General features: G+C 45.1%; 1 protein-coding gene and 2 non-coding genes across 4 annotated transcripts; 1 reads left to right on the top strand and 2 right to left on the bottom strand.

Annotated features, from left to right (window-relative positions):
• Positions 1-36,239: 36,239 nt before the first annotated feature.
• On the bottom strand, positions 36,240-849,654 carry TENM4 (teneurin transmembrane protein 4). 2 transcript variants are annotated; one of them, XM_066249328.1, is made up of 34 exons: positions 849,205-849,654; positions 690,226-690,281; positions 602,315-602,394; positions 530,586-530,682; positions 471,485-471,772; positions 467,955-468,224; positions 361,823-362,032; positions 290,230-290,488; positions 279,216-279,314; positions 277,749-277,984; positions 250,320-250,490; positions 242,304-242,518; positions 240,496-240,706; positions 202,738-202,839; positions 200,590-200,784; positions 194,348-194,548; positions 175,008-175,193; positions 166,742-166,768; positions 159,572-159,718; positions 145,882-146,098; positions 126,922-127,041; positions 121,339-121,600; positions 118,618-118,885; positions 114,480-114,623; positions 111,183-111,432; positions 101,405-101,637; positions 97,037-97,191; positions 90,045-90,922; positions 66,405-66,577; positions 59,501-59,736; positions 55,323-55,619; positions 51,661-53,275; positions 44,187-44,329; positions 36,240-41,638 (listed from the first exon to the last, which is right to left on the bottom strand). In XM_066249328.1, exons 5-34 carry the CDS (start codon positions 471,705-471,707, stop codon positions 40,880-40,882), a joined length of 8,502 nt encoding a protein of 2,833 aa, XP_066105425.1. In that variant the 5' UTR covers positions 471,708-471,772; positions 530,586-530,682; positions 602,315-602,394; positions 690,226-690,281; positions 849,205-849,654; the 3' UTR covers positions 36,240-40,879. The 2 variants fall into 2 exon arrangements, with proteins under 2 accessions (XP_066105425.1, XP_066105417.1); XM_066249320.1 differs by lacking the exon at positions 530,586-530,682.
• Positions 67,820-67,922, bottom strand: LOC136321727 (U6 spliceosomal RNA). Its single transcript, XR_010728846.1, has one exon. It is a non-coding gene; the product is annotated as a U6 spliceosomal RNA (small nuclear RNA).
• A 1,942-nt stretch (positions 849,655-851,596) lies between the features above and the next one.
• LOC136321635 (U6 spliceosomal RNA) lies at positions 851,597-851,700 on the top strand. The gene has a single exon (XR_010728781.1). It is a non-coding gene; the product is annotated as a U6 spliceosomal RNA (small nuclear RNA).
• Positions 851,701-984,746: the final 133,046 nt, after the last annotated feature.

Genomic DNA, 984,746 nt, shown 5'->3' with positions numbered 1-984,746 from the left:
TATAGCCTGACCTGTGGTGGCGCAGTGAATAAAGCATCAACCTGGAATGCTGAGGTCGCCAGTTCAATACCCTGCACTTGCCTGGTCAAGGCACATATGGGAGTTGAAGCTTCCTGCTCCTCCCTACTTTCTCTCCCTCTCTCTCTCTCTCTCTCTCTCTCTCTCTCTCTCTCATTCTCTCTCTCCTCTCGAAAATGAATAAATATAAAAAATCATTATGTATAATTAAGTATACTGAAGTTTATTTAGATTGTTTCACTTTCATATTCAATTATAAAAAAATAGCCGGTGACATAACTTCTGCATAAAATTGCTGCTCAACAATGTGTTAACATTCCATTAAAATATGATAGTTATTTGGGCTGTTTTCACTGAAGCGAATGAAAGTTAAGCTCAGAGCCCCTTATTTGCATGTATGTCTTCCCTCACCTCCCTTGCTACCTGTCCCCAACAGGGCTGGGAGTTGTAGAGTGAGAGGAGAAGATGTCGGAAGCATTTCTAAAGGGATTGAGAATAAAGGGTCATGGATTTCTGAGGCTCTAGAAGTTCCTTGTAACTATTTCCCTCATTCTAAATAAACATTTACCTTAATATTTGTAATTTTATATCACTTTCATTAAAGAGAACCTCCCCAGTTATGTAAAGTTTCAAGACCCAAAAAATTGGATCTGCCTTTTATTACAAGAATGCTGCAATAAATATACAAGAGTGTGTCTGGATCATAAAGTGAGCGTATATGCATCTTTAGCTCTACTAGGTACTGCCAGATTTCTCTCCAAAGTGATGGCTCCAAAGTGTACCTCCTCCAGCAGGCTTATAAGCGTTCTCAGAGCTCCATACCTTTAGTGACAACTGATAGAGTCAGACTTTCTAATTTTTATCAATGTTGGATAAGAAAGAGTATCTCAGTGTTTTTTAGAGATTTTATGGTTTTGATTCTTTTTTTTTCTTCAGAATTCCATTTCATCCACAATCCCCACCATTTTCAACAGCAGTGTAAAGCAATGCTGGTCTGGCAATTGCTGTTCAAATCTCATCCGTATGATTTACTGACTGTGGAATCTTCAGGAAATAACACACACTCTAGACTCCCATCACAGGGCTGTTGACAGTATTAACAAGAAGTTCCGTGATTTTTATGATAGAGAAATGCATGATATACCCAAATGAATATTCCCCATCATTTATAAGTTTTGTTTTAAAGTTAGGGTGTCCCCTAAATTTTATCAGTCAACTCTTTTGAAATCCCACAGTAGAAAACTCAAGATTAAGTCCATCTATTTTGTGTACTTTCCTCCCTTTCCTTTCCTTTCCTTTCCTTTCCTTTCCTTTCCTTTCCTTTCCTTTCCTTTCCTTTCCTTTCCTTTCCTTTCCTTTCCTTCCCTTCCCTTCCTTTCCCTTCCCTTCCCTTTTCCTTCTCTTCCTTCTTCCTTCCTTCCTTCCTTCCTTCCTTCCTTTCTTCCTTCCTTCCTTCCTTCCTTCCTTCCTTCCTTCCTTCCTTCCTTCCTTCCTTCTCCCTCCCTCCCTCCCTCTCTCTTTCCCTCTCTCCCTCCCTCTCTCCCTCCTCATACATTTCTTTTAGATAAAAACCCTTCAGTATGTATAAGAATCACCAGCAGAACTTGTTAAAATGCAAATTCCTGGCTTTATGAGTTCAGTTGGAGAAACACTGCTTGCTTCATACTTGGATCTCATCCTTTTCCTGGTTTCTTCCTTTTGCTTTCAGGAGGCCCTGACTTTGAGACTTCAGCTTCCCCTTATATTACTATTACACTGCTCACAAAAATGAGGGGATCAGGGAACATGCAGATACTCCAGTACTTTCAGCCTTTTGTATAGTACATTTTCACCAATGAAATAAAAGTTAGTTTTGCATCTCATTTGCATAATCAAACAACTTTCTTTGACTTGTTGTTTGCTTTTCTAATATTCTTGTTTAATTAAAAAAATAAAAAGTATCTTTTTTTATTGCTTCATATTCATTTTGAAATATCCCCTAATTTTTGTGAGCAGTATGTAATTATTAGTAAACTTTTCATGTATTTTCAAAGAAGTTATAACCTATGAAACAACCTACAGTTCCAGCTGCCTTCCTGGTTTAGAGGGAGGGAGACATCAGTGGGCGCTGGGTGGAGTGTAGCAGGAGCTGCTTCCTCAGCTGGCTCTGCTGGGCTCCAGTGCACTTTGCATACACCGTGCACACAGAACTTGCATATCTGCAGCATGACTTTCTGGAAATAACACCAAAAACTTGTTTTCAAACTACTTTAACGTTGCTTTAAGCGTCCAGTCACTCTTCTCATCACCATTTTGAGATATTAAACTTGTGCCCGTGGTTTTTACTTTCTGGACATTCTGGAAATTTTAGTAAATAGATTCATATAATGTTCTGTGATCACACTGCAGATTAAAGAAAGCATACTCTCAGGAGTGCCTAAGGTTTTATCACCCTTTAAAATGTAAATTTAGCAGAGATTGGACACTGACTGCCACTAGAGAGATTGTTAGAAATTTTGATTTTATACAACTACTCCTGGAGTTTGCTACTTGTTAATTGGCTGGTTCATTGGTAAATGTTTGCATTTCCTAAAATGGGGTTGAAAGTAAATATAATATCCTCTGCAAATAAGTTAATGTGTGAGGCAGACCAATTTTTATGCCTTATTATTTGGGATAATTTGGCATAAGTAATCACCTGGGTTTTCACTGTTGAGGATAAAAGGAGGTTTAAAAATGTTTTTTTAATGATGCAAATAACATAAAAATGCATAAAATATGTCTAAACTGAATACGTGTGTAATCACCATCCAGGTCAAGAAAGAGAGCATTGCCAGCATCTTCCAGCCCCAGCCCCTTCTTCTTCTCAATCCAAACTCCCTACTCTCCTGACCATGGTAATTTTTTCCTTGTTTTTCTTTATTGTTTTACCACCTTGGTATATAGTTCAAACATTATGATTTAGTTTCACCTGTTTTTGAATTTTATGTGAATAGAATCATACAGTATGTGTTATTTTGGGTATGATTTCTTTTTTTTTTTTTAAATAAATTTTTATTAATGGTAATGGGATGACATTAATAAATCAGGGTACATATATTCAAAGAAAACATGTCTAGGTTATTTTGTCATTAAATTATGTTGCGTACCCCTCGCCCAAAGTCAGATTGTCCTCCGCCACCCTCTATCTAGTTCTCTGTGCCCCTCCCCCTCCCCCTAACTCTCTCCCTCCCTGGGTATGATTTCTTTAGTTCAATATACTTCTTGTGTGGCCCTGGCTTGGTAGCTCAGTTGGTTAGAGCATCATCTCAATATGCTAAGGTTGTGGGTTTGATCTCCAGTTAAGGCACATAATATAATCAACTAATAAATGCATAAATAAATGGAACAACAAATTGATGTTCCTCTCTCAAACCAATAAATAAAAAATTTTAAAACACTATATAACTATTCTTCTTCTGAGAATCAACTATGTCCTTGCCTGTAGTTACAGTTTGTTCAGTTTCACTACAGTATAATATCCCATTTTATGACTATAACCCAAATTTATTTACTGATTCTATTGAATTCTGGGTTGTTTCCAGTTTGGGGTTATTATGAGTAACACTGTTGTGAATATTTTTCTATATAACTTATTACATATGTGTATGCATTTAAACTGGGAATAATATCTAGGAGTAAAATTACTGTATCATAGGATAAACTACTAAAGGAAATCCTTTAGTAGTAGGACCAAACATTTTCCAAAGTATCACCAGCCGTGTAGGAAAGGTCCTGTTGCTTCACATTCTCAACACTTGGTCTCATCAGACTTTTAAATTTAGCTATATTGGTGGAGGTGGAGGTGTATCTCATTGCAGTTTTAATTGTCATTTCCCTGAAAATTATTCTTGAGTATCATTCAGTGTTCGTTTTCATCTTTGTGAACTCTTTTTTTTTTCTTTTTTTTTTTTAGTGAGAGAGACAGAGAGGGACAGATAGGGACAGACAGGCAGGAAGGGAGAGATATGAAAAGCATTAATTATTTGTTGCGTCACCTTAGTTGTTCATTGATTGCTTTCTTATATGTGCCTTGACTGGGGGGTTACAGCAGAGTGAGTGACCCCTTGCTCAAGCCAGTGACCTTTGGGTTCAAGCCAGCGACCTTTGGGCTCAAACCAGTAACCATGGAGTCATGTCTATAATCCCACACTCAAGCCAGAAACCCCATACTCAAGCTGGTGAGTCCACACTCAAGTTGGATGAGCCCATGCTCAAGCTGGAGGAGCCTGCTTCAAGCCAGATGAGCCCGCGCTCAAGCTGGATGAGCCCATGCTCAAACTGGTGACCTCGGGGTCTTGAACCTGGGTCTTCCACATCCCAGTACAATGCTCTATCCACTGTGCCACTGCCTGGTCAGGCGGCGAACTAAACCTTTTGCCCATTTTTCTATTCAGAAGTCTTTTCCTAATTGATTTACTAATTAATCTATACAAGTTTTGGTGTATCTGGTTTAGATATGAGCTCTTCTTCATTATTGCATTGCACTGCAAATACCTTCACCCTGTTGGTTGCCTTTACAACGGTTTATGGTGAGACAGTGACTGCATGATAGCAAACCTCAGTATTATTTGGTCCTTTGCTTTAGAAATAGTGTTCAGTTCTTGAGGAAATTAAGACACTAAAAATTACCCTCTGATTTTTTTGGCAATGTAATGTCAACAATTATTTGTCATTTGTCCGGTCACTCTTCTTTACACACAGATTTTTTTCCACTTAAATGTTTATTGTCTAACTTTTCTGAGTTGCATGGTTAATGGTCCTCTGTACAACTTCTATGTGCTGATCTTCAGGGAGCAATCTTACAGCTTGGAATTTTATTGTACATTGTTTGAGGTTGATTCTGGCTACTGGCAAATATTTTTTTGTGTATAATTAACCTCTGTAGTTTCACACCAGTAAGCAAGATAATTCAGAAAAGTAAAATCACATATAACAGGCAATAAAATCTGAGCTGATTGGCCTGCATTCATTTTTTCCTTAAAGATTGAGTTAGCTTTCAAAATATCTTTAATGGGCACACAGTTTCAGAATGAGCATTTCATCTTGTCTGGGAAAGCCTTTTTAGAGCCTACACTTTCATTTACAATTACACCTATATTTTGCAGCATTTTCCATTGCTGAGGTGAGATTGAAAAGAATGGATAATCTCCCTACCCAAATTTCCCCCCAAATTCTACATGTGAAGGAGAAACACTCCAAAATGGTAAAACTCCATAAATGTTCAGATAACTTTTTCTGGGGAGAGTCCTTTATCACGGGCAGAGTTTTAGCTTACAACCAAAAATAAAAAGCAGATTGGCTTTGGTCAACATTGTTATTAAAATTCTCTCCAGTTGTGCACCCTTTGTTGCCCACACCTTGGTCAGACCACACCCACTGCCCTCCCTTGGAATGCCACTGCTTTTAAACATGGTATTTTCTATAGGCTTTTGGAAAATACTTCTTAAACAATTCCATGCTGCTCCTGAGGGTTACTACCTCCCCAAGTATATGGTCAAATACGTACATAATATAGTTAATGAGAGATATTTTTGGAAAGCGTAGCCTCTGATCTAAAAAAAAAAAATACACATTCTAACTGAAGAAAATTTTGTCCTATGATAAAAGAATTTAGAAAAGAGCTTTTCCTCAATCCATATGACAATCAGCATTCAACATTGGTCTAAAACTAACAAACAATTATGTAAACACTAAAAAACACAGAAAGGAGTTGAGTTTGTGCCCTCCATTTTTCAAACAGGGAAAAAATTATTAATGACTCTGTAATCTTTTTTGAACTTCCTATAGAAGTGGCCTGCAAAAGGTATATTAGGACAAGAATGGCAAGTAGGGCCCTGGCCGGTTGGTTCAGTGGTAGAACGTCGGCCTGGCGTGCAGGAGTCCCGGGTTCGATTCCTGGCCAGGGCACACAGGAGAAGTGCCCATTTGCTTCTCCACCCCTCCCCTTCTCCTTCCACTCTGTCTCTCTCTTCCCCTCCCACAGCCAAGGCTCCATTGGAGCAAAGTTGGCCTGGGCACTGAGGATGGCTCTGTGGCCTCTGCCTCAGGTGCTAGAATGGCTCTGGTTGCAACAGAGCGATGCCCCAAATGGGCAGAGCATCACCCTCTGGTGGGCGTGCCGGGTGGATCCTGGTTGGGCGCATGCGGGAGTCTGTCTGACTGCCTCCCCATTTCCAACTTCAGAAAAATACAAAAAAAAAAAAAAAAAAAAAAAAAAAGAATGGCAAGTAGATTCTATCACAGGAGCAGCAATTGAGGAACCTGGATATTTCTTCCAGTGGATTTTTGGCGGAACTTCCTCAAGTGCCACCAGTCCCTATGAACAACAACAAGTAAGGAAGATGGGCTGATAATGTAACTTTTCCTGAAAAATTATTTATTCTCCTCTTTCCAAGCTCTACTTTCAGAATATGTACATTGACAGATATGAAAATTTTAACTTTCAATATATTAGATCAAGCAATCTAATATTATCATTAGACTCTGATATAGGAATGTGATATACATGCATACATCACTATATACATGTATGTATATATGTGTATATATACACACACTAATCATAAATTATACTAAAAAGTTGTTGATTTAATCCTATTTAAAAATATTTTTGTATTTATCAATTTCAGTGGATACCAGCAAAATTATATAGTGTGGTTAACTTTAGTGACTGGCCGTGGGAGCCAGCCTCCAGGATGGCCCCAGTGATCCTTGCTTTCTGGTATTTACAGCTTTGTGTAGTCCTCTCTACACTAGTCACACATAATTAACTCATATAACTGAAAGAAATATAGCAGACATATTGGTGTGCAACTTCTGAGGATAAGTCATAAAAGATATCATTTCTTCTACCTTCCTCTCTTGGATCACTTGCTCTGAGTGCTGCCAGTGACCACGTCATAAAGATACTCAAATAGCCCTATGAAGATGCCCATATGGCAAGGAACTGAGGCATCCTGCCAGTTAGCACCACTAAATCCTATATAGCAGTGGCCCCCAACCCCCGGGCCATGGGCCGGTACCGGTCTGTGGGCCATTTGGTATCGGTCCACAGAGAAAGAATAAATAACTTACATTATTTCCGTTTTATTTATATTTAAGTCTGAACAATGTTTTATTTTTTAAAAATGACCAAATTCCCTCTGTTACATCCATCTAAGACTCACTCTTAATGCTTGTCTCGGTCACGTGATACATTTATCCATCCCACCCTAAAGGCTGGTCTGTGAAAATAATTTCTGACATTAAACTGGTCCGTGGCCCAAAAAAGGTTGGGGACCACTGCTGTATAGAATATGTGTGTATTCTATTTGTTCTGTTTCTCTGGAGACCCCTGAGCAAGTTGGTGATTTAATCATGAGTTATTATTTACTTATTTTAGGTTTTAGTGCATGTGATTGTGGAGCCTGAGAAGTCCCTTGATCTGTCTTCCGCAAGCTGGAGACTCAGGAAGGCCAGTGGTCTAGTTTGAAACCCTAAGAGCCACAGAGCCTCTGCTGTGATTCCAGTCCAAGTCTGAAGACCTGAGAACCAGGACCACTGAGGGTAGGAGAAGGCTGATGTCTCAGCCCATGCAGTCAGGCCAAGGGAGAATTCAACTTTACTCTGCCCTTTTGTTCTATTCAAGCCCGTAGTGAATTGGATGATACCCAAACACATTGTAGAGGGCCATCTGCTTTTCTCAGTTCAACAATTTAAATGCTAATTCCTCTATTATAGGATAATTAGGTCCTGGACATGTAATGGGGACTATAGTTCACAATACTATTCAGTGCATTTAAAAGTTGCTAAGACAGTGGGTCTTCAGAGTTCTCATTACAAGAAAGGAAAACTGTGGCTATGTGTGGTGATGCATGTTAACTAAACTATCTATGTTGTACACCTAAAACTAATACAATACTACATGTCAATTATCTCTCAATAAAAGTGGTTAATTAAAAAAAAACAATTTAACCTATAATATAGCCAGAAGGTAACACTGGAAATAAAAAATACTCTTAAAAACAAAACAAAGTTAAAACTGTCTTGTTGTCTTTAGGTAACCAGGACCTGAAAGAACTGTACCCTGCCCTTCTGTTGGAGAAAGAGGGAAAGAATTGTAGTAAGTGACCTTTTATCCCACTTGGAAACTGACAGCAATGTAATCTGAGTCGGAGGAAAGTCTTGTCAATTTTTACTTATCGAGAATGTAGCTCAATGTAGTAATGACCATCAGATATGTTTAAAAGATTATTTTCTGGACAGTCTTCTATAGAAAAACCAATGCTCTCTGAAATAGCCTATTAGTATCCTCAAATAAACATGTGCCAAAGAGGGTTAAGGCATTCGTAGCTCAATATCTATACCTGCTTAGTAATCTAAGTCCATAGTGACTCTACAGAGAAGGTATTGTCCTATACCAACCCCTTTTCTCTTCTCTGGAGTCACTATGGGCTTAGATTAGTAAGTGGATTCATACAGAGGAAATAAAATGGTTCACAATAACAATATTAATACCAATAGTTACCATTCACTATGCTAAGGGCTTTAGATGTATTATTTCATTTAATCCTCTCAACAATTCTATTCATCCACTTATTTAGAAAATACTTTGTGTCAGGCACTCTTATAGGAGCTAGGGATAAAGCAGTGAACAAACAAAAAGAAAAATCCCTGCTTCAAAGAACCTACCTCCTTGTAGTAGAAATAGACAATAAATATATCAATCAATCAATCAATCATATAGTGTGTTAGAGTGTTTCAATGCTACAGAGAAGAATTAAATCAGGGAAAGGGAATTGGGAGTGTTGGGGAGAATTACATTTTAAATAGGGTGGCAGGAAAGATCTTGTTGAGAAGGTCACATCTGAAGAAGGTAAGGAGTAAGCTATCAGGATATTTGAAGGAAGAGGGTTCTAGGCAGAGAGAAAAGCAAGAGCTAAAGCCCTGACCATGGAGAATGCCTGGTGGTCTCAAAGAACAGCAAAGAGGTTTGTAGCTGGAATGAAGTGAGTGGGAAGAGAGATATAAGGTCAGAGGGTAATCGGGAACCATGAGACACAGGGACTTGTACATTGAAAGAAAGATGAACTCTTTTACTTTGAATAAGATGGGGAGCCACCTTAAGGTTTGTAGCAGGGAAAGTAACAATCTCTGGTTTTTATTTTAATAAAAACATAATGGTGACTGTATTGAGATTAGATCAAAGGGGAGGGGGCAAGGATAGAAGCAGAGAGAACAGTTAGGAGGTCACTGCAATAATCCAGAAGAGAAATAATAGTGGTTTGCACAAGGTTGTAGCAGAGGATGTCTTAAGAAGTGCTCTGATTCTGGATGTATTCTGAAATAGAGCCCGCAGGATTTCCTGAGGTATTTGGATGTGGGGTATGAAAAAGCTATCAAGCATGACATTGTAATTTTGAACTGAGCAAAGGAATGATGAAGTTGTCATTTACCAAGATGAAGACTGTGGAAGAAATAAGTGTTTGCTGGGTGTGGGAATTGGCAAGATTAGGAGCTTGCCTTTACACATGTTAAGTCTGAGATATATTCAGTTTTTAAGTAAAAAAGTTTAGTAGGTAGTTGGACATACAAGTCTGGAATTCAGGGAACCAGTGTAGATTGGAGATGACTTTAGGAGTTATTGGGGTATACCCCAATATCTGAAGGTAAATACCATCTAAAAGTGGTATCTAAAGTAAAAAACTGAGCAGTGGGGAAGCCAATATGGAGAGGTCTGGACGACGAGAAAGAATCGGCCAAGGAGGCTGAGGAGAGGCCCACAAAGCAGGAGGGAAGTCAGGAGCGTGTAATGTTTTTGGAAGCCCGGTAAAGAAAGCATTTCAGGGGGAGGGGTTGATTGGCTACATAGAAAACCACAGACAGGTTAAGTCAGATGAAAAATGATAAAGATTGTTGGATTGAGAAAGAGGAGTGTTTGTTGACACTGACAGGCTGTTTCAGTGGAGTGGTGGTGGCCATAGCCTGACTGGAGCTACCAACGGAACTAGGGCTCCTTGGAGAAACGATCAGTTCCACGTCTGAGACAGGAAAGGTACAAAACGGGACAGCTTGTTGTGCTGAAAAGGGAGGAATCTATCAAATACTAATGAGGTCTTGTCAAAAAGATGCAGAGAACAACTCTAAGGGGCTCCCCAAATTGGGACTCTTTGTGTATCAAAAATATCAGCAATTTTTGGAAACACATTAAATCTGTAAACCTGCAAGAAATCATCAGTACTGTATATACTAAAAAAATAAATAAACCCCAAGAAGCCGAATTGACCACCTATAGAGATTGTTAGAACACTAGTTCATTATTCTGAAAATTGGTAAATAATAAGAAACAAACACTTGTCCTGCCTTTCCTGAACCATGTTTCAGGGTAACCAAGACATTAATGAGAAAAGTTATATTGTATTGAAGAATTCCAACTGAAAAAATGCAACAGGAATTATGGGGTTAGAAAAATCAGTTTTATAATATTGAATAAAATATCTAGGCAACAATCATCAATGGATGCTAAAATAATTAGGAGAAATATTGATGGGAAACTTTATAAAGGATGAATCAGGCTGACACTTCTGAAATTACTGATTAATCCTATCATCACTTAAAATGTGACAATGAGCCTGACCGGGCAGTGATGCAGTGGATAGAGCATTGGCCTGAGATGCAGAGGACTCAGGTTCCAAACCATGAGGTTTCTGGCTTGAATGTGGGCTCATCAGCTTGAACGTGAGGTCTCTGGCTTGAGTGTGAGATCATAAACATGACCCCATGGTCACTAGTTTGAGTCCAAGGTTACTGGCTTGAGCAAGGGGTCTCTGGCTCAGCTGGAGCCCCCTGGTCAAGCCACATATGATAAAGTAATCAATGAACAACTAAGGTACTGCAATAAAGAATCAGTGCTTCTCACCTCTCTCCCTGTCTGTCTGTTCCTGTCTGTCCCCTGCCCCTTTAAAAAAAAAGTGTGACCATGAGACATTCTATGCCTCTGTATGTGATACAATAGAACTACTTAGCATACAGAGAATATGTGAAGCATTATTGCAAATATAAACAAGCCTAAATAAAACTTAAATTTGTCTCTAGATCAGGAGATTCTGTAAAAGGCCAGATAGCAAATATTTTAGGGTATGTGTGCCATGTGTGGTCTCTATCACACATTCTTTTTCTTGTTTGTTTATTTACTTTTGCAATCTTTCAAAAATATAAATGACTAGTCTTAGCTGTTAGGAATTACAGAAGCAACCTGCTGGCTATAGTTTGACAACCCAAGCACTAGATCAAATGTCAGTTTACAGAAAATATAGGAAACAGAGGAAAAACTAAATAATACCATGAGGAAGAAATAAGCCTAATCCTGAATTTAGGAAATTCTATAGGACAACTGAACCAGTTTCTTTAATACTTAAAGCATTAGAAAAGAAGAGGGAACATTATAGATTAAAGGAAAATTAAAAGATGGCATCACCCAAATACAATGTATGGGTCCTTGTTAATACTGATTTTAAGAAGTCAATTGGAAAAAGATATATCTAGGCCCTGGCCGGTTGGCTCAGTGGTAGAGCGTCGGCCTGGCGTGTGGAAGTCCCGGGTTTGATTCCCGGCCAGGGCACACAGGAAAGGCGCCCATCTGCTTCTCCACTCCCCCCCCCCTTCCTCTCTGTCTCTCTCTTCCCCTCCTGTAGCCGAGGCTCTGTTGGAGCAAAAGATAGCCCAGGCGCTGGGGATGGCTCCTTGGCCTCTGCCCCAGGCGCTAGAGTGGCTCTGGTGGCGACAGAGCGACACCCCCCGATGGGCAGAGCATCGCCCCCTGGTGGGCGTGGCAGGTGGATCCCGGTCGGGTGCATGCGGGAGTGTGTCTGACTGCTTCCCCATTTCCAGATTCAGAAACATACAAAAAAAAAAAAAAAAGAAAAAAAGAAAAAGAAAAAGAAAAAGATATATCTATATATCTATATCTATATATAAAAAGAGATGGGGGGAGAGAGAGAGAAGGTGATGGAGAGAGGTAAGGAGGGAGGGAGGGAAGAAGAGAGAAATCCACAGACACAGGCATTCTTTTTTGAAAAAGTTTTGTGAGAATGATATTATTTCTTCCTTCCATGTTTGATAGACCACACTAGTGTAGCTATGTGTGTGACCCTGGCTCTCTTTATGAGGTTTTAAATGACAAATTTGGTATGTTTAGTAAGTATGTTGTACAGATTTTCTATTTCTTTTTGTGTCAATTTTTTAAAATATATTTTAAAATTTTTTTACAGAAACAGAGAGAGAGTCAGAGTGAGGGATAGACAGGGACAGAGAGATGAGAAGCATCAATCATTAGTTTTTCATTATGCATTGCGACACCTTAGTTGTTCATTGATTGCTTTCTCATATGTGCCTTGACCATGGGCCTTCAGCAGACTGAGCAACCCCTTGCTTGAGCCACTGACCTTGGGTCCAAGCTGGTGAATTTTTGCTCAAACCAGATGAGCCTGCACTCAAGCTGGCGACGTCGGGGTCTCAAACCTGGGTCTTCCGCATCCCAGTCCAACGCTCTATCCACTGCGCCACCACCTGGTCAGGCTTTTTGTGTCAATTTTTATAAGCTGTATTAAAATTTTTCATTTACTGATTTTCCTGAGAGAGAGCAGAAGGAAGAAAGATAAACATCAATTTGTTGTCCCACTTATTTATGCATTTATTGTTTTTTTCTTGTATGTGGCCTGACTGAGGATCAAACCCACAACCTTGGTATATCAAAATTATGCTCTAACCAACTGAGCTACCTGGCCAGGGCCTATAAGTTGTATTTTAAAATAAGTTTGTCTCTCCAATTTTTGGGTCAGTGGTTTGCCTTGTGACTTCAATTCTTCGATGTAGATCTAGGAATGTTCATTGATTTTCAGTATATTCAGCTTTTTTTCTTGCTATGAGGACAGGACTGATGACTCCCAAGCTCTTCACATGCTGGATTGGAAAGCAGGAGGGAAAGATTTAGAAGAGAGAAAAAAATCAATGCAGGAAGGAGAGAATCCCTGGAGGGAAGCATTTGAATAGGTTGAGGGTCGGGCTTGGGGGAAGGATCTAGCGTACCAGTGGAGGGCTGGCTTAGCTAGGAACATTCTGAGCAGTTTATGAATAATAACAGGCAACGGCAGAGTATGTTCAGGTTGGTGGATATACGTGGTAATGGGCGCTTGTGGGAATCCTCTTTAATTTGCTTCTATTTTACAATGAAATAGAAGGTAAGGTCTTTTGGAGAGAGAGGGGGATGGAGAGAGATATATAAAGTAAACATTGAAGTTTTGAAAAGAGAGAAAAGACCTAGGAGACTGGGAGAGTAGATGGACTGGAGAAGGAGAGTTAGGGCTCACCTGAAGCTCTCAGTCGTAATTTTGAAGGGAAGCCCCTAGCCTCAGGAAACAAGATAAATCCTTTATACTAAAAACCGCTATTACTTTTCAATGTCCAGTTTTCTCCCTTTAATAACAGAAGCCCAGAATTGTAATTGTGGCGTGGCTCTTCATAAGAAAGACATTTCCTACCTTCACTTGCAGGTAGGCGTGGTCATGTAACTAGGTAACTACAGTTTGGAAATTAGAATATAACGGACTCAGTTGGCACAACTTCTGGGAAGAATCATTAAAGGGAGGGGAGGGTTCACCAGCTAAGCCTAAGGATGGTGGAAGCTGCAGATGAATGAAAGACACATGAAAATTATCTAGGAGAGTGGATCAGTGAAGGCACTGGGGAAATGTGTTACTGTTGCTCTCAGCAGCAATAAAAAATTCTCTTGGAGGTTAGTGGCCATAAGGTAAGTACTACTCAACATCCTATTTTATACAGGAAATGACCAAGATTTAGAGAGAGATTGAGACTTACTTTCCAAATCTCACAGTGACTAAGGGGTAGTAGCTCTAGAATCAGGCCACGTACTTTCTCGGCATGTCCCCCTATATTTTGGTATAAACACTTGAAGCTGTTGCCTGTGTGGGAAGTAGGCTGGATGTCCGCTCATCAGTAAGGAAGGTATGATGCCTGAATGTGCACACGCACACAGCAAGCCACAGTCAGTGCGGCACGCTAGGCCCAGGCTGCAATGGAATTGGCAACCATTTCAGAGCACCTGCCACTCGCTTGGTAAAGGGCTGGGAATTAGAGACACATAGGGAAGGAAGGAAATGAGTGCTCAGAACTGGAGGTGAACAAGGGAGGAAAGGGATCCAATCCTTCTGTGTAGGTTTCTTGTATGCTGGAGCATAAATACACATTAAAAATTATTTTTTAAGGGCTGACCATATGCTGAGAAAGGCATTGTCCTTGGTTTTGAGAAACTCAGCAGTGAACCCTTCTGGAAACGCATTCTGCCAGATCCTATCACACCCCTGTACCGATTCCCTGACCAAATTCTCTCTCCCGGGATGGGGAGTCCTGTGCCGAATGGTCAAAGGAGTAAGAAAGTCATTTTCCCCAATGCTGTCCTCGGTTAGTTGAACAGTCCCAGTCCTGGTTCCTGCCTCGTTTCCAAGCCTGCTTCTCCAGCCCTCTTGTTGATTTTGAAAGTTCCATGACTATTTCAATGAATTTCTTCTTTTTCCTTTAAAATTAATTTCAAAATTATTTCAAAGTCATATAGATTATAAAAAACACTTCAAAAAACTCTCATATTCTTTACTTGGATTTACTAATTGTTACTATGTTACCACATATAGTTAATTGTTTTCTCAATCTTTCTCTCCATATATATGTGTGTGTTATACATATATATTATATACATTGTATATTTTGTCCATATTATATTTGTATAATTTTTTCCTGAGCCATTTGAGAATTTTTGACATGCTCCCTTCCCCCAAAATCCTACATTGTGTAAGAACAAGGATATTCTCATATAACCACAGCATAATGATCAGATTCAGAAAATTTAAGATTAACTAATAGTATTTTATAACATTATGTCCATTTTTCAGATTACAGGAATTTCCCCAATAATGTCATTTATATCAATTTCCCCCTCAACCATGAACCCAGTCTCAGATTACACATTGCATCTGTCATGTTCTTTTTTTCAAGTTAGCCCCACTTTCTCTGTTACTTACAACCAAAGAATCTTAATGATAAGGTTTGTTTCTGTTGTTTCTAACCAAAGAACCTTCATAATATAGTAAATTACATCACTTCATTCTAATTAACTCTTCTAGGTAAGAATTAAAATCCCTGTTTGTTTTTTTTTAAATCCTTGTTTTACAGATGAGTATTATGAGGCTCCAAGAAATTAAGAAAGTTGCTCATGATGATACAGTAAATTCTAGAGCCTGAATTTAAATCTAAATATATTTTTTTCTTCCCTAGCCTCTGCTTATTTCATTGTAGGCCTGGCAGATAGTGGTAACCACAATCCCTTTAATTCAAGATTTTTATAGGCTTGTGTGGGAAAGAGATAGATAACAAATAATTATGATAGATGGCAGTAAATCTCACCACAGGATTATGTCCAAGGCGTAGACAGAACATAGTCAATGAACTTATTTCAAGTATGACAAGAAATATGGTCAAGACTTCATAGCAATAGAAGAAACTAAAATCAGTTTTCCTCCTTGATGCCGACTGGGTATTTATACCGCCCAAAGCATGATTAATATCAGCGCTGATCAGCTCACCTCCAACATATGCTCAGGAGGTTCCATTTTTAGTTGGCTAATATTGTTAACTTTGACATCTGCCAGTGCAATATTACCTTCTGAATGTTAGGGACCCAAGTAGTTCCTACATCATTTCAATTCTTAGCTGGCCATTTTGATTAATGTTGACATTATCCGGCTCTGACATTTAGCTGTTACATATTGCAAAGATCCTAATCTGTAAGCTTGCTTAAAAATCTACCCTGTTTAGTTAGATAGTTTTAAAATATTGACATTATAAAAGGACTTCTGAAGGTAAAGGGTCTGATCCCTTCAAGAAATCTAGAGCTCTTTCCCTTCTCCTCTTATAAAATGTCAAATGAAAAGTAAGTGTCAGGCAGGAAGAAAACCAGAGCTACGAAATCAGAGTAAATAGCATCTCCTGTTTTGTGGCTTCAGTTCAGAACCTGGTGACAAAGAGAAAATATGCAAAGGTCAAGAGCTCAGATGGCATCCAGGTAACTGAGGCTTGGAACAATTATGAGTATTTTCAGAGTAACAGGAAGGTGGTAGCAAACCAATGGGCCCTTGCGCTCAGTCAGGAGGCTGAGCATTTAATGGGGAGGGACCCCCAGAGGAACCTGGGCAGCCCATGAAGGAGAGGAAGAACTAGATAAGCGTGCACTGATAATATCCGTTATTGATGAGATCATTTAATCTGTATTTAGCAGATAGGTTTTATTTTAATACTTCACTCTCATGGTAAATTGTGCATAACTCATGTGAGTTGGTGCTCAAGACGTTCAATTGGAAAGTTGAAAGTGGATAATGAGACTATTTTACACAGACAGATTTATGTTATTGGTACTCATGGGATGCATTCTCACTTCTCTCAGCCTAAGCTTTCTAAGACAGGGACAGCTGGTGACCTGCCACCAGCAACCTAAAGCCCTGTGACAGGGATTGACTGATATATTAAATGTTTATGGAACACTTGTTGGGGACCAAACCTTGTCTTAGGTTCCAGGGACACAAACAAAGACATCTTTGCCTCTACCTTCAAGATTTTTATTGACAAGGGAGCCCACAGTTATGCCTGCTGGCTATCCATTTTGTCACTCCCTACTCTCTCAGTTCATCCATGCAAGTTTCAAAATCTGAGACCACAGAACATCAGCATCGAAATGAACCGCTGAAATAATTTTCTCCATCTCCCTGAATTTGGCAGAATTTCTCCAAATTCAACCCAAATGGAACATATTTTCCTTTTTATGCATTGATTTGAGAGAGGGAGAGAGGGAGAGGGAGGGAGGAAGGGATGAAGGAGGAGGAGGAAGAGAAGAGGGAGAGGAAGAGGAATAGGGAGAGAGAGAAACATCCATTTGTTCTTCCGTATTTATGCATTCACTGGTTGATTCTTGTATGTGCCCTGACTGAGGGTTGAATCTGCAACCCTGGAGTATAGGGATGATGATCTAACCAACTAAGATACCCAGCCAGGGCCTATCCTCCTTTGTAAAGCTCTCCCAAAGTAACAATGAATTAACTATATGATGATTTAGTACAGTGTCTGACAACTTACCGTGTGAAATTCTTTCCACAGAATAATGATATTGGTACAATGATAACAGCAACCAGTAGTTATTGCATATGTGATAGATGCCAGTTTCTGTACAAGACAGTCCACATATTTTATATCATTTAAGACTCCCTCAGGAACAAGACAAGGATGCCCATTATCACCACTTTTATTCAACATAACATTGGAAGTCCTAGCTACACCAATCAGACAAGACAGAGAAATAAAAGATACCTAAATAGGAAAGGAAGAAATAAAACTCTCATTATTTTTAAATGACATGATACTGTATATAGAAAACCCTAAAGACTCTATCATAAAACTATTAGAATAAATGATTTCAGTAAAGTTGCAGGATACAGAATCAATATACAGAAATATGTTGCATTTATGTACTGAACTATCAGGGGAAGAAGTTAAGAAAACAATCCAATTTACAATTGTATCAAAAGTATAAAATATCCAGGAATAAACTTAACCAAAATGGTGAAAGACCTGCACTCTGAAAATTATAAGACGTTGGAAAAAGAAATTGAACAAGATACATAAAATGGAAGGATATGCCTTGCTTCAGTTTGGAAGGATTGATGTTATTAAAACGTCCTTATTACCTAACATATATAGTACAGATTCAGTACAATCTTTACATAAACACCAATGACATTCTTCTCAGAATTAGAACAACTGATCTTAAACTTTATATGGAACTGTCATTCAATCCCAGGGTGTTTGACACTAGAATGCACGTTTCCACCTCCCTACACAGCATACCCTTTCTCCTTATCTGCAGCAGATGGACTCAACTCATCTCCCCACTGTGCTTTCCGATTATAGTATTGAGTGTGTGTGAACTGGAGCTTTGAAGGGGACGCCAGGTGCTGGACAGGGTGGGTGGGCATGGCCTAGGGAAGCTATAGGGAAGAGTACAATTTCAGATCCCAAAGACTCAAATGCGATACACACATAGTGTCCTCATCACATCCCCATTACACACGCAGAGCTGTAAGCTGGTTTCTGTGACGCTGAGATAACTCAGGTCTTTCCTAGAATTTTTCTCTCTGAATTGTTCGAAGGTGTGCCTGTCTTCCAGTGTTATTTCAACAGTAGCAAACACAGGGCAACCCCTCCTGGTCATCTCCACAACTGGCAGTGGAGATCTGAGCCTGGGTTAATTCACTCAGGCAAAGTGTTCAACATCATAGATTCTAGAGTCAAGTTAACCTCAAATCCTGACACAGCTCCTTACTAGCTGTGTGATCTTGGACAAGTTGGTTAACCTCTCTGTATCCCAAGTTTTTTAACTGTGAAAAAAATGGCTTTGAGTCAGAGCAGTATAATGATGGCATACATTTTCAAACAATTTTAAACAGCATTACTGAGTTTTAATTGACATACTGCACATATTTAAAGTGTACATACAATCTGTCAGGTTTTAACATATCTATACAGCCGTGAAACCTTCACCCACATTCGAGTGAAATGTTTATCATCCCAAAAGTTTCCTTGTGACCTTCTATAATCAGTTCCTCTATTGCATTCTTTTTCATCACCATCTGTTCACAACCAGAGAGCCACTGATTTGAAGAGCTAAGATTTCCTGACAATTGATCCCTTTATCACGATGTAATGCCCCCTTACTCCCTGATAGTTTTCCTTGCATTGAAATAAAAATGTACATAGCAACTCCAGCTTTCTGCTGACGAGTATCATCAGTATGGTAAATCTTTTTCCATACTTTCATTTTCAATCTATGTCTTTATATATATTTAAAGTGAATTTCTTGAAAGCAACAGATACTTGGGGCTAGTGTTTTTTACATATACATTCTGATAGTCTGTCTTTTATTTGATGTTTTTGGATCATTCACATTTAAAATGATTATTGATATACTTGGTTTAATATCCACCATATTTATAACTATTTTCTATGTTTCCCTTGTTCTTTGTCTTCCATAAGCTATAATCACTGAATACATTATTGGTATTATTATTTTAAATAAATTATCTGTAAGATCAATTAAGTATAAGAAAAATAAAAAATATTTTACCTTCATTTATTCCTCTATAGCTCTTTCTTACTTTATGTAGATCTGAGTTTCTAACCTGTATCATTCCCTTCTCTCTGAAGAACTTTTAGCTTGACCAGGAGGTGGCGCAGTAGATAGAGAATCGGACTGGTTAAGGCACATATGAGAAAGCAATGACTGAGCAACTAAGGTGCCGCAATGAAGAATTGATACTTTTCATCTCTCTCCCTTCCTGTCTGTCTGTCCGTCTCTGACTCTCTGTCTCTGTCAAAAAAAAAAAAAAAAAAAAAGAGCTTTTAACATTTCTTGCAAGGCAGATCTAGCAGTGACAAATTTCCTCAATTTTCATTTCAGGAAGTCTTTATTTCTCCTTTCCTTTTGATAGAGAAATGTTTACTAGGTACAGAATTCTTGATAGGTGTTTTCTCTTTAAATATTTCACTCTACCCTCTTCTTGTTTGCATGGTTTCTGAAGAGAAATCAGATATAATTTTTATGCTTATTCTTCTTTAGGTAAATATTCTCCCTGTCTCACAGTTTATTTCAAGATTTTTCTCTTTGTGATTTCTCTGTAGTTTCAATGTAACATGGATATGTGTCAATTTTTTTTGGAATTTATCATGCTTAATGTTTTCTAAGCTTCCTAAATCAGCAGTGTGGTGTCTGTCATTACTTTTGAAAAATTCTCAGCCATTAGTTACATACTTCAAATATTTCTTCTATTTTTCTCCATCTTCTCTTTCTGGTATTACACTGCACATATATCTGTTGTAACTGTCCCACAGTTTTTGGCAATTTCATTCCATTTCTCCCACCCCCAATTCTTTTTTCTCTTTGCTTTTCAGTTTGGGAAGTTTCTTTCTTTTCTTTTCTTTTTTTAAGTGAGCAGTGGAGGCAGGAAAACAGAGACAGACTCCTGAATGTACCCTGACTGGGATATACCAGGCAAGCCCCCTACAGGGGGATGCTCTGCCCATCTGAGGCTGCTGCTCTGTTGCTTAGCAACCAAGCTATTTCAGTGCCTGAGGTGAGGCCATGGGGCCATCCTCAGTGCCCAGGGCCAAATTATTCAAACCATATGAGCCATAGCTGCATAGGAGAAGTGAGGAAAGAAGAGGAGAGAGAGGGCGAAAGAGAGAAAGATAGGGAGGGAGGGAGGGAGAGGAAGAAAGGAATGAAAGGAGGGAGGGGGAAAGGGGGAATGAGAGAGAAAGAAGGGAGAGAGGGAGGGGTGGAGAAGCAGATGGTTGCCTCTCCTGTGTGCCCTGACCTGGAATCAAACCCAGGACTTCCATATGCCGGGTGGAGGCTCTACCTTTGAGTCAAGTGGCTAGGGCTTAGTTTGGGAAGTTTCTGTTGCTATATCTTCAAAGTAGCTGATTCTTTCTGCAGCTATGTTTAGTTTGCTGAAGAGTCCTTCTACGATATCTTCATTTCTTTTTTGTTTTTGATTTCTATAATTTCCTTTTTATTCTTTCTTAGAGTTCCCATTTGTCTGCTTACATTACTTTTCTGTTTTACATGTTCACATTTTTGTTAGAGTCCCTAGCACATCAGTCATAGTCATTTTAAATTCCTCATCTAATAGCTTCAAAATTTCTGTCATATATGAGTTTCATTCTGAAGCTTGCTTTGTCTCTTCAGATTATGTTTGTGCCTTTTAGCATGTTATTTTTCTGCATGTGAAAAGCTGGGCTGATGTGTTAGGTAAAAGTAACTGAGTTAAGTAGGCCTTTATTGTGAGGTTTTGTGTTGATCTAAGAGTTAGACTATGTTTACTGTTTGCTGTAGCTATAGGTGTTAGAGGCTAAAATTTCCTCTACTGTCCTTATTTTTGTCTTCTCTGTTGATTTTTGAATTCCCGAGAGATGCTTTCTTAAATAGGGTCTGAGCTTTGCAGTTGTTTCAGAAATGATCCCCTGTTATTATACAAGAGCTTGATTGATGTGGTGGTAAGGTATGGGTGGGGGTGGTGGGGGAGCATTCCATAATTCTCTGATGAGGTCTCAGCCTTCTAGTGAGTCTCTGCCTCCAGGCTATGACCTTCCTAAATAATTCTCAATTTTCTTTTTCTTCTTTAGGTGAGACAAAACATTTAGAAAGGACTGCAGTTAGGTACAGTCATGTATCATGTTAACGGCATTTCAATGACAGACTGTATATACATCAGCAGGCCCATATATTATCTCCCACTGAGGAAGTAGCCACTGTAATGATATGGTGCAACATTATTCACGTGTCTATGACAATCCTAATGTAAACAAACCTACTGAGTTGCCAGTGGTATAAAAGTATAGCACATATAATTATGTACAGTACATAATACTTGATAATTATAATAACTATTTATTAGTTTTTGTATTTATTATACTTTTATCATTATTTTAGAGTATACTCTTTCTACTTATTAAAAATGTTTGCTCTAAGATGGTATACATGTTACTACATTAGTAGCAGCCTCACACATCTTTAAAATATTCAGTATAGTAACATGCTGCATAGGTTTATAGCCTCAGAGCAATAGTCTGTATCAGTGTTTTTCAATTGCTGGTGTGGACTGGTGCTCATCCAGAAATTTCATGCTGGTCCATAAAAGAGTTACATCAGCGTGGTTAACTCTTTTGTAGACCTGCATGAAATTTCTGGTGGACTGGCAAGGGCTTGCAGACTGGTGGTTGAAAACCACTGGTCTATACCATATAGCCTCGGCGTGTAGTATACCATCTTGGTTTGTGTAATTATACACCATGATATTCACATGACAATGAAACTGCCTAAAGATACATTTCTCAGAATGGATCCCTGTTGTTAAGCAGCACATGACTGTATTTCCCTTCTTTCAGCTAGGTTCGGCTCTGGTAATTAATTTCCTTTGAGGGCAGGCTTTTGGTAAGAAAAGTAGAATGTTTTGGATATATTTTATAATGGTTGCTTTTTTTGTCCCCTTGCTGGGGCATGAAGAAATTTTTCTTTGATCTTTACCTTGAAAGTATGGCAGGGCAAAACTCATAAAAGTGTGTGTGTGTGTGTGTGTGGGGGGTCTCCCTAAGTTTGGGCCCTCAGAGTGTTTACCTGTTAAGCTGGTCCACACTGAGCCTTTAGCAATTGGTTAATTATAGTTTAAATGTTCCCACTACTTTACTAACCTGAGTGAAAAAATATTTTACCATGACTCAAAATATAAAAGCAATAAAAGAATATATGGATATATTTGACTGTATTTAATTTTTTTTTATGTAGCAAAACTCATCACAAGAAAAGACAAATGACAACTAGGAGAATATTTACTACTCAAATCACAAATAAAGATCCAAACATCTTTAAAATTGAGGGGGAAAACCCCCAATAATTCTTTAGATAACTGGACAAAAAGATAACATATACTTCACCAAAATGAAAACAATAAAAGTTTTTATATATGTAAAAAGATATCCATTTGCAATAATAAGATATATAAATTAAAAGTATGATGATTTATCAATTCTTATTTAGCAGACTGGCAAACATCCAAAATGTTGACAACATATTCTGTCCAGAAGGCTGTGAGAGAAACAGGCACCCTGATACATTTCTGTATCATTTCATTTGCATGTGACACATTTCTGGTAGAAATCCAACTTTGGAAGGGAATTTGGTGATATATTATCAAAATCATAGATTTATTTACCCTCTGACTCAGCAAACCCACTTCTAGGAATGTGATTCTAATGATACACTAACAAAAGTAAAACATGACCTAAGTGCAACATTGTGGTAAAATTTATGACAACAAATGATTGGTGGTAGCCTCACATGTCTAGCAATAGGGAACTAATTGAAGAAATGATAGTACATCCACACAATGAAGCCCCAAAAAGTGGTGTAAAGATTTACTGATATAGAGCGATTTCTAGGGTATGTTGTTAAGTAGGGGGAAAAAGCAAGGTACAGAATAGGGATCAGCCCTCGCCAGTTAGCCCAGTGGTAGATTGTCGGCCCAGTGAGTGGATGTCACAGGTTCAATTACCCATCAGGGCACACAGGAGAAGTGACCATCTGCTTCTCTACCTCTCCCCTTCCCCCCTCTTTTTCTCTCTCTTCCCTTCCTGTAGCCATGGCTCAACTGGTTAGAGTGCATTGGCCCTGGGCACTGAGAATAGCTCTGTGGAGCCTCTGCCTCAGGTGCTAAAAATGGTGTGGTTGTGAGCATGGCCCCAGGTGGGCAAAGCATCAGTCCCAGACACTGGGATTGCCTGGTTGATCCCAGTCAGGGTGCATGCAGGGGTCTGTCTTTCTATCTCCCCTCCTCTCACTTGAAAAAGTAGAAGAAAAGAAAAGAAAAAAGAACAGCGCTCAGAATGTGCTAATTCTTGCAAATTATATTATAAATACATCAAAAAAAGAAAAAATGAAACAAAGCAAGACCTAATAAATTGTTATTTATGAGGGAGGAGAAGAATAGGATAGAGAAGATAGACATAGAGATGAGATTTCTATAAATTTAGGTCATTATATATTTAGTTTTGACTTTGGAGCCATGTCAATATTTTACATAGTTAAAAAATAAAGTTAAATGAAGAAAGAATAATATCAGTTCTTTTTTAATTTATTTTTTATTTTTTTAATATCAGTTCTTAACAATAAAAAAATATTACAAACAAATGAACCCAACTATATTAAGGTGGTCAGTAACCACTCTGAGAAAAAATTTCTTCAAATGATGTGAAACGCTGCAACAACAAAATCCACAAAATATTGTAAAGAAATCACACTATATTTATTAGTTGTGTTGTTATTGTCAATTTGAAACTGTTGTGGATTTATTGTGGGGTAAGTTGAAAAGTAATTATGTTAATGGCTTTTGAAATCAAGAGTTTCAAGTTATGGGAAAGGAAAACCAAGTATAAAATCAAAGAAGTTCAGTAAAACACATGTAATTTTAGATTACAATAAAAATGTAAGAATTTATGATTTCCCTTCTCATTTAAAAAATACAATTTTCTTGCTTTGTTCACTGAAAAGACCTAAAATCCATGAAAACCCTGTAGCAATTAGCCCTCATATGTTCCAGATTTTGGTATCTAAATAAAATTTCTCAATAAAAAACTAGGCATCCTTTGAGAAATTATTGACTTCAGTTCTGAGTATGAAATGCACAAAGTAAGCTTGGGATATCTTACTCTTTTAGAAAGCAAGGAAGTTATATATGACATTGTATAAGGACAGAGGAACCAATAAGTCTAAAACAGGACAATTTGTACATACAAATATAATTGATTTAAAAAAACATCACCTCATAAAAATTCATGAATTCATTATGATACTTGAAAAAGCCTTATTTTAATATATATATATATATGACAATTGATTTGCAAGTTGTGATAAACAAAGGGCAGAAAGAATCAAGGATGTATCCTGCCTTTCCCATATTAATTGTATTTTAGAGGTAAATAGTTGAAAAAAATATTCTTCTCTCTAGTCCTCTTCCCCCTCTACTTGCTCTTCCTCCTCCTTCTTTTTCTTCTACTCTTCTAAAAATTACGATAATTAAAGGTATTTTATTTTTTTAAAAATCTCAAGTATACCAAATTGGATTGATTATAATTCTTTGTTTATAATATGCTAATATCATTGGTGCTCCCCAGGCCTTCTCTTATTAGTTTATTCATTCAACAATGAACTTCCTTTTACCAAAATGCTTCACTGGTTAAATAAGGTTCTGAACAACAAAAATAACCTTACTGAACTGTCGACTTTGCCATTAGGGGGTGATGCTTTGCCCATCTGGGCATTGCTTTGTTGCTCAGCTTTAGCAGCTGAGGTGGAGGCCATGGAGTCATCCTTAGTGCCCTGGGCCAACTCGCTCCAATTGAGCCATGGCTGCAGGAAAGGGAGGGGGAGGGGGAGGGGGAGGGGAGAAAGAGGAAGAGAGAGAAAGAGAGGGAGAGAGAGAGAAGCGAGGGGAGAGGGGGTGGAGCAGCAGATGGGTGCTTCTCCTGTGTGCCCTGAATGGGAATCAAACCTGGGACATCCACACACTGGGCTGATGCTCTACCACTGAGCCAACCAGACAGGGCCAAAACTGATTGACTTTGACAACTGCAGAATTCTGTCCCTTGTCATCAACAATATATTAATAATATTGTGAATTTGGATTTACAAAAATTCTTGGTTCCTCACTCCCACCTGGCTTGCACGCCCACCTCTTCCTGTGTAGAACTACCTCCATGTTGGTAATGACTCATCAGCCATGGCCCCTGCAGATCCACAAGCAGCCCCCCAAATGCCCACAGCCTTGGAAGGCCCACGTTTATATCTAGGATTTGCAGAGCCTTTTGAATGTATAAGTTTATGCTTTTCTCTGGCTGTGGGAAGTCTTCAGCTTAAGCATGTTTTCTGCACTGCACTGTCTCCCCTTTCTCTGACTTCAGGGACACAAATGTTAGACCTTTCCATTTGGCCTCACAGATTCCTTCAATCTTTTTTCTCCAGGTAGTTCCAAATGGACACTGCTCACCAATCAATCCTCAAGGTCATTGATTCTTTTCCTGACACCTCTGTTCTGCCATGTTGAGCTTATCTAGTGAGTTTTTAAACTTTTTGTTAATGTATCCTTTTTAGTTGTAAAATTTCCATTTGGTTTGTCTTTATATCATTAATTTTTGAGACTTTCTATTTTCCCATTTGCTTCATGAGTGCTCACCCCACTTCATTTTTTTTAAGAGGGGGGAGGCAGAGAGACAGATTCCTGCATGCACCTTGACAGGGATCCACTCAGCTAGCCTTCTATTGGGGTGGGGTGAGGCTCTGCCCATCTGGGGCCACTGCTTCGTTGTTTCTGAGCTATTTTAGCACCTGAGGCAAGGCCATGGAACCATTCTCAGTGCCTGGGGCCAACTTTCCTTGCTCCATTCAAGCCATGGCTGCAGGAGGAGGGAGGGAGAAGAAGGGAGGGAGGGAGGGGAGGGAGGGAGGGAGGAAGGAAGGGAGGAAGAGGGAGAGAGAGAAGAGAAGAGAAGAGAAGAGAAGAGAAGAGAAGAGAAGAGAAGAGAAGAGAAGAGAAGAGAAGAGAAGAGAAGAGAAGAGGAGGTGGAGAAGCAGATGGTCACTTTTCCTGTGTGCCCTGACTGGGAATTGAACCTTCAACTTCTACATGCCAGGCCGACTCTCTACCGCTGAGCCACCCGGCCTGGACCACACCCTCATTTTTGGAGCACTTTTATCCTAGCTGCTGTCTTTATAGCCTTTGTTAGATAATTTCAGCACCTGTGTCATCTCAGTAGTGGCCAAGCTGAGTTTCCACTGGTTCTTCGTATGCCAAGTATCCTGGATATTTTGAATATGATGTTATGAATCTCTAAATTTTATTCCAATTCAAGGAGAGGTAGAAAAATAAAAAACCTTCAAAAGCAAGCATTTGACTAGGTTGGGTTCAGGCCACAAGTTCTGGCCAACCTTCTGTGGACTGTGGTTTCAGTGTTCACTTTTCAAAGGCTTTGTCAGCTATTCAGTTCTGCTCTGCGTGTGTGCCACCCAATGGCCAGTCTGGGACCAGGGCCATGGTCTATTTCTCAGTTTAGTTCTCAAATTACTGGTAGACTGCTGAGAGCCAGGTCTCTGTGTGTGCAGCTGGGAGCTGGCCCAGGGGTTCACTGCCTTGGGCTCCTCCTACTCCACAGTCCCCCTGGTATTTCCTGTTTCTCTGAGGCTCCCTTTTAGGTTCTTGAGCCAGAAATCTGAGGTTTTATTTACCACCCCCTTTCTGACACGCAGTTCTTGTAACTACCGTAACTGTACCTGGGGCCGGCAGGTGGAGGACAGAAGGGAAAAAAGTAGCAGGCGATTCACTCACTCACATGCTTGAGACCATTGCTCTTCTGAGTAGAGAGGCTGTTCCCTCTTCCTTAGAGTTCTGGATAACGGGGGGGGGGTCTCTGCTCTGCTGCCACTCTCAAGACATTCCTTTTCATTCCTCAAGCCTGCAATAGAGGGCTTCTCCTAGAGTTCTGTCTGTGCTGATGCCCACTTCTGGGCTTTTGGCTGCCTTGGGTCAAGGTTTAGGGGGATGCAGAGGGGGGGGGGGGAGAATGGTGAGCTCACTCCAATTCAGAGGCTTTCAAAATTCTGGTCTCTCCTCACCCCCAATCCCTCACCACCTGTCCCAAACCTGCCTGCTGCTGTTTACTCTTCAGGGTCATCTTATCTGGAGCCAGAACCTGTAAGTTCTTGAAAGAAGAATTTTACTTCATAAAGGAAGAATAAACTTAAGAGAGTCAGCATTTTTACACTGCTTTAACATCGTTAAATCTTAGCATCACTAGAAGTAGGATAACCACCCATGTGTGCCTCCTGAGAAGATGCAATAGAAAGTACATATAAATTAGTCTTGGGAAAATTGAACCTGAATTTCACTAAAGCCTTTAGAACTACGTGTGGGTGTGTAGGTGATAGGGAGGCCTAAGAGTGCAACGGCACTCTGAGTCATCACTCCAATCCAGGTCGTGAGACCTTCTGTAGTACAAATGACCTGGCTGTGCCAACAAATAAATGGCATTAAGAAGAAGGTGAAACTATTAGAGATTAAGGGACTTCAGAGACATAACAAGTGAAAGGGGGATAACTCTCATGGGATTTTTTTTTTAAATGAGAGGGGAGAAGATAGACTCCTGCATGTGCCCCTACTGGGATCCACCCAGCAACCCCGTCTGGGGCTGATGTTTGAATCAATTGAGCTATTTTTAGCACCTGAGGATGCAAGCTAGGACCAACTGAGCTATTTTCAGCCCCCTGGCTGATGCTTTAACCAGTAGAGCCATTGGCTGTGGGAGGGGTAGAGGGAGAGAAGGGGGAGAGAAGCAGATGATTGCTTCTCTTTTGTGCCTTGACAGGGGACTGAACCCAGAACATCCATACTCTGGGCAGTGCCCTATCCACTGAGTCAACCTGTCAGGGCCCTCATGGGATTCTTGAGAAGATTCAAGGAAGTAATGAATGAAAAGTGTTTAGCATAGTGCCTGGGAAATGGTAAGTGAATGCTATAACTACTGCTTGTTACCTTTTGGAGCCTCGGTCTCCTCTTCATTTGTAAAACACAGGAGATGACAACCTCTCAGGGATGCTCAAGGACCAAAGGATCCATATCTACCTTAGGCCCCTTTCCTTCAGCTTCTGGTTAGGAAGGTGGGGCCCTGCGATATCCAGCACAGTGTGTGCAGTTGGCCAGTAGGTGGCAGCTCAGGCTAGTCTATCTGCAACCCAGGCAGGGCCAGGGAGCTAAGCTTGTTTTGCTGTGAGAAGCAGGGTCCTGCCTCATCACCACTGTTCCCCTTCTCTTCCTTGGCAAGAGACATAAAGCTGAAGGGATAGACTCAGTGGTGCTTTTTACTCTAGTTATAGTTAGGGTTCTGGTGGCAGTTTTCTGAAGAGTCATTATTTGTGACAATTCCTTCGGCCCAGTTAGACCAGAGTTTGAGCGCTGCCTGGTTAGCTGTGCCTAGACTCTGCTTCTTGTCCTAGTGCCTTCTCCATCCTAAATCACCTGTGTGTGGCTTCTCTTCCCCATCACACGGTGGGTAACGAACATGTACACACCCGCCCACACCTGGGGTAAGCTGTCCTTCAGGAAAAGTTTGTCAAGTAAACGAGTAAATGCGTTCAGGACATTCGATCGCACACTATTCCTCCCCAGCAGACTCCAGGTCAGGGTAGATGCATTTTCTTTTTGCCTCTCACACAGGGAGCCTGGGTAGTGATTAATCACGCATGCCCTGGAACTGGATTGCTTAGGTTCAAGCCTGTTTCTCCACTAGTTAGCTGTACGCCCGTGGAGGAGGGCTTCAGTTTCTCTACCTCCAAAGGGAGGATCACAACAGCACCTTTTTTGTTCTACGACAGTGAGGACTAAACGAGCAAATGCATTTAAGCTGCTTAGAAGAGCATCTGGCACAGAGTAGGCACCCAGTGGCTACTAATCGTCATCGGGACCTTGCCTTGCTCCGGGACACATGTAAGGCATTTGAGAACATGCACTTAAGGAGGATACCTACAGGGCCTAGTGTGGCTGTCTGGCACAGGGGATGGCTCTCAGGAAACAGCAGCTCCCCTCCAGCTCCTCCTCTCTTCCTTCCTCTTCTTTTTTCTGAGGTTATTGTGATTGATAGTTTGAAGAGGCCCAAGGTAAGGCTCCCAGCCCATGAGTCATGAGTACTGTTTGGTCCACCTTCTTCCAACTCCAGGCTCGGCAGGTGCCGCTGCAGTCAGGATGTGGTGCTAGGGACACTATATGCAGGATTGTGGGGCCCTCTTCAGAGTGGCCCAAAACTCAGAAGCCACTGAGGCGGGGGAGGAAGGGACCTCCAGAATTTCTTGTGTGTGTGTGTGTGTGTGTGTGTGTGTGTGTGTGTTGCTTTGGGGAACATCTTCTATGAGTCATAGCTCAACTTTGGGGCTGTTTTTCATGTCAAAAGGATTCATGGGTAAAGGCTGTCTGGATCACACAAAGTGCAGGGGTAAGGACAAGGGATTATTATGGTTTTACATGATCTCACGATGTTTTTCTGCATGTTAGTTTGGGGAGATGGGAATGTGTAACAGGGGACCACTAGGTGGCGCCATCGAGGTGAAGAAATCGTTAGGATCAAAGCGCACCACCTACCCTACACAATAGAGAGGAAGAGCAGATAAGCATCTATCAGGAGAAAATCAAACCCTGTATCTCAGTTAATTCCAGCGACCTGGTGAGATCTGGGTGAGAACGGAGACTGACCCAGGAGAATGTACATGGCACAAGAGCACAAAATCTTGGGGGTGGGGAGGAAAAATTAAACTTATCTGGTTGTCCTGTCCCTGCCTACAGGTCCCGTCCCGACTCCTGAGGCCGCTCCCTGCCTCATCCAGAAGAGCTGCCAAGATACACCTGCAGGAGGCCTTGCTGCCTGCTTCCACCCCACTCCGCCCTCCACCTGCCATACCCTTCCTCATTCCTCTCTCTGAAGTCACTGCGTCACCTCCCTCTGGACGCTGCTCTTCATCCAGATGGAACTGCCTGCTAGCCTCTCTGTGCCCCACTGTCCTTGCACCTCCTCTTTCCCGGGTCTTCGGTGTTTACCACTGAGTGGTGGTTTCCTGGCTCGGGGTTGGTGGTCTGTTCAGTACCGCCGGCCCCCAAAGGCACGTAAGGGATATGACACCCACAGCACCCCTTGGGCTTCTAGGGCTCACCCTTTGCTTCTGAGCCCTGACAATGTCTTAGAAATGCTGAAAGTTTGTGTACCCTGGGGGTAAGCCGTGTGGGGAGCACTGGCTATATATATAACCCCCATAATCCAGTGCAAGCTGAAAAATACAGGACCCCTCGTTCAAAAACTGTCAAGTTTCAAGATGGAGACAGCAGAACATTAAACCTGCTGACTCAGGGCCCTGTGTGACTGGACAGACTGCCGCCCACAAAGGCAGCCCAGAGTTTGTGGTTGAGCAGAGTCTCGGTGGGCCTTATGTCTGTTGAATAGTCATCAGGTGGCCCACTGGGTGCTCAAAAGGCAACTGGCCATCCCCAGAAGCCCTTCACATTAGAATTGTCCTTACTTCCCAATTTTAAGACAGAAGAAAAGTAGACTAGATTTTGAAGCTAGGCAAACCTGGATTCAAGTTCTGATACTATTACTTACCAGCACAAACCACAGACATCTCCAGACCTCATCTACTAAATGGAAGGTCACAACACCTGCCGTGACAGTTGCTGTAGGTTCAGATGAAATTGAATGTAGAGAGCACTGGGTCTACAGCCCACTCCTCCTGTGTCTCACCGAGCCCTCCCCACCCAGCCACACTGCTTACACTCAGAAGCACCTGATCTCTAGCAGCATCTACCGAGTCAGGCAAGCAATGCGAGAGAGGAGTAGGGAGGCCCTGGCGAAGCTCTCAGATCACAAAATCGTCATGGGAGGATCCACTCATTCTTTATCCAACAAATGTGTACGAACACTTCCTGTGCCAGGTGCCAGGGATACAGTAGTGAGCAAAACAGGTGGGGTACTGCCCTCTGTTCATTTAATGAATGGGATTATTGTGTCCTGTTCTCTTGGATGCATTTGTCACTAGCCAACAGTCAGCCAGAGTTTACTAGGTGCCCACCATGAGGCAGGAAATGAGACCACAACAGGTGCTGTGAGACCCCACCACTCTCCTCGGATTGAAATGAATGGAAGCTGTGTGCTTTCATTGCCAACAGCCAGCACCTGCGCCTCTTTGTAGGTGGGCTGTCCTCTGGCTGCTGGAGCTCCCTCTGCCAAGCGCACAGAGAGCCGGAGTGACTGGGAAACGACATCCCCAGGGACAGCCCTTAACCGATGATTGACAGGTACAGAGGTGTAAATACTTCGGTACAGCTGGGGGCAATTCTCAGGTTGAAAAAACACCAACTTAGACCATTGCCACAGCTCTGCCACTGTACCAAGCCAAAGTTTGCTCTCCAGAGACACTGCTTGATGTCAAGCCCTTGATGGTCCTCTTTCCTTGCTTGTCCCTCACCTTCATTTGTCTGCCTGCTTATCTGGGGGCCACTTCCTAATAACTTACTTTCAGACAAATCCTTCCTTGTTCAGCATCTACTAATGGGGAACTCCCCCCACTCAAGACAGATAGAGAAGCAAAAAGGAGGTAGCACTTGTTCCCCACCCTCATGTTACTGTAAACGGTGATGCAATGTGTCAGAAGTCATTATGAATAATCAAGTACAGCTTTGCAAAATGATTCTTTTTGTTACAGAGTGCATTCCAACTTGTCCCGGGGACACGCTCACTCTCTCTCACTTGCATGCTGATAGGCTTTCTGAGTGAGGAAAAAGAGGAGGCCTATTTCTGCCAGCTTGGGTTTGCGGACTCACCTCCACCTTGAGTATACTAAACCTAGATAAGTCCACGGGGGTGGCTCCTGCATGTAAATATCAGTCACCATGTGCTTTGCTGTGTTCAAAAAGTTGAGACGCGCTAGATAGGCTCCCTGGAAATTCTGGGCTTTATGCCTGCCTCGACTAGGTCCACAGGAATAGGGCTTAGAGGCCCCGGCTCCCCCAGGCCCCCGTGAACAGCACACCTTCTTCCCCCCGGAATGTCTTTCGCTCTCATCTAATCCTTTCTCACTAAGCTCACCTCTTCCTGCACATTTTCTCACATACCTTCCTCTCCCCACCCAGCCCACCCTGAGCTCCCCTTTTTTGGTCCTGTGGGAAGCGATTTTTGTGGGAACCACTTTCTCAGCACATGGCCCACTTCCACGCTCCCTTCAAGCTAGCCAGAGACTCTGAGTTTCTAGCTGAAATCTGTGGCTGATCAGGCAAGGAGCACACGAGGAGCTCTAGCCACAGCCGTGGTGGGAGCTGGGGCCGGTCTGCTGTCAGACATGGCTGTGGGCAGAGGGTGGGCGTCAGTCCTCCAGAGCTTGGTTCTTCCTACAACCAGACCTGTGTCAGTAAGTATGGATGAAGGGTATCCGCCCAGCCCAGCCCAGATGCCTGGACCTGACCCTTGGACACTGATGGGAGCACGGCAGGGCCTGGAGCGCCTGGATGCCTTGCTGTGCTTCTCCCTATACCCTAGATTGAGCTCAAACTTATGGTGCCTCTTGATTCCAGAGACTGGGCCGCTGGCCACTTCTCCCAGGGCAAAACCTGCAATATTCCTGCTCATTCACCAGACTTCTGAATTCTAGCACGCTTGGACCGCTGAGGCCCTGGAGCACTGACATAGAGCACCTGCTACTTGGTGTCACTGGGTCTGTTTTCGGAATCTTTCTAGACTCCCTGATTGAGCGCTGACATGTAGAAGCAAGGGGTCCTGTTTCGCATCGTTAGGCCCTCCAAGGCTGCTTGGGTTACAAGCATGAAGTGCTCATTAAATGTTTAATTAACTGCAATTCCTCCTCTAGACCTCCTGTAGGGCCTGGCCATGACATTCATTCGTTTAATCATCCATTTATCTCCCCACCCACTCAGTCATATAATAAGTATCTGTATCTGAAGTCATGACTTCATTTCCTCTGAGCCCATCTCACAGACTAGAAAAGGGATTTTTACCCTAAGGACTTAGTCCCGGGAGAGTGGAGTGGGCATATTTTGAAGGCTACAGAAAGGATGACAAAGAAAAGGCCCTGTATACAATGTCAGTGTCAGGTACTTGACTTCCCAGTGTGCAGGAGTGGGCTTGCGGGTTACAGGGGAAGAAGGAAAATGCTCGTATTCTGCCCCACGCACTGAGGACTTTACTGCTCTTAAGAACTGGTCTTTGTCCTTGCAAGGTGTGTGTGTCTCCACGAATAAGCTTTGGATTATTGAAAGATAAAGCGTGTATCTGCAGCTCTTGCTGCCCCGGAGTCCTTGAAAGGAGACTGGTCTGAGGGTGGTGGCTGAAGCCCACCCTGGGGCTATTTCAGACCAGATGAATTCAGAATTGAGAAATAAATGCTGAATGCCTGCCCACTTCCGGTAGGGATGAGGTATCCTGAGGTAGGGAGAGATTTTCAGCGTGATGTCGGAAGGCGAGACCCGCGCAGACCCGCCAATGCCAGCGTAGGGGCTGGGAACAGGGCAGGGTGGGGGGTGAGCCCAAGTGGAAAGCCTTGTAAGGTTTAACTCTTCAGCACTCCTCCACGGGAAAGACACTCAGGGTCCAGACACTCCTAATATGGAAAAAGCGCATTAGTACTCACTTTTAAAGTCGTTTTTCTCCCATGTTGTAGTGTCCTCCAAGGCTCTAATGCATCAAGAAAGCAAGACTCACGTGTGCAATCATGAGGGCAGGTTACAGAGGGCAGGGAGGGCCAGTGTGCTCCCGGGAGGAGAGTCCACCGTTCTCTACCCCTTCTTCCTTCCTCAAGGCTGGTGGCAGCTGCAACAGATTTCCCAGGACACGCAGAGGAGGGAGGCACAGCACCCGGTTCAGAGGAGAGGTGGCCCGGGTCAGAAGGGGACAGGAGACAGCCACCCTCTTTTTCAAATACACCAGAGAGAGTGAACCCCTACGGTAAAGGGGAAGCTGAATTAGGGTGACCCACAGCTGAGCACCTGCTTTGGGCAGCGACACAGAGAGGACTAGATAGTCATAGAGAGTTCACACGCAAAATGCTCCAATCGTGCAAGGGCAGGCACAGGGCAGGTGCTCAGCGAGCGCTTCGGAGAGAGGGCTTCAGCTGGGCTTGGCGCCACGTGTAATGGCGCACACGTGTGGGCGTCGGTGGCTCCGTGGGGGTGGGGCGCGTTTCCATGCTGCTGATGTAGTGTGGTGGGCAAAGGAGGGGCGGAGGGGCAGGGAACCCCCTACGCCTGCTCTACTGGCCGGAAGTGGTCGGCTTCACTGACTAAGGGCATTAAAATGCTACGCTGCGCTGCGTAGCTTATTCCGCACCTAGTTTAAAGGATCGTGTAGTTAACAGTGTATTTCAAAGCCTGAAGGGGCATCCGTGTCACCTGGAGACATGTTGGAAATGCAAATTACAGGACTCCATCGCAGACGCATTGATTCAGAAACTCTGTGGTGGGGCCCAGCAATCAGTTTGATAAGCCCTCAGGCGAACGGCGGCAGACCCCATTTGAGAACCTCTGGAGTAGTGGAAGGAGCACAGACTTTGGAAGGTGGGTGGGTGGGCTGGGGAGGGAGGTGCGAGGTGGAAACACTTACATGAGTGAACACCTGTTGTGCCCTGAGCAGCATGTGACATTATTTACCCTGTCTTTTAGGGTGATCTGAGCAATAACTGGAGAGGTTATGGACCACTGTATTCTCAACATCGGTGGAAGACACTGGCCTCGGGGGGTTAAATGACTTGCTTGAGATTCCATAGTATCCTGGCCTGTGGTGGCGCAGTGGATAGATCATCGACCTGGAACGCTGAGGTTGCCAGTTCAAAACCCTGGGCTTGTGCAGTCAAGGCACATACGAGAAGCAACCAATGAACAATTAAAGTGAAGCAACTATGAATAGATACTTCTCACTCCCCCTGCCTCCTCTCTAAGATCAATAAATAAAATCTAGAAAAGAAAAAAAAATGATTTGAAATAAAAAAAAACAAAGATCCCACAACACAGTAAGTGCTAGAGCCAAGTTCTGCATCCAAATTGGCCTGACTCCAAAGCTGGCACCGCACAAGACTGACAGTCTGGGCAGCCCAGGGGACTCATGGTTGCCCAGGAAGAAAGGGGCCTGAAGCGTGAAGCTCCTTCCCAGAGGGCCTGGTGGTGGCCCAGAGCTAAGGCTACCGGGAGAGCACGAGCCTTCTGCTCTTACTACTGTCCTCAATAATTTGAATTTTCATAAGGTTTGCCATTCACACCAGGGAGCTGAGCTTAGCAAATGTACTTCCTAAGTGACCAGCTGTCATCTGGGAATTCTAGACATGAGAGGCTAAAGGTGAGGTTAAGGGAGAAAAGCAGAGTGAAAAATTACCTCTATGCTGATTACCTTAGATTTTTTTTTTTTTTAAAGAAAAAGACATTAAGAACACAGGAAAGAATAAAAACAACTGTAAAGAATTTTCTTCCTTTCTTTCCCTCCCAAGTTGTGTCATGTGGTTATGATAACTTGTATGATGATTGTGTATTCATTTAGCTTTAAGAGTCTAACCAATGACAGCCCAGGTGAGCCGCGTGGCACTGTGGCCAACGCTGTGCCCAGGGGCAGAGCACGGGCTGTCTCGCCAGGGCGTGTCCGGCTGTCCCACCACAGGGAGTCTGTCCCTGAGGCCAGTGAGGATGGTAACTGGATGTGGCCTGGGGGAGTGGTGGGACACAGCTGATGTCCAAGGTGCTTTGACATTTGTGAGGTTTTAAGCCCAAGGGTCTCGTGTTCTCTGGAAGTGCCTCTCCATGACAACTGTCACCTGGAGGGACTGACAGGGACTTTGGGGCCAAGGACCAGTCTTGCAGGTCATCCTGAGAAGAGCAACATCTAGAAGGACCGACTCAAGCCACCACCCCTCTTCCAACAAAGGCCACCCAACACCTTTAAACACAAAATAGTCTTTTATTTGTCAACGAAGGCTACACAGGATCACTTCTGGTTTTGTTTTTTATGCCTTTTTTTTTTCTAGAAGGTATCTACATCTGCATTTATTTACAGCCTTGTCGGTATTTACACAGTCAAGAATACAGTGTTAGAAACACAAAAGTGTTGAGAAAAATAACTTCTCAAAATTAGTTCCAGACTTCAGGAAAACTATTTCCACATGGTAAGGCCAGAGTCTCCAGTGTTGGTCATCCAGAGGCAGCTCGGGAGAGTCCTGCTGAAGCTGCAGGTTCGGAAGTCTTCTCGGACAGGCGGGTTTAGAAAAGTGGGGTCCTGGTGCCGGGTGAGTCTGGGCTGCTGGGCCGCGCCGAACATGGCGACCCAGCTTCCCACAGAATAGCTAAGCTGCCTGGGGGTGCGTCTCTGCTGGCAGTTTGCCCTCAGAATCAATCACATTTTCTTGGGGACCCAGGGGTGGCCCAGTATCATACTTTTGGCATTCCAGAGGGGATAAGAAACCCAATGTTGGCCCCATCTCGGCCTCCCCCCCACTCTGAGCTTCCACATTCATGATGAAACCTAAGAGTTCACCGCTGTCTGGGGTGGTCAAGTACACAAGGCTGGTTTTTGAGAATGTAAAGGTTACAAAGGATACAGTTTCTTTCACCTGAGCAAATGAGTCTTTAAAATGAGTTTGCTGTTCTTTTTTTGAAGGTTGAATGAAAGGGCCTTGAGCTCCAGAGTTCTTTCTTTTAATCCCCTCCTTTCCAATAAAATGTAGACAAGTGTATACACCTAGCCGGGAATTGTGAGCCTTAGATGGAGGGTGTGTGGTCCTCATAAGGGCCCCAAGCAGAGACTGGGTCCTTTCCGGGACCCCTCAGGAGGTGGGCCCACCTCAGGACCAGAAGCCGCGGTCCGGGTGGAATGGCTGCTGGGGGGTGGAGAATAGATTTTAGATCAGTTCTAAAATCTATTCTGGGAGCTCAAACCCCAAAGCCAGGGACCCTGGTGAGGCGTGGCAAGCTCCCTCCCGTGCTCAGCATCACTGCCCTCACCCTGTGGCAACCACAAACACAAGGCTGCAGGTGTGAAACGGCACTCAAAGATTTCACATTGAAAGCCTCGTCATTGCATCATGGAAACTCCTGCCATCTATAAAGGTGGTACTTAAAAGCCATAGCTGAAAAGGTCCTTTATTTTACTAAAACAAATCTGATTCCTTATGTGTCTATAAAAACACTGCCTGGTTTTAATCACCTTCCTTGCCTCACCATTGCCTTCTGCTCCCAGCCCTACCCCATCCTGATTATTTAAAAGCACACCTCTGAGCCATTCCCAACCTCGGGTCAGTTTTTTCAAGGGTTGTTTCAAATCCTCCATCCCTAGGTAGAAACCAGCCAACTATTCTCCTAGACAAGCATCAGAGGCTGACAGAGGTGTCATTTACCATGGACTTTCCCCCCTTCTTCCCGTTGTCATGGCTCCAGCCTTCAGAGCTATGCCTGGACGGTGGGTAAAAAGGAAATCTCATCGTATCAAAAACAAAGTCAGGGAATCACTAAAGTTCTATTTTAAGTGATGGCAGAGGGCTGGGGATGAGGGGCCGAGGGCTCCTGTGGAGGGTGGGGGGACTCTTCCAAAATAAATCTTCTTCTAGGGTCAGAAGCTGATATCCCTCAGGATCGTGACACTGGGCCAGTGAAGGAGGGCTGGTTGCTCCAAGGAAGGGACACGTTTTGATTGGTTAGTGCCAAAAGGCAGGTGCCATCAAGAATGGGCTTTAATGCCTGGAGGCCACTACGCAGGCACAGGGAGCTGGCTCAGCCGTCAGAGCCACTCTTGCTGAGACTGGGGCTGCTGGTCTCAGCGGGCGGGCAGACTGGGAGGGGCACAGAGTCATCGCCGGCCCTAATGGAAAGTGACTCCAAACCAGGCAACAAAACCAAGGCCGGAAGCACCGTCTCCAATAGCAACAGCATCAATGTGAAATGGAGGTGCGTACTGCTGCCTACTCCACACCTGAGATCCTTTCTCTAGAGCTTAGAGGTGCTTCAACTTCTCCCTGCACAGAAGCTGGGCCTCTTTGCTGGTATACAACCCAGGGGGGAAAAAAAAATAGAACATCAATCCTTTAAAGAAAAGGAATACTCAGGAATTCTGTGTTTTTGATCTTTAAAAGTCCACACTACTACTTTGGTGGCGGTGGGGGTGGATGGTCGGGGGGGGGGAGGTGCAGGGAGATGCCTTCCTCGGCCCTCATGCTGCCCCTGACCTCCAAGTGGACGTCCCCAGCAGGTCTTGACTGACTTCAGGAATGCAGGATGGAGCAGATCAACTAGACCAGTGGGCAGGAGAGCTTTGCCCAAGGGCCCCTAGGTCAAGAGAACATTTCGAGAGGCACAAGTCTATTTTGGACCAGAAGCCACGTTCTCCAGGCCAAGCTGTTCTCCATCCCTCCAAGAACGATCCTGCCACCAGCTCCTGCCACAGACAGCGGACCCGAGGAGCGCTGTGTCTGACTCAGGGCAGCTCCAGACCCAGAGGCACTTGGCAGCCAGTGGACAAACAGGCCAAGGTGCCCTGTCTTGCACCAATGTGACTTTTCTTTTTGGAAGCGGGAAGAGCACTTAGCAAAACACAGCCTCTGATCCCAGTGGGATGACATAAGGCGAGACCTCCTCTCCCAAGAAGCTTGGCTGCCTCCCTCTGCCAGGCAGAACCCAGGCTGCACGTTGCTCCAATTCTCATGCAGTGAGAGACCTTCTTGGTTTCATTAACTCATGTAATATTCTGAAGACTCTGTGAGTAAGGCTATAAAGGTGCCATGAGCTTATCAGTCCAACAAGGTTGCCACGGGGAAAAGCTCAGACTCAGAATTTATTTTCCACACTTAATGTAAATGCAACCCATAAAGTCCCAATTTCTAAGAAGCCCAGCTCAAAAAGAAGCATGTGGCTTCCCCTCCTAGTCTCCCAGAGCCTCCTGTGAGTGGTGATGATGATGATAACTAGGCAGATGGACCAGGAACAAGAAGCTACTAGCTCTTGCTGCCACTCTTCCTCTCCTCCATGCTTTCTCCGGCCTGGCTGGCTGCTGCCTCTCCTGGGCGTGCCTGGCAGGCATGGGTTGTACCCACTCCTGAGAGGGCTTGAGCCTCTTCCTAATGACCTCAGGCCCAGGTCTTCACAGAGATAACTGGAGCCTGGCCTCCAGGACCCATGGGAACCTGCCTCAGGAACTGCCCGGTGCTGGTCGGGTTGCGTGATGTCACCAGGCTACACCAAAGTAGCTCTTTCCCTTCTTTCTTTTTAATCTTTAAGACCCTGGTTGGGCTCCTCTGGAGGGGAAGCTGTTTTAGAGTAACTTCACGGAAGGCCTTTCCCAAAGGCTCTCCTTCTGCACTCAGCCCTGGGACGAGCCCCCTCTGTGGAAGACAGAGGAGCCTCAGAAGCTGGCTAGCAGGGTGCCCAGCTCATGCCTTCCTCTCTTTGGCTGACTGTTTCTTAAATATCTTTCCAGAATCAAAGGCCACCGAGCACCTCTCTCCACACTCCTCTTTCTCAGTGGTGGCAGCTGAGCGGCGGAGGGAAGATACCCCAAGTCACGGGGAGAGGGCTTCCCCTAGGAAGGCAGGCTGGTGCCATTGCCACCACTGCCATCCTTCTTGCCACGGGTGGCCTTCCCCTCCCGGGACATGGCGCCCACATTGAGGGCTTGCTGTGCAGCGCTGGTTCTCACACCGGACTTTGGGAGAGGAGAGATGAATGAGGAACATCATGGGAGGGTCAACCAACCACAGTCATCCTGGGCGCCTCTGCCTCTTGGAGAGGGTGAGGCTCTTAGTCTCAGGATGTTGTCACCAGACTGGGGGAAAGGACCTGGGAGACACTTTCTCCATCCCAGCATGGAGGTGACTCTGACAACTACACAGGATTTACAAAAGGGGTGTGTGGTGGGGGTTTTCATTTAGCATCAAAATATAAAGCCTGAACAGGAGTTTAGGGCAGCTGGAAAGAGGTGCTGAACGGTATCGTGAAGTTCCTCGGAGAAAGATGGAGTCAGCTGCGGTCCTCTGCAGGCGTGGAACACAGTGAGTAAAAAGCCATCACTCATCTGTGGGAGCTTAGCCGAGGACGCTCAGGTCCTGCAGACCTTCCGGCCAGGCCCCCGTAGAGGCTTGGTACTGGCCTGTTACTCTCCGCACCCCTCACTCCTGCCCGACCCCACTGAGGAAAGGGTTGTACACGAGACAGGTTAGCACAGACACTCGTGTCTCACATCACACTGGGCACCGAGGGACAAAGACTCCAGGAGAGGTGTCTCAGAGAGGAGAAATGTACCCCAAACAACAAGAAAAAGTCCTCAAGGAAAAAGGGAACAAAAGACAATCAAGTTTTCATTGTGATCACACTACAGAAAAAAAAAATACCTTCTGTTCTTTGCAAAAAATGTGTGAAGGCCAATTTGTGTCTTTCTTTTCTTAAAAAAAAGGATGTTGCATGAGTTACAATGCAACCAGTATGTGTTTTTTTTTTTTGTCTATTTCTTTTCTGCACTTGTTAAAAAAGGATTTTTTTTCTTTTTTTAAAAAGTACAACACAGTCAGGTATGCGGCCACAAAAGAATAGCTGTCTTTGGCAAGAAGTCCGGGCCGTGGTCCTCTCTGTCACCTTCGGCCCATCTCGCTCTGTCTCATGAAGTGGATGTTGTTGGCGCTGTCTGACAGTTCTGGGTACTGCTCGACAGAGATCACGAAGAAGCCATCGTAGCCTTGAACCCGCCCTGTGTTCAGCGCCTGCTGCTTCTCCCCCTCGGTCCAGGCCCGCAGGCCCTCCTCCCCTTCCCGAAGTCGCTGCTGCTCGCGGGCCCACGCCTGGCGCACGGCTCTCTGCCGGGCCAGCTCCAGCACCCGCGCCTTCTCCTCGTCCAGCGTCGTCCCGTAGCGGGTGTTCAGGCACAGCGCCCCGTACTGGAGCTGAATGTCTGTGTAGCGTCTAGTCCTGCCATTGAGCATCGTGTTGATCTGGGACACGGTGACGTTGACCCCGTTCTCCAGGGTTCGGCGCCCCCCACTGAGGCCCAGGATGGCCAGGTCACCTTCTGAAGGCCCTGGTTTCACAAAGTAGTGGGTGTCCACCCCATCAACGGTGAAATGCAGGTTTTCCAGGTACTGGGCGTTGTTCAAGATGGCGGCCACCCTCCGCCCATCCTCGTTGGCCACAATGATGATGTCTGTGGTCACTCGGCTGTCCTTCAGGGCGAACTTGACGCCCTTGCCAAAGATGGAGCCACTGGATGCAAACTTCTTTGTCTTTGGGGCCTGTTGGCAGCTGGTGATCGTGGAGCCGTAGAGCTGGTCAAAACGTTCTAGGGTGACGAAGGCCTTGAGCTGCTTTTGCACTTCACACTGTACCCCAAGGATAGACTAATGGGGGGAGAGACAAAGAGAGTGAGACAGAGGAAAACAACTCCAGGGCCTGGAGGATCAGTTTACGTAACTACGTCAAAGCTATACATATTTATTAAGCTGTAGCACGTGTCTCTACTTCTGATCACTAGAATACCCAGCCATCCTCCATCCACTCACCCATCCTTCCATTCAGAAACTGTTCTGCGAGTACCTACCCTGTGCTGGGTCCTTCCCAGGGCACTAGAGATACAACAATGAATCAGTCATTATCTGACCCTTGAAAAACTCACCAGTTGGTAGGGAAAGACTGATGTGATAGATATAACTATAGTTAAACATGGTAACTGGTGGCCTAAGAACAGTAACAGCTTTGCTAACATTTCTTGATCTTTGAGCTAAAAGTTTATACCCATTGTCTCATTCCATCTCCACAGGAAGTTCATATATAACTGGTACGGTTACTGTTCTGATTTTACAGCTAAGAAAACTAAGGCTCAAAGAGGTTGTAACTGGCCCGCCAAGCATTGAGGTCAACCTTAAAAAATCAGTTCTGTCTGATTGTAGAGGCTCAGTTTCAAGGAAGGGTTCCTGAGTAGGGAGAAGCAAACTAAGCTAGGAATATCTTAGCCTGAAGGTGGAGGGTGAGGTGGAGACAGTGGGGTTCAAGGACAAGCTCATGTTTAGGCTGAGACTAGAGGAGGAGGGGTGATGTTAGATAGAGAAATGGCAAGAAATGCATTCTTGGCAAGAAGGCTTAGCAAGATGACAAGTAGTGATTTATATAAACCCTCTCACTCAGCTTTATTGCTCTCGGCTGTGTTTATAAGTGATTTTCAAGGAGGGCCTCTGCCCCGCAGTGCTTCCTGGGGGATCTTCAGGTGCCCCTTCTCTTGGCTGCCTTGAGGGGGACAGACTACCTACCTGTCCCTCCTATGTCTTGGGAAGCTCGGCAGAGCAGTGGGCCCCTGAGCCTTATCGGTAACTCAGGGAAATGGCTTTAGAAACAGGCCCATTGGCTTCTCACTGAAATTAAGTCCTCTTTATAATTAATAGAACCCTGTCTGTGAACAATTATTTCCTAGAGTTTCACGAAAGCTGGAGTGCTCAACAACAAAGATCTCTGATGCCTGCCAAGGGCAGAAATCAATTATTCATCGACAGGCACGGCTGGCGAACAGGCTGTGAGAGCTGGGGCTCTGCACAGGGAGAAGGCAGCCTGGCGGTGGCAGGAGGGCGGAGCCATGGGACCCGCCTTCGGACAGGCCACGCTGTGGGCTGCTGGGCAGCCTGGAGGGGCTGTGGGGACTAGAGAGGGGCAGGAGGCAGGGAGGCGGGGCCCGGGCAGCAGAAAGCAGATGGGTTTGGTGGCCAGACAGACTTGGGTTCTCATCGCCTTCTGCCACTTTTCCAGCTGAATGATCTTGGGCAAATCTGTCTCTGAACCCTAGTCTCCTCATCTATAAAATGAGGGGAAAGGCCTAATTCACGGTGTTGTTTACTTCTTTCAACCATTTGTTCATTCAGCAGATGTTTTCCACGCACCTACTATGGGCTACCAGCACTTGCCTCCTAGAGTCTCGTGGAGATACAGGAAAGAAAGCAGGAATTGAAACTCGGAGTGGTGGGTGCTGTGAGAGAAGGATCCGCGGGGTGCCGCCAGAGCAGGGAGGTGCAGAGCCCCACCCCCCAGAGCCGGGGGCGGGGCAGCTAACCTGAGGCCCAGTGGAGTCAGGAAGGAAGAAGAACACAGATGTCTGTTTCCGTTCACCAGCAGTCTGCCATCTGGCAGCCCTGCTTTCCTCCTCAGCCTGGGCTGGGATCCCCTCAGGCTGGCCTCACCTGCTTCATTCCCGCTTTCCCTGGCTGAAGCGCAGGGCCTGGAAGAGCCAGCGCCTGGTACAGACATTATGGATAACGGTTTGGGGGTGATGAGCAACTGGATGCCTGAAGGGAGGGGTGGGGTGAAACTGTTTCAAAGGACCTTAACAGCTATGTAACTCTAGGAGACTTGGAAACTGAGTCACAAAAGGAAGACAGGAGATAGTTAACATTTTTTGAGCATCTACTAAATAGATCTGGGTTTGAATCCCAGCTCCACCCCTTCCAGGCTGTGTGGCATTGGAAAGCCTCAGGCATAACAATCTGTAAAACGAGAACGATAATACCAGGGAACAACTGTGAGTTAACGTAATGTGGAATTCCTCACACAAGGCCAGGTGCGGTGAGGTGCTCAAAAAATATCATTTGTTTTCAGAATACACCTTCCCTCCTTGCACTTTTGTTCTGGGCAGTGACAAAGGCTCGCTGTTTTAGTGGCACTCCAAAAGTCGTGTATCATACAAAACTCCTTAATGCAGCTCCGAGGGTCTGTGTGCTGTTAGAGCTGGCACCACAGTGGCCCGCCAGTGGTAGTGTCACTAAGTGTTTGCTGAATAGTTTCTGGCAGGCACTGTGGACGCACCACATCTGTTTTCTCAATGGCCCAAACCTTCCTGAAAAGCTGGTAGGACCCATTCCTGGAGTCTGAATGGCCCTAAGGGTGGACAGTTCCTGCACAAATTACCTTGCTGTTGTCCCACTCCTGAGTTTTCATCTGTGTGTGGATGAGCTCATAGGATGGTTCCCTGACATCCATGTCCGGCTTGGGGTAGCCCGGAATCACGTTATGAAGCTGGAATCCAAAGGTGAGTAGCCAGCTGTTGACATCTGGGTGGGAGAGAAGCAGAAACATCCCCATGGAGTAAGTGGACCTCAGCTGTGACATATCCCACCCCAATAAAGCAGCCTAGAGTTGGGCTGCAGGTGGGGGTAAGGATGTGGAGGGTGCTGGGGGGAGGGTCAACTGGTATAAGCACTTCGGAAACTGGTTTCATGGTATTAATGCTAAACATACCTTCGGGACCTAGCATCCCCATCTTAGCTAAAAATCTAAGAGAGATGTAACTTGTAGAGGTTTCCAGACTCCGCTTTCCACTGTCACTCCAACCCCTGGGCCTTCAGCTTCCTACACCCAGAGGGAGCTGTTTGAGTGACGACTCCTCCACATCTACCTCGAACATCCATAGGAAACACTTGCAGAGGACCCTCACTCCCAAAGGAAAGATTTATTTAAATGACTTTCAAAAAGATAATTCACTTTAAAAACATACTCTCCATCTTCCTCCAATCCTCTTTGCAGAAATTAGAGCCTGGGGCCAAAGTGCCACATGGAGATGCCTGTACTCAAGATCAAAGAGAACCCCGCCCCCCATCTCTCCTGTTATTTACTCTGATGGCCTAAGGAAGTCACCTAACCTACTTGTGCCTTCTTTATATTGGGCTAGGGGAATCTAGCCCCATAGACATGGGACTGCTTGATTTATAACATTCCTTGAGGGTTGTTAGTTATAAAATATTAAAATATTAAGTATAGGAGCAGGTAGAATTTTGCCATGAGCATTCAGCCCTTTAAAGAACAGAATCAGAAAGCCAAGACATAAGGACAAGAAAGAGAGGGTGTGTGATCAGCTCCTTGGCCTACCATTGCTGAGTGCCTTTTAGGCCTAGGACTATGTCATACAAATTCTCCATCTGCACATTCGGGACCCTGAAGGAGTAAGGGACATGGGCCTGGATAGCTCTGACACAAGAAACAAGATGAGGAGAGGTGAGAAGTTTTTCATTTGGACAGTCTGACAGGTCTTCATGAAGGTGATATTTAAGCCCAACATTGAAAGCTGGGCAAATTTCATCAGGATTTGATGGAGATGAAGGGGGCACTTCAGGAAGACCCGTGTACCAGGCCAGGCCCAGAGAGGGGAGGCGAGGGCAGGGAGTGTTTCGGTAGCTTGGTAGCACAGAGAGCACCAGCAGGGAAAGTGACAGTCGAGCAGGAAGAGCCTGCGATGACAGGCAGGGGGCAGTTTGGGGCTTACAGGACCGCGTGTTGGAGCCTGGCTTGAGCAGGGGCAGCTGAAGACGACAAAGCAGTTGTTGACCAGAGACTGGGAATTCAAGGACTGGGGAAGGCAGGATGTGGAGCTGAGCCCCAAAGACCGCAACTCTGGGCTGTGGCCACCTAGGATTGCTTTTAGTGTCTCCCAAAGGAGACAGATCCCTGGTCAGGGAGGTCCTGTTTAGGGTGTTGGCTCTGGTAGAATTGTCTTTTTCTACCATCACTGAGTGATGGTCGTGTTCTTCGGGGTCAACAACTGTCCCTCTCACCACTGCATCCCATTTAAGAACCTTATGTTTGCCATTATTAATTGCTTTTTGGATGTCCCCAGAACCCTTCTCTGGGGTGTGAAACCTGGAGGCACTGAGGTGAGGGGTGGTGGAAAGGAAAGTTGGGAAACCCAGGTTCTACTTCTAGAAAGATCATATAAGGGAAAGGACATGGGGAGGCAAGACAAAACCCAGGGGCAAGCTCTGGCTCCTAACTTGCAAACCATGTGAACTTGAACAGTTTCCTTAACCATTCCGAGGCTGAGTTTCCTTATCTACAGACTGACAGCAGAACTGGTTTTCATTAAGTCCTGGAAAAACACTAACAGTGTTATCAGTTTGGGAGCCACCGGGCAACAGGAACCGTTGTAAGTTTGTATGCTAATGAACTATAAAGTGTCCAGTTTCGTTTCTGGTTCACAGGAGGTTTTCTGTGCTGCTCAATCCCATGTCCCCACCCCCCTGGACCTCCATTTTCTCATTTGTAACAGGAGGTACTTGGACCAGCTTTTCTCCAAATTCCCTTTCCTCACTGAATTTCTAAGAATCTCTGATTCTAAGAATCTTGGCAGATGGTTCTTTGGGAAATTAAAACAAACAGAATGAACAGGGGTGGGCTGAGAAACCCTACAAAGCCATTTTGCTTGAGGCTGAGAACTCGCATCTGAATTTGTAGTTGCAAAGAAAAAAATCTATCAGGGATACTGCAAAGTCCCAGGAAACCAGGGGTCTGCAGAGAGGGCTGGGTCTTAATTATAAGTGATGGAAAGCAGGAAACTTTCTCATTACGCTTTTAGGAAAAATGCTTAAAATTGTTTTGTTCATTGGTTTTCTTACAATTGGCTCTCTTGAAGAGTTGAGGATTTCACTCTTCCTTCTTATGGTATCAGACATGGACATGTCCCTCAAGTTAAAACTCTTTTTTTTTTTGTATTTTTCTGAAGCCAGAAACGGGGAGGCATTCAGATAGACTCCCACATGCGCCTGACTGGGATCCACCCGGCACGCCCACCAGGGGGCGATGCTCTGCCCATGGGGGGGGTCGCTCTGTTGCAACCATAGCCATTCTAGTGCCTGAGGCAGAGGCCACAGAGCCATCCTCAGCACCCGGGCCAACTTTGCTCCAATGGAGCCTTGGCTGTGGGAGGGGAAGAGAGAGACAGAGAGGAAAGAGAGGGGGAGGAATGGAGAAGCAGATGGGCGCTTCTCTTGTGTGCCCTGGCTGGGAATTGAACCCGGGACTCCTGCACACCAGGCTGATGCTCTACTACTGAGCCAACCGGCCCAGACTGCAGTATGGCCACTTGGGATGCTGATGAATAATAATAATAATCCTGTTGCTGCTCGTTACAAGGTGACTCTGAATCCAAGAATGAGGATTTTGGAGGCAGACAGAACAGAGGTCTAACCCCAAACTGCCACTTCTTAGTGGGCCAGTGCTGTGGCCTCTCCGACCCTCGCTTTCCTCCTTTGACAGTGGGGTCAGGGATCCCCATCTCACAGGTTTCAAGTTGAGGTGAAGTGCACTAGTGTACATGATATATCTGTGGGGGACAGCGTTTGTCTTTCTAGCACCCCATGCTGCCTGCTTACTCTTTCTTTTTTGGTGTTTTCAGGTAGTTTTTTTTCTCTTTTTTCCATTGATTTGAGAGGGGGAATGGAGAGAGGGAAAGAGAGAGGAAGAGTGAGAAAGAAAGAGAGGAAGGGAAAGAAGGAAGAGAGAGAGAGAGAAAAGAAGGGGGAGAGAGAGACAGAAAAGAAGGGAGAGGGAGAGGGAGGGGGGAAGGGAGAGGGAGAGAGGGAGAAGGGGAGGGAGGAGGAGAGGGAAAGAGAAGGGACAGGGGGAGGGAGAGGGAGAGGGGGAGAGAGAGGGAGAGGGGGAGGGAGGTGAGGGGGAAGGAGAGGGAGAGGGGGAGGGAGGGGGAAAGGGGGAGGGAGGAGAGTGAGAGAGGGGAGGGAGGGGGAGAGGGGGAGGGAGAGAGAGTGGGGGAGGGAGGAGGGGGGAGGGAGAGGGGGAGGGAGGGGAGGGGGAGGGAGAGGGGGGAGGGAGAGGGAGAGGGGGAGGGGGAGGGAGGGAGAGAAGGGGGCAGAGAGGGAAAGGGGGAGGGAGGGGGAGAGAGGAAGAGAAGGGGCAGGGGGAGGGAGAGGGGGAGGGAGGGGGAGAGAGGAAGAGAAGGGACAGGGGGAGGGAGAGGGAGAGGGAGGGGGGAAAGAGGAAGAGAAGGGACAGGGGGAGGGAGAGGGGGAGGGAGGGGGAGAGGGGGAGGAAGAGAGAGAGGGGGAAGGAGAGGGAGGGGGAGGGAGAGGGGAGGGAGAGGGGGAGGGAGGGGGAGAGTGGGAGAGGGAGAGGGAGGGGGAGAGAGGAAGAGAAGAGACAGGGAGGTAGAGGGAAAGGGGGAGGGAGAGAGAGAGGGGGAGGGAGAGCTGGAGGGAGAGGGGGAGGGAGAGGGGGAGGGAGGGGGAGAGTGGGAGAGGGAGAGGGATGGGGAGAGGGAGGGGGGAGAGGGAGGGGGAGAGGGAGAGGGAGAGGAGGAGGGAGGGGGAGAGAGGGAGAGGGAGAGGAGGAGGGAAGGGGAGAGGGAGAGGAGGAGGGAGGGGGAGAGGGGGAGGGAGAGGAGGAGGGAGGGGGGAGAGGGAGAGGGAGAGGAGGAGGGAGGGGGAGAGAGGGAGAGGGAGAGGGAGGGGGGAGAGGGAGGGGGAGAGAGAGAAGGAAAGGAGGAGGGAGGGGGAGAGAGGGAGAGGGAGGGGGAGAGAGGGAGAGGGAGGGGGAGGGAGGGGGAGAGGGAGAGGGAGAGAGGGAGAGAAAGAAGTATCAACTCGTTGTTCCCCTTAGTTGTGCACTGATTGCTTGCTTCCCGTAGGTGCTCTGACAGGGGATTGAACCTGTGGTGGGATTCAAATAATTTAACAACCAATTCTCTGCCCTAATAACCATTTTAAGTATTAAAAACAAAATACTGAAAGGTAGTTTATTACAATTTTTTTTTTTTTGTATTTTTCTGAAGCTGGAAATGGGGAGAGACAGTCAGACAGACTCCCGCATGCGCCCGACTGGGATCCACCTGGCACGCCCACCAGGGGCGACGCTCTGCCCACCAGGGGGCGATGCTCTGCCTCTCCGGGGCGTCGCTCTGTTACGACCAGAGCCACTCTAGCGCCTGGGGCAGAGGCCAAGGAGCCATCCCCAGCGCCCGGGCCATCTTTGCTCCAATGGAGCCTTGGCTGCGGGAGGGGAAGAGAGAGACAGAGAGGAAGGGGGGGGGGGAGAAGCAAATGGGCGCTTCTCCTATGTGCCCTGGCTGGGAATCGAACCCGGGTCCCCTGCACGCCAGTCTGACGCTCTACCACTGAGCCAACCAGCCAGGGCCATTTATTACATATTTCATGCATTTAATACTAAAATAAGGATAATAAAAGAGGCACACAAAACTAGATTATAAGAAATTTTAAAAATATCAATGAAAAATATTAAATAATACCTGACAAAAAACAATAAAATTCTTATTTAGGATATTTCCAAAGACAGCTTGTCACCCCCTGGTTGGCACTTTTTCTCTTTACATCATGTTTGTTTACTGAAGTAACAAACGCGAGGGAGTTAAAATGTAGTATTTCATCAAAGATATAATAAGTTTAATGAAATGAATAAATAAATATTACAAGCATAGTTCTGTCAAATTTTTTTCACCCGTGGATGGAATGAACGTTACTATGGGTGCTTAGAATACACTGTTGCACAGATGAACGCTAAAAAAGAGTAAGGAATGTCAATTTGTGATTTCCACATTTGGCTGGCTGCCCAGGCACCCGTCTTAGAGAGAATCCTGATTACAAGTGCCATTTTAACACCCGGTTCGCCGAACTCAACAAAATATTAGGTATCGTTTCTGCTGAACTGGTGTGAACCGGCTGAATCCCACCACTGGATTGAATTCATAACCTCACTGCACTGGCGATGCTTTACCCACTGAGCACCCGGCCAGGTCCTTTTAGAGAAGCTGACTCCACCTAGGAGCTCAGTAATGGACATCCACAGGAAACTCTCCTGAGAGTGAGGCCGGGGGTGTGATGAATGCGGACAGATGTAGTGGAAATGCCCTTTCAGTCTGTTACACTATTCCAGGGCTGGCAGCCGGTGGGCAGGATGGACGTTGTGAGACCTTGTGGGGATGTCCTTGTGTGTCCACAGGCCCCAAGGACGTTTCCATCATGCCTGCCCACCACTGTGTTCTCTCCTTCCCCACCCTTCGGACTCTCAAAGCAACCACCTGAATTTTCCCCTGAAAGAGGAATCCTCCAGATGCTGTCAGTGGAAACAGGGTCCAGACGGGGCCACCAAACCCGTGTCCCTAAGGGACACTCTCTATGCTTTGTGTGCGCTTCCTCTTCCTAGATTGCCCTTCTCTCTACCCCATGATGTCTACTCAGAAGCGGGCCTCACATATCAGTTGCTCCCTGGGCAGAGCCAGTTGTACCTACTGTGTTTTAATAGCCATCAGTGTGACCCTGCGTCAGGGGCCTCTGACAGTGCACAGCAATCATTTGTCTCCCCTCCTGCAGTACATATTTCTGGAGGGCAGGGGTCATCCTTCTACCCCTTGTGCCTAAAACCGTGGCTGCACAGAGGAGGCACTTGTTGAATGAATGAAAACGGCCTTAATATAGGGGACAAGCAGATTATGTCACAGGACAAAAGGGGTGGAGTCTACTAGGCTTACAAGTTGGGATATGCCACAAACTCTCTTCTATAAAAAGTGCTGGCTTTATCCAGACTGGAATCCCCATAGCCACTCTGACATCCAGGTAGCTGGGGGTGGTGCTTGCAGGGAGGACTGTGGATGCTGGGGACAAGTTTGGCATATGCGGTCTATGGGACACTTTATACTCAAGTTGGTTTCACAGTAGTGGAAAGCAAAGCCCACTTTTAAAATCAGAGGGTAGGGAAAAGGGAACCAGTACAAGCCGTGCACTGAGCTGGAAGGTTCTAAAACGTATCTCATTTCACCCTTGCAACCATCCTACCGGTAAGGTTTCCTTCTATTTGTCTGTCTGTTCTTTGCTCCTTTTGTCCCTCTTTTCCTACTCTCTTTGGATCGAGTATTTTTTTAGTCTTCATTTTCTCTTCACAGATGACTGATTTGCTATACCTTTATGTTTTAGTTGTTGCTCTAGGATTTACAATACACATATGTAACTTATCATAGTCATAGTAGATATTCTGACTTCAACCTACAAATCAGGAATTCAGGGACGGTACGTAATTTTTGTGACTGTGATAGCTTCGAAATGGTAGACCCCCTCACCCAAGTTCTGTCTGTCTTCCAAGTCTGACTATTCCATTGCTTCATCCCCCATAAGAGATTTTTTTTTTAAAGCCATGCCCTCTCCCAACTTCTCAGGGCCTCAGGGCCAGCCTGATATCTGGGTCAGACACTCCCAAAGTGCATTCTACGGGATGCACCCAGTGAGATATTAGGGTTTCATGATGAAAAACAGGATTTTGTGGTCAAGTAAGTTTAAGAAATAGTGGGTAAACATGTTAAACAGTTCTCTTTACCTATAGGTCTTCTCAGAGCCTTCCATAAACTGACACAGGGTAAGAAAATTTAAGAATGGTGGCTGTCCTGTCAAATTTGGTGCCAGAAACAGTGTTTCCGGAGCATTTCTCTGAACTAGTGTTTCTTCCCATCTACTTTGGAAATGCTGCTCTAAGAGAAAGTCACGTTTCCCATTACCCCACAGCAGCTTTCTCCAGGGCAACTGTCTTGTCAACTGACCCCAGCAATAGGAAGGGAGGACCAGATTCTGTCCTCTGACTGGGCCCCAATCCTCACCTGTCATGAAGCACTTGATGTCCTGAGAGTTGCTGATGGGGTTGTTGTTTTTAAACATATAGAGATTAAAAGGCATGATGTTGCTGCTACTGAGGTGCTTCCACAACTCATGGTCCGGGCTAGTCCAGCGACCAGCCAGCACATCGTAATCCCGTCGGCCCAAGTGGATGAGCTTGGTGAGTGGATCGTAGAGGCCGCCATGGTAGCCGATGATGATCTGGAAGTTGGGGTTGGTGTCCATGTAGATCTCCCCATAGGCCGTGTAGAGGACCTGCTTGATCATCAAGCCTGTTCCACTGAAGACAGCGAGAGGGGTCCCGATGTTGTCACAAGCTATGTAAAACTCGTCGCCGCTGCTCAGCTCCATGGCAAAGAGGTGTCCTTGCAGGTCGTAGTAGAGCGACGTGATCTCAGAGCTGGAGTGGTTGTAGAGGTGGGTGACCTTGGTGGGGTTGGTCAGATCTGCATAGAAGAACTGCAGGTGGTGACTGTGGCTGCTCTTGCTGGACACCCGCCGCCCCAGGCCATCGTAGCGGTACCTGACGCTCCAGCCGCCAGCCCGGTTGTAGGCCTTGACGAGCAGGCCGGCTGAGTTGTACTCAAAGACATCACCTCCCCGCTGCCTTAGGAAGCCGTCCTCGTCCATCTTGTATTGCACATCCCCTAGTCTAGTGATGCGGTCACGGAGGTCATACCTTAGTGGGGTGAGCCGTGCACTGTTCCCAGGGCTCAGTAAGTGCAGGTTCCCATTGAGGTCATAGCTGTATCGCCAGAGTGGCTTGTCATTGATGGAGACTGTCTGCAGCTGGCCATCAGCGTCATACTCATAGGAGTAGCGGGTGGTGTTGGCATAGGGCCCCACCTTTAGCTCCTTCTTCACCACTCGCCCCATGTTATCATACTGGACAGTCATCCAGTACATGAGTGAGCGGAAAATCTCATATTGTACTTCCTTCATCCGCCCATAGGCATCAAAGTGCTTGGTGTGGGTCATGACTGCAGTGGTGATGATTTGATTGATGTCATAGTAGATGACACCAAACTTCCCGAACTGCTCTGTCTTGCCTGACACATCATCATAGCGATAGAGATCTATGGGCAGTGGGGTCTCGTTGATCACGGCCTGCATGCTGGTCACCCGGAAACTGTTGTCATAGTTGTAGTCAAAACGAGCATTGACCATGCCTTCCTCTGTGAAGCGGAAGATCTGGCGGTCGATCAGGGGCCCGATCTGACGGTAACGGATGGTGCAGGTGAAGCCCTCGTTCTGTAGGTTGATGGTCTTTAGCATGCCTGCTGTCTCGTCGTAGGTGAAGCTCACCTTGGTGGTGTCGTACAGCATCTCAGCTAGCTTTGACAGCTTGCCATACTTGTATATCACCCTGCGGCCGGTGCCCATGTAGAAGGTGTGGAGGAGGTGCCCATCCTCAGTGAAGTCCTGGATGACGGAGGCATTGCCCTCGGGGGGCTGGTAGATGTTCCTGTAGTAGCCCACCGAGCGAATGGTCTCTAATGTCTGCCGGGCCACGTTGGGCATTGTCACGGAAGAGAGGCGGTCGTTCTTGTCGAACTCAAAGATGTACTGCCTCTGGCTATGGAGCAGTAGCACCATGGACTGGAGGGAAAGGAAAACAAAGAGATAAGAGCAGGCAGTCAGGGAGGGAGGGGAAGTCTGGGTGCCCAAGGCTCAAGGAAGGGAAGGGAAGGCCAAGGAAACTGGTGGTTCTCTAAAGCTATGCCCAAGCCAGGTATTTCCAGCCAATGTTCCCTAAGATTCTGCAATGGGGTACAGATGTGCTCAGATAAGGATTTCTCTCTGCCCGTGGGCTGGCAGGGCCAGGGGCCCCAGAGCACTCATTTCCCTTCTCATGGTGAGCAGCCTTGTCTGTCTGCGCCTTTGTGCGGTACAGCGGCACAGAGGCAATGACTTCAGTGTGGGGTGGGTGTGAGAAAGGCTGGGAGTGCGGGCTGAAGTACCTGCAGAACCCTCTCTCCTGGCTTCCTTGCTCTGGATTCCTTCTAAAATCAATCTTAGTACTCAAGCAAGAATGATTTCCTAAAACAGTGGTCCCCAACCCCCGGGTCACAGACTGGTACCGGTCCGTGGGCCATTTGGTACCGGTCTGCAGAGAAAGAATAAATAACTTACATTATTTCTGTTTTATTTATATTTAAGTCTGAATGATGTTTTATTTTAAAAAAATGACCAGATTCCCTATGTTACATCTGTCTAAGACTCACTCTTGACGCCTGTCTCAGTCACATGATACCATTTATCCGTCCCACCCTAAAGGCCGGTCCGTGAAATTATTTTCTGACATTAAACCGGTCCGTGGCCCCAAAAATGTTGAAGACCACTGTCCTAAAACACAGTCTGACACTGTCTACTGACTGCTAAACAACATTTGTTGACTCCCTGTGGCCTGAAGGATAAAGACCATGTCTGAGAAAGGCATTTAAGGTTTTGCGCAGTTGTTTATACAGTAATGGGTCATGTGGGAATGGAGAAACCTGGCTTCTAATAACAGGCTCACTGTGTGGCCCCGGGCAAGCCCTTTCTCTCCTTGGCCTTGGTTTTCAGTGTGCTGGATGGCCTTCGAGGTCTCTTCTGGCACCACCGCAGAGCACTGCTCCCAGGGATGCTCACCCTTCACAGAGCAGGGCAAACTGACCACAGAGCGAGCAGAGCTGGGGGCTCTGGACAGGTGACCAGGAGTAGGAAACAGAGTAAGGATCTGCGCACCAAAGCTGGGACATGAAATACAGACTCTGTTTTGGGAACAAGTCAGCAGATAACAGCCTAAAACAAGGGTCAGGAACCTTTTTGGCTGAGAGAGCCATGAACGCCACATATTTTAAAATGTAATTCTGGGAGAGCCATATAACGACCTGTGTACATTACACATTATCCCATAAAAATTTGGTGTTGTCCTGGAGGACAGCTGTGATTGGCTCCAGCACCCGCAACCATGAACATGAGCGGTAGGAAATGAATGGATTGTAATACATGAGAATGTTTTATATTTTTAATGTTCTTATTTTTTTTATTAAAGATTTGTCTGTGAGCCAGATGCAGCCATCAAAAGAGCCACATCTGGCTCGTGAGCCATAGGTTCCCAACCCCTGGCCTAGAAGGATCTAGGCAGCAAAGCTACCATTTTCTCCTCTTTGGGACAAACCTTTGATTTCAGGCCCTGATTCCTTACCCCTGGAATGGAATGACCCCTGACCTGAAGCAGATTTACCAAGGCCACACCCAACACTTGATGCTCAGGATTAAGTGCTGTCTGCCCAAGTACTGAGCCTTGGGCTTCTGCTTTGCTCTCAGTGACCAGATCACCCCGTGTGCTCTAAACCTGGGTGCGCCCAGATCTTGCTCTGTAAGTTGAGGTAGTGTTTAATCCTGCTCCTAGCTTCAGATTATCAGGCACAGCTTTCACATTCTTCTGTCTCAGGACCTCCACTTACCATGCCATCACCGTGATCCATCCGGACACCTCTTACCCAACCCCACCCTCTTGCAGATTTTCTTGAACATTTTCTTTTGGAAACCACATGGGTCAGATCTGTCCTACCAAGCTCAGCAGATGGCCTGGCCATGGGATTGACTATGATAGGACTTCTACATGGCAAGGCCGTGATAGAGGGAGACAGACACCTGCCTTCTCTAAGTATGTGTAACTCCATGTCTTCCCATCAGCAAAGATCCTGGATGTGATGCGACCTGCCTGGTCGTATTCCATTCTCTCAGACATGATGCCCCTTTGAATGCCAGCAATGTGGCCCCCTGGGGAGTATGTCACATTGACACCATTCAGCCTGCTGCTGGGTGACCAGAGGCTGGGCCGCCCCGCCTGGTCGTACAGGATCCGCAGGGTGAACTTGCGGTGGTCATCGTAGATCTTCTCTGTGCGTGTCACGCGGTCGAAATCCAGAGATAGGAGGTTCCGATTGTGAACCTGGAAATGGGCAGGAGGGGGGAGAAAGTTATTCTGGATATTGAGAACTTGGGTCTGAGAAGCTCCTGAGTAGAGGAGGCAGCACAAGCCATGGGTACTGACAGGGTTTGGGTCTCTGTCATTTGTCAGCTCTGTGAAGTTTCATCATTTGTGAAATGGAAATAACAATGCCAATCACACAGCTGCCATGAGGATAAAGACAGCAGGTGCTGAGAAATAGTAGTCATCACTGCAGATGATCCACATCACGTCCCAATGGGATCCTTCTAACGAGGGCAAAAGGCAGATCCTTCTTGACTCCCTCCTAAAAAGGTAGAGGCCTACCGGGCCCATAAAATCAACACCTGGCCCACTTATTATGTGCCAGTCATTGTGCTAGTGTTTGACACCAAGGAGACAAAAGCTCAGGGACATTGAAGGGACATGGTCCAGATCTCACGGCTGGTGAGTGACTGAGTCTGGGTTTGAGTGTCACCACTGCAATGCGCCAACAAATGCTCACTGGTCCTCTAAGAGAGTCCAACCCTTCCTGGGACTTGGACTTCCCTTCCCTGCAGGGATCTCTCCTGCCTTCTGTCACCATAGTTAGGGCTTCTTGGTCACACTGGTCAGCTCTCAAGGCTGCTACTTCTTCTTACCGGGAGCCCTGGGGGGCAGCGTATGTTGGAATCTGGGATGGCTTCTCTGGCTGTGGGTCACCTGGGGACACAGTCGTAGCTCTGGGACATTTGCCCCTACTTCCAGGAGCAGGAGCCCCTTCTACGATGGTCTCCACCTGAGCTACTAGGTTAGCACACGATTCCACTTCCTTTCAGCCACAAATAACAGGGCTCCCACAGGGGTAGCAGTAAGCCAGGGCTTTTCCTATATTCATACAGAAATACACCGCAGGGGCCCGTTTCTATCTTTGGTACCTGTTACTCCTGAAACACTGCCAAGTACTCTGAAGCTAAAATGCCGATTTCCTCTAACTGCTGTCTGGGGGACTTGAGTACCTGTTCTCACTCTTCCATCAGTTACTGGTTAAATCTGACAGGAGCAAGGAAGACCCAAGAAAAAAGCAGACAAGGTAGGTCGCATGACGTAAAATAGCACGTGGGGCCCTGTGTGGGGCAATAGGGCTCAGGTCTAGAAATTGAGGTCAGGATTCCAGCCTCAACTCTGTGATTAAGTTTTCTGTGTGACCTTGAGCAAGTGTCTTTCCCTTTCTGAGTTTTAGTTTCTTTCTCTGTAAAACAAAAGGCTGTTAAGAGGATTGAAGAAACCCAAGTGAATTACCTAGTGGAGCATTGGGCACATAGACGGTACTGAATAAGCAACTGTGATGATTTCCATCAAATGACAACAAATGATCATGGTCATTCTCAGGGGAAGTGGAGATGTGTGTGTCTCTGCCTTCTTCCCAAACAAATTCTAAAGCTTAGAAAATAAGGATTTATAATGAAGATGCTGAGACGACTTTCATTGGGAATGGCCTGGTTATAATAAGGTTGCCTTCCCAGGGGTAATCAAACACAATTGAAGAAGCAAAAACAGTGTGGCAGACAATTCCCATGAAAAATCTGAGGCGTTGGAGGCTGAAGCTGTGCTCTTTGCCGACAGCACAAAGGAAGATGCAAGGTCTGCACCACCAATAATGATGGAGCCCTTCTTACAGCATCATTTGGAAGGTCCCCTGTGACTCACCCCAAGGTGCTGCCACCCAGCCAGCTGCCCCCCACCCCCTGGAGGACTTCTAGTGAAGGGGAGCTATACCTCTGTGGCAAAATTAATAAAATTGAATTAAGCAGCTCACAGGGGAACTGCCTAATGTTTCCTGTGCTCAGCGGTGATGGCAATGAGATTATTTTACATCTTTCTTTATTAAAGAAGTTCCCAGTTGTATAAAAAATGAGCTCCATTATGGGGAGGTGCACTCGGCTCACATTCTAATTCCACATGCTGCCACTGTGGGTGGCCATTTATATTGGGAGGGTGAGGAGATGCGGCCACTCACTGGAGCGCTGTTCATCACAGTCTGGGAGAGGGACCAATTCAAGCCTGGGAAACTTTTGGTCCAGTTCACACGGCAGAGAGCAAGTCTGCACTAATTGCTGCCACTTATTGAGCACCTGGGGTCCACCAGCACCAGGTTAGGTATATCAAATATGTTATATGGCTTCTGCAGGAGGGTCTAAGGCTCAGAGGAGTTGCTCAAGGTTACACATGGCCCAGGTCCACACTTTCCACTTAGCACACTGCCTCAAAGTTCATGAGGGGCTGCTGGAGAATTCATTTGGGGGCTCAGTGAGGCTACAGAGAACAAAGACAGAGAGGCCTTCCTTAGGGAACTCCTGGAAGGCTGTTTCCCACATTAGACTATTGCTAGAGTTCTTGGCTGTTGAGAGAAGACAGGAAGCCTGGTTTTCTGGCTCTAGTGGTGTGATGTTGGATAAGTCACTTAATGTTTCTACATCTGTTGTGAGAACTTGACTATGAGACAGGGTGTCTATTCCATAGTCCTCACTATGTGGGTCTTGTAAAATCCCTTTTGCCCCTGTACCTTGGTGCTGCATGTGTAAAACGGGCTTAAATGAACTTCCTTTGCTGAAGAGCAGGGGGCAAGACAGTCCCAGCTGTATTGTATGAGGATGCTTCTGTGGTTTTTGGGAGTCAGAAACATCTGGCTCAGCTCAGCACGTCTCTACAGAGCACCTGTGGTCTCTGAGGTACTGTGCTGAAAGCCGGGGCTGCTTCCTCTGCTTTCACTCTCCCCATCACGTTCCTTCCCAAAGCTGGAGGGAAGAGAAGCTGGGCCAGTGGGCCTGGGGCAGAAGCCACATTCTACAGACACATGGGCGTGAGGCCGGGCAAGGGCTGGTTCAGGGGCACCCCCATACCCCAAAGCACTCTGAAATGCCAGACTACAGATGCCAACCCATTGGCATGACAACTACAGTGGGGATCATGCCTGAACAAGTGAAAACTATGGCTTTGGTTCCAAACAGTTAAATTGAATTTTTGGACATATTAGCAACAGTAATAACAATAATAGAAATAAGAACAGCAATAATACCAGTAGGTATGATTGACCACTTATTATGGGCCAGACTCTGTATGAGGTATTTCATATATTTTTTCTTTTCTTTTATCTTTTAATTTAGTGAGAGGAGGGGAGGCAGAGACAGACTTCTGCATGCGCCCCGACCGGGATCCACCCGGCAAGCCCACTAGGGGGCAATGCTCTGCCCATCTGGGGCCATTGCTCCATTGCAACTGGAGTGATTTTTTAGAGCCTGAGATGGAGGCCATGGAGCCATCCTTAGTGCCTGGGGCCAACTCGCTCCAATGGAGCTGCAGCTGCAGGAGGGAGGAGGAGGAGAGAGAGAAAGAAGCGAGAGGGGGAGGGGTGAAGAAGCAGATGGTTGCTTCTCCTGTGTGCCCTGACTGGGAATCAAACCCAGGACATCCACATCTAGGCTGACATTCTACCACTGAGCCAACCCAAGGTATATTTTTTCTGATCTTTGTAGCAACTTGTAAAATTGGTTTTATCTTCTTCATTTTCCTCATTTTAGAGATAATGAAATTGAGACTTTTAAGAGAAAATGGATTTGCCCCAATTCATTCAGGGAATAACAAAGGCTGAAAATCTGACTCAGGCCTGGCTAACATAAAAGCCAGCAATCTTGCCACATCACAATTGAAAAGATACATAAGACTCTTATTCCACGAGTTTCCTGCTTTCCTCCTTTTGCAAATGAGGAAACTGAGGGCTCATGAGAACATTCTCCCTCAGGGAAGTTTCAAGAACAAAACCCAGTTCTCCAGAATCCTCCTCATTCTCCCCCCCCCAGGACCCGGCCTCCAGAGGCGGAGACCTGCCTGGAGGCCCTGCTCACCCGCAGCCTGCGGCCGAAGACGGTGACCTGGCCCCGAGCCTGCTCCTTGCGCTGCCGCCACTCCACCAGGTTGAGGCCATTGTCGATGGGCAGAGTGACGTTCCTCTTGCCCACGGTGGGGTTGACAGTGCCAGCCAGCAGGTGGGGCTCTGTCTGCAGGGCCACCTCCATGCCGTTGGCCAGCAGCAGCCGCAGGGAGCCATCTGCCCCGATGTAGTAGCTGTTCCGGACCTGGTCTGAGGGAGAGGAGAGGGACAGACTTGGTTCAGAAAGGACAAGGATGGAGCGTGGGTGTGTATGACAGAGACAGTGCTGTAGGTTTTCAAATGAGTTTACTTTTCTGACTACAGAAACAAGCCATTATTATTGAAGAAACTAGGAAAATATATGGAGATCAGCCATCATCTCAATACTCCCCAGAAAACCACTATAAATATGATGGTATATCCCTAGATTTTAGGATATTTTTTAATATAGTCATAGCATAAAAAGTTGCTTGTAGAATTTTTCACTGATGATTGTATTGTTGAATATTTTTCAAGAAAGCTTTTGTTAATGAATGTGTTAGTATTCCATTGTATAGAAATACTATAATTGAACCAACCCTGAAACAGATTTCTGATTGTTGCCAGCTTTCATACTTACACAGAACACTGCAAATAAGTACATTTTAAACATTATGCTAAGTGAAAGAAGTCAGACACAAAAGGCATCATATTCTGTGAGTCCACTTGTATGAAATGTCCAGAACAGGCCAATTTATAGAGACAGAAAGTAGACCAGTGAGGAGACGGGAGAATGGGGAGTGACTGCTAATGGGTAAAGTTTTCCTCCTGGGAGTGCTAAAATTTTTCTAAAATTAGATAGTGGTAATAGTTGCATAACTTTGTATATATACTAAAAACCACAGAACTGTATACTTTCAAAGGTGAATTTTATGGTATGTGAATTTTATCTCAATTAAAAATATATTATTTTGGCTAAGTCAATGTATTCATTTTGGGTTATTTAATCAAAAGAGACTCCTAAAAGTAGGATTAGTAGAATGAAGGATTGAATGTTTTTAAGGCTCTTAATATACACTACGGTAACAAAGTTCTTTATAACAAGGTGAAAAATAACTTCAATACTTAAATCACTCACAGAATGTCAAATACATATGAGATTTAATATGTATATATGTTATGTAAAACATGTGTTTAAATCAAAACATATATATGTTTTAAATCATTGTCATTATATACATACAGATGCTCCCCAACTCACAATGGTTCTACTTAGGATTTTTTGACTTTATGATGGTGTGAAAGCAATATGCATAACAAATTACACAAGCTTTTTAATACTTTATTATACAATAGGCTTTGTGTTTGATAATTTTGCCCCAATGTAGGCTAATGTAAGTGTTCTGAGTACATTTAAAGTAGGCCAAGCTAAGGTATAATGTTTGGTAGGTTAGATGCATAAATGTATTTTCAATTTAGGATATTTTCAACTTACAATGGATTTATTGGGGTATAACCCCATCATAAGTCAAGGAGTATAAACACACACACACACACACAGATACACATATGAATGATGATAATTCAAAAGCACATCTGATTTTGAAATTTTATATCTGGCTAAAACATTTTAATTCAGATCTTTAGCTAAAAGGTGCTTCTGAAGAAAAGGTAAATTTCAGCTGTGAAATGTGTATGCTGAATTCTTTTCTATAAATGGAAATAACATCTCTGATCTTTACACTGCACTCCCCTGCCTTTTGCCCCTTCTTGGCTACTGCCTCTATGTGCACTACCCCTCTCTTCAGTAATGGTAGCGAAGTCCTTCCTTAAAGGCTCTGCTTAAATGCTATCTCTTCTCAGAAGCTTCCCCTGCCCCTCAGGTTAGAATGATTGCCTCCCCCTAGACACAGCTTAACCTCTCCATGGATTTCATCAGTGGTCTTGCAGATGAGGGATGTAGGGTTCGCCACCATTAATGACCAAATTCTCAAATACCTCAGTGCCTACTGTAAGGGGCACTATTGCACTGAGATTAAGAGCATGGGCTTTGGAGCCAGGCTGCCTGAGTTCACGTCCCAGCTCTGGCCCTCTCTTGCTCTAAGACCTTGGGGCTAATTCCTCCACCTCTCATGTCTCTGTTTGTCTATTTGTACACTGGTGGTAATAATTATACCCTTACCTCACAGGATTAAGTGATATTATGGATATGAAGATCTGAGGACACTGCTTGGCATATAGTAAGTGTTACATAAATTTTAGCTATTACTACTTTTATGAGATCGGCACTGTCATGTATCTAGTCATCTCTATCTCCACTACCCCATGCTACACACTCATGACAGTGGTCTTTTCTAGTATGATCATGATCCTTCAATAGCTCCCCATTGCCTTTAGATTAGTGGTAAAGGAAATGGGCTCTAGAGTCCATTTGTTTGGGCCCAAATACCACTGCTAGGTGTGTGACTTTGGACAATCTACTTAACCTCTCAGTGCCTCATGGCCTTCATTTGGAAAATGGGAGATATTAGTAATGCCTACTTCATCAGGTTTCTGTGAGGATTAAATAGCACTATGAATGTAAAACACCATGCTCCAAAATGTGAGTTATTATTGTTTTCATTGCATGTGCTCTCATTACATTTGCTGGACTGAACTAGATTTATTCCAGGCTATGATAAGCGATAAGGATGTAGTTTTGGTAGGAAACCCTCACTGAATCTCTCCTGCTAGAATAGCATCAAATCAGCCCCTCTCTTACCCATTTCCTCCTCCCTCCATTTCTCCCCCTTTCTCTCTCACACACAGAATTCTAAAATCTGCCTCAAATTTGCTCTGCATTATTCACTGACAATCTGTATTTTACTTCCTTTGAACAGTGAAAAAGCCTGTGTCAATTTGTCTTTTAAAGCTGTTTCTTGCTGAATCCACATACGTCCATTAATGGTGACTTTGGATGGAACAGCATCTGCAGAGGCCCATTGCAAACGATCCCCATTTAATGTGAGCTGTGACTTCCTAAGGCTGCTGCTCATTAGTAGCTACTTCTTATTTCTTCCCAGCTTTCAGACACAAGATGAAACCGAAAGAGCTTCTTGCAGAGGCTACTGAGGTGGCTGCAAAACTGAGCATCTGGACCTGGTATGAAGGGAGGAAAGGGAGCTGGGCAGAGGTACCAAAGAGGAAAAACAGGTGCCGTGTCTCTGGGATTCCAGTTTGTACTATTTCCTTCTCACATTTTAATAGTTCCGAAACTTCAATGTATCTTAAGTCCCTTGTGTAAATTTCAGGCAGTGTGTCCCCCACTCCCCTACTCTATCCCCTCTACCTAAAAAGTTGTTATTAAATGGATGGTATGTTTTAAAAACCGTTTTGATGACACTTTTGATGGTATTTTTAAATTCCAAAAAGTTGTCCAAATATAAGAGATGCTGAATTAACTTTATTTATTTAATTCAGTAGGAGAGGAAGGGAGGCAGAGAGACAGACACCCACAAGTGGGTGGACCGGGATTCACCCAGCAAGCCCACTAGGGGGCGATGCTCTGCCTATCTGGGGTGTTGCTTTGTTGTTCAGCATCCAAGTTCTTAGCACCTGAGGCAGAGGCCATGGAAACATCCTCAGTGCCTGGGGCCAGCTCGCTCCAATTAGCTATGGCTGCAGGAGGGGAAGGGAGAGAGAAAGAGAGAGAATGAGAGAGAGAGAGAGAAGAGAAGAGAAGAGAAGAGAAGAGAAGAGAAGAGAAGAGAAGAGAAGAGAAGAGAAGTGAGAGGTGGAGAAGCAGACAGGTGCTTCTTCTGTGTGCCCTGACTGGGAATCCAACCTGGGACATCCACACACTGGGCCGACACTCTACCACTGAACCAACCAGGCAAGGCCACATTACCTTTTGATAAAATTGCTTAAAGCCAGCTTAGAAGTATGGAGTGGGTAAGACAATTCTTAACCACAGGGAAGAAAACAAAATGGTCGAGCCATCAGTGGCCTTGCTGTCCCTCATCAGGCAGAAGCCTGGCTGGCTCAGAATTGGTATCTTCCTTGGGTAATAAACCAGCCAGAGCATAATTACCTGGATGTATTCCAACCCACTGCTACAGGTGCTTGGTGGCGAAGCTAACTCAGGGCTTAGTTTCTCTTTCTTTGACTGGGAACTGCGATTGCTCTTTCAGTTTTATTTGAGTTTATTAGGGTGACATTGGTTCACATAACCACACAGGTTTCAAGAATACAACTCAAATAAACATCATCTGCTCCCTGCATCATGTGTCCATCACCCCAAGCAAAATTTCTTTCCGTCCCCATTTCTACCCCCCTTTGCCACCTACATCTGCCCCCCGACCCCCTTTTGTTCCGTCTGTTTGTTGTCTTTGTCTATACGTTTTATATATATATAAAACATATATATATAATATATATGTTGTTTTTTTTTTCTTAATCCCTTTACCTTCTTTCATCCAGCCCTGAAACTCCCCTTCCCTCTGACAGCTGTGTGTTCTATGATTCTATATATTCATCCCTCTGATTCTATTTTGTTCATCAGTTTATTGTGTTCATTAGATTCCACATATAAGTGAGATCATATGATATTTGTCTTTCTCTGCCTGGCTTATTTCACTTAGCACAATAATCTCCAGATCCATCATGTTGTCATAAAAGGTAAGATTTCTATTTATTTATTTATTTATATTTTACGGTTGAGTAGTATTTCATTGTGTAAACGTACCACAGCTTTTTTACCCACTCATCTAGTGATGGACACTTGGGCTATTTCCAGACCTTCACTATTGTAAATAATGCTGCAGTGAACACAGGGATGCATATATCCTTTCAAATTAATGTTTCTGGTTTTTTTGGATATATTTCCAGAATCTCTGGGTCATAAGGCAGTTCCATTTTTAATTTTTTGAGAAAACTCTATACTGTTTTCCACAGTGACCACAACAGTCTGCATTCCCACTAACAGTGCACAAGGGTTCCCTTTTCTCCACATCCTCACCAGCACTTGTTTGTTGACTTATAGATGACAGCCATTCTGACAGGCCTGAGGCAATATCTCATTGTGGTTTTAATTTGCATTTCTCTGATGATTAGTGATGTTGAACTTTTTTTCATATGTCTATTGGCCATCTGTACATACTCTTTGTAGGAGTGTCTATTCAGGTCCTTTTCCCGTTTTGTAATTGGGCTGTTTGTCTTCTTGATGTTGAGTAGTATAAGTTCTTTATCAGATGTATCATTGGCAAATATGTTCTTCCACTCAGTGAGTTTCTTTTTAATTTTGTTCATGCTTTTTAGTTTGATCTAGTACCATTTGTTTTTTTTCCCTTTATTTCCCTTGCCCAAGGAGATGTATCAGCAAAAATATTGCTGTAAGAAATGTCTGAAATTTTATTGCCTATGTTTTCTTCTAGAGTTTTTATGATTTTGCGACTTACATTTAAGTCTTTAATCCATTTTAAATTTATTCTTGTATATGGTGTAAGTTGGTGGTCTAGTTTCATTTTTTTTTTTTTTTTTGCATGTTCTTTGAGCTTTTAAAGGCATAGGATTACATTAGGATGTAAAAAAGTTGTGAAACTATATAATTATTTTCTTATTGCAAATCAAATCAAACTGCTTGTTAATTGATTAGTTAACTAATCTGACAAGTACTTTCTGAGCAATACTATGTATCTAGCCCATTCTGGTCACTCTTTGTACGTTGTCTAAAGAGATGATCTGAGCAACCCTATGAGGCAAGCATTGTAAATCAGCCTCATTTCCCAGACTCAGAAACTGAGGCCCAGGGAAGAGTGACTCCATCCAATACTTACACAGGTAGGAACTGGTGCAGCAGGCTTGGGGGCCCCAGTCTGCCTATCCTAGAACTCCTGTTCTTTGCACTGCCCCGTACCATCTGACATGGCTTTAAGGTGCTTTCTTTTCCCAGAGAAGACAATTGAGAGCTATGGCAATGTGGCAGAGTCAGGACTAGAATGTGGGTGTCTGATTCTTAGCCCAAGGTTCTTTTACTGCTTTGTGTCAAAGCCTTTGGGAGTACAAAAGCCACGTGGGGGTGGGAGGCAGACCAAGCAATGCCTTTCCTGGTGATGCCTTTCTTTTTTCACGCTTACTGAGTCCAACAAAGCTGTAAGTTCCACTCTTAAGTCAGTACATCACATGCGAAAAATTGAGGCAGACAATTTACAGCAATGTTTTAGTAATGTGATTTAGCTGAAGCTATAAGATGAACTCATACCAGGAATTATGCCATGGATACAGAGAGTGTCTCCTCTATATAGAATCCTCGCAGAGACAGAAACCATTCTCACCTGAGTGCCAGGAAGGTCTTCTCCATGCCCAATTCTTTTCATAATTAGGTGTAATTACTCTGTCCTTGGTCCTCGCCTGCACCAGTGTGAGACTAAGTCTTTAATCTGAGAGCCATTAGAATGGCAGAACAGTGAGGTCACCTCGATTAGGAGCTAATGGATTCTCTACCCTTTGTTCTGATGATAATGGGATGAGACAATGAAATATTACTTTGAAGATTCTGGGAGTGAATTTACAGGGTTCAGGCTAGCGTGTTTTGCAAATTAGGTGGCAATACAGAGGGAAACCAGTTGTAAAGCTTTCCTGTTCTTTGGCAGCTGTATTCTTTTTCTTTCAAATTTATATATTTTTAAAATTTATTGATTTTAGAGAGAGAAGAAGGGAGGGAGGGAGAGAGAGAGAGATAGGAACATAGACCTATTCCTGTTTGTGTCCTGAATGGGGATCAAACCAGCAACCTCTGAACTTTGGGATAATGTTCTCACCAAATGAGCTAGGTGGCCAGGGCACAGCTGTTTTTTTATGTCATTCTTTTCCAAAGGGGTGTCTCTACCCCTCTGTCTCAAAGTCCCCCCCACCTGGCTTACCTTGCAGCAGTGTATAGAAGGCACCTGAGGCAGACAGGTTGGTGGTTATGGTGACATCATCTTTGCTGGAGGTCTCTACCTGGACATGCACTGAGCTGTCTGTATCACTTCGGAAACTGCTCACCTGGCCAGTAGGGAAGGTCACATTTGTCAGGCGGCCAAAGCTGTCGTACCTGAAAACCAAGGGGTGGTTCTGAGTAACAGAAATAAAAGGTGCTAGAGTTGGGATTTGGTATGTTCTACCTCATATCACAGTTTTGCATGTTCTGCTTTTGTTTCTGCTTGGATACATTTCCATGTCTCCTGCATCTCCTTGCACACAGTTTCCAGGGTTAAGGCTCTACTTGCTGATAACCAACTGCAGACAAATAACTTACCTCCCCGAGTTCTTCCTTCCCTAATTCCGTAAAGTAGAGATAATAAGCCCTGTCCTGCCTTTCTCCCAGGATTATTGTGAGGAACATGTGGAAGTGCCCTGTAGCTATAAACTAATACACTGCTCACAAAAATTAGGAAGTATTTCAAAAATGAATATGAAGTGACAATATACCCCCTACTCTTTGTGAGCAACCTATATACCCATGAAGGTTGAGATAATGGTGAGCATATGAGACTGCTGACCCAGGGTCTCAAAGTTGGGAGACTCCCTGAGCTGGTATGGGCAAACCTCATGCTTGAATACCCTCTCAATATCCCCAGGAACTGGTATAGAGATTTTACCTGAACAGCACTAGAGAGAGGGCTTCCCAGGAAGCCATTGATCCTGGGAAAAGGGGGCTCTGAATTCAAACCAGGACTCTGCTGCCACATAAGGAGGCTAAACAGATAGGCTCTTACAACCTCTTCCCCTCTAGATTTCACATCTGGCACTAAGCAGCTCTCACAACTCACAGCTTTGCTCTCGTGATTCATCTGAAGCATTATAATTGAATCATAATTTGTTTCCCCATTCTCCTGACAGTAATAAGAGAAATACCTACCGTTACTGAACACCTCCAGCATACTGGGTATGGTGCTATTCCCTTTACATACATTCTTTCATTGAATCCTCACAACCAGTCTACAAGGTGTACATTATCTCCCTTTTGGAGGAGGCTCAGGAATTGAGGCTCAGAAAAGTGAAGTCACCTGCTCAAGGTCACGCAGATAAGTGCAGTGGAGTAAAAATTTAAACTCAGCTCTCTCTGCTCCTAAGTCACCACTTGCTTCTCTGTCTTCAGTGAGCACTTCCGTACTATCTGCAAGTATCCACTGTGTGTGCTTGCCTAACTGCTGTGCAGTGGTTGGAAGAAATGCAGGGAGTAGGCTATTAACATTTTAGTTATTATTTTTAATTAGGGGAGGTTATCTGTGAAAGGGTAGGTTTAAATAGCCTTTTCGCACTTGTGTATGAATGGTTCTTCATCAGATGTCAACGTATTTCTTTTTGTTTCGTGAATTTGCATGTCGTCCTTCTGCAGGGACGTGCTCATCTCTGTATCATTTCAATGTTAGTGCATGTGCTGCTGAAGCAAGCACTAGAGGCCCATAACTCTGACTTCCATGTACTGAGTCTCCTCCCTGGACCTCTTTTATTTATTTAATTTAACAATTTTTTAAAATTTATTCATTTTAGAGAGGAGAGAGAGCGACAAAGCGAGCGAGAGAGAGAGAGAGAGAGAGAGAGAGAGAGAGAGAGCAGCGACAGAGAGAGAGAAGGGGGGAGGAGCTGGAAGCATCAACTCCCATATGTGCCTTGACCAGGCAAGCCCAGGGAGCGACCTCAGCATTTCCAGGTCGACCCTTTATCCACTGCGCCACCACAGGTCAGGCTCCTCCCTGGACCTCTTTTTCCTGCTTTGCTTTTACTATTGGAGTAAAGCTCGCTCCTGGGCCCCTGCAGGTTCTAAGAATGGTGCAATGAAAGGGCCTGAAGTTCAGGTCCATCCTGGCTCTTCTGTGATTCCTTCAGCTGGGCCTGGCTTCCTGTCTGGACCCCTGAATCCTGCAATGTCTGTGGTTTCAGGTGAGGCTTTGTAATGAGACCAGGTAGGCACCTGCTGAGCAATTTTCTGCCAAAGGTCAGACTTGGGTGCTGCGTGGATCCTGCAACCTGCCAACTCTTTCTGTCCCTGTGCCTGGTACTGATCACAGTGCTATTTACACTGAATGGTGACAGTCCCCGGCACAGTCGGCCACAAAGGAGGTATTGATAAAGGTCTTTTGAATGACTCGCCCCAGTCCTTGACCCAAGACTTACTTTGAGGAAAGGATGATGGGACTCTGGGAAAGTTAAATCTCTCTCTATTGCTAAGGCATGAGGAAGGGGACTGGAAGCCCTTTCCCAGGTGGTGAGCAATGCAGCGGTCTCTCCCACCTATCCCGTGCTGGGTTTGGAGGGGCAAAGCACGGGCTGCTCTCAGACCTTCCGGCTCTCCTACCAGCAGTGCAGGGCCTGGGGAAATCTGCTTCTGTCATCATTTACCATTTTTCCTTCTTAGTACTGACTCAGGTTCTTGTAAGAAATGGCCAGTCTGGCTGAGGGAAGGGTGACGGTGTGGCTTGAAACTGGACTGCAGTGTCAGATGCAGAGTGCCCGTCAGCGCGGGGTGCGGGGGTGGTTCTGAGAGGCTGCCGCTAGGAAGGAGGGTGCGCCCTGGGGCAAAGATCCGGAGTGTTTGTCCTAAGGCCCTTCTCACCTAGAGACCCGCTCAGAGCTCTGCTCCTTTTTACACTAGGAGAGGCTGGTGTTCTCTTTGACCCACCACGGCTGCTGGAAATTTGGACAGAAAGGAATTTCACACAAATGTTTACAGTCATTATCTCTTTGAAGTACAGGTGATTTTAATTGCTTATTTATACATGTTTTCTGTTCCCAAGATTTTCTATAATTAACATGATTACTTTCATCATCAGAATTGTTGTGACAGCACACAGGGAGCTTCTGACCATGGCCATCTTGGAGAAGAGGACCTTGTAAATTACCAGCGTTTATAGAGGGGTCTCATTATAGGACATCTGCCAATATCAACCTCTAGCCTTTTTCAATAAGATATTTCTAGGGTATCCCAAATTTCTAAGCCCAAAATCAAAACTCCCTAAAACTGGCTCTGCCCTTGTCATCTTTTTTATTTATTTATTCATTTTAGAGAGGAGAGAGGGGGGGAGAGAGAGAGAGAGAGAGAGAGAGAGAGAAAGAGAGGGAGAGAGAGAGAGAGAGAGAGAAGGGGGAGGAGCTGAAAGTATCAACTCCCATATGTGCCTTGACCAGGCAAGCCCAGGGTTTTGAACCTGCGACCTCAGCATTTCCAGGTCGACGCTTTATCCACTGCGCCACCACAGGTCAGGCCAGCTCTTGTCATCTTAAGTGCACCTGTGTGCTGTGAGTAAGCTGAGCCCTATCAGACCTTTAGTTGTTTTGTTTGTTTGTTTTTGTTTTTTGTATTTTTCTGAAATTGGAAACTGGGAGGCAGTCAAACAGACTCCTGCATGTGCCTGACTGGGATCCACCTGGCATGCCCACCAGGGGGCGATGCTCCGCCCATCTGGGGCATTGCTCCTCTGCAACCAGAGCCACTCCAGCGCCTGAGGCAGAGGCCACAGAGCCATCAGCGCCCGGGCCAACTTTGCTCCAATGGAGCCTCGGCTGCGGGAGGGGAAGAGAGAGACAGAGAGGAAGGAGAGGGGGAGGGGTGGAGAAGCAAATGGGCGCTTCTCCTGTGTGCCCTGGTCAGGAATCGAACCTGGGACTCCTGCACGCCAGGCCGACGCTCTACCACTGAGCCAACCGGCCAGGGCCAAGCATGCAGGATTCTTAAAAAGGAGGTTTAGAGTCTTATAAATAAGAATTGATAGAGAGATTATGGATGAAAGGTCAGATGTCACTTCAATACTACTTCTCACAAGGCCTTGCTCAAACGCCACCTTGTAAAGTCCTCCCTGGTCTCTCCTGAGAGACGTTGGCACAGCTCTTTCATAGAATGTGTGCCCTGTATTGAAATAGCTGATGTACAAGTTGTCTCCCACTTAGGCCTGGGAGTTCCTGAGTCAGGACAAGGCTGTGAAGTCAGAAAGCCAGGCTGGGAATCTGGATTCTACCACCTTCCAGCAAAGGGACCCTGGAGGACTGCATGCTTGGATCTGGAGAGCCTTCTTCCTGCTCTCCTGGAGAAGGGAGACCGTGATTCATTCATACTACCTTCTGCAGGACTTGACATACAGGAGACACATAATAAACATCTGCTGAATACACAAATACGGAAACAACTGCTTTCACTAAATGGCGCTTTAGCAATCTCTGTAGGCATCTCCCTAGAGTTGTCATCCCCAACACAGAAAGAGGCTTCGCATAAAGGAAGACAATTGTAATTATTATTGAAGGTAGCCTGTAATACATAATTAAATTGAGCCCGAAGATGATACAATGAAAAGGCCCTATGCCTTCAAGATCTGGTTTTCATTTTCTACGAGATGGTTGAAAAACAGTAATTTCCACTCCTCACATTTTCCATTAGAAGGACTGAATGTCTCAATTAAATGAACATCAAATAGAACAGCCAATTTATAGACTTTTCTTGTCTCTTATTCATGCATTGCGGTGCCTTCCAGAGCTTGAGAAATGCCACTGGATCTCTCAGCTGCCTGATAGGCATCTGTGATGATCCCATCCGATCACTGCTGCTTCTGTCTCTGCAGGTAGAACTGGAGCTGCCCATTCTCGAGACCTTCAACACCTTTGCCCTGTGGCCCTCTTTGTGGAGCCATTTCTCTTCCTGCAGCAGAGCAGCCAAGAGCCAGGGGCCAGCGCTGCCCAGCAAGGGGGAGGAGGACAGTTCTGTGTGCTCTCTGGATTCCAAGTGGCTGCTACAGATCCTGGTCCTGTGATAGGGTGACTTCTGGACAACGGTTTAGGTAAGTCTGTGGTGGCTTTACTGAAAGTACTGGCAAACACCCTTCCTCTAACCGAGAGGAGTGAAGGACAGTGTTGGTGGGGGGAGGTCCTTGGAGCCAGACGGTCGAGGCTGTGGATCCTGGCTCTGAACTTGCCAGCAATGCGACTCTAGAGGACGGGCTCTCTGTTCTGTTCTCCTGCTAACCATCAGCTCCCACCACAAATGATATTATCTCAGGCAGGTTTTATAACCTAACCTCTGGGAGCCTCTAGTTGTCCTCTATAAAATGAGGATAATAATACCTGTCTTAGACAGAGACTATCAAGATCAAACAAGGTAACATATTTAAAATAAAATGCAAATGCTTACCAGGGCCCTGCAGGGCCCAGTGGGACTAGACTCTCACCGCCCCCCCCCCCCCCCACACACACACCAGGGAAGGGATTTTGTGTGGTCACTAATGTATCCCCAGAACTTAGAAAAGTGTCTGGCAGGTGCTCAATAATGTAAATAAATGAATCGATGTTGGTTGAAAGACATGTTCCTTCCTGCTTCTCTTTACAATTCCATTTTGAACCCTGCTCTTCCACACCTCCTGCATTCCATTGCATCTGCTTCTGTTCTGCAAACATGCCAAGCTCAAACATGCCAAGCTCAAGAGGCTTGGGGTGCTCTCACACATTGTTCCGCTTGCTGGGAGTGCTCTTACCTCCAATCTTGGTATGGCTGGTCCCTTTCATTATGTATGTATGTATGTATGTATTTATTTTGCATGAGAGCCAGAGAGAGAGCCAGAGAGAAGGACAGATAGGGACAGACAGGAAGGCAGAGAGATGAGAAGCATCAATTTTTCATTGTAGCACCTTAGTTGTTCATTGATTGCTTTCTTATATGTGCCTTGACCAGGGGCAGGGGACACAGCAGAGCAAGTGACCCCTTGCTCAGTCCAGGGACCTTGGGCTCAAGCTAACAACCTTGGGCTTCAAGCCAGTGACCTTTGGGCTCAAGCCAGTGACCATGGGGTCATGTCTATGATCCCACCCTCAGTCCAGCAACCCTGCACTCAAGCTGGTGGCCCCCCTCAAGCTGGTGAGCCCATGCTCAGGCTGGATGAGCCTGCACAAAAGCTGGCGACCTTGGGGTTTTGAACCTGGGTCCTCTACATCCCAATCCGTCATTCTATCCACTCCACCACGGCCTGATGAGGCTGGTTCCTCTCATTATTCATGCTTTAGTTAGAATGTTATCACTTCAGGCCTTCCTGGTCACCCTTTCTGAAATAGATAGGTCCTGCCATCTCTATCACATCATTTTATTTTATTGTCTTCATTATACTTATTATATTGTTCATGTCTTTACTTATGTGTTGTCTGTCTCTTCCTACTAGAATATAAGCTCCATGAGAAGAGGGACCTTATCTGCATTCTCAGTGCCTCGGCGAGTATCCAGCATATAAAAGTTACTCAATATATTTTTCTTGGATGCTGAAATGAATGAATGAATGAATAGTAGATGTTGTTTTTTTCAAGATCTAGATTGAGAATAACAAAGAACTCCACACTTTTAACTCTGAACTTCCATATGAGGAAGGGAATAGAGCAGGGGTCTCCAAACTTTTTACACAGGGGGCCAGTTCACTGTCCCTCAGACTGTTGGAGGGCCGGACTATAAAAAAAACTATGAACAAATCCCTATGCACACTGCACATATCTTATTTTAAAGTAAAAAAACAAAACAGGAACAAATACAATATTTAAAATAAAGAACAAGTAAATTTAAATCAACAAACTGACCAGTATTTCAGTGGGAACTATGCTTCTCTCACTGACCACCAATGAAAGAAGCGCTCCTTCAGGAAGTGCGGCGGGGGCCGGATAAATGGCCTCAGGGGGCCACATTCGGCCCGCGGGCCGTAGTTTGGGGACCCCTGGAATAGAGTATCATTTTGGTACCAAGAACCATACTTATAACCATCTTTGAGGTAGGCATTATTATTGTCATTTTACAATTGGTGAAGCTGAGGCTCAGAAAGGAGAGGTAACTAACTTAAGATCACACAGCTAGCAGAAGAATATAGATTCAAAGTAAGGCTGAGTTCTTTCATCAGGCTTCCCATAAAAATGATGCTGTTTCAAATCAAAACCTTTGTGTTTATCACTATGTTAAAGAAAATACTGTGCTTGGAAATCTCAGTCAAGGTGATTGACAGCTTTCTCTTCCAGATGCTTTGCTTTGATACCACAGTAACTGACTCTTCAGTGATACCAGCCCCCATTCGGGTATATGATGGGGGTGGCCAGATGATTGGCTTTTCATTATTTCCTTCCACTGACTCTTTTTCACTCAATTTTCCCAAAGTATCTTTGGAGCTCAGGGAAAGAAAACACATAAAAAATTGATACGGTTGCTGTGAACTTGGCTCTCAGAAGAGGACCACTAAAGGGTATCTTCACACACGCTGCAAGGCTTTCTTCTTCACACTCAATACTTAATATCTCAAGCCTCTTAACTCTGCACAGCTGTGGAGAAAAAATGCCAAATTGCCTCTCTGATACTAACTTCTGATGATTGGGACTTTTTGGTTGGAAAATAGGATTTAATTTTTTTTTTTTTTTTGTATTTTTCTGAAGCTGGAAACGGGAAGAGACAGTCAGACAGACTCCCGCATGCGCCCGACCGGGATCCATCCGGCACGCCCACCAGGGGCGATGCTCTGCCCACCAGGGGGCGATGCTCTGCCCCTCCGGGGCGTCGCTCTGCTGTGACCAGAGCCACTCTAGCGCCTGGGGCAGAGGCCAAGGAGCCATCCCCAGCGCCAGGGCCATCCTTGCTCCAATGGAGCCCTGGCTGCAGGAGGGGAAGAGAGAGACAGAGAGGAAGGAGGGGAAGCAAATGAGCACCTCTCCCATGTGCCCTGGCCGGGAATCGAACCCGGGTCCCCCGCACGCCAGGCTGACACTCTACCGCTGAGCTAACCAGCCAGGGCTAGGATTTAATTTTAAAGAGTTTCATGTATGATTGTCTCAAACACCACCATCATCAACAAGAATAGCCCATGCACACAATTAGTTCCCTTGGTGTCAGGTCACTATAATAGATGGTGTCACTACATTGTCAGTTCCTCCAAAACTGTATCAGAACCAGGATAGTTTTTGGCTTCTGCAATAGGAACTAATACTTCTTGCCCATTTCCCATAGAATTAAGTCTCAAAAATGAATTTTAGCCTTCAGTATTTCTAAGGTCTGGCTCACTCCACACTATAGGTCTTATTTCTCACTGATGATGTACTTGAGACAGTGACTCTAGTAGAAAGTGCATCTGGTGGAAAGGACTCAGGTAGATTTGGATTGAATCCTGGCTCTGGCACTTATGTATACAATGTTACAGAGCCAGGAGGTGTCTGTGCTGGTTATTCTCTGTTCTCTCCTCAGATCCATTCTGTGTCTTTCACTATGCCCAGAAGAGCTGACCCTCACAGACTACATCGCTGGGGGTCATCTTGCTGGCTTGCTTCTGGTTGGATTCAGTCAATGGTAGTCACTGGTACAAGAGACTGGAGACCGAGAGATGTTTTTCTTTCTCCCATCTTCTTCAGTATCATATATTTTTTTTAAGATTACTTTTTTTTTTAATTAAAAAATTTTTTTTTTATTTATTCATTTTAGAGAGGAGAGGGAGAGACAGAAAAAGAGAGAGAGAGAGAGGAGAGACAGAGAGAGAGAAGGGGGGAGGAGCTGGAAGCATCAACTCCCATATGTGCCTTGACCGGGCAAGCCCAGGGTTTTGAACCGGCAACCTCAGCATTTCCAGGTCGACGCTTTATCCACTGCGCCACCACAGGTCAGGCCAGTATCACATTTCTAATTGTGGCTGCATCTGTCCGTAATCTTCGCTTCTCTCAGATGGCTTTTCCTTCCTAGTTACAGCTCCCACTGAGATTCAGTAACAATATCCTATTCCTTTCCTGCTTTGCCCTTCAGCCTGATGGTTGATCATGGTTGTTCACTGTGTTCAGTGCCTGGGTGCCTCATCATCTTTTCTTGGTTCCCTTTTTCCTGCCTATTCCTCTATAGCATTTCTTTATCTAAAAGAAATTTTTGTTGGGTATAAATTCTGGGTTGACAGGTTTTTTTTTTTTTTTTTTTTAAGTTCAATACTTCTGTATTCTAGCTTGCATGATTTCTAATGAGAAGTTTGCTGTAATTCTTTGTTCTGTGTGAAATGCCTTTTTTCCTTCCTGGCTGACCTCATGATTTTCTATTTTTTCTTTTGTATGCAGCAGTTTGATTATATTCCTAGGTATGTGTGTTGTGTGTGTGTGTCTGTGTGTTTATTTCTGAGCTTTTTGGGATCTGTGGTTTGGTGTTTGTCATTACTTATGGCTAATTCTCAACCATCAAGTCCTTAAATATTTCTTCCACCTATTCTTTCTCTCTTCTCCTATAATTCCAACTACATGTGTAGTAGATGAGCTGATATTGTCCCCAAGCTCTTGGATACCAAGTTCTAAATTTTTTCCACTTGTTTTATTCTTTGTGTTTCAGTCTTACTAATTTCTTTCTTTTCATTTGTTTGTTTGCTTTGGAAGGCTTGTACTTTTATTTTCATAATTTGGTTGCTGTTCCACAATTTCATTTCAACTTGGTAGTGTGCATTTCTTTTTCAGTGTTAGACAAAATGTCTGTCTCAAGGTTTTTTGTAGGACATTTAATAATTTGTCATTTTTCTATTACAACAGTAGCTATAATTTCAGTTTATTTTGAAAACAAGAGTGACGTCAGAGAAATGGCACTGTGAGGAGCACTACCCTTAAATCTCCCCAAAATTTCAACAAGTTCTTCAACCAGAGACAGAAAAATCTATTCTTGGAGCGTCTGGAAGTCTCATACACTGAAAACAAAGGTATGATTGAGTGAAAAATTGGGTAAATATATAATCAACCCTGTAGGAAATAAGATGGAGAAAGGAACACTCTGCCTTCCTCACTAACCTGAGCAAGGGCTGCTTTCACTTGGAACTGAGAGAGAATGGGGGTTAAGGGTGTGGAGGGAGCCAGGCTGCAGCATAGACATCCAAGCCAAGGAAAGAGTGTGCCTGCGGCGACTCAGCCAACCGAGCTAACGCCCGCACCGGACCCCAGCAAAGACGATTGAGCAGAAGCTGCCATTAGCTCTGATATCCTGGTTGGTGAGCGCGGATAGTGTGCAAGAGGTTCCTCCTAGCACCTCGGGAGTGGGTGCCCGTGTTCCCGGACATAGGGGCAGGGTCAGAGGCCTTTGCATGGGCTGTGACCAGAGTTGCGGTGTGGTCCCTGCACCCTGAACAGCGGCGTGCACGGGGAGTGCGAAAGCGAACTTCCCTACGCCTGAACTTCTCTGGGTGGGAGGGGCGCCTCACCCAGCCATTCAAGCTAACATCCCCAAGAAGAAAAAAAAATAAAAGCGTTAGGGGGAGGGGAATGCAAGCAGCTTGCAGTCTGTCTCTGGAGCAGATCTGCGGATCCAATCACTGAAATTAGCTTAACCCACAGTCTGCTCACCTCCCAACTGACCTACATGGCTCTAACTGACAAGATCTCTCTCAGTTCAACAATCTAAGACAAGAGGCGTGATATTTTTTAGTGCCTCTTGCTATACACATAGGGGTGGGGGCAACTTCTGATTGGCAGAGCTTTCATACTCAGGGCTATATGTTAAAAAGAGGGAATTGGCAGTTTTTAAGACCTCCTGTTCTGCAGGCAGCGACTAGGGCATCTTCTTCCCAGCCAAAACATATTACAAAGTGCAAAAAGCCTGAGGAGAGTGGTCCCACAGAGTGCTGAGGCATACTGGACATGCCTGGAGGCTTATAGAAAGGCACCTTGAGAGCAATTGGCTCCCAGCCCCGCCTGATTACGCTGGCGGCTCTGACTGAGAGAGCCTTACCCAGAGCCCTGCGCAGAGTGGGGATAGAGTGGAGATTTGCCAGCTCTTTGAGCCTCTTACTCTCCAGGCAGAGGCAGTGGCAACCTCATAGGTGGATCATCAGGCTGCTAATTCAGGAAGGAGAGACTAGCAGAGAGGCTCCAGGAAAACAAACTCTCTCATTGTCGGAGCCTGCAAATGCTAACAAACCTTGACTACCAACAAGACTGAAGGCTAATATATGACATCACCATAGAGACTTATCAACTGCAAATCTCTACCTAAGCGTGCCACAGGGGCAGAGCCTGAGGTAAAGAGTCACTGACCAGGAAGAGGGAGAGGAAAGAAAAAGCAAAAAGATAACCTCTCAAAATCAAGAAAAATCCACAGACTTTATAACTTTTTCCATATTTTTTTTGTTTCTTTCATCTTCTTGTCTTTATTTTTATTTTTTCTCTTCCATCTTGGTTCATTTATTCTCTGCCCATCTTATTCTTTCCCCTTCTTGAACTACACTACCCATAAGTGTTACATCTCTCATTTTCTTTCTTTTCTTCTTCCTTTCTCTCTATGAGGGTTACACTCAAAAAACCCTTAACTCTCTCTCTCTCTTTTTGTTCTTATTTCTTCTTTCCCTTTTCCCCTTTTTCTTCTTTCTCCCTTTCTATTAGTTTCTTCTTTTCTCCTTTACTTTTCCTCTCATTCAATCCTCAATCACGAACAAATTATTTTATTTGGGACTCAAATTTTTTTTCTTTGTGGCATTTTGGGTGCTTTTGACTTCACTTTTTAACTCATTAGCATTCCTTCCAACCGTGGCTCTCCATTCTATCTAGTTTTTGCTCCACTTAATACAATAGTAATGTTTTTTCCCTTTTCCCTGTTTCCCTCTTATCCCTCTCATTATATCTCTTAGTCAACCATCACTTACAAGCAAATCATTTTATTCTTGATGCAAATATTTTCCTTTTTGCATTTTGTGTGTCCCTACCTCCTTTTTTTTGCCCTTTTATCACTTCTTCCCAACTCAGGCCCTCCATTATAGGTAGTTTTTGTTCCATTTAGCACAATATAATTCACAGTTCATCACAATATTTTCTCAAGGAGGAGGGGAGAGGAGAAGAAAAAAAGAGGAAAATAATAAATTTTCTTTTTTTCTTTCCATTTTTCTTCTTTTTTTACTTTTTATTCTTTATTAATTCTCATTAGTGCTATCAACAAAACCACCCTCAGATGCCATTAAGGAAAAGGAAATCAAATATCATGGATACAAAAGACAGAGATGTAGCACAGATAGATGAGGAAAAATCTATGGAGAAAAAATTTAATATATTGGAAACCTTGGAGCTAAATGACAGAGAATTTAAAATAGAAATACTAAAAAATACTCAGAGATATACAAGAAAACACAGGCAATTTAGGGAGCTCAGAAAACAACTCAACGAACACAAAGAATATATTACCAAGGAAATTGAAACTATAAAAACAAATCAAACAGAGATGAAAACTCAATTCATGAACTGAAAAACGAGGTAACAAGCTTAGCTAATAGAACAGGCCAGATAGAAGGTAGGATTAGTGACATAGAAGACAAGCAACTTGAGGCACAACAGAGAGAAGAAGAGAAAGACTCAAATTTAAAAAAATGAGAAAGCCCTACAGGAACTGTCTGATTCCATCAAAAAGACTAACATAAGAATAATAGGTATATCAGAGGGAGAAGAGAGAGAAAATGGAATGGAGAACATACTCAAACAAATAATAGACGAGAACTTCCCAAGCCTGTGGAAAGAACTAAAGCCTCAAATTCAAGAAGCAAACAGAATTCCAAGTTTTCTTAACCCTAACAAACCTACTCCAAGGCACATCATAATGAAATTGGCACAAACCAACGACAAAGAAAAAATTCTCAAGGCAGCCAGGGAAAAGAAGAATACAACATATAAAGGAAGGCCTATTAGATTATCATTGGATTTCTAAGCAGAAACTCTACAAGCTAGAAGAGAGTGGACCCCAATATTTAAAGTCCTGAAAGAGAGGAACTTTCAGCCAAGAATACTATACCCATCAAAGCTATCCTTCAAATACGAAGGAGAAATAAAAACATTCACAGATACAGAAAAGATGAGGGTATTTATCACCAGAAAACCCCCACTCCAGGAGGTTTTCCAACAAGATACAAAGAACAAAACAAAACAAAAATACAAGTAAAAGCTCCACCAAGAACACAATAAAACCAAATTTAATCTGTGACAACAAAAACAAAAAAAAAGGGGGAGAGGATGGAGATTAACAGTAACAAAGGATGATGGAGTGCAGAAGCATTCATAAGATAGTGTACTACAATGAACATGGTAGGTATCCTTTTCATTACTTAATGGTAACCACCCTTGAAAAAACCACCACAGAAGCACATGACTTAAAAAAGGTAGCAACAGAGGAAAGAAGTATGGAATACAACCAAACAAAAACAAATGATAGAAAAACAAAAGAGAAGAATCAAACAAGATACAAAACTAACAGAAAGCAATTATAAAATGGCAATAGGAAACCCACAAGTGTCAATAATTACACTAAATGTAAACAGATTAAACTCACCAATAAAAAGACACAGAGTAGCAGAATGGATTAAAAAAGAAAATCCAACTCTATGCTGCCTACAAGAAACACATCTAAGCAACAAGGATAAAAACAAATTCAAAGTGAAAGGCTGGAAAACAATATTCCAAGCAAATAACATCCAAAAAAAGCAGGTGTAGCAATACTCATATCTAATAATGCTGACTACAAGACAGCAAAAGTACTCAGAGACAAAAATGGTCATTTCATAATGATTAAGGGGACGCTGAATCAAGAAGACATAACAATTCTTAATATATATGCACCAAACCAAGGAGCACCAAAATATATAAGACAGCTACTTATTGACCTAAAAACAAAAACTGACAAAAATACAATCATACTTGGAGACCTCAATACACCGCTGACGGCTCTAGATCGTTCATCCAAACAGAAAATCAATAAAGATATATGGCCTTAAACGAAACACTAGAGCACCTGGATATGATAGACATCTATAGGACATTTCATCCCAAAATAACAGAGTATACAATTTTCTCTAGTGTACATGGAACATTCTCAAGAATTGACCATATGTTGGGCCACAAAAATAACATCAGCAAATTCAGAAAAATCGAAATTGTACCAAGTATATTTCCTGATCATAAAGTCTTGTAACTAGAATTCAACTGCAAAAAAGAGGAAAAAAACCCCACAAAAATGTGGAAACTAAACAACATACTTTTAAAAAATGAATGGGTCAAAGAAGAAATAAGTGCAGAGATCAAAAGATATATACAGACAAATGAAAATGACAATACGACATATCAGAAGCTCTGGGATGCAGCAAAAGCAGTGATAAGAGGGAAGTTTATATCACTTCAGGCCTATATGAACAAACAAGAGAGAGCCCAAGTAAACCACTTAACTTCACACCTAACGAACTAGAAATAGAAGAACAAAGACAACCCAAAACCAGCCGAAGAAATGAAATAATAAAAATCAGAGCATAAATAAATGAAATAGATAACAGAAAAACTATAGAAAAAATTAATAGAACAAGGAGCTGGTTCTTTGAAAAGATCAACAAAATTGATAAACCCCTGGCAAAACTCACCAAGAAAAAAAGAGAAAGGACTCATATAAACAAAATCCAAAATGAAAGAGGAGAAATCACCACAGACATCATAGATATACAAAGAATTATTGTAGAATACTATAAAAACTATATGCCACCAAATTCAACAATCTAGAAGAAATGGATAAATTCCTAAAAGAATACAACCTTCCTAGACTGGGTCATGAAGAAGTAGAAAGCCTAAACAGACCAATTAGCAGGGAGGAAATAGAAAAAACTATTAAAAACCTCCCCAAAATAAAAGTCCAGGCCCAGATGGTTCTACTAGTGAATTCTATCAAAAATTCAAAGAAGACTTGGTTCCTATTCTACTCAAAGTCTCCCAAAAAATTGAAGAAGCAGTACTACCAAACACATTTTATGAGGCCAACATAACCCTCATACCGAAACCTGGCAAGGATGACACAAAAAAAGAAAACTACAGACCAATATCTCTAATGAATACAGATGCTAAAATACTAAACAAAATATTAGCAAATTGAATACAACAACATATTAAAAAAATAATACATCATGATCAAGTGGGATTCATCCCAGAATCTCAAGGATGGTTCAATATACGTAAAGCAGTTAACATAATACACCATATCAACAAAACAAAGAATAAAACCCACATGATCTTATCAATAGATGCAGAAAAGGCATTTGATAAAATACAACACAACTTTATGTTTAAGACACTCAAAAAAATGGGTATAGAAGAAAATATCTCAACATGATAAGGCTATATATGATAAACCATCAGCTAACATATTAAATGGCATAAAACTCAGGACTTTCCACCTTAAATCAGGAACAAGACAGAGTTGTCCACTCTCTCCACTCTTATTTAACGTGGTGCTAGAAGTTCTAGCCAGAGCAATCAGACAAGACAAAGAAATAAAAGGCATCTATATTGGAAAAGAAGAAGTAAAGGTATCACTTTTTGCAGATGATATGATCCTGTACATCAAAAACCCCAAAGAATCCACAAAAAGATTACTAGAAACAATAAACCAATACAGTAAGGTCACAGGATTCAAAATTAATATACAAAAGTCCATAGCCTTTCTATATGCCAACAATAAAACATTAGAAACCGAACTCAAAAAAATAATCCCCTTCATGATTGCGACAACAACAAAAAATACCTAGGAATAAACATAACAAAGAATGTAAAGAACCTATATAACAAAAACTACAAAGCATTGTTAAGGGAAATCGAAGAAGATACAATGAGATGGAAAAATATTCCTTATTCTTGGATAGGAAGAATAAATATAATCAAAATGGCCATATTACCCAAAGCAATATACAAATTTAATGGAATTTCCATCAAAATTCCAATCACATTTTTTACAGAAATGGAACAAAAAAATCACCAGATTTATATGAAAAAATAAAAAATCCCGAATAGCCAAAGCAATCCTAAGGAAAAAGAATGAAGCTGGGGGCATTACAATACCTGACTTCAAACAATATTATAGGGCCACAACAATCAAAACAGCATGGTATTGGCAGAAAAATAGACACTCAGACCAATGGAACAGAATAGAAAGTCCAGAAATAAAATCACATATATGTGGTCAAATAATTTTCAATAAAGGGGCCAACAACACACAATGGAGAAAAGAAAGCCTCTTCAACAAATAGTGCTGGGAAAACTGGAAAGCCACATGCAAAAGAATGAAACTGGACTACAGTCTCTCCCCCTGTACAAAAATTAACTCAAAATGGATCAAAGATCTAAACATAAGACCTGAAACAATTAAGTGCACAGAAGAGGACATAGGTACTAAACTCATGGACCTGGGTTTTAAAGAGCATTTTATGAATTTGACTCCAAAGGCAAGAGAAGTGAAGGCAAAGATAAATGAATGGGACTACATCAGACTAAGAAGTTTTTGCTCAGCAAGAGAAACTGACAACAAAATAAACAGACAGCCAACTAAATGGGAAATGATATTTTCAAACAACAGCTCAGATAAGGGCCTAATATCCAAAATATACAAAGAACTTATAAAACTCAACAACAAACAAACAAGCAATCCAATAAAAAAATGGGAAGAGGACATGAACAGACACTTCTCCCAGGAAGAAATACAAATGGCCAACAGATATATGAAAAGATGCTCATCTTCATTAGTTATTAGAGAAATGCAAATCAAAACTACAATGAGATACCACCTCACACCTGTTAGATTAGCTATTATCAACAAGACAGGTAATAGCAAATGTTGGAGAGGCTGCGGAGAAAAAGGAACCCTCATTCACTGTTGGTGGGAATGTTAAGTAGTACAACCATTATGGAAGAAAGTATGGTGGTTCCTCAAAAAACTGAAAATAGAACTACCTTATGACCCAGCAATGCCTCTACTGGGTATATACCCCAAAAACTCAGAAACATTGATACATAAAGACACATGTAGCCCCATGTTCATTGCAGCATTGTTCACAGTGACCAGGACATGGAAACAACCAAAAAGCCCTTCAATAGATGACTGGATAAAGATGTGGCAGATATACACTATGGAATACTACTCAGCCATAAGAAATGATGACATCGGATCATTTACAACAAAATGTTTGGATCTTGATAACATTATACGGAGTAAAATAAGTAAATCAGAAAAAACCAAGAACTGCATTATTCCATACATAGGTGAGACATAAAAACAAGACTAAGAAACATGGACAAGAGTATGGTGGTTATTGGGTGGGGGAGGGCAGAGGAGGGAGAAGGGAAGGGGAAGGGGGAAGGGCACAAAGAAAACTAGATAGAAGGTGTCAGAGATCAATCTGACTTTGGGTGATGGGTATGCAGCATAATTGAATGACAAGATAACCTGGACATGTTTTCTTTGAACATTAAAATTAATAAAAATTTATATAAACAAAAAGAAAACAAGTCTAGAGTTTACTTGAATTATACTTATAATTTTGAACATTGCTTAAAAATGGGTGCTTGTTATTATATGTGATGTATATCTCAATAAAGCTGTTATATAACAAAAAATAAGTGCTGTAAGTAGTTGATCTTGACCACTTGGAGCTTATATCACTGCAAGCAGATATCCAAAAAGAAGCCATCATTCAAATGACTTGAATTATATATATATATAAATATGAACTAAAAATATTTCTGTTAGATCTGAAGTTAACCTAAAGCAGTCTTTTTGATAGCTAGTGCAATTTGTTCACTCTTTTGTTTGACATCAGAATTATTGTTTGAGAAATTCGGTAATTTCTAGTGACCCGTCTTTCCTCACCTGTGTCAGGTCTACTGCTAAGCCCATCACAGGCATTCTTCATCTCTGTAACTATGTTTGTTTCTAGCACTTCCATTTTATCTCTTAAGAGTTTCCATTTCTCTGCTGAAATTTTCCATCTGATCTTGTATGTTTTTCATCTTTTCCAGTACAGCCTTTAATATAATTATAGTTCTTTCAAAATTCCTGAAAGAGAGTTTTAACCTCTGCATTATATCTGAATGTGGTTCTGATGATTCCTTTGTCTTCTGGGAATGTGTTGCTTTTTTCTCCCAATTTTGCATGTTCAGTTGAAAGTGTTACATCTTGTACAGCGCAGTAGACACTGAGGTAACAGGTTGTATGCCTGAAGATGCATATGAGTTTTCTTCTGCTAGGATTTTAGTGAGGGTGTATGAGTCACTTTATAGATAGAGTTTGGACTGACTAGGAAGTTTTTGTTCCTATAGCTAACCTTAGTGCATTACAGGCTTTAAATTCTTTTAACTATGTTGTGTTTACGGTGCAAAAAATTATTTTTCTTCAATGTTGACTTCATCCTCAGCTTTAGGTTCCCTTTTTGCGCTGCCCCTTAAGGGGGGGGTCTCTTGTCCCTTTCTTATCTTTCCTAGTTCTGTTTTGCTTTTCACTGTTGTGTTTAGCTCTTTAGCTAGTGGTAGGGGTTGGTGAGCCTGAGAGAGCTCTCAATTGCTCTGATTAAGTCTCATTCTTCTGAGGACTCATGTGTCCTTGAGTCTCAGGAGTGTGGCCTCTTCAGTGCTCCTGCCCCTTTTCAGGCTATAATTCTGGGTCCATTACAGATTACTCCCCTCCCAGAAGAAGTTTTAAAAAATGTTTTCTTCTCTCATTCAGTTATAGAAGGTTTCCACCAGTGCTTAAGGAGGATAGTGTTGCCCTTCTCTCCCCAGATTAAGGCTTTTGGTCCACATGGGAATAAGGTGAGAAGAGTCTGACTGCAGCAGGCAGGTACTTATGCCCTCTCCCAGCAACAGCTGTACCTCCCCCCCTCCCCCAGGCATACAAGGGACACTTTCAGAAATCTTTTTGTACTCTCTTTTGAGAATACCTGGTGAGGTTTGAGGAGAATAGTTCTGAAGAGAATGTGGACTCTCCTAATTTCTGAAGCCTCCAAGGGCTTCATACTCTCTTGCCAATATGTACTTAGCCTTTGTATATTCACCAACAGCCTAGCTGAACTCTTGTTACTGGTAACGAGTGGCATTTACCCAGGTAAGTTAGTGCTCACATCTTGTCTTTCTCTTCAGGAGTCTGTCTCCTGTTGGATTTGGTCAGTTTATTGCCTTGTGAACTCAGAGAAGGAGTTCAAGAAAAACTTATGAATTTACCCTTTGTCTGGTTTATTTTCTTTGTAAGGTTGGGAACAATGCTCTTTCTAGCTCTTATATCCTCAGCAAAACCCAAAAGCCAAGGCTCTTCATCTGAACCTTTTGAGTTGAATTCTATACCCTGCTGGGAGCAATGATAGTACTGAAGCTGGGATTCGAATCTAGTATCCTTCTAACCACAGCCTAGTCTTTCTTCCTTCTATCTCCTTTCCCTCCTGAATTTGTATTTCATTCATAAGATATTTATTGAGCACCTACTAGGTGGCAAGCTCTAAGCTTGCTACAGAGATAAATCAGTCTGGGAGAGTCTCACAATAGTTAATGTGAGAATAACTATGACAGGGGCTCTCATGAGAGGCCAGAGCCACTTCTCCCTATGGAACTTGGAGAAACCGATTGCTCATGCCTACTCCGCAAGCCAATTTTGGAACCTGCCTCACACTCATCAGGCCATTGTCTTAGCTATCGAATGCCATCTGCCCAGGAGCTCAAGTCTGAAGTTAATGAGGCCACACATTGGAGATGAAGGTTGCATTATAGATTCCTTTGAAGTTTTCTACTAGCAGATCCATAGGTTGAGGGAAGGAAACTAACCTTGATTTCCCAGAATTGTGAACTTAAAAAAAGAAATTCCCTTTTTGTTTTCGAGAGAGTGAGAGACAGAGTAAAGAAGAGATGAGAAGCATTAACTCATAGTTGTGGCACTTTAGTTGTTCATTGATTGCTTCACATATGTGCCTTGACTGGGGGGTTCCAGTTGAGCCAGTTACCCCTTACTCAAGCCAGCAACCTTAGGCTTAAGCCAGTGACCATGGGGTCATGTTGATGATTCCGGTGACCCCACGCTCAAGCTGGCAACCTCGGGTTATTGAACTTGGAACCTTAGCATCCCAGGTCGATGCTCTATCCACTGTGCCACCACCAGTCAGGTTGTGAACTCTTTAAGTAAACTTGCTCTGTAGTGTGTGATGTTTATGTTACATGTATTATTTAATCTGTTGAGAGAATCAATAAAGCCAACTTAAAACTTGTTTCAGTAATAGCCCATGTCATAGGCAAGCCTGTACTGATTTTTTTTTAATATTAGAGCAGTTGAGTTGGAATCCACTAAGTTGCCTCATGGAGTCAAAAGTAGAAAATTTACTAAAACAATGGTGCATTGGAAAAATCTGTCCAAATTTATATTAAGAAACATAGTAATGATAATAATATCTCACATCTTTACTTCTTTAGGAGCTTCATAGTTTGCAAAGTACTTTTACTTTCAGTATTTATTTAATTTTTTGATCTGCATAATGACCCTGTGATAGCGTAAAGTAGGTGTTATTTCTGTTGGGTTGAGGCTTGTGTTTGGAAGCCAGCCAGCCTGCCCCTGAGTGACGTGGCTATCACCCAGTGAAAATTGCTATCTGGTACCCTCACTTAGTTCACAATCTGAGCTGAGCCATTTTTCCTTGACCCACTCTGCATGCCTTTCCCCGCCCAGTTTGGATATTTGCAGGGACCTGACCCTTTTCTAGTTCTGAAACCTGAGACTTGACACTTGATCTTGCTCTTCTGGTCTGACCTCAAATTCCCTACCTACTTCAATTACAACTTTTCTCTGCTCCTTTGATTAGTTTATTGGCAGCTACTCTCGGGTAATATCTTCCATGCTCAAACACCATTTCTGCAATTACTGGTACTGCCATTAATACTGCTTGAAATAATAATGATAATATTAATAAGGATAACGACTGCAATTATCATTTGAGTATTTATGATGAGTTAGACATTGAGTTTTCCATATTTTTATCTCTTTGAAATTTTGAACATCAGACTATTCCTATAAAACAGATACTATTTCTATCCGTGTCATACAGATAAATCACCAAGAACTAAAGGTGAACTCAGTCAGTATAGTTGAAAGAACAGACTGGTGTGTGCTCGTGGTGATTTTAGACGAGTTACCTAACTCTCTGTGCCTCACTCTGTTCATTTGTTAAAAAATGTGGATGATAATTTCTACTGTTTGAGGTTGTTGAGAAGACTAAATTGGAAAGAGTCTGGCACACAGTAGGATCTAAAAAAATTGAGGTTCTATTTTTTTTTTTTTTTTTTTTTTTTTTTTTTGGTGACAGAGTCAGACCGAGGAACAGATAGGGACAGATAGGAAGGGAGAGAGATGAGAAGCATCAATTCTTTGTTGTGGCACATTAGTTGTTCATTGATTGTTTTCTATTGTGCCTTGACTGGGGAGCTACAACAGACCAAGTGACTCCTTGCTCGAGCCAGTGACCTTGGGCTCAAGCTGGTGAGCCTTGCTTGAACCAGATGAGCCTGTGCTCAAGCTGGCGACCTCGGGGTCTCAAACCTGGGTCCTCTGCATCCCAGTCCGACGCTCTATTCACTGTGTCACCACCTGGTCAGGCGAGGTTCTATTTTTATTTTAGGGCTTTTATCTTTCACTCCTGGGTAATGCTATTTAGTGGATATTTTGAAATGCCAAATATGATTTTATAAAAAGCGAACTGTACTAACTTTTCCTTCTTAATAAAACATTAACTCTGGCTGTGTATTTCATCAGGAAAGCCAGGGATGGGGAAATGGAATCCTTTCTGGTAGAGTTGTAGGAAATGGTTTTAGATTTCAGGGTTGGTAGAGAGGAACGGTTGCAGTGATGTGTAAGCATTCAGTTTGGGATTAGAGAATGACCTTGAGAACTAATTGAGTGCACTGACTTTCTCTGACAAAGAAACCACTGTTTTGGCTAAATAATATATAAAGAGATTTCCATCAGGCAGTGGGGGAAAATTGAATTATTTAGTGTATTTCCATTTCAATGAGTTAATCAAGATAATTGCTGTTTTCCTGGATCTTTGTCTTTTCTTTATAACTAGCAAGGTCTTGTTTGGAGAAAGGAGTTTAGCCAATGAACTTTGTACAAATTGCTGTGACATGTTTTGATGCGAATTGTATTTAAAAGTCTATTACAGATCCTTTTTCTTGGGATTCTAGGACTGGGAGAAACTGATGCTTGATCAAGCTTAAGGAAACGTTACGGTTCAAAGATTCAAGTTCATTGGGGATTAACAAACAGCAGCGGAAAGCAGGGCGGAGCTGAAAGAGCATGAGCTCTGGCATCAGACAGACCTGGGCTGTGATCCCTGTTCTGCCCTGTTCTCACCGTATAACAGTGGACAAATGAGCCTCTCCGGGCCTCAGCTTCAATTTCTGTAAAGCAGATAATATCACCCATACCGTATTTCCCCATGTATAAGACGCACCTTAATTTTGGGGCCCAAAATTGGAAAAAAATGTATTGTATTAAATAAAGGTATCGAACTCAAGTTTTATTCATCATAAAATTCACTCCTGCGAAAAAGCTGGAAATGCAAGTAAAAAATCTACAACCACTGTATGAGACACACCCAGTTCTTAGACCCCAACATTTTTGGAAAAGCGTATGTCTTATACATGGGGAAATGTGATAAATGCAATATAATGGTTCCTAGTCCCTATCTGATGCGCAGTAAGGCTAGTTCCTTCACCATCTCCTTCCTGCGTAATTAATTATGTGACGGTCACGAGTTCCGCGGTCTCAGTTGTCTGGAACATGGCTAAGACGTGAAGTTTAAAATCTAAATAGAAAAGGAGATGTTACAAAGTCCATTGATTAAAGTAGCTCGTAGAGGAACATCTCAGATATAGTTGAGTTTGAACAGAATTGGAATAAACCGAACTCTGTTTCTCCGAGCACACCACTGAACAAGCCGTATCCCAGGTGAAGAGAAGGAAAGTGAGCTGACTTGAGGGGGACCTACTGTGGAAGCAAACAGTGACACAGCAGTGCTGCTCTAAGGGAGAAAGCAGTAAAACTATGCCAGTGAGACACAGGGCTAAGAAAAGAAAGTTTAGCATCATTTTGGGCAGGGACTAAGGGTTCTGTAGCTTCACTGCCTCACTTTCTTGAAGCTATCTTCATATTACAGCATAATATGCAATTGTGGGTGTTTCTTATTAATAACCTTGAGTCATAGAAAAGAAGATGTCATTACATCTGTATAATATGTTTGAGAAGGGAGGCATGTAAAGCACTTTGTAAATTCCATCCAAAAGGGTTAAAATAAAAAAAAAAATTTTTTTTTTTTAACTTGAAGATGTGAGCTTCGGTTATGTGGACAGTTTGTTCACATGGAACTGTTCCTTTGCTCATTGCCATGTTTCTGGACCATGCTCATATGAAGATGCTAGCACTCTGTCAAGTACTTTTCATCTACATCACCTCCCTGTGGTATGTTTGAAAGGTATTCATTGTTTCCATTTTACAGATGTGGATACTGAGTCCTCAAGAGATTAAGTCCATGGGAGAGCCCAACTCCTGTGACTCCAAAGGTCATATCTTTTCCACTACACCGTGTTCCTTCCTAGGACCAATAGTCTGGAATATGAACAAGCAGAACATATTATAGGTAACGGTTTGCATCGTAAATACTGAACTAAAATGACATACCAAAAATTAACACTCCATCAATTCATCTTTAATCCTACATCTCACAAAACAAAACCATTAAATGGCCTTGCTTGATACTTACTCGTAAAATGTTGTCCATCCATTTTCATTGCTTTTAGTTGCTAGAAGGCCGGAGTTGCCATGGTATGTCATCATGGCCAATTCATGTCCTTGTGTGGTCACACTCCTGAGTGCATTGTTGGTGCCCATAGTAACCCAGTACACCTGGCCATCTGGAACCACCAGCCAGAGGGGCATCCCAGTAGAGTCTCGGCGCACATTCACCATGTTGCCATTGTTGTCTGTGATGAGTGTGATGTCGCCATCCCCAGTGTAGGTGAAGTTGTATAGGTAATCTCCTGTGGGCAGGCTTTGGGTGTATAGATGCTTGCCACTGGTATCAAACAGGTAGAGCTCCTGGTCAATTGGTGAGGACAGCTCATACATGTTCTGGGTGTTGAGGAAAGGCTTGTTCTTCCTGATAAACCGAATTCGGATATTCCCAAGGTCAGCCACGTAGAGTTCCCCATCAGCACATACAGCTAAGGACGATGGGGTATTCAGCTTTGCATCCTTGGCATAACCATCATCTCCAGAGAAGCAATCACAGTTGGCATCATTTTTACAGTCACAGCCACTGGGGGCCCCGGCAACGAGTGAGATCTCACCACTAGTGGTGACCTGCCTGATTCGGTTGATCTTCTTCTCATCGGTCTCGGCAATATACAGGACGCCATTGTGAGAGACAGCCAAGGCAGTGGCTGACTCCAGGGTTGCATGGATGGCCACCTTGCTCAGCAGGAAGTGGTCAATGCCGGGGACCTGGCAGTGCATGGGACGCCCAGCGACAATGCGCACCTGGTGGTTTTCAGAGATTTGCAGGACCACGTTGTTGTCAAGGACATAGAGGGAGTTGTCCATCGGGTTGATGGCTAAGTCTGTGGGCCACTCCAAGCGAACCTGATAAGGGAGACACCAACACTCAAATGCCTGGCAAGGTGCCCACCACTAATCATCCCAACATCCCATATAGTCCATAATAGTGTCCTAACTGCCTTCACAAGCAGTCCTGCCTGATCCTCACAGCAGCCTGTCATCAACAATGGGCATCAAGCCCCTTGATCAGACTGCAACCATCAGGGCTGCCACTGAGACAGAAGGGTCTCCATTAGATTGACAGAACATGAAGAACAAATAAAAAATCAAAGAAACAAAAAAGTATGTAAGAGGCAGACTTTAGAGTCAGGCCTGGCTTTATACCCTAAGCCCACCACTTAGGACCATGGGCAGGTTACTTTGCCTCCTTGAGTCTCAGTATTCACATCTGTAAAACAGGAACGACCATAGTGCAGAGTGCCTGACCCACAGCAATGCTAATCGTGGCTGATGCTATGGAGGTGGGAGGGGAAGGCAGAGGGAGTCTGGAGGCTGAAGTAGGTGTTGCCCAGAGGCTTAGGGGAAACTCTTCATGAACTGTTGATAGATTTTTATATGAAAAATGACTTCTCAATCCTTGAGTTCATGGATTAAGCCATGGCTGGGTTCTGGGGACGTAAAGACAAAATAACCATGGCTCCTATCTGACTTAGTTCCAGATGAGTAATTCTCAAAGTTGGCTACACATTCAAATTACCTGCAGTGATTTTAGAAAGAATTGTCTCAAATCCCACCTGTGGTTAATTAAATCAGCTCCCTGGTTGTGAAGCTAGTCCCTGGCATGATTTTCAAGCTTCGTAGGTGATTCTAATGTGGCTTTAGACATTACAACTCTTTCCAGCAGCACTGGCATCACCTGGGAGCTAGTTGAAAATGTAGAATGACATGCCTCACCCAAACCTACCGAATCCATCATTGCATTGAAACAAAATCCCTGGGTGACTCCTGTACACATTGCAGTTTATGAAGCTATGTTCTAGATAATGGTGTCTAATACCATCGAGAAAAGGTGCTCCTGGAAGGGATTAATGGAGCCAGAATTGGGAAGGAGGGGTTCAGAGGTCCTGGGCCCCACATCTGAGCCTCCTCTGAGCCGGGCTGGGAAGCTGGCAGGGACCATGGTGAGTCTGCAATTGGACACACAGGGATGGTGGTTGGCAGGTGGGGGCGAGGTGAGGAGTGATTTGCTGAGAGGACATGGAGGCTGGGTTGTTGGGTATATCACACTGAGTGGAGCATGCACTAAAGGGAAGCCCTTGCCAAATGTGTCCCCAAGAGGTCCAGCCACACTGCACGTGGGCTGGAAGTGCTGGCAGGTGCTGTTTCCCCTCCCCTAGGGACTCATCACCTTAGACTCCCTACAAATCTGCATTGGCATTGGGTCTCATATAGGCTGATTTAAACAAGTATATACCTTTGGATAAGAAATTTCTCTTCTAGGAATTTAATCTTGTATGCCATTGTCTACAAGGGTGTTTATCAGAGCCATTTTTTTTGTGTGTGTGTGACAGAGACAGAGAGACAGAGAGAGAGAGAGACATACAGGGACAGACAGGCAAGAAAGGAGAGAGAGAAGAAGCATCAATTCTTCATTGTGGCACCTTAGTTGTTCATTGATTACTTTCTCATATGGGCCTTGACTGGGGGGCTACAGCAGAGCAAGTGACCCCTTGCTCAAGCCAGCAACATTGGGTTCAAGCCTGTGACCTTGGGCTTCAAGCCAGCGACCTTTGGGCTCAAGCCAGTGACCATAAGGTCATGTCTATGATCCCATGCTTAAGCCAGTAACTTCAGGTTCAAGCTGATGAGCCAGTGCTCAAGCTGGTTGAGTCTGTGCTCAAGCCGGCAACCTTAGGGTTTTGAACCTGGGTCCTCTGCATCCCAGTCCGATGCTCTATCCATTGCACCACTGCCTGGTCAGGCACAGCCATGTTTAATAACGATGAAAAACTGGAACCAACTCAAATGCCCAACGACAGAGAACTGGCTAAATAACTTAAAATATACTTAGTTGACCCCTAAGTTAGAATACCCTGTATAGCCATTTTAAATGATGTTATAGATGGATGTTTAAGGACATCAGAAACTGCCTGCCATGTATGGCATGGAAGGAACAGGTTGCAGATCCCACTTGGGGGAAAATACAGCACATACGATGGATTATGGCTCGAGAGGAGGTAAAAACTTGAGGGACATACTGATGTATGTCCCTCAAGATGTCCCTCAAGTTTTTACCTCCTCTCGAGCCATAATCCATGCTGAGATAAGAGCTAATTTTAACTTCCTTCTTTGTCATTTTAAACTTTTAATATTTCCTGCCATGTACACATGCCAGTTTATGAACGTGAAAAGAAACCCAGTAAGTGATATTCACGCGAGATGTGGCACCTTCATCTGCCCCCGTAGCTCAGGGCCACTCTCATGACTTCCAAACACGGTCCCCGGGCTCTGCTTCCTGAAGCCTCCTTGTTCCCTCACTCCCAGCTGGGGTCCCTCCGTCCTCACAGAACGCGGAGCCCGCGGCTGGGCAGAGCCCCCGGCCAGGCTCCGCCCCCTCAGGCGCGCGTCCCAGTGCTCTCCGGAGCGCAGAGGCCCCGCAGCCTTCAGCTGCAGCAAGAACACAGTTTACTCTCAAGTGACAGGGGGATTTTCAAGGTCCTAAAACCCATTTCTTGTCAACACTAGCTGCTAAATATTTTATGCCCTCCGGTCCTGCGGCACCTCGGGGACCTGCTTGCCCAGACCTTCTGCCTGTCATTATGATGAAAAGATGGCTCCCTGATGGGTGGGTGAGGAGGGGGGAGAAGGAGCCAGGCGAGGGAGAGGGGGAGGAGAGAGGGGAAGGAGTGGAAGAGCCCAGTGCTTTCTGCTTTCCTGCTCTGTCCTCTACACTCACGTGCACAAAGGATCCCGGGAAAGAAGGGGCAGTGCTCTCAGCGTCGGCCCTCGCTGTCCCAGTGCCTGTGTGATGTTCTAGGCCAGACTGAGTACCCAAGCTTCTCTGAGCTCACCTCCCTATCAGTGATGATCATGCTGAAGCTTAATTTCCCATCACCAAAGTGGAGGGAGGAGGAGCCTCCAGAATCACGGCCCTCTCCCTCCCACACGCTGTGGTCCTGAGGTGGCACGGAGCTCCCTCCCTCTTTCCTGTCCTCCCGAGCGCTCTGTGTCTTAATAAAAGCTTTCTGAGCTCACTGCCTTGTTGCAGAGTTATTTCCTTCAAAAAACGGGCTGTTGAATGAATGAACAAATAAATAACGGTGAAGAGCGAGGGACTGGGGGCCAGGACACCTCACTTCCTATCTCAGTTCCACAATCACTACAGCTGTGATCTTATTCAAGTTACTCACTTTGAACTGCTCTCCCCATATGTAAATGCAGGCAACAAATATTATATAATGCAATTGTGAGAATCAAGCAAGACAATGTACAAGGTCGCTCTTTGCAAATTATAAAGAGAATGAATATTCACAGCCCATTGCTAGCTGGCAGGCACTGTGCTGGACAACTGATGTACATGGTCTGATTAAAAATGAAATTCATTTCCACATCTCTGGTGGAGCCTATCACCAGGCTCTGCATTTATAACTGCATGTTCTGTCACCAAGCCTCAGTGTTCTGATCTATAAAATAGGATAACTAACATCTACCTCTTGGGATGATCGTGACAGTTAAACAAGAAAAGTGAAGTAGTACTCATCTCTGTATCCCTATTTCCAACAGCACCTGGCACATAGTAAGTTCTCAGGAAATCATTTTGGACCCTAAGTATAGAGTTATCCTCTGTGTCTGTGGTGGCCTACAGCCTGCTCAGCTGAGACCAATCTCCTGTTTGGAACAGGTGATATCTTCTGTTCCTTCTGTACTCTATGCCTACTTCTAGTGTCCCGTGGGGACTGTCTGCATCTCTAGCCAGAGGAGCTGGTCCGAGTTCCTTGCTTCTGCCCTTTGTGCTCTCACCTCAGAGCTGTGTTCTCAGCTCTCTGGCTTCCCTCTCTGTTCCCCATGGATGGGAAAGTAGCTGGGTGTTTGTAACAGAGGAGGCCATGTGCACATAAAAATATACGCTGTGCCTACGGAGTTTGGTAAAAAGAATTCCATGCTTACACAAGGGTAGTGAGGACCAGGGACAGAGAGATTTCTTGTCCAGCATTTCTGAATCAAAGTGTGATTTTTTTTCCCCCTCTGTGATCTGCCATTTGTCTTCCAAGCCTTTGATCTGGCTGCTTGGCAGTACCTCTAGCTCAAGTTAAACAATTTTCCAATGTGTGGATTGAAAATTTTCAGCATCCGGAGCTGGCTGGTGCAGAGCCCGTTTTGAGGATTGAAAATACTTGTACGCACATGGTCAGGCCGTGGCAGCTTCCGACTGGGTAATCCAAGCTTGCTCACAGTCGGGAGAGGCAGACTCTCCAGCCAGCAAGGGGAAGCTGCCCAACTGGAAAGGCTGAGAACAGATTCCATTCTGGAGTGTAACAATCACGTTAGCTGGTACAGAGGGAAATCCTACCAGCATCCGAAAGGGAGATGACATGGGTGCAGGGACTGCTAGCGGCAGCTATGGGGCTCTGGGACACACATCAATAACAGAGGTAGGCATGACCACTGAGGCCTCCCAGCCTTGCTGCCTGCTGAGCGCCAGGGAATGGGTCCACAGTCAGTGAAAAAGGGCCTGTATGCAGGCTCCCCTAGAAGTGGGGGGGTTTAAAATGCTAAGTGTGGCTATTGCTGACACCAATTTTATTTACTGATTTTAGAGAGAAAAAGTAAGGGAGGGTACGGGGGAGAGAGAGAGAGAGAGAGAGAGAGAGAGAGAGAGAGAGAGAAAGAGAGACAGACATTGCTTTGTTGTTCCATTTATTTATGCACTGCTTGATTGATTCTTGTATGTGCGTTGACCGGGGATCAAACCTACAGCCTTGGTGTACTGGGACGACACTCTAACCAACTGAGCTACCTGGCCATGGCTACCAATTTGCAGCTTAATGTAACTCAAGCCTCCTATTTCTCTGGTTTTGCCAATGTTGGAAAGATGGATATTCACTGCTTTGGTACTGGGCATGCCTTGCCAAAGGATCTAGTAATAAAGGACCTAGTCCTTATCAAGTCATTGCAGGACAAATTAAAGATATGCTGAATAGCCAGTCACTAGGATTTTCCTCTGGTCTACACTAGGTCCCTGGCACGTACCTGTTAAGGTCCAAACTCTCTGGTGTGGTGGGGAAGGTCCTTTACAAGCTGACCCTAAATCACACTTCCAGCTTCAACTCCTGCTTTTTCCTTCTAAGAACCCTGTGCTCAGGCATTCAATTTTCTAATGTTCATTGAATGTACTAGGCCCATTAACACCTTTGTATCTTTGCACATGCTGTTCCATTTGTATGTAATGTCTTCATTCTTCCTTGTCACCCAGAAATCTCCTATTCAACCTTCAGGACTTGGCACAGATGTCACCTCCTTTAAGAAAGTGGGCACTAAAATGTCTGTTTATTGATCATCTCTGAAGTGCCAGGCAGAGCTGGGAGCCTCACATGCATTGTTTTATGCATTCTTAAAGCAATCCTTCCAGGCTGATGTCAATGTTTCCATCTTACAGATACAGAAAAGGAGGATCAAAGGACCTCAGAAACTTGTCTAAAGTAACTCAGCTCATGAGTCGCAAAGTCAGGATTCAATCAATCAGTCAATCAATTCATAAATCACCAAATGTTGATTGTGTTCCTATTGGCTACCAGGCACTCGGTTACAGTAGAGGAAAAGATGGGCAGAACTCCTGTCCTCCTGTAGCTTACAGTCTAGAAAGAGAGCAGATAGTGTATAATAGTTGTGTTTTCAAGGACACAAGTCAGATGGCTATGGATTTAAATTGACGCTGTGTGAATCTCTGCTGCCTTCCTGGGGCAGATTTCCCTGGGCAGCTTCCCTCTGACACCACTTGTCACCCCTGATGGTGAACTCCCAGAGCATGAAGCTGCGTCCTACTCATCTTAGTGTCCTGAGCGTTCTTCACAGACCCAGCACCAGAGTGTACTCTTAAAAGGCTTGTGCAGTGTCAAGATGAATGGGCGGTGGCTGGTTGCTAGGTGAGAGGACACGTGTGCAGAGCCAGGGCCCTGGCCGACAAGGCTTTCTCCTTACCTGAGAAATATCCATGACAGAATCACAGCTGAGGGGCCGGGCTGAGGTAAGGTCATTGGAACCCAGGAGGGTAGAGATGACCCCGTTCTGATCAATGCGTCTGATCATGGTGCCATCCACAAAGTAAATCAGCCCAGACTTGTCCACCGTGATGCCTGTGGCAGAGACACAGTGTTAGGAGTGCTGACAACCCACATACTCATGGAGGCTCGCGGGCTGACAGAGAGCCTCCCTCCCCTCCATGATTTATTAGATCATCCGCTCATCATTCCTTCCCCTTCTAAAGACGAGGAGACGCCAGAGGTATGGAGTGACTTGTTCAAAGTAGGGGTTAGAGCCGAAGTCTTCAGATTCTCCAGGGCTCTGGTCTTTCCACCTTGCTGCCTCTGGGGATTTTTACCATAGTCACACATTGAAGCTGGACTCAGAATATCTGGGGGTGTGTTAAGCACTAGAGGTAGTGATAAGGACGATATTTTTCAATATCAAACTGTGAATTATTTAAATTAACCTACTTTTGAAGACCTGTAATTAATCTCTTTTTGGTGACTTTTTCTTTTCTTCAAATATACTCATCCTTCATGTTTTATTACCTTATCACTATTTTAGTTCCATTGGCCATTACAGACGTCTAGAGTCTAGAAAAAGAATTCTTTGGATTTGGGTAGAGAATATTGGTGAAGTTAACTTTTGAAAAAGGTACATTGAAGAGAGAAGTCAAAATTATTATTAAAAATCACCTGCTCCCATTCGCTAGAGGGTCCCACCTCGCTTTCTTCCTGACCAGCTGTGTGGCCTTGGGGAGCCACTGGCCGGCTCTGCATTTGTTTTCTCAGCTGTTACATGAAGGGATTATTCTAAATCTGTATTTCTCACTCTTCGAGGTATGTGCTCATCACCTGGGAGCTTGCTAAAATGCACCTCCCAGGTAGCTGTTCAGAAACTCTCAGTAGAGCCTGAGCATCTACCTGTATTTCTGATAAGCACCTTGGGTGATAATGATATAAATCAAACTTGGAGAACCTCTCTTATAAATCAGTACTTTTCAACCAGTGATGCACATCAAAATTATCTGAAGAGTTCTTTTCAACACATAGCTCCTTGGCCTCACTCCTGGAAACATTAATTCAGGGGGTGGCTGGGACTAGGACCAAGGCTTGTTTCAAAATCACCCACAGGTGATACTGACTTCCACCTCAGGTCCAGAATCACAGGAGTTAGACACACCCCTACCAGACTGAGAACTGCCCGGGGGTGCTGGGCCTGGGCCACAGCTGAGCTGGGACCTTGCGGAGAACAGGTCTAGCTGGGAGGCTCAGGAAGCAGTCACTGTCACGTGGAGTGCCCCTGGGGAATGACAGAAGCCCCAGAGGGTTCATGATGAAATGAAGGAGTTTCTGGTCAGTTTTGTTCTGTTCAGCTTTCTCTGGGGGGAGCAACTGAAAGAAGGGGTCAGGAAAAAGCTTCACAGAGGTGAGGACACTTGAAATAAAAAGCTTTCCAGTTGTATAACCTCGAGTGAGTCACTTTACTTTCAAGTTTCGGTATCTTCATCAATAAAAGGGGGATAGTAACTTCTGACTTGTAATAATAGTTAGCCCTCAATCTTTTTAGTGACTTATAATCATGAGAACATGACGAGCACTTTGTGGGTTTCGAGGCTCTTGCTCGCCAGGCCCACATGTGTATGACAGGTCAGAGGGCGGTTTTAGAGACCAAGGGCCTCTGAGGAACCAACACCCACTGCAGCTGTAGTTCCTTGTGGCCTCCCGCTGTTCAGGGCTGGGGAGCTATTTCACACAGAGGGCCAGGCAGCCTCAAGGAGGGGAAGCCTTTCTTCCCTCCCTGCCTAGAATATAAATTAATTACATTCTTCAAGTACCGAGACAGGAGTTTTCTTATCTGCCTGGCTATGCTGTCTTCCTCTGCCATCTGCTAGGACTGATGAGTACTCCATGAACAATTGGGTTTCTTGTTTACAAAGTTGGCTGCACCGGCTAATAGAAGTGATCTGTCCTCTAATTAATTACTTCATTTTTTTCTTCTTTTGTTGTGCTAAATAGATGAACATCTTTTCTTCTCCCTGCTGCAAAGTGTCTGCATATTGCAGTACGCTTGTCATTTATCTGGGTTAATTACAGGCTTTTGAGCAATTTCACTGCCACTACATCTGTGTGCATGTGTATATGGGTGAGTACGGGCACACGTGCATGCTTGCGTGTGGGGAGGGTGGAGAACACACCTGTGCACAGAGCAGTGATTTTCAACTGGTGTGCCACAAGGATTTTTAAAACAGGCACTATCTGCTTGTTTAGTCAGGGGCACTGACCTCTTTTACCTTAGATTGTCAATTGAAAATGGGATAAGAGCCAACATAACCATAGCCGTCCAGTGTGAATGAATCAAAATTATTCCTATTTGTTTTGTCAGATCAGAAAAAAATACACTTTTTGGTATGCCCTAGAATTATAGTAATTAGTTTCTGTGTGCTGTGAAATGAAAAAGGTTCAAAATCCCTGGTGGAGAGGACCTCAAAGAGTAAAAATTCTCAGAACCCCCCCCCCCAAACCTGGTGGTAATTCATAGAGTAAAAATTTGCAACTGAAGGGGTCTTAGGGATCATTTAGCCCAATCTATTCGCTTATCGATGGGGACACTGAGGCCCAGAGGAGGTCATGGAGCCAGGTAGTGGCAGAGCAAAACCATAATGCAAGTGCAAGCTCTTCCCACTCCAGGCTACAGTGCCAGTGTTAGGAGATCACATTTAGGAGGAAGAGAAACCACAGAAGTCACAATAGTTACCACCTGATTGCTGCAGACATGGGGTAGAGACATACACTATTATATATATCATATGATATATGACATGATAACATATAACACAATATAATAGAGTATAACAATTGTAATAGAAATCACCATTTATGGGATGTTTATTAGGTGACTGATAACATTGCATTAAGCATTTACATTCCTGGTAATATTTAATGTGTACTATATATTTCATGTGAAATATATATATAGTATATATATATAGTATATATTTCACGGATGAGGAAAATGAGGCTCAGAGAGGTTAAGCAACTCACCCAAAGTCACACAGCTAGTAGATGCAATGTCTGAATTTGAATACAGGATTGCTTAATTTCACTAGCATCTAACTGCTTTGATTTGGAAACAGGCCCTGAAATCTGGCACTATTTAATAATGCAATCACTCATGGTAATTTTATAGTTTATGGCCTGAAATATATTCATTTTGACCCACAGTATGATCCAAGGAGGTGGACACAGAAGGTATTATTGCCCCTGTTTAACAGACAAGAACCCTGAGGCTTAGACACTATAGGTCACTAGCTTAAGGTGAATGATAAATATTTGTTGTTATTGATGGCTTCTCACCGAAGATTCTTCCTTGTCTGGTGGGCACAGGGGCCCCTCTTGGCTTTGGACCCCCATGCAGTTCTTTCCCCTTGCATCTCAGGAAGTACTTCTCCCTCTCTCCTAATCCAAGTGATTCATATTCAAGTCTTATTTTTTCTGCTACAATAAACTTATCTCTGCAAACACAGCACACTGCATACTCGGTATGCACATCCAGTCAATACTTGATGAATAAGTGAATGAAAAATTGTGACTGTAGGTATAAAGAGGCCTGACTTTTTGCAGGACTCAAAATTGAAATTTCCTATAGCACATGAGCATGCGCAGAGATGATACCCCACAATGATTTTATAAAATAATAATGTGAGAGAGAGCATAAATATACAACAGTAGGGGATGGATAAATAAATGATGGGACATCCGTTTGATGGACTACCACACAGCCATTAAAATCAGTACAAAGACTAATGATATAAAGATCTGTTTATGACTTATCAGGAAAAAAGTAGGTTATTAAAAGTTTGTTTACTGTAATCTCATTTTATTTTTGGTGAATATTATACACACCTAAACACTTATAAAAAAAAGAGGAGGGCCTGACCTGTGGTGGCGCAGTGGATAAAGCGTCAACCTGGAAATGCTGAGGTTGCCGGTTCAAAACCCTGGGCTTGCCTGGTCAAGGCACATATGGGAGTTGATGCTTTCTGCTCCTCCCCCCTTCTCTCTCTCTTTCTCTCTCTCTCTCCCCTCTCTATAATGAATAAATAAAATCTTTTTAAAAAAAGTAAATAAAAAAAAAGAGGAGGAAAGATTGGAAATGTTAACTGATAATATTTCTGGCAGGTAGAATTATGATAACCTTAACTTTTCTCCACAGAGTTCATGATATTTTCCAAATACTTCGCAATGATAAACATGTATTTCCTTTGAAATAGCTGACACCCCAACAAGTGTTACCAGAAGTGTTTAAAAAGAAAATCCTTACCCCTCGGGTTGGTAAGGGTGGCTTCCGTGGCCTTCCCGCCATCTCCACAGCGTGTGTCATCGAAGGGGAGGCACTGGTCACCTGTCCCCGCGACCACCTCGGAGTTCTTGACAAGGTCCTTCACCACTGTGGTGGACTTGATCTTAAAGACCCGCCGGCTGTTGGTGTCAGAGAGGAAGACAGCCCCGCTCATGGGGTCTGTGGTCAGGTAGTATTTGTGCGCTGGGCTGTGACTGGAAAACAAGGACACACTAGTTGGTGAGACTGTTATTCATTCCTATCAGGTAGCAAGAGATGAACGCCTTAGCAAAAATGTCTTATGTGGACGATGTTCCCATTTTGGGTGATAGTGCCCCAAATATTCTGACCCCAGGGACTGTTCTAACTCTCCCTCCTGCCCAACTCGAAATGCCAAAGATCGCTGAGCCCAGTCCCATGCCATGCCCATACCAGCTGTTCAAGACATGTTTTCTTAATAGGATTATCCATGAGGCTTACCATAGGTGGCCTGTAAATCCCGGTCAGAAACATGAAAGGGCGTGCCTTTAAAAATCCCTTCAAGAGTTTGACACACTAACTGTCCTCCCTCAGAATTTTTACAGCAACCCTAAACCTAGTGGGGCTGACTGATAAGACCCTGGACAGATCTGACTCCCAGCCTGCATCGGCACTGCCTTCATTTGACACTCATATTCCACTTATCGGAAGCCCTGGAGTCTCCCTCTTGCAGTCAGATATAAATGAACTGCAGGATGAGTTTGTAATTTGCAGCAATGTCCAAGGAAAAATAAGTAAAACACAGGAGCAGTGCTGCTGATGGTTCTGCTTCTGGAAGACAGTCAGAAGGCAGGGCTGTGCTAACAGAGGACAGTGAAGCCAGCTCATGAGTGTGTGGAAGCATATGGAGACGGCGCTGCCTCCAGGCACCGGGCGGGACAATGCACAGGCTTCGGAATCAGAGCTGTCTGGCCTCTACGTCTAGCTCTGTTATTTGCACACTCTGAAACTTGAGCACATTACTTGGCCTTCTAAGGCTCATGTTTTCTTCATCTGTAAAACGGGGATGTTACCAGCTAGCTACCTTGCCAGTGTATTGTGAAAATTATATAAAGTCATCTGTGACAAATATTTAGCATCATGCATGGCACCTCATAGGTACTTGGTAATTATACTTGTCATTTTAATTATTAGTCATTATGTTTGTTTTTGCACTTGGAGAGGACTATAGAGTAGGTATCTCCTATGAAGATTGAATTGTGCTATCACGTGGTACTGATTTACAATTTCTTCCAAGTCTAGACCACATTGGAGTTAGACTCACAACTCCTAGGAAGCTGTTTTCAGTTCCTCTGTACGGCCTGGTAATTCCCAAGCTCCCAAACTGCATCTTAAGATTGACAGCTGCCTCCAAGTCTCTGCAAAGTCTTCTAATTCAAAGGAATCTGTCTGTTCAGGCTAGATGGCCTGGTGCTGGCTATTTCCACTGGGCAGTGGCACACAGTGCTAGGGGACTCAGGGGACAGACTGAACAAGGCCTGACCCAGCAGAGCAGGGGGCCTGTGTACCCTTTCCAAATGCAAGTAAGAGAATCAGAAAAGTTTAGAAAGAAGCTATTTTGCATTTTATCAGGCATGTAAGTTTCGGGTCCTTTCAAAAAACAAGTTTTTATAGACTAATGTGTTTAGAATTGCGTATGAAGACTGAGGCACCATAATCTTTTCAGTGTCTATGTCTCTGAAGGTCTTCATCTGGCCCTGACTGTCGTCCTCACAGCCATTCCTTGCTTTGGACTTTTTGGAAAGACACTTCTTCGGGACTGGCTGCTTCTGAGAGGGCCAGGCCTCCAGACCCAAGGCTGTCTTTCCTTTGTTTGTTCTCCCTGAACTGGCCTAAGAGAGCATCATTTTCTACAATTGCCCTGCCTCTCTAGCCCTAGCCCTACTGTCACATCACCTCCTTCTCAGGTAAAGGGGCAGGTCTCTCTGCCTGCAGCCTGGGTCCTCCCCAAGCCCTTCTTCCCTGACCTAATGCAAATACCAACACCTCAGTGCTTTCCCTTCCAGAACGTACAGGCTAAGTTCAGACTCCCTAGCCTGGCAGCACGCAAGGTCCTTCCTGCTCTGTTGGAGCTCCATCTTCCCAACCACCTTCTAGCCACTTCCTTATAGACGACCTGTCCTCTGGCCAGACCGACAACTTGTCCCTCAACAGCCCTTCTGCCTCTTTGTACCTGCTGTACTTGCTCTGTGAGATGTTCCACCCCCTTCCCCTGTCAGCCAATGAACTGCTACTCATTCTTCAGGGGGAGGCTCAATGGTACCTTTTCTGGCCCAACCAGCCCCGACCTTTCTCCTCTGAGATTCCTATCTGGGTTACAGGACACTTCATATAATGCTGTGGCTGTTTAAGTGCCTGTCTCCCAAATCTGACAGTGCTTGAAAGGACGAGATGGGGTTATATTCATTTTTTTTATAATCCAATTCAGATTGGTGCCTCCTAGCCCACAGCAGCCACTTGCTTTAAGTAGACATCTCCAGTTTTAGTTCATAGAATTGTATTTTCAATCAAGTTACTGAGTTTTTCTCTTACTTCTCTTTTGGGGGTGGTGGTAATAGGAGAGATGTCCTGTTTATTGTAAAATGTCCCTGTGACTTACCCTACAATGCAGCATAGAGTTCACCTTTCCAGATGACCCTGACCCTGACTAAATAACATTCAGTGACCTTAGATCCTGCCCTGCAATGCTAGGGCAGCTTTGATCTTTCTGCTTCCACCATGACAGTGAGATGAGGGCGATCATTTCATTCCTTTGTGTACCAATCATGATAAACTATCCACTTTGGCAGAAACGTAGGTCCCTGAGGAAGGATGATGAGGGGCCCTGTCCACTTAGGTGAGCCCCTGAGTCTCTGGCTCATGTCTTCCTCCCCTGTCCCAGAGAGGAGCCACTTGTGTGGAGCTTCTCAGAGCTGTGAACTCCAGGAGGGCTGGCACTGGCAGGATTGCTCCAGAGTCTGTAAAAGCTATGGCCCCATCTTTGGACAAATTTGAGTCTGGCAGTCACTTAAGTGTAAGGGCAAGAGTACTTGCTTTGAACCTATAAGATGGGGGTTCTAATTTGAATAAGTCAACCTATACTGTATTGTTCAAGCTGTAGGTCCCTTAGCTGTCAGATGATTAAGTTCCTGCTTTGCTTTGCTCACAGGTTTGACATTCGGATCAAGTGAAATTATACATTCCAACAGCCCTTTCTGGTCGGCAGAGCCCTTGGACTATCTTCAGCTCACTTCTTCCTCATGCCGCCCACACGGGGAATGGCCCCTGGACTTCTGCTGGGACCACAGTCCCCTGACCACATAGCACAGCTGCAGAGGCAACTGTCAGGGACAAAAGCAGCTGCTACTTTCTCTGAGTGTCTCTTCTGTCCTGGACACTGCTAATGCTTTACACACATACTTTGTATTCCTCACAACTAACATGTAAGGCAGGTGCTTCTTTTCTTTTCTAGCAAAAATATTTCAGAAAACAGGCTGAAGGAGGTGAAATGACTTGATCAGGGCCAGAAACCACTAAGGGATAGGATCAATTTCCAACTTCAATCTGCTTGATCCCAAAGTCTTGTTCTTCCTGCTTTCCCACACTGCTTCTCAGGGTCCAGAAAGCTCCCCTGCCCTTATTCACGGCAGAACCTGTTCATCTGAAGTTCAGCGCAAGCAGCAGCTCATCTGTAATGCCATTCCTGGTTTCCTTACCCCGTGGAGAACCGGCCACTTCCTTTGCTGTGTTCTCACTAGACCTTAAACAGATTATACCTATAGAACCTCTAGCACCTTAAGACACTTTTCTGTTTAGTGGTCTGTCTCCTCAATGACATCTTGAACTCAAGGGCAGGGACTGGCTTGGAGTCCCTGGGCTCAGACCTAGCCTGGCACAGAGGAAGTGCTCCAGAAAGGTCTCCTGCACGTGGGAATCAGTGAGTAACGACCACCTGCCTCCTGGTTGAGTACACAGGAAGTAGTCACTGCTAAGGGTCTTAGAGCAACGGTTCTCAAACAGGGACATATTGAGGGATCTGGGCACCTGTTCCTTTAAGATGTCTCCAGGTAACTGAGCCACAGCTAGATTTGGAAACCATGGGTCTTAGGCCAGTGCTTTTCAAAATTTAATGCGCATATGCATCAATTGGAGATTTTGTTAAAATGCAGATTTCAGTTCAGCAGTTCTGAGGTGCTGCTGCCTTGGGTCTGCATTTCTAACAGGTTCTCAGAGCATGCCAAAGCCACAATTTCAAGGAACAAGGCCTTAGAATACTCCGCCAACCTTGAATGCATGAGATGGCCTACAGCTGAGACCCCAGGCAGAGCCGCGTCTAATCAAGTTCTGATCCTGAGCAGGGACGGGCACAGAGCATGGTCCCGGCTCTGTTTCCAGGGTCTGCCATACAACTCACATTCTTCTCTACTTCCTTAAACATAACCTTGGCACCACTGGAAGCTATGTCCATTCTTCGACTATAAGGCTTTCATTCCTGCAGTTAATGAGTGGAAGTCAGTTCCACTCTGTCCTCGTTCTGGATGGCGCCGGCAATGTCCTGGTAGGAGCTATAAACCCAGGAGTCTCTTGAGAGGAAAGGCAGTCTAGTCCCTACTTCTGAGCAGAAATTCTTTCTTTGTCTCAGAGTAATGTCTGCCTTGTGCAAAGGGGCATCCTGGGAGCATACCTTGTGGCAGCCCTGGCAGAAGTTGAGTCACTGGTTCTTAAAACCATTGGGAAGAGCTTGAGTACTGGAGCCACAGAGACAGAGGTTCAAATGCCAGTTCTACCACCCACTTGGTAGGTGACCTTGAGCAAATCACTTCATTACTCTGTGCCTTGGTTTTCACATCTGAGAAATGGGGTAATCACATCTATTCAAGGGGATATTTGAGGACAAAATTGTATAAAGGATGTAAAATATGACCCATTAAAAATAAAAATGCTCAATAAATGGCAGCTGGTCACCTTGAGAAACCTCTAGAATGTTTATGTTATTGTATAACAGAAACACCAAGTATGGCAGACTTAATATTGTCATGTCCAATCAATTTCCTGGGGCAGTTAAGGACTCTGAGTTAACAGACTATGTATAGCTGGGATTAATAGAGGCTTGAGTTCAAGGGTACTTCTGAACAAGAACAGACTTCAAACATTCCTCCATAACCCTAGGGAAGAGATCTGGGAGGGGACAAGGATCCTTGTTCCTGGGTGGGGTCCACAGAGGAAGACGACCAGAGGGTTAGGGATCCCTGGACTCTGCATGTCCAGCATGGTGGGCTGGCACTGAGGCTGAAAAGGCCAAAGGCAGAGACAAGACCGCCCTGGGGAGCATCCTCGCAGGCTAAGAGCACCAGCCTGAGCCGAAGGCTACTCCTGGGCTCAGCAATGGATAAAGAGGACAAGACTTTGTCATTTCTTTAATCCACTTCTGACATTTACTAATGGGGACATGAAGGCTCGGAGAGAGGAAGAGGTTTGTCAATATTCAGGTGCCAGTTAAAATCAGAGCTGGAACCCATGTCTTTTCGCTCTGGCTTACCTTCCAAAAACCGAAAGGCAGAAAACAATTTCTTTATTTTCGCCCACTGTGGTTCACTTTAAAAATAGTTTTTAGCATATGAGAAAAACAATGAATTGAGAGAGGCCAGGAAACTGGCTTTGTAATCATATATTAAATGGATATATCAAAATATCTCTAAACATCAGAAACAAAAGGCACCAGAACCACACAACCCTGTCAATTTACAGATGATGAGATTAAAACCCAGAAAAGCGAGGTGACCAGCTCAAGGTCACATGTTGAATGCATGCACAGACAGCTGGACTCACGCCCTGGCTTCTTGGCTCTTCCCAGCTAGGCCCTCCTGTACCCCAGCCGTGTCCTAAGGCAGTTCCTACCACTGATGGAAGATTTTCATGTGAAACGGTAGGTTTTCGATGAAGATCTTCATATGAAATGCACTTCTGTGTTTTCTGTGAAACTGCACTTGAGGGCACAGAGCAGTAAGTACATCGTTCAGTATTTTCCATACAAAGCTCACTGAAAATGTTTTATCTTTCAGCGTCAGGACAAAATATTCCTCCTCTGAGAAGTGGGCATATATTCCCATTTCAGATAATGCAAACCATGGAAGTAACTATGTTTCCCTGTTTATTCTGGCGGCCAGAGGATCAGAGTCTAATTTGATATACCATCACATACATGTATTTCCTCCTTTTTTCTTCTGTTCTCACATTCTAGTTAATTTCCTTTAATGCCTGTGTCTTTGGTTGTCAAGAGGACTGAATTCCTTTTGGGAAGTAGGGAGACATCATAATCCTATAATTGTTGCGATGACTGGAAGCTCCTTACTGGGCCTGCCACAGAGCTGGATGCTTTACAAACATCCTCTATAACCCTTATAGCAACCTCCATGGGAGACAAGGTCACCCAAGGGCACTCCAGTTTTGTCACCTGTGAATTATATATATCACGAGTACCTAATTCATAGGGTGTAAGGCTTAGCTGCTATGAGCCATGTAAATCCCTTAGCTCCTCTCTGCTACACACTAGAAAGCTCTAGACATTTAACATATATGATTGTTACACTAATACTATATACATATGAATATCATCACTATTTGATCTTGGGTCTGTCTGCCTCTTTCTACAATCCTAAGATTTTCTTTTATCCCAATTCAGCATCCTCCCCATACTCCACTTTGCTCTGAGCAACACGCGGGTAACTAGGAGTGCCTCTGTAGCAGTGCAAGCCACAGCTCCATCTGCCCATGGTGACACCCAAGTCACCCAAATGTGTGTGAGGCTGGGGGACTCAGAAGGAACTATTACTAAGGAGTCAGATGAGTGCCACAGTGACCGGTGACGACAACAGGCAGACATTTCTTTCAGTTGGTCTGATGAGGCCCAATTCTGTCTGCTGCAGTGTCATCATGAACCTACGTGACAAACATACTCTGTGACAAAGTTCCTATTTGGGGACTGCTCTCTTTGGGTGGTCTGCCAGGTCTGGAAATCCTCTTTTCCTTGCTGGCAAATCTTCTCATAGGGTCACCTGGAATCCCTGCCATCAAAGCCTAGTCATCTGTCATGCCCATAGAATCGTAAATATGAAACCTGTTTCCTTCTGGGTTCTTCACCTGATCGAGATGTTCTCACGACTTGCCATTGTGATGGTCAGAGTCACTCAACACAGTAAGAATGATGTCCTCCTTTAGTCTAAGGATAAGCAGACTGTGGTGTTCAAATGATGATGTCAAGGTTAAAATTTTCCCTATTACTTCAGTCTGTCATGTCTGCAGACTACCAAAGTAACTGCTGCACTTGCTAGAGATTAAAGGAGTTCAGGCTCTCACCACCATTATTAATGACCTCCTCTCATTGTAACTGATTACCCCCAATCACGTCCAACCACACAGGATTCATCTGCCATTGAGCCATCTGAGATTGACACATGCATCTTACCATACAACACGCAACAAGGCAGAGGAGAGACGGGAAATTCTCCACTGGTTGGCTTACCTATGTCTGAAATCTTTATTTCTGACAGAAGACAGGAGAGCAGGGAATAGAAGAAAGAATGAGGTGTTAGCAGCAGGGTTAGAAGCATTATTAGCAGCCTGAAAACTTGACAGCAATGGTATAGTACAATGCTATAATAAATAAAGACTTAGCAGCTATGACATTGATATATTTTATGTTGGATGTTATTTGTCAGTGAGCTCACTTACAAGCAGCTACATATCACAGAAGAAGCATGGTTTCACCTGCACCACAACTGCTGACTTGGGCGAGGAGGGCGAGATTGACACATGCTGCTGCTTTCACGGGGGCTGAGTGAGACAGAGGTTGGGACACGCCCCACGCGCCCTCCCTGCCCTGCCCACCCAGACAGAGACTCATCCCGGATCTATTCACGCTCACTGCCGTGTCTCTGTCTGCTCTGCAGAGAGTTCTGAAAACTTGCAGAGCACGCCATGATTATCTCGATTAGCTTCATAACAGAATACAGAATTGGAAATATACTATAATTAGAAGGGAGATAGTAACACAGAGAAACAGGCCTGTGAAAAAAGACTTGATGAAAAATATATCAAGAGGATAACATAGTGATAAATTTATTTTCCTTTCCAAATTTCATTTCCTCCTTCCTTCCTTACTCACTGTCTTCCATGATTTCCCCCAAACAGTGGGAGGGAGACAGGGAAATGGGATCGCTTATTTGGAAGACTGGAAATGGAGGCCCAGGAAGGGTGTCTTTTCCAAAGGGTGCAGCTTCTCTGCCTAGGTGAGCTGACCCCCAGTCTAGGGCTCTTTCCATTACAGCACAGGAGATGGAAAGACAATATGAGCAGTTGACCGAACTCAATACAAACACTCAAGGGTTCCTTCTTCCTTGACAGATGCCTATGCCGATCAAACTCACAAAAGAGAGAAGCAAGGCAGAGAATATTCCTTCAGTGGCCTGGTTCTCATTCAGCCTGATACCTGATTTCCTATGAGTCCACAGAATGTGAGCTCCTCATTCTTTTTGTGGCCAAAGATCCTCGCCTTCATTGTCCTTGTACTAACGCTCCCCTGCTGGGGGCTGTCATGGCTGTTGGTCAGCCAGCCTGCCTTCCCCTCTTTTTGCACGTGCACTGCACAATGAGAGTCTCCGCAGGCACGTACTCCAGGGAATGCCTTAGCAAGGCAGTCAGCCAGAGTGGCCTTCCCTAGTCCAGGTGACAATTCTTTTGGGCGGCAGAGCGGCATGATGGCATTTTGGATCCGCCATTGTAGAAAATGAACCTCTGACCGGTTTTTAAAAAAATCCTTGACTGTCCTTTTTTTATGGGGGTGGGTCTGTCAAGAGCAATAGTAATAACTCTCTTGCAGAACTCCTATCCTGGATAAATGGTAGGGGCTTCACAAATGTGTTTCCTCCCCCCCCCCCCCACCACTTTAGGAGAGGGCCTGTTCTGTTCACCTGGATGGCAGCCCAGGGGAAAGCAGTCACGAAGAACTTGGTGTAATTTGTCCTGAAAGGTTAACTGGGGCTCCCCTAACTCTAAACAAGACATGTAACCCAAGAGCCCATCTCAGGGCAGTGCTGTGGTTCTAAAGGGATCTGGGCGAGGGTAACACAGAGAAATCCAGCAGGCGAGGCCCTCCCCGTGCCCGCCGCAGGTGCGGCTGTGCGCCATCACTCACAGCCAGGCTGGGGAAACAGAAGAATGCCCCGGCCGTTTCTGCAGCACCTGGAGCAGAGAGGTGCTGCTTGACTTGAGCCTGTGGGTCTTACCTCAGTACCAGGCAGCTGAAGAGAACTGCTCCTAACTCTGAGTGTTAAGTAACAGGGCCCAACTCAACACTGGCATGGCCCTCTGTCATTATGCCATTCCTTGTCCTTACAAAAAGACTCATGTGATTAAGTCCGATTCGATTAGCTTGGTGCTAGGAAGCAGAGAGAAGATCCAGGGGCTTCCAGGGAGGCTAAGTCTTGGCTGCTAGAGGCCTTCTACACCATCTGTCCCAAGAGAAGTTTGTCTCCGTTGCAGCGCCCTGTGGAGTTCAGCACCTGCTTCCCCATGGCCCTCCGCTTCTAGCTTAGCCTCTGAGCAGGGCAGTAGAAAGTCCTCGGAATCTGACAGGTGAGGCGCTGCCCTGCCCCTTAGCTGGGCCCGGTGGGTAATGCCAGGGGGGCTCAGAGGCGGCAAAGGGATGTTATTAGGACTGTGAGAATGGCAGTGCCCGACATACCTCAGCTCCAGGATGTTGGTGACGTTCCCAGAGGGGAGGATCCTGCGGATGTAGTTGAAGTCTCCCACGTAGAGGCTCCCGTCGGAGCCGCACGTCAGGGCCACGGGGGCCAGCAGCTTGTTGCCGTCGGCCAGGCCATTGCAGCTGGGGCAGGAGATGCTTCTCCGGCGCCCGTTGCCCATGATGCTGCCAATGACCGGGGGCTGCTGAGACACAAACTGGTTCTCCCCATTCCCTTTGTGCAGGATGCCTGTGACGAGGACAGAGGACAGAGTCAGCTGTGGGACAGGAAGAGGCTCTCTCCTGCGGCTGGCCACAGAGGCGCCTTGGTTTTGTAAGGAATGCGAGATCTCTGCCTATCATTTCCAGACTCATCTCCCAAGGCTGCCAGAGTGAAACCCTGAATAGGCCACACTGCTTAACTGATTAGATCCTTGCAACAGCCCTGCAGGACAACAGGGGCACAGGCAAAAGGGGCTCACTGGGGGCCGCACACAAGACAGCAGAAGCACTGCCAAGTCTGGGCTCCCACTCGTGCAGCTCCACGGCCTCTCATGGGGCTGTACAGCTCTCTTGGACCCAGCGCAGGTCTCTGTGCAGCCTGGGTTCTTTACTGCACTTGCCTGACCGCTGTAAGTTACAGGGACTGTCTTTCCCTTTCCATATCCCCAGTGCCCGGCACAGACCCTGACACGGAGGAGGTGCCAGTGAATGCTGACAGAACTGCAGGGGGAAACTAACTCCCAGTTTCTTCTCACTGAGGTAGAGTCAGGACAACTGGGTTTTTACCTGATTTTGCTACTAATGGGCCGAGTCCAGATATTGCCGGTCTCTTTAATTGTCCTTAGGCCTCAGTTTCCCCAGCAGAGAAATGAAGGGGTGGAACTCAGTGGCCTGTAAGCTCCACCCCATGTCCATGCTGTTTCTTTTCAGGACTGGATCGCCCTTTATCTCCTGGGTTACCTCCACAGCCACCCAACGGGGCTCTGCCTCCAGTCCCACCCCTTCCACACCGACGCCTGAGTGCGTTTGTCTTTCCTGGCCCGAAGAACCTTTTCCCCAGGCTGTCACCTGTTAGCTTTGTCCTTGGTTGTACAGATTTAATTTTTATGAATACAATCAGTCATTTTTCTACTCGAATGTTTTTGCTACTTTAGGTTTTAGGGAGGATAGTCTCCTGTATTTTCTTCTACTAAAGTGTTATCTTTCAAAATTAGATCTTTAATCAAACTTTATTTACTCTGTATAAAGTATGAACTGAATTTTATTTTTTTCCACATATTGAGCCAATTTTCCAAATACCAATTTCTGAAACACCTACCTATCCTCCACTATTAAGCGATACTTCCTCTACCGTATGCCAAGTCCTAATGTACCCGTGATGTGTGGCAGAAACTGCAGTTATCCACAGATATACATACTAGCCAGCCCCTCCACCCCATCCTTATTTCTGTAGTTATAGACCCCTGCTGTTCAGCTGGGCACAGGGCCATCTGGAACTGACCATAATCCCCAGCCCAGTGTGCAGCTACACCCACCAGGTGACTGAGCTCTGGCCAATGGTGTAGCAGTAAAAGTGGTAATGGCAATTGCCATAAGGTGTCCTTAACAATGGAAGGGGCTTGCTCTTAGTTCTTTCTTTCCTCCGTCTTGCTGGCTGCAAAGAGGAAGTCAGGTTTGGAGCAGAAGCGGTCACCTTGGACCAGGACCTTGGGGATGGAGGCTCGAGTAGAGCGATGAGGGGAAAGGAGGCTGGGCCTCTGGTCCTGCTGAGTGCCAGACCAGCCTTGGGGTATGTGGCTCCAGACTTTCAGGTGAGTAAAAAACAAACTTTTAACTTGTTTGCAATTCTGTTATTTTGGCTTTTTTGTTACTCTGTGACAAACCTACTCGCAGGTCAGTGTCTCGACTCCTTGTTTTGCCCCATGGAATCTACTTATCTGTTCCTATGCCAGCACCACAGGGTTTTAGATAGAACGGTTTTCTTTCTTTCTTTTTTTTTAATCTTTCTGAAGCTGGAAACGGGGAGAGACAGTCAGACAGACTCCCGCAGGAGCCCGACCGGGATCCACCCGGCACGCCCACCATGGGGCGACGCTCTGCCCACCAGGGGGCGATGCTCTGCCCCTCCGGAGGGTTGCTCTGCCGCGACCAGAGCCACTCTAGCGCCTGAGGCAGAGGCCAAGGAGCCATCCCCAGCGCCCGGGCCATCTTTGCTCCAATGGAACCTCTGCTGTGGGAGGGGAAGAGAGAGACAGAGAGGAAGGAGAGAGGGAGGGGTGGAGAAGCAGATGGGCGCTTCTCCTGTGTGCCCTGGCCGGGAATCGAACCCAGGACCCCTGCACACCAGGCCGACGCTCTACCACTGAGCCAACCGGCCAGGGCCTAGAATGGTTTTCTAAGATAGCTTAATATCTAGTGTGTGCCTCTTTTTGTTCTTATTTTAAGGGTTGCCCTAGCTATTTACAAATCTTTATTCTACCATAAATTTTAGAATCAGTTTGACAATTTCCTCCCAAAACATCTGGTGGCTTTGATAGGCATTCATTATGTCTATAGATTAGGAGATATCTGACATCATTACAATATTAAGTGGTCTCCTCCCAGAACACAGAGTGAGCTATCTAAAATACGATCTGATTGTGTCTCTCGCCTGCTTTAAACCTTTCAGAGACCTGACACTTGCCTCTGGATGAAGTTGAAGGTCCTAATCTTCTTACCCTGGGCTCTGGCTGCCCCAGCCCCCAGCTCTGGCTTTCGGGATTCTTTTCATTTCACCCTTCGCTCAAACCTCAGTGAATCGTCTCTCCAATTACCGTTCTTTCAGGCTTCCGTGCTTTGGCACACACTGTGTCCTCTGCCTGGAATGGTCTCCCTTCCAGAGATACAGGTCTGATCCTACAGACCCTTTGAGACTCAGTTCGGAAGTTCTCTCCAAAGAGGCACCATGCTGAGTCAAGGAGCTGAGTGATATGCTCCTCTCTGTGCCCCACAGTGTCCCACAGTACTTCCTCTGTGATGGCACCGTGCCTGGCCCAGCGTGGAAACTGTCTGGGAAGTGTTGGCCTCTGGCCAGAGTAAATTCCTGAGGCCTTTCTATTCTGCATCCCCAGAGCCTAGCAGTGACAGGCACAGAGCAGGTAACCACGGGGCATTTATTGACTAATCCTCCTGACCAAGTGCTCACCTACGAGCCTATGGAATCTGATGTATGTGTTTCTCTGTCTGGCAGGGCAGAGAGCACAGGCAGTGAGGGTATGCCCACGGCCGGCTCTGGGATTGTGTTCATCCACTCACCGCTCTGGATGTTGAGGGCGTGATGCTTGTCCAGGCTCCATCCTCCCAGGCGGGACGCATCGATTTCATAGCCCTGCAGCACTGCTGTTCTCTTTTCCCACAGGATCAGGTCTGGGCACGACTCATACTCATAACCCACGGAAACTAGACACAGCGAGAGGCACAAAATGCACAGGTGAGCAAAGACTTTTCTCTGGCTTTAGATCTGATGCAAGGCCCCTGCTTGTCTTGTGTAGAAAAGGAAAAGAGATCATATTTCTAAGTGGAAGCAGATTTATAGGCAGAAATAACACAGGGATGCTGAGCCTCAATATCCCTTTTTTTGGAGGAGCAATTGTACATTATTAGAAAAAGTTAAACAAATATACTAGCTATTTTTTTTTTGAAAGAGGTAGAGACAGAGTCAGAGAGAGGGATAGATAGGGACAGACAGACAGGAAGGGAAAGAGATGAGAAGCATCAATTTTTTGTTGCGGCACTTTAGTTGTTCATTGATTGCTTTCTCATATGTGCCATGGGGCTACAGCAGACCGAGTGACCCCTTGCTCAAGCCAGTAACCTTGGGTCCAAGCTGGTGAGCTTTGCTCAAATCAGATGAGCCCGTGCTCAAGCTGGCGACCTCAGGGTTTCAAACCTGGGTCTTCCGCGTCCCAGTCCGACGCTCTATCCACCGCTGTGCCACCGCCTGGTCAGGCCTGGCTACCTTTTAAAAGGACACAACTGAACTGATTACAAGGAAATCATCTTTAGTATGGGAAGTATTTTAGGCCTAAAAATCTCCACTGCAGCATTATTTTTTTAATTTTTTTAAAATTTAGAAATTAAATTTAATGGAGTAATATTGGTCCATAGGAACGCATGGGTTTCAGGCATACATCTCCAAAGCATGTGAACTATTCATTGCATTTTGGGCCTATCACCCAAAGGCAGATCACTTTGTCACCATATATAATACTTGGCCCCTTTTACAACCCTACCCCCACCCACCCCTCTGGTAACCACTTCATTTTTGCAGCATTATTTTTAATAGTGGAAAATTGGAAGTAACCTAAAGGTTCAAAAGGGGCTAGAGGTTGAGCAAACCAAAGTGTATCCACTGGAGAAATATTAAGCAGCCACTGGAGATTATGGTTAAAAGGACCATGGGTGACATAGGAATAATGCTAAGTTGAAAAGACTAGTTATAATCCAGTATTACATCTGTGTAAAGAAAAACCACACATGGACAAAATGAAATGTTAACAAGTGGTTATGTTTGCTTATAAGAACTAGTATGACCTCTTTTCTATTTTTGTCCATTTATCCACTTTTTATTCATGAGAATAGCATTACTTTAATAAAGAAAAATTTAAAACCATCTACGATGAATCTGTGGAAAGGAGCTCAGTTAAGGTACTTTGAAAGTTGCAAGTTGGTTTGAGGTGTCAAAGCTTCAAAATACCCAAATCTCACTTCTGTTTCCCAAGCCCTCGCTTCCGTAGGTGCCTGGGGTGCAGGCTATCCACGGCAGGCTCCCTGAAGCTGGGGCTGTGGGAAGCCCTGTGACCACCCTGCGGCGAGGAACTTGCAGAGGCGGGAATGCCATTTCTTCCAAGTCATCTTTTTGTGCAGACACTATTTTTCAGCGGACAGTATCCTACCACACTCTCAAGACAGGAATCAACAATTGGGCATTGGGTACTATAAAAGATTACTGGTCATCTATGGCCGGAGGGGAATATGGCTAGAAAATGTCCCTGTGACCTTCAGTCCCTTAGGCCAGTGGTCCTCAACCTTTTTTTGGGCCACGGACCAGTTTAATGTCAGAAAATATTCTCACGGACCGGCCTTTAGGGTGGGACGGATAAATGTATCACGTGATCGAGACAAGCGTCAAGAGCGAGTCTTAGACGGATGTAACAGAAGGAATCTGGTCATTTTTAAAAAATAAAACATCGTTCAGACTTAAATATAAATAAAACGGAAATAATGTAAGTTATTTATTCTTTCTCTGCGGACTGGTACCAAATGGCCCATGGACTGATACCGGTCCGTGGCCCGGGGGTTGGGGACCACTGCCTTAGGCATTCATGATGCCTCCTACTGGTCACCTGTCATGTCAGGAGAGTGAACCTCAGTCCCTAAAGTCTAGCTATGCGGACACTTCCCTTTTTAACTGGCAGGGGTGAGCACTATGTGTGCTCATTTCATCTGCAGAGGTTGTAAGACTGCACTGTTTCTGAGGAGCCCACAGAGGCTGTTTGGCTCACAGAGGGGCTGGGGACAGTGAGAGATGAGGCTTTGCCCCCAAGGCATTGTTTTGCAGTAGGGTAGGATGCAACACTCCAGGAATGATCTGGGATAAGTCCAGCTCTGTTCCTTCCTTGTACATCTGAGAAAGTTACCTCACCATTTTGGGCTTCAGCTTCCTCATGCAGAATTTGGAGACAATTTCTAACTCACAGGGTGATTGTGAAGCTAACTGAGGTACCAGTGTACAGAGGAGCACAATGCCCAGAGCAGGGGCTCAACAGACATTCTCTCTCTCTTTTTAAAGATTTTATTTATTAATTTTTCTAGAGAGAGAGAGAGTGGGAAGAGAGAGAGAGAGAGAAAGGGATGATTGAGGAGTGGGGAGCATCAACTCATAGCTGCTAGCTGCTACTCGTATGTGCCTTGACTGGGCAAGCCCAGGGTTCGTTCGTTCCTTCCTTCCTTTTTTCCTTCCTTCTTTCTTTTTTTTCCTTCCTTACTTCCTTTTTTCCTTCCTTCCTTCCTTCCTTTTATCCCTCCCTCCCTCCTTCTCCTTCCTTCTTTCCTTCCTTCTTTCCCTCCTTCCTTCCTTCCTTCCTTCCTTCCTTCCTTCCTTCCTTCCTTCCTTCTATCCCTTCCTTCCTTTTATCCCTCCCTCCCTCCTTCGCCTTCCTTCCTTCCTTCCTTCCTTCCTTCCTTCCTTCCTTCCTTCCTTCCTTCCTTCCTTCCTTCCTTCCTTCCTTCCATCCCTTCCTTCCTTTTATCCCTCCCTCCCTCCCTTCTTCGCCTTCCTTCCTTCCTTCCTTCCTTCCTTCCTTCCTTCCTTCCTTCCTTCCCTCCCTCCCTCCCTCTTTCCTTCCCTCCCTCCTTTCTTCTCTGCTGCCTTATTCTGCCTTTACCAAATCTAGAAAGGGAATGAAATTGAAGTAGGGTTCAAGTAGAGAAGGGATTTCCTGGGCTATTACTCTAAGTCGGTGATTTTCAACCTTTTTCATCTTATGGCACACATAAACTAATTACGGAAATTCTGCAGCACACCAAAAAATATATTTTTTTGCTGATCTTTAAAAAGAAAATGTATAATTTTGATTCATTCATACCAGGTGGCTATTGTGCTGGCTGTTGTCATTTTTAAAAATTTGACAATATAAGGGAAAAGGGAAAAGAGGTCAGTGCCCCTGACTAAATAGTTAGGTATTGCCTGTTTTAAAAATTCCTGAGGCATAGCAGTTGAAAAATCACTGCTCCAAGTGCTTGGAGGATGAGCTCTTCGAGGGTTACAACTGCTAACAGTCCAGCTCTGAACCAACCCTGGGACCCTGCTCTAACCCAGAAGTGGAGATGAACACGCCAGCTCCCTAAGTGGGCTGGGCTTCCAGGGGAGGCAAGAGTTACCTTCTGCTTCATCTTTAAAAAGACAGCAATAACAACAAAGAGAACCATTGTGATTGGAAACGAGGTAAAGAGTTCCCCCAAGCCTTTCCGGTAAAGGGAGAATCTTACTCCTGCACCTCAGTAAAACTGGAGAAACCCAGGGGCTCCAGCCACTCACATTTTTAATGGGCAAGTTCAGGCTGATAGCTGTGGGGGCCTGGCAATGTCCACACGGCTCCATCTTGGTGGCGCAAAGCCTTTTTTAGCCCGTTGTATACCACCACGGTGTTTTTGTCAAGGGCCTTTTTGGTTTTGTAACCCCCCCTTTTTTAATGGTCAGGCTTTTTAGCATTAGGTCTTTCAGGTCAGGGAGGGTCACTGAAAGGTCTTTATGGCCTTTGGTACTTCTGAGAAGAGGAAAGGAGTAAGAAGAAACAAGGGAGGTGGAGAAGAAGCCTTGCCCCCCCCCCCCAGCCCCCCAGTCCGTTGTCTCTCTGCAGATGGTGTCGCGTCCTGTGGCTGGGAGACTTACCGAAGGCTTCCGAGAGCCCAAACACCTTCTGGTTGTAGACATCTGTCTTGTCCCAGATGAAGTAGTAGGACAAGTCTGGCCCTGCAGCAAACCATTTCCTGAAGAGGCGGCCCTCAACCGCCACCATGAGGTGGACCTTCATGAGGTTGAAGGGGATGGTAGGGTGAGTAAGGCTGATCCTCAGGACAGATTTGTAACCAGGTGTACGACTGCTCAGGTAACTCAGCCTCATCTTGCAGCCAGAGATAGCAATTTCCTCTTGCAACGCCTAGAGAGACAGATCACAGCCAGTGATGGTCATGGACTCACCGTGGAGGGAAGATGGCCACGGCCCCATGTACTCTGGGTGCTCACGAGCAGAGGAGGAAGCAGAGAGGAAGGATGGGAGAGGAGGAGCAGGAACTAAAGGAGAGAAGAAAGATGGGTGGGAAGCAGAGTATGAAGAGGAGCAGGAAGAAGAGGGGGAATGGGAAGAGAGAGGAGAGGCTGGAGGAGGGAAAGAAGAGTCAGAAGGCCTGGTTTCCAGGGTCGGCTCTTCCACGGTACAGCTCTGCCTCCCTGAGCCTCAGGCTGCTCCTCCATTCACGGAGGATGACCATGCACAGCCCACTGCATACTGAGAGGAACACAGGTAATATGTATAAAATGTTTAGAATAATGTCACTTTCATGGAACCTCTGACTCTCAGTTTCCTCGTGGGATTAGCATGAGGACTGAGAAAGGTCACATATAGAAAGTGCCCAGCATGTAATGGAGACTTGGGAGACGTTATAAGTGGGACGGTGGTGCTGGAGCAGGGGGACTAGGAAGAAGACCTTACCCTCAGGCTAATGCGGACAGCTGCCTTGGCAAACACTGTTTCTCTCAAAAATTTCCTGAAGTAAGATCTGTTTCCAAAGGCTTTTTCCTTCAAGACAGTAAACAGACACTGGGAGGCGTTGACCAGTTACTCAGGGTTGAGAGCACAGCCTGCTAAGGACCTGCAGCTAAAGCCTGCAGCTCGTCCATAGAAAGAGATCGTATTGGTTGCATGGAGTCTCCATGCTCCAAAGCTGTGCTAGATGAACGGAGTGGTCAGCTAGGTGGAAAGGGCCTCACTCCACAAGGGAAAGCTCACATTAATGCCAGGATTTTCTGGAACACGGCAAAAGCAGAGAACTTTTAGCAGCTTGCTACTGTGAGCTCTGTTTCAAGAAGGGGACATTAAATCAATTGAGGCTAACGTATCCATTAAAAGGACAATGATTATTCTACTCTTGCGTTCTCAGAGGAACTGGGCGTTCACAAAGCAATCCTTTCCTTTCTGTCCATTTCCGACATGGGTGTGAACTCCCACCCACTCCATTCTTCCCACTACACAGAACTTGAGGGATTGGGCCTAAATCAAAGCCCAAACTAAACCTAAACGAAATTTTAGCTTACAAATTCTAGGCAAAGCAGGCTCTACACGCCAGTGAATGACAGGCCAGGTTCAAGTGTCATCCGGGCACTCTCATAAATATTTACTTTCTTTAACATATCCTTTAAAATTTATATCTCCCTGTACTTGCAAAGGCTGGATACTGATTGGACTGGGAAGACTCAAGAGTTTGTTTCAATGTGATTATAAGCAAGGTTTGTGACCCAGCTGGGCTCACAGACACCCAGCCCTGGGAGCCTTGTAAAGAGGGTGGGACCTTTAACCTCATTTGTTCCAAAGTCCCTGCTCCTGGGAAATGTTTAGCTAGAGCCGAACCAGGCAGGGATGAGCAACAAATTACTCCTCTCCAGCAAGCTTTGTCTCCACAGACAACCATTTCATAAGAAAGGTCAGCCTGGTAGTTGAGACAGGAGACAAGCGCTGAATCTCTGAAAAGGACTAAGGTTTCAACCTTGGGTGCAATGAGGATTTCAAAAACGGTTGTATTTCCTATTTGGGGGCTGGAGTCTGAATCCTCTCAACAGGGCACACGCAGAGCAATGTGTTTGCTCAACCAGGCATGAAATATACACACAAGAGTGTAACCCCCCCTGCTCAGTCAGCACCAGCAATCCATTAACATGCACACAGCGAGGGCTCTCATTAGGCACCAGGACCCCGGGGCGACTCCCATCCACCCCCTCCCCATCTCCCCTCTTCTCCAGGCCTTTGTTTCTGTCACAGAAACTGGGTAAAGATGGTGGAACAAAATCAACTCTACACAGTTGTGTTGGGCAAAGAATCATTCTTAATTTCTATTAGATTAAAATGCATCTTTCCAAATTACTTCCTTTTAATGATAGTTAAGTAAAGTGCTTGCATATAGAGATTTGAGCCAAAGCAATCCTTAATTGGCATGAAGGCAGAACATGTAAAATAATCTTAATAATAATGATGATGATGGCTAAAATTTATCGAGCACTTAGTAGGTGCCAGACATGCGCCAGGCACCTCACTGACATTTTCTCATTTAATCTTTATTATGATGCTCACTATTTGAGTCCCTCTGTCTCACTTCACTTGGCAGGACCTCCCATCATAAATATTTTTAACAGAAATAATGAGAGCAGGGACACTGGAGCTTGGGGAACAGGAAAGTGGAAGTGAACTGGATGGAGAGGGGGAGGGCAGGAGGAAAGTATTGTGTGCTGGAGAGTGTGTGCCTGGGGGGCTGATGGGGTCTTTCCTTCCCTTGTCTCTGAGATCCTCCTCCACCCCCCCAAACAAAGGCATGGATCAGTGCAGCTTGGAAAGGTGGGTACCTGAATTTCTGGAACAATGGGGCCTTTCTCTGCACAGGAGCTGGCAAAGGATGTCAGCGGGGATGGAGACACGACAGGGTTGGGGCGGGCAAAGTTGCTCAGGTCACAGCTGGGTATCTCGTTCTCCTCATGTCGCATGGTGATGGTTTCCATGACGAAGAAGCGATCCCAAGGCAGCCAGAGGGTGTGTTCCTGTGTGATGAAAGGCGCCCTCTCGAACCGCAGGATAATGGAGATGCCACCGTTTGTGACCAAATCAAAGCTGTTTGGGAGGGGAGGGTTGAGAAAAAGAGAAGAGGGGGGAGCAGGGAGAGCAGGAAACAGGAGATGATGAGGAGAAGGAAGAAGAGCAGGAGGAGATAGATGGAGAAAGGAGAAAAAATTACACCAAAGGATGTGAGTGAGCACTTGTCGAGGAGACTCTGAAACCTAGAAGGCTTCACTGCAGCCACACAGAGAAACGAATATTCCAGAAAGCATTATTATTATTGAAAACGATTCACAATAGAGAATATGCTAAAACCAAATTAAAAAATACTGCAATGGAGAGCACTTTGCCAAGACACAGGGCAGTTGATGAGCCTCCGTTATGGTGCTCCTGGTACTTTGGGCCTCTTGGAACTGAAGCTCATTGAAAAGTCAGCAGAGGCCCTGGCCAGTTGGCTCAGTGGTAGAGCATCAGCTCGGTGTGTGGATGTCCAGGGTGTGATTCCTGGTCAGAGCACATAGGAGAACGACCACTTGCTTTCCCATGCCTCTCCCTTCTCTATCTCTCTCTCTCTTCCCCACCTGTAGCCATGGCTCAATTGGTTCCAGCAAGTTGGCCCTGGGTGTTGAGGATGGCTTGGTGGAGCCTCTGCATCAGGTGCTAAAAATAGCTTGTTTTCCAAGCAATGTCGCCAGATGGGCAGAATATCACAGCCCCATCGGGGGCTTGTTGGATACATCTGGGGTACATGTGAGAGTGTCTCTCTGTCTCCCCTCCCCTCACTTAAAACAAGTAAACAAACAAACAAACAAACATACATACATACATACATATATCAACAGAATAAAATGGAACAAGCCCTGCCCTGGCATTAGGAACCCTAAGCCCAGTTCTGCCTCTGCCATGAACTACTGTGTGATCTTGGGTAGGTCACTTATCTTCTCTAATCCTCAATTCTCTCATTTATACAACATAAAAGTTCAAGTGGACCTTTCTTAAATCACTAAGATTCTATGACTATACCAATTCTAACCCTGATTATGATAAATTACTCAACATAGGTCTTTGGGATTATAAAACAGCTAAGCACTTTAGAGATGGCACTATCAGAATCACAATATATTATAAGTGAAAGGGGAACCATGGACTGAGTCCCAGCCTCCCAGTTGAGATAAGATCTCCAGGCCCTGGCTGGTTGGCTCAGCGGTAGAGTGTCGGCCTGGCATGCGGGGGACCCGGGTTCGATTCCCAGCCAGGGCACATAGGAGAAGCGCCCATTTGCTTCTCCACCCCCCCTTCCTCTCTGTCTCTCTCTTCCCCTCCTGCAGCCAAGGCTCCATTGGAGCAAAGATGGCCCGGGCGCTGCGGATGGCTCCTTGGCCTCTGCCCCAGGCGCTAGAGTGGCTCTGGTCACGGCAGAGCAACGCCCCAGAGGGGCAGAGCATCGCCCCCTGGTGGGCAGAGCGTAGCCCCTGGTGGGCGTGCCGGGTGGATCCCGGTCGAGCGCATGCGGGAGTCTGTCTGACTGTCTCTCCCCGTTTCCAGCTTCAGAAAAATACACACACACACACAAAAGAGAGAGATAAGATCTCCATAACAGCGTCCTCTGAGAGTCTTGGTTCATTGCCTTCTCCCAATATGGTGATGTTTTAGTTTCTTCTACAGACTCACCATCAAAGGGCCATTTGGAGCCTACTTGCACACTTTCAGTGATAAAGAGTTTGTCCAATCTTTCATTATTTTGATGGTTACGTTTTTTTGTTTTGTTTTTTTAATTAAGCCTAGATCCTTCTTCTTATAACTCCTTAGTTCTTGATCCTTGTTCTACCTGCTGAGGTAACTTCAAATTAGTCTGTTTCTTCTGCCTTTGATCATCCTTCAGGACTTGGAAATAGTGACTTTTGGACAAAGTCCTTGCAACTATTATTTTTAGGATGCATTTTCAAGGCCTGTTCTCATTTTGCTTTTTTTAGATGGAGAGCTCCTGCTAACTCCTTCCCCAGTCAGAACTCTGACTCCCGGCCCTGGGCTCCCATGGCACCACATGCACTCTCCTTAGAGCACACATCACATTGCACTGGAATTATAAGCTTTACTCTCTGGCCCAGGGACACTGATTTTTCTTAGATTTTCTAGAGTCTAGCCCAGTGCTTGGGGATTATAGGTTTGAGAATGAATGCATGAATGATACTGTCAGTATCTTCTGAACTGGCTGTCCACTAAACACCCTAAGTTTCTCCTGACTTTGGCTGTTACTGCAAGTCAACTTGACGTTGACCTGTGCAGTGGGTTTTAGAGGCCCCACTGCAGGACCTCTCCTTTATCCCTGGCAAATATACCCTGTGGGATTGGGTTCATTGTTCCAGCTTGCTCTTCCCTCCTCTAGAAGGAGGAAAGGATTTTGCATTGGACTGTTCTTTCCTGGTGCGAAATCTTAACAGATGGCACCCCCAGATTCGGGTCCCCAAGCTCCAATGCCTGACTCTTCTGCCCTTTGTAGAAGCTTTTCACCCAGTTTGTCTCCTTTTCCCTCAGCCTGTTTAGGCTCACACTTGGGCAAAGAAAGTTAGGCACCACCCACTTATTTTGATAAGCACTGAGAGAGAAATACCAGAGCAGGCACTTATTTTGAACCAAGCCTCTGGGTTTGGGCTCTCCAGTAGAATATCTGTGGCTTGGGAAACACCAGACAACAACTCTGTCACAGAACTGAACAGCATCTGTACTTTGACAGAACATTTTTTAAACCATCAGACAGAATCCTGGCCTGATTTACAAGCTCCTTTCATGACAGAGTGATCATGGGGAGGGAGTGAGGACATATTCTCTTGGCTGTGAGCAAGCTGAGGGCAGCTGGCCTTGCCAAGAGCTTGGTGTAATTAGCTCTTGCCAAAAGCCAGGCCTGCTCATCTAGGGGTAAACCTGCTGGGGACGTGGATTTGAACCTGGGGGAGGGGAGGCCTGGATCTCAGGTGAAGCCCAAGTAGCTCCAGGCCAGTCCAAGTTCTGCCTACTCCGCAGGTGAGTTATGCCACCTGTCTGAGCCTCAATCTCTTCATGTAAAATGAAGCTAATGATCATAATCACTTGGCAGTGTTTTTAATTAGCTAGATGGGATAATGGATGGGAAAAGCACAGGGCCCCATTCCCTGGGCATGGTGCTCCGTATAATCCCATTTTTCAATTCAATGAGCTTGAACTGCTTCTCCTCTCTGTGCCTCTTTTAACATTTTTCTTCATGACTTCTATTTTTCATCTTTTTAATGATCTTTTTGGCTAACTTCTCTGCTACTGTTTTGTGTTTATGAATTCTTGTTAGGACGGGAGGCCTGGCATTTCAGTGTGGGCTGTGTGTATGTGTGTGGGGGTTGGGGAAGGACTGGGTGAGGGCCTGCCTGGGATGTGAAGGTTACAAAGATGAGTTATGCCTGGTCTCTGGATTTGCATATGTATACTGTCATCTCCAACTATATCTCTAGCCTTACAGTTTCTCCTGGGGCCTGGGGGGTGGGGTGGGGTTTAAGAAGGAAATGAGGCAGGGAAGAAGGGGAGGGAAATGGGAGGATGCTACCCATTTACATATAATAAATAAGGATCTTTGGGCTCTTAGAAATAAGTAGTGACTTCCCCATACGTTATGCAGTGTGTCTAAGTTGGGAAGAAAATTTAAGTTCCATTATGCACTAGAAAGAATTGTTCTGAAACCCAAGCTATCAGTTGTAGCAACTTGGGCAACTCTGATGTAACTTAGCAGGCTGATAGGGGAAATATGGCTGACTCTTACCTCCCAGGACCCCCATGCTCTCAAGAGACAGTAGAGATTGCAAGGAAGGGCACAAATGGGAGGGATCAAAGCCTGGAATGGAAGTGCTAGAGTGAGCTTTTCCTGAGGCCCACCAAACTTATGTGACTCTGGTGTGTGTTATAGACCCACCCTAGTCATGCACAGCAGGGCAGAGAACTGACAATTTGCCATCTCACATGACTGATGGTCAAATTTCATGGCAGAAGAAGAGCAGTCCCCATGGCTCCTTTTTGATGACGATTTCATAGCAGGTAATAATGTAGTCAGAATAGCTGTTGCCTAGGATGCTCACAACTGCTGTTTCCAGAAAGCAGGCAGCCCTGAGCTGGAAGGTGGCACAGACGGAGCATGAGGAGGGAGATTCCACTGCGCTGTAGTGGAAGTCTGCACTGAGGTCCTTCCCAGGAGGAAACGTGTGCAGGGTAGGGAGCTGCGGCCTGGCCTGGCCGGGCTGCCCCTGGCGACTGGCCGCCAGCCTCTTCCACCTGGCCCTTCCCATCCACAGGGAGTGAGAGGAGGGGGAGAGGGCTCCCTGTGTCCGGGCTGCCAAGCCCTTCTAAGAGGCAAACATATCTACCAACAGATGAGCCTCTACTTCATTATCACCTCGGACGGGACATGTTCACATCTGATACTGGATTAAAGAGGTGCTAAAATCAATCAGGCTGGAGCATAGTTTCCAACACAGAGTGAAAATCAACCTTATGGGCCCACATGTAGCCAGATGGACTGCCACCACCTGATTTTATTAAAAATAGAGGACTTGTCACCATTGACAGCCTAAATATTCCACTTCCCTCCTTCCCCTCTCCTTTTCTCCAAAACATTCTCATTGTTTGTGTACTGTAACCATGACCTTCTCTTTATTTGGTAGCTTGTAAATTTAATAAACAGCTAATACTTATTGCATACGTACCATGTGCCAGACCCTGGGAAGATAGCAATGAGCCAGAGTGGGGCAGGGACCTAAGATTTATCAAAGACCTACTACAGGTACGTTCAGGGTGCTGCCCCATCCATCATAGACTCTAATCCTTACAATCAATTTGTGAGCTACATAGTGTTAGGACCATCTAACAGATGAAGAAGTTGAGGCCCAGACAGGTGAGGCTTGTCTAAGAACACATAGCTAGCAAATGGGGGTGCTAGAGTGATTAAAAAGACTTTAGTTTATTCTGCTGATGGTTCTCACAGGGACCCAAAGGTCAGAGCTCTGTCATTACTCTGTGTTTTCCACAGACCTAGGTGGTTTCAGATGGACCACACAGCAGGAATGCTCAGATTTCTGGAGCTGTCTGGTCTGTAGACAGTGGTCCATGGGGGCGTGTTTTATATCCAAAGTCATGAGGCAGGATAATATGTCTAAGGCACCCGAGGTTTACTGTGGGAATCAAATGAGAGTGAGATACAAGGTCACACAGGAACTGAACTACAGAACTGGGCACCTGAACTCAGGTCCTCTGAACCCAAGTCCCATCGTCTCTCCACATTGTCATTACAGCAGGAGTTAAGGGGCAAGACCACGAAAGCAGAGCTTTCACTGACCCTGGTCCACAAAAAGGTCTCCTACCTTCCATCTTGCCTGCTGATCGTGTAGCCAAAGAGAGGGTTATTGACGAAGCTGATGTTCACACCAACCAGCGGGGTCCCATCTGATGTCATCACTTGACCACGAATGACACATGCATGCCTGTGGGTAGAGAAGAGTAAATACCATGATCTCCTTTTCATGTGCAGAATCCTGACTGGCAGGGAGCCCCAGGAGGTCAGAAGACAGAGGCAGGTCATTTAGTCTTGGGACACTGGGGCTCATGGTGTTTACTTAAGATGAACAATAACCTTTTCTTTTTTTTTCATACTGCCTCAACTTAAGGCATCAAAGTGTCCTCTAAGAATTATTGGGCGATGTTTTCAGATATCTCACTCAGAGGTTATTTTCTAACGATGCTATATTATGCTGTGAGGAGATAAAAGCTGATCTGAGAGAGCTATACAGTGTATTTATGCATGTGAATATGGAGTCCTGTGACTTGGGTACAAATCCCAGCTCTGCCACTTTTTAGCTCTCTAAACCAGTACCAGTATGTGACAGCTCTTTCATTCAATCTCTGTTTTTCACCCTAGTACAGAGCAAGTGCCACAAATGGCAGTGATGAATACTGTCACTAATAGTTTCACTGGAAGGGGACTATAATATAAGAAAGTGAACAGAATAGTGGGTACTTCTTCTCATCTGGCATTGCCAACAGGAGAAGGGCAGGTGCTAGCATCGGCCCCTTGGAGTGGGTTCTGAAACCTGTCACCTCTCCCAGTATCCCCCGTCCCACTTCCCTTCTATATTCCAGACGACTAACCATCTGCTTCCCCCAAGCTCACCAGACAAATTTGCTTCAGCCTCTGTGTCTGTGCGATGTTCCCCCATCTGCCCCACCTGTCCTTCCTCCGCCCCTCCGCCAAGCTTCGCAGCCTTTAAGACCCAGCTGCACGTGACGCCTCTGCCCTGAAGCCTTTCTTGCTGGCCCTGATTAGAACTAGTCACTCTCTTCTAAAACCTGACTCAAACCCCTAATACCCCACCTCCCTGTACATGTTTCTCCCCTCTACTAGGTCACGAGCTCTCTGAGGGCCAGGTTGAGGTCTGTTTCTCTCTGCAGTGCCTGGAAATACCTAACAGTACTTTGTCATTGTTAAAAACAAACAAATAAACAAACAAAACGATGGCTTGAGTAAATAAGTAGGACTATTAGAGATGATCTAAAATGATTCTTTTTGTTCTAATATTTCAGAAACAGAGCCTTTTTAGAGAAGTTGACATTTTATCAGGACCCCCAAATAGAAAACAAAAACAAACAAGATCTGCTCTAAATGAAGCAGAGATGGGGCCCCTTCTCTCTCAGGGTGTTTCTGAGGGCCACTCTACAGAGTCTTAGTCCCTGTGGAGCCAGAGAAAGGCCAGCTGGAAAAGGAGGAAACCGGGGTCCACAGAGGTTATGCTCTTTGCTCCAATCCACACGGGGAGTTGGTGGTAGAGCCAGGCATTGAATCCAGGCCTCGCAACTCTGGACCCAACTCCAGCCCAGTCTGTTTACTGCTGGCAGTGGGTGGAAATGAGGGTGCTCACTGGGGTCACCGTCCTAAAGGATCAGGTCACTGGGGAGACAGACCTCGTTGACAAGACAGATTGGAGGCAAAGATGCAGGTCATGTTTGTTGTACAGATAACTCTCTCCATTCATCTCAGGTCAAAGGCTTTCCTTCAGTCCTGGGGAAGAGCTACTGATGAGGTCTGTGAGCACTCATTAAAAACGGATCTCAAACTCAGCCTCTGCTTTATTAGGTGCTTACATCTCTACCTTCTTAGAGTGATAAACTTTTCTCTGTTTGATGAGAAAAGCAATTAACACCAGGCTTGTAAGCAGCTGGTCTCACTAGTGTCAGCTTGTCCTTTCTGAAGGCAAGAACAGCAAAAACAACTTACCCACAATGCACCAAGCTCTCCACCCCCAACCGCCCCACTACTGCTCACCTCACTACATACGATCTGGTTTAATGCTAATTCAGTCAGTGGTTTCCTTCCGAGGTCCTTGGTCTAAATGCAATTACATGGCAAACAAGTTAAGCAGGCAAGGCTTAACTCAGTCCTGCTCTGAAGATCTCTCGATATATTTACGTAAAATTCTCTCTCTGCTAATGGGAGAGATTTGTTCCATCAATTGTACTCAGCTGGTACTGAGAGATGCTTTTTTTTTTTTAATGGAGGAAAATTGAATATTTTACTGTTGGAACTTTGTCCTTCTAGAGGATTACTAACAGATCTCATCCCCTGGTGCTAGGCACTGTCCAGCCTGCTCCTGGTATGTGTCTTCAGATTCTGCCCGGACAACAACCAGCCCTCTGGGAATGCTTTCTTTCCTTTTGGGGACCTGCCCTGCTCCCTCTCACACACATATGGGCCATCTTCCTCTGAGTTATCTTTCTTTGGGGATTCCCTGATAATTGGAAGATGTTAAATCAGCGCCATTCGGCTATCATGTGGCCTCTACTTCAGCAAGCAAGAGCAGATGTAATTTTAGCCCAGGCTCCTGTGGATTGCTTTGGATTCTGGAGAAGATTAAGTTGACTCCCTGTGCCCCTGTAGGCCACAGGGGCCTCTTGCCAAAACAGGCATTTGGCTCAGGAATTAAGTCCTGGAGAAAAATACTTCCATCTTCCTCCTGTTTGACTATCATTTTCAGTTGTCAAGAAAACTACATTTAACAGAAAGGTTTCCCTGGAACAAAGGAAATGGAGAAATCTGCTCTGCGGAGGCCTCTAAAATGCATCTCCTGCCATCTGTTTTTGCCCAGTGAGGTTTGAAAAGATGTGCTGTTGGATCCAAATGCTTTCTTTCTTCATCCATTTATTTAAAGGATACCACCAGTGGTGTACTGCTAAACATTTCACAATTGACTTTCAAAAAAAAAAAAAACCCCAAAAACCAAAAAGCTTTAATTTGTGGCATTTGCCTATTTCTGTGGTGTAAATACTTCCATCACGACTGATTTCAGCTGCCAATGTGATGTCACTGAACTGAGAGCTGGGAAGAGATGTGCAGCAATTCACCATTATACAGCATTTCCACCATAGAGCTACAGTAGTCCTAAATAAACTCCGGAGCAAAGGTTGTAGTAAAATAACTAGGAATTGATGAGCTTTGATTATTTTTTTACCTTTGTTTTTAATGTAATTTACTTAGTTTTAATTTCATATAATTTCATTTTTATTAATAGTTGTATTTAAAAACTAGCTTGCAGAAATCCTGAGCCAGTATCCTGAGCAGAAATCTTGTGACCCGGTATGAGCTGGCTTCTGTACACTGCTGGAACACCGACCCTACATGAAAGATCAGTGTGGCTAAGAAATAACTGCTTGCAAAAATTAGGGGATATTTCAAAATGAATATGAAGTGATAAAATATCCCCCATTTTTTTGCGAGCAGTATAGTTGCACAATGAAAGACCACCTTGGTGAGACATCAATCACTAACACAGGGTGCAAATCACTGTCACCAACTTGGCATTCCAGCTGGCTCATATGATCTTCTTATTACCTGTCCTATATTTGAAGTGTTTTGATTTCCCTTGGTCACCGTCTCGGCATAATGGAGTTTGGGGTGTTATTTTCTTTTTTTTTTTTTTTTTTTTTTTTTGCATTTTTCCGAAGCTGGAAACAGGGAGAGACAGTCAGACAGACTCCCGCATGCGCCCGACTGGGATCCACCCGGCACGCCCACCAGGGGCGATGCTCTGCCCATCCTGGGGGTCGCCATGTTGCGACCAGAGCCACTCTAGCGCCTGAGGCAGAGGCCACAGAGCCATCCCCAGCGCCCGGGCCATCTTTGCTCCAATGGAGCCTTGGCTGCAGGAGGGGAAGAGAGAGACAGAGAGGAAGGTGCGGCGGAGGGGTGGAGAAGCAAATGGGCGCTTCTCCTGTGTGCCCTGGCCAGGAATCGAACCCGGGTCCTCCGCACACTAGGCCGACGCTCTACCGCTGAGCCAACCGGCCAGGGCCTGGGGTGTTATTTTCTACTCATCCTCAGAGTTCCCTCTGAGCCATCGTCCTCTCAGTGAGGCCGCCACCCGTTTTTTCCTGGCACAATTGATCACCCTCCTCTGGGCTCCTCTAAACCTTCCAAGTCACTCTCCATGACGGGATCATTATATAATTACACCTTTCACATTCACATAGCTATCTTACATACTTATGTGCGAGCTAAGAGGAGGGTTGGGACCACACCTCCAGTCGTAGGGCGAGCGTGGGCTATTGCTCCCTGAGACTCTGTTGGGTAAAAAGTGATCAAGTCACTGAGACTCAAAGAGGAAAGACTTGCTTGAGGTCAGGCAGCAAAGAATCAATTGTCTGAGCTGACACTCAAAGCGAGGCCTTCTTCCTCTTAGGTCCTTACTCCTACTGCGGTGTTATCTATCTGTAGTCACTAAAATTCACCTTAATGTAATAAAAAAACTGGGTACCTCCTAAAGGCTAGGCACTGTGCTAGGTGCTGGGGTTGCAGAAATGCGCAGATCCCAGCCCCCAGTTGCTTGCTGGAACTCACGAAGACAATCTGAATGCCTGAGTGTAGTTGCCTGACACCAGTGAGTCAACACATGGGTTTGGCATATGTCAGGCAGCTGGGATACAAAACAAGCAATTAGGCTGCGTGCTCTCTGCCAGGAAGGAGTGTTTGTGCCAGGCCAAGAGGGGTGTCAAACGTGCTGGCATCAGTCCAGTCATACACTCAGGGCCTGACTGAGGCGCCCTTGCTGACACCAATGAGGGAGATGACTTGCCTGATTGCTTCTTGAGGACAGTGGCCAGGTTTGGGATCAAGACAGGAAATGTGGGAGAGACAAAACTGAATCAAACAAATGAGAAACTAATCTCAACGGTCAGTCAGCGAGAAGTGGTAGGGGCGTGGTGGAAAAAGCCCCGGGCAGGAAGGCACTCCTAGTTCTGACTCTGGTAACAAACTGCAGGACCTGGGAGAGTCTTCTGCCCTCTCTGGACCTCCATTCTCTCATCTGTCCGTGCAGGCTGAGGTTTTGGGAAAACGAATGTAAAATACAACCCAACGCATATTTAAGAATGGATAATGGTTTTAATCTGGTGCTACCCGGTCCAGGTCAAGTGGTTCTACTACATGCTTCAGAATGTTAATGGAGCTCAGACATTTTCTCTGAATTGTTCCCTCTATCTGGAACCTTCCACCCATCCTGTTCACCTGAAAACTGCCTGCTCACCCTCAGCACCTACTTGGAGCCTTCACCAAATGGTACCCCAGCCCTCCTCGCCGGCTGGGCTCCTCTGCAAAGACGCTGAGTGCTGCCACACACCGGGCAGTCCTTTCCCCCAGCAGAGCACGAGCTCCTTGAAGTCGGGGCCACGTCTCCCTCTCCATTGTGACCCTAGCACTGAGCAAGGCTCCTTTCTGAGCAGGCAAAAGAAAGCCTCCACCCAAACAAGGATTTGCCCTGGAATTTGAATACAAGGCACAGAGTAAGTTTTTTTTTTTTTTTTTTTTTACAGAGACAGAGAGAGAGTCAGACAGACAGGAACAAAGAGAGATGAGAAGCATCAATCATCAGTTTTTTGTTGTGACACCTTAATTGTTCATTGATTGCTTTCTCATATGTGCCCGACCGCGGGCCCTAAGCAGATGGAACAACCCCTTGCTCAAGCCAGTGACCTTGGGTCTAAGCTGGTGAGCTTTGCTCAAACCAGATGAGCCCGCGTTCAAGCTGGCGACCCTGGGGTCTTGAACCTGGGTCCTCCGCATCCCAGTCCGACGCTCCATCCACTGCGCCACCACCTGGTCAGGCCATAGTAAGCACTTGATAAATATTTACCGAACAAATAAAGAACTCATGTGTTTGTGTGAAGGTGATGCCAGAGAACTCGGGAGTTGCTTGACCTTGACAGGGTTATGGCTAGGCATTTGAGGGTGGAGGGGCTGGGCCTTTCCAAATGTTCTGTCAAACTGTGTTGCAAAGCTTGTTGCAATGCTCATTGTAAAGCTCTTTTCCTTCCTCTGCCCCACCTCCGCATGCAGACCTCCTACTTTGATTCTATAGGCTCCTCATCCGTACTTCTTTTTTGGGAAAACTTGAAAAAAAAAAAAGAATGCCAGAAATTAAGTTAGATTTGTTACTCAATATATATTAACAAGAAGATGAAGGAAGGAGAAGGGAGAAACAGTGCAGCTTAAACCTTTTTTGTTATTAAATGAAAACTGCAAATGAAACTCCTATTCAGAAGATTGAAACAATTATTTGGGATCTAGGAGGCAAAAAGCAACTTCAGTCTTTCTCTGGTTTAAAGTACTTAGCAAGTATTTTATGCTACTACTCTATGACACTACTGGCTATGCAAATCACTCCTCTGCATTACATATTTTAAAGATATATAGGCCTAACTTGTACCAACCCTTAAACTGTTTTCTGTTAACTCATGCTGACTGACTAGGGATCCTCCCAGCATCTATCATACTTTAACCAGTGTCTTGTAAGTACTTTACTTGGGCCTAAATGAGAAGGCCCACTTCATGGCCTGTCAAACTGCCTCCATCCAGGGGCTTCCCAGTGGAAACCAGACCAGGTCCGCTCCGCAGCCTCCACGACCGTCCTTGCAGCACGGCCACAGGTGGCTCTGCAGCTCTCTCTCTCCAGCTGTCCACTTCAGTGCTCTGCCTCGGGTTCCTTAACCAGCTCTTCCAGCCTGACGTGTTCCACCTCCTTACATATTCATGTTCTTGGGAACCCCCTTACCATGACATGTTAGAAGTGACCTTCCTGATCATCTCTTTCAAACTCTCATCGTAGAGGTGAGACAATACAGTCCACATAGGGAATGGACTTGCCTGTTATCTCAAGAGTTGCTGAGGAGCCAGGATTCAAATGAAAAACTCATCATTTATCATTTGTGAGAACTCGAGAAAGTGCCCCCCCCCCCAACCACTTACTGTCTGACACAGATACACACCTAGGTTTCAATTTGTTTTAGCTGTCTCAGAAGTCAGAGTTCACATCGTCAGAGCTCTTTTTGATTACACACCCTTTCTGTAAACTTTTTTGAGCAGGTTCCTGGGATGTATTTATAGCTACTAATAAATGATACACATGCTACCATAATGAGCTAATACTGGAAAGCATAATACCCATTTGGTGCAAGGGTTAGTAGATAAAAATACACATTTGTAATTGTTTCCTTAATAATTTTGAATCTTTTTTTTTTTAAAGTGAGAGTAGGGGAGATACAAGACATACTCCCGCATGTGTCCTGACTGGGATCCACCTAGCAACCATCTGGGGCTGAAGCTCTGCCCATCTGGGGCCATGCTCGCAACCGAGCCTGAAATGGAGGCTCCATGGAGCCTACATGCCTGAATTAGTCGAGCCATGGCTGCGGGAGGGGAAGAGAGGGGCAGGTGGAGAAGCAGATGTTTGCCTATCCTGTGTGCCCTGACTGGGCATCGAACCCAGGACATCCACATGCCTTGTTGACGCTCTACTGCTGAGCCAACCAGCCAGGGCTGATAATTTTGAGTCTTTTGGTTTACTTTTTCAAGACTCTTGAAACTTTCTGAGTCTCTTGGTTATCTTCTTGTTAGATCTAATCCCTGTTTCTAACTTCCTGGAGCTGAGGAAGACTTGGTTCCACACGTAACGGCTCCGCCATTTTCTTGTTTGCTTGCACTGTGTTATCTTTGATCTGCAGTTACTTTTCAAGAATCTTTTCATGCCACTGGACCTTTTTAAATTATTTTAATTTATTTATTTTAGAGGAGACAGAGAGAGAGAGAAAGAGAGAGAGAGAGAGAGAGAGAGAGAGAGAGAAGGGAGGAGGAGCAGGAAGCATCAACTCCCATATGTGCCTTGATTGGGCAAGCCCAGGGTTTTGAACCGGTGACCTCAGCATTCCAGGTCAACGCTTGATCCACTACGCCACCACAGGTCAGGCGCCACTGGACCTTTTTATACATAAGGTTGGTTAAAACTAGATTTTACACAAACACACACTGCATGCCGTAATACACTAGAATAAGCCAGTAAAGGTCTACTGTCTACTGCTCTGAGGAGTGGATCCCCATCTCCTTCAGAATACCTCGTGGGCTGGTCCAGACTTGTAACCAACAACTAACATCGGGACCAAAGGAGCAAACTAAAAACTCAGCATTTCATATGGGTAAAACATTTTTTTCTTTTCCTTTCTCCTCCCTTTCCCTCTTCCCTGCTCTCCCCTCTCCTCCTCTCCCCTCTCCTCTTCTTCCTTCTTTCCTCCCTTTCCACACAGCCCAAAGTAAAAATAGATATATCTGGGTTGAAGAAAGAGAAATATAGACCAAGGCCTGGTGGATGAGAAGAGAGTTCAGTTACTGAAACTTGACTTGAGTATCTATGATGTGCAATATACAGTGCTGGGTGGTAGGGAAGATACTTATTCATCCTTGTTCTTATTTATTGATGGAGAGTACAGGAAGGCAATGCCTGTAGTCTGCTTTATTTTCCATTGTATTTTAAGCAGTTAAATAACAGTAAATGAGAATCAATCACTATATTTGACAAACTAACATTCTGAAATAAATATAATTTGACTTTTTTCCTCTTGGAGTTTTGTGTATGTGTGAGGAGAAGGAAGAAGAACTCCACAGACCTCTTCAGATGAACAGCAGTTTAATTTTTAAGCCAGAAGGGTCCCTGGGGTGACTGAATCCAAGCCCCACATTTACAGGCAAGCTACAGGTGATCTCTAGAGATGGGTGGGGCTTCCCCTCCATTACCCACAGAGGTTGGGGCACTAATGGGTCTGCTATGGTACCCTGACACCAACCGAACGCACCCAGCGACAGGACGGCCCAGCAAGTACTAGTGTGCTCTGGGCCCTTAGGCTGTGCCTCCTGCAGAGACGGAAAGTCACTGTTCTGTGACCTCCCAGTTTATGCGGCCGTTGAGCTCATTCCGACACTGAGGGAATGTGAGCTCCCAAGCTGCAGCTGTGATCACCCAAGTCTGTGGGCAGCCTGGCTGCTGAATGCTGATGCTCTGAGCTGAGTCCTCTCCCACAGGAACCCACTGAAATACTTCCTGCTGGCTGACAAAGGTACACAGCCCTTTACTGTTCATAACACTGTATTTCCAGAGAAGTGAGCCCACTGGTTGTGGCAAGGCAGAAGAAGAACTGAGAGAGTATGGCTAGTGGAGATCAGTTTGGAGCAGCAGGGCCCTGACCCTGGAAAACAGGGTTGGCTGGGGCTGGGGAACATGGCTGGGAAACACTGTCAGTGTGCTTGGGCCATGGAAGATGTAGCACACGTCTAGATAGCCAGTTCTCTGTGCTACGGTGCCAGAGGCCTGCTTCTAAGAAGACTTCTCAGGAGATGGTTTGTGCTGTTAGAAAAACTCAAGGCAGTTCTGCCCAAATGTGGCTGGCTCCAGACACAGTGTCTCAGTGGACAAGTTCATTTCATAACTCCGTGTCTCGTCTTCATGGCAGAGCACAGGACAGGTCCTACTTCACCCGGAAAGGAGAAACTAGGATGGACCACAGTTAGACCCACTTCCTGGGGCAAGGGCTGTGCTGGGCAGAGATGAAGAAGGGTCCTGATGCAGGTGCAGTCTGTAGGCTGTTTCCGAGGTGTGTAGCAATACACAGGTGGCATTTAAGGGAAACAGTCATTCAAGGGAGGAAAATTGAGATGGGACAGGCACGGTGAGGAAGCTCCCAGGGCAGCTGGAGGTGGACGTCCCACGTGTCTCCAAGTAAACGCCCAGGTTCCTGTGAAGAACAGGGACGGAGCTCCAGACCAGATAGCGCAGGGGTGGAAGCCTGACAGGAGAAGGCAAGGCATGAGTCCTTGGGTGGCAGGGGGACTGTCCACTCACATCAGGAACTTGGGCAGAGAAAATGAGGTGATTCTGGAACAAGACAGAAGTCCATTTGGCAGAGCTGCGAGGCAGAGGAACAGTTGGAGAACTTGAGGCTGAGCAGCTGGGGTTACGCTAAGCCCTTCTCTTCAGATTGGGCTTGGTTCTAGAGGCTGGCAGATTGGACTCCCGGGGGAGGGTCGCGTGGTGGAAAGGGGGCAGAAGCAGGGGTGGCGCATTGGCCCCCTCTGCCAGAATACTGCCCAGAGGCACCACCTCTGCACATCGCAGCCCCTCACTGTGGGTTCACGGGCTGACCCCAGTGAACTTCATGCCTCCAGGATCAGACTGGAGGGCAGTTAGACTCATTGCTGAGGCGTTTGGTAAGTCCTCACCCAACATCCCCAGTGAGGACAATATTAGTAATGTGATGCATGGCTCTCCAATGTTTTAACTTCTTATTGCTTGAAATTTGTCAGTGTTGGATGGAAATGCAGCAAGTTCCTAGCTTACAACCACTGCAATTACTGCTTGAGAGAGCCCTCACTTAGGACTCCGGGTTCTGCTACTACCCTGCTGAGCCAAGAGCGTACTTGGGGTTAAAACATCCTCTTTGGCTATAAAGGGTTGATGACCTCAAAGGTCCATTTGCCTCTGCCTGCCATGGCATAGGACATTTGCATCGATTATATAACTCTGCTAATGCTTCAGGCTAAGATGCTCTTTTTTTTTGTCCCAGTTCTCATGGTGACTCTAAAACCTCGAGGACTATTAATGCCATTGCTAATGCTAACACTGACTCTTGCTGTTAGTGATAATAGCTACTAACACTTATTAAATGCTTACTGCCCTGACACATAATTGTCTGACATCTCATTTAACCCTCTGACATTCTCATGAGGTGTGGATTACTATCCTTCCATGACAGACGAGGAAAGTGAGGCACAGAGTATTTAAGAGACTTGTCCTAGGTCACACAGCAAGCAAAGGGTGGGGATAAGATTCAGTTCCAGGTCACCTTCCTCTGGGGCCAGTGCTCTGAAGCACAAAGACGTACTGCATGTTAGCTTTTGTTTTTGCTGTGCAGAATCAGAGAGAAAGTCAGGGCCTGGGGTAGCAGCATTGTAGCAGCACCAGGCTTTCTAGATTTCCAAACTAAAGATGCTGAAATAGGAATATAAAGGACCTAGCAGAGAAGAACAGAGGCTCAGCACGTGGAATCTGGGGCCAATCGACTTGGCTTCAATGCTGACTCTACCACTAACAAGCCCTATGTCCTTGGCCAGGTTACTCAGTGTCACTGTGGCTCAGTTTCATTTCTGTGAAAGAAAAGTGATAAAGTCCCTATGGCATCTGGCTTGGTGGAGATGTAAAGACGTGAGTTAATACTTATGAAACTTACAAAGCATTTCCGACAATGCTGAACACACAGACCACCCTTGGTAAATGCTAGGTGTTATTACCAAATGTGTGCTATGTGCCAGCCACTGGGTTTTTGAGTATTTTATCTCATTTAAATCTTCCCTTAAATCAACCCGCACGGTGGGAATTAGTAAACCCACATCGCAGATGAGGAAATTGAGCCTCACCCACCCAAGGTCATCTGCTCTAACTTGCCCAAGGACTTGAGCGTGAGCTCTCTGACTCTAAACCCGGAGTGGCTCCAGCTTCAGCAGAGCATCCCCTGCTAATGCTGCTTGTGACGCACAGCTGGGAACAAGCCCAAGCTACAAAGCAAAGAGAGATCATAATTCGGTTTTGAAATCAATAAAGGGATGATCAAGTGGCAGAGGAGGAGTTGTTAGCCGCTCATCAGGATGATGGGAGAAGTTGCAGCCTGCATCCTGAATTAAATTCACCTAGTTGCTTTATCATCATAAACATTCATTTCTATGTGGGGAGGGATTTTTTAAAAAAACCAACATGAATAATATATGATGGTTGACATTTTAGAGGAAGCAGGATCTTTACCTTCTTCCATCTTCCATCAGGGTAATTTATCATTGTCTTTCTCTCTGCCCACCCCCCCAACCCCCTTTAAACTGATGGGGTAGCCTGTCAGCTCAGCTTGTACTGAAAACGCAGGAGTATAATTCAATAATAAATTCGCTCAGAGGCCAGCTGTCAGGAAGCTGGTGTTTATTTGAACTCCATTAGATGATCTTGACTGCTCAGTCTCTCTGAGGGCTGTCTAAGGCCTGGCTGGGGGGGTGGGGGGGTGGAGCGGTGAGCAAATGCTTTTCTGTAACTGCTCTGCCACCGACATTTGTCTATGGCTTTAGATCTGCAGTGGGCTGATAAAAAATTATATTGTATACATTATCTTTTCTCCCTCCTTTCCACTATTTTTTTTTTCCTCTTGTAAACTCTTGCTTTTAAATTTCCTGAAAACTTGGTGCCTTTCAAAGGGTCTGAAAGAAATTCTGAAGACTTATGTGACATCAAGGTTATTTTACTTCTGTTTATAGCCAGTTTTAAGTCCTAAAGGAGAAATGCTCCAGTCTGGTTAGCGAACAAGGGGAGGGCGTATCTTTCTTAGTTCCTGCCCCAGACCACCTTTCCGGCCTCACAGGCTCAGGGCTCTTCCTTCTCCGACATGCTTCCCCCCCAGGGTTACATATTCCAGCTTTCCTAAGATCAGCTTGATTTCAAGTGTAAGAGCATGGCTGCTGACTTCTGAATTGTAAAATGCTATCACCATAATATTGTTCCAACCCCATTAAAATTCTCTCCGTTCTCTGATTATCCTGGAAAGTTATGGTGGTTCGGCACAAAACCAAAACAAGTTTCATGAAATACATATCCTTTTTACAGTGTGGCACTGATTATTTTCCATCTCATTGTACCCAGATCCATTTAAATTTACTTTTATTAAGAAAATAATTTTAACCTACTAAACCAATTTCATGCTGTATTCATGGGCTGTTGCGACCTGAAGTTGGATGAAAAGCCATCTTCTACGAGACAGCAGTCTTCATTCATTAGTTCATTTGTTTGTTTGCTCATTCATTTTCAAAAATAAACATTTACCATGGCCCACCCTGAGGCCGCCCTGTGCCTGGTGTTGCAGAAACAAAGGGGCAGCAGATGCAGCCCCTGTGGTGTGGAGCTCAGGGTCACCAACTTATAGAGCAGGGGTCCCCAAACTTTTTACACAGGAGGCCAGTTCACTGTCCCTCAGACCATTGGAGGGCCAGACTATAAAAAAAACTATGAACAAATCCCTATGCACACTGCACATATCTTATTTTAAAGTAAAAAAACAAAACAGGAACAAATACAATATTTAAAGTAAAGAACAAGTAAATTTAAATCAATAAACTGACCAGTATTTCAATGGGAACTACGGGCCTGCTTTTGGCTAATGAGATGGTCAATGTCCGGTTCCATATTTGTCACTGCTAGCTGTAACAAGTGATGTGATGTGCTTCCGGAGCCGTGAGGCGTGCATCCCACGTCACTGGAAGTAGTACTGTATGTGAGCGATGCCATGCTTTGCGTCTCTCACTGACCACCAGTGAAAGAGGTACCCCTTCCGGAAGTACGGTGGGGGCCGGATAAATGGCCTCAGGGGGCCGCATGTGGCCCGCGGGCCGTAGTTTGGGGACCCCTGTTATAGAGGGTGTGCTGGCCGTGCCTTGAACTCTCAGAAGACTTTGTCTTCACATCTCTTCACTCAGCTGTGTCTGACTGGCTGACTCACTCACTCACTCACTCATCTACCATTCATTGTGGTTTTAGTCTGTGCCAACCCCATGCTAGGCACTAGGAGGTCAATGACTGACAAGGCTTGGGACACAAAGAGGCCGTAGTGTAATGGTACAGATCCTTCTCTTCTTGCAGCTCTTGTGCAGAGTAGGTGCTGATCAGTAATACCAAATAGAGCTTATAGCTTGTGTTCTGTGGGCACCTCTGCCCCCCTCTGAGCCTGCCCAGTCTCTTCTCTCCATGGGATCCCACCTTCTCTAAGCCTCAGATCCTCTGCCTCCTTTGGGATGAATGCTCTGGTCACCCACCCCTCCTTTTTCTAAAGTGCCCCTGACTCCTGAGTCTTTTCTCTTTGGGATCAGGGTGCTCCTGTCAGCTGACTTTTGTAGCGATCTGTTCTCACCCACTTGCCTGTCCTCAACTACTTGCCTGAGTAAGCTGATAGCCTGCCAGGCTTAGGGGAGCCCAGGAAGATTTGACAACATAACATTATTTTTTTCACAAGACAGCGTCCTCAAACACATTCTGAACTGATATTCAAATAACTTGGGGGTGGCTCTTTTGTCAGAACCTCTTCCTGTGACCTGCTAACCTGTCCTTCAGAGGAAAGCCATCACTATTCGCTAAAGTGATATGTCTGTCCTATGTCCAGCCCTTTCAATCCAGTTAGTCCCTTCCAAGAGAAGAGATACAACTAAAGTTGTGTGATAGGGAAATAGCTGTCTTGAGTGTTTTTTGAAGAAAAAAAAAAATCCTATGCTGCCCTCCCATTTCCAGCTGTCTGATCCCAAGCTCCATAGTCTGAGCCCTGTTATCTGTCCCCCTTCTATGGACAATCTAGTTGGGGTCCTTCCCATCACAATCAAGTTTCAAGAGAGGGGACTCTACATTGTACTCTCCCCATGCCTCCAGGTGGGGGACAGGTGTACCACCAGGTAGATGGGCTCCAGGCATCCAAGCCAGGAAAGAAAGATGGTATTCAAACCACCTAATCTGGTGATGGTGTTTCCTATGCCTATTATGGCCACTCCTACTTTAGACCTACTTTCAATCAGCTGAAGTCATTCACACCCCTGTCACTTTGTGTGGCATTGAGGACAGCTATGGCAGAATGTCAGAGCTACTATGTTCATTAAACCTGTACTGAGTACCCGCTCTGGGCCAGGCACAGTCCTGGACTTGGGGACACAGGGGACCCTGACAGCGCTCCCGAGGGAGGCCGTCCTCACGCAAAGTCCATCTGCCATACTTCTTGCTTCAGGTCAGTCAAACTCCATGCTTTCCTCTGAGGGGTTCATCCCAGCCCAGAGCGCATTCTGCTTGGCTGGGGTCGTCACATTCTGGGAGCTGCTGCCCATCTCTCCCGGGGGGCTACCCTTGCCCCTGTACCTCTGGCACCACTGGGCGTGCTGCACAGGGAGCCACTTGCCCTGAGTCAGACACACAGCTGGGTTTCTGGGCGACAGCCTGCTTTCCTGAACCTGTTCAATGGACTCCCGTTCAGAGCATACAAACAGCGGCCCAGCATACGGGGTGCAGAAGGATGTGGGGCTTTCTGTCAGGCGCAGGCCCTGTTATTGTTACATACAGGCGCGGAGTCGAGTCTGCTTGTCCATCAGAAATCCTACTCTCTGGAAGAGTGCCACTGGATTCCTCCTAACAAGGACCCTGGCTGACAGCCTCCTGGCATAGTGCTGTCTCTTCCTTTCCCCACACAAGGACGGGGCCATCTAATCCTGGCTCCTCCCTGAGTGGCTGCTGGACTCTGTCGGAGGGCAGGTTACTCCCAAGTTTCACTTTCAGTTAAGAAGTGGAGTTGTAAGCTCTTTTCAACATCACCACCATCTTCACCAGCAGCAGCACCATTATCATATAAGTGGTAAGCATTTTTTGTGAGTGGCCAGTGCTAGATTGAGATTTAATGTACATTTTATTTTATTTTTTTCATTTAATTCTCATTTGCAACCCTGCAAAACAGACATTATTACCCCACGCTTACAGATGAGGAAATTAGAGCTCAGAGAAGTTAGGGCATTTCCCCAAGGTCACATAGCTAGTAAGTGGATGCATCTGACTTTAAATGCAGGTCTGTCTAATTCCAGAACTCATGCTCTTTTCACGAGGTCGGGCTGCTGCCATAAAAGCCACCACTTCCTGATCACCTGGGTATCAAGCCCTGTGCGAGGGGCTTTATTTGAGTTAACACTTTCAGCGGTGTTTATGAAGAGTTGCTTGTACTGCCAATGTATAATTGGAGGCAGGTGCACAAAGGTTAAATCATTACCCTGATGTCACATACAGCCAGTGGGAAGGAAAGCCAAGACTCACACTCTGGGCACTTCCTGTTATTCCACATCCCTTCTCACGGGAGGAAAGCAAGCAACAACCCGCACCCAGGCACCGATTTTGCTTTCTCCCAACCATGCAAATAAGCACACTCTCTCACTGGCCCAGATCCAGGTCATGGAACGTCAAGGGGGCAAGTCCAAGGAGAAAAGCATCTGCTGGTTCCTGCTTCTAGGTGTTCAGTCACCTGGGCTTGTTTTGCATAACAATCTATTTGGGGATACTTAGTCCTGATGGACAGCTGTTTCCTCTGAATCTAGATCAGGGAGGAGCAGGGATGTAAAACTCAGGAAAGTGGGAGGTAAAAGAAATGTTTATAGTTTCATTTGGAAGCTCCCATTATGCATTCATTTGTAGAGCAAATACTGTAGTCCAGTATTTGAGGTTTGAAGAGTTGAACGGTCTCTTCTTTGGAAGCATCTGTAATTTAACTGGAGGTACAGATATAGAAACAATGATGTTGGAGCTGACTTCTACTCCTGCTCCTGCTACTAATCTGTAATGTGATTTTCAGTAGATGATTTAACCTCTTTGGACTCTGAATCCACAGTATAAAATTAAATAAACTAGATAATGTATCCATCCATCCTCCTTCCTACTGCCCCTTCCTCCATCCGTCCCTCTCTCCTTCCTTCCTTCCTTCCTTCCTTCCTTCCTTCCTTCCTTCCTTCCTTCCTTCCTTCCTTCCTTCCTTCCTTCCTCCATCCCTCCCTCTCCCCTTCCTTCCTTCCTTCCTTCCTTCCTTCCTTCCTTCCTTCCTTCCTTCCTTCCTTCCTTCCTTCCTTCCTTCTTTCCTTCCATTTCTTCATTGTGCAAGGCAATATCTATGCATATTTGTCTTGAGCAACTCAGTGCTAAAATGATTAACATGGTGTAGTCCTGTCCTGGAAGACTCAGTTTAGAGGGCTGACTGACATCTACATATCTGGTATATTAAGCCACTTGCCCAGAGCCGTGCATCCAGCAGGGGCAGAGTCAGGATCTAAGGCACGTGTTGGCCTGATGCTTCCCTTCTGGTGATGGGTCCGTTTCTCCTGGTACAGGTTTCTCAAGCCACCCACTTGACAGGCTCCTTGAGGCAAGCCAGGCCTATGAGAGCCACAACACTGGAATCCCTGCGCAGGCCCCACCGGGACTCAGGCATATAAGCAGCAGGCATGGTGAGCGACCAGAGAACATACAGGGGTGCATGGTCCCCGCTGGCGCGGATATGGCTGGCATGGCAAGGCGACCCTGTGAGCAGAATAGCCACTGGGAGCCAACCAGCCACAGCCCTCATCAGATCCCATAATGAGTCCAGTCAGGAAAGGCCGAGAAAGTAATATTCTTGACTAGCCATTCAATTTGGGAAGGTCACTGAATTTCTGAGGTTTTCACTCTTCTCGGGGTAGGCTGCAGGGTGGGGACTATAAAGTGCCTTCATCTCTACAAAGGTTCTGGTTTGAACACTTTTGTACACTTGTATCCCGCCCCGCTGGCTGGGCTCAGAGCACCTTCCTCACTTCAGTTCCCCGTCTTGTCCTTGCTCCTGCGGGAAAGGGCTGGGTGGGGGAAACCATGGGCCCTGGAGTCTGAAGGCCCTGCTGTGAGTTTGGCTCCACCACGTCCCAGGAGCGAGACCTTCTCCTCGGAGTTCCAGTTATACTCTGGGGATGATAACACCAGGCACTGGGGCTGGGCGGTTCCCTGGATTGCTTCTGAGTTCCCTGCTGTTCTCCCCTCCACCTTCTCCTTGAGCAAACTTATATGTGCTCATGGTGCCAACTCCTGCTTGTTTGTTGATGGCTCCCAAATCACAGCCTCCAGCCCTCACCTCCCTGTGAGCTCCAGATTTGCGTATGAACTATAAACAGAATTTCCCCGTTGGGTGTCCTACTGAGGTATGTCCCTTCCTTGCTCTGCTTGTGCTCAAGTGGAGCTGACCGCCTTGCTCCCGACCCTGCTCTGCTCTCAGCTCCCCAACTTGGGGAGGGTGCAACCATCTACTTAGGCATCTAACTCCAGCATCCCTCAGGCCCAACCCATGCCGAAGCCCTGCTGATTTCCCCCTCTAAACAGAACTCGAGGATATCCTTCGCCGTTCCTACCCCACGCCCCTACACCACTGTCCCTTGGGCAGGGATCACCAGCCGAGAAGTCATGAATGTAGAAGGTATATACCCTGTGACTGCTCAATTAAACTGTGCTGACTTTAGGAGAAACCTCTGCGTACATGACGCATTATTACATTGGAAGACATTCAAGAGAAATTATTATAAATCCCTCCATCTGGGATACCTTTTCCTAGTTCACAGACCCTGATCTGGGCAGCAAGGAACAGGGAGCAGTCTTTTGCTGGCTCCTGCGTCCTTTCATGCTCCTGGGTTTCTGCACCATCTGTTCCCTCTCCCTGGGTCACGCTCTCCTTCCCTTACCTAGCTATTTCTCATCTTTCAGGCTCAGTTCTTAAGTAATGGCCTTCCCCCTACCCAGGAGCACCTCCTCTATGGTCCCAGGGTCCCCTGCGGGCATGTTTCTGGCCTACCACACTGGAACTGTCTTTTTTTTGTTCCCGTAGTGGTGGGCTGTGAGTGCCCACTGAGCAGCGGCTGTGCTCCACTCATCTCTCTGATTCCAGCACAGGGCTTGGCAGAGAATAGACCTCAGAAGAAAAAAACAACATCCAATGAATGAAACTTGTAAAAGAATGCACGGGAATATGGCTTCAGATACCAGCAGGTGTATGCCACCCCCAGTCTAACAAGTCTTCTGGACATCATTTCTGATGGTGAACAGTGTTAAAACCTTTCAGCTCATCTAGAGACCACAGAATCAGTAATAGCTGACTGCAAAGTGGGTATTGATCCAAGATTCCCCCTGGACCCCTAATTTCTCATTCTCCCCATCTATCACCCAGCAGGAACAACAAAACTTTGCTTATAGAAATTCCAAAAGCCTTGGGTAGCATATTTTCCAAATGCTGGTCTCTGAGGCTGCTCTTCTGCCTTGCTTCCATCAAGAGCCTTCCATGCCCACCCTCCTGGTCTTCCCCACCCCCCACACCCCCATGTTGCCCTGGGGGTGATTCAGGGGACTCACCCTCCGTCAAAGGGGTTCTCCCCGGGGATGATGTGTGTGCTGTCCCTGCCCACAAGGAACTTGATGCGGTCATAGAAGGAGTGCAGGTTCTGCTGGGATACAGGGGCTTGTGTCTCCTGGATGATGTCCAGTGGGTCAGGGGAGCCCAGGCACAGTGAGTTGACATGACAGAGGGGCTGGAGGCAGCAGTCAGGGTCCATGCAGTCCACCAAGCCATCTGCAGAGGTGACAGAGCATGAGGTTGATATGACTATGTTCAATCAGTCACGTTTGTCCACAATACCTTCATCCACTTCTGTATTTTCCATTCATGAAAACCTTTATTAAGTGCCTGAGATAAGCCAAGACCTCTGCTGGGAACCAAGGAGAACCAGGTGCTTCAGGTCTGTCCCCAACCCACTAGTCTTACAGGAGAGACAGGTGAGTAAGTGTACAGTGGACATGTGCTATTGTTTTTTCAAAGAGATAGAAGGCATTATAAACATAGATGAAGGCCCAGTGGTAAGAGACGCCATTGGACATGGAAGTGGCTAAGTTCAGGCTGGGCTCCGAAGGTGAGGGTGGGGGATCAAGGCCAGGCTGCAGAGGCTGGCAGGAGCACACTGTTCGGCCTGGGGGTTGGGGCAGGTTAGGGTTTGCATGTTACCCCAGGGACAATGGGAGCTACTGAAAGGTCTTAAGCAGGGAGTGAAAGCTAGGGGCTCCCTGGTGGGTGACAGGGAAAAATAATGGTTGCTGAGACTAGAGTGCTAATTGTAAGGACTGGAAGAAGTGGGTGGTTTTGAGAGACATTTAAGAGGTAAAAACATTAAGACCTGGCAGTTGATTGGCTTTTGGCGGTGAGGAAGAAGCAGTGCCAGGAAGGCACCAGAATCCTGGGCCTCTCCCCAGTGAGGTAAGGACATGCAGGCTGGGATCTGCCTCCTGGCAGGCGGGGTGGGGGTAGGGGGGTTGGTGCTTTCTGAGTTTACGATGGTTTCTACCCTCTGGCCAAGCAATCATTAGCGGGAAATTCTCTTTACCACATGGATGGATTTCTTCAGGGCTGAAAATAATATAATTTCCAGCTTCCCAAAGTTCAAAGATAGAAATTCCACTGGATCACAGATTTTTGCTTGCATCATCCCAAAGTAATTTTACAGGCACACAATACACTTACTTAAAACGGATAACAAACCCAGGGATCAGAGGCTGCCCCGAGTGAGGGGCAGAAAAAGCCCAGGGCTTACAGTCTGTGTGCTCTGCAGGCAGAGAGGAGTCTAAGGACCTGTGTTCCTGGGGCGGCGGGGAGGGGGCGAGGACCAAACTCTGCCTCTCCTGCTTACTAGCTTGTGGCTTCGGGCAAACTCCCCCACCACCCGGGGGCCTAGATCCCGTCCTGGTTATCTCGGCTGGATCCTCAGCACTAAGTACAGGTGTTTAAAATATGAACTATTAAATAAATAAATGAATGCAAATTCAATGAATTAACAAATGAATAAGGAAACAAAACCAAATGGTAGTTCATAAAAGCCAGAAAACCATTATCTTTACTCTGTTTAACAAACATGGTGGAGGACCGATGAGGCTCGGAAGCTGAAGTTCAACTTCCAGGTTGAGTTTCTGTACTTACTCTGAGCCCCAGTCTCATTACTGACATGCCTCCCTCACCTCTGTCTTGGTGGGTTTGCAATATAGATGCTGCCCACCACAGCACTACTGCATATGCTTTGACTAGACAGGAAGTCCCAGCCCCATAAGCAGCACCCCTAAGCCTCCTTATTCACCTCAGGGGTGGGTGGCCTCAGGCAAGTTCCTTGATCTCCCTGAAACCAAGGTGTTTTTCACCCTAATAAATTAGGGACAAATATCCCTTTTATTTCTTGCTTACTTCTGCCTGGTATCTAAGACCTTATACCCTCCCTGAGGGCAACACAGTGTAAAGAGTATGGATTCCAGAGCCACACTGTCTGGGGTCGAATCCTGGCTCTGAAACTTCCTACTCTGTGACCTTGGGCAAGTTAACTTAAAGTCTCTGGTTCAGTTTCTTATATCTCTTCTGAGGGGAAGAATAAGTGTCACATAAGTATTTGTGACCTAAATAAATATGTCCTCACATCTAGCAGAGTACTGGGCACAGGTAAAGGGGTAAGTCTCCTTTACAACCCTTGTTGTAGTAATATAATGTTATCGTGGTTAAATATATAGAAGTGTAGAAAGTGTGGAAGATGTATAAAAGCAATTAAAATATAATATTAAAAATAATTAAGGAAATTAAAGTTATGCCATCTGGACAGGAATTAATATAGTGGGTGCAGATGTGATAAACAGACTCTGGCTTTCGAGCAGGGCCCAGTTAGTGTGTGTGTGAAGTTATACATAGATAAGAAGTGGCTTGGTGTCATAACTTTGTAACGTAAATAAGAACATCTTAAAAAGTGGTTTGATGTAAACATTTCAGTAGATTAACATAAAAGGGGTCCCCTGCAAGGAACTCCCAAAAAGGTGGTTTGAGGTGATAATCCTGTAGATTGACACCTGTTAGAAGGCACTGGCCAGAAAAGGTACTAAAGCCAAGGAGCCCCCTGCTGTGGTAGTTGCCCAGACCCCAAAGTGAACGTGAACTGTCTCTACGGGGGCTCTGAGCTCTGACCAAAGATATCTGAGAGGAGCACGCCGACAGGGCCCCCTTAAACTGCACCCAGGCATGCCAAAAGGATTTGTGAGTAATAAATTGCCCGTGTGATTATTGCAACTAACTCTGTGTTGGTCGTGTCTTTCCTCCGGTGGCGGTTAGTGTCGTCACTTATCAGTAGCATCCTCATAGCCGCCTCAAGAGTAGTCTCAAAGAGGCTGCCAGCCCTGCTGATAAGCAGGAGTGTCCCACTGCGAAGTCAATCAGGGACGCCTGATCGACGTAGAGCTTGGGCTCTGCTGGGACAACCCCGAACCAGGAACAGGCTCACTAAAGTGGAGGGCCATTTTTCTTCTGTCTGTTCACCTGCCAGATTCATCCTGGGAAGTGGAAAGGTCTCTCCTCACTCTAGCAGTCCTGGGTCCTAACTTGTGGCTCCTGTCCTTGTTTTCATGTACACCAGCTAACTGCCTAGCAAGGCACCTGTCTTCTCTGACAATTGGCAGGCTCCGTCATGCTTTCTCATGCTGCCTATCAGACGTTGCATAAACACATAATTACAGCCGAGCTGAGGGTTATTTGCATTCTGCTATTGATGTTAGCCTGACAGATTCAGCTGCTGCATCCATAACTCGGCAGAAATGTTCCATTATTCAATCCCAGTGAGCAGGGACGTTGACCATTAAATCAGCTAGCACAATTGAAGGGCCGTGAAAAGTCATGGCTAATTTGAAATTTTATTAGCTCTCGCCTGCTCTTGTTTACCACCAAAACAGTCCCCAGAAGCCAGGTTTTCTAGTCTTTATAAACACTGCTCCGTGGCACCTTGGAAGGCTAGCCAGGAGTTATTGCCATCAATACTTATTAATGTAAGTATGATGGTGATGACGATGGTGATAATCACAGCTGCCACGTATTCTGAGCGGTCAGCATTGCGCTAAATGCTTTAGAAGGAACGTTTTTAAGGAACGTGTCCTAGAGTCTTCCTACTGTTGTCCTCGCCACCCTCGTATTGGAGAGAAGGAACCAGATGCCCATAGTGGTAAAGTAACTTGGTCAAGGTCTTACAGTCAGCAAAGAAGCTGACTCAGAGATTGGAACTCAGGTTTTTGTGAAGTAGAAAAGGTTCTTGGAGTCCTGAAGAGCCTTTTTAGGAACTATTTCTTAAGTGGAAAACACGAGTTTCTGAGCCTTGCTGAAATACTGCTCGCCTGCATACTCCTGGCACACTGGGCGCCCTCTCCCTCTGCACTCCTCGCCCCTAGGTTGTCATTTTGACCGTCTCTGTGTCCAGGCGAGGGGCTCCTGGAGAGCAGGGCTGTCTGGCTCGTCCCAGTAGCCCGGCGCCTGCTGCTCTGGCTTTCACCCTCATCCTTGCTTCTGGGATAGGGGTTTTCTCACATTTCTTTTTGTTTTTTCTAAAAAACAGATTCAGCAGTGAATTTTAAAAACAAATTATTGTTTCTGGAGGTCCGAGCATCTTTGTGATGATCTAGTTGGCTATCCTGCTGCAAATGAATGTCTCAGCATGGGCTTTGCACTTCAGTGTGCCCATCTGTAAAATGAACAATCAGACCCATCTCAGGGAGGTGCTGGGAGTTTCGGTGAGATCGTGGATGTGAAGCCCTTAGCATGATGGCCAGCACCTAAGTGCTTGAGAAATAATAGTTGGTATTAGGTCCTGGCCAGGTACTTCCTTTGAACAGGTATTCTGATAACAGAGCTGCCATTTGGCCCTGTGGTGACTCCCTCCCTATGCATACATTTCCAGGCAGCTCTTTCTACATGCAGCTTGGCCTTGGAGAACTGAATCAGAGAAGCATGGCCACAGCAACATACTTATAAGTTAGGATAGCAGGGAACTCAGGGGACTTGAAAACTGGGGTTCTCTGAAGTGGAGATAGTACACATTCATTGCTCTTATAAAAGACCCTGGGACTGAGGAGTCATTCACTGCATGCTTCACAGGTTAGTGATTAATGCCAGGCCAAGAATTCTGTCTGTGCACAACTTCCTATGTTGTCTTTTCCTAGTCATTCATTCAGCAAATATTTGCTAAGTAGTAAATTTGGGCTAAACCTCTGCTAATAGAGACAATCATGTCTATTTTTTGTATTTATTGATTTTAGAGAGAGAGAGAGAGAGAAGAAGAAGAAGAAGAAGAAGAAGAAGAAGAAGAAGAAGAAGAAGAGGAGGAGGAGGAGGAGGAGGGGAGAGGCAGGAAAAGGGAGGGGGGGAGAGAAATATCAATTTGTTTCACTTAATTTATGTCTTCATTGCTTAATTCTTGTATGCTCCCTGACTGGGGATTGAACCTGCAATATTGGTACATTGGGACAATGCCACAACCAACTGAGCTACCCAGCCAGGGGCGAGACAGTCATATTTAAATGAGATACGTACATATTTTGAAAATGAGTAGAGCCCATACAACTCTTATCAGAGGCTGAGTTTATAAGACCAGCTTTCAGGCAAACCCCTCTTTATATTTTCAAATGAGGCATATGGCCTCCTGAGACAGGGCATAGGACTGCTCTTGTGGCAGGAAAGAATCTTCCAGTTTAATTTGCTTAGGTCTTGATGACAATTTTAAAAGAGTCATGTTAAAAGGAAAAAGTATGCTTTGGGGACAGAAAAGCAAATCTGGAGGTAGATGAGAAATACATCTGGCCTGACCTGTGGTGGCGCAGTGGATAAAGCGTCGACCTGGAACACTGAGGTTGCTGGTTCAAAACCCTGGGCTTGCCTGGTCAAGGCACATATGGGAGTTGATGCTTCCTGCTCCTGCCCCTGTTCTCTCTCTCTCTCCCTCTCTCTCTCTCTAATAAAAATGAATAAATAAAATCTAAAAAAGTAAATAAATAAAAATACATCAGTATCTAGTTTTTGAGGTTCTCTGGCTTTGGCCAGTTTGGAAACATTTACATCTTCCAAGCACTTTCTATTTTACTTACTTGTATATTACACACAAGTTGGTTGACTTATAAAAAGTCCGTGTTTCATCTATTTGCTATTCCCACTGTGAGACCCTCACTATCACAGCAGAAAACCATAAAACAAAACAAACCTCCCAAAATATCAATGGGAAAAGTTTTCAATGAAACCCTCTTAAACTCTAAACTCTGGCTTTTGGAAAAGAGCATCCCCACAACCCTGAACCTTCCTCTTTCCTCACAGTGTTGAAGGCCTCTCTCCCTGTCCGTACTTGTGAAAGTGATGAGAAGCGGAAGAAGTCAGAGGCCATTTGGGCTCCGTGAGGCTGGGAGGGGTGACACCGTGCCACGTCCAGCAGGGGACTCTGGTGGCAGTGAGGGCAAAGGGAAAGGAAATGGCCAGAAGAAAGGCAGAAAAGAAATTTAAATGAAAGAGAGAAAGGAAGGAAGGAACGAAGGGAGGAAGGGAGGGAGGGAGGGAGGGAGGGAGGGAGGAAAAGGGAAGGGAAGGGAAGGGAAGGGAAGGGAAGGGAGCAAAAAAAGAAAAGAAAAAGGGGCCAGGTCTCTGGGCACTAAATGAACATTCCAAAGTAGTTCATGCAGTTAGTTGTGCCCCTTGAACTTGAAGGGCCCTCCTCCGTGCTGAGCTGCCGCAGGCCGTACTGGTTTCTGCTAACATTTCCACCTCCGTGCTATCAATTTGAGTACGAGGGCCATGCCATTTGCTCTTGCGCCCCTGCTCAGTGTCTACCCTGCTGGTGGGTATCAAATGACCTTGAGAACTAGGGGCAGGAGTACATGAGAGAAAAAAGAATCCAGGCTGGAGGACTGAAGACCCGCTTCTTCTCCTGGGCCTGCCACTCCCTAGCTGTGAGACCTTGGGCCTGTCCCTTCGTGTGTCTGAGACCTAATTTATTCATGTAAAAACTGAGATTAGAAGTTCTGCCATTCTCTCAGTGTTGCTGAAAGATTCGGGTAAGACATTTTGGAGTCCTTCCCATGCCTGTGGCTGTTCCTGGGGCCCCCTCTGCAGACAGGTGCAGGGACACAGGGGTGGCTGCGGTAGTCTGCCATAACTTGCAGTCCTGCCTTAGCAATGGCTTTCTGATCATTCTGTGATCTTAATAGCTGCCAGTGATCTTGCCGGCGGGAGGAGGGGGATCTTGGGTGACTTACCCCCCTCTCTGATGTCAGTGTTCTCACCTGTGAAGGGAAGGTCAGCGGGGCAGCCTCTGCGGCTAACCTGTCTGGCAGCCACGTTCTGGTCCTATGCCCCAGGCCCATCTCCTCTGGTGGCTTCCTGCTATAACTTTCACAGAAAGTGAAATTCTGTGAAAGGTGAGCATGAGAATTCTGTTGAAGGTGGTCAGCTAGCTTCTCATCGGTACAAATGAGGACACATTGGGGCTTAGGCTATGTGATTTATCTATCATCATACTGTCAGTAAAGTGGCAGCTTTGGGAATCTGGTCCCTTATCTTTCTCCCAATCCAGCTGTTAGGTATTCTTCCACAGCTATGTCTATTTCTCTATCCCATCCTTATCTTTCTCCCAATCCAGCTGTTAGGTACTCTTCCACAGCTATGTCTATTTCTCTATCCCGTCCTTATCTTTCTCCCAATCCAGCTGTTAGGTACTCTTCCACAGCTATGTCTATTTCTCTATCCCGTCCCCCTCCGCAGAGAGAAGGAACTGACCTGTTTATTTCTGTATCCCAAATGCACGGCATAGTGCTTTGCACACAAAGCACTGTATTTGTTGAATGAGTAAAAAATGAATGAATGCTTCTGTGAGGATTTCAAATTGATCAGTCTGGCAGGGCCAATTGAGAGCTGTGGGATGTGATGAGGCCCCACTACCCCCAAGAACTTGTTCCTCTCCTTAGAAGGGAGGCACAGGGGACAGGCCTGTTCTGGTTTTTTGTTGTTGTTGTTGTTTGTTTTTTAGCACCTGTCATGTGACTGGCAGGCCCTGTGTTGGGTAACGGGCAGACAAGAGTAAGACAGAGTTGTGCCTCCAAAAGATTATATTTGGTGGGCCAGACAGAGACAACAGAGTGCTAGAAAAGAAGGAAGCAGAGGACTGCAGAAGTCCAAAGGTGGGGACCCCGCTCAGGCTGGGGGCGGGGATATTTCCTGGAAGAGAGAGTGCTTAAACAGAGACTGGAAGGACGATGAGAACAAGCTGAAATGAAAACAGAGCTGGGGGCAAGTTGGTCAAATTTGTGGGCTAGTACACTCTTTGCATCACAGTTGTTTGCATGGTTCCTTAAATCGATAGCCCCGCAGAGTGTATAACAAGTCCATCATCCGTCTCTCTGCAGGCTTAACTTCTCCCCACTCCACAGCTCATCAGCCAACCTCAGCTCGCTCCTGTCTGCCGTCTGGCCACAGAGCCGTTCTGCTGCAGGCTGTGAGCAACACCCGGGAGGCCCTGGGGTGGGGGGTGGAGGGTGGGATGCACCTCTTCTGTACACATCTGGGAGAGGTTTTTGTCATTTGCTATAATAAATTCTGTGCCTTCTTTGAAAAGGCTTGCAAAATCTTTATCTGTCCCTTAGAACACAGGATTTTTAAAGGTCAATTTCTCTCATCTGTTATCACAAGAAACATGGTTTAGAGATAGTGTAAAGGGTGAACAAATTCTATGGCTTTATGTGAACTCTCCCTTCCAGCGAGAGGAGATAGGCAGAAAGGGGGACAGAGAGCTTTGTTCTCAGAATCCCTGAAATTTCTCCTCCAGGTTGCATCTATCAATTATCTGCGTTGCAATCCGTGATTATTTTTCATGGGAGCAACACTGCCTAAAGAGATCATCATACCTTGAAGTTTATGAAAGACTCTTTATCAAAAGGGCTCTGGTTAAATTCCAGTGGATTTTTTTTTATTCTGGCTTCTTTATAAACATCATCCAGTTTTGTTCTCATTCTAGCTCTCCCACTGTGTGACTCTGGGCAAAGCACTTCAGTTCACGGAGCCTCAGTTTCCTCGTGTGTAAATGTCTGCTTTGTAAGTGTGGGGGGAGGGCTGGTGATCACGTGCAGTGTCCAGCACAGTGCCTGGCACCTAGGGATCATCTCTAAATGACGGATCTCTCACCTGTAATCCTCACAGCAACTCTGCAAGGCAGGCATTATTACCCTTAGTTTACAGACACGCGGCATGTTCTGGGCACAGTTTGACCGTTTCTGAAATAGGCATGAAAGGAACAGCCCTACCAGAAGGCCCGTGTGTAACAAATGAGAAGGTGCATATGACAGCACTTCATAAAGGGTTTCATAAAGGGTACAACAGGAGGAGGCCACACCTTCTTTGCCAACTGGGGCGCACTAAGGAATTCACCGTGAGTGCTGAGTCGGCCCCCGGTGCCAGCCAGCCCTGCTGGTCCCTCTCCCCAGCTGTGCCCTGGGTGAAATCTGGAGACATTCAAGATGGACTGGGCAGCCCTGACAGATTGGGAGGCGGGGGATCACTGAATTTCATTCAGGATCCGTTTCTTGTTTTTAAATCTAGACAACAACCATAAATGAAAACAAAAACAAACCAATAAAGCTAAACCCAACTTAGTCATACAGTGTAACTCTGTTTGTTTGTTTGGTTTCCTAGTTTAAAAACACTGCAATTGCATTCTTAATGAAGCTTGAAATTCAAGTTTAATTTGGAAAGGACTGCTTTAACCTTAGCAAATAGGGAAAGAAGAGAAGTTAGGAGTGTTCAGATAACTAGAAGAACCACAGTTGGGTTTACAACATCACCATAAGCCTGAAGTCTGGGCACATTGAAAAGCTCTAATGTGGCCAGACCTCAAACTACAGCAGTTTCTACCCCCTTGCCAGCTATGTGACCTGGGAAAAATACTTCTGCTTGCTAAGCCTTGGTTTCCTCATCATAGGGAAAGAGTAAAAGGATAATACCCATGCCTCCCAGTGATGTTAGGTGGATGCACAATTGCTTTGCAAACTATAAAATGACATATAAGTTAGCATTCTCATATTCCAGCTGGCTTTGGGATACTGTCATAGCCTATTTAAATCCAAGTACTCATACTATATTTCTAGGGGGAGTGTCAATCTATGAGGTTCACACGGCCACATGGGATGTCAAGAGTCTTAGGTCTCAGGCCAGGCTATGTTAATGACTTTCTGTGTGACGTTGAGGTGTATGATGTCACATTCCCTCTCTGGGCGCCCGTTTACCTGTTTGCCACATGCAGGAGAGGGAGCTGAAGTCAATGTTCTCTGTCTCTCCCAGTTATGTTACTCGACACTAAACCCTGCTCATTCCTTGTCCAACGCCCTGAGTCCTATCAGCCAAGAACAATCACTCAGTGACACTCTAACACTTCTTCCCTTCACTTCACCCGGACTTATTTATTTGGGATTATGCTATTATCATACACCTTGGCTGAAATAAAGGCACTTATTTCATTCTGTTTCCATTAGATTTAGTTGTCTGGATAACATTTCTTCCAAGTGACTGTGAGCTTCTTGAGGGAGAAAGACTAGGCCATGTTCACTGGTCTTTGCATCCCCTTAGAAAGGAGCATTCTGACATGTAGACAGCAGAAACCCAACATATGTGCTTGACTGAGCTGAAAACAGCCCAGAGCTAAACTTGGCTCACTCTTGTGTGCCTTTACAGCCTGCCCTGTTCTCTGTCCACTAAAACCATCCTCATTTGGCCACGGCCCAGGGTGATAGAGAGGCCAGTGAGGATGGCCCTGTCTCCGCCGGCACGCGCGGTTCATCTGTGCCATCGTGAAAGGCAGGAACCCCCTGCATCTTTCCCTTGGCTCCCCTAAGTAGTGGAGAGCCCACCGAGCTAAGGGCCCCAGAGGGGACACGTTTCATCATTTCACAGCTGAGAACCCCAAACCAATCTCCCTCACAATCTGGTCTCCCCAGTTAGTTGTCTTTCTAATCATGAGGACCCAGGTTTGTCTTTCCGGTTAGACTGGAAGCCTCCTATCAGGGGTCCCAGTGGGGCATCCACATATCCACACGTGTGGTGGTATCAGCTGAACCAGTGGATGCTCCTTCGTCAGCAGTGGTCCCCCTGTATTGCTGCTGTGTGCTGTCTCTCTTTCCCTCTGGGCTGTGAATTTCACAAGGGCAGGGACTGGTCTTATTTGTCTCTGAAGCCCCAGGTCCCAGGACCGGACCAGAGGCAGAGCAGACATTCAGTTAATGTTTTTCAAGTGGGTGAATGAACTCAGGTTCCAGTGCTATTGTTATGTGGCTTTTCAACAAAATAAAAGCACCTTCCAGTCCATAACATGCTTCATAAATATAAGAGGTATATTCTCCTTAATCAAGAATCTGGGGACTTTTGTATTGTTCTCTCCCAGGTCCTGCTGGTTGATCTCAGAGCAGCTGGAAGAGGCTCTGCTCCTCTGCGTCTGGAGCGGCCCTGGTTCCCATGACAAGAAGCTCCTTTCCCACCAGAGCTGAGCTGTGGGGCTGTAGGCTCTCCCACCGTGAAAACACGGGTGAGCTCTGGCTGGGGGCGGGCTGACTTTGAAGCTCAGTAAACAGAAGATACACTGGCACTGAGTTTCATGCGAGAGAATCAATGAATCTTGTCTTATAGCCTATTTTTGTACATGTGCTGTGGGGGAGATGCCCCTTCTCCCCACAGTTCTCAAGGACATTCAGTTCTCTTGCTACCCCCATGTTCAATAGCTGTTTGAAGGCTTTGGCCAAGACCCTGGACTCTCGAGAAGAGAACAACTTCCTGGTGCTGCTCCTCTGCCCTTCTCTCCTAGTACATGAATTTCCTGTTGGTCACTGGACTTGTTTACACTGTCAAAATGAAGGGGACTGCTGAGGAAATTTTGCAGAGGATTTAGGTTAACATCTCTTTCCTCCAAAGAGCAAATATTGCACTTTATCTAACCTGAAGAACACCATGCAGTGGTTGAAAACCACTGCATTAGCACTTAACTTTGGGTCATTCTTCCTCATTTGAGTCCCTAAAATGCAGGCACAAGACTTATTCATCTCTGAGGCAGGACAGTCAGGAGGTGGCACAGTCAGGAGGTGACAGAATTAGATCTGAGACCTACACCCTCTGCACCTAAAACCCCCTCTTTCAAAAGTGATCAGGACTCTAGAGCAGGAGTCAGTGGACGTAGGCCTGTTGGAATCTGACCAGCGGATCTTTCTGCCTGATCTCTGTTCCCCGTTCACTCATTTTTCCTGCCTTAGGCAGCTGTTTGGAACAAAGAAATCATCTCTTGGTTTACTCCTCACATTCTCTCTGCACCTCTGGGTCTCATTCTAAAGGCTGCGCCTTTTTCTAGCTTTTGTTACTAGGTCAACTGGATCAGACCTGAGCCTTTCATTTGTTTTGTCCTATTTGCTCCTAAACAACTGTCTTTGTTCTGGGGAAGAGTCCTTGGGTCTTCTCCTTCACATCTTATCTGCAGTGCTAAGAAGGGCTCTGCACCCAGAGGAGCAGTGCCTAGGGCCTGGCCCCATCACAGGAACTCCAGGTATTTATGGAGCACAAGAATTAGTGAACTGCATAATTTTCTGATTGATTAAGGGACATTTCAATCCTGTAAGATTTCAGGAAGAGAACTTGGACCCAATGCCTCTACCTGGCAACCAAGACCCATCCCTGTGAACTACTGTTGACAACTTCTCCATGAGCCCAGGCCTGGGTGGGTGGACCTGACTACCTCCTGGACACAGGCAGCAGATAGAAGGGATGAAAGCAGGCTCACATAAAGACTGGTAGTCTGAAACAGACATTTCCAGGTTGTTACCACCAACTCAAAGCAAATAAACTGGACTAATCACAACAGCACAAAACTGGCCATTTAATCCTTACAGTGCTTTGAAATTACAGAATTGAGCTCAAGGTCGCTGGCTTGAGCAAGGGGTGACTGGCTCGGTTGGAGCCCCCCAGTTAAGGTAAATATAAGAAATGAGAAAGCAATCAATAAACAACTAAGGTGCTGCAACTATGAGTTGATGCTTTTCATCTCTGTCCCTTCCTGTTTGTCTCTCTCTCTTGCTAAAAAAGAATAAATAAAGAAAGAAAGAAAGGGAAAGAGGGAAGAAGGGAGGGAGGGAGGGAGGGAGGGAGGGAGGAAGGAAGGAAGGAAGGAAGGAAGGAAGGAAGGAAGGAAGGAAGGAAGGGAAAGAAAGAAATTATAGAATCACTCTAAGTATTCCCAAAGGGTGGGATACAAAGTTACTGGCCTGTTGATTTCCTATTCTGCTATACACTAGAGAGTCTCTTGGTATAAATACGAGGGATCTGCATAAACATATTTGGACTAGGCTGGAAGACCATCAATAGAAAGAAGGGTTAACTGTTTTATTTTATTTTTTTATATTTCTTTTTATTCTCCTTATAACTCTCAAGATTGGTAGGGTCAGAAAGAATCACTCCACCTTCCCAGTGGGAAAGTAGAGCACATGATAGGTGTATTCATCCAAATTACCACGACAGAAAGATGAAGGCTAATTCTAGCACTAACGTAAGGACTGCAATGGCCCTTAGGATCCAACCACTCCATTCCAAAACCAGGAAGCATGGGGCCCAGACGTCAAGAAGCTTGCTTAACGATACACAGGGTTTCAAAAAATTTGAATTAGAACCCTAATCTGTTTACTTTTAGGTAATAAATGTTCCACAAGACTAGGGTTTAGACTCTCTGGCACTTAGGTGGTCCCCACTGTGCTGGGTGAACATCACCACCACAATCAGAGGAGACAGAACCTTGATGATAGGTAACTCAACCTTGGAGAAGCATCCTTTCTGCCACTTCTTATGACACAGAATTGGATGACATCTTCTTTTCCACTTCTAGTGAGGCGGATCTCACAGCTTTGTCAGGCAACTCATTCCACTATTGAATTGTTAGAAAATTCTTCCTCTTGTATACCTTCTCCTCTTCACTTGCTGTCAGATAGCAATTAATTTTATTTACTTATTTTTAATTAATTCAAATGGAACAACTAGTGACGTGCACTCATTCCTTAGACCACATGCCCAGTTCTATGCCTGTCCTGCAGGCCTCCTTGACTGGACAGCTGGTGCCTGGGAGGCCTGTTAAGTCAGTGATGCCCACCCTCCACCTGAGCCTCCCCCGATCCCAGAGATGCGTGGGGCGCCTGGGTGCCACAGCCCTACCTCCATCATTGTCTTTGCTGTCACCACAGGTGGTTTCCATGGCCGTGTCGCAGCCGGCTCCTCTCCAGCCCAGCTGGCAGATGCAGTGCCACCCGTTCAGGTCCAGGGTGCATCTGCCGTTGCCATTGCACAAGCCAGGGCAGCCCTCTGCAAGGCAAAGCGCACAGTATTGAGGTCTGATCGTCCACGGCCCACTGCAGGCACACACACTCACTCTCCACCTGCCAACTTACAAAGTGCTTTCACATCCATCAGGTCGTCGGTGCCCTCGGCACCCAGGGAGGCTGGAATCACTAGAATTGCCCCTGAGTCTGAGGCAAGCCAGACGCAGAGGTGGAGAATCTGCTAAGGACGCACAGTCAGGAGGCAGGACAGTCAGGAGGTGGCACAGTTAGGAGGTGACAGAATTAGATCTGAGACCTACACCCTCTGCACCTAAAACCCCCTCTTTCAAAAGTGATCAGGACTCTAGAGCGGGAGTCAGTGGACATAGGCCTGTTGGAATCTGACCAGCGGATCTTTCTGCCTGATCTCTGTTCCCCGTTCACTCATTTTTCCTGTCCTAGGCAGCTGTTTGGAACAAAGAAATCAACTCTTGGTTTACTCCTCACATTCTCTCTGCACCTCTGGGTCTCATTCTAAAGGCTGCGCCTTTTTCTAGCTTTTGTTACTAGGTCAACCGGATCAGACCTGAGCCTTTCATTTGTTTTGTCCTATTTGCTCCTAAACAACTGTCTTTGCTCTGGGGAAGGGTCCTTGGGTCTTCTCCTTCGCATCTTATCTGTGGTGCTAAGAAGGGCCCTGCACCCAGAGGACTGCTGACTGACTTGAGAGACGGAGCAGGGCCGTCTGTGATTGCAAACGCAAACATGGGCTGGCTGCCCCCCACCCCCCGCCCGGTTCATCTGCGCATCTGTCTGCCTGTCTGTCATTTATTAAGCACCTTCTCTGGGCCAGTGCTGGAGGTACAGAGATGAATAAGAACTAGTTCTTATTCTTGAGAAGCATGTAGCTTATCAAAGGAGACAGATTTGTATAAGCAAAATATTTCACTGCTAAGTGCCCTCAGGGAGATGTACAAAATATGGTGGGAACCGAACACGGGAGCAGCCATCTGTCTGAGGGCCGCAGATGATTTAATCAAGATGGTCAGGCAATGTTCAGGCTCTGCCTGGGTTCTGCTTTGACTAGATCATGGGGCAGGGAGTTTTTTTGTTGTTGTTTTTTTGTTGTTTTTTAAATTATTCGTATTCAAAGAGATTTACAGGTTTATGATTGACCACTTTTCCAAAGCATATGGCTCAGAAATCTACACCTGAGAATCTGAATCACTTCAGTTTCTAGCTGGCCACTCGTTTTCATTCAAGCCCCTATTTTAACTAACCTGTCAGCCCTCTCAGAGGAGCTATCGAAAGCCAGCTTCCGGTGGCACACCTTCCATGTCTTCCCTCTGCCTCTGCCCGGCCTCGGGGAACGGTATGGATGTGAAAGCACTCTGTCATATACAACCTAAATGACTATTACGAGCAGCAAACTGCTACAAGCATGGCTACAAATGGAAGTTTCTGCCATGAAGTAAATGGAAATGGATTCATTATTCTTAATGCGACAAATGTGAATGTTGCTGTCTGGTACGAGACGTAGGCCAAGGTAGGCACTCACTAAATGCCCGATCAGTTAGAATCTAAAACTCCAGTGTTTCAAGGACTTTTGGAAGTTGACTGTGACTATAAAGTAAAAGAAAAGAACATGCTCATTTATATGAGATGTTCAACCCAGCAACCAATCTATCAACCCGGCTGCTGTATTTTCCATTTAAAGGAAGAAACATTACTGAGTACATGTGCCAAGCCTAGCAGTGATTCCTCCAGAAGTTTGGGAGCAAGTTTGGGAGCAAGTGTGGGCTGTGTGCTCTTTGCACAGCAAAAGCCTGTTGGGAAAGGTGAGAAGCCATCAGCATTGCCACCCAGAAGGGATTGAGAAAGCAGTAAGCTGTAAAAGAGCAGGATCAGTGCTACGACATGCAGGTGACTACCCAGGCGCTCTAACTCAGCAGCTAACACCAGCCACCCTTCTTGAGCTAAACAATTACGTCTCCCTTCTTCCCCAATTAGTCCCATTCAAATCTGTGTCCAAGCGGTTTGGACTTCCCCTCAATTAAGCCTCATTTGCACTTGAAATGAGTCTTGGAGGAAAAGAGGTCCAAATGATAATAAAGGCAGTAAACTGCTTTCTCTTGCTCTAAGAGGTAGCCCCTTGCAAGATGCAAAGAACATCCCTTGTGCCAGAGCACAAGCTTGGGAACCGTGTCAAAGGCTGGCTCCGCCATTCAGTCGCTGTAGGACTTAGGCCCTATTTAATTCTTTGAGCCTCAGGCAATTTATAAAATGGGATTCTTGAGAGGAATAAGTAAGATAATGTATGTGTGATAAAGCCTGAGACAGTATTTCTGTCTTTTATTCATCTCTACCTTCTGTTTTGAATAATATCATAAGTTGTACCCATAACCTCAGGTAAGGGCTTATAGAAAGACAACATAGAAAACTGAGGTTATTATCTGGATTAGAGTCAGCAAACTTTTTCTATAAAGCTCCAGATAGTAGTTTAGATTTGTAAGTCATAATATCTCTGTTGCAATTACCCAACTCTACCGTTCTAGCTTGAGAGCAGCCACACACAATGTATAAATGAATGAGCATGGCTGTGTTCCAATAAAATTTTATTTACAAAACCCGGTAATGAGCCAGATTTGATCTGTGGGCTGCAGTTTGCCAACCCCTGATTTAGATGCTTCAGGATGATAATGACAATGACAGTTGCCATACACTGAGGGTCTAAGCTACTACGCTACACACTTCACATGTTATTCCTAAACTAAATTACTTTATATTTTTCAGATCCTGACTTTCTAGGGCAGTTCCAATTTCACAATATGTAAACCTAAAACATTTTTTAAAAATCATGTGGTGTAATAGAGTGTAGATTTTGGAGCTGGACAGACCTCAGTTCAAATCCCAGCACTAATATTTTACTTCCTACATGTGTAAAACAGAGAAAACAACCTAATTCCAAGAGTGGTTGAGAAGATTAGTGAAATAATGCATGTCTACCACTTAGCACTGTGGGTAACAGAGCAGGTATTCAATAAATGATAGCTGCTCTTATTATTACTGGATTTATTTGTTTTAATATTATATAACTTCACAAAGGAATTCACAAACCAGAAAAATAACCTTCTGCCAGTTCAAACTGTGTCAACATTTGAGTCAAAAGCTATGGTCCTCATGAATGAAAACCTTGCCAAAGAGACCTCAGGCAAGTCCAGGGACACGGGGATCCACAGGCAGCTGTGTGGGAGGCACCGAGAGGGGTTCAGGGTTATGTGTCCCAGCCTGGGGCCACTGTTTCATGCTCTCCTAGAACCCTGTCCTTCCTGAGAGCAACTTTGCCAAGTATACTTAAATTATTAATTTTGTAATAGTTTAATGTCTTTCTCCCTTTATTAGAATGTAAACTCCATAAGGGAGACTTTGGGCCTAATTCGTGCTTCAATATATACTTGTTGAAATGAATCAATGAGGGGAACAGGAGGCTGAGCTGCTGGTACCTACTGCTTGACTAACTTTTGTGATCTTGGGAAAGTTCCATTTCCTCTGTTGGCCTCAATTTCCTCATCTATAAAGTGAGATTTTTAGCGAGATGATCTGTTAAGTCCTTCCAGTATAACCAACCCAGTGAGAGGGTCAAAGTAACTTCAAATCTGATGACTTCATTCTGAATTTCAATAAACTTAACTCCACACTTACTGGATGCCAGGACTATGTTAATTCATGGGTCTACAGAGATGAGATATATCCCCTCACCTCAAGAATTTTATATTCTACTTACCCCACTTTGTTCCAGGGAAGATTTAAAGTGGGGCTGACGTTTCAAACCATACTTCTCAGTGTGAATTTTGTGGAATACTAATTCTAGGAGGTCCTCAAAAATAAGCTTCTGCAATCAAGTAAGTTTGAAAAACACTGCCTCCTATAGTCTTATCCTGTAAAGTCACACTCAATATTAATATATTAAAGGCACTGAAAAGTCTTTTTTGTTTATTTTTTGCCTGTTTTTTTTTAATTTTTGTCCCTCTTTACTCCCCTTCCCCCTACCCCTTGCTTATTAGCTTATCAAGACATCTTCCAACTTGACCTCAGAATGCCTCCTCTAAACCCACAACCATTTGTAGAAATATGGAATACTCCATTCCACAAAATCCACTTTGGGAAGCCCTGCCCTCTGAGGTCTTAGCCCTCAGGGCCCAGCATACATATTCTGTGCTACTTTGAGAATGCCTAGAGTAGGTGTTCTCAGTGAGGGGATACTCCCCATGGAAAATCGAGACACTCTGTCCACTGTCAGTTCCTTTAGATGGACTGAATTATGTCCTGAGGGTCTGCACTACCTTATCAGCTTCAGGGTTTCAGAAAGACCTTGAGGAACTGTGCATTGAATGAGGTTTGCTCTTATCCAGCAATTTGCTTCTGGGATAATCACACCCCCATTAGCCAGCAGGAGGAAGCCTCCTCTGGAGTGACTTGCTGACTTTCTTTAAGCAATAGGCCTATCCTTACCCACTACTGAAGCTCATTAATTCCACCAACTCTGAACCTCATCAATAATGCAGACAGCCCAAGTGACATTAACAATTCCCTCTGGAAGGACTCATGCCAGGCATTTGCTAAAGCCAAAATAATGTAATTTTAAGGTTTAGAGAAAGGCTAAGCTTTTCAAACTATGTGATGCCCTTTAAATGACAAGGGACTGCTTTATCTTCAACCTTCTGCTGAAGCCCATGAAAAAAACCCCCTTGATGCTGGCCGCAGGCGTGACTAGAAGACCTTCTGAATCCTTAACGCCATTTATTTTCTAGTTAAGGGGCTATGCAATACACCTACCTGTCATATATCAAAATGTCCCATTTCTTTATGGTTCTCTTTCTGGTCCTCTGGTACTTTTCTCATCACTAAAATTTCTTCCTTAGACAAGGTCACTATAATCTCCTATCTAGTTGATAGCAATACTCTAGATGGCCTCTTTGTAATCCCAAAGTTCTCCCTCAACTCTTCCAAATTACAAAGGTCATCAGGTCATTATCCCGCTTTTAAAAACCTTTAGGAGCTTTCTCATTTGCTTACACAAAAGTTCACAATCTTGGTCCTCAAAGCCCTGCCTGAACTTGGTGGATCTCTCTGCTAAGTGGCCCCTGGACTTCTATCATATCCCTCACCACGCTTTGTTGGAATTGTTTCATTAGTGTCTTCTCTGCTAGACCGTGGGCAAACCTATAGAAGAGACTATTTCTATTGTGTGGTAGCCACATTTCCTGGCACTCAGAAAAAGCTTAATATATTCATTGAATGAATGCTGTTTTCTTTAGTCTCTACCAATGCAATTGGAAAGCACGGAATAGAAGCTGGCTTGGCTTTGAACTACAAAGCACTCTCTTTTGACAAGTCCTGAGCTAGCATTGTACAGGTTTCTGAATTCTTTTTCAAGGATTAGCACAAATCATATAAGAAAGTCAGCCAGATTGGGGTTTGGTCCAGACCTAGATTTTGCCAAGAAACATTTGTCTTTTAAATCAACTTAAGATTCACTGACTCGTGAATGTGAACTACTTCATATAGTAAAGAAAAATTCACCAATTAGATGGTAATGTTATTAAATTTAATCTATTCTGATGATTCCTCTGATGATTATTTGTGAAATTTCTAATGAGGACTCATAGGTACTACTCTTTCTTGCTGAAAGGATTTTATTCTCAGTTGAAGACCAACGTGTGAAATGTGTGGAACTTCGCTTCTCAATGCCAGGCACCCATCTGATGGGCCCCAGTAACACCTTTGCTGTATTTGGCAAAGATGTACCAGTTGAAAAACATTTAGTAATTTGTTTCCTCAAAACCCTTTTCATAAGTTTTTAAACATAAGTTGCACTCCCTTATGAAAAGCCAATTTAGCCTTTTCTTTACAATTTCAAAAATTAGGCTGGTTAACGAAGTCCTTCTCCAAATTAAGGGTGAGAACAGGCACATGATGATAAAATATCACAGCTAACATTTGTTAAGCATCATTTCTGCCCATCTGCTAAGAGCTTTACATTCATTATTTCACCGAATCTGTACACCAAGCCTACGAGGTAGGTCCTGTTACAATCCTCTTCCATAAATACTCTGAAGTGAAGGGAGGTTAAGGAACTGGCCCAAAGTCACCCAGTTCATTAAGGGTTGAACTTAGGATTCAACTCTGGTAGCCTGACTCCAGTGCATGAGTCCTTAGCCCCTGAGATCATATTTTGTGCCCAGTGCTGTGCCAGGACTGGAGGATAAAAGGATGAATAGGGCATGGCACTTCTCCTTGGGGAGCTTGGCTTTTTTTAGGAGCACCCATATCTGATCATCCTGAGACTTATTCTTAGAGTAAAGAGGCCTATTTGGAAAGTGAGGCACTACCTAATGAATGTAAATGTTCAAAAAATAATAATAAGGAATAACTTTGCCTGTAGGGAACACTTTTCAAAAATAAGACTTACCAAAGTCAGGCCTCTGAAAAGGAAAAAAAGAAAACAAACAAAACAAAGGCCCATCCGCTCCCTGAGGTCAGGGACCTATTCTCCCCTTTCTCCAGGGCCTGGCCCAGGATCTGCTATGAGGGCTTCCGCATATATGGTTGTTGGACGAATGAACACAACCGTAATGGAATGCAGCTCCACAGGAGTCTCTGCTTTCTCTGGGGTTTCTTCTTCTCTCAGGCCACCCACTCTGGTTCCTACCACCTTAATTCTAATGGACCAGGGGCTGTAAGGGATGGGTAGGGTGACAGGAGATTGGTAGAGGATGAGGAGTGCCTGTATGCATGGGGAGGGAAGGACAGCAGCACCATGGTAATGTCACAAACAGACTGAGCATCTCCGGGGGAGGAATGCCACTCCAGGTCTATCATTCACCTTGTGACCAAAACCCCGCCCTCTGGGCAGTGGATGCTGTGACAAAGCTGGGGATGTGGCAGTATCTGGACACCATGCTTCTGGGGTGTATATACATTTTTATATGCACATTTCTTCTTTATGCGTATACACAGACACACACACAAAGACAATAGGAAAATAGTGGAAGGAAGACCATACCTTTAACTACCCTATCCAGATAGTGCGCTTGGGAAATAAAAGACAGAACATTTAAGGTAGGATCAAGTGGTGCAACACTGCCTGCCACATAACCATGCCAGGTGCTAGGGAGACAAAGGAGAGACACCCCACTTTGGGGACAGCCCTGCCACGGTGGAGAAATAAAATCAAAGATAGGATAACATGAGAGAGGAGGGAGAGCAAGCACATTCTCCAGGGAGGGTCAAAAGGAACTTCAACTCAAATACAATCATATAAAACAAGAGGACATATGGATAAGGCCAACGGGAGGAAAGGAGATGGGAAGCTGCAAGAGCGGCCACACGCCTGTCCTGTCACATTTGTTCAGCTTTGATGGAAAACTAGAACTTGCCCTTTGTCTAACCAGAACAGCAGCCAACTTCCCTCCTGGGGAAGCAGGGGGTGAGAGCCAGTGCACCCTGTCCGGGCAGAGGGGGCTCCGGAAGCTGGAACTCAGAACTAGGCCATAGTGCAATCATCTTTGATATGAACCGGGGAAGTGGGTTGAGTCTTTGGTCAAATATAGCACTAGATTATATGTTTGTTGGGTTTGACTTTTCCATGAACATACGTGCCCACAGAGATGTGAATGCAGAATGCCTGGTGTTCTGAGTAAGATGCCTCTCTCCTATGTGTATCTTATAGAGACTGTGAAGTGCTGGTCAATGGAAAATAAGAAAAAGAACAGAAAACCTGGCCATGTCCCAGCGCTTATTAACTCAAAAGACAGAATGATGTATGCTTTGTTTCCCAGTGTGGGCGGGGGCATTGCATCCAAGCATTGAATGATTTGGCAGTCTAAGGTTTTCCTTATTTGTGAGGGTGGGAGGCAAATGCTGCTCTGAAATAAACCCTACTGTGCATATATGTGGCTGTGCAGATGTCTGCTTTCCCAGAATAAATTGGTAATACCATTTCATCTTTCCACCTAGGCTGTAGCTGTCATCATTTGAGGAGCTTCTTATTCACCCCCCTCCCATGACTCCCCTATTTGTGGTCCCACAAAGGCCAGACAGATCACTGTCTCCTGAAGGGCCTGCTGCTTTCTGCCAGGCTGACCCCCATACTCAGCTCGATTTCATACGAGAATCAAAGGTCTGTATGTAGGACTAGACTGCAATGGTGGGGCCTTACCTGGAAGCCCTAGGGTTCTACAAACTGTAAGGACATTCTCACTCTCTTCATAGAAAAAAAAAACACATACATTTTATTTTTTCAGTCCTTTGGATAGGATCGACACTGTTGCTATTCATCAACAGATATTTGCCTAGAAGACTGGTGGATAAGAGGCTCTCTGTTCTTAGTGTGGGTATCCATGTGGTCTCTGTTTCAAAATGAAATATGCTCCTGGAGGAACAACCAAGTGGAAAATTGGGAAGAGGAGATTTTAACTGGGCCTGCATGCTTCCCCTTCGTTACTATAGACGCTGTGGCATCTGCGAGGTTGCAGGTTCTAATGGAAAATGAAGGAGAGTGGCTGGTTAAGCAGGAGTGGAGAACGAAGCTGTGGAATGCCAACAATGACAAACAGGGCCAGCCCACGTATAGTACAGCCCAGGAAACAGCCCCGGCCCAGGGGAAGACTTTCTTGATTCTTGGTTCATCTGTCACTTTCATCTTAGTCCAGCTCATTCATCTAATTTTGGAAAGTGATCTAAAATTCTTTAGATATCATCTCCCAGGACATGCCATCAGACAGCAGTAACATGCAGGATCGCCCGGCTTAGCTGTTGTTCTTAGCTTTCAAATCTGCAGAGCTTTATAGAGGGTCATAGTTACACATTCTTGTAAAGACTCTGAACCCAGGTACAGAAAAGATGGAGTGAGTCTAGATTTCATTCACAGGGTTGGGAAGGATGACTAGGCTGAATGAGACACCATCAGTGTGATCCAAATGGCCATACCTCCGTGCAGCATTCGCTTTGAGAGAGTTCTCCAACAAGAAACTCTTTGTCTCCAAATTTAGTGGTGACATGGCTCTGGTGATGAGTAGAGATTATGACTACTCTATAGGCTACTTTCCCCAAGCCCAGGGTCTGCCTTCAGTGAACTGTCTCTCTTCGTGTGTGTGTGTGTGTGTGTGTGTGTGTGTGTGTGAGAGACAGAGAGAGTCAGAGAAAGGGACAGATAGGGACAGACAGACAGGAAGGAGAGAGATGAGAAGCATCAGTTCTTTGTTGTGGTTCCTTAGTTGTTCATTGATTGATTTCTCATATGTGCCTTGACCGGGGGGCTACAGCAGACCGAGTAACCCCTTGCTTGAGCCAGCGACCTTGGGTTCAAGCTGGTGAGCCTTGCTCAAACCAGATGATCCCATGCTCAAGCTGGCGACCTCGGGGTCTTGAGCCTGGGTCCTCCACATCCCAGTCTGACGTTCTATCCACTGCGCCACCACCTGGTCAGGCAAAACTCTCTCTCTTCTAATGCCATTTTCTTTTTGAGATTTTTTTAAAAAAATAACAGGGATCTCTATTAAATGTAAATGATTTTTAAATACCTTTAAAAAATGCTTCCTGATTTTTCCAGATTGCAGGCAGCAACAGCAGCTAGTAGTGGTGACTGAGGTAGACTCAGGTTTCAATCAACATTGTGAGTTTCAGGAGAGCAAAGTAGACATTCAAAACTTCCCATTCTGACTCCACAAATCAAGAGGTCACTTTACATGGTGACCTCAAGCCACACTCTGAGTCCAAAGCTGATAACAGCCAGTCAATACCAACTCTAACAGTTTCCTGGGAATAAAACAGAGCTTCCTTTTCTTTGGCTATTGAAAATGGAAGTGATAACTGGGTCACTGAAGTCCAATACCCTTTATTTATAAAAGGCACATTCAGAAGTCCATACTGTTATTGATTTCATTGTTTGAAAATCTTGGCACATACGCCCTTGAGTAATGGTCACTTGAAAATTCAGCATGATTTTAAAGTACTGATTTTAAGAAAAGATGGCAAAACGTACAACATCCATAAGTTTGCGTTATGAATGATGGATTCAGGACTTCACAAAATTCCTTCATATTTCTCCTCAGAACTCCAGGATGAAGATGATGGCAGCAGAGTCACTCTTCATCTCAGGCCATGCTTAGTCTTTCAGCACTGCACACCCGCTTCCTGAGCTCCTACATTCCTATCACTGCCAGGAGCTGGGGACAGTGGCGGCACACGGCTATTGATGATACAGACTCAGAGCCTCTCGCATGAGCTTGGCCTACGAGGTCTTAGATATCTTTAGCATCTCTATAACCTCCAACATGAAAACTTCTTTCCTTGACCTGCCTGTACCGACAAGAGTTTCTCTTAGGATAATCCCAAGAAGTTTCAGGGTCCCCCAGGAAAAGGTTATGGAGAACACGACAAGAGGCTTTTTATTCTTATTCTCCAGGAGCCTCTGTTGACTTTAATGGTTGTATGATTGAATCACGTTAGGCCAGGTTAAACAAGGATCATTATAGTGTGTGATGCCTGGTGTGGCTGCAATCATCTAAATTCCTTTCAGACGAATGACAAACCATTTAAGAGGTGTTCTTGTTAACATCTTGGAAACATTAATGCTCTTCTCTCTCTGGATGATCAGTGGGTAAGTGGCCAATGGCACTCATCCCGAAAGGGACTCACAAGGCCCACTGACTTTCCTCCAGTTCCCCACTCCTACCACATGTCGGCTAAAATCTCCCAGATTCCTCAACTAATCAAACCCTTGCTCTGATAACTTGGGGTAGACCCCTGTCCATTTTTTTTTTCTCCTTGTCAGCACCTGTCTTGTAAAGTCACAGATCCTATTGTGAGAATGCTTTTGAGGAGGGTAAGCATAAGGCTATCGGGCACTGATACCTCGTGAGTGACTTGTAAGTTCTCTGTTGAGGACTGTCTAATTACCAAAAAATAAAACAAACAAACAAACAAAAAATAACCCAGAAAAAAACAAAACAAAATAAAAAACAAACAAAATAACAAAAACAGTCTGAGAGTTACCACTTAAAAGTAGACAAAGAACTCTAGATTTTGTGGCCTTTCTTTAAAATTTCTCTTCATCTGGCTTTGCTCACTCTAGTAATTGCATCACTGGAGTATTATTTTGATCTTACTCCCAGAGGAGGATTTGTTTAAGAATCAAGATTTATATGATTGGACAGCTCTCCTGAAGCCTAGTAAATAATTCTGTATATCTGGCATCTTGAATAATCACAGCTTTGGGGTCAAGGTTGGAATTTTACAAATGTAATCAGAAGCTGGCATTTCCCACATGTGTTTTGAGACTTTATAGACAAGGGGCACTGAAGTGAATAAAATTACTATCATAGAAGTGATGCAAAATGTTAGTAGTGTTTTCAAAGAAATAGAAAAAAAAATGAACACTTTCTTAAAGTTAAGTATGATTTGCAGCTTTCTCTAAAGAAATTAGAGGTCAAGCTCTAGACTTAAGAAAGCTATAAACTTTCTGGAAAAGGCATCAAAAATATGTTTTTGACGGGTCTATGTTGCCTATATACTTAAGAAATAGATCTACATCAATCCATCTTACCTTAACTTCTAGACTAGAAAAACTGGGTTCCCTATACACCAGCAATTTTCAACCGATGTGCCGAAAGAATTTTTAAAACATGCAATATCTACGTAGTCAGGGGCACTGACTTCTTTTCCTTTAGACTGTTAAATAAAAAAAAATGACAACAGGCAACACAACAATAGCCATCTAGTGTGAATGAATAAAAATTATACCAATTTTTTTTTTTTTGTTAGATGAGCAAAATATATTTTTTGGTGTGCCGCAGAATTTTAGTAATTAGCTTCTGTGTGCCATGAGATGAAAAAGGTTGAAAATTGCTGATATACACAAGTACGAGTATTAAGTGACGCATGAGAAAGAAAAACAAAAAATCCTTTTTTATTTCTGGGTTGTTTTTGTGAGCAGGTAAGTCAGCTTCAGGCTGACAGGCCTGAGGTTCTGTGGCACCAGGAGGCCTCCTCCGGCCACCCCGCTCTGGGACTCACAGAGGAAGCAACAGAAGGCCCGTACACCGTGCGGCCTGACCTTTCTTGAAGATGTAGAGACAGATGATTCTTAACATAAGGAATTAGAATTCAATGGAAAATATTTTTACTTTTTGACAAAAACAACAAAAAACAAACAAAAAACGAAAACAACAACCTCAAAACAAACAAACAAACAAAAAACAAAAAGCCTGCCCAATAAAGAGGATGTCAATGTCCAGTTCCCTTTCATTCTGAAAACCGACCTCTTTTGAGAAAAAGCAAGTAGCTTCCCTAAAAGGAAACATCTACCAAAACCTCCAAAGGGGATAGTTAATTCCTCCTTTAATAATCTGCTCTGGGAAACGTCGTTAGTGTAAAAGGTTCTCCTACTGGGGACTTGACCATGAGGAGTGCAGGCCTGTCTTATTCTTCTGTGCTGGCTGTTAAAAGGAATCAAGTCATTCTTTCCTGTTTATGAAGGGCAGCAGTGTGTGAACAAACAGGCCCTCCCCTCTCCTGCTCCCGTGCGTGGGGATCTCTGAACCAGGGCTATGGACACTGACTCTTTCTCTGGTGTGGGACATATCCATACCGCGGCTCATGAGCTAGTGAAAGTGTAATGACCTACAGTTTAATAATAATCTTGTAATAAGGGCAAATGTAACACTTTGAACTCCAACTTTTCACATCAGCATTTTGTTCTTTTCCTAAATGACCCTCAGGCAGTCAAGTTCTGTGGAAATCTAGGAAAGTGCTATTTGCTACCCTTCAAGTTTCAAGAGGAGTTTCTCCTCATTTCCATTCCAAAGAGAAAAGGAAGGCATCCTCATTGTTTCCCTCCTTTGCAGGGGCCTAGCCCTTGTGTCCCTAAGGTGATGGACGTGTTCCTTCAGCACTGAGGGGTGAGGTTTCTCAGCAGGATGCAGCTGGCCACAGGCAGAGACCCACGGGGGGATTGGGGAGCAGTTGCCATGCGGGGAGATTAGACAGGGACAAGAAAATGCTCATCACACAATGATAGGTAATAGAATTCCCAGCCAGCGTCCTTTCATCTGAGCCACTATGACTAGCTCATTACTTCTTCAATGTCCCGTGACATTTTTCTGGTATTTATGACTGTCAACCTCCCTCTTGAATCAGTGCACATTCACCTTGATGTATTTCTTATCTGGTGGGGAAGAAGCATCAGCAATTCTGCAATCCTGAGGAGGAAGTTCTCTTAAAGAGTGACAATGGGGTGAGCAGGGGAGGAGAGGAGGAGAGGAGGAGAGGGGGAGAGGAGGGGAGGGGGGAGGAGGGGAGGAGGAGAAGGGGAGGAGGGGGGGAGGAGAGGAAGGGGGAGATGGGGAAGTGGGGAGCGTATTCTGACTTCTTGGCATCAAAACAAAAGGGGTATTCCTTAAGGCCAGGCTGATGAACATCCAAAAGGACCCGAGATGGGGCACAGCCTGCTTCCAAGCCCTGTCATCAGTCACCTGTGACCTGACTGAGGGAGACTTTTTCTAAATTCCTTGTTGTCTGACTCAAATGAGATGCTTTTCTGGTATAGAAGTCTCACATCCGTAAACTCTTGGGAACTCAGTAAGGTGAGTTGAGGATTCTGTAAGCAAGATAGAAAAACCAAGAACGTATGCGGTAAGACATGGCGGCACACTCTTCTGTGGAAAAGCAGGGAGGGCCGCCATGGGCTCTGAGTGCCGGCTGGGAGTGGGCCAGCAAATCAGGTGTGGAACTCTGAGCACAGTGTTGTAAGAAGACACCGCCTCTGGGAAGGACAGGAGCTGGAGCCTCTATAGAAAACCTGGGCTTTGTCCTCCAAGGACTGCAGAGCAAGCAGATGTGAACAGCCCCTGTGCCACAGCTCAGAAAACTGAGCCTCATATTCCTGTTTTACTTCTTAAAAGGTAAGTGGCCTTTGGCCTCCGTTCCCTGGAAAGGGGGGAATTATATGTGTGCCTTCACAGGGTGGTTGTTAGGAGTATGAAATAATGCAGTTAAAGCCTTTAGCACAGTGCTTGGCACATTGCAAATGTTCAAAAATTATAAGCCATTATTATTAATAGTAGTAAGTATAAGGTATTCCGCAGCCACTTTTAAACAGAGTGATGCTTTAAGAGCAGGGATGATGGATACAAACTAAATTCGGGCTACGAAATAATAGGAATGGAGCCTAAAAAACCCCCAAAAGACCATGAGATAAGAGGCAGCTAGCTCCATTTTCTCAAAATTCTTTTGTCCCCCAAAGCTTTGGGGCTGTCTCCTAGTTGCTGTAAGACTCAAGAAGTGACTTTCAGAGCTGGAGAAGCACCCAGAATCCTGCATTTTAAAGCCATGTGCTTACCATCTGATCACAGACCCTTCCTCTAAAAAAAATGGAAGGGAAGAAGTTTTAAAACACACATACACAAACCAGTTGATTCAATAAAAAGCTTTTGGTGAGTGTTCATTCCAGATAATAAACCAAGCAAAAATGTCTGGCTGTGTTTAAAATCAACAAAACCAGCAGGAAAGGCAGAGAGAAGGGAACGGAGTGATCGGCTTGTTTTGAAAGCTGCCAGCAGCGCTGCTTTAGCAGGGGTCGGTGGAGCCGAGGAGCCCCCAAGAGAGGGGCAAGGAGACAAATGCAGACAGGACGGAAGCCGAGGACAGGGGTGGGAGGGGTCCGAGACCCTAATGGGATGCAGATGTGGCCTGTGGGAAGCGTTGCCCAGGATTCCAGACCTCTTTGGGAGCTCAGACCTAGCAGACCAGTGGGTATGGAGGATTCAGAACTAGGCCCAAGCCCTCCCTACCAGATTGTGAATATGATAATAATGGCTGTATTTACTGAGCACCCGGCTATGTGCCAGCTTATTCTCAGCTCTTTACATGAATTATTATCCCCATTTTATAGGTGAGAAAACTGAGGCTCAGAGCGGCATTGGGACTTGCCCACAGCTGGTAAGGGAGACTCCTCTGCCTCATTCTTGAACCATAGCTCCTTAACACATATCTAGACTGCATTTGGCCAAGGAAAGGCTAAATAGCAAGGCATGCTAACCTGCTACCTAGTATCTGGGAAACGCAGATTGGGAGGAAGGGAGGTAAAAAGTGTTCACATATGAGTTTAAGCCCAATTGGTGTCTAGGAAATGCCAACCATAGTGTCACCAGATGAAAGGACTTTTTGCCCAGTTCCCACATGCAGTAAGGGTCCAGTCCTGGCTCCGAAGTACCCGAGAGACAAAGGCACCAGGCAGGCCAGAGAAGGTACCCCGAGGCCTGGCCCCATACCGATGGTGCAGTGCTCGCCGTTCCAGCCGGGGCTGCATTCGCACTTGCCGTCGCGGCAGGTCCCGTGCTCAGCGCAGCGCGGGTGGCAGGCCCGCTGGTCACAGGCTGCTCCCATCCAGCCGTCCTCGCAGCGGCAGGTGCCCCCCACGCACACACCGTGTCCCCCACAGTCAGCAGCGCAGATCTCTGTGGGGAGGAGGGGGAGGGGAGAGAAAAAAACAAGCACTGAGCAAGTTGTTGTTGGGAGGAAGGGGCACACGTGGCTGCCTTCCTTGGCTTCTATGAGCAGTCTGGATTCCTGGGGCTTAGGAAGCTGATCTCCATGGACAATGGCCCTCGGACAAGAACAATTGTCTGGGTGGAAGCCTGTTCTTCACCAAAATAGGAGGGCTTAAAGGGCTCTGCTCTGACTGCTTTTTCCCATCACCAGCCTGTCCCCACTTCTGTGCCTGCCACTTCCAAAGGGGACTACACTGCTGAACAGATGTGAGGAAAAGTCAAATTTAATTAAAAACCAGTTATGTGTGAAAACAAAGTGAGGATGAGCCCCCGACTGCCAAGCTTGTGGGTCTGGCTGGGCCGTGAAGGGTCCTGGGCCTGCATGTTGCTCCAGCCTGGACTCAAGTCAGTGTGGGTAAAAGGAAGGCTGGACCCTGCGGCCCCTGGTGTACTCTGGTGCCAGCTGTGGGCCTCTGCTGGGTTTCTGCCCTGTCCTCCTGCTCCGTGCCTCATTCCTGCAACTCCATTTAGAAGCACCAGCTACATGGCCCTTCTTATCCAAAGAAAGCCAATGGGGGTGGGGGTGCTCCACAGCAGCCTGGAGTGGCCCAGCCCTTCACCAACATGCCCACGACCTGATTCACAAGCTCCTTGGGCCTGGGGTCAGCGTAGCTTCACAGTTATTCAGGCAGAGGTTGTGAAGACTCCCAAACACAACTGCTTTTTAGGAAATGGGCAGAGCAACCATGGCCAGGGCCCAATGGAGACCCTGACCCGATTCTGTGCCTCATAGCCCACCCGTCTTCAAGTGAAAATCCCAACGTCTTGAAATTCTTTCAAACTAAATTATTTGGCATCCATGTCAAACTGTATTTGCCCATTTCTACTCCATTCTAAGCAAATAATAGTCCAGGTACTTTTGAAAAAGGAAAGAAAACAAAATTAGATTTTAGAGGCTCAGATCTTTTGTATGAATCTAGAAGGCAATGATTAAAATGTTCAAGAATTAAAAAAACAACAACAGTGAGTTACCCATTCATGGTGTGTTACAATGCCAGACACCTTACCAAGCACACTACCTGAAATGGGGGATGCTACATGCAGCAGCACATTGGGTTCCTCAGCTGCCCAGAGGAGGAGGAGGCTACTGTACAATGGGTTCAAAGAGCCCTGACCTAGAACCAGGGCTCTTTGAAACCCAGTTGCTGAGCTGCATGACCTTGGCCAGGTTCCTTGACTTTGCCAATGTGTTGAGAGTGGGCAGGAGCGATGCTGCCTCACAGCATCTGTGCTGACCGGCAGGGCTGTGCAGGCGCTCAGTGGAATGGATGACAGCAAGGGCATGGCAAAGGTCACCAACTCAAGAAACATTTCTGAGGACAGTGAGCTGCAGACTAGGAATTCAAGGACCAGGTTTGCAAGGTCTGTGTCTACTCAGCCACTAATCTGCTATGTGACCGTGGGAAGGTCACTTCCCCTCTCTGGGTGTCAGTTTCTTCTTCTACTGGGGGGGGACCTGATGGCATCAAAGTTCCCTTTGGCTCTAAGACTGTGGGAGTCTGCAAGTGCCCTCCAGGTTGCCGAGCATCATCTACTGCAGGTTCAGTTCAGGTGTCCCTCTGCCCAAGTAGCCTGCTGCGAGTCCCTCTGTGCTTATTCTCTTGCTCTTGGCTTTCCAGGCTGAATGGTAGAGCGATTTGCTGCTTCTGCGTCTGCCTCACTATCAGATGAGGGATGTCCGAGGCTGGATTGAATCCTTCTGATCAGTTCATTTGTTTGTTTGTTTGTTTGTTTTTTTAATCAAGTGAGAGGCAGGGAAGCAGAGAGGCAGACTTGTATACTCGCCCCAACTGGGATCCACCTGGCAACCCCTGTCTGGGGCTGATGTTCTGCCCATCAGGGGCCACTGCTCCGTTGCTTGGCAACTGATCTATTTTAGTGCTTGAGGCAAGGCCATGGAGCCATCCTTAGTGCCCAGGGCCAACTTGCCCATTCAAGCCATGGCTGCAGGAGGGCAAGAGGGGAGGGGGAGTGTGGAGAAGCAGATGGTCACTTCTCCTGTGTGCCCTGACTGGGAATCGAACCCAGGACTTCCACATGCCGGGCTGACATCCTACCACTGAGCCAACCAGCCAGGGCCTTCTGATCAGTTCTATGCCTGGTACCCAACCCAGATCTTGGCACAGGACAGACCCTTACTTAAGGCTTGTTGGATAACGGATGAACACGCAGGTGCCTGAGAATGTACAAGAGTTCACAAACACCCTGCTCAGTCTGGCTGAAAACTGGTCCAGGACTATCTCTCTGCTTATCTCTAGTGAGCTGCCCTCGTGGAAATGTCTCAGGTGAGGGATATGGAATAACGTCACTCCGTCCAGTAGCCCCCCTGGAGTGGGGCTTTCTCAGGGTGCCCTTCCAGCTTCTTTCCCTTCTTTGCACCCAGATCACAGAGACAGCCTGCAGGCCCCAGTCCTCCACGTGGCCTGTTTCTGAAGTTTGCATCCCTTCTGCACAGCACTGCTCAGTGCAGTGACCCCTGGTGACTCCAGAAGCTGAGCCTGCACTCGAGGCTAGAACTTTCCTGAGAGACTGGGAGGAAGGATTAGCGTTTGTTTGGGTGTACTCAGCACCGTTTGCAGGTGGTAGTTTGTGGGGGACACGGCCTTGGTGATTTAGGCAGCAGGGTATGCGAAGCTCACGGGGTAGGGAGCAGAGCAGGCACGCTTTCCCTATGACTTGACTGACTTCAGGTCTTCGCTAACAGGTAGCTCGTTCCTTCATTAATTAGTCTGAAAGCTGTGGGGATGGAAGAGCATAAGACTTGGAATCAGAAGGGGCTCTAGATACCAGTGCTGCCAGTGATTTGACCTTATGAAACCTATTCAATTGTCCTCAGCTTCATTTTCTTCCTCTGTGAAATGGGGATGATGATAGCACCCACTTTAGTGGATATCGAGTTGCTGACATCCAGTAGTTTATTAGTAAATTCATACTGATTCATTTGTTCCTTCAATATTCCATGCCCACTATGTGCCAGAGACTATGTCTGGTGCTAGGACTCCAGAGGGCAATAAGACATGACCTCCACCCTCCAGGAGATCACACTCCAGACAAAGCTCAAACGAATACTGGCATCCCAAAGCTACCCAGATAATCTATAGCCGTTACTTACTTCTGCACCTTTCTGTGTACATGCAGTGAATTGAGTTTCAGGATCAGACATATTGGGGGTCTGCCCTTGGCTTTGCACTTATTGCCTGGGTAACCTGCAAATTGCAAATGATGAAATTCATCAAACCTTGCTTTCCATTTCTGTAAAACGGGAATAATAACTTCCACTTCACCCATCTCACAGGGCAGGTGTTAAAGCAAATGGGGTAATGTGTGGGAAAGCTGTTTTTTGAATTAATAATTCACACTTACATCAGGTCTTATAGTTTACAAAGCACCCTTCAAGGACCATTTCTCATTTAACTGTCAAAACAATGCCGTGAGAACACCTGGCTATTATCTTTCCTAGAGGTGAGGCTCCTGAGCCAGGGGGCATGAGGGAATTCTACAAGGTCATGTGGTCATCTGGCGCTTCTTCCTCATTGTGACAATCCTCAGAGCAATGCTGTAACACAGACATTTTCCAGATAAGGAAATGAGTAGGCGAAGGGGCGGCCTTTCCTTGGAGGGGAACTTTCGGTTCTTCAAGCACATCTGCCCCCTTTTCTGGCCCGGTTGCTTATCCTTTGTGACATCCACGTCAGACCCTGGAAGGATGCGAGATGAAGTGGGATCCCCTCTGCAGTTTCCCAGACACTCGGCCTCACTGCTCTCGTCTCGAGGTCGCAGAGCTGTCCACTCAAACACTGCATTTCCTCATCAGTTCACTTGGCGCGCCCTCCTGGCCTGGGGCTCCAGCTGCCTGGTGGCCAAGCGCCCCTCCGCCAGGCCAGCCCTTTCCAGGCTGGGCTGTGAGCTCCGACACATTTCATGAGAGGGGCCTGACCTTGACGTTTATGGGGTGCTCACTGATGGGCCGCACCACCCGTCAGGGCCAGGCTCTCCTCTGCCCCGGTGGAAGAGGCCCACTGACACATCTCAGGAGCCCGAGACGCTGCTTTAGCATTTGTCCTCAAGCTGCAGGCACTTCTGTTATTATTCATCTATATACCTCAACATTTTTTTTGACCTTGAAATAAAAGGAATCTCTATGTTTTTCCTTCTCTGTTCTGCTTTGACATCAAAGCAGACTGAACTTCCCAGAGAGATGGGTGGAAACCGGATAGGACGATGCCGAAGAGCGTGCTCTGACAGCTCCTACGCACTGGACGTAATTTTGGGTCATGGCTCCTCTCTAGGTCTCAGGTCTCCTCAGAGGTCAGCAGGGGTGACACCCACCACTGTGGAGAAGCGTAGGAATTGCTGTCATTTAATTTTGTAGTGCTAACTATAGTGGGCCCTGGGGATCCAATGGTGTAGAAGACAGACTCAGTCCTCTCCTGACCTCAGGGAGTTTACATTCTAGTGCGGCAGGCAGACACGATCTCAATCAGTTAAGTGAGTTCACACGAATGGGGGTGAAGCTTCTAGCCCAGTGCCTGGCACACAGTCGGGGGTGTGATAAATTGTGCACACACATTCTTGTAAGAAAGGAAATGAGGTGGAGAGGCAAGCATACCAGACTGAAGTCAGAAGATCAGATTGGTTGTTGATTTATGCAACACACCCAAAACAAGTGAGCATTTGATAAATGCTAGTTGGCTTTCCCGTGATTGATGCCAGAGCTTGCTCACAAAATGCTGGAGAGTCGGGGCCTGGGCGGCCTCTTCTGGAGTACCATGGAATACACAATCCACACAGGAGACTCTGGTTCACATTCTGATACCCCAGTTTCCTTGGGTCCCTGTGCAGTCCTTGAGAGAATTACTCAATTACTCTGAGCCCTACTTTTCACCCCAAAATGGGGAGGGTAATAATGGTCTCCAACAGGGTGGGTGGTGATAACAGAGGTAAGTATACGTGAAAAGCTGTATGAAAACTATGTTATGTATACGACTGAATGATGAGGACCTAGGATGTCCTGGATCAGCACAACTAGTCACCTGGCCGAGAAGCACACTCCTGAAGAGTGAAATATTTGCTTTCCTAGCAGCGGCCCCAAAATTTGTATATTAAGCCATTTTTTCTGATCACCTAGCATGGTACCACCAGCCCAGACCTTCAAAACACAGTTAGAAGCTATATTGGTAGCCTAGGTACCCTCTTACAAATATGTGAAAATCCCCCACTGTTCTAAAATTCCAAGCCTATAAAGTCCTTGACTGTACTGTACAGGTCCTTGGCCATGAACCAGGTGAGGCCCAAGAACACCTTAGCTCTTGGCCTAGACACCTGCTCACCCCTCCTCTGCCCTGCCTCACCTGTGCACATGGCTATCTTCTCTCTAGATTGGAAGCCCACCTGACGGCAGGCTCTAGCTTTTATTGGTCTTGGCTCCCTGGCAGCAGGCCCTAGGCCTGGCACAGCATGAGCTTTCAACAAATATTTGTTAAAAGAGCTGATGAATTAAAAAAAAAAAAAAGAAAGCTTCATGGAAGAGGTGTTATGTCAGTTGGCTCAACTCTATCTCAGTGCCATATTGTACAAAATTTACTTGGTTAAATATACTCACACAAGCTCACTTTCCTCTGTGCCTAACCTTAGAAACTCATATTCTTTAATTTCCAATTGAGAACACTATAATTTTAAAGTGTCTCAGTACTTAAACCCTCACACATATCTTCCTTACACCAATGTCTGTGTCCCACTCCTTTTCTCTGTAACACAGGTGGATACAGAAGGAGGAGGTGAAAAGGAAGAGTAGGGTAAGATATAAGGGGTATCTATTGGTTAATGGTGCCCCAAAGTGTGTGCATACGGCAAATGTTGCCCCAGGCTCTTATAGGTACATGCTGATCTCATAAGAGCCTGGATGAAGCTTGAGACCTATCATGGGGCTATATTTTAATTTGACCTGATTTACTTTACACTCCTGTTTATTATCATAGTTGATAGGGGAAGCTGTGACTTTCCCCTAAAGGGAGAGACTTATATGTGATTTCCCCACAAAATTTCTTTAACTTGGAAAGATGCTCAAAGTTGACATGAGTGAGGGATGGAGGGGACCCCACCCAAGGATTTGTGTACATTCTTTCCTGCTGAGCAGAACAGATATAGGTGAAGCTATTTTTAAAATCCCAGGGATGTTTGGATAGAGCCCTGGTCCATGAAACCTCCTGGGAAGTCCTTTAATAAGTCTGTGCTTACAAAGGATAGGAAATGATTGGAAAATTGTTCTATTTTACATAGGACCTGAGGTTCTCAGAGTGACCTTAAGAAATATTAATAGAGGGTTAAATAATTTAAAATGGTTCCCACTAGGATTTTGTTTCATCTCTAGCTCATCTGAGTTAGTGTCCAGCTTGGGGGATTTCTCTGAAATCTCGGTACATTTTAAGTCTGAGCCACACTACACAGCATTGAAGGCAAAAATAAGGAAAAAATTGTGGACCCACTGTTGGTGGCACACAGGTGTTATCTCATTAAATCCTCACAGCTGTCCTGCAAAGGTATTTTTACTCCTGAATTATAGTTGAGGAAATCACTTGGAGAGATTATGCAACTTGCTCAAAGATACTTAGCTAGAATAAAAGGTGACTATTATTAACACAGGTTTTTGGTCTGCAAATTGTGGGTTTAAGCAACATCTCAGGTTTAAGTAAAATATCAGATGTAATCTGACACATTTCCCTGACTGTAAATTATGTAATAGATCATCACTCCAGCTTAATAGGTTCTCTGAAATCAGAGTTTGAGTCTCCTTCCTCACCCTGACCCAATGTTCATTATATTATTTTTCTCTTGTTTATTTGTCTGTTCATCTTCCATCCATTCATCCACCCATCCATCTGTCTATCCATCCAATTATCTAATCATCTAACCAGCTATCCAGTCACCATCTATCCATGCATCCATCCATGCATCCATCCATGTATCCATCCATGTATCCAACCATCCATCCATCCATCCATCCATCCAATTAACTGTGTGACTTGGGCAACTTACTTCATCTTTCTCTGCCTCAGTTTTCTCTGCTGCAGAATAGGGCATAGACACCAACATCTCAGGTTCATATGAGGCTTAAATGAGCACCATGTCATGTGCGTAGTATTGGGCACTCTTTGAAGTACTTGGGTTTGGAGATACTGGGGAAAGCAAGGGGGTGATGTGAACAACTGAAGTGCCTCTCAACAGCTGGAGGGGACTGGGTCTGGAGCACAAAGAGGGATGGATTTGGTGGGCACCTCATCTTCTGGAGAGAGGCCTGGAGGCAGAGACCTGTGTAAGGGACAGGCCAGGATATTGGGAAAGTACATAACTAATGCTTCAGTGTTCTCAGTGAGGTAGAATTCTCTGCTGAACAGGATGCTGATGAACAGATGTGGATGTTTGAAAGAACCCCTTGGTAATAAGAGCAATAACTTACAAAGTACAAGAACTGCACCTGGAAGTGCCCAGGAGACGCTAAAGATCACGTGCATGATACGACTCGGCTTTTGGCACTCAGAAGTCCAGCCCTAAGATCAGAGGTGGTGAGTGGTTGGGATGATCCTGGGTTTGGCAAGGAAGAAAGACACACAGACACGAGAGCTGTGAGTGATGAAGGAGAAGAGCTGGAGGTGAAGGGCCATGGGAACAGGGGAAAATGAAGAAGAAAGAGGGGAAGCCAGGAGAGCTGACACTGGGCAGGAAGGGGCCTGGTTCTGGCCAGGGTGTGTCCTTTAGGCAGGTTTAGTGGTAAGAGACAAAAATGGGAGGAGAACTCACAGGAGCAGTTTTGTGGTCAGAGCATGAGATGGCACCTCAGAGAATCTCTCACATTCTATAAACAGGAAGACTAGGGCCCTGCGAGAGGAATGCACAGTGACACGCATGTCAGTACCTGAGCCAGAACTTGACAGCTGCCTTAGGAAACAGTTATGTGAAGGCTCAGACAGACAACTGGTTAAGAGTGGGGAGAGCCTCACTGCACCCTTTGGTTCTTCCTCTGTGCCTCTGCACATCTGTTTCCATGGTCTGGGTTCTCCTTTACCCCCATCTTTACATGTTCGATTCTACATGTGTTTGAGTTCTGACTCCAATGCCACCTGCTCCTTGAAGCCTCTTTCCGGTGCCCCAGCTGGAAGGGGTTTTACTTCCTGCGTTCCCAAAGCACTTTATGCGGACTTTTCTTTATCAGGGTTATTAGTGTTGCCTCAAAAGTCCTGCTATCGTCAGATTAAACTCGGCATTCTACAGTGAGTCTCACACAGGAAATGAGTCTTCCTATGAAGAACAGGAAACGGTTTTATGATCTTGCACAGAACAGAGGCTTGGATTTAAGCAAACTGAACAGAGCCTGCTCTGTTCCTTTCCTTCTATGGGAAACAAATACGGCACACCTCTGACTCTTATTTCTGTCATTTATAAAATGGCAATAATAAGACCTACCTACCAGAGTCTTAAAACTGATTTAAAAACATATAGGTGACCTGACCAGTGGTAGCACAGTGGATAAAGCTTTGACACAGAACACTGAGATTGCTGTTTCGGAACCCTGAGGTCGCCAACTTAAGCACAGGCTCATCAGCTTGAGCAAAGGGTTGCTGGCTTGAGTGGAGGATTGTCCCAAAGGTTGCCAGCTTGAGCTGAAAGGTCACTGGAGTGAAAAGACCGAGATCACTGGCTTGAGCCCAAAAGGGGACACTGGCTCGGCTTGATTCCTTCTGATCTCTGGTCAAGGCACGTAGGAGACGCAATCAGTGCACAACAAAAGCGAAGCAACTATGAGTTGATGCTTCTTACACTCTCACCCTCCCTCTCTCTCTTTCTTTGTCTTTTCTTTCTCTTTCTTTATCCTTTCCTGTCTCTCTCACAAAAAAGAAAAATAAAAAATACGGGGTGGGCAAAAGTAGGTTTACAGTTGTGCGTACACGAAACAGTTGATAAAGCTATTGTAATAATTATACCCTGCATGTCTTTTGCCACATGAACAACTGCAAACCTACTTTTGCCCATCCCTGTATTCCACACCTACTATGTGTCAGATACTCCTAGAATGGGGAGTCAGAAATTATATCAAATTATTCCTATCCTCAAGCAACTCAAGTCTACCAATGCATACATGAGCACAAAATTGGCCCCCACTCCTGACATACAGTAAACTAATTAGGAGTTAACTTTCCCTTCCACAGGCCAGATAGCCCCATGTTTTGAACAAATTGGTTGGAATATATAGCACCTACTCTCCCTCCTTTCCTCTCTCACTAAATTGGGCAGATGGCTTTTTACTGTCAGTGCAGGTTTCAGGAAGAAGCCAGAAGGGGAAAGGAGCCTCTGACTTCCTCACAGTAATTAGTCTCCTTTTGACCTTGAGGCCAAACCCCAGCCACTCTCCCATGCTTTGCAACTTCCATCCCTGGCACACGAGAGTCAGAGCTGCTCCCAGCCATGGCTCCGTCCCACAGATCGAGACGGCAGCCAGCTAATGAGCCTTGGAAACCACACGGCCTTTCACCTCTCTCAAGGAGCTTGGGAAGCTTTTAAACCAAGCAGGAAAGTGAATTCCAGAATGTCGCTGTGTGGCCGTCTCCACACCTTTCCCCCGGGACTAGAATTTCAAGCTTTTTGAAGCACCTATCACAAGAGGTAGTAGGCCACTGCTATTCATCTTAATTGGAGGGTATTGGGCTTCTTGATTAGCGGTGTTCAAACCTAGTTTGGAGGAGACCTTCAAACAGGGTCTGACTTTGTTGAAGGGTAACAAGCTAGGAAAAGGCTGGTGAGCAGAGAAACCAAAGAATGTGACTAGGATGTGTACTTTTAGCCAGGGCGGGACCACTCCTCAAACCCTACTGAAAGGACTCAAATGGGTGAGCTGAAAAGACAGCTGATGTTCACAGCTCCTCCTGAAGACTTCCAACCCTGATCTCCCTGCGAAGGGCCACCCTCCACCCAGTCATGTGCTTATCTCTCTCTCCTGGACACCTCCACCCAGATGTCCCCAAGGTACCTCAAACTGCATACTAATGTTAGAGTAAGCTTTCTAAAACCAAATCTGACTGTGTTGCATCTCCGCTTAAATTTTTTCAGTGGCTCCCACTCACAGATAAAACCTAAACTCCTTCAGGACCCTTTATGAACTGACACCTGCCAACCTCTCTCTCCTCTTCCCCTCTCACTATTGCGACAAATACCCTGAGCCACTCCAGACTACTAGTCTTTCCTAGAAAATGCCATGATCGGTCCAATCTTTGTGCAGATCTTTGACTTCCACGTGGGCTGCTGCCAGGTGCTTGCCTCCTCCTCCTGTTTCTGCCAACTCAAATCCAACCTCCAGGACCCTCCTTACATCCCACTTCCCCCCAGAAGCCACCCTGATCAGCCCAGAAAGCAACTGCTCTTTTTCTTGAACCCTGGTGGTAGTGCCCAGCATACTGTTTGTCATGATCCAATTCACACGGTCCCTGGAAGTGGTACTGAATGAAGTGGGACTTGATAAATCTCATACCTGACTCAACAGCATCTGCATAAACCTTGGTAAGAGCTCATGGCAGAGTTCTGCAGGGGATAAGCATGGGCTCCGAAGCCAGAGCAGGCTGGGTTTGAAATCCTTGTTTACCTAGAGTGTCTTTGGGTGAGTCACCTGAGCTCTTCGAACCCCGGTTTCCTGGGAATACTACCACCTGTTTATGGATGTGTTGTTTGAATCAATCAGGGAGCACATACATGAAGGAGCTCTGTAAAATTTTCATTCAAGGAACAGTTATTATTTTTAAATTACACGTCATCAGACCAGCAGGTTGATTCAGGAAGACAACCAGAGATTCTGTGTAAGATACCAGCTCGGGCATCCAAACAGAAACCTGACACGGAAGCCTAGTTTCAGAAGGGCTTATATTTGCATACGGAAGAGCTCGAGTTCCGGTGGGATATGTTCCAGGGCTGTCAGAGGACAGGCTGCTACATTACAAAGCTGCCAGCTCCTGGCTTATCGACCTTTAACACTGGCAGTATCGAGCAGTACGCCTGTCTGGGCCCAATTTCTGTCTTTGATTAAATGTTAGGAACTGACCATCTCATTGTGTTTAAACCTCCACACTACTTCCCAGACAATGGGTGAGCTCGTCTCGGCCCCCTTCCGACACCTCCACGTCTTTCTCTGCCTCTGTGTCAGATCTCACAGATATTTATTATTCTGAACTTTGACTTTTAGACCAGCACTTGCCGTTGGGAAGGGGTAGAGGAAATGTCATGTCTCAGTGGATATTATTCCTCAGGTGAAATTCTAACCTTGAGTTTCCCCTCCCTTACCATACATACCTATACAAAAAGAGTCCCAGTCTGATCATTTCCTTTTGATGTTTAATTGGAAGTCGGGGCTGTGCTTTCTGGGCTGCGAAGCAACGGCTGCTCAGAGCAGGAACAATTCCGGCTACACAAATGAGACTTGTAACAGGGGAAAATGCTCAACGCTGAATCTAATTTTCTCTCCCATCCATGAACGTAAGACAATTTCTCTGGCATTAAAGCATCTCACTCAGTCTTTCTGTCATTAATAAGAATTAAATTCTGTTCCCTCGAATTTAAATGTAATTATATTTTGCCTCGTAAATAAAATTGAATTACCATTTTCAAAATTTAGTACTAATGCAACTGCTATGTTTGGAGCTTTAATTTTTTTTAACCCTGTTGCTACTTTCAGCTCAATTTTTGAAGGCATCAAGCTTATTTTGCGGTCAATTGTGACTTAATTTGATACGAGCTGTTCTGCTCCCTGTACATTTAGTCATTTGTTATTAACTATGCTTTGTGAGTTGCTCTTCTTTTGGTAGGGGAGAAGAGATGAAAGCTATGAGCATGTGAGCTTGAATTCTAGAAGGTGCCCCCCTGAAGTGAAGGTAGAACCCAGGCCAGGTTGAGCTGAGAGAGCTAAAGAAAGGGCCTGGCACGGAGGCTGAAAGGGAAATCTACAACATGTATTGAAACATTTTTATTTTAATTCAAAATTTCCAGCAAGGCATTCAGGACTCCAAGATTTGGACCCTGCTACCTTTCTGACCTAACTTCCTACACCCACTCCCGTGGCTCCTACTCTCCTGCCAATCACGTGGGCATTACCAATAGGTGACATTCTCGCATTGCTCCATGCTTCTGCACACTGTTCCCTCTGCCTGGACTCTTCCCCTCCTTTGTCACCAGGGAGTCCCCTTCAGTCCCCTTCCAAGTCTCCTCCCTGGGGAAGACTTTCCCAGGCTCCTGTCTCCGTCCTCTCTCAGCCAAGCTCACTGCTCATGGCTTTGTGCTCGCAAACCCCACTGGACACACACCAGAGTTCTTATCATGTCTTATACCAGGTGTCGCTCCCTTCATGGACTGTGCTCTCTGATTCTGTGCCTAGAACAGTGCCTACGCCCAGGGAAGCCAGGAAAGTTGATGAGTAAATGAAGTAGGCAATGTGCCTGCCAGGGGTGAGTGCATGGGTGCAGGCGTGCGGCATGGAGCTGGGCTGGGTGCTCTCTCTGCGGGGGCTGTGATGTGTTCTGCCCTTGACTGGAGCTCAGGAAGCTCATTAGCATGAGAGGAGGTCGATGCCAATGCTCTGTGGGTCGCATGCTGTTGTTTGGGCATAAGTGTGCCAGCACATGAGTGACTCTTCATCTAGACTTGGTAACCAGTGCTGGAGGTAGAGTCTCAGAAACTACAAAGAGACAAAGCTGCTGAGAGAGAAAGCAAGTTGTTCAAAGTCAACAGACTCAAATACAGGTCTGGCTCCAAACCTTCACCATATAAACTGCCTTCAAACTTACAATTTGTTAGAGTCTAAGGACTGTTTTTGCTAATTTAGACTTAATCATGCATTCTATGCATTCTAAAAATATATACTAATACTTTATTGAGTGCTTACTGAATGCCAGCCACCATGCCAGGCATTTTATTCATAAATATAAAACTAATGGGAAAAACAATGCAAGGCAAGTATTATTACCCGTATTCTCTGAATAACCTGCATCTTGAAAAGAAAATATATGACTTGGTCCAAATCCAAATCCCATGGATTCTTATTGACTGTATGTGCTACCTGCAACCCTGTACCCCTGAATCTCTAAAAACCTCCACCTGTTATCCCATGAAACTCAGCTGCAATGAAACGGCAAGAATCATAACCCATCAGCATGAGCATTTTACAGGCAGAATCTCTACCAGGTACTGTTTCTATGAGCCAAGAGGAATAAAATGTAGTGAGAGCGGCCTCTCAAATAAAAGTCATTTATGGAACATAAGATTGCAGAGAGCTCACAGAGCAGTGGAAATGAGGTATGAATTTGTGAGGCTGAGGACAGAGGCCACTGGGCTGGGGTGGAGGAGAAGGAAGACCCAAGGGAGAGCCCATGGAGGGCGAACGGTGGGTCTGACATATTGGAAATGGTACCCTGGGCAATGCCACAGAACCTGAAACCTTCAGAAGTCATTAGCATCTGACAAAAAGGTAGGCTGTTCCAATTTGAAGGTCCATCTTAAAGAGGTCAAATTCCTTCCCTTTTCTGAAGTAGCTCCAAACCTAGAAGATGAAAAGCCAAAGGGAGCTCTTGGAGAAGGGATGGAGGATGTCATTCTGCTCAGCAACGCTGCTACACATGCTCATGGTTCACAAAAGCTGATGAGGCATCCAGCCCAGCAGGGCTGCTCCAGGGGAAGATGACTTGAGGGAGGTGCAGTGAGGCCAGCTCTTATCCAGGAGCGGTTCTGACTGGCTGGCAGTATGCACGCACGATGTTAACATGAGTTGGGTTAGGAGAAAGGGATGGAAAAGGAGCCCCAGGGATTTGGTTTTAACCCTGCCAAACCAAATGTTGGGTGGTGGGGAGTCCTGAAAGAAGAGAGAAGACTGTCTATCTGGCAGAGTGCTGGGATCTTTTTGGGTAGAGCCCTAGGCTGTCGTCTCTCCCTCCTCTTTGACCTTCACTGGGTAAGTCATTCACTTAGTGATCACTGAGATCCTAATAAAGTGTAAGTCCCCCTGCTAGTGATATCAACACACCCCATCTGACCTCATGGAGTTCAGAGTTTAGTAAGAGGCAGACACAATCACAACACATTGCTCAGTTTACCACAGAGCTGAGGAGGGTCCTCGGATGTGGGTAAGAAATTTAACTTTTCTGAGCTTCACTTTCATCAGCTGGGAAATGGAACTAGTAATACTTCCTTCACAGGGTTCTTGTGAACCTTGACTAAGATGATGGTTGTAAAGAAGTTAGTTTAGTACCTGATATATGGTAAGCACTAAGAAACAGATGGCTCTTTAGTTAATGTTCTATCCTGTGGCTTATTAGGAAGAAAGACAAGGTTACTGATAAGAAAACCTCTTTGGATAGGAAGGGGGCTTGAGGCAAAGTGAAGACTTGGAAAGAGTGGGCCTGGATTTAATTCAAACTTTGCCAATGATTTGCTGAATGGCCTTTTTCTTTTCTTTTCTTTTTTGTATTTTCTTAAAGTGAGAAGTGGGGAGGCAGAGAGACAGACTCCTGCATATGCCTGACTGGGATCCACCCGGGAAACCCACTGGGGGCGACGCTCTGCCCATCTGGGGCATGGCTCTGGTTCAAGCGCCTGAGGTGGAAGCCATGGAGCCATCCTCAGTGCCCGGGCCAACACTGCTCCAATGGAGCCTTGGTTACAGGAGGGGAAGAGAGGGATAGAGAGAAAGGAGAGGGGGAGGGGTGGAAAAGCAGATGGGCACTTCTCCTGTGTGCCCTGGCAGGAATCGAACCTGGGACTTCCACACACCAGGCCAACGCTTTACTACTGAGCCAACCGGCCAGGGCCTGCTGAATGACTTTTAAGACATTTCTTTCCTCCAACTCCTTCCCATCTGTGAAACAACAGTGGTAGCATCACCTCCACCATCACCACCACCACCACCATCACCATCAGAAGACTGAGAAAGTGCAGTCCCACTGGGCCCAGAGTTGAGGATAGAGGGGTGCTGGGGCAAGGGGATGGGCCATATAGCCTGTGCGCTTCCAGGACACCAGACTCTGTTCAAATAGCTATCTTGTGTGGTTTGTCAGGAAGGAGGGCCACATTAATGAAGCTTGATTGAAGGACGGATTTCTGAGATGAGATTGGAAGGCAAGTTCCTGGGAACCCAGGGGTCTGAGTAAATACTTGTATAAAATCTGACTTTACTGTTTCCACAAACTTAACCAATGTGCTAGGGAACTTGTCTGCTCACATTTCTCTACAGGCTGGTTGTGGAGTACAGGGCATGTTGATTTAAGCGGCTTTCATTAAATCCTGTCCTCCATGCCAAACAGCAAGACACTCGTCCCAGGGAAGAGCCAGGCTTCCTTCCTAGGAGGACAGCCAGACAGTGGGGGCCCATTGTTGCCAATCCCACACCCCACCATCAGTGCTGATGGTGCAAGAATTCCGTTGGACACGTCTGCTGGCCTGCAGCTCCTGATGCGAAGGCCGTGCACCAGCCCTGCCGTGCCACAGCGGGGAACACAGAGAACATGGCTAGAGATAGCGCTTGCTCGTGTCCGAGTTGTGCAGACACTGTGCTAACCCCTTCATCGATATTTCCTCACTGGACTCTCTCCAAAGTCCCACAGGCAGGTCTACCTAGGAGGAAAATGAGGATCAGGGAGCTGAAGCAACTTGCTGAAGCCATTCAAACAGTGGGGAGTAGGTCTTTGAAACCAAATCCAGGGCCTGTTCCAATATCCTAACTCCCTGAACATGAAGAGTCCCTTGACTATCGTCCCTGACATTCAATAATGAGTTTCAGTTCCTCTCGGTAAGGTGTGCCCTTGGGAGAGAGATAGGAGAAAGACATGGTGCTCACTCTGGGCAGGCACTGTTCGACCTGTGGACATGCATTATATAATTATCACATAACCCTCTGACGTAGGCACTACAATTAACTCTGTTTTTCAGATAAGAAAACTGAAGCTAAGAACCGTCAAGTACCTTGCCAAGGTCACACAGCACATGGCAGAACTACAAATGAGCCCAGGCAGGTGCTGACTACACAGTAGTGGATGCGGGAAGAATGCTACCATCCAAGTACTTCTGCTAACCTTTGGGCTGGCTTCAGACTGGCCTCGGGAGGGGTGACCGCTGTGGGAAGCGGTGGCCTGTGGGAGGCAGCACGGAGTGCTGGGACACAGGCTTGGCTGAGGCCCCAGGCTGGACTTGGGCTCCCGGCACGCCAGGCCATGTCGTGCACCAGGACCAGCCTTACTTGTGAAGCTGCTGCAACTCCCTGAGCCTCAATGTGAACGGGGATAATGTCACTCCTGTCATGCTGCCCCAACAGGAGCTGTTGCTGTAGAGTGTGTACGTGTGTGTATGTGTGTGTATGCACCCAAAATATTGTTATAGGCTGTGAGGTGCTCAACAGCTCAAATTGTTTTACTATTTTAAGGGAGACGGTAATTCTGAAGCCATCTTTTAAATCCCTGGCCTTGTGGTAACCAGGACACTGTTTTAGTCAGTTACGGTAAAGATTTAAAAACTATAATCGACATTTCTGAAAGGTCATATCTCATCTTGCCTCTATCAAATGTCTTTGTTAATATCAAGGGCTCTCACCAATGGGTATTTTAATTATACTCATAACAATAGCTAACATTTACTGAGCCTGTACCATGGGCTATGCAGCATGCTAAGTGCTTTGTTAACATCTTAAATAATTCTTCAAATAATAATTCTCCAAAAGATAACTCCAGAAGGCAAGTATTATTATTATCTCCATTTTACAGCTTATAGAGGTGAAGTAACTTGCCCAAAGTTATAACTGGGAAGTAACTGAGCCAGTGTTTGAACCTAGATGTGTGGGACTCAGGGACCCTTCTAAATACATGGAGCTCCTTTGCCTTCGCACTTGAAGCCATACACCTGTTTGATACCGGTTATGGGGAGTGGTGTGCACAGAGTTAAGAAAGATGAGCTCTCACTATTCCATTCAAAGTCCTTGCCAATGGCTCTGTGTCTCCTTTCACAGGGCCAACTAAAGGGTGCTTAGTGACTTCACCCAAAATCATACCTGCCTCCACGGGAGAATGTATGGAGTCTCATCAGGGATTAACAATGTATGGACAGTTATATACCTATCATAAATTAGCTTTGTGGCCACATAATGAACAATACCACCTAGTGTTGGTTTAAGGGAATCATTTATCATATTGCCATAAACAAAGCTATATAAAAATAATTATTGCTAAGACCCTGGGCATCTACGTTTTCAATCATGTCTTTACACAGGCCTTGCAAACAAGGAGAAAAGATCAATTTAGACTGTATTGAGCATCAATTTTCCAGCTGGCGTGGAAAGGTAAGTCAAAGTATTCCAAAGGTACAGATGTCACATAGATCTCATTTTTGCCAAAGGCCTCAAGCCTATTCCCTGACCACAACTGGAATTGTTAATACACACCATAATGAGCTAACTTGAGCTTCACTTTGTTTAATCAATGTGGTGTGTTAGGGAAAGTGATTTAGAGTAAAAAAAAAAAAAAAAAAAAAAAGAGCCAGAAATGCCATCACTTTTTAGCTGTGTGACACTGGGGAAGATTACTTAAAAATTTCTGGGCTTAAGCTTCTTTATCTGTTGACTTCTCTTCATTTGTTTGTTGTCTCCTCTCCCCTCTTCCTGGCTTGTAAGCTCACAAAGGCAGAACCCTTCCTACCTCTTTATCCCTTCCGATCAGGAGAGTATCTAGGTCACAGTAGGTGCTCAGTAAGTACGCACTGAGTAAAGCGTATTAATTGGTAGAGGGGGATGATAATGCTATGCATATAGGCTTATTTTGTGTGTGTGTGTATTTAAGTAGTGCACACTTTAAATGATAAATTAGAACTGAACATACCTACTATATACCAGTACTGTGCTAGGTGATTCACCTGTGTTCTCATTTGATCCTCACCTTGACAAGGTCTATAAATCACAAAGTGCTTACAAACAGAGGGTGCCCCTATAATTATCCTTTGAACTTTGTATGTATAAACTTTGTGATGAACCAAATACTACAATCGTGAGCACATTCAATCATGTGTTTATTCATTCGTTTGCTCATTCATTCATTCATTCATTCATTCATTCATCAGTGTTTACTGAGCAGCTGCTGTGGGCCAGGCCTGAGTGCTGAGAATGGAGAGGCGAATCAGACATGTTTGCTATCCTCGTGGAACTCAGAGTCTCGTGGAGGAGCTCACGAGACAGGCAAGTGGGGGCCAGACCCCCTGAGTTTGGACTTCATCATCAAATGAAGGAGTGAGTGAAACCAAAGCTCTCTCCTGGCAGATCTCGTGTGGGCACACTGCTCCCTGTGGCCTTGCCTCCAGGGATGACTTTGTAATGTGAGAGATGAAATTTTAGTGAAACATCTATTATTATTATTATTATTATTATTATTATTTGAGAAAGAGAGAGACAGGGACAAACAGACAGAAAGGAAGAGAGATGAGAGCATCAATTCTTTGTTGAGGCACCTTAGTTATTCACTGATTGCTTTCTCATATGTGCCTTGATTGGGAGGCCCCAGCCAAGCCAGTGACCCCTTGCTTAAGCCAGCGACCTTTGGGCTCAAGCCAGTGACCATAGGGTCGGGTCTATACTCTCATGTGTAAACCAGTAACCACATGCTCAAGCTGGTGAACCTGCGCTCAAGCCAGCACCTTCGGGGTTTCAAACCTGGGTCCTCAGTGTCCTGGGCCAATGCTCTATATATTGCACCACTGTACCATTGCTTGTTCAGACAAACTTCTATTATTATAATTAACATAGTTAAGGGCAATGTTTGGACTCTCAAGGCCACCACTATGAAAGGAATGGGTGAAGGTATGATCTTTCAGTCCTCTGCCCATCTAAGAGTAGAGGTTGAAGACCTCTAAAGTTCAGGAAAAGAGGAAGAACATTCAGTGACAAGGGGCAGGCGGGCATGTGTCTGAATCAGGGTCAGGGCACCAGTCAGGACTGAATGGTGAATGCATTACAGTGCAAACATCTCCCTCTGTCCATGCTATGCCCTTCTCCCCACTCTTACCGACAGAGCAGTCGTGTCCAGTCCAGCTTGGGTCACAGCTGCAAATCCCGGTGTCTGGGAGGAAGGTTCCGTGGCCTGAACACTGGTCCAAGCATGTGGCCCTGGGCGTCTCACAGTTGGTGCCTCCCCATCCCACAGAGCAGTGGCATTCGCCTCTCACGCAGACACCGCGGCCAGAACACGTGGGGTCCATGCAATCCACTGCGACACGAGGGGAAGAGAACATAGGTAAGCATCTGACCAGCACAGGTGAGGCTTCTTTAAGCAACGTGCTGTACCTTGTAGTTGAGTGGATGGGCTTCATGCACTCTGGTACAAGGACACAGATTTCCTGTGGAGAAGCCATTTGGTGTGGTGAAGAGCAGTAAGTCTAGCAAATGGTAGACCTGAGTTCTGGACTCTACCTGGCGACTGACTGTTTATCTCTCTGCATCTTGATTCCCTTACCTGGAGAAGGTGGATACAAACTCCTACCTCTTGGTTTTAAAGGGGACTGAATAATAAATACTTACCAAGTGTTCACACAGCGCCCCGTGCCTGCTATGTCTGTAATAACTGCAATCATCGAGGTTGATTGCTTTGTGCACTCCTGTGTCTCTACTTCCTAGAACAGTGCCCAGCACAGCAGAGGTATTCAGAATATCATTGTGGGACAAGCTATTATTGTTTACTACTTCATAATGCAGTTTTATATGTGTGACTGTGGTACTAAAATAGATTTCTTAATTTAAATGAGAATTTATTTCGCATTTAAGTTTCATTATATTTTTATCATCTTCCCAAAATTCTTATGATTGATATAAACTTTCAAACCTCACTGTTCAGACAAGCATTTGTTTTGAAATCTTTCCAGGCAAGCATTTCAATGACGGTTCAAAATTAAACATGGGTGCTTTGCACAGCTTATCCCCACGTGGTGGGTGAATGCTATAGCTGTAGCTCATAGACAAGCAACCCCCACAGGGCTCCCAGGGCCAAGGTCAAAGCACTCCAGAGACCACCCAGAAAGAGGGAATGGAACCAACTACTGTAGGTTACCTACTCTCTGCTTGCACTATAGGAAGTACTTTACATATCTCATCAGATTCAGTTTTCTCGATAACTGAAGCAAGTGAGGAATGTGAGGCTCAGAGAGCTGAAGGATTTATGCCAGATCATAGAGCTCAACCCTTCCAGAGAGGAATCTGAGGACAGGCTTGTCTGATTCTGAATCTAATGACAGTTCTGCTACTGGGTGGATTCTCCTGAATCAGAACTCTAGTTATGGGGCTGTACAAAATCGGCGGAGACTGCTAACCCTCCATGAAGCACGGCATAGAAGGGAAGAAGAGTCTAACTCATCACATGGCTCAGGTTCACAGGGGAAGTGCAAACAGGCTGCAGAGAGAAGACAGAACTGACGAAGGGAGTTGGCCCATTTCTCTACTCAACCAAAGTGTTGTTTTCAGGCAGTAGGGGATTCTATTCATCTTGCAATTGTAAGGGGAGAGTGGTGTTCTGGCCGGGGGCTCCAACATGGAGCTGTTGGAAAAACAGTGGTGATGGAGCTGCCATGAGTATAGTCAGTTTTCTCCTTACAGGAACTCATGAGGAAGGCTGATGCTGCAAAGGAAAGAACTTAGCATTTGATCTCTGAGGTCTAAGTTCAAGGGTCACAGGACAAAATGTACTGGTTTTATGACCACGGTCAAGTCACATATCCGCTCTGAGCTTTCATCTATAAAGCAGGTATAATAAAATTACCTAATACTCAGGTTTCTACGAGGACCAAATAACACTGAGGATTTGAAAAAAACTGCATATACTGTAAGTAGTTGGAAATAGTTGGTTTACTGTCCTAAAAGGCCATCCAGTAGCATCACTTAAGCAAACTGTGGTCAGAGCTCATTTATAATTCAGACATGTTTTTTACTTTATTTATCAATTAAATTTTATTACCCAGTATATTTGACTTTTGCACAAAAGACTGAGAAATCCAGCTTGGGTATATTAGAGTCTCAGACACAAATGAGCAGACTTAACAAACAGCACATTCCGGGGAGAACAGTCTGTTTATTCTGAGGGCCAGCTTATTAAGAAAGCTCTTTTACTATTTAGGTTTTTAAAGGACCTTAATAACCTAAATGATAAATAAAAAGACCAGAGGTCAGAAGTAACCACTTGCTAAAAACATAATAATTATAGCACAATAGCAACAACAGCAACTTTAATTTAGTCCTTCTGTGTCATACTTTGCTATAAAACCTTCTATATATATCATCTCACTTAACCACAACAAACCTCTGAGGTAGATACCATTTATCATCCTCACTGTACAGATGAGGGAACTGAAGCACAGAGAGGTTAAATAACTCGCCCAAGATCACAGAGTGGTAATTCAAATTTTTTTTTTTTTTTTACAGAGGAGAGGGAGAGACAGAGAGAGAGAGAAGGGGGGAGGAGCTGGAAGCATCAACTCCCATATGTGCCTTGACCAGGCAAGCCCAGGGTTTCGAACCGGCGACCTCAGCATTCCAGGTCGACACTTTATCCACTGCGCCACCACAGGTCAGGCGGTAATTCAAATTTGAATCACTCTGGCCTGATATAGATCTCTTGCTATTATTTCCTTTATAATCCTACTGGTTCAAACATACATTCATACACATATACAGACATAAACACATAAAATGGTTAAAAAGGTAGGAAAACAAAACAAGGAAAGAAACAGGGCAAAGTGGAGAATTAATCAAGTCAAATGAAGGCAATGAATCTCTTCTTTTATAGTCTCAGGACACTGTTTAACAATGGTTCAGGCATGATCTGTTAGAGTGCCTGGTAATTAAAAAGAATAAAAATCATAACAGTGATAAATTTTCATGACTTGCTTCAGATCTTGGAATCTCAGAAGGATTATTCCAGCCCATTACTATGATAATTCCCTAGATCCAGAGATTTTTTTTCCAATTTGACAGGAAATGAGTCATCAATTCCTACCCCAAGACCTATAAAGGTATTTCTAGCTCCGTGAATACCTGACCCCAGCTCTGGGTGGAAGTTGTCTCTGGGGTGCCCCTAAGGTCGGCTCTATAAATCTGCACTGTTAGCGAGCAAGTCGAAAGGGTGCCAAGTTTAGCCAGAGGCCCGTGGAGTCACAGCCCTGTTCTTCCTCAGAGACATTGAGTCTGTTAGGGACCCAGGAGCCAGCAAAGTGAATTCCACACTTTCAGAAGATGGTTCGGGCAGGGAAGGATCGGAAGAAACTATGAGAGGCTACCTCCAGGCAATTCATCCTCAGTCATCATTTCTGAGGGTCAACTTGGCAAATAGCGTTTACTCTCCAGGGAAATTTTAAAGAGGACTCTCAAGAAAAGGGGGCTTCAGGAAACCTAAGCTGAACTGACTGACACTCCTGCCTAGAGAACATTGTCCCTGCTTATCCTATACTTAGGGTCATTATCAATACCATAGTGATGCTCTACCAAGGAGTTCCTATGTAGACTGGGTCTGTCCTCCCTTTCTGGGGCCTCTGGGGTGACACGAACCCTAGAACAGATTAAAGTGGTCTCTTTCCATGCTGGCTGGATAACTCAGTTGGTTAGAGCATCTTCCTGATACACCAAGGTAGCGGGTTTGATCCCTGGCCAGGGCACATACAAGAATCAACCAATGAATGCATAAATAAGTGGAACAACAAATTGACGTTTCTCTCTCTTTCTCCGCTTGTCTCTCTAAAATCAATAAATAAAAATTAAAAGAATGTAAAGTGGTCTCTTCCCATCACACTGGGATGGCTTCCCACATATTCATGCTGCAGGGAACTGCGTAACACGGGAAGAATGGGCGGCTGGGGCGGGGAGGCGCAGTGCCAGGGGTTCTAGAGAATGTGGCGGGGGGTGGGCTCAACTTCATATAGACAGTCTCACTTAGCTTCCCCTCAGAAGAGGTGCCAAACAGTTATATATTTTCCTCTGAAGAGCCTGCCATTCAAGCCAAAATTTCTGGAAGAAGCTTAGCCCATTAATGAAATGATGAGTCCTGCATGGCCAGACTGTAAACACAACTCTTGCCCCAAAATGTTCCATGCTTCAGTGACCACACAGGCTATTAGATGTTTCTTCAGAATCAAAAACACAGTCTCATTTTTCACTGCAAAAGGCCTAAGTTGTTCTCTTCTGCCCTTCCCCCAACCCCCTCCAAGCATGGTTCAGGCTTTAAAAAAATATAGGGCAATAAACTTCAGAAGAAGGAAGCCAGAGGTGGGGGAGGAGTTAGCTTGTTAGCTGATGTTTTATAAACACAGTGAAACCCCCCTCAGAACAAAGTTGAGGGAAGAGGAGGGGCAGGGTGGGGGAGGGCAAAGGCCCCAAGAAACCCCCATTATAAACACAAGGACTATGCAGTGATGCTTCACCAGGGAGATAAAAATAATAGAAGGAATCAGTACCAGATGGCCCTCCTCAGAAAAGAAAGCAGCAAGAAAGACATTTCTTTTCAAATAGATAATGTAAATCAAAGAGCTAAACAACTTTTCTTCTCTTTGAAAGTACTCTTGTGCTCTGGGGCACCGTCCAGGGCCGGGGGAGCAGGACGACTCCCTCTCCTTGGCCCACACAACATGGTGGGGTGTGGGGGGAACGGCTCCACAGTTCCAAGAGAAACCTTCTCTTTGTTTTCCTCCCCTTCTCAGGGTCTTCACCTCAAGTGACTACACCGAAAAGGGAAAGCAGAGGCAGGTCCCCATTGTCAGGATGAGAAAGCCAAGCTCCTCTGTGCGAGGGGCTGGCACGCCTCCCCTTTCAGACAGCCCACAGTATCCACATGGACATTCAAGGTCTGAACCAGGACCTTCCTCACCCTTGGGGTCCACAGACAGCGTGTCTCAGAGAGGGGATGCTTTTCAGACACTAACTCTTTCCTGTTTCCCACTTCAAAATGGGCCCACTAGAGTCCCTCTTCTCTTTTAGAGAAAAGGATGCCTTGAGAAGGGACTGTCTGTTATACCCCAAATGGGTTTGATGATGAGCCCTCCATGCATGGAGCTTCTTCCACCCAGTGGAGAAGGTGCGAGGGGCCTAGACAGCGGACAGTGGGAGGTAAGGGCGACTAGCATCATCCATCAGTTTCAAAGGCAAGTTCATCCATTTCGAAAGCCCTTGGGTTAAATGAGTGGAGTAAACTAAAGCAGGAAGTGTGCTTGGGTTGTCCTAGAATACTACTGATAATGCAAGGGCTAACATTCACAGAGCAGTGACCGTGTGTCACACACTGAGCTGCGTGCTTCACATGGTCATTTAATTCACTCCTCATAACAGGCCTCTGAGGAAGGCATTCCCATTTTATAGACGAGGGAACTGAGGCTAGTTAATGGCAGAGCCATGACTCAAACCTACATCTGATGCCAGAGCGTGCACTCTTAAAAGCTATTCTGTATTGCTTGTGAATAAGACCCACCTTGCATCTGAAAATTCTATGTAGCCAAGAGGAAAGAGTACTGGATGGGAAGTGAGAAGACTGGGGTTGAATTCCAGCTCTGCTCAGCTCTAGGATCATGGTGATGTCATTGCCCTTCCCTGAGCCTCGGTTTCGTCATTTGTGAAACAACAGATATTTACTTATCTCACCTACTTAGATTTCCTGGGAAAGAACTGATGTCATGGTTATATCAGCAGCTCACTTTCTAGCCTTGATCTACACAGACATATATTTACTTATGAAAGAAAGAGACATGGTTATAAGACCTGAAAACTGCATAGCAAATGCACACACACATGCCACACACACAGCCGGGTATGATGATGGAAGGCAGAGTCTGGAGGTCTAAAATATACTCATACTTCAGAAATGGGGAGCAGATGAGCTTAAAGGGGAGTGGAAAGAACCTGGGCTATGGAGACAGAAAGATCGGGCTCAAACCCAGCCCTGCCAACTACTAGTTGTGTGACCTTGGACAAGTCATTTGACTCTTAGAGTCTCTGATTCTGCAACTATTAAATGAAGACGATTAAGCCTCCCTGCTGGGGTTTGAAGTTAAATAATACAAGGCTTCTAGCACAGAGCCTTCTCTTCCATTCACTGAGTAGGACCAAATTTGTTCTCTTCCTTTAGGATAATTACTGTTGCTGAAGGGTTCTGGCTCAGGAGCTGAGGGGATCACAGGGCAGCTCAGGTGGCTTCCTCTAGTCCATGGATGTCCTCTTGGCCCTGTGTGCTGATCTCTAAGTCAGAGCAGCATGCTGGGGCTGCCTGCATGCCAGTCTTACCTTCCTCGCAGTTCTCGCCCTTGTAGCCAGGGTTGCAGATGCAGGTGCCCATGATGCAGGTGCCGTGGTTGCTGCAGGTCACATCGATACACTGGTTGGTGGGCACATCGCACTCGGCGCCCTTCCAGCCGCTGTGGCACAGACACCGGCCCTTCATGTACTGGCCATTCCCACTACAGAGCACGGGGCAGGAGGCTGGGGAGACAGCAGAGTAAGCCTGGCGCTGGGACGAACCAGAGCGCACTGCCCCCGCCAGCCTCTGTCCCTTTCTCCCCTGGGCCCGCGGGCTTGACGAAGAGCCTCGAGTGCTCTGCCACAATTCCCACGTGTGCCCATCTGTCTGCTCCTCTTGTTTTACTTCATTCTGGCTCAAACACATCTGGAGCTGTAGGCAAAGGGGTGCATTGCAGGCCTGGCGGACTGGACACCCACAGAACGCTGCTCCTTACATCCGCCTCACATCACTGGTGCAGCCCGGCGGGGCGCCTGGACGGAGGCGTCAGTCTGTTCCTCGGCCTGACTGGAAAAGACAGCTGGGCCTCCTGCTTGCTGCATCCCTCCCCCAACGCTCCCCTTCTAGTCGCGCTCCATCCTGCTTCCCCGCGCCTCATCTGCAGGACCACTTCCTGTCGTCTCTAACCTAGTGAATCTCAGTTTTTCTTGCCTTTCAGGCCTCCACTCAAACCCCATATACCACGGCCCCATAAGCAAGTAGCTGAGCCCAACTTAGCTCTGGAAAGGATTATCTTTTCATTCTACCTCTTAGCACAAAGGGCCTTGTGCACATCTGTACAAAGGACATGCTATAAAAATAAATTATATTTCATTGTGCTGTAAGTACCTACCGGCCTTAGTGAGACTCATTAAGGTGGTTTTATACATGACTCTTAACTCTGAGTGCATAATAGATGAGACGGTAATTCCTGTTAGAAGGAGCGACTCACTGCTCCTCTCTGCACCACGGTCCTGTGGCCCTCGCCTGGCATCTTTTCCTTTGAAAGCATTCAGCAGGTGATCGCTGTGCTTTCTCAGGGCTGCTGGCTCTGCAGCCATAACCAAGTCTGTTTCACGATAGAAAGAGTCCGCAGAATCCCCAACACAGTGTCACCTCACTGGATCTGCAGGGCACCATTTCCTCAGCCTGGGACACTATCCCTGGCTTCTACCAATGAACAGTGACTCGAGAATTAGGTGTCAGTTCCAGGGTCACCTCATCTGGGGAGCAGAGATAGCTGCTCCCTTTCACTCTGATAGGAGCTCCCTGCATGTTACCTCCCCATACTGTTTCTCACCTGTTAACCGTTTTGTAATCGTGGGCTCTGTCTGTCTCCCAGGCTGAGAGCCCCTGGGCCTGCCCAGTGTGGCAGCTCAGTGTCCAGCACAGGGCCAAGCCTGGAAGGGCAGGAAGCAAATGCCCGATGAAGGACTGGAGAGGCGGAGAAGCCAAAGGAAGGGGCCATTTGAACTTCCCAAAGGGAGTGCCAGATTCTCAGGACTACAGATCTCCTATGGCATTTTTCTTGTTAATCCTTCCAGGACAGAAATGAAGGCCAAACGCACAGGGTGGATGATGGGAAGCCTTTGAACTATCCCAATAGTGGTTATCAGTAGCACTGTATGTGCCCAAGTCTGAAACAACATCAGGATCCTGTGTGAAGAAGAGCGGTCTTGCCTTCCAAGTCCTTGGTGGTCTCAGCCCCGACCGCCTGTGCTCTGACAAGGCAGTAACTGAGCAATGGGTCACCCCCCTGCCCAGGGCCAGGAAGAAACCACACTGGCTGAACGTGAACTTCAGAGATGCTTGGCAAAGCCTGACCGCTCCTCCAAGGGGAAATCGACTTTTAAAAGGACCCCTCCTCCACTCCTTCTGCCCCCACAATGGGACACAAAGTTCCCGGTGGCTGCCCCTGTAAAGGCCCTTCCTTCCTGCCCTCCCCAGTCATGGACATGTGGGTCACAATGGCTGATGCGGCCACGGCTCTGCCCGCAGAGCCCCTCTCGGGTTGTTCTGAGGAACAGCCCTTGGGGGCCCCTCTCGAGAGAGTCAGGAGGTGGCCTGGGGTTCTGCACTTGCTCCGAGAAGTGGAACCTGAGCTGCCCGAGAGGCCTGGGGAGTGGAGGTCACAGGCCCGCACACAGAGCTCTCACCTCTGCTGCAGTCAGGGCCCAGGAAGCCCAGGAAGCAGTGGCAGGTCCCAGAGACACAGTCGCCATTGCCGTAGCAGTTGCTGGGGCAGTTATCCACCGACTCTGGGGGAGAAAAGAGGAGAGCTGAGAACAGACACTTCTTTCCCCAAACAGAGGGCCCAGGAGTCAAGCCTCAGATTAACCGGGACCCACAGGGTTGAGCTCTACTGGTCCGGTCATTGAAAGCAACCGATCAAGTTAGAAATTATGTTATTTTTACTCTTATTGAGTTAGAAATTACGTTATTTTTACTCTTACTGAGTTAGAAATGATGTTATTTTTACTCTTACTGAGGTTACATCTCAACTGATGTGAAGAGACGTGTTCTGGAAAATGTTTGCCTGAACCAACTTTTTAATCAATCAAATTTGTAATTGTAAATACATTAGAAAATTTTTACTAAACACATTGGGGGAAAAATAGTTTAACCTGTTATCATTGGTTATCTTTGGATGCTGGTTTATCGGGCTATTCTTGTGGTCTTGACACTTCCCTGTGTTTAACCTGATCCTCATAATGGGCTGACTGTCCAGGGTTTTTTTTTTTTTTTTTTTAATTTTTTTACAGGGACAGAGAGTGAGTCAGAGAGAGGGATAGATAGGGACAGACAGGAATGGAGAGAGATGAGAAGCATCAATCATCAGTTTTTCGTTGCGACACCTTAGTTGTTCATTGATTGCTTTCTCATATGTGCCATGACCGACGGCCTTCAGCAGACTGAGTAACCCCTCGCTCGAGCCAGTGACCTTGGGTCCATGCTAGTGAGCTTTTTGCTCAAACCAGATGAGCCCGCGCTCAAGCTGGCTATCCTGGGGTCTCGAACCTGGGTCCTTCCGCTTCCCAGTCTGACACTCTGTCCACTGCGCCACCACCTGGTCAGGCCAGGGGTTTGTTTTTTAAAGCATTTGTGAATCTTTCCTTTCCTACCTATGACTTTTCAACCATCAGTCCGGGTCCCCACCATCTCTCACCAGGCTAACACCACAGCCGCGTGGTTGGCCTCTCAGTCTCCTGTCTTGTGCCCTCCGCACCCTAATTCATCACCACCCAGCAGCCTGAGTGATGTTTTTGAAACAGATCTGATCTTATCGTTCTCCTGCGCTAAACCCTTCAACGGGAGAAAAATGAAAGAAAAAAAAAATCCAAGCCTGTTTAAAAGGCACAGGCATTTCACTGCATCTTCCCTTTGCCCTACCTGCACCCCTAGCACCTGCCCTCACGCCTACCTTTGCCAAGATGATACCGACTCCAGCTTTCCCTCACACTCAGACTGTCTGTGTGTGTGACACGCCAAGGGAATATAGAATTCAGAAAGATTTTAGTAAAAAAAATTGTCAATGTTTTATAGCTCCAGTTAGTAAACTCGTTAGCTAGAAAATCTGTGACATGGAACCGGCTGTGTGGAATTTGTCTATAACCTCGGCTGTGGAACAAAGGGAAAAAGTCGCTGTATTGTGAACGCCTTCTTTGTGCCATGTATTTCCACAAAGTTCCTTTCATTCACTGTCACCAAGTCCAAAGAATGAATTGCTATTCCTATCTTTTTTATTTTTATTTTTAATAAGATGGCTGAGGAATGAGGTGACTTGCTGAAGGCTACACAGATAGTATGTCATGGATCAAGATTCAAGCCTGGTCTTCTTAAATAATAATATGTTGTCTGAGCCTGAAAAAAAACTTCCTTCACAGCAGAAGCCAGGAGAATGAGCGAGGTGACAGATCTGTGGCACAGAAAGGCCAGTCCTGAAGACAGCATTGGACTCTGTTGGAAGGTAGAGAATTCTAGGACTCTTAGAGCTTAAAGCAGGGGTCCTCAAACTTTTTACACAGGGGGCCAGTTCACTGTCCCTCAGACCGCTGGAGGGCCGGACTATAAAAAAACTATGAACAAATCCCTATGCACACTGCACATATCTTATTTTAAAGTAAAGAAACAAAATGGGAAAAAATACAATATTTAAAATAAAGAACAAGTAAATTTAAATCAACAAACTGACCAGTATTACAGTGGGAACTATGGGCCTGCTTTTGGCTAATGAGATGGTCAATGTTGGTTTCATATTTGTCACTGCTAGCTGTAACAAGTGATATGACGTGCTTCCGGACCTGTGATGCATGCGTCTGTGTCACCGGAAGTAGTACTATATGTGAGCAACGCCGTGCTTTGTGGCACTGCCACATACAGTGCTCCTCTCACTGACCACCAATGAAAGAGGTGTCCCTTCTGGAAGTGCGGCGGGGGCCGGATAAATGGCCTCAGGGGGCCGCATGCGGCCTGTGGACCGTAGTTTGGAGACCCCTGGCTTAAAGGGTCCTGAGAGACCCTGTAGCCCAATGCTTTCATCTAATAGAGAAGGAAACAGAAACTACAGGGAAAGCAGTGACTCGCCCAAGGTCTCGGAGTGAGTCTGCAGTCGGAATGGAAAGTAGAGGAACGGGTTAGTAAGGCAGGGCAGCGTTAAGGAATCAGGCACATGTGTTAGCTCACAGCCATAGGTCCTGAAGCCAAGGCCAAGGCCTCTGCTAAATGAGATGCCACCATGTAATAAGGCATTTACAGCCTGATTGGGAGAACGAGTAACACTGTCACCTGGGCAGCAGCACCAGACACGGGAGCAGCTCTGCCTGGAGGTAAGGACACCTGGTTGGGAGGTTCCATTCTTCTGGTACCAGGCTGCGTGACCTAAATCAGTGGTCCCCAACCCTGGGCCGCGGACCGGTACCAGTCTATGGGCCATTTGGTACCGGCCTGCAGAGAATGAATAAATAACTTACATTATTTCCGTTTTATTTATATTTAAGTCTGAACGATGTTTTATTTTTAAAAAAATGACCAGATTCCCTCTGTTACATCCGTCTAAGACTCACTCTTGACGCTTGTCTCGTAAGTTTGACAATTATATTTAAAAATACCACAGTTTTTACATCGGTCGCATAATTTTATTTTGTGCATTTATCCGTCCCACCCTAAAGGCCGGTCTGTGAAAATATTTTCTGACATAAACCAGTCTGTGGCCCAAAAAAGGTTGGGGACCATTGACCTAAAGCAACTTCCCTCCCATCTCTGGGTCTCACCTTCCTCAGCCGTGAGATAAAGGGGATGGCAGAGATGATGCCTAGGATGGCTTCCTGTTCTAAAATTCTATGGGTCTATAGTTAATTAGAGGAGCAACTGTGTAGAAAAGGCATCCAGACAAGGGCATCAGGCCTTAAATGGAGCAAAGCACTTAGGGCCAATGCAATGACAGCTGACGTGGAGGGGGGGGGCTTTTCAGAGCAGGTGGGCTTGAAGAATGGCTTGGGTACGGATAGAGAAGGGAAAAAGTAGGGAAGTAGTGAGGAATTGATAGCATGATGCACTTCCCAGAAAGGTCTGTTCCTAACTGTCTGCCATTACCAACTCGGAAACAACTTTAGAAGTTGGGAACTAGGGTTCAAATGTGTGGTACCTTATGTGAGTGGGTGGAAAATTCCACTTACTCAATGTTGTTTCTTTGCTAACATGAGCAGCGTTTTACACTAACACAGAATCGAGGACAGGAGGGTCTAATCCAGCCTATGGTCTCATTTCAGGATAAAGTGGTCTGGGTCCCTGCACAGCGAGGCTCACAGCCGGGGCCCTGAGTACTTCTGCTCTCCGTTGCTTTTGCCTAGAAGAACCCATGTTCCCGATTGATACCTGTAAGTTAGAAGTGGCTTTTTAAACACTTAAAAAAATGGAGAATGACTTTAAAAGTTTTATATTGATAATTCTTTTAAAAATAAGAATTTTAAGTAATGTTTAAGGCAAGATTCTTTTCATTTTTAGCTACTGGCTACAGGTACAAATGGGGGTGGGTGGGTCCCACCTGCAGTATTGTGAAAGGACAGGACAGAGAGGCAGAGGCCTGGACTCTGGGTCTTGTTCTGCTGCTGAATGGCTGTGGGGCCTTGACCATGTCACTTCACCTTTTGGTGCTTGTTTCCTCATCCTTACACCTGCTCCTCCCATACCTGCCTACTGGGACACACCTATGCCTTCTTTCAAATCCAGCTCAGGTGTCACCTCCTCTGGCAAGCCTTCCTGATTCCTTAAGTAGGCCAAGTCACTCCAGGACATCTCTTTCCTCCACCCCTACTAAAGCCCCCCAAAGTCCCCATTATTGACTGTGAACTTCCAGAAACTGAGTTTATTCACTGTTGGGTTTTTTTGTTTGTTTGTTTATTTTTTAGGTAAGAGGAGGGGAGGTGGTGAGGCAGACTCCTGTATGTGCCCTGGCCAGGATCCACCCAGCAACCCCATCTGGGGCCAATGCTCAAGTACTGAACTATTTTAGAGCCTGAGGCTGATGCTTGGACCAACCTGAGCTATCCTCAGCACTCAGGGCCACACTTGAACAAATTGAGGTACTGGCAGTGGGAGAGGAAGAGGGAGAGAAGGGGGAGAAGGAGGAGGAGAGAAGTAGATGGTCACTTCTCATGTGGGCCCTGACCGTGAATCGACCCTGGGATGTTCACATGTTGGGCCAATGCTCTATCCACTGAGCCACTGGCCAGGGCCCAGAGGGGTCTTAAAAAACGTTCATTGTTATTACTGAAAGACTTCAATTAGATGATCTTAGCAATCTCTCCCAGATCTAAAATCCTATGGGTTAGTCCTCAAAACCATGGTATAAAATAATGAAATTACTATAATTACCAGTTGTATTTTTAACAGGATCAATTGCAGGTAAGTGTTATATACACACATTTTAGATTTTGATTTATGAGCCTGCAAGACACAAACCTGTTAATCATCTGCCAAAGAGCCTTCATTGTGGAAAAGTAGAGAAAGTGACTGAGTCTAGTGTTGGTTGCTAAATCTGACTGCATAGAATGCTGTTTGCTACAAAACTTGCCCGAGGCTGTTGGTTTCAGAGAAGGCAGAAGTTTTAGAAAACATGGAATAATTTTATGATAGTAACAAGGAAGCAGAAGGGAGACATTTGGAGAATATTTCCTTTTGATGAAATGTTTATGCATATAGTCTTTCTTTCATTTGGAAAGATTTCAACTACTTGTGGTCCACCTGGGATTCCACAAATAATGAGACCCCACCGACGAGACAGCTCTGTGCTAAACGCTGGTGCAGAAGTGACACTTGTCGGCTTGGGAGAAGTGTGAACTTTATTGAATAAATATGTTGTTATGTTTCTAATTAGCGTTTGGTGAATTTCTTCCCTTTCTAGTTCCTTCCTGCTTTGCTCATGTCCAAACTGCAGCTGCCTTAATTCTGCCGGACGTGTACCTCTAGATCTGCTCAACTCTAAACGAAAAATTCAGCTGACTGTGAATAACTGGCTTTCATAATTGGGTACAGAGTATATTGGAAAACGGGGGCCTTTCCACCTAGCTTCTGTTTTTCTATCACAGCAGTGGGTCTTGCTGGAAAATTATGATTCTCAGGAACTTATTTTCCCTTCCATTAATATTGGAATGCAGAGTTTAAATGTTTCCTTAGCTCCTCCCCTGGACATGTGTGGTGAGCGGCGTGTATTGCTCGGAATACAAAAGGGCATCTGCAAGAGGGAGAAAGACCCCTGTGCTCTTCCCTGGAGGAGACGCCAGAGACAGGAAAGCACAGAGGCCGCAGGGAAGCCACTGCAGCGCCTCGTTTTGTCTGCTTGCCACACCTTTCTGGAAGCAAATCATTAGCATCACCGTGTCAAGGTGAAGCGATGACAGATGATAAGTATGTCCTCCTGAGTCCAGGGCTAATGCCTGGAAAAGGCTGCCTTTATTTGCCACCTTCTGCTTTTCTGTTTTGAAACCCCAAAGCCTAATTTTGTAGGAAATAAGGAGACCACACAGGAAAGGCCTGCCTGAAGGACTGCTGGTCGCCCCATTGCCTCCTGGGCTCCTGTTTCACGGGGACAGTCACACCCGAAGAGGACAGCAGGCTCTTCTCCATCAGCTCCCGAGCCACAGGCACACCTGGGTGATGCCCTGGTCTGAGCAGGCACCCCTCTCTGGTCATAGGAGCCTGATGATGGATTCTAGCACTAAAGACAGGAACCAGCTGTGGGGTCGGAGCTTACTAACAATCCCTGGTTTCTCCCTCCCTCTCTCTGCTCACCCAGCACTACCCCTCCCTCCCAGCTCCTCCTCTGTCTTGTTCCCCTGCAATGTGCCCCTGATAACAGACGTTTGTGTTTACTGCCTACAACTCCTTCCTCTGCTTCCTTCGTCTCTCCTTAAGCTGCAAAAGCCATACTGGCAATCGTGAGTGCTCAGCTGAGGAGCCCAGGTCTGCCTATTGCCTGACAGAGATCCACTCTGATGCCTCCGTTGGCTTCTCTGAGGATGGATGCTAATGTTTCAGGCGAAAAGGAGAGAGCTTGGACTCTGGGACAGCCACTGGATGACTGGATGTATCACACTGGCTGCAGCTAATGACACTTATACTTCAGGTTACTTCTCTTACATCCTCTCTGACCCTGAAAGGGGACTGGGTTTATACTGGCAACCAAAATAAGAGAAGGAAACAAACTAGGTAGCATAACTGGATTTATTTGTTTTTTTGTTTGTTTGTTTTGTATTTTTCTGAAGCTGGAAACGGGGAGGCAGTCAGACTCCTGCATGCGCCTGACCGGGATCCACCCGGCATGCCCACCAGGGGGCGATGCTCTGCCCATGTAGGGCGTCGCTCTGCCTCAATCAGAGCCATTCTAGTGCCTGAGACAGAGGCCACAGAGCCATCCTCAGCGCCCGGGCAAACTTTGCTCCAATGGAGCCTGGGCTGCAGGAGGGGAAGAGAGACAGAGAGGAAGGAGAGGGGGAGGGGTGGAGAAGCAGATGGGCGCTTCTCCTGTGTGCCCTGGCTGGGAATCGAACCCGGGACTCCTGCACACCAGGCCGACGCTCTACCACTGAGCCAACCGGCCAGGGCCAGCATAGCTGGATTTAATTCTACAGCAGCTCAAGGTTGAGAGAAGACCAACAGATCTTCTCATTCCCTCAAATGGAACTGTAAAAGATATACCATATATCCTAGCTCATGCCTTATAATAATTATGAGAAATTGGAAACTTTGCCGCCACTTTAAAGTCTCAGATGGAGATTGAGATCTGACATCACTTTCTCAAGGTCACAACTATAAGGGCAAATCTGGTGGTGAACCAAGTTCTATTGGAAGCCAAAGTTTGTGGTGTGTGGCTTGGACCAAAGTCTGGGCTCTGGAGCCAGGCTACCTCTTACTAGTGATGTGCCCTTTGGACAGGTCATCTTTATTTTTTTTTATTTTTTGTGGCAGAGACACAGAGATTCAGAGAGACAGGAAGGGAGAAAGATGAGAAATATCAATTCTTCATTGCGGTTCCTTAGTTGTTCATTAATTGCTTTGTTATATGTGCCTTGACTGATGGGGGGGGGTACAGCAGACTGAGTGACTCCTTGCTCGAGCCAGCGACCTTGGGCTCAAGCTGGTGAGCCTTGCTCAAACCCGATGAGCCCAGCTCAAGCTGGCGACCTCAGGGTCTTGAACCTGGGTCCTCCACATCCCAGTCCGATGCTCTATCCCAGGGGTCCCCAAACTACAGCCCACGGGCCACATGTGGCCCCCTGAGGCCATTTATCCGGCCCCCCGCCGCACTTCTGGAAGGGGCACCTCTTTCATTGGTGGTCAGTGAGAGGAGCACATTGACCATCTCATTAGCCAAAAGCAGGCCCATAGTTCCCATTGAAATACTGGTCAGTTTGTTGATTTAAATTTACTTGTTCTTTATTTTTAATATTGTATTTGTTCCCGTTTTGTTTTTTTACTTTAAAATAAGATATGTGCAGTGTGCATAGGGATTTGTTCATAGTTATTTTTTTTTATAGTCCAGCCCTCCAACAGTCTGAGGGACAGTGAACTGGCCCCCTGTGTAAAAAGTTTGGGGACCCCTGCTCTATCCACTGCGCCACCACCTGGTCAGGCTGCAAGTCATCTTTAAACACCAGTTTCCTCACCTATAAAATGGGGTTAACAATAGCACCCACCTCAGAGGGTTACTGCATGCAAAGAGGGTTGGCCAGGACTTGGCAGAGTTGGTATTCTGGTTTGAAGGAAGGGTCAGACATGCATTTTATTTGTGAACCAAAACAACATCCTAACTTGTTCTAATGAATCTGAAGCAGGCAGTGTGGGTTAGTGGGGATAAACACACCCACCCACATGCATATAAAACACATAGGAACTCCCCACGGTTAAAACGGGAAAGGAAGCAAGCACTGTTGTGAATGTGAAGAAGGCAGGGTGTTTGGATAAACTACCTCCTGAGGAAGAGCTCTGTCAGAGTAGATTAAACCTATTGTCTCTCAGAAGCCCAAACACAGGCAGACTTATGCCAACATCTGAAAGAACCTTCCTCCCTCTGTACTCTAGATTGGCACTGGGCAGGTGCCAGGTGCTGGAAAGCTGTTCCATGGCCCGGGAGGTGTCAGTCCCTGTAGATGCCTCAGCTTTCTCAGCAGATGATGGAATTCAAAGGCTTTTCATCTGCAACAGTCTATTAGGTCAATACAATGACAAAAATTTGACAAGGTCCCTGACAGCCCAGCCTTGAAGCCAGTTCTGCATTGGCATTTGAACTGGGAGATCTGTTTTCAATCATACCCAGAAGTCTACCAACCACCATTAAGGGGAACTCTAAGGAGGGGGCTGAAGAAAAAGATTGTTCCCTTGATTATATTCAGTCTTGGTTCTTTGTTAATTATTTATTTGTGGAAAGACCATATTTCAGTAAGATGGTGAACTTGAAGACAAGCATCATGTCTGGTTCTTCAGAGTCTCGTGAGAACTACACACAAAGGAAGTCCTCAGTAATATTAATTGTTGAGAAAGTAATCAGGAATATAAAGGGGAGATGAAATGTAGGACAGAGGTCAGGGCCGTATGCATGGTACAACAGTCACACTTAAAAGGACAGCTGGTGGCCAACGGGCTATTGTTTTCACTCCTGTATTTGTTCTATACAATGCCTAGAATGAAGGGTGTGACAGGAGGTTCAATTCTGCATTGTGCTCTCAGAACATATTTGGAGTTCAACAGTTCACATCTGGGGGCCACATTTAAGAGCCTGATAAGATTAATTGGAACGTGTTCATCAAAGAAGAACCAGAAGGATAAAGAACTTGAAACCACATTTCAAATAAAGAATTCTTGAAGGAATTGGAAATGTGGCTTACTAAAGCATTATGAGCTCTGTTTTAAAATATCTGAAGGGCTGATATGTGAAATAAGGATTAGAATTTTGTTTTGTGGCCCTAAGAGGTTGGCCTAGGTCCAATGAGTAAGGAACTAGAGTCCTTGGGAAATGGACTTGGTTCAAAAGTAGAAAGAACTTTTTAAGAGACAGAACAGAATGCTGCTTACTATGCTGGGTTACAGTCTGGGGTGAGGATGTATGTACCCAAACGTCGTAAACTTCTTAAGGGCAGTAAATGTGTTATTTATCTCTGAGTTTTCAATAAATACTATCACCCTTGACTCAAAGCAGGTGGGGAATGAATGTTTGTTGGATGACTAAATGAATAGACTAGGTAACCTATCAGGTCATACATGTTTAGTCACTGGGTGTATCCAAGAAGACGGCAAATTAATGACAGGTGGGGATACTGTAGGAGGATTCAAGATAAACTGTATGGCATCTTATAAACCTGAAATTGTGTGATCATATGAGTCGTAGTAGAAGGGAATATGCCTGGCCTGTATCAAGAAACTTGGGTTCTAGTCCTGCGTCTGCCACTGGCTTGTTAGGTGACCTTGGCCTTGTCCCTTTCTCTCAGGGACTTTCTTTTCACCTCCAAAATTCATTACATTTATTCAGCAAGTATTTACTGAGCATCTACTCTGGCTCGGGAAGTGTTTCTTTTTTTTTCTTTTCTTTTTTTTTTTTTTTTTGTATTTTTCTGAAGCTGGAAATGGGGAGGCAGTCAGACAGACTCCTGCATGCACCTGACCGGGATCCACCCAGCACGCCCACCAGGGGGCGATGCTCTGTCCATCTGGGGCGTCGCTCTGCCGCAATCAGAGCCATTCTAGCACCTGAGGCAGAGGCCACAGAGCCATCCTCAGCGCCCGGGCCATCTTTTGCTCCAATGGAGCTTCGGCTGTGGGAGGAGAAGAGAGAGACAGAGAGGAAGGAGAGGGGGAGGGGTGGAGAAGCAGATGGGCGTTTCTCTTGTGTGCCCTGGCCGGGAATCGAACACGGGACTTCCGCACACCAGGCCAACGCTCTACCACTGAGCCAACCGGCCAGGGCCTCGGGAAGTGTTTCAAGGGAAGTGGATGACTTGGATGATCTTTCAGGTCTGACATCCTGTGATCTGATGAGTTAAACCAAATTGTCAGTCCTTAGAAAACTACACAAACAGGAAAAAGGAAAAATGCTTACATCATCACCAAGTTTAGGGCCTGATGGAGAAAAAGGAAGTTTGCTGTTTAAGGGCTGACTCCAACTCTTCAAACCTCCCTGCTGTATCCTCAGAGAGCTGGCATCATATTATCATCTAGCCTGGGAGGCGGTCTCCGGTGAGTCACCAAGGCTGGTGAGCAGGGATGGGACTGGAGAGCAAGCGGCTCACTGGCTGCTTCTAGCTAAGAGAGCCTCCATCTTTTCCTGGGAACGTAGGCAGCAGCTTCCACAGATGTCAGAGTCTGCGCCGTGGGCTCTGGTTCTGCTGCCTTTCCCAGAGAATGCTGCACATGCACTGTCTCCTCCCATGCGCCGTCACCATGTGCCCGAGAGGCCAGCGGGACACACACATCAAATGGGAATGAGAGTGGTAGGGGCTATGCTGTTTGAGAGCATAAGGGCCTTCAAAGGAGAGGGGCTGCTCGCATGTTGGGAGACACTCTTCCTTCCTTTATAGATGTATCAGTCCCCCCAACCACCCTGCTCCTTCTGAGGAGCGCTGCTCCACCCACAGTTCCTGCCTACGCAGCAGGCACAGGTGGACCAGATGATGCCACCTCCTCACTGATCTTAGGTGATTGGACCAGGATGACATGTGACTCAAGGATACTCAATCCATTGGTTGACTGGCACTCTATGACATGGTCAGAATCCCAGACCCTCTCGTATGTGAACTAAAATGTACCCAGGGAATGTGGCAGTTGGTGATGAGCACGGAAGCCGAAAGATATTATGGGAAGAAGGGGCTGTGAGGGTGACTCCGGCCAGGTAGGGGCCAAAGTTCAGAGGAAGCAGTGCTGCGTGAGCAGAGGATGGTGGCTTGTCCTCAGGGATTGGTGAATGGAGCTGCAGGTCCGAAGGGCGAGCCCCAAGCAAGAGGCCATGCAGCACAGAAGAAGAAGAGAATGAATGGTGTCCCTGCAGCTGCCTGCGCCTCCAGAGGCTTTTCAGGGCCTCCTTTAGTCTCAAACCATGAGAATCTTTTGGAAACTACTTCATTGCCACACCTACCATTCCTTGAGGTTTCTTGAGTGTGTTTTTGTGCCTTGTGACTGAAAGAACCCTGGCACTTTCATTTACCTTAGACCTTAACAGGCTCTACCTGGTAGTTTGCAGGCTTTGATGATGACTGGTAAGTGTGAGACAATGTTTTTTAGCACTTTTACATACAGTTTTATTTAATGATCCTTACAAGAGCTCTGTATGGAGAGAGGAAGGTGCTATTTATTATTCCCCGTTTTGTAGATGAGAACATGAAGGCACAGAGAACTTGCTGAAGGTCATGTAGCTAGTAGGTGAAGGGGCTACCTAATCCCACCTAATCTGGGGGTTCCTCCATTACACCACCTGCCGGTCCGATAGAAACACATGCTGACCCCACTCCTTCTGCCGTCGGTCTGTCAGTTATAGGGTGGGGACAACACAAAGGATGCTGCCAGGACCAAGAAATCCCAAACAGTACCTATTTTGGTTTTGTGAATTGAAATTCTGGTTTTAAAACATATCTACTAGCATTCAAAAATCAAAATGCAGTTCCAGCCGTTCACAACCGCATCATACTGGACAATCATATTGATCCATTTACTCAATACCCTTCATTCATTCAGACAAATTTCTGTGGACTTCTCTGTGCTGACACCATCAGGAGGATCCAAAGGGAGGTCCTTGTTCTCAAGGAGCAGTTGAAAGGCCTTAGACCTTGTAGTAGGAATAGATCTGTGTCTAAATTTCAACTTTTACTTCTAAGGGTTTGACTTAGAGTAAGTCACTGTATCTGAGATCTCAGTTTACATGCCTACAAAATGAAAAAACCACTGTCTCATACCCTGTTGTGAAGATGAAATAAAACCACTATATGCATACACATGAATGTGTGTGCATACATATATTATATATGTAGACATATGCCTGGTACATAGAAGTTGCTCAGGAAATGTTGCTTTACTCCTATCTCTTGGATAGTGTCAGTGATCATTAAATTTTAGCCTGCGTCAGTCCGCTGAAGGGTTTGTTAAAAACATAGAATTTTAGGCCGACCCCCAGAGTTTCTGATATAACAGGTCTGGGGTAGGGTCCCAGGAGATGCCAACGCCCTTGGTTTGGGCACCACATTAAGAAGCACTGGCCTGGAAGAAAGGCTGAGACTTTACACACAGGTCTATCAAAACAAGCCAGAGGGGACAGAAAGATCCAAACTCAGCAAGAATGCACACAACTCGTGGACTTCCTCCAACGAGGAGGGCCTGGTCTTCCAGGAGGTAGTATTTCAATAACTCTTGAAGAACAGGCATCCTTTCGAAATGCAAAGCAGTTCTAGGCAAGAAGGGGGTCCAGCAAGCCAGATCCAGAGTAACCACCTTTGCCGTGCCCACGCAGTGACCTGCTGATTGTCATGCCAATTGCATGTCAAGTCTGTCTTCAGAGCAAATTATTTAAGAACTCAGTTTTTTTAAAAGCTCAACTCAGTCGCTGGTTGGAGAGTTTTATCTAATGAACATCACTTTGTGTTGAATTTTTCTGTGATATCAGACCATGGGGGAACAGAAACAGGCTCTGAGGAGGTGTGGGGAGGGGGAACTGCTAATTATTATCCAATCATTGGTCAGAGCTTGTCAAGCTCGACACTGCTTACAAACCACAAGCAAACCAAGTTCTGCTTCCCCCCTTTATGTCAGCACGGTCAGGACTGAAGACACACTGAACTATGGAAAGATGACCGAGATACCTGTGGGTTAAAACTCCCACACTAGCCTGGACCTCACTTGGAAGATAGAAACGTCTGGTCAGTGTCACCTGTGGCCTGACCCATTGTGTCCACATTCTAAGTGGACTTCTGCCTGCAGCCTTGTCCCTTTCAGTCAGTCTGTCCCTGTCAGCCGCTGCTGTCCCCTGGGAATTGTGTCTCTCCAGGTCACTGCTCCATAGTGTCTAGTGTAGTTATCACAACCTGGAGGACTGTGGATACTTTTGCTTGCAAAACATTTATAAAATTTGCCTGACCAGGTGGTGGCGCAGTGGATAGAGCGTCGGACTGGGATGCGGAAGGACCCAGGTTCGAGACCCCGAGGTCACCAGCTTGAGCGCGGGCTCATCTGGCTTGAGCAAAAAGCTCACGAGCTTGGACCCAAGGTCGCTGGCCCCAGCAAGGAGTTACTCGGTCTGCTGAAGGCCCACGGTCAAGGCACATATGAGAAAGCAATCAATGAACAACTAAGAAGTCGCAACGCGCAACGAAAAACTAATGATTGATGCTTCTCATCTCTCTCTTCATTCCTATCTGTCTGTCCCTGTCTATCTCTGCCTATGTAAAAAAAAAAAAAAAAAACATTTATAAAATTGGAATTAGTTGCTAGATTTTTTTTTTTTTTGAAGGAGAGTCCATAGGAAACTCATGCTGGTTTGGAAAAGTCCAGCATGACAACACCCCCTCCCATTTGGGAGAGGCCGGAGCCTGAGCCTGCCGTCCTCCTGCTGCAGTGGTCGGCTGCTCTGCGTCCTGTGCCTGGCCCCGAGCACCGCGCATGCGTGGCCCTCGCGGGAGGGGTGTTTTCCCTTATCCCAGTCTTCATGCTGTTGCCATAGTCACATACCATTTGTCCTATTATTCACTTGGGTTTGTTTTGGGGTTTTTTTTGACTCATTTATTTTCTTAAAAAATTTTTTTTAAAACAGACATTCAATATCATTATGAAATAATGATTTGACATACTTAATTATACGTTTTTCCAGTTTACTAAAATAAATTCATAATTTTTGAAATAGAATCTGTCTATATATATGATCTAAAATAATCCCAAGAGCTATACCTTTGGAAACATTGGCAAGGAGAAAGCCCTAATTTCTGAGCCAGGAGTTTAAGGCTCCAATTTCCCTTTCTACACTCCTTTGCCACGAGGGTCCTCCTCATGTCCACTCTGTGCTGCTGCCAAGCTGCTCCCCACCCACTCCCGTTGGCACCCTGATTGGGCCAACAGTGGTGACTTCACCTGCAAAGCCCTCCCTGCACCCCCTGGCACTGTTCACATTCTAACCATCTTTCATGGCACAGTTTAAATGCCACCTCTTCCATGAAGCCTCCCCAGATTCCTTCTAGCAAGAGAGGTTTCTCTTTCTCTCATCTGAATCCTAATAGCACTATACCTTGAATTATAGTTATTTTATCAATATGGCCCCTTTCCCCTAGTAGATTGAAAATGGCTTCAAAGTAAGGGATCCATTTCCAATTCCCTGTCCCATCTGTGTCCTGAGTGACTGGCGCCTGGTCTGGAGCAGCTATTCCCTCAGCACTTGTCAAATAGTAAATGACAGAGGGCAACTTGTGGTTGATTTCTGTCTCAAATCCTGGATGCTGGGCTCCTTCTGTAGGGTCTGGATGGGTCAACTCCTTGCTTTTTTTTTTTTTTTTTGCTTTTCATTTGTTTTTTCTAATTTCATGTCTATAAATTATTTTCCAGACCTGAAATTTCGCTTTCATTTCTCTTCCTCTGGGCCTGTTACATTCAGCTAGACCCTGTATTGGGCTCTCTTCTCCCGAAACAGCACTAACCATGTGTTTGGGGAACATGCAATAAAAATTTTTCAGGGCCCCAAATCTGTTCTCTAGCAAGAGCTGTCAAGATGGCTTCTGTGAATTATATACTTGAATTACTTCTTCCAGGACATAACACAATAAAATGATTAACAAGAAGGATCAATTCTCAGACCTTGGTGAATTTTTCTTTACAATAATTATAATGTGTGTTGGTCTGTCTCACAATGATTTGAACAGTATTTCTTTCTTATTTATCTAGTAGGTAACACTCAACATAATAACTTGGGTGTATATCTTTGGGCCAGAGGCCAAGTTGGACTTCTGTTGGACACCAAATCCTATTAGAGATCATGGTAATGTAATTATATGTTCAAGTTAAATATTTTATAGCTGCTCTAGCCACCTAGACGGATCACTCCCTCAGCCTCTGGGCAGAAACTGCCCATTGACAAAAGTGAAAGCTACATATCTTACAAGGGACTGAGAAATAGTTGCTGCTGTGAAAAGTTTATGAACCTTCTGGCCACCTCTGTGGCTCTGGCAGCAGCAGGACTTTAAGACACCATTAGGGTAGCTTGTAACACAAATGTGAGCTCCCGCCTGGCCCTGAAGGCAAGGGAAGTCTCCCCATTTCCCTCGTCAGGAAGAGGCTGGCCGGCCCATGTGCCAGGGCTGTCTGCTCTCCGCCTAGTGAGAGGTCTGGGAGCAGTCTAAGCTCCTGCCCTCGGCTGTGTGCACGCCTGAACGACCAGAGCCAGCGGGGTCCTTGGAACACTGGACTGCAGCCCTGGGGCTGGCCAGCTTTCTTCCTCGGTCCCTGTTTCCTATACTTGTCCACTGGGCTGGAGGGTGAGCACAAAGCTGGGCACGGTCAGCTGGGCCCTGCCTCCCTGTGCTCAGTTCCTCAGGGCTGGGTCCTGCCTCTGGCATAACGTGACTTGACTTGGCTGAAACTCCCTGACCCATGACTGAGCATGGACTACGCAATCAGACAGTCCTGGGTTTGACTTCCAGTTCTGACTCTCCCTGACTGTACAACTCTGGACAGATTTGGGCAGGCCAGGACAGAAGCCTGGTGAAACAGAAGGAGTACAGGCTTTAGAGTGAGATCCTAGGTGTTCTACCTCCTGTGTGACCTTGAACGAGTCACTTCACCTCTCTGCATACTACTTTCCTTGTCTGTAAAATGGGAGTGACTCTACAGTGTGTGACACACAGTAGGTATTACAGCATTAGCAGCTGAGCGACCAAGGATTCGGGGCCGTGGGCCCTTTCAAGTGGGTTAGTATTTCCTGGCTGTCCTCTGGCTGACCTCGGCTCATTTCTCCTCCCTCAGGGGCTCCCGGCATGCTGTGTGTGTGGGTATGTGCCATTTCTGACAACAGGAGCCGGCTCTAAGCCTGGGAAAGCAGCAACTAACGGTCCAACACCGTCTCCACACAGTACTGGCTTATATTATTAAGACACAACTAAATCCATGTAAAATTATGTTTCTTCCACCGCAGGGCACTATTAACACCTGGGGTGTGCCCATATGGATGTACTGGGGATGCTGAATTCTCTCTTCCTTTCAGCTCATACCTCCAAGGCACGGAGGACCATTCTATAGGCATCACCCCCTCTTTCTGTGACAGAAAAGTTTTAAGGGTTCAGTCTCTTCTAGAACCTCTGGGACATTTCCCACGCACCCCTTCACACCGAAAACTCCTGGCTTCACTTCATCCCTTTGTTACGGCTTACCCTGGGCACGTTGGCTACACCCACGACATGGGAGGCTGGTTCTGCTGACGGGGCCTGATCCATCACTGCAGCTAGGGGGTAGCCCAGCAGCCAAAGGAAGAGCGCACGCGCGCGCGCGCGCACACACACGTACATGCACATGCACACTCGCCTCCATGAGAAGAGAAGCTGCCACCTGCTCATTGTTAAACCAAGGGTAATGGGGACTAATGCTAGGCTTGCTTGGTCTTGAGGCTTCCAAAAAAGGTGGTAGAAAGCTGGAAAAAAAGATCACCACCTTCCCAGGGGACAGACCCCGGGCCCCCCGCTGAGCCTTCTGCCTCCTCCTGGGGCTGGGGTAAAAGGCCCCTTGGTCCTGAGCGCTGCCCCTGTAGAGATGCTGTTTTTGTCTGCCTCAGCCTTAGCAGCTGCAGAGCCTTCTGTCACCCGCTTCCCTTCATGGCAGCTGGGCAGCATTCCAGAGGACACTAGTACATGTCCTTTCCAAAGCAGCCGGGTCTGAGGGTGCTGCTGCTCGGCTCAGCTGATGGTCTGTACGGTTTAGGGAGAGCAGCTTTCAGTCATGATGGCTGAGTGTAACCCCTCTTCCTTCTCAGACGCTGCGGAAATCCCAACCTTCACGCTCAACTGCCAGGACAGTAAATCAAGAGAAAGGCACTGGCCAGAAAACCCAGACATCTGCTGAAAGTCAAAGATGGGTTAGAATATCTGATCTCTCACTCTTGTCCTCTAAGCTTCTTAGATTTCTAGTGCAGATACAAATTTTTAACCAAGAAGTAATAAATTCAGACCTCCAGTAACGTAACAATAAATATAATAATAGCCACCACCACCACCCTTGATTGAGTCCTGCTGTGTGCTAGGCTCTGTGATAATAAGCATACTAATATCCTATATGATTTCATTTAAGTGTCACCCCAACATTAAGAGCTAGGTGTCATTTCCATACCTTTCAGATGAGGAAACAGAGGCTTTGGGAAGTGAGAAGGCTTGCTCTAGCAATTAGTTACCTAAATTCAACTCTGTTCCAGGTACAGGAGATGAACTGATTCAGTTGTGCCTTCTCTGTCTGTCCCCCACCCCTGCCCCCGGACATTGCTTAAGCTTTCATGGCAGCTCAGGTTTGCTTCATTGCAGTTAGGCATCTCCACGCCTGCTTCCTCCAGTGCAATTAGTGCTTCGGAGGGTCTAAGGCCCTCTGTGACCCCAACTCCCAGTTATGACCCTGTGAAGAGCAAATGCTTGGTAAATGACCAGCTGAGCTACACCAGAGGCACGGCCTCTGCCCTCTGACTTCACAGTCTGATACAGGTAACCAGAAGATCGTTCACACTGTGAAAAGTGCCTTCAGTGAACACACGCGTAGAGCTCAGAGGAGGAAGCAACACCTCAGAGGCCTCCGTGAAAGCAGTGCAGCTCAGCATTGGGACTGGAAAAATGGTCTCCGGGCAGAGAAGGGCCCTTGGAGTGTTTAGAAAAAGCGGAACACGGTCAAATACAGGTGTTCTCGGAATCAGAGTGGCAGGGCTGGAGTGTAGGATGAGCAGCAGTATTCAGGCTGTGAAAGGCAGTCAGGTAACAGATGCCAGTAATGAGGGACAAAGGACTTCCCACAGCCTGAGCTGGAGGCCCGAAGGAGCTTTACTTTAGGCAAATCAAAGTGCCTAACGTGGCAGATATCTCTCCTCCTGAACAACCTTTTGAGACAGACAGCCACTACGTTGGCTGGAACTGCAGGTCTGAGAGCCCTCACCAAGAACACATCTTCATTCAGACCTCAGCCCTTCAACATGTCTTTGACTGGGGATTCAGACTCAAGGTACAAATTAAAGAAAATAATACGAGAGCCCACTGTATGTCAGGCAGATGCCGATGCATTATCTCATTAAATCCGTCTGTAGCTCAGGGAAGATAATGACCTTTCTCAAGGTCGCACAACTGGGTGGCTGCAGAACTGGGATGGGAACTTGCTTTTCTCGTTCTTAGAGGCACTCAGCCTTACCCTATGCTCCAAGTAGATTCTCATCCTACATTTTTGTTCTGTGACTCTTCCTTTCCTTTCTTCCTACCCAAATCCTTCTATCCAAATCTTCCTATTTAAATCCTCCTATGCCTTCTTGGTCCACCCTAGGCTATAGTAACCCTCCTTCGTGACCTCCTCAATATTCCCCTAACAATTCACTCTGCTCTACACAGCCCTCTCCACTCACCCCACCCCCATCTGTTGTCTTCAGCGTTATCAGCATCATGCCTCCTCTGGCTGTGCCAGGGACCCCAGACTTGCATGCATTTGTCTCCCCAGGAAGCAGTTCAGTGCTTTGCTTAAAAAAAAAAAGTAAATAAATGTACTATCAATACATATGTTTTAAGATTGATTCACTTTTCATCAGAATTAGCAGAGTTCGGTATACAAAGATAAAAACTAAATTTAGACAATTGTGTGACTTGTGAAGACAATAAATATGAAAGTGGGATTGGGCATAACAATATTAACATCTGTTCCGCTCTGAGCAGGGGGCCTGCTCTGCAGGCTCTGCCCTGCTGCGGTCTGCTCTGCTTTCCAGGCCTGCTCCTCATCCATTATGCTGGGACTTCTGTTCACCACTCCTGCTTATTGGACTCCTCATTTCTCGGACACCCATGCCCCCCGCCACCTTCTTTTACTTTATGGTTTTGGTGGAGTGCATTTTACAGAAACTTCCTGAGAAAAGGTGAATAGCAGGTATGATTTTAGGACTGTGCATGGGTGTAAACATCTTTATTCCACTCTATACTTGATTGATAATTTACTGTCTATGTGAAATGAAGGGGGAACCCTGAGGGTCTAACTGCTGCTGCTTACACATTGTGCAGACCCGAACCCACCCTCGATTCAGCTCCGTGCCTCACGCCAGCCCTCTGTTGGACCTGGAGCCTCGGGCCACAGCTTCTCTGGGCTCTGCTGCTTGTTGACATCTCAGGCAGCAGGGGCTCAGTACTCAGCTTTCTCCACACTGCTAACTCAACCCACTTTCTGTCTTCCTGGCATCTCTTGATGGCTGCTGCCTCTTATTCCTTTTGTCCTTGTGGGTTTGTTCCTCATTTGTTTTAAATCATTGCTGTCATTATGGTGGGGTTCCAGGAGGGAGATAGATATGAGACCCAACCATGAGTTCCTCTGAATAAAATCTAAGGCAGTTTTCCAGGCCCTCTTTCTTGAAGCTCCCTCTTCCCTCAGCCTTAAAATCAACAGGCTTTCTGATATCCACTCATACCACCTGCCTCTTCTGGCTTGTGCTCGACCCATCAAATTCCGGTGGTTCTCAGGTACCTGCCTTAAATCCTTCTCGCTTCCCACCGCTTGCCACTCACCTTGCTCTCCCCATCAACTGTCTGAGGTCTCAGTTCAGGTGTCATATACTCAAAATAAGCCTTCCCAAACCCTATCCCAATTAGGCCCGTCTCCCCTTGTTCAGTGCTCCCCGGGACCCCACCCCTCTCCATCCTAACCCATCACGGTCACATCACTGATTAATGTGTTTGCTGCAGGCTGAGAGAGCCACCAGGGCACGTCCTTGTCTGCCTCGTTCACAGCTGTCCCCAGGGCCATAGCAGAGGGCATGGCGTGGAGAAGGTGTGAAAAAGCACATGCTGCATGATGCATGCTGGCAAAGAGAAATGGATGAACAGATCAATCAAACAGAATTTGATTCAAAGGCCAGGCCGTCCATATACTTGCTGTGTGATTGTGGACCAGGAAAAGAGCCTCCCTTTCTGAAGTTCAGCTGCTGCTTCTGCTAAATAGGGACTATAATCCGAGTACCCCACCCCCCCGCCACTGGGTTGTAAAGAACAAAATAAAGATGAAAGAACTGTCTGCCACTGTGCTGAGTAAGCTAAAAGTCCTGTGCAACATAGGGGATAATTACTGTCCTAGTAAACTCGGCTACAGAGAAAAGTCTTGTCTGATTTGGGTTTGGAAGATGCAGGAAACAGAAATGCAGGCTCAGGTTTCAAATCTCAGGATTCTTTCAAATACGCTTTCTTTCTTAAAGGAAATCCCACTAAGCCTTCTCTGGTACCCTCTAACGCTTGGCATTCGGGATGGAGGGACCGCCTGTGTGTTCTTGTATCTCACCTCAAGCAAAGCTGATTTAGAAAGCATTGTGTGCCTTCTGGTAATAGTTTTAACTTAATGCATTCTTTAAAAAGTAAAAACAATGAAAATGTTTACATACACAGAGGTGTGTAACAGAGCTGAAGAAACACATGTGTGTCCATACACCTGCAGCACTTAAGGAATTATATCAGCAGCCAACTTCGATTCAACTTAGACCCTTTTCCAGTCCTCTAGATTTGCCCATCCTATCATGTGTGCCAACGGGGGGAGAACAGGAACCGTGTGGAAAAGCCCAGGTCTCCTTTGTCTTAGGCTGACCGAGGTCTCCTCTTTCAGAGCCCCCGGCAGTCAGCGCTCTGAAGCCCTGCATTAGGTTCAGTTTGGAAGAGCTCCGGACTCCAAAGGCCAGCCTGACAAACACTCCCTAAATGTCACTGCGGTTTCAGCAGCAGGAAGTGGGCAGGCGGAAGCAGCAGTGGTCTCAGAGTGGAAAGACTTGAATTCAAGTTCAAATTCTGCTTCTAAACTACTGAATTAGGCAAATTACATTCTAATTAATAATAAGTGTTCATATTGCAAACATAACTTTTGGGGCTGAAAATTATAAGCGTTTCCCCATGTTTCATACTCTTTATAATAGTAATTTTTCATGGCTGAATAATATTAAGTGAGTATTCCATAATTTGTATGCTTTCTTATTATTAGAAACTATTGTTTCAAAATTTTTTACAACTGTAATGCTAAGATAAACACGCAGCTTTTTCAAGGTATAGGTTTATTTCTTTAAGAAGGACTCTCAGAAGTTGAAAATACAAACATTTTTATGATTTAATACAAAATGCCAATTTAATTTCCCAAAGGGTGTATCGATTTACAGTGCAGCCAGTGACACGCGTGGGGATGGTCCCACTATATCACTTTGGGATCGGATATTAACTTGGAGGGGGTTTCTAATTTATTGGGTTAAAAAAAAGATGCACAATATTTTAATCTGCACTTCTGAGATTGCTAATGAGGTCAAACATATTCGGGGTATGCTTACTGCGTATGATATATTTTTGGAAACTTTTCTACCATTTTTTTAGCCATTTATCTGAGATCATAAATTTTTCCCACAGGATATGCACTTTAATATAATATAGATAGTAACACTTCCTTAATCTCTCAGAATTACTGCAAGTATTTTCCCAGTGTACTATTTTTCTTCTTATTTTGACAAGACTTATGAGACATATGGAAGTTTTACATTTTTAAGTAAGCATTTGTTAGTCTTCTGCTTTGTGATTTCTTCAATGACTTTTCCAAGCCAGAGATATGCGAATATTGGGTTTTACCCTTTTTAGTTTGGCTTTTAAGTATTTACCTCTTTAATCCATCTGGAATTTATTTTGGCATATGGTATGAGGTGAAGTCTGAATCAGAGGGGAAAAACTCACATTCCTCCAGGGGCCAGGCAGGTAAGTTGAAAGAGTGTGAGGGAGGTCAGGCACAAGAAGAAGGGATGAGGTGGAGACTGCATTGAATTAGAGAGCATTTAAGGGGGCAGAGGCTTGTTCCTGTAGAGACTTTAGTCTTCTGATTTGTAAAGGTAAACCATAAACCCATAGTTTAATGGGAGATTGTCCCATTTTTAAATATTGGACTAACACTCTAGGCTAAAAAGAACTGCTTTGTCTGTCAACCACATCTACCCCTCTGGATGCCACTCTGCAGCCGCCGGAGCAACCTGAGGTTTCCCAAGATAGCCCAACAACATTTATTGACTAAACCATTTCTTCTCCAATGATTTGCAATTCTCCCCTTTCCAAATATTAAACTTTTACACATAAGTGGTAATGTTTCTAGGCAATTTTATTTCATTAGTCTGCTTGACTTCTATTCTCTTTTATTATAGACTTACAGTATGTCAATATCTTTAAAGATGAGTACCCTTTCATTATTCTTTTTAGAATCTTTTCCATACTTTCATCTGTTTATTATTCCAGCTGAGGTCTTAAACCATTCAACCAAATCGCCTGAATTCCCCTTAGGATTCTGCCTGGCATTCCATTAACCTATAAATTGACATATTTAGAGCATTTCACCTTCTCATCTCAGAACATGTTATATTTCCTAATTATTCATGTCCTGTTTTATAGCTTGCAATAAAATTTCACAGTTTTTGTCACGCAGGTCACATATAGTTCTTATTAAAATGATATTTTAATTTCTATTGATTTATTTGACTGAGACATTTTTCATTATATTTCATAACTAGTTATTGTAAGTGTACAGGAAATCTATTGACTTTTGTAAAGCTTCCTTATACCCCAGTTACAAGTTTTAAATTCTTATTAAGTAAAATAGTTTTTCAATTAATGTTTGTGTGTTCTCTAGGAATACAAACACATCTTTCATAAATAGTGATAGTTTTGTCTCAGACTCTTGTCTCTGTTGGGTGTCTTGTATTGGCCCAAACTTCTAAAACAATGCTAACAAAAAATATACCCTGATTTCTTAGTGATTTTAAAGGAAATCTAATATTTAACCAGGAAGCATTAGATTTTGATTAAAAATCAACACTCTTTATTATGCAAAGTATTTTTTTTGTCTTTCATTTCCAATTCTGTTATGACTTATTATTATCATCAAAAGTGTTTTTTATCACTTATTGAACACATGAGACAGATGTCCGCACAGGGCCTTCAAAAGTATGAGAAACTTGCAAAATAAGTTGAACCATAAAATACCTGGGTTTGAATCCTAGCTCTGACTCTGTGTGACATGGAACACAATTGCTGCATCATCTGGAAAAGGGGGGTAATAACTGTGATAGGCAAAGACTGGTTCTGAGAATTAAAAAGAGTTAATTTAAAGAAATCGTGTTTAGTATAGTACTTAGCACCCAAATAAAGCTCAACAGACTTCACGTTCCTCCACTACCATTTAACAGAAAGAGATAATGTTGGCACATTTTCCCAAATAAAAGTATTCCAAAGAACAGTCTCCACTTAGAGACCTGAGAAAACTCAAACTGTATATGTGAAAAATACCATCCCAGCCTTCCTGCTTTAGGACTTTTTCTCACTTTTCTAAAATACACAGTCCATTTCTTGCACTCTTGCATGGAGTCTTTGGCCTATGAAAATAAAAAAAAAAATTAGGCTGATATGTAATAAGAACCAGGAATGAAATAAACTGTGCTTCTATTAGCCCTGAACATGAGCGCTGCTCAGATAAAGGCATGAACAAGCAGCTACTCAAACTAAAACCAGATGTTCTGAGGTTTCTGGCTTACAGTTTTTTACAACCCTTCATATAACACTCAGAGTCCTGTCATTTCAACAGAAGGTCCTCTGCTCTGTTTAAGCAGCAAGAAGCCCGCCCCAAACCTCTGTCAGATTTGCAATCACTAACCCTTTGCTTGATTGTAAATATAAAGGAGCTCTTTCCACAAGTAGAAAGATCCTTTGGTACAAACTCTTTGGCCCAGAATAGTGCCAAGGACTGACGAAGCATACACCCAAACAGAGGAGCTGAAATGTTCACCCGTTGCCCTGGGAAAGGGGGAATGCAGGGTGCCAGGGCAAGGGCTGACTTGGGAGGGGCCCAGGTAAAGGGTACAAAAGCCAGTGCAGAAAGAGCATGGATTCTGGAGTCAGACTGTCCCAGACTCAATTCCTGGCTCTGCCTTTACTCTGTCTAACCGTAGACAAGTTTGTTAATATCTCTGAAACTTGTTTCTTCATCTATACAAAGGAAACAATTGTTCCTGCTTCCCTGAGGCCGTTACAGAATTTAAGGGAGATAATGCATGTATAACACTTACACTCCTGGGACCCTGTAAACACTTGAAAATGATCAGCAACCAATATTGCTAATAACAATAACAAACACTTGTATAGCACTCATCATGTGTCCAGCGTTGTTCTCAGTATTTAACATGCATTAATTCATTTTGTCCTTATAATTATGCCCATGAAATGGGTACTAACTTTTCAGGTAAGGAAACTGAGGCAATGGGTTACCTATCGTGCCCATGGTCAACAAGTGGCAGAGACTGGATTCAGCCCAGGCCATCTAGCTTCAGGTCCACTCTTGAACTACAAAGCCACGGTACCCCCTCTCTCCTGTGGCATTCATTACACAACGCAACTGATGTGATTCAGGGCTGCCTTGAAGCTGCCTTTACATGGGAGGGAATGCACACCTCGGGCCGCGAGGGGCCCGCTCAGTGAGGCAATCCATTTCTCGGAAGCACCGCGTCCTTGAGATCCGTGCAGACCCCATCCTGTGGTCCTGCATCCCACCCCCTCCACCTTCAAACTTAACTTCATCTGTTCACATCTTCATCACCGCCTCGGTCCCGCAGGAGGAGGGTTCTCCTCTTCCCCTGGGTCCAGCCCTCCGGCATCTGCCCTTCATTCTGTCTCCCACCTCCTTTCATTAGTCACCCCCCTCTCTCCTGGGCCTCCCCTCTTCTCCCCTGGCTCTTTTCCCACAGCTGACAACACGTTCCAGGCTCTCCCCACCTTATATAAACCTTTCCTTGAACCTGCCTCCTCCTCAGGTTACTCAGATCTGTCTCCTGCCCTGCTCTGTCCAGAAGGAATTGTTTCTACTCCACACCTCTCACTCACTCTTGAACTTGTGATGACCTCACTTCCACCTGCAACAGGGCGTGGGGCTGCTCCCAGTGAGGCTGCCAAGGACCTCCTAATGACCAAGTCTAGCGGCTGCTTTGTAATCGGCTCCCTGACTTTTCTCCAACCCCCAATCTCTATCTGCTCCCCCCCACTCTCTGAATGTTAGGGTTCCATTCTTCAGTCCCTCCTTCTCCCTCCCACCTGCCCCTCTCATATCCACACTGATGATGCCCCCCTGGGTTTCTGTCTCCAGGTCAGAGCTATTCCGCATGTCAACACCTATTTATCCATCTGCCTATTGGTAACTGCCAACAACTAACATCCACTTGGAAATTCTATTAGCATTTAACATCTAATGTGAACTTAGGGTCTTCCTACTTCCTCCCCCTCAACAAACCCACTTTCTCTCATTTTTTAACTTAATTAATGAGATCACTATACATCCATTCCCCAAGGTCAAAACTTCCTGCTGCTCTCTTACAGCTACAATATAGTGGTCAAGAAACCCAGCTTATAACATCCTGGAACGCACCTCTTCCTTTATATAAGAGCAGTGGCATTTGCCCCAATTCAGGTCCTCTTTTCTCATCTAACCCTGTTGGTTACCAAATAGTTTCGAATTGGTTTCCCTGTTTTACTCTGAGAAACCAGCCCATAGTATGTACCACTGCCAGAGAGGTTTGTCCAAGACCTGAATCGCAGTACACACTTGCTTAAAAGTGACCCTGTGCTCCCCACTGCCTCCAATCCCAGACTTCTAAGCTGGACAACAAAGACCTTCCCAGTTTGGTCCCCTCTCATTTTCTAGGCTCTTCGCTGGGCATCACCACCTTTGTGTACTCCACCCACTCCTGGTGGCCCAACAGGCACTCTCACACACGGGCAGATGAGAATAAAAGTGTGGATATTAGAGTCAGACCTGAATTCAAATTCCAGCTCTTTACTGGCTGGGTGTGAAACTTCTGCCTAGTCAGTTAAATACTCTGAGTTCTACTTTCCTCTGGGGAAAAGGTATCTACTTTAAACCTGCTGTAAGGGTCTGAAACAGTTAATGTAAAACATCTAGGAAAATACTTAGCTGTAGTAGACACTGAATAAACAGTAGCTATTAATATTACAAATTTTCCCAAGTAGTTTTGGAGAGGCAAGGAGGAGTTTGTAAAGAATGACAACACCTGAACCTAGAATGGAGCATCTGAGAAGTTCCTTATGGAATCAGAAAAAAATCTTATTTATAAGGGACAAATGACAGTGTCTTGGAATGTTCTAGAACCCACATTTCCATTTTTGAGCTTTAGCAGTACAGCTATAAAAAGATTTCAGGATTTGAACGAGTTTCAGAGTTGCTCTGCCCTCTGAATCCAGCAGCCTCGGAACTTACAGATTGCCCTGGACCAAAAGAGCATCCCCAGCCGGGCACCTCTGGCAGTACCTGAACTGACAGCTGTGCCCTCCTTCCTTCAAAGCTGCCTACAAGTTCCTGTCCACAGAAGGGGGTTCTAGGTAGCAAGGAGCATCTGTGACCTCTGACCGTTCCACTTGGCGCTCACAGACCCTCTGATGAGGGTCTGCCATGTTCAGAGGCCTGTTCCAGGCACCGGGGCTCCAGGGGAAGCTGCTGGGATTCGATTCCGAAGACCTGGCTTTGGGTCCTTATGTGAGCCACGGGTCATGGACTCTGTTTCCTCACGTCTGAAATGCCAATAACAACCCCTTCCTGACTGGTTCACAGTGACCACACCTGTGGTTGAGCAGAGATGGTTACTATCTTAACTCAATGTCTCCTTTTTTCTTTTGAGTAACTCTTTTTCTATATTCCTTTCTGCTTATTACTTCAGTTTGGCCCCAAGTGAATAATAATTGATATCTGTGCACTGCTTCCCCAGTGCACTGAACAGGTTTCTCACAATAAGTCCTTCATGCCGCCCAGCCTCCCCCTGCACCCCCGGCAGAGGTAGCGCCGTCCTCCCTGCTCCCCGGGGATCTCAGAGACCCCTCTGCTGGAGCAGATCACATTACATGGAAATTAATTATGGGAGGTCAGTGCTCCCGGTTAACTATGGGCTCTTTGAGGGCAGGCTTCTGTTTTATTCACTGATAAATCTCTAGCACTTAGCCACGTAGATGTTCAGCAAATGTTGAATAATTAAAGACATGTTGAGAATTTACCACAACTCACATGTGTTCATGTCACTGTCAGACTCTCTAAAGTGAGGTGTTTCCCCTTAATTATAGGTAAGTTAGGTGAGGCTCAAATGTATTTGAGGTCCCATAGCTTGTGAATAGTGTAGCCAGAATTCAAACCCAGGTCTTCTTGACTCCAAAGTCTTTCCCTGGACCACATAGCCCCTCTGGCCACAGCAACAATCTCAACTATCTACCAGCAATGACAAGTCAGCAGACTTGGGTTACAGAACAGGAGGACAGACACTTAACCCTGTCCCACATATCAGTGGGACTGCACAGGGACAGAAGAAAGACAGTACTGTTGAGAACCCCCCTAAAGATGCTGATTTGCAATAGATAAGCTAGCTGGCAAGATGGTGGTGAGCTGCCCTTACTGAGAGAAAAAAGAGCTATCAGAAAACAAAAATTCAAGCATCACTGATAAAATATCTTCTGCTGGAAACTCCACCTGGATGGGGTGGGAGAAGGGGCTCCTTCAGCGGGAGTCAGAACAGGGCAGGTTGTTCTTTAGAACAGGTGGATGGGTCCCCGGCAGCTGCTGACGGCAGGCATATTGCTGGCATATTGTGAGCTGAGGAGGGTGAATGTCATAATCTCTGAGACCCCACCTATACAACAATTCTCTGACTATGAGAGTGTATGAGGACACACATGGATGTCATCACACACTAGAATCCTGGTCACTAAGATGTGAGAAAAAGATCATGGACTTCAGTTTGCTAAACTAGCTCTGCTATTTCCTACTCGTGACATCTTGGCAAATGATCTCTGAGCCTCAGTTTCCTTACCTATTACGTGGAAACACACATACTCTAACTTCCAAGTTGTTCTGAGAACCAAGTACTAATGCACCTAGTGCAGTGCCTGGCACGGACTCAGTGCTTAGTTAATAAGCTGCTGTAGTTACTACGATCCTGGCTCTGCCACTTGGTAGCTGTGTGACCCTGGACAAGTCATTTGAACTTCTCTAAGCCTCAGTTTTCTTATATTTAAAAGTGAGATTTGAATAAATAAAAGTTGTGTGAAGGCTTGCGGGCATTATGTATTCCAAAGTGGCAAAAACATAAAACCGGAAGGGAAAGGAAGTTCTAGCTGGAGGTTGAGGAGATGGCTAAAATGCTGAGACAGAGGAGCCCTAAGACATTTGGATTCTCTCTACTGCATCTGCACATCCCTCTATCCGCCCTCTTCACAGCCTCTAACTGCAGGCTCCTTTGCCAGCTGCTTGTCTTCACTCACCTCTAAAAGGGACCATCTATCAACCCTTTTCTCTTTCGGCTCTAACCTCTTCCCTTAGGAAACCATCTCAACACCTTACTGGGGTTTGCCAATACTCTCTAAGGGCCAGTACACACCTCAGGTCTGTTCATCTATTTCCCATTCCAAGGCCTCCAGCCGGAGCATCTGCCTAGACTACTACGACAGCCTCCTGTGTCCCAGGCTCCTAAAGCTAAAGAAACTTTCAAATATGGAAATCAGGTCATTCTAGCTCAGTGATTTCCTGTTACCCTTAGGATAAATTAAAAAACAAAACAAAAAAAATTATTTACATGCCATAGGTTCCTGGTACCTCTTCACTCTTATCTGATACTATCTGGCCTTTGATCCCTATATCTTACAATGTGACTATCTGAGAGTTCCTTAAACAACCCCAGCTCTCGCCTGTCCCAGGGCCTTTGCATATGCTCTTTCCTCTGCTTGGTATATTCTTTCTCCAAACCTTCATATAAACAACTCCTATTCCTACCCTTGCCCCAGCTATCTAAATTAGGTTTCCTGTTTGTTTCTCTAGGTACCCTTTTCTTTATTTTTTTTACCACAATAAATATTTACCTTTACCATTATATATTACATATATGTATATGTGTGTGTGTGTGTGTGTATAATATGTATATGGCTGTTTCATATACCAGAGATACTAACACTTGCTTAGAATGTGCCACATGACAGGCAATCGGTCATCACTGGTTGAATGAGAAAATGGACAGAGTGTGCAGGTCTGCCTGCCTGCAACCCCTCTGGACCTTCTGCCCATCTTCCTTAACACATCAGTGAAGGGGCTTTGAGGCTTAAGGAAAAAGGCCCTGTTCCTTGGGCGCTGTAAGGAGACTGAACCGAGCCTTCCTCTCTTCCTCAGTCCTAGGGATCAGCTTCTCCTTTCCCAGCCTCACTTATTAGCCCATGAGAACCCCGTGGGCAAGCACCAGGTCTGCCCAGGCTGGGGGCTGGCTCACAGTAAGGAGCTCTCAGTGGGTACCTGTTGAACCAAACAGACTCAGTGAAGCCTGTGACAAACACTGATGACCATGTATTCACGTTCCCTCTTCCTGAGAGAATGCTAATTTTGTTTGGAGTGCCATTATGGCAAGCTAAAAATAATCACTTTCTCTGATTTCCTTATAGCTCCAAGGGTCCCAGTGACAGCTTTGCTGGAGAAATGCAAGCTGAGTGTTTCGGGGAAAACCTGGCTTCCCTGTCTCTGTCTGCCTTCTCCTCTTGCCTGCCTGGTACGCAGACGTCAGTTCTGAAGGTGGAGCAGCGTCTCAGGACCATGGGGGCCAAGCGTGAGAACAACAGCCGGGGAACAAGGGTGGGAAGAGTCCACACCGCTGGACTGCTGTGCCGGCCCCAAGGGGCACACCCTAGGCTGACAGTGCGCACGAGAACACTAAACCCCACTTACACGCCACTGGTAGGAATCTTGTTATTTGAACACTAAACACATTTCTCACTACTCATTCTCACAGAGTGAACAGCTTTATTACTTGCCCTTTTTTTACTGTGCCCTTGAGGTACCTTTTCTTCTTTCCTGCCCTTGAGGCCCCAGGTCTCAGAGAATTCGGAAAGTTCAGCAGTCCAAGGCCGTTCCCCGGCAGTCACGGCGATGGGGCGCGGGGGGGGGACCCCACCTGCCCCGTCGTCTTCAGTGACAGGGGCAGCTGCGGGCAGGGCTAGCCTCCAGTCTGCAGATGCAGCGCTCTGATACTCCTAGCTCTCCGCCACTGAACAGATTTTTGGCCACAGTTTGTCTCCAGTGTGCTGACTTGAGCTCTCCCTCAGCCTACAATTTCATTCCATGTTTACTAGACTGCTCGGAATAAATCGCTGCTGTCAGGGAGAGGTGAGTTCACAGGGCACTTTCCCAAAGAAATGTTTCCCGGAGAAAGTTCAGAAAGTGCTGCCAATGTCATTTACAAGAAAGTTAATTGATTACCGAGAGACCTTGATTACTCGTTGTTGTATGGTATCTCCTCATTTAGGGAAGGGGATGTGGGGAGCAGTGACGGCAGAGCTTATTAAAAGCTGAAAATCATTCCTAATCACTTTTCTTACTTTCTTCTTTGAAGTAGTGCAGGTTTTCACAGAAATTACAGCATAGAATATCTGGGTTTTTCCTATCCAGCTCCTTGCAAAAGCACCCAGACAGTAACGAACAGTAGTCTTACCTGATCAAAGCAAGGGCCATATGGAAATAGCATGGAACAGTGGTATTTTGGAAAATCATAAAGGACTCAATTTTGACAACGCTTGGAAGATAGGAAGTTATGTGTATCTATTCACAGCGAGGGAAAAGAGGAATGGCTTGCTGGAACAGCAGATAAAAGCAACACTAGAGCCATTAAACCAGTCCTTCCATCCTTCCTGGCTCCCCCTTTCCCTCCTTTTTTCCTTTTCTCATGAAATCACAAAGCTCAATCCCAGTCACTTCTTTCAGTTACATAAATTAATGGGCTCTTGGAAACCCGCTGGCTCTAATTATTTTAGGCCCTTGCTAAAAGCCCACAGAATGAACTTTTTCCTTGGGGTGGCACTCAAGGCTCTCGCTGATGTCTCACTTCTCCCCTTCAGGGCACCCTGCGCTCTCGTCAAGCAGAACTGCTGGCTCCTACAGCCAGCAATTAATTTTCTGCCTACCTGCCTTTTGTTCACGCTATTCCTGCCACCTACAATGAACTCTTCAACAACTCCCCCCTCCCTTTTTACTTCTTTAAAGGTGAAGAATCTACTCACCCTTTAAGGTTCCATCAAATGTTACTTCATTCAGACAGCCCTCCCTGACCCATCCACCTGGACATGCCCCTGCCTTCCTCACATCATCACGGCACCATCACCAGCGACTCTATGAGTGATCTTTCTTTGTCCTTTCCGTGGATTGCAGGTACTTACTGGGTAAATGCTTCTTCTCCTTAATCTAGACCAGGGGTCTCAAACTTGCGGCCCGCAGGCTGCATGCGGCCCGCCGAACAATTTTGTGCAGCCCGCAGACTAATCCACGAAGTTCAAAATATTTTGGATAAAATTAAATAAGCCTAGGGGCCTACCTGTATTTTTCATTTCTCTAGCATCCTAGCTAGATATTAGCTTAGTTAACAGCAGTTGTGATGCGAACTACAGTTTCTGGTCGTTTTGTGACACTGAGTAAACTGCATGTACGATTGTGCTTGTTGTACTGATTTTTTTTTTGTTTTCAACTGCAGTGAGAAAAGTGTTGCGTAACAGTTGCCTTTTGTAGACCTAGTGCGGCCCACCGAACGGCTGTGATCTTGCTCTGCGGCCCACATGCTGAGTTGAGTTTGAGACCCCTGATCTAGACCATGATCTACTTCTGCCAGAAACCACGTCATACGTTCTCTGTATCTCCAGCTTGGGAAAGAGCAGGACTGCAATATGTGTCTAGTCCCTGGGCATAGAATAGGTCAATTTACAGCAGATGCCTGGCCTTGAACAAAAGGTCCCTTCTCTTTAACCATGTAGTATGAATGTCCTTAGACCAGAGCACGTTTCTCATAAAAATTACCAGAGCCTATATTTTCTAACAATGGTGCTCATTTCTTTTCTCTGGGTTTCTAAATCCATTGTGGGGCACCTATTTATTTTCCAACTTGGCTTGCATTGCCACAGTATCAGGTTGATCTGTATTTTTATGCTTCAGCATCAACCAAAATTATAAGATAAGATACTACCTGGAGACCCAACATGCTGCAATGCTGACTTGTTAGGTCTTGGGGGTTGCAAGCAATGCATATGAAGATATTTTTATTTGAAAAGTTTTAGATGCTGTGATATTTTTTCATGGTCTTTTTAATGACTTCTCCAGAAAATTTCCTGGGTTGATGTAAGATGATTGCAAGTTAATAAGGGAGAAATTATATTCGATATAATACAAATGGAAATAAAATATTTAATAGTATCATTGCAAATAGTGAGACACTGGCATAGTGTGGAGAGTAAGGGATTTGGAGACCAAGTTTCCATCCCAGCTCTGCCCTTACTAACTGAGACTTAATTAAATTCTCTGAGCTTCAATTTCTTCATCTATGAAGTTGAGATCAAAATACATACTGTCTAAGGTCTTGTGAGCGTTAAACTACATACAGGAAAGGGCTAGGTGTGGTCCCCAACGCACAGTAGGAGATCTCTAAATGTTTGCTGCCTGAAGGGAACCCTCATGCACTGTTGCTGGGAATGCAGACTGGTGCAGCCATTAGGAGAAACAGTAGAGAGGGTTGTCAAAATATTAAAAGTGGAACTGCCTTAACACTCAGCAATTTCACTTTCGGTAAATACCCAAAACACTAATTTGAAAGAATATATGCACCCCTATCTATATTCATTGCAGCTTTATTTACGACAACCAAGGTACAGAAGCAACAAAGTGCTCATCAAGAGACAAGTGGATAAAAAAATTATGGCACATATACACAAAGGAATATTACTTGGCCATAAAGAAGAATGACATCTTACCATTTGCAACAGCATAGATTGACCTAGAAGGTATTATGCTAAGTGGAAAAAGTCAGACAGAAGAAGACAAATACCACATGATTTCACTTATATATGGAATCTAAAGAACAAAATAAACACACAAAACAGAAACAACCTCATAGATACAAAAACACACTGGGATGGTTGTCAGATAGGGGGCAGTTTGGGGAACTGATGGAAAAGGTGAAGGTATTAAGAACTATAAACTGGTAGTTGTGGAATAGTAACAGAGTTATAAAGTACAACATAGGGAATACAGTCAGTAATATCGTAATTATATATGGGGTTAGATGGACACTGGAAATATTAGGGGGGACATTTTGTAAAGTATATGATCATCTAACCATTATGCTGTATACCTAAAACCAATATGAAATAATATTGAATGTAAACTGTAATTGAAAAATAAAATAAATGTTTGCTGTATGAATGAATAGGTGGAAAAAAGAAGTAAGTGTGACACCGGAAAAAAGGGGTTTGATCCTGGGAAGGAGGTAGATTGCTAAAGAAGGAAGATCACAGCTTTGGAGTCAGACAGATGTAAATTCAAGTCCTGGCTTTTCTCTTAACATCATTAGACCTCAGTTTCCTCATCTGTAATTAGGAGTGATAATAAAAATAAGACAATCACCTCATGGAGTCACTGCAAGGTTTAAAGACTGTATTTAGGCCCTTGGTAAACTGCAATGGTAAATTATATTTTGTCCACTAGTATATATCCTCCTACTTCATTCAATACTGTGGGGTTACCAAAGCTACCCACCCCAATGGAGCCAGGACTGGAAACAACTTCATCTTCAAATGTTGGATCTCCACATGTGGGGAAAAGACTATTTTTTCAAAAAAAAAAAAAAAAGCTGCCAGGTTTCATTCCAAAAGTTGCTTGGTCTCAGTGGGGTGTGTGTCTGTCTGTGTACATACATCTAGTTCACAGGGAGCTCAACATCAGGTCTCGTGTGTATATATTCGTGTATACACTTTGTAAAGTGCTTTTGGATTTTCTTTTTCAAGGCAAAAAAAGATAAACTTATTTAATTTAAAATCATCAGCTGAACTGCATTAAATGGAGGGAAAAGCAAAAATGTACACCATCTAGCTATTTGTTAAATTAAACACAATGATTTCTCCTGTTACTTAATTACAAACAGACATAAGACCTCTGGATTCTGACATCTCAGATCTTCTTTAATTCTAGTCTGCATCTCAACATGTAATGAAGGAAGGGTCATATTCCATTTTCTGTGTTAAGCAAACCAGATAGTTACAGTTGTATATTGAGACTATAATGACTTCACTAAAACAAGACCTAAACTTTCAATTAACCTGCCAAGACAAATTACTACTCATAACTCACAGGTAACAGCCACAGACAGCTGAGACTCAATGCCAGAGACTCTTGGGGAGAAAGAGATTAATAGCAACATCAGAATCGGTTTGTTTTTGTAGTAAACAAAAAATAAGGTATTCATTCAACAATCACCATAGCTTGAAAGAAGACAGAAGAGTCAGAGAGGCAGCCCAAAAAAGGTAGAAGGAGGATGAGATGGGAGAGAATATAGACAGCTTCCAGTTTTCAACTGCTCATAGCACCCAAAGCCTGTGCTAGGCACTTGATATCTGCTCTCTATAATCTTTATGATGGGGACTGCGAAGTAATATTGCTATTTCATTTTTCAGACAAGAAATATGAAGCTCAAATGACTGGCCATGGTCACAGAGCCAACACGGGCAAGTAAGGGAAAGGAGGGACAGAAAGCAGTGCTCACAAGGCATTTGCTTTCAAAGCTTACTGGACAGCCCATCAGGACCAGCTGGGCTCTGCCTCAGGTCTACAGGGGCACAATTTGTGGAGAGAGAGCCCAGGAATTTAAATTTTAAACTAGCTTCCCAGGTGATGCCTTTGTACAACATTTGAGACCACTTGTGAAATACTGTAACCCGTTGCTACTCAAAATGTGGTCCACAGATGAGCCACATGGGTGTCACCAGGTGCTGGTTGGAAATCCAGAATCTAAGGACCCGCCCAGATCTGCCGAAGTGGAATCTGCATTTTAACAAGACACCGGGTGGTCACAATACTCCGTGAAGCACAGAACGGCCTATCTGCCCTAAAAGACATTACAGGGGATGAAAGGTGAAGATAGATTTCATCATTGAGGTGAGAACAGGAGAACTAGAGAGAAAAAGCAACACGGCCTCCTGAATTATGACAAAGCTGGTGAGCAAGCTTTGACAAGCTAAGAGCTGGCAAGGGCACCCAGCAGTGCCCACATTTTATTTCTCTAAGAGGCACATCCTAATTAAAAGTCATTTTCTTTGGGAGTCTGTATTAATATCCTTTCATATTTATGTTGTTATTACAAATAAAGAACTCTGATCGTAAGAGATCTTAGTTCTGGGCATGATGCTCTGTGAGGGCTGGTGAACCATGACTCAGAAATCAGGCTGGGAAACCAGGAAGCTGTAACTCAGGCACTACCAATAACTCAGGAATCATGTCCCTAAATTGAAGCCATTGTGTCCAGAGAGAAAAGAAGAAAGTCTGGATTCTGCCAAACCCACAAGTGACAGACTAGTTGACGGCGAGGACCAGCACTGGCTCTCCAGTGACCGAGAGGGCTGCACCGTTAGCCTCTTGGTCACAGTAACCACGGAGCTGCAGCCTCAAGTTCCAAAAATCTCAAGCCACGAAGAGCTAGAACACCAGTAATTTGTGCAGGGCCAGATACAGGTTAGCGGTAGAGATTCAGAGCTGAGCCTACTCCCTCCGAAGGTGGCATTCAGAAAACTACAGCACTGCCCCTGCCAGGGCTGCAGCAGCTGTCAGTTCTGCCAACGGGGACTGAGCAGAAGAAGGCCACTCTCCACTCATCCCCTTAGTCAAGGAGTGACACTGGGTGCCAGGGAGGCAGAGAAGATTATGTCAAAGTCCCTGCTCTCCAGACACTCGGAGACCAGCAGCTGGGACAGACACGTCCTCCCACACAAGGACAGCGCAAAGTGATGCATCCTACATGGGTGCTGAAGCAGCCGGATGGCCCCTCCTCCATCACGTGGCCGAGAGGGTATAGAATGCTGAGGGCACAGTTACAGCAGACACTTACAAGTCATGAAATCACGCCCATATTGAATGGAAAGGTATTCTTTGCCTCAACATCGAGGGCCAGACTTCAAAGAAGAGAAAGGTGGCCGGAAGAAGAACCCAGGTCTTGTGAGAGTGTTCAGAATGAAGGACATGACTCAGAGGTTTTCATTCGATTCTGTTTTCCGGGTCAGAGGGATTCCGGCCGAGGGCTGTGACGAGCCTTGTGGTGAACTCCGAACCACACAGGGCTGCTCATGAAGCAGAAGCCTCCGTCCCGAGCGTCCCGGCTACTGCTGTTTTGTCTCTAAGTTGTATTTTCTCGTAGGAAATGTTTATCTCCAGCCTGTGTCAGAGTGATTCCTATATAAACTCAGAAAAAACTGTTTTCTGACCGGAAGCACTGACCACTGCACTCTACAGCACACTGTGGCGATGTAGGAGGAGACAGAGTCCACGGAATGTGAGGGGAAAGAGGACACATTCCTTACAGCAGGACACCAGGCTGCCAGACACTGCAGCCTGTGAGGTGGCCACGGGGCTCCCTTGGACTGAGAGCAGGGGCCCTCTTCCCCAGGGAGGGACAGCTAAGGTGTGAAGCATTCATTTAAATCACCAGGGCCTGCTTTCTGTCAGAGATCAAGACATCTATATTCCCAACAAAACCCTCAACTGACCGGTCATGTTGTCATGAGCCCTATGCACTGATATTCTCACTCTCACCAAGCCTTTGTCTCGTTTTCTCATCTGCCAGGGGTTGATGGCTCCCAAAGCAAAGCAAAGCAAAACCAAACCCCACACACCCAAATAACAAATCAATGAGTTGAATCAAGGGAGACTATAAAATAAATAAATAAGTAAAAGTGTTGGGGAAGTTCCGAGATGAAAAATGTTTTCTCCGTGTGGCTGGTCATCCAGGGTTCCATCTCATTGTCAGGTCCCCTTCCGCCCCCATCTTTCAATGTAGCTTCTGGGCCACACCCCGTACCACAGACCACACAGGAAAGGCAGTGGACAACAGCCCTGCGTTCAGGTGCCAGGCCAGAAGAGCCTCCCAGCCTCTCCGGTCACTCCCATCCTCCTTTCCCTACCTCTCACTGCCATCCCTCTTCCGGCAGGCCTGGCCAGTGTGGCCTGGTGCCAGACTGCAGGTGGCATCTACCGCTCTGGGCTAGACCCATTCCCGGCCCAGCTCCAGCCCCCAGCATCCCTACACATCTTCTCACGTGAAGAGACGACATCCCACAGACCCCAGGGAGGTACAGGCTCCTTACCGATGGCGGTGGTGAGAAAAGAAACCACTTCAGACTCCTTCCCGTCATTGTAGAAAGCCAGGTGCCAGATGCCTGAATCCAAATACTGGATGAAGCCGGTCTCATGGCTAGATGGAGGGACGGCTCCCCGAGACTGGCGCTGGGGTCCCTCTAGGCTTCGTGCCTCCTGGGTCAGGAGCCTCCTGCCATCCAGCAGCTCCACAAAGTCAAACTGAAGTACAAAGAGAGCGTAATGAGTCATGGGTCTGCCCCGCCACCATGCTGGATTGTTCTCCGGGCTTTTCCTGGAGCAGACCTGAGGGACCACACCTGAGACAGGCAAAGAGGCTAAAGCCACATGGAGGCGGATTGATCAATTACAAGTTCTTCCCAGACCCCATTTTCTTATGGTAATAGTCTACTTATTCTCTCATGAGTGTAGTAGAATTAGTGGGTTCTTTTTTGGCCTCCTTTCACTTTAATTTTGGTGTATGTGTGGTAAGTCTTCATTGGGCTGAGGCTACACCAGGACAACCGTGTGCTTCCAATGGTGGGCACATGATCACACGCCCAGCCACTTACTCCAGCTCCGTGGAGTCCCAGGGATCTAGGGTTGGGACCGGAGCCCTGGCTGTGCCTTAAATGTCAGTCAAGCGCAAAGGAAAAGCTGATTTATATCTATGGCCCTTTTGTCAATGATCCTTTCTAAGCACTCCAGTTTCAGGGAGCAGTTTTAGGAGAACTTAACTGGATTAACTCAAAACTCTATCAATAATTACATGCTGTGTCAAACACAATTGCCAGTTGATCTGAGCCTGCCAGTATGAGACTCAATAGAAGTCAGACATACAGTGTTAATGACAGGGACCTGGTTAAGTCCTACTGGCCTACCACCAAGCAAATTGAGCTATCTTTCCATCTTTTTTAAAAAAACTTGAGAGAAATACTTATTCTATCTCATGGAAACATGTCTGGAGGCATGAAGTCTAGGATGAGCACTGCAGTTCAACAAAGAAATCAGGGTGTCAGACTCTCTTTATTTATCTGTGACTCCACCCTTAGCAAATGAATCTATCTTTTACCTAAAATCTTAAATAACAACTGCGGCTAGAGACTGCATTTGGCCTGGGAATGTCTGCTGGATACCAACTGATTTATGTTACTCCAATCCCAGAGCTGAGAGGACCTTACAAAAGTCTGTTTTTTTACCCACTATGACTAGTAAGAAGTTAATCATCCTGGATGAGTTTATTCAAGTGTTTCTGGTGTACACGTGTCTGAGTTCATGTGAAACTCTGAAGGAGAGAAAGAATGCAAGTGACTAGGGAAATAACACTTATTCTGAACCAGGTCCTGCACTAGCTGCCTTCTAAATGTTACTCTTTATTCTTCACAACAGCCCTGCAAAGTAGGCATTGTTATCACCACTTGGGAGACTCGGAAACCTGCTCTCGGAGGATAAGTAACAGGCTGGAAGTTTCATAGCTGATAATGAGAGGATTCAAACTCAGGTGTGTCTGACTCCAAAGTGCATGCTTTTTTCTCTAGATTATATATCTCAGGGAATTTAACTTAGGAGTCTGGGTGACAGTAGAAAGACAATTGAGAGAGCCCCTAGAATTCCCTCCTCTTACAAAGCCCCAGTGATGTAACCCTGCTCATCTGAAAGGTATGGTCTGAGAGAGGCCAAACAGATGAATGTGCTATCAAATATCTAAAATCCCCTTCAAGCTGAAGGATGCAGGTTTAAGCGTTAGGCTTCTTGTCTTTGGGTTGAGAGTTGAGGTAGGCAGCCTGGAGATCAGCAGGGCATGTGGGATTCTGATTACCTGTGTATGTGAAGGAGGAAGGCCTTTTCTGCCATAAATGCCAATCAAAGCCGCCTTTCCCAGGGACACATTGAACTTCAGATGCACAGGATGGTCTATGAACACCTGAGATCTCCAGAAAGTGCCAGGAGGAATCTTCTGGGAAGCCCGTCTCCCCACATCGATTTCTCCAGAGTCTATAAAACTGTCCTCTGGAAAGAAACTACTGGGCTTTCCTAGCGAGACACAGGGAAGGGAAGACAAAAACATTACTATTAGACTCAGGCGAATCACACAGTGTACCCCCACGAGCACTCCCCTCTGCCAAGCACTCTTCTCTCCAATGGTCTGCTGCCAGCAACCCCTCCTCCCAAGTCCTCTACTGAGGAGTAAGAATGTCCAGACACTTTTTTTTCCAGTGATACTCAAATTTTTCTGCTAAAAATACTCATTCTTCCAAAGCAGTTTGGGTCCTCCCCAAGGGCCATCTGTTTACTGCATAATTCTACAGCTTGTTAAGATATATTTTGATCCTAAAAATATTCATTTGCAGTCACATGAGAATAACTCTGTGTGTGTGTGTATGTGTGTTTGTGAGAAAGTGTGTATGCTAGAGGGAAAAAGAAAAGAGGTGTTGCTATTAAATTTCCAACTAAGAATGGTTCCCTGGCAGTAGGAAACATGACCTGTGTGGAGTAATTCTGAGGCTGCGATATGTGGATGGGGGTTTTGTGCTGGGCGCAGGGGAGGGCTGGGGAAGACGAGGAAGGGGGTACCTGTGAAGGAGGGAAGGGAGGAAGGGAGGAAAAATGCTTCTCTGTCTAGGATGGAGGTCTCTGAATACCATTTTTGTGCTAAAGAGGGTAAGGTTGAGGCAATATCTCAAGTTCAGGCACAAAGCTTATGACATACTTAGAAATGTGACCTAGGCCCTTAACTCTGTAGATTGCAGGGGGTTGGGGGACGGTTAGGAGGAAGGTCTCTTGACCATTTCTGTCACCAACTGAGAGTGACTGCTTTCTGGGGGCACCCCAAGTGCCAGGAAGGAAGACTGCTTATCAAACTTCCTCTATTTAGTAATTAAACACATTCACATGTGAAAAATAGAAACTTTAACTTCTTGCCAGACATGTGAGGTCTGAGGAGCTCGGAGGGAGCTGGAGGCCGAGGGATGTTGGAAGCCCACCCTTAGGTCTTCCAGCCTAGACAAGCCAAGATCAAGTTGACATCTTTTTTGTCATCAGAAAGCACCCCCTGGGTATCCTGATTCCAAGCCTGCTGTGTGTGTTAGAGATGTTCAAAGGGACGATGTAGCGAACAAGAATCCATTTGTAAAGAAAACACATTTATGAGAACATTTTATAAAAAGCATTTGGGGAATAAGAAATTAAAATGTCTTTTTTTCCCCTAGCTTTGTAAGATTCCTTACAAAGCATATTTGATGCTGAAATGGAGCTTGGCAGGGCATTGTTGTAGTCATAAAATATTTTACTGTTTTAAATAATAAAATTCAATTTAAATGTTAAACTTCTCCATATGTTATCATTCCCTTATAAACTTCCAGGCAGAAACATCAGGTTTTTAGCTTCAAACCGTTAAATGTTATTTTAATTAAAACTATGCCAACAAAAAGAGTTAAAATGCATGCTCTCAATAAAAGTACCACTACTATTCTGTCATTAGCATGGGAAAGAGCTTGCATTCAATTCCTTTGTGGAAGAACTGTGCCCCAGACTTTTACCTTGAAAATGTAGACACACACAAAACTCCACATAGTGGTTCAAAATTCATAGACAGAAACCAAATTCGCAAAGCATTAAGATGGAAGCGAATTACTTTCTCATTCTTCCTTATCTGATTTCTGGGTTCCCAATACCAAAATCCTTTTCTAGTCCAGGTAGAAAACAGTATACCCTTCAGCTCCTAATTCTACTCAGGAAGCAGAACTCTGAGGGAGCACCAAACAAAAGCAGGATGAGCTCGGAGATTTTACTCCCAGAAACTGCATAGAAATCAGCCCATGACTGCTAATTCTAAGGACTCGTTTTCTTTGTGAGTAGGTGGGAATCGGAGCTAGTGAGATTGGAGAATGGCCTGCCTTCCAAGAATTTGTATGTCTGAACATAAATAACAAAAACTTCTCCTGCATTTTGGCACACTGTAGGAAAACCATGCACAGTTCATTTTCCCCTTCAGTGAGCATGTTTTCAGGAGACAGCTATTGTATTAGCTGCGTTCTCTAGCCTCACAGGTCAGGGGCTAAGCCCAGAGACTCTCTCTTGGCGTCTGGGAGCCCCAGAGGCATGAATAAGTTGGCTCTTACCCCAGAGGAGGGAGGGACAGAAGGGGAATGTTCATTTGTAGCTCTCTAGTATTTCACCTAAGGAGGCCCAAATGGGAGGAAAAAAAATGTCTTTGGTGTATATACAATGAAATCAAAATAGTAATTCTGGTGTAGTGCACCCCACCCCCACCCAGGACTTGAACTATTTTGGCTGAGGGCCATTCTGGAGCTTTAGTTCAAAAGTGACCTTGGATCGTAAGTTGTGCTGTCCAGATCTTCGGGGAAGAGGTCACATCCAGTCTAAAGGCAATGTCTGAGAGGGGAAGAGGATCCCCATCTGGGAATTTAACCTCTATTTTTCCTCCCCTTTGGCTCCCTGTGGTCCCCGGGACTAACCACAGGGATGAGATGGGGGCTTTTCAGGAGAAAGAGCTAGAGCCTGCCGAGTGCCTTTGCCTAATGGGAGAGCGGCACGAGATGGGAGACTGGCTGGCTGGGGGCTGTTCTGAGCGAAACCACTCCCATCCTTTCCTTCTTTTAAAAACCTCGGACTGGTGTCCTCTTTCCAGATCCTACAACCCAAGATTCCTTGCTCTTAATTCTGAGCACCAAACTGTGAGCAATAGGACAGACATACCCTACTACAGAGCACAAGCCACCAATAATGGAGGAATGAAAGAGGGTGGAGGGCAGAGGCAACTGGAGAAGAAAGTCCTGTGCACAAAATTCTTTGTATCCCTAAGTACTTCCTGGAATATAAGAGTAGCAGCAGTAGTAGTAATAATGACTAATAATAATAATGTATCATTAGTAGTAGTAATAGTAATAATGACTAATAATAATGTATCATTAGTAGCAGTAATAGTAATAATGACTAGTAATAATAATGTATCATTAGTAGTAGTAATAGTAATGAAGATAGAGGTAGTAGTTTTAGCGATCGTTTATTAACCTCCAACTATATGGTGAGCACCTTCAGTTAGTTCTCCCACTATTAAAATGTATATACTGAGGCTCAGAATGCTTAAGAAACCATTGAGAGATGAAGCCATTTGGGGTTCTCTTTTATTTATTAGACTGTGGCTTCCTAGAGCATTGAATTGATGAATGAACAATTATAATTCTGCAAAGACGGTCTCAATGGTGGCAGAGTGTGCTGAGCCTCTTTAAAAGCAAGGGTCCAGCCCTGGCCGGTTGGCTCAGCGGTAGAGCGTCGGCCTAGCGTGCGGAGGACCCGGGTTTGATTCCCGGCCAGGGCACACAGGAGAAGCGCCCATTTGCTTCTCCACCCCTCCAACGCGCTTTCCTCTCTGTCTCTCTCGTCCCCTCCCGCAGCCAAGGCTCCATTGGAGCAAAGATGGCCCGGGCGCTGGGGATGGCTCTGTGGCCTCTGCCTCAGGCACTAGAGTGGCTCTGGTCGCAACATGGCGACGCTCAGGATGGGCAGAGCATCGCCCCCTGGTAGGCAGAGCGTCACCCCTGGTGGGCATGCCGGGTGGATCCCGGTCGGGCGCATGCGGGAGTCTGTCTGACTGTCTCTCCCTGTTTCCAGCTTCAGAAAAATGAAAAAAAAAAAAAGCAAGGGTCCAGTTTCATGCACAGTCCCAGCAGGCTACACATCAAGGCCAGACCAGATGGATCCAAGGCCCATGGATGGACTTCCTGGCATCCTGAGGTACAAGAAGTTGACAATTTTTATGAAATAGGAACCTTCCAACCAACAGGCCTCAAAGTCAAAGGTGACCGTCAGCATCTCAAACATTGCTAAGAAGGACACTATTCAATCAGTGGGTGTCCCCAGAGGCTTAACAACAGTACAAAGTACTTAACTCAGAATTAGAAACCACTAATAGTACAATTAATTTCACAAGGCAGATTCTACTGATAATCGCCCTTTTCTTTGTAAAAAAAAAAACACAACACAAAAACCAACTCAGGCTTCCTATCGCAATGCTGTGCAAAAACACAATCACGTCTATAAAAGAAACTTTTCTACAAACTTCTGAAATGACTGGATAGCTCAGTAAAACACGAGAGATTTAGAAGAACTGAAATTCCATGCACGGTCCAATCCCAGCCTTTACTTCGCTCAGCTGAGTTCTAGCTACATAGGTTCTAAATTCCTAACTGGCTAATATTCTCTCCCCGCCTTCCACCTCTTTTGGTTCTTTTCAATGCAATAACTTGCACAAAGAATACTTTAGTTTCCTTAGCAACTGTTTGAAATTTATTTGGTTATCAAAATAAGCTGTTTCATTTTGGAGAGCCCAGCTGAGCCTGCGTGGAGCAATTTGCATGGTTTGAACTGATGGGCAATTTTGATTTCATTGCAGAAAGAAGAAAATGCTATCCCTAGCTCACCAATTCAACCATTAGAAATGCTTATTTATTCATCGCTTTCCCCCACCTCCTCCATTAATGCATAACATAAGTTCTTGTGGCTTTACTTGAAAACACTGCTGTATTTGGTTTCTGTCCTATGACAACCCTGAAATGGTTCTAGTCACTTTGAAAATAGAGTACATACTGCAGTTTGATGTTATTCTCAAAGACAAGGCAAACATTTAAGATACTGGTTTGTTGTGTTTCATTTCCATTATTAGACAATATGTATCCTTTAAAACTACTCAGGATCTCTGAGCATGAAATGTTAGTTTGGGTTTCTGAGATTCTAACAACTGATGTGGAATGGCTTTGATGTTTAATTGACAAAAAGAAAGGAACTGATATTTGTTGAGTGCTTTTTCACCACTAGCCTGTGAAAAAAATATATAAGTGTCATCCTTGTTAAACAGATGAGGAAACTAAGGCCAAAGGAGATGGAGTAACTGGCAAGTTAACAGAGCTGATAAATAGCAGGGCCAGGAACAAACAGTGGGCTGGCCCCTAGGCCCATGAATCCTCTCCCGTCATACCCCACTGCTTCCTCCATCATTGTGGAACAGGGTCTCTAATCCCAGCTCTGCAATCAGCTGTCCTCTTTGATACTCTCAGAAGAGACAGGAAATATGCACTCACATCAAGGTTAGCAACTTTCCTCCTCAAGATGTGTCTAAGGAACTAGAGTTTTAACATCACAGAAAAACATAAACTGAATAGACATTGGTTTGACCAGGGCAAAAAGACATTATGAACAATGTGGTCTCACATAAACTATAGAAAACTTTGTCCTCTTTTTTTCAGACTGATGCATTTTTTTTTTTTTTTGGTCTCAGTAATTGTTTTTGATGCTGACCACTCTCCAGCACTGCAGTAGGGGTCTAGACACAGGATTTCCATTTGCATTAGTAATGACAGATAATCTCTTTAAGCAAAAATACTCCAATTAAAGTAAACCAATAAGCTGGTACAATTTTATTTTGTCTCTTATCTGCACCTCCTGCTCCTTTCCTAAACAACCCACAACTTAATTTCATTAGAGTGAGAGATTTCAGATACATCCAATTCCTGTTTAAAGAATTCTTGATAGAGATCATGGAGGGAAGAGAATGCATTCTGCTAAATGAGACTCTTTATCAATAGCTCTAGGGTTAAACATATCGTAAATCTGCATTTGTACGTGCTGATCTAAAGACAGTCTTCATTTTACGGTATTCACCTATGGCATCAGGCACGATAAAGTGGCTTCGGCATCACAAGCCAACAAGCAGAACCATGGACAGGGCCAACTTGAAAAAAAATTCAGAAGAGCCATCTGTTTAGTCATATGATGATTCTATTACTAATCTCATACGTACAGCCTGCAAATTAGAATGGATCTTAGAGATAATCTAGCTCAATAACTTCCCTTTAAAGAGAAGGAAAATGAAGCCCAGAAGGTCTATTCAAGGGATTTGCTTAAGGTGCCATCACAGGTCAGTGGGCAGCAGCTGGACTTGAATTCAGGGCTCCTGACTTCTAACCCAGAGCTCTTTCCATGGCCCTTTGTGTGAGCTCCATATCCTAATAAGTGTAAATTAGGCAAGGTTTTAAGTCTTCAAATCTTTGTAAAGGAGATGGGGCTTTGCCTCTCAAATAGTAGGCAGAGGCTCTTATTTGGCTTTGTGAAAATAACCTCTGTTCAGTTCCCTTAAAGGTGACCACAGGTAAAAAGTTGATTTTGGCTTTCAAGATCATCATTCCAGAGGTCATGAATAGATATGCCAACAAGCATACGCTGCTCTGTTAACCAAACTGATTCTTGAAAGGCAAATTCTTGAAAGGTCAGAGAAGCTCAGAAGCCACAACCTCAATGTTAACTGAGAGGAAAGGGATGATGTAGGCCAGGGGTCCCCAAACTACAGCCTGCAGGCCACATATGACCCCCTGAGGCCATTTATCTGTCCCCCGCCGCACTTCCAGAAGGGGCATCTCTTTCATTGGTGGTCAGTGAGAGGAGCATAGTTCCCACTGAAATACTGGTCAGTTTGTTGATTTAAATTTACTTGTTCTTTATTTTAAATATTGTATTTGTTCCCATTTTGTCTTTTTACTTTAAAATAAGATATGTGCAGTGTGCATAGGGATTTGTTCATAGTTTTTTTTTATAGTCTGGCCCTCCAACGGTCTGAGGGACAGTGAACTGGCCCCCTGTGTAAAAAGTTTGAGGACCCCTGATGTAGGCAGTGAGGGTTGGAGGCAGCTACGACCACTTTGCTGACTGAGGTAAGCCGGAGCGATAAAGCAGCTCATAGCGGTGCAGGAGAACAGATGGCCACACAGCCCAGGATGACTTCCAGACTGGCCCATGGGCTCAGACATCTTTCCTGGTCAACCAATTTTTGTGAATTTGTGTCACTATTAGCTGACAGTAAAAGAATCTGTGTTGATGGCATGTAAGAAAGATCCCTAAGAAATTCAGAACATAGGTCTAATGATGTCCCATTTAAAAATGCCAAACTCCAAATGTCACCACCATTTCCATCAGTGATAGAAAAATACATTTGTGTCTCATTATACAATGGGATTTCTCATCCACATCTCCTTCAGGATCTTGTAACCATAGGGCTAGCAGGAAGGGTAACTTGAGATAGCAAGAGCCCTGGAGTCACAGAGACCTGGGCTCAAACTCCAAACCCCACTATTTACCGGTTGGTGACTCTGGCCAAGTCACTTAATTAATGTGATCTTTAGTTTTTGCATCTACAATGGGTATAAGTAATTATACTTACCTCACAGAATCCCTGTGAGGATTAAATGTGAAATACTCTTGGAAAAATCTTTGAAACATACACATTGTACAAACACTAATGATTGTTGTTATCGTACATAAGGAAACTAGGGATCAGGCAAATGAAGTGACTTGCTTGAGGTCACATGGTTGGTAAGTGCTAGAACACCTGTACTGGTGTTTCCACTGAGCCACAAAGTTCCAGTGATATTTCAATGACAACACACCATCTCCCCACCTCACCAAGCCCCACTCCCAAAGATGCCCATTCACCCCCTGAGGGGACCCCAGAAGAGCTTGTCTGGATGCCACAAAATTGAAGATGGCCACCCCAGCAGTATGCAAGCCCATAATGCTTCCCTCGAGGCATGAAATGGGATACCACAGAGCACTATGAGCCCTGCCCAAGCCCTGTTATGAGCTCAGTGACAAGGATCTAGGATGGAGACAGAGATGGACTGGCAGCCGGCGTGGAGTGCAGAGGGATGGAGGAAGAGCCAGAGCATAGAGCTGTGAGTCAGGCACATGACACGCATCATGGAGGTCTCCTTGGTTCAAAGGCAGACACAGAGGACTCACGACACGGACAACATAGCAACCCTACCTTCTGTGGTTCCTTTGCCTTTCCTGTCAGGGATCTCTAACCCAGTGCCCCCTGAGGGATACAGGGAGACGTCCGTTGGCACAGGCCAACTGCTGGCTGTGTCCTCCGTGATCTCATACATCTGCCCCTCCATCGGCTGCAGGTGCCAGTTTAGGCCAAACAGGTGCATGGCTGTGGTGAGCAATGAGAAAAGTCATCTTTTTCTGCTGGAGGTGGAAATGAAACTCCCGAGCCATAGGGGAGGGCAGGCGGGGTGGGGAACACAGGAATTCAGGTCAGTTCAGGTCAACGAATAGCCCCTGAAGAGAGCTCTTGCAGTGCTGAGCCCTACATAGGGAACAGGGAGGGGGCACAGAGATGGCCAAGGCACGGACCCTGCCCTCGAGGACTCCCAGTCTAGTGGACCTGGGAGGGGGCAGGGCTGGGGAGTTTCAGAAGGTCTAGAACTTGTGTTTTAATTTAGGGAGGAAATTGCAATTTATATCACAAAGGGTTAATTTTCTTAACATAAAAATAACTCCTACAAATAATAGCAAAGTCTAACAACTCAGTAGGAAAATAGGCACAGGGACAGACAATTTACAGAAGAAATACAGCTGGCTCTCAATTATATGAAAAGACTCCTGACATCACTCATAGTGGGAGAAATGTGAATTAAACTTTGAAATACTATTTTTCACATATGGTTTGGCAAAGATGAAAAAAGGTCGAAAATATACAGTATTGGCAGAGAGCAGGAAACAGGCAGTCTCATACTTGGCTTGTGCAAGCAAAAGCTGGCAAAAATCGGAGGGAAGGCAATTTGACAAAAGTTGGCAAATTTAAAATACGCATACCCCTCACCCTGGGACTTAGAGGTTCCAGTTCTAGAAACTTCTCCTCAAGATATATTCTCCAGGCACACACATACTAAATGATGTACTAGACTTAGCATTAAGGTTGTTTACTGCAGCACTGTTTGTAGTAGCAAAATATTAGAAACCAGTCCATCAATAGGGGCTAGAGAAGCTATGGTCACACAACATACCATGCAAGCGTAACAAAGAGTGAGGGAGCTCTTTGTATGTATTTTTCTGAAGGGAAAATTATAACATGCAGAACAGCATATTTGATATACTACCAGATTTGGGTAAAACAAATAAAGAAAAAAGCCAACATTTCTATCTATAGATATAATATTTCTGGAAGGATATGAAAGAGACTGGTAACAGTGGTTGTGACCTATGGAGGAAAGAGACACTAAGGAAAGAACAGAAGAGAGATTTACTCTTTGTTGTATAGCTGTTATACATTTTGGTTTTGTATCATGTGTACATATTTGTTTAAAAAATATTTTTCCAAGGTGTAATTGCTGAATAGTCTTGTGCAACAATCTTGATGGGACCATAAGATGCTGAAGAATGACCACAGTCACTTGAAATACACAATACTGGGTAAGGCTAGGAAGCCTGTTGCCAAAGTCTACTACAAGCATCTATATAAATCCTTTCTGGGGATTCAAGACTTGAGCCTTGGCAATGGTCCACACTCACCCTCTGGGATGGCTACCCTGATTCCCCACATTCAGAGTTAAGTACTCCAGGGCCTGGACTCCCACAACACTTTGTATGTAGTATCACGCCTTTGTTCAGCTGATGAACTTTCTTTCTTTCTTTCTTTCTTTCTTTCTTTCTTTCTTTCTTTCTTTCTTTCTTTCTTTCTTTCTTTCTTTCTTTCTCTCTTTCTCTCTTTCTCTCTTTCTCTCTTTCTCTCTCTCTTTCTTTCTTTCTTCTTTCTTTTTTCTTTTTGTATTTTTCTAAAGTGAGATGCGGGGAGGCAGAGAGACACACTCCCACATGCGTCTGACCAGGATCCACCTGGCAAGCCCACTAGGGGGCGATGCTCTGCCCATCTAGGGCCTTGCTCTGCTGCAATCAGAGCTATTCTAGCGCCTGAGGCAGAGGCTGTAGAACTGTCCTCAGTGCCCGGGCCATCTTTGCTCCAGTGGAGCCTTGGCTGTGGGAGGGGAAGGGAGAGATAGAGAGAAAGGAGAGGGGGAAGGGTGAAGAAGCAGATGGGCGCTTCTCCTGTGTGCCCTGGCTGGGAATCAAACCCAGGACTTCCACACGCTCTACCACTGAGCCAACCGGCCAGGGCCTGAATATTTACTAATAGCCCATTCTATGCTGGAATCTCTGGCTGATTCTGGAGAGCCAGACTGAATCAGACAGCATTGCTTCAGTAAGCTCCCAGTCAAGTATGGAAGACAGGTAATCAACAAAATCTACTCAGAACGACTAGAAGGCCCAAAGGATGGGATGACTGAACTACCCAATGGGCCGTAAGAACACAGGGGAGGATCTACAGAGATATGAAGGCCCATAGTAATTATGTTTACTGAGGACCCACTATGTGCCAGGCAACACACTGGGTAGTTTGTATGCATTCCATCTAATTCTCATGACCGCCCTGAAACTCAATTTACAGATGGGCACATTACGGCACAGAAAGTTAATTAAAATTATAATTATAAAACTATAATCTGTTGAATGCTTATCATATGCCAGGCATAGTGCTAAGTTAAGAGCAGTAAATGTAGTATTTCCTTTAATTCTCATAACAATCTTAAAAGGTGAGTATTAATGATCCTACTTTACAGGAAAAGAAACTAAGACACAATGACATCAATTAATATATGAAAGGTTAAGTGGCTAACAAGTGGCAGAGTCTAGACTGGAATTCAAACTGCTCAAACCTGAGATCATATACCTTCAGTTTCTCTGGCTGAAGGCCCAGGCTCTACCCACTTCACCATACTCTCTGACCAGCTCTATCTAGCAAGGTGTGTGAGGTTACAAAGACATCCCTTTTAACATCAAGCAGCCTCTAAGTCTTTTACGTGCCCTTTTCGGTAGCAACATTGGGTGCTGTGAGTTAGGAAGTTGTGTTACCTGACCCCAGTTTGTGGATGGGTCCATTGATGATCGTCTTGAGAAGCCGTGTGACTGCCTTCAAGACATAAAACACTGTAGAGGAGGCTGGGACCCAGCACATCCTCCTGACTTCTAGTCCAAACACAAGCTACTCAGGGAACAGCCACAAGTCCGTGTGTACTGTGGTAACGGAAACAGAATTGGACCCAATGCTTTCTCTTCAGGGACCGTGGTATCGGAGAAAGTGTGAGGGACCAATGGTGAGAAAACGGATTTAAAATCCAACCTGCCACTTTCCAGCCACAGTAGTCTCACCTGAGAAATGGGGATAAAAATCTTTCAAGGGATTGTTGTATCATATAAAATAAAATACAGCAAAGTGCTTTATAAATGGTGCATATACGGGATTAACTGTTTTATACGCATTAGGCATTAGGATTCTGACACTGATGATAATGATCAAATAGTAGCTCACATTTATTGAGTACTTTTTAGGTACCAGACACTCAAATGCTTTACCCTGCTGTTGACTACCCCTGTGGAGCTGTAGATATTAATAAAAGTTAACTTGCCTGGAAGAAGTAAATACTTGGCTATTTCCAAGTTTACATTTCTGCTTACCTTCTTATGTTTTAGTCTACATATTGGCATCTCCAAGGTGATGGAGAAATTGTGTGAACTGTGGACAACTTAGACATATGCAGTTAAATGTGCAGCGCCTCTTTCTCCGCTAGAATCAATGATCTCATCTAGGTGTGCAGAAGCGCGGTCTTGTTCAAAGGTCATGAGCATGAACTAATCTCAGAATGAACAGAACTCTCACAGGTTTGTGAAGAGAAACATATTTACTGTCAAAGCTTTCTCTTACTTTTAACAAGATGCAAAAGCAACTCCTTGCTTAACATAATACACTGGAGGAGGGGAGGGGGAGAAAACCCAGCAGAAATCATGCTACAGGTGGAAATGATCACAAGAGCTGGTGTCCCTGGGGAGGTAAGGAGGGCAGGAGCTTCCCAGCTGCAGGGGAGGCTGCTGACCAAAGGCTTAGAGGTGCATGTCGGCACTCCCTTTCGGCTCTACCCTGGCAGTGACAAACAGAGGCCCCACGCTGCTGTGAGGCCAGTCAGTCTCTGTGACCTGAAAACCACCTGGGAAAGCGAAGCTCTGGATCCAACTCAGACTGGGACCCTCTGCAAGATGAATCATTCAGAAATAATTTAGGAGGCTGGTGCTGGGGGCTGGTGGAGAGGGTAGAAAGCAGAGTCACCAACACTGGGCTGAGAACAGCTGGAAGGGAGGATTTAGAGGAGCAGGATGGTGTGGAGTCCGAGATGCGAAGCTCTAGTGATGCTATCTTAAAGCCAAAATAAAAGGGACCCTTAATCTGTGATCCAGAGTCTTAAACGGAAGTCATGCTCCAATGTTTTACTGAATAGTTTGGTGGGTGGTTCATTTTATGGTTCTGGGTTCTAGGGGAGGGGAAGAGAGAAGGAAGAGAAATAGATACAACACACTCTCAGCATGCCCACTCTTCTCTGTCCTGGATAATAATCAAAATAAAAAGAGCAACACGAAAGTTGGTATCATTTGAGTGGATTCTCAATACCAAATACTTTATTTACATTATTCAGTTGAATCTTCACATAAGGATAGGTTGAAAAACATTGCTGGAGAATGTATACAATGAAACCGGAATAGAAACCAAGCTATGATTTAGTCAGAGAGGTCAAGTAAGCTACCTAACACCACAGAGCTGGGATAAGACTGAGGCAAGTTTTAGAGTCAGAAGCCTGTGTTCCAAATGATCTAAAAGTTAACAGCCACGGATCCAGAAAAAGCTAAGAAATAGAAACGGTCCCCTCTCCAGCCTATTTTGAGGATGGACCAGACCACGGAAGGAAACAATATAAATTTAATCACCATATCCCCCATTTCCTGAGGAATGCATGGTAACTACCCACCACCAATGTACATCACAGGATTATGTAAATGACACCCTGCAGTTTGTATTTATAACTGTGTGAGACTCCTTGAGTACACTAAAAGTGGTATAAATAAGAAACTTGATACTGGTTTTGCCTTTAAACTAGTTTGTAATTCAATGAAAAGGTGAAAAACACTACAGAGTTCAGGGCAAGGCTGTGGAAAGGCAGGGCTTCACAAGATCACCCACGTTGGAAAGTTGATGATATCTGAAAGCCAAGGCCGGCTGGAGGAACGCTCCTATTCCCTCAGCTCTGGTCAATCTGATCTGAGGGCTGACATTTTCCAGTCGCCTTTTCCTGCCCAGCAAGACAAGAGAGATGGCTGAGAAAGTGCAAGCTCCATCCTGACATTTTAAAGAAAAATGTTCAATAGACATCCAGATATTGAAGGCTCCCCGCAGCACCTGGCCAGCAGGAGGCAATTAACAAAGTCATTATGCAGGAGTCCCCAGTACAAGTACAGGAGACCTCCCCCCACTCGCATCTGTAAATTAGCAGTTCCAGGTACTGACTACAGATGGTTATCACCACAACTCACTCTTTACTCAGCGGCTTTTTTGGTTTCAAAAGGCAATGGGAATCAACTCAGCTGCACAGGTACCCACTTCTCTGTCATCAAATATTAGTGTTTTGTTTTTTTTTTAAAATAGCATCACTTGTTTAAAATGTAAATCACTGAGGCTCTGCCCAGTTGGCTCAGTGGTAGAGCATCGGCCTGGCATGTCGAAATCCTGGGCTGGATTCCTGGCCAGGGCACACAGGAGAAGCGTTTCTCTGCTTCTCCACCCTTCTCCCTCTCCTTTCTCTTTATCTTTCTCTTCCCTTCCTGCAGCCAAGGCTCCATTGGAGCAAAGTTGGCCCGGGTGCTGAAGATGGCTCCATGGCTGCCACCTCAGGCACTAGAATGGCTCCAGTTGCAACAGAGCAATGCCCCAGATGTACAGAGCATTGACCCCTGGCGGGTTTGCCAGGTGGATCCTGGTTGGGTGCATGCGCAAGTCTTTCTGCCTCCCTGCTTATCACTTTAGAAAAATGCCAAAAATAAATAAATAAATAAGTAAGTAAGTAATTAAATAAATATCTATATATATATATATCACTGAATTCTTTGACTTATGGTCCTCTGATGGGAAAAAAACAAAAGACAACACAAAACCAATATCACAGTTTCATCCCCGAGGTTCTATTCCTGCTTTTGCTACAAAGCTACAACATTTGAAAGTTCAAAACCATGAAGTTATATACAGAGATGTATACTGTAGTGTAGCAGTAAAAATAAAAATAAAAAAAAGAATAAAAGAAAAAAAAAGAGGAAGCAACCTAGATGTCTAAAAATAGGAAATGACTTAGCTAAAATATGATATAAGTAATGAATGGAATACAAGGTAATCACATTATAAAAATAACTATGACAACCAGCAATGAGCACAAATGCTTATAATATAATGTTAAGGAAAAAAAGGACACAGAATTGCATGTTTTGCTGACTGCATCTCTATAAAGCCAAATATACATACAAAAAATATAAATAAAAAAGAATCTGAGAAGGCATAGATAAAATGACATCAGGCTTTGAGCAGTGGTAGGGCTATGGATAAATTTCCATTACTAGTTTCCAAACTCACTTTAATGCTGTTTTACATTAAAAAGGAAGTTCTACAACTTGGCCTCGAGCAATCGGTAGAAAAGAAGGATGGTAGAGCAGAGGGCAGAGACTCTAACTTTGCACACAGGCCACACGTCAGACACTCAGGCAAGGGGAACTTGTACATTATTTCATTCAATCCTTACTTACACCTTCAGAAAATTCTAATTCATTTTATACATGAAAAAAACGGAGTCTCAGAGAGGCTGCATGGCTTGCTCAAAGACACTTTGCAGATGGGAAAAGAGAGAGTCACATTTGAACCCAGATCCGACTGGTTACAAAGTCCAGGATCTCGTCCTGGTTTATCACACTGCTGGTGGGTCACAATGCCCGAAATTAAGTTAAAAAAAAAAGGTCAGAGCCTTTGCTGACAGCATAGCCAGGATTGCTCTTTTGAGATGGTTTGTTAAGGGGCTTTCTTCTCAAGGACAAAGCATGAGGCCCCCCCTCCTTCCCCCCAGGCATGGCTGATCCTCACAATCAAAACCACATAAACGCAAGAAGTTGGCAGAGTCAGTCTTCAAGTTCAGCTTTCTCCAAGGCAGAGTTAGGTCATATATTAGTTTCATGACTTTGGGCAAAATTACTTAGCCTCTCTGAGTCTCAGTTTCCTCCTGTGCAAAATGAAGACAGTAATATCCACCTCAAAGGATTAAATGAATTAATGTATGCAATTTGCTTGGAACCATGTCTGACCCATAGTAGAAGCTCAATAAATGGCAGCTGTCATCCCTGTCATTTTGCTAAACTGACAGTCCTAATTCTTGAATTCGCTGTAAGATTTGTTAAAAGCCAGCTCTGTTAGGTCACCTTTTATTTCCTTCCATATATTCCCCTAATCCCCCTTCCTGCCAACTGCAAATTTCTTTAATTTCTCCTATCCTGCTCCTATTAGCTGACAGCCTTATAAATGAGAGATATTTGCCCAATGGATAAAAGAGTTTTTAAAAGCAGAATCACTATAAAACAACCTGACAGGATCCCACTAGTGACTACGTGTGGCTAATTTTAAATCAAGTAAATATATTGCTTTTCTTCCTGTCTCCAGATAAACCTGACTGCAACAATCAGGGTCACTGTCTCTCACCCCCAGATTAAGTGTTTTCTGGAGAATGGAGTCTGGCACAGTTAATCATTTTTCTGTACCACGCAATGCTGTGGGGAAGGGAGGCCTTTTAGCAAGGGTTCGCTGATAGTTAGCTGCTCAATATTTCTGTGAATCCGGGTGGGCTGGGTGGGCATAGTGAGAGCCTCAAGTGCAGTGAGCCACGGGAGTGGAGACAGGCACACCCACCATCAATGCGAAGGAGAAATATCAGTTTAATTGGCAGGCACTGAAAACTGGTGACACGGCAAGTTGTAGGGGAAACCGCAGCCGGAATCTAATTTGTACAGAATAAACTGCTCTTACTACAGTAATAGAACAAGAAAGCTGTCATTTCTGGGCACCTTTCACCCAACAGGCTCTACGAAGACCTCTTCTGTACATAACTAATTTAGAGGTTGGCCACCTCCACCAACTGCTGGAGTGACCTCAGCCCAGTTTTCAGACCTCTCCCCACCCCACTCCCAATACTGTGCTTGTCCCAGAGACAAGGAAACCAAAGGCACAGACAGACATGTAGCGGTTACGAGCAGCACAGCCTTTGACTCCAGAAAGTCCTGAGTTCCTGATTCTCATGCTTATAGTTATGTCACTTGGCTCATGTTATTTAACTCTTGTGAGCCTCAGTTTCCTCCTCTATACAATGGTGACAATAATACCTAAGCCCATGAATTGTTATAAAGATTAAAGAACGTAGTCTATGCCCTGGCCAGGTAGCTCAGTTGGACAGCGCATCTTCCTGATACACCAACATTGTCGGTTCTATCCCCAGTCAGGCACGTACAAGAATCACCCGATGCATAAATAAGTGGAAGAACTTATCTCTCTCTCTCCCTTTCTCATTCTAAAAATTCAATAAATAAATTTTTTAAAAAGGATGTATTTTATGAGTTTATAATGGTGCTTGACATTTACTCAAATATCGGCCAGTGGGGGGCCCTCTTTGTTGGTGTCAGATCACTGGTGTCATTTTTACCGCCTGTGAAGGTTTTCACTGAGAAAGTGAAGGGAGGAAGTTTCCTGGGATAGCTGGCCATGCTGAGATTTTGCTCTGGTGGTGAGGGGACGGGCTACGCCCGCACTCACACATGTGGGGCCCCGCCGTGCCCTCGCGGCACAGCAGAGACAGATGCACTGGTGCCACGGTGGCAGAGGCTGGAGCCACTCTGAGCCTTCTCTAGACTCTGAGTTCGGAGCTCCTAGTAAATGGCCCTGTCATTAAGTCGCAGCAGGATATCCTGAAAGGGCAGTGGAGCCATCTTCCTGTGCATCCTTTCATCAGCACTGCACTCCCAATTAAAGGCCTCGTCTCCTTGAGCCTCAAGTGGAGGGAATAAAACCCACGGACCTGCCATGTTAGGCCACTGGGAGGCCCTCTGTTAAGGGCAGAGATGATGGCTTTCACTTCTGTCCCCAGCACCTGGTACACAGGAGTGAAGAAGAAAGGGAGGGAAGGAAGGAGACAGACATAATTAGGACTCTTATTAAAATAGTAAAAGCTGCCATTTATTCATATCGTTCCATGTGTATGACCTAATGCTGGAGGATTCACATTCATTATGTCATTTAATCTCTGAACATTTTACGGAAGATGTTATTAGTAACCCCATTTTATAGATTAGGCATCTCAGAACATAGCATCACAGTAGGTATTACTAATCTAATTTTGTATCTCTAGAAAACCAAGGCTCCAGAATTGTCTGTAATTGCACCCTTCATCACACAAGATCCATAATCAGGTCCCGGTCACTCCAAATCCCAAACTTTTCTTGGACTTAATGCCAAAACGTACAGGACAGGCTTCCATGGAGTCCTGATTAGAGTAAACATGCAGTTTCTGATCAGATCACTGCCACAAAGCGCACATTCAAGGAAGTGACTGTACACAGAGGAAGTACTTAAGCCTAGTAAGGCCCACTGTTTGCCCTTCATATTCAAGGCTGGGGACCACCAGTCTGTTCAAACTGCTCCACTGGGGTGAGCAGCCAGCACTGTCCTGGCAGAACAACCTCTAGGCTTGGTAAAGTGCCTATCATTCCCAGAGGGGAGGGGAAATGCTGGTGAAAAGATCTGCACAGTTTCTGATTTCCTTTCTTTGCGGCACTTGTATCCACGTGTCAACGTCATTCACAAGGCTCTTTAAAGCAGTTCTATATAAATAAGTGTGCACTTAGCAAAGGGCTAGCTTCTCATGTGTGACACATGATCCCTTCCTTCACCTGTACCAACCATCCAATGAGGCAGGAAAACACACAGGTTGGTTAGCGCTGGGAGCTACAGAGGGAGAAATGCCTGTTGCTAGGTACCATTTCCATAGCTACAAGAAAACACACTGTTACAGGGCTCTGGAGAGCAAGCCTCCCACCTCCTGATTTCCTTTGGCATATCAGTCCTGTAACTAATTTTTTTAATAATCAAAGTCAGTTAGAAGGTGGTCTCCACTGTACTTCTAAATGGAGTTTTAAATCTGTGTATATATTATTAGGGTAGGCTTTTCCCCTCTGGAACATTGACTTTGGTGAGAGAAATGAGGGTGGATAGCTTAATGTGGAGCCTGACACCTGGATTTGTAACTTGGGATAACATTTCTTCATAATGAGAAGCATTTTAAAAGAGCATCTTAGGCCCTGTCTGGTTGGCTCAGTGGTAGAGTGTCAGCCTAGTGTGCGGATTATCTGGGTTTGATTCCTGGTCAGAGCACACAGGAGAAGTGACCATCTGCTTCTCCCTCGCCCTTCTCTCTCTCTATTGCTTTCTTCCCCTCTCACAACCATGGCCCGGATGGAGCAAGTTGGCTATGGGTGCTGAGGATGGCTCCATAGCCTCACCTCAGGTGCTAAAGATAGCTTGGTTGCTGAGCAACGGAGAAACATCCCCAAATGGGCAGAGCATCACCCCATAGTGGGCTTGCCAGATAGATCCCAGTCGGGGCTCATGTAAGAGTCTGTCTCTCTGCTTCCCCTCTTCTCCCTTAAGAAAAATAAATAAATAAATAAAATCAAAGAATATCTTTTTTGTGTGTGTGTGACGGAGACAGAGAGAAGGACAGGTAGGGACAGACAGACAGGAAGGGAGAGACGAGAGGCATCAATTCTTTGTTGTTGCACCTTAGTTGTTCGTTGATTGCTTTCTCATACGTGCCTTGACTGGGGGGGGGGGGCTACAGCAGAATGAGTGAACCCTTGCTCAAGCCAGTGACCTTGGGCTCAAGCTGGTGAGCCTTGCTCAAACCAGATGAACCTGTGCTCAAGCTGGCGACCTCAGGGTCTTGAACCTGGGTTCTCTGCTTCCCAGTCTGATGCTCTATCCACTGTGCCACCACCTGGTCAGGCCAAAGAGCATCTTAAAATCTCATAGAGCAGAGTGTGTGATGTCATAGCTTATCAGTCTTCTGCCCCATGGAGGTTTTCCAGCTCTTCCAGATCACGCTACCTTTTCCTGCTTCCCTGCCCTTGTCCGTGCACAGAGCAAGGCTCTCAGCAAATGTGAGTTCTCCTTCTCTGACAGCCACAGACCCTTGGTTTGGTGTAGTTCCTTCAGTTAGTAAGTTTAAGGCAGCACAGAGTTCCAGGTACCATGATGATGTTGATGATCATGTTAATAATAGCCACTGTAGCCCTGGCCAGGTGGCTTAGTGTATAAAACATCATTCCAGAGTGGCAAGGTCACAGGTTCGATCCCTTAGGGTACGTACAAGGAGCAATCAGTGAGTACACAACTAAATAGAACTAAGTGAAATGGCAAGTTGATACTTCTCTCCTTCTCCCTTGCTCTCTCTATCAAATCAATAAAAAAAAAAAACCCAAATAAACAAAAAAACAACACTGTCATAGATTGAAAGCCATTATTGTGCCAAGCAAGCACTGTGCTATGTGCTTTATAAATGCCTATCAAATCCTCACAAAGTGCAACGAGGTAGGTACTATTATTACCCTCATTAGCAAGATAAGGGAAACTAAGGCTCAAAAAGGCTCAACAACTTGCCCACAAACATACATTTAATAAGAGGCAGAAAGCAAATTCAGGTCTGAGTCCAATCCAGACTGCCCTGATCCTGTCCCTAACCACTATACAAGCTGACTTTCTGCTTAGATGTAAAAGTGTAAAAAAGACAAAAAAAGAGGATGAGGCAAATGCAAATCTTGTTGTTATATGGACCTTCCTTACTGTTCAAATTTTGTTGGCGATATTTTCCTGAAGATCAAAACTTGAGGTAATATCTCTTCATAACAGAAACAGTCTTCAAAGAGTACCCTAAATGCTTGCTGAGCAGAGTCTCTGACATTCCTCATCACTCCTCCCTGCTCAGGAGCCTCAGACTGTGTGTTATTCTCCTGTCCCTTGAATACAGCTGTCTATCCAGCCTCCAGGCTTTTGCTAATGCAACACCTCTTTGTGGAATGGCCATGACCTTTTGTATTTTTAAAAAACATTCTCTCATCCTCAAGGCCTACCAAATTCCACCTCTTCTATGAGGATTTCCACCATTACAACAGCCAAGAATGACCTCAGCTCTCCCTTCCCAGCCCTGGGCTCTGACCATTATTTCAGCACCTCCACCACACACGGCTCAGACGCATGCTTCCTGGCCCTTGCTGGCTCTGTTGTTCATCTCTGTACAGAGCAGAACAGGTCTACAGAGAGAACCAGCTGCTGGCCCTTACTGGCTATACATCAGCAGGGAAGTCACTTAACCACTCTGACCTCCAGCTTTTTCATCTGTAGAAATGAAAATATAATACAAAACCATCTCCCAGGTTCTTATAAAGATTAAACTTAATGAAAGTTCTTTACAAATTATGAAGTATATTGAAAATAGAAGGCAATATTATTACATTTCTTAAAAGTTAATGAATAGAAGAAAGAACACCCAAAGTTTAATACATAGACTAATGCAAAGACTTCTATATGAAATGTCCAACACAGCCCCAAATCTACACAATTAGGTGTATGAACAGTACTATTTAAACAAACTTAATATACTACAAAAAAGTTAGGAGACAAAAAAACCAGTTGCAAAACAAGAGTTTTTAGGTAAAGAAAAAAGAAAAATGCTACTTTTCCTAAAATTCTCATTTAATCTTTGCTACCCTCCACTCCATCTCCCCTCAGATAGCCTTTCTATATGCATAGCATGAATCACGTGTGCTCACATACAAATAGACACACACACGGGAGCCCAAGGAGTGGATCTTGCTACAGAATTCCTCAGAGGACCTGAGTGCTAGAATTTAGGACAACGTGATGAAATGGATGCCACAGTACAATTAATGACACTGGCACTTTTTCTTTCCCCACTGGAGGCTATGAACAAAATCTAACTTCAGGCTCAAAGGCAGGATAAATCTAGCTGCCTGCCATACCACAGCAGGAAGGGCTTTTTCCAAAATGAAATGTTAGACCAGTGACAATCTACTCACGCCAGATGAAGCTGGGGGAACAGAGGATTCAGGTAACACGAGGTGCTGGCGCTCAATCAGCCTTGTGCTTCAAGGTCCCTGATGTCATTTGAGCCTCCTTTCCTCTCTAATCCTGAAGCTTTGTGGGTAAAGACCATGGCCCCACTCAATGCCACAGCTGCCTAGCAATCCCGGCTCAGTGCCCGGCAATCCCGGCACAGTGGCAAGGGCAGCTGGACGTTCATTTCTCTTTCATAAAAAAATAAAATAAAATACACGTTTCCCTCTGCAGTCAGGAGCTCCTTGCGCCCTCAGCAGTTCAGATCAGGTGAACCGGTCCAGCCCCACCCCAGTGATGGGAATCGCAGGGCACAGAGGGAAGAGGGCTGGTGGGGGCAGCATGTCCTGGTTCTTCCAGTCACTAGTGAAGTGGCTTTGGACAAATGACTTCACCTCTTCATGCCTCAGTTTCTCATCTATAAGGGGGAAATACACATGGTATGGTACCTAGCACATGGCTGGTACTTAACAAACATCTGTTGGATGAATAGGACTGTTGAGAAGATTAAATGACAGAATACACAGTAACCTTCAGCATGTGCCTGGCACATGGGAAGCTCTCAGTACACGTGAGCTTCCTTCTCTGTCACATAAGGTTAGGTAGTGGGAGAAGAGCTGGGAGCAGGGGCAGGGCAAAGACCCAAACAGGATGGAAATCAACCTTGTTTGCTGTGAGCTTCACGTATGAAGCACAGCAGTACAAGACAACAGTTGTCAGTTCCGAGAGGCCGCATGGTCCATAAAAGGAACACAGGACTTGGAATCAGAAGATCTGGTTTCTAGGCCCAGCTCTATTACTTCCCACTCCTCCTAGCTGAACAAGGTATTTAACTGCAGTGGGCCTCAGCTTACACATCTGGGGCTGGCAGGACAAGGAAGGGCAGTTAATAATTCTACACAGTGCACAGGAGAGGACTGATGGGTTTGAAAGGCCTCCCACCGAAGGCGAGGTATTTATTATGCATTGGCTTAGTGGAGCCTGTCCTCCAAGGGGGAAGACAGCAGTGTCGTCCTGCAGTCACTGTGGTGTCTGCCGTTTTATTTAAGGGCCTTCAGTAAAATAGACACGGAGGTCTGCAGGCAGGTCAAATGCATAAACGGACATTTTAATGCACAGTCTTCCGACTCAGGGGCCAAAATAAGCCAGCATTTCTATCTAGATCCTCTGCCTTTGTTTAGGTTGTTCTAGCTTACAGACCTGGCTTCTCTTTCAATATCTTACTTGATTTACGAGGATCAATGCCTTGGGGAATGTTATCTGATCTTTCTGGTTAGAATAAATTGTTCTCTCCTTTGGGCTTTTCTTCCCTCACCCCTGAAAAAAAAAAAAAAAAAGAAAGAAAGGAAAAAAGAAACAGGGACAAGATTCAAACTCCAATAACATGTTTTTATCAACTGCCATCAGCAACTCACATCCGGTTCTCCATGAAACCATGGATGACTCAGAGCAGTGATGCCTGCTTACCCAGCTTTGCTGGGGTGCAACGGGCTGATGGCTCAGTCGATGTTCCATGCCATTTCCAACCTGAGCTGGGGAAGCTTCCTATACTTCATCCCTGAAAGCCCTCTGTCTGGGGAGGGCCCTTAGCCCTGGATCTGAAAGGGTTTAAGATCTCTGGGTGATCCAGCAGCCTGAAGGGTGAGAACTGCATTTACTGGCAGCCACCGTGGGCCACCTACAGACTGGATCCTCGGCAGATATACCCTCACTTAATGCTCAGCACCGCTCCTAGATACTGACATTCTACCAGTGAGGAAACTGAGGCTCAGAGCAATGAAAAGAGCGGTGTGAGCTGGGGCTGCAATGTAGGTCTCACTCTGCCCAGTCTGGGCTTCTGTCACCAGACTGCGTGGCCACCTTTAAAGCATGGAGCTGCCGAGTTGTGCTTCTGCTGTTTTATTGTCAGGCGTACAAAAAAATACTGTTTTTTGCAGCCCTCTTTCCTCCTCTCCTGCCTCTTCCTTCCTCCCTTCCTTCCCTCTCTTTTCCGTGCCATGAAGAGCAGTCACTGTGCTTCCCCTCCTCTGCCCCAGGCCTGCAGCCCCGGGCAATGCCCTGCCTGGACCGACCCTCTCTCCACAAGCTAGGGATTTGCAACAGTCACGGGAGAACGTTCTTGCTTTTTTTCTGCACCTACATGCAATTAAATTACTTTTTTCACAGTAATTAGTCTAGAATAAAAACAAGGACTTAGGGACAAATCCTTTCCAAGGATGCTAAAGACCTTTCCAAGGACGTAAAATCAATTCGTTTTCCACAGTTCTTGGGTGAAGGTGTGGAAGGAGCGCCTCAGACCCATGGTTGGGGACTCCTTCCCGACCAACCATGGCTATGCTGCCTCTTCGGGGGCACTGAAACCGCCCGCAAGCCAACGGCCTCTGAGACCCGGAGGGTGTGCTGTCTCTGCAGCTGCTGCTGTTGTATAAAAAATGAGGATACTAGTAAATTTGGGTTCTTTGTTTGTTTGTTTGTTTGTTTCTTTTTGAGACCTTTCCAAACTCGGGAGGGCTTGGCCCTCGAACTCAACACACCTTATTTTCCTGGGGGAGGGGAAAACAGATTTCACTGAGTAGTGGTTCTTACTAGTAAGAAGTAGGTAGGTGCCTGATTGTTATTGCATCCCCCAAACAGCCTATTATCTGCATTCACAGAGGAGGAAACAGGCTCAGAGAGGGAAAGGCTCTTGCTTAAAGTTGCAGTCATGAAGAACAGATAGGGGTCCCAGCCTGGTCTGTGTGCCACACAGACTGTATTTGACAGCCCCCTCTGGCTTTCCCTCATCTGAGTTTCCAGTAGTCATTTTTCCCTCTCACATCATCTCTGCTCCCTGTAAGAACTTGAGCCTCTGTGCTTAACTTTTTATCTCCCTCTATTTCGTGCCTTGCAACGTCTGTTAGGTTCTAGTCCTGACATCCTTCCCTCTTTTCCCTCCTTCAACAAACTTGCTGAACACATGCTACCTGCACGACAGGCCCCGATACACGAAGCTGTGGCTACAACGCTGAGTAAGATGGAAACCGTTTCCGCCCTCGTGGCTCTTACTGCTCCATGACAATCAGTCAGCCAGCTGCATTGTGGGGAGTACTCTGAGTCCTGGTAGAGCGTATAACTGGGTTCCCGGCTGAGTGTGAGGGGTCAGAGAAATTACACTGAGGAAGTGATATGTGAACTAAGCTCTTGAAAAGGAAATGACTGGGAGAAAGGGGAGCAGTGCAGAAACAAAGGTCCTTTAGCTTCTCTGGGTCTCAGGGCCACTTGTAAACTCCTCTGCCCTGCCGCCCACTGAGCCAGTGGACCCAAGGTGACATACGAAGCCCAACACTGGTAGGGCTGTGGGGGAAGCAGACATGTGGCTGGGGGCCCTGTCATTTAGTCCCATCCTTCTGAGGACCCCCTAGTGGTAAGTAACACAAACTTCAACCAGTCTACACCTTGTGATTCAGGAGTACTGCTCTGGGGAACACCCTCCTCAAAATAACTGAAAGAAGAAAACAGGGCAGAAGATACAGATATGTTCATTGAGTACTATTTATAATAGCAAACAGTTGGAAACAGCAGGAATACAATGGGAATAATGGCACAAACATGGTAGAGCTATTAATCTTGTCAAGAATGAGAATTGTGTCAATTCTTGAAACTGTTCGCATGAAAAAATGGTCCATGAGAAAGACAGGACAGAAACCCATGAATTCATGCTGACCACATGTGGGCTTTCGGCTGACCTTCAAGGTCAGGTACACCACAGAGAAAACCCTAGAAAGTTTCAGTTTTTTGCCCTGGCATCTTGAATTCTGAATTCTGTTAGAAAATTTCCTTAATGACACCTTGAAATCTTAGAGTTTGAATGTTATTGTAGGTAACACCTGAGTTTGAATCCAGTAAACAAATCACTTCTTTACCACATCTTTCAAAAATAGTACCTAAAACTCCCGAGACGAGAACAGATGAACGGGCTCCAGAGGCCCAGAAGGAGAACAGAGGACCGACCACAAAGGGGCATCAAGGAGCTTTGTAGGGTAATGCACATGCTCTGTGCTTTGATTGTGGTGATGTTCATGCAGCTCTGTCAGAATTCATTGAAAGGTACACCTAAAAAGTGTTCCTTTCGGCATGTAAGTTGAATCTCAGTAACTCCGACTTAAACACAAGCGGTCAGGACCTGGTGGCTGAGTGGGTGTACAGGTAAGGGAGACATGCCTGAGTATGGGTTTGAGTCTCAATCCCAGTCTTAGGTCCCTAGGATTACAATCAGAGCCCTAACGCTGCTAGGGAAAGGTGTGAGGAAGAGCAGGGTTACTGATGTTCTCCACTTGCTCTCCAGATCCACACTGCCCTGCTCTGCCCTGCTCTATGCCCTGGGAGCTGGGCCTCTGGGGCCTCGATCAATGGGTTCCCTTGGGCTCCGGCTCCTGGCTGGATTCCACCAATGGGAGGAGATCGCAGGATGGGGAAAGAGTAAGGTCCGCAAGAGGGAGATTTATCTTTCCTGCTGAACCAAAACATGTGGAATGATTTAACCATTTGGCTAGTCTTTTGTTTGTTTGTTTATTCTCATTTTATTCAGATGACTAAAGGCATCCTAAGGAGGTTAAGTCTTTGCCCAGGTGGCACAGTTAGTAATGGCAGAAGGACAATACAGACAAGATCCACCCGTCTATAGAGTCTGGACATGTGACCCTTGCTCCTCATTGCAGACACAAGAAGCCCACTCCATGCGGGTGGCTCTCTTGTTAGAGCAGTGCTCTCCCACAGACTCCGAGTCTGCCTTCCTGCCACTTTACCCTGTGGTCCTGGTTCTGCCCTGGGCAGCCCGGCGGAGCAAGTCTGCCCCCTCCTCCACATGGTATTGCAGACAGTTGTGGAGGGCCTTGTTGGTCTCCTCAGGGCCTCCTTTTACGGGTTGGAGGATATTTGTCTGGGGTCTGTTATGAAGAGAACAATCTATATATATCTTGCTATTAGCAATTCCCACAGAGAAGCATGAAGGAATCAATCTTGGAGAGAAGGTTTTAATACAGGATCCTGTATCTTTATCACTTTTTCTTCCTCCTAAAAGATCAAGTTCAATCATCTCCATTTCCCATTCTTTGGGCTATAAAGCTGAATCTATGGCTTCTATCCAAAAGGCATGATGTGAAGTTGAACAGAAAGGAGAGAAAATGAGCTTGTTCCTCACTAATAACACCCAGGCCCAAAGTGCAACAGGCCTGTGCTTACAAAGCCAACGGCATCTGAGATCCTGATACTGCAAGAGCGGAACCAGATGGGGATAACAGGGGTGAGGAGGAGGGTACAGTCCTCCTGGTCTCTATTTCCCATCCTCTCTGGTCATCGCACATCCATTTCATTTGTAACCTGAGCTCTGGGGCCTAAAATGTACGTTTCTGCCGCCCTGTTTCTGTCCATACTGTTCCGTCTAGAAAAGCCTCGGTGGGTTTAACTGTCTTGCAAGGTCGTTCATTCAACCAAGTCTTACCGAACACATCTGGTTTGCGCCAGGCTCTGTATAAGGAACTGAATACGCAGTAGAGAATATGACGTTAGGGCCCTGGCCTGTTGGCTCAGCGGTAGAGCGTCGGCCTGGCGTGCGGGGGACCCGGGTTTGATTCCTGGCCAGGGCACATAGGAGAAGCGCCCATTTGCTTCTTCACCCCCCCTTCCTCTCTGTTTCTCCCCCTCCCGCAGCCAAGGCTCCATTGGAGCAAGGATGGCCTGGGCGCTGGGGATGGCTCCTTGGCCTCTGCCCCAGGCACTAGAGTGGCTCTGGTCGCGGCAGAGCGACGCCCCGGAGGGGCAGAGCATCGCCCCCTGGTGGGCAGAGCGTCGCCCCTGGTGGGCGTGCCGGGTGGATCCCGGTCAGGCGCATGCGGGAGTCTGTCTGACTGTCTCTCCCCGTTTCCAGCTTCAGAAAAATACACACACACAAAAAAAGAATATGACGTTAGGAGAGCAGAGAGGAAGCAACACCACCCTGAAGAGAACGGAGGCCCTAATATCCCTTCTTAACTGGATTGCTGCCATACTGAAGTCCAGTTTGCCTGGTGAAGTGTCAGAGATCTTGAGAGAGCCTGCACAAGTCTATGCAAGTCACACTTACTGCCCAAGTCTACCTCAATCAAACTGGGTGGCCCAGGCTCTTCTAGACCAGAAACTGTAATCATATTCCAACAAGCAACACTCTCTAATAACTGTCTGTTGAAAAGCAGCAATTAGGCTGAGCAACATTTTCAGTTATAAATTAAATGATCACCACTTCAAGCAAGGGTTCTGATTTCATTTTTTTTTTTTTCAATCCACAATCAGCTGCTGGTGGAGGTGAAAAATACAACCTAATTAAAAAAAAAAAAAAAAAAAAAAGAAGTCCTCATTGCTCTTGAGCATGTAGAAATGCTGCACTGTAGTTATGCAGAGTTCGCAGAACTCTACCCGAATGTCCTGGTTCAGTCCGCTACAGGACAGTGTAGGCCAGGAAGGACCGAGCAGGATCCTCTACTCCCACCACACCCTGGGTTGAGATACTGAGCTCCAAGAGGGGTAACAGCCTTCCAAGGCCACCGGCAAGGGACACCTTTTTTGTTAAGTGACCTGTGCTTTTTTTCAACATCACCTCACCTAATCTCTTCATGAGGTACAACAGCCTCATGAAAGTACTACTATTCTTCCCACTTTGCTGACGGGGAAACCGAGACTCAAAGGGCTACACAGCTGGTGAGTGCAGAGCTGAGGCCTCCACCGAACTGCCAGCCTCCGAAGCATGTCTTCTCCGACCAGAGCACTGCGCTGCCTTAGAGAAATCACGGGGAGTGCCACCCTGCCCCGCAGGGTGGACCCGGGCCTGTGGTAGAGGAAACAGCATCAGAGGGTAATCTCATGTCTCCATTTTGTGTGTAAAGCTATTCCTGGTTTTTGTATTATTAATAAGCCTTTTTTTTTGGTCTCCCCATCCAAAGGCCTGTCTGGAAAGACAGGCACATGAAGAGTCCTCAAGACATTAACCCGCAGCTCTTCTGCAGCACGCGGTGGCTGCTTTTTACACAGAGATGCAGAATGCAAGGGGAGCTGTCAGTGTATCTGGGTAGAGGCAACTGTCAGTGAAGCAAAAATCAACTTCTGTCCCAGTTAAAGAAATGACGTGAGGTGCTTTTTGGGTAATGATTCTTCTTGCAGCTGCCTCCCTGGAACAGCGAGACATCCCTACAAATGCTTTCTGACAGATCCCCCTGGTTGTCCTGTCAGCCGCCCTTGTGACTAACGCAGGCTGGCAAGCCCGTGGGCGCTGCAGGGAGACACGACTGGTCCAAGTTCTTGCTCAAGACTTATTCATACTCTTTTCCATGTGATGCTAATAGTACTACTATAACACTATTAATAATAATAATGCTATTAATAATAATTGTATCTAACTTTTATTGAATGCTAACTCTGTGCCAGGCAGTGGGCTAATTACTTAATGCAAAGTATCTTACCGGAATATCTCTGGGAAGTATCCACTCTTACTATCTTCATTTCCCAGATGTGTAAACTGAGGCTGAGGGAGGTTACCTCAACTTGCCTAAGGTCACAGAGCTTGTAAGCAGCTGAGTCTAATCTCAGAACCCAGGCTCTCAACCACGAGGCCACTTTAAGTTTCCTCTCCAGTAAAGTGGGCTGATTATTCCGGTCACGCCCATTATGAGAACCATGGAGAAAGTGGAAACTGAAGTTCAGAGAAGTAATGTGCTCAAATTTACAGTCAGCGAGTGATAGAGCCAGGGCCTGAAGTGTGTCCTTTTGATTATAGTCTGTTCAAGCCCAGAATCTACAGCGTAGCGGCTAAAAGAATGGCTTTTGAAATCCTTCTGTCGTTTATTGGTATGGTGGTCCTGGCAAGTTGTTAACTTCTGTGAAGCCAGCATCCACAGCCACCATCACAGCCGCCTGGCCCATGCAGGTTCGCATTGGATTCGGACAGTCGGTAATGAAACAATGGAGCCAAGAACTGGTGGGCCATCATCTTAAATCCTAGCTTGTACCCGGCGGGCAAGTAAAAACACACACTGGGTTCCAAAACCCACTCATTCAGTGCTCACAAAGCTACTGACTTATCTGAGTTTCCTAGAATCAAAGGTTTCTAGCTCACCAGAGTTATTTACCTCTGTTCCCCATCTCCTTCCTTCTTCCTGCACAAACTCTGCACTAACTGGCTTCTCACTCAGCACTCCACCATCTTGGCTGCTTCTCCTGGCTTCCTCCACATGGCCTTTCTCTGCTCTCCTTTCTAATGCTAATCTCAGGAAGAGAGAGAGAGAGAGAGAGAGAGCAAGTTCCAGGTCTGCCTCACTTTATAGTACAGAAATCAAAACCTTAGCCCTGGCCGGTTGGCTCAGTGGTAGAGCGTCGGCCTGGCGTGCAGAAGTCCTGGGTTCGATTCCCGGCCAGGGCACACAGGAGAAGCGCCTATCTGCTTCTCCACCCCTCCCCCTCTCCTTTCTCTCTGTCTCTCTCTTCCCCTCCCGCAGCGAGGCTCCATTGGAGCAAAGATGGCCCGGGCGCTGGGGATGGCTCCTTGGCCTCTGCCCCAGGCGCTATAGTGGCTCTGGTTGTGACAGAGCAATGCCCCGGAGGGGCAGAGCATCGCCCCCTGGTGGGCAGAGCGTCGCCCCCTGGTGGCCGTGCCGGGTGGATCCCGGTCGGGCGCATGTGGGAGTCTGTCTGACTGTCTCTCCCCGTTTCCAGCTTCAGAAAAATACCCAAAAAAAAAAAAAAAAAAAAAAGAAATCAAAACCTTTAATCCAATATACAAAATAGGGAAGTCTCTAATACAAGGGTCCCCAAACTTTTTACACAGGGGGCCAGTTCACTGTCCCTCAGACTGTTGGAGGGCCGGACTATAAAAAAAAAACTATGAACAAATCCCTATGCACATACACATATCTTATTTTAAAGTAAAAAACAAAACAGGAACAAATACAATATTTAAAATAAAGAACAAGTAAATTTAAATCAACAAACTGACCAGTATTTCAATGGGAACTATGCTCCTCTCACTGACCACCAATGAAAGAGGTGCCCCTTCCGGAAGTGCTGTGAGGGCTGGATAAATGGCCTCAGGGGGCCGCATGTGGCCCGCAGGCCATAGTTTGGGGACCTCTGCTCTAATACAAAGTCACTTATCTGGGGCATGATGGGATTGCACCACCCCACATCAAAAAGGGTGGAAAAGGCTTAGTCCTAAAACCAAGCCCCAGGCTACAAGAATCCTGCCTGCCCACAGCCTGCCCCCAACACACATTAATATCCTTGGGCGATGGGGTTCCATGGGGCAGCGCCATCTTTAACAAAGTGAGCATAATATATTTTATCTGCCCAACAACTTCTCTGAGCTTTAGCTTCCTCTTCTGGAAAATAGAGAAATAATACCTGTGTCACAGAATTCTTATGAGTGTTCAGAGAGATGATATATGTAATGGGTTTGGTCCAATGCTAGGCACATAATAAAAATTCAAAATAATAAATTAAGATAGCATAAAGCTTAAGATTGTGAGTTCAAAACAGGAAATATTTTAAAAGCATTAGCTCAAGAGCCTTAGTTCCTAAAGCTGATTGGATTACAGTCCTGTCATTTACCACATGACAGTAGGGGAGTTATTTAAGCTCACTGGGTCTCCATGTCCTCATCTGTAAATTGGGAATAGTAACTCCTAGAGCTGATGGAAAATTTCAATGAGAAAACACAAGCAAAGTGCTTAGAACAGAGAAGGGCACATGGGTAGCACATAATCAAAGCTAACTGCTCTTCTTAATAATAAAAAATGATCCCTGCTATTTTTACTACTCTATACCACATTGCCTGTTTGTTTTTTTTAAACAAATTATGTAAAATAAAGCGTTATTGCCACGACTGCACAAGCTTCATGGTTTGACTTATGACTAATGCTCCCTGGATATCATTCTCTCTCCATCTTCTCCTGTAAACAGATTTCTTTTCCTTAGAAAAGAAGAGGCAAAGTATTGAAAGGGAGACTAAACAGTACATGGACACCTTCGTTGAGGGAATGGTGCTCACCGTCAGTGGCTGCTTCTCTGAATGGCGTCCTTTAGACAGAGAAACACGCACATCTTCTCCCTGAAGAGGTCCCCCAGGCTCTGGAGGGTCCTGATTCTCCCCAGGCCAGATCAGCCAGCTGGCAAGGTAGGGGAGTGGGCCCCTGGCAAGGCCCCGGGCCCCGTCATCTTTGTGGGTGCTAAGTACTGGCTTCTGCTTCTCTAACTTCCTGGGAGTCTAATTACAAACGTCTCTGCAAATAAAAGGTCATTGTTGACTTGTTTCCCAAGAAACTTCCCCGCTAAGACACTGAAGGTCAAAGGGGCCTGTCAGGTTTCCATCCTGGATATGGCCGCCCTGGGCAGACAGACAGGAAGGTCTTTCCCACCCTGCTTCCTCCTCCCCCTCTGCCGGTGAGGGGGTGCAATTCTTATCTAGAACTTGCTAGGACATAGAAAATAATTACAAATGAAAGGTTATTCATAATTTTTAAATGAGTTAATTAGTAAACCCAGTCAGACTCACTCATTACAGTAATTAATAATTGATTATACTTGAAATTAAACACAATTTTTCATCAAAAATCTAATTAAATATCTGTGCTTTTGCCTGTTGATTAGATTGGTTGGCCTGCTGGAAAAAAGAGTCTTTGTGAAGGATATTTATGCTCAGCTGAGACAATTAATTTGATTTTTAATAATTGATCGTTCCTTACAGGTTAGTCATCGCAGCCTCCGATTGTGGCTAGGCAACAAGCCACCCACCTCCCACCTCCCAGCAGCTGGAGATCAGCCCCAAGGTGGCCCCCAGCCTGGAGCAAAGCTGGGGAACCTTGTACACCCATGATGCATTCGTCTGCATTAGCTCACCCCAGCCTCACAAGCATTTTTCTGGGGTAATGGGTCCTGCCTATTTTCTGGATGAGCATGCGGACATTTCAAGTTTGATTCCCGATCAGGGCACACATGAGAAGTGACCATCTGCTTATCTTTCCTTCCCTCTCCCCCTTCTCTCTCTCTTCCCCTCTTGCAGCCAGTGGTTTGACTGGTTTGAGCATTGGCCCCAGGCACTGAGGATAGCTGGGTTGGTCTGAGTGTCAGCCTCAGGTGCTAAAAATAGCTCAGTAGATTTGAGCATCAGGCCCCAGATAGGGTTGCCAGGTGGATACCTGTCATTCCGGGAGTGTGTGGGAGCCTGTTTCACTATCTTCCCTTCTCTCACTTAAAAAAAAAAAGAAAAGAAAAGAAAGAGAAGCTGCCTAAGGGCAAGAATGTCCAGCTATCAGAGCTGGGAGTGGAGCTCAGGCTGCACTTGTGCTGAGTCTCCTTGTAATGGTGAGAAAACCCCAGCTGTGCCTCTCTGACCTGGTTCTTGGATATGGAATCAAGAGTCCAGTCTTAACCTTTCTACACAGAGTTTTATCAGAAAGATGTATTTATTCCTGTCAAGAATACATTACCATTGGACTGAGCACTCATAATTTGAGATGCAAATTCTAGTAAATTGGCCTCAGATCTACCCATCCTTTCTGCTGACATTGTCCCTGTCTTAGCTGAAGCCCTCAGCTTCTCCTGACTCATTTATTGCAATAGGGCCTGCCCTTCCTTCCTCCACCCTTATTTTTCTAAAACAAAATCTGACTGTCCTGCCACTGCTTAAAATTCTACAATGGTTCCCCACTGCCTGCCCAGTAAGGTCCCCCAGCGTGACCTTCATTATCTGATCAACGTCTCCTGCAGGAACTCCAACACCCCTCAAATGCTTCAAACACAGAAAATGTCTTTGCCATCAATTGTTCTCTTTCAAGTCTGAAATTTCCCTCAGGTTAAAATACCCTCTCTGCATGTCTCTTTATGGCTAACTCTGACATAAAGATTCAGCTAAAATATCACCTTTCCCAGGAAGCCTCCCCAAGTCCTCCTGGAGGTAGGCTAGATATTCCCACAGCCCCTGAGTTGCCTCAATCACTATCAACCTAGCTGTTTCCTTTTCTAAGCTAAGAACACTTCAAGGGTAAGGACCATACCTTCAACCCTAGCACTCAGACTATGCCTTGGCTCAAAGCAGGTACCCTGTATGGTTTGTTGAATGAAAAATAAAAATCACAGAATCACAGAGTCAAAGACTATCAAAGTTGGAAGGAAAAGTAACAACCATCCAGTAAAAACCCTCAGTCAGTTTTTGAATCTGCTCCAGTTGTCATCAAGCTCTATTTGTACTCTTCCTATGACAAGGAGCTCACTACCCCCAATAGTAGTTCCTATCTTTAGATAGCTAATGACTGAATACATATTTTTATTAAATGGGAAAAGAGGAAGCCCATAGGATGGAAACAAGAGAGCTTATTTTCATCATACAAAGATTTATTCTTTCTCCCTGAACGAGGCTGCACAGTATAAACCTTAAGACTTCAATGTAAAACAAGTCTATATGTGGCAAACTACTTGACTTGTTCAGAAGTCTACTCATTGAGGAAACTGACAATGTCAGTCAAAGGTAAGAGTTGTCCTAGTGGTTGGTGAGGACACAGTATTGGTGGGGCCAGGAAGACACTTCCATGCTGGGTGATGGTGCTTGGAACCTCACAGCTCTCACCTGCAACCCATTTAAGACTATCAACCATGTAACCTCTCACACAGCCTGGTTGGGCATTGACCTCTCCCAGCCCGGTTGTTCCCTTTACCCAGTGACCCATAGCAGGGATGGCAAATACCTGGTATGTCTTCACTATATTCTCTACTCCTGTGACCATGACAGATATTATGAATCAATCACAAAGACGCTTTTCCACTGGGTCTGAACATAGCCTCAGGATCCTTCTCAACACAGATTTCTAAGCAGCAATAGCTAATCCATCATACAGAAGAGATGAAACATGCATGCCAACATGTTTCTCTAAGTCATGAAATTCCCTAAGTCAATCTTTACAAGGGGAGAGACCTGGCATACAAAAGGAGGCCTTTTATAGCTCAAGATGTTTAAGGAGACTGCCTTGTTTATAGGACTATCGTCCTCCTGATCGTTATTATGGAATTCAAGAATCTTGAGAGGGAAATGACTTCACAGCTCGTATTAGCCAAATCCCCATCTACCCTCGAACCCCTTCTGCACATCCTGAGCTAGCGGGGCCTGTGATCTATGGGTCATTCCTAGTGACAGCACTTACTACCTCTCCACACAGCCCCTGGTTAACCCCAAGTGCTTCCCCTTGTTACAGAAGCCTTTTTCAAACGGGCGGCACTCTGTCTTCCTCTGGCCAGCTAGTTCATTTCTACACATTGGGCTTCTACTGAACAAATCCCTTTTGCTGACAAAATTATCTCAGAATTCCTTAGCATGGGTTCAAGGCCTTGTTAAACTGGCCTGACCTACCTTAAATCTTGGAATTATCAAATGTGAAGGTTGAAAAAGACACAGGCTGAAGCCAACCCTGTTGGATCTTTTTACTAAGAGACTGATTTACGTAAAGGCAGTAGGCTTTCCACGATGCCCGTGCATCTCTCCAGATTAATATCTTCCCTGGGAGCAGACCAAAGAGAGGGGTCTGGAGCAGGAAGCCAGACTGTGTTGGAAATATATCAAAAGAGCGCATGCTGGGAGGCAGCCTGAGGTAGTAAGGCAATGGGCCAGCAGGAGAGTCTTACATCACAGATGTGCCCTGGGGCCAGGTAGGAGGCCCATCAGTGCTGCTTGGGGTCTCTGCGTGACCCTCAGCCAGTTCTAACGGCTCACTGTTAATCCTGTACCCTGGGAGTTTAATTCTGGGCCACAGTGCCCTCAAACCGCTTTGCCAGATCCTCCCCTTCAGACATGCTTTTCTGGCTTGAGGTCAGGACAGTCTAAACTTTGGGCATTTTCCTCCCATCCAGGGCTCCCCACCTCCTTCCTGCTCTTCACTATAGCTATACGGCACCCACAGGAGAAACCTGCCTGCTGTCCCGGTCTCCACCTTATTTCATTTGTAGTGACACCAGTTTATGACACTTCACAGATCACCACCTTAAACACCAGTCTCAATGAGTGCTGATGCCTAGTGTCAGGTTTCTAACTCATGGAAGAGGAAGTGCTAAGTTCACTTCCTGGGATACGTTCAGAGAGGAAGTGAAGAGGGCCCTGAGGAGCAGACCTTAACATTTTGGGGGTGTAGGCCAGCCCGGAGCACCAGAGCCGCTGGGCCCCCTCGTGTGCTCTGACTGCCATGCTGGCAAGGTGCCTTCTGTGTCCACAGGTGTCTTGGCCACTGCTCTCTGGGCCAATGGGGAGACAAGGGACACTGGGGTGAGGGAGGCACTTACCCACAAAGTACGCCAGCAGGATGACGAGCGTGGCTGAGATGACGATGGCGCTCAGGGCTGCGCACTTCCAGTTACAGTACTTGGAGGGCTTCTTGAGGTTGAAGGCTGGCCGGGCAAAGGTGCTGCGAGGCAGGGGCCGGGGTGGAGGGGAGTACACCGTGCTGGACGTCAGAGGGTACCCTGGCGACGTGGTGCAGAAGAGCGGGGAGGTGCCTCCGGGCTTGAAGAGGAAGTGCCTGGGGAGGAGAGAAGCCAGAGGGCATCAGGGTCTGCCAGCTCCCCGGGGACCCGGATCCACCTGGAGGACAGAGGCAGCAGGAGAAGAGGCATGCAGAGGACCTAGAGAGAGAGTCACCACAGAGAAGACGGAGGGACTGGAAGAAGGAAAATCATGTACCAGACCACAAAACAGAGCACACGAAGACACGCTTCCACGGAACACGGATGGGACAGCCCCTACCCAAGAGGAAAACCACCCAAGCCAAGGCAGACTGTGTTACCTACTCAACAGAAGGCTGGGTGTTGAGATCCTTTTCCTGGGAAGGGATGGGGCTAGAAATGCTGTTTGTTGGGGAATAAACTAATTGTTCTCCAAAATTACTGCAGTAACTTGGAAAGTGTCTAAAATCTTGTTCTGTCCCCTAGAGGTAATGAAATCTATATTTTTTTCTTCTCTCTGCAATACCTATTTTGCTAGTACATCTTGGTGAGAAAATGGAATACCATTCTTTTGAAAGGGGGCTCTGGAAATGTGAGAACCAAGAAACCACCACTAAGTTCTGCTGTTGTCAAGAGTCCCATAGTGGCTGTGACACAGCCAACGGCAGCCAATGCCTTCGAAGCACTCAGCTCAGAAGCCAGCCTGCTGCCTTCCAAGCGCCCGGTAGAAGCTCTGTGGGAGGACAGATGGCCTAGCCACAGTCTCAAGGCAGTGTGGACACGGCCAAAGCACATGGTTGTGGCTAAACTAGGTGCGAGGAACTCCTCCATAGCTTGGCTTTAACCATGGCCGTGAGAGGACTTGTACCCAGCCCAGGCAGCGGGGTGCATTGGTTGCACCGCATCTCCCAAGTCTCAGGGTCAAGGGTAAATAAATCTTTGGGGTAATCTCACACCCCGCTATGCAAGGTGCCTCAGGCTGCAGAATTCATACTCAGGGCCAGAATACAAATAACACAAGGCCTGTGCTGCATAAAATATGCTACTTGAGATGGCTTTCAAAATGGCAGAGGCAGCCAATGAGATGCCGAGAGCTGCATATTAACAAGACTGCTGTTAATATGCTGGGGGACTGGGTATTCCAAGGACAAACTCTTGCAATTTGAACGTGGACTTGGGAATGGGCATGCAACATGGCATCATCACTTCCCCGGGAGATCCCAGGGAAAGGTCTCAGGGTCCGCATGCAAGTGCAGGAGCCGCAGGGAGAGCACACGAGGAGAGTAAGAGCATGGGGATGTCACCTACCCGTCACTGTAAGCCCCATCATGGCGGGAGGCGCTGAGAATGTCCATCTCAATGAGGTTGTCCTGCAATGTCCCTAGGTATGGCTGCTTGCCTAGGTTTCTACGCACACATGGAGACATGAATGAAGCAATGAGTCATGCATCGATGAAGGGGGATAGTAGAGAAACACACACAGCAGCTGTCTGGTGCAGCTGTGCATGAGACCAGCGGGGCAGTTTCCAGGCGATGGGTCTGGGTGCAAGCCACATGTGCAAGGGGTCTGCCTGGCAGAGAGCATCCGGAGGGAGCATTCTCGATACAAACCAGAATACCTGGCCGTTGTGTGAATCCAATCCCAACTCTCGCTGATGAAGACTGCTTCTGTCTCAGGCACTGAGCTAGGCATGTGATATCCATTTATCTCAAATCTCCAAAATAGGCTATGCAAGAAAGGCAGTATTATCCCTATCCTACAGAAGAGGAGACTGAGGAGCGGGGAGGTAACATGACTTGCCAAAGTTACCAGCTAGCAAGGTTCAAGGCAGGGGTTTGAGCTCAGGTTTATCTGGCTGCAAAGCCTGTGCTTTCCCCTCTACTTGGTATCACCTAACTCTGCAGACACAACAGCCACAGACACTCACATGGCCTCTCCAAAGAAAAAAGAAAGACAAGCAGGTTGGGCCATTTTCTTCGATAGCCACGGTTCTCAAACTTGAGCCAATATCAGAAACACCCGGAGAGCTGTGCTTTACTGGGGCCCACCCCCAGAGATTCAGAGACAGTAGGTGGGAGGGGGCCTGAGAATATGCATTTCTTGGAAGCCCCCAAATGGATGCTGACAATAGTCAGAGTGCCATGGTCCTTTAGCAGTGCAGGGACCTCCAGGATGACTGATTGGTGAAGATGGCACCCCACTGAAGACAGAGGAGGGGCTCTTTTGTTCCCCCCAAGTGTACCGAGGACAGCGCAGCGTTCTGTGACTTGACCCATTTCAAACCCGGAAGGTAGACACACTAGCCTGCCCTGGTCTCGACCACGCCTGCCGAGTGGCATCATTCACACTTGAGTGCCCTAGATCCTGTTTACAGACATCGTCAGGATTGCCGCCATCTCATTTGAAAGCCCCAGAGTGAGGCATTTCGAACAAGCCGGTGGTGGCGCCTGCCTGTGGTGTGCACGCGAGGGAAGAAATGAGTCCAGAAAGCTGACTTTTGGGTTCATCCCTGCCAGGGGCCTTCCTTCTAACTTTGACCAGGTCTTGAGAACCAGAAAACCCCAAGTCAAGTCCCTTTTCTGCCACTTTCTTGCTGTGTGACTTTCTGTAAAAATGTCAACTGCTTCTAATTGAGTATGCCCTTCCTCTGTAAGACGGGGATAATGATGACTGAACTTACAAAGTCATTAGAGAACCAAATGAGTAATTGTGAAATAATTTTAAGGGCTGAACCAATATTGTAGAAATATTAAGGTTGACTATAAGAGCTGCTCGCTACCCTACATCTGTCATGTCCGATTCACTGTTCCGGAGCTCTGCAATGATTATCTGATGTAAATCCTATTCCTCACAACAACCCTACAAAGTCAGTACCATCATCTTCAGTTTGTAGGCTGGCAACGCCAGGCTGGGAGAGATGACATTTCTAAGGTCCTATCACAGAGTCAGCAAGCAGCAGAATCGGAATGGAACCTCCATTTGTCTGACCCCAGAGATCAACCTCTTTGCTCATAACCTCGTGGCCCTGCCCAGCCTCTGGCTCTGCCCCCTGGCTGGCTTCACAGACCAGACTGAGCAGGGGCTGTAGGTACGTACTACATGAACACTCCTAGGGACAGTGAGAGCACAAGACAACACTGTCTGGCAGCTGGGGCCACTACTGCCATGGTGGTGAGGACCTCCCCTTCTGGTAAGTCCTGAAGCCTGCCTGGCAGGGTGTTCTAGTGATGTTCAGGGAACCCAGGAGACTAGGAGAATGTGAGGGGTTGGAAGTCAGTCTGCGTGATCTCATGGCACAGTGAGAGGCACACAGTTCCGTGGGGTCAGACAGGTAGATCTCAGCTCCATCCTTCACTGGCGCTCGGGCAGGTGAGTTGATCTCAGATCTCAATGAACAGTAATAAACTGGATAAGCACTCTCCTTACAGAAGCTAAAGTGTCATTTGGATCATGTCACTCTCTGCTCTCAACCCTCTACTGGCTCCACAAGAATAAAACCATAGTCCTCATCAGGACACTGAAGATCTTGCAAGATCTGACTTCATGCCACGTCTCCAACTTTGATTTCTGTGCTACACACACACCAGCCTTCCTGCAGTTACTCCGCAAGCTGAGCCTTTGCTGTCGGCTGCCTGACTTGCCTCCCCCCAGACGTCTGCCTGGATCGTTCCTTCCCCTCTCACCCGGACTATAACAGCTCCACCCTGCTCCTCCCCAGAACCCCTGGCCTCTGGCGCTGCTTCAGCTTCCCTCACGGAACCAGACACACATCATTCATATATTCTTACTCTGTTATTTTTTCCTAACGCAACTTAAGTTCCATGAGGATAGAAATCTTACCTGTCTTGTTCTCGGCCCAAGTGCTCAGAGTCCAGAAGAGCACCTGGAACGTGGCAGTCAGCACTCAATAACTATTTGCTGAAAACTGTGAATGTCAGGGTATAAAAAGGGAAGCCCTTCTGCCACCTTGCAGGCATGCAGTTGGTATGTAATCGAGGGCAGCACAGGTGATGCTGTATTATTATTTTCTCTACTCCCTGCAGTTCAGGGAGGAATGTTCAGTCTTCCTACAGTCCATATGCCAAGTCTCAGCAGGCCCTTATAGCCACAGCCCATGGGACCCGGGGCCCAGTTCCTGCCGCCTCCCTGGGCCTGAGGCTGGCTGCCTGGCACATCCTGGCAAACACCTGGAGTCTGGCCGGCACCACTATGCTAGGACAGTGCTTTCTGTGCGTCAAATCTATACCTTAAAACCCACCGGAAACAAAATAATATATTCAGAGAAAAAAAAAAAGACATAAAGAATAAAGATAAAAATATTAACAGGGGGGATTTTCCAGTGTTTGGATCAAGAGTGATTTTTATTTTTACTTTTATAATTTGCAAAGAAATGGGTATTTAAAAAGAGAGAGAACAGTTATTTGAAAAGTCTGGATCTATCAGGACAGGGTTCAGGCAGTGCGACAGATCGAGGGCTTCCTAGAGCGCTGGAGCACAAGACGGCCGCGCAGGGTCCACACGCATGCCAGTCTGGGGGCCCAGGAGCACCTGCTGGAAAGCTGCCCATTCAGAACGCTACCACTCTTTACCCTTATCCTGTACTTTTAAAACTTAGCCCTGGGCCAAATTATTAGGCCTCATTTGATGGATGATGAAATTGAGGCCCAGAGAGATATATGTCCTGTTCTCATGCACACAGCAAATCAGCTGCAACTAAAACCTGTGTTCCAATATGACTTCTGACTCCCAGTTTAAGGCCCCCACTAAATTTCCTGTCCACCTCCCACTCCCAACACCCTGGGCCTCCCACTCTTCTGGAAAACAAAGGGCAGAAGGATTTCCTGGTAGGGACCCCGAGTTGCTGAGCCCTCCTTGGGCCACAGTCTTGGAGGGTCTCCAGCTCACTGCTGCTGGAAGTCAGGCCTGAATACTGGATTCACTTGATCCTCACACTGGTGAGTGCTGTTACCTCATTCTACAGATATGGAAACCGAGGCCCAGATAGGTTAAGTGACTGTTCAAAATCAGACAACAATGACAACAGTTAGAGAAGGGACTGAAACCCAGATCTCTCTGATCTCAAGCCCCAAGCTGCTTCTCGGGCAGGGCTTACTGAGTACGTGGAGAAGGACCTGCAGCCCAGGGCTGTGCTGCTTTTAACCTTTCCTTAGAGGAGGGAGGCGACACACTCCCCTTTAACCTGAAGGGAGGCCGTGGGCTAGTCCCTAAATTGCCTGAAGGGGGTTTCTAGTTGCATTTCTGTTAACCAGGGCAGGCTGAGCTCACCACCCAGGGGAAGAACAAATTGCTTTTGGAAAGGGACTGGCCAGGAAGTTGCAGTGGACAGTTCTCCGCTACTGCCCTGCTCAACAGCCCACCCCCTCACAATGAGCCTGCTGTCCTGGACTGTGTTTCTGCCCACAGAGCCCTGGGACAGCCACCAGTAGAGCGGGACAGGTTGGGATCACACCACACATTTCTGCAGCTGAGACTCCCCAGGTGTACAGGGTGTCAGAGACTCGGCCAAGACTACACAAAGACATCTGAATAAATGAATGAACAAAGAAACAAGTCATGAAGCAAGTCTTCCAGGCCACAGTGATCCTTTTGAAAGGCCAATCCTGCAACATTACTCCCTTATTTAAAAAGAGGTTGATAACTACTCATCCCGCTTCTACCTTCCTCAGGCTCCATGCCCAGCAGAAAAGTGCAACCTCTTTTTCATGTAACTCGAGGCCCTCCGTTGCTGTCCCTGTTTAACCTCATGTCCACGAGGCCTCCGGTGCTCCTTCATCTCACTCTTAGTCATCTCTTCAAAATACTAAGCTCTCTCTTGGCTCCCTGCCTTTGCACAACTGTCCCTCATCTCAGAATTCCTCCCCCCCTGTAAATTCCTCTGAATGCTAACTTTGAGCACCAGGTGACATTGGACAATGGTCAGGAGCATGCACTCTGGAGCTATCCAGCCTCGTTATGAATCCTGGTCCTGCCACTTACTGGCTGTGCTTCCTTCAGCAAGTTACTTAACTTTTCTGTGCCTCAGATTCTCCATCTCTAAAGTGGATGACAATAAGACTGCCTACCTGTGCAGAAAAGAGTCAAGACAGTGGTCCTGACTGCTATCCTTTCAAAGACCTGCTTATAAGGTTGGCCCTTGGCTGGTATCTAGAAACTTAGGTTTCAGGTAGGTTCCTGCCATTAACTGATAACACTGGCTGATTCACTGTGCCTAAATGAGTTGTACAATCAGTATGACTTCTGCCATGCAGAACACCTGCTTTCCTGCTGGGAGTCTGGAATTTGGGTTCTTGCCAGGCAGAAGGCGCCTATGTGACCAGCCCCAGTAAAAATCCGGGGCACTGAGTCTGTATTCCTCATTTGGAAGCTCATTAGAGCATCCAAAAGGGCTCTGTGAGTGTTCGTTATGATTGTTACTTGATGTCCAAGCAGAGGGAGCTGATCCCACTTTTGACCATGGAGTCCTTCCGGACAGAGCATTATCCCGAATGCCTGTCCCATTCATTCACTTTCGGCTCTGACTCTTTCACTGGACATGAGCTTCTTACATGGTTTATGTGCCTTATGCATGTCTGTGACTAAATCACCAACTGGCAGGGATGACTGTCCATCCCAACTCCTTGCAATGCTCAGGGTTGGCTTGGTCCACCAGAAGTTCTTTTGTGCCATTCGGGGAATCATACCAGGACTGTGTTGAAGACCACGAGGATCTCCTCCCATCCCTGAGGGTGGGCAGAGCTGTTCCTCAAACTGAACATGACCCTAAAGTGGGCCTTCGGCTCCCAAACCAGGCCTGAGGTCTGGCAGCCTCCTGCTCTGGTTTTCCCTTCCCCCAACAGGAGCCTGACGGGTTATTAATCAGATAGTCCCTGGGAAATCAATTAGTGTCTGCTGCTGCAGAGTGTGAAGGAAGTGGGTCAGGGGACAGGGGACCCTGAATGCATGGCTTCCACCAGAATGGACTACAGATGCACCTGCAGGGCTTAGAGACGTCTGACCCCAGCTCTAGGGAGCACTGGTAGGCCCAGCCTCCTCGCTGGGGGCTCAGTTACCCTCAGGGAGTGTCACAGTCAGAGAGCGCAGAGAAAGGAGTGGGTTACCCACATCCTCTCTCTCCTCTGTCCTTCTGCTAGCCTTTGTTTTCCTGCCAGTATAGATCTTAAAATCCCTTCTGGTCATCCAACTGATATTTTCTCAGCTATTTATTTTAGTCTCTCAACAGAGACTCACTTGACCATTAGGAAAAGGCCTGGGACTGTTTCTCTGGTGTCAGGAGGCTCCCTACTCCGGCGGGGCTTGGCGGAGCTGTTTAGGGCAACTACCTCAAATAGACCCTGCTCTCTCGGGCGTCCTGACCTCTGCTCAGACTGTGCCTCTCAGGCCTTCCCCCTCTCCTGCTCCACCTGGGAAGTCCTGCTCACTCTTCAAAACCCAGTCACACAACTCCAGGTCCCCTGGGAAGCCTTCCCTTTGTTCCACTTAAGTCTCAGGTGAGTATATTTATTCATTCCTGTGTTCCATCATTCATGTATTTCACTTATGTATTAATATTTATATTTATCATATCAGGATGCAAGTCCTGTGCTATGTGCTAGAGATCCCAAGGCAATTAAAACATACATTCTCTGCACTTACCTCTATCAGCACCTATCCTACTGCAAAAGTCTGTTCTCTAAAATGTCTCACCTGTTAGGCATACAGTAGGCATTCAGTGAATATTTACTGACTAATAAAGTACTATGTAATAAATAGTTGAGCAGGCCCTGGCCGGTTGGCTCAGTGGTAGAGCATCGGCCTGGCGTGCGGGAGTCCTGAGTTTGATTCCCGGCCAGGGCACACAGGAGAAGCGCCTGTCTGCTTCTCCACCCCTCCCCCTCTCCTTCCTCTCTGTCTCTCTCTTCCCCTCCCACAGCCGGGGCTCCACTGGAGCGGCGTTTGCCTGGGCGCTGAGGATGGCTCTGTAGCCTCTGCCTCAGACGCTAGAATAGCTTTGATTGCGGCAGAGCGATGCTCCAAGATGGGCAGAGCATCGCCCCCTGGTGGGCGTGCCGGGTGGATCCCAGTCGGGCGCATGCGGGAGTCTGTCTGACTGCCTCCCCGTTTCCAACTTCAGAGAAATACAGAAAAGAAAAAAATAGTTGAGCACTTACTGTATGCTAAGACATTTTCAGACATAGGTAACTACCCTTTGTATTTGCTACAAGAGCTTTATGAGGCATGATGGTAGATCGGTGTCTAAAAATTCTCAGGCACATCTCCCTTTGAGGAGTAAGCTCTGTTGTCCCTCCCCTTGAAGTTGGCTGGCCTATGACTACCTTTACCAAGAGAATATGACAGAAGTGACACTATGCCAGTTTCAAACAGGCCAAGCCTTAGAAGGATCAACGACTTCAGTTTCTCAGTGCCATGGAGCCCTGAGCCACTGAGTATGAGGTACAACTCCCTGCTGGGAACACTGTGTGGAGAGGTCCCGAGATTACATCAGAGGGAGAGGGGTCCCACTGAGCTGGCATTCCAGCTGTCTCCCCCAAGGTGTCGTGTCTGGCATGTGAGTGAAGCCATCTTGGATCCCTCAGACTGGCCCGGCCGACTGCTCGGCACCACTGACTGCCCTCAGGTGACACCAGATGATGCAGAAAACTCGCCCAGCGGACCGCTTCCTGAGATCCTGACTCACACTGGGAAGTATAATTAACTGGTGGGTTTTTAAGCCACTAAGTTTTGGACCAGTTTTTTATGTGACAATAGACATTCAGAATAGGAAGCTACTAATATTTTCTTCCTTTTTAAAAGGGAAAAATGGAAGCTTTAGGTTCACAACTAGTGAGCACTGGGGTAGGGTTTGAGTTGAGCTGTGTCTGACCTTAAGCCTGAACTTTGAACAACTTGCTATAGTGAATGAACCATCACTTATGTCCTCACAACATAAGGGCCAAACTCACTTCTCCAAAGTAGAGAAGAGGTATAACCTTCTATTTCCTTTCAACTCCTCTGATGAATAGGGGCTTAATAAATATTTTTTGAGTGACTTTTTTCTTCACAGTGTTGATATGGGAAGTAAATACACGTGGAAAAAAAGCAAATAGCTTTTATAGTATCTCTTCAATGCCAAACACTGTCGTGGGTGCTTCTCACATGATATTCCATTTATTTCCTCTGAACCTGAGAGGCATGCGTTCTTATCCCAATGTACAGGTGAGGAAATCAAGGTTTAGAGATGTTAAAGAACTTGCCCATCTAGTTAAATTTTAAAGCCAAGATAGGGATCCAGGTCCATCTGACTCTAAAGCCCATGTTCTACCTACCTCACCAACCTGGTCAAAATTACTTTTGATTCTATCTGCTAGACTTGACACTGATCTCTCTCTCTCTCTCTCTCTCTCTCTTTTTTTTTTTTTGACACTGATCTCTCTTAAACTACGCCCTGCTGGTTTGTGCCATCAACCAGTGAAAGTCAGTATTAAGATTCAGAATTCTGACTGTGTCTGCCATTATATTAGGCATGTCTCCCAGTTTTAGGCCATCTTTAGAGGTCACAGAAGTCTATCTCAAACATTTCATCTGGGTTTCAAAAATAAGTAGACTGGACTTGGCCAGTTAGCTAAGTTGGTTAGAACTTCGTCTTGATATGCCAAGGTTGCAGGTTTGATCCCTAATCAGGGCACATACAAGAACCAACCAATAAGTGCATAAATAGGTGGAACAATCATCAATGTTTCCCTCTCTCTCTCCCTTCCTTTCTCTCTGTAAAATCAATCAAAAAGAATAAGTAGGATTTTGCTAGACCAAGAAATGAAGAGGAGGGCAACTCTGGCAGAGCACTGTGCAAAGGCACCACAGCGTGAAGGGAATGAGGAACTGGGGGAAAGCTGAGAGACGTATGTGGACACTTACATACACATCGTATGATGAATATGATGTATATAATTATGCTTAGGTATGGATACATATAAAATGGTGTACATGAGTATATGAAAACATGTTAACAGTGGTTATCATTTGGTGGTAGATATGAGTGATTTTCTTTTCTTGCTTATTTCCATTTTCTAACTTGTTTTACAGAACACTTATTACTTGAGTAATAAAAAATAAGGGAAAAAATAAAAGTTCTACATGGTTTGAGCAATGGCTGTGGGAGGACAGAGGGTCAGAAAGGCAGATGAGGATCATCTGTCTGCTAAGGCAGGAGAGATAAGTGGGAACCACCTTCACATCTCAAACTACTCATCAGGAAAACGCCCTTGCTGCTTATCTTCTATCTTCTGTTCCCTTGGAAACCCTAGAACAGGGGTCGGGAACCTATGGCTTGCAAGCCAGATGTAGCTCTTTTGATGGCTGCATCTGGCTCACAGACAAATCTTTAATAAAAAAAAATAATAACGTTAAAAATATAAAACACTCTCATGTATTACAATCAATTCATTTCCTACTGCTCATGTTCATGGTTGCGGGTGGCTGGAGCCAATCACAGCTGTCCTCCGGGACAACACCAAATTTTTTTTGGATAATGCATAACATACACAGGTCATTATATGGCTCTCATGGAATTACATTTTAAAATATGTGGTGTTCATGGCTCTCTCAGCCAAAAAGTTTCCTGACCCCTGCCCTAGAGGATCACCTATTTTCATCCTAACGGGTAAAAATGAACATCGAAGCAAAGGGCGTGGCTACCATGTTCCATGCAGAGAATCAGAACCATCGATTATTCATGGGCTTCTTTCAGCCACGTGCACTCCTTCAGTAAGCACACTGGAAATAATGGAGATCTGATTGAGCTACTCTGGGTGGGATGACATACAATCATCCAGTTCAGTCACTGAGGAGGGCAAAGGAGGCATACAAAGAAAAGTCACACATGATTTTAAAGTATGTCAACAAAAATAATATCAATTAAGAGACTGAAGGTGGGGCAGATTGAGCTTTCTCTCTGAGAAACAGGCTTTTGTAAAAATGATTTTACAGGATTAAAGGGGCACAAAAGGATGTTCATTTTTCCTTCATGGGATCCCACGTGCTCAATGTGCAACCATCAGAGTCATAGACCAGCCAGAGTCAGATGGGCACACTTCCCACATACAGATTAATTTCCCTTCCTGAATGCGGTATGATTTTGTGCCTTCCACAGATAAGGAGCAGGCGTATGAGATAATAACCTCTATGTTTCCCAGTACTTTGAGAACTAGGGTAGAAGATTAAGAGGTTCTAATCATGCCAGTCTGGGATACTTTATCTCCAGTGTAGAGAAAGCAGGGAAAGGCTAGGTCTCCCAAAGTCAACAGTGTTTATCTCAGAGGGGAAGGTGTCTGGGTAAATCTAAGTTTAATTTTTAAATTTTTCTGCATTTTCTCCAGTGAGTTTTTATAACCATAAAAAATTTTTTTTTTCAATTTTGGAAAAATACTGGCTAACCAGAGGGAACGAGGGCAGCTTCAGAACTAAACCTGACTGAAGGGAGCAGGCCACCAGGCTCGAAGGAGGGAGCCGTGGCGGAGACCAGGCCAGGAGACCTGGAGAAAGTGGCGGTAGTGTAGGGAACAGGACTGCACATGGACTCAGAGGACCTGGGTTCAAATCTTCTCTGTACATCAACTGCCTCGGTGGTCTGAGCTAGTCACTGACCCTCTCTGATGCTCATCTTCCGAAACTCAAATGGGATCACGATAATAATACCTCCTTTATAAAAGTTTCGAGGGTTACATCATCTCACAAGCATGGAAGCCCATGTAACCAAAAGCTGATGCATCAATGTTAGGGATCATTAGGACTTGGAGTATAAAGGGGATGGGGCAGCAGGACACAGTCAGGGGCGGGGACAGAACATTCACTGAGTGCCCACCACAGGCCAGGAGGGCCCCATACCGGGCTTAGGGAAGGGAGGAGGCATGGACGGGAGCCTGACCTCTGCCACACACCTGTGCTGGACACCTGCACACCCGTCAGCTGTCAGCTCTCATCTACTTTTACAACCCCCTCTCCAGCAAGCAGTATCTTCATTGTATGAACAAGGAAAGTAGGACACAGGGGGGTTCAGCAACTTGACCAAGGTCATATGTTCAGTAAGTGGCAGGGTAGACCTGGACCTGGGGGCTGTTTGATTCTCAAGTCCACGATCTTTCCGTCCTGCGTCCATCCCATGGCTCTTCTCTCTGGCAGCCAGAGAGCCGCATCCCTAAACTGTGTGCCTGACCCCAGCCTCCTGAGACCCTGGGGGCTCAGCCAGGCCGTCCTCTGTCCTCTGGCCACCACGCCACCCCTCGCGGCCTCAGCCCCGGTTCAGCCCCAGCCATCTGCCGCCCGTACCTGGTCTCCAGGGGGATGTTGCTGTTGAGTAGCCAGTTGTCCTGGGCATGGGCCGGCTCCTGTGCGCTGCCGCCGACAGGGGGCTCTCCAGAAAGCGAGTGGTCCGTAGGGGCTGGGCTGGGGTTGCTCCTCGGAGTGAAGTTGCCCCGGTTCAGGGAGTTGATGGAGGCCGCGTGGTGCTGGTTGGGAGTGTGAGCATGCGAGAGCGGAGGTGGCGGCGTCCGGAGCCGCGAGTGGTTCTGCAGGCCGCCTGGGTGATCTAGGGCACAAACGTGCGCGGTCAGCGGAGAGAACCCAGCTCCGCCGCGGCTGGAGGTCCAAAGGAGGACCGCACAGAAACTGCTGGATGAGAACTGCTAGATGGGAACTGCTGGATGGTCAACAAGCACTGACAAGTCATACATATTAGTAATGTGTTAAATAAATATTCACTCAACGGGTATTTACTGAGCAGACAAAACTCCTGTCCCCATTGAGCTTAAATCCTCGTAAGAGACACACAAAACAAGATTAAAGAAAAGACTAGCTCCCCCTGACACCAGCCTCACACTGTTTCTTTGATACACTTTTGGGGTGGTAGTTTTCAAAGTATGGTCTGGACCCAGCAGCTTCAATATCACCTGAGAATTTGTTAGAAATGAAAATCCTTGGCCCTGGCTGGTTAGCTCAGTCGGTTACAGCAGTGGTCCCCAACTCCTGGGCCGCGGACCGGTACTGGTCCGTGGGCCATTTGGTACTGGTCCGCAGAGAAAGAATAAATAACTTACATTATTTCCGTTTTATTTATATTTGTCTGAATGATGTTTTATTTTTAAAAAATGACCAGATTCCCTCTGTTACATCCGTCTAAGACTTACTCTTAACGCTTGTCTCGTAAGTTCGACAATTATATTTAAAAATACCACAGTTTTAACACCTGTCGCATACTTTTATTTTGTGCATTTATCCATCCCACCCTAAAGGCCAGTCGGTGAAAATATTTTCTGACATTAAACCGGTCCGTGGCCCAAAAAAGGTTGGGGGCCACTGGGTTAGAGCGTCATCCTGAAAAGCCAAGTTCGCAGGTTCCATCCCTGGTCACAGCACATATGGGAGGCAACCAATGAATGCACAATTAAATGCAACAACAAATGAATGTTTCTCTCCCCCCCCTCTCTCTCCATTCCTCTCTATCTCAAATAAATAAATAAATTAAATTAAATTAAATAGAAAATGAAAACGAATTCTTGGGCTCTACCCTAGACTTACTGAATCATGAATCCTTGAGTTGGGCCCAGCAATCTGATTTCACAAATCTGCAGGTGATTTTGATGGATGCTAAAATTTGGGAACCACTAATTATATACAGCAAATGAAACAAACAAGGTAAAATATATAGTTTACTGAGATGGTGATAAGTCTGAGAACACATAAAGCCAGGAAGGGGCCTAAGGCTCGTATATGTGGGGGTAATGGTGAAATTTTAGACAGACTTTTGAAATTTTAGGCTAGGTAGTCAGTGATGGACTCAGGGAGAAGGTGAACTTTGAGTAAAGGGAGTAAGCCTAATAAAAAAAATCACATGGAATATACTGAAAACCACCATTAATATTAACTGAGCATTTACTATATGCCAGGCACTATTTAGAACATTTTACATGTTTAAATTCTAATCCTCACAGCCCAATACAGAGCAGGTACTGTTTTTATCCCCATTTTACAGAGGGAATCAGAATATCTCATTTATTCCCTGCAATTACTCAATAGATATTATCACCAAATTTATAGATGAATAACTTAAGAGCAGGCAAGTAAAGTGTCCAAGAGCACATGGCTAAGTGGATGCTATTGAAAAAGACATGAAGTAAAGTTCTTAATAATGCCACAGAAGAGGCAAGTTTGAGAGGTACTACCCTCTACCTAAGCTCTGCTCACAGACAGCTGAAGATATGGGGTCAGAGGGGGGAAAGAAGTCAGGAAACTTATTTCATCCTAGATTCTGCTACGTATTAACCACATGACCGTTATTATGGACTGCATGTTTGTGTTCCCCCAGTATTCATATGTTGAAGTCCCACCCCTGAATGTGGTGGTATTTAGCAGTGGGGTCTTTAGGAGGTAATTAGGTACAGGTGAGGACCTAAGGGTAGAATCCTCATGATGAATTTAGTGCCTTTATAAGAGACCAGAGACTTAGCTCCCTCTCCTTGCACTATTTGAAAATACAGTATGTCTGCAGACTGGAAGAGGGCCCCATCGGACACCAAATCTACTGGCTACTTGATCTTGGGACTTCTCAGCCTCCAGAACTGTGAGAAATAAATATTTTTTGTTTAAACCACCCAGGCTAAGGTACTATGTCATAGCAGTCCATGCTAAAACAGAAATTGGTGTTGAGAGGTGTGGTGATACTATAACAAATATCTAAAAATGTGGAAGCAGTTTTGGAACTGGGTAATGGGTCAAGTCTGGAAGAATTTTGAGATGCATGCTAGAAAAAGCTTAGATTGCCACAAAGAGACTGTTAAACTAATTCTGGTGAGAGCTCAAAACAAAGTGGCGAGCTATGGAGAAAGCTTCCGTCTTCTTGGAGAATACACAAACATTTATGTACAAAATATTGATAGAAATAAAGACATTAAGGGCAATTCTAATGAGGCCTCAGACAAATGGGGATTGTGTTAGTAGACAATGGAGAAAAGGTGACCCCTATTATAAAGTAACTGAGCCGTGTTTATGTTCTAGTGTTTTGTGGAAGGCAGAAGTTGTAGGCAATGAAACTAGATATTAAACTGAGGAGATTTCTAAGCCAAGCATTGAAGGTGAGGCCTGGTTCTTTTTGACTGCTCATAGTAAAATACAAGAAGAGAGAAATGAATTAAAGAAGGAATTGATATGCAAAACAAAAACATAAAAACATAACATAAAGATCTGAAAAATTCTCAGCCTGTCCACATGAAAAAAAAAAAAAAGAGAGAGAGAGAGAAAGGATGTATGGAAGAAAACACCAAGGAGGTAGTTGATCAGCCATTTGATAAGGTGATTAATATGGGTTTAAATGGACTAAACAGCCACCCCAGAAGGAACAATGCCAGTGTGAAGTGAAGGGGACGGAGATAAAAGGACAGCTGGTGAACTCTTCAGATTCCATAAGACAGGATGATGAAGCGATTAGGCGGCAAACATGCACTATTCTTCAAGAAAAGGAAGGACTAACTTGAAGGTGACTCAGAGATTATCAGGGCTGCTGTCATGGTTTCAACAGGCCTAAGACTAAGACAGTCTTTGTCACTTAAACTCTTTGAGCTTCAGTTTTCTGTAAAATGGGGATGAGCTTATTCAGGGAATCACAGAGCTACAGTGATATCCAGTGAAGCAACTGATGGGAAGGAAATATTTCTAAAGTTCACAGTTTACACAGGATTCCTCTTCAATAGTTCTCCACGAGAATCCTGTATTTCCCGGAGGAGACCGAGAGTCAGTGAGTACAGGATCCAGTATTCCACAGCCTCCACTCTTGCTTGGCTCTGGAGACCACTTTCTGGAGATCATCAAGCTCAGCTAAGAGTGAGACACTATCACTGTTATGGCTATTTTTAGTGGAAGATGTATCACTTTCTGCTTTTGAGGTAAATCTGGTGGGGATGTTAAGAAGGATAGGGACAGGAAAGAAAAAAAGAAATAAAGAAACCAATTTGAGCAATCACTCCCTTCTTCTAAATTGTTACCATCAGGATGAGGCCCACATGGGGTCCACCAAGTCTTCAAAATTTGATCCACACCTCTCATTCCAGCCTCACCTCCCATCAGCTCCCTCCCCATAACCTCTATACCAGCCGCACTTTTCCACAGAGGAGGAGAGATTTGCTGAGGCAGCTCATTGGCTGAAACCTCAAATCCAATGAGGACGGTACTCAGCAACTCCACAGGATGTGATCGGTACTTCCCGAAGATGTGCCGTGCTGTGGTCCTGGTCCAGAAGGGAGCCGGCAGAACGCCCCCTGGTGGGAGGGGAGAGAACCTGGGAGCCCGCAGAGCAGGCAGAGGATCCCACTCAGAGGGCAGTCAGCCTTAGACTCGGCAGGAGGCAGGGATGTGCTGGGTCATTTGTTTTGTCTAGCTATCCTCAGGCAGCACTTTATTGGCCACATTTAGAGCCTGGGACAGAAGCCAGCAGCAGAAGTGGCCTTCTGGGATGAGAGTGTCCCCTGCTACCCGTGGCCCTTCAGTGGCTGGCTGCAGTCCAGGGAGAAGGACTGGACCACTACTACTGTCCAGTGGTTATCAGGAGGCTGCAGACAAGAGTCCCCTCTGGCCCCACACTAGGAGTCAACCTCCTCATGATATTTTAACCAACTGACATTCATAGTTTCTGCCATGAGCCCTTACTATGTGTACTTTCACAGCCTTTAACTCTTCTAATGCTCACAACAACCCCTAGGGGGCAATATTCTTATCATTCCCATTTTACAGATGAGGAAGTTGAGGTTTACAAAACTAGTGAGTGGTCCTTATTAATCCAAAGCCTGAATTCTGTCTACCAAACTATGATGCCTTTGCGTAAGTACAGATATCTGCTTGACTGTCTTAGTCCATGGCCAAAGGAAGGAAAAGATCCTCAGTACAGACAACAAGCGTCTGAGGTCTGGTTCAGGACCGGGTTGGTTCAGGACCAGGTTGCCTGAAAGCCTACAGACATTTGCCTTGTGACTAAAGGGAATGCCAGTCTCTGGCTTGATAGGAGTCCTGAAATATTTTATTTTTATTTTTTATTTTCCTTAAGTGAGAAAGTGGAGAGGCAGAGAGACAGACTCCCGTATGCACCTGACTGGGATCTACCTGGCATGCCCACTAGGTGGCAATGCTCTGCCCATCTGGGGCATTGCTCTGTTGCAGCCAGAGCCATTCTAGCACCCAGAGGCCATGAAGCCATCCTCAGCGCCCAGGGCCAACTTTGCTTCAATGGAGCCTTGGCTGCGGGAGGGGAAGAGAGAGATAGAGAGAAAAAAGAGGGGGAAGGGTGGAGAAGCAGATGGGCGCTTCTCCTGTGTGCTCTGACTGGGAATCAAAACTGGGAATTCCACATGCCAGGTCGACACTCTACCACTGAGCCAACTGGTCAGGGCCTGAAATGATATTTTAACTATAAGACCATTGGTCACAGATCTAAACACCACCCTTCTAAAAGGAAATTCTCCTAGGGGACAAAAAAGTTCCTGGTCCAAATACTCTTTATTTTTTGAAGCTCAGCTCAGTTGCACACCCTTCAGAAAGCCTTCCTTGACTTATGCTCCCTAAAGTTCTTTCTTCCTCCATTGAATACTGACAGCAGGTAGCCTGGTTCGCTCACCTTTTCCTTCTCCCCCAGAGTCTGCATGCTCTGATATGTGTAAAAATTTCCATCCCCTCTGTGCTGGTGGTCACAGGTTCCAGAATTGAGCAGATGTTTCACATAGGTTTACCAAGTGAATGGTTCATGTGAATGGCCTGGGCAGTCTGTCCAGGACGATAGAGTGTAGCTGTGTTTGCAAAATATGATAGCAGGCCACCCTGGACTCTCGAGACCAGGGCACTATGCTGGCCTTGACTTACTTGCCTGGAGTCAGAGTTCCAGATGCTTCAGCTTAGTTCTTTGTTTTCCTTCCCTCACCCCTTTCATTCCGAGAATGCTTGGAAAGGGGCCTTGATGTTTCTAGGTTCCCAGGGGAAAGGCTCTGTGTTTTAGGATTCAACTCAGCAATGGAAACTCACCCAACCCAAGAGAGACATGACTTTCTCATGGAGCAAATGTTTCCTCTGGTCTGAATGGAGTCTCCTTTCTGCTTGTATGGCCAGGAGGGAGGACGAAGGGGAGAGGCTAGAAAGGCCTTCTTTTCTCCCCTTCTTCCTCCCCAGTTTATACTCCCATCTTCACAGGGAAACTCCGAACAACCTGTTCCCCCATTCAGCATGTACTGAAGGCCTATTCTGTGCCAGCTCCTGTGAACCAGTTGCTGGGAATAACAACAGTGAACAAGCTAGAGATAGTCCAAACAAGAAACTCTCTCTGGTTTCTACTCACTAGCTGGGTGGCCTCCAGTAACTCACCTCACCTCCCTGGTCTCTGGTCTGTGTACCTGTGAAAGTGCGTACACATTCCTATGCCACTGCTTTCTGGATGATGAAAAGCGATGTCCTTTGCTCAAGTGCCAAGTACACAGTAGGCTACTGTGCCATGAGGCCCATGTGCCATTCATCTCTATATTCCCAGCAAATATTTGCAGAATGGGGGAGAGAACAGCACATGAGGTACGTAGACTTCTTGCCTGTACAAGCAATGGCTTCTCTCCTGCTACCTGAGAGTAAGCATTGGTATGTTGCAAAGCTGTGCTGTAAATTCCAGTTTGCAGATACAGCCACCAAGTTTATCTCTGAATCAAGCCCAAACATCAGTCATTTTACTGTTATATCGGACACCTCTGTCAGTAAAGGCCTCTTGCTTGTTTGAGTTTTACAAGGCTGCTTTCCCAGGAAGGTTCTTCTACCCCTACAAGTTGTTGAGTATATTTGCAGTTGCTGGTTCCCTCCAACACCTCAGACATTTTTCGTTTTATATGCACAAACATCCTAAAGACTGAATCCTCCAGGCTGCATTTCCCTGAACCAAGATCAGAGTGAGGATTCCTCAGAGCACTGGGCAGAGCAGTAGGTAATAGAAAAAGATGGCGGGAGACCTGGGCACCTGGTTTCAGATAATCCTGGGTTCAGGTTTTGGCTCTGACACTTATAAGCTGTGTGACCTTGATCAAGTTACTTAACTTCTCTGGAGCTCCGATTTTCTTATCACTAAGTGGGAATAGTGCCCACCTTACAGAATTGTTATGAGAAGTAAATGAGAATGTATGCAAGGTGCTTAGCACAGTGCCTGGAATACAGCAATTTTTAAATTATTCCTTCCATGGTTGTGATAAAGTCATGCTGACTGAATAAGTTGTAAAGTGTTAAATCATCACCATGATGGTCACTCTAATGCAGTGGTTCTCAAAATGTGCACCTAGAAGATTTCCAGGTGCACCCTATGGTATTCCAGGAAAAAAAATGTGCCTGTTGGGGACCAAAAAAACCAACAAGGTTTTTGGAGTTTAGATTTTTGGGGGACAGAGGTGTGGGGAATTGGCTGTAAACTGACAGTCTGCCCAACCCTCCACTTCACTTGCCTGGTTAGGTTGCAAAAGGCTGTTAAGCTGTGGTGCTGGATTGTTTACACTACCCCCCATGTTCCCCAGAAAGACTGGAGGCAAGTTTCTTCTATCCTTTATTTGGTGTAAAGTTAAGATGATATGTATGGTGGGGGTTTTGGATTGATGATTAAGCATAAGGAATTGTCTCTTGAAGCCTTTTGGATTTCTATAAAAGAAGAATATGTCGCAATATCTAAAAAAGCTTTGGGTCTGACCTGTGGTGGCGCAGTGGATAAAGCGTCAACCTGGAAACGCTGAGGTTGCTGGTTTAAAACACTGGCTTGCCTGGTCAAGACACATATGGGGAGTTGATGCTTCCTGCTCCTCCTCCCTTCTCTCTCTCTCTCTCTAATGAATAAATAAAAAAGCTTTGAACATTTTACTGCAATTTCCAACATCCTATTTATGTGAATTAGGATTTTCTACCCTCAACACAATTAAGAGTAAAAAGAGAGGAATTCTTCAATGTATTGACGAGAAAATGAGAGTTTGCCTTTCAAATATATGTCCAAACATTGAAGAAATCGCTAGGACACATCAGGCTCATGTTTCTCATAAACACAAGAATAAAAAAACTTAACACATTCACGCCGGGACCTGCTGAATTTACTAAACCTTACTAAGAATGTATCTAGATATATAAAAAGATAACTTTTTTGTCATTTTAAAAAATTTTTAACCCCTCTTTTTTATGTATTCTAAAAAGCATAACAAAAAATATAACATAAAAATGTATTTTAATGTCAGAATAAATTTAATTTTGTCGTATTTATTTTGTTTACCATAAAAGCACGCTTGGACTTTATATTTTTTTCTTTAATATTTGACTTCATTATTATAACATATTTCTCAGAAATTTGTATATATGATAGTGTGTCTACAATTATTTTTAGGATTTTTTTTTTGTATTTTTCTCAAGTTGGAAACGGGGAGAGACAGTCAGACAGACTCCTGCATGCGCCCGACCAGGATCCACCCGGCACGCCCACCAGGGGGCGATGCTCTGCCCACCAGGGGGCAATGCTCTGCCCATCTGGGGCGTCGATCTGTTGCAACCAGAGCCATTCTAGCGCCTGAGGCAGAGGCCACAGAGCCATCCTCAGTGCCCAGGCCAACTTTGCTCCAATGGAGCCTCGGCTGCGGGAGGGGAAGAGAGAGACAGAGAAGAAGGAGAGGGGGAGGGGTGGAGAAGCAGATGGGCGCCTCTCCTGTGTGCCCTGAAGGCCTCTCTCTCAAAAGGCTGGGAATTGAACCCAGGACTCCTGCACGCCAGGCCGACACTCTACCACTGAGCCAACCAGCCAGGTCCTACAATTATTTGTAGGATTTTAAATGCGCCCCGACTTTATAAAGTTTGAGAACCACTGCTCTAATGCCTTGACAACAGGGGTTCCAAAGCAAGAAACCTTGAGAGAGAAACAGCAGGAAAATTTTGAACAGAAATATGGTATCCTTTTATTGCAGTCGAATTCACTCTGGACAACCTGCTGGCTCCCAGGAGCCCTGGTCTCAGGAAGGTGCCTCTCGCTCAACATGCAGATCAGAAGCAAAGTGTATGGCTGCAGCTTGCCACTCAGAACTGAACACGTAGGGTCTCTGTGTCCTCTTCAAATTGAGAGCCCCTTTCTGCATTAGATAACTATGTCAGAACAAACCAAGGTACAGCTCTGTCGTGGGTTCAAGATGCACCCTAAGGAGAAGGCCCATGAGGGGTTCAATCAGTCAGCAATATTAAACAACTCTCTGTTGTGTGCAGGGACTTGAGTTTTCAGATGAAGATGAGTCCTAACCTTGACAAATTACCAGTGTCTGGGGAACAGATGTTAGAGAGAGGTATAAGAGCAGACTTGGGGGATTGCAGACCTAGGCTCAACCTTGGTTCTATCTCTTGACAAGCTACATGATTTCGGGAAAGTCACCAACTTCTCTGAGTCTCTAATTCCTCACCTATAAATTGAGCATATAATAGTGACATAAAAAAGAAAGAGGCAGAAGAGGGGCTATAGAGACCTAGAGATGAGACAAGTAAGGTTCTTGACTTTGAACTGCTCACAGTCTAATAAAGATAGTAGATATTCCAATAAATACCAATGCAAAATGGTAATTATAATGAAGTTATAATAGTTAGCATTTATTGAGGACTGCTATGTGACCAGCTCTACTATTTAATCCTTTAACCTCTTTAAAGAAGGTGCTATTGTTATTTTCCATTTTGTAGATGGGGAAACTGAGGCACAGAAAGGCTAAGCATTTTGCCCAAGATTACAAAACCATTAAGCAATGGAGCCAGAATTTGAACTTAGGCAGTCTGGTTCCAGAGTCCATGCTGTAAATGAACCATTCTTCTTTACACATACGAAGTACATCAACACAGGTAAAGTGCTTATGTTAATGCCTGTCACGGAGAGGGCACTTGACGAGTGTCAGCTACTGTGATCCTTGTTAGCCCACAGAACAGCCCCACGGAGCTCCAGGGAGCACAGAGGTGGCTGCCAGACTGACTGGGGGGTCAGGGCAGGCTGCCTGAGAAGTGACATGTGACTGTCTAAAGGGCATTTTAGACAGAGGAAGATGCGAGGTTGGGTGAGGATCCAGAGAGAGAGAGAGAGAGAGAGAGAGAGAGAGAGAGAGAGAGAGAAGGAAAGGGGGAGAGAGAGGCCTTCAGGGGCACTTCTGTAAGTAGTGTGATGGATATGAGGGGCAGTGGCAGGGGAGGTGGACATGCTGGGGGCAGGCCTGGGTGGTGGGTCCCTGGAGGTACCAAGCAAAAGAACTTTGCCAGGTGGGTGAGCGGGTCCCCTGATGGGCTTTGAGCAAGGGAGCATTTGAGGAGTATTCCTGGTGGACATGCTGAGCATGACCCAGGCAGCGGCAGACTACAAGCAGGCCCCGGACTGACTACAGACGTCTGACTGCTAGAAAGATTCCAGCGGACTATGTTGTTATTCTTTTTTAAGAGTACATTTATGAGAAAAAGGCATAAACTTCCAGAACTTTGGCTCAGGCAAAGAATTCGAATGAGTCAACAGTCCTGCGATCTAAGGCCAGGACTGGCTCCAAAAGGGGGTGCCAGGCTGGGTGCCCCTCACCCAACCCTGAAAAACAGCCAGCAGGCGCCCGAAGGTCTCCTTGCTTTGCAGTTAACAATGACCCCGGCGTGCACTGCAGTCATTAATCGGGCCCTAAAGATGGTCAGATATGAAAGATGACGGTATTTAATTATCATAGAACACAAAACTCCAGCTGCCGGAGAATGCCAAGAGAAAGAGTGATTTGGCTTCCATTAAAATGCCATCGACCACCACTGACTCGGGACGGTGATGCAGCGGTGCTGAGGGCTTAGCTAATGAACCTTGGCCTACACGACCAATTTAGAGAGGCCAGAAGGCTCTTTGTCACCAGTCCACAGCCAGAACCTGATGCTCTGACTTTTCCGTTTCAGTCCTGCCTCCTTTAAGCTGTACCATCTCAGACAATTGATTTCACCTCTGCGTTTTAGCTTCATCACCTGTCAAACGTGTACAAAAGCACCTGGCAAACTGTAGGGTTCTGTCCAGTGCTTCCAGGTAACTATCGCCATCATTATTACTGCTTCAGCCCAGCATGAATAAAAGCAGTGCAGTCCGAAACGGAACCACTGGGTCTGAGCATGAGGCTAGGGGTTGAACGAACTTTCTGTAGTTTTTTCTCTGCCCATTGAGTTCCTCTCTGAACAAATGCTTTCTGTTCACTTTAATGGCTGCTCTGTTCATTCTGTGTCATGGCCAGCATGCAGGGATTCTACATGGTGCTCGTCCTGAAACCTGGGATGGACTCACGGGGAGGGAGGTAGACTGTGGGGCTCCCCAAGGCTCCCTTCTAGTCTTGATGGGGAGTGAAAAAAGAGAGCCTGAGGTCACAGTATGGCTGCGTCCGCTTCCTCCTCCATTTAGTCAGGGCAGACCTTTGGGAGAACACCCAGACTACTAATGTGCTTTGTATTTGAGCAATAGGGGTGAGGAGATAATCGTTTTAATGCAAAGACCTCACTGTAAGGTTACAGAGGTTTTCAAACAAGCGTGTCTGGAAACATGGAAGGGGGTGTTTTCTGGTTGTTACAATGACTGGGAACAGGCATTGACAGGAGGGGCCCGGGACACCAGCCACTTGCGCCACATGGGACCCTATGATGCCCAGGGGCATGCAGTCCAGTTCGCAGTAGATTTTATTGTTTGCCTCCCCCACACCACCCCCAGTTTCAGGTCACTCTCTGCCCTTCTCTGTCCTAGGAGGCTGACCCCTAAGGGGTCACCTGGGCTCCCTTGCTCTAGACCAGTGGTCAGCAAACCCATTAGTCAACAGAGCCAAATATCAACAGTATAATGAGTGAAATTTCTTTTTGAGAGCCAAATTTTTTAAACTTAAACTATATAGGTAGGTACACTCCTTATTGAGATAGTGCCCACATGTGGTATTTTGTGGAAGAGCCACACTCAAGGGGCCAAAGGGCCACCAGGGCTCTAGACCTTCCAGACACAGTTGGCTGCTCGCTGGCACTGCAGGACACTGAGGGGGGAAGGGGAGGCTGACAGGACCCCTGGCCACCCTCTGCAGCCCCACCCCTGCGGTCCTGTTGCGGGCACTAGCTGCATCTCTGAAGGCTGCACCAGCTCAGAGTGGTCTGGGAAGCTCCCAGGAATAGCAAGAACTTGAACTGAGTGCTGAACTAAGGACAGGACGGAGTGTACAAAGGGAGGGGGCGGGGAAGGCATTCTAGGCAGGGCGCTAGGATGAATAAAGGCCCACAGGCTGAGATAAGGGCCTCATAAGGAGCAGGGGTGGACAAGGCTGGAGCCTATCTTCAAGAGCCTGGAGTGCAGGCTTGCGAGCCTGGAGCCAGAGGAGCCAGCTGGGCTCAGCCCAACTTCCAGCCTTTTAAAGCCAAGTGCTGGAGCACTCATTCATGTGAGTGAGCGAGAATCCCCAGGCTTTATTAAAATGCACATAGGATTCCTCATCTAGCAATGAATGTTCTCCTAAGGTGGGCATGGGGGAGAGGGGCACCCTGATGTCTGTGACTGAACAGTGGAGGGAAGAGCAAAGTGTCAGAGTCTCTATCAAAGAAGGGTAATCAACATTGCTCTCTGGTCCCAGGGTCATGGTAATTTACAAAGTAAGCCAAGAGCATCAAAATGTATCTGTCTGAAGCACTGTGCATGAACAACTTGGCCAGGCCACCATCTGAACCTAAAACGACCTCTCAACATATAGTCACCCAAACTTCATTCTTGTTCTTGTCCCTATCACCAAGTGCTGTGTGACATTGGGCAAGGCACTTAACCTATCTGACTCTGTTTTGATAACTGATAGATAGGAAGAAGAGGTGGTGGGAGTCCAATCCTATTCTAAAATCAAGACCTGGAATGTTTATTAATGAACCTCTGCTTGCAAAAGATACACACTGCAAGTTATGTACTGGGTTGTGCTGTGTGACTGGGCACAAAGAAGGCATGGGAGAAAGGCGTTACGGCGGTTCCTCCATCCCTTCCTGCTTCCGTTCCTTTCATAAAGGTCACTATAGTTGGCCTCATGCTTGACACTGGACACAGAGATGGATTAGACAACGTCTCTACCTGTAAAGTCTGAACAGATTGTTTGGAGAAGGCCAGCTGCAGCCACAGGGGTGGGTCTTTGTGGGTACATGGCTTTCCCCCAACTTAAAGCTCTGTCCACCTCAGGGAAGAACTTGTCCTAGAAAAGCTTTTTGGTTGTTATGTAAGTTTTCCTTCTTTCCACTGTTATCTTCTTACCCTTTTCAAAAATGGTCTGACCCATAAACTGCTCGGTCAAGTCCCAGATCAACAAAGAAACAGAGCTGACAGGTGAGGGAGGAGTGTGTGTGTGTGTGTGTGTGCGCGCGCGCACGCGCGCACACGTGGGGGTGGAATTCAGTTCAACAGGAGTGTTGGAGCAGATAAGCAGTTCATGGAAACGCAGTGGCTGCATTCATAGAGGTAAAATACTAAGAACAAGGGAGGTGACGGTCATGCTGGGCTGATTAGCTGGAGTGGGTCCAGAGGAGGGACACCTGAATTGTGGGTTATCCCACCATTGTAGAGGTTGATCCACCCCCGAGGTCTCTGGGGCTAGTTATTGATGTCCCTGGCTTCTGTGGGTGGTGAAGGGTTTAGAAACTGTGTACCTGTAGTGGCAGGCATAGGACCAATGCTGTTAGCCTGGAAACACGTGGAAAGAAGAAGGGATAAGGAAGGGCTTAAAGAAGAGTGTGTGTCTAGGAGTCTAGGTGAATGTTTTATGATTTTATGATTAGCTTTCCAAGTCTTGTTGCTTATGCCACATAATCCATAGCTCGGAAATTAAACATCCAAGTATGTGGTACAGTCGTAGTCTTACATGGCAGAACTGTTCCTAGCTTTCCTGTTAATTCACTCTGCGTCCTTGGGAATATATTCCTCAGGGAATTTCCTGGAAGGAAGATGATAGGCAGACACTACTGTTGCCTTCAAACAGCTAAAGGGAAGGAGAAGGGGCTTAGGGGAAAGAATCAGGACCAAGGCCAGGAAGTTACTTGGAGCTCCCAGCAGTTGAATTTAAGGACTCCTTCCTGTCAAGTCTACAAGGGGCTGCCTCCCCAAACAGTGAGCTCCCTGTCAATGAAGCAGAGGCTTAAATAGCTAGCCTCAACCTCCGCCCTGAACTTCAAGCCTCTGACCTTGTAACGAAATATATACAGAGCTAACCTTAATGCATCTCTGCTCCCAGTCCCCAATTCTGTCCCCTCTCCTCGGCTCCAGATAGCAACATCACTGCCAGAACCACCTACTCAGTCCATCACACCAGACCTCTGGGAGTCACCATGGCCTCCTTCCTCTTTTTCACGTTCAACAACTTAATGATGATTACCATGTACTCTAGATTCCACCTTCCAAGTCTCCGTGGGATCCTCACTGCTCTCACTGTCACTATCTGAGCTCAGGCTCTCATCCATGGACATCTAGGACAGTGTCACAGGCCACAGACTCACCCCCCTCCAATTCATCTGTCATCCATCAGCAGGAGTGAGCTTCCTAAAAGAAAACGATCATGTCACTCCCCTGCAATAAAGCCTTCAGTGGCTCCCCACTGCCCCGCTGGACGAGATCTGGCCTGAGCCCACGGCTCCAGGGCAGCTCCCACAGCTCTCCACTCCTCTCTTTAAAATGGTGCCAAGGTTAACAGGCCAATTATATGCCACTCCTGAAGCTGCTCACTGCTTGTCTCCTATCCATGGGTTTGCATGTGCTGTTTTTCTTCTCTGTGGATGGTTTCTTCACTCCTTTACCTGGTTAGCTCAGATCCAGGAAGCTTTCTCTAAGCCCCACCCACAGTTTTGGTGAGAGGCTCCTCCTTTCAACTCTTCTGGCCCCCCTGCCTCACTCTGAGTTATCCTCATTTGCTGACCTATCTCTCTTCTACCACACTGTGCACTCCAAGGGCAGACATCTTATCTTAACATGTCACCGGCAGTGAGGCTAGAAGCAGGTGACTCTTTTCTTCGGGGTACATGGCAAGCTCTTTTACCCGGTACCATCACTGATTCTTGAGGGGCATGGTGTAATCTGGACATGCTGGGCACCCTGATCTTTCTTTTTAAACTTGACTTGATGATCTCCAAACTGAACAGGTTAGATGGAGGTGGGCATAAACTATATTTTTATCAACAGTTAAAGATGCCATAAAAAAAATCAAGACTATGAATCTCAAGGCTTCCACAAGCAACAGTCTACTTTGTTGAAACAGATATCAGCATTGAAGTTCAGGCCAGTTTATCAGGTCATTTTTCCTAAATCTACCCACCGCCCACCATTGCATGGACCCTGCAGGAGGCTCAGTACCAGCACATGGAAAGGTGACTTCCCATCCATCATGTCCATGTGTCTCCCCTACACGTTATATCCATCAATAATTTTGAAGAAACTGCTTTCTCTCAGAAGAAACACCAACGTCCTGGAATGGAAGTGACAGGTGGCTAGAACCCACATAGCACTATTGCGCGGTGGATAAGTGCCATTACTCAGGCTCAAGCTGCCTTGGGCTCAAATCCTACCTCTTCCACTTACACACTGGCCACACTACAAATCGTTTCTGGTCTCCAGTTTCATGTCATGAACCTCATTCAAACAGCACAGTGGCCAGGAGGGTGAGTGCTGTGTCAGAAGAAACTGTGTTTGAAACCAGGCTCCACCATTTACTAGCTCTGTGGCTCTGGATAAATCTAGACTCTGAAAGCCTTTATTTCTTGATCTGTAAAATGGGGATAATGGTGCCATCTACCTCTTGGTGTTGTTTCAGGAATTTAGTGAGACAATGCATGTAGAATCCTTAACACAGTGACTGGCAAATACATAAGACTCAGATGACATTAAGCATCAATTCATTCTATCGCTTCTTAGAATTATACCTAATTACACTGCCCTAGAGCTGTAGGGTCTCCAAGGGCAGAGATCATACCCGTCCTTTCCCAGTGCTTGGTCTTCCTTGTACCTTCAGTTGTTTTTCCTTAAAGGCTACTAAGCTAATAAAGGCGTATTGAATGAAACTAAATAGAGCCCTGTCCATGCAAGATCTTTAGGTCAGGGAACCAGGAAGTTGTTGGGGGAAAGATAATTAATATTTATTGACATATGACTGTAAGCAGAGCTCTTATAAAGGTTTCCACATTTCGTCTTCAGAGCAACACTGTAAGTAAGGTAGGTCTTAATTTCCCCATTTTACAGAAAAGAAAACTAAGCCTCATAAACCTACTCATGTCTTTGTTTACAACATTTTTTTTCAACGATGGAATATTTGAGGCCCTAGCATTTGGGCCAACTTTATTCAATGTAAACATCTATCAATTTTTTAAAAATTGATTTGAAAACCAAAATACAAAAACAAGAAACCTGGCTCTGGCTGGGTTGCTCTACTGGTTACAGCACAGTCTGGACTCGTCAAGGCTACAGGTTGGATCCCTGGTCAGGGCACTTACAAGAATCCACCAATGAATGCATAAGTAAGGGGAATAACAAATCGAAGTCTCTCTCTCTCTCTCTCTTTCCCTCTCTCACTCTCTTCCTTCTTCTCCCTCTAAAATAAATAAATAAAATTAAAATAAAAAAGAAACCTGCTCATGGCCATATGACTAGGAAATGATAAAAGCAAGGCCCAATACAGATCTCTCTGCTCTTTCTCCTCCTGCTGACTCCTAGAAGCAAAAGAAGAAAACAATAAATTCTGAAGTACTTAAGCTAAGCGGGTATATTCAGCAATTAAATGCAAAAACCTCTTTGTATTTTAATGAGAGAACAACAATCCTATCAATAGTTTTGGGGACCACAAAAAGCTTTGTTTGATAACACACTGTGGTAACACCCCTGAGAAGTAGGTGTCGTTACCTCCTTTTACACAGGAGGAAACTGAGGCTCTGTAAGTCTGGGTGGCTGGCTGAGGTGGCAGAGCCCTTAAGCAGACTCCAAGCCTAGACTCTGCCGAAGGATTTCCACGCAAACGCCGTCTCTCTCACCAAAGAGCACCCATCCGACCCCAGCGAGGCAGCACAGAGGCCTCTGCTCAAGTGTTCTTTACTTTCTTCCTCCAGCCATAAAAGGCCCCTCTTAGGGGTAAAGACAGAAAGCATCCAACTCATTATACAGATCAGAGAGATGCTTTTCATCATTTATGACATGACCACATGTGAGTTTTCCTTCTGATACAAGCTCAGGAGATCTTAGGCAGGTGTTCCATCCATCAGTGTCCGTAAATCAAGTCATACTAGAAACAGATAAAAGGCATTTGTCCTCCTGAAGTCCTCTGCAAAGTGTCCAGCTCAATCCCCAGGTCACAGAAATGTAATCATAGTACTAATAACGGCCTCAAAGTATTGAAGCCTTACTGGGCGGCTAGGTATTCTGCTAAGCAATTTAATGCACTTTGTTGCCATTTCATCTACCTGAGTCCCCTGAGGCAGGTGTAAGAGGAACACAATGCCGTGTATTAGGAGTGCCTCCCCAGCGCCAGGCAGCCTGGGTCTGAATCCTGGCTCTGGTCACTTCCTAGCTGGCTGGCTTGCACTTGCTACTCGGCCCCTCTTGAGCCACACTTTCCCGACTTCAGATATGGAGATGATAGTCATGGGGTGGGGAGGATTAATGTAAAGTGCCTAACAATGCATGACACATAGCAAGTACTCACTAAACGCTATTTTTATCTCCATTTCACAGATGAGGAAACTGGCTCAGAGACACAATTTGCTCATGTTCCATAGCTACTCTGTGCCAAGACTAAAATTCAAGTGTGTCTAACTTCAATTCCCATGCTCTTGCTTGACCTGTGATGGCACAGTGGATAAAGCATTGACCTGGAATGCTGAGGACACTGGTTTGAAATCCTGTACTTGTCTAGTCAAGCCACATATAGGAATTGATGCTTCTTGCTCCTTCCTGCTTCTCTCTCTCTCTCTGCTCTCTAAAGTAAATAAAATCTTTTAAAAATCTTCCGATGATCTTAACGGTGATGACATACTTTCCACCCTTCACCTCGTCCTAGTACACAATAGGTGCTCCATAAATGGTATTATTATTATATTCAGACTTGTCAATGCCTGTTTAAGCGCTGTGCTCCCGAGTCAGTGCTCTGTCAGCTCCTGCCTCTTCTCTCGCCATGGGCGGCGTCCAGAGCAAGTCCCTGCAACAAGGGCACAGGTGGCACTAACTTTATTTCAATGCAAAAAATGTACAGCCTGTGGGCGCCACCTGGGCTCACTCCCCAAGTTAATTCTTTTCTCTCAGCTGTGGAATATTTTATTTTTCCAATTTCAAAATCTACTTATGTTAAAAGAGAGAGAGAGAGAGAGAGAGAGAGAGAGAGAGAGAAAGAAATGCAATCAGCCCAGCTCAGGTTTGCGAAACAAATAATACATCCAGCATAGAACCTTAATCAAACAGTTATATTCATAACCACAGCGATCACTGCTCCGCTTAATTTATACAGCCTGGGGCCTCCTAAAGTAAGTGTCTCCTGACGATATAGGAGGCAAGCACAGGCTCAGCGACACTCCAGAAGGGGTGTAGATCTCCAGGCCTGGCATCTTGATGAATCTGCAGCAAACCTGCCGTTGGAGGCATCTCCCCTAAGAATTCTACCCACACCCGAATGTCATATTACATTTTCTTTTTCTTTTTTTAAAAGAAGGAAAGGGAAGAAGTAAACTTTTGCCTGATGCTTCCTTTGTTTTCTGGAACAAATAAAGTAGAAAGGCCATGCTTCCTTAGTAATGTCCTGGAAAGGACAAGCGCTTCAGAGTCTGGTTGACATGGGTTTGAATCCCGACTCTGCCACTCACTAGCTGTGTGACCCAGACAGAGTACTCGACTTCTCTGAGAGCATCTATAAAATGGAGATGATATCACCTATTCACAGGCTGAAGATGGAGAGAACAGTGAGCTTCCTACAGGACCATGAACTTTGCATTCCCAATGCCTAGTACAAGTGCCACTTTATTGTAAGTCTAATACAAATGTTTATTGACTATGCCTACAATCACCTTGTGCATCATTTACTGAGTGATTACTATGTGTCAGGAACTGTGCTAAACTCTTCTAATGAGTGATTTAAATTTAAAATAAAAAGAAATTGATTCAGAGAGAGGAAGGGAGGGAGAGAGAGAGAAGGGGGAGGGGGGGAGAGAGAGCAAGACATTGATTTGTTCCATTTATTTATTCATTCACTGGTTGATTCTTATATGTGCCCTGACTAGAATGGAACCCACAGTCTTGGCACATTGGGATGACACTCCAACTAACCAAGCTATCCAGCTGCATGATCTTACTTTATCCTAAAAGCAACCATGTAATACACATATTATTAACCCCTTTCCAGCTTTGAGATAACTGAGGCTCTGAGAAGTTAGGAGACTTGTCCAGAAAAACACCACTCCTAAGAGGGAGAGCTATCTGGTGTCCAAGGTCACAGAGGCAGAGCCAGAATTCGCACCTGGGATCCGGTCCCGCCCCTCCTCCCACAGCACCACCCAACTTCCCCGACGGCAGACTGCAGGTTCTCAAGCATAGGCCCCTTTCTTTCTCCTTTTGACCTCTCTCATGTTTTGGGATTCCCTGAAGGCAACTCAGAAATCAGGGTAATACTAAAAAAAAATAGAAATCAGGGTAATACTTTAGGATATTTAGAGGGATTTTATTGTCATTTCCAGCCAACATCTGTTAAACTTTTGCTATGGGCTGTGTTTGTGTTAGTTACTGTGGCTTCCCAGGTTCTAGACTAAATAGATGAAATGAAAGTGAGAAATCTCCTGACTGAGGGAAGGGAAGGTGCCCACCCAGGTGCCCATGTGGGTTTGACTTGGCCTACTTATGCCCTGCCCATTAACCTCAGCTGGCAGGGTGGGAGTTCTGGACCCTGGTTCCAGCCCTTCCAGGATCTGTCACATAGTCCAGTCACCCCCACCTGGCTGGATCTCATTCCCTTCCTGTGTAAAAGGAGAGTGTTAGACCTGATTCGTTTTCTCAGCAAGTATTTATCAGTTATTTTCAAATTCTTCACTCCTAGAATCCTATTAATAATTCTCCTCTAATTACCCTATGTTTTTTGTTTCTCACAAGCTATATGCATTAACTAATCATCCATTGTCTTCCCAGTTGTTGATAAAATACATGTAAAATAAATGATCAGCCTGACCAGGCAGTGACGCAGTGGATAGTGTCAGACTGGGACGCAGAAGACCCAGGTTCAAAACCCCAAGGTCACCGGTTTGAGCGCGGGCTCATCTGGCTTGATCACAGGCTCACCAGCTTGAGCAAGGAGTCACTGGCTTGAGTGTGGGATCATAGACATGACCCCATGGTCACTGGCTTGAGCCCAAAGGTCTCTGGCTTGAAGCCCAAGGTCACTGGCTTGAGCAAAGGGACACTCACTCTGCTGTAGCCCCCCAGTCAAGACACATATGAGAAAGCAATCACTGAATAATTAAGGAGCTGCAATGAAGAATCAATGCCTCTCATCTCTCTCCTTTCCTGTCTGTCCCTATCTGTCCCTCTCTCTGACTCTCTCTGTTTCTGTCAAAAAAAAAGATCAGAATTTCTGATAGGACCAAGAGAATTGAGTGAATGGATCCCTAGCACCTGGCGCACTTCTGACATGAAATAGGCCCTGTATTTACTAAATGCAGTAAATGGATGGTGTTTTAGATTAAGCAGAAGAGCACTAAATGGTGGGAAAATGTGGAGTCAGAAAGACTTGGATCTAAATTCCAGCTTTCCCATTTACAAGCTGTTTGATCTTGGATAGGTCACTTAAATCTCAGCATAACTTTCCCATCTATGAAAGGAAGACAATTAAATGTATCTTGAAGGGTCATTGTAAAGTTGAACAATAATATTAACAATAAAAAATAATGGTAGCTAAGACATATATAGTGCACATTACGTGTCAGGCACTAGTCTAAATACTTCACATATATTAACCCATCTTCATAATAACTTATAAGGTAGTTACTATTATTATTCCTGTTTCATAGATGGGGAGACTGAGGTACAAGAAAGCTATCATATAACTTGCCCAAGGACCAAATTGCACAATGGAGACAAGATCCCAACTGAGGCAGTCTGGCTCCAAAGTCTGTTTTCTTACCCTTGCACTGTATTGCCTGGGCAGGTCATGCAAAGCGCCCAGCACTTGGCAGAGTACCTTCCAAGCTTAGTAAGCGGAAGCTCCAATGGCTGGCTGTGCAGCCTTCCTGCCAGGTGAGAGCATGTATTTTTCGGCTGGGTTTTCACAATATGGTAATTACTCATAGTACCCCTAGATTTACTTGATCTCTAATGGCTCAGAAACCACAGTTAGGATTGATTATGCAGTGTTGTCAGAGATTGGCTCTGCTGGTGACTGTACCCGAGGACCTTAGTGATGGGAGGGAAAATGAGGCAAATGCTGTCCATTCAGTCTCTTTTTCTGAAAGACATGGCAGGATTCCTCTTGCTCAAGGCTGTTTCTTTCCATTATGTCTTTGCTTCCTCTGTAGTGTATGTATGTGGCTTGTGTGTGTGTGGCATTTCTTCTTCTTCTTCTTCTTCTTTTTTATTAAGTGAGAAGTGAGGAGGCGGAGAGACAGACTCCTGCATGTGACCCGACTCATATCCACTTGGCAAGCCCACTGGGTGATGCTCTGCCCATCTAGGGCCGCTGCTCTGTTGCTCAGCAACAGAGCTATTTTAGCAACTGAAGTGAGGCCATGGAGCCATCCTCAGTGCTCAGGGCCAACTTACTTAAACCATTCCATTCTAGCCTGGCTGCAGGGGGGGAAGAGAGAGAGAGAGAGAGAGAGAGAGAGAGAGAGAGAGAGAGAAGAGGGAAGGAGAGGGGTGGAGAAGCATATGGTCATTTCTCCTGTGTGCCCTGCCCAGGAATTGAACCCACTTCACACACCAGGCTGATACTCTACCACTGAGCCAACTGGCCAAGGCACATTTCTTCTGATAATAAGAATTCTCTCTTATTTGGGGGATCCCTATTCTCAACCTATGAATTTGGATGGAACTGGCTTTGGGGTGGCCAATGAGAGTACCCCTTCCTCTCTGGTCAGCATGTTGGATTCAGGCAAGGGACACATGACCCCAGTCAAGTCAGTCAGAATCAATCCCAGGATTTTGCTGGTGGTGTGGGGAAAGAGTCATTCTTCCCCGGGGTTTACAGAGCCAGTAGCCTATAATCCTGGAGGGGCTCCTCTGTGATCAGATGGGAATATCGTATTTTTCGCTCTATAAGACGCACTTGACCATAAGACACACCTAGGGTTTTAAGGGGGAAAATAAGAAAAAAAATATTCTGAACCAAATAGTGTGTTAAAATATTTAATAAAATATTATATATTTTTGCTCCATAAGATGCACTGGCATTTTCCCCTCCATTTTTTTGGGGGGGGAGTGCATTTTATGGAGCAAAAAATACGGTGCCTGCATGAGAATGAGTCGGAAACAAAGAAACAACGTCAAGAGATGGAGAAAGAGGTACATGAAGACTTTATTTCAGTGCCTGGATCTGACTGCAATGATGGGAAAATGCTCTCCTGGATTTTTTAGTTATATCACCCAATTTTCTTTTCTTCAAACAAACAAACAAAAATAAAATAAAACAAACAAACAATAAAAACAGTTATAGCTGGGAGCTGGCTAACCCAGTGGTTTTCAGCCACCAGTTTGTAGACCAGTGCTGGTCTGCAGGAGTTAGCCACCCTGATGTTGTATGAAGATTACACCCACTCCCATGGCTTACTCAGCTTACAGCCCCTTTTGTAGCCCCCTCTTCAATTCATGAGGCTGAAACTCAACTGAGAGACTACAATACCACAACAAAGCTCTTCCACACCCTTCAGCTAGGCCTGGCCATACTCCACTTCGGCCCCGTGAACCTTAAATCACAAGGTATCTGCACTTGCATGCCCAGTACACTAATGTGTGTGCATGCACACACCCTCCACTGACTGTGAGCCCCTTGAGGTAACTTCGTCACCTCCATGTACCTTGTACTCAGTCCAATGCCTGCCAAATGTTTAGGTGCATATGCTCTGACATCACCAACATTTAAGCAAATGCTCACAAACATCCTCTCTAATGAAAAAAGAATGCTCCATTACTAAACAGAATGACCATTTTTACCTCAGAAGAAAATGTCTCGTAATGATCTCTGGATATTAAATAATAAGTGAACGCCCCCTTCCAGGTGGCAAACTGTGACCCGTGTGGAAATGGGAGCAGCAGCAGTGCTGAGCCTGGAGGCAGGAAGCCCACCAGGTCACAGCACCACAGCTCGGTGTCTTGTGTAAGTTCTCCTCCTCCCGCTGCATTACTCATGGACATTGTTACTAATCACACTTACATTGATTCTTTTTCTCCCCGAGGACCGACTACCTCATCCCTTGCTAATCTAATGACTGAAATTAGGTGAAAGCAGCCATCTGATACATGCTAGGCATCACCCCAGAAGGGAAGTCATCAAAGAAGATGTTACCAAAAAAAACAAGAAATCTTTTAAAGTCTCCATGCCCTTAACTGCCCATGCAAATCAGGCAGAATAAGTCCAAATGAAAAGAAATACGCTAGAGGCTGTGGCCATTACTCACGACCCTTCCTGTGGCGGGTCAACCAGAGAGGCATCTTTGTGATGGTCTGTCTTCCCTCATCAGCATATGCTGAGGCTTTTGTGTGACAGGCACTGTGCTAGGCACTGTGAAGTTTTATCATCCTCATCCTCACAAATGAGGAAACTGAGGTTTGGAGAAGGAGGTTACTCAGTTAGTGGTGGATTCAGACCTAGGACTAGCTGGGCTCTACAAGCACAGGCTCTTTCCATGTCTCCCCAGGATCTTCACCTCTCACCCAACCCCAGCCATTGGCATTGTACATTAAATGGATTGAGCAAAGCAGGGGACAGCCAGCCCTGTCAACACTGGCATGTGTGCAGTGTGTTGAATCCCCTCTGCAGCTTGGCATTACTTAGCCTCAGTGAAGAATGGGGGAGATGCCTGGGTCTGTCCTATCCGTACATCACTTGACATTGTGACCCAGCAGCTGAAGTCTACCCAGGGATTGCCATGTCACAGTGACCATGTCCAATGACAAGTAGACTATGCCCAAAGGGCCTTCAGATATACATCTCTGTTTCCTCCTCTCTAGAACTCAAAGTAGCATTTAGGAATACTTCTAAATGTCAAAAGCCTCCATAAAGATAGATAGAGTCTGACTGCTTTCTTCACACACACGGGAGGGCAGAGCTATAATTACAGACACTCCCTCTCTGGTCCTTTGTGTTTGCCTTGTCTGAGCCCATCTGTGCTGTATAGCAGGGCTGTAACCTCCACTGTCAGGCGCTGCAGGCAGGCTCCCAGGGGACCACGGCTCTCCCAGTAGACTGACGGCGAAGGGCTGGAAATGAAAGGCCTGGGGCCACGGCAGAGAGAGAGAGGTGTCAGTCCTGAAAAGCCTGATATTTGATTGGCAGCTCACAGCCATTTTTGTTCTGGGCCCATCACTGGACTGAGATTTCACACTGCCTACTTCACTCGTGGCCTCAGACTTAGTCAGGATCATGAGCACTCCCTGAGGGCCCTCAGCCTACAGACCCTTTCCTTCTCTGACCTCCAACTACAGGCTCAAGTCAACCAAATCTAACTGGTACCTCCTGTGCAGAAGGCCTTGTGACAGACACAGGGCTAGGGAGTGACAGGCATGAATACCTTCCCTGCCATCAAGGCACAGAGCCTCCTGGGGGAGACAGGCTGGGGGACAATCACTATACCCAGAGGAGATATGGAACTGCAGGCATGCAGTGTGTACATGAGCAGCGACGGAGGTGGAAGGGAGGCTCTCTTGAAAAATTGAGAGAAAGCACATAGGAGAAGGCAACGAATGCCTCCCAGATGAGAACAAGCAGCAGGCGCTCTGCAGAACGGGTCCATACCTGGTCTCGGGGGATTTTTGGAGGCCTTGAAGGATGGGTAGAATTCAATGAACATGGATAAAATACGCAGGGACAGCTTAAGTAATGGCAGGCACGCAAGCAGAAAAAGAAGGGAGTGTTGTCTGTACCATACAAAAGCCAATTAATTAAGTCCTGTCCTGATGATACCCTTATGATGCCAGTTCTTGCCACTTAACTCTCCCTGGGTTTCTGCCCAGCATCTCCAGCGAGGCCCACATGTCTACACGCTTCTTTAAATCTCTGTTTCTCCCCAGAGTCCACATAGTGCTCTGCTTGGAACAATAGCTGACTCAACTGTTTCCGACGAAACGAGGACTGCATTCCTCCATGATCAAAGAACTCTGATTGCACTGACTCGAGAGAATACCGTTTCTGAATAGTTTATCCAAAGGCAGGTTTTCATCAAAAAGAAAATCCTTTGCGTGGTGACACAAAGGCTAGACATAAGTGAATAAAACAGTGTGGAAATCCTGGTCAGCTGTGTCAAATGGTTGATCATAGTTCAGCTGGTATCCTAACCCCAAGGGCCTAGAACTTTAGCTATTGGGAAGTTAAACAAAAATGTTCCCTATGTACAAAATATAAACAGCAGCACTAGGAAGGTTCAGGAAGGAGGTAGAAAAGTCTCAGGATCAATGTCAGAGGAAGCAAGGGAGGAGGTGGCACGCAGAGTGACCGAGCGATGCCTGGCACAGAGCCGGCAGCCCGCGTCCTCAGCATCACCACCATCCTTACCGCTGTTCCTCGGACCAGAGGCATCAATCAGCTCAGCTGAGAACTTCTTTCAGTGCCTGGCATATAACAGATGCTTGACCAAAAAAAAAGTTTAAGGAAGGAATTCTCTAAAAAAATGCTAAAGAAAGAAAGGGTTGGTCTTTGCTCTCGAATGGAAGACACAGTAGTAAACACTTAAAAACTAAAGGCCTGGCCTGTGGTTGTGCAGTGGACGGAGCGTCAACCTGGGGTGCTGAGGTCGCCAGTTCAAAACCCTGGGCTTGCCTGGTCAGGGCACTTCCAACGAGGAACAAGCAAGCAATGAACAACTAACTAAAGTGAAGCAACTAGGAGTTGATACCTCTCATCACTCCCCCCCCACTGCTCTCCTCTTTCTGTAAAATCAGTTAGTAAAATTAAAACAAAAACAAAACAAGCAGAAACTAAGGGCAGGCAGCATGATGTGGTCAGGGCTAGCTTCATGGGTGCTGCAGTCACACAGGGTCCCTCACTCAGAGGACCTTCTACTTGATTTGCTGCGCTGCTGCCATCTTAAAATTCTTTAAAAACTCTGGCACTGCATCCCACAAGGTATGTAACCTGTCCTGGATACAGGAAAGAACTTTGCTACCCAACTGCCATTCTCCCTTTTTCCCAACAAGTAGTAAGAGAGTGGTCTGGGGCTGTAGTTGGCAAACTCATTAGTCAACAGAGCCAAATATCAACAGTTCAACGACTGAAATTTCTTTTGAGAGTCGAATTTTTTAAACTTAAACTATTTACATTCCTTATCGAGGTAGTGCCCACATGTGGTATTTTGTGGAAGAGCCACACTCAAGGGGCCAAAGAGCCACAAGTGGCTCGCGAGCCGCGGTTTGCCGACCCGGGGTCTGGGGAACTGATAACCACTCCCAGTGCCTGAGTGATCTGAGGGGGGCATCCCTTGGGCCAAGGAAGAGTTCAGGAATGAGCATGTGACAAAGTTCTGTCCAATGAACCTCGAGGAGAGGTTTGCTGGAAGTTTCTTGAAAAACTCCTCTTTGTTTTAATACCTGGCAATGGCAAGCCAGTCTCTCTCACCCATTAAATTAATAAGAAGTAGTATGTCTACTACACTGCTACCAGCAGCAGCCCTACAGCTACAAGGGGGAACCAGCATACCAATGATAGGGCAGGGACATGGAGTGAAGCTGGGTTTTTGCTTTTTTGGTTTTCTTTTTTTTGTGTGTGGGAGAGACAGAGAGAGTCAGAGAGAGGGACAGACAGGAAGGGAGAGAGATGAGAAACATCAATTCTTCGTTGCAGTTCCTTAGTTGTTCATTGATTGCTTTCTCATATGTGCCTTGACTGGGGGGCTACAGCAGACCGAGTGACCCCTTGCTCAAGCCAGCGACCTTGGGCTCAAGCTGGTGAGCCCTAGCTCAAACCAGATGAGCTTGCGTGCTCCAGCTGGCGACCTCTGGGTCTCAAACCTGGGTACTTCAGCATCCCAGTCCAACGCTCTATCCACTGCACCACCGCCTGGTCAGGCTGAATCTGGGTTCTTGATGATACTGTTGGTCCCTGGAGCAGCCAACCCAAATACCCTACCTTTGAGCTCCCTTTTATGTGACACAATATATGTCCCAATACTTGGCATTTTCTGTAAATTACAGCCTAAAGTATCTTAACTGACATTGAATCGACCAACTTTGTTTTAAATCCCCATTCTGCCACTTACCAACAGTATGCCTTTGGGCAAGCCCCACTTTTTCTCCTCCATTGGAAAATGAGGGCAAGTAATCACCTTTTATAAGACTGTAGTGAAGATCAGAGGAGGTAATGCTTGCGAAGATGCTAGGACAGTGCCTGGCACTTAGCAGGGGCTCGATCAGAGATAGGTATGATGATGATGATAATGTCTGGACCTAATAGATGGCTATATCTACCACTGCATTTCCTGGGGATGAGGTGGTTATGTGTTCCTAAATTTCCCAACTGTAAATAAAAGCAGCAGGAGCCTTTTTAAAAATATATATATATTTTGTATAAATAGCAATGTATAAATATACTAATAAAAAGTAAATAACTTGATAAGCAAATTCAATCACTTTGCACATTAGAGAGGCAGTTGGTGAGTTAGTTGCTCAAAAATCCAGCCATTCCCTGGTAGCTCCTCGCAGCAGGGGTTCTTCTTCACAAATGCCAGTCACAGGGTTCCCCTACACAGGCTAATGATGGCCAACCTGTGGTTTTGCAGAATTAAAAATGATTTCATAACCATTGCCATTGATACAAGCCCAAGTTTCTATTTTTATTTGGGTAACCTTCTGAATCTTAATTCTTACTCTGTGTTCTTTGTTCTTTTCAAAAATTTCAGCCTGTCTCTCTTTCTCCCCCAACAAAACAAAACAAAAAGTACCAACTGAGATGTGTGTGATTTCAGCTTAAGGGCTACACTTTGGGTGTAGCATAAATTCTCACTCATTGGTGATGGGTGATGCACAAATTCTATCCATCAGCATTTTAGCTATTTTTACTTGTTTAAAATGTGGGGGTCAGGGGTTGTGGGAAGGAGTAATTTTCCTGTTGCCCACAACTGAGAGCACTTTGTGGCTGGGCAGTTGCAAGTGAATCTTGGGAAATTCTAATTGCAAGCAGCCAGATAGATGATTTTTATCCTTCCTTAAAATGTATAGATATTTGTGGGGAAGGAAAACGCAGGAGACCTGGGGTCTATTAGCAACCGGACAAACACCTATCCAAGTGAGAGAGCTGCCTAAAGATAGCACCAGCTATGGTGGAAATATGGCAAGGATACGGATGCTTTCAAACACACTTCCATGTCAGTTTGGAAACTGTTTTCAGGAAGTTCTCTCACACTTTCTTAAGAGGAATGTTTCAGAAGGCCATTTCCCTGCCCATAGGCCTTCTATGGCTCCTTGATATCCTCAAGATAAATTCCAAGTTTCTTAGCTCAGCAGTCAAGTGTCTTTAAGATCCAGTCTCTTTACAGACTCATCCATCACCATATCCCTTATAATAAGGATCCTGTACTGGCCATGCTGACCATTTGCAATTTTTCTAAGAAGGCGAAAGGTGATCAACAACAACACCAAGAAAAAAGAAGAGATGTTTAAGAAAAGAGGTATGGTGATAGTGTGCTACTTGGCTCAGGAGCCAAAAAACAAAAACCAATCCCCAAAACCCATGTTTCACATAATCATAATGATATAAAATGACTATGTATTTAACCAAAAATGGTTATAACAATTATGCTAGTGTTGTGGGGATAGGGAAAGCCACAGAAACGATAGAGTGGGAAATTTCTCATTGCCGGAAGTCAAAAGATAATGTCTAAAACTGATAAATGAAGAAATACTAAGATAGGCACGTTAATTAGAAACAGGCAGAGCTGTCTGTTGGGGAGTGGGGCCTGGGAGTGGAGTGGGCTGGACAAGGGACTTTTTATTACAAACATTTTCCTAAAACTTAACTTTAAAAATTTTATGTACATATCTTCATGTAAAAGTAATGACATATAAAAGTTTAAAATTTTTTTGCATTGATTTGAGGCAGAGAGAGAGAGAAGCATCAACTCATTCTACTTAGTTGCTCCATTTAGTTGTACACTCATTGGCTGCTTCTTGCCTGTACCCTGACTGGGGATCGAACCCGAGACCTTGGTGCAATGGGACGAAGCTCAGTCCACTGAGAAGCCCAGCCAGGGCCTGAAAGAGTTTTTTCATAAGCCACAGAGGGATAGCTATAACACTAGGTTTGATGTTAATGTTTCACTTTGAGAAAGGACACAGTACACAGAGCTGCAGGGTGATATTTTACAGATCTCTCGCTCTCTGATGTGGCGAACACCAGTGATTGGGAGAATCACCTGGAATCCATCAATGACATGGACTTCTGCAGGCTTTGGGAATGCTGACTTGCCTGGATTTGCAGATGATGATTTTCTAGGTTTGGAGGATAAAGATTAAAATCTTTAAGATACTGTACATTTTTACTGCTTGTTATCAAGAACCGCTATTCACCAAAACATGTTGTTCCTATAAACCATTCCATTTTTTTGGTTTGTTTACAGTGCAAAATATCCAGTGAAATCTCTGCTTTTAGTCCACGTGTGAGCATGATGTTGGAATTTTTTCACATGGATTATTTTGCTGTATGCTTGGAGCTTGTTTCTGATGAATTATATGTCTGTGTGCATTGTGGCTACTAGCATAGGAATTGATTTAAAGTCAAAATAGTTTGCTAGCTGCTGTGTGCCCTTTTTTTTTTTTTTTTACTGATATACTCACTTTGTCTATGGGGATTGCATAGGAATTTGTTCCAGTTTATTTTCAAAGAAAAGAACCAATGATGTATTACTTTTTAGAAAAAAAAAACTAACAAATTTGTAAGAAAAGTAGCTGGCTCTGACCCACTTCCTTTCCTCCCTCTTCTACTAAAGATAATTAAACAGGTGTCAAGAAATGTTAGAACATCACAGGGTAAGGGATGTAAGTGGAGAGAAAGTTACTACAAATAAAAAATAATGAGAGCAATATCTTGGGGGAACAAATGGAATTTTAACAGGGGCTAATATGGCTCCCAGAAGTACTTCTTGTAGAAGTTTTTACTCAAAATATCGGAGATGGAACTGTCTCCCCAAGTTAACCAGATGCGCACAGCTGACAGGTGAAGGGCTCTGCATTTTTAAGGATTAGCAGGTGTGTGTAAGGTTTTCTGCCCCCTTCTGCTTTCAGTGTCCTTCAAGTCAGAGACCACATCAAAGCACAGAACCTGCTAGACAGTTGGCACGCAATCAGGGCCCACTCTCTCCCTCCCATTCCAGAAAGAAGAAAAAAATTCTATTCTCTCTCTTTTCATCATCCTTAATTCAAAGCAACCCTTAGGGATTGCCAGAACTTTCATTTCCAACTTTCTGACATCCAGAAGGGTGTGTTGAGTCCTAAGTCTGTCTCGCTGGGATCCCTGAAGCCTCCTCCAGGAGAGCCCCAGACCTACGTCTCTCTGCCCATTGGTTGCTGCCTTCTAAAAACAGGGTCCTGTGGTGGGGACACTAACTTCTCTGAAGCTGTCACCATCATCACCACCCACCCCATACTATCTCAGCAAGCGGAGGGCTGGGGCCTCAGGACCGTCTCCCTCCTCCCAGCCCTCCACGCAGTGCAGCCCCTCAGTGTGCTGGCTTTCTAGACCTAGCCTTTTCTACTGCTGAAGCTGCGTACCTTGCATTTCCTAGAAGGAGACTGGGAGGCCCGGGAAGAAATGAGGTCTGCAGTAGAGGCTGTCCCACCCAGCTAGCTGGAAAGTTTCAAGAGGGCAACATTATGTCCTGGCCAGGTAGCTCAGTTGTTTAGAGCATCATCCTATACACCAAAGTTGTGGGTTCAATCCCTGGTCAGAGCACATCCAAGAATCACCCAATGCATACATAAGTAGGTGCCACAACAAATTGATCACTTTCTTTCTCTCTCTTCCCCTTCCTTTCTCTCTAAAAGTCAATACATTAAAAAAAAAAAAAAGAGGGCAACATTATGCTTTAAGGAGCAAAAATGATCCTCCCTCCCCCAGCCTAGGAGGAAAGACACCACTCTGACACAAATTTCTAATGTAACAGCTCTCTCAACTACTTGGATATGTAAATATATGAGAAAGCTAAAACAGTTAAAATGGTGTGCAAATAGTTCAAAAATCTGCAAGGCCTTGACAGAAGAGATTCCATAGTCTTGTAGTCTATCTCAGAATATATGAGAGCTCACGATAAAATAAGAGAGGGAGTCAAGTGTGGAGGTAACGGTGTGGGCTTTGAAGTCAGATCCACGTAGGTTCAAAGTCCAACTCTCCCATTTGCTGGCTGCGTGACTTTGTACACGTTGCATAACTTTTGAATCCTATTTCCCTCATCATTAATGGAAATAATTTAGCCTAGCCTATAATTATGTAATAAGTTACATAATTAGGTAATAAATTACTGCTGTAAGGATTAAATAAGAAAACGTAAGAGAGAGACTTAGCACAATGACGGGCACCCAGGTGTGAGCCCAGACTGGGTGGAGTGGGGCTTTGGTGTGAGGCCAACCAGATTTGAATCCAGTTCTGCCACTTTTGAGTCGGAAAATCTCAGTCTCACTGTCTTCATCTGCAAAATGAAGAGAATAGCTACCTTTATGGATGTAAAGATCTTCCTACATTTATGCGTTTGCAACTTGAAGAATAAAGAATTCACTGTTGGAGACGGAGAGCAGCGTGAATCCGGAAGCTGATGGCTGAAGCCTGGAGCACAAAGCCCACCCCGGTTGGTGCACCTGCAGGTGCTTGCCTACCCCTTTAGCCTGGAAGGTCACCACGCAGAGAAGACCCTCGCTCTCAGAATGCTCATTACCCACATCTTTGGCCCATTTGTCCACAAATCTGGCGCACTTAAAGGCTACCTGTAAATTCAGATCACTCCGCCTGCCAGGATATTCTAGACATTCTCTGAGGGGTACGCTCGGCTGTCAGCTGAGGTTGAAATAGGCGGGACAAAGAAACAGCAATCAAACTGCTTCCGTGTGCGGCAGCTAATTGCAGAATCTGCTAAATTACAGTGATTAGACCTGGCGAAGGAGGAGTCAAAAGAAGTCTCCAGCAACTCTATAAGTGGGAGGGGAAAGTTTAATTAAACAGCTCCTTGAATCTGATTTAATCTCCCCCTCGGAAAAAACAGCAGGTTCAGAAGCAACTGGAGGGAGGAGAGAGGCACAGAAGGGGACCCGCAGAAATCCTCCCACAATGGGGCTGCCTAGGTCTTTAAATGGTCCTTGGGGAGTAAGTGAAGAAATGGAAGATGGTGGCCTTTATTATGGAAATATAAGACTTAAGTTGAGGCTCAGAGCGCCTTGGGGGAGGAGGCAGAGAGGGTACCCTGTTATAATAGTTGGTAATATCCTGCAGGGGTTGGGGCTAATTTGCATAAATGCAGCCACAACAAGCTTCAGGTGGCTGTAGATGTTTTTTCTTGAAGGAATTATTCTCCTTGTGTCAAAAGTTCACCACCCCCAGACCGTCATTTTGGCATGAAATGTGCCAATTTTCTTCGCCACCAAACATTGAAAACAAAGGCTGCTCTGCTGGAAGCCCATCTTACCAGTAAAGGTTTCTTTGAAAACTAATTAAACTTAGATTCTGAACAGAATAGAATCCACTGCAATTGTGGGTTGGGGGGTGGAGTAGCGGAGAGAAGACTGACCACCGTGGATGGGAGCAGCTCTGTGCCTGTGTTCAGGACTAGTTTTCATTTTAGCACAAGAGCCTTACAGACAAGGAGGGCTTCTGCAGGTGAGAGAAGATCAGGCAGAGGTGGTGTTGCCCAGGGGAAAATGGTTCTAGAAGGACTATCAGTGAACCTTTAATGCTTGACCTTGGACAGCTTATATAACTTCTGTAGCCCTCATAATCCATATCAGAACAATGTGTACCCTCTCTCAGAGTGCAGTGGTGGGATTCAGCCAGTTCATACGGGTTTAGCAGAACCAATACCTAATTTTTTGTTGAGTTCGGCAAACCAGTTGTTAAAATGGCACTTTTTATTTATTTATTTATTTATTTTAATAATATATATCATGTTATAATTTGCAAAGGAGATGGACAGAGCATTTGGGGAAGGTTATATTCTGTATCTTCATTTAGTTTTTGATTACACAACTATAGAAACATACAAATACTGCACAAATATACATTTGTCAGGGCTTACAGAACTGCATGCCTAAAATAAGCACATTTTACTATACATAACTATAACCCAATAAACAAGAATTTATATTATCATAAGAAAGGAGCATTACATTTTATAAAGGCTAGCCTCTTCTGCTGACCCCCCCTTCCTGCTCTCTGTCCTCCTATAACCCATTTAGTGTCACAATAACTAACATTACTGAATACTTGTCAAACTGGTCAGGTTTCATGCTAACATTTTTAAGCAGTTAAGATTTTTAAAAATATTTTAATATTGTTCCATTTAATACTTACAACAGCCCCACAAGATAAGTAAAACTCAGAGAATGTATTTATCTTACACTAGGTCATAAAGAAAGGGGCAGAAATGGAATTTGAACCCAGGTAGTTTGAGTCCAGAACCCTGTCTTCTTCTGTCCCCCGGCATTTGCATGAGAGTACAAATGGATGAGGGCAAGCAAACAAATCCACCAGAGGTAAACCAGGAGGCTTGGGAAGAGAGAGAATCTGATCCCCAAAATTAAATGTTGTTCCCTAATTACCTCAATAAAATTCATAATTAGAAAACTTATAAATTTCTAATGTTCAGACTCTCACAATGAATTAGAATCTAAAAGGATAACACAAATCTCAAATCTTGTGCTTGAGACCAACAGTTAACTTCCTTTTAAATCTAACAGAGGCATTATAATGTGCATTTAAAAACTAAAGAATCCCCGAAAGTATTTTATGCTAAATTAGTTCTTTAAGAAAGCCAAACTGGACTTTATATTTTTATGGTTTAAGCCTTAAAATGGCACTTTTAATCACAGTTTCTCAATGTGAAAATCACACACACACAAAAAAATTTACAAATTTACATTCCTTACTCTTTTTTTTTTTTTTTTTTCTTTTTCTGAAGCTGGAAACGGGGAGAGACAGTCAGACAGACTCCCGCATGCGCCCGACCAGGATCCACCCGGGATCCACCGGGCATGCCCACCAGGGGCGATGCTCTGCCCCTCCGGGGCATAGCTCTGCCCTGACCAGAGCCACTCTAGCGCCTGGGGCAGAGGCCAAGGAGCCATCCCCAGTGCCCGGGCCATCTTTGCTCCAATGGAGCCTTGGCTGCGGGAGGGGAAGAGAGAGACAGAGAGGAAGGAGGGGGGAGGGGTGGAGAAGCAAATGGGCGCTTCTCCTGTGTGCCCTGGCCGGGAATCGAACCCGGGTCCCTCGCATGCCAGGCCGACGCTCTACCGCTGAGCCAACCGGCCAGGGCCTCCTTACTCTTTTTTAACATTCATCTGTGCAACAGTGTATTTTAAATGCCCATAGTAATGTTCATTCAAAAAATTGTTAGTGAGGACATCAATAAAGAAGCAATATGAAAATATCTTAAATAACAGTTTCATTGTGTGTTTTGTTAGGAATTATTTAATATTTTTTCATTAATATTTTAAAATTCATAACAATCTAATTTTGTGTACCTCTTTTATTGTTCTTATTTAAGTATTAAATGTATGAAATAATAAACTATCTTTCGGCATATCATTTCTTTATACTTAAAACAATCATTAGGGCTGAGAACTGGTTGTTAAATTATTTGAATCCCACCACTGCTTATATGGTTGTAGTATGATGATTAACATTGATATTATTCAGTGTGATTGACATAGGCAAGAAGAAAGGAGAGCTAACAGATCAAATGAGTATCTTCTCAAAGCTCTGATCCTGCCAATGTCTTCCTCAGAAACTTTCTGTGATTCCCTTTGCCCACTGAATACAGTCCCATTTCCTTCCAATTCGAGAGCTAGCCGTAGTGTAGTGAGAATACGGGACTTGGAGTTAGTCTTCGCATACACAGACAGGCCCCTCTGCCCGAAACACCTTTTCTTCCTTCTCCATAGAGCTAAATGTTTCTTGTCCATTGGCTGTGTGTGATCTTGATAGTAACTTAACCTCTCTGAGTCTCAGTTTGCTCATCTATAAAATAAGAAAAATGCAAAGCCTCAGTGCGAGAGTCCTTGGGACAATTAAATTCACCCACCTATGTGACGTGGCCTGAGACATAGTAGATTCTAAGTGAACGCTTGTTGAATGTGACAACGTTCATATTCTAAAGATTACCAGGAAAAGGACAAGAACCTTATCCCCCTAAAAAATCTTGATTTTTCAACTTGAAGAACATCTCAGATATTCAAAAAAAAAAGAAAAAGAAAGAAAAAGTGAAGAGTGTGGGTATGAGCTCTTTCTTCTGACTGTGGCAATGATTAAAACCAGGCTGTTAGCAAAGGAAAATTCGACACACTCTAACCCTTCAGAGGCAGGAAGCTATCGTTAAAAGGTCATCTTTTCGACCCAGACTTCATAGGGTCCAGGGGAAGGGTTTCAAATGGTTATGCTTTCATTTTGCAGTGTTGCCAAGAGGATTTGAGAATCCACAGGGCCTCATCTGTTGTTCCTTAAGCAAACATCTAATGTAATTTGAAATTTCACTTCATCATTTTGATGGCCGCCAGCAACTCCTGCCCCCCTCCCCTGCGATCCCTCCCTTTTGAGGGAGGGTAGGGCATTTTTTGAGCAGCCCAAAAGGTGCCAGATGCACATGAATTCTTTGTCCACCAGTCATGAAGAAAATTACAAAACAGGTTGTGGAGAAGTGCCCTGCCCATGATTTCCTGATGTGGCTTGTAAGGTTTTTTTCTTCCCTCTTTTCTTTCTCTCATCAGAAGCCAGTATTTTTTTCAAGGCGTGCACCCTCTGAGTCCTAACAGGAGCCCCAAAACATATTACAAAGAATTTTCAGCCTTGGCGAGGTAGCTCAGTTTGTTAGAGCATCAATCCAATAAGCCAAGGTTGCGGGTTCGATCCCTGGTTAATACACATGTAAGAAAGAACCAAGGAAGCAAATCGAAGTTTCTCTCTCTCTCTCTCTCAAATCAGTAAAAAAACTTTTTTATCTTTAATTAAAATAAAAAGGACAGTCACAGCCCTGGAAGGAGGCAATGGTAAGAAGCGAGTCAGCTGGGGCTGGGGGTGGTCTTGATTCTAAAACACACAGCCTAAAGCACTAGCTTTCTCAGTTGTTAGACATAAAAGATGAGCAGTAGAAAGAGGTAGTGGGTGTTACATTTGCATCAAGGCATCTAAAAAATAAAGCAGAAAATATTTACTGGCAACTTATCCCATACAGAAGGAAGGAAGGCACATACAGACATTTATCAGCACCCACTAGCTTTTGGCAAAAGGTTGTCTTAATTAATCTTGACCTCCATCCAGTGAGGTAGGAATTACTGCTCCCACATAGAGTATCTGATTCAGTTCCTGGCCCAGGGTCACCATGCTGCTGAGGGTTAAAGGCACTACGGGAGATGGTAAAGGGTAGGGATGGGTCCTGAAATTAGATCAGGATTCCACCCTCAGCTGAATGTGATTTCCACTCCTTCCAGCTCTTTGACCGTAGGCAGCTTCACAGAACCTCTGTGCCTTGGTTTCTTCATTTACAAGTGACAATGACAATAGTAATATCTAGCTTGACCAGGTGGTGGCACAGTGGATAGAGCATCAGACTGGGACGCAGAGGACTCAGGTGTGAAACCCCGAGGTCGCTGGCTTGAGCATGGATGGGATCATAGACATGACTCCATGGTCGCTGACTTGAGCCCAAAGGTCACTGGCTTGAAGCCCAAGGTTGCTGGCTTGAGCAAGGGGTCACTCACTCTGCTGTAGCCCCTCGGTCAAGGTATATATGAGAAAGTAATCACTGAACAACTAAGGAGCTGCAATGAAGAGTTGATGCTTCTCATTTCTCTCCTTTCCTGTCTGTCCCTTTCTGACTCTCTCTCTCTGTGAAAAAAAAAAAAAGTAATATCTACCTTCATAGGGTTACAGGAGGATTTAGTAGAACAATTCTTGTGAAGCATTTAGTAGGCTTCCCAGTACACAGAAAGTACTCAATAAAAGCTAGCCATTGTCACAGGTAGCAGCGCCTACAAATTAACATATATATATATATATATATTTTTTTTTTTTTACAGATTTTTTTATAAGTGAGCAATTGTATGTTTCTTTTTATTTTATTCTTTTTTTTTTTTTTTGTATTTTTCTGAAGCTGGAAACGGGGAGAGATAGTCAGACAGACTCCCATATGCGCCTGACCGGGATCCATCTGGCACGCCCACCAGGGGCGACGCTCTGCCGCGACCAGAGCCACTCTAGCGCCTGGGGCAGAGGCCAAGGAGCCATCCCCAGCGCCCGGGCCATCTTAGCTCCAATGGAGCCTTGGCTGCGGGAGGGGAAGAGAGAGAGACAGAGAGGAAGGAGGGGGGGTGGAGAAGCAAATGGGCGCTTCTCCTGTGTGCCCTGGCCGGGAATCGAACCCAGGTCCCCCGCACGCCAGGCCGACACTCTACCGCTGAGCCAACCGGCCAGGGCCTTATTCATTTTTTTTTAAGAGAAGAGAGACAGACAGACAGAGAGAGAGAGAGAGAGAGAGAGAGAGACAGAGACAGAGACAGAGAGAAGGGGGAGAGGAGCAGAAAGCATCAACTCTCATATGTGCCTTGACTGGGCAAGCCCAGGGTTTTGAACCAGCGACCTCAGCATTCCAGGTCGACGCTTGATCCACTGCACCACCACAGGCCAGGCAGCAGCGCCTAGAAATTAGAAGCATATACTGATCATGGAATAGGCCTCCTCTCTTGCCTCCCAACTGTGTCTGGGGCAAAAGGCTGCCCAGAGCTGCTCCTCTGGACAAGGGAGATTAGGTTTCTTCATTTGTAGGAAGGGGATAACACTTCCCTTAAAGGAAGAGGAGAGAAGTAAGAGTATATATAAAGGACTTCGCACTGCCCTTGGCCCATCTGGGGCTCTGTAAATGGCAGCAATTATTATTATAATACATGTGAAGGAGTTTAGGAAATTAAAATGCTGCATAGAATTAACATATTACTATTAGTCTTACTGTATCTCCTTCATAGGGCCTCCATTAAAGCATAATTAAAGATTAGCTAAGGTTACAAGGTTGGCTTCCCCCATATTCTTTTTGGTTTGGTCTTCAGTGCTGCTTGTAACTTTTATTCCAGCCCCGGGCAAGACATAAAAATACTCTCAAATACCCAACCACACTAAATGCCAATGAGATTTTGCAACAACTAAACCTGGAGAACATGGCTCTGATTTGTGATGTTTAAACCTCAGAAGCATTAAGAGGCCAAGGAAGTTTGCTCTGGGGCAGCGGTACAGGTAGCTTAGAGGGCAAGCAGACGCGAGCTGGAATCCGAGGGTCTCCCTCAGCCTACCCAGACCCCAGCTGAATGAAGGTAAAATACCTGCTTCTGGAGAAAATATAACATGTTGCTCCTAGCACGTGCTCAATAAATAAGAGCTCAATAAGGAGCTCCTCTCTAGTTCTTTGCTTCTCAAAAAGCTTAGGTCCTTCCGTTTGGCTATTTCTGTTTACCAACTACAGACACCAATTCAACTTACCTTCTTGGATAAAGGGGACAAGACTGGCTCGCTGGTATCCTACTGCAAGGATGCACTGGGAATTAGATCTTCTGTCTCTGTGAGTTACTCTTGGGGATTTAAAAAATACCCATTACTTAGGCAAGAATTCAGGGCAGTATTTTAGCCAGGGAGGACAGCTCCAGGATCGACGAAGTCCTCAACACTATCCATCTGGTACAAATAAAGGCCCTGCTTCTCTGCAGTCAGGGGAGCTGCTACAAAGGGAGAGTCTGCAGAAAGACGAGTCAGGGCTACAGTTGCAGTCATGACATAGGGGCTCTGACCCCGGCTCTGTGCATTCACATATTTACCTCTTCGTCTCCCGCAAACCCACAGAATCTTAAGAGTCTGATGTGCTCATTCACAAAGGGGAAACGAAGTCCTACAACAATGGCACAAAGTTCACACACAAAAACCCCCCAACTATTGTCCCTCCTCGTTTTGCCATGCGATGAGAGGAGGGTTCTCCTGGGATCGGTCCCTGACTGCGTTTTGGGGAAATTTCGGCCCTTCTCCAGGCCTCCGCTCACCTGATCTGCTTTTATATGAGTTCATAAAGTAGGCGGTGGGAGATGTGTTAATAGTTTTCATGAGGTGCTATGGCCCAAGATCTGGAGATGATATGAATTATGCTTTGTGTTAAAGCCTTCTTTATTGTCCTGGGAGGAAGAAATGAGACATAGTATACATGTTTGTTTGGAGTAGAGGAGCTTTTGATTTACTACTCAGGAGGGGGTTGTTTTTCATGGCCAACACTTATTTTGGTTCTATTTCATTATTACTGTGAGCTTTGTGAGTGAGGAAGTGTGCAACTTTTAAGAGTTTCTTGAACACTTGGAGAAAAGGAAGGGGAGGAAGGGAGCTAAGCACCTATTAAGCTCCAGGCCCCCTGTATTCCCTGGATGGCAAGCCCATATTGGTGGTTGTGCTGCATCCATTTTACAGGTAAGGAAATAGGCTCAGAGAAATAAAAAAACTGAACTAAAACTAATCAGCTAAGTAAAAATCAGTCCACCTATAAAGTTCCCATGGTCTGTTCAATTTTATCTGTGTATGTGTATAAAAAGAAAACCAGAGAAATGCTTCTAAGGGTTGGAGACACCTAATGAATTTGAGTCAAGGAACTGCCTGGGGCCATAGCATAAGGAACAAACTATCCCGTACACACGCATCTGAAGGTTCACAGGAATTGCTGTGTTCTAGAATAGTGTTATAATGCTGATTGTAATAATCCCAAACATGCCAAAAGTATAGTTTGGAAGCCACCCATCTGATGCAAATTTCAAAAAATACATCCTCTCTCTCTCTCTCTCTCTCTCTCTCTCTTTTTGAAAAAGGGTTAACATTTTTAAGTCCTAGGCTAGAAATCAAGAGCTTGGTTCCAGTCTGGGTTTTACAATAGTCCTACAGAGCTACCTTGATTGAGCGGGTCACCCAGTGACTTTGAATATTTCTTCCCCTTAAAACAATGGAGTTGTGCAATGAGATCTCTAAAGCCCCTCTGAATTAAAGCCCTGTGATTCCATCTGTAAAATTCACTTAGTACAACAGCTCATTCCCCAGTGAGGGATGAATGAGGTGTTACCGGCTGCCTTGTAAGTTTCATGCACATGTTTCGTCTCCTTCAACTAGAAGGTGAGTTCTTAGAGGGCTGCAATGTGTCTCCTGTCGGCACCCAGCACATGTCAATCCCTGTTGAGCTGACCGCAGAATGAGAGAAAGAGTGGATCTTATCATTCCTGGTGCAGTATTAAAAAACATGGACGTCAGAATCAGGAAGACTTGAGCTTTAATACAGCTTCACTCTGAGCCTCATTTTCCAAGTACATAAAACAGGAGCGATAATACCTACCTCACAGTGTTGTTTCAGCTTATTATCATCACCAAGTAAAGTGTTTTCATTGAAAGGAAAGCAAAAGAGAAAATAAAGATCTCAAAGGCTAAAAGTCAGCTCCTGTATCCATATCTTTATTGGACTAGTGGCAGCCCTGTGTACGTGCCTGTGCCCACTCAACAAGCATCTTTGAGGAATTGATAATTGCTGCAAATGCACCATCAGAGAGGATATTTACCAAGTACCTACAATACCATGCGCTCAGCACCCTTCGGCCCTCGCTATGAAAGGTAGGAATTGCTTTTCTCATATTGAAGATGAGAAAGTGATGCTCTGAGAGGTTAAATAACTTGCTGAAGGTCAAACAGCTGGTAGAGACTATTAGTGTGAGAAGATAGAGGATTGGCCCAGCTACGGCGAAAATGATGAACAATCTGAGTATTTCAGTGATGGCTTTATGCTGTTGCTAACCACGAGGTAGAGAGAGAGAGTGGGAGAAGAAGAAGGAGGAAGGAGAAGAGGCCACCTTAACTGATGACAGCTCACAGGGTTAAAGTCAAGGTGGAGTTCATTTATAACGAGAAGAGGGATGAAAAACTACCATATTTATTCATCCAAATGCCAGAAAAAAAAAAAAGAAAGAGAGGTTAATTAAGGGACTTACTCAATTAGAAAATGAATGACATTTAAAGAATCCTTCAAAATGCTTCCCTTCTTTAAAAAAACATAGACTTCCTTCTCATTGCAATTTAAAAAAATTCAGTTGGAAATGCACCTAGGCATCATGATGTTGTTGTTCTTCTGCTGTTCGTGAACCCACAGAAGAGCCTTCTGGGCAATGGGAAGGGTGCTGGTGAACCCAGGCATACGTGGAAAGTAGGGCATGGCTGGAGGGCAGCCGCTGCCCTAGTGCAAAGGGATTCCGGTATGGTTAGGCTATGGTTTTGGTTTGCAGAATATAGAAGGCAGGGTTATGCTAAAAATACCTGCTCCTCTCCATTTTCAATGCCAGCCAGTATTCCCCGAAGGTTTTTTTATTTTTATTTTTCTGAATACAAGTCCTGTGAGAATTTCCCAAGAGGGTTCCATGGTCAAAAAGCTTTGGGCAATGCTGTATATCATCTCCTCCCTTTAGAGAATCACAGTGCATGTGATCAAGTTAATGACTTTGAGGACTCCTGCAGTAAGCATCCCTTTAACCTTAACACTTCCTAAGTTTATTTGTCTACAGAACCCTTCTTTCAATAGCAGCTATTAACATCCTGCAGAGCTAGTTCTGTCTGGGTCACTTCAAAGACCGTCCGCTCCTACCTGGGTTATTTCAACTGCCTCCAGGCTCACTCACTACCATCAGTCATCCCCTGATTATCAAGTGATCCTTCTAGTAGAGAAATCTGACCATACTTTACCTTAATCAGAAACCTTCCATGGCTCCACACCATCTTTAGAGCCAAGTATGAACTCTTTAGCTAGACATTCACGCTTCTCCCTCATGCAACTGTCCCAGGCTACTCCTACCATCTATCTACCCGCTAGACCCCTGACCACTCACCCTAAGTGCCAGTCTTTTAAAAAGTTTTGTTTTGAAACAAGTTTAGATTAATCTAGAAGTTGCAAAGTTAGCACAAAGTTCCTGTGCACCTTCCACCCAGCATGTTCCAGTAATATCCAGCCTTTGCCAAACAATACTCATTATTTTCTACCTTGGATTACCACTCATGACCAACTGTATCTAAGGGCCATTTCCATGACTGAATCATCTTTGCCTTTCTCCCAGACTTTTGCATTTCATAGTAAAGTTTTTCTTAAGAAGTCAAAAGCAAAAATTATAAAATCTACTACTCATTGCTTCACTGAAAATCGGAACTTTTCAATAGGAAGGGCAATGTTAGAATTAGAGACAATCCTGACAGAACAACTCTGATTGTCTCTTTTGTTGCAAGCAGAACCCCTGTGGACAAGCACAAGAGACCATCAGCTGGTAACCACCATGTTAGCTAAAGACATGTCAAAGGGAGCCAAGCGGGGCCCTTTCCTGCACGTTGTCAGCTCTCTGCTGAGGCGTTTGGGGGTGTCTCTAATAAAGGCAGCTCCAACCAAGCTTGGAATATAATCACTTATAATATCGCCACATAAGACTTTCCCTTGTTTTTATGGCAAAAACAGACGTGCTAATTAAGCACAGAAATTGCATTCAAAACCAAAAGTCCATTTGGAATTCCCAGGTGTCTCTTCCAGCGGTAACACCTTTTCCCACTCTAGGTGGTAGACACATTTCGGTGCTCAAACGTCTCTCATCCTGGGGCTGGATTCCACATGGCTGCTGTGACTTCCTATAAGCAGATAAGGGGAAAGGAAATCACACGTTTCCAGGGCCTCCTGCTGGCTCCTTTCTCCTTCTCTGCTCCTTTGCTGGAACGGAGATAAATTTCCCTGCAACACTCAGTCTCCAGAGGAACACTGCTCTCTCCACATGCAGCTGAGCTTTCACAGGACTTAAGGAGACAGAAAGATCTTTCTCCAGTGCAGAGCTGACCATGTCAGGGTTCCTCAATGGCTCACCACTGCCTAATGGAATTAGACTCAAACTTTTCAGCCTAATCTTCTATCTATACCCTTCACAAAGTGGCCCCAAAGGCCCTTCTCATTCGGAAGCAAGGAGTGTGGGATTAGCCACTGCTCTTTCGTCCCTGGTTGTCTTTGTTCATGGTGTTCTCTGGGCCTGAAAGCCCTTTCTCCACTCTGTCTGCTTGGAGGACTCACATTTATATTGGAAGAGTCGACTCCAGTGCCAACTCTCAACGGCAGCCTCTCCGATCCCCTAGGACAGAATTAATCTCTCTGTTCTCGCTGTTCCTACACCAACCTGTACTAACTATTAGTAAAATGGTTTAATACCTACCTACCTCATGCAGTTGTGAGGTTTAAATGTAAATACACAGAAAGCATTTAGAACATTCCACGGCACTTACATATGTCAGTATAATTGTTGCTGCTGCTATTATTGTTAAAAACAACATTTGAAAAAAAATTCTGCTTGTGTATTTTTATACCCTACTAGGCTATGAACTCATAGAAGGCAGAGGCTAGGTTCTCCTATATCTCTTATCCTCAACGCATAGCACAATGTCTGGAGTATACTAGGAGTGAAATTATTTTTTTTAATTAATTTTTTAAAATTTAATTTAAAACAAATTAATTTTCTTTTGACACTCAAGTAATGTTTTTACTAGAATATAAAGGAGAGAAGTACATAGGAAAATAAAACAAAAGTCTATCATAGCCACAATACCCATTAATAACTACTGTTAACAGTCCCTAGTCTATTTCCTTCTAGTCTTATACATATGTAATCATAGACTTGTCAAAGTAGGTTCATACTGTATAAATAGTTGTCTAACCAACTCCTCCCCCCAATTAACATTATACTGTGAGAGTTTTCTGTATCTTTAAATATGAACACATGATTTTAATGGCTATCTAAAACTTCATCATATGGACAGAGATGGTATCTTGACCAACTTTGTATTAATGAACATCCAAGTCATTTTCAGGTTTTCTGCTTTTGAAAATATTTCTTGAGGTGAACTGCCAGCTCTGCCAAGGGACAGACTGAGTCCCTGATTGAATATACAGAGAAACCCACACCCCTTCAGGAGTGGGGGCGTGGTCTAAGAAAAGCAGGCATATCTCTCTTTCCTGGAGCTGGTGTAAGTGTCTCTTGGAAGGACCAGCAGACTCACATAAATGAGTTCACTCCAGAGAGTGACCTGAGACTGGGCTCAGACTGAAGTCAGTTTCTCCCCCTCCGCTCCCCGCCCCCTCCATTTCTGTCCCATTAACATTCCTCCTGGGAGATGGCAGATCCAAAGGACAAACAGGCATTGTTGGTACTCAAGGGCCCTGAGGATGGGCCCTGTAACCTGAACCCTACCAGCTTGGATACGGTTGGGCAGGTCACCCTGGGGACACCCTGGTGACAGATGACAGTGCATCTCAGAGCTCTGGATTGTGTTTCCAAGGCACAGGTGTAGGGGGATTATCTTTCTGACAAGTCAAGCACTTATCCCAATCTCTACAGCTGCTTTCCCTTCCTTCTCTGGTCCCAGGCCTACCAAAAATAGCATCCTTAAGCCATTCTCTGTTAAAGCCAAGAGCTGTCTTCACCTGAGCCCCTTGGCCTAAGAATAACCAAAAGAGCGTGACAAATTGCCTCACTTTGTCCAGGGAAAGAGTGAACAAACATCCCGCACTTTGAGTGCCTGGACAGGTGTGTCCCCTCAAGCCAGGGGAGCTGCGGGGCCCTCTCTTCCTGGGGGCCTCGGTATGGGGGTGGAGAGACTGCGCCCCGGCAAAAGAGCGCTGTGGGCTTGCTACCTGCTAGCTACCTGACCTCAGGCAACTTGCTTGACCTCTGAGCCTCAGCTGCCTCAGCTATGAAAGGCGAATAATGCTGGTGTCCCAGAATTGTTGTGATAATTAAATAAAACAAGAAATACAAAAGCATGTAGGACCACCTGTGCCTGGCAAAGGTGCTCCTGTAGAAAAGTGCAGAGCTGTGCAAGGGGCCAGGGATATTTGAGAAACACAGACAGTGCCACATGGTGGCTGGCAGGTGGACCTACACGTGAAGGCCTCGTGACCTGCGCTAAGCACTTGGCCAGGCTGCCAGGGGCGGGTGGGAGCAGGAGTGTCCAGCAGGGCAAGGCTGCTGTGCTCAGGTCTGGGCACTACCCATTGGGATGTGACTTCAAAGCCGCCTGGCCTCAGGGCTGGAAGGCAGGAAGGCAAGCCCTGGCAAGGCGCCAGCTGGGGTCCCGCTAGAAGCAGGTGCCGGGGCAGGGCAGACACAGGAACACGGAGCACTTGGCTCTTGGCGCCCACCCCAACGTGTCGTGTCGTACAATCCAGAGCAGGCGCTCTCTGCAGCCTGAGGCTGCCCTGACTCATTCTCACCTCGCAAAGCTGTCCCTGCAGCGGGCAGGGAGCTGGCTGTGACAGAACACAGACTGCATTCTTGGCCTGTCTTTAGCCAGGTTTCTTTTTTCTTTTAAATAAGAGTCAACATTTTCTGAGCATCTACTATGTGCCAGGTGCTGTGCTCGACACTGTTGTGCACATGAGCTCATTGGAGCCCCACGACAATCCGGTGAAGGGGCTACTCCCATCTCTGAGCAGAGGGGAGTCCGGGTGATGAGGTCTTTTTCTTTTTTAATTAAAAATGGTTTACTTTGAACATTTAGTTCTAAAAAGATCATACCTATGTGTGAGGCCTTTTAAACATGGAGATGCATGGTGCTAGCTACACAGGATGGCCCAGGAGTACCATGTGGGCTGAACAGCTGGCCCTACACTAGCTCAAAGGCCGACCCCTCCCTCTCCTCAGGCTCCTCACTGGCTCTGTGGCAGCCGTGCGGGAGTCAGTCCTCTTGGAGCCTGTAGGCGAAAGGCTGACTCTCTGCGTCCACCACATGCCAGGCTCCCCACTCATCTTCTCACAGAAACTCTGTGTCCTGCAAACAGTGCCCTGCCTCCTGACGTACAAATGATTATCCCTAGCTTACAAAAGGCAAAAATAAGACTCAAAAGAGGAGACAGGACTCAGTGGTAGAGCGTTGGCCTGGCGTGCAGGAGTCCCGGGTTCAATTCCCGGCCAGGGCACACAGGAGAGGCACCCATCTGCTTCTCCACTCCTCCCCCTCTCCTTCCTCTCTGTCTCTCTCTTTCCCTCCCGCAGCCAAGGCTACATTGAAGCAAAGTTGACCCGGGCACTGAGGATGGCTCCATGCCCTCTGCCTCAGGTGCTAGAATGGCTCTGGTTGCAACAGAGCATTGCCCCCTGGCGGGCGTGCCGGGTGGATCCCGGTCGGGCGCATGCGGGAGTCTGTCTGACTGCCTCCCCGTTTCCAGCTTCGGAAAAATACAAAAAAAAAAAAAAAAAAAAAAAAAAAAGAGGAGACAGATGGTCCAGTGGCATAAGGCTACACCCTGGCTACTCAGCGATCCTAGGCCATTCTGGCTGACTCCAAAGCCTGTGCCTTTCCAAGTCAATCCCGGTAAGGCTCGGAGTGATCTGGCCTTCGGAGTGCAGTGGGAGTTCTGACAAGGCTCAGCAATCTGATGCCACTTTCTTCTCAGAAGGCGGCACGAGTTTCCGTAAGGGTCTTGAAGACAGACTCTTTTTTCTCATCCCAGAAATGTGCATCTGCTGTCGGCCCTAAACAAGGGGACTTCAGCTAAAGATCCCTACTGAGCGTGGACCTTTCAGAGGACACACATTCAGCTCTTCCTTGTCTGCAGGGGACAGCGCCTCAGCTGGGGCAGGAGGCCCCAATGGAAGGGGATATTATCACCTTCCCACCACTTTGGGGCAATTTTTCAGTCCTGGAAGAGACCTGTATCGAAGGATCTTGACTCTTGAAAAAAGTGAGACAGAACTGGAAAGGAACCCTGGTGTGGGGGTGAGGGGCTGGGAGTGGGTGTGGGCAACAGAGGCTCAGCCCCCAACATGCAGAGATTAGAAATGTTTGAGCCAGCCTGCCAATGAGCAGGAAGCATGCCAGCTCCTTTCCGCTCTCGTCTGCCCCCTTTTACGTATTGCTTCCTTGGCTTCAAGCAGGAGAAACACCTTTGGCGAGTACACATCATTTAATTGCCTCTCACGAATTCTCACCTGTCCAGAAGGATAGCGATTTTTAAAAATCGTATTTGAAAACCATTTCTTCTTCTAGTAAAGAAATATACGGAGATGACGTCAGAGTAATGGCGGGGTAGGAAGCGATACCGATAAATCTCCCCCAAAACTCAACAAGATCTTCAACCAGAAACAGAAAAACCTATACTTGGAGCTTCCAGATGCTTCGCAATACACCCAAAGGTATGATTGAATGAAAAATTGGCTAAATATATAACCAAACCCCGAAGGAAAAAGGGAGTAAGAAATGCTCCGCCTTCCTCACTAACCTAAACAGGGCGGCTTTCTCTGGTAACTGTGAATATAGAAACTGAGGCGGGCAAAGGGGGTGAATAGATCCAGGCCGCCGCGGCACAAACGGCCGAACCAGGCTGTGGCATACAGATCCAAGCCGAGGAAAATCTGATCCTGTGGCAACCCGGGCAATACAAGCTAACACTCGCGCCAAACCCAAACAAAGAAAGACAAGCGGAGCGGCCATTTTACCCGGTCTCCTGGTCGGTGCGCAGTTAGTGGGCGAGAATTTCTTCCTAGGCCCCGAAAGTGGGTGCCCGTGTTGCCCCACGGAGAGGCAGGGTCAGAGGCCTTTCTGTGGGCCGAGGACAGAGTCTCTGGGCAGCCCCAGCGCCCTGGGAAAGCCACGCACGGGAGGGAGTGAGAACTACTTCCAACGGTGGAGATTTTCCGTGCTGGTGAGGGTTTCACTCAGAGGGAACCGCGGCCGGCCTCATATCCTGGTGTGCGCGCGCAGATAAGGAGTGAGCGATTCCTCCGAGTGCCTCCGCAGTGCGCGCCCGTGTTATCGCAGAGAGGGGCAGAGTCAGGGGCCTTTGTGTGGGCCAAAGTGGAATCTCGAGCCGCCCCAGCGCCTTGCAAAAGCCGCGCACGGGGACGGAGCGAGACTCAATTCCAACGCTGCAACTTTTCCCTGCGGTTGGGGGTTTCACTCAGAGCGTGAGACTGCTGGCTGGATATCCTGGTCGCAGACAGTGAGTGAGAGTTTCCTCCAAGCGCCTCCCGGAAGTGGGCGCCCGCCTGTGTTATCGGACAGAGTAGCAGAGCCAGTGGTCTTTGAGTGGGCGGAAAGCCCGCCTGATTATGCTAGCAGCTCTGACTGACTGAGCCTTACCCAGAGCCCTGTGCTGAGTGGAAATAGAGTGGGGAGTTGCCAGCTCTTTGAGCCTCTTACTATCCAGGCAGAGGCAGCAGCAACCCCATAGCTGGATTATCAGGCTACTAATTGAGGAAGGAAAGACTAGGAGAAAGGCTCCAGGAACACGGACTCTCTCACTGTCGGAGCCTATAAATGCTAATGAGCCTCGACTCCCACGAGACTAAAGCACAATACATGACATTGCCATAGAGACTTATCAACTGCAAGCCTCTACCTGAGCGTGCCAAAGGGGCAGAACCCGGGGTACAGAGTCACCGACCAGGAAGAGGGAGAGAAAAGAAAAAGCAAGAAGATAACCTCTCAAAATCAAGAATAATCTGCAGATTTTATAACCTATCACATTTTATTATATTTGTTCGTTTGTTTCTCTTATCTTCATTCTTGATACTTTTTTTCTTCCTCCAATTTGGCCGATTAACTCTCTACTGGTCTTACTCTCTCCTCTCCTTGAACTACACTACCCATAAGTGTTACATCTCCCATTATCTTTTCTCTTCTCTTCCTTTCTCTCTATGAGGGTTGCACTCCAAAACCCTTAACTCTCTCTCTCTCTCCTTTCTTTTTTCTTCTTTTAGTGGTTCCCTCTTTTTTTTTTCTCTCTCTCTTTCTTTTCTCCCTCTATATTAGTTTCTTCCTTTCTCCTTTACATCTCCTCTCATTCAAACCTCAATAACAAACAAATTATCTTATCTGGGACTCAAACCTATGTTTGTGGCATTTTGGGGGGTTTTTACTTCACCTTTTTAACTCACTAGCAGTGCTCCCATCCCTGGCTCTCCATATTATCTAGTTCTTGTTCCACTAAATACAATAGTAAGTTTTTAATTTGTCCCCCCATTTTTCCGTTTTCCTCTTATTCCTCTCATCATAACTCTTAGACAACCAACACCTAAAAGCAAATCATTTTATTCTTGACCCAAATTTTTTCCTTATTTGCTTTTTGTGGGTCCATACGCTCTTTTTTTTTTCTTTTTTTTTTTTCCTTTTTTTTTTTTTTTATTTTTTTATTTTTTGCCCCTTTATTACTTTTCCCCAATTCAGGCCCTCCATCACAGGCATTGTTTGTTATAACTCACAGTCCACCACAAGATTTTCTCAAGAAAGAGGGGAGAGGAGAGGAGAGGAAAAAAGGAGGGGGGGAATAATTTCCTTTTTTTAAAAATTTTTATTTTATTTTATTTTTCTTTATTTCATTATTAATTTAAAAAAAAAAAACTCTTTTCGATTTTTTTTTAACTTTTTATTCTTTATTAAATCTCATTAATACTATCAACAAAACCACCCTCAGATGCCATTAAGGAAGAGAAAATCGAATATCATGGATACAAAAGAAAGAGAGGTAACACAGCTAGATGAGGAAAAATCTATGGAGAAAAAATTTAATATATTGGAAACCTTAGAGCTAAATGACAGAGAATTCAAGATAGAAATCCTAAAAATCCTCCGAGATATACAAGAAAACACAGAAAGGCAATATAGGGAGCTCAGAAAACAACTCAATGAACACAAAGAATATATGTCCAAGGAAATTGAAACTATAAAAACAAATCAAACAGAGATGAAAAACTCAATTCACGAGCTGAAAAACGAAGTAACAAGCTTAGCTAATAGAACAGGTCAGATAGAAGAGAGGATTAGTGAAATAGAAGACAAGCAACTTGAGGCACAACAGAGAGAAGAAGAAAGAGACTCAAAAATTAAAAAAAATGAGATAGCCGTACAAGAATTATCTGACTCCATCAAAAAGAATAACATAAGAATAATAGGTATATCAGAGGGAGAAGAGAGAGAAAATGGAATGGAGAACATACTCAAACAAATAATAGATGAGAACTTCCCAAGCCTGTGGAAAGAACTAAAGCCTCAAGTTCAAGAAGCAAACAGAACTCCAAGTTTTCTTAACCCCAACAAACCTACTCCAAGGCATATCATAATGAAATTGACACAAACCAACAGCAAAGAAAAAATTCTCAAGGCAGCCAGGGAAAAGAAGAATACAACATATAAAGGAAGGCCCATTAGATTATCATCAGATTTCTCAGCAGAAACTCTACAAGCTAGAAGAGAGTGGACCCCAATATTTAAAGTCCTGAAAGAGAGGAACTTTCAGCCACGAATACTATACCCATCAAAGCTATCCTTCAAATACGAAGGAGAAATAAAAACATTCACAGATACAGAAAAGATGAGGGAATTTATCATGAGAAAACCCCCACTCCAGGAATCACTAAAGGGGGTTCTCCAATCAGATATAAAGAACAAAAAAAAAACAGAGCCACAAGTAAAAGCTCCAAGAAGAACACAATAAAACCAAATTTAAACTGTGACAACAACAAAAAGAAAGAGGGGGAGAAGACGGAGATTAACAGTAGCAAAGGACGATGGAGTGCAAAAGTACTCACAAAATAGTTCGCTACAATGAACAGGGTAGGGACCCTTTTCATTACTCAAAGGTAACCACCATTGAAAAAACCACCACAGAAGCACATGAGATAAAAAAGATAGCAACAGAGGAAAGATGTATGGAATACAACCAAATAAAAACAAAAGATAGAAAAACGAAAGAGAAGGATCAAACAAGACACAAAACTAACAGAAAGCAAGATATAAAATGGCAATAGGGAACTCACAAGTATCAATAATTACACTAAATGTAAACGGATTAAACTCACCAATAAAAAGGCACAGAGTAGCAGAATGGATTAAAAAAGAAAATCCAACTGTATGCTGCCTACAGGAAACTCATCTAAGTAACAAGGATAAAAACAAATTCAAAGTGAAAGGCTGGAAAACAATACTCCAAGCAAATAACATCCAAAAAAAAGCAGGTGTAGCAATACTCATATCGGATAATGCTGACTACAAGACAGGAAAAGTACTCAGAGACAAAAATGGCCATTTCATAATGGCTAAGGGGACACTGAATCAAGAAGACATAACAATTCTTAATATATATGCACCAAACCAAGGAGCACCAAAATATATAAGACAGCTACTTATTGATCTTAAAACAAAAACTGACAAAAATACAATCATACTTGGAGACCTCAATACACCGCTGACGGCTCTAGATCGGTCATCCAAACAGAGAATCAACAAAGACATAGTGGCCTTAAACAAAACACTAGAGCACCTGGATATGATAGACATCTACAGGACATTTCATCCCAAAGTGACTGAGTATACATTTTTCTCCAGTGTACATGGATCATTCTCAAGAATTGACCATATGTTGAGCCACAAAAACAACATCAGCAAATTCAGAAAAATTGAAGTTGTACCAAGCATATTTTCTGATCATAAAGCCTTGAAACTAGAATTCAACTGCAAAAAAGAGGAAAAAAATCCCACAAAAATGTGGAAACTAAACAACATACTTTTAAAAAATGAATGGGTCAAAGAAGAAATAAGTGCAGAGATCAAAAGATATATACAGACTAATGAAAATGACAATACGACATATCAGAATCTATGGGATGCAGCAAAAGCAGTGATAAGAGGGAAGTTCATATCGCTTCAGGCATATATGAACAAACAAGAGAGAGCCCAAGTGAACCACTTAACTTCCCACCTTAAGGAACTAGAAAAAGAAGAACAAAGACAACCCAAAAGCAGCCAAAGAAAGGAAATAATAAAAATCAGAGCAGAAATAAATGAATTAGAGAACAGAAAAACTATAGAAAAAATTAATAGAACAAGGAGCTGGTTCTTTGAAAAGATCAACAAAATTGACAAACCCTTGGCAAGACTTACCAAGGAAAAAAGAGAAAGAACTCATATAAACAAAATCCAAAATGAAAGAGGAGAAATCACCACGGACACTGTAGATATACAAAGAATTATTGTAGAATACTATGAAAAACTTTATGCCACTAAATCCAACAACCTAGAAGAAATAGATAAATTCCTAGAAAAATACAACCTTCCTAGACTGAGTCAAGAAGAAGCAGAAAGCCTAAACAGACCTATCAGTAGAGAAGAAATAGAAAAAACCATTAAAAACCTCCCCAAAAATAAAAGTCCAGGCCCTGACGGCTATACCAGCGAATTTTATCAAACATTCAAAGAAGACTTGGTTCCTATTCTACTCAAAGTCTTCCAAAAAATTGAAGAAGAAGCAATACTTCCAAACACATTTTATGAGGCCAACATAACCCTCATCCCAAAACCAGGCAAGGATGGCACAAAAAAAGAAAACTACAGACCAATATCTCTAATGAATACAGATGCTAAAATACTAAACAAAATACTAGCAAATCGAATACAACAACATATTAAAAAAATAATACATCATGATCAAGTGGGATTCATCCCAGAATCTCAAGGATGGTTCAACATACATAAAACGGTTAATGTAATACACCATATCAACAAAACAAAGAACAAAAACCACATGATCTTATCAATAGATGCAGAAAAGGCTTTCGATAAAATACAACACAATTTTATGTTTAAGACTCTCAACAAAATGGGTATAGAAGGAAAATATCTCAACATGATAAAGGCCATATATGATAAACCATCAGCTAATATCATATTAAATGGCACTAAACTGAAGGCTTTCCCCCTTTAATCAGGAACAAGACAGGGTTGTCCACTCTCTCCACTCTTATTTAATGTGGTACTAGAGGTTCTCGCCACAGCAATCAGACAAGACAAAGAAATAAAAGGCATCCATATCGGAAAAGAAGAAGTAAAGGTATCACTTTTTGCAGATGATATGATCCTATACATCGAAAACCCCAAAGAATCCACAAAAAGACTACTAGAAACAATAAGCCAATACAGTAAGGTCGCAGGATACAAAATTAACATACAGAAGTCAATAGCCTTTCTATATGCCAACAATGAAACAACTGAGAAGGAACTCAAAAGAATAATCCCCTTCATGATTGCAACAAAAAAAATAAAATACTTAGGAATAAACATAACAAAGAATGTAAAGGACTTATATAATGAAAACTATAAACCATTGTTAAGGGAAATCGAAAAAGATATAATGAGATGGAAGAATATACCTTGTTCTTGGCTAGGAAGAATAAATATAATCAAGATGGCTATATTACCCAAAGCAATATACAAATTTAATGCAATTCCCATCAAACTTCCAATGACGTTTTTTAAAGAAATAGAGCAAAAAAAATCATCAGATTTATATGGAACTATAAAAAACCCCGAATAGCCAAAGCAATCCTAAAGAAAAAGAATGAAGCTGGGGGCATTACAATACCTGACTTCAAACTCTATTATAGGGCCACGACAATCAAAACAGCATGGTATTGGCAGAAAAATAGACACTCAGACCAATGGAACAGAATAGAAAGTCCAGAAATAAAACCACATATATATAGTCAAATAATTTTTGATAAAGGGGCCAACAACACACAATGGAGAAAAGAAAGCCTCTTCAATAAATGGTGCTGGGAAAACTGGAAAGCCACATGCAAAAGAATGAAACTGGACTACAGTCTCTTTCCCTGTACAAAAATTAACTCAAAATGGATCAAAGATCTAAACATAAGACCTGAAACAATTAAGTACATAGAAGAAGACATAGGTACTCAACTCATGGACCTGGGTTTTAAAGAGCATTTTATGAATTTGACTCCAATGGCAAGAGAAGTGAAGGCAAAAATTAATGAATGGACTACATCAGACTAAGAAGTTTTTGCTCAGCAAGAGAAACTGATAACAAAATAAACAGAAAGCCAACTAAATGGGAAATGATATTTTCAAACAACAGCTCAGATAAGGGCCTAATATCCAAAATATACAAAGAACTCATAAAACTCAACAACAAACAAACAAACAATCCAATAAAAAAATGGGAAGAGGATATGAATAGACACTTCTCCCAGGAAGAAATACAAATGGCCAACAGATATATAAAAAGATGCTCATCTTCTTTAGCTATTAGAGAAATGCAAATCAAAACGGCAATGAGATACCACCTCACACCTGTTCGATTAGCTGTTATTAGCAAGTCAGGTAATAGCAAATGTTGGAGAGGCTGTGGAGAAAAAGGAACCCTCATACACTGTTGGTGGGAATGTAAAGTAGTACAACCATTATGGAAGAAAGTATGGTGGTTCCTCAAAAAACTGCAAATAGAACTACCTTATGACCCAGCAATCCCTCTACTGGGTATATATCCCCAAAACTCAGAAACATTGATACGTAAAGACACATGCAGCCCCATGTTTATTGCAGCATTGTTCACAGTGGCCAGGACATGGAAACAACCAAAAAGCCCATCAATAGATGACTGGATAAAGAAGATGTGGCACATATACACTATGGAATACTACTCAGCCATAAGAAATGATGACATCGGAACATTTACAGCAAAATGGTGGGATCTTGATAACATGATACGAAGCGAAATAAGTAAATCAGAAAAAACCAGGAACTGTATTATTCCATACGTAGGTGGGACATAATACTGGAACTAAGAGACATTGACAAGAGTGTGGTGGTCACGGGGGGGAGGGGGGAATGGGAGAGGGATAGGGGGTGGGGAGGGGCACAAAGAAAACAAGATAGAAGGTGACAGAGGACAATCTGACTTTGGGTGGTGGGTATGCAACATAGTTGAACGACAGGATAACCTGGACTTGTTATCTTTGGATATATGTATCCTGATTTATTGATGTCACCCCATTAAAAAAATAAAATTATAAAAAAAAAAAAAAAAAAAAAAAGAAATATACCTAGATCTCTATTGATACTGTAGATGACCTGCTGCAAAGCCTTGCCGATCCAGGTGTGCTACTTTAATGTGCAAAAATGCACAGTCAGGGACCTCGGGGCCAAAACCAGAATACATTAGAGATAAGAGATGTAAGGAAATACTGCTATTCACCATCTCCTATCCTGTGCTTACAATGTTTCCATTTACTAAATATGCTATTTACCAAGTGTTTTAGTAACAACATCCTCTGTCTGCACAGAGCTTTTTGGGGAAACACCTGGAGCACGCAGGTGGTCAGCCTGACAGGCTAGAGAGCGGAGAGTGTGCTCCAGGGACTGCCTTCCTCTGCCTCCCTTTGTGGGGCTCTTACACCTTCAAGGGTTTTATCTCATAGAAGCCACGTGACAAGAAGAGAGGCCAGCAGAGCAGGTGGTCTTATCCTTCCTTTCGAGATAAGGAAACTAAGGACCAAGGAGGCAGAGTGACTTCCTAGTGTCACAAGGTTATTGGGGGATTGGAAGTGCAAACCTACCAAGGATGAACTGGTGACCCATCACCATGTTCAGATTAAAATGCTGAACCTTCGGTGAAGCAATCTGGGGTGCCTCATCCTGACCCAAGCAGAAGAAGGGAAGGAATCTCATTTGGGCCTACACTTTCCCACCCATCTCTAGCCACGTGTGCCCAAAGAAATAGGCCAGCGGAAGGTGTTTCCTTTGCCTTGCACATGTCTGGGTACTAGGCTCTGCGTAAGCCAGCCTGCCCTGTCTGAAGAAGCTACCTATCTTGCTTTAAATGAGCAAATTCAACTTTCTTCTCATTCTCAGGATCCTCCCGACCCATCAAACCCCTCGCAGCTTGTAAGGCTAGGCTCAGGGACAGCTTCAGAAGGACAGAGCTTCTGATGTCAGCGGGCTGTTCCTCGGCTGTCACTCCAAGAGCCCAAGAACAGCGCTTGAGAGACAGGCCCGGGTGTCAGGAGCCTCTCTCTTCTTGATTCAGTACGAACGGCAGCTCTGTTCATTGAATGCTTCATTTGCTAGATGCTGGGCTAAGAGCTTTTCATAAAGTGTGCTGATTCCTGGCTCACCCTGCTGGGCTGGTTTAAATGACCCTATTATACAGACAAAGCGACCAAGGCTCAGAATGAATTCCTAATCTGCCTGGGTCACTTTGCCAGTAAGTGGCAGAGCTGGGATTTGGACATTAGCCTATGTGACTTCAAATCTTATCCCCTCATATACCAAAAATTCTTAATAGAGAAAAATAAAATTCTTTGCCTGTGACTTTCCATGTAATTACTCTTCCATTAAGAACTATACTTTGGCTACCTTTTAGAAAAAGACCAAGAGTAATTTATGAAAAAATTTTCTGCAGATCAAATAAAACAACTATTCTCTACAGACTTCTATGTATTTGACAGTCTGATATAATCAATAACACAGTATTTACAGAGCACTAGTTTTGTGTACAGGCTCCATGCACTAATGACCACACACCCATTTGGGGGCAGCCCTGTGAGAAATATGCTCTATAAATAACCAAGAAACGCCCTGGCCGGTTGTCTCAGTGGTAGAGCATCAGCCTGGCGTGCAAGGAGTCCCAGGTTCGATTCCCGGCCAGGGCACACAGGAGAAGCACCCATCTGCTTCTCCACCCCTCCCCCTCTCCTTCCTCTCTGTCTCTCTCTTCCCCTTCTGCAGCGAGGCTCCATTGGAGCAAAGATGGCCCGGGTGCTGGGGATGGCTCCTTGGCCTCTGCCCCAGGTGCTAGAGTGGCTCTGGTTGCAACAGAGCAACGCCCCGGAGGGGCAGAGCATCGCCCCCTGGTGGGCGTGCCGGGTGGATCCCGGTCGGGCGCATGCGGGAGTCTGTCTCTCCTCATTTCCAGCGTCGGAAAAATACAAAAAAAAAAAAAAAAATTACCAAGAAACTGAAGCTCAGAGAAGGGAACCAACTTGCCCAAGGCCACACAGCTTCATAGTTCAGCCTCAGAACCCAGCGCTCCCCAGCCACACTATAACCCCCTGAACCACAAAATGCAGAGCTTCTGTGTGTGATTGGATTGTGGTCTGGGTTGGAGGTGGGGAGTAATGTTGGAGTTGGGCTGGAGCATTGGGAGCCTGTCCAAGGGCTGGAAAAGCAGAAGGAGACTGACAAGGTTTTATTCCCAAACACCACCTCCCTGGAAAAGTTTAAACAAAAAGGTTTGTCTTTACAATCCGGAGGAGTTTTTCATGTTTCAACTCATGCTGAATTGTTTTATGCTTTAGCTATAAAACTTCGACAGAGAGGGTGCGGGGGGAGGGGGGGCAAGGCTGGCCCAACCTTAACCACGGCTGCACCGCTGTAAAGCTCAGGTTACGAGGATCACTCCTGGTGCCAAGGCAGTTTAACAAGTATGAGTGTACATAATTTGTTCCAGTTGTCCTGTCTCAGCACAGAGGGCTGTTTCTGGGGTGGGGCTCCGCACACTCTCGCCAATGTGGTTCCCATTACTGGCTCCAGCGCCTCCTTGAAGCTCCCTCCATACCCAGGAAGGGTCTGTTTTATCACAACTCCTCCACTATCAATTCTCTCTAAAGGTTCTGAAGTTTTCTATAGTCTGAGATCTCAAAGAGGGGGAGGGTGGGATCTTGCTAAAAAAAAAAATGTAACTACATCTCACCCGTATCAAGAAATCTTCCAAAAACTGAGTTGCTATTGTCCAACCTCTCTCCAACCTATGTCAAACTTCTCCCACTTTATATTTTGAAAACTTTTAACCCTACAGAAAAGTTGAAAGAATAGTACAAAAAACACCCATATGCTCTTCACCTAAATCTGTCTATTAATAATATGTTGCCAAATTGCCTTATATCTCTCTATAAAAAAAATGTTTTCTGATCATTTGAAAAAAAAATGTTGCGGACATCAAACCGCTTTACATCAGCATGCATCTCCTAAGAATAAGGACATGCTCCCATTTAACCACAATGTCATGTTCACAACTAAGAAAACGAACACTTATTCCATACTATCACCTAGCATACATCATATTTAAAAATCTCTCCAATTCTTCCCCAAATGTATCTTCTTTATAGTCTTTTTAAAAAACCTTGAATCTAATCAAGATTCAAGTGTTGCATTTGGCTGTTAAATGTGTTTAGTATCTTTAAATCTAGAGGAGCCTCCCATCTACAACAAGACTTCCGATTCCTCCCCCCCCCCCCTAGATTTACCTTTTTGGAAAGGTTAGGCCAATTGCCCCACAGACTGTCCTATATTCTGGATATGTCTGATTGTTTTCTCATGATTAGTTTCAGGTTAAACATTTTCGGCAAGCACTTCCTATGTGTAATGGGATGCATTTCTATTTGGCCACTATGTTTGGTTACTTGTGAAGGTGATGAGTGAGTCCTAACCTCACCGTAAAGGGACCTGTACCCACTGTAATTAGCAAGTAACCTGTGACGCGAAGTCCGACCTCATAGAATCGGTTACCTAAACTGTTCTGTCCTCTCACCTTCCATCAGTCCCCCTCTGCGTTTAGCCTCTATACTCTACAAACATCTTTGCCAAAGTCACCAACGGCCATCCAGATGCCAACGTCAGGGGGCACTTTCCACATACACATGCTTGAGCAAGACCCCCTCCTCGAGGGCAGGAACTTTGTCTTATTCAGGTTAGGATTCCACAGCTTGTGTCAGTGTTTGGCAAGCAGGGGGTGCTCAAGAAATCTCTGTGGATGAGTTAACGAATAAATACATACACTGAGAGAAAGTGGGAATTGGGAATCAGAAGGCCTGGCTTCAAATCCTGCTCTGCTACTCTTCATAGAGCGAAAGGGCTGATTTAAATCAGTGGCTTTCAGCCTGAGTGGTGGCGCAGTGGATAAAGCATGGACCTGGAATGCTGAGGTTGCTGGTTTGAAACCCTGGGCTTGCCCGGTCAAGGCACAAACGAGAAGCAACTACGACAAGTTGGAGATTCCCGCTCCTTCCCCACCTTCTGCCTTTCTCTCTCCATCTCCTCTTTCTAAAAAAAAAAAAAGTAAATAAAAATCTTAGAAAAACTAAATCAGTGGCTTTCATACTTTGAAAAAATGTTTAATATGCAAAGTGTTCTTTAAATAGGATCTTACTCAGAAGCAACTGTAGAAAACTGACAAAAGGAAGCTGCTCTGGTTGAAGCAGGTGGTGAAGGCCACAGGATGTGCCGTGCCTCCTTAGAAGTGGGGCTTGAGCAAGGTCAGAGCGGCTCCAGGAGGGAAAGCAGTGCATGCTGGTGGGTCCCGACTGCCAGCCTCGGCCGCTGGAACTATAGTCTGTACGTGGTGTTCGATCTCATTAGGGAAAGGTGCAGTTGGAAAATTGCTCTGGTCTCTGTGGACCTGATGCAGCTGAAAAGGGAAGAAAGCACAGCTAGAAAAGCTCATTGCAGAGTGGGGTGCGGGGTCCTCAGGGGAGTCAGGAATTAGCCCTTGTCCCCCTCTGTCTTAGTTCCCTTCTCTGAAAGTCCTTTGTCATTCTAATCCTCTTTGAGTCTTTCTCCCCCATTATTCCAAGCGTTTCTTCTTGCTAGGAGGGAGCAAAGCATCCCTAGATGAAGAGTAGGGTTATGAGTGGAAGGGGCAGGGGCCTCCTGTGCTCTGAGGGGCTCCGGCCATTTGCTGAGTGATTTGGTGACCTGAGAAGCCTGTCCATTGTCTGAGCTTTAAAGGGCCACTGCCCCTTACTATTAATCCACCTCAGGACAAAGGCCATCACCAGCTCAGACAAATAAGCTCCTTATCCAGGCCTCATGCATCATCTTGTCACCCACACTGGGACCCAACAGGGGCAACTTAAAAGAGCAAAGAGCCAGAGTGCAACTCAGCAGTTTCCATTGGGGGCCCGTGGCCAGGGGTCGAGGATTGCTGCCGAAGTGTGCATGCAGCTTCCTCTCCCATGCAGGAGGCTGGGCCAGGGCGAAAGAAATCTCTGATCTGCTGGGGAGGCTCCCTGAGGATCTTGGCTTCCCCACGGTTATCAAGAAAGGGGGGTGATGGCCGTTGGAGGAGAGAAGGGGACCTGATGGGGTGAGAAGAAATAGGTGCACTTGGGATGCAAAATGCTTCTTATATCTGTGTGACCTTGGCCAAATTATTGCACCTTTCTTATACTCAGTTGCGTAAAACAGTAAACAAAAAAGCAATGATAACAATAAAAGCAGCTTCCACTGAAGACTTTATAATAACCAGGCCCTTTGCTAAGCACCTCTTATACATAATTTCACACCGTACTCTAACAATACCTATGAGGCAGGTATTATTATAACCCCTATTTTACACATGAGGAAAAATGGAAACTTAGAGGTTCAATCATTTGCTTAAGATTTCAGCTAGTAGTGAGGGAGCCAGAATTCAAACCCTCACGCTGAATTCTTCGGCTCCAGAGTCCCCTTCCCCGCCGTACAGACTCAGCGGGAGAGGCGGAGCGCCCAGCACAGCACCGGCACCCTGTGGGTGCCCAGCCATGGACCCTGCTCTTCTGTTCTACAACCCAAACGTGTGCCAGGCCCTCCTCGGTTCCTGAGCCTGTCCCTGCCACTTCGACCCCTCTCAGTAAGCTCTGAAGTGAGTGGGACACAGAGCCGCAAACCTGCCCAGGGGCCCTGCTGCTCTCTCCCTCCCCCACCCCAGACCACAAGGAAAATTGAGACCCCTGGACAAGCTGCACCCTGAGAGTGGGAGGGAAGGGGGGTGGAGACGGGCCCCTGCCATCCCAGCTCTTCCTTCCTGGAGAGGAAGACAGCCTTGCCTCCCAGCCCTGCCCCTGCAGCAGCTCCTGGGTTCCCTATACTCACGGCTACGCGTGGAGGGCACACATGACTGCTGATCAGATGCTACAGCACGAGACCCTGCACAAAGCACATACTTGAAAAAAATCTGCTGAAAGAAAGAATGAATGAATGTTTAGGAAATAAATGCTGCAGGACCTCACATGTAGTCTGGAGAATTTGGTTGCACACAAACAACTGACAGGCAGAGTACGAACATCTATGCTGCTTCCTGTACCAGAGCTCTTGTCTTCCTCCGCTCAGGCCGCCATGACAAAGTCCCACGGATCGAGTGGCTTAAGCAACAGACATTGCTTTCTCATAGTTCTGCAGTCTGGGAAGCCAAGTTCAAGGTTTCAGCAGAGTTTGGCTTCTGGTGCACGCTTTCTTCCTGCCTGGCGCTTTCTCCCTCTGCTGCAGAGGGCCATCTTCTTGCAGTGTCACACGGCAGACAGCATGTGACCTCTGGTGACTCTCCTTAATTTATAAGGACACCAGGTTCTTCAGATTGGGGTTCTACCCTTATGACCTCTTATAACCTTAATCACCTCTGTAAAGGATCTTTCTCCAATACAGCCACATGGCTTTTGGGAGGACATGTTTCAATCCCTGGCAGCCCTACAGATCCTTAAAACTGCAGCTCACTTGCCTGACCAGGCAGTGGTGCAGTGGATATAGCGTCGGACTGGGATGCAGAGGACCCAGGTTCGAGACCCCGAGGCTGCCAGCTTAGGCGCGGGCTCATCTGGTTTGAGCAAAGCTCACCAGCTTGGACCCAAGGTCGCTGGCTCAAGCAAGGGGCTACTCGGTCTGCTGAAGGTCTGCGGTCAAGGCACATATGAGAAAGCAATCAATGAACAACTAAGGTGTCGCAATGAAAAACTGATGATTGATGCTTCTCATCTCTCTCTGCTCCTGTCTGTCTGTCCCTATCTATCCCTCTCTCTGACTCTCGCTCTGCTCTGTAAAAAACAAAACAGAACAAAACTGCAGCTCACTTCTGGGCAGAGCCTGACTATGTAAACTTGCCTGTGCCCCTCGGGGAGTTATTCTCTCTCTCCAGGATGGTCCCCACAACCTCCCATTTTGCATTAAACCTCGCAGCGCCCCATTCCCTGGCGCACTTGCCTACCTTGCTCCCCTCATGGATTCCTGCTTTAGGCAGAGCTGTTTAGGTGTCTGTCTCCCCCACAGTGTACACTGTGCAGGGAACAGACTGCCTTCCGTCCTCCATGGGCCCTGGCACACACAGCAGGTCTGTAATAACAATGTGCTGAATTGGTCCTGAAGGATAAATGAGCTTCATTTCTTCCCGTATCAGTCCGTCAGAAAGATCTTCCCCTGTTCTCATTCCAAATCACTACAATTTTGTTATGTTCGCAAGCCACTGCTCCTAACTATCTTCTGATACTTACCACAGGCCCCGTCTCCGGCATTGGGACTATCCTCTGTCTCCTCAAGAACTGTGTTAGTTTGCCGTGGCCACAGCTCCTAGCAGGAATACCAAAGGAAGCAGCTAGAGCGAGTGGGAGGGGCAGGGCTCTGTGAAGAAGGGCTGTGGCAGCCCTGCGGGGGGTTAGGCCCTGAGCCCCAAGCAGTGGGAAACATCGGGAGTCACCGGCAGGGCTGTGTGACAGGCATCGGGCTGTGGAAGGGTCACCCTGGCATAGTGTCATAGTGTGAGGATGGATTCAAGGAGACGGGAGGCAGGGAGGCCAATAGGAGAAAAGGCAGAGTAGGAAATGTCTTGGTTAAGGAGCACAGAATTTTACAAAACCAGCAAATAGATAAGTACCAGCTCAACTTCCATCTTTGCTCCTTCTAAGGAAGACAGCAGTTGTGATCACAACTTGAATTTTGATTAGATAACCTCCTCGTCAACTGAAAACATATCCCATTCTCTGCCAAAGATGAAAAGGCGAGGCCAGCACACACTGAGCACCCGTTGCAGCCTCCGTGTCTTAGATGTTTTCCCATTGCATCTTTGAAACAACCCCCAGACTGCTCTCTGTATGCCCCTGATACAGAAGGGCAACCCCGGGGAGAGAGCTGAGGTCAGGCCAGGTCAGCTTGCTCCTGGGGAGGGGATCTTGGTTCACATCGGGTATATACTCTCCCAGAACCGCAAGGGCGGCTAAAGAGGGGTTTCTGGAAGTGCAATATATGTATGATTGTTGTTAGCCTGGGCGGCAGCTTCCCAGATTTATTTATAGAAATACGATCCCTTCAGGAGAGAGGGACTGAAGCATAAATGAATTACCAGTCCTTCTCCTCTCCTTTCAACTCTGGGGGCTGGGGGGCTGGGGAGGCCAGCTGGCCAGAAGGAAAAGGCATCACCCTGTTTCATCTGGGGAGTGTGGGGAATGGAAACAAGGCAGGGAACCTGGGCGAGAAGGCAGAGGCCTGGGCTCCAAGACCCCCTGCTGCGTTTGCTTAGCTGCTGCTTTGGGCTTACTCCCCCATCCCAAATCTCTGGAAATCACCAGGGAGGGGGAGAGAGGGGGCTAAAGCTCTGAACTCCAAGACAGAGCTGTTAATTGTTGTATTTTCTCCAAGCATGGAGGTGGGGGGGGTAGGAGGGGCAGGGCAGAGTATAATCTGTCCCCAAATATTTTAGTTCCAGAAGGGGACTAAGGAAACTGACACTCACTGGGCACCTAGTTTGTCACCATCACCATGTTAGAAGTCTTGCCGGTATTTTCTCATTTACACAACAACTTTGTGAAGCACTATTAAAACCAATACCCATTTTACAGAAGAGGCAGCTGAGACCCTGAGAGGTTAAGCAACTTCCTTATGGCCACACAGAACAGCAGAGATGTGCAGACCCCTGTAACCTGTCTTTCTCTCCCAGGACCCCACAGTGTGCCATTTCTGTTTCTCTTCTGACTTCAGTCCTGTCAGGTCCTTTCAAGCTGAGGCAATGTTTTTTGTTTTTGTTTTTTGTTGTTGTTGTTGTTGTTTTAGTTGTTTAATCTCAAACACCTATATAAATAATGGAAGTTCAGAAGGAGAAGGAGGAGGGGAGAGAGGAGTGGCAGGGAAGGGAAAAAGAGAAAGCCACATGGTTTTCTGGTCCAAACTGGGAGCCATTAACCAGTAATGGGGGATCCAGCTGAGCTCAAAGCACCCAGCTCAGACCTGATGACAGGGGCCCAGGGCGGGAGCCTACAACAGGGCAGGTGGGAACAGATATTCAGAAAAGACTACATTTAAGAAGGGAAAGAAAGGGAGGCTCTGGGAGCCGCAAGAGATGTTTATTCTCATGGTGAGCCAGCTGCGGGGTGTAGCATTAAAAGCCTAGACCAAGTGCTAGCAAGGAAGCCGCAGAGCTGTGTATCCTACAGACATGATTTTGAGTGGTGTGAGTGTGAACAGACATGAAGTCACACTGAATCACACACAGGGTAGCTTCCATTTTCTGTCAGCCTTTTGATGATGCGGAGGAGCCGGTCTCAGTTCAGGACTAGTGTGTCCTTAACACCTAACACTTGTCGATGTTCCCATTTAACAAAGAGAAGCGAGCCTCTGGTCAGTGTCCTTGAGCAGACATTATCTCTCCAGAATGTGACAATCTGCGTTCACTGTATTTATTTTTACAGCTACCTTCTATTTATGGCAAGTGAACTGCAGCAGTAATATATAATTTCCTTGGGAAATAAATAAATTTGTTGAGGGGAAAAAAAAAAGTTCAAGAAAGGAGGTCATATTAAGGGAAGTAAAATAAATAGCTGTGTAAGTGGTACAGACTGACGGTGACACACAAAGGAACAAGCTTTAGGAAATGGTGGTCTAATGCCGTTCTCTCACTGTCCAGATGAGAAAGCTAGGGGGGCCGAAGGACAGGGCTCCTGCGAGGTCACACTGCAGGTGAGAGGCAGAGCTGGGCCCAGGAGCCGGGCCTGCTGCGCCCAGGCACCTGCCTTCTCAAGCAGGTCTCCAGGATAACTCGTGCTGGAGAAGGGTGAGGCTTCTCCAGGGCAGGTTTGTGACCAGAACACTGAGCCGAGACACGTGGCAGTGGGCCTTGCAGGTGGGACCGACCTGGTTCTAAGCTGTGCGGCTGAAGCGGCTCCAGGCCAAGCTGCTTCCCTCCCTTCCTCTGCCTGCTTCCTCCAGCACAGGGCGGCACACAGACGCCACACCGGGCCCGCCTCGTGGCACCGTGCTGCAGATCCAGAGGTGGGCCCGCCTCGTGGCACCGTGCTGCGGATCCAGAGGTGGGCCCGCCTCGTGGCACCGTGCTGCGGATCTAGAGGTGGGCCCGCCTCGTGGCACCGTGCTGCGGATCCAGAGGTGGGCCCGCCTCGTGGCGCCGTGCTGCGGATCCAGAGGTGGGCCCGCCTCGTGGCGCCGTGCTGCGGATCCGGAGACAGCCGAGGTAAACGTGCTCTGGGAATGCAAGGGCTGCGCGAATGTCAGCTCTACTCATGTCCCAAACTCTCCCTGGCCTCCTTCCAGATGCCTCTTCTACAGTCCGGGCCCTGAACTGTCAGGAGATGCTTTAAGATGTGGTCTGATGTCCGCAGGGGCACCATGGAGCAGGGCACTAACGTTTCATTGCGGACACAAACCAGGCTTCGTTTCCAAATGGAAAAAGCCTGGACACATGGCTAATGTGCCTTCTTCCTAGGCAGGGTGGTCTAGGAATTCCTAGATCCAATCAAGCCATACACCAAAAATGTTAGTTTTGTACCTTTTAATGCAATGGTATTTAGGGAAATTAAGCAGAAAAGGAGTTGCAAAAAGTCTACAATTGTGTCACGTGAGTGACTAATTAGAAGGCCTTGTTTCTCCCAGGCCATTCAATTACATTAATTTAAAATGTGACCTGTTTATTTTGCAAGGTCAGAAAGAAGCCTTACCTCCTAGAAAGCCAATGTGGCAATTAAATTAGAGCCACCAGAGTTTGCCCGAGGTAACACATGAAACAGGGCTGTGCAAACTGTACAAAACAGACATGAATGAATGCTGTTTGGTTGTCTCCATTGCCCCCAATTATGGGGGCACAATCTCCTGTCCCTGGGGGGCAGCCTCAGGTGAGGGCTTGTCTGGTTGAGGGCGGCACCTGGTAAGATGGAAAGAGCACTTGCTGAGTTCTAGACTTTGGAGAATTAAGCACTTGGCCGTTCCTCTCCTGAATTCACAGGCCTGTGCGTCAGCCAGCCCGTCAGCCTGCTGGCACTGGCCTCCTGAGCACCCACGTCTACAGCAGAGGGTCCCTGGCCTTTCCAAATGGTCGTAATGGATAAACGAGCAATTCTGTACAGCTTCCCAGTCACTGACTTGCAGCTGTATTGTGCCCCCTAGTTATCAAGTTTCCTAGTTATCTCTGTAACCATGGGCAAGTTACTAAACTGTTCCGAGGCCCAATATTCTCCATTTTTAAAAAGCACAATTCAGGATCATTGACCTGAACTGATATGAGACTTGGAGTTGGAGTCTTACAACGATTGTTCATTTCACTACATGAATAGTAACATATCAAGGACCATCCGAGCACTCTAGGGTAGGGATGTTAGGAAAAATACAGTATATGTACTCTATTTTCTTTCTTATACCTGAACATTTCTGACTTCTGAAAAGCTCTCCAAGAGTTTCATCGAGGGGGATTTTGACCCCATAAATTAGATATCTATTTTATAGAGTTTCTTTGCTTAGAATGTTCTTCACCCCTCAATTGTCAAGAAAATACCCACAAATATTTCAAATATCATCATGAATAAATGCATAAAAAACAAGAAATCAAAATTTTCTTTTTGTTACTACGAGTTACCTAACTCCTACATAGCTGGTATAAGAATTTATTGACTATCAGGAGTCTATTGATACAACGAGTTGAAAGAAGTGAACAAAATTGTCTGAAAACTTTACATATCCCAGTTAGGTCCCTGCTCTTGGAAACTGGAAGATTGACAAACCCAAGTCCTTGTAGTTGGCATGCAGCAATGGTTCCACACCATTCACGGTGAAAGGAGACAAATCTCACTGGACTCAACAGTAGGAAAAAGGCCCCACTTTGCCTTCTGATTTCACAAACCGACTTAAAAGGACCCTCGCAGAATCCCCCAGGGGAATCTGGATTGGTTCTAAATTAAGTTGAATTTTTTGTTTTGTTTTAAGAGCACATTTTGGAAGCAGCTTGCATGCATGGCAGTGTTTCTCATTTAGAAAGAAAAATAAACACTCCTCCATTGGCTTGGAAGTCAAAACAATAAGCCCAGCAGCTTAAGACCTGAGAAAGTCAATGAAACTGCCAAACAGCAGTGATGCTGAACAGTGTGACCCGCCTGAGATGTCTGTAGCGCAAGGCAGGAGGGCCCAGAGCTGGGGGGGCGCAGGGAGGCCCTGGGCAGCCCAGCCTCCAGGGCTCGGCTCTCATGAAACAGCACCAAAATACAGTGTCATCTGGTCTGACCTGTAACTCCTACAGTGCTCACAAAAACACAAGGGAACAATTCCACTCCATGGGATCAGACAGATCTGGAGTTCAGCTCTGGCTCTATCACTTAGAGGCTGTGCTATTAAGGGGAATCTACTTAACCTCTCTGGCCCTCTATTGCTTTAATGAGACTCAAATGGCTATGTCAAGGCAAATATGAAGTTTAGGGCTGACCTGTGGTGGCACAGTGGATAAGCATCCACTGGGATGCTGAGGTCACCAGTTTGAAGCCCTGGGCTTGCGTGGTTAAGGCACATATGGGAGTTGATGCTTCCTGCTCCTCCCCCCTTCTCTCTCTATCTCTCTCCTTTCTAAAATGAATAGTCTTAAAAACATGAAGTTTAATGAGATTCAGTGAGCTAGAACACCTCTGACATAAGTGCTTCATAAAGGTTTGTGGGGTGAGTAATAGGAATCTAACAACTTGGAATTCTTTTAAAATCATCCTTTTTTTTTTTTTTTTTTTTTTTTTTTTTTTTTTGTGGGAGAGAGGTGGAATTCCTTTTATCTTCTTCAGCCTCCTACTACGGAGAAGACAGAAATCACAGGATCTGGTACTGAAAACAAATCAAAAAATGGAAAAATAAATAAAAAGAAAATAGGGGTTCTGGAATCAAGCGGGCTTACATGTGAATCTTTGCCATGCCCCTTACAAGCCAGGGGCGTATGAGCAATCACTGGCCCACCAGGAAGTGAAGATAAATGGAAGCTCGAAGAAGATAATGTGTATAAAAAAGATACACACAGAAGGTGCTGATTACAGATAAATTCCCCCACCCAGCCCTGCCTCACCAGGCTTTGAGAAACTGACATTTTTTCTCAGCTATTTGTTCCCTGACCCTCTTCAATATTAACCCGCAAATTTTCAAAGCCCTTTGTTCCCTGACCCTCTTCAATATTAACCCACAAATTTTCAAAGCCCTTTCACTTTGGAATTTAGATTAGAACAATCCACGGAACATTTACTATTTATTCTGAAAGTTTCTAATGCGGAAGGGACAAATACCTACTTAATCCTGACCATTTCCTTAGCTTTTCAACTTTGACTAGTTGATATTTTAGTGAAATCTTTCTGTATATATATATCAGTGTTTTCTAGATGGTTATCCTTGGGGGTGGATTAGGATTTTGATGACAGAGAGAGCTACTTCCCCTGTTTTTTTCCCCCCAGGGACAATGAGCGGTTCTGTAATGCCCCACGTGTTCTCCTTGCACTTTACATGGGGATTTTAGCAGGGCAGTCATGAGGCATCCTAGGCCTGGAATCACAGCCTTAGGCTGTAGTTGACACAGCTGTAGATAGAGGGCCTCTCGGGAGCCACTGGAGAGCACAGCCCGAGCTCCAGGAAGATTGGTTCCTTCTCAAAGGGTCAGCCTTGCGTGCAGGGTGCTGAGTCAGCTCCCACCACAGGAAACCCTTCGTTTTCACCTTTTAGGAGCCAGAGGGGCCGTCTTTGTCATTTAAAGTACATGCTGAATTAAGCCTCAAGGGGAGCAGGCTTCTCAAGAAACTAGAGCAATTGATCCTTTCAGATTGGTCTCTAAAGCCATAAATTAGAAGAGGGTCTGGGTGTGAAGATAGGGAAGGGAGAAAAGGAAGTTTATCACTGTCAGCAACTTTTAACTCGACAGCAACTTTGGACAGTTTTCCCCACTTCACTTATGGAGCAACCAGTGATCAGAGAAATTTGGTACTTTGCCCAGGGTCACATATTTGGGACCCAATTTCAGAACTTTTGACTCTATGGACTTTGCTCTCTTGGCTACCATGTGGTTCTCCCATAGTTTGTACTGCATCCCCATTCATTCATTCATTCATTCATTCATTCATCAGTTCACACTACATAAAAGCATCTGTAAGGCCATACACCAAACTGTTAAAAGTGGTTATTTCTGAGAGGAAGGATTACAAGAGAATTTCACTTTTTACCTTTGTGTATTGTTTGAAAGTTAACAAGCATTGTTACTTTTATAAGTGATAATAACAATAGAGACAATTCCACAAAAGTAATTTCACATTTTTGTTCATGAAAAAAAAATCAAACAAAGGGCTACAAACATTTATTGGACCCACTATGTAGCAGGGCCCACTTATCTTCACTCTCTAGCATTGGGTACATGCCCATCCCAGTAGGTCCTTTAGCTTATAGAAGACCCCTCAGTTTGGGCTGAGAGACAGAAAGGTGGCAGGCAGAGTCCAGATGTGGGGTGAGACTCATAACCTACCAACCCCAGAGCAGCAGACACATTCATTACCAACCTTTAGAGTGGTACACTCAGAGCAAGTCCCCAGGGAAGAAATCCAAAGTGTATCCAGGTCCTCTGGGGAGCAGGAGCACAGAGGAGCGTAATTGAACAGAAAGCTGTAAGCCAAAGCCCTCCCATCTACCCTGCACATCAGTAATGCAATAATGTCATCAATTTGTTGCAGAATTTGCAACAAAGTGCTTGCTCTTGTTCAGTTAATTAGCAAAGGGAGAGATTAAGGATTTTAATCTACCTTCTATTTTACCTGCAAGGGTTATTTAATCAGAAATGAACAAAGAATTTCATTATATATATATTCTCCCCCCTCCACCCATCCCACTCCCACCAAGTAAATTTAAGAGGACTAGAGGACTATTAGCAGGGACACCTCAGTCAGCACAACATGATACTTGTAAAATCAGAGTACTTTAGAGATTCCTCCATCATTAGCAACTAAGGACACTGAGACCTAGAGGGACAGTGATATGCCAGGGAAATTGCCAGTGAGCCCCGGAGTTGGGATTGGAACACAGGTTCCTGCCCTCTCTGTCCAGAGTTCCTCTTCTGTGCATAGTTTTGAAACGCTAGCACCTAAAAGGTATAGAGGAGCAGTGACACCCAACCAGCAAAAGGACAACACCTGCAGGAAGCACCGAGAAGGTGCTTGGAGGTCATGGAGGATGGTCTGGCTTGTGGTCAAAGAGAATGCAGGGCCTAATATCCTTTTAGAAGAGAACTATCAAGGCCAAAGACCGCTCTGATTTTTCTTTCTCTCTCTCTCGCTCTCTTTTTTTATTAAGTGAGAGGCAGGGAGGCAGACAGAGAGACTCCTGCATGCACCGCTGGGACCCACCTAGCAAGCCCCCTACCAGGCAATGCTCTGCTCTGTTGATCAGGCAGCCGTGCCATTTTAGCACCTGAGGCGAGGCCATGGAGCCATCCTCAGTACCCAGGACCAACTTAATTGAACCATTCTAGCCACGGCTCAGGGAAGGGAGAGACAGAGAGAGGGAGGGAGAAGAGAGAGAGAGAGAGAGAGAGAGAGAGAGAGAGAGAGAGAGAGAGAGAAATGAAGGGGAGGGGTGGAGAGGCAGATGGTTGCTTTTCTTGTGTGCCCTGACCAGGAATCTAACCCAGGACTTCCACACAACAGGTGATGCTCCACCACTGAGACAAACGGCCACAGCCCGCTCTGATTTTCAGAGACAAGAGAGGTTGTATATCATCCTCCACTTGGAGGCTTGAATCTCCTACAGGGTATAAGTATAAAGAAGTTGACTGGCCTCTGCTGGACACAGAGAGGGCAAGCACTGGTCCCAGGTCACACAGCAAGCACCTGATTAGGGTCTGCTGGCTCTTGTCTGCCTGGTCTCCTACCCCCTTTCTTTCTTTACTGATTCTCCTTAAGAGAGTCATAGCAGTGCTTAGAAGAGTGCTTATTATGGGCAGATGGAAGTTTAAGCCCAATGGCTCTCTCTGCAGCCAGCATTCCGCCCTGCAGCTGCTTGGAACTTCAGGGCCCCCTGTATCTGGGTAGTGTAAAACTTGAAAACTTTCAAAGACAGCCTTAGAATCCAGGTAGTATCCTTTACCTCAGCTTTCTCATGGCTAACTGGGAAACTATCATACCGGTTTCTTAGGATTGTGAGGAAGACCCAATGAAGCAACAAGTGGCAGGGCAGGCACAGTCCCTGGCACATAGGAGGTAGCCAATTGGTACCGTTTTAGTTTTAACCTTTCTTTTTCTGTGTCCATCTTTGTCTGTATTTTTGCTTGTTTATTTCTCTACCTGATGTTTCTGTCTTGTATCTATCTGTCTGTGAATCTCTGTCCATGCGGCTCTGCCTACCCGATGTCTGTCATGCGGGTAGGGACGGCGGCACCCCAACCCATGCACACCCCAGTGGCAGGCAGCCACGCAGGAGTCCGGCTGCAGTGCCGCGGAGCGGTGCCAGGTCCCCAACAACCCCTAGCGCCCCATGCACCAGGCCCTTCCGCCCCTGCAAGCGGCCCAAGCAGGCACATTAATCAGCATCACCAACGAAAGGGGAACCCCCCTCCCCACAAAAGTTAGGAAGAAAGAGGGACTTACCGTTAGCTGCGACCCCCAGGCTGGCGGAGCCACTTTTAACTAAGAATGAATTAGGGACAAACTCTTCCTCAGAGTCTGAGTCCGGGGCTGGCTGGGCCACACCGTTGCCTAGCAACCGCCTCTGGCTCTCATTGGCCGGAGGGGAGGGGGGCGGGGAGGGGGACTGCTCAATAGGGGTTGATGAAGCGGATGAACAATGCAAAGGAGCACCTGCGAACCACAAAGACAAACACAGACAGAAAAAAAAATAATGAAAATTGGTTTTGAGGCACACGGGGAGGGGGAGGGAGCAAAATAAAACACGCATCAACGGGGGAGGGGGCTTTCAACACTGGGCGATCTACTGCACACGTAGCTCGGGGGCGGGGCTGATGCCGCTGGCTTAGAAAGTTGGTGCGAACTCCTCTGAAGAGCAGAGGCCTCGGTGTAGAAAAGTCAGCAAGGTTTGGGAAAACGGCATCCTTGAAAACACCGGGGAAGCCCTTTCTGCTTTGCCTGTTCTCTAACAGAGACCAGAAAACCTGGGGTTTGGTCCTGGCAGGCCTTGTTATCTATCCAACAAATGCCCCTACTCTGTGCCTCAGTGGCCTTACTGGTAAAACGAGCAGCCACATTGAGTGATCCCAGAGTCCGTGCAAGCTAGCCATTCTGTACTGTCACGGAACCGAAATGATGCTCTTAATTAGTGAGCATTTAACCGGATATGCCTGGAACAGGTTCTGGGCTTTATAAAAGGGAGAGAAATATGGAAGAACTGATCCAGGATCCTCCTCACTGCTAGTACCCTAGGATTTCAACACTGTAATGTTTTACTTTCCTAAAAAACAAACATTTTAAGACTAGTTTTAAAACTAACGTTTTTAATCTTGGCACTCGGTGCAAACTCTTTGAGAGCAACAACTTTAGCAATCTTTTCTGCATTTGTATCCTCAGAATCTAGCATAGTGCCTGGCACATACTGGGTACTAAATATTTGCTAAGTAGATAAATGCCAGGTATCTAACATGCTAAGATCCTTACATTCTAATATTCTCAGATGAAACAATTCTATGATGTTAGGACACTGATATTCAGTGAGTTGCTTTAGGACACTGATACTCAGTGAGTTGCACTAAGTCATTGTGTCTGACTTGAAGTCTCTAACATGTCAGGAGTCTCTGATTCTAAAATCCAAGCTTTCTGTAGCTCTGTGAGCACACTCCCAACTCTTCAGAAGGAGAAGGTGATGGCTTGGGACAAGACCCTTGAGATCAGACAATTTACTGTTCTGTCAGTGGCTGGCCTTTAGACATGTGCAGTACATCGGCTACAAGAGAGGGGACATAAGCACAGACATAGAAAAGTTACAGTACAAGACACTGCGTCCGCACGACAGCAAGGGCTGCTTCTTTATTCCCACCTTGACTGAGAGAAGTTTTAAAACATAATCAGAACCATCCAGTTTTTTAAAAAGAGACTGAATCTTAGAGAACATGCAGCTCAGTCACGTGATCCTAAGATTTGGCATGGCTCTCAGGGGGAGGTGGCACAGAGACCTGCTGATTGCTGAAATTAAAAACAACAACAACAACAAAAACTTTTTGTGGTCAGTTTACCAGGAGGAGCTCACTCAGTCACAGTCATCAAATCCTTCAGGATTCTTCAGGCTCTGTGCTCTTATGTCAACCCCTGAGTCTAACTACATGCGACATTTTATAGAGCTGCTGTGTATACTGTTTGACTGGTTCATATTAGAGATTTAGTAAGAGCAACTGAGGCAGCAGGAATCGGTGATCATGGTACAACTTGTGTGACTTCTTTCTCTCTTTTGGTTTCTTTACCTAAAAATATGAGCTTTGATTGACCTCAAAATTGTCAAAACCAGTGTTTCCAATTCATCTTGAGAGAGCTTTCCCTGACATGTCACCATCAGGGTAATCATTCCTCTCTCTAATCTTGTCTTTAGTTTTGACATCACATGTGCCCTGCTGTACTTGTAGTTATGAGTAGCTGTCTCGCACATAATATGGCACATTCTTGGAGTACAGTGCATTCTTGGAGTTGGCTTTGGAGTTCAACAGAACTGGGTTTGCATCATGACCTACCCTACTAATTAAGCTCTATTATCTTGGGAAAATGACTTCCAGTTCCTCATTTGTGGGTTGAGCACCTTTCCCCTTTTATATAGATGTTGGGAGGACCACAAATACTAAATCTGAGTATATAGTATGCATGAGTAAGCAAGAGTCCAGGGTCAATACTCATCAAATGTTTATTAAATTGAATGAAACCAACCCATAGAGAAACCTAGTCATGATTAGACCCAGTTTTGGAAAGATTTTGTCTATCAAGCTGCATTTATTAAGTAAATATACTTTCCTTTCCTCATCTTTTATTAATGAAAGACATTTTATAATCTCCGATCAGAGCTTCTGATGCGCTTGAGATAACCAGCACCATACCATGCCGAGTTGTTAGTATTTCACACAAAAGTTAAGAAATGTGATAGGTTGTTCCAGGATATTTGTTATGGCCGCTTCCTGAGTAAACCTATCAAATCTTTAAGAAATAAACAGTTCAAGAACTGAGTCAATTCTTCCATCACAAACATCAGAGGCCCAGGGCTGAGGACAGCACAGTGCTCTGCCAGGTCTCATGCCTGTTCCATCTCCCTTCCCCCCGGTCAGCTCAGAATTGTCCAGTCCAGCCTTCCCAGGTCACCTCGAGCCTCCAGGTTGCCCTGAATATTCCTAACCTAACATGCAAAGGTGTCAGGCACTTAGAAGGTACACAATGACTCATGAGGTTTCTGTGAAGTATGATGCTATTAGAAACGTGTTCATTCTCTCTGTCTTATTCATCAGCATCTTTTAAGTGGTCCCAAGGCAGGGTATACAGAACCATGCTCCTGGGGTGCATGAAAATATTATAAATATTTATTTTATTTCACCTTTTTCTGATATTTAATTGCTTCTTTTATAATATATATTATATATTAGTGCTTGAAATATATGTAATAAAATGTACTGCTCTACCAACTCAACATTTACAGAAACAGGGCAGGGTTGTATTAAGAATATTGTTGTATTAGAAGAAACTACATTTGGCTTTTTAAAAAGTTTTTTTTTATTGATTTTAGAGAAAGAGAAGAAGGGAGGGAGAGAGAGAAAGAGAGAGACAGAGGGAGAGAGAAACATCAATTTGTTGTTCCACTTATTTATGCATTCATTGGTTGATTCTTGTATGTGCCCTGCCTGAGGATTGAGCCCACAACCTTGGCATACGGGACGACACTCTAACCAACTGAGCGAACCAATCAGGGCCATTTCTTCTTTTTTTTTTCTTTAATTTATAAAGTTTTATTTTTGCATGTGCTAAATCTCAGGAACTGTGGACATTTGACTTTTAATTGCACGACTTGCTAGCTCAGTATACATGACCTTGGGCAAGTTACTTCACCCTTGTGCCTCAATTTCCTCATCTACATAATGGAGATTTAAAAAAAAGAACACCTACTTCACAGGGTTGCACTGAAGATGAAAGGAGTTAAAACAGGTAACATGTTGAGAACAGTATGGCAGCCAATAAACACCTAATAAATGTTAGATGTCGCAATGCGTAAATAGGTGTATATAAAGTGAGGGGTACTGGCTTTCTTCATCTTTTCTTTTTTATGAGTGCAGTGTATATATGATTACAAAAGTATGGGAAACACTGTTTCATTCCACAGACATTTCCTGAACAGTCACTGATTTGGCTAGAAGGTGAGAGTGATACAAACTGTGAGAGACTCAGCCTCAAAGAAGCTGGTGGGTGGGGAGAGAGAGTCACTCAGAGCTCCGGGAAAGGCAGTGATGGGGCCTTTCAGAACAGAAGACAGCCCAGTGGAGAAGAACTGGAAAGGGTTTCTGGAACCAGAGGATGCCAATGGGAAGAGTAGAAGCGATGGGGGCATAAGCACTCGTGACAGAGGGAGGGATACCTGACTTAAGGCAGTCATCCTTTTCCTGGTATCCAGCATTCCCCCTCCCCCACACCTTTCAAGTATCATGTATTAGTTACCAGTAACTTCTCACCAAACCTACTGAGATATGCCAGCCTGCTCCCACTTCTAGGAACTCACTGCTTTCTCTTTTGCCCAAGTTTGCTGAGCTGCACAACTCCAGGGCACCATACACATGGAGTCTATCTGAATGGCACCCCCTGGAGCACAACCAAAAAGTTTTGCCTGAGATTTTTCACTTGCTGTTCCTTCTCCTTGAGCATTTCTCCTCTTCCCTTTTCTTCATTATTAGCACCCTGAGTGTCTCACTAGCTCCCACTCATCCTTCAGGCTTATCCTCACGGTCACATTCCCCAAGGAGGCTTCCCTGATGTCTAAGTGCTCCACACTCCCTCTACCTTCCCTGTGGCAACACTTGTCCCTCTGTAGTGTTTACTTGCCTGTGTCTGCCCACTAACCTGCCTGGCTTGCCCACTACTGTATTCGCCAGTGCCTAGCATGGTGTTGGTACACAGAAAACACTGGTGAATGCCGGTTAAATGGAGAAAGGGAGGTAGGCAGGAAGGAGAGCACCTGGATTATGGAACAAGAGTTCTATGTAAAGAGGATAGTGAGAAATGAGTCTCTGACAAGTAGGTTTAGACCTTGAAGACAGGAAAGAAATCAGACCTTAAACAAGGGAGTCATAGAAATTTTTAAAGCAGGAAGATGTCGAGACCCAGGGTTGTGCTTTAGAGGGATCTGCTCTTTAAACTTAAAGCATCTGCTCAGCCACCCAGATCTTCTTTCTAATTGGCTCAGCTTATCCAGGATGTTAAAAGTCCACATGATCTGGGCTTTCCTTCTGGGTGGGGCCCAGGTGCATGCTCACTGAGGCAAATAAAGATGCCTGATGCCATGAGAGTATGGAACAGGAGTTTAGGGTTGCCTCCCCATGTATCTTGATCATCAGCTTGAATTTTCCATTGTGTCATGGTAAAAAAAAAATAGAGATAAGACAATTGAAATAAACTTCCTTACACCTCACCCCAATGACCAAGGGGGCCAGTGAAGAGTGGAAGGGAGCCATTCAAGTCTCATGAGAGGGGTCTCAGTGAGCCTAGCTCTAACTTATAGTAGATAAGGATGGAGACAGAAAGCAACAGAGTGACAAGGCAGGAACCCATATGGTTGGGGTGGGGATGGAGTGGGTCGGGAAGAAATATTTGCAGAACTCCTCTTGAAAGCCAGGAACTGGGCCAGGTGATTTACAAGCTCTTCTCCTCACAGCAAGCCTATGGTCAGGACACTTCATCCCCATTTTCTTTTTTTAAAGATTTTATTTATTTTAGAGAGGAAAAAGAGAGAGAGAAGGGGAAGAGGAGCAAGAAACATCAACTCCCATATGTGCCTTGACCAGGGAAGCCCAGGGTTTTGAACCGGCGACCTCAGCACTGCAGGCTGATGCTTTATCCACTGTGCCACCACAGGTCTCATCCCCATTTTCAAGGTCAAATAGAGGAAAGCTTAAAGAAGTCAAGTAATCTGTCACAGGACCCAGGTAAGAACCCATAGCTATAATGCAATTTCCACCGAGTGATGTAAACTAAATTAATTCCACTCTTGGTTTGGAGTGGGGAAAGGGCGATTCCTATCCTTCCACTGAAACGTATGTAAAGTGGAAAGGCCATAGGCTTCCCAGCACATAAACCAGAGATCAAAGCCGAGCTTCACACTTGGTCTATGACCTCGGTTAAGTCACTCTACTTCTAAGTTGTCTCCTTTGAATCAAGAAATGGAGTGCTAATACCTACTGCAAACAGTTGCCAACGGACTGATGCTATTATGCTTGTAAGAACCAGAGCAGTCTCACGGGAAGCGCTCTATTACATTGACTCCTTCTACCATTCCTCCAGCTGTAGGGCTTTCATAGCAAAAACAAGAGGGTTTGGGGACTAAACAATTACAGATCTACAAGCCTGCCACTGAGACCTTTATTAATATGTATTACTTGTTGAAGTCATAAAAAGAAGAAAAGTGTTAGAGATGTTAGAGAAGCAGCCGTGAAATAGGAAAAGGACATATGACCAGGGAATCCTGAGACCTGCCTTTGTGTGAATCTACGGTAGCTCTTAGCATCTGACACCTAACCTGTACCACCGTCAAGCTGGTTCTCAAGGAAGCTACTTCCAGCATTCTGGGTCTGGGGGGGGGTCTTTGGGATATGCCATGAGACGGAAGTGTGAAGGGCTAGCTGATGAACAATTGTATTATTCTATTGAAGAAAGAAAGCCCATTAACAAAATGCACTTTTTAAAAAAACACTTTTCTCAGCAGTCCAAAGAAATCCATTTAAATGCCCAAATGGAACCTTACTGATCTATAAACCCCATCCAGGCTACCGTTCTGAAAACGCTGGCCTGCTCACACAGTGGGGAAGGGCAAGTCCCTATCTGTGAAACGAGAGTGCTAGGGTGGCTGTAAGAAGCGTACTTTCTTCCCAGGCAATTCCCTGGATTATTGCAAGAGCCTCCTAATAACCTTTTACCTGGCAGCCCTGCATTTTAAAAGCCAGCATGTAAACTGCTTCACATAATGCCCAGTAAATAGCAATTATTCAATAAATGACAGCTAGGGGGAAAACCCCCCACAAAAACAAAAATGAAAAATAACCCCCCGAAACAAAACCCTGAGACCCACACAGGCGCTGCATCTTAATGGAACGCTGAGCGGATGGATTCATCCTTCCTGTGATAGCTGGCTGTGTTTCATCTCCTGAGTTTCCTTTCCAGAAATACCCTTGTCCCTCCACTTAAAACCAAATGCATTCCTTCTCTTTTCATGTGCCTACTTCGTATCTATTTATTCTTCATGGGACAGCATGTTGCGTCATTGAATAAGTAAAATCTTAGTTCTGAACGCAGGACAGGCTTGGAGGACTATGGGATCTCCTTCTCGCATGGAGGTTGGGGATGCAGGAAGACCAGGGCCGCCACCTCAGTGGTGCTTTTGAGTCTAGTGAGTGATCACGCTTACCACTTAAACAGCCTCGCATGCCCAACGGGAACCACAGACTGCTCATCTCTGTGCCCTGACCTGGCTCAGAGTCTTGACTCAGAAAGGTTTGCAGGACTGATGCCTATAGTTATTTGAAATGAATTGAAAAACACTGCTGCAAAGCATTTCAAAGTGCTGGAGTTCTGTTGCTTGAGAGCTGGTTTGTCGTCGACTGTTTACATCTGTTATCCTGCGTTACTTAGTAGTACTTAGTTACTTAGTAGTACTGCCCCACCTGTACTCTAAACATGTCCCGATTTGGACCTGAATCATATGGCCACCCTGTTTTGGGGCAGTACAGATTCAGCTCCACATCAGAGGCTGTAGTGTGCTGCAATGGAGTAGGGGTCAGAGGCTCTGGATACATGTCGGCGTACGCTGGGGAATCATGGGGAAGTCTTCTGACCTTTCTGTGCCTCAACTGCCTCATCAGGGAGTTAGACTAGGACACTCTAAGGTTTATTTGTGTTCCAACAGACTGTCAAAAAATACACGATAAAAATGATTTCAGTTACAATGGAAAGTCAGACTCTTTCAGCATTAATGCTCATAGAATATTTATAAAATGAATAAATTTGAATAAACGTAAAGGAGGTAAGATCAGCTGAAAAAACTTGAACAATGGTTATCACTGATATGGGCAGTTTTCTTTTTAAAAATCTGCTTTTATGGCTCTAAATTTTTCTACAATGAGCACAAATAGTTACTTTCATATTTTAAAATTATTTTTTAAAACTTCAGGGGAAAATGAAATAATAAATGTGAACATATCTGGCATTGAGTAGGTACTAAAATGAATGTCGGTTTTAAATGCAAATAAGATTTTATACACTGATATTGGTAGTATAATTTGGTATAAACTGGTTTTTTAAATGTGAAAATCTTTTAACTAAGCAATTCCACTTCCAGGAATTTACCCAATAACATAATCATGACTTCTCAAAAAATTTACTTTTAAAAATATTCATTACATCATTTGTAATAGTAAAAAGCAAAAAAAAAAAATTTATTTTTCATTTTTAATGGTAAAAAGAAAAGAAGTCCTTATGTTAAAAAGTGCCTAATTAGGCCCTGGCCGGTTGGCTCAGCGGTGGAGCGTCGGCCTGGTGTGCGGGGGACCCGGGTTCGATTCCCAGCCAGGGCACATAGGAGAGGCGCCCATTTGCTTCTCCACCCCCCCTCCTTCCTCTCTGTCTCTCTCTTCCCCTCCCGCAGCCGAGGCTCCATTGGAGCGGGGATGGCCCGGGCGCTGGGGATGGCTCCTTGGCCTCTGCCCCAGGCGCTGGAGTGGCTCTGGTCGCGGCAGGGCGGCCCCCCGGAGGGGCGGAGCATCGCCCCCTGGTGGGCAGAGTGTCGCTCCTGGTGGGCGTGCCGGGTGGATCCCGGTCGGGCGCATGCGGGAGTCTGTCTGATTGTCTCTCCCCGTTTCCAGCTTCAGGGAAAAAAAAAAAAAAAAAAAAAAAGTGCCTAATTAGCCCTGGCCGGATAGCTCAGTTGCTTTGAGCATCATCCCGAAGCACAGAGGTTGCCGGTTTGATCCCCAGTCAGGGCAGAGACAGGAGCAGATGTTCCTATCTCTCTCCTGCTCTCTCACTTTCTTTCTCTAAAATCAATAAAATAAAACATTAAAAAAAAAGTGCTAGCCCTGGCCAGTTGGCACAGTGGTAGAGCGTCGTCCGGTGTGTGGAAGTTCCAGGTTTTATTCCTGGCCAGGGCACACAAGAGAAGCGCCCATCTACTTCTCCACCCTTTCCCCCTCTTTTCTCTCTGTCTCTCTCTTCTCCTCCTGCAGCCAAGGATCCATTGGAGCAAATTTGGCCCAGGTGCTGAGGATGGCTCTGATTGCAGCGGAGCAATGTCCCAGAAGGGCCGAGCATCGCCCCCTGGTGGGCATGCCGGGTGGATCCAGGTTGGGTAGGGCGCATGCAGGAGTCTGCTGTCTGCCTCACCCCCCCCCCGCCCCCCACTTTTCAATTTGGAAAAATACAAAAAAATAAAAGTGCCTAATTATGTAAATTAAGATGCATCAGTACATTGTTAATATGCAGGCATTATAAGCCATGCTTGTAAAAAATGTTTAGGGATATGGAAAATAGGATATAAAAAAAGCATGAGGCAAAACTGTAGGAAAGTCATTCTGATGCTGTTTAAATATGTGTGTGTGTGTGTGTGTGCACAAACTGTACGAAATGTTAATAGATATTACCTCAGAGCAGAATTATGAATGAATTTTCTTTTCTTTATATTTTTGTATACTTTCTAATTTTTTCAAGGAACAATTATGAGATTAAAAAAACAATAAAAGTTATTTTAAGGAGGAGAAAACACACACAGAAAGGCAGCAAAGACGACTGTTTGCTTTGTATCCCTAATGGGATGAGTTCGGTAGAGCTGAAGGCTCCCGGGTCCACATTTGCTTCTTCCCAGCCTATTAAATCCTGTGGGTCTCACTCCTCAGGCTGGGCCGCTCCCACTATGCTCTCCTCGACAGTGGTTATTTTCAGGAGCAGGTCTGGGGCCATTTGTCTCTGTGACTTATGTTGGGAAAGTAGTCTCTGGAAAATAGGACACTGTAAGTTTCTCAGGCTTAGCTCATTTGATTGCCAGCTCTCCTCCTCACAGGTTTCTTAGGGTCATTTCTGTTTTTGTTAAGCATCCTACACCTGCCTGCCCAGGAAATTGGAGAGAGCATCTTGGTCTCTCAGATTTTCAAACAGGGATGGCTTACCAGGGAGTCTGCTGCTTGATACAGGATTATTAAATGAGGACATTTATTGATGGTTTTTAATAGCTTTATTAAGATATAATTCACATGTCATACAAGTCACCCATTTAAAGTGTACTATTCAATGGTTTTTAGTGAACAGGGTGGGCAAAAGTAGGTCTTTCGAATATCCCTATGGAAAATAACAGAATAATTAATAAATAATAATACAAGAATAAACTTTTTCCCTGGCTGGTTGGCTCAGTGGTAGAGTGTTGGCCCAGCGTGTGAAATCCCAGGTTCAATTCCTGGTCAGGGCACACAGGAGAAGTGACCATCTGCTTCTCCACCACTCCCCTTCCCCCTTCTCTCTCTATCTCTCTCTTTTTTTCTTTCTCTTCACCTCCCACAGCCATGGCTCAGATGGTTCAAGCAAGTTGGCCTGGGGCACTGAGGATTGCTCGAAGGCCTCACCTCAGGCAGTGAAATAGCTTGGTTGCCTAGCAACAAAGTCATTGCCCCAGATGGGCAGAGCATCACCCTGTAAGGGGCTTGCCAGGTGGATCCCAGTTGGGTGCATGTGGGAGCCTGTCTCTCTGCCTCCCTGCCTCTCAGTTAATAATAATAATAATAACTTTAAAAAAAAGGAATACTTTTATGTACTCACAGCTATAAACCTACTTTACCTCCCCCTGTATTCTCAGAAGAGTGCAACCACCACCACAATCAATTTTAGAATATTTTCATCATCCCAATAAAAAATCCCATACTCATTAGCAGTTAATCCCATTTCCTTCTAAGTCCCTGTAGCTCTGGACGATTGCTCATCTACTACTCCCTGCTTTTATGGATGTGCCCATTCTGAACATTTCATATAAATGGAATCATATAATATATACTTTTTGAACTGGCTTCCTTCACTTAATATAATGTTTTCAAGGTTCATTCATATTGTCACACAGGTCAGTACTTTATTTCATTTTATTGAGAAATAACGTGGCATTGTTTGAATACAACATATTTTTGTTTATTCATTCATAAGTTGATGGCAGTTTGAATTGTTTTACTTTTTTGGCTATTCTGAATAGCTGCTACAAGTATCTGTGTAGATGAATGTTTTCATTTCTCCTTGGTATATACCTAGGAGTGGAACTGCTGGATTGGGTGGAAGCTCTGTGTAACCTTTGGAGTAACAGCCAGATGTTTTCCAGTGGCTGCACCATTTTTCATTCCCACCAGTCGCGTTTGAGTGTTTCAATTTCTCCACATCATTGTCAACACTTTTTATTATCTGACTTTTGATTATAGCCATTCTGGCGGCTATAACGTGGTATCTCACTGTGGTTTTGATTGGCACTGCCTAATAGTGTTGAGCATCTTCTCATGTGCTTATGGGCCATTTGTATATCTTCTCTGAGATATGTCTATTTCAGGTCCTCATTTGAAAATTAAGTCATTTGTCTTTTTTATTCTTTTATCATTTATTTATTTTGTGACTACCTTGTCCCAGGCACTGTTCTAAGACTCAGTGATAGGCAAGATGGACTCTCCATGTGAGGCCTTGCCTGGGTACTGAACGCACAGCACTGACCCTAAAGAAAGCCCGGTCTTGAGGGGTGAAGGAGACAGAAATGCAGTATGTAATATGAGAGAGGCAGGGATGTTGGAGGGGGGATGAGTGGTGAGAGAGGTTGGGGGACCATGGCGGGGCAAAAAAGAGGCTCAAGGAGCTCCAATTGTCAGCTGCAGCCACAGGTTTCCACAGGTTCTTCTACATTTGCAAGTAGATATTGTACCTATGGAGGGGTTTAGGATGGGTTGTTTGGGAAGACAGAGGTCCTAATTAGGCCGGACGAAGAGGCCATTTTCCCCGGGATGTGGGGGAGAAGGAAGGCACAGGCAAGCTGAATTATCTCTGCCTGTCAAAATCTGCTTGCAGTGTGACCAACGTGGAATTGAAATTTATGGCCAGCCTTAAACAGTCTGTGGTCACACAGCACTCTGTTCAACAGGAAGGTTCGAGCTTTGCACTGATATTTGCTTTAGAAAGTGCTTCCAAAGAGCTGTTTTCAAAGTCATTTATTACTTCCTTTTAAATTGTGTGTGTGTGTGTGTGTGTGTGTGTGTGTATCCCTCCTCCTACTCAATCTACACAGCTGTAAAATTCCAGGTCCCAAGACAAAGGAAGAGCACATCCTAATTGTCAAGTTCCTTTTCTGCTCAGATACTGGGGGGATAACGGTGTATTAAGTACAGAGGAATGAGGCAAGAGATAGACCCTATAGAGGAAAAAGGAGGGGAACTGATATTAAATGAGTACCTACCACATGTCTGCCTTGTGGAAGGCCCTTTATGTACATCAATCAAGCCTCATACCCCTGAAAAGGCATTAGGATCTCTCGAACTGACGGATGCCGAATTTGAGGCTCACAGAGAGCCTACTCAGGGTCATCTAGATCAGGGGTCCCCAAACTTTTTACACAGGGGGCCAGTTCACTGTCCCTCAGACCGTTGGAGGGCCAGACTATAAAAAAAGCTATGAACAAATCCCTATGCACACTGCACAGATCTTATTTTAAAGTAAAAAAACAAAACGGGAACAAATACAATATTTAAAATAAAGAACAAGTAAATTTAAATCAACAAACTGACCAGTATTTCAATGGGAACTATGCTCCTCTCACTGACCACCAATGAAAGAGGTGCCTCTTCTGGAAGTGCAGTGGGGGCCGGATGAATGGCCTTAGGGGGCCGCATGTGGCCTGCGGAGCCGTAGTTTGGGGACCACTGATCTAGATGGTGGCTGCAAGGATGGGCCTTGTTCTGTTGGACCCTAAGCCCACCCTCATCTCACTTAAACAATCTGAATGAATAATAGCAATAAATACAGGAATGTACTTTTGTAAATTCAAGGGTTTAACTTCCCTGATCTCTCAACCATGGGAGGGGAACAATAAATAACGTTCAAAAAGTTAAATAACTTGCTCAAAGCCACAGAGCTGGTGACTGTGGAGCTGGGATTCCAACTCAGGCCACCTGAGCCCACAGCTAGAATTCCTTTTAGAAACTCACTCTGTCTTTAATAAAGTCTTAATGGGGAAATCAAAGGTTAGTGTAATCAAAGAACTGGGAGAAAATTAATAATAAAAAAGTAACATACAAAATAAAGCCCAAACTGCAGACATATCGTTCATGCAGTTTTCTGGATATGTTATATTTCAACAAAAGTTTTTTAAAAAAATAACAGAAAGCACTTTGGTGTGAAAGTAAGCACATAATGAGAGGCATTTTCTTTACATTGCTTCCCTCCGTAAATGCTCTGTCCTAGACAGCTTTCCCTGAACTCGCTCACTGTGCCAAGGCCTCTGTTTTCATTAGATTTCTATAAAGCTTTTTGAAACCTTTTTTGAGGAAAAGCACAAAAGTAGTAAGGGCTAAGCTTTCCAGAAATTCCTCTACTCTCACTCCAGGAAATTTTGAAAAATCAAGGAAAGCAATATTAAAAAATCAATGAGGCCCTGGGGGCCAGTGGGCCGGTGCAGAAACAGCTGTGCAAAGCTGCCCCCACGTGACAGGGTCTCCCTCAGACTGTGAATATCCCCAGAGGGCGGTTCCCAAAGCCACGGGCCATTCAGGATGTTTTAGGCAAAAATCAGAAGAAAAACAGGCTTGTTTTCCGGCCAAACTACATTCTGTACAGAAAGGAGCCTTTGAGATGATGAGAGAAAGAAAAGGAATAAACATTTACCAAGCATCTTCTGCATGTCAAGCACTGTGCCAATCATGTTACACATGCTTTTATGCCCTTTACAGCAAGTATCATTCACTCGCTCAACACGTAATTGAGGGGCTCCAACACGCCAGTCTCTCTGTCAGATGCTGGGGACATAATGGGAGGAGAACTATGTAAAGTTCCTGTCTGTGTTACTTTTGTTTTCTAGGGCTTCTGCAACCAAGTACTCCAAAAGGAGTATCTTAAAACAACAGAAACTTATTGTCTCATAGTTCTGGAAGCTGAAAGTCCAAAATCAAGGTGTTGGTAGGGTCCTGCTTCCTCTGAGACCTGTGCAGAAATCCTTTCTTGCCTCTTTCTAACTTCTAGTGGGTTGCTGGCTATCTTCGATGTTGCTTGGCTTGCGGCTGCTTAACTCCCATCTCTGCTTCATTGTCATGTGGCCTTCTCTCTGTACATGAGTCTGTCTTTACATGGCTGTCCTCTTATAAGGACACCGTTCTACTCCAGTGTGAACTTACATTTGCAATGACCTATTTCCAAATTAGCTCACATTCTGAGGTACTCGGGGTTAGGACTTGAAAACCTCTTTCTGTGTGTGTGTGTGTGTGGGGGTACAATTCAATCCATGATACTGTGATGTGGAGCTTACAATATAAGCTCCCTTTTACAGATGAATAACTTGAGGCATAGAGAGGCCAAGTAACTTACTCCAGATCTACAGATAGTAAATCCAACATCCAGGTCTTACTGCAAGCCCATATTCTGTCTATCACACCACCCCATCTTGCAGGTGTGGGGTTTCCCCACACTTATTTTATATAAACGGAGCTTTTGCAAACATCATCACATTTAGCCCTTGTGACACCTCTAGATACTATTGTTTCCATTTTACTGATAAAGAAAATGAGCTTCAGAAAAACTGAGGTCGTTCAGTTCATGAGAGGAGGAACAGGATTGAACCCAAGTGGGTAGACTGTACCCATGCTTGTTCTGCAGCCACGACCACAGGCATGGCGGATGGGGGATCAGGCATCAAAAATGAAGCCAGAGGCCCTGGCCGGTTGGCTCAGCGGTAGAGCGTCGGCCTAGCGTGTGGAGGACCCGGGTTCGATTCCCGGCCAGGGCACACAGGAGAAGCGCCCATTTGCTTCTCCACCCCTCCGCCGCGCTTTCCTCTCTGTCTCTCTCTTCCCCTCCCGCAGCCAAGGCTCCATTGGAGCAAACATGGCCCGGGTGCTGGGGATGGCTCTGTGGCCTCTGCCCCAGGCGCTAGAGTGGCTCTGGTCGCAACATGGCGACGCCCAGGATGGGCAGAGCATCGCCCCCTGGTGGGCAGAGCATCGCCCCATGGTGGGCGTGCCGGGTGGATCCCGGTCGGGCGCATGCGGGAGTCTGTCTGACTGTCTCTCCCTGTTTCCAGCTTCAGAAAAATGAAAAAAAAAAAAAAAAAAAAATGAAGCCCGAAATCAACACAAGTCGCTAAGGTAAAGGCTGCATTGCCTAGGCTGCCTGGGAAGTCTGGTCACCCTGACTGAGGGCACTGAATTGGAAAAGAAATAAAGGTGTTGGCTGTTTTGGTTTCTTTTTACCAAAAAGTCTCATTTGGAGAGGGAAGAGTTTGTATTTTGGAAGCCTAAAGCCATTCAATATCCCAAGCCCAGGCATTCTGACCTAGGCCTGCACCTTGGCTAGCAGAGTTTGGTCCCTGTTGGCAAACGGGACTTTTTGCTTTCCGAAGGAGAGAGCACTGGGTAAAGCCAGAGTACAAAGTATCTTGGGCATTTCTCGGGAAGAGCTTGAGAAGCCTCATCCGTGACTTCACAGTGGGCACATGGACTGCATTTGCCTCGGGTTTCATGTGGTTGGGGAGGTGAGGGGAGGCGAGAGAGAAGTGCTTGCAAGGAAAGACATGCACTGCGGGGATATCCCTACACGCTGAGTTCACAGAGTCCAGCGGTCTGTGCGGCTGAGGCCGGTGGCAGGTTCTGTGGAATTTGTCACAGGTCCCTGGACTAGTCAGAGGAAGGGGATGCCGCCCTCTTGGGGAAGAAGGCCAAGTACCCTTCCGGAGGGTCCTGGCAACAGACCTTGGCTGCTCAGTTCTCAGTGATCCGACAGGAGACTCCAACCAGCACCCCAATGGAGCTATGCAGGAAAATCAGATTGGGTCCTGCCTGCCTCTGCATAGCTACCAGTGTAGTGGATGACAAACCAGACGGTGCTATGAGAGTCGGAAGCACAGAGGGCAGGCCCTGAGTTCATGAACCTGGGGGCTCTGTAGCACCTTTCTGTAGGGAGTAATGTTTAAGCAGAAGCCTGAAGGTGAACCAGGAGTTTCCCAGGGAAAGGAGGCATTGCGGGTGTGTGCATGTGGTGTGTCTGTGTGGTATGTGCTCGTGTGTGTACAGAAGTGGGCTGGTTGCAGTGTCCCAGGCAGTGAGAACTGCATGTGCAGAGGCCCAAGGTGAGCAGCTGTAAGTATGAACAGCTGGGCATGTCTGAAGTCAAGGTAGAGGATGTGTAAAAAAGTGAGTGAGACAGAGGCAGGGCTCAGATCCTAGAAAGGTCTCTGGGAGAACCCAGCGCCTGCCATCCTTCCTGGGCCCTAAGTCCCAGCATCGGGTAGCAACTAGGCTGTGCTATCGAAACCATGCTGCTGAACTTCTCTGGGTCTCTTTAACTGGAAATTAGCAATGATTACATGGGTGGCCTTCTAATAATGACAACTAATAAAACCAATTTATGTTATTTTACTTAATCTTCAGACTAACTCTCTAAGTTTTTTTTTTTTACCACTCCCATTCAGCAGATGTGAGGAGAAAAGTTCCAAGAAGGTTAAATGAGTCCAGTCTATAAATCTGTGCTTTTCTGGAAGAAACTGCCCTTAGGCTTTCTTCCCTAATGACTGAGTATTTTGCTCCCACAGGACTTTTATGCAAGAGAGAGAATGGATGACTTATTAATAACAACAATGACTGTGATAGATACCTCTGATGGGGAACTTTCTCTTTGCAAGACATTGTACCCAACCATGTCTAGACATACATCCATTTTAATTGTCCCAACAATCTTATGAGGTACCAATTGTTATTATTATCCACATTAGAGATGAGAACACAAAAATTTATAGTGGTCAATCAACTTGGCCAAGGTCACATAGCTGACTGGGAAAGGGAGTACCAAGAAGGAGCCCCTGGGAGCTGACTCCAGTCAAAGCTTCAGCTCCTAGTTACTCCTCTGTGAGGCTTAAAGAGAGCAAAGTTCCTCTAACCCTATCTGTAGGTTTACAAAGAGAGACCGAGGCTTGTAGGGGTGACAGAGTGAGCCCAAGGTCCTGAAATAAGGCAGAGATAAATGGTTTTGCAAAACTTATATTAATAATAGTAACAGCAATGAGAGAAGCCTAGCACAATGGTCAAAACACACATCTTTTTAAAAGGTGGACATTTTTCTTTTTAATATTGGTATCTTTTTAATCCTTGCTTATCTGAGAGAATAAGAAAGGAACAGATAAGACTTACAATAACAATTAGAAAAACAATAAATAAAGTGGCAATAACTAAATACTTATCAATAATTCCTTTAAATGTAAATAGACTAAATGCTCAATTAAAAGCCACAGGGTGGCTGAATGGATAAAAAACCCAGAACTATATGTATACTGCATACAAGAGACTCACTTCAGACAGAAAGACACAGGAAGACTAAAAGTATAAAAGTAAAAACAAATATATTATGTAAATGGAAATGAAAAAAAAAGTTGGGAAAGCAATATTTGTATCAGACAAAATAAACTTTAAATCAAAGGCTGTAACAAGGGACAAAGAAGGGCATTTTATGGTAAAGGGATCAATCCAACAAGAGGATATAACTCTTACACATCTACACACCCAATATAGGAGCACATAAATATATAAAGCAAATATTGATAGACATAAAAGGAGAGATCAACAGCAACACAGTAACATTAGGGGGACTTTAACACCACATAGACAACATTGGATAGATCATCCAAAGAGAAAATCAACAGGGGAATGGTAGCCTTATATGACATGTCACAATAACTGGAGTTAATGGATATTTTTAGACATTTCACCTAAAAGCAGCAGAATACTCATTATTTTCAAGTACACATGAAACTTTCTAGAATAGACCACATATTAGGTCAAAACAAGTCTCAATAAATTTAACATTAAAATTCTATCAAACATCTTCTCTGATCACAATTGTATGAAACTAAAAATGAATTATAAGAAAAAAACCTGAAAAGCACAGAAACACATGGAAGCTAAAAAATATGTCAGTAAATAATGAATGGGTTAACAATGAGATCAATAATAAAATCAAAATATACCTTAAGACAAAAGAAAATAAAAACATAGCAACTCAAAAACCTATGGGACACAGCCAAAGCAGTTTTAAGGGGAAAATTCATAATAAGAAGGTCTATCTGAAGAAATAAGAAAAATATCAAATAAACAATCTAATCTTACACCTCAAGGAACTAGAAAAAGAACAACAAACAAAGCTGTAAGTGAGTAAAAAAAGAGGAATAATAAAGATCAGCAGAAAAATAAAATAGAATAAAAAAATAATTCAAAAGATAAATGAAATGAAAAGCTGCATTTAAAAAAAATACATAAACAAAATTGATAAACATTTAGCCAGACTCACCAAGAAAAGAGAACCCAAATAAATAGAATCAGAAACAGAAAAGTGATAACTGACACCACAGATATAGAAAGGATTATAAAAAGATACAATGAACAATTATATGCCAACAAATTGGACAACCTGAAAGAAATGGATAAATGATAAGAAACATATAATCTTCTAAGACTGAATTAGGAAGAAACAGAAAATCTGGATATACCAAGAATTATCAGAGAAATCAAATCACTAATCAAAACACTCCCAAAACAAACAAAAGTCCTAGACCAAATGGCTTCATTGGTGAATTTTATCAAATATTAAAGAAGAATTAATATTACTTACTCTTAACAAATTATTCTAAAATGTTGCAGAGAAAGGAAGGCTCCCAAATTCATTTTAAGAGGCAAGTATTACCCTAATACCAAAACCAGACAAAGACATTACTTCCAAAAAGGAAAATTTAGCCAACACCCCTGATCAACAGAGGTGCAAAAGTCTGGAACAATATATTAGCAAAGCAAGTTCAGAAATATATTATAAAGATCATATATCATAATCATGGGATCTTTTTTGGGGGAAGGATGGAAGGTTGGTTCAACTTCTGCAAATCAATTATGTGATATGCCACATAAACAAAACAGGGGATAAAATCATATGATTGCACTGACATATAAAAAATATTTGACAAAGTATAACATCCACTAATGATAAAGACTCAGCAAAGTGGGGATAGAGGGAATATACTTGAACAAAATTAAGGGCATACATGACAAACCTACAGCTATCATCATATTTAATGGTTAAAAGAAAACATTTTCTTTAAGATCAGGAACAAGACAAGGATGTTCATTTTCACCACTTTTTTAAATTCAATATAGTACTAGAAGACTTAGTCATAGCAATCAGACAAGAAAAATAAGTAAAAGACATTATAATTAGGAAGGAAGAAGTAAAAATGTCATTATTTTCAGATAACATAATACTATATATAGAGAACCCTAAAGATTCTATCAAAAACTAACAGAACTGATAAATAAATTCAGTAAATAGCAGGATACAAAATTAATATTATAAAATAGGTTGCAGTTTTATATACCAATAATGAACTATCAGAAATGGAAACTAATAAACAATTTTATTTAAAATTGTATTTAAAAAACCTAGTAATAGCATTTACCCAGGAGATAAAAGACTTATACTCAGAAAACTATAAGACATTGAAGAGAGAAATTAAAGAAGATACAAATAAATGGAAGAATATATTGTGCTCATGGATAGAAAGAATTAACATTATGGAAATGTTCTTGCTATTCAAAGAATCTACAGATTAAATACAATCTCTATAATATGCCAATGACATTTTTTTTCACAAAACTAGAACAAATAATTTCCAAATTTATATGGAACCACAAAAGATCCTGAATAGCTAAAGCAATCTTGATAAGAAGAACAATGCCAAACATATCATACTACCTGATATCAAAATATACAACAACTTTATAGTAATCAAAACAGCCTGGTACTGGCTTAAAGCAGATACACAGATCAATAAAATAGGACAGCCCAGAAATAAACCTACAAGTATATGGTCAATTAATCTATGATAAAGGAAGAAATCATATACAATGAAGTAAAGATAGTCTCTTCAGTAAATAGTGTTGAAAAAAGTGGATAGGTACATGCAAAAATGAAAGTAGAACACTTTCTTACACCATATACAAAATAAACTCATAATGGATTAGAGAATTAAATGTAAAACCTGAAACACTGAAACTCCTAGAAGAAAATATAGGCAATGCTTGACATTGAACTTAACAATTTATTTTTTTGATATGTCTCCTACATGAACACAACAAAAGGGAAAGTACATAAATGGGACTACATCAAACTGAAGAGCTTCTGTACTGTAAAGGAAACTATCAACAAACAAAAAGGCAACCTACAGAATGGGAGAACATATTTGTAAATGGTATATCTCATAAAGGATAAATACCAAAATAAAGTATTCATATAGCTCTACATCAAAAAAACCCCAATTTGATTTAAAAAATTAGTAGAGGATATGAAAAGACATTTTCCAAAGGTGACATGGAGATCCGACAGACACATGGAAGAGATGCTCCACATCACTAATCATCAGGGAAATGCAAATAAAGACCACAACGAGCTTTTACCTAATACCTATCAGAATGGCTATTTTCAGTAAACCAAAAAACAAGTGTTGGGGAGAATGTAGAGAAAATGTTACTCTTGTCCACTGTTGGTGGGATTGTAAATTGATGCAGCCACTATGGAAAACAGTATGGAGGTTCCTCAAAAAATTAAAACTAGAACTACTATATGACCAGCAATTCCACTTCTGAGTATTTATCCCAAGAAATCCAAAACACTAATTTAAAAAGATATATGCACCCCTATGTTCACTGCAGCATTATTCCCAATAGCAAAAATATAGAAGCAACCTAAGTGTTCAATGAACAAATGCACAAATAAGATGTGGTATATACACACACATGTATACACACACACACATGCACACACACACACATTGGAATGGCACTCAGCCATAAAACAATGAAATCTTGCTATCTGAGACAAGACAATGGATCATGTTATATTAAGAGGGTGTTAGGGGGCAGCAAGAAGGTGATGGAGTAGGTGGATGTTCCAACTTCCACCTCCCAGAACCAAAGTGGATTACAACTTAATTTTAAGAACAAACATCTGGAAAAATCAACTTTTGACTAAACTAAGAGGACTCTTTAACCAAGGATCACTGAAGAAGCCACAATGAGACTGGTAGGAAAAGTATATAGACACACGGAGAGTGCTTCCCAGCTCCCGGGAGTGAACAGCAGCCCGGAGGGACTCGTGCAGTGGGAAGTGAGTTCAATGGAGAGGGGAGGGTCCTGGGCCCCAGGACCAAAGCCCCAGCCTGAAGACCCAGAGACTAGAAGAGGTGTATGGACAGTACTTAGCTGCGAAACAAGTTAGGATACTGTTTGTGAGAAAGAGACAGATTTCTCAGACCCAGGATTCTTCTTAAAGGGACTGCGCAAAAAACCTCTTTCACAATCACTCACCTGGGTCTCTGGGAGATAGGGAGAGATAAGAGGACCAGAGTAGCAGAAAGAGAGTGTAAACTAAGAAGCACAGGGAAAAACACTTTGAGGGACAGCCACCCTAACCTCTGGGCTGAAGCACTCCCCAAATCTAAAGTGAATATTTTTCCTGGAACCAGCAATACCAGCAAAGGAAAGCAGGTCATTAGCCAAACAGAAGCTCTCCTGCTGCACTCAGAGCAGAGATGCTTAGAAGGAGAGAGCCATCAGGGATAGAGTATTGAGTGCTAAGGTCTGAGCTGCATTGCCCCCCCCACACACACACTACTGAGTGCTCGCCAAAGGGTGGGTGGCTGTGGGACGCGGAAGCGCAGTTTCCTCAGTGGGGGCAGAAGCCAGGGGCTGGCTGCGGTGCAGCCCAGGTGTGAGCACAGTCCTGCCCATGGGGGCAGGAGCCAGGGCCAGCCATGACTGAGGCCCAGCGTGAGCACAGTCCCACCCAGTGGGGCAGAGGCTGAGGGCGGCCATGGCAGTGGAAGGGTCGCATGAAAGCGGACCGACCCATGGCTGTGGGCTGGGTGAGCAAGAGGAGTCTTGCCTACAGTCCTGCCTACAGGGGCAAGGTGAAGGCCAGGGAACTGGCTCAGACCAGTGGCTGAGCATGAGTGTGCAGCCTCACCCATGGGATCAAGGCTTTCAGGCCCAGTGCACATGCGCAGCCCTGCCCACAGGGGTGGGACAAAAGCTGGGGAACTGGCTGAGACTTGCAGCTGAACGCAGGTGCACAGCACTGCCCGTGGGGCTGAGGCTTGCAGCCCTGACAGTGGAGGTGGGGAGAAAGCTGAGGCCGGCCAAGGCTTGTATCCTAGGCATGTAAACACAGTCCCACCCGTAGAGGCCAGGCAGAAACCTCAGTGACTGCTGCAGTGGACCAGTGCTCACATGTCTGTACCAAATGCCTGAGGTGGTGGCAGTGGGGGTGGTGAGCCTGCAGACAGACAACACCTAGGGAACACAGAGGCTACACCCATCGGAATCCTGTGGCCATATCCTTCTTATACACAGACAAAATGAGAAGGCATAGAAATGTAACCCAAATGAATCAAGAGAAATTCCCAGAAAAGGACTTGAATGAGTCGGAAATAACCAAATTACCAGATGCAGAGTTTAAAATAATGATTGTTAAGATGTTCAATGATCTTAGAGCAACAAGGATGGACATAAAAAGCACCTAAATAAAGAAATAGCAAGTATAAAAAAGGACATTGAAATAATAAAAAAGAATCAGACAGAAATGACAAATACAATATCAGAAATGAAGACCACAATGGAAGGAATTAAAAGCAGGATGGATGAAGCTGAGGATTGAATCAGCAATTTAGGACAAGATAAATGAAGGCATAGAAGCAGAGCAGCAAAAAGAAAAGAGGCTCAAAAAGTCTGAGGAAACTCTAAGAGAGCTCTGTGACAATATGAAGAGAAATAACATCCACATCATAAGGGTTCCTGAAGAAGAAGAGAAAGAACAAGGGATAGAGACCTTGTTCGGAGAAATCATAGCTGAAAACTTCCCTAAATTGATGCAATAAAAAGTCACACAAGTTCAAGAGCACAGAGAATTCCATTAAAGAGAAACCCAAATAAATCTACACCAAGACACATAATAATTAAAATACCAAAGCTAAGAGATAAATAAAAATTATTAAAAGCTGCTACAGAAAAAAAAGTTGATCACCTACAAAGGTGCCCCCATAAGGATGACATCTGACTTATCTGACTTCTCAACAGAAACACTTGAGGCCAGAAGGAAATGGCAAGAAATATTCAAAGTAATGCAGAGCAAGAGCCTACAACCAAGACTTCTTTATCCAGCAAAGGTATCATTTAAAATTGAAGAAGAAATAAAAAGCTTCCCAGACAAAAAAAAAAAAAGCCTCAAGGAATTCATTGCAACCAAACCAATGCTGCCAGAAATATTAAGGGGCCTGTTGTAAAAAGAACAAAGGGGGAAAAGAATACAGTAAGAGAGGAATGTAGCTTTTTTTTTATAATTTTATTTTTTTAATGGGGTGACATCAATAAATCAGGATACATATATTCAAAGATAACAAGTCCAGGTTATCTTGTCATTCAATTATGTTGCATACCCATCACCCAAAGTCAGATTGTACTCTGTCACCTTCTATCTAGTTTTCTTTGTGCACCCCTCCCCTTCCCCCTTTCCCTCTCCCTCTCCCCCCTCCCCCCATAACTACCACACTCTTATCAATGTCTCTTAGTCTCACTTTTATGTCCCACCTACGTATGGAATAATGCAGTGAGAAATGTAGCTTTAAAGAATAAAATGGCAATAAACAACTATATATCAATAATAACCTTAAATGTAAATGGATTAAATTATCCAATCCAAAGACATAGGGTAGCTATGTGGATAAGAAAACAGGACCCATACATATGCTGTCTATAAGAGACATACCTCAAAAGAAAAGATACACATAGACTAAAAGTAAAAGGTTGGAAAAAATATTTCATACAAATGGAATGAAAACAAAAGTGGGGTAGCAATACTTATATCTGACAAAATAGACTTTAAAACAAAGGTAAGGGATAAAGAAGGTCACTACATAATGATAAAGGGAGCAATCCAACAGGAAGATAGAACCATTATAAATATCTACGCACCTAATATAGGAGCACCTAAATATATAAAGCAGACTTTGATAGATATAAAGGGCAAGATCAACAGCAATACTATAATAGTAGGGGATTTCAATACCCCACTAACATCACTAGATAGATCCTCAAGAAAGAAAATAAAGAAACAGCAGACTTAAAGGACACACTAGATCAACTCGATTTAATAGATATCTTCAGAACTTTTCACCCTAAAGCAGCAGAATATACATTCTTTTCAAGTGTTCATGGTACATTCTCTAGGATAGAACACATGTTAGGGCATAAAAGAGGTCTCAAGAAATTTAAGAAGACTGAAGTCATATCAAGCATCTTCTCTGATCACAATGGCATGAAACTAGAAATCAACCACAACAGAAAAACTGAAAAATACTCAAACACTTGGAAACGAAATAACATGTTGATTAAATAATGAATGGGTTAACAATGAGATCAAAGAAGAAATTAAAAAATTCCTAGAAATGAATGATAATAAGCATACAACAACTCAAATTTTATGGGACACAGCAAAAGCAGTACTGAGAGGGAAGTTCATAGTATTACAGGCATACCTTAAGAAGCTAGAAAAAACTCAAATAAACAACTTAATCCTGCATCTAAAAGAACTAGAAAAAGAACAGCAAGTAAAGCCCAGAGGTAGTAGAAGGAAAGAAATAATAAAGATCAGAGTGAAAATAAATGAAATAGAGGCTAAAAAAAATAATACAGAGGATCAATGAAACCAAGGGCTGGTTCTTTGAAAAGGTCAACAAAATTGATGAACCTTTAACCAGACTCACCAAGGAAAAAAGAGAGAGGACTCCATTAAATAAAATTAGAAATGAGAGTGGAAAAATAACAACCGACACAACAGAAATACAAAGGATTGAAAGAAAATACTATGAAGAACTGTATGCCAAAAAATTAGACAACCTAGGTAAAATGGACAAATTTCTTGAAACATTTAATCTTCCAAAAATTAATCTGGAAGAATCAGAAAACCTAAACAGACCGATTACAACAAATGAGATAGAAACAGTTATCAAAAATCTCCCAACAAACAAAAGCCCTGGGCCAGATGGCTTCACTGGTGAATTCTACCAAATATTCAAAAAGAACTAACTCCTATCTTTCTCAAGTTCTTTTTAAAAATTCAAGAGGAAGGAAGATTTCCAAGCTCCTTTTATGAGGCAAGCATAATTCTGATTCCAAAACCAGGCAAAGACAACACAAAGAAAGAAAATTATAGGCCAATATCCCTGATGAATTTAGATGTTAAAATCCTCAACAAAATATTAGCAAACCAGATCCAGCAATACATTAAAAAAATCATACATCTTGATCAAGTGGGATTTATTTTTGAGAGTCAAGGCTGGTACAATATTTGCAAATCAATTAATGTGATTCATCACATAAACAAAAGGAAGGAGAAAAACCACACGATAATTTTAATAGATGCAGAAAAAGCATTTGATAAAATCCAGCACCCGTTTATGATCAAAACTCTCAGCAAAGTGGGAATACAGAGGACATACCTCAACATGATAAAGGCCATCTATGAGAAACCCACAGCCAACATCATACTCAATGAGCAAAAATTAAAAGCAATCCCCTTAAGATCAGGAACAAGGCAGGGGTGCCCCCTTTCACCACTCTTATTCAACATAGTTCTGAAGTGCTAGTCACAGCAATCAGACAAGAAGAAATAAAAGGCATCCAAATTGGAAAAGAAGTAAAACTATCATTATTTGCAGATGATATGATACTGTATATAGAAAACCTTAAAGTCTCAATCAAAAAACTACTGGAAGCCTGACCTATGGTGGCGCAGTGGATAAAGTGTGGACCTGGAACGCTGAGGTCGCCGGTTCGAAACCCTGCACTCGTCTGGTTAATGCACATGTGGGAGTTGATGCTTCCTGCTCCTCTCTCTCTCTCTCTCTTTCTCTCTCTCTCACTATCTCTCCTCTCTAAAATGAATAAATAAAATATTTAAAACAAACAAACAAACTACTGGACCTGAAAAATGAATTCAGCAAGGTGGCAGGATATAAAACTAATATTCAGAAATTAGAGGCATTTTTATACACCAACAATGAACTGTCAGAAAGAGAAATTAAGAAAACAATCCCCTTCACTACTGCAACAAAAAAAATTAAGTACCTAGGAGTAAATTTAACCAGGGAGATTAAAGACTTGTACTTGGAAAATTATAAAACATGAGAAAAGAAATCAAGGAAGATACAAACAAGTGGAAGCATACACCGTGTTTGTGGATAGGAAAAATAAACATCTTTAGATATCTATATTACTCAAAGCAATTTATAAATTAAATGCAATACCAATTAAAATACCAATGACATACTTCACAGATATAGAACAAATATTCCAAAAATTTATATGGAACCAAAAAAAAAAACATGTATAGCCTTAGCAATCTTGAAAAAGAAGAATAAAGTGGGAGGTATCACACTTCCTGATATCAAGTTAAACTGCAAGGCCATTGTACTCAAAACAGCTTAGTACTGGCATAAGAACAGGCATATACATCAGTGGAAGAGAACAGAGAACCCAGAAATAAACCCACACCTTTATGGACCATTGATATTTGACAAAGGAGGTAAGAGCATACAATGGAGTAAAGACAGCCTCTTTAACAAATGATGTTGGGAAAATTGGACAGCTACCTGCAAAAAAGTGAAACTAGACCACCACCTTACACAGTTCACAAAAATAAACTCAAAATAGATAAGAGACTTAAATATAAGTTGTGAAACCATAAACATATATTTGCTGGGCAAGTGAAATAAAAGACAGGATAAACAAATGGGACCATATCAAACTAAAAAACTTTTGCACAGCTGAAGACAATATGAACAGAATAAAAAGACAAACCACACACGGGAGAACATACTTGACAATATGTCTGATAAGGGGTTAATAACCAAAATTTATAAAGAACTTGTAAAACTCAACACCAGGAAGATAAACAATCCAATCAAAAAATGGGCAAAAGAAATGAATAGACACTTCTCCAAAGAGAACATACAGATGGCTAATAGATAGATGAAAAAATGTTCAACATCACTAATCATTAGAGAAATGCAAATTAAAACCATAATGAGATATCACCTCACACCAGTCAGAATGTCGCCCAAGAACAAAACAACACAGAATAAGTGCTGGTGAGGATGCAGAGAAAAGGGAACCCTCCTGAACTGCTGGTGGGAATGCAGACTGGTGCAGCCACTGTGGCAAACAGTATAGAGATTCCTCAAGAAATTAAAAATGGAACTGTCTTTTGACCCAGCCATCCCACTTTTAGGAATATAGCCCAAGAACACCATATCACTGATTCAAAAAAAGAAATGCACCCCCATGTTTATGGCAGCATTGTTCGCAATAGTGAAGACCTGGAAACAGTTCCAGTGTTCATCAGTGGACAAGTGGATTAAAAAGCAGTAGTACATATATATCATACAATGGAATACTATGGGGCCATGAAAAAGAAGGAAATCTTACCTTTTGCGACAACATGGATGGACCTGGAAACTATTATGTTAAGTGAAATAAGCCAGGCAGAGAAAGAAAAATATCATATGACCTCACTCATTTGAGGAATCCAATGAACAATGTGAACTGAGGAACGGAATTGACACAGAGGAGAGATCAAAGGACCAGAGGAAAACAGGACAGAGGGAAAGGGGATGATAGGATGGGATAAACCTGAAAGGAAGGGGGGAGGGTGCTATGGGGAGGGGGGCAAGGGAGATGTTGAGGGGAATATGGAGGAGGGAGGATGCATTTGGGGCAACACTAGAATCTATGTAAACACAATAAATTAAAATCAATAAAAAAAAGGGTATTATACTAAATGAAATAAGTCAGGGACAGAAAGACAAATACCATACGATTTCACTTATATGTGGAATCTGAAAAACAAATTAAATGAATAAACAAAAGACAAACTCATAGATACAGAGAACAAATTGATGGTCTTCAGATTGGAGGAGTTTTGGGGGATGGGTGAAATAAGTAAAAAAATTAAGTACAAATTTCCAGTTCTAAAAACTGTCACAATGATGTAAAGTATAGCATATGGAATGTAGTCAATAACATTATATTCTTGTATGGTGTCAGCTGGGTATTAGATTTATCAGGGTGATCACTTTATAAGTTATATAACTGTCTAATCACTATGCTGGATGCCTGAAACTAATTGAATAATATATGCCAACTGTAACTGAAAAATAATAACAGAAAAAAAATCCTGCTTATCTGATAGATGAAAAATATCTTAAAGTAATTTCAATATTCATTATTCTATTAGTGTTTGAGCATTTTTCTGTTTATCAGATATTCCTATTCATGTATCTGTGAACTGCTGCACATCTCTGCACATTTTTTCTGATTGGGTTATGTTTCCTGCTTATTAATTGTAAGACTTTGTGTATGTTAAATAAATATATTTTACATAATGCAAATATTCCCCCAGTTTCCTTGGACATTGTTTATGTTATTGCTGTTTCCTAATCCTGCAGAAACATTTAACTGGTATTTCTCAGTCTTTCTCTTTATGGTTTCTGGATTCAGTGAAGATCAGCCAACGTTCTGAATTGTTTTCCTGTTATCAGGCCTCCCCAGGCTTTCGTGGGTCTCGGGGCCAGGTACAGAAGTGCTATAGACAAAATAGGGACAGCACCCATGTGCTCCTGCCACTCAGGAGACCCTCTGCAATGTGATAGATCTTTTTCTTTCTTTCCAAGTCCCTGGTCTCCTTCCAGGGTGTATCAGGAGAATATATCCCTTCAGAACACTGGATTTTCATTTTGGATACAATAAGAGTAATTCCCTCTTTTCCTCTGGGCTCTTTGTCCTCCTGGGGTGGTGACACAGAAATGTTGGGACGGACAGAAGGGGATGAAAATTTGGAGTTTCTCAGGAAATTCTAATTTTGGCCATTTGTTGAAGTAATAAATTAGTTTTTTTTTTAAAGTTTATTAAAACTCAAAGAAACATCTCTAACAGTTAAGATTTTTAATTTTTCAGAAGGAAGAAAACTGATAGTAATCATACACTGTATTCCAGACACTGAACAAAGTGATTTTATATCTTATTCTCATAAGAGCTTTCTCCATCTGTGATCATAAGTAGGGCAGTAGCTTGGGAGATTACATAGGACATTGTCACACTGTAAGTGGATGAGGGGACTTGAGTACAGGTTTCCTGACTCCTGGCTTAGTGGGTGAGTGCTCTGGAGTCAATGGGAAGAGTTTAACTTGGCTTTTTGGGTTACTGTCAATTTGATTAAGCCAGTAACTTAAACTCTCTGAGCTCAGTTTCCTCAACTATCAAATGAAGATAATTATGTTGTATCTTATGGGTTCTAGGAGGGTTAAAAATGAAAAATAAGTAAATCAGAAAAAACCAGGAACTGCATTATTCCATACGTAGGTGGGACATAAAAGTGAAACTAAGAGACATTGATAAGAGTGTGGTGGTTACGGGGGGAGGGGGGAAAGGGAGAGAGAAAGGGGGAGGGGGAGGGGCACAAAGAAAACTAGATAGAAGGTGACAGAGGACAATCTGACTTTGGGTGATGGGTATGCAACATAATTGAACGACAAGATAACCTGGACTTGTTATCTTTGAATATATGTATCCTGATTTATTGATGTCACCCCATTAAAAAAATAAAATTTAAAAAAAAAATGAAAAAAAAATGTAGTCTAATGTTTGGCCCACAAAAAAAGTTTAATACATTTTAGGAATAATAATAACAAGAATAACAGCAACAACTTTTTCGAGTTTCCTCTCCATCTCTCATGTCTCTATCAGCCCTATGGGGTTCCAGCTACTTTCATATTCTCAGTCTGCTCTGTGACTCCGTAGTCAGAGTCTACTCTGCTGTGATGATAGCATGATAACAGCGCTGTGTATAGCAGCTCCACTTATGAGTCTGGAAACAATCCAAATGCCCATTAATAGGTAAACTGATAAATAAGTTGTAGTTTATTAATACAATGAAAAGTTGCATAGCAACTAAAAAAAACTATTGCTAAATGCAGCCATATAAATGAATCTCACTGATTTTTGAGATTCATGTGTAGCAAGTGCAAGAAGCCAGATATAAAAGTATATGAAACTAAAAAGGTTTTGCATAGTGAAGGAAACTTACAACAAAATAAAGACAAGTTACTGAATGAAAAAAGATATCTGCCAATAAAAGATACATCCTAAATGGAAAAAGATATATCCAATAAAGGGTTAATATCCAAAATACATAAGAAACTCATACAAATAACATCAAATAAACCAAACAATCCAAGTAAAAAATGGACAGAGGACCTGAATTGACATTTCTCCTAAAGGGACATACATGTTAGACATATGAACAAATACTCAATATCAGTAACCATCAGAAAAATGAAAATTAAAATCTCACACCTGTCAGAATGGCTATCATCAATAAGTCAATACACATTTAGTGTTTGCAAGGATGTGGAGAAAAGGGAATCCTAGTGCACTGTTGGTGGGAATGCAGATTGGTGCAGTCACTATGGAAAACAGTATGAAGGTTCCTCAAAAAAAAAAATTAAAAATAGAACTACTATATGATCCAACAATTTCACTTCTGGGTCTTTATCTGAAGAAATCCCAAACACCAATTAGAAAAGGTATACGCACCCCTATGTTCACTGCAGCGTTATTACAATAGTCAAGATATGGAAGCACAATCCACGTGCCCATGTGTGGAAAATGGAAAAGATATGGTACATATACAGAACGAAGAATTACTCAGCCATAAAAAGACTGAAATCTACTGTTCGTGACAACATGGATGGATCCAGCATATATTATTTTAAGTGAAATAAATTAGACAGAAAAAGACAAATACCATATAACTGCGCTTTTATGTGGAATCTAAGAAACAAAATAAACAAACAAAACAGAAACAGTTTCACAGGTACAGAGAACAAATTGATGGTGGCCAGATGTAACAGGGGTAAGAGGGATGGGTGAAAAGGTAAAGAGATTAGAAGTACAAATTGCCTATTATGAAAATAGTCATGGGGATTTCAAGTACAGCACAGGGAACGTAGTCAGTAACATCATAATAAGTGTGTATGGTGTCAGATAGGTACTACACTTATCAGGATGATCACTTCATTAGTTATATAAAAGTCTAATCACAATATATATATAATAATTTAACATTGTATGTCAACTATAATTGAAAAATTATTAAAATATAGTATATACTGTATGTTTCTGTAAAATTGAAAAGCAGGCAAAACTAAGCAATATTCATAGAAGCTGCAAGAGTGGTTGTCTCAGGATAGGTAGGTGCATGAGGGTTTGCTAAAACTATTTTATGTATCTTGATCTGGGTTATGGTTACAGGGATAGCTACACTGTAATATGTCACTTAATATACTGAAACATTTTAATGTACGCATATTAGTCCTCAAAAAATTCTCAAGGAGGGTAAATCAAACTGCCATCTGAAAATATGATAAATGTGAAAGTACTCGAAGTAGTAAAAATAGTAGTTACAATCACAGGGCAAGTCTTTACTGCAGGCACTGGGTGAGCACTGCATACACTTTATCTCATCTCATCCACGGAACACCTCTTAGAGGCAGGTACTATATCTATGTGACAGATGAGGAAACTGGTGGTAAGACAGGTTATGTTCTTGCCTCAGGACACTCACCCACACAGGGCCAAGTATGTATGTCTCCAAGGGCTGTACTATTAACTCCTAACCACACAAAGGACTCCCATGGGAAGTGCGGCAGCCAGCCTCCAAGGTGCGCCCTGATGGACTTTCCTTCTGGTATTTGTGCCAGTGGGTGTGTGATTCTCTCCCACACTGTAAAGTTGACCTGGGAACACCAATAGGATATGTGGATATACAGGATGCTACTTCCAGGGCAATGTCCTAAAAGACATTGTGGTTTTCTCCCTGTGTTTGCTTAGGTTGCCTGCTGTAGGGGAGATCAGCTGCCATACTGGGAGAAACAGCAAGAGAGATGTCCTTGTGAGGAGACGCTGAGGTCTCTTGCCAACAGCCAGCATCAGTTTACCCTCTTGGAAGCAGATCCTTCAGCCCCAGGCAAGTCCTCCAGGACTCTCAGCCTTGCTGAGCCACCAAGTTTGACCACTTGGGGAAGCTGCTTGTCAATTCCTGATGCACAATTACTGTGTGAAATAAGGTTGCTGTTTTAAGTGGCTAAATTTTGGGTTAATTTGTTACATAGCAATTGAACACTAGTATGTAAAGTCCTAGAGAAGGGTCATTTGGATTAAATGGTGGGCAGCCCTCACAGATGTACTTCAATCTCGAAGGCATCGCAAAGCCAATAATCTGTCCTGCCTGAAGACCAAAACTGTGGTGTCTGTTTCTCAGCAAACAGCCAGGTGTTTATTTGCTCACTGCCTACACTATTGCCTTTAGCTTTTCATTTTTTTGTGCTTGTATGCAACACAGCTAAGGCCCAGACCTCAGCCATTGCATACTTAAGTTGTATGTTCCCAGACTTAATCCTCTAAACCTGAACAATGTCCAATCTTACAAAGGAAGAAATAAAAATCTGCAACTTATTAATAAATTAGCCCTATGGAACCCCAGAGCACATCAACAATTCAGCTGTATTTAATATCAGCTCTCTCTATTAGAATGTTAATCATTAATGTCAAGATTTGCCTGATTCTGTTCATTTTAACCAGAGGTTAACTTGGCATTTAGAGGCTGGAAGAATCACAGGATGTGAGAAAGGACCTAGAAAAATTTTGGGCACAGTCCTTCTGTCTCCAGGCAGATGTTTTAACTCTGCTTGAATATACCCAGAGTTACAGATGCACACAATATCCTTTGGTAGCCAGCTTCTGCTTTCAACTTTTTGTTTAATTCCAATCATCAAATAAGTCTTTCTCCAACTCACACAAATTGCTGCTGCTTTCATTTCAGCTCCTTCTCTTTGGCTTCATCTTCTGAGGACACGAAGAACAAGCATTCAGAACTCTCTTCAGAGAAGCCCTGCTATACATTCAGAGAGTAATTAAATCGCAGCTCAGCCTTCTCAGCTGCAGGTTAAACAACTTCATTCCTCCTCTCTAACCTCAGAGGGTTTTTCCAGTCCTTTTGTCCCACGTCAGGCCCTCCCTCAATGTTCGCTGTAAACTGTAGTGCTTAATGAATGCAGCCGCCCCGCACGAAGACAAAAACAATGCTTTCGCATTTCCATCACATTTGTTGGATCACAGCATCATCTTAGAACTTATTTTCACAGTTGTAGACTCATCTATATTGGTGATATACAAGTAATTTCGTGCCACCTTCTAATTTTATAGCTGAGTAAATGATGGCCCCAAGAGCCCCCGCTCAAGGTCCCCATGTGACGGAGCAGCTGAGCTGAATCAGGACCCCAGCATTCTGGCTTCCGTCCTGTGCCTTCCCCGTCTCTCCTGCTCAGCTGGGGCTGACTTGAGTGCATCCTCCCGAATCTACTGAATCTCCATCCTCCTATCACTCTGGACACCATGAGGTCCTTGCACCTGGTACAGTAGTTCTCCCCTTGTCTGTGGTTTTGCTTCCTGCTGTTTTGGTTACCCTCGATTTATTGTGGTCTGAAATATTAAATGGAAAATTCCAGAAATAAACAATTCATAAGTTTAAAATTGTGTGCCATTCTGAGTAGCATGATGAAATCTTGTGCCGTCCAGTTCTGACCCACCGGGCTGTGAATCATCCCTTTACTGGGCATCTTCCCGCTACCCGCCCACTTGTCACGCAGGTTATCAGATTGACTGTAGAGGCATCACCGTACTTGTCTTTAAGTCACCCTTACAGTCGCCTAATGCTACGTCACATGCCTGTGTCATCTCATCACGTGGGTATCTTCTCCATCAGCACAGGGTGAGGACAGTTCAATTAAGGTATTTTGAGAGAGAGAGAGAGAGACCACATTCACCTGTTTTTATTACAGGATGTTGTTACATTTTATTACAAGATATTGTTAATCTCTTCCTGAGACTGATATATAAATTAAACTTTATCATAGGTATGTATATATAGAAAAAACCATAGTATATACAGAGGTCAGCAGTCTGTGGTTTCAGGATGGGAAATATCCCCTGTGGAGAGAGGGCACTCCGTACTGTGCTGATGACAGTCTAACTGCAGCACTGTTTGTAAGAGTGAAGACAGAGAAACAACTGGCCCTATATCCATGCAATGTTTGTCAAAAAGAATGAGAAAGATCTAAAAGTGTTGCTGAGGGGTGATCTTGTAAGATGTATTATTTGTGCAAAAACAACCAACAACAACTTGCAGAACAGTAGATAAGAGTGTGAGTCCATTTGTGTTTGAAAAGGCATAGGAACCTATGATTCTACATAGAAATTTCTAGAAAAATACATATAAAATTGTTAATGATAGGATACAGTGGATGCTGAAGACTTTTACTTTTCATTGTATACCCTTTGGCACTGTTTGAATTTTTAACTATGTGGTTTTATAATAAAAAATAGTATAAATGTGTAAAATGTTAATTCTAAAGGCATTCATATTTTTACTTGTCATACTTCTCTACTGATTTACTTTTTCAAGTACCATACATTACATGTATAATTGGAAAAAAGATATTAAAAATAAATAAACACTTAAAATAATGTTCCATGTCTGAAGAATGGTTCTATAGGAATACTTCTAAGACCCAGGGTACAGAGATGATACACTCTGGCCAAATGAGGTGAGGTGTCTTGGGGAGTGGTTTCTCAGACGGGGTATGGTGTGTGACTGTGTTTGTATGTGCTGGGTGTGGCTGGAGCTCTGTGGAGGTGGCTTTGGTTATGGTGTTGGTTATGATGACTAAGGAGGCTGTGCCCAAGAATCAGGGATGCTAACAATGTTCTACCCCAAACGTCAGTGGAACCCTAAGAAATACTGGTAGAATATTTAAATGCAGAGTTTTAAATTGACTCTATTCTCTCATTTAAACTTTACATCTTCTTTGAGATAGAAAAAAAATATATATATATATTCATTGCACTATTACCTACTGTTGACTGAAAGGAAACATATGGAAGGTAGGTTCCCTGAATATCTCAGAAGGAGAGAGTGCCCAGAGGAAGAAAGATGCAGATGGTGACAGGACTGTACCTAGCAACCAAGAGGCCAGGCGATTTGCAGAATGCCTGCTCACATAAGCCTTAACCAGCCTGTTATATCTCTTACCATGGTTAAAAGAGTGGTATATTCCTGTTTTACAGATAAGTAGACTAAAGCCTTGAGGTTAGACACCAGCCCAAGGGCACCCGGCTAGGAAATGGTTCTGCTTAAATACTGGTTTTTAAGCCTCTAAAAGCCCTTGCTCCTTGCACTTCCCAACACGGCCTCCCTCACAGCCACGCAAGGAGGCCAGGTGGCACCTGGAAGCAATTTCTCCTCTGCTTTCCCCCCAGGACTCATGCTGCTTTGGTAGGGAATTCACAGTGGGAAATTAACCTCAGTCTGCAAGAACCAATTACACAGTCTAGAATGAAAAGAGCAATGTGGGCCTGGACCCAGCAAAACACCGGTTCCCCCCACTCAGCCACTGCCTGTGGAGGCAGCTGGGAATTGCACGGGGATGGGGGCAGAGGAAATCCCTTTCTATTTTCAGAAAATAGTTGTGTTTGATTATCCAATAACACCAAGCTATAAAGCTGGGACAACTATGGATTTTCCCTAAATTTGAAAAATTGTGAGCCATTAACTTCTCACTCTTAAAGTATATCCATTTGAAAAGAGTTGAATTCCCAGTGTTGTGTGGTAGGCAGGGATCAGAGTTACAACAGACTTCTCTTAGGAAACAAACAGGAGGCCCTGGCCCGTTGGCTCAGTGGACAGATCATCGGCCTGGCGTATGGATGTCCTGGGTTCAATTCCCAGTCAGGGAACACAAGAGAAGCAACCATCTGCTTCTCTCCCTTCCCCTCGCCCTTCTCTTCCTCTTTTCCTTCGGGAGCCAGTGGCTTGATTGGTTTGAGCATCGGCCCCTGATACTAAGGACAGTTTGGTTGATTCGACACTGGCCCCAGACAGGGGTTGCTGGGTGGATCTGGTTGGGGTGCATGTGAGAGTCTATCTCACTACTTCCCCTCCTCTAAAAAAAACAAAAAAGAAAGGAAGGAAGGAAGGAAGGAAGGAAGGAAGGAAGGAAGGAAGGAAGGAAGGAAGGAAGGGGAAAGAAAAAAAGAAAACAACAGGAACTGAGATCTTCAGAAAAGCCTGCTGGAGAGAGACTGGGGGAAATGAGCAGCTTCTAAGAGAATTTCTCCCCAACATACCAAAGATTCTGGATTCTTTACCATTGCGCCCTTATATGAAGAAACAAAGGATTTTTTCTTACCATAGTATTTTATACTTTGGTCAGTCTTCATATCCTTAAGATTCATCTCAGGAGTCTCATGTCCTTGAGACTCACCTCTTCAGGAAGCCCTCCCTGACACTACTACAGACGGTTTAGGGATCTCCAACTCCCCAGAGCTCCTTCTCCCTGTACTGACCTCACTTGTCACAGGAGTTTTTCTCTGATGTGACTCTGTATTTCTTTAGGACAGAAAGCGTATCTTACTCATCTCAGGATTTCTTTGGCTTAAAACAGTGTGGGCATTTGGTAAGAGCTCTTCCTTGTGGATTCATGGTAGGGTGTGAACTAACTGTTCTTGTTAAAGTCAGTGTCTAATGTGACCTTGAGCACTTTACCAGGTGAATGAGAGAGAGCATTACAGACAGAAGTAATAGCATAAGCAAAAGCATAAAACTATGAAAATCTATTAAGAAATGTGTGATGAGTACAAAGTAGACCAAAGAGGTGAAATTTTTTAAATCAATCTTGAGAGGAAAATCCTAGCAACTTCAGTCACTCTCTATGTGACCAGAGGTGATTTATTCACTGTTGGCCCCTTGGTATTCTCTATAAGACTTTAATTAGGTGTGTATAAAGGACTTAACCACAGTGCCACCGATTCAGTGAATACTTAATAAATTGTAGTTTAAAATATTATTCTGAAAGGGGAGGTATAACTCTCTTATGGGATGACTTAGCCCCTACTGCTTTTCAGAAATTGTTTGGTTAGAGGTGCAGGATTTGACGACCAAGATGTGTCACTCTAATCTTTATTCATTCACGTACTTCATGCATTCATTCTACAGACATTCATCAAGTAACAACTATTGGCAAGCTGTTTCGATATGTTTCATAGCAAGACGAATTCCAAGCCACCAAAAAAGCTCAAAACCCGATGAGGAAGATGAGGCACCGGCACAAATTTATGGTCAGTGCAGAGGAAGAGGGGCACCGAGGGGTCAGTGCTGGGAGGCTGGCAGGAGGAGCGGTCGCAGCAGAGGATGCAGTTCAGAACAGGGAGGACTTGTGTCTTCCCATAGTTGCTTTTAAGACTTTTTTCCTTTATAATTGATCTCCAGAACTTTTACTATAGTTTTCTCTGTGTACATTCCTCTTGGATTTATTTAAGGTTTGGATCTGTAGGTTTAGAGTGTATGTCACATTTGGAAAAAAATCAGTTATTACTTTATCACTTATTTTCTGTCCTCATCTCTCTCTTAAATCTCCTTTATTGATCCTAAGAACCTCTAATTACATGTCAAATGGACTCTAATTATATGTTAAACCATTTGATTTTATCCCACAGGTCACTGAAGTTCCGTTCATTTTTTTCAGCTTTTTGTTTCTTGTCTCCCTTTGTTTCAGTTTGAGTAATTTCTATTATGTACATTTAAGTTCATGGATTTTTTCCTTCTGCAGTGTCTATTCATTCTGCCTTTAAAACCATCAGCAAACTTTTTTTTTTTTTCATTTTTCCGAAGCTGGAAACGGCAAGACAGTCAGACAGACTCCCGCATGCACCCGACTGGGATCCACCCGGCATGCCCACCAGGGGGCGATGCTCTGCCCACCAGGGGGTGATGTTCTGCCCATCTGGGGCATCACTCTGTTGCATCCAGAGCCATCCTAGCGCCCAAGGCAGAGGCCACAGAGCCATCCTCAGCGCCCGGGCCATCTTTGCTCCAATGGAGCCTCGGCTGCCGGAGGGGAAGAGAGAGACAGAGAGGAAGGAGAGGGGGAGGGGTGGAGAAGCAGATGGGTGCTTCTCCTGTGTGCCCTGGCCGGGAATCAAACCCGGGACTCCTGCACGCCAGGCCAATGCTCTACCACTGAGCCAACCAGCCAGGGCCAGCAAACTTTTTATTGCAGATATTATTTCTTTTTCATTTCAAGAATTTCCATTTGGTTCTATTTTTTTATTGAAATTCTCTATTTGCTCACTCCTTATGTTCATATTTTTCTTTAACTCCTTGAACATATTTATAGTAGTTGTTTTAAAGTTCTTGTCTGCTAATTCCATTATCCTATTATTTCTATTTCTTTTTTATTATTATTAATTTTAATGGGGTGACATTGATAAATCAGGGTTACATATGTTCAGAGAAAACATCTCCAGGTTATTTTGACATTTGATTATGTTGCATACCCATCACCCTAAGTCAAACTGTCTTCCGTCACCTTCTATCTGGTTTTCTTTGTGCCCCTCCCCTCCCCCTATTTCTGTTTCTAATGACTTATTTCCTTCCCCCTTAGTAACAGGTCCCATAACCACCTTCTTTACACATATGGTAATTTTTTATTGTACACTGCCTATTATAAATGCTAGAATATTCAAAGTTTGGATTTTGTTTTCTTCATTTAAAAAGGAAAGTGTTGAACTTCTGTTTAGGTAGGCAGTTAATTTACTTGCAGATTAGACAATCCTTTCAAGGATTATTTTGGCTTTATTAGAATAGGCCTGAAAATAGACTTTATTGTTAGAGTAATCCTATTCCTAAAGCATGGCAATTTGGGAGTCTCTAATGAAAGCTTAGGTCTTTCTATCGTGAATGGTTGAAACTTAGACATTTCTGAGCCTGTGTGAGCTTTGGCAGACAACTGCTCAGTGGTTGTTTTATTCCCTGGTAGCTGTTCTTTCCCTAGTAGGTGTTCTTCATCCAGTCTCATGGGGTATTTCCCTGGACATGTACGTGAATTTTGGTATTTGTCTCTTTACTACCCTGTCCCACTGGTCCCAGTCAGTTGCACTAAACTCAGTGAATAAGAAAGCTGTGCTCTGTCCGTCCTTGACTTCCCTGCAGTTTTATAAAATTCATCTAGGCTGAAAGCTGGGGCGACTACCGGCTCATGTTATTTTTTTCCTTTCTCATGGAGACCATAGTTTTGTGCTGCCTTTTGTCCAATATCTGAAAACAATAATTTTATATATAGTCATTTTTACAATTGTTTATGCTAGGATGGTTAGTTCACTTCCAGTTACTCCATCATGGCCAAAATGCAACTGTGGATAATGGAGGAATGGAATCGTTTCTTGAAAAATAGGTATAATTTGGACATAATCTAATGAATGAAGAGGCTCATTTCCAGCAGAAGAAACAGCATGAGTAGCAAATATTTATTGTGCTCCTGCTGTGTGTTATGCACTGGGGATTTTGTGATGAAGAAGACAAATGGAGACTTGCCCTAATGGAGTTTACATCTTGTTCTGATCCGTGTTCATTTCAACCATTCTCTGGATGCCTGCTCTGTGCAAGACACTGAGCTGGTACAGGAAGTTGGTATTATAAAGAAGAAAGAACACAATTTCTGTCTTCAGGGATTTCATCGTATTTGGGGGAGAGAGATAAATAAAGAGTTACTTTCAACATAAAGTAGTGAGTGAGATGACAATGTTATGCCTAGGGCGCTCTGGGAGAAGAGAGGCAGATTTTTAGACCTAGCTTTCCTTATGATCTATATACACTGTGATTTCAAGAATGAATAAGAGTTAACTAGGAGCAAAAGGGTGGAGAGAGGCCTTTAGACAATGGCAACAAAGGCACAGAGACACAAGTTATCTACAGGAAACTGTCAGTGTCTCAGTGTGGCAATATAAGACTGGAGGAGCAGATCAGACCTGGAAGGGCCTGTGTGCCAGGCTGAGAGTTTAGATTTTATCCTGATGGCAGTGAGGGAGCCATGAAATCTTTTTAGCAAGGGAGTGGTAACCTGAAAACTCTGTTCCATGATACCTCGCAGCTCTCAGAAAAAGTACTGAATATTCAAGATGGGTTTATGGGGCCGGGAAGGATGTTCAAAGGATGAATTAACTCTCTCCAAACAGAAATTTGAAGGACCTTTTCATAAGAGCCATTTGGATTTTCATAAAAATAGTACCAGACACACACAGATCCTATGGTGTAAAAATCTTGTCAACAGAGGCTCAGAAAAGCAGCAGGTGAAGACATGTTTCTTCAGGAAGGTGACAGGAAGGGAAGAATGATAAACTTTTAGAGTTGTAATGGTTCTTAAAAATCATTCTGTTCCTCACTCAACTCTGTAATTACACTGGAGGCACCCGAGAGCCGGAGAGATGAGAAGCAGAATGGGGTGGCCAGAAGAGCTTCTGGTCCTTGGAGTTAGGTGGACCTGAGTTTGAATCTTGGTTTGGTCATTGCTAGCTGTGACCTTTGACAAATACTTCCTCTCTCTTGAGTTTCAGTTCCTTCGTTTATCTACAACTTAGAGAATAACACAACCTACCTTGCTGTTTTAAAGTAAGACGCATTTGAGATCATGGTAGAGGTTCCCACTGAGCCTAAACTGAGTTTGTTTCCACAGGGTCATCAACTCCTCAGACGGTCATTTGCTCGGCTGATTCACACGGAGAGAAGAGAGCCCACGAGGACAACATGGCCTTGGGAACACCCTCAAGAACTGGGGCGATGATAGTGCATTAAGGATACCGGCAAATTTTTGGCACTAATCCCATCAGAAGGTGGTTTTTGTTTTCTCTCCCCTTGAATCTTGGTTGGCCCTGTGACTACTGTTAACCATCCAGCTATCATGAGAAGAAATTCAACCTAGCCAATTAGAAAGACCACTTGGATAGACAGAGGCGTCAGACTTCCGAATAATGGCATTAAGCCACCAGACATATGAGTAAAGCTGCCTCATATGTTCTAGCCCTAGCCACCATATGACTGCAGCCTCATGAGAGACCTGGTTCGGGACTCACAGAACTGCTTGGTCAAACCACAGAATTGTGAAAAATAACACACAGTTATTATTTTAAGCAACTGAGTTTTGGGTAGTTTGTTACACAGCAACAGACACCCAGGACAGGTCTGAGCCTTATTGAGAAGCTGGACCCAACCAGTGCTGCTTTGAGACCTAGAGACCAAGGTTTAGCATAGAGTGGGGACTAGAGTCTTTCTCCCTCTTTCTCTAGGGAACAATGTCTATGGTGCACTGTAAACAGTGTGACTATTTGAGGGTTTGCAGCTTTGGGAGTTCTTAGGGTTAGCCCCTTGACCAGAAGTATAGTGGTTGTGTGGGCTGCAGCTCTAAGGGCAGAGACACGGTGTCACTTTCCCAGTGACTTATAGGCACACAGAGTATATTCAAAGAATGTGATGTGAAGGAACCAGAGAAGACTTTTTAATTACAGCATCTTCCAGAAAACACTGGGCAGAACTTTGAGTGAGTGGGAGGTCTTCCACAAGTCATTGATGAAGAAATTCAGGAAATCTGGAATATTATCATCAATGAGACCATAGGCTAATAAGGTCTGAGGACATCCAAGTTTTGTATGTAAAGCTCCTTATATAAGTTGGGTGCATGTTAAATGCTCAATATGTAACAGCCTGAATCAGCAGGGAACTGGCCCTAATATTTATGGTCATACAGCATATTAACAACAGAGCAGTCTCCCCATGAGATCCTGCCCCCTGCTGACTGCTCTGGGGTTATTTCAGAGGCAGTCACCCCAAGAACGTGGAGCTCAGACTACTCCCTGGAGACTCAGGCAAATCCTGTCAAGCTCCAGAGTTTGCATATGGAAGTCTTTGGCATGAAAGACAATACTCTGATTTGGGGAGTGATTATAAATCCCTGGATCTTAAAGCAAATGTTATCCTTCCCTGCTGGACAGTTTCACATAGGAAGCTGGAACAATAAAATGGCAGTTACAACTTTAATGCAGATCAAAATATTGCATCATCATAATTTTGGGGCTACTTACAGACGAAGTGCAGCATCCCTCAGTCAGGCGGCTACAGGAGAAAGGAAGTTCACTATCCGCTCTCGTTGTCATGGCAAGAAGAGGAAAGGCCCTGAGCTGCAGCATCCACAGCTGGAGTTTATTTTTTGTTTTTGTTTTTTCCCTTTGAAGTTTGGCTTTTGATGAATATGAGGACTCAGCAAAACTAGCCAAGCCTCAGGCAGCAAGAGAAAGTTCTGGGGTGGCTCCTACCATGGGCTGAATGTTTGTGTCTCTGTCCCCTCCCCAAATTCTTATATTGAAGCCCTAGCCTCCAATGTGATGTTATTTGGAGGTAGAGTGTTTGGGTGGTAGATTTAGATTAGGTCATGAGGTTAGGACTCTCACAATGAGTGTGCCCTTCTATGAAGAGAAAGACAGAAAGATCTCTCTCTCTCTCTTTGTGAAAATGCACTAAGGAAAGGCTATGTGAGCACCCAGTAAGAAGGTGACTCTCTGTAACCAGGAAGAAGGACTTTACCAAGAAACAAATCTGCTGGGACCTTGATCTTGGGACTCTAGTCTCTGGAATTATGAGTTAAAAAATGTCTAATGTCTAAGCCACGAGTCTATAGTATTTTGTTATAGCAACCAGGGCCAATGAAGACAGCTTCCTTGCTCATTGCTTAATGGAGCCCTACCCAGGCAAGTATAGTCAAAAATATAGAAAGATAGAAGACCAAGCTGGATCTCTGGCTCAGCCAGTTTCAAGCTGGATGACACTGGCAAGTCATTTCACATCTCTGAGCATCCTTTTCTGTATTTTTGGAAGGGGACTAAGAATATGTGTTCTGCTTATCTCACTTAGACATTGTCAGGATCAAATGAGACCATGGATATAAAAAGACATTAGCAATTATGGAAGGTATTTCTGGCTATGGCGGAGAGAGGAGGCTGGCAAATCCTTTCCCCTCAAAATGAACTATAAAATTAGATAAAACTGAAAAAAAACCCAAAAACATTTTAACACTCTGGAAATTGACTAAATGCACACTCTGGAAATTGACTAAAGGCATACAACAAACTCAGAAGGGTTTATGCTGAACTTTAGCTAAGAACAGGGGACTCAGTGTTCTTCTCATCCTCCCTAGCTCAGTCAGCACAGAGATTCCGCCAGGATAAGGTTGCCATGAAGATTAGCAGTTTGGCTGCTCAGGATAAAGGGGTTCAGTTGATCGAGAGCCATGAGTGGTGCCCATGGCCAGTGGCACTGCCAGTGCAAGTGATGATACTTGGCAGCAGGCATAAATGGGAGAGTCATTGGCTCTACTAGCATGAGGTCATGGTTGGGCAAGCATGTTCTTAGCTGACATGTGAATGAATAGTGAAGATCAGAGAGGGTCCCACAGATTAACACACTCTTGATCAACCATGAAGTTGTGAGCAGGTATATAGGAATGCAAAAGGACTCAGTGGAAAGCAGTAGGCGAAACAGACTTAAAATGACCTGAACTTTGAATGTGCTCCCCTCCCCACCCATAGCTCCATTGGCAGAAGACTTGGCTTGATGTGTTTGCACATAATCCTTATCCAATCATTGACTGGCCACTAAACTATGTAGGCAGAATCTTAAAAGAATAAAAAATAACCAAACAGAGATACCAGTGGTCACACTGTGAGAAAGATTTCACAGATTTAACCCAAGCATGCTCTAAACAAAGGTAAAGAAAGAAAGAAAGAAAGAAAAGAAAAGAAAAGAAAAAGAGAAAGATTGATTCATGGGGGCAAATGATAACCCAGAGTCATTACAATATAATAACTAAAATGTCCAGTTTTCAAACAATAACAACAAATTTGCAAGACATAAAAAAGAAAGAGGAAATTATGACCCATAATCAGAAACAATAGCAGTAAACAGAAACTGACTGAGTGCCCTTAAATGTTTTAATTAGAAGATTAATATTACAAAGCAACTAATAAAAACATATTAAAAGAACTAAAGAAAATGATGTCTAAAAAAATTAAAGGGAAGCATGGCAAAAATTAACCTATCAATACAGAATCTCAATAAGGGGACAAATTCTTAAAAAAAGTAAATTCTAGCATTAAAATACAATAATTAAAACAAAAACTCAAAATGAAGTTAAGAGTAGACTTGAGATAGCAAAAGAAAAACTTGTACATTGTAGAGCAATAGACAATATACAATCTGAAGCAGAGGAAACGAAGAAAAATGAACAAAGCCTTAGAGACCTGTGGGATAACATAAGCACATCAACAAACATATAATAAGGGCTCTAGAAGGAGCAGAGAAGCAGAAGAGTCAGAAAAAATGTTGGAGAAATTATAGCTAAAAGTTTCTCAATTAATTTACACATGTAAGAAACTCAATGCACTTCTAATATTTCAAAAAAAGATCTATACATAGATACATCATAGTCAAACCATTAAAACCAAAGACAAAGAGGAAATCCTGTAAACAATAAGAGAAAAATGACTTATTGTTTATAGGAGAGTATCAGTGTAACTAATGCCTGGCTTCTGATCTTAGATAATGGAGGCCAGAAAAGCTAAAAGAAATATGTCAACCAAGAATTTTACATCCAGCAAAACTATCCTTATAAAGTGAAGACAAATTAAGACTTCTTAGATAAACAAAGATGAAGAGAATATGTTGTTAGGAGACCTACCTTATGAAGTCTTTTAAGCTGAAAGGAAATGTACTGAATGTACTGAAATTCACAAGAAGAAATGAAGACCATTGAAAATGGAAAATACGTGAGTTACTAAAAATAAATGCACATATCCATATATATTTTTTCCTTTTTCTCTTAACATCTTTTAGAAACATAAGGTTGTATACAGCAATAATTATAACACTGAATTTACACACACAACAGAATAATGAAGGGAGAAAAAATACAGCTATTTTGTCATTTTGAAACAAAGTTTCTAGGTTTTTTGAAATTAAGATAGTATTGACTGAAAGTAGATTATGATAACTTAAAATGCATATCATAATCCCTATAGCAACCACTGAAAAATCCTTACAATATGGTTAAAAAGTCAACAAAGGAATTAAAATGCTACACTAAAAATATCTATTTAACAGCAAAAAAAGTAGTAGAATAGGAATAATGGAATAAAAAAGACAAAGGACATAGAAAACAAATAGCAAAGTGGAAAATATAATAATATAAAAAGTGATGACACTGTCTAAATCAGTGGTCCCTAACCTCCGGGCCACAGACCGGTACCAGTCCGTGGGCCATTTGGTACTGGTCCACAGAAAAAGAATAAATAACTCACATTATTTCCATTTTATTTATATTTAAGTCTGAACAATGTTTTATTTTTTAAAAATGACCAGATTCCCTCTGTTACATCCATCTAAGACTCACTCTTGACGCTTTTCTCGGTCACGTGATACATTTGGACAACATTCTTTTTTTTTTTTTTTTTTTTTTTTTTTTTACAGAGACAGAGACAGAGAGAGATTCAGAGTGAGAAATAGACAGGGACAGACAGACAGGAATGGAGAGATGAGAAGCATCAATCATTAGTTTTTTGTTGCGCATTGCTAAACCTTAGTTGTACATTGATTGCTTTCTCATATGTGCCTTGACCATGGGCGTTCAGTGGACCGAGTAACCCCTTGCTTGAGCCAGCGACCTTGGGTCCAAGCTGGTGAATTTTTGCTCAAACCAGATGAGCCCACGCTCAAGCTGGAGACCTCAAGGTCTCGAACCTGGGTCTTCTGCATCCCAGTCTGATGCTCTATGCACTGCGGCACCGCCTAGTCAGGCAGTCACGTGATACATTTATCCATCCCACCCTAAAGGCCGGTCTGTGAAAATATTTTCTGACATTAAACCAGTCCGTGGCCCAAAAAAGGTTGGGGAACACTGGTCTAAATGACCAATGATAAGGCAGATATTGTTAGAATAGATAAGCAAGATCGAAATATTATATATGCTGTCCACAGGGATATACTTTGGATTGCAAGACACAAACAGATTGAAAGCAAAAAGAATGAGAAAGATATTCAATAAAAACTGAAAACATAAAAGAGCTAGAGTGGCTACTATAATATCAGATAAAATAGATCTAGGACAAGAAATATTTCTATAAACAAAGAGGGGTATTTTATAAATATAAAAAAGTCAATATTTCAGGAAAATAAAATTATAAATGAGTTTATGTCTGACAACAAAGCCTCAATATCCAGGAATCAAAAACTGACAGAAGTAAAAGAAAACTAGATAACTTGACAATAATTATTATAATTTTCAATATTCCACTCTCAGTAATTGATAGAAAACTAGACAGAAAATCAGTAACAATAAAGAAGACTTGAACCACATAATAAACTCACTAGACCTAACAGACATCTATAGAACACTCTACCCAAGGGCTGCAAAACATGTTCTTTTCAAGCAAACATGGAACATCCTCCAGGACAGACCATATGCTAGGCCATAGGGCAAATATCAATAAAGAGAAAAAGATTAAAATCATAAAAGTTGTGTTTCTTTATTGCATTTTAGAAATCAACAACAAAAGGAAATATGAGGCTTCTTCATCCCTTTCCTGGTTTAGAGAGCATGGTCTTCAGTAACCATGGGGAAGCTGTCCCTCTCCTGGGAAGGGAATACTTGTGGAGGAAGTCAGAATGCAGTCCGCACTGATTCTCTTCCCCTTGCCCTAACCAATCTCTCTCTCTCTCTCTCTCTCTCTCTCTCTCTCTCTCTCTCTCTCTCCATTCAATTAGGAGTTGCAACCCCAAGTTAATGTGTGGCACCACCCTCCTGGGAAACCTTTAAGTGGGCTGACATTCAGTGTCAGAAATCATAAATAGGGAGTATTCATTTATATCTCCCTAAACACGTATAGGACAGCTACAATATACAAATAACTAAATGTGGTGTTCTGAGCAATACTCAGAAGTCTAATTTCATACTCAGGGAGATGCAGGGAAGGGTCACTGACTGAGTTCCTAACCTGTGTCAAGTATTATACAAGGTATTTTAATATATTACCCCCTTGTATCTTTTCCAAAACTCTATGAGGTAGGCATGAGTCTCATTTGATGGATGAGAGAACTGAGACTCAGAGAGGTTAAGCAAGTTATGCAAAGCCACACAGGATATGTAAGGACTGGAATATGAATTTATAAAATTTAGATATGGCATAGGTCTTGAGTCCTCCATTAGAGAGAAACGTTGTTACCTTTTGTTACAGAGAATAGAGTTGCAGATAGCTCCCATACAAAGAAGCATATACAACACTGACATTTTTAAAGAAACTTAAGGTTGAGTTTTTAAGTGATATTTCAAGATTTTACTAGATTGGAACATTGAATATTTTTATGACATTTTAATACAACAGATAGAAAAGATATGTGTGAGAAGTGGCAGGGGGGAAAGATGGGAATTCATCTTCCTCTCTCTACCATTGAGAAAACCAGAGCTGAGAGACAGACTGTGTCAGTGACTTGTCCGCTGTGACAACACAAACTGGGGGGCTAAGCAGGGTCTGGAATCCAGGCCTCTGGGACCCCAGTGAATGTGGCAAGGAATAGCTATCTATGACATCAGTGCCCAGTAACTGGAGAAATGCCAGCTGTGCGTCGGCAATGGGCACCTGACCCAAACTTAGGTCATTCGGCCACTGCTGGAGGGGTGCTGAAACCTCCCCGCATGGTGGCGAGTAAGAGATGTCCTCCCAGAGGGCAGAGGGGCGTTGAGCAGCCTGTGCATTCCTGCTCCCATCTAGGGACCCACCCCAGTGAGCTGAAGTGTGTGTACGGAGGCAGGATGCCTCTGTTGCTCTCTCCTCTACCGTACCCCTCTCACCTTCTTTCCTTCTTAAAGAATGACCATTACCCTAAATCTTCTCCCTTGCTTGGCCAAATCCACTAACCCTGCCTAAAAAAGAGCAGCAAAGAGGTGGCCTTTTGTCATGATTGTACACTGCACACTCTGCACAGGGCCATTTTTCCCTGTTTTTGCTATTTGCTAGCTCCACCCAGATCCAGGCCTGCTTTGCTGTGTGGACTGCTACCAGGCGCCACTTAGCAATGCGCCACAACACTGGGTTTAAAACAGCAGGGAACCGGAGAGCTTTAGACCTGCACTCTTGTTCGGTGAATGGGGTTTTTATGAGGCCGACACAATCAGTCTTGCATACAGGGCGCTAACAATTTTTATGGCTGGCTGGGATTTGTTGGAAGCACCAAGCTGGAACGTGATGGAGTTCCCCATTAGAGAATGTCCCCAGGAAAGAGGGCTTGCATGGTTCCCTGGTACTCGGAGGTGTCAGAGAGCTGGTTTTATGGAAAGCAATTTCCTCAGTAAAGAAAAAATATGCTCCAGAGACAAAGCGATCGGAGCACGGGGGCTCGCCACCCTGGGTTTAACGGGCTTCCTTAGCAGGCGGTCTGGTGATTGCAAAGACAAATGGGTCCTGCTGGTTCTGGCTGCCAGCAAACTTTTCTTTCATCCCATTCTTTAAAGATACACATTTTAAAAATAAAATAATTTTTTTTTTGAAATGAAGAAAGTAAGCTGTAAGCACATCGTCCACTCGATACTATTGTCAACATTTTGTTACATATACGCACACATATATGTCAACATTTTGTTACATATACACACATATATATTTGTGACACAGTCTGGACATACCTGGCATAGAGTTTTGTAACTTTGGTTTAAGCATTTTATGAGAAACATTCTGAAGTCATCTAAATTGCATTGTATACCTCGTTTTAAGTAACTTAATAAAATTCCATTAGGTAGATATACCATAAAGTGGTAGCATTATTTTCCATATTGTTGCGTATGGAAGTGGTTTCAATTTTTTTTTTTTTATTATTATAAATAATGACACCATGAACATCTAGGAACATAAAGCTTTGCTTAAATTGCCAATGAATTCCTTGGAATAGATTGCTAGAAGAATTACTGGACCAAGAGATGTCTGTTTTAAAGTGTCCTGATACATTTGGTCGACTTGCTTTCCACAAAGGTGGGATCAGTTTACAAGTCCATAGACCTTAAATGAGAATGCCTATATTACCACACTCTTGCCAGCACTGAGATCTTTGGTTTTCAACATGCCTACTCATTTGCAAAGTATACAATGCCATCTCATTGTGTTGTAATTTTCATTTTTAGATTAATGGTAAGGTTGAACATGTTGCTCATTTGTGTTTATATTTCTTTTGTTCTACTGGGGCCTTAGTGTTTTCCTGTTTACTACAGAAAAGATTATCTGCCATATAATATATATATATATATATATATATATATATATATGACCAATTTGTTATTCTTGGCAAACTTTTAAGCAAAATCCAAAGCTAGACATACGTGGGCTCCTAGTTACCATATATAGCTGTACAGTAGCCCTCCAAGGATGTTCCAGGGCCCCAACTTTTGACAGTGGGGGTTTGGTTAGGTATGTGAGCTGCCTCGGCTGGGCCCAGACGCAGCTGCAGGCTTCCAAATATGTACTGGATTCTTCCCACAAGCCTGACCATGTATGTCCAGGCCTTGGGGGGCAGAGTGGAGATGAGTAAAACATGGCCTACTTGGTTTTCAGCCTACTTGGAAATAAAACAAGTACAGCCATGACTGGAGTCCAAGGCAGGGGGTAATAAATGCCCTTTATTAGGAGGTATAGCTCTAGCATCTGAGATTCAGGTTCTTGAATTCTACAGAGCAGTCTGGTCAGTCTTTGAATCCAGGGGTCCTGATTCTTAGGCCATAGGACCAGCAGCAATGTTGTTGCTGAGGGGACATTATCAACTATCTATAATATTTTACCTCCCTATTTACAGAAGAGAAAACTGAGGCCCAGATACTTGACTAAGGCCTTGCGGCAAGGTAATGGAAGGGCTGGTCTGGAATTCAAGTCTCCTGCTCCCAACTTCAGTTTCTTTATATACCGTTCTCTCCCGCCCTTCTCGCCTACCTGCCTACCTTTACACAATATCTTGCATTTGCCAAGGACATGGAGTTAAAAATACAGTTCCTGCATATTTTTCTCCCCAGTCAGTGGGGAGAAAAGTATAAGTCATCAGAGGAACTTAAGAGTAAGCACTTTGGGCCACTGGGGCTCAGAAATGGCTTGGGGAGATCAGGGTACAAGTCTTCATTTGACTCTCATGGCTCTAGACAAGTTTCCCGCAGTTAGCCAGGCGACAGCAAAGCACAGAAAGGTCCTCTTTGACACCTTGGCCACAGTGGTTTGAGAAAGAATACAAACTTTAGAGTCAGGCTTTACCCCTGGTTAGCTGTGGAACCTTGGACAATTTATTTCTCTGGGTCTCAGTTTTCTGCTCCCTACAATGGATTACAGAATTACCTGTGAGAAATCAGTAAACCGCATGGTGGAACGTTTGACACACACACAGCAGGTGTGTTCTTTATTAAGCTCATCCTTATTTAGGGCGTGCCCCATCCTTATTGAGCTCAATTAGAATCTTCTCTTGTTAAAACCTTGCCTGAATCTGGAACAGACAAACAGTAGCTACTACCTTATCTTCTAGCTTCTGGCTGGGAGATTTCACCACTGATGGGCCCAACTACAGGCTCCAATCTGCACTGCTACTTAGAAGGAGCTGTCTCTGCCCCCTACTGGCTCCCTTCTGGCTAAGCATTGTACTGATCCTAGGTGCCCATGGGTTGACCACAGGGCCCCTAGGTTATTCCCTGAGTCAGAATCACAGTGCCTCCATGTCCTTCCAAGGGCCTTCCTTCTGCTAACAAAGCTCTTATATGAAAGTTTCGCACCCACGGTTCCCAAACCTGTTTGGCCTTGGTGGCTGGTAATGGTTAATTTTATGTGTCAACTTGTCTGGTTGACATGGGAAGATCAGATATTTAGTTAAGCATTATTTCTGGGTGTGACTGTGAGGATATTTCCAGATGAGATTAATCTGAGTTCAGAGACTGAGTAAGCAGGCTGTACTCGCAGGGTGTGCATCATCCAGTCTATGGAGGGCCTGGACAGAACAAAAAGATAAAGCAAGGGATAACTCACTCCCTCTACCTGACCTTCTGATCTGGGACATTGGTCTTCTCCTGCCCTTGAACTGGGAATGACACCACTGGTTCTCCTGGTTCTCAGGCTTTTGGACTCAGACTGGAATTACACCACCAGCTTTCCTGGGTGTCCAGTTTGCAGACAGCAGATCGTGAGATTTTGCTTCCATTACTGCACGAGCCAATTTCTTACACTAAATCTCTTCGCTTCCATTACTACACGAGCCAATTCCTTACACTAAATCACTTTTCATGTATACAAGGTTGGGCAAAAGTAGGTTTATCAGTTCTGTTTCTTTGGAGAAGCTGACTAATACAGTCCTGTCTCTGGGTGCCTGTTCTGGTCACCTTTCCAAGACCCTCACAGGCCAGTCCCTTGTTTCTTCAAGACCATCTACCAAGACTGACTTCCTTGAGGTTCTGGCCTCTGTGACCAGATTCCCAATTGTGGAATCTGGGGCCATATCTTCTGCTTGCATCCTCCTCCATCCACAGGGGCCAGCTGCTGGTCAGAGCATTGATGGGGTCTGAATCCCCCTCGCTGTGTCCAACCTTAGGGGGTTGACCTAGACCCCTAACAGTTGAAAAAAACCTTGTGGTCAGAAATGAATATAATTGAGAGGACTATCACAACTGAAATCACCAGCCCAGCAGCTGCCCATGAAGTGGAGCAGACAGTTGCCTCGGGAAACATACCCTGACCGTCTCTGTGTACCGCCTTTTCAAAACCCAGTGGCTCCAACTGTCATTCTGATTCACACAACTTAAGTTTGATCAGAGTTTCTCCTTCGGCGTTCTTCCTTGAGAGGAAACCTGTTTCTCCTGGATGGGGGTCCACAGCTCATTTCCCACCTTCATGCGTCGTTGTTTAAAAGTTGGCTGCCAGCAGCCAAGTGGCTTGCTGGAGCCCTCAGGATAGTTAGGAATCCACGCCACCCACCCTTGGAGGAGCACGGAGGCACAAAGGCCCACAGTGTGTGAGTCCACTCTTCTGTCCTGGGAAACATGAAATTGAATTCTACCGGTGGAGTGTCCAGATCTTTCACTCAACTATCTGTTAGGGTTACTTCTATCCTTTAAGCCTTATGCAGTCACCCCTCCCCAGTGGGTCCATCCCTGTAAGCAGATTCTCTGCCCTCTGGTGGGGTGAGGTTTTCAAGCCAGGACCCTAGAGGAGAGGTGGCTGCCAGACCGTCACGCCTGACCCAGGATCCTTCCTGGGAAAGCTCGGAAGAAGGGGGTTAATTCTGGTGCTGACTGTGACCATTCACATGCCAGGCAGGTCTCCATTTAAATCCTTGTAGTGATCCTGACCTGAACAGAGTTTACCCTGTTTCCTGAGAAGGAAACTGAGGCAGAGTCTGACTTAAAGTAGGTGCTTATCAACCTGAACTCATCTCTAAGCTTTTGAGAAATGATAGTTTCCTGAAAACAGGAAGAATATTAACTCTTATCTTGTTGTGCTGAATGAGATAGAGGAGGTATAAGATAGTGTTGACTGAGTTTAGGTCATATTCGTATAGGAGAGATGCTAATGGTCCATCACCCATGTGCTCTCCCATCCAGAGTATGGAATTGGGGCTGAAAAAGGGCTCCTCAGCCAAGAACTACATTTCCCAGCTCCCCCCTGTGTCTAGGAGGAGTCATGGCATTGGATCTGACTCATGGAATTGAACATCTTCTCAGCCCAGATGGTTAGGACGTGGGTCTCCCTTCTGTACCTTTTACCCCCCCTCCTTTTGTAGGTGACTGAAGCTCCAGAAGATGGAAGAGCCACAAGCTAGAAAGAGTCTGAATCATTCTCAGCACGAGGAAATGCTGCGTGCCCATTAGGAACCCTGTATCAGGCTCATGCATGGGCAAGATGGATTTACTTCAGTGTGAAATTGTGGGGCTTTCTACCATAACTGGCATTATCTTAACTAGTATACTTTATGTGGTTTATCTTTTTGTGCCTTTCAAAGTAGACATTCAGGGCATGACCAATGTTCAGGGGACACACAGCTCTGACTAAGTGCTTCCTGGACTCTTTCTCTTATACCTTCAAAAAAAGCAGCCACAGCAGACTGTCCCCCACCCCTTTCTAGTCTCTTGGATTCCTCATGATGCCTCTTCAGGCTCCTATGCTCTCCCCACTAATAATATCCTACCTGTCCTTCATGCTACCCTCAAATGTCACCTCCTTGGGGAAGCTCTCCCAGGGCAGAATTTATCACTCCGTGCTCTATAGTGTTTATCAGACTTGTCCTGTTGTTGTTATTATTATTCCCACCAGCCTCCTCCACTGAACTCTCTGAGACAGATGCCAGGCCCAATGCCCACCTACTTGTCCTGTCAGTGCAGGCCTGGTGCAGACACGATGGGGAGTGATTGGAACCTAGCACTTCCTCTGGAGCACCAGCGTGGAGGGATTGGTGGAGCTCCTGGATGGCTGGGTGAGCAAGATTCCAAGGCCAAAGCAGGCTCACTGTCAAAGGGTTGTGATCAATTAGTGTTATCTGTCCAGGGCATGGGAGCAGGGAGCTGCTATATGCATGCCATGTGTCCTAGCTAAATGTACCCTGGTTAATTACTGGTGAGGAAATACTCCGAAGTCTCCTCACCTCAATCCCAGTCAAAGCCCAAGTCTCAACAGTGGCCCTAAGGCCCCACAATATCCACTGCTCGGTGACTACAGCTCCTCTGGCCTCCTCACCCCTGCTCTCCCTGCGCTGAGACTGCCGGACCTCCTTACTCTCACTCAGACCCACCAGGCATGCTCCTGCCTCGGGGTCTCTATATTGGCACGTCCTCTGCTGGGAAAATTTTTCTCCCATTGTCTCAGCCCACACCACCTCTAATTCTCTGCTCAGCTGTCACTTCTTCTGTTACTTTTCTAACCACTCTATTTAAAATTGCAACCTCCCTTCCTGTTGACCTCCATAGCTTGTATTACCGGTGTCTGCCCTTCCTACTTCATTTTTGGTTGTAGTCTTTGTTATTACCTAACATACTCTTATGGCAATCTTATTTTTCTGTCCATGAGGGTAGCGTGTTCGCTATTTGTAGCCCCAGTGCTTAGCACAGTCCCTGGCACAGGGTAAGCAGTCCCTAAATATTTGTTGAAAGAATTGGTAGCAAAGAAGGAATCTAGAGCTCACACTGTGTGCCATTTTCACCATAATGAAGAGCTTCCCTTCACCTCAGCATCTAACTTAGATGGTATCTACAGGATGCCCAAGCCAAGAGAACTCATGAGCATCGCCCAGCCCCTGCCCTCTCTTCCCCGTGGCTCACAGAGGAGTAAGAGAAGGCCTCTATCTCTGGGCTGCCGTTAGCTGGCAAGGGAGAGGGGGAAGCCACTGGAACTTGGGAATCCATTTATCTATTAATTTATTATCTAATTAAGGCCTACAATGACAGTGCTATTTGTTCCAAAATGCCCTCAAACTAAACCAATACAGCATAATGCGCATTCTAATCAATTAAAATGGTTGTCCTCAATGTCTGCCTTCAGCAGTCAGTAACTGTTGCACTCCCGGGCCCAGGGCAGGGAACTGCCTTTTCACTTCATTAGGTCCCAAACGGTCTGACTGAACAGGGGCCACCAGGGCTCTTCTTAGGGAGTGAGAGGCAGTCTGAACTGGGGTCCCAGTGATGAGTAAACAAGACCCTTTTTAGGGGATAAGAACTGCCTTTTGCTTGTCACTTGTAAATTGAGTTATAAGCACAGAGAGAGTGGCTCTGGGGAATAAGAAGATGGAAAAGAGAGCCCTAATGCAGCCATGGCCAGGGGGCACAACTCCTATGTCTGTGAGGTAGGGGGTGGGGCTGCATGCAGCTCTCCATGGGGTCAGCCGTGGCAGGTGGCACAACTCCTATGTCTGTGAGGGGTCAGCCGTGGCCAGGCGGCACAACTCCTATGTCTGTGAGGGGTCAGCCGTGGCCAGGCGGCACACCTCCTATGTCTGGGAGGGGTCAGCCGTGGCAGGCGGCACAACTCTTATGTCTGGGAGGGGTCAGCCGTGGCCAGGCGGCACAACTCCTATGTCTGGGAAGGGTCAGCCATGGCCAGGCGGCACAACTCCTATGTCTGGGAGGGGTCAGCCGTGGCAGGCGGCACACCTCCTATGTCTGGGAAGTAGGGGGGTGGGGCTGCAGGCAGTTCTCTGTGGGTGTGAACCATACTTTGATGCACTCAGGCAGACTCTGATATGTAAACATACTGACCTTTTTGCACATACTAACATACTTACACATGTTCTGACATATGGACATAGTGACATACTCGCACATGCTCTGACATGTAGACACATGGACATATGTACTCGCACATGTTCTAACACAGAGACATGTTTACATACTTATACATGCTCTGACACATGGACATACTGACGTACATGCTTGCACAAGCTATGATATACAGATATACTGACATACTCACATATGCTGGCATAGAAACATGCTGACATCTCATACATGCTCTGACATCTTTGCACATACTGATATACTTGCACATGCTGACACAGACATACTGACATACTCGCACATGCTCTGACATATGAATATACTGACATATTCTCAATGCTCTGACATGTGGATGTACTGACCTACCTACTTGCTCATGCTTTGACATATGGACATGCTGACATACAATGCTGGCACATTTTACATACTGACATACTTGCACTTGCTGACACACATACTGACATACCTGCACATGCTGTGACATGCAGACATACTGACATACATACAGTATTCGCCTATACTCTGACTTATTCAGTCCCACTCTGACACCACTTATTTCATTGCTTCACTCTACAACAGTTGTGTGGCACTCCCAAAAGTTGGGAGCCCCGTTAGGATTGAGTCGCTCTTGTATCTCCAGGCCCCAGCAGAAGGACACAGGAGATGCCTGTTGAACTGAGCTAAAATAAAAATACCTCATCAGTCTGTTGGGAGAAAACACATGTACGAAGTTTAGCACATGGTAATGATGCTAATGATTGCTAACACATGCTAAACGCTTACTGCCTGCCAGGCACTGTCTAAGTACTTTACACATATTGACATGCGGAGTCCTCACAGCTACCGTAGGAGCTAGGTACTGTTTTTATTACCTCATTGTAGAGATAAAGAATTTAAGCAGAGCTGGGATTTGAACCCCGGAAGTCTGGGTCCAGAGTTTGTGGTCTCAGCAAAGACTTTTGCTGCACGTTTGGTGCCAGGAACCACTGGAATCAGATGATGCGCCACTGCCTCTGGAGGGCCAGGAATGTAGTGGCCGCCCTTTTCCATCTCATGTGCGCGTCACCAGTGCTCGGGGAAACGTCACGCTGCTGATTCCATGAGAAAAAGCCACTTAGAGTGTGGATGTATATTCTAAGAGACATCTTTTATCGTTCAACTCTCCTGCAGTGCAAAAGCCTATTCAATTAAAACAACAGGTAATAAAAGTTATAGTGCAGCTTGGTGGAGTTTGGGGAAGGGGTCTGGGCTGCAGGTAAAATCTGGTTGGTATTTAAGTAGTGATTATAGAGCCTACCTCATAGCTGTCAGACAGGCAAAAGTGGTATTTGCAGGTGCATGTGTGTTTCCAGTGAGAGCACTGGTTACCCCGAAGCTGGATCTACCGAGGTTGTATGACTAAGATGACGGACATCAAGTTCTCTCTGCTCTGAGAAGGGAAGACCACCCCTGGTAGATCAGTTGGCTGACTCTGGGCCACACACACTCAGAAAGCCACAGATGAACAGAGTGGTCCATATCCCACACCCTGTGAGGAAAGGCTGAAGGAACCATCTGGATAAAAGAAGTTAAGGCTGGAAGAGGTGGAGTGGGTGGAGAATGGGTCTCCATGTTCATATCTCTGAAAGGTTTCATTAGGGACAAAGGATTGGCTTTGCTTTGTGATTCTAAAGTGGGGGGTGAGATCAGTGGGGCACCTCAGTGAGGCAAACCACTAGTGGATACCAGGAAGAATGTCCTAACACAAGGCACAGATGACCAGTTTCATATGCCCCCTTTAGATTTTAAGAAAGAGAGAAGGGAAGACTAGATACTTATATTTGCAGAAAGAAATCCTGAGAAGAGACAGAGAAATTAAAAAGTGGTTACCCGTGGGAAGGGGACAGGGATATTGGGAATGGGGTTGGGAAGGAAGGAAAAAGGAATGAAAGTAAAAATGGTATACCATTTTATTTTCTTTTATTTTTGAACCGAGTGAACATATTTTATATTCACAAAGTTAAATTAGAAATACAATTGAAGCAAGCAACCATGCAGGCAGGAAGGACTGTAGGCCCAGAGTCAGAGCTGCTCAGACCAGCGCAGGCTGCCTGGGGGGCAGGGCTGGCTTCAGCGCCTCGGGGCCTGTGCAGTTGGTAGGTCTGATGGGGCCCTGGCCTCAGAAGTTCCTACCTCTGATTTATCACGCCTGGAGCTCTGTCACTCTCCTTCCCCCGCCCACCCATGTTACTTGGATAATTCTGGGGCACTCCCTATCCAGTGGCAGGACTTTGAGGTAACGTATGGGGAAATAAGTCAAGCCCTACTGTTACTGTCTTAAAATTCTTAATAATCTTCGTATGTGGAGCCCTGCAATTTCTTTTTGCACTGGTTCTAAAAATGAAATGGCAGGTCCTGATGGGTGGGAATGGTAGGCCTCATCCTTGGGGAAACTGCCTGGCTGAATTCTGTGGGACAGCTTCCAGCATGGGGTGACAGAGAATGAACTGGTTGAACTTAAATGAAATCTTGTTGCCTGGAAGAACGCTGGCACTGTGTAGAGTTAGGTGTTTCTTACAGTGGAGCTCTGCAGCAAAGATGACCACATGTTCCGGTCAGCCTGGGCTGGTTCTGGTTTGTCCCTGCTGTCCCAGTGGGATTATGAGCAGCAGTCCCATTCACTCTGAGGAGTCTCCCAGTTTGGACACCAACCTGTGTGGCTGCCCTAGCCTAAGGCAGGAGATACCTCCTTCACTTGGGTTGCTTTAAGGATCAAGGCGACTGCCTAGACCTCATCAGCAGCCCCCAGATACCCCAAACACAAGTGGGTGTGCACACACATGCCTGGCCTAGCTCACTGGTAAGCTGGTTATTTATAATGTGGCAGAAGATAGTTTTAAGATAAAAAACTGGAATGTAGCCCTGATTGAAACAATGTGCTCATCCTTGTCTCCAGAGGCAAGAGCAGCCAGAGAGGGACTACTCGGAACAGACTTCCTTGCCTCCTGGAGAACATCTCCCTCCCCTTATTTTCAGAATGGGTTTAGTACGTGAAATATGGTTTGAGCAAGGCAGGGAGTGAGGAATGGGGGAGATCTATGCCAGCCAAGCTAAGCTACATGTTCTCTGTTGACTTTCTCTAGTCAGAGTTTTTTACTATGACAGGGCTGGCAGGAATTTAGAGATGAGATAGTAGTACAACCCCGTTTCACAGAGGGGAAAGCTGAGGCCCAGAAACGGAAGGGGCTTGCCTAGGGTCTTACACTTGGAACTCTAACCCCCACTCCATACCCCCACATTAGTTGGGTATCTTCTGGGGGACTCCCTATTCAGTGGCAGAAGTTTGGAAGTAACTCATTGGGAAACAAAGCACTCTACAAAACAAAAAAAAAATCCAAAAGCATTTTCTGGACCACCTGTTTTCCCTGCATACACCCCTGACTTTGCAAGCACAGCCTCCACCTACAGTGCCACTGCCTGTTTGTCCTAAAGAAAGGAGACACCTCCCAGGAAGGACTCGACCCTTTGCTAAGACCCAGGGCCGGGCCCCAGTCGTCTTCCCTACATGTCAAGTTTCTGTCCGAATGTCACCTCTTCTAGAAAGCCCTTTCTACTTTGTTCTCACTTTACTTTGATCACAGAGCACTTTCTCCATCCTCATTTCTCTAGATTTCAGTGACTACTTATTGGTTACCTACCATCTACTGTGTTCTGTACTATGCACAGGTTCTGTGCTACGAGCCCAGAATTCAAAGACCAATAAAGACACTGTCACTATGCTTAAGTTCCCCGTCTTGGGAGAGGGGAATTGAGGGAGGTGAAAAAATAGAAAACATGTCACTGAAGAAGGTGGCTCAAACTAGCCACAAGGCTCAAAAGAAAATTCTGAGGAGTTGAATCTCGAGCTGCATCTTGAAAGGTGAGTCTGAAGTAGATGTGGGCTGGGGAGTGGGGTGGGTAGAGGGGTTGGGGAGTAGGAAACAAAGGTGAAAGGTAAAGATATGTGCAGGCCACCTGAGCACCTGGTATTCTGTTACCATATACATATTCTACCAGCCTGCCAGGCTTTTAGCTTTGTGGGAATTACATGACTCACTCCTCTGTTCATGCCCTCATATTCCCTACCCTTTTCTCTGAACACATCACATCTTGGTTAAACACAATAGATCAACAATGGCCCACACTTAGGATAAAACAAAGCTCCTTGTCTTCTAGGCACACACAATAACAGGTTATGTCACTGATCCATAAGATTCAAAGAGACCCTCTTGCTGAGAGTGGGACAGCTGGCACCAGTCCCTCACAGAGCCTCAGCCATCAATTGAAGCAACAGTAAGACTGACACTGAACACTAATTTTACAGGCATAAAAAGAGCTATTAGAAATGTCTTTCCAAATGTTGAGCTCATGTTGCTAATTCTGTTTTAATACTGACTATCACATTTGGCAATTATATTTCAATAATGAAAAGGTTATTTCTACTGTAAGATAAATAATGAGGAAGACTCACTGGCTTTGGCTTGATCGGTGGAATTCATGTATCATTGGAGCTGTATTCTCAATTACAACCCAACCAACTGATTTAGTATCAGCCAAGCATGAACAATAGCTTTCAGCTCTGATTCCTCCTCCCCACGCCACTTCTAAATGCTTTTAAAGCTTAGAATAAAATTTGTGATTTTTTTTCCCCCTGGCATAAAAAGGCAGAAAACAAACAAACAAACATACAAAACCCCTTGTGTTTTTGACCCAGTTGTCTACTCTGACTGACAATGTTCAAACCACTTGGGCCTCAAGATTAATGATCGAAGGAGAAAGGTGTTTCTTGGTTGGGCAAAGGAATCATGTGGTCAGACGCCTCTTCCTCTCATAATGAAACAATCAGTTCAATTCAGCCAGTATCAACTGAACAGCTACTTAATGCCAAGCCCTGGCCTGGACCTAAGTCCAAAAAGAAAAACAACTATTGCTAATCACATGCCTTGTTCTTCTGAGGTCCCACACTATCCCCTGCAGCTGAACACTGCCACCAATTATAGACAGCACAATGTTGAAATGACTTTTCCTGCTTCTATCCCCTTCAGGACAAAGGATGCGTCTTACTCATCTTTGCATCTCTGCTGGACCGGCCCAGAGCCTAGCACCCAATAGACACTCAAAGGCTTGCTGAATATTAAAAACTCACTTGGAATTTACATACATTACTGACACCTCACAGTAACCAAGAGCATAGTCCCTCTTTTACCCAGCTCTCATCACACTGCACTTGAGCATTTCCAAGCCTCTTCCCGAGAATGTAAACATCTGACGGCTGAGGCCACTTTGCGATTCACTCATGGATCTCCCAGAAATTTTTGTCAAGTGAATGGGCGTGTCTCCTCTAGTGCTTCCTCCTATATTAAGGTTGTGTTCTACTGTTTAAGTTTCCTTGGAAGCAAACTCTGAAAGACATGGTTTGTGAAACAGGGGAGGGAAAGCCACCGATAACGGGCTCATTCTCTGAATGATCCCACTTGAGGAGTCAGGAAACTAGGGTATTTATACACCAATGCCTGTTAGTCGTTGGTTTGCTTTAGAAGCCAGAAAAACCTCAGGGAAAAAGAAAAAGAGTAAAGTTAGAAGTTGGGGTGACTGCATAGCATGAATAGAGGGCAGAAATGGGGTACCCAATGAAGCTGCTGCAGATAAGGAATTATGATCATGTGATGACATGGGACCCCCAAAGCATCCAAAGGGGAAGTGTGGGATTTGGACATTCATCATATATCTGGAGGTTAGGATTAGAGGGCAGCTGATTATTCTAGAATGTTGTGATTCCATATGTTCCCTTGGCCTATAAAGTACAAACCGTCTTTAGGAGAAAGTCCTTTTGTCTTTGGACTGAGCAAGTAAAAGAGGCACGTATGTGACAGGAGGGTGTATGAGATACCTAGTTGTTTGTTCAATTATTTTTGTACGAAAGCAGATCTACAGAGAAACCTGGGGGCACCGGTGGTGAGATGATGAGATAACCCACAACGCTGGAGAGACGGGGCTGCAGTCCTAACGTGAAATGCTAGCGAGGTCCAGTCACCGTTTTGGCCTCCACCAAATCATCTGACATTTTACCAGTCCCCGGTTTTGTGTTAGGCATTGTGTTGTACTCTCTACACACATTAATTTATAACATTTAATCCTTACAGCAACCCTGAAAGATGTTATAAAAATACCATTTTGCAGCCCTGGTTGCTTAGCTCAGTTGGTTAGAGTGTCCTCCTGATTGATATGTCAACGTTGGGGGTTTGATCTCTAGTCAGGGCACATATAAGAAACAACCAGTGGATGTATAAGTAAGTGAAACAATAAATCCATGTTTCTCTCCCTTTCTTTCGCTCTCCCTACAACTCTCTCTAAAAATCAATCAATAAATTAAAATATAAAAAATACTATAAAAAACCATTTTGCAGGTAAAGAAACCGAGGCTCAGAGAGGCCCAACTGTAAATGCAAAACCAAGGTGGGAATGTGAGTCTGTTTCTCCCTCTGTGACCCCATGGTGCCCTTCTCTACAGCTCTTCACCCAGAGACCTTCAAGGAAGGTGCCACTGGGCTCAGCTATGCAGTAAACAGCCCCAGCAAAGGGTCTTTGTGCTGATTTGTTATTTAAAGGCAAACAAGATAATCAGTCCCAGGACCAGGGAAAGAGCTGTCCCCACTCTCACGCACCCCTCCGCTCATGTGGCCTGGAAACCTCTCAGTGCAGTGGTGGCGGGAGCATTATTCTGCAGACTGCACAATAAAGGGTTCCGTCTGGAAATGCAATTATTTCAAAATAGAAGGTTTCTAAAAGACAGGCAAAAAATTGCCTCTTGTTTTCCTGAAACTGATATTCCCAATAAGGGCAAAGTTTAACTTTGATCAAAGTTCATCAAGCTTTGTGAAAAATGATGAAGATGACAAAGACAATGAAGGGGCTGGCGATGGTGATGATGGATGAAGATTATGGTGATAATGATGATGAATATAATGAGATGGTGATTATAATGAAGATAATGGTGATGATGATGATGATGATGATGATGACAGCAGCAACCACTATTTCCTGAGTGCCTACATGGGTCAGTTACTGTGTTGGGCATTTTATGTACATTATTGCTGATTATCATGATCATCCTGTAAGATGAAGATTAGCATTCCTATTTAACAAATGAGGAATTGAATCTCAGGAGTAACCTGCTGGAGTGAAATTGCTAGACATGGAAAGGGACTGATAGAAATTTTTGCTTGACTATAACTCCAATCCTATACCTATAACCCCTTCTCTATCTACTTAATTCATTTATTCCTCCATTTATTTGATTATTTTTTTAAAAGTTGGCTCTAGCTGGTGGCACAGTGGATAGAGCATTAGCCTGGTGTATGGATGTTCCAAGTTTGATTCCTGGTCAGGGCACACAGGAGAAGTGACCATCTGCTCTCTCCCCCTCCCTCTTCCCCTACTCTCCCTCTTCCTGTCCCACAGCCAGTGGCTTGACTGGTTTGAGCATGGCCCCAGGCACTCAGGATAACTCTGGCATAGAATGACAACCTCAGGTGCTAAAAATAGCTTGCTACTCGAGCATTGGTCCCAGATGGGGTTACCGGGTGGATGGATCCTGGTTGGGGCTCACATGGGAATCTGCCTCACTATCTTCCCTCCTCTCACTTAAAAAAAATCATTCATCTATTCAAAATACTTATATAGTCCCAGGTACACTTAAGAAAGCTGCTAGACTTTCCTAATTCCAATCTGTCAAGAAAATGCCTCTTGCCTTGCATTAGAGATAAATAAAAGTGAGGGTAAATTACACTCAAATCAAGATTTATTATCATAAAACGCTCCCAAAAACTAGTACAAAAAACTCCAAAATTATGATTTTTGAACTTTCATCAGCTACCATCAATGACCTGCTTCATTGCCAATAAATATGGCAGTAAAAAGATTCTCAGGAATTGGTTGATAAGGAAAAGGGTTGTCTTGCTTTTCACTGAAGGCTGTGCTCTAGGCAGAGGACCCAGTGGACCAGGATGAGTGGTTCCAAGGAATAGTTCTTAAAGGCCCATACTGCTAGGCCAATGTTTGGGGGACAAATATGGCTAAAGAACTGAGCAGTACCACTGCACTGCCATTCCCTGGGGTGGCTTGCTGGGCAACGGGGACTCTATTCTCTGGTGTTTACTGAGTGCCACTGCCAGATACTTAACTTGCACTACAGCTCCATGGAAGAAGCATTAAGCATTATTATAACAATTTTACAGATTAGAGAAGTTAAACTACTTCTCTAGGTCATTCAGTTAGTAAGTGGGGAAACTAAGATTGGACTATATCTGTCTGTGAGGTTTGCAGTTTACTTAAGAGTTGTCCTAAATAGAAATACCCTCTATTGTGTACCCTACTTGGAGTATGCCCAGACCAGGTTCTATCACTGACTTGGACTGTGAAGCTGTCTAAAATCCCTCTGCTGTCTGTGCCACAGGATTTTCACCTAAAGGAGAGGTGGTTGGTCTGTGGGATTTCTTGGGTTGCTTTCCAGTCTCCCCAGACTTCTAAGACTGTGCTCTATAGATTGCTCACTTATTCTTTAACTCATCTGATCATAAAAACAATTCCGAGAGAGAGAGAGAAAGAGGCATGGGTGGGAGGTGGGTGCTCTATATAGCTTAAACAGAAAGACTTAGGATACTACAAATTAACTCACATCCAAGACAACACATCTCTGCTGTAAACAGGTAACTCAACGGAAAAGTCAGATACAATATCTAGAAATCTAGTTTATACCCTAAAACCAGATCTATTTCCTTCTATTCTCTTATTTTCCGTCTAGATTGTCTGTGTTCATTCTCTTTCTAATCACAAGGTGAGCAGCTTGAGGGCAGGATTCTGTCATCTGATTCCTTTGCATCCCCCACAGACCCCAGCACAACCCTGGGCATGAAGAGGGATCGATGTATACTGTTGATTGGATTATCATGAGAAGTAATTTCAGCACAGGTTATGGTGCCTTTATGTATTACCACAAAAGTCACCTTGAACAATACTTTGAATACTGTCTGCACTTCCTGCAGATGGATCCAGGGCTCAGAGAAGCCAAACAGCTTGGTAAAGGACTGCACAGCCTGGAAGCAGTGGAGCTGGGCTGGCACCAGGCTTCTTGATACCTAGGTTGAGAATTTAGTCTTCAGCCCTCAAAAGAGGGAGCAAGTTCTCCTTACAAAGAGGGATGAAGACGTTAGGAACTGCCTCTCCTGAAGGCAGAGCACCCCTTGGAAACACTTGCCACAGGCATCATTTAGAGAGTTGCCATAGATCCTTTGGGAACTGTAGGAAGACACCAGAGTAAGAGAAAGTGATAGGTAGGTTCCTTATACTTCCTCCAGTTCAGAGAATTATCACTTCTTATCATAGTGCTTGCTTATTTAAGTGCATCTCTGAGAACTCCCTGGGCCAGAGTCTGGGTCATATTAATGTGTAACCTCTGCCCCCAACCAGTACCCAGAATGATCTGGCATACGGTAATGAATGAATGGATGGATGAGTGAGTGATTCAGTTAATACAGTGGGGGACATGTTGATGCTTTCAAATAGCAGGAATGGTCTCACAGTCTCTGAAAATGGTCTGTACTTTTTAATGGCAATGTCTCCCTACATCTATGAAGTTTTGTAAACATTTCTGCAAGGCAAGGATTATCATTTCAGTTTAAGAGATTTGTTCAAGGTCAGAGAGGCAGTATAAGTCATGGACACTTACTGAGTTTGTGTCAACCCTTGCTGGTAATAGCTCATTTAATCCTTGGCAACAACACTCTTTGAAATATATTATTATTATCCCTTTTTTCAGATAAGAAAACTGAGGCACCAGAAGGTAATATGCCTAAGGTTACATAGGTAGTAACCTTGTTTAAAGCCAAATGATTTGATTTCCAGGACTGAGCATTTTCAACTTAGGGCCAGATTGCCTGGATCCACATTCCCAAAGCTGGGAGTTAAAAGCTCTAATGAGACACTGTTGGGCTGACAGCCCTCTCAGCTGAATAAAGGCTAATTGGAAATTTAACAGAAATAGCAGAAACAAACCCTATCTCTCAATTACAGGGAACATGAGTCTGCAAGTGAGTTTCATGGTTAGCTCTGGGCCATGTACATGCTGCTTATGAGTGTAATTGTATGGGAGTTTGTGTGTCTACCCGTCTTTTCTAAGACAAAAATACAATGGACCCACTCAGATATCTTAAATATTCCCAGAGGCCATAGCCTTCCATTCCCTCTGCACTAACAGCCTAGGTTAATGGTGTTAGTGACCACAGCATGTGTGAACAGAATTCAGGACAGTCCCTGGCCAGGTATGAAATGAAGGGCAACAGTCCTAGTACTGAGAAGAATTACACATAGTGCATTTATTTCATTTTTATGTGAAAATTACCACCAAACCAATATTACAAAAAATGTTAAAGGGTCTTCTTTAACATGAAGAAAGAGAGAAAAAAAAAGAATATAATTATAAGGATAAAATGCAATTAATACGTATTTATCAATAGTCACTTTAAATGTAAATGGATTAAATACTCCAATCAAAAGACATAGGGTATCTGAATGGATTAAAAACCAACAATAACAACAACAAAAACAAGACCTATATATATGCTGTCTACAAAACACTTACCTAAGAATGAAATATATACACAGACTGAATGTCAAATGATGGAAAAAGATATTTCATGCAAATGGAAATGAAAAGAAAGCTGGGACAGCAATACTTACATCAGACAAAATAGACATTAAAAGAAAGACATTAAAAATAAGAGACAAAAAGAACATTACGTAAGAATAAAGGGATCAATCCAACAAGAGGATAAAACCCTTATAAATATTTAAGCACTGACATAGGAGCACCTAAACATAAAAGCAAATTATGATGAACATAAAGGGAGAGATTGACAGGAAGACAGTCATTGTGAGGAATTTTAACACCTCGTTGACATCAATGGATAGATATTCTAGATAGAACATCAATAAGGAAACAGCTACCTTAAATGACACACTAGATCAGATATATTTTCAGAGCATTTTACCACAAAGCAGCAAAATATACATTCTTTTAAAGTGCACATGGAACATTTTCCTGGATAGACCACATGTTAGGACAAAAAACAAGTCTCAATAAATTTAATAGGACTGAAATCATATCAAGCACCTTCTTCCACTACAATGGTATGGAACTTGAAATCAATTATAAGAGGAAAAAAAGAAAAAGAAAAAGAAAAACATGGAGGCTAAATAACATGTTACTAAACAATGACTGGGTTAACCACCATGAGATCAAGGAAAAAATCAAATGTTACCTTGAGGCAAAAGAAAATGAAAATACAATAATATAAAAATCTATGGGACACAGCAAAAGCAGTTCTAAGAGGGAAATTCATAGCTATATAGGATTACCTTAAGAAACAACAAAATTGCAAATAAACAATCTAATCTTACTCTTAAAGGAATTTGAAAAACAACAAACAAAGCCTGAGGTGAGCAGAAGAAAGGAAATAAAAAATATCAGAGTGGAAAAAAATGAAATAGCATAGTAGTTTATCCAAACTGTTTCCTTATTGATGTTCTATCTATCATGGACTGCTGGTCCACAGACTAATGCCAGTCTGCCAGAAATTTGGTGCCAGTCTATGAAAGAGTTAATAACCCTGATGTTATTTAAAGATTATAGAGTCTATAATCATTGGGTCCAGCACAAAATTTCTGGCTGACCAGTATCAGTCTGCAGGCTGGCGGTTGAAAACCACTGAAATAGAGTCCAAATAAACAATGCAGAAGAGGAATAAAACCAAGAGCTGGTTTTATGAAAAGATAAACAAGATTGATAAACTTATTTTTTTTAAATGAGAGGAGGGGAGATAGACAGACTTCCGTATGCACCTCAACCAAGATCCACCCAGCAACCCCTATCTGGGGCAGATGCTCAAATCAGCTGAGCTATCCTCAATGCCTAAAGATGATGCTTGCACCATTTGAACCACTGTCTACAATAGGGTAAGAGAGAGAGAAGGGGAAGAGGGTGGTAAGAGAAGCAGATGGTCACTTCTCCTATGTGCCCTGACCGGACATTGAACCTGGGACATCCACATGCTGGGCTGATGCTTTATCCGTTGAGCCAACCAATCAGGGTCAAAACTGATAAACTTTTAACCAGACTCATAAAGAGAAAAAGAGAGAGGGCCTGAATAAATAGAATCAGAAATGAAAAGGAGTAGTAATTGACATCACAGAAAACAAAGGATTTAAGAAAATACTATAAATAACTATACGCCAACAAATTGGACAGCCTGGGTGAAATGAATAAATTCCCAGAAACATACAACCTTGCAAAACTGAATTATAAAGAATCAGAAAACCTGAATAGACTTATTACAATTAATGAAATTAAAGCAGTAATAAAAAAACTTCCATCAAACCTAAGTTCTGTACTAGATGGCGTCACAGGTGAATTTTAGCACACATTCAAAAAACAAATACCTATTAGTCTCAAAATATTTCCAAAAATTCAAGCATAGGGAAGACTCCCAAGACTATTTTATGAGGCCATCATTGTCCTAATTCCCAAACCTACACAAAAAGACACTACAAAAAAGAGAAAATTGTAGGCCAATATCCCTGATAAATACAGATGCAAAAATCCTTAACAAAATATTGGAAAACCAAATCTAGCAATACATTAAAAAGATCATAAACCATAATCAAGAAGAATTTATTCCTAGAATATAAGGTTTGGATCCACAAATCAATTAATGTGATACCCCATATAAACAAAATAAAGTATAAAAATCATATGATTATATATATAGATGCAGAAAGGGCATTTGACAAAATTTAGCACTCAATTATGATAAAAACTCTCAGCAATGTGATAATGGAAGGAACATACTTGAACATAAAAGGCCATATATGGCAAATACACACCAACATCAGACTCAATGGGGAAAAATTAAAAAGTGTTTCTCTTAATATTAAGAACAGGACAGAGATGTCTGTTTTCACCACTCTTATTCAACATAATACTGGAAGCCCTAGCCATAGCAATCAGACAAGAAGAAGTAAAAGGCATCCAGATTGGAAAGGAAGAAGTAAAACTATCATTATTTGCAGATGATATGATACTGCATATAAAAAACCCTAAAGATTATACCAAACTAATTACTAGAACTGATAAAGTAATTCAGTCAAGTCACAGAATAAAAAATTAATATCCAGAAATTGAGTGCATTTTTATACACCAATAATGAACTGTCAGAATGAGAAAGAAAACAATCCTATTTACAATTGTAGAAAAAAATCCTTGGATTAAATTTAGCCCAGAAAGCAAAAGACTTATACTCAAAAAATTATAAAACACTGAAGAAACTGAAGAAGATACAAATAAATGGAAGCATATACTCTGTTCATGGATAGCAAGAATTAATTATCATTAAAATATTCATACTACCTAAAGCAATGTGTAGATTCAATGCAATTCCTATTAAAATACCAAGGGCTTTATTTCAAAGAACTAGAACAAAAATTCATAAATTTATATGGAATGACAAAAGACCCGGGTAGGCTCACAATCTTAAGAAAGAACAAAGTTGGAGTTATCACACTACTTGATATTAAACTATACTACAAGGCTACAGTAATCAAAACAGTATGGTACTGGCATAAAAGCAGACATATAGACCAAAGGAACAGAATATTGAGCCCAGAAATAAACTCATGCCTATATGGTAAATTAATATTTGACAAAGGAAGCAAGAATATACAATAGGGTTAAAGACAGTTTATTCAATAAGTAGTTCTAGGAAATTGGACATATATATATATATATATATATATATAAAGTAAAAAGTAAAACTCAAAAGACAATCTACTGAATGTAAGAGAATATTCACCAATGATACTTCTAATAAGGGACTAATATCTAAAATTTATAAAGAACTCATGCAGCTCAGCATAAAAAACATCAAATAATTCAATCAAAAAGTGGGCAGAGAATCTGAATAAACACTTCGACAAAGAGGACATACAGATGGCCAATAGATATATGAAAAGAGGCTCAATAAAAATGAAAACTAAAACCACGAGATATCACTTCACACCTGTCAGAATGTCTATCATCAATAAATCCACAAACAACAAGAGTTGATGAAGATGTGAAAATTGAACCCTCATGTACTTTTGCTGGGAATGCAGATTGGTGCAACCAGTATGGAAACAGTAAGGAGGGTCCTCAGAAAATTAAAAATGAAACTGCCATTATGACCCAGCAATTCTACCTCTGGGAGTATAACCAAAGAAACCCAAAACACTAATTCAGAAGAATATATGCACTTCTATGTTCACTGCAGTGTTATTTACAACAGCCAAACTATGGAAGTAACTCAAGTGCTCATCAATACGCAACTGGATAAAAAAGTTGTGGTACATATATACAAGGAAGCATTAGTCATAAAGAAGAATAAAAGCTTATTATTTGTAAAAGCACAGATGGACCTAGTCAGTCAAAAAAAAAAAAAAAAAGACAAATACCATATGATGTCACTTATATCTGGAATCTAAAGAACAAAACAAACAAAAATTGAAACCGATTCCTAGACACAGACAGCAGACTGGTGGTTGCCAGAGGGGAGGGTGATTAGGGAACTGAGTGGAAAAGGTGAAGGGATTAAGAAGCACAAATTGGTAGTTAGAAAATAGTCACAGGCCCTGGCCAGTTGGCTCAGCAGTAGAGCTTTTGCCCCACGTGTGGAAGTCCTGGGTTCAATTTCCAGTCAGGGCACACAGAAGTGACCATCTGTTCTCCACCTTCTCTCTCTCTCTCTCTCTCTCTCTCTCTCTCTCTCTCTCTCTCTCTTTCTGTCTTCCTCCCACAGCCATGGCTTGAATGGTTCGAGCAAGTTGGCCCTGGGCACTGAGGATGGCTCGATGGCCTGTCCTCAGATGCTAAAACAGCTTGGTTGCCAAACAACAGAGCAGCAGCCCAAAATGGGCAGTGTATCACCTGGTAGGGGGCTTGCTGGGTAGATCCTGGTTGAGTTGCATGTGGGAGTCTGTCTCTTTGCCTCCCTGCCTCACCCTCTCACTTAAAGAAATTTGAAAGAAAGAAAGAAAGAAAGGAAAAGGAAAGAAAAGAGTCACAAACATGTAAAGTGCAGCATAGGGAATATAGTTAATAACATTGTAATAACTATGTTTGGTGTCCTGAAGTTACTGGAAATATGGGGTTGGTGGAAATTTTGTAAAGTATATGATTATCTAACCACTATGCACTACACTCGAAACTGATACAAAGTAATAGTAAATGTTAACTGTAATTGAAAAATAAAATCTAAAGTTCTTTGAAAGATAATTCACTCAGAAAAAGAAATCTTCAATCATAGTCTAGTAGTTTTTGGCTGGGATTTCATGATTTGGGTGGCCACAGTGCTTGGGTCCCACCAGAACACCTGGAGTCTTCCTTGTCACTGTTCCTTTAAAGACCTATCAACAAGAATTCTCAGCTGCCTCCTCAGCTTCCTGAGTTGATATCCCCACCTCCTCCATAGTTACAGGTTAGTGTGCTGCTATCGCTTATTCCTCCCTTTCCTCAGTCTTATTCCACATACTCCTCTTCTCTTGAGCCATGCCTTCCAGTTCCTTGACTATTTCTTTTCTGATATTTTTGAGCCTTGACCATCTCAGGGCTTCCAGCAGGAGAGCCCTATTCCTTCGTGTAGGCGCTGGAAAGTACTTCTCGAGTGCCTGTCCAGTCCTGACTAGACCTACCTGCTCACCTGGTACCTGCTGGGCACTCGTCAGCTCCATTACACAGACTGAGCCTCGGTTCCGCCCCATTACGGCCCTGCAATATGCGTTCCACAGACCCTATCTCACAGAGTAGGAAGCTGAAGCTCAGCTGGGCTCACCTGTATGAAGAGCACACAGCTAGCACGTGGAAAAGCCTGGACTTCACTCCCAGAAGTGGTAAAGCCAGACTGTCTGGATTTGAAGTCCAGCGCTGCCCCTTAGTAGCTAGGTGACCCTGACATGTTACCTAACTTTTCTGTGCCTCACTTTCTTCATCTGTGAAATAAAAATAGTAATAGGATTGTTCTAAAGATTTAGGGAAAAAAATAAATATGAGGCACTCAGAACATAGTAACATAATAATTATTGCTGTTGCTATTGTTGTTATTTCATAATAGGTTGTCTGATTCTCAACATTATGCACTTTCTACTATCTAATGTTTCTCAAATTTGCCCGTGTTAGGCAAGTTAGGTCAGGTTCCCCAGGAAACAGACTCTGAGATGGGGTGTGCTGGTGGGAGGGTTCTTGCTCTCAAGATCACCTGCTTTAAAGGAGTGAGGAGCCTGACCAGGTGGGGGTGCACTGGATAGAGCGTCGGACTGGGATGCGGAAAGGAGCGAGGAAAGCAGGATGGGGCAAAGCAAGAACTTGAACCTCAATACAGTTGCAACGCTGGCCTCAGCCAATCTCATCAAGAGCTCTGGAGCTGAGCTGGCCTTTCAGAGTTGTCTCAGACTGATGCAGGTGTCTGGGCCTTTCTATAATCCTCACTACCAACACCCTACACATGGAGGAGTCGGATGCAGGCTGCCTCCAGGTTCATCTGCTCATCTGGGCTGGGCAAGGCGGCTTCCTCAGAGGAAAGCAATTCCCTGAGAAAGAAGGAGCTGTGGACTGTGAGCTGCCGACACCCCCTGGGGAAATGAATGCCTCGTCTTGGGGGCATCTGGGTGGAACCACAGCACCCAGAGTCACCCAGAGGAGCAGAAGGGTAAGTGACTCCCTTCGCCAAGGCAGGATTTGTGTCAGTGTAGTTGAATCAATGTGGCCTGGGCACTAGTTCTTGAGCAGCTTTCGGAGTTCCACTTTAGAACCAGGCTCAATCACAATCTCTGGGTAAGGGCCCCAGGATTCTGCAAGGTTAACAAGCAGCCCAGGCAGTAGGTGTACACTCTAAAGTTTGAGAACCAAAGCCGTAAAGAGTCTTAAGAAATTGGCCTGAAGTGACCACTTGCTTGTGTGATATTTCATTCAATTCTCGTAGTTCATCTTAAGAAAGTCACTCTAATTTGGCATCTTCTTTCATGATGTATTCATGTTTGTTTTAATACAAAAATATCTCTTTGTCGTATCTTCAGAACTATATAGGTCATTAGTACCTTTTCTGATCACCTCCGCCCAGGGCCAAAGATATCCAGACCTCAGTGTGAGAAGCGGGGCCACCTCTCTTTGTATCTTCAGGACCTGTTGTGGATACAGATACGAAGACCCAGCCTCTTCCCTCAAGGAGCTCAGCCCCCAGCAGCGAGGTAACATACAAGGCATCTTCCAGAGCTGCAATCTCTCCCCTGGCTTCCTCTCTGCCTGCTCAATTCCCTTGCTTTCAGATTTGTTTTCTGGGAGCCCATAACCAACGCGCTTATGAAGTTTGCAAACTTGTTTTGCTTGAGACTGCTACCTCCCCCTACCCTTAATCCATTTCTCTCTCTCTCTCTCTGAGGGCAGCAGATGGCTGGTTTCCTTTTTCCTCTGTCCATGTTCTCCACTTTCTGGATCATTAAATTGCTCTTGTTCAAATACAGAAACTATTTCATCTGAGATGTTTGGCTGTCTTGGATGTCCAAGAGCCCTCGTGGGAATAGGAGCGTCCAGAGAACAAGGTGATTTAGAACTCCTTGAAAGCAGGCTTCTACATGTCTCAGTCCCATTCCCAGAGGGGCCTTCCTGGTTGGAATCTTAATTCAGAAAGTGCTTCCCAAGTCTAAGGGCAAAGGAAAGAGGGGGAGGGAATAAAATGGAACAAGACTGCTTTGGTATTTGTGGCCAGTAGCCTTCTCTATCCAGGTGGGCTCTTTCCCAGGAAGTCTTATTAATAACACTATTCTCTTTGGTAATAGCTTTCATTTTGAGAAGTCCCCAGGTCCTTTATGGGGAGAAATCATATCACTGACAATGAACGTGATCTCCTGAACAGAGTCAAGTTAACAGCTGTTAAACAGCTGCATTACTCTAGCGAGAGAAAGGGAGGTTTAGGACCTTGGAAAAATTTATGGAGAGGAAATAGGCAGAGCCACACCTCCTTTACGGGAGGCAATCAGAATGCACTCAGGGTTCAGAGCAAGATTCCTGTCTCCTCCTGCACTCAGCCATCAGGCATGTCACCAGAGGAAGACACAGGGGAGCCCAGAGAGCAACAGGGGGCCAGCGCTGGCCTGGACTGAGCACTTAGGTGCCAGCTACTGTGCTAAGCCATTTACAAGTACTATGTAATAGACTCCTCCTCCCACCAGGTTGTGGCATCTAACATTACTCCCATTCTACGTAAACCTCAAAGAAACAAAGGGGCCTGTGCAGGCTTACCTGGCAAGCATGTAGAGCCCCAGGTTGGGTTCCCAAGTCACTCTGAATGACTCACTCTAAATCAGAAAGTCTCTGAAACTCTCTCTCACCTCGGCCTATGAATGGGAAGGCCGTGCTTCTTTCAAAAACCTAAAGAAGCATTTCAGCTGGACAGGCACCCTTGACAGGCATTCCCCTTCAGGTAGGAAGAGAAGCGGCTCCCACACGGGTATCAGTGGCCTGTCCTTCTTCGAGTGCTGGCCCTCTGTCCCTTTCCATGTCTAGAATGTTCCCTCAGTGGCTCATTGAGCAGAGCAGAGCTGTGTGCTGGGGCCCGGTCTCAGAGAAGATTTATGGGCTTCATATCCCTCTCCCACCCCCAGGAAGGAGTGATTCTTCTTACTTAGAGCCCAGCCTGGCTGACTCCTGTCACACAGCCTCAGCAGACACTCTTAAATGACAGTGACTCCCACAAGGAGGAAGCTGGGGTGGCAGATATGCAAGCGGCTCCAGGACCCCCGAGAGGCCTCTCGGCTGGCCCCAACCAAGGACACTGCTGGCCATGGACAAAGGACAGACACAGCCAGAGGGAGACCGGAGACAGAGGTTAAAGGAAAGAGGCAGGAGAACGTGGGAAGACAGAGGAAGGAGACACCGAGGTGGATGACGGACAGTTATGTGGGTGATTACTTATGTGATGAAAGCCTGCCCCTCCCACCGCGCTTCACAGACCACGTCTGCTTTTGCTCACTCTTGTCTCCTTAGCACCCAGCAGTGCCTGACATACAGGACATGCTCGCAAGTACTTAGTGAAGGAAGTTAAAAATAAAGAGATGTCAGACTACAGAGAACACAAGTCCTGGCACATGAGGGGTGCCAGGGTATCACTGACCAATACACACACACACACACACACACACACACACACACACACACACACACAGTATTTTGGAGGAGAAAGGAGGGGTCCCAGGTTCCAGGACATGTGCCCAGTAAGTCTTCCAAGGGAAGAAAGTGTTGAGACTGAGGGCTAAGGACCAAGAGCTGTGCCCAATCAGAGAGGTCCAGGCTAAGGCCTGGGACTTCAAAGCCAGGGTAGAGAATCAGAGAGGAAAGAAATCCTCTAATAGGCGGCAGGAAGCCAGGAGCAGGCATCCACTCTCTGGGATAGAGCGGGAATGGGAATCACTGGTTGAAAGAGAAGCTCACCACTGCTTTCCCAGAATCTAGCATGAATCCAGGCATGCAAGTTTGCTGAATAAATAAGTGAGAACAGGATTTGGGGATAAGAAGGTCAAGGTGAGGGGTTTAGGACTGCACCCGTGAACCAGCAGTGTGATTTGTGAGGTGGGCTCAGAGGCTTTGTAAAGGGATGTGCTGGGCTGGACACACCCTGTCTTAAGACTTGGCGCTTTTGGGCAAGCACGAGTGAATGTTGTTTCTAACTTCATCTTGAGCAGTGGTTGTCAGCAAGGGCAGGTTTGACCCCCAGTGGACATTTGGCAATGTCTGGAGACACTTTTGGCTATAAGGACTGAGGAGGGCTGCTCCTTGGAAACTGGTGGGTAGAACCAGGGACTCTGGTAAACTTCCTGCAGTGCATAGGACAGACCCCACAATGAAGCATGTGGCCCAAATGTGCTGGGGAGAACCCCTGCTCTGTAGCTACCTAGGAATACCACTGCCCTCAACCTGATCCTGAGTCCAAGGTCTCATTTTGAGGCAGTTTAGTCCCCATCGTTAAGATCATTACCATCAGTAAAGATTTATTGAGCCCTGACAGGAGAAAACATATACCTGTCACATTGATTTTTTTCCCCCTTGAAACAGACAACAGTAGTGTGGGACTCAGAGAAAACCAATGTGAACATAATTCATTGTGCGGACCAGCTAGAGGCCTGAGGATCAAACCAGTCACCAACACTGCACCCACAGGGAGCTCTACGCTGGCTGACTCCCCTTTATCCTCCTGGAATTGAAACATTCAGGCTTTAGGACAGGAAGGGGTCATAGGAACAACTGGTCTCACTGCCTTCCTTTACAAGTGAAGACAATGAGGTCCTAAGAGGGAAATGACAAATGAATTGTTGAGTCACATGGCGAGTGAGTGGCAGAACCAGGCCTGGACCCCCGATCTCTAGATTGCCAGCCTAGGGCTCTTTCCATGAGAAAGAACCTCTTGTGACTCAAGTTTCTAAAAATTGTTTCCAGCAATACTGATAAGTATGTCATACATGTAAGTGACATTTTGAAAGCCTTTCAAATGTTCGGGTCATCAGGTACAGCTCACCTGAGGCTAGAAAAGCAAAAGCCTACTAGAAAGTTCTGATGGGAGCCCATGGCTTTGATGAGTAATTCACCCTCCGCAGGAAGGCAATTGCTTGAAGATGTCCTTAAGCATTTTGTGGCGGGCCCCAAAGACCCAAAGAGCAAGGTGACTTTATAAATAATCAGGATATTTCCACCCTATTGTCTCAAGAAAAGGTGGTATGGGGAAATAAAAAAGATTAGCACCAGAAAGAGGCATTAATATCTCTTCCCCACACCCCAGGCTTTTGAGATGTATTCTGATGACAAAAAGCTGCTATTCATTTGTCCAGGAAGAACATGTCCGTGACTAGCTCATTTGGAGTGAAAATTAAGGTTCAGCCAGGGAGATGGGGTAATTTAACAAGCCACAGAGCAGCAAAGTTCCCTCTGCCCTTTATCTTTCATCCAACCAGTCATCTCTGAAGACTCCATTTTTGTATCACCCACCCCTTAAAGCGTTGCTAATGCTCCTCCTCAAGGATGAACTAACTGCATCACTTGACCCCCTGACCCTTGCACCCCAGAACCCTGATGTATTAATGAACTCATCTATCTCTACCAGTATACTGAGATCTGCCCCAAGTACCTGGCCCAGGGGTAGGCCTATGGCAGAGTCTCAATAAATACTTGTTGACATGTTAAAGTAAAACAGAAGTAGTACTCCAAGGGAGAAGGTGCACATCAAGGGGGAATGGTGTGTGTGTGTGTGTGTGTGTGTGTGTGTGTGTGTGTGTGTGTGTGTGTTGGGGATGGAGAACTAAATACTGTTTTGATGTTCATATTCTATCAAAGAAGGAAAGATGCTACAATAACCTGATCCCCTACTATGCACAGGGCACTATGGATACAGGTTTAGTCCTCTTGACAAGCTAGTAATCAAGGTGTTATTGTCCCCAGTTCACTGATAAGGAAATAAATATTCAGAGAGCCAGGAGGATAGGGCACCAAAGCACAAGCTTTCCTGGTCTACCAAGTCATCTCTCGCCGCATAAACAATATACTGCCTGTGCTTCAATAAAACCCTGATGATGGCTACTTGGATTGGCAGGAATTTGTCACATCATAGTGTCAGCTCATGATGTTTTCATATCTGACACAGACATTCAAAAAAAGCAGCTGTTTTTGCTGTCAGAGCACAGAAGCTTATTCCTAAGTCTAAATCAATAAACAAGTAAATAGTAAATAAACCAATTTGATTTATGGACGTAAGATTTATGAAGCTATTTATTGGGAAAGTCCTACAAAGGTACAAGTAAACTACCTTCTGTTTAAGCACTTAATGAATCAACTTTACTTTTTAAATTCCCTGAAATCAGATCTACTCCAGGAAAGGTAGCGTTTGGCTATAACCATTAACAAAAGGAGGCAAATTAGTATAATGGAAACAACAGGGTGTGGTCACATGCTGCCACTTAGTAGCGGTTTGTCAGTTTTCTTGTCTGTAACACGGGGCAATAACACCCAGCTCTCCTGTTTTAAGGATTCAGGCTTGAGAAACAGTTTTGCAAACTGCAAAGCAACATGGAGGCACTAGCTATTATAGCTGTGGGGGAAATGTTGGCATTTTATGTTCACTTGTGAGCACTTGATTTCAAAGAAGCTTTAATTATGCATATTAAAAAAGTTAAAAATATAAACCGGCATCCAGAATAGAGTTTAATACTAGAACTACTCCCGAGTATCAGCTTTTGAGCTCAGCCTTGTTCCTTTCTCACTCCCTGAGAGCGCTAAGAGGACCCGGTCACTTGTGGCGAGGTGAGTGTAACCCCGGCACTATTCCAGAGCCTCCTGAACGTGGACTCCTCGTTAACCCCGTGCCCTCCGAGGCACACGCTAGAGATCTTGCTCTCGTTGTGAGTGTAAGTAGAAACATTTTTAGCTCTCTAGAAATTTCTTCAAAAAATGAAATGTTCTTGGCCCTGGCCGGTTGGCTCAGTGGTAGAGCGTTGGCCTGGCGTGTGGAAGTCCCGGGTTCCATTCCTGGCCAGGGCACACAGGAGAAGCGCCCATCTGCTTCTCCACCCCTCCCCCTCTCCTTCCTCTCTGCATCTCTCTCTTCCCCTCCCGCAACGAGGCTCCATTGGAGCAAAGATGGCCCGGGCACTGGGGATGGCTCCTTGGCCTCTGCCCCAGGCGCTAGAGTGGCTCTGGTCACGACAGAGCGACGCCCCGGAGGGGCAGAGCATCACCCCCTGGTGGGCAGAGCATCGCCCCCTGGTGGGCGTGCCGGGTGGATCCCGGTCGGGTGCATGCGGGAGTCTGTCTGACTGTCTCTCCCCGTTTCCAGCTTCAGAAAAATACCAAAAAAAAAAGTTCTTAAAAAAAAAATCCTAAATTACTATACAGAAAATAGTGTGGTTAATTTTTAAAAATTAAAAAAAAAATTGTTAGGTCTTCATGGGGCCTAAAAAAACATGTGGTTTTTCTGGAACACTCTTTCCTGGGATGTTAATGGCATCCCCTAAGAAAGTCATGTGTGGTCCAGCAGCCTGCATGGCGAGGCTGCCACATCACTGTGGGGCGTGTCGGCACCTGGGCCCTGCTGGTATGGGCAGCAGGGCTCTGAGAGCAGACCCGGCAGGGAGAACTCCCCAAATGTTATCTTGAAACCTTACTCTCCAGGGCGTCTGGGAGACTGGTTATTCACAGAACAAACTTTCAGAGAACCTCTGCTCGGAACTTGGTTTTCACGTAGTGCTCAGCAAAATCCCAAAGGCTCCTGCAGGATGTCTCAGGAGCTACGGAGGGCTGGAGCTGAGGCCCCTGCTATGGTCTGAACGTTTGTGTCCCCCGAAGTTTAAGTGTTGAAACCCTAAATGTCTAATGTGATGGTATTAGGAGGAGTGGCCTTTGAAAGGTGCTTAGGTCATGAGGGTGAAGCTCTCATGACTGGATTGGTGTTTGTATTAAAGAGACCCCACAGAGCTCCCTTGCCCCTCCCACCACGTGGGGACACAGGGAGAAGGCGCTGGCTGTGAACCACAGAGATGGTTCTCACCAACAACTGGCCATCCTGGTGCCCTGATCTCAGACTTCCAGCCTCAGAATGGTAAACAATGCATTTCTGTGGTTTCTAAACCGCTCAGTTACAGAAATCCAATGGACTAAGACGGTCCTTTCCTCCCTTGCAGAGCAGCTCCCCTAAAACTTGGAAAATCACAAAGACAAGAGGCCTTTGAGATGGCCTCCACCTTATGTGTTAATCTTCAGACTCAACAAAGACTTCACTGTTCTGAACCAAGAGGTCCAGAGCAGAGGGACAAGACGGGGTCTGACTGCCAGTTTGCTCGTGTCTTGACCTTGCACCAGGTACTTGACCTCTCCCAGCCTCCAGCTCCTCCGCTGTACTGTGGCAATGGTGTGTCTCACGGACCACATGTTGGCACACAGCAGAGGCTCAACAAATGACATGCAGGACATCTAACACATTCTTTTGTTGCTTTTATCTTTTATGTTGAGAAGATTTTCAGCTCAGCATCAGTGATAGTTACTTGCCTCCCACCTCTGTCACTCGGCTGTGCCGTGTTGGCTTTGTGTCTCTTTGTCTGGCTTTTATAATTCTTCCTTAAAACATTTTTGGTCGATTTTTCTTATATAGTGATACACATTCAGATGCTGAAGATTAAAAAATTTTTGACGGAAAAAAAAAAGGAAAGAAAACAACAGAAGCAAAACAAAAAGATTCCCACAATTCCACCACATGGAACGATGCTGCGAATGTGTTCCCTTTCCATTTAAGCTCATCTGTGAGAAATGCCAGCGCGACTTCCTGGGGTTATTCTCTGCTGTGTTGTCAAACTTACATTTCCCGAAATCACACCTCCTTCTTCCTTTAGTTGTAACAGTTAATTTGCATACTTTTTATCTTCAAAATAATACTAACATGAATTCATGTATCTGAATTCAAGCAATTCAGAAACAAGCTGAACACAAATACAAGTCTTCCTTCATTCCTTCCCATCCCACTCTGCTCATTTCCTGAGGAAATTACTGTTAAATGTTATATTTACAGACATTTTCCTATTTATTTCCATATGACGTTGAACTTTAAAAACATAAAAAGATGATCCTACCCCTACTGTTTTGTTTCTCAACCCTTTTGAATCATTTTTATCAAAGTGTTTGGCTTTAAAACTAAACCTAGCAGTTTCTCTGAAGCTTTCTAAATCAACTTTGGTAAAGATGTAGGACAGTGCTTCTCAGTTTCAGTGTGTGTAGGAACCGCCTGGGCATCCTGTTAAAACACAGATCCTGATTCAGCAGGTCTGCAGCCGGGCTGAGACTCTGCATTTCTGACCTCCTCACACTGTAGGTCCACCTTGAGGAGCAAGGTGCCAGAGCACATATCTGCCCACGTCCCGCACTCTCCTCTTTGCCTTGTATAAACTGTAATAACCCTCCGCCCCATCTATTCCACAGCGCTGCATCACCGGCTTTCCTTGATTATCCATAATTAAGCCCAATGCACAAGTCTCCCTCAAGACTTGGGGGTAACTGGTGGTGTAGAGTTCCTGGGCATCTAGGGTCTATACTAATAAAAAAAAACAACAATGAAGTATTCAGGCCTTTTTTGCAGGGAAGAAACATCCAGAAGAACAGAAGACATAAAAACCATATGTCAGACTCCCAACAGGTGTGGCATGACTGCTTGACCGAAAGAGATCCAAGGGAAACAGAAGAGGAGGTCTTAACCCCAGAAGGGGAGAGGACCCCAAAGAGGCACAGCAAGATTTAAAAACCCAAATTAAGCCGACCTGGTGAAGTGCATTTCAGCAGCTGAGGAGAGGTGATGGGTGGAGCCTGAGGGAAGGATGGAGAAGCTAGTATCCCCGCTCTCTTCACCTGTTACTCCAGCCTCAGGTGTGGCGCTGTAGGAGGCTCTCCTGCCATCAGCTGCTGCTCACAGGCACTGTCAGCAACACAGCTAATCCCACCCAGAGTGGGTGGGTCTCAGATGACAGCCTCCTGCCACTCACTCCAGCACTGGGTTGTGGAAGAAATGCGGTCCCTTAAGAGGTAATTTGGTCTGGATGATCTAATGAGAATTTCCCTCCAGCTACTCTCTTAAAATCAAAGAGTTGGGGTTTCTGCTTGGTTAGTGACATTACAAGAGCCTGGAAGACAAATTCCTTGCAGTTTCTGCAGTGAAGCACACCTTATTTCACTTTGCCTCATTTTTTTAAAGCTATTGGCAACTAGAGAATAGCTTAACCCAAACCTGAGCAACCCTTCCTTAAGTGACAAACATGTCTCAAACTTTCTTTGCTGATGTGACTCTTCTCCATGACTGTATATAGTATCTACCATCTAATCTATCTATCTATCTATCTATCTATCTATCTATCTATCTATCTATCTCATTCCTCCCCAAAAAACTAAAATCTGTCCAAGAAGGCTAGTGCACACATTTGTAGTTTTCATTCAAATCCATCAGGCCATTAAAAATAGAAAATGCAAGGGAATTAAATATACAGGGATAAGCAAAGTAGGTTTGCAATTGTGAATACATGAAATATAGCTTATTCTTGTATTATTATTTATTAGTTATTGTATCATTTGTATTATAACTATAAACCTACTTCTGCCCACCCCCATATATTTATAATACACCCATCATGAATTTGACCTGTAAGAATCATCAGAAAGATTTTGTTCTTTCCTAATCAGATCAGAACAATTGTACCAGAAAATGACACTAAGCAGAAAAACCAATGTTTGAAATCAGCCTCAACTCTAAGATGTCTTCCTTGGAGGGGCATCTCTAAGGAAAACATAACAGGGATACTTGGCCACACCATCCCAACCAGAGATCCTGCAAGGCCCAAAGCTCCATCTTTTCTATGAAGCTACTGCTTATTTTATGCCAGGGGCTTCTTCTGGGCCAGGCACTGCACTGCACTGCTCACTCTGTCCATGTAACTCATATATTCTTCATAGTGTAACTTTATGAGAGAGAGGGGCATTGTAATCATTTCACAGACGACAAAGGCTTACGGATGTCAGTAACATCTCCATAGTCATAGCAGTAAGTAAATGTCAGAGCCAGAATTTGAATTCAGGTCTGACCAATTCTAAACCCTCTACTTTCTCCATTATACTTTCTCCGTATCATCACAACCAGGGCTACTCCATTCATTCATTTGAATATTATTGAGTCCAACAGTAGCCACTGTGCTATGCACTGTGGAGATGGGTACAAGATATAGTCCTTGACCTCATGGAGCTGAAAAAAGACTCTTGATTCTAGCCCTGTGCTGGCTACATGGTAGCCATATGGTTATTTAAATTTAGATTTAAAATGAAATAAAATTAAAAATTAATCTCTTTAGCTTCACTGCTATATTTAAAGTGCTGGATCATCACATGTGACTAATGGCTACTGTCCAGGACAGTGCAGATTCAGAACATTGCCATCATTGCAAAACAGTCTCTCTCTAAGAATATAGTTCTAGAGGAAATAGTGCCCCTATTCTTTCTTGAGTCTAGCTTAAAAAACTGTACCAGCTTTTTAAATCCTACCTTCTTTGCTCTATTTTCTAGGTAGGCAAATAAACACTATTAAACCCTATCAGGAGCCAAAGTGGTGTTCTGATTCCCAGTGTCTGGTCTAGGTGCACTGCTGAGTCATGCTTACTTGCTTTACAGACCCTGATGGGTTTTGAAGCCATGAGGATGGCAGAGTGAAGGCCACCAAACAGAGGATAAACCCCAGCCCTGCCTTTCCCATACATCAACAGAACTGTCAGCCTGGCTCAGGTATTACAGTCTTTCTTGCTCAGGAAGCTGTGAGAAACAAAAAGAAGCCAGCTTCATTTTTAGGCTCTAGAGGCAAGAAGAGAAAACATCTTTTGGCTTATAAACAAAACAAGCTTGGATGTGGACATCACAGGGATGATGATGCTCCTTCACAGAAAAGAACTCAATTTACCAGCAGATGGGCAGGACTCCCTCAGCCGGGGACCCGGATTTTTGGTTAAGCCATTTCCGTAAAGAGTCCGTAGGCAGGTAGAGCAAATCCCTATTCCTCTTTACTCCCTTCCTTTTCCCTGCTAATCCTGTAAGCCCTTCCTGAGGACCGAATCCAGCATGAGAGGACAGAAAGATAGATAAGACAAAATCCTTCTTCTTCTGGAGTGAAGTCCTGACAGGGCCACTTGGACAAAGCAATCATGTTGTGCTGGACTTCCAGGGCCCCTTCAGAAGGAGGCAGCACGCCCAAGACTTCTGCTGAGGGTCATCCTACATAGTGAAGGATATCTATCAAATGACTCTGCCCTACCTGACCCACCCCTTATATTTTTGGCCTATGGCTTGACATGTGAAGATGGGAACAGCCAATCAGATTCTTTCTCTTAGAATTTGAAACCAGAAGCAGGACATGACCCACCCAGAAGAAAGAAGATGCCAAAACATGCAGAGCCCCTTAGAAGGCAAGAAAGTCAGGTGAAGACTTATTACCTCCAGCCTTGAATCCAGTACCTGCAGCTAGCTCCAGTTCAGACCAAAGTCCAATCCAAAGCACACCGGTTTGGCACCTGTTCTTGATTTCCGGGCCAGCTGCTCTATCATTCCATGTAGAACCCTTCTATAAACTCCACTCCTTGAGCTAGCTTGAATGCCTCCCTGTTCCTTATGTAACCCAGGTGGTTTACCTTTGAAAAAAGTGCCATTCATTCTGCGGCAGGAAATGGTTTAAGTGAGTAATGTGGAGGTAATAGGGGGATAGCTTTCAAGGGCCTGCTTGTGTGCCAGGCAGTGTCTGAAGTGCTCCCACATAATAGATCAGATTCAGAATCGGCCTGATGCCTAAGTAGCAGTCGCCATCCCGTTTCACAGGTGAAGAGCCAGGTTTCTCAGATCAGCTCTCATTGTCCCCAGCTGCCTTTAGAGTTGCTTGCTTGTAAGTTCTTCCTACTCTAGCTGCTCAGAGAAAGAAAAGATTACCATAAGTGAGGAGGAATTAAGGCTTCCTGGAGGAGTGGGAAGTTGGGAAGTGACTTTGTCTTTCTGAGCCACAGTGTCTTTTCCTGTAAAATTGGAACAAAAATACTGATTAAAAAAAAAGTTGTAAAAGAGTTGTGTGGAATTGGTGATAAAGAATGTAAAATAGCTCTGGCTGGTGGCATAGTGAATAGAGTGTCATCTTGGAGCACTAAGGTTGCTGGTTCCATCCCAGGGTCACTGTCTCGATCATGGAATCACCAGCTAGGTTCCAAGGTTGCAAGTTCAAGCTCTAGTCAAGGCTCGACTGCAAGGGCACCAGCTTAACCCTGAAAGCACTAGCTGGATCCCTTGGGTCGCCTGTTTAAGCCCCAGTCAGGGCACATACGGAAAGCAATCAATGACACAACTAAGGGAAACAATTAGTTGATGCTTCTCTCTCTCTTTCCTCCTTCCTCCTTTCCTATCTCAAAAAAGAAGAAGGTGCCTTGGCCAGTTGGCTCAGTGGTAGAGCTTCGGCTCAGCATGTGGAAGTCCCGGGTTCAATTCCTGGTCAGGGCACACAGGCGAAGCAGATGGGTGCTTCTCTACCCTTCTCCCTCTCCTTCTTCTCTATCTCTCTCTTCCCTTCCCACAGTTGAGGCTCCACTGGAGCAAAGTTGGCCTGGATGCTGAGGATGGCTCCATGGCCTCCACCTCAGGTGCTTGAATGGCTTTAGCCACAACAAAGCAATGCCCCAGATGGGTAGAGCCCTGGTGGGCACACCTGGTGGATCCAGGTCAGGTGCATGCGGGAGTCTGACTGCCTCCCTGCTTCTAACTTCGGAAAAATACAAAACAAACAACAACAACAAAGAAGGTAAAACACTGAGCATTACGCTGAACATATTAAAAGGTGCTCAGTCTCAACCAGCTCAAACAGCAGTCCTCTCTCCTTCTTTGTCTATTGTCTTTGTCCAGCCTCCAGCAGCAGCCGGCCCCTGGCCTCCTGCCTCCTCCCGCACCAGCCCAGCACCCTTAGCCATGCTCTGGATCCAGTCCCAGTCTGCTTGGCTGAGGCCTGGTATTCATGGCACTTATTATTCCAGGCACCCTGTGATTTACTTTTCTAGTGAGTTAATTTCAAGATCCATATGGAGTGGAGAGAAAACATCACCCAAGCTTGCCATGAAAAGCAGGGGAATGGAGGAAACTTTCCATCTCAGCCAACACAGCCTGGAAAGGCAGCAGGGGCGTGGGGTGGGGAGATGCCGCCACACTCAGCGTACAGGAAGTTGAATCCGCCACAGCAGTGGACGGCACACAGTGTTTGGGGCCTGGTTATTCCCCCTTTATTTTTTTCTCTCATCCTTTTAGACAGAATGTTCTCTATGTTTTAGGAACCCATAAAGGGTATAAAGTTTAGGCTATCGAATCTCAGCGTGTAGAAGAAGCACAAGGAAGTTTATTTAAAATGCGGAGGCCCACGCATCTCTTTCCAGAGTTTCATCCAGAAAGTCTGGGATGGAGGCCCAGGATTTATATCTGTGTGCTTAGTGATATTAACCTGTAAGCCAAGGTTGAGAAACAATGATGCAAAAGAAAGGTTATTGGTTCTGGAGTTAGAAGAACTTAAAAAATGGTTCCGGTTCACCCTCTTATTGGCTATGTGTCTTTGGGAAAAATCATTCTATCTCCCCAGTCTTAGTTTTCTTATTTCTAAATCAAAATGAGAATACCTACCTTACAGAAATATTGAGAGAAAAAGGGACCGTATTTAAAGCCCTTAACACAATTCTTGGTACATTGAAGGCACTCAAAAAAAAAAAAAAATCAAAGAAACCATTTGTCTTTCTTGAAGAAGGTTTTCTTCAAAACTAGCCTGAGGCACTTTCACCTGTGAATGTTAATATATTTCTGTATCTGTTTACAGTCTACAACTTCCAAAAAGGGGCCTTTGGGGGAAGGTTCTTGTTTTGAAAGCACCTTGAACATGAAAAGGTGTCAAATCCTCCAAAGACTTGGTTGGTGGAAGTTAAAACAAGTGTTTAATTTGGTGACTTATAATTTATTAAAGCCATTTGGAAAATGGAAATACTATTTAGTTCTCACAAGGGACCCAACAATTTTGAATAATTTGTAGTTCATTCATTCATTTTTTTCAAGAAATATGTACTGAGCACTTTGGTGTCTGGCCAGAAGAACAAGTACTAGCCCTCCAGAGACTTGGGTCGAACAATGATAACAGTTTGGTAGGGGCCACCGTGGGGTCTGGGGGAGGCCAGAGAGCCAAAGGAAGCTGGGTCTGAGGAAGCTGATCAGCAGGAAATGTCTCTATTTTGAAAGCACTCAGAGTGAAACACAATTTAAAAAGCAATTCTGGTACCAATAGATGTGTAATTTGAGATCCCTGGAGGAAAGAGCTATTCTCAGCACCAGATAGCCTCACACCTTTAATTTCTTAGATGCTCCAGAGGGGTGCTCAGAGCACCCAAGAACGAAGTTTTGAGAGTACTCAGACTTTTCCCCAACTTTAGGCCCTAATATCCAAGAGTCCCAAGAAAATCCTTATTTGGAGTTTGCACAGGCACCTCAGATTCCATCATGTCTGACACTGGCGTTTTGTCTTTCTCCACACATGCGCTCCAGCGTTTCCTCACTGCATCTACACCGTTACCCCAGTCACACACAAAAGCATGTTGTGTGCATAACACGAGAAACTTAAGTCACCTGAGATATCAGGATTATTTGTTAACACAACATAAATTAACCTATACTGACTACTACAGAAATCTTACTTCTGTCTATAATCACTAAAACAGATCCTGGAAATATCAGATTCTCCATAAACATTTTATGAATGAATGAATTAATGAATGCAGAAATGAATGAATGAACAAAGAGGCCTAGGAAGAAGAACATGAAATCTGGAGCCCAAAGAAAATAGCCTATAGTGAGTACCCCCATACTCTTTCGCCTTCACTAGTGGAATGCTCTTCCTATCTCCATCTGGCTCCAGAGGCAGGATTTAACATTTTTATTCCTCTCTCTGAAGTATCTCTGAATTGATACCAATAAAAATTACATGCAGATCCTGGCTTATGCCTCAATGTTCAGAGAAAGGGTGCCAGTGACATATTTTGGCCAGTTTTCCACCAGTTCAAAATCTGTCTTTGAACTTGATGTTTCCAGGGTTACATCTGGACTTGGCCCCAAAGATGGGGACTCCTAAACTCCCTGTACCAAAGGCTTCTATTCTAATAATCCTTCCCACCAGGTCAAATAATGGCCTCACTAGACCAAATGTCATTTGACACATGGGGGAAATATTCAGGAAGCATTCTTAAGTCTTTCAACACATTTCAGTTAAGCACAAAAGCAGAGGTTGTGAGATTTGGATTGATTTTATATACTTTCAAAAATAAACACCAACATAAAGAATGTCATTCCAAAGTCACAGGTTTTTGAATTTACTGCTTAGCAAGAAGGGTCAGGGCACTAATACAAACATCCAGCAGAGAGCATCTAGCTAATCAGATTAGAAAGATCAGCATGCTGGAAGTGCTGAGGAATGAGGTGGGAGGGGGTGGAGGCTGGATGTCTGGAGCCTGGGAAGGAGAGATGGTAGGGCCCTCAACCAAAGGAGACAGTGGAGAAACTGTCCTTGGCAATGTCTCCTTTGCCATCTGCGTGGTTCCCTGGTCTCTAGCTATGCTATTCTTAAATTAGCTGGTGAAACTTGGAGGAAGCACATGGGAACAGCATGGGCTTGCAGGAGACAGACTCAGAATCATCCTGTTCCCCCACTTAGGAGCTCTGGGCCTTGGGGCAAGGCCTCTGCCTCTGGGATTCTTAGTGTGCTCATGTATAAAGCAGGGGCAAAATGTGCAGCCTGCTAGTGTTTTGAGGATTACACAGACGACTGCATTAAGACAGGAAGCGTCTATCTGCGGCATGTCTGTCTGCATTCCCTCGTCCCGGGCCCTCTGTATCCGGGGCCTGATTCCAGAGATGCACTCGGTACAGGTGTGCTAAAGGAATGGAGGAATAAGGTGCTCTAGGTTGGTTTTTATTTTTTAAGTATTTTATTATAGAAAAATATACACAATACAAAATTTACCATTTTAACCCTTTTAAAGTGTACAGTTCAGTGGTATTTTGTATACTTCCAATGTTCTACAACCATGATGACTATCTATTCTAGAACATTTTTTTATCATCCCCATCCAAAGAAGCCCACCCCGTTTTCATTAAGCAGTCACTCCCTTTCTCACCTCCTTTGGGAAAGTCTAGGGTGGTTTTAGCTAAATTCAACACTCTAAAACATTACTGGTGGGTATTGCTTTCGTGAGAAAGTTGATGGGTCAAGCAAGAATTTATTTCCCGAGTATACAGTGCACGTTCACCTTTGTATGAGGCCCAGGTAGATGCACAGTAATAGCTCTACCAGGCATGTGCAAGGCTGTGAGAGAGGCTATGGTTAGGGAACACTTGATTGGAAGCCTGAATCCATGAAGAATGGTGAGAGATGAGTACAATGAGATCAGAGGGGAAGGATGGGGATGGTCTTGGTGCACAGAAACTTGGAATTGAGTCCACGAATCCGTGAACGGGGCCTCAGTATCTCTTCTGCATAGTGCATGCTGGGAACGCTTTTCAAAGGAGGGAGACTGAGAGATAGATACGCCACGCCCCAGCAGGGTAAGTCTCCAGTGGGTAGGCCCCGGCCTGGCCGCCAAGGCAGCTCCAGCTGCGTAGAAGCCAGGCTTGGAGGGAGGCAGGCAGCCATGGACGGTTAGTGAGTGATTTATTGGTGCTGCCGCAGAAGCAGCTTCCCTGGGACCTGTTCCTAATTAACAACCACTAACTGCATGATGACTACTTTTTTTAAGTTAAAAAAAAGGCCCCCAAAGCTATTGTTTCCCATCTTAATGGAAAGGAAGACTTCACCTTTGCCTGCTGCCTGAGTCTAAAATACAACAGGTATTTGGCAGAAATCCCCACCCACTCCTCACTCATGCACCGACGCACACAAACAGCCTCATGGGCAGTCAAACCCACACACCCTGACTCAGGGTCTCCCCACACCCTGTCCCACGCTCACTCCTCTCTAGTAAAACAATGCCGACTTGCCTTACAGCTGAACTCATATCCCATCAAGTAGATTTTGCACTTGAATCACACACGCACATGCATTCCTAAACCCCCACACACTCAAATCTGTGCTTAGTCCCATGCGTGCACACAGACACACACATATTCTAACACATTACACCCCTGATGTTATAGGCAAGGCCAGAGGGTCACCTACATGGTCTCAGGCAGGAATCTTCTCTGTGGCATCCACCCACATCTCCCATGATGGGGCTCACTCACTAAGAAGGGGTCTATGATTTGGTACACTGACCTGGCTGTGTGAGGTGCTGTGTGCCAGGGAGAGGAAGAGGAGGCTGTAGGCAGGACCCAGGGGCCCTGAGTGCAGCAGGAAGAGTCACAACCGTCATGTCATTCCGACTGAAAGGGCTTCGCCTGTTTATAGTTCCTAGGGCACTAAGAAGCTGCAAAGTCACTTAAGAGCCAGGCTGCTGAGTGGTGGGAGGGGGAAAGGCCTGAGATGGTGGCTGGAACCAAATAGGTATCTGTTATGGATTAAATGACGTCCATCAAAAAATATGTTAAAGTCTGCTATAGGCTGAATGTTTGTGTCCCCCCCAGTTCATATGTTGAAACCCTGCCCCCCCCCACTGTGATGGTATTAGAAGGTGGTGAATTTGGGAGGTGCTGAATGTGGAGCCCTCATGAATGAGATTAGTGCTCTTATAAGAGACCCTAGAGGGGTAATAACTCCTTCTGCCATGTGAGGACAAAGTAAGAAGCAAGGACTAGCCCTCCCCAGACACCGAATCTGCCAGCACCTTGATCTTAGACTTCCAGAATAGTGAAAAATAAATGTTTGTTGTTTAAGGACCAATCTAAAAGAGTTTTGTTACAGCAGCCTGAAGAGAGTAAGACAAGTCCTAAACTGCAGCCCCTCAGAATGTGACCTTAACTGGAAATAGGGTTATCATAGATGTAATTAGTTAAGATGAAGTCAAACTGGAGTAGGATGGTCCCCTAATTCAGTAGGACTGGAATCCTTATAAGAAAACAGCCTTGTGCCCTGGCTGGAGAGCTTGATTGGTTAGAACATTGTCTCGAAGTGCAGAGGTTGCCAGTTCGATCCCCGGTCAGGGCACATACAGGGACAGCTCAATGTTTCTGTCTCTCTCTCTCCCTTGCTATCTTGCAGAAATCACAGCCATGGAAAGACAGGGTCATAGAGGGACAATAATGCCCATGTGACAATGAAGCAGAGATTGGAGTGATGCAGCTACGAGCCAAGGACCACCAATGATTGCCAGCAACCCATCAGCAACTAGGAAGAGGCAAGGGAGGATCCCCTTACAGGTTTCAGAGGGAACAATGAAACTTTGATTTTGGACTTCAAGTCTCTAGAACTGTGAAACAATATTCTGTTGTTAAGGAATCCCATTTATGGTACTTTGTTACAATAGCTCTGGGAACAAGCACAGCATCCAGGAGTGAAGAGTGTTAGTTTCATTCTCTTGCTTGCTCTTTCTGAACCTCATGAATGAGCGTGAACGGGTATGTTCATTCATCAGGATACACTGAACACCCATTCTAAGCGATATGTGTTTATAGAATTTCATATGCCACCTCCTGATTATACAGAGATAGATAAATAAACCACAGTTTTTGCCTAGAGCTACACAGATCTGTGAACATATTTCTAGATAAATACAAAATGGACCATGGAAAGAAAAGAAATGCCTCTAGCCAAGGGACCAACTTAAACAGGTCCTTGAATTCTGCCCCAGCCCTGAACCCAACTCATTAAACCTGCTGAATCTCGGAAGGGGATGGCAAGGTTAACCATCACTGCTACTTAAGAGATTCACCCCAGCTTTTGAGTTATAGATATTGAGTTTCATTAAGACATTGTCGTGGTGAAAGAAAAAGTTAATCAATAACAGGCAGCTCTTTTTCATATTAATTAGTCAACTGCACAGGGAAAAAAAAATCGATTCAGCTCCCCCTCCCTCTCTGGGGATGACAGGATGGGCTCGCTTTGCTGGAGCTAGGAGAGCAGCTCTCGGGAACCACCACATCCGGCCGGGGCCTGGGCTCCTGCGGCCCGTGATGCTGTGGGGCCAGAGGTCTGTGGACACACTTTGGATTTGTCTCAGAGCTGTCATGCTCTCTGGACAGACCAGTCTCAACCACAGCTTGGCAAGCCATCTCTCTCAGTGACCACGTGTACCTACATGTCACAGAGGCCGGGGGCAGCAGGCAAAGAACAACTTTGGGAGTCAGGCGGATCGTGTTCGAATTCAGCCACTAACACTCATTAGATAAGAACCCTTAGGGGTGTTACTTAACCTGAGTTTTTATTTCTTTACTTGAAAAAAAAATAATCAAAAACCTAATCGGCCAGAAATACTAAGAGTATAAAATGAGATTATATTCTGTGAGACTGGTACCTAACCTAAAATAAATATTCAAAAACTTTTATTTATTATTTATCAAGCATATATTATTTTAAAACTAACTATGTAAGAGGACTTAACTAACATAATAGTACTTACTAAGTTATTTTCTCAGGACACTGAGATTTACCATGGGTGCAGGGCAGCGGGGCCTTGGAGGCCAGCTGCCATTGGCACACTGGGTGTGTTCCTTTGACTCTGGCTTGGGATGAGAAAGAGAAAAGCGGTTTCTGACAGCCAGGAGCTGGCCCGGCACTCACAGCAAGGTGGTGGTTTTTCCTGTGGAATATAAGCAATTACACATACCGACTTCGGACAGGCAGGCATCTCTGTACCGTAATGGATTGAGACAAAGGCAAGGCCATTCTGCAGTCATGTCTGAAGATAACAAGGACATTGTCCAAACCACAGAGTGACCAAATATCCCCTATCCTGGCTAATATGAGCGATTGCTCCCTCTTTTCCAATTACAACTTTAACCTCACTTTATTCTTCCTCCTTCTCCATATTTAAGACACCCAAGCACAGAAAAATCCCTGCTTCCTGACAGTGTCCAATCCAGAACAATGCTCCACTTCCTTGAACCCATTCCCAAATCACTTAACACAAAAACAAATTCTGAATGTCTTTTTTTTTTAATTTTCCATTGATTTGATAGTGAGAAAGAGAGAAAGGGAGAAAGAGAGAGAGAGGAGAGCGGGAGGGAAGAAGAGAGAGAAAGAGAAAGAGAGAGGAAGAGAGAGGAAGCGAGAGAGAAGCATCATTATTTCACTTAGTTGTGAACTCATTGATTGCTTCTTGTATGTGCCCTGACCCAGGATTGAACCTGTGACCTTGGTGTGCCAGGACAATGTTCTATCTGCAGACCCAGCTAGCCAGGGCTCTGAATATCTTTTCCAACACCCTTTACTGAGACACCAATGATCTCCCCATGGTGTGCATTCTCCAACCTCACCTTTGGAAGGAGTCAATAAACCCACCTTTGTTCAACTACAGATTGGGAAGTTCCTGGTAATCTCTGGCTGGAGTGCCTTAAAGGATTTTACTGTCATCTTGCCCTAGCAGAGAGGCCAATGTAGGGTACAGGAAGTCTGTGACTTTTCCACACCTGTCCACCACGTAAAGCTTTCTCCCCTGTCTTACTTTCTGTATTAAATAGGTACACTGGACCCACAGCCTCCTCCTTTGCCACAGGAACTCCAAGAAAACTGTGTTTAAGGGTTGAGAGGCTGTTGTGGTAGACATTATTTTTCCCGTGTTCCTGTCCCAGTTCTCCCTGGACGGAGGTCTTGGGAATCCTTTTATTCAGTTGCCTAAGCAGGACTAGATTCCTGCTGCTGATTCTGATCACTGGCTACCCATGGTCCTTCACAGCACTCACATAACGCTGTAGAATACTGCCTAGGTATATGTCTACCTGCTTATATCATGACCCCTGGGGCCAGAGACCAGGCCTGCTTCCCCTCAGCATTCATGCAGCTTCATGAGGCTGAATGTTACTGAACGAATGTGTGCATGTACTCGGCACCTGCTCAGTGCCTTAGCTTCCTTCCTCCAACCAAAGTTATCAACATCACTGTAGACCAGTAGTGTTGCTCCACTCTGACATAATTTAATGTGTTTCTTTTTTCTGCATAAGTCATCATTTCATTTTCTCTTCTTTATTACCAAGCATTAGTGGTGAGCCTTCTTTATCAAGCAATTTCTTATAGGTAAAGTTTATAATCATTTTATAAGAGTTATCACATGAAAGACAAAGAGGAGAAAGAACTCATAGCCGAGAGGTTTAACACTGGGTTGTCTGCTAGGGTTACTCACTAAACAGGAGAACAGTATAAGAGGCTTATGACCCTGGCCAGTTGGCTCAGTGGTAGAGCATCAACCCCATATGTGGATGTCCCAGGTTTGATTCCCAGTCAGGGCACACAGGAGAAGCACACATCTGCTTCTCCCCTTGCCCTCTTCCTTTCTCTTCCTTTCTCTCTCTCTCTCTATCTCTCTCTCTCTCTCTCTTTCCCTCCTGCAGCCATGGCTCGATGCTCGATTGGAATGAGTTGGCCCCAGGTGCTGAGGATGGCTCCATAGCCTTCGCCTCAGGTGCTAAGAAGAGCTTGATTGCTGAGTAACAGAGCTACGCCCAGATGGGCAGAGCATCACTTCCTAGTGGGCTTACAGGGTGGACCATGGTTGGGGTGCATGTGGAGTCTGTCTTTGCATCCTCTCCTCTCACTGAATAAAACAAAAACAATAACAACAAAAAAGAGGCTCATGCAGGAAAGAGTCAACAGAGCAGGCCTTAGTAAAATTGGCTCTTGGCTGGCACCTGGGAATTTGGCTGTCTTTACCTGATATAAAACTTTCCCTGAGTGGTATGAGTGGCTGTGTCTAGACTGTGCGTGCAAATGATGAGGTTTATGTTAAATACCTGCTTTCCCTCTGAGAGTCTGGAATTTTGGCATGTGTTAGACAAAAGGTAGCTCTGTGACTAGTCCCCTGATAAAATCTTTGGGCACGGGGTCTCTCTTGAGCTTCCTTGGAATAGAGTACTTTGCATCCTAACTCTGCTGGAGGCATCCTGTGTGACTTTGCTAGAACAGGAACCTTGGAGCCTGGGGCCTGGTGTCCTCCAAACTCTGCCCTCCGCACCTTTCCCCTTGGCTGGCTTGCTGTTCGCTCGACTAATAAATCTTTCTCCTGTGAGTCCTTGCGGTAACTTGCTGACACTTACACACTCCTGACACACTCTCCAGTGCAAAGAGCCATTCAAAGTCAGGGAGTGGGCCCTGGTGCCCTGGGCCAGGGAGATGATGGGGCCTTTTATGAAATGTTGGGCACTAAAGGACATTGTGAGCTACTACATGTTCCCTAAATGTCTAAATGTGAATAATAATGGCCCAATATCAGAATAGCCAGGGGAAAAAAATGACACACACAATTTTCCTAAATAAAACCACCTTTTAGCACTACTAACTCTAGTGCTGAGACAATAAATTATTGAAAGTTGTGAGTGCAGGTAGAAAGAAGGGTGCATCCTTCAGGTTTTAGCAGTTTCTCCCTTTTCACCATAAAATGAGGCTGCAGGGCAGGAGAGATGCCCGCGGTACCTCACTCCTAATGTGCCAGCTTCTGACTCGGCCCGTTTGGTTCCTGTTTGAAGGGCCTTCCCCTGCATTCTCACAGTCCACTGCACACCGACGAATTCTGAGCTCCCCTCCTTCCCTTCTTAGAAGCAGCTGGAATGGCCAACAGTTCCCCTGGGCTTATACCACACTGTGGACCTGGTTTATTCCATATGATTATTTCCTTCTTGGAGGCATGTTCAAGAAAGTAATTTGTTTTGTAGCTAAGGTCCTACAATGCAGAGCGTGGCACTGAGGAGCCAGGCTGCTGAGCAGACATGGGAAGAAAAGTCCTCTTCAGTGTTTGGAACAGAAAGGGTTTGGGTCTTTATCTGGAGAAGCATCTTCTTGAACAGACAGCCCGGGCTGACATACTTCTCCCAGAGAGACCAGGAGAAACTGGCCTGAAGAACAGCAAGCCTGGTGGAGTCTTCACACTGGGCCCTGCTACCTGGGGGGTCATCTTCGGCAGAAAGAGCCAGGCCGACTGGCTGTCAGATGGAGTTATGAACGGCCGCATGTGGGGTGGGGTCAGAGGGACCCAGACAGAATCCCACCTCCACCACTGTCCAGCTGTGTGATCTCAGAGCACTTCCAAATAACGATGAGACTGATGTCTACGTCAAAAGTTGCCGCAAATGTTAAAAAAAATGTGAAAACACCTTGTGAATCACAAAGTGCCATACAATGAATAATAGCAGCATACGCTTACATACAGCACTTCCTCAGTGCCAGGCACTATTCTAAGTGCTTTAATTCCCCGAGCTCATGTAATTTTAATAACTACACTATGAAGTAGACACTAGAATCAACTCCATCTAATAGGTTAGGAAACTGAGGCATGGACATATTAAGACACAGGACTGTGCAACACCAGGTAACACAGCTCCTAAGTGGAAAAGCTGAGATTAGAACCCAGGCAGGGTGGCACCAAAGTCTGTACTCACAGTGTGAGCTACTAAATGTTTTTTTTTTTTTGAGGGGATGGTCTGGCATATTGGCCCCTTTTTAACCCCAAACCGCACTGGTAGTCATTCACCCAAACTGTTTTGCATGCCTGTTTCCATGAGGCAATCTGACTGGGGTCAGAGCTTTGGATCACAACATCCCTGTGTTAGGTATCAGCTTGGTGGCTTCCTGGCTGGTAAGTTTCTTGTTTCTGGCCTGCCTTAGTCAGTCTGGGCTGCCATGACTAGGTGACTTAACCCACAGAATTCCATTTTTTCCCAGGTCTGGATGGTGCCAGCATGACTGGGGTCTGAGGGCTCTTCCTGGTAGGCTGGTGAGAGACTGCTCTCTCTCTCTTCCTCTTCCTAGAAGGGCACCGATTCCACCTTGAGCCCCTCTCTTCCCTCCCACAGGCCCCCTTCCCAGTTACCGTCATCACATTAGGGGTTAGCGCTGCGGCATGTGACTTCAAGGAGTTACACAACTCTCTCCATAGTAGGGGTCCCAATTTCATCACATAAAATGGGCAAAACAAACTTTTAGAGACTGTTTCCTCATCTGAATCAGGAAAGATGTTTGCCACCTCTGACCTCTCCCTGCTGAAACCTGTTCTATGGACCCTCACGACCTTGAGAGAAAGGCTGAACTCTCGAACCGGCAGGTGAGAAGCATTCTCTGCCATGGCGGAGCCCAGCTTTCGTCTCTGGCCTCGTCTCCTCCTCAGCCCTACAGGCCTCTGCATTTCCTACACCACTGACACAGCTAGGAGCCACAGCCGAGGCCTCCAACTGCTCCCTAACACCCTTTCCTTCACCATCTCTGCTCCCTGCCCTCGGGAGGAGCTGGGCCTGTCACTTTGGGAACAGTTTGGGAGAGGATCTGGTCTTCTCTGAGACCTCTTTCCACAAGAGGCATTTTGGCCCTGGCTGGTTGGCTCAGTGGTAGAGCGTCGGCCTGGCATGCGGAAGTCCCGGGTTCGATTCCCGACCAGGGCACACAGGAGAAGCACCCATCTGCTTCTCCACCCCTCCCCCTCTCCTTCCTCTCTGTCTCTCTCTTCCCCTCCCACAGCCAAAGCTCCATTGGAGCAAAGATGGCCCGGGTGCTGAGGATGGCTCCATGGCCTCTGCCTCAGGCACTAGAATGGCTCTGGTTGCAGCAGAGCAACGTCCCAGATGGGCAGAGCATCGCCCCCTGGTGGGCATGCTGGGTGGATCCTGGTTGGGTGCATGCGGGAGTCTGTCTGACTGTCTCCCCGTTTCCAACTTCAGAAAAAAAAAAAGAGGCATTTTGTGGGGTTTACACTGAGTCTGGTTCCAAAGAGCCTACGGGTAACCCTGGTCACGTTCCCCACACTAGGCTTCCCGTGTCAAACCCACAGCACTCCCAGCAGCCCTTCCTCACACCTTGCTGCACCTGCTTTCCCTCCAGCCTCAAGTCCAAGGAAAGAGTCATTTCTAACTTGTGGTCAGTCTGCTCGGCTTGATGAGAGTGAAATTAGATTTGCGGTGAGGATCCATGGTTTGGGGGCATCCTAGTTGCACGTGGTGCTCGGGTATATTTGTTCTGGATTCCTCTCCGACTGCCTTTGTGCTCAGAGGAGGGTGTCGGTTGGTAATGGAACTGAGGCTAGAGCTCTCCCAGCCCCTCAGCTTCCGAGCTCAGCTCCTCCTGTTTGGGGTGCTTTCCCTGCTGTTCTCACAGCTCTTCACTAACCCTAGGCTTCTCAGTCCCTCCAGTGGCCGTTTATACAGGAGTAACCGGGGGAAGGGAGGGGGAGAAACGGCCAGGTTCTCTGACACAGGGATTCCAGTTCTGCCATTACACAGGCCATGTGACCTGGGCCAAGTCCATTTGACCCAGAGCCCGGATCCTTTCAGCTGAGCCATGGGCGCCTGCCCAGAGATACACTCATTCTCAGCAGGGGCCCTAAAAATACTGTGGCGACAGTTTTGGATAAGACTGTGACATCATGAATCATGACTCACAGAACCCTTAAACTGAGGGGTTCTTGAAGAAAAGGCATTAACATCCACAAGGTCCCGCTATATGCCAGACACCATCTTTTAAACATTTGTTTTTAACTGAACTCCACAGGAAGAAATAGATTGTATGCAGTGACCTAGTACAGGTGCTGTGTGTAAAGTATAATGAAAATAAAAATTCACAAAATAATACTATGGGCTACATACTCCATTCTGTTCTGCTTTGTTCCATTTATTATTTTAAAAGATGGCGCTGAGCCACAGTGCTGGTTTCAGGATCAGTTATGACCCACAGTTAGATAATGTCTTCCTGAATCTTTCATGAGCACCATTGCCTTTCAAGCTCATTACAACTTTAGGATAGGCATCATTTATTCCCATGATGCAGATGGAGAAAGCGAGGCTCAGTGAGATTCAATAATTTGCACAAAACCACCCAAGCCCTGAGTGGCTGAGCTGGAATTCTGAGTTTACAAAGTCCACGCTCCTTCAGAATTATCTTGCTACCTGAGATTCCAGTGACCCTATTAGGCTGGTGGGGAAACTAATGCTCAGAGAAGAGAAATGATTTGCTTCAGGTCACACTGGGACTGATCACAGAGCCCCAAACTGAAACCAGATTCATCCCTAGATTCATTCCACCCAGCACTGGAGTTAGGCTCTGGTAGATAGGAAGCTGCTTTTCCATCATCAGTTATTTTGTTCTTCCCCGAAGTCATCCTGGGTTAGATGAAATTGAAAGACACCCAGGTTTCACTCTCCCTGGACAAAGCTGAGCTCACTGATGGGGAAAAAAATGCCTCACAAATGTCTTGTGGTAGGAAGTTTGACATTGTGCACATCATTGCTTCCACTGGAATTGAAAGTCATGTTGGCTCAAATTAAAAGCAAAACTGGTTTGCTGCACCTCTGTGCACACACAGCAGGTCCTAACCTAGTTTCGAGAATGCAATCTATCCTAATTTAGTGTAGCTTTGACTCTCTCTCCCCGTCTCTCTCTTCCTTCTCCCAGTACAGGAACAGGGTGCTCTTGTACTCGCACGTACTTGCCCACCAGGGGGAGCAACAAAGCTCACCAGTGGGGAGTGGACTTGGGATCCATTTAAACCAGGCCAGGACTTCCAGTCTTCTTCTGAGGAACTACAAGAACAGCAGTGCCGGCGGCTGTCACACACTGGCTGCCCATCATGCCATTCCAGCAGAGGCGGTGCTATGCAGAGTGGGCCACAGGCCAAACCTCACCAAGGCTGTGTGAGGCAGAAGACTTGGATTTACGGCCAAAGGGAAGCCAAGCCTAAAACAAAAAAATAGACGGTGCCAAGTGTCTCATGAGGAGGCACTGCAAGGCTGGGGGTGGGTGTCTGGGAGCAAGGTCAGAAACCGAGGCGATCAGCAGCAGGATGCAGGGCCAGAGGTGTAGTTCATGGCCAAGGCTGTGAACAATGAGAGTGTGCGATGTGGCATGGGACAGACCGGAGCTAAAGACCTCTGACACTGGGTCGAGGGAGCTGTGAGGCCAGGAGAGGAATCAGATGTGCCCCCGCCCCTAAGAGTACCTGGCAGCCCATTTTGGTCACAAGACCTGAGTACTGAGGTCTCGCTCACTGCTAAGGAGGCCCTGTGGTGCAGCAGGAGAGAGTCACCTGGATCCCTCACCAGGTCCTGAGCCCACCTCACTGCCTCCATGTCTCCTCCTGACCCGAGCCCGCGTCCTGTCTCTGGCATTGCTGCAGTAGCCCCCCAATTCAACATAGCCCACTAGAGCTCAACACAGCTTCCAGGAGAAGCCTGGAAGTATTGGTCAGACCCTGTCCTCCTCAGCTCGGAGCCCTCCCCCGGCGCCCTGGGCAATGGCCTGCGTGCGACCCTCCCCACATCACCTTGGACCTCCTCCCCTACTCTAGCCACACTGGCCTCCTGGCCGCTCTTCAAACAAGCCAGGCACGCTCCTGCCGTGAGTCCCGTGAACCTGTCCCTCCTTCTGCCAGGACTGCACTGCCTCCAGGCTCCCTCCGCACTCTCCCTTTGCCTGCCTCACATGTCATCTTGTCAGTGAAGCCATCTCTGGCCACCACATTTAGAACTACAAACCCTCTCCCACACTGATACACCCTGTCCCCTTTTATGTAACACTTAACAGTTTGAAACATCCTATATAATTTAGGTGTTAAATTTATCATCACACTTCCCACTGATGAGAAGGCAGGTTTGTCTGTGTTGATCATGCTGGAACCCGAATACCTAAAACAGTACCTGGCTCACGGCAGGTGCTCAACAAATTGTTGTTAAATGACAAACAATCCACCTAACTCTCTGACCTTCCCTCCCAGCACACCCTGTCCTCATAGTCCCAGTCACACCCGATGTTCCAGCCTCATGAGACACAATTTATGTCTGTCTACCTCCATGCTTTTGTTCACAGAGAATCCCTTTTCTTCCCCCTCTTCACCTATTCAAGTCCTCTCCAACCCTCAAAGCCCAGGGGCCAGCACTTCTTCATGAGACCTTCTCAGGCTGGACTTTCCCCCTCACACCTCTATAACTGCTACTTTAAAAATCTATTCTCTAGCACATCACAATTTGAGAGTGGCCTGGTATGACCTCTAGCTCTTGATCAACTCTAATGGGTTCTGGAACTTTCTCACATTGACAAAAGTTTCTGTTCTGGAAACAGCTAGAATCATCTCTCAGATCATATATATTGTATGTATTGAGCTAATTAAAAAAAAACAAAACCAGGCCCTGGATGGTTGGCTCAGTGGTAGAGCATCGGCCTGGCGTGCAGGAGTCCCGGGTTCAATTCCCGGCCAGGGCACACAGGAGAAGCACCCATCTGCTTCTCCCCCCCTCCCCCCCTCCTTCCTTTCTGTCTCTCTCTTCCCCTCCCGCAGCCAAGGCTCCATTGGAGCAAAGTTGGCCCGGGCGCTGAGGATGGCTCTGTGGCCTCTGCCTCAGGAGCTAGAATGGCTCTGGTTGCAACAGAGCAACGTCCCAGATGGGCAGAGCATCGCCCCCTGGTGGGCTTGCCAGGTGGATCCTGGTCGGGTGCATACGGGAGTCTGTCTGACTGCCTTCCCATTTCCAACTTCAGAAAAATACAAAAAAAAAAACCCAACCCAACAAAAAACAAACCAAAAAAAAAAAAATCACAAAGCCAGTTTCTACAGAACAAACTGTAGAGTGCAGTGGTCTCAATAAAGATAATGGGCACTGGCGTGAGGCTGGTCTAGGTCTCAACCCTAGCTCTGCCATTCACTAGCTGTGCAATCATTGGCAAGTCATCTAATTTCTCTGGATCTCAGTTTTCTTGGCTAGAAAACAGGAAAAAGTTAGGAGTCGATGTCGCTAAGCTCTTTTCTAGTTCCCAGATTCTCAGGCCCCACTAGGCCCTTCCTAGTCCTTTTAGGAACCTGGGGCCTTTCAGTCCTTCCTACATGGATAACACTGTCCAGTGGGAGACTCTAACTCCCTGAAAGTATTGTGCATTCCTGGGGGAGTGTGAGCTGGCTCACCAAGCAAAAGCGTAGTCAAATGTGGGGCTCCAATCCCTGCCTCAGCTGAGGGAGCCCGCTTCCTGTCCTAGATGAAGTACAATGGCTGGGTAGCTGCAGCACTCTGGCCACTTAGGGAATTCATGATAGATCTTCTTATAGATTTTTAAAACCAAGTCTCATGAGCATGGAGCCAGGGACAGTAGAGGATAAATTGCGTTAACTTGGTAATGAGCTTCTTTCTCACTGTGCTCTGGAGATAGATGCTCACCTAATCTTCTGACTCTGCATAAGCAATTTGGCTGCCTAATTAGGTTAACCATAATTTCCCCTTTGACACCAGGCTGCTTGATAATTTTGGGGCAACTGTGATTCTGTTTCATTCTTTCTTTTCTAAGTGAATTCCTCAATTTGCCTCTGGAATTGAAGCACGTAGTAAAATCTCACTATTCCCCAGACCCACCATGCCTCTTCATGTATCTAAGCATAAGCATGCGCAATTGCTTCTACTGGGACTGCCTCTTAGATCCCCTGAGCTCAGTGAAATCCTCCTCAGCCTTCAAGCCCAGGTGCATACCGTGAGTGGAATGAAGGAATGAGCCTTTGCACCCTCAGGGCAAATGAATGGCTCCTTTTACTGTCATCCCACAGCTCTTGAAAAAAAAAAATGAATACTAATAGCTAGCATGAATTAAGGACCAGGACAGACACTTCACAAATGTAGTATGGGCTCATGGCAACACTTCAAGGGAGAAAGATGACGTGCTGATATCTTTGTTGTTATTGTGGCAAACCATACATTACCCTTTTAACCATTTTTAAGTGTATAATTCAGTGGCTTTAAGTACATTCACGTTTTTGTGTAACTTTTTCATCATCCCAAACCGAACCTCTGCACCCCTTAAACACTGGCTCCCCCTTTTGCTTTCTCCCAGCCCTTACTCAGCACTGGCAAGTCATTTTAGGAAACTGGGACTTGAGGAGGGGAGGTCACTCACCCCAGATGTCAGAGCTGGGACATGGCACAGTCAGAATCGAGGGCCAGGTGTCCTCACAAACTCTGGAACCACTGTTCTTTCCACTCTGCGACACTGCCTGCGACCCCTCCAGTGACCCCAATTACAGATTGGGTCACAGGCTGTCTGTCATATCACCACCTCCCGGATGCCCATCTAGATCCTCCTTCCTAGAATAATGCTTGGCACACTCAAGGGGCTTGGCTACAGAATGAACCAACAAGGGCCACTGTGCCCACCTGACCGTGTGGGTGAAAACAGAGCTCTCATCGAAACCTTTGCTCTCTAGGAACGTTTATTAAATGCCACCTGTGTGCCTGGCGAGACGCCAGCTTCTCCTCCCTGCCCCCCCAGCAGGCTGGCCCCTCAGTAGGGGAGGCGGGTGGGGGTGGGGGGTGGCTCTGCCTGGTGGCCCTGAAGAGGAAGATTTGTGTTTACATTACCCAGTCAATTCTGTATTTATTCTGGATATTAAGCAGTGACATAAAAGCTGCTGACATTAACCTTCAGGGGCAGAAATTGGCTTTAATGGACCCCATAAAAGTTATTATTGATGGCAGCTGCATGCAACATCACTGTGACCTCAGCAAAAGCCTCCACCGCTATCAATACTGTTGACAATTACTATTGACTAATGCAAGGCCGGGCGCGGGTGGAGGCGGAGTTGAGCTCCTGCGGCTGGAAGTTGCTGGCGATTATGCTTTGTATTCGTATCTGGAAAGGAGTTCTGAGAACTCGGTCACATATTTTTGGTGGCCTCCGTTGAGAGTCCAACACTCTCATTGGTTCAAATGGAGCTGGGCAAAGGGCTCAGATGACAGAATCAGAGAGATCTGAGTTCAAATGTGAGCTTTGCTGACTTGATGACTCACGGGCTGCACACTCCCTGATGGGTCCGTGGACCTTTTTGGATCTTCTGTTCTCACTTCTGGGAGACAGAAATACCATAGTGTTGTCTAGAGGGTTCAAGGCAATCAGTCGCACATGAGCAGTGGCCTGACACACAGTAGGTCCTCAGTATGTCTTTCCTCTAACCCTGAAAAGTGGCCACACTGTGATAGGTTGCTTTCCATGTTCTGATGTTAACATTTGCATTCTCATCACAGAAAAAGGGGGACTGGGACCAGTAAGATGACTGAGAGAAGACTGAAGTGGGGTGTGGGGCAGGGAGGGAGAGGGAGAGAAAGAACCAGGACTGGAGGAGAACCTGGCTTCTGCTCAACCAGATGAGGCCCCTGTGCCCTTCGCCTCCCTGAGCCCACCTTCAGCTGTGAAGTGAGGAGACAACCATGCGAGCAAGAGCACTGTCAACCTCATCAATGGATAAAAGGGAGCCATTCCAACTGGGGGAAAGTGGACAAGCACAGGGTACCCGTGGGGTGTCTGGCTTCGGGGAGTCCAGGTCTGGAAGGGACACAGAGGCCAGGGCTCTCGGCTAGATCCCCATGCCCACCTCCTCTGCCTGCCCATCTTCCCTGAGCACGGTGGGGCTTAGCGTGTGGGGGCCAGTGCAGCAATGGGTAATCAGGAGAGGGTGGACAGCCAGGGGAAGCAGCCATTTCCTTGTCCCCATTATCAAAGGCTAAGGCTCTTCAGACTCATGGCCGATGTCATTGTCACTCAACAGAGTCTTCATTCAGCAGAAATTCGGCTCTCAGGGAATATACAATAAGGTGGGCAGTGTGGACCTCTTTCTGCCATGACTGTATGGAAAAGGGATCATTTGTCATCATGGCAAGAAGTCTTTAAAAGAACAAACAAACCAAGCCTTTTCCTGCAGCGGAAACTATAACTAGGGCCACCAGAGGAAACATTTTAGAGTCATATAGGTCCAAGTTCCAACCCTATCCTGTTAGCTGTGTGACCTACGCAGTTTGCTTAACCTCTCGGTGCTGCAGTTTCCTTATTTTGCGCGGGGGTGGTGGTGGTGGTGGTGGTGGTAATAAAACCTACTTCAAAAAGATGGCAGGGTTAGTAATCATGTGATCATATAGCTAAAGCATTTAGCACTGTGCCCGGGGTCTGAGAATCAGCAGCAGTTACGAACCATTAATGTCATTACCATCTTCCTCTTTTGCACCCTCATCTTAATGTAAACACTTCAGATCACAGACTCCTAGATAGGAAGGGCCTGCAGATCACTCAAGTCAGTTATTCCCCAAAAGTGTTCATTAGAACACCGACCCCAGCGGATGCTCTAGGAATAAAGGGTTCTATGCTCAGCTCAATGAGGGGAATGTTGTATCTAACTTGCCTTGGTAATTTATTCATTAGCATGCACATTAACATATTTTAAAAGCTCTGAAAAGTCCTGCACAAAGAAACTAATTTAAATTCTTTTCACTGAGTTTTCCTATACTATTTGACCACAGAGTAATTTCCCTCCCTCATCTAAGAACTATTAATATTCTCAGAATACAATCAATTCTGATTTCATTTAAACCACTTGTTTTGTAGATGAGGAAACTGAGGTTGGTCCAGAGAAAGTCTCCAATGTACCCAGTGCCACATCCCAGGGTCAGTGATGGAACAGAAGCATCCTGTCTGCTAATCAGACGCCACCTTCTCTGTACAGGCCTCACACATCATGGCAGTGCTCTGGTTCGGTGCGTGGTGACGCTAATCAGACACCACCTTCTCTGTACAGGCCTCACACATCATGGCAGTGCTCTGGTTCGGTGCGTGGTGACGCTAATCAGACACCACCTTCTCTGTACAGGCCTCACACATCATGGCAGTGCTCTGGTTCGGTGCGTGGTGACGCTAATCAGACACCACCTTCTCTGTACAGGCCTCACACATCGTGGCAGTGCTCCGGTTCGGTGCGTGGTGACGACAGGGAGAGGAGGGGCTGCTGGCTTGGCGTGGGCCTTGGTGAGAGGGTGGGTGAGGGCGTGTGGATAGCTCCCGATTGCAGGGTGGGGCATTGCCTTCAGGCGCTGAGCTCATTGGCCCTCTCGGGGGGCTGGTTTGGGGTCAGGGGAGAGTAACACTGCCAAGCCAGTATCCCAGACCTGCTGGTCCCCCACCCCGCGGACAGGTCTTACAGGCCACCTGGGAAATCCTCCAAGCTATCTAGGAGGGGCGGCAAAGTGGAGGTGGAACTCTGCTGCACCTGACTCTTTAAGGATATAAGCTTCCCGCCTGACCAGGACTTCACCTGGTCTTCTGCCCGACCCCCAGTCTGGAATCGTATCCTGTGGAGCCCAGCTGGAATGACATCCTCTTCAGAGATTAATCGGCCTAAACTTTCAACTCTGAAGCAGGAGATAGAAGCCAGTGGGGCCGGTCCCTGGCGTGGCTCCCGCAGTTCTCATCAGACCGCCCACCCCACATCCCCTTTCCGCCTTTGAGGTGGATGCACCAGCAGGCTCCCTCTTTGGACTTCTGAGAAGCAAAAGCCTCCTGCAGGCAGAGGGGCTGTCCCTGGCTTCTGCCACCCTCCCTAAATCTTCACTGCTAGACTCCAGTGGGACCTCCTCAGGCAGACTGGGGTCCACAAAGCTGCCCAGGACTGGCGGGGCACAGAGGCCGAGAGGGAGGGAGACTCCCCCCCCGCCCCCCGCCCCCAGCAGTGAACTGCAGGGCTGCAGCTAACTCAGCCCCTCCGGTCTGACAGCAAGGAGGAACATTCTGAAACCAGACGCCCTTTTCCTCTAGCTCAGGAAGGCGGCCCTGGAAGAAGGGGCTGCAGAGATGAGAGTAGAAGAAGAGTCTAGAACTGCTAGCACTTTCCCAAATCTATGTATATGGGAAAGTTAAAGCAAAACCTCAAGTCTTAAGTTACCCCAACATGACCGTTCTTGTTTCAAAGTCATCCTCTGTTCAACATAGGATACTGGGGTGAAGCAGTCTCCACGGCGATTGCCCAGGACTGCTGAGCATCTGGAGGCTGCAGTCCAGACAAGCTGTGGGGGATGGGCTAGCAGTGTCCCCTGGGCCCTCTGCTCCCTTATACACAGGCCCCTTGGGAGCAATAACCCCACATTATAGGCACCTCCCTCATCCGAAAAGAGCAGAGACCCCATCTCTGTCATGCCACCAACTGGTAGTTATTTCATGTGACTATGCAAGAGGCTCTGACTTTTGACCACTGACGGCAAAGCAATTCTTACCAGCTTCACCAGAGCCCTAAGCAATGAAGCATAAAATCAATGTTGCAATTAAAACCCAGATCGTATAACCCAGGTGCCCGGCACAGGCCAAGCAGACCACTCACCGGTCTCGGTGTTCTCATGTTCGGTGTCGGTGAGCGTGAGGTTGGAGTTGGCCCGGCTGGACAGGCAGGAGCTGCGGCCCGACCGCGTGCTCCGGCCCCACAGCCGCACCGGGTGCTCAGGGGACAGCACGGCGTCAGCCTCCATGTCGGCGTCGGAGCTGGCCCCCACGGAGTAGCCGCAGTGCGGGAGGCCGATGTCTGTGCGGTATAGGGTCCCATGAGGCGGTGTCACCTCCCCCAGCCCCAGCTCACGGAGGCTGAAGTTGGCTCCTGGGAGGAAACGAAGGAGAGCTTGGTTAGGGTGCAGAGGAGGGGTCTCCCTACCGGAAGCGGAGTCCCCCACCCCAGGACTCGCTACTGTCCTATGACCTCGCTGTGCCTTCAGTGGCCATGTCTTTCCTCCATGGGACGGCTCCTTCTTTCCTTTCCCCACCAGCCCCAATCCTTCTACATCTTTTAAAGAAGGGCCAACTCAGATAGCACCTCCTCTGTGAAGTCTCCCCTACTCCTACACCGCGGGTAGAAGTCACTGCTGCTTCCTCTGAGCTGCCTCTGAGAGTCTGTGGTCCCAGACATCTGGCACTCCAATGACAGGGACCTCAGTGGGGCCAGGGACCATGCCTTGCTCCTTCCTAAATGTCTGTGCCTAGAACAAAATCTGGGACTTAGAAGAGCCCAATAAATGTCTGCAAAACTGAATAGAGGGCCTTGGGTCTCCTCTTCCAGTAGGGGTGGGGGCATGGTGCTCGTTAGCAAGGAGGTTAACGTCGTGCAATAATTCCATACTGCCAGATAAGGACCTGATGCCCAAGCCTCCTCATACGCCAGTGCCCACAGCCTCTTCCTTGCCTACTCCAGACCTTTCCCGACAAGCCCCGCCCCCCCAACACAAACACCATGACGAGATAACTTCCCATTTCCTCCCTGTAGCAGTTACTAAAAGGTTAAAGTCAGCAGCCTCAGCACAGCAGGGGCCTCTGGGCTGTTCAGTGGCCAGTAATACATTCTTTCTGGCCAGGGTCTGGGCCAGACCAGATGTTAAATGTTTTGAATATCACTCCTCTGTGTCACAGTCCAGTCTGCTCTCCTCTTTTGCTCTCCTAAGTAGAAGAAAATTCCAAATCGAAGCCTAAATCCTCTCTGTCTGCTTCCCACCCTCACTGCCCAGCACTCTTCCTGCATGCCTGGTCTGCTCCCTCTGATCTCCTGCCCCTGCCCCTGTCCTATCTACCCCGCCCCCACCTTCACCACCCCCATCCCGTATTCCTGCTCCGCTGAGCCAACCCTCTCAAGGGAGGCCAGCCACACATTATGAAGAATGACTGCTACATTAAGTGAAAAATCAAATTTATTTGCAATAAACAGCCCTGGCTGCATTGATTTCCATATGGCTTGCCCTGCGTACCCTCTTAAGCAGCCAGATTCAGTGTCAATACAAGTGAGCTGAGATATCCCAGGCCTGGAGAAACGCACGGTGAGGGCCGACGGTAAGGGCTCAGCCAGCCTGTTCAGCCAGCCCAGCCCAGCCCCTCTCATGTGTTTGTTCAGAAGATTTAGTTCACCAAACACGAGACATCCTCCTGTCTGCTTTAAGTCCTTTTGGCCTCGTTCCTGAGTAGCCCAGGATACAGGTTGACATTCCACCTCACTCAACATTTAGCTGGTCAATCTTGGACTGGTGACATCACCTGGGCCTGTGTTCTTGTTTATAAAATGGGGTGATAATCTTTTTGAGGATCCAGGAAGGTAATGGGAGGGAGAGTACTTCATACATTACAATGCCCATGCCTGCCTATGAGATGGGAATGTTTCTTGTCTGTTATTTACAAAGACAAAAAGGGGCTCTTTCTGCAGCCTCATGTGCTCGGATGGCATCCGGGCCAAGCTGGACCTGGCAGGGCTTACTGCGCTCTCTCAACTACGGACAGGATGGAGCTGGGGAACAACTCTGATACCATTTTGTCCCTTCCCCTTATGGAGACCGGAGATGACAGTTGGTAGTAGGCAGTATTTTATGAAGCATCTGCTCTGAGCCAGTACTGTGTCAAATACTTTATTGAGAATCATTCATTCTGACCACCCTCGTGTTAGGAGGCGTCATACTATCCCATTGCCCAGGGGAAGACACTGAGAGAAGGAACAGTGGCAGAACCAGAATTCAAATCCAGGTCTGTCTGATGCCGGAGTTTGAGCTCTAACCCACAAGCTGGGAGAGAGCAGAAGACCCCTCCTCTTTTAAGCCTGAGGGGCAGCCTTCCTGTGGATCCAGGCCTACTGTGGGCTGTCAGGCTTTTATGGTGTGTGTGTGTGTGTGTGTGTGTGTGTGTGTGTGTGTGTGTGTGAATATGCACATCTCTTTTTACCTCTATGATCTTGGGCAAATGAGTCAGCTTGGTGTTGTAAGGATTAAATAACAATGTCGAGGTGTATATAAACTACACAGCATTGTGTCTGGCTAGCCCTACCTGTAGAAGGGGAGTGGGCAGGGCATACCATGGAGGACTGCTTGAACACTCAGGGACTGGGAGGGGCTCGCCAGGCATCAACGAAGGCTCAAGGCTCTGCAGGCTGAAGAGAGGAATCACAGAGGCACTGGGACACAAGCATTTTCCATGGCAGGTATGGAAACAACGAGCAGTCCATTGGGTCTGCAGCACGGGTGGTGAGATGGAGAGTCAGGGGATAAAACAGTGCAAAAAGACAAACGAATATCGAAAAGCCCTAGTAAGCCAGGTTAGGGAGCTCAGGCTAAGAGCAATGGGGAGTCCTTTTCAACTTCACTTCAGCTGCTGTGCAGAATATAGTCCATCGGGGGGCAGCACTGGGCAAAGAGGAGTTGGGGTGAACCTTCCCAGAGAGATGACAATGGCCTGGACTGGACCAGTGGCAGAGGGGATGAAGAAGAGAGACAGATTTTAAGGTATTCTGGAGTAGGAAGGATAGACTCTAGTGACTGCTATGTGTAGGAAATGAAGGAGTGGGAGTCAGCTGCCAGGAAAGTCCCCAAATTACTAAGTTTTCAGGTCTGTCTCAGCTTCCTCTCAAGATCAGGGCAGTGCTTGACAGAAAAAGCTGTTCAGGTGTGTCCCTAGAATGAATAAATATATAAAAAAATAAGAAAACTAGTAAATAAGACTCACTCAATTCTTTGGTGTTATCAAACTTATCACTTAAACATGTCATCTCATTAGTCCTCATAGTGATTCCGAGCAGTAGGGAGAGACTACTCATGCCCATAGGACAGGTGAGGGCTGAGGCTTAGCGGAGAGTCTGGGCTCTGAGCTCAATGCCAGGCAGTCTGACAGGACAGGCACCCAGCTTGTCATCACCTCATGATGCCTACGAAGCGGGTGAGCATGAAAATGAATGAACTAAGAATGAACTACAGGGCAGGTGCCAAAATAGCAGGCTTGGTGTTGCCGTTGCACCCTCGCTTGCCTTTCTGGTCCCAGGGCCCACGCCCGGGGGCACACCTGTTCACACACCTGCGCACACACCTGCCCCAGCTCTGTGCCCAGGCCCACCCTCACCTGCGCGGCTGAACTCCTCCACCTCCTGCGGCACCATGTCCTTGATGCGGCTGCCGTAAGCTAGGCGGGCATCCTGGTCGTAGGCCTTCAGGGTCTCGCTGGAGCTGTAGGACTTCTGTGGGGCCTTGCCCTCCTCGCTGTCCGCGGACGAGCTGGTGTAGCGGCGTTCGGCGTCGCGGCGCCGGGTCAGCGAGCGGTATGGCTTCCTCTCCTTCACGTCCATGGCCTCGGGCCTGCACTCCTCCACATCCACGAACAGGGTCCTGGCTGCACTTAGGGCTGAGCGGTCTGGAGCCAGGAAACCAAAGAACAGGCAGCGTGAGCATGGGCCCAGGAGACAAAGACAATAGCCTGGTCCGTCCTGGACCTCGGTTCACCCTGCAATGTTGTGAAGAGCCTGGAGCTTGGAGAGGTGGGGTCATGGCTCCAAGGCCACACAGCCAAAAGTACCAGGAGCTTTGCCCCCAGAGTCTCTAATGATGAATCCTGTCTCTTTCTGCTCTTCCGCCTTTCCACCATGAAGATGCCTCAGCCTGTCCTCCAGCAGTCTGGGTCAAGAGGGCTAAGGAAGGCCAGAGGGCACTGGTTTTCCCAATCCCCCTAAAATAGGAATGACTTGTTTGTACTATCACTTACGCAGCTGCTACGGGGCCTGACACAGAACAGTGGTTTGTTAAGAATTTGTAAAATGAATGACTATACTCAGACACTGGGGTAAAGCACTTTGCATATATTATCTCATTAAATAAAATAAGCCAAGGTATAAACAATCAATCCACACTATCACCACCAGATAATTACTTGCTTATTATTTGTCTTCTTCCACTAATACAAAAGCTTCTGAGAGCAAGGGCTTGACCTGTTGTTTTGCTCACTCCTGATCTAGCATGAATCCTGGCACACCTAATACACATTTGTTTAAGTAACTGGCCATTCAATCCCCATCTTACAGTTGAGAAAACAGTAAGTAACAAAGGCAGAACCTGAACCCAGGTCTGCTTGGCTCTGACGCTTAAGATTTTCCTGTTCTGTTATGTCCCTTTGAGTCCCCTTCCTCTCACTCTTACCACACAAAAGTGTCCTTCTAGCTGGGCTATCTCTGACTGCCACGCAGACCAGAGAGAAGACTTCCTCACCTTCAGACTCGCCACCTTATCAGTGGCACCATCAGCACCTGGGGAGGTGACAGTACCTGCTCCATATGTCTGGCTGTTGCCAGGATGTCTGATTGGTGGAAAAGCTCCTAATCTTGCAGTCTCCTTTTTTCCCCATTTTGACCTTTTTGCTGACACCCCAGGATTTTTTAAAGTACCCTCTTTCTTCTTCCAAATGTTTTCTTTTTATTTATTTATTTATTTATTATTCATTTTTAGAGAGGGAGAGGGAGAGACAGAGAGAGAGGAGAGACAGAGGGAGAGAAGGGGGGAGGAGCTGGAAGCATCAACTCCCATATGTGCCTTGACCAGGCAAGCCCAGGGTTTCGAACCGGCGACCTCAGCATTTCCAGGTTGACGCTTTATCCACTGCGCCACCACAGGTCAGGCTCCAAATGTTTTCTTTTGGCTCTGGAGTAGCAAACATAGCCAGAAGGTCAGCACAGAAAGAAAATAGAATACCCTGCACAAAGTATAATGAGAACGTTTAGGTTTTTTGACACATACAACCTTCTCAGTTCTCTCTTTCATTGTTCCACTTCTCAGAGCAACATGGGAATACAAAACATTCCACTGTGTAACTGTTCTGTTAGGGAAACCACAGAGTGCGAGCTGTGATCTGCAGTGCTGCCATGGGATCTGTGTGGGGGCCAGGCTTCTGACAGGGGGGGGGGAGGGCCCATCCAAGAGGGCAGTGGCCTCCCAGCGCCTGTCAATGCTGTGATGCAGGAGTGCAGAGTATCTTGTGAAATTTTTGTGTGTGTGACAGAGACAGAGAGAGAGAGAGAGACAGACAGACAGACAGGAAGGGAGATAAGAAGCATCAATTCTTCACTGCGGCACCTTAGTTGTTCATTGATTGCTTTCTCATATGTGCCTTGACCGGGGGCTACAACAGACCAAGTGACCCCTTGCTCAAGCCAGCAACCTTGGGTTCAAGCTGGTGAGCCTTGCTCAAACCAGATGAGCTCGTGCTCAAGCAGGCAACCTTGGATCCTCTGCATCCCAGTCTGACACTCTATCCACTGTGCCACTGCCTGGTCAGGCTGTTTTATGAATTTTTAAGATATGCTGAAAATTTGGACTTGGATATAAAACGTATGATTTTTAAATGCTATCCATTATTGTTTTTTTTGAAATTTCAAAATACTTTGCGGCTAATCATTGCAAAGGCCAATAACGGAGGGTTAGTGATTTCTAAGTTCTGCTTTTAATCATGGACATCTGAGCCAGCCCTTTGGCCTGAAGACACTCTCTTCCCTCCCAAGACCCCAAAGGCTGTCTCCTAGGCAGGTCTTACCTTGGCTCTGATGCAAACTCTGTCCTTGTTAAAGAGCTGGCTAGATCCACTAGGGGATGTCTGAGGTTACTGCTCGGTGTTTTGAGATGTATCATAGGTCCCAAGTGTCTACTATAGAATTTCTTCTACATGTTCTCCATGATTTTAGAAGAAGGCAAACATATATGATTTTATTGGTGCCTCATAATAACCATGAAGCATATGAGGCAATGATTCTCACCCCCATTTTATACATGGGGCAACAGTGACCCAGAGCCATAGAGTCTCCTGCCCAATGCCACATGGTGAGTTAATGGCAAAGTCAGAATTACTAAACAGACCACAGTGCCTTAGGGTTGTAACTAGAGCCAGTCAACATGGGAAGGTCACACTTTTGGGACCCAATACTTAAAGTACCCCTGGAAACTAGTGCTGAGACAGGAGTATGACCTAGGATACACAGAAATCACATCATCTTACTGGGGCCCGAAGACAGAGCTCTGAGCTCTTGACTTGGACTAACCAGACGATGGTCCTCTGAGGGCCTGAGGGGAGGGCACAGGGAAGGCGGGGATCATACCTTCTGCTCCAGCGCCTATAAAACCTTTCTGATTGCAATCTCTAATTTGAAAAGTATCCCACATTGTGACCTGAAATACACACTTATGTATGTAAGTGTGTGGGTTTAAATATATAAAATGGAAATAAGATTCACAACACCAAAGTTACTGAAGGATGAGCAATGAATGCACTCTGATATTTCCTATTTCATTCTCTTTCACTTTAAAAAAACATGCTGATTATAAATCCCAGCATTGATATCATGACCCAATAATAGCTTTTGACCCAAAGCACTGCTCTGGTCTTATTTGGATGAAAATTTATGGTGTCTGCTGTTTAGTTCCTGCGACCTCTGACCCTTTACCTTCAACCCATCCTCCTGAGCGACAATGAGGGTGATAATAATAATGACTAAGCACTCAAGTCATGTTAGTCATTATTAATAGGAGTCACTAATTATTAATATTAATAATGGTATTAATAACCAATATAATAATAGTAGTAGCTGTTACTTATTGAGTACTTACTTTTACTAATACTATGTGGTAACAGTTTAATCCTCACTTCAATCCAGTGACATAGGTACTATGATTGCAAATCACAGATGAGGAATTGCGAGGTGAAGTGTCCTGCCCAAGGTGACACAGCTTGTGAGTGGTGGAGCCACAGTTCTGGCCCCGGTGGTTGAACTTGGCACATGGATATAGCCGCTGGGATGCATTGCCTTTACGTGCTGTGCCAGATGAACCTCCTGAGCCCAGGTCATGAAACTGCCCTGCTGATGCGCACTAACAGCCCTGCAGAGCCTTCAGGGTGAGTTCCAGTTTCATGATCAGAAAGCTGTTTGATTTCTGGCCTGGCTTACTTCTACCTCACTGAGCCACTTTCTGGACATTCATTCTGTGATCTCTCCACCTTTCTGCATGCTGCTGCATCACAGAATATCCCCTTAACTAGACGTCTGCCTCTCCCGTTGACAGCAGTCCTTGACGGCAGTCCTGGCATCCACAGGACTCAGGAAGTGTCTGCTGGGTAAGTAAACACGTGAACTTCTTTTCTTCTTAACAATGTTAAGTAATATGAAATTTTCAATTTTCAGTAAATACGTATCAGATACATCTAAGATGAAATGAAATGCATTGCTTAGATATTTTTCTTTATTTTAATTTAAAAGGCAGCCTGGGTTTGAAGTATATGCCCCCCACTTAGCAGCTGTGTGACCTAGGACAAATTATTTAACCACTCTGTGCTTTGGTTTCCTCCTCTGTAAAGTAGTACCAACCTGTTGGGGTTTTTCTGAGGATTAAATGAATTAACACATGCCCTGGGACATATGGTGTCTGATACATACTGGGGCTGATTACATGCTAGCTGTTATTATCATCAGGAAAAGACCCCACATTTTATTTTTCAAAGGCATACTTGGTCACTTTTTAAATTTGGTTTTTAAATTGAACTGATTGGGGTACAGGTTTTAGGTGTGTAACTCAACAAACCAGCATCGGCACACTGCACTGTGTGCCCATCACCCCGAGCAAACTCTCTCACATCCCTATTGTCCTCCCTTTTGCCCACCTTCACCTGCCCCTCACCACCTGGCCTCTGGCTAGTACCACACTGTTGTCTATGTCTATGTGTTAATGCACACGTGTATACAAATCTACATATACATGTATGTGCACACACATGTGCACACATATATAGGTATGCATGCACACATACACATGCATGTATGTGTACACATACATATGTACATATACATGTATGTGTGTATTTATATGTATATACATATGCACGCACGCACACACACACACTTTTTTTTCCTTAATCCTAAAAGGCACACTTTATAAGTCTCCAGCTAGGTGTCAGCTATAATTGGAAAAGGAACATCCCCTCAGAAACATATGTTAATAAGCTGAGACACGTTTTAGGCTGTTTAATTGGTGAATGACTGTCTTCTTATCAGTGTGTGCCTGTTGACCGAAGACATTGGCTTCCAGGCACAGACTCAGTAACTACAAATGGTTACTCACAAAGCAGAGGCAGGGAGCACCTTTGCCTCGCTTCCGTTCCCTTTTATTTTTCCTCACTTTAGACTTAATAAAGTAATTCAGTAAATATTCACTTTTTTGGAACAGATGGGAAGTTGGTCATGGTTCACACTCAGCCTGGCCTCTATTAGAGATAAAGAAGCGGTTGGGGTGTGAGACCTGACGGTGGAGAAAGCTCCCGGAGCGAGGTCTGCAGTGCAGTGATGCTGAGACCGGGCAGGAGGTGGGGAGGGGAGGGCTCTGGGGAAGGGTGCCTCGCTCAGACCCTGGGGCTTCACCACCACCACCACCCGCCCTGCCCATGGCTGGGGACAGAGCTCGAGCTCACATTTGTTTACACATGTCAGTCCCTCCCTACCCTGCTGAGCAGCGACTGCCTACTGGCCCTAAATCCATTAGTCCGACCCTCCCTAATTCCCCCTCCACTTCCTCTCACAGCCCACAGAACAACCTACTATCCGAAACTGCCTTTCTCCCAGACCCACACTCTATTTCTGTCACGCAGAGCTGCCTGCCAGTTCTCAGACAGCCCGACCTGAGCCTCTGCCTGTGCTGTTGACTGGGTTCACCCAAGGGAGGCACCTGGGGGCGGGAGGGTGTGGGAGAGAGCGCAGGGTGATGCTTCCCTGCTCTCTGCCTGCTTTGTAGTCAGTGGCCCTCTCCATCTCCCCCCGGGTGGCCCCTCTTCCAGGCCTCCAGCTCTTACTGGGCTCTGCGAACATCCTTTCCTGTCCTCCCCTGTCCAGGCCCAGGAATATCCCAGTTTCCTGCTGCCGAAAGACCCTGGGAGTCTCACCATCCTGATCGGCTACCTTCACCTGCCCACACCTGTGTCTCTTTATTAAAGTCTGTTCATTTAAACCATCTGGGCTGAGTTCTGTATCCTGCGGGGGTCCTGACCTATGGTGCAGCTTCACCTCTCGCTCTCCGGTTCACTATCAGTAATTATTGTTATCATCACCATGAAACTAATAACACCAACAGCTATCATTTACTCAGTGTGTGCCATAGGCCAGGTGCTTGGCAGAATGCTTTTTGGATAGTCTGTGTATTGGTCCCATGTTACAGATGAAGAACCTAAAGCGTAAAGAAGTTAAATAACTGTCTTAAAACCACACAGGCAGAGACTGAGTCAAAAGCTGGATCCAAGCGCTGGCTGTGTAGCTGGGTCAGAGCATCGTCCTGATCCTCTGACCAAAGTTGTGGGTTTGATCCCTAGTCACACACAAGAATCAACCAACAATTGCATAAATAAATGGACCAACAAATTGATGTCTGTCTCTCTCTCTCTAAAATCAGTCAGTAAATTAAAAGAGCTGTATCCATCCATTGCCACATCTTTTTTCCTAAAACCCTCTGCCATGCACAGCAATAGTCAAAATGAGCTCAGGTTAGGAGATGGTCTGCTCCAGATGCTTTCTGGCTGTGTGACTCCGGGCAAGCCCCTTATCCCAGGACGCCGGGTTTGTAGGATGCTTTGTGAATCGTAATATACCTGATCCCTGTAGGCATACGGGATAGGAGAATTATTACTATCAATGCCATCATCACCATCTTTATTACTTTGCTGTTGTTTTTAACTAACAAATCATGTAACTGCTTTAAACACAGAGTAACTCAAGCGATCGAGTATGTTCTGAGAAACTGGGTACAAACACACAGCAGAAGGACATGACCAGCAGCTCAGTCACTGCAGGCCTCAGGCTGAGTGAGCATGAAGGGTCGGACAGGGGTCTAGCTGAGGTTTACAACCAAGACAAAGGGCATGTGGCCCTGTGGGATGGTGCTGGCCGAGGCTACATGTGCATGATGTGTAGGACTCAGGCCTGCTCTCAGGGGTGGCTTGCTGAAACCCTTCTCCGGGTAAAGCCCGAGTGCCACAAAGGAGCCTGCAGAGAGGAGTTTGTTTCCACAACCTGTTACAGACCAGTCTCATGCTGGGCACTGGGCTGGACACCAGCCTTTTAGGGACAGCTCACCTTCTCTTTGGGTGTCTGCCACAGGGAACAAGGACGAGAGCTTTGATCAAGCATGAACTGCATGCAGTTTGACGTGCTTTCCAAACCTGACGTGGGGCTCAGCTTGGTCTGTCTACGGGGAAGGAGCGTGGCCCCGGGATGAGAGAAAGGAAGAAACATATACGCCCTGAGCTCTGTTTTTCACGTGACCTCACCTCCCCACGAGAACCTAAGTTATTTCTCATGTTGACTGATTAGGGTCACACCACCAGTAAGAGACAGCACTGGGACCTGAACCCAGTGACTCTAAAATCCACATTTTGGGTTTTATTTTTTTTCACTGGAGCTAGGCTTGAATGGATCTGGAAGGCTCGAACAGGCGTGTGAGTGTGGGGTGGCCTGAGAGAAAGAGTAGTGACATGGTCAGGGCATCATCTCAGAAAGCAAAGGAGGCAACACAATAAAGGAACAGAGCGTCAAATACCTATCCTGTGCCGGGTACTTTGTACGGATTATTCCTAATCCCTCCAACAACTGTGCAGATAGAGAGTGTCCTCTTATTTTATATATTCTCTTATTTACTCTTACATTACAAATGAAATAACAAGCTCAAGGAGACGGTGACTTATTCTAGATCACATGTCAGGGTCTGGATGGAACCAGAGAAAATGTTTAAACCTGAAGAAAAGTATTCCACACCTAGCACCGTAGGTTAATTCATTTGGTAAATAATTGCCAGAAACCTTTTCTGTCCTAAGCGTTGAGAAAGATGGATGGAGGTGACACCCTAAGGCTCTCTTGTTCCCCCTCCTCCCTTTCTTCTGCCTCCCCTCCTCCCCACAAGAGAGCCACCTTCCCTGGTGCTCCCAGTCTGTGTGAGGCCTCAGGGGACAAGACCAACGAGCTGGCTACTCCTTGGAGGAGGACAGTGGGTGAGTCAAACAGGGAGAGAGGCGGGAGAAGGTCACCACAGGTCTCTGAGGCAGGCCCGGTGGGCCAGAGGTGAGGAGACAAGCAGGGGCCACTGCCCAGAGAAACCATGACCAAAAGGTGTCAGATTAAGGTGATCTAGGCTAGGCAGTTTTGAGGTAAGAAGAGAAAAGAAGTCTAACTCTATGGCCCTTCCAACTTCTCGGACCTACAGTAAAAAGACATTTAGTTCACAATCGAGTACACACAGAAATCTACAAATTTCTAACTAAAACACAAATTTCAAAAACCGTGCCTAACATTTCCTCAAGAGTGAAATCTGATATTTTCTATTTTACTCTATTCTACTAAAATGGGATTATGGATGGGTTGCCAACCTACAGTTTGGAAACACTTCAGTGGGTGACAGCAGGGATGAAATTTGGAGGTGTGAGAGAACGTGGCAACAGACAGGCCCAGTTATTCCTGAAGTCCAGCCTCCACGGAGGGCAAGGGGTTCAAGATCAAGCTGGAGAGGTGAGGAGTGAGCAGCCTAGTACAATAGAAAGAAAGGAATTTCCATGAATGATTAGAATATAAGTGGACAAAAACATGCAAACGTGCATGTGGCAGAAAGCCTTGATCTTGAGACCCCTGGGGGGAGTGTCGTCCAGCTGTTTCTCAGGGTGCTGGTGGGCGGGGGCGGCACTGCTGGGGTGGGCAGGATCTGGCCTAGAGGAACGGTAATGGTGTGGGACTGATGGAGAGGAGGGGAGATGCGGAAACAAAGCTTTTCATGTGTGGGGAGAAACTCAAGGAGTTAATGTGGGCCCTATGCTTGGGCTCCAGCAATATTTGAGGGGCAGCGGCCTAGAACATTCTCAGGGAGACTTTGTCAGATGCACAGCACTGCTGAGGCACCTCGGCCCCTGCCAAAGCCCTCCCGGAAAACGGGGGCTGTTACCACCCTGGGTTTTCTGGAAATCTTAGAAACAGAAGTTTTCCTTAACATAAGCAGACAGTGATATTTTTAGTTCTTTGTGTGTCAGAAAGGGCCCATAAATATTTCAGAGCATATATAGAACACACATGCTCTGTATGTGTTCTATATAAGCCCTGGGAAGTGTGTGTGTGTGTGTGTGTGTGTAAAATTGTAATACATTTTTTCTTGCCTTAGACCTTCAAAGTATAGTCTTGCTTGCAAGTCTTCTATCAATATTTTAGACTCCTGTGTGATATGACGGTGGATGCCAGGGGGGAGGGGGCACCTGTTCTATGTCAGGTACTGTGTTGGGCATGCACACCAGAAAAAGTAGGCATCGTTATACCCACTTTACAGACTTGGAAACTGAGCTTCAGAGTAACAAAGTGATGCTCAAGGTCATACAATATGCCGACACTGGGATCTGGAAGATCTGGCTTCCGAGTCTGTACCCCCTGTTATACACATCTCTGTCCCTGTCACTGTAGGGAAATCCTTGCCCTTTTAAACAGTGAGACAGTAGTTATACTAATGGTGGCTTGTGGCAAAGTCTTTACACGCATCACCTCATTTAATCCTCACCACACCCCTAAACCATCTGCATTTTATAGACGATGAAGCCCAGGAGCTAAAGAGGTTAAGTACCTTGCCCACACGGCCACAGCAAGGCAGTGGCAGGGCCTGGGTCTGCACGACCCCAGGCTCATGCTCTTCACCAGAACCTAAATGCTTCCCACCCAGGTCATTCCTTATTCTAATTTGCTTAAATGTTCAATGTGTTCTTTCACTTTGTTTTGTTAGCAGCATTAATTCCTCTGACAGAGCGTGTTAGCACCTGGCCGGCCTTCTGGGAGGAGGGTCTTCCCCGCTGCTTCTCCACAGGAGCCCTGCTCAGAGAGGTCTCACTGGGGCCAGGCAAGGGCTTTCTCGGGATCGTGGCAAAGTGTGGCTGTGTGCCCAGGCTGGCTGTGGGGACCTCCGTAATCAGCGGCTGGCAGGCAGGTGACAGATGGTGCTACTGCCCACAGGAGCCATCTTGCCCTTCTGCTGGAGGGCTTGTCACAAGCCAGGTTTCGAAGGGCAGGCGGTTGCTTGTATGGTCTCGCTCCTCTGATTCCAAGCCAGGGAGCCCTCGCCAGAGCTGCCCTGACCCCTCACAGGGCTGAGCACGCATGGGACCAGGGACACAGCAGGCCCTCAGCCAACAGGAGGTACACGAGGTCTGTGGTTTCCTGCGTCTATATGCTTTCCCTCTCAAAGCGACCTATCCGCCATTGATGCCCCTTTACAAATGGTAGCAGCTTAATGTCAGAAAATGTTTTTATTGGCCCTGGCCAGTTGGCTCAGTGGTAGAGTGTCAGCCCAGTGTGTGGAAGTCCCGGGTTCGATTCCCAGCCAGGGCACACAGGAGAAGTGCCCATCTGCTTCTCCACCCTTCCCCCTCTCCTTCCTCTCTGTCTCTCTCTTCCCCTCCCACAGTCAAGGCTCCATGGGATCAAAATTGTCCCGGGCACTGAGGATGGCTCCATGGCTACCGCCTCAGGAGCTAGAATGTTTCCAGTTGCAGCAGAGCAATGCCCCAGAGGGACCAAGTGTCGCCCCCTGGTGGGCATGCTGGGTGGATCCCAGTCGGGTACATGTAGGCACGGAGGGAAAAAAAAAATAAAGAAAGTGTGTTTATTATTGTATGACTGAAAGTACCATCAAAGGTCAGCTGGTTCATACATCATGATATTTGAACCCCCTTGGTCCCATTCATACTGTTGGTCACACCATAGCTAAAGCTGGGGACTTTACTACCTCCAGGGACAGCTCTGACTGTACTTCCTGGCATGGAAACCTGCCTCCTTCTAGCTCCCTCTGTAGGGTCAGCTGTACTGCTTGGGGTCTCAGAAGATAAGTCCAATGGCTGTGCCCTGGCAATAGCTCTTCAAGACTAAAGATGGGCCAGTCTGTGTGTCCCTGAGTCTCCTCATCAGACTGACCATCACTCCTCCAGTGTTCCAGTCTCACCTTTCCACTGACCCTCCCATGGCCCCTCTTGCTCCCTCTTTCCTGTCTAATAAGGCTCTGTAGGATCCTGAGGTTTGAGGACAATGGGGCTGGACCAGATGCAATCAGAGGGACAGACACATCTACAGGTGACTGCAGCACAGTGTACACAAAGGAGCAACGGACAGTCTGGGAACAGAGAGGGTAGACCGGCTTGGGTGGGCAGCAGAGGCTCCCTGAAGGAGGTGACACCTGAGCTGAGGCTGAAAGGCTGAGCGGGAGTTAGCCAGGGGACAGGGAGAGAGGGGTGTTCACACACATCCACATGCCTCTCTCCTGGGGTTGGCTGGAACCACTGGGAACCTCCTGGTGCAGTAGAAATATCCTCCATGCACTTCTCTTCGGCACCCAACACAGTGTTCCCACAGGGCAGCCCAGCCCCACGTGGCTGTCTGGGAAGCATACCTATGCAGGCTTCTGGGTGATCTAGCTCTCTGCTGGGGCTGAGTTTCTCCATGAACACAACCTTGAGCAGTGGTGTTCTGCTCCAGTCCCCAGTGAAAGGGACCCCCTTTCTTCTCCCTAGAAAACCCATTCCAGGGTCAAGCCCAAAGCCCAGGCTGTAAGAGTGCCTATTCTTTGTAAAAAGTGTACAAAGGCCCCACACAGATTTCTGATTTTCTATGGGCTTATTCTGGGACTATATTATGAGATAATCAGAGGGAGAGGAGAGATAGTTGGGCTGATTAATCGCACATTCCCTACTGTGTCCAAGGCTTAATCTGCAATTACTGGGGCTCCTGCATTAAAGCCTCTACACTGCGAGGGGTGAAGGGTGAGAAGGGAGCACCCGCGGGCACAGCCAGGGCCAAAGAGAGCTAGGCCTTACTTTGGAGGCTCTGTAAATGGTGAGGCTCCTAATTGTAACACTAACTCCCTCGAGCCACATGAGCCCCCCAGATTTGTGAAGGTAGCAGCTGCTTTGTGCCCTTGCAGAACAGCACAGGGTTGTATTTGTAGGGAGGCAGGAGCTGAGGCTTGGGAGGCTGTGAGGCTTGGAGCTGAGGCTTGGGAGGCTGTGACTGTGATGGCCACATGGCAAGGGCAGCCCCCAGAGCCAGCAGCCTCATGGTGCTTCTTTCACGGCCTCTGTTTTCTCTCCTGCAATATGGGGTGGCATGGGGTCAGGGGGTCGTGTGTAATCTATGCCTGGGGACTGCCTTGATATCCCCAACACACACACACACACACACACACACACACACACACACGATTAAAAGTACTGTCAGGAAGCATTTCTGTAAGATGCAATGACTCCTAAGCACCTCGGGAGGTGCAGAGGGGTCCTGACAGCAGACAAAGCTGGTTCACCAAGGTGTCCCCAAAAAGGTGTCCAGGAGGAAGACCAGGGAAGGCGCAGAGACTCTGGCAGACTTTCACTTAGACTGCTGTGTACTCAAGCCTCAAAGAAGTAGAGAAAAGGACTCATAATGATGGGAAAACCCTAATTGCCTGAAACTGCCACCATTTCCAATAATTAAAGGCAGACTTAATAGATATTAGGGCCCTCTTTCCAGCAGCTGGGTGGTCAGGCGATTTTTATTTCAATAACGAGCTGCTATAAGTTGCAGAGAACTGGAGACAGATAAAGGCAGGGCCGCTCTCTCACGGAGCTAATTGTGCCCAGGGTTCTACATGCCTAATCAAGCCTTGCTCTGCTCCCAACTCTTTCATCCAAGGCCTCAAAGGACTTCGCCATCGGTAATTAAGTCTCCTAAGTGCCGTAAAGAAAGTGATTCTCCTTGGCAGTCTGATAAAAGGAGAGGCTGCTGGGGTGGAGGTGGGGCCAGCAGCCACGTGACTGGCCGCCAAGATGGGAACAGAGAGTGAGGAGCTGGCCCAGCCGCTGAGACTGAGCCCTCTCAGGCCTTTGGCCTCTGTGCCTCATCCCTCTAGCAGGACAGCTGTGGGTCTTGTGACTTTTCTGGCCACCTCCTGTTGAGTCTGGTTCAACCTGCCCCAAACTGGAAACAGTTGGATGACAAAGTCTTTCTAAACTTCTCAACCTAGACAGTTCCTGGGGGACATAATCGTTAGACACACCAATACAGACAGAGGTAATTCACATACCACTCTCCAGATTCTAAGAGTTAGCTGGGAACGTAAAGGACATCGTCACTCAAGCCTCACCTGACAATGGGATTCCCTTGTGAGTCTGCACAGGTGCCAGCCGGCCTTGGCTCGATCTCCATCTACTCCTAACATACTTCATCCTCTAAGCCTGGCCTTAGACAGTTCGCCCTGCCCATGGGCTTGACTTGGCTTCCTTCAAAAGCCTTCCCACTAGCCCTAACTCTGCTTTCAAACCTCACAAACACACCTCCTTTCTCCTCCCCAGAACAAAATCTTTGCTCCCCTGGCTCTAGGAAATGGTGAGGTTAGCGGTAAACACAAGCTTGGCATTAAAAGCACAACCCCAAAAGGAGAATAATCTATAGAACGGACCTCACCAAAGTTCACACTTGCACTCTGTGAAAGAACCTGAAGAAGATGAAAAGACAAGCGACAGAGTGGGAGAAAATATTTGCAAACCCAGAGGTTTTCAACCAGGGTGTTGCAAGAATATTTAAAACATGCAAAACTTGACTATTTAGTCAGAGGCACTGACCTCTTTTCCATTCCCTTAAACTGTCAAATAAAAAAATGACAACAGCCAACACAACAATAGCCATCCTGTGTGAATGAATCAAAATTATACCTACTTTTTTTGTCAGATTGTCAACAAATGCATTTTTTAGTGTGCTGCGGAACTTTAGTAATTAGTTTATGTGTGCCATAAGATAAAAAAGGTTGAAATCACTGATCCAAAGTATATAAAGAGCTCTCAAAACTCAACAGTAAAAAAAAAAAAAAAAAAAAAAGCCCAGACAATCCGATTAGAAAATGGCCAAGAGATACAAGCAGACATTTCGCTCCTGAGGATGTACAGATGGCAAATAAGCACATGAAAAACATCACTGATCATTGGGGAAATGCAAATGAAAGCCAGAATGGGGTGGGGGGGGTACCAATGGAAACCACAATATCACCACACACTTATCCCAACGGCTGAAATAAAGAATAGCGGTAACTCCACATGCTTGCAAGGATGCAGAGAAACGGAATCACCCGTACACTTCTGATAGGAATATAAAATAGCTCGGCCTCTCTGGAAAGCTGTGGCAGTTTCCTATAAATTTAAACATGCAATTACTGTACAGCCTAGCAATTGCATTCTTGGCATTTATCCCTCAGAAATGAAAATTTATGTTTGCACAAAAACCTGTACAATGTTCATAGAAGCTTTATTGCTAATAGCTGAGAACTGGAAACAGACCAGCTGTCCTTCAGCAGGTGAATGGTTAAGTAAATGGTGGAATGCCATGGAATACTATTCAATAATAAAAAGAAATGAATTAATAATACAAATGACTCTCCGGGGAATTGTACCGAGTCAAAAAAAGCCAATTGCAAAAGGTCACATACTCTATGAATCCATTTATATACCAGTTTTGAAATGACAAAGTTTCAGAAAAGGAGAACAGATTAGTCATTGCTAATGGGACAGAGGTGAGAAGGAGGGGGCGTGCCAATGAAAGGGCAGGGGGGGCACTCATGGTGAAGGAGAGAGTTACTATCTTCACTGGATACACTAAGCTGCAGGTGATAAAATAGTATAGAGGTAAACACACCCACATTAAGTACGAGTAAAACCGGGGAAATGGGAATCAAAGGACTGGTGTTTATCAATGCTCCTATCTTGATTGTAACTGCTCCTTTACTGTGGTTTTTCAAAACGCTACTAATGGGGAAAGAGGGGCAAAGGCAGCCAGGAGAGCTCTGTATTATTTTTTTACAACTGCATGGGAACTATGATGATCTCAATAAAAGTGTCAATTGAGAAAACAGGTTTTTGAGTTAGGCAGATTTGGGTTTGAACCTTGAACATAGCATGTATATTCAGTGTGACTTTGGACAAATAAACTCTTCGAACCTCGACCTCATCTCCTCCTGTAAAATGGGGATCCTACCTACCCCATTTTTCAGGGTTGTTGAGGTTTAAATGAGACAGCTGATGGAAATGTTTAACTCTATGCCCGATACATAAATAAACAATAAACAGTAGAGGTAAATGTTATGCTGTTATCTAGAATAAGTATTTCTCTGCCTCCCTCTGACTCGGTCCCCACCACCTAGCTTCCATCCAGTCATCATTCTCTGGAAAAGTTTCTTTTGGTCAATGTCAGTCTTTCAAACACCTGGGTTGAAAACCAGAGTCTAGTAACAGTCTCATTATCAGAAACTGCTGTGGCATCTTGTGATTTCTAGCTAGGATGTCACACTTTATATGCTGTTTTTGGCCCATGGCTTATCACTTATTTCCTATGTAATGTCTTTATTTCCCTAAATAAGGTAGCATGCTGCTGAGATTCATATTCACCTACCAATGATTATGCATCTACTATGTACAGGCACTGCTCTTGATATAAACACCACCAGGGGAGTGTCACGTGTCTATACAAAATCCTTGGGACAACTCTGGAAGCTAGGGATGGTGGTAGATTGCTACAGTGATAGCACCTCCCTGTACTCACACTGTTGTGTAGTCTCCCAAACTGACTCCAAGGTCGGCTCTGTGCCCTGCATTGGCCAAGGGGCAAAGGGAACATTAGCAAACACGGATCAGAACATGAAAAACCCTTGCGTGTTTGGGCTTGCCTTCTCTTGTTATTTTTGGAAAAAAAGCCATCAAATGAAGGCTGGCCAGCTTGTTGCTGCAGACGTAGGCCTGAGCCCACCAACCCCCAGAGACATGAGCGAGTCCAGAGGACAATAACTGAACTGCCTGCTCTGCCCAGCCCAAATTACTGACAAAGGAACCAATAAACGGTCATTTTAAGCCACTGTGTTTTACAGGAATATGTTATATAGAAAGGCTAACCGATATAGGCATTATTATAATTTCTATGTCATAGATGAGGAAACTGAGACTCAGATCATTCAAGTACCTTAAAAAATAAGAGGAAATGTTATGAGGATAATAAGGGTAATGCCTAATGTTTAAACAGTACTTCAGAGCTTATACATTTCTTCCACATCATTGTGCAACTTGGTCCACCATCCTGCACCTCTCTTTTGGAGAACTTATCAACATTATATTTATATTATATTTATATTTAGTTGCTTAATGATATGCTCCAAGATCTGTGAAGATGGGGGTCGTGTTCATCTTGTTTCAGCTTCGAATCTCAAACTTCAAGCCTTGCAAATAGTAGGCACTTACTAAATAATGACTAGGTGACTAAATGAACAAACACCCCTGAGTAGCAAAGTCAGGATCCTATATTAGGTAGAGTGATGTCCAGAGAGGTAGAGTGCCTTGTTTCAAAGTCACATCGCTACAAGCGACGGGCTTCGATGCAGTCCAGGTCTTTTGACTCTAAGTGCAAAGGTCTGCCTTAAATTCTCTGTGCATCCCAAGGGGAGACAGACAAGGAAATGAATAACTACCCCACAGTTAGGAGGGAATGTTGTTGGATGAATTCCACATGTGCACGGAATGCCAATCCCCATGCTAGGAGAATTCCAATCGAACCCAAGCTCCCAGCTGGAGCAGAAATGTGCAGCAGTGTGAACCTCAGTGCTTGGGATCAGAGGTGCCTGTTACCACAAATCCCACGAGGACCATCCAGCCCCGAGTCCCCGTGGGAGCACCCCCAACCAAACACAAAACCACCGAGCAAACACAGGAACACTGACAGCTCTCACGTCCCAGGGCCAGGCCTCGGGTTCCTCAGTTCCTTAGCGAGGGACCAGTGGAGGTCAGCGCCAAGCTCTGCATCCTCCTGTTCCAGGTGCTCCCTTCCCTCTACCGGGCCTTCCCTGCGGCTCCTCACACAGAGGTGACATTCTCAGAATGCCCGTGAGCACTCTGTGCCCCAGAACCCCTGACTCCAGCTGGGAAGGCTCTGTTTGCCCTCCGGCAGCCACCAGAAACGGAGAGACCCTGTTCTCCTCTATAACCGCCAGGCTGCCCAAGCACCGGGCTGGACTCATCTGAAGGCTCAGTGGCCGCAGCTGCCACTCAGACTCAGAGGGGCCTGAGTCTGTCTTCTCCATGGGGAAGCTCTGGCCCTTGGCCCTCTGCAGGATAAGGTTACACCTGGGTCACTGCCGTATGACTTCCCGGCCAGACCCTTACTTTGTTCTCTTGACTGTAGTCCTAAATCTGTTTTCATTAAAAACTCTGCCTGTCACTCCATTAATTCTGCTTTTTTTGGGGTCGTTAACTATACCCGTCTTTGAGGCTACTCCAGCCAAGAGAGGAAGTGGGGCGGGCAGCCTGTTCCTTTCCAGGGCTGGACCCCAGAGGGGTTACAGCATCCAGGCCCCCACCTGGCCTCTGCCAGCCGGCAACCGCCCAGATTTGTCTAGTATGGCGTTTCTAATGTAAAGCCCTTTTACATGTCCAAAGTCACCGAGACCCCGAAATGCTGTGAGAGAGGCAGAGAGTAGATCACCACCCTGCCCAGCTTACAGATGAGGGCGTCCCCGCTAGCGAGAGAGGAGTGCGCCGACTCCTCAGCCAGATAGCTACGGTTCAAATCCCAGCTCTGCCATGGCCCAGCTTGTGCCCCGTTCACCCCTCCTGTCTCAAGTGGGGATAATAATGATACCTAACATTAGGGTTGTTAGGAGGTTTGAATGAGTTAATACGTGCAAAGTACTTAGAATAGGATTAACACTTGGCCATTTACTATTATTATTATTATTATTATTATTATTACTACTACTACTACAGGTACATTTGATTCAGGCCCAGATGGAGTCTGGGTTTCTGTATCCCAATCATACCATTGCATTAAAACATGAACGTTCCTGCTTAGCATTATTTATTCATTCATTTAGTCACTGAACAAATATGTAGTAGGAGCCTACTATGTGCTTAGATCTGTGCTGGGATACAGGTTGAGAAGGGTTAGGTTCTTGTCCCAGAAAAACAGAAAATACATTGGTTTTGAACAGGTTTGATCCACTTGGAATCTCAGCCCTGCACTTACTAGGGAAGGGCCGCGGGCAAGGCATTCCGGCCTCACTTCCCTCATCTGCAGGACCGGGTGTTTGTTGTTTATGTCCCTGTCGTCCTGCTTCTCCAGGAGACCCACATGGTTGTCTGGGGGTCTGGACAGGGAACACGTGATGCAGCCTTCTCAGACCAGAGCCTTGGCCCCCTCTAGCTCTGGCCAGTGGGGAAGGAGAGGTGATCAGTCCCTGAAGTAATGACCTATGCAATGGTCAGTCATTGTGCAGGCCCCTGCTTTCTGAGAAACCTGAACCCTTTTCAAAGGGAGCATTTTAATTGGCTTAGGCTCTGTGCCTGCTCCAAGGGAGCATCTTAAAGCAGGGGTTAGCCCCCAGGAGGGCCAGGCCCCACAGACAGGCCAGGAGGCTGGAAACCCTCCATCTGCCTGACCTTCCAGAATTGCGAGCCCTTCAGCATGACAGCGGTGGGTTGGGGGAAGCCTGCTGCCTCTTCCTCCTCTTCCCAGCCAAAGGGTGCAAGAGAAGGGTGTTGAAATCAGAGCCTTGAGCTAAGAAGCACATGGAAAGGGCCCGCAGAATAATTTTCAGCACAATCTAGAGAAAGTCCAGGCTTAAAAATCACAATCTATGATAAGCAACTGAATTTCCCTTCCTGGACAAGAGGCCCTGGGGTTGCGTCGAGAAAATGTAACGCTTGGGCCTTCCCTGCACCTGGGCTCCGGGGCTGACACAGGACTGTTGGCCATGCTACCCTGTCCCTCTCCTGCCCCGAGGAGCAGGCTCTATGTCCTCAACACCGCAGGGCAGCCGGCAGGCAGGCAGGCAGGAGCATGGGGTTCTGGCTCAGGAGAGCTGACTTTGAGACCTGGCTTTGTGACCCTAAGCAAATGACAACGATATACAAATGGAGAACACAAGGAGTGGCTCTTATTTTTCTGGGTACCTGATATGTGCCTGATGGGACTTCATTTGTCAAATTGTTACCATTTTATGTAAACTGCAGCTCAAATGGGGTAAGAATTTGCCCTAAGTCACACAGTTTTTTAAAGGAACTGGGATGCTTAGCTCCACAAGGAGAGTCTCAGTTTCTTGAACGATATTATGGAGGTGACGAAGGTCAGCTATAGTCAGAGGCTGGCATGCCGCAGGGGCAGGTGGATGTGGCTTTGCCACTGGGAAGCACTATGCAAATACTTCTTATTCTTGTTGAGGAAATTAAGGCTCCAACAAGTAAAACGAGGTGTCCAAGGTCACCCAGCTGGCAGAGAGCAGAGCTGGAACTTGATCCCAATGTTCTGAAGCCTCATGTCCCTTCCAGGAGGCCACAGCTGCCGTCCGTAGCACCTGCATGTGCAGGACGAGGGCTACAGATCTGCAGGAGCGTCCAGGTTAATAATATTTCAATACTCGGCTATGTGAAAAATATAACAAGCAGTTGAGAAGAAATGCCAAACCTAACTGGTTAGGAACACCACCTCGGGGCACAGAGATTTGTCAGCGTGACTGATGTTTCCTGCTTACACACAATGTACAGACACTCGTGCAGAAGCAGGGCGAGCTGGGAGCTGGCAGTGGCAGCAGCAGCGTGAAGAGGGCTGCACAGGTCAGAAAGCAACGCTCGCATTCCGTAACTCTCTCCTTCTGCACCGCGTCCCTTTCAAGGGGGGACTGGTTGTTCCTATTTCATTGATAAGAAGCCAAGGCCTAGAGAAGCTCAGGACTCATCTAAATTTGCAGTCAGTAAGTGTCTGCGCTGGGATCTGAACCCAGAATTGTTTTGCTCGAAGATCTCAATTCCACCCCCTTGCACATTTCTGCTGCACAATTGCCTGTATTTCTAGAAAAGGAATGTGTACCTGGGGTTCTGGGAATACAAGCCATTCCCTTGGGACTTGCTGGTTCCCCGTTCACCTCTGCCCATGCCCCTTCCCTGAGCCCCTTGTTTGACCATATCCCTGGGCTGAGCATGAGGAGTCTGAGATGGTCTTCTTTCACCATTCAGGGCGCTACCCGGAAGGACTGCTCTGCCTCCTAAGCCCCAAACAGATAACGCTTATCGAAGGTCCCGTGGACCTGTCGCTTCACCTAGCCTGGCAGCAGGGGAGGAGTTAGGCTGGCTTCTGGGGGCACCTGATGCTTTGGAGAGTCTGGAGGAGGCAGTGGGAATGTGCTCGTCATGGGAGAGGAGGGGGGGGAGGAGGAGGGTGTTGAGTACCAGGCCCCCAACCCCTGCATTAACCAGGCATGGAATTGTTTTTATCTGACTCACATACTGAATCTTCACTTAGGATTTCATTTAAGGAATCATATCCTTGGCCAAAAACAAGTTAAAAGACCACAGCCTTAAGACATATTCTCAATTTGTTGGCCCGAAGTAGTGTTTTATGTATTATTGGCTTAGCCTGGGATAACTTGACTCATCCATTCTTCCTGCCTTTTTTTTTTTTTAACTTAAGAAGTCTATCATAAATGACTAATTTATTTCTATACATATATCTACTGATTATCTGTTCTGAGCCAGATGCCATCCTAGGTGCTGTAGATATAGCACAAATAAACCTCTCACCCTGTCTGCAGCTGACATTTCTTCACAGCTTTTGGCGTGATTTTTTTAAAGAAGCAAATTAAACTATAACCATGTCCCTGCTCAAAACATTTCAATGGTTCCTTATTCCCTAAAGCCTTGCTACTCAAACTGTGGCTTTGAACCATAGACTAGTGGTATCAGTGTTATCTGGAGCTTATTAAAAATCTGAATCCCAGGCTCCACCCCAGCCCCGTTCAATCGGCACCTTCCATTAGACCCCAGGCGATTGCGATGACACTGATCTGAGACACACAGGACTGCAGGATGTCAAATGGCCCTTCACGCCCTGAGACCTGCTGTTACTCGTCCTGTCTCATCTCCAGGCCAGTCTGCCCTGCCCCTCTGTCCTCTCCTGACTCCAAGCCTTTTTATACATGAAGCCCTTCACCTAGAATATCCTTTCTCTCTGGCTTCAGCTATAACTCCTTCCCTTCTTGGAAGCCAGACTCAATCCTTCAGGAGCTTTCTTAGATCCTTCTTCTCTTCCTATCTGCCACCTAACGCCATTGTCCCATCACCCCATCCCTTCTTCAGCCAGCCCAGTAACTGCATGTCTCTTAAAGAGCTCAGAGCTCTAGAATTGGTGTCTGTCATTGAGGTGGGTGTCTGTTGCTTTCAAAAGATGATGAGCCCTGTATCAAGGGACAGCCCTTTTCCTTCCTTACATCCATTCATCCACCCCAACCCCTGTGCTACCAGTCACTGGGGATACAGACAGAATTCAGAGTCTGTTTCAAGGAGCACCTTATCTGGTGGAATGGAATGGCTTTCAAAGTAATGAATGCAAGTACATATTCTGGATACAGGTCAGTGGCAACAAATGGGATACTTACTGAGCTGAATTTTTCAAGGCCAATGGAACCAGGTGGCTCTGCTCTTTAGGAAAATGGTCCCTGCTTCCCCTCCTTCATCTCTCTTTCCCAACAGACCTCCTCATTGCCTCCCTGAGGGAGCACTCCTGGCTTCTGGACGAGTTCTCAGCAGACTGAGTCATGTGTGTGAACCAGCTCCACTCACCACTTCCTGGCCAGAGGATTTCCTCGTGGCTTGGCCTCTGCTTCTCCCATGGCTAGTGTGAGTGCCTGGAAATGACATGCTCAGGCCAGCCAGGCCTGGAAAGAATGAGGCTTCCTCATTTTGAAAGAAGAGGGAATAGTAGTGGTTAGCCAACTCCAATTACTCCATGGGTGAAGTTCATAAATTAATTACAGTTCTCGGTGATTGGCATGCGGAATAATTAATTAATTAAAATAATGCATTAATTACTATGTCCATGTAACATTTATTGAACACCTACTTTATGCCAGGTTGTGGAGCTAGATGTTTGGGATATAAAGATAAATGACTCTTCTCCCTTCCCCTAGCTGAAGTTATTTTTCCAACTCACAGAGCCAGTTCAAGAATTCAGAGAACTGTGATCTATTGCTTACTAGCCGACTACGTCACTGTACCTTTAGAGTCCCATTTTTCATATCTGTATTATGGGGATGACAATCCCTGCACTGTCTTACCAACTTGAGAGGCTCAAACAGAATGATAAATCAAAAGTGCGTGGTAAACTGCAGAGCGCTACACTGACTCTGCTATGGTTACCCAGGCAGGCACTAGCAGTGGTCAACCAAAGACATATTCTGCCCATTCCAGTCTAATGAAAACCCAACTTTGTTTGGAAAAATCAATGTGCTCAGCTCTGGGGAATGAATCTTGATAAGGCAATCACACACAGCTATCTTCTCTTTGCCAGATACTACATTTCCCAGCCTTCCTTGCAGCTGGGTTACAATGGTGACCATGTGACCCAGTTCTGGCCAATAAAATGAACAGGGAGCTTTTGGGAAGAATTTGAAGGTGACTCCACTTATTTTCTTATTCTCATCTACAATGTGATGGTAACATGTGAGTTCTGGTGGCTGTCTTGGGACCATGAAGTGACAGGTATAAAAACTAAAAATCACCTTGTAAGGATGGTAGAGTGAATTCACTCTCGTTTCCCACTCCCCCACTCCCGAGGCACCTGTGCCACTCAAGGCCCCATCCCTTTTCCCACATGGTGGCTGCAAGCTTCTAACCAGATGCTGTCTAATAATAAGCTTTGAGGTTAAGCTGCTAAGATGGGAAAATGGGGGGAGATGCTGATTCTGAAAACAGTTAGTTATGGTCCCATATAGAAAGTCTTTGGAGCAAAGAAGAGGGGAGGCCCAAGCAGGAATATCTTAGAGGTGAGAAAAAGGTAGGGGAGGGGTTGGCACTGTACCCCTGTGTCTCTGTTTCTTCGGTGCAAATCTCAGCTGCACAGTTGTACTAAAGCCAAGGTCATACTTTCTCCTTTTAGATCTCCATTTTCTCAACTCAATAATCACATTAAATATGTGTGTGTCCACTGAATCAGGTATATTTCTTGCCTCCTTTAGTTCTACCAACTCCCCTTAATTTAGATAACTGAAAGTGCAGAGAGGTGACACGACTTGCCCAAGGTCATATATTTGAGTCAATGCCATGCTAAATCAGGCCCATGCTGTCCAACATCGTAGCCACTAGCCACATGCAGCTAAATTTAAACTTATCATTAAAATTAAATACAGTTCAATCCCTCAGCCACACTAGACACATTTAAAAAGTACAAAAGCCACAAGTGAATAGTGGCCACTGTACTGGGCAGTGCAGACATAGAACATTCTCATCACAGCAGAAAATTCTAATGGACAGTGCTGGCCCAGCAGCTTGGGAAGATCAGAGAATGAGTCGCAGATCTCTGCCTGCAGAGCACGAGCCTGTGCAGTGACCTGAGCACGGGGTCTGGAGCCAGACAGCCTGGCTGCTTGAATTGAGGGAGGAGAAAGAAGGCAGACAACACTCTCTGAGTGCCCACACTGTGCTGGCCACAGTGCCTTCCATCCGCCAGCTCATTTATTCCTCACACTCACTCTATATCAGTGCCAGCCGATTAATCCCACGTGACAGACAAAGTAGCTGAAGCTGCTCGGGCATGTGAAAGGACTTGTCCAAAGCCACACCTGGGAAACGGCTGGGCTAGGGACTGAGGCCTGACTCCAAACCCAGATCCGTCTGCCATGCTGCTTTCCTTAGGGGACCAGGTTGGGAGGCACTTCCTCTCCTGACTATTTTCTGAAGGGACTCTGAAGGGAAGAGACCAGCATTTTCAGCAAGGAGGTTCAAATTCCAGCGGGGGTGGGGACGGTTGCCTGCACAGGCCCAGAGGAAGGTGGCCCCCTCTGCAGGGTAACTCTGACGGTCTGCCCAGCCTGGGAGGCCAGGACATAGGGCATACTCATTCTTCCCCGGGCCTCCCCTCCCTGGCTGGGCTGCTGCTGGCAGAGGCCTCTGTAAATTAGGCTGTCACTCGTCGTGGCTCCAGACCAGGGGGAGGTGCTCCTGCTGTGGGAAGGTCAGGCTGTTCCCTCCCAGGGAGCTGCCGAAGCTTCAAAGGCCAGGCGGGCCTGACTCACAGAGCTGCTGGCGGCTCCAGGCTGTCCCAGCTCAGTGCCCACACCAGTTCCATGCTGTCCATTCATCTAACGATGGCTCAAAGGATGTGAGGCCAGACCCAGCTTGGGGCCAAATCTGTTCCTTCTCTGCCGCGAGTATGGAGTCAGCCGTGCCTGGCAGATGTGTCCATCTCTAAGCTCTTGGATCAGCCTAGGCATTTTTGGTCCTGCCTGATAGGAGATGGGGCGAGGAGGTTAAGAAAAAAGGCCAAGCCACTCTTGGAAATGGGGTCTGGAGTCAAAGAAACGTGGGGTTTGAATGGAGGGAGGACAAAAGGGGGAGAGAACATTCTGAGTGCCCACAGTGTGTAGTCAGAAAACTGCCTGCAGAAGCAGCCCTATAGCAGTCTTCAGGCCCCGTGGCAACCCTTCCAGGGAGCTAGGGCCCGCCCCTTTTCATAGGGAGAAGTAGAAGCTCAGAGAGGGCACATGTTGTGCCCAGGGGGTGAGCAGCTGGACAGGGTTCAAAACCAGGTGTGACACCAAAACCGCCTCTGTACTCTGCTTCCTTGGACAGAAGCGCACACTCAGCAAGCGCTCCTTGACCAAGAAAGATGAAACTTACAACTTCTATCTTTACTAGAAAGCAGACACGCCTTTACGTTCTTCCCGATGCTCAAATGAGTGCCAGAGGAGACTGTAGCACTCTTCCCTGGAAAGTCCGTAAACCAGGATGGGCTCCCGTGCCACGGCTGACCTCGGGCGTGCAGCCTAAGAGAGCCTTGCGCCCAGGGGCCTCCAGAGGCCTCTTCCAGCTTGAGGCTCTACAATGACTAGCATGGCTTCCCAATGGGAGGGGAGGAAACCCCCACTATTCACCAAATTCTCATAGTTATCAGCAATCATAATACTAGTGCCATTTAAATACACCAACCTTGGAGGTACCAGGACATCCAGTTATCACAACTTCTCTCAGTAGCTTGGCCAAATAAGTATTTACATTTTACTTGCAGAAGCCCAGAGGCTAATGCTCTCACGATAATAGTAGGACGCAAGCTGGCGGTATTCACTTCTAACCCCCTACGCTCCCACTGCAGCATCCAACCTCTAACTGGGGTCAGCCTGGGCCACCCAGTGAGAGTCTATGATGTGCAGTATGATTGACATCTCTGTTTCTCTGCCAGATGGTGACTCACTTCAAGGCAACAATAACACATGGTAGGGTTACAAGTGTGGCTTATAGAGTCACAGCATGTGTCTGGATCCCAGTGCTGCTTCTTACCAGCTGTGTGACTTTCCACAAGTAACTTAACTTCTCTGGTTCTGTTTCCTATTTCACAAAATGGGGATACTGCCTACCTACCTCAGAGACCTACTGTGACACGTTTCACCCTCAAGAAGCACCTAGCACCACACTGGCTCATGGGAAGCAATCAGCAAATATTCCCTATCATGACTGCCCTGTTCCTTTGGTGGTGTGCAACATGGGGCTAACGCTGAGTCCGCGGTCAATGAAGAGAGAGAAGGAGATGGATCAACAAGAAGATGGATCGGCGAGGAGATGGAGCGGGATGACGTCTTGCGAAAGTGTTGAGGAAAACTGTTGGTGCTGCTGTTATAGGGGGGAAGATTTCCAGATGGAACTCATCAGCCCGGACAGTCAGTCCAATAGCTCAGACCCTAGGGGATCCCCCCTACCCACTGCAGTTTTGGTTTCCATTGCCTTCCAGGCCCACCCAAATCAGGAAAGCGCCAAGTCTCCCCTTCTCCTGGTATGCTCAGACCTCCCCTGTGCCGTTTCTTCAGGACAGCAAAGCAGCTGCCTGGAAGGTACCCAGGGCAGCCTTTCCAAGGCTGGGATGCCAGAAGGATAAACCCCGCCCAACATCTGGACCCACGGCCCAGTGGAGTCAACAGCTGGATCACTGGCTAACTTCTCCTCTGTTCCTTGGATAATTCTGGCAAGAAGACCATCTCAACAACTTATGGATATTTTCCCAGGATATCCCAGTCTCTGAGGGAACAACTTGTTCCTTTCTCACACACTTAAATCCCTTTTCTTGGAAGACCAATCCTTGCGTGGGCACATGTGAGCACAGATGCACATACAAATTTTTAATTTTTTCCTGTGTATGGTTAAATACATATGCAGTGACAAGTCCAATGCCAGCAATAACTAATATTGATACTTGTTTAGTGCGTGCTAAGTAAGAAGTAGCTATTATAGCCATTATCTCATTAGTCCAACAGCCCTTGAGACAGGGACTCCACTGTCCCCATTTTACAGAGGAGGTAGCAGAGGTAGGCTGACTTGTGAAGGTCAGGCTGCAGTCAGTTGATCTAAAGGCCTCGGGGTCTGGGAGCCCCCTTTCCTTCCTGGGCCGCCTCCCGCAACTGTGCTGAAGGGTCACCAGCTGAGGTTTCCTCCACGCGGGCACATTTTCTTTCCTTCAGGAATATAAGGTTGACAAAGACAGGTTCCTTTTCACTGATGGAGTCCATGACCCCGGAGGCCTCGGGAAGGGCCAGAAACCGCTCTGGCGCTTCCCGACGTGACTCAGTCCCTGACTCTCCAGGGCTGCCCCGCACTGCCCGGCATCCCCCCTTTGGGCCCAGAACCCGGTTGCCATGCTTCACAGTTCAGCTTGCTTCCTCCAGCACAGATATTTGGAAACTCAAATTCCCCATAGTTTCATCATACAAAAACTAGGTGGTATTTTTGTCCTCTTCAAAATATGCCAAAGGAATTTCTCTTCCCCCTGAACGTTCTCCAAAAATAAATAAAAAAAAGTGAAAAACGTTTTGCCCTGTAAGCTGAGAATAGAAAAATCAACACTCAGGGTGGCATTTCCAAAACGTTATGAAATAGTGAACGTGCATATCTGTCTCAACACCCTTTGGCAACCTCGGGGATACAGTAGGCGGCATTTCCCACCCCAAAGCTCCTCATTGAGCTTACATGCACATGTTTCTTCTTTAAAACCAGGCTCTGAAACAGGTAAGAGGCCTTGATAAGTCAACACCACCTGGACTGGAATTCCAAGCTAACAAACCACCATGGGCCAATAAAACATGAAAATATACAGGCAATTCAATGAAAAAAAGAAGACAGTGGCCCAAGATGAACTAAAATGGTCACATAAAGGTTTAACCCAGGGAGAAGGAGGGAAGGGTTTATCCTGTAACTGGTGAAGTCTACCAAGAACTAAGCAAAACTGTCAAGATGCAGAGAATAGTCTCAACTCATGGAATTATCTGGCCCCAGGACTGTCTGCTGCCCCAGTCTGAGCTGCCCAGACCCCTGTGTCTGCACCTTCAGAAGCCTCCATCTGCACAACATGGCTAACAAGTCCTATCTCACAGCCATCGACAACATCATGAACATCACCCTCATCATTTTTGGGCAATTTCAGTATGAAAAGAACAAAGTGGTGTAGCCAGAAATACCTGTATTCCAATCCCAGCTCCAGAATGTGGGGAAATAAGTGAACTTCTCTGGACTTCACTTTCCTCATCTGTAAAATGGGTATAAAAACACCCTCAAAGGGTGACTGAATGAGATGATATGTATAAAAGTGGCTTTATAAACTGCTTAGTTGGTACAAATACAAACATTTAGTTTGCTCAGCTAACACCTGGCACTGCTCACCCTGTGGCCACAGGTTCCTGAGACATCACACAGAGATGTTCTAGTCTAGCCAGCAGGACTTCTGGGCCTTCCCTCCTTCTGTTGAAGCAGCCGCATCCCTTAGCTATTATGGAGGGTGAGGAAGTCTTAGGTTGGCTTCTAGTACCACCTTGGTTCCTCTCTTGGGAGGGGCTGCATTTGAGGGAATGATGCTGGGATTTTCTTCATTGGAAATCTAGCCTCAGTGCCTTTGCACCAGCCCTTTTCTTCTTTGCAAGGCAATCTTTTGTAAAGCGCCCCATCCCACAGGTCATGGTTTTAGCCTTGTCATGCCCTATGGCATGAATTCAAAACCTGTGAACTTTGGTTAGAGACTCAGTCTTTTTTGTCTCTGTGATCTTGATCCAGTCATTTCCCCTCCCATGGGCACTTGTTCTGCTGGAAGTAAAACTAATGCAGATTTTTTACCAAATAAATTTGACCGTGAACCCTTCCCCACTTTCTCCTTTAACTTTTCAGCACAGCTTTTCAGAAATTAATTTTTTTTTTAAATTTATTGACTCCAGAGAGTGAGAGGAAGGGAAGGGGTCGGGGAGAAACATCAATTTGCCATTCCACTTATTTATTCACTCATTGGTTGATTCATGCATGTGCTCTTACCGGTGATCGAGTCTGCAACCTTGGCCCATCAGGATGACCCTCTAACCAAATGAGCCACCTTGCTAGGGTCTCAGGGATTATTTTAAAAGGGCCCGGACTAGAGCCCTTCATAGCTGACACCCTGTGCATCTATGTGCTCCTTAGGGCGTAGAAACCATTTTGTAATTCTCCTGTGGAGCCCAAGTTGGCAATAGTCATTGTTGTTTCCACCATACCTGACAGAGAGCACAGCCAGTCCTTCTACTGCCGTTCGTCTGAACCACTGTGTCTACCTAATGAACACCTGCACCGCAACCTCATGGGCATTCCTAGGGGTTTTACTGACTGCAGAACTTTCGGGGTTCCTTGCACTTGTGCAGCCATTTGCTGCCCCAGGAGGAAGATGCTGTTCATAGCAGTTCAGTAGCAGTAAAGCGCCTTCTAGTTGAATGTTCTTTTATACCAGGGCTGTTTTAATCTCCTTAGCAACCCTTGCCTGCTTCAGATGGAGAGGGGTAGATGGCCAATGAGATCCCTCCCCTTCCCGAGCACCAGTTTCCTCATCTGTAAAATAAGGAGGAGGGTTTTGTTTGCAATGCTAAAATCATAGTGTTTCTGTGAGCATTGAAGGACAAACACATATATTTAGGTTGACATCTAGCACACAGTAAGCCCTTATTTTGCACTTTTCACAACTTTGTCATAAAGCTCACACCCTTAGCTCTCTGCCCCCTCCTGTACATCACTGACATCTAGTGGCAGGCCAGGATAACTACAGGTGTGAGTACCCAAAGCTCCAGACTCACGCGCTTAGCAAACCTCATTTCAGGTTTAGTGTGTGTCATATAAGAAATGTCAGCCAGGATCTGCCTCAGCTTTTCCAAGTACTTCCATATTATCATCTGATTTTACCCCTGTGCCAACCTTTAAAGGTGAATAGGTTCTTAATAGTGAGGAGGTAAAGCAGGGATAAGATGTCCCCTTGATAGTACCACAACCCTCGGGGTCAGAAAATATCCCACATGATATCCTCTGTACCTATGGACACTGCTTGGAACATAATTAAGTGCTGAGCAAATAACTGTAGAATAAATTGCGATTTAAGGAAGCCCCAGTCTATGCAAGTCCCACTTCATTTCAGCAGTCCCCACGGTGAAGGAGCTGGCTCCAACTGGCACACTGACAACACTGCACTGGGAATAAGTTTAAAAGGACACCCTCCCCAGTTCCTCCTGATGTGTGTACACGAGTGTCCCTGACCTTCCACTCCCCTTTCTTCCTGGGTCCTCAATCCTTCTCCTCCAGGCCCCTCCCTACTCCCTAGACATGGTCACACCAGACCAGCATTGGGCGAAGAGCTAGGACTGACCCACAAGAAGCAGGTGGGCTGTGGCTGGGGAGACTATTTTTCTGGGAGAGAATTGAAAAGTAGCCCAGGATTAGGTCATGGACTGAATATTTATGACCCTTGGTATTCATATATTGCAAGCTAATCCCCAGTGTGGTGGCGCTAAGGAGGTGAGGACTCAGGGAAGTGATTGGGCCATGAGGGTGCAGCCTTCATGAATGGGAATTGTGCCCCTATAAAAGAGAGCCCAGCCTGACCAGGCAGTGGTGCAGTGGATAGAGCATCGGACTGGGATGTGGAGGACCCAGGTTTGAGACCCCAAGGTCGCCAGCTTGAGTGCGGGCTCATCGGGTTTGAGCAAGGCTCACCAGCTTGAGCCCAAGGTTGCTGGCTCGAGCAAGTTGTCACTCGGTCTGCTGTAACCCCCCCATCAAGGCACATATGAGAAAGCAATCAATGAACAACTAAGGAACCGCAATGAGGAATTGATGTTTCTTATCTCTCTCCCTTTCTGTCTGTCTGTCCATATCTGTCTCTCTCTCTGACTCTCTCTGTCTCTGCCACAAAAAACAAACAAACAACAACAACAACAAAAAAAACACCAGTAAAAACAAGGCTACCCATGAATCAGGCAGCCAGCTCTCACCAGACACTGGATCTGCCAGCGCTTTAGCTGGGACCTCAGCTCCAGAGCTGAGAGAAATAAACTTCTGTTCTGTACAGCCACGCAGTCAGTACTGTTCTGTTTCAACACCCCGAGCTGAAGGAGCTGGACCAGAGCAGTTTCCTGGGATGGGGGTGGCGCTGGGGTCCCACAGGCTTCAAAGGCAGGATCATGTTCTTTTTCTTAAGCTAGCTGGTAGGGACATTAGTTTCTAAACTGCACATATTCGTTATAAATGATCTTCACCATGAAAAATTATTATTATGAAAAATATTTTATTATAAATATTTTAAAAGATATTTAGAAGTTGATTCTATAAGTGCAGCAGAGGGAACACAGAAAAAAAGCAGATTTCAAGAATTTGGCTATGGGTTTGGTGCCTCTTGTAACACCTGAGGAATGTTAAGTGGAAATCTCGGGTTACTCTGAACTGATTTCTGTTTATTGGGCTGTGTTTTGACCTTGGCACACTCCAGCGCTGGCACACAGGGTCACGGCTTTATAACCTTTACCTTGGCTTGACTTTGCAACCCAATGACAAGGCCGAGAGGCTTTTGATCAATGGAAGCAGAATTCAAGAAACAGCTGCATCCCAGAGGGGCTGAGTAATCCTGAACAGGTGCCTTCATTTCTCTGGGCTCCTTGTGTTACGTGAATAAACTACGCTTTCTGCCTCACCTTCCTCTCGGGGGCCGTGTGAGGATTCAATGAAAACATGTAAATGAAGGTGCTTTGTAAACCAGAAAACATGGTGTAACTGTAGCATGACTATTACTGTAACTACTCCTGGCAGAAAAGTACTCTTAAAATGATATAAAGTGTCCCCCAAATGGGAGGCATTTGTGTTATGACTGGGCATAACTTTCAGCCAAGGTTTTCTGGAACGGAATCAAGTTCTCATACCACTCCAGCCAAAACAGGTGGAAAGTACACTTAGCAGCTGTCTTCTTGTTCCACAAGATTTATGATGAGAGTCTGTATAGTGCCATGGTTATGAACCGAACATTGGGGCCAAATAGCATGTGTTCGAATCCTAGCACCACTGCTTGCAAGCTTGGAGCAAGTATTACCTTGGTGCAAGTTGAGTCAACTCTCCAAGACTCAGACAGTTCTCTTATGTGGAAGTAGTAGCTATGCCATAGAGCTCCTATGAGGAATAAATGAATTAGTATGTAAAGTGCTTGAATAGTACCTAGTATGGGAAGAGTTAAACAGAAGAAACTATTGCAGTCATCGGTTGGAAAGCTGGATTAGACATTTAGGAAAAATTCGGTGCAAGGTTGCATATGGTTCATGGTGGAATTTGGAGGATTCCGCATTATGCCTTCTTGGCCAACGATGGGCTGGTAAGAGGACAACCTTTTCAGCAAAGCTGAAGCTCTAACACTTCCTATATCCCCCTTTCAAAATTACCTAGCGAAAGAATCCCTGGTCCAGACGCCAGAATCTGAGCTAGATTAAGGCCTGGCAAATGCTGACAAATGGCTCGCAGTCTTGTCCCCGCAGTGGACCTGTTTGTGAACCTGTGGGGTATCACAAAGGTTCAAGGAATAACATGTGGAGCACTCAGATGGCGCCTGTCACACAGTAAGCACTCTAGCCCTTGCTATTCCTTCGTCTGTCCATCACCCGTCCTCTAAATGATCTTTCTAAAGCAGCACTGTCCAAAAGAAATGTGTCATGACACACATGTTCTGTGTCTACCCTGTCCATGGGTGGGGCTGGCCACCTGTGGCTTTCGCACACGGCAAGTGTGACTCATAGAAAATGACTTTTTAATTTAACTATTTTTCCTTAAATTTCTTTTTCAATTACAGTTGACATCAGTACATTACTTCAGGTGCACAGCATAGTGGTTAGACATTTGTATAATTTACAAAGTGATCTCCCCAAGTAATTTAACTTGTTTTTCATGTGTTTTTATGGCTTTTAAAAACGTTATTTAATTTCAATTAATTTAAATAGCGGCCTGGGACTAGTGACTAGTGACTACCATATTGAATAACACAGTGAGTCAGGCACGTCATTTCCTGGCTTAACACGTTTCCAGGTTTGCAATCCCTCTGACGCACACCCAGGGCCCAGCACACTCCCGGAGGAGGGCGTCGTCTGTGCACAGCCCGCCCTGCAGCCCTCGCTCCGGAACCTGCACACACTGGCTCGTGCCTCTAGCCCTCTGTTTCCCATGCTCTTTTTGCCTTGTCTGCCTGGAAATCTCTTCAGGAAGCTTTCTCAGGCTTCTTCTCATCCAAGCAGGGGTACAGGAACCACCTCGTCTCCCGCCTCCAGAGCTTTTCCTCACTCTGGTATTTACCTAGCAGGTTGTACCTGACTGATCACTGGCCTGGCCCCCTTTCTAATAGCTCCCCGAGGGCCAACCAGGGCCATGTCGTCAGCGGTTCTGTACGCCAGTGGCCCGCGCCGGGCTGGCCCTGGCTGGTGCCTGGGAGTGCACGGAGGTCTGTTGGTCCACCCTGGTGACCCCACGCTGCTCCCTTTCAGGAGGAGGCGCTGACTGCCACCAAGGCCCCTCTACTTCCCGAGGCTACCCCTTAGCCTCACTGGCATACACACTGGATTTTATCAGCCTGAAGATGCCAGCGATCGGAAGATGCATCATTGATTCAGTAAGAGCCTTTTTGAGAAAAGAAACAAAGCACAATGTGTTAATGACACATTGATTGCAAGACGCTTTCTGCTTTCAGAAATGTCAAAATGTAAAGGGAAAAAACTGCTTAAAACAGTGAGGCGAACCATGAGCTGGTCTCTTGGGAGCTGCCTCTCAAGAGAATCTTCTAGTGGTGGCTCACGCAGGGCACCTCCTCAACACCACGCCCCTCTCTCCTCTCTCTCTCTCTCTCTCTCTCTCTCTCTCTCTCTCTCTCTCTCATTCCAACTGCTCTGTTATTGGCCCTAAGAACAATGGGGTACAAATGTGTCCCATCCTTTTTGAATAAAGTGGATATTTGAATAAAATGTTTTTCTGATTATAGAAACAATACATGGTAATCGTACAAAATTCTTTTTCATCTCAGGGCCTTTGCATTAGCTGTTCCTTCTTCCTAGAACTTGCCTCTCCCAGATTTCATCTGGGTGCATGGCCCCTCTATAGAACAGCAGAAGGCGAACCCACCCTCTCCCCAATGGTTCCTCTCAAATTAACTACCTCATTTTCTTCCCAGTACTTATTAGCATTTGGAGTTACGGTAATTGTGTTATTTCTTTATTCTCTGTCTCTTCCCAACAAGACTCTAAGCTTCTCAAAAGCAAGGATTTTATCGAGTAGGTACTCAAGAAACTTTTGTAACTCAGTACAGCAAAGCATAAAGAAAACAGTGCAGACTCCCTGTGTCCCCACCCCTCAGAGAACCACAATTAACATCTTTGTGCCCAGCTACCCTTCCAGACATTTTCTGCATATATGCTCAGTCACTTTAAAAAAAAAAATGTAAAATAAAAGCTGCAACCTCTCTATTTCTTTTGCTTTGTAATCTGTTTTATCTTCTCCGCTTATTACATCATCTGTATCTCTCACATCCATATATATAGCTGGCTGGCCCTGTTTTAAAGAGGGATATGTTAGTTCCTTGAAGTAACCCTGGTTGATTTAAGCAGTCCCAGCAAGAGGCATTTAGGCTGTTCCAGGTCTCTGTGGTCCCAAGCGGTGCTGCAAAAGTGCACCTTTGCACAAATACCTTTGCATGATTATCTACTTGTGTCCATCAAAGGACTTATTATGGGACTTTGGGTAAATAGTGAGAATGGGGCTACTTTTCAGGTGAGAAACCCTCCTAGCAAGGTTCATAGGGGGCTGAGGGAGAGACAGGAGATAGGACCATCTCTGTCCATTGGGCAACTGCTGCCTTGTTGGAGAGATTCACAAAGTCCCCCGAGCCCAGCACTCTGGCCCAGCACCCTGCGCGGCTCGATGCCCTATCTAAATAACTGCCCGGAGCTAGTGGCTACCATTATAGGCTTAGTCGTAGAGTCTTATGGAAGACATTATTTAAAAAAATGAACCTATCTGGAAAGGTTGAATGATCTTGAAAGGTTGTATCTTAAAATATATAGATACACGCATGCACAGCCAGTAAAGTGCAATTTATCATTAAATTCTGTAATTTACCTGACTGAACCCACACTCATAGCACAAGTATGAGCCACTAATCCACTCCAATTTCAGTTCAAAAGGTTGAAATCACTATTTTTTCCTTTTCAACTATTTAATAGCTAGTATAAAACCAATGAATATTATTTGGCTCATCTGGAGCTCTCTGTCATTGCTTCCTGGCAATTCATGTTACCCATGTCCCAAAACAAGTCCAGTCTGACATTGGGTAAAAGCCTCCAATATGGAAACCTGGGAAAAAATAATGTGTGAAAATATGGACTTAACCATCCTCTAGGGTTCATACCAGAGAAATATAATTTTTTTTTTTATGAGAGAAAGAAAGATAGAGAGACAGACTCCCACATGTGCCCCGACTGGGATCCACCTGGCAACCCTCATCTGGGGCCGATGCTTAAATCAACTGAGCTATTCTCAGCACCTGAGGCTGAGGCTCTGACAAACCAAACCAGTCTCAGTGCCTGGGGCTGATGCTTGAAGCAACAGAGTTACTGGCTACAGAAGGAGAAGAGGGAGAGAAGAGGGAGAGAGGGAGAGAGAAGCTGATGGTCATTTCTCTTGTGTGCCCTGACTAGGGATAAAACCTGGGACATCTACACACAGAGCTGACAGTCTGTCCACTGAGCAAATTGGCCAGGGCATGAAATACGATCCTCTCTCCTCCTCTCAGCTCTGGTCTCAACTACCTTCATCACAGTCAGCTATCACAATGGTGCTGATCCTTCATATGTAAATAGCATATCACCATCCATCCCTTACCATACCTAATCCTTAAAATAGCCTCCAGAGATTGGCTGGGCAGGGTCATCAGGCTTATTTTACAGATGAGTCAGTTGAGGCTTAGGACAAGGAAAGAACTCATCCAAGGTCACACAGCAAATAGGTGGTAGAGTGAAGGCCAAGTCTACATGCTTTGACTTTTAGAGCAGAGACCTTTTCGTGGTATTAGGGTAGAGCTGGTGAGTGCCAATATCCCTCCCTCTTTCCCTGGCCATTTTCACCCCCATGGTAGTGACCTAACTTCACCTTGGCAAGCATTGATTTAATCAGATAGGTAAAGAAAGAGCTGACTCTGGGAAGCAGTGAGTGAGGTAATAGTACACCTGGGTGGGTGAGAAAACCAGTTCAATGCTGGGAAGATTCTAGTTACTATTATGAATGAATGGTGGTGAGGAGACATTACTTGTGTACTTTAATAGGCTCAGTTTGCAAAATACATGGCTGGTAACTTTTATTTGAAATTTTACTTTCTCATGAAATCTTAAAATTTGAAAATCACTGACTTATATGACCATGACAAGAATTTATATAATTTTTTTAAAATCACCTAGATTCTAGTTACTACTCTAATATATATTTCACATGTACTCTTTCTTCAAGCCTCAAGGCAATTGTATGAAGTAGGAATTATCCTTTTCTTCCACCAGGAAACTGAGGTAGGATTCTCCCCCAAGTCTGTCCAGCTGTAGCCACCTGGAGGAGCAGGAAGAATTTCCCAAGCATAACTAAGCAAGAATGCTTTCATCCACTCACTCACTCACTCACTCACTCACTCTTGCATTATATCTTCGCTGCATCGCTGCAGGGAGGAAGCCTAGCCTGATGGGAAGATGAGTAGTCTAGAGTACTACCTTTGATCCTCATCATCTGAGTGACCAGCTGGCCACCTAACCTCTCAGAGCCGTGACATCTCCAATAGTAATGTGAGAATGTAACATTTTTCTTTTTTTTTTTTCTTTTTTGTATTTTTTTTCTGAAGCTGGAAACGGGGAGAGACAGTCAGACTCCCGCATGCGCCCGACCGGGATCCACCCGGCACGCCCACCAGGGGCGACGCTCTGCCCACCAGGGGGCGATGCTCTGCCCCTCCGGGGCATTGCTCTGCCGCGACCAGAGCCACTCTAGCGCCTGGGGCAGAGGCCAAGGAGCCATTCCCAGCGCCCGGGCCATCTTTGCTCCAATGGAGCCTTGGCTGCGGGAGGGGAAGAGAGAGACAGAGAGGAAGGAGAGGGGGAGGGGTGGAGAAGCAAATGGGCACTTCTCCTATGTGCCCTGGCCGGGAATCGAACCTGGGTCCCCCACACGCCAGGCCGACGCTCTACCGCTGAGCCAACCGGCCAGGGCCAACATTTTTCTGAAGTGGTTGCTGGGAGGACTAGCGGCATTTGCATGCACAGAGAGTGCCCAGCAGTGCCTGGCATGTAGTAAGTGCTTGATGGACGGCAGTTTCTTCCCTGCCTGTCCCTGAAATAAAAGCCAGCGTGCAGGTCAACAACCTCAGGGACTGGAGATGGAGGTGCTCTTTGGTGTCGGAGGTGCTCTTTGGTGTCATTTGACTCAACTCTCCTGTTGGTCAAATAAGTTTGTAAATATGATATAGGTTAGCTTGCTTATAGTTTGCATTGGTGTGGGGGACAGACTGTAAGCAGGCAGGGTGGTTATAGCCTAAGGCTTAGTTTTAAGACTAAGCTTTTCCCTACACCCTTGACTAATTGCATGATGTGGGGTGGTGCACTCTCATGAGGAATCCCATTATGGCTCAGGTAAGTGACTTTGTATCAGAGACTTCCTTGTCTGTATATTGGACTAAAGGTTTTGATTTCTATACTATAAAATGGGGCAGACGGGGAGCTTGCTCTCTCGGTTCCTGAGATTAGCATTAGAGGAGAGGGCAGAGAAAGGAGAGCAGAGAAAGGCCACATGGAGGAGGCCAGGAGAAGTACCCATGATGGCGGAATGCTGAAAGAAAAGCCAGTTAGTGCAGAGTTTGTGCAGAGAGAAGGAGATGGGGAACAAAGGAGAATGAGGCTGGTGAGGTAGATACCTTTGATTCTAGGAAACTCAGATAAGTCAGTTTCCTAGGGAGCCCTGAATGGAAAGGGAAGTGTTTTCCCACTGTGTGTATTGCTTGCCCGCCGGGTGCAAGCTAGGATTAAAGGTAATGGCCCACCAGTTATTGGCTCTGTTGTTTCATTACCGTCTGTCCGAATCTAATGTGAACCTGCATGGGCCAGGCAGCTGTGATGTGGCCGTGCCTACTAGCCTTACACATCCCAAGTTACAGATAAGCAAATCAAGGCTCAGACAAAGGTGGGGCCAGAACTCATATCACCTGACTTCTCAGGTTAATGACTACCTCTTCAGAGCAGCAAGCAAGTAAATGGTAATGTAAGTAGAATGAAAATAAATGAGAACATTAATAATATGTTGTTTGGGAGATTAAAGGAAAGCAATACATTTTTGACCAACGAGTAACTGTCTAAAATATATTTTTGTATTTATAAAGTCAGTATCCACCACTTACTCTGTGCCTGCCAAGTCATAACTAAGGCCTTACGAAACATAAACTCATTTAATCATTACTACAATCCCGTGATGAAGTCACTACTGCTATCATCCCCATTTTATAGCTGGAGAAGCCAAGATACTGAAAGGTTAATGAACTTGCTCAGGGTCCTACAACGAGCCAATTGGCAGAGCCAGGATGTGAACCTAAGAAGTTTGGTTCCAGAGTCCATATCATAACCACCGTGACACGCCGCATCTCACTCAGGATAATGAACTGCTCTCTGCCATGTACCTATCCATCACTTGAGAACAGTAATGATACTCCTAATCATAATAGTAGTTACAGGAAAAGTTAAAAACAATACAAATAGTTCCCTTTGTGATTCTTTTTGAGAAACTTAATAGTATCTACCCATGTTTCCAAAAAGCCATTCTTCTCCCTCATCTCCATTACCGGGGTCGCTCTCTTCACCTGGAATACTTTTCCTCTCTTGTCTGACTTCAAGCCTCATCCTTTAGGACTCAGCTTGAGTGGCACCAGCTCTGGGGACACTTCTCAGATGATGTCTCCTGTCACAGCTGGTCAGTGTTCCCTGGGTCAATGTGAATAGTGGGGTCTGACACTGCCTCCCACAATGAGGAGAAGATGACAATTTTGTTGAAGGAACTTTCTCAGTGGTCGTATTGCTCTGCTAATCCATGGTGCACAGGAATAAGGTCAGCTACTACTCCACTGAGACGTGGACGTGTCTTTAAGGCCCTCAAGGCTGCAGCCATTTATGGAGTGTCTTCTTGGTACCTGGTCACTGCATTTACTAAGCATCCCATGCCACTGGGTAAACACTGTCACCCTTATTTGAGCAAGAAGTACCCTGGCCTGAGAAAGTTGGGTAACCTGTGTGAGGCCACATGGCCTACTAAGTGGTAGAGCTGAGGTTTGAAACAAAGATCCCAAATCCCTTGTTTGAGGGAAAGCTCTTTACATAACTGTCATAGTAAAAACTGACTCCATACATCAAGGAGACGTAATACTTTTCAATATATATTCAACCAAGCTGGCAGCACCAACATATATAAATAAATTATTGGCCTGATATGTGGTGGTTCAGTGGATAAAGCGTTGACCTGGAACTCTGGGGTTGCCAGTTCGAAACCCTGGGCTTGCCTGATCAAGGCACATATGGGAGTTGATGCTTCCTACTCCTCCCCCCTTTTCTCTTTCTATCTCTTTCTCCTCTCTAAAATGTATAAAGTCTTAAAAAATTAAAGAAAAAAATAAATAAAATGAAGCCTTAAAAAAAAAAGCAGTTATTGACAAACCTAAAAAGAGAAATTGACAAAATACAATTATTGTAGGGGATTTAACTACCCCATTGAAAGCAATAGATAGGTCATTCAAACAGATAATCAATTAGAAAATATCAGCCTTAAATGACACATTAGACCAGGTGGACATAATCAATATTTATAGAGCTTTTCATCCCCCAACACCAGACTATACATTCTTCTCTAGCACACATGGGACATTCTCAAGGATTGAGCATATGTTGGGGCACAAAACTAGTCTCAACAACTATAAGATTGGAATTATACCAAGCATATTATTTGAACACAATGGATGAAACTGAAAATCAACTGCAAAAAAGAAAACTAAAAAAGAAAAAGAAAAGAAAATAAACTGATTTCAGCAAGAATCAGTAATAGATGCTAAATTGAGGGAGGAAAAAATTTGTTGAGGAACAGGATATTTACACAGTCTTGAAGTATCTCCCTACAAAACACTTGTTACAGAGGGGAACATGGCAATGGAAGCAACTGGACAGCATCTACAATGGTTAGTTTTGTGTGTGAACTCGGCAACACTACAGTTCCCAGTCATTTAATCAAGCTCTAGCTGCTGATGCTGTGAAAGTGTTTTGTGGGTGTGGTTAGTATCCACGATCAGGTGGTTTTAAGGAAAGCAGGTTGTCATTAATAGGATGAGCCTCATCCAGTTAGTGGAAAGACCTTATGAGCTAAAACAGATTTCCCAGAAAAAGAAATTCTACTGCAAGATTGCAGCATCCACTCCTGCCCGAGGTTCTTGCCTGCTAACTGCCCTGCAGATTTCAGACTTGCCAGCTCCATAACCATCTGAGCCAATTCCTTTATATGAACCTGTACCTATATCTCTATATATTTTCGCATTCCATTTGCTCTGCTTCTCTGGACAACCCTGACTGATACACCACCTTAAACCAGTGGTCACAATAAATATCACCATTAAGAAGTAAAAGGGTTGCTTGTACCCTCAAATATTACACCCTCAGAAGTACACAGAATTATTTAGGTGGTACCATTTTTGCAGTTGGAAAGAGGGGAAAATATTAATCGAATAATAAAAAAAGATCTCTCCTCTTCCCTGAGGTGCTTCTGGGCCGATGATGTCACTGGGCACGGGACCTGGTAACCATCATGCACCTGACCCAGAAACGGACTCATGTCAGGTGAATGTGTTCAGATGAGGATCTGCTTTGTCTGTCCTCTTTTCTCTGTACCCCTCTCCCTACCCCCCTCCCTGTCCCCTCGGTGATCACACACAGAGTTGCAAACATCCATAGTTGACCATTTCCTCTCTACCACCCAGCAGGCCCTGGATAATTCCATTGCCTCAATCTGATGAAGCCAGAGTAGCAGCGAGCCCCTTTGCATACATCTGTGGTTGCCTGTTGGAGCTGGTTATCTGTCTAAGGAGGGATGTTAACATTTACGGCAGAGAGCAGGGACGTGTGACCGTTCGAGAAAGTAAGGTGCCAGCTGCCTTCTGAGCTGCAGGTGGTTTTCATGGAAGCAGAACATGGCCACTTATTATTTATTTCACTTTTTTATTTTTAAAATGTGATTAATATAGCTTGCCAATAAATTCGGCCAACCACACGTTACTTATGAAGCAGTCTTGGCAGGTTTGGCGCAACAGCCTGGTTGCTTTGAGGGCCGAGGCGGCCATGGGAAGTGAGCTTCCTCCAGCCTGGCTGTGAACCAGCCTCATCTAGGGGCTTTTCAGGCACTGGGTGTCCTGTGAGGTGCCCGGGGCCTGAGCCCAGGGCGCCCTCTCCAGGGAGCAAGAGGTGCAAGAGACTGAAGGAACCTGAGGGGCTGGCTGTGCGGTGGGATGGAGAGGCCGAGGGTCACCACCCCACCCAGCCCAGTAAGCTGGACAAGCTTCCATTTCCCCACAACGTCCAATGGCATGAGGGCTTCAAAGGGTCCATGAGAGGGTTTAATAAAGTACACATTTGGGAAATGCTGCTCAGAGCCTTGCAAATAATAGGCACTCAGCTATCTGCAGTTTAATGTTTATAAGAGGTTGGCTTCTTGGTGGAACAAAGCCTGGTTCTGAATGTTAGCTCTGTGACTTACTACCCATGTGACTCTGGGCAATCACTGCACCTCTGTGCCTCAGTTCCCTCAGCTGTGAAATGGGGATCCTCACAGGGTTGCAGCCAGGACTGCAAGAGAAAATTCATGGGTGGCCAATATAGCTGTGATTATTGTTCTTGTTGTCATTTCTTCCCTTATATTCTGCTCACTTCCTTCCAGAGTCTGGCCCCAAAGACATTTCCTGCTGGTCCTAAATCTTTCCTCTTCTGCAAAGTCTTCCCTGATCTCTTGAGTAGAAATAATAACTCCCCCACCCCTGCAGCTGAGATCTGGGTATATCTCCGTCATGATCACTCTCACGGTCTAATGGCCACCCTCGTTCTAGGAGACCCTCTCACCTCTGTCCCCTTCAAGATGGGATAAAGTTTTACCCATCACGGCAAACCTGCCACATAGCTAGCTGCACAGCCCACAGAGAAGATGCTAAGAGTGGTCTGGCACAGCAGCCCCTCCATACCAGCTGGGAGCGGAGGGTCGACGCCTGTGCTCCCCCCTGACTCATGCGCAGCACACTGAGCACCCCACCCGGTGCCAAGAGTCCTTTGGCCGAATACTCAGGAAAGTGAACGTGAGCTGCTGTGAGAGAGATGGATCATGGGGATTTTCTTAGCAGCTGCCCCCTCTCCCTGCCAACAGTCTGAGCAGGACCAGCAGACCGTGCTGGGTTAGGACAGAAAAGGACTGTCTATTCTGGGCTTCTGGATCCATAAGCAGAAGAGACTACAGACCCAGCCAGGTCCACAGGGTGTGCACTTCAGGTGAGTTCCAAAAAAAGAGGTTGTCCTGCTCCAACCACAGGCTGTCTGGGAAGATGGTTGAGATCTATCTTAGAGAGTGACACTGGAACTGGGGACAGTGTATCTGAGGGACATGCCCTTTGTCAATAAAGCACTTAACACCACTCTCACAGGAGATTAGGCCATGATCTTTCCCCACCCAGCCTGTGCTGAGAAGGAGCCCCCTTTCTCTTCAGGGCTAAGTCATTCACTAAAAGGGTGTCAGCTCCACTCAACAACAGCATTCTCAGGGCCTTCTCAGGGGGCAGAGAGATGGGCAGGCCAGGAGCCTGCTCCAGCAGCCCACTCTCCAGTACGGAAACTGTCATAGAAACCCACACACAATATGGTACCACACAGGAGACAGATGCCTTCTGCACAGGGACGCGGGCCATAGAGAGAAAGGAGGGGTGGGGGGTGGGGAGGTGGGTCAAGGGGTCAAAGAGGACCTCGGACAAATGTGGCCGAAGCACGGCTTTGAAGAACTTTGTGTGATGGAATCCGTGGGAGAAAAGCACTCCAGGCAGAAGGATCAGCATAAACAGATACAGAATGATGAAAAATACTGTCTATGTGGGACTTTAGGTTCCCAGCAGGAGAGCAAGTGTGAGCAGAGAGAGGCAGGGTGGACGATGAGCTGCGGAACTGAGCTCCAACCTGCCTCATTGCTGTGTGGGGTGCAGAGAGGTGGTCTTTTCTGTCCAACCGTGAACATGTTCTGCCATCAGCAGTGCCGTCTTTGAATGCTTCAGGGAGACACACACGCGTGACTATACCTGTGTCTGCTTCTATATAAAGAATATGACCAGTCCAAGAATGTGGGTGGTAGAGCTCCAAGATATAAGGAAACTCTCAGAAACTCAGGCACAGTTTAGTAGGATGGGGTTACGGTAGGGTTGAGGGTATAGCAGAGGGCCAAGGGAGAGTGGTGAATGGAGGAAAAGAGACCTGGTGCCGGTCCCTGATCTGGTGATGCTGCATATGGTTGGGCAGGCTGTTCACTGCACAAGGACCTACAGCTGGTGGGGGGTTACAGGGCTGGCAAAGGGGCTGCCTGGGACTCTGCTGGGACTGGCCAGCTGTGGTCAGCAAAGACTCTTTTAAATGGGGGAACTGGCTTAAGTGATGTCCCAGGGCCCCTCCAGCATTACCACTCCACATATGTGCACACGTAGGTACGCTCCTCATTGGTCAAGGGGCAGCATTCCTAGGCAAGAGCATCTGGTTCATGCACACTGGACTCCTCACCATTCTGCTTGCCTTTCCTAGGTCCCCGCCAGGTCCTCCTGTGCCTTCAGGGCAGTGCCTCACATTCATCAGGAGACCTTCCAGCCACCCTGGCCCCTACCCCGTCCCACTCCGGGCACCGGCCAGCTGTCCCCAATGCCGAGTAAGCTCAAGAGCAGATCTTGCTTCCATCAAACACCAACTTGTCTTAGGAGGGCACGACTCCAGAAATGGAACTCTTACACCACCACTCGATTCAGCCATTTTCAGGCCGCTATTCAAACCGAATGACCCTCTCAGATGGGAGTGTGGGCTGACCAAAGGTCAATGAAACACACTAACTGGTAGTACACAAGCAAAGATGAAAATCTAGTCTTTGCTTTAGTGCCTGTGGAGTGATGAAGCAGCCAGCCTCAGGAGCCAGAGCCGGCTGGGGTCAGGGATACAGCTGGACCTCACTCAGGAAAGCAAGGAGGAGGAGGAGGAGGGGTGGGCAGAGGAAGAAAAGGGGGAGGGCTGCCTTGGAGTTGGTCCAAGACCCAAAGAGGAAAAACATGGAGAAGAAAATTCCTGTCCTTTATATCCTGATTTTCTGAACCCTGTGGGACTCTGTCTGAGTTGCTCCCCCACCTAGTAGACTGGTGGTAGTGGTGTGCACGTGCGTGCATGCGTGAGTGCGTGTGTGTGTGTGTGTGTGTGCGTGTGCGTGAGTGCATGCATGAGTGCGTGTGTGTGTGCGCGTGCGTGCGCGTGTATGCGTGTGTGTGTGTGAGAAGGGGGCTGCTTCAGATTTCATGAAATCCATTTTAATCACTCTCTGCAATCCACAACACTCTGTAATTACAAGGCTCTTATGCTCAAGTACAAAAAAATAACTCACTGAGAAAGCAACACTAAGTTTGCAAGCGGAAACATGAAAATTCATGAAACGCATAATTAAGGATCCAATGACAATGTTAACTCTCCCCTTTGCTGGCCCAGGCACTGGGGATCACCAATAAAATGGGCCAGCCTAAACCCTGAGGCCTCTGTCCTGACCCTGAGAACCCTGACCCCCTCCAGGCCTGCTCTCTCCTATCCTCAAAGGTTGTCTATCCCTCCATCCCAGCCAGCTTTCAGAGACTGAGCCCTAGGGGAGGGGGGGAGGGAGAGAGGGAGGGAGGGCTGGTCTAGCCTGAGAGAGGAGGAGCCAAAGAACTGTGTTTGAGAAATGACTCCAGTGCTTGTCACCCACAGAATCCCTGAAAGCCGTGGCCAGACCTTACCCTTCTCTCAGGACACCTCCCATCAGGGTGCCTCGAGCTCCCTAACTGTTCCTCCACTCTTATGCCTCAAGCTCCCTAACTGTTCCTCCACTCTTAACCTGTAGTCCCGGCCTCATTGGTTCTCTCTTCCTGGAACCTAGTCTGTCTGCCTCCATCTTAATCCTTGCTGCCAACCCTGTACCCATCCACTCTAAACCGGCCTCCTGGCCAATCTGCCTAAGCATGCATTAATGCTCTCCTCCTCTTTCAATGTCAGGAAAAATAAAGCAGGGCTCCAAGTTGTAGCTGAAGTATGATCTTAACTATACTACATAAAAAAAACACACCTCAGAACAGGAGAAGAAAATTAACTATGTGTTCACCGGTCACTTTTAGATTTGGGACCCACGGGACATGAGGAAGGAGGAGGAGGAGGAGATTTACAAGGTTTTATACCTTTTTTATTTGTGCAAAGTTTCACTATAGGTTAACTTACAGTCAGGAAAAAATAAACTTTTCATTGTCACCTCTGTTCCAAATTTGTCTGTAGTTCCTTAAATTCTACACAAAATAGAAACCTGAAGCCTGGTATTTACAACCTTCTATGATCTGGTCCCTAGCAAAGGGTCAACTTCATGGATTTGTGACCTGTGTTGTGACACAAGACTCTGTACTCAGAGGGCCCATGCTTGCTTGAATGCTATGCTATGGCCATCTTAAAATTCTGAGTAATTTTTCAACAAGGGGCTCCATATTTTAATTTTGCATTGGCCTCCACAATTTATGTATCTGGTCCTGTTCATCAGAGTGTCTTCATCAAGAGAAACAACAGTCCAATTATTCAGAAGAGAACAATGCTGCCAGCAACCATTGGCATTGCTGTGTCAGGTGAGGGTCTTCAAGGCTGTGGTCTGGATGGTTAGGGAACCACACTATGAGAATTAGATGTGTTTAGCCTGCAGATATGGATAGTCAGGGGATACTTAGCAAATGTTCACTGAACACCTTGAGTACCCTTCTAGCTCTAGGAATACAGCTGTGAAAAAAGCAGGCCAAGGTCCTGGCTGGTTGGCTCAGTGGTAGAGCATCGGCCTGGTGTGCGGAAGTCCCGGGTTCGATTCCCAGCCAGGGCACATAGGAGAAGCGCCCATCTGCTTCTCCACCCCTCCCCCTCTCCTTCCTCTCTGTCTCTCTCTTCCCCTCCCGCAGCCGAGGCTCCATTGGAGCAAAAAGATGGCCCAGGCGCTGGGGATGGCTCCTTGGCCTCTGCCCCAGGCGCTAGAGTGGCTCTGGTAACGACAGAGCGACGCCCCGGAGGGGCAGAGCATCGCCCCCTGGTGGGCGTGCCGGGTGGATCCCGGTCGGGCGCATGCGGGAGTCTGTCTGACTGCCTCCCTGTTTCCAGCTTCAGAAAAATACAAAAAAAAAAAAAAAAAAAAAAGGCAGGCCAAATCCCTTCTCTACTGAGCTGTAGTTTTGGGGGAGACTCACAATCAACCAATAATTATCTATCTACATTGGGTAGTGCTATGAAGAAAAAAATAAGGGAGTCAGTGAGGGTGGAAGAGGGAGCCCCATTATTAGATTTAGGACCTGAGGGGAAGTGGACAAGCACTTGGGTAATGGAAATGTGGAAGAGCAAACACAGACACAATTACAATACAGAGTGAGGTTTGCCACAGAGGCCTGGGGTAGACGGAGGAAGGGGTTGGGAGAGGCTAGCGTTTAGTCAACTTTGAATTATCTCTTTATCTTTTTCTCTAACCCTCGAACATTATATTGACTCTACCTTAGTAATTTTTCTTCCGTTTCCACTACAATGGACTATCTTGGGTTTTCATTTCCCATGAATCATTTCAATAAACTTGATTTGGTCTTTTCGTACTTGAAATCTCAATTGCAATACCCAGCTGTCTTTGGTCCTGAAGATTTCTAGCATCAGATGGAGGGTTTTGCCAACTTTCTAGCTGGCCTCAAATGCTCTTTCTATTAGGGTATTCCAAGGTACCTGCTCAGGACACCAAAACCCCGTGATCAAGGTGAGGATACTGAGAGACAGACGAGTGGAGAACACAAGAGCTTCACATGCATTGTGTATAAATCCCCAATTATGATGACTACTTTACAAATGAAGAAACTGAGACTCAGAGAGGTTAAGTCTCACACAGCTTACACAGCTAGTTAGTGGTAAAGCTGGGATTCAAATTCACACCAAAGCCTGTTTGTTTAACTGACAGATACCTAAGAGAAGGTATTGTCAAAGAGAAAAGAATGGCAAGCTTATGTCTAAGTCAAGTTGGTATTTAACATAATACCTGTGACCAGGCTCTGAAATAACAGTATAGCCACATGGATGGGAAGGATTATTGTTAAAAACAATCTGCCTCACTTGCATCTTTATCATCAGGGTTTGATGCTAAATGCACCATGTGAGAGTTGCTTTTCAAAGAGCTCTTGCTGTAGAGCAAGTAAATGATTCTGTTTCTGAAAACAAATAATCAACCCTTATTTAGCTCCGAGATAGTAAATTTGCTGGAGTCAGAAAATACATTGTCTGGGAGCAGGTAGAACTCAGGTTCCAATTCCAGATCAGTATCAGCTGCGTTGCCTTGGATGTGTGGGTCCTCTGGCCTGTCTCTTTACCTGTAAAACTGAGATGATTATATCTCATGGACTTGGGGGGAAACAGAGGAAATTTGTGTAAAATGCTTAGCATTGATCTACATGTCAGTATAATTTTTATTTTTTAGGTGATGCAATTTTATTCTCCAGGTCAGCTACTAGAGTTACCTTTACCATTTTCATCACCACCATTTTACTCAGCTATCCAATGGAGCTACTTATTTTGCTACAATGCTGATATTGATAGTGCAGCTGTTTGATTTACTATCAAATTCAACTCACACATTTGTAAGGGGACCCTCACCTTAATGTTGTCTTTGGCAGTAACTACACCCCTGGCATCCTGATCACACTGTATCCACATGGGTTTCTCCTTCATCAGCTTGGTCTTTATCTCTGAGCCTGGCACATGTTAGATGTGCTGTGAGGGCAATCTGCATCCCTTTGTACATGAGTGGTATAAATCTTCCCTGCTTGGGCCCAGTGGGCAACTGGGGAAGTTGCGAGGCTGATGTGTAGTCCTGGTATGTGCAAGAAGCCCAGTCTCTAGCAGAGGTTGTCATTTAGGCTGTGAGCCTCAGTGGGTGTTGCCTGACAGTGACTCAGATGAGAAGGGCTCTCAGGGGGTTGGCTCTGAGTGCCAGGTGCGGATCAATCACACCCTTGGCTTAGTCAAGGCTCTGCTTCCTTGGAGGATTCTGGAGAAGATGCTCAATCAAACTTTCCACTGCCTCAAATGACATGAAAGTCAATCAGTAAATGTAGCTTTTAGTTCTTTCTCCCTGGAGAGCAGTGGCCACCCTCACCTGTCATCTCTCAGTCAAAAGCCATTTACAAGGATGTGGTAAGTCTCACTCTGCCTTACTGAGTTTTATGGTCTGACATGAGTCATCTGACCTTTCTAAGCCTCAGTTTCTTCATTTGTACAATGGGAATACTCAACTCCCAAGGGTAAGTGAGGGTCAAATGAGATCATTCATAATTAGGTCTCAACAAACATTAATTCCCTTTCCACTTTCCCTTCAGACATAGCTTTGCAAGGAACATAGATGACAAGCCCCAGGAGAAGAAGGAGATTATAAAAGGAGTTGGTAAATGACAAAGGGGATAGAATCATTGATGGTGTATGTCAGGCATTGTGCTGGGCCCTTTTGCAGACACTACATAATGAATTCTTGGAATGACTCTGAAGGGAAGATGTCACCTAATCCCTTTTTTAATTGTGCTAAAATACACATGACATAAAATCTACCATTCTTAACCATTTTTAAGTGTACAAATAAGTGGCATTAAGCATTCACATTGTTGGGCAACCATCACCACCATCCCTCTCCAGAACTCGTTACACCATGCAAAACTGAAACTCTCTATCTATTAAACAGTAACTCCATTTCCCCCTCTTCCCAGCCTTGGCAACCGCCATTCTACTTTCTATCTCTATGAATTTGATTACTCTAGGTACCTCATATAAGTGGAATTATAGAGGATTTTTCCTTTGGTGACTGGCTTATTTCAGTTAACATAATGTCCTCAAGCTTCATCTATGTTGCAGCATGTATCAGAATTCCTTTTTAAATGCTAACTATCATCCCAAGGTATATATAGACCACATCCGTTTATCCATTCATTAGTTGATGAACACTTGGGTTTCTTCCACCTCTTGGTTATTGTGAATCATGGTGCTGTGAGCCTGGCTGTGTAAATATTTCTTTAAGTCTATGCTTTCAATTCTTACGATAGATATTCAGAAGTGAAATTGCTGGGTTACATGGTAATAGTATTTTAAATTTTTTGAGGAATCATTATACTATTTACCATCGTGGCTGACCATTTTACCTAACCCCCCTCCTTTTTTCTTTCTTTAAGATTTTATTTATTGATTTCAGAGAGAGGGTAGAGAGAGAGAAAGTCAGGGTGTTGCTTCTCATGTGTGCCTTGACTGGGTAAGCCTCGGGTTTCAAACAGGTAACCTCAGCATCCCAGGTTGGTGTTTTATCCACTGTCCCAACCAATCCCCTTTTTAAAAAAGTTATACCTGATATTGCAAGGCTAAGCAAGAGGCATGAGGCCCCACAGTTTAGGAAGTGACAGATGTCAATTGGGTCCAACATGCCCTCACCCTTCAGAGTAGCGGTTCCCAAAGCATGAGTTCAGCCAGGAATTTGAGAATAATCCAGCATATTTGTTAAGCATATAGGTTCCTGGTCCTCCATCTAAGTCTAGAGAAATGAAACCAGTAGGGCCCAGGGGCCTGTATTTTCAAAATAACAACAAAACATCCCCAAAGAAACCCAGAGGTGTGTCTGGTGGGCAGCCAGGTGTGATAGCGGTTGTTTATTATTGCAGTAAACGTCATTGTTGTTCTTGCCTCCAATTAAAATCACCCTCGGAAGCACTCTTTACCCATGTAGGCTTACTGATCTCTAAACATGTGGGGATAGTGGGAATGTAAGGGTTACCAGGAAGTCTCCATTGTGGGTTTGCTCTCTAGCAATGCTGGCTTTCAAAGGGTGACACATTCAGTATTCTAATCAACGAGGCATCCACCAGGCGCCTGCCTGGGCCTTTCTTAGGTCCCTAACTCATTAAGCAGCTCAAGCCTTGTGTTCTTAAGTAAGTGTGTACAGAGGCAGGCCTTTGGCATTTTAATCTCATTAGCAGATTGGAGCCTTGAGACACAGTAGCCACAGCAGCCCTTTGCCCCTGTGGGGCGAAATTCTCCACACCAGGAGATAAGCCACCCATCCTCTGCCATCTCCCACCCACCCTCTCCCAGGCCCTGAGGGGAAAGGTCTGGGGTATCAGAGCTTGATGATTTCCAGGGCACTGGCTGCAGATAGCTGGATAAACCAGCTCAGGTAATCAGCCTGCCTATATCCCAGGACAGATATTGAATTATCTCCCCTAGCCTGCCTTGTTGAGTTGGCACCAGGCCATAGGCACTGCTCCCTGAATTCAACTGTCTGCGTCCCATCCCCCGTCAATCCTTTTGATGGAAGCCAGACAAGGCAGTGGGGCCTTGGGAGAGAGGCATCCATAGCAATCTTCCCAGCACAAAGCCCTCATTGTTGGAGGTAGAAGGCATGGGAGAGGCAGAAGGAATGCTTATCTTTTGTCAACTGCAGACAGCTGAAAGGAATCCAGTGAAAATGACTTTGTAAACTAAAACATGGGGGAATATGCAAACTATGTAACTATGACCATCTTCTTCCCTGGGGCAGAAAGAGCTGGGGCTTTCTTTGCAAATGTTCATAGATACACACACATTAACACAGATGCACAGTTATTATTCTGCTCAAATAATGAGGCAAATGTAAAGCAGACACCTCCGTTCATCCAGGGGCTTGTTTATTCAAACATGGACTTGGTGCCTATCACGGGTCATGACCATGCTGAAGGAAACAGCGATAATCCAGATCAGAGGTTTCCAACTGGGGGACATACTGTTACCTGCAGAACCTGGAACCTGTATGTTGGCTCACCACGCATTGTCTATAACTGAATCAATGTCTCACACACCATACATAGCAACTGTTCTGATGAATACACACTGAGTTCAAACATTACTGAATCCACAGGAACTTTGTCATTATATGATATATTTTCTCAGCCAATGAAAGCTGAAAGGATAAATACTAATCATTGGGACATTTGGAGATGCTCTAGAAAAAAAGAAGTGTAGAGTCATCATACATGGTTTCATGAGTGGAGATGATAATGACCATAACCACTGTAAGTAACTAAATAACTAACTATGCATTGGGCATTATTCTAAGTGTTTTATTTGTTAACCTCCACAACAAATCTATGAGATCACCTTCACTATTCTCCCATTTTGCAGACGATAAAACTGACCACAATTTGTTCAAGGTCACATAGCAGTAGGGGTGAAGCTGAGTTTACTCAGAAAGTAATGCTGCAAATTAAAACACTGCAGAGTCAGCATTTTAGTTACCTTTGTCATGGTGGGCAGGCTCATCTGGTCCAAACACTCTAATTTTAAAGATGAGGAGACTGAACTGTATACCCCATGTGAAGTGCCCGGAGTCATATGGTGAGTTCTTGAGGGAGTTGGGATAAGAACTCAGCTTTCCTGTTTCCATTCTAGTCTTGGCGAGGTTTAAATAAGCCAGACTTCACCCTAAAGTTAATGTCAAAATAATCTGGGCTTGGGGACAAAGGAAAGACAAGAATCACCCTGAGGCTCAATATAAAACAAACACTGTCTTCTTGTACAATCTATTCTAGAGCATACTTTTCTTTTCCTGGGTTGTTACTCTGTCTTGGATTCCTTGGGAGAAATTCTTGACACACGGGAAAGAAAACCCACGTTGTGTTAAAGGTATTGGGGACCCACAGCCCCTAGCCCGGATAGCATTATTTTAGGCATAAAGCACCACAGCTCTTTCTCTGGCTTCAAGGAACATTGTTTCTCTCTAATTAGCATCTCACAGCCAGCAAACCCTAGGCATGAAGCCCTGTCCCTCTGAGCAAGTGGTGCCCAATTAAATCCCAACAATCTGTCTCTGGTTGCTGGGCCAGACTGAGAGGCTGGCTCGGGAAGCCACTGTTTGTTGGAGGCCAGGTTTTGGGGAGGCAGCAGGTGACTGTGGAAAGAGTGTGGAGTCTGACAATCTTGGATGAGGATTCTGGACACACTGGCTGTGTGACCATGGACAAGTTTCCTCACTTCTCTGGCCATCAGTTTCTGAATCTATAAATTAAGGATTATATCTTCTTTATGATTAAATATACGCAGAACACTTGGCACTGACAAACGAGAATACGAGATCAGATCAGACACACAATATGGTGTACAGAGATGTGTTGTAGAACTGGGCAGCTGAAACCTTTATAATTATGTTAACCAGTGTAACTCCAATAAATTCAACTTAAATTAACAAAAAAAAGATAATAGATCTGTATTTTCCAAACCTTCTATTATAGAAGAACCACTTTTCTTTATCCCTCACAAAAATTTAAAGTAAAATCCTAATGTCTCAGGGAAATAAGTTAGCCTCTGGGTTGGTGAGGGGCCAGGGACTCAGGGTCCTGGTATTTTGCTTCCTTTCCTCCCACAGTGACAATGAGGTTCCTCTAGAGAACACAACTTGACTAGGTAATCATCTAGTCCCCTTTCAACTGTAATTAAGAAAGAGAAAGAAAGGAGGGGGAAAACGGGAGAAAGGAAGGAAGGGAGAAAAGAAAAGAACACTCTTGTCTGTCCTCACCTGGGAGGAGGTGTTTACTTGTCAAGCACCATTACCCAGACGAACTTGGTTTCTACCCTCACGGGAATACAGAGCAGAGAAGTCAGACCAGAAAAGGTAAATTAAAGATTCAAAGTGATTCAAAAGGGGAGCCGGCTCTACAGGAACCCAAAGCAGCGGTTCTGATTTAGTTTAGTGACCAGGGAAGTTGGGACTGGGAAGACGGCCCAGCTGAACGGTGGCAGTACAAGAGAGAAGGGATTGCATCTGGGGGGTCTCGGTGATGACATCACTAGGACTTGGTGACTGATTGGATATGGGGACATGACAGAGAAGGTGCTCTTAAAGATGGCACCCGGTTTCTGGCCCATAATCCAGGTGTGAAGCTAAAAAAGTAGCAGGTGCAAAGAACAAGATTTCTCCAGCTCCATTATCAGCATCCCACAGGTTCCAACGTGCACCCTTGCCTGCTGCTCACCCAGCTGCCCGTCTTCCCCAGGGTGACCAAGGCAGGGGGGACCAACTGCCACCACACCCCAGGAAAAGCATTAAGGTCAGGAGAACTCTGCATGTCCTACAAGATCATCTGCTGGCAGAAGCGATTCTGGAAAGTACAGCAACTGTTTGCAGTACATTCATAATAGATGTGCTGAACTCCCTCAGAAACATTTACCCAGCCAGAGTGGATGAGCTCCAATAACCGGGAATGGAACCTGAGCCTTACCTCGCACAGCCCTGATGCTTGTAAATGAGGAAGCATCACCACCCTGACCCTTCCCAATACTGATGGGGAAAACAAATGTGCAGGTACCCTCGCTCTGGAATATGAGAATTGCAGACTGCTGGGAACACTGGGAAAGGGAACTCGGACAAAGGCCCTGGGAGGTAACCACTCGAAGACAACGGCAAATGCTGGTGCTTAGCACCTGCAGAGCCCTAAGGATCATGCCTATATTAACACTGAATCCTGGTGCTATTAAGCCGGGCACTGTTTTTAGGCCATTTTATAGATGATGGTGCTGAGACACAGAAATGTTAAGTTGTCCAAGGAACTAGTTAGGATGTGATGGAGCTGGGATTCATGCCCAGGCAGTGTGGCTCCAATGTGTGTGACTGGAAACCACTCTGCCTTTCCCAAAAACAAAGTCAAGAGAGGGGCAAGTAGGAGAAAAGAGACCCTACACTGAACTGCCAAAGGCACACTACATGGTGTACCCTCTGTTTCCAGGCTCTGCTGAGAACGCTGGACTCTCCTCGCCAGCAAATACAGCAGCTGTTCCTTCAATTATTTACGGAGCACTTGCTAGGGGCCAGACCCTGTGCTAGGCTCAGCCTGGCCTCCTATAACGCACACAGGAGTCTCCCTTCGCCATGAAGCTCTCCCTGTGCTGTCACAGGACAGCCCATTTGTCCTCCCTCAGAACTCCCAACCAACCTCAGGCTGTTCTCTAGGACGGAAGTTTTCAAATTCTGAAAAACAGAGGGATTGAATAGGCATGCAAATAAATTTGCAACATGTCAGCCCCCCCCTCCCCCCACTGCAGGACTTCTCAGAGCCTTCAGAGCACAGTGGCAGCGATGTCTACCAGAAATCACTCAGTGCACAGCACTCGGATCACTCAACAGGAGACCCTGCTCCTTAAAAAAAAACCAAAAAAACTTGTTGTAGGCTGGTGTATCCTAGAACAAGGTTTGGGGCATTTTACCCTAAAATAACAACTACTATGTCAATTTTTTTACAAATTTGATTTCAAATTCTTTATTTAAAAGAAAACCTTACCTTGTCACTTGATGTTTAGAAATTAGAAGCCAAAGAAGCAGTGAAAATGTATGTCAAATCTGTGCTCGGTTTTGACCTGTCAGGCCACTGGCAGGGACTTCGAGGCTGGGCTCTTTCGTCTCACTCACACACTCCAGATCAGAGTGGTTCTCGGAAAGTTTGTTTGCTTGTTTGTTTGTTTGTTTATTTGGAAGGGCACCAGTGCATGCTGCAAACAAAATTCTGGCACCGCACCAACATGCGGAGCTGTGTCTGAATCTCAGCCTGTCTCCAAGGCTACGGCCACTTCCTGACTGTCTGAATCTTAGGGTCGGTTTCTCTTCACCAGGACACTCCCTGTCAGGGCACCGATGCGGCCCTTCACCTCCTGGCCCCTGTCCACCTCTTCTGGATCCACCCCTCCCCTCCCTACACATTCCTTTAACTTTAACTCTACAGCCACAGAAATGTTAAGTTGTCCAAGGAACTAGCTAGGATGTGACGGAGCTCCTGCAGTTTCCAGAATGCAACAACTTCTTTCAAAGGTGGGTCCTCACTGCTGAGTTCCCAGCAATCTTGCCTCTGTGGTCTCCCTTTCTTTAATCCTTAGCTCAAATCTCTTGGCTTCTATGAACCTTCTCTGAGGCTGCCCCTGGCTCCCCACTCCCAAGGTTGGGCTAGGTGCCCATCCTGGCGGCCTGGGCTGTTACATCCTAACTGTACCTGCCTCCCTGTGTGGTGTGCATGCGTCCTGCGTGAAGACACCCCATGTATTTTGTGCCGTGGGCTACAGTCGAAAGAGTGGAAAGTCATTGATGTTATATAACCCGCCTATTTAAATTAGTTCCAGGTCCTGTGTGAGGTTCACACTCGACCTTTTAAAACCCACACAGCTGTCTCCTCCACTGCGATATTCTGCCCGGCGGGGACAGGGCTGCTGCCTGCTTCTGTCGCACCCTCAGAGACCGGCAGCCCCTTCCTCCTGCAGGAAAGGTCTGCTAGGTGGACTCACATTTTTACAACAAAATAAAAGCACAAAGCTAGAAGCGAAGTATGCATTGTCAGATTGTATTTTCCCAATGCACTTGCCTCACAGTTTTCTAACTTCTCAACCATAAAACAGCTTTGTCATGACAGTCATTTCGCACAGACGAAAACACGATTGAGTGAAATGGTGCTTCCGGAGGTCTGAGGGAAGCAGGTCAGGCAGAAGAGGCAGGAAGGAGGAGGGAGGGGATGGGGAGCTGGAGCCGGGCCCCTGCAGAGGTGTCTGGGCCTCCGGCAGGAACCGTCTGTGAGTGGAAAAACAATCGCTCCCCTTGGACCAAAAGCACGGGCTGCCTCCCAGAGACTTAAGGTGCCAGACTGAGCCTCACTCAACTGAATGCCCATTCTACCCGGGGGGAGGGGGTGGCAACAGGGAGACACAGAGCCAGCAGGAGGCCTTGAGTCTTCTTCCCAGCTCTGCTCTGAACCCCCTTCGCTGGGTCTCAGATTCCTCAGCCTCAAGCAAGAGGGCTAGATCAAATCAGTGGCTTTCAGTGATTTTGGACTGTGACTCACATAGAGCAGCACACACATGCAGCTCAGGCTGCCCCTTGATACCAGCTATATATTTCTGGTTTTTTGAAATTCATTTTATAAACTTTTATGAAAGCATGACATTGGTAGATTGTACGTGTCAGAAATGAAGAGTTTGATATATTCTGACAAATTGAAAACCAGCCCTTAGATAAAAAAAGACAGCATGTTGCCAGTACCTTAAAGCCTCCTCCTGTTTGCCCCCATGTACCAACTCCTCCCCAAGGGCAATCGCTGTTCTGACTGGACAGCAAGATAAATTAGTTTTGTCTGTTTTTGTGTTTTACATAAATAGAGTCAAAAAGTTTCTTCATGCCTGGCCTTTTCTTTTGGCAATATGTTGGTGAGGATCACTGATATTGCAGTATTCAATATTTCACTGTGTCGATATACCATATTTTTCTTTTCCCCTGTCGATGACCATGTGTCTTGGAAGACAAGTGCGTGCCTGGGTCATGGGTGTGTCTCTAGAAATGACTTGCTGGTAGGGATGTGCTGAGCTTTAGTTGATACTGCCAGACAGTTTTCCGAAGTCATGATACCAAATTACACTTCAACCCATGGTGTCTGTTGCTTCCCATCTTTGCCAAAACTAGGTATTGTCATCGTTTTCATTTTAGCCATTCTTAGAGGTGTGTAGTGGCATTTCATTGTAGGTTTCATTTGCAATTCTTTGATAACTAATGTTTTCACGGGTTTATTGTATATTTAGAATCCTCGTTTGTAAAGTAACTGTTTGAGCATTTTGCCCATTTTTCTATTAGGTTGTCTTTTTCTTACTGATTTGTAGAAGTTTCCTTTCTTTCTTTTATTTTCATACTACATATATTTTGGATATGAGATCTTTGTTGACTATAGATAATGTAAATATCTTCACCCACTCTATGGATTATTGGGTTACTCTGTTTCACTTAAATACATGATGATTTTGAACCACTAAATTAATTTAATGACCCACTGATGGATAACAAGACACAGTTTGAAAAACACTTCAGACATGATTATGCATTCTTGCAGGGGTCTGGATACCCCCGAAAGGGTACCCTCTAGCCAGTGGCATCCACAGCAGCATGAGCCTGGAGCAGCACCCCTCTATGTGTAGTCAGCAACTGTCCAGAGAACAAAGGCCACTCTATTCGCTATATTTAATTTTCAAATTAAAAAATAATCCTGTTCCACACCTTAAATAACAACATAGTTCCCTGTTCTCCGGAATGTACACTTTGCAGCCGCAGCCCAGACCGAGGGAGGGGACACAGAAGTATAGCTGAGTTGTGGGGACACCGCTGGAATTGGGCCTTTGAGCCGGGCTAGAGTGTGTGTTCCCTCATGAAGGCTGCATTCCCTCAGGGAGATGGTCCTGTGGAGTCAGAGATACCTCCGGAGGTTCCTTTTAGCTAACAGGCCAAGATGACCTTCCCCGAACTCCACCCAATCCATTAACCACAGGAGAAGTGCACACACACGTCTGGGCGCTATCTCAGTGGGAGGTATTTTTTCTGTGGTACCCTCCGTACTCCTTAGAGGGTCCACAGACTTCAAATTCCATGAAGAAAGGGGCTGTAGAAACTATAAAAAGTGTGGCCAAGGTCAGTTACAGAGTGAGGGTCAGTGACCCCATGGCCTGTGTTTTCATTGTCATGTTATACTCTTTCCAGGTAACCAGTCACTGTGTAAAGAGTGGTGACCACATCCAAAGGGCTGAAGTCCTCTCTCTCTCTCTCTCTTTTTTTTTCTCTCTCTCTCACTGTCTCTGTCAATCTTTGTGTTCCTCCCCCCCCACACACACACACGTGCACAGAGAAATACCCCCCAGGCACACAGGCATGTCCATGCGTGCACACACACATGCTGCTTTACTCATGTGGACTCTACCAGTTTATTACACACTCAGCTCATCCGAGCTTTATCCTATCTCCTGATTTCCAAAGGATTGAAACAACCCGTAATACACAAACAATATAAACATACATGTATGTGCAGGGCACTTCACAGTTTATAAGTCCCTTTCATCCTCCGTCTCTCATCTGACCCTCACAACCAACCTTCTGAGCATTTATAAATATTTGATGACTCTCAAGGTCCCCCAGGGCCAGCGGGGTTCTAAGGCCTTGCTTTCTGGAGACACCAATCCTCCTGCTCAAGACTGTAGCTGTGGCAACAGCCGGAGGTTGGCAGAATTTGTGTCGGTCCTCAGATTCACCCTAAAGGTTTCCCCTTTAATTGTATATTTCATAGCAACCACGCCTTCCTTACCTGATTCTGAGCAGAGTTTTTAATTTCATGAACTTTCCAGAGTTGGGCTTGTGTTTGCATGAGAGTTTATGGGAGGGTAACACTTCTCCCCTGTCCCTAATAGTCATGCCCACATCTTCTCTTTTCTCCACTTATTAGAGTCTTCTCCATCCCTTCCCTTCTCCGCTTGCTAAAGGAAAGACACCCTGTCATGATTAAGGACTGGCATTCACTGAACACCTCCAGCAAGGTAGCTACCACGTGTTTCGCACACATCACGGCCGCACTTCTACCACCAATCCTTCACCATGTGTCTTAATATCCTTATTTCACAAATGAGGAAAGAGACACTCAGAGAGGAGAAGTGACAGCCCTATGGCTCCAGAGTCAGCGCATGATAGGTCTGGGATGGGACTCAGGTCCCACGGATCCTCAAGGCCTGGCCCCCTCCAGTGCCTGGGACAGTGAGAAGCAGTAATATCATTACTCCGAGTCAGCACACTGTCCCTCTGGACGTGGGTGGCATCTGAGGGACCATCTTGTCCCATCCTCCCTGTTTTCTCCGAGCTCAGAGCTGAAGGGACTGTCTTGACAGCACAGCGAGAGCAGAGTGGGGACCGGAACCCAGGTCTGGTTGCTGGGCTTCCCTTCCTGGGACTCTCCCGGATCTCAGGGGGCCCAGGACACCGGGAGAATTTTGTCTGTGCTCCAGGCTGAGACCTCTTTTTTTTAAGGACACATTTACAATATTAGAAATAAGATGAATTTGGCAGGAGCTGCTCTTGAAACCAAATTATGAGAAGTAATTGGAGCAATAAAGGATAAGGAAAGGTCTCAGAAAGAGACTTGGTCTTTGTCTACAACCATTTTCGGGACTGTCTAGTAAGAAGAAAGAGGCTTGGCAAGATGTGAGGAGGAGTGGATTTCAAATTCAGAACAGGGGACAACTCTACCAAAATCCTAAATGTGGGGAAAGACCACGTTTTTAATCAGTCCCTGGATGTTGTCAAGCACAGGCCAAATATCTACAATCTGCATTTATCCCTCTGCACATCCATCTATCCATCCATCAAATGGTCCATGCCTCTAAGTTCCTGAAAGATCAAAGATTCCACAAGCTTTGAAATATACTGAAATCTTATAGGAAAGACAAGCAGTAATTTTGTACTCCCCACTCATTGTTCTTAGGGGGAAAATATTATAAAATAAGTAGAGATAAAGTCTCCCTACTAATGCATATTGAAGAAAAAGACAGAGAAAAAAGCACCCATAACATTAACTTAAATCATGAATACTTTCTGAGTGTAAAAAAAAAAAAAATCAACTCACTTTTATTTAAATCTTCTTAAAAGGGTCTAAGAATAGTCCTTCAAATAATCCTTGAAGTATGCAATTTTAATTTGGACACATGGTAATTTCAGTCTACCTGTTGAAAGAGACAAGAGAGAAATCAGTCATTTTTGATGAGATGCTGTTCTGACAAGCAGCAGATAAGAAGACTCAGGCAGCTGGAGGGGTGGGGGTAAGGGTGGGTAGCAGCAGCAGCTTTGGCCCCAGGCCGAAGACTGGATTTGGAACTTCAGAGAAAAGGCACCTAAAGTAGCGATCACAGCACCTGGCACATAGCAAATGCTCAATACATATTTAATGAACGAATAAGAAAGGGTGGATGAATAAATGAATGAGATTACTCCTCAACCTTTGATCCAGGGAGTTACCCTATAGGCTCATTTCTTTGACTCTTACAGAGAAACAGAATTTCTAGGCACTGGGCATATTATGGAAAATGGCACAGAGAAATGTTCATGATGTAGTGGAGAGAGTGAGGGTTTGGAGCCAGCCATATCTATGTTCAAATCCGAGATCTACCGCTGATAACTGCACAACCCTGGGGTAGCTTATTTATTTATGTTTACTGTTGTTCTTCAGCTGGATAGTCTGCCCATTCGTTAATTAACAGCCCCTGTTCTTTTCTAATACATGCATTTAGGGTCATGAATTTCCCTTAAGTACTATCTTGGCTATGTTCCACAACTTTAATACTTACTATTGTTATTATTATATTTTAAGTGTTTTATAATTTCTATCACTATTTCTTTTTTTGAACCATGAATTAAAGTGTTTTTGCAAAATATAGATAGAAATATACATATATACACTGCTCACAAAAATTAGGGGACAAATTTCAAAACAAATATGTAGCGATAAGATGTCCCTTAATTTTTGTGAGCAGTGTATTTTAAAAACTCATCTTTCTCTTACTGAGTTCTACCTCAACTGGACAGCAATGTGAGAACGTCATCTGTTCGATACTGATCCCTTCAAACTTATTAAGACATTTGATAGTCTAGGATGCAGGCAATTGTTGTGAATGTTCCATTTGTGTTCTGAAAGAACGTGTATTCTCCAATTGTTGGGTGTAAGCTTGGATTAGTTTTTTTTTCTGTAAACGCCCCTTCCTGAACATCCTTCCTTATCTGTTAAAGATTACATGAGCAATACATACTAGCTCCCTCCTGCCATTTAGAATGACAGTGACACAGTGGCTGTGCAGACAAAAACAGAGGGAGGTGCGCAAGAAAGAAAGCCAGATGTGCTATTTCTTACTTATAACAATATTAATAATAATAATACTCTACATTTATAAAGCATTTGAATTTCCAAACTATGATCATGTGTGCCATTTGGTTTCTAACTCTCAGCAAACCATGAGGTGTCACCCAGCCAGGTGGAGGTGAGGACCCACATTGAGAAGCAATGCGCACCAGTTGGTGTGGTCACTCATTCGGCGCTCTGAGCCAGAACCCCACAGTCCTCCTTGACTACTTCTTCATCCCCTTCACGTCCACTCAGCTCCGTCTACTTACTGTCTTACAAATCCATCCTTGTTATCATTCTCAATCACCTTACACCATTTATTACCTGCTTTATTCCAACATATTATTAAATTTCTACTCTTTTAAAAATACAATTATAGGAGTAAATCCAGAGCAGATCTGCTTGGCAGGGCAATTCCCAAATTTGAGCGAAGGCTAAGGGCTGGGTTGTGGGTTGAAGAGTATCAGAATCTTGAAGAAAGAGAGATTTTTCCGCCTACCAACTGGAGGCAGGTGTGTAGGAAGGCAGAGAAACTCTATGCTGCTTTAGTTCAAGTAGTCCCCCTCTCACAACACTCCTCCTGTGCCCTTGATCTCAAGGCACCCTAAGTCCTTTCCTCCTTCTCAGAAAGAATTACCCTTGCTTCCTCCAATCCCAAGCCCCCAGCCCCCAAATCACTGCAGGGTGGCTTCCAGAATGTTCTTTTAAAGATCATAATGATGTTGTCACTGCAAATTCCAGAGACTTCTCAATCCTCTGTGGCTTCTTTGGGTCACCTGCCAGCAGGGTGCCTGCCTCCTCTGGAAGCTCTCCTGCCTCAGCAGCTATAACAGCACCTCGCCTGGTTCACCCTGTTTTCCTCCAAGGGCTTTCTGTCTCTTTTGCTAGTTCCTTTTTCTCTGCCTCCTCCTTAAATGTGAAAGAGTAAAGAGCCCCCTCTCCTCTCCCTCTTTAAATTCTGTGATTTTTCAAATGGCATTTTCATAAGTTAATTAAAATTGCTTCAATGAAATAGGAATCATAAACTACACTGCTCACAAAAATTAGGGGACCAATCCTGACCTGTGGTGGTGCAGTGGATAAAGCGTCGACCTGGAAATGCTGAGGTCGCCGGTTCGAAACCCTGGGCTTGCCTGGTCAAGGCATATATGGGAGTTGATGCTTCCAGCTCCTCCCCCCCTTCTCTCTCTCTGTCTCTCTCTCCTCTCTAAAATGAATAAATAAAATAAAATTAAAAAAAAAATTAGGGGACCAGGGAACGTGAAGATACTCCAGTACTTTCAGCCTTTTGTATAGTACATTTTCACCAATAAAATAAAAGTTGGTTTTGTATCTCATTTGCATTATCAAACAAATTTCTTGGACTTGTCGTTTGCTTTTCTGATGTTCTTGTTTAATAAAAAAAAATCAAATGCTTCTTTTTTTATTGCTTCATATTCATTTTGAAATATCAAAGAAGACTTGGTTCCTATTCTACTCAAAGTCTTCCAAAAAATTGAAGAAGAAGCAATACTTCCAAACACATTTTATGAGGCCAACATAACCCTCATACCAAAACCAGGCAAGGATGGCACAAAAAAAGAAAACTACAGACCAATATCTCTAATGAATACAGATGCTAAAATACTAAACAAAATACTAGCAAATCGAATACAACAACATATTAAAAAAATAATACATCATGATCAAGTGGGATTCATCCCAGAATCTCAAGGATGGTTCAACATACGTAAAACGGTTACGTAATACACCATATCAACAAAACAATGAACAAAAACCACATGATCTTATCAATAGATGCAGAAAAGGCTTTCGATAAAATACAACACAATTTTATGTTTAAGACTCTCAACAAAATGGGTATAGAAGGAAAATATCTCAACATGATAAAGGCCATATATGATAAACCATCAGCTAACATCATATTAAATGGCACTAAACTGAAGGTTTTCCCCCTTAAATCAGGAACAAGACAGGGTTGTCCACTCTCTCCACTCTAATTTAATGTGGTACTAGAGGTTCTAGCCAGAGCAATCAGACAAGACAAAGAAATAAAAGGCATCCATATCGGAAAAGAAGAAGTAAAGGTATCACTTTTTGCAGATGATATGATCCTATACATCGAAAACCCCAAAGAATCCACAAAAAGACTACTAGAAACAATAAGCCAATACAGTAAGGTCGCAGGATACAAAATTAACATACAGAAGTCAATAGCCTTTCTATATGCCAACAATGAAACAACTGAGAAGGAACTCAAAAGAATAATCCCCTTCACGATTGCAACAAAAAAAAATAAAATACTTAGGAATAAACATAACAAAGAATGTAAAGGATTTATATAATGAAAACTATAAACCATTGTTAAGGGAAATTGAAAAAGATATAATGAGATGGAAGAATATACCTTGTTCTTGGTTAGGAAGAATAAATATAATCAAGATGGCTATATTACCCAAAGCAATATATAAATTTAATGCAATTCCCATCAAACTTCCAATGACGTTTTTTTAAAGAAATAGAGCAAAAAATCATCAGATTTATATGGAACTATAAAAAACCCTGAATAGCCAAAGCAATCCTAAAGAAAAAGAATGAAGCTGGGGCATTACAGTACCTGACTTCAAACTCTATTATAGGGCCACGACAATCAAAACAGCATGGTATTGGCAGAAAAATAGACACTCAGACCAATGGAACAGAATAGAAAGTCCAGAAATAAAACCACATATATATAGTCAAATAATTTTTGATAAAGGGGCCAACAACACACAATGGAGAAAAGAAAGCCTCTTCAATAAATGGTGCTGGGAAAACTGGAAAGCCACATGCAAAAGAATGAAACTGAACTACAGTCTCTCCCCCTGTACAAAAATTAACTCAAAATGGATCAAAGATCTAAACATAAGACTTGAAACAATTAAGTACATAGAAGAAGGCATAGGTACTCAACTCATGGACCTGGGTTTTAAAGAGCATTTTATGAATTTGACTCCACAGGCAAGAGAAGTGAAGGCAAAAATTAATGAATGGGACTACATCAGACTAAGAAGTTTTTTCTCAGCAAGAGAAACTGATAACAAAATAAACAGAAAGCCAACTAAATGGGAAATGATATTTTCAAACAACAGCTCAGATAAGGGCCTAATATCCAAAATATACAAAGAACTCATAAAACTCAACAACAAACAAACAAACAATCCAATAAAAAAATGGGAAGAGGATATGATGAATAGACACTGCTCTCAGGAAGAAATACAAATGGCCAACAGATATATGAAAAGATGCTCATCTTCTTTAGCTATTAGAGAAATGCAAATCAAAACGGCAATGAGATACCACCTCACACCTGTTCGATTAGCTGTTATTAGCAAGACAGGTAATAGCAAATGTTGGAGAGGCTGTGGAGAAAAAGGAACCCTCATCCACTGTTGGTGGGAATGTAAAGTAGTACAACCATTATGGAAGAAAGTATGGTGGTTCCTCAAAAAACTGAAAATAGAACTACCTTATGACCCAGCAGTCCCTCTACTGGGTATATATCCCAAAAACTCAGAAACATTGATTCGTAAAGACACATGCAGCCCCATGTTTATTGCAGCATTGTTCACAGTGGCCAGGACATGGAAACAACCAAAAAGCCCATCAATAAATGACTGGATAAAGAAGATGTGGCACATATACACTATGGAATACTACTCAGCCATAAGAAATGATGACATCGGAACATTTACAGCAAAATGGTGGGATCTTGATAACATGATACGAAGCGAAATAAGTAAATCAGAAAAAACCAGGAACTGTATTATTCCATACGTAGGTGGGACATAATAGTGAGACTAAGAGACATTGATAAGAGTGTGGTGGTTACGGGGGGGAGGGGGGAATGGGAGAGGGAAAGAGGGTGGGGAGGGGCACAAAGAAAACAAGATAGAAGGTGACAGAGGACAATCTGACTTTGGGTGGTGGGTATGCAACATAATTGAACGACAAGATAACCTGGACTTGTTATCTTTGAATATATGTATCCTGATTTATTGATGTCACCCCATTAAAAAAATAAAATTATTTAAAAAAAAAATCAAATGCTTCTTTTTTTATTGCTTCATATTCATTTGAAATATCCCCTAATTTTTGGAGCAGTATACCATTTATTAAGTGTATATTAATCCCTGTGCTAAATACTCCTTTATTTCACTTAGTCTTCACTATAGCCACTGAGGTAGGTATTATTATTATTATTATTATTATTTTGTATTTTTCTGAAGCTGGAAACGGGGAGAGACAGTCAGACAGACTCCTGCATACGCCTGACCAGGATCCACCGGGCATGCCCACCAGGGGTGACGCTCTGCCCACCAGGGGGCGATGCTCTGCCCCTCCAGGGTGTAGCTATGCCACGATCAGAGCCACTCTAGCGCCTGGGGCAGAGGCCAAGGAGCCATCCCCAGTGCCCAGGCCATCTTTTGCTCCAATGGAGCCTTGGCTGCGGGAGGGGAAGAGAGAGACAGAGAGGAAGGAGGGGGGGGAGTGGAGAAGCAAATGGGCGCTTCTCCTATGTGCCCTGGCCAGGAATCGAACCTGGGTCCCCCTCACGCCAGGCTGACGCTCTACCACTGAGCCAACAGGCCAGGGCTGAGGTAGGTATTATTAATATTCTTATTTTTGCAGATAGAAAGGAAAAGCTAAGAAAAAGAATGTAATTTGCCCAAGATCACTCAGCTACCATGAGGCAGAGCTGGGACTCAACCCACTATCTATTTAATTTGATCAAAGCCTGTGCTCTCAGCCACCCATTGACTTATTTTACCCTCCTAAACCCTGACGTCTGTGACTCTCCATCTCCCACAAGGTCATGGGTTTCATGCTTCCATTTTGCTTTCCTCTGAATGAAAGGTCTTTATCCGCACAGTGTGCTGAGAAAATTCTATTCATTGTTCAAGGTCCAGCTCCAATGTCCCTCTTCCCCTAAGTGACCCGCCATCCCATCCCGCTGAACTGTTTTCATCTCCTTGCAGCTCTACAAAGATACCAAATCATCCATTCATCCTTCTGACCACACATCCATCTGTCCACCTAAGAAATATACAGTAGAATGTTAATCCAGAAGTCTACGTATAAGCATTATCCAAACAAAGGAATTGTTTCAAAGACTTTTTTAATGCTCTCCTTTTGAAAAAATACCTCATACTTTTTTTTTCTTTTTTTTTTTTTTTTTATTTTTTAAATGGGGTGACATCAATAAATCAGGATACATATATTCAAAGATAACAAGTCCAGGTTATCTTGTCTTTCAATTATGTTGCATACCCACCACCCAAAGTCAGATTGTCCTCTGTCACCTTCTATCTTGTTTTCTTTGTGCCCCTCCCACCCCCTATCCCTCTCCCATTCCCCCTCCCCCCCGTAACCACCACACTCTTATCAATGTCTCTTAGTTTCACTATTATGTCCCACCTACATACCTCATACTTTTGTCAAAATAAAGACAATTTGCTATCGGTCAGGATGTACGGGAAGGAAGGTGCTCTGCTAGGCACTGTGGATGCTGACTGGCCAGGGACAGCCATCACTGTGATCTGGTGAGGGAGGTTTCCAAGGTTACCAAACCAGGTCTGTCTGATTTTCCCTAACCAATCCCCACATTTCTAAATCTTATTTACACATCAAGCCAGCTCAAATACCTCTTTATTCCTCATGCTTTTCCTAATTCTCTCCCCCACCCCAACCAGGCCTGAATGAACTGGGACCCCCACTATAATGTATCTGTTATATATCTCTGATGACTTTCAGAATTTTCATCATCTATGCATCATACCACATTTCAAAAAGCACTTCAACATATCCATTTCATGCTCTCCCTCCCTCTCTGGCCTCCTTCATGCTGGGAGTTGCACCCACTTCACTTTCATGGGATTTTCAGAACCATACCCAGTGTCTGGCACACAAATACCCATGACTGATTGACCTACTGAAGCTGGATGGCGCTGGCCTTGAAGGGAGGAGGCTACCAGAAGTCACTCAAACACAAATACCCAGCAGTATGTATGTATGTGATGTACATAGCAGGTGCTAAATGGAAAATATGAAATTCTTCTACCTCTCCCTCCCTGCAAAAAAGAAAACAGAATCAGAAAAAGGGAACCATGAATCCACTGAGGCTGAGGTTGCCAAAGGCCTGTGTTCCACAGTTTACACGTTGGCGAGGTAGCTTTTGACATTCTGCAGGATGAACCTGGCAGCAGGAAAGGACCATGTTTGGACACATTTTGGTTTCCATAGTCAGGAAATGAGAGTTAGCGCTTCGATGATAGCCAGGGCTTCAAACCAGCCCCTCCCACCACCGGCTTTCACAGTGGAGGACCGCAGAGGGTAAATGGCTCCGTCCCAGTCACAGGGCAAGGAGTAAGCAGATGCAGTTTCCTTGTCCCCTTCTAGACTTGCAAATGAAGCCTCTAGGAAACAGAGTGCTCTCTGAATGGCTAAAAATAAACTCCCAGAAACTTCATGTAGATATATCATGGCTGCAATTTACAGCGTCTAGAACTTTAGCCTGGTATAATTAGCATATGGATTATAATAATTTATTTTTGGTGTAAATGCTCAAATGAACACAACTTTCCAGTAGAATAGGAAACCAAGGGGCTGAGAGCCAGCCGCATTCCTCTGGCCCCTTCCAGTGCCACGATTTTCATGCTGGCTGGCGTCCAACTGCTGATGTCTGGTGTGTGCGCCACAGAGCTTCCTGGGAAGTGTGGCTTCTGGGAATCATGGCTCTGAAAAGGCCCATCTTATCCTTCCGGTGACCAGGAATACATCTGAACTCACCCTTCTGAGGAGCAAGAAATCCCAAAGGCAGACAAAAAGTCTGTTGTGATGCCTGTGAGCAGCCAATACCAACGGCTGGAACCAAGAGAGGCTGTCATGCAACTAGAAGAAGACTGGACTGGGGTCAGAGAGAATCTCTTTGTGGGTTTTGTTTTATGTTGTGCCATGAAAACAACCACCTCAACTCCCTTTTACAAAGTTTTGATAGCCTGACTGGTGGTGGTACAGTGGATAAAGTGTCAACCTGGAACACTAAGATTGCCAGTTTGAAAGCCTGAGGTTACTAGCTCTGAGCGCTGGCTCATCAGGGTGGGGTTGCCAGCTCGAATGAAGAAATTGTCTACAGGGACCCCAAAAGCTTCCAGCTTGAGCCCAAAGGTCACTTGCATGAAATGCCCAAGGTCACTGGCTTGAGCAAGGAGACCCTGGTACGGCCTTGGTGAAGGCACCTATGAGAAGCAATTGATGCACAACTAAAGTGAAAGCAATTTCGAGTTGATGCTTTGTACCTCTCTCTCCCTTCTGTCTTTCTCTCTCTTGTTCTCTCTCTCAAAAAAGAAAAAAAAATAGAAGTGTTGATAAATAAGTAGCTACCTCACAAGATTAAATGAGGAATTACAAGAGAAAAGGTTTGTAAATGAATGTTAGTGATTCTTCTTTTTTTTTTTAAGATTTTATTTTTTATTTCAGAGAGAAGAGGGGGAGTGAGAGAATGGCAGGGGAGGGAGGGAGGAGGAGTGGGAAGCATCAGCTTGTAGTTGTTCCTCATATGTGCCTTGTCCAGGCAAACCTGGGGTTTCAAAGGTTTGTCCTCAGCATCCCAGGCTGACGGTTTATCCACTGCACCATCACAGATCAGGCTAAATATTAGTGATTCTTATTGAGTGAATAAGTTTCCAAAGTAGCTCTTTCTGATGAAGAAACCTTCTGACCAAAGCACTATGTGGAATATTGCATTAGGGAGCGAGGAGTGGGGCAGGGAGGACCTGAGAAGTTGTCCCCCACCCCCGAGTTTCTATCCACAGAGCTCAGGCGGAGGCAAACCCACTCACTTTTTACAAAATCTCTCTGCAGAGCATTCATTCTGGAGCTACAGAGCAGGGATACTGACATGGGCAAGGAGCTCGCCTCCTCTCTCACACACGGCACCAAAACCAGCCAAACGTCCACCAGAATACCCTCTGACGTAGAAGTTGGAGATGGTGGCCAGCTACGTGCAAAACCAAAGCAACGCCTCCTCCAGTTGAAGGAAGGGGAATGGACATTTACTGAGCATCACCATGAGTCAGGCACAATGCTGGACACTTTCTCATCAGAGCTCCTCTCCAAAGCCCGAGAGGTGAGCCTGCCACATTGCCACATCTGCTGTCACGCACAGTATGGGCAGGCCTGTGAAGCCTCTGTGCTCCCCCCGCCCCTCCGGTCAGCGTCTCAGCAGGAAGACCTGGGCTCTGATCATTTTGGAGGAGCTCAGTGTCCTGATCTATCAGGTTGGGACAAGAACCCCAACCTTGCCAGCTTCACCAGCCTGGTTTCAGACAAAAAGGGTAGATGTGAAGAACTCTAGGGACAGGGCCAACAACAGAGACTATGTCACTCTGGTTCAAATGCCTCAAGCACTTCCTCTTGCCCTTCACTAAACATCAAGTTTCTACTGTTCTCAACCTGCTCAGACCCATTATCTTCCTGTCGGTCCCCTGTTCCTGAGCTCCGTGCACACCAGTGATCTCTCAGGCCATTACGCTCAAGGAGCAATGCTGTCTCCTCTTCCTGAACTCCTGTTCCCAGTTCAGGTCACGGCACAGACGCAGAGTCACTTCCCGGGAAGTGCTTCCTCGTTCCTCAGTCCAGGCTGCTCCCTCTACTGCACATTCTCCAGGGCACTTGTAATCACCAGCCAAGTGAAGGGCTATTTCATTACTCCCCATTCCCCCAGACAGAATGGGGCAGGGCCCACTTTTGTCTTATTTATCAGTTCACCAGGATGTCCTCAGGGGATGTTGTGGGGTGCGGGACTTGGCACACAATGGTCACTTAATTTATCTGTGTCTGCCTCATTCACCGATGTATCCCTAGCATCTAGACACTGGCACAGAGTAAGTGCTCAGTAAATACTTGTGGGATGAAATCCCACTAAAAGATCTGCTGGGGGGGGGATGTACAGCAGAGGGTTACAATCCGCACGCTAGAGCCAGACTACCCAGTCTGAGCCTGGTCGCTGTACTCCCCAGCTGTGTTACTCTGGGCAAGTGACTTTCCTTCTCTGTGCCTCAGTTTCTTCACTGATTCAAAAAGAGATAATAATTGTGTCTACTAGAGTTGTGAGGATTAAATAAGATATTTAAAGTTCTTTGTACAGGCCAGGCATGTGGTTGGTACTATGGACTCTTCTTATTAGGTTCACTCTTCATCATCTTCCCCAACCCCATTCACCTCCCTCCTCTCCTCTGAAGCTGTCTATCTGGGTCCTCTGCTGCTGGGGTTTGGCTCTCACAGACTCTCCGCTGTGTCACATGTGTCCTTTGCCACTTTGGCTGAACTATTGTCATTCAAGGGAGTGACTTGTCTCTCCTGCAAGACCACAGCAGCCCAGGGGAAGGCCTGGAGAGGCAAATCAGATAAAGATGCGGAATGAGAGAGAACTGGGTGATCCGGGTAAATGGAGCTGGCATGCAGCCCACTTAGAGCCCACTTGGAGCTTCTGCCCTAACACCTGCTTCTGGGGGCAAAGTGTCAGGCCTTGACTACCCGCTTCATGGGCTACAACATGCCTTTCGGGAGACGGTGTGAAATAAATGGTTAGCCATTAAGATGTGAAATGCAGCTAGCACAGTCCATACATAGAACAGCAGACAGGTTAAGATGGGTACTTAAGAACGCTATTTTCTCCTATTAACCCCAGGCAACAGCGACCTATCCAGATAGACTCTTCAGTGCTCGGGAAATGGGCTGGGTTTTTTTTTTTGTTTGTTTGTTTTCCTTTTTTTTTTTTGATAATATTTGATCTTTAAATAATAGTTGATGTTTGTTTCCAAGTAGAGTTCACTAACTTCTCTCCTTCCTTAACTCCCTTCCTCCTCTTCTTCCTCCTTCTTACACTAAGAGTACCTTGTCCTTGATTTTCTTCTTGAAATATGGGGAATAAGCATGCAGGTATGCACCTGGGAGGCATATCTGAGCTGCTGAACTTGCCTCCTGATGGGGCTCCTGACTCCCATGGCTCCTCTCCGTCCTCCTCTGGCCCACACCTCTCCACTAGCCCATCCTACCTACAGGTAGCCTGGTAGGGGACTAATATAGCTTCAAAAATATTTAAATTTTTAAATGGTTTTAAGTTATTCCCTACAAGAAGAGAGCTTTAGTTACATGAAAAGTATAGGCAACTATGCCGGCAGAAAGAAGGGCTATCTCAAGGTTCTCCCCTGGCCAAGAAACAGGCCAGGTGGTGTTCAATGCACAGGCTCCAGGGGTGAAGCCCGGGCTTGAGCTCTGGCTCCACTCCATTGGCTGCTCAGGAAGTGAGTTTAGAGTCTGCCCTGCAGGTTTGGAATATTGGAACCATGGACTAGCATGGCTGACCCTGATCTTGAGCCTTCAGTCCAGTCCGGCCCTACAGTTCCAGTCTTGCTGCCAATCCTCTCTGCCCAGAAGAGTAATTCAGCTGCTGGCTTGCTCATCCATTGATTCAATCACTGATTCCACTTACAGTTATTCACTTATGCATTCACATGCATTTCCTCAAATTTCTACTTATTTATTTATTCAAAATCACACTCTCATTCATTCATTCATTCATTCACTGATTAACTTCTTCATTTATTTACTCACTTATTGTTTATTTATTTCACTTACTCACCAGTAACTCACTCCTTCATTCACTCACTTGTGCATTCACGCACTCCCTTCATACACTGGCTCCCTCAGCCCCTCCCCTCCACCTGCACGTGTTCCTCCCTATCCCCCAGCACAGCCCCCTGCCAGGAAGAAGAGCCAGCATCATGGCTGGGTCCATTAGTCCTCACTCCCAGAACATTCTCTTCCACTTGAACTTGCAGCCTGCTGAACTGTGCAGGCATGTGTCCTGGTGTGCGGAGGGTATGCTCTCCACTCAGGAACAGATGTTCTTGTAATTACTGTTTTGACTTTCACCCTCTAATGCCAGAAAATTCTTTCCACAAACTCCTCCTGCACACAGAGAGGCAGCCGCTCAGCCTGAGCAGGGCGTGTAGTGCCTGGGGGTTCAGATTCCAGAACACTGGCAGGTTCCTTGCAGTCAGAGCTGGAGGGGACTGGGACAGCCTCCCTCCTGCAGGGCTTTGTAACCTGGGGTCCAGGGATGAGTGGACGAGGAAGGCAGGCCGGGAGAGCGGGAGACTGTGAGCCAGGCTCAGGAGTGTGAAAAGGAGTGGAGTGGCTCCTCTCAGGATTATGGAGTCATAATCCATCTGGATTTAGGTTACTGCAATGACAGGTAACAGGGTCAATGGCAAATGCAGAGGTTTACTGAAAGTTGTTAGTAATGTCATGATAGAAGATCAAAATCATAATTTACTGACCACCTACCATGTGCTAGGTACTTCCCATACTTTAGGGTAGTTGTCCCTTAATGATCACTCTCTCATTCTTTCTTTCAGAAATAGAATCCCCTGAGTTTTAGCTGGTCACATGACCTCTCATCAAAAGACTAAATTTCCCAGATTTTCTTGCAGCAAGGGGTGACCAGCCAGTTCTAACCAATAGGTGTGAGCAGAATTGTTATATGCAGCTTCTTGGTTGTGCCCTTAGAAGAAGGCTGGATGAATACTGGAGCTATGAGCTAGCATGGCTGACCCTAGTCTTGAGCCTTCAGGCCAATCCAGTCCTACAACTCTAATCTTGGTGCCAATCCTATCTGCTCAGAACAGTAATTCAGCTGCTGGCTTGCTCATCCATTGATTCAATCACTGATTCCATTACTCACTCATTTACAGTTTTTCACTCATGCATTCACATGGATTTCCTCAAATTTCCACTTGTTCATTTATTGAACATTACACACTTTCATTCATTCATTCACTGGTTAACTATTTCACTCATTTACTCAGTTTTCTACCACTTTCTCTACTTTCAGGCTAAATTACAGTGCACTCTAGGGAGCTATCTCTGCCTCTAGGGTTGAGGGGGCAGCCACACAACAATCCAGAAGAAGCTTCTGTTCCTGCAGAACTTTATGAGGCAAGACTTCTCTATTCCCCCATCTGAAACTTTATGTGCAAGAGAAACGAACATCTGCTATGCATTGGTCACCGTTGTTCTAGTCTCTATGAAGTCAGCCAAGCCCATGCCTACTAACACTGGAGGGATCTTCTGCATTCTGATTCCTATAGAATCAGATTAGGATTCTAGAGATTCCTGTAGAGAAACACTCTTGGCTTCTCTTGTTCCCTTACCTAATCTTCTCTGTTGTGGTTGAACGGTATCCCCTCAAAATTCATTCTGCTGGGACCATCAGAATGTGACCTTATTAGGAACTAGAGCAAGGGTCCCCAAACTTTTTACACAGAGGGCCAGTTCACTGTCCCTCAGACCATTGGAGGGCCAGACTATAAAAAAAGCTATGAACAAATTCCTATGCACACTGCACATATCTTATTTTAAAGTAAAAAAACAAAACGGGAACAAATTCAATATTTAAAATAAAGAACAAGTAAATTTAAATCAACAAACTGACCAGTATTTCAGTGGGAACTATGGGCCTGCTTTTGGCTAATGGGATGGTCAATGTGCTCCTCTTACTGACCACCAATGAAAGAGGTGCCCCTTCCAGAAGTGCGGTGGGGGCCGGATAAATGGCCTCAGGGGGCCTCATGCGGCCCGCAGGCCGTAGTTTGGGGACCCCTGAACTAGAGTTTTTGCAGACACAATTAAGGTAGAAGTTTAGATGAGAGCATATGGGAGTAGGGTGGGCCCTAAATCCAATGAGAACATCCTTATAAAAGAAGGAAGAAAACAAATTGAGACTCAGAGAAGAACAAGACATGGAGACAGAGCCAGAGGTTGGAGTGACGCATGGACAAGCCAAGGAACCGTGAGGAAGCTAGACGACTTGCAGCGGGCTCTCCCTCAGAGCCTCCGGAAGGGATCAACCCTGCCGACAATTCAATTTTGTTCTTCTAATCTCTAGAACTGCGGGAGAATAAATTTCTGGTGTTTAAGTCGCCAGCTTTAGTTTGTTGCCCCAGCCCTGGAAAATGAACGCGTGTTCTGAAAGGAGTGACAGTGATGGGAGCAGTGGGCTGGGAAGACGGAACTGGACCTGCCTCACCTGGAACTGTTCTCCAACACCCGGGCCTCCCAGACAGCTTACAGAAAGCCAACCTTTCTCTTCCTTCACGGAATGGATAAGGCTAATTCTAGGGTGAAGTGTTAGCAAACCCCTTTGGCTACAGATCTTTTCATGGTCATTGAAGCAGTCAGTGGAGTGGTCAAGATCATGGCTTCTGAAGCCGGGACAGCAGCACTGAATCCTGGACTGCCGTGTACTAGTTGTGTGATTTGGGACAAATTAAACTTTCAGTGCCCTGGTGTGTTCAGCTGTGAAATGGGGATAAAAATAGCACCTACGGTATCAAATTGTGTGAGTTTAAAATTAGTTATATTATGAAGTGCTCAGACAGAGGTTGACAAAAAATAAATGCTAAATAAATGTTAGGTCTTGTGGGTTTGATCCCCAGTCGGGACACATACAAGAATCAACCAATGAATGTATAAATATAGAACAACAAATGGATGTTTCCCTCTCTCCCCCCCCTTCCTTCTTCTCTAAAATCAATAAATTAAAAAAATTAAATGTGTTAGGTCCTCAAATTGTTTCTTTTTTTATTTTATGTTTTATCTTTTTTTTTTTTTTTTTTTTGTATTTTTCTGAAGCTGGAAACGGGAAGAGACAGTCAGACAGACTCCCGCATGCGCCCAACCGGGATCCTCCCGGCGCGCCCACCAGGGGCAACGCTGTGCCCACCAGGGGGCGATGTTCTGCCCCTCCAGGGCGTCGCTCTGCCGCGACCAGAGCCACTCTAGCGCCTGGGGCAGAGGCCAAGGAGCCATCCCCAGCGCCCGGGCCATCTTTGCTCCAATGGAGCCTCCACTGCGGGAGGGGAAGAGAGAGACAGAGAGGAAGGAGGGGGGGGGTGGAGAAGCAAATGAGCACTTCTCCTATGTGCCCTGGCCGGGAATCGAACCTGGGTCCCCCGCACGCCAGGCCGACGCTCCACCGCTGAGCCAACCGGCCAGGGCCAACATTGTTTCTTTTAAAGTCATTTTGTTGTAACATTGATGAGATTCTGTAAGAGCTTAACTCTTGTTTATATCAATTAGTCTATGGTAAAACTGGTTTTATTATATACTGTTTCACTTAAAGTTACAGACCAATCCACAGACCTTAAGTGAGAACTTAACTCTATAACTATTCACTATTATCTGTCTGACTCCCCTGTGCTTCAATTAATTTTGAATTTAGACCAGGAATAGGGGTATTGCTCTGGCAATCCCAGTACTTCTTTCATTTAATCTGTCCATTAGCCATGTTTGCAGAAGAGGAAAAGAAGACCCAGGGAGATAAAATGGTGAGTCCATGGGCACCCCTTGAGTCTTTCGGCTCTACCTGCCCTGGCTGCTCAGTCAACCCACCTGGTCTGCTGCGGGGCTTCCAGGATCTGGCAAGAGGCTCTGGCAAGTCTCCCTCCCGGCTTTGAGACAGGAGGCCAGGAGTGGCGGAAGCTGGGTGGTCTGGCTCCTGAGTCTTGCTCTTAACCTGAATTTTAGGAAGAGTACTCTGCCTGCAAGGTGGATGTGTGAGCATGAAGGCAGGGAGGTCAGGTCAGTGGATGTCCGAATCCTGCAGATGAGGCCCCTGTAAGGTGGGTAGCCGTGGTGGAAGAAGAAGACGTGGTCAGAGCCTAGCCTCAGTGGGGTCTGGGGTGAGGAATGAGTGGAGGAAAATCTAGGACTTTCCCCCTCCCTAAACCGAGCTCCTGTGTTCACAAAGCCTGCATGACTGTGGCTAGAGTGCCAATGCTGGGTACTTGCAGGAACGCTGAAAAAAGAGTCAGATCACTGTGTAGCCAGAGGCTGACGCAGGTCTGACCTGCACAGTGACACATCATTATTGTCCTTCTATGAGCAGACTCTCACCTTATGCAATGCCAAGGCCCCAAAAAGCATGAACTGGTTTGCAGAGCTGGGGCCGTAGTTAGACCACTGTCTTTGCCTGGCAGACGGGAACCGGGTGATGCTGATGTCTGCTGCTGGCAGGGGCTGAGTGGAGGGGGCAGAGCAATGACTTTAGGGCTCAGAAAGACCTGGGCTTTCATTCCAGTTGGACCTTTAATAAGCAGTGACCTTGAGCTACCTTTTCAGGAAACATTTCCTGAGCAATTACTATGTGCTATGCCCTCAGTGACAGCTGGGGTGCAGAGACGAATCCAACCACCCCTGACACCAAGGAGCTCCCAGTCTCCAAGGTGCCATGCCAGCAAGCAGTGCTGTGCTACAGGGAAGCAGAGGGTTGTAGGAACATGGCGTGGTGGTCCTGGACAGTGAGGTGATGCTAAACCAGCCTGGGAGGTGAGGGCAGGCTTCCTGGAGGAAGTGACTACCAACGTGCATTCCAAAAGAGAAGAGATGGCCAAGCAAAGAGGAAGGTAGGGTGTTCCACGTGGGCGGAGAGTGGGAGACAAAGAGGACTCAGCCCTGCTCTGTTTCACTGTCACACTCACAGCACCTGGAATCCTGAAGAATGGCAGACACGGTATCGGACTGCTACAGAAAGCAGAGCTCTTAGTGTTCGCAGTAGATTGATTAGAAAATTAATATAATTATTTCCCTCCTTAAATCCACCTTCCTTTGCAAAGGGACCATAACTTTTGTCATCAAGAGGTGACAACCATTACACCAGCTGTTAAGTCTGGGCTGACCTGTGACTTGCTTTAACCAGCAGAAGGAGGTGACACGTGTCAATGTGCATGTTCTGAGTCTAGGACTCCAGAGGCTTTCCTCGTGCCTTCCTGCTCTCCTGGAATTTTGCTCAGCAGCTGGGTGATCAAGCCCAGGCTAGTCTACTGGATGACAAAGGGCATGCCATGTACCCCTACCCTACCCCAAACTTCTACTGCCCCACATGACAGTCAGCCCTTAGCCCATCCACCAGCTGACCTAGAGTGACCAACTCATCCCCTTTAGCATGGGACTTTCTGAGTTTTAAAACTGACCACCCCATACCCCAGGAACCCTTTCAGTCTCAGGAAAATGAGGATAGACAATCACCCCAAGCTGATCTCAGATGTATGAGTGAGCTCAGCCAAGCTGCAGGTAGATCAGCAGAACTGCCCCACTGCCCCACAGATTATGGAGCAAGAATAGATAGTGGTTGTTTTAAAGCACATGTTGGGTAGTTTGTTACACAGCAATAGGTACCAGGTACACTGGTACATTTGGGAACGAAGCCTAGGTTCTTGGCCTCGATAGTAGTTGGGGACCAACTAGATTCCTCTCCTTGAGTGTGGTGTTGAGTGGGTCATGAGAGGGAAGGCGCGGAAGCTCAGAGAGGTGAAGTAACTGCTCGGGATCATAGAGCCAGCGCGCACTGGCAACAGAATGCAGACCAGGCCTCCCGATCCTGCCCCTCCCACCAAGCTGATTCTTTCGTCGGCACATTTGTGCTGCAGTAACCGAAGCTCCCCCAGGGACTGTTAATTTAACAAATCTCTGGTCATGCTCTGGCTTTCTGAGACGGTTTTCTTTACAAGATCTAGTGTCGGACCATGTGACGTGCTCCCTCCCAGCTGAGGGATGATGAGACCAACACTTAACCACAAGCCACAGCCAGTCCCACCATGGTCAAAGGCAGCGCTTGTCAAGCAAGAGACATGTTCAGAGCTTCCCGACACAAGGTGGAAAGCGACACAGACTTTGAGCACGAACGGGGAGCTAAGCTAATAGACCTCAAACTTAATTCTAATTCTGATACGTACCAGCTGCACAAATTTGGGCAAGTTACTGACCTTCTCTGACAGACTGAAGGTCAACTGATTATTTAAAACATGGACTGTAAATTGAGAGCAGAGCCATGGGGTGTCCGACTTTGAATCCAGCGAATATAGTGTATTATAACTTCTCAATACACATTTACTGGCTGTATACATTGCAACAGGATGTCTCATGGGGAACTTAACTTGTAGTCCTGTTTATTGATAGAACAAGAAAGCATCCTGAGTCGGCAGGGGTCCCTTACATTAATTTGGAAGAAATGTTAAGTTTTTTCCCCTTATTCCAAGGAAGAATGGAACAGGATTTTGTTTCTGATGTCTAAGTACCCTTGCTACTAAAGAGAGTTGACTGGCTTCATTTCATCCCCACACGCTCTTCCGGTCCAGCTGTTCTGAACACCTCTGAGATGGTGTGAACTCGGCAGTGTTGGGAGGAGAATGGTATTAAGGAGCCTAGTGGTCTCTGAAGTCTAGTGAGGGGACATTAAGGGAAATATTTAGCACCAACAAGGTCCCTCTCTCCTTCCAAGGGTCATGTCAGCTCGGTGGGAGGCTGGTCAGGTGAGACTCCGCTGCATGAGACCAGCACTGGAGAGATGGCCATGGGTCAGGGTTTGTCCACGAGCAAAATGGTGGTGACTACAGCAGTGGGTGGAAGAAAACAGTTTCCCATACTTGAGAGTTATTATGGGTTGAATTATGTCCCCAAAATTCATTTGTTGAAGTTGTTACCCCCAGAACTTCAGAATGTGACCTTATATGTAAATATGGTCATTGTAAATTTAACTAGTTAAGATGAGGTCCTGCTGGAGCAAGGTGGGCCCCTAATCTAAGATGACTGGTGTCTTTATAAAAAGGGGAAGTTTAGAGACAGACACTCACATGGGTAGGTATGGAGATAAAGACAGAGACTAGGGTGATGCTTTTACATGCCAACAAATGCCAAAGACTGCCAGCACAGTGTAGCCAGAGCTGGGGAGAGGCACAGAACAGCTTCTCCCTCACAGCCCTCAGAAGGATCCAATCCTACTGACACCTTGATCTTGGACTTTCAGCCCCTACATGGTAACTTTCTGTTATTTAAGCCCCCAGCCTGTGGTACTGTGTTATAGCAGCACTAGGAAACTAATACAGGAGATGGAGTCTGAGAGACCTTCTGTGAGTGTCAGGGGTGTGGGGGTATTGTGCAAATGTCCTTGGTTTTAGGGTAAAGTTGGGGAAGGGAGCAAAACAGGGAAACTATAAGAGAACAATCAGAACATGCATCAATCTGTGTGCAAAGGCTCAAGTCAGTTTAAAGTTGACCTGAGATGTAAGGACTATGATATAATTCTCCCTGGCTCCACAAGTATCAGGATTCACTCATTTTTTCCCTCATTACATAATGAAAATAAGCAATGAGTTGGTAGCAATTCTAAACATCAGAGAGACCCCTTCTCCTATTTTACAGGTGAGGGGAAGTAGTTTTGCTGGTGTCCCACTAAGAGGTGGAGCTGGGACCTGAACCTGGGCATCTACAAATGTCTTCCTCCACATCTCCGCATGCCTCATCCAGCACACACACGGAGCTGTGGCATTTGGGTGAAGTGTGAAAGACCATGTGAGCACAACCGTATATTTAGAAAGTGGGCACTGGAAAGTGGGTATTTTCAGTTTCACAAAGTAATCTGGGATCCAAGGTACTGGATTGTCTGAGCATTGCTTTTCAAGACTGAGTCTTTCTTACGGCAAGCTGAGAGCAGGGCTCCACTGTTCAGCACCTAACAAAGCACTTGACTACAGAAACATTAACCACTGGGTTCCTGTGGTGTTTTATAAATTGCTAGGAATTAGGGAAAAGACCGAAAGCAGGAGGAGGAGGGGAGGAGGAGGAGTAAGAGGCGGAGGTTATGGGAACAGAGTCTCATTTTAGGTTTGGGAGCCACATGGCAGGGAAAGCAAATGAAACTTAAAATAATTGTGTAAATTAACAAGCAAAGAAGATTCAGCTTTTGGACAAATCTTCATGGATACTGCTAATACTGCTTGATATGTTACATTTATATAGTGTTCTCACATGTCAAAGAATGTTTCCAATAATTCTCTACTAGCAAAAAATTCTCTCTAAGCTAGGAGAACCAGCTCCTTGGTCATGTAGAGCAGTGGTCCCCAACCCCTGGGCCGCGAACCAGTACCGGTCCATGGGCCATTTGGTACCGGTCCACAGAGAAAGAATAAATAACTTACATTATTTCCATTTTATTTATATTTAAGTCTGAACGATGTTTTATTTTTAAAAAATGACCAGATTCCCTCTGTTACAGCCGTCTAAGACTCACTCTTGACGCTTGTCTTGGTCACGTGATACATTTATCCGTCCCACCCTAAAGGCCGGTCCATGAAAATATTTTCTAATGTTAAACCAGTCCATGGCCCAAAAAAGGTTGGGGACCACTGATGTAAAGCAGGTCACTTTGAAGGTGAAAAGAAACATTCTGAATAGTTATACTGGTACGCAGGTATAAAGCAGCTCTACAAGCCTCCAAAACAAGGATGTATGATCAGCCTACTACAAGCCTCCAAGGAGGCTTCATTCATTTACACCAAATCTGCCCCTCCCTGTTTACTTTAGCTCTACTCATTCAGCTGCTCAAATAAAAACACAGATCACTCTCAATTCTTCTTTTGCCTTTACTGACACCCTTCCCCCACTTCAATCCATCCACACACCCTGCTAGTCTATCTGCACATTACACGCCCTGCTCCTTGTATGTTTGCATCGCTCTCTGATTTCAGCCTAGTCTTAGGCATGATCACACCTCACCTGGACAACAAGAGTCTTCTAATCCATCTCCCCACTTCCACACTTGGCCCTTATAATCCATTATCTAAAAGGCAACCAGAGTAATTTTTCAAAAATGTAAATGAGATCGCATTTCTTCCTTGCTCAGAATCTTCTAGCAGCTCTCCACACTGAGAATAAAAAAGCTCAACTCTTTACCTTAGCTCTATGTCTTTGCACAATAAACATTTGTTAAAAGAAAGAACACACAAAGTCAGCAAGTATTTGCCGAGTATTTTTTTTATTTTTTATGTACCAGGCTCATGCGAGGCACGTCTTCTAGCTTCTGTGTGACCCATGTCACTGTTGGTAGTCATCCTAAATCCTGAAATTTATTTCCATGTACAGGGAGCCCCATGAGGGTCCCTCCTGGTCTCTCTACCTCTTTACTTACAGGTAGTAGAGTGAGTTACATGGGTAGTAAAATAAGGAAGAATAAACCAGGCATACTCAGTTAAACCATATTCTTCTTCCTTTTGTCAGCTGGTAACATTATTTGCTAACTTCTCTGAGGGCTGGGTCTTCTGCCCCCATCCTGCGCTGCCCGTGACCAAGTGGGGCAGTCTGCCTAATCCTGGATCCAATTATCAAGTTGATTTGGCTCTCATGCCAAGCCAAGTTATTCATTATCAGTAATAAACATGGTATTTGGCTTCCATCTGCCACCCTTTATTTCTCAATTTGTTCAGAACGCAGGTGGAAATAGAAGTGCTATTTATTGGGTTCCCTCAAAGCCCCCAAACATCCCTTGAAAAATAAAATAAATCGAATGCATAAAGCCTGGTACGGAGCCACCAGCAACCCGAGGGGATAACAATCTGGGACTGGAGAAATGAAAGCTGCAACAGTGCAGATGCTGGCTGAGCGAGGATCATGTGGGACTCAGTGAAAACTGAAGGACAAATTTAGCAGCAGCATTTAGCCCAGAAGAATGTCTTCAGGAATGAATCACGAAGGGAATATTGTCATTTGTGCCAAGAGACAGAGGGTTATAAGGGAAAAGGTGGCTAGAGATTCTCATTTATGTTTATGAAAACAGATGGCCTTTTTGATGAACAGAAAGCCAAAACAAAAGCATCATTTATTCCAGGAGCGAAGAGATTGACATCGCATAAAAACAAAACAAAACAAAACATCTTTTATGCTTTTAACCCTCTGGAGAACTCATAAATAGCACTTCTAAAACCAAAAGGAGTTTTCATAAGAAGAATGTAAATTACATAAGAACATTGTGTTTCCTTCTCCTTCCCACCTCATCCTGCCTTTGTCTTGTTCTTTGCCTAGGGACTACTGAAAACCTTCCGAAAGCTGCTGGGCGTGGCTCGTAAGAGATGGCAAGGTGAAACCTAGTGCACGGTGCTCTGGGAGAGATTTACTGACTCATACCTCCCTATCTCTTGGATACTCCAATAGCAGGCAAAAGACTAGGTTGGAATTTCAAATTTGTTTTCTCATTATCTTTTATTTCTTTTACATTAATACATGCTTCTTTTGGTCTTTAGACACTGATTTGAAAAGCAAAGATTGATGTCCACGCCTATGTCCAGGGCTGTGCCAGCGGGGTATTTCTGTGTGCCTGTCCAGACACCTCCTGCCATTCTCCAGCCTGCTCGATGCCCTGGGGGCCACTCTTTAACCCGGATCAATGGGCTCCCTCTGATGATCTGCTGGGTTTGGTCAGTGGGGGCACTGGCAGGAAGTCAAGGTTGGAAGGAGAGTGAGGTTGGGGTGTTTGTTTATTCCCCAGGCAGTCTCCCTGCTTGGCTCTGGGTGGCTGGTGGCTGCGTTCTTGTGTGGGAGGGCACAACTCTTTCTGGGCAGCCTTTTGTGAGAGCTATAATATAGTTCAAGGCCCCTCCAGCTTCCCGTACCTGCTCCCTCCCTCTGCTCCATCAGGCCTATGAGTGGTAACAGCCAAAGCCAAGGCCAGGGTGCTTCTCCAACCTTTGTCCTCACCCCTAATCTTGCCACACATTGAGAGTAGTCCACTCACCACAGTCTCCTTAATTTCCCCATCTGAAATGCAATTGTTTCTGGTGAGGACCCCGTTTAATACCTCGTGGCTCTATGTCAATCTCTGTGTCTATCTTATTTGACTCCAAGTTGATCTCGCTTTCCTTTCCTCGTGACACGCGAACTAAGGCTGCTGAAGGTTTGAGCTGAGAAGGGCTTCCTGGACTGTACAAGTAGGTGTTACCTCGCCCTTATTCTCTGGGGGTCTGTTTGTCAAAATATAGCAAAAATCTGTAAAAATGCTGAATTCTAATAACCCAGAAATTCTAACAGTTCTAAAAAATATCTCAAGGAATCCATTGATTTATATAAAGATGTTTCCTAGGGTAATATTAAAAATATTTAATGACCATGACAAGTACCCACTAGTTGACACAGGGCAGGCGGCATCAGCACCAATGGGCTGGATGCCAGCATGGGGGACTTATTGTAACATCAGGCAGAAAAATGAAGAAAAAGTATGACATGACCTAAATATCTAGAAGCAGGAGATATGTAAATAAACTCCACCATTTCATGTGATAGAATATTATTATGCAGCCTTACAAAATGATGCTTTCTACTGACAAATATCTAATGACACGAAGTAGTATACAGGTATTGATCGACTTACAACCTATGCAACTTACGACCATTTGACTTTACGACCACAATCACTAGCCACAACTGCTCCGCATCTGGCAGTGCAAGTGTTGCCCAGCTGAGTATATGACAGTGCTGGCCAATAAAATGTTTCGTACATGTTTATATATTTTGATATGTTTTGCAATTGGGAAAATGTTTCCTATGGTATTTTTTACACCTGTATTTTGTAATTTTGTATGTTTTGCAAATATTAAACCAGTGTTTTACTTAAACTTGACGAATGTAAAAATAAGAAACAAAATGGTGTAGAGATGATGCAAATGGCATAAAATGAACAAAGAAAATTATGATATATAACAATAATAAAAGAAAATTATGATAAAATATGACTTAAAGATTTTTATAACATCATTTCACAGTACTGTACATATAGCCTACTTAACTTACAACCAAATTGTGTTTCGACCAGTCTTTCGGAACCAATTGTGGTCGTAAGTTGAGCATTAGCTGTATTATATATTGTTAAATAAAAAAAGCAGATCATCAAACTCGCTATGGTGTATAGGCCTACTTTTAGAAATGAAAACAAAAGGATGAGGTGTGTATGTGTGTGTGCGTGCACATGTGTATGTGTGTTTACAGATCAGGGAGAGCAATAATATTTATTTTTAAAAAGTAGGGTAATAGATACTTTTTATTTCCTTCCATTTGCTTATCTGTAGTTTCTAAATTTCTCAGAATAAATAAGTGTAATTTTTAAATGAGCAAACATGACATAAGTGTTAAATTTTTTTTTTTTTTTCCCGAAGCTGGAAATGGGGAGAGACAGACAGACTCCCGCATGCGCCCTACCGGGATCCACCCGGCACGCCCACCAGGGGGCAACGCTCTGCCCACCAGGGGGCAATGCTCTGCCCCTCCGGGGCGTCGCTCTGTCGCGACCAGAGCCACTCTAGCGCCTGGGGCAGAGGCCAAGGAGCCATCCCCAGCGCCCGGGCCATCCTTGCTCCAAAGGAGCCTCACTGTGGGAGGGGAAGAGAGAGACAGAGAGGAAGGAGAGGGGGAGGGGTGGAGAAGCAGATGGGCGCTTCTCCTGTGTGCCCTGGCTGGCAATCGAACCCGGGACTTCTGCACGCCAGGCCGACGCTCTACCACTGAGCCAACCAGCCAGGGCCAGTATTAAATTTTTTTAAGTCACCCTACCCAGTTTTAGAGATGTGGTATTCCTAAGATTTTGGTTAGGAGTCTCTGACTACAGACTGTTTGCTGAATGCACTGCCCACGTGTAGGACCAATCATTTATGATGGCTTCTGGTCTCACTCAGTGTGGCTGACCTTTCACAATGAGCTGCAGAAGCGTGGGCCTCAGGGGATCTTGTTCTCCACACCACCAACGCCAGCTCTGTGCAGTGGCCACTGACGCTCCACCGAGAAAAACCACGTGGCCCAGACCGAGACTGTCGCCCAGATCCTTGGCAGCCATCTTCAGAGGTTCTCTCTCCTGAACACTTAATACATTCCTAGCAGATTGACTGCATGTTATTAATAACTATATAGTCTGTCAATCAACACCATCTTCTGAGAGTTACCTTCAAAGTCAGTCAGATTAAAAACCCAATTAAAAATATTTAAAAGGCATTCTTTCTCACCAGTACTTTCAATTATTTGACATCTAAGTATTTACTCCTTCATTTTAACTCTACCTCCTTCTCCAAAGGACTCAGAGAAACCAGTTAGCCAAGGTGAGGCTGCATGTGTGTGTGACAACAACTTCCTGTACTTGCATGAGGCCATGGGATTGAGTACACAACAATGCATGCTCTGCAGTATACACTTGGTAATAATAACCTAGGATTTAGTACATGTAAATACAATCCCATTCATCTGATTCACCCAGGCAGAGAAGGCATAGGTTGAAGGATGCTACTATCATCAGTCTACCAGAATGAAGAAGAAAGCTGGAATTTGCTGTGGTTCCTTTGGTTCCATGCTTGAGAGGTTCATACTGTCCTCAGCTTTAGCCTTGACCCAGCTATGGCCTCTGCCTTTGTTTGTATTCTCTGCTCTGCTTCTCACTCCTTTTTGACTAACACCCATACCCCAGCCGAACTCATCATCATACTATGCAGACATAAGCCACCCATCGCTCAGAGGTTGCCCACTGCCTAGAACAGTTGTTCTTAAATAACCATTTAACTACTAACCTATACATACGTATGTATGTGTGTATGTATGTGTATATGCACTCAGTATATAAACAGATTAAAGAAGAACCGCTCTAATTAAAGCAAGGGTGAGAGGTTGCAGCCCACTTGGGCTCCAACAGATTCCAGACCTAGCGTACACATCATCTCAAACATAATTACTTCAGGGTTGAGCTCTTCCTCCAGACCTCTTCTTACTCCTCCCCTCTCTTCAAAGGTTCACTGAGACCCTGTGAGTATTGCTGTAAGCTCAGGGCATTGAACTGCATCAGAGTGTTAGAATATAATGTGGAAGTCAGGCAACAAACAAACACATGCCACGTTAGGTGATGATAAGTGTTATGGAGAAAAACAGAGGGAAATAAGGAGGAAAGAGAGCGATGGGAGTGGTCCATCTCATACAGTTAGGTTGCAGAAGGGCTCTCTGATAAAGTGACATCGGGCACAGACCTGCAGGAAGCAAGGCAACCAAACCTACAGGTATCTGGGAAGATGGAAGCTTCAGCCAGGCCAGGGGGCTCTGGTAGAAGAGGGCCTGGCATGTTTGCAGGGCTGCAAGGAGGCCGGTGTGGCTGATCTGGGACGAGCGTATCAGATGCGTGGAGCTCCGTGGGACATTACTGGACATTATAAAGACTTTGTCTTCTCTGAGATGCAGAGGATTTTGAGCAAAGAAGTGACATGAACAGGAAGGGGGACAAAGAGGAAGCAGGAAGATCAGGGAGGAGACTAGGGCAATAATCCAGGTAAGACATGAGCAGGGAGATAGTGTGGAGGTGATGGAAAGTTGTCTGATTCATCACACAGCCTTGAAGGTAGAACTGACAATATTTGCTGATGGATTGGATGTGGGCTGTGAGATGTGTGAGAAAGAGAGAAAAACAAAGAAATTCTCAGGTGTTCAGCCTGAGCAAAACAAGGAATGGAGCCGCTGCAGGAAAAGCAGGTTGGTGAGAGGGATAGAGGAATCAGGAATGGGTTTGGGTATGTTAGGCTTGAGAAACTCAGTAAATTGCCTGTTTGGGTGGAGGTCTGAGCTGGAGATCTAAACCTGGGAGTCCTCCACATACAGATGGATTTAAACCATGAGCCTGGAGGACATCTCCCAGCGAGTGTAGAGCAGGAAGAAGAGGTCCACAGACTGAAGTCCCGGGGCACCCAGAGCTTGGAGGTTAGCCGTGGGAGGAGGAGTAAAAGGGACAAAGCAGTGGGCTGTGAGCTAACAGAACCAGGAGAGCACGGCTCCCTGTGCACAAGTGAAGGAAGTGCTCAGGAAGGAGTGTGCAATCCACCCTGTAAAATGGCTCAGTCACATGAGGAATGGCAATGGCCCATGGATACAGCAACATGGAGATTGTTGGGGACCTTGACAAGGGCAATGTTGTTAGAGTGTTGGGGGAGAAAGTCTGACTGGAGTTCCTCATGGGCAGAGACCACCTCTAATTCACATCTGTATCCCTCGTGCCACCTCGATGTCTAGCACAGTGTCTGGCACACAGCAGGCAATAAGGAAGAGATTTTAATGGATTAGCCACTTCCCCCATGTAGCCACAGTGTTTTATATGTCCCTGTTCATGGACCACAACACTGTCATAAAAAAGATGTGTATGCATCTGGATGAGGTGAAGGGGTTAGAAAAAGGTAGGAGAGGAAATCAAATTAAATAATATACCTTATTTCTAAAGTATTATCTAGGGCTGCCCTTGTTTACACAAGACTCCATGCCATTCCTGCATAAGCCCAGCATAAGGAAGTCAGGCCTTTGCTCACCTGTGTCTGGGAAAATGTTTTAATAACAATGATATAATATATGCTGTAGATTTCAGAAGGAGTTATCATATGTATCACTTTCCTTTTCTTCTTTGCCAGCTAGCTCATGACCTTTGTAAGTATTGCTGGCCTTAGTCTTTTAAGGAAAACTTGTATTAAATAGCAGGTCAAAAGACTGGAAACCATAAAACTCCTAGAAGAGACCATAGGCAGTAAAATCTTAGACGTTTCTCATAGCAATATTTTTTTCTGATATATCTCCTTGGGCAAGGGAAACAAAAGAAAAAATAAACAATTGGCACTACATCGAACTAAAAAGTTTTTGCACAGCCAAGGAAACCATCTACAAAATGAAAAAAAAATACATTGAATGGGTAAAGATAGTCATGATATATCCAATAAGGGGTTACTATCCAAAATTTATAAAAAAATCCCAACCATACACCTCAACACCAAAGAAACCAAACCAAAACAAAACAATAAAACAAACAAACAATCTAATTTAAAAATGGGCAGAGGACCTGAATAGACAATTCTTCAAAGAGGACATACAGATGGCCAATAGACATATGAAAAGATGCTCAATGTTCCTAATTGTCAGATAAATGCAAACAAAAACCACAATGAGATATCACATCACACCTGTCAGAATGGCTCTCATTAATAAATCAACAAACAACAAATGAGGGTGTGGAGAAAAGAGAACCCTCATGCACGGTTGGTGGGAATACATATTGGTGCAGCCACTATAGAAAACAGTATAGAGGTTCACAAAAAATTAAAAATGAAACAGCCTATGATCCAGTGATTCTACTTCTGGGTGTATATCCAAAGGAACCCAAAACACTAATCTGAAAGAATATATGTACTCCTCTGTTATTGCAGCAGTATTTACAATAGCCAAGATACGGAAGCAGCCCAAGTGCCCATTAGTAAATGAGTGAATAAAAAAAAGCTGTACTACGTCTGACCAGGCGGCAGAGCAGTGGATAGAACATTGAACTGGGATGCAGAGAACCCAGGTTTGAAACTCCGAGGTCGCCAGCTTGAGCGCGGGCTCATCTGGTTTGAGCAAGGCTTACCAGCTTGAGCCCAAGGTTGCTGGCTTGAGTAAGGGGTCACTCGGCCTGCCATAGCCCCCTGGTCAAGGCACATATGAGAAAGCAATCAATGAGAAACGAAGGTGCCACAACGAAGAATTGATGCTTCTCATCTCTCTCCCTTCCTGTCTGTCCCTATCTGTTCCTCTCTCTGTCTCTGTCACAAAAAATAAAAAGAAAAGAAAAAAAAGCTGTAATACATATATACAATGGAATATTATTTGGCCATAAAACGAATAAAATCTTACTATTTGCAACAGCATTAGTAGACCTAGAGGGTATTGTACTAAGTGATATAAGTCAGACAGAGAAATAAAGATACTATATAATTTCACTTCTATGTGGAAACTAAAGAATAAAATAAACAAGCAAACAAAATTGAAACAGACTCATAAACACAGAGAACTGACTGTGATAGTTACAGGATGAGAGGGAGATTTAAGAGATGGATGAAAAAAGTGAAGGGCTTAAGTACAAATTGGTAGTTACAAAATAATCTTGGGGACCTAAAGTACAGCCTAGGGAATATAGTCAATAATATAAACTGAAACTAAAACAAAATTATACTGAATGTAACTGTAATTGAAAAATAAAACTAAATAGTAGGTCAAGTTGTCTTAGATCAGAGGTCCGCATCTGTGGTCAACACCTGTTTTTATAAATAAAGTATTATTGGCTCATGCCCAAGGGTTTGCATATCAGCTCTGGCTGCTTTTGTGCTACATAGCAAAATTGAGTAATTGCAGCAGCGACTGGGCAAAGTAAAAATCTTTACTATCTAGACCTTTCCAGAAAACATTTGGCAACCTTTGTTTAGACAAGCAAAACCAGATACCTCCCAAACAATGGGCTTAGGACAGCCTACTGGAGTTTGGGAAGAAAATATCTGAACCTCTCTCTTTCTCTCTCTCACTCTCTCTAATTGTAAGAAAGGAAGCAGTAACTGTCCACATGTGTAAACGTGGATTGAGAGCGAATTATGGATATAATTTATAAATAAAAATGAAAATGCTGAGAATGCGTAGTCAGAACCATTTACTGTTAGGGAGAGATAATGAGGAAAGCTTGAAGATCAAGCAGGTGATGCAATAGAAGGGCTGACATATAGTAAGTGCTCAAAATGGTTTGAACTAGTATGTTAACATTTACTGAATTGCTAGCCTGTTTCAAGAGCAGTGCTAAGGGCTTTATATGCATTATCTTATTTAATTCACAGATCCCTCCAATGAGTTCAGTATGCTAATCCTGGCCCCTTTTACCAAAGAAGAAATAGAGACTTAGAGAGATTAAGTGTCTCCCCCATGGGCACCCAGGGAGCAAATGGTAGCTTTGGAGCTGACTCATGATCACTCTGACTTGAGAGACTAAGATCTGAGCTTGTGACTTGCTGTGTCAGTTCAATGGTGCCATATTGTGTGAATAGGTTTAGGTACAGGCTTATCATTAACTGAGAAAACAAGGAAAGGGAAAACACTGATTTTGCTTTTAAAAGTGCCATTATCATGGTACTAAAAATGCATTTTGGCCAAAAAACAAATAGGGGGGACAACCAGAACTTCCCTCATATTCACGATTGACCCCTAGACTCGTGTGTGTCTGACTACGGAGCTTCTGAAGTTACCATGAGAGGAATGTGGCCTTGAGATAGACAATTGATGCCTGGAATCAGACATGAGTTTCCTTACAGGAATCTTGTGACACATACAAACTACCCTAAGGATCGAAAAAGCCTAATAGTGCAGTATCTGGGAACTGGCCGAGCAATGAGGCAGAACTGGATCTGGCTTTGATATGAACTAGCAGTGTTGCTTTGGGAAAGTCCTTAAACTTTTCCAACCATCAGATTTCCCATCTCTCGAGTGAGAATAATATTTCATGCTTCACAACTTCACAGACCTGTAGGAGCACTTAAAACACACAGTAGTTGTGATGGTTAGACATGGCCATGCTTCATTTTGTTTTCTATAATTTGTGCCACCCTGATGTTTTTGTAACAATGCATTTAAAAATAAATAAGACTAATGGACAATCTGAATAGGTCTATATCGATTAAACAAACTGAATCAATAGGTAATAATTTTCCAGAACAGAAAGCATCAGGTCCAGATGGATTCACTGGTAAAATCTACTAAACATTTAAGGAAGAAATTAAAACAATTCTCTACAATCTCTGCCAGAAGATAGAAGCATAAGGGAAACTTCCTGATTATTTTTGCTCTGAGGCCAGAATACCACAAACCAACAGATGTGATAAGAAAATTAGAGTTGGTTATCTCTAATATAAACAGATGTAAAAATCCTCAACAAAATATTAACAAATCAAATCTAACAATGTATAAAAAATTTTATACTGCAACTAAGTTGGATTTATTCCAGGTATGCAAGGCTGATTAAGCATTTGAAAATCAATTAAATAAGTCCATCACATCAACAGGCTAGAGAAGAAAAAAATCACATGATCAAATTAATAGACGCAGAAAAACATTTGACAAACTCCAACACCCATTCATGATAAAAACTTTCAGCAAACTAGAAATAGAGGGGAACTTGAAAAAAAATCCAGGCACACATTTTATATCCTTCACAAAAGTCAACTCAAAATAGACAACAGACCTAAATGCAAAACTATACAACTCATGGAAGGTAATATAGGAGGAAACCCAAGTAACCTGGTATGGTGATGCCTTTTTTAATACAACACCAAAGGCAGGATCCGTGAAAGAAATCATTGATAAACTAGACTTCTTTAAAATGGAAACTTCTTCTCTGTGAAGACAATGTCAGTAGAATGAGAAAGGCAAGACACATGGTGGGAGACAGTATCTGTAAAAGACAGAGATGATAAAGAACTGTAATCCAAAAAAATATACATACAATTCTTAAAATTCACAGAAAATAAGCAATCCAATTAAAAAATGGAAAAGACCAGAACAGACATCTCACCAAAGAAGATACACAGATGACAAGTCAACATATGAAAGGATGCTCAACATCATATGTCATGAGAAAACTGCAAGTTAAAACAACAATGAGATCCCACTACACGCCTATTAGAACAGCCAATATCGGGAACACTGACAACACCAAATGATGCTGAGGATGCATAGCAACAAGCATTCTCATTCACTGCTGATGGGAGCACAAAGTGCAGCCACTTCGGAAGACAGTTTGGCAGTTCCTAATAAGACATGTCCTTACCATATGATCCAGTACTTGTACTCCTTGCTATTTACCAGATGAATTGAAAAGTTACATGCCCACAAAAGCCTGCACAGGGATATTTATAGCAGGTTTATTCGTAATTGCCAAAACCTGGGAGCAGCGGAGATGCTTCAGTAGGTGAATGGATAAATAAACCGTGATACATACAGACAATGAAATACTACTCAGCGCTAAAAAGAAATGAGCTATCAAGAGATGAAAAGACATGAAGGAAACTTAAATGCCTATTGCTAAGTGAAGAAAGGTAATCTGAAAAGGCTATATACTTTATGATTCTCACTATGTGATGTTCTGGAAAAGGCGAAATTGTGGAGACAGTGCAAAATTTCAGTGACTGCCAGGGCACTTATTCAGGGCACTTAGAAGCAGAGCACAGAGTACCTTTAAGACAGTGAGACTACGCCCTATGATGCTATAACAGTGGATACACGTCATATACATTTGTCCAAACCTGTAGAATGTACAACACCAGGAGTAAACCCTCATGTAAACTATGGACTTGTGGGGGATAATGATGTGTTATGCAGGTTCCTGGATTGTGACAAACATGAGGGACTTCGACAGGAGGGAGTCTGTGCCCGGGTGGGGGCAGGGAGTGTACGGGAACTCTCTATACTTTCCACTCAGTTTTGCTGTGCACCTAAAATGGCCCTAAAATAGTTTATTCTTTAAAAAAAGAGAGAGAAAATAAATAAATACATACATACATAAATAAGACTTCATACCTCACATTCATTAGGATGGTGTCCAGAAAATAATAAATGGTTGGCAAAATGTGGAGAAATTGGAACCCCTTGTGCATTGCTGGTAGAAATGTAAAATGATGAAGCTGCCGTGGAAAACAGTGTGGCAATTACTCAAAAAATTAAAAATAGAATTACCATCTGATCCAGCAAGCCTGCTTCAGGGTATACACCTAAAAGAACTAAAAGCTGGGACTTAAACAGTACCTGGAGACCCACATTCACAGTTGCATTATTCACTACAGCCAACATGTGGAAACAACCCAAATTCTATCAACAGATGAATGAAGAAAAAAAATATAGTATACTCACACAATGGATTTTTTAAAATTAAGTGAGAAGTGGGGAGGCAGAGACAGATTCCCGCATGTGCCCCAACTGGGATCCTCCCCCGGTAAGTCCCTTAATGGGAGATACTCTGCCCATGTGGCGCCGCTGCTCCATTGCTGGGCAACTGGACTGTTTTAGCACTTGAGGTGAGGCCATGCAGCCATCCTCAGTGCCTGGGTCCAACTTGCTCAAACCAAGCATGGCTGTGGGAGGAGAAGAGGGAGAGAAGGGGGGAGGAGAGGGAAGCAGATGGTCACTTCTCTTGTGTGCCCTGACCAGGGATCGAACCCGGGACTTCCACATGCTGGGCGTGATGCTCTAACGCTGAACCAACCAACCAGGGCCATGCAATGGAATTTTATACAGCCTTAAGAAACAAGGGAATTCTGACACACTACAACACGGATAAAACTTGAGATTTTATTGATGCTAAGTAATGATACTAAGTGATATGAGTTTGTCAGAAAAGGACAAATACCATATGATTCTACTTATATGAGGTACCCAGACGAGTCAATGTCAACAGAAAGTAGAACAGTGGTGGCAAGCGGCTGGGGGGAGGGTGGAAGTGGACCTACTATTTAATGGGTACAGCTGCAGTTTGGAACGTGGAAAGAGTTCTGGAGATGGATGGTGGTAACGGCTGCACAACAAGGTGACTGCACTCAACACCACCGTACTGTACACTTACAAATGGTTAAGATGGTGAAATTGATCGTATGTCTATTTTGCCACAATTTAAATTTTTAAAAAATAAACAAGACCTTTAATATTCCCTTCTAAGGTATAAATCACAGATACAGATTATGTCCTACATACAGGGTGTGACAAAAGTAGGTTTACAGTTGTGAGTATGTGAAACACAAAGCTTATTCTTGTATTATTATTTATTAGTTATTGTAGTGTTTTCCATACAAACAACTGTAAACATACTTTGCCTCACCTTATATATTCTGGCCACACCAATCTACAAGATTCATTGAAATTTAAAAAAATCTTTTAAAATACATGAAAAAAAATTATAGAGTCCTTTACTCTTTGGCCCATGATTTGAAAAGTGTCAGATGAGAAATTTCTGGCCTCGTATCTGAGGCAGTGCCTATGAGGTTGACTTGATCCAGTTAAATGGCCAGTCAATTTTCATAATGCATCACCAGCAACTGGCTTGGTACCAGTGACTCTTGGTGCCAGAAGGAGACAATCAGTGTGGAACTTCCCACAGAATGTCTATTCACCATTAGTTGGATACGCCATTTGATTGTCACATGTCTGGACCACGTGAAGGTAAAGGGTGATATATTATTGTCCAAGGTTTGGGGTGCAACTGTTCATGCCCATCACCAAATTATTTTTTTCATCACCAAATTTTTTATTCTGCTGAAATAATAAACCTTAGAAGTCCTTAGAAAACCTGTCTTGGCTTAGGGGAAAACAAAGCAGAACATAAACACTGCAGAGAACCCTTCCTTTATCAAAATTCCTCCCGAGAGAGTCTCACAAAACCCCCAGAAAGAGCTGCCAGTGAGATAATATTCATAACCATGATGATGATGGGGATGACAGTGCAGTCACCGGCTTTGAGTGGGCTTGTCCGTGCCGGGAACCAAAGGTGGTGAAGATGATTTCATTTCATTGTCCCGATAATCTTCTCAAGCAAATATTTTTATCTTACTATTAAAGATCAAGAAACTGAGGGTAAGAGAAATTAGGTAATGGGCCCAAGGTAAAGTGACAAAGCTAGGAATTGAACCCAGATTTCTTTAACTGTAAAAACTATCTTTTTTTTTTCTTTACCACATTGCCTTTACTAATAGTTCCATGTCTTGGATGCATACTATTATCCTGCCAAGCTTCATTCTGGTAATTGGCTAAGCTAGTAATAGCCTCAGTTTCTAGGCTAGAAGACGTTGTTCAAAGTGGAAGTGACCTGGGTAACAGAAAAGAGACAGGAGTCCAGGGTACTGCCTGTCCTGAGCACCCCTTGCATCCCTCAAAGCCATCGATGGAAACTTGTAATAACATTCGCATCTATTTTTCAAGCAGCTGTTACACCAGCAACTATGAGATGATTTCACATGCTTTGTCTCTAATCCTCATAGCAATTCCTTAAAGCAGGTATATTATCCTCATTTTACAATGAGCTCAGAAAGGTAATGGAGTGCCAAAGCAAAACAGCTAGTCAGTGGCACACTTTCCTCTTCCTATTGTAGTGTCTCAGGGCAGGAACCAGAGCCAATCTACCTAACAGAGAAAAGCAGAGGGTGCTGAGATTATAAATGAGGTTACTATCCAGGCAACAGGCGCTCTGGCAAAATTAAATACTGGAGAATGGGGAGGGACGATGAGGGAAGAGATATGCGCTGCTTCAAATTTTCTTTAAAAATTGCCTAAGGTCATAGAGCTATGCAAATAAATAGCATGGGTTATTTATTGTTCCTGAAATAAACTACTTTGGATCTATACTTGAATGCACTGAGATTATTGATTCACCTGCATCCAATGTATGTTATTAAGCACACAACTATAATTGATTGCATCTGGACTAGCCCTTCGGAGCCTGACTCTCCGGCCAGTGGTTTTGGAAAAAGATGCTCTTTGACCATGTATTTTTATTGCAGGTGATATTATAACAAGGATTTTGTTAACCAAACGCTCACAGTGGAGTGGCATATTGACATGTAAACACATTTCTTAGCTCCGTGCCCCCTACCTTCCCATCCTTCCCTCCACTTCTTGTTCTAAAGTTAAAGTTTTACGCACGCAGCTCTAACGATCTGATAATGCATTTGGGTTAACAGACCTTGGCTCTTGAACTCCAGGTCAATGACCTGAACCTCATCTATTAATTTGACTACAAGAGGGGTTCAGGATAGTTAGAAATAATCTCTTCCACTGGGGATTAAAGGAAAAGTACAAGGCTAAGAATAGCTGCCCATATAAATAAAACACAGCGTCTTCCCATCTGTCAGGAAGAGGCGGCAACCACGTGGGTCTGCTGCTTACTCAGGTGGTGTCCACAACTCCTGCCCAGGCTGGGAATGGGTCCTTAATAATTAATGGTGGACCTGCTCAGCCAGAAAGTGCTTCCTAAATAACCTTCTGTCAATAGTGGTTTGAATTAAGACCAAGTTCTAAATGCAATCGTTTTTCAATTGATTGGCTTTGAGCATTTCTCCCCGCCCTATGCCCGCCTCCTTACACAGTGCACTTGTGAGGGAAGGGATTCCACCCAATGCTTCACGGCCCAAACTGTACCATCCCCAAATTCACATGTCGAAGTCTTAACTCCCAGTACCTTGGGGCGTAACTTTATTTGGAGATAAGGTCTTTAAAGAGGTAATAAGGTAAAATGAGGTCATATGAGTGGGCCCTAGTACAATATGACCGGTGTCTTTTGAAGAAGAGGTGGGACACAGACACACACAGAAGGAAGACACTGGAAAAAGGTAACCATTCTACAAGCCAAAGAGAGAAGTGCTGAGAGGAAGCCAACCCTGCCGGCACCTTGAGCTCAGCCTTCCAGCCTCCAGAACTGGGAGGAAATGATATTCCTGTTGTTCAAGCCACACAGTCCGTGGTGCTTTCTGTCAGCCCCAGCAAACTGGAAACAATTTTATTCATCTACAAAGAATAGTGTTTTCCTATGGATTGGGAGGGATGGGAACACTAATTTAGCAACGCTTACATGCTGAACACTCACCTGTGCGATCTCATTTAACCCCCACCACTGCTGGGGACACTCGTGAATCCCTAACAGTGAGCTCTCTTTTTTAATGTGCACTTGCATTTTCAATAGCATATCCTTGAATCTGTTTGAAGTAAACTGTGAGTCTCACTTGCTGTGGGAAGTTAGGGAAATAATAAACTGGAGACTAAGAATTGAAAGAAGAAGCATCTCATTGAAATTGTGAAGGAACTTAAAGAGTTCCTTGGGCTCATGAAAATGATTAGTGTGAAATCCACAGATATTAAAATAAATGTAATTGGCATAGTTCCTTAATGGGATTTCTTTTTATTGTTAAATTTTAGGGAATGTAAAATTACATTTAAGGGCTTTTGTATATTTTCTCCTGGTATATATAAAAGGAATAAATTAGATGTATTATTGCTTTTAGCAAGAAGAAGGGAGAGAAAGAGACAGGAACATCAGTCTGTCCCTGTACATGCCCTGACCGGGGATGGAGCTGGCGACCCTGCCCTTGGGGACAGTGCTCCCGCCAACCGAGCTCTCCAGCCAGACTCCTGATCTTGTGCTATTGAACCCTCCTGCTTCTTTCTCAAACTGAGTATAAGCAGTGAATACATATGGTGAATCTCAATGCAGTATAAATTTTATTCATTAGCAAGTCATTTAAAACATTGCTTTGCATGACTATGACTAGGAATATACTATGGAATAGAATGTGAAATTTTATACACTCATAATTTATTTTCTTGAGCAAGTTACTTTAACTCTATTGAGTCTCGATTTTCAAATCTATACAAAGAATTCCATTCAGAACAACAGAGAAGTAATGTAACACCTGTAAACCACTAGCACTTAGCAGGTACTTGACAAACAGGAGGTCTCTTCACTTCCATTAGCAGCTAACCCTCCTCCAAGTTCCCATGCTTCTCTCTTCTCCACTGACTCACAAATACCTTCTCAAAAATCTATGTTGATTTTTCTAAATTTTGGGAAGCAGGGTGTGTCCTTCCTAGGAATAGGGACTCTATTCTTTTCCTGTGTGGCTCCCAGGCCCTAGCGCCATGCTGGAACAGAGCTGGTGCTCATTAAACAAGGGCAAATAAACCCATCAAACATTTCTTTTTCAAACTTTTGCAGTGCCAGGACAGCTCTCGCCATATTAATTAGCTCTCTTCTCTCTCCCAGAACGAGTCTCTCAAAGTCCAAAATTAGGTCTTACCCATCTTTTTATACCCTGGGTAAGCAGTGCCTGTATGAAAAGTTGTAGGGCCTCAATAAATATTAGCAAAATGGATTTTACTTTGATTTGCAATAGAACCAAAACTGACATTGACTGGGTTCCACAGCTGGCATGAATAATAGAAGAGAGAGGCCTGAGCACAGTGTTAGAAATTGCTCAGTTCTGATGGCTCTGCCAAGACCAGACTGCTCTAGGCAGACTCAACTGATGGTCCTGATGTCAGATCACAGAGGGTTGTGGGATCTCCACTGTGAGTCAGAAGAAATGCTTCAGTAGGCAGTTGCTCACTTAATGTAATGGAGGCTAGCGTCCCCACCTAGCAGGACTTACATAAGAGGTGATTTCTAGTCTACTGACCATGCTATCCCCTTTTGAGCAGTTTTCTGGACCCTTCAGTCCAGGCAACACCGACCTCTCCCTTCTCTGTGCTTCTTCTACAGCTGAGAGAAAAAAGAAATCTGAGAGCTTCAACCCCATTACAGGGTAGTTCTCTGTTTGCACGTTTGTCTTACTTGGTAGACACCACTAGGGTATTTAAAAAGACGAGCATGTTTTCCAGTTACACAAGCACAAGCTCTCGTTTCTGCTTCTTGCCAGCTCCCAGTTAAAATTCCCATGGCACTGACTACCTTTCTGGTCCCAGATTCCATGTGTAAATGGGCATAAGAATGCCTGCCACACAGTTGGCAAGAGGCTCCTCTGGAATCGAGTGTGTTCAGTGGGTAGCACCGGGCCTTGTGTAAAGTGGGCACCCCGGACACGGCAAGCCTTTCCTTTCCTTTCCACTCCTCCTTTGAAAGCCAGTGCCAGTCTCACTCAAGGAACGTGTACAGAGCCTGGCTAAGGCTAAATGCTCGGTATTGAATTTTAGAATGAATGAATGTCCGACTTCATACAGCATTACCCCCAATCCTTCCCACCAAATATTCTGAAGACCCTAATACAGCCTGCCCCTCCAAACAGAGTCTGTGGGAGAATAAACGTTCAAGGAATCACATAAAAATGTAAATAATTGGAACAGGTGGTGCAATTTTAGGAGAATTTTTTTTCATGTTGCAAAGCAGGTTTAATTATAATTACAGTTTTAAAAAAAGATTTCAGTACAGAGTCTGCATCCGAGTGTCTCAGGCATAAAAGAAAAAGTTTTGGAGAATCATCCAGAGGAGATGTTTTTTTTTTTTGTTGTTTTTTTTTACAGGGATGCAGTGGCCACAGCCTTTCTTAGCGATCAGCTCCCAGTACCTAGGGAGTGCCTCTTTCCGAGCAAGGCCGGGGATACTGCAGAAGGGAGCAGGAGCCACACAGGCTCCTCAGACCCGCTCTCTCCCCTCACACCTCCCGGCTCCCGGGACCTCACCTGAGCAGTGAGAGAGCTGGATGCCAGGGACAGGGAGCTTTCCCACCTGCTTCCCACAGCAATTGCCACCAGTTCCTTTTGGGATGTGTGGAGCGAGAAAAAGACCTCGGGATGATGGGGAGAAGCCCTCCCTTCTCCTTACTTTATAGACTTGAACCCTGGCCCGGACGGTGGGCCAGGTGGGGCTCAGGTGTCTGATGGCGAACCTGATGTTCCTTCTCACTGAAATGCAGCTGCCCCTCAGGAGCATGTAGATTTTAGGGGTTCAAGGTGGTGGGATCTTTGTGGGATTTAGTCCCTCATCTCTCCTCTCCCCTAGGTCCTCAGGGGCTGTCTGGTGTGGCACATGGAGCAGGGGACTGAGAATCAGGACACAGGGTTTGAGAGCTGGCTGGCCCTGCCCCGCCTTGCTATGTGACACAGGTCAAGTCACTGTCTCCTTTCATCTGCAGTTTCTGCCTCTGTGAGGAAAAGGCTGGGCTGGGTGACTCCTGTGTGAATTTCCACACAGGTTAATGTATTTGATCCAGCAAGCATCTATCCACGCCAGCAGAGGTCCCTGTGCGAGGGATAGGACCTGGACAGTCACCTCAACGGTTCTTACAGTAGTCCTGGGCGACAGGCTCTTCTTGCCCTACCTTGCAGGAAAAAGGACGCTCAAAGAGGTCAGGGTGTAATTAACCTGTTCAAGCTCTCACATGTAGAAAAGATCAACTGAGGTGGGTTTCAGGAGGGGTATAAAGGATGGGAGTGTTGGGAGCATGGGGCAGCCCGGCAGGTGAGGCGTTCAGAGGTTCAGAGGGGGGCGTGACTGGTGGCCAGCAGGAAGCACGCTGCAGGCCCGGGTTAAGGAAAGGGAGGCCCGATCTGAGCCCAACAGGCCTGGCCTTGCGTCTAGATCCTGTTGCCCCTTAGGTGTGTCACGCTTGGAGAAATCACTGTGTGTCTCTGAGCCATGGTTTACCTTATATAAATAAAGCAACCCCCTCCAAACATCATAGGCATAGACAATGGTATGGCGATTACTATAGGGAAAGGAGGTGGGAAAGTAGAAAAGAAGAAACAGTTATAAAAGGAGACTTGGCTTGGAGCGGTGAACACATCATATAATAAATATACAATGCTATATTACAGAATTGTACCCCTAAAACCTATATAATTTTATTAACCAGTCACTCCAAAAATTCAATTAAAAATTAAATACATATATAAATATATACATAAATATATATATGCATATAAATAAAATAGAAACAACTTCTCCTTCACCCATCTCATTGGCCTCTTGAAAAGATCAAATGAGAAAACAGGTCTGGAAGTTGTAGCTTATAATTTCCAAAAGTCTGAGCCTCATCACTGACTAGTTCTGTGTCCCGGGAGCCCCACTTTCTCTGCCTGTGGAGTCAGGATCCTCACCCCTGTCTCCGAAGGTGGTGTGTGTATCGTGGTGGTGATGGTGATTGTGGTGATGGTGATGGTGGTGGTAAGGCTGATGGTGGTGGTGGTGGTGGTGATGGTGGTGATGGTGGTGGTGGGGATGATGATGGTGGTGAGGGTGATGGTGGTGTTGATGGTGGTGGTGATGATGGTGGTGGTGATGATGATGGTGGTGGTGTTGATAGTGGTGGTGATGATGGTGGTGGTGAGGGTGATGGTGGTGGTGGTGGTGGTGATGGTGGTGGTGAGGGTGATGGTGGTGTTGATGGTGGTGGTGATGATGGTGGTGGTGAGGGTGATGGTGGTGGTGGTGGTGATGATGATGATGGTGGTGAGGGTGATGGTGGTGTTGATGGTGGTGGTGATGGTGGTGATGGTGGTGGTGAGTGTGATCGTGGTGTTGATGGTGGTGGTGATGATGGTGGTGGTGAGGGTGATGGTGGTGGTGGTGTTGATGGTGGTGGTGAGGGTGATGGTGGTGGTGGTGGTGATGGTGGTGGTGATGATGGTGGTGGTGAGGGTGATGGTGGTGGTGATGGTGATGGTGGTGGTGGTGATGATGATGGTGGTGAGGGTGATGGTGGTGTTGATGGTGGTGGTGATGGTGGTGATGGTGGTGGTGAGGGTGAGGGTGGTGTTGATGGTGGTGGTGATGATGATGGTGGTGAGGGTGATGGTGGTGGTGGTGATGTTGATGGTGGTGGTGAGGGTGATGGTGGTGGGGGTGGTGGTGATGGTGGTGGTGAGGGTGATGGTGGTGTTGATGGTGGTGGTGATGATGGTGGTGGTGAGGGTGATGGTGGTGGTGGTGGTGATGGTGGTGGTGGTGATGATGATGGTGGTGAGGGTAATGGTGGTGTTGATGGGTGGTGATGGTGGTGATGGTGGTGGTGAGGGTGATTGTGGTGTTGATGGTGGTGGTGATGATGGTGGTGGTGAGGGTGATGGTGGTGGTGGTGTTGATGGTGGTGGTGTTGATGGTGGTGGTGAGGGTGATGGTGGTGGTGGTGGTGATGGTGGTGGTGATGGTGGTGAGGGTGATGGTGGTGGTGGTGTTGATGGTGGTGGTGAGGGTGATGGTGGTGGTGGTGGTGATGGTGGTGGTGATGGTGGTGGTGATGATGGTGGTGGTGAGGGTGATGGTGGTGTTGATGGTGGTGGTGATGATGGTGGTGGTGATGATGATGGTGGTGGTGATGATGATGGTGGTGGTGTTGATAGTGGTGGTGATGATGGTGGTGGTGAGGGTGATGGTGGTGGTGGTGATGGTGGTGGTGAGGGTGATGGTGGTGTTGATGGTGATGATGGTGATGGTGGTGCTGAGGGTGATGGTGGTGGTGATGGTGATGGTGGTGGTGGTGATGATGATGGTGGTGTTGATGGTGGTGGTGATGGTGATGGTGGTGGTGAGGGTGGTGTTGATGGTGGTGGTGATGATGATGGTGGTGAGGGTGATGGTGGTGGTGTTGATGGTGGTGGTGAGGGTGATGGTGGTGGTGGTGGTGGTGATGATGATGGTGGTGAGGGTGATGGTGGTGGTGGTGGTGTTGATGGTGGTGGTGAGGGTGATGGTGGTGGTGAGGGTGATGGTGGTGGTGATGATGGTGGTGGTGGTGGTGAGGGTGATGGTGGTGGTGAGGGTGATGGTGGTGGTGATGGTGATGGTGGTGGTGATGATGGTGATGGTGGTGGTGAGGGTGATGGTGGTGGTGAGGGTGATGGTGATGGTGATGGTGATGGTGGTGGTGATGGTGGTGTTGATGGTGGTGGTGAGGGTGGTGTTGATGGTGGTGGTGATGATGATGGTGGTGAGGGTGATGGTGGTGGTGTTGATGGTGGTGGTGAGGGTGATGGTGGTGGTGGTGGTGGTGATGATGATGGTGGTGAGGGTGATGGTGGTGGTGGTGGTGTTGGTGGTGGTGAGGGTGATGGTGGTGGTGAGGGTGATGGTGGTGGTGAGGGTGATGGTGGTGGTGATGGTGATGGTGGTGGTGATGGTGGTGATGGTGGTGGTGAGGGTGGTGTTGATGGTGGTGGTGATGATGATGGTGGTGAGGGTGATGGTGGTGGTGTTGATGGTGGTGGTGAGAGTGATGGTGGTGGTGGTGGTGGTGATGATGATGGTGGTGAGGGTGATGGTGGTGGTGGTGGTGTTGATGGTGGTGGTGAGGGTGATGGTGGTGGTGAGGGTGATGGTGGTGGTGATGATGGTGGTGGTGGTGGTGAGGGTGATGGTGGTGGTGAGGGTGATGGTGGTGGTGATGGTGATGGTGGTGGTGATGATGGTGATGGTGGTGGTGAGGGTGGTGGTGAGGGTGATGGTGGTGGTGAGGGTGATGGTGGTGGTGATGGTGATGGTGGTGGTGATGGTGGTGTTGATGGTGGTGGTGAGGGTGATGGTGGTGTTGATGGTGGTGGTGATGGTGGTGGTGGTGGCAGCAGCTGTGACAGCAGGGTGGGAGTGTAATGGTGACAATGTCTGATGAGTCCATCCCTGGCTGGTGCTCCGCTAATGACAGCCTAGACATTGCTATCATGAGCACACACTGCAAAGCTCAGAAATTGTTCCCCATGTTTCCTGTAGGCTGTTTCTAAGAGATGTGTTCTCTTTCTTCTAAAATGGCCCCAGTCACACCTGTTCTCAGGCTTCCCATCCTACCATGTTGTTCAGCAAATAGGAAGCTGGAAACTTACTTTTCTTGTTCCTTAAGGCCTGGGAAATTATCTCTGTTGTGACACACATGCCACACCAGCAGGCTACCTTACCTTTCTAGAACCTTTTAACCAGCCTCATGGAGACAGCCTGTGTCAGGAGCCTCAGTCCTGGAAGGAACGCCCTGGCCCTCCCAACAAGGCCAGGTCATGTGTGTACGTGGCGTGTTCAACAGATGCCATGCAGGTGGATGGAGGTTTTCGGCAAATGGCAGCAAGGCTCTGAGTCCTCAGTGTCCCGTGCCAGCCGCAGGCCCCTCCCCAGGGATCCCCTGTGCTGACTAGCAAACGGGGCTGGCTCCTCCCAGAGGAGAAGGCGTGGCTGAAAATGGGTCTGTTTCCAACAACTCACCCTAGTCCACTGACAGCAGTTTTGTGTCATACCCCCAGTTCTGGGGATTGTCTCCTCACAACACATCGCAACCGTGTGCGAGGGCAGGAAACTGGGTTGCAAGGGGACAGGAGGATTCAGGGAGGGGAAAGGTGGAGTGAGGCAGAGGTTATCAGCCCCGGTTGGTCACTAGAGTCACCTGTAACAGCCACCTCCACTTGGGCCAACCCCAGCATGTTCCAAAATGCCACACAGAACCCTCTGCCTAAGAGGTGCCTTTTACATACACTCAATCCCCATGGGCACCTCACCACGGGAGAACCAGTCCTAGGCTGGTGTATGAACCAGGTCCATCTGACCCAGAGCCCAGGATCAAAACCATCCATAGCCTCCCAGGGGGCCACTCAGAACCCAGGCTTGACACTCTCCCTACACCTCAGCAGTGAACTATTCCCATGTAATCCCCGTCACTTCTCACAACCTCCTGTGATTGCATTTTCCCACTTGGCATTTTGTTTTGATGTTCAGGGCAGAAAGGGCCAACAGCTTCCCCCAAGCTATTTCTCCTCTGCAGCAGCGAAATAGCTCAGCAATTTGGGAGCCATTTAAAATGCATTGTTTTGCTGGGGGACACTGTCAGGGAAACTGCCTTTCTCTCTTCTAAATCCTAGCAAACAATGTATCAGGCTTCCAATCAGGATTTTTTCCCCCAGTCTTGTTAGTCATTAGGCCAGAAGCCGTTGCACTTGCACTGTGTTCCTTGTGCTGAGATAGAGACTGACAACGCCATAGGCTGTGCAGGTCACCAGGAGCACAGGCTAGGGGCTCTGCCATGCCCCTGCCATGTGGCCTCAGCTAAACACTGAACCTGGGCTCTTCCTCTAGAAAACACCAGCACCCTCAAACCCCCCAGTTTATAAGCATGTGAGGACTAGGTCAGAGAAAGGCTGCAAAAGGCCCCACACATTGTTTACTCAAAAACAAAACAAAACAAAACCTAGTAGCTGTTACTACTAAATGCTGAGGATGACCATTACTCAACAGCCACTCTGATCTTTGGCTTTTGCACGGCCAGGCTCTTCCATTGGGCTGCGATGTGCCAGGGAGCCATTGAACAGTGAGGACTAGACTGGGTCCTCTAAGAAACTCTTCTCCCTAGATGGCTTGGCCTCCAACACAAAATCTAGATCAGGCTCAGGAAACAGAAAATGTCAAAGTGCTGATGCCCAGGCCCTTTCCTCAGTAGTTCTGGCTCCACTGGCCCTGGTCGGCCCAGGCCAGGGTGGTTACTAAGGCTCCCTGGTGAGTCCAGTGACCAGCCAGCACTGACAGCCTCTGCTTCATCCTTCCCTTCACTTTTCCCTTCTCGGAGTCCCCCTCTCAAACGGGTGAGGTTCTGTGAGGAGACAATCCCCAGGAGTTCAGACACAAGCATGCTCGCGCTAAAGTGTGGTGAGTTGATGGGAAGAGACCCAGCGTGCCGCCAGCCACACCCCTGCCTCCTGGAGGAGCTGGTGCTGCCCCGGGTTCTAGCTTCCACGCGCTTAGTAAATAAGTGTTTATGAGGCCCCTGCTCTGTGTCAGGCACCGAGCGGATGCTGGGGAAGCAGCGAGCTGAGGGTGGCACTGTCCTGCCCTCATGGAGCTGCCGTCCTGAGTGGACAGGGAGGGTGCAGCCTGGAAGAAGGAGCACAGGAACTGTGAGAAAGGCCAACAGGGGACCGACCTGGTCTGCGAAGTCGGAGCATCCCTCGGGGCAGTGACAGTAAAATTATAACCTGAAGGGGGATGACCAGGCGGAGGAAGCCAGGAGGAGAAGGGACAGTCTGGAGGAGTCCCTGACATCAGAGCAGGCTTGGTTGTTAGAAGAACCAGAAGATGGCCGATATGTGTGGAATGAAGAGAGAGGGTGAAGAGTTAATAGGCAGGTCAGGATGAGAGTTAATAGGCAGGCAGCAGGCAGGGATTCTTGACACAAATGTTCATGAGGCGACAGAAAGAATGATGTGGCCTTGGCAGTTAGAAGAGTGGCCACTGGAACTGGAATGACAGGGTTCAAATCCTGACTCCACCACATAGAAGCTCTGTGACTTGAGGTTACATACTTAATCTCTCTGTACTTCAGTGTCCCTATCTGCAAATCAGAGATGATGATGATAATACTATCTACCGCCAAGAGTTTTGTTAAAATGAAATTAGTTAATCATGTAAACCACTTAGAAGAGTGCCCGGAACACATTAAGTACTATACAAACATTTGCTGTCTTTTTTATTATGTACTAGACATTGGTTCAGCCTCCTTCTCTGCAAAATAGGAATAATTATGCATCTAACTCAGGATGCTATTGTGAAGATTAAATGAGAACGCCCAGGTGGAATACTCCCAGCATTTCCTGATAACGTGGTAAGGAGGCAATCCAAGTTCGTCATCTCCATTATTGATCTTGAATCATTATGTGTGCTGGGCAGAGGATATGACATTTCTGGGAATAAATCTGCAAACAACCAACTCTCCAGAAGTGGGAGGGGCTCTCTCACGGAGAGTGCGAGCACAGTGCTGGTCAGGGCACTCAAGCAGGGCAGCTGGATGAGGTGCCCTTGCGCTCAGAACCCATGATGCTACTTGCCTCTAATCTCCAACAATTTCTGCCCATCTCTAAAAATTTCACAAACACATCCTGGAAGCTTTGCTCCGGACCGCAGTCCTCTCCTGCCTGCTTTCCTGCCATCGCAAAGGGATATCAAGTCTAGACACCTCCTATGCCCCAGGAGCTGACAACACTTGTAAAGAGCACATGGGTCAAGAGTGAAGTGGTCACCTCAGACTGACACCCCAGCCTTCTCTGCTCTCACGGCAGAAGGACGCTAGCAGCCCTGCTGCACTGACTAGGGCTCAGAGGGGCTGATGAGGAACTTCTTAGGGAGGCACCTTTGAAGAAAAAGACTGAGATCTAGCCCAGGATCCACAGGGTCTTCAGAGCCTCCAGTCACTCTTCTCCCCCTCTTTTTTTGGGTGCAGTTCTTGCTGACCGCTAAAAACAGCAGTGGCTATTCAGGGAACTACACTGTGCTCTGTCTCTGGGGGATGCAGTGCAGGTCTTCTTCAATAACGGAACCCAAATCAGGGGTGCTGCCTCACGCCTTGTCTGTGCCCACCAGTCCCCGATTCCTCAGAGGGCCGAGAGGCAGGGCAGGCGCCTCAGAAGGGCTCAGAGACAGGGCAGCGCTCCAGACGCTGGGGGCAGCCAGAGTCAGGTTTCTCACCCATGCATGTCTCCTTCCAAATCCTTTGCTCTGTTTCTACTTTTGAAAAAATCCACTCTCCCTTGACTTTAAATGTTACATATATTTGTTCTAGGTATTATGAAAAACATTGAAAGGTAATCTCACAGTCCAGAAGTAACCACTGATTTTAGTCTCTTCTTCCTCTAACTTCCCTCTCTATATAACACACACACACACACACACACACACACACACACACACACACACACACACACATCTCAGCTACAGAATGGGGATAGTATATTTTACAGCTTTTTTTGGTTTCATGAATATCTCATCAAAGGTATTTTCCTATGTCACGCAGTATTCTTCTACAATGCAGTGTTGTAATGTGAGTATAGCATAGAGGTTAAGCACAAAAGCTTCACTTCAGAAAGATCTGGGTTCAAGTCCTGCCTTCTTCTTCCACATTTGGATCCTTTCATTGGGCCTAGAATTGCTATAAGCCAGGCTCTGAAGAAGAAAGCAAGGCTCAGAAAGGTTAGGTGACTGCTCTGCAGTCACGCATACGGTCATGAATCAGGCTCCAATGAGAAGCTTGTTATAAACTAAATTGTGTCCTCCCCTACCCCATTTCTGTGTTGAAGCTCCACCTTCCTTCCCAATACCTCAGGATGTGACTGTATTTGGAGATACGGACTTTCAAAGCAGTGATTGTGGTAAAATAAGGTAATGTTGGTGGGCCTTAATATACTATGACTGGTGTCCTTGTAAGAAGGAGAGAGATTAAGACAACACAAACACAGTGATGACCAAATGAGGACACAGTGAGAAGGCAGCCATCTGGAAGCCAAACAGAGAGAGAACCCAGAAGAAACCCAACTGGCACCCTGATCTTGGACTTCTACATTCAGAATTATGAAAAAAAACCCAACCAAATTCCAGTTGTTTAAGCCATCCAGTCTGTGGGATTGTGTTACAGCAGCCCAAACTAATAGGAGCTTTTAAAACAAAACTCTGCACAGTGTATACAGTTGCAAAGTTATTTCCTGTCTGTTGACTCTTTTGATTTTTACAAGTCAGCGACTTGGTGAAGTGGGGAGAATGTTTCTATTCCCGGATGGCTGGGGGAATCAAGGAGATGCTGTATGTCAAGTGCTCAGCCCCATGACTGTCAAGAGGAGGCCTCCGCTATCCTCACCTTCAAGTGTCCGTAGCTGCCATGGATTCTAAGGGGAAGACTTATGAAGAGTGGGTGGAAGCCACAGGGAAGACGGGCTTCAAACTCCTCCTGAGGAGGACTGCCTGAGGGTAGAAGGGCTGCCTCAGGTCGCAAGAGAGCAGAGGTAGGTGGCTGATGCACCCCGCACTGGAGAGCAGCGGTTCTCCCAGGGAGGCAGAGGGGCAGCGTTAGCACCGCCTTGCGAACCTGCTGGAAATGCACGCTCGGGTGCTTCTCGCCAGCCCTACCCAGTCAGAAACTGCACCCTGTGTTCACAAGCCCTCCACGGGACTCTGGTGCACAGAGAAGCCTGAGGGCCCCTGGGCTTGAGGAGACAGGAACAGACAGGCAGACTGGAAAGGACAAGGTGGCCTTTAACAGCCCTTCAAAACCAGAGGCACTGATTAAAAAACAAACGAACAAAAAAACCAAACCACTGACCTTTCCCCTTTCCTTTTAGAGGCCACAACTATGCAATTTCAGCTGAAACAGCTCGGGTTGACTGGCGTCCTGTGGTATCAGCTTACTGCCCATCGTGAAGTTGGGAGAAAGCCAGCCAGACTCCCATTGTAGCCAGGGTCCCATAGAACATGGCATAGGTGCCACATCAGTGCTGGAAGGGGACATGATTTAGCACCAGAGCAGATCTTATCCAGAGAGGGCAAGGGTCATCCAAGTTCACACATCTGAGTGATGCAGGCCAGGCCTTCTAGGCTTACCCCTCAGCACTGTGTGACCATGCTTGGTACCCTTGAGCAACATGAGCATCCCACAAAACCACTGGGGGCAATTTCTATTTGCATTCCACCTCTCTGCTCAGTTGGCACCTTTCAATTCAAGGCTGATCGTTCCTGACAGAATGTTTCAAAGTCAAGGCAGGGGCAGGAGAGGATAAAGCTGTTCCTCCAGGCACAAGCACTGCCTCTGAATTTTGTGCCTGCCAATAGTAGTTTCTGTCCAAACTGGGAGATTATCATGCCTTGGAAATAATTCTACCTGGGGCATTGCAAGTGAGTAATTCTCTGGTTGCCCCAGCACCTAGACTTGTCCAGGAGACATGCTTGTCAGGCCTTGTTTAATCAGTCCTGGCAGGAAGTATGCCTGAAGGAGGGGCACTATTATGCCCCACAAAGCTTTCTGACCTTATGGGGAAAAGCCATGCTGCAAATGGCCTGTAGGAAGGAGAGCTGTCATTCTATTTGGTGCAGCAGAGCACATCACTAGGATTCAAGGGCATGAGGAAATCCAGAAGCGGGACATTGGAAAACACAGAATATAATCTTGGCTGGAAGATGGCTGGAAAGTTTAGGCTTGGCTACTTGCTATTTTATCATCTTGTAGGTGGGGCCAAATTTTTGCATTTCTAACAGTGATATTGATGCTGGTGGCCAAGGAACCACAATTTGAGAACCATGGGCAAGCATAACCTGCCTTGTCTTCCTCATGGGATTCTGGTGATGGCTTCTGTGGTAACCTTGTGTGCCTGTAGGGCTCTGCCATTTTCCCTGCTGTGTCCCCATCAGTTATCACTTGAGTCTGGGGTTTCCTATCCGTAAAGGGGAAATAACAACTACTGTTTGTACCTCAGAGTGGTGAGGGTGAAAGACTATTGTAAAGCAAAAGAGTTGGAGAAATTTTAAAGACTACTCAAGTGTAAGGGGCAGCAAACATTTACTGGGCACCTACGATGAGTCAGAAGCTCTGACGTCAGGATACTGCCATAAACAAAACAGATTTGCTGACCTCAGAGGACCTTGGAGGTAAACGGAGAAGACAGGTGAATGAACCACTCAGTCAGTGTGGGGATCACAGTAAACTGTAGAAGAATGGAGAAGAGGAGGGGCCAAGGGAAGCCACTTGAAGGGTTTTCAGGGGGAAAGTGACTGGGGTCTTAGGTTGTTTTATGAAAAGATGGTTATGGGCTGGCGAATGGATCATTGGGAGGGGCACAGCTAGAGGCAGGGAGGCGGTGAGGAGGCTGCTGCAGTGACTCAGCAGGGACAGCGTGTAGAAAAGTGGGTGCACTTCAGAGATTAGACACGCAGGTCAAAGGAGGTGCCAAATCAAGGTGGAGACCAGGTTTCTGGTCACTAACCTAGACAGGCAGAATGGAGAAAGGGGATGGAGTAGAGATGACGAGGCTGTGCCTTGTGTACACACCAACAGTGACACTGCCGTGAACAGATACCTCGTCCTGGGAGCCACTTTCAGTCTCACTGCCTGGGAGCCACTTTCAGTCCGCCTGTGGGGGTCTCTGGCCCTGTCCAGCCTCCCCACGCCGAGGCCCGGCTGAGCTCTGCCATTCTCTGCCCCTGACACGCAGCCGCCTCCCTCCCATCCAGGGAGTCACCTCCAAAACGAGTGACAGCAACCAGCAGGAAATCATCCTATTTTTCTTCTTATACAGGGCTGGGCTGTACAGATCATGTTTGTGACGTTTGCAAAAAATGATGGCATGAAAAACAGAGGGGAACAAAACCTATTTAAATAAGCTCAAATGGTTCAAACCCAATTTAAGCCTTCCTAAACTGAAGTCTAATCAGGAGCTCTGCCCTGCTGACCTCTGGAGGATGGGAAGGTGCCTTGTAAGACCCTGCCAAGGTGGGACAGCCCACAGGAGTGGCCCCTGGCGGCTTTGGGAATCGCCATTGCAATGGAACTATTCTGGCATGCACATGAGTACTGGATACCAAGGAAAGGCTGCTGTCTGGGCCTTTCACTCAAATATTTAGTGCCCAGCCTGCTTGGAGGAGGTGTGCACAGAAGTTCTGGGTGATTTAGAGAGCAATGCAGGCAGAAAGGCCACAGACTAGAGGATGCTCATGATGAGATGCTATCACTGTCACTTTGTTCCAAGGAGAAGTGTCTACACCCCGCACTGTGCCAAAGGTTATATGAAGCCAATTGTTTTCGTTAATCCATCCTCACAACTATCCTAAAGAGTAAGTATTATAATCTCATTTTATTGAGGAAGAAAATGGAGGGAAAAGTTATCATCTCACAGCTCAAAAACAGCAAAACTGGGATTCTAGCCTATTTTGCTTAATTCCAAAGCCCAGGATAGAGCTATGTAAAATGCTGCAGCCACTTTGGAAACAGTGTGGCAGTTGCTCAGATGGTTAAACTCAGAGCCACCATATGATCCAGCGATTCCTAGCCCAAGTGCATGTCCAAGAGAAATAAAAACATGTATACACAGACATACACACACATACAGAAATCTGAATGTTTACCGTAGCATTATTCACAATAGTGAAAACAACCCAAAGCACCCTCAACTGATGAATGGATGAATAAAAGTAGTATATCCATACAATGGAATATTATTTGGCAATAAAAAGTAGTGAAGTATTCATCTATACTAAGACATGGAAGAGCATTGAAAACATTAGGTTTACTGAAAGAAGCTGTCACAAAAGGCCATGTATTGTATGATTCTGTTTACATGACGTGTACAGAGTAGGAAAATTTATAGAGACAGAAAATAGTGGTTGCCTTGGGCTGCAGGGTTAGGGAGAAATAGGGACTGACTCTAAAGGGTAAGGTGTTTTGGAAAATACTGAAATCAATTGTGGTAAATACACCGAAAATCAGTGAATTATATACTTCAACTGTGAGTTGTATGATACATGAATTATATCTCAAAAAAGTTATTTTTCAAAAGACCATAGATGAATATTAAATAAAGAAACAAAGGAGAAAACAACCATGATCCTCCCAAGTGGAAGCATCTAGATTATTATTTTCATTCCTTCAATAAATCTTGAGCCCCTCGTATGTGCTAGGCACATATATCTGGGAAGCTGTAACTAGGAGCTCCTAGTCTGGATGGAAGAGCTAGGATGATTATTTGTTCATGACAAAGAAGCCAAGGGGATGTAAACAGCAGGATGCTACTTCACATCACCTGGTTGGCGAAGGTTTTAAAGTTTGGCATTACTCCCTTGACAAAGATGCACATTCCCAGGTATTTTGATATACTGCTTGAGGGAGAAGAAGTACATAGAAATAATTTGGAAAGATTTTGTCAGTGTCTAGTAGAACTGAAGATACCCAGCTACTTTACATAACCCAGGGCGTCACTTAAACTCTTGCACACGGCACAGGGGACATGAGCAAGAAGGTTCATGGCAACAACAGCTCACACCAGAAGGCTGGAAATAACCAAGTCCGTCAACAAGAGAAAGACTAAATAAACTCTGCTACAGTGATTGAATGGATTATACAAAGTGTGTACATTACAACAAAATACAGTGAATACAAAATTCAAAAACAACTCCCTCAAATACTATCTATTACTTATGCATATGTAGTAAAAGTATGAAAACAGGCATGGGAATGATCAATACCAAATTCCGCATACTGGTTGCTTCTGAGGAAGGAGAAGAATGAGATTGGGGGCACTGGAGTCTTCAATTATATCAATAATGTTTCTTTTCTTTTTCTTTTTTTTTTTAATGTTTACTTGATTGATTTTAGAGAGAGAGGAAGGAAAAGAGAGAGAGAGAGAGAGAGAGAGAGAGACATCAATCTGTTCTTGTATGTGTGCCCTGACCAGGAATTGAACTGGCAACCTCTGCACTTCGGGACAATGTTTTAACCAATAGAGCTATCCAGCCAGGGCTCTTTTTTCTTTTTCTTAGCAAGAGAGCATGCAACAGAGAGAGAGACAGGAAGAGAGATATATGAGAAGGATCAACTCTTAGTTGCGGCACTTTAGTTGGTCACTGATTGCTTCTCATATGTGCCTTGATGAGGAGGGGGGCCTCTAGCCTAGCCAGTGACCCCTTACTCAAACCAGTGACCTTGGGCTCAAGCCAGCAACCTTGGGCCTCAAGTCAGAGACCCTGTGCTCAAGTTGGTAAGCCCACACTTAAGCTGGTGTCCTCAGGGTTTTGAACCTAGATCCTCAGCATCCCAGGTTGACGCTCTGTCCAATGCACCACCACTGGTCAGGCTATAATGTTTCTTTTTAGAAGTTACTTGCATTATCTATATACTTTTTAATTTATTGATTCCAGAGAGAGAGAGGAAGGGGAATAGAGGAGAGACAGAAAAAAATATCAATTTGTTATTCCACCTATTTGTACATTCATTGGTTGATTCTTGTATGTGCCCCAACTAGGGATCAAACCTGCAGCCTTGGCATATTGGGGGTGATGCTCTAACCAACTGAGCTACCCAAACAGGGTGCTTTTATTTTTTTTTTAATTAAAATTCTTGTTGAGATAATTGTAGATTCACATGCAGTCATAAGAAATAATAGAGAGAGCTCTTATACACTTTGCCCAGTGTTCCACAAAGGTAACATCTTGCAAAGATGTAATATACTATCACAACCAGGATATTGATAGATACAATCCACTATTCTTATTCAGGTTTTCCTAGTTTTACTTGTATCTGGGTGTGCATGTGTTAAATTCTATGCAATTTTATCATCTGTATAGGCTTGACACCATTAGAGTCAAGATACTGAACAAGCTTGACCAGGTGGTGGTGCAGTGGATAGAGCGTCAGACTGGGATGCAGAAGGACCCAGGTTCGAGACCTCGAGGTCGCCAGCTTGGGCGCGGGCTCATCTGGCTTGAGCAAAGAGCTCACCAGCTTGGACCCAGGGTTGCTGGCTCCAGCAGGGGGTTACTCGGTCTGCTGAAGGCCCACGGTCAAGGCACATGTGAGAGGGCAGTCAATGAACAACTAAGAAGCCACAACGTGCAACGAGAAACTGATGATTGATGCTTCTCATCTCTCTCCGTTCCTGTCTGTCTGTCCCTGTCTATCTCTGCCTCTGTAAAAAAAAAAAAAAAAAAAGATACTGAACAAACAGTTCCTTCTCTGCAAGTATTCCTTTCTTTGCCCATTTATAATCTAACACTCAGGGCTCCTTCTATGCCATGCCCTGTCCATAAACCCTCTTAACTACTAACTCGACTTTCCACTTTTAAAATTATGTAATTTTCCCTGGCTGGTTGGCTCAGTGGTAGAGCGTTGGCCCAGCGTGTGAATGTCCAGGTTCAATTCTCAGTAAGGGCACACAGGAGAAGCGACCATCTCCTTCTGCACCCTTCCCCCTTCTCTCTCTCGCTCTTCTCCTCCTGGAGCCATTTTTTGATTGGTTCAAGTGCATCAGCCTCAGGCACTGAGGATGGCTCCATGGAGCCTCTACCTCAGGCACTAAAAATAGCTCTGTTGCGAGCATGGTCCCAGACGGGCAGAGCATCAACTTCAGAGGTTGCTGGGTGGATTCTAGTCAGAATGCATACAGCAGTCTGTCTCTCTATTTCCCCTCCTCTCATTTGGAAAAGAAGAAAAAAAAATAAATTATATCATTTTAAAAATGTTATGTCAATGGACTCATACAGATCTAATCTTTTGTGATTAGCTTTTTTTGCACAGCATAATTCCCTGGATATTTATTCAAGTCATTGCAGGGGTCATAGGTCACTCCCTTTTATGGCTGAATAGTATTCCACGGTATGCACATATCACAGTTTGTCTCACCATTCACTTTTTGAAAGGCTTGACTAATTCCAGTTTTGGGCAATACCTACGATGTTTTAATTCTTCAATTGTGTACTTGGATTCCCAATGTATTCTTTATCCTACTCTGATGCAAAGAATATTTTATCACTGAAATAAAGAAAGGAAGGAGGAAAGAAGTACCACTTCGGCTGGTCCCGCCTTGTGCAGCCACTGTGCCTGAAAAGAGGACAGCCCAGAATGCAGGGCTCAGGGTGCAGGGCTCAGAGTGACAGCTGAGGCCAAGGTTCTGGGCCCCTGCAGCTCTGCTGCTTGGGACGTGGGGCCTGGGCATCGACTTGGATGCCGTAAGCCTCACGTGGATGCAAGAAGCCTGCCCAAGTCCTTCAGCCTGTGGAGCAAATGTTTAGGAGAATCCACCCATTTGATTGCAGAGCCCTTTCCAAAGTCCGGGTGTAGGGGTATGCTGCCCCCTCAAAAAAAAATAAATAAAAATAAAAAAGCACAAAGAAGGCAGAGGAAAACGGGGTAGTGAATAAGAGAGACAGAACGAAATTCAAAATTTCAGCCAGTTGGCTGCCTGAATCACGCTGGAACACAGACTGCCAGGGAAGGCAACAGGAAAGTAACATTCTTACTTGAGGTTAATTCTGTTTGGGAATGCTGTTGCCAATAGGTGGATAATGAGGCCCTGATACTACCTGTTGCTGCCAGGTGCAGGACAGACAGGTGTTTCCCGGGTTTCCTGTGTGCCTCCTACACCCCTGCCCATACAGTTTAACCTTCTTTGCCCAAATCCCTGTAAACAGCAATTATGAATTTCTTAGTTCTGGGCAGAGCATGGGGCAGTAACAGACTTGTGCTACGAGCCCGGGGGTGCCGCCTGTCACTCAGACACCTTGCCCTCAGTAGGTCTCAGACGGAACATTCAGAAGCAGCCACTATGTGCCCAGAGAGCTACAACGTGTGCTGGGAAGCCAGTGGGGGCTCTGTGACTCCTCCCCATGGGAGAGAAACAGGGACAAGGCCAGGGCCTGGGGTGGAGCAAGTTGCTGCAGAGCTCTGGGAGAGTGGCAAAGATTCTGACAGGCTCAACACATCCAAAGGCCTCTCACCTTTGGAAAAGCTCTTCGGAAAAGCCCAGAGGTCAGGAAGAACTATAATTACAGCTACTATCACTGCTGCCGCAACTTGGCTGAGAGCACTAAGTATGGGCCAGGCACTGTGCCAAGAGCTTTATGTGCACTATCTCACTGCAGCCTAACAGCACCAAGCCCTCATGTCAGTATTACACATCAAGTTACAGGGCACAGGGTGGTCAAGACATGTGCTGCAGGTGACCTTTCTCAGAAATCAGGAGAGGCAGGATTTGAACCCAGAAACATGTCTGTGCTGTTAATGATGAACTCTTTTGAGAAAAGGATAACACAGGGCCTTTGATGATAGAATGAGAAGTTTGGGCTTCCTCTGGAGGACAAAGGGAAGCCACAGAAAATATCACTAAGAATGCTGGGTCACAGCAGCCTTCTGTTTGAGGGATGCTATCCAGGAGGCACCCCGAGCACCCTCCGCAACATCTCTGAAGGCCCAGCTGCTTGGTTTTATTGCTTTCTTCTGAGCCTCTTCCTTATTGTGTATATTACCGTTTGGATGGGCCAATATTAAGCTTGATTTGGAGGATCAGACAATGCCCTTTTCCATGATTACAGGCACCTGGTGAGGTCTCTAAACCAGCCCAGGAATCACCATCTTTCCAGAATGTCCCAGACCCACTAGGCTCCACATTGCCCACTTGTGCTGTATCTTGCCATTCCAACCCTCCACTGGGCACAGCTAGATCTGAACCAACCAATGGCCTCCAAGACCACAAGCAAGCACCAGGAATCCTAATGGCTAGTATTTCCCCAAACAAGGATGCTGCTTTCCCTGAGGCTCTCAGATTAGGCCAATGCTCTGGGCCCAGAGGCGGTCCAGGGCCTCTGCCTCTCTCAGACATCCCCACACAATGGAGAAGAACTTGGCCTTTTGTTGTTGGGGGGCTCTGGGTTAAGCTCTGGCTTGTACTTGTTACCAGTGTGAGCTGCAGAAAGCTCTGTGTCTCCTGGAGTCTAGGTTGGGAGGGGTTTGGATGAAAAGATATCAAAGGTCCCTCCAGTCCTGAGACTCCTCCTGGGTAACCCACAGAACCCAGGCAGAGCCACCCTTATCTCTCCAGCGGGGATGGCAACAGCCACCTTCATGCCTGCAACCATTTCAGAACATACAGGAAAATACTGGCCAACCTTACAAATTGGGAAATTATCTTACCATGTGTGTGTGTGTGACTGAGACAGAGAGAGGAACAGACAGACAGGAAGGGAGAGAGATGAGAAGCATCAATTCTTCATCACGGTACCTTAGTTGTTCATTGATTGCTTTCTCATATGTGCCTTGACTGGGAAGCTACTGGAGAGCAAGTGACCCCTTGCTCAAGCCAGCAACACTAAGCTCAAGCCAGTCACCTTGGGCTTCAAGCCAGTGACCTTTGGACTCAAGTCAGCGACCATGGGGTCGCGTCTATGATCCCACACTCAAACTGGTGAGCCTACGCTCAGGCTGGATGAGCCCACGCTCAAGCTGTAACCTCAGGGTTTGAAACCTGAGTCCTCTGCATCCCAGTTCAATGCTCTATCCACTGCACCACCGCCTGGTCAGGCAAACTATCTTACCATTTTTAACTTAGTTGATCTCCAATGCTTCCCAACAACCTGTAGTGTGTGTGTGTGTGTGTGTGTGTGTGTGTGTGTGTGTGTGTTCCCTTTGGTGGCCTGGCAGGTGCATAGCATTTCTCTAGACCACGTATGGCTTTGCTGGGCCTCTACCCCAACATGTTCTGAGCAGATAATGGACTCGCTCAGACACCGTTCCTTGCTACACGAGGCAGGCCATGTGAGGACACAAAGTGGGCGTCAGAGACAAGGCCCCTCCATCTGGCTCTGCAGAACACAGCAGTGCTTTCTGGTTCACAGGGTTGGGCGCGGCCATCCATGTGTCAGTGATACGAAGATGGTGACACGCAAGTCACGCCTGACTTGGATAGGCCCAGACAAGACTTGGGGCAGCAGTGGTGTTGGAAGAATGGTGGGAGGATGGTGGGAGGAGGGAGACAGTTGTGCCCACTGCTGGAAAGCAGGGCTCTTCCCCTCTCCCTGTGCCAGGCACTGGGATTCAGAATTGAACCAGACTCTGACCTTGGCCTCAGGAAGATTCAGTAATGGCAGAGTGGGTATGAGCCCAGGGTCAGAAGTGAAGACAGATGAGCTGCTGGGGCAACATCCTAACTTCTCTCAGCCTCAGTTCCCTCATCTATAAAATGGGGATGATAATGAAGAAAATATTTGTGAGGGTTAAGTGCAATAATTTAGTAAAATACGTAACACATTTAACAATGGTGTTAGTTATAATTACTGGAGAGGGGAGTAAATTAATCATTTCACATCATTGTCTCCAAACAAGTAGGTGCACATGAGGGTCTGTCACATGCCAGGCATTATTCTAATCCATGCAGGCCCTCACAGGGGCACAGGGAGGACTGTGACAAAGGGAAGCATGGAGTCTCAGGGTAGAAAAGCAGAGCCACCTGACCCTCCTTCCCCGACTCTCCTCGCTGTCCTGCACCCTTCTGTCCCCAGGTGACTCCCCTCTACAACTGGCTGGCCCTGCGCCAACAGTTTCTTTCCTAAATGGTGGTGCAGGCCCTTCAGAGGCACTTGAGTTGAGGCCCCCAAATTAACTTGCAAGCCTCGGGAAAATCTCACTCTCTCCCTTTAAAAGACAATCAATAATAAGATTTAACTCCACCTGGATGTCTCAGCTTCCCTAACATTAATTGCTCCAAACAGGTTGAATATTAACTGTGTCCCTGAAGGAAGCACCAGAAAATGTGCTCTTTGATAACTCAAATGGATCGAGCACCTGATCTCTCTCTTAGATAATTCCAAGAGCTCCTGGGACATTACACATTCAGGCGGTCCTAGAGAGGAGAAGCCTCCTACAGATGCTGTTCATGGCAATGACTGCCTGAAAACAACCCCTTTCGCGAATGTCATCAGCTCTGGACCCCCTTCTGAACAGGTGTGTCTTGGGCTAAATTGGGGTAGGGAATTCACACCTATTAACATTTATTTAGTATCTACTAAGTGCCAGTGTATAGTTACATGTATGATTTTATTTAATCCTCTGAAAAACTTTGTGAGGGAAAGTGTCATTGTCCCATTTTACAGAAAAGAAAAATAGTCCTGGCCGGTTGGCTCAGTGGTAGAGCATCGGCCTGCTGTGTGGTTGTCTCAGGTTCAATTCCTAGTCAGGGCACACAGGAGAAAGGCCACATGCTTCTCCATCCTTCCTCTCTTGCTTCTCTTTCTCTCTCTCTCTTCTCCTGCTCCAGCCATGGCTCGACTGGAGCGAGTTGGCCTTGGGGGCTGAGGATGGCTCCATGGCCTCCACCTCAGGTGCTAAGAAGAGCTTGGTGGCTGAGCAATGAAGCAACACTCCAGATGGGCAGAGGAGTGGATCCCGGTGGGCTTGTCGGGTGGATCCCGGTTGGGGCGCATGTGGGAGTCTCTCTGTCTCACCTTCTCTCAATGAATAAAAAAACAAAGAAATAAAACAAACAAACAAAAGAAAACTGAGGCACAGAGAGATTAATATGTCCAAAATTATACAGACTGTTAAACGAAGGAGGCAGCTTTGAATTTAGGTCTATCTGGATCTGATGCTACTGTTCATTCAGTTACATCAGTGATTCTCAACCTTTCTTTTCATTACAACTGCACTCATCTCCCCTCTGCTGAAAAGCCTTTATAGACATTTTTTGTCCGACTCTTTCCCTTCCTATGAAATTTTAATACTGAAAGTATACAGTATATCCATTTAGGTACCGTGGCCCTTTGGAGGACCACAAACCATTATAGTAAGTAAGATTTTTTACCTCCAACCCCCCAAGAACCAATCTTTCACCCTTGAGATACAGTGTCCTTGTTGAAAATGCAGACAGTACACCACTGGTTCTCAAAGTGTTGTCCCCGGAGTGAAAGAGGACAATGCTTGTCACAGACCAAGACCAGGACAGGAAAATCAGCTGGACCATTTCATCTCAAGTGGTATGTTCATGCTTTCTTTGGAGGGTCTGGTGATTTGTGATCTTTTTGTTTCCAGATTTGCTCTCTGTTCCTTATACTTTAGATTCACTTGCCACTTCCTATGGGAAGCCTGCCTAGATACTCCCACCTGAGGTTGGCTTAGCCTCTTTTTCCTCCAGTTCTGTTCTGCAAAAGCAATGCTTACTGTCTATAATGAATATCCTGGTACACAAGAATAAAGGGCTGTGGCTTATCCATCTCTGTATCCCTTAGCCTAACAGGCCTAGCATGTAATAGGTGCTCAGTAAATGCTTGTGGAACGAGTGAACTAACAGACACATGAAGGTAAGGACTGCGCCTCGGGTGGCTGAAACGCAGCAAGCGCATGCTGGTAAGCCTTCAGAATGTGGCGTCTTCGGGCACATTTTACATACCAGGGTTTTCATCTGGCAACAAAACCAGGTGAGGTGCTTGGTCAGCGTCTCTGTGAGGCTGAGACAAGCACAAGTTGAGAACTTGGAAGGATGATGGTGGGGACACAGAGAGACAGGAACTTGGCCTATCACATGAAAACTTCCCCTCAGCTCTCCAGACATACTGGGTAGACCTTGAAGCAAAAATAAGACAAACTGCCAAAGAGTAATAACCAGGAAAACCCTAGCAAATGAAACCCCAATGTTCATGCCAAGGAAGGTCAGTAGTGGTCACTTTGGTTCTTATTTCCAGGATTATGGCTGCCACTTACCCTAAGGAATTCCCCTAATTCAGGGCATGGAAAAAATACCACATTAAAAACAACAAAATGAACATAGGCCTTGGCCAGGTGTCTCAATTGGTTAGAGCATCAACCCAATATGTGAAGGTTGTGGGTGTGATCTTGGCCAGGGCACATATAGGAATCAACCAATGAATGCATAAATAAGTGGAACAACAAATTGATGTTACTCTCTCTCTCTCTCTCTCTCTCAAATTAATCAATAATAAATTTTAAAAAAACCTTAATTTTAATATAGAGCTGAGCTGTCAAGAACAGAAGGAAATCCTCAGAGGTCACAATAAGCACTAGGGAGCATGAATCCATACAGGTTTCCAAGCACTGAGTGGGCGGCAGTCCTGGGGCCAGCCTCAGTGTTCTGGGGCTTTTAATGTAAAAGGGCCAACAGAAGGAGCAAAGTCAAAGTCCTTCAAAAGGTGGAATTCAACCCGAGACCCTCCCTCCCTCCCTCCCTCCCTCCCTCCCTCCCTCCCTCCCTCCCTCCCTCCCTCTTAGGACTCTGAAAGGATACATTTCTATCTCCTTGAAAGGGTGAATTAAAAGAAAATTCCCAGCCCTGGCTGGTTGGCTCAGTGACAGAGTGTCAGCCTGGCATGTGGAAGTCTCTGGTTCAATTCTCGGCCAGGGCACACAGGAGAAGCACCCATTTGCTCTCCACCCTTCCCCCTCTCCTTTCTCTCTATCTCTCTCTTCTCTTCCCACAGCCATGGCTCCATTGGAGCAAAGTTGGCAGGGGCACTGAGGATGGCTTCATGGCCTCCGCTTCAGACATTAGAATGGCTCCGATTGCAGTGGAGCAACACTCCAGAGGGGCAGAGCATCACCCCCCTACTGGGCATGCCGGGTGGCTCCTGGTCAGGCGCATGCAGGAGTCTATCTGCCTGTCTCCCCCTTGCCCTCCATACCCTCCACTTCTCACTTCAGAAAAAAAAAATCCAATTCCACAGAAGGAAACAGTAAGAAAACTTGACCCTAGGGCTGGGTGGAGAGGAATTCCTAATCACAAATTGGCTCTCATGTGGGTCTCCAAATTTAATACATATTGCCAGGAAAAAAAAAATCAAGTCCAAGCTGAGCATTTAATTTAAAGTGACCCCAAGTTGGTGGTCCTCCAGCCACCTGGCAGAAGCTAATGAAAATCCTGCCTGGAACAATGCATTTTCAACTCCTCAGAGAAGTCCCACAGTTTTAACAATCACAAACCCACAATTTAAAATAATCACGGAACACGTGGAGAAACAAGCCACCATGCATAAGAGACAGGAGAAACAATGAACAAATAAATAATATTTATGAATACTACAGGTACTGAAATGATCAGATTCAGAAAATTAAATAAAATGTGTTCTCTCTCTCTCTCTCTCTCTCTCTCTCTATATATATATATATATATATATATATATATATATATATATATATATATATATATATATATATAAAATATGGCCAGCAGTATCAGAATGAACCTTGGCATTGGAATCAAAGAACTAAAATGCTGTGTGATCTGGGCCAATCACTGCTTGTCTCTGGGTTGTTTCCTCATTTCCAAATGAGAGAGTAGAACTAGATCACCACATAAGTTCAACTCTATAAACCAGTATTGTATAATACAACAGATTACATCAACTGGGTGCCTTTCTCTGTGTGTGCGCTAAGCCTGATTATAAGCATTTCATATGATTTTTTAATCCTTGCAATTAGCATACTGAGCTATGGGCCCTTATACCCATTTTACATATTAGAAAACTGAAGCACAGAGAGGTTAAATAACTTGCCCAGAGTCCAGAGCTGGTATGGCAGGCTTGGACTACATCAGTCTGACTGCAAAGCTGGCTCTGTCCCACTGCACCATATTTCCTCTAACGGGCTTGACCCCTAACATCTGGGATTCCAGCTCTAGGATTCGGACCTATCAGAAGTCTCCCATAGCAAGGGCTACTCCACGGCTAGCATAAACTGTTAATAGCAACCAGAATACTCATTCCAGGGGCGTTGGCAAGAATACCATGAAGTTAACTATCAATAGCAAACATAATTAAGTACCTCCTCTGAGCAAGGGCTGTGCTTATTTTAGGCAAGAGCTATTTATGACAGAATAGGACACAGTGACAGATTGCTGGGGCTGACTTTCTGAACACCCATTTCTTTGGAAAATTTTTCATTCTGAGAGCACTTCTTTATGCCTTGGTTTCCTCATGTGTAAAATGGAGATAACAGTACTAAGCATCATTGGGTTGCTGTCAGGATTAAATGTGCTAATACAAATCAGGCATGTGGTCTTTGTGGCTGTTGTTTCTGTGATTATTTTCCACTCCGTGGGAAGAAGTTGCACGTTGCAGTGGATGACCTGGATTCAATTCCAGGCTCCCCTACTTCCCAGCTGCATGGCTTTAAGTCACTGACCCTCTCTGAGTCTCCACGGCTCCGTCTGTGAATCAGAAACAACAGCGCTTACCTCACTGGTAGATGTGAGAGTTAAATGGACTGTGAAATGCCTAGCGCAGTGGTTGACATGTAATAGGTACTCAACAAATGTCTGTTCTCACCTATGTGAAGTGTTTTCTGCACACTCAGCTTTTCCACCATAGGTAGAATCCATAGAGGCCCAGGATTCTGTGCTTATTGATGTTGACTCGCTGTTGTTCTTTTTTTTCCCCCACCAAGGGAGCATTCACCAAGCAGTGGCGGATGGAAAATATCTAAGTACATCCATTTCACAGCAGGTAAGACAAGGCAAATAGAGGGAAAGAGGTCCACAGACTCAGAAAAAGGCCTTCAGGCCATGAACTTGACTATTTTGCCAAACAAAATAGTTTGGCAAAACTGGCCACCAAGATGTGCAGCTGAAGATGCAGTTAGTGACAGGAAGCAAGCCTGACCATTATGAGGATCTGGTCACTGAATCCACCAAGGGTAATGGCACTGACATCCCCATTTGGAAATTAACCAGGCATTTGGCCTTTAAATGGCTCTGATTCAGATTGTGTCCCCAAGGCTACACAGCAGTACCACCCTAAGGACAGGAAACAGGTAAATAAGGGTCAGAAGGGAAGTGACATTCACAGCAGTGGCCATGTCATTCTGCTAACCTCAAGCGTGCCGGTCTTGGGAAAGGACCAAGTTCTACACCTGTCTCCCAAGCATTGGAGGCTGGGACCAGATGTGCTTCCCTTGCCGGGATCCTTTTTTGAGAAAATAGGAAACTCTTGAGTTTCGAGCTTAATCTTTGGCACTTTTGGATCTATCTGAGATCACCTGCTCTTTCTTCTTCCTCCCTAAGACCATCGTATGTTCACCAGCCCAGGAACGTTGATGAAGCAGAAACTGGGTGGTGGAATTCCAGGAAGGTGGTGGGGATTCTAGGTGCTCTAAGTGAAGAGTGAAGCTGCTAACTCAGGGAGGGAAATGAAGCCTTGGAGAACAGACAAATGGTCTGAGAAGGAAAGAGCCTGAAACCAGCACAAGAGTATCAGTGGCCACAAAAACAGTGCTCAGCTGCTGCACCTCACCAGTCAGAACACGGTGCGTCGCCGGGACTGACCCGGTGTTTTCTCTCAGGGAAGGACAGTGTGGTGCTTCCAAACAGACCTGGCTCCACGTCGCAGCTTCACCTTCTACTAGGACACCTCTGTCCCTGAGCAAGGCACCTGTCTGATCACTGGGAAATCGGGGGGATTCCTATCTCATAGAGTCAAAAACACACAGGTTTTCAAGTGTGGGTAAAACATGCAATATACCTATAACAGATACTAATCCACATTATGAGCTCAATAAATGTTCATTTATCCTTAACTCACATAATAGGCAGCATACTTAATAATACAGTCTTAGTCTCAGCCTCATAAGTCTTGTTTGCCTTACTCAATATTTATGTAAGAACTAAGGTGTCCCATTTAAGATCATTTCTTCAACCTGATTCAGACAAAAACAATGTCTTCCCAGAGCCCTTTGACCTCCAGGTTCCCATCATCAATGAGGATGGATAGTCCTGTTGGGGCCTGAGCACTCAATAATCTCTATGTCAGTCAATAATAACTCTAGTTAATAGTAACTCGGGGTTAATACGTTGATTGTGGCCATGTCTTCTTGAAAAGTAAGCAATACAGAAGTGGAGATTATTGATTGTCTTCTGTGTGCGGAGAGGCTGCCATGGTAGACTCCAGGAGGGCGGAACAAATGAGCATAATTGGTGTTCCTGTCCAAGTTTCCAAGAGCTAAAATGTGTATTTGGAAAGACATGATAGAAACATATTTTAAAAAGAGTAGTATGTAGTAGTGAACACTATAGGTCAAATAAATGGTGCAAAGGTCGTGTAGAGTTATTAGAAAAAGAATCAAGACTTTAGAAGCAGAATGGCTTGCTCTTGAATCCCAGCCCTGATACTTACTAGCAAGATATCCTTGGGTGGGTGGGGGAAATGACTCAGTTTATTCATCTGTAACCTGGAGAAAACATCACCTAACTGCTGTGATGGTTAGAAAACATGGTGAATCCCTGGCACATAGTTAGTGCTCAATTAGCTGTTACTTTCTTTCTTCCTTTTCTTCATTCCCCCTTCTTTACTGGATAACTAATAATATCTGCTAGCAGTGGTCGGCAAACTCATTAGTCAACAGAGCCAAATATCAACAGTACAACGATTGAAATTTCTTTTGAGAGCCAAATTTTTTAAACTTAAATTATATAGGTAGGTACATTCCTTATTGAGGTAGCACCCACATGTGGTATTTTGTGGAAGAGCCACACTCAAGGGGCCAAAGAGCTGCATGTGGCTCGCGAGCCGCAGTTTGCTGACCAGGGTGCTAGTGAATTAGAATTAGTAGTGGATGACTTTTATCTGCATGGTGACCACAGTCCTCTGTACATACTAATTTGATACCATCAATCAGGTGCTTGTGCAAAAGCCTTCAATATCTTTCTTCTCACTTTTTAAATTTTTTCATTACCTTTTAATTTTTATGTATTGATTTTAGAGAGAGGAAGGGAGAGAGGGTGAAAGGGGGGAGGGAGAAAAGGGGGAGAGAGAAAGGGGAGAAGGAGAGAGAGGGGGAAAGGGAGGGAGACAGGGAGAGAGGAAGAAAGAGAAGGAGAGAGAAAGAGAGAGAGAGAGAAAGAGAGAGAGAGAGAAAGAGAGAGATTTCTTCCACTTATTTATGCATTCATTGGGTGATTCTTGTGTGTACCCTGACGGGGGATCAAAACCACAACCTTAGCTTACTGGGATGATGCTCTAACCAACTGAGCAACCTGGTCGGGGCTTTCTTCTCATTTTTTAAACAAGAACAACAAAAAGTCTCAGCTCCTCTGCCTGGAATCCCACGCCTCCCACCAGTAGGCCTCAACCTGCCAACCACTCTTCTGTTGCAATACTCATGCTAATGAGACGCACAAGGGTGCCGGCGTGGAGGAGGGCTTCACCCAGACTTGGGGATGTTAAGGATGGCAAGAAAAGCTTTCCAGAGGCAGCTACACCTAAATATACCTTAAAGCATGAGGAGGATTTTGACAAGTAAGCCAAGATGGCAGGCAGCCTTTTGGGTCAAAAGAATCTCATGGGCACTCTCCCCAGGGCAGCAGGCCCCGTTCCAGGAGAAGCCCGTCCCCTCCCCACCGAGACGTGCCTCACTCCCACCCCTCGTCCCTCTCTTCTAGGCTCACTGTGACTTCTCCCCCACTCCCTGCTGATCTCTGTAGCAAGGATCTCATCTCTTGTACCCACAGATTACAGAGTGTGGCCCAGGGATCACTGCACATCCCAGAGCTCCTCTCAGAACATCTGTGGTCATAGATACTGATAATAATCTAGGCCGGTATCTGCCCTCCTCACCCTTGTTCTCTCTGAGTATGTAGTGAAGTCTTCCAGATTGAAGGTACAAGCAGATCTTGCTTCTATTGAGCCAGAAGTGAAAGAAATTTGCCAAAATGTAAAACGATATCAACCCATTCATTTCTGTTTCGGGAAATTCAATTTTTATAAAAATGTGTTATTTATGGTAATATATAGATTTATTGTCATTATTTTATATAAGCTATTAGTAGCAATTTTTGCGTTTTTGTCAGTGCTAATTACTAGTATCACACTTTTGATAGATAAAATTCCACATAAACAAAATACCCCCGGGGTCTACGGTAATTTTGAAGAGTAAAACAGGGCTCTGAGAGGAAGTGAGAACCGCAGCTCTAGGACACACCGAGGACGAGGACTGGGCGGAGGCGGCAGAGTGCACAGCTGGCCCTGCCCAGGCGGCAGTCTCCGCCCACTGCTGGAAGAAGACCCCCGGGCAGTCTGTGCCCGCCTGGACCTTCCTGTACTGCCCACTATTCCCTACTCCTCCCCTTCCTGGCGAAAACCCTCAGCCGCAGCCCAGGCCCTTTTCTCTCCAAGCTGTGTCCTCCTCCCCAGGCTCAGGGAGGCTATGGTCCGGAGGCTCTGGGCGCAGAAAGGCAGGGCCCAGATAAATGACTCAAAGCGTCTGATTCGCATTTCCCTGATGGCTAAAAATGTTGGGTGTCTTTTTATGTGCTTATTGAACTCTTCTGGATTTGCTTTGGAGAAATGTCTATTCAAACTCTTTGCCCATTTTTAAATTAGGCTATGTGCCCTTTTATTGATGAGTTGTGAAGGTTCCTTCTATATTCTGAATACAAGTCCCTTATAAGATGGATGATTTCAAACATTTCCCCTCATTCTGTGGTTGTCTTTTCACTTCCTTTATGCTGTTCTCTGAAAAACAAGTTTTTAAAATTTTGACAACGTCTAATTTATGTGTTTTATCTCCCCCACCCTGTGTAGGTATAAAACCATTGCTTAAGGTCATGAACATTTAGGCCCAGTTTTCTTCTAAGGGTTTAGAGTTTTAGCTCTTAAATTTAGGTCAGTGATCCATTCTGAGTTAATTTTTTTATATGGTGTGAGGAAGGGGCCCAACTGTATGCTTTTGCATGTGCATGTCCAGCTGACCCAGTGCCATTTGCTAAAGCGATGGCTCAGTGCCTCTGAGCCTCAGTCACCTCATCTCTATAATGAGCTTTAAACCACCACCTTGGAGGGTATTGTGAACATTCAATGAGATAGAAAAAAGTACCCCATGGGCTTACTCTAGCATGCAGCACGCGGTCAATGCCTATAACTGAAGGAATGGACAACAGATCTGAAAGTTCTCTGAACACTGAGCATCGTTTCTACCGTCTGACCAGCACTTTCCCATCCCTAAAGGGCTTTAACATTCATGGTCCCACCTGCTGTCACAGAGCCCTCAGCCACTTCTCAGGAATCCCTTTCTGGGTGGCTCTGATTATCTTGTTCTTCTCCCCTCCCCCCCTTACTTTTTACCTTAATTTTGCATTAAATGTTCTTGGTCTTAACTATTTAATCAATTTATAATTGTTTGTTTGTTTTTTAATTTTTTATTTATTTATTTATTCATTTTAGAGGAGAGAGAGAGAGAAAGAGAGAGAGAGAGAGAAAGAGGGGAGGAGCAGGAAGCATCAACTCCCATATGTGCCTTGACCAGGCAAGCCCAGGGTTTTGAACCGGTGACCTCAGTGTTCCAGGTCGACGCTTTATCCACTGCGCCACCACAGGTCAGGCCAATTTATAATTGTTAACCCACTCAAATCTTTTTGGCAAGTTGGCGGGAAGGCATAAATGAATGAATGAGTCAATAAATGGAAAGGTCTCTGATTTAAAGTGATAACAGTGAAGCCCCTGAAGTGACCACACAGGCCACCCGCCACATAGGTGTCAGAGTGGGGGCCTGGGCGATGCCTCCTCAGCACCATCTCCACTCTCCCCCCACCCCCGGACGGATCCTTCTCTATCGCAACTCCCTCCTCCACAGTGTTCGCTACACCTCCCAATTTAGTTTTCTCTCTGAATTTCATTAGTGTCCCATTTGCCTCGTCTTCCTGCTCTCTGAGGCAGCCACACAAGCAGGAGGAGACTGATTTGGCAAGAGGGCTCCTGATTCCCGGCTGAATTGGGGGGACACGCAGCGGAAGAAAACTGGGCCCCTAGGCTGCAATTCCAGATGGTGCTCTGGTTCATTAGGCTCAGGACAACGCTCAGTAACTGGACCGTAGCTGTGCACCAGGTCCTGGGGGCTCAGGAATGATGAGCTGGGCTAGCCCTTGAAGCCCCCAGCCTCACAGGGAAGGGGGGATAACGCCTGGGCTGAGTGCTGCAGGGACTCCCCCCATCCCACCCCCAGGCAGGCAGAGTGAGTGAGAAAGAATGAGAGAGCTAGTGCAGAGAGAAAGGCTATGGGGACATTCAGGGAAAGGGAACAGCATCTGTGAAGGGAGGCTGGTATGAACAATGGAGTATAAGCGAGCAACAATTAGGAATCTGTTCTGCAATCATTTGCTCATCTGTTTACTCATTCAATGCATATTTACTGAGTGGCAGGCAGAGTTCCAGGCATAAGAACACTTCAGGGAACAACACAAAGTAAGTCCCTGCCTTTGTGGAGCGTACGTTCCAAAAGTGAAAGACAAAATAGACAGTCAAGTTACGGTGTGATATATAATGCACCAGTTGGCGATGAGTGTGCCGTAGGAAAGATCAGATGGGAGAGGGCACAGCGCAGCGAGAGTTGGGCTGGGAAGACTGCTCATTGTTCAGGGTGGTCAGGGCGGTCTGTTCTCACCTCCACTATGTCCCCCTTGCTCACATCCCTGGCCTCCTGATGCTTTGTGAGCAGAAAACTCACTCCTGGTCAGGCCCTTTGGGCCCCATGAGTGCTCTGCTCACTGTGGTAGAGACTCAGAGGTCTCACTGCAGTCCCTCTGCCTGAAGAGCCTTCTCAGACTCCTATGCCTTATGCCCTGAGCTGGGGGGGAGTCCGTGGTTCGAGGAACAGCAAAGAGGCCATCGTCCATGGCGTGTCACCGCAGGCATGTGGCTTTTCCTCTGTGTGAGATGCGAGCCACAGGAGTGTTGGGAACAGAGGGTCATGTGATCTGACTAGTGTATTAATAGATACTTTGGTGCCAGACCTGGGAGGAGGGGTGGTAGAGGGCCTCATGAGGGCGCCACTGCGATTATCCCGGTCAGAGAAGGTAGCTTGGAAGAGTGTGAGGACAGAGGAAGTGGTCCCAGGTGCTGAGGTGGGGAGAGAAGGGACGGGACCAGTGTAAATATAGCCCAGAGTGTAAGGGGCAGGATGGGAGGACATGAGGCCAGACAGAGAAGGGACCACATTCTAGACAGAAGAATCCAGCTTCGCCAAGGCTCAGACTCAACCTCATCCTGTTGGACTCGGATATGGATACCTACCCTTCCACAATGTTCTCCCTCTCTCCTTGAGTTCAGCAAGCCTTCCTCTGGGCCCAGCTACACGGGGAGCACAAAATGGGGATGAGGAAGCCTGTGTCTGGGCTCCAAGAAGCTCCCACTACCAGTGAAGGTTGTGTTCACATGTGTGACACCCACGGGACGTTAGGGGGACCAGAGGAAGGAAGTCCTGAGGTGGGTGACTTAGAGCAGGAAGAGGAGACCACTTTTCTTAGGTTTAGATGGAGTGTGAGTGTGAGTGTGAGTGTGTGTGTGTGGGTGGGGGGGGTGAGATTCATTTCATGTCATCACAAGTGAGCATGGATGGGGTTGAAGATTCACCTGCAGCTTAGTTATCTCCCTGCAATGAGTGAACCTCACTTTTCTTATCTTAAAAATGGAACTTGCGGAAGTTATACATGAACCAAGTACTTGGTATGATGCTGCAATAAACATGAGTCCATTTACCTGTCCCTCAATATGAAAAGTTAAAAATCTTAACAGATCTCTTCAGAGAACCATGTGCCTCTACTGCCGAGCACACGTCCCAGTTTGTAGTTACATATTCTTGGACTCAGAGCAAAGCCTACCTGTTTTTGTTCCCTGTTAAATCCCCAGAGCCTAGCATAGTGTTGAATCTATTGTTTTTCTTCAATGTCTTTGCTGAACAAGCTAAATAAATGATTAAATCAGATCATGCAATATGTAGGCTTCAGTGCTTTTGGGCTGGGAGACCTCGGATAAGATGGTTCATTTCTCTGAACCTCAGTTTCCTCACCTGTAAAATGGAACCAATAGCTACTGTGGCGGAGGCAGTTACTGCTCGTCAGATAGCCATGGCTTTCCCACACTTCCCAGAGCCCCAGAAATCAGGCAGGTGCGTGGGACTGTTCCTAGCCCACGGGCAGTGTGTCACTTCTGGAACTGAAGCATTTAAGAGCCAGTGCTCAGTCTTCCAGCCGTCTCTCCCGAGCTGCAGAGGCCCAAGGCGGCCACATGTGCCAGGTGGTTCTCCTAAAATGTGGCTGAGCCTGCTCCTGAGTCACCAGGTAGAGCAGAGCCCTCCACTCATGTCAGTTAGACAGCCAGCACGGGCAAGAAAGACACCTTTGCTATGTGAAGCCACTAAGATTATGGAGTGAATTTATTACTGCCACATAACTGAGCCTAGCAAGACTCAGGCTTTTCCCTTGCCAGACTGCTTGGAGGATAAGAAAAAGTGCTTGGTTCACAGCAGGCTTTCAACAGAGGGCTCCTCCTGGGTCCTGAGTCCTACTCCTTCAGTCCTTTCCCTCTGACCCAGCCTCTGTTTCCACTTCCACTCTTCTAGGTACCACGTTCCTTCTCTAGCTGGGAACGTCCTTTCACTTTTCCACTCAACCGAGGTGCTTTCTACTGTGTGTGTCACTGCTCTTTCCATGGCAATATAAAGAAAAGCCTCCAGAGCTATATTCTGGCCAGCTGGACCTGACCCCCAGACCACCTGTCCTTTGGGCAGCCAGTCACTCACCTCCTCCTGCTCCACTCTCAACTATGTTTCTGATCCACTCCAGCTCAGCTTGAAATGTAACCACTGAACTCTGGACCCTGCTCCTGGTCTCTGGACTCTATAACGACTCTGATCGCCACAGCGGCCTCTGTGGTCCTGAGTCTGCAAGGTGACTCCTGGCTGCCAGTTCCCCTATCACATCCCAGCTGGGTGTCTTTCCATGCCTGCTCTGTTCTCCAAGCATGCTGGCTGCTGGCTGGCGGTGGGGTTCTAGCACCCACGAGTCCTCCTACTGCAACTGCTCTCCAAACAGGCCACCTGAACTCTGGCCTGACCTTTTTCACCCCCCATGCAAAAGCCTTCAACCAAAAAGCAATCATGGTTTCAAATTCCAACATGGGCTTTCTCATCAAGACCATAGGTTTGCAGCTGAGAATGCAGAAAATCAGAGTGAACAAGGGGACTGACCTGGCTCCATGTCAGCACGTTCTGAAGAGTCCGCAGTGTCCTTGGGCCATGAGATCCTGCAGGATGGGGTGGGGTCCTTTCTGTTGAAGCAGAGAACACAGGCCCAACTGAGTGAGGTTGTAAGATGACCCTGACCCCTTCTTACAGATCCCACCTCAGCCGTCATCGCAGACAGAGCACTGGGGAGTTGGGGCTTCTTCCTAGTCCCCCAGCCATGCAGAAAACGGGGTCCCAAATACCCTGCATACCCCACACAAACCTCTACGCAGCCTTCCTGGGAGGCTCTGGTGAGTCTGCCTGTTCTCCTTTCTCATCTGAGTGGGGGAATAAGGGGCTTATCTGAGAGCCATTGTTCACATGACTTTCCTCAAGCTGATCAAACCTCTCTCTATGGCAGGGACTGCAAGTCAGGCTTCTTTATAGCCCAGGTGCTCAGCAAGGGCTTGGGGCAGAACAGAAACGGAGTGTTTTGGGAATAAGGATCGACCCTCTGCTGTGATTGAATTTTGAGGAGGAGAGTGAGGGGATGGAGCTTATGGCCGATGCACTGGCCCCTGCAATGAGAGTTCTGTCACCGATTCAGGAAAACAAACACATCCCTGAATCTCGCTGAGCCTTCATGTCCTGCCCTCTAACATGGGCTGAGCATCCCTGCGATAGGCCTGCGGGAGTGCTGGGAGTCCTCTAGACATAGTTCCTCACATAAAAGAGTTCTGGCTCTGACCCTCTTGCTGACTGCATCGCAGCCCCTGGCAGATCAGCTCCCTTCTTTGAGCCCCTGTGTCCTCATCTGGAAGAGGAACACTCTGACCCAGGGGATGGCTGAGTCCTCTCTGCTCATAGAATTTTATGACATTGAATTTGATTCATCTCTGATCTCCAGTGCCTAAGGAGATAGCTGTACATGATCAAGGTTGGTGAAATGAACATATGAAAAATAATCCAAAACCACTCAAAGAAGGGTGAGGGGAGGCTCAAAGGTGTTAAGGCATTTGCTTTGGTCACTGAGAGAGGGAGAACTGGGATTGGAACAGAAGTCCTCAGGGATTGTTCTGCACCAAGGACCACACCTGCCCACTGAAAACACCACCAAATGTCTTTGTACATAAAAGGCCCACTGGGCTAAATAACAAGACATGACAAATGCATTCAGGCATCCAAGGCAAAAAGTCATTATTTGGGAAATTCCCTGAATACATGTTTGCCAAATAAACCAAGGATCCTAGCTAAGAGACGTTATTATGTCTTATAAGGTGAGGAATTACGGGTGATTTCCATTAAAAATGAATTTCTCCAAAGTGTGAAATGTTTCCAGCTTCATCCGCATTTCATATGTTTATTGTAAATTCTCGTTATTCTCAACCAAGAGTAACTGAATGAGGCAGGAGCAGTCACCAGGCTGTGCTCAAGTGCAGTGTATCCCTTACACAGAGGAGTTCTGGTTCTGGCTCTCCTGCTGAGTGCATTGCAACCCCTAGCTGGTTAGCTCCCCTCTTCGAGTTTCTGTTTCCTCATTGGAAGAGGAAAACTCTGAACCAGCGTTCAGAGGTGTTAGGTCCTCTTTTTTGGATGCCAGGAATCTGTTTTCTCACTGACATTCTAGTGTTCCTATGCTCTGGGCTCACTTCACCCTTTGGGAGGATTCTCTGGAGGACTCAATACAGTCAGACTGGATGGTCACACCTGCAGCCCAGAGATAATAATCATGACTGACTTCCGTCAAGATATCTGCTTTAAAACTTGGTTTCTTCAAGGGGAAAAACAATTCCTATTCTAAACACAAGTTGTGATGATAGCTGCACTAGACACCTAACAAGAGTGGGGAAGGTTTTCTTAGGGGCACCCTGGTGAAAGCACAGCTTCGGAAGCAGACCGAATGGACCTGAATCCGCTTTGTCCAGTGACCGGCCTGTGCATCCTTGGGCAAACCACTTAACTCTTTAAATTTCTTCATTATTGCCCTGGCCGGTTGGCTCGGCAGTAGAGTGTCGGCCTGGCGTGCGGGGGACCTGGGTTCGATTCCCGGCCAGGGCACATAGGAGAAGCGCCCATTTGCTTCTCCACCCCCTAACCCCCTCTCCTTCCTCTCTGTCTCTCTCTTCCCCTCCCGCAGCCAAGGCTCCATTGGAGCAAAGATGGCCCGGGCGCTGGGGATGGCTCCTTGGCCTCTGCCCCAGGCACTAGAGTGGCTCTGGTCGCGGGAGAGCGACACCCGGGAGGGGCAGAGCATCGCCCCTGGTGGGCGTGCCGGGTGGATCCCGGTCGGGCGCATGCGGGAGTCTGTCTGTCTCTCCCCGTTTCCAGCTTCAGAAAAATACAAAAAAAAAAAAAAATTTCTTCATTATTAAATGCGAATGATAAGGGATTAGAAAAAGTGCCAGACCCTTATATATCTATAAGAACCTATAATAATTTTTTTCTTATCTTTTTATTTTCAACAGTCTGGGCATTGCTCCCACAGTGTGGTTACTCCCCTCACTACAATTATCAATTGAATGAATGAGTTTTGGGAGGAAGAATGCTGAAATAATAGTAAGCGCGTACAACTGGTGTCTCACAATTATTTGTCGGCGTGTCTTTGTCTCCCAGCAGACTGGGAGCCCCTGGAGACCGTGGCCGCAGTATCCTCAGCTCTCGGCTCGTAGTTGTCCCTTGCTCCCTTAGTCCCCTTGTTCTGAGAGCCACACAAAACCACAGCCTGCACTTCTTCTGGAATTTCATTTTCCCAGCCCGGTTTAAAGAGTGACTTTTGAGCAACACCTTCAAGAGCACATCCAATCATCTGAAAAACCTTCTCATTATCATGTAATCATTAGAACAGAATACTTAACCTTGTTAGTCCGTTAAAAGCTTTGGTTTCTAATCCAAGCCAATTATAAGTGCCAACCTATCCAATAACATCTTAATAACGCCAAACCTCCCAGGTCTCCGGACAGAATCAGACCACGCTGAGCGATCCGGGCTCTAACAGGATAAAAGGGCACATGACAGAGGGCACAAAAATGAAGCCTCAAAACTGGATTTGAATCCTAGCTGGTGCAGGTGGGACAACCGTGCATAGTGCCTCGGGCTGGGGTCCCTGCTCAGCTCAGGTTAACTCCCTTCTCTTCCTAGGGCTCCAGAGAAAAGCAAAGCCATAACACTTGTTGCAAGTGAAGGGGGAGAGGAGAGAAGGAAGATTCACCACATTCCTGAGTCCATTTAGAATATGGATTTTTTAAAAGCTTTTCTCCCGATAGACTGAAGGAAGCAGGTTATTTCATTTTAATTATAGCAGCTGCAGCTGCTGCTTGTGAACTTGAAGACCAATTTTCCGATTAAAAAGAAAAAAAAAGCACAGACACACACACACACACAAACTCACTGAAAGAATAAACTGCACACATAGACTGACACCTCCTTGAGTGTCATTGGGTGGAAAAACCTGGATCGTCCTGCTGGAGACACTCAGATCCGGGGGGGAAATCGGGCGTGCTCACCCCACTTCTCCCCACACTTCGCCTCCTCTCTCCCCAACATCTGAGACTAGCCCACGAGCCACACAGTGTAATGAAACATTTCCTGTGGAGCAGCTGCACATTTTTAATGCACACCGGGGGAAATAAAGGCAGCAGATGGTTTTATGTAATCTTCCTATGAACTTTTAACTAGGCATCCTCATTCATGAAAGCCTAAAAGAGTTTTTTTTTACAGGTCCTCCGCGGGTCCGGCCGGCCAGCCCCAGCCAGACCTGTCGCACAGGGCCGATGGAGCTCCTTTGCCAGTTTCTGGCCCACAGGCTGTCTGCAGGCTTCCACTCAGTGTTCTCTCTTGTGGCTCCTCCTGTGTGTACTCACAAGTGGTTCTCAGGGCTAGCATGGCAAGCGTGGCTCGTGAATGCTTCCCAGGAGAGCTGCCCAAACCTGCACCGTGTGGAGAGCTGTCTTTGAAAGGACTGAGGGCCACTGCTATTGCAGGGCTGTTTGACATCAGCAGCCAAGGGACCTGGAGTGAGATGGGAGATACTGGGCTCTCACCAGAGGAAGAGTACGTGCTTGTGAGAATGTGCAGGAACTCGGCCGGTAAGATATGGCACGAAGGGAAACATGGACGGGGAGTAAGTGGTTCTCCAAAAGCCACTAGTGCTCGAAAGCAACATGATCAGGTTTGTGGTTCAGTGCGGGAGGGGTTTTCAATTTTCTGAAGCTTCACCAGTGTTCATCTTTAAGCACTTCAAGCAAATCCATCAAAAATTCCTGGATTTGAATGTGCAGCACAAACACAAATTCTTGTTCTCAGCCACCTGAGTGCTTCCAGATCTCCTGGTTTCTGCTCAGCTGCACTGCCAACCCGCAAAGCCTCCCCTCCTCCCTCACCCGCCAGCTCCTCCTCTTTCAGGAGACAGTGCAGATGCCAGCGTTTCCGTAAAGCTACTTCTGTCGTACTGATCGCAACTGCCTCCGTGCCCGTCACCACGTCCAGTGGCTGCTACCACTAAGTCCTGGGAATAGCTGATCTCCGCACAGGTCTAGCGCTCTTCCATTCCTTCCTTCAAATGACCACACCATCAGTGCTATTCCTAAAATGCAAATCTGACTCTGTTCTTCCTGGCTTGAATACCTTGTTGGTCCCCATTGTCTGAGACAAAATCCAAACCTCTCCCTAGAGCAAGCAGCTCTCTTGCCGCCCAGCCTGGCCATTTCTCCAGCCCAGGCCCCTGCCACTCTCCCCTCGGGCCCTCCCTCGATGCTCCAGCCTGACCCAGGTGTTTTTAACACCTCACCGTTTCCCTGCCGCCTTTTCCGTGGCTGGGAGGCCCCGCAAGTGCTTATCCACCAGTTTGCCGTGCAACAGCCCATTCTATTCTGGGGAAGCAGCTCCCTGATTCTGGGAACCACTCTTTCCACTGCTCCCATCATGTGGGTTGTAAGAGTCATCAGTGCTATTTAGCAACTATTTCTAGCTTTCTGCCTTCCAGGCACAGGTGGGATGGCACACCCTAACAAGGGCTTTGCCACTAATTAGATGGAGCCTGTGGGTCATGAGCGGAAATGTACCACTTCCAGGTAGAAGATTTAATTACTGACGCAGGACCCTAGAGCTCTCAGTCACACCAGCAGGGTGACTGACATTTGGGATAGTTTGTCAGCCTGGATTCTGGGGGCCATGAGAAACCCCACCCCTCTCCCACCCCACTGCCCAGAGAGGGCCTGGACTATGAGAGAACAAACCCTTTGTTGCTACGAGCCACTATGATTTGGAAGTGATTCATACCCAACATTAATTAGCTGATCTGACAGATACATGGGTCCTATGAGAATTGTCACATCCTTAAAGGACCCTGCCTTCTTGGCCATCACTGATTGGTTCTGGGATGGGCACCCTAATGAAGCCAGGCTAATCATAGTTCTGGGTCCCCTGGCTGCCTGTGTGGAGGGTAGAACCTGTTCAAAAGTGGACCAGTTTTAATTCTCCTCTGGGATATTTGAAAACAGGAAGCGAAATAGAACGTAATCTCCAATAGTGAAGACTGCAGATGCAAAAACTTGAGAGCTATTAGTGGCCCTGGAGGTGTTAGGAGCTGAATTGTGTTCTCAAAAAAAAAAAAAAAAAAAAAAAAAAAAAAAAGGTATGTTGGAGTTCTAAACCCCTGTCCCTCAGAATGGGACCTTATTTGGAGATAGGTAACTGAGTTAAAATGAGGTCACTGGGGTAAGCCCTAACCTAATAAAAGTCCTTTGAAAAGGGGCCATTTGGGCATAGAGATGCACATGCACATGGGGAGAACACCATGTGAAGATCAGCTATGCTTCCAGCAGCCAAGGAGCCACCAAGCCTGGAGAGAGGCCTGCGCTAGTGCCTTCCCTCGGCGGGAGCACGGTTCAGCCCACACCTGGACCCTGGACGTGGAGCTTCCAGAACTGTGAGACAATACATGTCTGCTTTTTTCCATTTGTCCCAGCAGTCCTGGCCAACAAAAACGGGGTAGGGGTGCGGGGGTGGGAGTAGCTGGTCTTTGGTGAGAGGACAAGGAGCTCACAAGTGGAAGGGAAGCAGATAAGAGCCATTGACACAGACAGAAGGAAAGCCCCGATCTCAGTCCTCTACCTCTGCATCCGCTCTGGCCGGAAAGTTCCACGGTTTAGATTTTACGAGGCAGCAGTAAAAGTCCCTCTATACTGAGTCAGTGAACGCTGCGGTCGCTGCCCCGTTGAACCAACAGTCCTAACTGTGTTATTAATATTTAATAATTATCACTAAGGTTAAGAAAAGGTAATCAAGGTGAGTGGCTCCAACTGATGTTGAATTTACCAGATCGGAGATGGACAGATCGGAGATGGACAGATCAGCAAGCACTGCTTCCAAATTCTGTCCAGACACATCCTAGGAGGAGACAGAGTCCCCTTCTGTCTGGGTGCAACAGCTTCGTACATTCACGCAGCTTAATCCTCCTAGTGTTTTCCTTAATCCAGTAACAGCCCGAATAAAATCGGAAAAGGATTTTCTCCTGCTCAGTTATGCCTTTCTTCCCAATCCAAACACAACTGCATGCCTGGTCCCTTGAAATGCTCCAAAACAAAACACGTCCAGCCCAAATCCTTCATTTCGTTTCATGTTGTTTTCTTGGCTGCACACACTTAGGGGCCTTTGTTTCTTCTGTTGTGCCCTTGGACTCTTCCTCTCCACATTCCCCCCTGTCTGAGCTCCCACGCCAAAGACAAGCTAGCAGAGGAGGAGAGGGGCAGTCTGAGGGAAGCCAGGCTGGAAAGGATTAACTGTCTCAGACAGGAGCTGGAGGTCCCGGGAAGCAACTCACCAGCTCTGGGGAATAACCACAGACACAGGCCCTCCTGGGCATAATGACGTGGGATAGGGGAATAACCACAGACACAGGCCCTCCTGGGCATAATGAGGTGGGATAGGGGAATAACCACAGACACAGGCCCTCATGGGCATCATGTAGCAGGATAGCGGGCCTATGAGCTTGGTCCTACAGAGGAGATAATTGTTCAATGTGTAGTTGAGTCTCTGGGGCTGTCACCATTGTGAGAATGAGCAGAACCACTCCACCTTGAAGACCTAACAAAAGGACAGAGACCCCACCCTCCTCCCAAGGACTAGGAACAGCGATTGCCCACATGATCAGGATTGGATGTCTGCCCCAAGTACAGTATAGGATGACCCTGACTGCCCCTTATTTGTCCTATCTAGGGGATCATATATGATATAACCACGATGCCTACAAAAAGCTGCCAGTTGTCTTGAGCAGAAACATTAGAGAAGAGCAGGAGTTTTCTGGAATGGGTGGGGACCAACTCAGTCTGAACAAACAGGGTGGTGAGAGGTAAGAGGGCCGGCTGGCTGCCCACCCCCACACTTGCTGTTCATTTCACAGGGAACTGCGATGCTCAGAGGCTCCCTCGTTTGGCAAATGGAGGTGAGAAGGGGAGAGGAGTTGGGGTATCTATCTCTCCTTTGTCTGTCTTAGGCAGCATCCCTGGCAGTAGCCACATAAACTCTGTTGCTTCAGGTTCTGACAGGCACCGTACGTAAGGGTTCTAGCTTCTGCGGGACTGTCCAGCTTCTGGGCTCTGGAAACATCACCTTCTCCCATTCCCCCTCCTCTCTAGGAGTGATAGCGCTTCCCTGTTGTTGCTGATCTCCAGCTGCCCCAGAGGTCTCAGCTACTTCCTCGACCGCATGACTTGCTCCCCACACTCAGTTCCCTCTGTGGGACGACATGAACTAGTTTCTGTTTTCCTGCCTAGACTGACGGGCAGAGGGGCCCGGAGAGACCCTGCAGTGGAAGGCCGCTCTGCAGCCCCTGGTACAACAGCCACACAAAGGCTGGCAGCGCTTGGGCTGGTGTAGGCGGCCGGTGAAGAACTGACCACTGCAGGCAAGTTCAAGAGGGACTAAGTAACAGGTGAGGCACCGGTGAGGGTGGGGTGGCAGCCATCGAGGGAAGGGTAGGGACACACAGTCAGGTCTCTGCTTTCTTTTATGAGCCTGTCCAGCTTGAATATGACTTCTTATGTCAGTTGGAAAACTAATGACTGGGAATAGCCGATCATGAATGCAGCAGATGCCAAGGAGCTCAGCTGGAAAACTTCAAAATCCTTAGCCCATTAGGATGTCTTGTGTCCTGGTAGGGAAGCTAGGAGTTTAGTGAGACTGGGACAGGCCAAAGAAGACATCTCTCAGTATTTAGTGAGACGTTTAAGTCCTATGTGATGTGGCTTGTTTGGATGTTGTCTGGGTGGACACAACTGTAAAGGGTTAGCATCGACCCTTCCAAACTCAGAGGGTAGGGGAAAGCCATCCTTTGTAGAGAGAGGGTGGGGGCAGGGATAAAACTCGAGAATGCTGAGAGACAGAGCACCGTTGGTTACTGAGGAAGACTTTGGAGGTGAAAGAGTATAAACAGACACACCTGCTGGGACCAAGAAAGAGACAAAGGAGAAGAGAGTCCACCAGAAACTGAGGGAAAATGGCTTGCCAGCTGTCCATGAGAGCCAGCCCCCAGCGTGGCGGGCAAGTCTCCTGGTAGAGGTCAGCCTCCCGCAGTCAGGACAGGGGGCTCTGGGGTCCGTGATGCATTTGCTTTCTGCTTCTGCTCAGGCCCTTGTCACAGGTGGCCTTTTACTGACTGACTCTAGTGTCCCAGGCCCATGGCCCCCACAGGACCTAGCAAGTCTGCCAGGTGTGGAACAGCGGGGCTGTTAATGAACTGCCACATGCCTTACATGCTGGAAACTGCTATTGGTCCCACAGACAAAACCAGTGCTGAGGCTTCTGTATGGACAGGATCCCAGCCTCAGCGTCCCTGCCGCCTTTTCTAACCTCATGTGCCCACCTACACAGAAAACGCGTGCTTATTTCTAACCTGGTGAAGCTGAAAATATTTGTGGGTGGAGAAACCAAGTTGGAAAAAAAAGAGTCCCTTCCAGAGATGGGAAAACCAAGGAAATCATTAGCCACTATTCCTTCTTTCAGGATGTCACCCGCACTCTCCAGAGTAGCCCTGCCACGTGGCCGGAAGGGGCAGACAAGGGTATCACGCAAGCTCTTCTCCAGAAGTTCAGCTCTAAGAGCTGCTAGGCAGGGTAAGGCCCTTTCTTTCTAGAGCGGGGTTTCTCAGCCTGGCCTCTGCTCCTGCTCCGTTCCTGGAAGGGCAGGACCATCCCCAGGAACGAACTTGAGCTGGCAGAAGCAACAGCAGCCCTGACACTGGAGGAGAAGGCTCCAGCCTCCCGGCGGCTGGCTTGGAAACATGGACAGCCTGTCCGAGCCTCAGGTCCCTCAGCAGGTGATGGAAGTAATATTACGACCTACTCCACTACTAGAGGTCGTTGCGAGGACCAACTGGAAAATGACAGAAAGGTGCTTATCTCATCTGTAAAGCCCAATCTAAAGCACTGTTGTCCGCATCACCACCAACGACCCCAGGCCTCACGTTCTCTAAGCCCGAGGACACAGCTCCAGGAGCCATAAATAGGAGAGCTGCTGAGAAGCAGAGCAGTCTTCGTTGCTAAGAGAGAACTTGGGTGGAAGAAAAAAAAAGGCATAAACAGGCCTCGGCTGGGCCCGAGAAAGAGACAAAGGAGAAAAGAGCCAGAAACTGAGGAATGGTGGCTTGAGAGCTCGCCATGCAGGCCAGGCCCTTCCAGCGCTCATCGTAAACATGGGCGGCAGCAGGTGGGGGCACGGGCGCTGGCTTCCAGGTAAAACCTTAAAAACAAGTTGCTGGGCTTTTGGACTAACATCAAAATCAAGTGTTTACAGTAAAACACACATATAAGCCAATCATATGTTTATGGTACAAAAGATTTGCCCTCTGGCTGAGACGAGCAAGGGCCCTTTGGCTGAGGGCTGCACTTCTGTACCTGTCTTTACCTTCCAGTCTGCCTTTGATGCCTGTTGCAACCCACCAGGACGCACTGGGGTCGGGAAAAGGTATGTGTTGCCTGGGGAAACCGGCTCCCAAACCTTGCCTGGGGTTTTAGAATGTTGATTATACAACTGCACATGAATGGAAGTTAATCTTACTTAAGAATTCTGTGCAAGAAGAAAGAAAACAAAGTAAAAAAGAAATCAAGCTGGCAACATATTTGTAGCACAGAAGATAGAAGAGGGTTAATATCCATTCACTAAAGACCTGGTGCAAATTGATGTGGGAAAAATTTAGGATCCCAGTAACTAAATTGGGAATAGACACGGCATGTTATAGCAGTCCATTAAGTGAATATACTCAGATGAGTAATGTTTAGTTTCTCTAGTAATCAAAGAAATACAAATTACAGCAAAAAGAAAAAAAAAATAGGACTATACCTAAAGTAGTAACTTTTTTGTTTTTTACAATGCTTTGGAGACATTCATCTGAAAGTACTTATTTGGTACCTACTATGTTCCAGCTACAGTGTCAGGCATGCTGGGTGATCAAAATGGACAGGATCCCCAGCTGTGGGGATCCCAGGAATCTTCAGGGAATCCACTTTCTAGTTGTGTGACCTTGAGCAAGTTATTTAACAGCTCTGAGCTTTGTTGTGACAATTCAAAAGTCTTTTCACCCAAGGTAACACCGTGTTTCACCCTGCTCTGAAGCTTCAGCAAGGCAGGGGGCATCAGGCCTGACCTTTAAGGGGAAACCCAAAACTCAGAGAGGTAAAATAACTGGCCCAAGGTCACAGAGCCAAAAGCTCCAACCTGTTTCTTCAGGGTTCTAGATCCTGCAGGAATGTGTAAGGAGCCCTGAAAAGAGACTGCTGTGGGGACCGTTTCAGGTGGTACAGATGCTGGTCAGAGGGAAGTGGAGAGGGCCAGATGGGGCCAAGATGACCAGCAGGGCAGATTCCTCAGGCAGAGACGTCACACCCTGAGCCTTTCCTCTTACTTGCTCCTAAACCGAACATACGCTTGCTGACCCCATCTGCATTCAGCAACGACAGAGAATGGATTTTCCATTGCTTTGATAGATAAGAAAAGCAGGAGGTGGCAGCTGCCCTGTTTATTACCTGCTCCTCCCAAGCACCCCAGAGTGATGGGCAGATGTAGTGAGGTAGGATACGCTGAGTGCATCCCCAAACAATTCACCGTCCACACACTCAACACCACGGGCCCAGAGAACTGCACTAACATTCACAACGCACAGTGTCCAGAACAGAGCGAGAATAAGAAGGAATTGCTTTGAGTGTGATTCAGAACTCTTAGGGGAGAGCAGTGTCTGGGAGAACACCAGTGCTGTTCAGCCAGAACCTGAACCAGCTGGAAAGATGCCTCATCAGTGATGTGCGTGGAGGACGGCACCTGGACAAAAGCTCCCAGAAGGCCCCGCCGGGGGTGGCGGGTGGCCTGTTAACAGCTCTCTGCCCAGGTTGCTCCCGTATGAAAACCATCCATGGTGATGCGCTGCCGACAGGGTGAAATCCAGACTCTCGGAACAAGGGACTTCAAGGCTTGGTTTCCACCTCCCCAGCAACCACCCTTCTCTCGAGCCTTGCCGGGTATTCGTGGTTCCTCAAAAGTGCGATGCAGGGCCAGTCATGCCTTCGTAGGTGCACAGTCGTTGTGCCTGCATGTCTCACCTTTCCCAGCCCTCGCCTTAAAAATCCTGATCCCACACCAGCCCCTGAAGGCTCCAGTGAGGCTGCTGAGGGAGCCAGACTGCCTCTTTGGAGTCCCTTCCCTGCCCTGTCATTGACTTCTCTTTCCCCCCCACCACTCCAGACTGCTTCCCGAGTCTGGTGTGAGGCCTGATGTATGCCCAACACTTCTATCTCTCACAAATAATGTTTGGATGGATGGAAGGTCGGCTGGGTAAAATAAGTGTTTTACAAAGCTCACCTGTAACATAGGGAAGGCAGGCGTAGAAAGAGAGATATGGAGGAGACCACTGGAGAGGCTGGTGCAATAGTATAGATTACGTATAGATGTATAGAAGAGTATAGATTTTGGCACAGGCGGGGCAAGGGAAAGATGCACAAGGTTCAAGCTATGGGTCAGATGGACTGGGCAGACCCTGGTAAGCTGATGGAGATGAATGGGTGAGAGAAACGGTGCAGGGTGACTGACCTCAGTTTTCAGATGGAGCAGAGTGTGATGCATTTAGGCAAGATAGGGACACAGGTTATCTTCATACTGGGTGACAAGTGGGAAGAATATATGGTGAGTCTGGTTTCATCAGCAAGAAAGCAGGCTATGGACTGGCGGGGCGCCAGCACAGGCAGACCTCGTTTTATTATGCTTTGCTTTCACTGGGCTTTCTGGGTGTTGCATGGACAGCCAGACCTGCCACCAGCAAAAGGACTACGACTCACTTTATTGCAATACATGTTTTATCGCGTTGGTCTGGAAATGAACCGACATCATCTCGAGGTATGCCTGTGCATATTCTCTCCCTGCCTCCAGGTGGCCCCAGGGGAACCTCCAGTGGGCAGGCCTGTTTAAGATGACCCCAAGACAGGATTTGCATGATAAGAGCAAACAAAAGGCCCTTCTAATTCAGCACAGAGTCTGGGGTCCTTCCAATGAGGAAGGGGTTCTGTCAATATGGCTGCACTGAAGAGTGTGATGGCCCTGAATTCAATACCCACACAGCACTGCCCAAGGGGAGCATGCAGTTACCTCTGCGACATGAGGGACCCCAAAGAAGGCTGCTCAGTGCAGACTTTGAGTCCAGCAGACCCAGGTTGGAATCCTGGGCTTGCTACTTATGGGGAAAACAGCTGTGTTAGGCTTGCTCACTGGTTTCCTGCTGCAAGCACTTTGCACGATTTGTGCATGAGCATGTGGCAAAAGGCCACATGTGTGTCTATGAAAACCTCTGAGTGCTTTCCCTTGGGGGCAATTCTCCCAGGTCATTCTCCCACCACTGCGAGGAGCGGTTCCCTGATTCCCTCAGCCGCCACCGTGAGGGGCAGTGTTCCTGACCCCTTGCCCTCCACTGTGAAAAGTGGTTTTCCTTTGTTTATTCGCTCACTTGTCTCTGAGATCCTACAATAAACGGGTATGGCCCAATGCTCCCCAGCTCCATAGTTCCTCTACCATCTGCCTGAATTCAGTGTGAACCTGTCTGGCCTCAGTCACTGGCATCACACTACTAATTAGCCAAGTAACCTCGCCAAGTCCCTTCCCTTCTCTCAGCCTCTGTTTCTTCATCTAAAAACTGAGGATGATACTTCCCAATTTCAACTGTGAACGTCAATTTAGAGAAGCTGGCACGCACCTGGCATTTTCTTCCCTCTGATCTTCTTCCCCTCTGGACACCTCATTCATCCTGAGCAATGGGGAGAAAATCAGCCAGTAAGGAGCCCAGCAGGTGCCCACTAAGCAACTGCTTTCTGTGGGCACTGAGAGCTAGGAAGAATTCTAAGCTAAGCTTTGGCCCTTTATGCCCTTAATGAAGCATGGATGCTGTGGATACGCTATTCCCTGTAGAAGCGTGTGCACCTTGTCAGCTTACCCTCCCTGGCTGAGTGACATTGGCAGGTCCCTGTAGGGCTCCAAGCTCAGTTTCTGCACCCATTCAGACAGGGCCTGGTAACCTCTGCACGAGGACTGTCCTTGGGCTGGAGCTCACTCACTCAGGGGAAAGCGAGCGGCCAGTGCTCAGGAACCAGTCCCTTGTACACATCCCTCACCTCTCTGCCAAGAGAGGCTTTCCCAGGCCTTCTCACAGGCGCCTCCTCTCTTTCTCATTTGAATGCTTAATGGATTTCACTCCCATAAGTGACACCTGCTGGAAATGTAATTGTGCACATAATTGCTACGTGGGAATGGAGGCAGCTTTGTTTCCCAGTGTCGGTGCCTCCCCGAGGAATGGACGCAGAGCACACATGAAGCCTCTCTGTGTCCTTGCTCTGTGGGGGCCATTCCCCTGGATGCAGGCACCAAGCTCGGGAGGACGGGCAAGGCAGACACTCTTTGTTTTTACAGAGACAGAGTCAGAGACAGGGATAGACAGGGACAGACAGACAGGAACGGAGAGATGAGAAGCATCAATCATAAGTTTTTTGTTGCGTGTTGCAACACCTTAGTTGTTCATTGATTGCTTTCTCATATGTGCCTTGACTGCAGACCTTCAGCAGACCGAGTAACCCCTTGCTCAAGCCTGGGACCTTGGGTCCAAGCTGGTGAGCTTTGCTCAAACCAGATGAGCCTGTGCTCAAGCTGGTGACCTCGGGGTCTCGAACCTGGGTCCTTGGCATCCCAGTCCAATGCTCTATCCACTGCGCCACCTCCTGGTCAGGCCAGGCAGACACTCTTTTTTTTTTTTTTTTTTTTTTTTTCATTTTTCTGAAGCTGGAAACAGGGAGAGACAGTCAGACAGACTCCCGCATGCGCCCGACCGTGATCCACCCGGCCTGCCTACCAGGGGCGGTGCTCTGCCCCCCAGGGGGCGATGCTCTGCCCATCCTGGGCGTCGCCATATTGCGACCAGAGCCACTCTAGCACCTGAGGCAGAGGCCACAGAGCCATGCCCAGCGCCCGGGCCATCTCTGCTCCAATGGAGCCTTGGCTGAGGGAGGGGAAGAGAGAGACAGAGAGGAAAGCGCGGCGGAGGGGTGGAGAAGCAAATGGGCACTTCTCCTGTGTGCCCTGGCCGGGAATCGAACCCGGGTCCTCCGCACGCTAGGAAGGCAGACACTCTTGATGAAGCATTTTTATTTCCAGAACCAACTATCTGGCACTGGGCTCAGGGATGCCATGCAGCCTTATCACGACACTAAGAGAAGACTCAAAATCCCAGCAAAGTCTCCCTGATACACATCCTAATTAAATCCCAAAGGCAGGGTGGGCGTGCTGGAGAGCAGGAAGTGAGAGGTGTGGGGCGGAGACCCGAGAGGGAGCCCTGCTCGCCCCTCTTGTCCCAGGGCCTGACACGGTAAACACTCAAGAAAGGGAAGCGGCGATGTTAATAATAACACAACGATGAGGTAGCATTATTGCTAATGCTCTTGTTAATGAAGGACCAAGTTAGGAGTTAGCAAGACTATTGCTAACAACCCTATTAATGGTGGACTAAGTGGAACTCAGGGCAGGCATGTTTGGAAAGACCGAGACTTCGTCAGAACAGAAAACTGGGACAGGAGATGGGGGAAACAGCCCTTAGTGCCAACAAATACACACACACACACACACACACACACACGAATATAAATATGTATATAAATGAAGCAATATACATTAGGCTTGTCATATTCAAAACCTGATCACTGGCTTATGGTGCTGTGGCAACTACAGGCCTACGGTGGAGCTATTGCGGGTTTGATTCGGGGCTTATCATAATGAAATGTTGTGATCACTATGCCGGAGGTGGGACTTGCCCTCAATTGTGGAAAAAGCAATGCCTGTGAAGTGTAGTAACGTGGATGCAATAAAAGGGGGCGTGCCTGAACTCTTTCCTCTGATGAACATCCCTCCCTCAACCCCTCCCCACTTCCCCCTCTAGCTTTTGGAGGTTGAGCTGCAGCTTCTGGATAAGAATGAGGACATCAATCTGATTTTTGTTCTTTAGCTGAACTGTTAGCCCGTTGAGACCAATTCCTTTGCCCACCCCCCACCCACCCAGTGCCTAAGGTCGAAACCCTTCCCTTCTCTACATTCACGTCAGACGGAGGGTGCTGCTGCCCTGTCAGCCACAGGCTAGTCTTCCGAAAGTGCCTGCACTTCTGTCTTGGGGTGACTTTCCTCCAGTAAGGACACTTGGGGTTCATGGTCTGGCCTCACACAGCATTCTTTGTGGGGACGAAAGTCAGGGCTCTGAAGCTGCCACAATACCTGTGGCACCTGATACAGTTTGGAACAAAAGTTATGTGACAAATAATAACACAGAAAACACGGAGCTCATGATTTCTACTCCTCAGTCCTGTAGCACAGATACTAAGGAGGAGATGCACACCTTTACTGGTAGAAACCCTTCAGAAACCTTCCTGTTCTCTACCCAGTCTCCTGGGCACAATCTACATTTTCCTTAAGGCTAAGGATCACGCACAGCTGTTCTTTTACTCAGCTCTGACACTGATGCACTCATGACCCCCGCCACTGGAGGACCCCTGCCCCTGCTGCTGAGCGAAACAGCCCGGTGTGTCGTGCCTCTGAAGTTCCCATGTTCCTTCTTCCTCATGCTGCGTGTCCTCCCTGACTGTCCACACTCACATGTCATTTTGTGTTCACCATGTCATGCTTGTCATTCCCCTTGCCGGATAGTGAGTGAGATCTTGGAACACAATTCTACAACAGGGCATTGCTCGCTAGACTGTAATTATCTGGCCACAGCTCTAGCAGACACAGCAGACTGGCTCTCTCCACACCCACGTCCACCCCCTTCCAGCGTGCCTTTCTGTTCACAAGGCTGAACAGCTAGAAACAACACACAGACTCCCTTGAGGCTAGCTCCAGATTCTACTGAGCAAACGCACCCACAGGATCATGGAGGGCAATGTTGTCATGGCAGGTGGTGGCTGTGCTCAGGTGAGTCAGGGCTCCTCTAACACACGGTGGCCAGAGAGTTTATCTGGATGGTGCTGGTGTAGGTTCTACTGTCTGGAGTTTTGAGTCCTGACATGTAGGGATGTAGGGGATTTCATTATAAGCCTGTGCAGTGTTGGGCACTTCTCTGGTTCTGTGCCATCGAAGCTTAGGTCCCTGGCATTCCTGGGAAGTTTGCAAGCCACCTAATATCTCATTGTAAATCCTTTTCTGTTTGAGCTAGCCAGAGTAGATTCTGTTGTGTGAAGCTAAGAAGCTTGACTGAGACAATTATCTCTCCACCCAAAAACTATAAGCTCCTTAAGAGCAGAGATTCTCACGTGTCTTCATCTCCCCTTGGGCCAAATCATACTTTGCGTCTTTAAGACCTCCACTGCCTGGTGACTAAGATAAGGGGGGTGAACAGACGGGCACCTCCCGTGGCCCCGCCCACCTCTGCTAGGATGCACCGCTGCTATTTTGCTAATGCTTGGGAAATCAGATCACCTAGCTTATTAAGATCTTGTATAAAGTGAGAATAAACAAATAGCTGGTGATATGGGTTCAAAGGATTTCTTATCAGAAAAACGAGAAGACTGCAGTGCACAAATTAAAATGTGTTTTATCTCCACAGAGGCTTTTTTCGTTTCCTGCCGGGCTGGCTCTCTGTCGGGTTCCAACTAGCTGAGGGACCTCCAGATCATCAAAGTTCTCTAACCATACACAGTTAGTAACTCCTTTCAGACCCCTTCCTGTCCAGATGTACAAAGAAAATAGCAAAGGGAAATAAATCCAACACTTCCTTGCTACACCCACTAAACCGCTAAATCTCAGCAGCTCTGAATCATCAAACCTTGCCTTTCTCATTCACTGCCCCTCATATGCAACATTCTCAATTAAGCTGGGAGCACTGTTATACTAATTATGTTATGATATTAGTCCCTGCAGACTAATAGGCAGCCAACAGTTTGGGAGTGATGTCTGGTTTGTATCCTTCTATCTACTGGAAAATAAACATTTCCTTGAAAGTTGTCCTTGAGGTGAGGATGCAAAGGGATGGGACCCTAAAATTAGGTGCTCCCCAGTGAATACTCTGTAGAGACAGCTCTGGTTGCACCAGAGCTGGATCCCATTAAAACCACAGGAAAACATCACAGGAACCTCGGGGTGGGGGGCACATTTTATACTTTCTCTGTATCCCCACAAAGCCCTGTGCTCACCGTAGGTGCTCAGTTAACATTTTCTCATCAGACCAGACTTGAAATGTCCTACTAGAAAAACCACAACAGACACTCTGCCATGTGTCCGGTTTCTGTCAAAAATATGGCTCTGTTCCATGACAAATACAATCAACGAAGGGAAAGGAAGTTAGATTTGTTGCTGAATATTATGAGTCAGACATCATTAAACCTCCCAACTACCCTGTGAGGAAGAGGTTATCGTCCTCATTTTACAGATGAGAAAACTGAGCTTCAGTCAATCATAGAATGTGGGACCAGCTGGAGGGGGGCAGAGATCTAGGTACCTTGAATGTAGGATCCATGTTCTGTCCTGTACACATGTCATTCACTAACTCTGGCATGACAGCGCACTGATAAGGACTGGATAAGACAGAACAAAATAAGATACATGCCTCTGTGCTCAAGAAGGGCAAAGGGAGTAATAGTCCTTTAATAACAATAACCACAGTAATGATACCTAATCATTGACATTCACTCACCACTTACTACATGTGGGGTACTCTGCTGGGTGCTTTGCATAGTTCACCCTCACCCTAGCCCTGTGGGCTGGGCACCATTATCCTCATCCCAGGAAAGAGGAAAGTGAGGCATGGGTGAGGAATGAGGAGGAGGCAAGCCCAGACAGAGATAAGATACCGTTCCACATATTCTGACTCCAGGATGATGGTTTAAGCATGGCAGTGTTGCTATCCCTATCTCAAATGACACTTAAAATCATTGCCAGAAATATACACTTATGTCGACCTGACCTGAATGAATGCAAAACAAGTTAAGACCTGACATGCAAATGAAAATAACAAAGGGTGCTGAGGAGGAACATCAGGGTGCTAAGGAGCATCAGGGCTACAGGACAACAGAGGTGAGACCTCCCCGCGGGATGCAGAGGTTGGGAAGCCTTCTGGAACATGGTAGACTTGATGGGTGCAGAAAAAGGGCCTGGACCATCTTTCTGGGGACAGGTAATGGTGCAATTGTTGCCACATTAGCTGTGCTCATGTGCTGTGTGTTTCGTAGGTAGACAGAGAGTTACTTAAGGAGGGGGGTGTCTTGCCATGCATCTGTGTTTAGTAGTGTGACCTAGGGTAAGGCACTCTCTCTGACTGTCTTGTTTGCCTCATCTTTAAATGTGGGGTGATAGTAGCATCTACTTCCAGGTTTTTTTTTCTTTTTAGGATTAAGGGGCCTACTGAGAGTAGCAGTTAGCATCCTTTCTGGGCAAGGGAAATGCTTCATTTGGGTTTCATTAGCAGCATTGGAAGTACTGCTTTAGATGTCCAAGAAATAGAAATATGATAATAACAGGTTTTGTGGATATTTAGCACATCCATAACATAGACTTTACCATAACTTTGGCAAGGCAACTCACAAGTCCATCCCTACACTTAAGGGGTTTGTGAAAGGCTATTGGTAAGCACAGCTGGTAAATTAAATCCCTCACAGGCCAGGTCCTCCCAAAAGCCCACCTAGACCCTTCTGTCTTACCACAACCACCTCCTCGGCTGAATTCCTATGGAAACCGACATTCAGAGAGATGAAGTAACTCATCCTTGGTCATGCAATTACTCAATGATAAATCAGGATTTAAACACAGACCCTCTGGTGTCAGAGCTTGTCCACTATGCAAACATGGCAATCCTCTGCGCTTTGAAACTTGGAAAATTTCAGCAATTAGTCATCTTAATGTAGATAGGGTCTTTTAAAAATGAAGCATTCCATTAAAATCTTTTTTGATGTTCACTTTGCATATGATCTTTTTAAAGCTTTTCTACTTTTCTGAATCAGTTTGGGTAATTTACATTTTCCCAGAGAAGAGCCTAGCCTATGGGGATTTTCAAATGGGTTAAGAGTACAACAGTGCATTGTATTGTCACCATTTCAAATCACACCCCTTGCCTTATTTCCCTTCTCATATATCAGCTCTCCTCATGTGCATATTAGGTGTCCTCCAGTGATATATCTGTGTTACAGCAATCACAAGTGTGTGCACGCACACACACACACGTTATTTTCAAATGCTGGCCACAGTTGAATCTGCTTGGCTTGAAAATAAGTCAGAATGCATCTTTGAGAGAGAACTCTTTCGGCAAGGAAGAGTGCCATAATGGGCCTGTTTGGATCTGAAACGGAGGCCTCCTGGGTTTAAACAGGGAAGAGTTCTATTGTTCTATGTAAGAAAGCACTGAATGACGAGGACAGCGGACTCCTGGGAGAGGGGTCCTGGAGGGCCGAGACCCAACGGGGAGGACAGGGCGAGCGGTCCCATCACCAAGGTGGCAAGCAGGGAGATGTTGGCCAAGAGAGCCCTGGGCATCCTGCACTTGTGGGGCAGGCCCTGGGCTGTTTGCTTGAACATGAAGACAATTGGTCACTCGGAGCTGGGGGGAAATCCCAGTGAGAAAGCAAGGCTCTGAAATCAGACAAGCTTCACAGAGGAAAGAATGTTTAGTTTTTCACTCTCAAATGAGGCTTGGTAATAATTCACAGGGTCATTGTGGGGATTACAGAGCTGATGCCTGCTGGACAGGGTACCTGCTCACTGCAGACAGTGGTAAGTGCTATACACCTAGGGAGCGATGTGTGTGCACATGTGTGAGTGTGTGCGGTTGGGAAGGAGAATGTTGGGACAATCGAGGATGAAATGTTAAACCACAAGGCTTCTAAAAATCTTTGCAGGCCCAAGGAGTCTAAGAATCAACCTGTATTCAGTTTTGAGCTAGTAAACCAAAAACAAACAAACAGAACAACAACAACTACAGAAAACCAGCTAATGGGTGGCTGGACCCTGGAGTCATCCGTGAAAGGCAGTGAGTGGAGCCTAAAACTGTGGAACACCCCCGAGTGGACTCATCAGTGACCGCGGATTTGCAGGGCCCCACCAACAGCCTGGTCCATGGGGAAGCCCTCCTGAATTTCATTTCTGAGCCTTACATTTGGGCCCCGTCTCAATTAAGATCAGTTAGAAGTCAATTTCACAGTGGTTGGTTTTATAAGATCACCGAAAAATGATAAACCAGAAACAGACAATTGCTTCATGGGGAAGAGCAGAGAGAGGCCTTCCTCAACAGGGTCTCACATGCTTTATTTATTTATTTGGATGTGATTTTAATTAGGTAAATAATGTTTATTTAATTTTTCTCTGATTCCAAAAACAATATATGTGCAGAAGGAATAAACAGCTGTCAGAGCCCTCACCAGACCTCACACTAATGGTGATTTTCCCCTCCATCAACTGTGAGGCTTAAATAAATACATTTCCCAAAGTTGATGAGCAATTATTTCCAAATGTAGAAACAAACAAACAAACCCAGAAAGGTGGAATGAAAAGAAGAAAAATCATCCACAGCCCCACCACCTAGAGACAATCGCTGCTAACAGTTTTTGTGTGTGGGTTTTTTCTTCTGCGAGTTTTCTCTAATTGTTTTTCCATGGCTGAGATCTCATGGCGTGTATGAGTTTTACAATCCTGCCTTTTGCATTTAATGGTATGCCATAAGCATTTCTGTACAGGATTAAAAGCTTAGCAAGACATCATTTTTAACGGCTACAAAATATTCCATTCTATGAATGAACCATAATTTACCTAACCAACTGCCTAAAGTGGAGCCTTCAGTGGTTTCCAATTTTTCACTCTTATAAATAAAGCTGCAGAGAACAACCATGTGTATACATTTGTGTCTGAGTTTCTGATTGTTTGCTTGGGACAGATTCCCAGAAGTAGCATTACTAGGTCAAAGGGTATAGAACTGTTTGGAGGTTCTTGAATCTTATTGCCAAACTGCTTTTCTGGCCAGCAGTCCCATGAGGGCCCCTCAGTGTATGCGGGCAGCCCTGTCTGCTGCATTTTTAAAGCCCTACATACACCTCAGGAAGGGAGATTACCACTTGCCTGAGGCCTGGGGTCTAGGGAGGTCTTTGATTATTCTGTCTCCCTGGTGGTCAGCCCAGGATGGGTCAGTGGACTTCCATTCCCCCCTTGTCCCCTCCCCTTGTGTCTGGCTTCACTGCTTTTCATCAGGCGACACTGAGAGGGCTCTGTGTGCTCCTCATTTCCATCCAGGATCCTTGACACAGTAGAAGGCAGGGTATGGGGGAGGTATCTGGGATTCTGAGGTCATTTTTGGTACTTCTCAGCAATTTATCAGGCTCAATGTATCCTGTTTTGTTCTTTTTTTTTAAAAGGACCTCATGTGCATGATCAGGCTTTGCTATACAGGTCTAATTGCTGCGCTCAGATGCACCCTCACACACTGGGTTTTGGGGTCTGTTTTGGATAACACTGGAGAAGCTCTCTGTCTGATCTGTGTTACAGAGGTCACTGGACGTGCCCTGATCAGAGGGTAGTGCTAAATCTGAAGAAGAAAACAAAGCACTTCAAAGGGGAAACCACGTGAACTTTTCCACAGGCGGAATCAGAGAGCTCTAACCGAACGCTGTGGGGGATGTTTAATCATAAGAGCAACAGAAATACAAGAGGAGGCAGGGATGCAAGAACAGAGCTGCTGGCGCCCAGGGAGGGCGAGTGTCAGCGGGCAGGAGGTCATGTGCTCCCAGGGAGAGGCAGGAAGAAGGTTCTGAGCGCCTCTTGGGGAGCTGGGCCTCTGGGCGGCATTCTCATAACTGTGGGAGCCACAAAGTCTTGGAGAGGTCACGTACCCGGCCATGATCACACAACTAGTGAGAGGCAGAGTGAGAGTTCAGTCAGGACCAGCTTGGGTTAGCTTCAATGGTGTCCTACCTACAGTAGTGTTTCTCCAACCTTAGTGTAGATGAGATTCAACTGAAGCTCTTGTTAAACTGCAGCTTCTGACTCAGCAGGTCTGCAGAGGGGGCCTGAGATTCTGCATTTCCAACAGATGTCCAAGTGATGGGGATGCGGATGGTCCAGGGACCACATCTGGAGTAACAAGGCCACATCACTGTGGTTCTCCAACGTTAGTGAGCATCAGATCACCTGGAGATTTCCATAAAGGATAAGTTGCTGGGCCCCACCTCTAGAGTTTGTGACTTAGCAGGAGTAGGATGGGGCCTGAGAATTTGCATTTTATATAAATACCAGGTGATGCTACTGCAGCTGGTCTGGGTTCCACTCTCTGAGCGTCCTGCCCTGGAGCATAAGTCCCTTGGGGTGGGCAGGAGCACTTCTCAGGCTGCTAACATGCTGCTCTGGGGCCTTTCTGTGTTCTGGAGGACGCAGTCGCCTTTGTTCTTGGGGAGGTCTGGAAGTGAACTGCAAAGAGGCGCTGCTTCTGTCCCGAGACCCTGAGCTTTCGGCTACGGCATTAGGAGGAGTGTGTGTGTGTGTGTGTGTGTGTGTCTGTGTGTGTGTCTGTGTGTCTGTGTGTCTGTGTGTGTGTGTGTGTGTGTGTTGGGAGTCATATGACAAGTCTCTAAAGCCCTTGTAATTTTCCTCCAGAACAAGGCAGTGCTAAGAAAGGCCAGAGGGTTTCTGGGGCAGCTTGAGGACTCGACCATAAAAAAGCCTGCTATGCAGTACATCAGTTATATTATGTTGTCGAACAGAGCTTCCTGCTTGTTGGGTTTTGGAGTTTAATAAAAAAATATATTATGACTCAGCCCAAACTTTATAAAAGTCCTTGGGGAATCTGAAGTGAATCATGTTAAGCTCCTGTTATAAAACAAACAGTTTCTTTTTCACAAGCCTGTATCAGCAGCAGCCTAGTGGCGGGAGTGAGGGGAAGGGAGGACAGGGAAGGAGACTCAGCGAGGGGTAAAGTCTTTGCCCAAAACCTTCATTAAACAAGAGACTTTCTAGGCTGAAGGAAGACAGACAGTTTGCCTAGGGAAAAGTACTTCTTTATAGGTGGCCTGACTAGCTAAGAGCAGAAGACAGCTTGAGGAAACAAGCCCTTGGAGGTCACCTCCCCTAGAAAGCTTTCCTTGATTTCTTCCTGGGAGAAGTACCCTCAAATACATGGTCCTTTATCTTTGCCTCTGAGCATAAAAAACCATCTTCTTATATGTCAGAGCCCTCTACATTTATGGCCATGACTGTTCTCCTGTGGCAATGAAACTTCTGGGCTGGCAGAACACAGGCACGCTCATTTCCAGAGCTTTCCCCCTGTGTGCTGTAGTCCCTACAGTACATCAGGAGCCCTGTGACCACTGAATGCTCAGCTAGCTGACTGACTGACTTTATGAAGTTTCTCAGTCTCCATGTCTGTCTGTATGAACTGAAGGAGGAGATGTCACAGAGCCCAGGCTGAACTAACAAAACCCAAACTAGGAAGCAGGCCAGTGGGTTAAAGTCAGTAGGGTAGGAACTAGTACCAAGTATATCCCTTCATGATGAGTCCCAGCTGTGTGCCCTTCCTGGAGGCAGAAGGCTGGCATGGGAACCCTGGCTCCACTTACTGACTGGAGGACCTTGGGTAAGTCACTTCACCTCTCTGTACCCCAGTTCTTTCATGTGGAAAGCAGAGATAGTTACAGAACTGACAACATGACATGGTTGAAAAAGGTTATCAGGTGGCACAATGAAAGTATATAGCATAGGCCTTAAAGAAAGAACAGATAGAAAGAGGAAGGAGGAAGGAAGGAAGGAAGGATGGAAAGAAGGAAGAAAGGAAAGAAAAAATAAAAGAATCAAGTCAGTAGAATAGGATACCCAAAATTAGAGAAAGAGAGATTGAGAGAGAAGGGCAAGAGGTGAAGTTCTTACATAATTTCACCCCTGAATTCACAGATAAATGCATGGAAAGAGTAAATGAGGGTCCAAATAAACAGACCCTCATTTACAGAGCGCTCAATAGATGTTAGCTATAATTAAGGAATTGTTAAGCACATAAATGCCAGTTCATTCTATCTTTATAATTACCTTGTGAGATGATTTTTATTTCTCAGACTTTACATGTGAGGAAACTTCACTCACTTTATATGGGACCAGCAGGGCTGTCTCCCTATAGCTTAAGTTAATGAAAAGGCAAGTGAGAAAACTTTGGAAAATAATTTTGCAGTACCTAGTAAAATTGAAGATATGATACTTATGATCTAGCAGTTTCACAACCAACAGATATGCACACCCAAAAGGTGTGTAACAAAAATGTCCTCAGTAGCATTGTTAGGGACTCTGAGAAGTCAAATATTAGAAACAACTCAAATCCTCCTCAATAGTACAAAGGACAATTTTTGGATAGTTGCACAACAGAATATCATACACCAACAAAAATGAACAAACTTGAACACTACACAATTTGAATGAATCACAAAAACATAATGTTGAGCCTGACCAGGTGGTGGCGCAGTGGATAGAGTGTCAGACAGGAATGCAGAGGACCCAGGTTTGAAACCCCAAGGTCGCTGGCTTGAGCACGGGCTCATCTGGTTTAAGCACAGCTCACCAGCTTGAGCCCAAGGTCGCTGTCTCGAGCAAGGGGTCACTCATTCTGCTGTAGCCCCACGGTCAAGGCACATATGAGAAAGCAATCAATGAACAACTAAGGTGCTGCAACGAAGAATTGATGCTTTTCATCTCTCTCCCTTCCTGTCTGTCTGTCCCTATCTGTCCCTCTCTCTGTCTCTGTCACACACACACACACAAAACAAACAAACAAACAACATGCTGAGTAGAGGGCCAGACACAAAAGAACACTTCTTACATGATGCCATTTATAGGAAATACAAAACAGACAAAACTAAGTAATATTGCCAATACAATAAAGAAAAGGAAGCTTGAGATTCTCACCAAAGACAGGGTAGTGATGGGGAGAGGGACAGGGTAGTGTCTGGGGAGGGGCCTGGGAAGGCTTTGGGAGTATTGTTAGGTTTGGTGGTGACATGGGTGTTCACTTCATGATTATTTGTTGGACGGTACATATGTGTGGTATACTTTTCAGAATGAGTGCTGTATTTTACAATAAAATATTTGAAAATTCCAAACCAAAGAAAACAAGGCTTATCTTATAGTAGAACCCCAGAATATCCTCCACAGTCTACAGGTGAGGCATTTAAGACCAGAACAGAATGGGATTCAGCAGAGCAGTGTGCCGATTCCAGGCCTTGAGCAGGGACCGATGGCAGAAAGCGTCACCACAAGTACCGCCCACTTGAGGCCGCAATGGCTACGAGTCGCCAGCTGGGTGGTTATACTTATTATCCCTAATCCTTATGATGGCTCCCAATGTAACTGTCAATAACTTTCTATAGCTATGAAATATGTGAGTTTCGCTGTCTCCTGGCCAGGAGGGGAAAAGCCAGGATTCACCCTCAGTCTGGCCCCCACCAAGGCTTGGTGTCATTTGCATTATACACACGGCCTCCTCCTTCCACACTGGACTCCCACTCTTTAAACACACTGATTGGTAAACTAAAAGACAGAACTAAAACCAGGGATTTTCTAGTCTTCCAGAGCATTTGAATGTTGAAGGACCTGCCTTAAGATTACATGATTCTTCTTCCTCTGTTTTATAGGTAAGAAAAACTGAGGAAAAGGTTGGTGAGATGCTGAGAGGCCTGAGCCTTCGGCTGGGTCTTCATAGAGGGCACAGGGGCCTGTTTACCTTGATGGCTTAAACTCTACCCAACCACCTGTCTTGTTGAAATAGAAGAGCTTAAAGTAACATGGCTCTTCTGGTGCTTTGAGGTGACCTTGTGGGACTCCACTGAGCTTCTTTGAGGCCCAGACCCTCCAAAGTGAGATACTATCATGCTCACTCAGCATTTGGTGAGATACCTGGGCAAAGCTTCCAACAAGGTACCTGGCACACACTAGGTGTTTTAATAAATACTTGTTGACTGAGTTTTCACTGAGTGGTCTAGACAATTCAGGGGTTAAAGCAGGGATCCTGCAAACCTCCCCCACCCGAGAGTTCACACAATTCTGGGAATCCGAACAAGGGGACCCTCCCTTTGTGGCCAGGGTTCCAGGGCGGGAGAGGAGGCACGCTGCTGGCTGTTCCAAGGTACGGAGATTCTTTCAGAAATGTCTACCACATCTCGGGGAGTGCCTGTTTTGGGCGTCTCAATTCTATCTATAATTCTATCCCTAAAGTCATTTTGTACATCTTTCCAATGGTTTAAAAATAAAACTCCTGCCCAATAGAGGCAGTAAAAAAGATTTTCAGAGAAAAAAAGTCTTCAAATACTATTTTTATAAAACCACACATACCTTTCTCCCTTCTCCTTCTCCATCTCCACTAGAGACCTCTGAGTTATGAAGTGCACTTAACACCATTAATTGCCATGGAAACTACAGCATCTTGTGCAGAACATGGTCAACTTTTTCTGCACAGGTTTTTTTTTTTCCACTTTCAACAAAGACTTTGAATAATGGATTGTTTTGTTCCTTTTGCGAGAAGACAAGTCCCCCCCCCCCCCCGCCCCGAAGTATTACTTCCCTTGGTCAGGGCTCTGATAGCAGAAGCTGGTAACCATCCCTTGGTCAGGGCTCTGATAGCAGAAGCTGGTAACCATCCCTTGGTCAGGGCTCTGATAGCAGATGCTGGTAACCAGTGTTCTAGGAGGCGAGAACAGAGGAGGAATGTCCTTGGAATTCCACCATTCTGATGAGGCTGCCTACCTGTGGGATCCAAGTGTTCTCACGTGTTCTTCAGCAACGCTCTGCTCTTCACCAATTTTATTCAGCACCATTAATAACAACCCTAGTAGCATACAGTAACCTGTTAATAATAATTCCCACTTGCTTGAGGTTTTACAATAAAAATTATAGTATTTACCTTCTGCAGGGAGTATTCTAAGTGTACTACATGTGCACTTATTTCATTCTCATAGGAACCATGCAGATATTAAGATTATCTCCATTTTACAGATGAGAAAACTGAGTCACAGAGCGATGAATCCACCTGCCTGCAAGCACAGAACTAATAAGCATGCAAGCCAAGATCTGAGTATGAGTTCTTTTGATTCCATACCTAGTTCATGCATTTTCTACCATGCACCTAGCGTACCTTTCAAAAGAAATGACAGTATAACCCTCAGCCAGTAGCTAAATCATTAATGGAATGATTGAATCATTAAACATTTATTAAGCCCCTACTATATGCTTAGCACAATACTGGGTCTTATTTCAAATATATCTACCCAGCAATCTCAGCTATCTGAAACTTCTGAGAAACAAGAAAAACAAAAAGAAGTCCAAGAGCCACCCAGACGTAAAACATTCACACACTATTTATTTGAAAAATACTCCCTCAACAACTTTACTTTCTCTATATACAATGTTAATAAACTGTTCACCTAAAATCGGAGATCTGGGTTTGAATTCCAGATCTGTCCCTCCCTAGCTGTGGGGTGGTTTATCTAACTTCTCCAAGATGGTTTTCCACTTGCAGTTAAAATAGAGGTAATCTCAGGAAGTGGTTTTAAAGGTTAAATAAAAAAAAATGTATGTAAGGTGACTATTTCAGTAACTGACACCTAGTAGGAGCTGAATGTCAAGTTATTAGCAATAGTTGTGGCATTATTCATTCATTACATAAACACTGTGCATCCATGATTCCCAGCACGTTGTCTGTTTGTGCTCTGTACTAATTTCCGTCTAAGAGAATGCCTGGGAAGTCATTTGTAAAACTGATAAGACAGTCTAAGGACAGGGATTAGCAGAATGCCAGGCTCAGGGCTGCCACATAATTGGTGCTGGTCCTGCCCCTTGAAGGCTTTTTTTGGCTACAAGGCCATGGTTTTTATTGGGGCTGAGGCCACCTGCCAAGAATACCATGTAGCAAGTGGCAGAGCTAGAATTTGAATACACATTTGAGGACTTCCAATCCTGTACCTGGGAGTAATTAGATTGGAGACTAACCTATTCCCAAGTGGGGAGTAGAACCACACGTTCCCAAGTCACTGAGGGCCAGCGCCACTGCCATACATGCCTTTTTGCATTTTTCCAAAGTTCTGCAGTAACTAATGTCCTTCTAATTGAGACTGTCTGGTTTCCTGGCATAAAAGAAAGGAGTGGTCCCAGGAAATATTGCCCTCAATCAATCCAACATTAGACACAATTCAATTTCTTAATGACATTTGTGATCATTATGCCATGCTTCTAATTGAAAATGAATAATTGAAATTCTAATTATTACAGGAGTCAATAGAAGGCGACTCTAGATAGCAACTTGCTAGGCAAAAGCTTTAATTCTAATCGCTTTTTAACTCCAATAAGCTTCTGGTTATTCAATTATTTAATGAACATGCATTTCTTTAGGCTATATCCTGAGAAGAAGTTTAAAATAAAAGGACCCATTAGTGGGTTATTATTATTATTTTTTGAGGAGCTTTAAGCATTGGATTTCTGGTTCTGGCAATACAACAGGCTGAATTTAAGGGCTCTTCCTTCCTATAAAACCATATAGCTATGTGGGGCCAAATAAAATGGAAAAAAATAAGAAACATTTAACTAAAGCAATGAGGGAAAGAGCTGAAGCTGTAGTGGCTCAGAAGTCCATGAGACACAGACATAGAGCTCAACAGTTAAGAGCCAGAGTTTTAACATCTGTGTGGGGGAAGAAGACATCGATCCCGGCCCCCAAAACCCCTGCCCAAGGTCAGGACCTAAGAAGGGTCTCTTCCCTTTACCACTGAGATCTCTGCCTATCAAGTTATAGAGGAGGCCAGGGAGCTTATTTCTGCTCAGGGCTTTAGATAAAAAACAAAACAAAACAAACAACCCCCCCAAACCCCCCCCCCCCAAAATGATTGTCATGCTATCATATGAGGACCAAGTCCAAATTTATACCACCTGTGTGTTTCAGGAATCCTAAATCAAGAAATTAATGTAAAAAGTCACCCAAGGCCAGTGAAACCTCTGTGTTGCTTGGTTGAAATAGGCACAAAATAACTCCCTAGATTCAGTAAGGGCCCCTCCATAGCCTTGACTGCAGGGAAGTCCCACTGGGAAAAATACATCAATAACAACAACAGAACCCATATTACCTGAAGAATAGCATACAAAAAATTACAAATTACCCAAGAGAACGCTTCACCAGCAGGCAATAAGCACGCCTAACAAACACCCTTGAAATACTACTGACAGATTGTAACGTATTTAAATGACTGAAAAGATAAACGAAGAGATAAAAAACCGTATCAACAGACACTATGAAAAAATAAAGGCAAATTTGGAAGAGAACCAAATAAAACCCAAGGAATGAAAAAAAACAAAACAACAACAAAAAAACCCGCAGTCATTAAAAGTAACATTCAGAGACTAAAGGAAACAGCCGGTTAAGTGCAGCTGAAGAGAGAGATAGTGAAGCCCACGGTAGGCTTGAGGAAAGTTCTCAGGATGCAGCCCAGGGACAGTGATCAAACAAGAGGATAGATCTGTTAAAACAAAGGAGGGTAGAATCAGAAGATCCAACATACATCTAATAGAAATGTCAAAAGGAGAGGATGAGGAAGGGGGAATATTTGAAGAAATAATAGCTGAGAATATTCCAAAAGTGATGACTAACACGAAACTGTGGAATAGTAAAGGCAAAAACAAACAAACTAAAACCAACCAACCAAACAAACAACTGTAAAAGCTCTGAGTATTGGTTTCCTTTAGTTTTCTTAAGGAGATCAATTGCTGGGAAGCTGAAGAATTAAGAAATAAGACGGGTCAATGGATTAAAAGAAGTGGAAGACCCGGCAGTCATTCATGGGGAGGATGGTGCTCTGTCAAGCAGTTCTACTCGGTTGTATTGTGTCAGCCAGGAAACCAGGCCGACTACTGCGGACCGTAAACTATACGGAGTGGAAGAGTGCACTATTGCTCCTGCTTCTTCATCCCTCACCTCGTGCCACTTTCCCTGAACTGTTCCACTACAATACTGCTTTAGAACTTCCTACTGAAGGCAGAATTAAGACTGTGAAAGCTACCTACTCATCGGGAATGAGAGACCCATGGAGCCAACCTACAGAGTGGAGCCAAACCCAGGTGAGTGCAGTTTAAATCAACTGACACCTAGCTGGTGCCCAGGTGCATGAGTCGGAATAAATTATTGTTTTAAGCCACTGAATTTTTGAGTGGCTTATTAATGCAGTACGATTGTGGCAAAGGTTGCCATATTATCTCAATGGACTTCACAGTTCTGATGTAGCATTGTTTCCCCATTTTACAGTTAAGGAACTCAGAGGCACAAGAAGCAAGAAGTAATGCAACTTGCCCGGTGTCACATAACAGAAGGTTCCAGCACTGAGGCTTATTCTCTGTGTAAAGCCCACACTTTCAAATTCTATACCAAACTGCTTTCAATAAATGTTTCTGGGGTCAATAAATGGATGAATGGACAGATGAATAAGAACCCATCTACTGGGGCCAAAATCATTAATTGCACTTAGCCAAACTCACACTCAGGGCCTGACCACCTTCAGGCCAGGACAATCTCATCAACGGACCCAAAGAGGCTATTTTTTCTTTTATGAGATGTCCGCTGCACAAAGACCTTGCCCAGAAAATGAATCCCCTTTCATGCCAGGGGGAAGAAAAACCTGCACTGGAGTGGAAAATAATCACAGTCTGGCAGTTCCAGGCATGCTGATAATCTTCATGGTCTAGCAGACGGTGTCAAGGATGTGACCTCTGGACATTCACAATAGGCAGTCAGTGAAGGCTTCATCTACATGGATGACACGGAGTCCCACAGCTGATCCGTGTCTTAGAGCATGGTACTTAGCAGCTGCTTGAGCAGGTCTGACGGGTGTAGCTTCCCCTCCAGACCACTGGGATGCTAAATAATGAATTGCCTTGTTCTACTTGGAGCAGGAATAAGCAGACCCTTCTGAGCAGTGAGAGAGGGTTCCCTGTCCAAGTAGCAGAGGATAAAGATGTTCAGATCCTCACTCCTTCCTGAGATTTATCATCTCAAAATAAAATTGATGATAAAGTTAAAATACTCGAGATTTGGATCCTGCTTTTAATTTCACAAAACCTTTAAAAATATACTTCTGGTTCAGTAGAAAAACATAGACAAAGGCTATGCACAGTCTCTCCAGGAAAGAACAAATGCAAATAGCTAATAAACATAGGAAAAGACGTTTGTCCACACTGATAATTAAAGAAATATAGATATGTATAACAATGAAAAACCATTTTTCCCCATTAGCTAACAAAAATGGAAAAGTCTGATAAGTTCTGGTGTCACTACTAGGAAAGGGGCACATCTATATACTGATGATAGGAGCATACGTACAATGTTTTGCAGGACAATTTGGCAATAGCCCCCAAAATTTAATTATATATATATATATTTTGCTATTGTCCTATTTTTAGGACTTTACTCTCTAGTTATACTCATCCCAAAATATACTAAGATTGGTATATAAGGAATTCACTAAAGAGTTATTTGTAATAGCAAAAAATTAGAAAATAGATAAGTGTCTATGGACAGAGGACAAGCTTAACCTACAGTCCATTCAAACAGTGGAAGAATATGCAGCAATGAACAAGAATGAGTTCTGCAGGGACTGAGAGCTAAACGTCTCCTCAATATGTTGTCAAGGGCAAACCACAGGTGCAGGAGGTAGAGAAAAACGACCTCTTTGGTGTACATAAAAAATGGATCTACATTTTGTTTTCTTCAAGAATAAAAAGAAACTTTTACAGAGGTCACCCCTGCAGCAAGGCAGATAGGATACTAAGATGACCTCTGGGTTTTGTTGTGTCCTCCTCTACTGTGCACTTCTGATGGTGCACATCTATTTGTTGTTGTTGTTAACAGGAGTTTATCTGGGTAGTGACATTGAAGACCATTTTTGTTTTCCTTACATGCATTAAAAATCTAGTAAATGTTACAACTTATTATATTATGTGTTGATTCTAATGCATTCAAGGGCCAGGCAAATGAGGTGAGACTGACACAGCCAAGACTGGGAGAGTTGCTCACACGAGTGGAAGCAGCCCTGTGTCGAGAAAGGGACATGGCATGGGAGATGAAATCCTTTGCCTGAGTTTCTTTAGAAAGTGGGAGTTGGCTCAGTAGATAGAGCGTTGGCCTGGTGTATGAATGTCCCATGTTCAATTCCTGGTCAGGGCACACAGGATAAGCAACCATCTGCTTCTCTCTCTCTTCCCCTCCCGAAGCCAGTGGCTCGATTGGTTCGAGCATTGGCGCAGGTGCTCTTGGTTGGTCTGAGCCCGTCAGCCTCAAGCGCTAAAAAATAGCTTGCTTGATGAAAGCATTGGCCGCAGACAGGGGTTGCCGGTGGATCCCAATCGGGGTGCAGGCGGAAGTTTTTCTATCTCTCTCCTCTTACTTAAAAAAAAAGTGGGAGTTGTTTTTTCCTGGGAACAATCAGAAAAGAAGAAACTGGGGCTTAGGAGGTGGAAAGGAGACAGTGGATGTCAGAGTAGGATAGATTTTTGTTTTATCTGCAGCCTTGAGAGCCATGCAGGAGACAGAAGCAAAGTCTCAGAGTATAGGAAGGACATAGTGCGCTTCCTAGGTGACAGGGAGACAGAAGCAGGAAGGAGCCCATGAGAGGGTCCCCCTGGTGTGGGGAGCAGGGGCAGCAGCCCCATTGGTGACAGGACAGCTTTAGCCACTGAGGAGAGGCTGGCATGGTGCAAATTCTCCTGCACTGTGGCAGGTGGAGGAAGAAAAATGAAGATGCCTGCCATTTTTCTGTCTTAGGTGTCCAAATCTATTTTCCCACTAAATTCCAAGCTGAGAAGCACAGGCAACCCCTCTGTCTCTCTTACCACTCAGCGTCCCAGTACAGTGCTGGCACTCAGTAGGACCTGTTTGGGGAACAAATTGAATGCTGACACCATCTGCTCAGTCTGGCTTCTCATTCTCCTGATGCCTGGTTAGCATCTCATACAGATCTCTGCAAGATTGTAGCCAGGTATTCTTTAGGCCAGGGTCTGCAGGTAGAAGTTCCTCATGTATGATGTATGCAAAGAAGTTCAAAGAAGTTCTCTGGAAAGGCTGACCTACTTCACCAGTCAGGCGACAGCTGAGCAACCAACATTCATTTGCCTCTATTAGATCACGTGTAAAAATAAAATTAAAATTAATTAAAAACCACAGCATACAGCTCCTTACAAAAACAGCTTTGATGTGCATTCAGCACCTTGAACAGCTGCAGTTAGGAAAGAGCAATGAGGTTTCAATTATCCCAGCTACTGGTGGAGAGAGATAAGGTGGATAAAAGAAATCCACAGATAATCAAAATTTAAAATCCTTTATTCTTTCTTTCCATTTCAACTTTATCCTAACTCATTCTTGTGAGGACCTATGAGGAACGCTCAGATTTGTTTAATCTTCTCTTCTGTCCTTTTTCGTTAGAGGTTGAGGTGTTAATAAGGGGAAGGACATGGCCTTCACTGAGAACCTACTGTGTGTCAGGACAGGGCTAGACAAGGTATTCCCTGTTTGCCCTTCCACCTCCTTTCTCTACAGTTTTGTGCCCCAGGAGGCTGACCTTTTGGGGATATTTTTAATAATATTCCTTTCCCTAGGACTTCTGGTTGGATTTAGCCAACAGTAGGCACCAGCTTCAGAGGAAGGGAAAGAAGAGAGGCTGGTATTCATTCCCCCACATCTCCTGCTAGGCTGTGAGTCCGTGGTGCCTTCTTTCTTCTTCCAAAGCCATGGCTCCTGTCCAGTGGCTTCTCCTACAAACACAACAGCTCGCTCTCATTAATTACTCCCAGCCCTTTCCTTCTAGGCCCATAGGTGCTGATGCTTCCTTGCTGGTGTTAGTTCTGAGGAGCTCTACTATCCTCTGTTAGTTTTCTGACAGCTGACCTTGATAAAACTTTTCTTAATTACCACATTTGTGTGTGCTATCAGTTCCCTGAACTCACCAATCCCTGTCCCAGTTAGTGTTCTCATTACTCAGAAGAGTAGAGACCCTCAGAGAATAACTGATTTACCTACAACCACAACTCTAGGCATTGGAAGAACCAGACTCTCAAGCCAGGACTGCCCGGCCCTAAAGCTTGGAGAGCCGACAACTTGATTATATTGCTGAGAAATAAGTACTCAGTGAGCATATGCACACTGATGCCAACTGCAAAGGAATCATTTGAAGGTTTTAACTTAGAGTTGAAAGAATTAGAAGGTTGTTAAGACAGTTTTTAAGACTATCCATGAAAGATGGAACTAGTAGAAATCTTGTCTTTTATCCATTACTTTGCCTCATGAATTCCAACTCCTAAAGGTCTTGCTCCTAGACTCTGAGCCTCACATGGGCCACCTTCAGATTGCATGACTTCTATTGGGCTATCGGACTTACTAGGGATGGGGTTTGGGAATGAGAAGGAAGCACAGTTAGGTAACTAATCAACCCATCCATGTGCTCACACCAGTTACCAGGGGATTGTTCTCTTCCAGGCCGTATGTGCCAAAGTGAGTGAGACATGGTAAGGTAGCCAGACACACCCACAGTTGATCGTCATGCACTGTAAAATGAGATCTGGCCTGACCTGTGGTGGTGCAGTGGATAAAGCGTTGACCTGGAAATGCTTAGGTCGCCAGTTCAAAACCCTGGGCTTGCCTGGTCAAGGCACATATGGGAGTTGATGCTTACAGCTCCCCCCCTTCTCTCTCTCTGTCTCTCCTCTCTCTCTCTCCCTCTATCTCTCCCTCTCGTCTCTAAAAAAAAAATGAATAAATAAAAATTAAAAAAAATAAAAAAATAAAATGAGATCTGCACAGGGTGTAGTGAGCACAGCAGAGATCCCCTCACCTAGCCAGATCAGTGGCAAAGTCTTCCTGGAGAAAGCAATCCCTGAGTTGCATTTTAAAGAATAAGTAGGAGTTAGTGTAGTAGGGGTATGGGAGGCAGGGCAGTGAGGGAGGTAGGGACAGTCCAGGCAGAGAAGGTAGTCTGAGCAATGGCTAATGTGCAGAGAATGCCAAAATTTCTGTGCATTTCTGAGCACAGAGTATATCCAAATGGTAGGAGGTGGGCTGGACAAGCACACAGAAACAGTCATGGTGGACCTTGTTCAGTGTAGTAAGGAACTAGGTCTAAGTTATAAAGCTAGGGCCTAGGTCTAAGCAACCTAAAAGCAGTCTCAAGAACTGATACTATTCCCCAAAGAGCTGTTGTGCCTTCTTAAAGAGCTTATTTTAAATGTTTTTGGCCCTAGCCAGGTAGCTAAGTTGGTTATAATGTCGCCCCAATATGCCAAGGTTGCAGGTTTGATCCCTAGTCAGGGTGCACACAAGTATCAACCAATGAATGCATGAATAAGTGGAACAGTGGATTGATATCTCTCTCTCTTTCTCTCCCTTTCTTCTCGCTCTCTCTCAAATCAATCAATAAAAAAATAAACAAAACACTTTCAAACCTATTCAGAAGTAAATAGTTCAATGACTCCTTATAAACCTATCACTCAGGATGCTGTTCCTTAATCTCCACCCGTTTCAGGTTGGGATTGGACCGAGGGCCTGAGCTCACCAAGTCTGCAGGTATAAAGGTCCTCAGTAGGAACTGGGAGGGGTCAAGGGCCTGACAGCAGCCATGGCTAAGCAAATCCTGATCTATTTGCTTCTGTTCACCAGCCCCTTTGAAGGGTAGTGGGTGAGGATCACACAGCTGATACAATAAAAGTAATTCACAAGGAAAGTTGACACATGGCTTTGGCAAATGGGCTGCCAGACCATCTGCCAGGCAGGCTGAGCCTCCCTACATAGAGGAGTAAATTCTGGAATAAAAGAGAATACACAGGCTACCTTTCACAGCAGGTCAGGCAGCATCTCCACCTGATCACTACACTGCACATGCTGTTCAGGAGGGAAAACTTCAAACAAACTCCAGACTAAAGAGTATCCCGACTCCACAAATGCTGTCTTTAAGAATCATCACAGATAATGTGCTTTTAATTAGAAGGGTTGAGATATTGGCAAATGTTCAAAAGGCTTGCCATCTGAGACTGCCAGTACCGTGGGTGCAAATAGCATGCACAATGAGCACCCGCTCAGGTGGCAGACTTCAAGTCTTCTTCCTGAAAACACCTGGGAGGTGGTGGGTCACTCGATTTGTGGCACAGGCTAAGTGGAGCGGAAAATTTGGTATTATCCCCCTTGCATTAATGAGGAGGAACAGGGGCTTGGTGGTTTGTCATCTGCCAAGGTAGAAGGGGTTTTGGAATCAAACAGGTCTCTCTATCATGTACCAATAGTGACACCTTGGTCATGATGCATAACCTTTCTGAGTCTTGGTTTCCTCGTGTGTCCAATGTAGATGACTACACACCCCGCAGAGCTATGAAATGACTTAATGCACCTCCACACCAGTAAGAGTGGCCTGGTACAAACTGAGTGCTCAGAAAACATTTACATCCTTCCCTTTTTCTGCATCCCCAGGCTAGCAGGCAGCAGGGTCCACATCAGAACCCAAGCCTTTGCAAAGCCAAAGGTTAACCCCCTTCCACAGTTTTACACAACCTCTCATCTTAGGCTGCTAAGGACCAGGACAGGGCTTTACTTCACAATGGTCAAGTTTGTAGTAAGCAAAAATGGTCTTGGCTTGTCAGACACCAGTCCTCAAATGTGAGACGCTTCCTGCCTGTATCTCTAAATCCTATCAGCCTCTCGCACCAGTGAATCTTTACTGGCAGCGACTCCATTAAATACCAATAGGTGGCCGGGCTTTGGAGCACATCACATAATCCTTGTCTGTTCATGGAGCCAGGGGCTTAGGCAGATGCAGTTATTTCAAACAGACAGCCCCAGGGAAAGCTGCTTGTCATTTTAAAGCAAGTGTCCCCCATCGGATTCCCAGCTCCTAGAATGATGGGGCTGTCACTTATTCATGTGAGCTTCCTGCTTCCCCAGGTGGCCGAATCATCTTCATGCTCCTGACCTGAAACATGCCCGAGATGAGCCATCTGAAGCCACGTCTCAGCTCTGGCTCCACCACTCCCAGGATCTGTGGCCAGGGACGGTATCACTCTTTCTCTGGCCCATTCCAAATGGCTATGATCTAACTTATTTGGTTTATACATATAGATTATCTAGGGAAGGGGTCTCAAACTCAACTCAGCATGTGGGCCGCAGAGCAAGATCACAGCCATTCGGCGGGCCGCACTAGGTCTACAAAAGGCAACTGTTACGCAACACTTTTCTCACTGCAGTTGAAAACAAAAAAAAAATCAGTACAACAAGCACAATCGTACATGCAGTTTACTCAGTGTCACAAAACGACCAGAAACTGTAGTTCGCATCACAACTGCTGTTAACTAAGCTAATATCTAGCTAGGATGCTAGAGAAATGAAAAATACAAGTAGGCCCCTAGGCTTACTTAATTTTATCCAAAATATTTTGAACTTCGTGGATTAGTCTGCGGGCCACACAAAATTGTTCGGAGGGCCGCATGCGGTCCGTGGGCCGTGAGTTTGAGACCCTTGATCTAGGGTGTAAGGCCTTGTGCTCAGTATTGCCAATATGAGTTAAGATTTATTCCCCAGCTTGGGTGGGCTCACAGTTCTAAAAGGAGTTGGACAGTGTCCCTGGGACAGAAATAGATATGTGAGGATACTGCTTGGCCCAAAGGAGAGTTTGGTAAGTTATGCACCTGCCCAGACAACATTGCACAGACTGGCTGAAGACTGATCAAATAAAGGATAAACTGTAGAGTACTATTCAAAGGTAAGCTTGTATCCATCCACTGTCTATTCTTATACCCATTAATTCAATTATTAAGTTTCCATCAAAACCCCACTCTGTACTCATCACTGCCCTAGCCACTAGGAAGAAATTAAAGGAGAAAACAAACAAGAACTGTCCTTAGTCGCCATGCACTGTAGTTACCCAGGCAAGATCCATGGTCTGTGCCATCTCTTAGAGCTACTTCCTGTAGCCATAAGGAATGTGGTACAGGAAAGGGGTGAGAGTCAGATTACTGAGACAGGCTGAGCACTACCAATTGGAGGACTGTAGGTGGCCAGAAGGCAGGGGCTTTATGTGGAGGGTTGTGAATTTTCTGTAGACTAAACAAATATTATGCCTCATATAGTGTACAACTGTTTCTTGAGAGAGTAGATATTGCGACAACTAAAAATATAATTTCATTAAGGCATCACTGAACTGAGAGTAACTTTCAATCACTACATAACATCAAGGTTGGAACATGGGTAAGGTGAGTGAGGCACCAAGGGTGAAAAATTTAAAGAGGCATTCACTCTCAAGTGCCTACTCTGTACCGGCACAACTCTGACGGTAAGTGCCACTTTAAATTTTACTCCTGGTGCCTCACTTACATCTCAACATCATGGGCAGTATAATAGGAGCAGCCCTTTAATAAACACCCACATTTCTGGCAATGTGCTTAGCTTTTACAATACCTGGCAATTATCTTACTTAGCTAACCTTACAAAAACAGATATGATTAGCCCCATATTACAGAAGAGTAAACCAAGGTTACAGAAAGTATATGATTTACTTGACATCATAACATCATAAAATCCACGGAATCCAGACCTGCTTGTTTCTGACCAGAGATCCCCTCAGGGTGGGCCAGGTGACTTGTCCTCCTTGTGACCCAGTGTGCAGTGAGTGCCCTAGGTAGCAGACAAGTGATTGTAGAATCAGTGAACCACCATTTGCTTTCATTTAGCCCCCTTCTTCCTCCCCAGATAACTCGCCTCCAGGTGCTGGCTCAAGGCTCGCTGAGGCTGCCCCCTTTATCACCAGAGGGTCCTCACTCCCTCCCTGGACCCCCTGCTGCTACACAGAGGGGCCTGAGGCTCTTCTCCGGACCCAAACTCAGATACCGCCCAGTCCTCTACTGAGCTGTTTTATTCCTTTCCCCAGAAGCTTCTTGATCAGAGGGACAACTGGGCTATGAAAATGATGTTTTCTGACTCTGGCATTTCTGTTTCTTCAAAGGAAAAAAGAGAAGGGAGGAATGGAGCCACTTTTAGAGAGCAGCCAAGTCAGCCTGGAAGGTGTCCATAACTGGATGACAATGGGGAATTCCCTGGTCAATCCCTCTCCCTCTGCTGAACCCTGTGCCCAACACCTTCCCACTGAGCATAATGGTATATTTGGTGATGGACCTCCACAAGGGAGCTTTGCTTTGCTGCGCTTCTGTGAGGTGAGCTAACAGAGCTTCCTTCCTGTTTCTGGGGTGGGGGGCTGTATCGTTCTACCCCACACCTGCGCCAAGTCTTGTGTCAGGGTCTGTGCCACAGACATCAAGTAGGCACCACCTGTGTTCCTGACCCCACACTAAGGCCTGTTCCCATGTATTCCTTCGTTTAATGATCATCCCACAGTCCCATGAAGTGCTAGGGAAAATAGGTCTGGCTTTCTTTATGGAGTGATGAAAATGTCCTAAACTTGATGGTGGTGATGGTCTCATAACACTGTGAATCTACTAAAAGCCACTAAATGATACATGGTATGCTTTGTGAATCATATTTCAATAAAGATATATATATATATATATATATATGTGTGTGTGTGTGTGTGTGTGTGTATGTGTGTGTGTGTGTGTGTGTATATATATATATATATATAGAGAGAGAGAGAGAGAGAGAGAGAGAGAAAAGATATATCATCACTAAGAGGGAATTATTTGAATCCATATTTTCTAACTCAAGGTCTGAGACAGTTACTAAGTAAAATGTAGTTTACCCTAATTTATTTTCTAATAGGGAAGAGAAGCCAAATACTCAATTATTTAAACTGTAGGAAGAACCAGGGTAAGTGCACTATGGGAAACTGAAGCCGCAGCCCTGAGTTTGTCAGAAGTGCCTCGTGCAGATCATGAATTCGAGGTTGTCTAAGTTGCTCTGTGAATGCCAATATTCTGCCCCAGTCTCCCCATAGTACACATGTCAGAGCACATGCCCAGGTCTGGACAGGGAGGAAATCATAATAATCCAACCCTAACACAGTTACAGTGCTTATAATATACCAGACATTCTACTAAAGGCTTCAGATATCATTTATTTCGTACCTCAACCCTAGGAGATAGGTACTATTATCCCATGTAGCCTCTAAGGTCAGAGAAATGAAGTTAACTCCCCCAAAGTCATACAATAAGCAAGTGGCAGAGTCAGGATCCCAGCCCTGGTTTCCTCACAAACGCTACCCTCTGTGTCGAATGGGTTCCCTTGAATCCTGTCTCACTGCCACTGCCTCTGCCCTGCACCTTCCGGCCCTGGGGCCTGAATGCTGTAAGGCAGCTGGGGTGAGAGCTACCCCGTGGTGAGTGCCCAAGTCACAGAATAGGAAGGAGTGCAGACTAAGAATAAAACACAGGGGATGAAGGGGCCTTGGTCTGGGAGCTGCGGGCCCGGGTTCTGGATGGCCACGGAGTCCCAGTGTTTCTCGTTTGTCTTAGGGTGTCAGGTTCACCATCTGTAGATGAAAGGGTTGAAGGGGTGACCTTGAAACTGCCTTTCACTCTAACACCCTATGATTCTCCATCTAAGGCAGTAGTAGTCAACCTGCTCCCTACCGCCCACTAGTGGGCATTCCAGCTTTCATGGTGGGTGGTAGTGGAACTACCCAAGTATAAATAAAAAGATAGATTTAACTATAGTAAGTTGTTTTATAAAAATTTATTTTGCCAAACAGCGAAAATCCGACATAAAGTACTTGGTAAGTAATTATTATTATATGCTTTAACTTGCTGTAATTCTGCTTTATAAATTTTATAAAATAAAGTTACTTCCTTACTTTATAAATCACCATTACTGTGGATGATTAGAAAATTTTACTACTAACAGAGATACAAAAGTGGGCGGTAGGTATAAAAAGGTTGACTACCTCTGGTCTAAGGCCTGGCGCAGCACTCTGTTCACTGTCTCAGGACCGTGCTCTGGCCTTGAATGTTGGATGCATGCTGGTCCTGCTTGTGACCTTCATGATTCTCAGCATCCAAGAAAACACCCCTGACCACACAGAGTTGAGAGCATGTGCCGCAGGAACCTTGCTCATGCCTGACTCCATCTCTGCTTTCACCCTGGGGGAGGGGCAAGGTTTGTTCACACACCCTCCGGGTCAGGCCTTGGCTGGGGCTCAAGACACTGAGGTGATTTAAACCATTCGCCTTCTTGTCTGGCTGGATCTGAAACTCTCTAGGCCAGCACTGTCCAAAAAACTTTCTGCGGTGACAGAACGATCAATAAACCCGTGCTGTCCAATACGAAACTAGTCACATGTAAAATTAAACACTTGAACTGTGGCGCATGTAAAATTTAGAGTAATAGTTTATTTTAACTAAGTTTAAATAGCCTGTGGTCACCGCATTGGTCAGCACAGGTCTAGACCTGTGACACATACAGCGTGTCTGAATAAATCCAACCTTCCTTCTAGATCACATGTCCCGCACGCCACAGCATGGACCAGGCTGGGCACATGAGGACTGCCTGCTGCTCCGTCAGCCAGCTTGGCTCCCTCCTCACCCTGTCTCCAGCTCTGGCCTTAGAAACCTGGCCTCTGCTCTCAGTTCTGCCTCTGACAAGCTGTGGACCAGGGACACGTTACTGGGCTCTGAGCCTCAACTTCTTCTTGCAACTTCATCGGGTAGCTGGGGAAAACATGTATGGAGATTACCTGGCACATAATGGGCACTCACCAAGCACTAGTGCGCCCTTCCTCCACCCAGCTCCTCACCCCATGCCCTGTATTCTGATAGGTCCCCTCATCTGTAGGAATTCACATACTCCCAGCCATGTGATGGTCCTTCCAGAGTCCCACCCGCCTTTCCCTCTTGGTGTGGCTCGTGTCTGAGCTCCTAGCCCATCCTCAGCTCCCCTGAGCTCCACACCAGTAATCCTGGGGAACAGGTCTTCCCGCTCTCCACTGGGTCTGGGGACAGGTTGAAAATACATAAATTGAGAGCTGTGGGCACCATGCCACATGGTGGCTTACACATTTGTTAGGACTTTTATTTCTTAAGGAGGAAGGATGCTACAGGTTTGGGGGTGAAACTTGAAAAAATACAGATCTTGACCAAAAAAATTACAAAGCAAGCCCCTTCTTCCTCTATAGCCTCTCAAATTTCTTTCCTGACTCCCAGAGACAAATACTGGGTCAGGCCTCCGAGCTCCTCCAGAGAAAGGTGTCATGCTGCCAACATTCGGTTTCTTGTAGCCTCTGGATGGATGAAAGCCAGTCATGTGGCGGTCCGTGGAGACGCCGTGGCGGCCTGTGGAGGAACATGAAATCACAGCCCAGCAAGAGTTTTCTTATATTTTGAGAAAAATAGCCTTCAGGATAGATGAGTTTTTCTCGAGGCAGAGATGGTGTGATGAAAGGAAAAAGTCTCTGAGTTAGGAATCTGCTTTGTGAGCACCCATTTGTGCCAGGCATCAGGCTGGCACCCTCGTCCACATGCTGGGCCCCAGCTCTGCACTGGACAAGGGAAAGTCCTGGGGGCTCAGTTTTCTCACCCATGAAATGGGGCCAGTCTCAATGCCTGCCTCATGGCGCTGCTGAGAGAGCGCACGGAGAGGCAGTGGAGTCGGAAAGTGCTGCGTAGCCCAGTTTATGGGCGGTTTCCCGTGTCCTTCCATGAGCTCTGTTCACGAAGCCCAGCTGTTGATCTGACACTCCAATCTGGACCTTTCTTTGAAAATTACCAGATTCAACAAAAAACATCTGGCTCGGGGCAGGGAGCCCCCAAGGAAGTGGATGCCAGCCCTAACGATTAAATTACTACTACCCCTGGCTAGAACTGAAAACAAATTTTTATAAGTGTAAACTTTGTGTTTCATCCATTTCCCTCAAGGCTTTGAAGAACAGTCTCTTTCCCACCCCCACTTCCTCGCGACAGCAAAAAGAGATGCGTCGGAAATGAGACCTCAAGATGTAACTCTGAAAACAATTTAAAAAGGAATGTGAAACGCAGAGAGTGGTTGAACTGCTTGGAGAAGCAGCTGGATGTATTAGGTAGAAAGAGAGATAGATTTAAGATTAAAATCCCAGCTAAGATTTAGGCTGGCTGTGTGATCTTGGCCAAGTTACTTGATATCTCTGAGTCTTTTAAGTAGTTTAGCCATAAAATAGAAATAATGATAACTACAGGGAAGGGTATTTTTGAAGGAAATGTAGGGTGGTACACAAAATGAGTAATATAGAAAGTGCTTAATAAATACTCCCTGAATTGAATGGAAGTGCATACTATTAACTTGCCCCCCTATACCTTTCGTGAAAGCTCAGTGTAGCTAACTCTCCCCAACCTGCCCGCTCAGTGCAGCACTCTTTTCCAGTGGGCTCAGTGATGAGAGGAAGATGGGAATCATTTGGCCAGAAGGCCGACCACATTAACTCCCACATCTCTCCATCTGCTATCTATCAGCAGACCATTGCAAGAAGGCAGGTGACCAATAAAAGTCCTCCTGTTTCCCTTTGTCTCTAGGCCAGTGAGTGTCAGTGCAAAGCCGTCCACACTGTGGGCCCCCATCAGGGTTTGGATCCAGCGTTGTGATTTGAAGCTAGAGCAGGTTTTTGTTTGTTTGTTTTTCTGGTCTGGGCTCAGGAGAAGAAAGCTGAAGTTCACAGCCAAGTGGGAGGCAGCAGCCAGGTCCAGCTGTCCTCCTCTGTAGGTCAAGAGAGTCTGGTAAACAGCAAATGACACCAAAAACACAGTGCAGTCAGGAGGTTGTTGGTCAAATAAGTCTGTAAAATATGATTTTTATGTTTGCTGGCTTGTAGTTGGGGGCTGGGCAGTGCCAGGTATATGTGATCTGTGAATTTGCAAATTACCTCCTGCTTGGGAAGGGCCATTGTTTTGCTAATGTTTGCTGGAGGAGAGGTTTTCTGGCCAGAAAGTTTTGAAGAGACAGAAGGAGGAGGAGAAGAAAGAAGCCATGCTGGCAGGGAAGGAGAAGGTGTGCAGATGGGGAACCAGAGCTGAGGGGCTTTGGGAGCCCTACTGAGAGTGGTGGGGCCTTTGATTCTAGGAGAAACCGGAGAAAATTCTCCTAGTTGTGTCAGGGCTTTGTGAGCTCTGAATGAATGACGAGGGAAGTGTTTTCCCTGCGTGTTTGCTCATCGGTTGGTGCGAGACTTTAATACATGGAATGGCCCACCATTTTTTGGCTCCACTGTTTCTTTACCATCTGCCCGAATTCAGTGGGAACCTGCATGTGAACAGCCATGATGGCGGCGACGACTGGCCTTACATCAGGTGTAGTTTGTGGCAGAATTTGGATCAGATCAGTATGGAGCCGCCGCCACCCTTGAGGGGTGAGGTAGAGGACTGGTTGTTGTTATGGTTCCTCATGGCTGTCCTTTTGGGGACCAGGAGCTGGCTGACTTTTACAGCCCTGAGAGAGGAAACCGAGAGGGCTATGGAAGAGGCTGCAGAGGCCTGCAAACCGAGCAGCAGCAGTTGGAGTGGCCACGGGAGAAAGAGATACAGATCCTGGAACTGGAGCGAGCCCTGGAGAAGGAGGCTGCATGGGTTTTTAAGTTGCAGTTTTCCCTGGAAGTTGAACATTGGCAGAAGCAGTTGTTGTTGAAACAACTGTGGGTTCAGCTTCATGAAAGCTAGCAGCCGCAGGAGCCTTAGATGCAGCCATGCCAGCAGAGTGGCTCTGAGTTGGTGGGGACAGGCGTTTCGGAAGTTGCCATCCACAGACTCCAGAAGTTAAAAGCCCAGCAGCAAAGAGTACCTACTAAGCCCCTGGTAGGTTTGCTGTGACTGTGGGACATAGGGGTGGATAGGAGCATGCTCTCTCGAGCAGAGGTGGAAATGTTGGCCACCACTGTCACATGTTCCTCCTTGGGGCAGCATCTTAAGAGCTGCCAAGATGGCAGGGATGAGGGAGGAGGATTGAGGGTCCATATGCGTAGACTGACTCTTGGACTGAGACCAGAGGGGGTATCAGTTCCCTTGTTGGATGGACACACGGCTTTTGGATGATATAACAGACCCTGATGGGGAGGGTGCCTCTGGTGGAGGCCCTCCTGCACTGGAATGCACCAAGGAGACTTGTAAGGTTTCCATGAACACAGCCCTGAGGCCCTCCAACCTACCATGGAGTAGGGGGCTGGAGAGGGGCCTCCAGTTTATGCCGTGGGCAGAGTGCTAAGGGAGACTTGTGAAGGGCACCTTTGTAATTGTTGAAATTGTATGACTTGTACTGTTACTATAATTTGTTTGTATAATGTACCTCATTCCTTGCACAGAAATGCCTGTGGTATGGATTGCAAAGCAAGCAAAAGGGATGGAATGTTGGTCAAATAAGTTTGTAAAATATGATTTTTATGTTTGCTCGCTTGTACTTTGCATTGGGGGCTGGGCAGTGCCAGGTATATGTGGGTCTGTGAAATTGCAAATTACCTTCCTGCTTGGGAAGGGCCATTGTTTTGCTAATGTTTTCTGGAGGAGAGGAAACAGGCTAGAAAGTTTTAAAGAGACAGAAGGAGGAGGAGAAGAAAGAAGCCATGCTGGCAGGGAAGGAGAAGGTGTGCAGATGGGGAACCAGAGCTGAGGGGCTTTGGCAGCCCTAGTGAGAGTGGTGAGGCCTTTGATTCTAGGAGAAACTGGAGAAAATTCTCCTGGTTGTGGAACTGGAAAATGTGTCAGTGGCTTTGGGGCTCTGAATGAGTGAAAGGGAAGTGTTTTCCCTGTGTGTTTGCTCATCGGTTGGTGCGAGACTTTAATAAATGGAATGGCCCACCATTTTTTGGCTCCACTATTTCTTTACCATCTGCTTGAATCTGATGAGAACCTGTATGTGAATGCCCATGACGGCGGTGACTCCTGGCCTTATAGAGGTCATTATTTGCACAGAGAACTCTGATTTAAATGAGTTCCCTTATTGCCCAAGAGTATTAAAAACATTACTTGATTTGGAAAAGGGATCTGCAGGAACATGCAGTTTGCAGAAAGTAAGGTACAAGGATTCCATGTAGATGGTGAATGCTCAACAAACGTGAACTGCTGTTATTATACCAGTTGTATGCTGAGAACTTTAGGCTTGTTGGTAGGGCACATTTGGCTCTCAGTTTCTTAGCAGCCAATGGGAAGCAGCAAGCATAGTCCATCTCACCATTCCCAGTGTCTACAGGTGTATGCACAATACTAACCGAGTGCAACCATTACTGGTACTGAAACCGGAGAGAAATATCTCCCATGAGTCCTCAAAGGATGGGCATGCTGGAATGTGAGGAAAAGGGTGTTTAGGAATACCCCTGTAGGAAAACGCAGGCCCTGCTTCCTCCAGTTGAGTATTGTCTTTACTTATCAGTATCTGACTGCAGAGAAGCCTTCTTCTCCCTGAGATACCAGGGCAACAGCTAAACAGTGGCTGGGATGGCTACTTACCATCCATCATTCACCCTTCCTGTTTTGTCAGGAAAGGAATTAGAATATTATGAATCAACCAATCAGTCACATAAGCCTCATTACCATTAAAGAAGAGAAAGTAAGCTTTTTTTTTTTCCAATTATAAGGCATTAAAAAAAAAACAAAGACATGATTATTAATACTTGAGCCTGGCAATCTTCCCAGAGACAAGGGCTTTGTTCTTGAAATGGCAACACAGCACTTACAGATTCTTGCCCCCTGCTCCAAGCAGAATGCCTCCTGAATATTCAGGAAGGCTCAAGGGCCCCTCTGCCCTCAGTGTTGTTTGGGGGAAACCGCAGTGGGTTGGTAGTTAGAAGGCTGCATACTCTGTGACACTGGCCAAAACAAACAGCCTCCCTGGCTGCCGGTTCTCAGCCATAGGATGGAAGAAACTTAACTAAAATCACCGTGAGAGCTTTTAAAAAATACTTGGTCACCATCCCCATGGCAGACCAAGTGAGTCAAAATCTCTGAGGGTGGGGCTCAAGAAATGGTATATTTAAAAAGTGTTCTGGATTCTAGAACATAAGCAGGAATTGCCAGCCATAACCTAGTCTTTCTCTAGATCCATTCTACTTTTGGTCTTATCCACACATGGGATTTCTTAGAGATATCTAACCCAGTGTTCTCAAACACAAACGTCTGCAGCGGACCCACAGGTAACCTAAGGGGGGACGTGGACCATCTATGGGGTAAAGATGCTAAACTGTCTTAAGACTGAGCATAATACCTGCTGGGTTATATTGTTTTTAAGAGACTATGCAGGAAAAATCAAATGGCCAAATCCAAAGTATCTGCTAGCCATATACAGCCTGCAGGCCCCAGTCTGAGACACCTAGTAAGTGATGCCAGTTCCCTGTAGGTGCCTAGCTCACTGGCCTGTGATGCAGGAAACTGCACACTGGCCTGTGACATATGCTGTTTCTTGTTTGACTTCACATCAGAAGCCCCAGGCACAGAGTGGGCATCCAATACACACTCTATGGGTGAATGAATGGGTGGATGAATAAGTATGAATAAGGGAGGGTCAAACCCCAGACAGTGGTCAAGGCACATATGGGAGTTGATGCTTTCTGCTCCTCCCCCCTTCTCTCTCTCTCTCTCTCTCTCTCTCTCTCTCTCTCCCCTCTCTATAATGAATAAATAAAATCTTAAAAAAAAAAAGAAAACCCCAAAGACTTCACAGAAAGGCTATTAGAAACAATAAACCAATATAGTAAGGTCGCAGGATACAAAATTAATATACAGAAGTCTATTGCTTTCTTATATGACAACAATGAAACTTCAGAAAAAGAACTCAAAAATATAATCCCTTTTACAGTTACAACAACCCCCCCCAAATACCTAGGAATAAACATATCAAAAATGCAAAGGACCTATATACTGAAAAGTACAAAACATTATTAAAGAAAATTGAAAAAGATGCAATGAAATGGAAAAATATTTCTTGATTGTGGTTAGGAAGAATAAATATAGTTAAAATGGCCATATTACCCAAAGCAATATACAAATTTAATGGAATTCTCATCAAAATTCCAATGCTATTTTTTAATAAAATGGAACAAAAAATCATCAGGTTTATATGGAACCATAAAAGACTCCAAATAATCAAAGTAATCCTAATGAAAAAAACCCACAAAGCTGGAGGCATTACAATACATGACTTCAAACTATACTACAGAGCCACGATACTCAAAGCAGCATGGTACTGGCAGAAAAATAGACACACAGACCAATGGAACAGAATAGAGAGCCCAGAAATAAAAACACTTATATATGGTCAAATCATCTTTGATAAAGGAGCCAAAAACACACAATGGAAAAAAGAAAGCCTCTTCAATAAATGGTGCTGCAAAAATTAGAAAGCTACATGCAAAGAAATGAAACTTGACTACAGTTTGTCTCCTTGCACAAAAAAATAATTCAAAATGGATCAAAGACTTAAATATAAGATCTGAAACAATAAATTGCATAGAAGAAAACATAGGTACTAAACTCATGGACTTTGGCAGTAGAGAACATTTTATGAATTTGACTCCAAAGGCAAGGGAAGTGAAGGCAAAGATAAATGAATGGGACTACATCAGACTAAGAAGCTTCTGCACAGCAAAAGAAAGTATCAACAAAAAAATTAGACAGCCAACTAAACAGGAGACGGTATTTTCAAACAACAGCTCAGATAAGGGGCTAATATCCAAAATATATAAAGAACTCACAAAACTCAGCAAAACACAAGCAAACAATCCAATAAAAAAATGGGAAAAGGACATGAACAGACACTTCTCCCAAGAAGAAATTCAAACAGCCAACAGATATATGAAAAAATTATCATCTTCACTAGCTATTAGAGAAATGCAAATCAAAACTACAATGAGATACAACCACATACCTGTTAGATTAGCTATTATCAACAAGACAGGTAACAAGTGCTAGAGAGACTGTGGAGAAAACAAAACCCTCACTCACTGTTGGTGGGAATGTAAATTAGTAAAACCATTGTGGAAGAATGTATGGTAGTTTCTCAAAAAATTAAGAATAGAACTACTGGCCCTGGCCAGTTGGCTCAGTGGTAGAGCATCGGCCTGGCGTGCGGGAGTCCCGGGTTTGATTCCCGGCCAGGGCACACAGGAGAAGCACCCATCTGCTTCTCCACCCCTCCCGCTCTCCTTCCTCTCTGTCTCTCTCTTCCCCTCCCGCAGCCAAGGCTCCATTGGAGCAGTGTTTGCCCGGGTGCTGAGGATAGCTCTGTGGCCTCTGCCTCTGGCGCTAGAATGGCTCTGATTGTGGCAGAGCGACGCCCCAAGATGGGCAGAGTATCGCCCCTGGTGGGTGTGCCGGGTGGATCCTGGTCGGGCACATGTGGGAGTCTGTCTGACTGCCTCCCCGTTTCCAACTTCAGAGAAATACAAAAAAGAAAAAAAAAAGAATAGAACTACCATATGACCCAGCAATCCCTCTACTGGGTATATACTCCCAAAACTTGAAAACTTGGGTACATAAAGACACATGCACCCCCATGTTCATTGCAGCATTATTCACAGTGGCCGAGACATGGAAACAGCTGAAATGCCCTTCAATAGAGGATTGGATAAAAAAGAAGTGGTACATATATACAATGGAATACTATTCAGCCATAAGAAATAATGACATAGTATCATTTACGACAACATGGATGGACCTTGATAACATTATAATGAGTGAAATAAGTAAATCAGAAAAAGCTAAGAACTGTATGATTCCATACATAGGTGGGACACAAAAATAGAGGCTCATGGACTTAGATAAAAGTGCAGCAGTTACCAGGGGGAGGGGAAGGGAGAAGGGAGAGGATCATGGGGAGAAGGGGTGGGGCTGAAAGAGAAACAAAATAGAAGGTGACAGAGGATGATTTGACTGTGGGTGGTGGGTATACAGCATATTCAACTGTCTCAATGATGTGGAGATGATTTCTCTAAGTCTATGTACTCCGGTTGATCAATGCCACCCTGTTAAATTTAATCGTCTAAATAACTAAATAAATAAATAAAAGAAATATACTTGGTCTAAACTGGAATGTGCTGGCTGGGTAAAGCACATAACACATTTCAAACAATAGGTTTGAAAATAAAAATTTAAAATTTTCATTAATACATTTCTATATCAACTTAATGCCAAAATTCTATATTTTAATATTTAAATAAAATATTCTCAAAACTAATTTCACATGTATCATTTCATTTTTTAAAGTGACTACCAGAAAATCGTGTTACGTTTCCGTGGGAAGGTGCTGGCTGGAGCGCCGAGACACTATGCTTTCCTTTTTCCCTCTCACGTACGTATCCAGGTCTTCATTTTGATTTTTTTTCAACACTTTTCTCCAATAAAATCTATTTTCTTCCCTTTTCTCCTCCTCATCTTCTAGTAGAATGATCATATGAGAGATGGAGAGGGAGGAAGGATTGAATAAAGGAAACCCTAGTCCAGGGGTCCCCAAACTATGGCCCGCGGGCCGTATGCGGCTCCCTGAGGCCATTTATCCGGCCCCTGCCACACTTCTGGAAGGGACACCTCTTTCATTGGTGGTCAGTGAGAGGAGCATAGTTCCCATTGAAATACTGGTCAGCCTGACCTGTGGTGGCGCAGTGGATAAAGCGTTGACCTGGAATGCTGAGGTTGTCGGTTCAAAACCCTGGGCTTGCCAGTCAAGGCACATATGGGAGTTGATGCTTCCTGCTCCTCCCCCCTTCTCTCTATCTCTCTCTCTCTCTCTCTCTCCTCTAAAATGAATAAATAAATAAAAATAATTTTTAAAAAAAGAAATACTGGTCAGTTTGTTGATTTAAATTTACTTGTTCTTTATTTTAAATATTGTATTTGTTCCCGTTTTGTTTTTTTTACTTTAAAATAAGATATGTGCAGTGTGTATAGGGATTTGCTCATAGTATTTTTATAGTCCAGCCCTCCAACAGTCTGAGGGACAGTGAACTGGCCCCCTGTGTAAAAAGTTTGGGGACCCTTGCCCTAGTCTTTCTCTAGGGCTTGGAAGATACACTGTCTATCCCCGTCTCCTACCCGCTGCCTCGGGTGTTCCTTGCACACGACCACAGCAACTGTCTCAGCTCCCTCGCCTCAAATTTCCTCTGTCTGCGCTGTCTGGATGCTCTTCTCATCTCCCACTCAGGGAACTCTTACTCATCCCTCAAGTTCCAGGTTAAACTCTGCCTCCTCTGGGAAGCCCTCCCTGTGATTTCCCAGCTCGAGTTAGAAGCACCCTGTTTTCCTCTCCCAGAGCTCAGCTCATACTGCTATTGTAATGCTTCTTCAAGGAATGTTTGTGACCTTTTAACCAGTCGGGGTCTCTTTCACAATTTTGTTGAGCACAGGGCTGGTCTACTCTTCTCTGTGTTGCCAAGGCCCGACAGGATCCGACAATGTGCTCAGTAAATGGATGGATTGATTTTCTTCACCAAAGGGAAGTGTCTTTATTCACTCCTTTATCACCTCAACAAATACTTTTCTGAGCATCTACTACATATCAAGCATACCAAGCACAGTCTGGGCACAGGGAATACAGCAGCTAGCAATGCAGACAAATCTGTCTGCTCTCACGGGTTGCTAGGCTAGTGCTGGAAGGTACCTGGCCACCTCCTGATGCCCAGATGTTCAATAAATATTCACAAACACTGTAGCTGGAGAGGAGAAACGATGGGGGAGGGACAGGAAGGCAGATAAGCTCCTGTGCCCCAAGAGCCCATGCAAACCCTCCCCTTTGCTACTGGTCTCACTAGGGAGTTCCTTAACAGAGTCTTTATAATCCTTGTGTAGGTTGTATACTAAAGGGTTTAGGAGGTGCAATAACATTGTGACAGCAGGTATTTATTCGTTCTGATAGAGACAGAGGAGGCTCTGAATTAACCAGAGCATGGCTTTCGCTTTTCTTATTGGCACAGCAGAAGTGACCAAGGAGATTGGTAAGACGTCCAGAATCTTCTAGAAAGAGTTACCATTAAAAAAAATAGTTGACATCATTGCATTCATTAAACAAAGGCTCTCTGCCCTTCAGTAGCCCTGAAGTTTGTGGGAGAGACATACATTAAGATATGAAACAGGACTGGACAAGGGCGGCCACCATGCCTTGCGGGAGGGACAAGCTCAGCCCATGCAGAACCAGCTCTGCTCTCCAATCTCCGAGAATGAGCCCACTATGTACACAGTCACCCCAGCCAGAAAGTGGGAGGCAACCTTGTTGCTTTCTCACCATCCACATGTGGGCAGGCATTGTATCTTGCCAGTTCTACTTCCTATACATGTCTCTCCATCCACACTGCCAGCCCCAGTGTCCAATCCACCTCCATAACGCACCTGGGCTATTGTGAAGCCTCGCTGGTCTCTATGTGTAAGATGTTGCCATGGTTTCCATCTTCACCCCAGCCCAATGTTCTGCAGAGGCCCCCTACCCTGTTCAAATCCAAAGATAAATGTCCTAACGTGAGAAGAATGTCAGAAATGCCTCACTGTGCAGCCCACAGTCCTAATTCTGCGAGTTGGAAGGATGAAGGTTGATGCTGGGTAAGCTATCTAGAATGATGAAGTGGAGTGTGGGGAATAAGTCTGCGAGTCAGACACACCTGGCTTCAAATCTCAAATCTGTCATTTCCTTGCTTTATGACCAATGACAAATCAGTTAACATCTTCAGTTTAAATTAGGTAACACCTGTCAAAAGAGATAATCGTACTTAGCTCTGTGGAATAGACTCTCTATCTGCCCACTATATACCACAGAATATGTGTTTTTCAACCACTGCTCTATAGCCTGGTGCTGGTCTGCCAGAAATTTTGTGCTGGTCTGTGAAAGTTAGTCATCCTGATGTATGAAGATAATAGGCCCAATGATTATAGATTATATAAAAACACTGCCATAGAGAATACATAAGATAAGGCATAGCACTCAGCTCAATTCAGCCTCGGTTCTCAAATGGTGGTTAGCTGAAAAGACTATTTGCAAATAGTAGGTTTTTGTCTCCTAACAGAACTGAAAAGATTATTAGCAGAGAGTAGGTCTTTGTCTCCTAAGGGAAGACCACCATTCATACAGAATCCCTGTCCTGCTCCAGATGAAATATTTCATTACTAGAAAGTTCCAGATGCCTTTATAACCATCCCAAAATCGAACTGTGACTGTGCTGAGATAATCAAACTCCTTCTAGTGTAACCGAGATGGAAGATGCCTTCTGTTCCTAATGTGTGAGCACCAGGAAGCTCCACCTTATTTAGGCCTTGAGCTTCTTAACATCAGTGTAAAGAAAGAAACACAATCTGGTATACAATTCCTGGTATTCAAGAGAGAAAACAGAGTGTTTAGGAAAAGCAAAAACTATTCTGATATTAGGATCAGGAAGAACTTTGAACTCAAAGAGAGAACTTGGGAAAACAGAGGAGTTGGCAAAGTTTTCGCTACAGGGCTGGGTTATAAATATTTCAGGCTCTGTGGGCTATATGATGTCTGTGGACTTCTCAGCTCTGCCACTGCAGCACAAAAGCAGCTACACAGCCAGTATGCAAACAGATGTGTGTGACTGTGTTTCAATAAAACTTTATTTACAAAGACAGGTAGCTGGCCCATGACTGTCCTCATCTGACCCCTAGTGTCATGTAATCAACCACGTTCCAGCTGTCTGACTCTGAACAGTCTCCTCATCTCTTTGAAACTTGGTTTTCCGTACCGAAAGATGGGGGTTACTGGCTTAAGTAAGAACTAAATGAAAAAAGTATAGTCAATCCTCACTTGTGGAACATATATTTGCAAATTTGATGACTCACTAAAATGTATTTGTAACCTCCAAATCAATACTCAGTGCACTCACAACGTCTCTCGTGGACACGCCGGGCACGCGAGATGAGTTTGCCGACGCACGGCATTCGCAGCTAGGTCGCACAAGGCGATGATCTGTGTTCCTTTTCCAGCTGCCATGCTGTAAGCACAATTCTTTTCGCGAACTATTTAGTGTCACATTTCACATTTTTGTTGGTGATTTTGCTGTTTAAAATGGTCCCAAGCACAGTGCTGAAGTGCTGGCTAGTGTTCCTAAGCGAGGAAGCTATCATGTGCCTTAGGAGAAAATATGTGGGTTAGGTAAGCTTTCTTCAGCATGAGTTATACCAACTGTTGGCTGTGAGTTCAATGTTAATGTATCAACAACATATATTTTAAAAAGTGCCTTAAAACATAAACACACCTGAAAAAAAGATTTTGTATTGCTCAGCTGATGAAAATGTTGTGACCAGAGGCGCTCAGAACCCTAACTCTGTATTTTCTTAGGAGCGGTAGTTCTGTCTTCACAAAATCGGTGTTCACAGCTAATTTATACAACATTACTACTGGGAATAATGAGAGTCACCTGTATATGAACACGCTGTCCAAAGCTGTTGCTAACAATAATGCTATAATAAAACTCTCAGTGCTGTGACTGTGCTATTATTGCTGGTTAAATCACAAGAGTCTTATCTCCTCCTGCTGCAGTAATGCTATTACTAATTAACCATGTTAGTTTAATTCTATATATTTAACAAGAATGCTGTTTTGCTGTGATTGAGTAGTTGTACCCAAAATCAGCCAGAGAATGTATCCTATCTTTTCTCCTTGACTTCCTGAGGACAAAATATCAAAAATAAAGCCCTCCTCCTGCCTGTCTCCCGGGGGCTTCTGCAGACAGAAAGCAGAATTCAGCGCTCTCTGGAGCTGCGGTCTTGAGCAAAGATGAGAGCAGCTCCTCTCCGGGAGGGCGACAGGAAGCTGCACCTGCTGGCGCCTCGCCACCGAGCCCCTCCTGGCAAGGACAGGCCGACTCAGGACCCTCACCCGTCCTGATGGCTCAGCAGACTCTGAAAAGCAGTGCCCCCATTCCTTGTTGCCCTAGTTAAATTGCCAACTTGGTATTTATTTGTTTTGTCCCAGACAGATGCCAATTATGGGGGGGGGGGGTGAAGGGTGGGAAAGAGACAATGGCCCAGATCTGATTGACAACGGCTGCTGAAGAAGGGGCCTCTGTGGCATGTTTAATGAAAAGGCTACCGTGTTTTTATTACATCTATTTGATTTTAGAGTGTCATTTATAAAAACAATTCAACCAGAGGATTAACTGCTTCTGGGCTTTCTCTTCTCCCTGCGGTTCTGTGGATGTCCTCTCTCCTCACTCTCTCCCCCTTTCTCCCCCCCCCCCCCCCGGCAGGTTCCAGTCCAGACTTTCTTGGGCCTCACAGAAAAGCAAAGGCCTGCCCAGCCGGGCCAGCCATGGCAATGCAGTGGTTCCTGGGTTTGCCCACACAGCCCCCTGTCCCCAGCACTCAGCAGTGCTACCCTACATGCCGGCATCCCCTCTTGCCTGGCCACATGCAAGGTCTCCAATATTGCTTTCCTCAGTTGTTCACAACTTGGACGATCCCCCACCCCCACCCCAAGAGGCTTTTGGAAGCATGTAGGGCAGATCTGGGCTGTGGGTTGTTAGCAATGAGCCAGGAAGCATAACTGGTGCTTAGTGCCTGGACAAGTGTACAGCGTAGACTGGACCCACTGAGTCTATGCCCTTTGCCACTTTGTGCCCACTGTGACTTAGTTTCTAATCCCATATTCTGATTACCAAATTGTTTGGTATGTGACTTACTGCCAAATAAATCTGCTATGGGGTGGCCAAAAGTCGGTTTACAGTTATGAGTACACGAAACACGGAGGTAATAAAGCTCTTATAATGATCATAACCTGCATGTCTTTTTCCATATGAATAGCTGTATACTGACTTTTCCCACCTCTGTATTTTGAAAATCTAATTACCATACTTTCTTACTCAAAACTCCAAAGTGACGTGGCATCATCCGCATAAGATCAAAGGCAAACTTCAAGTTCTAGGCCCTTCTGTTTCCCTAGTTCATCTTTTTTCATTGCTTCCCACTGACTACAGTTCCCATATATATCGCAACACTCTCTTCACTTAGAGTCTAAGCTCTGCTTGCTCTTCATATCCTTTCTATCTAGAGCACCTTCCCTCTTACCTCCTTCCTTAACAAGTGCTTACTCAGCTTTCAAGGCTATTTAGGCACCACCTCCTCCAGGAAGCCTGCCAAGATTCTTCTCAGCCTCACAAGGCTTTTCTACGCTTCCCTTATATAATCTGTATAATTTTCAGGGCAGTTTTCCTACTAGACAGCTCCAGGCAGGAAGCAGGCCAGATTCCGTGCCCAGTGGAGAGCATGTTTGCAGAAGCAGTGGATCGGGAGAGAGAACAGCTCCCATCCTCTGAACCGGAAGCACCTCTTACTCGTCCTGTTTTATGTATTAGAGTGTCATGAGAATATTTGTTTAAAGACAGTTTCCACTGTCACAGAGGGTTTGGAAATGCTATTCCTAGTCACTGTGTTTGTCGGATGGGGAAACTGAGACTCCTTCATGATAGAGTTAGGTCGGTCCAAGAAAAAAAAGTCCTGCAGGTAATTGTACACCTGTCTGGCCAATGAGAATGTTGAAATCTTGAGTGAGAGAAGCTGGAAGGGGGATGTCCGAACTGAAGACAGCCAGTCATTCTGACCTGGCTGACAAAGCTCCTTCCCAGGAGGAGCCGCCTTGGGAGAGGCCGCAGGATGTTAACTAGAAGACAGGTGTATATGTACAGAATGCTTCTCTTGCCTTTCTTAAGGACCTTTGAGATAGTAAAGACACTTCCTTCTCTGGGTTCTTGTTTCTGTGCATTTATTTGCATATTTCACACCATTCTAGAATGTTCTATGTACAGCCCCTTCTATTTCCATGGCCTCTCTCGGGAAGAAGGGGTGAACTGTGCTCACATTTGAACCCCCAGTGACACAGTGGGTAGACAGCCTATGTTTGCCGAGCACACATCCTTATTTTGCAAAGGGGGATTCCAGGTCCAGCCTGTTCTGCAGGCCCTGCCCAAGGGACCCAGCTGCTTAGTGGTACAGCCAGGTGGAACCCCAGTTTTCAGGCTTCCACTGCTCCTCCCACTCCTGAATGTGCCAGAGTGGCACCAACGCGGGCTCCTCAGCACACAAGCTGCCCACAGCTTCCCACCTGGACTGGGAGCAGAGGTGGTGTGTGGCCGGGTGTCACCTCCTGGGAGACCACCTTATAACAAACCTTTCTAGTTCTTTAAGTACCTAACTTCTGCAACCCCAGGAGAGGGAGAATAGGAAGCACATAGACCCGCATCACAGACCTCGTCTCACACACACACACACACACACACACACACACACACACACACACGAAGAACTCATTGTCAAGGAACACAGTAACATGGGTTAACTCATTTGGTTTCCATAACTACCCCAGGAAGTAATAGTTTTTGCCCCCATTTCTCAGATGACAAAATCAAGGCCAAAGAGTAAATAGCAAAATAGGGATTTTCAGACTCAAGACTCCAGAGCCAGGGTGCTTTTTCCACCACCTATGTCGCCTGGTCTCCAGAACTGACTCATTCCACTCTGAGTCTACTTGTCACAAGGCCCAGCCAATGCAAGTTTTATTCCATTCACTAGTCCCTTCCTGAGAGCCAACTCTATGTGGACCCAGGTCCATGGGGTCAGAGATAATTAAGGCATAGCCCTGTTCTCCCAAAGTCACAGGCCTCTCAGGGGACAGGTGGAAGCCTTAATTTTAGCAGAAAGTGGTACACACTAAGAAGAAAGGCAAAGATTTCTTTTAAAGCAGCTAGCATCTATTGAGTGCTTATTGTATGCCAGACATATTCTGAAGGCTTTATATTTAATACTCATAGCAACTCTTTAGATATATTCTATTGCTCGTATTCTTCATATTTCAGACAGAAAGGTTTGAGACTCAAAGTGATGATGTCACTTGTCCATGGTCATTCCACTCTTAGAACAAGGGTTTGGCCAGGTTAACCTAAAGGTGAAGGCTTTGCTAGACACACTATTGCATTATTCTTGAGGTTCAGGAAAGGTTTGGTTTTGGGATTAAGCCTTTCCCACCCTTTTTGATGTGGGGTGGTACAATCCAATCATGCCTCAGAGAAGTGACTTTGTATTAGAGACTTCCCTATTTTGTATATTGGATTAAGGGTTTGGATTTCTACACTATAAAATGGGGACAGAGCGGGAGCTTGGGCTCTTGGTTCCTGGGATGATTAGCATGAGAGAGCAGAGGGAGCAGAGCAGAGAGCAGAAAGAGGCCATGTGGCCAGGAGAAGCAGCCAAGATGGCGGAGTGCTGAGTGAGATGCCAGTTTGTGTAGTGTTTGTATCTGAGATAAGGAAGGAGATGGGGAACAGAGGTGAATAAGTCTGGTGAGCTAGAAACCTTTGATTCTAGGAAACTCGGATAAGTCAGTGGCTTTGTGAGCACTGAATGTGAGTGGGTTTTGGAGCCCAGTGTGTGTTTTTACTTGCCCGCCGGGTGCAAGCTAGAATTAAAGACTATGGCCCACCAGTTTGTGGCTCCGTTGTTTCTTTACCGACTGTCCGAATCCAATGCGAACCTGCGTGAGCCGGGCTGCTGTAATAGTGGCCCTGGCTCCTGGCTTTACATAGGGTTATCACTATATCCTCTGAGCCCTTGTGGCAGTTGGCATGTAGACATTGTTTACTAAAATTTTATCAAATATGTGAATATTTTAAATATTCACAGTGTCTCCTCAGTGTTCAGCAGAGTGTTCTATATATTGTAGGAAATTAAATGAAGAATTTTTTTCCCTAAAAATTAAGACAAATACTTTAACAGCTAATAGCATTAATGATTCTGCACCCCTCCACATATACACAAAGTACAAGGCAATACTGTTCTTGCTAATATTTTGTTGCTGTTTTCATGGAATTAGTATAACCCTGGTTAACTCCAGGCCTAGGCAGAAAGTTCACTTCAACCGACTGAGTGCCACCCTTAGCCCCTTCTGTGGCACGTAGATGTCCCTGGAGTTCCAGGTACAGGAGCAAGGCAATGGGATGGAAATGTGACACTTCTGGACCATGTCTGGCAGACCTAAGCTTCTAAGCCCTGTGCTCTAAGTAGCTAATTAACGTGATCACAACTAGTTAATCTCCCTATACCTTGGTTCTTCAAAAGAAAAGTACTACTCTCAGGTTACAACTAAAGCTCTGATGTGCTGTGAATCAGGTCAGAGGACCTCTAAGGTTCTGGTGAAGAATTTATTTACTTATTTTTTAAATGAGGGAGATGAGTAAGCTGTTGGAACCACAACCCCAAACTTGGTAAGATATGGTCTAGTGCTATCCAACAGCCCTGCAGTCACCACTGTCTTGATAGTAGCATCAGGAGTGAGGCTCTCCCGGTAAGGTAGTCATGCAAATTGTGATTCCCATGCAAAGTATGATAAAAAATGAATGACAGCAACTCACCTCCAAATATGAAGAGCAAGTACCTGTCAGATGCTATGTAACAATTACTTCTATAAAGGAACATTTCTGCAGAAAGGTCTCTCATGGCTGGAAGGGGAGCTTTGGAGAGCTGCATCAAGGGGAAGGGCTGGCCCTGCAACGCCAGTCTCATACAAGTGTGTTATTTAGTTATAAAGGTGACCAGCAGAAGAACTGTGAACGTGATCCGTAGTGACTCCTAACTGCATGTGCACCCTGGGAGGAGTAGGAGAGGTGGGGTGTCAGTGAGCTAAGCTTTCACTTAACCCAGCAGGAAAGCAATAGATACCGTGCAAAGCTGATACATTACTTTGGAGCAGTTTAAGCAAATACATTTAATGATATGGAGCAACCACAAGAAGAACTACAAACAAAAGTAGTTAAATGTGGGTTGTCTTAGAAGATGGGGGCTGAGATTGGGGAAGGGCTTTTCTTTTCACGAACCACCGTCTGTGCTATTTTATTTTGTAATCGTTTGTGAGGATATCTTTGGTTTTAGAAAATGAAAATAAAATTCTGCTCCCCAGAAAACTGTCCATTGGGGAGTTTGGAACCGTTCCTGAGTTTCTGCTCAGCTACCTCTCAGTCCGGCAGGTTTTGGTGAACAGGACGTGGTGCTAATGGTGATGGGCTGTGTTATATGTTCGTGCTAAGGGGGTGGGTGCTGTGCACAGAACAGTCTTTCTACAAGTGGTGATGAATGTTCAGGGTGCTCCATGTTCTTTCAAAATGTACATTTTCTTAAAACAGTTATGATCTAAACCAGTGGTTTTCAACCTTTTTACACTTAGGGACTAGTGAAAATGGGAGATTTATTTCGGGGATGGCTAAGGCAGAAATCACCCTGAGCACAAGCAAATTCAGCTAAGGTCATTGGGCCTATAATCTTCATATAACATCAGGGTGGTTAACTCTTTCGCAGATGAGCAGGAAATTTCTGGTGGACAGGTCTGCGGACCAAGGATTGAAAAACGCTGATCTAAACAATCCATAGTAAAGCTGGGAAATAGCCAGGCTTCCTAGTTCATTTACAGGGCTGTGATTGCCAGGTATCACATCTTGGCTAATTGATTGGAGTAAGGGACCAGGGAAAGCAACTGTAAAGAAAACCCAATCCGGCCTGACCTGTGGTGGCGCAGAAGATAAAGCATCGACCTGGAAATGCTGAGGTCACCGGTTCGAAACCCTGGGCTTGCCTGGTCAAGGCACATATGGGAGTTGATGCTTCCTGCTCCTCCCCCTTCTCTCTCTCTGTCTCTCTCTTCTCTCCCTCTCTCTCTCCTTTCTAAAATGAATAAATAAAAAATTAAAAAAATAAAAAATAAAAATAAATAAAAAAGAAAACCCAATCCTACGGATGGTGTGAAAAGATTAGATCCAGGTTATCTAGGTGTCAGTGTCCTGAGCTGCATGGTCATCCCTGGGCTGACAGGCAGAGGTGGGATATAGAGAGTGGGAAAGGTTGCTGGGGGGGGCTCAGAAGACGTGGGTTCCCACAGTGACCCTGGCAATGTCAGGCTGTGGTCTCGGAACTGCTTAGGAATGGCCAGGCACAGGGCAGGGCCGTGTGGGGTCCCCCTGGTTAAGCCCCTCTCCTCTCTCTCAGCTTCAGTCTTTCTAGCTGTACACCTGAATTTAAAAGTCTCTCTCTTGCATCGTTTTCAGGATTAAATGAGTTAATGCAGCAGGTGTACTGGAATTCTGCAACCTCCTGATTATTTCCTTGCCCTCCCCTCCCCAGGTCACAACTGTCCAATGGCTTCTCACTTCCTAATGCGTTAGGTCCTGATGTGATGTGAGCCACAAATGTGGCCATAGATGTGATTTTAAATTTCTAGTACTTGGTACTTTAAATGTACTTATTACTTTAAAAAGTAATCAGAAACAAGTGTCCTTAATTTTAACAATATATTACACTTATTTAATTTATAAGTATATTTCTTTATCAGAAACATAACAGATAAATCAGTCTAAGAAATTCATTAATGGGTTATTTAACATTATTTTTTCATACTGAGTCTCTGAGAGCCAGTGAGTATTTTACACTTACCATACGTACCAATTCAGATTAGCCGCAGTCAAGCGCTGGGCAGTCACATGGGGCTGTTGGCTATCACAGGGGATGGTGCAGATTTAGATCTCCCTTCAGTTCTCCCAGCTGACCACACACCCTTCACCTTCTTCTCACATGCTCTTGCCTCTGCCTGGAGCATGGCCAAACCACTTTGCTGGGCTAACTTCCTTTTTTTTGTTTAAGTTATTAGGGTGATATTGGTTAACAAACCATAAGGCTTCACAACCCACCATCGTTCTAGCACATCATGCACCCGTGGCCCAAGTCTCTTTCCATCCCCATCCCCCCACTTTGCCCAACTCCACCTACCCCCCATTCCCCTGTCCTTCTGGCTATCACCAAACTGTTGTCTGTGTCTGTGTGTTTTATATATCTATATATGTTTTCTGTTGCTTAATCTCTTCACATTCTTTCATCCAGCCCCCTAATTCGTCTCCTCTCTGACAGTTGTAGCCTGTTCCACGTATCCAATGCCTCTGTTTCCATTTTGTTTGTTAGATTCCACATATAAGCGAGATATAATGACTGGCTTATTTCACTTAGCATAATAATTTTCAGATCCATCTATATGTCACAAAGGTAAGATTTCCATTTTTTAAAATAACTGAATAGTATTCTTCTGTATATGAAGCACAGTTTGTTTATCCATTCATCTACTTATGGGCATTTGGCCTGTTTCCAGACCTTGGCTATTGTAAATAATAATGTAATAAAAATTGGGGTGAATATATTATTTCAAATTATTGTTTTAAATTTCTTTTGATATATTGTCCATACTACCCAAAGCAATCTAGATTCAATGCCATTCCTATTAAAATACCAGTGGTGCCCCGGAGGGGCAGAGCATCACCCCCTGGTGGGTAGAGCATCGCCCCTGGTGGGCGTGCAAGGTGGATCCCAGTTGGGCGCATGTGGGAGTCTGTCTGACTATCTCTCCCCATTTCCAGCTTCAGAAAAATACAAAAAAAAAAAATACCAGTGGTATCCACACAGATCTAGAACAATTATTCAAAAAATGTATATGGAATCACACAAGACCCTGAATAGCCTTAGTAACCTTGAGAAAGCAAAACAAATTTAGAAGTATCATGCTACCTGATATCAAACTATACAATGAGGCCATAGTAATCAAAACAGTATGATATGGGCACAATAACAGGCATATAGATCAATGGAACAGAATATAGAACCCAGAAATCAACCCATACTTTTGTGGTCAATCAAAATTTCACATAGGAGGCAAGAACATACAATGGGATAAAGATAGTTTTTTCAATAAGTACTGTTGGGAAAATTGGACAGACATATGCAAAATAATAAAAGTAGGCCACCAATTTATACCATACATAAGAATAAACTCTTTTTAATTGATCTAATAAATAATATTTGTTCCAAATAAAAAAAAAAGAATAAACTTAAAATGGATTAAAGAACTAAGTGTAAATCATAATATCATAAAAATCCTGGAAGAAAACACAGGCAGTATAACCTCAGATACCTCTCATAGCAATATTTTTGAAGATATATCTCTTCAGGCAAGGGAAACAAAGAAAAAAATTAACAAATGGGACTACATCAAACTAAAAAGCTTTTGCACAGCAAAAGAAACCACCAACAAAATGAAAAGGGAACCCAGTGAATGAGAAAACATATTTGCCATTGATATATCTGAGAAAAGATTAATATCCAAAATTTGTAAGGAACTTACTCAATACCAAGAAGACAACCAACCCAACTAAAAAATGGGCAAAGGAACTAAATAGACACTTCTTCAAAGAAGACATACAGATGGCCAAGAGACATATGCAAAGATGCTCAATGTCACTAATCATCAGGAAAATGCTAATTAAAACCACAATGAGTTACTACCTCAAACCTGTCAGAATGGCCTTTGGTCTTGCTGGGCTAACTTTCGAATCAGGTTACTTTCTCCTGGTAATTCACTCTGGCCCTTTTAGCCCAGGATAAGTGCCCCTCCTATGCATTCTCATAGGATTCTGTAGAATCCTATTAAAACCATATTAAATGGGTTGTAACTTCTTGGGTTCCTTGCATATCATGCTCCATATATATCCTTTTTTATATATATTTTTCTTAAATGAGAATCGGGGAAGCAGCGAGACAGACTCCTGCATGCACCAGACCGGGATCCACCTGGCACACCCACTAGGGGGCGATGCTCTGCCCATCTGGGGTGTTGCTCCGTTGCAACCAGAGCCATTCTAGCACCTGAGACAGAGGCCATGGAGCCATCCTCAGCATCTGGGACAACTTTGCTACAATGGAGCCTTGGCTGCGGGAGGAGAAGAGAGAGATAGAGAGAAAGGAGAGGGGGAAGGACAGAGAAGCATATGGGTGCTTCTCCTGTGTGCCCTGGCCAGAAATCGAATCTGGGACTTCCACATGCCGGGCCGACTCTCTACCACTGAACCAACTGGCCAGGGCTCCTTATATATCTTGTTTCTCATGGAACCTCCAATGCCTAGGATGCAGCCAGTACTGGCAGATGTCCTGCAAATGTATGTGAGTTTCTTCGCTAGAATGAAGCACCCTCAGGCTATGGACATGGATCCTCTCAAGGTTGGTCCCAGACAGCAAAGGGAAACCAGCTTCCCTTCTCTGCACACCTACCCAAAAGAGTACAGACCTTGGAGTCAGGTGGACCTCAGTTCAAATCCTGACTTTATCACTTAGTACATTTGTGTCCTGGTCAGATCCCTTGATCTCTCAGAACCTCATTTTTACCATCTATAAAATAGGACTATTAATCCCTACCTTGCATAGTAGTTGCACAAATTGAACAACTGATGTGAAGTGATCTAGAACAGCACCTAGGACATGGTGAGTGCTTAACACACAATGTCATCAAATTGAAGGTGTCATCAATTACAACTGCATCAGTCCCCAGAAACATCATGACTTTATGAAAAAGGGGAAAGAGCTCCAACAACAATGCTGTTTGACATGTAAGATGCAGCCCGATTTCAGAGATGTTTAAATGTTGGGATATTTATGTCTTTAAGTCAAGAGCATGTGGTAAATGCTCTCCCTTGCCCCTTGGTGAGTGACCAACCAGAACTCTCAGGTAAGTGATGCTGAACAGTGATTTGTATTGAATACCCGGCTTCACAAGACGCAGGCTTCCCTGGAAGGTGAGTAGTGACTGTTTATTGAGTCCCCACTATGGCCTAGCCACTTTCCTCACATTATTCTAATTACTCCTCAAAACAATCTTATTTACTATACTCCTCATTTTTAAGAGGAAGAAATGGCAGTGTGGAGAGGTTAAGTTGCCCAGCTAGCACAGGGCAGAGCCTGGACTGGCCAGGGAGCCATGCAAAGCCCCTGCCGCCTCCAGCAGCCCCGGCGTTGCTGAAGGCCTGGGCTCCCGCTGCTGGAGGAGGCTCCCAAAGCCTTGTCAGCAGTAGCTTGTTAATGCTCTGTAAAGGCCCTAAGCTCCTCAAAGAAGCTCAGGATCAAACCAGCAGGCATGAACTTATTAAATTTAATGCCAGGAACAAACCATGCAAACAACAGGTTAAGGAGACCCCTGCAAAGATCTGAAGGAGGAGCAGAGCCTCCCTCTCCAGGGGCAGCAGGCTGGCGGAGCCAGGGGTTTGCACAGCTCTGCTCATGCCAATATCCTGTCGAAGGGAAGAAAGCACTTCAGCCTCCTCCCTCCACAGCATCAGGGAGCTTCACATCCCTCAAGCACACCCAGCTGTGAGGAGGAGATGCAGGAGGGTCTGTGGACCTGTACTGGCCGGGGGATGGCAAATGGGGATGAGGGGTTATTAGAAAGGATGCTGAAAGTGTGGAGAAGCCACCTGAGGTCATCAATGCCTGAAACTGACAGGTCAAATGTAAACACCTAGCTGGTGACAGGAATGAAAGACAAAAGGCTAAAGGCAGTAGGTCCCTCATTAGCCATGGGGACCCAACCTTTCCCCCAAATTGGTGTGAGGGTCCTTTGCGGGAGGCATTGGGACCCTTGCTCTGCCAGGCTCGCTGAGGCTGAGATGACAAATGCTGGCACTGCAGATTTCAGATACAGAGGTCTGCTCCTGTAATTCTGCTTCCTTAGAAAGTTCAGCCTCTTTCCATGGAGTCAACTAAATCAGGTCACTGATTTTCTCATCTGAGAAAGCCTGTGCTTAATGAGAGGTTCTCAGGACTTTTCCCTCCCTATTTTTCCAGCTGAAATTTTTGGAAAACGGATAAGAGAGGAGCTAGTCTGATGAAGTGAAGGGCAGAGAACTAGGCCACCCACTGCCCGAGACCCCTCCCCGCCCATCCTCTGCCAAAACCCCAGCACAGGGCAGGGGAGACACTGAAAACCACTGAGCAGGCGTTTCCAGCTGTGGCATTTGATGATTCTGCTATAAATTAGGGGAAAAAAGAGAACATGATGTAGTACAAACGTGGCTGGTTCTGGACCACTGAGGAAAGCAGTATTTCCATCCCAGTTCAGCTGTGAAATGACCCCTGCCTGGTCTGGCTTGGGTTCCGTTATAGGTCCCACCATTCATTGCCATGCGACTGTGGCCAGGATACTTCACTCTGGGCCTCGGCTTCCTTGAGGGAGCTGGGAGGGCCCAGTGGCTTTTACACTGTGTTTCAGGGGATTGTAAGATCTCCCCTCCCCTTCTTTCAGAGCAGTTCTTTCCTCTGGACATTGCGGGTCCCTGTAAAATCTCCTTTGAAGACAAGCTTTTGTGGCCAATAAAAGTTTGAAATTGCCAGACTAAATAATCTCCTATATTCCTTCCAGTCCTGAGGTTCTCTGATTCTAAAAATTGCCAAATTGCAATCTATTTGCAAGAACAAATAGTACCAAAAGAAATCTCAAGGTGCTGAGTTTGTGTGAGTGTGCACGTGTGTGTGTGTGTTTTAATCCTTCAACATTCTTTTTTCCTTTTTCAACATTTTTTTTATGCTTCTGCTCTCAGACACAAACCACACACAAACATTTCACCTGGAAAGTTGGCTGCTCTCAAGTTATTTATGAGCACAAAAGGCCTGCAGGCAGAGCAGGGCCAGCGTGCATCTGTGCTCAGCGTCTGTGGCGTGCTCTGCGCTCTGCAGGCGGGGAAGACACCGCTGTCCCGCAGCTTGCAAACAAGCAAACCAATTGAGAGAAACACAGCTCCACGAGGCAAGTACCCACAACCTGGGCTTCCTAATTCTCCTGCTGGCCCTGCCTCCATCCCCCAGGCCTTCCTTGATTCTTGCCTGTCTCTGCAACATGGAAAAAGGAAAATAGAAAATGCAGCCCAGTAACCATTTCAAGACGGTGATGTGATGCAGGAAACGCTGTGTTGAAGGGGCTGGAGACTTGTACAATTTCCAAAGTCTCACTGGGTGAAACTTCCAGACAGAGGCCCATCTGAGGCCACAGCTGTATACCCATCCTGAGGGCAAATAAGACGGGAGGCTGGTTCTGCATGGGTGATGGGTAATCTTTAGCATCCTGCATAGACAGGCCTTCTGGTCCAGCCTCGGACTCCAGCAGAGGGGAACAAACGAGAGGAAAGGCAGATGGTGAATAAATACAAAATAATCTCTATTTCTCTTGGGATCACGTGGGTTTTATTTGGAGAGAGAGTAGCGGGTTCACGTGCTTTTCTAATTATAGCTTCACTATGCCACCAGAAACTGAGCAGATGGATAGACTGGAAAGCTGAAAGAGGCCCTAGAGATCATTGAGTTTATCTGACCCATTTTAAGGATGGGAAAACTGAGACCCAGTGTGGAAAGGCTTCTTGCTGGGAATCATCCCACTATGGGAAAGTAATTGAGGCCTCAAGCCACTGGCCATTTCCTTCGGCATCCAAAGTTGGAGCTTGCTGTTGTCACCTGCCTTTGGTCATAGCACACTGAGCTAAAAGAGGATGTGTGGGGATACTGCCTTCTTGCAGGAGGAAGATCAGGGCTGTCACATGTGATTTGTTCAGGATGTGTCCTGCACAAAGGCTGCCACCATGGAGTGACTGGGACCTCAACACTGGCTCTTCCTCTGCTCGCCCAGTTGTGTGCCCTGGTGCAGAGCTGGTGCCTGCCTGGAGGAGGAGCATCTTAGTCTAATTCTCACCGAAGTGCTGCCAAGGCTAGCAGGACTTCCAGGGAATAGGACATGTGCACAGGGGAAGGACTGGAGCCAAGCCCCAGGATGAGTATTTCAGGCAGAGAAAAAGGGAACAGGTACTCTGAGGAGGGAGGATGCACCGAGAGCCACTGTTAGGGATGGATCAGAATTGGAGTGTTACACCTCTCTGCTGGCCTCGGCCCAGTGCTTCGGGACACCTGAGCCTCGACCTGAGGCACCTCCAGGAGCATCAGGCCAGGAAAATCCTTGGGCTGACACCATCTTAGAGTGAGCTACAGACCCTGCCTCTCTGGGCCACCCCACTGCCCTGTTCTATTCACTCTGGAGGGGGATGGGAACCCTTGGAGACCTCTGTCACTATCATACTCCTTGCAACTTGTGGGGTCTCCCTCCTTCCCCATGGGCCTTCTTTACTGCTCCCTGACTTCCTGAGGAGGGAGGAAGCCAGTCAATGTGAGGAGGGGAGAACCAGCCCAGCTGCTCTGCCACCTGGAAGGGTCAGCTGGCAGCAACCACACCTCCCCTCCACTCCCCTGCCTTCTGCTGCTTCAGGAAAGGCCCGAAGACACTGATTCTAAATATAGGCACAGCCCCCATCCTCCTGCCCAGCTAATATTAGCCCTTTCGTGGAATCCACTGACAGCATCATCCCCCTTTTTTTGGCTGTGCTGGTGGGAATTCTTCTGCTTACAGCGAGGCAGGCTGAGCCAGCAGAAGACGGGGGACCACAATGAGCCAAGTACACTGAGAGCTCTGCTAACTAGGGGCTGAGCCAGATGATTAATGGAGCTCCTTTCCAATGCAAGATTTATGATTCTGTGAACGGGGAGGCTTGGGAATGAGGGTGGGGTGGTTCTGGTTAATTGAATGTGTCAGCTTCCAGATGGAGGGGACACTAACATTTGTTGATCATTTACTCTGAGCGAGGGCCACTACTAAAGATTCCAAATGTGTGATTTCATTGAACCTTTACAACAGCCCCATGAGAAGGGTAGGACTGTTATCTTCTTTCTACAGATGAGGGCACTGAGGCTCAAAGCACTGAAGGGAACCGGCCTTCAACAAACAGCTGGTCAATATAAAGATGAGGTTTGGACTCAGGTCTTGGTGACACCAAGTCCTTGGCTTTTTATCATGCTGTCAGATCTATTTACTTCAATAAAGGCAGAAAATCTTTTTACATTCCTCTTAAGGCAACTTGGAATAAAGCTGGTTAAGCAACTCTAAGCTTTGGTTTTTCCACCTGGAAAATAGGAGTATGAATGAAGAAACCCCAAAGGCACTTTAACCTTGACTCTTGGAATCTGTGTTGCATTTCTTGCCTGGGTTCCAGTTTTGACCAGCCCAGCCTAGAAACACAACCCAGAAAGAGCATGGTGGGGCATGAGGTGGGGGTAGAAAAAAACTGAATGTGTTCCTGACCAGGAGCTCCCCAAATGCGTTCCAGCTGAGGTTTCAGCTCAGTTGTCTTGCATCTCCTTTCTACGAAAGAAAAAGGGCAAGGAAAGCTAATTCTTCTGGAAACAGTATCTTGTGGAAAGATCCTCTTGGTTTTGCAAATGGACCCCGAGAAGAGAAAAAGGGAAAGCAAATCTGAGAGACAGTGTGAGTGACCAGGTCATAACACAGGGTGAACAGTGAGTAATGATGCCATTCAATTGTTCATTTCCCATTTTGTTCCATCAAGAACTTCCAGCAGGGGGCGTAGGAGCTGGTGATACCCAATAGGATAGCCACCTTGCTCATCAGGAACTAAGTGAAGTGGCGTCAGTGAAGACAGCTGATTTAGTCTCAGTTATAAGCAACTCGTCTCCACCTGGAAATGAGACTGGCCAAAGTGACCCAGGACTGTCCACTGCATTATTCTCCAGTGACCCTTTAAGGCCACTAGCCTTATTGTCAGAGTTTTGATGAAAAGCTCAGGACCAAAGACCACAGCCTAATCAAAAGTTCCCAAGAACCTCACGGAAAGAATCTCTTCCCAGGCTCCAGACACTGAAGGAACTTTCCCGCCAAAAGGAGTCAGAAGTCCTCAAATCCTTGCCACTTCATCTTTGTTGTATTTTACTGAAGTTAAACTGATACTGAAATTTCATTTCCAGAAATGGTTCCTGGACCACTTCCCTGAGGAAGAAAGCCAGCCCAGGGAGACACTGCAGTGGCCTGTGGAAGTCTCTCAAGAATTCCTAGAAAACTGGCCTGACCTGTGGTGGCGCAGTGGATAAAGCGTCGACCTGGAAATGCTGAGGTCGCCGGTTCGAAACCCTGGGCTTGCCTGGTCAAGGCACATATGGGAGTTGATGCTTCCAGCTCCTCCCCCCTTCTCTCTCTCTCTGTCTCTCTCTCCTCTCTCTCCCTCTCTGTCTCTTGCTCTCTCCTCTTTAAAAATGATTAAATAAAATAATAAAAAAAAAAAATTCCCAGAGCCAGTGGCTCCCGCACTGAGCTGGGGATGTGTGTGCATATGTACCAGTGACAGGCAGGCGTGGTGACACTGTCACCATCAGGAAATCACAAACAGCAGGATTGTTTTCAAGGTGAAACAGGGGTTCCACATCCATCTAAAAGCAAACAGAGCCTAAAGGGAAATCGCACATGAGTGCCAACATGCACAGACCTATACGAGCGCATGAGGCCCGGAAACACAGATGCATACAACATGGACACACAGGGCCCAGATGCACATGCCTGCAGAGTGGACATATTCACATGCTTCTACACCTGCACAGTCCCCCAGACACACACCGTGGCTCAACCCTTTAAGTGCCCTTAGACTTTGGTATTAGGGACAGAGAGTGTGGACCCTTCAAGTTAAAAGTCCCCCATGTTAGGGACTCCCTTGCTAGGCACCCCTGCAGGAGGATTTCCCTTTGATGGTCTCAGAACTAATAGGTTCATTTCCACAGCTGTTTCTTAATCACTTTCTACCCAGAAGCTCTTAGATGGAGTGCTCCAGGCAGAAGATGAAGAATATAGACCTTAGAGAGTGCAACATCTCTGAGAGACAGCAGATGAGATGGCGCTAAGAGACACACAGGCAAAGAGATGAAGTATAAGCTTCCTGGGGGTCAAGTCTGCTTCTGAACTGTTGGATCCCCAGAGCCCAGCTAGGTGGGAGCACGCGGCTGTGCTCCATACATGCTTACTCGGTGAATTAATGCAGCGCTACTTCAGGCCGACCTTACATGGTCTCTGTCTTGCCTCCCTACTGCCCAGAGTATCAAGCCCATGTTCCTTACAGTCCCGTCTACAACGCCCTTCCTAACCCAGCCAGAACCCGTCTTCCCACCTCATGTCCCTCCTACCTCCTGCATGCTTGCCCCTCACTCACTGACCTCCTTCCCATTCCTCCTGGTCTCCAGGCCCTTCCGGGTTTCAGAGGCTTGGTGCCAACTCTCCCTCTGCCAGAATACCCACTGCTTTCTCCTCTGTCTGTGGGACTCTTTCTTACCCCTCTAGATGTACACCAAATATCCCCTCCCTTTCTGCAGCTTTTGTCCATCTTCCTCTCCCCACCACACCCCTCCCAGGCAGAGTCCCTACAGCCTCCAAAGGGCCTTTCCTTCTTCCCTGCCTGGCTGTCTCCCAGGGTGAGCAGCTCCGGCGGGAATCCCCGTCTCACTTGTCCCAAAGCTTGGTACCCAGTAAGTGACACTAGTAAGAGATTCAGCAAGGTGGGTACCATTGCTCCAGGGCTTGGATCCTTGGCTTTATTGAGTCCCTTAGCTTGTCCCCACCCCTTCTGGATAGGAACATAAGAAGCAGTGATGTCAAGTATAAAAACCAGACTGGAGATAGAAGCAAATTTGGGCCCAGATTATACCACACCTGTGCCAAGGACTGCTGCAATCATGTGTGCCCTCCCCCAGGACCCTCTGAGTATGTAATTCCCTTCTCTCCACGCCCTTGCCCCGGGCATGTGGCTCCTATGGTCTCCTGTCCCCCTTAACCTTCCCAAAGCTCTCTTCTTAGGAGGCCCCTGGTTATAAAACATTGTTAAAGACACATCTCTCCCGGGTTAGACATTCTGACTCCCCGACACACAAGATGCTGCTCTGCCGCTGAGCTGGAGAAGCGGGAGCAGCTGTGCAGGGCCAGCGGAGGCGGGAGCTGTGGGCCCGGCCTGCTCCCTGGGTGGGGGGCCCACATTGATTAATCCTGCTTGTCCTACTCAGCAAAATAAACATATAAAATGAGATGATTTAAAATATTTTTTCTTTATTGATTGATCTATATTTCTAAAAGGTCAGAGTCAATTCTTTTCGCCCTGGTCAGAAATCTGGAATGAGTGAAGGACTTGAAAGGCGGAAGTGAATTCAGCTGTAGAAACACCTGAGTACCTTTTCCTGCCGGGCGTGGTGGTAGGCTCTGCCCAGAGGCGGGTGGGGGAGCGTGGTGGTAGGCTCTGCCCAGAGGCGGGTGGGGGAGCGTGGTGGTAGGCTCTGCCCAGAGGCGGGTGGGGGAGCGTGGTGGTAGGCTCTGCCCAGAGGCGGGTGGGGGAGCGTGGTGGTAGGCTCTGCCCAGAGGTGGGTGGGGGAGCGTGGTGGTAGGCTCTGCACGGAGGCGGGTGGGGGAGCGTGGTGGTAGGCTCTGCCCGGAGGTGGGTGGGGGAGCGTGGTGGTAGGCTCTGCACAGAGGTGGGTGGGGGAGCGTGGTGGTAGGCTCTGCCCAGAGGTGGGTGGGGGAGCGTGGTGGTAGGCTCTGCCCAGAGGTGGGTGGGGGAGCATGGTGGTAGGCTCTGCACGGAGGCGGGTGAGGGATGCCTGCCGGCCCTCCAGGAGCTCCCCTGGGCGTGGAAAAGCAGAGCTCAGTTGTTCCCACTCAGATTCAACAGCCTTCAAAATGCCTGGGGATGTCACAGAAATCATCCCACTTCCTTATCAAAGTCACCCCGAACAGGTATTTACTTGCTGTTTCACAGATGAGAAAGCTGAGGCTCAAACAGTTAAATGATTTGTCCAGGGTTAAGCAGCCTTGGGTAGACTGGGATTTGAACTCAGGTCTATGTAGCTCCCAACATTGATGGTCTTGCTGCCATAGCAAACTGAATCCAACAAATATAAAAAAGGTTATACACCACAATCAAATGGGGTTTTCCCCAGGAAAACAGGTGGGTTTAACATATTAAAACCAATTAATGTAACGCTCCATATTGACAGGATAAAGGAGAAAAACCTCACAATCCTGTCAATAGACACAGAAAAGCATTTGATAAAATCCAACACCCTTTCGTGACAAAAACACTCAACAAACTATGAGTGCAGGAAATCCTAAACCTGATAAAGGGCATCTTTGAAAAACCCGCAGCTAACATTGCAGTTCACAGTGAAAGACTAAAGGCTTTCCCCCTAAGATTAGAAGTACAGTGATGCCTCAGTTTTCGCCGATAATCAGTCTGAAAACAACCAGTGAAATCCGAAACTGATGAAAACTGAGGCAATTATTTCCATTCGAATCAATGTAAATCCAATTAATTTGTTCTAAACACTCCAAAAGACATACCAAAAACACATTTTATAGAGAATAATGTAGTGTTTAATACTAAAAACAATAAAAAATTAATATAAGATGAACATAAAAGACTAATGTAAAGAATAAATGGAAACTTTCTTTGGCCCCATGATGGAGCTTAAAGGAAAGGGTTAACTTATTAGCAAGGAAAATATTTAACAGGGACAATGAGACTTGAGCACATGTGATTTTTATCTTACGTGCATTACGTACATTTTGAAACTGAAAAACGCAAAATAAACACATTATACCAAATACTGTATACACCGTATTCACTTGCATGTAAGCGTAGTATTAGCACTTGCAATCAATAAAGAAAGCACAAAAACACTGGAAAGTAATGGAATTGTTTGGCTGGATGTGTGGGGCGATGCTCACACAACAAGAAACAACGCCACACTGAGCAGGAGAACACGTGGGTTGCCCTTTGTTGTCACAGAATTAGCAGCGAGGTCACATGGGCACACCAATGAAATCCAAGGCAACTGATGAAAACTGAGACAAAATTTTCGCAGAAAAAAGTGATGAAAACTGAAACCGACAATAACCAAAGTCAATGAAACCCGAGGTATTACTGTAATCTGCTTTCACCACATCTATTTGATGTTGTACTGGAGGTTCTACCCAGGGAAATTAGAGAAGAAAAAGGGGGGAGGAAGGAGCATCCAGATTACAAAAGAGTAAAAACTAAAACTATCTCTACTCATAGATGACAAGATCTTGTCTATAGAAAAATCCTAATGAATCCACCAAAAACTACTAAAATAAGCCAGTTGAGCAAAGGTTGCAGAATACTATATCAACATACAAAAAGTAAGTTGTTTTCCATGTACTAGCAAGGAGTAATCCAAAAATGAAATTATGAAAACAATTCTACTGACAATAGCATAAAAAAGAATAAAATATTTAGAAATAAATTAGAAAAAGAAGTAGCAAACTTATTTACATGTGCAAGACTTCTTTATATGTTATATGCATTATATTGACTATTATAAAACACTATATAAAGAGAAAGACATCCCTTGTTTATGAATTGGAAGACAATATTGTTTGGATGGCAATACTCCCAAATTGATTTACAGATTCAATGCATTCTCAATAAAAAAAATCCCAACTGGAGTTTTTTATTCAGAAATTGATAAGTGGATTCTAAAATTCATATACAAATATAATAGACTCGGAATATCCAAAACAATCTCAAAAAAAAAAAAAAGAACAAAGTTGGAAGACCCATACTTCCCAATTTTAAAACTTACTATGAAGCTACAGTAATAAAGACAGTGTGATACTGGCATCAGGAGAGACATAGAGATGAATAGGATAGAAACAAAGAGTACCAGGACTATTTAGTGGGGAAAGAATAGCCTTTTCAACAAATAGTGTAGAGACAACTGGATATACACATGCAAAGGAATGATGTTGGCCCTTTCCTCAAACAAGATACAAAGATTAATTTAAACTGAATCATAAATTTGCATGTAACAACTGATACTATAAAACTCTTAGAAGAAAACATAGGAATAAGTCTTCATGACTTTGAATTCAGCAATGGTCTCTTAGATGTGATACCTAAAGCACAAATAACAAAAGAAATGAGTAGATAAATTGGACTTTATTAAAATAAAAAGCTTTTATGCTTCAAAGAACATTATCATGACATGAAAAGACTTCATAGAATGGGAGAAAATATTTGCAAATTATATATCAATCAAGTGACTTGTGTCATAGATGATACTATATATCATATATGTCTCTCATATATATACACACACCTACACACACACACACATATATATATATATATGGAAAGAGGGAGAGAGAGAGAGAGAGAGAAAGAGAGAGGTAGAGAGGGAGAGAACTCATAACTTAAAAACAACAAAAAACCCAATTAAGAATGGGCAAAGGCCTGACCAGGCAGTGGCGCAGTGGCTAGACAGTCGGACTGGGACATGGAGGACCCGGGTTCAAAACCCCGAGGTCGCCAGCTTGAGCACAGGCTCATCTGGTTTGAGCAAAGCTCACCAGCTTGAGCCCAAGGTTGCTGGCTTGAGTAAGGGTCTGCTCTGTAGCCCCCGGTCGAGACACATATGAGAAATCAATCAATGAACAAGTAGGGTGCTGCAATGAAGAATTGATGCTTCTCATCTCTCTCCCTTCCTGTCTGTCTGTCCCTATCTGTTCCTCTCTCACACAAAAAACAAACAAATAAAACCAAAAAAAAAAAAACCAGACAAAAAGAAATGGGCAAAGGATTTGAACAGATATTTCTTCATAGGAAAAATAACAATAGGCAATAAGCACATGTAACGATGCTAGAGGTCATTAGTCATTAGGGAAATGCAAATAAAACCACCTCAATGCCACAAAGATGGTTAAAATAAGAGACAATAAAATATGTTGGAAATGTGAAAAAATTTAGAAACTTCATGTATTGGTGGCGGGACTGTAAAATGGTGCAGCCACTTTTGAAATCAGATGGGGCGGTTCCTGAAAATGTTAATCATAGTGTTATCATATGACCTAGCAATATCACTCCTAGGTATATACTCAAAGACGCCAAATATATCCCACAAATGTTCATAGCAGCATTATTCATATTTGCCAAAAAGTATAAGTAACCCTAATATCTATCAACTGATAAACAAAATGTGTTGTGTGTGTGTGTATGAGTCAGACATAAAAAGGACTGAAGTATTTGTACATACCACATCATGAATAAATCTTGATAACATTATGCTAAGTGCAAGAAATCAGACAGAGAGGCAACATAGGATATGATTCTATTTATATAAAATGTCCAGAAGAGACAAATCTGTAGAGAGAGAAGGGAGATGAGCGGCTGCTAGGGGCCGGGGAGTGTCGGGAGTGAGGAGTGACTGCTAATGAGTATAGGGTTCCATTCTGGGGTAACAAAGTGCTCTAAACTTAGATAGTGGCGATGGTGGCACAACTCTGTGCACATATGAAAAATACACTGAATTGTATAATTTTACAAAGGGTGAATTTTATGACATGTGAATTCTATCTCAACAATGCTGTTACGAAAAACACGCAAGAAAGAGACCATAGGGAACGTGGAAAAATGGAAACAGCTGACGTGCTACAAGTGGTGCAATGGAAGTTGATTTTATTTTTTCCCGTTCCTGTCTGTGAAATAAAACCTGAAAAGAAGAGAAGGAGAGCATGGAAGATGATCCACAGCTTTGGAGTCCGGGGCTCTGGGGTGGTCATGCCTTCCTCAGCCAGTGAATCACTGTGCTCTGGAGTAGGCGACTTCACCACTCTGGGCCTTGATTTCCTTTTTTCAGGAGTGGGAATACCATCAACCTCAGAGGGCAGCAGGGGGGCAGCATGAGGCCTTACATACACAGATCCCCATAGTGCTGGCTTCCTCTTGTCCTCTATTTATTCAAATAATGATGGAGCATCTGTGACATACTCGGGATATAGAGGAATCAAGATTGGACGTTGTTCTTAAAAATCTTGGAGTTCAATGAAAAAGACAGACACATAAATTACTAAAACAAGTTCATTAGGAAGGCTCAGAGTAAAGACATCCACAAACAGCTTGTTGAACAAGCCACTGTACTTGTTTTGAGAGTTATTGGCGTTTTGGGGAACTTGCATTGAGAACTATTGGGGAAGGGGCCAGGCCAAGAAGTGAAAACTCACAGAAGAAAGAATCCATCGCCCCAGATCCCATGTGTGTTCTACGGCATGCGCTGAAGTGTATGACCACAGGCTGTCCTTGGGGAGTGCCAGCAAGGAAGGGACTATCACCTTACTCTGTAGGTGAGAGAACTGAGTCGTAGAGGGTTAAGAGAGAGTTCTGTTTCCATTAAAGCCAGCTCATGGGACAGGACCCTTCTCACTCTGTCAGCTGCCTCCCACAAGGAAGGAAAATGGGGTGAAGGGTAAAGAATTAGAAAAGGAGCAGGAGTTTTCTCCAAGTCGGGGCTGCTTGGAGGTCCTGAGTAGATAACCTCTCCCCCCATGGGCTCCAGAGAGAAAGCATGCCAAACGAAGAACCTAGAACTTACTCAGCCCTGGATGGTCCAATGGAGGGTTTAATGCATTACTTGGTACATGTTCTGGAGGACATTCATGTCTCCACTGATCTCATTAAGTAATGTTTTGGGGGTGGGGATGCAAAATAGGGTATCATTTATATAGTGCCTACTGCGTACAGGGCATTATACAAGGCACTTCCCCACCAGCAGGCACTTGCTGCATCACAGTGGCCATTTTCTACACTAAAACTGAGGTAACACTGAGGACCAGAGAGGTCAAGTGCTCTGACAAGGTCACACAGAAAATCTGTATTAGAGAGAGGAGTGAGGACTGAAATCAGCCTCTCTTTCATCTTACCACGGGGATTCTAAATTAGTCTCTGTGCAAAGAGGTCACAGTCTCAAGGGCAGAGGATGGATTCAATCAATTGATTAAAAAGAACTCAGAAGCCTCTCAGCATCAAAAAGGCTGTGGATCTGTCTTCTATTTACACAACACTAAAAAAAATCACCAGCTCCCTTCTCAAGGGTGAGAGGGTGGGACGCTAGTATTATTGTTCCACCCCTAAATCACAGAATAGGAGCCTCAGCAGGTGTCTTTAACAACAACCAAACTGACCGTTGGTTTGGATGCAATTGACTTCCAGCTAAAAGCAAACCTTCCTTTACCAAATGCATCTTCCTTGAAGAACATGGAGACAGAACAGAGCACAAGCATTTGGCACAGAGGCCCAGGTGGGTCCGCCAAAGATGTTGCCAAACTTATGGCAGCTGGCCAGGTAGTCTGACTGAAGCCTCATTCATCAAGAGGCATAAAAAAATCCATTAGCTGGCTCCAGTGTCAGCCCTTTCCCCCAGACTCTAATAGTACGTTTGTGTCCCCAAAGGCTCTTCACCATTGGAACATCTCTAGAATCAAATGAATTGGGAAGCTTGTAGGCCCAAGGGCCAGGCTGCACCCAGCACTCGGCCATCATCCTGTCCAAGGACAAAAGAAGGGTTTCCATCCCGCCCAGTGGGGTAGGGGGCTTCCCAACACTCTGCAGTAATTCATAATGACCTATGGGACTAACAACTGAAGTTTGTAGAGTTCTCAGCCAGGGAAGACTGAATAAGTAGAATGTGGAGTCTTTAAGAAATCACCCCAATAAGTATCTCGAAAGTATAGAAGAAATAACATAGACTTTGGGAGTTATAGGACCTAAGATAAAGCCAGGACCTATCTCTTGAAAGATAGCTCATCTTCAGAAAGCATCATAAGCTACCCAAGCTCCCAAGTCTTCCCTGGCTAACCATGGATGTCATTTATTATTGTTATGAAAGCCAGAGGCTAATCAGATGGACAGCTGTGGCAGGTGATGGGTGATGTGAAACTGGGTGAAGAGGGGCTGTCGGAGAGGGGCTGATGTTGAAATGATAAGAATGGATGAGATGGTTAAAAGCAGGGGAAGGCAAAGAATCACAGGGAAAACTGTGTTTAGTAGGGTAAAGGGAAAACAATTCTGAGCCCAAATGGACTGTAGTCAGAGGGGATAATAAGAAAAAATATAAGAAAATCACATTTTCCACTAGACAGGGAAATTGTCTAAGATTTGCCAACTGCTCAGTCTTGAAAGAGCAATCACAACACTGGAGACTTGTTCTTACACCACCGATCGTGTCTCCTGCAGATGTAGAGACCAAACGGAGCACCTGGCTTCCTTCTCACGTGCCAATTCCAGCTGACTGAGAATGGTTATCTGGAGCACTGCATTGGAAAAATAATTCTGAGACCTCACCAGAACCCAGTGCTAATGGGGCTTGTTTCACTCAGTGATGTCTGCAGGGAGGTGTAAGAGCAGACAGGCAGCCTGCTTTCCATGTGCCGTGGGTGCTGGGATGTGCTGTCCAAAGAAGCCCTCTGGCACCCATGCACCCATTTCTTCATCTGCGGGGACTGTTGGCATTGCTACTGACAGTTCTCAGTTGAGTCCTCCTCCAGGAATGGCCCTCAGCCCAAGAGAGCTGCCTTCCCCGGGGGCAGTCCACAGTTGTTGCTGCACAGGGCCGAGAGGTCAGCTGCCTTTCACTCGAGGCGGGATTATCGGAAGGGCCATCCCAACTCCAGAGCTCCCTTTGAGACGAACTGATGCCTTGGTTGTGACTGCATTGCAGCCCAAGTCCTCCACTGATCTGATTTTACTTCCCTTACTCCTTTATAGGTGTCGATTCTGAGCGCAAGCCCAGTGAACTATCTGCACAGAGATCCCTGTCCTGGAGTCTGGCCTCCATAACATAACCTAATACATCATATATTTGCCAGTCCTGCACAAGCTATACTGCTCTATGCCTGGCGATAGCTCCTCATCTGTTTATTTACTCCTCAATAAAGACTTGACCTTAGCCCTTAAGAACAACATATGATCCATTAGCTTTCCCTTTTTCCCTTGTTTGCTAGGAAACTCAAGTTCTCAATCCTTTCTTCTCTTGTCTATGTAGAGGCAAATTTCTGCTTAAGGGTTGGAGGTTCTCTAATATAAAAAAAAAAAGATGGATTGACTCTATTCTTCTCATTTTCAGTCATTCCTCCTAACCTCTAGTCCCAGAAGAGATAGCACTTGTTCCTAACTCACTTTTTGAAGTTGTTAAGGATGGAAGCTGTCACCAGGAGACGGAACAATGCTGATGCTTTGTTATGTGTCTATAAAATAATACATTTTATTATTATTTTATAGACACAGCAACTCTTTAAAGTTATTCATTTTGAAAAAAGGTACAAAGAGGCTAAATGAGTTTCCAACTACTTGCAGAACCTAGACCAGAATCTGAGGTTCTTGACTCCTAATCCTATAGATTCTGGCCACACATGCAGACTACTTAGTTGTTGTCTGCCGCTCACTTGGGGTCAATGTACATTTTCTAGAGAACACTGAAACACTGGAATTAGCTTAGGAGACACACCCCCTTACATTTCACTGTTTCACTTTGGTGAATCCTGGGAACTGTTCACATCCCAAACCAAGCATTGAAGAGCATCATGGAATCTACTAGATGATCTAACATTCTAATGCCAGAATCCCACTACAGCCCTGACAAGTGGCCATCCTGTCCCTGTTTGAGCCACTTCCTGATGCGGAGTTCACTGCCTCGCAAGGGCTGCTCATTCTTTTGTCTCTTCATCTGTACAATCGGCACAATATTGAAAAGGGAGAGCTGCAACGTTTAAATTAGATAATGCATGCAAAGTACACAATGAAACACCCAGTGAAAGTACTCAGAGAACACAAAGAATTTTTCTATTTCTGTTAGACACAGAACAAGAGGAGAAGAGAATTAGCTTGTAGGAAGAAACCCCTCAGCCCAAGATACATTACTTGGAAATTAGTCCCGATGCAGCCTCGAGAAAGAGCTAGAGAAGTACTGAGGTGTGGAGTGTGGATTCTGTAGCCAGACCACCTGTATTTGAGTCCAGCCTCTGCCATTGAGCTGTGTGACCTTGGAAAAGTCACTCTGGGCCTCAATTTCCTCAGCGTAAGATGAGGAGAAAATAATTACCTACCTAGGGCTTGTAATATAAATGCTTAAAATTCTTGCAGGCACATGGTACAAGTTAGTTGTCATTTTTGTCATCATTCCCATCTTATGAACAAGAAAACTGAGGCCAGAAAATTGAGCAATTTTCCCAAGGTCCAACAGCGCATGAGAAGCAGAGCCTGCCTATTAATCCTGGTCTGCATGAGTTCCAAGTGCATACACTTTCCTTTGTATGACTTCTGCCATTGCTTTTGCCTTTTTTTTTTTTTTTTAAGAAAGAGGGAAGAAAAAAAGAAAAACCCATAGGAATTCTGCCAAAGAAGCTGGTACCTCCTGCTCATTTGAGAGCAGTTTGCTCACAAAGGCACAGCTTGGTGAATCTGGGAGTCATGTCTACAGGAAGGCAATGAAGCATGCTACCTGCCTGGGAAGGAGACATGCCAGGGGATGCGACAGAAAACACCAGCTTTGCTCCCAGGTCTGCCACCGCAGCAAAACCAGGGCTTCTGTTCTGGTGACAGTGAGAAGACTAGACAAATCACCAAGCCCCATTCAGCCACGTGGGCTGGTGACATTCGGGTGCCTCTGCAGCCCTAGGCTGGGTGACGAAGCTCAGCCAGCACTTCTCAAAGCAGCAGAACTGCTGTAGTTCGGTGCAGCAGCCTGTGCAGGCTGCTCACTGGGTGGTGGGCCTGAGCTTACCTGCAGGTGGCCTGGGCCTGTGGCTTCTGGCTCTGCACAAAAAAAGGCCTGCAAGCAGTAGTAAAATTCAAAAAAATTTTTTTTGTATTTTTCTGAAGCTGGAAACAGGGAGGCAGTCAGACAGACTCCTGCATGCGCCCGACTGGGATCCACCCGGCATGCCCACCAGGGGGTGATGCTCTGCCCATCTGGGGCATCGCTCTGCTGCAATGAGAGCCATTCTAGTGCCTGAGGCAGAGGCCACAGAGCCATCCTCAGCGCCCAGGCAAACTTTGCTCCGGTGGAGCCTTGCCTGCGGGAGGGGAAGAGAGAGACAGAGAGGAAGGAGAGGGGGAGGGGTGGAGAAGCAGATGGGCACTTCTCCTGTGTGCCCTGGCCGGGAATCGAATCTGGGACTCCTGCACGCCAGGCCGACGCTCTAACACTGAGCCAACCGGTCAGGGCCAATTCAAAATATTTAACACTTGATATGGCACAGGTCACAACCAATCAGAACAGACACATGGCCAAAGAGAACCGATGTTGGCTTACAGCACAAGCAAGGGAGTTATGCCCCAGCCAAACATCAGTCTCGGCAACAAGGAAGCCCAATGTGTAAACAAGAAGGAGAGCAGCAAGGTGGGGACCCAAGAGCCAAGAGAGAACTGTCTGCCGGTTGCCAAAAGAAGTCCCAGAGGGAATTCCACTAAACCTCCAGGGCTCCATAGAGCATAGTTTAAAAACCATTGCTGATTGGATAAAGAAGATGTGGTATATATATACAATAGATTACTATTCAGCCATAAGAAATGATGACACATTGCCATTTATGACAACATGGATGGACCTTGAGAACATTATACTGAGTGAAATAAGTAAATCAGAAGAAGCTAAGAACTGTATGATTTCACACATAGGTGGGAGATAAAACTGAGACTCATGGACATAGATAAAAGTGAAGTGGTTACAGGGGGAGGGGGTTAGGGAGTAGAGTAAAGAGAGACAAAGATACGACGAGAAAAAATGATTTGATTTTGGGTAATGGGCACAGAACGCAATCAACAGTTCATATGCTATAGAAATGTTTACCTGAAACCTATGTACTCTTATTGATCAATGTTACCCATTAAATTTAATTTATAATGAAAAAATCTTCAAAAAAAAACCTTCATTGCTGTGAGGGAAAGTATAAGTGCTTTCAAGGTCTGGCTTTGAGGCTGTGGACTGCTGTGCCCTTCAGGGTGTACAGCACCAGCCTCTAGAAGAGCAAAGCCCCAAAGTCATGCTCAGGAATGTTCGAACTGGTATGTCATCAGCTGTCATTCTGCGTACTTTTCCATTGGGTAAGGAGTGTTCACTGGTGGTCTGCTAAAGCAGTAGTTTCTGTTCCAGCATTGAGGTGAAGGCACCAGCACTCCCCACTGGAGTCCCCGAGACGTGGAACCAAGCCTGGATCCCTGTAGAGTGAGCCCCACCCAGCTCATTCGGAAGGCAGTTGTCAGAATCCTAGTCCTGCTCTGGCAGCCCCCAGAGCCATTGTAAGACCCTCTCTTTCCCTGTTCAAATCTGCCTCCCTGTTGCTTTACTTTCACTACAAGTACATGCTCCTGCTACCCTTCAGACAGAGTCACAAGGAGTTGGTGATTTTGTGGCAATGAAGCTGGAGTACCGTTTCCTCGTCTTGCATGAGATGAAGCACCGCATGATGCAACAAGTCACTGGACCATGGGTCTTGTGGGAGGTGCTGAAAGGAAAGGCCTTCCCCTGCCTGGCTCACTCACCCATGAGTCTGTGGGAGCATACTTGCCATGTCCGGGGAGTTCTCCCAGAAAACACACTTTAGCGCTACCCCACCGTTATCATGGAGCTCAAAAAGCTGTCCCTCCTGATGTTGACTTTGCTCCCTCTTATGTCATACAAATCAGGTCTCCTCTCGGGGAAGGATTCCCTTTTTGTTCATTCTATTGGTGACTCCTCATACTGTCTTTCATGCATCATTATGGCCTCCTAGCCTTCTCCAGCTACTCTTTCTAGATGGAAACCTCATACAGTCCTGGATAAGTAGGCACTGGGTTTGAACAACAGCTTCACAGGAAGCCACTGGAGGAGCGTGGGCATTGGTGTTGCTATTGACATCGGGGTGGCCATGTCTCTGGGCGAGGCAGGACACTGCAGTTGAATACCAAACTCTCGTATCAGACATCTAGGATTCGATTCCCAGTCTGTCACCAGCTGGGCAACCTGGAAAATTACTCAGAACTCTCTGAGCTTCTATTTTGGTTAGAGTAAAATGGTTACAATAGCATCTATGTTTCAGAATTTTAAAAATAATTAAAATAATACATATAAAGCACTTAGTGTTTTACCTGGTACATAGTCAGTGATCAGTAGTTAGCCATTATTAATATAGTGGTGGGCAAAAGTAGATTTACAGTTGTGAGTAGGTGAAACAGAGTTTATTCTTTGTGTGTGTGTGTGTGTGTGTGTGTGTGTGTGTGTGTGACAGAAACAGAGAGGGGGCAGATAGTGACAAACAGGCAGGAAGGGAGAGAGATGAGAAGCATCAATTCTTTGTTGGGGTACCTCAGTTGTTCATTGATTGCTTTATCATATGTGTCTTGACAGGGGGGATGCAGCAGAGTGAGTGACCCCTTGCTCAAGCCAGTGACCTTTGGCTTCAAGCCAGCAAACTTTGGGCTCAAGCCAGCGACCATGGGGTCATGTCTATGATCCCATGCTCAAGCCAATGACCCCACACTCAAGCTGGTGAGCCTGCACTCAAGCTGGATGAGCTGGTCCTCAAGCCAGTGACCTTGGGGTTTTTAACCTGGGTCCTCTGCATCCCAGTCCGATGCTCTATCCACTGTGCCACCACCTAGTCAGGCTAGTCTTATATCATTTATTTAATAATTACTGTATTATTTTTCACACAAACACCTGTAGACCTACTTTTGCCCACCCCTATGATGTTAATCATTCAAACATATATTGATCAGTTGCTATGAACTCTGTACCCTGCTGCTGACTGGGGCTTCCAGTTCCTGCCCTTAAGAACCTCACTGTCCAGTGGGAGAGGACCACAGGAGAACCAACAATTAGGATGCCAAACGGTAACTGTTTTAATAATGATTACCTTTAAAAGAACTGTTGCAAATAGTAAGAATCTTTTTTTTTTTTTTTTTTTTGGTAGCCATAGTGTATTACATGCTTTACAGAGGTAAAGAGAATAAGCTTTCTAGTCCAAACAGATGCAAATCCAGGCATTTTCACTGAATATTTACATACTCTGGGGCATAAACTATTTGAAACTTAGCTATCTTACCTGGAAAATGGATATGAAAAGTAGAAAAAATATATTCCTAAAATGTTAGATCCATGGTGCTTTGAATTAAAAATGTCTTTTAATGCAGTGACTAAGGTTGTTCGGAGAACTGATGCTGGTGGCTATTGTCCCCAGCCCTCTGTCTGAGGGTCTCAGGGTCAAGGCAGCATGACCACCTGAGATGTGCAGCAGGAATGTAATGTTTACTGACTTATCTGGTTTGTCGTCAGTTCTGAGCCAATAACTGGAGCCACGGGGACTAGAGGCTGGCCACTCCACTGGAGTGGCCAGATCCAGGGAGAATGTTCCAAATAGGACAGGTACTCCAGAACCAAGGCACAGAGAAAGTGAGTTGGTTGGTGCAGTAAGAGGCCCAGCTAGGACTTAAACGCAGACCTTAATAGACAAGCTATGAGAATCACACCTGGGCAATCTGCTGCCTAGAGCCAGCAGCTTCTATGTAGACCACAAACGCTGGCTGTCCCCTCCTGCACACTCAGCCCTTGCCGGGGACCCCTGTGCTGGGATGAATAGGGATGATGGAGGCAGAACTGCACACCTCACAGAGTGCATTACCTCTGAGAAGGAGCCATGCAAATCACAACACACCAGCCCCAGAACTGAGCCAGTGCACAGAGAAGAACAGAACTGTACAGACCCAGACCTGTTTACATGAGTGAACATCTGTGTAGCACGGCCCAATTGCTAAGCCTGTTGCTAAGCCTGCCTGGCTTCCTGTCACAGAGCACCTCGTGCTCGGCTCGAGAAAGATAATCGCTCTGGGAACCGGCTTCCTTAGGAGGCCTGGCAGAACGCTTTCAGTCTCGAGTGAGCCTACCTTTCAGCAGAGCTTCTCCTCCTCCTGCGTCAAACAAGGGGAAACCCAATCCATAAAGGAAAGGGTTTGCACACACACAGTCCTGCTGGGCGTCAGTAGCTGTAAGTGACCCTCAGGGAAAGGAAGGAGCCCCGGATCTCTCAGCTCTGAACAAAGACCCTAAAGTTTCCTGCTGGGACAACCAGAGACACAGGACACTTGGATTCCAGCACACTCGCAGCTATCATCTGTCAGGCCTGACACCAGCCCTGTCTGCGGCCAGGTCCAAGCAGGGAGATCAGACGAGCACCGCGTCGGGCAGGGGCCGGGGCCGGGGCCGGGGCAGGGCGGGGAGGGCGGAAAGGGGGAGAGCTGTGGAGAGGCCCATGCAAATAGGGGGAGTTTTTTATCTGACCCCAAAGAGCAGGGCAAGGGAGAGCCGTGTGATCCAAGCCGGGATGAAAGAATGGCTGGCTTCCCTTTATAATCAAAGAGTTTAATGATGCTTATTAAAAGCCCATTTCTGGGTCCTGTTGAAAAATTACACCAGTAAGTGTTTTCTTTTTTCATAAGAATTGCTTCCTAGAGATTAAACGTACACACACACACCCCACACACACACATTCCCCACAAATCCCACACATCCCATACATCAGACACGGAGGTACATCTTCATCATCATGGATGGCCGCAATTCAGGACATACACACAGACTGCAAAACAGAAAAACCAGGCCCCGTCCGTCCCTGAGGTGGTTCAGCACCCTTTGAAGTTCCAGACTGTGAGAGAGCCCCAGAGCTTCCTGCTCAAGCAGTTATCATCCCTGCAAACAAACAGCACAGCCTCTAATCCAAATCACTCTCCACGTCTCGCCTGAGGCCAGGCAACTCCACACCAGCAGAAGCTCCCAGGGTCATTAAGCTTTGGTGGAACACAACAGTTCAGTAGGGTCACTGCAAAATGGCAGATTCTCTCTGATATGCTGAATCCCAGCCCCTGAGGTGGTGGCGCTGGGTTGGGCCCCGGCCTGGACCCGGGGTGTTTTTCCTCTGATTATCAGCTTACCAGGTGCCCAAGGCTGCCTTCACTCTCAGTCAGAGAAGGCACTGCTTTCTGGAATAATTCACCAGACACAGGAAAGTACCCCTTGCAGAAAAGAATTCCTTCACTAGCAAAGAGGCTGCACTGGTGCTGATCGCCCCAACATTTACTCAACTGCTACGGGGCAGAGTACGGAAATGCCTGCTTAAATGCTCAAGCCATCAGGTGAAACAGTTGCTGTTATCGGAAGCAAATGCTTTGGAGCCAGTAAATCTGGATTTTCAAGGTCAACTCAAATCCTTATTTGCTATGTGGCCTTGGCCAACTCTCTAAGCCATAATTTTTTCCTCTGCAAAATGGCAATAACTTCCTTTCATCCTACGGAGGTTCGGGGAAGATCACAAAATGTCCTACAGATTCTAAACGCCAAAGCAGATGTTAGCAATTCTTATGATGAGACAATAATGAAATGGAAGAGCTCATCAACTGGGCTATGAGTGCCTCAAGGGCGAAGCTTGGGTTGTATTTATCTTGGTATCCCCCATGCCTGGTACAGAGTCTGGCACCAAATAGGTTGAAAGAAAAAATGAAAAATGAGTGGCTCCATGCGTTAAGTGGCTTGCTCAAGGTCATAGAGCCGCTTACAATGGGACTAGAACACAGATCTTCTGACCCCTTAGTCCAAGGCTCTCTGTTCTAGACACACAAAACAGTTGGGTCTATTGAAGGTTCAGTGACATCACACTAAGCACAGCGTGAGCCAGGTGTGAATAAGCTCTACCATTCTTATGGGAAGATCCGGTCTGGGCCAGGTAATGCCTAAGAGGCCTTCACAAACTCACCCGTTAATCGTTCCACCTTGACAGTGGGAACAAACAGAAACTGCAGTGTAAATAATACCAAAATGCCTCAAAAAAACTCATCTTACTTCCGACTTGAATTGCACAAATCAGAAAAGTCACCAGATTGAAACAATGTGCCTGCAGAGATTTGGAGACTAGACATATATCTCGTTTCAGGCTCACTTTCAGAATTATCACTTACCTACTGACCAAGTGTGGAAGAGATCACTAGCCCTCTCTGATTCTCAGTTTTCCCATCTGCAAAACAAGAAGACAATTACAATTAATCCCTGGAGACCACCGAACTGAAATACATCATAGGTTTTATACCTAATATTGGTTACCAGCTACTTATGATCACAGGTAAATGGGACAATTGCTAATAGGGACTGGTAGGGAATTATTTAAAAAATAAAGTGGGATAATCAAAAAGGAAGTGTGATGATTAATAGTGATGTGACAAACAGGGCACTAATGGTGCTCGACTCTCAATACAGAAAATTCAGCCTCCCAATCATGTTAGCACTTATTTTTATTTTTCATAGATGTCAAAATGCAAAACACCATTAACTACTTGGAGAAAGAGAGCAAAGAAAAATGCCACTAACTCTACATACTCACTTCTAACATTTTGGTGTATTATTCCATTTTTTTCTTCCATACGCAGAGTTTACCGTTTTGCAGAGCAGGGGTGATGATCATGCACAATACTGAACAGCGCCATGCTGACCATGAGGCTGCTCACTGCCCCCATGACTACCCCGTGGGCTGCCTGCCCTATTAACGCATTCTCACCCCTATGCCTTTGCAGTTTCCCTAAGACTTTCCAGGCTTGTTGGTCAGGTCTCTGGCAGGCCCTGTGCACACCTGAGCCCAGTGAGGAACATGCTACTTCAGGAGCCTTTGCCCAATGGTGGGATTCAGATAATTTAACAACTGGTGCTCTGCCCTAATAACCATTTTAAGTATAAAAAAAAATGAGGTACTTAAAGGTAGTTTATTATTTCATGCATTTAATACTTAAATAAGAACAATAAAAGAGGTACATAAAACTAGGTTATGTTATAAGAAAGAATTTTAAAATATTAATGAAATAATATTAAATAGTATCTGACAAAATTAAAACTGTTAAGATATTTCCATATTGTTTCTTGATGGACGTCCTCACTTGCAATTTTTTTTACCTATGGATGGAATGAACATTACTATGGGCATTTAGAATACGCTATTGCGCAGATGAACGTTAAAAAAGAGTAAGAAATGTAAACTTGTGATTTCCACATTGGGTGGCTACCCAGGCGCCCATCTTAGAGCGAACTCTGATACAATTGCCATTTTAACAACTGGTTTGCTGAACTCAGCAAAAAATTAGGTATGGGTTCTGCCAAACCAGTGCGAACCGGCTGAATCCCACCACTGCCCTCGCCTGGGCTTTCCCCAGCAGGGGTTCAGTTATTTCCTCTGGAAAATAAGGAAACCAGACTGGCCAATCTGAGAGATCATTTTTAACTTTAAAAAAGAGGGCTAAGAGAAAGGGAAGGAAATTCATACATCTTGAATCCCTACTATGTGACAGCTACTGAGCTGATAATATCTGCAGACATTATCTCAGGATCTGCATAAACACCCTGGGAGACAGTACTATGAGAAGCCTGACACTCATGAGTTCCAGAGACCCACCCAACGCCTGCTGAGAGGTCATTGTGGAAGCATTTTTACAACCTTTTTTTTTTTTACAGAGACAGAGAGAGAGTCAGAGAGAGGGACAGATAAGGACAAACAGGAATGGAGAGAGATGAGAAGCATCAATCATTAGTTTTTCGTTGTGACACCTTAGTTGTTCATTGATTGCTTTCTCATATGTGCCTTGACTGTGAGGCTACAGCAGACCGAGTAACCCCTTACTTGAGCCAGCGACCTTGGATCCAAGCTGGTGAGCTTTGCTCAAATCAGATGAGCCCACACTCAAACTGGCGACCTCGGGGTCTCTCGAACCTGGGTCCTTCGCATCCCAGCCCAATGCGCCATCCACTGCGCCACCTCCTGGTTAGGCCATTTTCACAACTTTTGCTATATTGATGCCTTACCTCTACTATCATTTAATTTTCCAAATCAATTCACGTTTTTTTTCTTAACTTTACTTTTAACAGGTTTTTAAAAGAGTTTCTGCTATTTTTTTATTTCTTTTCTACTTCTCTCTATTGTTCAATTAAAGGCAACCTTTCAACTAAGATTGATTCTGTAATTTCAAAATTGTGGCTAACAAATTTAAAATAATTTTTAATCATGACTGTTCTAGAAACTATCCATGAAGTCATAGGTTTGGATGCTGATTATACACACATACATACATACATACATACATATGTATTTATATTTAATATTCACTAAAATAAATAACTTGAAATTTAAATGCTCATCCCTGTACACCCTGCTCCCAGTGGTGCCCTACTTTAACTTGGAAAGAGTGGTTTCAGGGCCCTCATTATGTGACAGCTGGACCTTAGAATTTAAATCTGTTCTATTTCAAAGTCAAGACAGCAAAATCACCTAACACTTACTATATATCAAGGAAGTCACCTGAGGTCGCACAGCTAATAACTGAAGGAACTGGGATGTGGCCCCATTTGCTCACTTCTGACCCTGTGCTCTGGGCGTGTGTATTCAGATTCCCTCTGACCTTCATCAGACCCCAAATTTGCAATTCTGTGGCATCAGGCCACCAATCAAGTTCTGTCTCCCAATCAAGGCAGGGTCATTTTGTTCTGTCAGGTCACCAGGTTTTCCATGAAGTAAGTAGATGGCATTAGCACCTATGTAAGTTCCCAAAAGGACACTTGGGTAAGAAGCCGCATAACTGCTAAAATCAAGTTTAGAAAATGTGAAGTGAATGTGATTCTTTATTCAAAGATCCAAGATAGTAACCAAGAAAATAGCAAGGGCTGATAACATAATATCCAGGAATGCATTGCCACTGCAAAGGAATACAGAATTCCAACTGAGCCAGGGGCTGTGGGAGAAGTGACTGCACCACACGCTGATCGATGCTGTTGTTGAGTGTCTTTCTAGAGCTCTAAGCTTCCATTTTCTGTCATCCGGTTTAAAATTAATTGGCATGCATTTTTTATGACCAGAAAACAAATACACAGAAAGGCCTGCAAAATTGGCTCAGGCTTCCCTGTGTCTTGCTGAATGTGAGCTACAAAACAGGGCAGAAACAAAAACCAAACATAACCCTGATCATTCATACTCTGTCCAGGGCCACCTCTTCTATGAAGGCTTCTTCACCAACATGAATCAGCATTTATCACTACCACCATTGGAAGCCATACAATCACACTTTAATTACAGGTTCTGTTATATTGCAGTTCTTGTCTTCTCTTCTTTTATAATATTATGTTTTAAACTTACTGAAGTATGTTAAATACAATAAAAATTCACCTACACTAACAGTATGATTTTTAGATATATTTCCTTCTATACCTTCTTGTATAAATAGCCCCCCCACACACACACAGATATTCACAAACATGAACATTCCAGATACTTTACAAAATGGAATCATGCTATACATACCAATGTTAGTATATTTTTAAATGGTTACATAGATGCACAATTAATCCCCTACTGACGGCTATATAGGTTGTTTCTAATTTTTCACTATTGCTAAAGATAACCTAGTATTTTTGTACATATATCTTTCTGTGGTTATTTGTCTATGTACTAGGACTACACAGCTTACCATTTTGAAAAATTATAACTACCTCTCACAAAAGACTGTATCACTTTCAATTTCTACCAGCCATATACGGACATGCCAATTCCTCATGCTCTCATTAATATGAGGCATGAGCAGGCTTCTTTTTTTTTTCTTCAACCTTTGCTGATGTGACAGGTAAATAAAGCCTAGATATTTGAACCTCCATGTTTTGAATATCAGTTGGACATCTTTTTCTATGTTCTGTAGCCATCTGCACTACTTCTTTGGAAACCTCAAGTTCACTGTCCTTTCTCCATTTCTTGGTTAGGAGTTAGTCTCTTTTTTGCTTGGTACACACAGTTTGCCATTTGTCTTTTGCCTTGATTACTACCTTCAGCTTTTTTCTAGCATGTTTAATCACAGTAAATGGCACCTCCAGATGTCAAATGTCTTGACATCTCCTGACATGTCAATACCCCTGGCTAATGAGTCACCATGTCCTACCCATCCCACTTCCTAAGTAGACCTTAATTCCGTTCATTCTGACCCCTCTCCACGGCCACAGCCACCACCATCTCTCTCCTGGACTGCTGCACACCCTATCTGGCCTCCCCATACCCTCCTTCTCCAATTTTCTCACCATCCAGAAGCCAGAGGAATTTTTAAAAAATGCACATTGGATTATCTCCCCAGTCTAAAATCCTGTAACAGCTTCAGATTCCATGGAAGATCAGCATCAAAGTCCAAAATGTGCCCCTGTGCCTTACAGGCTGTGTCTAGGACCCCGTTTTTGCACTACGTAGGTCTCTGAATCCATCTATGTCCGTTCAGACTCTGCACTGAGCCACATCAGCTTTCTTTCAGGTCCTCAGAAGAGTCACACTTCTTCCTAACCCCAGGTCCTAGGCAGTGTCATACCCTCTCCATGGAAAACTCTTTGCCCTCCTCTCTGCTGGCTAATCCAGCGTAATCAGCATCTCCTCAGAAGAGCCCAAGAGCCCCAGACTAAGTGAGCTGCACTCGTGGTTTGCTGGCATTTTTCTCCGTGGCGCTCCTCGCTACTGTGCCTACGCGCTGCTTGGCACAGTCTGCTTAGGAGCAGCATGCTGCAAACTGCATGCGGGCGGAACTGAGACTTTTCCAGCACTGCCCACTCAGAACTCAGCCTGGGACCCAGCACATAGTAGGTACTCAACAAAGATTCAATTAATTTCTTTCTTAAATTAAACCAATTTAAATAACCCAGCTATTTCAAGCTCCAAGCACTTAACTCTAGGTTTTATGAATAAATTAGTGAGTCATCACACAGAAAGCAGATAAGGGGAAAGACCAGGCCTGGCTCTAGGGGCACAGCCTCTAGTGTAATTAACCTGATCGTGCAGGATTAGCACATATCTTTCCATCTAAAAAATTCAAAGCTTCCTTTTCTTTGGACCTCCCTCTGTCTGGAATGTTCTTCTCCATCTAAACATTCAAGGAAGAGTGTTTGGGATACCTATTCAGGCTTGATAAGTCCTTGTTCTATGTGGTTAAGAAGCAACAGCTTTGGAATAAAAGGGTCTGGCCTTGACCCCCGGTTCTACTTCATCCCGGCGGGGTGGCCTTGCGCAGCACACTTAACCTCCCTCCGCCTCCATGTGGCCGCTGACACGTGGGGATAGTAAAAGCACCTACATCTGTGTTGCTGCAGTGCTTATGTGACTATCACCCAGCAAAGGCTTGATTAATGTGGGCAAATATTATTATCGCTGCTACTATTATAATTTCAGTTAATGTAGTACTTATAGTATGCTAGGTTCTGTCCTAATACTTTACAAATATTAACTCATTTAACTCTCATGAGCAATTCTGTAAAGTAGGGACTATTATTTTTCTCATATTATAGATGGAAACTGAGGCATAGAGAGGCTAATAAAATTGCCCAAAGTCACACAATAGATGGCAGAGACAGGATTTTGAACCAAGGCAGTCTACTCTAAACCACTAGATTATTAATCATAATAATTACTATCTAATGAATTACCATAATTCTCAGTTATTAATATTATTGAAACTATTAATATCATCAACATTAGTTATTATTAATAGTATTAATATTTATTAATAATAATACCCCTTTTTGTTAATGATGAGTCCCTGCTCAGTCATATAAGAGCCCAGGCAGCTAGGGTGATTGAACAGGGTTTGGGCCAGCAGGATGTTAGGAGCCAGCCTAGCCCACTGAGGTTCAAAAGAGTCATCTAGTTCAAGAACGAAGGCTTTCAGTAGGAAGTGGGACTGAGGCCCAGTGCTATGATCTGGGCTAATATGGTAGAAATGTAAGTGGGTAATGGGATGTCCTTGGTCAGCCCTGGTTCCTCTGTGGCTGACAAAGGGGATCTGAACCTTCAGGCTCCACCGTCGAGGAGAGTAGAGGTTCTGCTGGGCTTCCCACTCTCCCCAGAGGGATTCTAGGCCTGGGTGGTCAGCATCTGCCCGGGAAGGGTGCCAGAGCAGGGGTGGAGAAGGTCAGCACAGGGTCATACACTTTCAGGAAGTCTCTCCTGCCCTGCTCACGAGGTCCCAGGAGCTCTGGGCTCAGAGATGCTTCTTGAGCTGTAAGTATGTCTTTCTGATGTGGACACTGTTGATCCAAGCTGTCTGGTCATATTGGCACCAGATGTCTAAATGAGGGGGAGCTCTCCCTGGGCACCATGGTCTATAATTCCCAGCTTGTTCGTTGTCAGCGGGTAGATTTTTTTTTTCTTCCTGGAATTCTGCAGCTGATTAAGTCCTCAAAACTTGCTCACTTTACCTTTCTTCCAGGTATTTCAGAATCAAAGATTTTTCCCTTCTTATTCATTCCTTCTTGGTCAGATTTACAGCTAGTGCTCGACTTACGATCACGACTGGTTCCAACAGACCAGTCATAACACGATTTGGTCATAAGTTGAGTAGGCTATATGTACAGTACTGTGAAATGATGTTATAAAAATCTTTGTCATATTTTATCATAATTTTCTTTCATTATTGTTATATATCATAATTTTCTTTGTTCATTTTATGCCATTTGTATCATCTCTACACCATTTTGTTTCTTATTTTACATTCATCAGGTTTAAGTAAAACACTGCATTACCAGTACAACTGGTTTAATATTTGTAAAGACAATTTCCTCTTGGTAGACATCTTGGGAGGGGTTTGAATGAAAAATACCCAAGACACAAAACACGAATTGCTGTACTGAGTCTGGGATAACAGTTGAAATGGTGCACGCGGAGATGGTAGGGCTGCCGGAAGCTGGTCCACACTGTGGTCCGCCCAGCTGGGCAACGCTTGTGCTGCCAGACGCAGAGCAGTCGTGGCTAGAGATTGTGGTTGTAAAGTCGAATGGTCGTAAGTTGCATAGGTCATAAATTGATCAATATTTGTATGTGTGTGAGATTAGAGTGGCAAGAAGCAATTTAGGAGGAGGAAATTATCCTCCAGCCCTCAGGGCCTTGGCCTAGTCAATCCAACAACCCACCCTGGCTTGGCATAAGAAGAGTGAAATCCCAATGCCTTAACTCCCAATGCCTAAAGGCGACCCCTGTGTTTTGGTCGTTGGACCCCCGCTGGGGTCGCGACCCACAGGTTGAGAACCGCTGCCTTAACTGGACTTCAAAAGACTGGCCTTGTCCTCCTCTAAGTTCCTGAACCCAAGGGACACTCAAGTTGCTTTCAGAGAGACGTTGTTTTTGTGTGCGTGGAGATAATGATGGGTTTTATTATTTACCTAAAACATAGAAAGTCCAATAATGATCCAAGTTGCATGATACCTTCATTTCTTTTCAACCAAGACCCATGGAATGGTGGGAGAGAATCTGTTTAATTTTTAAAAATCAAGCAAGTCAGCTCTCCTTGAAACAACAACTTTTCCAACCAGCAGCTTCAGGCTTTTCCATCAACAAGCAATTGCTGGCTGCCTATTCTGTGGTCAAAGCCAGACCGGAATTGGTGCAAGAAGATGGAAGTTGCATGGGCCTGACCCAGGTTCAAATCCCAACTCTGACTCAGCTGAGCTGTGTGACACAGAGAAAGCAACATAACCTCTCTGAGTCTCTGCTTCCTCATCTTCAAGTGGATGTCCTTACTCCTAGCTTCTAGGACTATTGTGAGAATTCTATGGGAAAGCATTTCTCAAGACTAGTTGGGCCTGCAAGTCAGTCAAGGACAGTATGCACTGCTTTTATAATTTCTACTACTAATGATGATGAATAAGACATGGTCCCGACACTAAAGGGTGCCACGTGTTACAGGTGGCATGGTGGGAGTGGGGCACTGTGATCTTCAGTGGGATCCTGCTAGGAAGGGGTCAATTCTACCAAGATGGCACTGGATAACACAAGCTCCCAACAGGACTCATGAACACAGTGCTTGCAAAACATAAAGATCCACAGTAGGAGGTAGGAAATGGGGACTCACTCTGAGAAGAGTGAGCAGGAGCTGAGAAGTGGAACCTCTGAGAGCACAGGCACTAGGAGGGTAGCAGGGCAGGAGCCTGGAAGGCCTCTGCCAGGCTTCAGTAATGGGCTCATCCATCACAGGGTTTTAAGCTGGGCAATGATAGGGTCAGCTGTGCTCTTCAGATCAGTCACTCTGGCTGCAGTGAGAAGTGACTGGAGGGGTGAGGCTGCTGCAGGGAGAGCCATGGAGCCAAGGCTGATCCAGGCCCAATGGGAGGGTCCCTACCTTTTTTCATGAGGCTGCTAGTTGCCCGTGGCCAGCTCCCTTTAGCAGCATGACTCCAGTGGCCCCGCTACCAGAGGTTGTGGGCGTGGCTCCTGGGAAGCTGCCCTGACAAGGGTCCTTTCAGGCATCAAGTACAAAATCACCCACCCCAAAACCTGGTCCTTCCTGACTCAGCTGGGCCAGGGCATTCTTGGCTGGAAGCCTCTCAATCCCTGTGCTGTCTCACAGCCCTTGTCTGGAGCCTTTACCTGACATGCTGCCCCAGCCTCAATCTGTCAGATTAATTCAGTTCTATTCAGTTAAAGTATTTTTGTGGGTGAACGCGGGCTCAGGTTTGAGGGTCAGTATGAGATTGTAACACACACAAGGGTGTGGCTCCATGAGGTTCAGAGTCAACGACAGAGGTCTGCACTGTCACCTGAGTGTTGCCTGTGCTTGAAGGACAGCCAGGTGACAGTGCTGTAGGGACAAAAGACAGAGCTTTGGAATCTCCTCGGCAGAATCAGAAAGGGTTCATGACAGAGGTGGCACTTGCCTGGGCCCTGGAGACTAAATAGGCATTTGATCAAAACAGAAAATTCCAGGCTGGGGGAGGGCATGTGTAGGGGAAGGTGTTGCCTTCCGTGGCTGGACCACAGGGATAGAGAGGAGCTGAGAGTGGGCAAAGGCAGAAGTGGGGCTGAGGTCCCCCAGCAAGCACCCTGGTGCCACTTCCTACTCCCCTTGGGCACAAGAACTACGGCCACATGAGAAAGAGCAAAGCAGTAACTTTTAAGCACCACTGTGCATCTGGCAATGGGCATTACATTAATTCCACACAAAGCCAGTTAGTTTGAATTTTATAAGCATCCTGGGAAGTACATGGCATCACCTCCCCCCCCATTTTACAATCAAAGAAACTAAGACTCAGAGAGATGACACGAGCTGCCCAAGGTTACAGAGGCGGGAATGGAGTGTATTTGAATCTGAGCCCCATGACCCTTCCCCTACAGAACACCTGCTCAGAAATGATGGAGGCAGATGCTTGATGTGCTTCCAGCAGCAGGGGAAACAGAATCATCATCCCCACCATCATCTTCACCATCATCACCACCATCATCTTCACCATAATCATCAACACCGCCATTGTCATGGACTCAGAATTTACTTTGTAGAGGAGAAAGTGTACCTTATGCCTTATTATCACAGGATCTTGGAACATTCCCAAGCAGATATGTTTCATTAAAATCAGCCTCTGCCAGTGACTGCCTATGGTCACTGTCTGCTTACGATGTGCGAGGAGCTTCCACCCTGTGCTCATAACAACTTGTACTACAACCCTATAAAGCAGCAGTTACTTCCACATTTTACAGCAGAGGATAAGCAGGCTCAGATAGGCAAGCTCACTTGCCCTCGTTACTCAGACCAAGAACTAGAATAACATGTCTAGGCACTCTGACTGGCCTGTCAACCTCAAACGCAGCATGTCAACAGCGCAGTCTTGACCTCCAGAGGGCTCTCTCCTGATGGTCCCCATCTCAGTGAGTGGCACCACTTTCCACCCGCAGCACAGACTAGAAACCTAGGCCACCCTTTGACACTCCACCCCTTCACATCACCCCCATATTACCCCATCATCAAATTCGGCTGTTCTAACTTTCCCGATCCTGTCCACTTTTCACCATCACTGCCTGCACTACACTAGTCTAAGCTACAGTTGTCTCTCACCCGAGCTTCTGCAGTGGCCGCCCAATGGGTCCCCTAAATTCTGTGCTGTGGGAAATGTGACCCCTCCTCTGGCTCCAGCGCCCAGAGAGCCTGGCTTCTACTGGTAGCTCTGCCTCCTTTCACCATATGCCCCGCCCCCTTCATTTCCTCAAACATCCTACTGTCTATCCTATTTCAGAGGATTTAAACAAGCTCATTTTTCTATCAGCTTAGCAGGCCCTTCCTTCATATCTCAGCTCAGATGTCACCTCCTCCATGAAGCCTTCCCAGACTCCCAGACTAGATCACTAGGTACACACCAGAGAGTTGTGACTGTGGTTAAAATATGGAAACACTTCCACACCAGTCGCTATGTCATCGCTGCCCAAGCTCCTGGATGCCTCCAAACACGCCCAGAGCTCTGCTCTGAGACCCTGCACCCCCCCACCCCCCACAATCCAGAGGCTATGGCGTGGCAATGGAAAGCCCTCCGACTCCTCCTGAGGCATTAGACAGAGGCCTGGCCACGGGCAGTCAGTCCAGGTTGTTAAATATTTCGCATGCCACTGCTGCTCTTGATCTTGTGTGTCTCACAGTTCATTGTTACATATTTATTTAGGTAAATATGAACTTAGTCATGAACTCTGGGAGGGTAGGGAGCATCAAGTTCGGTTTACTATGTCAAGTCTCAATAAAGAAGTCCTTAATAAAGAATGAAATGAATGGGACAGGGCTGCTTCCTCGACCTGTCTGTCTGTATCTGCTCAGATTTTCCAACAACTTCAGGTGCCGAGCCAGTGAAGACACAGGGCTGATGCAACTGAGCATCAAGGGGCACGTGGCAGCTGCAGAGGGGCTGCCTGTCCCACCAGGATAGCTCACAGTCTCAGCTACCGACAGACACTAGGGAGACAGGAAGAAGGCAGAGCTCTCAAACCCTTCCCTCGTCCTTACCAATCAGATGACACGATAGTCCAAAGACCATCTTCTTTCATGGCTGCTACGGCAAGACTCTCTGAGCAAGTTTCCCTACTTCCCCTCAACCTCGAGTCTTCTACTGCACTGAGCCGGGTCTTAAAAGTTGCTATTGGATCATGTCTTTCTTCTGTTAAAAAATTCTTTGTCTTCCCATTGTCCTCAAGATGCATTCAAACCCTCAACTAGTTTATACAGTTCTCATCTTTGGGCCCTCTACATTCCTCTAACCTCACTGCATCTCTCCTTATTCTCTTTTCTTTCCTGTATCAATATACACACTTCCTAAGGGCCTTTGCACATGCTGTCCCAATGTCTAGACCTTCCCCAGCTCATTTCAATTTACTTTCTGGGTTTTAGCTTAAAAGGCATATACTTTGAAAAGGCTTTTGCTGAATGTGCCTAGGCAGTCAGCTCCTCATATGGTCCATTGTTCTTTTGTTCCAATGAGCATCCCTGAACTACCTGTTTAATGTCTGTCTTGAATAGAAGTCCCATGTGGGCAGGGACCATGTCACCTTGTTATCCTCATTGCTCAGTCTGCTCCTTGACAGAAAGACTCAATCAATATTTGGTGAAAGAGTAATCAATATTATGAGGCTGGAAGCTTGGACCTTGCCCCTGTCTCTAGGGTCAAAGCTGAAATGTAGATTCCAATGATTACTACAGAGATTTTAGGAAGCAGCCAATTAATTCACATCCCTTCTTTGGAAGTGTGGAAGGGGTCTAAAAACTCAGCAGTGAAGCTCCGTAAGGGACCAGACTGAAATCTTAGGAGAGAATTTATACTGTTAAAATAAATAAATGAATAAAAATCCTAAAGAAAAAAGAAGAAGAAAAGAAGAGAAGAAAAGAGAAGTTCTCTGAAGAAAAATGCTGAGTAGGCATGTGCAAGACCAATGGAAGAGTCACCTTCACAGGAAACGGCAAACCACCCCCCCCGGGAAAGCTGACAACTGGGTCAAGTGTTCCAGGAAACGGGCATCAGCCTGGAGGGGCTCTGATCCCTTCTCTGACCCTGACGAACTGTGTGACCCTCGGCAGCCATTGCCCTTCCTACAACCTGGCTTCCTTCTCTGCAAAGCAACAAGAACTGCCCAAGCCCCCTAGGTCTGGGGTTCTTGCACAACGACCTTCAAGGGTGGGTGAATGGATGCTGTGAGGATCTGCAGACTTAGAGAGCTAAGCACTCAGCACTCCCTAGTGCGGGAGGCCTTGGGGGGCAGGGGTGCCAATGCTCAGATGGGGGTACCATCCCTGCTCCTCAGGCCCTGTCCCAGCCTTCTTGGGCCTCTTTAGTCACCAACACATTGGGAGATATTAGTCTGATGTAACTGAACGCCAAGCAGGCAGCACAGGGTGCAGGGAATTGCCCCTGAAGCCACTACAGTGGTGGAGGCAGTGCAGGCTGGGCTGGTAAGTGAGTGCCCCCGGGCCTGAGACCCGTGGCTCCTGGAGTCCCAGGCATTCAAGTAACCTGGGAAATAGCTGGGACATTGGTCTTCATCATTTTGACTCATGGTAGATTCTCAGAACTTATAGATCCTTTTCCAGAAAAATGTTTCTAAATGCATAAAACCAAATCCCTAGGATTACAGTGGAAACTAATCATATTGAAATGGTTCTCAAACTGTTAAACTGATAACTTTGTGATACAGTAATATTTTTATTCTATTATAATTCAAGATTTATAACAAGATCTAGAGGCAGGTTTAATAACTTTCATAACCTTAAAGTAGTAATTAGTGTTAATGCTATTTTAAGGTATCTTCAACAACTATAAAGGGATACAAAAATACCTGATTCCTCTTGGTAACAAAGTCCAAGAGACTTCTAATGCTATTGTGGTTTATTGCTTATATTGACAATGAAAGAAAATGCTAACTTTTTTCCCCAGCCACATGTGCACATTCAGTACCTCTGATTTAGAGCAGTGACCTGACTTTACAGAGCAGGCTACCACAAACCCTGTAGAGGCAGAGACTTGCACATAGCTACCCAGAGAGAGTTAAAACCGGGTTCCAGCACAGGCCTCCAGTGGCCTCCTGGTCATGCTCTGCCCACTTTGCAGACCTAAGTCCTTGATTCTTCAAACCCACTCCACAGGACCATTGTTTTACTTCCCTGAGCCTCGCTTTCCTCATTTGTAAAATGGGAACAACCGCACCCACCTCTGCAGGCTGCTGCGGGAACAGGATGGGAAAAGGAACAGGAAAAGGCCTTGTACCAGTCAGCAACTTGTGAGTAATTATTAGATACTGCCTCGTGTGAAACCTAAGGATATGAACTTAGGATTTCAATGAAGGGGAAGGTCCAGGGTGCTAAACCCAAATGCCTTTAGGAGTAAGACAATAAGGAGAGGTGGGGACTGTGGCAAACTCAAGAACTCATGGCCCTTTTAAAGGAGCAGCTGCCATTCAGGACCTGTGGAGAACACTGCACAGAAAGGCGTGAAACCAAGGCTCAGGGAAGTGAGCTGACTGACGGTCCGTTGTAGTGGATTTGGAGAATCATGCACTTGGGAAGTGGCTTTCCAAAGTGGGCAGAGCAGGGCCTAGTGTTGCCAAATTTCACTTTCTAAGAGGTGATGAAAATCCATATTTTTTGCAAAGTGTCCTAGTTTTAAATATCTCAATATTTAAAACAGGATGTGAGCCCCCAAACATGTCTGCAGGCTGTTGGTTTGCAGCCCCGGAAGTGTATAGATAGGGAAGGAGATGAAACATGTCAGCGCTTCCTGTACGGCCAAAGAGGGTCCTCACCCCATCCCTCAGGGCCGGCCCTAGAGGTCATAATGCCTGTACAGGGTAGGCATTCTCAGTAGGGCACCCAATGTCCCCCAACACAGACAGCCAGTCATAAAATCGCTGCTGCAAGGCTGCCTCGTTTCATTAATAACCCTGAATTGTGCTCAAAGCACATCAAGGTAAACAGAGATGCTTCCAGAATGCAGGCAATTCTAACAGTTGAAGAAACAGGCTTCCAAATATAAATTGGAAGATAAACAGACGGAGATCCAAGTCTGATTCATGCTGATTTGCAGGCTCTGAGCCACACGCTTGGAGAATCTTGGATTATTCGGGCTGGAACGGACCTTTGTTCGGAAGATGGGAAAAGACTTGCCAAGGTGGCATTTGCTACGTGAATACTTCGATTTCTCATGGCATCAGTTTCCTCATCTGAAAACACCAACAGTGCCATGCAGTTGCTTGAATGTGTCATATTCTCTGCAGCCCAATGCTCTACAGCTCATGCTGTCCCCTCCTTCATCCGGCCATCTCTGACTTGACCTTCAAAAGCAGCTCTAGTCTGCCTTTGGGAATCTGCCCTGCTTCCTTCCTCTGACTCCATCAAACAGAGCATGTGCCACACAGGAGCGGAGGGCTCCAGCTCTGTCTACTCAGGGCCCAGCACAGGGACTGGCCCATGGGCGATACTCCACGGACCTCTACGGAATGAAGCCACGGACAATGCACAGTGTAAGTCCATCTTGAGTGACAGAAGGATGTAGCACACAGAGACTCTAAGGCAGCGGTTCTCAACCTGTGGGTCGTGACCCCGGCAGGGGTCGAATGACCAAAACACAGGGGTCGCCTAAAGCCATCACCCACAGGTTGAGAACCACTGCTCTAAGGGGAGAGTTCGCCAAACACCATCTTGGTATCAAGTTAACATGTAAAATGGTCCCAAGTCTAGGATCAAATACAGACTTTGGTCCGTAACATCAAAGAGCAGCCAAAACACAGGTAAGGATGGTACCTGGTTACTTTGATCATCCCTATTGTGAACAAATGAGGGAGCAATTAGAGTTGTTCTTGAGGATTTATATGTGCCAGGTTCCACCTGGGACACTTTCACACGCTGCCTCACCTAATTCCCAGGAGCTTCTGAAGTAGGTTCTATACCTGATTCATAGTTTATAGGTGTGGAACAAGAAGAGCAAGGTTCATCCATGGCAGGAAGGCAGCACTAAAGCCAAGTCACCCAGGAAGGCAGGACTAAGGTCAATCTACCCATCTTCAGAGTTCTGTCAATCCTATCCACATCCTCACCATCACATGGACCTCCTTGATCCTGCCTGGCCCAACCATTGCTTATACAAGACAGGAGCAGCAAGGGCTGCAGCTTTGAATAAATTATTTCCCCACTCCTATCTCCAGCCCTGACATTCCAGACCTGCCATCGCTGCAGGTCTGGGGCTTTGCAGGGTCTCTCTGGGGAAATGAATGAGATCCACAAGATGGAAGAGAATTCCAAAGCTCCTTCCCACCTCCCAGTCACTTCAGCCATGGAATGGGGAGTGGGGAGGGGTTTCTGTTCTGTTTTCTTTTGGCTTTACTTTTAAAATATTATTTACATCTACATGTTACCCATTGAAATCTTTGGTTTAGAGAGTGCCTACTTAGGGACAGAAGTCCTCAGGTTTGCAATTCATTCATCTATCTGCCTTCTAATAACAACTCAAGCTTCAGTAAGAGGGGACATAGAAGGGGGTTTGTCAATGGCACAACCAGACCCAGAAATTGTTCTGATTATTATTCTCACTGCAGACACTGAGCATTTCCAGCTTCTAACTGAACAAGATGCTGAATCTGACCATCAAAGTTACATGGAATTCCCTTGTATCCTCAATGAACAAGGTAGAGGCTTGCAGTCACAGAGATGACTCAAGTCCCAGGCTCACGCAACCTCTCTGGCTGGGTTTCTATCCCCAGATCTCACAGGGCTTCTGTGGTGACGATTAAGTGCAGAGGCGCAGGGCAAGCAGCCAGCTCAGCATCCCGCACATTGCATGCTGGTCTCCATGTTCCCTGCCACTGTCACTTCAAAGCTGTTGGGGACTGAGTGCTGGAGGCGGCCGAGACTTGAAGGGGACCAATCCAGCGGAAGCTATTTATTTCCTTGGGCTTGGCTTCCATTGGACCTTTCTAATCCTACTTTGTTGATTGGTCTAATATTTTACAAGCCCACAATATACAGGGTTTTTTTTTTATGAGCCCATAAAACTCTTCAGAGTGAAATCAAATTCATCTGCTACTATCTTTCCTGAAGACTAAAGCCCAGCACTTGAGCTTAATCTCCCAGGCTCTTCATAATCAGAGTGGCCAGCCTCCCCTCCTGGCATGCACTAAGTGGCCTCCACTCTGGTCCCCTGACCCTTCTCTAGATGTGTTCTGCCCATTCCTGCCTCTGAACTTTTCCTGCTGTTCCTCTTCTGGAACTATCCACACAGTTCCAGCAGCTGCTCCCCCACTTACGTGAGAAGCATTTTCCTATGATTCAACCCGCTGTCTCTCCCTCCTCAGACTCCATGATGCTCAGCGTAGCAGCCCATTAGTGTCCTCTTCTCTTCATCCCTGGGACTGTTGTAGTGGCTGAAGGGCCCTGAGTGAGTTTCTGACCCTGTCAGGTCTCCATGTACTCTCATCTGAAGGACAGCTCCTCCAAAGCAGGGACAGTTCAGACCCTCACCCTGTTAGCTCCACCTGAGAAATTCCTCCCCATTGTTCAATACCCATGATGAGTGCTTCCTCCTCCAGGAAGCTCTCCTTGGTCCATCAGGCTGGCCTTCATCCCTCCCATCTAAAACTCCTCACAGCACTCCGTTTGACTCTTTCTCAGAAGACATACCTCTTCCTTCCATGTAATCTCTTATGTAGCTGTGAGTACATGAGTGTAGGGACCTTGTCCTGTTCACTGCCACCTCCCTGGCACATAGATTGACATAGAGTGTATTGCAGTAAATATGTCAAAGAAAGATAATAAGAATAACAATAACAGCAGAAAGCATGGCATCGCATTATTGCTATGTGTTATTGTAAATGCTGTATACCCATTAGCTTCCCAAATGCTCACAGCCTCCTGTAGGTACTCCCATTTTTTCTGAAGAAGAACCCAAGTCACAGAGAGGTCAGGTAATATGCCCAAGGTAAAGCAACCGGCAGAGCTCTTGCTTGAATCCTAGCCATGTGACTCTAGTAAACATGATCTTAATCTCTGCGCAATTCCACCTCTGAATTCATTCATCTTTATATCCTCAGTGCCTAGCACAAAGCCAGATAGTCAGCAAGGACTCGATTAGCAAGTGCTCCCAACACTCCTCCCCTGGAAGGCTGTCACCAGGCATGGCAGGACCCACGAAGGGAAGAGGACCTTGCAGAGTGAATGCTGTCCCTGCCACGCCTGCCCGCCTGCGACCAGTATGTTCTGAAGTGGGTTGTGGGTTGCTCTCCTCTTAGTGAGATGCGCCAGCCCGAGCCCTGCGCGGCTTCCCCTGCCAGGGCAAGCACATTCATTCTGAGCAGCGAGCCTAGACTTCAAGGCTGTGTACGCTGCGACCATTGAGACAGGCTGCCCGCCTATTTCCACGTTCATTAAGGTTCCTACACACTAGTTGTGTCTTCCAGAAGACCCCCATCCTTAGGCACTGTCAGAGATAATCCGTTTGTATGGCAGATGCTTCTGGACCCGAAACTAGAAGGCAAGAAAGTAGACTGTATACCACTCTTTCCTGAGCTCAGTTGTTTTTGTAACCGTACGCCCCCTTTTGTACATGCAATACCTCTTCCACAGATGACAAAATGGAGGGTGGGGTCCTAGTCCATTAGAATATGATTTCAAAGCCAAGTGAAATTAATCCTTTGGCTTATTTATTCCCAGACCTGTGCAAAGGGACAGGGATCCAGAGAAAGTAAACCCCGGTTGATGATTATGAAGTTATGGGTCCAGGTGTCCCCACTTCAGTGCTTCCCCAGAAAGCACAATAAATTACATGCACCAGACCCTCTCTCCCTATCAAAATATACCCATGTAATGCTCTCTAAAAAGATAATCCTCTGCTAAATCCTATACAATCATTTCCAGTGTTTGCTGGTAATGGACACCAGAAAGCCAGCGAACTTGCCTCAGCAAAAGTTATTACATTTGCTAATAACTCTTGCACAGAAAGGGCTTCATTCCTGCTGATTTTAAGGCTCTAAAAATCAGACTCCTAACAAATTTCCTTTGGCTTTGTTTCACATAATCCTGCTTCTGTCTGCTTCATGCTCTTCCCCAAATATGTTGGGTCCCAGTGGGCCATTGTCCTCCATGAATGATGGCTTCTGGCTCATTCGACAAATGGCCCTCCACGTATCATTGCGGAGCTCCAACTGCAACAACAGAGGGGCCTCTGTTTCCCTCTGCGAGCAGGCAGAGTCATAGCCCTGCCCGGGACTTGCCTCCCCCGCGGGGAGCTCGGGGCGGCGACTGGAGGCTGAGCCCCTTCCAGTCTCAATGCGAAGCCCTCCTGGTCTGTGGAGATCCCAGGTATGTTCCCTTCTTCCGGGCGGCCAGTCTGTAGGATCCCTCACACTCCACTCTGCAGCCCCTGCCTTTCTGCCAATCATGTCAACAACCCATTTCTCTATTGAGCTCTGAGGATCTGATGAGATAATCATGCTGGGAGTGTTCTGCAGATACAGAATGGGCAGAGCCTTTAACGGGGGACTGTCTTCACAGTCAGGAAAACTGAGGGTCAAATCTGAGTTACCACTTTGGCCCTGGCCTGTTGGCTCAGCGGTAGAGCGATAGCCCAGCATGTTAAAGTCTCAGGTTTGATTCCCAGTCAGGGCACACAGGAGAAGCGCCCATCTGCTTCTCCACCCCTCCCCCTCTCCTTTCTCTCTGTCTCTCTCTTCCCTCCCGCAGCCAAGGCTCCATTGGAGCAAAGTTGGCTCGGGTGCTGAGGATGGTTCCATGGCCTCTGCCTCAGGCACTAGAATGGCTCTGGTTGCAATGGAGCGATGCCCCAGATGGGCAGAGCATCACCCCCTGGTGGGTATGCCGGGTGGATCCTGGTTGGCTGTATGCGGGAGTCTGTCTGACTGTCTCCCCACTTCTCACTTCAAGAAAATATAAAAAAGAAAAAAAAATCTGAGTTACTACTTCAGACTGTGTTATCTTGCAAGGGTCACTTAATCTCTCTAAGCCCCAACATTCTTATGTGCAAAGTAGAAATAATAATGCCTGCCTCACAGTGTCACCATGAAGCTCAAATGGACAATGGAGGTGATGGATATCACCTTGGCAAACAGAAGGCATTAATAGGGGGTCTTATTATTTTAAAAAATAAGCCTGACTTATGGTGGTGCAGTGGATAAAACCTCGACCTGGAATGCTAAGGGCTAAGGTCACCAGTTCAAAACCCTGGACTTGCCTGGTCAAGGGAGTTGATGCTTCCTGCTCCTCCCCCTTTCTCTCTCTCTCTCTCTCTCTCTCTACTCTCTGTCTCAAAATAAATAAATAAAATCTTTAAAAAATAATATTGTAATAACATGAATAAGACTGCTATATTTCCATAAAACTAGAAAAACTGATGGTGGAGAGAAATGAATTCAGTTTACATGTGGCTTTATGTCCCCTTTAACAAAAGGTGGTGGAGGTGGAGCTGGAGCACCCTGGGGTGCCAACTCCAAACAGTACAGCCTATCCCTGGGTTCAGGTCAGGCTCTGGCTGCCCTCTTGCTGTGGGACCTTGACTAAGTGACTTAACAGAAATTTTCTAAGCCTCAGTTTCTTTCTCTGCAAACTACCATAAGATCTACCTATAGGTCCATGGTGAGCACTGGTGAGGTAATGCAGGGAGAAGACTAGCCTTTAGTTCCTGACACATAGTAGGTGCTAAGGAAGTTTTAGCTAGTTATGGTACTTATTCATCAGATGCCTAATAGGAATCTAGGACATCGTGCTACGTGATGGAAGAGGTAAAATGAAGATGGAGCAGGAGGAGGAGAGAGCGTTGAGGGGTGAGAAGAAGAATGGGTGACTACGACATGATCTGGATCCTCACGGAGCTCACAGACTAGTAAACTAATTCTCAGCCCTGCCAAAATCACTGCTGCCCATGCTCCACCCCCAGAGCCTCTGATTTCATTGGTCTGGAGTGAGGCCTGGACATCAGTATTTTGCAGAAGCTCCCCAGGTCATTCTAATGTGACCATGGCCATGAAAGACTGGCCGATTGGGGGGAGGATATGAACACAGAGACGTTTTAAATAATATATGCTTAGGTCTCCAGCAGAGTTATGTACAAAGGGTGAGAGGAGCAAGCACAAAGGGAGAGGTATGGCCTTGTCATTCAAGCTGAGTAGTAGTGTCTGCACTCACCAGGAGGAGGATGGGCAGGAAGGGCATTCCGAGCCTTCCCTGGAAGACCTCAAAGAAAGGCAGAGCTGAGCTGCAATGAGTCAGCAGGTAGGACCCACAGCAAAGCAGGGCCACTAAGAGGGAAGTGAGAAACGCTGGCTTATATCTTATGAGCAGAGCTCCTCAAGGCCCCCCAGCCCTCAACTCCATGCCCCCCCCCCAGTACTTGGCCTGGGCACTGCTCTTCGAGTTCCACCACTGAGGGCATGGGCGGGGGCAGAAAGAGAGAGGCTGAATAAACATGGTGACTCAGGTTTGCTGGTTGGTGGGGGACGGCCTCCTGTCCATGGTGCTGAACACTCCCCGTGTGGGAGAACAGGCTGTTCTATGTGAGGTCAGCAGACAAGCAGTGCCCATGTCACCTGGGAGTTAGTTAGAAACTGAGGGGCGTGGGCCCCACTCCAGGCCTATAGAATCAGGTTCTGCCACATATCTGGTCCCCAGTGGTCTGCGTGCACAATGAATTCTGAGGTGCACTGTGCAAGGCCAGTGTTTTCAGACTATAGGTTACATCCCATTTGGAAGTCAAAAAATTAAATTAGCTCATTGGAAACAGCATTTTTAAAGAAAAGAATAGGCTGGATCAGAAGAGAATTCAAACTGTCAGATTCTTTACCACCTAAGAGCAAGTTCTGTTATTACGTATAGGGGTATACTGAACAGGATCTAAGAAGTAGTTATCCCTATGAGTTGCATTTTAAACAAAGTCTGAAAGGCACTGCTAGTTTCTTCAAATCCTGGGACACGGGAGATTCTCGTCCAGTATCACCCGGCATTCTGAGCCAGGTGAGAAAACAGAGTGTTGGAGAAAAGGGGGTTATACATCAACAGAGAAAGAAAATAAGAGATTGAGACTGGGCCTGTGAAGAGATAGATGCTGAGAGATCACGGGAGAAGGTAAAATAAGTAACTATACACACACACACACACACACACACACACATCGCAAAGGGGACTGGATTTGAGTGTTATTGTCTGTAGACTTACTTTAAAGTGCTTTTGGTTTCCCTTTTTATTTCAATAAAATTTTGTAAAATGGTACACTGCCCTCGGAACAAACGTCACAGTGAGTTTATGCTTCTCAGTGGGCAGAGCTGGCTTTTTGTCCTCAGGCACTCCCTCACCTTTCTGATGGTTTGCTGCCATCATTTCCATGGAAGCTGGGAAGGGCGAGAAGAGGGCCGCAGCCATCACTGAGAAGCAGGGGCTCCTCACCAGGGCCTGCTTTCCCACTGCTCACCATCAACCCAATGGTTTCAAGGCACAAGTCGAACAAACTTTAGAAAGAAAGAAAAGAGGCCTTAATAAAATGCACAGACATTTTGTTTGCTTCATGAGGTGATATAGAACAGAATGTCAACAGTGGAAGCGACACCGTGATTTTTCTTTCAGAACAGGGCAATGGAGTTATTAATCTCTTGCCATATGTCTTTTTCTTCATTTATGCAACAGTGTCCTACATTCCGTTTTGCCTAGGAAATTGGTGTCTAATGGAAGATGACAAAAATGACTTTTAAAATAATTTTCTCCCAGGCTAGTGGAGTTTATAAAAACTGAGCTTAATATTCCTACTTTGGAAAATCCCACATGAAGGTCATGGTGTGAGACAAAATGTTTATTAACACCCACAGATGGTTTTGACTTCTAGGAAGACACAATTCCCTATGAGGGCCAATGATTTGTGATTAGGAATTCCTCTCCACCCAGCTCCAGGGTCAAGTTTTCCTACTGTCTCCTTCTGTGGGGTGGGATTTTTTTTTTTTGTATTTTTCCTAAGTCATAAGCATGGGGGAGGCAGACAGATTCCCACATGCACCTGAACGGGATCCACCTGGCATGCCCACCAGGGGGCGATGCTCAGCCCTTCTGGGGCATTGATCTGCTGCAATCGGGGCTATTCTAATGCCTGAGGAAGAGGCCATGGAGCCATCCTCAGCGCCCGGGCCAACTTTGCTCCCATGGAGCCTTGGCTGCAGGAGGGGAAGAGAGAGACAGAGAAAAATGAGGGGGTGGGGAAGGATGGAGAAGCAGATGGGCACTTCTCCTGTGTGCCCTGACCGAGAATCAGACCCGGGACTTCCACATGCTGGGCTGGCACTCTACCACTGAGCCAACTGGCCAGGGCAAGACCGGTTGTTTTTGATGCGGACAAGGTACCCGATATAGCAGGGGCATTTTAGGTCCCTCAGACCCTAAGTTAGTTGGCATGCCTCTTGACATGAAAAGCGAATGCTCTTAGGCCTTCATATCTTTATCTTATTTAATTCACTTGACAAACAAGAGGATGAGTATTATGATTTCTTTTTTCAGAAATAGTAAAATGAAAGCTCAGATATGTCTGGTAACCTGCCCAAAATCACAGAGCAACATACCTCGTCCGAGCAGCACAACCAGAATCTGAACTCCCAACAAGTCTGACTTCAAAGCTCCCATCACGTTGACCAAGTAGGAACCTGTTCAGCTGCCTCTCTGCCTCCATTTCAGAAACCCCGGGGTTTCGCAATAACCCTCTTTCCCCCAGGCTTCTGGTTATTTCCCCAAATTGCTGATTTCAGCTCTCAGGTCCTCTAAGCAGGCTGACATCACTCCCAGTTTCTGTCTGGCACTGAACAAACCGTCCTGTACGGGGAGTGGGTCACCTACAGAGAGGGATCTCTGGGAAGGGCTGGCTTTCCACAGTGGTCCCAAGTGAGACCTGCTTCCCCTCTATTCAGTCAGTGATTTCTAAAAAGGGTCAAACAGCATATACTTTTCAAAGTGGGGAAATTTAAGTACATTTCAATTTTGAGGCTGGATTTCTTCAATATCACAATTTAAACATTTTTGAAACTGGTTAAAGCTTGGAAGGAAAAAGCTCCATATGAGAAATAACAATTTTAAAAATCCTGATCTGACTACAAAACCAGTTGATTTAACCTAACAATAATTTCTCCAAGGCTTCCCATGTTCCCCGCACTATGAAGAGGGTGGGTAGGGTGAATACAAGGTACCAAGACATGGCCTTGGTCCAGGCTATTTATTTATGGCATGTTTTACCAGTTACAAAAAAAAAAAAGAAAAGAAAAAAGAAAAACACTGAAAATTCTGAGTAAAATTCAAGCTAGACGGAACACATTTCAATGTGATAAAAAAAAAAAAAATCCTGACCATCAGCACTTGTCTAACAATGAAACAGCCAACCTCGTTAGTAAGTTTGACCCAGAGGAGTGCTGGCAAATATTTAACAACTGGCTCTCCAGGAAAATAAAACAAAACAAAAAAGCCCGGATGTGCAGTGTTTTCTGATTTCTGTGAGGCAAATTCTCCTACCAGGGCTGATTTCAAGCTCTCAGAGCGGAGCCCTTGAAAGTGCAGCTGGGAATATTTCCACCCACAGATCAAATGAATGAAAGTAACCTCAGGAGCAACACATAATGTAGTAAAATCATCAGGAAGTGGTGAGTGTCAAGTATTCACCTTTAATATATGTAATTTATTTAAGCCTAAGTTTATATAATTTAATTTTTAAAAATAGCGTGCTTATCAACTGTCTTACAAAATCCCTGAAAAATTAACAATCAGTTCTCCTAAACCAGTAAAAGGGATTCCACAACTCCAAGGACCTTTACCACAGAGAAGGGGTCAGCAATCGGAGCCTGGGGAGCCATTGTCATGGATAGCATTACCCAAGTTTTTAAGCTCCAGCCATTCAGGCAGCAGCCACTGCAGCAGCTACAGAGTCATTGCTGGTGGCACTTCAGTACCCACCATGTGCCAGTGACAGTGCCCAGAGCTTTGTGTGCACTGTCCTATTTATCTTGACTAAAGCCCCATAAGGTAGATTGGAACTAATATCACCCCCATTTTAGAGATCAGGCAACTGAGGCTTAGAAATATTAAGTAACTTGCTTAGAGTCACAGAATACTAAGGGGCAGTGCTGAAGCAGTTGACTCCCAAATCTCTTTTTCTTAAACCAGGACATTACACTGATATTGTGAGAAATGCATGACACTACTGGTCCATGAACCTCCATCATCCCTCAGGGCAAAATGATTTGTGAAGTATGAGAGAAAAGGAGACAGACCGCTCCCAGCTGCGGATCTCAGAAGGGCTGGCTCACCCTCTGGACCCAGAGACCTAAAGTTCACCAAGTACATACAAAGGAATGTTTAAATGAACAGCATCTTATTTTTGTAGCAATAAACAAACAACTTAAATCTGAAATTAAGGACATCCATATAAAATCACCATCTTCATAAGTAAAAAAATAAAAGTCAAATATCTATAAGTTAAATCTTTTCCACTGAATAACAATTTAGACATACTGAAGGAACCACTAGCAACACACAGCCTGAAGTTTTGTGTCTCTGTGCTAACTAATGACATACTCTTTTTCTGTTAATCAGGGGATCGTGAAGGGGAAACAATGCAATCAAACTAGACATCTACTATGAGCAGGACACCATATTTCTGTATCATAAAGATGCAGGTGAGTGCAGACATCTTGCCTGATACCGACCACCACATTCTGTATTGTTCAGTAAAACAGTAGATGATCCCATACTGAACCAATAGCCTTCCAACCTGTCCAGTTCTGAAGCTCCATCCCTAGTCCGTGAGCCCACACTAGATGAGCACCCCCACAGGGTGTACAGTGGCTGATAAGAAGTCCCTGCTGGGTAGAGGAGGCTCCCCCAGTGATAAATGGGCCTGCTAGCTCACTCCCTCTACACATTGTCCACCTACCTTCCACTGCGATGGAAGGTCCCAGCAGAGCAGGGAGAACGCAGCCCACCTTCGGTGGGGCAGGTAAGACTCAGAGTCCACCAGCAGAGGCACAGCCCACTGGCTCCTCTCCTCTCCTCTCCTCTCCTCTCCTCTCCTCTCCTCTCCTCTCCTCTCCTCTCCTCTCCTCTCCTCTCCTCTCCTCTCCTCACCAGCAGAGGCACAGCCCACTGGCTCCTCTCCTCTCTCCTCTCCTCTCCTCTCCTCTCCTCTCCTCTCCTCTCCTCTCCTCTCCTCTCCTCTCCTCTCCTCTCCTCTCCTCTCCTCTCCTCTCCTCTCCTCTCCTCTCCTCTCCTCTCCTACTGGCTCCTCTCCTCTCCTCTCCTCTCCTCTCCTCTCCTCTCCTCTCCTCTCCTCTCCTCTCCTCTCCTCTCCTCTCCTCTCCTCTCCGCAGTCTTCTACCTCTGATAAAATCCAAGGATTGCAACTGAACGCAAGAATTTGCACTCAGTGTTTACCTGCAGAGGTTTTGGTCACCTGCTAAGCCCAGATCCCCGGGCTGTGCGTCTTAGTTGCTTTTTCGTCATGCCTCCATGGCACAGAGTACTGAGGCCCAGCTGCATGATGCAAACTGCCTAAACTGTGGGCAACAGCTCCCATAGCAACAGGCCAGAATGCGGGGAGGGCTACCTGGCTCTTGACCTGGAAAAATTTCACTTTGAAATCAATCAAAATTGCAGTTGAGAAAGAAATAATAACCACAATAAATTTCTTAGTACAACCGATGTGACAGGTGCGTTGTGCCCAGTACTCACAAGCAGCTCTTCAAGGGGACTGCTGCTATCCCTGGTCCTGGATGAGGAAATGAAGGCGCAGAAAAGCAGAGAAGCGTGTCCAGGGTCACACTGTAAAAAGAGTGGCAGGACTAGCTTCTAAACTCCTGTTTGTCTCTGTCCAGAGCCCTTATTCTAAGCACACTGCAACTCAGCCTACCCAAAAGGGGAAACATTAGTTACAAAGGGCTTGCTTATTCCATTATGATAATGAGGATAATGATAATAATGAAAAGAGGCTAGCATTGACATAGTGCTAAGAATGCTCCAGGCACTGTTGTAATTCAGGTTTTTAAATCCTCCCAACAGCCTTTATGTTCCAGATGGAAACTAAGGCTCAGAGAAGTTGTAGAACCTGCCCAAGGTCATACTGCTGAGGGCTGGCTAAGGGCTATGCTGGGTGCTTCTGCATAAATGCTTCCCTTCGCATTCTCTCATCACTCTGGGAAGAATGGTCGTGGCATCCCTCATTCATAGATGAGGAGAGTGAAGTTAAGAGATTGGCTCAGGGACACATAGCAAAGAAGCTGGAAGAATTTATCCTAGCAATGATTACATCTCAGGAGTAGAAGGAGACCTGGTGTGGAGATCGGCTTGCTACTTGCTAGATAGACATCCTTAGACAAGTGGCTTGACCTCACTGGGGCTCAGTTTACCCATGCGGACAGTGAGGGGCTTTAACCAGGGTCCTCCTTTCCATCCCTCCAGCCTGGATGCACCAGGGCCCCTGGTTCTGGAATGCCATAGGTGAGATGATCTCTCAACTGAGAAAAGTGACCCCTTCAGACTCAACACATGTGTCACCCCACCACCCTGGCTGTTACATTTTAAGGCAAATAAAGAGCCTCAAACACTTCCCAAATCACTGCTTATTGCTTCTCCTCAGAGCAGGATCTTGTTTATAGACCCATAGGAAGGGTTTACAGCAATGCTGTTGACAGCCAGTGTCCCTAATGATTTATCAGAGAAGGTGATGTAAAAGGGCAGTAAGATGTCACAGGGAAAGGGAGGGGTCACTGCCGGGTGGCTCTGCTGGGAAGGAGAAGGCAGGCACCTCCAGGTGGGAGAGGCAATCTGGCTGAGCTCAAACCACTTGTCATAGGGCCGCCTCTGATGGCTTTCTGGACTGGCAGGGAGCAGCACAAAATAGACGATTTGGGAGATGCTGAATGAGCTGGCAGAAATTCACAGGGCCTGTTCATGCCTCAAAGTCACACAAAGACCGGGACATTGAGTGAAAAATGTGTCTCAGTGCTTTCCCCTTCTTAAGCCGCTATTCTGGGGCAACCAGGAGCTTGAGGTATTAAGAGGCTGGAGTATGAATTTCACATTAACAAGGATCATTGGTTTGTCCCAGTGCATGGTGGGAATATCAGGCTGCTTGGGAGGGAAGGGTGAAGGGCAGATAAGGATGTCCTGGGTATTTTCCAAATGTGACTGTAGATCCTAGCAATCAATGGAGAATTAGTTTCAATATAGACCCTCTGGGGTTGAGTTTGATTAAATTACAGGTAACTGGTACAGCTCTTGATGATTTAGAAAATCATGCCGGCCTCACCTCTTTTTACCTTCCCTGCATCTCCTTCTGCCATATCCCCTCTCATGACTTAACTCCCACATCTCTGTGTCTCAGCACCAGCTACTCCCTCTGACCGATGGGCTCCCTCCCTGTGTCTGGCTGGCAAAGTCTATCCATCCCTCTTCTTCAAGGGTCACCTTCTTGGGCAGCCTCCTGCCCCTAACCAGGGTTGGATTCACGGGCTTGCAAGCTGTGCCTAGCACAGGGCCTGTGCTTAGAAGAGCCACGTGCTTGGTGTAAAGTTCTCCTGTTGCTGTCTAAATTCTCAATCATTTTTTTAAAAAGGGGCTCAGCATTGCTCGTTTGCGCAGGGTCCCACAGATATGAGGCTGGCCCTGCTCCCAGCCCTCAAGGCTGAGTCAGGTGCTCGCCCCTCTGCGGTCTCGCTGCACCTTGCACACTCATCGACGGCAGTCCTCTTCACTGTTCTCAGCTGTGTGTATCTTTGCACCCGCCTTATTGCTCAAAATACGGTATTTAAACAGTTAAGAGGGATGCAAAAAAAGAAAAAGAAATCCAAAACCACAACAAATAGCAATTGGCATAAGCTGGTAGTAGATGAGAAAAAAGAAAAAAGAAATATAGGTAACCAAAAGCGAATTCGGAACGAGGTTAATTTTCTTAACTGTGCCTCCTCAGATTTGGCCCTATGTTCCCTAGCAATCTATAGGGAAAATGAGACATTATGGTTCACACATTCCCACATTTATAAGATAAAAGCATTTTTTTCTCAACATTGAGAAGAGATGAAGCTTCTCTGAGGGGCTCTAGCCTGGCACCTGCACTTCCTTAAATAGTCACAACATTTGAGACAGCACTATTTGTGGGAGAAGGTTGCACAGCTTGTACTGGACTTTCAAATGGGTCCCGGACTCACAAAGGATTAAGACTCAAGGCCTTGCTGGGTAGCTTAGTTGGATAGAACGTTGTCCCAATATGCCAAGTGTGAGGGTTTGATTCCCTGTCAGGGCACATACAAGAATCAACCAGTGAATGTATGGATGGGTAGAACAACAAATCAATGTTTCTCTCTCTCTCTCTCTCTCTCTCTCTCTCTCTCTCTCTCTCTCTCCCCCCTTCCTCGTTCCTCTCTAAAATTCAATAAACAGATTTAAGAGAAATGATTCAATGGGCTGTAATCATGGGCATCTCACAATGGATGCTCTCTCAAAACGACCCTCAATTTAGGCTGTTGGAACACCCACAAAGCACAGTCTACACAACAAGTCTGAACAATTTGGTACTGAGAACTCACTATAATGGAATTTTTTGTGTATGGGTCCATCTCCTTAAGGCCTGGGCCTTTTCCTTCTTACTTCTGGTCCCAGAGGGCCTAACCGAAGGCTCAACATACAATCAGCATCTAGTAAAAGTGACCAAGTAGCTGGATGGACAGCTGGATGGCTGGATGGCTGGATGAATAAATAAACAAATAAGTGAACTGAACTTCTAACAATCCAGCTGGAACTCTTTCCACTCCAGTATGGAACTCTTGCTCAGAAACGTCGACCGACTCTCTGGCTGCATGTCTGGTGGTAATTTCCTGGGTCTGAGGACTGGGCAGCAAAGTGAGCCCTTCGTCAGGCCCTTGAGCTTCCTGAGAAGCATACCTTACCCTCTAGGGCAAGGCTTCTCAGGGACTGCAATGGTTCCTTTTATGGGTCAACTTGGCTAGGCTAGTGTGCCCAGGTATTTGGTCAAACACTAGTCTAGATGATGCTGTGAAGGTTATTTTTTTTTTAAATATGATTAGTGTTTATAATCAGTTGACTGTAAGGAAAGCAGATCACCCTCCATAACGTGGGTGGGCCTCACCTAATCAGCTGAAGGCCTCCACAGCAAAGATTGAGGTTTTCCAAGGAAGAAGCAATTCTGCCCCAAGAGTCAACTAGAAATTCTGCCTGGGTTTCAAGTATGACCTGTGGATTTTGGACTCAAGACTCTAATTTCAACTCTTATTTAATCTTCAGCCTGTTGGCCTGGCCAACAGATTTGCCAGCTTCCAAGACTGTGCAAGCCAATTCCTTAAAAGAAATTCTCTCTCTCTTTTCTCTCTCTCTCTCTCTCTCTCTCTCTCTCTCGATATATATATATATATATATATATATATATATATACATATTCACACACATTTATGTAAATATGTAGACATATATAGATGTGTATGTAGATATAGCTATATAGATGTGGATATAGAACCCATATACATCCTATTGGTTCTAGTCCTGTGGCAAACCCTGTAGAGATTAAGAACTCTTGATTATTCTAAGTAGTGACACTGTCCCCTTCCCCCAAGGCCATCGCCATGAAGATCGCATAAAGGGAATAGAGACTTGGGGACGGGAGTTGGCAGAACCATGAGTATGATGAACCAGCTGTTGGGCCTTAAGGGCCACTCTCAGGGAATGTCCTAGAAAATGTTAATTGCCACATGTCCAGTGACAGGTTTTCTGAGAAGAACCCTAATTTGTTTTAATGCCCTTCCCCCACCTGTCAATGTCTGAATAAACTGTTGAGATGTTCCAAAGTTGGCATGTGATGGGGGGAGGTGGGGGTTACAGGCAAAAGTGGATAGGGACGCCTTCAAGCTGGCTCTGTCTTGTTCCAGAAAACCACATGGTGTTGTAGGCAGGGGGTGTGGGGTCCAGCCTCCCAATGTATAGTGACTCTCCAAGAAAAGCTCACATCCGTGGATGCCTGATGTGGTCCAGACACAGCTGACTGAATCTTGTCAAGTATACCAACAAGGAGCAATGACCACACCCATCTGATAGACAAGGAAACTCAGAGAAGCAAACTGGCCAAGATGGAACTAGAACTCCCAGCTGAATTCAAAGACTATGACAATTTCCCTCTGCTTTATCCTTTTTGCTTGTGTCATGGTCATGGTTGGTGTAATCCTGGCTCCACCTGTTATAGCAGTGTAAGTATGAACAAATGACACACTACTCCAAACAGCAGTCTCCTCCGTCCAATGCCTGCCTTCCAAAACATTAGGCATCTGAATCAAGATTATGCTACCTAGTACTTGGTAGGCACTCAGTCAACAGAGGTTATTGTCACTATCTTATAATTCACTGGGTCAAAGATATGGATGGTTGGATGAACTGCTTGCCTGTCCCACAACCTCAAGGGAAGAAGTTATCCCACCACATCTTGCAGCTCCCACCATCTTCATGGAAGCATGAGACACCAGCTCCATCAGGGAGTTTTTGCACCAGGATGGGAGGGGGGTGGGGAAGAGAAGGGGTGATATGTGAAAATCAGGAAACAAAATGACTTTGCAAACTCATTAAACACGTGCCTGCTCGCCTCTCTGTGTGCTTCTCCTGTTCTCACTCTGGGTCATGTGCCTATTATTAACCACCACCTTCGGACAGGAAAAGTGTGCCTTACCCCAGGAACATACTGTGGGAGAAAGAGATTTCTTAATATAGTGTGACCAAGAAGTTTTTTAAAAAGTCCCACCTCTTGACCGGGTGGTGGTGCAGTGGATAGAGCGTCGGACTGGGATGCAGAAGGACCCAAGTTCAAGACCTCGAGGTCACCAGCTTGAGTGTGGGCTCATCTGGTTTGAGCAAAAAGTCCCACCTCTTTGAAGTAGAACCTGGCTCAAAACCCATCTTGGGTTCCTCGCAGCCTAAACAATGCAGTACAAACTCCTAGACACATAGGCAAGTCCTTTATGACTCAGGCCCACAGTCCCCTTTCCACTTCGCTTCCACTTCTCCTGGCATACAGAACCTGGCCCAGCCAGGCCACCCGAGGCGAACCTCACGACCTTTACCACACCTTTACTGTGCCTTTGCTGTGCTCACTGCTGCCTGAGTGCCATCCCCGTCCACATCCTTGTCCATCTGTGCTGATCCCGTCCTCAAAGGCTGCCTTTCTGGCCAAGCCACTCTGGAGTCTCCAATCCATTGCAACACTATTCATCTGAAGTCCCACAGCCCTTAACTCAGGGGTCCCCAAACTTTTTACACACGGGACCAGTTCACTGTCCCTCAGACTGTTGGAGGGCTGAACTATAAAAAAAACTATGAACAAATCCCTATGCACACTGCTCATATCTTATTTTAAAGTAAAAAAACAAAACGGGAACAAATACAATATTTAAATTAAAGAACAAGTAAATTTAAATCAACAAACTGACCAGTATTTTAATAGGAACTATGGGCCTGCTTTTGGCTAATGAGATGGTCAATGTCCGGTTCCATATTTGTCACTGCTAGCCGTAACAAGTGATATGATGCGCTGCCAGAGCTGTGACGTGTGTCTTCCGTGTCACCGGAAGTAGTACTGTACGTGAGCAATGCCGTGCTTTGCGGCACCACCACATACAGTACCCCAGGAGCACAGGATGCACTCACTGACCACCGATGAAAGAGGTGCCCCTTCTGGAAGTGCAGCGGGGGCCGGATAAGTGGCCTTAGGGGGCCGCATGCGGCCCACGGGCCATAGTTTGGGGACCCCTGCCTTAATTCATTTGCCATTTTTTGCATTATTTGACAAACTCTCGATTTCTTATCTATTTCTCATTTCTTCTTTCTGCCCCACTCACTACCCCATTCAGGTCAGATTCTCCAGTAGCAACCACATACCAAGCATGGGATTCATAAGCAACCCCTCTCCTGTCAGAATCCCAGAGTTCTGACTGGGTGCCCGAGGCCTGTCGTCTCACACTCAGTTCCCTCGCTTCCCGTTCCAGCGCCAGAAGCTTTGTCATGTTCCTGGCTGTCTCCTTAACCAGGCAGATACCTCGTTTGGGGAAGTAGCCAGGTCTTATTCATCTCTGGCCCTATAAACCAGTGCTACATATATATTAGGTTTTTGAAAATAGATATTAGCCATGGAAGAAAGGGGGGGGGCTAATAAATTTTAAAAAATAAAAGAAAACAGGATCATAAACTTCTAAGGGCAGGGGTTTCATCATATTGTAGTTTTCTCTCTTTCCTTTAATACTGTGGCTACAGCAGATGCTCGATAAAAGATATGGGTTGCCCTAAACTGAGCTCTGCTCAGATCTGGATACTGAGAACATTAATCTTCACAAGCACTCAGACATCCCCCCTCCCCAGCCTTAGCAAAATGAGATTATATAAGTCAGCCAGAAGGTGAAGCAAAAAAGACTATGTTGACAATGTTAAGTGCCACAGAAATAGATCATTTTAATGGATACAGTATTTCTACAGAAATAAAATACTATGATTGAGATGGAAGCCAAGGGTTTCACCACTGAATGATAGTAAAGTTTAATTTGCATGAGTGAGGAAGGTTCACAAGTCAATTACCTTTCATTTCACTCCTATGCAGTCAATGAAAGTTTAGGGGCAATAGCAAAAGTACTCCGGGAAGGAGTATTCATAATCTATCAATTTACATATCATCACGACAACAATAAACATTCTATATAAAATACTTTCACACAGATTAGTTCACTAGGTTTAAGTCAACCTCAATTTGAAGTTCACAGTGAGTTAAGCAAAACATTATCATTCCCATTTCACAGTTGAGAAAACTGAATCTTAGTCAATCTGTGCACCTTGCCCAAAGTCACTCATATAGCTGGTAAAGGCAGAGTCAGAACTTGAATTGAGACTTTTGCCACCCCCCTCTCAACCCATCATGGTCTTTGCACAAAACCAGACCTCCTTAAGCAACCAACCGAAGAAAGAATGGTGGTAAGCAGCAGCGTGGGGGAGGAGCCTAAGCCTAGCTGTCTTCATCCGGGAACCTCAGAGGACCCTGTGTATCTCCAAAGAGACAATTCTACCACTGCCCTTTACATGCCACTGAAACAGGAAAGTGCCTGAGAACTAAAGGTTTCAGACTTTCCCCATGAACTCTGAAGGGAAACGTTTCCAGGGCACAATTTAGGAAGTGGATGTTTCAATGCACTTAATGACAGCCACACAACCTGATCAAGCTCCCTCTCACCTCGAGGGACCCAAAGGGACGTAAGCATGCGGACATTATTTGAAAAGCTCTCTTTGCAAGACTTCTCTTTCACCTTGTTGTCTGGAAACCAAACACTTGTCTTCCAGATGCATCCCAGCATGCAGCCAGAACTTCTGTTGCAGTACCCCAGCTCAGCAGGGAGAGGAGAGAACTTTTGTGGAGTGCCTTCCCTTAGAAGACTGAGACTTTGATTCTTTCATCATATATTTGCTAAGCACTTCTGATATCCCAACCTCAGTAACAGGCGATGTAAAGCTTCTTTTTTGGTGGATGGGAGCATTTGTCTAGGTTTGGGGGTGGGGAGTGAACAAGGAAGACTTCTCAGAGGAGGTGGCTCTTTAATGAAGACCTGGGTAGCTAGAAGATCCTAGCCATGCAAACATTTGGAGGCGGGGCACTTGCAATATCAGAAGAGCAAAGCCTCGAGGCAAGGAGATGTTGGCTTTTTCCAATTATAGTCAGAAGGCAGTGTGTCCGAGGTGGGGTGCGCAGGGGAGGCAGGGAGATGAGATCATAAATTGGCAGGACAGGTAGTGTTGCCGTGAGGGCCTCAGCAAGGGGTTTGTTTGGTTTATTCTGAGAAGCCATGGGAAGGTGTGACAGGAGCTGATTTAGAATTTTTAAAGGTCTTCCCGACAGCCTTGTAGGGAATGAATAGCCAAAGGGCAAGTAGAGTGGAACCTGCTGAGTAAGAGAGGAATGTGGCTTAGACTAAATGGTAGAAATGGAAATAAAGAAACATGGAGTTGGATAATGGTGTGTTGGTAAATGTCTAATGAGAGGCACTGGGGGAGGGGAGGGGAGAAAAGCTCTGTTCGCCAATTTCCCTGGTGCAAATACTCCCACCCTGGCTGATTTCAACATGTCGCTAATAAAGGCAGAAGTAGAAAGAATTGTGCACATTCAGCTCTCATAAACTGGCAGGAGGCGACTGACTCCAGCACACATTAGTTTCTGGCGTAGACTTGACAGGACTTGCTAATAGGCTGGCATGGGCTAAGGAAAACGGAGGAATGAGGGGTGGCTTCTGGAATTTGAACTCCAGTGACCAAAATAATGAAGAAGGCGCTTGCTTCATCACTGGCCTCTGTCCAGTCCCTGGCCTCCTGAGTTACTGAAAAGCAGGAGGCTATAGGGCAAGAGGCTACCCACTGGGCTCCAGGCTTCCTGAGAGCTGACCCCAGGCCTAGTCCTCCCTGTCTCCTTGGCACCCCACACTCAGCCTGGTGCACAGACAGAACTTAAAAAAGGACAAATGCAAGAATGAGTGACCTCAACTTCCTCATCTGCAAAACGGAATGGTAACCCTCTCCAACAATAGCTGTGAGAATCACATGGGAGGTAATATCACAGTCACCAGAATCAAGACCTGAGGATCCCACAGGCATTACAGCATGACCCTCACATCAACCCTGTGACATTTTACTATCTCATTTAACAGAAGAGAAAATGAAGCTTGGAGCCAGTAAGCCATGTGTCCAAATCCAAAACCAAGATGGGGCAGAGCCAGGGTTCAAGCAGCCCGAGGCGGTCAGGCTGACATTCTCAGCTGCTGGGGCCACCCCGGCCAAGGACACCTTCAGCTTTCTCACCAGGGGCAGCAGAGGCCACACAGGGTGCGGGGGACCTGTCATCCACCCCTGCTTTGCCAAGTTCTGCAGGCAAAACATGAAGAGAGTAAAACTTGGGCAAGAGTTGGGAAGCAGAGCTCTCCCTCTCCTGCCCAGGAAAGGGGAGGAGAGAGGCCCACCCAGAGCATAAAAGCACTTCCTTGCACTGTTTAGGATGAATGATTCAGAGTGAGAGAAAGAGCAGGGACGGAGGCATGGCTGCCCTGTGGGAAAAAGCCCTGATTGTGTTCAGCACAATGGCGAGTGTGTTTCCCTGGTGGAGATGGACTGACCTGTCCCTTACTGATAAGTGGATTTACTTTTACCCCTTGCATGGTCAACATTTTTTTCCCAGGCTGATAGAGATCTAAAAGCCCAAGCCTTGGGGCCAGTGTCCCAAGCAGCCAGACCCCACTCTTAGTACTCACAGACTGTGAGAAAGTAGCTCGTGTAAGCTCCCTGTACCTCCACTTTTTCATCTGTAAAATGGGACCACACCAGAGTCTTACCTCAGAGGGCTATGGTGAAGATGGAGGGGCCCACAGGGTGGGGAGGGAGGAGAGCTGAGGTGTAAACCGCATCTGGAGGCATTCCCGTGGGCCCACTGTCTAGGACACACAGTACAAGTAGGCTGGGCAGGCGGGAAAAAGTCCCATCAAATCCCGTCTAAGTGTTATCCAAATGTAAGTGACACAGTAGTTCTCTCTCATCCAAGAAGGCTATAAACTGTGGATGCCAAAGGAAGCTAATGGCCCTGGTAAATCACAGTGCTTCCTGCTACCAGGAGGGTGAGCCTCCCAGCCAACGCTCCCTGCCCCCAGGGTTCAACCAGCTGCAGGTGGGGCTCCAGGCAGAATCCCCACTTTGTCACACAATGGTTTCAGCCCCAGCAGCCTCTGCTGCACAGGCAGAAAAGACAGCTGTTCTGAAATCACTTCCTGTTGCATCAGGTTTGGGTGCTCACTGCACCATAGCAAAATCCCATCAGGCTGAGGGAGATTTGCATTATATCAGAATGCTTTGCTTTAACAAGAACAGATACCATTTGCTAAGGGCTTACTCAGGTCTAGGCACAAATCTGATCCTTACACATCCTGTAAAGTAGGTTTAGTATCCTTGTTTTATAGCTGAAGAAAAGAGATCAGAGAAGTTAAGTTACTCACCAGGATCAACACAGCAAATGAGCAGCAGAGCAGGGACGTGACCTGAGGCAGCCCAACACCAGAAGCCCAAGCCTCAGCCATCACTCCAGGCCGTCCCCTCTGGTGCATGAGTGGCTTCTGCACAGCTGACAGGTTAGACTGCAAGGCTAGAAGCCCAGCATTTAACCCAGAGAACTGAGGACACAAGCCAAATGTCTTCAGAGGCCATAGAGCAGGCCTGGCCTCAGTTTCAAAGAGACGGCGTGAAGTGGCAGGGAGTGTGGCCAACCAGAAGAACGCCACATCTCAGCTCTGTGTGGCCAGGTGAAGATGAAGGCCCAGTCGACACACCTTCATCTTTTTTACAAAATGAGTTGAACAATCTGAACTTTCATGTGAAAGCTCTCTTTAAAAAACAAACAAACAGCAGAAACAATAGGCCAACATTAGGCAGGCCCACCAAAATCCAGCTGGGGGCCAACTGTGGCCATGGTGTAGCAGTTTGCAACCTCTGTTGTTGCTTTACAATTTACAAATATTCTTTGCACCTATTGCCACATTTTGCTTAGATAGCCAATGTTGCTGTCCCCCCATTTCATGGATGGATAAACTGAGACTAATAGCTCAGAAATTTTTGAACATTAGCGATCCCCGAAGACACAGCCTGTCGCTATGTCATCCCCCTCTAGCATCCTACATTCTCAACTTGCACACCTCCTCCAGGGCCAGGAAGATGGCTCTCATGACAGCAACCTGAGGCACTCTGAAACGGTTCTAACCATGAGAAAGCCACCTGAACCTGCCAGTCCTGCTCTGGAAGTCTGGAGATATGCTCAATTCCCCTTCCCTGTGATAGTCTCAATAGTGAGCATGGAACAGAAATAAAGCAAAATTTTCACTGAACACTTCCAGGGCAGTAAGCTCGGCGTTTAGTACTTAATACACATTTCCATGGAATCCCTAAGAGCATAGCATAGCACACTTCCTATCGCCATGCGTAACTAAGGCTGAATTCTGTCCCCATGGTCACAGTTGGTATATAACACGAAAGGGATTCAAAGTGAAGTCTGTCTGATTCCATGGCCATCTTCTCGTCCGTCCATCCATCCATCTATCCATCCATCCAACCAATATTTTTTGAGAGCTCCCTAGACATCAGGCTCTGTGCTGATACAGAAGGATACAACTTTCCACACTACCATACCATTTCCCATTACCATTTTTTTCACACTAAGACACCTGAGCTCTTTGATCTGATTTTTATGAGGTCACTTCTGATTTTACATGCCCCTTCCCTAACTTGTTGGTGTGAACATGTGTCAACACCCTTATTACAGTTATTGCCCCAAATGGAAGTCAATCTTTGAACAGAGACAGACGGGCATGTGGCTGGGAGCGTCCCCTCCATGACTTGAGCTCTCTCTCTCCCCCTTTTTATTGATGGAGCCTTTGCTCATATCAGCTTTTCTGGCGGCTCTCCCACAAGCGATGTTTCAGCTAAAACCATGAAAATTGTTTTCACAGCTACTGCTACTAAACCATGCCTGGTCTTGAGATATTGAGTTTCAAGACCCAAGAAAACTGGAACTATACCTAACATCTATTGAGCCAATTTTATGTGCTTAACATCTTATAAACATTCTAAAATCCGTATTTCTATTTCCACTTTCCTGCAAGAAAAGTGAGGCTAGATTGGTAAAGTGATTTGCCTTCAATTATCCAGTCATAAGCCATGGAGCTGGGAGATGAGCCCACGGCTGACTGGCTCCAGAGCTTCTGTTTCACCAGAGTTTCACATTCACACCTGTTCAATTTCTTCTCCTTTGAACAGGACTATTGCTTTAGACTATTGTCTTTGATCCAATATCCTGGTGACTCTTTCCACCTTTCATAGCATGAAAAATTGTCGTCTAGTCAGCTATAGTTTCCGAGTACATCAATGCTGAGCACAGTAAACACCATTGACCACCTAACGGGGCTTGTGGCAGAAGGTAAACAGAATGATTGCCCTAACAAAAACAAGCACCAGAAGCAGCAAGCACATGCCAGCTGCCCTCCAAGTAGCGAACTGCTGCTACCCAGGAGAATGCCTTATGTCACATACAGTCTGGCAGGAAATGAGCTGGACCTCCATGTGGTCCTGTGTGAGGTCATCAACAATGTCTCTGAACATGACTGTCCTAGGTTGGGACTGACTCCGCTGACCTAGGCCAGTACCATGGGATGTCTACACATCCACAGTGCGAGACACCAAAGAGTAACTATCACAGCAGTGTCCTGGCTCCCCTTCCTGGCTCGTTCCTCCTCTGTGTTCTTTCTAACACAGGGTCCTGCTGAAAATCTTTCTCCTGCCCATCACCTTTAGGGTAGAATTCCATCCTTCCTTTATGCTCATCAGAGGCCCCTAAGGAGTTGGCTCTGCATGTCTCCCACCGTTACCAGGAAACAGCTCTTCTCTGTAGTTTAGCACTTTCTAGGGTAGGTTCTAAACCTACTCCTAAAAGATGGTCTAAGTGTCTTGAGAAGTCATGTCTAGGAAATACTGCAAACTATATTTTTAAAAAATCATAATAAACATTAGCATGTTGCATATGACTGAAAAGTCCTATTATGAAAAGACCTATTTAACTTTAAGCCTGGATTTCTTATTTGGTGACAAAACCTCTTATCTGAATAACATCCATTAAAGTCCCAAGGGAAAGATTTTTTTGATTAGTTGGTGATGTCACCAACTTTCTACTGTGTCTTTTATGCCTTTAGGGTATGGCATTATGCTGAACCCTCTGACAAATACCTTATTCTTCTTTCACCACCTACAAAGCTCTTATTCATTCTTCAAAGCTTGGTTCAATTTACAACTCCTCTGAAAATATTCCTGTACACTCCAGCCTTGATTTTGTTCTTGCCTTGATAATAGCACTTATCATAGGACTTGTCACAAGTCTGGCTCTCCCCAGCGACAGGAACCAGACCTAACTCTTCTAGCATAGTTCCTGAACAGTGGTCCACAGTCATTCGGTGATGGGATACAAGTTCACAAATGAAAGAGAACATTAATAAGTCCATATTCTAGATGGGGACATGGTCAGCCTGGGCCAGCTGGAGAACCTTGCCAGGAATCCAGCCGCTATGACTGGGGGAGTCCCCTCTCCTTGGCAAAGCAACATGGTCTCAAGGCAATGGCTGCCACTCTCAGACAAAGTCAACAGGTCACTTCAGGAAGATTTAAAATAGATGCCATCCTGCTACATCACTGGTGTTGCTAGGAAACAGCTAGTTTGCTATAAGCCAGGTTGATTAGCATTGTGGGGAAGACACAAACTAAGAAATGGCTGTGTCTTCTCACTCTGCCCAAAGCAGCCATCAGCACACTTGTATCAATTTCTTATTCAGCTTAGGTGGAAAGGCACAGTTGAAAGGATTAAAGACCTGCAAATGCTTCTCCCCAGGACTCTGAGAAGCGCTTCTGCAGCATAGCTGTGACTCTGTAAATACTGAGGCCACACAGATATGAGCTTAATTCCACCTTAGTCTTTCACTTCGGGACTTTGTGCATTTAGCCTGGGAGTAGCCTGAAGGTGATACAGTCTGGGAAAAATCCATGTTCAATGAGGAGGAGAGAGCTCTAGGTGCCTGCTACTCCATCCCCCGCCTCTCAATGGTAGAAACCCAGGCATTGGAGCCACTCATTCTACCTGAAAGACTGGGAATGGCTTCCTAAACCTTTGAAAGAGTAAGTGGGAATCACAGGTTTCACAGCAGGCTCCTTGCTCCCTTTCAAGGGGGCTGTCTTGGGAGCCACTTCCTCCAAGAAGCCCTCTTTGCTGACTGCCTGTCTAAACTCCCAGCAGTGTGCTAGGTTCCATCATGATTGGTGATTATCACTGGTTTAGAGAAGAGGAAACGCAAGATCAGAGTGATCATACTAAAAGAATTGGCAGGCCAGGACTTGAACCCAAATCTGACTAATATACGTGCTAGGATATTTGCTCAGTCTCAACTAAAGAGGAAACAAACACATGTAAGTTTTAATCTTTGGATATTTCCCCCTCTTATGTGGAAGAGTGTCTTGAGAGGTGGGAGGGAAGCATGGTTTGGTCCACAGAGCTCCGCAGTGTAGTCATGGGATCTGGTTCCAGATCCTGCTCTGCCACTAACGGGCTATGTTGTTTTGAGCAAATCTCTATCCTTCTCTGTGCCTCCAGCTTCTGGCCTGTTAAATAAGGATGATAAGAGCCATCCTGTCTACTTACTTCCCTGGGCATTGGATGATAAGTGGGAAAAGAGCTTTAAAATGCATAACACACTATGTAATACTCAGTACACAGTATGTGCTCAGACAGAATTGGTTGTTTGAATGCTTGTAAGCTATTACTGCAATGCACTGAGGAGCCCAGAGAGCCAGGATTGGGCTCCCACTTGGTTTTTACCACTTTGAGCAAATTACTTAATCTCAGTAAGCCTTATTACTTCCATCTGTAAAATGGGGATTATAATGGCCCTTGAGAACATCCAGGCCCAATAGGGATGCAACGTATCTGAGTTTCTCTCCACCCTTCTGCCCTTTCTCTAAAACCACTGGGAGGCAGAAGCAGCCTGCCCGCTGCCTGTCACTCCTGCAGGCCAGCTGCCTGGGAGGCCCCAGCTCCTGGGACTGGCCAGTGTACATGGTGGCACTTAATCACTTGCAGCAGGATGAGACAAACTGTGATTTCCACGGCTGAGGCCTAGCCCCACTCAGGGACACAGTGTGGAGCCGCTTGGAGAAATCCATGTTCAAGACACAGCCTCTCCAGGCCCCAGGAAAACACAACAGCTAAGGGAACAAGGAGGCTACCAAGCTAACTGTTCCCCGATTAAAGCAAATAGCCTAAAGCCAGTCAAGACAGCCTTTGCAACTTTAAGTGCTATCAATAGTCTACAGTGATTCTCACATCTCTCATCTGCACAGCACCTTACAATTTCCCAAAGGCCTTTGCAAACAGTATCTGTTCAATAAATCCTTGCAGTGTACAGGGAGTATATGCTAGGCATTTTTTTAAAAAAAAAAAATCTCAGTTAATTGGTCAGGGCAGCCTGAGAGGAGCAAGTCTGTGCCAGGTGTGTTATGATAGCTGCACACTACTGCCACCATCCATGGCCAGTCATGCTGTGCACCATATGACCTGAGCAGCCATGTTTTACGTCATGTGATCATGTCCCATTGCAATCACAGCTGATTGGACGGAGTAGGTGCCTGTCCAACTGCTCGCTGTCCAAAACCCGCAGTTTGTCTCACTCTGATTCCTCCTTTGAGGACTGGGAACTAGATTTGGGGAATAGACTGGGTAGTAAGCAGAAGGGAGAAAAATCAAAAGAAGTTACCAAATATTGTCAAGTTATTGAAAAGGGTGGGGTGGCCAGTACGGGCCTTTGCAAGTCAAAGCTTTGTGGACTACAATCTATGAAAAAGCAAAGGAGCCCATGTGCACAGAGTAAAGCAGCAGACATGCGGAGAGAAATAGAGCCACTAAGGGAGAGACCTCACGGACTCCTAGCACCTGACAACTTCCAATTTTTGGTTTCTATGAGACCTTGCTGCATTGGGGTTCTTGTCTTTGGGCTCCCCAAAAAAGCCCACCTACCTTATAAGAAGCGACCCTTTCCCTGAGTTGGCTTGAGTGGGTTTCTCTTTCTTACAATCAATGACCCTGAGCAGGACAGTACAAAGTGGGTACCGTTATCTACTGCAGACCAAGAACCTGAGACACAGAGAGGTACTGACAATAGTTGACTTCTCCCAGCTAGATCAGTAGGTATCCCAACTCAAGGCCAGCCAGGTTCTCAGAACGCAAGCTCTATTCTCTCTCCACAGGACATGTGCTTTCTCTCCTGTGCTTTCCAGGCTGTAGGAAGCTGTATAACTACCCACTGAGTCTCAGAGGAAAGAAAAGACATGATACTAGACAGACAGCTATTGTGACAATCTGTTTATCATCTGTCTCTTCCACTAGAATGTAAGTGCTGAGAGGCTGGGGACAGTGTTATCTTATTTATTGCTGTCTCCCCACAGTCTACAAGAGGGCTCACTGCAGAATTAAAGCTTTAAATTGCCAAATGAATGGCTGGATCAATTAATCAGTCCCAGGACTTTCCGGCCACGATGAGAACTAGGGAGGTTTGCGTATCCTCACCCACAGACAGCAATAAGTGCTGCTTCACTCGGGATTCCAGATTCTTCTGGGGAAGTTTTTCCACTTCCTTCTCCCTTGGGAATTGTTTGTGAAAAGCAGCTGCCGCCAGCCTGGGTTCAACTCCCGGTCAGCTCTAGGAGTAAGGGATAGCTTAGGACCCCCGAATCCATGGAACAGGCTGGCCCGACTGCCCCCCAGACCGCAGATGCAGGAATTCTTACCATAGCATCTCCAACAAGTGACCCCTGCCCTTGCCCAAACTGCCGCATCAGGGACAGGGAGTGAAGGGTCGAGTAGTCCTTTCACCCTCAGGCCACCATGGCGGGGATGTTGACTGTAAACTAACTGTACCTTCTTTCCCCTTGGCTCTGGCTCCAGGCCTCAGGCTCTCAGACAAGCACTCTACACTATAAGTGGGGTGTGAAATGAAAAATGTTCTGGAACGGGTCTAGGGAGGCATGAATTCCAAATATGCTGGATGACCTGGAACCAGTTGATGTCCCTTAAACCAAATTGTCAGAAGTCTGATCAGACCTGGGTTCTCGTCTCACATTTAAAGCGTGGGCAAGTAGCTTTAGCTGAGCCTCGGTTTCTTCAAATCCGGAAGAAAAATACCATCTAGCAGAGCAGCGTCTGCCTGCTCAGAGCCTTCGAATGAGTGTTGATCAAAGGCTGGCCCAGAAGTCAGTCTGCTTTGGGGCGACAGGTTCTGGGCTGAGCACTGAAGTGGGAGATGATGGAGCCCGCCTTGGAACCCTTTACACATTTCACACAGTAGCAGAGCTGGGCCTTGCTGTGCTCGGAAGATCCAGACCTCCAGCCTGGTTTTCCCGACTCCACCTCCAGGGGCAGGAGAAAGACAGAAGGCCAAGCAGGAGAGAGTTTAACTGGGCCGTTCTTGCCACCCCACTCCATGACCCGGTGGAGGAAAGCACACAACCCTCAATGGGCACGTGGTGTGCATGTCCACTCACCAGTTGGATAACATGGGCCAAATCAGTTCATGTTCTGAGCTTCAGTTTCCTCCTCTACAGACCAGGCTAGGATGCCTGCTCTATCTCCAGCAAAGCATCGCTGTAAAGATCAACGATGGTGACAGGTCAGAAAAGTCTTGCTCAACTGAAACGTTCTATTCCCTTGAAAAGTATCATCCTATCACAAAGTTTGGAAGCAGCTCTGCGCACTCCTCACCCGGCGCCGAGTTCAGGGGCTCCTGTGTGGAGCTACATGGCAGGTGCCTGCTCCGTTCCCCTCTGCATATCCCTCTCTCACTGGGGGCTGCTGAGCACCTGACTACGGAATCCTTCTCACAACACTGCTGTGAAATGTGCATTGTCACCCCCCGTTTTACAGATGAAGAAGCTGAGATCCAGGGAGACTGAGTAAACTGCTGGCTCACACAGTTGTGGAGCGTTGCTCTACCCCTTGGGACAGAGTGTGTGTGGGGGGGGCAGAAATAAAAGAGCAAGAGAAGAACAAGAATGAAAGAAAGACAGTATTTTTTTTAAAGAAAGATTGAAGAGAAAAGGAAGCAGGGAGAGAGGGAGGAAGACAGATGGGGAAGAAAGAGCAAAGAACAAGACTACGTCGCCCTCCATGTTTGAGGACCATGGGACACACAGGGGAAGCTGGCAGTTGCTCCCTAAGCCTGGGTGTAGGATTTGAGGTGCCCCATGCCCACTCTTGGGCATGAGGAAGTGGCAGGTCAGCAGAGCCAGTCAGCTGAGCTACAAAAGCCTCCCGCCAGGGTGGTAAAAAAAAAAAAACATGAAAGGAGATTTCCTCAGGCTTTAGAAATTGCTGAAATACAGAGGCCGCGATGGAAGATGAAGTGTCTTACAAAGGAAGCTCCGAATGGAATCAATTTCCCCGGGCCGACTTTTATGTCCTATTATAAGAAATTGAAAAATTATTTCTGTGCAAATGTCGCTTTGCCAGTCCACCTCTCTAGACAACATTGAGAAGGAAAATGGCTTCCAATAAAGGGGCGCTGGGTCTTGTCCTCCATCACCAGAGTTGATCCTCTGCTCTGTGGCTCGGGAGCTGGAGAGGTGGGGCCAGGGAGAGTTGAGGGTCTGTTCTGTTAAGAGTTTGGGGGCTGAAGGGGCCAGCAGTGACAAGGAGACAAATGCGACAGCCCCAGGGACCACCACTCCTGATGGCCAGACACAAACGCCACTGGGCTGCAACATGATACCCTTGAGGCTGGCTAGACTGGGCCAGAGCGGAATGTCACCACTCCCCGGACAGAACGTCACAGTGCAGAGGAAACACCAGCAGCTGGTGCCATACCACACATATTTGCTTCTAGGGTCATAGCGTATAAGTTCTGCCTCCCTCCCCCCCAACCATTGTTCTTTTCCTCACACCCACGTCTCTGTTGCCATGAACTTCTCACCTCTTTCTAAACCTGGCAGGCTTTTCTCCCATGCCTTGGTGGCTTTTCTCAGCACTTCTCTCCATCTGGAATGTCCTTTCCTGCCTCTCAGGCTGGCAGCTTCTACTCATCTCTCAGGAACCAGTGGAAATGTGCCTCCTGACCTCCCTACCCTGGGCAGGGTTCAGTCTCTCCCCTGGAATGTAGCCTGAATGAGCTGCCCCTGAAAAAAATATGTGTGTGTCTATGTGTAATCCCCAGGACTAGGAGTATGTCAAAATATGGCAAAAGGGATTTTCAGGTGGGAGTAAGTTAAGGATCTTAAGTTTATCCCAGGTGATCCCAGAGGGTACAGTGCAATGATGAGAGTCCTTATAAGAGGGAGGTAGGAAGATCCGAGTTAGTAGTAGGAGATGTGAGGTAATAGGCTGGATCTACACGAAGAAGGGGCTAAAGATCAAGGAATGCAGGCAGTCTCTAGAAGATGCCGAAGGCGAGGAAACGGATTCTCTTTGCAGAGCCTCCAGAGGGAACCAGCTCGGCCAACACCTTGACTTTAGCCCAGTGAGACGAATTTTCGATTCCTGACCTCCAGAACTCTAAGAGAATAAGTCTGTGTTGTTTTAAGCCAGCAACAAGAAACAAAGACCCCCGGGCAGGGTTCGCTCTTCCTCCCCAGAGTTCCCCCAGAACACCACGCTGTTCACAGATAAGGTAAACGGAGAGCTTCCGATGGGCCAGACCTATTTTAAGAGCTATAGGTATCCTCGTCTTAGAGATGTGGCAACTAAAGCCCAAGGAGATGAGGCAACTTGCTATAAAAAAAACAACAACCATACAGGTGGCATGTGACAGAGTTGGAACTGAACCCAGGACACACTGTCTGGTAATTGTATCTTTAAGTGTCAGTCCCTCCCACTAGAAAGTAGGGTCACAGGGTAGGTACTGGATTGGCCCTGGGTCCCCATTGCGTGGACCAGGCTTGGTTTAGTCTCCAACAACTATGGATGAATAAACATCTAAATTAGGGCTTCCTAATCCTATCCAAGAGCTATTTTTTTTGTCCATTAAACCCTGTTGTGTGAAGAATGTAGAAGATGGGATGTCTGCCCATGGAAACTGAACAGTCTAATCAAGCTAGACACTGGGTAGCAATGACATAAGACACTTTTTATTACTGTGCACTCTCTCTGTGCTTTCCTTTTGGGTGGCACGGTCAAGGGGAGAGAGTCTAGGATTCAGAGTTAAGAAACCTCTATAGGAGTTGCCACAAGTGTATTCCCTACGCATCAGTTTCCTCATCTATAAAATGGACAGGACAATGCCAGTGCCGGAAGACGCATTGGTGAGTGTAAGTGAGGATGTGCGTGGAGAACACTGGGTGCCAGTGAACACTGCTGCCGTCTTCTAGGCCCCGAGACAACGCTGTGCAGCACACTGGTCTTACTGAGACCCCACAGCTGATCCAGCAGTGCACCACAACGGGTAAGGTTGTCTGAGCTAAGTACCATGGGGGCTGTCCAAGTCAGGTGCCGCTGGAAGGCAGATGACAAAGGTCACCTTGGGCTGAGATGATAGGACAGTTTCCCAAAGAGCCGTACTGTGGCTGTCAAAGCCAGGTGTGCCTTTGATGGAGCCCAGAGAGAGGAGGACACTGAGGGGTGCATGTGGCTGAGCGAAGGCACGGAGGGAGAAGGCCCAGGCGGAAGGGGAGGTTCTGGGAGCGTGAAAGCGCGTGGTGTTTGGGGCAACGTCCACAGGGTCCTGTAAGGCCTGGGAGCTGTATTTGAGTGGTCAAGAGGAGTGGCAAGATGGGGAGAGAGGGAGGGAACGGTGTGGGTGTCTGAGAGAACAGGGGGCCACATGGAAATAGGAGCTTCCAGGGCTTCCCAAGTTCTCTTGTCAGACTGGGAGCGACAAGTTTGAGGTGCTCTCACCCCTGGCTGCACAGAAGAATCATTGGTGGAGTTTTCAAAAGCCCAGTGCTCAGGCTACACTATGGTCCACTGAACTCAAAGTCCACAGAGGTAGGTCTCAGGCATCTGTCAAAGTACCCAGGTACTTCCAAAATAAGAACAAGGCTCAAAGCTCTGCTCTCAGCCTTGGAGGGCCAGGGCCAGGGCCAGGGTGCGACCCTGCAGTCATCTGGACTCCAATTTGGCCAATCACCTTTGGCCATTCCCAGTGCTGTTTAAATGATTCCCTTCCCCCCGCCTGTGCCCTCCAGCCCTACAGTTCCGCCTGAACATGATACTTCACTTCCTGTCCTTGGCCTGAACTAGGACTGTGGGGGTGTCTGTGCAGTTGTTTGAGGACAAGTCCCACCAGCCTCATTCCTTGTGCTGGCTACACACAGTCTCAATGGATTGGTGGCCATGTCCCCAGACCCTCCAGCACTTGATGGGGGGGTGGGGAGGAGTGGGCTCCTGAGGCCTCAGCACTCCCAGCTCACCTTCCCCATCACTGAGGCCTCTCTGTGCCCAACCCCTAGCACAAGTGGCCTGGGGACAAGGGAATAGGAATGGGGAGCTTCTTCCTGCTGGCCCCTAGAGAAAGAAGTAGCATTTACTTAGCACTTGGTTTGAGCCCAGCGCTACACTAGGTGCTTCATATGCATGGTAGTGAATTAACCCTTATCACACCGTATGCAGCAGATGTTTGAAATCATCCCTTTCTGCAAATGAGAACACAGGGACTCAGGGAGGCGAAGTCATTTAGCCCAAGGTTTCATAAATGGAGATAATAGCGTTGGATCCCAACCCCAGGTCTGCTGACTCCAGAGCCTGAGCTCTGATGCTCAGGGTCTGCTTCCCATCTGTAAAACGGGACAGCACGATTTCCCTCTTCATAAAGTTAACTGTGAGCATTTTAAAAGTAGCATGTGAACCGATGTATAAAGTAGTAAATAGGGTATTTAGAATTCAGCAGATGCTTGATAAAAATGACCCTTGTTTGTTTAAAAAAAATAAAATGGCTCCATGCTCATGTGTAGGGGGTGTGAAGAGATAATGCAGCCAAGTCTGAAAGAAAAAAAAGTGGTTTGAGAGCAGTGTATTTTTTTTTTTTTTCTCATCTCCACTTTGATTATTTTTTCTCTGTGCTTTCTGAAAAAAGTAATGAGCTGGTTGCTACTACTAATTAGCTTTTGTCCTGGCATCCAATCAGTAAGGAGATGTCTAAGTTTGGCCGCCCGGGTCCTGGTGGTGGGAGCTGAGAGGCAGGGCTGCTGCCCGGGCCCGCGCCGAGGCCACGCGGGCCCGCCTCCTCTCAGACGGTACGTGGAAGCCGAGAGGCAGGGCTGCTGCCCGGGCCAGGCCGGCACCGAGTCCACGCGGGCCCGCCTCCTCTCAGACGGCACAGGGAACACAGGTGCGGTTTGGGGCATCGCAGACACTGCCCAGCAGCATTCACAGAGGCGCTGTTGTTATGGCTTCTCCCTTTTGATAGTCAACGTTTTCTTCCTATTTTAATCCTGTGTCCCATCAGTAGGGCATCCCAGATCCCACCATCAGCATATGTGTTACAAATGTTCTCAAGAGCCTGGCACAAAGTAAATATTTGTTGAGTAAACATTACAGTGCCAACATCTCCCAATTTACAGACTTTGTACCCATGAGTTTTGTTTGAAAAATTTTTTTTTTGTTTTTTGTATTTTTCTGAAGCTGGAAACAGGGAGAGACAGACAGACTCCCACATGCGCCCAACTGGGATCCACCCGGCACGCCCACCAGGGGCGATGCTCTGCCCACCAGGGGGCGATGTTCTGACCCTCCGGGACGTCGCTCTGCCGCGACCAGAGCCACTCTAGCGCCTGGGGCAGAGGCCAAGGAGCCATCCCCAGCGCCCGGGCCATCTTTGCTCCAATGGAGCCTTGGCTGCGGGAGGGGAAGAGAGAGACAGAGAGGAAGGAGAGGGGGAGGGGTGGAGAAGCAGATGGGCGCCTCTCCTGTGTGCCCTGGCCGGGGATTGAACCCGGGACTTCTGCACGCCAGGCCGACACTCTACCACTGAGCCAACCGGCCAGGGCTGTACCCATGAGTTTTGCAGTTATTACTCACATGAGTGTCAATGGGGACTACTCAGAGCATGAGGCTTGCATAAAGCTGAATCCCGGAAGAGAGATCTCTTCCCCAGGGCTGGGGAAGGCCAGGTCAGGAGGCAAGGGAAGAGAGTCTGAGCTGGGCCTGCACGCAGCACCCAGGCAGAGGGAAAGGGGCTGATGTCGAGCCAGGAACTTGTGAGAAGGTCTCAGAGGCCTGCTGCTGCCCAAGCTGAGCTGGCTGGCACAAGGGAGCTATCTGGAAGAGATGACATGGGAGGACTCTAGTTAGACACCCACAGAAGGGGCCTGCTAGCACCTGGCATCTGTGGACTGGCACTGAAGTCTTTGAAGATGGAACTTTTCTTTGACCAATGTTCAAGAGTGCAGACCACTCAGAGAGTCTCAGCACCTTCCACCTCCTCCCATTCCACCATGGCCCTTCCTTTTGACCCTTCCATAATGGCAATATTTCATTTTTCTAAGAAAAACCATCAGCCCAAGGCCGGAAGCGGAACAGCCAGGCCACCTTCCCAATTCTACCTAAATTTTCTACCTAAATTACCAAGACAGATATTTCAGGAAACTGCTCTTGGCTGGAATGCTTGGCTAATTCATTTTATTTACCATCTAAACACACTTGAGAGCTGAGATAGATTCATTCAAGTTGCCACTTCTTCGTTGGATGCAATTCACAGTAGAAATCACTGCCATCCGAAGCTTTCATAACTTGCAAAGGGTAATGGATTTTTTTCAGCCCATCTTTCTTCCCTGCTCATAGTTGCTTGAGGATTGCAAATGGATTGTATTTACTGTAATTACTATTCTAACTGCAGCTCACTTGCAATGCATCAGGTTAATGTTAACAAGATACCCAGCTGATGCTGGTAATGTGTATGCATTGTTCAAACTCTTTACCCCCTCTCCCCCTTGGTGTTGTCTCAATTCTATTTTCTGAACCCAAAAAGGAGGGAGCAAAGCCAAGCAACACAGGTGTTTTTTTTCTCAGTTTCATTCTTCTCTAACGCCATGGGCATTTTTCTCAATGGACAGTCATTGCTCTTTGGTGTTCCTCTTCTATTTTCATGGCATTATTACAAATGCTATGTTTTGTTTAAATACTGATTTACATGCTTCTTTCAAAATTTTTTTTATGTCATTGGTGTCACTAAATTCCATATTATTGTTATTTGATTGTTAATAAGAATTAACATCAACAAAGGTCCTGACAATTTGCAAGACACATCTCTCCTATGTATCTTTATAACAAGAGAAATAATGGCCCAGAGTGTCAAGAGTCTTCATTTTCAATTATTGGGTAGTTTTATATTCATAATTTGGATCTATGGGGGAAAGCACGCACCTTAGAGTGGAGAAAATAGGCTTCAAATTCTAGTTTCATCACTAACAATGAGTGTAGATGCGTTTATCTCTCTGCAGTTTCCTCGTCTGTAAACATACAAAACTAATCAAATGTTGTCGGAAAGCCACTTACACAAAGTAGGTGCTTAAAAATTATCTGTTATTATACCTTATCAATAATTCCAATCATGCAGACAGATTTTGGACCACAGCACACACAAGTATGACTGAATTTTAATGTATTCAATTCGGGACTTCCAAATGGACTTACTGAGCTGAAAAGACCTTAGAGGTGAAAACCTTGCTACTCAGCCTGACCAGGTGGTGGCGCAGTGGATAGAGTGTTGGACTGGGATGCGGAGGACCCAGGTTTGAGACCCAAGGTCACTGGCTTGGGCAAGGGGTTACTTGGTCTGCCGAAGGCCCACGGTCAAGGCACATATGAGAAAGCAATCAATGAACAACTAAGGTGTCCCAACGAAAAACTGATGATTGATGCTTCTCATCTCTCTCCATTCCTGTCTGTCTGTCCCTATCAATCCCTCTCTCTGACTCTCTCTCTGTCTCTGTAAAAAAAAAAAAAAAAAAAAAAAGAAAGAAAAAAGAAGAAACCCTTACTACTCAAAGTGTTATTCACAAATCACAACATCAGCATTATCAGAGAACTTTCTGAAATGTAAAATCTTAGGTCATTCTCCAAACAACAACAATAAAATTTAATTATAACAATCCATGGAGTTAATATAAAAAGAGACACACACCCCCTCTAAAGTGTCCTGACCACTTAATTTCAATCAGAGGGACATAAAAGAAGCCAAGAGGAGACATTTTCAAATACGACCTCAAAGTCCATTCTGACTAATTCCGTTATGCAAACATCTGTAATCCTCCAGAGAGCATCTTACCCTCCTCCCAATAGTGATGACTGTTAAGTATGATGAAAACTATGCCATTTGTTGATTCAGGTAGGTGACAGTCTGAGACACACTGCTTTGATGTAAACCAGGCGTTTGAGAACTCTGGGCAAGTCTCTTCCCCTTTCTACCTAGGTTACCTCACGTGTAAAGGGGATAATAATTCCTCACTCCCAGGCTCTCTGAGAATTAATGAAGACAGATGATGAGTGCTGAGTGTGATGTCTGGCACACTGTGGGCACTCAATCATAGCTGTGGCAGCGGCAGCCCTAGTAATAGTAATAATGTATGTGTGTGGAGCGGAGGCGGGGGCTGGAGCTGTTGTCACCTTTGCAGAAGGAGCTACCAGTCCCTGTTCCCAAAGCCAAGTTCTTAGACACAGGAGAGAAAGGAGAACCAGAGTTGGGATAAAAATATTCAACTTCCGGTCTCCTAGTAACTTTCTTGGGAAAGCCACTTAACCACTGACAATATCAATTTTCTCATCTATAAAATGGACATAATACTATTTCCTTTAACTGCCTGGGGACCTAAGTGAAGCGCTCAAAAATAATGCATCTGAAAGCGATTTGCAACCCCAGGGCCACGCAATGCCAGTTGAACAAATGTAAGCCTCCTGTGATCCCAGCTTCCCCCTAGGGCCCATCTCAGGATTGTTCTCATCTGTTTTCTCCCAGTCTTCTCTTTTCCTCCCTTTCCCACCAAACCACCTGCTTGTGCAGAGGCCTCCACCACCTCACAGGTCCCCTGCAAGCTCCAGCCTGGGTTTTACTCTCTCCCCCTTCAAACCAATTTGTTCATTACTGGGAATAAAACCTTCTTAGAAGTTGCCCTAGCCTGACCTGTGGTGGCGCAGTGGATAAAGCGTCAACCTGGAAATGCTGAGGTTGCCGGTTCAAAACCCTGGGCTTGCCTGGTCAAGGCACATATGGGAGTTGGTGCTTCCAGCTCCTCCCCCCTTCTCTCTCTCTGTCTCTCTCTCCCTCTCTGTCTCTCTCTCTCTCCTCTCTAAAAATGAATACAAAAAAAAACAAAGAGAAGCTGCCCTGTTTCTTCCAAAATATGAGGCGGCATCATCAAGGGATGGTGCTGGGAGGTGGTGCTTTAACCTCCAAAGACTTCCACTCATCCCCACTCCAGCCTGCTGTGCACATGAAACTTCCAGACAGTTCCTCCAGCCCTTTTCCCCACCCTCTCCCACCCCCGCCCACCACAATGCCTCTCCACTGGTCCCGTGGAGAGATTCTAGAGCTGGTCTGTATCAAACCCTCATGGCTTCCTCTCCATCTTCTAAACAACCATGCCAGGAACCCCTAAGATGCCTAGATCTGAGGGCAAGGATATAGGTGGATGTTGATGCATCCATTTGCCCTGATGAACTCAAAGATAATGAAAGAGACTAAAGTGGTCGATTTCATGTTCTTGTCCCCACTAAACGAGGTGCAGGGGATTGGGAGCTGGCCTCTCACCTCCCCCCAGGAGGACCTTGTGCTCATGACACTAGGGCATGTCCTGTTTCCAGGTGAGGCCTGCAGACTGCCACACTCTCCAGATAGCTGGGTGACTTGGGCAAGTTGCTTCTCTGCTCCTCAGCTCCTGGGACCTGGTACTTCCCTCAGCCTTGATTTCCCTGACTGTACAAGGAACTTTCCTCATGGTTGATATGAGAGTCAGGGAGGTAAAATCTGTAAGGAGCAGCTGGAAGAATGCAGCATGTACCAGAGGCTCCATTACTGCCATTCCCCTCACCTCCCTTGAGCTGACACCAAGGGCCCTATCTTTCCAAAATACCTGAGCAAAACCATTTTCTGAGCTTTCTGTACTCAGCTGTCATCATCAGTCATTACTTTATGTGATAACTATTTATTGAATATCTCTCATGCTCTGGTATGAGGCCACATGCTAAGGATACAGGGATGAGCGATATTACCATGCCCTCCAATCTACTGGAGCTCTAAGAGCAAGTACTCACTGTCTCCCAAAGGACCCTTCCAACACTGCAGTCTGCTTAATGATGTTCAGGATCAAAGCAGACGGATCATGCAAGATGCCTTTGAATCAGAATGAGGGGCCAGCCAATGACTGCGTTAAATTCTGGCTCGATCACTTGCTAGACTATTATGGACTCAATACACCAAATTCATATGTTAAAGTTCTAACCCCTAATGTGATGGTATTTGAGGGGCAGTTAGGCTTAGATGAGGTCATAAGAGTGAGGACCTCAAAACGGGATTAAAAATCTTATAAGAGGAGGATGAGCGAGAGATTCTCTCTAAATATACACACTCACAGAGGAAATGTCATGTGAGGATACAGTGATGAGGTGGCCATCTGCAAGCCAGGAAGACAGCCCTCACCAGAAACCAAACTTGATGTTTGACTTCCCACATTGAATTTTGTTATGGCAGCCCTAGCTGATGAATACAATGGCTTCAGTTACTTACTTTCTATAAGCCTCAGTTTCCTCATCTGGAAAATGGGGACAATTAAAACCCTCTCACACAGAGTTGAAGATAGATAAAACAATAATATAAAGTGATTAGCCTAGGGACTTGCTCAAGATGTGGGAGTTATTTCCCTCACTGTGCCCAACTGGAAATAAAAATCATAGAATGAAAAAGGGACCTTGTCAGCCTCTCCTATGGAGGAAATGAGGCCCAAAGGGGAACAGCTGGCCCAGTTTACTCACTGAGGGAGAATCTACACTGGAGTCTCTTACTCCTGTTCCAGGGATATTCCCCTCCACCACCCAGGGAAAGTCCGTCCACTGCAGCATTGCTCTTGTTCCTGACTCTTAGCACACACACTTGAAATTGTCACCTCTCACATGCGGTGAGTGGCTCCTGTGTGAGGTTGCTAGGAGATGGGAAGCCATTACTGAATTCTGCACCTGGAAATTCTCTTAAATTAAGTTGTCGGCATTCCTCTCTTTGAAGAAAAAACAAAGGGGGAACAAAATTCTCACCATGTTTGTCTTGAAAAATGCTATGGGAAGGAGTCAGAGCTCTGCTAGAGTGTGAAGCACATTTATAACAATAATCTAACACCTTTCATTGGCTTTGCCCTTTGTATCAATAATTTGCAAAGCATGTTTCCATAGACTGTTGAGTTGAGCATCTACATTCATTCACTTATTCATTCATTCATTCATTCATAAATATATCTACTGCTCACAAAAATTAGGGGATATTTTATTGCTTCATACTCATTTTGAAATATCCCCTAATATTTGTGAGCAGTATACTTAGCACCTTCCATGTACCAATACTATTCCAGATACAAGGAGGTTAGCAGAGGAAAAGACACACCAGAACCTCTGCCTTCATGGGGGTTATGCTTTAGCTGGGGAAAAGGCAATATATAACTAATAACTGACATGTTTTCAGGTACTGGCAAGGGTGTTGAACAAATAATAAAGCTACAGAAGGGGTGAGAGTGTTAGGGGAACTGTTTTAAGTAGCCAGAAAATTTCCTCTGAGATGCAGACTGGGACACGGAGGACCCAGGTTCAAGACCCCGAGGTCACCAGCTTAAGCATGGGCTCATCTGGTTTGAGCAAAGCTCACCAGCTTGAGCCCAAGGTAGCTGGCTTGAGCAAGGGGTCATTCGGTCTGCTGTAGCCTCCTGGTCAAGGCACATATGAGAAAGCAATCAATGAACAATTAAGGTGCCTCAACAAAGAATTGATGCTGCTCATCTCTCTCTTCCTGTCTGTCTGTCCCTATCTGTCCCTCTCTCTGTCTCTGTCACACACACACACACACACACACACACACACACAGCCCCCACATGTCTACCCAGGCCCTCCAGAATGGGGCTGCCTCTCCATCACACACTAAGAAAAAGCTCTCCGATCTCCTGCTCTTCTTCTCTATAACTAACAACCATGTATTAGATGCTGACTCCACGTTGACGACTGCTAGGGATGACGTGTGTATCTCTACCGCCCAGGCATGTCTACTACTAACGCTCAACTCCATGCCACCATCTCTTGCTTGGAATATGTTAACAGCCTCCCTCTAAACTTCTGCCTCTGCCCTTGCCCCTCACCATTGCACCCCTTCTGTATGTTCTCAGCTTAGTGGGCAGAGGAATACTCTTAAAACATTGATCAATCTGGAAATTCTCTGCTCAGGACCCTCCCATGGTCCCCAACTTATTCTGAGTAAAAAAAGCTACATCTTTACATTGGCCTATAAGACTGTACATGGTCTGCCTCTTCTTACATCTGGGCCTTTCTTACTGTTCACATCTGTGCTGCTTCTCGTCAGCCACCCTCACCTCCTCGCTGCTTCTCGTCAGCCACCCTCACCTCCTCGCTGCTTCTCGTCAGCCACCCTCACCTCCGCGCTGCTTCTCGTCAGCCACCCTCACCTCCTCGCTGCTTCTCGTCAGCCACCCTCACCTCCTCGCTGCTTCTCGTCAGCCACCCTCACCTCCTCGCTGCTTCTCGTCAGCCACCCTCACCTCCGCGCTGCTTCTCCTCAGCCACCCTCACCTCCTGGCTGCTTCTCATCAGCCACCCTCACCTCCGCGCTGCTTCTCCTCAGCCACCCTCACCTCCGCGCTGCTTCTCATCAGCCACCCTCACCTCCTCGCTGCTTCTCGTCAGCCACCCTCACCTCCTCGCTGCTTCTCATCACCCACCCTCACCTCCGCGCTGCTTCTCCTCAGCCACCCTCACCTCCTGGCTGCTTCTCATCACCCACCCTCACCTCCGCGCTGCTTCTCCTCAGCCACCCTCACCTCCTGGCTGCTTCTCATCACCCACCCTCACCTCCGCGCTGCTTCTCATCAGCCACCCTCACCTCCGCGCTGCTTCTCATCAGCCACCCTCACCTCCTGGCTGCTTCTCATCAGCCACCCTCACCTCCGCGCTGCTTCTCCTCAGCCACCCTCACCTCCTCGCTGCTTCTCATCAGCCACCCTCACCTCCGCGCTGCTTCTCATCAGCCACCCTCACCTCCTGGCTGCTTCTCATCACCCACCCTCACCTCCGCGCTGCTTCTCAACAGCCACCCTCACCTCCGCGCTGCTTCTCCTCAGCCACCCTCACCTCCTCGCTGCTTCTCATCACCCACCCTCACCTCCGCGCTGCTTCTCATCAGCCACCCTCACCTCCGCGCTGCTTCTCATCAGCCACCCTCACCTCCTGGCTGCTTCTCAACACCCACCCTCACCTCCGCGCTGCTTCTCCTCAGCCACCCTCACCTCCTCGCTGCTTCTCATCAGCCACCCTCACCTCCGCGCTGCTTCTCCTCAGCCACCCTCACCTCCGCGCTGCTTCTCCTCAGCCACCCTCACCTCCTGGCTGCTTCTCATCAGCCACCCTCACCTCCTGGCTGCTTCTCCTCAGCCACCCTCACCTCCGCGCTGCTTCTCATCACCCACCCTCACCTCCTCGCTGCTTCTCATCACCCACCCTCACCTCCTCGCTGCTTCTCATCAGCCACCCTCACCTCCTCGCTGCTTCTCGTCAGCCACCCTCACCTCCTCGCTGCTTCTCGTCAGCCACCCTCACCTCCTCGCTGCTTCTCGTCAGCCACCCTCACCTCCGCGCTGCTTCTCGTCAGCCACCCTCACCTCCGCGCTGCTTCTCGTCACCCACCCTCACCTCCTCGCTGCTTCTCATCAGCCACCCTCACCTCCGCGCTGCTTCTCGTCACCCACCCTCACCTCCTCGCTGCTTCTCGTCACCCACCCTCACCTCCTCGCTGCTTCTCGTCAGCCACCCTCACCTCCTCGCTGCTTCTCATCAGCCACCCTCACCTCCTCGCTGCTTCTCGTCAGCCACCCTCACCTCCTCGCTGCTTCTCGTCAGCCACCCTCACCTCCTCGCTGCTTCTCGTCACCCACCCTCACCTCCGCGCTGCTTCTCGTCAGCCACCCTCACCTCCGCGCTGCTTCTCGTCACCCACCCTCACCTCCTCGCTGCTTCTCATCAGCCACCCTCACCTCCGCGCTGCTTCTCGTCACCCACCCTCACCTCCTCGCTGCTTCTCGTCAGCCACCCTCACCTCCTCGCTGCTTCTCGTCAGCCACCCTCACCTCCTGGCTGCTTCTCATCACCCACCCTCACCTCCTCGCTGCTTCTCATCAGCCACCCTCACCTCCGCGCTGCTTCTCATCAGCCACCCTCACCTCCTCGCTGCTTCTCCTCAGCCACCCTCACCTCCTCGCTGCTTCTCATCACCCACCCTCACCTCCGCGCTGCTTCTCCTCAGCCACCCTCACCTCCTCGCTGCTTCTCATCAGCCACCCTCACCTCCGCGCTGCTTCTCGTCAGCCACCCTCACCTCCGCGCTGCTTCTCATCAGCCACCCTCACTTCCTGGCTGCCTCTCATCACCCACCCTCACCTCCGCGCTGCTTCTCCTCAGCCACCCTCACCTCCTCGCTGCTTCTCATCAGCCACCCTCACCTCCGCGCTGCTTCTCATCAGCCACCCTCACCTCCTGGCTGCTTCTCATCACCCACCCTCACCTCCGCGCTGCTTCTCATCAGCCACCCTCACCTCCTGACTGCTTCTCATCACCCACCCTCACCTCCGCGCTGCTTCTCATCAGCCACCCTCACCTCCGCGCTGCTTCTCATCAGCCACCCTCACCTCCTGGCTGCTTCTCATCACCCACCCTCACCTCCGCGCTGCTTCTCCTCAGCCACCCTCACCTCCTCGCTGCTTCTCATCAGCCACCCTCACCTCCGCGCTGCTTCTCATCAGCCACCCTCACCTCCTGGCTGCTTCTCCTCAGCCACCCTCACCTCCTGGCTGCTTCTCGTCAGCCACCCTCACCTCCTCGCTGCTTCTCGTCAGCCACCCTCACCTCCTCGCTGCTTCTCCGCACCCACCCTCACCTCCGCGCTGCTTCTCGTCAGCCACCCTCACCTCCGCGCTGCTTCTCGTCACCCACCCTCACCTCCTCGCTGCTTCTCGTCAGCCACCCTCACCTCCTGGCTGCTTCTCATCACCCACCCTCACCTCCTCGCTGCTTCTCATCAGCCACCCTCACCTCCGCGCTGCTTCTCATCAGCCACCCTCACCTCCTCGCTGCTTCTCGTCAGCCACCCTCACCTCCTCGCTGCTTCTCGTCACCCACCCTCACCTCCGCGCTGCTTCTCGTCAGCCACCCTCACCTCCGCGCTGCTTCTCGTCACCCACCCTCACCTCCTCGCTGCTTCTCGTCAGCCACCCTCACCTCCTCGCTGCTTCTCGTCACCCACCCTCACCTCCGCGCTGCTTCTCGTCACCCACCCTCACCTCCTCGCTGCTTCTCGTCAGCCACCCTCACCTCCTCGCTGCTTCTCGTCAGCCACCCTCACCTCCTCGCTGCTTCTCGTCACCCACCCTCACCTCCGCGCTGCTTCTCGTCACCCACCCTCACCTCGGCGCTGCTTCTCGTCAGCCACCCTCACCTCCTCGCTGCTTCTCGTCAGCCACCCTCACCTCCTGGCTGCTTCTCATCACCCACCCTCACCTCCTCGCTGCTTCTCATCAGCCACCCTCACCTCCTCGCTGCTTCTCGTCAGCCACCCTCACCTCCGCGCTGCTTCTCGTCAGCCACCCTCACCTCCGCGCTGCTTCTCGTCAGCCACCCTCACCTCCGCGCTGCTTCTCGTCAGCCACCCTCACCTCGGCGCTGCTTCTCGTCACGCACCCTCACCTCCTCGCTGCTTCTCGTCACCCACCCTCACCTCCTCGCTGCTTCTCGTCACCCACCCTCACCTCCGCGCTGCTTCTCGTCACCCACCCTCACCTCGGCGCTGCTTCTCGTCACGCACCCTCACCTCCTCGCTGCTTCTCGTCACCCACCCTCACCTCCTCGCTGCTTCTCGTCACCCACCCTCACCTCCGCGCTGCTTCTCGTCAGCCACCCTCACCTCCTCGCTGCTTCTCGTCACCCACCCTCACCTCCGCGCTGCTTCTCGTCACCCACCCTCACCTCCTCGCTGCTTCTCGTCAGCCACCCTCACCTCCTCGCTGCTTCTCCTCAGCCACCCTCACCTCCGCGCTGCTTCTCATCACCCACCCTCACCTCCGCGCTGCTTCTCGTCAGCCACCCTCACCTCCGCGCTGCTTCTCCTCACCCACCCTCTCCTCCTCGCTCCTCTTCTCACACCCCAGGCATGGGCCCACCTCAGCCCTGGCACTTGCTGTTCCCTCTGCCTGGAATGTTCTTCCTACAGGGGTTCACATGACCTGCTTGCTGACCTTCTTTAAATCGTTGTTCAAATCTCACTCTGTTTGATTCTGTACCCTCCACCTCATACCGATCCCAACATTCCAAGTCCCCTGCTTTTTTCCCTGTCATCCATCACCTTCTAATAGATAGTGTAAGTAACTCACTTACTTTGCTTGCTGTCTGTCTTCTGTTACTAGAACACAAAGCTCCATGAGAACAGATTTTTATCCGATTTGTTTATATCCCAATGGCCTGGGCAGTGCCAGGCATATAGAAAGTGCTTGACAAATATCTGTTGACTAAACATATAGACAAATAGTGTTTCTCACCCCAAACCTGCTGCTCCTTTGACATCATTTTATTTATTTTTTTCTCTCTCTCTGTTAATGGCATGATCACCACCGGGCTCCGTTCAACAGGCCTGATTGGAGCCAAGGAGGCGACAACCCTGTACTGGTGCTATGGGAACGAAGTAAAACCTGGAAGTCACTTCCAGTTCCTCTTTTGTCTTCATATCCAAATTAAACCTTAGTTTAATTCCTAGTCACAAAGTCAAGGTAATACCTGTTTTATATAATGAAATAACATGTATATAAAGGTTCCAGAAAAATATGTGCCACATAGCAGATGCCTAATAAAAAATAATTCACCTGACGCTGAATTCTGGAGACGATCTCTCAAATATGCCAATTTCTCACCCTCTTTTCCAGGCCTGCTGCTGCCGGGTAAAGCAGGAGGCTAGAAGGGGCGGTGCTGGGGAGCAGAGAGCGCTGAAGGGCACAGCAGAGAGGCGTGTGGCTAGGGCGACCCTGACTGCCGGCACACATTTGGTTTTCAAACACTATCACAAGTTGTGTGCCAAAGGGGCAAGACCACAAGTCTCTAGGGCCACAAGCAGGTGAGCACCCACAGAACCAAGAGCACCCTCCCCGCCCTGTCTGTGCTGCTCTCATCCGGTCCAGCCCCTACCCAACCGGCCTCCTCTCTCCAAATGGGCTCCTCACACCATTGCCTGGGTGACACCAGTCGGAACAGAGAGAGCCACAGAGCATCACTGCCTGCAGCTAACTGATCTGTGCAAGTGTCTGACAGAAGGATGTGCACAGTCCCCATGGAAGATTCCAAGTGGGGCATTCCAGGCCTAGAAGGCTGGGTGAGTCAGAGAGGCGGGCAGGGAAAGTCGGCCCCTTGTTCTCCTGGCTGCCCTGCTGGGTCGGCTGCCCTGCTGGGTCGGCCGCCCTGCTCTGGGAGTTCATTCCAAGGGGAAGAAAGAGAGAATGAAGGGATGGAGCAAGTATTAGGCAGACAGCAGGGGACAGAGACATAGCAACAGGCATACAAGGAATTACGGTTTTTGAGTATTCACTATGCACCAGGCCCAAGTTCTCTGTGGAGAAGTAGGAAAGAAAAGGGCAATGTGAGGGAAAGAGGAGTGGACAAGAGAATTAGGTGGAAACAGCCCAGGTGGATGGCTACTCCTCTGGCCAGGCTGGCAATGTCTGGACAAGATCAGCTCCGAAATATTGGGATAAACCTATCTCTGCATCAGGGGATCAGTGAGAAGAAAGGGGTATGGGGCAGTCTGGGTCTTCATACTCCCACCTCATGGGAATGGGAAACAATGAGGAGCTGGCTGGAGACAGGAAGGGGCTACGCCAGCCGAGGGTGGGAGGAAACCTTGAGGAGTACATCCCCGTCTCTGGACTAGAGCGTCCCCCACACTCCATGACCTTCTGTTTTGGTTTAGTTTGGTTTACTCTAAATTTGTTTTCTTTGGGGGTTTTCCTTCTCTTCACATTGAACAGGGAGGGTTTCTGGTGGATGATTTGTAGAGATAGAGAGTCTCCATTCTGATGGTCAAGCCCGGGAAGGTTTTCTGACCTAAGCAATCTCGTTGGATGGGCTTTTAATGTGGTTATCGAGGGGGAAAAATAGTCTTTGCCTTGAACCTGAACACCAGACTCTGTGAATTGCTTATACTTCCTAAGCCTCATCTTTCACTCCACAAATGTGCCATCCTGGAGCTGTGATGCTCTCTAATGCATCACGGTTTATAAATGAGTCTGACATACTGCCTTGGTACATGAAAAACACTTATAATCAATCAGGTAAATCAGAAACACTGTAAAAATAGCTTATAGGTTATATACCTACTGCCAAGAAAAGTTGCAAAGGAAATACTCAGGATCTACAGGTGAGAAATATGCATTTAAAATAAAAGATGAATGTACATAGGAAGAACAAAGGAAGAAAGAAAAGAGAGGACAGTGTTCGAAGGGGCTGGCAATCTCTGGCAGGTCCAGCTAGCCGGTTTGTCTGGATAAAATTTTATTGGCACACGCCCAGAGCAGCTTTCCTCTATAAGGCAGCATTGAATGTTGTGGCATAACCAGTGTGATCTGCAAAACCTAAAATATTTACCATCTTAGGTCTTCACAGAAGTCGACCCACCTCTGAAACCAACCTAGACTCACTACTTTTTGTTGGCAGAGGCTAAATCCAACACCTGTTGTTTGTTTTCTGGGTGACCTTAGTTTTTCCACTCACAAAATGGGTTTATGAAAACTATTTCCCAGACTGAAAATTAATTTAAAAAAAAATGGTGCCGTCAAAGAACCTGACACCCTGTCTGGCACCAAGAAGCTCTCAACAAATATTATCTTTGTGTTATCAACATTATTTTAGCAAGTGCTGTTTCCCGGAGATAGAGGTGGCCAGGGAGGGCCGAGCTGGTTGATGAACTGTACTCGGGGTCCTGATAAATGAATTCTGGGGCATCTCAAAGGAAGGTGAGGGAAAAGAACATTTAGTGAGTGGTACTCTCTAGCCAAATTCATATTACTTTAACTGTAATCCATATAAGAACTTGGTGCCATTTAACAAGGAAGGATGCCTGGGCTCAGTGAGGTCACACAAACTTATACAAAGTCAAAGAATATAAGCCTAGCTAGCTCTGACAGCTTCAAAGCTTAAATCCATTGTTCTGTGTGGTTGAAGGAGTTGGTGCTATGTTATAGTAGCCCCACACCCTTATCCACGAGAGATACATTGCAAAACCCCCAGTGAGCGCTTGAAATCCCAGATACTACTGGACCCTCTATATACAGTAAATGCTCACCTGACATGGTAGATAGGGGCTGCCAGTTTAAGTGAAAAGAGATATAAGAAGCCTGACCAGGCGGTGGCGCAGTGGATAGAGCGTTGGACTGGGATGCGGAGGATCCAGGTTCGAGACCCTGAGGCTGCCAGCATGAGCGCGGGCTCATCTGGTTTGAGCAAAAGCTCACCAGCTTGGACCCAAGGTCACTGGCTTGAGCAAGGGGTCCCTCAGTCTGGTAAGTCGGGGCACATATGAGAAAGCAGTCAATGAACAACTAAGGTGTCGCAACAAAAAACTGATGATTGATGCTTCTCGTCTCTCTCCGTTCCTGTCTGTCTGTCCCTATCTATCCCTCTCTCTGACTTTGTAAAAAAATAAATAAATAAGTAAATAAAAGAGGTATAAGGAAACCAATTTTACCATCAGTTAATTTATATAAACACGAGTTAATTTCCTGCAGTATCTCATCAACACTACAATGAAAGGAATTTGAATGAATCTATGTTGAAGGATATGATGTTATTTGAGGACCTGCTGTACTATGGTTTTTCTTATATCATACATACAAACATACCTATGGTAACATTTAATTTATAAATAAAACATACTAAGAGAGTAGTAATACCTAATAATAAAATATGCAACTATTAATACAACAATAGACTGTAATAAGTGTTATGTGAATGTGGTCTTTCTCTCCCAAAATATCTTACTGTCCCATCTTTACCCTTCTTCCTGAGATGATAAGAGATGACAAAATGCCTAAGTTGAGAGCTTCTACCTTTTCACTTAAAGGAAGCACTTCACAGCTTCTCTTTGACATATATGAATTGCCAACTTCATTCTTCTAGTGCTTTAGGGCCATTTTTAAGTAAAAATAAGTGTTCCTTGAACACAAATACTGCGATACCTCAACAGATGATCTGATAATCAAGAGGGTGGCTATTAAAATACTATGTGACCAAGGGGCATTCAGGAAGTGTCTGCACTGTGGCCACACTGGATAATGGGACAAGTTATATCCAAGATGGGCTGGATTAGGATGGCACGAGATTGCACCACACTACTCAGAATAATTATGAATTGTTCATTTCTGAAATTTTCCATTAAATATGTTTTGGACCATGGTTGACCATGGGCAATTGAAACCATGGAAAGCACAAATGCCAATAAGAGAGACTACGTACTTAGAAAAAGAGTTAGTGGTAAAACAGTAGCCAGTCTCCCAATACTTATGTCTTCCTATATACAAAAGGGTCCTAATTTACAGTAGCTTTGGAGGACAAAAATAGGACCGTGGATTTGTTTTCTGATTGCATGCTGCTGAAATGAAAGTTTCAAGGATACATAATAATTCTCAATGTAGAATGAGCAAAAAACAACAAAGCAAAATCAATCTGTAATCCAAAAGGTTTACATTTGTCCTAAAGGTAAATTGACATGAAGAAAATAATGTGCTATGTGTGCAGAGCATCGATGAGTTATAAAGGATTTTCTATGTTTTTATTTAATTTTCACAAAAAAACACATGAGGTAATGATAGCTAACAACACTGCATTATACTTGTAATTTGATAAGAGGTATGAACCTAGGCCCTGGCCAGTTGGCTCAGCGGTAGAGCATCGGCCTGGTGTGTAGAAGTCCCAGGTTCGATTCCCAGTCAGGGCACACAAGAGAAGCACCCATCTGCTTCTTCAACCTTCCCCCTCTCCTTTCTCTCTGTCTCTCTCTTCCCCTCCCACAGCCAAGGCTCCATTGGAGCAAAGTTGGCCCAGGCGCTGAGGATGGCTCCACCTCAGGCGCTAGCATGGCTCTGGCCACAATAGAGCAACACCACAGATGGGCAGAGCATTGCCCCCTGGTGGGCATGCTGGGTGGATCCCGGTTGGACACATGTAGGAGTCTGTCTGACTGTCTCCCTGCTTCTAACTTTGGAAAAAAATACAAAAAAAAAAAATAAATAAAAAAAGAGGTATGAACCTAGAGGGAAAAAAGACACCTAATAAGAAGGGCTCCTGGTGGCTAAGCACAAATTGGGAGAAAAAAGAAGGCAGGCTGACCTGTGGTGGTGCAGTGGATAAAGCAACAACCTGGAACTCTAAGGTCGCCAGTTCAAATCTCTGGCTTGCCTGGTCAAGGCACATACAGGAAGCAACTACCAGGAGATACTTCCCACTCTCTCTCCCCTCTGTCTCCGAAAATCAATCAATCAAAAAAAATTTAAAAATAAAAAGGCAGAGCCATTTCTGCCCAGGAGCATCTCATGCAAACTGCACTTTACCTAGAAGCCTACTCTGAACTGGCTACCTGCACTGTTTCTCCTACCAGAGCCAGCCTTTATAAAGGAGTTGCTGGAATCCCATTTCAACCAATAGGACAGAGGCTCCTATAATCAATCAGAGCTGTACAACTCTAACCAATCAGAGTTGCTCTGTTCTGACCAATCAGGACAGTGCCTTTTGCACCAATTAAACTGCAAGGAATTGAGAGTTCTAATGAGGACAGACTAATCAGAGAGGAGAGGCGAGGACTTCTGTCCATATAAGCCAGCTCCCTTACTCAGAAAATGCACATTGCCTTTCCACCAAAGACCTGTCATTACAGCAGACCAGCAATGAGTAGAGCAGAGCAAACCATAGGGGAGCGATGCAACCTCACAGCTCTGCTGTATCACAATAGAGCTGTTTGCACAGAATAATTTCCTTCTTCATCACACCCTAAATTGGGGATTCCTGCTGGACTTGAGTTGGAGCTATAGGTTGACAGAGGATAAACCTTAAAATAAATCTTCTTATGCCCACCCCCCCACACACAAATGGTAATTATATAGAGGTAATGAATATGTTAGCTTTATTGTGGTGATCATTTCACAAGGTGCATATATATCGAAACATCAAGTTTTATACCTTACATATATAATTTTAATGTCCATATATCCCCATAAAGCTATTAAAATAATTTGATGCAAATGTATAATAATATAAATGAGATTTAAAATAAAAAAGTAAAGCCCACAGAAAAGTAATACAAAATTTCATAGAAGTGTAAAGAGAGTCATATGAGGATGATGAGACACATGTCATATCCTCCCATTTTACAGAGAAGGAAAATACAAACTTAGAAAAGTGCCTTAGCCAAAGTCACATGGCTAGCCGGCTGTGATCAGACCTTTGGCTCAAACCTGAGTTATCTGAGACAAGACGATAAAATCCAGGGCCTCAGCAGAAAAAATTTACACAATTGAGTGTTTGTCAAGTTGAGAAATGAAAATTACTCTGATCCTTTTAGCATCCAGACTCGAAAACTTGCAGGGAAAAAAATAAAACAGCATTTTCTATCCAGGGGGATCTGAAGGGTTCATGTCTGACAGAACCTCTTTCATTTTCCTTAGATGGACAGCGTTGGACACCACAGAGTGCAGCCAGGCGGGGGCACTGTGAGCCACCTGCATGATGGGTCTCACTGGAGGTCAGCATCCTCTGGGCAAGACACGTGCAAGGGGTGGTGTCGGTCAGGAAAGAGAACTTTTCTTACTGTGTTTAAACTTGTTCAGCAAAGTGTCATTTGGTAGTTCTAAGGGGGCTCTGGAGTTCTAGATTCAAGTCTCCTAACTAGCTGGGTAACAACCTTCTCCATCCTCAAGTTCTTTATCTACTGAAGAGAATAATAAATGTTCTTACATGTTGGGTCACTATCTAGACCAAATAAGCGAATATATATGAAATACTGTCGCAGTGCTTGGTGCAGAGTCAGTACCAATACATGGTAGTTATTGCCACCACCATTGCCATTGCCACTACAACACAGTGCTACACTGATGTACATGTAAGGGAAAGACCCTCTCTGGGGCTGTGCAGGTTCACGCTCTGACTCGACTCACTATATCACCTGAGTTAAGCCACGTAAACCCTCTAAGCTTTATTTTTCTCCTCTGTCAAATGGAAATACTAATCCCTGTAAGATCTGTTTAGTGGGGTCAAGTAAAATAATAGATATGTAAGGGCTTTGTAAACAGTAAAGTGGCATTCACAAATGAATGGAAGTCATTACCATCATCCATCATCACTATTGTCAGTCCTGAATGATGGAAGTGTTATTGTATTGGGTAAGGAAATAATCTGCAGAACCATTCCTATTCTTTTTTACATATGATAGGACAATATCCTTTGGTCTTTTTTTGTATCATTTGTTTCATGACCTGCTGCTTGTTCTCAGCAATCATTTCGACACTATATATCCATAATAGGTATTATGATGAGAGCTATCTTTTTTTTAAACCTACTGTATCCCAGGAAGAGACTTGTCTTCTGTGACATCTGAATGCTGCTGCAGGAAGGTGTTATCCCCATTTTACAGACCAAAACTAAAAACAAAGAAGCAAGCATAAGCTACCCCAGGCAGAGATCCTCTCTCCCCACTCTCCCCTGCCCCCCCCCAAATCCAGAAGACCTAGTAGGTGAAGTGCTGGTTCCACACGATGGGCAGCCTCCTTTCAAACATTCTACTAAACAAGGGAGTAGCAAACACATGCTTTGGCTGAGGACTGCAGCCCTTTACCTAGGAGTTCCCAAAGAAATGGCATGCATTCAAATGCTACACACCCTTTTAAGTCTCCTCAAAGATGCATATGTTGCAGATTTGCTTCAGGATATTCTCCCTCTGTTCTGAGGCTACTTTCATCACCAGCTCTGACATCAGCCTGACTTTAGAGATGGCTCTGTTGATAAAGATGCAGAGAAGAAGCAACACGAGCCTGGTGGGAACTAGGAATGGGCAAGCCTAAGCCAGGTCCCAGGGAATAACTTGAGGCCATTTTCAATATCATAGAGATATGCCCCTATTCCAACCAAGCACCCTGGCTCAACCCAACTATGAGGGCCGGGGGTTTTGCTTACATATCTTTATCAAGTGTTGAGTCTGTCATTCTTTCCCTTGACCGCCCTGACTATAATCCACTGCCTCGGCAGTTTGGGAAGCATGTCTAAAGGGGGAATTTTAAACAGCCAAATGACTACAGACACGGGAGAATCACCAAGTACTATCTGCAGTACAGCAGGTGCTAAATCATTCTAGAAACAATCACTTTACACCAAATTCTCCCATCATTCCAAAAGAAAAAGGGGAGAAATAAAAGTAACTGGTGACTTTTGGGGGGGGGTCAGATTTATGCCCCCAAATTCTCTTGCCTACTTATACCAACAAGTACCAGAGCTTAACGTGTCCAAGTGTGGTGTATGTTCACAGCACTGTAAGGTACACCACAAAAGCACTCAGTTCCCGGAACATCAAAATAGCTCTTCTATCAGATGCATTAGGTGAACTGAGAGAGAGAAATAGACTAAATGGAATGGAAATGTTTCTACTTTGACATGTTAACACAGTAATTACCATGCCCAGAGCCTAATTTACCATGATGGGAGGTGGAGCTACCCCCAGAAATATCACCCTTCACAGCACTCCCATTCTAAAGGCTCTGGGCTGCCGTAAATCAGGCCTGTCATCAGCAGTCCTGCTAGATGAAGAATCCTCCAACATGCTTTAGAATTCTTAGCTCTTCATCCACTTAGCAAACTGCCCCCCCCAACATGGGCTTGACACTTTCAGAAAATTAAACGATAAATATTTTAAAAATGACCTTTAGCACAGTGCCAGCTGTGTAAATGCCAGTATTACATCGTGTTGCTCAGAGGCCTGGAAAGCTATGATTACAGCCCAGCCTGTGAGGTGAAGGTGTCTCCCTAGGGAGCTCAGGCCAGATGGGAAAGAGGCTATGGTCATGACTGGGGACTCTCGGGATAGAAAGCAGAGGCAGGAAGTTGCCAGGTTTCTGATAGGTTTCTGTCAATCACCCATGGACCCAGTGAAAAAGGCTTGTATCATCACAGAAAGCAGGATACATAATTGTATATACAGTATGACCACACGAGTACCAAATTATGCATTTATACAAAGCTGCATTCAAAAAATTGATGTGATGGCTCTGGCCAGTTGGCTCAACAGTAGAGCACTGACCCAGTGTGTGGAAGTCCTGGGTTTGATTCATGGCCAGGGCACACAGGAGAAGCGCCCATCTGCTTCTCCACCCTTCCCCCTCTCCTTTCTCTCTACCTCTCTCTTTCCCTCCTGCAGCCAAGGCTCCATTGGAGCAAAGCTGGACCAGGTGCTGAGGATGGCTCCATGGTCACCACCTCAGGCACTAGAATGGCTCCAATTGCAGCAGAGCAATGCCCCAGATGGGCAGAGCATTACCCCCTGGTGGGCATGCCAGGTGAATTCCAGTCTGGCGTATGCAGGAGTTTGTCTGCCTCCCTCACGCTTTTCACTTCAAAAAAAAAATTGATGTGGTGTATTATAAAATTGTACACTTAAAAATCTATATAAAATCTATTATATTAACCAATATCATCCCAATAAAATTCAATTTAAAAAATTGATGTGAGTGGTGAAGCTAGAGGTTCATATCTTCCTTCCCTCCCTTCTTTCCTTCCTCCCTTCCTTCCTTCCTTCCTTCCTTCCTTCCTTCCTTCCTTCCTTCCTTCTTTCCTTCCTTTCCTTCCTTCTTTCCTTCCTCTCTCTTTTTTCCTTTCCTTCCTTCCTTCTTTCCTTCCTTCCTTCCTTCCTTCCTTCCTTCCTTCCTTCCTTCCTTCCTTCCCTCCCTCTCTCCTTCCTTCCTTCCTTTTATCCTTCCTTCCTTCTTTCTATCCTAACTTTCTAACTTCCTTTCCTTCTCCTTCTCTCTCTTCACTTAATAAATACTACCTGAACATACATTATGGGACACATACTGTGCTCAATACTGAGGACAATGTAGTAAAAACAACAAAAAAAACCCACAAAATACCCTTTATCTTTTATTGTGCTTCGATGTATTTTTGCAAACTATCTTTTTTAAAATAAAAAGCATATTTTTCTTTTATGGCATAAAAGTAAAATATACTATTAAAAAGAGCTTTGTTGTGAAATTCTTCAAGACAACTGGGAAAATAGGCATATTGTCTGGATAGCTGATGAGCTGATGCTATTAAGGACTTACTGGAGCCTGACCAGCAGTGGATAAAGCTGAGGACCCAGGTTCAAAACACTGAGGTAGCCAGCTTGACCGTGGGCTAGCCAACTTGAGCGTGGGGTCACTGGCTTGAGTGTGGGATCATAGACATGACCCCGTGGTCGCTGCCTTGAGCACAAATTTGCTGGCTTGAAGCCCAAGGTCACTGGCTTGAAGCCCAAAGCTGCTGGCTTGAACCCAAGGTCACTGGTTTGGCTGAAGCCCCTGGTCAAAGGCATAACAAACAATCAATAAACAACTAAAGTGATGCAACTACAAGTTGATGTTTCTCATCTCTTTCCCTTCCTCCTTCTCTCTCTCTCTCTCTGGAAAAAAAAATAGATAAGCCTTACCAGTAATAAATTATATCTGATCACAGTTTGGGTTTTTTTTTCTTAATGCGTGGAAGTCTTCATTCTCCTGAGACATGTATTTACAGACAAAATAATATGATGTCTTGGATTTTGGCTCAAAGTTACCCAGAGTCTAGATATTGATGATTGTTGAAGCTGGGTAGTGAGTACATGGGGGTTATTATATTAACCTCTAGGTTTTGCATCAGTTTGAAATTTTCCAAAATGAGTACAAATCAAAACAAAAACATCATACAAAAGTAAATGAGATAAATCTGCTGGGAAGTGCTGAGGCCCTCAAATTGGGGGTGCAGCTGAAGAAAAACAGGGTGGTACCTAGAGAGAAGGGAGGGAAGACTACAGACTGGACTTAAGTTCTTTTAACCTACCTTTACTTCCTCATTTACATAAAAATGATCCTCATCATCTGAATTTCTTTGAGCACACACATACACACACAAAACCCCTCCTTTCATGAAGTTCTTCCTCCGGAACCCCGCCTCTGCCTCACTGGGTCCACACTATACTCTGTACGGTTTGCTGGTGGCATTTATCCCACCCACCGCATCATAGTTCCTTTATGCATTTCACTTCTCTGTTAACTCCAGCAGGGCAGAAATGACAAGAAATGACATCTTGCCATTCCTGAGTCCCAGTTCCTCACACTGGGCTGGACATACAGTGAATGCTTTGTTAAACTGATTTCAAAAAATCCTGGTGCAATTCGTAAGTTTTAAAATGTTTCCTCTTAAATGTTAATAACAACTAATAGGTAAAAAAAAAAGGATATCTACATGAAATATGAAAGTAGTCACATTTCTACATTTCTTTCCACTTTGGTTTAGCATGTTGCTTCTGCCTACACAAAGAACCTCTCCCTTCTCAGCTGGAGTAGAAATTTGTCTGTGGCCAACTCTGTAGGCAATGGAATTACCAACAAACATGCAGGACAGTGCCATACCATGCACCTACCTTCGGAATCAAGGAAATAAAATAAGGTTTAAAGCAGGGGTCCCCAAACTTTTTACACAGGGGGCCAGTTCACTGTCCCTCAGACTGTTGGATGGCCAGGCTATAAAAAAAACTATGAACAAATCCCTGTGCACACTGCACATATCTTATTTTAAAGTAAAAAAAAAAAAAAAAAAAAAAAAGGGAACAAATACAATATTTAAAATAAAGAACAAGTACATTTAAATGAACAAACTGACCAGTATTTCAATGGGAACTATGGGCCTGATTTTGGCTAATGAGATGGTCAATGTGCTCCTCTCACTGACCACCAATGAAAGAGGTGCCCCTTCAGAAAGTGCAGCGGGGGGCAGATAAATGGCTTCAGGGGGCCACATGTGGCCCGCGGGCTATAGTTTGGGGACCCCTGGTTTAAAGTTAGCATTCAATTACAGAAGCAAGTCTCACAATGATCAAGCTGAATGTCTCTGGGATTTGAGAGGCTAGATGGACTGTCAGAAGTTTAGCCATGTGAAGGCCCAATGCTTTTGAGATTTTGAAGGGGTATCTTTTATGAAAGAAAGGCCTTTAAACGAGGCCTTCTCATGATCTAGGAGATATCATCTTAAAGTAAGTAGGGTAGTTTCTTAAATTTAACCCTCCATTGCTTACATTGCAGGATGTACTTCAGGAATCTCAAACTCATCATGTCTTGAATGAGCTAAAAGCTGTCCCCAAGTGATCTCTTCATTCCGTAACCCTTACTGAAGAGCAGCCACTAGCCCTGTTGGGTTGTGGTCCTCACCAAGGCTGTCCTTCCCAGTAACCCCACCCCCCACCCCGGGCTCCTGCAGCAGCACTCCAAACTGCCATGCACGCCGCAGCCTGGGCACAGTACACGGCTGCTAATGACTATCTGCGTACGATGCCTGGTGATTCGCATGCAACCTGTGGCAGGATGGCTCTCAAAGCATCGATCTCAGATCCAGATGATGTTGAAGGCAATGATGCTGGACTTTGGAGTATTATGGGTGGAAGATAAGATCCGAGAGGCACAATCTCGCACTGTGAGGAATTTGGGGAAGCTTGAGAAGCTGATCTCAGTGATCATGTTCCATACTCATCTGGTATCTTTAGGTTAAAATGGATCCTATGTATTTATTGCAGTAAAACTGAACTTTTGTCAGATTTCTGAGTTTAGAGTGCCTATTTTCACCAAGCCTCAAACCCAGTCCTCTGCTGGACTTGTTCCCATCCTCACCACAATGTCAGAATGCTACCTTTAAGTATGAACCAAACTATGCCATCCTCAGCTTCAAACCTTTTAATATGTCCTTATCCACTGAGTGACTCCTTCTGTGTTCCAGGACCTCTATCCACCCTTCACCCCCTAGTCCCAGGGCGGTAACAGCTCACCACTATTGCCGCTTGCTGGGAACTTCGCTATATGATGGGATCCTGTCCTTGCCCACAGCCCTGGGAGGAGTCCATTCATTAAACTCTCTTAGTCACCCCTTTTGAAGGTGCCATTTTCTTCCTGCTGAGACCCCGAGTGGCACAAATCAACTACTCTGAAAAAGAAGAGCCAAGAAGGGGCAGTTGCTCTTCCAGATGTCAAGCGACACGACTTAAATAGTGTGTTCTAAATGGAGAGATAAACAAGATATCAACAGAAGAGGATCTGGTGATGCCTTGCATGTGTGGGATTTGATTTTTGTCCAAAGCGGCAATTCAAATAAATAGAAGGAAAGAACACACTAGTCAATAACTGGTGTCAGGACCAGTGGCTAGCCATGTAGAAAGTAAAACCTATACCATACACTGTGGACGTATGCTTACTTCCAAGGCAGGTCTAAATACTGGGCCCTGCATTACTCAATACTTAGCACATATTCATCAACGTAAAGAATCACCGAAGTTGGAACAAAAACAGATGTGTCTCAAGAGATCATTTGAACCAGATCCCTGTATTTAGTTAAGGAAGAAGATCATTCCTACTTAACAGATAAAGAGATTGAGGCCCAGACTGTTTAAATGGTCTGTCTAGTTTCATTTAATAAATAGCAAAGGGGACACAATCAGTAGGACCTGGTCTTGCCCATCATTGAACTTGAAAGCAAGGCCTGTGACTACCGAGTCTGGCACCGCTTCCCCTGGCATCTCAGTTTCAGGTGCAGAATCCTGAACATGAGCATAGACAGTTGCTGCATGTCAGCAAGGGGAAAACAATACCTGTTCACCAGGGAGCTAATCCTACAGAGTGTACCCTCTAATCGGTATTGTACACACGTAAATAGGATGCTCTAATTAGGGGAAAGCGTGAACTGCAATCTATCCCTCATGGGCCTGAAATACAATGGAGCAAAACGGAAGGCGTGACAATGCACAAAGCACTTTACATGGAAGACTGATGCTTTTTCCAAGCAAGGTGCTCATTTCCAGAACAAGTTCCCACACTTTCTGACATCTGAACCTGGCGGACAATGGGCACCAAACAAAGAAATGCCTGGAACAGCTCTTCAATATTAATAGAATCTGCAGGAGACAGTATAGTGCAGAGGTTGAGAGCACAGATTTAGAAGCCGGGCCAACCTGGGTTCAAGTCCTGCTCTGCTAATTCATAGCTCTGTAACTGGCAAAGCCTCTCGTAACCTCTCCACGTCTGTTCTCTAAACAGTAAGAGACGTATCATAATACCCCGTAGGAGTGTTCGAACACTACGTGAAATAATGTAGCTTGTGCCAGCACACTTAGCACTCAATAAGCTTCAACCATTACTATCAGACTGATTTTCTTGTATGGCCCGTTGTCTTGTTCCAAACAACGTTCCCAGGGGAGGGTTCTCAAATGTTAGCAAGGGCAGCACCGCTGGAATGAGCACACTGGCTCTCAAAATATGAATTTTCAGTTCCTTTAGGGCAAGAAAAGGTGCGGTGACAAACTAGCTGCCCTCTCTTTGGGTCACAGTGAGCTGCAGTTGAATGGCAGCAACCCTCTTTAGAAGGGGCCCCACCAAGGAGTCTCCATTGTCACCATCCTCCACCCAGACCACTCCATCCACCCGGCCCCTGAAGGCATTTGAGTTTGGTTGGGACTCTTCTGATGTGAAGCATTCTTCTCCCAACCTGCAGGTAGAAAAATGTGGATTTGGGAAATGTAAGACTTTATCAGAAAGTAACTTGTGGTGTAATGAATATGAATTTTGGAATCTGACCTGATTTTGACTTATGGTTCTGATACTTTTCAGCTGTGTGGTCTTTGTACGGTGTGTCTCTGAGACTCAGTTGTCTCTAAAAATGTCCCTGAAATTCACGTTTCTTTATCTGAAAAATGGAAATTAAATACTTATCTCTCAGGGTTGGTATGAGGATTGAGACTGTGTCTGGCATGTGGCCGCCTCTCAGTAAGATGTAATTATTATAATAATTATTTTGGAAAAAATAGAGCTGGGGCACCAAGGTCATGAGTAAACTTATGAAATCTCTTCATATTGTTTCACTAAACTAAACTAGAAATAATAGGTGACACTTATTTTTTAAAAGCTGTTTTGTGCCTGTTATTTTTACTTGCCCTACATACTTCCTTTTCATACACCAGTCTCTGCTAACTGGGAACACTTCAGGATCTGCCTCGCTCACTGTTTCAACAAGACCCACGTGACTTTGCTTAGTTGCAAATACCACATAAGTAAAAAAAAATTTTTTCTGGCTCTGGTCCTTTATCTTAATGATTTTGATGTTTTCACCTGGAGCCATTGGTGCCTACCTCCCACATTCCATTGTGTTCTCTGAGATGAAAGTTTCCTTTGCTGATTGAGAATGAACAGTGCTTTGGGGACCCGTATTTTACCTAAGTGATATTGCTGAGGAATGTATTTTTCCACCCATGCAACTGAAGGCTGTGTCTTCTTGACTCTGGCCTCTGAAACTCTACTCCCTAAACACACACACGTTCCAGATCTAGACATACCAGGCTGTGCACTCACTGGAGACAGCAAAGAGTGAATGGGACTGACGTGGCTCCTGTGCTCAGGAACAACATGCACTTGCCTGAGCCCATCAGAATCTGGCTACTGTTATTATATTCATTGTCTCCTGCCTGTCCCATGGGCCTGCCATGGATGACAGGGCCTTGGAGGTGTGGGAGAGAGCTCCCTTCTCCATCTCTCTTCACTTCTCCCTTCTTCAATTGTACCCTTGTTTTCTCTGTCCAAGTCTTTCTCTTTTTCTAGTTATCTCCATCAAGAGTGGTATCACATTTCATACATACTTCACTAAAGTCCTCACAGATATTGAAAAGGAATAGTAAAAATATGCACGAGGCAAATTTACTAGTGGGCAATAAATTACATTCTGTAGGATAATATAATAAAAATGACAAAAATAATGAGCCCTTATTAAACTTCTGCTCCTTAGCAGGCAGTATATACTATCTCGTTTAATCCAGCAAGAACTCTTCTGAGTTGAATAATTCAATCCCAGTTTTATAACTAAGGGAACAAGGGCTCCGATCACACACAGGCCCCAAGTCCCACAGCTGTAAATGCCAGGCTGGGGGTGTAACCCCAGGCCGGTTTGACTCTCATGGTAATGGTTCTATCTCCTATACTAGTTGTCCTATCTCTGCCTTAAAAATTCACGCTCTGTGATTTACCGACCACCTTGTAAAATCTCTTCTTTCAAGTGGACTTTGTAGGAATACTCGAAATTACTCAGCTAGATTCATTTGCAATACAATAGATACATTGTGTTTTCTTTAAAATTTAGTTGTTTTTAAGAGGAAAACAAAAACCTTTGGGAGACAGTTTCAAAATCTTTATAATGAGGTATTTAGCTGATAATCCACAATGGCTTTGATTGCGGGATAAATATGGGATTGTCACTCAGGCTTTTGGGAAAATATATGTAATTACAAAGATTTAACAAAGTATGAATAACAAATTGTTTTTCAGCTCCTGGCACTGCAAATTGCAGCATCAAGTGGCTTTGGACTGAGATGTTAAGCACCATTATCTGACCCAAAATACACATTAGAAGACTTTAGGTAAGTGCCCTTCTGTTATGCCAACTTTCTTTCCAAAGAACTGGGCTAAGGTGCTTGCACGGGCTTTGATTAAGTCACATGCCAGCCCACTGACCTTGCCTCCTTCTTAGGTCTATCCCAGCCCCTAATGAGTTAGTTCGCCAGCCTCAGAAGTTCCCAGCAGCAATTATACATGTATTATTAATGATTTCAGGTTCTTTTTATTGCGATGGTTTTGAAATCATGACATTTTAAAGCAAACAAGACCCTGGGTACTGAATTCCTGACAAATGAGAGAAAACTTCTGGAGGTGATGGTTAAGTTTATGGCATTGATACTGAGGATGATTTCATAGGTGTGTACTTATCAGCAAACACATAAAGTTGTATACATTAAATATCTACAGCTTTTTGTATGTCAAGCACATCTCGATAAAGTATTTATAATGTTATCATCGCTTATTTACTGGATGTGTAACAGCTTACCAAATGCGCTTCACCGTGTGTTCTCTGTGCTGCCTTCCAACGTGGCTTCTCTCAATTCTATCATCTGTTCCAGGACACACTTTTGTCAAGCTCTGTGCCAGGTGCTGAGGACTGTGATAAACCACCACAGTGTGGTGGTTTGTGATCCACCACAATAGTGGACATAAGAGAAGTAGGAGGAGCTTTGAAAGCATAAGAACAAGGGCAACTCCACCAGATCTCCCAGGCTTTGGGAAGGTCTGTGGAGAAAGGAACACTGGAGGGCACGGCATATTTGGGATGTCCAGTTTATTAGGATAAGGTGGGTGAGGCAGTGGGGGCTGGATCATACAAGTTAAGGACTTTGAATTTTACTTTGAGATCAATGGGAAGCCAATGCTGGGCTCTATGCGAGGAATTCCATTGTGAAAAGTTACCACAGCAGTAAGTGGATAGTGAGTTGGAGATAGTGATGTGCAGAGAAGTAGGCTTGCACCGCTTGAGAGAGCCATTATGTGCATCTCTCCTAACTCCACCGTTAAGTATCATCAGGTTGTGGCATGAAACCAGTCATGTGGGAGTGTTTACACCACAGGAATTGGCAAACACTACAAATCAGGGCTCCCCCAGGACCACCCACACCTCAAAGAACAAGTTGCTAAGTGTTTATCAGCATACCACTGGCTGGGGAGGACGAGATGGTGGTGAGAACCTCAATTTGGAACAGTAAATGAGGTAGAAAAGAAGGGTGGCTGAGACCAGGATCGTGGCAGTAACAATGAAGAAAAGGAAGGGAATGTATGTTTGTCACTTGTGTTTGAGAAAAGGGAGAGACTGACTCAAATGTGTCACAAATATTTCCTAAGCCCCTCCCAAGTGCAGGCTGAGGATACAGAAGGAGAAGGATGTTAAGAAGATGTTCTGCATGTTCTCAAAGAGAACAAAGCCATGTTAAAATTATTCTAGGTCATGGTTGGATATGCAACTTTCAGATAAGATACTTTCAGATAAGATACTTTCAAGCAATAAGAGCAAGAACAGCAGTAACAGTTACACTACCTAATGACTGCTCTCTGTGATAGGCACTGTATGTTACTTAATCCCTATTATTACTCACTGGAGTAGGCATTATCATCCCTGTTTTACAGGTGAGAAAGTTGAGGCTTTAAAAGGTTGAGTAACTTTCCCCAAGCACCCATTAGTTTTGGGAGTACAGAAGAGGAAAGTACCATTTCCCAAGGAAGGTGGCATTGAGCTCTGTTTTAAAGGACCAGGAGAATTGGGATGTGAGGAGCCTGCAGAGAGAGGGAACAGAGTGAGCAAAGGTTAAGGAGATGGGGAAGGCATACACGTGAGGTCTCTGTAGCTGCAGCATACAGGCTCTGTCACAACTACTCAACTCTACCCCAGAAGCATGGGGACAGCCCCAGACATTATGTAAACAAATGAGCAGAACTGTACCCAACAGAACTTGATGGAAACTAAAATTTGACCTTCATATTATTTTCACTTGTCACAAGTATTCTTCTTCTCTTCATTTTTTGCCGACCACTTAAAATATAAAAACTGTCCTTAGTATACAGACTATATAAGGTCCTGGCCAGTTGGCTCAGTTGTAGAACGTTGGCCTGGGGTATGGAAATCCCCGGTTCAATTCCCAGTCAGGGCACACAGGAGAAGCGACCATCTGCTTCCCCACCGCTTCCCCTCTCCCTTCTCTCTCTCTCTCTCTCTTTCTCTCCTGCAGCCATGGCTACATTGGTTTGAGCACATCACCCTGGGCTCTGCCTCAGGTGATAAAAGTAGCTCAGTTGCAAACATGGCCCCAGATGGGCAGAGCATCAGCCTCAGACAGGGCTTGCCGGATAGATCCCGGTCAGGGCACATGCGGGAGTCTGTCTCTCTGCCTCCCTGCTACTCACTTAAGGGAAAAAAACAAAACAAAATAGGTAACAGGTGGTGGGCCAAATTTGGCCCTTGAGCTATACTTTACAGAACCTGGCCTAGATCAGCATGGTCCAAGAGAAATATAACATGGGCTACGTGAGGAATTTAAAATCTGTTACTAGTTGTGTTTTAAAAAGTAATAAGAAACAGACAAAATTAATAAGAGATTTTATTTAACCCAGTACGTCTAAAATTTTATTATTTCAATATGTAATCAATATAAGAATATTACTGGGATATATTATATTTTTTTTAATCGGTATTAAGTTTTTGAAGTTGGATGTGTATTCTACACTTACAGAACATCCCAATTTGAATTGTCCACAACCCAAGAGCTCAAGAGCCATACAATGAGTGATGATCCTGTTAGACAGCACAGGGCTGGACCCTCTAAATTAACTTGTTTAATTCTTAAAACAGCATGCACAAGAGGCATTTGTGTACCCATTTTATAGACCACGCTCTTCCCACTGGACCGTCCCACAACTGCTCTGCCCCCAGTTCCGACACCGTGGAAGGATCTCCACTGAGGCCCCATGGCAGCATCTGTACAGGTGCAGAGCTTTCTGGTTATCTCCAAAACCCTTCTCCAGAACTCCCTCTCTGGGTCAGCTCTGGGTGGTGGGCCCGGCTGCTCAGGAGTCCCCCAGCCGCTCAGAGCAAGTGACCATGGCATTTGCCACCCTACATGGCGGAAGTGTGTGGTAGGAAAACGGTGGCCTATGCAGCTTCAACTCTACAGTTTGTAAGGGGCTGGGAAAGTGAGAGCCTGGGACAGTGGAAGAATCCGCCAGCCTCTGGAACTCATGCACAGACCTTGAAAATGTAAGTTCACTGTTCCCTCAAGCTTCTCATGTGCAATCATCTCTCTGCTTCCAGGGAGATTTCAGGGGTTTCGAGGGTAACAGAACCTAAAGGCAATTTTTACCTAGCCCCGACTTTAGACATTAATTCCCACCCCTATTATTCCACTATATTGTGCCTGGCAGTCAACTTCCCCACCTACCCCTCCCCCACCCACTGCTGGCTCCGTGAGGGACAGGAGATGTGTTCTATGTCCCCTGGGCATCTCTAGGCCCAGTAAGAGTAGCCAGTAGCTGTGATATATCAAACACAGGAGAAATTGCAATACAATAAACAGTTGATGAATGAATGAGTGAATGCTTTAGATAGCTACAGAAAAACTCTTATCATTTATTCCACAGGTCTGCCAGAGGCACAGGAAAATGCATCAGTCAATGAACAGTTACCTAGCCACAGCTCTCATCTAAGACATCAGTATTTCTTTCTCCCTTGGAGCAAAAACTAATAATGATAGGTACATTTACATAGCCTGGGCTAGCAACACTTGGGACTTATGGAAACCTGGGTTCACATCCTGATTCTGAGACAGACTGGTTGTATCACCTTAGACAAAGGCCTTTCCTTAGGCCTTGGGTCTTCATTTCCTTATCTGGAAAATGAGGGAATCAAGGCCTAACTAGCTTGGCAAAACTGGGAAGATTAAAGGAGCAAATCTTTGTGTGAACATCTGCAAAGAAATCACTGCTCAATAAATGTTTTTTCTTTCTTCCCTTCTGACCTTAATATATGCAGGCTGGCTAGAGCCCTAACGCTCTCATTGGATGGTTTCTCTCCCAGCAGCTACTTCCCAGGAGTCAGCCAGAAAGAGGACATGTGCACAGTGTGGTGCAAGATTATGTTCATTCGTCTCTCTCCCTGCCTCCCTCCCTCCCTCCTGGGCTCCAGGAGCGTCGAAGAAAACGGTTCCTTTAAATATCTACTCCTCCTGCCAGGAGTTAATACGTATCACACCTTCCCTGATGCACATCTGTTATTGATTAGGTACAATGGAAAAATTACTATCATTATGTCAATAACTACTTGTGAAAAAATATATACATATAATTATTTGCTTATAATTTTCTTGGCTATCTGAATTAAGGCTTTGGAAATAACCCATTTATGCTAATCCAATGTGTCAACGGCATGCTGAAATCACCTAAAAATGGAGCAATTTCATCAGCATTTTGATCCAAATTATTAGGAGAAAAGAACAAGGAGACAGAACAAATGTAACATTCAAATGGCCTGCTTTGAGACAAAAAAAAAAAGAACCCAACAACTTCTTTGAAGCCTGCAGAAAGCGACAATTTGGATGATTATTGATCTTTCTTTTTGGGGGGGTTCGTCTTTCATTTCTCAGGATCAAGAGTTTCAACCCTCCTTTGTGTCAGATTAATGGCAATAATAATAGAGATAGTCTCTGGCTGTAACTGGATCTGACCAGTGCAGGTGGAGGCTGCAAGAGCCAGCATGGTGTTGAGAGAAAAAAACGTCCTGCCATTTCTAGTCTGCTGTGTCCTGTGTGGGGCGGGAGGGGACCCTCCACCTCAAAGCCAGGGCCCCTCTAGGACCGACTGCTAGGCAGGCCTCACCCAGAGCAGCCAAGAGAAGCCACTCACTGCTTGTGGGACCACTGTTTCTTCAACAGATCAAGGTTACAGGCATGATTTTATAAATGCAATGAAGTGACCCAGCAAGTGACACCATCTAGAAAGTGTCCCAGAGCCACAGTTGGCAGTGTGACCTTGGGCAGGTCACTTGACCTCTCTGAGCTTCAGTCTCCAGGCAATATTATTAGTGACAGTAATATTCTCATCCAGGAGCAGGGCAGCAGGGTGTGGTTGGAAGGGCAAGGATTTTTAGAGTATGTCAGACCTGCTCTCCAACCTCCACTTTGGTGAAGCTACACACACGGGCAGTACAGCCCACCTGCCTGTTGTAATCCCAGCTCTGCCATTTCCTAGTTAAGGGCAAGATGCTTCACCTTTCAATGTCTTACCTTCCTCACCTGAAAAAAAAATGCAGATCATATTAGCAACTACTCTGTAGGGTTATCGCAAGGATTAAATGAGTTAATACATGGGAAGGACTTAGAATCAGGTCTGTCTCATAAATGTTAACTGCTATCATCATCCTCGTTATCATTGTATTGGACAGGTTAATTAGCCTAATTTCCTGCCTGCAAAATGGAAATGACAACAGCTGTCTCACAGAGCGGTGAGGAGTCAATAAATTCCAAGATGACAAGGGCCTAGTACACAGTAAATGCCAAGTCCACATTAGTTTTTGTCCTTTCTTTTTGGATTCCAGTAACAAGCTCTGTTGGGTCTACAGCCTTCCTAGCGCATACAAGGCCCATTCTTGCCTGCTTTGATTTCTTTGCAGAATCTCTTCCCCACTCTATTTTCTCTTAACAGTCCCTAGGCAACAAAATAACAGGCCACATCCTAGCCGGGAATGAAATCTTTTCTAGACCGGGAATTGTCCCTGCGGCTGGCAGGGCCAGGAGGCACTTGAAACGCCACCACCAAATTACCAGCCGGTCTCGGAGGTTTCCCAGAGAGGCTTAAGAACCTGGGCAGAGGTTTACAGCACTTAACCCGCCGAAGCCTCTTCAACTGCAGGTTGTCACCCCTCCATTAAGTAGTGGATGAAATCAGCATGTATAATCTCTCATCTTTGGAGGTTCAGAGAGGAGAACCACATTTCAGCATGATTAACATTGCATTCACTCTCTTTTATTTTCTTTTGCATTTTCCCTTCCTGAGGACCAGGGGTAGGGTTCAAAGAAGCTGGCTGGGACAGAGGGGAGTGCGTCAATAGCATAGGTATTCAGCTTTAAGTGAAATACTGAAAGGACTGATAGGGAAAGAGATGGCCCTTTCCTCACACTGTCAGATTTAGTCATCTCTGAGACTAAATCTCTGAGAGAGAATGAGAAAGAACAGGATGAGAAAACAACCCACCTCTTAAACCCAGGCTCTCAGTCATCTATTCTCCATCATCCATCTATCCTCCATCATCCATCCATCACCCATCCATCCATCATCCATCCGTCACCCATCCATCCACCCACCCACCCAATGAGCTACCCCCCTCCCTACAACTGAAGTTGGACGCATCTGCAGACTCAGCCCATTTATTTTATTATTATTTTTGTTTGTATTTTTCTGAAGCTAAAAACGGGGAGAGATAGACTCCCGTATGCGCCCAACCAGGATCCACCCAGCACGCCCACCAGGGGGCGTCAGTCTGTCACGACCAGAGCCACTCTAGCGCCTGGGGCAGAGGCCAAGGAGCCATCCCCAGCGCTGGGGCCATCTTTGCTCCAATGGAGCCTTGGCTGCGGGAGGGGAAGAGAGAGACAGAGAGGAAGGAGGGGCGGGGTGGAGAAGCAAATGGGCGCTTCTCTTATGCGCCCTGGCCAGGAATCGAACCCGGGTCCCCTTCACGCCAGGTTGACGCTCTACCGCTGAGCCAACCGGCCAGGGCCAGCCCATTTATTTTTATCAACTTCTCTGATCTGAAACCAGGTCAAATTCCTCCAAGCTCTCACAGCTCTGAGTATATTTTATTTACAGCTCTGACCACAATGGCAAATGCACTTATTTAAGTAATTATCAAATTAACAGGTGTTAGGGTTAGGTTCAAACCCAGGACTGTCTGTCTCCAAAGCCTGGGGTATTTCCAAGTGCCGTAGTCAAAGCTGTGGCTTGGGGTTAGGAAGCCCGAGTACTAGCCTTGAGTCACCAACTCACAAGCAGTGTGATATCCATTAATGTATGACCTCTCTGTTTCCCCAGCAGTAAGGTAAGGAGGCCAAAGTGGCATTCAAACTCCCCCTGTACTGCTTTGATATCCTAGAATTTGCCTTCATATAGAACTACTGTGAATGTGGACTGGGCCCAAAGAGCAAACCCCACAAATGACAGGGGCCCCATGGTTCTCTGAGCCAGACTCCTGCTCCCATCCCACTGTGGCCCTTCCGTGCAGACATGGACCCACTGAAATGGAGGTCTGGGCCCACCATACTGCTCTCAGGATGGCACAGCCCGGTCTCCTCCCACGTTTGCAATGACTCTGAATTTCACAGGCGCCTCTATGCCCAATATCAGGGGTTATCAGACTGGAGTGGGGGGGGGGCACAGGCCTCCTCATCTCAAAATGTTATAGCAGCCAATCTCCGGAGGGACACCTCCGCTCATTAGCCATTGCCTTTGTGATCCAAGGCATGAGCACCCCTGAAGTTCAGAAAAATTAAAAAATGAAAAATTTAATTAAAGCCTCTCTGCTTAATTGCCTTTCTGTTGGCTTGTGGGGTCCTTTGAAGAAAAGGAAACAAAACTCTCTACCCTCCATGTCACCCTGGGATTCATAAACAAGCCTTCTGCTAGCAGGAGCACAAGGCTGATGCTTCCTTTGCCTCCATGGGCTATTTGAAGAAAATGAAGATTATTTTAGTGACCTGCTGATGAAAAGGGGCGTCTCAAAACACCCAAATGCACAAATTCTAAGGTGAAAAAGTGATGCATGTGATAATCCCATAATTAAAATGTTTGATTCAATCAATTGATGAAGATATTTTGGGAGAAGATACTTGTCTAAAAGTAACAAGTTATCAATATTTAGAATACACTAGAAACTCCTTCTGGGGAACAAGAACATGTCAGGAACCCTAAATATCAAATGGACAGAGGCCGTAAAGAAGCAATTCAATGATGAGAAACCCAAAAGCAAACCTACTGTGTAGACGCTCAAACCTCTTTATAGTCAAATAAATAAAAATAAATTAAAAAAATAAAACTATGCCTGCACCCATCAGATTGTCCAAAATAAACATATCCGCCCTACGTGTCAGAGGCTGTGAGGAGATACAGGAAGTAGGAAGCGACATGACGAGGTAAGTAGAGTTTGAGGAGAGCAATTTGGAACTAAGTCAAGTGCACATGTGCTCTCTGGACCTGGAATACAACCTGGCACAGCTGAACAATTCTCACACCAGTCTATTCGGGACATGTAGGAGGATGTCCACTGCATTGTTGTCTATACGGGTAGGAAGCTGGAATCTCTCCTGGCGCCCTCGCTGTGTGTGTGGGGGGGAGTGAGCACATAAAGTGTGGTGAATGCACACAGGACTATTTTGCAGTGGTGAGGAGCAATGGGCGGAATGATATACACAGCAACACAGAGGGATCTTAAAGAACAAAGGGCTAACAGCAAAAAGGAGAAAGGGAGTGAGGTCAATAGCAGTGTCATCAATGTAAATTAAAAATATTTGAACAAAAAACAATGTCTGTTTTAAAAGGACACACATAAACAAAAGGCTTAAGTTCAAACATATGGGAGAGGAACAAGAGAATGGGGAACTGAGATAAAAGGGGATCAATAGTTCAAAAAAGTGGGCTTTGCATAGCCCACTGATATTTCATAACAGGAAAAGGAGGAATTAACTCAAGCTTCAGCACCTGATGTCTAAAAACAGCCAGAGCACTGACATGCCCCAGTGACGGTGGCTGTTGCCCTGACCTTTTCACCCACGAGAGGCAGACTTATGGTGAGATAGCAGCGCAGCCAGACTCCCAGAAGCCAACGGCCTCCATGGCATGTGCCGAAGAAGTTCCCGGGACCAGGGATTGTGATGGGTCTAGAAATCAGACTGACCTGGTATCAAACTGTCCAGCTGTGGGATTTCTCTAAGGCTCAGTTTCCTCCCTGTGAGATGGGGTACTGACCCCATCCCCTTTGGGTGATTGTAAGATTTCAATTTACATATGGGGCACCTGATATTCTGTCACCTCTAAGGTGTTCCATGTCCTCATGGTATCCTCCCCATCCCCCATCCCTAGCCAACTCTCCTCTCAAGAAAGCTCTCAACTCCATTTGAACCACCATCCTGGTTTAAGTGACATAAAGACATGGTAATGCTGGCAGTTTCATCTTCGCTCTGTAGATAAGGAAACAGGGGCTCAGAGTATTGAGCTTACAGACTTATACGAACTTTACCGCCAATTTACCACTTAGGTCAAGTTGGTTCAAGAGCAAGGTTGGGGGTGAGAAGAGCTTTCCCTGGACCGTGTGCTCCAACTCGCACCACACGTCTGCAGCTCATGCGGTCAGTAAACTTTCCAGGGTAAGCCTCTCTCTGCCAGGCTCTGCCCTGTCGGCTAGTGGGTCATTTCCCACTCAGAGCAAGGCTTCTTGGGGGTGTGTGTAAAACAATGATGCAGACATTCTTTCAGTCCACAAGTGAGCACCTACTGTATACCAGTCAGTCCATTTCCAGGATTGGGGCTGTAGCAATAAGCAGATGGGACATTTACCTGTGATGTCATGGAGCTTAGTTCTAATGAGGGAAAGCACATCACAGATGAACAATAAAGAGGTTAAAACACAATGCCAGGGAAGAATGACTGCTATGGAGAAAAATAAAACAGGAATAGAGAAACTATTTGAAAAGTTAGGACTGAACCCTGACCAATTAAAGACAACAAGGGCAGAGTATGTGGAGATGAAGGGGTGTGTATGACTAGATTTTCCTGCCTGCTCTTTCTGTAATATCTTTAGAAAAGGAAATATTAAAAAGAAAGAAAGAAAGAAAGAAAGAAAGAAAGAAAGAAAGAAAGAAAGAAGAAATGAAGGAATGAAGGATGAAGGGAGGAAGGGAGGAAGGGAGGGAGGAAGGAAGGAAAGGGAGGAAGGAAGGAAGGAAGGAAGGAAGGAAGGAAGGAAGGAAGGAAGGAAGGAAGGAAGGAAGGAAAGAAGGAAGGAAGGAAGGAAGGAAGGAAGGAAGGAAGGAAGGAAGGAAGGAGAAAAAAAAGAAAAGAGAAAAAAAAGAAAAGAGAAGAGAAGAAAAGAAAATGACCTGCCCAGGATCACCCAGAGACAGTCCTTAGAGCCCAACCCCAGGAGCCCAGGACCCGGGTCCAGCGCCCATTTCCCCCAGATCACACTGCCAGACTTGATCAAGAAAACAAGGGTGGTTTGCTGGCCACTTGGCACCGAGACCATGAAGGTTAATAGTAAACACGCTGCATGGGAACCTTGAAGTTTGAAGGTCCTTTCATGTCACAAGTTCATTGACTACTTCCAAGAAACTGGGGCCACAGAAGAGCCGAGCTTGTTCTTGGTCACGGGGTTAGACACACTCTGGTCTCAGTTCTGACACTCTGAGGTGTAGAAAATATCACTGTTGCCAGCTTGGCAGAGTCCTTGCTATCAAGACTAGACCATAACATGCTCGTAAACTTAGGGCTCACAGTTGGATTCTGGTTCTGCTAAGACTCACTCACAGCCCCACCTGGGCTTTCTTACCTCCTGTCTAGGAGGAGGAAATCCGCATGAAGGGTCCACCTTTGCCAGCGGCCCAGACCTCTGCACCTGCTCTTAGCAGAGCCCTTTCCTGAGGTGTGCTCTCTGGCAAGCTAGGGAACCAACCGTGGTCCCCCAGTTTGCTGCATTCCTTGAGAAAACGCACAAAGGAAAGAGGAGCCGTTAATAGGATTATTACGAGTGAATGCAGAAGCCTCTGGTGAATGCATATATGCATATAGCACGTTTGATCACCCAGGTCCCCAGCCCCCTGTAATTCAGAAGAAAAGAGATTTTATTTTACCTCCTGAGCTCAGAGCTACACGTCTGTGCTAATGACTGGGACAAATGGATCCAAGCAGCATTTAGAAAGTGTGCAGGGATGAGAGGTGGCTGTGAATGATAGCTGCCACTGATGGAGGGAGAGCCCCGAGATTTCAGGGGTAGAACTTCAATCTGGACAGGGCACTGGATCCTTGCAGCCGGAGCAGTGGGGCTCCTGCTCTGCCACCACTCCCTTGTGTGCAGATGAACTTCCCGGACTTTCCCAGGGTCACAGAGCTTGGCATAGAAGGGCTGACTTGGCATAGAAGGGCATCATTATCCCAGGTTATAAATTATGTTTTGAGTGGTGACTTGATTTTTATTTTTTCCCATTTCAGTTTCGAAAGGTCAATCCAATACTTAATAGATGAACGTCCCAGGGTCTATAATAAAGTCAGGACCCGTATGATGGGATTTGGATGACAGGACCATTTTCTTTGGTAGTAAAATGTAATAAGAGAATCTGCAAGAAAGGGAGGTTAAAATTATATCCTGAGTGTAGTGGTCGCTGCTGTATCAGGAGCACCCAGCCCCTGCTTTTTTGGTAGAACCAGGTCTCTCTTTTCCAAGGTTCCTATAGATCAGCTAAGGTGTCAGGGAAAGAGGTGAGGTCACTCCCTCTGCTGCTAATTATTCATATGTGAAATCAGAAACCGATTTTTTTCTCAGGGCTGATAATGTAAGCAGAGAGGACTGTCACAGACAAGTCATTTGACTTCTTGAAGCCTGTTTCCTCTGCTATAAAACAGGAACAAAATGCTTGTATGGCAAGATACATAGCTCAGGAAAATATGGGTTTGGGGATACAGTACATTTTCTATATCAGGTTTCACATTAGTCTCTTTCTTTTGACAAATTAAGTCACTGCATTATAGCTGAGGGAGATGGATGGTGAGCCTGGCATCATGGCAACAAGCTGACTTGGGCAGGGGTCCTGCTTCCACAGCCTGGTGGCAACTACTCAGCCACGGAGCCAACTGAGTACATCCACGTAGGCCTGACCTGTGGTGGCGCAGTGGATAGAGCGTTGACCTAGAATGCTGAGGTTGCCGGTTCGAAACCCTGGGCTTGCCTGGTCAAGGCATATATGGGACTTGATGCTTCCTGCTCCTCCCCTCTTCTCTCTCTCTCTCTCTCTCTCTCTCTCTCTCTCTCTCTCTTATGCCTCTCTAAAATGAATAAAAATTTTTAAAAATTTACAAAAAGAGTATATTCATGGAGGCATTTTCAAAACACAGAGGAGAGATCCCTGGATATTTAGTACAAGAAGTTTGTGCTTTTTATTCATTAGGGCAGTTTTTAAAATTTATTTAAAAATATAAGTATAACAAAAGACATTTATATATTATATATATATATATATATATGAAGATGTTTTGTTCACTGCTATATTGGTAGTGGTTAGAATAGTACATGATATATAACAGACGCTCAATAAGCCCCTACTGGAATGATGGATGGATGGATGGATGATGAGAGAACTTTCCAGAAAGGTGAGGAAGAAATCAGCAGGTCGACACAGCGAAGGAGGAGGCAAGGAGAGCAATGAGATGACCAAATTTCTACACTTTCTCCAGCAATAAAATAAAAACCATTTTGTGAATCTGAAATGTAAAATTTGTTGAGGTAGATGATTCCTAAAATAGTAGTTTCATATTAAGGCCCAGAGCACCATGGAGTTCAAAGCAATCTCAAAGGAACCCAGTAAGTTAAAGGCAAAGATCTTGATTTCAAGGCAAAAGTGCCTGATTAGTAGAGATTACTTTCAATTTCATCAATTCCCAGGCAGAGAAAAGCAAGTATGCCAGGACATTCTGGGTGGAGGGCTGCCCAAGGCTGGAGCATGGGGGCAGGTGGAGAGGGGACATGCAGACAGGCCAGGGATGGTGAGTCAGCAACAATCATATGAATGGAGTGAGAGATGGCAATTTCCATGAAGTCAATCAAGCCAGAGCCAAGGGTCATCTGATGATTTACCCAGATAAAATTCAAGAAAATGATGGGAACTCCTTGAGGGCTGAAATCTTCAAAGAGTAATTCTTCCAACTCTGTGACACAGTGACCCCTCTAAATCACCTCCAACACATGTAGTCATTAATGCCTAATTAAGAACGATACCAGCTGAAAGGTCCCCTGTTCACTTTTGTGAGGATTAGGGTAGGTGTGGTGAAGACATCTGTGTCTTTATGTGACTAAGTCACTTGTCACGTAAATCTTTATACATAAATTTACATACACTCAGGCACTAATGTAGAAACTGAATCTGAGGTGATAAACATTTTACATACTGTTCCCTGTTAAGTAAAACCATCATTTCAAATGACTGCATTTAACCCCCTGAGTGAAAACAATGACAGTTGTCCCTCTGCATTCGTGGGGGATTGGTTCCAGGACCCCAACCCACTACCATGGTGAGCAAAATCAGAGGAGACTCAAGTCCCTTATATAAAATGGCAATGCATTGGTATATAACCTCCACACATCTTCCCATATGCTTTAAATCAGTGGTCCCCAACTTTTTTTGGGCCATGGACCGGTTTAATGTCAGAAAATATTTTCACGGACAGGCCTTTAGGGTGGGACGGATAAATGTATCACGTGACTGAGACAAGCGTCAAGAGTGACTCTTAGACGGATGTAACAGAGGGAATCTGGTCATTTTAAAAAAATAAAACATTGTTCAGACTTAAATATAAATAAAACAGAAATAATGTAAGTTATTTATTCTTTCTCTGCGGACTGGTACCAAATGGCCCATGGACCGGTACCGCTCCACGGCCCGGGGTTTGGGGACCACTGCTTTAAATCATCTCCAGGTTACTACCTAATACAATGTGAATACTATAAATAGTTGTTATACTGTATTGTTTGGGGAATAATGACAAGAAAGAAAGTCTATATATATTCAATACAGATGCAATCATCATAGGCCTAACTACACAGTCCAACATAACATTTAAAAAACAGTGTTTTCAATCTGGGCTGGTTAAATCCACAGATGCAGAGTCCATAGACATAGAGAGCCCACGGTACTGAAAACCCCACTGCCTACTGTCGGACACTTATTTCACCTTGTTTCCAACTGTATTATAGTTGACACTGTAATACTACATTTAGGTACACACTTTTCTTATTTTTATCTTAGATGATATCCTCAGGGTAAGAGTTCAAAATGGCATCACTGAGTCAAAGATATTAACTTTGTCTACAAGTTTTCCAAAAGGATTGGGATGCTTTGTTCTTACATGAGGATGCTAGTTTTGCCACAGACTCATTAATAGAAATTAATACTAAAATTCTCTTTTGGTTGTTTCATGGAAAAATAACAATGACAAGTTAATTTCGAAAACAGCTGTAGTATACAGAAAGACATAACGTTACAATAAAGTTTTAACAGACTTTAAGAGTGCATTACAAAGAAGATAAATGCAGTTCAAGGTCTGGGATAATTAGTAAACACATACACACACTTCACAGGAATTCCGCTCTGGCTGTGACTACAAGCACAAGTTGAACTCCTTCTTTCAAAGCCTCTTTGCCCTCTTTCTCTGGGCTTTAGTCCCTGTGGGAATCCCATGAGAAAGGCTGGGAAGGAATGAGGGAGAGAGATTTCAAATATTTCCTTTGTCCAGTCCATAATAAGGATTATTCCAAATCTTTTGTCCAGCATATATAAGATGCCATGGAAGTTAATGAATAAGTTAATTGGTTAAATCAGTCTAGTGGAGACCTCTGATTCATTCCCAGTAAGCCTGCAATGTGTAAGTAAAAGACTGGGTCTTCATACAAGAAATAGCCAAGGCACCAGGTGGCTCAAAGGAGTCTCACCGATATATACATATATTTTACAAAAGCTGTACATTCTCATTAAATAAAACCTTGGAAAAAAAATTAAAAGACAAACAATTATCATATTATTCACAATCCATAGCCATTATTTTCATATATTTTCAACATGTATGAATAAAACTGATTAGACTATACATAGATTTTTATCTTGCTTCTTCCAGTCAACACTATAAGCTTAAAAAAAAAATCTTTCCAAAACATATTTAAGGCTAAAGATTTTTACCTAGCATGGATGTATTATCAACGTTAAATCATTCTCTTCATTAACTACTTCTGATGGGTTTTTAATTTTTTTTTATTATGCTTTCATTTACCAACAGGAGTTTAGTGTATACTTGCTGTGCGGCATGGGCTTGGTCAACAAAACAGTCTTAGACCTCGTCCTCAGATAGAAAAATATTAAACAATTAACACACACAATTAATCAAAGCTGTGTAAATGTAAATAGGGCAGTGCCCTTTACGCTGAGGCGGGAAGAATGAGGGGACGGCAGAGCCAGAACTGGGGTGAGTCCCAGCAGAGGGGACACCTGGAAGGCGGAGTGGCTGGAGGAAGGACGGTCTGGCTCCTGGGAGCATGGAGAAAGGGCCAGAAAGTGCACTACTGGACATTCTATACCAGGGGTCCCCAAACTATGGCCCGCGGGCCGCATGTGGCCCCCTGAGGCCATTTATCCGGCCCCCACCGCACTTCCGATAGGGGCACCTCTTTCATTGGTGGTCGGAGAGAGGAGTATAGTTCCCATTGAAATACTGGTCAGTTTGTTGATTTAAATTTACTTGTTCTTTATTTTAAATATTGTATTTGTTCCCATTTTGTTTTCTTACTTTAAAATAAGATATGTGCAGTGTGCATAGGGATTTGTTCATAGTTTTTTTTATAGTCTGGCCCTCCAACGGTCTGAGGGACAGTGAACTGGCCCCTGTGTAAAAAGTTTGGGGACCCCTGCTCTATATGCAGCGCATTGAAAAACCATTCACCCTGTGAGAAACACAGGATGTGCTTTTATATATATTTTATAAGAAAAGGTATGTTAACACCGAGGACACCATGGGACAGATTACTTAGACCTGACAAGTCTCTAATTAGCAGCCAGTTTGCGTTCAGATTTCACGGCTGGCCAGTCTGCCTGTCCTGCCACCACAGGCCACCTGTCGAAGGCAGCAGGACAACCATCCAACAGGAGACAAGCTCCATCACCCGGCAGAGACTCTCAGAACCTGTTCTTTCTCCTGGGGTGGGTTTCACCCATCAGGAGGGGCTGTAAGAGGGAAAGATACCAGGCACATTGAACTATAAGGTACACTTAAAACAACAAGATGAAATTCTGGCTGTAGGTGTCACAATTTAACTCAGACCTAAGATGATTATCGGACAACGTTGGCAAGTCAAAGGCAAGTTCAGTCTTGATCACATAGCTTCATAAATGCTGTTATGCTGAAGCCCCATCCCTGACCTGGGTCTACTTGGCTAACTCCTGCTTATCTTACACATTCAGGTATAGCCTCCTCCTAGAAGTCTTCTCAGGCAGGGCTGAAATACCCTTGTCAATGCATTCCTCTGTTCCAGCACTTATGACAGTGCATACAATAGTCTCTTGACTAGTTTCACTGTCTGAAATATGAACTCCAGAGAGCTGAGTATAAAATATCTGCTCAAAAATTTTTTGAGCCTGACCAGGCGGTGGTGCAGTGGATGGAGCGTCGAACTGGGATGCCGAGGACCCAGGTTCAAGAACCTGAGGTCGCCAGCTTGAACGTGGGCTCATCTGGTTTGAGCAAAAGCTCACCAACTTGGACCCAAGGTTGCTGGTTTGAGCAAGGGGTTACTCGGTCTGCTGAAGGCCCACAGTCAAGGCACATATGAGAAAGCAATCAATGAACAACTATGTGTCGCAATGTGCAACAAAAAACTAATGATTGATGCTTCTCATCTCTCCATTCCTGTCTGTCTGTCCCTGTCTATCCCTCTCTCTGACTCTCTCTCTGTCTCTGTTAAAAAAAAATTTTTTTTGATAAATAAATTAATGAATTGTGGTCCCAATATCTCACATTTAATGCTTCTTAGAAGCTAGCCAAAGCGTACCTTCCTCCCACAGAAGAGAATGATCCTCTGCTAATTTTTTGCTCTGCTTTTGCTGGAGCAGTGTGTCTCATCTGAGTGGCTCAAATTCACCCCTGCCTCCTGCCCATCCAATCAGCTCTTAGAAGAGGATCTGCGCAGACCACAGAGCTAGGCAGTGGGCTCACTAATGACCTACAAAGACATCAGGTCCTAATTCCTGGAACCTATAAATGTTCCCCTATTTCGAAAAAGGATCTTTGCCGATGTGAATAAGAATCTTAAGGTTAGGTAAATGCGATATCTGCCTACTCCCACAATCACATCAAAACTACAACTAAACTACAGAACAACCATCATTCAGAACCACCTAAAATGTGGCTGAATGGAAGTCCTACAACTAGGGAATTAAAGAAGCCACATGGAGATGGGTAAGAGGGGCGGAGACATGGACCAGACTGGTCCCATACCCACATGTAGCAGATAAATATCAGTAGAGATATCTCGGCTGCAGAGGTCCCCGCTAAGGAGAGAGGGGTCCCAGCCCACACCATGGTCCTGAGCCCAGGGATCCAGTGCCAGGAAGAGAAGTCCCCACAACTTATGGATTCTCAGACAGCTCCTTTTCAGACTCACTCCCTCTGAGCTCCAGCACTGGGCAATGAGCTTGAAAGGCACCAGAGACATACAGGGAGAAACTGAATTGTCCAGCATCAGAGAAGAGCTGTAGGGGACAACTTTCTCCCAGACAGAAGTGCTGGCAGAGGCCATTATTCCTTTGATGAGCCCTGCCTTCACAGAGCCTGCAGGCTGATGCCACATCTGAGTCTCCATTAACCTGGCTCACACTGTTTGCCATGCCCTGGTGATTCTCTGAGGCCTGACCACACCCAACTTTCTGGCCCACCCAAGCTGTTTCCAGTGGCTTTCCCATAGGAATGACCTGTCTTGGCTCATACTTCAAATTTTCCTAAAGTCTCTCAAACAAGCAGCATCTGGCCTCAGCTTGCCCCATACCTCTCACCAACTGGCCTCAGGCCTGGCTCCAGAGCAGCAAGTCTTGGTTCACAGCTTAGACTCTCCTGGGTACATCCAAGCTCAGCACAAGTAGCAGCCATCTGCAGATCACTTTGTAGCTCATGCCCAGTGGCCCCAGGCAGACCACAGGTGGTGGCTGACCTTGGGCTGAACCTCCTAGTAGGCCCCAGAGCCAGCACACAGCACACCCAGAGGACAGCTTCAGAACTCATCAAAGCAGCACCACCCAACCACCTCCACGAGTGACATACTAAAGGGGCAGAGTCAGCGGGCACCAGCCCCACTCAAGTAAGTCCTGCTCTGTGGAGTTAGCCCCAGCACAGCTGATCCTCTACAGTGGTCAGTGGTGGCAGCCAGTTCTTACAGCTGATCAGCCTGGGGATAAATCTCTCTCATTGACATGCCAACAGCAATCAAGGCTCAACCACAAGAGGAAGGTGCACACAGCCCACACAGGGGGTGCACCTCAAGTGCCCAGTTTAGTGATCAGGGAGGCTGTGCCACTGGACCCTCCAGAATACCTACTACATAAGGCCACTCTGCCAAGCCTAGGAGGTATAGCTTTCCTACCTAACACTTAGAAGCAAACAGAGGGAGGCTGACAAAACGAGGAGACAAAGAAACATGTCCCAAGTAAAAACCAAAACAGAAAAACCTCTGACAAAAGAACTAAACAAAATGGATACAAGCAGCCTATTAGATGCAGAGTTCAAAACACTGGTTATAAAGATGCTCAATGAAGTTAGGGAAAACTCAATGGGATCAAAAAGGACCTGTCAGAAATGAAGGATGCACTAACTGAAATGAAAAATAATTTACAGAAAATCAACAGTAGAGTAGATAAAACCAAGAATCAAATCAGTTTTTTGGACTATAAGGAAGCAAAAAGCACTCAAATGAAACAGCAAAAAAAAAAAAAAAAAAGAATTCAAAAAATGAGGACAGAGTAAGGAGCCTCTGTGACGACTTCAAGCGTACCAACATTCACATCATGGGGACACTGGAAGGAGAAGAGAGGGAGCAAGAAACTGAAAACCTATTTGAAAAAATGGCGGAAAACTTCTCTAACTTGGTGAAGGAAATAGATATACAAGTCCAGGAAGCACAGAGTCCTAAACAAGACATGTGGGGCCCACACCAAGACACATTATAATTAAAATGCAAAAGATTGAAGACAAAGAGAGAATCTTAAAAGCACTTAGAGAAAATCAGTTACCTACAAGGGAGCTCCCATAGGACTGTCAGATGATTTCTCAACAGAAACATTTCAGGCCAGAAAAAATTGGCAAGAAATGTTCAAAGTGATGGACCTACAACTAAGACTACTCTACCCAGCATTCTATCTATCATTTAGAATGGAAGGACACTGAAAGAGCTTCCCAGACAATAAAAAGCTAAAGGAGTTCATCACCATCAAACCAGTATTATATGAATTATTAAAGGGTCTTCTCTAAGAAAAAAAGGAAAAAAAATGTGAACAATAAATACATATCTATAAACAATTGAATCTATAAAACAAAATAAACAAACAAGCAAAACAGAAACGCTCAAAGATACAGAGAACATTTTGATGGTTGCCAGATGGGAGGTAAAGCACAGCACAGGGAACATAGTCAATAATAGTCTAATAACTACGTTTGGTGTCAGATGAGTGTGAGATTTATTGGGATGATCACTTAGTAAGTTATGTAATGTCTAATCACTGGGGTGTATACCTGAATCTAATATAATGATGTACATCAACTGAAATTGAAAAATAAAAATGATTTTTAAATGAAAGGAATAACAAATCTTAAAACAGGAAGATTAGCCTGATTTATCTGGGTAGGCACTAAATACCATCTCAAATGTCCTTATAAGAGAAAGGTAAAAGGAGATTTGACATACACATGAGAAGGTGATATGAAGATGAAGGCAAAGACTGGAGCAATGTGGCCATAAGCCAAGGAATGCTGGCAGCCACCAGGACCTGGAAGAGACAAGGAATGGATTCTCCCCTAGACCCTCCAGAGCAGGGGTCAGGAACCTATGGTTCATGAGTCAGATGTGGCTCTTTAATGGCTGCATCTGGCTCACAGACAAATCTTTAATAAAAAAAAATAATAACGTTAAAAATATAAAACATTCTCATGTTTTACAACTCATTCATTTCCTACCGCTCATGTTCATGGTTGTGGGTGGCTGAAGCCAATCACAGCTGTCCTCCGGGACAACACCAAACTTTTATTGGATAATGCTTAGCGTACACGGGTCATTGTATGGCTCTCATGGAATTATATTTTAAAATATGTGGTGTTCATGGCTCTCTCAGCCAAAAAGTTTCCCGACCCCTGCTCCAGAGGGTGCACAGTGCTACTAAAATCTTAATTTCAGCCCAGTGGTGCTGATTTTAGACTTCTGGCCTCCAGAATTGTGAGAAAATAATTTTCTGTTGTTTTAAACCACCAAGTTTACTTCTGTTCTGAAAATAATAGCACTGGCCAAGCAGTGACTATGTCAGATAACTGAGCTAAGCCTTCACTTGAGAAGGAGGTACTAGGCAGCATTTCTTTTTTTTTTTTTTTTTTTATTATTATTATTTTTTTAAATTTTTTTTATTTTTTTATTTTTTATTTATTCATTTTAGACAGGAGAGGGAGAGACAGAGAGAGAGGAGAGACAGAGAGAGAGAAGGGGGGAGGAGCTGGAAGCATCAACTCCCATATGTGCCTTGACCAGGCAAGCCCAGGGTTTCGAACCGGCAACCTCAGCATTTCCAGGTCAACGCTTTACCCACTGCGCCACCACAGGTCAGGCTAGGCAGCATTTCCAAGAGGGGAGTCGGAAGGCTTAAATGTGCCCCTAAAAGAGATGATTTATGCTTCTTAGAAACTGGAGTGATAGAATGGAATTTACTGAAAAAGTACAATGTCCCATAAAGAAACATAGGTAAAAAAAAAAATAAAAAAAAAAACACCACCAAAACATAAATAAAGACTAGCCACAAAATATACAGTAGTCCTCCATTATCCTCAGTCTTACTTACTCAAGGTCAATCATGGTCCAAAAATACTAAATAGAAATTTAGAGAAATAAACAACACATAAGGTTTAGGTTGCATGCCATTCTAAGTAGAGTGATAAACTTTTGTATTGTCCTCATTGTCCCACCTGGGACATGAATCAACTCTTTGTCCAGCATATCCACACTGGATATGCGACCTGCCTATTAGTCACTTAGTAGCCTTCTTGATGATCAGATCCACTGATGTGGCATCTCTGTGCTTGTGTTCAAGTAACCCTTATTTTACTTAATAATGGCCCCAAAGTATAAGAATAGTGATGCTGGCAATTCAAATGCCAAAGAGAAGCTGTGAGGTGCTTCCTTTAAGTGAAAAGGAATGTTATGTATAGGAAAAAGTATAGTACATATAGGATTTGGTACTGGCTTTGGTTTCCAGCATCAACTGGGGGTCCTAAAACACACCTCCTGCAGAGAAGGGGCGACCTCTGTTAATTCTCTCCGCCAGTGTTTCCTTTCCCCACCCTTTTAAAACCTGCCCAGGATGTTTCCCCAGTAAGTATGCCTTTCCCACAACACAGCGGGCAGATTCCAACACTGAACACATCTGAACATCTTTCCATTTTGTCATCTCTATTCTCCATGCCGTCCTTGAGAACTGAGTTTTTCTAGACTCATGGGTCTAAAGTAAAATAAAAAGTAAATAAAAATAGAAAGCTGTTGGTATTGCCTACAAATTTGGGGGCTAAAGGGACTACTGTTTCTCCCAAAGTACTAATACTTTGCTCTCATGTGGGAATTTTCACCAATGCCCTTGACTGTGAAGAAAACCTATGAAATCCCTAAATCTGTCCCACATCTTCTGGAGCCAACTGCAGGCTGAAGGCGGAGCCCTGGGCCAGGAGGCCCTGTCTGGTTCTTTCCCCTGGTTTCCATCCAAGCCCTCGCATGGTGTGCATGGAGAGGAACAAAAGTAAATGAACGAGAACAAGTAAGACTAATAGAAAAGGCAGGTTTCACAGCGGCCCAGCTAAGTGACCGGGATGGGAGGAAGAATTCAGTTCTTTCTTCTGGATTTCCAGTCCAGACTCTCACACTGGGCCCCTCACCTTAGGCGTAGATTCAGTGTCCACTTCTAAAGGAGGCATACAAGCTTGTTTACGGGGTGGGTTCAGACTCCGGCCTGCCTGGACTTGAATCCTAGCCCTCCCCTGGATGAACTAGGAGACCTTTGGATTGGAACTCAACTTTTCCATCTCTAAAATGGGGATAATAATAGGAAAATGGGGCAAGTCTGGCTCAGCCTAGCTATGGTTTATTTCTACTTTATCCGTCCTGCATTCATTCTGAGAACAACATGGTAAACCAAAAACCCCTGTCCTCACAGGCTCGTAAGGGTGCCTCACAATAAGTGAGAAAAAAAGATAATTACAGTTGTGAGGAAATTCATGTTTTGATAAGAAAATGAAGGGGAAGGTCTTTGTAAGACGCTGAACAGGTGTATTAAAGAAGAATGAGCCAACAGCACATGCAAATTCTGTTTAATGGCAAAGGAAGAGGAGGGGGTTCAAGGAACAGAGCGGATGTCAGGGTGCCTAGAATAGCACAGCAGGATGAGGATGGACAAGGAAGGTCAAGGAGCTACTTCTCAGACCACGTCACCTCCAAGTTGTTGAAATCCCACTTAAATTGCGATGAAAACCCTACTTTAGTGGCTTTTATGCAGTGGAATGAGGTTGTCATATATGTGTTTTTAGAAGATCACTCTGGCTGCTGTGCAGACTGCCCCAGCACAGAGTGGAAATGGGATACCCTTTGGACATTACTGCAGTGGTTCAGGAAGAGAGGGCCGTGGGCTGGACCAGTGACACCAGTCAAGGTGGAGAGGGATGGAGGGGTCCAAAGGAGGACTGGTACTATCTGACACACCCGTGAGCGCGGACCAGCACTGTGCAAAGCACTGAGTTTCCACTATCTCATGTGATCCTCCTGGCAGCTCTTTGAGGTCGGTTCTCTTATTATCTCCAGATGAGGAAACGGAGGCCCAGAAAGGTTAGGTATCTTCCCCAAGGCCACACAATTACAAAGTGGTAGAGGCAGGATCTGAGCTTAGGCCATTGGGTTTGGGAGGCCACACAACAAACTGCTCTTATTCCAACAGGCCTAGACAGGAGCTGGGCTGAGGATGTTGAGGGAAAGGAAAACAGAGGTGGCCTCCAGTGTGTAGGCTTGAGCAACTGGGCTGATGGTGGTGCTGTGTACAGATGGGCGTGAACTGAGGAAGAAATTGGCTTGTGGGGCAGTGGGCTAGGATCAGAGGGTCTCTGCAATTTTGGAACTCTGCTGTGAACATGTTGAGTTCTGGTCACCTTCATTTGCTCCTTGTCCCTTTTCTGTCCCCTGAGAAGTGATGGAGGGAGCTACGTGTAGGCAGCTGGTGGGGCAAAGGGAACCAGGACAACAACTTTCCTCCATCTACGTGACCTTTCCCCACAACATATATAGGTGTGAGCCTCCTACTGTCATTTATAAAAGGAGTGAGAGTGGCAGACATGTTCAGAAAGGCAGTAAACATTTAAAAAGAAAAGCAAATAAAAATTAACTAAGGTTGTTTTGTTTTCAGTTTTCTTATGAGGTATTAAGAGTTCTTGGGAGCGGCCTGCATGGGCATTTTCCTCATTAAGACGGTGTGAAAAAGAAATGGGAATGAGTGGCAACACAGGGCTGTGCTGTGCTTCTGCAGGAGCCCAGAGCTACTTCAGGGATGGGCGCAGCCAGGGGAGGATCCCGTCCACCGAGGCCCACTTGCTGAGTCAGGTCTTGGGAACAAGACTGCCTCATCGATTTCAGTGTTTACTTGGCTCTGTAGGATGCTAATAAATGCTAACAAAACAAAGGTTGGTGGCCATGGAGGCTCGGGAAAAGCTGGCTTGCTACGGCTTCTTTACTGCAGAACTTCTCAGAATCTTGAACCTAGGAAAGTACGTTGTGACGCTCCAAGAAGGAGGAGTATAATTTCCCAAATGTATTTGATCAGAACACTTTTATAGCAAGCATCTGATGGCACAAGCATTCCAGGAAAGAGACTGTGGGAAATATTTCTCTAATTCTTTTCATTCTTAAGGGAAAGGCAGTGGCCGTTACTCAGAATTGAATGTTGAACGCTCCTGCGTGTGTGACTGACCAGAAGTCCTGCGGACAGCGTTGAATATTAGAGGCTGTGTGATTAGGCCTGTGGCCTACTATATGCTTTGTGATAATGAGTGGGGTAAGTAAGGACCCATCCTGAATGTTGGTGTTCCAACTGTCTAAAATAGCACAGAGCACGGGGTCCTGCCGTAATTCAAGGAGATAACTTACGCTCGGGCCCAGCTGCAGGGGACCAGCACGCAGTGGCCTCTCTAGTTGCTCTGAGAGCTCGGACAGGTTCCTCACGGCCCCGACTCACTGGCACGTGAGCTGTGTGGGTTCGACAGCCCTGCTGACTTTCCTGCTCCACCAGCTCCCCCTTCCCTTGGCAACGGCTTTCCTCAGGTGGCCCAATTCTCTGCCATTATCAGGCTTCTCAAGTGTTTAGTCAGGGGGCAGTTAAGTCCAACCTGGACTTCAAAACCAGCTCCTCCTGACAGGTGGTCACTGTGGCGACCATGCAATCATGCCCGACAGCTTCAATGGCCCGAAAGAACTCCAGAAGAAAGCAGTCAGTTTATGCAGCTTTCTAAATGCATCAGGTTCCTGGAATGCCGCAGGGCTCCCTGTCCACTGCAGCCGTGGCTTCCGCAGTGGCTCACATCCACGAGGCCTAGCCCTGTACGGCCAGAGTCCCCACCGTTTGCTCACTTCTCCACACATCTTGACTGTTCCCCTCTCTAGACAGAGCGTGAGGCCAGGCATCGGGTATGAAGGACCTGCTAGTCTAGTGGGGAAGGTAGACTAGGGGTCGGTAACCATTGGGAGAGAGCCAGGAAGAAAACTGTATGACAAAGAGAAGAATGAGGCTTTGGTTCCTTCCAACTTCAAAGTCAGCTCACATTTATGCCAGGTAGTGGGGTAGAAGATTTTTACATGAATTTCATCAACTCAGGCACAATTATGATGCCATTTTCCAGAAAAGAAAATAGAGAATCAGAGAAGTATTGGGAGTTGCCCAAGGCCACACATCCCGTCAAGGGAGGGCTGAGATTGGAACTTCAATCACTTGGCCTGGGCACCATTCAGTAGGCAGGCAACACCTGAGTTGATTCTGCTGAGCAAATAGTGCCGGCGCTGGGGGTTGTCTGAACGTCTTTCCTTAACCTGGGGGCTTCACACAGATGCTTTTGTTTCTTCTGCCTTGTGTTTCTTTCCTGTGCCTCGTGGTGGAATAAAAGCCTCCTACTTATGCAATGTCATTCTCAGTCCAGAATTTAGTCAAAATGGGCAAACATGGAGTTCCCAAAGAAGCTGTTACCAGCACCCACGTTCCTCTGTGCCCTGAGATCGGTGTCAGCAAGTCCCCTGCCAGCTCCCGGGGAAGAGTTCCTGGAGGAAGCTCCTCCCTGGGCAGAACCCAAGGGGTTTCTAAGGCCAGAGCTCCGGGAACCCGCTGCCTGAGCTCGGGGTGGAGCTGGGGCTGGAGAGCACAGAGGCTGCTACCTCGAGGTTTCCTCCCCAGAAGAGCCTGGGAGCCCTGTTTCCAAAGGCGTGGGGCTGGCTCCAGGCCTGAGAAGCAAAACCACCCCCTTCTTGTGGGAGAACTCTTAGAGGAATATTTATGAGACATTAAAACCACTGCCATCAACTCCTTTAAAAATTCCTGTACACATAATTATGGGTCTAGGATGAGATTCCTGGATATGGTCTAATTACTTCCCTGTAGCACATGCTCCCCGGGGACTGAGGGCAGGAACTCTCTGCCTGTGGACCCGCCTCCTCAGCCCCTGGCTCCCTCTCGGGACTGAGGGCAGGAACTCTCTGCCTGTGGACCCGCCTCCTCAGCCCCTGGCTCCCTCTCAGCCCCTGCAGCCTCCTGTCTTCACCAGTGCGCTGCTGCTTCCCAGCTGCTATCCCTGCCACTCTGCACCCTCTGCCCTGCCCCGAGCCAGGCTGGATGACCCAGGGGATGGCCCAGTGGGACCCCTTGCAGGCCACCACCAGAGCCTCGTTAGCTTTGGCCAGTGGAAGGCACTAGCAGGAGACAGAAGGGCCCACGAAAAGGCCGGGGGGGGGTTCTCTCCTGTTCCCTATGTTGGTGCTGTTCCCTTCACAACCACCGCCCCTGCCCTCGGTCACTCCAACAAGATCCCTGCTCTCCTCACTCTCCTTAGGCTCCAGAAATACCACTTCACTGCTCGACCCATCAGACCTGGGGTGATTTTGGGTCCACCCACCTGAGTGGATTCCACATGTCTGGTTTATTTCCTCAACCCTGCCTCTTTCACTTATGTTAAATAGATCCTGCATTTAAAGTCTCTTTATTTGAACCATCTGGGATGCATTCTGTTTTCCAATGGAAATCTGACAATAAGTAAATCAGGAAGAGAAATGCAGTATTTCCGACCTATGCCACAAACCAGGTAAGGAATAAACTTGCACAATTTCCACCTCACTGGTGCACTTTGACATTCGATGACATTGTGAGTGCTGGAGTTACAGGGGTTCTGAGCAAGGGAGGGTATTCCACAGCCGGGGAGGAGCACCTGTTTCTGTTCCTCTCTCTTCGCTTTGTGTGTGTGTCCATATAAATATAGACACCACGTACATGATGAGTCTATCTTTTACCCTAGTCTAAAACTGCATACCACAGTCTCTATGTCCTTGATGGACAAAATATATATTAGGAATAGCAACAGAGATTTTTCATTTCATCATTCATTCATCAAACCTCCCCTGAGAACCCTCTGTATGTCAGGCCCTGAATGAGAAACTGTGATACAGACATGAACAATTACTTAAGGTGTGGTCTCTGCTCTTGAGCACTGCCAGACTACTGAACCCTACATCCTAATGAGCGAGTAAGGAAACCTTCTGGAGTAGAATAAAGATAACCTATCCCTCGTCCTCCCCTCCCCCATCCGGTTTTGTCTAGCAGGACACACACACATGCACACGCGCACACACACACTTCAGCCAGGTAGATGACTGGTTCTCCCAGTGCCACAGCGGTACTCATCTGCCGTGCTCTGGACCCAGGCAGCAGAGTGACAAACAGCACGTGTACATAGCAGAGGGCCCCAGGGCACACTATTCCTTCACGTTCCTCAGTAGGACTGGGTCAGTGTTTCACTGGTGAAAACGGTAATAACACAATAGTAATAACATAAGGCTTTGTAAAGGGCAGCCCTCATGGACTCATTTAAAATTAGTCACGGAGCACCTGATTGGTGCCCAGCCTGGCACTTGCTCCCTGGGCTGCAGGGCTTCCCCATGCAGCCTCCTTCTGGCCAGTCAGAGGCACGCGCTCCCTGTCTCGCCCTTCGTCCTTGTCCCCCTGCTGACACTGCCAGATCCTGAGCTCCTGGTCTGGGACTCACTCGGGAGGCCTGGATTTCAGGCTCAGCCTACCGCTGACTCACCTGCTGTAGGAATGAATGAGCACAAGCCTCTCCCTCTTTCCGATCCTTAGAGTTCCCTCCTGCCCAGTGAGGCGGATTACAGGGTGGTCAGGAAGAACCCCGTAGTGAAGAAAATCACTGCACATCCCAAAGCTTCTCATCACTGAAGGACAGTCAGAGAAAACGGCCCAAAGACACAGCCTGAAGTGTGAGCTTGCAGCCTAAAGTGGTATTGGAGTAAATGGAAGGCAAGACACATGCAAGTGAATTAACTCAATTTAGCCCAGCAGGTTTCACCTTGACTGCATATTATATTAATCACCTGAGCAGTTTTTAGGACTCCTGATCCCCAGGATGCTCCCAACACCAATCAAATCAGAATATCTGGGGCTGCTACTTGGTCATCAATGATTTTTTCAAAGCTCCCTTTGTGATTCAAATGGACAGACAAGATTGGAAACCACTGATGAGCGTTCCCTGTCCACATGTTGGATAACATCCACCAGATGGTCAATAATATCCATTTGGAACATATATTTTAGGTAAGTGGTTTTTAGTCACAGAAAAGAAGCCATTATTAAACATTCTCTATTTACTTGTGCTTCACCTATAAAACCATAATCCCCTATTAAAAGAAGCATATATGGATTAGCTTTTATAATCAAAATAGGTAATTAATAACCCAGTTAGAACAAGATTTTGAAGAGCTAATAATCCCTAAGTACAAACTATGTACTCTCATTAAAATCTCTTACAAACTCCACTTATTTGACAAATAATCCCTTATCTAATAATTTACTTTACTTTATAACGATAGAAAAATGTAAACTTTTACCTTTCTTTGAGATTATCCCCATAAAGCTTTTCAAAGGTCCTGGTTCCTGAGTTTCAGCCTGTTGCCAGCACTTTCCCTGACATCTGCTTCTTAATGCGTAAACTTGTTTCTCCTCCATCCAGGTTGTCCCACAGCCCCACCCAGCCAACCGCCTTTTACCTTTTGGGACTTTAAGTACCAAATGTGTCTCTATTAGATAGCACAGAATAGCATGTTATGTCCTTTCAGCCTTAACTTGTTTCAAAATCACTTACTCAAATTCTTCCTATTATAGAATAATGAAAAGAAGACCATTTTGCAACCAGATAACTCTGGCCTAAAAATTTGACTCCAGGAGTTCAGAAGCAGACCCATCAATGTGCTGTCACCTGACAGATGACACTGAAGTGCTGTGGGCAAGTGGTGGTCCTTTCAGTGGATGTTTCTAAGTCAACTGATCATCTGTATTTAAAAAATGAACTTTGACCTTTATTTTACACTCTTCAGGTGGACTCTAAGTGGAAATGCAAAACAATAAAACTTTTATTAAAAAACACAGGAGCGGCCTGACCTGTGGTGGTGCAGTGGATAAAGCGTCGTCCTGGAATGCTGAGGTCGCCGGTTCAAAACCCTGGGCTTGCCGGGTCAAAGCACATATGGGAGTTGATGCTTCCTGCTCCTCCCTTCTCTCTCTCTCTCTCTCTCTCTCTCTCTCTCTTTCTGTCTCTCTCTCTCTCATTCCCTTTCTCTCTCTCTCCTGTCTAAAATGAATAAATAAAGTCTTTTAAAAAAACACAAGAGCCTGACCAGGTGGTGACGCAGTGGATAGAGCGTCGGACTGGGATACGGAAGGACCCAGGTTCGAGACCCCAAGGTCGCCAGCTTGAGCGCGGGCTCATCTGGCTTGAGCAAAGAGCTCACCAGCTTAGACCCAAGGTTGCTGGCTCCAGCAGCGGGTTACTTGGTCTGCTGAAGGCCCGCGGTCAAGGCACATGTGAGAAAGCAATCAATGAACAACTAAGAAGTCGCAACGAGAAACTGATGATTGATGCTTCTCATCTCTCTCCGTTCCTGTCTGTCTGTCCCTGTCTATCTCTGCCTCTGTAAAAAAAAAAAAAACAAAAAAAAAAAAAAAAAAAAAAAAAAAACCAAAAAAAACAAGAGCTTGACTAGGTTGTGGTACAGTGATAAAGGGTTGAACTGGGATGCAGAGGACCCAGGTGCAAAACCCTGAGGTCACTGGCTTGAGCGTGGGCTCACCAGCTTGAGTGTAGGGTCGCTGGCTTGAGTGTGAGATCATCGACATGATCCCATTGTCACTGGCTTGAGCCTAAAGGTCTCTGGCTTAAAGCCCAAGGCTGCTGGCTTGAGCAAGGAGTCACTCGCTCTGCTGGAGCTCTGCTGGTCAAGGCACACATGAGAAAGTAGTCAGTGAACAACTAAGGTGCTGCAATGAAGAATTGATGCTTCTCATCTCTCTCCCTTCCTGCCTGTCTGTCTCTATCTGTCCCTCTCTCTGTTTCTCTCTGTCTGTCTCTCTTGCTAAAAAAAAAAAAAAAAAAAAGGAAAGAAAACACAGGAAAAGCATCTTCATGACCTTAGAGTAGGCAACGTTTTCTTAAAGTATAAACTGTGCTAACCATAAAGGAGAAGAAATTGATAAACTAAACTTCATCAGAATTAGAAACTTCTCTTTATTAAATGGTATCATTAAGAATGTAAAAACTATAAGCCACAGAATGTGAGAAAAATATTGATAGTATCTAACAAATATATACATATAAAGAATTCCTACCAATAAAAAGAATATATAAAGAATTCCTACAGCCTGACCTGTGGTGGCGCAGTGGATAAAGCGTCGACCTGGAAATGCTGAGGTCGCCGGTTCAAAACCTGGGCTTGCCTGGTCAAGGCACATATGGGAGTTGATGCTTCCAGCTCCTCCCTCCCTTCTCTCTTTCTGTCTCTCCTCTCTCTCTCTCTCTCTCTCTCTCTCTCTCCTCTCTAAAATGAATAAATAAATAAATAAAAAGAATTCCTACAAATAAAAAAGAAAAAAAAAGCAATCTCCTTTTTTAAAAAGTCTTAAATAGGCACTTTATAAAAGAAGATTATCAAAATGTTCCAATGATTATATTAAAAGGTGCTTTACTTCATTAGCTACTAGGGAAATGCAAATTAAAGCACAATGAGGCACTATACAACCACCAGAAGAGCTGCAATGAAAAGGCAGTTGTGAGGGGATAGGTAGAGCAATCAAGATTCTCATACACTTCTGGTAGGAGCATAAGTTGGTATAATTACTTCAGAAAACTGGCAGTATCTACTAAATCAGAGCATATTTATATCCTATAACGGAGAAAATCTAACCCTAGGACTAAATTAGTGCCAAATGAAAAGTAAAGAATATTCTTTGAAGCACCATTTGTAATAGCCCCAAATTGTAAAGTAATCAAATGTCCACCATTGTAAAGTGGATAAATAAATTACCTATACTCACACTAGGGAATACCTACAAAGCAATGGAAATGAATGAATTACAACCACATGGAATAACATGGATAAAATCTCCCTGACATAATGCTGAGTAAAAGATGCAGACACAACAGAGTTTTTGCTGTATGACTCCATTTATATTAAATTAGAAAACAGGCAAAACTTATCTCTAGTATTACAAGCGAGGAGAGCAGTTATCCTTGCAGGAGCTGAAGGCGCAAAAAGGGACATGAGGAGGCGGTAATGTTCTATTTCATAATGAAGAATTTGGTTACATTGTTATGTTCACTGTGAAAAATCCACCAAGTTATATATTTGAGTGGTGGGCTTTTCTTCATATTTTATGTCTATTAAAAGTTTATACACACACACATATTTGACTGTTTCACCTTTTAACTGTGTGTGACCTTGGACAAGGCACTTAATCTATCTGGTATTAAGTTTCCTCTTCTCTAAGTTTCCACCTAGCTTGCAGGATAAAACGGGGTAGGGGGAGTACATCTGCATACGTAGCACCGCGCACTCACAGCCATGCACTCCCTAAATAAGTTCCCCTCCCCTCCCTAGTGCAACTCTGTGACAAACTCTTAAACCTGGGACCTAAAGAAACCTTCTCTTCCCCTCTTCCACATTTAAAATAAACCAACAAGGGGGCATACAGCTCAAGGGTAGAGCATTTGACTGCAAAATTAAACAAGAACCAAAACAAAAGCTGTTTTGAGTGTTCAATATAGCACAGGGCTTTTCACGGTCTTGAAATGTTTAGAGAGTCAGTTTCCACCTAGGTTAGAAGCAGGCATGCCTCATAGCAACAGGGCTGTGAGGAGAACACAAGGAACCTCCCCAGTTTGGGTTTATTCTAGGTACAGTGACAGCAGGAACTGCTCGGAGATGTCAGAGAAAATGCAGTAGGGTGCTGCCACCAATATGGCAGCCATACTTTCTTTTCTTTTAACCACTAATGGGCTGAATGTTCCAGCAGCAAAATTCTTCACAGACAGAAAAATTTAAGAAAAAAAACCCACTGTTTCCTTAAAACAACTGTTAAGTCACAGTGTGAGAAAGTACAAGTTACAGAAAACATGAGATTTTCAGAAAGTAAACTTGTGACTACAAGGAATTAGAAACCAACCACTGCTGGACCCTCATCGGCACTCCCCACCCCAGACCCGGCACATTTTGAGGTGTGGGGGGCGGGGTCAAGTGCTCTCACGTGCATGTGGGCAGTTTATTCCTTCACCCCTTCATTTCCCCAGCAAGCACTTATTAGCAGGGAAGGATGGTGGGCCAGCCTTGTGTTGGCCAGACACAGGACATCTAGGGAGAACAGGTCTGGATCACGCCCTCATGAAGCTTACAGTCTGTGGAAGATTCCAAGAGGTAAATAGGCAATGACAACCTAAAGTGTTGCATGCTATAATGCAAAGAAATACAAAGGACTAAGGGACCAGAGAGGAAAGGACACTTCCTTAGAGAAGGGGGCCCCTGAGCTAGAGCTCAAAGGATGAAGAGCTAGGTGTGAACGTTTTCCAACAGAGGGAACAGTGTGAACACAACCCAGAAATAAGAAATTGCCGCTGGCATTGCAGGAGCTGGGTGGAGACAAGGAGGATCAGGAAAGAGACCGGAGACGTAGCAGCAGAGATCCAAGTGAGCCTTCTCTAGCCTCTGTCCTGGAGGCCAGCAGTTCTCCATGGTGGCAGTGCATCAGAATCACTGAACATCTTTCAAACCATACTGATGGCCAGGCCTCATGTCTAGAGATGGTTGCTTAACAGACCTAGGCTTGAGCCCCATCATCCAGTGTTTCTTGGCTATTCTAGCCTGTGCTAGTCTAGCATGAAGTCATTGCTACAGTTCAGAAGTCTGCAAACTATGGCCTGGGAGTAAATCTCTCTCTTTAGGGCCTGAGAACTAAGAATGGATTTTACAGATAAATATTTGTGACTAAATTCATGGTAGGAAACCCTAACTCCAATTAAGCAAAATGTTACACACACCTCAAAAATGAAAGTCCATTCTTCTCATCAGTAGACTTGTATTTTATATATAAAGTTACTATTACATTATGAATTCCATTAATAAAAACTTTGTGAAAATTTGTTTTCTCTTTCATATGAATACTCAAATAATTGCCTCAATTTTGCCTCTTGGACTGCAAAACCTTTACTCTCTCTGGCTTTTTATGGAAACTGTTTGCTGACCCCTACAATAGTGGATGGGAGATGGAGATACAGGACGGTTTTGAGCAGGAGAACCTGGTGGGTTTGTTAAGAACAGGACTCTGGGAGCTGTCTGCGGACAGACCTGAGGAAGAGTCTGGAGAGATGGAGGCCAGAGAAGTGGCCGTGTTTAGTCTTGGCCCAGGAAAAGGTGGCATGACCCAGAACAGTGGGATGGAGGTGGGGTGGGCAGGCCTGGCTCTTGGAACTTAGCAGAGATGACATGCACAGGGCTTGGTGGCTGAGGTCCGTGTGGAGTAAGGACAAGAGGGAGATCCGGGAGATGCCCTGGGGACCACTAAAGACCATACAGAGCTACCAAACCAGCACTGCCCCATCCTGGTGGGGGAAGGCGGCCGGAGGACTGTCCCAGCCCATTCAGGGAAGACAACTAGAGCCCCTTTGCCCCCTTTGCCTTCTACCCTTCTTTCCAAAGATCCCATTTGCTCCTTGTAGCCCTTGAGGACAGCCCCCTTCCTGGTGCCCAGTCAAAAAGCACAAAGAACCAAAGTGTGCTGTAATATCCTTTGGCTTCCTCAACCCCAAATACCACCCAACATGGCAGACAGGATGGGTGTCACTGTCCTTACTTTACAGACAGGAAGTGGGGGCCTAGAGGGAGGCAGAGAGAAGCCGCCCCTCAGCTAGCGTGGAGCCTTTGTACTCCCCTCCATGTGCCAAATACAACCACGGCCACATGTCTGGCCTCTGACTGTGTCATTTATGTCCCTGAAGCTCCTTGTAAACTCCTGGAGGCCAGCACTTGTGATCTCACTTCCTGAGACCCTCGGTCCCAGTGTCCATCTGCCCTGGGTTCAAATCCTGGCCCTGCCATGTCCTAACTGTTCTGAGTCTCAGTTCCTTCACCTGGGAAGAAGGGTTAAGACTCTTTCATATACTTTGTTGAGGGGCTTAAATAGGATAATACAGAGTGCTTAGTCAAGTGCCTTGTACATGGGAAGTGCTCAGTAATGCACAGTATTTCAGTAGGGCAGTTCCATCTTAGCAGTCTTAATTCCCATTTGCTTGAGTCTGGCAGGAATGTACATATTCAGAGAGGGAATGTACTTAGAGGTATGAGCTCAGGGGCCAACATGCTGCAGTCCTCAGCCCAACTCTGCTACTTACTAGCTGTGTGATCTTGGGTGAGTCACTTATAAAAATAGTTGCTACCTGATAGTATAGTTGTGAGACTTCAGTGAGTTAAGTTAAAGCACACAGGGCATTTGGAACAGTGCCTGGCAATAGTAAATGTTCTAAAGTGTGAGCTATTGATATTGCCTATTAGTTATTTTTATTTTCCATGGTAATTTTAACATGAGACCAGTTACTGAGATCCAACAGATCTTCTACCAATAGTGAGGCTGTGGGTGGTTTATTCACCTAGTATTTCTACATCCTGCCTCAGTGCCTGGCCTGCTAGCCTTTGGGATGCCAAGTTGAGCGAAGTTCCCCCCATGTGCCCAAGGTCCTCACATCCTGTGAATTAATGAACAATGGTTTATACAGCCTCTCACAGGCAATCTCCATCTCTGAATGGATTTATATAGCGATGTAGTAAACACTTACCACATAAAGGCACAGGCTCATATCACTCCAGGCCCACAAAAAATTCTAAAATCCAAAGACTTTTCTTTCCTTCTTTTTTTTTTAATGACTCATTTGGTGGCAAAACCTTAGATCTAAAGTAATGTGAAACTATTTATTGTCTTTATTTTTTTCCACTCAGTGTGAACAGTTTGCTGCAGGAAATTAATGGGTTTGATTATGGAGCCCTGCCCCGATCCCATTGGGGTATTACAGAATATATGATATATGTAACCTTGTTCCTTTCTGAAATCTTAAAACATACCCAGTTCCCAGACCCCTCTGACCCCAACAGCTCTGGATGACGGACTGTGAACGCACGTTTATTATTTCCAGGGGACAGCTGTGATCACTCCTCTCATGCTTTCAACGCAGAGATACGGAAAATTGGTGTTTGACCATAACCAAATGTCCTTTGCTTTCTCTTTGAAAAAGAAATCCATAGAGGGTGTTTTCAAGAGACAGCCAAGAAATAAAACTGGCTTTCCTCTTTTTCTGCAGTTGATATTTCTAAAGACATTTACCTTACAACCAGCACAGACTCTGTCAGACTGTTCTCAGACAGAAAAATCCAGGTTTGAGGTCACGGGCAGCCAATGTCCCTGTGGCTGAGCCCCAGTGGACACTGCAGGATGGGTGTGGAGATGAAGCAGGGCCTCTCCGAGGAAAGTTTTAATCCTCTCTGTCGCTCAACCCAAGGTAACACTGCCCTTATGTCGCCGTCTGCGCAAGGAAATGCCCAGAGGGCAGCGAAGGTTTGTGCTGGAGCGGGCAGAGAGGGGCGCAGCGCGGACTCGGAAACAGAAGGAGCGTGGCAAATGGAACAATTACTTCACACACTAATTGGGAGATACCGACTTTGTAAATTGCTAATAGCCTTGGGGCACCGGAGTGACAGGCTAAATTAGCAGGCAGCGGGCTGGGCTGCTTGCTAGCGAGCCCTCCCCTCGGTAAAGGCCAGTCTCAGGGAGGAAACACACACCCATGTGATGGTTCTATACAGGGGAGAGCAAAAGTAGGTTTACAGTGGTTCATCTGGCAAAAAATACAAGACTTAATAAACAATAGCACAAGAATAAACTCTGTGTTTCATGTACTCACAACCGTAAACCTACTTTTGCCCACTGCCCCTGGGTGTGCTCCAGATCACAAAGGGAAGGGTAAGGAAAGCAGGAAGTGCACAGCCTGCCCACAGGGCCCCCATTCCCCGCTGTTCCGCCTGGGCCCTGCTCCTCCCTTCCCCCACCCTACTGGCATACAGGTGCATAGGTGTTAAGCTGGCACGTGACACAAGGGTCCCGGCCTCTGCAGAGCTACCTGGGCCCAGCTGCAGAGCCAACCCCGTCGTCACCTTCCAGACGGGGGCAGTGTGACGTGCACATGGATCTGTGAGTGCCCCCCCCCATCAGACAGGCTTTGATTCTTGATCTGCTTCAACCACTTGGCCTGCCCTTTCTTCCTCCCTTTTCTTTCCCGTTGCCCAAAATGAAACATGAAATTCCCAGCATTTTAACACAGAGAAGGGACAGTGATGAACACACAGTCAGGGAGCTAAGAGACAACTAAAAAATTAGGAAGAAATCCACATTGATTCCTCACCCACCACTGTTCAGTGTGGGGCCCTGACTTCATCTCTCCTCCCCACACCCCAGAGCCCTGACCACGCCCATCATGCCTCTATTCCTTGTGTCCATTTTGTTCTCATGGTTCCCCACCACCACCCCTTTCTATTCTGAAATCCAACTACAACCGAGTGCCTACTATGAGCCAGCTCAGAACACTCACAGAGATTCCCATTTAGTCTTCCAGACAGCCTTGTGAAATAGACAGGTCAGCCCCTTTCAGAGACGGGGAGGTCAAGCTCCGAGATGAGGAAACTTGCCCAGAGTGACATGACCAGTGGTGGGTGGCAAAGGTGACACTCAAACTTAGGTCCCTGGGACATTCCTCAGCATCTCTGGGCCTCCATTTCCTTGCTAATACTACCTTCTTCACTGGATGCTTTTAAAGACTAAATGGGACATCAACAAAGCCATCCGTCAGTCCTCAATGGCCATCAGAATGTCGTGACATAGTCTCCCATTTATGGAGTCTTTGAATGACAGGACCACCCAGTCTTCTGGGTAGCTTCTCTTATCACAATGACCAATGAGGAGGGGAAATGGGCTGCTGAGGAAAAGGGGGCTGAGGGGCTTGCCCAAAATAGCAGAGGTGGGAACTCCAAGATGCACATGGGAACAAGAGGAGAGCTGAGCCTAACTGCTTAGGAAGATAGGAATGTTCTAGAAAGTGGTGAGCTATGGGAGTCTAGACTTTACTTTGGGGTGAGTGAGCAGCAGAGGCACCCTGCACTGGCAGTCAACACCTGGGGGAGGGAACAGGTAAAGGTGCGCCTGAAGAGTGGGGGTGAGACTGAAGAAGGGCAGGAGCCCAGACAAAATGGTAAGAAGCTTCTAAGGCTTGAACTTGGGCAAAGGTCTCCAGCTTGTACCCTAAAAGGAAGAAAATAAAAATTGTGACCCTGACTCCCCACAACCTGCAGGGAAATTAGCACCTCATGCACAGAAATATCCACACACTCACTAAGCCCTAATTCTCCCAAAATTGGCCTTACGCTTCCTGACATGTCAGTAACAGAGATGTCTGCTACCTTGGAAGGTTCTCTCCAGAGCACGAGTGAGTTCCCCAACGCAATTGGAACCGATAAGCACTTGCAGGGGGCTTGGCTTTCCCTGAGCATCTGTGTCTCTGGGCATGTGAGCAAGGCTGACAAAGTTGCTCCAACATCCCAGCAGCCTCCAAAGGTTGGTGGGAAAGGGCCAGGTTAGAGTAGGATGGCCCGCTTCCACTTCTGTCACTTCCTAGATGTATAACTGGGAGCAAATTGCTTTTTAAACCTGTTTTGGCATCTGTAATACGCCTGGTTATCCCACTTGCCCTTAGGACTTTCGTAAGAATTTAATGTAATAACCACTGTTTCATGAACTATAAAGCACCATATACGTACAGGTTTTGTTCTCTTTACCACTGATATGTGATAACCAATTATTGCATTCCTCCCAAAAGAGAAGTTGAAGTCCTCATCCCTGGTACCTGAGTCTGTGACCTTATTTGGAAATAGGGTCTTTCCAGATGTAATAAGATGGAAATCAAAATGAGGTCAAAGTGGATTAGAGTGAGCCCTTAATCCAGTCTGACTGGTATCCCGGCAAGGAGGGAAAGAGACATACAGACAGAAGGATGCCATGTGACGACACAGACACACAGAAGGAAGACAGGCACGTGAGCACAGGGCCACCAGCTGCAAGCCCAGGAGGACCCACCATCACTTGTTGGCAATCACTAGAAGCAAGGAGAGAATTAGCCAATCCTGCCAAAACCTTGACAGTGGACTTCTAGCCCCCAGAATTACAAGAGAATGAATCTCCACTGTTTCAAGCCACTCAGTTTATGGTACTTTGTTACAGCAGCTCTAGGAAACTAAGAACCAGCCAGGCCACCTGTAGAAAAAAAAAGTGTTGCAACATAAAGAAGAAGCAATTAATTCCTCTCCTGTACCTCCATATGTTGCCATTTCTTTCACATCAGCCTTTTGCCTTCCAATCCTGTGCTTGATCACTTCTGACTTGCTGTTAGGAGTATTTCATTGACAGTGAGCCTCCCTGGTACTGACTACCAGTCAGCACTTTTCTCAGATTGACCCATCACACACTAGTGAGCACTTACTCCATCCCAGGGCTAGACACTGGGGGCAAAGAGGTGAACCACACAGACCCTCTCCCTGACTTCATGGAGTTTACATTCTAGAAGGAGGGCAGTCTGAAATAGAAATCGTGAGCAGGATACAGGTACTAGGGAAGTAACAGGTATGGTGCCTTGAGGGAATGTGACAAGAGAGTCAGACATGACCAAGGACGCTCTGGGATGACAAACTCACAACCACAAGCTCTAAAAGGCCACGGGTACCAGATCTCTCCTCAGCTCAGGGACTTCCAGTGACTGCCAGGAGCTACTGCATTGCATCCCATCCTCTGAGCTTTTACTCTGAATTCTGCCCATCCTTCTCCAGACACTTTTCACCTATCCCTCTTGTACAAACACAGTGTGCCCACTCTCGCAAACAGGCAACACAAGCTTTGGGGAATCTGATTTAGAATCCTGGCTCTGCCGTGTGTTCCTGAGTACGCTATGTGCCTTTTAATATCTCCGAGTGTTTCTCAGAGCCCTGCTCTGGGTCTCCGTACTAAAGATGCGGAGATCATTAAGATGCGTTTCTCCCTGCCTCTGAGCAGCGAGAGTTAGTTACAGGCCCCTGGCCTCAGTTTGCTTGTCTGTAAACTGAAGGCATAATACCTTATTGTTAGTGTAAGAAATTAAATGTGACAAGCGTCCGACACTCAGCAGGTGTGTGGTAAACAGCAGATCCTCACGGATTTATTGTCCTATGGCTTTGCTCAGACCTTGCCCTGCCTAGGTCTGCTCCCTTCATCTGTACATCTTCATGGCCAATACACTTTTCGGACTTAGATGAAACCCTGGTCCTCCTGTCAGCTTTTCTTGGCCAGACTAACCACGCCTCAGAATTCCGGCCACTCTAACTGCTCGAGTCTCAGTAATCTCCCCAGCTGCATGGTCCAATCAGGCATCCTTTCCTTTGTGTCTTAATCCCATCCTAGCTCCCTGCCTTGCCTACTTCTTTGTATCACGCTTTCTCTCTAATTCTGGTTCAAGGAGTATCTGTAGATTGGTTTGCCAATTGCTTGATCACTGCGTGCTCCAGGAAAAGAGATGAAAAGAGCCACACAAAACCCTTTGATTATTTGGCCACTCAAGAGCCAGCCCTGCCCAAAAAGTTGAGACAACAGGACCCTCCTCAATAGCATCCTTGTGATCCCCAGACCTGAATGGGCTCGTCACTTCTGCCTTCCTGGCTCCCAAAGCAGCCCAGCTGTTCACACTCTCCCAGGGGCCCCTCTGCCCAGGGGATTGGGAATGGCTGCCAAATTGCAACCCTAATTGGGAAGCAGGCAAGGAACAGCAGGGGACACAATAGCCCTGGCAGACTGGAGCATCTGTCCTCTCCTTTTGTGTGTCCCCAGCCCAGTCAGACGCAGAGTTCCTTCTGACCTTCAGGCATGGCTGCTGCTGGGTCTCCCAACACTTCTCCCTCGCTGGTTCGCACTCCATAACCATCTCATCTCTCAGAGGCAGGGAAGGCACAGAAGCTTGAGTAACTGTCATTCGCCGAGGCCCAGAAAGACACACTCAAAGGAAAACCACTGTCTGTCTGCCAGGGACAATGCTGGAGGGAGAGTGGACCGTCACCATTGACAGAGAGGACTTGGCCTTTCCTTCCTTCTTTGCTGGAGTTTCTCCTGAGTGCTGCACCAAGGGCTTTCCAGCCAGGTCACGGACACAGAAATTTCAGCGGGGACTTTATATTCAGAAGGCAGACAGACCTGTAGGGCACAGAGGAGGAAGACACCAACTTTGGCTGGAAGAATAAGGGAAGGCTTCTCAAAGGGCTGAGATGCAGGGAGAAGCCGCTATCCAGCTAGCTATCGCCAGGGACATGCATTTCACGGCTGTCTACCATGTATCAGGCAGTGTGCTTGTTAACTATTATACACAATTTCCTTTCATCCACAAAATAGCCCTAGGATGTAGATATCCTCGTTCCTTTGCCATACTGCAGAGGATGAAACAAAGGGGGGGGGAGCTGAGTGACCTGGACAAGCTGAAAGGCAGTCCGGGGTGGAACCGGGACTCTAACCCAGGTCTGAGTGACCCCGAAGCCTGCCCTCTCTGCTGTGTGCTGACATGGCTACTGGGTGCCAGCACAGATGTTCCAATCCTGCTTCTCTCCAGATGCTGTTTCTGGACTTAATTGCTATTCTCAAATATTTGGCATCTGGATCATTCCTTTCCAGGCCAGAGGCAGCTGTCACTCATGACCACAAGGAAGGACATCCCACATCCCAGTAAATAGATACAGCATAACAGCTAGTGGGAAGTGCAGACAGCTGGGCTGCTTTGGGACCCGGGCAGGTAGAGTGATGAGGCCCTTCAGTTCTGGGGTGTCACAGGACTACTCTGACTGAGGGTGATCTACTTGTCTCAGAATTTTTAGGGAGGGCTGGCACCTGAATAATCCAGTACTTGGCAGGGGGTGGGGCAGAGATGACTTTTTTTTTTTTCTCCCTTCCTCTGGGCTTGCAAGCAATCAACAAATCAATCTACAGATGCTGTCACAGGGAGGCTGCCTGGTGGAGACTTAGAAAGAAAACAGCCTAGCATTTTAAAATGCCAACTCTGTGCCACCACGCAAGGCCCATTTATATGTGGTTTCTCATTAAATCTGCATGACAACCTTGCACAGAAGGTATTATTGTTATCATTCCTACTGAAGAAAAATTACAGCTCAGAGAGACCATTTTTTAAACTAATGAATTTACATATGCCCGTTTATTTACATTTACCCCAACTCGTGCAAGAAAAATGATAGAGTCCCATGCAGGCAGGAGGTATAAAATTTAATATGTGGCCCAAGGTCTCTGCAAGCTTTATGCTTTTCGCCCTTCGCCATGCTTAGTAGCAACCCGCTACATGTGTCCTTTTACCTAGGACAGCCCAGGCACTCGCCGCTGGGGTCACGGTGGGATTCAATATGCAAAGGTTTGCCTTTCAGAGGCAGCAGGCACTTGGGGGGGGCGTGTCTCACCTGTGTTGAGAATTAGGTTAGGTGCTTTTGAAAGTCAGCATGGCCCACCCCGCCCACTTCTCTGGGCTAAGGGGAGTGAGTGGGGTCAGGGATGTAAACACACTTTGTAAGCCATAAACTGCTATGCAGATGTGAAAGCTTGCTTCCATTCCTAACCAGGTGATGGCATCCAGTAAGTGGACCCAATAAGATGCAGCCTTACATAGAACATGCTCAGGGCTGATTACAGAATCACTCAGCTGCATTCAACAGACACACTTGAGTACCTGGCCCTGGGGTGGAAGGCAACAGACAGACACTGAAAACACTAAAGGCCAGTGTGTTAGGTTCGAGAACAGATGGGGGCCCACAGTGCAGACTGGGTCAGAGGACCTAGGATGGAAAGAAAAGGAGCTGCCAATGAGGGGATGCTGGAACTGAGTCTTGGGGAACAAGTAAGGTTTGGCCAAGCGGGCAAAGAGAAGGCATTCCAAGTAGAGGGAACAGCATGACAACGTCACAGAGGTCTGAGCAGGGTGCTGTGCAGAGGTGAGGAAATTCGGTGAGGAGAAGAGCCTCATGGGAGCCGCGTGGCCTGAGCAAGCCTGGCCCCCATCCTACTCCAGGATGGAACAGGATTTATCCATCTGTGGGTCATCACTGCAGCTGCCCTGCGTGACTTTTCACACCCCGGCGTGTGGAGACTGCCCAAACCTCACCAATCTGCAGGATGCCCAGCATTTGTTTTAACCTTTCTTATTGTGATTTGCTAGCAATTTTCTGAAGTCAAACCACTGCACTGGGCACCTCAGTCCCACCTGTCTCGGTGAGCAGATGTCTAGCGCGGTCCCACATTCTTCCCTGGGAAAGGCGAATCAGCTGAAATGAGCCGTGGTTTTCCATAATACATGACTACTTTCTCCTCACTGGAAATGACTCATGGGTGAGGATTCCTCTGGTAGGCAGACAGAGAAAATCTGTGATCTCTGCCACCACGGCCATGCAGGAGGGATTGGAGGGTAGGAGGGCAATATTTTCTGCTTTGTCAGAACAATTAAACCCTCTGATTCTTTGAATTTGAGAAAAGAACTTAAAGCTACAAGAGACCTTGGAGGTGCTGAAGTTCTCCTTATCCAGTGCAAGGCTTCCATATACAACTTGAGGAACTTTTATTAATTTGGTAATTACATGACTCCAACCTCTGGTGGAAACCCATACATTGAATATTAAGAAAGAGAAGAAAACAGGAGAAAATGTGGATTTGGGGAAAGAGACCTGGCTCCTCTGCTTACACAGAGTAAGCTACTATGGCCTTCTGCGAGACAGACTCCCTGGGCGCCGTCCTCTGCAGAGAGGGGTTACAAAGCCACCCTTGCTGGCTGGGGCTGTTGGGAGGATTAAGTGGGCTGGTGTATATAAAGTGCAGCAGGGCGGCCTGACACACAGCCAGCACTCAATAAATGGTAATTATTATTATCTCATTAGCCCAAACTCCCACCAAAGGCAGACATCCTTCTTTAAACAACCCTGACAAACAAGGGAGCTATCAGGTGTCTACTTGAATAAATATTTGTTGATTGATTTGGTAATCAGTTTGTGCTAAACACCCAGGGACACACACACACACACACACACACACACACACACCCCACAATTATTTCTAAAAGCTCTCCGAGTCGCTTCAGCAACAGACCACAGCTTTCTGCATGAGGTGGCACTTAATGGTTAAACCCTCCCCAGCGTGGGGCCGGGCTCTAGTCACCACAGCTCTTCTCCAGGCCATGCTTTGTTCTCTTAACCAATTACTTTTTTTAAATCACACAGACTCCTTTGAAAAACTTCCAGAAAACTGCACACACATGGAGCCAATTGCCTACAAGCTCAGGGTTGTCCAAGGCCTCGTGAAGGCCTTGCGTCATTCCAGGCTCCGCACTGCTACTCCTGGGACCTCCCCGGACGGCGATCTGCAAGTGCAGACACCGCTCCCCGACACGGCCAGGCACCCTCTCCGTCTCTCCTCCCAGCACGCTCCCTAGAACTTCACAAGAGAAAAGCAGAGCTGGATTCAAGCTCTTCAACCTGCAGACCGCGGTTCAAATGCACTTTCCCCATCTAGTCTGTTATTAAGCCTCAGTTTCCACATCTGTAAAACGGGGATAAGAAGAGTACGTATCTTGTAGGGCTGTTTTGAGGGTTCAGGGGAACGGCAGGTGCAGATGCTTAGCAAAGTGCCTGGCACAGAGTAAACACACAACAGAAGTTGGCAATTGTTGTTTTTCCTATTACATCTGTTCCCTGGCCCTCCCCTTTCTATAGACCCATTGTTTGCCTTTGTTCCAGTTAAGGGGATGCTCTAGAACAGGGGTCCCCAAACTTTTTATACAGGGGGCCAGTTCACTGTCCCTCAGACCGTTGAAGGGCCGGACTATAAAAAAAAAATGACCAAATCCCTATGAACACTGCACATACCTTATTTTAAAGTAAAAAAAACAAAACAGGAACAAATACAATATTTAAAATAAAGAACAAGTAAATTTAAATCAACAAACTGACCAGTATTTCAATGGGAACTATGCTCCTCTCACTGACCACCAATGAAAGAGGTGCCCCTTCGGGAAGTGCGGTGGGGGCCAGATAAACGGCCTCAGGGGGCCGCATGCGGCCCGCGGGCCGTAGTTTGGGGACCCCTGCTCTAGAACATCCAGCTCCATGACTTGACAGTACTGAGTGTCATGCCCTGGTTGTCAGGCAGGGGGCACTCTGCCCATGTCAGACTGGAGACAGCAGCTAACAGGTGCCATACTCCACCCTACAGGGGCATTTATATGGTCTTTGATCAATAAAAATATGAAAAATTTGAATCACTGATTTAAAAAACGTATTGGTTCAGAGGATTAAAAACAAAGAATCCTGGAGAAGGCAAGAATAAATGGTATCCATGAGATATCGTGAGAATCCCAAGGTCCTTCCCCTTTTCATTCTCCTTCCACCTTTCCTCCTTCCTTTCTTTAAAAAAAAAACCCCACATCAACCGTGCATTGAGTGGTTACCTGTGTCAGCCTTATGCGCGGCACTGATGACTGGGCATACAAGATGACTGGGCCCTGGTTTCTGCCCTCAAGGAGCTCACAGTCTAAGAGGTCACAATGTGCCAAGTTCCCCCAACAGGGTGAAGTACAAATGCTGAGGCTGCTGATGCCAAAGTCTAAGGTCCAAGTGGGACAAAAAGAATTAGGAAATTTCCCAGAGAAAGTGACACTCAAAATAAAGACCTTTTAACCATTTTTATTAGCTCTGTTGGCTGTTTATGAAAGGAATACATATGTATTGCAGGAGATGTAGAAGGCACAGCAGTGCCAGCAAAAGAAAGCATGAACCACTCCTCACCACTGACATATTCTGGAGCATTTAACATAAATGAACTCATTAGGTCTGTACAATTTGATAGGTTCCACCTTCTATTTAACATTGAAACATAAGCATTTTTCCATCAAGCTTAGTCCTTAAGAGTGAGCCTGGGATCTTTGATTTGGGGGACAGAGCCCCAGAGTCCAGGAGCCAGGGCTGGCCCAGAAGACAGACGACAAGCTGGGTTCGGTACGCAGGCTGAGTCAGCAGTGCCGGGAGAGCAGCCCGCATCCCACAGCTGTGGACGGTTGCAGAGCAGGTGCAGCACCCGGGAGAGTCCTGGCCTAGAGGCTCCTTGGCACACAGGTGCTGGTTGACGCCATGGGATGGATGAGATCGCTCAGGGAGGGTGTGCAGGGTGAGAAGAGAGATGACTAGGGTAAGGTCCCTGCCCTCTAGAAGCTCACAGTCTAGTTGCGTTCATGTGCAAGTCGCGTACCCCCAGCTAGATTGTAAGCTCCTTGAGGGCAGTTACCACTTCCACACAGCAGTCCCTCGCCAACCAGGGGTTAGGTTTCTGAAAACCCCTGGGGCAGGAGAAGTCAGGCTTGAGGAATTTAGGACCTTATTGGGGAAAAAACAGGGTTAGGGGAATGAAGTCACGAGTGAACTTATGAAAATCATCATATTTTTATATTGACATAAAGAAAAATGACAGAGACAGCATATTCCAAACATCACCTTTCAGTGATACAAATTATCAACATCCTCTTAAATTAACAACATATACATTACAACTTATTTTCATTTACCATCCACCCCCTTAGTAGAGTGCTCCCGTTTGTAGCTATAACCATATACTTGTTCCATCCATTTTTTGCACTGCTAGAAAAAAACATACTTGCCAAGAATCATTTTCTTCTGTACGTTTCCCTATGCAAATATTAAATACCTTTTGGTATTTTTATGACTCTGAGCTATTGATTTCTGTCTCTTGGTTCCACCTGCAAGCACACACCTACATGCCAATAGGCAGGATTGGATTCTGACGTCTGAGGGACTTCTTCCCACTCTTCTCTCTCCCCCACCTCACTGCAGACATCTCTGTAGTAGTCTGCACCCACTTCATCTTCCTCCTTCCTCCAAGCCTTTGGGTAGGTTTCATCATTCCCATGGGAATGACCTCAGCCTCTCCGCAGCTTCTGAAGGAACACGCCAAGGTGAAGCTGTTCGTACTAGAATCTGGTGTCCTTTGCCTTAGGCCCTGGCATATCCTGCGCTCGCTACCTTATAATAGGTGCTCAAAAATTTCTTGCCAAACTGAGCACATTGTTAGCCCAAAGTAAAGACTGTGGCCTTTTCCCTCTCTCCACTCTGTACTCCAGATGAATATTAAACCTTGCACACAGCATAAATATTGAAATATTTCTAGGCACATTTAACTTTCCCTTCTGACAGGTCATGATGACAAGAAGGAACTAATAGATGCAATCTATCTGCATTCACGAAGGCAATTTTGAGTTCCACATGACATGCTGTCAATAGACTCAAAAGATATAGCCTTTTGGTGAAGAAATTCTCCATCTTTTCCAGCTCAGAGACCACTCGGATAAAGCAAAAGACCCCCTGAGCCGCGATTCCCCCATGTGCGCTCATGATACAAAAGGCTGTCGTCCCCTTGACCAAAGGCGAGGACTAGCACTGTTTTGGATGATATACCCACAAAACAACTTTCAATGAAATGATCATCAGTTACATTTACACAGCACTTTACAGTTTACAAAATGCTTTCAGGTACATTTTTTTAAATCTCATTTGTTCTTCACAGATACTCTGTGAGGTTGGCCAGAGAAGGTGCTAATATCTCCATTTTGCAGATGAAGAAACTGAGGCTTTCTCGGAAATAAGGGTTCAAAAGAGGGGACAACTAAGTAATTAAATTTTAGTCTTCTTTTTATTGTTGTTACTGGCTGGACTATAAATAAAAAAGAAAACTGAATTGCAATGCTGTTCTGCTATCTTGTAATTGCTAGTGCTCAAGACGCAGCCTCCCCCCCTTTCCCACTCCCCTCACACCCACTGTCCCCCACTAGCAGCCACTCCTGGCCATGAACTAACCAGCCTGGCCCATGAAGACATTTGAGTTCATGACCTACGGGAAGAAATGAACACACGTCCAGGAACCTGCACTCAGCACTTCAGACGCAGGGTCACATTTCATCCCTGCAACCGCCCTGCAGAGGAGGCCCTGCCATTCCACCATGCAGGTGAGGCTGTGGGGGGTTACACGACTTGTCCAATGCACAGGACTTGAAGTGGAGGAGCCTGGTTTGAAAGGAGTCTGCTCCCCTTAACCTTCATTTCCACTGTTTCCCACAGGCCCTGGATTGGAAAGTAGTAGGACTAGAATGTAAAGCCAGGTCACCTGATCCTAGATGCTTGGGGTAATCTTTCTAATCTTCTCCTCTGCTTCCAAGGAAGCAAAGCAAAAGTATGTGGTACTAGATCCCTGGGAGCCGCTCACAGCCCTTATCCCGTGTAATCCTCTGTACTCACGGTGGTCACTCTGTCAGAGGGGCAGAAGCGAGGCTCAGAGAGTGCCAAGGCCACATGCCCAGAGAGTGGCAGCGCTGGAATCTGAACGCGGGTCAGCTCCCGGGCAGAAGGACAGTCCCAAGGAGGCACTTTCCCAGCCGGAGAGCCAAGGGGTGCCCCCTCCAGCTCCCGGCCTTACACTAACAAGGCCCACAAGGACCTGACCTCAGAGGAAGTGACCATTCTGATCACGGAGCCTCGGCAAAGGGCCCCCGTGTGGACAAAACCACCTGACATTGTGATTAAGCCCAAATCCTTTGTGAGAATAAAAACTATATTTTCAGTGAATTCACTGGGACATGTTAGCCTCAGGGAAGTGGAGGTTGAGTCCACTCATTCATTCTCCAGAGGACATTTAACCAACAGGCAAAGGGGAAAGACCAACAGGCATCACCAAGAGACTGCAAGGTTCAAGTTGGACACGTGGGTCCAGCGAAAATGAAAACCCAAGCTGCAGAGACAGGAGGGAGCCTCGTGGCTGCCAGGGGCTAGGGCAGAGGGCCTGGGGCCTGGGGAGCAACTGCTTAATGGGAGCAGGTTTCCCTTGGGGGTGATGGAAATGCCTGGGAACTAGACAGAGGTGATAGGTGCACCACATCGTGCATGTACTAACTGCCACTGAATGGTACGCTTTAGAATGGCTAATGGTGAATTTTATGTTCTGTGAATTTTACCTCAATTTTTTATAAAGGCGGGGGGTGGGGGGGAGTTGTATGTGCCAAGCCGAGTCTGTCAGACAGACGATGCCTATGCCTCAGAAAGAGTTTGCGAGCTGAAGCTCGTTCTGTGGGCGTGAAGGATTTCCACCAGTGAGTGCCCAGCACCAGAGATGGGCGTGTGTGAATGCGCTTCCGTTCCCTGACAAAGGGTGTGTGCGTGCGTGTGTTTATATAGTGGGGCAGAGGGGACAGCCTTCAGAATTATATTGTTATAGCTTCATTCTTTTGTTCTGTAACACATTACACCTTCTAAATTCACCAGGTCTAACAATAATTTTAAGAAAAAGAAAGACAGCAAAAGCATTATTACGATATGGCTATTATTAAACAATGGCAGGTTATACTATTTATTGAGAGGCTGCTATGAGCCAGGCGCCTCCATAGATGTCTTATATGCATCATCTCATTTAATATTCACAGCAGCCCACAAGAAAAGAACTCTCCATTGTTCAGGTGAAGAAACTGATGCTTACAAGGTTAAGTACTTGTCCAAGGTCGCACATTAGTGATGACAGAGCCAGGATTTTAATCAAGTCTGTCTGACGGATGCCTGTGATTTGAAAAGAAGTGGGAGGGAAGGAGAGTAGATTCAAATTTTCAATTGTGGAAAACCTCTTAAAATGTGGACAAGTGTTTTTAAAGACTCAATCACATTAGCCAGAAATAACCACTATTAACAGTTTAACATGTTTACTTCTAATTGTTTCTATATCTTTTATATAGTTGAATTAAAGCTAAAGAAGCAACTGGGTATACCATTTTTCCTCCTTATGTCATAAACATTCTCCCACATTTCTACAAGTCCCCATATATATAATTCTGAATAGCTATATATATTCTGTCCCAGAGATGTCATAACTAACTTTTATCTTACTGCTAGGCTAGTGAGTGATTTCTAGTCATGTGGGCGTATAAATAATGCTACAGTGAACACTTTTGTCTACTGGCTTTTCCTATATATCTGGTTCGTTCCTAAGGATTTTTGGGTTCCAGATGTGCCCTGGACCTTATGTCCTCCTCTGGCACCCTGGCTGGGCAAGAACATTATCTGGAGAGGTTTCTGCAGATTCACACTCCTGGCTCCACCACTGAGCTAAAACTGGAAGCTCTAGGGCTGAGTGGATGGAGGCGGATTCTGGTGGCTCTGCTCTTACAGACTGCCTCCTGGCCTGACTGCACAGACTTGCAGTCTTGACCATAGGGAAGGTTCCTCTCCTCATTACCCCGACCCCTGGCTGGTGGAGCCAAAGGCCAGTTGAAATTCATCTATCTTCTGAACTTCCTCCTTTAAGTTTAGGCTTCTGCCACCTCCTCCAAGCTACCTGTGCTATTTCACTAACCTAATTTTAAAACATCAACTTACTTTTGTTTCTGGGATCAATTTATTCAAAGAGGGAAAACATATCTCAATATGTACGGTAAGTTAACAAACACCATCTTTTGTGGATAGAAGAAAAATATTTAAATATAAAACACAGCAAATTCTGTTGCCTCCTCATCCAGACTCTGGCCTTTGTTAATAGGAGATCAGCAAGTGTCCCTGAGGCGTTAAGTACCTGCCAGCACCATCAGGCTCTCTCCTCCACTAAATCACAAAGATCGGAGAGGAACTGAAGCAGCACGTTCCCCCATGTGACTCAATGTTATTTAACACCCTGTTAAGGTAACACACCACAACTGTTTGGTACCAGTCCCCGGCAGAAAACACTGATCTAGTCCAACCTTCTCCATTTACGCACACAAATAAAAGAGGCTGAGAGTTAAGTGACAGGCCTTTGTCACATCCAAGCCTGGCTGCAAAGTAGAACCAAGAATTCAGGTCCCCTGGCTCCTAAGTCTTATATCATCACTCTCTGAGAAGCTTATAAAAAAAAAAGTGCTGGGCAGTAGAGTATATAGAGAGAAAAATATACTTTTATTCGGGTTGTTGCTTGTCAAATCTCAAAACATATTATGAGAGAAGAGATTAAAGATATAAGCCACTCTTTTAAAAAAAAAAATTCAATCAACAAGTAATTATTGACCATCAGCTTCAGTGCCAGACCCTGTGCTGGGTGCTGAGCATATACTACAGAACAGGAGACAGGGTCTGGCCCCATCCCCCAACCGGCCAATGTGTGGGCAATGTTAGGACTGGAAGTGGCATCTGTGGAGTGACCACTCAATTCTTTAGTCCACAAACACGCATAAGTACACACTATGTGCCAGATTTCCATAAATTATTCTTTTTTTTTTTTTTTGTATTTTTCTGAAGCTAGAAATGGGGAGAGACAGTCAGACTCCCGCATGCGCCCGACCAGGATCCACCCGGCACGCCCATCAGGGGGCGACGCTCTGCCCCTCTGGGGCGTCGCTCTGCCACAACCAGAGCCACTCTAGCGCCTCAGGCAGAAGCCAAGGAGCCATCCCCAGGGTCTGGGGCCATCTTTGCTCCAATGGAGCCCGGCTGTGGGAGGGGAAGAGAGAGACAGAGAGGAAGGAGAGAGGGAGGGGTGGAGAAGCAGATGGGCGCTTCTCCTGTGTGCCCTGGCCGGGAATCAAACCCGGGACTTCTGCACGCCAGGCCGACGCTCTACCACTGAGCCAACCGGCCAGGGCCTCCATAAATTATTCTTTATGGAAGCACTGATGGTCTCTTCTACATAGTTAACTCTGATAACTGTACTTACTGCTAAGATTCAAACATCAAGAAGGGCAGGGTTTAAAAATATCTCTCAAATCAGTTACAGAAAAATGTTTTAGAAAACTAATGCTGAACTCCTCAGTGAAGGATAGAATTTTAAAAGCATTACACAGTTTAGATACTACAAACTAATAATAGCTGACATAAAAAATTATGTAATTACTAACAATTGCTAATATTTACTGGATCCTTAGATACAGTTGACATTGTGCTCAACACTTTTGCAGACACTGACTCATTTAATCCTCGCAAGAATCCTGTAAAGAATTAGTATTATCTGTAACATACAGACTTGGAAACTGATACATAAAGAGGTTAAATAACTTTCCCAAGGTATCACAGATAATAAACAGTGAGGCTTAGCTACAAATCCAGACAATGGACTGAAAGTTTAGACCAAAACTTGAAAGACATACTCATAGAAGAAAAATAAATGTTTGTTGGAATTTTCTTCACTTCAATTATATCCACCAAGCGAAGGGGAAATTTTAAATCTCCAAGGTTAAACCTCTAGTTTTAACCTTGTACTAGTTACCAAATGGGCGATGATGGTGTTTCCCAAACTTTGGAATACACCAGAGTCACCCGGTGGGCTATTAAACTTGGGCCCTGAGATCCCTGTTCACTAGGACTGGGGGCAGCCTGAGGATCTGCAATTCTAACCAGGTCTCAGGTGAGGCCAATGCTTCTGGTGTGGAGCCCACACTTGGAGAACCACCCGTCAAGGGCTTTAGAATTAGACAGACTTGGGTCAGAATCTTGACTTTTCCATTTGCTGTATGTATGACCTTGGGTAAGTCACAGAGGCTGAACTCCTCAATCTGTAAAGGAGAACATCACTATCGGATAAGGTCATTGTAAGAATTCCAGGAAATGAATTCATATGTATGACCTGCCAAATACCTGGTATGAAGTAGGTAGTCAATAAATTAATATTAATTTATTGACATCTATATGTTAATATCACTTGCATTGTTTTATTATTAATCCTAAATTAATATTATTTACCTCTAGCAATATCATTAATAAGTGATCTTCAAGAGAGAACAGACTCAGTTTTTCACTGAATGCCCTACTGGAAAGAGAAGGAAACAGAACTGCATCATGGGGATAAGTGATGTTTCATCCAAAATAGTCACATTTGTCTCTTCTATGCACAATGATGTTAGAGAGTGGTGGCCGACAGAGAAGGAAGATACGCGTGGAGGGAAACCCACCAAAGCCACACACCAGCAGGTGAAGAAGGCCACTCTTGGCAGCACCCAGCAAACGTAGTGGCAGCCTCACCTCATGCAGACGGTCTCCCAGAAAGCTCACAGGCAAAACCAGAAGTGTCTGAAGGCATCTGGGCTTTTTTTTTTTTAGTTCAATACAAAATTAATAATTCTAAAATAACAATATAATTGCATGGGTTTTGTAAAGCCCTTTGCTGTCAAATGGAATAAATGGGAAGTATTAAGTAGTCCTTTTTATCTTCCTCTGCCTGACTGATTAAGTGTTGTCTGTGGGGGATATTTCATGCATGTGTATGTGTGTGTTGTCTATTGTTGTTGCTTTAAAAATAAGCCTCAAAGACAAATCCTGTTATGAGCTTCTCCTCCAGAAAAAGCAGAACATATTAAGGGCTGAAAAGAGGCCTCAGGGTGTGGCAGAGTGGTGGGCACATTTTCCAGCTGTTTGTGAGTCCTTGAAGCTTTTAAAAGGTAGATCCTGGTGTGATTGAGTAGGACCTGAGTCATCTGATGAGGGATAGATTTCTAAGGCCACTTGCAAGATCCTTTGCTAGAGAAGAGTGGGGCATGTTAGTGTGATCCTGTGAAGAGGGATCAAAGAGGGATCAAAGAGGGGTGGAGGATGTCAGAGACCCAGCTCTGCTAGCGATTTGCATCTGCAGGGCCTTGGTGATGAGATTTCACTCTTGGAGTTTCAGATTCCACAAAGGAGGGTATAAGAATGGCTCTCTGGAAACCATTCTGGCTTTAACCACTCCTGGCTCCTGCAGAGCCATCCACTCCTTCAGGTCCCAGCTCATGTGCTGTGTCTCTGACCGTGCCATCTGTAGCAAATGCTCTGCAACCCTTCAACCTGCCTGAGGATTCCATGGACAGTCTCCACGCAATAAAGGCTTCACACCTCAAGTCAGACACTTGCATTCTCTGCAGGGTACTCTGGCAGTGGGAGTTCATGCATGGGGTGGGGTGGAAACACCTGGAAGCAATCCATGACCAATCAGGACATAAATTGGTAGATGGATTATACTCTAACCCTCTTGATATCAACTTCCTTTCCTTCACCCAAATATGGCCCTGTCCTAACACACATCTATGAACCTGCAGATGACTTTAATGGAAAGGGTTTGCAATTATTTGCCTTCTCTGATCCTTCTTGAGATCATCTCAAACTAGGAATAGTGTTGCCTGCCTAATGGGTTTACAAGGAAGGCTGTGAACTTAGAGATGTAAATGCATTTGACACAGGCTGCATTTAACAAATGTGAGTTCCCTTCATTCCCTGTTTCTTTCTCTTATCTTCTCTCCATACATCCCACACTCTATAGAGAAAGGTGATTCAGCCTGGCTCTGTGCCCTACCCCCTTTCTAATCCTTGTCCCTTTAGACACACACACACACACACACACACACACACACACACTGCATTATACTGCACTGCCTGGGCCAGTGTTCTACATTGTCTTCTACTTCCTGCCTCCAGGTAGTAAATACTTCCAGACCCTTCCATAAAGGCTTAGCCATTTCACAGGTAGCAAAAATGAGGCTCAGAGAGAACAAGGCCATTGCTCAAAGCCTGCGGGCCTGCTGGACTCCCAAAACCCTCATCTTCTCCAGGCCACGCCTCCTTAATTAGGCTCCCGTGAATTCCAAGACCACAGGGCTGAGACTAATGCCCTAAGGCCCTTCTGAGGTTTGCAGAGACCTGTAGGCCTATCCTAATGGCCCTCCTCTTGATACTTTTGTTCAATGAAAACTATGTCCCAGGTAGCTGTCCTAGGCAAACCCACTGAGATCGGTATTATTAGCCTATTTTATAGTTCAGAAAACTGAGACTTAGGTTAAACAATTTGCTCTCCATCACAAAGTAAGTAAGTAATGAAGTCAAGAATCAAAGCTAGGTGTGTCTGATCCATAGACTAAGCCAGGCGTAGCCAACATGTGGCCCGTGTAATGAGTTTATGCGGCCCACAATTAAATTTTTAATATTCTCCGCTACTTTAAAATCTCAGCTACTCAGAAGTGGAAGCATCTTTGATTATTGGAAATCGAGATATTTAAGAAGATAGTGATACGCAAAAAGAATTCAGCCTGTGACTAATCTAGGGTTAACTTCCAATAACTGGTCGAATGGTCGAATGGATTCATGGTACTTATTTTAAAAAAAATTCCATTGTAAAGATTTACAACTTTTATACTTGTCTGTACTCGATATGAACTGTTTGACGTTTAGCGGCGATGTGAAACCCACATTCTTGTAGGCAGAGTTTGCCAGTGCGCACCAAGGTCAAACAATTCGTTATTTTTGTGGTCAAGTGTGCTGAATCAAGTGGCATTGTAGCATAGACAATAGCTGCAGTTGATAACTGAAAACGTGTCCAGGCTGTTTGTAAAACGAGATAACTTTTATTTGCAATATAACCCCTTCAAGCTCATTCTATTAATTAAATATTGTTTCGATTGATTGTGATACAGTTTGGATATTTATATGGTATGTAATTATATTTTTATTAAAATAATATTATATATTAAAATTTTTTTCACTCACATTTATTCATAAACAAATTGCATAATAAAATTTTGTTTACTTGAATGAATCGTTTTTGTATTTAACATTTTTTAATTTTAATATTTCATCCAGCCCGTGAAAAAAGTTCTTTCTAATCTGGCCTGGGGGCAAAAACTGTTGGCCACGCCTGGACTAAGCTGTCCTTAGAAGATACAATCTTCCTAGGTCTGGTCCCTGTAGCCTTCCTCTCCCTCTCCCTGTTCTCTGAGCTGCCTTTCCGGAGCCTTCCTGGGGCAGCCCCTCTCCCTCTCAGTGTTTTATTTCACAAAGGCAGTAAATAAGAGCAGCCACTACATTGCAAGCTCCCTGAGGTTTTCTTCATCGCTTCTCCAGCCACTGTTATAAGCTCAGTAGAGAACTGTCCAATTGAAGTGATCAAAGCCTCAACAGGTGCTATTAGAAGCTGTTTTAGCTCCCTTCCAACTCTGGAAGGCTACTCCTCTGGTGATCCTATTTCAGCTCCCTCAACATGTAAGGACAAGCATTTGCAGCAATTCAAACCAATGAACAGCATCGTTAAACAGCAACAAATGCTCATCTTTGAGGGGGACTTCCGTGACAGCGAGAGCTGATGACTGCAGATGTGCAGGGAGCCCCGAGGAGCATGCTCCTGCTTGCCTCCCTTGTGCCACAACAGAGTTCCACTGGCTCAACCTTCCTGCCCGCAGTGAGGCCCTGTGACCGGGCCCGGTTGTGAGGAGGAACAGCTGGATGGGCACGGCCACGATGATAGCCCTGGAGCCCTTCTGAACACCCTGACAGGACAGAGCCTTCCCGACTCTATTAGCAGCACAGCCAGTCCAAGAGCATTCTAAACAAGCATCCACACCCTCTGAAGTCCTGCCCCACAGGGCACCCAACAGGGTGTGAGGTGTCAGGCCACGGGAGTGGCACAGATATCTGGCTCCTTCAAAAGAGCCAAGTTGGGTGACAGGCCCTCCGCTGTCAGGTCACCCAGGGCATCCATACTGCCATCTATGCTAAACAGGTGTGAGTTACCTGAGTAATTTCCCTGACCTTTGAACACCTCACTAAACACATAGTGAGGTCGCTGAGAATGGGCTCTGAAGCCAGATTAGCTGGGACCAAATCCCGGCTCTGCTGCAAACCACCTGCATGACTTTGGATAAGTTACCTAACCTTTCTATGCTTCAGTTTTCTCAAACATAACATGGGAGAAATAACAATCCTTACCTCATAGGGCTGTAAGAAAATGAGTTATTTATAAAGCACTTAAAATAGTGCTGTTGTTATAAGCCCTTTATAGTACTTATCAAATAAATACTCATCATATCTCCCAATAACTTCTTAGTACTAACTTCTTGGAAAACATAATTATTATGTTTGCCTGCATGCACCCCTTCGTTATTCAGTCTGCTTCTGTGTGCTCCCGTAATGCTCTGCCTGACCATAGCACTTACAACGCTGGATCATCTTCCCTAGTGCACGAGCAACTTCTCTATTTCACAGCCAGGCACCGAATCAGCACGAAGGGTGCTGTTCTAGACAACATTTAGTCCAGAAGAGACAGGGAGAGGGTAAGGGCCACTGAGTAGCAAGGGTGATTGTGGAGTGTGAGGCACCAGCGGCGGGTACCTTAGTGAAGTATCAGTTATGTGTCTTAATGATGTTGCCATACCTAAGAGACATTCTATCTGTCTAAAGCAAATTTTTAAAAATCTCTAGATGTCCACAGGACATGTTCATTCTCAAAGGGATATAATAATAATAATAATAATTGAAATGGGAAGTAAAAAAAAAGGGAATCAGAGTAAAAACACACATTCTGGGCCTCTGGTGTTCCAAATTTGCTATTTCACGTTGGGTTCCCAAATCTCCTGGCAATTGTCCCCTGTTCCCATAGCAGCTGCCAGGGGCTCATACTCCAGACTGTTTACAACTCCTCTGGCAACTCTCTGTTTCCCATAACTTCCGTGGTTTCAGGTCACTCTAGTGTCAGCTGCCTTGCAATCCACAGGCTTCTTGGCAAGAAGCTAGATCACTCTGCCTTTCCCCACCTCAGTGAGACGCTCCATCCCTGCACGGTGATTCTAGCTCCTTCCGCTGACTGGTCAGTGAACATCAGAGGGAAGCCACCAATGTTCCCAGGAGACCTTCCAGGCCAGCCCCTAGCAGCTGCCTCAGCTGGTAGGGCCCTTTCCACTCTAAAGGTTGCTTATTAAGAACATTGGTTTAACATACCAACCAAGTGTAATGCATAAATTTTGTTTGGATCCCAGTTGAGAAGGAAAAAAGAAAATATAAAGACATTTTTTGAACAATTAGGGAAATCTGAATACAGTCTAGACATTGGATAACAATTGTAAATTACTATTACTTTTCTTAGGGATAAACAATGTTTCATGTTTACATAGAACATATTTTTAGAAGAGGCATATACAAAAAAAATTATGCCTGCATACTGAAGAAAAAAATATCTACATATACACATAAAGATAAAGCATATATGACAAATATTTTGAGAAAAACAATCAATTTCTTGTGGTTCTATACAGATTTTATTCATGCACTCTACACTAAGAACTTAAAAAAGAGAGATACAGAAACACAAGATACATATATATTATTTATCTCCACCTTTCAAAATTCAACTTGACTTTCCCCTCCATAAGAAAAGCAACCTTTGGCCCTGTCCTGCATCTCAACCCCACACATGCACCTACATTCTGCACATAGAAACATGTACACACACATATATTCCCACACATGCACCTACATTCTGCATATAGAAACATGTACATACATATATATGCCCACACATGCACCTACATTCTGCACATAGAAACATGTACACACATATGCTCACACATGCACCTACATTCTGCACATAGAAACATGTACACACATATGCCCACACATGCACCTACATTCTTCACATAGAAACATGTACACACATGTGTCCACACATGCACCTACATTCTGCACATAGAAACATGCACACACACATATATGCCCACACATACACCTACATTCTGCACATAGAAACATGTACACACATATATGCCCACACATGCACCTACATTCTGCACATAGAAACGTACACACACATACATGCCCACACATGCACCTACATTCTGCACATGGAAACGTACACACACATATGCCCACACATGCACCTACATTCTGCACATAGAAACGTACACACACATACATGCCTACACATGCACCTACATTCTGCACATATAAACATGTACACACATATATATGCCCACAAATGGATACACATGTGCACTGGAAGGCACTTTCTTTGAGTTTAAAGCCTTAAGAGAAAGCCCAGAAGTGTCTGGAACTGAAAGGAGCGGGGATTTGGCACTGGAAGACTTGGGTCCAAGCCCTGCTGCACAGGAGCTGGGGGTCTGGAGAAGCCACTGAACCTCTCCGAGTCTCACTTTCCTCAGTCACCCAGGAGTACAATAATCCTGTCAACCAACCCCACAGGGTTAATCCAAGGACCTGGAGGAGGAAGCTGTAAAGACACCATCTGAACATTCCTTATTACTACCTATGTTCACAAGTAAGAGACACTGAGAATTGAATGCGTGGAGGGGTAGCCATGCTCTAGCTAAAGGTTCATGTGTCAATCTTCTGGAATTAGGCCTCCTAGAATATACTTTTCTGAGCTGCCTGCTACTGGAAACAGATGTAACTCCTTTAGCCCTACATGTTATAGCCAAAGCAATAAAAACACAACGAGCTTTTCGATTTTTTTTTATACAGACATTCCCAAAGCAATCTTATATAAATGGTTCTGAAACACGCTGCAGAGACAAAGGGGCTGAGTAGAGAAATGGAAACCAACCAGAGTCCTGCTTGGGTCATGGACAAAGAATGCTAAAACCTTGGCCCGCTGCCTCCTGGGCCCCTTGAATCTAAGACTTGGGCAGAAAATCTCATTCATTCAGACTCCATTAATTCTGATGACTTAGACTTGGCCTCAGCTGACCTTGCCACTGCTCTATCTGTGTTTTGCAGTCTGGGTTAGAGGGAGATGCCACACGGTGCACAGGCAAGCATGCTAGCTGGGTGGCCAGGAGACCTGGTTCACTTTTGACCCCACCACTGTGTAACCTTGGATAAGACGCCTTCCTTCCCAAGCCTCAGTTGTCATCCCTGTCAAAGGACAGTGCTGGAAGGCAGGCTGTCCCTGTCTCATCTGATTCTAAGATACCATGACCAGTCGCTTCGTTTGGGAAGTCCTCTCAATCCCTTCAAGAATGTTTGCTGAATGGAATGTGTATCTGTGAATTTAAAGCATGTTTAATCAACCAGGGGAACCAACTGTTCCAGCGCAAGTTGGAAGCCCTCATGTCTATGCCCCAGGGAAGTACAAAGCAGTTCGGTTTTCACTCAGCCCAATGTATAAGGATTTTCACCTGTTTGCAGCTGGTTTGGCTATCTAAGTATTATACATACATGAAAGCAATAAATAAATGCTATCATAGGATGAAATTTGGGGCATCCACATATGCTAGATTCTATGTTAAGAGCTTCGCTTCATATATCACAGCAATAGTATGATGTAGGTTCATTGTGGAAAACTACACTTTCATATGGAAAACTACAGCTCAGAGAGGTTAAGTAACTTGCCCAAGGTGACATCTGAAGCTAACCCGTCATGTGAACAAACAAGGGTCTATGAGTATGATATTTGTCTTTCTTTGTAGGGGACATTAACTTAAAAAATTTATGGGCCTTGGCCTGTTGGCTCAGCGGTAGAGAGTCGGCTCAGCGGTAGAGAGTCGGCCCAGCGTGTGTAAGTCCCAGGTTTGATTCCCAGCCAGGGCACACAGGAGAAGAGCCATCTGCTTCTCCACCCTTCCCCCTCTCCTTCCTCTCTGTCTCTCTCTTCCCCTCCCGCAGCCAAGGCTCCATTGGAGCAAAGTTGGCCCCGGGTGCTGAGGACGGCTCCATGGCCTCCACTTCACATGCTAGAATGGTTCTGATTATAGCAGAGCAACACCCCAGAGGGGCCAAGCATCGCCCCCTGGTGGGCGTGCCGGGTGGGTCCCAGTCAGGCACATGCAGGAGTCTGTCTGACTGCCTCCCCGCTTCTAACTTCAGAAAAATTAAAAAAATAAAGAAATAAAATAAATGTATGGAGCTATTATTGATATATAATACTATATACATGTTTTAATTGTTTAGCTTGATGAGTTTTCATACCAGCATACAACTGTGAAAATTATTATTGCAATCATGATAGCGAACATATCCATCATCTCAAAAGTTTCCCCATACTTCTCCCTGACCCCGCTCCAGGCAACCACTTATCTGCTTCCTATCACAATATATTACTTCGCATTTTTCTAGAATTGTATATAAATGAAATCAAACAGCTAATACTCCTTTTTGTCTGGCTTTTTCCACTCGGTGCAATTATTGTAAGACTGATCCATGCTGCTGGGTTAATCCAGAAGTCATTCCTTTTTATTGCTGAGCAGCATTCCATTGTCTGGACAGACCACTTTCTTTACCGGTTCACCTGTTGGCGGCCATTCGGGCCATTTACAGTTTGGGGCTATTGTCAAAGAAGCTGCCATGAATATTCTTGTGCAGGTCTTTGCATATAAATATGCTTTCATTTCTCTTGGCTAAATACCTAGGAGTGAACTGGCTGGGTCATAGCTAGGTATACATTTAACTTTCTGAGAAACTGCTAAACTTTTCTCCAAAACAGGAGTACCATTTTACATCTCTGTTGCTCCCCATCCTCACCAATACTTAGTACGACTAATCTCTTTACTTTTAGGAACTCAAAACAGGTTGTAAGTCATATCTTACTATGGTTTTAATTCATTTTCATTTTCCTAATGACTAATGACGCTCGGCAGCCTTTCATGTGCTTATTGAAAGAAAAATCTCTAGCTATGACATGAAAATTTGACAAAAATAACAGTGCTCGTTACCATTTACTGTATTAAACTGTTACCCTTTTGTGTGACAGATATAATGTGAAGAGTTTTACATGCATAAAACCTCACCCTGATGACAACCTAACGAGGATGGTATGAAGACTCAGTTTTACAAATGGGGACACGGAAACTCAAGTGAGGTCTAGGTAATTTGCCCCATGGCACAGTAACTCAATGGCAGAGCCCAAGTTCAATTTTGGGCCTCTGCTCCATACCCTGCAGGGCGTGCCTGCTGTCACATGAACTCTGCTCTTGGGCACGGCTCAGATCCTCTATCTTGGGCATAGTCAGGACTGTGAAGCATAATTAGACAATGGGAAAAAAAAGAACCATAAGAAAAGACAGACATGGCACACAACTGTAACTGACACTTTCTCACCGCTCACACAGTGATTCCCTATTTGTCAGAACACGGGACAGTTTAACAAAGGTACACTGTGGCCGAGGCCCTGATCAATATATCAATACTGTATAACATTAAAGGCAAAACAGATATCTGGAAAGTAGTTAACTGAGAGCCTCAACTCTACAGATTGGCATAAGAATGTCAATGTGTAGCTCATTTATGTTGTGCTGAAGAAATCACTTAAAAGAACTTTATTTTTGTTCTTTACAGGCTGGTGTATTTCAAGTTGTTGACTCTCAGGCAGGCGTGTAGAGTTTTCTCCAGCCCAGAGATTAAGTTGTAGCTCCAAGGGCAAAGCCTGGTGGTACCAGGGAGAGCTAGCAGCTAGGAGCAGGCCAGCCAGCCTCTCTGGACTCCGGTCTCTTTCTCTGGGCTGTCAGTGGCTCATCTGAGGCTGCTCCCTAATATATCTCCTAGTGTTGGGATGCTGTTGCCTGTACTTAAAAGACTTGCAGAAAACATCAAACATGAGAGTGGTAGTAAACATGACAGTGTAGCAAGGAGAGCCCTACCTAAGTAGAAGAAATTTCACTTTTGTATTTTAATTTTCAAATCCTGACTTTGAACTAGTGATATTTTAAGTTCCATGTCTACAGAATGATGCAGCCCTTCAAAAAACAGCATTCATGTCTCCTACCAATCTGGGTCATGCTCTTGACTCTCCTGCTGATCATCACAATGTGACATCATTTTTCTAAGTCCAAACCCTCGGTGGCCTTCCTTCACGTGAAGGTCACATCATCCTAACTCAGTCCCCCCACAGATTCTCTTGTTCAGAGCTCCCAACTCTTTTCTTATGCTCTCTCCTCTGCCCAGGGAGGCCTTCCACATTTCCCCTCTTGGAGATCTCAACTCTTAGGGCCCATTAAGAAGGCCTCTCCTCTCTAAAGCCTTATTCTGTTGACAACAGGCAGATCTTGTCATCTCTTAAACTGCACTCTCTCTGGCTATGGGGCCCTCTTCCAGCAAGGCCCTTTTTCCCCTTTTATCTTACACGGCGTTTGCATCAGCAATGGGTTATCTCTTTCCTCCCACTCAACCAGCACTGCCCACTAGAAAGAGAATACAAATATGAGAAGTAATTATGCAGAATAATATAAGTAATATGAATATCATAAAGTACAAACAATATTTAAAGTGCTATGTTAGCCATAATTGAAGGGTCCAATAATGACATGTGACTAACAGGTACCCCATGAGAGGGCAAAGATAGAGGACATCTTCTTCACTGCAGAAACTTTACGGAAATGTACAAGTCTAGAATATCTTTTTGCAGGAGTCTGCTCAATAGTGATAAACTTGCTTCTTTAAGATGCAATTGATCTTTTTAAATAAGCAAAAGACACTGGGAACACAGAGAGCATCAGGAATTCTGATACTAGTGATTGCAAGATGACACTTGTATCTGATGAGTTACAGCCAACCAAGCCACGTGGTTATAAGCTAGCCCTGAAGGTCAATACTGGCTCTTATGAACCTCTCTCCAATATATTCTCCCTTATACCATTCCATCACCTAATACAACAGCCTCTGCTTGAGTCCAACTGAAATAACATTGATTTCCCATTTTCCTATGTATCTATGTATGCTGTTCCCACCACCTGTCAAGTCTCCAAACTGTCCCCTGCCTAACTCTGATCACCTTTCAACATGGTTCAAGCTTCCTCTCCTCTATGACACCTTCCCTGAGAGCCTCCATGCAGAGGTGGCTGACCCTCTTGTATACGCCCCAGTATATTTTCACCTCCCTTCAGTCACCCCTTCACATGGCTGTATCTTCCAACACACTGTGACTTGCTTGAGGCAGGGCCTCTCTTTGCCCTGACTTAGCCCACTATAGTGACTGGCAAATTGGACACCCTTGACAAGTATTAATTAAAAGATTTTTGTCGGTGAATGACTGAATATCCACATTCCCAAAGAGGAGTGCAACCTGTATCTAGCGAGGGTAGCATTGCCTGAATAAACGTGGGGCCTCTCCAGGTGCCACTTCTGAAGGAAGCCAAACTCATTGGATTGTTTACGTTCCAGGTCCTATTTATAACAGGCTTAGCTTCTAAACACCTGAAGCACAGGAGGAAAGAAGCCCCTGGTCGGCCACTGAGCCATTCACCTGCCTTCAGGACAGACACATCTAAAGCAGTTGAGATAAACACTTACCTGGCCTGGTATATGTGTGTGGGGGGGTCACTTCATAAATTATATAATTCTCTAATCATTCTGCTATACACCTAAAACTAACATAAAAGAGTATTAAATGTCAACTGTAATTGGAAAAAAAAACTTCCTGGCTTTTTAAAGAATTTAAAACCATCCCCTGCAAGCCATGGCAATTTGAATTAAGAACCCAGGGCACCTCCCGCTCCATGCTGAGTCAGTGGCCTTTGTCTGCTTGGTGACTCACCCCACTGCTTATAAACCACCTAAGCGGTTGGGACCGAGGAAGCCAAGCAGATCACACCCACAGGCATGGGTTCTGCTCCCTGCCACCATGTCCAGAACAGCACCCAGAGCCAGCACCGCAAGAGATGGGCTGGGATCCCTCCCGCCTCATTAGAAGGCAACCAGGTCAATCCTTAGCTCTTCTCTACAGGGGCGGGGAATAGGTGACAAGGTAAAAACTGATTGGCAGTCAAGAAACATGCATTCTGGACTTGACACATGATATGAACTTTACAGTAAGTTAATATTGGCCAGTTACCAGCCATGGGCCCTGTCACTAAACATTTCCCAGCCTTATTTCCTCAGTTTGAGGTGACATAGCACACACCTCCCAGGTGCTGAGGAGATGAAGAGACCAGGCTGTGCCACACATCAAGAGTTCAAAACATGTCAGCCACCATCCCTGTCTCCAAGCTGTGGCCTGATGTCCCATCAACTAACTGACCTTGTGGGTGCTGGGAAGGCCCTTCCTTTTCTGTAGCCAAATATTCCCCAGTTCCCTTCCACATCCAAGGGGTAGGAGGTTTTAGAGGTGTGACTTCCTGTGTGATTGTGTGTGTGTGCGTGCGTGTGTGCCTATGAGAGAGAAAACAGGAGTGCAGAACCATTTCTTTTTAGTTCCCTTAATGGAGTAAGACAGATTTAAATATTTTGATTCCAAACCACCGTGTCCTTTTTGTTCCATATATGATTTTAAAAGAGTACTTTTGTCTTTTAGCTCTTTCAACAATTATAAATCTTTCCACAATACCAGGTAAAGGTGTTCTCCCTTTTCTTTCTGATGACTCAGCATACAGAAAAAGAGTTAAATCCTTACTTAGTCTTTGTACATAAATTCTTTGATGTTTCCGATAAAATAGGCTGGAAAGGGTTGGAACAGAAAGCCACTCCATTTATCTGAGTGACTAATGCCTCCGAAAGAGCAGGCAGACTTGCTGCGAAGGTCAGCAGTCGGAGTGTACGCAGGCCTGCCTCCCACTCTGCCCACCTCCCCAGGATGGGCGACGGCGATCAGAGCCCTGCTCAGTCTTTAATCAATCCATGCCGCCGAGTTCCCAAAGAGGTTCTGAAGGGACCTGCTATGAGGAGTTGTTCTGCAAATATTAGAAGTAAATCGCATATTGGGAGTTTGGGAACCCTTTGTGCTACTTCTCTTAGAGAATCACATCGTCCCGGTGAAGGATCTGACAACCCCTGCAGGGCAAGAAGACGCTTCACCTGTCCAATCTGGCATTTCTCAATCCTATCTGTGCACACTCCAGTTGTGTGCGTGTTTGTGTTCTTCTCCCTCATAGAAAATAAAAGCTATTACACTTCTCCACACACACCCACATACCCTCACAATATGTAAAAAAAAAATTCTTGAAACCCACTTCCAGGAATACTGTAGGCAGAGGTAATGGTATGGGCTCCGGAGTCAGAGAAACCCAAGTTCAACCCTAATTCCACACTCAGTGTAGCTCAGTGGTGTTGCTTAACTTTCCCGTCTCAGCTTTGCCTCCAGTGAAACCTGGGCGGTGATGGCTACTTCCACTTGCTAGTGTGCAGGCCAGGTGAGACACGGTGTGTGCAGAAGCCTCTGGCACATGGTAGCTATTTTCAAAATGTGACTCTCCCTCCTCTCACTTTGCAAAATCACAAGGGGAGACATTTGAAAATACACTGGTCATTTTTAAAAATGCTCATAAAACTTTAAATCAAACTATTTCACATAAGCAGCCATCTTGGAATGTCATTCTATTACCTAGTCTGCGTGTTTTCATAAATAGAGGCATCCAATCCAGGGGGAAATGGCAGGACTGCTTTAATACACATATATGTGAAGGAGATCTAGGATTTCATACAGCTACTTGGGATTTAATATCAAGGAATTTGTCTGTGTCAAATACTACTTTATGTAACGGGAAGTGATATCATTTGACACAGTCATAAAGTGCATTCTGATCAAAATACGACTGTTACTAACATTACTAACAACTGTTTTATCCCAGTGTATTTTATTGAAACCATCACGATGGGCACATTTGAAATAAGTGTTCCTGGCTAATTTTCAGAAGCCTGTCTCCCACAGAGAGTTCATATGATAATTCCACCAGGGTATCTTACCAAGGTAGACTGAGGAGTTTAAAATGCTTGAAAGAGAGTCATTTCGAGGTCACCCATAATTAAATAGCAGCTAAAGGGGCTGAATACAGAAAATGTGTAATCTTCCCCGGCTCTGAAATAAAAACAGATTATCAGTGAGAAAGTACCTTTGCAGGGAGACTTGATCTTCATCTACAGTAGGATTCCTTTCAAGCCTGGATGTCTATTTCAAAATACCCATTAAAGTCTGTGATGGACTTAATTATGAGAGCCAGATAATAAGAGTCCAGTTCATTGCCTCCCGTTGTCGGGGATGGTTTAGAGGTGCCAATCATCGCCCCCTTCAAAGAGGCCCAAGGTGCAGCTATCGCTTTCCAGAGGAGGGCTGGGCTGCGAGGGAGGGCTCTCTCCCCATCGGTGGTGCTGACAGAAGCAGGGGCCTGCAAAGTGCACTGAGGGGACACGCTCACTAAAAGCTGTGACAGTTTTTCCATTATTTCAATTTACAATGATTAAACCAAGAAACTCCCTCACCCCTGCTTCTCATTTCTCAGCCTCTGAGGTTCCTCTTCCCACTTCCACTCACCTCCACACTGTTTGGGGGTGATGCAACACAATCCCTTGCACACTAGCAGGTGGCCTTAACCTACACACCCCCATACCCCCCCCCCACACACATTTGATAAAGGACAGCAGAGGGAAGAGCCCATCTCAGTAGGAGCAGCACCAGCCCAAAAGTCAGAAAGACCTGAATTTGAATCCTGCCTCCCTCTCTTCTTGCTGTGTGGTCTTAGTCAAGTCACCTAACCTCTCAGAGCCTCCATTTTCTATCTATAAATTGAAGACAAACATACCCATTCCCAACGTTTAATATGAGTCCCCTGGTTCACAGTGGGTTTACCTAATCGTGTCATTCCCCTAGCAGGGAGGCAGAAGCCCTGCAGCCCGGTCTGTCTACCTCCATTGCTTCCCATAGAACAATTCCCTCCACCCAGAGAGGAAAGCTTGCTAGAGAGGCCAGCTGAGGAAGAAAAACGTTAAATAATTCAGAAGCGCTAACATCAAGTCTGATGTAGGTATAAAAATAGTTACAAAACACCACACTCGTCTTGTTTTCACTACAGCAACCTCCGCTCAGTGGGAACAGGAGTGAGGGTCTGGCCTGAAGCTGGGCCTGGGTCTGGGGCAGCGGAGCCTCATCAGGCTTCTATTTTGGTTCTTCTAATTACTCATCTTTATACAAAAGCAAGTCAGGCATCTGCTTATTACCTTTATATTTTAAACCAGTCTTCAGAAAGGCAACTTATTTTTAAACTGACAGCACGCTCAGCTGGGCTACTGGAGCAGAGAGCGTTCTATATCCTGCTTTTGTATGGAGACCAACTGCATCCCAGGTGCCGGGCCTCATCCCAAAGCTTAGGTTCAAGGAGCAGGCAGGTAGGCTGCCCTGAGCCCAGCTGGCCTGTGCCACCCAGATGGCCTATGTTGTCCCTAAAAGCACAAACTCAGGGAAGAAAATAGGAAGATTCCAAGTAGAGAACTAACATTTACTAAGCTCCTACTATGTTCCAGGCACCCTGCCGGGTACTTTACCCATATGACTTCCTATAAGCCTCAGCAGAATCCCCAGATTAATTGCAAGCTTTTACATTTCATAGATGAGCAAACGGAAGCTCAGGAAAGTTAAGGGACTTCTCCTCCAAATTCCACCAAAGAGCTTGTCTGACCCCCCCAGCCTGGGCTCTCTCCACTGTGCCCTCTCTAAGAGCACAGAGTGTGGCATGAAAATGTCTTCATGAAATATTCAGCTGCATTTGTAGCTCCTGTCGCATCCGAGCCAGATCTGAACGCTTACTCAGTGCATTTTCTGGCAAAGGAGCTGCATGGAGACAAATTTCCAAATTATACTTAACAAGACAGGGGAAGCAGGGCCTGTTGTTAGCCTGCTCCAGGTATGGGGCAAGCGTAAGCACGTGCTGGGAGCTGTAGGCACTGGGACTGTTAAATAGAAGGCCAGAACCAAACCTACTGTTTCTAGGAGCTGCAAGTCTCAAAAGAGTCCCTTTGGTTGACTTCTTAGGAGAAAAGAGGGAGTGATCAGCAAGTAAGAGGAAGCCCAGAAGGGTAGAGGAAAGAGGAAGAATAAAAATGAACATATTTCTTGTCCTTTCCAAAAAGGATATCATCCTGCAAGACTGATTCCAAACACTTTTTTCTTTTCAAAGCTTTCCTTGCCTCCCCAGTCAAGCTGGGTATGAGAATTCTTCCTCTGATGTGTCTACTTCATGCAAGGCTCTGTGCTGGAAGCAAGGGTTGTTACTCCATATTAAAGAGGAAGGAACTAAGACTTCGAGGTTAGTTAATCTGCTAGAGGTCAGATATATACATATGGACTAGCGCACTTGATCTCAACCAGGGACAGCCAAGAATGATCTAATCCCTGGTGCCAAAACGGACGAAGGTGGCTCGGCCAGGATTTAAACTGAGGTCAATCTGACTCTTAAATTCATGGTGCCTGGTAATCTCTGAACTTTATGGAAACTACCTTGAGGTCAGGGTGGACTCTCCTGCCCTGCTGTCCAGAATGACACCAACTCCGGGGCACAGCTCACTCAATGAGCTCTCACTGATTGAATAATCAGTATACTTAATAATGGTGCCTAAGGTCAAGGTGAGCAGCCCCACCAAAGGGAGCCAGAAATTATGTAACTGAATCTTTAAAGAGGACAGTAAGTCCCTATTCGCACCCCCTACAGGAAGTTTCTCAATACCCTGACAGGTCCTGCTTGCACTCCTTCCATGGTGGGGAGCTCACTCCTCCCACAGGCAGTCCAATGCTTGGTAGGGTGTTCTCTGTGATGCGGAACTAAAGCCAACTCTTCACTCAGCCACAGCCCACCTCTGCCTCTGCAGGCCTTGTTAAAAGGCTGCTGGTTAGCCCCTAAGGGACCGGCCGCAAACTCCTTCCCGATCACAATCTTCTGACTTCTGGAATGGCAAAGTAAAAGAACACAATCTTGGAGTCAGAAAGATCCAAATTCAAATCCCCTTTCTACTGTTCATATAGTAGGTGATAGAGAATCCCAACTCCATCTGGCAGAGTTGCTATGTTCAGCACACAGTAGGCAGCTCAACACATAGTAGAGCTCGAATGGCCTATCTTAGCCACCAGGTCTGTTCATGCGGACCCAGCTCCCCTCTCTGGTGAGAGATCTCTGACACCTGCTGGCCTTCGCATAGCACATCTGCTCTTTGGCCCCTGTCTGCCTGTCTTAGTGGCTCATTTCTAAGCAAGTAAATTTAATTGCATAATTATTAAGGGGATAGGAAACTGAGATGGATGACAACAACAAATCAAGAAATGACAACCATGAGAGTTACCATAGCAACACTTGAACTTGAGAAGTTCTAAGAATATGCTATAAATTATAGACACACATGCAATGTAGGGCCTTAGAAATCTTCTTTGACGTGTGAGACCATCACCCAAACACTGATGTGGAATGAATTTCCCTCCCTATTTCCCATCTTCAGGGGTAGGTTATGAAGGGAAATTCTCCTTCTAGGAACCCGTATTAATTCTTGCTACATGGCATCAGCCATCAGTACGGGCAGTTGTTGGGAAAGGCTAAACACCTTCTACGAAAAGTTTTGACTGAAAGTCCAGAGCCACCTGAAGATGGTGTGTATCTTGCCCACAAAGTACATTGGACAAGTTCCCACACCTTCATTTCCTGTGCACTAGCTATGAACAGCTCCAGGGGAGGGATATTTGCTTTATGGTCAGGTGGATCTTTGCAGGATCCCTGGCTCCCTGACTCCCTGGTGGGGTGACCTTGGGCAGATGTGTAAGCTCTCTGAGCCCATCTCCTTCTGAGGAAAATAGGGAAAACAAGACCTCAGCCTGCAGTAAAGACGAAATGAGTTGATGTAGGCCAAATGTGGCACAATTCAACAAATATTGAGAGCATCTTATTGGCAGACACTCTTCTAGGCACGGGGATTACCTCAGTCAACAAAGAACAAAGCTTATGGTGTTCTGGAAATTTACAACAATCATGACTAAACAGACTGACCTCTGACCTCCCAACTTCTATAGCACTCAGCTCAAACGGCCAGTAACCTGCCTGCTTTCTTAATTTTTGCCTCCCCTTCCACCTCAGGTCCAATGAGAGAGCCAGATACACATCCCAAACCAACCACGTAAAAAGCCACTTCTCCTTAATCCACCTCCAGCTTCCTCGGGCCAACAACCTCCAGTCAACGCAGCCCCAAAGCCTACCTTTCTTCACTATAGGATTTTCCCGCTTTCCTGCCTGCGTTAGAGTCTCACCAAAGACAAGTGATGGTAGCTGATTCCCGTATTCCAGCAAACTCTGAATAAATAGCCTGTACTTGTTTGGGTGGTCTCTTACTTTCATAGTCAGTAAGCATTACAAAGAAATAAATTGCATAGCATGTTCTGCCCTTGCCCTGCCCCCACCCCACCACAGGTTATTTTTAACACAGCAGACAGTGGGTTCTTATTAAATCATAAAACACAGTATTTGACATCATGGAAAAAGAAAATATATAGTAGGGTAAAAGAGGTCTTGAATGGTGGGGATGGGAAAGGGGGGGGGTTACCAATGTAATAGGATTAACAAGATGGGCCTTGTTAAGAGGTGATATTGGAGTAAAGACTTGGAGGTGGGTGGCTAGCCATGTAGACGTCTAGGGGAAGAACATTTCAGGCAGAGGAACAGCCCTGAGGCAGGAGGAGGCTTGACATGTTTCAACAAAGTATGGGAGGTAAGGGTGAAGAGCAGAAGGTATAACTGGAGATGTGAGGGAGAGCTGGTGATGTCAAGGAGGGTTTTTTAGCTTGTTTAAGGATTATGACCTTTACTCTGAGACAAATGGGAGCTGTGCAGAGTTTTGCACAGAGGAGTGGCATGTTCTGATTTATGTCTTTACAGGATCATTCTGGCTACTGTGTTGAGAATAAATGGCAAGGGGTCAGGGCCGAGCAGGGAGCCCAGTGAGGGAAGCTACTGCAGTCACCCAGGTAGAAGAGGAGGGGGCTTCCTTCCACTAGGGTGGTAGATGTGCCAATAGTGAGAAGTGCTCAAGTTCTAGATGTATTTAGATTATGAGCCTAAAGTTTAAGAGATACTATGTGAGTACTTTTCTTCTCCCTTTCCTTTCTTCTTTAAAAATACAGATACCTTCACAGATCCAGAAAACAAAATGTGGTCTAGGTCAACCCTAAAGACCTAATGGCCATCTCAACCCAGTATGACATGGTTCAAACACACACTGGCCAAGGGCTGGGCTTATCCAGCAATTCCCTTATGTTCCTGGTGAGTGACACCTCCCCACATAAAATGGGAATCAAGATAGATAACTTCCCCAATTGAATTGCTATCTGACTGAAGGGGCCCTGGCTCAATCCTTCTGTGGGGCGATCAAGGTCAATGCTGGACATGGCCCTCCCACACCTCCTGGGAGATGCCCAAGGGCCTGGGCCCGTCCGCTCTTGAATGTGCGTCATGTTCTGCTAAGGGACAAACAGACCCCGAAGAAGACTTTTGACCCTTAACTCCAGCACGTGACCTTCCTGCCCTTGGCTTTGTGCCACTATAGTCTAACTGCTTTATAAGCCAGACCGCTGTGGCTGGTTGTGGATCTTGCTTGCCCAACTGGCCACCCTAGGGCCTCCCTGTATGTAAGTAATAAAGGCTATCTTTGTTCCATCTGGTCCTCCTTGTGTTTTTTTTTGTTTGTTTTTTTTTTTACAAAATATCTACTAAACAGGTAGACATACCTGGTCTCGAACTACTACATTACAGGGGTTATTCAGCAACACATATCAAAAGCCCTATAAAGCCACATAATCAATTTCAAGTCAAAAAATTGGGCTGAAGAAAATAGACAAGTACATAAAAATGTTGATCTCAGCATTATTGATAGTAGTGAACATTTGAAATAATAGGAAATCGGTTGAATAAATAATGACATATCCTTATAATGGAATACTACATAGCCAATAAAAGTTATGTTGGAGAGAAAATGTCATGGGGAAATGATCATGACATATCAAGGTTACAGAACGATGTGTACAATCTACTCCAAATAGTAGTGGTGGGAGGGGGTGATGGTGAGGGGCCAAGAGAATTCTCTGTAGAAACAGTACTGGAGAGAAAAGCAAACATTAGGAGGACCTATGTCTACATGGCAAGATTATGGGTTGTTTTCATTTGTTCTCTAGGTTATCTTAAGTTTTTGAAATTTTCAATTGGTGTAATCTCCCCTACAAAAAACAAACAAACAAAAAACATAAATGCCATAAAATTTTCAAAGCAATACTTATCCTTGGAAAATTGCTACCTATTCCACAATGTCCCATCAGGCTTACCAAGCCTGAGCTCATGAAAGCAGCTGAGAGCACCATGGAACACCTGGAACTGTAATGTCCCTGTGGCACTACGGCGATGGCCACTGTGTACTAGGTCTACTGTCCTGCTGCGGGTGCCACCACGAGGCCACCACAGCACAGATAAATAGATGCACAAAACTGACCAACTCCACTGTTCTGTGATACTCCACATTAGGTACTCCTGAACTTGGGGAGACAAGGAGGAGGAGAAAACGGAAGCATGGAAGGAAGGTCGAGGTTTTAGAACGCAAGGGCCGTGAATCAGCATAGCATCAGCCTCTCCGGGAAGCTTGCTAGAAATGCAGAATCTCAGGCCCACCTTCCCCCCCCCCCCCCCCCCCCCCCCCCCCGCTGAATGGGAACTGGGGAACTGACGTTTTAACAAGTCCCCAGGCAGTGCCTAGGTACATGAAGTTTAAACAAGCCCTCTCTAGAACATAGCACTTTTCTCCACTCTAAGGTGAACTTGAGGTAAACTCAAAAAACAAACAAAACCAAACCCTGATTTATCAATGTCACCCCATTAAAATTAATTTAAAAAAAAGAAGTTGAGTAGAAGTTTTCTCAAGCAAGTGTTAATTATCTAAAAGATGTAAAAATCACCCTAACCACCCAGAAGGGCAGAGCCTCCACCCCGCCCCGCCCCGCCCCGTAGGCAATGCAATGTGGAGTCTCTGGCATCAACTCCAGAGAGCTACTACTATCTGATAAGCCCTTTGTAGTAAACAACAAGAGAGCAGGCATTTCCTCTCCTAAGTGGGAATCCCGAGCCAGGAGCCTGGCCAGCTGGGGGTAGAGCTGTGTAGGCACTGTTAACAGGGCTCTGCCCGGAGATGAACATAAGAGTAAAACCTGATCAGAGAACCATCACAACATCTCCAGGAAAGTGAAAAGTCTTTTCCAGCACTGGGATGCAACTATGTGGGAATGAGGAGGGGGACAGGCTGAGAAAGAAGGCCACCCTTCTGACCCAGATGCAATGTTGGCCCAAAGGCAGGAAAAGGGTGGCAAAGAAGTCTTGACTGCTATATTCATAGTCCTATGGCTCAAATAAATTAGGTTACCCACCTCATACATAAATTACAATCTGGGATCCCTTCATGCTTCTTTGAAGTAGGGAAGGAAGAAATATTTCATGAGGCCATACTCCCTGCACTATTTCCCAGTCCTGGCTGCCCCTCACATCACCACCTGGGGAGCATTTCAGAGTTTGATGCCTGGTTCTGTTCCGCTCTTTGCTAAGAGCTCCCAGGCGATTCTAACACACAGCCAGGGATCCACTGGCCTGGGTGCTGTGCTGGAACTCAAAATCTAGTCCTCGCAGCCACTGAGAGAAGCATGTGACGACCAAGCTGGTGCCGAGTGGCAAGGGGCAGAGCTGGAATCAGAACCAGGATTGGCTGGTCTAAATCTACATGCAATTATTTTTTTCCTCAGGGATGTCAGACATCCTCTCAGGCCTGGAAGAGGCTCCCTTCCAGAACGCCCTCCACTTATGTCCACCACTGAACTACGTTGACGGTTCAGTCCAGGTTCTAGAAGCAAGAATCAGAGGACCAGGAGTTGAGTGGGTAAAGAGAAAGCAGGAAAAATAGCAACACCAAGAGCTACCATCACATAGAAGACACTGCTTGTTAGGCACTTTGCAAGTTACTGCACAAATCCCACACAATCCTTGGAACTACATACGTCTACTGTCCATTTTATAAGTGAAAAAGTGATGGAAGCTCAGAAAATCTAAGTAACTGGCTTGAATTCATGCAGCTACCAGGTGATAAGACAGAAAATTCAACCCAAATTCTGTTGGCATTTTCCACTGCCTAACGTGGCCTTAGAAGTTATTTGTGTCTTTAATTACCTGTATCTGCCAAGTGTTCTACTGAAGTGAACACTTCATCTTCGTGTGTGAGATCGGATCTATCACTTCCCAAGTCTACAGATGAGGACACTGTGACACAAAAAGGTTGCCCAAGGTTACATGGCAAGGAGGTGAGGGTCAGGGTCTGGGTCAGGCCCCAAAGCTGATGTTTCTCCCCATACTCTGTGCTGCTCTGTCTAAATCAACTCAGAGTGCATGTAGAGACTGACTTAACTAGCCATAAAGAGGAATTCAGGTTTGACCTCAGGAAGTACATCCTGGCCTTGAAAGGAGAAAAACACTAGGCTGGATAAACCCAAAATTCCAAAATCGCTGCAAATGGGGCAGATTAGGAGCAGCTGGGAGTCTTTGACCACACAAGATATCAGAGAGATCACAGTGTTGGGTCTACCTTCAAGGCCAGGACATATTTCCAAATGTCCAACCCTTAGTCATGATTCACAATGCCTTCTTCAAAATATATTTGGGATTTAAAAGCATAGTGCTTAGAAGTTGTTGGTGTTTTTTTTTTTAATGTAAGTTTTTTTTGTTTTTTTTTTAATTTTTTTCTTTTTCTGAAGCTGGAAATGGGGAGAGACAGTCAGACAGACTCCCGCATGCGACCGACCGGGATCCACCCAGCACGCCCGCCAGGGGCGACACTCTGCCCACCAGGGGGTGATGCTCTGCCCCTCCGGGTGGTCTCTCTGCCGCAACCGGAGCCACTCTAGCGCCTGGGGCAGAGGCCAAGGAGCCATCCCCAACGCCCGGGCCATCTTTGCTCCAATGGAGCCTTGGCTGCAGGAGGGGAAGAGAGAGACAGAGAGGAAGGAGGGGGTGGGGGTGGAGAAGCAAATGGGCGCTTCTCCTATGTGCCCTGGCCAGGAATCGAACCCGGGTTCCCCGCACGCCAGGCCGACCCTCTACCGCTGAGCCAACCGGCCAGAGCCTTTTAATGTAAGTTTTATTGTGGCATTTTCCCATGTTACAAAAACACATTTTCAAAAACAACATTTAATCTTTTATAACTTGATGTTGGGCTCTGCCTTACTTTTCTTGTCCAATGCAATTATTCATCTATTTTTTCTTTTGCTATTATAAATAACACTGCAATGAACATATTTATCCTTACATCTTCTCTGCTCATCTCTGATTGTTTTTCCTTGGCTAGATTCCTGGAACTGGAATGCTGGACTAAAGGAAATAAGTGCCTCTAGGATTACTGACTGTTATTGCCAAATTGCATTCCTAAAAGGGTGTATTAATTTGCATTTCCACCAGCAGCAAAGGAGAGCACCTGTCTCCCAGCACCCTCTCCAGAACCCAACATTGTTTTAGAAATAATCTTGGCTAGTAACAGAACTGAAAAATAGTAGCATAAATCTGCAAAGACACAATGTGTTTAAATAACCTACCTCTACTCATATAACCAGTATGTAGCCAAACCAGAATTTGAACTCAAGTTATTTAGCTTCAGAAGCTGGGTCCCTAGCCAGTGAGTGCCCCAAAGTACTTAGCCACAGCTTGGGTTATGTCATGGTTGTCATATGTCAGTCAGTTTGAAGAAATTTTATAGGAGAGACCCACCAAGGCAGGCATCTTTGCATTCCTCTTTATCCCATGATTCTAAATAAACACTGTCTAATAGAACTTTCTGCAATAATAGGAATGCTCTGTCTCTGCACTGTCTGATATCATAGCCACTATCCTCTACTGAGCGCTTGAAATCTGCCTAGTGCAACTGAGGAAATGAATTATTAATTTTATTTAATTTTCATTAAATTTACTTTAAATTGTGACTAGTGGCTACCCCACTGCACAGCACAGCTCTACAATACCAGCACCCAATAAATATATATTTGCTAAGTGATATAAACTCATGTAATCTCCACAATCCACCTATCTCTCCCATACTTCCTGCAAGGCAAGCACCTGCCCCTTCCTCCCTCATCTCCACGTGTCTGCTCATTCTCTGGAAGCAGGGTTACTGTTATTTATCTGCCACGTGGGGGTGATGCGAAGAGCAGCTAATTAATGCCTGCAAAGAGCTGCACTGCTGACTGGTTCTCAGAATAATTGCACGTTAATAAAACGTTTAAACGACCAATTCTCATCCAGAGGCCAAAGCAGGGCTGGGTTTATTTAGTAAAAGACTTGTTTCTCTGACTCATCCTGAACTGTATCCTTCCATTGTAGACCCCATCAATGCAGACTGCTTTCATTTAAAAGGTTGCACCAATCTGAAGATACTGACATTTACCTTTGCAATGGTTTTGACGTCACAATTTGATGAGTAAATTAATACTACAAACAAGATTGGAGAGGGTGGATATTTAACCAACTTGAACAAATTGCTTTTAAGCTCTTAAGTACTTTAATTGCTTGCATGATAATGATGCACAATTTTAAACATCTTGATCCACTCTCAAAGCAGGCCCAGGAAAAGGACGACCTCTGAAAGAAAACAGTTTGCTAAGCACTCAGTTTTTATTACACCACGGTCTAGAAAGTAACCAGGTTGTCATTCTAGGAGAAACAGGAGCCAGAGGCCTATGATCAAGTCATAGGTTTGTAACCTTGGGCGAATGGCTTGCCTTAGCCTGTTTCTTTATCCAAAACGTGGGAACAGCAGTAGCTACCTGACACATAGAAGGCAGTACAAATCTGTTGTGCCTTAGCCCCATTCTTCCACCTCCTTCCTCCACAACCGGATGAGAAGATTGACTATGTCCCTCCCCACTGTCTTTTGAAATGAAGATGCCAATTCTTGAAACCCAAAAGGAAAGACTGAATACTTTTCTTGACAGTGCCAATCTATGAATGTAAGACAGCTCCACTTGGCATCTGGTGGTCATTATTGTTACTTTCTAAAATAATGTCAGTAAGAAGTCTCTTGAAACACTGCTACTCCCAGTGTGGGCCAGGGATGAGCAGCATAGCACTACCTGGAAGCCTTCAGGCATGCAGATTCCTAGGCCCCACTCCAGACACGCTGAGTCAGAACATGCAGATTCTTCAGTAATGTGTGTATATTAAAGTTTGAAAAACACTGTCTTACAAAACATGAAATCCACTCTCCTCTCTCAACCTAATTTTATAGAGAGGGAAATGATCCAGGAATGGGCCAGAGTTTTATCCAAAGCCATAATGTATTGGCTGCGACCCTTTTGCTTGACTTTCAAAGGGTTCAAAGACCAGACTTTTAGAAATCAACAATCATTCTACAGCGAGAAAATTGGCGCTTTAAGAGAAAATCATTCTTAAAACCTAATGCTCTTGAGGATTGCAATGACTCATTGATTGCATCTGAGACCTTCTTCCACTGTGGGCCCAGGCCGCAGAGTCACCTTCCACGAAGCAAATGCAGGACTCAAGGGGACAGGGAGCAGGGGTGCTGCTCAACTGCTCCTGAGATCCTGCTACATTTATGTCCTGTTCCCTTTTTGTTTTCTAAATGAAAGAAATGCCCTGATTTGATGTTCAGAACAAGACAAAAGACAAAAACATCCCCTCGCCTTCCCTAGTGATACCGGAGTGGTGTCAGTATCAAAGGCAGTCTCTAAACACTTGTCAGAATTCAAAGTCTGCCACCAGCAAAGCAGGTTTACTCTATGGTGGCCACACCATCCAATGACCCTGAGGTGACCTCTCTATCTAATCTAAAGAAACTCTTGATGCCTCCTGCTGAACACTGGGACACCTTGGCAAGGAGAGGGCTGGACTTCCTCCCCTGGCCAGTGAATTCTTTGTCGGATGATGACTACTCATCTATCCACAGAGAACAAATCTTTTCTGGGTCACAGAAATCTGACACACGAAAGAATGACACTGACAAATACTCTGATTGAACCAGCCCAGGCGAGGATGGGACCAGGGCCTGACTCCTCCCGCTTTGGAAATGGCAGGTAGGTATGTTAATGTATTAATTAATTAATTTTATTATTATTATTTTTTATTGTGCTCAGAAACCATGAAGACAGACTGTTGGACTGATTTCCTCCGTACAATGCCATGCAGCAGTGGGGATAAGCTTGCTATGGGGTAATCTCTACTGCTTCCTTTATAAGATTTCCCAGGTGGCCATTCTAAGGCCCCTGAACCAAAGGGAAAGGGAAAGGGAAAGGGACCGGTCTGGGAAAGAGGGACCCACGGCCTCATGGAATGCTAAAGACACACACAACTTCTCTGAGGGGCTGCTTGTCATCCACCAGGGAGCCAGTTCTACCTGCAATTCAGAGGAACATATTTACATATTTCAACTCCATTGCTGGCTGAAGCTCTACAGAGTGAGTGATGATTCCGAGACAGCCTGGGAAGAAAAATGTCCTTGGAAGAAGAATTTGCCTATCAGTTTAGCAGAAGGGCTCAAAGTTATGCAAATCCTCTGCTTGAAGTTTGATTGTCACCCCTACCTCCTTCCACTTCTTAGGCTACCAGCCGGCGTGGAGTGCAATGTAAACAGCCATATTCTCTTTAAAAGATGGAGCCAAAATCACAGTGCGCCCTACTGCTTCTCATGTGTGACAGAAGTCTCAGCGTGGCATCTGCCTTTGACCCTGCAATCCTACTTTCTAAGAATTTATCTTAAGGAAATTTGAAAAGCACAGTGTGTACAAGAATACTTATTACAGTTTTGTTCTAATAATAAAAAAACTAAAAATAAACAAAAAGGTCAAAGAGTGGGTATTACTTAAATAAATTATTCCATATTAAAACATTGGGGTTATATCTAGCCATTAAAAATATTACCATGTGGGTAAAGTTGTATATTACATGGCAAGATTTATCTTTAAATGATAATAAGCATTCAAAATATTATAACTATCTCATTTTTTTCTACATTCATAAAGTCATTAGGTGCAACTTCAAATGTGATAAAACAATTTTCTTTTTACTTTTCTCTATATTGTCTTACTTTGCTACAGTGAACATATGTTACTTTGGTAATTAGGTATAATTAGTATTATATCTAATTATAGAATTTGGTAATTAGATAAAATCAAGACAAAAGTTGGGAGGGAACTGACAAAGTAATAAATCTATAAAGCTTCTACATTTATGCTTTTTCTTTAGAAGCTTTCCTTATGGAAAACTGTAAGTTTGAAAATCCATGCATGCTTGGTTCCCTTAGAACTGGAGCATGTGTTTCTTTCAAAGGGGCCCCCACAGCAGTCTGTCAGTGCAAAAGATGGATTCAGCTATCGGTTACGATAAACTGGACTGATAGACCATGTAAGAAGGCAGGTAGAAATCAGCCACTTAAGATTTGGAATCGACATTGACTTACCCTGCTAGGCTCTTGGAATCAAATCTGCAAGGAGGTGATTTAAATCCCATTGTTCTTTTGTCTCACTGTTTGATTCATGGATGTAGGAGAATTTACTGGGACTCCTGTCCCAGTAAAGTAAAAAAACTGAAGGCTTGGGTCCAAGTAAAGTAGCTGTTCCTTAGAATTGGACAAGGCCCACATGAGGATTTGCAGGTAAGGACTCAGGACCCAGGTGAGGGATCTGCACCAGTGCTCACTCAATCACACTTTCCTTCAATCTCTGATTATTAAAGAGTATGAGTGGTCATCTTGAGTCTCTTGCTTGTGTTGCCCAACAATCTTTATCTTAAATTCCTAACCACCATTTTTTCCATATTTGTAACTTTTGATCTGGAAATATCAGGTTATGCAACATGCCAATCTGCAGAAGGATGTAATTTTGTCACAGAAGAAAAGGACTCAATGAGGGAAAAATTCTAACAAAACTGGAAATGGCTTTTCTAAGAAAAGAGAAGATATTTTTGCTTCAAGCATTTGAGCTGGTTTTAAATAGACTATGAGTGCAATGTTGTTTGTTTGGGGGGGGCTGTTGATTTCCTTGCCCAACCCCCATCTAATCATCTGTAAATAGCCCACAATGTGTCAGTTAGTTAATGTACATTAATCCTTACAGTGTTGCAAACTAGATGGATCTTTCTATTTCACACATGAGAGAACTTAAGTTCCAAAGGTATCCTGCACAAAATGTCCACTCAGTAAATTATGCAGTTAATTAAAATCCCTGTCCCATCAACTTCCACAAAACCACAGAGGTGAGATTATATCTCAAGAAGTCAGATCTACTGGAGGAGAGCCCTTGAAGTTCCAACTTACCCACAGCTACAAGGCCCAATCTTCTACTACAACACCTGTTCCATGGGGAGCTAGCTCACTAGCTCACATTCCAGATCATTCCATTTGCTGTGGATCTGTCCTCTGATGGTTCTTCTACAGACTGAGCACTGGTTCTATCCCCAGGGGCCTGCACTAAGCAAGGCTGGCCCTTCTTCCCTCTATAGTCCACAGAGGGGTTCACTGGCTTACTCCCCCCATCCTATCCTCATCTCCAAAGAGAGGCCTTGATGAGAATAGTATGCTGACAGATGAATCTGAGATATCTCTCTAGGAAACAAAACGTCTCCATTCCTGACAACTTCCCAACCCTAGAAGGTGGCTACTTTACGATTAACCAGCACCCTGCCCCCACTCACTTAAAGACACATACTGGAAATAAAACCTTTGGAGAATTAGCTCCCTAAAAGTGTAAGAACATTTATGTCCTTAGTCTTGCCTGAAGAACCTGTGGGCGCAATCAATCCCCCAAACATTCGCAAGGAGTACTGCACGCATGGCACCGCCAAGAGGAAACACTAGTTCACCTCAGGACATCAGCTCGGACTGGTCGGATTCCAGTACGTGGAAAGACTTCCCGTCATCACCCTCACCAGAGAAAACTGATTTGTCTCTTCATTCCCTTATAACGCCTGCAAAGATGGGAATCCGTTTTGTGAGAGAGGTCTGGCCTCGACGCACACCTCCATCCCCAGGACACGGACACACACACACACACACTTCCATCGCCACCACCTGTGAAAACATCCCTCCTAACTTTGGCAAGGAGAGCTCCCACGCAAATCTGAACGGTAAGACACCCAGGGCGCGCCGGGGCCCGGAGAATCGGGACCAGGAGGGAAGAGGGGAGGGAGGCGCAGCCGGGACTCCGCACCGCGCAGCGCTCAGGGCTCAGGGCTCAGGGCTAGGACGTAGCCTGGAACTAGGTGGTCTCCACTCGGGTTTCCCGCCCAGGCCCCGCCTACCCGGCGGCCAGGCTCCTGCGGGCTACGGCTCTGCTCTCCAGAGAGCCCAAAGCCGGAGGCACCCCGCAGAAGGCGGCTGAGAACGCAAGGGGGCCTCGGCCGGCGCAGCCAACCCGGTGTGTCGGAAAGCGGCCGCGGCCGGCGCGGAGGAGGGCAGCTCTCGGCGAGTGCGGAGGAGGGGGAGTGGAAATGCACTGCCCCTGCGCGCGGGGAAACAGGTTGCCGCGTAGCCTCATTCCCTCCCGGCAGAAGTCGGGCGGCGACCCGATTCCTGCCCTGGCCCTAGAGCGAACCCGCCCCCCTACCCCCGGCACCCTCTCCTTCCCGGACCCCCGCGGCGGAGCCGGAACCCCTCAGGCTGCAGGGTTAAAGGCGCCTTCAGCAAGGTCAAGGCGCGGCTGGCAGGCACTTGGAGATTTTTCCCAGCTGAGCACGAGCTTTGCAATCGCATTGTTAAAGATCATGGCAGCGGCAGGAAATTCGAACAGCCCCACTGGTCTGCGAGAGGGAGGATTTATTTTACAGCGTAGAATGCACTCAGACCCGAGATTTCAGGGGGGAGGGAATGCAGGGTTTCAGGACGCTGGGAATGTGGTAAAAACAAAACACTCCCCACCCAAGCACACCCCCACCTCTCGAGTGCGGGGGCGGGGGGGGGGTAGAGTCCAGGGCCACTGTGCCCCAGACTTCAATCAGCGTTCCGCACAGCTCTGCCAGATCTAGAGTGGCTTATCCCTCTGCAGGCGAAAAACAAGATATAAAAACACTCTACTGCTGTGGTTTATTAAAGACCAACAGCGTGCTACAGGCTGCTGCGGCGAAGGGAAGTTGCGAGATGAGAATAAACGCAACAGAAGCAAACTGCCTTCCGCGTAGGAGAGAAACCTGAAGGAAGCCATACTCAGCACCCATCCCCATCCCATCCCCATCAGCGCCGGGCTAGCTCAGGAAACCAGGCAAAGCTAAATAATGGTGGCTGACCTGACAGAGGCCGGCACGCTCCCTCCTAACCCCCGCCAGAGTGGGCAGGACGGTTGGGATGCTCGGCATCTCCATAGAGGACCAGACCTCGCGGGCAGATTCAAACACGCGAAGGGCACTGGGTGTGAAAGATGGGGAGGCGGCCCTCGGAGAGGCATAGAAGTGTGGCTTTGCTGTTTCCCAGGACGCAAAGTCAGTTTCCTAAAATAGCATTCATTGGAAAGCCTCCTAACACCCCCTCGGCCTCTGAAGACTCAATGGATCCTGAGTTCTGTCCGGCTTTTTCACTCAGATCCCATACTCGACCCAATTCCTGCCTAGATAACCGATTCCTTCAGGACAGCAGCATCAGCACCCAATGCCCATGGCAGAAATGAGCGCCGCCGTGGTGCGAGGCGACTTCCTGCTCCCCTAGTCCCGGGTGGGAGCGCCCGGCTACTTACATTCCCTGAGTAGGCAAACTTTCAGGCTTGTCTTTCGCGAACCCGGTGCTCGCATCACGTTTCTGGGTAATCACCGAGGTAGTTTATATAACTGCCCGCGATGCGGGTCGGCAGATCTCCCTGCGTGCGCGGCCGCACAGCTAAGCATATGGGCACTCCCTCACCCCGCGCTCGATCCCCAGCGTGCCGCGCCGCGCCGCGGCCTTCCACAAAGCAGCGGGGCGATCTCCTGAGCCAAACACCAAGAGTGCACGCAGGGTCGGGCCGAAACCAGGCTGCTAGTCTTCGCCCCTTTCGCTTGTTGGCTTACAGATAACTGCATATCTAAGAACCTTCTCCCTAGGGCTGGGAAGGGGGAGGCGGTTTGGGGCCAGGGTGGGGGGTGGGCAATAGGCGCGGTTCTGGAGCAGGCCCGGTACCCAAGTGAGTAATAATGCCCTCGTCCACAAGGACCAGGGTGCACAAATCGCCTTAACGTCTCATCCTGAAACGTGAGCCAATTTCCAAAGTTAGAGACCACGCAGTTAAATTTCCAGTACTTTCCAACCTAGCCTGGGCGGGGGCAGGGCGGAGAAGCCGCGGGCAGCCGCCAGCGACGCCCACCTTACCGCCCCGCCAACGAGGACTCACCAGTTGAACCTCCCCTGGCCCTCAGTAGTTGGCTGTATATTCCCCTGGTTGCATGTACGTACGTACACACACACACACACACACACACACACACCGCGATACTACCTCCCCGTCTGCTTCTCCAGTATAAAGACTGCATTTTTAAATCTCGAGGAAAATGACTAAGAAGCTCGGTGATCACATTTCAACCCAGAGCACATTTCCCGAAGCCCGGGATATGAGTAGTCTAACACACACACTCACACCCAGAGCGCTCCGAGCGTCCACCCGGCGGCTGCAGCCTTAACTCGCTCCGAGGGGGATCATAAACACCGCTGCAAGGCGGCGGGAGGGGAGAGACGAGAGCCGCACCCGCTGCAGAGGGCTCCGGGCTGAGTCTGGTCTTGGGTTTTCCGCTCCAGCCGCGGCGCGCGCGGGGCCACTGCAGCCGGCGCTCGCCCCGCAGCGCAGGCTGCAGTCGCTGGAGCCCGGCGCCGCCTCGCGGGCTCCACCGGCGCCCGCCGGGGCCGGCGGGTCTGCAGAGGGGCTGAGTTCGCTGGGGCCGGGGCGGGATCCCAGCGAGGCAGATCAACCCGCGCGCCTCCTTCCTCCCACCCGCCGTCCCGAGTTTTGAGTCCGCTTCCACCACCCTGCTCTTCCCTCACCCTCGCTCCCAGGCTCCAGTCCTCGCCGGGCTCTGGGGGCTGTAGCGGCGGAGGCTCGGGGTTCCAGATTGGCTCGCCTTGTCGGTAACCCGCGCCCCAACCTCTGTCCCTTCTTTCCCTGGTCCGGGCCAGGGGAGCAGGCAAGCGTCCCCCGGAGCCCATGGCATCCGCGCGAGCTGCCCCGACCCTGCCACAGCTAGTGCGCGCAGAGAAGCTAGAGAGCCGGCGAGGCGCCGCCGCGGTCCCCAAGGCGCTTTTCCGTAGAGCAGATCACGCCGCCTTACCGTGGCTGCAGACTGCCACCGCCGGGAAAGCGGGGAGGAGGGAGGCAAGGCGCCGCGCCGGTGGCTCCTCTCGCTCTCGGTGGCGCGGTTCGTCGGCTCCGCGAGCCCAAGTGTGCGCCCAGGAAGCAGGTCCCGGCTCTGCGCTCAGCTCCAGCGAGACCAACAATAGCTCCGGCGGGAAGCGGAGTCCCAGAGAACCTCCAGCCGCGCGCGCACGCCGGGCTCTTGCTCCCGGCCGCTCCCGGCCGGCGTCCCTGCCAGCACTGCTGCCCCACATGAAACAGCTGCAATCCTGAGGCTTCTTGGGGGTTGGGGCGGGTATGTGTGCGTGCGAGTGTGTGTGTGAGAGTGTGTGTGTGTGTGTTTAATAGCTTCCCTCTTCTTCTTCCCCTCCCTGCCTGTTCTCCTGCCTGCCTTCGTCCCCCACCCTCACTCTTACACACAGACAGAGAGGGCGAGCGAGAGAGACACACGCACACTCACACACATACACACGCACACGCAGGTTACATGAATGGGAGGCGGGAGCCAATCCTACGCGGCTGGGCGAGCCTCGGCGCACGGCGCTGGGAGCAGGGCCGCACCACGGCGCGGGGGGGCGCCACGCAGGTGATACGTGTCCTTCCCTGGGCGGCTCACTGGCCTCTCCGATCACCCGAGTCTCTGTTCTGTCCAACGTCTTCTTCTCTCCTCTTCCCTCCTTCCTCTCCGTTTTTTCTTCCTTTTTTTCTTCCTTTTTTTCTTTCCTTTCTCGAATTCTCCGAGTTCCCTCAGTTCATGTTTCTCGGTCTCCCCTTACCGTCCTTGCTTCTTCTCGCCCACTGGCTCAAACTTTCTCCTTCCTTGTCCCGACGTTCCTCTGCTTCCTCTCCTCTTACCTTTTGTTCTCTTTCCTCCCTCTCTGCCTTTCTCCCCCTTTTCTTTGCAGTGTTGTCTGATCTCCTCTTCCTCCCTCCTTTCCTGTCCCCGGGTCTCTCTGGGGCTCGAGGCCTCCTTCCCTGCCTTCCCACGATGTTATTTCACACCCCCAACATTTTTCCTGGGATGGTCTTTCTCACGTTGCTGCTGCAGCACAGGAGAAGTAGTTAAAGAGCTGGGCTTGAGTTCCTTCCTCAGGCATACAGGATGCCCAAAGAAAGGCTCTCCTTCCTCGGACAACTTCCCTTAAGCCATAGCAACAGCTACTGAGTTGAGGTAACAATCACTTATAAAACAACTACAGGGCACGTGGTCCAAGAGATCTCTGTCCTTTGCATGTCTAGAACATGATCGCCAGCACATGTCCAAGAAAAGGAGGTTTTATAGGATATGAGAGGAAGCTTGGTGCAGTGGTACTCATAGGGGCTTTAGAAAGAGACTTTAGAAATTATTCCCCAGCCCAGCTACATGCCATCTGTAAGATTTAGGGCAAGTCATTATTCTTCACCCCCGCCTCAGTTTTCTCGTCTGCAAAAGGGATGACTATACCTACCTCACCAGTTAATGTGAGGATTAAAAGAGAAAACAAAGGAAAGAAAGCGCTGGGCATATAGGAGATGCTCAACTAATGTTTGTTTCCTTCCCTGCCATCCCTCTTAAAAATTCCATTTAGGAACTTCTGCTACATAATATCAACATGACGTAAAGTGCTTACTGAAATGAGGGAGGAAATCTGACAATGCTCATGTTATACATATGTAAAACAAGGTCTGCAGTATTTTTAAAAGTCTATTGTGACTGTCTAACCAGTTGTTGTCATCTGGTGGTCACAGAGGCACCACAAACATAAACTTGGGTGCCAGAATGCCCCTTCAACATCTGTCTGAGGCTGCCAGAAGGGGAGGGATGGGGTAAGGGTGGGTAGAAGTTTTTATGCACTCTGTTCAATCTATTTCTAAAATCTTTATGATAAATAAAAACTGACCATTAAGTGACAAAGCCTGAGACTAAAATGTCAAGTCTCTGCCTTTGGATAGTATTTATTAGTTTTGTGTCCTCACTGCAGACATCAAGTGTGGGTCACAAGCTGTGATTGGCAGTCAAATTCAGACCTTCAACAAATATTTGTTGACCACCTACTCTGTGGCTGGCACTGTGATTGGCTATGGGCATCTACTGGTGAGGCCAACATGCCCTGCATTTGTGAGCATACAGTGCAGTAGACATGTCTGATCAATGTGTGATATGAAAATGAATCCCATATAACTTGAGAAATACCATCTGTTTGGTGGATAAGGTCTTTCAAAATATGAGGTTCATGGAAGAGGGGATAATAAAGAGTTCCTTGAGAGTGAAAATTCTGGAATCCACTGTTCAATTCTATGCACTTCATTTGACCAATGAGAAAACAGAGGCCAAAATGCTAAATGTAGTAAATGAAAATAAATGGGGGAAAAGTATTTTGCATAGTCTAGTGCTCGCTTCGGCAGCATATATACTAAAATTGGAACAATACAGAGAAGATTAGCATGGCCCCTGCGGAAGGATGACATGCAAATTCGTAGTCTAAGTATGTTTGGAATTCCAAAGGGAAAAAATAGTAACTTTGCAGTTGAAAAACCTGGCCAACTCTACCTTAATCAAGTAATTAATAAGTCAGCATCACTGGGAATATGACAAATAGATATCATGTGATTTCTGATGCACTGAATGATGAAACATCACTTCTGTGGTACTCCTGCCAAAAATGAATGGCTTAAATCTAATCACGGAAAAACATCAAACAAACACAAACTGAGGACCATTGAATGAAGTGACTGTCATGGGCTCATCAAAAGTTCCAAAGTCATGAAAAACAAAGACTCCAGAACAATTCCAGATTAAAGGAAGGTTTAATTGTCAAGGCAGTAAATGCAATATGTGGTCCTGGACTGGGACATTAATGGGACAATTGGTAAAATTAAAATAAGGTTTGTAGGTTAGATAACAGTACATATCAATGTTAATTTCCTGATTTTGCTAATTACTGCTATTATGTAAGAGACTATTCTTGTTTTTAAGAAATATACAATAAAGCATTTGGAGGTTAAAGAAAATGAACAGAGCCTAATCCCCATCATCATCATCAAGGAGAGGCACAGTGTGGTGGGTTTCTACCTAAGAAATTGGTAGAGTGTGAGCTCAGAAGGACACCCAGTCAAATCTTTGAGGGAAAGACTTCCTATAAGAGGTGGAATTCAAGCTGAGTTTTGAAGGCAAAGGAGTTAGCTAGACCATGAAGGGAGGGGAGTTGCTTTTTAAGTAGATGTAACAGTAGAAGGACATGGACAAAGCATGAGGCACTCCTTACGGCCCCAGAGTCGGCATGTGAAGGAAGTGCCCGGGTAGAATCCAGAGCAATAAGTATAATTGGATTTTGAAGGGGTCCAGAGGAAGCTTAGGTACTGGGTGTGAGTGGGGACTAGAGAGATATTAAAGGCTTTTAAGTAAAGGAGGCATTGTGATCTTAAGTGTATTTGAAAAGGACAGTCTGGCAACAGTTGGGAGAAATGAACTAAAGGGAATGGCTTGGGAAGACTAGAAATGCTCAAATAAACTAGGTAGGTCATTTAGGTAAACGAAGGCCATTGTGGTGAGGATGGAGAATAGAGGAAAGACTTGAAAGAGATCAAGGATATAAAATGAACAGATTTTGGTGACCGGTTGGGTGGGAGTAGGCAAAGGAAGTCTAAAGTGACTCTTAATTCTCAACCTTGGGTATCTGGTTGGGGGGGTGGTATTATTCACTTTAGTGTGAAGAGAATTCAGGAAGAAGTAGAGGTTTTAGAGGGAAAAGTAAGGTCAGTTGTTACCATGTTGAAATCTAATTCTTTAGCTAGCTTGAAAGTCTCCTGTATTGTTTGCTCTGTGCCATAGGAAAGACTACTATAAAATTCAGCCTAAGACCTTCCAAACAGCTAGCCCCATATATTAATTACCGCCCCCCAAACCCAGGACATTGGGTAAGGTAGCAGTACATTATTTATAATAATGGGGAAAATGAAACGGCCTAAAGGGTTAAGTTGAATTAGTAAATTGGGACAGCCTTGCTAGACTATTATGCAGCCACTCGAAAGGTTTTTTGGATTTTTTTGTTGTTGTAGTTTGTTTTTTTGTTTTTTGTTTGTTTTGCAGAGTTTTTCAGTCCATGGAAAAATGCTGCCATTTATTACATAATTTTTTTAAAAATCAAGACTTCAAAATTGTTAACTATATAAAAATCCTTATGGAGAAAAATTAAAAAAAAAAAACCCAAATATTAACAATTATCATTCTCTGGATGATTGGATTTTGAGTGATATTTTTTTTTCTTCTCATCATTTTATCATACACTTTCCCACAATGAACATTCCCTACTTTCATAACAAAAATAAAAAGCTGTCATTTAAAAAATGGCTGTGACACCCCATCTTCCACTTTATCCCTTTTCTATACACCCTCCGCACCCCCCTGAAGCCCTACTGCCTTTTAAGCTTTATCTTTGAGAGTGAAATAAGAAGGCATTTAATCAGGGGAAATTATCAGCTGGGCTGGAGAAGGGGAGAAGGCTTTCTTATGCAGGCAGATATGTTATTAGGGCGTTGAAACTGTATATATTAAAGATGTTTGCATTGCCCTTATTGATTCTGTGATATGTTACAAGAAAAAGAAAACCTACAGCGGGGACAAGAAAATGTGTCTTTAAAGGGCAAGTTTTAATTAGGAAATGTGTTTATTTGCAAAAACACTTGAGTTCAGCAGTTACTGTAAAATTGTTTCAGAAAGCTGGTATTTCGGGCAAGAACATGTGTAGTGACAAAGGACAATGTTTGTGCCTGTTGTCTGATACTACATCAAATATGCAAGCTGGTTACATAGGATTTGGACACCCACTGATAAGTGCCATCAAAAGTTCACAATTGGGCCTGACCTGTGGTGGCACAGTGGATAAAGCTTCAATCTGGAAATGCTGAGGTCGCCGGTTCGAAACCCTGGGCTTGCCTGGTCAAGGCACATATGGGAGTTGATGCTTCCAGTTCCTCCCCCCTTCTCTCTCTCTGTCTCTCCTCTCTCTCTGTCTCTCCTCTCTCTCTGTCTCTCCCTCTCCTCTCTAAAATGAATAAATAAAACCAAATTAAAAAAATAAAAAAAAAGTTCACAATTCTGTGTGTGCTGGGGGTGAGGGATTATGAGCCAGGGGATGTTCTTATTCCTTAGAAAGATTTCTGGTAGTGGCTCTCCAGTAAGGTTCCCTCAGTGTATGTGAGTTTCTTTATTTTATTTTATTTATTTTTTACATTTTATTCATTTTTTAGAGAGAGGAGACACAGAGAGAGAAAGAGACAGAGAGAGGAAAGAGATAGAAAGAACAGAGGGAGGAGCAGGAAGCATCAACTCCCATACGTGCCTTGACCAGTCAAGCCTGGGGTTTCGAACCGGCGACCTCAGCGTTCCAGGTAGACGCTTTTACCCACTGCGCCACCACAGGTCAGGCCTTGTATGTGAGTTTCATCTCACAGAAATGTTTATTATGTGGCTAGGTTCCCCAACCTAATAATAATAACACCTTACATAAGCACAGCCCTTTCACCTTTTTAAAGCCCCCCACCCACCCCACATCTGTTGATTCTCTCAAGCCTTCTACACCCCTTGACCAGGATCCTATTATTTCTAGTTTGCATGGGTGGAACAGGTACCCAGAGGGGCAAAGCAATGGCTAGAACTAAAGAAAGAACAGGACACGTTCTTGGAAAGTCTTCTGTGTGCCTCTGGAGCCTTCCTGGCTTATCTCATCAAATCCTCAAGATAACTTGGGAGGGAAGGTGAGTAAACCGAGGCTTGTGTAGCTTACAAAAGAATCAGAATTGGGAAGATTCAAGATGGTGGTGGAGTAGGTAGAAGCTACAGTTACCTCTTCCCAGGACCAAAATGGAATTACAACTAAAATATAGAGCAATCAATCTGAATAACTGAAGACTAGCTGAAGTGTTATAACAAGGATTTACAAGGAGAAGCCTCACTGAGACTGGTAGGAGGGGTAGAGATGCAAACAGGGCTGGTCTTCTTTCCACAGAGGTGGTTGAGATTCCAGAAGGATGGATATCTCAGCTGCAAAGGTCCCCCTGAGATGCATGGCATCTCAACCCTATGCTGAGCTCCCAAACAGGGCGCCCCAGCCCAGAGCACTAGAGTGAGGAAGAGGTGCCCACATAGCACCTGGATGTGAAAATCAGCAGGGGTTCTCTGCCAGGGAGAGACAGGAGACTGCTAAAGCAATGATTTTCAACTGGTATGCTGTGGCAGGCACCCTGGTGTGCCATAAGAATATTTAAAACACGCACTACCAGACTATTTAGTCAGGGGCACTGACCTCTTTTCCCTTAGACTGTCAAATTAGAAAAAATGACAACAGCCAACACAATAATAGCCATCCAGTATGAATGAATCAAAATTATTTTTCTGCCTGACCAGTGTCGGCCTGGGACTCTGAGGACCCAAGTTTGAAACCTGAGGTTGCTGGCTAGAGCATGGGCTCATTGGTTTGAGCATGGGCTCGCTATCTTGAGCACAGAATTGCCAGCTTGAGTGTGGGATCACAGACATGATCCCAAGATCTCTGGCTTGGGCCCAAGGTTACTGGCTTGAGCAATGGATCACTGGCTCAGCTTGAGCCTCCTAATCAAGCCATGTATGAGAATTCGTCAATGAACAGCTAAAGTGAAGCAACTATGAGTTTTTGCTTCTCATCTCTCTCTTCCCTCTTTTCTCTCTCCCTCTCTCTCAAAAAAATTATTTACCTGTCAGATTGGCAAAATATGTATATGCGTATGTGTGTATATGTGTTTGTGTGTGTGTGTGTTTCACAGAATTTTAGTAATTGGTTTATGTGTGCCATGAGATGAAACAGGTTAAAAATTACTGTGCTAGAGACACAGGTGCCCTCTTCAAGGGCCAATGCACAAAATCTCATTTGCAGCCATTCACTATAGGCTCTGGTGGAGAAGGGCAAAGTGGATTGGAGTCACATGAGGAGAGTCTGGGATTTGTTACTCTGGGGAGAGAGCTGAGCAGGGCAGCCGTGGGGACCGCCTGGCTGAATCACTCTACCACATTACAGATGCCACCTTTCTTGGGTGGAGCATACCCTTCCTTGTGGTATCAGCCTGGGAGAATTCAATAGCCGCACCTTCTGAACTCCCTGTCAGGTTACCCTGCCGAGCTCATGCCCTGCTGAGGAGTCAGCTGCCCAGAGCAGGCTATAGAGGTCTGGGCAGACTCAGAGGTGGCAGGGACTGAGTTGCATGGCTTTAGGTTGAGGGCCATTTCCCCCCTCCCCCACCCCAATTTTCCTGTGAACCTGACCAGCTCCTCCTCTTCCAACTTCCAGTGGGCCTTCCCTGCTGATATTGGGCTCCAGGTAGACTCTGAGACAGATTGAGTTGTGTGGCTCTAGGATGGGAGAATTTTTCCCTTACACATCTGGCCAGTTCAATAGCCTTCCCTTCACGTTGCCAAATTTTGATCTGTTAGGGCCTGATAAAGTCTGCTGGCCTCACTCTGATGACTCCCTGAGGCCTCCCCCTACCACCAAGGTGGCAGCTAGAATTGGTATACCCTGGGGCATTTGTTGAGTGATCTCCAGCCCAGCACTGGTACCAAATGTGAACCTGTATCAATCTGGTAAATACCACTCTCCTCTACTTGGAGATTCACCAGGAACCTATCTCATGCAACTTGAATACCACCAGTGGCTCTTTCAGTCATGGAGTCTAACAGGTAGCCAGCAAGAGGAGGCAGGCAGAGGCAGAACTTGGAATTCCTTAGAAGTTCTGCTGACCTGCCCGCAAGCCAAGTGCTGGGAAAAGCCAGACTTGGTGTACAGCTTGATCATCTGGCACACACACAGGCCCAGCAGAGGCAGCCACAAACTATGGATCACTTTATAGCTCCGAATCGGTTACCCAAGGCCAATCAAAGGCAGTGTCTGACATTGGTCTGGTGCCTCCCAAGAGGCACCAGAGCCAACACACCCAGTGGCTAGCTTCAGGCAACATTGGAGCATGATCTAGTTAGCTTCACAAACAGCATATCCAAAGGGAGATCTCAGCAGGCACCAGACACTGCTGAGGCAAAGTCCGCTCTGTATGGTCAGCACCTGCACAGCAGCTCGTATACTGTGTTCAGGGTTAATTCTCACAGTCAACTAGCTTGAGGATTAGCTCCACATGCAAATAGGCTGATAGCAATTGAGATTCAATTACAACAGTATGACCCACATAACCCACTCAAGGGTCATTCCTGGAGCACCCAGCACTGGTGATCAAGAAAATTGTGCTATGGTGCCCCACAGGACACTTACTACATCAGGCACCCAACCAAGATTAGGAGTCACAGCAGATCTACTGAATGTACAGAAACAAACACAAAGAGAAAGCTCAAATGCGGAGACAAAGAAACATGCCCCAAATGAAAGAACAGAAGAACTCTCCAGAAAAAGATAAATGAAATGGAGACAACTAACTTATCTGATATAAAGTTCAAAAGAATGGTTATAAAGATGCTCAAGGAACTCAGTGAGAACTACTACTACATGAAAAACGATATAGAAATCATAAAAAAGAATCAGTCAGAAATGAAGAATACAACATCTGAAATGAAGAATTCCCTTGAAGGAATAAACAGTAGCCTGGATGAAGCAAAGGACTGAATCAGTGATTTGGAAGACGAGTAAGAGAACACACCTAATCAGACCAGCAAGGAGAAAAAAAGAATTTTTAAAAAATGAGGATAGTTTAAGGGTCCTTTTGAACAACATGAGGCAAACCAATATCCACATCATAGGGGTACCAGATGGAGAAGAGAGAGAGAGGGGGATCAGGAACTGATTTGAAGAAATAATGACTGAAAACTTCCCTAAACTGGTGAAGGAAAATGACATGGAAGCACAGAATGTGCCAAACAATATAATTCCCAAAAATCCCACACCAAGACACATCATAATTGAAATGCAAAGATTAAAGACAAAGAGAAAATCTTAAAAACAGCAAGAGAAAGATAGTTAGTTACATTCAAGGGAGCTTCCATAATTTCTCATGAGAAACATTTCAGGCAGTAAATATTCAAAGTGATGAAAAGCAAACACATACAACCAAGACTACTCTATCGAGCAAGGCTAACACTTGAAATAGAAGGAGAAACAAAGATCTTCCCAGACAAGAAAAAGCAAAATGAATTAGTTAGCACCAAAGCAATAGTACAGGAAATGTTAAAGGGCCTGCTAGAAGAAGGAAGAGGGGAAGGAGGAGGAGAAGAAAAAGAGAAACATATGTACTTAAAAGAATAAAATGGCAATAAATGTGTACCTATCACTAATCACTTTAAATGCAAATGGCTTAAATGATCCAGTCAAACATAGGGTAGCTGAATGGATAAGAAAAAAAGACCCATATATATACTGGCTACAAGAGACCCACCTCAGAACAAGATACACACAGACTGAAAGTAAATAGATGGAAACAGATATTTCATGCAAATGGAAAGCTGCAATAAAAGCTGGGGTAGCAATACTTATATCTGACAAAACAGACTCTAAAACAATGACTATAGTAAGAGACAAAGAAGGACACTACATAATGATAAATGGACCAATCCAACAAGAGGATATATCCCTGGTAAACATTTATGCACCTGATATGAAACTATACTACAAAGCCATAGTAATTAAAACAGCATAGTACTGACATAAAAACAAACACATAAAGTGGTGAGGCTAGGTATTCTTCTCTGGCAAGTTAGAGTGTTTAACCTGTGAGCAGCCTTTCTGTCTTGAGGGAGTTAAAAGCTGGTATTGGCGTAAACCATGACTTTTGCATGTGTCTGCTAGAAAAGAAAGGGAAAGCCTCTACTTGGATTCACATGTTTTCTCTTTTAGAGAAATGGTTAGATCTTGTCTCTCTCTCTCTCTCTCCCCATTCCCACTCTAATCTTCATCAAAGTATTTGACAGGTGGAGGTTCTTGGTAAATATTCCTTCACTTAGAGGAGAAACAAATGCTATTAACAAAATACCTGGCATGTATAGAGCATTGTGCCCAGGACTGAGCAAAGGGAAAATTTTAAAACAATACCATGTGATCAATATAATTATTACCCCTACCTAATCCATAGGTAAGAAAACCTAGACTTGGCATAATTAAGCAATTTGTCTATGGTCACATGACTAATAAATGGCAAAGCCAGATTCCAACTTGGATTGTTCCAAGTGCAGGCTCTTAGGCACCATGCTGTATTGTGTGAGTGGGTGAGTGAATTGTATAGAATTAATGTGGCTGGCAGTGACACGAGTGCTCCATGAATGGCAGCACATTTTAGGGCACAGTTAGTCTTGTCTAGAGTACGCCATCCCAATACTCGGCATGATTGCAGCCTGCTTATGTCCTTCATCACCAGTTTCATAAGCTGCAATTATTTGTGTATATGTTTGTTTTACATTTTTGAAAATATATCTCCCCACCCTGCAATATAAGATATAAGTGTAATGAGTGTCTTGGTCACTGTGGGGATCCCCAGCACCTGACAGTGCCTCACACAAAATAGATGTTCAATAAATATGTGTGAAATGAATCAATGAATATGTACTCCCATTCTTCTTATGTGCACTAGTGAAAGGGATATTTACACAAATTTCTTTCATCTCATGCCACCCTATACTCTTTGCCTCTGAGGGTATGTGGTCTGGCAGGGAGGCTGAGATTCAGTTGAGTCTGTAATGGTTCTGATTGCTCCTCCACTGACACTTGCTCCTGGGTAGTAGGGAAAACACTGATCAGAAAATAGCAGCATGTGTTGTGGTCAGAGGTGACAAGTTGGCAACATTCCAGAGTGGAAGCACCCTGTCTCTAGGTCAGCCCCCATTTTCACAGCAGAGAGACGCTGTGTCAGCTGACATTGCTTGCATTACATTTCTTTTCTGAGGGGTGGTGGCAATGGTCTCCTCAGAAGAAGCTCCCCTAAGGCTTTTCTCCTGCATGCTTAACACTATTGGATGCTTTCCCCAAAGGATGCATCTCAGCTGAAGCCTCCTTTCTTGCCAGTTTTTGTCCTTTGGCTTTTCTTATCATCTGCCTAATGGGCTTCTTTGCCACTTGTGTGGATTTGCCTTTTTCACACAGGGTAGGTTAGGTGGCAGACACTGGTTCCGTCTATAAAAATAAATCAAATCCATTTCCTAGTCCTGGGAGTCTGCAGCTTTTATTAGAAGTGCATATTGGTCCATTGGGCCACAGCCATTGGTCTGGAGGTAATCAAGACTGTTACAAACATAGCAAACAAAGAAGTCGCCACTAAGACCTCCACTAAACTACCGAAGCCTCTGTAGGGCGATCCTAATGATTGTGATGCCAGACACAGACCTAATGCTTTACACATATTCAAACATTTACCCCTTATAACAGCCTATGAAATAAATGTTATTACTATTCCCAAATCATATTGTAATACGATATTTCTAGGCATCATCAGCCTGTGGACAAAAAACCATAACATTAATATTCATTCCCAAATAAGCACATACTGTTCAGCTATGCATATATATATATATATATATATATATATATATATATATATATATATTTTCATTTAACACTATATCTTGGAAATAAGAGAGTGTCTCCTCATTCTTCTGTATGATTGCACAGTATTTCATTAAATGGATACACTATGTAAAATTTAGCCACAGAAATCACAGTGATTATATGATATTCATTTTAATAAATCTCAAGCGACTAACAGAAGACCAGGCACAAAGCTGCTCAAAAATGTTAAATAAGCCGATTAAGTTATATTATCACTTTCACGTTTTTTTTAAAGTGTCTGCTTTTATTGAAAATTTATATATGACCTCAGTATTGTAATAAATAAACAGATAACCATTTTCACACAAAAAATGCCAGTGCTATGCTAGAGAAGAAAATATTAATTGGGGGATTTACTCATAGTGGCAAGACAGACTTTTATCAATACAGAATAAATATTAACAGCATTCTTCAGCCAATGTTGAGACCCAACAAAATGTAGGAACCAAGCTAGATGTAATAAATAATTATCCAGAGAAAAAGATGGCACATTCTCAGAAGATAGGACCTCTTTGTAAACTGATGTATGTCAATTAGTCTCATCCTCAGCTCACCTTCAAATCACAGGACTTGTCTCAGGCTATGTTCAAGGGCCATCCTCTGAGAAAAGCAGAGGAAAGGAACTCTATTATCCTTACAGTGAAATGCAAAACAACCGCAGAAAATCCCACTGGTACATAGAACAGTTTAGTAAGTAGATTGAATATGATCTAACTATAAAATTTAGGTAACAGAGTTTGTTGACTCTTAAAAAGAAGCCACCCAGAGCGAGTTGAAGTTTTATACCCATTGGGAAAAGATGAATATCTCAATGAACAGTGCTGTGGTAAGTGAAGACCATTGCTTTGGCAGAAGGGAGTTAGAGCCCTATCATTTAGAATTCCTTTAAAATGCTCATACTAGACATAAAAATATGAAAATGCTAGAAGAAAACATAGGTGACAATTCACACAATTTTGGAGATCAAGAAAGAAGATGGTCTTAAGTGTGACACGAAAAGGAAAAAAATCATAAAAGAAAATGTCAAACAACTTGACTGTATAAAAATTTCAAAATGTTTATATGTGTATGCAAACAGGACAACAATCAAAAGTAAAACAGGATGTTGGAAAAATATTAAAAACATAACATGAAAAGTGCTATTATCCTTAATAGATAATAAATGTGTAAGGAAAAAGTATCTCAATGGAAAAATAGGCAAAGGACATAAAAATCGAATTCACTCTAAAGAATAAAGCTAAACATATATGATATATATGTAACTCACTTGTAACTTCAAGAAATGCAAGATCACAATAATTTTAGTTTTTTTCATTTTGTTTATCAAATGAGAAAGGTATCAAAGTAGAGTGACCTACCTAGGAAATAGTTATTCTCCTTCTACTACCAATTTAGCAATATTTACCAAAAGCTTTTTACTGTATGGAGCTTTCAACCCTGGAATTGATAATGAATTGAGTTGATTAAAAGAAAATAATCATAGCTAGATGCAAAGAATTATGTAAAAGAATCTTAGTAATAGCGACAAATAGGAAACAAGCAAGTATCAACCAATTAGTAAATGATTAAATGTATTCTGATACATCACAGTATGGTGAACTCTTATGTAGCCATTATAATAGAGCATGCTATAGAAGAATATTTAATGAACTTAGAAAGGATTCATAATAAATATTTTTGTGATCTTTCTCTAACTTATGATGAAAAATTTCAAACAAATATAGTTTGGTGAATAGGCTATACCCATTACCTAGTTTTAATGATTATTAATTTGTGGCTAATCTTATTTTATATATACACCTCCCTACTTACTCTCTTCCCCATTATTATGAAGGAAGTTCCAGGTACCGCTTTATTATGTCCATAAATATTTCATTAGATATCTCTGAAATGTATTACTACATAACAATAATCTCTTAATGTCTTCAACTTTCCAGTAACTGTTCAGACTGCCTTGATTGTTTTAGAAATTCTTTTAGCTTCTTTACATCTGGAGCCAAATACAATCCATGCATTGTTATTGGTTAATATAGCTCAAGTTTCTTTTGACATATATGTTTTTCTTCATCTATTCTTCCCCCACTTGTACATTACTTATCAAAGAGACCATGCTGTGTGTCCTGTTGAATTTTCCATAATCTGAATAAACTGACTACCTTCTTCTGATTTAATACAGTCTTTAATATCTTAGGTTTTCTATAAACTAGTTACTCAAGAAGTGAAACTCAATTCAGAATTAATTCTTTTGGTCAAGACTGCATTCTAGATGGTATTTGTACTACCACCTGTCTGTGTGATTTTAGCAGTTTTTGACGCTCCTTGACTAGATTCATCATTTCACTAGAGGTTCTATCATGCTTTCTTCTTTAATTGGAATAATTCTATGAGAAACTTCCTCTCATGATCTATGTATTTGCTTCCTGAAAAGCCAGGATATGTGTTTCATTCTTTCCTTTTATTCATCAGGTTTCAACCTAAAGAATAAGTTGGTTCCCTAGTATCCTCCAGAGATAAGCAATGAGTATTTTTTTTGGGGGGGGATGGGAGGTGGGAGGTCATTTTGAGCTCAAGTACTTAAATATTATATATTTGATGTATTTTCATTCATTTCAGTTATTATTTTATTCACATTGATGTTCAAATTTACTTCATCATTAGCCAGTGGGAACATTTTCATATTGCCAACCAAGTCTTTGATAGCCCCCTTCTTTTTTATTATTAATTTTAATAGGGTGACATTGATCAGTCAGGGTACATAGGTTCAGAGAAAACATCTCCAGGTTATTTTGACATTTGATTATGTTGCATTCCCATCACCCAAAGTCAAATAGTCTTCCATCACCTTCTAACTGGTTTTCTTTGTGCCCCTCCCCCCCATATATGATTCCATACATAAGTGGGACATAAAAATGAGACTCAGGGACATGGAAAAGAGTCTCTTTTTTAAATAATAAAACATTCCAGGCCCTGGCCGGTTGGCTCAGCAGTAGAGCGTCGGCCTGGCGTGTGGGGGACCCGGGTTTGATTCCCGGCCAGGGCACACAGGAGAAGCGCCCATCTGCTTCTCCACCCCCACCCCCTCTCCTTCCTCTCTGTCTCTCTCTTCCCCTTCCGCAGCTGAGGCTCCATTGGAGCAAAGATGGCCCGGGCGCTGGGGATGGCTCCTTGGCCTCGGCCCCAGGCGCTAGAGTGGCTCTGGTCGCGGCAGAGCGACCCCCCCACCCAGGGGCAGAGCATCAACCCCTGGTGGGCAGAGCGTAGCCCCTGGTGGGCGTGCCAGGTGGATCCCGGTCGGGCGCATGCGGGAGTCTGTCTGACTGTCTCTCCCCGTTTCCAGCTTCAGAAAAATACAAAACAACAACAACAACAACAACAAAAAAACATTCCAGACTCAAGTTGTACCTATCCTAAGCCAGAACTAAAATCATCCGTGTTTCAGAAGACCCCTGGTTATTTTCAGTAGAAAATGGCATTTAGAAACCAAAGTGTTGCTACTGGGAGTTGCTCATTGCTACTAGGTTAGTATTGTTTCTAACCTTTTTTAATGGGCAGGTTTAGGAGATATGTAATTATTTTAAAAAGGAAAATTCACTAGGACTAATGTTGCTAATTCAGTTTCTACCTAACTTCTTCAGTATTCTAGCTGTGTCTCTCTTCTTCCATCACAAATAATAAATGATGCCATAGAAAAATATGCAATGATATGGGAAAATAGCCATATTATTTATTTTAGTGGAAAAAAATCATATGCTGATATAAATCATCTACATGTCAGATATATGTATATCTCAAAGATATGCACGTTAACAGTGATTATTTCTTAATAATGAAATCAATGGTAACTTTTATTTTCTCTCTTTCTTTGCTTTTTAGTGTTTACAAAAATTTTCACAATACACCCATTTCATTTTTGCTACAAGAAAAAATTTGCAAAAAAACAAAAACAAACCAGATGGCATAAATTATAATATAGTAAACTGTCTGCCAATCTTATATGTGGGTAGAATAATAACGTTCCATTACATCTGTGGAGTGCTTTACAATTTACAAAGCATCTTATATTTATTATTATTCATAATTGCCACAGCAGCACTGTGTAGTAGTAGACAGGACAAGATAAGAAAATTGAGGTTTAAAAGGGGATTATATATGATGGAATCAAGGCTAGAACTCAGGGCTGCTGACTGCTTTGTCACCGTTCTCTCCCTGTGATACAACTGTCTCTGGATGATTGTTACTAAACTATCACTTTTTCTTTCTTTAATTGAATGTATTGAGGTAACATTGGTTAATAATTATATAGGTTTCAGGTGTACAGTTCTATAATACACCATATGTATATTGTGCTGTGTGTTCACCACCCCAAGTGAAGTCTTCTCTACCGCCCCCACCTCCATTTCCCTCTGGTAATCCCCATCCTGTTGTCTGTGTCTGTAAATTGGTTTTTTTTCTTTTTTTTTTTTTTCTTAATCCCTTCACCTTTTTCATCCAGCCACCCAGACCCTCCCCTGTGACAGCTGTCAGTTTGTTCTATGTATCTGTCAGTTTGTTTCTATTTTGTTTATTTTGTCCTTTAGATTCCACACATAAGTGAAATCATATGGTACTTGTCTTTCTCTGCCTGGCTTATTTCACTTAGCATAATACTTTCCAGGTCCATCCATGCTATCACAAAACGTAAGATTTCCTTTCTTTTCATGGCCAAGTAGTATTCTGTTGTGTAAGTGTGCCACTGCTGTTTTATCCATTTATCTACTGATGGGCACTTGGGCTGCTTCCAGATTTTGGCTATTGTAAATAATGCTGCAGTGAACATAGTGATGCATATATTTTTTGAATTTCAGATTTCCTCAGATATATTCCCAGAAATAGAATCTCTGGGTCATAAGGTAATTCCATTTTAAAATTTTTGAAGTAACTCTGTACTGCTTTCCACAGTGGCTACACCAGTCTGCATTCCCAGCAATAGTGCAGGAGGGTTCCCTCTCTCCACACCCCTGCAGGCACCTGTTTCTTGATTAATGGAAGAGAGCCATTAGTAAGACAAAAAGACGCTGGAGAGTCCTGCTTGCTGCTAAGACCATTACCCTCAGAGCCCTCTTTCTTTAGCATGACACTTGGAAGCCCATAGAAATACCAATACGTTTCAATTTAATTTTTATTTGTAGGAAAGTGCTACATTACCATAATTTTAAAAGTCAAATATTCTACAAGGATGTTAATGCAAAACAGCAGTCCCTTGTCCTGCAATTCACCACCTGCTCCACCTAAAATTCCTTATCCTCAGAGGCAACCACTTTCAACTATATGAGCTGTGTTTTCTGATTTTCATTTCCATATTACTAAATAATCTGTTTCTACTGAAATTTCAGAATTTTTAATTGTTAGATATTATCAATGCACTTTCTGTTATTGAAAGTAACAATTTAACTGCCTTTCTCCTCTTTATACAGATACTTCCCTTTCTCCCATCATTTCAATATGCTTACATCATAATTTTTGGTTAAACATTAGTGTTTACATTATTATGACTGTGTAAAAATTATTCTCAGCTGAGCCATCTAGTGTACTGTGATGTATTTCCTTGTATTAATGTTTGTTTCCTCATGAGTTAATAATTAGATCTTCTTATTTCATACTTGTTTAGTGTTTTAGGTACTTATTACTATCCCATCCCCAATTTCTGTAAATTATAAATCTACTCTCTATAAATTCTAATCCATCAAACAATCTGTCAACTTCTTTTATTTTCTTAAATTTCTTCCTTTCCTTTCTGACAGGAATTTAACTTCCATTTTCCTCAGTGTCCCAGCCCGGACAGGGATTTTTTCTAGGCTAGCAGCACAGTTCTTGTTTGAGGATCTTCCTCCACCACATCCCTGGCAATTTTATTAAATCTCACGCCTGTATTTGTGTCTTTTATTTCCAGGATCCCATGTCTTTCTTCTCCTTGGTTTACTTTTCCCATAGAGAACAAATCCAAGGGAGATAACATTTTTGAGGCCTGATATGGCTGAGTATAGAATTCTATGTTGGAAAAAAATCCCTATAATTTTAGGACGTTGTTGGTTCCAATGTCCTCTTGTTTCTGGTGTTGCTGTTCTGAAGCCTGATACCCTTTTGTCTCTTTCTCCTGTTTATGTGACCTTATTTCCCACCTTGGAAAAATTTTAGAATCTTCTCTTTTCCCCAGTGTTCAAAAGTTATATGATGGCTGTCCTGGGTCTTCGTTCTCTCAATGTGCTGAACTATTTCTGTGTTCTTTTACTCTGGAAACCCTGAGAGATATTCTTGAAATATTTCATTGCTGATCAAATTGTTCTCTATTTCCAAAACCCCTTTTATTCAGATATTGGACCTCTTAAACTGTTACTAATTTTTAACCTTTTCTTTTATATTTTTCTAATTTTTGTCTTTTTGTTCTACTTTCTTGAAGATTTTTTCAGCTTTGTCTACCAACCCACCTGTTGATGCTTTTACTTCAACTGTCATGTTTTATAAAATGACATCCTTTATAAAGGATATATCATTAATATCCTTAGAGAGATAAAGAAAGACATTATGTAGATGAAATAAGAACTAGCGACTGTTTAAAGAGAAACATTTAAACAATTAAGGATATTAATGATATATTTTATAACCCTTTCTACTGTTTTCTGCCCTGTCTCTATGCTGTTTGAAATTTTAAAAAGTATTGTTTTGTGGCTCTGGCTGGTTGGCTCAGTGGTAGAGCGTCGGCCCAGCATGTAAAAGGTCCAGGTTTGATTCTGGTCAGGGCACACAGGAAAAGTGACCATCTGTTTCTCCACCATCCTCCCCTTCCCCACCACAGCCATGGCTTAAATGGTTGGAGCAAGTTGGAGCAAGTTGGCCCTGGGCATTGAGGATGGCACCATGGCCTCACCTCAGGTGCTAAAATAGCTCAGTTGTTGAGCAACAGAGCAGCGGCCCCAGATGGGCAGAGCATTGCCCGGTATGGATCCCAGTTGATCTGGTCGAGGCTTATGCGGGAGTCTGTCTCTTTGCCTCTCTGCCTCTCCGCCTCTCCCTTAACAAATAAAAAAATACTGTTTTGTTTTTGTGGGTTTTTTTTTTTATTGTAAGGGCTTTGCTCAGAGATTTGTGATCTAAGGCTACTAATGCCTATTAACTAAAAATGACTGGAAATTTCAGGGTGTACAAGAAATGCTTGTTGCTTGGTGGGCTACCCCATGGAATGATCTGGCTAGGTCTTTTCATTGGTGATACCTTAACAACACCTGTAAGTCTTTTCTCAGGTTTCATTCAGTTTCACCAGAAAAGGACCCTTCAGTCTCTTCCTGAGGAGGAGAAGACTGGCTGCTAAACTTGTTAGAAGCTTAATGCAGGAGGGATTGGGGGGTAGCCTCACCATTTTTATATAAATTTCATTTACTCCTTTCCCCCCTATTTTCAGCACAGTATACCTGCCATTAGCTGTGCTATTTTTTACACATCCAGAATTTCTGTGGCTGTGGCTCATTCACTCTGGGCAGTAGGTCTCTGATGATCTTGTTGAAGGAGAGGGCAGGCACCCAAGAGAGCAGGATGGAGGAGGGAATCTCAGGTTGTTTAAGCAATCTTTCTGTTGTCAGCCCTGCCCAGACCCCTCACTCTCAGAAGGGTCCAAGCATCCAGTATCCCAGCTTTCCTGGGGCTCTGCCAGTGAGAATGAGATTGCTCCTGGGCTTTCACAAGTCATAGCTTAGGTCAGGGGTCCCCAAACTATGGCCCGCAGGCCACATGCGGCCCCCTGAGGCCATTTATCTGGCCCCCACCGCACTTCCGGAAGGGGCACCTCTTTCATTGGTGGTCAGTGAGAGGAGCATAGTTCCCATTGAAATACTGGTCAGTTTGTTGATTTAAATTTACTTGTTCTTTATTTTAAATGTTATATTTGTTCCCGTTTTGTTTTTTTACTTTAAAATAAGATATGTGCAGTGTGCATAGGGATTTGTTCATAGTTTTTTTTTATAGTCCGGCCCTCCAATAGTCTGAGGGACAGTGAACTGGCCCCCTGTGTAAAAAGTTTGGGGACCCCTGGTAGGTTTTACTTCCTCAGCTCTAAGTCAGTTATTTCTTATCTATCTGCTCTATAGATCCACAAAGCTTTTGTCTCTTCTCCACTCCCCCCACCCCCGTTGTGGTTTTGTTCCTTTTATTTGTTTCTCTATCATTTTGTAGGTAGATGGGGGTGGGGTATAAAACTGTAAGTGCAATAAAAGTCCAACCCCTTTTTAAGGATAGCACCTGAAGAGCTCTCCAATCACATCCGTGGTCTGGAACTCCTTCTGGGGAAGCACTGTGGCTCTCTTGCTTACAAAACATGGGACTGCAGGTGAATTTAGGAACCTCAGTTTTCTCATCTTTTAAGAGCAGAAAATAGTGCCTGCCTTGTTGGTTGTAATGAGGATAACTGGGGCGCTAATTGGTCTGTATGTTTAGTTCTTAGTCCTTTGAAGAATATCAGTAAACACCGGCTACATTTTCTATTATAATGACTACTGCAGGCAGCTGGGGGTGGGAGGAATGCTCTCTGGCTTCCTGAGGGAGAAAGTAATGCATAGGGAACTAGAGAAGCCCCCCTCTCCCCATTTTACATGCTTTGGAGATGAATTCTGAATTATAAAAAGTAATAAGATTATTAAGGATAACTAATGCTAAGAACATGTATGCATCATGTTTTACTATGCTTTACATGTTAGCTCAATTAAACTTCATCACAGCCCTCTAAGTAGTACCATTATTATCTTTATTTTAGAAATAAGCAAATAGAGGTGTGGAGATGTTAAATCACCTGGTCAATGTCACAGAACAAAGGTGGGGCAGATTTCACATCAGAACCTCGCCATGCTGAAGTCAGAGCCTCTCCAACTTTAACGTGCTCACGAGGCCTGACCTGTGGTGGCGCAGTGGATAAAGCGTCTACCTGGAAATGCTGAGGTCGCCGGTTTGAAACCCTGGGCTTGCCTGGTCAAGGCACATATGGGAGTTGATGCTTCCAGCTCCTCCCCCCTGTCTCTCCTCTCTCTCTGTCTCTCTCTCTCTCCTCTCTAAAATGAATAAATAAAAATAAAAACAAACAAACAAATGTGCTCACGAACCACCCGGGGGTCTGGTGAGAGGGCAGCTTCGGGTTCAGAAGGCTTGTCCTAGGGCTGCGGGTTTGCTTCTCTACCGTGCTCCCAGGTGACCTTGCTGCTGCTGGCCCAGGGACTGCACTTTGAACAGGGAGGCTCCGGAGTTCGGTCTCCCTATGGCAGCGCCATCACATGGCACCCGACTCATTCACTGTCTTCTCTTCCCCATGTGCGGGGTGGGACCACCAGTCCGCACTTCTCCCACCATGCATCCTTCCACGAGTCCCTGTGTGTCTCCTTTCTACTGCAAGACACTTGCTGCTGCTTTCCACCACCTCTGAAGTCATCCGAGGGTAGCTGCTCAGAGACCCCTGCTCCCCTATTTTTTCTCAGCATTTGGCACCTGGTGTTCTGAAACACAGGGCCCTCTAGGAGCAGAGAGGCACTAAGTTCCTCCATAACTAGCGGTCAGCAGAGTCCGGCTATGTATCCTGTGCAAACAAGAAGAAGCCCTTCTCCCACTCACAGTCACCTGGACCCCAAGCAGAAGCACTGGATGTCACAGATTCCTTGTGAAAACAGCTCTGCCCACTGCTGCTGCCCGCAGACTTACGGAACTAGGGAATACAGGCCTTGGCCCTCCTGTATCCCTTTTCCCACACTAGCCTCCTGCTCCCAGCTCTTCTAGCATTTACCAACCTGAAAGCAAGTCGACTCGGGCCAGCCTCCAGCTTGTGGAAGGGGTAGTGGTCCATTAACTTGCCAGACATACCTAGCTATGTGTGAATCTCAGTAGAGAGTCTAACCTTTAGAGCCACGCTCTGGCTCTGCGCATGACACAAGGCACAGCAGAGGAGATTCTGGAGAGGCAGCTCAAAGACTCAGATAGGAAAAACACTGAATAAGTCTGGGGTCTGAAGTTGGAGGCTCACCTCTGTCCTTACACAGCTGTGTGACCTTGGGTTTTTCAGTAACCCTCTCTGACTGTCTCCAAACTATAATATAAGGAAGAAGGAAGGATCTTCTCTTTATCTTTTAGTTCTGTTTCACCTCCTGTCATCTACTTAGATCCCTTAGTGGTCTTGGATAAGTTTATAGAAATTATTTGTATTTACCAACCATGTGTACTACCAATTAGAACTCAGGGGAGTGTTCAGGAGAGAGAACTCAAAATGTGAAATCAAATGACTTAAGTTCTGCACTTTACCAGTTATGTGGTCTTAGCCAATTCACTCTTCCTTTCTAGTTCTGTTTTCTCACTGTGAAGTGAAGGTGCGGGACCCAGTGAACTCACAATACTGGGCAGAAGCTTCAGACTCGAGGCTCTTGGGCTGCATTCATTCCACAGTCATTTTTTTTTTTTTTATATCTATACAGCCTTTTAGAAACTTTGGACCATGTTCTAGCCTTTAAAAATTAGGAGATTTTACATAGAAATATGGTTTCCTGGCTTTTTTTTAAAAGATGGAAAAATCAGAACACGGGTCACACGTTCTTGGAGAGCCACCACTGGCCTGAACTTTACCGTGACTGCCCTCTGAAAGGGGCATCTCCCTCCGCGTCTTCTCCGTCCCCACCAGGCCCATATTACCCGTCTTGACCGTGTGCCGAAGTCCTGTAAGTACAGGCAGTGCCCAGACTGGAAGCGAGACAGGTTCTGTAGGTTTGAAAATGTTGAAGTATTTATATGCCCAGAAAGGTCAAAACAAATACTTCGTTAAGACAAATATTGTCTAAGTTGTATTTAATAGGTAAATGTACCCATTCCCACTAACGTACCGATTCAACTTAAGAACAGACCTATAGAACCTATGCTGTTCGGAACCTAGGGACTGCCTATAGATAAGTTCGTGATCCCTGGATATAAGTTATATTGACTAGTTGGGCAATATCCAGTTCGTTCTTATCCTTTCTAAGTTGCAGTATCCAAATTATAGATCGGGGATGATAAATGCTCATGTTATCTCATTGACTATGTGAATGAGACAAAGAAGGGATCAGCAGACGTCTCTGTAAAAGACCAGAGAGGGGCATTTTAAGCTTTTCAGGCCACTTAAGATGTCTGTGGCATATTTTTCTTGTACTCATTTTATTGTTGTTGTTGTTGTTTCAAACACTCTCTTAAAAATGTATACGTTCTTAGTTCTCAGGCTGTTCAAAGTCAGGCCCCGTATGGATTGGGCCTGTAGGCTCTAGTTTGCCAACCCCTGAAACAGAGCATGAGAAGTCCTTACAGCAACGCTTGGCCGACAGTGAGTGTCAGCTTTGCTGTCCCAGGCCTCTCTGTCTCTGACTCTGGGACATGTGTGGACATCACGGTGCCCATCAGAACTCCCTGTGGCTGCTTTGATTCTCTTCTGACAACACACAGGCAGACAGCATTTGTCTGTGGAGACACATCTTTCTACATAGAAAGCTGCATGGTAATAAAGAGCTCCAAAACAGCAGGACAAATACAGCGCAACTGTGTCATCACTGTGAAATCAAAGCCATTGTTTAAGCCATTTGTTCAACCACATCCCATTCCAGTTCTTCTGTCTGAAAAGTTACCAAACAATCACAGCTGGACAGAGGGCCGGAGGTCCTCCTCTACCGTCTGATTCCAGCGCCTCTGTTCTCACAGCCTTCCTCCTTTGTTTTGGTCCCTTTAACTCCCCTCCCTATTACCCCCCGCCCCCAAAACTCCTTGTGCTGTATTATTTATTATAACTTGCATGTCAGGGATGCAGTTTGCGATGAAAGGCATTTGACAAAATAAAATTGCATTTTGCTGGATGACTCTTTTGCATGTGGCTGGGCATAATTATAAAAGAGAGACATGATATTGTCTTCTCATTGAAAGAACGTGATGGCTGAATCTGAAGACTGTCAGTTATTGTCTGTGGTGTTCAAGGAACCCAAGGAGAGCAGGCATTTAAATGAAAGAACCAAGGAGCACTTCAAGGGGTTGTCCTAAAGATACATTTACTTCTTTCTTTTACTGGTTCTTCACCAAGAAATGGAACCAAATCATATGGGGCTGGAGGAGGGGCATAAACCAAGCTCCTAGAATGACATTGGCCCAAATCTCCTTGATCTGGGCTCCGTGCATCACGTTTGTGGGGACTTACCACTTTTCCCTTCATTTAGCAAACACTGCTTATGTCCCTATTGCGTGCCAAACCATGTGCCAGGTGCTAGAAATAGAGGGATGAATATATCAAGGGCTCTGAACTCTAAGAATTTATGGTCCAATGAGGGAGACATAGGTGTTAAACACATAATCCCAAAACAAAGTATTAATTAGTGCTATTACAGCAAGAGACAAAAGTTAGTAAGAACTTCCTGCATGCCAGGTATTGTTTTTAAGATTTTGTATATGATAAATTTATTTAATCCTCTCAACAATCCAGAGGGTTATATGTCATTATATATTTCCACTTCACAGAAGGAGAAACTGAGGCCAGGGACTACATACTCCTTAATCCTTTACGGCCACGTAGTTTGTGAGTGGTAGTCTGGCCAGATTGAAACCCAAAGAGCCTGAGTTCAGGGCCACAGCCCGTGAAAGGCACTACAAAGCCTCTAATAAAAGGGCTTGGACTGAACGGACCTGTGGTGGTGCAGTGGATAGAGGATCGACCTGGAATACTGAGGTCACCAGTTCAAAACCCTGCGCTTGCCTGGTCAAGGCACATATGAGAAGCAACTACTATGATAATTCCCACTCCTCCTCCCATTTCTGTCTCTTTCTCTACTGTTTAAAATCAATAAAATAATATCTAAATAAATAAATCTTTCAACACCCCCCCCCAGCATTATCAGTAATTGCTTATTCAGTATTAGTCTTTACTGCAATTCTGAGAACTTCCAAGAGTGCGTGCCTGTCTTATTGACTACACTTTGAGACAAATGAACAAACAGTCAAGATTCAACAGTAGGATGAGGATTAAGCTAATTCTATATTCACTATGGACAAGTGGTAATGCTCAGTTTTATTTTATACCTATAGTAATATTTTAAAATTCTCATTTTATACTGCTTTTTAAAAAAATAAATAAGACATGCCCATAGAATTTTTATAAGGTTTTAAAAGCACAGTATTGTCAAAACTAATATTTATTAGTAACATTCTATACATATAATCTAGAGCAATTACTGTGTGTGCAGAATTATAAGCACAATGCTATACTTTATCCAAATTAGCTATTAATTAGATAACATAATAAAGCAGTACATAGTTACTGCAAAGTCATGGCTGACAAGAAATGATTTTCTTGTTTTTTCATGTAGAAGAAAACCATGCCGATGGCTAATGTAGGGTATTCCAAAGGTTAGGCTTTCTTAGGGGGGGTTGGCGGAACTGTCTAAAGAAAAGACATGTTTTGACTTTGGTAGTCAGATCAGGAAAGATGTCTAAGGCTGGGGCTAAGAAGAAAAAGATGGGATCCCTTTACCAAGGACTTTGGGGTAGGGCTCTAGGGAATTTGGCAATTTTGATGATTTCCTTTTAAGATATCTTTTCAAGTATCAAATAGAAAACAGCATCTGTCTGATAGTGTTACTCTTATAGATACTGAAAGCATAGAGGCAAGGCATGGGGTGGGGTAAGTCAAAAGGGAAATCTTTTCATCAATCCTGTTTTTCTAACATCTCTGAATCTGTGACTCTTTCCTGGTAATCTGTGACCACCAATAAAATTTTTTGATTAGAAAATTATAATAGAGGAATGACTCAGATATTTAAGTGAGGGTATTTGACTTTCCCCTAAAATAATTTTCCAATATTGGGTCACTGACAGCTTTTTACCTACAACCACACATAAAAATGCATTATATGATTTCGGTGCGCATAGTGTCAGCCGTGGAGAGTTGAAATACACCAGCACTGTTCAGTGGGTACTCCCCTCATAAACGAAGGACAAAATTGCCAATGCTTGTTCTGCAAGTGTCCCTTCTCTGGATAACAGTGAGCTTCAAGTTGTTAAACATATCCAAGAAGGAAGGAAAGAGGCGAGCTTTGAGTGAGCCTGACCTGAGTTCCACTTCTGGTTCTTCTACTCGGCTGTGTGTCTCTGAGCAGGTGATGAGGCTGGCATAGACCAGTATTCCCTTCCTTCTCAGAGTATGTTTCCACATCTAAGAGCAGAACAGAACTGGCAGAAATAGCTACATGTTCCTTCAGAGGTAAAACAACACAAGCTGTGACTTGCCTGATCCTAGAATTGGAAAGAAGTTTATGGATGGAAATAGCATATGACCTGGCCCTGCCCTGAGCCTGAAACAATATGAAACATGAGAATCGCTCTTTTTTTATTTTACAAATATTTATTGTGTGTTTATAATGTTCCAGCCACTGTGTTGAGCACGGAGGGAACTGTGGAGAGCAAATGCAGACATGGTCCCTTTGGAGTGGTTTACAGTATATCAGATTCTCCTATATACACTGCCTGAGTGATGTGAAATCGGCATCGTTGAAGATTCCATAGGAAGGAATTGAAGCCAAGAGCCAGGAAATCTGAGTTTAATACAAAGAGAGTCAAGAGTTATACTCAGGCCGCCTGGCTCTATAGCGAGTACTCCTTGCATTGAACCAGTCAGTGGCCTTCAGAGTTTTGTACCAACGATAAGCAAGACAGATGTCTGTTTAATGTTGGGCAGTTGACAAAGCCCTAAAGCCCTTTTGCTCACTTGATTTCACTTGCTGTATACCATTTGGGTATTAGGTATTTTTATTAATATTATCTGTACATTTCATTGATGAAATTGACCCAGAGAGGTATAGTGGCCCATCTGAGATTACCCAGCTAATTAGTGGTTGAGCCTAAACTAGCTTCCAAAACTTCTGATGCCAAGTTCCATCTGCCATATGTTGACTCCCTGTTTAAATATTTCTAAATTCAGAATTCTTGAGCCATAATTTTACTATTTTATTATTCCTTAGCCTGTGTAAATTATAATTAATTGCCTGCTAACAGGCCATTCTGTGGCAAAGCCTCAATAATCAGTAAGCTGAGCTCTGTAGGCTTGCAAAGTTATTTACAGTTAACTCCAAGGGCTGCTATTTCTCACTATATGCGCTACAGCAACCTGTTTTCTCATCTATGCAAGCTGGCTACTCTGCTACATTTTTTCTTATTCTCCCATCAGCAAAAATAGAGGAACCAGCTTCTAGCATATGGAAGCATTTCTACACGGCTAGATTTTTTGATGAGGGCTTGGAGGGATGGTAGAGGCATGATTTGCAACTATGTGTCAGAAGAAATACTGATTTTTGAGTGAGGCTGATTGGATCAAGTTCCATGTGGCTAAAGTTGTCTCCAGAAAATAATTTTCCCCTCCACTTTACCCCCACTTCATCATTTGTGAAAATAAGTCCATTCTAAGTCTGCTTAACATTTATGAGGGCTAAAAATCCAGAAATACCAGGTTTTTTTCCTTATGCAAATGCCGATGCTATCTGGTGGGCTCAGGTTTCTTTCTGCTCGTGCTCCTAACCAGGGCACAAACAGGGTCCAAGAGCTTTCTTCAGGTTCAGCAGCTCCATGTGTGACCATTTTTTAAAGGAAATTAAATTAATAAACACACTTACTAATTTAATACTCTCTGAATAGATGGTCCCTTTAAACATAGAATGTCCAACATGATACATTTATGAGTAAACCTATACAAAATGTATTATTCTATTTCCAAACTAACAAAGGGCTTCTAAAACTGCAAAGGGCATGACAATATGTTATTATCCCTGTTGTACAGAACGCATACTTTTAATGTCCTAAGAAATACCAATTTTTCTCCCTCAAACAATGTTTTTCCCTTTATTTGGATTGAAAACTTCTGACACTGGTTTAATGCATCAGATGAACACTTCTGAACTGCACGGGTACTTCTTTACCTAACTTGCTATTTGGAAATGTAATTGGATGTAAAGAAACCAGAGATGCCATCTGCACAACTTGGAAGGACTGTGGATTATTCTTAATCAGAGGGTTTGACTCTGTGTACCCTGTACCGTCCGTAAAAAGTAACTAAATTTTTTGCTATACTACTGGTTTTCAAAGAACCGCACAGACATTCCCTCATTTGTCCCTCACGGTATCCCTCGGATGTGTGCTATCCACAATGATTAGCCTTGATTACAGATGCAAAAGCCGAGGACTAGGAAGACCAGGGACTTTTTTTTAGGTTACACAAAGTGGCAGTGACCTGAAGTCAGTTCTGTCTGAATCTTCAGCATGTTTGCCAGCCCCTCACTGGAGGAATGTGGGGATCCAGGGAGCTTTTCCTGGGCTTGCACGAAAGAGCACCAGACCAGAAGCCAAGGAGAGGGAGGTTTGCTCTGAACTGGCTTTTGCGCCAGCCAGGCACTGCGAACCTGGAAATTTATAGAACAAGGGGCTGGTCTGGGTGCCTTACATAAGGTGTCCCCTTTCTTCCCTTCCAGGTCCCCATGCTGTTAAGGCTTTACAAAAGGTCTTTTGTTTTGATTTTAAAATTTTATTTACTGCTTTTAAAGTATGTCATAGAAATCAAATTCATAAATACTTAAAGATTATAACACTATTTCTTAAAGCATTCTGAAGGAGGTGGGGGATTAAATTTTTACTTAAATTTGACAGCACCAGTGAAATGTTCTGGTTTATGTCTTATTCCCCAATAAGACTTAACTCTTTGTGGCACGTTCATGGATCTGGCATGGCTGTCCACCCCTCCCTACCCCCCCCCCCCACATCCCCTTGTTCTGCCTTGTGGACCAGTGCACTCTCTGATGCCTGGGAAACTACTCGACCAAGAGCTACAGTTTCACTTTACTATTATTATATTCCTATTTCATTCTACCTAATACATTAAGCTACAAGGTAAACATTAATTTAAAGAAGTATTAATAATTGATGTTTCTCATAATAAAGTAACTCTTTATGGTGACATATTGAATCAGCATTACAACTTGCACAGGTTGTACTTGGAGAATGACTAAGGCAGATCAATTAAAAACAGGTCCACCTTCTAGCAAGATGTGAAGAGTTGCCAGTGTGAAGGACACTAAACACCGTATAAGGACATACTTGATTTTCCAGTTCTGATTTCCTATCATTTTACTTTTTTATCAGTAAAGGCAAATCTTTCAGTATACAATGGGATATGAGTCTACCTTTACACCATTGTAGGTTTTTCATATACATATAGGGGTGGGCAAAGTAGGTTAACAATAATAATAAATAGCCTGACCAGGTGGTGGCACAGTGGATAGAGCATCAGACTGAGATGCAGAGGACCCAGGTTCGAAAAATTGAGGTCACCCGGTTGAGCGCAGGCTCATCCAGCTTAAGCGTGGATTCACCAGCTTGAGGATAGGGTTGCTGGCTTGAGTGTGGGATCATAGACATGACCTCATCGTTGCTGGCTTGAAACCCAAGGTCACTGGCTTGAGCCCAAGGTTACTGGCTTGAGCAAGGTGTCATTTGCTCTGCTGTAGTCCTTCTGGTCAAGGCACATATGAGAAAGCAATCAATGAACAACTAAGGAGACTAAGGAGCCGCAACAAAGAATTGATGCTTCTCATCTCTCTCCCTTCCTGTCCGTCTGTCCCTATCTATCTATTCTCTCTCTCTCTCTCTCTCTCTCTGTCACAAAAAACCCAATAATAATAAATAAAACAATAATAAATAAATAATAATACAAGGATAAACTCTGTGATTTGTGTACTCACAACTGTAAACCTACTCATGTCTCACCCTGTGTAAGTTCACCAATTTGAAGAAAATAAATCCTTTCTTCTGATTTTGGCTTGGAGAAATTAGGTCCCTTTGATGCCCTTTGGCATCACACACAGTCCTCTGCATTATATTGTGTGATGCTAATGACATATTGCAAATTGTGTCATTTCTAAAGCTCCCATGTGACCACAGTGTCCACCATGTACGAAGTACTGCACTAGTCGCAGTGAACATGCAAGCTGACTTTGATCCCCATTGTATAGGCAAGAAAACCAAGGTGGAAAGCCACACCCCTGGGAACTGGCAAAGCAAAGAGGTCACTGTCGTCTGCTGTGCTCCACGCCTGTGTTCTTTCCACACCACTGAGCTGCTGCTCAGGGGCCCTGATTTCTTCCTCTGTGCAGAACTTACTGGGATCAGAGCTCCAAGGGAAAAAAAAAACCATTGCCTCAAAATGACAGGAGAAAATTGAGTTGGTCAGATGTGACCCAGAGCAAAGATCTAATTCAGAATCATTTAGTTTCATATCTGCCACCTGAGACCACAGCCGTGCTCCTCCGGCGGCCAGGCCTGAGGGAAGAGCTCCACATGCACAGACTCATGCCCCGAGACTCACTTTTCAGGACCAGCAGACAGGGGGGGCTGCTGCCAACTGCCTTCCCAGGTACTAATATTTAAAATCACACCTGATACATGACAGTACAAATGCCCACGCCTACTTACTCAACATTCCTGTTCTGAGGTTTTCGCAGATCGCTGCTTGCTGTCCTACCCCATGCCTGCATCTCCAGAACTACTGGGCACGTCTCAAGAGCAAAAGATCAGTTTGCTCTAATGATGCAAGAGGGAGAAAGGGCCTCTTGAAGCCCTAGCTACCTGCTAAAATTCATGGGACTCATCCTTTGCCACCACTCACACTCTATTTTTATATTAAACCAAACTAAAAAATGCTAAAAGTGAGCATCTGATCTCCGAATGACATTGTGCTCCTAGAGGTAATAAAGGGAAGAAATCAGACGGGAAACTAACAGTAGACTGACTATTTAAGACTTAAATTTCTGCCCATTAAAAAAATAAAAAGCAAATAACACCGAGGGAATAATTTTTAATAGAAGTGACAAAGGCCTAATATCTTTAATAGATATAGATCTTTTATGAAGATGAGAAAAAAGTCAGGAGAAAAATGGACAAGGGGCACGAATGGATAATTCATAGCAGACTACAGACAGATGGTTAATAAACATGAAAAAGTTTCATCTCAGTGATAATCAAAGAAATGTAAATTAAAGCAATATTAAAGCACTAGTTTTGGTATATCAATACGTCAAAGGTAAAAAAGAAAAATAATTCCCAATTTTGTAAGCGTGTGGGAAATGTTCTCAGTTTCTTCCATTTGATGCATGCATACTTGCTCTCATTATGGTTCCACTTTGCATTTCTTTGACTATAAAAAGTTTCTCAAATGTCAACGTTCTTTGACTCATTAATTCAAATTCTAGCAAGCTGAAATAAGGAAATAATCAAAGATGGGAATATGAATTATGTTTGTTTATCACAGCATTATCTACATAGAGAAAAAATTGGAGTGAAGGGATACCTAGTGCTCAGGAAAGAGGACTGGTTAAATATTATGGTTCATATATTACTATGCAGGCACAAAAATTTTATAATAAAAACAGTTGGAATGACATTAGAAAATGCTCACAACATATATAATATGTATATATATATGTGCACACATGTACATATGCACATATACACAATATAATTCAACCACTAAAATGGATCATATATATGCACACACAAAAGTGAAAGGAATTCGTATGTGTGCAAGACTGGTCATTTCTGGGTGGAGGAAATAAGGTATCATGAGTGTTTCAGTTTTCCTTTTAGTTTAACTATAACTTTCTATAAGGAGCCTGTATTGCTTTTATAATCAGAAAAAAAAAAACCTCAAAAAGTGTTTTTAACATATCAGACAAGAAAACTTGTAGGCAGCCTGTGTGCCCTCTCAAGAAAGTCTAAACACAGACTCCAGTCCCCAAGAGTCCACATGGGCTCATCACAAAGCAGCGGCTAGATAGTGGGGGCAGGGTATAACCCTCCAGAACTAAGCCTTACCATAGCTGAACTTCAGATAAGCCAGTCAGTGTAGGCCTCCTTTTTGTCATTAGACCAGAGAAGTAGCAACTGAAAATGCATCTTTTTTTACTTGCTTATGTCTGACTGGTGGTGGTGCAGTGGATAGAACATTGACATGGGATGCTGAGGTCCCAGGTTCAAAACCCTAAGGTCACCAGCTTGAGCATGGGTTGAGCACGGGCTTTCTAGCTTGAGTACTGGGTCGCTGTCTCGGTGTGGGATCATCGACATGATCCTATGGTCACTGGCTTAAGCCCAGAGGTTGCTAGTTTGAGCCCAAGGTCACTGGTTTGAGCAGGGGGTCACTGGCTTGGCTTGAGACTCCAGTCAAGGCATGTATGAGAAACAATCAATGAACAACTAAAGTGCTGCAACTATGAGTTGATGCTTCTCATCTCTCTCCCTTCCTCTTTCTCTCTAAAAAGAAGTAAATGAGTAAATAGTTAAATAAAGGTAGGGTACAAGGCCTGTGAGACATTTGCTGCCACAAAAATGAAATGTTGGTAGTTACTCTTCGACTTGAAGAGTAGAAACATGCTATACTGAAAAAGCCCCATGACTTAATATAAATTCTTTTCAAGAAACATACATCATGGGAAATTTAGAAAACACAGAAAAGTAGACAGAAGAAAGAAAATTATAATTCTACTTGTGAAGATGACCACAATTCAAGTCTTGTTGCATTTCTACCCTTAAGTATAGTATTTTTATTGTTATTGAATTTCTTTACTCTTGTTTTTCTCCTCATAACTGTTCCCTAAAAATATAATTTTTAATTTAACTGGTTGCCCTTTTCTGCTTGTATTGGAAGAAAGAGCATCATAATTGAAGAGTATTGTACTTCACTGAACACATGCTTGAGAGAGGGGGAGGGAGAGATATGGCATCCCTGCCCAAGATGGAAGAAGATGACCATTCTAGATGTTCACAGAGGAACTCACAGGACTAAACTGACAAGCAAACACTATTGCAAGTACATTTAAAAATACATGATGGTAGTATTGCATTCCCTAACTCTGATTAGTGTGTGTGTGTGTGTATATATATATACACACACACACACACACCCAATATGGTATATATATACATATATCTCATATATATATCATATATATGATATTAATAAATTTTTACTAAAATGCAGTTAACATACAATATCATATTAGTTGCAGGTGTATAACATAGTATTTCACATATATATGACTAACAAAGTAACCACCATAAATCTAATAACCATCTGTCACCATACAAAATTATTATAATATTATTGACTATATTCCATATGTTATACATTACATCTCCATGACTTATTTATTTTATAACTAGAAATTTGTACCTTTTATTTTCATTTAACTTTTCACCTTTCCTCCACCCCCTTTTCCCACTGGCAACTTCAGTTTGTTCTCAATAACTATGGTGCAGGATAAATTGGACAAATACATGCAAAAAACTGAAACTGTACCAGTTTATTACACCACACACAAAAATAAACTCAAAATGAGTTAACAATTTAAATGTAAGACCAGAAACCATTTAAACTCCTAGAAGAAAGCATAGGAATTAAGCAAACTCTTTGATACTGGTCTTCAAAATATATTTTTGGATATGTCTCCCTAGGTAAGGGCAACAAAGCAAAAATAAACAAATGGGAATACATCAAACTAAAAAGCTTTTGCACAGCAAAGGAAACCATCAACAAAATGAAAAGGAAGAAAATGTCCTAAAATTGACAGTGGTGATAGTACCATACCTCTTTGAAAATGCTAAAATTCTTTGAATTGTGCAATTTAAATGAAGTATCAAGTATGTTAATTATATCTCAATAAGGTTGTTATTTAAAAAAAATGAAAAGGTGCCTGACCGGTGGTGGTACAGTGGATAGAGTATTGACCTGGCATGCTGTTGTCCCCAGTTTGAAACCCTGAGGTTACTGGGTTGAGTGCAGGGTCACTGGCTTGAGCACAGGATCATCAACATGATCCCAAGGTCACTAGCTTGAGCCTAAAGGTCACTGGCTTGAGCCTAAAGGTTGCTGGCTTAAGCAGGGTATCGTCAACATGATCCCAACATAACTGGCTTGAGCTGAAAGGTCATTGGCTTGGGCCCAATGTTGCTGGCTTAATCCCAATGTCACTGGCTGCAAGGGATCACTGACTCAGCTTGGGCCCCCTGGTCAAGGCATGTACTAGAATCAATCAATGAACAACTAAAGCGAAACAACTACAAGTTGATGTTTCTCACTCTCCTTCTCTCTTTCACTCACTTCCAGTCTCTCTCTCTTTAAAATAAATAAAAAAAAGAAAATGAAAAAGCAACCTACTGAATGAAGAGGATATTTGCAAATGATATATCTGATAAGGGGTTAATTTTCAAAATATATAAAGAACTCATACATTTCAACATCAAACAAACAACAACAACAAAAAAACATACCCCACAATCTGATTAAAAAATGGGCAGAGGACCTGAATCGACATTTTTCCAAAAAAGACATACAGATGGCCAACAGACACGTGAAAAGATGCTCAACTCAAAGTCATCAGGAAATGCAAATTAAAACCACAATGAGGTATCACCTCACACCTGTCAATGGTTATGATCAACAAACAACAGTGCTGGTGAGGATGTGGAAAAAAGAGACCTTTGAACACTGCTAGTGGGAGTGCAAACTGGTATAGCCACTACAAGAAACAGTATGGACCGTCCTCAAAAAATTAAAAATAGAACTACCATATGACTAAGTAATTCCACTTGTGGGTATCTATCCAAAGAAAGCAAAAACACTAATTTGGAAAAATACACTCATCCCTATGTTCATTGCAGCATTATTTATAATAACCAAGATATATAAACAACATAAGTTTCCCCTGATAGATGAGAAGGTAAAGAAGATGTGGTACATATATATAATAAAATATGACTCAGCCATAAAAAAGAATAAAATTTTGCCATTTGTGGCAGCATAGATGAGGATATTATGCTAAGAGAAATGAGTTAGAGAGGATAGATAATATGTGATTTCACTTATATATGGAATCTAAATAAACAAAAAGTACAAAGAAACAAAACAAAACAGAAAAAGCCCTGGCCAGTTAGCTCAGTTGGTTAGAGTGTTATCCCAAACCACCAAGGTTGTGAGTTTGATCCTCAGCCAGGGCACATGAGAAGCGACCATCTATTTCTCTCTCCCTTCCTCTCCCCCTTCTTTCCATCTACCCATCCCCAGAGGCTTGATTGATTTGAGTGTCGGTCAGGGCACTGAGGATAGCTTGGTTGGTCTGAACACCTCAGCTTCAGGTGCTAAAAATAGCTTGGTTGATTTGAGCATTGGCCTAAGATGGAATTTGTGGTGGATCACCTTCGGGACGCATGTGGGATTCTGTCTCACTATCTACCTTCCTCTCACTTAAGAAAAATTAAAATTAAAATTAAAAAAAGACTTGGAACATTTATTATTTTTCTTTTGGAAACTGAGGCTTCAGTTTCAGTATGTTCATGAACTCATATTCAGGCCTAAAATGAGGCAGGGAATCTAAATAATAGTTTGAGGTTCTGAAAGCATTTTATTTTATCCATTTCTACATCAATAAAAATAAGAATGAGGCCAGTCATTTTTAAATTTTATTTTATTTAATATATATATATATATATAGCCAGAAAGAGAGGGCTAGAGAGAGAGAGACAGACAGACAGGAATGGAGAGATGAAAAGTATCAATTTGTAGTTGAGTCACTTTAGTTGTTCATTGATTGTTTTTCATACATGCCTTGACTGGGGGCTCTAGCTGAGCCAGTGACCTCTTGCTCAAGCTAGCAACCTTGGGCTCAAGCCAGCAACCTTGGGCTTTAAGCCAGTGACCATGGCATTCAAGCTGGTGACCCTGTCTGTGCTTAAGCTGGTGAGCCTGCGCTGAAGCCAGTGACCTCAATTTTTCGAACCTGGGACCTCAGCATCCCAGGTCGACATTCTATCCACTATGCCACCATTGGCCAGACCCAGGCCAATTATTTTTAAGAGGTTTATGGTTCTTGCTCATACCATCAAATACTTTATAAGATTTCCTTGGGTCTCTAACTGCCATGTGTCATAATCATAGCCAGCCTGGCTGTCTCAGCTAAAGATGTTTCACCTCCAAATATCATTGCTGTCTGGCAAGAAGGTTCCTTTACTGAAATAAGCAGTTGAAGACGGTGTTTGCAACACAGTCAAAGCCTTGAGAAATTTCTAATACTTAAGTAAAATCCAGATAATCTATTCATACCTTCATCCCTCACTTTAGAAAACAATTTGAGTGAATGAGTAAATGACAGGACACAAGCCCTGAGACAACCCTTTCTTGTGGAGAAAACAGGGTCCAAGTATCAGAGAAGTTATATTAAAAACAGATTTAGGTTTTGATGATTGTTCTTTGATCTTTTTTAAATTATAGATTTCAAGTATTAAATGCTAATATAATAACTGATACCTAAATTTACTAAGTGCCTCAAGCTCTGTGTAAAAGACATCACAACAATAAATTCTCCAAAGTCCTTGGTTATTACCCCCATTTTACAGATGGTGAAACTGCTGTATAGCGGAAAAGACTGAATTTGAATGTAAAGTGTTATTTTTTGGGTTTGTTTTTGGCAGTGTATATCTTAATATAGTCCTTTAATCATGTCTATCGTAGGGTTACAAAGGGATCATTTTGGTCTTTGATAATAATCAGTTGAGACTTATTATTTTTTTATACAACTATTTCCATAAGTGTTTTGAGCAGTCAGAAACTGTTAAAATGTGTTGTTTTCCTTATCCACTCTTGTAATGACAACAGCTAACATGTATCCACTCTGACAGGTGCTGTCTTCAGTGTTTGGCACACCGAGTGCTGCAGTTGACTCTCACCACTAGCCCACTGAGAGAAACAAAAAACAGCCAAACTAACAAAATCATTGTTAAAGGAGGAAACTGAAGCACAGGCATGTTTCGTGGCCTAAGACACACATCTAGAAGAGATGTAACCAAAATTTGCATCCCCATCAGTGCAGGTCTCCATTTCATTCTCTGAACTATCATTTCCACAAATCATTAAGACCTTCTTTTTACAGAATCACGGATTTTAGAGCAGGAAGACATTATAAGGAGCTCCTTACAACAGAAGATACGGACAAAGGAATAGGAAGCCCAGAAAGGCCAGTAACTGCTCCTGGGTCACATAGCAGAGGAGGGGCAAAGCCAAGGAGATGAGGTGGATCACTCACTTTCTCTCACATTTGGGGTGGCTCTTAATTCGTCTCCTGAAGCATGATTTTATGATCCAATTTCCTAGGGGTCACCCCACCTGTGACCTGGACTCAGTGCTCAGAATCCCTAGGTTGGAGCATACGAAAGGAAAAATAAAATATGTATGTCTACTTCAGAGTGCCTGTCTAGTGCAGTCCTGAGCTGCTAATAATTGAATTCTCACAACCACTTTGGGAACTCTGCATTGCCCACATCACTTCATGCCCACTGGGCATTTCTCTAGGTGGAAAAGTACAGCAATAAAAGCATCTTGACCTTTCCACCGAGCCCCCTTGGCTGTGCCTAGGGTCATCTCTGTCTCCCTTAGAACTTGCTAGAATTGGCTGGAGAACTGTCCTTGACTCAAATAACTGAAAAATACACTTAACACTGCATTGATTTTCCATATAATTTTATAAGCACAAACATTCTCTTTCATTTCCTGACAAGCAACTATATTCCCCAAAGTGTCTAATAAAAATCAGTAATTTGCACATTACTATCTTTGTCAGTGTCTGTTGTTTTAAGTTAATCACCACGGCCAAGGTCTTTCTCCTGCTGCCTCTACCCTCTTCTGCCCCCTCCCCAAACAAGCCACAAAGTTGAGTCAGAATTGGGAGTAGGGAATAGCTATGCAGACCTCCCTGACTCTGTTCAAAGACCTTTATGGAAAAATACATCATTTTCAAGCAATCTTTCGTGGCAAATGGAAGCCAGAGGCAGACGAAACACAACAGAGCTGTCTTCTCAGCTCTTGAGACTGTGTAGCCAGCACAGGTCTCCTCTGCAGCCTCTCAGCTTAGGCTGTGAACTAGGACATCTCCCCCTGCCTACGTGAGTGGTGCAATGAGTAATTCAGACTGACAAATGTCTGGGGCCAAACGGGCACCCTGACCTCCAGTGGCAGGTATTACTCTAAGATTGCATCATTGAGACAAGCAATGACAAGAGTGGAAATGGAAACTGGGAAGGAATCTTTATGTTTCATTCTCGCTCTCCAGCTCCGGAACACCTGGCACAGGTGTTCTTCTTTACATGCCATTCCTGACTTCCAGGACAGACTTTGCTCCCAAACAAACTCGCTTCTCCTTGGAGCAGTGCCTAGCCTGAATGTGGCAGCAAAGAAACAAAGAGGAAGGTTTGGGTTCTCACCCAGAAGTCCAGTCTCCTCACAGTCCTTTAGAAGCACAATTCTCTGGAGATAGGGCACGGGGGTTGCCAAGGGGACCTGAAAGACCGGTTTGTTACAGTTGTGAACAAATCAGCTCCCAGGGCCAAGAGGGGAGATGGTGTCAATCACTCAAAAGCCTCTGTGGCTCAGATTCTGAAGTGGAAAAAAAAAAAAAAGAAAGAAGCAACGAAAAGTATCGCTCAGAGATGTGCAGGCAGAGGGGTTAAGAAATGGGGGCTTTTCGGCAAGAAGTGCTATGTGACAATTCTTTTGTCCTGGACAAAGCCAAGTCCTCTGGGCTGCTTGTGTTAGAAAGTGTGTGCTCTTGCCTAGGATTTAGGTGTTTTCCCCCCTCCTTCTTTCTCTGAGCCCTGGCACTGGGGAATGTGGAATGGCTCAACCTGTTGTAATCAAACATGGGAGTTGCTGCTTGTTGCAAAGATATTGCAGCAGCCTCTTCATTAAGGGTGTTCCTGGATGCTAAAAATTAATTTCCTTGTCTTTGGTTGCCTGCCTGTGCTCTGGGCTGGGGGTGGAGTGGGTACTGGATGGGAGTGTGGGGCATAGGGCAAAGGGAATACGGGGCAGAAGGGGACTGACTGGCTGTGCTCTGAAGCTCCCTAGAGCAGTGGCCAACTGTTCTCATTTGCTCCTATGATCACCTTGGTGTACAATGCTTAGGAGGTATGGAAGGTGCTGCAGGGGACTCCCAGCAAAGGTATTCTCTATGCACAGTTGGGCCTTAGCTTTTAATCCCACCCTCAGACCTTTAGCCTCATCTTCAATCCTTCTTTTGGAATCTCAACTGGTCCTCTGAATCTTAGGATTTCTGATCAGGAGCACATTCAGTGTGGTGGTCCTGTGGGAAATAGGGAAGGCATTCATTTACCCATTTGTTGGTTCCTCCATTTATTCATTCAGTTTGTGCATGCATACATTCGTGAGTTCATTCATGTATTCATTCATTCATTCATTCATTCCTCCTGGTGTTAATTCATTTATGTATTAAATTATCCATTCTCATATGTTCACTTGCATATTTAATAGCATTTATTTATTGACTTGATTCATACATCCACTGACATATTCACTTATTCACATATTAATCCATTCATGCAGTCCATGCACTTGAAAATGTGCCTACATTCAAATTTGCATGATATATGGCATTCACCTTTTCTTACATGTATTTGTTCCTACATCTATCCATCTATCCATTCATTCATTCAATCTTTTCTAAACCCGTTTGTTCATCCCTCCATTTGTGGTAGGCAGCTAGACAGACATCAGCAGAGCAAGGATGATGGGCCACGTACAGAAGGACACCAGGGCTAAAAGCCCTGGGTACCTAGCAACAGGCAAAACTGGGAAAACAAGGACTTCACCCCCAGGGGTGACCTTTCCTCCGCCAGCATATTGTTGGTCATGCAGTTTAGACCCCTGGCCTTTCATATTGATAGTTATATGATTTGGACCCTCCCCTGACCTTTCTTTCCCTGGTATGTCACTAGTCATGTGGTAGACTGCCTTGGAGGAGGAACAAGGAGCCACAGTGTAGCCTCGTGGGACTCCCATGCGGGCCCTTGCACAACCACCACTCCCTTAAGCATTAACCTCTAGGGATAACATCTAGACCTTAGTTGTGTTTTTGCTTCAGGCCCAGAAAAGCAGCAAAACCAGAAAGGAGATGCCAAGGCTGACATCAGGACCAGTCGCTCTGACCAATGACCACCCTGCCTGGCACCGACTAATTAGTGGAGACAGCAACCCTGAAAGGACATACCTAGAAGCTGACGAATATTCTATTAAGACCTTCCCCTAGGACCATCCCTACAATTCCTACCCTAAAAGCCCTTAGAATGGAGGACCCAGCTCACTTTCTCTCAGGAAGACCACATCTTTCCTGTCCCCCTCTCTCCCACCACCCCAAGCTGGTTATCTCTACCTTTCTCTCTTTCCATCATTTTTTGGCCTTTTCGCTAAGATCCAATGTAGTACCTTTCTTTCTCCTGAACTCCAAGGAACCTTCTTTTGCCTGTGTAACTTGTTTCTTAAACTGTTTCTTCTACAGCTCACTTCTTCTACCTCTGTGACTTTCTAAATAAACGTTGGCTCATAATTTGAGTCCTGTCTCTGAGTTCTTTCTTAGTCAGAACTCAAGTACTGAGGTTGCTGAACTGAGGTTGGGTCTGACTCCACTTGTCTAACACCTGGTACCATTTTCACTGTCAACAAGTTCATTCACTTAGTCTTTCCTATATTCATATATTCACAGATATGTGTAGTGTCAAGGCTGGACATGGTCCTTCCCTCTCCCCAGCTGCATGATGCTGTGGTCATGGATCCCTGCCATGGTCATGAGCCATGCAATAGAGGTTAGTGCAACTGTAACTAAGGTTTTACTAAGAACAGTGAAACTGAGTCACTAGATATGTTTCAAGTAGGGACAACACAGAATAGCATATGCCCTTCCCCCACCCCTTGCTTACTCACTTGCTTGCATGCAGACAAAAAGTTTCACTTAAGTAACTGCCTATGGCTTAGCTATTTAAACTGCTACCCTACCCAATGGGGTATGGAGCTTTCACTGACCAGCTGCCATCAGTGTTGCCTTTGTATGTAAGTAATACAGGCTATGTCCACTCCATCTGGTCCTTCTTGTGGTTCCTTTGGGATCTCACAACAACACCAGATTGATTTTCTGGGTCTGGACCTCCTGTGTTACAATATGTTGCCCAATTAATTTATATATTCATTTATCTCTGCACTTATTTATTTAACTCTCTATTCATTTAAAATAAACCCTAAGAGCCTGCCACCTGCTTGGCACTACCGGGGGTGTGAGGTGAAAAAATCAGACATTCCTCCTGGCTTCAGAGAGTCAAGGGGAGAAGACATGGCTGAAGGAACCATAACACAAAGAAGAGAGTAATGGATGCTGAAAGAGAGGGCTGATGAAGGTCAAGAAGAGAGATTGTAGAGGGGTATGAGGGCCTGGGGTGGGGGCAGCTGGGAACACTGGGAAGAGCACTGGATTTGGATTCAAACTTGCTGCCTTGGCCTTGACCCTTGCTCTGCCACTTCTTTTGTGTGTAAACTGGCCCTAGTTTATTAACCTCTCTGAATTTCAGTTTCTTACCTGTATAATACTAAATGAGGTAATTGATGTCAAGTGCCTCACAGATTTAAAAAAAATAATAAAATTAACGTGTTCAGTAAATATTCATTTTCTTCCTCCTTGACCTCTATGTTTCTTTCCCAAACTTTTCTCAGCAAGTGTATTTTGACCTCCACTGGGGGGGAGGGGGGAGTGGGAGAAGCTGAAGAGCTGGTCTGAGCAGCTGAGACAGCCAGAAGTTAATTCTGAGAGGTTTTTCTAGACCTTCCCTAGGGCCCCAGAGAAAGGCTGGGTAAAACTGTCAAATATTCTTTCAAATGTAAAACCTGCCTGGTGAATTGGCCAAAAGAATCTATTAACATAGGATTTACACAGACCTTTTCATTGGGTAGAAGGGAACGGAGGGTTTTATTAAGGACAGAGCTGGGGAGGGCTGTGATTCCTGGGGCTGTGTAGTCTCTGTAGGTCTGTGGTCCCAGGGGGTGGGGAGAGAGCTTACATTTCTCCAGCAACACAGTTTCCTGTCCGGACCTTGTGTAGACGCTGCGTGTACCTTATCCCCCGTGTTTATTACTGTGGCCTCATGAGCCACGTATTATTATAAATGAGGAAACTGCCTGACCTGTGGTGGTGCAGTGGATAAAGCATCGGCCTGGAATTCTGAGGTCGCCGGTTCAAAACCCTGGGCTTGCCTGGTCAAGGCACATATGGGAGTTGAAGCTTTCTGCTCCTCCCTTCTCTCTCTCTCTCTCTCTCTCTCTTCTCTAAAATGAATAAATAAAGTCTTTTAAAAAAATAAATGAGGAAACTAAGAGGTTCAGCAGTTTGCTCAAGGTCACACCATTAATAAGTGATAGAAGCAAAATTTAAACGCAGGTCTATCTGATTCCAAGACCTCTGCTCTTACCCATCTTTTTTTCCCATGAAGATTTCCATCCTCTCTAGACATTTTTAAAGGTCCATCTAAATGGGTAATTAATGGCCTTTTCCCAAATATTTCTCACTATCTTTCTTAACTGATACTTGAAATGTGAACAGAGTTAGGCCAAACCTTCGAAGGAAAAGATGAGAATTTTATTTTATAGTCATGAAAAATACATGTATACATTACACATGTATACAAAACATGTTTTACATGTTTATGTTAAAATGTTTTTAGCGAGAGAGACATATAAACTGGATGCCGTCACAAAGGGCTTCACGGTCTCCCCTTGTGCTCTAAGGTGGGGGGCCCAGGTCTGTGGCTGTCTTGTCAGGACTGGTTTCATAGCCCAGGCTGGGGGAGAAATGAAGAATGTGACATGTTCAGAGCTGCCATTTCAAATATGTGGCCACAGGTATGGAAGGGAGACAAAGCCGTCAGAATCCTGGGCCAGAATGAGGGGAGGCGAGTGGAGGTTTCGCTGTGTTGTCCTTCCCTGCCCATCATTTATTTGTTGGCATCTTAAATCCCAGCACTTCAGAATGTGTTGGAGCTAGGCCCTTACAAAGGTGATTTAGCTAACATGTGTCCGGATTCTATTTGATGGGTACCCTTAGAAGAAGAGGCTATTAGAACTCACAGGGAGACACTAGGGGGCACACCCAGAGAGAACGCCTGTGAAGAGGCAGCAAAACAGGGCCACCTGCAAACCTAGGAGGGAGGCTTCCAGAGAATCCATCCCTGTCAGCGTTTTGGTCTGGCACTCAACCTCCAGAACGGGAGCTGTCTAGTTTGCTACAGCAGCCCTATCCGGCTAGCACAGCCGTGGCATGTCAGCGAGGGACTGGTGGGGATGAGGAACAGTGGCTCTCTACAATGAATAGGGAGCATCAGCATCTTCACAACGGCTGCACCCATTCTGGGGCACACCTTGAATCTGTATGGAGACAGCAGGACATAGACCAGGAGGAAGGCCTTAGGTGGGGAGACCCTGATGACCAGTCAGAAGAGACATTCCCAAGTGTCCAAGGACCCAGTGTTGCACCGTGGGGTGTGTGCTCTGCCTTCCCCAGAGGGTTCCTGAGGGCTCCAGTTTCCCGTGTGAAGGAAAGAGTTCCTGACAAAGGTGGCGTATTTAGGACGCGTCGGGTTTGATTCCCTTGGATGGGACACTAAAGCTATGAGAGTGTTTTATTTATTTATTTTTTCTCAAGACACAAGCTGATGAAAACAGGGAGAACGGGAGAGAAGATAACATTGGCATTTGAGCGGCTGGCAAGCTGGTGACAATAGTCACAAGAAAACCCGAGTCTGAGTCAGTGGATGGCAAAGCTGCTCGTCAGCGGGATTTCACTGCAGAACCTGCACGTGGCTCAGCTGGGGCAGCTCTGCCCACTTCTGGAACAGAGGAGCGGGGAGGAGAGTGCTTAGATTCCCCAGACCCCCACCCTTGCTCCACATGTCCGGGAGACTGGCTTGCCCCAACATGGTAGAAACTGCAGATTGATTTCCTAGAGAGGATGAGGCATAGGTGTTATTCAGTCTCTAGACTAAAAAACACCAGATATGGCTGAGGCAGGAGACCCCAGTCCACCTCCGCTGGTAGCTTCTGATGCAGGGCTATATGAAATATCTGTTGCTGCTGTAATTACCAAACAACACAGATGTATGATCATACAGTTCTGGAGGTCAGAAGTCTGAAATCAGTTTCACGCTGTACAAAAAACAGGGCATAATTAGGCCTGGGCTAAATCAAGGTGTGGGTAGAGCTGCCTTCCTTCTGGAGGCCCTGGGGGAGAGTTTGTTTTACTGCCTCTTTTAGTTTTAAGAGGTTGCCCGCATTCCTTGGTTTGTGGCCTCTTGTCACACCAATCTCTGCTTCCATAGCTGTAGTTCCTTTTGTGAGTCTGAGCTATTGCCTCCTGGTTATAAAAACCATGATGAATATAGTGGGCCCACTGAATAATCTAGGGCAGTGGTCGGCAAACCTCAGCTCGCGTGCCACAGGCGGCTCTTTGGCCCCTTGAGTGTAGCTCTTCCACAAAATACCACGTGCGGGCGCTACCTTGATAAGGAATGTACCTACCTATATAGTTTAAGTTTAAAAAATTTGGCTCTCAAAAGAAATTTTAATTGTTGTACTCTTGCTATTTGGCTCTGTTGTTTGCTGACCACTGATCTAGGTTTATCTTCTCATGTCAAGACCCTCATCTTAAAGACATCTGCAAAGTCCCTTTTGCCATGTAATGTATTCTTAAGTTCTAAAGATTGGTACATGGACATCTTTGGGGGAACCACTGATGTCCCTACCACACAAAGTATTGGAAAGGTCTTCTCCGGAAAACTAAACTCATTCCAAGACCAAGGAACTAAAGGAACTGACAGTAGGGGTTTCCAGTACAGGGCCCAGGTGGCTCTCCCACAGCGACACTCGCGTGGACAAACCCCACGTGACCCCCCCCTCCCAACCAACTTCTCTTCTGCAGTCTTTAAATACTGGCAAACACCTGAGGTGAGACTCTGGCACGAAGGATGGAGATCAAAACAGAGGAGATGAGCTCGACATCAGGAGTAGAAAACATGGAAAGAAAGGCTGTCAGAGTAATTCTATTCATTAGAAGGGTTGGAAGATAAGTTGAAGATATCTCCTGGGAAGTAAAGCAAAAACAAAAACAAAAAAACCCCAAACCAAGACAGAACACCCCCCAGGAATGGAAAGTATGAAAGAAAAATATAAGTAAATTAGAAGACCAACTTACGAGATGCCGTAAATAATAGGAATTCCAGGAAGAGAAAACACAGAAAAGAGTGAGGAAATCATCAATTATTCAAGAAGATTTCCCAGAATTGAAGGACATGGCTTTTGAGATTTATGGGCCCACCCACAGAGTGCCTGGCACAATGGTTGGAAACACACTCATCCGAGGTTCACCACTGTGATACTTCACAACACGGGGGACAAAGAGATCTTACAAGTTTCTAGAGAGGGGTAAGACCCAGGCAAGAGCGGAGAGATGGGAATGTCTTTGGATTGGTCAGTGCAACACTGGAAATGGGAGCACTGTCTTCGATGTGTGAGCGTGGGAGGGTGGGATAAAGACATTGATAGATAGTCAAGGCTTCCAAACATTTCCCCTTCTATACTGGGATGTCTTTCCCCCAAATGAGTAAGTCAACCAGGAAAAAGGAGAAGATATGAAACTGGAATTGGGGACCCACAGAGGAGAGAGGACAAGGGCGATGCCAGAACGGCACCAGCCCGAGAGGACGACAGTGCAGACTGGGGACAGCAGCCGTGCACTGGGCACAGAGGACAACAGTGCAGACTAGAGAAGCTCAGAAGGTTGTAGGAGAGTGTGCATCCTGCTTCCAGTGCAGCCTGCCCTGGGGGATGCAAGGAGCCTTCTCGCTACCAGTCGACTATAAGGTTAGTTTAGCTGCCAAAGATCCTGGCAACAGTCTTCTAGGATGAGCTTGTACCAATGTGACCTCATTCTCTCCACCCTTCTCCATTCTCCAGCCCCCTCTTTACTGATCTGCCTTAGATTCCCCGACAGTGTTCTAGGTCCCAAATGCTCCACATCCCACACATTTGACTGGGACCCTCCCTCCATAACAATGACATTCTGCCCATTTGTTGCCAATCATTTTCCTAGGGATGGGCTGGAGGATGCTTTCTGGGCTCCCAGCCATACCAGAGATGCTCAATGGGGACTGTGATGCTGCTGCTTGGGGACTGCAGTTTCCACAGGGTCATCCACCTACTTGCTAGGGATAGCCTTTGGTCAACGCTTCCGAGGCTGGGCTTTCTCCATTCCTCAGGTTTATCCTCTATCAGGGGTCCCCAAACTTTTTACACAGAGGGCCAGTTCACTGTCCCTCAGACCGTTGGAGGGCCGCCACATACGTGCTCCTCTCACTGACCACCAGTGAAAGAGGTGCCCCTTCTGGAAGTGCGGCGGGGGGCCGGATAAATGGCCTCAGGGGGCCTCATGTAGCCCGCGGGCCGTAGTTTGGGGATGCCTGCCACCAGCCTTTATTCTACATTGTCCAGGCCTCTTCTTCACCCCATGTCCAGCGATTCATAATATGCAACTGTCTTAGCATTGGCAGCTCCCAAACCAGGACCTGAAGAAGCAGCTAACTGAGCCAAGAGGCAGATTTGTTTTATCTTCACCCTTTGCCTGCCTCCTAAAAAGCGCACTTGAACACTAGAGTGAGTGACATTTGTTAATGGAGTAAAGTTGAATCTACTCTAGCTTTCAAAAGGAAGTTATGAGCAAACATCAATCAGATGGTGTTAGGAGCTATCATTAATAAAAAATACACGCACTTCACTAGAGATCATGACATACTAATGTAAATAGTGGATAATCACTGGTTTATTGGAAGGTCAAACACCCTTCCTCCTCTATTCTTCGATTCCATTGTTCCCAGAAAGACACCATCACTTGGAGAGAAGGTGTTTGTAGAGTGGTTTTTAAAACTACTAGTAGAAATCAATTTCAAGTAATGTTCACTGCACACCTGTCATGCACCCGAGTTTGAGCAGCAAGCTGTCTGATTAAATCATAGAAACGGTAACAACCAGAACTATCACTGGGAATTATAGCCACCCATATATTGTGCATCATGGGCAAGTCCCTCAGTCACCCCTCCTTTCTTGTGCCTGTAAAATCAGGAGGACATTTTCCAGCTCAGCCTATTCTCTGAGGTGAAGGAGCTTATAACCCTGCATGAACTCTAAAGTACCTTGCAAGTATTGCTGCTGAAATTTTTCTTCTCAGCATTTTACAGGTTTTAAAGCATTTCATATCCATTATGTGTTTAACTTCCCAGCATTCCAGGGAGGTATTCGGGGATTAGAACTTTTCTGGCATTTTTCGCAATGCCAAAAAAGGAAAGGGGAAAGTATGGTGTCGACTGAATGTCAATGACTTTTTGAATCTACCAGGCATAACTTGAGTATTTCCAGTGTAAATTTTCTCATTTTAAAAGTGTTCTTTCCTGGTTCTAAAACATGATGAGCAAGATTGGTCTGTTCTCTTTGGCAGACCAGAAACTCCCTACCGAGGACACTCTCCCTTAGTCAGCTCAGTGTCCCTGGAGACTAATCTGGCATGTGGAAAAGAGGAAGGGTTCTCGAGTGAATGAATGAATGGTTTTCCATTCATTCCCATACAGGGCACTGCTGTGGTGGTCAGGAAATTGCTAATCACAAATATATGGAACTGGGCTGCCTCCCAAAAGTCATGAATACAAGAAGTTCCCAGAATAAAAACTGGAATTATAATCTTGGAAGGGTATAGATTAAAATAAATAAGTAATTTTAAAATTTGAAAATACACTGTGGCCCTGGCTAGTTGGTTCAGTGGTAGAGTGTCAGCATGGTATGTGGCTGTCCTGGGTTCAATTTCCAGTCAGGGGACACAGGAGAAACAACTATCTGCTTCTTCACCTCTTTCCCTCCTATCTACCCCTCCTGCAGCCATGGCTTGATTTAAGTGAGTTGGCCCTGGGTGCTGAGAATGGCTCTGTGGCCTCTGCCTCAGGCACTAAGAAGTACTTGGTTTCTGAGCAATGGAGCAATGCCCCAGATGGACAGAGCATTGCCCCCTAGTGGGCTTGCCAAGTTGATCCCATTCAGAGTGCATGCAGGAGTCTATCTCTACCGCCCTTCCTCTCACTGAGTGAAAAAACAAGTAAGAGAAAAATACATTGTATTTAATTAAGATCAACAATAAGCAAATGAAAAACTGTGTCTACATTGACATTTCAGTTCTTACCATAATTTTTAATTAACATATTTTATTATGACTCTTGGTATATTAAAGGAGTTTTTTTAACAGGAAAGAAATCCTGAGAATTAGCCATACAAGCAAAACAATAAACACAATGACAACTTTCTACTTTACTTAATTTAAATGATATAAATTTTACTCTACTTTAAAGAGAAACCAGCAGCCATCAGCTAAGTGCTCCAACATGGAATGACCAATAGTAGGCTCAGCACAGACCAATCCCCCACATTGCTGGCCACTAATGGGCATTTTCATCAGATTGACATCAGTGACTATGTAGCAAACAATGTCAGCATTTCACTGTGGCCTGGAGGCTAAGAGTAATTGTGCTCTGGGCTGTTGGTTTGAGATGTAAATAAAGAATTATTTCTTCTCCCACCATGTAAAGCCTTTTATATATAAAATATATAATTATATATATAATTAAATAGCAATGAATATAATTCACCATTATGGGCAATGAGGGGTTGCTCATTTAACTAAAGTTATTGTAGAGTCTGCTTGATGTTGGGAAAACAAAATTGGATAAACTATGGCCTTAAAGGTGCTCACAGTTTAACCCTTTGAGTAGGACAAACACTCATGTACGTCCTCGTGCCTCCTGACCATCCAGAGTATGATTGTATATGTGTAAGGCAACATTAAGAAAAAGCAAATGTATGTTCCTTTTGTTTCTTTAAATTGGTTATCAAACAAATATGATTTTAAGTTAATAAAACTGTAATTGGAACTAATTTCATTTTTTGAAAGAAAAAAACAACACCTCACTCCCGGGGGTCAGTGAGCATAAAAATACTCACTACTCAAAGGGTTAATAGTGGAAACAAATCTGGAAATAAAAGTAAAATAACTTAGCTTGATATTACAAAAAGGGAAGAACAAAATGCTGGGAAGCTTGAGGAGGAAGAGAGCAATTGACTTTCTTGGGTACAAGTTATTGTCATAACCCTTTGGCCCCTGTGTTTGATGTAAGTCATATCTAGTTCTCATTGTAGCCAGAGAGATATTTCCTAAAGGAAAATTGGGTATCATGCTGCTCTTCCTCCTAAAATGCTTCAATGCTTGATGTCTATATTCCTGATTAGATCTCAGCCTAAGAGGGCAGTGACTGGTTTTGTTTTACTCACCTATGCTAATCAAGCAACATAAGTACTCAGATGTATTTATTGAATAAATGGCTGCGGCAGACAACTTAGAGATAATAAACATGACCATAAACTTTAAGACGTTCTCTCCCTTCTCTTTTTAAGTCATTGTGTTCTGCTAGTTAGTATTTGTAGAAGTTTCACAAGTACAGCAGCATGGGGTTAAGACATAAACTTGGTTTGGACTCCAGGATATATAGGTTTAAGTCTGAACTTCACTTTCCTAGCTGTCTGACCTTGAAGATGTTATTTAAACTCTGTTAATTTTAGTTTCCTCATCTATAAAATGATGATGATGATGATGATGATAATGATAATAACTACTTAATGGGATAGCTATAGGATTATACATTTATGTATAATGTAGACTCCCATCATGTATTAAATGTTCAGCGAACACAGACACTAATTTTGAAATTCTCCTCCAAGTTAATTACAAATATCAAAGTTGTTGGCGGGTGAGGGAGTTCAGAACAAGCCAACTCAAGATGTGCCTCTGTGCTATGCAGATTGTTTTGAGCTAAAGGAAATTTTAGCTTCAGACGCAAGAGAAACTTCTGTTCCTCCCTTTAACTACCCAGAAGAACTTGAATTAGGGGTCTTTCCCATAAGAAGGAATTATCAGCAATAACCTTTTAACCACCCATATGGCAGGGAAAGCTTTGATTCACTAAACCTCTGCTCTTCTTATCATCTTGCAATGACCTTTTGAACTCCTCAAGGTGCATTGCCTTATCCTCAGCTCAGGGTGTCATATACTTCATGTTCCCTTTCTATCTCTGACCCTCTCCTGCACGTGGGGTCTCTTGACTCTCTCATGTACCGGGGGTCCCCATACATACATATGTTTTAAATTTAGTTATTTTCTCTTGCTAATCTGTCTCATGTCTATTTGATTATTAGACTAGCCAGAAGAACCTTGAGGGTAAAAGAAAGTTTGTTCCTCCTCCACAGGGGTTTCTTCTTTGAGAATAGCAGTCAACCTTACACAGGAACCTTCTGGTCCACTCCTCTTCCTCCATCACAACCTCAAGGAGAATTCTCTGTCTCGAATTTCCCCATTCAGCATGTTCACCAGATTTGACCCCAAATGACTCAAGATTATCTCCAAATTTCAACAGAACAGATCAAGGACTTGTTTGTCTTCATCAAAAAGTCTAGAATCAATGTTGTTTCATTGACAACATGGGGAGGAAGGACGGAAGAAAGTACTTTCTAGAAGGGAACTCTCCTTATCACTCCTGAAAAGGGGCTGTCCTTAAATTTAACCCATTACCTACTATAAACAAGCTAATAATTTTTGTGTTTGTTCATTTTATTTTGTGTTTGATCTTATAATCAATCTCACAGAGAAAATAAAGTAATGGTAGTGAAGGATTTTGGAAGGTTGGACACATAGAAAAGATGCTCTTGTTGATATCTGATATTTGCACTTCAGAGATCCAATAAGGGAGAGTGGAGATACACAAATCACTAGGGCAACCTGAACAAGAAACGCTCAGGCTTACCCTAGTTTGAGACAGGGCCACCAGTGAGGTCAGTGCTATGATTTTGTAGTTTTGAATCAGCTTTGTACTTACACGTGGTCTGTCTATATGTGTCAAGTTGGAAAGAAGGCAGGAAAGGGGCTGGGAAGCCACAATGTTCTAGTCCTGTGTCTACCCTCCTGTGGTATCATCTCTGAGCATGAACTCCCCTTTTTGTATGTCAAAATTAATTATATTTGTAAAATAATGAGGTCCTCCTACCAAGGACCCTCTTTTCATTATTTTCTTTCACAAGACTGTTTTTTTTTTGAAGACTTTCCCTACTAAACAAACAAGATTGGGAAGTTTATAAATAATGAATTTGTTCAAGGGTTCCTGGAGGCAGGCAAATTATCTGAGAGGCAAATTAGCCTTTGGAGGGCAATTCTGTCCCAACATCAGAGATAACCCCAGTAATAATTCCAATTGTACTAACTGCAATCACTTACAATGAGCTTACTAGGTGACAGACACTTTATATACATTATCTGATGTAACCCTTACCAGAAAGCAGGAGGAACATGTCATTATTTTTTCATTTTCTTAGGTGATGAAACTGAGGCTTGAGAAGATTTAGTAGCTTGTCTGAGGTTACATAGCTAGTGAGAGTCAGAGAAAGGGTTCAACTCAGGTCTAACTCCACAGTCCAAGACCTTAACAACGAGACTCAACTGCCTCCCCATTGCAGTAGAACAATGTTGCTTATATCAGGCTTACATTCTAAAATCAGAAAACACATGGAAAACTACATAGTTACCATTTCCCCTGAAAGTCCCCTAAAGCCATAGAGTGGCAAAAATCTCATACTACAGCTGAGACCAAATATAGAAAAAAGCATCATATGCCCACCTCAGGGCAACTTTGTTGGCAAAAGAGTGGGCTAAGTGCTACCCTGTGTATAACCTTTATATTATATTATTTTTAAGCTTTTAACTCCTTTTTTAATTGAATGATTTTAGTTGAAATTGCTTATATTAGTTCCCTACTGCTGTAACAAATTACCACAAACTTAATAGCTTAAAATACAAATTTATCTTATTGTTTTGGAAATCAGAACTCCAGAATGGGTCTCACTGGGCTAAAATTAAGAGGCTGGCAAGGCTGTGTCACATCTGAAGGCTCTAGGGGAGAATCCATTTCCTTGTGCTTTTCAGTTTCTAGAAGCTGCTCACACTCCTTCCATCTTCAAGGCCAGGAAGTTACACCACTCAGACCTGGGCTGCCGCCTCTCAGCTCCTTCCTGCTCTCCTGCCTCCTTCTTCCACCTGTGCTTAAACCCAGCCCACCTGGACCACCCAGGATAATGTTCTCATCTCAAGGTTTTTAATTAATCACATCTGAAAGCTCTCTTTTGTTATGTAAGGTAACATAGTCACAGGTCTGGGTATTAGGATGTGGACATCTTTAGGGGCCTTTTTTCTTTTTTGCCTACTACAGTCTGTTAAATGCGCGCACACTGGGATACTGCAGTATTAAAAGATGTGCCATGTCAAGGCTCCCAAGAGCTCACGTGCTCCTTGAGGAAAGGGCTCCAGCACTCAACACTATGCTTACAGTAGGTGCCCAATAAATGTTTGCTGCATAAATAAAGGAATAAATACATGAACATAATGGAAATTTCCAGTGATGGTCTCTATGCTGCTCCTTTTTTCTCGTTCTTTTTTTTCCTTTTGTTTGATATAAACTTTCTTTCAAAGATTTTCATAACTGCAGAGAATAATATAACAATCTCCCATTAATGTACCACTAGACTTTGCTATTGTTAACACAATGTTCTATATACACATTCTTTCTTTAGAAAGTGACATGTTTCTTGTGCGACCGCGTGCAAGTCTGGCTATGGTAGCCAGTTGGTCTCTACCCTGCTCGGGTTGGGGTTGCTGTGTCACAGACGTAACAGGGACTGTTCCTGTCTCTGTTTCCGCTCAGAGTCCGTGAGAAAGGCTGTCCAATGCTGCCAGTTCCAAGGTGAGGGGCGAGACCCACCGAGCTGAGACTGATCAGACGTGGTGTTGTTCAAAGACCCCAGATTTTCAAGAGTCACAGTGGCCTAGGAAAACGTGGATGGAATTTCTGGAAGGCGCCTTCAGCGAGCTCTGAGCTCCAGTCTGGTCCTTTCCTTCAAGGGCCTCAGGACAGGGGTTCCAGGTGACCACTCAAAGAACTCCATATGTCTTTGTGGAACTTAGGGGACACTTGTCCTGGTGCCCAATTCACACCTGATGAATGTAAAGGGTGAGAGATCTTGGCTGGCTACCGCACAGACGGGGGTGCAGAAAGAGGGTGCGGGCCCAGGATGGCTGCCTTCCCCGAAAGGAAGTCTCAGCCCACAGGTGTGGGCTACCTGAGAATGGGCCCACATGCTGACTGACAATCAGGGCACTTTGGAGGGACAGGAGCAGGCAGGAGGAAACTAGAGGTGACACCTAGGGACAATACCTTCCCACTACAGGGCTCACTGGGAAGGGAAGCAGGCCCACTCCAGAGGACAGAGAAGATTCCATTTTAAACAAACCCGGACCTTATGACTATTACATGGGCTCCTTTTCACTGAACTGAGCCTTTTGTTTTGGTGACAGAAATGACTGGAGGCCTTTTTGTTCCTCAGTGGGGACCTTAGAGATTATATGAGGGGAGAGAGTAGCTCTAACCTCACAGAGACATCCTGCTCAGACGTTACAATGTTACCTCTGCGTCCTTAGTCCCAGAAAGCAGCTCCTTGCTCCTGGGGCTCCACACTGCCCCCTCCAGGTGCGCCTGCCAGACCCCCAGAAATATGTGGGTTTCTGTGCTTTTTCTCCTTGTCCTGACTGCAGCTTTAAGAAGTCCTCTGCCGTTTGTGTTTGGTCTTTGGTCTTGGCCTTAGCTCTCAACCACATCTGAAGGGGAATTGGAAGTGTGAGCATCAGAGAGATGTCCTGGGAGGGCGGGGTGTGATGAAGCTGAGTCATGCAGGGGAATGAAGTCTTCCTGGCAGGATACTGGTGACCTTGGAAAGGCCTTGAAAGTAGTGGTCGTTCTTGAGTTTTCAAAATGGCAGTGTCTGGAAAGCCATCTAAAATTTGTCCTGATTGCCTTTTCAAATAAACTAAAGACAAAAGGGTCTTAATATGAAAGAAAAAGAAATAAAAGTGGGCTCACTGCCTTCTCCAAGGACAACGGCTCTGTCTGAAGCCGGTGGCCGAGCCTTTGGTTGGAGAAGTCAGGGACTCGCCATGAGCGACAGACAAGAGGAGGTTCTGATGGTGTTGAGCCCAATCCTTGAAATGAACAGGGACCAGGGATACGATCAGGTCAAGGTTACATGACTAGCAAAAGGCAGAGTCAATATGTAAATCCAGGTCTGTCTTGCAGCAAAGCCCGTAGCCTTTATCTTAAGCCCTTTTCCCTCCTGTCACAGGATTGGAAAGGAATTTCCTGGATAGCTTAACTAATCCCCTCTCTAAGTTGAGTGAGGAAATAGGGGTGCAGAGAGACAAATGCTTGTACACAATGAGTGCCTGACAGGGTCTAGAACCAGGCCTGCTGACCCTTGGGACGGGCCATCTCCACTCCTGTGTGCTAGCATGAAACCACGTCTTTCCTCAGAGGAGGCTGAGGAACTCTGGCCCCATGGAGTGAGTGGGCTTTAATATTAAGTGCATCTCTACTCCATCCCCTGCCACCCTCCCTCTGGATTGTCCTATAGCACTAGCTGTTGACAGGTTCCCTGACTAACCCGGCCTCTGCCTAGCAGTAAGATTGCATTCTTTTTCCCTCTCTCCTCTTTGCTTGTCCATCCTTCTTCTGTATCTGCATTCATTTTGTATTAAACAATCGACACTCCAACACAGGAGGCAGGATAGAACAGTAAAAAAAGTTATGGATTTCACATCAGTAACAATACTCAAATAATAATAGTAACAGCCAACACATACATCACACTTACCATGTGGCAGACATTGTTCTAAGAGCTTTGCATATAGAAAATCATTTAATCCCCTGCCATCTGGAGGAGGTAGGTACAGTGATCATATCCCTTCTATAAATGTGGGAATGGTGGCTCAGAGAAGTGCTGAGCTGGGCATTGAGACACCCACAGGACACACGCAGACTAATTCTGTGAGCTGCAGGAAATAAGCCAGCCCAGTTCAGTCCAGCCTGGCCCTTAGGTCCATGCCCTGGTGCCCAGGAACAGGACTATAGCCACTGGGAAGCATATGTTTTGCTCATTTAACAATCAACCTTAACTGTATGTACAGCCACCTCTAATGCCACATTGTGAAACTCTACTTCTAGAAGTTTCCTCAACCAGTAAGAAACATCTCTCCTGAGAAGCGACAGAGAGAAGTTCTGGCTGCCAGTTCTGACTCTACCTCTCTGGGAACTCTGGCAAGTTATTTGACCTCTCTGGGTCTCAGTTTTCTCATTTGTGCTGTGGGGACAATAATAGTAGTGTCTGTTTCATAAGGTTTAATGAAATGAGATACACAAAATGCCAGCTTTGCTACTGAATCCTCCAGTCCTCATGGGGATAGGGAATGTGGTCCACCATCTTTCCACCCAAGGCAGAAGCCCCCCCTCTAATCTTCCTGCCAAGTGTGGGTTGGATCTGTGCCTTTTTGCTTGGAGTGAGGGGAGTACCATGCCTGGTGCACAGGTTGATTGTGGACAACCTCTGGTCCAGATGTGCTCAATACTTTTCAGTGACACACATGGAAACCTTCCAGTGAAGGCAGATGTAGTAACAGTCGTGATGGTGACTGTGCTAACAATGGTGAGAATTAATGTGCATTGAGTGATTGCTGTGTCCTATGCACATACTAAATGCATTGTCTCACTTAATCCTGGTGACAGCCCATAGGGTAGGAACTAATTTATGTCTATTCTTAAGACAAGGAAAATATAGCTCAGAGAGGTTAATAAGTTTGCTCAACAGGCCCCTTTCAGGGAAAGGCTGGAAAAAAAAAAGAAATTTGCACAAAGCTTCAAGATCAATACATGGGAGACAAAAATCACATCCAGATCTACTGATTTTAGAGCTAATAGCCTCAGTTCCCTGGATTTCAAACTACCTGCAGACAGAGGCTGAGCAGGTCGTTTAGATGATGCCCAGGTGGGCAAGTATGGCTGTAATGAATTGTACAGGGTGGGCAAAGTGGGCTTGCAGATGTTTGTATGGGAAATCAGACAATTATAATAAATAGTAATACAAAGACAAACTGTGTTTCAAGTACTCACCACTGTAAGCCTACTTTTGCCCCACCCTGTAAACCTCTTGCCCCATTTAGATGGAATGGCTGCTCGTCAGCTTCAGCCCATCCAGCTGGGTGGGTAGGTAGTTGGGAGAAATTCAAAGAATGACCAAATCTCTTCATTTTTGCAACAAACTCTAAATATTTGGCTATTTTAATGTGACAGAGCATAATTTTAAGATGCTACCACAGATTTTTTTGAAATTGTGACCAACCTAACTTCTCTGTGCACATCGATGCCATTCCCTAAGGGCTGTACTCTGTTCCTCTCTCTCCCGCTCCCACACTCACATTGCAGTAGAAGAGAGAGAGAGGGGAGCTTATTGCCCAGCAAGCCATGCATTCTCTCTCATTGTCCGTTATGTGGACACTGGTCTTGTGTGTTGAAATTTTAACCATTCCCTGTGATTGGTTGAGAGCCCTGATGCTGGGGGGCGGGGGACGGGTGTGGTGTGTGGTATACAGGGAGGTATAGGAGGATTGGGGAGGCATTGGGTGGTGGTCAGTGCAAGGAAGCTGCTTTTCTATTGCATAAAAAGGGGAAGGGGAGGAAGTAAAGCCTAGTAGTTGATACGATCCCAGCTGACAGCAGGGACCTCATGCCTCTCTGCCGTAGTCCCACCAAGCAGGGAGAGCAATTCCTCCAAACTCTCTAGGAGAAATAGATTTCTTAACCTCCTGGAGGGGACCATCTCTTGGCCCATGCCCAGCTTCCGGGCACTTTCCCAGTCCTGCTTGGTGAGCAGTTTAACCTCCTGTCCCCTCCTGGACTAATTAAAATAATTGTAAGTGTGTTATTTATGGACTGACCTAAACCTTCTTTAATTTATGAAAACAATCTGTGGAGTCTAAATTTGTACAATGAGGACCCTATACTAAAGAGCTTTCACATGATTTCATCATTTACATAGGCTAAACCTGCGGATCAAAGAGGTTTTGAGACTTGCCCAGGTCACTTGGCAAGTAAATGCTAGAGTGGAGCTGGAAATTCTAAACTGGCCTTCTGACGGTGATACGACTACACTGTTTCCTGGGATATTGCACTCTTATTTTCATTCTGAAAATGAGGATGGTAAACAGTGGCCATCCCCTCCCTCCCCTCTACCCCAGCACAATCATCAGCACTGGCAGCATACCACACCAGGGACAGAGCAACAGCAACCCCAGCAGCCCAGCTCTCACATCCCCTCGTTACAAGAACTTCTTATACCGTGAAGACTATCAACAGAACGTCACGGAAGATGCACTCACATCCCACACACATTTTTAATCCTTGGCCTCATGTCTCATAAACATTACCAGGACATTGGCCTGATAATTTATGGGTTATATTGATTTCCTGCCAAAATGATTCAAAGATAAGATGGATTTTTGATAGGCTTTTAAGATATCAATGTAAAGGGTTTGTTGTTTTGTTTGTTTGTTTGTTTTGTTACTTATGTTTTATTTTGCCACAACTTTCTTGGCTAGTTACAAAAAGAATTCTTTTTTTCTTTTCAAATTAAAAAAATATATAAATCTTTCTGGTATTTATATGATACTCTCAAAATCCCTAGGGAGTCTTAAAAACTCACGTTACATACAGTAGAACTATCTTAAGAAAAGGTGGATAAAGCTAGACACTGGCACATGGTTGCTTATATATGTTTCTTTAACAAGGTTTGTAAAAGTATACATAAATCATATATGATGCCTTGATGGAGTTCTCAGGTAATGCCTGGCTGGTAAAAGACTGGGATCCTAGCCCTATCTGGGTAGTTTGGTTGGTTAGAGGATCGTCCCAATATGCTAAGGTTGTGAGTTCAATCCCCAGCCAGGGCACATTCAAGAATCAACCAATAAGTGCACAAGTGGAACAATAAATTAATATTTCTTTCTCTTCCCCTTCCTATCTCGCTCCAAAATCAATAGATAAAAATTTTAAAAAGGAACTCTCTCTAAAAAAAAAAGGACTGGGATTCTGGAGGCATTATAAAACCTTCATATTTATTTCAAAATGTTCCTATTTTATAGTTGTGCAAACTGAGATCTATCAAAATTAAAGACTTGTTTTAGGTTACATAGCAAGCTGTCTTGACAAAAATGGGCTAGAACTGCCATATTGAACTGGATGAAATTTGAGGGTCACTGCCTGGTATGGAGATGCATAATCTTTCTTTTAGAGCACTGACTGCTCTCCCAGTGTGGGCTATGTGTTTCTGCAGTGTCCATCCTTGACAAGTCAGGAGCTTATGTTACTTAATCTTACTGCGGTGTAAGAATGGATGGGTTCTAAATATCAGCATTCTGGGAACTTGATTAGAAGTGACGGGATCTTCTTCAACATTTTCCACGGGGGGAGAGGACATATGTCCCTTATGCCAACAAGACTCTTTGTCGCCTTTGAGTTCCCGGGTAAAAATATCTCATGAGACAATTAGTAGTCATTCACACACTAGAATGTTTTAATCCTCTGTAAGAGAAAGCTCTTTGAGACTAAGACTACAAAGGGGGAGAGGTGGGAGGCAGGGAAAAGTAATGCTCTTCTCTCTCATTTCTATGCTATGAAATCCTATTTATCGTTCATGAGCCCAATCTCATTTTTTCCAGAAATCCTTCCTTTCTTGTTAGATCTCTCATTAGAGAGATTGCTCCCTTCTCATTGCTTCAATAAACGATACCCTTTCTCATGTTCTAGTCCAGTACTTCTTATAATCTCTTCCATACATTTAGTTATTTTGTGTTCATTTTATATTCTTTATATTCCCCTGTGGCCTGGGAGCCCCGCAAGAGCAGAGGATATTTCTACTTCCTTACCCCCGTGGATTGGCTGGCTCAGAGAAGCCAATCTTCTTGTATTCTAAAGTCCTGGAATTACTTAAAAGTCGGATGCAAGGTGGCTATGTCCAGTTTTGCATAGATCTCTCTAGCTTAGCCATCCTTCTACAGCAAACTTTGTACCACTTGGAACAGAACCCTTGCTCTGTCTACTTTCAGAGTCTGGTGCAGAACCAGTGGTGCCACCAGTGTGCACTGACTGCCAACCTGCTCTGGCTAGATTCCCAGAGATGGCACATCCTAGCTTTGTGCCCTTGAGCATGTCATATCATCTCTCTCTCTTCGGTTTCTTCTCTTATAAAATAGGCATAATACTTGCCTCTCCTGACTGTTGTTCTGAGGACTGAAATATTACATCTACAGTACTGGGCACAGTGCTTTGCACATAGTAATCTCAGCAAAGAGTAGTGATTCTTTTTTTTTTTTTTTTATGAGGTGAAGAGCCAAAAAAAAAAAAAAACTGCTTCAGACAATGTCTGGCAGGAAGTAAGGGCTGCAAGGGGTGTGTGACTGCTGTCATTTTTATTCTTGTTTTAGAGAAGCAGTAGAATGTAGTTATAAAGAACAAGAGCTTTGGAATCTGCTTTGGGTCAAATCCCTGCTCTGCTAATTGCTAGCTAGGATATCTTGGGAAAATTGCTTAATATTTCTAAGATCAGATTTCTTCTCCCTATAACGGAGGGATAATGCTGCCTTATAGAATTATTGCAATGATTGAAGAGAAACCAAGTCTTTTCGAAGTAGTGGCTGAATATATTCACCAAAGATGACCACAGTAGTATCACTCTAAAATCTTATCACTGCAAACACTTCAAAACGTCCCACCTCAACCCCCATCAAGAACTAGAGTCTAATTTCCCTCTCTTCAAATCAGGGTTGTCACCTAAGTAATCCATCATGGGATGAGAAAGTACAAGCCACTCGAAGGGGCCACATGTATGTATCCTTCCAACGGCCCTAGCCAACGGACTGCATCAACTGCATGGATGTGAAGATGCTTCCAGATGATCCCAGCCTTTGAGCCTTCCCGGCTGAGGCCCCACACATCGTGATGGTGGAATGGAAACAAGCTGTTCCTGCTTAACCTACAGAAACTGAGTTGTTTTAAGCTGTGAATTTGGGGGTAATTTGTTACAGGGCAACAGTTGTTGGAATGGGATTCCAATAAAGTTTTAGTACATAGTAAAAACCCGATAAGTGGAAGTAACAAAGTTTGTTATTGGAGCAATTATTAGAATTATGACTATATTGTGGGGTATGTCCACCCAAGTGGCCACATCATCCTCACCACCCGCCAGAACTCCTTCTTCTGGGCCTCTGCCCCGCCCACCAACCTGTCTGCCAATGAGAATCCAGCAAGTAAGCCTCTCCACGCCCCCTCCCTGGTTGCTGGGGCAGGAAAGACAGAACAGTTGCAGGTGTGGTTTTGTTGGCCTCCTGAGTCACAAACTGTAGGAATGGGAATGGTGCGGGCCTTCTTTCTTGTTTGGACACAGCTGTGTACCCTGCGGGGGGGGAGGGGGAAGCAGGCGCTCACGCTGCTTTTGTGCAGCAAGGGCCGCCTTGCCTGTGTGAGGGCAGACTCGTTAATCTCCTGTCCTCTGCTGCTGCTACCCAGCGGCTGGACAGGGGTCAGCTTCAGTGGACACATTCTTTGTTGCCGTTAAGCCAAGCCCTTCGGCTCTTAGAATTGGTTTAAGCTTGATTAACTCCTGAGGAAAGGGAAAATTTACATTTTGGGGACTGGAGAATAAGATATTTAAGCTGCTCTCTTAAAAATAAACACTTTCCATCTTGCTACCTCAAAGCCTCTGTCTGGCTCCCTCCCGCCCTTTCCCTCTCTCCCCATCTCTCTCCTTCTACTCCTCTGCTCTTAACTGCCTTCTTTTCTCCTCTCACCTCCTCCTCTTTGTCGTTTGCTCCCTTTACTTCCTGTTCTCCTCCAAATCCCACCCTCTCTGTTCTCCCCCCTCCCTTCACTGTGTCTGTCTCCCTGTTTTCCCTCTCTGCATGACTCCTCCCAGCTTTGATCGCTGTCACTTTTCAGCATCTTTGTTCCTGAATGGTAAAATGTGCAGCTGCCTTGGAAGCTGACACCAGCCTGGTCCCCTGGAGTTAGTCTGGGGGCCGGGGGGGAGGGGAGGCTGGAATTCTGGAGCTTCTGTACTAGCTCTGTTTATATTCTGAGCATCTTGGTGGAGAATGTACCCAGCAATGTGTTTCACATCCAATGGGGCAAATCTTCCCTTGTCAGCAGAGGACCAGCTGAAGCCGCACTGTGGGGTGGCTGGCCCATCCACCAGGGTTCACCAGGCTCCTTCCCCAGCTGTCATTGTGGGGAAACTGTAGGGCAGTGAACAAGGAAAAGTTCTGAGGATGATCTGACCTCTCTCTAAAGACTGTCCTGGATTTGGGGGAAAAAATAATCTCTGGCCCCACCAGCTATGTGATCTCGGGCTAGTCACTTTTCCTCTCTGAGGACGTTCCTCACCCACAAAATGGGATAATGACAGTCATCTGTCCTTCCTCAGGGAGTACTTATGAGTCTCACATGAGCTAATGAATGAGAAAGCATTTTGTAAAGTATGAAAGTGCTGTACAAATTTAAATGCTTTTTATTATTGTTGTTATCATAATCATAACTTTTATGTCCCACTAATGCTCATCTTACAACTCATCAACATTAAGAAGAATAAGCTCTAAGTGGAATGGAATCTTGTTTCTCCCTCTAGCATGAATTTAAGGTATACATGTGGGAAATAAATATTACTGTTTCCAAGAGGCCTTTATTATGCCCCTGGCTTCCACCCCACCCTGCTCCTTAAAGCCTGGCTGACTCCTACAAATGAGGCTGGTAAAGCCAGAGTTGGCCCTAAAGGGGACTTGACCTTTGTCCGACCCTTGCTCCACATATCTTGCCCTTTTCTGCATTTGCCCATTGTCACATAAGCCTAGCACTGGCTCTTCTTCAGAGCAGATCTTCTCAGGGTAGCCCTGTGTCACCTAGGACACAGTGTGCCTCCTTCTCAGGTATTCCTTGCCTCTCCCTATCCTCTAAACTGGCTTCCACTCTAACCCTCAGCCTCAGTCTCTTGGGCTCCCCCTTGTGGCAGACCCTAGCCAGGCCCGCCTCACTGACCCTCCCGGAGGTCCTCTAACCCAGGAAGCAACACATGGTCCATTTAGGGAACTGTGGCTCCTGTAACCTGCAGACTTCTCTATCCTTGCAGCCTGCTGAGACCACAGACCTCTGGTGCCTTTGGGGGGACAAAGAGAAGCTCTGGGGAGTGGCAGTCATCTCAACACTTCTGCTTGGTGTGGCAGCTTTTCTGTTATTAAAACCAGTTGTCAGAACCTTGTTGAATCCCCATTCTCATTAGTCCTCAAAGCTGGATCAGACCTGTAACTCTTGAATATTGAGGAGAAGTTTACAAGGAGGCACGGGGGGGGAAAAGCAGGGAGTTACTGGTACATTCAGCCAAGAGTTTGCCTCCATTCTGTTCTTGGGTCGCCCTGCAGGGGTGGCGCTGTCCAGCCTCAGGCTGAGTCTGACCCTGTTCTCTGCTCCTGACCTGGCACATCGTCCATTCTTGCTCCCCCCCGAGCCCTTTCTCTCCCCTCTCTGAATCCTGGAGCAGCCTTCCACTTGGGCTCTCAATCCAGCCCCACTTTGGCTCCCACACCTGCTATCTGAGGAGCTATCATGGCAGCTTAGAGATGGAAACTGAGGTCTAGGAAGTAAAATGGCTTATCTGAGGTTTGAGGATAAGTCTTGGAGTGGTGGAGCCAGAAGGTGAAGCAAAGCAGTTGCTCATTCTGTTACTACAATATCTTGCCTTCACTTTGGTTTTACAAAAAAAGATTATGGCTTAACCTCTGCCCTCAAGGAATTAGGACCCAATGGAACAGACAGGCATTTAAACAAATACCTACCTCCAATGTCCTTTTCTGTTAGAAGAGGAGGCTCTCATGAATCAAACTTGTGTTTTTTCAGAGAGGTCAGAAACTCTAGAAAGCAAATACAAAGTGTGTGTGCCCCCTCTCCTACAACCCTGCCCATGGCAGGCATTGCTAATCAATCTTCCCCAGTGAACCGATTGGTTTCAGAGCCCTTTGTAACAAAGTATACAGGCATCTATGCCTATTGGTCAAGGCTAGCAGGCAAGAGAGCATTTTTGGTTATTTCTGGGTCTTAGACCAAAACTTCTTTTTTACAAAAGGAAACGGGCTCAGGGGAGGGAGTGGTTTCTTTTTATCGCCATCAGGATTTGCTTCTCTGAGTGAAGGAACCAACATTTATTGGCTTCCTGTTCTGCGGCATGTTCTGCGCATGAACAGGGGACATTGCTGGTGCTCTCATTTTCACAACCAGCTGAGAGGTAGCCGTGACTATGGCCATTTTGCAGAGGGCAAAACTGAGGCTCAGAAATGCAAATAACTTGCTCAAGATCACATAGCCAGAAGGCAGTAGAACCAACACCTGTGTGCAGGCCCCTCTCACCTCAAAGCCTACTTGTTTTTTTCTCCTTCTAAATTTATGACAAAATGTATAACATTTTAAAAAGTTTACAATGACTACAGTGTACACACCCTTATCCCTATTTCCTAGCTAGGACATGAAACAAAGCCTGATTTATTTTTGTGGAACACCACACTGCCCTTCATGATGCATTTAAAAAAAAAGGGATTTAATAAAGTAATTGAGCAATATTGAACATTTCTCAATGAAGCCTGTTTCTATTGGAGTTTTAAAATAAACTTTCTTTATAAATTGAAATCATGCCTTTGGATAGTTCAGAGATTGGAGCAAGGGAAGCCTGAAATTCACGGACCTGCTTGTCTGAAGAGTAATTTAATGCCACTGACATAGATCTGTTTCTCTTTTTACCTTTAATCCATTTAAACAAGCCAAATGGTCATTGCAAATGGGTCCTCCAGCGTCTCCCTCGTCTGCCTCCGCTGCTCTCGGGGATTTATTTAAATTTGGTTTCTGGCAATGATCTTCTTTTTTAAAATTATGTTTTTATTTTTCAATTACAGTTGACAGTATATTTAGTTTCAGGTGTACACCCCAGTGATTAGACATTATATAAGTAAGTGATCATCCTGACAAATCTCGTGCCCATCTGACACCATCCTGGCAACAATCTTGTACCTTCCTGTTCTCTGCCAGTTCCTGACACCATTTGGATCACTTTACAATACTCATAACTGATTTTTTGTTAGCTCCCTGATTGGAATTAACCTTTTCTGCTATAGTCTATAAATTCTCTCAGCACACGGTAATCCTAGCAAAGTGCGCATCTGCCTTGCATTAGTTATTTATGTATGTAATTTTCCCGTTAGACTGAGCCTTGCTCATCTATAATCTATGTAACAGTAATTATCATAACTGCTACTGCTTTACATTTTCCAAGTACTTTTGTTAGTCATAATATTATTTAATACTTACAATTTCTGTGAAGTATTTTTTTTTATTGTATTTGATTTTACAGCTAGGGCCATGGAGCCTCAGAGAGGTGCTGTAACTTGCCCAAAGTCACAAAGCTAGCTAGTCACAAGTTGTAAAGAAAATTTAGTATTCCTTCCCTCCAAACTAGAATATAGAGTAGTCTATCAATATATATAACTTTAAAAATACTTGAGATTATATTATAGTTTTATTAAAACTCCCACCCATGAATTCCTTTAATCTATAAATAGCTACTGAGCACTTATTATGTACCAGGCATTATGCTGGGTTTGGAAAATTGAAAAATAAAAACATAATTTTAAACACAGCAGTGACTAAGACAAAGAAGGCCTGTTTCTCATGGAACTTAAGAGTGAGGTAGGGAATTAGTAAACAAGTAATCAAATAAACAAACTATGGTAGGCTGAATAATGTCCTTCCTTTAGATGTCCACATCCTAACCCCCAAAACCAGTGAAGGTTAATTTATGTGCAGATGTGATAAAGTTAAGGATTTTGAGATGGGGTGTTTACCTAGATTATCTGGGCGAGTCCAATGTCTTAATAAGAGTCCTTAGAAAATGGAGGCTGCAGGATGACAATCAGAGAAGAAGAGATATGATGATGGATGCAGAGGCTGGACTGATGTAATTTTAGATGGAAAGGGCCTGGGGCCAAGGAATGAGGGCAGGCTCTAGAACAGGGGTCCCCAAACTATGGCCCGCGGGCCGCATGCGGCCCCCTGAGGCCATTTATCCGGTCCCCACCGCACTTCCAGAAGGGGCACCTCTTTCATTGGTGGTCAGTGAGAGGAGTATAGTCCCCATTGAAATACTGGTCAATTTGTTGATTTAAATATACTTGTTCTTTATTTTAAATATTGTATTTGTTCCTGTTTTGTTTTTTTACTTTAAAATAAGATATGTGCAGTGTGCATAGGGATTTGTTCATAGTTTTTTTTATAGTCCGGCCCTCCAATTGTCTGAGTGACAGTGAACTGGCCCCCTGTGTAAAAAGTTTGGGGACCCCTGCTCTAGAAGCTGCAGAAGTCAAGGATAAAATTCTCCCTCGAGGCCCTGGCCGGTTGGCTCAGTGGTAGAGCGTCGGCCTGGCGTGCGGAAGTCCCGGGTTCGATTTCCGGCCAGGGCACACAGGAGAGGCGCCCATCTGCTTCTCCACCCCTCCCCCTCACCTTCCTCTCTGTCTCTCTCTTCCCCTCCCGCAACCGAGGCTCTATTGGAGCAAAAGATGGCCCGGGCGCTGGGGATGGCTCCTTGGCCTCTGCCCCAGGCACTAGAGTGGCTCTGGTTGCGACAGAGCGATTCCCCTGATGGGCAGAGCATCGCCCCCTGGTGGGCGTGCCGGGTGGATCCCGGTCCGGCACATGCGGGAGTCTGTCTGACTGCCTCCCCGTTTCCAGCTTCAGAAAAATACAAAAAAAAAAAAAAAAAATTCTCCCTCAGATGAAAAACAGTCCTGCTGCCCCATAGACTTCTGACTTCTAAAACTATAAGAGAATAACTGGATGTTGCTTTAAGCCACAAAAATTGTGGTAATGTTACAGTAGCCATAGGAAACTAATACACAATGTAATTACAGATTATGATCAAAGCGATGAATAAAAGAAACAGTTTGATGAAATTAAAATGGGGAATGACTCTGAGGAGAGGATGAGTGAACTAGCCCAAGGAAGAGCATTCCACTCAGAAGGAACAGCAGGTGCAAAGGCTCAGAGGAGGCAATGTGATGAGGAACAAGACAGGACTTGTGTGGTCAGACTTTAGTGAAATGAGGTTGGAGAGTTAGGCTAGAATCAGATCTTACTAGGCTTTTTAGACATGGAAAGCGGTTTGACAAATGAAAAGCTTGTGTAGAATTGTGAATAGAGGAAAGATAAATTATCGTTGTATTGTCTAAAGTTCCTGTAGGACGAAGACCTGATCTTAGGACATGGGGAAAACTTCCCCATGTTGAGACCAACCCACCTTCCCAATATGCCCTTCTGTGCTCTTCCAGTTCTTAAAACATGTCCAGTGTTCACTAGGAAACATGAGTTTTCTTTCTGCCCATGTGGCAATCCAGTTCCTTAGAGGGCAGGTACTCTGATGTAAACCGTGGGCAGTGGACACCTAACCTGAGGTGTGATTTATTAGTGAGGGCTGTCATGCTATGTGGAGGGGAACTTGGTATTACTGAGTTTAGAAATGTTTTTGCCAAGGGGCGGAACTTATCATTTGACGTACTATATGAATATTTAGCTCATTTTTTGCTTCTGTGTTTAGACTGGAAGCTCTGTGAAGTCTTGGACCATTTGTGCTTTTAACCCTCTGTTTCCAAGGCCTGCACATAGTAGGTGCTCAATAGCACTTGCCAAAAGCATGGGTGATTGGAGGGAAGGGGTGCCAATTATTAGCTCATGTTTGGTAGAAAGCAGAAATATGAAGAGGGTTAATAGGCAGTAAAATATAAACATGGAAACAATCTCCAGTCTGTTCTTCTAAAATGCTTATTTTGAAAATAGAAATTTGTTATAATGCAATTTATAACAGGGAATGATGTGAGGATAATGGACCTTTCTCCCGTGAAAAACACTAAGTGAATGCCAAAACCCTAGCTGAATGGAGCCACATAAGAACACACAAAATGTCCCCCCACCCACATACACATCAAACACCCCCCAGCTACCTCAGTTCACTGCCTGTGGTATGAGCCACATCTATCCACATCTGGGTTCCAACTCTATCCAATTTCGGATAATTCCCCTTCATAGTAACTCATAGTTTTGATACTCACTTCCACAAGCAAACCGCAGGTCTTTTTCAAGGTAAACTACAATATTTATTGTAGTATTTATGCATTTAATCATTGAATATATTGAAAACTGTGCTACAATTTTTATTAGGTGCCTATTAAAAAACATTAACAACTGTGTCCTTCATTCCATTTCTGCCATAAGCACTGTGGTTTTTACTGCATGATTTTGCATAGTACAGTGAGTTTTTGAACACATATATGGCATGATAGCAGAATTGACGGTACTTTCTTATGTCTATATAACACCAGGCAAACAAGAAAACACACACTGTGATTAGCAAGAAATTGAAATCAAACCATTGAACATTAAGAATGATTCTCGATGTTCTTCTGATCTATAGATTGATCCTCTTATTATTTATTTATCCATTTTCATCTATCCTTCCAGTTATCTATTTATTATAGAAATATTTATTAAGAGCCTACTATGTATCAAGTCCTGACATGCCCTGGAGATATAGCACAGAACAACAGTAGAGTCACAGGGTTGGGAGAAAATAATATATAAACAAAAAATAATGAGTTGCGGAGCCCTGGCCGGATAGCTTGGTTGTAGAACATTGTTCTGAGACGCAGAGGTTGCTGGTTCAATTACTGGTCAGGGCACATGTAGAAACTGCTCAATGTTCCTCTCTCTCTCTCTCTCTCCCTTCCTCTATCACCAAAATCAATCAATAAAAAAAATTAAAGAACAAAGTTAAAAAAAATGAGTTGCAATATGCTGAATGTTTATGTCCCCCAACCCCTCGAATTTATATGTTGAAATCCCAACTCTCGATGTATTAGTACTGAAGGTGGGGTCTTTGGGAGGTGATTAGGTCATAAGGGTGGATCCCTGAAAAATGGACTTAGTGCCCTTATATAGGGGACCCCAGAGAGCCCCTTCTCCCTTTAACCATGTGAGGATACTTCAGAAGATGGACAACTATGAACAAAGAACTAGTTTCTCATCAGAAACTAAATCTGTCAGCACCTTGGTCTTGAACTTCCCAGCCTCCAGAACTGTGAGAAATAAATTCTGTTGTTCACAAGCCACCCACTCTATGGTATTTTGTTGCAGTGACTTGAGCTAAGGCAATGGTTAATCTTTGTTATAAGCTTACTACATTCCAGACACTATGATCAGCACTTTAAAGACATCATTCTATGCAATCCTTTCAATACTGCTGGTTATTGTATTTGCAAGTGCAACGGGCATTATTATTTTTCCCATGTTCCAGATGAAGATACTGAGGTTAAATGGTGAGTCACCACTTATTTACCATCAGCATCCATGCCCAGGCCATCTGACTTGAGAGTCTGTGCTCTTGAATTATATTTTTGACATTTGACTTCCTGCCTCTGCTTGATTACCTTTAGTGGTGGGGAACTTACTGCCTCTCAAAGCAGCTTGTTCCATCTGTGGCAGGATATCAAAAGGGCAAAATGGAGTGAAAAATATATTTTAACAGTAGTGGGAACTAGATTAATTGTAGGGAGAGAATTGAATTTGCTTAAGAAATACATTGGAAGGCCGCTTCCGTAGGGGCTGCAGAGGAAGAAGAGGAACAATTTGAAAGGACACCAAGTTATACCTTCTTGCATAAGATTTTAATAGGAGAATGAGAATCGGAGTGGAGGAGAGGAGGGTGAAGAAGAGAGAAGGGTCTGTGCCATCTGGCAGAGCACTAGTGCCCATGGGGAGTGGTGACCAGTGAGCAGATTTTGTGGGTCGGTGGCTGCAGGCTTTCGAAGGCTAGGGAGGCAAATATTCCGTTTACATTGTTTTCTCTCCTGTGATGTAAACACTTTCCATCTCCCAGACCTCCATCAGTCTGTGGCACAACTTGGGAAAGTTCAAAGCTGAAGGGTGTGCCCTGCACCCGGCTAACATGGAGCATGCCTGCGTAGGAAAAGTCCCCACTACGTCCCCACGAGTATGGCCGGTCACTCCTGGCTTTCGTTGGCCAGCCAAGGAAAGTGAGTGCCGTTGTCGGGAATGGAAGGAGTAGACCTGAGTGTGCAGTGAAGACCCTAGTTCCCGAGGGTTTGCAGATATCTGGGAGGGCTCAGGTATAGATTAGGGGCATGCGGGTCCATTCTTATGTAATTTTCACAGGGCTAGGGGATCTCAGACAGCTTCTGGGTTATAGCTGTTAGGAGCAAAGGCTCTCTCAAGTAGGGAAGCCCAGGTTTGAATCCCAGTTTGGCCATTTAATGGGTAGCTTTGAGCAATGTATTTAACCTGCCTGCACCTCAGCTTTCTCCATCACAACTTGAAGAAGACCTTCTCTACCTTGAGGGTTAGACATATGTAAAATATTTAGCACAATGCCTGGCATCCTAGCAACCAATTGCTCAATGGCTGTTGTTATAACTAACTCCAGTGGCAGAGTGTAAACAGTGTAAGTGTTCTGTTTGGTGGGATCAGGGTTTAAGATCTACTTCCATTACTAACTAGCTCGGTATACCTGGGTATGTGACTGAACCTCTCTGGCTCTCAGTAAAATGAAGGAGATCAGACCTCCTAGCAGGACTGTGGGATTAAATGAAAGAATAGAACCTGCTTAACCTTCCGCTGGGCATACACAGATGCCAAATGATCAGGGCCAAGGCTAATCCAAATGGTGACTTTTGTGAATTAGGCTTTAAATAAAGGCGCCCCTTCCTTTGGGCAGCACAGCTCATGAAGGTTTCAGCCTCGCTCGCCGCCCTGGCCCGCAGGCCTTCGAGCTGCACACCACGGGTCTGTCTGTGGGATGCAGCCTCCCGATGTGGCCATGCTAATTCTTCTGCCTCTGACTTGCCCCTTTGTGCCGGCTCAAGACCGTTCAGTGTTTGAAAGAAAGCACCTAGGCCGCTTCTTATTCCTTTCTCCTGTGTCCAGCTGCCCTCCTTCTTGTGACCTGGTTTCTTGCCCTCCTTCCCCCACTTCCCAGCCTCCCTCCCTAGCAGGGCTTCCCCCACACCAGGACCCTGGCCACCCTGGCCTGTGCAGCTGGGGGGGGGGGACCAATTAGCCGAGAGGCTGGATCAATGACTTCCCTTCAGCCTCACGGGCCCAGCCTGGGTTCTGGAGCCACCTCTGCTGAGATAATCTACTGCTTTAATTGCCAACAGCCGTCAGAAGAAAGCAGCTGATCACTGCCCATCCAGGGCTCGGAGAATCCTCGGTGGGCGTCGGGCTGGCAGAGGAGCCGTCAAGGGCTATTTTTAGTGCCTGGCCACAGAGGTGCCAGGAGAAAATGCCAAGTGGGAAGGCAGCCTGCCTGCAACTTCCAACCCCAGCCCTTTGTGGTTCCTCTGCTCCGCAGCGAGGACAACAGCCATTCCTCTGCAGGAAGCCAGAGTGGGCAGGGAGGGGCAGCAGTACTGCGGCCTGGGCGGGGTGTTTAGGCTGGTGTTTAACTCACTGGCAATACTTAGAACCGGGGGACTCAGCTCTCATAATATTGCCTATTTTGTAGGCAAGGCAACGGGGCTTCAGATGTATGAAATGAATTCCTGTGGCCACTCTGCAGTTTGCTCTCACTGTGGCTCTGTCGGGCTTTCTCGGAGCATTTCTTCAGCAGAGTGGTGGGAGGTATGGCCAGAATCCCTGGGTCTGCCCCCAGCCTCTTACTGGTATGTGCTGGAAGGCCAAGATACCTACTTTTCAGAGTCCCAGTTTCTCACCTGTAAAGTGGGGTAAGAAGAGCACTTTCCCATAGAGAGAACTAAGAGAGAGAAAGTGTGGGGGGTTGTTAGAGTCGTGCGTGGCACGCGGGAAGTACTCAGTGAATGTGGGCTGTTAGTGCTGGAGTTTCTGCTGCCAGGCCATCTTCTGGCACATGACATGCTTCCTAGCTGACCCTCACAACAGCTCAGCAAGGTATTATCAACCCCATTTTCAGATCAGGAAACTGAGTCCCAGAGAGAAGAACTGAATTCCTAAGGGCATACAGCTGGGAAGGGAAGGAGACGGGCCTGGAGCTCAAGGCTTTGCCCTCCCGAGTCTAAGATCTTTCTTTCTTGTAGGCTGGAGTTCCTGTGTGTTGTGTTCCTGGAGATTTGGGTAGAGGGAAGATATCAAGGAGGTGATGAAGTGTGTGTGTGTGTCATGTTAGAAAGATTGGTGAGGAGAAAGAGCAATGAGTTGTAACCCAGAGATCAGGTTAGCAAAGATCTAGCTCCCCATCCTCCTTCATGGCTTTCAGGGTGTCCTGAGACAAATGCTGAGAGGAGAGTCATCCTGAGTGACCTACCTCCAACCCTTACATGGAATAGATAACTCTCCCACCCTGCTCATGCTCTGTGTATGACGAGAGGCTGTGTGACCCAGGCATTCTTCTTCCATTGCTCAGTCTACCAGAGTCTAGGTGATATGCCCCCAGCCCCCCCACTGGGCTCTTTCCCTGACTAGTTTGTCCTCTAAATCTCTCATATGTACTTTTTCCTCTCTAGATTGCTACCAGCAACCCCCCCCCCCCCAATTTAAACCTGCTTCTTTCAGCTGGGCCATTGCCACAGCCTTTTAATTTGTCTCCCTGACTCAGGTCTAGCCCGGCCCCCAATCCACAGGGGCCACCTGAAAGGGTGCCTCATCTAGTGTGAATCTCATGAGGTCATGTTCCTTCTTCTATCCCTTCATGAGCTACAGAGAACCTGTGAAATCAACACTCCTATCTCCTGTTTCTCCAACTTTTTCTTTCTAGCTATGTGTACTCCCATTGTATTTTATGAAGAAATAATGTACGGATGGTTCTTACAGCATAGATTTCCTCACTCATTCACCCTCTCCCTCATTCATTCATTCTTTTATCCATTCACTCAATAAGTGTTTATTGAGCAACTACTAAGTGCAGGGCATGTGTTTTTTTTGTTGTTGTTGTTGTTTTTTTTGTATTTTTCTGAAGCTGGAAACAGGGAGAGACAGTCAGACAGACTCCCGCATGCGCCCGACCAGGATCCACCCGGCACGCTCACCAGGGGCGATGCTCTGCCCACCGGGGGGCGATGCTCTGCCCCTCCGGGGCATCGCTCTGTTGTGACCAGAGCCACTCTAGCGCCTGGGGCAGAGGCCAAGGAGCCATCCCCAGTGCCCGGGCCATCTTTGCTCCAATGGAGCCTTGGCTGCAGGAGGGGAAGAGAGAGACAGAGAGGAAGGAGGGGGGGTAGAGAAGCAAATGGGCGCTTCTCCTATGTGCCCTGGCCGGGAATCAAACCGGGGTCCCCCGCACGCCAGGCTGACGCTCTACCTCTGAGCCAACCAGTCAGGGCCGTGCAGGGCATGTTTTAAGCCCTAAGGACACAGCAGTGAACAAAAGAGACCCAAATTTAGGCCCTCAGGAATCTTACATTGTAGTGAGAGGAAAGAGAGAATGCAATACATAAATTTATTTTAGTTTTGAAGGTGAATAGGAATATTATAGTGAAGGCTGGGAGTGGGAAGGGGCTGCAACTTTAAATAGCATGTTGAAAAAGGCTAACCTGAAACAGTGACCTTTGAGCAAAGACCTGCAGGAAGTGAGAGAGCCAGTCAGGAAGGTATCCTGGAGACGTAGCCCAGGCAGATAGAGCAAGGAGAGGCTAGGGCTTTTGGCGGAAGGCAGGGGCTCAGACTAAGATGAAGGCTTCACCGGCTGGGTGGGTGAGGGAAGAGAAACAGGAGATACTGAGGAAAGGTTTGTTAATTTGGATTACTTAAGGAAAGCCTAAGACTTATCCAAAAGTGTTGGCTCCAAACTTGTCACTTTCAGAAGAAGATACTTGATTATGAACTAAAGTTTGTGTGATAACTAAGTAACTAGAGCCTTGCAGTTTCAGGGAGCACTAGAAGGCCAGGCCAGGCCAGGGAGGGGTGGGCCTACTTTGCCTGTGACCTTGGGCACTTTTCTCCCATTTGGCCACTAACTTTTCACCTGTATAGGGGACCAGAGGACATCTCAGGACCCTTCCACTTCTGGCTTCATGTTGATTCAGAAGCCTACTTTTCTGTGCCCACTCATCTCTCTTTTGATTGTTTTGTCGAATCAGGTAAGGGAATGACTTTTTAAGAATAAAATGTGGAGGGGGCTTCTGGTCAAGATGGTGGCGTAGGTAAATGGGTACTCAGACCCACCCATAACCGCATCAAAATTACAGCTGAATTACAGAACAACCATCACTGAGAACTACCTGAAATCTAGCTGAACAAACGTCCTATGACTAAAGATATAAAGAAGCCACATTGCCCCTGGTTGGTTGGCCCAGTGGTAGAGCATTGGCCCAGCGTGTGGATGTCCTGGGTTCAATTCCTAGTCAGGGCACACAACAGAAGTGACCATTTGCTTCTGCATCCCTCCCCCTCTGGCTTTTCTCTCTCTCTCTTCCTCTCCTACAGCCGTGGCTCGATTGGAGTGAGTAGGTCCTGGGCGCTGAGGATGGCTCCATGGCCTTGGCCTCAGGCGTTGAGAAGAACTTGGTTCCTGAACAACAGAGAAATGCCCCAGATGGGCAGAGTATCACTCCCTAGTGGGCTTGCTGAGTGGATCCTGGTCAGGGTACATGTGGGAGTTTGTCTCTGCCTCCCCTCCTCTCACTGAATTAAAAAAAAAAAGAAGCCACATCAAGACTGGTAGGAGGGGCAGAGATTCAGAACAGGCTGGTCCCACACCCACCTGTGCTGAATAAAAATCAGGAGTGATATCTCAATAGTGGATGTTCCCCTGAGGTGTGAGGAGTGCTAACTCCAACCAAGTCTCCAGGGATCCAGTGCGGGAAGAGAAGCCTCCATACTTCTGGTTGTGAAACCAGCAGGGATTGTGACTGAGTGAGACAGAGGGTGGTGGAGCCCCAGGTGTTCCTCTTAAAGGGGCTGCACACGGACTTACTTGCACTCATTCACTCCTAGTTCCAGCACTGGGGCAGCAGCTCAGACGGCACTTCGGGGACATACAGGGAGGAACTAAATAATCTGACTTCAGCGTAAGTTTTGAAGGGCCAACTTTCTCCTAGACAGAAGGTCTGCCAGAGGCCATTGTTCCCTTGCTGGGCTCTCCCTGCACAGAGACGGCAGGCAGGTGTCATACCTGAGTCTCCATCAACCTGGCTCACACTGTTCACCCTGTCCTGGGATTCCCTGGGGCCCTGTCTTACCAAAGCCTTTCCAGTGGCTTTTCCATATAATCAGCCTGGCTCGGTTCATGCTGCAGACTTTTCTGAAATCTATTAAAGGTTTACAAACTTCAAAAAAGCAGCATCTGGCCTTGGCCTGCCCCATACATCTTGCTAAGTGGCTCCAGGCCTGGTACTAGTGGCAGAAGGCCTAGGTTTGTAGTTTGACCTCTCCCAGGCACCTTCAAACCCAGCACAAATAGAAGCTACAAGAGATTGCTTTGTAGCTCATGCCAGGTGGTCCCAGGCAGGACACAGGAGGCAGCTGATCTTGTGTTGTACCTCCTGGAGGCCCCAGAGCCAGTGGCCAACCTCAGACCACACAGGAATGTGACACAACCACCTCTACCAGGGACACACTCAAGGGGCGGAATCATTGCGCACCAGATCCCTACTAAAGCGAGTCCTGTATCAGCCCCTGCACAGCAGATCTTCTGCTGTTGTCACAGACAATCCTTCAAGTCCATCAGCCTGGGGGTAAATCCCTCCCACTGATGTGCCTAACAGCAATCAGGGCTCAACTACAGCAGGAGTGTACACACAGCCCACGGAGGGGGGCACATCTGGAATGCCAGGATTGGGTAACTGGGGAGGTTCTACCACTGGGCCCTACAGGCTCTATTACATAAGGCCACTCTACTAGTCCAGGAGATGTAGCAGCTCTGCCTAACGCATGAAAATAAACACAGGGAGGCAGCCAACTAAAGGAGACAAAGAAACATGTCCTGAATAAAAGAACAGGACAAAACTTCAGAAAAAGAACTAAACAAAATGGAGACAAGCAATCTACCAGATACAGAGTTCAAAACTCTGTTTATAAGGATGCTCAATAATCTTAGTGAGAACTTCAAGGAAATAATAGGAAACATAAAAACAAACATAGAAAACATAAAGGAGATCCAGTCAGGAATGAAGATTACAATAACTGAAACAAAGACTATGTTACAGGGAAATCAACAGTAGAGGAGATGAAGCAGAGGATCAAGACAGCAATTTGGAAGCAAATAAGGAAGCAGAAAACACCCAGCCAGAAGAGCAAAAGGAAAAAAAAAACAAAAAACCTAGGATAGAATAAGGAACCTCTGAGACAACTTCAAATGTAGCAACATTTGCACAATGGGGGTGCCAGAACGAGTACAGAGAGATCAAGGATTTGAAAACCTAATTGAAAAAATAATGACAGAAAACTTCTCCAATCTGGTGAAGGAACTAAATGTAAAAGTCCAGGAAGTCAAACAAGATAAACCGGAAAAGACTCACACCAAGACACATCATAATTAAAATGCCAAAGTTTAAAGACAAAGAGAGAAACTTAAAAGCAGCAAGAGAAGAGCAGTTACCTACAAAGAAGCTCCCATAAGACCGTCAGCTGACTTTTCAACAGAAACTTTGAAGGCCAGAAGGGATTAGCATGAAATAGTCAAAGTGATAAAAACCAAGGATCTACAACCAAGATTACTCTGCCCAGCAAAGCTGTTATTTAGAATTGAAGGACAGGAAAAGAGCTTCTGAGACAAGAAAACAGCTAGAGAAGTTCATGATCACCAAACAAGAATTACAAGAAATGTTAAAGGATCTTCTTTAAGAAAGAGAGAGAGAGAGCGAGAGAGAGAGAGAGAAAAGAATAATAAAACAACAATAAATACATATCTTAAAAAAGAAATAATAAACTGTGGAGTCCAAAATAGAAAAAGGCTATTTTTGTAAGGGGGCAAAGGGAGGAAGAGACAAAGGAAAGGAGGAGAGAGAGAGAGAGAGAGAGAGAGAGAGAGAGAGAGAGAGGAGCATCAACTTGTTGTTCCACTTAGTTGTGTATTGATTGCTTCTTGTATGTGCCTTCTTGTATCAGAGTTTGAACTGATGACCTCAGGCTCAAACCGGTGAACCTTGGGATTATGTCCACAACCCCATGCTCAGGCTGGCGACCCTTCACTCAAGCCAGTGCCCTTGGGTTTCAAGCAGGTTCTCAGCTCTCTGATTCGACACTCTATCCACTGTGCCACCATCAGTCAGGCAATAAAGGCTAATTTTAATAGAAAACCTATCACCATGGTAGTAACCAAATCCACCATTACGAATTTTCCATTATATCCTCCCATTAACTGTAACAGTGATGCTATGACCTGGGCACAGCAGTCTCATTTTATGGTTGAGGAAATTATGCCTCAGAGAGGCTAATTCACTTTCTCGAGAGCACAGAGCTAGTGAGAAGAAGATCCAGATTCATTTCAAAATCTGTAAAAGCTTGGGCTGACTTCTCAGAGGAGAGGCTGAGACCCAAAGCTAGGCTTATAGACAGGGACAAAACAGAGCCAAAGGCAATGCAAAACCAAATAAAAATTTCCAGCCCTTACCGTTGTTACTAGCCAGAAACAAGGTGTAGTTAAAAGTTGGAAATGAAATGGAAGGGTGAAATGGATTGTGGGCCACTGTGGACCAAGGCTTTGGGCCAGCTCAAGATGAGGCATGAAGTGCAGAATCGACTTGCAGTCCTGGCTGTGGCCACACGTGGGCAGACAGAGTCATGCCCAGCCCCCTGCAAGGGCATCTGTGGGTAGCAGAGGGCAAGGGAGTCTTACCTCATGGGATATTAATTATATTACAGTAACTATGAAGGACCCTACAAAACAAGAGAAAATATAAAGGAAAAAAAAAAAAAGAGTAAAACTAATTATATATATATATATATATATATATATATATATCCTAAACAAAACTATCTTTATTAATATTTTCACACTAGTGATAAGATAGATGAATTGGAATTAGATAAGAAAAAAATTTAATATTCTACAAAGGAAACTCTAGGGAGACCCAGGGAGTTACAAAGGTCATTTCTCATTAAGGGTAAACCCTTTATTCTTTGCTCCCATGCCTTTCTCTTTACTGAGACTCTGCCAGAGCCAGCAATTTCACACTCTTTTTGTGTACTGGAGACAGACAATGGCACCAAGTGCCCCTCTCGTTAGTCAGTGCAAGGCTGCTCTTAGCTCTGTAAAAACAACTAACGGGATTGCTGGCTGTCATTGGGTGATGGATGTTTCCCTTTTTTAAGGTCTCTTCAGCTGCTCTGGAGTATAAGCAGCATATTAATTGCATCATTTGGACACCTAGGACAGGGGACATGGTTTTTCCTTGACTTGGGCTACAACAAGCAAAGATTTCTGAATTTTATAGGTAGCAGGAACATTGGGAAGGCTGGGTTTTGAGGTAGACCTGAAGTCTCAAGAGAGCAGTACCTTGGCTTCTAAAACGTACATCATACTATGGAAGTTGTGTCGCTGTCTAAAAGTGCCCATAATAGAATCTGAAACATTTATGGAAGAAAGATTTGTTCAAGGAGAAATGACATTGGTGTGATTTGTAGTACAGCAAATGTTTGTGGAACATATGAGACTGTATGTGAAGTTTTAGCAGAAGGGATTATTATTGGGGAGGTTTATAGGTTAAATTATGCCCCCCATAATAAATGTCAGTGTCTTAACTACTGGTACCTCAGAATGTAACCTTATTTTGAGATAGGGTCTTTACAGAGGTAATCTTGTTAAAATGAAGGCATTAGGAGTGACTCTCATCCCAAAAGACCGGATGTTCTTATAAAAAGGGGAAATTTGAACATAAAGACATGTGCAGGGAGAAGGCCATGGAAAATAAAGGCAGAGATCAGGGCAATGTACCTACAAGCCAATGGATGCCAGCAATCCCCAGCAAACCACCAGAAGCTGGGAGAGAGGCCTAGAAAGTGTCGCTCACAGCCTCAGAAGGAGCATGCTCTGCAGACACCTTGATTTTGGACTTCTAGCCTGCAGAACATTGAGACAATAGATTTCCATAGTATAAGCCACCTAGGCAGTAGTGTTTTACTGGGGCAGTCCTAGGAAACAAATACAGGAAGCATTAGTGAAATTCTAAACTATGTAAATCCTTGGCTGTGGCCCGGCATAGAGCAAAAGCTTAACATATGCTTCTAAAATAAATCTGAGATGACAGAGGAACTTCTCACACAGTATCTGACATGGAGTAGTTGCTCATTGATGCTCACGAAATGAATGCATGAATAAGGTTATGTGTAAAGCATGTGTCTCAGAGCTTGGCATATGGGCACATGTTCAGTGAGTATTTGCCATTCGGATGGTCACCGAGCTAACACGTGTATATCATTTACTATGAGCCAGACAGTGCTCTAAGTGATTGACAGTATATAATCCTCATTTCATCCTCACCACAACTCTATTACTTATCGCTTTTTCAAGATCAGAAGACTTAAGTACAGAGAGGTTAAATAACTTTCTTGAATTCACCCAGCTTGTAAGCAGTAGACTGAATTTTTTTGTCTAGAACCAGGGTCTCTACTCTTAACCACTGTTTGAAATAATATATGTACGGTATATAGTAGGTGCTTTATTTCAAACAGTAAGTGGATAAGCACCTGTGAAAAACAGGGAGCACAGGTGGCCCTGCATTCCTTCCTCTACAGACAGACCTTTGGGATTCCTTCACTCTCCTCAAGGTCAGTGTGGCAGCGCCTGGACCCAGCGAGGGTTGGTGGGGCCCCTCCTATGTCAGTCATGCCCCCACTTCCCATCCTTTTGCTGGGTTAGAGGAAGCCAACTGGATGCTAAAGAGGGGGAGTAGAACAGAGAAGGTGTCAACACCTTACTGTTCAGAGGGATGACGGCCTGTGTCCTGCCTCCTCGCCATCACTCACCCCATATCAAGGACGGAGCATGACTGGGCGCCGCCCGCCCCCGGCCCCTGCAGTGTCCACCGGCTTTCCCAGGAGTGGCAAGGATTTACGATGTCACAGGCCAGAGTCCCCTACCCTGACCCCTGCTCTAGGCCACAGGTTTAATTATTTAAGCAGATTTTCCATTTTATGACCACACCCTCAGGCCTGGCAGAAGAAAACCTTAGGAGAAAAAAAAATGTTATTTGAAAGATGAAATGGAAATATGCAAGGACAATGTACAGGGGACGATCAAAAATCCCGAATCTGAATGTGGTGTTCAAGGCTCTTCCAAATTTGCCCCGTTCTACCAGCCCCATCTCTTGTTGTGACCTCTTTCCTGGACAAATCGCTCATTTCTGCCTCACTGTAGAACAAGGTAGTTCTTTGTCATTCTTGCAAGTTCCCAATTTTGCTTCTGCTAGCCTGTTTATACTGTGTACATCTCTTTCTCTCTCTCTCTCTCGGTCTTGCTATGCACCAGGCACTGTAGTAGGGCCGGGGATCTGTTAGTGAACAAAACACTAAAATCCCTGCCCTCATGGAGCTTCCATTCTAGGGCAGCAGACTTCCCTACCTCATCCCTGTAGACCCTGTTCTTCCATGAGGTCCAGCTAAAATGCTACTTCTCTTACTTCCTTTGTCTTCCCTGAACTTCCAGGTGAAACTAACCACACCTGAGCCAGTTTGTAGTTGTCTTTACACACTGTTGGTGAACTTGCTGTTCTTCCTCTAAACTCCCTGAGGGCAGGGACTGTCGGATTTTAGCATCTGGCACATGGGAGGTGCTCAGAATAGTGATGGCCATTGGGAGGCTCCTCTTTCTTTCTGGCAAAGAGAATCTCCTTGTGTGGTCTCTCTCTTTTGACATTTCCTGGTCAGTTTTGTTGTTTCTTTGTTCATTCATTCACTCACTCCCACCGTTCATTCACTCAACATAAGGTCATTGAGTGCTGCTATGTAAGGGGCCCCTGATAGATGCTGGGGATATGGTCATAAAGATAGAAAAGGTCCCAGTTCTTAGTGCACTCACATTCTGTTCATGGAGACAGGTGGCAGCCTGCTGTTCTATCATTCTTCAGATGTCTGCTTCTCAGATGGCTGTGTGTGACCATCAGGCCTCAGGGGACAGGGCACACCCAGGCTGGGCATGGGCTGATCCACCCTAAATCTCAAGTCTGTGTTTCCCTGCCTGGATCAGAGGACATGGCTGGAGAAAACAAATCTCACCAATCTCCCTCTTCTAAGCTTTCCACCTTCATGTAAACTTTGAACACCAAAGTCCAAGGCTATTAAAATAATAATGCAAATAATCCATATTTTTCATCTTAAAAGCACTCCTGGAACATCCAATCAATCTTTTCAGTCCAGTTGCCTGTAGGTTTGTATAATTTTTTTTTGCTTATAGAAGAAGAAATTGAAGCACAAGGTGATTAAACTATTGGCCTGAGGCTATAGAGGAAGCAAGGTTTAGAGCAGGGATTCATTCATCAGTCTATAGTTACTCTGAACAATCGCAGACTCAGAGGCCCCTGTCCCTTGGGCAGCGAGCTGCTAGGGAGTGAAGCCAGTGTGCCTTGGTGGGGCAGTGCAGCTCGGTGGAGGAGAGACAGAGCTTCGCAGGTGCACAAAGCTGGGTTTGGCTCCTGGCCCCAGCACGTACAATTGAGTGACCTTTGGCAAGTGGTTCAAGCTCTATGTCCTCTAGTTTTCCCATCTATAAAACAGAGGTAATAACTTTGCAGGATCAGGAGGGTGAGAACAAATGAGATTACCTTTGTAGAGAGCTTAGCATGGTGCAGGATGCCTTTTTCTTAAACATATTCTGAGACAGAAGCATTTGAAATGGGCAAGGTGTTTAGAGCTGCTAATCATATCATTATTGTCACCTAACCTCTTTTGGGTACTTGGTCTATTCCAGAGATAAGGGTGTCTTAGCATAATTTATTCAATGTTTGTTTGTTTTTTATGATTCATATCAAGTGGTTACTGCTGTTAGGTTCTCTCATTCATCTGCTCTCATTCTCCTTGAACAAAAATGCCCAGCCCCTGTGCTGTATGCTGGGAGGTTAGAGGCTTGCCTTGGACTTGGAGCCTCCCCACTCCTTTCGCAGTCCAGCTAGAGTCACGAGTGCCCTGAGTCCACATCCTTAACTTCACCCCAGTGCTTGTTACTCGGAAGCCTTCACATCATCAGCAGGGAGAGTTGCAATTAGTCTTGCTATAAATAGCTGACATTCTAGATGTGCCAGGCCCAGTACCTGTATTCTTTTGTTTAGTCCTGACAACAGTCCTATACGGCCAGAGGACAACTTTCACTCCACTTTCATAGAAGGGGACACTGAAGTGCAAAGAGAGAAATAATTTTTTGCAAGGTCCTGCAGCCAAGTCCCAGCTGGCCAATTCTGAGTTTGGTGTGGCTGGGATGAGACTTGTGTCTGAACAGAGAGTAGAGAATTAAAGCCGGATTCTTAATCCATTTCACAGGAACTAGCTATGTGGCCTTCAGGTTGTTACCAAATGATTTGTGTGACTTTAGTAGGTCACCAAGTATGTGTAGGATCTCTGTTATTGGTCCAGATTATAGTAAGCATTTTGAATATTATAGAGTAGTAAATAATTATTATTTTTTTTCCTGCAAAGATATATTGAGACAGAAGCATTAGAATTGGACATGGTGCTTGGAGCTGCTAATAATCATTATTATCATCATCATTGCCATTCAACATATTTGGGGCACTTGGCATATTCCAGATATAAAGATATTTGATACAGACCATCCCATTTACTTTTCACAGAATCTCTCTGAAATTGGTAATATTTTCCCCATTTAGAGATGAGAACACCGAGCATGCTAGAAAGCTCATAGAGATGAACTCAGTCGCCTGAGTCAGGCGGCAGAGCCAGCACATAAGGGAGCTGGTGCTTACCTCATGCAGGGCTGAGCACACAGGAGGAACTGCTGCCACCCCGTTAGGGTCCTGTCAGAGAAGCCTCCAGCCTTATTTCCTCCTTCAGTGCTCTCGTCAGCTTTCTCCTCCAGCAACAATGAGAATTAATAGCTCTAAAGTTGGAAAAGTCACTCCCTGGTTTACAGGCTTTTACAGGGCTGTCTTGGGAGGACACTTAACCTCTGTCTGCACTTCTATTTCCTCATCGTTAACATGTGCCTGCCTCCTGGGGGTGTGCCTGTATTATTAATGATGGCATGGGATTCAGAGCACACTGCCCTGAGATTCATGACAAATGTAATGTGCGATTAATCTTGAGAACCGTTCGACAGGGACACATGGAGCTGAAGGACAGGGGGACCCTCTCTCGAACAGGGCCTTGACAAAAATGCTTTCATACCACTGTCATGTCTGGTCCTTGCAAAAACCCTGCCCAGAAAGCGGTGTGGGAGATGGGTAAAAGACTATCAGAGGTCCAGAGACCCATAGCACTGTGGGAGGGAAAAGAGAGAGTCGGGGCCAAGGAGAAACATGTGGCACAGAACTGCTAGCTCACCAACATCATAGCTGTGCCAGTCTCCCAGCCTCCAGCACCCTTGCAGCTGGTATGTCTGTGTGTCTCCATCGCTCAGTGTAGCGTGGATGGATGGGGTATGTGCCACTGCAGGCGTGGCTCCTAGACACCTCCCACCAGTCATCTCGCTCTCTGCTGGCTAGAAGACTAGATGAAGCGTGGAGCTATAAGACGGAAGGAGCCTGGGTCCCTGAATGACTGCTGAGTTCGTTCTCTTGCCAACTCAGAATAACCTGTGATATGGAAAGTAATCATTATTTTACCATGTATAGTCACAAGATTTGAGGGTTTACCTAGCATTATTTGCCTAATAAATAATAAAAATAATGTGACTTTTAGTGTTTCTAGTTCTCCAATTACTGTCATGTATATTATAGTTGGAAGATCCTTGGGAGGCCTTTGTGGTTTCAGTATCACAAATATTTGTATGTTTTTGGAGAAAATTATTTGTCTTCAATCTTATGGATAGTTCATGGGTTGGACATCTTTTCCCCTGATATTCTGGCTGCTAAAAAGCTCACAGAAATTGTGGCCCTGTGATCAGGATGGCATGACCTGCTGTTTGGGCACCAACTTCACAACCGGCACCATCTTGCTTCCCACGTGATTCACTTTCTTCAAACCTCAGTTGTGCCGTCTGTGGCCCGGGGATGGAGATTGGGCCAACTGGGCTGGGCTGTGAGGATTCTCTCTGCCTGTGCAGCTCACACCCCGCTCCACTCTGGAGACAGTTTCCAAAGTCTGAGTCCCAGAGTGTGGGACGAGCAGGAGGCTTAGAGACAGCCACTCTCACCTCTTGGTCAGTGAGTCTCAGGCTTCTAGGCGTTGTCAGCGGTGTGCCAGGAGGTGAGCAAAGCCACAGAAGAAACGGGGCATAATTCTGCCGTAAATGTACAGAAATGAAACTTCCCAATTTGTATGTGGCGTATACATCAGTAACCTCATTAAATATTTTCTTTCTATGATACTCGACTTAAGGTCCCCCCACCCAACAAAAACCCCAAAGTAGAACATTTTTATATGTACCAGAGAAGGACTGCTTGACACTTGGCTCAAAGTGCTAGTAGGTGCACCCTTTGCCCTGGCTGCCCTGGCGCCCACACTGCCGCCCCCACCAGGATGCTCTGCGGGACTGAGGCTTTGGCTCTTACCCAGCTCCCAAGAGCAGTCTGTGCATTACCTTTTCACACGTGCACCTCACTTCCTAAGTTGTAGGAAGTGCCTCACTTTCGGAATTTCTCTCTGACCTTCACCTGGGAAAAGCATGTGCTATTCCAAAGAAAGGTCACTTGCTTTCCCGCCCTGATAAGAAGCCCAGTGGAAACTACCAGCTTCCTCCTCTGACAGCGGCAGCCTGGAAGCCCTGTGCTCGGTTTCGCACCCATTTGTTTTCTCCTATTTCTTTAAACCCAATGTTTTTCCCTTACTTCCCCTGCCCTTTCTTATTTTTCATAAGTTTATTATGAATACCCATTTTTTTTTTTTGGTAATTTTCCTCAAATCCTTTCAAGAGTGAGGCAGCATCTAAATCAATTCAAGAAATTATGTAAGGCTCTCGAGGCCAGCCTTGTTAAAATGATAAGTGGGACAGACTTCTTTTTCTCCTTGTCACTCGCCCCACCCCCTTCTCCACCTTTGTCTGGCTGGTCATTGCACAGCCCGTTAGCCTCAGGCAAACGCCCCTCTGTAAATCTCCTACCCTCTTCCCTGACTCCTCATCCTTTCTTACCTTGATAAACAGTCCTGGCCAAGTCACAAAGTGACATGCACTAGCAGCTTCCATCAAGCAAAAAGACATCCAAAGCTCCACTTGAATGTCAACTTCTGCATACACCGGAGGTGGTGTGGAGCAGTCGGGCTGAGGCATTGCTAGTGGGAGCTCCCCACGAGGGGGTCTGCAGGGAAGGGGGCGCTCTGGCAGGGAGCAGAGGAGGGGAGGGCTGGTTTCGGAAATGGAGGGGTGAACGCAGGAAGGAGGGAGGTCAGGTGTGGCGGCCGTGCCAGTGCCGAGGCTGGTGGAGAAGCTAGTGGTACTATTTTTAAGTAGGTTGAGAAAAATAGGCCTCTCTTTTTCCTGTGTGTTCAATTTTTTTTTTAAAAAAATTGTAATATTGGAAACTTGTGCTTTAAACAAAGCCACTGGAAACGGAGCCCAGGGAATGAAGCTTCTACCATCAAACATTAAAATTCACTTTGGACTTAAAAAATCCACTTGCTAGCTTTAAATTCTTTTAATATATAGGTTTAAAAGCTCTCACACTCTTTTGCTTTTTATTTTTTGGATGTAACATCTCCTGCCTGCCTCCCAAGTATAACATTGCACATTTTTTCTTTCTTTTTCTGTAACTGGATCATAATTCATTTTGACCAGGTTTACTGTCAGGTCATCTCTGCCTCAGTGGTTAGAGACCACGGGGAGACAATGAGGGGCCTTACATAATTGCTACAGGGGCAGCCCTGCCAAGTTCTGTTGGTACCATTTGTTTGCAGGAAAAGATTCTTACCTGTTTGGGTTCAGCAGACAATGAAATGGGGCACAGGAAGCCCCCACTGGGCGCGTGGACTGAGACCCTGTGAAGTGCCGAGGGGAGTGCACACTCTTAGCTCGACCCCTTCAGTTCAGAGAGGGGAAACTGGAGTCTAGAGACGCAATGTGAATACCCCGAAGGTCACAGATACTGTGAAAGGCATGGCTCGTCCCAGCATCCAGGCCTTCCAGTTCTTTGGTTGCAGAAACCCTGGAGAGTTGGAGCCTGGGAAGAGGCACATGAGCAATAATATTTATTGAGCATTTACTACGTGTCAGGCACTACCTGAGGTGTTTTACTACCACTGCCATGACTACTCCCAGTGCCAGTGGTTGCTTATTAAACACCTGCTACTTGCTAGTTACTATGCTAACTACTTACATAAATTTTGTCTAACCCTTATGTAACCCATGTGGCAGGTATAATTCCCCTTTTTACAGATGACTAATCAGCCTAGAATAGCTGACTAACCCAAGGACACATGACTAGGAAATGTGGGAACTGGGCTGTGAGTGGACCTATGAGACTCCAAACCCATGTTCTTTCCTCAATCTGTCCTTTTCCTCCGGTGAACATTCTCATTCAATGAGTCCAGCCTTTCCAAAGCCCCACAGTGCTTGTGACTCAGGGTGTGGGTATAAGATGTTTATAAGATGTTTTTACTTCCTCCACTCTCCGTGGTGCTTCTGCTCTTCTGACTGAGATGCACAAACATTGGGGGAAATAGGAGTGGCAGAATGGGAAGAGTGTGTAAATGTCAGTTCAGTTCTGGCTATGATTCTATAGTGGCAAGATTAGGCCAGTTCCCTGGCTTCTTTGCATCTCAGTTCTTCATCTTTTAAAGTGAAAATAATGATGTCTCTGCTTACAGGTCATAAGTTTGTCTGACTCATAGGTGCTCAGGAAGGTAAATTTCTAAGCTACTGTATCCCTGGCCACTTGTGGAAAACCTTGCTCTCTGAGAGACTATGGAGAATCAAAGACCCTCAAAGGTCCCAGGAAACCTGAGCTCCTAACCCTTCCCCTCCTGTGTGTGAACTTGGGCCTAGACGTTCTGTGCGGGAGGGGGAAAGCAATCAGAGCTGAGTGAGCATCTATGTGGGGCTATTCAGAGTCATGAACCATTGTCAAAGGTGAAAACCACTGGTCACATCAGATTCATCTCCTGGTACATAATTCCCACCCTCATTGCAGAGTGATGACAAAGATCCTTACTTGTTCTGTACATATTGAGGAGAAGGGAAACATCCCCAAATCATGACTTGGGAGGGAGCAGAAGTTTCCAGAGGTGGATACCAGCAGCTTCCAGCAGATACTGTGGTTTTGTGGTGGAAGCTTTTATGGGTGCTTGTATGTGTGTACGTGTACTTGATCTTGGTTTCAGTTATTCCGTTCATGTGAAAGTTCTCTTGCTCTCTCAGGAAGCTAGAGGCTTGGTCTGTTTTGACCTTCATGGAGACGCACACAGATGTGGTTGCTGTAGTCACCATGAGGAACATGGAGATCTGACATAGTGGTTCTAAAGCCTGGCTGTCATTAGAGCTTGGGGGCTTATAGAAATCTCCTGCAGAGTTCTAGACCCCATCTCTAATGAGCTTGATAAAAAGGTCCTGGGTGGGAACTAGTGTCTGTTTGTATTTTTAAAAGGCTTTCCCTGTGCTCCTGATGGGGAGCCAGATTAAGAGCTACTGGTACGGTGGACAGGTCATGACATAGGAACCACACCTGGGTTTGAACTCCCTCTACTAAGGACCAACCAGGGGCCAGCAGCTCTGTGTAACATCTCATTGGCTTGTCAGAACCTGTGGTGGGCTGTACCCCACCTTGTTCCCTTGCTCAGAGAGAAGGAAACATGCAGGGAGAGGCTGCCCTGCTAGGCAGAGCCTCACCCTGGACCATTGCTGCCTCATCCGTGGACCCATGGACACGAGGCATCCTGGTAGGAACCATATTGGAGAGCCAGGGTCAGACACACCCCTCTGGGCAATAATGGTCATTTACTTTAAAAACTACATTACAATTGGTACACTTCCGTCTGCAACAATAAAGAATAATTTCTCTTTCTTGTGCACAAGAACTTCAATTATAATTTAATTCAATTCCGATTAACTGTGCTTTGATGGCATTTCCATTACATAAAAAATAAATGTATTTGTCAAGCATAATGTGTTTTGACTATAGTTCTAATGCTGATAAGGAGGCCGGTTGGTGGCTCTGATCCCGCGCTTCATCCCACAGTTGTGAAGAATGAGAGAGAAAAAGAAAAGGATGAGGCCACTAACACTGAGAAATCCCACACGTGATTTGGGGTGGGGGTGCTGCCAGCATATGTTTGGTCTTCACAGGTTTTCCTCCCACAGCTGCTGTGCGAGCTGCTGTCGGGTGGGAGCGTGGGCAGGTACCGAGGGCTATTCCCACTCAGGGTGGTTTCCTGGGCAAGGGGGGTGTGGGGGCGTGGTGTGAAGATGGAGATGACTACGTACTCTGCATGTCGGACTTGGCAGGCCTGTCCCCACAGCATTCGTGACAATAACATTGCTCCCATCCCCCATCTCTCTTACAGCCTGAGTTCCCTGCAGCTATTCCGCAGGGCCTAACCCCTGCTCACCTGGTGTCCAGCTGGACATGCTCTTGAGATGTCCAACGGCCTCCCAGCTCTCCCTCCCTCACTGGCACAGTCAATGACTCCTGGGTCCCACGGCACCCAGGCCTCCTTCCCTCCCTGAAGAAGGGCACTGACCTGGGCAAGCCCCAGTCCTGGTACATGCTTTATAGCCATTATTCTTTGGATGACATCCTGAGGGAGGTTTCCATTCCTGTTTCCACTTCAAGAAAAATTTCCAAAACTGCCTGTATGGTTCTTGGCCCAAACTCACCAAGGAAGAAGCCAGGGGTGGGTGGGAGAGGAGGCAACCAAGCATAGTACTGGGCTTCTCATCAGCCAACGTTCGGAGAGGAGCAGAGAAAGGATGTGGGCAGCCCACCCAGAGAAAAGCCTCGTATCCCCTGTTCACTCTCACCAGGATCTGAGGACGAAGTCAGCGCAGGCAGTCTTCCTCAGCTCACTGCTTCTTTGGATATTATGTTCACACCGCGAAACAGGTGAGGAGGCGCACCAGAGAGCGCCCCAAAGTGCCTGGTAGTGCAACACCACAGCAGAGTTGGAAAAGGAGGAACAGATATGGATATAATAGGAAGGGAGTGGAGAAAATGTAACCACACATAGAATTCCAAAGAAACTGAACTTCTAGTCAGGACTGCCCAAGTGAAGCATGAGAAAAATAAGAAGAAACCATGTAGCAACTAAGAAAACATATTATATTTTCCATCCACTCTACCCTGGATGGAAGGGAGACAAATACACAAAAGAAAGGCTATTGCTTGCAAAGAAGAAATGAAAAACCCACTCTGAAAGAAAACATCTCTCCAGGAAAAAGAAAATTTCCCATGTGTATTTTGCACTACAGAGGAACTTAAAAATCTGAATCTGATGCAACAAGGGCTCAGCAATGAGGAACTGATGACAGTGCAACACAGTGATATTCAAAGAGAGTTCACAATGTTAAGAAAATTGAGAACTCAAACTACAATATTATAGAAGTCATAAATTATAAATAAAAGACTTAATCGGACAGCTGAAAATTGTATTTCTGTCAGAGAAAAGGTTTTCTGTAATAATTGTGAAAGCTGGAGAAAAAGACAGAGAGTGAGGCAGTTAGAAAGCAGGTAATACACATGAAGAACAAAGTTGATTTAAAAATAAGGATCATTGGTGTCTCTGCTGAGGAGAATCAAACATGTGAAATAAAACATTCATTTCATTCCGCGATCTAAGGATTGAAAGGGTATACCATAGTCCAGAAAAGAAATTCAATCAGAATAATAAACAAGAGAGAATATCTTGTTATTGCCAAACTTGAATAATGAAGAAATTATTCCTCTGGCCTCTGAACAGAGAGAAACAAACCGCTTCCAAGGAGGGAAATCAAGCTGACCCCAAACTTCTCCACAGGGATGTTCAGGGCCAGAAGGTAAGAGAACAACGTCTGAGGAGTTCTGAGGGAATGACAAAGGGACTAAACACAATCGTACCTGACCAAATGATTGTGGGTGTATAAAGGCAAAAGGTAGACATTCGGAAATACACCACAGGGATGCAGCATCCATGAGCCCTTCTGGAGAAACTACTCAGTTGAAATGTAATGAATGGAGATAAGACAGCAGAAAAGCTGGTGTTACACTCAAAGGCAGAAGATGGTAAAGAAATATCTACAAGATCCAAGTAGAAAAGTGTGACTGACCCATGATTATTATATTCAGCCAAACTGCCTGTTATGCATAAATGTAACAAAGAAGTACTGTATTTTCAAATTTTTAGGAACTCAGAGATTATAAATGTGAACCACCTTTTTTAAAGGATAAAAAGTTGGTTGATAATAGTCAGCCACTGTAAGATGAACCAATTCACTGAACTCCAGAATGAAGATGCTTTGGTAAAAGGATAACAGATCAGCATTAAACCAATTTAAATATAGCAAAAATAAAACCAAGACTAAAAAGTATAGGAATTACAGTTACATAACATACTTTAAATATTATAACTGTCCACAAAGTAAAAGTACTAATATATCCAAAAACTTGGAAATAAGGCAGGGGAGCAGGGATGTTTATAAAAAGTCCTAATTTTCTTAACCTTTCACAGCCAAAGACAGTCAATACTGTCTAAAATTACATCATGGAAAAAAAAATGATTCAGACTGCTTAAGATTTTATTCATAATATTTTGTCTTAAGGGAAGTTTCTTATTTTGTGTATATATTTGTTATAGGTTGAACTGTGACCCCCTAAATAGATACATTGGAGTTCTGACCCCTTGTTGCTGTTTCATGTGTTGAGTGGGCTCCAACTCCTGGTGATTCTGTGAACAAGAGTCAACAGTGTCCTGTCCTCAGAAGCCCTGCTCAGCTCCTACAACCCACGCCGATGACTTCTTTTATGTAGTTAATGTACCTCATATTTGGTCTTCCTATTTTCCTACTGCCTAGACCGTCAGAATGTGTCCTATTTCTAGATAGGGTCTTAACAGAGGTAATCAAATTAAAATGAAATCATTAGGGTGGGCCCTAATCCCAATATGACTGGTGTCTTCATAAAAAGGGAAAAATGTAATATTGTGATAACTATGTATGCTGCCAGCTGAGTACTAGAAAAAGCAGGGGAAGCACTTTGTAAAGTATATGACTGTCTAAGCACTATGCGGTACACCTGAAACTAATACAAAATAATATTGAACGTAAACTGTAATTGAGAGAAAGGAGGTGAGAAAATTTGGACACAAGGACATGCCTGCACAGAGATGATGACCACCTATCAGTCAGGGAACACCTGAGGCCACCAGAAGCGAAAAGAGGGGCCTGGAACAGACACTGCACTAGCATTTCCAGAGGGAGCTCAGCCTGCTGACATTGTGTTTTGGAACTTCTGACCTCTAGGACTTTGAGACAATAAATCCTGTCGTGTGACCTAGTCCGTGGTAGTTTGTTACTGCAACTCTAGGGAACGAATACAAGATTTTTGGAAGTCTTATCTTACAAATGAACTTTCTTGTGGTAAAAAAAACTTTAATAATTCCCCAGTTTTACTCCAATTACTATTTCTTCTACAAATTAAGTAAAATATATAGAATGATTGGTTTTCTTAATAATAGCATCATATGAGATTATTTTATAAAATTATTTTCATCTAACCAAAACTTACCAAGCAAGCCCGTCAAACTATCTTTGTGTATTTGGGTTCAGAAATGTACCTGGAGTGTGGTCACCTTATTTTAGTGCTGATTATTACTAGGTAGTAAGATTTTAGTTAATTTTTTTTTTCTTGTGCTTGTTCAAAATGTTTTTCAATGAACATAAGTACTTTATTTAAAAATCCTAATGTTGCAATAAAAACTTCTTGTTTAGTGGATTAGATATCTCATTTTATAAAAACTATGGAATCTTAGAGCTTGAACATTTTTAAGGCTCTTTAATACTTGTGGTTAAATTCTTTTCTGTATTATAATGGTTCGTAGTCATAAAAACGCATTATGATGCCTGCCTTACTACAGGTTTACAACATTGAGTATTAGTATTATTATTAAAATAGCAATTTGATGGCATCTTGTTTTAATTTGCCTTTTTTTAATTACTAGAGAGGTGGGACATTTTTCACAAATCTATGGACTACTTGTATTTCTTGTTCTGTTCCTATTTTTATACCTTTCCTACAGTTGTTTTTTTACTTACTTATGAGTACATCACACACACATGCATACACGCAACCGTCTGTCCTGTTTGTTGTACATATTCTTAGTCTATGTTTTGCTTTTTAATTTTCTTCTTTATGTTTTGAAATATTAATAAATTTTTAATATTTTAGTCTGACAATTTATTTTTTTCTTATTTCTCTCATTGTTTTTAACTGATTGTTTTTTGGCATATTTTATCTTTTTTTATGTACACATCATCCTCCCACTACTCTGGCTTTTCTTTGAGGGTAGCATCTACCACATAATACATTTTTTTCCTCACCATTTTAAAGTATGCAATTTAGTGGCTTTTTGTACATTCACAATGTTGTCAAACCATCACCGCTGTTTAATTCCAGAACATTTGCATAACAACAAAAGACACCCATGCTTATTAAGCAGTCACTCCCCATTCTCCCATGCCCTCCAGCCCCTGACAAGCATTACTCTACTTCCCCTCTTGGTGGATTTGCCTATTCTGGACATCTTACATAAGTGGAATCCTGCAATATGTTGTCTTTTGTGTTTGGCTCCTTTCACTTAGCACAACGTTTGCAAGGCTTATCTATACTGTAGCATGTATCAGTACTTCATTATTTTATTTTATTTTGTTTTTTTTATAGCTGAATATTAGTCTCTTGTCTGGGTATACCACATTTTGTCTATCTATTCATCAGTTGATGAATGTTTTCGTTGACTTTCCCTTTTAGCTCTTATGAATAATGCTACTGTGAACATTTGTGTGCACCTTTTCCCTTGAACACCTGTTCTCAATTCTCTTTAGTATATACTTAAGGAGGGAATTATTGCTGGTTTGTGTTAAACTTTTTGAGGAACCACCAAACTGTTTTTTTTTATTATTATTAAATTTTTCTGAAGTGAGAAGCAGGGAAGCAGAGAGAAAGACTCCCACATGTGACTGGGATCCACCTGGCATGGCCACTAGGGGTGATGCTCTGCCCATCAGGGGCGTTGCTCCATTGCAACCAGAGCCATTCTATTGCCTGAAGTGGAGGTCATGGAGCCATCCTCAGTGCCCGGGTCAACTCTGCTCCAATGGAGCCTTGGCTGTGGGAGGGGAAAAGAGAGAGAGAGAGAGGAGAGGGGGAAGGGTGGAGAAGCAGATGGGCACTTCTCCTGTGAGCCCTGACCAGGAATCAAACCTGGGACTTCCACACATCAGGCTGACACTCTACCACTGAGCCAATCAGCCAGGGCAGAACCACCAAACTGTTTTTCACAATGGTGGCTCCATTTTACATTCCCCCAGCAATATATGAAGTTCAAATTTTATCACGTCTTCTCCAACACTTGTTATTTTCCATTAAAAAAAGAAGTAAGGCCCTGGATGGTTGGCTCAGCAGTAGAGCGTCGGCCTGGTGTGCGGGGAACCTGGGTTCGATTCCCGGCCAGGGCACATAGGAGAAGTGCCCATTTGCTTCTCCACCCCCTCCCTCCTTCCTCTCTGTCTCTCTCTTCCCCTCCTGCAGCCAAGGCTCCATTGGAGCAAAGATGGCCCGGGCGCTGGGGATGGCTCCTTGGCCTCTGCCCCAGGCGCTAGAGTGGCTCTGGTCGTGATAGAGCGACGCCCTGGTGGGGCAGAGCATCGCCCCCTGGTGGGCAGAGCGTCGCCCCTGGTGGGCGTGCAGGGTGGATCCCGGTCGGGTGCATGCGGGAGTCTGTCTGACTGTCTCTCCCCGTTTCCAGCTTCAGAAAAATACAAAAAAAAAAAAAAAAGAAATAAAACCATCCTACTGGGTGTGCTGTAGTATCTCCTTGTTGTTCAGGTTTGCATTTTCCTAATGACTAAAGAAGTTTAGCTCCCCCTCCTCCCCCAGCTTTATTCAGATACAATTGAAATATAACATGGTGTAAGTATAAAGTATACAATGTGATGATATGATACCTGTATATATTGCAGCTAGTGATTCAACAGAGATTGCCTTAAATGCCAAGGTTCGACTGCTATTTCTTGATTATTTGCCTGGTTGCTTGTCAACTCCTGATTTCTTTCTTGAGCTCTTACAAAGTTCATTTTTTATATTTTTTGTTAACTCATTCACTGCTTTTGTAGATAGTTGGGCTATGGGAGTTTCCCCTCCACTATTTTTGCTGATGTCATTCCTTATGTAGCATCTTTATCATTTTATTTACTCAGTGAATGAATAATTACAAGTATTTACTGAGCACCTACTACATATAAGAAATGGTGGTAAGTTCATTCATATATTAATTACACCTAATGACAATCTTATAAGTTAGGCATTACTATTAGCATTTACATTTAAGTCTATTAGGTCCAAAAAGTAAGGCTGTCCGTCCTGGCTAGCAGGGTGGAGAGGGCTTGAGGAGGTCAACCTTGAGTATTGTAAGGTCAGTTACATGGGTGCCTCTGGCTCTGGTCAGAGAGGGTTTGAGCGTTAGGTGCCAGAGGCTCACCCTGCCGGCAAAGGCGATTGTCAGGGGCTGACTACAGTGCGATTCAAATAATTTAACAACCAGTTCTCTGCCCTAATGATCGTTTTAAGTATAAAAAAATGTTATACCAAAAGGTAGTTTATTATTTCATGCATTTAATGCTTAAATAAGAGCAGTAACAGCAGTACACAAAACTAGATTATGTTTTAAGAAAGAGTTTTAAAATATTAAGGAAAAATATATAAATAATACCTGACAAAAAACAATAAAACTGTTACTTAAGATATTTCCATATTGCTTCTTTTTTTTTTAAGTATTTTTTTTAAATTTTATTTATTCACCTTGGAGAGGAGAGAGAAAGGGAGAAAGAGAGACAGAGAGAGAAGGTGGGGAGGAGCTGGAAGCATCAACTCCCATATGTGCCTTGACCAGGCAAGCCCAGGGTTTCAAACTGGCGACCTCAGCATTTCCAGGTCGATGCTTTATCCACTGTGCCACCACAGGTCAGGCCCATATTGCTTCTTGATTGGTGTCCTCACTTGCAATTTTCTTTGCTTTAACCAAGCATCATTGACTGTGTGATTTATCCTTAACCATCTTTTCACTGTAGGAGTAGGGTCCAATTCCTTTGTTTAGAGGCAAGCCAATTAGACTAATAGTCATTGTGTTTGATATATTAGAAACAGGCAACTTCTCTTCTCTAAACTTATGTTCATCTTTGAAAACTCCACCTTAGAGAGAACACTGATTACAAGTGCCATTTTAACAACTGGTTTGCCAAACTCAACAAAAAATTAGGTATTGGTTCTGCTGGACTGGTGCAAACCGGCTGAATCCTACCATTGGCTGACTACCTGCAGGGAGTCTTTGAGGCAATCTAGTACAATGCAGGAGCCATAGGCTTCTAAATCTAACTGACTTGGTTGCTCACCTGATTAATCTGGAAGCCTCTCTACTTCCTAGTTATCATATCTTGACCACTCTGAGTCCCCATTTTCACACCTTCTATACAGCCTTAGGAGTAAATGTCTTTCAGTGAGAAAGATCCTCACAATTAGCCATGGCTCAACAAATGGGAAATTTCTGTCTGCCCTGGCGTAAGGAGGAGAAGGCAGGTGTCCTGTGGAGGCTGTTACAATCAGCACCACGGTGGTGCTCGCAGTTCCCGGCTAGTTCTGTAATGGATTTGTCTGGTTTGCAGTTCTCATTTCTGAACCTCATGCCTGTGTCTTCCTCACTACTGTGCCTTTCCTTAGTCAAGTCGTTCTTTCACCTGAACCTTGTTTTCTTCTTTTCCCAGCTATATTTGTTAAAATTCTAACAAGGCTCATATCAAAGGCCACTAGGTCTGGGAAGCCTGTCCTTGCCTTTCAGCTAAAAAGCAATCCCACCTGCCCCTGTGCTCACACAGCCCTCTGGCCAGAGCTTTGTGCTTCGTTGTCCATGCTCACCCTCTTGCCTCTTAAGCCTCCTGGGAGAGGGAGAGTTAGAGGCGTGAGCAGCTGCTGAGCCAGTGTTGCACACAACCTTGCTCGTGAATGCCCTGTTCCACAAAGACTGGTTCCTACTAATGCTTTTTGCCAGTGATAAATTCTTTTATTAATTTTTTTTATTTTAATTTTTTGTATTTTTTGAAGATGGAAATGGGGAGGCAGTCAGACAGACTTCCGCATGCACCTGACCGGGATCCAAACAGCATGCCCACCAGGGGGCGATGCTCTGCCCATATGGGGCATTGCTCTGTTGCAACCAGAGCCATTCTAGCACCTGAGGCAGAGGCCATAGAGCCATCCTAAGCACCCGGGCCAACATTGCTCCAGTGGAGCCTCGGCTGCGGGAGGGGAAGAGAGAGACAGAGAGGAAGGAGAGGGGGAAGGGTGGAGAAGCAGATGGGCACTTCTCCTGTGTGCCCTGGCCAGGAATCGAACCCGGGACTCCTGCATGCCAGGCTGATGCTCTACCACTGAGCCAACCAGCCAGGGCCGCCAGTGATACATTCTAATAGTGATTATCAGCTATGATTCTTATAGTTAATTTAAGAAAATTTTCTTTGTCATCATATTTTGGTGGTTTTATAAAAAATTGGTTATTTTGGTGAGGACAGGTATATTTGGTGAGGACAGTTTACCCCCACAAAGACCCTCTGTAACGGTGGCAGAGGCAGGAGGAGCCCTGCCAAGGGCGGTGAGCTCTGCGAGCTGGGTCCTGATGTAATCCGACTGTGTTTCCAGCCCCGGGGCATCCTGGGCACAAAGTCCATGCTCTGGAAATGTTGAATTGATATATCATATTACCATGACCAGTTCTCTTCTGCCTGAACCTTCTCTTTATCTGACATTTAGAATTTAAAAAAAAATGAGTGGCAGGTCTACGTATTTCAATAAAGTCAGAAAATAACTTTCTGGTCCCCTCTCACTTCCTATGCCTTCTCCCTTCCCATTGGCAGACATATCTTGTTCCCAAAGTAAGTGATGAGGTAGAAATGTTAATTTGAGGGGCTTTATCATACTTTTTAAAAAGTCACTTATATGTGGGATCTTAAACAACAGTCCTCCCCACACCTCTACCCATCTTTTTTGGCTAACTTCCCTTGAAGGACACCTGATGGGTGTCGAGTTAGACCTGCCGCCTGAGAGGCAGGGACCTGCCCCCAGGAGAAGCCCAGTGACGCTTAGAAGAGGTGACTGTGAGAGCACCGTGAAGGAGGAGGAACTGGAGGCTTTGGGGTTAAGATAGTCTTATATTCGAACTCTGATTTTTAACCTACAATTTAGATTTCTATGGACAAATTTCTTCACTTCTCTGAGCCTCATGATTCTCATTATAAAATTGAAGTCATAACTCCTACCTCACAGAGTGATGAGCGCTATGTGGGAAGCAGAAATGCATGAATCCATGAGCGAATGAATGAGAGTGATGTCCAGCTTTAAATACTGGAGCCCCATCATTGGCCTAAAAATTCATTGACTTGGCAACAGCTTACCGAGGAATATGGTTGGATCAGAGGACCCTTGGGAGGAATAGTTTATCACTGACATTGTTTAGAAGTGCCAGAACATGAAGATAATGAATAGTCTGACTTTCAGTTTTATCACTGTTTTAGAATTCTCTTCAGATAGTTCACCCCCTTTTGGCTGATACCCTGACTGGACTGCTCCCCACCCTCTCTCCCCCTCCCCTGAATGCCACTGGAATCGGGCCTATGGAGAACGCCACTTCACTAAAGATGGGACTAGAGGATTGAGGAGGTAGAAGACCCGGCCCTGGCTATCCCTCTGGGCCCATAATTGTAGATTCTGAGCTATTTCTGAAACTCTTTGCTTGTTCAATCTGAAAAGTCGTTTGCAATGAAAATTTCTCCCCCTTGAAATCCTTGTTAATCTAATTGCAATTGAAATGCATAAATGAAATGACAAAAGCTGCATTTTATCAGCAATTATAGCAATTTTCTTTTATTTACTTGAGTCTGACCTCTGCTGTATTGATGAATTGCACTTTTTTCAAGGTCTATTTTCCCATCAGCAAAGTCAGGTTGTTTATAAAATGATTGGCATAAAAATGTTTCCCCCTCTCTTGTTTCTCCCCCCATATTTAAAACGCTGTGTCCCAAGTCTGAAGAAAGGGACTGGGAATTTATGGAGCCGGCACATCTCTGAGTGTGTATTTTTACATGGAGCTTTAAATAATCCAAGGACAGTCTTTTCAACACCAAAATCTGAAAAATAAGCGGCATTTAGCATCTCACACCTCAGTCTCCTTCTGAGTCCTTACAGATTTTTCCGTGTGAAATCTGCACCCATTATCTTTTCAATCTTCCATGTAATTGCTCCTTTCCAAGGTGACATTGTCAGCAAATCCCAGTGGGAAGTTGGAAGTGAATGAGGGGCTTTGCCCCCTTGCTGTGTCACCAACAAGTCCTGCTGACCCTACCTCCTCAGACTCCTCGCTTTCCCTCCATCTCCACTGCCATGCTCTCATTCGGGCTTTTAGCCACTCTCTCCTGGACCCCTGCAAGAGCCTCCGCACTCCCTGGTCTCTCTGCCTCCAGCCTGAAATGCCTTTCTTTGCTGCCTCTCTCCCACACAGCTGTCAGAGTGATGTCTCAGAACCACAAATGGAAGGTGCCGCTGCTGTGCTTTAATCCCCCAGTGGTGCCCCGGTGCCACCATCTACATCTCACCTCTTCAGGAGGACTCGCAGGGTCTTAGGTGGCCTGCATCGGAATCTTTCCATCTGTCCACATTACAGTCCACCTGTCCCGCCCTGCCTCTCAACCAGTACTCCAAGGATCAGAAATGGTTTTTGTCATTTAGACAATGTGGTAACCGCCCTCCTCCTCTCTCTCTATGCTGTTTCCTGGGCATGGGGAGCCTCTTTCCTACTCTTCCTGCTTAACCTGGGCCTGCTTACTCAAGCTTTACAACAATGTATCTGTCATCTCCTCTGTGAAGCCTTCTCGCTTACTCTGATTCGCTTTACACACGCATCTCTTTATCAAAGTGCTTACTAGTTTCTACTGAAATGACAGGTCTTCAGTCTGGGCCTCTGTATCAGGACACAAACAGGTTGTTCAAGGCCCAGAAATGTAGCTTGGTTAGCTCTGTATCTCTGGTGCCTAACTCAGGTCACCACTTATACAATATCTGTCAAATATACTACCAAGAAGTTGCTCAATTATTGCCAACTTACTCTTGTACGTCCCTCACTCCTCAGAGTACTGATCTCCCTCCTGTAAATTGTGTATGAAGTTACTTGTTTTACCTAGATCCACGCATTCCTGTGAGGGTCAGATGAACTTCTGGCTCTAAGTGTGTGATATAAACTTGAAAGAATTTCCCAGAGTTAGTTCATTTTATTATTACTCCCCTTTGACACTTTCCAAATTACCCCCCCCCCCATCAGAAAGTCTTACAAATAAAATATTTCAGGTGACAAACAGGAACCCCTGATGAATCAAACATCATATATCAAACAAAGTTGGGCTCATGTTAGAGGCTGATTAATTGTTTATCCCTTTCCCCTTCAACCATCCAGATGTCTAGGCTTGATATAGCTCCCCTTGTCTGGTCTCCCACATCACACTGTAGCTCTCAATTCCTTTCCTGGGGACTGTCCTGTATTCTGAGCAAATGATAGTTAATACTGTTAATGATAGCTGATATTAACATTCACTATATGCCAAGTGCTAGACTGAATGAATTGACTCATTTAATTCTCCCGAAATCCTTGTAGGTGGGTACCCTTCTTATCATCATGCATAGATGAGGAGACTTTGGACTGGTTAAGTCACTTGTTCAGAAGCTCCCAAGTTGTGAAGAGATAGAAGCGAGTCCAGAAGCTCCCCCTCTACTTCCTCTCCAGGCTGTGTGTCTGGACGATGGTCTCTCAGGTGCCAGGGCTTCACTGATCTACCCTTGTCCCTCCAGACTTCTGGGAAACATTCCTCTGAAATGCAAAGACTCCCACTGGGAGTGTCACAGTGTTAGGGAATATGTTTTCTGGAGATAGGCAATCCAGATTAAAAACCTTGGCTTTACAACTTTTAAAGAGGCCTCAGTTTTCACTTTTGGAGGATGGAATTAAAAAAAAATTGACCTCATAGACCTGTGGGACTGAATGAAATGTTACGAGTAGAAACACTTAGGTAATGCTTGAGTCAGAGGAGATTCTTGGCAAACACTAGTCGGAGCCTCTTGGAGCTTCACTTTTGCTACCCATGCAACTGTTTTACTGAACTATTGTGTTAAAACTGGACATCAACTCGTATGTGTGTGAATGTGTGTGTGTGTGTGTGTGTGTGTGTGCCTGCCATTCCCATTTTATGAAGGAGGACAATGAAGTACAGAGAAAGGTTGATCTGATGTCCCCTGAGTCAGTGCCCCCTGATTTGAGAAGCACGGTGACCCTGGCTCTTCTGAAATGCCTTGCATGGCTTAGGAACGTACTGCTATTGCTAGGCCCCTTCCAAGTCAGCCTGGACAACTTTCACTCCACCCGCACCGTGCAGACTCTGCAGTAGCTGTAAACCATCCCGCTTCACCATGTTTCTCAACAGTTCCTCAACCAAGAAGGTGAGATGTGTGCTGACCAGGTGGAGCTAGGCCTTCAACATGCTAGCAACCTGAGAGGAATCTCTTTGATCTTATTTCATTGTCTTATGGTTTCTTTATCCTGATTGCTGTACCTTTGTTTGTAAGAGGATTGACTGTGCCATCCAGGAATGAATGGCTATTACAGAGCCCTCTGGCACAGATAACAGAGAGCCTCTTCTTACCCTCAACAAGGTCCCAGACATCTGGGGAGAACAACATGCAAACCAGGATTCTGGGAAAACTGTGTGGAATTCTGCAGGATGCATGTTTGGTATGCTTCTCTGGCTGGAAGTATCAGGAAGTGGATTTGGAGCTGGTTCTTAAAGAACCAAAGAAAAAAGTGGGCAAATCCAGTGTTGGCAGAAGGATGTGTGGGCAAAGGCATCCTAACACAGAGGTCTACAGCGGGAAATTAGCTCTCTTTTGGGAAAGTGGTAGAGTCACGTCTGTATTATGTCTCGAATCTGCAAAGCAACAGGGGAGTACATATTTCAAGCATGGCCTCCTAGCCAGAAGAAAACAGTGCCCAGCAGTCCTGGCTCTTCCCTTTCCTGGGGACTTATTTCTATACTTGTCATCTTAGCTCTACCAAATTCTTAAAGTATAAATAATGGGGACCCATGGTAAGGAAATCAAAGTCTGATATTTCTCTTCATTGAGATTAATGATTGTAATTTTCCCTATGGTGGGGCAAGGAAGTGGAGAGAGTTGCATAAGAAGAACCGTCGACTCTGAGGAGCAGAAGCCTCATACAAGGCTTACCTTGAATATTACAACTTTGCAGGGAGCTACACAAAGGAACTCGATGCAACAGAAATTACTCTAGGGGATGACTGGCCCCACGGGCAGCCTAAGCCAGTCAAGTTTCTTCCTGGGATCCCGGGTGACCTGTGCCTGAGCCAATATGGCTTCTTTCAGTTTGATTCTGCATGTCTTCCTGTGCCATCAGGGCACCCTATGCTCTCAGCACATAACTGACAATAAACTCAGCATAAAAACAAGACCTCAGAGGCAAGACAGATGCAGAAACATGTGATGGCTGGACACGTGCCAGTTGCATGAACTTACGTGAGGCAGGTCATTTTTCTGGGCCTCAGTGGTCCTCATATGTTGGATGAGGGTGTCATGAGGATATTTAAGGCACTTGGAAGCATACTGGAGGCTTAGTAAACACAGGACAAATTACCCCGTGCCACATTCATCACCGAGGCTCCCAAAGGCATGTGGCTGGAGGAGCTGCCTATTGCAAATGTCCAGTTCAGAAAAACACTGGATATCTGAAGACAGGATGTTCAAGGGCATTTAGCATTTCTCCAGCTCTGAGTGTGTTCCTTCCCTTAAAGACAGTGGCTGCTCCCAGGGAATGGGATGTATTAAACTATGACTGACCAACAAGAGATCGTGGTAGAATCACGGTTGAGAATATCATCTCCAGTACAATGCTGTGTGTTCAAACCCCATCCTTGTGACTCCCTAGCTTAGTGTCCTGGGGGAAGGAATTTCAGCTCTCAGAGCCTCCATTTCTCATCTGTAAGATGGAGAGAGTAAGAATTATAATTGCTTTAGGAGCTGCTAGCTCAGTACATATGTAAAGTTCTTGAGTTTTTGGAACAGTGTCTGGTGCATAGGAAAATACTATGTAATCTTTGTTATCAGTTTTACTTTTATTGATTCTTCCTCCAAGGTTATTGCTTTAAGTCGATTGTATCACTGTTTCATCCTTCCCCCTTCTTGGGAGAAATATCCACCTGCTTTTCTGCTCTCTGGCTCTCATATCTGCCTGTGTGCCCTAAAATGCCAGGGAAACACTGAGAAAGGAGTTCCTGTGTGAATACTGGTTCATGAGCTTATTGTTATTGCTTCCTCTGCACCCATCCTTCCCTTTGTTGTTGTAGGAGCCCTGCCACACCATGAAGTTCCAAGGTAGATGAGAAGGGAGTCTACCTTTGACAAAAGAGGAAACCAAGGTAACCCTTAACTCCTCTGAATTTCTGCTTTTATATCTGGGAAACTACGAGTTTTAACTAGATGGTCTCCAAGGGCTCCCTCAGCTCAAATTTCTGACACTAAGACAGCATTAATTGAATTCATCTGATGGCAACAAACAAAAAACAAAACAAAACAAAAAATGAGAGTGAGGGCATGGGGCAAGATCAAGTCCACATAAGAACAAAACATTTCTGAGAGCAATGGTATAATCATATGGCTATTAAAAAAATTGTTAGACAATTCTGTATTATCTTGTTTTAGCCAGAAATAAAGAAATTAATAAATGAAAGCTCTGATATACTTAAGTCTGAGCATAACTGTGATTATCTTCTGACAATTATAATCCTAAAATGCATTGTTCAAGATTTTAGCACAAGTGCTACTGCTAAATAATCTTTGGATATTCAGAAGAGGGGAGATGAATCCCACAGAAATAACAACAGCCTTTTTAACTACAGGGTATTTCATTATTTTAATTAATTTCTTCTTATCATTGTTTTTCTTTTGCTCAGGGTGCACATTATTAATTCAGAGGAACAGTCTCCTCTTATTTCTGATAGGGGGAGTGGAGAGACCTCTCCATCCTATGATTAATAGCAGTTTTGAATAATCTCTGGTTCCATTTTGCTAATAGGAAGTAAATTGTCCTTGGCCATGACTCCTGTAGTTACTGAAAGAAAATCAGTCCCTGTAACGTGACACTTGGGTGCCTATCTTTTGGTCATGTTATTGTTAGAGATGGCTATTTCCCAATACCCAGCAACCACAGGTCAAGTTGGCTTAAAGTGTCCTTCTGCAATAAACTAGTCCCTCCAGGCATTTGGAAATAGTAGATAAAACATTGTAGGAGACTTCATGTTACATTCTGATGTAACAATTCAATTATTTCTGGAACAATAGAGTTGTGATGCTGGGAGAAGGACACCTGGACTTCATTGCAGTTTTTGTTAATGACTTGCTGCGAGACTTTTACCAAGCACTTAAACTCTTTGAACCTCAGTGACCTGAACTAAAAAATGAGAAGAACAATGTTTACTGTTTTTTCCTCCCAGGCTTGTTTTGAATATCACAAGATAATGATGTTAAAGTACTTTTAAAATTCTAAATGCTTATAGACAGGTAACTAAGAGATAGTGGTTAGCAGTCAACATAATATTGCTTAAAAAAGGATATCGAGTAGTCACTCTTTGAAATGTTATGAACTTAAGTGGGCTCTGTAAAGTTTTCTATACCTTAAAGGTGATTGGTGAAGTGGAGAGTCATGATAATATACTGCTCACAAACATTAGGGGATATTTCAAAATGAATATGAAGCAATAAAAAAAAGTATTTGATTTTTTTTTATTAAACAAGTACATCAGAAAAGCAAATGACAAGTCAAAGAAAGTTCTTTGATTATGCAAATGAGATGCAAAACCAACTTTTATTTCATTGGTGAAAATGCACTATACAAAAGGCTGGAAGTACTGGAGTATCTGCACATTTCCTGATTCCCTAATTTTTGTGAGCAGTGTATGATAATCAATCGAAAGGTAGTGATAAAGCACCTACTGTGTGTCTTGCCTAGTTCTGTGGGGGAATGCATAATAGGACAAGGACTTGCCCTGCCTTCTTCTTAGAGTTTTAGTGAGGATTAAATGACTTCAAGTAGGACATTATTTACCTCCTGCCCTTCCCTTCACCCTTCCCACCTCTGCTCCTCTTTACCCTTAACAGATGCTTGTAGAGCATTCCCTGTGTAACAAGAATAACTTAGGTGTGGAGGTGGAGCAGGGCACGAGACAGAAACTCTCTGCCCTGCGTGAGCTTCCATTCCAATGTGGTAACGAGCAAATATACAGTCTTCGGTAAAGATAAATGCTTAGGAAAACAAATCAAGTGGAGTATAGGGATGGAGAGTGTAGGGGGTGTTTTAGATAGGTGTCAGGGAAGGAGTCTTCGAAGAGGTGCCAACAGCAGAGACCCAGATGAATGGGGGGGGGCGGGATAAGCCACATGAATGTTCGAAGATTGTTCAGTACAGAGGAAACACCAGTGCTGAATCCTTGGAGGATGGAGGGCGGGAGGTGCCATCATTTGATGAGGTTGAAAAGGCCCGCCAGGGTGCTCGATGGAGACCAGGCAGTGGGGTGATGGGTGAGCTGAACCAGGCCTGGGACAAGAGAGTGTCTGTCCATGGGCTGCTCATGTAGGTAGGTGGTGATGGAGGAGCTGAGAAGAGAGCCGATACAGGGTGTATGTTCGAGGAGAACCAACCGTACTAGCTGATGGAGGATGTGGGAAATGAGAGGAAGAAAGGGATCAAGCATCGATGTGTTCTGCCTGAGCCACTGGACTGAGAGAGTTTCCATTTGGCACCATGCAGGAGACTATGGAAAGAGCAGGTTTGTGGTCAGAAAGTAGGAATCACAAATGCACTTCTGAGATACTGATTGAAAGATGCTTTCGGTACATGTGAATGGAAACTTTATACACAACAACAGATACAGGAGTCGGGAGAGAGACTGGGGCTTGAGGTATTGAATTAACCCACACATTCCCTAGACACTTGCAATCTGCCCTTTGGGAAGAGGTTTTGTCTAATCACACTTTTAGCCCATAATGCTTATTTAGCATAGCACAAGGTCTTGCCTTGGTATTTCCCTTGGCCTGCTAACCTTGGTGTTGAGAACGCACAGACCAGAGTGGGGAGGTCCCTGCGAATCCCCCCTTGGTGTACACTGGCCACTTCGCTGTGGCTCAGAGCCTTCAGGAGTCATGAGAGGAACAGGGCTCTTTGATAGCCTTGACTATACATGCATCAGAAAGTAATACTGATTACAGTATCCTATCTATTCTGGTTTCTAATCATAACCTCTAGACTCAAGTCAAGTACAGAGTCACAGTTGCACACCAGGGACCACCATCAGCTTCCCTCATGTTTCTGGGAGTCTCACTGGGAGTGCAATGTGTTTTGCCTGAAACGGTGACCATGTGATGAGAATTCACAGTTGGGGGAAATTAAGAAGTTGTGGGTAATAACTGCTGCTGGTTCATTAACTGACTGGCAGCTGTCACCTGGCCATTCCCCCAGACTGAGAGAAATAAGGCGGCTTCAGAGTAGAAAAGCGTGTCAGCCTGCTGAGCACTACCTGGATGGGAGAGAACTGCATGCTGGCCACGTGTAGGCAAGCACAGCAGCAAGGGCGGAGAAGGGGAGCCCCGGACCAAAGTCAGGTGACTTCTGCTCCAGTCCTGCCACAAGTTCTGTTGTGCTGTTACATTGGGTAAGTCATCTTCCCTTATGTGCTCATGAAGAGGCTGGATTATGGGCTGGGAGGGGCCCTAGCAGCTCTAACATACAATGAGAGTCAGGCTGACTCTGAGTGGCACAGTCAGAGTTGACTTTGCCATTGAACTCTCCTCTGCTGGCTCTCCTTGTCTCACCTCCTAAGTGTTGGGGTTCCCAGGCTGAATCTTCTGCTTGCCTTTTTTCCCTGCCTCATATTCACGATGGAGGTGCACCCCCTGTGCCAAGGCGTGAGCTGGGGCTCCTGTGCTGATGAGGGCAATGCATCTAGCCAACGTCCTGCTGGGCATCTCCTTCCATAGATCCCTTAATATCAAGATGCTCAAAACTGAACTCACCACCTTCCCTTCCAGAATTTTCTTTTCCTCTTGAGTTTTGTACCCTCATTAATCACACACCTCGTCTCCCAATTCAGAAACGGGAGGTCATCCTAAATTTGTACCTTTCATCTAGCCAGTGTGCGAATCCTGTCAGTTATCTTTTGTTGCAGTCTCTTCTATCCATCACAGCTTCCTCCTCCTCCTTGCCAGCACCCTGGTTTAGCTGATATCACCTGCTCTCAGACTCCGGCTGCCTTCAGCAGAGTTCTTCTATCAGCAAGCCTGACTTGTTCATTTCTTGCTTGCAACCTCCAAAGACTTCCTACTGCCTGGTGAAAAACACAAGTCAGCACCTTGGGCAATTGATCAAGGTTTGTGTAAAGAATCCATGTTTACTCAAAAAAAAAGGAAAGTTCAAAATTTGAAAATACTAACAGGTATTATATATTGTACTGGGTATAAAGCTTTATTTCTATTATCTTTTTAAATCTTCATAGCAACTTTGTGTGGAAGGCATCCTTATCCCCTCTTTACAGAGGAAGAAATGGAGACTTGAAGAGTTCTAGTAACTTGCTGGAAGAACCCAAGTGGTAAGTGGTGGGGCTGGGAGTGGAATCTAGTTGGGGCTGATATTTAAGGTCTGTCTGTCATCTCTCCCTGCTCCAGCAGGCAGGAGCCTTCACCACTTATCTCGGCTTAGTCACCCTGCCTCTCACTGCTCTCCGCATCAGCTCTCAACACGTACACTTTGTCTGTTTTCATTAGAGTATCTACCACAACCCAAATTCACCACGGACTTTCTATAGTAATGCCTCTGCCTTTGCTATTTTTCTCTGCCTGGAATGCTATTTCCACCCAGCAAATCCCTACTTCTCTAGAGGCCCCATTTTTAAGAGCATCTCTGTACAGACTCTTCTGGGGACCGCGGGTGGAATCCATCATAATGTCTGTTCTGCCAGAGCACTATACTTCGCCTTTCTCCACAGCATCTATCACGCTGTGATGTGAATGGCAGCTTGCTATGACTATGCCAGAAGAGACCCAGTTTTTTGATGGCCAGGACTGTATCTTTTTCCACTTTGTAGCACTTTGTATTGGTCTTCAATGCCTAGGTGATTGCCTGATGTATAGGAACAGCTCAATAAATGGTTACTGCATTGAATGTAGTCCAACCCCAAATACCATGATAGTACTAGAAGGCATCACTGGTAATGCTGTGTTAGGCAGAACAGTAATATAATTCAAGTTATAGTCCATAGTTTTAATGATCATTGATTGTGCATCCTGCTCTGTGCTATGAATTTTAATCTGGGGATGGAAAAGCCACACTTATCATATTGGCTAAATTAAGTGAACGCTTACTAAGTTTCCTGCTGTACTTTATATGTAGTTTCTCATTTAATCTTCACGCCAAATCTATGTGTTAAAAGTTATTTTAGGGGCCCTGGCTGGTTGGCTCAGTGGTAGAGCATTGGCCTGGCGTGCAGGAGTCCTGGGTTCGATTCCCGGCCAGGGCATTCAGGAGAAGCACCTATCTGCTTCTCCACCCTTTCCCCTCTCCTTCCTCTCTGTCTCTCTCTTCCTCTCCTGCAGCTGAGGCTCCACTGGAGCAAAGTTGGCCCAGGCGCTGAGGACGGCTCTGTGGCCTCTGCCTCAGGCACTAGAATGGCTCTGGTTGCAACAGAGCGACACCCCAGATGGACAGACCATTGCCCCCTGGTGGGCATGCCGGGTGGATCCAAGTCGGGCGCATGCGGGAGTCTGTCTGACTGCCTCCCCGTTTCCAACTTCAGAAAAATACAAAAAAAAAAAAGTTATTTTATACCTATTTATTAGTGAGTAAGAATGTCTCATCTAATTAAGGGAAAATTCACATATTGACACAAAAATGACAATGTACTGTATATTGTAATGCTACATAATACTATGGACTAAGCTGAGGTTCAGGAAAACCCACTGGACTAGAGATGAAGGGTCCTAGAGACAAGTATGTTATTCATTCAAAGTATAACTTTGAAACCTCAGTTTTTTCATCTGTAAAACTGACAGGGTCATTGTCATGATTCATACAATCTCAAATAGACTCATAGCTTTCCAACACTACCATTTCCAATGTAGGCTGTGAATTTGGAACTTTCAAAATAATCATTACCTTAAGTTCTAGGTTGAATAACCCCTTTCTCCCCAAGTCATATCTACCTAGAACCTGTGAATATGACTTCATTTAGAAACAGGGTCTTTTCAGGTATTATCTCATTAAGATAAGGTCATACTGGAGTAGGGTGGGCCCGGCTCCAATGATTGGTTTCTTACAAGAAGAGGGAACATTAGACACACAGAGATACAGAGGTGAAGATGGAGGCAGAGGCTGGAGAGATCCACCCGCAAGCTAAGGAACATTAAAGATTGCTGGCAACTCCAAGAGGCTGGAAGAGAGGCATGGAACAAGGCCCTCTCCAGGAGCCTCCAGCAAGGAACCAACTGTGGCAACATCTCAACTGCAAACTTCTAGCTCCTGGGACTGGAAGAGAATAAATTTCGGTTGTTTGAGCCAACCAGTCTGTAGTACTTTTTAATGGCAGTTCTAGATAATGAATGTACTGTGGAGGAAGAGACTAATTTTGGTGATGGTAATAGTAAAATACTATAATCATCTATAAAAATAGAATTGATTTTCTTTCTGTGGAATTGCTACTACATTATCTTAAAATACCTGTATAGATTTTTTTTTTTGGCAGAGACAGAGAGAGTCAGAGAGAGGAACAGATAGGGACAGACAGACAGGAAGGGAGAGAGATGAGAAACATCAATTCTTCGTTGTGGATCCTGTTGTTCAGTGATTTCTCATATGTGCCTTGACCGGGGGCTGCAGCAGAGTGAGTGACCCCTTGCTCAAGCCAGTGACCTTGGGCTCAAGCTGGTGAGCCTTGCTCAAACCAGATAAGCCAACGCTCAAGCTGGCGACCTCAGGGTCTTGATCCTGGGTCCTCCACATCCCAGTCTGATGCTCTATCCACTGTGCCACTGCCTGGTCAGGCACCTGCATAGATTTTGATATTTGGGGTGGTCTGGCCTAATACATCAGGCCATGTTCTTACCATGCACGTCACTTGGCTGCCTTTAACGTCTTCTCTCAAAGAGATAGAGAGCCACCCTCCAAGGAATCTTCATGTAACTATTGCTTGGGAGAGGTTCTGTTGTACATTTCAAGGCACTTTGGACCAAGAAAACAGTGGTTTGTAATATCAGGGCCAAATAGAAATGCCCAAGGGTTGACTTTGGATCTGCTGTTCTGATTTGTAATGAAGCCACTTCTCACACATGTGTGTACCTGCCTCCCAGTTGAGGAGCAGGAGAGTATCTTATTTCAGAGTGATGGATGGTTCTTTAGCCTTACCCTCAGGAGGCCCCCTGGTACTACAGAAGAACCAACCTTTAGAAATGACTTACTCTGTGCCCTATACATTGTAAGGCACATTCTGACATCTCATTTAATGCTAAGACCCACAGCCACCCATATCCTACAGAGAGGAGGAGACCAAGGTTTAGAAAATTCAAGCAACTTTTTCCAAGACATAGGATTTGAATCTGGACTTCAGTTTTGGAGCCTGAATTCTTAACCACCATGACACTGCACTTAGTGAATCCTTCCCATTTATTCTTACCAGAGAGAATTCCAAAGCTGGTCAGTGGGGTTCTTGGTAAAGGCCTGATTAACTATCCGATATCTATACATTCATCATTAGGATGAATGAATGGTTTCTTCTAGCATTTCATCTATCAAGTTCAAAGCATTTTCTTCCAGCAGCTTCAAAGTGTGCTGTCTCCCTTTTGCTTTAGCACACGTCTCACCAAGGACTGCATTCTAGTTGGTTTCACAGATAACCAGCATTCAATTCAGGCTCTCTATCCTTTGACATTCAAATTCATTTGGTTTGAACCCCACCCATGGGCAGTGGGAGCTTCAATTTTCTCCACTTCTCTTATGATTTGTGTGTGTGTTTATGTTTGTGTGTGTAAATATGTGTGTTCGTGTGCGCGCGCGTGTGTGTATGTGTGTGTGTGAGAGAGAGAAACAGGAGACTCTATGAAAGAGACAGAGACAGAGAAAGGCAGGAGAGAATGTGGTTTCCTCAGTTCCCTCTGCTTGCCAGTTTCTGTTTCTGCTTGCTAAGTTCATGTCACCATCCCTTCGGTCTGACTTGGTTCCATGTTACTGCAGGTAGGGAGCAGAACATTTTCCCTTAAACCACTGCTCACAGGCATTCATAAGCAGAGCAAACTTGCAGGTTGAAGGCAAAGAAGTTATTATTTGGCCAGGCTACTCCAACCCCACCCCCTCAGGCTTTCTGCTTTTCCAGCTCTCCTCTCTACTCATTCCCTATCCCCTTCCCAGAAAGTCTCACCTTGCCATGTAGAAAGACTCAGTAATTTGCTCTGCTAAACAATGGGCCATCTACTCCAGGCTTATCATTTAGCTGAAATAAAAAATGGGCAGAAACTTTAGGATTTGGATTCATGCCTCCCCGCCTGTGTCAGTAAGGGCCAGGATGTAGTTTAGGAATGAGATAATCCTGATACAAATTAAATTAGGTCCCATACCGTTAGAAAGCACAAAAGGCCACTACTAATTTATGCTGTAAATTGCAGTGAATTTCCCCCTTCCTCTTGGTTACTTGGCCGACTGACTCCTCAGCCAAACCACGTGCTTCCTCAGGGAAAGGACTGAGTGACACCATCCTTGGGTCACTCTGAGGACCCACAATAGTGCCTGCTATAGCATAAGGGTCCGGAGGGAGCTGGTGGAGGTAAATTGCTTTTCTAGGTGGTCATTTTCTGGGAAGGTCTCCATCAGAGAATCTAATTTCTTGCCTTGGACTTTTAAATAATGGGGAAAGGAATGTCCATACCTAGGAGAGTGTTAAATGGGGGAGTAATTTAGGGAATGCACCCAGGATTAAACTGCCGGTTCTTCTAATCTCTGCCTTTATAGCCCTAGAGTCCTGGCTTTCTTGGCTGGAAGTGCTGCGTGATTAGGCCATCTTATTGGGATCAGTGGGGATTCTTCACCATGAAGAGAACTCATTCCCTGCAACCCCAGGGGGGCCTGAGTCAGGCATAGTGGGAACAGGGCGGGCAGGTCCCATGCTGGGAGGGCTCCATGTTAAGTGTTCAACTAATTAACAGTGCTCAGTGGAGGGGACATACCTTTGATTAATCATAACTCACAGTTCATTCAGAGACTGAAAAAGCAGCACCTTCACTTACTGATACCTGCCATGGACTAGGTATCTATATTAAAACTTTATCTCGAAATTTTAAAATATGAGGTTTTTTTGAGCCAATTATATATACATTTTTTGCTTTAATAAAACCTACTTAGAAAGTTTTACATAATATTGTCAGGGGGAAAAAATAAAAACTAACCATACTTAGAAGTTTGTCACGGAAGAAATTCTTAGAAAAAAATTGAAGTGCAGGGCTTTAAGAAGAAGAATTTCTGGGTTCAGTCTCCAGCTCCCATATGTCTGTGACACCCCCCTTGAGACCATACCTGGAGCCAGACCATGCACATAGTAGGTATTAACTGCATGGTTAAATGGGAGAATAAATGAGAAAAGATTCTGACATACGAATGGGTGGGATTTGCCCCGGCTCCCCTCCCCCATCACTGACATCTGGGGTGCACACACAGAGGGCCAGCCAGGGATATTTAAGACACGTAGTGCTCTTGTGTCCCCAGATATATCCATGTCCTCTGGAGTTGGAGGATCAATTGCTGATATTCTTTTACCAATCGGATTTCTAAGACAGATATTAAAGAAGCATTGTACCACAGTTTGATTGGTAGAATTTCCTTTTCTTTATTAACATGTACATGATAGTGGAAAAATTTTGTTGGCATTTTAAATTTGTTGAAATATAGTATTTCTGTTTTTTTGATAAGTGGGGTCTTTACTGTTTGTTATTATCTAAGTAATGTTTTGTTCTATTTTGGGTTGTTAGTTCCACCCTCTTAATTCTTTGTTGTCTCTGAATCCTTTAACATTTGGGAAGAGGCTAGAGGTGACACAGGTGGGCTGCAGCATCTTTCGGCTCACACTCATAGGCTTTGGTCAAGAAAAAGTGGAGGACTTCTGCCCCACACTGGACCCATATCCAGAGTCTGAGCCATCCCTCCTTGTTCCTGTGTCTATGTCAGACATCACTAACTGATCGCTGCACTCTTTCCTGTTGAGCTCAGATAAGGGCTCCCAATCCTTCTCACTATAGCCCATGGGGCAGTCACTACAAATTACCTGGTCTTGGCATTCGAGATAAAACCTAGTTGACATCACTAGAATTCTAGATCTTTTTTCCTGGATCAAGCCAAACCACTAGAAAGCTTTGCACTTGTATCATATTTTCTTTGCACTTGGCAGCTATGCCCTAGGTTTTTATTGACTGGTCATAAAAAAATTGCCTTATGAAACAGTTTTCTGCATTTCTGTGGGGAAGCTGTTAAAGTCATTATTCTCTACATCACTTGGTGAACATTATAAGTAATTCTTAGAAGAGTCTTAACTGCTAGGAAATACTTAAATACTTTCTATCTCTTGAGAAACGACTCTTATTTCTTCCTCCTATGATTAAGACTGCGTAGCTAACCGGGTATCCCTTTTGGTTCTGGCTGCCAAGAAGCTCAGAGCCAGATCCGAGGGATATTTTTAGAAAGTGTTCATTGATTATATTTCTGTTCTTCCTCTAGCCTCAATTTTTGACTTCTAGCCTTTATATATTTTATACATTTATCTTTTATATTTTTTCACATATTATGCTTTCATTGTATTTCTATGTATTCTTATTTATTTTAAGACTTCTTGTGGACCAAAGTGAAGGAAGAAAAAAAGTAAAATTGGGTGGTTTACTCTGTCAAGGCCCATAGGAGTTGAGGCAAGAGTGTAAATGATAGCTCAAAGTTTTCGTGGAGGAAAACAGGCACGCTCTAAATGCGTTGGGAATGCTAAGCCCTCAGGTCTGGGGGATTGCGGTAGGCAGCTTCCAAAATGGCTCTCTATGATTGATCCTGTCTCTTGGTCCTCACCTCTGTGTAATCTCTTTTCCTTTATTACAACTTGAGAGACCCCGGGCCAGAGACCCAACTAAACCACACCAAACTGTGAGATAATAAACTTTGTTGATTCAAGCCAATAAATTTTGGGGTCATTTTTTTGAGCAGTAGTAGACAACTAAAACAGTAATACATTGTGGGTGTTGCCATCCTCTCATTTGGTCCATATGTCAACACTAAGTGCTAGCATCACTCCCAGCGCTTGGGCACAAGCTCAGAGAGGAGCCGCGTCATGGTTAAGTTCACCCAGATAAAGGCAGGGAATTTGAAATTGGTTTGTCCAGAGTCCAGTGCTCTTTGCTTTACAACAGTGGGTTCTTAACTCAGGGTAGATATGAGCTCTGTTGTATGGCAACTGACTTTCTAGTTGAATTGATGGAGCTTGACACCGTTCACCTGCATTTTCAAGCTGTAGGTACAAGAAACATTTTATTGAATGTCTAGAGGCTTCCTCATTTGCTAGAATTTTAGTCTTTGTATACAAAGTATGTTGCACAGTGAATATATTTAGTAATTATAATTTTATTTATAATAAAATTGTATTGAGTATCTGTGTGTCCATTACTTTTATACCTTTAATCTCATTGAATTTATGCCATTTGAGCCTCACAGATAACCAATAAGGTAGATAATAGACAAGGAAGATTGGGGCTCAGAGAGATTAAGGCCATGACCAAGATTACCCAGCTAAGAAGCCACAGAGATAATGTTTAACTCCAGCTTGGCCCAATGCTAGAGTCCATTGTTTCTTGGCCACAAATAAACAGCCTTGATTAGCTTCCTTTTCTGTAGCTGTATCAATGTCAGAAAACTGACCAGTGTTAAAGTTTCTTTCTGAAGTTTTCTTTTTTTTATTAGTGAAAAGAATGTTATTTTGAAGAACCCTATTACCTTAATGAACAAATTCATAACTTTTATTTTTATTTTCTTTTTTTATTAAGAGAGGGGCAGGGAGGAAGACAGAAAGACTTCCACATGTACCCTGACCGGGATCCACCCAGCAAGACCCCTACGGGGTAATGCTCTGACCATCTGGGGCCACTGCTCCGTCAGTAGAGCAACTGATCTAATTTAGCACCGGAGGCGAGGACATGGAACCATCCTCAGTGTCCGGGACCAACTTGCTCAAACCATTTGAAGCATGGCTGTGGGAGGGATAAGAGAGTGAGAGATAAGAGGGAGGGGCGAAGAAGCAGATGGTTACTTCTCCTATGTGCCCTGACCAGGAATCAAACCTGGGCCTTCCACACACTGGGCTGAAGTTCTACTGCTGAGCCAACCAGCCAGGGTCTATCCCAACAAACAAATTCAAATATCTCCTTATACAACTGTTAAAATGTAGGAAGGATTCAGCAGCCAAAAAATCCCCATTGTATTAAAGGACATATTCTTGTCCCCAAAGAAAAAAAAAATTAAGACATTTTGAAATGGGGACCAGCTTCATTTTTCACAGACCCTTCTCAAGGACTTTTTACATGTAAACAAGATCGTTAAACACTTAATTTGACATTTATTATCCTTAAATATTCATAAGTGCTGAGGACCAGGCAACACCTACTGCACCGTTCAAGCCTGACTGAGTCTCACAAAGTATGGTGTGATTGTGAATAACTTTCAGGAACCAGGAGGAAACTTCCCGGTGCAGCTTCTTCCTCTGAACCTTGAACGGAGCTAACTACAGTTATGGATCGTCATGTTTGCAAACAAGTTAGTAAACCCAACAAAGCCACCCGCATCTATTTCATCACATGTTGCCCATGAAATTCTGCTTTTCTTTGATATGGTAAACAGAAAGACATGCACATTTGATTGACTTGTTCTCCGCCTTTACCCTGACCCTGGGGTTAAACCCATAACTCTGGAAGAATGATGGCTGCCCCTTCTCAGTCCTAATCATTGTGACTAACATTTGCTATCAGTTCTAGGATGAGATAGGAAAAGAACTTAGCTTGACCACCGTGCATGGGAAAATGCATTTTTAACACATTGCAAACACTGTCCTATGTAGATGTGTGTGGAGGCAAACTTGTACGATGAGACACCGGTGAAACTCTGGCTGTGCGTTACTCCCCGTCTAGTAATGAAATAAAAACATATGGCTTGGGTGTCCAGTCGGCAGTGAGAATCTGCCTAAGGATGTGGAGGTGGTAGGGGTGGGGCTGGTGAGGGAAAGGGATCTATCTCACCCTTCACAGTTCCCCTAGGCAAAGTCTTGTGATATTGGTGATGCCGCAGTTGTCGGTATGAAATCTCTTTTGTGTCCACAGTAGTCATAATTATTATCATGCCCATTTTATAGGTAAGGAAGTTGAGGCTTAGGGAGTTTGAATGATTAGTTCAAGGTTGCAAAGTTGGGACTCAAGCTCAGCTATTCTGACTGTAAGTTTATGACCCTTTCCACTACAAACACCTAATGTGAAAAATTCTCTTCTGCCCTTTTGGAATTTCTCAGCACTCCTGGAGGAACTAGAGATTAAAAACATGAACCAGAGATGGCCAGTAGCAGACATGCTCTCTGTCTTCCAGTAGTTGGTTAGACGGAAAAGGAATTAGGCCTGTTCTGTGAGGTTGCAGATAACAGAATTAGATCAATTGGTAGAAATTCAAGGAAGCAGATAAAAGAATTGTCTAACCATCAACACTATTCAACAGCGAACTAGGAGACAGTGTTAGCTGATGAGTTTCCTGTCCTGAAAATGCTGCGGCCGGGCACCCTGCGCTGGGTGGGGCATTGCCCCGGGAGCCCAGATTCTGTGGATTCTCTGGGGCTGAGCACAGCGGTGTCTGTTACAGCTCAGCCCACCGCTCACCTCCTGCGCTAATGCAAACCCGATGTGCAAACCTCAGGATCCCACAGAGCTGCTGTCGGGTCCTGCACACGCTTTATGTAAATTTCAAAAGTTCTATACATTTTTCCTAATAAAATAAAAAAAGACTTTGTAATAGAACCTAAACATATATGAATTTAAAGGTAGAATTAAAAAAAACACTTTAATCAATATTTTGGGACAAAGGGCTAACCATTAAGATAAAAACAAAAAAATGGTCCTCTACCTTATTCCTTACAGGAAAATAAATTCCAGGTTAATTAAAGATTGACACCTTAAAAATATTAGAAAATATGTGTGGGGAAACACACACTGCACACATGCAGACCTGTACATAGCACATGTGATAGATAAAAGGCAATTTCCTTCGTCTGTATAGAGTTTTTACTGCATACTTTGAAGTTCTTGCATTTGTGTCATTGATCAAGGGAGCTGGAGCTCTACACGTTTTGGTTATTAAATGTCGGGCTTGTGCATGTTGCTTGTGCAGGTGACTTTATTCACCTCTACGGCCCAGACTGTGCTGAAGAGAAGGATGCGATCTCTTTATTCCCAGCAAGGCTGAGGTGGCTGCCCTTTGCACTCTCCTATGAAAACAACATGGATAGTGGAATGAAATATAGCAACCACGTTTCAAATGTTTTGTTTTGTGGTTGTTTTACAAATTTTTGTTTATTGTATTTCTTTTTGTAAATCTTTTATACTTAGGTAAAAAAAATACAAGGTGTTTGTTGGAGATCATTAGTGGTTCAACGTTGAAAATTTCCTTCCTCTTTACTTTGAAGCTTTTGAATCAGATGATTTGAGGAATTTCCTGAGCTTGCAAGGCAAAGAATTAAAAATGTGCCATTTGCAGTTTCTTATATGGGCAAATAAGGCTATTCTTACAAAAAAAAACTTGCAACACTATACAACATGGAGAAATAAAATACATACTGAGGGTGACATAAGGATGCAACTTTAAAACTCTATTGTTCTCTTTAACTTTACATTTGAAGTTAAAAAATAAATTGAAGCTAAGAAGACTTTTTTTTTTTGTATTTTTCTGAAGTTGGAAATGGGGAGGCAGTCAGACAGACTCCCGCATGCGCCCAACCGGGATCCACCCGGCATGCCCACCAGGGGGGCGATGCTCTGCCCATCTGGGGCGTTGCTCTGTTGCAACCAGAGCCATTCTAGCACCTGAGGCAGAGGCCACAGAGCTATCCTCAGTGCCCGGGCCATCCCTGCTCCAATGGAGCCTCGGCTGTAGGAGGGGAAGAGAGAGACAGAGAGGAAGGAGAGGGGGAGGGGTGGAGAAGCAGATGGGCGCTTCTCCTGTGTGCCCTGGCTGGGAATTGAACCTGGGACTCCTGCACACCAGGGCGACGCTCTACCACTGAGCCAACCGGCCAGGGCCTGACTTTTGTTTTTTCAATTGGGGCTTTCGGTAAGATTTCATTAGGGCAACTGCTTTTCACTATTAAATCATTAAAAATATCAATGACTTAAACGTGTGTGTGTGTGGGAAAGCAGAGATCTTTGACTATCATTGCTTTTCCTTTTCTCTCTTTGCAGTGGCTGCCAGTATGTTCAGAACTATGACATGTTTCTCACTGTGATAGTGCCCACTCTTAGTTTAAGTTTTCTGGGATAGTCACTTCCCTTTCTCCCTATTAATACTTAAAATTTTCTAATATTTGTTTTTTTTAATATCTGTAGGTTGGTTGCCCCTCCCCTTTGAACAAAACTATTTCTTTTGCTTCCATAGAGGCTGCGGGGGGAGGGTACAGTTATTTAAGAAATATTCACTTCAACAACACTTATTGCATAGTTTTTATATTTCAAGTAGACTTCTAGGTACAGAGACATTGGATAACAAAGCAAAGTCTCTGGACCCATCAACCCTATGCTAATAGGCTGAGGACAGTAAACAAATAAATCTATTATACGCCAGGAAATGATGATATCCATAGGGAAAAATAAAGCAAAGTAAAGTGGCAGAGGCTGAGGGTTGGAGGAGGGGTCTGACTGTAGATTACAAATGGCTTTTCTGAAAAAGTGAGATTGAGATAGAGACATGAATGAAGCGGGGGAGCAGGATATGGTGACATCTAAGGAAAAAGCCATCTAGTCTGAGGAACCAGTGAAGGGCATGAGGTGGGAGCAGAGCTGATGGATTCAAGGGAGAACCAGAGGATGGAGGGGCTGGAACAGACTGAGTGAGAGGCAGAGTGGGGGAGATGAGGGTAGAGAGGTAATATGGGGCCTTGCACACTGCACGCGTACATCTTAAAAAATGAGAATTACAGAGTGACTGCGTTTTCTCCCTATGCCAGTGGACAATGACTTGGCTGGAGGTCTGCTGAAGTTATTCCTTTGCATACTCATTCACTTTTGCTGGCCACTCATTTCTGTGGACATGGTCAACAAAGGCCTGGCCAGAGTCCTTCAAAGGAGCTAAGAAACCTTAGAAATCTTATTATTCCATAGGTTTTGCCTTTTCTTTAGTCCCATTTCTCTATAGACACTGATGTGTTCAGCCTTCTGACTGAGCCCCTTTAGTTCCCAAGCTAGTCCTGGTCAGAAGTGGGGGACTAACTTTGGCCTTCAATCTTGACTGCTAAAATATTGCTAATGATGATGACGATGATGATTATGATGATAATGATGCTGCTGCTGCTGATGCTGATAGTAGTGACAAGAGCAGCACCTACTGAGCTCTGATTCTATGGCATTCCTAACAACCTTGCAGGACAGCTAGTATTCCCGATCTGTTACTGAGGAAACCGGGGCTCAGAGATGACAAATACATCACCCCAGACCTCACATCTTAGAAGTTGTGAGCAGGTTTTTGAACCTAGGCTTCTGGCTCCAGAAAATTTATTCTTTTCACTAACAGGTACTTCTGAGTGGGAAATCCAGGCTCTTGTGATGTCACCAAGAGGCAGCCCACCCCAAACACGTGCCTTTTTGGTCTCAGCACAAGGACAGGGTCTTTTTCATGGTTCATTATTAATGTTCTAGCTTCTTGTTAGAAGGACACCTTCTAACAGCACCTTTAACTTCTCCAGAATCTTGTCTAGGAAGATGGACCCTGTCCATCATTACCGGAGAAACCACCAATGCAAGTCTTCTCTGAATGTCACGGGCAGCTGTCACTGTGTGAGCCGCGGACATCGTTGCTGACTGGCATTTTGCCTGCTGGGCCTCAAAGTTATGAAGCAGGTTCAGTTTTGCCCCCCCCCCTTTTTTTTCTTTTTTAAGTAGTTATAGTTTGAACTTCTGGTTAACCTGTTTCAGGCGCCCTTCCTTTAGCTAGTGATTTTTCTTTAGCTTGAGTTCCAGACAGATCCTGCCTGGCTGACTCTTTCCTCTGCATTCCCCTGGGTTATGACCATTTTCCTTGATGTGAGCACATACATATCCTACAAATGCAGTCCTGTTTGGAGCATTTTTGCCAGGATTTTATCCCCTGTGTGTTCACTTTTTTTGGGATATGTTCCAGAACCAAATATATATGTATATATTTTATATAGTACAATTTCTGAGGAGAAAGATTACTATGTTTAAAACCTGATATTTCAAGGGCAGATGAAAGTTTTTTCAAGAATTAAGAAAACACTCCATCACTTATTTCTTTGGCAGAGTGTCTACATTTGTTTCCCTTAAAATCTTCAGAAATTAAGACCATACTGTTTTCATTTTCAAATTATAGAAAATGAGCTAAAGAAGGAGTGAATAGAAGAAAAGAAAGATATATTTTTGCAGAAAGAGTTTTCTTACACTGTTTGGTCACATGGATTCATGGATTTGTTTAAAGAAAGAATAGGCAAACTTTATTTGTAAAAGGGCCAGGTAGTCAATATTTTAGACTTTGTGGCCACAAAATCCCTCATAACCACTCAACTCCGCCATTGAAACATAAAAGCGGCCATAGACAACACACAACTGACTGGTGTCACTGTGTTCCAAGTAAAACTTTATTTCTGAAAACAGGTGGTTAGCTAGAGTTGGCCTGGAAACTCTGACTTGCTGACTCCTGTTGTAATAAAAGAACAGGTAGTTTGTGTCAGTTCATTACAGCAACAAGATAGAAACAAAGACTGTCAGAACCGGAGGAACTGTTACAGATCAGCTATTCTCAGTCTTTCATTTTATCTCTGAGGATTTCCTGATTACTAAAGGAGGCATAAGCTTGTTAACAGAAGTATCGAGAGAAACTAACATTTTTGACTAGCTACCATGACAAAGATTGCTGGTTGTGCCTAACAGCCATTCTTTCCATCTTTCTTAGAAATGGAAGCTCCAGATTTTTGTCTGGATTCACAGCCAATGGAATTAAGAATCTATTTCCCAGCCTCCCTTGCTTTGTGGTGTTATCATGTAACTAAATTCCACTCAATGTTTATATGCCACTTAGAGGAAATATCATTAAAGAAAGAAATGTGTCATTTTTCCTCCCTTACTCTTTTCTCCTGGCTGGAATATGGATGCAATGGCTGGAGCCTGAGCAGCCACCTTGCACTGTGGTGAAGGCATTGCACTGAAAACAGTGAATCGCTAAGAAAGAAAGAGCTCGGGAGCCTGGTGCTGTGCAGCATCACATTGGGACTGAGCTGCCTCCAGACTTCCTTTATTTCAGCACTTGAAGACGCTTTTCCATTACCTTCTGGCTTAGAATGCACCCAATAAAAACTTTGTAGTCATTCTCTTCTTTATTCCTCTCTATAATAAGTCACTTTTTTTTTTCTGGTCACTACTCTTAAGATTTCTTTTTTTACTGTGAATTTTCAGTATAGGCAGTTCCCAGGGTACAAACAAGATAAGTTCTATAGGTTTGAAAATATTCAAGTAATATGCACAGCAAGGTAAAATAAACATTATGTTAAAACAAACATCTATCTAAGTTGCATTTAATAGGGAAGTGGTGTACCTGTTCCATGCAAATTCAACCTAAGAACTAACCTACAAAACTTACCTTGTTTATAACCCAGAGACTACCTGTAATTTGATAATGACGTGAATGGATGTGATTTTCTTCATGTTTATACTTCTTGGTGTGTGTAAATCTCACAAAATTTAAGACATCATGATCTCAAAGTTTGTTTTTCTTCCCACCCACTCCTGTTTTATGGGAAATAAATTATATGTGTGTTAGGTTGCTTCCAGGGGTCTCCAAACTTTTTACACTGGGGGCCAGTTCACTGTCCCTCAGACCATTGGAGGGCTGCCAAATACAGTGGTCCTGTCACTGACCACCAATGAAAGAGGTGCCCCTTCCAGAAGTGCAGTGGGGGCTGGATAAACGGCCTCGGGGCCACATTGCGGCCCGCGGGCCGTAGTTTGGGGATGCCTGCTACTGTCCTATGGACATTTTTGATTCAGTTTGGATAGTTTCAGGTCTTGTTCAAGTTCATAGATTGTTTTATTTCCTGCTTGATTTAACTGGCTAGTACACCTACCTGGTAAATTTTCATTTCAAATATTGTAGGTTTCGGCCCTGAAACTTTTATTTGTCCTTCTTTATAATAGTTTCCATTTCCATTTCTTTTTTCATCATGTTCATATTTTCCCTGAAATCTTCAAACATTTGTAATAGCTTTAAAAAATCCATTCTCTGCTAACTTCAAAATATTTGTAAACTATCTCTTTTTGTTGACTGATTATCCCCTTCCCCCATCATATGGGTTACATTGCTGCTGGTTCACATGTCTAGTAATTTTTATTGGATGCTGAATATTTTATATACTTGTTATTAGAAATTCTAAATTTTTCTTTATTCTTTTAAAGAACATTGAATTTGACTTTGGCAAGCAGTCAATTTACTTACATATAAATCAACTTGATCTTTTGAGGCTTAAATCTTATTTATTTATTTTGTGGTGGTAGGTCAAGCTTTTACAAGGATGGCTTAGCCCTCTTCCTGAGATGTGATCTTTCTGGAGTTCCTACTAAATATATATTTACTAAGTGTTCAATGAGGTTCAACTTACAGCTTCTACATAGTTACTCTTTTTCTGTTAGTCTCTGCCTACACACTTCAGTTTAGGATTAACTCAAGACTGAAGGGTATCCTTATACTGAGTTTTTTGAATTCTCTTTCTTTATAGCTCCTTCTTTTCTGTTACAGTATTCTGCATTTTGACTGTCCCACTCTCCCTAAGTACTCTATTTTTGTAATACTGTTGTGTTGTGCTTTGCTTGGGCCCCTGCCCCATGGCACAGAGAAAGCCTGCAGGTAGAAATCTGGGGCAATCATTAATTTCATCTTCTTTGTTTCCCTTGTTTCAAGGATTACATTCACACATTGCCTTTTGCCTAATGTTTTCAAAAGGTTGTTTCATACCCTTTGGTCAGTTTCTAGTTGCTTATGGTGAAAAGGCTAGTCTAGTACAAGTAATTATTTCATAGTTGGAAGGGAGATTATACTTATATATAAAGGAAATAGATCAGAAAATGCCTACTTCTATCATTATTTAAACCATCATATTTCTTCTGACCTGTGGTGGCACAGTAGATAAAGCATCAACCTGGAATGCTGAGGTCTTCAGTTTGAAACCCCGGGCTTGCCTGGTCAAGGCACATATGAGAGTTGATGCTTCCTGCTCCTCCCTCCTTCTTTCTGTCTCTCTCTCCTCTATCTCTAAAAATGAATAAATAAAATAAAATAAAAAATAAATAAACCATAATATTTTTTAGTTTTTCTGTTACCTGCGGCCAAGCCAAATCTTAACCCTTTGAGTTGCACGAACGTTCATGTACGTCCTCATGCCTCCTGACCATCCAGAGTATGATTGTACGTGTGTAAGGCAACACTAAAGAAAGACAAATGTATGTTCTTCTTGTTTCCATAAATTGGTTGTCAAACAAACATGATTTTAAGTTAATAAAACTGTAACTGGAACTATTTTCATTTTTTGAAAAAAACTCACTCCAGGGGGTCAGCAAGTATGAAGAAAACTCACTACTCAAAAGGGTTAAATACTCCAATATATCAAGCATCAAGCTAAGTGCTTCATACGCAGGCAGTCCCAAGGGTATGAGCAAGATGGGTTCCATAGGTTTGTTCTTAAGTTGAGTTTGTATGTAGTTGGAACAGGTACATTTACCTATTAAATGCAACTTAGACAGATGTTTGTCTTAACATAGTATTTATTTGTAACTTTCTGTGCATATAAATACTTCAACATTTTCAAACCCACAGAACCTATCTCATTCCTAACCCGGGAACTGCCTGTAAATTATTTCATAGATCTCATTTTAGCCTCATGAAAGTCTCATAAAGTAGTAGTTATTGTTATTCCCATTTTACAGATACAGAGAATTGAATCAGAAAGGAACAGAAAATGGAATTAAGGAGTCTCTTTTTCATTCTACTGAGCAGTTAATAAGGATCTATATCAGAGTGATCACAGAGAGAATAAAAAGTGAGGTAACTGAGAAACACTGGAAAGGTAGAATTAGCTGATATTAATGAATGATTGATATAGAAAGAGGAAAAAGTTGTGATTCTTGGTATCTAGCATAACAGCAGTATCCTGAATGTATGAAGGATAGATCCAATGATAGTACTATGCCTACTAAGGCAGGAAAGAGATTGATAGTGTGGTATAAAGAAGTTCAAAACTTGAGGTAACATATGGTACTTTGCTTATGATGTCATCAGTTAGACACAATCCTTAATTTTTTTTGGTTATATAACAACAGTTTTACTGTTCATCAAAGAGGACTTCTGTAAATATGTGCACTGTGCAAATGGCACAGAGTAGAGCGGCTTCGTCTTGGACAAAACTTACACCCTGGATGCAGGTAGAAATCTGGGCAATCGCAGATCACGCAACATCCTCTCAGCCCGCTTATTACTCAAGGTTCTGCCTACACAGAGGTTTTGGACACCTTTATGCAGATGTGCTTGGGCAGCATCCACCTCTGGCTTTATGTCAGGTATCTTTTATTCCTTTCCTGGGGCTTCTCAGAGACTTTAGGGAACCTGCTCTAGTCACATACATGCCATTAGGAAGTTCAGGGAAGTTAACACCTTTGGCGTCATCCTTGACCAATGAGGGGAAGGACACAGGGATAAATGCTTCTCTCCCTCATGCCTCAGGTAGTTAATTATGAGTTGCATGTCATAAGGTTTCTGGGAAAGTCCTGGTAGGACTGAGAACCAGCTGCTTTAGTGGTGACTAACTCAGTATCATATCCTTGTTATGGCTCTCTCCTTCTCTCCCTTTTCTTACATCTCTGCCCCCTGGGATCACATTCTCAAATGTGACCTACACACAAACCACAGTTGTAGGCTCTGCTTTGGGAGGAACTTAGGCTAAGACTCCCTATAAGATGGAACAACTCATAGGGAGCAAGTCTGACAGCATTGCAGGTCAGTATTGGTGGGACGGTCTCCTAGAAATGACAGCACCAGAGGGACTAGAAGGATAAAGAAAGAAAGATGTAAAAACTGAGAGAAAATTTCTTAAAGAAACAGCCTATAAAATACCTGGTCACGCAGTTAAGAAACAAGTGAGCTTCAAAGCTTCTCCTGTGACCAGTTGTCTAGCAATCAACTTAGCTTCATGAAGTGAAATCAAATAATTAAAAGCAATTTAATTTCCACTTAAAGCAGATGGTTAGAAAAGGGAGAAAGGTCTATATAAATCTGTTTATACAGACTTGATTTCTTTGGTTCTACAGGGTCGGGAGGCAATGTGGTCTAACTGAACCAAACTCTCGATTATGAAGTTGACTAAAACAATGCTCTCATAATGGCTTCTTAACTGAGCTCCCCACCTACTGCCTCTCCGTGTCACCTGCAATCAGTTCTACTCAACAGCAGCCAGAGAATTATCTCTAAAGCTCAGTAGTGGTGAAACCAGCCCTCCACCTCACAGACCTTCAGTGGCTTCCTGTTTGTTACTTTAGCTTTCAAGGCCTTCTACAACATGTTCTCAACTTATCCAAAATTTCAGTTAAATTGGACTACTACCATTCCAAGTATACCCCTCCATACTAGTATGTCCTCAGCTACTGTCTTTGCCTAGAATGTCTTTACTTAATTATGTCTATTGTAGTCATACCCCCTATTTGGTAATCTCTCCTGAATGCTACTTGTTTATTTTTAAGTTTTCCATTGACAGAGAGAGTGAGAGGGAAAGGGAGAAAGAGAAAAAGAAGCATCAACTCATAATTCCACTTAGTTCTTCCATTTAGTTGTGCACTCAATGATTGCTTCTTGTATGTGCCCCAACTGAAGATGGAACCTGTGACTTTGGTGCGTGGGATGATGCTCTATCCACTGAACCACCCGGCTAGGGTCTGAATGCTACTTTTCTGAGGAAGCCTGAAAACCCCACCAGAGGTAATCACTTTCTGCTCAAAACCCCATAGCATCTTGTATTTCCTCTCTAGGACTTACTATAAGCTGGCTTGTATTAGAGCTATTTGTAAAAATGTCCACGTCACCTTTAGGGTATAAAATGTTGTGTTTTTTCCCCCATTTGTATGTGTTGAGTTGAATTATGAAAAGGGTATATAACCAAAAGAGGTGCTTGGAGAACTACAAATAAAAATTCGTATCCTTCTGACTTAGTGTTGGGTGAATGGGGAAGAAGGAGAGTAAGGGAAAAAGAATTTGCCTTCATAAAAAACCTACTATGTGCTAGGCGCTTTCCATATTTAGCTTATTTTCTGAGTCTACAACACACTCAGTATCGTACTCATTTTCCAGGAGAATGTGCAGCTCAGAGAGGCGAATTCCCACAGAACACAGCCAGGAGGTGGTGGAGTTAGGAACCGAACCCAGCTCTTTGTGATCTCTTCAAGACCTTTGCGTATTCTGTTTTAACTGGGGGACATATAATTTATCATCCTAATTGGGATGATTTGGAAAGGGAAAGGAAATGCTATTAATCATTACTCTGGTATAAATGGAATAAACTGGGACTCTCCCCGACCAGCTGGGTCCTGTGGCTACCTTAGTATAAATCACCGTTGCCTTTTTGCCTCTTGAGTATAAACTGGTCTGAAGCAGAAAATTAAACTCAATCATTTCTTGAGATCTTAAATTCTCTCAGACAGGGTAACTTCTGGAAAAATAATTTGGTGTTATAGAAAATTTCCTGTACTGTTGATTGGAAAGAAATCCACGTTATCAAGGAGAATAGGTGAGGAATCAGGTCTTGTCATGCTCTCCTAGGAGAGGGAGAGCACTCTGTCCCCTTTATGTCCTTCTCTAAAAGCAAGGCAAGTTAAACCGCCTGTGGTGTGCACAGTTGTTCCAGCTTGCTGAAATCAGGCACCTTGGGCCCAAATGCAGCCTGACCATTTATAAAACAGGTAATAATAATAGTAGCTATTTTTTACTGAGCTCTTCCTATGTACAAAGTCTTTTATAGCTATTATCTCATTTGTTTTATATGATATTCTATCTTATTCATTAGAAATGGAAAGAAACTCCACCATATATCAAACCAGTGCCAGGTCCTGGAGACAGAAGACCTGAGCATCCTTTCTGTTGAAGTCACATTCTAGCAGAGAGGACTGGCATTTAGGAAATGAAAAATAATGCTTGATATAACATAGGTGTGCCCAGGACGCTTTGGGCTCATTCTCTCCAGAAGTATAGACCCATAATGTTTTGTCCTTAGAGATACACAGACTATGGAGGCACAGATGAAGAGGGCAAGTCGGAGATGTCACAGGGTCAAATAGATTCTGTCAAGATGCTGCTGGCGCCTGGTCTTGTCACATCGGCAGGAGCATCCCTCTGTTGGGGGTTTACTGCCGCATGTCGTCCTCGCCCATTTGCCTAATTTCTGAGCCAAGCTGTGGAAATATGTGCTTTGTGGCTGTGCTCTGAACTTCAGTGAGGGGAGTGACAGCTGACTTTCCTTGGGGGCTTTGGCATTTCACAGTGAAGACGTGCAAACATCACATCACACTTTTTATGCTGGAGTCTGGGCATGGCTCCCTCGGAGTAGCATTTCCATCCCCTGTGGCTTCATGCTTTCTCTTTTCAGCTTCCTATTGCTGTTGTCGGTACTCAAAGTGCAAGGAGAGCTTTTTGGATTGGCAAATGTACAACACAGAAACTCCCCAACCTCTGAAAAAACACAAGTGAGAGTGTGAAAGACTTTTCCAGAAACCAGCGAACATATGTTGGAAAGATGCTAAAATAAATAGATATTTAACTTCCATTTTTGTAGAAATTGCCCTCATGAAGCTCTGTAGCTTTAAGGAAGCTGCTCGGATTACTGTTGAGACAAAGGGGAGAGAAATACTTTCCTAGAGCACAAACGATGTGCCCAGCGCTGTGGGTGAAAAGGCTCAGCTCATGTAATACTTACCGAGGGTCTCTATACCAAGGTGTTATGGCTGAATTGTGTGTCCTCCAAATTTCTATGTTGATATTCTAACCTCCAGGACCTCAGAATGTGACTATATTTGGATGTAGGGTCTTTAGAGTGTTAATTACATCACACTGAAGTCATTAGGGTCGCCCCTAATCTGATATGACTGATGTCTTCATAAGAAGCGATTAGTTCACGGTCATGGAGAGAGGGAAGACTGTGGGAAGACAGAGGGAGAAGACAACCACCTGCAAGTAAGGAGAGCGGCCTCTGAGGAAACCAACCCTGCCAACACCTTTGTCTCCGACTTGCAGTCTCCAGAACTGTGGGGAACACATTTCTGTTGTTTAAAACACCCAGTTGCTGGACCTTGTTATTGGTCACTGTTTCAAATGCTCAATCTGTTGTTCTAGATCAAAAGCAGCCATAGACACTATGGAAATCAACGGACATGGCTATATTTCAGTAAAACTTTATTTACAAAACCAGGCAGTGGCTGCCCGCCTCCAAAACATCTAGGACACATTTGAGAAGCTCCTGCACTCACTGCGGTACAAAGCCCGGAGACTGACCATGGCTCACTCTGTTTAGGACACTGCACAGGTCTCTCTTCCACAGGATGCCTCAGTGGGGCGGGGCCTGGGCCTCAGAGAACTCAGCATCCTCATTTTGCAGATTGGGAGAAAGTGGTCCAGAGAAGGTTGTGGCTGGCTCAATCTTCACGTAGTGACAGGCAGGACAGGATTCAGATTTTCTGCCTCATGAATGGCAGGCAGGACTGCCCATGGGCTTAGCTCTCATAAGAGATTACCCTTCCTAACAGCCTTCTTCACTACATTTTGTGGGAGCATTAATTTTTTTCTGGTTATAAAATTTTATATATATATGTCAGAATATCTGAAAAGTATAAAGAAGTGCTACCAAACAGGTAAATTAGTCTATGATCTTATCTTTCCAAAACAATCACTACAAACATGTTGACATATTTTCTTCAAGATGTTTTTGCCAATTATCTTTTAGAAAATATAATTGAATTCTGTTGTTTTTAGTTCAGCTTTGAAATTTACTTTTCATCCTTTACTATTATAAGCATTTTTCCATACCACTAAAAATGCCCTCTTACCATCCTCCTTTCCCTGTGCTGAGTCTCCAGATTGCCTGAGTAAAGCTTTATTTGGGTAACCAGCAATTACTGAGCCAGGCTGGGCAGACATTCTGAGCCCCGAAATAAACATCAGACACCTCTGTCCTTGACTTGCTGGTGGAGTGGGTCTTGTCTCATTTATTCACTGGCCCTCAGTTTCTTCATTTTTACAAAAAGGGCTGGTCCCAATGCCCCCCAAACTATCTTTTGGCTTCAGAATGCTGCCCTGTGCCCTGCTTTTTCTATAATAGTAAAATGCTCAGACAGGTTTGTTGATAAGTAGTTGAGAAAATCTCCAAACTAGCTTTCCTCAAACATAACACTAGTTGAATGCACTGACTGTTTCAGGTGTGTTTTGAACAATTAAAGAAGACAGAGGAGATGACGTCAGAGTAATGGCGGGGTAGGAAGCGATACCGATAAATCTCCCCCAAAACTCAACAAGATCTTCAACCAGAAACAGAAAAACCTATACTTGGAGCTTCCAGATGCTTCGCAATACACCCAAAGGTATGATTGAGTGAAAAATTGGCTAAATATATAACCAAACCCCGAAGGAAATAGGGAGTAAGAAATGCTCCTCCTTCCTCACTAACCTAAACAGAGCGGCTTTCTCTGGTAACTGTGAATATAGAAACTGAGGCGGGCAAAGGGGGTGAATAGATCCAGGCCGCCGTGGCACAAACAGCCGAACCAGGCTGTGGCATGGAGATCCAAGCCGAGGAAAATCTGATCCTGTGGCAACCCGGGCAATACAAGCTAACACTCGCGCCAAACCCAAACAAAGAAAGACAAGCGGAGCAGCCATTTTACTCCGTCTCCTGGTCGGTGCGCAGTTAGTGGGCGAGAATTTCTTCCTAGGCCCCGAGAGTGGGTGCCCGTGTTGCCCCACGGAGAAATAGGGTCAGAGGCCTTTCTGTGGGCCGAGGGCAGAGTCTCTGGGCTGCCCCAGCGCCCTGGGAAAGCCACGCACGGGAGTGAGTGAGAACTAATTCCAACGGTGGAGATTTTCCGTGCTGGAGGGTGTTTCACTCAGAGGGAACCGCGCCCGGCCTCATATCCTGGTTTGCGCGCGCAGATAAGGAGTGAGCAATTCCTCCGAGTGCCTCGGCAGTGCGCGCCCGTGTTATCGCACAGAGGGGCAGAGTCAGGGGCCTTTGTGTGGGCCAAAGCGGAATCTCAAGCCGCCCCAGCGCCTTGCAAAAGCCACGCACGGGGACGGAGCGAGACTCAATTCCAACGCTGCAACTTTTCCCTGCAGTTGGGGGTTTCACTCAGAGCGTGAGACTGCTGGCCGGATATCCTGGTCGCAGACAGTGAGTGAGAGTTTCCTCCAAGCGCCCCAGAAGTGGGCGCCTGCTTGTGTTACCGGACAGAGTGGCAGAACCAGAGGTCTTTGAGTGGGCGGAAAGCTGCCTGATTATGCTAGCAGCTCTGACTGACTGAGCCTTACCCAGAGCCCTGTGCTGAGTGGAAATAGAGTGGGGAGTTGCCAGCTCTTTTAGCCTCTTACTATCCAGGCAGAGGCAGCAGCAACCCCATAGCTGGATTATCAGGCTACTAATTGAGGAAGGAAAGACTAGGAGAAAGGCTCCAGGAACACGGACTCTCTCACTGTCGGAGCCTATAAATGCTAATGAGCTTCGACTGCCAACGAGACTAAAGCACAATACATGACATTGCCATAGAGACTTATCAACTGCAAACCTCTACCTGAGCGTGCCAAAGGGGCAGAACCCGGGGTACAGAGTCACTGACCAGGAAGAGGGAGAGAAAAGAAAAAGCAAGAAGATAACCTCTCAAAATCAAGAATAATCTGCAGACTTTATAACCTATCCCATTTTATTATATTTGTTTGTTTGTTTCTCTTATCTTCATTCTTGATACTTTTTTCCTCCTCCAATTTGGCCGATTAACTCTCTACCGGTCTTACTCTCTCCTCTCCTTGAACTACACTACCCATAAGTGTTACATCTCCCATTATCTTTTCTCTTCTCTTCCTTTCTCTCTATGAGGGTTGCACTCCAAAACCCTTAACTCTCTCTCTCTCTCTCTCTCTCTCTCTCTCCTTTCTTTTTTCTTCTTTTAGTGGTTCCCTCTTTTTATCTCTCTCTCTCTTTCTTTTCTCCCTCTATATTAGTTTCTTCCTTTCTCATTTACATCTCCTCTCATTCAAACCTCAATAACAAACAAATTATCTTATCTGGGGCTCAAACCTATGTTTGTGGCATTTTGGGGGGTTTTTACTTCACCTTTTTCCATATTATCTAGTTCTTGTTCCACTAAATACAATAGTAATTTTTTAATTTGTCCCCCTATTTTTCCGTTTTCCTCTTATTCCTCTCATCATAACTCTTAGACAACCAACACCTAAAAGCAAATCATTTTATTCTTGACCCAAATTTTTTCCTTATTTGCTTTTTGTGGATCCATATGCTCTTTTTTTTTTCTTTCCTTTTTTTTTCTTTTCTTTCTTTCCCCCCCCCCCTTTATTACTTTTCCCCAATTCAGGCCCTCCATCACAGGCATTGTTTGTTATAATTCACAGTCCACCACAAGATTTTCTCAAAACAGAGGGGAGAGGAGAGGAGAGGAAAAAAGGAGGGGGGAATAATTTCCTTTTTTTTTAAATTTTTATTTTATTTTATTTTTCTTTATTTCATTATTAATTTTTTTTAAAAAAATAACTCTTCGATTTTTTATTTTTTTATTTTCTTTTTTTAACTTTTTATTCTTTATTAAATCTCATTAATACTATCAACAAAACCACCCTCAGATGCCATTAAGGAAGAGAAAATCAAATATCATGGATACAAAAGAAAGAGAGGTAACACAGCTAGATGAGGAAAAATCTATGGAGAAAAAATTTAATATATTGGAAACCTTGGAGCTAAATGACAGAGAATTCAAGATAGAAATACTAAAAATCCTCCGAGATATACAAGAAAACACAGAAAGGCAATTTAGGGAGCTCAGAAAACAACTCAATGAACACAAAGAATATATGTCCAAGGAAATTGAAACTATAAAAACAAATCAAACAGAGATGAAAAACTCAATTCACGAGCTGAAAAACGAAGTAACAAGCTTAGCTAATAGAACAGGTCAGATAGAAGAGAGGATTAGTGAAATAGAAGACAAGCAACTTGAGGCACAACAGAGAGAAGAAGAAAGAGACTCAAAAATTAAAAAAAAATGAGATAGCCCTACAAGAATTATCTGACTCCATCAAAAAGAATAACATAAGAATAATAGGTATATCAGAGGGAGAAGAGAGAGAAAATGGAATGGAGAACATACTCAAACAAATAATAGATGAGAACTTCCCAAGCCTGTGGAAAGAACTAAAGCCTCAAGTTCAAGAAGCAAACAGAACTCCAAGTTTTCTTAACCCCAACAAACCTACTCCAAGGCATATCATAATGAAATTGACACAAACCAACAGCAAAGAAAAAATTCTCAAGGCAGCCAGGGAAAAGAAGAATACAACATATAAAGGAAGGCCCATTAGATTATCATCAGATTTCTCAGCAGAAACTCTACAAGCTAGAAGAGAGTGGACCCCAATATTTAAAGTCCTGAAAGAGAGGAACTTTCAGCCACGAATACTATACCCATGAAAGCTATCCTTCAAATACGAAGGAGAAATAAAAACATTCACAGATACAGAAAAGATGAGGGAATTTATCATCAGAAAACCCCCACTCCAGGAATTACTAAAGGGGGTTCTCCAATCAGATACAAAGAACAAAAAAAAAAAAACAGAGCCACAAGTAAAAGCTCCAAGAAGAACACAATAAAACCAAATTTAAACTGTGACAACAACAAAAAGAAAGAGGGGGAGAAGATGGAGATTAACAGTAGCAAAGGACGATGGAGTGTAAAAGTACTCACAAAATAGTTCGCTACAATGAACAGGGTAGGGACCCTTTTCATTACTCAAAGGTAACCACCATTGAAAAAACCACCACAGAAGCACATGAGATAAAAAAGATAGCAACAGAGGAAAGATGTATGGAATACAACCAAATAAAAACAAAAGATAGAAAAACGAAAGAGAAGGATCAAACAAGACACAAAACTAACAGAAAGCAAGATATAAAATGGCAATAGGGAACTCACAAGTATCAATAATTACACTAAATGTAAACGGATTAAACTCACCAATAAAAAGGCACAGAGTAGCAGAATGGATTAAAAAAGAAAATCCAACTGTATGCTGCCTACAGGAAACTCATCTAAGTAACAAGGATAAAAACAAATTCAAAGTGAAAGGCTGGAAAACAATACTCCAAGAAAATAACATCCAAAAAAAAGCAGGTGTAGCAATACTCATATCGGATAATGCTGACTACAAGACAGGAAAAGTACTCAGAGACAAAAATGGCCATTTCATAATGGCTAAGGGGACACTGAATCAAGAAGACATAACAATTCTTAATATATATGCACCAAACCAAGGAGCACCAAAATATATAAGACAGCTACTTACTGATCTTAAAACAAAAACTGACAAAAATACAATCATACTTGGAGACCTCAATACACCGCTGACGGCTCTAGATCGGTCATCCAAACAGAGAATCAACAAAGACATAGTGGCCTTAAACAAAACACTAGAGCACCTGGATATGATAGACATCTACAGGACATTTCATCCCAAAGTGACTGAGTATACATTTTTCTCCAGTGTACATGGATCATTCTCAAGAATTGACCATATGTTGGGCCACAAAAACAACATCAGCAAATTCAGAAAAATTGAAGTTGTACCAAGCATATTTTCTGATCATAAAGCCTTGAAACTAGAATTCAACTGCAAAAAAGAGGAAAAAAATCCCACAAAAATGTGGAAACTAAACAACATACTTTTAAAAAATGAATGGGTCAAAGAAGAAATAAGTGCAGAGATCAAAAGATATATACAGACTAATGAAAATGACAATACGACATATCAGAATCTATGGGATGCAGCAAAAGCAGTGATAAGAGGGAAGTTCATATCGCTTCAGGCATATATGAACAAACAAGAGAGAGCCCAAGTGAACCACTTAACTTCCCACCTTAAGGAACTAGAAAAAGAAGAACAAAGACAACCCAAAACCAGCCGAAGAAAGGAGATAATAAAAATCAGAGCAGAAATAAATGAATTAGAGAACAGAAAAACTAGAGAAAAAATTAATAGAACAAGGAGCTGGTTCTTTGAAAAGATCAACAAAATTGACAAACCCTTGGCAAGACTTACCAAGGAAAAAAGAGAAAGAACTCATATAAACAAAATACAAAATGAAAGAGGAGAAATCACCACGGACACTGTAGATATACAAAGAATTATTGTAGAATACTATGAAAAACTTTATGCCACTAAATTCAACAACCTAGAAGAAATGGGTAAATTCCTAGAAAAATACAACCTTCCTAGACTGAATCAAGAAGAAGCAGAAAGCCTAAACAGACCTATCAGTAGAGAAGAAATAGAAAAAACCATTAAAAACCTCCCCAAAAATAAAAGTCCAGGCCCTGACGGCTATACCAGCGAATTTTATCAAACATTCAAAGAAGACTTGGTTCCTATTCTACTCAAAGTCTTCCAAAAAATTGAAGAAGAAGCAATACTTCCAAACACATTTTATGAGGCCAACATAACCCTCATACCAAAACCAGGCAAGGATGGCACAAAAAAAGAAAACTACAGACCAATATCTCTAATGAATACAGATGCTAAAATACTAAACAAAATACTAGCAAATCGAATACAACAACATATTAAAAAAATAATACATCATGATCAAGTGGGATTCATCCCAGAATCTCAAGGATGGTTCAACATACATAAAACGGTTAATGTAATACACCATATCAACAAAACAAGGAACAAAAACCACATGATCTTATCAATAGACGCAGAAAAGGCTTTCGATAAAATACAACACAATTTTATGTTTAAGACTCTCAACAAAATGGGTATAGAAGGAAAATATCTCAACATGATAAAGGCCATATATGATAAACCATCAGCTAACATCATATTAAATGGCACTAAACTGAAGGCTTTCCCCCTTAAATCAGGAACAAGACAGGGTTGTCCACTCTCTCCACTCTTATTTAATGTGGTACTAGAGGTTCTAGCCAGAGCAATCAGACAAGACAAAGAAATAAAATGCATCCATATCGGAAAAGAAGAAGTTAAGGTATCACTTTTTGCAGATGATATGATCCTATACATCGAAAACCCCAAAGAATCCACAAAAAGACTACTAGAAACAATAAGCCAATACAGTAAGGTCGCAGGATACAAAATTAACATACAGAAGTCAATAGCCTTTCTATATGCCAACAATGAAACAACTGAGAAGGAACTCAAAAGAATAATCCCCTTCACGATTGCAAAAAAAAATTAAAATACTTAGGAATAAACATAACAAAGAATGTAAAGGACTTATATAATGAAAACTATAAACCATTGTTAAGGGAAATCGAAAAAGATATAATGAGATGGAAGAATATACCTTGTTCTTGGTTAGGAAGAATAAATATAATCAAGATGGCTATATTACCCAAAGCAATATACAAATTTAATGCAATTCTCATCAAACTTCCAATGACATTTTTTAAAGAAATAGAGCAAAATATCATCAGATTTATATGGAACTATAAAAAACCCCGAATAGCCAAAGCAATCCTAAAGAAAAAGAATGAAGCTGGGGGCATAACAATACCTGACTTCAAACTCTATTATAGGGCCACGACAATCAAAACAGCACGGTATTGGCAGAAAAATAGACACTCAGACCAATGGAACAGAATAGAAAGTCCAGAAATAAAACCACATATATATATAGTCAAATAATTTTTGATAAAGGGGCCAACAACACACAATGGAGAAAAGAAAGCCTCTTCAATAAATGGTGCTGGGAAAACTGGAAAGCCACATGCAAAAGAATGAAACTGGACTACAGTCTCTCCCCCTGTACAAAAATTAACTCAAAATGGATCAAAGATCTAAACATAAGACCTGAAACAATTAAGTACATAGAAGAAGACATAGGTACTCAACTCATGGACCTGGGTTTTAAAGAGCATTTTATGAATTTGACTCCAATGGCAAGAGAAGTGAAGGCAAAAATTAATGAATGGGACTACATCAGACTAAGAAGTTTTTGCTCAGCAAGAGAAACTGATAACAAAATAAACAGAAAGCCAACTAAATGGGAAATGATATTTTCAAACAACAGCTCAGATAAGGGCCTAATATCCAAAATATACAAAGAACTCATAAAACTCAACAACAAACAAACAAACAATCCAATAAAAAAATGGGAAGAGGATATGAATAGACACTTCTCCCAGGAAGAAATACAAATGGCCAACAGATATATGAAAAGATGCTCATCTTCTTTAGCTATTAGAGAAATGCAAATCAAAACGGCAATGAGATACCACCTCACACCTGTTCGATTAGCTGTTATTAGCAAGTCAGGTAATAGCAAATGTTGGAGAGGCTGTGGAGAAAAAGGAACCCTCATACACTGTTGGTGGGAATGTAAAGTAGTACAACCATTATGGAAGAAAGTATGGTGGTTCCTCAAAAAGCTGAAAATAGAACTACCTTATGACCCAGCAATCCCTCTACTGGGTATATATCCCCAAAACTCAGAAACATTGATACGTAAAGACACATGCAGCCCCATGTTTATTGCAGCATTGTTCACAGTGGCCAGGACATGGAAACAACCAAAAAGCCCATCAATAGATGACTGGATAAAGAAGATGTGGCACATATACACTATGGAATACTACTCAGCCATAAGAAATGATGACATCGGAACATTTACAGCAAAATGGTGGGATCTTGATAACATGATACGAAGCGAAATAAGTAAATCAGAAAAAAACAGGAACTGTATTATTCCATACGTAGGTGGGACATAATAGTGAAACTAAGAGACATTGATAAGGAGTGTGGTGGTTACGGGGGTGAGGGGGGAATGGGAGAGGGATAGGGGGTGGGGAGGGGCACAAAGAAAACAAGATAGAAGGTGACAGAGGACAATCTGACTTTGGGTGGTGGGTATGCAACA

Source organism: Saccopteryx bilineata, chromosome 1 (assembly GCF_036850765.1).
Source record: "Saccopteryx bilineata isolate mSacBil1 chromosome 1, mSacBil1_pri_phased_curated, whole genome shotgun sequence".
Classification (NCBI taxonomy): Eukaryota; Metazoa; Chordata; class Mammalia; order Chiroptera; family Emballonuridae; genus Saccopteryx; species Saccopteryx bilineata.
The sequence above is the reverse complement of the archived record's forward strand: the minus strand, read 5'-3'. Positions and strand labels throughout refer to the sequence as shown.

Coding starts and splice junctions, on each gene's coding strand:
- TENM4 (XM_066249320.1), bottom strand. Junction 242,519..250,319: donor AGGCAAAGGAACCACAGAAG/GTAGGGTTGCTA, acceptor GTGTCTCGCTAG/GAAAGCCCAGTAGTTTCTTT. Junction 240,707..242,303: donor TTCCTCCTTCACATACACAG/GTAATCAGAATC, acceptor TTTGTACTTCAG/TTTGACTTTGTGGAGCTGCT.